This window comes from Nomascus leucogenys, chromosome 13 (assembly GCF_006542625.1).
Source record: "Nomascus leucogenys isolate Asia chromosome 13, Asia_NLE_v1, whole genome shotgun sequence".
NCBI lineage: Eukaryota > Metazoa > Chordata > Mammalia > Primates > Hylobatidae > Nomascus > Nomascus leucogenys.
Genome location: NC_044393.1, coordinates 82041973 through 83025553, shown reverse-complemented (window position 1 = coordinate 83025553; position 983581 = coordinate 82041973). Strand labels below are relative to the sequence as shown.

At 39.0% G+C, this 983581-nt stretch overlaps 1 protein-coding gene, 1 long non-coding RNA gene and 1 pseudogene across 3 annotated transcripts; 2 read left to right on the top strand and 1 right to left on the bottom strand.

Moving 5' to 3' along the window:
• Positions 1-9797: 9797 nt before the first annotated feature.
• EXOC4 (exocyst complex component 4) lies at positions 9798-830922 on the bottom strand. 2 transcript variants are annotated; one of them, XM_003261356.1, is made up of 18 exons: positions 830786-830922; positions 808178-808367; positions 794639-794833; positions 777658-777842; positions 766079-766185; positions 727002-727245; positions 708572-708746; positions 610471-610616; positions 605824-605912; positions 454520-454616; positions 252065-252284; positions 180009-180145; positions 157761-157916; positions 137838-138016; positions 77339-77480; positions 69532-69710; positions 66782-66941; positions 9798-11268 (listed from the first exon to the last, which is right to left on the bottom strand). In XM_003261356.1, the coding sequence occupies exons 1-18, from the start codon at positions 830869-830871 to the stop codon at positions 11031-11033; spliced, it is 2925 nt and encodes a 974-aa protein (XP_003261404.1). In that variant the 5' UTR covers positions 830872-830922; the 3' UTR covers positions 9798-11030. The 2 variants fall into 2 exon arrangements, with proteins under 2 accessions (XP_003261404.1, XP_030681551.1); XM_030825691.1 differs by lacking the exon at positions 794639-794833 and having other exon boundaries at positions 9809-11268; positions 830786-830894.
• A 72246-nt stretch (positions 830923-903168) lies between these two features.
• On the top strand, positions 903169-904267 carry LOC100583360 (annotated as a pseudogene).
• Positions 904268-965979: 61712 nt separating this feature from the next.
• LOC115837945 lies at positions 965980-975432 on the top strand. Its single transcript, XR_004032969.1, has 3 exons — positions 965980-966037; positions 971972-972061; positions 975130-975432. It is a non-coding gene; the product is annotated as an uncharacterized LOC115837945 (long non-coding RNA).
• The last annotated feature ends 8149 nt before the right edge of the window (positions 975433-983581 follow it).

The window sequence follows — 983581 nt, the reverse complement described above, 5'->3', positions numbered from 1 at the left end:
CTCCTGAGTAGCTGGGACTACAGGTGCCTGCCACCACGCCTGGCTAATTTTTTTGTATTTGTAGTAGAGACGGGGTTTCACAGTGTTCACCAGGATGGTCTTGATCTCCTGACCTCGTGATCCGCCCGCCTCAGCCTCCCAAAGTGTTGGGATTACAGGCGTGAGGCACCGCACCCAGCCTTGTTGCTTCTGTCTTTAGGACAGACATGTACTGACTGAGGACTTGTTGGGAAAGCACTATCTTTTCTCCTCCTTCAGCCTCTAAATTTGGCTCTTATTCTCAATCCTCCACTCAACCAGTTCTCTTTAAAGTCAAAATTTCATCCCTCATTAAAATTCCCTTGCTCTTTCTGCTCTCCTCACCAGGATCAGCCTCTTTGTTGTGTGTATCAGTCAGGATAGGGAGGGTTATGCTGCAGTAACAAACAATCTCAAAATGTCAACGGCTTTAAACAACAAAGATGTATTTCTTACTTACCTCATGTGTCCACTGCAGGTCAGCTGGGGCTCTGCTCTGCATCTTCCTCCCTCTGGAACCCTAGCTGAGTGAGTGGTCACTATCTGGAACATTGCTGGCCATTGTGTCAGAGGGGGCACGGAGCTCTGGAGGGTTTCACACAGGTAATTAGATGGCTTTGGTTGGGAAGTGACACCCTTCTACTTATAACTTATTGACCACCTAATCACATGGTACCACCCAAACACAGAAGGGCCCTGATATGGTTTGGCTGTGTCCCCACCCAAATCTCATCTTGAGTTGTAGCCCCCATAATTCCCACGTGTGGTGGGAGGGACCCAGTAGGATATGAATCATGGGGGCAGTTTCCCCCATAATGTTCTGTGGTAGTGTGTAAGTCTCATGAGATCTGATGGTTTTATAAGGGGTTTCCCCTTTCACTTGGCTCTCATTCTGTCTTCCTGCTGCCATCTAAGACATGCCTTTTGCCTTCCACCATGATTGTGAGGCCTCCCCAGCCACGTGGAACTGTGAGTCCATTAAACCTCTTTTTCTCTGTAAACTACTCAGTCTTGGGTATGTCTTTATCAGCTGTGTGAAAACGGACTATTACAGGCTCAGAAATGCAATCCTACTATATTCCTGGAAGAGGGAGAGCAAGACATACTGAGAACCTAATGAAAACCTCAGACCTGATTTCATATAATGCACTTATACATCATCACCCCAAATCACCCATGCTGTATGCATGCTAATTCTAGAGCGTTCAAAGATCCCATGTATCTGCTGACTACCAGCAAGGTAAGAAAAAAGAAGTCAAGAACATCCAAAATATGCCAGGCCTCCTGCTAGGCTGGTTTGCCTTTGCTGGTTTTCATGACTGCACTGTGCTGATCCTCCTCATACTCCTGAGTTTTCTTTTGCTTCACTTTCTTTGCTTATTTTTTTTTTTATACTGTGGAGGTTAACAAAATGCACACCTTTATCTCAGCCCTCACATTGATTCTCTAGCTCCACTTGTTTTTCAAGACCATGGTCCAGTTCCACTTTCCCAGTTAAGTTGTATTTGACTAACAATCATCTACAATCATTATTCGTTTTTCTGAGTTCCTCAGAAACTGCTCAGTGAGCTTTCATTGGTACACTGGCTTCTGATACTCCATAGTGGATTCATGTGTGTTGCCCTGTTCTTTCCATGTGACAGTCATGTCTTTGAAGGCAGGACCTTGCCTTCTATCCCTCCACTTGGCAGTCTAACAGCATGATTTGCCTGGGGGCTCCCAAATGCAGGACCCTGGGAGTGGCAGTCGAGACCTGGATGCTGGTCCTGGCTCAGACATGAACTAGGCATACCCACTCTCCTCTTGGGCCTCCTCCCTTTGCTCCTCTGGTTCCTTTAAAAAATGAGATGGTTGGGACGGAAGCTCTCTTAAGTTCTATCCAGTTCTATGAATCCACAACAGGGTGAGTTATTGAGAAAGTAATTGATGCCAACTCCTCACCCCAAATTAGGATAAAAGATTCCCACTGCCACCCTATAGGGTTACCTGGGGATTTCTCTTGAGCCCAGGCTCTCTTTATCCTCAGAAGTCTGGTTAACAAACTTCTTGTTTCAGGGCATAAGAAAAAAAAGAGGAGAAGGGAGGGGAGGGGAGAGAGAAAACTTACCTTCACTCAGATACTCCATCCAGCAGCCTATTGTTTGAAAGGTCTAGGCCCAGGGAAAGAGGCTTTGCTCTCCCAGTGGCAGAAAGGAAAAGAGACTTTGGCGTTGGGAGGAAAGAGGAGAGAACTGCCCAACCTGCTGTAGTGTGCATGGTAGCTCCACGGCGTCTAGCTCACAGTGCCCATAGCGGGCAGGACCTCTTGGGCAACTGTCAGGGATGCCTGTGGTGGATGGACACTGAGGCCTGGAGGTCCCTGGAACAAAGCCTGGGCACACTGGAAAGGACTCTGCATGTGGAGGGCAGGGCCTGAGGACAGCACCAGACAGTGTTTAGAGCCTTCGCTGTGTTGCAGAAGGAGCATGGGGACAGAGTGATCAGGATGCCCTGATGATGTAGTGCTCACCCCGCTCTCCTGACCTGCTTCAGCAGCAGGGTGTTGGTGCAACCTGAAGGAAGGGAAGCCTCTCCCCAAAACCCCCATCCCCTGCCCATGATGAAATCACAATGACTGGAGTTGGACTTCTGCTGAGAATGGTAAGTGGGGGCTCTAAGCCAGATTTGATTTTTAAAAATTAAAAAAAAAAGAATGTGACATTTTTCTCACCTCAATTTCATAGAGCAATTTGTGAACTTATCAGAACTCCATGGGCTGACATTCCTCAGCAGAGGTAGAAAGAGTAACAGCAAACTCAAACCCCAGGCAGAAGGCCATTATGTCTGTGAAGCTCTGGTCCCTAAAGGGTACTAGAGCCTTCAGAGTTAATGAGATGCACATAATATGCTGGTAGGCAATGAGATGCAAAACCCTCGCTAATAGCTAAAATGGAAGCAGGCTTAAGGAACCAGACACTGAGGGTAGTCTGCCTGTGTGGGGAGGGCGCTGAAACAATCGTGTAAGATCAGAACATCCGGTTCCTATGATGAGGACGTCCGGTTCTGGGGGCCTTCAGGTGTCCACATACAGCAAGTAACAGTCTTGGGTCTACCCTGCCATAGCCTGGGCCTTTGTTTTTTTTTTTTTTTTTTGAGACGATGTCTCGCCCTGTCGCACAGGCTGGAGTGCAATGGCACAATCTTGGCTCACTGCAACCTCTGTCTACCAGGTTCAAGCGATTCTCCCGTCTCAGCCTCCTGAGTAGCTGGGATTACAGGCACCCGCCACTATGCCCAGCTAACTTTTTGTATTTTTAGTAGAGACGGAGTTTCACCATGTTGGCCAGGCTGGTCTCGAACTCCTGACCTCAAGTGATCCACCCACCTCGGCCTCCCAAAGTGCTGGGATTACAGGCGTGAGCCACCACGCCTGGCCTAGCCTGGGTCTTTCTAACCAAGAAGCATGGTAAGTGGGGCTGCACTCTTACTACACTTCAACACAGCGGGCTTTCTTGATAGTGTGTCTGAAACTCCTCAGAGAAACAGACAAGATAATATTATTTGTTATGTATATATAATATTTATGACATGCCAGGCATTGAACACCTCTGTTGGACAGGAGCTATTAGTATCACTGTTATCCCATTTCAAACATGAGGCAACTGAGGGCATTTTTAAGCACTTGTAACCACATCAAATCACCTGCAAAAGTTGATGGGGTTCAGGACACGCTACTCTCAAATCTGGCACCTTAGCATAGCAAACAGTTTAAGCAGAAGGAATCTGAGAAACAGCATGTTCAGGAAGGTTTCTCTGACCTCCCCCCGCCATCCCACTTCTTTCCCCTCTGTAGCAGGTTATAAAACCTAGGAAGACTTTTGTGACCTTCACCTGAAGCAGGCCTAAGACCCTCCTGTGAGAGACCAGGCTGGGCGATACAGCGAGACCCTGTCTCTAAAACACCACCACCACCACAAACAACGACAAAACCCCACCCAGGTTTAATTACTTCTTCAGGTCTTCATTTTTTTCATGTATAACTTATATTAAATAAATTAGTATGCTTTCTTCTTCTTAATCTGTCTTTTGTTACAGGGGTTCCAGACAATGAACCTAAGATAGATAGAAGGAAAAGATAAGTTGCCTCTCCTACAAAGGCTAAGGCCACATGTTTAGCCAAGATACACCAGATTCTAGAACCTGAGCATTTAGCTTCAGCCTCTTGGGGGTTATCCTCAGCCTCCAACTGGCTGGGGTCAGCCCCTGAACCAAAGGTTTGTGTTTCTAAGATTTCTGTCAATGTACTGGCCGCAGGGATGGGCTCAGGCAGCTGGGGGTGGAGGAGAAGCAGAGAGGAGAGTGGGCAGTGGTGGCCCCAAATGTGGTCCAGAAATGGTTCCTGCTGGAGGTTTCAGGAGAGGACAGGGTGAATGGATGAGTCAGACTACCAGTAACACTTGGGGCTCAAATATAGCATGTGAGAGTCCCTGCCTTTGCCACACTAGACAAGGGGGTTTGGCTCAAAATAGAGCAGAGGGGGGTTCTGTAGCAGTGAGAGAAATCTAGCATAGTTGACTCCATCTTGCTTCTAATCCCCAAGCAAACTGCCTTTGCTCATTCCTGCATGTAGGCCCAGCTAACTATGGGAGCAATTTAGTGTATAGCGTAACTTTAAAGCAAGGATGATAATAGGGCCTTCCCCAAACTAACCCCTGAGGAGATAAGGAGGGCATACACCCAAGTAACAGTGTTATGCTAAAGACTTGTAGGAGTGCTGTGACCTGAACAAAGATAAAGAAGTTATGAAACTCCCTTAGACTCCTGCTGACACCCAGATGTCTGTGGTCACCTGTCATCTCCTGACCTTAACCGCCTCCTTGTTCCCTTTACCCAATATAAAAAGAAGCTTGAGATTCATACCTTTGAAGATGGTTCTTTAGGACACCAGTCTGCCATCTTCTCAGTTTGCTGGCTTCCTGAAATAAAGTCACTTTCCTTTATTTGGAAAAAATAGTTGAGTATGTCTTGTCTTATTGGCTGTTGTGAGACGAGCGGTATGGGCTTTGGATTTGGCTACGGTTCCAAGCATGAACTCTGGGGTTGGGCGGAGCTGGCTCACTTACCAGATCTGGTGCAAAGCCCTTAATCTGAGCCTTAGTTTCCTCTGTAAAGTGGGGATGACAATAATATACATCTTGTAGGATTATTGTGAGGATTAAATGAAATAATGTGGTAAAGCATTTAGCACAGCACCTGATACACATGAAGTGTTCCATAAATGGTGTCTAGAATAACATAGTAGCAATCATAAAATAAAAATAACCACAAAAACCAGCTACTAATGGTTTCCTGATCTCTCTCACACAGTAAATAAATCCTTGTGTGAAAGAAAACTTGAGCTGGTGATAATTAAATCAGTTTGGGATGAGGAGATTGCTGGGTTTTCTGTTTGGAATCAGGTTCTTGATAGAGTATCTATTGCAAAGTCAGCAGGAATCTGAGGTCACCTTTCTAAATGGGATCAAGGAAAATGGGAACTGCACTCACCCAAAAACACCTAACCTCCTTATTTTTTTCTCCAGTTATTTGTACACACATAAGCGGTCACATACATCTTAATAGTATGCATGTGGTTTTTACAAGTCATTGCGTTCTTAGGTTCCCAGGGACTCTTGCTCCAGGTGTGTGAATGTCCTGGCAATATTTTTAATTACAGACGCGTCTTTGGCCCAGACATGGTAAAGCAGCCCCTCCTCACATAGTGTACGTTTCATCACGCTCACACCTACCTCCATTAGCAGAAATTCTTTCCTGGTGTTTGCGTCTTAGTTCACTTCCAAAGAAATTTCCAGCTCAGTTCCAATGGCTTTTGCATCTCATCACACTCTTGATAATTAGCTCTATCTCATTACACCCCAGCCCAGTTGGAATAGGATTAGTTGTTTTCAGGTGTAAACCTGTGGTGTGCATCTTACTACACCTCTTCAAAATTCCAGGCAGGCCTTCCGCCTCCGCCAAATTAGGACAACTACTTCCAGCTGCGCACAGTTCATTACTGCCTCCATTTCAGGAAAAACCTCTGCTGTATTTCACATCTGGTCACATGCTTATTAATTATGTACTTCTTATAACAACTGTGCCTAATTAGAACAGGGTTGACACCTTGCCGAGCCTAGCGATTCTTTATGTTTTCTTGTTCTTGGTACCTCATTACCCTCCCTCCAAATTATGTCCAGTTTGTTTTACATTCCTGCCACATTAAGACAATCGCTCTCAGGTGTATGTATTTCAGCATCCACTTTGCTTTCCAAGCAAAATTGTGTTGACCAGGACTCTCCTTGTTTTCACATCCTGCTAGAGGGACAGCCCCTTGGCTGGTCTTCTGATCACATCTGCCCTGAATGAAATGACTCTGGCTTGGCGCTGGCCTCTGGTCTCTTTCATTGGTTACTGTGAAATTTCTGTGCCCTGGTCCTAGGGAGGCAGCCACAGCTATGCACCAAAGCAAGAAACCTGAATTCAATGGCCTCAGTCCATTCATAAAGGCTGAGGGTGGGAATCTATTAGTTCCATCAAGAAATGGTAAAGGGGCCAGGTGTGGTGGCTCACGCCTGTAGTCCCAGCGCTTTGGGAGGTTGAGCCCCAGGGGTTTGAGACCAGCCTGGCCAACACGGTGAAACCCCATCTGTACTAAAAATACAAAAATTATCTGGGCATGGTCTGTAGTTCCAGCTACTCGAGAGGCTGAGGTGTGAGAATCACTTGAACCCAGGAGGCAGAGGTTACAGTGAGCTGAAATGGTGCCAATGCATTCCAGCCAGGGCGACAGAGTGAGACCTTGTCTCGAAGAAGAAGAAAGAAGAAAGAAGAAAGGAGAAGAAGGAGGAGGAGAAGAGGAGGGAGGAGGAAGGAGAAGGAGAAGGAGGAGGAGAAGGAGGGGCAGAAGGAGGGAGAGAAGGATGAGGAGAAGAGGAGGGAGGAGGAAGGAGAAGGAGGGGGAGAAGGAGGGGGAGAAGAGGGGGAGAAGAAGGAGAAGGTGAGGGAGGAGGAAGGAGAAGGAGGGGGAGAAGGAGGAGAAGGAGGAGGAGAATGAGGGGGAGAAGGAGGAGGAGAAGAGGAGGGAGGAGGAAGGAGAAGGAGAAGGAGAATAAGGAGAAGAAGAAGGAGGAGAAGGAGAAGAAGAAGGAGAAGAAGGAGGAGAAGAAGGAGAAGAAGAAATGGTAAAGGGTGAACTGCTAGGTGAACAGCACTGGAAAAACTCACCCCCATGATTCAGTAACCTTCTACCAGGTCCCTCCCCTTACACGCGGGATTATGGGAGCTACGATTCAAGATGAGATTTGGGTGGGGACACAGCCAAACTGTATCAGCTCCTTTCCTCAAGTAGGTCAGAAACAAGGAGGAAAGGTCATGAAGAGCAGAGGCTTTTCACAAGATTTCCAGTGTGGTGTCAAGAGTTTCAAGAGTATGGGTTTCAAGAGTATGGGCTGTGGCAGCTCAGGCCTGGTCTTACCACTAAACTTGAGCTGATCTGGACATACTAAAAAATAACCTTGTCTTTCAGAGCCTGGAAGCAGGACTTGTCCTTAACCAGCAAGGGCAACCTGAGGAACCAATCCTTGTCTAATCATTGGGATGAAATCAGTGTGGAGGGGGAAAATGTTCTAGTTGGGCAGTAAGATTTCAAAGCCCTACTGTGAGGTAGGAATAAAAACACTGCCTAGGATGAGAGACCCTGAAAGAAACTGTATTAATAGAGCAGGTAGAAAGAAGTGCCTTTGGGGTAAAGGGCACAATATCACCCAAAGAGTAGTTTCATTTATAAATTGGAAGGTATACTGACAGGCAACAATATGATAGCTAAAAGTAACCACAAAATGTAGAAGAAACCACTACCAGCACTTCCAAGAACACAATTTGCCTGTGTGTATATATATATAAAAGAGTTGGGTCCTAGCTGATGAACTACCTCTTTTTCAAGGAATTTACTCCAAGGAAGGGTAACTTGGAAGAGATTCTTTCAGTAGTCTCTGGGCCCTTGGGTATGGAAGAGAGGAAAGTAATATTTATGATAAGGGTTGCCGTGAGGACAAAATGGGAACACATGCTAAGTACCAGAGAGTAGATAACAGTGTTAGAACGAAGTGCTCTCTGGGAGCTGCTGTTCTGACAACCAAGTTGGATGACATCACTCCAAAGCCTTCCTTCTTCATGGTCATGTTGATTTCCCATCTCAGGACCCCTCCTACTGCCGTGGGCCTACTCCATGGCATGGTGACTAGTGATGCGGGCAGCAGTCCACATGTCCCTCCCATTTGTACCTCTGTATAAGAATGAGAAAATGGTTTGCTTTGTTTCCAGCACCCCTTCTGGTAAGGCCTATTTCGTTGGCCTTTTTTTTTTTTTTTTTTTGAGACAGAGTCTTGCTCTGTTGCCTAGGCTGGAGTGCAATGGCGTGATCTTGGCTCACTGCAACTTCCACCTCCCAGGTTCAAGCGATTCTCCAGCCTCAGCCTCCTGAGTAGCTGGGATTACAGGCGTGCACCACAACACCAGCTAATTTTTGTATTTTTAGTAGAGATGGGGTTTCACTATGTTGGCCAGGCTGGTCTTGAACTCCTAACCTCCTGATCTGCCCGCCTAAGCCTCCCAAAGTGCTGGGATTACAGGTGTGAGCCACCATGCCTGACCTTTGTTGGCCTTCTTATCTGCAATAGCACACTTAGGAAGAGGTCTTCACGCAAGAACATTACGTAACTGTGTATGTGTTTGGTGGGCCCTGTCCTTGGCAGACCGCGGCTCTCTCTAGCACCTTCTGGTTGGTCAAGGCTGTAAACAGCACAACAGTCTCACAAAATACTCCTAAGTAGGACCAAAATGTGGAAATCTTCACTGTGTCCCAAATGCATATAGGTTGTGAGGTAGCCACTGACCATCCACTGAGTGTGTCACTGGCTGTTCTTTACCTGTAGAAGAATAAAGACTAATGTGCCAACCTTCAAAGAAACTTCAATGTCCTAAATGTCTTGGAAGAGTCCCAGAGTCCCTTTCCTGTGCAGAATTGCCATTTTCAGTCCCATCATTGTAAGCAAAGCAGAGATTTCACTTTCCTAAATGTTGCCCCTGAAACAGCTTATCTGCCATTTTTTGGTTGGTTCTCAGGGCTCTTGACATTCTGCTCAATCCAAACCCACGTCTCTTTTTTAGTGGAACTTTCCACTACTTCCAAGAAAACTAGTCTGAGCACTCTCAGTCTCACCCTGGCTCTGCTGCCATCACTGTCACCACTCCGGTTTCTCCGCCTGGAGTGGACAGGAAGAAAAAGGAAAGGTACAGAATCAATGCTGGGGGTCATGGCCATGAAGAAGCAGCTTAGGCAACCCTAATCTCCTCTTATCCCCTCTTCTTCCACTCCTGCTTCTAGGGTAGACTATTTCTCATGATCTTGTTTAGGGCAGTATGTTTTTCCACAGTTGTCTCCTACAGAGATTCAACTTCTTCCCAGTCAGTCCCTTGGAGCCAGACAGATTGACTACATTCCTTCCCACCAGAATCCCCTGGAACCTCCAGCTGCCCACTGAATCCCCTTCCCAGCAGCCCCACTGCCTGACCTGATTCTGACCCAGCCCTGAGTTTGAGCTGTTGGGATTTTTGGCTCCAGTCCAGTTCACACACTGTTAGATAATAAGGGTGTCCTCTTCATCTATCCATTTGCCCTTCTGTGTGGCAGCATGGAGCACATATTAGGCTTCTGGGGAATATTTGCTGAATAAAGAACACAAGAAAAATAACATGAAACATTTAAGCTTCTCAAAACACTTTTTAATTTTCCATTTTTCCCATCAAGACCAAAGTTGTACAAACAGGTACAAAATCCCCCACCTTCAGGGTGTGAGGCATCACTGTGTGTGGTCAAAGTCCCATCTCCTCCCCTTTCCCTTTCCACGAGTTTTCAAGATGTGGCCCAGTCAGTGCATTGCTGCCTTCTGTTACCTATGAACCACGGGCAGCAAGAGGACTGGGGACCGGGGGACATGGTGAGGTCCAGTGTGCCAGGAACATGGTAAGTGCCCACATTGCGGGGGAGGGAACAATTCAGAGACAGGCTCAGCTGGAGGCCGCACAGAGGAGAAATGTCACTCTGTCCCATCTTCCCTGCATTCAGCTGAGCTCAGACCAAGTGAGCACCTAAGAATCATTTACCCCCAAAGGATGTTTCAAGTGAGATGCAATGTTCTCTAACCATTATTCTCTCAGAAACTGGGGGGGTGGGGCGGAAATCAAGCAGATGTTTGAATTGCCTTTCATTCCTCCATATTTATCTAATTGTCTGGCTCTTGGTTTTTATATAGCAGAAATAAAAAAACATGGCAATAAACCAACCTGCAACCTGTGTACAAGATACAGCATACAAAACTGTCCCAGGGACTGGGATCAAAAGACTTCTATTCCTGGCCCTAAATTAGAGGTTCTGTTTTGGTTAGGGAAGTTTGTTGTAAACAGCAACTGAGAAGCCATTTGTTTGATTTTGGCAATAGAGACAGACAGCAATGCACATACACTTATTTCACTGAACTGTAAACGGATAAGGTCAGGAGAGGAAAAACCCTACTGTTTATGTAATAGAACCTTACTAAATGGTTTTTGGAAGGGACTAAAACTTAGGTAGCAGCCTACTTTCCTACTTTCCAAGGCTGGAATTATATATATATTGAGTAATAAACCAAATATTAGTAATCCATCCACTTGTTTTTCAGAGTCCAACAATTTGATACCACCTTCCTACCTATCCCACCCTAGTCCCATTAGATTTGACTACATTAAAGTAGTTGTTCAACCAAAACACTCTGTGCTGTCGCCTTCCTTTAGCATTTATATGAAAAGCCAAAACTGGAGAGAAACAATCCTTACACCTCCTCTCCACTAAAGTATCACTGTAGAGAAAACTAAGCTCAGAATATACTCAATAACATACCAAGGAAAAAAGTGAGTGTGACTGAGGGGACCCCCGTCACCAACCGCAGTACGCCCTGCTAAACGGTAGTTATCTTCTTGTCCTTGGTGGCTTGCTTGATGGCAGCCTGCTCGCAGATGATCTCTTTGAGCCGCTGCAGCCTCATGTTCTGGGTGGTCAGTTCCCCCACCCCGGTCTGGCTGCGGTGCAGCAGGGTCAGGGCATGGATGTACTCCAGCTCCGTGTACTTCACACCCTGGTCCACCACCAGGTTCAGGAGCTCGTCAGCTGTGTTGTAAAGCATCTCGTAGTACTGCCTGAGAAAGCAAGAGAGAACACTGCTCACTGGCTCCACCACTGGTAACATCCATCTCGAGGGGACAAATACGCTGTCTATACATTGATTCCTCTACTTACTTCAAAACAATTGATCAGCAGGCAGTGTTCTAGGCCCCACCAACAGAATAAAGAACAGGACAACCACAAGCTCTGTCCTTTGGAGCTCATGGGAGCTCTCTTCAGGAGAAGTCTAAGTGAGGACCCAGGGAGGCCGCATACCTTTCAGTGGCTCAGCTCATTCTACATTTTTTGCTAATTTTGCATTTACCTTGGGAGAAAGGAAAGAAAAGTAGGGGTGTAGCCTGAAGGAGAGAAGACATTGTTAACAGGTTTTGTCTCATTCAATCCCTCATTCATTCATTATTCATTGGAGGTTTTGTGAAATACTGTACATGGTTTTCTGCTCCATAAAGTGGGTTAATAATAGTACCTACCTCTTGGGGTTATTGAAATAGTTGAATGAATTAATACATATAAAGCACTCAGAATGGTGGTGCTTCATAAAGATTATTATTATTAGAACTATAATGATGCTAATGTGTGATAGTAATGTAATACAATTAATAGTAGTATATAAGAATGGGCAAGACACAGCCCCTTTCCTCAAGTAGCTCAGAGACAAAGAGGAAAGGTCCTGAAAAGCAGAGACATAAGGATTCCAGTGCTGTTGACCAAGTTCATTCCCGAGCACTGTGCCACTTACCCTTCACACCACCCAGGGGCTACACCTCCCTTTTCCCAGATACAAAGACCAAACCACGGAGAAGTTAGAGGGCTTTCCCATGTCACAAAGACAGGGACTGACTATGCCAGGATCTGACCCCAGGTTTCTGACTCTAAGTTCAAGACTGTCTTTTCATGGACACTTGACAACTCACAAGAATATTCTATGCGCCATAAGTGAGGTCCTAGTACCGTGAATTAATAGCAGAAGAGGAGAAATCGCACCATGCTGAGGGGATGGTGTGGGACTGAGGAAGACTTCCTATGGGGTAAGATTCTGTCAGGCAGGGCTTCCAGGAAGGTAATTCTAGTTGGAGGGAAGAGCATGAGCAAAGGCATGGAAGAGTAATCTGGTTAGACTAGGGAGTGCAGAGCAATAGCAGAGAGTCCTGGGATGAGGCAGTTGAAGCCACAAGGTAGAGCCTCTGAACATCAGGCTATGATTTTAGACCTAGTTAAGCCAATAAGGGACTTCCTTCTTCCAGAGAGCAGAGGTGCCATTCAAAATTGTGCTTCTGGAAGATTAACGTGACAATCGAATGCAGAATGGTCTGGCAGGGCGTTGGTTACAATTCTAGCAGAAAGAGGAGACTTGAGAGCCACTTAACGGCAAGGCCATTGGCCTGGCTCTGTCCTTTGGTGGAGAAAGACTTGTGCCTGTAATAGAAATATGCATTAGAGGGATTCTTCAATGCAGCAAGAAGATGAAGGTGGGAGTCAGGAAGGGGAGAAGACGACCACTCACCATTCTTTAAACCAATACTGTGCCACTGCTATCTTTCAGTCTACTGGACTCTGAAGCTGTGACTTGCATGGCCACTCCAAATTACCCAGGAGGTCAAGTTCAACAGACTCTGAGCCAGCAAGGCTTATCACAGCTTGTCAGTGAAAGGAAGAGTGTTATTCACTTCTCTCTGATGTGAAAGGTAACTGTGCCAAGATCGAGGGGACAGAACCAGGCAGTGCGCTCCAAGGCAACTCTTGGGGGCGAAGGAATCTTCCAGACCTAGCAGGATCAGTGGCTCAGAAATCCTGTATTATTAGACTCAGGGCCGTGAATTTGTTTCTTTCTGATCAGGAAAATTTTGAAAAAAAGAACCTCCTATGGGGAAATGAAGCTATCTTTGTGGTAAGAAATACATTCTAGGAGCTCCATAATTTCAGGCCTGTTTTATTGAATTGCTGGTACAAGGAGAATGTGGTCAGGAAGAGCTGTGGTGTCTTTTCACACGGCTTCTTTTCCTCCTGCTAAGCCTCCTTTTCTAACTAACACACTCTTTTAAAAAATAGGGGAGAGAATAATCTTTTGTGAATAGTCCCTAAATAGTGGCAGAAATGGAAAGTGCTCTTCGTAGATTGGCAAGCTAATGAGGCTCTCCTGCGAGCAAATCGGTCAGCATCCTTGTGTACAGGGGGCTAATTTTCTATAGTGGTTTCAAACGAGTGTGCATTTTGGCATCACAGAACCAGATACATAGCAATCACTGGTCCAGGGTGACCCTGAATATAGACAGAAATACTTGGTAGAAGGGGATATAAAACTCCACTTCCAGGGGTGTGAGACCCCAGTGCCAGATCAGTAAATCTTTTGAAGTTTCATGTTTAGCATAAAACTCTTGTGAACTTTGCATTCTACTCCTTAATGTATCTGCTGTAATTTAAACACACTGTTTCTAAGAAAAACTTGATGCTGCAGGAAGAAGCATCATATTAATATTTATCCTACAGCTTTGCATGTCCCCTGGCTCTCCCTGATATTGGCCCCTATTTTGAGAAATGATGCCTTATGTCATCTAATTCTGTTTCCCGTAGATACACAGGTGATGGAGAGAGTTGTCTATTAACGGAGCTTCCTAAGAATACACATTTTTAAAATTGCCCAAGAACAGCTCATGCATGCATTGAGATTTACCAAATGAAATGAGAGCAAATCTGGGGCTCAGGATTCTTTCAAAGCTAGAAGGAACTTGAAAGCTGCGGTTTCTAGACTCGCAGTTCTTGAACTTTATGGTACCTAAGAATTACCCTGGGGCGCCTATGAAAAGTGCAGATTCCTGAGGCCCCATCCCCAGATATGTGCTTCTTAAAGGTTCTGAACCAGCCACGACTCAGTCAGAGTCTGTTTGGTAGACCAACAGTTACAGAACCACTGTCTCCTCCAGCCAAGGACCTAAACGCATCAGGGAAGGCTACAGAAGCAATAAAAGGTTTGTGATCCTTTTCACTGAGATTAAACCAAAAGAACTGGATTTCTTTGTATCATGATGTTGATATTTTTATCATTTATCTTAAGAAGCAACACTGAGCCCATTATGCCAGATGAAATTAGATTTCTTTTGAAAAATCTGATGAATTGTTTCCAGGGATACTGGCTGGTTTTCTACAGAGGCCGTTGTTCCACGCTGGGAGCAAACAACAAAACAAAGATGCTTGCATTTCTACTCTTGGATCTTCCAGTGTGATGAGTGATAAAGGGCATGCCACTTAAGTCCTTAATGTTTCAATATCCTCTGTGCAATGAAGACCTTTATAAATCCCAGAATGACAGTCTGAAGTGGACTGAGAGACTAAAAGAGTCCACGAGAGCTTCGTATGAACAGTGCCCCTGAATTGCAAAGCTGAGTTATTCAACAAAATTGACAGGTAACTGATGGTGTATTTTCTATAGTTAGGGAGAAAAAATTCCTCCATAACCATGATGATATATTAGATCATAAAGAATCATAAATATTTAAAGACAGAATGAAATTCATTTATCTTTCAGAATGGTACCCAGGAGCAAAGATGACTACACTGACACAGCAACAGTTTCACCTGGAGGTGGGGAAAGGGTGCTACCAGGTGTCCTAAAGAGAAAATAGAAAAATGCCCCAAACTATACCATTAGAATGAGCTTCCATGATAAACACTGACAGACTGAAATGAAATCATGTCACCCAATAGGGATAAATAATTCATCAGGACTTATTGAGGCCCCAGGAAATTGAAAGCTTGGTCTTCATCATCGAGCATTAAAATAGCAGCCATGGCTTCCAGGGCAACACGTTTTCCATTTGATGACACTTTGCTGGGGCTGCCTGGATGGGATCAGTGAATGCACATTTGATTGAGACATTTTCTGGCTCATGGTTTGTAGCCCTTCACAGACTCTTCATAGCCTACAATATTCAGCAGCCAATTGCTAGATGTACACCAAGTATCTTATTCTGGAGACCAAAGAGTTTCATGTCACCCTGGTGGATGGAACATTCTGGAAGGAGATGTGTACCTTGCTGTGGTTTCTCCTACCCTTTGCTGTGTGCCTTTTTGCAGCAGTTCTCAAAGTATTATAAGCAGAGAGGTGAGGGAGTAGAGTGACAGAGAAGTGGAGGTGTGACTTCACAGACTGGTCTCATGTGCAGAGTCTAGAACATGACAATGTTTATGCTTTGTTCTGGTACAAACAGATCATTTTCCCTTATCTTCCTCATGTTTGCTTTATCAACAGACTGTTCTCTGTGGCTTTTTCTTTTGTGCTTTATTTTAATGGTATTGCACTGCGACTCTTTCTCCCCCATACATTCTGTCTGAAAACATTTCTACCAGGAAGGAAATACAGGGTATTTTGGAAAGGTGGGCAAATCTTTTTAAAGTTTTAAAATAAAATTTTATCTTCCTCTGATTGGAAAGTTAATACATGTGCCATATAGAATATATGGGCCATAGAGAAAGATTTCTCATAATTTCATCATAAAGATAAACCACAGTTTGGCATATTTTCTTGTAGTTCGCCCCCACCACATGTAGTGTTCTAGCCAATTTCATTCTTGTAGTTGAAATATTTAGGTTGAAACACAATTGGATACTTCAATTGTTTCCAATTATAAAGACTTACTTTCTCATGGATAGATTTCTAAAAACAGAATTAGTTAAAAGATAAGTATATTATTTAGGACACTTGACAATGCTGCCAAGTTACTTTCTAAAAAAGCTCTATCAATTTATCCTCCTATCAACAACATATGGGCAGCATCTAACTCACATTCTTTTGATTTGCATGAAGGTGAACAATTTTTCATCTACTTGTTTTTAATGTATGTAGGTATGCGTGTATGTATAAATGAATTGTTGATATCTTTTTATCTTTGAGTATTAGTGCTTTTCTGACTTCTCTTTAAGAGCTTTTCATAAATTTTCATAGACAAGAGGCCAGGGAGTTTTCTCATCCTTGGTTCTACCTCCCACGTTGGCATGCTCAGTGCAAAAATTAGTACTGCATCTCTGAAAGTGATTAGAAACAGTTTCAGTTCCCTTCTTTGCAAATTGAGGGAAGAAATACTCACTAACATGAACTATTCCCACCCATGGCAACTCTTGTTCCTGTACTTGTAGGCGTTCCATAAACTTTGCCTGTAGGGGTGACAGCAAGGCCCTGACTGGGGAACTGTCCACGGTCTCAGAGGAAAGCTTTGCCTTTTGCCTTCCTTTACTTGGTAGAATTCAGAGTCCTAGATCCCGGAATGGAAACTGTGTTTTAAAATATACAGCTACATCTCATGCTGGGTTTTGGAATCTGTCTTGATTGTAGAATATTAATAATAATGTCTAGCTTTTAGGTGCATTTCAATCCTTTTAAATAGGTACTACAATTATCTACGTTATACATATGAGAAAACTGAGCTCTACAGAGTATGAGTGATTTGTCTAAGGCCTCAAAATGAAAGACTTCGAGCCCTGTATTTACTCCAAAACCACCTTAATACAAAAATATTTGAAACTATAAAAAGCAAAAGAACTGAAAAGAGTATTTTTATCGCTGACTCATTTGAGTCTTGAGTACATAAATATGAATTAAATAAAATTCCCATACTCAGCTCTGTCTTTCATTGTAATGCAATGAGCCAGTATTGTGGCAATTCAAATTCGTTTGTACAAACTTTGCAAACACTGGATTTGATCTGGGAATTCAGTGCTCTAAACCAAGTAATGCAGTAATGTTGTAAATTTAACACTTAATTTGGGAGTTTACAAGAAAGAGTTTTTGGCTTTTTCATTTTGTCACCTCTTTTTATTTCTTCCTTTTTGCCCCTTCAAGCTGGTAATGGATGAAGTAACCTTTCTTTCCAAAAGTTGACTGTCCCTCTGATTCAGTACTTTTTTGGGGAAGGGAGATAATTATTTTCATTGTAAAGACTTTCTCTTGTAGTCCTTCCCAAGATAAAGCTCTAGCATTAATGTCAACAAATGAATTATGTGCTGAATCTGACTTCTGAAACACAAATTTGAGAGGGAGAAAAATTGAGCTGAATAAAAGTTAGTATTGACTGTAGCTCCCAACATTATTTTTAGCCAATATCTACAGCATTTTGAGCACTTTAATAAAAACCCAATGGTAGATGGGTCACTAAGTTGTCAAGTGAAGCAGTGAACTCCTGTTTTCTCCACCCACTCAATAGTACCTATGATAATAACAGGGAAATGACAAGAGAAAAAAGAATAATCCATAAACCAGATAATCATCCATAAATAATTGAGAGGTCATGGTTATAGCAGAACAACTTAGTGAGGTAAATATTTAAGAGATCAACTAAACTCAGAATCTGGTTAAGTCTTTCATTCTTTGCTACTAACTAGCCATGTGACCTTGGCCAAATACCACCAGCTCTCTGGATCATTTCTCATGTCCGAAAGAGAAAGGTTACAGCAGATGCTATATAAAAGCACTGGAATTTTTGGATTTTAAACCTTTACAGCATCCCCTGCTTGGTCCTTTAAAATCATGGGGCTTCCATCAGAATTAGCTGATGCTGTTTTTCTTCAAGCAATGGTAGACAAAACGCAGTAGCAATTGACTTGAAAACACTCTGAACAAGTGTAATCTCAGCTCAAATGGACTTTCCAGACCAATAATAAAATGGATGGTAATCCTGTGTGTCAGAAGAATAAATTAGTTTATTAAAAAGTGTAGATCTAATTGCTCTTATTTGTATTCCCCTTTGAAGAGCCTAGAGTTTATTACAAACATGATTGAAAATTCTAATTTAAAATGAGCTGAAGTTATTTCCATTTTAGGAATGAGAAAACTAAGATGGAGAAAAGCTAAATAATTTTCAGACAGTTAGTGGCACAATTAGGTGTATATTCTATATCAGGATAGTTTTTTGTTTTTTTTTTTTACACTTCTCACAACGGATTGTACAGGTTTTTGTTCTGATCAGGACATGCTGGAAGTAAAGAATGGTCTTTAGAAAACATATTGCTTATATTTCCTCAGCTGGTGGCAGCAGAAAATCATTCAAGAGGTAAAGATAGCCTGGGAGTCTGTTGCTTTAAGGCTTGCTCGGGCTTCTTTGATCGGTCATCTACCTACCTGTTTTTTATATATAGTGACACATGCACGCACCTGCCCTTTGTCAATGGCGCTATCCTTAAATGGCAGTTACCAGTTACCTCTTGGCCTTGTCCTGATAACCATCACATCTCAGCAGTACTGCGGGGGTGGGGGGCTCTCCTGGGGAGACGCTGAAAGTTAAAATCAGCTGTTTCACTCCTCTCAGGAACATATCCTGACATTTGTGATAGACAGCAGCAGCCAGAGCCTTGCTTTATTTCTCTTCAGATAATAAAACCACTTGAAACAAAGAAACTCCTCCAGGACATTCCCATCACCGTTGAGATGATGACACACTCCTAGGCTCAGTTACAGTCATTGAAATGGGGAGAAAATTTCCTTTTGTTCCCTTAGCTAGCGACTTTCCTCCCCACCTTTGGAACACGTTCTAAATTTATAAATATCTATGGTTGAAATGTCCTCTTCAACAACTTAAGGATTCATATGTCACTCTCTGCTACATCAGATAATTTTTTAAATTAAGTTTTCTACAACAGGGCTAGAGGAAGATCTGCATTTTAAATTCAGTACAATTAAAACTGTGTCTCTTTGGTCTGGCACTGCCTTTGGTCAAACCCCATTTGTATGAATAATTATTCAGTCCATTAAGAAGTCTGCTCAACTCCTTCTCCCATTTTGAAGGTTTTAATAAATATTGATCAGGCACATTTCTGTTTGCACTTGCCAAGGCAATTCTGATGGATTCATCTTCTGATGTTATCAAATAATGAAATATGAAAGAGTGAATAGAATTACCCTCTTGTTCTGTAATTTTTTATTTAGGGCCTTCATTTTACTTTCATAATTGTGTTTGTCTCATACTTCTGTAAATGTTCTTTCGATTATCAAAAGGTGAGTCCAGGTTAAGGAGTGCTATTCTGAGCTGAATATCACTTTAGAGTCTTTTCAATTTAAGAAAATAGTTCATCAAATATCACTTTAGAGAGTCTTTCTGATTTTTAAAGACAATTTATCTAATATCATAGGTTGATAAAAAGGACATTGTATGATATATTTTAGTGACCACAAAGCTACGTATCATTTAACCCAATTAGCACAAGACTCTTGTAGTGTATATTATCTACGTTTTTCAGATTAGCAATCTGGTAAACAATTGCTGAGAGGCCCTATGGCCTTTTCAATTTTTAGTAATAAAATCACATTATTAATTTTTCAATAAATAATGCAAAGGATTTCTTCAAAGCAAAACCTAATGTTATTACTAATGCTTAGGAAACTCCAATAACATTTTAAATGTTAATATGATATAGAAAGGCATAGTCCTTGGCTTCAAGAAGCCTTATTTATTTGTTTATTTTTAAAATCTAACCCAGGCTCAGACCAAAAATACCCAAGGCATGAAGCAAATGTTTTAATTTAAAGTAAAGCAAAACTAGGGCTTGGCAGTCTGCCTGCCTGCCCTCAACTCCTGGTACATAAGAAAGGCACAAAGAGTTGGAGTGCCCTAGACAAGGGATAAAAACAACGCTTCTGCTCCAAATGACGACCAGGGTTGGAAATGAGATGGTGAAGTGAGTGGGTAATGGACTTTCTGTATTTATAATACTGGATCTTGCCCTACCTGTGGGTGTGTGAGGAGAACAGTCAGTGGGAACAGGCATGGACTGCATGGCTTTGCTGGGAACATATGCTCCCATTAACAAGAGCATGATGAGCATGATGCCAATGAGGCCAAGGTAATGGCTGATTCTGGCAGGTGCCAATTTGTTCTATTTTTTGGCCATTGATTCTGCCCCTAGCCAGCTACCTCACAATGATGTTAAGACAGGGCTGAGGGAGGCTGAATGGAGAGTTCACTGCAACCCACCACAGCTTCTGGGAGTCTTAAGACACAAGGACCGCTATTCAGCCACCACTTGGTTGAGTCACTCAAACCCTGATTCCTGACCTTCTGGTCCTGGTTAGTGACTCTAGTACAGTTCTTGAAATTGTAAGAGATCTCTCTGCCTTGCTGAGACACAAGACCACTTCTTACAGGACTGAAGGGCCACAAAGGAAAATGATTTCATAGAAGAACCAAAAAACTCTGGATTATTTGAGATGTGTAAACATATGTAAATCAGCAGGTCCCAGTGGCAAACACTTGAGGGTGTATTAACTAAATCCTTAGGCAATTTATGAAAGAGAGAAAACCTAAATAAACCAAAGCTACAAAATGGGCCATCTGAAATTCAAGGACATGTGACTCAGAACAGATGTCAATTAGAAAAATAATAGACTAACTAGAAAGGAGGTAATGGAAATATAAACAATATCCAGCAGGTTTAAAGACCCAAATACTCTGACAAACGTGATGGATAGCTTTGGATAACAATGTGAATTTGGTGGATGAAAAGACTACTGTGGCTGATATGTATTTGAATGTCAGTGAACCATTTGATGCAGTGCCTCTAGAAAAATATAACTAGCAAAATGAATTTATTCTGAATGGCTACCCTCGATAGGACACAGGCTGAAAAACAAACAGAGGGTAATGATAACGGCAAGTCAACAAATGCAGAAGAGAAGCATCTAGTGAATGCTAAGGATGCTGGCTTTAGAATTGATCTCACTTAATACCTTCATTAATGCACAGGAAGATACAGAGTGGTGAAAGGGGCCAATGTTAGTGAACGGGGAAGGGCTGTGAACGGCAACAAGAAAGGAAAAATCACATCAAGGACTCCAGGGAATCTGGAATTATGGGAAGCAAGTAATGAAAGGGGAGTCATCTTAGAAAAACCCAAGTGAATTTGTCTGGGAGAAATTTTAATCTCCTATATTCATTCAATAGTTGGGAGAAACCTTAGAACAGGTGGGTGAATGGTCACTGGGTGGGGAGGAGGAGGTGGGTGTGTTGGGGTGGGTGGTAAGGGCCTTGGAACCAGAGCATTTCTTAGTTCCTATTTTAAAAGTACCAGTTCTGTAATCCCAGCACTTTGGGAGGCCAAGGCAGGAGGATCACCTGAGGTCAGGAGTTCAAGGCCAGCCTGGCCAACATGACAAAACTCTGTCTTTACCAAAAATACAAAAAATTAGCTGGGCATGGTAGCGCGCACCTGTGGTCTCAGCTACTTGGGAGGCAGAGGCAGGAGAATCGCTTGAACCTGGGAGGTGGAGGTTGCAGTGAGCCAAGATCATGCCATTGCACTACAGCCTGGGTGACAGGGAGAGACTCTATCTTAGAAAAAATAATTAAAAAATAAAATAAAGTAAAATAAAAAGTACCAGCTATAGAGCAAGGAAGTGACAATAATTTGTCTTTGTTGTATTTCATAGTTCTTCTTTTGCTTTATACTGTAAGCCAATTGAAAGAAAATCAGAAAAGAGGATCAGATGGGATTAAAGGGACAGGAGGTTGGAGGAAAATAGAAGATTAAAAGAGATTCAGGTCAATTTTTGCTCAAATGTCTGCTTATCAATAAGTGAGGTTTTCCCTGACCACCTTATTTTAAATGATACTTGCTCCATCGTCATCAAGCTTTGTCCTTAGAATGAGCTTTAATTTTCTTTTTAGCATTCATCTCCAACTAAAAAATATATTTCCAAAATATATTTAAAATTATATATTTAAATATATGTATATATAAAATCAGAGATACTTTGATCAGCATATACAATGGTTAAGATCATGGACTCGGGAGCCAGTTGCCTGGGATTTAAACCCAATTCTGCCTCTTCTTATTTGTATGACTTTGGTCAAGTTATTAATCTCTCTGTGCCTTATTCTCTTCATCTGAGAAAAGGAAATAGTAACATAGGGTTGTTCCAAGGCTTAAATGATTAAGAACAGTTGCTAGACAGAGTAAGAATGTAGAAGCATTTAGTACATAAACAAGTACCTGCTTCCCCCTCCTCCTCCAATGCAGGTTCTATTAGAGCAGGGCTGAATTCTTCTTCTTTATTTTTTTTTGAGACAGAGTTTCGCTCTGTCGCCCAGGCTGGAGTGCAGTGGCACAATCTCTGCTCACTGCAAGCTCCACCTCCTGGGTTCACGCCATTCTCTAGAGCAGGGCTGAATTCTATATTCAACTTGCTCTTACCCCTTGGCCTAAGAAGACGGTAACTTGTGAGTGCTGAGTGAATGAAAAAGAATGAATGAATGAGACAGCTGATAGTCTATACATGTCATTGAGTATGGCATACAATCTAAAAAGCAGTCTATGATTCTCTGACACTGGGAAGAGAGGAACTATGAATGAAATAATTGATCTGTATAAAACACAAAGGGTTATTCTGATGTAACTCCGGGGGGGAGATGGTCAGGATAATGGTCGCTAATGGAAAAGGGGGAGACAACAGAGATCCATGTTTTCACTAGTGATCTGTAATCCTTCTCAGCTTTTCGTTCTCTGGCAGATTTAGACATGAATCCCACATCTTTTACCTAAGATGCATGACTGGAAACTTCTGAACCAGTCTCAACTTCAGTTTTTTCATTTAGGCATGGGATAAATAAGATTACATCACGTTAGGTTTGAAGATTAATCAAATGATATGACAGAACACCTGCTATGTGATATAATACAAATGATAAAAATAATTGCTAACTTTGGTTGCATACTCCTCTGTAGTCTGTATTGGCCATTGTTCATGTATATATTATCTCTATGGGTCTCACAATTGTATGAGGTATCACATCCTCCATAATGAAATACATTAAAAAAAATCAATCCTTCCCTCTTGACTCAGAAGAAGAGGAGTTTCTTTTCTTTTTTTCTTTTTGTAAGATTAGCCCTATGCCTTTGATCCTCACCCCTCCCAATGGTTTCAAGACTCTGCTGGGTTTTTGTTTTGTTTTTAACTCTTGTATCCAATATCTTCCCTTTTCACTGGTTCTTTCATGTCTGCTTCAAACATCCTTCTGCTTCTCACATTTTGGAAAAACAAATCAAGAAACAAACCCCAAACCCTTTATGTGATCCTGTGCCCACTGCATCTCTCCCCTTGTGTCTTTTCTCCCTTTCATTGTTGAATTTCTTGGACAAATCATTTGTATTCACTGCCTGTCCTTTCTATGCCTCCAATGTGTCTATGAAAAGGGTCATCAATGACGTCCTCATGGACACGCACAGTGGCTTTTCCTAAGTTCTCTTTCCCTTGACAGTTTTCCATCCTAAACCCAACTGTCATGGAGCCACATTTTTTTTTTCTTTCTTTTTTTTTGAGATGGGAGTCTCACTCTACTGCCCAGGCTGGAGTGCAGTGGTGCGATCTCGGCTCACTGCAAGCTCTGCCTCCTGGGTTCATGCCATTCTCCTACCTCAGCCTCCCGAGTAGCTGGGACTACAGGCGCCCACCACCACGCCTGGCTAATTTTTTTGTATTTTTAGTAGAGACGGGGTTTCACCGTGTTAGCCAGGATGCTCTCGATCTCCTGACCTCGTGATCTGGCTGCCTTGGCCTTCCAAAGTGCTGGGATTACAGGTGTGAGCCTCTGTGCCGGCCCATGGAACCACATATTTTTTTTTTTTGTTTGTTTGTTTGTTTTGAGACGGAGTCTTGCTCTGTCTCCCAGGCTGGAGTGCAGTGGCACGATCTCGGCTCACTGCAACCTCTGACCCTCCAGGTTTAAGCAATTCTCTGCCTCATCCTCCGGAGTAGCTGGGATTACAGGCACGTGCCACCACACCCGGCTAATTTTTTGTATTTTTAGTAGATATGGGGTTTCACCATCTTGGCCAGGCTGGTCTTGAACTCCTGACCTCATGATCCACCTGCCTTGGCCTCCCAAAGTGCTAGGCATGAGCCACAGCGCCCAGCCCCATGGTGTCACATTTTTAAGGCACTTCTCCCAGCTCCCTCTAAGTTTCTTCTCTGATTCTGCTATTGGCTCTGTGTCTGCCTGCTGCAGGTGTTCCTGCCAGTCAGGTGGGGGCCCTCCATTCTCCTCCCTCTGCTTCTGAAAGTCTTATCTGTGCATGTAATGCTCAGATGTCTCTCTCAAGATCTGGTTTCTCAATAGATCAAAGCTTCATTTTCACTTGTCTGCAGACATTTCTATCAGCTGCCCTTGTCAGGCGGCCTCCCTAGCCTCTGAATTTCGCTTAAAGGAACTAGCTTGCAAAACCTCAAAATCTCAGTGTCACCTGGAATCTTCGCTCTCCTTCATTTCTTTTGTCCAGTTGTTACCAGGTCTATCAATACAACATCTTTCATGTTCATTTCTTCTTTCCGATCTCACTATCACAGATCCTACACTCTTCTAATTGGACTGTTACAGTTGCCTCTTAACTGGCCACCTGACTCACTCACTCCTCTTAGACTAACCCCCAGTTCTTAGTTGGATCATATCGCTATTCTGTGTTTAATAATAATAAAAAAAGTGTGGATGTACCATTATACATATTTATTAACCTCACCTAGACTGTAGATTCCTTGATGTCAAAGGCTGTGTCTTGTGACTCTTTGTATCATCCTCACTGCGTCTACAGTGCCTTTCAAAGTCCTTTGTTTACTTGCTCAACAAATACTTCAGCATTAATGACACACCAGGTAGTATACAGTAGATACTGTGGATGCAGAGGTAAGTAAAACATAGTCCTTGTTCTCTGGCAATGCAGTCTGGTGTGAAAGCAGCCAAGCACTGTATGTGCTTACAGCAATGTGACAGTGGCCATAATAAAGGTATGGAGGAGATTCTCTAAGATCACAGGAAGGAAGGGTTGTAGGCTTCTGAGAGCAGCCCGGGAAGGCTTAATAGAGAAGGAGAAGTTGTCAACAATGAGACAAATATGAAGGAAAGAAAGTCCTCTACAAGCAAAGGAAACAGAATGTGTGAACTGGGTGGGAGAGTAGGAAGAATACAGTATTTGGGGAAAAAGACAAGTGGTTTATTCCTCACTGGAGTGAGTGCATAGGGTGTGGGGAAGGGCAAGGAAGGGGAAAGGTGGGCAAGGCAAGATGGGCCTGGAGCCTAACAGACCTGTGGGCCATGCTAAGACTTTGGACTTTCATGGGTGAGTGGAAGGATGAAGGTGAATGAACCTTTATTTTGCCTAGATTATTCAAACAAAACAATTACCATTTATTATTACCAAGATTTGATAAAAGAAGGTATTTTAACACTCTTTAAGTGGAAAGAGAATAATCTCAGAACAAAAAGGTTAAATGTTTTATTGTGTGGGAAACTCAGAAACTTTTAGTCATTATTTATGAGAAACTCACAAAGTACAGTCATTATTTTTCTAATTTTCCTATGCATGAGGACAATCAGCTTCAGTTTACATACACCCTGGCATTTGGAACAAATGACAGGGAGGAATCCGGAAACAGATGATTTTAGAAAGAAGTCACACATGATGACAACTGTGTTTTAGAAAGACCTTTCCAGCTGCAGCATGGAGGATGGACCTGAGGGTAAGAAAGCCTTCAGACTGTTGGGCAACTTGGCTATTTTTTTTTTTCTAGTATCAGACCATGCCAATCTTCTAGAAGGTTTCCTCACAACTCCACATCCCCAAGCTTGTAGCTAAACAAAATCAACCTCAAAGAGAGAAGGGTGCCAGCACCTCGGTAAAGAACAACACATCAGGCTCTCACCTCTAGTATGTCTCCTTCAAGTCAACTGTGACTGGGGCCATTAAAATACACACAGCTGTACTGAGATGAGGCCGGCAGCTGACAGGAAAGAGAAGGCTGGCAGTGAGAACATAAGAAATAAGAGGACACCTTTTACTCAAAGTTTCCTCCTAACCTACTCCTCAACTGGTCTGGTTGAAATGTGAGGGAGGGGTACTGAAACTGCCTTTGCAAAAATTGTAACTGAGAAAGGTATTACAGTGAAAGAGACCCTGACCTAACAGACTCCATCTTGCCTCTAACCTCCAAGCTGTCCTTGCTCATTCCTGGGTATATGCTGAACCAACTTTGAGAGAAACTTAGCTTATAGTTAAACTTTGATGACAACAGCACTTTCTCAAAACAAACCCCTTCCTGCCTGGGGACTAGACTGTCTTTGAAGGACTAAAAAATTACTTACAAGATTCACAATTATGGCTTAGGAGTCATGCAGCTGGAGGCTGCAAAATTCTGAACCTCCCCAAATTGCTCCCGGGGATAACATCACTATTGTTAAACTTAAGATAAGTGCTTAAGATATTTTGCAGACCCTGCACTCAGTGGATCTGCTGGCACCACCCAAATTAATAAACTGGCTCATCTGGTCTTGTGGCCCCCACCTGGGAAATGACTCAGTACAAGAGAACAGCTTCAACTCCCTATGATTTCACCTCTGACCCAACCAATCAGCACTCCCCACTTTCTGATCCCTTGCCCACCAAATTATCCTTAAAAACTCTGATCCCTGAATTTCTGGGGAGATTGATTTGTGTAACAACTCCATCTACTGTATGGCATGGCCAGCCTCGCATCAATTAAACTCTTTCTTTACTGCAAGGCCATGGTCTTTATTTGTGCAGCAGGCAGGAGAAACCTGTCTGGTTAGGTTACAGGACCTAAGAGCACAGAGTATAAATTAGGAGTACAAATATGATCTCATTTAAACTCTTGACAAACATACAAGAAAGGCTTGATAACCTTAATTTGGCAGATAAATAAAGGGTCAGAGAAGAAGGTCACAAAACCTCCTTGTGATGAACACGACTCAAACTCTAGTTCATCCAATTCAAAAGCTCAAGCTTTGATTCTACTAAAGTTATGGGGATTTGCTGGGGACACTGGGAACTCCTAGAGTCACTGTTACATAGCAGGAGTTTACATTAGATTCTTAGTTGTAGAATCGGGATTTGTGCCTTTGGGGGGTGTCTGGAGTGGAATGACATAATAGGATAAAATTAACCATAGGAAAATACATCCTGAGAGTCAGCAGAGAAAATCAGGCATTGTAGGAGAGAATAGCAATTTTTTTTATGTGGCCCTTTCCATACAAAAAGACTAATACTGAGGCTGCTCCACAATGTGGCTCTCCTAAGTCTATATATAAAGAAAAAAGGCCTTTGATGGGAAAAATATAGAGGGCATTTGCATTCATTTTTTAGGACGAAAAAGTATCTGATTTGAAAAAACCTCTCAGAAAGGGCAACATTACGAGAGGAAGGTCTTCAGGCAAGTTTAATGCCTCTATTTAAATGCTAATGCTAACCTATAGCCCTGGACCACACAAAAACTAAAGTTTTTCAAAGACCATAAAGTGAATTTAAAATGAAACCTTAATTTCTTTAAGAAAAGATATTTTATTTCTGAAGAGCCAGCTAACACACATAATTTCATAAGAGCGGTACTGATTTGATCGCACCAGTGAGGAGGTAGGCGAGTTAATGGCAGAGGCTGGCCGGCATCCGGTGTGCAGGGGCTGCCTTTGTCACAATTAGGAGTCCTCAAAACATCTGCCTTTGGAGCGCAACATTTGCCCCCAATTGTCCCTGATGGGGGTTAATGCTCTCCCTACAGCCCGCCCCATGCCCCTGAACTGTTTTTTGTAATGATCTGTGCTGAGAGCTCGCTGGTGTTTAGAAGGAAAGCTGGGGACAAAAGCGAGGAGAAAATGCAAAGGCATGGGAGTCCCTGGGTTCAGAAGAAGAGGCCATGGGTCCTGAGTGCTTGGTGCTGCTTTGTTTTCCCTGGGAACCAACATTAATGAACGCAGGTAACTGAGGCCTGGAGTACTGGGGAAAGGTCTCCCGGGCTCAGGGGACCACATACTTACTACCTGTATTAATAGATATACAGGGAAACAAACTCAGAAAAAAAAAACAAAAACAAACAAAATTAGGAAATGCCTGTGGTGAGGGCAATGACTTAGGAGGGGACAATCTGAGCCGTTTTTTTTTTTTTTTTTAAGACACAGTCTTACTCTGTCGCCCAGGCTAGAACGCAGTGGTGCGATCTTGGCTCACTGCAACCTCTGCCTCCCAGGTTCAGGCGATTCTCCTGCCTCAGCCTCCCAGGTAGCTGGGACTACCCACACCTGGCTAATTTTTGTATTTTTATTAGAGATGGGGTTTCACCATGTTGGTCAGGCTGGTCTCGAACTCCTGGCCTCAAGCAATCCGCCTGCCTCAGCCTCCCAACGTGCTGGGATTATAGGCATGAGCCATTGTGCCGGCCCTGAGGTGGTTATAACGTTCTGTATTTTTATAAGAGTGATGGTTATAAGGGTGTATTCTCTTTGTCAAGAGGAATCAAGCTGTGTACTTAAGATCTGTGCAGTTTACTGTGTGTATGCCATACTTCGATATAAACACCTTAGCTTCCTTCTCCCCACCCCTACAGAAAAAGGAAACGAAAAAGAGAGCAGGCTGTAGGCCAGGTGTTGGGATGCGTACCTGAGTATATTTTTAACTGTCTCATACCCTGTTATTAAGACAAGTGCTAATTTTATAAATCTTGAAAATATGCTAATTGAAACAAGCTAGCCACAAAAGACTAAATATTATGTAATTTCACTTCTATGATCTATCCAGAAGAGGCAAACCCACAGAGACAGAAAGTAAATGTATAGTTGCCAGGGGAAGCATTTGGGGGAAATGAGGAGTGACTGCTAATGGATATGGGGTTTCTTTTGGGGGTGATGAAAATGTTCTAAAACTAGCTGGTAATGATGGCTGTACAACTCTGTGACTATACTAAAAACCAATGAATTGCATACATTAAAAGGCTTAATGTTTATGGTACGTAAATTATATCTTGATAAAGCTGTTATAAAAATGCAAATCCTATAAACTAGAACCCTGACTTCTTAACTATACAGAAGACATCTGTCCACAGCCAATACTGTTGTGAGGATTGATCCATTGAGATGTTTGCTGCAGTTCCATGTTCTCCTGTGATAATTGCAGAGAAGACTCTGTAAGCTGACGGATATGGCAACATCTTCACCAGCTCACATTTTCACTAAGTGCCCCAGAAATGTATTAAAGTCATGTCTCAGGGCTCTACACTTTTGTAAGTTAACTGACCCCCAGCATCTTTGTGCTAAATGCCTTTGAACTTTCTCCATCCCTACATACTATTCTCAAGAAACATTGATAACAACTAGTAATGAGTAACCCTTACGAGAAATATAGGTTAGAATTGGGAACAACTCTGTATGATAGACATATAATTCAACCTAAGATTCACTAATGATTCTATTAATGTTTATTATTAAGAAGGACCATAACTATATGGAACAACTAGCATTTAACACTTACTATATACCAGGTCCTTTCACATACAGCTGGTTTAGTTCTCACAACCTGAGGCTCCAAAGGCAAAACACCTGCCTACAGTCAGCTGGCTAGTTAACAACGGCACTAGAATTGAATTCTTTTATTCTTTCAGGGTTAAAGTTTGACTACATAGCAATACACTATCATACCTTACCTCCCACACATCATTCCAGGAAAACTGCTGAGTTAGGCTGTGAGAAAACAGTTCAAATCAGAAAATGCTCGGGGAGACAAAAATGTTGACTCATCAAGAGACCCACTGAAATTATATTTGTGAAAGCCCTATGTTGATTGTAAAGTGCTATGTGAATATAAGTATCTGGCAAGAAAACATTAACAGCACTGGATGGGGGGAGCTGGAAACTGAGATGCAGATGACTGCTCCAAGTGTGCACGTTGTGCTAACTTGTACTACATTAAATTGAAGGAGGAGATGCCTTGCAATTGTTTGCTCTTTCACAGAGTGGACCTTCAGATCTTTATTCATGGTAATGGATGACTGTTCAGTTGAGTTGAGGCTGTTCTAGACAGCAAGGTGGTGACCAGGATGGCCTGTGATCTCAGCAGATACAGACGTCAAAGAAAATACATGCTGATCCCTAGTAGAAAAAGTAGACACTGTTCAAATGGCAGCAAAAGTAGCCTGGAAACCTGAACCTAGTTTTTTACAAATCCTGCAGAAGATGGTGGTAGGCAGGACGCAGCAGAGGTTCCATTTCCCTCACACTTGCTACCTTCAGAATCAGTCTCGTAATTTCCAGTGCTTTCAAAAATCTCATGACCTTCCACAGGTGCTTCACCTGCTTCAGTGGGGATGTCAGTGAGTGGGATGTGGCCTTATTGATTACTTCCCTGTGGCTCAGAGGAAGGGCTGCTCTCATGACCTGGATATTGGCGGAGAAAACAAAATGGGAGGAAGGTGGTGACAAGGACTCCCTTGAGCAAACTCCGCACAGGCTCCTTTCAGCTCTTCTCCACTAGGCTTCACCCAGTGGCAAGGTGGATTAGTTGAGATTATCCATGAGTCAGAAATAGAATTAGGATCCAACCCACTCTGCCTGGACTCCAAACTGCTGATTCAGTTCTTAAACCATGCTCCATCACTGATCAAGCAAGGGCTACAAACCAAGGTTATTTTAAAGGCCCCACTTCCAATTAGCACAACTGTGTTGGAGCTGCAGAGGCTGTGCTGGGGAGTGAGGGAAAAGATGAGGAAGAATCAAGTAAGCCTCAGCTTGTCCTTCTCTACAGGCAGACTGCCCTGGCCAATCTCCTGCCTCCTCTCTTTACACTTCCTTCTCAACAACTACCCTACATTCACAGCTGCATGAGAGAACTCACTTGCCACCTCCAAACCTCCCCCGAAACCATTGCACTCCTCAACGTGCCCCTAATAGTTTACACCCAAGAAATGCCAGAGTCTACGGTGATGCTGGGAGGTGTCACACATTCCTAGGGGCCAGGAAGAAACTGCTATCCCTGGAGGACCCTGAATGCCCCAAACCAGGTGGCTGTGGGTGTCCCTCCCTTTCCAGATTTATACTTCTGTTGAGAATCTGTTTTACTGACAAACATTTCTAATGTTTTCAAAGAGAAATATTTCAAATGTGGTGGTGAAGCAAACATTGGTTTGTGACCCAAATGTTTCTGCAAATGTTTTCTCAGGCTGGGGGGTGTAAATGTTTACAAACTATTTGAGCAGGAAAACAGCAGTGATGTGTTTCAGTAATAGTTGCTTGGGGGAAAAAATCCCACCCCTACCAAATGCAGCCAGGGTGTCATTAAGAAAATAATTATCTGCTCCTTTATGTGCTGTGTGACAGCACAGACATGACATGACATCTGTGAGGCATCTCTTCCAGTCCTTGCCCCAGCACTAGCTAACTAGTGATCACGATCATGCCACGCAATCCCACTGTACCTCAGTTTCCATATCTGGAAAAAAAATGAAGTAGACTAGAATATATGACATCTAAAAACCATCTGAACCCATGAGGGAGACTGCAGTGGGGGAAGAGGCAGCATTATATTGATTGATTGACTGAGATGGAGTCTTGATCTGTCACCCAGGCTGAAGTGCAGTGGCGCAATCTCGGCTAACTGCAACCTCTGCCTCCCGGGCTCAAGCAATTCTCCTGCCTCAGCCCCCAGCACCAGTAGCTGAGATTACAGGCATGCGCCACCATGGCCAGCTAATTTTTGTATGTTTACTACACACGAGGTTTTGCCATGTTGGCCAGGCTGGTCTTGAACTCCTGACCTCAGGTGATCCACCACCTCAGCCTCCCAAAGTGCTGGGATTATAGGTGTGAGCTACCGTGCCTGGCCAGGGCAGCATTATTAATATTATTTCCATTTCCAGGAAACAAGATTTAGGTGTGGAAAGATGAGGTCCAGGTCACACAGCTGATCAGCAGCAGGGCTCTGACTTAAATCTGCATCTCCAGAGCCCAAAGCCTGTAACCTTTCTATTACACCACACAGGCTCTTGACAATTTCTCCGGTTCCCTGGCTTCCTCGGGCCTCTGTCGTAATCGACAGTGCACCCAGTCGTAGATGGCCCACATTTGTCATGTGTCCTTTCACTTTCCTTTTTTTTTTTTTTCCTAGCATGCATTGTGTCACTCAATCTGCAATGAAGAAAAAGTGCTTTTGACAAGAGCATTGAGCACACTGGCAAATGTGGTTGATGCAGCTTTACTTCCAGGCATATTCAATTGAAAGTAATAGATGTTTTATTGTATTAAAAAGCTTTATTGTGCTTTGTAATGAAGACACAAAGCACTTAGTTGAAATAATACTCTTTTAAACTAATATGCTTTATACTCTATAACAGAGATGCAGATACAAGGGAATTCAAAAGTGATTTCTGCAAAATGATTACTCAAAGTCGCTGTATCTTTTGAGTGGAAGCCTCAGTTTTTCCCAGGTATCCTCCTGGGCTAGGGTTTCTTTCTTTTCTCTTTTTCTAAGACATTTGTGGCAGGCGCTCGCTGAGCTTTCTCAACGTTTCTTCTGCTTGGGAGGACTAGATAGACTTCCCCACAAATGCTGCTACATATCACATGATCGCAATCAGGGTACACAAACCCTGTACTGCCTACCTGCACATATGCCCAGCAGAATGTAACACAGTTGGCTCAGTGGGAGAAGAGGGAAATGAGGATTTTAAAGCCTTTAAATAAAGACTGTAACTGTTGTTGGACTGCACAAAGACATAGAGTAATTAAAAAGCTCTTCAAAGAATGGAATAAGCCCATTAAATCCAGTTAAATAATTTTTCAGAAACACTGCAAGAAATATTCTTGCTGTTTCCTTCTCTCTCTCACAATGGACTGAAGGAAGAATATCTCATTTTCCAAATGGAACTTTATGGAGTTTTCAATAAGCCCCCTCAGCACTTATCTAAATCTTTAATTAGTTCTATAATATACTGATGATATCAAGCCTAATTAAATTTATATAGATAAGGTGCAATGAAATTCTAACCAAGTGATCTGGAAAGCATATATTAAATAGTAAATTTAATGGTTCAAGCTGATAACCACAATTTTGTATAAAAAATTAAATTCAATTTACATGTTGTATTCAAATTGATTTTGAGTGTGCAAATTATTGGAAAAATCTCTTAAATATATCAGTAAAATTGCTAATCTGGCCTGTTTAAATAACAGTTATTAATGTCTACATTTGCAAATAAGCCACACAAATTTGCATTTTTACTGCATATAGTAAAAAAATTATCTAAACCTTATGCCATTTTTATTAAGAATATGAAGTAATTTTTCTTTGGCTTCATGCATAAATTAAGGAGGTAAAGAAATGACTACTGGGTCTAAAGAAGAAAGAGCCAGCAATTCAATATCTACCAAGGCAAAGATGATATATATATTTTGCTGATTAAAGCAGTTATGTTACCCTTTGGGAACAGCAGTTACAATGGTAAAAGTCTCCCTTATTTAGGATCAACTCAAACAGAACCATCTATAAACATCTGATGCCATAATCAATCATGGGGAGAGGAGGCTATATGCAAATTTGGTGGGTTTTACCATCAGTTTAGGGAGAGGAAGGAAAATGCATGGTTCGGCTTTATTAGAGGGTAGAGGTACACACCAGCTGATCACGTGTCACGGTTCAGCCAAGGATTAGGCTTGGGAAGCTATATTAAATATTCGTCTGATTAATTAAAGAGAAGGCCTGACCACCTATACCGCATATGTTGACCAATACTAGTACCACTGATGATAGTACCACAGGTGATTGACTATCCTTTAGAAGTATCATCCTGATTTGCTTACATATTTTTCTTTGCTGACATGCAATATTACAAATATTGTTAATTGAGCTTTAGTTACCTCAGAATTAGCTACATATTGCTAAAAATTTGTGCACTGATTGCTTTGCCATTATCACTACCTGCTTTCCCCAAGACATGCCTTTATTGCTCTTCAATTCCATTGGTTGGAAAACTATCTTTGAAATGATCAAATATTTATTAAATATCTGTTTTATGCCATGTGCTTCATTATGGAGGTTTCAAGTAACATGGCAATGACTTCAGAAAACTGAAAAATGAGGGTCAACTGGAGCAGTCAATTATTCCAGAGGAGGGGTGGGAGTGCGATGTGTTTTGAAGGCTGGGAGTTGAAGAATGAATCAGAACAGCCAGAATAAAGGTACGGAGGTTGGACCGTGAGTCACATGTAAAGAAGACTGTCAAATCAGTGGGAACATAAGGTTAAATAATGAGAGAAGATGCTGGCCAATTAAGAAAGAACAGTAATCAGGCAAGTTTTTCTTTAACGCTGACAAATTTGGGCCAAATAGTGTATTTATAAAAAAAGTCACTCTATGGATTGGGCAAAAAATTAAGAGAAGCAATATCTTGGGATGATTAGTCTATCTACATCACAAAGGATGGCTGAAGGGAAGAGACCAAGAGACATGAACATCAGCTGTGGGACTGTCGCTTTATTCCAGATTTGGAGGAAGAAAGAGTCAACAAGTCTATGTGTTTAACAGGATATAAAGGGCTGACAGGACAGATGGGTGAGCCATAGAGAGGTGTTGGCAATTTGTGTAATGTGAAATCTAAGGTTAAGGGATGGAATATGGAACTAAGATTCAGATTTGGCAGATCTTGAGGCTACTTTCACAGAGAACCAAAATCCAAGTTAATGAAGCTGTTAGTCTGTTACTAATATCTGAAAACTTGGAAGTAGAGTTGCTAGGACCAGATACAGATGATGAAAAAGAATCAGGAGTGAACAACCATCCAAGACTTCCCTCCTGAATGAGAATGCTATCAAAGTTAGAAACGGGGACCTGCTGTATGAGAGAAGATGATGAGCTTTGCATGTAAACTCTTCAGTACAGTGAAAACCTGGGTATCCTGAGACTGTATTCCTATGGTTGCTCATTGTACTGGGGCAGCAAGGAAAAGCAATATGACCAGCTGGGAGCAGAGGTCAGTTCTGAATGGAGGACTATGATGGAGGGCAGTGGTGAAGGAGACAACACTAGCAGGCCTGGAAATATGATTTTATTTCAGCATTAGTATGATTGCCTGTTCTGATCCCTAATGTTTTGTTCAGAATTCTAAGATCAAGAAAGTAAATACAGCCAGCCAAAGAGAATGGATTTAGACTCTCACAGCACCTTTTGAAAATTTGGTAAAATCATGAACTATCTTGCCAGAAAAAATTCACATCTATATAAACATAGATTTTGCATATAATTTTGGGGGTTTATGGACTCCCTGAAGCTTTATCATGCACTCCAAGATTTATCATGCACTCCCTGAAGCTTTATCATGCACTCTAAGTTAGGAGTACATGGTTTATACTCCTATACTCATTATGTAGGTATATACCATACCTACGTGAGTACATATACATTTATCTATTATCTGTATCTATTGATCATTATGGCCTCATGTAGCAATCTTTCACCCATTTCTATTTCTGCTTAAGCAAGATTCTATTCAGACCATACACAGAAGCAGGAGAGGGGAACAAAGTAAAGGTGGGTGGACCTTTCCATGTTCCTCCAAGGAAAATGAAGGCAGAAACCTCAGTATCTCCAGAAGTGGGAACACAGGTTATGGGATTTACCATGTAGACACACATGGGTATCTCTTTACACATGCATTTGGAGTGCTTTGAGGCTGCTAGGTAAGCAAATGTCCATTCATCTTGATTCTCAGCATCCTGACTAGACCTAGTCAAGACCTAGGAAGATCTTGTTTCCAACTGATAGCTCAGGGATGCGCCAAGACCCCCTAGTTACTGCCAATGGTAAGTGACACAGACTGGGAGCAGCCTGTGGCGTGGCTGCTCTGCTTGGTCTAGGCCTCCAGCACTCTCTGGGAAGATGAGGGCATGGGGCTGTGGAGGATAGCGAGGGAACATAAGGTAATAAACAGGAGAAGTAAAATAAAAATGAGAATGAGTTAGAGGGTGGAGACTGGGAAAGAGATGAGGAATCAGAAGGAAGCAACAGAGAATAAAATTAGTGGGTTACAAGTGATTCCTCAAAAAAGACTAATTGACCCACATAATGAAGCTCAGCAGTCTAAGGCAATTAAAGGATATATAAAACAAATGAGAGTCCAACAATCCCTGGATATCTGACTACATGGAGTGGTTCCCGAAGAACATAAATGTAAGTATAGGTGCCTAGAGTATCAATACAGCACTTGGGAAAATATTTTTATTTTGTAATGCCTAACATATCCAGGAATTCATAAAGACTGAAATCTTTTTATGTGTTCACTGGATCTCCAGGGGAGAAGTCGGGCTGCATGTTAAAATCCTCAATTTGCTTTGTGAAAGTTCAGCAATGCCAAACCGCCTGATGCAGATGCCTCTCAGTTGAATGAGTTCAGACAGTTCCCATCTGCCAGATATGCTAATCCTTATACAATCGATACTGCGACTCCTTAGCCCATGCTTCTCAGACTGGCCTTAGGAAATGTGATGTCTGTTCTACTGAGTGGTCCACAGTAGGTATAGGGGGCCTAGATTGCACGGAGTCTTGACCTTTTAAAGGTAAACAGTGGAAGATAAGTTATCTATGTTAGCACCTTGTTATTCATAGTTCTAGGCATTTTGAAAAGAACTCCCCGGGATCAGAATCAGAGAACACCTGAGCTGGTGAGTAGCAAGATGCTGAGGATCGCTATCTTATAATTGGAATACTAGAAAGAAAAAACGTCTTTTTTATCAAGAACTCCTGGGACATCACTGGGAAATAAGAACTTGCAAAAACTCATAGGAAGTCTTCAGTTTTATTGTGGCATTCTGTTTCATGAACTGTTTCAACCTAGAGCAATTGCTCGAAGGGGATTCAGAAGAAACTGGAAAGATGACGCTTCTACTCAAGGACTCTCCCTGAGGAGGGATGAGGATAATCCACTTTTAAATTGTGCCTAAAATGTTCATGTTCATGTTTATAAAGCCACGGGTACCAAAGCTACAGGAACATTGCTCTGGTCTCATGGCCTGGGTAGGGTGTGAAGAATGGAAAGCCTAACACAGGGCCCCTCTCCACCGATGTATGCCGAAATGAATTCAGATAATACATCTGAACTTCTTTGAGCCTCCCACAAGGGAAAAATGCTAGAGAAATTCAACTGTTATTGAATTATAATCATATAACATATTTCACCCATCATCTCATGCTTTTTGATCATCTGATTTCTTTTTATAATCAAAGTGTTTCGGTGAAGAAGTAAAGTCACCCTGGTCTCCTTCTGTGAGGAAACCATTCCACTGAAATCCCCTTCAATGGAGCTCTGTAGGATCCGGATCTGGGCAACGTGGGAGCAGCTTGCAGTCTTTGATTGAGAAAACTTCGTCAAAACCACTGATACCTTGTCCCTTCGGTCTTTATCCTTGCTGCCTTTCATCTCTCCTCTTGTTACTATATTCCTGTTTAAAATGAGAATTAAATTCCTCTGCCTTGCCCCCTAATTTGACTCACTTTTCAATAACATCAAGCTACTATCAAAAATATAAAAACTGGGAAACCAAGTGCTAGAATCCTCTTACACATTACAATAGGAAGAATAAGCATGAATAATTACTAATCTCCCCCTTCTATTTGTACTAGGTATTTTACTTGCAGTTTCATTTAATCTACAACCACTCTAAAGTGTAAAGATATCATCTCCATTTTATAGATAAGGTAACCAAAGTATTAAAAGGTTAAAAACTACTGGGGGCTAAGCAGCTACTAGTAAAAGGTGGGATTCAAGCTCTAGCTTGCATTTTGTTTCCACCTCACCAAGCAAGACAAGGAAACTTTGAGAAGTGACACAGAAACCTTCTGTCTCTATAGAATATCTACATATATAAATGTAAAATCTATAGATTTACAGAGATGAAGAAACTTCTAGAATCCATGAATTACATAAAGCTATTTAATCCAAGAAAAAATTCATTCAGCAGTTCTGAGGATTCTCTCTCTTTTTTGCTTTTGAGATAGCGTCCTGCTCTCTCTCCCAGGCTAGAGTTCAGTGGCATGAACACAGCTCACTGCAGCCTTAACCTCCTAGGCTCAAGGGATCCTCCCACCTCAGCCTCCTGAGTAGCTGGGACAACAGGCATGCACCACCACACCCAGATAATTTTTGTATTTTTGATAGAGACGGGGTTTCCTCATGTTTGCTGGGCTGGTCTTGAACTCCTGAGCTCAAATGATCCACCCATCTTGGCCTCCCAAAGTGCTAGTATTACAGGCTTGAGTCATCGTGCCCGGGCAGCTCTGAGGATTTTGGTATGATGCATAAGCCGGAGAGAAGGATGCTCTCTTTCTGCATCTCAAGGGAAAATTACTGATCAAGAAAACTAGAAAGTCACCATGGCCTTTTTTTTCTGAATTACGTTTGTCATTAAACTCATACAGGGGCAGCACAGACAACTTGTCTGTAATAGGGCTACTGGTATGAACACATCAATTAAGGGAAAGGTGAGATTAACAGTTGTCATGCTTAAGTCAGGTTCATGCTGAGATACAAATTGCTATTTCCAGGGACTTCCACCAAATCAAATCTGCTGAAGAGTGGCCGTAAGAAAGCAGTTCTCCATTTCCGTTGCCAGTTACTAGTTTAGGGAGAATGTGTGATCAAGTTCTGGCCAACAGGACATGGGCGGAAGTCAGCTGAGGGACTGCTAGGAAATGTTTCCCTGCTGATGAAAATAAAGCCCAGAAGGAAACACTCTTTTTCCAATGTGTCTCTGTGGTGTTTGGAAACTCAGCAGGCAACCCTGTGCCACAGGAGCAGCTTCAGAGGATGAAGCCAACACACTTTAAGAGCAGAGAGATGGCAAGAACATGGGTTCTTCATGACATCAATGGGCTACTGAATTAGCCCACCCACAAGCCACCCTACCTTGGGACTTCACATTAGATGAGAGAAAACTTAAAAAAAAAAGTTTAAAGTCACTTAAGTCAGTGTTTTCTGTTACATGCAGTTAAAAGTATCCTAAAAGATAAATCTCCTGACGTGGAAGACAAAGATATGGCTCATCTGTAATACTGCTCTCCTTCTTCTAGTATTTTATGGTTATATTTTATCATTTTTGTGTGAAAATGCTGTTCTTTGTAATTTAAATTAACTACCTAAACCACTATTTTACTTCAACAAATCTCCTGCCTGCTCCCACTTTTACGATGACACTATTAATGACCCTTTTAAAAAACCTTTTTGGCCAGGCACAGTGGCTCACGCCTGTAATCCCAGCACTTTGGGAGGCTGAGGCAGGTGGATCACCTGAGATCGGGAGTTCCAGACCAGCTTGACCAACAGGGAGAAACCCTGTCTCTACTAAAAATACAAAATTAGCTGGGCATGGTGGCGTATGCCTGTAATCCCAGCTACTCCAGAAGCTGAGGCAGGAGAATGGCTTGAACCCGGGAGGTGGAGGTTGCAGTGAGCCCAGATCATGCCACCGCACTCCAGCCTGGCCGACAGAGTGAGACTCTGTCTCAAAAAAAAAAAAAAAAAAAAGTAGAGAAAAGAAAAAAGAAAAAAAACCTTTTTTTTTTTCCCCCCAAACCATATTTCTGTCTCTCACCTTCTATTTTCTCTCAGCTACATTCTTACTTTTGCTGGGTGAAGATAAACATTTACATACTATCCTGCAAACACAATGGAGTCTTTCATGCTTTGTTTGCATGATGATTCATGAAAAACAATAAAAAGCATTTATGCCATCGCATATACACAGATAGTGCTTGGCCAGTGATGCTAAGGATTATATTCCTTTTCTATCTGTCACTTACAACCTGTATTAGTCTGTTTTCATACTGCTATAAGGAATTGTCCAAGGCTGAATAATTTATAAAGGAAACAGGTTTCACTGACTCACAGTTCAACATGTCTGGGGAGGCCTCAGGAAACTTACAATCATGGCAGAAGGTGAAGGGTAACCAAGGCACCCTATTCACAAAGCTGCAGGAAAGAGAAGTGCTGAGTGAAGGGGGAAGAGCTCCTTATAAAACCATCAGATTTCATGAGAACTCGCTATCACGAGAACAACATGGGGGAAACTGTCCCCATGATTCAGTTACCTCCACCTGGTCTCTCCCTTGACACGTGGGGATTATGGGGATTGCAATTCAAGATGAGATTTGGGTGGGGACACAAAGCCTAACTATATCACAGCCCTGAGGCCTCTCAAAGAGGGTGCTTCTAGAAGTTCACTTTGTATGTAGGCCACACATTTCCTGTATAGTTGCTTTTTTTTCCTAAAAATTTCCAATTGCCTTTCCTTTTTCTTGTACTACTTGAGTTTTTCACATCTTAGGTTCTTTTTCAACCTCTCAATCATACTACCTATTTTCTTGAGTCTTTTCCCACTCAGAGACCATTCCTCAGAACAGCTGTATCTCATTATCCCAATTTGGATTGGTTCCTCTCTAAGCCTGCTTCATGGTTACGTTTTCACTGTTCTGAGCTGGATCAAGTGTTTTTTAGACACGACGTTTTCTGATTTTTGTGGTTAATTTACTTGCTTTGCTTAAATGCATTCTCAAAAAGTTCCCTAGAAAGAAGAGCATGAAAAGTCAACTTTCCAAGTCTTCGTAAATCTGAAGAAGCCCTTATTGCACCCTCAAAATTGGCTGATACACTGTTTGGATGTCTAATTCTAGGTTGAAATCATTCTCCCTTGGAGCTGAGAAAGAACTGCTTCATTATTTCTTAGCACTTAGTGCTATTATCACAAGTTTGATACCAGCTGACATTTTTTTATGCCCCTCTCTCTGGAGCTTTTATAAGTTTACTTTTGGCATTCCGAAAATTCAGGAGGCTGTGTTTTAGGTGAGGCTATTTCTTCATTCACTGCACTGGGCACCCAACAGGCTCTTAATATGAAGTCTTGGGCCCTTCCTGAGTTCTAGAAAAGCATTTTTACTAGTTCTTCATTAATTTCCCCTCCCCTTCATTTTCTGTTCTCTTTTCTTCGGACTCCAATTGGATCCTGGGCCTCTAAGTATAGGCAAGCTCATGTTTCTAAAAAGGTTCTTAGAGGGAGGGAGTTCCTGGGAGTGTTATGTGGGGTGGTGCAGAAGGTGCTAACAGGTGGGTTTCTCTTTAGGATGAGCAGGTGGGATGCCAACTGTTAGGCTGGGGACCTCTCCCTCCAATGCTAGAATGAAGAAGGTTTTATTCTGGTTCTCCAACATCCACACCAGAAGTCTTGACTTTCCCTAAATATTTCCTAGGATGGCTCTTTCAAGAACAACTTCTGGATACCAACATTTTGGAGGGGTGAAGAAAATAGTGCTGTAGGATATATATTTTATGTCTAGAAAATTTTCATTAGTCTCTATTTTCGGTTTCTCTTTGCACTCCTACATTTTTTTTTTTTTTTGAACTGCTGATTATGAGCCTGGAACTTCTCTGAGGTCCTCACTGCACATTCCAGACTGAGGGTTTCCTTTTCCCCCACTACTTTATCCATTAACAATGTTCCATCTTCTTCCTATCATCCAGAAAGTTGCTGTCATCATTTATTTACTGGTAAATCCTCCTATTCTTTCTCAGTTGTGGATTTAGTCCTTTTTGTTTCTCTGTGAAAGTACAGTAATGAAGTCTGCCATCTTATACCCTACACATTACCTAAACCTTACAAGCTCTGTTAAAAATATTAGAGCTAATGGAGGACATTTAAAAATGACTTTCAATGCATGGCATTCATCTTTGCCCAGTGGTCAGGGAGGGACAGAATATTGCTTATTTCTGTTACCTATGCAGGCACGTGGTGAGGAGGAAGCTGTTGGTGCTGTCCACTCTCCTAAACAGAATAATTTTCTAATTGCTTTCATCTCCAGTAACTAGTACAGAAGAGATATGCTGGGGCTCTAATGTGCTGACCACTAAAAGTATAGAATTCTTTGAGTCCCCGGGTCCAGTCTCACTGAGAGGCCCAGCTGCTTCTACAGGCAGAAAGGTGGCCACCACACTTCCTTCACCAGTGAGGCCCCCCAGCTCAGGACTGGGCTAGTTCCTGTTGGCTTCACTGCTGTGAAGGTGATAATGAATGGTGGCAGTAAGAGGTGTCAGATGGCTCTCAGCCTGGCAGGGGAAATAGCTCCTGCACCTTGATGTGGTGTGGAGAGGTGCCAATCAGTCCCATTAGCAGCAGGAAGATGGTGTCAGGGGCAACAGCTTGTGTGTGATGGTGATGACAGCAGCAACAGTGAGAACAGGCTGGCAGCTGTTCAGACACCAGAGGAGCAGCCACTGGACAGTGACAGCAGCAACAACTGCAGGAGAAACTGTTGACGGACTTAGGGCAATACACACCGAATGCTTTAGTGTAATATATGGAAAATCACTTTCAATATGGAGGATGTTGCTTTCTAGGTAATGTAGTTGTAAGAAAAAACTTCAGTATGCGTTACGATGCCTATGACAAGAGGCCTCTTTCTCATATCAAGGTCAAGGACCTTATAAAAAGCCTTTGTCACCATCTCTGAATCACTGATTGCTAATTTCAGCTTTCAAGAAATTAATTTGTTTCTAAAAAGGCTAGTATTTCCAGAAGGGCTGTACTCTTTGTTGTCATCAGGTGGCAACAAAGAGTCATAATTTACAGTCTCAGATGCTTGGGGTTAATAGGGAGATCAGACATTTAGTATTTTAAATCAGGATTTTACAAACTCACTGCTTATTAAAATAACCACAACTGAGAGAGATTCAGCAACAAATGAAAACTTACAAAAAAAATCTTTGTTGCATGTATAGAACAAAATAATTCTGTATGCTTCTTTAGCTCTTGTTAACTTCATGGGTGTATAATGGAGTCTTAGATTCACTTGCATAGAAGTTTCTCTTCTTTGGATACATCCATTCTAACTTTGGAATTGCTATTTCTTCAGTAGCTTATGGCAGCATAGTTCATTTTCTAGCATAAGCAAGTCTTCTTCCAGCTGGATGGAGGTGTCAGATTCTGAACTAGTAATACCTGTCTCTACCCCCCAAGTATAATCTACTCCTTCTCTACCTGGAAGCTCCTTAGTCCTACTTAGCTCCACAATCAACTCTTAATAACAACAGTGATGACAGTAATGATACTAAAATCACAAAGACTGCTAAAACCATTTCCTTACTTCCAGGCAGGGTTATAAACCTTGTGTCTGTCTTTCCATAACCCACAAAAATGTTTTCCCTTTTAGCGAAAGAGAACAAAAACAAAACAAAAAACTCTCTGCTATTCCCTACCACTGCTCTCAGTTTTTGCTCTTGCTTTTTTCTTCAAAAAACAGCTTTATTGAGATATAATTCACATACCATACAAATCACCAATTTAAAGTGTACAATTCAATGGCTTTTAACCTATTTACCAATATGTGCAACCAAGACCATAATGAATTTCAGAACATTTCTTCACCTCAAAAAGAAACCCTGTATCCTTTAGCTCTCATCCCCTTCCCCGCTATTCTCCATCCAGCCCTAAAGTGAACACTAATCTACTTCTGTCTCTATAGATTTCCCTATTCTGGACCTTCATATGAATGAAATTATAAAGTGCGTGGTTTCTTTTGACTGGCTTCTTTCATTTAGCACAATGTTTTTGAGGTTTACCCATGTTGTATGTTGTAGGAGATCAGTCAGGGTGGTGGCAAAAGTTATAAAAGTTATAGAGAAAGATGCAAAACTTCTTGGAACTCCTGCAGTGAGGAGGACGCATAATGTAAACAGACAACGGAGACATTAGAATGTTTTGGATACTGAGGGTACGTCATCCCTCTGCATAAGAAAGATAACCCTTACTGGGTGAACATCTTGGCCTCCACAAGATCACCTTCCTTTATCACACTAAGAGAAAACCACCTGGGTGGGTGTCCTATGGTCACAACGGCTGGTTCCCTCTGGTCCCTCCTAACTCCTCAGAAAGACTCCTAAAGGGGCCACCTGAGGATCCTTTCACATCTCTTTGCTAGATATGCCAGTATAGCTGAGAATGCTCTTTCAAGGCAGCCAGTAGATGTCTAGATCAGACCACATTCCTCTCAGCGAAAAAGTGAGAAAAAGAAGATTACGTGTAAGTGGCCCCAACACTAAATCTCTGCTCTCCTCCAAATTGGTCAGAGGTATAGAGATTCTCTCTTATCACTCCACACTTTAAGGGCACATGATGACCCTAAACTCCTGAGGCTCAGGAGAAGAACCTGTGCACCCTAAGGAGAAATCTTCATTGGAGGCAGAAGACTAGTTGGCACTTAACAAGTTAGGTGAAGACACTCATCTTCCAAGCATGGGCAGTGGCACCATGCCCATTGCTAGTGACAGAGGAGTCCAGCCACCCTCCACACTGTGGCTACCTAGTGACTCCATGCCTTCTTCCAAAGACTTCACTTTCTGCATCTCAGCAGCAGGAACAGTCTCTCACATGTTATTCTCACATAATCGTGGTTCTTATATTTTGTTTCGACTTGCAGTTTAGTAGAATTTTGATAGTAATTGTGTTATAATTTCTACTTTAATTTCCTTATGAAAAAATAACCAAGTTGATGTGGGCAGAGCAGGTCTTCATAGCTAAGAGAGAACATGAGAATTTCAATATCAAAGGCTGATAAAACTAATAATCTTTCTGCATTTACTTAGTAACAAGGACTTGAGTATGTGAACAGAAGTCATAATTATCATCACATAGTAATTTTTGTTTGTAAAGATGTGGCCATAGGAATGTTACTCTAGTATTAGAGAAGGTGGATATTATGCTTAATGGGGTTAATATGATACTCTTAGGATTGTATCAGAAACACATCACAAGATGACCCTCCTCCTCTAGAGGATTCTAGTAATCATTTTCCTGGGTTGCCTGTCGCTGCCCTAGGGCATCACTCTTCCTGGGGAGAATGTGAATAAGGCTGAGAGCTCCTGACATGAGTCTGTAGAGGGTGTTGAGAGCTCCAGGAGGAAGCCCAGAACAAGGTGTTCAGCCCTATCTGGATCATTTGTGGCCAGTTACTCCATCTCTCAGAGCAAGTCTCCAGCCTGATAAACGAAGGGGCTAGAAGACACCATCTCTAAGGTCCTACTCAATTAAGACTTTCTGGGTATTTTATTCTCTTTGAAGCAATTGTGAATGGGAGTTCACTCATGATTTGGCTCTCTGTTTGTCTGTTATTGGTGTACAAGAATGCTTGTGATTTTTGTACATTAATTTTGTATCCTGAGACTTCGCTGAAGTTGCTAATCAGCTTAAGGAGATTTTGGGCTGAGACAATGGGGTTTTCTAGATATACAATCATGTCATCTGCAAACAGGGACAATTTGACTTCCTCTTTTCCTAATTGAAAGCTGCAACTGGATCCCTTCCTTACACCTTATACAAAAATTAATTCAAGATGGATTAAAGACTTATATGTTAGACCTAAAACCATTAAAATCCTACAAGAAAACCTAGGCAATACCATTCAGGACATAGGCGTGGGCAAGGACTTCATGTCTAAAACACCAAAAGCAATGGCAACAAAAGCCAAAATCGACAAATGGGATCTAATTAAACTAAAGAGCTTCTGCACAGCAAAAGAAACTATCATCAGAATGAACAGACAACCTACAGAATGGGAGAAAATTTTTGCAACCTACTCATCTGACAAAGGGCTAATATCCAGAATCTACAATGAACTCAAACAAATTTACAAGAAAAAAACAAACAACCCCATCAAAAAGTGGGCAGAGGACATGAACAGACACTTCTCAAAAGAAGACATTTATGCAGCCAGAAAACACATGAAGAAATGCTCATCATTACTGGCCATCAGAGAAATGCAAATCAAAACCACAGTGAGATACCATCTCACACCAGTTAGAATGGCCATCATTAAAAAATCAGGAAACAACAGGTGCTGGAGAGGATGTGGAGAAATAGGAACACTTTTACACTGTTGGTGGGACTGTAAACTAGTTCAACCATTGTGGAAGTCAGTGTGGCGATTCCTCAGGGATCTCGAACTAGAAATACCATTTGACCCAGCCATCCCATTACTGGGTATATACCCAAAGGACTATAAATCATGCTGCTATAAAGACACATGCACACGTATGTTTATTGCTGCACTATTCACAATAGCAAAGAGTTGGAACCAACCCAAATGTCCAACAACGATAGACTGGATTAAGAAAATGTGGCACATATACACCATGGAATACTATGCAGCCATAAAAAATGATGAGTTCGTGTCCTTTGTAGGGACATGGATGAAACTGGAAAACATCATTCTCAGTAAACTATCGCAAGGACAAAAAACCAAACACCGCATGTTCTCTCTCATAGGTGGGAATTGAACAATGAGAACTCATGGACACAGGAAGGGGAACATCACACTCCGGGGACTGTTGTGGGGTGGGGGGAGGGGGGAGGGACAGCATTAGGAGATACACCTAATGCTAAATGACGAGTTAATGGGTACAGGAAATCAACATGGCACATGGATACATATGTAACAAACCTGCACATTGTGCACATGTACCCTAAAACCCTAAAGTATAATAAAAAATAAAAATAAAAAAAAATAAATAAAACATGCAGCTATAAAGAAAAAAAAAAAAGAAAATGAATTCATCTTTGTAAATGTCTAGCCTCAGAATCACCCACTGAAACTTGAGCTTGTTGGCTGGCCCTCATGAGAAAATAAAGACTGTTTTATTCTGTATAAAAAAAAAAAAAAAAAAAAAGACTTTCTGAGTTTCTGACAGTACGATCTAGTGATATGAGCCAACCAGGACTCTCTTCTTACCAAATTCAAATCCTGTCTCTGCTCTCTGCTTCTTTCTCCTTCACTAACCCCATGAGAACTATAAAGTCAGCTCAGTCAATTCATTTTTCTTTTTTTTTTTTTTTTTTTGAGGTGGAGTCTCTCTCTTGTCGCCAGGCTGGAGTGCAGTGGCGTGATCTCGGCTCACTACAATCTCCACCTCCCAGGTTCAAGTGATTCTCGTGCCTCAGCCTCCCGAGTAGCTGGGATTCCAGGCATGCGCCACCACACCCAGCTAATTTTTGTATTTTCAGTAGAGACAGGGTTTCACCATGTTGGCTAGGATGGTCTTGATCTCCTGACCTTGCGATCTGCCCACCTTGGCCTCCCAAAGTGCTGGGGTTACAGGCATGAGCCATGGTGCCTGGCCAGCCAGTTCAGTTTTTGCTGCTTTTTTCCTCACATTCTCAGTCCTTCTTTCACTGCCTTTCTGAGACAGAAGTGCGGGTGGGGTAGTTGGGAATATTTCGCTTCTGTTTCCTCCTGAGTTCATGAGAGTGGAACCAAATTAATTTACATTTATGGAAACCTTCAGATTCACAGGAGGACTATAAATACAGATTACTGTTATTTCTGGTAATTTCAGCATCTATTGTTAAAGTGACAAAGGACAACAAAAATGAATATACTATATATTTTTAAAGGAGTTTTCTTTTCCTTGATAGCAATCAACTTGATAGTTTTATTTTTGTGTGAGCCCCCCACCCCCCCTAAATCACTAAAACACTGATTTGTCATATATAGGTTAAAAAAATCTTTTTGGAACCAACTAAATCTGTAACTATATAGTTCAACATACTATAATAACCAAACTCTTGATTTTCTTACATGCATAGTTTCAGACGATCAGAAACATCCTAAAATTATACTCTGTAACCTTCTCTTTTATTAACAGCATTTGTTTTTTAAGAAAGCAACATTTGCTCTGCCTATAAAATCCTCCTTCCTTCTAAATCTTACCTTTTTCAAAGTACAGCTCAAAAACTGCTTCTACAACATTTTCTCTAATGATTTCAACCCACTTTGAATAATGTTCCAGCAGCACTTCTACCTCTTTCCATAAAAATGTCTTTCCATAACAGCATTGTTTTAAAATGTCTATCTTCTCTGACACCTAATAAACTCAGTACGGTAGTGTCTGCACCACTCATTTATAAGCTACATTTTATTCATTCAGCAAACTGCTATTGGGCTTAGGGATTATCTCGTTTTTGTTTATCTAGTATCTATCCCTCTTCTTTTGGTAACCAAACCTTCCTTTTCTCTAGAAAATGTTCTTCTAGGTCCAGATTAGACTGAGCAACTTTTCACCACAGGTGCAGGTGGGTGATTTGAAATTGTCCAGTCAGAATGCTGCATTCCTCTTGGCCACAGGAATTGGCTCAGAAACGGACAGAGCCCATCAAAAGTCCTTCCATGGATTCTGGAAGAGAGATTTCCCTTTCCCTAAGATTTCCAGCTATGAGTATAAGTCTGGGCTACTACCTTGCCATTGTGGGGAGACAGGCTATGTAGTTATAAAGAGAAGCAGATGCAAATAGAAGCAGGAGTTGGAGGAAGAAAAGAAGCGATCCTGCTGATATGGTCTGAATCCTTGGATAAAGCAAGCCTAAAGCCAACCAGCCCCTGAAAGTCTTAGTTTCATGATTCAAAACATTTCCTTTATTGGCTTAAATCATTTGAATTAAGTTTCTGCTCCTTGCGCTGAAAGCATTCTGACAAATAGATGGAATGTCTACTGTATGAGGCACTGCGTTGGGTGCACATAACTGGAGGCTGAAGTTTAAGTATAGTGGTGACTAAATTCCAAAGATAACTCCTAATGAAACATGCCTCCCCTTATTCATGCCTCTATTTTGTCCTCTCCTACATTAAATCTGGGCTAGCCCTGTGACTTGCTTTAAGAAAGTGACAGAAGTGATACTATGCTCATCCTGGGTCTAGGCCTTAAAAAGGCTTGATAGCTTCTACTTTCATGCTTTTGGGAGCCCCAAGTAACCATGTAAGAAGTATGCCTACCCTGATGAAGAAATCACATGGAAAATCTACATGGAGAGGGGGAATCTCTGAGACTACACAGAAACAGAGAGAGGAACTGAGCCATGCCTGTCTCCCAGCTGAGTCCAGGCTTCCAGTTGTCCCCACCAAATCACCAGACAGATGAGGCAAGCCATTCTGGATGCTCCAGCCCTAGCTGCCATCCCACTGCAGCCACAGGAGAGAACCCAAGGCAGTCCAGAGAAGAACCTTACAGCTGGGCCCCAGTCAATCTGCTCAACTAAGAGAACTTATATAATGGTTGTTGTTTTAGGTACTGCGCTTTGGATGATTTATTGGAAACAAATGTGTAGATCTAATAACTAACTTTTCCCAGATCTGGGTAGCCTTGCTTCAGGGCATGCAATCCAGTCAATTATGCTTTTTCTTTAAAAAATAAAAATTCTTGATAGACAGTTAAGTTTGTTATATAATTGACCAAGATAGGTGATACAATGTGGGTTGAAACTTCAATAGTAATAATAATCACGTAAGACTCCAAACGTCACTGTGGACTGCCAGAATTAAAAGCTAAGATTAACACTTATTACTAGATTTTACTACAAATATATGTATGTAACAATCAGGGTTCAAAATTGCAGAGAAGGAATTATTGAAAGGGTACTGGGCAACTCCAAGATGAGCCAGGAAGGCTGGAGAATGAGACTTGGAAAGGGAGCAGGAATAAACAAAGCTAGACAGCAGCTGGGATTGTGGCCAAAATCTCTCCAGAATCACTCTTCAAAGATAGTTTTGTGAAGATACCACCACAGCTGCTGCTAAACACAGAACACCAGGTCTTGCTCTGCTGCCAGCAGAAGTGGATGTTGGCCATACCACTGCCACTACTACTGCCTCCACCTTAGGTAACCAGAAATTACCACTGCTGCTGAGAGAGCCTTCCGTGGTGCTCTGTCACCCTTGTGCTTGGAGTCCTTAGCTCCCCGATCAGAGTTCAGAGTGCACGCAACTGATTGGTGCAGCTGAGGTTGTCCCCCACATAGTAAGCAAGCTAGGGTTTTTGTGTGTTTATAATGGAAGATGCACTTTGTTTCACTCCAAGACCAGGTTGTGGGTAATTCCTTAAACACAGATTTTAGAGGAGGGGTAGCCAAAAATGGACAAGTGTCAATAATATATCACTAGTTTTTCTTTTAAAATGACTGGATTTTCTATTGAAATAACAAAAGACAGAGCTTCTTGATTTCTCCTCCTTTGTGAATATTTTAAAGTACTTAAAAACATACTAACTTTTTTTTTTTTTTTTTTTTTGAGACGGAGTCTCACTCTGTCACCCAGGCTAGAGTGCAGTGGCGCAATCTCCGCTCATTGGAAGCTCCACCTCCCGGGTTCACACCATTCTTCTGCCACAGCCTCCTGAGTAGCTGAGACTACAGGCACCTGCCACCACACCCAGCTAATTTTTTGTATTTTTTAGTAGAGACGGGGTTTCACCATGTTAGCCAGGATGGTCTCGATCTCCTGAACTCGTGATCCGCCTGCCTTGGCCTCCCAAAGAGCTGGGATTACAGGCATGAGCCACTGCATCCAGCCACCAACTTCTTAAGAGCTATTTTAAGATACTTTCATCAGTCACTGTGGTACCACCCTAGGTAGGAGCTCTACTGATACTGTGGGAATTGAGGTTTGTCCTTGGTGGACTCATTCTCCCTGTAAGGTGTGGTCCAGCCTTCCTCCTGGATTTGGGCACCCCTAACACTGCTGCCATGCCAGGTCTCTCTGAGGTCTTACACCCCTTCATGCCTGTGTTGGGCCCATCAGTGACTGTGGTCATTCCTAGACAGGCCTTAGGGACTGTGCTAAAATCCTCCCTCATCATCTTCTTGGGTCTTCTTTTGTTTTTCCCTGAGGGTCTGCTACACAACATCTCCTTTCAGTTCCTCTCTGGGAAGATAAAACACTGCCATCTCTCCTTTAAGTTCTTTCGACTAGCAGTACTGTGCAATACAGTCAATAAGAACATTGAGGCTGGGGTACATTTTCTTGAAATGCTAATGTATTACATTGTCATAAGCTGTATAGCGCAATGGCTAAACTGCAGATAGACCTGACTTTGAATTATGGTCTTGTCATTTACTACAGTGTAGAACCCGGCTTACTTAATCCTTCAGAGATTGTGTTTTCTCATTTGCAAAATGAAAAAGTTAATTTGTAAGCATACTAGGTTAGCATAAGGATTAAATAATATAATGTGTGTAAATCAACATAAGTTATACAAAGTAAGTACTCAATTCATAGTAGTTATTAATATTAAAAATAAAGCAATATAAAATTATTTTAAGCAGTTTGTCATTACTACCTAGTCTTATGGAAGAAATGAAATGCTGTGTCAATTATAGAGATATAAATACTCTATGATGCAGTATGAAAAGAAAATGAGGGGCTATTTTTAATCAGATATTCTTGCTTATTCTCAGATGTATCATATTGAGTCACCGATTTTTCAAAGACAGAATACAGCAAAATATATATAATGCTAACTATACTAAATTGTAGTAGTATTCCTCTTTGGTAATGGATGGGATATTCTAGCCTCAGGCAAACATCATGAATCCCAATTGTCATTGCAATGTAAAAGCACAGAGTCCTAGTTTAGCACAATTTTCCATACAGAAGAATTACTGATAACCAGTTCTTACTGTTCTTATATTTGGTTCTAAACATAAATAATAGTTCAAAGAAAGAGGTTAACATCGAATGGGGAAAACATTGTTTTAAGAGGGGCAGCTTGGTATGGGAAATTAAGCAAACCTTTGAAATGCAGACTTAGGAGACTTCACTTATCAGGAATGAACAAGAGAGATTAGACAGAATAGAGAAGCAAGATTAACATGAATTATTTGAGTTGAAAATACATGTGAACAATTCCTATTTCGAGGAGTGAGCTAGCCTTAGTGTAGACAGAAGGAAATTGATGTGTGATAATATGCCATGCTGGCCAGTATACAGGCCTCACTATTCTGTCTGGGCAAGGCTCCCTGTTAAAAAAGCTGCCAAAAGGAAATTTCTCTCTCTTTGTCCAGGTGAGTCAACATAGAGGTTGGTATTATCCAAGCAGATCTTTACAGATCTTACTGGAAGGCAAGAACCCCAGGCAAGGAGCTGCAGCTTTTATTAGAAAATAACAGATTTTTTTTTTTTTAAATTTGAAAAAGGGGAAAGAGCTATTACAGACTCTTTGGCTTGAGGGCCTATAATGTAAACATGTGCTATTGGTGGAAGGAGCCTTAAAATGCCTGAAAGCCAATTCTTCGCCTCTGTACAACAGACAGTAAATATTTAAGACCCATTAGAGAACTGGCAAATAGCTGATGGCCAATACTACGAAACTTAACTAAAGCAATCAGCTTCCTCACACACATATGCTTCCCTTGTTCAAATGCTGGTTATGTGTCATTATCATTTCAATACCTATATCCCTGGAGAACTATGCATCATGAAATGAAAAAAGCAAAATTTCTGAAAACTGAAAAATAAAAATTCTCATATGTTGTATAACTAAAGTTAACAAAAGAAAAAGACAGACTGCCACACACATAGAACAGAGAAAAGCTGAAGCTTCAAATGACTGATTTACCACAGCAAGTAATTACTTTATGTTTTTCACAAACATCTGAAACCTATTATTACTTTCACAGTGGCACACATCAACAGAAGACTGTCACCTAAGGGAGAAATGGGGAACTGGGCTGTAATTAATTTCTGGTCAAATATATAATGAAGCCTTTAATGTTGTCAATAAAAGGTTCTAGCCACTAAAAATACCCAACCTCTCCCTCCCTCCCTCTGTCCCCAGTACCCCAAAATGTTTAATCAGTGTCTCTGTGAAACAGATTGCCTGAAGGAGAATGAGATGCAGTGTTAATGCCTGCTGAAAAGTTGAGGCCATTGATCCGTTCCTTCCCCTGACCGTGTGTGTCGAGAGAGAAGTCAATCAAGAGCTGGCCTCTCCTACACCATTTTTTTTTTTTTCTGGTTTGACTCCATCTGCAACTGAGAAAAACAGAAGATGCACAATTCTTTGGAAGAATTTAAACATGTAGATTCCAGGCAATGGAAATCATTACATGGCAACCAAAGTCTATATCGTTAAAGGTTAGAACACGGAGATTAAGAATGCCTCCAGGAAAAAGAGAAATGGCTGATCTGAATAAAACCTTTCCATCAATTGGAAAACTACAGCACAGCAATGGAGATGAAGAGCTAAAGCAGATGTGACATTTATGTTTTTGAGTACCTACACGTTTATGTTTTGAATTACTGTCCAGAGCCTTACAAGACCTTTATAGGTCATGCAAAAGCAGTAGCCAGCATCTATCTCTGTTTTACTCTCCTGTACATGTGGTGAGCAAACGGTATAAGCACGATCTTGACTATGAAAAGAAACAGGCCTACAGTACTTCCTTCCTCATTAATTCATCCATACACACACGCATTAGTTTGTCCAGTCAACAAATATTAAAATGCCTGTTATATACTGCATATCTCAGAAATGTTTACAGTATCTTTATGGAATTGGATGGGAGCTAATTTCCTTCCTCTTAGATAGCTTTCCTGTGATAGTCTCTTTTGAGAGCTAGGAGTTGAGGCAGGGCTCTAGATCTCTCAAACCCCTCTCTGGCTTTATGTCATGGAACTCTAAGCAAGTCCAATCTGCAAGAGACCCTATAGTTGATCTTCTAATCAAACCCTTAATTTTTTTTTTTTTTTTTTTTGAGACAGTCTTGCTCTGTCGCCCAGGCTGGAGTGCAGTGGTGCAATCTCGGCTCACTGCAAGCTCTGCCTCCTGGGTTCACGCCATTCTCCTGCTTCAGCCTCCCAAGTAGCTGGGACTACAGGCACCTGCCACCATGCCTGGCTAATTTTTGTAGTTTTAGAAGAGATGGGGTTTCACCATGTTGGCCAGGCTAGTCTCCGACTCCTGACCTCAAGTGATCCACCTGCCTCAGCCTCCCCAAGTGCTGGCATTTCAGGCACAAACCCTTTATTTTATAGATGAGGAAACTTCAGCCAAGAAAGCTGAAGTAACTTACTCAAATTCATGCAACAATTAAAGGTTGATTTATTAGCCAACTACTAGGTGAATGAAATGCTATCTAGTTTACTCCCAAATTTCCAAGAATACAACCCGACTCTGCCTCAATGTCTACACATGTTAACTGAGAGTAATAATGGTGACCACTTTGTGTGTCATTTTAATAATTTAAAATAATCTAGAAAAGTGCTTTCAAGTTATTTTTACTTTCACTGCCTGCAGTAGGAGATAAGAGTAAGGGGGACTAAAGGAGAAACATGAGGTTGAAAGACGATGGCCTGGATATTGCATGAATCTCAAAGAAAACGAGGTCAGGCCAGTATTTCTGCATGATAATCTCCTGAGCACTTGTTAAGTTGCAGATGCCCAAGCCCTACCCTCAGCCTTCTAAATCAGAACTTTTAGGGATGGAGTCAAAGAGTTTCCACTTAAAACAATTTCCCTGCAAGAGACCCTGTAGCTGATCAGGAAATTCTTATACCTTCTGCTAGTCTTTGGAAAGCACTTGGTTTAGCTGCTTATTGTCTTAAAAGTACAGGTGTATGCATTTGGATTAATGATAGGGCTGCTCAGTGCTGTGGACGATGTGCTAATTTGTGGTGAGGTTCTGAGAGAGTGCAGTCCTGGGTCTAAGTGTTGCTCCCCAAGGACAGTTGTTTGGAAGGCCAGCAGAAGACCCACAAGCAGCACGAACACCTGACAGCTGAGCAAAACTAACCCCATAACACCTACCAAGGTAAGAAGAGTCTGCAGACCCCTCTGCCGTCAAACTGCCCATTAAAGCTGATTAAAACAGTTAGCAATCAGAGCTCAGTGGAAATCAAGGGGGAAAGACACCCAACCAGAGAAAATAAAGGAAAAAAGAAATGTTTGACAGCTAAGAAACTAACTGAAAAATAAAATCATATTTTAATACAAGCAAAAGAGAGACCCAACATTGGCCAAAATGGTAGCCATACTTCACGTACTTAAGAGCATACATAGACTTTGGGGTTGGATTGACCTAAGTTTGAATCTTGCCTCTCTTCTTACGTAAACTAGGAATTTACTTCCTTAAGCTTTAGTTTTCTCATCTATTTGCAGCAATAGCTAAATATAGAGTTTCAGGGACATTCAGTGAACCAATGTAGGTAAAGCATTGACTAAAGTTCATGTCATGTGCTGAGATCATTATGTAACAGTAATTATAATTACTCATATTATAATAGGAGTATGTCATCATCATCATCACCATCATCACTGAGAGAAAGTCACCAATACAGGCCTCTAGGATGGTTTGTAAAAAAATCACATGTCTTGCAGGAGCTTTCCTTGTTTTAGAGAAAGTAGTTTAAAGTTAAAGGTCTGTAAAGCTAGGTACAAAAACTATTTCTTGGTAACCTGTTTGTATTTAGCTACGGATGCTCTCTAAAACATACATCGTGGCTGGGCGCCGTGCCTCATGCCTGTAATACCAGCACTTTGGGAGGCTGAGGCGGGCGGATCACTTGAGGTCAGGAGTTTGTGACCAGTCTCGCTAACATGGTGAAACCCCGTTTCTACTAAAAATACAAAAATTAGCCGGGTGTGGTGGCATGTGCCTTTAATCCCAGCTACTCGGGAGGCTGAGGCAGGAGAATCGCTTGAACCTGGGAGGCAGAGGTTGCATGAGGCGAGATGAGGCCACTGCACTCCAGCCTGGGTGACAGAGCAAGAGTCAGTCTCAAAAAAACAAACAAACAAAAACCAAAAACAAACATACATAGAAAGTAATACATATCAAACATATTTTAAAACCCAAATTATTTTCATAAGTACTTTAGATTGCTGACAGGTAGTCTATTACAGAGAAGTAAAAGGGGGAAAACCACCCAGAAACCAAACAAACAAAATACAATCATGGTAACTAGTCACAAGAACTTTATAATTCAGTAGAGAGAGAGAGAGAGAGAGAGAGAACATGCTAATAAAAATTAGAGGAATAAAATATTAAAAGATGGGGACAAATGAAGAACAATATAGCACATAATGAGGTATTAATTTTAGAGTACAGAAAATTTAAAAAAAAAGGATTATTAAAAGAGCAACTGATATGGGCCAGGCACATTGTAGAAGGTTTCTGAGAACAATAGGTCCTTAAGCTGAGTGCTGGCCACAGAATTCGCTGTGGCCATGTGACCTTCCTTCAGTACTCTGATCTTTTTCTCTTTGGATCAGCAAAGGGTGTTCAGTAAAACAGGAGGGCGAATGAAGAGAAGGGCTTTCTTCCTGTATACGATAAAGCAGGTAAAGGGAGGGGCAGGATGGAAAGTCTGGTATGATGCAGTTTGCAGGGGCTGTAGCTCTGCTTTTACAACAGTGATTGTGCCAGTTTCCTACTTTTAAGCATCAAAATTTAAACACTACATCTTTATTTAGAAAACAAGAAAGGTCAGCTTCCAGCCTCAAATTTTTCAGTGAGAATTCTAATAGAGTCGGTAAATGATCATTCTTGGGCTTTAGTCACAGAACAAGCTTAATATCTTTTCAATACAATGCAACTCTTCCCTGGCAGAAAAATAGCCTCCCTGGGTGGGTTAATTTACTAACTATGATGAATACAAAGGTACCACAGGATATATAAATAGCAGGATTCGATGAGAGATTCTGGACAGGTCACTTCTTATTTCTGTTCCTTGGGATCTTCATTGGATAATAATAACACTCGCTATCTATGCTAATCTCTGAATCATTCCAATTCCAGCACATGTGCTACAAAGGGAAGACTGTCACTGTCTGCCAGTAATCTTGAGGAACCCTAAATTATACATTGACAATATATATATACAAAATATGTTGACACTAATTGAGCATAATCAAAAGAAATCTTACTTAATCAAAGCCTCACACATGAGATATGTTTATAGGGAATCAAACGTCAGTTACTGAGAGATTTTTTTGAGAGGCTTAGAAGTATTTACTGCTCTGAAGTGCTCTATGAAGGATATGCAGACCAGTAAGTCATGCTCACCTGAATTCAAGGAGTCCTAATTAAACGATTAATTAGAGATCAATTAATTGTTACAATGCACGGGACCTAATGTAAATGTAAAAAAAGGGAGATCAGAAAAAAGCGGCATGGTCAGAAACGGGACAGCAAGGTCAAATGAAGGTTCAGTTGGGGAGATGTAATATTATTTAAACCTATTTATATAAAGATCTTTAAAAAAGTCCAACAGATCAGGCCATACAAGATTTTGTTTTATTACTGTATTTTATCAACTGGTATATTTCTTTCTATCGGGCAGTGGAAACCATGTAAACCATAGCATTTCCCAATTTACTCTGGCCCCTAGGAAAATCAGGACTAGCTTTTTATCACTATTAAATTTAAGAGATTTAACAGCATTTTAAGGGGCATCATCATTAAGAGAAGAATTTTTTTGGCAGCAGACTAGTCTCTTCTACAAAATTAATCCCAAATCTACATGGCTAATAATCTTGAGTCAAAAATCTGGAGTATTAAAGGTAAATCTTGGGAAAAGGATAGGTGCCCCTAGAATTGGGAAGGCAAACAAGACCAATGGCAGAATAAAGCTGGGAAATGCAAACAGAGAAAAGGATGTGACAAATATTGTGCTTCTTTCTCAGAAACAAAATTGTTCTTCTAGCAAAGCAGTCAGATAAATTTTTATTTGATAGGTGGGGCATTTCATATTTTCAAGCCAAGTCACCTTTGAAGTCTGCTTCAGGGCAATACCCACTCTTGATTCAGAAGAGTGAGGGGAGATTTAGGAGACCACATACATTCTCAGTCTGGCTGTCTGTGGGCAGCTCCAGTAGGTGGCAGCATGTCATCGCTAATCCCCTTCTATCAAACTACACTTTGGTCATTCCAAATAGGAAAACTCATAACATTTCCTGCAGAAAACAAAAGTAATGTTCCTGGTGCAATAGGTTTGTAGGAAATAAATTTATGTAAACAGCTCCTCTGGGAGGAATCAACATTCTCAGCTATGCCAGAGATCATTCCTGGCCTTAGTGAAGGTACAAGGTCAAGGATAAAGCAGGGGTCTGAATCCGTACATTTAGTTGCTAGGCTGGCTTTGTCACTCTGTCACTTGAGGAAAGTATCTGGACAGTTTAATTAAAAGAGTTGGAGAAGTTAACATGAGAAAAGGCTTCCATTTACTGGGAAGGATGCTCTATCAACTTATGGGGAAAGTAGCATTTCTGTGCAGGCAGCTATGTGATCATGCACTGTCTTTGGTCTTCATGAGCTGTGTTCTGCCCTTGTTCTATGAAACCATTCCTTTCCTATCTTCTTCAGGGGCTCCTCTTCCTTCTCATGCCCTTTGGGGTCTTCCCCAGGGGATTGCTCTCCATCTACCTACAGCCTTGATCTCCGTTAATGGTTTTAAACAGCTCCATGCTGATGATCCCCCGTATCTGTCTGTTCACTCCCAGCCTCTCCCTCAAGCTTCCAGTTTACATATCCAGTTGCATGTTAGATGTCTCCACTTGGAAGTCCCACATCCATTTTATACTCACCACAGCCACTGATGATCTTCCCTCCATCAAACCTACTCCTCTCTCCTCCTGTATCCTTATCTTACTTGATTGTGGTGTGATCTGGCTAGACACTCATGTTAGAAATTGGAGAGTCATCCTTGACTCCTTCCCTTTACCCTCACTATTCAATCACTCTCCAAGACCTGCCAATTTTAGCTCCTTCACACTTCTCAAATATGTCTCCTCCATGCCCCCTCCCCCCACCACCAAGCACTGATACATTGTTGAAGCCCTACACATCACTTGTTTTTTTTTTTTTTTTTTGAGACGGAGTCTTGCTCTGTCGCTAGGCTGGAGTGCAGTGGCGCGATCTCAGCTCACTCCAACCTCCTCCTCCCAGGTTCAAGTGATTCCCCTGCCTCAGCCTCCCAAGTAGCTGGGATTACAGGCATGTGCCACCACGCCTGGCTAATTTTTTGTATTTTAGTAGAGACAGGGTTTCACCATGTTGGCCAAGATGGTCTCGATCTCCTGACCTCGTGATCCACCTGCCTCAGCCTCCCAAAGTGCTGGGATTACAGGCATAAGCCACCATGCCCAGCCCCTACACATTACTTTCTTAGCAATCACCTTCCAGTTGATTGGCAAGGCCTCCAGTTTTATCTTCCTCAAATCCAAGTCCTATACTGCTGCTGAAATGATGTACTTAGAATATAAATCTGACCATCTCACTCCTCTGCTTAAAATCTTTCCGTTACTTACAGGATAAAGTCCAAATAACTTTAACACCCCACAAGTATTTACTGAATGTCTACTACATGCCAGGTACTGGTTTAGGTCCTGGGGCTACAGCAGTGAACAAAAAAGGGTCCCTGCTCATGGAGCTTACATTCTATTCAGGGTAGACAGGTGAGGAACAAATAAGTAAATATGAAATATGTCAGATATATGCTTTTTAAAATCATGCTAAGGAGAATAGGGAGTGCTGGTGGGGGAGGAAGGCATGTTTTGAAAGTGCAGAGAAGGCCTTAATAAGGTGGCATTTGTGGCTTGCCCTAAGCCAGCCCTGACTTCAGGCCTGATGATGACTCAGGTCTATTCTTTCACCACCTCCTTCCTTGAACGTCTTCTCCAGTCCCCGGAACTACCCTTTCTCTTCCAAATGACTTTCTCCCTATTCTGGACAATTCCTATCAAGACTAATATGAAGCATCACCTCCTTCTCCAAAAATTCTTCCTTTATCTTCTACCTCTCGGGATGGATTAGGGAAACTAGAAAATGAGCCAAATATTTCCTTTTAAAAGTTTCCCCACTAAGGAGAGGAGGAAACTTGGGCTCCTCATTTCCTATGACAAATCATTTAATTTTTCAAGTCTTAAAGCTCCACCTCTTTTTTTTTTTTAAACGGCTTCATCGAGATATAATTCACATACCACGTAATTTTCAGACTTACGGGATACAACTCAAGGACTTTTAGAATAGTCACAGGGCTGTACAACCATCAGCACAATCTAGTTTAGCACATTTCCATCACCCCCAAAGACTCCTCTATCTATTTCCCCATTTCCTTTCAACCTCTACTAATCTATCTCTGTAAATTTGCCTATTTTGGACATTTCATTTGAATAGTGTAATAAAAAATGGCTTTTTGTTACTAGCTTCTTAAATTTAACATAATGTTTCAAGATTCAGCACATCATGTCTTTCTGTGGCCAAATAAACTCCATTGTATGAATGTACTATGTTCTATTCATCCATACGTTGATGGATACCTGGTTTGTACTTTTTTTTTTTTTGAGATGGAGTCTCGCTCTTTCGCCCAGGCTGGAGTGCAGTGGTGCGATCTTGGCTCACTGCAAGCTCCGCCTCCCAGGTTCAAGCATTCTCCTGCCTCAGCCTCCCGAGTAGCTGGGACTACAGGCGTCTGCCACCATGCCCATTTTTTTGTATTTTTAGTAGAGATGGGGTTTTACCATGTTAGCCAGGATGGTCTCGATCTCCTGACCTCATGATCTGCCCACCTCGGCCCCCCAAAGTGCTGGGATTACAGGAGTGAGCCACCGCACCCATTCTGTTTATACTTTTTGGCTATTATAGATAATGCTTGCTATGAACATTTGTGTATGTATTTTTGTACACATGTATGTTTTCATTTATCTGTGTATATACCTAGGAGTGAAATTCCTAGGTCATACCATAACTCTATGTTTAACGTTTTGAGGAACTGATGCAGCTGTGCCATTTTACATTTCTACCAGCGGCAAATGAGGGTTCTAGTTTCTCCATAACCTTGCCAACATTTTCATTGTCTTTTTTTCTTTTTTTTTATTGTTATAGCAATCCTGGTGGGCACAGAGTGGTGTCTCATTGTGGTTTTAATTTGCATTTCCCTAATAACAAATGAATTTGAGCATCTTTTCATGCTTAATATGAATTAGCCACCTGTATATTTTCATTGGATAAATGTTCTCTGAAACACTTTGCCTAATATTTTTATTAACAGACTTTATTTTTAGAAGTTTTGGATTCACAGAAAAATTGAGAAGACAGTACAGAGTTCACATATAAATTGTACCCAGTTTCCCTATTATTAACATCTTACATTAGTATGATATATTTGTTACAATGAATGAACCAACATTAACACTTATTTTAACTAAAATCTATAGTTCATTCAGGGCCTCTTAGTTTTTACCTAATGAATGTTGTTTTTGTTCCAGGGCCCCATCCAGGAGGTCAAAGTACATTTTAGTCATCATGTCTCCTAGGCTCCTGTTGGCTGTGATAGTTTTTCAGACTTTCCTTGTTTTGATGGCTTTGACAGTTTGGATGAGTACTGATGAGGTATTTCATAGAATGTATCTCTATTGGAATCTTTCTGATGTCTTTCTCATGATTAGATTGAGGTAATACGTTTTGGTAAAGTGCCATTTTCATCACATCATGTCAAGGGCACACAGACATACTGTCAACATGATTTATGCATGTTGATATTGACCTCGAGAAAAGAGAGGCTGCCAATTTGGTCTTTTATATATCACACTAAAAATAATTGCATTTTTGTTTTGTCCTGATCACATCAAACCCTACCGTAGACTTGAGGAGTGAGGAACTTATTCCCAAATATATACATTTGAAGTGTATTCCTACTTTAGGTAAGTTGTGTATGAAAGATAAAGGAATGCAAACCAAAGCATTTCAGGCCTCTTGTCAAGCCCACCAGTAGCCAGTTCTCTGTCTTGAGCTAATTTAACCTATCAACAGCATTTGACACAGATGAAGACACACTCCTCTTAAAACACTTCCCTTGACTTCTGGGACAACACCCTTTCTTAGTTACCTTCCTATTCTATTGGCTGCCTCCTCAACTTCCTCTGCTGGTTCTTATCCGGCACTCCAGCATCTCAACAGCGGGGTACCCAAAGTCTTCTTTGTACAGCTTCTCTTTTTCATCTACTTGTGCTCCCATTGAGATCTCACCTCTCAGCCTTTCTCATGACTTTAAATCCCACCTATATGCTGATGACTCCAAAACTCCCATCTCCTCACCTCCAGGTTGTATAGCCAGCTCCCTTTTTATGTCTATTCTGGTGCCTAACAGGCATCTCAAACTAACATTTCTTGTTATCCCCTCTCTAGCTGAACCCCCACTCTGCCCTCCACACACTTCAATAGCCTCTCCTATGGTCTGGTTCACTTCCATTACAGTAAATAAAAACTTCATGCTTTGAATTGTTCAGATCAAAAACTTTGGAGTCTTTGGTTCACTTCTGATTCCTCAGCAAATCCTTTAGCTCAACTTTTAAAATACATCCTCATCTGACCATATCTCATCCTCTCCAGTGCTACCATCTTGCTTTGAATCACCACTACCTTTCACCTAGAAGATTATTGCCACAGTTTTCTAACAGAGCCTCCTGCTTCTGCCTTTGCCTACAACCTCCCCTCCCCAACTAACAACTGTGATGTTAGTTTCAACATCGTGGCCAGAGTGATTCACATTATGTAGCACTCTTCTGCTCCAAACCTTCTAATAGCTTCCTACCTCATGCAAAGTAAAACTCAGTGTCATTACAATGACTTGCCAGATCTCAGCTCCTTGTATCAAACTTCAGACTTCATCTCTTACTCTTCCCCTGCTCACTCACTTCAACCATGCTGGCCTTTCTGCTCTGTTCTTCAGATGTTAAGTGCACGCCTCCCTCTGGCTCTTCACCCTTAGATGCTCTTTCCTGGTATGCTCTTTCCCTGGATAGCTGCATGCCTTGCTCCTACTCTTCCTTTAGGTTTTTCCTCAAATGTTACCATCTCATTAAGGACTTCCACGAACACTCTAAAATTTCGGATTACCTCCATTATACTCTGGCACCCTCTGGTCCCCTCCTCATGCCTACTCTTTTTTTTTTTTTTTTAAACTACAGCATATATTATCATCTGAAATACTTTATATATATTTTACTTATTTATTACTTTGCATCTTGCCCCACAGTAATGCAAGTTTCATGAGGCCAGGACCTACAGAGAACATACACTGAATAAATATTTGATGAAGGAATGAAGAAATGAAGGAATAACAGGGCGAGGAATCTGTCTTGGGTGTTACAATTTTTCGCCCTACCACTTCCTGAACCGTAGCTTTTGTTTCCTTATCTTGTGCAGGTTTAAGAATGAAAGATACCAGTCCAAAAAAAAACCAAAATCAGGGAAAAATTGAGGAGCAATGAAACCTTGAAGGAGAAGAGCAGGAAGTAGAGCTATTGGAGAAATAAAAGAGAAAAAAGAGACAGCTGAAGAGGCAGAGAAAGAGACAAAATGGGGTAAAGAGGGGATAACTCGGAAGAAAACCCTGGGATATTCCTTTTAAACAATGGCATCACTCAAGCTAGAAAGGTTGTCAGATACACCTTGGGGACTCCAATCACCGTTTGTTCGGACCTCTCTTGTTATACTGCCACCATCTGGACTCCTAGGTGGCTTCTGTGACTCACATGTGGAAAGGCACGTGACAGCTCAAGTTAAGATGATCTGTGATGAAAGGAACTAAAAAAGCACACTCATAAAGCCCTTCCACCTTCTAACTCATCTGCACTGATTTTCCTGGATAAAGTATCTTTTTGACTCTGAAAATTAACAGGGGGGTCAAAACCGTAAGAGCGCTTAAATGATCATTACCATAGAGGACAGAGGCTCTCTGTACTTCTGGTAATGTTACAGGTTTTCTGGTTCCTTTGCTCAGCCAAGATCTACCCTCCTATTAGAGATCAGTTAGAGGAAAGGTGTGTATGAAAAGAGAGAGACAAGATAACAATACTGTGAGTAGAAGAATCAACATCAATGGAATTGTTCCAGATCCCTCATTTCTTTATTACAGAAAGGTGTTACATTTTCCACTGGCCAGGAAGGCTGAGAAGGTAAGAAAACTACAAGCACTTTGCAACTTCTTGTTAAATAAGTTTTCTGGCACATGGCAACTAGTGATTAATTACTGTGTTTGAAGATAACATTCCTATAGAGATTTGCTGGAAATACAGATGCTGTCCATGCTTGATTAGACATTGCTTAAGGAATGCTGAGGTACACTGCTGAAGTCTATTATTTCTGGCCATTTTGGTATTGCAGTTTTATGTATTTTATATAGCTTCAAATATGGTAGAATTGATGGAGCCCCTTTCACAAAACCTGTCCCTACCAAAAACAAGAAGGGGGGAAGAATAAGGCTATAAAGTGTGTCTGTATGAAAGCAAGAAAAAATGAGAGGGAAAGAGACTATGAATAGTAGGGCTACATTATTTCTTTTTGTAATGGTTTCTGTTTTACAAAGAACGAACTGCAAGGAAGATACGCTTTTTCTTTCAAGCTTATAAGAAAACTGACCCATGCTGGCTAGTTGAAACCTTCAGGGAAATAAACATAAACTGACCTGTCAATATCCAAGGCCTTCATCCACACCAAAATTAGCCTTGATTTGGTATCTTTTCATTCATTCAGTACATACAATTAACACTTACTTTGGTACAGGCACTGAGAAAAGAGTCTCGGCCTCTTGGAGCTTATAGTCTTAGTAAGGAGATGTCTTCTGAAGCAGAGTCAGAAGAACAGATCCATCCAGTGCTGTATGTTTATGCTAGCCTATTTCCTGTCAAAAATCCGTGTCAGAATAAAGAATAATAGTAGCAGTACATCTCCCAAGTGGTCACATGCCACTTGTACCTACTTCCTGGGACACAATTCACCAATCCAACTGTGAAAGGCACGGCATGGTTGGGACTCAGTTCCTGAAGAAATGCTTCATTGGCACATGACCTGCTGATGCCAACTTCAATCCTGCCCAGTCAGCATTGCATTATTCAGATGCCAGGTTTTTCAGGCCCCATACTGTCTGCCAAAAACTGTGTTAATTTACTTATTTCAGCTAAATAAAAAAAATCATTTAAAATAGGATGATTGAATTTAGGAATTGTATTCCTTAGAGCATTAGTAATGGGTTTCTGTATCCCTCAGGCCTCTATGTTCTTAACTTCCCCTTGTCAATGTTATTATGACTAGACTAATTCAATAATGAGATCATTCCCCATAAGAGCGACCAAATAAATGCAGCATTCAGTCACACCTGGTTTCCCTAATCTGAGCAAGGAAGGCTTTCCACCAAATTTAGCCTAAAACAGGGAATTTAATGAAAACACACACACTCACTCACTTTCTCTCTCTCTCACTTTCCCACAAATAGAAAGAAAAAGACAGGGAAGGAGAAGGACAGAAAAGCAGAGGAACAGGGTAGCAATGGAACAAACGGAGTAAAAGATTGAGGAAGAAAGGTTAAAAATGAACATATATGGTTCATACCCAAAACAAAGATCACAGCATATTTGTCTTTATAATTGTTAAAGTAATATAATATTTCATCATCTCTGTAAATGCCTCAAGAATTGTTTCAAATTTTCCTGCTCTTCTCAAGGAATCAAAAAAATCAAGTGAAAAGACACAGAAATACTAAATCTCAGGCAGAAACATTGGGGATTATTAAAAACAAATGACTTCCTAGCCATAAAGGCTTTTAGAAAATAAGGGAGTTTACAGAATAATCCACTCAGGTATAAACGGCAATAGAGCATGAAGATAACATATTTATTATCTATCATCTTCAAATTGCTTAGGCTTTTATTAAAGCACCAAAGGTTTGATATTCTAATTAAGGTTTAGATGGGGTTAAGACAAATGAAGAGGGAAAAAAATTAACTCTCAAATTTTGAAAAAGTGTATTACACAAAAACATTACAAATTGAGATCAAGGCCGGGTGCAGTGACTTATGCCTATAATTCCAGTGCTTTGGGAGGCTGGGGAAGGAGGATTGCTTGAGGCCAGGAGTTCAAGACCAGCCTAGGCAACATAGTGAGACCCTGTCTCTATAAAAAAATAAAAATTAGCCAGGTGTGGTGGTATGTGCCTTTAGTCCCAGCTCCTTGGAGGATCCCTTGAGCTTAGGAATTTAAGGCTACAGTGAGCCATGTTCACACCACTGCATTCCAGCCAAGGTAACAGAGCAATACCCTGTCACTTAAAAAAAAAAATTAAGATCAGAAAACTTAGAGAAGAGAAAGGATAGTGATGAGTTCTCACTTTCCTCCCAGTGAGAACAAGAAGGGATGGATTTCAATTGGAACAAGATGGAAGAAATGAGAAGTAGGTTCCTGTAAAAATGCAGTAGATACATGTTATTTACAATGAGAGAAAAAAAGGGAAAAACTCAAATGTTCAAAAATTTGCAAGTGATCAAAAAATAAATATGGCTCATTTATACCATGAAATATTTGTTGAGGCATCGTTAAAAGTAATGTTTTCAAGGAGTATTAACAAATGTGGAAAAATTATGTTTTCAAACAATGTTATTGATATGGGAAAACAAAATTAAATTAATATAAAATTGCATTGACATAGTTCCGGTTTTGAAAAAAGGGAAATCACATGCTTGAGTGTGTGTGAAAAGTCACATCAACAACACAGCACATGCACAAAAGCCAGGAGAAAATACACCAAATATCTTAGCCTCTAGATCAAAGGTTTGTATTCTTCCTTGAATTTTATCTTACAGATTGTATGCAATGAGCATGTATACTTTTACACGCAGAAAAACAAAAGTTATTCAAGTACTGTAGTAAGAACTTGGGTTAGACATCAGGAAAAACTACCTGCCAAACTAACAAAATTCAATAGAGTTCTGTGGAATTATTTTCTCTATAGGACCTAAAAACATCTATCTGTGCTTCTTTCTTTCTTTTTTTAAACGAAGCTTTTTCTGCACCAAGAGTCTATTTTAAAAAATGACTTCACAGGCAATGAGGTCTTAGCTTTGGCACAAGAAACTAAACCCAGTTTTCCTCCTACCTGGCAAAGTCCAGGTCTGCCTCCCGCGACATGGTGATGTTGGTCAAATTCTGCTGAAGAACAAAAATGTTCCTACACATTTTCTTGATGCCAGACTCACTGATGCGCCTGAAGTACTGGGCACCATTAATGAGGATGCAGGAGATCAGGTGGCCCAGGCCTGAGGGGTCAGCACAGTGCGGGGCGAAGAAAACAGAAGACAGATTAGAGGCATTCCTGCAGAAACCTGCACACAGAATTGCTGTCTTCTAATCCTCTATACATTTAAATGACCAAAGAAAATCTACCTCTGATGGTTGCATCTGCTGATCTGACAATAATTTTTGGGTATTTCTACATTGTCCTAGTAGTTACAAATGAGTGGACTTCATGTTGGTGGCAAAGCCTGGTAATAGCCACATCTCCAGCATTGCCATGTACACCTACTGCCACCATGCCAAGGCCTTAGAGAAGAGGCCAGGTTATTATAAACTGTTGAAGTACACAGGAAATCCTGCTTTTCTTTATAGACAATTGGGAAGCGGAGAAGAACACAGGCATATACAACGACCCTTTTGCTTCTCCTTCCTCCTACAAAGTAGAGAAGGACACTTTGGGCTCAAAAGTTGATTGGGAAGCTACATAAATAAAATCAATATGACACTGAGCATTGGCAATAATGTTAATATATTTCGACATTGCCAAGTAAAAAATTAATCAATAAGAAATTGGGTTATTGGCAATAATACCTTAACAATGGCAATGGGTGTATAAAATGTAATTAGAAAAAAGGGTGAAGGAAAAGCAGATCATACATTAACTGTTGGCTTCCCGTGAGACATCTGTGGACATTTTGGGGCCCCCTAAGTGGTTTGTTCTTAGGTCTGGAGGGTTGTCTTATTGTCTGCGAAATTTAGCAAAGGGCAGCTCAGGACATCAGCAAACTAACAAGTCCTCCTCAGGATATCCCATGTAATTAAGTTGAGAAACACTGGTTCAGAACAACGTGAGGCACATATGGATTACTATTTTTAAAAGCTGGGTTTTAATTCTAAATGGAATTCAGTAAATGTTTCTTCCTTCTTTCTTATTCTTGGATGCTAGCAGGACATTTTCCTTGGAACTGTAAAGCTGGTCTGACTAGTCGCAAGCCATTTGCTATTGGTTGCTTTCACGTTCTGAAGTCTAGTCCCTTCTCCGAGACTCTGAGGTTTAGATCAGACTGCAGGGCTTATCTTTAGGTCCATGGCTCCCCATGTCTTCAAAATGAGTTTTCCCTTGATTAAGGTGAAAGTAGAAATGAGGGAGGAGATGCATTCAGGTCTTGCTTCAGCTATACTCACACAACATTGCTTCAAGACCACAAACTTGTATGTGCTACTATTTAAATGTGAAGAAAAGTTTTTATTCAAAGTAAAGCACAACCGCAGATTCTGCATTTAAAGCTAGACAACTTATACATATATAAAATGAAAAATCTCTGTGGCCAAGTTTTGGTGTCATTCTCTCAAGTCCGTAACTTTACGTACAGTTTTTTTTTGTTTGTTTTTTGTTTTTTGTTTTTTTTTTGCTGCCACAATATAACGTGGTCTGCAAGTCTGGGCAAAGAAGGGGTAGGCTGTTTGTAGAGAATAAGAAATAATAATATATTATAATAAATACATTAAATGCATTTTGTAATAGGAATAAAACAAATGTTGATATGCAGGGGCTGGGAAGAGCCACAGTCAAGAGCAAAGAGGAAACTCTGTGTAATAACAGAAAAGTGAATTCTCAGGTAGGCACTGCAGCTTAAAGCTGCAGAAAATTACAGGTGCCACCAAACTCATAGTGCCATGGGGTTAACTGACAGCTAACTCTTTAATCACTTACACTTTTTGGCTAAAGTCTTTGAGAGATATACCTCAACAGAACACATCTCTATAACTCCATATACATTTAAGGATTGGATTTTGGGGGGTCCAAATTTGCTGGAATATAACTTTCATAAAGCAAACTTTGGCCATGTATTGTCAGTTTGCCACAATCCTTTGGACATTGTACCTTCTTAGTTGTTTTAAATAATACTAGTTTAATTCTGTGAGAGAACACAGATACAAGTTTTCATACAAACAAACCAAAACATGGACAAAGGGAACATAATGTGAAGTCGTAACAGGGGTCCTCTGGGTGAAATTCACCATGAAAAAATTATGTGGGTGCCATCACATTTTTTCAAAATTGTGAAGGGTAATGTCTTTAGATGGCACTTCCTGTCTCTCACACCCTTCCTTGCCTGCCCCTTGGAGGCATTTATGGACACATCCTTCCTAAAAATTGCTGCTAATCAGAGGCTTCTGTTCTTTCCAGATGATTATAACATTCTGTGAGAAAACTTCCCGTTCCAGTGATAATTTTAGCCAATGAGTGATCTTTCAGGATTCTCTCCTCATTGTGTATGTGTGTTTTCTTTCTTTTATAAGCTCCTCTTGAGTTAATTTGTGGCCCAGTCTGCACATTCTCTCAAATCTCATGAGTGGCATGTCAGGGAGGCAGCCATCTGCCTTATCTTGGATTAAATCTCCTTATCAACCAGGAGCAGATGGCGGCCATATTGTTGTCTACCTAAGTCATACACAAAGAGGCTAGGTATTGCAGATTTAGTTCAAACAAGCAAGCAAGCAAACAAACAACTCTTTTCTACAAGTCTTGAACTTCAGTAATACAGAAAATCAGGAAAACCTTCATCCTTTCTTCCTCCCAAACTCCCAGAGACAGAAGCAGGGTCTGACCTTCGAAGATATACTGGAACTTGTGCTGCTGAAGGCTGGCACTCATGGCCTCTTCAATGGCGCTGATATCTTTGTTGAGCTTGACCACCAGGGGGTCATAATCCATACTTTCCACATTAGCCACAATGGCATAGTTCCCCTCCTTTGCAAGAGGGATGAGATAGTGGAAACAGTGAACCCTGAAAAAGAGAGAGATGGGGAGAGCAGTTAATAATAAATCTTTCCAGGGAGGGCAATAATCTTGGGACAGAACATCAAAATAACTAATAAATTATCATTAATAAATGTAAGACTAGCGATGATAGCCAACACTTACTGCGTACCCTATTTGTGCCAGACACTACGCTCTACACTTAATATGAAGCAGCCGTGGCCTTGTATGTTTTAATGTAAACACCCTCCCCTCTTTTAACCAGAAAGCCATCTTAGTTATTCTATAGAACAACTGAGTGATCTGGGGCAAGCTGGCTGCTATGATCATTGCTTGTTTAATCTATACAGTGTTGGTAAGGAGTTCTAAAATTCTCTTCAATGCCAGGGTTGTAGGCATAGTGTGAAAAGCATTGTAATTTTCAACAGATATTGTTGCAATGAAGATGAGGGGTAGAGTTTACAGATCTTAAAAGTGTAAGGAGCCTACTTTGGCTTCAATCACCAGCTGTATGACTTTAGGCAAGTTACTTTATCTCTCTATCCCTTGGTTTCCTTATCCATGAAATGGGGGTGAAAACAACACCTGTCTCATAGGGTGCTGTGAGTAACTACTACATATAAAGTGTTAAGTATAGCAGTATCTGGCACAAATGGCATGCACAGTTAAGTACTGGCTGTCATCACTAGTCTTATATTTATTAACAATAATTTATTAGTTAACTAAATCACATACGGAAACTCTATGAATTCGTAAGAAATTGTGCTAGGCCCTGGAAATATAAGACAGTTTGTATCCCTAAAGACCCATAACCTAGTGGTGCAGATTAAGAAAAAAATCACTAAAAGAGAACAGCATCTCACTCCAAGCACATCCATCCATGTGCCATGGAAATGTGCCACGGGGTGTCAGGAAAGGGTCCCGACAGAAGGTGATGCTTGAGTCTCACAGAACATATCTGACAGCTTGAGGAAGGAGGGCATTTCTGTGTGAAAATGGCCTGTGTCAGTCTGGTCACACACAATTCTCAGGTTCTTTTTGGCAGATATTAGTTGCTGCTGAAGAAGTCTGAGGTGGGTATGGATTGGCTGCACTGCCACAGCCTTTTAAAGTTGTAATCAAAGTGCTTCAGTCCAAATTCTGCCCTACGTGCAGGTATTTTGAATCCCCCACCCTAGCAGAAAAAAAAAAAAAATCCCAAACCAACAGCATCCCTTGGCAGGCAGAGTTCAAACAGGCTGTTCTGTAAGCCCAGTCTAGTCCTAACTCTGTCGTTTTAGGTGCTGTGACCTTGCATGGAAGTTTCATTGGAGGTAAGACATGATGACATAATTCAGGGTCCATGCGCTGTTACCTTTACAGTTGGCATCAAGTAATAAGAAATATTCCTAAATGAATGGCTGCAAAAGCCTTGGGCATTATTATCTCTAATGATGCGACCACGCTTTGCCTGTCATCTTTCTTTACTTATAGTCAGGTTTATTGACAAATAATTTACAAACAGTAAAACTCTCCCCTTTTAGTGTACAGTTCTATTAGTTTTAACAGACATGTACAATTGTATAACCACCACCAGAACCAAATTATAGAACACAAACATCTCCTCCAAAATTCCCTGTGTCCCTTTGCAGTCAACCCCTACTCGACTCCCAAACCTTTGGCAACCACTGATCTATTTTTCTGCCCCTACAGTTGTCTTTTCCAGGATGCCATATAAATGGAATCATACAGTATGTAGCCTTTTGAGTTTGGCTTTTTCACTTAGCACAAAGCATTTGAGATTCATCTATGTTGTTCATTACTTTTTATTGCTGGGTAGCCTTCCACTGAATTGGATGCCCCACAGATTATCTATTCACCCATTGATATTTAGATTCTTTCCAGGTTTAGGTGGTTGTGGACAAAGCTACTTCATGTACACATTTTGGTGTGCATATAACTTTGCATTTATTTCTCTTGAATAAATACCTAGAAGTGAGATTGCTGGATCATATGGTAAGTGTATGTTTACTTTTGTAAGAAATTACCACATTGCTTTCCAAAGGAGCTGTGCCATTTTGCTTACTGGCAGTATACAAAAGTTCCAGTTGTTCCACGTCCTCATCAGTACTTGGTGTTGTCAGTTTTAAATAAAAATTTTTGGTCATCCTAATAGATGTGAGCAGTATCTCACTGTGGTTTTAATTTGCATTTTCCTAATGACTAATGATATTGAGCATATTCTCATGTGCTTATTTTCTGCACGTATATCTTTGATGAAATATCTGTTCAAATCATTTGCCCAGTTCTAAAAATTGGGCTTTTGTTTTCTTATTATTAAGTTTAGAGAGTTCATTATATATTCTGGATACAAGTCCTTTAGCAGGTACGCATTTTGCAAATATTTTCTCCTGGTCTTTGGCTTGTATTTTAATTTTAACAAGGTCTATCAAAAAATGGTTTTAATTTTGATGAAGTTCAATATATAACTTTTTTATTTTTGGATGGTACTTTTAGTGTCATATTTCAGAAGTTTTCACCTAAAAAATTTTTAAAATTTTTTTAAAAATTAAAAAAAAATTTTTTCCTATGTTTTCTTCTAGAAGTTGTAGAGTTTTAGATTTTACATTTAGTTGAATGATCCATTTTAAGCTAAGTTTTATATAGGATGTGTTATATTCTTATAAGCAGTTCATCCAAGAGAATCCAAATATCTTGACTACTGCTCATTTTTACTGACAGATGCTCATCCTAACAGTTGCTAATTAACTAATGACTAATTTCACCAATAAAAACTCATTCTGATATTCACGTACTAATTGGCACAAAATTATAATTTTGATAAGAATACCAGTAATGGCACTGGTTGCAGCCTCCTCTGGAATGTGATCTTTCTGACAGAATGAAAGTTGACCAGCTCTGGAATGGGATTCATGACTAGGGCACTGATTGCTACTGTGGTTGAAATTTAAATGAAGTAGCACTTTGTTGAAAGTAAAATTAAAGCATCTATGCTAAAGTATTTTTAAAATAAATGACAGACATTATGACTCCAGACAATGAGAAGACCACATAAAATAGCATGAGACTATAAATGCAGGATGATCAGAGAGGACTGGTAAGCACTTCTTTTCTGCTGCACACAGATCCCACATTATAGGCACGCCACGAGCTTGGGGAGATGGGCACAGGCCAGGTCAGCACAGGCTCTGAAGGCCATGTAGGGAATCAAGCCTTTATCCTAGAAGCCACAGGGATCCTTAGGGGGATTTTAAGAGGTGAATAATATAATCAGACCTGAGCTTTGGCAAGATCACTCTGGCACAGTATACAAGTGGATTAATAGCAGAGAATGGAAGCAACTGGAAGTAGAGTGACTAGTTAGGAAACTCTTATGAACTGGAGGTGAGAGCTTATGAGATCTTGAAGCTATTGGGAGAGAAAACATATAACCTTTCTTTAAGGTATTATCTTCTTCCCAACTGATCAGAGATTTAAAAAAAAAGAAATTAAAATAGTCATCAGTGAATGCCAAATTCAAATAAAGCATTTTTTTTTTAATTTAAATTCTGGCCTGTTGTTGCTGACCTTAGTATGACTTTGACATTAATGTATTCTGCAAACACTGCTGATTACACAGTGGGGTGGATGATTTTCAGAGAGTGCACACTTAGGATCCCAACAGTGATAGGCAGTTGCTGTTGAACCTACTTAGAGCCCTCCTGATGGTGAGAAAAATCAGCTGATAAAGGTGACATTCTTGGCATCATGGACTCAAATGGCAACTTAATTTTCTTCTTCTAAAGTTCAAATAGAAAAAACAAACCTCAATAGTTTTTAATGGGCTCACCACGTCTTTCATCTCTTGGGGGTATCATTTGCTTTATGCTTCAAACTGTGGAAAGGGGCTGCTTGGTGGTTAAAATGTGACCTCCAATGACACAGGTAAAATGTCAAACACTCCTTAGATGGATCCTTCAACACAGACTGCACTGGATTTGAAAACAGTTTTTGGGTTGAATTTTAACAATGTCAAAGAAAAATATGGGCTATGGATATAAAGATATTTTGGGGAACAAGACCAATTTTTGGCATCTGAAGTTGTTCTGGACTTTTTGCTAGCATATCCCATTACTTTTTTCCATGAATCTTTTTCTTCTATCCGTACTATTACAGTGGTTTCTTGGCTAAAAGTGCCAGCGACAGGAGCTAACCAGCCACTTTTTCACCACACCATCTCCTGGACAACCGGGCCTACGTTCTAATTCTTCTTTTACAGCAGGATGGGAACAAAACAAACATTAGCTGATGAGAATGATGTTGGCCACACAGCCTCTGTACCTCTTAAGATAATGCAGTGGACTTACAAGTGGACTACTGTGTAAAAACAGAAACTGCAAACCAATTCATTTAATTTAAAGACAACAGGTTTTGTTTGGTAAAGTAGCACTTACTTTATCTGGGCTTGGTTTCAAACCAACTAATTCTTAATCACATTTTTACTGAGCACCTTATATACAGCAGGATATTAGGGTTCAGGGCCAGCCATCACAATGAACAAGCCACACCCGGAAGAGCTGTTTGATGGTCTCTTCCACAGTCACGCCCCCAGGGCACTTAGTAGTCACCTCTATTCTAGCATTATTATACTAGAGTGGCATGAAATCTGTCTTATTCATTTTGTATCGTTACTGTGCAAACCGAAAAAAAATTGTTAACATGACCAGGATAGAGTAAGTGTGTCTACATTCACTGTCCGAGCCTTATGTGGTGTCTTCTGCTAGTTGTATGTACCTTACTTTAAAAGGAACAAAGACGAACTGGAGCATACTCATAAGAAAGCAACCTGAGTGTTGGAACCATGTTATATGAGGAAGTGAGGAAATTTAATTTAAAAAAATCCCACGTTTCATGTTCTGCGTTAAACTCAAGGAAAGATAATTCTACATCCAGGGCTCTAAAATTCAGTCTTTTTTGATATTCATTCTTAAAAATGACATTTTTCTGTTTTTAGACTAATGTTGAAGAAGATACAGCAACCGGTGTTATAGCACTGTATAGTTTCTTGTAAATTAATGACTAAACCATGTTCAGTATTAAGAAGAGTATTGCCAAGATGTATCAAAAGGGCAGAATAGGGGTTAAGGATTTAAAAGATCTTATTCAAATGTGTTGCAAATATCCCACTCGGAATTAACTACACATAAGTGGACAATTCTGAATGTAGAATATGTATAAGCACACAATCAATAGTATAAATTCCAGGAGTTGTGATAGTAACTAATTTGGTATTCCCTTGTTTTCCTTTGTAACTCAGGTAACAGTGGCATTAGAATATTACTTGGTGTTGGCCGGGCGCGGTGGCTCAAGCCTGTAATCCCAGCACTTTGGGAAGCCGAGGTGGGCGGATCACGAGATCAGGAGATAGAGACCATCCTGGCTAACACGGTGAAACCCCATCTCTACTAAAAAAAAATACAAAAAATTAGCCGGGCGTGTTGGCGGGCGCCTGTAGTCCCAGCTACTCGGGAGGCTGAGGCAGGAGAATGGCGTGAACCCGGGAGGCGGAGCTTGCAGTGAGCTGAGATCGCGCCACTGCACTCCAGCCTGGGGGACAGAACAAGACTCCGTCTCAAAAAAAAAAAAAAAAAAAGAATATTACTTGGTGTTTTTCATTTCCTTCCATCTATTGTAAATATTTATTCATAGAAAACACCTGATTTATTTCTCTGTCCACTTGTAAATAAAGAGATATCAAATATGAAAATTATTGTCAGACAAATCAGAAAATATACAGAAAGAGCTTTATTTCTGGACAGCTTAATGTGAGAAATAACACCAGGAATAATGCCACGTAACGGATTCTAAATCTGCAATGTTACTTCTCTTGTTCCACTCACAAGGCTCTCACGAGCAATAAGGAAGTAACTCACTGGGCAATGGTAATGAAGGATAAAAAGCAAGTAGCACACACAAGGAGTCACCCTGGAAAGAAATCCAAGTTCTAACTGGAGTCCAAACATATTCCCAAGGATCACCTATCAAACAAAGTCCTGTTTACATTTTTAAAACCTAAATCTAGTAAAGACTTCAAATGAAAAGAAAAATATTCTATCAATGTTAATCATGTTCTAAAGCAATACAGAACAGAATGTATTACCACACCATGCACTTTCTGATCCTGATGTTTTGACATTGCTACCTAGTTGTTTAATAAGCATCTCAAACTGAACATCTCTAAATGGCATACTTGATTTCCACCCTTCTCAACCTTTCTCCTCCCTCAGTGTTTCTCCCCTCAGTTAATGGCACACAGTTGCTCTGGCCCCAAACTAGTGGTTTTCCTTGAGTCTTTCCTCTCATTGCACCAGCCCCTGTGTCCAATACAATCTATCAACAAACTTCATTAGCTCTACCTTCAGCATATGTCCCAAATCCTACGCTTCTCATACCTCCATCTCTGTCACCTGGAAGCTCAGAGTTGTTTTCAACTGGTCACCCTGCTTCCATTCATATTTTTCCCTGCAATCCCTTTTCCATACAACAGCCAGAGTGACCTTTAAAAAGTGTTAATTAATTGATATCTCTCCCTTTCTTAAAATCCTTCCATGGCTTCTATGACATCTGAATGATTCACTTGGTCTGTAAGACCCTGTAATGCATTAGGCTTCATGACTCCACAGGATCGGGCTCCAGCCTGTCTCCTGCGCCTTATTCTTGCAGTCATCCCCACCCAGCTTGTTCATCAGCCTACAAGCACTTCAGCCTCCTCTCTGCTCTTAAAACCGCCAAGCCTGATTTTGTCTCAGGACCTTTGTGAGTGTGCCTCTCTCTGTCTGAAACTCTTCCTCCAGGTCTTTGTACAGACCGATCATTCTTGTTATTTTGTCAAATTTCTTCTGACCATTTTATCTTAAAGCAAAAAATCCCATTCCTAGTCAGCCCCAGCCACTCTTGGCAACTGCCCAGTATGCTAGTACTGGGCACATGTAGCTACCAAGCACTTAAAATGTGGCCAGTCCAAATTGTGATGTGCTGTAAGTATAAAATGTGCAGATTTCAAAAGCTTAGTGCAAAAGAAAATGCTGAATACCTCAATCACTTCCGTTGATTGCCTATTGAAATGCTGTTTTGGATATACTGGGTTAACCAAAATATATTAGTGTAATTCTTTTGCCTGTTTCCCTCTACTTTTTCAAATGTGACTCCCTTCTTGACTAGCAGAGCACTTTAGTAAGAATATCAATCACGATAAAGTCACTACAATAGCAAAGCTACCATATTTTGAGCACTTACTTTGTGGCTGACATTGTGCTAATTATTATTTCATTTATAAAATCTCTGTAAGTTAGAAACTACCATTTCCATTTTTAAAATAAGAAAACTGTGGTTTGTAAAGTTAATTAACTGACCTAAGATTACCTAGCCAGTTGATAGTGACATTCCAATCTAGGTGACCTGATTTCATAGATCACGCCAGCTCTGAATCACCACACTCACAATACACTGTGTGCTCAAATAATCACTGAATACGGCTAAAAATCACTTTCAGTGTAAAAAGGGATAACATCAATAATATGAGCCAGAAATTACGGTGATACTCCCTGGAAATAAGCAAGTGATTTATGAACTGCAGTGCATTCAAATTGCAAGGTCCTGGGCTTGGCTGTATCATACCTCACTTCCAGATGTAAGACCAGCAAGCAGCGGTCAGCCATATCCTGGAACGATTTGGCAAGTTCACTGAGAGTCTGCATGATCTGCTCTGACACTGGGGGGAGATCCGTGTTCGTGTGGCTGTCTTGAGCCGGAGAAAGCACTGAAAGGTAAGGATAAAACACCAATCATTTCATTAGATGCCTACAAATTTTTCTGAAATGACGTATTATTTTGCTGTTCATCTTGTTGTTTTTACTAGTTTGGTTAACACTAGTGTTGGCAGCATTAGAAGTCCAAGACATGATAGACTATTTCTATATTTGATTACACATAGAAGTGCAGTGGCTTATCTTGAATCAATTCATATAATAATATTTAGGTTGGTGCAAAAGTATTACTTTCAATGGCAAAAACCATAATTACTTTTGCACCAACCTACAGAAACAGAACCTCAGAGTTGGAAGAGGCCTTCACTGTCATGTGGCCCAACCATCTGGTCTGTGCCTCCATCTTCTGTGCACCTTCAAGTGGCTTTCCACATTCTGGCTGCACACTTACACAAATGCTGGTGAAAGGAAACTCAATACCTTTCAAGGCAGCCTGTTCCATCTCCGAAAGATTTGACCATCTTACATCAAGCCAATATCTGCCTTCATTAACTTCTAATCATTGGCTCTAATTTTACCTAACTTTGTAATCCTTCACACATGAGTCAGTACTACAAGTATTGAAGATACCTCTTTTGGCTTCCTTGAAGTCTTCCCTTTTCTAGGCGGAATGTCCACAGTTCTTCACCCATTCTTCTAATGATTGAATTAAATTATTTTATAATTCTCAAAATTTACCTACCAAAACATTCCAATTTTTCTCTATTTCCCTTGAAATGTAGAACTCAGGGCAAAACAGAATAAATACTACAGAAGGGGTTGACCAGTCTAGAGAGAATGATCAATTCCCTTTTTCTAGATGTCATGATGCTTTACACCTCCTTAAATTCTGGGAGGTGGAAGTGGTAGTGTGCTGTATTCCACTTCAACTCATATATAGGTTATGGCCAACTAAAAGCCCTAGGAAGGTCTTTATGGAAAATTTGATAAAGCTACCTTCATTTCCAAAACAATTTACTAAAATATTTAGCACCACTTAGAAATTTTCTTCAAAAAAATGCTGAACAAAAATAAAAAACTACATTTGTTTATCTCTAAACTTCTATTGTATCCCCATTTCCTCACAATTTCTCGAAGATTACCAACCAACAATAATTTGGTAATCTCATTCAAAAGTTTTCTTAGCTCTCTAGAGCCTCAAAGTTTGGCTTTAAGTCCCGGCTCCAACATTTACTGTATGTGACCAAGAGCTAATTATTTAAATTTTCTTTGCCTTATTATTTTATATTGTAAAGTGAGGGTAATAGTATCTATATCATGGGGCTAAATGAATTAATGTAGGCAAAACACTTAGAATAACAACATATAAAACTTAATATAAGCAAGAAACATAAGCAATTATTATTATTCTTTAGCAAGTGATTTGTCCAGGTTAGGTCTTAAGCTTAATTACAGCAATAACATACTTACAAAATAATTCCATCCATCATTATTCAATTTCTGATATGTTTTGCTTTTCTGTATGAACATCCTTCTCTTTTTCAAAGAGTCCTTTGGAAGAAAGTGGCTCTCTGGACTTAGGGAACATGGGAATTGGTGAGGCATCACTAAATCAGAAGGTCATTCACCTTATAGGGTAGAGAGCCAACGTCTTGCTGTAGTGTGTAGTGTCTACACTTACGACCTTTCAGCACTGTATCCATTCTTAAACTTTGCTAAGTCCAGAAAAGGGCTTGGATAGACAATCCAGGCTTCTAACATGTAAGGCTAAGTTCTCCTCTGTGGAACCAGACTCTAACAAATTAAAATAACATGGCAAACATAAAAAAAAAGAATGTTGTTCAAGGGAACTGATGGGTGAGGAGGAAGGGAATGTAGCAATGTAGATTTTAAATTATTGCCAGCCTTGGTATCATCCTAGATGTTTACTAACTTGATCTGCTGGAGCCTAGATGTATGACATTGCATCTCCTCTCTAACGTTTAGCATTAATCATGTTGTTTGATCGCCAAGACAAGATCACTGCTTTTGTAATATTTTCATGGAACAAGCTAGAGGAAAGCAACTATACAACTATAATATTTCAAAATATTTTAGGGCTTTTCAGCCCTTCAATTCCTCTATTGGGTGATAGTGACTGTAGCATGGAGAATTATCTATGTATCAATGAGAAGAGGCAGAAATTGGACTTTGAAGTCTCACTCCTAGTCTGAGGTCCAAAGCTATACTAATAGACCAAATTCCATCAAAGGCATTCTGGACAAATCCCGCCAAGAAACTTAAAAAATTCCCATTTCCTATTTTATAAATACATTATTTTATCATGTGGTAATTGACCACTGTCAAATTACAAATTAAAAAAAAATCTAAGTTGAGTAAGTCTATGGCAAGATTAGCTGCTGAGGTAAAACTTAGAATGAGTGAGGTAAAAAGTATTTTCAGGTAACAGAACACTGCACATTTCACTTGACCATAATCTATGGCAAAAAGATAACATTTTATTAAAGCAACATGAAAAATTATGCCCAGAGCTCTACTAGAAAGTTGGCTTGTGAACTCCTCAGGGCTTACTGAAACTTACAAAGTTTTCTTAACAAGAAAGAATATACTGAGCAAAGAAATACTAAGCATGGCAATCTAAGACACCACAAAAGCAATTAACTAGCTCTCCAATATCAAATGAAAATCTATAAAAAAGCAATGCTAACACAATATGCTTGGGAGGTTACAGTTAAGGTATGAGATTACTAGAAACACACACACACACACACAGAACCTTGTACATATCCTTTTAAAGGCTACATTGTTGTATATTTACCTATAGTATTACCCTTCATATCAGCAGAGCCCACGTGTATTGGGCTTTAAATACGTAAGTGCTTGATCGCTTTATGAAGACATGCACTTTGAGCTGTTTTTCTAATACTAGGGATGGATGACATCAGATCATTCTTAGTATCTCTGTTCCTCCTGTGACCACTGCTTAAAGCATGCCATCTTTTATTTTTATTTTAGCTTACTTTAAGTTCTGGGATACATGTGCTGAATGTGCAGGTTTGTTTCATAGTTATTCATGTGCCATTGTGGTTTGCTGCACCTATCAGCCCATCATCTAGATTTTAAGCCTCGCACGCATTAGGTACTTGTCTTAATGCTCTCCCTCCCCTTGCCCTCCTCCCCCCGACAGGCATGGTGCATATACGCCACGGAATAATATGCAGCCATAAAAAAGAATGAGTTCATGTCCTTTGCAGGGACATCGATGAAGCTGGAAACCATCATCCTCAGCAAACTAACACAGCAACATAAAACCAAACACCACATGTTATCACTCATAAGTGGGAGTTGAACAATGAGAACACATGGACACAGGGAGGGGAACATCATAAAGCATGCATCTCTAAGTCACCTAGTTAGCTGTTTGTGGCAGGATGATTATGGCTTTCTGTACTACATAAACACTGTTCGATGAAAAGAAGCTGAACATTGGTCTTTGGAGCAGACACTGCCTTTTCGGCGAACCAACAGTTACTTCCAGTTCCATTCTCTCCCTTGCTCACTCCACTACAGACTCTGGAAGGCTAAATATTTGTATTCTCAGCCCTATTTGTTGCTAGAGGTGGCCGTGTATCACAGTCTGTCCACCGACCCCCTAAGTAGAATCTTTTGTGGCTTTTGGGAAGTCTTTTGTTTTTCCTGATAAAAGGAGAATTGAGGCTGGGGCCACCACTTGCTCCCACTTTCCCCCCCTTTTCTGATTTGATTGAGGTATCTGAAGTTGCATCATCTTGCTATTAAGAGAAAAAGACCAAGAATCAGAGAGGTGCTGGACTAAGTATTGTTGGACCATTGGCCAAAAGAAGCAACTGCTTGACTTCAGACTTTTTGCTATATTAGAAAAACAAACACCTCTTTAAATCACTGCAAATTAAAAATATATATTAATAACTTGCTGCCAAGTTAAATCCTGTTTTCAGCCTCTGAAATTTTAAATTCTAATATCATATTCTCAGATCAAAAACTTTTCTTCTTTCAACTCTCTCCCACCCTCATTTCCATTATAACTTTAATGCTGTAATCCCCTCATTTTCTCTTGGTAGAAAAAGTCCCTCTTAGGACCCTCAGCATGGATTGCATGGTTGATTCCCCGAGCTACTCTTTGACCATAAACCTCAACTCCCTTGAATACTTTTCTTTCACTATAATTGTCCTAAAACTCATGTAACATTGAGTCAATTCTACAACTCATCATTTGACAGGAAAACAAAAGAACATATTGTTCGCTGATACCAAAACTAGACAAAGTGAAACAATAAAAAAGAAAACTACAGACCGATATCCCTGATGAATATAAATGCAAAAATCCTCAACAAAGTGCTAGCAAATAGAATTTGACAACACATTAAAAATACCATTCACTGTGATCAAGTGGGATTCATCCCAGGGATGAAAGGATGGTTCAACATATGCAAATCAATAAATGTGATACATCACATCAACAGAATAAAGGACAAAAATCATATGATCATTTCAATAGATGCCAGAAAAAGTTCTTGATAAAATTCAACATCCCTTCATGATCAAAACTCTCAAGAAACTGGGTATAGAAGGAACATAACTCGACATGATAAAGGCCATCTATGACAGGCCCATAGCTAATATACTGAATGGGGAAAAATGGAAAGCCTTACACTAAGTTCTGGAATAAGACAAGGATGCCCACTTTCACCACTTTTATTCAACTTAGTACTGGAATCCTAGCCTGAGCAATTAAGTAAGATAAAGAAAGAAATGGCATCCAAGCTAGAAAGGAAGAAATAAAATTATCCTTGTTTGCAGATGACATGATCTTATATTTAGAAAATCCTAAAGACTCCACCCCAAAACTCTTAGGACTGGTAAATGAAGTTAGTACAGTTGCAGGATACAAAATCCACATACAAAAATCAGGCCAGGCGTGGCGGCCCATGCCTGTAATCCCAGCACTTTGGGAGCGTGAGGCGGGCAGATCACTTGAGACCAGGCGTTAGAGACCAACCTGGCCAACATAGTGAAACCCTGTCTTTACTAAAAATACAAAAATTATCCAGGCGTGGTGGCAGGTGCCTGTAATCTCAGCTACTCAGGAGGCTGTGGTGGGAGGATCACTTCAGCCTGGGAGGCAGAGGTTGCAGTGAGCCGAGATTGCATCACTGCATTCCAGCCTAGGCAACAGCACTAGACCCTGTATCAAAAAAAACAAAACAAAACAAAACAAAAATCCAGTAACATTTCTAGATGCTAACAGCAATCAATCCACCAAAGAAATCAAGAAAAAAAATCCAATTTACAATAAGAAAAACCTAGGAATAAATTTAATCAAAGTAAAAGACATCTACAAGGAAAATTATAAAACACTGATGAAAGAAATTGAAGACACACACACAAAATGGAAAGACATCCACACTCCTGGATTGAAATAATAATTAATATTATTGAAATGTCTATAGTACCAAAAGCAACCTACAGATTCAATGCAATCCCTATCAAAATACCAATGACATTCTTCACGGAAATAGAAAAAAGAATCCTAAAATTCAAATGGAACCACAAACGACTCAGAATAGTTAAAGCAATCCTGAGTAAAAACAAGAAAGCTGAAGGCACCACACTACTTTGATTTCAAATTGTACTACAAAGCTATGGTAACCCAAACAGCATGGTATTGGCATAAAAAACAGACACATGGACCAATGCAACAGAATAGAGAACCCAGAAATAAACTCACACACTTAACAGCCAATTCATTTTGACAAAGGCACCAAGAACACACATTGGGGAAAGGATAGTTTCTTTAACAAATGGCATTGGGAAAACTGGCTATCTGTATGCCGAAGAATGAAACTAGATGCTCATTTTTTAATTTATTAAAAAAATCAACTGAAAATGGATTACAGATTTAAATGTAAGACCTAAAAACTATGAAACTACTAGAAAAAAGCATTGGGGAAATGCTACAGCACATTGATATGGGCAAAGATTTTTGGGTAAGACCTCAAAAGCACAGGCAACAAAAGCAAAAATAAACAAATGGGATTACGCCAAGCCAAAAAGCTTCTATAAAGCAAAGGAAACAATCAACAAAGTGAAGAGACAACGTATATAATGAAACAAATTATTTTCAAACTATATACCTGGCAAGGGATTAATAACCAGAATATATAAGGGACTCAAACAACTCAATAGCAAAAACAAAAAACAAAAACAAAAAAACAATAAATAATCTGATTATAAAAATGGGCAAAAGACCTGAATAGACATTTCTCAAAAGAAGACATACAAATGGCCAACAGGTATATGAAAAAAATGCTTAACATCACTAATCATTAGGGAACTGCAAATAAAAACCACAATGGGGCATCATCTCACACCAGTGAGAATGACTATTATAAAAAAGACAAAACAAATGCTGGTGAGGATGTGGAGAAGGAAGAATGCTCATACATTGTTGGTGGGAATGTAAATTAGTACAACCATTATGGAAAACAGCATGCAGTTTCCTCAAAAACTAAAAATAGTACTACTATATGAGCCAGCAATCTCACTGCTGGGTATATCCAAGATAGAGGAAATCAGTATATCAAGGAGATATCTGCACTCCCATATTTGTTGCAGCACTATTCACCATAGCCAAAATAGGGAACCAGCCTAAATATGCACCAATTAATGAATAGAGGAATAAAATGTGGTAGATATACACAATGGAATATTATTCACCCATAAAAAGAATAAAATCCTGGTGAGGCATGGTGGCTCATGCCTGTAATCCCAGAGCTTCAGGAGACCAAGGCGGGTGGATCACGAGGTCAAGACCAGCCTGGTCAACATGGTGAAACTCTGTCTCTACTACAAATACAAAAATTAGCTGGGCATGGTGGCACGTGCCTGTAATCCTAGCTACTTGGGAGGCTAAGGCAGGAGAATTGCTTGAACCGGGACCTGGGAGGCAGAGGTTGCAGTGAGCCGAGATTGCGCCACTGCACTCCAGCCTGGGCTACAGAGTGAGACTCCATCTCAAAAACAAACAAACAAAAAGAATAAAATCCTGTCATTTGAGCAACATGGATGGAACTGAAGGTCATCATGTTAAGTGAAATAAGCTAGCACAGAAAGACAAATATCACACATTCTCACTCAAATGTGGGACCTGAACAGGAAATTTCATGCAGGCTGAATGGTGATTACCACAGGCTGAGAAATAAAAGGGGGTGGGAGGGAGGGGAAAGTTAGTTAATGGGCACAAAAATACACTTAGAGGAAATACGTTCTAGTATTTGATAGTACCATAGGGTAATTATACTTAACAATAATTTCTTGTATACTTCATCATAGATGGAAGAGAATTGTAATGTTCTCAACATAAAGAAAAGATAAATGTTTGAGGTGACGGATATCCCAGTTACCCTCATTTGATCATCACACATTGTATACATTTATCAAAATATCACATGTACCCCCCGAATATGTACAGCTATAATATATTAATTTAAAAAGACAAAAATGTATAGATTGTTGCCACTAAAATGTTCTGGATTTTAATTTCAAAAAAAGCTTTCAGTACCACTTGTCAATCCTTTCCCTGGTGCTTGGCTAGCTCCTTCCCTTTCTCAGCAACTTTTCCAAATTCACGCTGTTCTCCTCAGGCCCTTTGTCCTACCTGTTCCCTATTAGTCCTCAACAAAGACTTCAAAAGAATCTCAACACTGACTTTCTTCAGTCCCACCTCCTATTAACTCTTCAGGGTGCCACAATCTGACTCTGCCCTCACCTTTTTATTCAAAACTTTTCTGGTAATAGCCATCGATGAGACTATAATTGCCAAATCTACTGGCTGTTCTTCAGTCCTCATCTCATGCAGACTCTCTGCTATCTCTGAATTCACTGGCCCTTTACTTCTTGAAATCATCTTCTTTTGGCTTATATGGCAAACTCTTCTGGGTATTGTTTTCTTTCTCTGGCATTTCTTCCATAGTTTCTTTCACTGAATCCCCTTCCTTTAGTCCATCCATAATGCCGGTGTTTCTGGGGACTTTTTCCTCTAGTGGTCTTCCTTACTTGCCAATATGTTCTGAGTGAGCTCATCCCTTTTCATTGTTTACGCTACTATCCGTGAAATGATGACTCCTAAACCTTATCTGATTAATGATTTGTAAGATATTGCTACCTGTATATCCCATAGGCATCTCAAATGCAATGTGTTTAAAACTAAACTCATTATCTTTCTTTGGCATCTGTTCTCTATCCTGAATTCTCTTTTTATAGGTGATACATCAATCTGGGAATCCAAGTTGCAAACATGAGTGTAATTTTTGACTCTCTCTAGCAAAGAGTAATTTGTACCAATTTTATTTACAAATATTTTCTTAATATTTATTTTTTCTTTTCTATATCTACTGCCACTTTCTTGGTTTGGACCACATCTCTTCCATGGACTACTGCAATAGTTTCCCGAATGGTGTCTCTGCTTCTTATCCGGCCCCCTTTTATCTAATTAAATATGAGTTAGATAAGTTATTTACCCAAAACACAAATTTGACTATGTTAATTTCTTGTATAAATAACATCGGTGTTTCCCATGGCTTGTATAATCAAGTCTAAGCTCCTCAGCAAGGCTTTCCAAGATTTTTTATTTCTGTCCAGCCCTCCAGCTTTTCTCCATCTCTTTCTACTTTCTTTTTTCTCTTCAGTGTACCCCCTCTCCAACTCTGGGCCCTTTGATTTACCACCATTTTAAAGCGAATTTCTTAAACATATCATGCTGTCTCATGATTCTACACCTTTGATGGCTCTTACTCCTCTTTCAAAACTATTCATGCCTTCTCTGGCTCAGAAAGTCTTTTCTGATTCCCCAGGAAGGGTCAGTGGCTCTTCTGGATGTTCCCCCACCCCTCTCAATTCTAGAATAGAAGTTATATTCCATTAACTATGTCTCCCTTCCGGATCATTAATTCCTTCAGTGAAAGAATTATGTATTATATATATTTTCCCCCGTTCAAGGCCAGCAGAATAACTGGAGGCATTACAGAAGCTCAATCAATGCCTTTTTAATTAAACTGACCAATGCAATATGACAAAGAACACAATAACAGATTGTTAAAGAAAGATCAGAAAAAAGAAGAAGCAACTTGCCATTTACAACTCTAACTTTCTCCTTAGTTTTCTGAGTATAATCTAGAGAGACAGTAGGGATGGGGAAGTAGTTCACTGTAGCTGGTTTCTGGGGATTCAGGAATCTAACAGAAATATAGTTTAAAGCAATTCTGGTGAATCCCTATACCCCAAGTTCTTTCCCTATAAATCATGCTGCTGTTAGAAGCCACTTTAATTTCATGAGTTGTCAGTGCACTTTGCTGCAGCCACGACTTGGGGTCTCTCTTTACAATTGACATAAAAATGCCTGGCATTAAGTACCCAGCATCTCTCAAGGAAAGCCAACATACAAACTGTCATGGAGAAGTAATCAGACTAGGACATTAGGATGTCTCAAGTGGTTCCACATCCTAATATTAACCAGACTGAAATCTGTTTAGGTCTTAAAATTAGTTAAAATTGGACTCATTCAGACCCAGAAGAGCATCTGCTTTCAAGGATGCAGCTGCCACACTTTCAATGGCAACTTACTGTGACTTCTTTAATTGATTCATATGAGGATGTCCTTGTGCATCTGCAATATTATCTAAATTTGTTACAATATTAGCTTAGACTGGTATCAGCTGTCAGGAAAGTGAGAAATTGAAAAGGGAAAGATGGTTATCTCGGCAGGAAAGGAAAGGTTAACACTGTGAATTCAAACTTTCTAGAAGACAGAAAAAGACAGTGAAGAATGATCCTATGAGATTTTCTCATTGAAAACATTTTAGAACATCAAATTTTGGTATAATAATGATTTCCGAATCCTCTTCCTATTTGTAAGGAGGTGAAAGACACCACACAGTTTTCTACTCTAACTTGTGATAAAATAAGTGCTTTCCTTTCTTCTTCCTTCCTCTCTCCCTCCCCATTTCCCTCCTTTCTTTCTCTCCTTCCTTCATTCCTTCCCTCCTTCCATCTCTTTTCTCCCTTCCTCCCTTCCTTTTCTTTCTCTCTTTCTTTCTTTCTAAGACAGCAATCCTCCCACCTCATCTCCCAAATAGCTAGGATTACAGGTGAGCACCACCATGCCTGGCTAATTTTTTAATTCTTTTGTACAGAAAGGGTCTCGCTATGTTGCCTAGGCTGGTCTCAAACTCTTGGGCTCAAATGATTTTCTCACCTCAGCTTCCCAAAGTGCTGGGATTACAGGCGTGAGGAACCTTGCCCAGCCCCAAAATATTTAATTTTTAATCTTCACTTTACCTATTTAGAAAACTATTAATAGTACCTTTCTAACTCCTATAGCAATATGTTACTAGGTCTTAAGACAACTCTGAAATCCTTTGATATTGTTGCCTGGACAAAACTAAATACTTAAACAAAAATAAAAATAGGAATGCTCATTAGGTCTGTGATATTAAGAATTCACGAGGCCTACAAAGTCAATGGGGACAGTGACAGGAGCCCCTTCATCTAACTTCTTTCCTCTCCTTAAATGCCTAAGGGATATGCTGCTATCAAGCCTAACACTGGGGTCACATTTGAGTGTCAGACACCATAATACTCCAGTTCCAAGCTGGAGCTTTAATGCTAGCTAATTCTACCCCTATTCTTCATAATTTCTCTGTACTACTGTCCCTACATTTTATTTATTGCCTTGAATTATTTGCAAACCTATACAAACTAATCTTTCCTTACCCCAGTGCTTTGTACACTGTAGGCACTAAATACGTGTTTAAGAAATAAATTATTTATTTATGAAGCCTACTGGTTTTTGGAACAGAGGGTGATCTTCACATGCTAAGGTAACTACCATCTTATTAACATTTGATTTGAACTTTCTTGGAATAGAGATGTCCTTTCTTCTTGAACTAAGTCATTATGCCAAACTAAAATTTCATGGTAACTATTTTTGATCACTCTTTTCCTGAGTCCCATTTTCCAAAGCTACTACTCTTTTCCCAACAGTACTTGGCTTCTGCCACTATTAGCAATTCATGTATTTACTTGTTCTTTCCCAACTTCCAAACCATCTATATTCTAGTTTTAAGTTCTTTTGCTATGTTTCTACATAAAGATGGGCCTTATCTAAGAAACACGTTTGGAAAGCTCTCTTCATTTTGCTTCTTATTTCAGAAGCAATAGTTCTTCTGCCTCCAAGTAGTAACTACTTCTTTTCACGGACCCCAGAAATTTTAGGTTTGAACTATTAATAGCACAATTGATTGATGTTGAAAACCACCATGCTCACTGATATTGTTCCTTCTGATTGCAAAGGATGGGGACATAATGCACATTAGTCAGATTAGGTCCTATGCATGCATACACATATGTATAGCCAGCTGTGGAAATAAAGCCTATGCTCTGAGGCACAACATCCAACCAACGAATCCTTTTACATCTCAATAATGGAGCAATCATTCCCTGCCTTTTCACTGCTCTCTCTCTTTTGCCTACCTTCACAGAAGAAGAGGAGCAGATAAAAGGGATTTATTAAGAACTGGGTTGGAGAGAAGTGGAAGAAATTATCAGGAAGGAAAAAAGGGATAAAAATGAGGGAACTGGAAGATCGGGGGAAGGTGTCTTAATTATATGTGCTGTTCTATGGTCTAGTCACATAATTGGTAATATATTTATATTTAAAAAATGCTTCCTGAATATGGAGGTGTTGAAGTGAGACAAAAATATAGAGATGAATGTCTAAATTTAAAATATTTTATTTGGAAAGTAAGAATTGCAATTTGGGGCATACACAGAGAATGGGTGGTTTGTGACATGTCCAAAGAACAAAGAGAAGGTTAGGAGTCTTATGAGAAAGACAAACACTACATATTGTTTTAAAAGAAAGCGCATTGGACCTAGAGGAGCTTCTGGTAGCTGTCAAGCTCTGACTGGGAGTGATGGTGGTAGATAAAAGCAATCTTAGAGTCACAGCAGGTCGTTTCAGCAGCTACTAGGTAAAACTGGTCTTGGAGTTACAACAGGCCATTTCAGCAGCTGGGCTTGTGGAAAATTTAATTCTTGGAGCAGGTGTAATGTACACAGAGTGATTTTACCTCTGGCCTCTTGAGTTTGATTTAGTTGGGGATGACAAGAATGACCCAACTTGTATAATGAACTTTCACAGAGGGGACGTTTTATATTTGGGTATAGGAGGCAGAGACCTACTTTCTTTTATGTGGTACCATTTGTTATTTAAATGATCATGTGTTACACCTTCCCCCAACCACTGGTCATAAGACTATGGACAATATAACTTCTTAGTGTTTCTTAGAATGCTTCTTCCGAAATATCTTATATTACCCTAACTACAAACAGTAACTCTTTGGGGAAGAAAAGATATACCTGTTCCATTCACTGCCCAGCTTAATGTCTTAGATGTCTCAACATTCGTTTGAGAATATATTATGAGCCTCCCAAAAAAGAGTAAAAACCAAACTCTGCTGCTTAAGAGACGTTTTCATCTCTATGAAACCATACTTTTTCCTGCTGCTTCCCAGAGGAATATAATTTATTCTTCCACTTTTTATTACCTCTAGAACAAATTTCTTAACAACTCTAAGTCTCGTTTTCCTCAAATACACAACTTAGGGAGTTGTCGCGAGGACCAAATGGGAGATGTGGCAACTTGCACTGTGCCTGCAACAAAGCTAAGGGCCATCCTTCGAGCCCTGGTAACACTCTGCCTCTCTCCTACGGACTTAGCACATTTCATCTTGCACTGTATTTGCCCACAGCATTCCTAGTAGATTGAGATCTGTGATAACAAAAACAATAACTACTTCTTCCTGGTATCTCTCAGTGTATAGCTCTTCTTTACTCCCAGTAGACTGCTGATAATGTTTGTTGAATTTTATCTTCAAGTTAAGGACAAATCAAAGAGTTTTATAACCATTTTTTTTATTATATTTTCACAATGCCTTTAACTTAATGTCTTCCAAATAGTTCATTCACCTGGAACATTATTCTGTTTCAGGGTAAGAAACTAAAGCTCCAGGAAGGATGTGAGCATCTGAAATGGAAGAATTATTCCAAATATCAAACTATATACAAAGAACAAAGGAGATTCATGGAAGGCCCATTCTGATGAGCAAAACAAAAATAAGAGCCAAAGTAGAAATGGATAGTCATTCCCTTAGGCTACCACAGGATAAGAGGCCAGTTCTGAGCCAAGCGAACACACTACACACTGCACAGCTCTGCAGAGAGAAAATTGCATCTGGTTACTCAGGAAACAGTGCTTGATGGTAACAAGTCTGAGCAAGCCGTAGGTCCCCCAGGACGTTTAGCTTTGGGGTCCTATCTGCATACACTGCAAACCAGCATAGACACATGATTTTTATACCTTGTGATTGATAGTACAGACCTCAGTGTCTTTCAGTCCTGGGGAGTAACACTAAGATTGATTTTTCCTTTATTCCAAATAATCCTCCCTAAGGCTTGGTAAAAAACTCATCATTTGCTAAAAAGGCGTATAGTGTGGCCAATTCAGCTCCTGCCGGATATGAAAGAGAAACAGGGTGGGTAGGGGAGTGGAGGCTAATCAACAGCTCCTGTTCTTCTGTTGAAAAGCAGTATTGTGGTGCTGTATTAGATTTCCATGGACTTTGTAAGCCTTTTGTATTTCTGTAAAACCCTGCATCAAAGAGCATCTAAAAGTGTTAACCAATACTTAACCAGGTATTTTGGATGAATAAGGGACACAGATTTAAGCTTTGCAGAATTTTAGAGGCAAAAATATTACATGGCAGAGAGGTAACATTTGTCTATGTGTTCAAATAGGATCCTTCTAGCTTAAGTATATGTAAATCTTCCAAAGAGCCTTAGGGAATGGCTTATTCACTGGGTAAACTGGAAACATTAGGACCATTTACAAATGGTGAAACTGAACCAAACAGAAATAAAGCACACTTCCCAATATGACACAGCAAGTAAGCAGAACTAGAACTAAAGAAGTTGAATTGGAAGTCCCATATGGAGTTCCTCTTCAACTTAACTTTTTCTAGTTGCTTTATTTCATGGGTTTCTTTCTGAGGCAGCTGCATCACTCATCAATTTGGATCTAAGTTGAAATACTCATTATCTTCTTGATCTAGTTTGGATATGTGTCCTCTCTAAACCTCATGTTGAAATGTAATTCCCAATGTTGGAGGTGGGGCCTAGTGGGAGGTGTTTGGGTCATGGGGGAGGATCCCTTAGGGCTTGGTGCCATCCTCACAATAGTGAATGAGTTCTCGCAAGATCTGGTTGTTCAAAGCGTGTGAATCTCCCGCCTCTTGCTCCCGCCATGTGAGACACCTGCTCCCCTTTTCCTTCTGCCATGACTGGAAGCTTCCTGAGGCCTCCCCAGAAGCAGAGGCTGGCACTGTCCTTTCTGTATAGCCTGCAGGAACATAAGCCAATTAAATCTGTTTTCTTACAAATTACTCAGTCTCAGGTATTTCTTTACAGTAGTGCAAGAACAGACTACCATACCTCTTAAACAATAGCAGGTACAACCTCACTTTTATCTTTGTATCCCTAACACATAATGTGTTTTCTGAAACCAGCAGGTAAGTACCAAGTATAGTGAACAGGAAGGTGGTCCCTTGGAGGTGGACTGACCTGAGTTCATATTTCTGACTTTCTCATATATTATACTATTTGGAAGAAGTTCTCTATAACAGATTTGCCACCTGTGAAAGGAGGATCATCCTACCTGACCCACAGGATTCTGATGATTAAATGAGAAACTATATAAAGGCTTAGAACAGTGTTTGACACACAATTGCTAATACATAGCAATTCCTCCTTCTTCTCAATAAAGGTGTTGAATAAGTAACAAAAACCCAGTATCTTTTTTTTTTTTTTTTTTCTTTTTTTTTGAGACAGATGGCTCTGTCACCCAAGCTGGAGTGCAGTGGCGTGATCTTGGCTCACTGCAAGCTCCGCCTCCCGGGTTCACGCCATTCTCCTGCCTCAGCCTCCTGAGTAGCCGGGACTATAGGCACCTGCCACTATGCCCGGCTAATTTTTTGTATTTTTAGTAGAGACAGGGTTTCACTATGTTAGCCAGGATGGTCTCGATCTCCTGACCTTGTGATCCGCCCGCCTTGGCCTCCCAAAGTGCTGGGATTACAGGCATGAGCCACCGCGCCTGGCCCGTATCTTTTTAATTTAAACCTTTATTTTAGGCTGAGGGGTACATGTGCAAGTTTGTTATATAGGTAAATTTGCATCATGGGGGTTTGTTGTACAGATTATTTTGTCACCCAGGCATAGGCCTAATACCCAATAGTTATTTTCTCTGATCCTCTCCCTCCTCTCACCCTCAAATAGGGCCCAGAGTCTGTTGTTCCCTTCTGTGCCCATGAGGTCTCATCATTTAGCTACCACTCATAACTAAGAACGTGTGGTATTTGGTTTTCTGTTCCTGCATTACTTTGCTAAAGATAATGGCCTCCAGATCCATCCATGTTCCCGCAAAAGACATGATCTTGTTCTTCTTTATGGCTGCATGGTCTACCATGGTATATATGTACCACAGTTTCTTTATCCAATCTGCCATTGATGGGCATTTAGGTTGATTCCACGTCTTTGCTATTGTGAACAGTGCTGCAGTCAACATTTGCATGCATATGTATGTCTTTATAGTAGAACTATTTATATTCCTTTGGGCATATACCCAGCAATGGTATATGGTATAATGGTATAATGGTAGAACGGTAGTTCTATTTTTAGCCCTTTGAGGAATCGCCACCCTGCTTTCCACAATGGCTGAACTAATTTACACTCCCACCAAGAGTATGTAAGTGTTCTCTTTTTTCCACAACCTTGCCAGCATTTGTTATTTTTTTGACTTTTTAATAATAGCTATTCTGACTGGTGTGAGATGGTATCTCATTGTGGTTTTCATTTGCATTTCTCCAAAGATCAGTGATATTTAGCTTTTTTTCTTGTTGCCTGCATGTATGTCTTCTTTCAAAAAATATCTGTTCATGTCCTTTGCCCACTTTTTTATGGGGTTGCTTTTTCTTGTAAATTAAAAACCCAGTATTTTTCACTCCATCTACAGTTTTATGTGGGCACTGGAACAATGACACTAGCTTTATATATTTGATCGCAAAATCTGAGAGCCATGGAGACTGCAGAGGAAAATAGGCAGAATCTTAGAAGCCATGGTCACTCTGACTGCCATGTGGATAACATCTGGACAACTGATTTACCTGGAAGAAGAAGCTGACCCTGCCACCAAGTACATAGATCATCACCGTGACTAGCTGCGTAATTGGTGGGGGCTCCTCTGAAGCATGTTAGAAGTAAAAAACAGAGAATTAACTAATTGACACATGGTACAAACTTTGCAGGTGTAAATCTTGCTAAGACAATTTCTACTCAGTGAGGACAAGTGTGGCCACTTCTCAGCATGTGGTGAAGATAATAGTTAAGTACCTCCCCTTTAATCTCTCTGGTGTCAGACATTCCCTGTGCAGGCTGATTGATGAGGTCGTGGGATACACATATTGACTAATGCTTTGTGAAGGTTAATAATATATGACTATATTTCTGTCTTTATACATTAGTAACACATGAATACTATTCACACATCCATTTCAGTTTTGCCATATAATCCCTAGAATAATTAACAGTTCATATAGATGCTTCCAGAATCAATTTTTAAAAAAGTAAAAGATTAATAATCAATCTGTGTTTATGCCAGTTGAGAGTAAGCTACATGGAGAAGCAATCATCTCTCTATCAGTTGACTATACAATTTCAGGATATTACCTCAAAATCTAAATATCTTTCGCTAAGTAAAAGGATATGAGTATTCTATTAACTAAGAACCAAATTCCTACGTACAACATTTCTTTTGGATTGACAACCATTTCTTTTTGATTGGCCCAGAAAGTAGTAGTTACATTATGATTCAGCCACTTACTAACTGGATAACCTTGGGGAAATCGTTAAACCTGTTTATTGAAGTAACTACATTTTCAGCCTCAAAGGGTCATCGTAATGATTCAATGATATAAAACACATAAAACATTTGGGACAATAATCGGCACATAGTAAGTGCTCAGCAAATTGAAGTGATCATTACTGAACCCCTGGTGAGGATCCTGGAAGAATGAGATTCCTAGATTCATCCTCTTACTCCTCGAAAAACCTTGCAAGAAATCTGACAGCTGTGGGCCTAGTTGTTTATGGGGCTAATGGCCAGAAAGAAAATGATACATTAATCCATTAAACATATACAGTGGGTAAGATCACGACACTTTGAACTTAAAATAAGGAATCATAGAAGTATGAGAACAGCACAGGATTCTGGCAATGTTTAAATCAGTGAAAACATGCAGGAGAGAAAAGGGATTAAGGCAGAGGGCAGGTTCAAATTTTATCTTTTCATACATAAAAAGGGGAGCATGCCTTTCTCCAGTTGCCAGTTCAGTAGTAGAGATGGCCTTGAGGCATGAGGTAGGTGGTAGATTGGTAGGAAAGCCAGGAATGATGTTGAGGAGCAGCGTGGGAGGAGATAAAGCAGGGTTTTTAACATTATTTTGAAGAATGACAGAGATCTCCGTTTCCAAGGAAAGGATGTCTGCCAAGCTAGGTTCTTTAACGAAGGCAACTTAGGGTTTTTCTTTTTTACTTTTTTTGAGACGGAGTCTCATTCTGTCGCCCAGGCTGGAGTGCAGTGGTGTGATCTCGGCTCACTGCAAGCTCCACCTACCAGGTTCAGGCTGCGGCAGCCTCCCGAGTAGCTGGGACCACAGGCGCCTGCCACCACGCCGGCTAATTTTTTTGTATTTTTAGTAGAGACAGGGTTTCGCCATGTTAGCCAGGATGATCTCGATCTCCTGACCTCGTGATCCACCTGCCTGGGCCTCCCAAAGTGCTGGGATTACAGGCGTGAGCCACTGCACCCAGCCGCAACTTAGGGGTTATTTTAGGAATTCAAAGAATATTCACTAAAGCCTTGAAATTGTTCATGTGATTGAGAGATCATGTCTGCCTTACTCAAACAGGGCCTGGAATCAGCATTTATTTCCTGACCACCGTTTATTTCCTTTCTGCCAAAGAGGCACTATGAGAAGGGAAGAAGATTACTTGAGTGTGATTCCTGGTGGTAAAGGTAAGACAGTAATGATTCTGAATCTAAACAGCCATTATGATACCTATGAAGTTTTGACCTGAAATGACAGAAATTGTGTTATATTCACCTGAAGAGACAGAAATTGGATTATAAATTATTTTAATATGTACATAAAAACACTGACAAATCAGGTTTTCCACTAAGGCTTAAACAGCTGAATCAGGATTATTTTGGAAAGATGCTTTTCATATTTACTACCACAGGAGACTTGTTATTTTATCTGCTTTCCTGGAAATATGTTCACCTTCCTATTACTCTAGACTAAATTTACTGTACGGAGTGAAATGGGAAAATACCCTTGTGCTTTGTCTGTCAACTCAGTGTCACCTCTAGCCGCTTTCCTGGAAGCATAGGAACATTTACAACTTCTTGCCAGTAGAGATTTTGGGTTTGGATTCTGCCACTGGGATGTACTCCCAAAAGCTGTGTAAGGCAAAAAGAAAGGGAAGGCAGGATTATCTTCTTATAGTGGCAGAAAGATGCTTAGGCAGCTGGCAAATCAGAAGCTTGCAGCAGCTTCCAGAAGAGCTCCTGCAGACAGCTGCTTCCTCACAGCAGGAAGGTGAAATCCCCAGCTGCATTTTCTGATTATCCTGAAAGGCAACAGCTAGACTCCTTGCTTTTTGTATCCTTCCAATGGCTGTCTAAGCCCTTTCAGCAATTTCTAAAACATCTTATTCCTTATATTAAATTCCTTCTTGCTTGAAATACCTAAAATGGTTTCTGTTTTCCCAACTGAGCCTTGATGAATGAATGTAACCTTCTACGCCTGAGATATTTTTGAACTGTGGCACTTCAAATCTCAGAGAAGACCGGAGCAGGAAGGAGTGAGATGAAGGTCACCAAGGATCTCTGGGCTACCTTTAATGCAATGCTGCAACCTCTAAGGCAAGGATTTTTGGAAAGTGCCCTGCAGAGCTCCTAACCTCTGTTAAAAGACCAAATTACAACAAATGTAGATCTTAACTGGCTTTTATTTGTGATTCTAGAATAGTGAAGCAGCCCAGACCAAAATGGTTCAGAATGCTCTACTCTACCACATGTGTAGATTATATTTATAGCCAGAGAAAAGGAAGTGACATGTAACGGAAGGGATGTACAAAGGATGCATACTTGGTTAAAGCTCAGTATTTGCCTCATTTGGACCTGGGTTGAAGAGTTGGCTGCCTATCACTGACTGAAGCTTGGCTGCTGTGACTGGCTGAGACTCAGCTACCTGTTACAAGAGTAGGTTCTAGTCTGTTTACACATCAAGTTAGGTTACAGTTCACTATGTACAAAGAAACCTTTCGGTTAAACTTAAAACATGTACAGAGGCAGCTTTGGGCCAAACTTAATTCAATTTAACATTTTTCAATCTCCATTCTCTTCATCTTGCCTTCCCTGCTTCCTTAGGCAGAGAGGCTCCACTTTGATTTGTTACCCAATTCAGATTTTACAGTAAAATTCTGCTGGAAGAAAGGGTTTTGCTGCTAAAACAAACAAACACACACACACACACACACACACACACACAAAACAACAACAAAACCAACCCAAAGCAAACAAAAAACCACACACATACAAACAAACAAACAACAACAACAAAAAAACCAAACAAACCCAAAGCAAACAAAAAACCAGCTGCTCACAAACCACTATCTTTGAAAAGGAAAGATTTGGTCACAGCAAACAAGTTCCTACTGCACTCCACTCTAGTTGCGAGCCAAGGCAGGGATAAGTCAAACATTTAAATTATGGCACTGTTCCTATAGGCTGAGGATGACCGGGAGGAAAATCTATACAAATAATATTTATTTGGAAGCAAGTGATTTACTTTCTCCTTTCTCTTCATTAGTTTTGCTATATAAACTCTAGTATCTTTTTTTTGGATTTAGTGAATACTGAACACATTATGAATTGCTCTTATTCTCAATAACACACACAACATTCCCTTGCTAAGTAGATTCAGCCTTCCCTTCAGAAAATGTTTCACGGGACTATTTTTCTTTCTAACTTTTTAGAAAAGTATGCCATGGGTTTCTCTACGATTTTCTAGAATCCCAGGTTAAAGATGTAGACCCCATCAAAACAGACTTCTTAGCAAGGTCACTCAATCTGGTGCTGCTTTCAATTGTTCTGTAAAAGCTTCAGCTTAAGACTGAATGTATCTTCCAAACAAAGTCCATGCCCATGAGCACACTCAGTGTGTTACAACTTCTAGGCTCCACAGGTTAGACCACCAAGCCTCAAGCAAGCCTTTGGCAATTAGGTTAAAGGTATGAAATTGAGAAGGAACCACCTATCAAGGCAGAAAAGCTTAGCTCTCTTTGTTCTAAGGCTCATTTATCAGAACATTCACTTTTAAAAAGTGAAACTTAGAGTTTGCATGTTCCCTTGCTGGATTAAGTCAAATTTGATTTCCAGAGAAACAGTGGGCTGGTACCGGTAAACCTTGATTTGTTAGGACATAAGAACTAAGTTAAATATATATATATATTCATACCGATTTGTAAACCAAACAAAGGTATTTGAGACTGTGGCAAGACTTGGTCTCTGACTGGTAACTACGAGGACATATGCATAGTGCCCCTGTTCCTTCCATGGTAAGGCCTGTCCATTTTCTTTCAGTAGTCCTTGGGCACCTATGATACTTTTTCTCCCTCTTGTGAACCATGTTGGCTCCTGGCACTCATCATATTCTTTTCCATGTGCTAACTATCATATTGGATCATTGTCTAATATTAATCTGTAGTTTCTAGAATTTCTTCTTTACTCTATTTCAAGAATAGGAATATCTGCTGTAATCTGGGTATTCTGTCACCTTTTACATGCTCTATAATTTCTCAAATTCAGCAAATTTCCTTAACACCGTTGGATTTGATCTATTTAAGTTCTACTCTAAAGAAGCCAGATGCCATCTGACACTTTCCTCACCGCTGTTTCTTATCACAACTTGTCTTATCCTTACATTTGAAGAGCAGGCCCCTTTCCAAATAAGACAGAAACAAAAGAGAGGTTAGAGTGGTTCTGCTTTTTCTTAACATTACATTGACTACTTCATCTATCTGTGGACCTATCTGTTTCATGTTCTCTTTGTGCCTAAACATAGCCACACACTGCATTTTGTAGTCCTTAGCATTTCTGATGACCATTAAGTCATTCTAGGCTTTAGCGTACCCAACACTGTACCTGCAGGCCCCCCGGACATTTTGTGTCCTTGCTATACGCACTCATCTATGATTGACTGCAGGGCTTTTCTTTCATTTTTAAAATACATCTTCTTCTATGTGACCTCATCAGAGAGTTCTCTGAATGCTACAAAATAGTGTGGTGGTTAAAAGCACAGGCTGTGAAGGCATACTAAATAGGTTCAAATTTTGGCTTCACCATTTAATAGCTGTATGTCCTTGTTTGAGTTATTTTACTCTATCTGTGACTCAGTTTCCCAATTTGTAAAAATGAAGATTTTGATATCTACTTCTTGGGTCATTGTGAAAGTGAATAGTGTGTGTGTGTGCGCGCGCGCACGCGCACATTTTAGAATATACCTTGTCATTGAATGTTTGCTATTATTTTTTGTTAAAATTACTCAGCATTTTATAGTTCAAATGCTATATTGTATAATCTCCCACCCCTCATCATAAGTTACATTCCCTTTGATAGGTTTCTATTCATGAGATCATACCTGTATTTTCTCCAAATGTCTAAAAATTTAACTTTCTGAAAACTAAACATCTAGCTATGCCTAGTGTTTACTTTCTTTGCTGCATAAATTCCAATATGATATGATAACATTTTCTAAAGATTATTGATTTTTACTTTCCCGTGCATTCTTCCTTTTGGTCAGAATTATGCACAAAATGTTGGGTCTCCACGTGTTTCTCTCTTGAGAAGAAAAATCACCCAAAAGATGAGTCAAGAATTTATCTAGCATTCTAGTTTGGCTGAATTTGACTTCTGGAAATGTCAAGCTAATTGAAACCATCCCTACTATCCCCTTATCAGTGTCATCATTTATGTCAAGAAAGCGTGATCCAGACCCTATAGCTCACTGAGTGAATAGTATACTTTTATGAAAATACCACTTGCTTTTTCCTTCTTCATTTATTTTAATCTTCATTTGAATATTTTTTCTAACTTCTCAGAGAGGTGAATTTCCACAAAATATTTCCCACACTGTACTTACAAACAAGGATGGTGGATAAATATCTGTGCTTTCCTCCATATGAGATACAGAACTCAAAAAAAAAAAAAAAAAGGTACAGGAATTTATACAGGGCTTGAATTTACCTGGTTGCTGCAAATGGTCCATCTGGTACTTCACCATAATTTGGGGTGAAAGCATTATACACAGAGCAAAGATGTTGATAATTACTTGCAAAATCAATAGATTCAATTCTCAGTGAAACCTACACAGAATTCCATAATTTTATTTTAGTTAGTACCATCAACTTTTACTTTCATTAAACCATTCACAAGGACTACTAACGAGCTGAGTTACTTTATGGACATTCAAAAGCTTATTGCTCAGGGTGAGAATTACCTTCTTTGCCTTTGTGTTTTGAACTCTTTTAGGTTGTTTAGCTGCTTATAATTCTGCCTGTTAACCCCAAAACAGAACTCTTGTTTCACTCTATCTCCCAAATGGGACAAATACAAGGCACGAACAAAATGCCATTCAAGTGAGTCCATGTTGCTGCTTCTAGTAGGTGTGTCTGGAGAATAGTATCTAAGATTAGATTTGTGCATTACAGATCAAATAATATTACTACAAATATCTTTATACTGGAAGAGATTTCTCTGAATCAACAGTATATCCTAAGGAAAACTTCATAAAGTTCTATCTAGTTCAACTAAATAATTTGGATAGTTTTCTTTAGTTGTTTGTATTTAGAATTAAGCTGTAATACACATCTGTGATGTACAGGTCAAGTTTCATTTTAATAAATGTCATTTTAACATATGGTTCTATTTGGCATAGATGATTCTGCATTCTAGCACACTGCTTAATGTAGCCACAGTGTGACTAGTTGTACAGACAAAGAACTTGGAAACACTTTTTTTTTTTTTTTTTTTTTGAGACGGAGTCTCGTTCTGTCACCCAGGCTGGAGTGCAGTGGCGCGATCTCGGCTCACTGCAAGCTCCGCCTCCCGGGTTCACGCCATTCTCCTGCCTCAGCCTCTCCGAGTAGCTGGGACTACGGGTGCCCGCCACCACGCCCGGCTAATTTTTTTGTATTTTTAGTAGAGACGAGGTTTCACCGTGGTCTCGATCTCCTGATCTTGTGATCCGCCCGCCTCGGCCTCCCAAAGTGCTGGGATTACAAGCGTGAGCCACCGCGCCCGGCCTTGGAAACACTTTTGATGCCCCTGTTTCCTGTATTCCCTATATCATTCTTTCTTAATATCTCTTGAATCCAACCCCACTATCTCTGCCTTGGTACAGTCTGCTATGGTTTAAATGTGTCCCTCAAAAAGCACGGGCTGAAAACTTAATCCCCAATGCAACAATGTTAAGAGGTGGGACCTTAAAGAGGTGACTAGGCCTGAGGGTTCCGCCCTCATGAATGGATTAAGACCGTCATAGCAGGAGTGGGTTAGTTATGAAAAGGCTGAGTTTGTGGCCCCGCCCCTTTCTCTCTTGCCTTTTCATCTTCTGCCTTCCACCTTCCACCACGGGATGATGCAACAGGAAGGCACTTGCCAGATGCAGGCCCCTCAATTTGGGACTTCTCATCCTCCAGAACTACAAGAAATAAATCTACGTTCTTTATAAACTAGCCAGCCTCAGGTATTATGTTATAGCAGCACAAAACAGACTAAGACAAATCCTTTGCCATCTATCATCCATGTTAACGCATCAGGTTTCTAAATAATCTCTTGCCTCAAGAATTCTTTTCCAGTTCATTCCCCTGTATTCTTACCGGAGAAATAATTCCAAAACACCATCTGATCATGTCTCTTTTACGTCTAAAATCTTTCAATAGCTTGACATTGTCCTTGACGTAAAATCTCAACTGACCTTGCCTACATCTATCTCTAGCTTCGTTACTTCTTGCTGCTCCCCTATAGTGAGCCCTGCAATGTAGCCCCACTGAATAGGTGAATTACTCTGAACTCACCATATTTTCTTCCACTTCATTACCTTTTCTTTCCTTTCACTTAGTTTACCCTCCATAATATGACTTCTATAATGTAATAACAATATAACATAATAAATAACTCCTCTTTGTCTGGCTAATTACTATTTATCCTTCAAGACACAGATCAGGTGCCATCTTCTCCAGAAAGCCTTCCTTGATACTTACATCCCCCTTAACATGTATACATCATCTATTCCAATTATATGTTGTGCTTTTTCCATAGTCGCCAAATCACATTATGGGGTGATTACTTTCATGCCTATATTTTCCATGACTTTTAAACTCCCTGTAGGCAGAGGCTGGGTCTTGTTTATCCATGTCCCTGTAGCCTAGGGACATAGCTGGTACTGTGTTATTTGTTAAACTGAACTGATCCACAAATACTTACTGAATAAATGAATATCTTCTCTAATGTCCCCATAAGGTAGTGCACCACTGATTTAATTTCTGTTGGAAAAATTCCCCAGAACACATGATGTATGAATCCCTGTCTATGTGTGTAACAGTCGTGGCTACCCAGCTGATTGACTGTGTATCTGTCTGTTCCCTCAGCAGGGGATGCCTACTGGGGAAGATGGAAAGTGACACAGGGGACAGACCCAGGGAATATAATATGGAAGTCAGAGATCAAAGGCAAAAACAGGGAAGCCAAATTTCCTTTTCCAAGTGAGACCACTTTCAGCACTTCCTCATGCTCTATAACTCAAAAAACCCACAACACACAAAATTACCAAAAAATTCTCTAATGTAGACAGTAAAAATTCCTAGGTTTTTGCATTTGCAATATTTATCTAAGCATTGCTTTATTTCAATATAAAGACATGTAAATGATCCTCTCTTTGCATATTCCTACCACACTATATTCTCAAATTTACTTTGAACTTAATAAAGCAATTCTGGTATTTCAAGTTTGTTAAAATGTCATTATACCTATTTTTATTAGTTAAGAAGACAACTTAAATGATAAGGAAGTAAAGAACTTTCTAATCCAGAAAGTTAAAGTATGTCCAAGAATCACTGAAACAGATTTTCAGAAGAAAAGACACCTTTACTTTCTACTTCAGATGACGGATCGGTAAAAATTTTTCTGTCACATGAGAAAGTAGAAATCATAAATATAGTGGACAGACTAATCATTTACATGAGGAGTACTGAAAAAATGGAAAATAATGAATGTACACAGGAGAAAAAGAAGCAGGGTAAAATTTCTTGTTAGTTTAAAAGTAATGTAGCTCTCTTGTTAGCTAAAAGTAATGTAGCTCTCAGGTCAATATCCCAGCTCTCTCACTGTCTAAAGGGAGTTCACACCTTTTATACTTCAGTTTTTACATCTGTAAAATGGGAGTAAAGATGTCAGTTTTCTAATTAGCTCAGAAAGTGGCTGTGGGATGACTAAAGTGTAAGGTACAAATGTACAGGGCTAGAGAGTTTTTGCTTGGGACGTATCAGAAAGTCAAAGAGAATGGGAAGAAAATTTAAAAATGGACACAATAACTTCACAGCTTCCTTGAGACTCCTGGATTCCTCATTTCAAAGAAGCGAGGAGGGATGCCCAATGAAGCTCTGAAAGTGATGTAAAGTCATCTAAGATAAACTGTGATAAGCAGGCCTGACTGCAGTCTCCATCAGCTCAGTAAACACTAATGATGGAGAGACAGTGCAGACTGCCACTGGTGATAAAGAGTCAGCTAAACACTCTATTAGTTTTTCATTTTGTGAATTAATGTCCTTCATGGTGTGTGTACACTAACCAGTAATGAATTGTCTCCTTTGAACTGCCTGGGGTACTCCTCACTGCCTCTGCAAGAAGGCATAAATTTCACATGGAAATTAGCACTTTTAAGGAGGCAATTACTCCTTTAAAAAAGGTTTGTTTTCCATTAGTTTCTGCAAACATCCTGCCTTAAGAAAATTCGCCTTTTGATAGGAAAATCTATCTATTTAGTAAAAAATAAGAGGCAAGACAATCTTCTATAAGAAAAAATATATTTATGTATATATATGTGTATATATATTCACATATTCTTATAAGAATACACAATACATATTCTTACATAGAATATATATTCTGATTTTTTAAATATATATATATTTTTTCCCCACATTTCTTATTAGAGCCAAGGTTCAAGGAGCTGGGAATATTTTTTAAAAAAACCAACAACTCTGAAGCCCTACTGGTCTTCGTAACAAAGAGAAATCAATCTTTTACTCATCAAGTCCTGCACATTAACCCTGATGATTAGGTTTTTCTCCACTTGCCAAGGTTCTCTAAACCTTCTGTACCCCTGCAGAATCAGAAAGTCAAGCCCGGGCCTCTGATGCACATAATGGTATTTCATTTCTCTGGAGTTTATAACCTCTATATCTCACGAAGGCACTACAGTTAGGGCTGAGGTCCTTTCTTCAGTCTTTAACCAGCTTCTCTGGGAGTTTTTAACTGAGAAGACATTTCTCAAAGACTTAGAAGCAATTTGGGAATCATTTTTCAGGGCTGAGAAGTCAGTAGATGAAGAAAAGGAAGGCAGGTCGGGGGAAGGCCATTTGGAACCTGCAGTTTCCTGGTGGCTCTATAGCTCACCATCTTGAAGCAGTGAAGTTTAAAAACCCAAGAGAAGGGTGGCTGGCAAGATGGCTGAATAGGAAGAGCTCGGGTCTGTAGCTCCCAGCGAGATCAATGCAGAAGGTGGGTATTTCTGCATTTCCAACTGAGGTAACCAGCTCCTCTCATTGGGACTGGTTAGACAGTGGATGCAGCCCATGGAGGGTAAGCAGAAGCAGGGTGGGGCATCGCCTCACCCAGGAAGCGCAAGGGGTTGGGGAACTCCCTCCCCTCATCACAGTGAGGGACTGTGCTGTGAGGTACGGTGAATTCCAGCCCAGATACTATGCTTTTTCCATAGTCTTTGCAACCTGCAGACCAGGAGATTCCCTCTGGTGCCTACACCACCAGGGCCCTTGGTTTCAAGCACAAAACTGGGCAGCCATTTGGGCAGATGCCAAGCTAGCTACAGGAGTTTTTTCTTCATACCCCAGTGGCGCCTGGAACGGCAGCGGGACAGAACAATTCACCCCCTGGAAAGGGGGCTGAAGCCGGGGAGCCAAGTGTTCTAGCTCAGCAGATCCCACCCCCATGGAGCCCAGCAAGCTAAGATCCACTAGCTTGAAATTCTCGCTGCCAGCACAGCAGTCTGAAGTTGACCTGGGACACTTGAGCTTGGTGGGGGGAGGGGCGTCTGCCATTTCTGAGGCTTGAGTAGGTGGTTTCCCCCTCACAGTGTAAACAAAGCCACTGGGAAGTTTGATCTGGGTAGAGCCCACCGCAGCGCCCCAAAGCCTCTGTAGCTAGACTGCCTCTCTAGATTCCCCCCCCGGGCAGGGCATCTCTAAAAGAAAGGCAGCAGCCCCAGTCAGGGGCTTATGGATAAAACTCCCATCTCCCTGGGACAGGGCACCTGGGGGAAGGGGCAGCTGTGGGAAAATTGTAAGTTCAGCAGACTTAAATGTTCCTGCCTGCCAGCTCTGAAGAGAGCAACAGATCTCCCAGCACAGCACTCAAGCTCTGCTAAGGATCAGACTACCTCCTCAAGTGGGTCCCTGACCCCCATGTCTCCTGACTGGGAGACACCTCCCAGCAGGGGTCGACAGACACCTCATACAGGAGAGCTCCAGCTGGCATCTGGCGGGTGCCCCTCTGGGACAAAACTTCCAGAAGAAGGAACAGGCAGCAATCTTTGCTGTTCTGCAGCCTCCACTGGTGATACCCAGGGAAAAAGGGTCTGGAGTGGACTTCCAGCAAACTCCAGCAGACCTACAGCAGCGGGGCCTGTTAGAAGGAAAACTAACAAACAGAAAAGAATAGCATCAACATCAACAAAAAGGACATCCACACAGAAACCCCACCAGAAGGTCACCAACATCAAAGACCAAAGGTAGATAAATCCATGAAGATGAGGAAAAACCAGCATAAAAAGGCTGAAAATTCCAAAAACAAGAACACCTCTTCTCCTCCAAAGGATCACAACTTGTCACCAGCAAGGGAACAAAACTGGATGGAGAATAAGTTTGACGAAATGACAGAAGTAGGCTTCAGAAGGTGGGTAATAACAAACTCCTCCATGGTAAAGGGGCATGTTCTAACCCAACGCAAGGAAGCTAAGAACCTTGAAAAAAGGTTAGAGGAATTGCTAACTAGAATAACCAGTTTAGAGAAGAACAGAAATGACCTGATGGAGCTGAAAAACACAGCATGAGAACTTCGTGAAGAATACACAAATATCAATAGCCGAATCAATCAAGTGGAAGAAAGGGTATCAGAGACTGAAGATCAACTTAATGAAATAAAGTATGAAGCCAAGATTAGAGAAAAAAAAATGAAAAGGAATGATCAAAGCCTCCAAGAAATATGGGACTATGTGAAAACTCCTAAGCTACATTTGATTGGTGTACCTGAAAGTGACAGGGAGAATGGAACCAAGCTGGAAAACACTCTTCAGGATATTATCCAGGAGAACTTCCCCAGCCTAACAAGAGAGGCCAACATTCAAATTCAGGAAATACAGAGAACACCACAAAGACACTCCTCGAGAAGAGCAACCCCAAGACACATAATCGTCGGATTCACCAAGGTTGAAATGAAGGAAAAAATGTTAAGCGTAGCCAGAAAGAAAGGTCGGGTTCCCACAAAGGGAAGCCCATCAGATCAACAGCAGATCTCTCTGCAGAAACCCTACAAGCCAGAAGAGAGTGGGGGCCAATATTCAACATTCCTAAAGAAAAAAAATTTCAACCCAGAATTTCATATCCAGCCAAACTAAGCTTCATAACTGAAGGAGAAATAAAATCCTTTACAGACAAGCAAATGTTGAGAGATTTTGTCACCACCAGGCCTGCCTTACAAGAGCTCCTGAAGGAAGTAATAAATATGGAAAAGAAAAGCTGGTACCAGCCACTGCAAAAACATACCAAATTGTAAAGACCATTGACACTATGAAGAAACTGCATCAACTAATAGGCAAAATAACCAGCTAGCATCATAACAGGATCAAATTCACACATAACAATGTTAACCTTAAAGGGAACTGGGCTAAATGCCCCAATTAAAAGACACAGACTGGCAAACTGGATAGAGTCAAAGACCCATTGGTGTGCTGTATTCAGGAGACTCATCTCACATGCAAAGACACAAATAGGCTCAAAATAGAGGGATGGAGGAATATTTACCAAGCAAATGGAAAGCAAAAAAAGAGAAAAAAAGCAGGGGTTGCAATTATAGTCTCAGATAAAACAGACTTTAGACCAACAGAAATCAAGAAAGACAAAGAAGGACATTACATAATGGTTAAAGGGATCAATGCAACAAGAAGAGCTAACTATCCTAAATATATATGCACCCAATACAGGAGCACCCAGATTTCATAAAGCAAGTTCTTAGAGACCTACAAAGGGACTTAGACTCCCACACAATAATAGTGGGAGACTTTAACACCCCACTATCAATATCAGTATCACTGAGACAGAAAATTAACAAGGATATCCAGGACTTGAACTCAGCTCTGGACCAAGTGGACCTAATAGACATCTACAGAACTCTCCATCCCAAGTCAACAGAATATACATTATTCTCAGCACCACATTACACTTATTCTAAAAGCTGACCACATAATTGGAAGTAAAACATGCCTCAGCAAATGCAAAAGAACAGAAATCATAACAAACTGTCTCTGAGACCCCAGTGCAATCAAATTAGAACTCGGGATTAAGAAACACACTCAAAACCGCACAACTTCATGGAAACTAAACAACCTGCTCCTGAATGACTACTGGGTAAATAACAAAATGAAGGCAGAAGTAAATACGTTCTTTGAAACCAATGAGAACAAAGACAAAACATACCAGAATCTCTCAGACACAGCTAAAGCAGTGTTTAGAGGGAAATTTGTAGCACTAAATGTCCACAGGAGAAAGAGGGAAAGATCTAAAATTGAGACCCTAACATCCCAATTAAAAGAACTAGAGAAGCAAGGGCAAACAAATTCAAAAGCTAGCAGAAGGCAAGAAATAACTAAGATCAGAGCAGAGCAGAACTGAAAGAGACAGAGACACGAAAAACACTTAAAAAAAAAATCAGTGAATCCAGGAGCTGGTTTTTTAAGAAGATTAACAAAACAGATAGACCGCTAGCCAGACTAATAAAGAAGAAAAGAGAGAAGAATCAAATAGATGCAATAAAAAATGACAAAGGGGAGATCACCACTGATCCCACAGAAATACAAATTACCATCAGAGAATACTATAAACACCTCTATGCAAATAAACTAGAAAATCTAGAAAAAAATGAATAAATTCCTGGACACATACACCCTCCCAAGACTAAATCAGGAAGAAGTCGAATCCCTGAATAGACCTATAACAAGTTCTGAAATTGAAGCAGTAATTAATAGCCTACCGACCAAAAAAAGCAAGGACCAGACGAATTCACAGCCAAATTCTACCAGAGGTACAAAAAAGAGCTGGTGCCATTCCTTATGAAACTATTCCAAACAATAGGAAAAGAGGGACTCCTCCTTAACTCATTTTATGAGGCCAGCATCATCCTGATACACAAACCTGACAGAGACACAACAACAACAACAAAATTTCAGGGCAATATCCCTGATGAACACTGATGTGAAAATCCTCAATAAAATACTGGCAAACTGAATCCAGCAGCACATCAAAAGGCTTATCCACCATGATCAAGTTGGCTTCATCCCCGGGATGCAAGGCTGGTTCAACATATGCAAATCAATAAAAGCAATCCATCACATAAACAGAACCAATGACCAAAACCACATGATTATCTCAACAGATGCAGGAAAGCCTTCGATAAAATTCAACACCTCTTCATGCTAAAAACTCTCAATAAACTAGGTATTGATGGAATGTACCTCAAAATAATAAGAGCTATTTGTGATAAACTCACAGCCAGTATCATATTGAATAGGCAAAAGCTGGAAGCATTCCCTCTGAAAACGGCACAAGACAAGGATGCCCTCTCTTACCACTCCTATTCAACATAGTATTGGAAGTTCTGGCCAGGGCAATCAGGCAAAAGAAAGAAATAAAGCATATTCAAATAGGAAGAGAGGAAGTTAAATTATCTCTGTTTGCAGATGACATGATTGCATATTTAGAAAACCCCATCATCTCAAGCCCAGAATTTCCTTAAGCTGATAAGCAACTTCAGCAAAGTCTCAATGTATACAAAAATCAATGTGCAAAAATCACAAGCATTCCTATACACCATTAATGACAAACAGAGAGCCAAATCATGAGTGAACTTCTATTCACAACTGCTACAAAGAGAATAAAATACCTAGGAATCAAACTTACAAGGGATGTGAAGGACCTCTTCAAGGAGAACTACAAACCACTGCTCAAGGAAATAAGAGAGGACACAAACAAATGGAAAAACATTCCATGCTTATAGATAGGAAGAATCAATACTGTGAAAATGGCCATACTGCCCAAAGTAATTCATAGATTCAATGCTATCCTCATCAAACTACCATTGGCTTTCTTCATGGAATTAGAAAAAACTACTTTAAATTTCATATGGAACCAAAAAAGAGCCCGTATAGCCAAGACAATCCTAAGCAAAAAGAACAAAGCTGGAGGCATCATGCTACCTGACTTCAAACTATACTACAAGCCTACAGTAACCAAAACAGCATGGTACCGATACCAAAACAGGGATATAGACCAATGGAACAGAGCAGAGGACTCAGAAATAACACCACACATCTACAACCATCTGATCTTTGACCAACCTGACAAAAACAAGCAATGGGGAAAGGATTTCCTATTTAATAAATGGTGTTGGGAAAACTGGCAGCCATATACAGAAAACTGAAACTGGACCTCTTCCTTACACCTTATACAAAAATTAAGTCAAGATGGATTAAAGACTTAAACGTAAGACCTAAAAGCATGAAAACCCTAGAAGAAAACCTAGGCAATACCATTCAGGACATAGGCATTGGCAAAGACTTCACGACTAAAACACCAAAAGTAATGGCAACAAAAGCCACAATTGACAAATGGGATCTAATTAAACTAAAGAGCTTCTGCACAGCAAAAGAAACTATCATCAGACTGAACAGGCAACCTACAGAATGGGAGAAAATTTTTGCAATCTATCCATCTGACAAAGGGCTAATATCCAGAATCTACAAAGAACTTAAATTTACAAGAAAAAAAGAAACAATCCCAACAAAATGTGGGCGAAGGATATGAATAGACACTTCTCAAAAGAAGACATCCACGCGGCCAACAAACAGATGAAAAAAAGCTCATCATCACTGGTCATTAGAGAAATGCAAATCAAAACCACAATGAGATACCATCTCATGCCAGTTAGAATGGCAATCATTAAAAAGTCAGGAAACAACAGATGCTGGAAGGGATGTAGAGAAATAGGAACGCTTTTACACTGTTGGTGGGAGTGTAAATTAGTTCAACCATTGTGGAAGACAGTATGGCAATTCCTCACGGATCTAGAACCAGAAATACCATTTGACCCAGCAATCCCATTACTGGGTAGAGATCCAAAGGATTATAACTCATTCCACTATAAAGACACATGCACATGTATGTTTATGACAGCATTGTTCACAATAGCAAAGGCTTGGAACCAACCCAAATGCCCATCAATGACAGACTAGATAAAGAAAAATGTGGCACATATACACCATGGAATACTATGCAGACATAAAAAAGGATGAGTTCATGTCCTTTGCAGGGACATGGATGAAGCTGGAATCCATCACTCTCAGCAAACACACACAGGAACAGAAAACCAAACACCGCATGTTCTCACTCATAAGCGGGAGCTGAACAATGAGAACACATGGACACAGGGAGGGGATCATCACACACTGGGGTCTGTCGGGAGGTGGGGGGCTAGGGGAGGGAGAGCAGTAGGAGAAATGCCTAACATAGATGACGGGTTGATGGGTGCAGCAAAGCACCATGGCATGTGTATACCTATGTAACAAACCTGCACATTCTGCACATGTATCCCAGAACTTAAAGTATATAGAAAGAAGAAAAAAAAAACTGAGAGAAAAATATGGTTGGTTCTTCAACTTAGCTGGCTTTGTTTTGTAATATAAAAAATTGTGACTCTGACATAACGAACTGGACAAGGAGCCAGGAGGTCTGAGTTCTATGACTGGTTCTTTTGCTGATTTTTCTAAGGAGGTTTGGGGTTTACTTTCTTCCCCAAAGACTTATATACTGCCTATTTTTCTAAGAACTTGAAGTTCTTTCTCATATATTACCTCACATTAGCTTTGCAGATTTTAATTAAAAAGATTTCACAGGGGCATACATACATAATAAAAACATTCTCATAAAATATATAAGACAAGTCCCTATTTCCATACTTAACATTCTTAACAGTCATCCTTTCAAGACGAACTACTACTTTCTTCTTTTCTCCATAATTGTCTGTATTTCCTAGGTAACCACGTTAAAAATAAAACAGAAGCCTCTGCGTTAATTTAACTCATGTCTTATGTAGATAATGGCCCCGTTAGGTTGTAATCCTCAAAGTGACACCATATCTAATGGTCACCGCTGAATGCCCCATGCCTAACACAGTCCTGGGCACAGAGCAGGCTTGAAGGATTGAAGTAACAGAATGAATGAAAATATACTTTCTTGCTCAGTGCCAATTTCACGTTCGGCTCTGCTTTCATGGGAATTCTCAATTCTTTCCTTTTTGACACTTTAATATCATGGATTACTCTCTAATAATTTAAGCATAAAACCAGTCTTTCCCCCAAATCCTTCACACTGCAGTTATTTCATGGGGTTCTGAGGCCCACAACATCTATTTGTCACTTTCCTTTCACTCCTTGCCTTGTCAGAATCACCCCCGAGTGCTGGCATTTCTTTTGCCTCCGGGCTGCTTTTAGTCTATAGAGAAATTCCTGAGGGTTCAAAATGTTTGTGTTGCACTGTGGAATAGATTTTCTAGTGTATTACATTACAACAGTACTTACGCGAGGCTGATGTGTACCCTAAACCCTTAATGTATACCCTAAAATGTACTCTACAACTAAAAAGCATTCAGAGTTTTTAATTTATGAGCATTTTTACAGTTCTGAGTACTATAGATGCCTCCCCTCTACCCCACCAAAACAAAAATGGAAGCACCCCAACAACCTTTCTGTGATATCTAATCTAGGGGAGTGGGACGAGGCACAACTGCGGTGAGTGATTAGCAAGGGCTACCTGGTGAAGTGCGGGGACAGGGAAGGCAGCCACAGGCTGCGGTACTCCCTTCCCTGGTTTGGGATCAACTCCTGCTTTTATCATGCTGCCACCCTGTATCTCAAAGCCCTTCCTACATGTGCAGCATGTGAAAACATATTGAAATCCTCTTTGGATCACAATACATCTGTTCTAAGAGGCTGAATGAGAGATGCCAGGGGAACATTAACTCTGAATTTCCTAACTTGAGTGCAATTAAAATCTCAGCCACAGTGTGGAATTAACGTAGCCCTTTGCATTTTAAATACATATTTTAATTAAATGACACCCATCTGTAGAATATGAGACTGCATTTTTATTGAGGATTTCAAATGATATAATCTGTTCCTATGAAGCGTAAATGGCTTGGTTCATGTTTCCAAAAACCTCAAAAGAATTATACAGATCTGGCGTAAGCACATGTGGTGACACTCAATTTTGCTTAAATTTAAATCTGTTTAACTTGCATGCTAAATGTTGTTTGTGTGGTAAGATTTAGATAGTATATGAAGAGTGACAGAAAATAAGAGCACAGCCTTTTAAATGTCTTGGGGTACATCTCCACAGAGGCTGTCGAAGGGAAACAGAGGGTCAAAGGTGGCACATCTCTGCCCGGGCTGAAGCTATGTAGCCACAATGATCATCTTTTAATTAATTTAACCTAATGAGAGTGTCATCTAAGGTAAAGGGTATGTTAATAAGCCCAACTAACAAACATAGGCAGGGCAACTACTTGGGAGTTGCACAATTAGCTCTGACAGACAAGATTTGGGGTATGTGTAAAGCTTCTCAGGAAATTAAACTACACTAACAAGAAGGAGACAGCAAATACACCATTGTCTATTTAGAGCTGTTATTTGGTATCTCTGTTCGATGCGGAATTTTCACCTGTATTTCCACAGTAAGTATGTTCTTCAAGAAGACAAGGCCCTAGATGAGACAGGAGTTAACCTGGGTTCTAGACCTGGCTGTGGCAGCACCTTGATGTGTGACCTCGGGAGAGAGTCAGACATCTTGGCTCAGTTTTCTCATTCATAAACTGCTAGGAGATAGCAAAGAGGTGTTGATATTAAGTGTGTGGGCACTGGAGTCTGACTGTACAGCTTTAAATCCTGTTTCCACCAAGCTTGGCCTCAATTTCCTCTCTGAGAAATGAGGGCAGCCACCACCTTCCCCCATAGGCTGCTGTAAGGACTAGATGAGGTACCACATTAGAGTGTATAGACCAGAGCCTGCGTCCTACCTGGCTGGTGTTCTATAAATGCCAACTATTACTGCTGTTGAAAGAGTCTGGTCTGAGAGTTACACTGGCCTAGGTTCCAGTCCTGGCTGTCAGTTACTTAGTCATGGTTTTTGTAAAGTTACTCAATCTTTGAAACTTAGTTATGTCATCAGAAAAATGGAGGCATTAATACCTACTGTGTTAGCTTCCCAGTGCTGCTATGACATTACCATGTACCTTATGGCTTAAAACAACATCCATTTATTATCTTACAATTCTGAAGATTAAAAGTTGGATATGAGGCTGGGCACGGTGGCTCATGCCTGTAATCCCAGCACTTTGGGAGGCCAAGGTGGGCAGCGGATCACCTGAGGTCAGGAGTTCAAGACCAGCCTGGCCAACATGGCAAAACCCAGTCTCTACTAAAAATACAAAAATTAGCTGGGTGCAGTGGCGTGCGCCTGTAGTCCCAGCTACTCAGGAGGCTGAGGCATGAGAATTGCTTGAACCTGGGAGGCAGAGGTTGCAGTGAGCTGAAATCATGCCACTGCACTCCAGCCTGGGCAACAGAGCAACACTTCATCTCAAAAAAAAAAAAAAAAAAAGTTTGACATGAGTCTCATTGGTTTAAATAAGTGTCAGAGGCTCTAGGGGTGAATCCATTTACTTGCCTTTTCCAGCTTTGGGAGGCTGCCTGGCTCCTTCCTCATCTTCAAAGCCAGCAATGAGGGTTGAGTCTTTCTCACACTGCATTACTGTAATCTACTCTTTTGTCTCCCTATTCCACTTTTAAGAGCCCTTAAATTACACTGGGCTCACCTGCATAACCCAAGATAATCTCCCTATTTTCAGGTGAGCCGAGAACCTTAATTGTCATTTGTCTCACATTTTTGTAGGTTCTGGGGATTAGGATGTGGACATCTTTGGGGAGCCATTTATTCTGCTTACGAAACTTACTCACACAGGGTTGTGAAGATTAGAGATGATATCCTAAAATCTGCAGTATAGCATCTTGTGTATCATAAATTCTCAATAAATGGCAGTGCTTGTCATTGCAGCTGACTACTGGCTGAGGTTCTGTTAAACTTGCAAGTTCTGTGATCTTATAATCAATCATACAGCAATATCCCTGATGAACATAGATGCTAAAATACTTAAGAAAATACTAGCTAACCGAATCCAATAACATATCAACCCGCCATGATCAAGTGGGTTTCATACCAGGGATGCATAAAGCGATGCTGGATTTTGTCAAATGCTTTTTCTGTATTTATTGAGACGATCATGTGATTTTGGTTTTTAATTCTGTTTATGTGGTGTATCACATTTATTGACTTGTGTATGTTAAATAACAAGCAGTGAGATTGAAATGGTAATTTAAAAATTACCAACAAAAAAAAAAGTCCAGGACCAGATGGATTCACAGAATTCTGCCAGACATTCAAAGAATTGGTACTAATCCTATTGACACTATTCCACAAGATAGAGAAAGAGGGAGCCCTCCCTAAATCATTCTATGAAGCCAGTACCTATCACCCTAATACCAAAACCAGAAAAGGACATAACCAAAAAAGAAAACTACAGACCAATATCCTTGATGAACATAGACGCTAAATTCCTTATAACAGTTTTATTCATTGTTTAAAGTACTCAACTCCAAACTCTCTTATGATGGACAAATTTTTTTCTTTTTTCAATAAATCCTAACACATTAGGTATTCTAATCAACATCCTCCTCCTCCACAAAGCTCTCCTGAGAGATTAGCTATTCCTCTCTGGGCTAGCTACTTCCTAGGCCTGTGGCAGAGCTGTTATCTTAGCATATCCGGTCATGATCACTCTGGAGATCTTTCTCTTTCTGTAACTACTCTAGAATCCCCATTTCTTGTAGCTCATGTTTTCCTATTTTTATGTAAACTCCTTCAGTTTGGTAGATTCTATGGAAGACTGCATGGAAGATAAGTTTTCTGAGAACTTGTATGTCTGAAAATGTCCGTATTCTTCCCTTACATGGAACTGGTAGTGTGGTTAGATACACAATTCTAGGTTGAAAATCAATTTTCTTAGAATCTTATAGTTTCTTTCTTTTTGTCATCTATCTTCCTCTGCCACTTTTGACAAATCATTGCTTTTCTGCTTCTTTTCTAGATGTACTTTCTAGAAAAACTTATTATTTTTTTTTCTTCTGACAGTTGTAGGGTTTTCTTTTTAACTTGAGGGTTCTGCAATTTTGTGATGACTGCCTTAGTGAGGATGTAGGTCTGTTTTCATCCACTGGGTTCTTTCGTTTTGAGAATTCCTGTTTTCCATTTTGGGAAGTTTTCTTAATTTTTTTTTACGGCCCTCTCTAATTTCTCTCCTTTTTTTCTCTGTAGACCTATAATTCAGTTATGGAATGTCCTGCTGTTTCATAGGGTCCTTTTTCTTTTTTGTCTTTTTCTTCCACCTTCATGGATATTTCTTCAATTCTATCTTCTGAGATTTTTATTTCACTTTATTTTTTATTTCTAAGAGTTCTTTTTTTCTGAAAGTTCCTTTCATATAGTATACTATTCTTGTTTCATGAATACAATATCTTCTCTTATTTCTTCGAGGGATATTAACTTTCATATTTTAAGTTTTTCTTAATTTCTGGATAATCCCTGTTTCCTCTAAGTTGCTTTTCCTGTTTGTTTTGGTCTCTGTTTCCTATTATAAGGTTTCCTCAAACATTACTCTTCTTGGCTGTCTGCTTATATTTAAGTGGGGCTGACTGCAGTTTTGTGTCTGGAGGTAAGGCTGATGCATTGTAGTCATCTTTGTAGGTGATCTGGCTGGTCTCTTTTATTGGAGAACCACTGATGTTAGTGTCTATCTCCTGCCTCCACCTGCCCCATCCTGGTGCTTATCAGATTTTTCAGAAAAGACTTTCTAGTCTTTTGTCTGAAGTTATATTGCTGGATGCCAGCCAATAGGAAAAAGAACTTAAGTGTCAGCAGTCATTAATGTAAACTTTGCCTGATTTCAGAATAACAGCCCTCACACTCAGCTATGACTTATGTCCCTCAGTCCAAGGAATCTCTATTTTACCATTTTCAGAAACTAAACCTCCAGTGCTCAGCTGCAATTCTGATAGAAGCAGTGGCACAGGTATATGGAGTAAGAGATAAAAATCTGAGGGTAAATATCTCCTAAACAGACTTTTAACAAGTCCTCCTGTTTTTAGCCTTATCTTCATTTCCTCTTTCAAAGTCAGTAGCTATGCCAATTCTCTACCTTTTGGGTTAAAAAGGACTTCTGGAATATAACACATATATTATTCAGTGAGTGATATTTGTGTCAGAGTAGGTACCATAGTAAAGATTGTTTAAGAAAAAGAAAGAGAAGTCAAAGTAGAAGGTCAGAGAGAACAGTTTCTGTAAATAAAATCCACATTTAGCAAGGCATAAAATAGGCATATAATTAAATATATTGCTTCAAATATGTAAATTAATGACCAAAATACTGTGGAAATATGTGGAAATTGTAATCGTACTATTTAATCCTAAGAGAAATTCTTAACAGAGATAAATGGATGACTAGAGATGAACGTCCCAGTGCTATAAGACATTAATAATTGTTACTATCAGTTTTTGAAATGTGAGGGAGAAAAAAAAGGAAAAGAAATGATAGTACTTGCAAAAATAAGAAAAATGGTTGATTCATTTGATTAAGTAGCCAGTTTGGCAAATAAAAGCAGGGTAGAAGATTTCATGCCCTCACTGGAAGCTTTTTGTTAATTTAATTCAATTTGATAAAACATTTACTAAGTGCCTGCTATGTTCAAGGAGTTATGCTCTGAACTAATTTCATTACTGATACTGGCCCTGTCAACATCTAAATTAACAGGAAGTATCACGAGGCCCCACGCAGCACACTCAGATTGGCTGTGATTTCTACCTGGTGCTCTGGTTTACGATCTAAGTCACAATATGAAGCATTGCTGAGGAAAAGGAATTGTAGTGCTAACTGATCTGGCAATGGTGGCTGGGTTAAGTAATACACATGACTAATTCAGTGTGGAAAGTAGAAAATTAAGTGGACTGCAATATGACTAATTAACCTCTAATGAATTTGAGCTAATAGCTATTTTCACTATTCTTGTTTCCTAGGCCTTCTGAGTATATTACTGGGATGCATTTCTCAACTGTTTAGATGTTTCAGATGGTTCTGCTGAAGTGAATAGAAGCTCCTGATAATGAAGCCTTTTGTTGTTTCATGATGTATGTGAAACCTTAAGAAATAATCCTTATAAAGGGTGGGTATACAAAAGAAATGATGGAGTAATCCATTATCCAAATAGTGAACACAGGAAATGCCACATTAACACTTAAGAATCTTGACTTTCCAAAGACCAGAGTGGCTTGAACTCCTTAGACTCTATAAGGAAAATCCTAATTTAGACTAAGTTGTACTTTACATCAGGATTTTACTGAAGACTAAAGACTATAGTTATTCAAAAGTAAGCGCTTGAAAGTTATGGTAGATATTTTAATTAATGTATATTTACTCTAAAATTTCCAGCATATATGGCATTAAGGAAGTATCAGTATTCTGTACACCTTCCTAGAACTATTCAGGGTCACTCAGATATTTAACAGTCTATAATTATTCTGCCTTTCTAAAATAAAACTATTTCTAAGAGGTCTAACTGAAAAAAAATCACTGTGAACAATCCATTCAATGAGACATGCTACAAATTAATCTCTAATGAAGAAAGGAAGAAAAGCTTTGACTTTAGGGAACACTTGCATTGAAAACTTAATTTAGTTAATTTTAAGCCATGAATATAAATATCATTTTGAGTACGCTATTGAGGAACACTGAAAAGATGCATCATTTCAATTGCACATTTTAGCCTCTCTATACAGTCCTCACATTGACAAAAAAAAAATCAACGGTATTATCACTTGGAAAATACACTTTTTATAAGGAAATGCATAGAAAACATGCTCTCTGTACAGGCCAAAGTGATTAATTTTAAATATCTTTTTTGGTATTGTTTCTTCCTAATTTACCAGTATGGTGGAATAAGTATGATCACAATTCTTTGCAGCTTTTCCCATTAAGAAGTAGAGTCTTTTCTTCACCTCTTAAATCTTGATTGGCTTTATAGCTTACACCGACTGATAGGATATGGCTGAAGTTCTGTTATGTGAGTTTCAGAATCTGGGCCTTAGCTATTCCAGCTTCAGTCTTTGCCTTCTTGGAGCTGCCCTGAGACCTGTGTGCATTGAAGCAGCCCAGATGAAAGGACCACAAGGAGAGAGGCCTCCAGTTCTCCCACATGATGCAGCCCCCACTGAGCTGCCAGCTGAGCACAGCTACTTGAGGAGCTCTGGCTAGAAAAGCTGCTCAGTCAACTCACTGAATTGCGAGATGTATCTGGGCTGGTTTGTTCTAAGTACCAGATACAGATAACTGAAAGGCCAAGTTTCTGTACACTCCAGCATTGGCCATGATACGCTTCACTTTGCAATGATTAAAACAGACAAAAGAGCTTCCATGGAGGAAGAACTGTTGTTAGTCCGCCTGTCTGTCAGAAAATCCCATCCTATTTGAGCCACCTCTATCTTTTACCACTTACTTTAAGTTATATGGAAAGAATCTGGAGACTGCTAAAGTCCTAATTATGTCATATTATCAGCTACAATTCACAGTGTTCCTCTAAAAGCAAAACAAAGAAAAAAAAAGAACACAAAAAGCAATGGTACTACTGTCGCTGTGGTCCCATAACAACTTCATTTGGAGACAACAGTGTCTAAAGCAATTGATGGTCCCCAGCCGCAGCTGCGGACCCAGGCCTCTCTGTGCTCTTGGGGGCCAGAAGCAGGCAGAAGTCCTGCCCTCCCAGGTGCAGCTGCTGCTACCCAAACTGGAGCTGTGGACCTGGGCATCTCTGGACTCTCAGGGGCCTGGGTAGCCCCCCAACTGCCCCTGAAGGCTCACAAGTGCCTACTCTCACTGCCTGGCTTCTCCCTGCTCCCAGTGCCCACTCTTATCTCGGAGCAAAGTTGAGGGTAAGCCTGGGCACTGTTGCAACGTGGTCACATATGCACGCACTCAGGGCAGTGCTGACACGCCAGCCCCTTCTGGCCTTTGGGTGCTGGCTTGTCAGGAGGGAGGCAGATGGGGTGCTGATGGCAGCATGGTGCAGGCCTGTAGGCACCCCTTGACACAAACAGCCTGGGCACCATGAACAGCAGCAGGAGGCAGACAGGCTCCAGGGCAGACAGGGGCAGGTCCCTGGTGAAGCCCCACCTTTAAGTAAGGAAAGGTCTGAAGCCTGGGGGCCAGGCTGCCAGTCCCACGGACCAGAGTGGGAACTTATGTTGCTTTTTCCAGGCTCACGCATGGACCAATCAGCACACACTTCCTCCCCTCTGAAGCCCAAAAAAGCCCCAGACTCAGCCAGACTTAAGCACTCGACAGGATGACCTGCCTGCAGAGAGGAGCTACCCACTCCAGGATCTCCTCTTTGCTGAGAGCTGAACACTTGACAGGAAAACCAGCTGCAGAGAGGAGCTACCCACCACAGGGTCTCCTCTATGCTGAGAGCTGAACACCCATTGGGATGCCTTTGCTACAGAAAGGAGTTACCCACTGCAGGTCTCCACTGAGCTGTTTTGTTGCTCAATAAAGCTCCTCTTCACTCTGCTCACCCAACACTTGAACATGTAACTCATTCTTCCTGGATGCAGGACAAGAAATCAGGACCTGCCGAATGGCAGGGCTAAAAGAGGTATAACATAAACAGGGCTGAGACACTCCCCTTGCTCACCAAGTTGCAAGCAACAAGAAGGACAGAAGAGAGGAGAGAAGAGCTGCAGCCCCTTGGGAAGCCCAGATGTAGGAGCTCCCCGAGCCAGGGCTGTGACATCCTCTTTGGGGCTCTGCAGTTCCTGGCATCTCCAAGCTTCCGTGTGCCACTGTGTTCCCCAGTGCCAGCTGTGGAAGCTGCTTGTGGTATGCCTGGTTTAGCTGCAGCCTCGCAGGCAGCCGGTGCCCATGCTGGCGCCTGGAGTTGTCCATCTCACTACAGCCAGTGTATCTGGCTATGAGCAGTGGCTGGAGCCCGTGCTCACTTGCTCACACCCCCCTTGCTGCTCCACTTGCCCTTGGCAGGCATGGGATCCAGGCCGGTAGCACAAGCCTGCCAGGTCAAGTGAGCCTCGTGGTCCTGAGTAAAACTCGGGCAAAGGCACCAGTGGCCACAGAGGCTTCCTGCTGGTGAAGGGATACCCCAAGGATCCTGTAACACAACAATCTCCAAACCTCTTTGATTATATATTCCAACAGTGAAAAATATTTGTGTCCAGATTAATAGTAAATGTACATTTAGTTATTTATATATACTGGTACTAATACATTATATAACTTTAAAAATATAACTAGAAATCAATAAAAAGTAAGCTAAAGATGAAACAAGTGATATTCTTAAACGTCTTCCTAATGATTACAGCTTCAACATATATTAGCTAATATTTCAAGGCACACATACACTTAGAGCAAGGTTCATGTTAATAATTGTAGATGTAAATGCGTATTCCAAATAATATCCTTGACAAGTTCTTTTGCCAGTTTCCAGTCATCTGATTAGATTATTACTGCTTAGATAATTATAATGTGACTGATGAAGATCCCCACCAGGAACAATGACAATGCCAGCTCTGCCATTTTCTCATCATTCATTTTTACTTATAGTGTCAATCCACAGTCCCTTTTAAGTCACTTATCCATTTGGGGAAGGTAAGTTTAGTAAAAACTAGAAAATGGAATCCATAAATCTACTTCACCTGGAACATATTACAAAATGTTGAAAATTTTAAAAAATGGCAGAAGATTGAGCCTCTCTCTGCTGAGGAATCCTTGGGGTGCCTGCAGGATTCCTCCCATATAGTACTTCACATACGGCTCAAATGAGGGCTATCATGTCATCTCTTATGTTAAATATTAGTAAAACTTGCAATGTTTCTGATTGTTTTAAAAAGTATACATAAATGGTCTCATGTTTCCTTCCCATGCTTCAATGTATTGTTTTACATAATTATTGGGGGGCATATAGCCAACATTGTAAACAGCTGATCTAGAGAACAAGATAGTAAGCTTAAATTTCCATTGTAAATTTTGAATTCTCTAGGAGTGAAAGGAGGGTACTCTCTAGGGTTTTTACATTTTTTTCTTTTCTTTTCCTTTTTGAGACAGGGTCTTTCTCTGTTGCCGGGCTGTAGTGCAATGGTGCAATCAAACCTCACCGCAGCCTTGACATCCCAGGCTCAAGCAATCCTCCCACCTTAGCCTCCCTAGTAGCTGGGACCACATGGGTACATGACCATGCCCAGCTAATTAAAACAAATTTGTTTTGTAGAAATGGGGCCATACCTGGCTAATTTTTTTTTTTTTTTGTAGAGATGAGGTCTCCCTATGTTGCCCAGTCTGGTCTCAAACTCCTGGGCTCAAGAGATCTTCCCACCTCAGCCTCCCAAAGTGCTGAGATTACAGGCATGAGCCACTGTGCCTGGCCACCGCCTGGCCAAATTTTTTATTTTCTATTTCAAGAGGTGGTAAGAAGTAATGATTGATTTGAAGGCAGCAAACGCTTGACCTCAAGTGATCCGCCCACCTTGGCTTCCCAAACTGCTGGGATTACAGGCATGAGCCACCGTGCCTGGCCAAGATCTTAGCATATATTATTATCACATCTGAGAAAAATGCTGACCTTTCCTTCAGAAGACGTCACTTATACAAGCAATCAGACAGTTGAGAAGAAGTAGAAAGACATGTGAAGTACATCTAATCTCAAATGACTAATTTCCACAATTTCACTTCTGGGTATATACCCAAATGATCTGAAAACCAGGACTCAGACATTTGTCCACCCATGTTACAGCAGCATTACTCACAATAGGCAAAAGGTGGAAGCACCCTAAGCATCCATTGATGGATGAATGGAGAAATAAAGTGTTGGTACAGCCATTCAATAGAATATCATGCAGCTTTCAAAAAAGAAGGGAATGCTAACACATGCTTCAACACGGATGGACCTTGAAGACATCATGCTAAACAAAACAAGTCAGTCACAAAACGACAAATACTACATGATTCCACTTATATGGGCCACCTAGGGTAGTCAAATTCATAGAGATAGGAAGTAGAATGGAGGCTGCCAAGGGCTGGAGGGAAGGAGAAATGAGGGATTATTGTTTAAGGAATATGGAGTTTTAGTTTGGGAAGATGAAAAAAGTTCTGCAGATGGATGATGGTGATGGCTACTCAATAATGTGAATGTCCTGAATGCCACCAAACTGGACATTTAAAAATGGCTGAAATGATAATAAAAAAGAACACAAATTTCCATTCCTGTAACACTCCTAAGATCCTACCAGAACTGAGACTCCCAGAATTCCCGTGTGTTATTAGGCAGCAGAGAAGGGGTAAGCAGCTAACCAGATCATTGTCACCCCTGTGGAGGATGCCCAGCTGAAGCTTGGGTAGATCTTAACCAAAGCTATTCCAAAGCCCACTTCAATACCGACAGAATCATTCCCTTGATGTTAAAAGGCCTGAGTCCCAGAGCTACCATGGGTTCTGAAATTAGCTGGTCTGTCATTTTTGTTATAGTTTTTACTGAAGCCACAATTCAGCCGCTTCTTTTTTTTCTGAGACAGAGTCTCACTGTTGTCGGCTCGGGCTGGAGTGCAATGGCACAATCTTGTCTCACTGCAACCTCCACCTCCTGGGTTCCAGCAATTCTCCTGCCTCAGCCTCCTGAGTAGTTGAGATTACAGGTGCCTGCCACCACGCTTGGCTAATTTTTGTATTTTTAATAGAGATGGGGTTTCACCATGTTGGCCAGGCTAGTAACTCCTCACCTCAGGTGATCCACCTGCCTCAGCCTCCCAAAGTGGTAGGATTCAGGCGTGAGCCACGGCACCCGGCCAATTCAGCAGCTTCTTCATTGCCATATTTCTCAATATGCTGACATAACAAGTTCACAGAGGAAGTCATTTAATGAGAGCTGGAGGTTTAACCTTAAGTTTCACTCATTGTGGCCCTGAATAAATACGACCTTACCCTATGCCTATGTTCCCAAGCCACGTAGATTTTGAAAGGCTGTTAAACTTAAGAGCTCAAAATCTAATTTCGAATGCAATACAGCAAAGATCTTTTGAGATGAAGTTAAACTATCAGGCAGAATGGGCAGAATGACCCAGCTATCAACAGGAAGGACAGGAACAGGGGGAAATAAACAGAGGGCAGATCTGGGCATTTCACGCTGAGTACCACTATGGGCAAATATTGGTAGCTAAATGAGAAAGTGAGAAATAAAATATTCTCAGGAAGGCTAAGAATGAGGAAAAGAGCTTAAAAAAGAAAGAGCAGAAGAAACTACTATTTATCGCGTGATCACTGTTTGGAGGCATTGTACCAGGTGTTGTGTATACATTAGTTGACCTGAGCTTCCAAACAACCTATGAGGGATTTATAATACAGACGACATCATCAGCAATGTCAAGTACCTTGTCCAAGGACAAGCCCATACTCCTCTATTGAGTTATGCTGGTGCTGAGGAATAGAATTAAGGCAGGAATGTAACAGGTGTTGAGGTTGCCTCAGTATTCCATGGGTAGGGCTGGGCCAAGGGAGAGAAAGTCCAGGCACAGCATTCAAGAAAAGCACCCCTTCCCATTTGTTTTGTGGGAATGGGAGCTTGTGGGAGTTTCCAGCCCCTGGTAGCGCTTGTGGCAGCCATCTGTCTGTCAGTGACCCATGCTCTGCTTCCTGGAGAGAGGCAGATACAGTAGCATATGCAAAACTCTTTTGTGGGGGTGTTTCTCTAGCACACTTCCAAGATTTCTGTGAAAAGCTAAAAGGCTGTTGGCTTGAACAAATGCGTTAATTGGACTTGTGGTACCATTAAACAAGTAATAAGATGGTGGATTTTTAGTCACACTCCTTCTTTTAGAAGCAGACGTGACAGGCATCTCCTGTCTCTGGGTAAAGTTTGAGCAAATATTTTTCTTCGTAAAGCCAATCCTAAAGGGCAGCCCTTATTATTAATGTATGAAGACAGGCTACAATGCTATTTCTGTTTGATGCTTACAAAAATAATCCATAAATCTTTAAATGAATATTTTGGTGAGATTTTCTAACACAATATTTTTCAGCATTCTGATATCACTACTGAAAGACTGTACCCATAAAAGGTCAAAATCTTATCATCAAACTTCTTGAATGAAGTTCTATACTTCCCTGAAAATTGGGAGAGACTCTCTTGGACAGAGGAGCAGGACCTGAGGCCTAAGGACAGAGTTCTCAATGACAGAAGATGTGTGGCTGTCTTATTGTGGTCCAAAGCTTGGGTAAAGTATACAGATCTTTCAAAATCCTTTCAGAACCACAGCTAGTAGAATTTTTTCAGGCTTAAAATAGTTAAAAATTTCAATAATGAGCTATAGATAGAAAGAGATGTTGTTAGAAGTGGCATGTATCCCTCGGGTGTCAGGATAATGACTTTATCATTTTCCTTTCAGGAAGTTTCTCATATAAAGACAGTCTATATTTACTGATCTACTTATACCATTTGTCACCACCTTTTGGAGGTTCTATAATATAATAATTCTGATAATACTCTCCTCACCTTATCTTTTAACTACATCAGGCTTCATAATACCTCATCTTTGCCATACACTGTGTGTTTTAGCAGAATGGGGGGTCCCAAAGAGATAGAGAATACACATGTATTGGAAAAGAAAAACAATAAAAAAGAAGAAGGGAAGACCGCAGTCGCAATTAAAATGCAGTAGGCCTTACTGCACATCCCAATGCTAGTTAATACAGACATTTCCAATAACTTTAATCTTTTAAGTGGTGATTGTTAAAAAATAAAAAAAGAAAAGAAATCAAGTTTCCGTTTCTTAAAAGACAAGAGAGAAGGAAATGACTTGTCATATCTGGCTGGTTTGGAAATATAAAATCCAATTCTGAAGAAGCAGAGATAAGAAAAGTGTGGTGAAGTGCCATCAGCTTAGCAAACACTAAATAATGAACAATGCAGAGACTGTCCGGCATGATAAAATACTCTATTAGAGGGACTGTTTTTAAATTAGTGATAATTGTGGCACATCCACAGTGAAAGGTTATTGAATTTTTATCTGTAGCAAGAAGCTTTTGACAGGCTTGCTGAAAAGTCACCTACAAATAGTACCTTCTTTAGATGAATTTGACCAAAAGGGTTTTCCAGCATGTAACATCTTTCTGACATTTACAGGATTTTTGCTTCCTTGAAGAATCTGATCAGATATTCTTGGCTTCTATAAAGACACTTAGGTTTTTCATCAGTCTTACAGAAAAGTCCTCATTACTCTTCCTTTCATAAAAATTGGATTAAGATGTTGGTTAAGAACTCTAGTTAAATCCACCTAGGATTCAACGACCAGAGCTCAAAGATGTTAGTACACAGAATTAACTGCTATTAATAAGGAACACTGTGCCTTAGAGACCTATACCTGATCTATCTCTGTACCCATATGAAGAAGGAAATCTTTTATTGTATAATTTACAATATTTAATATAAATCACAGTATTGAATTTAAGATAATAAGAGAACCTCTCCCTGAATGCATGACTACCAAATTTGGTTCTAAAAAAGGTCCTTTGGGGGCAAGAGGTGCAGCTTTTACATCTCAGCTTCTGAAACAGAGTAAAATAATGTTAAGCTCACTTTTTCCCACTCCTCCTTTTAAAGTGTATTATTCAATACCATTTATACTAGGCACACAGCATTGCATTCGCCTTGCTGCTGTAGCTTTGGGAGATGGCTGAACAACAGCATTGCCTCCGTGGGGAAACAAAGGCACGCTGGTTTGATGTGCTTGTAACTCTGTCACTAGTAATTCGTAATAGGTGATTATGTTGTTTTTCCAGACACTCTGGTCTGCACTCTGAGAACAGACAGATGTGGTCTAGATTTTTGTCATTGACTGATTTTGACCTTGGGCAACTGCCAAACTTCTGCATTTCATGATCATGCCTTGTAAAACTGAGAATATAAAGGCTGATCTGTCAACTACAGCTTGAGGCAGGGATAAGAGATTAAGAATGAGTGGTTATAAAGGTTCTTGAAAGTCTGAAGTGTAATCTGAATGTTGGGTCCATTATCATTACCATAGTATCCTTTGGGGCTGTTACACACATATGATTCGCACATCTCGCCTCTTTGCTACATTTTCCTGGCTGTCTGGAAAATGTCTTTAAGTACTATTCATTAATAAGGAAGCTTTTGAAAAAAAGCACATCCAGTTTACATTTAGAACATTTTTCTAAAATCAATCCCACCAAGTAATGAAGAGTTCTTCCATGTCACTTCGGCCAGCCCTCCATCTTCTTTCGGATTTCCCTGTCAGGATTTGTCTCCCTCACCCACTGCATTTTGTAGATCTAAACTTAGTTTCAAGGGTGAAGAATGGAAAGACACATTCTTTCTCTGGTGAGGAGTTCATTAAGTCATGATTTCACACTGGTTCCTGGGCTTATCTCAGGTTTTAAAGCACCCAAGTGTCTAAGGGTTTTTCTAGATAAGAGGCCAGATTGAATAGCACAATCAACGCCTTCAGGTACAATCTTCCACTGCTCCTCATTGGAACGCGTGGTTCTGCGTGGCAACCAAATTAGTTCACTCAGATGTCTTGTTCAAGTCACTCTGCTACAGCAGCTGCTCCTCCTCTCTGCTGTGCTGGGTGTCGGCTCAGGCTCCGGTGATTCTGCATTTCCACCATCTTCTCTGTCTGGCTTTGCAATTTAAGTATGCCATTTTAGAGCCTTCTCTTGCTTTCTAACTCCTTCTGTCTCTCCTCTTTCCCAGAGACTTTTTCATTTATGTTTCTTCTTGTTGTTTCCATTTTATAGTTTTGCTTGAAGATACAATCATTCAGCTGGCAGCTCCCAGCCACCACACTTAAGCATCCATGATATTATCATATTTTAATAAAATATTTCCCTTATGGATACAAATGTTGGCATTTCCAAAGAAACAGCCACATAATTTTTTATGGGCAAGTACTTAGAACTCCATAATTACATTGAAATGCCCACAGCACTAGCCTCCTGTGGCTCCACTGTTGATAATCACCTCCTTATGGAGGGAGGTGGGGTAATGCTTTCTAATCAGCACAGGACAATGAACTCTACTAACGACCAGCTGATTGACAGAGGGAATTGTGGTTGGATTTGGCATGTTTTTCAATAATAGCTGAGCCTTGTTTTCATAGTTTTGAAGAACAAAACATGCCTGTTTCAAATTCAACCCTGGCTTCTCAGATGAGCACCTGTAGGCCCTCAGATGCAGGCCCATTCTCAGACACACTTCCATGACCTCGAAACATTTTGGGAGCTCTGGTGAGTGACAGCCATGATTTACTGGAAATGATTTAGGAGCACACATATTAACAGTTTTGAAAGCAACCACACAACTTGAGATAAAAGAAAAGCCTGAAGGGGCAGGAGGAAGGGGAAGATCCAGTACAATGAATGAGAGCTCCAGGGATAAGATTCACGGTAGGAAGTCCAGAAACCCCATAGTGAGCCCCACTGTGTATCACACACTGCTAAGAACTTCAAGTTCATCAGATCATTTAATAGTTAGAGCAACCCAATGAGTATGTATCATTATTTCTATTTAACAGGTGAGAAGACCTATTTAGCTCGGACACGCCAAATAGTTTCCCCCTGGTTATACACTAGCTTGCCTGATTTGTCCTTAAGTTCATCAGACTTCAAAGTCAAATGTGTGCTATATGTCTCCTAGACTAAGGGAGAAGAATGACAAAGATTCTATGAATTAATACGAAAACAAGGCTATGTGAGGAGAGTCAAAAGTAACGACGATTGGGGAGCCAAGGGAGGACACTCGATGACAGGAAAGGGAAAACAAGAGAGTAGATATGTTTTAAAAAGGGGGTAACTCTTGTGTATCAGCAATTTAAAATGTGCTTAAAGCCAAGGAACATGGGGAACCCCACTGGGGTCAGTCTGAAGCTTGCATGATAAACAGAAGGAGACAGAGAGGTCTAGATAGTATTCCTTAGAAAATAAAAGAATAAGCAGCATCTCCATTCCTAGTAACAACGTGGGTTTCAGAAGAGGGCAAAAAATAATCAGGTGAACACGCTAAGCACAGGGGCTTTCCACACAATTCTTTCTTCATTATGATAAATTTCAATGAGTTTGTAAATATAAGCAGAGTACAATTAAGACTGAAAATGAACAAAACTGGATCATCATACAATTATCAGTTGGTGCTTTTGTTCCTACAAAACATTAGTTGAGACATTGAGCACAACATGGAAATATATTTGGACATGATTTTTAAAAGAGAGAAAGGCGCAACAGAAGTACAAGTAATGTTAATTAGATAAGGCCAAAATATATTTAGAGTCAGGCAGGGGGTGGGAAGCTCATGAACAAAATACAATACCAATGGTAAATTAATTTTCTTAGTCAATAGCATGATCATGAAATCAACCAATGGCAATGAATTTGGAAGGTATCATCAATAAAAGAAGAACGACAGAAATGAAGCCACAATATGAGAGTCAGCTTAGGAAAATGACAACTACTAAGACTGAAAAACGATGAAGGGCATGGAAAGTCTAACCACAGAAAGGTAATTAGAGAAACTAAACATGTTAGGTAGGCTGAGGAGGAGCTGTCTGATAACAGTCAACAAATATTTGAAACTTGTAAATACTGAAGCGGGAGAGGAATTACCACGCATAGAGTTCTAATTAAAAAGAATCAGATGAAATTATGACAAGGGAAACTCCGGCTTAATGGTCTGACAAAAGCAAACCTGAAACATGACAGATTCCCATGAGATCTTGGGTAGGGAAATTTTTATTCTCATTTGTGCCAAGGCAGAAAAACAAACAGCTGGGGGATTTACATTTTATTTTTCATTTACTATTAAGGCACAAAGAGTCCACGATAGTGAACTCTAGCATGAGAATATTCACATTCTATCTCATAGAAAATATTGAGTCACCATAGGGAATGCATAAAAAACATGCTGGAATATTGCACAACTGTGCACTTGGGGGATGGGGGTGGACTGACACCTAGCTTTTTCCATTTATTTTCAATGATATAATTTCAATGACATATCTGCATTCATTCCATTGGTTCGGCAATTGCAGCCTTTTGTGCTGAGAGACACAGATTCCTTGTGCCCTTCTCATTTAGCTGGCTTGAAAAGTATAAGAGGAACATTTTTGTTTTTAATCAGATTTGGGTGACAGTTTAGCTAACAACTGCTAAGCAAGGCTGTGGTTCCGACTCTGGCATGGACACAAAGTACTGTATCTCCATGCCTACTGTTCTTGTCTGTAAAATGGGAAATCACATTAATCTCAAGCTCCAGAGGATAGAAGAACTGGCAAAATAATTACAAAGCATTTCCCAAATATAGAGAGTGACAGAAATTGAAGAAGAAATTTTTAGGGGCTCTCAATCAGTGGTTCTCAACCTTGGCTGTTTGTTAAAATTGCCTGGGGATATGTTAAAAAGCACAGGTATTTCCAATGCGATGAGACTGAAAACCGCTCCTTTACAACACAGGTTCTCTGCCTCTGATTTGATTGGTCTGGGGTGTAGCCTGTTGCCCATGTCATACCTAGGAACAATTACATCAAAATCTCTGCATCAGTATTTTTACAGCTCTCTAACTGATTATAACTGATGTGCAGCTCGGTATGGGGTATCCTATTCTAAAAGGACTTATCTCAGGAAGTGAGTTCCACTTGTGAATGGGTTTTGAGTCAACATTGCACGTTACAGTTTAATTAAAATGGGTTAAAATAAGACTTTATTTTTAGTGAAGAAATTTAAACTCTTTTAATGTCAGCATGGTTTTGTTTGAAATTAATATGGTTGTATACATTTACTAAGGGATGTTTAGCACATGTAGTAACCAAAAAGTAGCTATAGGCCTTAGTCAAGCGGCTCAGGGTATTAAAAAACAGCTCCTCCCACAGAGTCTTTCGGACCCACAAGATTATAATTCATTTATCAACTGCATAATTGTTTAAGGTAGACAACCATTTTTCTTAGCAAGTATTCAACTCATCCAAACATTGGGCTTATAATAAGATGCTTCTATCATGTTAAAAAAATAGCCACTAGAAAGATAAGCAATTTGTAGTTGGAAAGTGGAGAGTCAATCCAAAATTTGGAAGGAACTGCCTAGAGAGGACTACACAAATTGGAGGCACAAAATCAATCCCAGACATCATCAGTAATAAGTTACATTGATGATATCCACCCTTGATGTGATTTCATGAGAATGGTACCTCGCTGCTGTAGTTTTCCTTTTGAAAACCCGCAAGCCCAGTCTAATCAGGAAAAGACACCAGATATACCCAGATTGAAGAAGATTCTACAAATACCCAACCAGAATTCCTATAAACTCTCGAGGTCATAAAAAACAAGGAAAGTCTAGGAAACTGTCACAGTCTAAATGAGCCTAAGGAGACATCACTATGTGATAACTGTGATACGGGAAAACTGCGGTATAAATGTGATATATCCTGGATGAGATCCTAGAACAGAAAAAGAAGATCAGGGAAAAACTAAGAAAATCCGAACTAAGTATAGACTTTCATTAATAATAATGTATCAATATTGATTCATTACTTGTAACATATGTATCATACTAATATATTAACAATAGGGGAAACTGGATGAGAGAGATAAGGAGATTATCTGTAATATCTTTGCAACTTTACACTAAATCTAAAAATATTATACAACAAAACTTTTCTCATAAATCAATCCCAGGAGCCCCACCATGGATATATTGACATTATTCCATGAATTGGGGTGTGTTATAAAATTGAAGCTAGAATCTTTGAGAACTGTGAGAAAGGCACAATGACTGGAAAGGGGTCAGTATAGCAGCAGCCAAGCCCGAAACAGGCAGAAAGGGAAACCATGCTTATTTTATATTGGTTGACTTAAACATTTCTAAAAATCACTAAATGAATCAAATAATCAAATAACCAAATTGCAAAATAAGTCATCTGATGGTATGCAAATTTGCCAATAATATGAAATTAAGTTCCCGCAATAGTGGAATATCTGCCCTGAGCCTGATGGTGCTGGGAGAAATAAAGTATTCTAAACAAATTACAGAAATATAGCATCGGGCAGTGTCGCCCAGAAGTTGTTTCATGGACAAAAAGCCCTGTGAGATACGCTGGGACAACAGAATTTCACTGAAAAGTAAGTTTAAGAAACATTACACTGCTGTAATTATCTGTTTAATATAGTAAAGGTTTTAGAGGTTTTCTGGTATTGAATTATATTTAATGTACTTTAATATTTTCCAAGTCTATTTGATCACAAAACCTTTTCCCTTTAGCGTTAGTTAACATCAATAGGAGAAATTTTGATAATGCGGAGCCAAAAACATCAACCTTCATCAGGAGGGTACATGTGATCTGAGGCTGGACAATTAAAGTAGTTCACCATGTTTTGATAGAACTAGGTAGGCATTTCAAGTATCTTTCAAAGGCTAAGTATATGGACTGGCATTATTTTTAACCTTTATCAGTGACCTCAGTGATGATCTACAGCACTGGCCAACAGAACTTTCTGTGATGATGAAAATGTTCTATACCTATACTGTCCAATATAACAGCCACTGAGCATTTGAGACATGGCTAGTATGACAGAGGAGCTACAATTTTAACTTTAATTAATTTAAATTTAAATAGCCACACAAGGCTAGTGGCTAATGTATAGGGCGATGCAATATCTAGAATATATTACGTGGCATGATAACAAGACAGATGGAGTTTCTAACTTAGAAAATACTTGCAAAGCAAAAATAGAGAGTGGCAAATTACAGAAATGTTTTATTGCAACTAAGATGAAATTCAAGAGGGGTTTGTACAATAATTCCATATATTTAGGTGTAGAAATTCTGTTTAGGCACAAGAAAATGATCAGAAATGATCACAACTTGCTTGTAAGCATTAAAGTGCTTCCATTAAAATAAAATATGCCCACTCTGCTGGAATGGTTTAATAGGAATATGGCATGAACGGTCCAATTAGTGGCTCTGACATAGTAGAAAGAAAATTAAACTGGGAATCTGAAGACCTGCTCCATCTCAGTTTGGCACAGACAGGTGATATAGCCACCCTGAGACCTTAATTTCCTCATATGCAAAATGACTGAGTTAGGCCAGATGATTTCTAAGATGCCTAACAATAATTTACCTGTAAGAAGTAAGTATATAAATAATTGTATAACCAATACTTCAATTTACAAACCAATTCTGGCAACCAAAATTATGAGATTTATTTGCCCAAAAAATTAGAAGAATGTTTAACTCTGTGGTTGCTCAGACTGAAAAAGACTAGGGTGTGGTTTTTCTTACTCTTATTATTCATGTATGTGGACTTAGCAAGAACTTCAGCAATGGGGACTCAGAGAGCTGGAGTGGGTAAGCCTGGTGTCAAAGATCCTACCCTAAGCCCCACATTCACAAAAGCCAACAGCCAAATCATCGTCCAAGAGAGTGAACTTGTGCCTGATTGGGGCTCCTAATCCTACTAGGTTTGCGTGTCCTTGACTCACAGACTGTAATTGTCACAGGCCCAAAAATCTTTAAAATCCAGAGATAGGGAAGTACAAGGCCACGGAAATATTTTTGGATGCATTACAATATTTTATAGAGAAAACATTCATTAACAGTAATTATTTAATTTCTGAAGAGAGTACAAAAGAAGAATGAGGCACAGGGGCTTCACTTAAAAAAAAAATGACTTCCTGGATGGTAAGGAGTAGAATATATAATCAAGGAGGTTGTAGAATCTCTAATCCCAGAGATTTTTACAGAATCCAAGATAGAGAGAAAGGCCTCCCTAAGGAAGCCATGGAGACAAAATAAGCCCTTGAGCCTCCTTCAAATTCTGTGTAGTCTATTTTTAAAAACAATCCATCTTTAAAACAAAAGGATAAGATGAAAAAGAAAATCACTAATGTTAAACTGAAAAATAGTCTAACAATTTTTGTGTAGGTCATATTTTTGTTCTGAGAATTTTCTTAATGATAACAATTTTGGAGTCTTTATTTAGGGATCTTACAAACAGCAGGCATTACAAAGAGCCAGCATTATTTGTGCCTTTATTATAAGGTTGAAATTGTGATTAATGCAGGAAAACATGTAGAAACTTAGATCCTGAATGCCCAAGGCTAAATATGCTCCTGCTCACCTTCCTTGCACTGAAAGCACATCTGTTAAAGCAGGTCCTGAATGTAAGGGTCTTCTAGGGGTAGGGATGGGAGGCGAGACGGGGGTGGGGTGTGGGGGAAAGAGAGAGAGAGAGAGCAGGTGTGTAAGCATGCCTGGGATCTGACGATATTTTGGGAACCTCTGGATCCAGCCACTCTTGAAGTCCTTTGATTTATCAGTTGTATGAGTCAATGCATTCTTTTTCCTTCAGTTAAGTCTGTGACTTTCAACTGAAAGAATCTTAAGTAGAAACTGTGTTGGAAAGACTGAGGGGAGAATACCAGGGTAGACGGAAGAGGGAAGTGTAGACTGTGTGGTACTGCAAATGCAAGAGTGGTACCTTTGGTGTGGTCAGGAGCTAGATACAACCAGGAGACACTTTTATGTCTAAAGGAGATAGAGAAACATTTAGGCAAATACTAAAAGAGATGAACAAATTACCCTAGGAAAAAAAAAAATCAGTTTTAACCTCCTGAACAATGTATAGCCAGCCATGCTCTGCCACTAAAATGTAGAACTTTTTTCTCTACTTTCTTCTAAATGTAATACCTGACATGAAATGTTCAGGTGGATGAGAATCCTACTGTCCTATCTGAAGAGATATTCTACTACGAAAATAATTTTCGGCTGGGCGTGGTGGCTCATGCCTGTAATCTCAGCACTTTGGGAGGCTGAGGCGGGTGGATCACGAGATCAGGAGTTTGAGACCAGCCTGGCCAATGTGGTGAAACCCCGCCTCTACTAAAAATACAAAAAATTAGCCGGCTGTGGTGGTGGGCGCCTGTAATCCTAGCTACTTGGGAGGCTGAGGCAGGAGAATCGCTTGAACCCGGGAGGCAGAGGTTGCAGTGAGCTGAGATTGTGCCACTGCATGAATCCATCTCAAAAAAAAAAAAAAAAGAGAAAAAGAAAGAAAATAATTTTCTGCAAACTTTTCCCACCCTATCACAGTAACAGCTTCTTAAGCTTAATAAAACATGGCCTTTACCGTACCAAATAGTTAACAGAATGTGGAACAAGAAATAAACTGAAGATCTTCTTATCTTGATTTCTTCCCATCCTGCTGAGCATTTTCCTCATGTTCTGTAGTCTCCAGACTTGGAAACACTTTTGTTGCAGTAATCATTTGGTTCACTTTTCAAAAAAATTAATAAAAAGCTGTCCCCTTGTTCCCTTTCTAGAGTCACACTGACATAGGGCAATCAAAGTAAGCCATTATCAAAGAATCCCCTGCTTTGTTCAAATTATAAACATCAATGGGCATCTCTCCTGGGAATTCAAAGAGCACATAAGTGGGGGTGAGCTGGGCTTGCTGTTAGTAGGATAAACCAGGCTTGCTTGATGCTTTGTTTTAGCAAAGACACCATAAGTAGTGATTACAGTTCACTTGGGTTTTGCACTGATCCTCAAAATGCTGACAGTTACTTAAATCACTCAATGGGTGGAATAATCACCCTGCAAGGAACTGAGAGGGTACGACTTATATTATAAAATGGAACTGAGCACATGAGGCAAAGGATTAACAGGCATGGTAGATGAGATCTTTGTCAGAATAACAGAGATGATTATAGGCATGAATTAGACATCAACTTTACTGGGTACTTTCAGTGACATGAACACAACAGCTAAATTGTGCAATTACAAAGTTTAGCATAACTCAGAATGCATCTTTCTCCTTTTGAAAACAGTTGATGCCAGGTTAGCCTGTGTGAATCACTCAGTGGCTTGCTACAGAGGTTATGTACTATCTTGCTTTGTGAAGCACTTTTAGAATGGGCAGAATAGAAATCTAGAATGCTATGTCATTAGAAATAAGAGATTGTAGCATTAAATATTAGATGCTAATGACATGCTAAATGAGAGCACCCCTTTCAAACATTACTAAATAAACTACCTAAGCAGCTCTGCATTTGCAAGTCAAAGAAAACTAGGAAAAGAGGCAAGTGGCCCCTTTTTTAGAGCTGCTCATTTTGTAATTAGCAAAGAAAAAATTAGTTCTTTCTGACTTTTTCTAGAGGGGAGAAGGGAGCAGAGTGGGTTTGGGAGATAAAATGGATAATTTAAACTGCTGCTTGTAATAGAACTGCCTGATATTATGGGATTATAAAGTTAAAGGGGCCTTTATGGATACCTCCTTATGTAGAATCTCCTCAAAAGTAATACTGTGCCCAAACTATCCTTAACTGGTAGACACATTTTCTATTCTTATAGATTTCTGAGAATAAACTTGTATAATTTTATCATCAGATAAAAAGCAGTCTTTTAGAGTTGGGCATGGTGGTGCATGCTTGTAGTCCCAGCTACTTGGGAGGCTGAAATGGGAGGACCACCTAAAGCCAGAAGTTCAAGACTAGCCTGGGTTATACAGCAAGACTGTCTCAAAAATAAGTAGTATTTTCAATAAAAGACATAAGAATAAAGGTATAAATATACAGTAATATTTTAAGGAGATTTCTGGTGCAGATTCTATGATCTCCCTCTGAAGACCACTGCTTCAGTCCCTTCTTCCCACCTGGCATTGGCCCTTGGGATAGGCAGAGAATCAGCATGAGGCCATACAAATAGAGAGCATTCAAGGGGCTCCTTAGACTCTTAGAGGATAAGGGAATAATTTACTCTGTGAATTTAATCCACACCTTTCCATCTCTAGGCTGGAAACGTGGTTAATCAAGTAATAATACCGTCTCAAATGACAGTGATTAAAAAATCTCACTCTGACGTGCACAGTCCAAATAATGTGTTTTCTTTCTAATAACTGTCTAATAGCCCTAATATTACATTCAGAGGTGATTTTGCTTCCTTCTCCTTCCTGCTGTTTTTTTTTTTTTTTTTTTTTTTTTTTTTTTTTTTGCTTTTTCCTATCATGTTTCTACCTCTCCATTCATACCTCTACATCTGTCTTTTGGGCTGGACGTGGTTGCTCATGCCTGTAATCCCAGCATTTTGGGAGGCCGAGGCAGGTGGATTGCTTGAGCCCAGGAGTTTGAGACCAGGTGTGGTGGTGCACACTTGTAATCCCAGCTACTCAGGAGGCTGAAGCTTGAGAATCACTTGAACCCAGGAGGCAGAGGTTGCTGTGAGCTGAGATTGTGCCACTGCACTCCAGCCTGGGCAACAAAGTGAGACTGTCTCAACAAATAAATAATAAATCTGCCTTTTCCTTTATGCCTTCTTCATATCATATTTTCTTTGTCTCTGTTTTAACTGTGTCATACGTACTCCTCAAATAATGCTTTAAATATAATTTTATAGTTATTAAAGTTTACGTGCCCTAAAGTTTTCAAATTATTTTTCTCTAAGTCATTGGTCCTTCATAGGAAAAGAGGTTCCCCTTAATTTCATGTTCTGTTCCTTAATTTCCTTGAAATCTGTAATTGCTATCTCTTAGCCATCTTTTTTCCAGAATAATTGTCTTCATTGACTCTATTTTTTAGCACCTTAATCACTTCTATGACTGTAATAAAAAGATTAGCTTTATGGCCGGGCGTGGTGGCTCACGCCTGTAATCCCAGCACTTTGGGAGGCAGAGGCGGGTGGATCATGAGGTCAGGAGATTGAGACCATCCTGGCTAACACAGTGAAACCCCATCTCTACTAAAAATACCAAAAATTAGCCGGGCGTGGTGGCGGGCGCCTGTAGTCCCAGCTACTCAGAAGGCTGAGGCAGGAGAATGGCGTGAACCCGGGAGGCGGAGCTTGCAGTGAGCGGAGACTGCGCCACTGCACTCCAGCCTGGGCGACACAGAGAGACTCCGTCTCAAAAAAAAAAAAAAAAAAAAAAAAAAAAAAAGATTAGCTTTGTCAGGTAAAATGAGAATGTCAGCCGTGCATACAGCCCTGAGCTCTGAGACAGTTTTTGGCCTTGAGAAGTTGTTGTAAGGAGGAAAAAAGGTATTGCTTTCTGCTCTTGAGACATAGTGGCTCAATCCTAGATGAATTTATGTTTCTAAGGCTATGCTAATATCAAGCTACGTTAACATGGGCCTTTCCTGGCTTCCCACATTCCACACAGGGAAACCAAGATTAGTCCCTTTCCCAGAATCACAAAGTACGAGAGGTGGAACACAAGCAGAATTCTAACCAGGATCTTCTAACAACTTGGGACACACCCCCATATGGTGACCAGTGTACACTCCCATCTTTCAATGAACACATTCAGTCTAGTTCCTCAACTGTCCCCACAACAGCTTCCTACCAGATACTTACTCTGGGATGTCGAAAGATTGGAGAAAGCTGACTTTGTTCGACTTGCCAACCATTCCAGGCTTTCATGCATGTTGGCCAAGGCTTTGAGATCACTGACGTCACGAAGGATGTCTTGTGGAGGGATTAATTTATCACCCAGGTTCCCAATAAGAACTTCAGACTCCTTGCCAAAAGCTGCCCTGAAAAGCAAATCGGAAACACACTTCATATATACAGCATGGAAAAGGAAGGACCGGGCAACACTGTTTTAGGCACACCTAGCACAAGGACTGACATGACCACTATTTTACAGCGTGCTCTTTTTCCTAGGTTTAACTTTGTGAGACAACTATCACATGCCGGCTTAACATGATTCTGGTAGGGGAAAAAGTTCTTGGAAGAAGAAATAAATGACTCCAATGATTGTGCCTTCAACAGGGACCAGTATGGGCCTGATCTGTACAGTGATGGTTCCTGGGGATGGCGTCTATACTGCTCTCCCGTAGGTGTTTTCCTTGCCTCTTCTCATGCTATAGAAGTTGATAAACAGCTTAGGGTGTTAAATATGTACATGGCTTAAAGTTTATTGTAGTGAAAATAAAATAACCAAGTTAATCTGGCACCTAGAAAATATTGAATAATGTTCAAAAGCAAAGAAGACCCAGCCTCTTTAAAAGAGGAGGCTACAACTGAGATGGATGACAGGCTTCATTTATTCATTTACTTAGTTGTTCTAAAAAGGATCCAACACCCATAAAGTATAAGTATTAAGGCATTTAGCATTTGGAAAAAGAAACCAATTAAAAACATCAATGCTGGGATCCTTTTAGTGACTGGAAAAATATAATCTAGTGGGTTTCACGCAGAGCCCAATATCTTCAAAATGTTTTGCAGGGGGCAGGGCGGGGTTGAAAAATCAAGTTACAGGGGGTTACAAAGGATGAAGCTGGAAGGGACCTGAGATCATATAGCTCAGCCACTGTGGAGATGAAGAACTGGAGGCTCCAACAGTTAACTGTTCTGCCTACATGACACATGAGTGGCAAAGCTAGGACTCAGGCTTCCTAATTTCCACAGCTCTCTTTCCTTTTAAAAAGGAAGAGGGCTAAAATTAAAAAAGATGACTGAGGGCCGGGCGCGGTGGCTCAAGCCTGTAATCTTAGCACTTTGGGAGGCTGAGGCGGGCAGATTGCCTGAGCTCAGGAGTTCGAGACCAGCCTGGGCAACAACAGTGAAACCCCGTCTCTACTAAAATACAAAAAATTAGCTGGGCATGCCGGCGTGCACCTGTAGTCCCAGGCTGAGGCAGAATCACTTGAACCCGGGAGGCAGAGGTTGCAATGAGCCGAGATCGTGCCACTGCACTCCAGCCTGGGCAACAGAGCATGAGACTCTGTCTCCAAAAAAAAAAAAAAAAAAAAAAAAAGATGACTGAGAATGTTAGGGAAAAAAAAAATCAAGAAAGTTACACACAGGTGGGTAAGCAGAGCTGATGCTGGAGGAGGTTGAAATAGGCACCTGGAGAGTTTTCTGTAAGACCTGAGGCTTTTAAAATCTAACACACCTTAAGTGAGAAGAAGCAAGGGCTTAATTTAACTAGAACAAGCCAAATTAAGTTTCGAGCATGCAGTGATTAATAAAAATTGTTGACACACAGTCAGAAAGATGCTTAATTGACACATAGGCGTTTAGTGCCCAGCACCATAGCAGATGCCCAATGTTGAAAGAAACAACTGCTGTGAATCAAATCGTTATCTAAAATGTTTATGCTACCAAGTAGTGAGTCACGACTAGCCTCCTTATTTTAGCCAAGGGTTATCTTTTTTAAAGGAAACGTCACAGTTGATGTTGAGGCAATGAAGAGCAGTGAACCAAGCACATGGAATGTGGGTGTGCACTAATCTGATCTAAGGGGCTTGGAAAAGGTCTTGGGGTGGGGCCCTGAATTCTGCATTTCTAACTGATTTCCAGGTGATGCCCAGGCTGCTTGTCTAAAAAGTGTTTTCCCTGAGTGGCAAGGGTGGGACACAGACTTCAAAGTAAGATAAACCCAGGTTTGAATACTGAATCTGCCACTTGCTTGTTGTGTGACACTGCTTAACTCCAAGCATTATTATCTAGAGGTAAAAGAACTGACCTGATATGAAGTAATGTAAGGATTAAATGTGATTTTTAAAGCTTTTCATTGGGAAAATTTCAATAATTATGAAAGTAGAAAGAAGAGTATAACAACCCCCCATGTAACTGTCTTCCAGCTTCAACTATTAGCAACTCAGGGAAGTTTTATTCCATTTATCCTTATTTACACCTCCCCATCACCACTTTAGAATATTTTAAAGCAAATCATTCAGGGGATGCTTTTAAGTGCATAACACAGTGCAAACAGTTTTTACTTGGTAAAAACTATTGTTGTTATTATTATTCTTAGATCTGTTGAGATGGCCAGTTTATTTAGTGAGATGATGAATGAATTTAAGTAGATAAGAGTGAGCAGGAGGAAATATGTTACATATCAAGGGCTAGTTTTACAAATACCAACCACAGCGTCTTACAGCCCAGACTTTCATCAGAATTTTCAAGATGTTAATTATTGTGACAGAAACCATTAGCTGCCTATCCAGTATCCATTATCCCATGCGTTCTTGGTAAAAGTACCCTGATGTTGTTGGGGTCAGCAATGTGCCCAACTTAAGATGAAACAAAACAAAAAACCCCACTAAATTTTCCTGCCCTTCTTGCAGATGTGGTGGCCAGTGAGATGTAAACTGAAATCAGTAGATCGGCTTCAAGGAAGCTCTCTTAAGCAATCTTAGTTGGCAGACACCTCTTTTGCCTTCTCTCTTAATGGAATGAAGCCACGGCAACTGGGCTGCAGTAGCTCTTCTCAAACATCAGGTGACCTTGAGTATGCAAGCCAGTGCTGAGCATAATGGTTAGCCCAAAGATGGTGGGGCAATGGTGCACTGATGCCATCATGGAGCAACAGTGCAGTCATAGACAATAAAAATGCTTTTGAGCTTCATGTCATAGCAGAGAAAAATGAAACCCTACTTAAGCCACTGCTATTTCAAGTTTCTGTTAGTAGCTGCTAAATGCAATTTCTAGCTGACTCATCTAATTAGCATATGAGATGTCATCCCAAGAAAACTTTCTCTGAATTTGGATAGCTCTAAAATCCACTTACTAGGAAAAGCAAAAACAATGTCTCCTCTGTGATTTGAGCCCAGAAGACATTTATAGTATTTCCCTTGGCTGTCACTCAGTCAGGTTGTAAATATTTAGTTTTCTTAATCTGCCCTTATATATCAACTCTTCGAGCCCCTTAATCATCTGTGATAGATAGAACACAGAAAATGCCTCTGAGCTGGGTGGTGAAAAAGCAACAGCGGGGGGCAAATGGCTTTGAAAACCAGGCTTGGAGCCATTTTTATGCATATTAGGTGTAGCCCCAGGTGGAATGTGACAATTAAGACAAATGTATTTATGTAAGAAGTCTAATCTGCTTGAGTGGGGATCTTGGGCCCTGGGCATGTCTGCCGTGTGCTGCCAGCGCTTGATGCCTATCCCATTTCCCTCTGGCTCACTGAGATTTGCTTAACCTCCTCAGACAGGAGAGCAATAGACTGAGAAAAATACAAACTGCCTCTTGTTGAATACATAGCAGACATCTCATTTGACAGGAATCCATAATCACCCCCTAACAACCTGAAAAGAGCACAGAAACCATGACACAGAGAATAAGTGATTGACAGCTATAACCATTTCACACAAAAAATCATTCCTTCGAGGATTTGTGTGTGTCAAAGAGATTGGTGGAAGGTTTTTATGTGTTAGAATAACCTTAAAGGGATGGTTTTAGCTGTTTGATTACAGATTTTTTTCCAAACCCTCTGATTGAATTATGATCTATCTATACTATGGAAAACCATGAAGTCATTAGGAATTATGTATATAAAAAACTTGGTAACATAGAAAAATATTTGGTATAGCTTATTTTTCATTATGATATGCAATTGTGTAAAATAAACTTATACAACTATAGGTACTGTATGATATTAAGAAAATAAATAAATATATGAGCCGAAAAAAGGTTGGATATCTATATGCCAAAATGTCAACTGCAGAAATGTATCATGCTTTGTGCTTTTCTATACTGTCCATATGTTCTCCAAAAAACAACTTCACGTTTTAGTGAAGAGAAAAACGGAACATCTCACCACATATGAGAGAACTTTCAAATGGGCATGCCAGGAATCCCAGCACATAAAACTGGAGGACATGGGTATTAGTTACTTGTGCCAAGGTGGGAAGCAATGGGCACACTGGCCTGAAGCTGGTCTGGACTGGTGGCTCCAGGCTTGCAGAAGACACAGTCACTTGTCCCCTGCAGAAGACCTCACAGCCAGAATGGCTGCTGCCTGGCAACTGGACAGTATTATTTCCGCTTTCTAGGACTGAATTTTTACGTACCCTTCATCTTCTGCTTATTATGGTAACACATTATTTAATGAAGACACTATGTATTTTTGAGTGAAACAGGCAGCAAATTAATATTGTCTTCAGAAGGTGAAGTAACAGAAACTCAGAGGTAACAGGCACTCAGCAATTGCTCAAAGATGATCTGACACAGCCAGGAGCAGAAATCAGAACTCAAAACTTGAGTGTTTTGGGTACTGGATCCCATCTGGGGACTTGCCTTCCAAATCAGTTGGCCAACAGGCTCACATAGAAGCCTATGAAACTAAAGAAGAATGTTAAACCTGTTAAGCTTAATTTTTACCACACAATTATTTATAATCTTTAAAGAGCTCTGACAAGAATTCATTTAAGATAATTTTGCCAGGAGTGTTAAACCTATTTAACTTAACTTTACCACACAATTACAATCTTTAAAAAGGTCTACCTGACAAGAATTCATTTAAGGAAATTTTGCCAAAGATGCTCAAAATTGTCTCCATTTAGTCTTTAAAGAATTCTGTTATCTACTGAAAGGAAAGCAAAAAAGAAAAAAAAAATCTGCGTTTTCAACAGACCTGATGCAATTATGAATGAAACATCACAAATGGTTTCAGGGATTGGTCTGCAGACCTGTGCTGTATCTGATCACATTTTATTTATTCTCTCTCTCTCTCTCTCCTGGCCCTGTTCCCCAAATCTTTCATCACCACTTCCTATTGCTGAGCCCAGACCTGAGATAACTGCCCTAAGAGCCTAGGAAATGCTGCCTGCAAAGTCAGTTCCCCTGTGATAAAGAACAGAGCAGGTGAAAAGCCAGGACAGACTCAAATGACCATGCCTATTGACAACAGTGGTAATTGGTTACAAGGCCGCAACATAAAACTAATACATATGGTAATGATATGGGTACATAAGAGAATGTCTTCCTTCTTAGGAAATGCATGCTAAAGAGTTTAAGAATAAAGGCCATTATGTCTGTGGCCTACTTTTGAATGGTTTGGCAAGGAAGTGTGTGTATATATTTGGAGAGAGCATAGAGTGAGTATAGCAAGATGTCAGTGGTCAGGAAATCTCAGTCAGTATATGGTACATATGCATTCACTGCACTGTTAACTTTTCTGTGGGTGTACTATTTTTCAAATTTCTAAAATAACAAGAAAGAGTTAAGCTCAGGGAACAAATAAGAAGTGAGAAAAAGAATTTTTTGTTGGGCTTTTCAAAATCAATATCTCTCCTACTCCTGTCCAAAATAGTTTCTAAGATGGTGAACTCCTGGGAATCACTTCCTACACAGATCCCTTGACAGTGCTCTTTAAGTTTCTTCCCAGCGTGCCGTTTCTGGAAATGAAGGTTTTATACAAAATATAACATGTACGATGAGAAGTTAATGCACCAATTACAAACTTAAGCAATATTACGAAAGCAATCAGAATCCCTGCAAACTGTCTCTGCCATTTTAATTTCAGATCTGGAGAGAGAAAATTTAGAATGACAGTTACATTTTGACATGTTCAATCCAGGAACGCATAAATGCATAGTTTCTTCTGTCAGTCTATCTTTCTGTCCTTGTGTAAGTATTTTGGAGTGGTTTATGTGTTGTGTTCTTAAGGCTGAGCACAGAAAAACTATTATGCATAATTTAGCCTCTTCTAGAAGAAGCAAGGTTAGAGTTACCAAGGCTATGGCAGAGGCAAAAGTCTAGAGAGTAAATTGCAGACACCATTCTGCTAAGGCAGCTTTGCCACCATGCAGACTCCCAGTCTAAAAGAAAGACATAAACACACCATTCTTATGGAGGCTGGGTTGGTAGCAAAACACCAGGATTAGAACAGCTTCTCCAATTAGAGGCCAAGATCTTAATCACAGGTCAAGGTATGTGATAAGTTCAAATGCATTAGTATTAGAGATTTATTATGTTTTGAAAACACCTGTTCCTATTTGACTCAGCTCTATATAATGTGTATGAGAAGAAATTCTTTAAAATTTCTCTATAATTATACTTTTAGTTTAAGTTACAGTTTTTCTTTCCTAGCAGCATAAATTTTGTTCTTTTGCCTATATTATTAACAATATATTCTATATATTAAATAGTTAACTTTTTTATTTCTGAGTAATTTTCAATTGCCAATATAAAACTGCAGCTCAGAATTTGGGCAAACAATTAAGTCTTTGTACTTCATATTCCGAGATTCCTCCTACACTATCCTTTCTCTTATTTGAATCCATTACTTATATATCAAGTAGCACATGAATACAGACATACATTCATTCAACAAGTATTTATTGAGCCACTATTGGGTGACTCATTTGATGCCTGTCATTAAACACTTAAATTCTAGAACAATAAAACTGGCTAGGCACTCTGGTCATTAACTTTATGCCTTTGATATCAGTGTTGAATCCTGAGTTTATCTAAGAACTTGAACCTTTCAAAAGCAATTACAGGCAGCTTTTGGTTGTATGACAATGTTTTTCTGGAAACCTCACTGGAAAATAGTAATTATCAAATAATTGACCAAATTTTCTTTTAAAACAGCTTTACAATTGAAGGTTGTGTTTCTGAGACATCAAATAAATGACGAATGTTTGAAAAAAAAATGCCATGAATGTAAACTAGAACCTGAAGTAGTAACTAAAAATAGTACAATTATATTCAAAGTTCCACAAAATGGGTAGAAATATACTAGGTGATTACACAAGGGGTTCCAACCTACTCTGAAGCATAAATATCTGGCTTAAAAACATAGCTTTACTGGATGTTAAATAAGACCTAATAAGCTAGTTAAAACAAATAAATATACATAAACACATACATACACACACAAACATCACTTAAGAAAAATATAGCCAATAAGTTGGAGACTCACAGGTTGTCGTTTACAGAGGAAGAGCTGGAGGTGCAGAGGAGGAGGGGATACACGGGGAGTTAGTGGCACAGGGGGCAGGAACCCAAGGCTCAGTCTCAGGGTTTCTCCACGTTTTGTATCCCCGTTTTTGGTACCAAGCAGAAGAGTACACTGATATATCAGTGGGTAAAGACAATGAAAAAATTCCATGAAAATTGATACTAGAAACTAAACAAAAAGCTAACTGCAAAGCAGCATGTTACTTTGATGCTGACAGCACCAGCTCAGAGTTATGATATGTAGACTTGGAACACAATTGCATGGAAATGCTCTATGAGTTTGGAAAAAGAATGCATCTTTCTTTAGCTAAGACACTCAAATAAGCTTGGCCACTAACTTTGCTTCATAGATATTGTCAAGCAACACTAGGTATAAACAATTAGGTTCATGTTTTTTCTTTAGGTGCTAGGACTTCTGTAGGTATGCAGTTTTTCTGCCAGGAGTCACTATATAATATGCATGATACAGTGCATAATTATAACAATAACTTTCCATAAAGAATTCCTGAACTTCAAAATAGATTACCAGATGATAGGAGTAAAATAACCAATAATCACTTATAAGTTGAACACATTATAACTCTGGTTTTTCCACTACTGAGAATGAGTATAGGTTTAAAAGCCATACTTTACATAGCACTGAACTCCTTCCCCTGAGTATACCAGCTTATTGATTATCCTAGTTATATCTCAAATTGCCATATGATTTCCACTTGAAGAATCAAAATCTTTTCAGAGCAGAGACATTAAACAATTGACCTCAGGCAAAAGCAATGAGGTATCAGGTAAGGTTTCTCTTCTCTTGGAACAGAGAAGAGAAGGGATGAGGAATGAGCAGGGGAGGGGGTTTTAGGAGGAAGGAAGAGAGAGATGTGAACCTTGGCAGGGGCAAAATGAGATACACACTGACACAAAGAAGGGAGCAGTAGACACGGGACTACTTGAGGGTGAAGGGTAGGAGGAGGGTTAGAATCAAAACACTACCCATCAGGTACTATGTTTCTTAACTGGGTGACAAAATATTCTGTATGCTAAATCCCCATGACACACAATTTACCCATGTAACAAACCTGCATACATGCCCCTGAATCTAAAATAAAAGTTGGAAAGTAAAAAAAAAAAGAGATACTATAAAGAAGAGTAAATGCTTTGTGTAAAATTGGCAAAAAAGTGAAAATGGCTTAAGATGATCCATTTTTTTTTCTGGGATAGAAGTGTTAGAACGACAGTGTATTTGGGAGCGGCAGGTAACTATCAGAGCAGTCACACGGTTTGAGGATGTGTGGAGAGTTGTTTTTAAAGCAAATAACAATTCTAAACCAAAGGAATAATTACCCATGGTTAAATAACCTACACTAATCAGTAGTGACCCTACTGTCCTACCACTCCCCAGTCTGTCTTGTGCCCCAGAAACAACCACATATAACTGTCTAAAAAGGTACTACTGTAACCGGGCATGGTGGCTCATGCCCATAATCCCAGCACGTTGGGAGGCCAAGGCAGATGGATCACGAGGTCAGGAGTTCAAGACCAGCCTGGCCAATATGGTGAAACCCCATCTCTACTAAAAATACAAAAATTAGCCGGGCGTGGTGGTGCGTGCCTATACTCCCAGCTACTTGGGAGACTGAGGCAGAAGAATCGCTTGAACCCGGGAGGCAGAGGTTGCAGTGAGCTGAGATCGTGCCACTGCACTCCAGCCTGGGTGACAGATGGAGACTCCGTCTCAAAAAAAAAAAAAAAAAAAAGGTACTACTGTTTCTAAATTCTTCCAGTGATTTTTCACCATCTCTCTAAAGAATCTGTTGAAATGGCTACTTGTTGATGTTAATTTCAGACATTGTCTTCTGACCTCTTGCTTGATGGATGGGTGAGGACCCCCTCCCCTGAGCTCCAATTCCATCCCCTTCCTCTTTCTAATGCTTTTTAGTTCTTTGGCCTCTTCTGTGTAGGTTTATCCATATTTTTCCCGCCAGCAGTAGCACTCACCACACTATTAAGGGTCTGCTTACTGGTTTGACTCACCCGCAGACTGTGAGTGAGGGGAGCAGGGTGGAGCGTGGAGTGGGAGGAGGGTTTCTGGGAGGAGATGCTGGAGGAGTTGATACCTAAGCTGAATCTTGATGGCAAAGGTGAGTATGAAAGAGGATGGTGAACTAGGAAGCGGAAACAATTCAACAGGGAGAGAAAGACAGATGTGAGGAGGCAAATGGTCCTTCATCCCCTGGCAGGGAATTTCAGCTTGCAGCAGAGAACAGGCATCAGCACAGACAGAGTGGGGCCAAGCTTACAGAAGGCACAGGCTTTCGGCAGTGCTACTAGAGCGTCTCACCGCTTGCCCTTGTCTTGGGAACACTTCTGCCTGCAACCTACCCAGGCTTGATCACAGGCATCCTGCCCACCACCACAATGGCACAGGTGACCACTGCCAGCCTGACTTTCTCAAGGGCTAAGTGGGACTACCTTGGAAGAATTGCATTTTTTTTCTTTTATTAGGCCTCAAATGAAAGAGGAATGGTATTAAATGTCCATCTTAATGGAAAAAAATTAAATAATTACATCTAAAATTAAATAAAAAATGAAATTTAGAAAACAAATTAGTGACACTTTAATGATACTAAGAGATAATTATAATTCTCAAATAATTGTCCAAATACACTAGCATTAATGTGACGTATAGAGGAGATTTTAAATTTTGTTTTTTTCCATTTACTGCCACTCTTATGCTAACAAGAATAGTATCATTTTCATATAATAACAAAATGCCTAATTCAATCATCTTGAACTTTAATTGATATGTTTGCAGCTGAGTCTCCAGTTAATGACCTGTCTTTTTTGTTTAGTTTTGAGATTTAAGTCAGCTTCTCATCCAGACTTGCCTGGTAGCATCCTATATCCATCTATGACCTTCATCTCATTTAACTACAGCAAAGAAAATATTTTAGTAAAGCATTTTTTACTCTTGCACTTATTTAATATATTCATGTTTTCTAATTTATCTTTCCTTTTATAATTATATTTTAAAAGTTATATTAAGCATCCAGAGATAATGAAATAAATGTCTCCAATTTATGAACATAAATATGAACACTTTGTTCAAGATAGCTAAAGTCTTTTTTTCCTGCTTCGCCCCTTTCATTTACTCCTTCAAACTTATCTGAAGATTCTTCAATAGCTATAGTTAGCTGGAACCTTTTAACAGCTGTTGCTTATATTACGTTGAGAACCTTTCAAATTTCCAACAGGAACTTTTCTGAAAATCATTTATGCTCTGCTTTGTTCATATAATTTCCACATCTAAACACATTCCTAGCCCTGCTAGATTTCTGCTTCTCTTGGAATTGTTTAATCTGAATTGGATGAAAAAATTGAAGAGTATAAAGACCTACTAAGGACAAAAACAAAACAAACTAGTTAATGATGGTGCTGAGGACCAGAATGTAGGCCAGTGGCTTTCCAAAGGGAATTTCTTACTATGCGTGTAACTTTTCGAGAGTTCACTGAAGGCTGAGGCCTCCTCATTTTTTTTTTTTTTTTTTTTTTACATTTTATTCCTTTCATTTGAGGAGTGGCTGATCCTTCTCATTCATTCAACATTTACTGAGGACCTACGGTATGAGGACCTATGCTAAGAGGACTCCACAGAAGAAAAGTAAAAGTGCAAACCTGCTTTCTGCTTTTATTCCTTTTTCACTGAACATTTAATATATGACTCGTGCCAAATAATAACTTAAGATCAACCGTTTTGCTTGCTGGAAATGAATATTTTGCTATTAATCATGTTGACTTCCTAATTTCATAAAACCACAAAAGGTAGTCATAATAAACATACCACTCATTTGATTCTCCAGATAAAATAAAAAAGTTATTTTCTAAATAACTCAATAACTAAAAATAGCTACAAAATGTCCTTTAGTCTCTCTTCCGTATTCAGGACTGCACCACCCTCTACCCAAAATCTATGTAATTTATTTTATATCATTTTTATATTTCATTCCATCTTCTTGTCAACAACCATTATTATTTTTTCTTTGCATTGATTAGTCAAACATATAAATCAGAGGAAAATAAGACAAGCAGTTTTAAAGCACCTATATTCAATAGATTATTTTTCCTCCAACTATAGCTGGATATTCTGTTTAACAACCTGTTATTGGAAGGGAGAGAACCTATAACAATATAATACATTAGGTATAATATAATGAATACCAATGATAAAATCTAGAGTCAAAATGCTTGTATGATAAATGTCTGTGACATTAGCATAAAATTACTCAAATATCAATCAAGATTATGATGATCAATGAAAACGAAGGAATAATTCAAATGTCAAAATCCACAAATTCCTGATCCATTTTTAGGCTGGTCAGTCATAGTGTGGTGGCTCTGGAAGTCAGATTACCTAGAGTCAAATTCTAGCCCTGTCACTTAGTGGCTGTATGAACTTGGGGAAGTCATTTACTTCCTCTGCACCTCAGTTTCCTCATATGTTGAGTAGGAATAATAATTCCTGTAAATTCGTACTGCTGCTGTACCGTGCCAGGCACTGACAACTCTTATTGCTGTGACTGCTGGAATAAACTGAACGATCTTAGTTCTTTTTTTTTTTTTGAGACGGAGTCTTGCTCTGTCACCTAAGCTGGAGTGCAGTGGCACAATCTCGGCTCACTGCAACTTCTGCCTCCCGGGTTCAAGCAATTCTCCTGCCTCAGCCTCCAGAGTAGCTGGGATTACAGGCACGCATCACCATGCCCGGCTAATTTTTTTTTCTATTTTAGTAGAGACGGGGTTTCACCATGTTGGTCAGGCTGGTCTCAAACTCCTGACCTCGTGATCCACTCGCCTCAGCTTCCCAAAGTGCTGGGATTACAGGCACAATCTTAATTCTTTATTGTGCATCTTTCAAGACTAATCTGTAGGTTTTATATATTGCTTGACCTTTATCACCTGAAAATTCTGCTCCAGGTCCTACCAATTACACCTATCCACTTAAGAATTTTCAAACCCGGCTCTAGAGAACTGATTCTTCTTCTTTCATTCAGGGTATGAATGAAATGGGGGTAACCATTTGGGGTGGGGGCTGTTTTTCTAATACACAAGGCCTCCCTAGCTCCTTCCCTGTCCCCTTTGCTTCCCCAACACCTTATCCCTTCTGTTAATTACATCTCCAGAAAGCAGGAATGCCTTTTATCAGCAGATAATCATTGATCTCAAAAGGATAAATATATACATATATATGGCAGGTGCAAAGACAATGGGCTAGAAAGCCTGCTTTCAGCTTCTTTGGGAATAAAAGGATATTTGCTATTTTTCTTTTTTCTATGAAAGCCCTTGCTTGACATATTTTTCCTCTCTCCATTCAAAGTTAAGGCTGGAAATAATATTTTATTTTTTAGTTAAAAAACAAGAATAGAAAAGAGCCTCATTTAGTAATGAAGGGAACATAACCTTTATTCAATGCAAAGGGCAATGGATTCTATATTCATCTATGTGCCAAGCAGTCCTCTGAGCTTTAAAAACTAATTATAGGGGGAGATTGTGACTTTTCAGTCTTTTTGGCTCATGCCATATTCTATGGTACTCTAAAGTGCTAAATCAAGGCACTCTGTCAAGTCTACCACATTGGAATATCAATGAAGAGTGTCCTCTTCTACTTAACTTCGCTTTCAACTTCTAATTGGGATAGAGAATGTGACAAGTTAAAAGGAAAGAGTCAATCATATACCAAATAGACCTAAAAGTTACTTTTCTTTTGTTAAGGCAAATATAGTTTGTTTTTCAAGCCATGTCTGCGTGCAAAAACATGGATAAATCCTTTAGGCATAATGTTGAACAAAATAAATTGGATGCTATGATTAAATTTATATAAAATTCAAAGACAAGTAAATCTAAACTACGGGATGAAAGTCAGAATAGTTGTTACTTTGAGAGCAGGACTTTTCGGGATACTAGAAAAATTGTATATTTTGATCTGGGATGGTATATAATGAGATATAACGTTACATTTAGTTATACACTTAAGGTTACACTTTTCTTCATGTATTAAGAAATATACATTTAATTTGTCTTGCCTTCAAATTTAAGATAGAAAGTGATACAACTCAGTGAGCAAAACAAGAATAAAGAAAGCCAGGACCTTGATTCTAGCTTTTCTAAATCAGATGCATGAAGGGTAAAAATTCATTTCTTTGGATCAGTGTTCTCTTTTCTGGAATGAGGCTAGAAAGCATTCCCTTCAATTCAAGCTATTGAAGATACCTAATAAGACTGATGGAAAATCTCATTGCCAAGCATAAAATACAATTAAGGAGTTACACAAAAATAAGCTGAGGAACAAGAAGAAAAAGATATTTAGTCATTTAAAATAATCTGTAAAGTTGGGAAAAAATAATTTTTCTTCCAGAAACTGCTTGTAGCGCAACTATTAAGGTTGACAGCTGTAGTTAGATGAGTATGCTTACAGAGAAAGAGTGGGCACATGTTCACCCAGGCATCTTCAAAATCTGGCAGTGGGAAAATATTATGGTAATACTGTGAAAGAGTGGAGCCTTGTGGCCTGACCTTTGTCCTAAGGTCAGTTTAATTATTTCTACTCAGGGCTCTAACCAATCGATCTCTCAATCATTCTTTACCTGTCTTGATAGAAAAAAAAACCCTCGAGTTACTCTGTACACTATAGTCATGACAACATGATGCAAATGAAGGGAAGAGAACAGGTAGAGGAAATAAAAATGTAAAAGCTTATTTATATCAGATGCAGGGGGAAAATATATTCAGCACAATAAAGGTTTTAGAAGAAAACATCTCTGTGACTTTGGTAAATCATAGATCTCTTAAATAGGATTCAAAATGTCTTGTCCATAAATAATAACAAATTAAATTTATTAAAACTTTAAAAAGTCTGTTTAGTAAAAGACACCATTAAGACAGTAAAAAAGGTAGCCTGTACAGTGGGAGAAGATCTGTTGGTCTATCTATCTCAAAGATGTTACATCCAGATATGCAAAGAACTCTTAAAAATCACTAAAGACAGACAAGCTAATTAAAATGGGCAATAGATTTGAACAAATATGTTACAAAAGAGGATATTCAAATGGCCAATAAATACGTTAAGTGTGCATAAAAAAGTGTTCAAGTTCATTGTTCAAGAGATAAATGCATATTAAACGACAAAGAGATACCCTTACAAACCTACTGGGCTGGATAAAATAAAAAAATAACTGCTGGTGAGATATGGGGCAACTAGAACTCTCACACAACACTATAAGGGAGGCCGAGGTGGGCGGATCACAAGGTTCGAGACAAGCCTGGCCAATATGGTGAAATCCTGTCTCTACTAAAAATACCAAAATCAGCCGGGCATTGTGGTGGGTGCCTGTAATTCCAGCTACTTGGGAGGCTGAGGCAGCAGAATCTCTTGAAACCAGAAGACAGCAGTTGCAGTGGGCTGAGATCACACCACTGCACTATAGCCTGGGCGAAGGGTGAAACTCTGTCTCAAAAAAAAAAAAAAAAAAAAGTGTAAACTCTTACCACCACTTTGGAAAATTATTTGGCAGTGTATACTAAAACTCAACATATGCATACTCTATTACCCAGAAATTCTACTCCTAGGATATACCCAACCAAAATGCACATGTATGGTTATCAAAAAAAACCCCAGGATATTCACAATAGCACTATTTGAAATAGTTCCAGGTGCCCATCAGAATGAGGAATGTATGAATACATAATTACATGTACATACATACATACACACACACACACATAGAAACACACATGTATAAATTTTTTAAAAACCTTGTAGTAACATAATAAAATACAATATAGATTACAGAGTAGTGAGAACCTATATACAACAATATGGATGAATCTTGCTCACATAATGTGGAACATAAGAAGCCAGTCACAAAAATAAAAATATATATAACTGCATGATTCCATTTATATAAGGCCCAAAAATAGATTAAACTAGTCTAGTAGTTACAAGTCAGCTAGGGTAACTTTTGAAGAGGCAGGCAGTAACTAGAAAGGAGGAGAATAAGAAGGCCCTTTGTTGCTATGTTCTATTCCTTATTGCTAATATTCTGTTTCGTGATCTGAGTATTGGTTACAAAAGTGAAAAGTGTAAAAATTGGCACAGTTGTGACTTTGCTATGTGTACATTCTCTTATATTTATTATGCTTCATTAAAAGTATGTATATATAATAAATAGATATCCAATAAAAAGCAAACTACAGGTAATGTAAGAAGAGATGAAAACTCTAAGAAAGAATCAAGAGGAAATGTTAGAAATAAAAAACACTGTAACAAAAATGAAGAATGCCTCCGATGGGCTCAGCAATAGACCGGATATGGCCAAGGAAAGAACTGGAGACACTGAAGAAATGTCAATAGAAACTTTCAAAACTGAACCAGAAAGAGAAAAGAAGAATAAAACAACAGAATATCTAAGAACTCTGAGACAGTTAAAAAACATATAATCCAAGAACTGTAAGACAGTTTAAAAAGGTATAACATATGCATAATGGGAATATCAGAAGGAGAAGAAAGAGAAAAAGCAACAGAAGAAATATTTGAAACAATAGTAACTGAAAATTACCCCAAATCAATTAGAGATACCAAACTACAGATCTGGGAGGCTCAGAAAACACCAAGCAGGATACACACCATAAATTCTACACCTAGGCATATCATATTCAAAGTATACAAAATCAAAGACAAAAAAAATCTTTAAAGAAACCAGAGGGAAAAAAATCCTATAGAAGAACAAGGATAAGGATTATGTCATATTTCTCTTCAGAAATCATGCAGGCAAGAAAAGAGTGGAGCGAAATATTTAATTGTTAAAAGAAAAAAAAAAAACAACCCTCAATTGTGATGTTTAATTTTATATGACAGCTTGACTGGGCTAAGAGATGCTCAGATAACTGGTATAACATTTCTGGTGTGTCTGTGAGGGTGTTTCCAGAAGAGAGTAGCATTTTAATGAGTAGACTTAGTAAAGAAGATCCTCCCTCACCAACATGGATGGGTATCATCCAATCCATTGAGGGCCTGAATAGAACAGAAAAGTGGAGATGGGTGAATTCATTCTCTGTATGCTAGAGCAGGACATCCATTTTCTCTTGTCCTCAGACACTGAAGCTCCTCATTCTCAGACCTTCAGACTCCATGACTTCCACTAGCCCCACCCTCTACCCCTGTTCTTAGGTCTTTGGACTTGGAATAAATTACACCACTGACTTTCCTTGTTCTCCAGCTTGCAAATGGTGGATGGTGAAAGTTCTTGGCCTCATAATTTAATGAGCCAATTCCTATAATCAGTCAATCAATCTTATCTGTCTATCCCTCCCTCCATCCTATTAGATCTGTTTCTCTGCAAAACCTTGACTAATACATCAGTCTAGATTTCTGTACCCAGTGAAATTATCCTTTAAGTGAAGAAAAAATAAACACTTTCTCAGGCAAATAAGAACTGAAAGAATTTGCTGCCAGTAGATCTGTCTTGCAAGAAATGTCAAAAGAAGTTCTTCAGAGAGAAGAAAAATGATACAGATCAGAAACGTGGATCTACACTGAGAAAGGAAGAGCATTAGGGAAGGAATAAACAAAGGTAAAAATAAACCTTTTCTAATTCTTACTTGATCCAACAGTTTGTTCAAAATAATAACAATAACATTGTAGTCAATGATTCTAGCTTATGGATAAATGAAATCAATGACAGCAATGCTACAAAGGATAGGAAGGAGGAATTGGGAATACTGTTACAAGGTACTTACACTGCCTGTGTAGTGGTATAGTGTTATTGAAAGCAGACTTGGATTAGTTATAAATGTATACTACGAATTCAAGGAGTAAAAAAAGAAGTATAACTAATATGGTAAAAGACAAGAAAAAATGGAATCATACAAAATAATTAAAACAAGAGAAGACAGAAAAGCACAATCCATAAAAAAATATGTTGGACTTAATTAAAACTTCTCTGCAAAAGACATCGTGAAGAGAATGAAAAGGCAGACCACTGGCTGGGAGAAAATCTTTGCAAAATACTTATCAGATAAAGGACTGCTACCCAAAATACACAAATAACTCTTAAAACTGAACAAGAACACCCATAACCCAATTAAAAAGTAGGCAAAAGATTTGGATAATCACTTCACCAAAGATATAGAGACAGCAAATAGCATACGAAAAGATGTTCAACATCACACGTCATTAGGAAATTGCAAATTAATACAATGAGATATCACTACACATTCATAAGAATGGCTAAAATCCAAAACACTGACAGCATCAAATGTTGGCAAGGATGTGGAGAAACAGGAGCTCTTGTTCCTTGCTGGTAGAAATGTGAAATGATACAACCACTTTGGAATACATTTTGGCAGTTTCTTATACAACAAAACATATTTTACCCTTATGATCCAGCAATCACATTCTTTGATATTTACTCAAATGAGTTAAAAACTTGCATCCACATAAAAACCAGCACACAAATTATTTACAACACCTTTGTTCATAATTGCCAAAACTTGAAAGCAACTAAGATATCCTTTAATAGATGCGTGAATAAAGTGGTACACCTATGAAATGGAACATAATTCAGAGATAAAAAGAAATGCGCAATAATACCACAAAAAAACCATCAAGGAAACTTAAATGCACATTGCTAAGCAAAATAAGTCATTCTCAAGAGGAAACATATTGTATGATTTCAACTACATAACATTTTGCAAAAGATGAAACTATGGAGACAGTAAAAAGATCAGTGGTTGCCAGGGGTTCAGGGTGTTGAGGGAGGGAGGGATGAATAGGAGGAACACAGGAAGTTTTTAGGGCAGCAAAATTATTATTTTGCATAATACTGTAATGGTGGATATATTCCTTATACATGTGTCAAAACCCATATATTTAGAATATGAAGAGTAATCCTTAATGTAAACTACAGACTTTAGTCATTAATATTGTATCAGTATTAGCTCATCAATTATAACAATATATCACATGAATGCAAGATGTTAAAAGCAGAGGAAATGGTTGGGGGAGGTGTAAGGGGATCTATGGCAACTCTGTACTTTTTGTTCAAGTTTTTCTGTAAACCTAAAATTGCTCCTTCAAAAAATAAAGGTGGGGAGAGAGACGGTTTTCTCATATAATTAACTAGCCAACAAATTTCTTTCAGATACTGTGAATAATAAGGAAGAAAAACATAAACAGGAAGAATTTAGGTTAAATTACACATGCACTTTCAAGTATCATGGTTTTGAGAAAATTTAACATGACGCTATAGAAAATTTTCAAACTAAAAAGTTCATAAAAATATGGCATTGTAGTATATGATTATAGGTTAACTTTGTGAGCAGTAAAGATTTGTCTACAGTTGCACAATTCGAGAGTGATAAGAACACAGTTCTGTGATGAATCAAAACATGGGCCATTACTCCTTCTATTCCTCTTCTAGTCTTTGTTTCTTTAAAATGCTTTTATTTTATTTTTACCACTTACTCATTCACTTAGGCAAAAGAAAATAATATTAAACCTAACTTTGATGTGACAAAGTATTACGACCATTGTTTTTCTACTTTACACAGCTCTAAAGTGACACAGGTGAAAATGTTTCACTGTGGCAAGCCAGCCATATGGAAATGAGTAGCTTCATCAAATTAGGCCACATTTTCATGGCTAAGTAAATAATTTAAATTGAACAAAGGCAAATGTTGAGTGATAAAGTTAAAAGAAAGACTCTACTTTTGTTAAAACATAGAAAACAATCACGGATAATACAATGTATGAGAACACACACACAGGAAGCACATTTGTATTTTCCAGAAAGTCCAACTAACAGTTCTATGGACTGGAGAACATGGTAAGAACAATCATAACATATTCTGTATGGACAGAAACTTATCTTACTGTCATGTTTGAAAGGGTATGGCCCATATGGGGGCTATAAACAGCTTTGCTGAATGAATGAATGAATGAATTCTATTTTTCCTCCAAGAGGAAAGAAGAACCTATAAATTAAAAGATATTTTAGGCCGGGCGTGGTGGCTCACGCCTGTAATCCCAGCACTTTGGGAGGCCGAGGCAGGTGGATCATGAGGTCAGGAGATAGAGACCATCCTGGCTAACACGGTGAAACCCCATCTCTACTAAAAATACAAAAAATTAGCCGGGCATGGTGGTGGGCACCTGTAGTCCCAGCTACTTGGGAGGCTGAGGCAGGAGAATGGCGTGAACCCGGAAGACGGAGTTTGCAGTGAGCCGAGATCGCGCCACTGTACTCCAGCCTGGGAAACAGAGTAAGACTCCGTCTCAAAAAAAAAGAAAATATATTTTAACTCAATTTAGCAATGTTCCAAATTTGACTCACATTAATTTTCTTCCTTCTAAAATTTTGAGCTCAAGGCACACTTGCATGGGAAATGAGGTGAGGCAGGAGGAAAACAGATTTTACTAAGTTCAAGTAATTGCTGCTTGATTTTTAGAATTGGCCTAAATTTCATGTAAGAAAATATTAGCTAAACAGATGTGCTTCCTCCCTATGTTTAGGACAACTTAGAAATGGACCTTTTACCTTACGAAATCTTCTTCCTCCTCTCTTTTTGGCCTCAGCTGTTTGGGTTGAGCCATATTCATCCAGTTTGGTAGAGATTTCAAGAGTCTGCTGATATCATCATCTTTTGCCCAGGATGCACTGATGACAAGTTTTTCTTCTGACTGGACAATACCCCTAAACACAGCCAATAGAAAAGAGACACTGTAGTATGATGCCTGGTATTCAGTTAGTATTTTTGTCTACCTTTGCTGCAGGAAAAAAGAAATCACACTCATCTCTCTTTTGAACATAATCCATTATCTAAGTTGGAGTCCGTGATACCCATTAATAGGTCACATTACTGGGAAACAACATTTCTAGATTTCATTCTTAGTTTCTTAGTTGTTGAGTAATCGTGACAGTTGAAAAAACTAATTAGCTCCTCTTACCGTATTTGATCCCTTAGGATAAATAAAAGCGTATGGTATGTTTTGGGGGGGACCTTTTAACAAAATGTTGAATAAAAAGTGGGATAACCATGTAAAAGAATGCTATTAAGTGACAACATAACTAGTACCTGAAAGGTGACAGAAGTGTTACAAAAGGTTGTACTCTGACTTCTTGGTTTAAACTATCAATTAGTTCTAGTTGAGGGTATTGCTTGAATTATGGACACCCCTCTCTTCACAGCCAATCTACCATCATTAAGAAACCCTCAGCCCCCGTTGTCAGGCAGAAAAAGCCTTTGATTAGTGCCATCTCCAGTGGGCTCTGACTAGTGACCTAGAGCTGACAGGCTTCAAGTCTTTTAATAGGGCCCATGGGTTAGCTATTAACACTGCTCTTACCAGAATGTTACCTGTAAATTCATCTTAAATGTTCAATTTCGACTTAATTAAAAAGCTTTTATTTCGGTTCAACATGTGTCACTATAACTAATTTCAACGATCTAAATATCCTCGTCAGCAATACTAGGTGACAGAAATGACATTTATTTATGAAAGGAGTGCCAATTAGCTGGCTTCTCCTCTGGGGCTGACCAAGACTCCAGGAGATTGCCCCCATCATAGGCAGGAATCTCTTTTGGTACAGGGGTCACTCTGGGGGGCATTATGCACTTCCAAATAAACAATATATATGGCATGTATGTATGATACCTCCTTGACCCAACAGACAATTAATGTTTGTAGACAAAAGAAGGTGGAGCCTAGGCCAGATGCAGTGGTTCACATCTATGACTGCAGCACTTTGCAGGCTGAGGCAGGAGGATTGCTTGAGGCCAGGAGTTCAAGACTGGCCTGGGCAACACAGATTGACCCTCTCTACAAAACAAAAACAAAAACAAAAAGTTGAAGCCTACAAACCTTGATTCATGACAGACTGACTTAAGGTAACATAGTTTCATGTTGTAGGGCAAGGGGGGCAGGGGTCCCCAACCCCTGGGCCACGGACTGGTCCTGGTCCATGGCCTGTTAGGAACTGGGCGGCACAGCAGGAGGTGAGCAGTGGGCCAGTGAGCGTTACTACCCGAGCTCCACCCCTGCCAGATCAGCGGTGGCATTAGAGTCTCATAGAAGTGCAAATTCCATTGTGAACCACACATGCGAGGGATCTAGATCACATGCTCCTTACGAGAAACTAATGTCTTATGATCTGAGGTGGAACAGTTACATCCCGAAAGCATCCTATCGCCTTTTTCTCACCCCAGACATCACCCCAGTCCCTGGTGCCAAAAAGGTTGCAGACTGCTGTTGTAGGGAGCAATATTACCCTGGTTCTTTTAAACTAAACTAGAATAAATAAGAGAGCTACTTATTTGCTCTTATTCTTCTAAAGTTTTGAGCTCAAGGCACACTTGCATGGGAAATGAGGTGAGGCAGGAGGAAAACAGATTCTAGAATTCTTCTAATTCACTATAAGCAAATGTTTTCTCATAGTAACCATGGTCAGTGACACAAAAATTGGATTACAGAAACTTCTTCCCTCCAATCTCTCATATTACTTTCTTACTGCTATTTTCTATTCCCTCTTTTGTTATTTCCTTGCATCTTTTCTGCAATATTTATGGACTAATCCAACAATCTAACTTTTACAATCTTATACTTGCATTGCTAGGTGCAATCTTATAGCATGGTACCACCTCAGATAAGAGATTCTGTTGCAGGTGTACCCGTCAATGTTCTCTGACATTCTTTGTACCTGTCTCTGATCAGGCTTATCTCCCCATTTATCTTAGTAGCTATTTCTTTAAAAAACATTTGCCCTTTCTGTATCTCCTCATTGCTTATCCCCCATATCCTTCTTATCTGACAGAGAAGGAAGGGATCTAATTACATACTTTCAAATATTTGACCTCCTACCCCCAACAGAAATGTGTTCAAATCTGTTTCATCCTCATTCATTTCCAGTAATTCCTCTAGTTAGGCTCTTGGGGATCTTTTCTCCCTGACCTATCTCCCTTTTTTCCTGTATTTTTACTCTTTCCACTATATATTCCCTAATCCTCTGTTATTTTAAAAATGAATGAATGAATCTCTTCCCTGCATTCCTCTCTAACAAAGCTGCTCCCTCTCCTTCAAAGGCAATCATCAAAGGAGCAGCCTGCACTAATTGACTTCACTGTCTCACCTCTCATTCACGAAATCTCTCTCCAAGGTCTACTTTATGATTTAACCCATCTACTGCTTTTTGAAAAATTTTCAGTTACTATATTTTTCATTTCTAGATTTTCTATTTGCCTCTTTTACAGATCTACTGGCTTTTCCCTCCCAAACTGTCCTGCTCTTGTATCATGGAATCTGTTCTTTTCTTTATCTCCTTGAATGTTTTAGAAATCAACAATTTTTAAGTTCCTTTTACGAAGTGGCTTTATATTCTTTGGTAGTTCTTGTAGATGTCAAGTGTCCTGTTTGTTGCATTTGCCTTCTTTTCTCATGATGGTGCATTTCCTCATGTGGTCTGCTACTTTGTTCTGGAAGCTCTACTTCAATGGGACTTATCCTCTGTAGGAATCTTGCATTTGCCTAGAATTTTCAAGACATCACTGTTACGTAGTCTGTATTTGCCTCTTCTGGGTTCTATGAGTTTCACTGGTTCCAAATAGGTTTTTATTTTTTTTTTCCTTTTTTTTATTTTTGATTTTTGGCTTAAGGCTTTTTCTCCCTATGCAGGTAGTACGAACTGAGGTTCTTACTTGCACGTATCACATGAGGTGTGGGATTCTGATTTCTTTTAGGGGCTACTTTTCTACTCCAGGTTGGGTAGCTCCTTCTTAAGTCTCAAGTTTTCTTGGTTCCATTCATGAATGAACTAAGAAATATGAATGAAACAGTTCTTTGCATAACTTCTGCACAGATAAAGCTCCCTCCCTGCCTGGAAGATGTCAAGATGCTAGCCTCTATTTGACCTCTACATGTGGTCCTGAAACCTCTGTAGCCCACTCATCTTCCATATTTGTCTGTTTCTGGCTTTTAATTCCTCTTTCATTCATGGCATCTGGAGAATTCTCTTCATCCTTTTGAGTTTGGTTACATTATTTAAAATACTTTTAAAGTTATAATTTTTTTATCCAGAATTTCTACAAGTTAGAAACAAGAAAAGGGCTTTTTAAATCTATTCACACCAAACTTTTGACAGGAAATCAAAATCCAGTCTTAAATCAACTGCAATCAGGGTTCTAGAACCATTACTCCACTGAAATTGCTCCACCAACCCAAGAGCACTTTTTATTTTATTTCTTCGCACTCTTTGACTATTCTAAAGCATCCAACACTTTTGATTACTCTCTTCTTGAAATACTACTCTTTTGCTTTCCACATCACGTTCTTTACCTACCATCCTAACCTTTCTTAGCCAAACTGATGGCTCTTTTTCTCCATCTGTACTTTAAATGCTGTGTTCCACAGAATTCTGCATCGCTGACTTGGGCAGTCTCTTTTTTTTTTTTTTTTTTGAGACGGAGTCTCGCTGTCGCCCAGGCTGGAGTGCAGTGGCGCGATCTTGGCTCACTGCAGGCTCCGCCCCACGGGGGTTCACGCCATTCTCCTGTCTCAGCCTCCCGCATAGCTGGGACTACAGGCACCCACCACCTCGCCCAGCCAATTTTTTGTATTTTTAGTAGAGACGGTGTTTACCGTGTTAGCCAGGATGGTCTCGATCTCCTGACCTTGTGATCCGCCCACCTCGGCCTCCCAAAGTGCTGGGATTACAGGCGTGAGCCACCGCACCTGGCCGGACAGTCTCACCTTCTTGCCCAACTTGAACCACCTATATTCTGATGACTCTGAAATTATTATCTCTAGGGCAGCCCTCTCTTCTAAGTTTCCAGTCTGCATATCCAAATGCTTACTGTAGAACTCTACTTGAAAGTTCCATCTGCATTTCAAGTTAAAATGAGTCAAGAGGAACTCAATTTACTAACTACTTCTCCCTCTCTCCCTCTCTACCACTGAGCATCTAATGTTCCCTCTTCAAGCCATCTTGTTATTCAAGTCAGGAATGCAGAGTCATCCTAATTACCCAGTCACCACATCCTGCCAATTCCACCTCCTTAATATCTTAATAAATCTGTCATTTCCTGTCCAGGTTCACTGCTATTAACCTATATTTAAACCCTCATCTTTTTTCACCTGGACTTGGCAATAACCTTGTAACTGGGCTTCTCGCCTGCAGCTACAAGACCATCAGTTCAACTCACCACATCAGTCAGAAGAGTCATTTTTCTAAACTACAAATCCAATCATGTTATAACCCTTCCTACAAGTCTTCAGTGACTTCTAATTCCAGGTAAGACCAAGGCTAGACTTAGCAAGGCATGAACATCTATCTTTTCAGCTTCAACTCCTGCTATTCCTTTTCTCCTTTGTGTCTGTTCACTATTCCTAGCCAATCCCTTGCCCATGCTGGTTGAACACACTACCCATAATGAGTATTCCAAAGTTTTCCAAATGGGATCTATTATTTCCTGCTTCTGTGTGTCATCTCGGCCTAGAAAGCCTTTTTCTCATCCTCCTTGTTTGCCTCTACTTGTCAGCACTGCCCCAGCTCCTCCCTTGGTACATTTGAGTTCTCTTTTTTTGTGCCTCATCACCCCTATACCAGAAGTTTTCAACCTTGACTAAACATTAGAATCACTTGGGGAAGCTATTTTAAAAATCAGATGCCCAAGCCATACCCAAGACCAAGTAAATCACAATCTCTGGGATGTGGGAACCAAGCAACAGAAATTTTTGGAGTTTCCCATGTGATTTAAATGTGCACTCAAGGGCCACAACCTCTGCGTTTGCCAACCTCTATTTAAAGTGGTCCTACTACACTTTTTTGCAAGCTGGAATCCCATACTGGATGATGAGTTCTGTGAGGGCAGAGTTGATTTCTTCTTAGTTTTTGTGTCCCTAGTGCCTAGCACAATACCTGGTATTTGGAAGGCATTTAAGAACTGAAGTAGAGATAAAAAGAAGCCCTCTTCAATTTCAAAAGTTGAGATAACCTATTACACTAAAAGTATCCTAATGGTTTCCGTTTTCTTCTCTGCTCTAAACAACTTCAATGAGCTGTCATGTCATTTGGTATTTAACCAAATCAAAGATCACTCTGTGCCATGCCCTTCACCATGCCTCTCTGGATTCAATACAAATCAGGATAATGAATACAGGTGTGTCCCTCTTTGAAAAACCCCAACATAAAATAGTCCTGACTCATAAAACAGATGAACCAAAGACAGATTATTGACAAGCCTTTCCCTTCTACGCTACTTATTCCTAGGTGGCCTATTATTGGAAAGTCTCCTCAAAAACTCACTTTCTCTGTGAAGAATTTGTTGACTATGTCAGCCTACAATGATCTCTCCCTCTGGAAACAAAACAAACAAAACTCCTCCTTTTACACTTATCCATAACTTCCCAATTAGCACTCTGTCTGATGCAATGGGGTGGGCAAACCATGACCTGTGGGCCAAACCTACCCATCAGTTGTCTTTGTATGTCCTGTAAGCTAACAATGGTGTTGACATTTTAAAATGGTTTTTAAAAAACTAAAAGAACAATATTTTGTGACGTGGAAATTATATAAAATTTCAATTTCACCATTCATATCTAGAAAGAATCTTGGCTGTGTGGCTCAATTCCTCTTAGACCCACACTATAGGTCAAATTCTGTTCCTCAGAGTGAGAAGCCCAAGCCCAACTCATTTTGTCAGCATCTACGTCTTTGAGCCCATCCATGCTAGCCCATATCTGCCCTCAGGTTCAGGAAATAGTTGGATCTGTAGGTGTGAGATGGTATATCGTACATTTGGAAGGGCTAGAATTTTCCATTTTAGCATTAACTGAAATAAAAAAATTAGGTTAGGTTGGATGACATTAAAGGTACCCACATTATTTACTTACATATTTTTAAAGGACTGGATTAATTCAGTTATTCAAGATTATATTATCTCTAATATGCATCGATCCCATTTTATTAAAAAACAGTCATCCAAATGAATGAAAATGCTACTAACATACTGCCCTCAACAATAAATATGTTAGTACATATTGGAATGAACATCAATCCCAAAAGTAATCCCAAATATTCTAATTTGAAATACTGGCATTGATCAGCAATAAACAATTACCCTAAAGAAAATTTTTTACTCAAGTGGCAAGTCCACCCTGACTAATTGCATTTATTTGTTTTTGATTTTCTGATAAACCAGATCATGTGGGTTACAGAATTCCAGGACATATCCAAATAGCCTCAAAAAAGGAGAGCTACATCTCCAACAATTATTCCATAGGAGAAGCAAGGTTAATCACCCCTACCAGAACCATAATGTACTCATTAATTCACAGCTCAATGGGCCACAGACACAGCCATCTGTGTAAGTATTTGTATCTGTTCCCAAGAGGAAGAGGAAAATAGGTGTACCTTTTGGTACAGGTGATGAGGCTGCCAAGAGAAAGGTCCACCCTCGAGATATGACTGAGTGAATTTCATTCAGAAAACATCTGCTGGTGTCGCCTGGCTCTGATGTGTACCGCTTCCTCTCTGGAACAGTTGGGAAGTGCGAGTGTGCATGGTCCCTGGACACAGCTGGGGTGCTGAGTCTTCCATTAAGTAAACAACCAGGGGCAGGTGGGGCTAATTGGATTCAACTGTTTGGTGACAGCCAGGGCATGATGTTTACTTTCCCAGACTGAATCTTTCAAGATACTTCAAAAACTAGGAGCCAAGCTCAACAAATGAACCTTGGACAAGGCTGGTCCAAATTAAAGTGCTGTCGTCCAATTTAGACTGTGAATGACTGGACCTGCAGCAGACGAAACCGCAGTGAAATGTCCAGCAACGCAAGTGATAACGACAATTAGGGATGCAAAGATAATAGTATTATGCTGCCAAATAAAACAAAACAAACACAAAACCAAAACCAAAAAGTCAGTTAAGATGGAGCAAGATACATAGGAAAAGAGGAAAGAAACATCAGAACATCTTTGACACCATACTTAATGCTGGTCAGAGAGCTTTATGATAGTGTATATGTCTACCTGAGAATGACAACTTCTCATAACTCTGGAGAAGGCCCATGGAAAACAGAAACCATCCAAGAGGACCAAGGGAAAAAGGCTTTGGAATGACAGTTTACAGAAGGTAACTCTTGGGGATAATTTACTAACAACCTTTAAATAGACGAGTTCTCATATGAAGGATCATAACTGTTTGATACTTAAAAGATCAAGAAGAAAAAAATTATACTGTAACACAGGTAGTGGACAAAGAATTCATATAAAATCTGTCTCAGCTGGGTGCAGTGGTTCACGCCTGTAATTGCAGCACTTTGGGAGGCCGAGATGGGTGGATCACCTGAGGTCAGGAGTTTGAGACCAGCCTGGCCAACGTGGTGAAACCTTGTCTCTACTAAAAATACAAAATCAGCTGAGTGTGGTGGCACATGCCTGTGATCCCAGTTACTTGGGAGGCTGAGGCAGCAGAATTGCTTGAATCTGGGAGGCAGAGTTGCAGAGAGCCAAGGTCACACTATTGCATTCCAGCCTGGGCAACAAGAGCAAAACTCCTCAAAAAAAAAAAAAAAAAAAATCTGTCTCAACTGTCAATGTTCAGATTTTTCTTATAATAAAGCAAATTTAAATATAGTCTATGTTTGAATATAATTAAGATCTTTATAAGCAGATCTCAGATCAGATGATTCCCTATTTAAACCTTGCATGTCTTTCCATTGAACTGAGAATAAAATTCAAATTCTCTAGCCTCAAGATCCTTTATCAGTGGTTCTCAATCCTGACTGCACATGAAAACACCTGGGAAGCATTTTAAAAATACATCAATGTCACAGTCTGAAGTGGGGCTCAGTCTGGATATGTTTTAAGCTCCCATGTGATTCCCATGTGCAGCCAGAAATGACCCAAATGATCCGACCCCTCTACCTGTCTAATGTCACTCAGTATTCATTCTCTTTGCTCACTAATAACCCGAATTCAAGCTAGTTCCCATCTTCGGACTTGCTCTTTTCTCCACCTGGAGTGCTCTTTCCCACATTTCCACGTGGCTCCTTCTCATCCTTCAGAACTGAGCTCAAACACCACATCCTCTGCGATATCTTCCCTGAACCTACTCTCCTCACTTGAACCTGTTCTTTTTCAATCACATCATCCTTATTAATGAGAAATTTATTATTTATTTCCACTTGACTATTATCTAGCTACCTCCATTAAGGTGTAACATCCATGAAAGCAAGGACTTTACCTAGTCAATTCACTTCTTCACCTTTAGCCCTAGAGTAACACTGGCTCCTAGAAGTGCTTAATACATGATTTTCGAATGAGTAACAGATTGAAGGAATGAATGATATAACTGAAGCACAAAACACCAGGAAAATAACAAACGACATAAAAATATCTTTCTGAACCACACACCGCATGTTCTCACTCATAAGTGGGAGTTGAACAATGAGAACACATGGACACATGGAGGGGAACATCACACACCGCGGCCTGTCGGGGGCTGGGGGGCTAGGGGAGGGATAGCATTAGGAGAAATACCTAATGTAGATGACAGGATGATGGGTGCAGCAAACCACCACGGCACGTGTATACCGATGTAACAAACTTGCATGCTCTGAACATGTAGCCCAGAACTTAAAGTATGATAATAAAAAAATTTAAAAAACTTTCTTGTACTGTCTTATTATTGAATATCAATAATATCGTCAATGAATTAATTTAAAAGTCAATAATACAAAACACCAATTGCCGCAACAATAAATAATTGTATTGGCTGACAATTTAGCCTTTTCCATGAGCTATGCATTCTTCTGAGCATTTGGCATATATTAACTTTTAATCCTCACAACCACCCTGTGTGGTAGGTACTATTATTACTTCCATTTGATAGGTGAAATACAGAGGCACAGAAGGCTGGGAACTTGATGGTGGTCAGCCAACTAGCAAGGTAGAACCTGAAATGAACCCAGACCCGCTGTTCTGCAGTCTATTTTCCTAGTTATTACACTGTCTCTCTAAAGCATGTGAAGCATTTTTCAGGTTTATTTCCTGTTTAATTCCATTGCCTCTCCTTTGGGCTGAAGACTGAGATAGAGCTAGTGCTTTTCACACGTGCACTACCACTTTATGCTCTGTGGCCTTTGCCACGTTATTAACTTTTCTGAACCTCTGTTTGCTCATCTGAAAGGCAGAGAGAATCTAATTTAACAGAATTGTTGTGACTGACTAGATGAGCTATGACTATAAAGTCCCTTGCACAGAGACTATGTATTAATACTTTACTGAGTATTTATTTTCTTTCCAGTCTAGGTCCTTGTTACTTTGTGTCAAGGTAACTTGTAAGTCACTGCAACAGACTCCTATCTGATTATGGTAGAGTGAGCTGGGTCAGAGAAATGAGGACTGGCTGCTTGCTACAGAATTTGTAGGACAACTGGTTAGGTGGGCAGCATCTGTATTTGGCCAGAAGGGCAACTGATATGCACTGGAAAGGATGAGTGAAGGGATTCACTTGATCAAAAAATAAGAGTGCAAGGCCTATACAGAGACACCACGCAAGACACTGCAGACAGGTGTGTGGAAAATGACATCATAACTTCTGGAAGCTAAGAGTTCAGAGTAGTGATTTCTCCCTCCCTCCCTCCCTCCTTCCCTTCCTTCTTTCTCTCTCCTTCTCCTCCTCCTCCTCTTCCTCCTCCTCCTTCTTCTCTCTCTCTCTTTCTTTCCAGACTGAGTCCTCCCTGCAACCTCTGCCTCCCAGGTTCAAGCGATTCTCCTGCCTCAGCCTCCTGACTAGATGGGATTATAGGCACCTGCCACCATGCCCAGCTAATTTTTGTATATTTAGTAGAGACGGGGTTTTACCACGTTGGCCAGGCTGGTCTTGAACTCCTGACCTCAGGTGATCCACCCACCTCGGCCACCCAAAGTGCTGAGATTACAGGTGTGAGCCACCGTGCCTGGCCAGACCAGTGATTTCTAACCAGTAACACATGAGAATCACTTTGAGGATATTTTTAAACTAAACTTGCCCAGGCCCAACTCTCAGTGGATCTAGTATGGAAAACCCAGGATGTGTGTTTTGAAGTTTCCCCAAATAACCTTGATGTGAAGCTACAATTGAAAAACAATTTTTTTTTTTAAAGAAAGACAGCTAAACCAATAACTAATGAAATAATATATTTTCAAAGTCTAAATTACAATACAATAGAATAAATACCAGCACAAAGTTATGCATAATAAATTATAGGAGCACACAATAAAAGCTCACTTGCTGAATGCCCTCTATGAAACAGATATTGTGTATATTTTATAATGTTTTTTGTACTTATTTATTTATTTATTTATTTTGGAGACGGAGTCTTGCTCTGTCGCCCAGGCTGGAGTGCAGTGGCGCAATCTCGGCTCACTGCAAGCTCCGCCTCCCGGGTTCACGCCATTCTCCTGCCTCAGCCTCTCCGAGTAGCTGGGACTACAGGCGCCCGCCACCACGCCCGGCTAATTTTTTTGTATTTTTAGTAGAGACGGGGTTTCACCGTGGTCTCGATCTCCTGAACTCGTGATCCACCCGCCTCGGCCTCCCAAAGTGCTGGGATTACAAGCCTGAGCCACCACGCCCGGCCCTTATTTAATGTTTAATAGAAATGAATATATATCAGTGTTAGGAGACAACATAGTTTCAAGAGACAGATCACAAGCTGGAGCTTGCAGAGAGTTTCCCTGGTATGCGCCCTTGGCTGTTCTTATTACCAGGGGGTCCTTGCTCCCAGAGCTCCCAAGATGGTGGCTGGCCGCTTCCAAGGTGGTGGCAAGCCTCGTGTTCTCTGACCTGGGGTTCTTGGCCTCACAGATTCCAAGGAATAGAATCTTGGGCCGTGCGGTGAGTGTTATAGTTGTGTTATAGCTCTATTAGAAGTCGTGGGTCACAGAAGAGAACCGTGGAACCCAGTGACTAGTATTCAGCTCGATTAGGACGAACCCGGACACTTAGCCGTGCAGGAACAATGGCAAGCCTTTAGCCCCATCGGGGGCGGCAATGGGCGCCTTGGTGGATCAGGAGCACAGCAGACACCCTGCCGGATCCAGAGGGGTGGAAGTCAGCGGCGGGTCTGCAATGGTGGCAAACAGCAGCAGTGGACGGCAAGCGAAAGCTCAGTTCCAGCCGTAACAAACACAGAGCAGAAGAGTGCAGTTCCAAGATTTAATAGAGTGAAAACAGAGCTCCCATACAAAGGGAGGGGACCCAAAGAGGGTAGCCGCTGCCGGCTCGAATGCCTGGGTTTATATCCTGATCATTGTCCCTCCTGCTGTGCTCTCAGGCGATAGATGATTGGCTATTTCTTTACCTCCTGTTTTTGCCTAATTAGCATTTTAGTGTGCTCTCTTTACTACCTGATTGGTCGGATGTGAGCTAAGATGCAAGCCCCGTGTTTAAAGGTGGATGCGGTCACCTTCCCAGCAAGGCTTAGGGATTCTTAGTCGGACAAGAAATCCAGCTAGTCCTGTCTCTCACTCTGAGGTTCAAAGTTAAGTTAGGTTGGCAAAAGCTCCAAGGCCAGCTCAAGGAGTCTCATTCCTATAGGACCCTGGCCTCTGGCCACACAGGAAACCTGAAGGGCTTCAGAAGCCACCAGAGCCCCTAGTGTCTAGTCTCTGCTATTTAGCACAGTGGAGTCAGTGAGATCATAAAACACCACTTTGATCATGTCCTCCTTCTTACCAAGACCTATGATAGCACTCTTTTACCTAATACAGGAAATTTCCCCTTTCCTTCCCATTTCTACCCAACTACACTGTCCACTCTAATCACTGTGATTTCTCAACCTTTCTCCCATGCACCATGGTCATCCATGCTGCTCCACTGCTTGCTCGTCCTGTTCAGTCTGGCAGAAATTTCCTCAATGAGCAAACCAAGGGTCAACAAGCTGCCTAGCCCAGTGCCAGCTCTGATGTCTGCCTCCGCGAGTGCAGGCTTCTCCTCCTCTCACTCTTTCTTCATGTCCAACATGAGTTCTAGCTCCTCTCTGAAGTTGTGAAAGGGGTGTGCTAAAAGTAACATGCTTGTGTCTTAAATCAACTCAAACCAACTGAGCCTCTAACACTAGGGAAGAGGTTTTATTTGTATTCTCTGCCAGGCCCAACACAAGGCAGAGAGCCCCCTTATCCCCCACCTCCAAGGAAAAAAATTGATTAATGAACTGATGCTAAATTGGAACAGAGAGAAACTTCCAAAAACTGTGATTTCCAATCTTTAAATTATTATTTTGGGACACATGAGCTGCTGGTTGGATCTCAGGACAGAGGACAGGCAAGGGGAGGGAAGCACTCTGCTTGGAAGTCGGCGACTCATGGGTCAAGTGCCTGATTCCTAATGTGGAGCAGTGCAGAATTCACAGCTGAGTTTCCCTTTAAGCCCCAAGGGGTGTGGATAATTAGGGAAAAGACTTCTAGCCCTCATTTCCCTTTTTAGGAAACTCCTCTTTATCCAAAGCATGTAACCTGACATTACCTAAGGCACAGTCTGTCTCTAGAGTGAGGTACTCATGGAAAGGTGATCTGTTTTTCACCTTTCCTCAGATCTCTAAGCTCCCAGGAGCTGCCCGGGTTTTCATGGGAAGCTTGGAAAACAAGCCAACCCTCAGCAGAGGGCATTGTGAGCTTCTAGATTTGATGATTTCTCTGAAGGAGATCTGCTGAGGATCACATGGGAGAAAATCAGATTGCAATGTCTTCCTGCTCCCTTCCTCCTTCCCCAGTGTTATACCATTTTGGATCATTTGAATTGTATATGGATTTCTATTTAAGTCAGTCATTTGCTGGCAGCAAAACTAGAACATTTCCTGTTTTTCCCCTCACTGTAATCAGGATTTGGCCGTCCAAATTAGGACTGCCCTAATTACTCCTCAGCAGGTGCCAATCTGGGGGAGGGCAATAAATGGGAAGAGAGGAAGTAAGGACACTTTGCATCTTCAGAGTCATACAATAAGAAAACACTTTCTCTAGAAATCTCAATACGCTGATTAACCAGCAGCAACAGCACCGTGGGGGCATGTGTTGTGCCTTTGAGTGTGCATTGTTGTATAACAACCAGAAAGATGATTTTCTATTTATTCCCTTTCAAAGCCTCACAGAATACTTTTCCCAATCCTGAGAAAAATTTAACCTAGGTCCATCATTCAGCAACTATGGTAGATCCCTCCCAGATAATCCCCTGAGATGTGACAGTGGGCACCAACAGGTGGACACCATTTCAGAGACTGTGGCTAGGAGAGGTGCCACAGCAGTAGAGTTTCTTACGGGAAGGAATCAAAATGCTCCTGATGACCAGAATATGTCAAAAACCAGCGCAATGGCCATGTTCCAGAAGTAGTAGTCCAAGGGAGATAGAGTTTTGCTGTTTGGATAAAGCAGTAAAATATGAATGACAGAGAAACAACACAATTCCTATAGAATGGACAGACAGCGCGGGCAAAACTATCCATGTTCCTGCCTAAACCAATCACTCCAGTTGTGCACCCCTCCTCCACCGCTACTTCCCTGGCCAAAAACATAATTTCAGGGATTTTCCCCTTTCTCTCTTACATCACCAAATTTCCCTTCTTCCCAAGTCCTTTTCTTCAAATACAAATATGTACTTATTTCTTCTATTTAAGAAACACATAAAACAAAAAAACCTTCCTGTGACCTCATTTCTCCAGCCACTATGCCATTTCTCTGTTCGCCTTTGCCGCAAAACTCAGTGTAAAAGTTTTGCCTCTATTTACCCTTCCTCTACTCCCAGTCTCTTTTTTAAGGCCATGCCAGTCCAGTTTTCATCCCTACTACTCCACAAAAACATTTACATTTATCACTCAGTCCGTGCTGAGTTCTAATGCTGGCAACACTACAACACTACATTTTCTAGATTTTCCTCCTCCTTCACTGGCTGCTGCTTGTCAATGTCCTTTGATGGTTTCTCGTCATCTTGCAAACTTCATCAAGTCCACGGTCCTCTTCTTTGCCATGAGTATACTCCCTCCTGTGAAGATTTCATCTAGTCCCATAATTTTAAATTCTATTTAGCTATACTATTTATATGTTGACGGCTGCCAAATATCTATCTCCAGGCCAGACCTCTCTTGTTTTGATGCGTGTGTCCAACTCCCTCCCCCACATGGCTAAGAGACACTCCAAATTTAAGCCCTGATCTGCTTGCCTAGACCTGCAGCATCCTCCGTCACAATAGCTGGCAACTCCATCCATCTTTTCACTGCTCAAATATAAAATCCCGAGAGTTATTTTTGACACCTTTCTTTCTCTCACACCCTACCTTCAATCTGGCAGGGAATTCAGCTGGCTGGTCCTTCAAATACATTCAGAGTTCACCCAGTTCCCTCCATCTCTGCTGCTACCAACAGTGCGAAGAGTCTTCATTTCTCACCTGGGTTACCACTCTGGCCTTTAGGTGGTCTCACTGCTTCCATCCTTTTCTCCCTAAAGCCTATTGTCAATACTTAAAATTTAAAATATATGTAAGATCATGCTGCTTCTACGCACAATCCTTGTAATGGCTTCCCATTTTACTCAGAGTAGTACTCAGCACCCCTAGAGTGGCCTGCTAGGACCTCTATTCCCTCTTGGTGATCCTTCAATACCCTTCCTCCTCTCGCTCACTTTACTCCAACCATGCTGGCCTCCGTGCTGTTCCTTAAAAGTGTCCCGAAGAGTCCTGCCTCCTGGCCTTTGCCCTACGCCAGCACACTCTTCCCAGGTGGCTGGTCAAACTCTTTCAACTCCCTGGAGCCTTTCCTCTAAGCTCAACTCAACAGAGCCTCCCTGCGGCATCCTATTTAAAACTACAACTGCTCCTCTCACACTCCTGAGTCTATCTACTTTACTCCATTTCTTTTCTCCACAGTACTTACTATCTTCGAAAATTCTTTTTTTGTTTTGTTTTGTTTTTTGAGACACAGTCTCATTCTGTCGCCAGGCTGGAGTGCAGTGACGCAATCTTGGCTCACTGCAACCTCTGCCTCCCGCGTTCAAGCGATTCTCCTGCCTCAGCCTCCTGAGTAGTTGGAACTACAGGCACCCGCCACTACACCCGGCTAATTTTTTTGCATTTTTAGTAGAGACGGGGTTTCACCATGTTGGCCAGGATGGTCTCAATTTCTTGGCCTCATGATCCGCCCGCCTCGGCCTCCAAAAGTGCTGGAATTACAGGTGTGAGCCACTGCGCCCGGCCCTAAAATTCTTTATGTTTATGTATTACATTCATTTATTGTCTATCTCCCCTCTCCCATCCACAACAGAACATAAACCCCATGAAAGCAGATATTTAATCTGTTTAGTTCACTGCTGTATCTACAAACTCTTGTACAAGCAGTCAATAAACATTTGTTGAATAAATGGAATTCTAGAAACCAAGTGAATGAATTGTTTTAAAGATGCAGTGATCCACTGTGTTTGTTAATGGTTATTGAGATCAAAAAATTCCTGAAAGGTTTAACAAATTTAGGGAAGGATCTTGTGATGCCGAAATAATTCAAAGCATGGAATCACAGAACCACTGCTGATCATTTTGAAGGTATCCTGACACATAGGAAAAAATGCCTGGGAGCAAATCCCTGATGTTCATAAAAGAAAAGCAATGTAAATTACAGAAATGGGGTGAATTTGGAATTGTAGGCAAAATTCTGAACAGACAATTAAAACATAGTTCATGAATAATTAGAAAGTGGTACTCACTAGAGGCTAGGAGGATCTCACAAAGAATAGGTCACATGATCCTTTCCTAACTGACTGGGGGTGGTGGTAAATTTGGCTCTTGGTTATCTTGATCTTATTTCCAAAGGTAATTTCAAAGCTGCCCAAGAAGAGTTCTTAAGGAATGATTCAGTTGGGAGAAGTGGGTCCTAACAGTAAAGGGATGGGAGGATTCTTGAACAAATATCTAGTATTGTCCATAACAGGCCTGCATGCCCATCTTGGGTGGACATGAAGAAGGGTTGGCTGTATTAAAAGAATCAGGCTGGGAAGACACCAGCAAGAAATCTGATCAATCTTTTATAGGGCAGATTATGAAATATGTGGAATACTGTCATGGGAACTGGTAAAGGCAATCACTGTCATTACCATTATTATCATTATCAAAATAGCAGCAAATCATTTTGGGGGAAGCATATCACTTTGCTAAAACCAGTTATAAAAAATGGACATTTTTTGAGATAACCCTTTGAGGAAAGGACTATTATTACCTTTTTGCAGATGAGGAAATCAAGGCAGAGAGGCTGAGGAGCTTTTCAGGGTCATATAAGTGGTAGGTAGAAAAGCTGGCATTTAAACTTAAGCTGTAGGGCCTGCTCTTGAGCTAAAGCCCAGGTTCCTAGTTAGAAAAACATACAAACTCCTGAGGCACTAAGTAATATACAGATGTCAACATACAAGGAAGTGTCAGGAGGTATAGCTCCCAAATTCTCAACTTAATCCTATGCTGTTGGACATTTTTTCAATGACATGCATAAAAAAAAGATTGCTTATGTAATCAAGGAAGACAAGGAACTTACAGGAATAGCTAAGATTTTTTGATGACAGAATGAAGATTCAAAAATATCTCAATAGGCTGAAATGGTGACTCAAAAATAACATTAAATTTGGCCAGGCATGGTGGCTCATGCCTGTAATCCCAGGACTTTGGGAAGCCGAGGTGGGTGGATCACCTGAGGTCAGGAGTTTGAGACCAGCCTGGCCAACATGGTGAAACCCCGTCTCTATTAAAACTGCAAAAATTAGCCGGGTGTGTTGGTGGGCACCTGTAATCCCAGCTATTCAGGAGGCTGAGGCAGGAGAATCATGTGAATCTGGGAGGCAGAGGCTGCAGTGAGCTGAGATAGTGCCACTGCACTCCAGCCTGGGCGACAGAGTGAGAATCTCTCTAAATAAATAAATAACATTAAATTTAATGGGTAAATGTGAGATCCTGAATTTGTGTTTTACAAAAATCACCACAAATATAGCATAGAAAAGATAATACTAATTTCAATCAGTATTTCTTCTTCTATAGCCAATCAGTGGCCAAGTCTTATCAAGTTTACCTCTTTACCATCTCTTAATCTGTTCCTTCCTCTCTATTTTCCTTCCCTGTTCCCTAATTCAGGCACTTAATGTATCTCTCCCCTCTATCTCTATACTCTTGCTTTTCAAATCCATCTTACACAAAACTCAGAAAAATTTCCCTAAAGCACAGGTATCCATGTGGCACTCCATGCTTAACACCCATTCAGTGGCTCCTCACTACCTAATTTAAAAAGGCAAAGTTCCTTGAGTCTGACATTCGCGATCCTCCAGTCTGACCCAAGCCTTCCTTTCCACATCCCAGACATTTATCACTTGTTTGTGCTCTTCTTCAAGCCTCTGTCTAATTCCTCTACATTCTTCACAAAGCCTAGTTCATATCCTTCACTAAGCCTTCCCTGTCCTCCTTTGTAATTTCTTCCTCCCACAGCAAGGCATTTTTACCTATCTTGCCATATTTTCTGTCATGAATTAATGCTGTGGATATACACTTTCTATTTCTTTGTCCCATATTTTCCTTTCTATTCTTCACCAAGAATATGAGCACATGAAAGGCAGAATCTTGACTGATTAATTTCTTTATCCCCACACACCCACACAGCATCTTGGTAACCGCTCAGTAAATACCTGACAAATGCAAGGATAGGACACACAAAGAAGCATTGTGTCCAGCACTGGGTCCTGAACAAGGAAAGTGATGGTGCTGCTCAACACCCAGAGTGCATCTGGACACTTGGTGAGGCCGAGGCAGTGGGAGAATCGCTTGAGGCCAGGAATTCGATCGAGACCAGCCTGGCCAACATGGTGAAACTCCATCTCTACTAAATAAATAAATAGAGAGTTGGGCATGGTGGCTTGTGCCTGTAGTCCCAGCTACTCAGGAGGCTAAGGCAAGAGAATCACTTGAACCCGGGAGGCAGAGGCTGCAGTGAGCCAAGATTGCGCCACTGCACTCCAGCTCGGGCAACAGACTCCGTCTCAAAAAAAAAAAAAAAAAAAAAAAAAAAGAGTACATCTGGAACACTGGGTATACTCTGGGGCACTCCTTTTTAAGATGGACACTGTCAAGCTAATGGGTAATGGAGAAAGATGACTGGGATAGTTCATAGATCAGGGCATACCAGAAACTGGGAATGTTCAGTTTAAGGAGGGAAAACAAGACTAAATGGACTATGATAGCTATCTTCATATATTGGAAGGGCGTTCATAAAAGGATTAAACTGATTTGTTACCAGAGAAAAGAACTATGTCCAATGGACAGGAGAGTATCACTTCAAACTAAGAGAAAACTTCCAGATGAAAACTATTCAACAGCGATCAGTCTGCTTTGCAGATGCAGTGGCTTTCAGCCACTTGACAGCTTGAGAGGCAGGAACATAAATGATTGGGAAAAAAAATCACTCATGATGAATATGGTGCCAAGCTACAAGAACTTAAAACATGTCTTTCAAGACAACAACATCAATAGTACAATATAAATGGCCATCAGTGGGATTTACATTCTAGAGACAACTTGACCTTATTGTGGTCAGGTTATGCAACATCTCCACTGTAATTACTATTTATCAACATTATTATTTGTGAGAAAGTTATTGGGTACCCATAATCAGATAACTTACTAGAAAAAGAGGGCATGCCCTACTTAAAAAAAAAGCTTTAAATTTAATGGAGGTTAAACATAAATTTAAAATGTAATATTATTAAAATGTAATTATTTAAAAAATTTTGAACTTTTTAATATTTAAGTTTTATTTTTATTTCTTATTTTTTGAGACAGAGTCTCACTCTGTCATCCAGTCTAGAGTGCAGGGGTGCGATCTCGACTCACTGCAACCTCCACCTCCCAGGTTCAAGCAATTCTCCTGCCTCAGCCTCCCAAATAGCTGGGATTATAGGTGTGCACCACCACACCTGGCTAATTTTTGTACTTTTGGTAGAGATGGGCTTTTGCCATGCTGGCCAGGCTGGTCTCAAACTCTTGACCTCAGGTGATCTGCCCGCCTCGGCCTCCCAAAGTGCTGGGATTACAGGCGTGAGCCACTGTACCAGGCCTAAGTTTTAATAGTTAAAATATTTTATTCCATTCTCTTTTGGTAGATGAGACGTTGGTACTACCACTTTGGAGTCTGGTTTTGTAAAACTGAAAATCCAAGACTCCATGGCCCAGAAATTCCAATCTCAGGCAATTAACCTAGAATACTGGCTTTTACAATTGTTATTGGTGTATCCCTTAAAATAATTTTGAAAAACTATATTCTCCTTCCCTTTTTAAGTTGACATTTAATTTTTTTTAGCATGCAAAAGATATAAATTTTGGCATATCCTAAAGATTGACACTGTTAAAAATCACTATTTTAAATGTATCCAATGGCCAGGCACAGAAAGACAAATACTGCATGATTTCACTTATATGGGGACTCTAAAAAAGTTGAACTTATAGAAGTAGAGGGTAGAACAGCGGTTGCCAGAGGCTGGGGGCTGGGGGATTGGGGTGGGTGTGGGGTGAGGTGGGGTGATGCTGCTCAAACCACACAAAGTTTCAGTTAGAAGGAATGCCATTTTGAGACTGACTGAACATCATGGTGACTATAATTAATAATAATGTAATATATATTTCAAAATGCCGAGAGTAGATTTTAAATGTTTGCAGCACAAAGACAAGTATGAGAGGTAATGGATATGTGAATCAGATTGAATGTAATCATTTCATAATGTATTCATATATCAGAACATCCAATTGTGCTCATTATATAATTATTATTTGTCAATTAAAGATTTTAAAAAAGTATCCAATGGAATCTCAATGCCATAGGGATTTGATACCCTCCATTATACATTTAAAAGACATATGAACAAGCTCTTCTTTAACAGCTGGATATTTTTTGCTTTTCCTTTTTCTCTTTGAATTATTATTTCTATTTCATTTCCTCACTGGAATTTATCCTAATGAAATATATTTTTATGCTTGAAATTATTTTATTATTCCATTGTAGCTTTTTACAAAAGACTATCTGTATAAATTAAAATCCAAAAACTTTAAATTTTCTGTTACCGCAAGACTAAATTTTAATTTTCTTTTGTTTGAATTGCCATTATATTATTTAGTACACAACCAATTGACATAATTGTTAATTATATGTATGATTTTAACCTAAATACAAGTTTTGATAAATAATTATTGAACATAAAAGGTTACTGGGACTGCATCTCAATGAGATGGTTGTTGTTTAATTTGTCCATGTAACTGTGGATAATTCTTGTTGCTGGAATGAGGAAGGTTAAGCATTAATCTATGTTGTATTCCTCTGCCAAATTAATCTTCCGTAAACACTGCTTCCTTGCTCACTTATAATGATTCCCTATCTGCTATCCAACATCTATATTTTCAGAATCTTATTTTTTTATGACCCCTTTTTAGTTGGTCTTAATCTTCCTATTCAACATTATCTCCTACTAGATTCTCCTAGGAACTCTGTTCCAGTCAAACTACCTCCTCATTGTCCCCTTTAAATAGTGGGCAACTGGGCCGGGTGTGGTGGCTCACACCTGTAATCCCAGCACTTTGGGAGGCCGAGGTGGGCGGATCATGAGGTTAGGAATTCGAGACCAGCCTGGCCAACATGGTGAAACCCCATCTCTACTAAAAATACAAAAATAGCCAGACAAGGTGGCGTGCACCTGTAGTTCCAGCTACTCAGGGAGATGAGGCAGGAGAATCGCTTGAACCCGGGAGGCAGAGGTTGCAGTGAGCTGAGATTGCACCACTGCATTCCAGCCTGGCAACAGAGCGAGACTCCTTCTCAAAAAATAAATGAATAAATAAATAAATAAAATAAAATAGGGGGCAACTGTCTTATTGCTTCCTCCATCCCTGCCTTTATGTATTCTCTCCACCTCCGTAAATTTCATCAGTCTAGCACATACCTCACCTGCAAAACCATTCCCGACTACAACCCTTTCTCTTTCTTGTGTTTTGTTCCTTCTGCCCTCACAGTCTATACTGTACAAGTAGCACCTGATTATGTACTGCACTTTAGCTATCTATCCTTCATTATATATCACATATAATTTAGTATTTTTTATACATTCTTTTCTTCCCTAATTGTTTCATGTCTTGTGAACCAGACCATAATTTGTTTCCATTATTAGCTTTCTTAGAGAATTGCTATGATCTTTTCCACAAGCCCAGAGAGATTTTTTTGAACCTAGGGAAGGAAATCGAGGGATAACTGATGGTTTTCAAGTTCATAACAATGGTTTTTCATTGCTACTGATGCTGAAAACAGGGGTAACTGTTCTTTTTTGACAGTAGGAACGCTACAAATTAAATATCAGGAAGAATATATTTTTAATTAAAAAGAAACGCTATTAAAGATTATTGAGAGTTTCAAATTGCTCTATTTTAAGGATCTTTTTAACCGCAAGATAGACTAACCAAGATCTGGAATTTCCTTGAGGAACATGGTCTTATCATTCTAGGTTTTCATGAACATCAAGGCTGACACAATCTGAGCCACTCATTGGCAATCCTGGTGGCTGTGTCCCTTCATCACTTTCATTCTCTCTGTTGGTCTGACTATACAAAGGTCTAGGAGACTATTTCCATGATGCATGTTCTCATCTCTTGACAAACTCAGAGATGATCCTTTTGGAAATTAGGCTATTGAGGCAATTTCACCAATCAGAACCACCATCAGGCTCAAACATTACTTTGCTTAGCCCCTAACAGAAGCTCTACCTGTAAGCTGCAGTGCAGGTGTCCTTGTACTCCTGGAGCTTCACGCACACCATGTTGAGGAATTGATCTGAATATGCACTCAGGTCATGCATCAGGTTCAGGAGGTCTTGCACTGTCTTCTCCACAATGATTGTGCTCTGGAAATGAACAACAAAGAGAGGATATGAGATTTCTGCAGTCAAGTAACGTGTAGGACAAGGAAGGACAACTCCAAGTATGTCATAATTTACGGTACCTGAGCTTTCCTGAAAGAATGTGACATTTTGAAATATGAACTTAAAACAACAACCAAATAAGTATCTTACACAGCGCTGGTCTTCCCAAGACCTGAGCAAGTGTTTTCTCTGGAAGGACACAGAATAGGGATTTTCAAGTTGATATCATGGAATTCTTGACACTCACAAGATAATTCTGGCTTTTAAGACAGAAAATGCATATTCAGTTGGAGCCTGATTTATCACTCCAAGGCTTTTTGAGATTAGGGACCTATGACAGGCAGCACAAAGAAAAAACCTTCCATGATTTATTTTAAAAGTTTCAAAACCATCAATCTATTCAGAATAACAACTAACATTTGTATTGTGTTTTACAGCTTGTAGAACGTTTTCACAAACACAGCATATGTTATCTCACTTGAGACTCACATAATAATCATGATAATCATGAACATTTATAGGGTTCTTACAAGTGCAAAGTACAATGATGAGCACTTTGTATATTTTATTTCGTTTAATCCTCTCAACACCCCTATCAGGTGTATCCTATAATCATCCCCAGTTTAAAGATGAGGAAACAAGCTTAGAAAGATGAAATAAACAAAGAAGGAGCTCCAGGCTTTGCTCTTCTAACTATACCATTCTGCCTCAGAGCCAGACCAGAGTTCTGCTGCCCACAGTGCATTTTCTCACGAGATTACAGTGTTTCATATTGCTGTCACCACTGTAGGCGTAGGGTCCAAACACACGCAGACATATTTTAAAACTGAATTAAAAAAACCATCCGAAGGGAAAAATAAGCCCATCTTAAAGCTAGATGCCGAAAGCATTGTGCAGCAAATCAGTGTTATATCTGAAAAAGACGCATAGTCAACAAATTCTAAATCTTTGATTAAGAAAAGACTGAGTTGTTTAAACCATTAGTTCATGCCTCTTTCAAAAGAAGCAGAATTACACTGGGGTAAATATTAATCACAGGCTGAGCAGCTTGGAATTCTTCGGTCAATAACTGGTTTGTTGATTTTGTATTTATATAAAATTACATAGGCTATGGCACGCTTAGCCATAAAAGTATGCTTAAAAAAATACTTTTCCAGTCTTGACAGTGAACTATGAAGAAATCAAAGGCATTTTTATTATGCTTAAATACAGATTATGGGGTATAGGGTTTTGGCTAATTATTTTCTAAAAGAATAAACAAAGGTGTATAGCTCTTCTCAACGCAATGGGGGATTAGCTTGAATTATGAGTTACACTTGCATGCTTATTCAAGAAGATTTGGTGGTAGAAGTTTCTTGTCATCTTTCCCCTTCCCCTCATTTTTCCCACCCCAGTAAAATAATCAGAAGGTGAAAAGGAAGGAGCAGCTATATTCTATAAGGCAAACCTGATAGGAAGCCAAATTACAGTCTCTATAGAATCCCCACAAGTTCAACTTCCTTTTCTGTATTGATTTTAAGATTAAAGCACTGCAGCTTCACCCTGATCCATAATCCCATTCCTCTGTATTTGTGTGTGAGTGACAGGAATTGATTCTGCCTGGCTACACGTCCCTATCCTAAGAAGAATTTAAAATCCTCATCCTGATTCAGAACACAAGATAGCCTACAACATGTGGGCAGCAATTAATAAAGGAGACTGGAGTTCAGCCATCCTAACAAAGCCTGTTTAAAATCTAAAACATTGCAGGGAAGATGAGCATGAGGAGATTCCTCTGATTATTGGGAGAAAGGGCCTGGTTCTATTCCCAAGTATGCCATTGATAACCATCTCTGGGGTAGGTTTGGGTAGCCCCTTCCTTTCTTATGACTCAATTTAGTTCTTTAATAACCAAGGATAATTGGATTGCTCCTTTACTCTGTTGGCCCCCATGACTCATGCATTCAATTTGTGTACTGGGACTTTCACACTGGGCAAATACTGTGTAACTGCTCTCAAGTCATCTCAGGTGTATTCTGTCTTTCTGAATAGATTATCAGCCTCTCAAGAAGGATCAGCATTCGTCTTTTCTTTTTGTCCATCTCCCATCCTTCCCTTCCCTCAGTTGTTGATAATCTCTCAGGATTTCCAGGACAATACTATTAATAAAAGAAACTAGATTAATAATGTTAATATACAGAATAAATCTCCGAATGTCATATATATGAGGCATGTTAGACACAGACACCTTGCATTTTGAAATCTCCTTGGGTGGTTTGGGTTTGGTTTATATTTATTGCAGAGCTTTCAGCTGATGAGAATTGTGCTGATAGCATTTGGAGGGGAAGGGATGACTGCGAACACCTCTGCATATCCACTGGAGGTCAAGGTTTTGGGGATGAACAGGAAGTACCAGCAGGGAATGATTAGAATGCCACGGTTTAATTCTAATGGTTGTGCTCAACACAGAGCCTCTGTGATGCTATATGATTACATACAATTTTCCAGCTATTTGGTTGGTTTACCTTGTCATGGTAGCACTCTGGATAATCAATCACTACATTCTCTTCAAGAAAAATGACACTGTAGTTTGCCAAATGATGGGTATTTTTACAGGGAAAAAAGTTTCCATTTTTCAAGAATTTATAACAATTTCCAAATCAGTGGCTCTGACAGATAAATGTTGAAAATACCAAATTTTTAACAAGGTCAATCCTGTTTTTATTTATTTGATCTCTTTAGCAATGCAAATGATTTACTGACACATTATTAATTTTGAGATTTGCTAATGTTGACTATAATAACTTCATAAGCAAAACCCTGATTTTCTTCATTATAATTTCTATTAAACAAATCATAAATGATTGATATTTGCTTAGAAACAACTCAATTCACATTTCTTGCAACTTATTACTAGGTAATAAAGTCTGTGCATGACATGAAAAATGAGAAAAGAAAAAATAAATCCCAGGACAGTTGATGTAATAAAAAAAATATTGCGGTGGAAAATAAACACCTAAAGTTTATTACAGGGATACGCTGGTAATCTAGTGAACCAGTTGTTTGGTTCTGCACTTAAACAAATTTCATCAGTGAATAAATAAAGATGATTGTACCTTTGAGAACTAGTCCACTGTTTGCCAGAATAGGGCTCTGTCTCATGGTACTAATATTCTGTTACAGAAAATCGGCTCCCAGTCCACATAATTTGGAAAATACTGAATTAAAGAAAACTGAAGTGGTGTTTTTACTGGAGGACTTCAGAAACCTTTAATATGCTAGAGTCATGATGAGTCTTAAAGAGGCCAATGCAGTATTCAGTCTTCCCTTAACTATCAAAGTAATGAAACCATTGTTCATAGCCCATCTTTTCACATCTACTGGAACAGTGTTTCATGGTTTGGGAACTTTCCCTAGTTCTCTGGTTATACTAATGAGGCCCAATGACATGCTTAAGGACACATGAGGAGTACCACTGTGAACAGGGTGAGCTTAATCAGGCCTCTTACTTCTCGATCCTTCCTTCTTAGCCCTTTCCTGAACACCAAGCCTCTTCAGTTCTGCCTCCTGCCTACCCCTCTAGGCTTCTGTCTCTCTTTTTAAAAGTTTTTTTCTCTGTTAAAATTATTATTATTATTTTCCTCTATGCTTCCTCTCTAGTTCCTCTGAACATGCCCATCTCTTGCTCCAACCACACTAAATTGCTAGTGACTCCTTGCCTGCACTAGGTTAATTTCTGCCTCTGTGCCTTTGTGCCTCGTCTTAGTGTCTGGAATACTATTCCCAGCTCATGACTCCCTGCTCTGATTTAAATGCCCTTCTGTGCCACCAGAGGACCCTGGCATTTTGGCCCACGCTCTAACTGGAGTGTGGTAATCACTAGTTCAATTAGCTATCTCTTCCACTAGGCTGCTAATTCCTGTTGATCAGTGACTGTACCTTCATATCTCTAACACCTTGCAAGGTATCTAGCATATTGCAGGTGCTCAATAAATATTTATTAATTTAATGCACATGCACAGCACTTTCAGAATAGGGTGAAAAGAGAGAGAGTGTAGTTGTAGTAGTGGATAAGAGCCTGATTTGGTAGGCGAAATCAGACTACTGCCTCCTTATTACTACACTGTATCTTCTTTTTTTTTTGAGACCGAGTCTCAGTCTGTTGCCAGGCTAGAGTGCAGTAGAGTGATCTTGGCTCACTGCAACCTCCGCCTCCCGGGTTCAAGTGATTCTCCTGCCTCAGCCTCCCAAGTAGCTGGGACTACAGGTGCATGCCACCACATCTGGCTAATTTTTGTATTTTTAGTAGAGACAGGGTTTCACCGTGTTAGTCAGGCTGGTCTCAATCTCCTGACCTCATGATCCACCTGCCTCGGCCTCCTAAAGTGCTGGGATTATAGGCGTGAGCCACTGCACCCAGCCACCACGCTGTATCTTAATTCCCATGGTTCTAAGGACTGAACATTTATTGTGGCTGAAAGTCTTGGGTATTTCTACAACAGCACTCTTAACTTCACCTGATTGTATTATTTTCCATAATGGCAATTCATTATGTATGTATATATAACTGAATGTGCTCATTTTAACGTTTTAAGACATAACTTCCCAATTCAAAATGTGCTGATTTTAAAGTTTTAAGACATAAATAAATTCACAATTCAGAAACAAAACCAAAACCAAAACAACTTTAGTTTGGCGAATGGAGTCTCTGTATCTGTACTGCTTTAGCTCCTGAGAGGATAGTTCAGAGATGCTGCTAAGAATCTAAGGTTCTATATTGGTCAGAGAAATATGTCTATCACTTCAGACACACATCTCCAGCACCAGCGCGAGCGCGCGCACACACACACACACACACACACACACACACACACACACACAGAGTGTAGGGCAAGCACACCTGAGAGCAATAATTTAAACATCTCCTTAGAATGATCTTGTGTGCCTGATGCACCTGAATGTGTGTTCTGAGCTAGGTAATTTGGGAGTGGCTAACCTGGAGATTCCTTCCTTATCTAGGATAAACATCTGAGGCCCTGGCTGATTTCATGGAACACCAGCCATACGGGGACTGAGGCCCCGAGTTTTGGGTTACATTAAGGTTGTCAGGTGGAGGTCATTGGTGGGAGGGTGGTAAGTGGAAATGCTCTATAAATTGCATGATGTTTGTAGGTGGTTGCGGTTTTCCTGCCCAGCCCGCCCCCACTGGACTCTCTCTCCTGTATGTAAGCCCATAATAAAACCCCATGTCTCCTCTGCTGGCTCTGGGTCTCTTCTTCGACCTCTTGAAAACTTGGTACCTTTCCTATTGAGGTTAACAAGGGTTTGGCACAACAAGAAGCAATCGTGAAAATGGGGCTTCACAAATGTTTCAGTAAAACTTGTCATATCATATTGTCTTTCCAGTTACTATCAGCTCGAAGCTGCAGCTGGCTGTAAACAATGATAATAACTATGAAAACGACAGTAATGATAGAAGCCAAAAGGAAATATGCTTTCCATTTTTTAATCCACACTTTGATTTGTATGATGTTTAAACTGTTCTGAATGTGTCCTCTCTTTACTAAGATGACTTGCAAAAGGCTATACATCCAAGAGCTGGTGCCTGAGGAACTGCCACCTCTGCTCTCTTCCAAATCAGCCTCCACCCTGAACGCAGAGTAATCTTCGAAAATTCTACCTCCCACAGAAATGAGTGTTCATGTCAATCAAAAGACATGAACACAAATCTTCACAACAGTTTTATTTATTGCAGTTCTAGCTTAATTTTTTTTTTTTTCTTGGGATGGGGTCAGACTGGAGTGCAGCAGTGTGATCATAGCTCACTGCAATCTCGAACTCCTGGGCTCAAGCGATCCTCCTACCTCAGACTCTCCAGTAGCTGGGACTACAGGCAGAGGCCACCATACCAGGATAATTTTTTTTTTTTGGTAGAGATGGAGTCTTGCTATGTTGCCCAGCCTGGTCTTAAACTCCTGGCCTCAAATGATCCTCCCACCACAGCCTCCCAAAATGCTGGTATTACAGACATGAGCCACTGTGCCTGGCCTAATCATTTTATTTATAACAGCCAAAAAAAAAAAAAAAGTAATTCTCATGTCAATCAATAAAGTGGGCAAAGTGGGCAAAGAAATTGTGGTATACTCATAAAATGGAAGACTGCAGAGTAATAAAAAAGACAAGCTACTGCTACATGCAACACGTGGATGAACTGTGCAGATCTTAGGCTGAGTCAAAGTAGTCTGACCCAAAGGTGCACAACTGGATAATTTTGTTATTATTATAGTTCAAAATCAGGGAAAAGTAACCTCTGCTGATAGAAGTCAGAATAGTGGCTACCCTTAGAGAGGGTCCTGACTGGAAAGGAGAGGACGCTCTAGGTGCTGGAATTATACTGATGGAATAGCTGTTGTGTTAGTAAAAATGTATGTAAAAATTCTTTGTGCTTAAGATTTGTGCACTTCAGAATTTGTAAGGTTAACCTCAAAAGAAAAAAATTTAAAGTTATGTCTGTTCGTGGGATTAAAACTCTTTAATGGATGAGGACTCACGTTGCTCAGATAACTCATAAGGACCTTCATGACATGGCTTCTGTCTACCCTTCCAGCCCCATCTCCTACCATTTTCTACTTCCCTCTCTATGATTCAGCTACATGGGGCTTCTTTCAATCTTCATTACCATTTCAGGACCTTGTACCTTCCTGCAATGCTGTTCCTTGTCTTCCTTCCCGACAGCACTTTTGTTTCTCTTTTGGGTCTTAGCTAGCATATCCTTTCTGTGGGAAGATTCTCCCTAATCCTTGTACCAGATTAGGTCTTCCTGTTATAAACACCTATCTTTTATTTCTTTGTTACAACATTTAGCATACTTATAATTGCTTGTTTAGGGTCTGTCTTCCTCAGTTGACTGAGATTCCAGAAGGGAGGGACAATTATTCAGGACCTGGAACATAACAGGTACTCAATAAATATTTGTTAACTGAATGAGTAAAGTTAAGTACATCCTATATTAAGATCAATTCATCACCTATTAGAAGGCAGAGAAAGGAAAAAAAGCAGGTCTAATGCTATGCTCTGTAGTTTGGTTCTCAAACAAAACTTTATGTTCAAGGCCAAGTCTAGAAATAACCCACATGTCCATCAGTAGTAGAGTAGATAAATAAAACTGTGACATATTCATACAATGAGATACTACAGAGCAATGAAAAAGAGCAAACTAGTAGTTAACACAAGAGTTCACACGGAAAAATATCACAGACATAATGCCGAATGAAAGTAGCCAGTCACAAAAAGATATATACTGTTTGATCTCACTTATGTGAAGGTCAAGATCAGGCACAGCTAATACATGGTGAGACAAATCAGAAGAGTGTTTTTTTTTTTTTTAGAGAAGTGTGGGGAGGATATTGACTGGGAAAGGCATCTGGTTGGTGGTTACATGAATGCATGTTAAGCCTCAATTTTAAACAATTTATTTCCAACCATTGTTACAAACAGGCACCTCTTTGAAAACCTTTAAGAATACATTTAGGTATATTGATATTCTAATACAATGGTTTTTACTTGTGATATGTTTTTAAAATGTGAAGACATAGCAGTATTGTTGGCAATACTGCTACTGACTACCAGACGAAAACTGTTCTGGAGAGGATAGGAAGTTGGGGAAACAGCAGGGAACTTAGCTAATTGATTAAATAGATAAATAAGTAAGTACCTTCTCTATGCCAAACACTAGCCTAACTGTAGGAGATACAAAGCCAGATAAGATTCTTGCCCTCCAACAATCTTAGATACTAGCAGGATAAGAAAATAAGTTCACGAATAGGGACAATAAAATGTCCTAGGTGCCATGATGGGCATCTGTCTATTGTACAGTAGAGGAAGAAAGAGTTAATTGGACTGGAGTGAAAGGCAGAGAGACAGAGGTGAGAAGGAAGAATGTACAACTGAATTGAGTCCTGCAAGATAAATAACTGCAATTTGTAGAAAGAACAAAGATGGAAAAAGAGCACTTCAAGTAGATGGAGCAGTATGAACATGAAACAGCATGGGATTCAGGGAACTGCGAGTGGTTGTTCATGGCTGGGGTGAAGGGGGTGTGTAAGGGAGTGGGGATTGGGGGTGTATGTATGCGTGATCAGGTGGGAGGGCTCAGTGAGACAGTCAGAAGCCAAGTCATGAATGTCCTTTAATGACATATATACATACATACACACACACAGTACCTGAACATTTGGAATATCACTCATTTCCAGCAAGAAAATATAAATAATTTATTCAATCTGATGTCACTAATCACTAGATGATCCACTTCAAGTATAGAAGACAATTTCAAAAAGTTTCACTGTTCAGAAAAGATGAATATACTTATATAACAAACAAACTCTGAAACTCTGTCAGGCTAAAGAGTTACACAGAATTTACAAATAGGCTTAAACAAAAAATATGAGGCCAAATTTTAGACAATCAAAAAAACTATATGCCTTTAGAATTCACATAAGTTACTGTTAAATTTATTTGCCAATAAAAACATGGAAAATGCATATGATGTAAATTATCAATAACACATATTTTTAACATTTTGAGTAGAAATAATTTACGGTTGAATAAAATCTGTGACGAACATAATCTTATAAGCACAGCTGTCTTTTTGTGAGGCTTATTTGGGGGTTTGTGATTTCATATTCACAACACAACACAACAAAACATAACAGCAGGAAAGGGAGGAAAAAGTCTACAACAGTTGTGCTTAATTAGACCGTATGATCCCAGGGGCCATCTTTCTTTCCCTAGCTAATATTACATAATAAGGCAGTAATTGTTAACTTATGTATTTTGAATCAATTGCAACTCTATGGCTAAGTTGTCAATACCTCTTGATATGTAATGGAACCCATTACATACGGGTAGAAATAGATCAATGAATAGGAAAGTATTAGCATTTATAAGAAATATCCCCAACACCCTCCTTTCCCAACACACACACATACACACACACACACCCATGCACACTTCAAAAGCACCTTAAGGCTGTTATTCAGCTAAATAGAAGGTGCTACATGTTAGAAAAGATATAGAAATATAACAATGACATTAGCAGATACTGTACTTCTATTGAGCCTAGCAATGTTCTTGGTAAAAAGCATGGGCTTTTCTTTTCAGGGGTGATGGTAATCTACTTGGGAAAAAATCAATTAGAACAGGAAATGGTGATATTCCAAGAGAAGAGGGAAATGAGTATAAAAGACCAGGTAAGGGAACAGGAATAAAAAGGTGGGAGAGCCTGAACTGGGATCTGGAGGACGGGGAGGTTTGGATACTTAGAGAGGCAGAGGCAAGGTATTCAGGCAAGGGAAAAGGTGTATGTGAAGGCTGGGGATGAAGGATGAGCTGGTCATGAGTAGCAGTTAGGAGACAAGTGTGGTTGGAGGAGGGAATTTCTGTCAAGGAATCTGGAGAAACGGTTGAATGGATGGGGGAGCCAGCTTGTGGAAGGCCTGAAAGACAGACAGGCTGAGGGTTTTCTGCAGCTGGACAGAAGCAGGGCAGTGTATTTGGTAGCAGAGCTCAGGATCCTAATTCTAGAGCTGAAAGCTAACCTTGTTATCTAGTCTAATTCTCTGGCTTAAAAAAGAACCATAACAAATATTAAAGGGCTTGTCAAAGATATTAAATATGTAGATAGTCTATGATACTTCAAAATCTAGAATCCAGCTCTGTGAGTCCCTCTGGCCAAAGCTGATGATAGCGCACCAGAAAAAATAAATGATTACAGGTAATTACACGTACTGAAAAATATGAAAAATCAACGAAAAGAGAAAGTCAGACAAAACTCATTTGTCACCATTTAAGATGGCTATTAAAACAAAATTGTCTTTGAAATTTGGCAAATAAAAAATTATACATTTGTGCTATCTTTCCAGTAGGAACTATATTTCAGCATTACCAAATTCAAAAAGTCCTATTTTAAGGAAGAATACCAGCTAATAAACGTAGAAAAAATAATATAATTACAAAATAAGGCAGGATGTGGTGGCTCACACCCGTAATCCCAGCACTTAGGGAGGCTGACACGGGAGAGCTGCTTGAGCCCAGGAGTTTGAGACCAGCCTAGACAACATGGCAAGACCCTGTCTCTACAAAAAACAGAAAAATTAGCTGGGTGTGGTGGGTGGTGTGTACCTGTAGCCCCTGCTACTCTGGAGGCTGATGTGGGAGAATCTCTTGAGTCCAGGTGTTCCAGGTAAGCTATGATTGCACCACTACTCAAGCCTGGCGACAGAGTGACACTCCGTCTCAAAAAAAAACAAAAAAAAACAAAAAAAAACATTTTGTGTGGCCCCTAATAAAACAACTGATTCAGGTAAAGGTTATCCATTGGTACTAAGATAAAATGAAAGTTGAGGCCAGGCACAGTGGCTCACCCCTGTAATCCCAGCACTTTGGGAGGCCAAGGCAGGTGGATGACCTGAGGTCAGGAGTTTGAGACCAGCCTGGCCAACATGATGAAACCCCATCTCTACTAAAAATACAAAAATTAGCCAGGCATGGTGGAGCACACCAGTAGTCCTGGCTACTCAGGAGGCTAAGACAGGAGAATCACTTGAACCTGGGAGGCGGAGGTGGCAGTAAGCCAAGATCACGCCACTGCACTCCAGATTGGGCGACACAGCGAGACTCCATCTCAAAAACCAACAAACAAACACAAAAAAACAAAATGAAAGTTGACCAGGAAATTGCAGAAATGAACATCCACAAAGGATCAACATTATAGAACATCAACTACTTCCCCACAACAAAAATCAAACTATACAATGGAGGGATTAGAAGGTCACAAGCCTCATCCAGGGGTCGAGCTTGGCCTAATTAATGTAAGGAAGCCAGCTCTTACAGGTCTATGGATGAGATAGAATATGAATATAACATCATCTATGATATATTCTCACTAAAAACATTTAACTTCAATCTAATCAAGCTTTCAGACCTAACTTCTAGTAACAGGAAATAGAGGAAGCAATCAGACAAATACAGAAGATGGAACATGCCACAGCATGGCTGGCTGGTTCCGCTCACTGTATCAGTGTCATGAAAAATGTGACTGTTAGGGATTAAAGAGACTTAAGTCACATAACAATTATGGTCCTAGATGGAATCCTAGTTTGAACAAACCAGCTGAAAAGGGCATTTCTGGGACAATGCATCTGGGAAAATGCAAAATTGACTACATATTAGAAATATGGAGATATTAGAAACTTATTCTAATTGTGATAGTGATAATGCTATCTTGATAATGCATTAATGATAATGAAGAAAATGCTCTTGCTCTGCAGGGAAGTAAAATTAAAGTATTTCAGTATAAAATAGCTTGAAATCATGCTTTAGGCAATTAGAAAACCAGACAAAATATGGGAAACAATAGTTTCAGACACCAGAGATGAAAAACAAATGACGTAAGCCCTCTGAGTGCCCCGGCTGAAGAGTTTCTGGGCCATAATGCAGGAAGAAGGGACCTGGACAGAGCTTGGCAGTCTTGTTAGGTTGAGGAGACAATATTTGGAGTTTTGGAAGACCAAGGCAGCTACGGTTTACTGTGGCAAAATACTGAAGAGTGGAGAGCTTCACAAAGAGAGAGGAGGGTGGGGAGATAAAGAGTGCACATGTGTGCAAAAGGGAGCATGTGTGAGCATAAGATCTGTGTAGATCTTCTGTGTAGAACCTTGGGTAAGTACTGGTCTGTGTAAAGGACACTACTGAGGCCAGACAGGACTACCTCAATGGAGCAGGCAGAATAATCCCAGAGTTCACACAGGGCAATGAATGGTCCATGTTCCCACTAGCTAGAGTGGAAGAACCTCCTGATAGATAGGGTGTCAGGTAGTCTTGAAAACAATATTGCCTCAGTAGCGGGGGCCAAATTAGCCTTAGAGTAAAAGCTACCCTGGACCTGTCTGATAAAGCCTAGAAGCAAGGTTGACATGATGAAAATAATTCTAAATAACTTAAATGTGTTCCCAAAGTTCAACAATCTTTAAAGAACTATAACAAAATCCAGTACTTAACAATGTAAAAAAACCTCACATGTCTAGCATCCAATAAAAAAATTACCAGGCATATGGAAATAAGTTGGAAAATATATGAGGAGAAGAAAAATCAGTTAAGAGAAACAGACCCAGGGATGACACAGATAATAGACAAGGAGGTTAAAACAGCTATTAGGAATAGGGTCCTATGTCTAAAAACAGAATGGAAAATATAAACACGGCAGAAACAGAAATGGAAGACACAGCAATAGAAACTATCCAAAATAAAACACAGAGAGAAAAAAGGATTAAAAAAAATAGGACAGAGAGTCCGTGAACTGCAAAACAATGTCAGGCAGCTTAATATACACACAACTGGGGGTGGGGGGTGCAGAGAAAATATAAAAAGATATAGTGGCTGGAAATTTTCCAAATTTGATGGAAAGTATAAGCCCACAGATTCAAGCAGCTCAATAAATCTCAAATGGAAGATAACAAAAACTATAGAAAGTCACAAATAATCGAATTGCTGAAAATCAGAGATAAGTAGAAAAATCTTAAAAACAGCCAGAAAAACAAAACAAAAATAAAGAAAGAAATGAGATTTGAAAGGAAAAAGAAGAATCCAGGCCTTTTTAGTCCCAATTTGATTTTCTCTTTACCACCCTATACTGTGCCCCCTCCCTGGGAAAATGGTATGCGATAAAGACTTGGCAGACACACTGGGGTGGCCTGGAGAAGTGAGAGTTCACAGTAAGGCATCTGACTAAAGCCCTGGCAGTAGTCTAAGGTGGCTTGCACTGTGGTACCATGAGAAAAAAGAAGATCCAACAGAGAAAAAAAGAAGTAGAACATAGATCAAAAAAAGAAAGAAGAAGGAAGAAGAAGAAGACGATGACTAAGTGTGATAAAAGCTAAGCTAAGAAAAATAAGAGTTCCTTGGATCATGTATGGACATTTGACCTTTAAGAAACAAACCACCTACTCACATCCTCCAATGAAGAAAGAACAACCTGGGAAGACTCGCTTGAGGTACTGATGTCCCCTGAAGTCTTATTTCCCAGTTGTATATTTCCAAATATTATTTTCCTGCTCAAAGGGCCCAATACGATTCCCTGCTCTACAGTCTACACACACACACACACACACACACCCCTTCATTCTGTTCTTTAACCTAAGCAATATGAGTTATTTTTTTAAAATGTAACTTACTAAAGGGAAAATATTAATAGCAAGAAGCCATATGAAAGTTAAAAGACACGAAAAGCCACAAATATAGATGAGCTTATAGCAAACAGATATATATTCAAAGATAACCAATTCTAGCCCCTACAAGGTAAAATACCCAAGTACTCTTGTTTCCTTTCTCTTATTTTGGGTATATCTGTAGATAATTATATCAACAGCATTTATATTATAATATAAATGTGAATGTTAGGATAAGCCTACCTACCTATCTGTGAATCCATCCAATATTTATTGATCACCTACTATGTGCCAGGCACTGCTACTATGCTATGCTCTCGAATACAACAGCGAAACAGTTTATACTGTTATGACTGAAACCCAGGCAGTCTGAATCCAGAGCCCATATCTTAACCACTATTTTTTGTTGCTTCCAGTAAAAACAAAAAGCAGTAAGTTCAATCTTTTCAGGTAGTCCATGATGCCAGGTGTAGCATGGTAAAGATGAATGAAGACTGCTTGTGGAAGAAGGTTATTGTGACCTTCCTCAGATGACAGTTCCAATGGTGGGATTGGTGAGGCCAAAACTAGGTTTACAGGAAGCTGTGAAGGCAGTGTGTGGTGCGGGAAGAGAGACTGTCAATGGAGACATTCATCAGTGGAAAAAAAAGGTGTAAGTAACTCAGCAAGTGGATAGGATGGCGTCAGGACAGGAAATGAAGACTGGACCCTCCTGATCATCAGTAGACCATTGTATGTGACCAGCCTCGGGAAGCACAGGCCACTCCAATGCCAACAGCCAAGGGACAATTCGTGGGCAGTTTTAGGCCAATGAGATCTCTTCTCTCTTCCCACATTCCTCAAACCCTGACCTCTAAATTCACTCAGAACTGATACCTAAGACAAAAGGATAGACCAGAAGGACATACGATTGTCATACAGGTACAGGCCAATAATCCAATCTGTCTTCAAACTTATCTTTCTGAAATTATTTTAGCATAGGTTTCCATGCCCTGCTAAAAACATCACCGTAGCATTTCCTAACACCCTTCCTCCTCAGAACTCAGAGTACTTGCAAATATCTCAATCAATATCCAAACAGACTGTGAGAAAGTAGAGCAGTCATTATCATCCCTATTTTATCACAAGTCTAACACTTAAAGCCATTTCAAGGAACAAGCATAACACTAGAAAAACGTTTTCAAAGAACTCCAGAATATCAAGCTGCCACCAGAGGTGGTCTGAAATGCTTTCATTTCTTCACGTATCTCAGATTTGCATTCCACACCAACTAGTTTGTCATGTCGCAAAGCATCTACAGTTACAGAAGCCCCTCTTGATGTAGCAATGCTATTTAGACATTTTATGTGATTATTTTGTCCTTTTAAAGATTACATGTCCTCAGCCACTCCTTTAGAGCCAATAAACCCCCAAAATTCACAGGGAAGAACCTTTATTATTCCTTTTGCTAGCAAAGGTAAGGTCTATTCAGCAGGAGGCTCCAATGACCCACAACGGGGCATGATTCATTAGGGAAGAGCTACAAACGTATCAATCAACATGTCAAAGGAGGAAGTCTGGTTAGATGCAGTGGGAGATGCATACTACATATACATTTGTTCCACTATGTGCAGGCTCACCTGTCTTTAGTGGTTCACACCATATAATAATCAATTTTGCTGACAAGTTTCCCTACAAATTGTTGCAGCCTCAGTTACGCGTGCACCTCAGAGGTGAGATCTGGAGCCCTCTAAGGAGGAGGATGAGCAGGGAGCTTGGCTTCCAGTAAAAGAGAACATATGGAATTGTTTGAGGGAGAGAGTGTGCAAGCAGGCATGCCAGTGTACACACACAAGGGAAAATTTGTTCAGGAGTGGAGATTCAACTTGGATATGCCTCCTACTGGGAGGGACAATAACACTTGAGAAGAACTAATGAATTTTCAAAGCAGTTCTTGTTTTTAAGAAAACTGGTTGTTGCGAACCCAGCATTCTAGCTCATTCCAAAAATAAATTTAACTGCTTTATATGACTTTTCCACGCCGAGCAAAACAAAATGCACCACTGGGCAAAAATCAAATAGCTAGCCAACAGGAGACCCGGGCTCCAAACATAATTTTAACATTGGCTGACTTTTGAGATATTGAACAAGTTGCTCTCCTTTTCTTCATTTGCAAGGATTATGATATTCTTTAGGAACCATGGTGATAATCTCCAGCCTTCCCACCATAAAGTAACCTTAGGCTTTAACTTAACTGTCTCCCTGAGTTTAGGAGATGAGTCATTCTATTTCCTAGATTTTATTTATCAAAGCACATAATTTGTCAAGAGATAGGCCAATGATATTGGAAATCACTAGAATGCATTCTGATTAACTAAACTCAGTGGCATCCTGCCCAAGTTTATATGAAAGGAACAGTAATGGTACCACCCACGTATTGCCCAGGGAAGCAGCTTTTCTCCCAAGTCCAAGAACAGTTAGTGGTTAAAAGTCAGAATATCAAAGCTTTGCTAAGTTTCCCTCTGAGACAATCTCTTCACACAGGAAACACCTACACCCTGGGAAGGAGACAGCCAACACTTAGAATGTAGGATAGTTTTCAAACTTTCAGATTTCACCAACCAGGAAAAAAATATGGACGAATATAGCTCCAATTTTTCATTTTATCAAGTTAGAATGTTTAAAACAAAACAAAACAAAGGGAGATTATCTATATTACCACTGTTTTCATAAAATAATGGCAATGTTTTAACACCAAAAATAGGAGGAAAATAACATCAGAAAAAAGGACAGCCTCTTCTAAGAAAATAAACGTAACATCTTCACACTTACCCCGCCTCGCACACATCCACACTACCCACTACTGTGACCTTACTTTCCCCATTTTCTGTGGATCACATGCTGGACTGGCTGCCCCAGGTTAGTGAACAGGCTTTTGTGAACCATCCTCTAGGAGGGAGTTGTGAGGTAGCATTAACAGAGTACACATTTCACAGATGACTATGCCTGATGAGACATGCCGAAAAACAACGTTTGACCGTTGTGATCGCTTTCAACTTCGGGTGAGGCAGAGGAACTTTTGCTTTTATTTTTATTTATTTACTTTTAGAGACAGGATCTGGCTCTGCCGCCTAGGCTGGAGTGTAGTAGTACAATCAGGTGCACACCACCACAACTGGCTAAATTTTTTGTAGAGATGGGGTCTCACTATGTTGCCCAGGCTGATCTTGAACTCCTGCCTCAAATAATCCTCATACCCGGGCCCTCCAAAATGTTGGGATCATAGGCGTGAGCCACTGTGCCCAACTGAGATTTTGCTTTTAACTGAGAAGTCATTCTACCAAACCAGGCTTTGTATTTTCTCAAGTCTGCCACTAGACTGTGGAGGAGAACAGAGATAGGGTCATATGTTTTAAAAAGCAGAGGAAAGAAAACATACAAGGACTCGGTTATCATGATTTTATCTTTTGGCTATCAAGTATGCATTTTTTAAAATATAAAATTAATATGAAATTCAAAAGTGTTAAATGAAATTGTTCAACAGCCTCTTACTGTGGGTTACTTAGGAGGGATTTTAAGAACATGCAGTTATAATTTGGAAAAACATTCTAATGATTCATAAAATTACCACAGTTCCCATGTAACTGAAAACAATAGAGCTCACCGCAAAATATAGACAGAGCATTCAAATCATTTTAATGGTTTCTCATTTTTTTTCTTTTAAACTCTCTGCTCCTTTTATCACTAAGATTTTTTTTTTAAATGAAAAGTAAAATGTCCCTGCTGCCCATTTTCTTCTTTTATTGTTTCCCTTTTGTTCTAGCAATGAGGGTAAAATTAAGTGCCTAGACCACTAGAGATTTCCAGATGGTCAGACAGATGAGTACTTCAGCTCCCGGCTTGCGTTTTTGATAGATATGGACACACATCTCTCACTCTGTCCCCATGGCTCTTGTTCAATACACAGTTGATTTAGCCTAAGTACCTTAAATATGTGGCTACCACATTTCTGCCTTGGATGAAGACCAAAACTGAATTAACTGCTAACATCAAAATGGGAACTTTCTATGCATTTATAAAAAATATCCCTTTATTTTCCTGGGGTTTATATTTGAAATAAAATACTAAAAGCTAATATTATATATATTTTAATCTTTGCAGATTATTTTGAAATGTAATTTTTTTCTTATTTGTCTCCCTTCCTGATTCCCACCTTTCCTCCAGTTCCTTTCATTGACTCTTTTCCTAGTTCCCTAGAACTGTCACACCATTGCTGTGATACAACCCCAGGCCATTTTGCCTCTTCTTTTATTCTCATGTGTTCTGTTGCTGTTCTCCTTCTGGCCTTGAACATTAGCACATAAGGAAGGGCTGGATGACAAATGCAAGTGTTTATTTTATTAAGTAAATATGCACATATTGCTTACTATAAGCCACCCATTATTCTAGGTGCTTTTAAAATTATTAACTCATTTGGTCCTCATAATAACTATGCTAGGTGGATACTGTTATTATCTCCACTTTACAGATGATAAAACTGAGGCACAAAAAGTTCAGTAACAACCCCAAGGTAACATAACCAGTAGATCATGAAGCCCAGATTCAAAGCCCGTCAGTCTGTTTCCAGAGCCCTTGCTCTTAAACACTGGTAGAGGAGGAATGTGAAGAAGGAGGAAGAAGAGGATGGGAAGTGGAAACAGAGGGAGAAAGAGAGAAATTAATGACTGAGTCATTGGGGATGAGAAAGATGGAGGGAGAGGCAGCCTAAGAGTAACCATGGATCCAGAGTAAAAATCTGGGCTGGGTGTTCATAAGGCTGTGGGGGAAAAATGTGTAAGGCTGGTGTAACCACCTTGGAGGAAGAGTTTTGCCATCTTTAAGATGAATGGTAATTGGTGTGGCTCACAATCACTCATGACTGGCAGGAACAGAAGAGCATGACTAGCGGTGTGCTGGTAAATGTTTTGACAAGCAGCTCTCCAGGGAAATGGAGGGGTCCTGGTTTGTGGTGTTTGGTGGTTTTTGTGGTGTAAATAGTCCCACCATGGCTGGTTTCAAGCTACCACCGAGATGTCACTGAACTTAAAAATGTTGCTGAACTCAGAGTTGGGAAGAGATGAAAAGCAACACAAACAGTAGTAAGGTATAATAACTCTGCTATCAGCAACAATAGATGCATGCAGATACCCTGAAGAACATAGATAATCCTGAAATGTTAAAAATTAATTAAGAAGTGATGAGTCTTGGTATTTATCACCTTTCTCATATTATAGAATTTGCTTTTTAATAATGGCTGTATTTAACAACCAGCTCACAAAATTTCAGAAAATTTGACAACTAGCTCCCTGGAGCACAGGGAACGTGAGTATGACTACCCGAGTACCTCTATTCTCAAGTAAGTGGATGGAGAGTGAACTGAGACTTGATCTTCACAACATCCTAAATTTACCATAGCTAGGAAATAAATGCAGAAAGAGGGAAAATAAAAATGACAGAGCTTATGAAAAACAGAATACCCACTCTAACTTGAAGAATGGAGAAAGAGGTCAAGTGTGAAAGAGTTTGAGAAGGCAAGTCTAGAGAAGGGCTGAGTCTGTGTTCTCTACCAGGCTATAGGCCATGAGTGGTAAACGAAACCACCTTGCCACCTACCCTTAACTCCCTAAGCGAGGTCTTGTGTCTTCTTTCTCTGTTCTACTGAGATTTGTACTCACAGGAAACAGAGGTCAAGAAGGAGTAGAGACATTTCATCAAACGACCCTCTTTAGATGAGCCACAATAATCAACTGTGTGAAAAGAAAATACAACTCAAGAGTTTAATGAAAACTAGTTACACAAAAAGCTGGATGTAGCACTGAGAAAAATTTGCACAGACAGCTCTGGTAGAGAAGAAAAAGTCAAATATCAAAGGCAACTAGAAATCCTTGGAGGGCAACAATCTGTCTCACTCAAGTTTTCCCCAGAAACAAGCAGAGTCTAGTACAATCATACTCAGGAAGAATTTTCCACTAAATGGATTTCCATGATATCTGTTCCATGAGGCAACTATTTTAAAAATTTTTGTCACTTGAGTACAAATGAAGGTAGAGAGATGTGTGTGAGAAAAAAATGTTTTTAATGGAAAACCCACTGCCTTTTTCTTTATTGCTTAAGATATTTGAAAATTCATGAGCTCATAAAGGGATGCACACTTAACAATCTTTTACCTCCAGCTCTTCCTGCAACCTTCACTAGATATAGCACGGTATAGAATTTTACTTATAAAGTACTTATCAAACACTTGCTGAATTGAAAGATTAGCGCAAGATCCATCTCATTACTCCAAACTGCCAAATAATAGGCTGTTCTGCTAATTGACATTTGAACATATAATTACAACTGGCAACCCTACCTAGCAGAGCACCTTGGGTCAAAAAATCAGCTAGCTTCCAGATCCCAAGTGGCAAGCTGTGGATTGAACTGGAAGTTAGCTAACACAGTTCTCACTTATAATTGGAAAGAGGAGGCACAGCTGAAAGCCTCAGGTTGGCTTTGATGAAGCCAACACTGAGACTGAGGCCCTTTCAGTTTTATTGAACACTGTGTTTCTGTTCCCTTGTGCCCCTTAAGTGATAAGAACTTCCTGCCACATGATTCTAGTTTAGAGAAGGGATTCTACTTTCCTGCCATATTTGATGTGGTACAGCTGGATACAAATAGAGTAACTATGTCTAATGAAGAACTTCTACCAAATTCTTTTCCCAGGACAATCATTTAGTGAATATTTCTTGAGCACCTACTACAAGGAATGCACTATGCTATGGAGATGTGTGGATAGAAAGGGCAGGAGACTAATTTTTATCAAATACCTCCTCCATGCCAGGGATTATGCTAAGCAGGGACAAGACTTCATCTCATTTAGTCCTCACATGCCTCATTTTACAGAGGAAGACAGGGAGCTACAGAAAGGTTAAGTTCTTTGCCCAAGAGAACATAGCTAATAAGTGGTGGAGCCCAGAGCTGCCCCCAGGCTGGTCCTACCCCAAGGCCTGCTCTTTCTATTATACCACACTGCAACTTCTTTCAAGAATTATCAGGCAAGGCGTTGGCATGAGAGCAAATGCAATCTAGTTGATCTAGTTTCAGTCTTCTTGAAGAAGATAGAAAAGATGCATACACAGCTGCCCACAGGAGGTATATATGAGTGCCATCCATCATGACCCTGAGTGCTCTAGAATGGCTTTCTAGACAAGTTAGAATCTCAGTTGGGCCTTCAGGGAGAGTAACTAGAAAGGCTGGACGTGCAATGCATGCATATGAAGAAAAGAAGGGGGGCGGGTGTTCCATATTCCCCCAGGTGCCTGCTGGGAGAGGCAGGGCAGGGTCTTCTAAGTAAGGGCACAGGGAGCAGGAAAGAGAGATGTTATCGAGGGGAGAATTTACTTCTAGGTAAAGAAAGCAGATTCAAAATACACATTTCTTCTCCCTCCCTCTTGAAACCCCATTGAAATGATGATAAAGAGATTATTTTTTCCCAAGACATCAACCTACAAGGGTAAGGAGAACAGGAGGGAGAAAACAAAAGCAACGTCATTTTGGAAGCTGGAAGTCAGATTAGAGAGGTCAGTTCCTCTAACAGACTCAAGAAAATGGAATCCTCTGTGAATAGGAGGGAAGGCTGAGAAACAACCTAATCTCTATTTTGAATTCCCAACAGCCACAGGTACATCTAGAAGTGGGGGCAAAATGGAGGGAGTGGTTCATAAAAGAATTACTTGAAAGCCTATTGAAGAAGTAGTCAGATCCCTAGATCCCTCAGGCCCTCACTGGGCAACTGTCTCTTCACCCTAGCAAAAACCTGAAGGTTTATTTTCTGGAAGGAATAAAATAGAGGGTCTCTGGACTGGCAGACTGCACGAACGACTAAGGTGGAAGAAAACACAAATATTAAGTGAATTCACATATACTGGATGCCAAAAATTCCCACCTCTCTTCTACCCTCTTCCCATTTGGTTTCCCGCATACTGGCAGCCAGGCCTTCAATCTCCAGAAAGCAGATTAGAGAATCATTCTCTGTGGAGTCTGGTCTAAGACAAGAGACCTAAACATACTGACATTGGAGGTTTTGCAAATAAATGGCCTAGACAAATCTTCATGGTTCTATGACCCTAGCTCAAGCCAAGAGGTAAGATGAGAAGAATAAATAAAAGCTAAAGAACTCCTTTCCTTAATATTTGAAAAATAAAAAGGATCTCTTTGAACCAAACTCCATATAAAACTAAGAAACAGTTTAAAGTATTTTAATTTATTTACAGAAGAAAATGCTTTTTACCTTCTGTGTTCTTGGCAATTATTTGCTTACCACATTAATGAAATAACCTCAGATTCATGCTGGTTTAAAAGAGAAGGTCATTAGCACATAGGCTTTAAAGATCCCTTAAACCATACAGTAAGATAACACACAGTGCAGTGCACAAGTCATAATCTTCCTTTAATTAAGTTAATCAATACACATTTGCTCAGGGTTCTACAGAAAAGACCTGGTCTCTTTTAATATGCACACCCACCTCTGAGACTTCGAAAAATTGGTCTGTGGCAGGTTTAAGTAACTGATTAGGGTTTTCTACTGTTATCCTACAGGTCATACTATGCATCACATTTAAGTGAATGTGGCAGGATAATCTTCTGAGAGCCTAATCTCTGTTCTAACTGCTGCAGGAAACTGGACGGGGTGGGGGGTGGGGGGAGAAACACCCCAAAGGTATTTTTCTCCTTCTCTGCCCTCACTTGAAAAGAATGGTTCCCCAGGAAAGGATTAACAGCTTCCTTTGCTCCAAGAAATGTCCCACTAAAAATCCACCAGCCAGGTGTTTGAGAGAGGAAGCTGAGACTGCCCTCAATGGGAAGGGGTAAGAGGTTTTATATACTTCGTAAGGATTGATGCCATAATGGTAATGAGAACAAACTTGAACATTTACTGAGTACTGACTGACTACTGTGTTTGAAAGTGTTCATAGTAATATGCAAGTTAGAAATTTACATACCAATTTATTTAATCCTTGCAACAATCCTGTGAAGAAGGTACTATTACTGCCATTTTGCAAAAGAGAAAACTGAGGCACAGGGAAGATAAATAATGTGCCTAATGCCATACAGCTAGTGAATGGGAGGGCCAGGGCTTGAACCCTGGCAGTCTGGCTGCAGAGCCCATTGGCTCATTTACCCATAGTAGATCCTTGGCCTGGGAATGCCTGGACTGAGGAGCTCTAGTTTCCATACAGGCTCCAGTGGTTGAGTTTGACTGGCATGAGTGGAGAGATCACAGGGCACAGCAGAGCCAAAAGTTTTCAAATCTCCTGAAGGGACTTGCAAGTGATCCTCTCAGCAAAGACAACGATGGACAGAATCCATTTCAGGAGAGAGGGCACGCACATTTCTCTCTTCAGGAGAGAAAGCTGCACAACTCTTATAAAGCTCTCCAAATAAGGTTTTAAATGGAAAGTGCTAGTTAGCCTGATTGTCAGCATCACTTCACAATGGATGCATAGATCAAGTCGGCACATTGTACACTTTATATATAAGTAATTTTTATTTTTATTATCTCAGTAAAGCTGGCACTTTTTTTTTTTAAAACTGAAAGCTTTAGAGCACATAGGCTCTCGGATCCAGCGATGAATCAAAATGAGTTTTACTTTGGAAGAAGGAAAGTAGATAAATAAATTAAAAGGTGCTTCTTAGAGCTGAGATTTAGTGGAAGAAGAAAGTGGCGATGCCTCAAATTAACCAATCCCATTGCCCAGCCTACATGACTAGCTACCCCTTACCCAAAACAGGACAGCAGTCTCACCAGTAGAGCCTCTCTAGCTACATTATCTCTTGCTACCTCCCCCATGTTCCACAGCTTTAGTGAGGAGCACACCTGTGCCCCTATTCCTTAGTTCCCTGCCCCTAAACATCTCATACCAAGTAGGCCTTGAGACACACAAGGCCAGGTGCCTCCTGAGCATCTAGTCAATGTCTGGTACCCAGTAAGCCAAGTACCTGAGCCACGCAGTGTGTAGTAGGGACAGAAGAGCTGGGATGCACCTCCACCTCTGTCAGTGACTCACTCTGTGACTTGAGAAGTTGCTCGATTTCTCATATTTAAAGTATTTGTAGTATAGTATTGTTGCAAAGATTAAATGAGATTATATATATATGAAAAGCATGTTACTCAATAGTAATGTGCCTACTATTAGTAATTGTTAGTTATTAATAGTTTCCCACCACAAATGTTAGCTGTCAGTCCCAGAGTTATTATATGTCCCCCTTCATAAATATTAGTTGAAAGAAGGTAATTTCTCTGGGAAAATATTGATAAATGACTATAATCTTTATTAAGAAAATATGCATAGCAAAATAGATGTCTCCAAGTTCACAATGATTGGTGATATGATTTGGCTCTGTGTCCCTACTCAAATTTCATGTTGAATTATGATCTTCAGTGCTGGAAGAGGGGCTTGGTGAGAGGTGACTGGATCATGGAGTTGGATTTCCCCCTTGATGTTCTCATGATAGTTAGTGAGTTCTCACAAGATCTGGTTGTTTAAAAGTGGTAGCACTTCCCCCTTTGCTCTCTCTCTCCTGCTCCGCAACGGTAAGATATGCCTGCTTCCCCTTCACCTTCTGTCATGGTTGTAAGTTTCCTGAGGCCTCCCAGCCATGCTTCCCGTACAGCCTATGGAACTGTGAGTCAATTAAACCTCATTTCTTCACAAATTATCTAGTCTTAGGTAGTCCTTTATAGCAGTGTGAGAACAGACTAACACAATTGATCATTAGTAGAGATATCTATTAATGATATCTTAGTTGCTTAAAAGAGCAACTAAGATACAAGTGTTTCTACAGAGGAATAAATAAAAATAAACACGAAAATGCTAGAGATGGGAAAATAACGTAGTACAATTGTATGTTCAGAATATTACCATGATTTAAAAGAACTGTTGGCATTTGCTGAATTTATATGTCATTTCTAGGTAAAATACATGAGAGGACCCTGGAGGTTTTCATTATAAACAAACTATACTTATGTATTCATCTGTTTGTTTCAATGCACTGCCAATGAATTTCTTATTCTTCATTTCTACTGATATACAGTGGTTTTTTAAAAGGAAATGAAAACCAGTAAAATAAAAATCTTAGAATCCACCTTAAATCTGATAAAATTAGGGAAAGATAACATCCCTGTTCCATGAAATTTATTTAAGAAAAAGAAAAAAGTAATATAAAACAGTAAATATCTTTTAAATTACATGTATAATAATCCTTCACTACTCACTTTCATTTTTCAGACAAGGATTTCCTAAATAATTCCTAACAGGTAGTTTAGTAAGTAAGAAAATCAGTAAAACTAAAAATCTTAGAAACCACCTTAAATCTGATTGGGCAAATAAAATTAGTTAAGATAACATCCCTATCCCATGAAACTTATCAAGTGTTATCAGGGCTCATGGGGACAAAGATGTCCATGCCTGGAGTTTCTGCCCTGAGACTCCTGCTCTGAGGAATCTGATATCTGGCGTCACTCCTGCGTTTTTTCACTTCTTACCATTAAAGACTGCTAAATCCAGATGAACCACACATGACAATGCTTGTTTCCCTTTCTGACACATATACTCACAAAATCCAAAGTTTTAGTGACAGAAGATCTAACTCTTGTTCCATAATCATCTATACTCACCAAATCCCCCTGCTTTTCCTAATTTGAATGTAAACGTCATAAAACTCAGAAGGAAAGGATTTGGCAATTTACTGCTTACCAATATGCCATGGAATGATAATTTGTAAGTTATTAAATACTAACAGATATAGGAAAAGTTTGAGGGCTAGTTAAAGCATCTCATAATTTTTACCAGCTTTTTGTAAATTAATGAGACTCCCTTAAAGCCTTCCTGATCCAAAAGAGGAGGTGTAGTAGAGTGAGAAGAACACAAAATCAGAGTTAAAAGATCTGGATATTAGATCCTGGGCTACCACTTGCTAGCTGTGCTGTATTAACTAAGTCATATAGTTTCCCTCTCTACCAAATAGAAGAAATAACCTATCTCACAGAGTTGTTGTACACATGATACACACAAAGGCATTAAGTAAAATGTTATCCAGACATTCATTAATATCAATTTCCACATATAAACGAGTGGGCCTAGTCAAATCAAGTTTCAGAACCTGTAAACAAAAACTACAGTGGACACACAAAGCTCTGTACTATTTTATTTTAGCACAGTTATTTATGCAAATTAGCCATCAGAGATTACAGCAGAGACATGGTCAGCAATCAACAAAAGAAGAACTGATGATGATGATGAGAGTAAGTCAACAAATAACAAAGTCCAGAATCAACATCAGAAGATACACTTATTACTGCTGCTAATACCACCCTAAGCAGATACAAGCAGAAAACAAACAACTCAATGGCCACCCACTGCCTTTTGTGAAATCTGTTTGCTCAAAGCTCTGTTTGGTCAGTAGATTGTAACAGAACTGCTGAATGTCACAACCGTCAGTCACTAGCAGGAAGTTTTTCTAAGCACGAAAGCCATTCCAAACTAGATAGCATCCTCTAATACAGCCTTGATTTTCTTGGCAATATGTTTAAGTGAAAGAAACTACATAAACAGAAAAGTGCAAAGTACATAAATTGTAAGTATAGAGCACAATAAACTTTTACAGAGTGAAATCACCACCTAAATCAAGATAGAGAACACTGCCAGCACTCCAGAAGCCTTTCTCGCTGGACTCTGCCAGTCACTATCCCTGCCCAAAGGTAATCCCTGCTCTGACTTCTATCCCTGTGATTCCTTTGACCTGTTTTTGAACTTTATATAATGAAATGCCACAGTATATGGTTAGTGTGTCTAGGTTTTTTTTGGTTTATTATTATGTCTATGAGATTTTTCCACATTGTGGCATTTAGTCAGAGTATATTATTTTTCATTGTTATAATATTCCATTGTATCTTTGCCTAATTGCAAGTCAAAAATATATTCTCCTATTTTATCTTTCCGAATTTTTAAAATTCATTTGGATATCTAGGTGATCCAGCACCAGTATGGAAGGACTACCTTTCCCCCATAGCCCTGCAATGGCAGTGTTCATAGCCAGAGGTTGGTCTGGTTTTGATTTACTATTATGCTCCACCGATTTCTTTTTAACGAAAAAAATTGTGCGGATCTCCCCATGATGGCATCTGTATGTTCAGTATTCATTGATAAAGAATATATTTAATTACCCAAAGATATTATAACTTCAGCAATGTTTACTATTATTTTCTAGTTATCATTATAGCTTTTACCCATGTTAACAAATAGTACACTTACATACGAACCCTAATAATTCTGATTAATGGATCTGTGTGATAACTCAGAGATTCTCACACTGATAACTATGCTTTAGATGTTAATTTTCAAATAGTTTTACTCACATATATTTGCTCTGGTATAATTTCTCACTGTTAACATAAATCTGTCACATTGCCAAACGTAAACATAACAAAAAAATTTTATAAAAATGTTTTCCCTACATAATAACTACCTCAGTTTTAAAAAGAAATATGTATGTATGCATGTATATGTATGTAGTATGTATGTATCTATAGCTTAAAGAGCAAATTTGACTTCTTGTAGACATCCTAAAAATCTTAGCAACAGCCATCAGTTTCACAGCTGGAAAGCAATGATTTTGTTTAACTAAAGGCTGTCCTTTCTGTTGTAACTAGTACTTTAGTCAGTCAGTCAATCAATCAAATCCAAAAATAAAATGCCTTAATTAATGAAGCCTCTGGGAATGAGGCTCTTTTTTTTTTCCCCACCCCGAGATGGAGTCTTGCTCTGTCGCCAAGGCTGGAGTGCAACGGCATGATCTCAGCTCACTGCAATCTCTGCCTCCTGGGTTCAAGTGATTCTCCTGCCTCAGCCTCCTGAGTAGCTGGGATTACAGGTGTGCACCACCACTTTGGCTAATTTTTTTTGTATTTTTAGTAGAGATGGGGTTTCACCATGTTGGCCAGGCTAGTCTCGAACTCCTGGTGTGATCCACCTGCCTCAGCCTCCCAAAGTGCTAGGATTACAGGTGTGAACCACCACGCCCGACCTAGAATAAAGCTCTTTTTAATGAAGCACATAAAATTAAAAAAGAAAGAAAGAAAGAGAAAGAAAAAGAAAGAAAGAAAGAAAAAGAAAGAAAGAAAGAGAAAGAAAGAAAAAACTGAAGACATGAACCGTATGAGCCAGTGCTGATATAAATCTTACGGCTTTATGGGAATGCTTCTAAAGCTATGTACACAACAACTGCTGACCAAGTACCTTGTCTCATGACTTTTATGTGTAATCATCAGAGAAAAATGGGCTTGATCTCACATGAAACTGTGAAAGCATCCCTTTGACATTCCCAACTTTACATCTGTATCATGCCTTACCTTGATATGAAAGGTACCTGTCCTCTAAACCAGTGTTTCTCAAAGCAGGTCCAGGAAACACCTTGAACAGAATCACCCTCGGTGCTTGTTAAAATTGGGGATTCCTGGCCAGACAAGGTGGCTCACGCCTATAATCCCAGCACTCTGGGAGGCCCAGACAGGTCAATCACTTGAGTTCAGGAATTCGAGACCAGCCTGGCCAGCAAGGTGAAACCCCATCTCTACTAAAAATACAAAAACTAGCCAGGCATGGTGGTGGGCTCCTGTAATCCCAGCTACTCAGGAGGCTGAGGCAGGAGAATCAGTTGAACCCAGCAGGCAGAGGTTGCAGTGAGCAGAGATCATACCACCGCACTCCAGCCTAGATGAAAGAGGGAGACTCTGTCGCAAAAAAAAAAAAAAAAAAAAAAAAAAAAAAGAAAAGTGGATTCCTGATCCTCTCTCCAGATGTAGAGAATCAGAATCTGTGGAGTGGTGCCCAGGAGTTTCCGTTTTTGTTTTTTTTTTAAAATTGTATTTATTTCTTAAACGTTTATTCTAGGTTCAGGGGCACATGTGCAGGTTTGTCATGTAGGTAAACTGCATGTCACAGGGGTTTGATGTACAGATTATTTTGCCACCCAGGTAATTAGCATAGTACCTAATAGGTAGTTTTTCCATTTTTAAACAAAGTCCTCAGGTAATTCTCATGCACCCAAATTTAAGAACCGCTGTTTCTGGCCCTATTGTAGCTTCTCCTCATTTCCTGAAAACCCTTCGGGTTCTCTTCTCTGACTTAGTGCTGACTGTTAAAGCACAGGTCAGCGTTGAAGGAATCTTCTCTTCACATGCCTCTCTTCCCTTTTTGACTTGAGGACAGTTTAGTTACTTTCAGTTGATGAGATTGTTTAGTTACTTTCAGCTGATGAGGTGGCAGCTGAGTCAGTAATATTTGGCTATCTCTGGATGGGTGCAAGGGCATTCTCAATAGAGAAAAGTGAAGGGGTAAGAATGTAAAAGCAAGAACTCTCTCAGAATGTGAGGGGAAAGGGAGCAGCTGGGCTTGGCTTAAGTGCTTGGATTATTTCTAGTCATATATAGAGAAACAAACACACACATGTTGAGATCATACGCATTAATGGATTTAGGTAGATTATGACATCATGCATGTATGTGGAAGTGCCTTTAAAGTTTTAGAGGGCTTTGCAAAGGGTATTATTATTATTATTATTATTTCATGGGTTTAAATTAAAGCATTTAAATCCCATGTTTGAAAACAAAGTAAAGAGGAAAAAGAAGTAACATCTATTAAGCACTTATGTGTGTGCTGGCTCTATATGGGATATTTAGCTATTTGATTCTCTTCAATTCAACAACATTTCTCTAAAATAAATCAAAACTAGTAGATATGAAAATATTTGCCCAAAGTCACACAGCAGCTGTAAGGAGGGAAAGATTTCTTTTTCTTTTCCGTAGTCCTTTCTTGCCTTTCACACACTGCCATCTCTGGAGTCACCAGTAGTAAAGTTTCTCATTGTCAGTGGCACTTTTTAGGCATGAGGAATTGCTTGCACTTGTACTTTCTTGCTCGGAACTTTTAGTTTGATGTTCTCTCATGCTCTGTTAGCTTGACAGTGTAATATGTAGAAATGCTGTGGAAAACGAGGCAGAGAAAGGGAAAGCGAGCTGTCCGACATTAGCCAGTCTGTGTGACCAGATGTTCTCCTAGCATAGCAATTCTGAGGCACATTTCAGATTCACACAGTTAACAGCTTAGAATTGGGCTCCTCTCAAGGACAAACAGGCATTGGCCTATAGGCTTTGGATTTTTTTTCAGAGGCAGGAAACATACCTATGGTGCTCTCTTGGCCTTCAGAATTCTATCTAAAAACAAAACTGCATAGGTTGAATAGTAGGAAATTGCCAACATTTGACCTTGTTTGACCTACAAAAATGGCAATTTCATAATGAATAGAAATAAACATTCCAGATGTTCTACGTGTTGGAGTTTTCTAGTCTGCAGCTGGCTCTGCTTTATAGAAGACAGCACAAATCTCTGTAACAAAATTTCCTGCACTTTAAAGAGCTTCAGCATACCAAACAATAGCAACATTGACTATTACACTTAAAAGTGCTCAGAGCAATTTTCAACCAGCATCTTATTTTATCTTCACCATTCTGTACATTGAAGACATTAAAAAAATACTGTTTTTTTTCTAACTCTTAAAAGTCAGAAATAAACCTTTTATGTTAGGCCTTTTGTTCTATCTCTAGAAGGAGTTTGTGAATTTGCTCTCTCAAAAAGCCAAAACCAATCAACCAACCAACCAAACTGTCCTAAGTGTTCAAGGATGGCATGAAAACAGCTCTCTAGTCCTTGTCTTCAATATGATTTCCTCCCAGTGCTAATGACTGTAAGCCACTATTCCGTGAATAAACCCATTTAGGTCTCCTAACACCAGCTGCAAGTAGGAAATTAAAGCAAATGGAAAGCCAGGCGCTGCAGCAGTTCCAGTGTGGGTACCAGGATCCAAGAGACACTCATCCATTAATAAACAGCAGTACTTTCAAGCCCAGCGGGAACCAGTGGCTCCCTGCTGAGAAACAGAAATTAACTTTGCAAGGAGATAATTCATCTTTAGATGGTTGTCATATTCAGAAAAGCTCTCTGGGTGAGGTAGTGGGAAGAGAGGGCGTGAAGCTCCTGACAACATAGCCACACATGAAACAAAAGCTTATCAGGGAGCCAGGTGGCACTGAAGATTGATGTTCTGTCTTGCCACCTCTGGGACATAAGCTTGAAATGTAGCAGGAGCTGTGGTGCCATTTGCCTCTAATGGCTGCTTGGAAAAACGAAGAACCACAAGCAGTGGTTGTAGATTTAACTCAGCCGAAAAGAGAAACAATGAGACAAGTAGAATAAGGTTTTTGAAAAACAAATTGGTGCCACTGGGTGGGGTTCTGCAAAGTTTTGAGGCAGGGGAGAAGAGTCAAATACCTAGAGGATGCTAAAAAAGATGGCAACAAAGAGACCTGCCAGGGTGGAAGGCTGTCACAGAACAGGTGCCTGGAATTTGAAATGCATCTTGGGATTGGATAGCAAGCTGCAACAAGATTCCACTTGCTGTTCAGAACAGATGAAGCATACAGATACCTAAGACTGTAACACTGATTTGACTAATTTGAAAATAATTTAATTCTATAGGGTTTGGATGAACTGCCCTGGGGTAAAAGTACAGGAAGACTCTGATGTTTGTGAACTGAACAGAACACCATTCCATTTCCGAATCAACATTTGATGAGCACCTGCGCATACCAGGTCTCTATCCTCAAGAAGTTTCCAATAAAATTATGTCTGTATTGTCACAGGTTATTAATGATAGCAGCAGGAGGCAAATTCCTAGGCAAGAAGAGGCAGGTCCCTGGTGATACCTGACCTTCAAGCCAAATACAGCAGGAAGCCTGAAAACCAGGCTGCCAGTCTCCGGGAGAATCCACTACCCACAGTGAGAACTTCCTTAATGCCTTTGGGTCAATCAAACGGTGCTTTTTCCAGGTCTACCCATGGACCAATCAGCACACACTTCCTCCCAACCATGAACCAATCAACACACACTTCCTCCATTTTGAGTCCATAAAAACCCCCGGACTCAACCACATGTTAGGACTGCCTGCCTGCAGGGTAGCAGCTACCCACTTTGGGTCTCCTCTGCTGAGACCTGTTCTGTGGCTCAATAAAACTCTTCCCTGCCTTGCTTACCCTCCAGTTGTTTGTGGAAACTCATTCTTCCTGGATGCTGGACAAGAATTCAGAACACACATAATGGTGGGCACGAGAAGGGCTGTAACACTTTCCTGGCCAGCTCACTGGGTGAAGGACAATGACATGTTCCTGTTCATCAGACGGTGGCAGTGAATACTGGCGACTCTTCTGTGGGCCCAGACCTCAGGATTCCCCAAGCCAGAGCTGTAGCACTATAGCCCTCCTGCCCTCCGCTGGTGTTGGGCGGCTACCCCATGTGACGGGAAGCAGCAGTGGGGTCAGGGCAGCCTGGGAGCTGTAGGCCAGAGTGAGGCGGTGGGACTGAATGAGGCAAAAACACGCCCCCCCTCAACCCCCGATCCGTCGAGCTGTGGGTGGTGGAAACGAGAGAGCTGCAGAGTGTCCCCACACCCACCCCTTGGGGCTCTGTGGTTGCTGGCATCTCCGAGTTTTCACATTCCCCTCATCCAGATGCTGGCACCCACAAGAGAAGCTGCTTGTGGTATGCCTAGTCCAGCTGTAGGCTTGCACAGAGCCTGGAGCTGCCTGCCCTGCTGCAGCAGCTGGGGTGTCTGGCTGTGCGCACTGGCTGGACCCCATGCTTAGTCGCGCACACACCCCTCGCTGCTCCATGCCTGGCTTGCCCTCAGCGGGCATGGGTCTGGATCTGTAGCATGAGCCGAGCACAGCCTGTCAGCCCAAGGGGACAGAACAAGCCCGACGGGCATGAGTGAAACTCAAGCAGAGGCGCCGCGGGCCACAGAGGGTTCCGGCTGGTGAAGTGACACCCGAAGGATCCTGTGACACTAAGACAATCATCCAGGGAGGTTAAGTAGAGGTAATACATACATACATACATATATATATATATAGAGAGAGAGAGAGATGGAGTCTCTCTCTATTGCCCAGGCTGGAGTGCAGTGGCGCGATCTCTGCTCACTGCAACTTCTGCCTCCCGGGTTCAAGTGATTCTCCTGCCTCAGCCTCCCAAGTAGCTGGGACTACAGGCATGTGCCACTAGGCCTGGCTAATTTTTTCTATTTTTAGTAGAGACGGGGTTTTCACCGTGTTAGCCAGGATGGTCTGGATCTCCTGACCTCATGATTCACCCGTCTCGGCCTGCCAAAGTGCTGAGCTACCACGCCCGGACTTCAGTGGAGGTAATATTTTTTAAAATGTTCTGTTTCTCTATTGCATTGATGGCTTTAGATAAGAACCTATCAAGCAGGGCCCAAGAGGGATCAAGAAGCCTAGAGATGCAGACTGAAGCATCTGGATCTCCTATGAGCTACATTAATTGGCCACTGCCCTACCAATTCCAATTCATAGTTATTTTTATAAATGTAAATGATATCTAACAGGTACCATAGTATAAAAGGTATGGAAGATGATAAAAATCACACGTTTATTCATTTAACACACTTTCTCTACTACATGTTGGATACTCCACTAGGAGCTGCACACACAGTGAGAAGGCAATCTCTCTATACTCAAGGAATCCAGACTTGTGAGTGAGAGAAGTAAACAAGCAATTACAAAAAATGTGACACCACAATGTTAGTAAATGGCAGTGTCAGGGATCAGGCCCAGGCAGTGTGCTCCAGGTGCTTAGCCATTTGGATGCTCTCTCACAACTCACTGAAGCATCACACATATTATTTTCCCACTTACAATGGCACCAAATAACCTAAATCTATGTAGGACTGACCTTCTTTTAAACACATTACTGATTGAATCCCCATATTGGTGCTGTAAATTGGTATTACTTCCGTTTTATAGCTAAGGCTCGAGGATGGTAGGCTTCCTGTGAAAGGCCACATAGCTAGTGAGAAGCAGGTCTGGAATCTGATCCCACATCTCATTCCAAAGCCCATGCTCTTTTAATGACACAGGGCAGTTTCTTAAAATTAATAAGCATGTAGGGTTTGACAAAGTGCTTTTACGTGTTCCAGATCTTTTAACCTTCCTGGCAGTTCCTGTGAGGTAACTATCTCAGATGACAGGTAAGAAAATCAAGGCTCAGGATGGTGAGGGATAGGACCTATATATATAGGTGACAACCTATGTACATGGTTGATAAAGCCAAAGGCTTAAAACTAGGTGCCAAACCAGGCTTAAAATCAGCACCTTCTCTGTAGACAGATGCAGTCTACATCTGTAGATATAACACTTACAGATAATTATTGCAGCCATGTAATAACTGCTCACTTTCTTGAGTGGGAAGGGGTATATAAGATTAACTGCTTTGACTGGCAGATGGATCGTGGGGAGCTGGCTAAGGCTTACTTTCTTGTCAGTAGTTGCTTTTACCCTCCTCCCAAAGAGAAAGGTATACACTATGTTTTTCAAAATCATTGATCATTCTATGATGATATTAACAGTGCTATTACATCACTACATAGGCACTTAGGGTGGAGAAAATGAATCTGGAGATTTGAAGGTTATAGGCTAAAATATGAATCCTAGGGTCCTAGAATAAAAGCCACATATCTCCAAATGTGCTGATATCTTTAGAATTGAGATAATCAATCCTGCCTGCCTGATAAATGGAAGACATACAGACATGGGCGTTTGTACATCTTTTCATTTCTTGATGGACGAAATCTGACAGGGTACCTGCTGTAATGTAGAGGTACAGTTGAAATTGGCTCTGGAACTAAGTTGGTTTTCTGGTTTAGATTATTAGATTATTCCAGGAAGGTTGGTTCAGGAGGACTGAGAGAGTATAAAGCAGCAGAGGTGCTCTACTGATTATCTGGGGTAAGCCGTACATGAAAAACAACTGTCCACTTCTCTTTGCTGACTAAAAAAAAAAAAAATATATATATATATATATATATGGCCTTAGGAATAGAGAAGCCATTATAATCCAATAATCAGTTAGAGGGCAGCACTGTGTCATCTACTTGCTGCAAATGAGAAAGACATTAAGACAATACAAGAATCATAAAAAGTAGGGATAATATACTGCACAAGTCTCTAGCTGATGATCTAGATCATAAGGTGTCTTTCCTTTTTTAATTAACGCCAACAGGCAAGTTCTTTTTTTTTTTTTATTGGTTTCTTGGGAATAAGGAAAAGGGATGGTGAGGAGGATACACTCAAGCAGATGAAATAGCTAAGAGGGACTATTTGAAGGTAGGGCTGGAGTGGGAGTTAGGAGGGCTCAAAAGTTTAAAGTGCCTTGGGGTCCCACACAGCCTCTCAATTTTGCTGATGGCTGTGCTTGTGTTTTAAAAATAAAATATCTGCTGAGTGGATTAAAGGAGTGAATTGAATTCCCGAGGCTCCGATTACTTTTCCCTTTGCCAGTTTTTATCAGCAACGATCAGTAAGACTGTCAGATCTGATGTAAGCTGCTTTCCTCTTGCACTCTTCTTTAGCTTCACAGCATGTGAAGCACAGGATTAAAGACTGTGTGTGTGTGTGTGTGGGTGTGTGTGTGTGTGTGTGTGCTCTTTCAACAGCTGAGCCCAGTTGAGAAGAATGCTAAAGAAAATTCCCTAGGAATCGGAGGACCAATAAGAAGTGGCAAGCACGTGCAAGGGAACACCGTCCTCGGTCTCGAAGGTATGGCCCTCCATCAGTCCCCGGAGTCCGTCATTCCCAGCTCTACCCCAGCCTCACCCTGCGGAACAGGGAGCTGGACAGCTGGTGTCTGCAGAGGCACGTGTAAAGCGATACTACTGATGTGTTATTATGAGGCCTCTCCCCACAGCCAAATGGGCTGGACCTTTTGACACACTCCCTCTCTCTCCGTGCACACTGATGCCCTGATGAGGCAGGTGCCTGCCAGCTCCTGGTTGAGGTTGTTTCCTCTGGGCACCACATCCACTTGGAGGTTAAACACTGCCTCCAGAAGGCAAATGGAAACAGAGTCAATGTTTTTGACTCACCCCACACCCTAGGGACTGTAAACTGCTGAAACCTTGTTTGTGAATACTCTGTGCCCACAAATACGCCAGCCAAAGAATGCACCTAGAATGAGTGCACAGCACAAACAGGCTGCTCAGCTCACAGGAACCAGCAAGTTCTTCTTGGGTTTAATCTGTCCAGAAGAGGGGGGAAATGCCTCTAGAATAGGATCACTATAGAGACATCCCCCAGAGATGAATACAAACATAAGCATGGGCAAGGGCTCAATAAACACTGGCTAACTGTATCACACTGAAGCAGGATGTCTCCCCACTGGCAATGGTTGGGAATGGTTTCCCAGTTCTCAGGTGTGCCTAAGCTACTTAGATATTGGGGCAAAGAAAGATTTTCTTTCCCTATAAAATAGATAGAGGTGGCAATGGTCAAAAACAGATGAGATATTGACAATACGAATATTGAAACCAGGTGCAGTGGTGCATGCCTGCAGTCTCAGCTACTCAAAAGGTTGAGGTGGGAGGATTGCTTGAGCCTACAAGTTCAAGACCAGCCTGGGCAACATAATGAGACCCTCTCTCCATGGCTCTAAAAAGTGTGTGTGTGTGTGTGTGTGAGAGAGAGAGAGAGAGAGGGACAGACAGAAAGAAACAAAGAAAGAAACAGATGGTAACAGAGCCCAGCCAGCTACATGAAGCAGGTGTTCCATCTAGTGAATAAGCACATAGTTACCCTCCATGTCATGCTAAAGAATGGCATTGTTCCAAAGAAGCTGGAGACGACCTCGATTGCTTAAACCACACTCAAAATGCACTTAACTGGTACTTCTCTACCTTAGGCTACAGCCATTTACTGGATTCTGAACATTAGGAGCAAAAAGACAGGTAATTGACTAAATCCAGCTTCCAGTAACTTAATCCATGTCAGATTCTGCCAGGCCTTCAAGGAATACTTGAGAGCAGAGATGCCCGATTGTGTATTTATTTATTGTTTTGTTTTTTATTACTCTTTGGTACCTAGATCATTGTGAAAGTACTCAATAAATGTGCTTTGTGTGATTTTAAGGATGGATTTTAAGTGGCAGCAAATGTTGCTGTTCCTTTCCCTTAGAAAAAAATGTTTTTTTATCAACCAAGACTCTATAAGCTTTTACTTGTTCCCCAATCTCCATCCCAAAGACAGGAGTCAGGAAAATGCTATGCTTATTTTTTTCAAAGTGGGGGAAAGGATTTTAGAAACTATTGATTAAACTTCAATCATCCCTTGGGTTATGAATATTTAGACAAAGAAATGTTAACTAAGAGCCATTATACATTCACCTAGATATTATGTTAATTTTCTTTTCTTTTCCTATAGGATTAGCAGACTAAGAGATCTATATGTGTTGAATTATCTCATGGGCTATCCTTGCAGTAAAAATATGAGGAAATGAAAATTCATGTAGTCAAATATTAGCAGGTGGTTGAAAAGCTATCCTGAGAAAAGGTTGCTTAATGGATTCTTTGAACTAAAGGGATACTTGTAACAGACTATAGTCCTTAGAAATGACCTATATATGTAATCCCAGCTACTCGGGAGGCTGAGGCAGGAGAATGGCTTGAACCTAGGAGGCAGAGGTTGCAGTTAGCAGAGATCGCACCACTGCATTCCAGCCTGGGTGACAGAGCAAGACTCCATCTCAAAAAAAAAAAAAAAAAAAAAAAAATGCTGTATACAATGACTTTATTGCCAACTTTGAATAAAAAATTTATTTATTAAACTTAAAACCCAAAAGCTGAGAATGCTCTAGTATTACTAATGACAAAGTCAGGATTCAACATTATTCTAATAAGGCATGAGAACAAAATTATAAAATTTAAGAGCGACAAATGTTTTTCACTGAGATTCCAAATTACTGGTTTTGTCAAGATTATAAGAAAATTTTAAAAGATCTGGGTATTTTAATTTGCCAAAAATAAATTTGTATGAGAAGTTTGACTAGGCTCTTAGAAAAACAATGGCGACAACCAAAGATCCTGGGCTGGACTAACAGCAGTATAATGTAGTATGATGACTCGTGGGAAGATCAAATCAACTGGAATGAACTGTTGAAGTTTGTGACACTCTCCTGCTTAAAATCTTCCAATGGCCACCTACTATGTTTACAAACTATACTTACCTGAGCCACGGTAACACAGCTTTGATGCCTTAAATACGCTGGCTGCTGCCTTCCTCTCTGATGTTGCTGAAGTGACTCTCCTCTTCTCTTGCTATACTTTCCACATGACCTCTCTTTCTTTTGACAAGACTCATGTTCACCACAGAGCCTGCCATGTACCACTCCCTCTGGCTGGAATGCGCTGCCCCCAGATCATCATTCGCTCCCTGGCTCCTCTGTATTATTCAGGAACAGCTCAAATGGCACCTTCTGAGATGCTTTCCCCATCACTGATCAAAACATGCCACCCTGGCCGGGCCAGTGGCTCACACCTGTAGTCCCAGCACTTTGGGAGGCCAAGACAGGAAGATGGGTTGAGCTCAGGAGTTCGAGACCAGCTGGGGTAACATAGCAAGGCCCTGTCTCTATTTATAAACAAAATAAAAAACATACCACCTCTCTGCAAATATTTTCTATCATATTATCTGATCTTATTTTCTTTGTAACATTTTTGACTACTAGAGACCATCTTGCTTATTTCTGTGTTTCCTGGTTTACCTGATTTTTCCACTACAAGACTAGAAGCTCCATGAAATATCCCACCTTGCCTGTCTTCTTGTCTGCTGTATCCCCAGCCTCCAGAATAGTGCCCAAAGGAGAACAGTGGCTCCAGAAGTATTTGTTGAATAAAAAGTTAAACATGTGTGCTTGACAGATCACAGCCAACTGTGTTTAATTCTAGCTATCTTATTTTGAGAAGGACACTGGACGTTTTCCAGGGGAAAGTAATCAGGATGTTGAGAATTCTAGAAACTTCCTCATATGAGGAAGAGTTGAATAAGCTAGGAATAGTCAATCTAAAGAAGAGAAGGTGAACAGGAAATATGATGGTCATCTTGCAGAAAAGAAAGCAAACTTGTTTTGCCAATATTCCAGATGGCAAAACTAGAAGGAACGAGTAAGTTACAGGGAGACAGATTTTTGGTTCAATTATAAGGAAAATCTTTGTTAAAAAAGGAAAGGAGGCCAGTCATGGAGTAGAATGACTTTTGGAATGGGAAGTTTCCTGCTAAGGTCTGTATTCAGCAGAGGCTGGATGACCATCTGTCGGAGTGATATAAAATGGATTTTGACATGGGTGTGTTGGGGGGGTAACCTAGATAACCTTTAAGCCCTCTCATGTCTGAACGTATGATTCTATAAGACGGTTCATATATAAATACAGCATTTCCCAAAGAGAAACAGAATATTAGGTCCCTGTGACATTCTTGTGGAAAAAAAAATCATTTGGGAAATATTATATACTATATCCTGTTTGGTGATGTACTACCATTAAAAAAAAAGAAAAAACAAAAAACAAACTTAATACTGAACCAATTTTTTCCAAACCTATTTGGAAATGAATCAGTTTTCATACAGTACCTATTAACATCCCACAGAGCTGGATCCTAAGGAATATATTTTGGGAAATGGTAGCCTATACTAGAGGGAGAGAATTCTTTTCTCCTTAGAATGCCCTAAAATGCAAAAATACTAGAATTCTTATTTCTACATTCTTGTCAGTGCCAAAGCTCTAGGCTAAAAATGTGGAAAAGATACAGTACCCAGAGAAAATTTTTCAATTTCCTGCAATTTTATAAAGACAAATAATCTACATATCACAGGAATTGGCAGTGTTTTGTTGGTTTAGAAGAACACATGCAGCTTAAAGAAAGTGACATTCTACTGAAAAATAATTCCTGAACATATTTACATTGAGAGTTGTTTCTGTGAACATTATGGCCATGAAGAACTCAGATACACTTACTTGGATGATATTGAAAACATTAATATTTCATATGCTTAAGTGCTTAGTGATGAATGTTTATAGCATATTGTTAAAGCTGACCAAAAGAAAGAAAATGAAATGTGATTTTTAGACAAGAAACCTTTTTCCTTTGTTTCAAGTTGTATTAATTTGGTAAGAATGCAAAAGATTGGATTGATTCATTCAGTCAGCTAATACTTGAGCACCTACTACGTGTTAAGCATTCGAGATTCAATGGTGAGCAAACAGACATTATCGCTGCTTTCAGGAAGTTCATTATTTAGGGAAAGAGAGAAAATGAAATCAGCCACTATAATAAATTGTGATAAGAATAGTGATGTGCTGGAGCTGGCTCTTTTGGCTCATAAGCGTGGACTTAAATTTTTAGGACTTTCACGAGTCAGTTATTAAACAAAGCCATCATTAAAAACTATATTAAGTGTACAATTAAATAAGATTTATTAAAAACAATGGTAATACTCAAAATATTTCACTTCCCACTTATCTTATTATATATTTTACTACTCCTTAAGCTCTTTTTTTATTTTTTAAGAGACAGGATCTTGATCTATCACCAGGCTGGAGCACAATGGCACAATCATAGCTCACTAATCTCAAACTCCTGGGCTTAAACGATCCTCCCACCTCAACCTCCCAAGTAGCTCAGACTATAGGCATGTGCCACCATGCCTGCTAATTTATTTTCTTTGTAGAGATGGAGGTCTTGCTATGCTGCCCAAGCTGGTCTCAAACTCCTGCCCTCAAGCAAACCTACCACCTCCCATAGCACTGGGATTACAGGGGTGACTCAGCACACCTGGTCTCTATGCTCTTGGGGTTATTTGCATCTGTTATATCCGTATGATGAAAATTCTGTATAATGGTGTGCTCCTGTACATTTCTTCCAGAGGCTCAAGGCTTCAGGTTAAAACAGATGAGGCAAAAGCTATCAAACAAGATTTTTGTATTCTGGTATTTTTGATTAAGAAGGGCTCTCCTATAACAAAACTGTATTTACTTTTGCTTAAACATATTTTTACTCAATAAATATGTACTGAACAACCTACCACATGCGAGGTTCTGAGAGAGATGCAGAACTGAACTAAAAATGTCCTGATGTTCCCAAATTTCTAATCTCATTAAGAAGATGTGAAAAGATAATAATAAAATGAGTAAACTATAACTTTTACATGATGGTCCAGACAAGCTGATATTAAAATTTAGAAAATGAGAACATTTTAGATCCCAGAGAAGGGATGAGGTGTATTTATGGATAAGATCTGACAGCTGAAGGAAAGTATGAAAGATATTTCAGGTAGAGGGGGAGAGTTGTGAAACAGTAAGAGGTCAAGAAAATGCCACGTATGCATTCAGGGACAATAACTAGACCAATGAGAAGGTCTGTGTTATATAGAATACACCATTCTATCTAAGATACAATTCCCTTCCACAGTTGTCCTTACAGACAAGTTTGCCTGCTAGCTTCATTAATGTTAAAGATTCAGAGGCTGGGAAAGTCATAATATGATGTCCCTTGAGTGTATCAAATCTTGGCAAGTTGAACATTTTCACATGGGAACACTTAGATGGGAGGGAAACCAGCTATAATACCTATAATACCTATCACCTCATTGACTGCCAGAGTTGATATAAAAATATCACAGACCCTGGGGGCATCCTCCTCTTCTCCTCTGCATTCCTCCTGAAGCTGTACACGCAGGCAAAAAGGCTCCCTTCACATTTGTTCCCTTTGCTAGGTGATCTGTTGCTGGGGTTCCAGATTAGAATCACATTCACACGCACATTTCCAGGTGCAGTGTACTGCCCAGTGTGGGGCTCTCATAGGGCTTGTTGTGGTTCTGTCACTAAATCCTGTGTTCAAAGATATTCTGGGATAGCTGTGGGGAATTAGAAGTGATTCCTGGGCCAGGCACGGTGGCTCACACCTGTAATCCCAGCACTTTGAGAGGCCGAGGCGGGTAGATCACCTGAGGTCAGGAGTTTGAGACCAGCCTGGCCAACATGGTGAAACTGTGTCTCTACTAAAAATACAAAAAAAAAATAAAATAAAATAAATTAGCCGGGCGTGGTGGTGGGTGCCTGTAATCCCAGCTACTCAGGAGGCTGAGGCAGGAGAATTGCTTGAACCTGGGAGGAGAAGGTTGCAGTGAACCGAGATCATGCCATTGCACTTTAGCCTGGGCGACAAGAGTGAAACTCTGTCCCCCACTCTCTTGCCACCACAAAAAAAGAATCCTAACCAGGCCGGGCACAGTGACTCACACCTATAATCCCAACACTTTGGGAGCCCGAAGTGGGCTGATAACCTGAGGTCAGGAGTTCAAGACCAGCCTAGCTAACATGGTGAAACTGCATCTTTACTAAAAATACACACACACACACAAATTAGCTGGTGTAGTGGCACAGGCCTGTAGTCTCAGCTACTTGAGAGGCAGGACAATCGCTTGAACCCAGGAGGTGGAAGTTGCAGTGAGCAGAGACCACGCCACTGCACTCCAGTTTGGGGGCAGAGCGAGACTCAGTCTCAAAAAAAAAAAAAAAAAGAAAATTAAAAAAATAAAAGAAGTGAATCCTAATCCTCTCCCCCTCTAGAAAAATTGCCCTTGCTGCTGCTAATAATACTTATTAGGGAAAAAGGCTATGTTTACACAGTATATCATAGTGAACACATCTTATTTATCTAAATTATGCTCTTTATTCTATTGCACAGTAGGGTGACTATGGTTAACAGTAAGGTATTATATATGGCAAAATAGCCAGAAGAGAAGCTTTTGAATATTCTCACCACAGAGAAGTGATAAATACGTGAAGTGATGGATATGCTAACTACCTTAATCATTATGTAGCATACACATGTAGCTAAGTATCAAATTGCACTCCATCAATATGTATAATGTGTGAAATAAAAAATTTTTTAAGTCTATAGAATGTTAACAAAAATTAAAAATTAAATTATCCCATGTAACTTTCTAAGGAAGGCATGGCAAGTGCTATTACCATGAACTTTACAAATACATACAAAAGTATGAGACCCATTTGAGACCATTCTGTGATTATATGGGTCTCAAGCCCCATGTGAAACCTCAGCTCAAAACCCAGCAATCTTGTCCATATACCAGGAGTCAGCAAAGTATGGCCTGAGGGCCAAATGTGGCCTGCCACCCACTTTTGTAAATACAGTTTACTGGAACACAGCCACATACATTCACTTATATATATGTTGTCTATGGCTACTTCCCCACCACAAAAGCAGAGCCACGTAGCTGCAACACAGACTGCATAGCCCAAAAAGAAAGATTGTTGGTCCCTGCATTACACCGTATTATCTTAGTTGAATGGTCCTAAATTCCTAGAAACAAAAGTATGGAATCTTTCAGCCCAGCATATAAAGAACAATCTATATCTGATTGGGTACTGGAAAGGGACTCCCTAAACCCGTAGGAACACTACAGGATGACCACCACCCACATAGCATGCAAGGACTCTCTAAGCCCAGAGTACCAACCGTGGGATGCATGCCACCTACACACAGCTCAGTTAAGGGTGGTAAAAGGCTGTGGTTACAAGGTACTGGATTAACTTCAGGTTGGCCTGTGATTTCTATTGTTAGCATTTTTGAAGGTTACAAGGAACTGAAGAAAAATAACTGAGTAGAAAGATTGAACTAAAGACTTAAAAGATTGTATGAAAGTCTAAGGTAATGAGGCAGGCAACTGACAGGGCTAGAAATGGATTTTATGAAATTCTAGTCTCAGCTTGCTTCTTGCAGGGTCTTTTCTCAAATTTCCTTTCACTTTATCCCCTATTTTTTTGCTTGATTGAAGACCAACTTCAGAGATATAAAATAAAATAAGCGTGACGTTTAACTTTTTTTTTTGGTATAAAGTTCTCGTGTGTGTGTGGGGGGGGGGTAGTGAGGAGTAAAAGGCAGTTACTACAGAATTCATTGCAAAGTCTATTGTTTTATTATAGTAAGCAAATGCCTGCCTTTAATGTTCTTTCAAATCCTATAAGACTGAAGAGTTTATCCAGTCAACCAAACACACAACATTCTCCCTGAAAAAGGAGAGTGTGCTATCAGTGCTCTAATGCCACTGCAGCAAAAAGTCAGATTACTCTGACTTGTGTTCATGGCATGATTATAAAATAAACCTGTAATTTGTGAAAGTAAGCAAAGCTTCCTTTAGCTCACTGCATGCAACATGAAGTATATAGAGTTTTGTTTATACCAAGTTCTGAGCAGCTATCAAGATAGACTGCACTAGCTGAGAGGGAGATGCCCATGGCTGAGATATATGGCAGGAATGACATGCTAGAGAGTAGGCATATGTGAAATGCTTCTGTCAGGGAGAAAGCCCACCAAGTTATGTGAAAAGCTTTTGGCCTTTCTAAGAGAAGCAAGTACTGGTCAGTTCGGGATGAATCTAACTCACAAATATCTTCAGTTAGTATAATGGGCAAACGTTATATTTCTTTTATATATATCTATCTAGTATATACAAGAATATATATAAAATATAGTATATGTATATTATATATAATATTGTTTTTTACACACACACACACACACACACACACACACACTCCTAACCTGCCTATCATGCTAATTAGCCCATGCTGGGTGCTCAGTACATCTTAACTGAAGGGAATATTCCCAGTGGGCCATTTGTAGTAAAACAAAACAGGCAATAGGATGTGCATGGACCATGCAACTGCAGCTCTTGCACTAGAAAAGCAACATAAAGCACATGTCTACCTAGTCAGAGTAGGCCTCCATATCATCTTTCTAAATAGGCAATAGTTTATTCACTCTATCTCATACAAAGAGAAAACACATAAGCAATACAACAATACAACCCAAAGTTCCCAGGATATAAAGTCTACTTATACATACAAATTTCAATGTTAAGATATAACTTTGGATTTTCAGGCTTGAGTTAATCAAAGGCCCTTTCAAATAAAATTCATATTTGATACAATGAAATTTGCTACAAAGTAGAAAATCTAGTGTGGTTTTAATGTGGACATGGGTGTTTTCAGGTCATGTTTCAGAGAGTGCCTGAAATGACCTCCTTTTTAGTCAGAAATGGGCTAGTGAAGGGGATTCTAAGCTTGGTTACAAACACCTGACTTGAGTTTGAGGCATATGATACTTGGATGCTGTTCTACCTATAGAAGCATGGTAGGGAGGTATGGCCAATGAGAAGAACAATGAGCAGTAGGTACTCCATTTGCCAAGCTGGTAAGAATAGAACGTGTGGCCTGTAATCCCAGCACTTTGGGAGGCTGAGGCAGGCAGATCACAAGATCAAAAAATTGAGACCATCCTAGCCAACATGGTGAAACCACGTCTCTACTAAACATACAAAAATTCGCTAGGTGTGGTGGTGCGCGCCTGTAGTCCCAGCTACTTGGGAGGCTGAGGCAGGAGAAACCCTTGAACCTGGGAGGCAGAGGTTGCTGTGAGCCAAGATCACGCCACTGCACTCCAGTCTGGCAACAGAGCAAGACTCTGTCTCAAAAAAAAAAAAAAAAAAAAAAAAAAAAGGAATGTGTGGAAATCCAAGAAATTAAATTGGTTGGGTAAAAATGTAAAAGAGATTAGAAATAGTTTGAGGCAGTCATTGGATTTCAAGACAGGCAATTGACAGAAATTGACAGAGCTGAATTCTACGAGAGGTATAAAGAAGAGCTGGTACCATTCTATTCCAAAAAATTGAGAAGGAGGGACTCCTCCCTAACTCATTCTGTGAGGCCAGAATCATTCTGATATGAAAACCTGGCAATATTAAGGCCAATATCCTTAATAAAATATAGATGCCAAGGTCCTCAACAAAATACTAGCAAACTGAATCCAGCAGCACATAAAAAAGCTACTCCACCATGATCAAGCAGGCTTTATCCCTGGGCTGCAAGATTGGTTCAACATACACAAATAAATAAACGTGACCTCATCACATAAACAGAACTAAAAACGAAAACCACATGATTAGCTCAATGGATGCAGAAAAGGCTGACAATAAAATTCAACATCTCTTCAGGTTAAAAACCCTCAAGAAAGTAGGCACTGAAGGAACATAACTCAAAATAATATGAACCATCTATGACAAACCCACAGCCAACATGATACTGAATGAGCAAAGCTGGAAGCCTTCCCCTTGAAAACTGGAGCAAGAAAAGAATGCCTTCTCTCACCACTCCAATTCAACATATTACTGGAAGTCCTGGACAGAGCAATCAGACAAAAAAAAAAAAAAAAAAAAAAAAAAAGGCATTCAAATAGGAAGAGAGGAAGTAAAACTATTCCTGTTTTCAGATGCTATGATTCTATTCCTAGAAAATTCCAGTCTCTACCCAAAAGCTCCTTGATCTGATAAGCAACTTTGGCAAAGTTTCAGGATACAAAATCAATGTGCAAAAATCAGTAGTATTCCTATACACCAACAACATCCAAGGTGAGGGCCAAATCAAGAATGCAATTCCATTCACAATAGCCACAAAAAGAATACAATACCTAGGAATACAGCTAACTAGGGAGGTAAAGGATCTCTACGATGAAAGTCACAAAACACTGCACAAAGAAATCAGAGATGACATAAACAAACAGAAAAACATTCCATGCTCATGGATAGGAAGAATCAGTATTGTTGAAATGGCCATACTGCCCAAAGCAATTTACAGATTCAGTGCTATTCCTATCAAACTACCAATGACATTTTCCACAGAATTAGAAAAAAAAAACTATTTAAAAATTCATATGAAACCAAAAAAGAGCCCAAATAGTCAAGGCAATCCTAAGCAAAAAGAAAGAAGCTGGAGGCATCACATTACCCAACTTCAAACTATACTACAAGACTACGGTAACCAAAACAGCATGGCACTGGTACCAAAACAGACACACAGATCAATGGAACAGAATAGAGAGCCCTATTAGAGAGCAGAAATAATGCTGCACATCTATAACCATCTGATTGGCAAAATCCACAAAAATGAGCAATGAAGAAATTTGCTCATTTATTGAATGGACTCCCTATTCAATAAATGGTGCTGGAATAACTGGCTAGCCATGTGCATTAGATTGAAACTGGACCCCCTCCTTACTTATACCATACACAAAAATCAACTCAAGATGGATTAAAGACTTAAATATAAAACCTAAAAATAAAAACTCTGGAAAATAACCTAGGAAATACCATTCTGGACATAGGACCTGGAAAAGATTTCATAACGAAGCAATTGTGATGAAAAGAAAAATCAATAAATGGAACCTAATTAAACTAAAGAGCTTCTGCATAGCAAAAGAAACTATCGACAGAGTAAACAGACAACCTACATTATGGGGAAAAATATTTGCAAACTATGCATTCAACAAAGGTCTAATATCTAGCATCTATTAGGCACTGAAACAAATTTACAAGCAAAAATCAACCCCATTAAGAAGTGGGCAAAGGACATGAACAGATACTTTTTGAAAGAATGCATACATGTGGCCAAGAAGCATATGAAAAAATGCCAAGCACGACTGATCATTAAAGAAAAGCAAATCAAAATCACAACGAGATACTATTTCACACCAGTCAGAATGGCTACTACTAAAAAGTCAAAAAGTAACAGATGCTGGTGAGGTTGTGGAGAAAAGGGAAAACTTACACACTGCTGATGAAAATGTAAAATAGTTCTTCCATTATGGAAAACAGTTTGAGGATTTCTCAAAGAACTTAAAACAGAATTACCATTTGACCCAGCAGTCCCATTATTAAGTATATACCCAAAGAAATATAAATCATTCTACCATAAAGACACATGCAAACATATGTTCATTGCAGCACTGTTCACAATAGCAAAGACATGGAATCAACCTAAATGCCCATCACTGGTAAACTGGATAAAGAAAATGTGGTACATATACACCATAGAATACTAAAAAAGAATGAACTAATGTTCTCTGCAGCAACATGGATGGAGCCAGAGGCCATCATCCTAAGCAACCTCATGCAGAAACAGATAATCAAAACTGCATGTTCTCACTTAAAAGTGGGAGCTAAACATGGAGCACATATGAACACAAAGAAGGGAACAACAGACACTGGGACCTACTTGAGGGTGGTGGGTAGGAAGAGGGTGAGGACTGAGAAACTACCTATTGGGTACTATGCTTATTATATGGATGATGAAATAATTGGTATCCCAAACCCCTGCAACATGCAATTTACCTATATAACAAACCTGCACATGTACCCCGAACCTAAAATAAGAGTTTAAAAAGAACTTTCTGGAAATAAATACATAAAGATGGGGAATTGAGTAGTTATTTTGGCAGGACTGCGGCAGAAATGGTACTGATTTATACCTATCTGAAGAAGTAGGCAGGAAAAACAACCTTTTTGTAGAATAAGAATGGACCTAAAAGGAAAAAAAAGCTGCAGCAGAAAAAGCCTTGCCCATTGTGGATACTATATTCCCCATCTCAGTACATGCCATCTTCCTAGTCAACAAATGAAAAAACCTGGGAACCATGGTAGACCCTGGCTTCCCATCTCCTGTCACTGGCCAGGTGATTCTAATGCTTAACACTCTTCACATCTTCAGTGTACTGAATGTTTAAGGAACCACTTCCCAAATTCATATGTTGAAATCCTAACCCCCAAGGTGACAGTATGAGGACGTGGGGACTTTGGGAGGTGATTAGGTTATAAAAGCAGAGCCCTTGTAAATGAGATTAGTGCCCTTATGAAATGGGATTAGTCCCCTCAGAGAGATCCCTCATCCCTTCCACCCTGTGAGGTTCCAGGGAAAAGGCAGCCAACTATGAATGAGAATACAGGCCCTCACCAGACACCAAATCTGCCAGCACTTTGATCTTGGACTTCCCCACCTCCAGAAGGGTGAGAATTAAGTTTCTGTTGTTTATGAGCTACCCATTTTGTGGTATTTTGTTATGGCAGCCCAAATGGCCTATGACAATACCCATTCTTCCATTTCCTACTGCCTTATTCAGGCCCTCATTGTCTTTTAAAAAATCTCTTTTATTGTGAAATGCAACATAACATATTTAAGACAAAGTTTATAATAAGAATGCACATCTCAATGATCATAAAGGTAACACACAATGGAATCACAAACTTGATAAAGAAACGAAAGTTTCCGGCCAGGCGTAGTAGTGGCTCACGCCTGTAATCCCAGCACTTTGGGAGGCTGAGGAGGGTAGATCATGAGGCCAGGAGATGGAGACCATCCTGTCCAACATGGTGAAACTCTGTCTCTACTAAAATACAAAAAATAGCCAGGTGTGGTGGAGCGTGCCTGTAGTCCCAGCTACTCAAGAGGCTGAGGCAGGGGAATCGTGCAGTGAGCTGAGATTGCGCCACTGTGCTCCAGCCTGGGGGACAGAGTGAGACGCCGTCTCAAAATAAATAAATAAATAAATAAATAATAAAAAATAATAAATAAAACTTTCCATTATCCCAAGTGCTCTCCTGCCCAATCAAAATCTTCTCCCCTTCCTATCTGAGGTAACCTTTGTAACAGATTTTTGTTGTTGTTGCTATCCTTTATGATTTTACCACTTAGATATGCATCCCTACACTATATACCTTAATTTTGCCTGTTACAAATAGAATCAAATTTTACATATTCTTTTGTGTCTTGCTTCTTTCAACACTGTTAGATTCATGCAGGCTATGTATAACATGCAGTACATCCATTCACTCTCACTGCTGTATCGGATTCGATTATAGGTATATATGACAATGTATCTATTCCCCTCAATGAGGTATGCCACTATATCTTTGTTAATACTTTTTCCTTTATTTGGAATGTATCTACCTTTCTAGATTCAGCTTAAGCATCATCTTCTTTATGGAATCTTTTTAAAATGACCTTCAAGGTAGAATTGACCACTGTCTCCTGAACTCCCAATGTGTCATATACATGTGTAGGTCATGGCAGATATAACATTGATTTTTAATATATCTGCCCTTCTCTAATAAACTTGAGAGCAGGACTCAGGTCTCCTTCACCTCTGTTGCTCCAGTGTCTGAGACTGTGCTATGGATTGAATATATACACATGATACATGTTGGCTAAATAAGTGCATGGACTGTTAGAAACTTTCAAGTGTAATACTTAGAACTTCAAGGAAAGGAAATACATGTGATCACCAGTAATGAACAAATTAAAAAGATGAATCTAATATAGTGGCCTGAGGTTCTGGATTTTAATATTCCTATAAAGCACCTGTCACTATAGGATTCGGGTCTTGGTACAACTCCTCCATGGCTGATATCTTAAAGCTCAATAGAATTCTTACTTGAGTATCAACTTTGGTCTTCATTCTTTATTGACTACCAACTCCTATGACCATTTCCCTATTACTGGTAGGCAAATAGGCAAATGCTAAACAATCTTGTTGAGGAAAATACAGTGAAAATGAATTTATTAACAGCATACATTTTTTACCAGAGCACAATCTTCAAAGCAATATGCTACACTGTCATTATCTCATTACAGTAATTTCAAGACTTGCTCCTGTTAACTTATTAAAAAACATTTAAAATCATTTTCTTCATTGCAGGCACAACAAACTATCTCATTATCCAAATAGGATCAGAGCCAAATGATATGGCAAGAGATGGGATAAAAGAAATGCACATACGCAGGAAAAAGTCAGAGTTCGGAGAAAGGCAGGCACACAGCAATATACAAGTATAAATGACTGTTTGCCAAAGAAGTGATTTTTCAAAATGCTGGCACTATTATGCCACAATAGAGCTAAGCCATTATGCCTCTCACCTTATTTTAAGTTCTCTAGAGGAAAAAATGTATCTTGTTAATTGACTTAAAATTGTTCTTGCATAATACCTAGGTATACCATGAATGAACCTCTACTCATTGTATGTATGCCTAACATCATTATAAAAGAATCCCATGTAGACATATGGATGACAATCTTTACATTAAAAATAACAACAAATCACTTCAAATACATTGCCTAAGCAGGAGTTGGCAAACTACAGCCTGCAAGCCAAATCCAGCTGCCACATTGTTTTGTAAGTAAAATTGTACTGAAATGCAGCCATGCTCATTCATTTACAGATTATCTGTGATTGCTCTTATACTATGATGGCACAGTCAGAGATGATATAAACCACAAGGCTGAAAATATTAACTTTCTGGCTCTATTCAGAAAAACTTTGCTGACCCCTGGTCTACAGCCTTGCTACTGTAAAGTAGCACCATGGACTTGCAGCGTAGGCATTACCTGAGTGCTTGTTCAAAATGCAAAACATGAGGCTGCAACCAGACTGACTGGATCAGAATGTGCATTTTAAGATGTGCCTGGTGATGAAAGTGAATATTAAAAGTTTAGAAGCACTGGTATAAAGAGAAATAAACTCACCAGAAAGGGAGTGGGATTATTACTAGACTCATAATATTTTATTATTAGACAGCAGAGAAGAGGGCTGCTTGCAAAGATTTTTATAAAGATGAGAGAAAAGGAGGTGGATTGCAAATTAGGGAACACATTAATATTGCAGATGAAGGGGAGAGATTTCTATTAAACAGCATCAATTTATACCCTTAGAGACTACGGGACATGTGAAAACTATTTTAACTCAGATGGCTAGGTATTTTGTTTTCTTTCTTTCATAAAAGAACCATTACTGCTGAGAGATGGTCTGGGCCCCATATCATTCTCTCTAGTACAAAAACAACGAGTAAATAAGAAACAAATTTGCTGATTTCAATCAAGTCCATTTGGTTGTCATATTCATTTCCTTTTTAAATACTCCATTCTCCCTGTGTAACAGGAAAATTGTTTTTCCAATAAGGCAAATGGGTTATGATTTGCTCCCTGAAAATAAACATGTTATAAAATCCACTCTAAATCTCTATTTTATCATGTGTTATTTGTGTTCCATTTGTAACAGGCTATATGCTGTCATTTGGGGTTTACTTTATCCAGCGCTGTAAGGGTCTGACAGAGATGAACAGCATTTCCTCTTAAAGTTGTAAAGCCTGCTCTATTGTATTTACATTCAAGATCCTTAAGTTTTCTAAGTTTTCGAGTTAGGAAGTTTTACCTTATCCAACTTAGACACCTCCAAAGAGAAAAGCATAACATATAAAGAAGCACAAAACCCATTTTGTGACTTTCTCTTCTAACCAATAAACAGTGAAGCTTAGGCTTGTGAAAACCACGTTAGAATTAGAATCCTCACTGGAAAAACAGCTTCATGAGCTAAGAAGATGTCAGGCAATAATTTGAAAGAGAATGTTATTGCTGCTTTGTTAACTTTCAGTTACTTGGAGATTGTTACCTTCTGCCTCCAAAGACACCCTGTTTTGGGCATGCAGGACTTAGCAGGAAGAAAATGCATTCAAGATAAAGGAATCGTTTGTCCAAGAGCTGAAATCAGAGATGACAAAATGACTTCTGCCACAGAAAATTTAAACCTTTTACCACTCCCTATTCTTCCAATTAAATCTGACAAAGCAACATGGCTGCTATTTTATGGTCTTTTTTTGGAGCACTGCCAAATGTTACAGCTAGGAGAAAATTCAGAAGAGGTCCAATACCCTCCGTTTCGAGATGAGAAAATTGAGGCTCAGACAGATTAAGTGTACTGTGCAAAGACATGTCACAACTTAGTAGGAGATCACCAGAAGGAACACTCCTAGAGGACAGTCCTTTTCTTTATTTTAAATTTTTGCACTTCCTAATTTTTAGTACTGTCTCTGGCACATAGTAGGCATTCAAAAATTGTTAGTTCAACTGAATTCCAGGCCAAAGTTTCTTCCATTGTACCATGCTTATTCATGTTTAACAATGGATTAATCTTTTTTATCTTCCAAAAGAATAAGTCAGATTTCAAATTATGCTTTTACACAGGTATAATTAAATCTTTAAAAGGTGGGATGGCAAAAAAATTAGAGGCTAGAGTGTAACAGACATTTTACAACCTGCAGATGCCAGCAGCAGGCAGCTCCCAGCCTACTTCACTCCCACATCCCCCACAGTATAACGGCAATTATATTCCAGGGTGAATAATATAATTATCTAAATGAAACCAGGAAGGGAAAAATAAAGCATCCAACATAAAAGGATTAGCTGCTCAAGGACTTGCGGTTGAGGGAGGCAGGAGGATGGATCCAGGCTGACAATTTCATAAAGTAGCCATCAATTATTTAAATCATTGTGACTTTTCAGACAGCATTCTGGACAGCAAGGGGAAAAAAAACACTCTGAAAATTTGAAAACCATAAATTAGGAAAGAGATGTGTGTTATTTGGTTTTGGAGTGAAACGTGTTCTGCCTTTAGAGAGAGGAGCAAAAGGAAAGGCAAAGTCACCCTAAGTAGGAGGTGGTTTAAGATGCTACTTTTCTGGAACTTCAGCAGAACAAAGTATTTCTTTTACAGTACAAGTGTTGGTGCTGTTAAAATCCAATATAAATAAACCATCCAGCACATGAAAGGTTAACAGGTAGAAGAGAAATAGAATTGGCCAGAAGGAGAAGGGCCTGGATTCTACTATTGGATCTACTATTTACCAGATATGTCATCTTAGACAAAGCACTTAATGTGTTGAACTTGACTCCAGCGAAGAAATTAATTTCTAAGGTATACCTTCCAGCCTTAACATTCTATTGAAGTCTAGCCTTTATATGATAGAGAATACCAATGCTAGCTGGGGAAAATTAATAATGTAGGCTAACTATACACAATCAGGCTTTTATTAAAAAGATTTATGACTTAGAATAATTATCCTATGTACATGAGTTTGGTTAAAACATTGCCTGTCTGCTACATTTCCATCATGTAAGTAAACTAGCCTGTGCCTGTATGTGCAGAACCTGAAAGAAATAAGGAAACAGAATTGAAATAAGCATAGAATTTTTGCTATTACTTGAAGTATTTGCATTTGCTAAGCTAGCACTAAGGCAATTAATTATTTCTACCCAGGCACAAGGTCTATAACTGGGTTAGTAATCATGAAGTTAATCTGGTCAATAGTTTCATGAGCCAGTTAGCTTGGTTTTCCCTAGATAAAGCTGGTTGAGAAAGAGTAAAGATAGCTTCCATTCCATTCATTTATGATGATTTCTATAAAACTACTCCATAAAAAGCTGACATTATAAATATAAAATCACATAAATATTTAACTAATGCATTTTAGACAAATATATGAACTATAGCATGATTTTTAAAAATATACCTACCCAGGGACTGATTAAAAACATTCACCAACTAAACTATGTGAAAGGAAAATAAATCTTGGGACCCCCAATTCACTAAGCTAAAGGGAGAAAGTGAAGCTGGAAACTGCTTAGGGCAAACCTGCCTCCCATTCTATTCAAAGTCATCCCTCTGCTCACTGAGATAGATGCATATCTGATTGCTTCCTTTGGAAAGGCTAATCAGAAACTCAAAAGAATGCAACCCTTTGTCTCTTACCTACCTACGAACACGAAGCCCCGTGCCCGCTTCAAATTGTCCCACCTTTCTGGACCAAACCAATGTACATCTTACATGTGTTGATGTTGCATGTGTCCTTAATGTGTAAAACAAGGCTGCGCCCCGACCACCTTGGGCACATGTTGTCAGAACCTCCTGAGGCTGCGTCATGGGCATGCGTCCTTAATTTTGGCAAAATAAACTTCCTAGATTTACTGAGACCTGTTTCAGATATTTGGGCTTCACAACTATAACATAAATTATAAATTATCTCTGACTTTTTTGTTTTTCACTGTATCAGTTCATTTTCACATATGCTGATAAAGGCATACTGAAGACTGGGAAATTTATACAGGAAAGAGGTTTAATGGATTTACAGTTCCACATGGCTGGGGAGGCCTCACAATCATGGCAGATGGCAAGAAGGAGCAAGTCACGTCTTACATGGATGGCAGCAGGCAAAAAAAGAGAGCTTGCACAGGGAAATTCCCATCTTTAAAACCAGCAGATCTCATGAGATTCATTCACTATCATGAGAACAGTGCTGGAAAGACCCCCTCCTGCCCCCTGTCATAATTCAATCACCTCCCACTGGGTTCCTCCCACGACACATGGGAATTGTGGGAGTTACAGTTCAAGATGAGATTTGGGTGATGACACAGCCAAACTATATCATTCACTTAAAGAGAAATCTTAAATTTTCTATTATTTATGCTCTATGTATCAAAACGCTTCTGATCACTTGCTGTTTAAAAATTTCTTGTCATGCTGGCTGTTAGAGAAAGTTCTTTCTGCACTTATACTTTGGCTCCTTTGCTCATACTCCTTCCACCTTATTAATTCTTGTTAGGAATAATACTCAAAATCCTAAGGAAATTGAACACTGGAACAAAGGATTCTTAGAAAAACAATTTTACTTCTGCACAGAGGGGTGCCTCCTTGGCCAGTTGCCATGAGAGCACACCTGAACAAAGGGGCATGAGAGCCTTTATTCCTGACGCAAGTCCTGCCCCGTACCCTTTCCTCATTGGCCAGGGTTGGATCGTACAATCTAAACTAATCCTGGTTGGCTAAACATTTGATTTTTTTAAGATAAGGTGGGCACTTAAAAGAAAGTGGAGAGGAAGGGGAATGGGTGTCTGTAATGAGCTAGAAAGTTAGTCCTCTTTCCAAATAAGGAAAGGAATGTGAGCTGGTACTGATAATGCCTGGTACTGTGGTGTGCCTGGGCATCTAACAAAGGCAAAAAGGAAAAAAAGGAGAAAAAGGGAAAAGGGCGGTGGGGGGTTACTATGAACTAAAGAATAAAAGAAGAGAAACCTTATCATATTCCACAATTCTGCTTCAAATGAGGAGAGCTTTTTAATCTAATCAAGCCTCTGAGATTATATCTTACTAATATGCAGGGGTCACTGTGCATTCAAGGGGGGTGTGCTTGGTACTCCTTTCTGTGTGTTCCATCTGCTAGGCAGTAAACTTACTTTTCTTTCTCTATTTTACCTTCTTCACCAATAACTGGTATATAAGTGAGGTTCTAACTGGCCCAGCTGAATCAGCCACCTAGTATTGAAAGCTGTGCAAGGGCCAAGTACGGTGACTTGCACCTATAAATCCAGCACGTTGGGAGGCCGAGGCAAGCTGATCACTTGAGCCCAGGAGTTTGAGACCAGCATGGCCAACATGGCAAAACCCCATCTCTATAAAAAATACAAAAAAATTAGGTGGGTGTGGTGGCACAAGCCTGTGGTCCCAGCTACCTGGGAGGCTGAGTTGGGAGGATCACCTGAGTCCAGGAGATCAAGGCTGCAGTGAGCCATGACTGTACTACTGCTCTCCAGCCTGGGTGACAGAGTGAGATCCTGTTTCAAAAACCAACCAACCAACCAAACGAAGGTATGCAAGCTGGAAGCAAGAGGCCTCTGAAAGGCCTCCTGGTCAAAGCCATCTCTTCCCAGAAGCTTAACAAAAACAACTCCTAGTTAGCTCTTGACAAAGGAAGATTTCATTTACCATTTGGTGCACTCCTTCAGGTTTAGCTGCCTCTACAAGAAATATCTGGGAGGAACCCCAAATACCAGAAAAAATGACTTGTTGTTATCTCTAAATGACTTGGTAAAATAACTATATTTATTTGGTAAACTATATTTATTTACCAAATATATGGTAAAATAACTATATTTGTTCTTTTTTCTTATTAATGAATTCCAGGTTTCCAGATACCTAAACACCCCTAGGCCTTTTTTTTTTTTTCCTTCTCAGGGGAAATTTCACCTTTACGTGAAATTTCTCTCCTATTATTTGAGTTGGAAGAAGAAAAATCATTGTGTTAAGTTTTGCAAGAGTCTACCACCTGCCTTGTGGTCTTTGCTAGAGCTCTAACAGTGTGTCTTCAGCAACGTAGGTTGGTTTGGGGTGTTTATGTGCGTGTGCGTGTGTGTGCATATGTGTGTGTTAAGGGAGTGTTTTTCCTGGAAATAACTGATAAATATTAACTTTTCTATAGGAAAGCCTAAGAATGATTTAAGTATTTTTACTTTTGCCTTTTTCTTAGTGTAGATTCAACAGTTTACATGTTATATTTATAGTTTTATGAAAGCACTTACCACTGTGATATACTTGTTTACTTGTAAATCTGCCCCTACCACCACAAGCCCACTGACCCCTACAATTTCAATACATAAAAAAAACCAACTGATTTGAAAGTTTATATCCTCACAAAACCTAAACATAAGTGTTTATAACAGCTTTATTTATAATAACTCTAAATGGAAGCAACCAAGATGTCTTTCAATAGGTGAACATATTTTAGAAACTAGTTTATCAATACAATGGAATATTATCCAATGATAAGAAGAAATGAGTTATCAAGTCGTCGTGAAAAGCCACGAATGAATCTTAAGCATATTGCTGAGTGTAAGAAGCCAGTCTGAAAAAGCTACTTCTTGCATGATTCCAGTGATACAAATTCTGGAAAAGGCAAAACTATAGAGACAGTTAAAAAATCAGTGACTGCCAAAGTCTTAAGGAGAAGGGATAAATGTTGAACAAGTGAAGCATGGGAATTTTTTAGGGTAGTAAAAACCATTCTGTATCATGACATTTTGCATTGTCAAAACTCATAGAACTGTAAAGCACAAAGAATATTAATATATGCAAATTAAAAACATCATTTGGGATATCATGGAATCCTAGGATTTAGTGCAGAATGTGACAAAACCATCTATTACAAATGTGTTAAACAATGTCTTTGAAGGGGGTGGGGAGAAAAGGTACTGACCCAAGTAACACCAGAAATGAGTATAGTCTATAAGACTAAAGGCAAAATAAACTATAAAAGCACTGTACACTAGCTGATAAAGTTGTTTCCCACAAGGGTATGGGTTAACGATTCTGACACTGCTATATGTATATACTGGAATTGAATGACTGTGTTATTGCTACACATGTATACAAGACTCCATGTATACAGTTAAGTAAATTAATGGGAGATGGTGGGAGCCAGGTTTCTCACTGAGGAAGAGGTAGGTCACCCCTAACTGAGAGGAGGCTAGAATGCTCCATGTAGTAATGGATTAGTGTTGGAGACATCAGTATGAACTCATTTTTAGCTTAATACAGATGTAAATGGTTACATATAGAAATATATACAGATATGAATATATTCAAGTGTTAGTATACACACACATATATTTCCTTTCAATGTCAGCTGACTGGGCCTAGAAATAATGATACTCAAGTTACAAGAACATTCTAAAACTCCAGATCTTGTTTTCTAATACTAGTCTCTAATAAAAGGAACTAGGATTCCTAGAAAAATGGCTGATTCTAGGCCTGGGGCAGGCAATATAAAAGATGAGCCAGGAACACCTTGTAGTGCCAGAAAGTAAGGAGATGCTTAAAAAAAAAAAAATCACAACGATGGGGACTTAGGAAATAACAGAAGCCAGTCGAAGAAGTTCCTGATGTCCAAAGCTAGAATGATTTCAGCAGCAAAATAAAGTGGATTATAACTCCAAGTATAAAATACAAATCTATAAGTCTATACTGACAAATAAATAACCAAATAATTACAAAAACGAAGGAGAACAGCTAGCTCGCTCATATAGAAGCATTCTAAATCATTTATACTGATACTCCATCGTCAAGGGTGGAGCATAACTCCCTGCACTTTCAGTGTGTGGGCTGGGCAAAGTGGCTTCCTTCCAAAGAATACACTGTGGAAAGGGGGTAAAAGTAACTCTGTAGTGAAAAAACCTGACAAGCATTGCCTCAGGCAAGTAATCAAGGTTAACATCAACAGTGCTAAGTCATATTGATAGTGTATACGCTGATATGATGTGATGAAAATGGTACTTTACGCCTGTGGTCTTTCTCCCAGAAACACGTAATCCCAGTGAAATCATGAGAAAAATAGCAGATAGACACATTATTGCAGGACATTCTACTAAATACCTAACCAGCACTCCTCAAAACTGTCAAGGTCGGCCGGGCATGGTGGCTCACACCTGTAATCCCAGCACTTTGGGAGGCCAAGGCAAGTGGATCACAAGGTCAGGGGTTCGAGACCAGCCTGACCAACAAGGTGAAACCCCCATCTCTACTAAAAATACAAAAATTAGCTGGGCGTGGTGGTGGGCGCCTGTAATCCCAGCTACTCAGGAGGCTGAGGCAGGAGAATTGCTTGAACCCAGGAGGCGGAGGTTGCAGTGAGCCGAGTTCGTGCCACTGCACTCCAGAATGGGCGACAGAGCGAGACTCCATCTCAAAAACAACAACAACAACAACAACAAAACTGTCAAGGTCATCAGAAGAAAGGAAAGTGAGAAAACTGTCACATTTAAGAGAGCCTAAGAAGCCATAACAACTAAATATATTGTGGTATCCCGAACAGCAAGACGGCATTAAGTTTAAAAAATACACACACATATACACAAAACAAGGCAGTATGAATAAGGTATAGGCTTTAGTTAATAATAATGTGTCAATATTGCTCATTAATTGTAACAAATGCACCATAGTAATACAGGTGTAAGATATTAATATAATAGGGAAAGCGGGGGTATATGGGAACTCTTTGTACTGTCTTTGCAACTTTGATAAGCCTATAACTTTTCTGAAATAAACAGTTTATTTTTTAAAAACACAAATATTTGATACTCCTTTCCTTGGCAAACAACAGAGGTTTGCTTTTACATACCCTACCCCTAACCACGTAAGCCAGAGGCCACACTTTAACATAGCTGTTGGCGATTTTCATTTATTCATTTAGCAAATAAGTGCCTACTACGTGTTAAAGATTTCTTTTGGCTCTGAAGCAACATTTTGAAAGGTTGGAAGAAAAGTGTACTCCTCCTGTTCAAGAGGCAAGAAATTAACTGGCAGGCCAGCCTTCTCTCTGCTCGGGCAGGCTGCTCACTCTGGTAAAGCCTCAGAAGCCATGGGCAAACACAGCAAGCAAGGTCACCGGAGCACTTCTGCAAGTGCCTGATAGGCAGCCTTGACCTTGAAATGACCAAGGGGACAACAAATTCTGAAATGCTTTGTGGAATAAAAAGGAAGAAGCAATTAAGCTCCTGTGGTTGAAATGGGGCAAAGAGAAGTAGTATGTGTGCAGTGAGGAGAGGTAGAGAATAGCTCTCATTTAAGTGTAGTTATCTGTATTTGACTTTGTAGCTATTTGCAAGTGAATACTCAGGGTATTCTGGACTCCACAGATATGACCATCCATCAGGGGAATAGCTGTAACTATAAAAGGGAAAAAAGGAGATAAAAATGAAGAAGAAAAAGAAAGGGAAACTAGAAGCCTAGATGACTTTTTTTTTTCCTCCTCAAAAGACTGTATTTCCAATATGCACAATCTAAAAAGGATATAATGACATAGATAACCTGTTAATGAACTGGCTGCATGCTGCCTTTTCCCCAAAGCAGGACTTTAACTGACAGAGCTCCTGTGTCTGTTACTAAAAAAGTAACGAATGAGAAATGTACAGTTTAATCTTTAAACAAATTTGAGTGTGCTAAAGCCAAGATGGCTGCTCCTGTGGACACAGAGGTGAGGATGAATCCCATTTGGTCATGCCTTTGACGGCTCAGCAGGGAACACCCTCATGGAGATTCATGAGTGCAATATTTACCCCAGAAAGTCAGACTGTTGAGGTGGTGTCGTCAACTAGGACAATAATTCAGAAGACTGATGACAAATGCTAAGCTCAGCACAACATTGTGGCTCACTGAATCTCAGGCAGCCACGACGTCATCACCCAAAACTTTGGTCTGGAGAGAAACACATAAAACTTTCCGTCTCCCCTTTAGAGCGGAACTAGTGGATCCCTGCCTTAGCTGCCTCTGGGACCCCAGGCTCTCTGCCTCCTAATCCTGTTTGAACTGCCAAGGCCCACTGTTCCTTAAAAGAGCATCCATTTGAACACGTACCTTCTCTAAAAACTTTCACCATTCTGTATCATTTCCACTTCAAAAGTAAACTGGTGTGTTTAGTTTGAGACCTCCCTGGTAGAGTTCTGTGCCCCCGTTAACCTTATTTCTCATTCTCCTTTCATTCCTTCACTCATTTAGACTCTCACTGTCTCATGAACACGCGATGGTCAGTTTTACCTTTTGTGTCTTTGCTTACATTGTGACCACCGTTTAGGTCACTTTTCTCCTCTGCCTTGTTTCTACACATCCTACAATGACCCAGGGCCCACTTCTTGCCTAAGGTCTCTCTTGAATCCTCCAGCCTTCTGTGTCTCTCTCCTCAGCTCTTACAGTGAAAATCTTCTAAACCATCACATTCAGTACTAAATTATAAAGTGTCCTTTACTGTTCTTGGATTTGTAGGTGTGAGGAATTCTGGTTTCCTAATTAATGGATCCCTACTAAATTCCTGAGAAGAAAGAGTCTTGCTTTAAGTTTATTCTGTATCCCCACGTTACCTTGTCTAGTAATAGCACAAAGCAGGTGTCAAGTAAATATTAATCATTTCATTTTATTAAAATTTCAATGGTGGAAATTCTTTCACTGTGTCATGCCACTCGTTATAAGAGATGTATCAGGTTTCACCAGCCCATCTGAGATTGTCTATTCTACGATTAAGTACCCACAAGTTTTTGAGCAGGGCAGGATCCTTGAAAAGCATGAAGAAAAGCAGCTGCTTTACTTGAACTATTAATCTTAAAGGGCCATTAAACTTTGAAGCTGAGATAGTCTTGTTTCTCTCTCTTCATTTTCTCACTAGAACATCTCTAAGCCAGAGCTGCAACATCCACACAAGGCGAAAACTGCTTAGGATAAGAACCTCAAAAATTTCCTAAGTACAGCAGTTCTCTGTCTACACTCATCTGGCTCCTACTAGTAATCTCACATGATCAGCAATTCTGCTGCTCCCAAGAATGATAACTATCATTTGCTGGGCTGTCGAGCCAGGCTTTTCTCTTCCCAGTATCGTTCAATGGGATGCTCCTCCTCTTCTCTAACATTTAAGGAAAAGAAATAAATCTGAAGATGCCTTTGTTAGCAAGTAAAGTCAAATATATTTCAGGCAAAGGCAGCCGTCTAAAGATCTGAGTGACAGAGTGTTAATGTATTTCAGTTTCTGTCAGCAGATCTGTCATAAGTCATTACCTTCTCTCCTGCTTATCCACCAAGGATTGGGCTGAGGCAAGATCAAAATGGACAGCAGCCAATCAAAACCTCAAAATGCTTACCCCAAATAAGCCCTGTTTCATAGAACAGTCTAGGTGACAACTAAGACGACCATCAGTGGGGCTCCTTTACTCATGATAGAAAGTAATCTCAGAGCCCTCCTTTAAAACCCAGGGGTTATCCCTATATTGATGTCATACTGAAACAGCCTCGTGCTCACACAAGTTTCTTGGCACCAAGCAAAACTGGTAAACAAGTGTCACTGACTATAATTACTTTCTCATTCAGTAGTCCCTCATGACTCCTCTACCCAAGGAGATAAAGTCCTCCAGTTTATTCTTTTTAAACTGACCTCATAACCCAGATGTAGTAGATGAATTCTTTAAAAGTTGCATCTAAACTAAAATCTGTTCCAAATACATTATGAGAGATGATAGATTGTTGAAGAAAACATTCAGAATAATGGTTGACCTCAAAAATAAAAAATGCTGAGATCATTAAGGATCCTTATAAAATGTGTAAGGTTGGTGGCAGATGATTTTCTGAAGACAAAAGAAAATAATGTTTATCTCTAGTCCCTCTGTTATTATTCCAAAACCCTAGCTGGCTATATTATATAGAAGCTAGTTTAAATATAGTTAAATAATTTTTTTTCTGTCATTGCTTTGTAGAAAGTTACTTACAGAAGTCTAGTTAACTAGGAGCTTCTCTAAGAAAACCAGCCAGTCAGATGAGATCCTGTTTCTTTTTCATTCAAAGGTAAGACAGTAAGTTAATGATATTTATGGAAATTCAATTTGATCATATAATGGGCCTGTTCTGCCTGTATATTAAAAAATCATCTCTCAGTGGCTCAACTCACAGCCTTCTTCACCAACAGTTATGAGGACAAGTTCCTTTGTAATATTACATCAATAAAGGCACTACTTATAGATTAATCATAAGAATGAGCTGGTCAATTTCCTATTCCATGACACTATGTGAAGGAAATGTTTAGATGAGTACTTTTAGAAAATAAATACTCTTTTGAAGCAACTACTTTCTTAATGTATCTCTTTGTATGTTCAGATTTTCTAAGATTAAAATACTGGGAACAGCACCATGGTAAGGTACTCAGGGAATGATGGGGAATTCATTTCTGTGAAGGCTGAAGAGGAATCAAAATGACCAGGTTTGGTTATGCTATAAAACAAATATAGAAGAATGTTAATGGTAGAATCTGGGTGGTGAGTATGTGGGTGTTCACTGGACATTTTTTTCTTGATTTTTTGTATATTTAAAACATCTTTTTGATAAACCAGGGAAAAAATATTGCCAGGTTCTTATACTGGTTGTCTAATCATGTATGAAACAAACCGGTAAATATTAGTGAAGCTTTCTACTTAGTAGAAAATATTTTTATTCATGTAGGTATTTTCTTAGCACCACTCTCTTTAATGCTAGTGGATTTTTTTTCTGAATGGAGCAATCATGTGGGTATGTGGACCACTAATAATAATTATGAAACAGATCAATAGGTAGAAGACTTCATAAAGCCCTGCTGAATCCATGATCCCACAGTACTTCTCACCCTAGTCTTTGGAGGTAGTCTGGGCAAGTGTCATTCTCATTTTATACATGAGAGAGGGGAAGCTCAGAGAAGGCAAGTAGCTTGGACTTGTCTAAGGTCATCGAGGTGATGATTATGGAGACCAAATCTATGTTTTATATGCATTTCCCATCTCACCATGATGAAACGGAGTAAGCACTTTCAAAGATGGCTACGAAGAATCACAACAAAACTACAAAATTAAAATGTACTAAATCAGTAATAGAATTAACAATATGTAAGTAACACAACTTGATAAAAATGATCTGAAAACATGGATGAATGTTATCAGATCCCAAAAGTCTCTATTAGTAATAAAAAATTTAATTTGCTCTGGTATCTTGGAAGTGAATAGGTGAGTGTTGGACAATCTAAACAAAGACAAGAACAAAGGCATCTTCCACTCCATCTTCCTCAATAAAGTCTTAGGTAGCCACAAGTCGTTATTTCTTGACATGAAGAGGCAAAATAATACTGTTAGTGAATAAATAAAATAACAAGAGTAAAATGTAAAGAAAATCAAAACTCTGAGTGGTAAGTTAGTGTTTCTTTAGGTATCAATAAACACTGAAGAATCAGATTAGACCCCAAGGCATCTTGGTTCTAAGACTTGTTTTAGCACAGTGAGACCATTAGCACCATCTCTCAGAGCTTACAGGAGGAAAAAAAATCAATTGATCAGTTCTCTTTTTAACCTAATGATTTTCATAATGACTTCCAGCAGAACTTAAATGGGACTAATCTATTTACACTAATAAAAGCTGAATCTATTCTGTACCAGAGAGTGGAAGGGCAACAACTGGCTGTGATGCAAACGCCACTCAAATGCAACATTCTTCATACGAACATAATGTGATATGATGAAAACAATATGCTACTGCCTTTGGCCACACTTCCTAGGGAAACCAGAAGAAGTTACTGGCAGTGCCTTAGCTTGGCTGGGGAGATAATAGGTTTCAGCAGCAGTATAATTATCTCTAGCAAATTATTACACTGTAAGCAGCTGTGTCCACCAACTTTCAGTAAGAGCTCCAGCAATCACTCAGCCTACCAAAAACTTTCACTTTGAACCTTGGTGACATCTAGAATTTAGACCACCCTGGGCCTACTGCCTTAACAGAATACTTATTTATTTATTTATTTTTAGAGACAGAGTCTCACTCTGTCATTCAGGCTGGAGTGCAGTGGCATGATCATTGCTCACTGCAACCTGAAACTCTGAGCTTAAGTGATCCAACCCTCCTGCCTCAGCCTCCCGAGTAGCTGGGACTATAGGCATACATCATGAAACCTGGCTAATTTTCTTTTTCTTTTCTTTCTTTCTTTCTTTCTTTCTTTTTTTTTTTTTTAGAGACACTTGCTTGCTATGTTGCCTAGGCTGTTCTCGAATTCCTGGCCTCAAGCAATACTCCCACCTTGGCCTCTCAACGTATTGAGATTACAGGTGTTTACCACCCAGACTGGCCAACGACAATGCTTCCACACTGCTTCCTGCCAGAGAGTCTTCAAGGAAAACATAGCAAATTGAATCGATTGCATTCTAGTTATGAGCTGTAGTGGACTGAATAGTGTCTCCCTCCAAACTTCTACATGGAACTTCAGAATGTGACTTAACTTGGAAATTTTTTTAGATGTAATTAAGGTAAGGATTGAGACGAGATCGTCCTGGATTAAGACAAACCCTAAATCCAAAGAAAGTATCCTACAAGAGCCAGAAAAGAAAACATGGAGACACAGGGGAGAAGGCCACGTTATGATAGAGACAGAGATTGCAGTTATGCTGCCAGAACCAACAATCAACGGGAGCCACCAGAAGCTGAAAGAGGCAAGGAAAGACCGTCCTCCAGAGCTTTGGAGGGAATGTGGCTCCTGGCCTCCAGAACTGCACAGGAATACATTTCTGTTGTTTTAAGGCACTAAGTTTATGGTAATTTGTCATGGCAGCCCTAGGAAACTAATCCCCTAGCTTTAATGGACAAAATTACTGCACGCTGCTTCCACTGCTAATAAATGGCCAGCTGACAAACTCCAGGAAAAGGAGAAAGCAGATGAAACAATATCATCTCTTGCTGTCACACCAAGGTAGTAGAAAGCAGGAAAGAGAAGTTACCAGCTAGGTGCTAGAGTAGAAAGAACAGAAGGTGGGTAAATAGCAAGCTGGTGATGAGAAGAAGATGCAGGTTGAAAATCTGGGCAGAAAGGGCAGGGGTTGGGGAGCAGTCAGTAGAGTTCAGGAAGGAAGGCAGGCGTTAAGGGGCAGGCACGTAACACATCAGAGCAGTCAACGCAGAGACCTGCTCACAGGTGACCCGGCGTAGGAAGGAGAGGGCATGTTTTACACTCATTACTCCATTTAACCACTAGAGTGTTGCTGTGACACAGATTTTATGATTCCTATTTTATAGGGGAAGAAATAGGTACAGAGAAATTAAGCAATTTGGTGACAGCCACAAAGCTATCAAATGAAACGGCTGAGATTTATCCATTTGTGTCTGATTCCAAGGCTTATGTACAAGGCTTGGTTCAAAGTATATAACACATCAGTCTTTTATAAACCTGGCTGCATTAAATAAAGCCTCAACTATATATATAATATATATATAATTAATTTATTTATATATTTTATAGATATATAATACATACATACATACATATATATATATATATATATATATATATATATATGTATGTATTTTTGAGACAGAGTCTTGCTTTACTGCCCAGGCTAGAGTGCAGTGGCGCTATCTTGGTTCACTACAACCTCCACCTCCCGGGTTCAAGCGATTCTCCTGCCTCAGTCTCTCAAGTAGCTGGGACTACACGTACGTGCCACCACACCCGGCTAATTTTTGTATTTTTAGTATAGACAGGGTTTCGCCATGTTGGCCAGGCTGGTCTCGAACTGCTGACCTCAAGTGATCCACCTGCCTCGGCCTCCCAAAGTGCTGGGATTACAGGTGTGAGCCACCACGCCCGGCCTTCAACAATAATTTTTGATGTACTCTCTCTGCCAGCAATAACTGATACAATGGAGTAGAAAGATCAAGGCCAGAGGTACAAATTCTGGCTGCATGTTGGGATCAACTGGGCATCATACCAAACACTGATGCCCAAGCACGCCCCACCCCTGACCAACTAATGGGACCTGGGAAGTGGTATTTTTAGGAAGTTCTGGGTGATTCTAATGGGTAGCATTCGTGAATCACTGCTCTAAGCCTGCAGATATAAGTGGAAAGTGCAGCTGGCAGAGGAAGAGATGACAGTGTGGTGTTTGCAGGCGGATTCTAGCCATTTCACTTCTCAAAAGTTACTCTGACAAATACTGGGGCAGAGAGGAAAATGAAAATATGCTCTAAACATTTCAAGATTGCCCAGGATTTGTACTTGCACAGCTTATGTTTGTTCCTCCAATGATGTGGGAGTTTAAGCCTGAGCATTAGAAAAGCTGCCTCTGTCTCACATTGCCCTGCATGAGCCAGAAAATGTAGGCTCATCCTGTACTTGGAAACAACTTTGCAAAATCAATGTGCTAGACTAGGAAGCAGCTTCTGCTGCTGCAGCAAATATTGTTTTTACAATTCCTGGGCCTGCATGAAACAAAGCTGAATACTTTTTAAAAAATGACTACTGTTGTTCACCACAAAGCTAAAACCCCACAACATTAGATCCCATTTCCTAACTTTACGCTGGGTATCATGACGACCTTATGTTAAGAGTATGCTTCTTAAACTTTAGCGAGTACCAAAATCACCTGGAGGGCTGGTTTGAACAGAGACTTCCAGAGTGGAGTGAGGTTCAGGAATCTGCATTTCTCATAAGCTCCCAGGTCACACTGATGCTCTCTGTCCATGGGCCACACTTGCTCTTGCACTGGTATAAGGCAATGCTGCTCAAACTCTAATGTACATACAAATCATCTGGAGATTCTATACAAATGCAGACTCATCAGAGGTTGATGCTCTTGGCCACAGAACACTCTCTAAGTAGCAAGGGTATGACATATTCCGTTGGGGATAGAGGAAGAAAGTTTGCTTGTACCATTTGTTCACATAGATAGTTGCCCATTCAGCAATTTGATAGGTAAGGGGTTAAAAACCTTAAGCATTAGTCCCCTCACTCTTTTTTTCAGATGGAGACACCAAAGAAATAAATTAAATGGCATCTCCAAATCAATGGTAAACCAGGGAAATGAAGTGAATCAGTTCAGTCTGTCCCTCATGTTTAAGGAATGAATAATTTGGGAGATATATAAAGCATGAGATGGTATCCACTTCAATGGACTGTTTCCAGAACTCCATGTTCAGAATCTGACTCAGGAGAAATGAATAATTTCTCTTAAGATATTTCCTTAGTTTGAATCAACATGCCTTCCTTGCAACAGGTGGAGGCCATTCTGCAGAAAAAGTGATGGCAACAGAGGGATCTCAACTGGTAAGACCATGAGATGTATCCAATCCTGCCCTCATCCTGGGAGCATTAGAGGCATAAGAACTGTGACATTTTAATTTTAGCACCATTAACTACCTTAAACCCAAGATCATGAGTTTTATACCATGAGCAGAAAACACAGCCATGTCCTGGTACTAAGGAAGTCATCATTCATTCATTCATTTTCATTCACTCATTCATTCATCCATTTATTAAATATTGAGTGTTTCCTCTACGGCAGACACTATTCTAGGAGCTGGGGATTTAGGAGAGACCCAACTGCAACACATATCAGTGCTTTTCTATCTATCTATTGAAAAATGCTTTAGGCACTGGGTAAAAGTGATGGTTCTGTGCTTTACCTCTCTATGAGGCAGTACTGAAGAGTAAGGGATTTAGACAGTTCTTCTCTAACTATGGAGAGCCCAGTTTTTGTCCCCAATCAGTTGCACATTGATACTTTTATAAAACGTAAAAATGAATTGCTAGAAAAAAGAAATTTTAAAACCCACAAAGATATACAAAACACGAGGCCCAATTTTTTATTACTAGATTCAACAGACAATGTCAAAATGCTAAAAAAAAATTAAGTGTCTAAATGCTCACTCCTAAATTCTCTATGTCTCATAGCAGACTGGTGACAAACAGCTTGCAGACAAGCATAATCCTCAGAATCCACTTTGGGTAGAACTGGCTGGGAGCACAGACTCCAGGGTTACATTGCCTGGGTTTGCATTACAGTTCCACTACTTGGCAGCTATGTGACTGTGGGCAAGTTATTTAATTTCATTGTTTCTCAGTTTCCTCCCCATAAAAAGAATACCACTCAGAGTTGCCATACATTTTAAACACTTGCAATCAATACAGACAAAGCACCCAGAATAGTGTCTGACTCATAGTAAATGCTACTAAAGTGTTAGCTGCTATCATTACTACTATCTACTATTATAACTGCTATCATTACTGTTTTTACTTCTTCTATTATTACCACTAGTGTTACTCTGCTGGATCAGCTTGGGCCAACACTTGCACAGTTGTTTTATGTATAAAATGCTGCTTGTCATCTCTTCCTTCCTACTGACTTTCTTCCTTCCCTCCTATGGAACCTGTGACTAGAAAGTGAAATCACTGAGAACATGTTGGCACCCATGGAAATGCCTCTAATAATCCAAGTGTCTGTACTGCCCACATGCCACTTCACAGGGACAAGGACAAAGTATCCTGGGGTTCTCTTCACAGGGCTCCTAGGCACCGTGTCTGTCCGTTATCAAACAACTGGAAGCATCACTGAGACAGCTGTCCTCCCACCCTCCCTGGAGAATCTGGCTGGGCTGATGCTGTGTGACACTGGGTGTTGCCTCAGGGAAAGGCACGTCCTCTCTTCTACTCTGTGACCAAACAACAGTTTAGCAAAGGGAAGAGTTTTAAATGATATTTTTATGCTTCTTGTAATTGAATACTTAACCCACATGCATCTTTCACACATACACATATTTCTCCAAGCTCCTTCTTAGCATTTGTTTTGGATTCTCAGCTAAAATTTTTGAGAATTATTTCTTACTCTTTTTTCAGATTAGCCACCTACAATTAGCTGGGAATAAAATATTAAGGAAACATAGAAACACATTCAAGAATAAAATTCACCTTGTGCATGTAGAGGAAGACAAAAAAAGAATGAAGCTTGAGTATGGGGAATTATTAGAAAATAATTTGCAATCACTATAAGGCAGGAAAATACCAAAGATAGGAAAAAAAAAAAACCATCTCCTTGTTCACTTTTTAAACTGCATAACTCTCTCTGAGAATATTAAACAAACTAATTGATATGGTTTAAATAATTTGCATTTTCATAAAATAATTTTTTTAATGAAAAAAAGGAGAGCAACATAATCACCAAAAAAAAAAAAAAAAAAAAAAGAAGCAGGTGTGTTAACTCTAGAAAAAAAAATTTGCAGGTTAATAGCTTGAATGGTCTTAGCCTCATGACTTATTCACTTATATATAATTATATCTTGACAAGGTCAAAGAGAGAACAGGTAAAGCTGGAGTTCTTACTTAGCCTCACAGTGACTTAAAGGACAAGAGGCACAGTAACATGTACAAAATGGCTGGTGATGAGGTTGGGAGTGATCTGACAGGCAATGGACAGACTGCCCAGATATGTCATTTTGCTGGTAGCATATGGCCTTGACATGGCCTAGATTGTAGTCAACGAGTTATGAGTTTTAATGCATCTTTGCTACTGAAACTGCAAATTATCACATTTAATAAGCCAGTATTATTGGTTCACAGACTCACTCTGTAGTGTACTGCTGTCTTTTTTTTTTCCTTTTAAATTCAGTACACTAAACATGTTCAAGTTGCTCTGTATGGCATATAGCGTGATACTTCAGAGAAATAAATACTGAAAGGTTTTCTGATGGAAATGAGGCTAATGATATGGTCAGACAACACATAAAAGTAAACATATTTTTGTCACTCTCTATTTCTCATCTCCTCATTCTGACTCTGCGGGTACTTACGACTCTCAAAACTTACTCACTGTATCCATCCATCCATCCTTCCATCCATCCTTCCATCCATCCTTCCATCCATCCATCCATCCATCCATCCATCCATCCATCCATCCATCCATCCAACATGCATTCATTCAGTAAGTTATTCACTGAGCACCTTCCTGCTGTCTGGCATTATAATACGTGTTTGGAACTTACCTTCTAGTGGGAAAAGACAGAAAATATACAAGTTAGCAAAATTAATTAATAATTAGAGTTGTGATAAGTGTTAGGAAGAAAAAACCAAAGTGTTAAAATCCTGATTAACTGGGGAGATCTATCTGGGATCTTCACACAAAAAAAAGTATTCCATTCAGATGATTCAAATAAAGAAACATGAATGAAGAAATAACTTACAGAGGTATGGGCAGGGTTGAAAGCAGCCAACAAGGGATACTGAGGCATCCAGAGGCTTGTAACAGCAGAAAGCTGAAATCAAGAGGCAAGGAGAAGAAATGACATTGCCAGAGTCCAGTGAGAGCTGGAGCTATGGAGGATGTGTCACCTGGCAGGATCTCCTGTTATGGAGGGAGCCACCCACAGCCAGGGCCATGATCCAAAGTGAAGAGGAAGGGGAGAAGAAATCACCCACCCTCTTTCTCCTCCCACTTTCCAGTCTTCCACTTGTGCTGCCTATTGGCAGAACCTGATCAGAAGCTACCTGGCAAGGGGGCCTCCATGACACAGTCCACAGACACAGTCCATAGGGTTTGGCCTCAGTATTGATAATGGATGGGGGTGGTGGTAAGGAAAAATGGGAGAATGGAGAATAACCAGGAAAGGGGACCTAATTAGGCAGGACAGTCAGGAAAAGCCTTCCAGTGGATGTGACATTTGAAGTGACACCCAGAGAGGAGAAGACCCCAGCCATGCAAAGAGCTGGAAGAGATATCCAGCAGAAGGAAAAGCAAGCAGGTTCCTCTGGCATTCCCCCTTCTCTGCACCCAACACTCAGTACAGATACCTCACCAGGCGCATGGCTAACAGAGACCCAGACCATCCAAATGAACACCTTCCTATTCTATTTTATCAATACCATAAAAGAGCTTGCTCATAAAAAAGAATGCTCATAACTAGGACACTTCTCTAAGAAAGGTCCAGCACTTCTGTAAATTCTAACATACAAAGAAAAATCAAGGGAAACATATGTAAAGGCAGGTAAGGGCAGGCAACTAGAACAAGTATAACTCCCTTCCATATCTACAACTTCTCTTTGAAAAGCTCAAGCCTTCCACACATTGAATAGTCTCATATTGTACAATTGAGGTAAAAGTGTGAGACTGTGCCCATCCTACTCTTAAATGAAGAAACACAATAAGGATTCAATTCCAACGTAATAATAGTTAATGTATGCCTATAATTTAAACTCCCACTAATTTTCTTTTAGTTTTATATTTACCTCCAAGTTACCAGCTAAAATGTATATAAAATATATGCCTCAAGCCTATTAATCAAAAATATCTACTGACAGACTATTTTATTTTTTTCTGATGCTAAGAAACCTTTTTTTTATATAAAGTAAAATTTTCAGTACTAACAAGATCATCATGTGAATTCAGTGATTTGACTTTTAAAGGCCAGTTTACTGGTTCAAATTCCCTGTGAGGTAGCCAAGTCATTGAAAGGTAAGTCTGCCCCCAAAAGGTATAGAGGGTTTCCTGCTGGTAATTGAAGTTGGGCATCATAACTTCCTTCCTGTTAATCCTTCATACTCAGGGATGCATTCACCAACGGAAAAATAGTTCCTTTCAAGGACAAATTCTAGGCATAATAATGAGGAACTGCCTGCACATTAATGAGATCCACCACCTCTCATATCCAAAGCTAACCATTTTTTTTTTTAATTTTTCTTAAAGATCTTAAGGAACTTCCACTATCCAACTACATTAAATCTAAATTTCCCTAGTGCCTATTTATTTTCTTTTGTTTTGTCCCTGATGAATATGGAAACAGATGGTAATTCTTCTTTTTTAAATTTATGACGCTTGCCAAGTCAATGAAAATTGCTGATAAAAATAATAAGTTCAAAGTGTATTATTACCTGCAGGAGAGGCCGCTGCACTCCCAGCACCTTCATGGTGTCTGCGTTGGCCAGAATCTTCAAAGGGTCAGATGTTTTAGTGACTCCTTCAATCTCCTTGTTGATCTCAGCCAAGACTTGATTGAGAAAGATGTTTTTGATGTACACGGTGAGAAACTCTCGAAGAGGACATTGTTTGGCTGGGCCAAGACCCAGGGCATGCTCAATCTCCTGAATAAATCTGGAAGACAAACAGTAAGAAGGTTATTAAATTTATGAGGAAAATGTTATATAAATATGACATGAGGACATGAGTATATCTAGTGTTGGCTATTTCCGTGAAGAGGGCAGGTCATCAATAATACTCATCTCTATATAATTTTTAATCTTTTAAAAATATAAATTATTCCACTAATTGAATAGAAATAGGATGAAACAGAAAACATGACTTCTAAAAATGGGGGGGAAACGAGAAGACAAAAACTATTTTTAATTCCAGAAGGAGATAAGACTACAAGAAACAATGGGAAAACGTGAAAAACAAAAAACACAAATTATTGTGCAAATTAAAAAGCACATCCCCGAAGAGTACATATTTCCCACTGAAACCTTTACATCAGAGTTTGTACCCATATAGTATGGATACAAACTCTGATGTAAAGGTTTCAGTGGGAAATACATGACCCGTACCGGGCCATGAACCAGTACGGGTCTGTGGCCTGTTAGAAACCACACCGCAGAGCAGGTGGTGAGCGGCCAGCTGGGCGAGCATTACCACCTGAGCTCCGCCTCCTGTCAGATCAGCAATCACATTAGATTGTCATAGAAGCATGAGCCCTACCGTGAGCTGTGCATGTCAGGGATCTAGGTTGCATGTTCCTTATGAGAGTCTAATGTCTGACCTGTGGTGGAACAGTTGCATTCCGAAACCATCTTTCCCCCAACCCTTGTTGGTGGAAACATTGTCTTCCACGAAGCCAGTGCTTGTGCCAAAAAAGGTTGGGGACTACTGCTTTACATGTATAGATATAAATGTCAAAAAGAGAGAAACAGAGAGAGAATGAAGGATACTCTAAAATTCATGATGATATGTGAGTTCAGAGGTTAAGAAAGGGAATGGGATGGGAGTTGGAGGACAAAGGAGAACTTCAACCTTACTTGTAATGATCTATTTCCTTTATTAAAAACCCTTAAAGAATACATAACAGAATGTTAATGATTGTCAAGTCTCAGAGATGAGTATATAGATATTTATCAAAATTCTTATTTTAATAACAAAATAAATTTGTCATTAAAATTCTTTTTAATTTTCTATACAGGCAGCCCTGCTTTGTGTGGTTTAATATGAACAAATTGAAGTTACTACTGTTTTTTAGTTAAATAACATTAGTCCATCAATTACATAGTTTAAATACCTCAATACCACAGTATAGTCACCACAGTACATTAAATTTAAGTAACTAAAGTATAAACTTTGTTGTTAGCTCCTCTGAAATCCCTGTGTAAATAACTGATGGGTGTTCATCATGATTAGTGACCAATCACATCCCTTCTTCCAATGTCTATTAGCAACTAGTCACTGTGCATTTGTTATTCACTTCATGTACAGGCAGCAAAGCATGCAGCTGTGGTACCTCCCCGTCCCCCACTGATAAATCCATGTGGCATTTTATAAAAATGGATAATTGAAAGAGGGAATTGGCCAACAAAGATAAAAGTATGGCAAAGTGATAACACTGGAAGTGAAATTTGAATTGAATGTAAACGGAGTTACAGGAGAAAGAGCTGACCCTGGGAATGTTGACACTGCTGCCATTGGAGAGGCATAGCCAGACTGAAGGCCAGCACCAATGAGGAAGGTGGTTGTGACCAAAGGGATGCAGAGGATGAAGAGAGATGAGATGCCAGAGGAAGTGATGTTGGCAACAAATTTCACACTTAAAAAAACTCTTGGAGATATTTCACGAAACAGAAAAAATAAAGGATAAAATGCTGGCAACCAAGCCAAACTCAGAAGTATGATAGTTCACTGAGGCCCAGAAAAGATGCTTGCTGTATATTGCAAAGCATACAAGACAGCGGCAAGCACTGCTATACTACTCTTGATAAGATTTTAACAAAAAATAAAACATTTTAATTGTCAATGTTTCTAATGTTACAGTGTACTAAATACATATCAGTTTTCTTATTTTTCATTTTTGTATATATTTATAAATGCCAGGAATAGGGTTTTTTTTTTTTTTTTTTTTGAAGCAGAGTCTTATTCTGTCACCCAGGATGGAGTACAGTGGTACGATCTCGGCTCACCTCCATCTCCTGGGTTCAAGCGATTCTCCTGCCTCAGCCTCCCTAGTATCTGGGATTACAGGTATGCACCACCACACCCAGCCAATTTTTTTCTATTTTTAGTAGAGATGGAGTTTCGCCATGTTGGCCAGGCTGGTCTTGAACTGCTAGCCTCATATGATCTGCCCGCTTCGGCCTCCCAAAAGTTTTTAATGTTTTGACAAAAAATTTTAAAGTCATGAAACAATTGTGACTATCCTCATTGATTAAGATTGCTTTGCATGGTTTCAGCTTGCATGGTCATTTTTACAGTTCCACAATGCTATGGAAAGCAAGAGCTGTATTGTACTTCAATTTCTTCTCAAAAAAGGGGAGAAGAAAATAAATGAAAACATAAAATGAATAACCAACTGGGAAGATATATTTGCAATTTATATCACAGATGATGGCCAGAACTCAACAAGAAAAAACAAATAACTAAGTAAAAAAAATGATCAAAACACATGAAAAGACTATTTACAGTCAATACAATGACCATTAAACATTAGAATAAATTATTCATTCATAAGAAAAATGCAAAATAAACTATACTGAGATACCAATTTTTACAACAATGCAATTGGCCAAGTTCCAAAAGTTTGAAAACACACTCTGTTGCTATAAGTGTGAAGAAACAGGGGTTCTCATATATTATTGATATGAGTGAAAAATGGCACAACCCTTATGGAAGGCAGGTTGGCACTATTATTCAAAAATCCAGATGCATTTCTTTATGGCCCAGAAATCTGACTCCTGGGAAATTCTTCTGAGAGCTATATCTAAATATGGATGTGATGATCTACATACAGAGTATATAGATTATTACAACATTGTTTTTAGGCAAAAGACTGGGAACCACCTAAAAGTTCATCAATTAGGGAATAATTAAATAAACTGTGGGGTATTTACATTTTGGAATACTGTACAGCTCTCTCTACCCCCAAATGTGGAAACTTTTGATGTACTAATATGAAAAGACCTCCAGGACATATTGTTACAAAGAAAAAAAGCAAGCTCAGATCAATCTACGGTTAGCAGTATTTACTACACTAACCTCTATATAACAATTATATATCCATTTGTTTATTTTAGCATAAAGACATCCTGGGAAGTCTCAAAAAAACGACTAAGTACCCATAGAAGGCAGGGGTGGGGGTCAGGTCTGGGAGAGGAGTAGAAATTAGACTTTTGAATTATAACTTTTAATAATCATTTGATTGTTAAAAACTGTTAATGTATTAGCTACTCAAATAACATTAAATTAGAAAATTTAAAAATTGCCTACACATATCAAAGACTATATTTAATAAACTGCTGTCTAATTAGGACACATTTAAAGTGTGATGTATAAATAGTTCCTTAAGTTTAGCTGTTTAACCTAATAAAGAGTTTTCTTTACTTACTAAATCAATACACTGCAGTTAATCTTACATACTACCAGTTAAATGCTCTATTAACCCCTGGGGTGTATGTGTGGTGGGAAGATGAAGATGGTGTATATATAGGATTATCACATTGAAAAAAGTAGCTTTCCTTCAAAGAAAGATGAAATTGAGAAGGCACAAGAAAGAGCATCGAGGCTTCTAAACTGATGTTATCAATGTGAAAGAAAAATAAAATAAGACCAAAACCAAAATATAATGGATCTTTAAAGAGAGGGTGAGTGAAAGAAGGCAGGGAAAGATGAAGAAATAAAAGTAGATGGTTAAGCATGGCCACAATTTGAAGATCTCCAAATACTACATCCTGCTGCGATGACCCCTTCTGTTCTCATCTAACCCTCAAAAAGATGCTCTACCCAGGTGCATCCTAGTCTGCTTGGTTGCCTTCCAAAAGAAAACCACTGTTATTAATTTGCTAATGAGTAAATACACCAAAACTCTTTTTATTGTTTTTTAATATTATGAGAATTAATCACCAGAATCTCTACTTTCTTCAAAGGGACTTTGGAAAAGAGTTTTCTGAGTATAATTCCGACATTTTCAAAGTATTTAACATTTATTAGAACAAAACTTTTACTAGTCAATCTGCTCCTAAACAGATGGGCAGAAGACTCTAAATTAGCCTCATTTTCTTTCTTTCTAGTCCCATATTTGCCTTTCATGTCCCTAAAATATGAATTGTGCTGAGCAGCACAGATAGAGGGGCCCCTATCACTTTTGGCTGAGTGATTTCTTTCAAATTCAAATCATTTTTTCCCTAAAGCATACACATCCATCTCACATGACACATACAGGTTGATGTTGTCAGCCATAACTGGAGGGGACTCATTCAACATGTTTCCAAATCTGCTTTCAGAGCTGCAAGAGACCTCCCTGTACAGAAGCACAAAACATGTGGGTGAGAATGAAAGAAAAATTAAGGCTGTTTCGCCAGTCCTTTCTTTACCTTAGTGAAAAATGGGTAGAATGGGGTCTAAGGGATGGGGGAGGGGAGGAGATGTTGGTCAAAGGATACAAAATTTCCAGGAGGGGTAAATTCAAGAGATCAAGAGATCTAATACACAACATGGTGACTATAGTTAGTAACAATGTGTGACTACTAGAAATCACTAAGAGAGCAGAGTTTATGTGTTCTCATCACAAAAAATAAATATGTGAAGTAATACATGTTACTTAGCTCAATGTAGCCATCCCACAACGTATATATATTTCAAAACATGTATATCATAAATGCATATAATTTCTCTTTTTCAATTAAAAATAAATAGAAATGAAAAATGAAAAAAAGTAGTGACATTAAATGGGCAACCTACCCTTCATGGGCAGGAAGGACACAGAAAATGAGCCTTCCTAGCCATCAGGAGATGAACCTCACTCACTGTCACTCTGCAGAGGGGAGTGACTTAGAGAAGGAGAGTGGTTAAGAGAGGAACACTTACAGTAGGGCTTCCAGAGATTGGACCTGGAATGCGCAGTCTTGAGCAGGTTACTTAGCCTCTCTTAGCTTTACTTGTGTCTTCTGTAAACTGGCTACAATAACACTATCTACCTCACAAGATTGTTTGATGGTTTAATGAGGAAATAAAAATTAAGCACTCAAAACAGAGACTGGCACACAGTAACTGCTTAGTAAATGCTGCTGCTGTGGTTTTTAGAATTACTATCTCACATAAACCCTGATGAGGCTGGAGATTAGAGGAAAGTGTGAAATATTGTATGATTTTTTTTTTCACTTTGCTCCCTTATTTTCATATCTAATCATCCCTAGTTGACAATTCAGACCATTAGGTTAATACTTGGAATATTTCACTAATAAATGGATGTAGGAATGAGCAAAAAACCCCACGAGGCCAGGCGCAAAGTGTAAATTGCTAACTGCTGAATCCTTCGTGCCTAGTAGTGCTACTCTATGGCTGGCACACAGAAGACTTGTAGGAAATGTTTATTGGATAAAATATTGGATAAAATAATTAAGAGGTCCTTTGATCATAACCCATAGTTCCCGAAACTAGGACATAATCTATCTGGCATGTAATGCCCTTCTCCTAAGAGTTTGGACTACAGATTTCAATACAAAATTTTTAAAAAATCATCCCATACCTCCACCATTAGAATGTAAACCAGTAATTCTTATTGACAGAGGATTCTCTCATTCTTTTATTTTATTTTATTTTATTTTTTATTTTTTTATTATACTTTAAGTTTTAGGGTACATGTGCACAATGTGCAGGTTTGTTACATATGTATCCATGTGCCATGTTGTTTTGCTGCACCCATTAACTCCTCATTTAGCATTAGGTATATCTCCTAATGCTGTCCCTCTCCCCTCCCCCCACCCCACAACAGTCCCTGGAGTGTGATGTTCCCCTTCCTGTGTCCATGAGTTCTCATTGTTCATTTCTCACCTATGAGTGAGAACATGCGGTGTTTGGTTTTTTGTCCTTGTGATAGTTTACTGAGAATGATGGTTTCCAGCTTCATCCATGTCCCTACAAAGGACATGAACTCATCATTTTTTATGGCTGCATAGTATTCCATGGTGTATATGTGCCACATTTTCTTAATCCAGTCTATCGTTGTTGGACATTTGGGTTGGTTCCAACTCTTTGCTATTGTGAATAGTGCCGCAATAAACATACGTGTGCATGTGTCTTTATAGCAGCATGATTTATAGTCCTTTGGGTATATACCCAGTAATGGGATGGCTGGGTCAAATGGTATTTCTAGTTCTAGATCCCTGAGGAATCGCCACACTGACTTCCACAATGGTTGAACTAGTTTACAGTCCCACCAACAGTGTAAAAGTGTTCCTATTTCTCCACATCCTCTCCAGCACCTGTTGTTTCCTGACTTTTTAATGATGGCCATTCTAACTGGTGTGAGATGGTATCTCACTGTGGTTTTGATTTGCATTTCTCTGATGGCCAGTGATGATGAGCATTTTTTCATATGTTTTTTGACTGCATAAATGTCTTCTTTTGAGAAGTGTCTGTTCATTTCCTTTGCCCACTTTTTGATGGGGTTGTTTGTTTTTTTCTTGTAAATTTGTTTGAGTTCATTGTAGATTTTGGATATCAGCCCTTTGTCAGATGAGTAGATTGCAAAAATTTTCTCCCATTCTGTAGGTTGTCTGTTCACTCTGATGGTAGTTTCTTTTGCTGTGCAGAAGCTCTTTAGTTTAATTGGATCCCATTTGTCAATTGTGGCTTTTGTTGCCATTGCTTTTGGTGTTTTAGACACGAAGTCCTTGCCCATGCCTATGTCCTAAATGGTATTGCCTAGGTTTTCTTGTAGGATTTTAATGGTTTTAGGTCTAACATTTAAGTCTTTAATCCATCTTGAATTAATTTTTGTATAAGGTGTAAGGAAGGGATCCAGTTTCAGCTTTCTACATATGGCTAGCCAGTTTTCCCAGCACCATTTATTAAATAGGGAATCCTTTCCCCATTTCTTGTTTTTGTCAGGTTTGTCAAAGATCAGATAGTTGTAGATACGTGGCATTATTTCTGAGGGCTCTGCTCTGTTCCATTGATCTATGTCTCTGTTGTGGTACCAGTACCATGCTGATTTGGTTACTGTAGCCTTGTAGTATAGTTTGAAGTCAGGTAGCGTGATGCCTCCAGCTTTGTTCTTTTGGCTTAGGATTGACTTGGTGAGGCGGGCTCTTTTTTGGTTCCATATGAACTTTAAAGCAGTTTTTTCCAATTCTGTGAAGAAAGTCATTGGTAGCTTGATGGGGATGGCATTGAATCTATAAATTACCTTGGGCGGTATGGCCATTTTCACGATATTGATTCTTCCAACCCATGAACATGGAATGTTCTTCCATTTGTTTGTATCCTCTTTTATTTCATTGAGCAGTGGTTTGTAGTTCTCCTTGAAGAGGTCTTTCACATCCCTTGTAAGTTGGATTCCTAGGTATTTTATTCTCTTTGTAGCAATTGTGAATGGGAGTTCACTCATGACTTGGCTCTCTGTTTGTCTGTGATTGGTGTACAAGAATGCTTGTGATTTTTGTACATTGATTTTGTATCCTGAGACTTTGCTGAAGTTGCTAATCAGCTTAAGGAGATTTTGGGCTGAGACAATGGGGTTTTCTAGATATACAATCATGTCACCTGCAAACAGGGACAATTTGACTTCCTCTTTTCCTAATTGAATACCCTTTATTTCCTTCTCCTGCCTGATTGCCCTGGCCAGAACTTCCAGCACTATGTTGAATAGGAGTGGTGAGAGAGGGCATCCCTGTCTTGTGCCAGTTTTCAAAGGGAATGCTTCCAGTTTTTGCCCATTCAGTATGATATTGGCTGTGGGATTGTCATAGATAGCTCTTATTATTTTCAGATACATCCCATCAATATCTAATTTATTGAGAGTTTTTAGCATGAAGGGTTGTTGAATTTTGTCAAAGGCCTTTTTTGCATCTATTGAGATAATCATGTGGTTTTTGTCTTTGGTTCTGTTTATATGCTGGATTACATTTATTGATTTGCGTATGTTGAACCAGCCTTGCATCCCAGGGAGGAAGCCCACTTGATCATGGTGGATAAGCTTTTTGATGTGCTGCTGGATTCAGTTTGCCAGTATTTTATTGAGGATTTTTGCATCAATGTTCATCAAGGATATTGGTCTGAAATTCTCTTTTTTGGTTATGTCTCTAGCAGGCTTTGGTATCAGACGATGCTGGCATCATAAAATGTGTTAGGGAGGATTCCCTCTTTTTCTATTGATTGGAATAGTTTCAGAAGGAATGGAACCAGTTCCTCCTTGTACCTCTGGTAGAATTCGGCTGTGAATCCATCAGGTCCTGGACTCTTTTTGGTTGGTAAGCTATTGATTATTGCCACAATTTCAGAGCCTGTTATTGGTCTATTCAGAGATTCAACTTCTTCCTGGTTTAGTCTTGGGAGGGTGTATTTGTCGAGGAATTTATCCATTTCTTCTAGATTTTCTAGTTTATTTGCGTAGAGGTGTTTGTAGTATTCTCTGATGGTAGATTGTATTTCTGTGGGATCGGTGGTGATGTCCCCTTTTTCATTTTTTATTGCATCTATTTGATTCTTCTCTCTTTTCTTCTTTATTAGTCTTGCTAGCGGTCTATCAATTTTGTTGATCTTTTCAAAAAACCAGCTCCTGGATTCATTAATTTTTTGAAGGGTTTTTTGTGTCTCTATTTCCTTCAGTTCTGCTCTGATTTTGGTTATTTCTTACCTGCTGCTAACTTTTGAATGTGTTTGCTCTTGCTTTTCTAGTTCTTTTAATTGTGATGTTAGGGTGTCAATTTTGGATCTTTCCTGCTTTCTCTTGTGGGCATTTAGTGCTATAAATTTCCCTCCACACACTGCTTTGAATGTGTCCCAGAGATTCTGGTATGTTGTGTCTTTGTTCTCGTTGGTTTCAAAGAACATCTTTATTTCTGCCTTCATTTCATTATGTACCCAATAGTCATTCAGGAGCAGGTTGTTCAGTTTCCATGTAGTTGAGCGGTTTTGAGTGAGTTTCTTAATCCTGAGTTCTAGTTTGATTGCACTGTGGTCTGAGAGACAGTTTGTTATACTTTCTGTTCTTTTACATTTGCTGAGGAGAGCTTTACTGCCAACTATGTGGTCAATTTTGGAATAGGTGTGGTGTGGTGCTGAAAAAAATGTATATTCTGTTGATTTGGGGTGGAGAGTTCTGTAGATGTCTATTACATCCGCTTGGTGCCGAGCTGAGTTCAATTCCTGGATATCCTTGTTAACTTTCTGTCTCATTGATCTGTCTAATGTTGACAGTGGGGTGTTAAAATCTCCCACTATTATTGTGTGGGATTTTAAGTCCCTTTGTAGGTCACTCAGGACTTGCTTTATGAATCTGGGTGCTCCTGTATTGGGTGCATATATATTTAGGATAGTTAGCTCTTCTTGTTGAATTGATCCCTTTACCATTATGTAATGGCCTTCTTTGTCTCTTTTGATCTTTGTTGGTTTAAAGTCTACTACATCAGAGACTAGGATTGCAACCCCTGTCTTTTTTTGTTTTCCATTTGCTTGATAGATCTTCCTCCATCCCTTTATTTTGAGTCTATGTGTGTCTCTGCACGTGAGATGGGTTTCCTGAATACAGCACACTGATGGGTCTTGACTCCTTATCCAATTTGCCAGTCTGTGTCTTTTAATTGGAGCATTTAGCCCATTTACATTTAAAGTTAATATTGTTATGTGTGCATTTGATCCTGTCATTATGACGTTAGCTGGTTATTTTGCTCATTAGTTGATGCAGTTTCTTCCTAGCCTCAAAGGTCTTTACAATTTGGCATGTTTTTGCAGGGGCTGGTACCGGTTGTTCCTTTCCATGTTTAGTGCTTCCTTCAGGAGCTCTTTTAGGGCAGGCCTGGTGGTGACAAAATCACTCAGTGTTTGCTTGTCTGTAAAGTATTTTATTTCTCCTTCACTTATGAAGCTTAGTTTGGCTGGATATGAAATTCTGGGTTGAAAATTCTTTTCTTTAAGAATGTTGAATATTGGCCCCCACTCTCTTCTGGCTTGTAGAGTTTCTGCTGAGGGATCAGCTGTTAGTCTGATGGGCTTCCCTTTGTGGGTAACCGGACCTTTCTCTCTGGCTGCTCTTAACATTTTTTCCTTTATTTCAACTTTGGTGAATCTGACAATTATGTGTGTTGGAGTTGCTCTTCTCGAGGAGTATCTTTGTGGCGTTCTCTGTATTTCCTGAATCTGAATGTTGGCCTGTCTTGCTAGATTGGGGAAGTTCTCCTGGATAATATCTTGCAGAGTGTTTTCCAGCTTGGTTCCATTCTCCCAGTCATTTTCAGGTACACCAATCAGACGTAGCTTTGGTCTTTTCACATAGTCCCAAATTTCTTGGAGGCTTTGTTCATTCCTTTTTATTCTTTTTTCTCTAAACTTCCCTTCTTGCTTCATTTCATTCATTTCATCTTCCGTCGCTGATACCCTTTCTTCCAGTTGATCACATCAGCTACCGAGGCTTCTGCAATCTTCGCATAGTTCTTGATACTTGGCTTTCAGCTCCATCAGCTCCTTTAAGCCCTTCTCTCCATTGGTTATTCTAGTTATCTATTCATCTAATTTTTTTTCAAAGTTTTTAACTTCTTTGCTATTGTTTTGAATTTCCTCCCATACCTTGGGGTAGTTTGATCATTTGAAGCCTTCTTCTCTCTACTCGTCAAAGTCTTTCTCTGTCCAGCTTTGTTCCGTTGCTGGTGAGGAACTGTGTTCCTTTGGAGGAGGAGAGGTGCTCTGCTTTTTAGAGTTTCCAGTTTTTCTGCTCTGTTTTTTCCCCATCTTTGTGGCTTTATCTACTTTTGGTCTTTGATGATGGTGATGTACAGATGGGTTTTTGGTGTGGATGTCCTTTCTGTTTGTTAGTTTTCCTTCTACCAGACAGGACCCTCAGCTGCAGGTCTGTTGGAGTTTGCTAGAGGTCCACTCCAGACCCTGTTTGGCTGGGTGTCAGCAGCGGTGGCTGCAGGACAGCGGATTTTCGTGAGACCACAAATTCAGCTGTCTGATAGTTCCTCTGGAAGTTTTGTCTCAGAGGAGTACCTGGCCGAGTGAGGTGTCAGTCTGTCCCTACTGGGGGGTGCCTCCCAGTTAGGCTGCTCAGGGTTCAGGGACCCACTTTAGGAGGCAGTCTGTCCGTTCTCAGATCTCCAGCTGCGTGCTGGGAGAACCACTACTCTCTTCAAAGCTGTCAGTCAGACAGGGACATTTAAGTCTGCAGAGGTTCCTGCTGAATTTTGTTTGTCTGTGCCCTGCCCCCAGAGGTGGAGCCTACAGAGGCAGGCAGGCCTCCCTGAGCTATGGTGGGCTCCACCCAGTTGGAGCTTCCTGACTGCTTTGTTTACCTAAGCAAGCCTGGGCAATGGCGGGCACCCCTCCCCCAGCCTCGCTGTGGCCTTGCAGTTTGATCTCAGACTGCTGTGCTAGCAATCAGTGAGACTCTGTGGGCATAGGACCCTCTGAGCCAGGTGCGGGACACAATCTCCTGGTGTGCCGTTTTCCAGGCCCATTGGAAAAGCGCAGTATTAGGGTGGGACTGACCCCATTTTCCAGGTGCCGTCTGTTACCCCTTTCTTTGACTAGGAAAGGGAACTCCCTTACCCCTTGCACTTCCCGAGTGAGGCAATGCCTCGCCCTGCTTCGGCTCGTGTAGGGTGCACTGCATCGGCTGTCCTGCACCCACTGTTTGGCACTCCCTAGTGAGATGAACCCGGTACCTTAAACGGAGATGCAGAAATCACCCGTCTTCTGTGTTGCTCAGGCTGGGAGCTGTAGACCGAAGCTGTTCCTATTCGGCCATCTTCGGATTCTCTCATTCTTATCCACATCCCACACTGTTTTATATTTTGTGCAATATGGCTGTTCACACTACTTTGTATTCTGTTCTTTCACAGAGTATTACAGACTCATTCTATCAAGCTAATGAACACAGTTTTATTAACCAAACAGCTACTAGGGAACATCTTCATTTTGCTTCTGTTGAATTGTTTCCACAAATTAAAATATTGCAAGCAGCTCTTCAACATTTTTGGTGAGTCTTTATTCTATTTTCCCGAATTTACCACAGTGTACTGGATGGATCCTTTCACCTAGTAAGTGTTTAAAAATGATCTGTTGAATGGGAGACAGGAGTGAGAGTCAAGGGTATAGAAGAGAATAATCAAAAAGCCCAATTTTCCCAACAATGCTCCTCATTAGCTCTATGGAAGTATGAAAACATTGAATTTTTAACAGTGAAAAGAATCTCATTAGAAAAGAAAATACTTCACTTCAAAGTTAAGTTAGAACACAGATGGAGCCCTGTCAAAAGAGTATTATTTAATCTCGTGAAGTACTTTTACACCAGGGGTTTCCTATCCCCTGCAAATGATGAGCAGGCAAACACAACATACAGGTATATCTGTGTATATGGAAAAAGAGACTATGAGAGTAAAGAAAAGGGTATACATAATGCTGTATGGGGAGCATCTCATCACAGGATTTTGAGGACCCTTATTCAGATCAGCCTCCTAAACTTAAGGTTGTAAAGTAGGAGAAACAAAAAAACAAATAATGCGAGTATGCAACTGACTCTCATTGCTTTCAAATGTTTAAAGCATGGATCTGGCCAGGCACGGTGGCTCACACCTGTAATCCCAGCACTTTGGGAGGCCAAGGCGGGCAGATCACGAGGTCAGGAGATCGAGACCATCCTGGCTAACATAGTGAAATCTCGTCTCCACTAAAAACACAAAAAATTAGCTGCAGGGCATGGTGGCAGGTGCCTATAGTCCCAGCTACTCAGGAAACAAGCAGGAGAATTGCTTGAACCTGGGAGGCAGAGGTTGCAGTGAGCCAAGATCGTGCCACTGCACTCCAGCCTGGGCGACACAGCAAGACTCCATCTAAAAAATAATAAAATAAAATAAAATAAAATAAAATAAATAAAATAAAATAAATAAGTATGGTTCTTGTCGTCTAAATTCTAATATTTATAAATATTTAATTGAAGCTTTCCTTTTCAGATTCTCAACTAAAGGCCCTCTAAATGCATGTACATATGCAATACCTGTGTTGTTGAATTTACGTTCTTGCAGCAAGTTATGTGTCCTTTGGAATGCACACATGAGCACACACTACGAACATTTCACCCAATATTTTCAAGATTTTAATCTTGATTTGATTGCTATCGAGGGAAATTATAAACTAATTAAAATTTCACTCAAGCATCCCTCACTTAGCCCAGCCTTATCACAAATTCTGTTTCACTGTAGAGCTCCATTTCTTCCATTTCATCTCAGCCAAGAATTGTGGCTGCTACCAGCTGGAAATATCCTTTAACAGAGAGGTCCTATATCGTATTGTAGAAGCTGCAATGACAGCAGCGATGTTTTATTTATTTGAATAAAAATAATTGCTTATTAAATAAGTTTTCCTTACATTCATATCCTAAAAAGCTTTTAAAATTCGACGGCCAACATCACTAATAATGGGACAAAATGGACATCATGTGCCTTCTGATATGATATAAAGAAGAACACAGTATTGTTTTCTGTTAGTCTTGCTAAAAATGCACAACTTGAGTCTAATCATGAGAGCACATCATTTTTCATGAAACCAAAATACAAAATCAAAGGTACAAATTTCAGAATATTCAAATTCAGGATTCTGGTTTTAGAGCACAAGTAATTCATGCATGACTCTGTCACAAACACTGAATCACTGCTTATTGCTAATTATGTTTTTTAATGTATACATTTATATATACTCTGTATCATATACAACATAAACTTTTCACTTTGCTATTTCCTGACTTTGCTATATATCATTACATATAATTTGGTAGTTTAGGATGAATAACGTACACATTAATATAGATATTTGGGAGGTCTGGGAATTTTTCTGCTGATTCCATGTATCACAACCAATAGAAACGTGTGATTTATCCTTTACGACTTCTGCATTTTCCAGGATCTCTCAACATATCATTTCCTCTTACATGTTTTCTAATCTAGTCTTGACTCTGCAGAGATGTACCATCCTTACTAAGAAGCTCTGAATCTGTCCTACTAATAATTTTGAAGACTAAAAAAATGAATCTGAATTCTTTTATCTCCATTTTAGTCCAAGATTTCCATGTGAAAAGTTGCATGACATTTACAAGTCTGCGGAAGCTTTGCAGGATCAAAAATAAGTCCACACGGTCCCATCCTCATTGTGCCAATCCTCTACTGTCACATTTAATATTGTTATATGACAGATTGTGTATAAAAGCATACATTAAAATTTTAATTAGCAATAAATGGTGACATACTGTTTGTGACACCATCATGAATGAATTACGTGTGCTACAAAAGCCACAGTTCTGCATCAGAATTCTGTACCTTTGATTTTGAGTTTTGGTTTTATGTAAAGAATGCAAACAACAGTAATAACAAGCCTGTAGCATGAATGATACACGAGTTACAAAGAGAAAATAAAATGCACATTTCCCCCTAAATCCAGCAAACTGAAATAATCTTTGGACCCAGAATGAGAATGAAACACCCTAAATCCAGCAAACTGAAATAATCTTTGGACCCAGAATGAGAATGAAACACCAACTGTCAAATGCAGAACTTTTCAGGAGAGATATGGGCCCATGTACAAAGATGGCAAACAGCACTAATAACAGAGTCCTGCATTCTGATGACACTTTCTGCACACCACTCTAAGGGAAATCATGGACTATTTATGAGAACACAGTATATTCAAAATCCCTACCATGGTAGATTTATATGTAAAAAAAAAAATCAACCTACAACTCAAAATAATAAATCCACTCCCAGGCATGGGCCCATCCTTGTACAAAGAACTGTGACCAGTTAGCTATACTCAGATGATAAATGGGCTTTGGGAATCAAACCCAAGTGAGGCCATGCAAAAGGCTGGTAACGACTCAGTCTGCAGAAAGGAGGCGCCCCCAGCAAACAGGGCTCCTTTAAGATATATTTCTTACTTTCTCAACTGCTCTCAGGTATGACTTTTAAGACACAGAGCAAACTGGAAAACAACTTAGGCAAAGAAGGAAAGAAGCCTCAGAGGAATTGATTTGAAATATATTCAACTCACTAGTATTATCTGAGTCGAAAAAGATCATTTAGAAATGATTTACAAGGGACTCATTCAGAAACAGCAGCAACAGGCATATTTAAGACCATAAATCAGTGGAACATGAAAACCGAAGAAAAATCCATAAAGGTTAATGCACTTTGGAGCACATTTGCCTCTTAATTCATGGGAGTAAGCCACTGGCACATCAGGAAGAGGCTCTCCCCCAACAAGCTGTAATTGTTCATGCTGAGTGTAACTACTATCTGTGCCCTTTGTATATAAAGATTTTCTGTGTAAAAGTGCAAAATAAGCTCATCACTGCAGAGCCCAATCATGCCCTCAGCCCATACCTGTAGGAGACAATTTGCTGAACTAATCAAATAAAAAGGGATTTGGGTGCTCTTATTTGTAATGTGTGAAATTCATGTCTGGGAGTAGAGGAGAAAAGGGGTAAAAATCGTTAAATAAAGGGAGAAAGAACATTATCTACAAACTTTGGACTCTGCAGGCTTATAAACAAATTTAACTTAAAAAAATCTTACCATGAGTATATTGCAAGTGATTTGTGACTACAGTTAAGTGTTCCCTCTAGACTGAAAAGCACTTTAGGTAAAATGAAGTAAGCCTCTCTAAAAATGACAGCTGTTAAATTTTTTAAGCATATAATTTGGAAATTGAAGTGACTTAAACTCAAACCCTTAATATCAAACAATCTTTTTAAACCAAAGATTGCATAAATAAATAAGGGATGCTGACATAAAACTCAGAGAACAAAATAATAATCCTGCTTTTCCAAGAGGTCTGGAATTTTGGTTTTTTCCTTTCAATTTATCTTATGGTAAAATACCCTCTTCTTTATGTTTTTTTTTTTTTTCCAGAAGATAAAGCTGTCAGAAAAAATTTCCAAGAAAAACTGCAATTTATTACAAAATGTCTATCATACACCTGGAAACTTATGTGTCACGTATTAAATATACTGTTTTAGGTGCCCCATATCAGTTTGGCCGTAAGAGACTCTAATGCAAGACACAGGAGAATCTGGCAAAGCTTCTACCTGTTGCTATGCCAGTAGGAGCTGTATTAATAATTGCTTACACCCATGGAGCGCTTACCATGTCCTGAGCAAAGAGCTTTATATGGATTCTTTTTTATGTGGCTTTCACAGACACTCTATGAGGACTGTGCTTTTACTATCTCCATTTTACATGTGATAAAACTGAGCAGCTGAAAAAATGGCAGTAACATTAACAGCTGACATTATTATTCTTATTATTATATTCCTATAATAAGAACAATGACATTATTGTTCTTATTATAGTCATCTTTCAGTATCTGTGGGGGACTGGTTCCAAGACCATCTGGGTCTGTGCACACTCCAGTCCGGCAGTCGGCCCTGCAGAATCTGCGTATATGAAGTCGGCCCTCTGTATCTTCCAATTTCACATGCTGTGAATGCTGTATTTTCGATCTGCATTTGGTTGTGCATGCAGAGCCCTGCGATATGAGGGCCGACTGTATTTATTTAAGAAAATCAGCATAGAAGTGGACCTGCACAGTTCAAACCAGTGTTGTCTGAGGGCCAACTGTATAGGCCAGCATTGTTTTAAGTAATCACCATGCTTTGCTTTACATATTCCTTACAACACTATGAAGTTAGGTACTTTTATAATTGCCATTTGGAAGCAGACATGAAGGCACAGAAAGGCAAAGTTAGTTTCCCAAGGTCATACAGCTAGCAAGGGATGGGGTCAAAATTTGATCTTGGACAGTTTGTCTCCAGAGACCACGCCAGACTTCATCACTCTATCCAACATACTTTAATATCACTGCCTCTCAAAGGTTCACCCGTAAGGTTAGAACTCCAGAGGTGGGCAGGTAAGGGGATGACAATCAATAGACTTAAGTCCATGCTGAAAACCCTAAAGTGTGTGCTGAGGTACTGGGACCTTGTGTGCATGGAGAGGACCATAATATTACTAAATATAAGCATTTGAATATATCAAAGACCGAAATATTTCTCTTAAAATACAACAAATATTATCTACAGCCCTGACTTCTTGCTCCTGACTTGCATTTCCAATCACTTGATAGATACTTTCAAGTGATGTCCTCCTGATAACTCAAACTATGTCCAACATGGAGCTCTTCGCTGCTGCACTCCCATTATCATTTCAATTCTCATCTCCTATGTTCTCTATTTTTGTGTCATCATCATTCCAGTTACCTAAGCTCAAGCTTAAAAATCATCTTTCACTTTTTCTTCAGCCTTGCTACTCATGCAAGAAGCTTCTAGATGTATAGACATTCTCTTTACATTAAATCTTAAGTTCATACATTTATCTACTTGTTTACCCCTTCACTTATTTATTACTCTTTATGCTGAAAGGTAGGCACTATGTTAGTGTTCTAGGTCTACGGCACGCCCAGTGAAAGAATTATGCCCCAGGAGCTATCACCCACTTAGCACATGATATGAAGAGTGTTCAAGTAGTTTAATGCTTGAACTCAGACAGACATTCCTGTGCCTCCATTTGTAACACTCACATACTAATTCAGGTTTTTACAAAATGAGATGACGCAGGTGAATAGACAGAATTAAAATAGGGCAAAACTTTTTCCCAGGCCTCCCTAAAATAATCTCCTAACTGGTTTTTCCTTCTTCCATCCCTTCTTCCTTTAACTTATGTAATATATGACTATTTGGTTAATCTCATTAAAGCAAAGAATCTAGAACTCCTTGCAGTTTCATAAAACATGCCTTGCTCTCTCTTGCCTCCAGCACGGTCTCTGTACAAGCTGGTTCGTTTATTTAGAACACTGTCCCCATATCTCCTTCCTGACTGTCACTTGTCCTGTGGCCACTAGCTTAGATGTCACTTCCTCCAGAGGCTCTTAAGTGTATGTTGAATGCCCTTTTACTATGTCACCACACTACCCTAAGTCCACAGAATTCTGCTATGGAGGTATCTGTCTTCCCTACTAGTTTTTAAACATCTTGAAAAGAGGGAACATGTCTTTTTCATTGTAGACAATGTTTGGTATCCAGTAGGTACTCAAGAAACTCAAGAAATAAGTCTAACATTATTTCTACTTCTACTCATTAGCAAACTTCGAGTTCCATGTACTCTCTGTATTTTTTTAAGTTCATGCCTTTTCTTATAATGATCATGTGGTCTACTTCTAGTGTTCCCTTGCATTTTCTAAATTGTGGAAAATCAGCTAAAGAGGAGTTTTGAAAATTTATCATTTTCACAATAGCCTTTCTTCAAGGACCACTTCAAAACTAAGTCACTCACAAAGTTTTCCCTGATGCCTTTAAAACTGCTTTATGTATTTGAACTATTTTACTTCATAGCATTAGTCTTTTTTTCTACCTGTTTTTCTCTTTTAGAATTAAGTTCCTTCTGAGCAGCAACTGTGTTTTGTACATCTTTGATTTATACCTGAAACACCTAACACTACATCAAGTACAGTGGACACAGTTAATAAATGTTTTAATAAATAATATTAAGTTATTTTTACAGCTTGTTTAGCCTGGTCTTTAAAGGCTAGTTCTTCTTAAAGGGGATACAATATACAGATTATTTTAAGGCTATGTTTTAGGAAAGAAATATGGCTGGCTAAGCAAGATAAGGAATAGAGATAGTGAAAGAAAAAAAGAAAGTTGTGAAGTTAAATGATGCATGTACTATGTTAAACATATCAATATGAGGCATTTTTAAGGCAAACTATCAGCAAATCAAAACCTAGTCCTTTTCTCAAACAAGAAATTTCATAAAGCTGGTCTAAGCTGAACATTACTCAGGTATCAATAACAGAAGTCAAAGACTGGAAGTATTTCATATGTTGAAAATGTGACTGGCTTGTGTACCTGCTGGGATAAAATTATAGTATATATTGTCTGGAAGAAACAAACTGGCTCCATGGTTATTCCACTCTTTTTCAACAGGATGGATTTCATTACATTTAATAAATGAATGCTTCGGAAAATTCAGTTTGAATGATCTCTAATGGGCCTATCTGGCAACCACCCTTATTGCTAAACTTAGTTTATGATTATTTCTTATCGCACTCTTATGTTTACTATCACTTGATTAACTGGCAAAGTGTTCTGAATGCGCAGTGCCCTAAGAAAAAAGTAGTTACTAATGATATGAGTCACAGACAGGCAAAAACAGTTATGATATTAGTCTTGTCCCTTATACTTTTCTATTTTTGTTTTCCTGTATTCATACACTTGATCATTAATTCAGGTAAGCCAGGATAATCTCATATCACTGTTGGTTTCTTTCTCTGTTCCCACATCTACACTTTGACTGAATAGTATCTACAATTATCTTGCAACGGTATTCACAAAGTTATTTTTCTATGGTGGTTCAAAGTTCTCAAAGTTACCTCCTCCAGAGCCCTTTCCTACTTGGAAGAGAGTATTGCCTTTTAGAGTCTCACTTTGGGTCATCTATTGATATATCACACTATCAGGATTTCAACATAACAAAATGGGTTGGAGTAACATCAAATTCACATCAAAAGTGAACTAATAGTAAACCAAGCTAAATATTTTAAGCCATCTCAGCTAGCATCCCATTCTTACAGTTCTTTGTTCCTTCAAGAGGTATCTGTGTTAAATTCTTCTTTATAGTTAATTTCATAAATAGGTCCACTTATTACATAGGAATTAAAGACTTTAGTATTTCCACCTTTCTATTTTATTTGTTTTCATATCCCCCATAAGGATAAATCAGAGTTAAAAATTCTGCTCACAAATCTGAGATATAGAAAAGTATAGATTATTACATTTGTATACAGGATAATAAAGAAAAGGTGTCTTCCTGTCTAACTGATTACTTGCAAATGAATATCTATCATTGTATAGGCATTAAAATGATAGAATACTCACCATTTTCTAAGAAAAACTAGACTCTGTAGAAGAATTTCAATTACAATATTATCAGTTCCTGCAGAACTGATATTCTTTTGGATTATGTTGATGACAAATTCCTAAAACCCACAGAAGATAAAACAGCTGTCCAAGCAAGAGTCAATGTCTGCAATCAGGTGACTCTGCCCAGTATGTTATACTCAGCTGAATATGCAAGAGATAGAAAAAGCCTGTAGAAATAGTTTGTACATTTAAAAAAATAAAACAGCAACAAAACTCCAGTATAAGCCCTGGTTTCATCTGAGAAATGTTTCCTGTTTTCAAAGTAATGGAAAAATTCAAGAAATATATGCTTTATCATAACACAAATACAAACTACATCTTAATGGAAAAAATTATTTCAGAAAACTACTTTGGCTCAGATAAAACTTGTGAAAAAATTTCCAGCCATCATATTGGCAGCCAGTTCTAACACAGTTATTTTAAATATGATAGTATTCATAAAATTGTTCATTGTCATAAGGCTGACAATAAAAAATTATGGCAACAGGCATGATAGCCACAAGCACAAAAGTTAGCTTTGCATTTACCATTTATGTATTCAGTTCATTACTTCAATGCATTCACACTTATTAATGTCTTTAGAAGTGTTTTTTTTTTTTTTGTCATTTCCCACATGCATATCTTGTTTTGGAAGCAATATAATAAGCCCTTCTTGGACAGGAGGTATTCACTGTATTTTCTCCCTCTCTCTTATTTATTTATTTTTTTTTTTTTTTGTGGAGATGGAGTTTCGCTCTTGTTGCCCAGGCTGGAGTGCAGTGGCATGATCTCGGCTCACTGCAACCTCTGCCTCCTGGGTCCAAGCAATACTCCTGCCTCAGCCTCCCAAGTAGCTGGGATTACAGGTGCCTGCCACCACATCTGGCTAATTTTTTGTATTTTTAGTAGAGATGGGGTTTTGCCATGTTGGGCAGGCTGCTCTCGAACTCCTGACCTCGGGTGATCCGCCTGCCTCAGCCTCCCAAAGCGCTGAAATTACAGGTGTGAGCCACCGTGCCCAGCCTATTTCCTCTTTTTAAAAAATATGGAGCAGCATCCATTTTACTGTTTGGTTTTGACAAATTCTCAGCAACAGTTATTCATGTAAGATCCCAGCAACAAACTGAAACATGACAGTAAGCCTACCAAATATCTAATTAATTAATTAATTAAACTAACATTTACTGACCATATGTAAGCTGTGCCCTAGAAGCTAGGAATGCCAAGTCATGTAAGTCAAGTGGATGCATGATTATTGCTCATATCTATAGTGCATGTTAGCATTTACAAAAGACTTTCACATACTTGAACTTCATTCTGCTTTGGGGGCTGTTTTGACAGTGATAATTATTTCCATTTTACATATGAGGAAATTACAGTTCAGACAAGGTAAGTAATTTGCTGAAGGTCACACTGCTATCAAGCTTTCAGACTGTATCTTGAAGCCAGATCTGGTTCCTAATTAGTCCACCATGCTTTCTTCTATACCACATCCTAAAAATGGCAAAACCCACAATACCTGTAAATCCAGAAGAATGTAAATTACATGGTCCACAGGTTCAAAGATTCTAGAAAATTTCCCAAGGAGCAGAAATATGGAAAGGCTTATTTTTCATAACTAAGTTTTATATATTTTGGTAGTTTTAGAACTTTCTGATGCACTACTATATCCTGAACAGTTTTAAAACACTAGCAAAGTCTGATGTGTATAACCTTGTTGGAAAAGTGGGTGGGCAAAATGCGTATATAAAAAGGAGCAACATGACAGGAGCGTGTATTATTGGTGTGTTAATTTGTACAGGAAAGGATCCCAGAATGGGTAGGACATGATCAATGCCATACACAGGTTCTGGCAACTGTGAAAGATCTGAGATTTTTCTAAGACTTAACCACAATAGTAGACTGAGCATCTTTTGCCTGAGTTCTCCAATGACAGAAGTCAAAGAATAATTTGACTATGTGGGTTTCTCTGTAACCTGGTTGGCCATTTCCCCTAACAGCACAATTACCCTGCTAATGAGATTAAATTTGGTTTAACTAGAGGATTATTTCACTGCAGAGCCCCCCCACCGCCGACTCAGGTTCCCACAGGATCCATCCTTGTGTTGATGCACCTATCTAACATTCATTTGCATTAATGAAGGCCAGACACGAGAATTAGGCCTGCACAGTAGCGAAAAACACAAGGGCTTTTGTTTGTATTGAAGAAGAATCTCATTTAGTCAATCTGAATCTTCCTAATATCCAGTGAAATATTTATTAATGAGTATCAGCACAGCAAGCCAGAAAGTCTTATTTGCATTCATTTAAACCATAAATAATTGAAGGTAGATTTCATTCCTTCTGTCATGGTTTCAGCAAAATTCTCAATAGCATGCTGAATATAAAGAGACCATTAGTGAGAGAAAATGAATTAAAAGTTAATGGTGGTAGATGTTTTGCCTATCCTTAGACTACATGGCTCGTTTCCCGATAATATATAATTCATTATCCTGTTACAGGCATCTCAGTGGAGGTGACAGAATGAGATACTAACAATTTTTTTCTTATTTCTTTAGGTCAGGACTATGAGGACATATCTGTGCTATTCATAAGGTCGGACCAAAGATGGTTCTGAGCAGACATGGGTATCCCTTTATTCACTTACTCATCAAAAGAAGGGCTTGATCAACTTCGACCACAAGCTTGAGCCACTGTATTCCCTAAGATAATTTATGTAAGTTAAAACATTGGAATGGAACAAAAGCATGAGATTATCTTAAAAATTTTGTATCTCATGCTCAGATTTGAGAATTTATGTATGCTTGACACTTTGTAGTATCATTATTAGAGAACAGAAGATGCCTGCCTACCCACACTGAAGTTATGACTAGACGTCAACACTGTCTGTTACTTGGGTCATCTAAACTTTGAAAGCAATGACCAGGGGATCTTTGTGAAATGTTTCCCTAAATGAATTCTTTTTGGCTATTGTTCCTAAGATTGCTTCAACTTTTGAAACACAAGAAAGAAAATCCTATCATCAGAGGACTGAAAATTCAGTGCAGAAATATTACTTAATAACATGACTATTACTTAATACTGCTTTATGAGGACAAAAAAAAGGAATGTTATTAAAACAAAACTGGAAAACTTTTATACCTAAAGTTGTGAATTTTTCATTCAAAGCATCATAAAGGAACCAAAGTGATTATTTCAGGTCTTAAGAAATACAACGACTCCCTTTATTTTTGGTCAACTAATTCTCTAGAAGAAGATGATATCATAAAAACACAGAAGGAATCAGAATAGTTAAAAACTATTCAGATGATTGAAGGATATATTTATTTTCAAAAGTACAAGTAATATATAAATCTACCTACTTTAAATGTGACTTTAAGAGAATCCAAAAGAATGACAACTGGATAATAACATTTCAAATTTGTTTTCAGAATTTTTTAGTCACTTTCACATTCATTACCTAATTTAATGCCACCAGCATTTTAGAGTGCTAAGCTGACTCTCTCATCTGGGGAAGTGATATGTTTGACTGTAAGTATAAATGTAGAGAGGGAGGAAAGAAAATATGATAGGTGGATGGATGGATGGATGGATGGATGGATGGATGGATGGATGGATGGATGAAAAAGTGCCTTCTAAAAAGCTACAGCTACCTGACTCACTAACTTCTTGGTATTTAACCTGCTTCTTCGAGTGTGCATTATTTCCTTTAAATCACATTAATGAGATTAAGTAAGGTGAAAAGTAGTCTCCAAACAAGTACCATCTCTAGAAATGATCTAACTCTAGTCGATACCTTCTTCTAGATTATAACTGTCTCTGGTCTGGTCTTTTCCATTCCTACTTCACTACCCACCCTACATTTCACCACTAGACTAATCTGCATCAAGCTTTCACAGTATATTTCATTTCTCAAAAACTTTCAATGGCTTTTACTTCCATCTCATGGATCTCTAATTTTCTCTCTGGTTTTCATGGTCCTCTTAGGATCAGGCTGCGTTACTTTCCCATATCTCTGCATAATGGCCATTTGATGATTTCATGAGAATCCAAAATTACTTCTGCCCCAGTCCTTCCGCTTACGTTTTTCTACTTATTTAGAACATACTCCACTTCAGTGAGGTTTTAGAATACCCATATTTAATATACATGAAATCAGTGGTGTATGGGCTGAGAGGGACGGGGCAATGCAAATACAACAAGGTATTTGGCCTGCCATTCCACTTGATGAGAATGTGTCCCACAGTACGCAGGACAGGGAGGCACCAATCCAGGTCCCTCAATCAGACTCAGCTCCTGGATGTCTTTCATGGTGTCAGACTCCAGTCACTCTGAGTGTGACTGTGTGATCTAGTACTTAAAATGTCTATTTTTTATGTGACATAATTATTCACAGGGGGAATACTTCTTTTGGAGTTTAACCAAAGGGGTATAAAATTGGAGGAAAATGTAGCTGGGTTATATTTATCATGTTGAGAGACAGTAGTTCATCTCTAACTTGCTAAGCAATTTTCATAGGTAATCATGATGATATCTGATTTTCACCCTAGGTAGAGGAGTAGATTCTAACATCCATATATGATTGGAACTTTATGACAGAGATCACCTGAATTGTACCTGCTCTCAAAATTGCAGCTTCAGGCTTATTGTCTGTAGTCTACATTAATCTCTCTCTGTTCCCTAGCTTTCATAGTCCAAGGAACGCAATGATGTGTTTATACCTCATCTATCACTGTCCTCTGTTATTTCTCATAAAGTTATCTCTCCCTGACTGTATTTTCATGTCTCTGAGTACAGGGATTGTGCTTTTATTTTTATTTTTTTGTCTTTCTCATGGTTCCTAACACAGTGTGCCACTCATATTAAGAACTCAATGGTATGATCTTTTGAGCAACATAATATACAGGTGAGGCCACAGGGTTTGAGGTCAGACAGGCCTGGGTTGGAATTTCAGCTCTCCCAGATATTTAACTGTGGCACTTTTCTGACCACTCAGGCTCCTAATCTGTAAAATGAGGAAATAATATCTGTCTTGCAGGGTTATTATAAGGTTGGCAGTGATGTATGTATTGCAGTAGTATCTAAATTCACCACGTGTCTATAAACAGTGTCTGAAATATGGTAGCACTCATTGTATGGCAGGTAATATTACTAACAAGTAATTCCTTTATTTCTTTGTAAATATGCCAAGAAAATTACTGCTGAAGGTTTGTGTGATAAAAGTGATATCACCACAGAGTTGGTCTCTTTAAGTGGGAATTCCCTCAAAGCTTTTAAATGACTCAGATTATAATGATGGAGATCCCTAAAGCTTATTTGGAGCTTACTAACAATATCCTATGTTTATGTATTATTTATAGATTACAGTACCTTTGCATGCATATTTTCAGTATTCCCTAACTTACAAATAAGAAATGTTGAGGACTAACTCTAATATTATCAGGCAAAGGAATCTGGAAGCAGCTGGTTTCTTGGTGGTAGGACTGGCAAAAATACTCATAATTTGCTTGGGCCTCTGAAAGTCCTGGTCCCTCTGCCTGGGCTGCTCTTCCTCCAGACAGTTACACAACTCACTTGCTGACTTCCGTAGGGTGCCAGCACATACATCACCTTCTTAAGATCATTCTCCATCTCCCTTCACTGCCTCTTTTTTTCTTTACAGCACTTATAATCTGATACCACAGGCATTGACTTTGTTTACTTTTCATTTGCCTCACTGGAAAGCAGGCCCCATGAGGGCAGGGTCTTAGACGGCTTCATAGCTGTCTACCTAGAACCTAGGAAAGTGCCTAGCACACTGCAAGTGCTATTTAGATACTTGCTGAATAAATGTAAGCTTGTGGAACTGTCTAGCTCTTTGCATAAACTCCAAGGACTAGAGACTTCAGGAATCCTATGCAGCAGGGCTGTGACTCTCACTGAATCAATAGTGAATGAATAGAGATGATGTCTTTACTACTTCTTCCCCACCAGATACATGCAGCCACGGTTTTTCAAAGGAGAATAAAGCTCATAACCCAGTTCTGCTTCCAAACCCTTATATTTAGCCCATGCACTGTGTTCCCTGACCTCTAGCGGTCCCAGGAAGTAAAACTAGAATCTGTGAATTTAAAAAAGTAGTTACATAGCACTGCTCTAGACCTTGTCACCTGTCCTTAATGCCTCATTAAGATTGATCTTTGATAATCACACCTGAAAAGGGAAGAGTACCAGTCTAATGATATTACTTGGGCAGAATAGCTTTAATTTTTTTTTGAATTATCACCAGTAGCACATTCTTCCATGTTCAAATCCTGCAGCTCTCAATCTGGCCCCCTGTAAAAAGTAACATATGCTCACAATAAATCTTTAAAATGGCTCTATTAATAGAGTGGCTGTGGTGACAGTTTTATAAATGGGCCCCATCTTTATGCAAACTGTGTTTTATTCGATTGTATTATAATGATTTGTAATAAGAATACAGAGATGAATTCTGAGAAGGAACTCTAAACGTTCCTAAGCCGGTCAGGGGTTTCAAAGCCCATGCATCCTGTGTGGTGATTTCTGCATTCCCAGAACAACAGACATCATCAGATTAGTTTTTGCTATAGTTGAATGATTCTCTGGCTGCTTTTTTCCAATCAGATAATAACAGTCTAATAACTGGCTTTGTGTCTGTCAATCCAATTACTTCCTATTTGGGATATGCTGACACTCCATTAAGTCGGCAGACAGATGGCAGGGTCTTTCATTACCCTCCGACTGAATGATTAGTTTCCCAGACACGTAACTGGGGAAGGAGCCTTCGACGAAGTCAGGTGTCTTCTAAATAAACCCAAATACATAGATTACTACGAATAACCTTTTTTATTTTGAAATGGAGTCTTGCTCTGTCACTAGGCTGGAATGTAGCGGCGTGATCTCGGCTCACTGCAACCTCCGCCTCTCAGGTTCAAGCGATTCTCCTGCCTCAGCCTCCAGAGTATCTGGGACTACAGGTGCGTGCCACCACGCCCAGCTAATTTTTATATTTTTTGTAGAGACGGGGTTTCACCATGTTGGCCAGGATGGTCTCGATCTCTTGACCTTGTGATCTGCCCACCTCGGCCTCCCAAAGTGCTGGGATTACAGGGGTGACCCACCACCACGCCCGGCCAAAATAATATTGTTAACTCAATATTACATCAATGCCATGCCTGTAATAGGCAAAGCTATCCAGTTCATCCTTCTGAACTGAGGAAACTTTCTGGGCAGCCTTGATCAGGAGGAGTGGTTCTCTGGCCCTATTTCCACCAGAGCCTTTCCCCCACAACCCGTACATCTGATTGGTATTCACTCAAGGAAAAAGGCAACCTCAGTCTGGGATCCAAATGATGTCACCTTGGGAAAGAAGAACAGTTCTTTCATCTGATCTGAACTTATTAAGAATTTAAAGAAGTACCACACAGACTAAAAGAAGTTGCCTACGGAGAAAGTTATGTAGAATTTAACTGAAAACTTTTATGTCTTGAATGTCTATAGTAAATTAAGACCCAATCATAAGAATTTTAATGAAATTACCTTGACTTCATAAGATGTTTATAATACAATTAGGAAAAAAGAAGTAAAAGGAAGCATCATCATACATCTTCCTTATTCTCAACTGTATCTACCATAGTGATTAATTTTTATTGTTCTAAGAAGGGTAAATATGATTTAACAGGTGTTTCATAGACTCTCTGAATAAGCTTAAGGATGTTTTTAAAACGTGAATAATAATGGTAATTTTTAAAAAGAAAAATGTGATATAGTTGGTGAAATTAATACCCCCAAATATAACTAGAGTTTACCTCTAAGAAACTACACGGTTGATAGAGATGCTTTTCTACTCCTCTGCCCTCCCTGAATAACTTTGTCACATAAGTTCCACCATCATGGTCAAATTCTAATTTTAGATATTTGGTGTTTTATCTTTTTCATGGGTTAGAACCTCAGGAATGGAAAAGGCAAATTCATATGGAGATAATATGATGTCACAGAAAGAATCTGGACTGCGAGTTGAAAGACCTGGATTCTGGCCTGGCTGTGCTATTCATAACTGGGTAGCCCTAGGCTTCAGTTTCCTCACCAGGTCCTTTGCATACAGCCCCGTGTTCCATGATTCAATACGGGATGCTGGCATGATTTGCCTTTTTCTCAGTTTTCCTACTTGCTGAGAGTAATTCTCTTGGGGCCTTAAAAAGGATCTGAAACATCACTGCTATCTGACTATGAATATTCATTCCCAAAGGCCACAAAGACTAATAAACTCCCAGCTGCAGGGAACAGGGGGTCACCATACTAAAACAGCACTAAAAGCAAGGAGACATTAGTGTGCTGAACCGTGAAAGCAGACAACTTTATAGCCCTTTAATGAGGATTATATTTTCATGGTTGTGGTTAAGAGGGAAAAGCAGACCCATTAACTATTGTTCTCTCTTTTCTAAGTGTCATTATTTCTTATTTATTGAGGGTAATAGTTCTATTCAACAATGGTTATATATGAGCTGGCTTGTGTAATACTTGATTTTTTTAAAAAAGTTTTTTGAATAGTCTCTTCAACGTACCATTTAAGAAAACATGCATAATGGGTAGTTGCTTGGAAAACTATCCATTGTGTGGACACAGGAAGGGGAACATCACACACCAGGGCCTGTTGTGGGGTTGGGGGAAGGGGGAGGGATAGCATTAGGAGATATACCTAACGTTAAATGAAGAGTTAATGGATGCAGCACACCGATATGGCACATGTATACATATGTCACAAACCTGCATGTTGTGCACATGTACCCTAAAACTTAAAGTATAATTAAAAAAAAGAAAACTATCCATTGTGATTTGATTGGGAGATGCTCACTCAATAGGAAAAGAGTTCTGCTACTGAAGGGAAAGTGGTAAGTGCCAGTGGGTTGTGACACACTCAAGCTATTATCAGCAGCCTGGATAGCTTCCAAGGGAACTAATATAATGATAGAAGGAACATCTGGGCTGAAGAAATTGAAACTTGAATAAATTGAACTGAGGGTAGTGCCTCTTAGGTGCTAAGAGAAGAGATGAAATAGCCTAGTAACTAAAGTTCAAAATCAGGAAAACAGGTAACTTAATTTTGAGATTTCACAAATGCTGAAAATAAAGTACGAACTCCAAATAGAAGAATAAGGTTCTTCTCCTGGGCTCACTAAGGAGGCCAGGTAGCTTCCATGTTACTAGGACAGTCGCCAAGGGGCTAGTCAGCCAGTGGCTTTCTGAAGGAATTCACCACTTAAACCAGGAGAGAGACACTTACTCTATGACTCATCTAGACTGTAAAGATGAAAATATCACCCAATTTACTGATGTCTCCTGAATGTACATGAAAAAGTATCTTCAAAGAGTTATTTTTCCAACTAGGGATAAAGAACACGAGAAGCATCACAGAGGATTCAAAGCTGATTACAGTAATTGGAAAGTGTACCAAAAAAGCCCAAACCACTTAGTAGCAAAAATATGAACTAGATATATGAGGAGAAGCTCAAGGTCCTTGAACCTACCTCTTCAATCAGTTCTCACTGTATCAGGACTGCATATGGAGGGAAAGACCTACCAAATGTAAGGGGGACATTTTTATTGTTCTTAGAAGGGTAACGTAAGGCCGAAAGTCCTCTTGGAGTTGCATATTTGAGACTCACAGTTCAAAAGTTATGTAAGGTACCTGATAAATACAGTCAAGATTAACTTTATCCAGCTGTTTTAGGGCATTTTATTTATTTATTTATTTATTTATTTTGTGACAGAGTCTCCCTCTGTCCCCAGGTTGGAGTGCAGAGGCGCGATCTCGGCTCACTGCAGCCTCCGCTTCCTGGTACCAGAGATGCTCCTGAATTAGCCTCCTGGGTAGCTGGGATTACAGGCGTGTGCCACCACACCTCGCTAATTTTTGTATTTTTAGTAGAGACGGGTTTCACCATGTTGGCCAGGCTGGTCTAGAATTCCTGACCTCAGGTGATCCGTCTGCCTTGGCCTCCCAAAGTGTTAGGGTTACAGGTGCGAGCCACCGCACCTGGCCTTGTTTTACGGCATTTAAAATGATGAAACAGTGTGAGCTGTTTAATCTGAGTTGAAACAAATGTGAAAGCTCATCAAGTCTGAAAGGAACATACAAACCAAAAGAGCCAAACAGAATGGTGGCAGATCCCCCAAATCAGGATCCTCACCATGGGGTCTGTGAACTGCCCGACGCCATGAGTAAACTGCCTGGGTCTGGGCATGCAAGTGTTAGTCCACAGTCCACAGCTGTCATCAGATTCTCACACGTAGCTGCAGCCTCCCAAACTTCCCTGATCTCGTATTAATATAGTCAAGATTAACAGAGTACTATTGCCTCTATTAATATCTCTTCAAATCACCAGAATTAAAAGTATTGATGAAGATAAAAGGAGTTGAAAGTGCTCCCTGTCTGCCCTTTCAAGATTCTGAGGCTTCATTTTTACTAAATGTCTTCATTTGCTAATTGGATACATTGAGCTTGCTTTTCTAGTAATTGGCTTATTTTCACAGGTAACGAAAATGGGTGGGGTTACGAGGAGAATGGCAAAAAAAAGCAAAGGCGATTGTCCACGTGCATCTTCCTTTCCTCACTAGGGTCTTGCTGATGTTCTGAAGGTAAGGAGAGCAGCCTGGGAGGATGACTCACCATTTGGTTCTCTCTATACTAATGAGCCTCCAAATCCACCTAGAATAGACAACCTACCATTGACTATTCTATTATTTGGTACCTTTTCTTGAAGAACTATAAATGTGTGCTATTTTTATACACTTTTTCAGAACATTAAAATTGTCTCCATTTTTACAGTGCCATTTCCATTTTGGGATAAAAATGCATATTTCACAATAGCTCCACTTAAGGCTTCAACATAGCATAGTGATTTAGATTTTTGTTCATTGTGAACAATTTTCTTCTCTAACAGGTTTTTTTATATTCCATATTTTTCAAAAATGAAAATGCCTTAGTTGTAATCACCTTCTATGGACAATGTAAAAAGTACGTTTTAGGGTTTTTTTTGGAGACAGGGTCTCACTCTGTTACCCAGGCTGGAGTGCAGTGGTGTGATCTCAGCTCATTGCAGCCTCAACCTTCCGGGCTCAAGCAATCCTCCCACTTCAGCCTTCTGAGTAGCTGGGTCTACAGGTGCATGCCACACCGCTCGACTAATTTTTCAATTTTTGGTAGAGACGAGGTCTTGCTACATTGCTCAGCCTGGTCTCGAACTCCTGGGCTCAAGCAATCCTCTCACCTTGGCCTCCTGAAGTGCTGAGATTACAGGTGTGAGCCATCACATCTGGCCATTTTAAGGCATTTTAAATGATGAAACAATGTGAACTGTTTAATCAGAGTAGAAGCAAATGTGAAAGCTCATCAATTCTGAAAGGAACATACAAACCAAAAGAGGGCCAAACAGAATGGTGGCAGAGCCCCCAAATCAGGATCCTCACTGTGGGGTCTGTGAACTGCCTGATGCCACGAGTAAAACTGCCTGGGTCTGCGCATACACGTGTTTGTCCATGGTCAACAGCTGTCATCAGATTCTCAAAGGTACCTGTAACCCCCTAAACTTCCCTAAACCACAAAACTCCCTTCAACAGAGTCTCATCTGCATGTGAAAAACAATGTTCAATGATGTTTCCACACCCTTTAGACTTAAAAGTGAGAACTGTAGAGGTTAGAGCTACAAATGTTTGATTTCCAAATCTTAGGCAGCATTTTCATTTATAAAGGTTAAACATCTAAAGGAACCTGATCTGTTTTCAATAACATAGTTTGTGGTGGGAAGACCATGGGTCAATAGCTCTGGATTTTAATCCTGGTTTTGCCATCACCCCCCTGCTCAACGTGGAGCAAGACACGTAAGTTTTTGGTGCCCTAGTTTACAACTGTGCAAAGTTGTTTTCACACCAAGAATTTATATTACTAATTTGCTCTCATGGAGATTTTGTTTTGAAATATTTTTACTAACCAAACTGTGCTTATTAAACGGTAATTGATTTCTTCTTTAAGAAAATTAATCCAAGTTTCTATAACTGCCAAAAGAACTTCTGATTAGTTCTTCTTCCACTCATTTGTTCAACCACCCAACCAACAAATATTAAAGTTCCTACCATGTGTGAAGTCCTATTCATGAGAGCTATGGACACAGAACTAAATTAGGCGGACCCAGCCCCCATTTCTATGGAGCATACAATACATGCTACACTTTGAGTTGATACAACTCCAACCCAAATATAAATAAATTGATTCATAGTTTTGTGGCCATATCATGCATGCATTCATATTCATAAATAACACTAAAAATAACTTGTAAACCCTATCACCAATTTCTCAGACTTCTAGGGGTTGGGTAGCCTGAACAGGCAGCTGCTGAATGAGATCAGTTGCCAGCTTCCTCTTAGTTCTAAAATGTGAAGATTCCACCATTCTCAGTGGAAGAGTGGATCCATTGTTCAATATCAGTCCCTAATATCCAGCTGTAATAAAAATGGCATTCCAGTGATTAAGACCTTCCACATCCCCCCAATCTACATAAATGTCTTCTTTCACTAAAACCTAATTACATCTACAACTAAAGTAAATATTTGTAATGACAATTCAATCGATGTAATGTACATCTCCTTCCATGCTTCAGAGAGTTGAGTTTAAATGCCTTTTTTTGATTACTAGTTATTTTCTAAGTGAGTTTAATGCTTGTGAAAGCATTTGGGACCACATGCCTGAGAATGAATGTTCTCTGTTTATTTGACAAGCAGGTTCCAGGGAGCCCCCAGCTGCATGCAGCGTGAAACTCTACCTGCAAATCTCAATCTGGAAAGGTTTCATGGAACTGAAGAATATTTCAGTCACATGTTGCCTTCAGGTACTGGCTAGTTGTAAATCTTAAATAGAAGGACAACCTAGCTCTAGTAACAGGAGGTGAATTATATGAAGAATTTGCCTAATTATTTCAAATGAAATGCATGTGGTCACCCACAAAATACAAATTGGGTGAAATAATGTTAACATGTGAACTTGTGATAGCAGCAAATTACTTCCACATATTTCCAGCCAGTTGTCTAAGTTCTATCACTTTGATGCAACTCGAGGTGTTATGGTCATCACCCCCACAGCTCCAGGAAATGGAAGCATGATTTTCCATGATTTGTTTCAGCCTACTCAGTGCTTAGCAACATGTAAGTGCCCCCAGTGGGTTGGACAGAGACTCATTAGCAGCTTAAAGCTTCAGGACTATTAAGCAATCTCAGGTGAAGAATCTCTGAGACTTTTCCAGTGAAAATCAATTCATCAGATTCCTTTCCCATCTACATCTTATTGCATGCTCTATTGCTCCTAAAAATCCTTGTTTCTCCTCCAGCTGGGGGAAGCACAGTTCACTCAGCAACCACTGATTCATTGACCATATTGCATACTGTGAAGTAGGCTGACTTATTTCTGCTGGGAAGATCAGGTTCTGCTAGTTATGTGCTCATTATTTACGAGGCTGGAAGCAGCTTCTGACTCCCTTAGGAGCTGCCTAACACTACTGGCGTCAGGTTTGTTACATGAGAATATATATTTCATCTAATTATGTGGTCAACAGGTTGAAGATCTCCCTATCCAGAAAGAGGGGCAAGTCCTTGGATACTTTAAAACATATGATCAATATGTTGACTACATATTGGAGAGTTAGAAAGTCAGTATAATATGGCTGTGATGGTTAAAATACACACCTTGTATATAAAGTTTATCACTACTTTTAACAACAGTGTATTCTTAGAAACAAAATTGAACAGAGAAAGTCCTTCCCCATCATACCCTGCAGGTGACACCAAAATAACAATTTCCCTTTGAAATAGATAGACAGGTTGATTAGTAAACCTGCAATTATTATAACAGTAACACAACCTTATAACCAAATGCAGTCACTGAGGTAGATATACAGTCATCGAAGTAGACAAAAAATATACCTAAGATCAGCAATGGGCCTAGAATCCACAGCTTTCAAATCCTCACCCAGTCTTCTTTCCAATACATCATACTGCTTTTATTCTACCATCAAATGGTAATCCTATATCACTAGTGTGAAACTATAGTCAGGAGCTTGCTGGAAATCAGCAACTGCACAAGTCATCGAAACCAAAATATATGCCCTTTGGTCCTGGGGGAGGAGAGGGAGTAATGGCATAGAACTCAAGAAACATCAGCAAAATGCAAAGTCGCACTAAATGGAGAGCTTCTGTGTGGCTGTAATCTTTTCCTCAAGTATTTTCTGGAGACTTGTGTTCTAGAACTTTTTAGATAAAGAATAAACTAAGGCTTTCATCACATTTCTGGAATAGATGCTGGTCCAGAAAATGCTCTGGCCCCTAGTTTTCCTTTCATCCTTCCTTTCTTGCTTTATAGGGCATGGTGAAGAATTGGAACTTTACCCTGACGAAGTGCCATAATCTACCCTGTGTTTTAACAGGATCACTCTGGCTGCCATGTGAAAACCAGACTATATGGCAAGAAAAGTAGTAAAAAGTGTCTGATAGGAGACATTGCAAAATAATGGAGATGAGACATTGTGGTGGCCTGATTCAGAGGGGCAGCAGTAGAGACATTGTAGGGTATCAAGTTTGTTTTATGAAAATACATATATTTCATGTGTTATATGGTGAAAGACCTGAAGATCTTGCTATCTAGAAAAAGTCAGATTCTCCATACAGCCTGAAGGTAGGGCACACAAGGTTTGTTGAGGGCCTATTGCATGTGGGGTATAAAAGAAAGAGAAGTGTTTCCCGGTGTGGTGGCTCACGCGCGTAATCCCAGCACTTTGGGAGGCCGAGGCAGGTGGATCACCTGAGGTCAGGAGTTCGAGACTAGCCTAGCCAACTTGGTGAAACCCCGTCTCTACTAAAAACATAAAAATTGGCTGGGCATGGTGGCGGGCACCTGTAATCCCAGCTACGCGGGAGGCTGAGGCAGGAGAATTGCTTGAACCTGGGAGGTGGAGGTTGCAATGAGCCAAGATCACACTACTGTACTCTCCAGCCTGGGTGACAGACCGAGACTCTGTCTCAAAAAAAAAAAAAAAAAAAGAGAAGTGTTGAGCATGACATAAAGAGCTTTTGTCTGAGCAAATAGGAGGGTGAGGCATTTACTGAGATGACGAAGACAATAGGAGTAGTAGTTTGGGGAAAAAAAATTTGATGAGTTTTGTTTTGGACAAGTGGAGTTTAAGATGCTGATTAGACATCTAAGTGGAGACATGAAGTGGGCAGTGGATATATGAACTGAGAGTTGAGAGGAGAGATTGGCACTGCAATAAAAGTTTAGATGCTATTCTTGTATAGCTGTTATTTAAAGCTGTAAGACTAGGGAGTGGACCTGATGGAATAGAGGAGTGGAGAGGTCTAAAACTCAGCCCTGAGATACTCCAAAAAAGAGGTAGAGAAGATGAGTAGGGGCCAGCAAAGGAAAAGCAACAGCATGTAAAGCAGAAGAACCAACCAAGAACCCAGCAAGTGCAGTGTTTAGAAGCTTATGAACCTTATTCAAGCTCCCTTTCCTCTAGAAAATTTCCTACATATACACAAGCACAGGGAAGAAGTATCTAGGTTGCTACCTGTGTGACCTTGAATAAGTTATTTAACCTCTACTAGTGCTATGGATTGAACCGGGTCTCCCCATCCTCACAAATTCATATGTTGAAACTCAAACCCCCAATGTGAGAGTATACGGAGGTGGGGTATCTGGGAGTTAATTAGGTTTACGTAAGATCATGAGGATGGAGCCCTCATAACAGGATGAGTGCCCTTATGAGAAGAAACAGCAGGGAGCTTGCTCTTGCTCTCTCCCTGCACCCTATGTGAAGACACAGCAAGGAGGAGGCCGTCTGTAAGCCAGCAAGAGCCTCTGCCAGAACTCGACCACACTGACATCCTGATCTTGGACTTCCAGCCTCCAGAACTGTCTGTTGTTTAAGTCACCCAGTCTACAGTATTTTATTATAGCAGGTCAAAGTGACTAGGACAGTAAGCCTGTCTCTTTAACTACAAAGCACTACCACCTATATGTTGAGGGATTAAATGATTTAACCCATAAAAAGTGCTTTGTATAAGTACTTGACACAGCCTGGGCAATATAGGGAGACCTCACCACACACACACACACACACACACACACACACACACACACACACACACACAAAATTAGCCTATTGTGGTGGTGCATGCTTCTGGTGCCAGCTACTTGGGAGGCTGAGGTGGGAGGATCACTTCAGCCCAGGAGTTGGAGGCTGCAGTGAGCTATGATCCTGCCACTGCACTCCATCTTTGGCAACAGGGCGAGACACTGACTCAAAAAAAAAAAAAAAAAAAAAAAGGACCTTACAGAAAATGCTCAACAAATATTGCTTATCATATTGTTGTTATTCATGAATCTTTTATGCCTAAAGCACTTTGCATCTACAGACTGATCATTTGGAATTTACTTAAAACCTTGAAGAATAGATGTAACTACTTCTCTGTTTATATCTTATATTGATAACTAAAGTATAAGTGATTTGAATTCAGAAACTGGTTCAACTTCCTTATGTTTTCCACAATTCTAGCACAATACTCTGAGCATAGCAGATGCTGAACATACAATAGTGGACTAATACATTCTGATTTCTCTGTTTGCCTGGATGATTAGGAGGAAACATTTAATATGAGATACTTAAACCATAAGTCTTCTAATAGCCAGGATGGTGAAATCATCACTGTTGGATCTTACATGGCCTTTTGTTAGATGGAGGAGAAGGGGCAAACAATTGAATAAAGGTCAGTAAAATGTAAAGTGACACAAAGTGCAGACCTTCTATGTGGCCTTAAGCCTGAGGAAAAATGCTTCTCTTGATCTGGAGTTCCAAACTTCTCAGGTACTGAATATGCTTTGAGAGCCTTCCTCACATTTCTGGAACAGATGCTGGTCTGGAAAACTCTTTGACACCTGTTTTGTGAGATTGTAAATTATGTTCTGGGCCCTGCCTTAACCCTGGATCCACCAACATGCATAGTTTTTGGGTGGCATATCCAGTCTCCTTTCTCAGAGAAGGATCCACAGCATCCAGAAGGGTGGACTCTGAAACCATGTTTTCTGTCTCATGGCCTTGCCTTTGCTCTAGGTGATGTGCACAGTATCAGCAGACCCCTGGCCAAAGTGGGAGACCTGGGGCTTGGGAGTTAGTGATAAATGGGTCTTCTAATGACTGGGTCTACATAATGACCCAGAGAGAAGATTCGCAGATGACTCCTGCTGAGGCCCCCAGTGCTGCCCTGGTTTTTGTCCTTCCACAGGGTTAGATTCTGAGACATTCTAGTGTCCTCCAAAATGTACCTCTTTTGCTTAAAAGTTCTGCTTTTTTTGTATTGGTTTATTTTATTTACCAAATAGAACCCTTTACTGATATATTTGGTATGTTGCAAAGAAGTTGAAGTATGAAGTAAGAATATTTTTTAAAGTTTCTAAAGTAAAACCAAGAAAATAAAACGTGCCCATTTCTGGCCAGGCACGGTGGCTCACGCCTGTAATCCCAGCACTTCGGGAGGCCAAGGCGGGCGGATCATGAGGTCAGGACATCAAGACCATCCTGGCCACGGTGAAACCCCATCTCTACTGAAAATACAAAAAATTAGCCAGGCGTGGTGGCAGGCACCTGTAGTCCCAGCTACTCGGGAGGCTGAGGCAGAAGAATGGCATGAACCCAGAAGGCGGAGCTTGCAGTGAGCTGAGATCGCGCCACTGCACTCCAGCCTGGGCAACAGAACGAGACTCCGTCTCAAAAAACAAAAAACAAAACAAAAAAAAACAACAACAAAAAAACATGTGCCCATTTCTGTCTTCCATCTCTTCCTCTGGCCTCAATTTGGTGACTGGAAATAATGGCATTCTTGGGGGCTGATGATGAAAGAAGCCAGGCAATTTAGAGAAAGTTAAGTATATGCTTAGTGAAAAAGGAGGGAATATGTGGTAGTTTTTGTCCAAGTCACCTCACTTCCTCCTTGTCTTTTCACTCTATCCCTATATTACACAGTCATCAAAAGATAAAACTCTTAAGTTATGATACAGTATAGTAAATCAGACACACATGGGAAAAACAAAAAATCAATTAAAAAATTTCTCAATTCTATGGAAGTGTCAAAGAAAATGAGTATTGAAAATACTCAGATTTGATCAAATGCCTATTTTTTTATATTTAAAAGGGGACATCACAACTGGCAACTGAAAAATTAATAGTGCTTTAATTCTAGATATTACCCATGTAGGCAAATAGACCCAAAGAACATAATTTTCAGGTATTATTCCAATGGCAGGGGCACTTGGGCTGAAAAATAGAAGTTCCTTTTTCCAGACACCTTTTGCTATGAGGCAGTAATCTGGAAGACGGGTAAGTAAAGCTGGGGATATATTAACTGGTGATTTAACTTGGTGAAGTTAGCCCTATGGAAACTAAACTCATGGCCTTGGTCTCATGCAAACCATGCTCTAATTAACTACAATACACTATTCTGTGGTCATGTAGCTGCAGAGATCTTCTGGAGGGCCTGAAACAGCACAGCTGTTAGGAATAAAAACCAGCAGCCAAGCAGTTAATTGCATTTGGGAAAGCAAAATAAATTTTTTAATGGCTTCTTTTTTTAAACTTTAGCCTGAGTGCAGCTGTGATTCTTGAACAGCTTGTTCTGAACCACATGGCCTTCCAGCCTCCCAATCTTCCCACTATGTTCCATGCTCAACTGGCTTTCAACAGCCTTCCCGAAGCAACTCCTCAGCATACTAAACTTGGGATTCTGTAACACCAAGTAACACTTTTCTCTCTTTAATGGGATAATTTAGCCTTCTGACTTTCACAGCAGATGCATTTAAGACTCAGTGATGTCATTTAATTACAGACTCTGAAGAAATCTGAAAGCATCATTATGACTAGCCTGGACTGTCAGCTCCCTGATGGAGCTCACCAGCAATGCCACACACAAGAAGAACAGACCCCAGAGAGGAAGAAAGGCCTGTGCTCCATCCCCTGAATACTGATGTCCAGGGTGCTCCATATATCACCTAGTTAAATGGAGATAAACTTAGAAGGGCCAAGACCAAGGATCCAAATTAGAAGGCAAATGAATGATCAGGTCAATAGACCTACTGAATAATTATTAAGGTGTATTTTCTCAATTAGAGTGATCAGATTAAGATATCAAAGATGCATTTTTCTGTCCTCTTAATGAACTCTTGAAGTCTTAACTACAAGAGTTCAATAACTGCTATGCACTATTACAAGCATTTCTACTTGGCCTTTGCCTAGTAAGAGATGATGATAAAGAAAAAAAACATGAGCAAAGAGAAGCCTATACGTTAATCAAATGATAAAGCACTTTTAAAAATTAAGTGGCATTTTTTATTGATTAGAATTAACATAATTAGTAATATTATCATTGAAAATGGAAAAATAGTTAAAACAGATGTTTTTAAACTAATTATTCCTATTCTTTAAGAACAGAAGGATGGGGGTATGAGGAATATCACATATTACATGCATAAGTTGTCCCAAGAAAGCAAACCAAACCACATCAAAAATAAACATGCATTTCATCTACTGTATAAAACTTTCTCTTCATGCCATCAACTAAGGGCCTGTGCAATTAAATTGTATGAAAGAGTCTGGCAAAGTTTGAAAGCATCACAGCCCCAAATCTGTACTACCTCCTGTTACTGAGAACATGTATCTCTGGTATATTGTACATAAAGTAAGAAAGAACTGATCTATCTTTGTGAGTCTGTCAAAGTCTAAACCTTCTTCCTTTCCAAATCATCTACAGTTTTTAAAACTACCAACAAGCAATGATCCCACACAGTAACTCTCCACACAGCTCACTGAATACACACTTTCTTACACTACCTAAATGTAACAGAGTTCAAGAGAATATAGATGGATGAGTAATTCTGCATGGCAAGGGATATGAACATTCTGGCCCTCTGCCACTAGGAATCATATTAAATTCATTGTTCATAAAAGCAGTTATGTCCTAAGGGAACCACAAATAGGATGATAGCTAGGCCATGACTTGATATCATGATGTCACACACAGCAGTGCTTCATATGTAAGCATCAAAATCCATATGGGTATGAGATTATGATCTACTCTTTCAACAACCAACCCCTGATCCCAGGACATGTCCAACTAGAGCTTGCCTTGGCAACACGGGCAACAATGAAACTTAAGGATGCTATGAAGACATCTTCATATACTTAGGTCCCCTGTGACAGAGAAGGGACTAAAAAAGTAAAGTTTTCAAGGGATGCAAAGTAAAGTTTTCAAGGGATACTGTGAACTTATATTCACAGTAGCGGATATAAGTTATAAAAGGTTCCTTAAAAAATAATGTATTAATGCTACCATTTATCAGGCATTATATGAATTGCTATATACATTTTATTACCAATCTTCAAAATACTCTCATTTTCCCCATTTTAAAGATGAGGCACAGTGATGTTAAGTAACTTGTGCAAAGTCACTAGGCAAATAAATGGCATAGCTGAGATTCAGACCCCAGTCTGTCTTGACATTTGGGTCTTCCCACTCTGACACCCTGCTTTCCAACGGCCTGGGCAAGTGACCATACAGAATCCACCAGTGGGTGGTCTTGAAGCCAGAGGGAAGGTCTATGGAGACTTTCTATACACGCCTCACAATACCATTCGCCTTTGCTATTGTGCCCCTCTCTCCACATGCATAGCATAATTGTAGTTATGTACCCAGGTCCGAGGAACATTTAATCTAAGGTGACAGTCATTCCTGGCATTCATTTAACCAGATTTTTATCTACAAAAGGATGTGTTTCAGGGGACCTATTAGAGTGTGATTTGCTCCAGGCTCCACTCCTACTATGAATGAAGGCTCCCATGTCAGGTTCATTTTTTGCCCTTATTTGAAACTTATTCTTTGACAGCTTTCAGCCTGCCTGATCTGAGTTTCATCTGTTCAAGCAGATTATTGCAAAAGAGACTCCTTGCCTAGTAAAATCAACATGCAGGGAGCATCAGATAATTTCTAATTGAATTTTGCCTCACTTTGATTAATGTTAATGCCCTCAAGGCCCCAAGGATGGGTACATTTGTGTGATTTGAAATAATCCAAGAACTTTATAAAACCAAGGAGGAATACTTGCTTATTTGTAAGCCTAGAGCCCCAAGTATCTAGCTAGTCTGGATCCCTGAATGACTGCATGCCCTCAGAGGTTACATTTATTTTAGTAAACCTATGGATATGGATAAATATAACATTTCCTAATGTAGCACTTTGATAAATAACTACCAATGTCTGGATTTTTTACTTTCTCTGAGCTAAGGAAGCCAATATGGTCTTAACAAAAGCTTCAAAGATACTAGTCGCAGACAATACTGCAACCCAAGTAGCATTGACACTTGACAGCCTTTTGACACTGACCCCACTTGGTTGTATTCATCTCACAAAACGATTCATATAGGCTAGGATTACAAAGAAATGATTATTAAAATTAGAAGCCACAAAGTAATAATTAAAATTAGAAGAGATTGGTTCTGACATAATAAAAGCTTTTTTTGTGTTATCACTGATTATGCGGCAGGTCTGGAAGTACACATTATTTGTGTTTTGCAGCTGGTGAAACTAAAGATAAGTTAGACAACTTGGCCAAAGGCATTAAGAGTTGTAAGTCCAGAACACAATTGGGAGTTGAGGCTCTGAGCCCCCTACCACTCCAGTGATCATGACTACTCACTGCTGAGCCTCTCATGGGAGACTCACAGAGGTAAAGAAGGCCCAGTGCAAGGCAGACTCTCTGGAGACATATCAATCTCTCCCATGAGCTTTAAGTATGTGGGCAGCTGGGCTTTGAGGACTGCAATCATCTAGAATTACTTAGCCCTGACACTGACAGAATTATTAAGTTTTAGGATTGTACAGGGCCTCTGCATTCACTGCCATTCCAATTCTTGCACTCTGCAAACAAAGAAACAAACCCAGAGACTAACTGATTATTTTCAAGGAAACACAACTAGTAAGTGGTGGAGCCAGATTCCAAACTCAGGTCTACAAAATCCAGGCCCACTGTTCTTTTAATGGCACCTCAGTGTGGACAAACCATCTTTAGATTTTATAGCCTACAGAAAGCCAGTTTATTTTTTATGGTGACTCCAGGAACCCCAAGAGATCTGGTCTGATCTTGAGTTTCATGGCCACCCCAGGGTGTGAAGAAATGGACGAGAAAACCCAGAATGGCCTTCAAAAGTTTTCTACTTCCAAAAGCCTTCTTCACAAATGGTTTTGAATTCAACACTTAGAAGGGAATTTTGTTTCTTGATACTTTTTATTTCCATTATATAGAAAGACATAATATCCAAGAGTCAGCATTTTCTTTCAGAACCAAAGTTGTTGGCAGGAACACAGACAGCATATTCTACTCCTGTTGGGGTTGCTGACTCACTGGCCAGTGCCTCGTGCTTCCAAAGGCTAATAAAAGGTTATCTACCCAGTTTTGTGATGTCATAGTGGAGTCACCACGAAGCGCAACATATCACAAAAGGGATCTTTAGAGAGTCAAATACTCACTTAGCATTTCAAGAGATAAAAACTCACAATCCTTCATTTGAAAAATACCAACATGCTAACAGGGGTGTGGCAGCCATGGAGGTGCCCCCTTTAGATCTCCCTCCAAGAGAATCCGCTTTGGGGAGCAGAGCTGTTGGTTGGTCTACAGGCACCACCTGTTTGGAACCTCATGGAGTTCCTGCCCTTCCCCCAGGTTGCTCCTAGCCAGTGACTAAGCATGACAGGCCAACCTGAACTGGGCCATTCCTGCCCAATGTGGGATTCTTTATGACACTGTAACGCTCTAGAATGAAAAAAACACATCTCTCCCAGGAATCATTTGTACAAACAATAATTCCTGTAGACTCCTAGTGAATTTGGGAAAGTTATTAAGTCCAAGCAAGATCCCGTCTCTATCAATATAAAAAGGCAGTTAAAAAAAATAGTGCAAGAATCAGGCTGTTGAATGACAAGCTCTTAACACAGTTTTTGAGCTCCCAAATCTAACACATCTCTGAAGCTGCTAATATCATTAATTTTCTGGATTTACAAAAACAAAACAAAAAGCCTCATATTAACTTGGTAATACTTTCAAAAAACGCTAAAAGTATGGCTTTTTTTTTTTTTAGATTCTTCAAAAGCAATTACAGGAAGAAAATTATTTCAAATACAAAGATAATGAACGGCTTTTTTGGAAAGTATATTAATTATGCTTACTAAAGCATTTAGGGCACTGCTTCATGACTAGAAATGAAAACATAGTTAGTTGTAAAAAACTATTAGTGACCAATGGCTTGTCAAGCAAAATCCCTCCAGCGTCTATCCCCTGCTCTTCCAACTCCTCAGAACAGGCTGCTTTGATCTCCAGCACACCGTCAAGATGTGTCCAGAGCTTGTTCCTTCCGGTGGGTACGCAGTCTCCCTGACTTCAAGAATGGAGCCGCCAACCTTCGCGGTGACTGTTACACCTCTTACAGATGGCAGGGACCCAAAGAGCCACCTGCAGCATTGCCTCTTCACAATAAATCTTGCTGCTGCTGGCTGTAGTGGCCAGCTTTTATTCCGTTATTTGTCCCCGCCCATGTTCTGCTGATTGGTCCATTTTACAGAGAGCTGATTGGTCCATTTTACAGTGTGCTGATTGGTCCATTTTCCAGGCTGCTGATTGGTCCATTTAACAAACCTCTAGCTAGCTACACAGCGCCGATTGGTGCATTTTTACAGAGCACTGATTGGTGCGTTTTACAAACCCCTAGATAGCCACAGAGTGCTGATTGGTGCGTTTTTACAGAGCACTGATTGGTGCATTTTATAAACCTCTAGCTAGCTACAGAAAATTTCTCCAAGTCAGTGAGCTGACTCAGCAAGTCCCACCTCTCAAGGATAAGTCCTCTGACCTAAATATCAAGAACTCAATAATTGAAATTTCCAAAATGATCCAAAGGCCTAGTTGAAGTAAGAAAAGTTTCAAGGAACAGAGCTTCTGTGATATTTGAAGTGTTCCTTCTTTCCACCTTATTCTTTGTGTTTCATAGTATCATAAATCCATACTTCTCAACACTGCGGCAAAAATAAGAGTTACTAGTATTGAGAAAGCCATTAAAAAAACCCTCATTTTTATAGACAGGGGCATTAAATACATAGCATTTAAACCTCTCTCACTTATACAACGAAGATGGCAAGTAGATATAAATTTTACAGTATCAGAAAGCAAAACCCTGTGGCCTACCAAAACAAAATTACCTTTCCAATATAACTTTGCAATGACATTTAAACTCCAAAGGTAATTTTGCATCCAAGGTACTCACTGATGTATAAATGATACTCACCAAGGTGAATCAATAGATTTTGTTTGATTGCTTCATCATCCCTCCATTATCTCAAATCTTCTAAGGCCGCAGGAGAGATGATAAGGATGTTTGAGGACTGCTTATTTGAAGATACAGAGAAGGCCAAATCATATCATATCTATTAAAGGAATGGAGCCTGACCATGAAATCCTAATTAACACTGTAACAATTTACTTAAAAGTCTCTGATGCAGCCCATGTGAGGCTAAATCAGAAGGGAAACAGTGTTAGCATTTTAGTAGAATTGAATTAAAAGAAAAATGACATAACAGAGACCACATTATAGATGAATAAGGGATTAGATAAAACAATTATTGCTTGAGTATTGTTTCTTCTGTGTGATAGAATGAAGAGGACGCAGCTCTGCAACTTTGGTTAGATGATGCTAACTTTCTGAATGAGTAATGGTGGGACACAGTCAGTGGTCACAACCTTCTGACCTATCTGCATCTTAGAATAGTAGAGAAGTCTTTGTTTTTTGAGACAGAGTCTCACTCTCTTGCCCAGGCTGGAGTGCAGTGGTGTGATCACAGCTCACTGCAACCTCCACCTCCTGGGCCCAAGCCATCCTCCCGCCTCAACCTTCCCAGTAGCTGGGACTGAAGGCACACGCCAAGCCTGGCTAATTTTTTATTATTTGTAGAAGACAGTCTCCTTATGTTGTGTAGGCTGGTCTCAAACTCCTGGACTCAAGTGATCCTCCTGCCTCTCTCCTTGTCTTGGATTATAGGTGTGACCCACCATGCCCAACCCGAGAAGTCTTAAATGAGATAATATCTCAGACTGAGTCCTGTTCAAAGTTAATAACAGATTCATGAGGAACTTGGTTTACATTTTTCTTTTCTCACTAATTACCCCCTAAGATAAGCATCAAGAGATGGAGTAGGATGGATGGCAACTTGGGTCCAAACTCTTAATATTTTGGACCTTTCCTTTGTCTTAATCATGGCACAGTCCTGGTTAAAATGTAAATATTCTTGGGAGAATGCCTGTAATTCTCAATCAAGTATATTTTTATAAACCTTTCAGAGACATTTTTTTAAAAAATGGAAGATAGAGAATGAATGTTACTAGATATCTAGGCTTCAGTTAGCACAGAGATGCAGAGATGTTGTAATCCCAGAAAGCACAGACTATTACCTGGGTAAAGTATGCACCAAGACAAACTTCATAACAACTCATTATAATAATCATTCATATATACTAGCTATATGCCAGACACTTTTCTAATAACTTTACATGTATTAACAAGCTTAATCCTTACAACAACCTTATAAAAGGTGGTACTGATTATTATCATCCCCATATATCACATGAGGAAACCAAAGTACAGAGAGGTTTAGCGACTTGCTCAAGGTCACAAAGCTAATTAGTGACTGGGTCAGAATTTGAACCCAGACAGTCTGCATTCCCAACTATGTGCTGCCATCTCGCATCTATATTACTCATCCACTTTCTACTACAATTCCAAATCAGTGCATCCTCATTCCACCCATAATCGTAACACTGTCCTGTTCCTTAGAATAAATGCACTAAGAATGTGAAAGCCCTTTTCAGCTCTAGAGTAGCAACTTCTCCATAACCCTCTGCAGGAAATATTTTTCTATACATTGTGGTCTAAGAGGTGTTCCTCAGATTGTCTGAATCAGACCTGGATATAGAATTCAGTAATAACGTTTCCTGATAATTTCTTCTGAAAATGTCTAATACAATCACATTTAATTGATATATACATATTCTCTCTCTCTCTCTCTCACACTAAGTACAGGCCTAGAAGAAAGTATACACGATCTTTACTCTCAGGAGAAGTTCTGATAAATACTATGCTCAAAGAATTCTGCTTGACAGGCAACAAGAATCATTAAAGTTCCTGGTAAAACTCACCATTTTAAATCTATAATCTTAGCAGACTAAATATAAAAAATCAACAACAAAATATATTTATAAAATAATGTTTAAAAATATAAATTAATTCTCTTGGCCCTCAAATGGTCCTGTATTTAGAACAAATTTAAAGTTCCTGCTCCTTTTTGTTTTCATTTTTGTTACTTTTCAGAAGGCTAAATGAACCTTCTTGTTACAGGACAGCTTTGTTTAGTATTTTTAATATGGCAGTGAATTACAGATAAGTATTCTTAGATACCATGCAATTAGGAGGACATCAGTAAAGCAGGGAACAAATTCATGGCCCATAACATGCAATAAAGAAACAGAATCATACTTTGTTAAGATCATCCATTTGAAGACCCAAAGCAATAGGTTTCTGTACTTCATCCAAATTATTTGGCATATGAATAGGCTTACTCTAAGCCAAATGTTAGCTCTTGAACACTTGATAACTCTTAAAAAATAATATGTTGATGATTTAAGAGGGTACAAATCAAACATGAATTGAATTTTTCATAAATTACCCATGATCTAAAAAATTAGACAGAAGAGTAAATGACTCATGTCCACACTGACAATGGATCCCAATCCATCATTCACATTCTAGAGTCCTTCATTCACAAGAAGGTAAATTAGCCTTCTTTGGCAGTCCCTTTTTCCACATAAAGGAATTGGGCTTGGGGCAACACGTGCCAAATGTCTGGAACAAGAGACAAGATGTTCAATTAACTCCTGAAAGATGACTGAATAAATTAATATAGAACCAAAACTAACATACAAACCATGTCATTTCAGTTGGCAGGATCAGAAAAGGAGAGAGTAGCCTTTAAGGAGGATGCTGCATTGTTGCTTTATTTTGCAACAACATAAAGACCATACCATTTGTATTCATAGAACCGATGGGTGGAATTAGAAAATAGACTCGTGACAATTAATAAAGAGATAGTGGAAAAAGAAACTGAAAAACTCAGTATCTTTAAGTTGCTAACCTATTCTTTAAAATCATGCTTCCAACTTGAAGTCCCCACTTGCTTTAGCTTTCTCGCCCAGCTAGAAATAGATATCCACCTTATTTTGCTTTAAGAGTGCTTTTTATCTACAGAATGCCCAATAATGTCCAATAAACCCTAAGTCTATTAAGACTATAAGTAAAAAGAAGATAGATGCAATTCCTTTTAGATAACTGATGATGTGGTTTTCTTCTAGCACCAAGCCTAATCTTATATCTCCTAGAAATCCTTTCCTGAAGTGAAGAAAAGTAGAGAACATCAAAGTTCAATTCTTCTAATGTAGACAGAAGAACATCCCACATGGTCTACAAGCCATGACTTTCTTCACTGAAAGTGCGAAATCAGTCCTACTGTCTCTTAGGATGCACAATAGAAAAGTGAATGAAGGCTTAGGGATACCCCACAGGAGACATGGATAGGGAAAAAATCTTGTATATTTTCTTAGACATTTTGATGCTTTAACTGTGCCACAGTTCTCCCTATGTACTTAATACAGAGAAAAACTATAGGGAGAATATCTCCCAGATAGCCTTAGTGTAGTTATAGACATGCCTGCTGAGGCACCTGTTACACATTTGGCAGATAAAACTAATTTATCCTCTTGCCTAACTTTAATAAAGACAATAAACTAAAAGACAAGAATATATAAACAGAGCTACATTGTGTATCCAGATTAAGAAGGTGATGTGTTTGCAGATCACCCTCTGAGACTGTCAAACTGACTGCTTAAAAGAATGGCCTCACAGGCGGCTTGACGTCATTTCTCCATGCTACAAGCTGCAGATGATCCATGTACACTCTTCTAACTGAGACAAAGCCTAACACATGAAGGCTGTGCATTTCATGCATGCTGATTTCTACTCCTTTTCCCCCAAAGATTAGGCATACTACAGATTAAAGACATTAAGAAATCCTGGCACGTGGCACAACCTAGCAAAGAGTTTAGGAGGGAAATGCAATTCCTCACTTCTGACAAGAGAAACTAAGAAAAAAAAAATCATGTAAAGTGCTGTCTACCTTTTTGAAAAACTGCCATAATTATAGCTCCATAGCGTTAACTCTTTTTAAAATCCACAGACCTGGAGTCCCAGGGGTAAAGACAGTGCTCTATTCCACTGCCCTATATCTGGGCCACTGCTAGAGAGAACAGACTTCTGTCAGGTTAGCCATGTTTTAATCCTTATTTATTCAACTAATAAAGTGGTGGGGGAGGGGCAGGGGAGCAAGCTGGGTGGAGGATTAAGAGTCTTTAGGGAAAAATAATCATAAACTTTGAATTGACAATGTGAATTATCCATAAGTCTCAGTGATTCTTGAAATTATTCCAGAGATGAGCTTCATACAGCCCATTTAGTTCACCTAAAAACATCCAGTGCACTAAACCCAATGGAAATATGAATTCAGAACTAATGTCCATAAGTTAAGGACCATATACTATAATATGCACAAATAGGGTAAGAAGTTAGGCTTGAACAAAGTAGATTGTTTAAACTGCTGTTTTCTAGAAAATCAAGTTAAATGTCTTGAACTTTCTATGCTTCACATCCATAGTCAATATGCCACTGATTATCAGTAATAAGTTGAGTTAAACGACGATGGCACAAGAATAATAGTAATAACCTCAACTGGAGTTAACATTTATTGAAAGCTTATTATGTGCTGGGCTCTGGCTAAACTAACTTTAATATATATTATCTCATCATCTTTGGTTGCGTTCTTTTTTTCGACATATTTATTCAATGTCATTCTACTTCCTACTGAGGCATCTTTAAACCTTTACAAACATTAAGAGTCCACAGCTGGTAAGGAGGCTGCATTCATTTAGAAAGCAAGTGAACCATTATAGTAACATATGGAACTGGCTATTGCATACACTCTCTGCTCATGCCTGAGAATAATTCAAGAGATCAGCCTGGCTCTTTGGGGATGTTAATGGCCTACAATCCTGTAGCCTTCCCAACTCTGCCCTGGCTGGTTAGCTCATTGGGTAGAGAATCATACAAGGTCAGGCCTTGTTTTATGGCTTAATATGCTTTCTGATCCCAGTTTATTTTGCACAGAGAATAACCAATACCACACACCATATCCTTAATCCCAGCTACGTGTTTTGAAAATCTGTATTTTTGATTATGAAGAAACCAGATGTAAGAAAGAACAGCCTAATACAAAACCAGCCATATTATTCGGATGGTGGGTATGAGGGGATTAAAACCACTACCACCATAAAATAAAACAAAACAAATCTCAAACATGTTTTCTACTGGTAGCAGACAGCAGGCTTATCTTCACAGACAATAGCAGCTATCTACTATATAATCCATTTAGACTGGAAGGGTTGTAGACCAAGCAGTGATAGTGGGTGCTGGGTAGCTTTGTGCACGAATGAGTACATAAGCGCAAGGAAAGAAATGCCAGTGCGTCCAAAAATTTATATTATCAGTTCACTGCTGATATTTCTTCTTCTTTTTTTTTTTTTTTTTTTTTTGAGATGGAGTCTCGCTCTGTCGCCCAGGTTGGAGTGCAGTGGCGCGATCTCGACTCACTGCAAGCTCCGCCTCCCGGGTTCACGCCATTCTCCTGCCTCAGCCTCTCCGAGTAGCTGGGACTACAGGCGCCCGCCACCACGCCTGGCTAATTTTTTGTATTTTTAGTAGAGACGGGGTTTCACTGTGGTCTCGATCTCCTGACCTCGTGATCCGCCCGCCTCGGCCTCCCAAAGTGCTGGGATTACAAGCGTGAGCCACCGCGCCCAGCCCACTGCTGATATTTCAACCCCCAACATGTGAAAGTTAATTAGAACCCACAAAAAGTACCCAGATATTTTAGCAGCTGTTGAAGCTAGTATATTTTGGGTATGGTATGATCTGCTCTGATAGAGCCAGGCACTCTAAAACCTGGCTGTTCTTCACAATTGTCCAGGGAGCTCAAAAAGAAAAATAATAATAATAATAATAAAACAAAACCTAGCAAATACATAGATTAACAGACTCTTTTCCACACTTCCTGCACTAAAGGTTTTCTTTCAAGGGGAATTGACAGAAGGGCATTAAGTGGGTCAGGGAATGAGAATCTGTACTTTTAAAACATTCTCCAGGTAATTCTTCCTTTGGCATGTTTGGGAAGCACTGTCCTAGAGACACCAGTTATGATAACTTGGGTTGAAAAAGCTTGAATTTCAGCACATGGCTTGAGTGGGCATGTCTCTAAAATAAGAAACAAATGTACTGGGTGGCCCATAAAAGCGTATGGTTTTCAATCACAAAGGCACTGAGAGCCTTCTTATGCCCCTTAGGAGGCACTTAAAAGCTCCAGGCATGCTCTGGGATGAAAGCAATGACCTAGGAACACCTAAGGATAAAAGCAATCAGAAGGCAACATAAGGTTGCTTGGAGTCTTACTGAAGGCTTTGGAGTGGCTTCCCCACTGACGCTCACTGTAATTCTATGAGGTACGTATTATTCCTATGTCCATTTTACAGACTAGGACTCTCAAGCTCAGAAACATCCAGGGCTTAGCCCAAAGTCACTCAGGTAATGTCACTAGGTAGTGCTCTTAAGGGGAAAGAGTAACAGCCTAGAACTCAGGAGAACGGAATTCCAAGTCAGGCTTGCCCAGAAACTGCACAATCTTGGCAAATTACTTTAGCATTCTGAGACTCAAATGTCCTTGTTTGCAGAGCAAAACGATTGGACTAGAGAATTTCCGAGAATGCTTAAATTGTTAACATCTATGATTTCAACATGGTTTCTACCTCATGGCTTAGTTTTTAAGAAATATTATACTTTATGGTCATGTTATAATGATGTTCGGTAAAAGGGAGCATGAAAAATTTAGGTTAAGTACTACTGTAGGAATTATTCAAATTTAAGGTTTTTACACATGTGAGAATAGATGACTTTAATTAATGCACTGCAAGTTCTGTTTTAGAAAAGAGGGAAGCCTGGTAGTTTGAATTTAATGATGTGAAAGATTCTTTGTGTTCTAATGCATAAGTTGCAATGACAAGTGGCATCTTCCACTTCAGACCAGGTGTTAGACTGCTGTGTGAGATATTCCTAAATATTACCAGGGCTGCAGTAACATCTCTGTCTGCAAAATGCATGCCCAGCCCAGCCTGGAATGCAGAGTACATACTAAGTAGGAAACATAAATGTGCAGAATGGCTGTATAATTGTTGAACTCGTGCCTCATATATTCACAGTTAATTTTGGCAACCGATTTCAGTTACGGGAAGGGGGAATATGAGGAGGGGGTGACTTCTCCTGTCCTTCAACTTCCCAGAAATGTATTAGAAATGACAGCCTATGATTGCTGCAGACAGTATCTAATTAACTGTCATTATAAAACACATGTCAGAGCCTGGGGCCTATGAGGGATCTGATGTCTAATTTCTTTCCAGAATAATAAGAGTCTCCTTTGAAACAAGCTGGTGAATGAATTTTGTTGTCTTATTAATCAACTGATTTCAATCTGACCCCGTTTCCCTCCCATACCTCATTCTTTCCTGCTGCATATCCTCCCCTAACTACTTTGGAACTCATATTTTAGACAAGTGATGGATTTAAATCAACTTCTTGTCATCTTCTGCTGAGGCAATCTCAATAAAGAGCGACTGTAGCAATATGATATGGAAATGGAAGCTGTTTGTAAAAACTATTAACTCAATAATGAAACAATTATTCCTAAACAACCATGAAAATTACTTACAAGCCTTATTTTCTCTCATTTTGCCACACCACGGATTGCAATTCTATTTTCATTCCTATTAATTAGAACAAAGAATTTAATCCTTTTCTCCTTCTATTATGCAAAAACAAGCATGGTTATTAGGAAGCTATCTAGTTTCCAATTAATTTTATTTAGGAATGAGTTGCAGAGACTGAATCATTACTGATGTCCTCTAACTAGGGGGTTAAGATGAAATGAGGCCTGAATCAACATAGAAAGTAAGCAATTTCCTTCAATTCATTTTTTCATTCACAAGATGACTCATCAGCTTCTCCAAATGGATCCATGACACACTGCAACAAAGCAAGGTACATCGGCAAATGAAGCTGAAGGAAATCAGAAAAAAGCCTGTCAGTTGATAGAAAAAGAATGCATTCTCCTGTGACATGGGAGGCCTTCCATAATCTGGTGCCAACTTGCCTTTCTAGTCCTGTCTCCCATGTATACCCTCCCCAGATTCTCTATAAGTCTATGTCTTTGGCTGTGACTTCAGTTCTGCCTAGGTTACCAAAACAACTTAGGTAAATTCCAGTTTCACTGCCTGCAGTCTCTTCTGTGAATCTTTAACTCAATCATGGGAAGTAAATCATTCCTTTTGCTGGGCTACAACATGTCCATTCATGTATGGCCACAATCCCTTCTGCTAAACTCTTAGGACCAGATATATTTCAGAATTCAAAAAGTTCAGATTTTAGAAAGGTTTTCAGGGCATTTACTATGTATTATGCAACAATACCAGGAGAGCTTAGGGTAGCACCTCATAATCAAACACATGTATGAAAAATTATATTAAGAGGTACAAACAAAGGCTATATATAATGTGGCCTCATATGAATTCAGGCATTAGTGCTAAATGAGTCTACACATTTTAAAAATTTCATTTCTTAGAGCATTTTGGAATTTAGAATTGTGGATAATGGATTACATACACTTAGTAAGTTTCCCCAGCTAGATATGACCTCCTCAAGGTCGGGACATATACATATGTATATGTATGTTTACCCTGATGCCTGATACAATGTGTGGCTTACTATTAGCAAAAGCACACTTGCTAAATACAAATCTTATTAAGTCTGCATTGGCTAAAGCTTGCTTTCAATGTTTACAAACAAAACTACCAATAAGCTAGTAAGTGCTGTCATAAGACATCAAATTATGGTTTACAGCAACAACTGTCATGTCTTTTTTAAAGATCAAAGAAGGATTAACAGGATGAGGTATAGCCTAGCATTTAAGAGCATGGGCTCTGGAATCATATGGGCCTGGGTATCAATCCAGTACTGTTAGCTGTAGGATAATGTGCAAGTTGCTTAATTTCTTGTGCCTTAGCTTCCTCACAATAAACTGGATAGCACTCTAGCATCTACCTGAGAGAACTATTGTACAGGTAAAGTGGGTAATACAAGCTAAATGCTTAGCACGGGTTAAGTGATAAAATGTAATAGTTAACTAATATTATGATTATAAAATGATTATGAGAACATTTATGACATTACTGAAATAGCTATGGGGGATCAAAGTGACATTCCACATGTATAGATGGCTACACATGTTGATTTTGGCAAATTTATTGAAGCAATAATCTACTCTTTCCTAACACATAATTTGATTACTTTCATGATGTTTCAGCTTGGCAGAGGTGGACATTTAAAAACAGCAGATGAGGCTAGCAAAACCGAGGCACTTGCTATAACTACACAGAAAACGATTCCGATTCAGGAAAAAGGATGGGAAATAGAATTGGAGTGTGAGGCTCCCTGTAGTGATTGCTAATAGTCTCCAAACCTGGAAGCTAATTCTCAACAAAAATTGGCTCCTTCGGATATTAAACATTCATGATAAAGGGAATAAGGAAAAAAGTTCAAAACTGTTTTAGATTTGCTTTGTTATCTAGGAAACAAGATTGACATACTGCATTTAGAGCTTTTCTTCCCTCACTAGAAATAACCAAAAGTTTCTCTCAAGTCAGTCTTTTTTTTTTTTCTTAAATAAATGTTAACTATTCCCTTCAGTTGTTAATAAAAAGAATAATGAGAAGAAATCATTTGTCCTTCTGTGTGCTACATGGCTCAAGGCACAGCGTGTTCAGACAGACCTTAGAATTGGAATAAAAACCAAACACAACCCCAGGACAGAAAGATTTGATGGATCAAAAACACGTCTGTTCAAAGTCTCGGAGAAAAATGGTGCATTAATTGGGAATGAAACTTTCCATTTTAGTAGCCTAACCACTGGGTAGGTGGTTGGCAAATTCAGCTGCTATGAAACACCAACATTTGCCTTCTTTGGCAATGAACGCCCAGCTTTCCACACTTAAAAAGAAACTGATCTATTTATTTTTATTTTTTATTTTACTTTAAGTTCCGGATACAAGTACGGAATGTGTGGGTTTGTTACACAGGCATACGTGTGCCACGGTGGAAACCAACTTATTTTTAAATGACTATGCACCAGGCTTGAGTAGCCTCTTTATCTGCTTCACAAGTGCAATTCTCACAATGTTTTGTGGTAAACACTAAATGAAGATGTGGAAAGTCATGTTCAGAGAGGTTAAATAACTGGCCCAAGTATCGGACATCCAAGTGTATGTGATTTGCACTTTAACAGAAAGCACATAGGATGTCCTTCCCTGTGTCTTCATCTGCCTAATTTCTCATTCATTCTGAAAGACTCAGTTTAAGTGTTGTGGCCTCTGATATGACATCCTCTTTTCTATAACCTGTTCTTTAGATTTCTTCCATAGCACTTACCACAATATTTCATAATTATCTACTTACTCATCTGACTCCTTCACTAGACCATGGGCTGTCTGAGAAGAAGGGCCATGCCTTTTTACTCTTGCACTTAATACAGTGCCTGATACGTGATAGTCAATCTCAGAGAGTGTTGAATTGAACTGAACATCTCTCCTAAATTCAGCAACAAATTTTAGGGAATTCATTAAAGTGTGGCTAATAAATAACACTTTACTATGAACCAGATACAAATTTCTTATGATAACTGAAAATCCTTCTCAAAAAATAACGCAGCATTTTCATTTTGCCAATTAAGGTTCGTTAACTAACCTTGGTGACAGTTTGAACCTGAAAAAAAGTTTTGACTATTTTTAGGTTCCTAGAGAACCAGTTGCTGTTGTAGACACAGTAGATTTATCTGCAGTATTTTACATACCCTAGGGCCTCTCTCTCCTAGATGGCAGCCTGATTGCCCATTCACAGTTGACACTGGGGAAGAGTTGTGGGGGAGACAATAAAGACTTCAAGATGGACAATAACATTCTTTCTGAATTGCACTTTTTCTTAATTAAAAAAATCTATATTCCTCATAATAAAAAATGCTTATTTCAAATCATCAAACAACTGGTCCCTTCTCTTTCCTTCTACCTCATTTCCAGCTTCTTAGTTCGGTCTTTCCCATTTCAGAGGATAAATGTGATAAGCAATATGTTTGTTGTTTCCTACCGGGGTTTCTTAGTCTTCTGTCTTAGTCCTTGATAGTCTTGCAGAGGTTTTTGTTTACACGAGGATTCATTTCCGCTCCTGGCAATCAAGGCTCAAACTGTTCAAATCATCACCAAAGAAAGCCTTCTCAGATGAGTTCATGGATAAACACAACTTTCTATCCCCTAGGTACTTACATATTCCATTTATGTCATGCATATTGCCTTAAAACTACTTTAACTGAATCTGGAATTGCTGAATCTAAGAGTTCAAAGAGGTTGTCTACCAGACTATGAACTCCTTCACGGGAAAGACTATGCCTTAATTTGTCTTTGTGTCCAGTCCTAGCACAGTGCCTACCATGTAGTGGGCACTCATTAATGTGAGTGAATTCAAAATAATGGTTCAGTAGCTTTTAAATTATATACCTCAGAACTATCTGATTTTGCAGGGTCTGACTTAGAACACAAAAGGACCTTGTATTTAATGGACAGCAGTTACCCCTTTCTCTGTTTCACATAAGTTTCATATGGCTTCATGTAAGAGTGCAGTTGAAAAGACTTTTCACTGCTAAGAAAGCTTGAAAAGCACTTTTAGTAGCTTCTGTCTCATTTGTTGGTATATTTTGTCTCTTGAAATAGAGTGTGAGAATATGACAAAAGGAACTCAGTGGTGTGTACATGGTACATATAAAACATCACATATATACGGGGTGTGTGTGTGTGTGTGTGTGTGTATAAAAGGCCACTGTTTAATTGGAGCCTACCATGAATTAGATGCTTTACATATGTTACATCATTTCACCTTCTCTCTAGCCCTAGATGGCTGTCATCATTGAGCACCCCATTTTATAAATAAGGACTCTGAGGCTCAGAAAATTAGCAACTTACCTGAAGAGGCATGTTTTAAACTCATTTCTGTCTGGAGCCAAAGATCAAGCTCTTGTGATAGAAAAGAAAGTTTTTGATGTAAATTAGAGAGAGTGACTAGGTAGAAGAAATTGCAAATTTTTTTAGATTGGCATTTCAGAGAGAGGAAGTAGTTTTAAATTGAAGGAAAAAAACCAGATAAGAGTCAAACTCTCTGAAAAGATGCAAGTATGCATGCAAAAAGAGAGACCAGCTATGGAAATCAGAGTTCCCTGCTTATCACTAGGATAAGTAGGGGAAATTTAAAAAAAATATCTAGTGTCTGACAAAGGGTGAGAGGAAGAAGGTATCTGTAGAGGTAGAAGAATTTTGAAACAGAGAGGATGAAGTGAATGAAATGGGAAAGACTCAACTCCACTGGGAATTCAATTTTAACTTGAATAGATTTGCAACCCTGAAAAAGCTTACACATATACTAAGTATCTGGGTGAGTGATCATAACCAAGTGACCTGGGCAATTTGACTTTAAACAAATGCTTCAGAGAATATATTAGACCCACTTCTAATTAGGTCTTTGAGAATCATTGTCAAGTATAATTCCCTCCCTCTCTCTTCTACAGCAGGTGATCAGGAAGTCTGGAAGGGCAGGCAAGGTTTTCCTTAAAGGATGAAAATGTTTCCTTCAGTAGATGAACCATGTGCAGCATCAGCTGGTGGTTTGGCCATGTTAACCATTTTACTCTAAAACTTGAAGATCGCTAATTACAATCTCATATTAAAACAACTCTGTTAAATTTTAGCCAGTCTAAATTCCACTGAGGTAGATAAAGAGTTTTCAACTACCATTCTAATGAAATGTCACTACTATTATTTTAGGAAGCACATTAAATTGAAGTTTAATTTAAATAGAAAGCGAGTTGCTTTCCTTTAAAGAATTACACTGTTACCAGTGTTAGGCAAATAATAATTAACACAAGTACATACAGTTATAATTAGCAGGGAATTTAATTAAACAAATATGCCAGCATAACCAGATGCATGACAAAGTAATTGTAATATGTCTTGCCAATGTATTCTTTCCCACTTCATAGTTCTTACATAGTAATTATACAGCTATCTCTTTTCTCATAAGCACAGAAACTCTAAATACAAGCCTCCTAAAACCCATATTCAAGTAAAAGAAAACAAATAACAGAAATCTTATTGAAGGAGGGGCGTTGGAGAATGCAATCAATTACTTCACTAAGGACTCCTGGTAAAAGTTCAGTTGATTTTGATTCTTTAGCTCCAACTGAACTTTACCAGATATCATCCTCACTTTCGTGTTATGGAGCTGTATCTCTAAGCTAGGAGAGACAAAGTCATATTTTTAAAAGACTGATTTTACATGATCTCCTAGTAGTAAGTAATCTGTCCTTCGAAAGGAAAGCAAGCCATCTAGAAGTCATATACTACTTTGAGTACCAAAAGAAAGAGTAGGGAAATAAATTACCAAAGAGAGAGGAATATGATTCACAGGTAAAGTTTAAAATACGTATTCTTATTTAACACTGAGGAAAGAAAAATGATGGGTCAGTCTGCTAGCTTCCTTATAGGAAAGATTATAATACAAAGGAAGGTGATTAATGCAGAAAAAAGGAAGACTTAATTAGGTCATTTCTAAAATGAGCCCAAGTATAAACTTGAACATCACAATGCTATGCTACACAAAGATCTTAAAATATCATGCTCCCTTTTTATTTTTATCCTAAACATACAAAAACTATGATGCTTTTAGTGATTGAGAAATAAATGATTTGTCCATGTTAACAGGGCACCATCTGGAGACACACATAGAGCCTTCAATTCCCAAGCCTACCATCCTTATAGGTATTCTATTCGCCTTGGGTTTTTTAAATGAGAACAAGCCATTTGAAAATATGATCTACTCTGCATTCAAAAAGAATCAGCTATTCAGCTTTTTAAATTTTGTGTCATACATGTTATTCTAAACCAGTGACAAATTTAATCCAAAGGCAGGCAGGGATCACTTTCATTTAAATGTTAAATCCTGAAATCAAGGAGAAAAAAACAGCAATCCTCATTAGATGCAATATCCAGTTCAATGAAAGTGTAAACCCTCTCTAAGGAATAAAGGTATGCTTACTTTATAGAAAAGAAAACTTATTTTCATAAACAGTATAACATAAAGATAGCAGAAACAGCCTACCTCTGTAGAGGACTAGAGGTCCCATCTACCTCTATGTAGGACTTCATTGGTTGTAGAAATTTTCTCACATTTTAACTTAGCTGATGGGCACAACTGTAGTTACCTAGTGATTCATATCTGTATTTAATGATGTGGTAATTGAAATTGCAGAGGTTAAGTATCTTGTTTGGGATCACCTAACTAATAAGTGGCACAACTGGGGCTCAAAACCAGTCTTTGTATTTTGAATTTGCTCTTTCCCACCACCTTCCAGATGTCAAAGAGAACACAGATCTGTACCTATGTATAATAGACATCATCATTCTCCAGATGAGCAAATGCTTGATCAATATTAAGCACCTCCCGGCTGGGTTAGCTGATGGCAAAACAACTTATCTAGAAATGTTACCCAATATACTTAAAACTACAAACTTTCTCAGTATTTCAAATATTACCTAAAAAGAAAATTAAATGGCAACTGTGCATATATGAGATATAAAGTTTGTTTCCTAATCCTCACAGGAAATTAATTCACTCTCCCGGGATTAGAAAGTTTTTGAACTGAACGCCTCAAACCAAACAATTTCCAGTGTCACCTTTGCCTCAGTAAAACACCACACTCCTGGGCTAAGTCCTGGCAGCCCACAGCATGCTGGAGCTCTCCTAGGAGGGGGAATGGATTCATCCCTAAATAGAGACGCCATCATAAAATATTCATGAAGCCTTCTCATCCTAGAAGAGAAAGGAGGACTTCATATTTTGACGATTTGGATTAACTCTTAGAGCATAGGTTTTTTTAATGGTGGGAGTATCAGAAAAATTATTAGACTGTGAACTTTTACGGCAGTTCTTGAAAAAGTTTGCCAATCCTAGTGACAACACAATCTTCACTTCTGTACATTTGAAAATGATGGGAATGTGGGCTGCAGGATGAGCAGAAGGCAAAGTGGGGAGAAAAAATAAAATGAATTAACATTGAAACTGAATCAGCTGTGTGCCTGGCACCTTGCTACTTCCTCACCTCATCTTTGCAACTAACCTATAAGGGAGTGAGTATTGTCACTATTCACAAAGAGAAAGGGCAAAATCACAAGGTTAAAGAATTCTACTGAGGCCAAAGAGAAAACTTTCATGCTTCTTTGTGGTTTATTTTTTATGGCTACAAAAATCTAAACAAGACTAAGACACTTTCATATGCTTTTGATAGGTCTCCTAGTTGGTAAATCCTGGGACTGTTAGAGCCAGTAAAAGCAGAAATGTCCAGTAAAACCTGCCATATTACTTTCAGAGAATTCTATTTTCTCTATAGTCCTTTCCCCAAGTTTCCCTAGTAAATTAAAAAAACAAACAAACAAACAAACAAACTATAATTTCCCCCTCTTGAAAGTGTTTGCTGTTGCAATCTTTTTTTTTTGGGGGGGGGCTAGGTATTCAAATAACTCTTCTTTTTTGAAAAAGATTAAAAATGCAAGCAATCCTATATGACAGTAACAACAGTTGCTAACATTTACTAAGTGCTATTCAAAAACTTGTGTATTAACTCATTTACTTCTCCCAACAACCTCATGAAGTTATTTTACAGATCAGCAAACTAGGGGAGCAAGAGGTTACATAATCTGGCCAACATCACATCAGGGTAAGTTTACGGAGCCAAGATTCCAATTCATTTTTTATGATTTCAAAACTGTACTCTTTACCACTTAATTCATTCCATAAACCAACCAACACAACTGAACATTTTTTCCTAAGTCATGGACTGTGCTAGGTGAAGGGGATACAGACAGGAATTTTAATTTGTTACAGCCTGGTGACTTCGAGACAGCATTTATACTTGGTACTCAGCCCTGTTTTAACGAAATCCAACGACCATTGGTAAGAGTTTCTGACCCCTGGAAGCAGAGGCTGAGGCAGGGGGAGTAGCAGTGGATACATGCTGACACCAGGAACTTGTTTTCTCACTGGGATACATATCCCCATATGGTGATTCTCTACATTAGTAATTCTCAAAGTGTGGTCCCCAGACTTATAGCATCAACACTATTTGGGAACTTGTTAGAAATGCATTATGTGCATGTTTTCATATGAACATGCTAACCTTTGGCCAGGGAGCATATTGACTTTATAAATTGGTATACAACACTTGTCAGTATGTAATTATTAATATATAAATGATATAAAAATAGATGTTAATTGCATAACAAAATTAAAACAGCAAAGAAAAAATATTTCTTTCTCAAAAGTCAAAACATTATCAATGTCTTGGTGTATTGTTCTTTTCTATGTTTACAGCTTTTTACACAATTATCATATTGTACATACTATTCTGAAGTTATTCACTTCTTATATTCTACATGTTTTCGTGTCATTAAAAACACTTGGTAAATATCATTTTAATTACAAATTATGTAATTTTAATTACATAACACTACATAATATGGATACAGCATGATTAACTTACCTTCCCTATTGCTAGATATTTAGTTTGTTTTCCATTTTCTGCTGTTATAAACAAATTGTGATGAACATATTTGTGCAAAAATATTTATATGCATATCAATCTAGCACCTTGATATAAATATCTATCAGTGAAAAACACTGAGTTTAAATATTTGCATACTTACTGGTTGTATTAATCAATGTTCAAACCAGGAAGGTATAAGACTAATTGTTGGTTTACTATCTGATGAAGTAAAAAAAAAGGTTTCTTATTTTAATTTTCAATTCTTGGCTCTTAGTAATGTTGAACTTCTTATATATTCACCAGCCATTTATGACATTTTTGCACATAACTAATGTCATTTGATTTTTACTTTTTAGGTTAAGCCATATGAACTTGCCCTTTTGTAGATATAATATAGTTGAAAACCAGCAATTTCATATTGTTCAAACCTAATAGCTTAGCCTTCAGGATTCTGAAGCTGTATCACTCACAGTGATAGAATTCTCAATTGGGAATATAAGACATACATACATGAAAAGAAAAAAATCCATATCTCTAGTCTCAGGACCATCATGGATTCCACTCAGAGCTCTGCCTTCTCCTATAACCAAGTACCCAATGACATTTAAACATTTAAACATTTATATTAAAGGACACAGACAGAACAGATCAAGCATGAGAGAGCTGAGCTTGAGGCAGAGAAGAGCATCCGCATGATTCTCCACGTGCCATCTTCTCATTTCTTCTTGGCAAGTCACTTCAGTGAAGTCTCATGTCAGGAGGGAGAAGCACCATTTCACTGGCATAAGCCAGCCTAAACTGTTCACTTGGTCAGTGCAGGTAAAAATCATTGGGCCCAGGTGAAAGTATTTGCTTACGATTAGTATTGTTCATAAACTGCACAGGGACATGGTTAGAAATGAACACAATCATAAAGATAATTCACTTATAAGTTATTAGCTCAATCAACAACTTGACCGCACACTGAAAGGCTGATCAAACACTAGCCAGGCAATATGGTGGGATGGGAAGAGCAGTAAATGCTTCTTTATCTTTCAGGCAACATGGAGTCTAGCCCTAGGTCTGTTGCCAAAGCCAGCTGTGGGACCTTCACTGAGTCAACAGCCCACGCATCAGTTCACCGTTTTGTAAAAAGAGTCAGATAAGAAGAGTTCTAAAGTCTCTTTCCAGTTCTAAATTCCATGATGACACTGACAATTGGAGAATACTATAGATTGACTCTTTTCCATATAATCCGGCAATAATTTTTACCGAGAGACTCAGCAAACCTTTCAAAGCAGGCTCTTAAGCACCCTTAAACTCTCACATATGCTAGAAAATACAAGGCTTTTTATGAGTTTCATGAGTCTGTTTCAGATACTTTAGAAGAAATAGTGTTATCCAAGCTAATTAAATCATCTCATCTGTGTGGCTCTATGCACTTGTTGGGATTTTTCCAAAAATGCTCCTTAGGGTATCTTCTGCTTACAATGCTTTGTTCAAAATTTCAAAGGTAAACATCAACAGAGAATGCTTATCTCCCTCTAAGACTTAATTAGGGAAGGCTGAAGCCCCAGTAGATTTACTGTTAATACTAAATTCTTAATTTATCGGTTTGTTTGCCCTCTCACTTATCATCAATAGGCTGAACACAAGATAATTTTGCTGCAGGGTTGTGAATTTGTCATCTTGCTTTTTGCCATCAAGCTGTAAAACTGGGTGTTATGGGCCAAATAATGATAAACGGAAATACAAAAGGTGATATGTATCTGCTTATTTGCTTAGAATGTTGTTGTATCATATATTGCTTGAAATAAAAGCATTTCCTAGGCCTTGGAAATACTTTTGTTACACAGAACTTTCTGTTGTCCAAATAAAAGGCCCCTTTTAAATCAACCTGATAGGACATTAAGCATGCTAGGCTACATTTAAGCTTTTTTTTTTTTTTAAGTAAAGAAGGTTTTATAATATAGTGAAAACAATAGGGAGATGAAAACCAGGAGACCTTGGTCCTGCCTTTGTTACAAATGCCTTTCCTAAAAGCTCCAGAATGGTGCGAGGTCAAAACAGATGGGCAGAAAGGAAGTGGTCATCAGAGCAAGAGAAAGTGCAGGTGCCAGGCACTCACATGTGCGGTCATGTCAGGTAGAGATGACGAGTAGAGATCAGCCCTAGAAGACACTGAATTCTGAGATTCAAAGGGGAAAAGTTGATTTTATAGCCAGTGATTTTATAGCCCACTTTCCCTGCCCCACCCCTACTCTAAGAATTGACATTCTATTAGGGGAAAATATTAAGACGGTGTCTATACTTCCATATCACATCCTATGAACCAAGACAATATTTTGGAAAAGTATCTGGGTTTATTGAAAGCATTACACATTATATTCCAATATAGTCACTATACATAAACACTACACTCAAAACGTTACTTTCTTCATTAAAAGAACAAAAAATGGACAGGATCTTCTGAATGGCTCTGTTATACAAATTGGCTTTGACTCTATACAACTTGCTATATCCCTATCAGGAAGGCAGTGTTTACAATGGCTGTCCCAAGAGAGTAGCCTGATTACACGGAACTGAGCAGCACAACAGCATCCCTAAAAACAGAATTTACTTTCTGGTGATTTTGCCAGTAAGGGATTTTCACTCGTTACGCCATTTCATCATTGGCCAAACTCGTGCTGACGTGGAGAGTCAAAACTGAACTCTCGCCTGCACACTGTTCCTTCTCAGTTCTTTTCTGTAGCCCTTTCATGTTCTTTTCTCACACCTGAGACTGCTTCTAGCCCAAATTGGAAAGCAGGCGAGTCGGCCAATGCCCTCCCATCTTACTTTTCCTCTACTGTACTCCTTCCTAAACTCTGACCACCCCCACACCCCCAACATCCAAGAACTGATAACCTTTCTCCTTCTTCCTTTCCCTCAACCTCCATCAGAATTCCAACTAAGCAGGGACCTTCTCTCAGTTTGCTGTCATAGAGGATACAGGAAAGGAATCAATACATGATTCCAGGTGGCAAGTATCTAACGACAACTTTACATGCAGTGGGGGTAAGAGTCATACTATCAGGGTTTGAATCCTGGCTCTGCCATTTACTACTCATGTAACCATGAACAACTTATGTAAATCTATTAAGCCAAAATCTCTTCATCTGCAAAATGAGGACATTCATAGGACAGTTGTATTTAAGTGAGATAATACTTGTACATGGAAAGCCACTGTAGATCTGTGCCTGAGACACAGTGCAGCTATGTACTATTTTAAAACATCATAATGTTACCATCATCATCTCATCATCATTTAGTAGCCTCTCCCAGATCCACCTGAGTTTTAAAAGATGACTGCTCAGAGAAATAATATCTTAGTTTAATACTCCATGAGAAAAAGTATTCTGGACAGGTGTAGGGGCTCATCCCTGTAATCCCAAAACTTTGGGAGATAAAGGCAGGAGGACTGCTTGAAGCCAGTAGTTCAAGACCAGTCTGGGCAACAAAGTGAGATACCATCTCTAACAAAAAAAAAAATCCTTTTGTTCGTTTGTTTGTTTTAAATTAGCTGGGCTAGGAGGTGTGCCCGTAGGGGTTTTTTGCCATGGGGAGCAATCCCTAAATCCAAAAAAATTCATCATGTTTAAAACCGTCTACTCTGTCTGCATGATAGTGGCCCCTCTCCTTATTCTTCCTTACCCTCTAGAGACGCCTCAAAATTTCAGTATTTTTTTCCTTAAGGACTTGAAACTGCCAAAGCACTTGAATTCTTGATTTCCCCTTATGAATAACACGATCTTTGTCCTCTGTAGTCTACAGACTAAAAAGGCATGTTGTATCTCTGGGGGGCAGGGGGAAGAGCTATATCTTAGTAAGGTTATTAAACTTCAAAGATTAATAAAGAATCATCTGGTTGTCTGGCAAGAAAATTAATGAAACTATGATGTACACATACACACTTTCAGTGTATAACTATATAGCATGTGTCTATTTTACTTATCAAAAATATATATGCATTCTCAAAATACGAGTGAAACAAAGAACACGTGTTCATCCCCAGTGCCCTCATGGCATCCGTATATGTGACTCTGTGTACCTGTTGATTTGTATATCTGCTTCTCCCAGACAGAGAGCTCTTCAGGGATTGAAACCTAGCCTTTAATCATCTTTCTGTCCCTAGGGCCTGGGATATCATAAGCATTTAATAAGTAACCATTCAATTCAAGGAATAAACTATGGGCCAGGCACGGTGGCTCATGCCTGTAATCCCAGCACTTTGGGAAGCAGAGGCCGGAGAATCACTTGCGGTCAGGAATTCGATACCACTCTGGCCAACACAGTGAAACCCCGTCTCTATTAAAAATACAAAAATTAGCCAGGCATGGTGGCACGTGCCTCTAATCCTAGCTACTCGGGAAGCTGAGGCAGGAGAATCGCTTGAACCCGGGAGGCAGATGTTGCAGTGACCCGGGACACGCCACTGCACTCCAGCCTGGGCAACAGAGCGAGACTACATCTCAAAAACAAAAATAAAAATAAATAAACTATGCATTGATTTCATTATTTCATATTAGCTTCATGACTTTCTGCCTGGATCACAGTTACTAATAATCCCATTAAAGATGTTTCCTAAATAGTCTAGCAATTCAAAATTCCCCCAACTGAACAAAAAATAAAAGCAACCATTAATGTGATCCTTCTTCAACCCCTCTGGATAAGAAAGCAGGTTCTGCAGCTTGACATCCTGAGTTCAAAGCTCCGTTTTCCCATTTACTTGTGTCAACTTAAGCAAACTGTGTAAAAATTTTAAGATAGTCTCCTTATCTGTTTAAAAACGAGGGATAATAATAGTACAGGTAACTACCTCATAGGGGTTTTAAAGGGATTAAATGAGTTTATAAACACAGAAGCACCCACACAGTACTTGTCATATGACTAGCACTCAGGACTGAGGAGGAGCCAACGGGGTCACTGAACAAACACATATTTAGTTGAATCCAGATATAGGAATACCTTGTCTTTATCCAGCTCTGCAGTATTCCAAGAATGTTAATACAAAATGGTTTTGCACGGACAATGGAAGATATCCCACTGTGGGATTATTGTCCTTTTTTCACCATAATTTAATCCAACTTGGGATTCCATGGCATAGGCCTCTCTCAGAAGAATCCACCAAGTAGTTTTGACTTCAAAATCCCTCAGGAAAAGGGCTGTCTAACATTCTTCTCTCTCATCTCAACCTGGACACTTCCAAAGCTGAAGCATACTCATGACACTCCTTTAAACATCAAAATCACAAAGCAAACACAATCCGCATTTTTTAAAAAATAAGATGCTTCATATTTTTTTCTTAAAACTACTTCCTCCCACCTCCCTTAACTCAGCAGAACAATCCTGAGCCATTTAACTATAGCCATAAAATGCAATTTGTGTTCAATGGCTCACATTCAACATTATACCATTTCCCCACTATAATCGCCTTTTAAAGTAGGATCCACTATCTTGCCATGTAAGGAAGAGGGCCCTGGAAAAAAGTGTGGCATCTTCGGTATTAAGACAGCATGTAAGTATCTGAACAGCCACTTAACACACAGAAAACGAAATCTTGAACAATCAATTTCATAGATAGATTTTCTAATAATATACAGTGAAGCTAGGAAACATATTCAATCCCTTAATACATATTTTTAAAAAGCAGCTAGACCATCGTGACCTTGCCCATTTTCCCCTTCTCATTCTAGAAGCCTGAGTTTAGCATTTCCAGAGTCACCATCTTTGACAACAGCGATTCTCCTAAACTAAATAATCAGATCAGATCCAGATATATTGAATTCATTTTAGTCACTATTTTATGTAACCTTGCAATGTGTTTTATACATGCTTTTCAGAATATCTTCCAATTTTCTACTTTCTTGGTTGTATAATATTAGAGTAAAATAAGCCACATAATTTCTCCCACCTCTTAGGTGGGGAATACTTTCTGAATTCTATGTCATTTCCATAATTTTTTCTTTCCTGTGCTTAAGGCAAAAGATTCTTGATCCCCAGATGGTATTGCATGAAACATTACATATGTTTGCGCAGAGTGGCAATTTTAAATGGAGGAGGATTCAAAACTTTCACCGCATTCTCAGTGGGGTATATGACAAAAAAAAAAGGTGAAGAATTATCAACATTATAGAGGATTATAACATTCAGAGTATCATAGAGTCACAGACTAGTTACAGCTTAACAGGACTTTTGAGATAATCTTACAGATGATCAAGCTCAACACTCTTCTACAGGTGAGATAATGAAAGATCAGAGAGGGTAAGTGAATCTGAAAGAACTCTTGTGAAAAAGTAACATTATCAAAATTAAAAGTGACAGTCTAGGCTTCCTCAGCTAAACACCCCCACCCTTTACCTTAAATTGTAACAGGAGTACTTAGGGGAAAAAAGCAGTTAAGTGTCATCAAGATAGTAATTATGGTTGATTTATTTTCTGTAATGGGTTAACATTGTTTTTATGATGAAAATGAGAATTATGAAAATTATATAGAAATATGAAAAAAATGCTGTGTAAGAGAAAAGCAGAATACAAAACAGTACAAGTGGTTTTATAAGAATACACATGCATGAGGAAAAGAGCTGGAGGGTATGGAACTAAAAGAAGTTATGTTGGGATAGAACATGATGTTTTTTCTTCATTCAAATAGTCATTAGTATCGGACTATTTTCCCAATGATCTTATTGAGAATACAGCCACCATGCAGACTGGTAATATAAACTAAGTCATGGAGGATGAAGAGGTAACAGAGAGAAGGAAAAGCAAGCTATTTAGGTCAAAGATTACACCTTGACACTAGACACGAAGAAATTAAAAACAGGAATATCTTGGAAGCAGTTTAAGAAGCTCAGGGTGGTTGAGCACATAGGTCTGTGGATGAGAGGAGACATGTATTATACCTATGCGCACAGAGCCTAGTGTGCTAGGCATTCAGCAAACGGAATTAGGTGTTACTGTTATTATTCTACAGACCCTTTAAAAATTATAAATGAGGCCGGGCGCGGTGGCTCACGCCTGTAATCCCAGCACTTTGGGATGCTGAGGTGGGCGGATCATGAGGTCAGGATATCGAGAACATCCTGGCCAACATGGTGAAACCTCGTCTGTACTAAAAATACAAAAATTAACTGGGTGTGCTGGCGTGCACCTGTAGTCCCAGCTACTTGAGAGGCTGAGGCAGGAGAAATGCTGGAACCCAGGAGGCGGAGGCTGCAGTGGGCTGAAATGGCGCCACTGCACTCCAGCCTGGTGAGAGGGTGAGACTCTGTCCTCCCCCGCCACAAAAAAAAAATATGTATATATAAACGAATGGTTTACTAACTGTTTCATAGTGTGAAGAATTTATATAGCTTCAAGTAAGTCTTGCGGAAATAAAACCGGTAAATGAAGGATTTGTTAGCACTTATTTTCTGTTGGTCTTTAGCCTGTTTCTCATTTAGCCTGTTTTTCACTATATTTTACATAGACTAAGTTGATAGAGAAAGGCATGTTGGAAAAAATGTAGTGTCAACGTTTCTGGCAAGATTTTTGTTTTAAGTAGGGAAAAGAACATCATCAATATGCATTCACTGACCAGCAACTATAAAACTGTGTTTACAGATCTGTGGGAAAATGCAAACAATCCCTCCTCGTAAAGAGCAAGGGCAAATATGTACAGAAAAAGAAAGCATCAATTTAGTCCCTTTGAAGAGCTTTAGACCACATCTTAGAAATAATACTTCTTAGCCCTTCTAAATTCTAAGACAGAAAGAAAATTATTATTAACTCAATATGTGATGTTTGTCCTATTTGTTAGCATCAAACTTAAAGTCAAATTAAGTTGGACTTTAAAATAGTACACATGCATAGCTCATAGTACATCAGAGCATCTCATATAATCAATCAATACTGTACATTTATGATGGCTAATGATTTTATCACAGTAAAAATGTTAACAGTATATAGTAGCAGAATCTTCCCTCTAGTCCCCATCCTCTGACCATTCCTTAAATGGTTATGTTCCCTAAGGTGTCACCCAGTTCTCTTCTTATTTAACAACCTCCATAGTTCAACTACTGACATGGTTCCAGCTAGCACCCAAGTACCAACAACTCGCTTCCATAAACCTTTTACTGATAGCCCTTTGAGCTCTTGAGAGGCATTCCTAACTAATGAATGTATTCCTTCTCAGTATTTGTTTGGGACCTCAAATGCCACAAATTCGAACGCAAACTTAACATCTTTCTCCAGAAAGCTGCTTCTGCTCTTAGTCTCTAGCTCAGAGAAAGGCACTGCCATCGCCAGCTGCCCAGGGCAGAATTGGGGGTCACCATGGCCTTATCCCTCCCCTTTACCTCCAACAGGCTAAGACCTGTCAATTCTTTTTTTTTTCCATTATTATTTTTTATTATTATTATACTTTTTTAGGGTACATGTGCACAATGTGCAGGTTTGTTACATAACTATCCATGTGCCATGTTGTTTTGCTGCACCCATTAACTCCTCATTTAGCATTAGGTATATCTCCTAATGCTGTCCCTCCCCCCTCCCCCCACCCCACAACCATCCCCGGAGTGTGATGTTACCCTTCCTGTGTCCATGTGTTCTCATTGTTCAATTCCCACCTATGAGTGAGAACATGTGGTGTTTGGTTTTTTGTCCTTGTGATAGTTTACTGAGAATGATGGTTTCCAGTTTCATCCATGTCCCTACAAAGGACATGAGCTCATCATTTTTTATGGCTGCATAGTATTCCATGGTGTATATGTGCCACATTTTCTTAATCCAGTCTATCATTGTTGGACATTTGGGTTGGTTCCAAGTCTTTGCTATTGTGAATAGTGCCGCAATAAACATACGTGTGCATGTGTCTTTATAGCAGCATGATTTATAGTCCTTTGGGTATATACCCAGTAATGGGATGGCTGGGTCAAATGGTATTTCTAGTTCTAGATCCCTGAGGAATCACCACACTGACTTCTACAATGGTTGAACTAGTTTACAGTCCCACCAACAGTGTAAAAGTGTTCCTATTTCTCCACATCCTCTCCAGCACCTGTTGTTTCCTGACTTTTTAATGATGGCCATTCTAACTGGTGTGAGATGGTATCTCATTGAGGTTTTGATTTACATTTCTCTGATGGCCAGTGATGATGAGCATTTTTTCATGTGTTTTTTGGCTGCATAAATGTCTTCTTTTAAGAAGTGTCTGTTCATGTCCTTTGCCCACTTTTTGATGGGGTTGTTTTTTTCTTGTAAATTTGTTTGAGTTCATTGTAGATTTTGGATATGAGCCCTTTGTCAGATGAGTAGGTTGTGAAAATTTTCTCCCATTTTGTAGGTTGTCTGTTCACTCTGATGGTAGTTTCCTTTGCTGTGCAGAAGCTCTTTAGTTTAATTAGATCCCATTTGTCAATTGTGGCTTTTGTTGCCATTGCTTTTGGTGTTTTAGACATGAAGTCCTTGCCCATGCCTATGTCCTGAATGGTATTGCCTAGGTTTTCTTCCAGGGTTTTTATGGTTTTAGGTCTAACATGTAAGTCTTTAATCCATCTTGAATTAATTTTTGTATAAGGTGTAAGGAAGGGATCCAGTTTCAGCTTTCTACATACGGCTAGCCAGTTTTCCCAGCACCATTTATTAAATAGGGAATCCTTTCCCCACTGCCTGTTTTTGTCAGGTTTGTCAAAGATCAGATAGTTGTAGATATGCGGCATTATTTCTGAAGGCTCTGGTCTGATCCATTGATCTATGTCTCTGTTGTGGTACCAGTACCATGCTGATTTGGTTACTGTAGCCTTGTAGTATAGTTTGAAGTCAGGTAGCATGATGCCTCTAGCTTTGTTCTTTTGGCTTAGGATTCACTTGGCGATGCAGGCTCTTTTTTGGTTCCATATGAACTTTAAAGTAGTTTTTTCCAATTCTGTGAAGAAAGTCATTGGTAGCTTGATGGGGATGGCATTGAATCTATAAATTACCTTGGGCAGTATGGCCATTTTCACGATATTGATTCTTCCAATCCATGAGCATGGAATGTTCTTCCATTTGTTTGTATCCTCTTTTATTTCATTGAGCAGTGTTTTGTAGTTCTCCTTGAAGAGGTCCTTAACATCCCTTGTAAGTTGGATTCCTAGGTATTTTATTCTCTTTGAAGCAATTGTGAATGGGAGTTCACTCATGATTTGGCTCTCTGTTTGTCTATTATTGGTGTACAAGAATGCTTGTGATTTTTGTACATGGATTTTGTATCCTGAGACTTTGCTGAAGTTGCTTATCAGCTTGAGGAGATTTTGGGCTGAGACAATGGGGTTTCTAGGTATACAATCATGTCATCTGCAAACAGGGACAATTTGACTTCCTCTTTTCCTAATTGAATACCCTTTATTTCCTTCTCCTGCCTGATTGCTCTGGCCAGAACTTCCAACACTATGTTGAATAGGAGCAGTGAGAGAGGGCATCCCTGTCTTGTGCCAGTTTTCAGAGGGAATGCTTCCAGTTTTTGCCCACTCAGTATGATATTGGCTGTGGGTTTGTCATAGATAGCTCTTATTATTTTGAGATATGTCCCATCAATATCTAATTTATTGAGATTTTTTAGCATGAAGGGTTGTTGAATTTTGTCAAAGGCCTTTTCTGCATCTATTGAGATAATCATGTAGCTTTTGTCTTTGGTTCTGTTTATATGCTGGATTACATTTATTGATTTGCGTATGTTGACCCAGCCTTGCATCCCAGGGATGAAGCCCACTTGATCATGGTGGATAAGCTTTTTGATGTGCTGCTGGATTCGGCTTGCCAGTATTTTCTGGAGGATTTTTGCATCAATGTTCATCAAGGATATTGGTCTGAAAATCTCTTTTTTGGTTATGTCTCCACCAGGCTTTGGTATTAGGATGATGCTGGCCTCATAAAATGTGATAGGGAGGATTCCCTCTTTTTCTATCGATTGGAATAGTTTCAGAAGGAATGGTACCAGTTCCTCCTTTTACCTCTGGTAGAATTCAGCTGTGAATCCATCAGGTCCTGGACTCTTTGTTTGGTAAACTATGGATTATTGCCACAATTTCAGAGCCTGTTATTGGTCTATTCAGAGATTCAACTTCTTCCTGGTTTAGTCTTGGGTGGGTGTATTTGTCAAGAAATTTTTCCATTTCTTCTAGATTTTCTAGTTTATTTGCGTAGAGGTGTTTGTAGTATTCTCTGATGGTAGATTGTATTTCTGTGGGATCGGTGGTGATATCCCCTTTTTCATTTTTTATTGCATCTATTTGATTCTTCTCTCTTTTCTTCTTTATTAGTCTTGCTAGCGGTCTATCAATTTTGTTGATCTTTTCAAAAAACCAGCTCCTGGATTCATTAATTTTTTGAAGGGTTTTTTGTGTCTCTATTTCCTTCAGTTCTGCTCTGATTTTAGTTATTTCTTGCCTTCTGCTAGCTTTTGAGTGTGTTTGCTCTTGCTTCTCTAGTTCTTTTAATTGTGATGTTAGGGTGTCAATTTTGGATCTTTCCTGCTTTCTCTTGTGGGCATTTAGTGCTATAAATTTCCCTCTACACACTGCTTTGAATGTGTCCCAGAGATTCTGGTATGTTGTGTCTTTGTTCTCGTTGGTTTCAAAGAACATCTTTATTTCTGCCTTTATTTCGTTATGTACCCAGTAGTCATTCAGGAGCAGGTTGTTCAGTTTCCATGTAGGTGAGCGGTTTTGAGTGAGTTTCTTAATCCTGAGTTCTAGTTTGATTGCACTGTGGTCTGAGAGACAGCTTGTTATAATTTCTGTTCTTTTACATTTGCTAAGGAGAGCTTTACTTCCAACTATGTGGTCGATTTTGGAATAGGTGTGGTGTGGTGCTGAAAAAAATGTATATGCTGTTGATTTGGGGTGGAGAGTTCTGTAGATGTCTATTACGTCCGCTTGGTGCAGAGCTGAGTTCAATTCCTGGGTATCCTTGTTAACTTTCTGTCTCATTGATCTGTCTAATGTTGACAGTGAGGTGTTAAAATCTCCCAGTATTATTGTGTGGAAGTCTAAGTCTCTTTGTAGGTCACTCAGGACTTGCTTTATGAATCTGGGTGCTCCTGTATTGGGTGCATATATATTTAGGATAGTTAGCTCTTCTTGTTGAATTGATCCCTTTACCATTATGTAATGGCCTTCTTTGTCTCTTTTGATCTTTGTTGGTTTAAAGTCTATCTTATCAGAGACTAGGATTGCAACCCCTGTTTTTTTTGTTTTCCATTTGCTTGGTAGATCTTCCTCCCTTTATTTTGAGTCTATGTGTGTCTCTGCACGTGAGATGGGTTTCCTGAATACAGCACACTGATGGGTCTTGACTCCTTATCCAGTTTGCCAGTCTGTGTCTTTTAATTGGAGCATTTGGCCCATTTACATTTAAAGTTAATATTGTTATGTGTGAATTTGATCCTGTCATTATGATGTTAGCTGGTTATTTTGCTTGTTAGTTGATGCAGTTTCTTCCTAGCCTCGATGGTCTTTACAATTTGGCATGTTTTTGCAGTGGCTGGTACCAGTTGTTCCTTTCCATGTTTAGTGCTTCCTTCAGGAGCTCTTGTAAGGCAGGCCTGGTGGTGACAAAACTTTTCAGCATTTGCTTGTCTGTAAAGTATCTTATTTCTCCTTCACTTGTGCAGCTTAGTTTGGCTGGATATGAAATTCTGGGTTGAAAATTCTTTTCTTTAAGAATGTTGAATATTGGCCCCCACTGTCTTCTGGCTTGTAGAGTTTCTGCCAAGAGATCCGCTGTTAGTCTGATGGGCTTCCCTTTGTGGGTAACCCGAACTTTCTCTCTGGCCGCCCTTAACATTTTTTCCTTCATTTCAACTTTAGTGAATCTGACAATTATGTGTCTTGGGGTTCCTCTTCTCGAGGAGTATCTTTGTGGCATTCTCTGTATTTCCTGAATCTGAATGTTGGCCTGCCTTGCTAGATTGGGGAAGTTCTCCTGGATAATCTCTTGCAGAGTGTTTTCCAACTTGGTTCCATTCTCCCCGTCACTTTCAGATACACCAATCAGACGTAGGTTTGGTCTTTTCACATAGTCCCATATTTCTTGGAGGCTTTGTTCATTTGTTTTTATTCTTTTTTCTCTAAACTTCCCTTCTCGCTTCATTTCATTCATTTCATCTTCCATCACTGATACCCTTTCTTCCAGTTGATCACATCGGCTACTGAGGCTTCTGTATTCTTTACATAGTTCTCGAAACTTGGCTTTCAGCTCCATCAGCTCCTTTAAGCACTTCTCTGCATTGGTCATTTTAGTTACACATTCGTCTAATTTTTTTTCAAAGTTTTTAACTTCTTTGCCATTGGTTTGAATTTCCTCCTGTAGCTCGGAGTAGTTTGATCGTCTGAAGCCTTCCTCTCTCAACTTGTCAAAGTCATTCTCCGTCCAGCTTTGTTCTGTTGCTGGTGAGGAACTGCATTCCTTTGGAGGAGGAGAGGCGCTCTGGTTTTTAGAGTTTCCAGTTTTTCTGCTCTGTTTTTTCCCCATCTTTGTAGTTTTTTCTACTTTTGGTCTTTGATGATGGTGACGTACAGATGGGTTTTTGGTGTGGGTGTCCTTTCTGTTTGTTAGTTTTCCTTCTAACAGACAGGACCCTCAGCTGCAGGTCTGTTGGAGTTTGCTAGAGGTCTGCTCCAGACCCCTGTTTGCTTGGGTCTCAGCAGCGGTGGCTGCAGAACAGCGGATTTTTGTGAAACACAAATTCAGCTGTCTGATTTTTCCTCTGGAAGTTTTGTCTCAGAGTAGTACCCAGCCAAGTGAGGTGTCAGTCTGTCCCTACTGGGGGGGTGCCTCCCAGTTAGGCTGCTCGGGGGTCAGGGACCCACTTTCGGAGGCAGTCTGTCCGTTCTCAGATCTCCAGCTGTGTGCTGGGAGAACCACTGCTCTCTTCAAAGCTGTCCCACGGGGACATTTAAGTCTGCAGAGGTTTCTGCTGACTTTTTGTTTGTCTGTGCCCTGCCCCCAGAGGTGGAGCCTACAGAGGCGGGCAGGCCTCCTTGAGCTGTGGTGGGCTCTACCCAGTTGGAGCTTCCTGGCTGCTTTGTTTACCTAAGCAAGCCTGGGCAATGGCGGGCACCCCTCCCCCAGCCTTGCTGCCGCCTTGCAGTTTGATCTTCGACTGCTGTGCTAGCAATCAGGGAGACTCTGTGGGCATAGAACCCTCCCAGCCAGGTGCGGGACACAATCTCCTGGTGTGCCATTTTCCAAGCCTGCTGGAAAAGTGCAGTATTAGGGTGGGAGTGACCCGATTTTCCAGGTGCTGTCTGTCACCCCTTTCTTTCACTAGGAAAGGGAACTCCCTGACCCCTTGCGCTTCCCGGGTGAGGCAATGCCTCGCCCTGCTTAGGCTTGGCTCGCGCACGGTGTGCTAAACTGACTGTCCTGCACCCACTGTTTGGCACTCCCTAGTGAGATGAACCCGGTACCTCAGATGGAAATGCAGAAATCATCCATCTTCTGCGTAGCTCACGCTGGGAGCTGTAGACCGGAGCTGTTCCTATTCGGCCATCTCAGCCTTACTGAAACAATCTGATTTCAAGGACCCATCATTTCTCAACCAGGGTATTATAATAAACTACTTTCATTGCCTTTGGTTTTGCCCCCATTCAAAACATCCTCTACATGACTGACATTATTGTAGGCATCAAAGATGTGAAGATTAAATGGGTTAGTATATATAAAGAATGTGAATTTTTGTCTGGCACATCAGAAGAATTATAATCACCTTCTCTTCCCTTTTTTCCACCTTCTTCAAGTTCAAATCTGATCAAATAATTTTGACTTACACCCCTTCAACATTCCGCAACCCATAAAGTCTAAAATTCTGAGTCCTCTATAAAACAGGCCGTTAGGCTCCAGCTTTGCCCCACCCTTCCAGCCTCAAGTTCACGCCACTAAATACACTCAGTATGCTAGACACAGTGAGAAACTTGTAGCTGTGCAAAAATGTGAGATTCTTTCCAATTCTATGCTTTCTGCAGGTTGACTCACAGGCAGGAATGTGCTTCCTTCCTTGTTCACCTGGAGAAATTCTTGTCATCCTTTAACATAAATAGTATAACATTCATCGAGCTCTTCTGTACCTCCCCTGGTAGGGTGATTTAATGTCTTCAGTATATCTCTGTAGTAGCAATTATATCTTGCAGTACCTATTAGATATTTACATAGCTGATTTCTAGAGTTTTAGGTTGTTGTTTATATATAATCTAAGCTCAACCTTAAATGTTTGTTAATATATTCCTTTACTTAGATAACATTTTATCAAGTGTCTATCATTCTTGGGTGTCAATGCTAGTAATACAAAGGTGAATAAATTCTCATCCTGCCTTGCTGAGACCACAATAAGGTTGCAGATTCAGAAAATAAACAGTTACAGTGAGGACTACAAAGTTGGTCTTTGGAAAGAACAGTTACCTCAGCTTCTTCCCATTCCTATTCCTAATGGATCAAGTTTTCTATATTTATACATTTAAGCTGAAAAGGCACAGAACATAATTTATACATAAAGCACATTTTTAAAAGATTGAGTTCTTTGATCTTCAAAAGAGTTGGTCAATATGATGAAGAAAAATATCAAGAATATTCCTCAGGATAAGGATGAAAAGAATGGTGTTGCAGAAGTGGAAGTGATCAAATAACAGAGAAAGGAAGACAAATGAACCAGCTTCGCCTAAGCAGGATGGCATTAGCAAAACATGGCATCGGAGGTGGGCATCTGTGTGGGATGATGTCTGACAGAGCCAGTGGAGTGGTCAAAGGTTGAGAAGAACTGGGAAACTGAGACTGGTGAAACACCTGCAAGATTTGCTAAGGGCAGCAAAACAAGGCCTATTGGCCAGGCGCAGTGGTTCACGCTTGTAATCCCAGCACTTTGGGAGGCCGAGGCGGGCGGATCACGAGGTCAGGAGATCGAGACCACGGTGAAACCCTGTCTCTACTAAAAATATAAAAAATTAGCCGGGCGTGGTGGCGGGCGCCTGTAGTCCCAGCTACTCGGAGAGGCTGAGGCAGGAGAATGGCGTGAACCCAGGAGGCGGAGCTAGCAGTGAGCTGAGATCGTGCCACTGCACCCCAGCCTGGGTGACAGAGCGAGACCCCATCTCAAGAAACAAACAAACAAACAAAAAAAACAAAAACAAGGCCTATTTTTCCTCATCCTTGATAAAGACATTCATTAAGTTAACATTTACATGCTGAGTAAAGTTACTTGTGCCTTCTCTCCATACCCCACCAAAAAAGAAAGACTGATGGTTTCCACTTGCTTCTTCTGTTTAATGCTCCCAAGGCATCCTGTACTCACTCTTTTTTGTTGTTTTGTTTTTAAACAGTGATCACACTTATAACCACTTTTTTAATGTTCATTTTCCCTAACAGATGGTAGGTTTTATGAGAGCATAGACTATGTCCTTCCTGACATTCTGGTGTTGGCACAGGGCTTCACAAAGGGTAAATGCTCAATACATATCCTGAATGAATGAAGGAACAAATGAGCAAACGAGAAAACATCATCCCAGAAAGGTGGGTACCATTAGTCTCATTCTACAATGAGAATATTGTGGACTGGGAAATTAACTGATCTGACCAAATTCACAGAGACAGAAAACAGCAAAGGCAGTTGCGAGTCCAAAAACTTTAGGACTCTGCCACCCATGCTTTTTTCGCTTTTTCCTCTTCATCACAGAGCTTCCCTTTTAAAGCAAGTAAAATTAAATTCTTAAGTACTGAGGAAACATAAATGAGTCCTCCAGAAAAGGAAGACTTACCAGAGGAAGAAATGTTAGATAATGTTTTGTTTGTTTGTTTGTTTGTTTAAGAGAAAGGGTCTCACTCTGTTGCCCAGGCTGGAGGGCAGTGGCACGATCATAGCTCACTGTACCTGCAAACTGCTGGGCTCCTGAGATCCTCCTGCCTTTTTCTCCCAAGTAGCTAGGACTATAGGCATACCACGATGCCCAGATAATTTATTTATTTAGTTTTTTGGTAGAGATATGGTCTCACTATGTTGCGCAGGCTGGTCTCAAACTCTTGGCCTCTAGCGATTCTCCCACCTTGGCCTCCCAAAGTTCTGAAATTATAAGTATGGGCCACAGCACCTGGCTAATGCTGGTCTTGAAGAAAATAAATTAGAAAATTCAGAGAATATAATAGAGTAGCCGTTCCAACTGAAAAAAAATTAGTATGTAAAAGGATAGTTTCAAGGGCTCTTGAATCAAGTTAAAAAGGAAAAGTAGATGTAACTGTTTCACAGTTTTAAGACAATGTAAAAACTCATGTGACAAAAAGAGCTATATATGAAGCTGTGGTTTTGACAGAAATAAAAGAACAACAAAGAACAAACACCCAAATCAAGATGCTGCTATAGATGGAGATTTGCTCACTTACATCATCTACCTAACTTCTGCCTTCCTGCTTCAATTCAGTCCATGAAAACCAATTAAACTTGAATGAAAAGAAAACCAAGCAGTTTCTGAGAAGATGTAACACCCCCTTACATGCTGACAAATCAATTTTGGGTGGAGGCAAAGCAGCAAGGAAATTTCAAACTATTTTGGGCTATGTGTTTTCTCAGGTCTTTCCCTGGCTAACCCTTCCCAGCCCCCAAATTTTACTAATTGGATCTCTAGATTTCAAGCAGAAATCTTGAGCTGTAATTTGGTACATCTGCTTAGAAATGTGACTAGACTCTCAAATGATTTAATTGTAACATTTGGGAATGGTGAACACTAGTGCAATTACAAATAACTACCAGAGAACTGCTAATAAATGTCACTTTGTTGGAAAAGGAGAAAGACAAGCTCCAACTTTATGCAAGCAATTAAAGCTGCCTTTGTGACCATGAAATAAGCTGGCCTTCCAAATATTTTGATGGTCTTCCATAAAACATGAAACTCAAAAGGATTCAGGAAACCAGTTCAGGGGAAAAAGTACTTTCTTCCAAAATGGTCCTTCTCCACACTAACACACTTGTGTGGGCGTGAAATACAAACAACGTCTGTCCAAGTGGTGTGATTCTTGTATTTCAGGAAACTTTATGCTCTCTAAAAATGGGTCTTTGTAAGTTTTCCCATCAAAAAAGTTCAGGGCTGGGCACAGTGGCTCATACCTGTAGGCCCAACACTTTGGGAGGCAGAGGTAGGAAGACAGCTTGAGCCCAAGAGTTTGAGACCAGCTTGGGCAACATAGGGAGATCCCCTATCTACAGAAAATAAACTATATTATTTGGGCATGGTGGTGTGAGCCTGTGGTCCCAGCTACTTGGGAGGCTGAGGTGGGAGGGTCACTGGAACCAGGAGATTTGGGCTGCAGTGAGCCATGATTGTGCCACTGTACTCCAGCCTGGGAGACAGAATGAGACCCTCTTTCAAAAAAAAAGAAAAAAAAGGTGAAAAACAAGTCCATAATCCCCTCACACAACAGTTCCTCATGTTCTCTAGCAGCACACTACCTTGACCATAGTTTTAAAGCTGGATTCCTCACAGCATGAAGCACCACATATATATGCTTTACATATATATTCATTACAGAAGAAAGTGAGCTACCAATGGTGCTCTGAATCTCCAATTAGGGAACACCATATAAAACCAAAAGAGTGTAAGACCTATTAAGGAAATAGAGTTCAATGGATACCCTGAAAAGTGTTTCAGGTCAATGGTCCTTAAACACATCGAGATCTAAATATGCTTGAAATACCAAGCACATTTGCATCCATGATCATGACAATGGCTCACTGTTAAGGACACATAGAATCCAGAGTCTTGGGGGAAAGGAGACAATGGGAAGCGGATGTAGTGGAGAAACAGAAGCCCATGTAATCTGAGTCCTCAGATAATTCTAATATACAACCTCCCTTCTCTGCTTATGACCCAACAAAAACACATTAGGCCTTGTACCATTCCTTCACTTCTGCTAAATTTCCAGCAATCCCAATTTGGTCTCAGTGGCTTATCTGCTTAGAGTTCATGGCACCAAAATCCACTGGTTAAAAAAAAAAAAAAAAAAAATACTGCCAACCATCTTTAGGAAGCCCAATAAGGGAGAGCAGAATATCTTGAACAAGTGTTAGGGTTTGTCTTCTACTGAACCTCAAGGTACTGTAAAAGGAGAAGCAATTTAGCTTAGAAAAATAATTGAACATTGGTTTGATGTTAAGATACTAGTTCATATCATGCTCAGTGCTTGAATTGAAATTTTAGACACAATATTATCCCTTTGAAGTTTAACAAGATTAGGTTTACTTATGACATAGATTGAACAAGCTCAAAACAGGCCAGGCCTGGTGGCTCATGCCCGTAATCCCAGTACTTTAGGAGGCCAAGGTGGGTGGATCACCTGAGGTCAGGAGTTGAAGACCAGCCTGGCCAGCATGGCGAAACCCCATCTCTATTAAAAATACAAAAAATTATCTGAGTGTGGTGGGGTGCCCCTGTAGTCCCAGCTACTCAGGAGGCTGAGGTATGAGAATCACTTGAACCTGGGAGGTAGAGGTTGCAGTGAGCCGAGATCATGCCTCCGCACTCCAGACTGGGAGACAGAGTGAGACTCTGGCTCAAAAAAAAAAGACTCAAAACAATTAAGTCACATTTTTAGAGTTCTTCATTCTGATTATGCGGAAAGCTTTTAAATATGGACCACCATCCATCAGGACCCAGAGACATGGATAAAATTGTAAAGTAGGCCATCTGGGGGAATATCTCTCCTTTCCATCACCCCTTCAGGCTCCAGTGAAAAGCCTATCACAGAGGGCAGTGATTCTCAAACAAAAGAGCAGGGCACCAGAATCTCCTGAATTTAATTTCCAAGTAATGAAGTTCCCTTAGATTACTAATAGTGAGTTATATGTACGAATGCAAGCATAAAAGTATTTATCTCTCATGTATGAAAACAGGCAGCAACTGTCCAGGCTCCTGAGCCTATTTTTACATGTTGCCTATCCACTAAAATCATTGAAGCCAAGTACTTATCTTTGTGCAGTCTGAGGCTGCTATCTTAAGAATGGCCTGTTTGCAAGGTTGGCCTTGGAGTAGCATTTGGGAACTAGGGTTTTGGAAGTAAGCTTACCTTTCCCTGACTGATAAGGGTAGTTTCCTGTGCTAGACTGTGTAAATAACATGGTTTATGCCAAATACCTGATTTCCTTCTGGAAGTCTGAAACTTTGGTTTATGCTAGTGAGAGAGTTGCCGACGTGACCAGGTGACAAGTCCCTCATCTTAGGCACTGAATCTCTCACAAATGCTGCATTTTTGTCTCTTGGGGAAGAGTGTGCTCTATATGACCCTCTCATGGAAGGGAGAGAGCATAGGAAGCCTGTACATGGATTCCTCTAGACCTCAACACCTGTGCTTTTTCCCCTTATTATCCAGTTGAGTAAACTTACTACCTCACTGTAATAAATCATAGCCATAAATACAATTACATGGTAAGGTTCCATAAGTCCTTCTAGTGAATCTCCAAACCTGGGAGTAATTTTGGGGACCCCAGTGCAACTCTGGAATGCCTAGCCAATCTGGGCCTTCATGTAGTTCCTCTCATCCCTGGGACTCATTGATTGATAGGCTTCACTTTCCCCCTGTTGAAACCTGCCTAGCTCATACTCTCCTAGATTACTGATAAAGTGTGTTAGTGAAGAAGGGTCACTGTAGAGTTCTAAGATCTAAGGTCTTTCTTCAAAACTGTATCATTCTTGAAAAAAATTCCTCAGGTTCATTTTCTAAGCCAAAGTATTAACTAGGATGGTAGAAATCTAAGGCCAGGTAGAAAGATGATAGGTCAATAATTGATCAGTGAAAACAAAAATCTGGGGGCAGTACAGGCTTTGCAGTGTCTCTGGTCATAATACACCAGCAGCTCTTAGATCTGCAAATAGGGCTGGTCTAGCACAATGATTTAGGTATATGCCCATAGGAAGAGAAAATCTACTGGTCTGCTAGTTTTTGTGACTGTTTAGATTCTCCTTTTTCAGTATGAGACAGGGAGCAAAAAGCTAATGAGACATTCCGAATCTCAAAGACCAAATCTTCGTTCAGGATGTAGATGTTGCAATTATGTGATGGTGACTGATAGGCAAGAAAATAATTAATATTCTCCCTGACTGTTGTGTTTTTCTTGCTGAATAATACAGATTTAAAACACTGTCTCAGCACAGGAGCAGTTATGTTGGCATGGGGATGGAGGAGCGGGGAGCAACAGAGAGGCTAGGAAGTCAGGTTATATGCTCAGTTGGATCCTCTGAGGGGCAAAACAGCTCAAATTACCTTTATTTTTTGACAAGGGTAAATGAATACACCAAGGTCAGAAAGGTATATCACCATCATCATCTTACCAACATACACTTCAATGTACATGCATTTCAAAATCAATTCACACATGATTTCATTTGATACAGTATATCAATTTCTATGACTATTTCTAGTGTGATTTTAAATAAATGTTACTATAGTACTATAATATTAGTCTTCTTGGAGTTCTAACCACAAGTTAAACATGCCAAGTTTATTCCCTGTAAGAAAAGTAAAATAACAGTGATAGTGACCACCACCCCCAACAGTACTACCACTGCCATAAGAAAAATTCAACATGTACCATTTATTCCTTCTACTCAGCGTACAGTTGTCTTTATTCTGGACTACATTACTTTCAATAGTAATTACTTTTAGGTGTGTTCACTGCAATACTTTCCAATATTATATTAAACAACAGATCTTAATATAGAGCAATAATAGTATCATATTTCAGAAAACTGAATATACCACCAACTTGGAGTTAAGGGCTCAGACAAGTCTCAGATCTTCAGAGTAACAAAATGCTACTGGAAGATTCATTATGCACATCTAATTACGTAACTTCAACCAAAGATTCAGAGAAGTGGATGCTTTTCTAAGTGCTGCTTCAAACAACATACCTTTTGTCTGGACCTAATTCCTAACATACCCCAGGTGTAGTTGTACTACTAGTATTACCCAGTCAATAAATACCAGTCTGAACCTCTGACTTTCTCTCCTCAAGTTATTTCCTTCTCTCTTTCTCTCATCTCCTGTTTTTGCTTTCTCTAAAGTCCTTCAGTGAGACCCTCTTTAGAAAAGAGAAAACTCTGCCCTGACTCATAAGGACCATGGTAGAATTTCCTGCTGTCAATCTGGCAGTTGAATGAGGAATCACGAGAAAGATGGGCTGCATCTCTGGCTTTGAAATTTTTTAGTAACAGATGAGAAGGTTTCTGCATTCTGTTTGAATTCTCTCTGTATGAACCTGTGTGTATCGTTACAATCCTATTTCACTGAAGTTTCGTCTTTAAAAATGAGCACTGAATTACAGAGCTACCAGAAAACCTTATGAACCTCAATAAAAAATGCCAAGGCCAAGTTTTACTGGAAAGTAAAGTCTCTGGTAAAGAATCATGTATTCCTTTCACTGGCATATCTGCAGGTAACTTACATGTAACCCAGCCTTAGGCAGAAATGCACCGTGGCCCAGTGAGTCAAAGCATACTAGGTGGAAACTCTGGCACTGGGAAAATTAATACCGAGTAAACCACTAAAGGAATCTGTGAGTTCATTACCCATGCTACAATTTTTGGAATTAAAAACAGGGATATTTCCTCACCTACAATAAGGCTTTAAGGTAACATTTAACTAGCAAAGTAATGAAAGTTCTTTATGTCACTTGGAACTAACTATCCTAATCAAAAAAGAAGAGCTTTAGTTTGTGTAAAACAGAATAGGGGAAAATTAAATATACCTAGGATTTTCTCAGACTGATTAAAAGCTAATAACAAAAACATCAAAAAGTTAAAATAAATAAAGGCTGTGAGTTGGAATGGCCCCTTCTACAAACAAAACAAACAAGTGAAAATGTAATATGAGAAATTTTTTCTTCTTCTTTGATACTTTACCATGAACTATAGGGTAATACTTTTAAGTGTTACCTATTTTAAGCCTTTAAGAAAGCTGAGCTAATGTTTTAAAAATAGTCTTTTTTTTAAATGTTAAACAGTTAGGGATTTTCTGTTAATATGACTGAAAAACATAGAAAAGTGAGAAGTAAACATATTCACTCAACACATGCTTATTGAAGAGAAGTCCTGTGCCAGACACTTGGCATTAGACACAATATATAATGGTAGAAAAAGATTGAGTCCTTTCTCATTTAAAACATACATGCTAGAAGGAGAGACAATCAAAACCAACTAAATAGACCAATACAATAACTGTGGATTGTGATAAGTAACCCAAACAGGAAAAAAAAAAAAAAAGAGTAACAGGAGGCAATAGTTCTAAAATAAACCGTAATTAATATTTTGCTCTATTTTATTCCAGTCTTTTCAAAAATGTTTAAATGCTTGTTTTAATAGCTGTGATGATGTCACTTTATATCCTGTTTCTTAAAGTTCTCTCATGAAAATTTTCTGTATCATTACACATACCTTTCAAACATAATTTAATAAGTTTTTGTTATTAAACATTTATTTATAGAACACTGTGTATAAAATACTTCCTATATGTTAGTCATTTAATATTGGTAACAATGCTAGAAGATACTTCTATACTTCTCATTTTATAGATGATAAAATTAGACAGTAAGTTTAAAGAACTTACTAAAGATTATATAATTAATTAAAAAAACAGTTGAGATTCTAACCAGGCAGTTGTACTCCAGTGTAAGCTCTTATTACATAACTACACTCTACTGCCTTAGTGCTTGCATAATATTCCATCATTCTTATTTGGTATTTGGCACACAAACTTTCTATAGGGTGAAAATCAAAACAGTAAAGACAAAAAATATAGAGTGACAATGGAAGCAATAAATATAAAAGAAAAAAGGCAGAGGAGTAGAAAGAACCTTTCCTGGGAATGATTAAATAAAAAGGATCAAGAAAGGGGAGAAAAAGTGAACTTTCAAAAATTATCTCCTTGGCAAATTTCTAGACATTGCTGATCCAGAAGTGATTATGCATTTGGAATAACTTTTTTTTTTTTAAGTAAAAAAACAAATGCTTATTATGTACTAGTTTCACCATGAAATCATCAGCTAGAACCTTCTATATGCTTGGGATCATGAGCAAAAAGCAGCAAAAAGCAGCAAAAATGTAGCCATCAGCTTTGTCCAGGTTTGGCTGCATGTGCAATTCATTGGCCTTAGCTAAAGGGTGTATAGAATCAAGCATTTTCTTTGTAGGGACATGGATGAAACTGGAAACCATCATTCTCAGTAAACTATCGCAAGGACAAAAAACCAAACACCGCATGTTCTCACTCATAGGTGGGAATTGAACAATGAGAACTCATGGACACAGGAAGGGGAACATCACACTCTGGGGACTGTTGTGGGGTGGGGGGAGGGGGGAGGGACAGCATTAGGAGATATACCTAATGCTAAATGACAAGTTAATGGGTGCAGCAAAACAACATGGCACATGGATACACATGTAACAAACCTGCACATTGTGCACATGTACCCTAAAACCTAAATAACAAAAAAAAAGAAAAAAAAAATCAAGCATTTTCTTCAAGCCTCGGTACAGTCTTATAAAAATGACAGAGCCAAGTCACCAATCAGCAAAGGTTTTACTTGCTGGAGGTTTTACAGACAGCAGGGATTCACACATGCAAGCTTAACCAGTGGTGGAATAACATAAAGCCATTTGTAGCATTAAAAATAATTAACAATAGTTCTCATCAAAGCTCTAGTACTATCTGTGCCTCCTCATCTTAACTTTTCAATGCCTTTGGGCATGTACATTTAATTCAATATTCTTCTATCTCACTCTCCCAAACCAATATCTCTATCATCAGTTAGATTTTGGGTTCACTGAGTTAATACCAGCTTCATAGATTTCTTCTTCCCCTAGAGAGGCTTTCTTTTAAACATCAAGTAAAAATTGTAATGAAAGGTTTGTGCTTTTAAATCAGACTCTCCTGGATTCAAATCCTGGCTCCATCACTCACTTTTGATTAACAAACTTGGAAGGAGGGGAGGTTCAAGGGGGCAGCGGTGGTGTGGGGCAGAGTTAAGAGTTTGCTATATTTCCTGTACCTAAGATGTCTTCTATAATGCCTTGTACATAGGTGCTCAATAAATATCTTCATATAATTTGCCCCATATCTACATTTTCTCTGTACATTTAACAAGATCTAATTCTCTTCCACATTTTTATTTTTTATTTTTTTGCCTCCAGGAAATGTGTACCTGGCAGATGTTTAACAGCTATATATCAGCAATGAATGAAATGATGTTGGTACATAATTTGGTTGTAAAGTTTATAAAGTGCTTTGAGCTGACAGAAATAGCACAAATGAAGACTGTAAATGAACATAAAAAATGAAATATCTCTCTCAGTAGCCTATGCTTCCTCCTCAGAGCTCTCTCTCCAAAACTAGGAATTCCTGTGGTTTTCTCCTTCCCCTAGGAGGCAGACACACCAACCTAGTAAGCAGCAGTGAGAAGGAGGGTGTCTCTGATTTACTTAGAAGACTTCACAGCATCAGGGCACGAAAACACCCAAGTAGCTCAAAATCAAAGATTGGACTCTTTCGCATAATGTGTATGGCCTGTTGATTAAGCCTCACTAAATGGACAGTGATCTCTAGCAATTATGTCCATAAAGAACAATGGCCCAAGTATGGCCCACAATGGCAACCATGGGGAGTTTTGACTTATTTCATGGTTTCGTAAAGGATGGCATCTAGTTTCCAAACATATCCTGATGTTTTGGGGAGAAATCCATCCACTATCTTCCTCTGGAGCTATAATACATGACATGCCATAGAGTGCTTTTGAGTGGGCTACTGCCAGTAGTACAGAAACTGATGACATGAAACAGGTACCAACAATGGCACAGCTGCTAAGGGGTACATTTAAATCAACATCTATTCTTCCCATGCCATCATGCAAAGCCCCTTTTACTGCTCTAAAACAAATACAGCTTAATTTTATTTCCTGCTTGGCTTTGTATAATTTTGACATGTCCTCAGTCAAACACGACCCAGGCCCTTCAATCAGGGCCTTCAATCAGGCCCTATTTTTCTGAAGATGGGAAAACAAGAGGAAGCTAAAGTAATTATTGAAAACTCATAAGCAGCAGCTTTAGCCTAATTACCTTGACTTTTCTTTTTAATTTTTCTATCGATTGTCTCTTGTTAATATACAAGTATTGACTGAGTTAGTAGAGCCTGGTGCTACTATGATAAGAACAGATGCCGCTGGGAAGTAAAATGTAATTACGAGACCCAATATTCTGTTCTTCTTTTTCAGAAGCACACATGTACAGTACAGACTTTGGTTTAAGAGCCTTGTAAGAACCACCAGCAGCACCTACACAGCAAGAATCTTTGTTAAACGTCTTTGCTGTCTGTTGTGCCTTTGCCACCAGAGGGCAGTTGGGAAAAGCAAAAACAATCCCTTCTTTGTTCCTCTTTTGATGTTAAAATAATATGTTTCCCGTATTTTTAACACATATTCTATTAGAACTTCCAGGTCAACAACTCCAGGGGGATGCACAACCCAGGAATGAAGGTGACATCGTTTCGAGCTACATGTGTTCCCTTTTAAATGCTGTTGTATTTAAAGTCTCAACTTGGGGGGAAAAAAACAAAAACTAAGCAATATTGCATGAGCTGTCGTGAATATTAATGTATCACTGACAAATGCTTTTAACAGATTCTGATTCCTTTGTCAGAGAGAAATGTATGGTTTTCTTGCTGCAGGATATGAAACTAACTTTAAAAATACTTCTAAAATACTTTAAACTTTTTGGTTTCTCATAAATCCAAGTTTTATGGAATATTAATAACATCTTATATGTTGAGAATCTTAAATTGCTATCAAGGTGTAGCTCACTTTAATCAAACATAATTCAGTAAAGTTGTCGCAAATCCTTTTTCTAGGAGCCAAGAAGACCTTGGTAAACCAGGGTATCATGTTGCATTCTCTTTTACTGTATCTTTTAAAGCAAAACTCTATGAAATAAATGAAGCAGGAGCAGTTCTCAATGCTAAAGGTAACCAGAAATCTCTAAAAGGGGGACTTTCTCAAGGGCTAGCTAGCAACAGCCCTAAAAATGGTGTTAGTGTTGTCTAATCCAAGAAGCATGGGGAAAGTGACAGGAGAAGGAATCCAATGAATTCAAAGGAAAAATGAATTAAAAAAATCATTAGATTGAAAAAGAGGGCTAATGCCTGGTATTCAACACAGACGGTGCGATGAGCAGTAGAAGCAGCCGCAGAAGTAGTTTAGTACCTACAAAGTGTATTATAGTAACAACAACAGCACATTCACTACGTGACAATTCTATAGACTTTGGGGGCATTCATTTCATGAAAGGGCAAATGGATTTCTGTTAAAATAACTTCATCAGTCCCTGAGGGCACTGTAATCAGCTAGTCTCTGCAATAACTATATCACAAATCCAGATCAGCAAATGGCAAACAAATCACTGGAAGGTACTGAGAAACAAAGTCATACTACAATCTATATAACAGTATAAAAAGCATCAGACAAAGTCATAGATACTCATCCATAATACAGGTTTCAAACATGCCTTAGTGAAATGTTAGTTTAGGTACCTTAAATTTAAGGTTCAGAAATGAAAGCTGAAAAATATCTTTAGGATTTTGAATTACCTAATTCTGAAAAGTAATACCGTACTGTGCACATAGTTCAATTAGAGCACTCAATGTTTCAGAAGTTCAGGAAACATTTTCTGAGTGCCAACTATGTCCCAGATGGTAGAATACAGGGCCAGCTATGACCTAGGCTTTCTCTCTAGAAAGGTCTTTGCCTAGTGGAGAGAAACACTCAAATAATTATGATACAATGTGATAGGAATGATAATTACGACAGGAGCAAGGTGTTATGTTAACTAAAGAAAGAAAATGGGAGGTTTCATATTTTTTAGGTTACATTTAAGCTATATCTTGAAACATAATTGAAATGATCAGCAGGAGAGCAGCAGGGCTGGAACAGTGGGTAGAAAGAGGCCCTGGTATGCTCAGGTCAGCTCAGGCCTGGTGGGGAGAGACAAGCCAGTATGCATAAGAACAGACCTGTGTTTAGAGGCAAGAATGGGAAGAGAGATGAAGATACCTGCTGGGGAGCTACTTTAGGAGACAAAGTGAAGAGTAAAGAAAGATGAAATACAAAAGTAGACAGTCATCTTCCAGAAATCGAACTCCAGTTCTTACCAACTTTCTACGCATGCGATAATTGAAAGAGCATTGAATTTATTGTTAGATGGGCTGGATTTAAGTTCTAGCTCCAGTATTTATCCTGTATGTGACCGTTTCCACCAGTGTTAACTGAGCTGCAAGTAACAGGAAACTGACTAAAAGTGGCAAATAGGGTTTCACTGTAACAGACAGAAACCACTCTAGTTATTGTACCTCCAACTCTCAGTGTCTTCCTTTCCTGAATTCTAACGTGAGGATGTTAATATCTGCCTACTCATCGAACAGGGTCATCATTCCCATGAGAACCTATGCCTACTACCTAATGGGGCCATCATTCCTAGAGGATCACATTAAATGACATATGTAAACTCTCTGTATACAAGTAGATGCAATTATTATTATAAGGGGGAGTGAGAAAGGGGACTTTGTTTCTCAGAAAATATCTCTGAATAGTGTTAATTAGAAGGACAAATAATTGTCATGAGGAAAAGCAATTTGCTGAGATGTGTGTTTCTGAAGCATTTTATATTGTCATTATGGGAAAGAAGGTTAGACTATATCTAATGAAAGACAACTAGCAAACCATGAAACTGCCCAACAGTGTTGGAGTGTTTCCAGATAATTTTTTTTAACAGAGACTCTCCTGAGCAGTGTCACTATGTAAATGAAGGTGGACTACATTTATGAAGCAATTCCACCATCCCAGCAGGTAATAATAGAACAAGAACCTGAATTTTAAGGGACAGGTCTTAGTATTAATGTACATGCTAATATTCATGCAGACTCTTATATATAAAATGTGTGAAAAATTGGAAATTTTATGGTCCTACAGTTTTCAAAGGGTCATATGCCTACTTGTTGCTTCCAGTGCACAAGCTAATGCATATCAAGTCTTCCTGTCAAGTCCTAACATTATTTTTTTACACTCAGTAGAATTTTATTTCATATAGTTCTATGAGGGTAGCAAGTATTACTATTATCACGCTTGTAGTATCTTTCTGCTTGCTAAAGTTAACTCATCGAATCAAACTACATTATAATACGAAATATTACAAAACTGGATGCCATAAATTGATGAAATTTTCAAAGAAATTTCCTCTAATATCTTCATTTCTTTACTCTTAATTTTGCTACTTAGAATCCTTTACCCTTAAATACAATGAGCCATGCTATAGGACTCTTAGCCCCACAGTAACAATAATGATGCAAGGAAATACACTGGTTATGCCTCAAATTTCATCATCCAGATATTACGAGAAGGTTGGAAAAAGCCCTGGTTGCAGAATACTACCCTTTTGAAATATTAGAGAAGTTATGCAGAAGGCTTATTTGTTATGGTGGCTTTCTAATGTGCAACTTGGCCAGGCTGAACTGCATTTCCCAGAATTCTCTTCCCTGTGTGTTTAGGGCTAGGGTGGGCTAAAAGAGACATTTTTGCTTGAGCAGTGAAGGGTGGAAGTAAAGCAGTAGCCAGTCTGTTTTAGACACTCAGCAGCTGCAGCGTTAATGTTGCTGCTTAGCAACTTTTCATGAGGCAGCTGCTCCAACTTTCCTGGATCCCCCTTCTGCTTCATCAATGTGTAAGCCAAGTGTTTCTCTAGCTCCATGATGTGTCTCCTACAGGACATCCACATCATTAGGACTGGAGACAGGGAGAACTGACATGAATTCCAGCCCATTCTAGCAGTTCCAGCTTGTCATTGCTCTCCCTGACTTTATGATCTCTCTCTGTCTTCTGATGGCCTGCCCTGTGAACTTCAAGCTCCAGCATGAGTTGAGAAGACAAAAATCTTACAGAGACTGTTTAGCCAGATCCCACAATTAAATGAGGTCAAGTTCCTGAAACAAATCTCTTTTTATATACACAAACACACACACACACACACACACACAAACTCCTCTACATGTGCTTCTGTAAGGTAGGTAGATGTCACGATAAAGTTCAATGCCATCCTTTCATAAAATGTCTTTTGTTGTTCTATTAGAAAAAGTATAGTCCTATACCATGGTGGGTATTCATAAAAGGCACCAGAAGTAAGAGTATTAGGTCTTGAACCACAACAAATAATTTACATTTATATTACATTTTATAGCTAAGAGTACACTTTTGGGTCTCAAGTTATGTTTCAGTCTCCATTGCACAGGTTGGTTTCACTCTCTTCCACAGCTACAAACTGTTAAAATAATCCATCTATTTTATAAGTGTATTCTATATATAAAAAGGAAGACTAATCTAGAGCATTCATTTCAGGTGCTGAAAACAATTTGAACAGAATGGAAGTACCAACACAACTTGGAGTTGATAGGAAACTTACAGGCATGCTGGCTCACATGGTACCCAAGCTCCTTTTTGTAGTATCCTTGGAGATGTAACATTATCTTCAAATTAGAAGAAGCTAATAGTTTAGATAATTTCTAATAATTACTACTTTAAAAATATTTTAAATCATATTCCCTGAAAATGATGTTTTCAAAACTCCGAAAATACATGTCAAAATTATCTATGAAAAACAGGTCACAATGACTGGAACAACTGAGCTTCTTCATACATGCAGAGTCTGATAGTTAATCCCAAAGAATGTCTCGTAGAATGCAGCTCAAAGAGTAAGAAGTTATCATTTTGTTATTCCATTATCCACATTCTCAACTACAAAGCTCTTCTCCAAAGGAATTCTTCTTGTCTTTTAAAATGTTGCACTAAGTAAGCACCATGCTATTTCCAAGCAATGCTAACCACAAAGGTAATGAGGCTACACATTTAATTTTTCTAGCCTTCATGTGACTGTTGACATTATAAATGAGTCATTAATGGTCTCAAATAGATTGACATTGTTTGCTACTACTGAGAAATTTCATTTCTTTCAAGATAGCAGGAGGACAATTTGGATTTAATAATCAAGCAGGGCTGGGCACTGGTGGCTCACACCTGTAATCCCAGCACTTTGGGAGGCCGAAGCAGGAGGATCACGTGAGGTCCGGGGTCCGAGACCAGTCTGGCCCACATGGTGAAACCCTGTCTCTACTAAAAATACAAAAACTAGCCTGGCATGATAGCGTGCACCTATAATCCCAGCTACTCAGGAGGCTTTAGAATTGCTTGAACCCAGGAGGCAGAGGCTGCAGTGAAATGAGATTGCACCACTGGACTCCAACTAAGCAACAGAGCAAGACCCCGTCTCAAAAAAAAAAAAAAAAAAAAAAAGAAAAAGAAAAATCAAGAGGCATAAAAAAGTGGGCAAAGTTAAAAGAATCTAAAAGTATATGAATCCAACTTTCTAGGGTATATATTTTGTCATTTAACTCAAAGTCTGAATGGCATATTCCATAAATCACGGAGGCTGTAAAGATAGCCTCTGGCCTACAAAAACATGGTAATGAAAAAACAAAACAAACCTGAAAAACCTCTTCTTTGTCATGTATAGTTTGAAGGAAAAAACAATCTGCTACACAAAGGTCCCAGGATGTCACATACATCACAATCAGCCACAAGCCATCTTCTAATGTACAAACACATCCTAGTTAAATGAGATCCAAACAACTAGAAACGGTAAGCTACTAGTTCTATACTGAATTTGGAAGTCTAATAACATGAGGTAGATCTATATAGCCTAGAACAATGCAAAAATTTTCCTGCCTAAGGGAATCAGAAAAAAAATTAATAAGCGTCATAAGAAAAAAGAATATTTATACTAGAAAAGAAATGTCAAAAAAAAAAAAAGTTTAAAGGCTAGGGAACAGCAAGCAGCCCAGTTTAGCTGCAGCATAGAGTCTCTGCAGAAGAGTGAAGGAGATGGATCAAAAATGCTGGCAGAAAACTATTACCAAGTGCCTAGAATTTCATCCTAATTGTTTGGATTCAATTATAGTCAATAAGGAGCCATAGAACATATTAAAAGACAGTGAAAAGATTGGGGCTGTGCCTGAAAATATGACAGCAGTGTGTGGTACATAGTAAAGACCAGCTACTAGGTTATTATAATTGTACATGTGCAGCCAGAATATGATTAATGACTACAGGAATACTAAAAGAATAGCAAATTAAGAAGCAGCATATAGGATGGAATCTATAGGTTTTAGATAATAACTGTTAGTGACAAAAAGAAAGATAAAATTTAAATATGATGTTTATGGCATAGGTGGCTGAAAAAACAGGAGCTAGAAAGAAAAAAAAAACAATTCCAGCAAGACAATAAGCTCTTCTTTGGACAAGAATGCCAATGATATACGTAAAAAGGTGTCCAGAAGGCAGTTTGTTTTGAGGATTCTGGGTTTGGGGAAAGAGTAGGGTGATATTACACAAACATAATGGAAAAGCAAGGAAATAAGATCATTACTCTAGACTATATAGATTAGAACAACTACCCAGGTTAATAATTGGGGCAGAAGCAGTATTTTTGGAACAGGAAAGGGGAAGACCAGTCAAAAGAGGACAAAGACAATGAGCAGTCAGAAAGCGGGGAGGATAAATATGGTGCACTATTTCAACTGTGAATATTTATGGGCATAGGGAATGTTTTCTCCTACTTTGAAAGAATAAACCTAGAAGGGTAAATATTGGGAAGGAAATCTGTTGATTTAACCTTTAGGAGGTATTATACTGATCAGTTAAAGCAACGGTCCTCAACCCAAAGCATATTAGAGTCTTCTGGGGAAATTTTTAAAGTTATCAGTGGGAAGACTTATCACTGACCAATTAAATCAGAATTTTTCAGGATGGAACCAAAGGATTAGAAGTTTCTAAAAGCAACCCAGATGATTATATTACAACCAGGACTGAAAACACTGTTCTACACAGAATGATGAGGCAAAAAATATTCAAAAGAGAAAGATTAGAGTCAGTGGGTCGTTAAAGTAGAGAAAAGGAACACAGCCTACTCTTTGGATAAACTTGGGGTAGAAGAGTATCTTGAGAGGATCTCAGGTAAGGGGAAGGTTTCTTTAGGATAAGGAGAGAATGAGCATACTTGTAAGTAGAAAGAAAGAAATCAGTGGACATAGAGAAAATAAATATCTTTTTTTTTTTTTTTTTGAGACAGGGTTTCCCTCTGTCACCCAGGCTGGAGTACAGTGGTACGATATAGGCTCACTGAAACCTCTGCCTCCCAGGCTCCAGCAATCCTCCACCTCAGCCTCTCAAGTAGCTGAGACTATAGGCATGCACCACCACACCAGGCTAATTTTTATATTAGTATTATTTGTAGAGATGGAATTTCGCCCTGTTGCCCAGGCTGGTTTCGAACTGCTAACCTCAAGTGATCCGCCTGCCTCGGCCTCCCAAGGTGCTGAGATTACTGGGCTAATCCACCATGCCTGGGCAGAAAATAAGTATCCCATGGTAATAGAGGGCTGGATTGGGTTAGGTGGGGGATGATGGAGCAAGATTCTAGAAAGTTTGGAGAATTTATAATAAAAAACACAAATGGGGAGCTTCGCTTGATATAGCAGAAGACAACTCGGTCCTCAGAAAAAGCGAAAAAAAGAAGAGAAGAGAAAGATAAAAAGAGATTTTTGAGTAGAACAGGGTCATGCTAGAAGAAGACTCTTCAGAGGGTCTCAAATGGCAAAAATTGGAGAACTATAATATCTCCAAAAATAAAGAATCTAAGATCCCATTTAACTGAGGCAGGTACATAACCTTCTAATGCAACTAATCAGATTTCCTTATAGGAAAAGATCAGGAAGATGAGTGGTGTGCCTGGAGATGACTCAGATAAACTTGTAAGTCATCTAGTAGAGGTTTATAAACAACATGCTAAGATTAAAAGTCAGATCCCAACTGCTTTATAAAAAAGAAAAAGTGCTGCTTAAACTGATGTTTCAACATGTACATTAAGTCTAAAGAAAGACAAACACCAAACTGAACTTTAACTTTTTTTTTTTTTTTTTTTGAGACAGAGTCTTGCTCTGTCGCCCAGGCTGGTGTGCAGTGGCTTGGCTCACTGCAAACTCCACCTCCAAGGTTCAAGCAATTCTCCTGCCTCAGCCTCCCGAGTAGCTGGGACTACAGGCACACACCTTCATGCCCAGCTAATTTTTGTATTTTTTTTTTTTTTTTTTTTTTAGCAGAGACGGGGTTTCACCATGTTGGACAGGCTGGTCTCAAACTCCTGACCTTGTGATCCACCCGCCTCAGCCTCCCAAAGTGCTGGGATTACAGGTGTGAGCCACCGCGCCTGGCCTTTAACATTTACGTTATACAGACAATGAAGTGAGTCATGACTTGTTAAATCTCTAATATTTCAAAAAGCTGCATGAAACTGATACAGGTTGAGTATCTCTTATCCAAAATGCTTGGGCCCAGAAGTGTTTTGGATTTTGGATTTTTTCAGGTTTTAAAATATTTGCATCACATATTCTTACCAGTTCAGCATATCTAATCCAGAAATCCAAGATCCAAAATACTCCAAATGAGCATTTCCTTTGAATGCCATGTCGGTGCTCAAAAAAGTGTCAAACTTGGAGCATTTCTGTTTTTGAATTTTCTAATTCAAAATCAGGGAGATTCAACCTGTACAGGAAAACTAGAATGTCAAGAAGTCCCTGGGTTTCTGGAAGGCATACAGAAACTGGAGGAAAAATCCTCAAAATATAATTTTTCCAATAAATGGAATCTAACAGAAACAATTAGAGATCTAAAGTTTCAACCTCATAACCATCTCGAAAAAAAAAAAGTGAAGAATTATCATGAGATAAGTGAACTTCAAAGATTCCATTTACATTCTGCCAGGTCTTGTTTAAGTAAAATGGAAAACCAATTTATGACCCATCACCATCTCCCTGCTTAATGTGATAATGACTGCACAGGCTTAAAAGGTTTAATTTTAAATTCTTCCTAGTACTTGGGATGTTCTCATCAATAATTTGAGCTTCTGAGTGTCACCAACTCTCACTCTGGGCTGCTAACGGAAGCTGTCCCAAGGATACAATGAAGCTCTCCTGTGGATAACAAACAACTTACCTGTACAAATTTGATCTGCCAGAGGCGCTATTGTCTAGTGGTTGGTAAATGGTTTGTATAAAAATCCATATATTGAGTTGAGCAGGAATGAAATAAAGCCTGAGCAGTGACAGAATGTCAATTACGGAGTTGGTAAAATAGCCCTTTTAAAAAGTTGTTAACTTAGGCACTTTTTTGATTCTAAGGATTTTATTTAAATATCATATTTCTCTGCCACAAGCCACCTTTTTGTCACTTGCATAGTATCATGAGGAATTAGAAATGAAGGGTGAAGAATCTCAATAGATCACCCTAAGGTTTCTATAGAAATGTGGTAGGTTATAAACACTGAAGAGAAAGTTACCATAGACTTGTAAAAATTAAAGTTCAGGGAGAATGAAAATTAAAGAGTGACACCTAGATGTGTCAAGTGTAATGACAAAACTAGTAGTTAAGAATTGGCAAGGAAAGGCAATAAGAGGAAAACATTTATGCCATATATCTGTATATGCCAAATGCCATATACATTAACATCTGAGGCACTTTCTGTCCTTTTGTTTCTCCCAGTAGCAGCATGGCAGTTGCCAAAAACAAGTGCCTTATAAAAAGTGGCGAAAAGGAAGCCAAGAAAGTGGTTGATCCATTTTCCTTTTATTTTTATTTTTTTCTTTTTTTGAGACATAGTCTCTCTCTGTCGCCCAGGCTGGAGTACAGTAGCATGATCCTGGCTCACTGCAGCCTCTGCCTCCTGGGTTCAAGCGATTCTCCTGCCTCAGCCTCCTGAGTAGCTGGGATTACAGGCATGCGCCACCATGCCCGGCTAATTTTGTATTTTTAGTAGAGATGGGGTTTCACCATGTTGGCCAGGATGGTCTTGATCTCCTGACCTCGTGATCTGCCTGCCTCGGCTTCCCAAAGTGTTGGGATTACAGACAAAAGCCACCGTGCCCAGCTGGTGGATCCATTTTCTAAGACTGACTAGTGTGATGTGAAAGCATCTATGTTCAAAATAAGAAGTATTGGAAAGACTAGTACTAGTCACCAGGACTCAAGGAACCAAAATTGCATCAGATGGCCTCAAGGGTTTGTGTGTTTAAAGTGAGCCTTGCTGATCTGCAGTCAAGTTGCACTTAGAAAATTCAAGCTGATTACTGAAGACGAACAAGGTAAAAACTGCCTAACTTTCATGGCATGGATCCTACCAGTGACAAAATATGTTCCATGGTCAAAAAATGGCAGACCATTACTGAAATTCATGTTGATGTCAAGACTACTTACTGATGGTTATTTGCTTCATCTGTTCTGTGTTGGTTTTACTAAAAAATACAACAATCAGATACGAAAGACTTCTTATGCTCAGCACCAACAGGTCTGCCAAATCCACCAGGAGATGATGATAAAAACCATGACCCAAAAACTGCAAGACAAATGACTCGAAAGAAGTGGCCAGTAAATTGACTTCAGACAGCATTGCAAAATATATTAAAACAGTTTGCCAATCTATTTGTCCTTTCCATGATGTCTTGGTTAGAAAAGTAAAAATGCTAAGCCCAAGTTTGAATTGGGAAAGAGCATGGAGCTTCATGGTGAAGGTAGTGGTTTTGGAAAAGCTACGAGAGACAAGATGGTTGCTGAAGTTGAACGAGCTGATGGGTGTAAACCACTAGTTCAGTAATCTGTTTAAAATTCAGCCTTTTTTTTTTTTTTTTTTGCTGTTTAAAGTTCTAGGATTCATGTGGAGGATGTGCAGGTTCGTTACATAGGTAAATGTGTGCCATGGTGGTTTGCTGCACCTATCAACCCATCAGTTTGCTGCACCTATACACCCATCGCCTAGGTATTAAGCCCCGCATGCTTAGCTATTTATCCTGATGCTCTCCCTCCCTCCATACCCCTGACAGGGCCCAGTGTGTGTTGTTCCTTTCTCTGGGTCCATGTGTTCTCATTGTTTAACCCCCACTTGTAAGTGAAAACGTGGTGTTTGGTTTTCTGTTCCTGTGTTAGTTTGCTGAGGATAATGGTTTCCAGCTCCATCCATGTCCCTGCAAAGGACAGGATCTTGTTCCTTTTTATGACTGCACAGTATTCCATGGTGTATATGTACCACATGGTCTTTGTCCAGTCTATCATTGATGGGCATTAGGGTTGATTCCACGTCTTTGCTATTGTGAATAGTGCTTCAAAGAACATACGTGTGCATGCATCTTTATAACAGAATGATTTACATTCCTTTGGGTATATACCTCATAATGGAATTGCTGGGTCAAATGGTATTTCTGGTTCTAGGTCTTTGAGGAGTCGTCATCCTGTCTTCCATAATGGTTGAACTAATTTACATTCCCATAGTCTGATTTGTTTAAATTTTTTTTTGAAATGTGAGTTCTAATTTTCAGAATACTTTGATATAATTAAATTTTTGGTTCCTCACAACATCCATGTGAGGCTGAAAAAGCAAGCTTTTATTATACCCATTCTACAGCTGAGGCAACTAAGAGAGGTTAGCAACTTGCCTAGAAGCAACCATTTAAGCTAAATGGTAGAGTCAGGATTCAAACTGAGGTCTCATGCCAAATTCCATGCTACTCCACTGTATTAGTGAGTATTTTATTTGGCTGGACATGTTACTATTTTATTTATCTCTTTATTTTTTTTCTCTGCTGTTTTGCAAGATCATAGAAGTAGTTCTAGAAGTCTAGTAGTTCTACAAGTTACTATTTTTTTTAATATCCCAGTAACAAATGGAGAGTCTTCAGTTAGTACCTATTGCTTAAAAAAAAAAAAAAAGCCAAACATATGGGATATTCGTTTATGCATGTCTCACATAAAAGAAAGCAAGCAATAAAAGGGAAATAAGTTATTGGTTAATGAGTAGCATTTCAGTTTGGGGAGATGAAGGGCTCCTAGAGATAGATGGTGTTCATGGTTGTTTAACAATGTGAATGTATTTAATGTCACTGAATCATACACTTAAATGGTTAAAACAGTAAATCTGATGTTATGTTTTATTATTTTATTGCAATGATCAAAAGGAATAAAACATCAAAAACCACATCAAATTTTCATTGAAATATTGTGCAAAACATAAATTAGGGTGAAATCTAATATTTTTGAAAATCTCTGTTAAATATGCTTTTTTATTTAAATGTAATCTATATTTTTAAGTAAAATCTAAAGTAAAAAATACCTAAATCCTATCTTCCATTTGAAGAACTGGATTCACTTTGTAACTATTATCAAGTGAATCTTGTGAAGTCAAATGAGCTCTAATAGTGGAAAGTAGAATATTTAACCTTACTAAAGGCCTGTCTTCCACAGCATTCACCAAAAAATTACCAAAGCGCACCATACTTGTATTTATCTGTTATTGTGAGATAATCCACACAAAATTGAAAAATGAAACCACTAAAGCACATAATTTCAAATAGTTTGATATTCAATGTTGGTATTTTTGAACTCTTCTTTCAATATGCTTTGAATTGTAAGCTCCATGAGGACAGAGATTCCTCTTACACTTTGCTGTATGTACAGAATTCAGCAAGTAATAGAGGAAGGAAGGCAGGAAGAGAGGAGACACAGAAGACTAATGACTTTATAAACATATCCAAACACATATCCCAAAGCGAATGTGAAATCTGCCAAATCTAAAACAGCTGGTAGCTCACCAAGTTGACTTTTGTTACATCAGAAAGCTGTTTTTTTTTTTTTTTTTTTTAAGAACTGTGCTCAGCAGATAGGGCAGGACCATTAATACCATCTTACTAATCTATAATCTGTTAGAAAGAAATAATGAAAATTTAGAACATTTCAGTAAAGTGCCATCATAAACAATTAATCCTAACGCTCCATACATAAGGATCCTGTTACCTCTAAGATCTCCCCTCTAAGGTCCCTGTCCAGGTAGATAATGTAATTTTAAGCCCATTTAACAAGATTGTCATATTGTCGCAATCAATTATTATCCTGTTTCCAGTCATCTCATTTGTACAATGGAGGTCAGAAAGAAGGTCACTAAGAAGCTGTTTTAGCTGCCTTTGGGATCTAGTGTGTGGTTTTGTTTGTCATCCTTGATTTGTGGTTATTAGAAAGAGTAGCAATGCTGGAATAACAGGAAATTAAAGCCATGCTCTAATTTGGCCAAAAGCCCACATCTTTTATTTCCTTCACCTAAATCCAAGAAAAGTAATAACAATAGCCAATGATTATTTATCCGAACGCTGTAACATTTAATTTCTAAAGGTCGATTACTTTATCTTCCTCTAAGAGGTTTCCAGATAAAGATTTAATGTATCATATACCTTTGACCAAGAGACTGGACTATCGTAGACCTAGAAAACGAAGTTTTCTTAGCCTTCTGTAGTGAAGAGAGAATCTATCTTTTGAATTCATGGAAGCATTTAGAAAAGGAGAAATATAAAAGCTAATTATGACTATTTCAATACTTTTTAAAAAGTTACCATTAAAATAATGAAGTTTGAAAAATACTCTAAAAGAAAAATCTATAACTAAAAGTAAAATAACAAGAAAGCTTGAGAAGTCTTACCATCTTTGAAAAGACCAAAGAAGTTATTCTGTAAGTAAGCACTCCCTTCCAGTCATGCCAGATAATATCATTTCAATCATAGGAGGCACAATGAGGCCTTTTCATTGCTCCCTAATATGCAGTGAACTGAGCTGACAGTGCTGACTCTTTCTGGTTAAATATATATTTACCTGGCAGTATCTTTTATGTATTTCTCCCTTCCCCAGTGCCCTCAAAGAGCAGTTTGCAAGATTTGTATATTAGGTCAATGTGAGTCCAAACCCATTGATTAAAGACAAATAAGCAAATAGCATTGCTTTAACAATTATACAATAGACTAGTGCAATTACTGTCTTCTCAAAAAAATAACATTTTTAAAAAAAGGCATAATTATATATTTACTCAATAGAAGGTAACCAAACCAGCTGTCAATCATTCCCACATTTCTTCTCACAACTTGCCTCAAGTTTTTAGTTTGCAACTAAGTTTTTGTATTTGTTCTTTTTAGCTCTTCTTGAAACTAATTCTAAGGAAATATAAAGGAAGAAAATTCATCAATAACCAACATTATCTGAGAACGAAGACAGTCTACAGAATAGAACTATGGATCTGTCATTTAAATATTTGAAGAACTGTTTGGTGGAAGAGAGATTAGACTATTTCCATAGAAACCCAAAGGCTAGAAGTGCAATGGAAATTTCCCCAGTATATACTGTCACAGAAATAATCCTTTCAAGGACAGGTGAGGCTGGGAGGAGACTGTTTTCCATTAAAGGAAGGCTTTCTAATAGGTAATTTCATTGAGAGATGGAATGGTTTTCCTCAAAAGGTGTTCTATATTACTAACAGTCTAACTGTTAGGGTGGACAAAATTCAAGATGAAGGGATACTAGAGAAAAGATCATGTGTTGGAGAGTGGCTGGGCTAGAAAACCTTCAAGGTCTCAGTATAATGACTTGTACATAGAAGTCCTTCTTGTTAATGCTACTGGCCATCTAATAATGAAATGGGGTAAGAGCCCAAAAGAAGTTTATAGAATAGATGAATTTTACAACATGTTACAGTGGCACATACTGTAAATTACAAATAGCTAGATGGCAATGAAGTAAGGGAAGTTTGCACTAAATATCAAGACAAATTACCAGCAAATACAACCATTTTCCAAGGGAAGGACAGAAAATCCAACTTAAATCTAACAAGGAAAGACACTCTTTCATTCATTCGATATGGTCAGAAAAGCTTGAGACAGTCTATAACTCTCAATGTTATCTACAGTTCTGAAATAAAAAGCTGTCTACAGTAAACATTATGTGACAACATCAATAGAAAGTCTCAATAAAAATTTCCCCAGTACATAGTGTCACAGAAATAATCCTTTCAAGACGGCTTCCTAGCAAATAGTTACTTTCATGAAACAGCAACTATGTTTCTTACTAGCCAAGTTTCACAAAGCCATCAAGCAGAGGTTTAGCTTCCCATGGAACTTTCTCCACCTGATGCACTACCATAAATTTTTAACATAAGATTTTAAGGTCTAAAGATAAAGTTATATATAAATACTGACTTCGGCTGTTGCTCATTTTCACTCAGTGATGCTGTTGATCAACAAGAAAAGTGGCAATTTGGGGTAAAGGAAGAATCAGATACTCATTTGCTGTTATCAAAGCAATAAACTGCCAAGTCGGCAATGATTTAAAAGAATTTTAACAAGGAGTGTAAAATGAAAAATAAAAAAGAAAGAAATTCAACTGTAATTAACTTTAAACATAAAAGTTAATGCTTAATCCTTTCAATGTAAATAATTTAAGAATAAGCATGTGTTCACAAGGGAAAGTGGTAAACACTATAAAAATATAAAAACGAATAAAAATGGGAGTAATCTTGTTATAACTTTTCCTTGCACACACTTGTTTATTATTTACCCGGAGGTGCTGCTGCTTGTTGTGGGTGTGATGGCTTTGGGGTTACTTTCCGGAGCTGCAGCATTGACTGTGCAGGCCAGCAGTCCCAATGAGGCGACCGCAGTGCACTCCATGGCATCTGGAGGTGGTTGGTGCTCCTAGTGATGGTGAGCAGGTGACTGGGTTGGAGAGGGAGGTCATGATGACTGCACTGAAGGGACTGGACCCTACAATATACTGACCCCAAAGGCAGCCTCAGGAACCATGGAGGAGTCTAATTTAGTCCTGTCCATCACCAACAAGCAAATAGGGGGCTGTGTCTGTGAAGAGGACAACAGCGTCATCATCTGGTTTTGGCTGCGCAAAGGCAAGACCCAGCAATGCCTTAATTGTAGAACCCATTACAAGGTGGTGTCCCAGCAGGTGGCCCACTGAGCCCATGCACTAAGTTACTCAAAATGTGCTGTAAAGTTTCTTCTTTCTGATAAAGATTAGCTATTGCATTGGCACCTTCTCTTGTAAGTGGCTGGTCTTATTTCTTTCCAATATTTTTGGGTAGGCATGGAATATTCTTATGCTGGGAATAGCTATCTGTTAACACTAGCTTGCCATCCACTTACTTAAAGTATATAATCAGTGTACAGTGCTTAGATCAATAACAAAAATAGACTGACAATCTATTAAAAATAAATTATTTAAATTGAAAAAATTTAGCTTGAATCTAACATGCAATAAGTGCAGTATTTGAATAAACTTAATGTAACTATCTCAACTAATTCCATGACACCTTATTTGTGTTCATTTACAAGTGAAGAAATGGAGCCTTCAGGAGTTCAGGTTACTTAGGAAAGTCACAGGCTCGTAAATGAAAAAACTAGTATTTGAAAACAAGTCTGTTTATACCATTCTCCATGTTCATAATCATTCCACTATGGTGTCATGCACCTGCTCACAGGGATCCTAAAATATCATGTGCAAAACAAAATGAACAACTGGAACCAAATGGAAAGTGGGATGCATGTCAGTAGAGCCATGACAAGGGTTTAAGGACAGGTTAGAAGAGAAGTGGAGGGAAGGGGAAGTACTCATTTAGGAGAGGGGATTTGAAAGGGCCCCTAGTAGAGGGATAAGATTTCAACAGATAAAGAAGGACAGAATGGCATTTCACACATGAAGGAATTTGCATAGAATGAGTAAATAAAGAAATGCAAAATTGCAGAACCTATTGGAGGCCTATGAAGAGGTGTTGCAGTTCAACTCAGTCATATATTAAAATACAAATTCCTGGTAAAGGAGTTGGCAATGGGGAGCCATTAAAGGCCTCTGAATGGGGTAAGGGGGTGTTGTACATTAGAACTCAACAGAAGTCAGTATAGAATAGTGCATGCCCAGTCATTCATTGACTCAGCACACATACGTGTGCCTATTATGTACCAGGCAGCATTTGATAAGTACTGATGAAGTCTTCCTTGACACACTTGCAGTTGGCTGCTAAAACATCACTTTCTGGTTTCTTTCACCCTTCTGCAGTCTTCTTTTCTCAGTTTTCCTTATGTGTTTTACCACATACTGAAGTATGCCAAGGATTAGTCCTCAGACCTTTTTATCTTCTTTGTCAAATTCTCTCTCTAGGAGATCTTATTCCTACCCATGGTTTTAATACCATTTTTTTATAACGTATCAAGTGTATATAGCTGCAGTCCAGATCTCAGCCCTCACCTCCAAACTCCCCTTGGATAACAGACAGACATCTTAAACTTCAAGCCAAATTTAAGAGTTTCTCCCACATCTGCTTCTATCCAAGTCTTTCCCATCACAGTAAATAGCAACTCCATTTTGTCAAATGTGGAGGCCAAACACCTTTAACTTATTTGTTTGAATTTCCTCTGTCTTTTACACCACACATGCAATCCACCAATTAATCCTGTCAACTCTACCTTTGAAATAAGCCTGGTCATCGCCACCTCTCATTCACACCAGGAGTTGGTAAATAACAACCTATGGGCCAAATCTGACCAGTGAATGAATAAACTTTCACTGAAACACAACCATGCTAGTTCATTTACATATTGTCAATAGCATACTTCAGTAGTTGTCATAGAGTCCATATGAAATGTCAATCCTGGCCAGACAAGGCGGTTCACGCCTATAATCCCAGCACTTTGGATGGCTGAGGTGGGTGGATAGCCTGATGTCTGGAGTTTGATACCAGTCTGGCCAACATGATGAAACTCTGTCTCTACTAAAAATACAAAAATTAGCTGGATGTGATGGCAGGTGCTTATAGTTCCAGCTATTCGGGAGGCTGAGGCAGGAGAATCACTTGAACCCAGGAGGTGGAGGTTGCAGTGAGCTGAGATCGCACCATTGCACTCCAGCCTGGGTGATAAGAGCAAAAGTCCATCTCAAAACAAACAAACAAACAAACAAACAAACAAACAAACAAAAAAGGAAATGTAAACCCTAATATAGTTACTAGCTAGCCCTTTATTAAAAAAAAAAAAAAATCTGCTAAGCCTTGATCTGCATTCCTAAGGCTTATCCCTGCTTTTGCCTCTTTGCTTCCACATACTATTCTCCATAAAGCAACCTGTGAAAATGTATAAAATTTTTCTGACCAATATGCTAGCCATATGTTACTGCTTAAATTAAAATTCTACTAAATTTAAAAATTCAGTTCCTCAGGTGCATTGGCAACACTTCAAGTGTTCAATAACCACAAAGGGTTAGAGGGCACTGCAGATTTTAGACTACTTCCATCATCACAGAAAGTGCTATTGTTCAGAACCGCTTTAAAACCAAAGTCACATAATTTTCCTCTACTTCTCTAAACCTTCCAATAGCTTTTTAATTCAATGTAAACATCTTTGCTTTGGCCTATGATGTGATCACCCTTCATCCCCAGTTCCACACCACTTTTCTGATCTCATCTCCCCTCACTCCTCACTCATTGTGTTCTAATCCTACCAGTCCCCTCACAGTTCCTCAAAATGCCAAGCACATGCTTCTTTCAGGTGCTTTGTACTTGCTGTTCCCTCTTGCTAGAACATCTGTCTCCAAATACCTGCATGAACCATTCCCACACTTCTTTTGGCCTCTGCTCAAATATCACCTTCAGAGATCCCTTTCTTACTTAGCCCTTCAGTCCACTTTATCTTCATGGTGCTTGTCACCAAATGATCTATTATCTGCATCTTATGATTCATTAATAAAATAATAGATATGATGTTATTAATATCTGTATTTCTCTATAAGTTCCAAAAGAACAGAATTTTTTTCTGTTTTGTCACTAATATAACTCCGGAGCCTAGAATAATATCATATACACAGTAGATGCTCAAAAATATTTGTTGAAAAAAATAAAAAATATTTGTAGAATGAGTGCTGTGTAAATGAACTTATGAATGAAAACACCCAGCAAACGAGTTTCCGGAAGAATTAAGGTGTATGAGGTAATGCTTTAGAATGTGCCTTTGCTGCACTTACCTTGCTTCCAGATATGGTTTAAATTTTATCTTGACCTCCATCAAACTTTGGTCTGACTGAGGTCTCCTGTGGAGTAACTGGAAAAGTGAAGGATTCTCAACAAAAGAAGACTGTAAGACTTTTGAAATATCAGCCTGGGAAAACCAAATCTGACCTAGCAACTCAAGGCCTCAGACTAAACTTACCATTGATTAGTCTGACAGCCTAGGTTTAATTATAATCAATAATCTATCATCATTAAACTGTTAATAATTATGTAAGATTTTTGGCTCTCACATAAGTTAAACTGGCCTGACTAGCAAATGCATGTAAGTGATATATATATATATATATATATATATATATAAAACTCAGGGCTTCACTTTTAATTTTAAATAAGTCATTATGGAAATAAAATATATTTATTTAGTAGATCAAGATAATATTCTCAGTTGGGCATGGTGGCACATCTATAATCTCAACTACGCAGGGGGCAGGCGGGAGGACTGTTGGAGCCCAGGAGTTCAAGACCAGACTAGGCAACATAGTGAGGCCCTGTCTCATTAAAAAGAAAAAAATAAACAAGTTGTGCATGGTGACTCACACCTATAGGCCCAGCACTTTGGGAAGCCGAGGCATGTACCTTACCTGAGGCCAGGAGTCTAAGTACAGCCCGACCAACATAGTGAAACCCCGTTTCTACTAAAAATACAAAAAATTAGCTGAGCATGATGACACATGCCTGTAATCCCAGCTACTTGGAAGGCTGAGGCACAAGAATCACTGAACCCAGAAGGCAGAGGTTGCAGTAAGCCAAGATCACGCCATTGCACTCCAGCCTGGGCAACAGAGTGAGACTCTGTTCCAAACAAACAAACAGAAAAGAAAAAGAAAACAAACAAACAAACAAAAGATGCTCTCCCATCAAGTACAAGAGGTAATGTCTTACCTGTGTTCTCTGCCAGAGGGGGATATACCATTTCTCGTTTTAAATAGTGTTCTATTTCTCCTCTCTAACCAATTCCATCTAAGATTGAATGAATGAAACAACACGGGAGGTGGAAGAGTGAAAGCAATTGCTCAAGGTTTAGCAGAAACTGCCCAAAGGCGCCAGCTAGTGCCAGCTGCAGCACAGCAGACTTTGTTATAAACTGCCTGACCTCTTCTCCCCTCTTTTCTGCCCCTTATAACACTTTCTATTTTTGCTGTGAATCCCAAACCAGCTACTTTACTGAGCAACAGACAAGTAGCACAAATATATTCACTCATCTGGCAGCTTTCATCTGGCAAATTTGTAACATATGAATTCCAAAGCAGGTAAATAATTTAAGATTACTAATGAAAATGGATAAGTAACACTTAACTCATAAATAATACTCATAGAGGAATTTTTCTTCTCTAAGGCATATAAAAGCAAATCTGTATGATGATCACTGACCTAAGAAAAGGTTAAGAGTAGTTTAATAAATGCACAAGTAGAATTCAGACTGACGCAAATTTATTTTTCCTGCTACTACATCCACATGGCAATAATCCAATCTGTGAAGCTGAATTTATGAGGTAAGGGCATAACTCAAAACCTGCTTGTTTAAAAATGCAACAATCTAGGACAGTTTGGAGTAGTGATATTATACACCACTTTGCATTTTGAATGGCAGTGAAATTTTACATTGATTTTCACAGCAGAAGACACTTACATGAACACTCGAGTAAAAATTAATGGATTATTTTCCCTTCCCCAATGACCTTTAAAATGCCTAAAATTCAAGGTGAAGTACCTAACAGTTATCACCTCTGCTTACTACACCAGTTGTATTACACCAAAGACAGGGTTTCAATATTTCCAAATTGGCTACTGATAGAGACATGCAATTGCCAAAGGCAGGGTTTAACAATGGCAGGGTTTAACAATAGCTGGTTTCCCTTTCCCTGTGAAAAAAAAATATTGCTTCCTTAGCATTCCTCATTCTGTAGAATCTTGATTTCTAAAGGAGAAAGACATTAACTCTTTTTTCTGTTTAAAGAGACTGTACTCTAGATAAATGCAAAGGTAACAAGAATGTAATGAACTCAGGTAAAGTAGCTGAATATGTGTGGCCAGAGATACCAGTTTTCTCTGGTTTTATGTCTTAACACTCTCAAAATCAAAGTGCATTATCAATAGATTTCCAACATTTCATTGCAATGAAAGAATAGTTTTCAGGCATCCAAGTCCCAAATGGGATACGGGGCAAAGCCTATTTAGCAAGAAATCATAAAGCCACATTTTTACGTCTTTAGTTTTGACCTCCTGTTTGCATGCCAGAATTTATATGCAGCTGCGAATTGCATCAGATATAGAACTTCATCTCTGTCCCTTACTTTAAATTCAGTATGTTCAAACTCAATTCTGCCCGAAACTGTGAAGAATCTCAGGTTTTACCCTACTTGCAAGCTAACAAGTTAGCCTGCCATCATTTCACAGATGCTGGTAGAAGTTAAAAACAAACAAACAAAAACTCCTGGGTCAGGGACAAGGATATTTTATTACTCCCCTTAAAAATAGTAGCCAGACTATCATCATTTAGTGGGAGGTGCTATCTCTTTCTTCCAAGGCTGTTCACTAACCAACCATCCTTCAGTTCACAACCAAAAGGGTGTCACTGTGCCTCTGTTCATGACACATGGACACAAGCGATCCATGGAGCATTGTCTCTCAACAAATTCCTTCTTATCATGTAAACCTGACCCATGACTACATGAAAAGAGACACCTGATTTATTAGGAAGTCATGAAAAAGAACTGGTGGTTTTGGTTGACCACAAAGATTCAAAAACTTACTGCGTCATACACCAAGCATCATATTTTATCTGGATTTTTCTTTTTCAAATCTTAAACTGGCCTATGTCTAATGTGATAAAATCTGGCCTCTGACAACATTAGGAATAGGAATGAGACTCCTTAACTTCCAAACATATCATTTTTCTGACACGCCACCCTGGCTTCAAATTATGAGAGTCTCTATCTTATTAATGGTTCCAATTACCAGTTTTGATTCGTAGCTCTTTCCCTAAGGATACTATATGAACCTCAAACAGGTAACACTCAAAAGGTACGTCTGATAATGTTTTGAGGTATTTTTCTTTATAATAAGTTCCTATGAGTATGGGAAATAGTAAATTGCAAGGTAATGCCGTTGCTGATAAACGTGCAAAATACAGATTTTTTCATAATCTTAATGAAAAAAATGAAAATTGAGCTCCATATTTTCTCATCTTCACCCAAAACCAAGGCCAGTCCATTAATTTAGTGATGGTAAGAATGAGTTCTCTGAATTTCAAGTTCTCTATTTTCCCTTAATTGGATACAGGTAGTAAATTCAAGAGCAAGTCTACCAGAAGCAAAAGGAATAGAGCAAAATTACCATTTCAACATCAAATACCACTAAGCTACACATTTACTGTAGGAAAATTGAAGGCTCCTATATTATAATCTAGCTCAAAAGATTTTGTTCTCAAAATTATCAAATAAATTTAAGTCCTAAATAACTATTAGCTGTTTTTGTGGTGGCATGCTTAGGATAGCAGTCAGGTCAGTTTGAAGTTACCTATCCTCTTGCTGGAATATTCATTTTCTACATCTCCAAATAGTCTATGTTCTGCTTATCTACCATGGAAATATTATTGTTTGCTAAATACAATCGCAGGTTGCCATTAAGATCATCAACAAGTTAAGCAAGATAGTGTCCTGACTCTCTTGAAATTTATCTTTCTTTGGTATTTTAACAGAAAACAACTGAGGCAGGCATGCAAAATCCACCAAACTATCAGAAATTTCTAGTTGTATAACTTGATATATTCCAAAAGGGACTATTTTATTTTCTTTAACATGAATAGAAAATAAAATACCCCCAAAATAAGATCCTATGGTTGACTGTTTTGTGCATTACGGTTTCCTTGGGTAAAGAGGTTATTTCCTTACTGGTGGTTATGCTTTGCAACCTCATAATTATGAAGGTTTATGCGCAACACTCATTAAATAAGTCTCTTGATTATTTGTACATATAGCAGATTTAATTACTACTCTAAGGTATTATTATATTTTAACCTATCATGTATTGGCAAAATAGGTACTATACACATTTTTTCAGATAAGGAAACCAAGGCTCAGAGATCTTAAGTGAGTGGCTTAAGGCCCAAGGCCAGAACATAATCCTTTATTGGTGATATATCTCCCAGAACCCCACACTTAGCATTATTTCGGGGGTAGATTCACTTACTCACTTAATGAAAGACTATTCTAGTTAACGAGATAGGAACTGGTAATACAGTGAGAAAAACAGACACAGACCTTGCCCCAAGAGGTCCACAGCCAAATGTGGCGATGGTGAGGACATATTAGACAATCGTATACAATCAGTCACAATCAGTGGGATAAGGTCCAATGAATCTGAACTCCTTTGCATACCTTCAGTTCATCCATCCATCCATCCATCCATCCATCCATCCATCCTTTCCTGAGAAGTTAGTTTCTTACAAGCATTATGCTAGACGGGGTTACAAAACAGAATGTTGAACAAGACACTGCAATCTTTTATAGAACTCTGGGTCGCTACATTAAAAACAATTACTATTTCTTGAAATGAGAAAGTATTGTTTCTGAGTTTCTGCCAATTCAATTTAGTGAGAAATCACCAAAACTCACTTCAGAGAAATGCCATTTATGTTGTTTTTGTCACTATGCCTTATTAAAAATAATTTTGATTACTTCTCAACTCTTTTTTGCAATGCTAAGCCTCAAGCCATGCACACAATGAAGAAGAGCAGCAGACAAAGGTGTGAGGCACACTGCAACTAAGGGCTTAATGAAAGGAATGAAGGCTGATGGCAGACTAGATGGAAGTCGAAGTTCAAAAAACTCAAATCCACGGCTTCCTGGAAAATAAATTACTTCTAGCCTAAAAGGTCTTCCTGCTTTTAATTTGTTTACTTCTTAATCTATGTGGAATGCCTACCACCACATTACTTTTCCTAAAAATTCTTCTATGTGTCATAGTATATTAGTTTGTTTACATGCAGCTAATAAAGACATAACCAAGACTGGGCAATTTACAAAAGAGGCTTAACGGACTTACGGTTTCACATGGCTGGGGAGGTCTCACAATCATGGTGGAAGGCAAGGAGGAGCAAGTCACATGTTACATGGATGGCGGAAGGCAAAGAGAGAGTTTGTGCAGGGAAAAACCATCAGATCTTGTGACACTTATTCACTATTGAGAGAACAGCACGAGAAAGACCTGCCCCCATGATTCAATTACCTCCTACTAGGTCCCTCCCACAAAACATAGGAATTGTGGGAGTTACAATTCAAGATGAGATTTGGGTGGGGACACAGCCAAACCATCTTGCATGGTTCGACATGAAAATCATGAATGGCTCCAAATGGACTGGAAGATGACTCTTTGGTCTTACATTAAGGGCCCGCCACAAATCCAGTCTATTCCCCCTAGAATGAGCCCTTTCCCTAACACCGGGAAAGTGGGTCCACCCACTATCCCTGAGCATGCCTATGCCCATAAAAATGTTCTCACCACTTGCTTTCTCAGAGGATCCTTCCTTTTCAGCTAATGTTTACTAAACATTCACCATATGTTACATGGCTATTTTATTTAATCCTCACTACAATCCTAGGAAAAATGAACTATTATTATCCCAACTTCATATTTTACAATACTGAGGCCTAGAGACATTAAGGGCCTCAGGTTACATAGCCAGTGAGTGGGGAAGCAGGGATTTGAATTGAAGTCTTTACTTCTAGGGTACAACTACTTAACCACGGTAGTGCAAGAAGCAGGATTATCTGACAGCGACCCCAGAGCTGACCCAGTGTTGCCTGGACAATGGGCTGGCTTGGGTAGGTGAACACCTTCCTCCCAAATCAGTTCTCCTCAGCACTGGCGGCTTCCCTAAACAGAGAAAACTGCCAATTCACATCGGTCTAAAGGCATCTAAGTACTAGGAAAGCAGCTGACATTCTCAGACAACTTCTCTAGGCAGCTGGGGCCCTAAATTGAACTGCTTGGTCCTAAGTAGCCTCTGTATTCCCCACCAATAAGAATGCTTCCTCATTCTTGCCCTGTGGTAAGGCGGAATACCAGGGGAACTCAAACCCACAGAGTAGGTTCAGCAGAATCCAAACCTAGTATACCTAGTACACCCTCTTTTCTCTTGCTGACTTAGTCTTGTAAGTTTTCCCTTTCACCAGTAAAATCTATTCCTTAACCCACACTGGGTGAGGTGGGCAATCAGTGTTGAACTCTGGTGCACGATGAATGGAGACTTAGATGGAATCTAGTGAATGAAACCACCATCACCACCTATACGACAGTGCCTTTTGGCATGTGTCTCACTCACTCTTTTAAGGCTGAGCTAAAGTCCCATTCCCTCTGTGAAGAAGTCCCTGATTCTCCTTATTAAAGGGAGTTCTTAAAGCAAGGCTTTGAGATATATACCATCTTTAGTTAAGGCAACTTTTTCACAAATGTTAATTTTGGTTCCAATGAAACTGTAAGCTCCCCAAGGGTAAGACAAGAGCCTTATATTTAGTAACTTCAACAGGCCCAGATATAAACATGTAAAAAATAGGCATTTAATGTATATTTGCCTGTTGTGTGTGTATGTATGTAAGTATATTCTATCCTTCACATGACCACACTTCATCTACTCATTATTTACATATGCACATCTAATACACCAAGTACTGTGTTGGGTACCGGGTTCACAAAGATACTGTCTTGGCACAAGAAGCTCCCAATCTAGCAGTAAGATGAATATATAAACAATATATTCAAAAAATTTATGCAGAACCATGAGGTAGTGTGGAGAGCACATCATGGAGGACCTCACGGGTTGGGGTGGCAAGCATGTGCACAGCCAGAACAGTTACATTCTAGTAGTGCTCTAATGGATCAGATTAAAAGGGAGAAAACATTTACAACTGAATGAGAAATACACCAACTCTTTAGCTATTAATTGAATCATACTAACGTAATATTGTTCCTATCATTGATAAAATTATAAAGCTCACTTAATGATCAAAAGTTCTCCCACAAATTATTAACCTTGAATTACACACAAAAGGCAGTTTCACTGATTTCATTCTTTGGCAGTAGCCACCTTAAAGGATAAGAAAAATAGTGAACCTTTCAGAAGTTTTTATAGTTCATCTTTGGAATTTTTTTTATTGGAATCTATTCAGGGTACCAATTTTTTTAAAAAACGTAACTATGAAAGAAAAACTAAATTTCTTGCTTCTTAATTTATAGTTGAGCTCAAGGAACATAGAACTGGTATGAATTATGGCCAATTGAAGAAATGTACTTTTAAATAATATTTTCTTTATTTTTTTTCTTTTTGTTGAGATGGAGTCTTGCTCTGTAGCCAGGCTGGAGTGCAGGGGCATGATCTCGGCTCACCACAATCTCGGCTCACTGCAATCTCTGCCTCCCAGGTTCAAGTGATTTCCCTGCCTCAGACTCCCAAATAGCTTGGAATACAGGTGCGCACCACCACGCCTGGCTAATTTTTGTATTTTAGTAAAGACGGGGTTTCACCATATTGGCCAGGATGGTCTCAATCTCCTGACCTTGTGATCTGCCTGCCTTGTCCTCCCAAAGTGCTGGGATTACAGGCATGAGCCACAGCACCCGGCCAAAGAATATTTTCTAAGTAGTGTAAAACAAATAAATCCTATAATTACAAAAATATTCTAGAAGTAAGTTCCTCTTTTTTGGGCATTTTCATTTCTATATGTCATGACAGGAGACCATAATCTATATTAAAAACGATTTTATTTTCTCCCATTCTGTAGGTTGCCTGTTCATTCTGATGATAGTTTCTTTTGCTGTGCAGAAGCTCTTTAGTTTAATGAGATCCCATTTGTCGATTCTGGCTTTTGTTGCCATTGCTTTTGGTGTTTTAGACATGAGAAAATTTTTGCAACCTACTCATCTGACAAAGGGCTAATATCCAGAAAATACAATGAACTCAAACAAATTTACAAGAAAAAAACAAACAACCCCATCAAAAAGTGGGCAGAGGACATGAACAGACACTTCTCAAAAGAAGACATTTATGCAGCCAGAAAACACATGAAGAAATGCTCATCATCACTGGCCATCAGAGAAATGCAAATCAAAACCACAGTGAGATACCATCTCACACCAGTTAGAATGGCCATCATTAAAAAATCGGGAAACAACAGGTGCTGGAGAGGATGTGGAGAAATAGGAACACTTTTACACTGTTGGTGGGACTGTAAACTAGTTCAACCATTGTGGAAGTCAGTGTGGCGATTCCTCAGGGATCTCGAACTAGAAATACCATTTGACCCAGCCATCCCATTACTGGGTATATACCCAAAGGACTATAAATCATGCTGCTATAAAGACACATGCACACGTATGTTTATTGCGGCACTATTCACAATAGCAAAGAGTTGGAACCAACCCAAATGTCCAACAACGATAGACTGGATTAAGAAAATGTGGCATATATACACCATGGAATACTATGCAGCCATAAAAAATGATGAGTTTGTGTCCTTTGTAGGGACATGGATGAAACTGGAGAACATCATTCTCAGTAAACTATCGCAAGGACAAAAAACCAAACACCGCATGTTCTCTCTCATAGGTGGGAATTGAACAATGAGAACTCATGGATACAGGAAGCGGAACATCACAATCCGGGGACTGTTGTGGGGTGGGGGGAGGGGGGAGGGACAGCATTGGGAGATACACCTATTGCTAAATGACGAGTTAATGGGTGCAGGAAATCAACATGGCACATGGATACATATGTAACAAACCTGCACATTGTGCACATGTACCCTAAAACCCTAAAGTATAATAATAAAAAAAAATAAAAAATAAAAAATTAAAAAAAAAAAAAAACGATTTTATGTTTTCAAGTCTATGAGGCAAGATTAGATGTAGAAAGTATACACTATTCTGTGAATAGGTAGAATGTCTCTTATAGATCCTTTTAAAGTAGTATTTTTGCTCTTACATTTTTCTAAATCCTTATCTGTATACATAGGTTGCATTCACCCAAGACTCGCTCCGATATACAAGTATTTCAGCTCTATAACAAGCCCTTATATTTTTCAATTTGTTTTCTCCAACAAAGTGAAAGCCACTTAAAGACAGAGTCCCATGTCAACTTTTCATTGCTACATGCCCAGCACTCTGTAGTGCCCTGCACATTGTAAGTATTCAATAAACATTTGCTGAACGGATGCCTAAATGAATGAAATGCATCTAGAAAAAGAATACTTAAGTATCATGCTAGAATAAACCTTTTTGAATGTATTGTTGTAGCATATAGTCTTTAAGTATTTGACTTTAATAATGTAAAGAAGCAGGAAAAGAATTTCTCGATTGAGATACCATGTGCCTTCTACATTCTCCGGCAGAGTTAACTGCTTTAATGATTCTGCATCACCTATAAATGGTTCTCCTCATTTGAACAGGAATAATATAGCAATTTGACAGTAACATTCCAATGAAAAAAATATGCTTTCTAGACTAGAGTTAACATGGGAAGTAAACTGCTCAGCCTCATGGGTCTATAGTACAGACTCATGAGAATTTAAGGGTGAAAGGGCACTGGTACCCTAGCATCCTCCCTTCTCTTCCCTTCCTTCCTCTCTCTGAAAGCCTCTAACAGTGAAAAGAAAACAACAATGTCTGCTGAAACAACACACAAAATGCAGAAGAGGTAGAAAGTGGTCAGCTTTGAATTCAGCAGACAAGAGCAAAGATAAGGCCCTCAAAAAAAAAAAAAAAAGAAAATTTCCTATACTCACACAAAATATAAGGGTTTTTATACTGTATGACTGAATTACTATAACTTTTTATATTACTATAACTTGCATCTCTCCCATTGGTTGCATTCCCAATTTCTCCCCCTTCCAAAAAAAAAAAAATCATTAGAAAATGTGAAAGATTTAATGGCTACTTTGAGGGTGGCAGAGAAAGGAGCTAAGAGACCAAATCCGTTTTTGTAGTCTGCAGTCAGGTTACACCTTTTTTAGCTAAAGTGTTCAGTGGCAGCCAGAAGAAATGAAAGGATAATGAGAACACTGAAGTCTTGAAAATAACTGATTTGGGCACAACTGTAGTCCCAGCTACTCAGGAGGCTAAAGCAGGGGAACTACTTTAGCCCAGGAATTTGAGGCCAGCCTGGGCAACACAGCAAGACCCTGTCTCTAAAACAAATTTTTTAAAAACGTATACTAGTTTGGAATTAGAGATACTGGAATACTCAGTACAAGGTTGCCCACAGTTGCCATTCTCTGCTGTCTAGCCTCCTTTATTTATACAACCCAGGAAAAAAACTGCTGCTCTTTTGTAATGATCATGATGATTTTGAGGAGTAAAGAAAAAACAGAAGAAGAAATATTAATGGAATCAGGTATTAGAACCATAAGAAAAGCTGGAGATCAACGGATATAACCTACCCCATCATACCACAGAGAAAAACGAAGCCCAGAGATGTGATGTCTTTCTCAAGGTCACACAGTAGCAGAGTAGAGGCTAAAGTCCAAATCTGTTTGCTCTTTTGTAGTCTAGTGCAGTCATTCCTGGTATCTGTACGGGGACTGGTTCCAGGACCAACCCAGCCCACTGTCCATGGATGCTCAAGTACCTGATATAAAATGATGTAGTATTGACATGTGACCTATGCACATCATCCCACATACTTTAAATCATCGCTAGGTTACTTATAATACCTAATACAATGTAAATACTATGTAAACAGTTGTGCAAATAAAGTCTGTACATGCTCAATACAGATGCAATGATCTTTTGATTTACACTCAATTGAACTGGATGCAGAACCCAGGAATATGGGGGGCCAATTGTTTTACTTTTATTATATTAAGACAATGATTATAATATGAATGGAAAAGACAGCTAGATTTGAGTTCTAAAGATCAGGACTTGAATCCTGGCTGAGTCTTAGGCAAGTCACTACACCACTAGAGGCTTTGTTCTCATTCTGGTAAAATGGGGATGACTTGCTAATACAATTGGTTCCTAAAATTCCTGAACATACAATACAGACTACGGAAGAAACATCCAAGGTGACCTCTCCGTCAGTACGCTTTCAGCAGCAAGATGATGCAACAGTTAGTCAGAAGGTGGGGAGGGTTCCAGGACGGTGAACTGTGGCTCCAGCTGTCTGTCACTCCCTTGGCTCTTGCCTAGTCCATGGTCAGCCTGTCCTCAGGTTATCTTCCCTTTAAACTGCAAAAGAGATTTTTGCAGAAAAAACTCTCTCCCAACTCTAGAAAGCTTCTACCTAGTACTGATGCTGGTGTGAGGGTGGGCCTGACAGTGGTTGTGCCCACATCCAAGGCTCTGTGTATCCTATCAAACAGTATAGACCAAATCCCCCGCCATATTTCTATGTCTCAGCTTCCTATTGGTGTCCATTATAGCTCTTATGTTCTATGATACTGTATTAGTCCATTTTCATACTGCTATAAAGAACTGCCTGAAATTGGGTAATTTATAAAGGAAAGAGGTTTAATTGACTCACAGTTCAGCATGTTTGGGGCTGGGGAGGCTCAGAAAACTTACAGTCACGGCAGAAGGTGAAGGGGAAGCAAGGCACCTTCTTCACAAGGAGGCAAGAAGGAGAAGTGTCAAGTGATGGGGAAAGAGCCCCTTATACAACCATCAGATCTCGTGAGAACTCATTCACTATCACGAGAAGAGCATAGGGAAACCATCCCCATGATTCAATTACCTCCACCTGGTATCTCCCTTGACACATGGTGATTATGAGGACTACAATTCAAGAGGAGATGTGGGTAGGGACACAAAGCCTAACCATATCAAATACCTTTCTTGTGTTGGTTTACTTATTTTTTTGGTCTTTCTACTCAAACAGAACCTTAATTCTAGATGATATCTATCTTACTCACATTTATATCCCCAAGACTAACATAATGCCTATAGCACAGCAAGCTCTTATGAATATTTCAGAATGATGAAATTAATGACTGTTATGTAACTTTGTGAAAAAAAATAATTGGTAAGTCAAAGAATCATCCCCATTCTGAGGGAGTTCACAATCTAGTTGGTAGGAATGAACATGGTCCATATTCCTTCCACTATAAATTATGTTTTCTTACTTAGGCAACTCTGTAGAAGAAGAGATGAGTTGGTTCTTCTTATAAAACCTACTGCATATGAGGACTTGTCTTTATTAACCCTTTACTTTCTCTTCCCAGATAAGAATTCTTAGCTATTTTTTTTTCCTCACAATAACTTATTAAGGTGAATTTCATATAACACAAAATTAGCCATATTAAAATGAACAGTTCAGGGGCACCTAGTACAATAAATATTTTGCTATCACCACCTCTCTCTATTTCCAAAACATTTCCATCACTCCAAAGTAAGAGCCCTTACCCAGTAAGCACTTCCTCCCAATTGTCCCCTTTCCCTAGCCCCTGGCAACCATCAATCTGCATTCTGTTTCTATAAAATTATCTATTCTGGATATTCATATAGATTGAACCATATAATATATGGCCTTTGGGGCCTGGCCTCTTTCACTTGGTATAATGTTTTGGAGGTGTATCCATGTTGTAGCATGTATTGGTAGTTCATTCCTTTTTATCACTGAATAATACTCCACTGTATGGATATACCATCAATTTGTTTATCCATATATTTGCTGATGGCTATTTGGGCTATTTCTATCTTTCAGCTATTGTGAATAGAGCTTTATTAATGTGTGTGTATATGTACTTGTTTGAGTCCCCTTTTTAAATTTTTTTTTTTTTGGTATATAAGAGTGAATAGTGAAATTATATGCTAATTCTATGTTTAATTTTTTGAGGCACGGCCAAACCTGCCATCATGGTGGAACCCTTTTGTATTCCTACCAGCAGTGTAGGAAGGCTCCATTTTTTGTTTTGTTTTGAGACAGTTTCATTCTTGTTGCCCAGGCTGGAGTGCAATGGCGCAATCTTGGCTCACCGCAACCTCTGCCTCCCAGGTTCAAGCGATTCTCCTACCTCAGCCTCCCGAGTAGCTGGGATTACAGGCATGCACCACCATGCCCAGCTAATTTTGTATTTTTAGTAGAGACGGAGTTTCTCCATGTTGGTCAAGCTGCTCTTGAACTCACAACATCAGGTGATTCACCCACCTCGGCCTCCCAAAGTGCTGGGATTACAGGCGTGAGCCACTGTGTCCGGCCAGAGGGCTCCAATTTTTTAATGTCCTGGCAAGACTTGTTATTTTGCATTCTTATGTTACAGCCATCCTAGTGGGTGTGAAGTAACACCTTACGGTGGTACTTCAGTCTTTTTTAAGGCTCTCATTCTTAATACTTGCATTTTCTATCAAATACTTCTGAATGTTCTTGATGTTTGTCAAATCCACTTTATTTCATGGAGCTCAAATTTAGGCAAGGTGGGGAAACTTTTAGAGCATCTTGATAGTCAAAGAGAAAAATAAATCCAAAATGGGCATAAACAAACAAATAAAAAGGAAGGCATGGTAAGATAGTGAGTACTACAGTCAGTCAAGAACTATGGGCAAGAGTCAGGAAATGACAATAATAAGAGGCACCCATAGGAAATGAACCCTCTCTCCCAACCAGGAAATCTCCTAAATGATTCCTGCTAGGAAAAGACTAAATGCTAGGGTTGGCCAGAAAATAATTTGGACTTTATCCTGTTCTTTGCTAGCTCAGCTCTCTTAAGTGCACCTAAACAAGTACGGCTTTACAAATACTGTATTCAAGGGCTATGATAATGGCACTGACTATACACAACTACACCCCTGATTGACAGAGTCTGAGTTCCCCTAAGTGTTGGGGGTCTTATCAGTCTCCATCTCACTGAGTCTATTTTCCCTAAAAACATCCATGAATTGCTTAATACCATGTACTTTTATGAGACACTCAAAAGTGATCGTGTGTATTTTTATCAGTGGGTTTCAGTTTGTGCATCCTTCCACAAAAATCCATGAAACTCTATTTTGAGTTTCACTAAATCCATTTCTTTCTCATTTCAGTCTGAGCATTGCAATCCAGCTCTACAGGTAGCAAATTGAAATGTTTAGTGGCCCATTGCAGACAGATTGAATCTGAAAAGAATACAGCAATAAGAAAGAAGCCAGGCATCAATATCATACAGTAAAACTCTCACCAATGACAGCGATGATGCAGGGTGAATAATTGAGCATTTGTTAAACTTCTACCATTGTGAAAGTAACCTATTATTTTCCTGGTTGTGCACTGAAATGCCTCAATCACCAACAGAACAAGTCAGTAAAAAATGATATAGTTTATTTTGTATTGCTGTTTTTCCGTGGGGACACTGTGGTGTATCACATCTCTCACCCCTTGAACTCTACATTACCAATACTGTGCTCAAAATCTCTTCCTTCATTCATTTTGTAAAATGTTTTATATCTTGGTGGCGATTTTTTTTTTTGGCTGTTAAAATTAAGCCTGATACCATGACATGGTTTTCTGATTTAGGATTACTCTATAGAAAAGAACAGTATCTGGCAAAAAGTATCATGTCAAAACAAAACAAAACAAAACAAAAAAAAGAAATTAGTAGCAGCTGCCCTGAAATACATTTCTGTCTCTCTGACTGCATACTAAAAATTGTTGAGGCTACTGGACAGATCTCATGCAGTAGCATTTTGTATCTGCAACTACCAATTTTTATCACAACTAGTTTCTGCATCCAAATCATCTCACCACTGAGTGAAATCCCCATACAAACTGAGCCATTAAAGATGCACTGACCCAGGCCTTTGAGCAAGAGGGAAGACTCCAGATGGCACTTGAAAGATCAAGTACAGAGGAAACAGCATATCTCCAAGGTCTGTCCCACCCTGTGATGGAAGCCCAGACTATCACCAGTGCTGTTTCTGCTGCACTTCCTCCCAAGTATTCTGCTCTAAATGCCTGGCTACTATGGCATACGATATTTCATTAAACTCATAAGTTATTTTATGGCTGATAAAAATTTGATAACACTCATAGGCAAAGTGCCAGGAATCTAAAAGTAAATGCTCTTGTTCATCTGCCATTTGATGCTAAGAGGATAATGGCGACCAATTTAAGTATGGTGTAATAACACATGTGTAATAATAATTACAGCAATAATAACAATCACAATAATAGCAGCCTAGCTAATGCCTACAGCATTTACCATGTGCCAAGCACTCTTCGAAGTGCTTTACTCACAAAAATGCTATCAAGTAGGTTCTATTGCTATCCCCATTTTAGAGAGGAGGAAACTGAGACAAGAGATTAAGTCATTTATCCAAGGTTTCACAAGTAGTAAGAGATTGGCATTAAGGTGATTTGGCTAAAAAGCCACAGAGTCTTCACCATGACACTGAAACCGCACACCACTTTGAAAAAAAAAAAAGAAAAGAGATTATGATAGTGATAAGTCTATCAGAGGATGTTTTAAAACAATGCTAAACTCACTTAGGCAATGAATAGACATAATCTTTCAGCTATGTAGTCTGAGGTCTGGCCAAACCCACATTAAATATGATTATGCCTCATTCTCTTGGATCAGATGTAATCAAAACCTTAATCTAATAACAAACAAGGTGTCTAAACAAATTGGCAGGTAGCAACTCTCACCTGCTGGGGCAGAGCCTGGTGACAGCCACTGCTGATAATCAGTTTGCCAGTTTGCAGGACGCTTCACTGTAGCTGACTGGTCTGTGCGTGGAACTGTCTTGCTTCCTTTTTATCTTTTCTTCCTCCTTGATGTCATCTCCTACGTCCTATTCCTCCACAAAATCTATATGTTTCTACAGCACCTCCATCAATGTCCACCTTGGCAGACACTGCCTAGTGATAACTTGTTGTCCTTTGCAATTACACAGACTACACTAATACAGAGGAAGCTGCTTATCAGAACCTTTCTGAACACAGTGCCCATTACGAATCTTCCTGCTATTACTGACGAGAAGTAGTCATTTGTGCAACCAGATCAGAACAGCCACATCAGATGTCATGTCTTTGAAGACATAACCAAGCCTAATACTCCAAAATAACTGCTCTGAAAAAATGCAACTGAATGATGAGCAAACTCACATGTTCTAAAATTACTAAATGTGGACATTTGGTAAGGGATTCTTATAAAGAGTGTGACCATGGAAGGAGACAGTATGGTAGTGGAGCTATGGATCCATGGGGTCAGACCAACTGAGATTTTTGTTTTTTGAAACCACTATATTAGGATATGACTGACAGACAGACAAACAAGACACTGTACATATTTAATGCATGCAACTTGATGAATCTGTAAATAAGTATACACCAATTACCTTTCCAGTTACTTACAAGCTGTGTAATCTTGAGCAACTTACTGAGACTCAGTCTGTTCATCTTTAAATGGGAAATAATAATGCCATAAGTTGCTGCAGGACTTAAATGAGAGAATGAACAGGAAGAACCCAGCACAGCGCATATAACAAAATGGAAACTTCTCTCTCATCAGAATTTAACCTCTACAACGGCAGGGAATCTTGTCTGTTCTGCAGCATGTAATAAATGTCCAATAAATATTTATTGAATAAATAAATGAATAAATGTGTTGATTGTCTTCTTCCAATCCATTCAATGTCAATTAATGTTGATCTCTCTTTTTCCATGCTGTGAATGGAATTCTTTTATTAGGACTAGGTAACTTACTGAATTCTTTCGTATCAGTATTCCCCATCTAGCCAACTAAAATGTTTGTTCTTTCCCAAACTCAGTATCACAAACTCAACAAGAGATTATGATAATAAATGCCTCAAATTCTTCATTTATTTTAGTTTATCAAGTCACGTATGAAGAATTCCTATTTTTCTGTACTGACCACATATTCTTCCTTTTTGTGTCTTTTTCTCCTTGTAACAAGGAGTCATATACTTCTGCTTCACCTTATACTAAGAAGTCAGTACTCCTACTTCCAACTTCTGAGTCTGAAAGTTTGTATTAGATTCTATCTTAAAGATTTCAAAAAAGCACATTATAAATAATATGAACCACAGAGCACCTTAAAAATCTGTGGTATTTTTATCATTCCATTATCTAAGTAATTGTTCACTGTCACTCATGATAACCAGAATTTCAGAATTTCAAAATCCAGGAATTCTATTCCATCAAAAACGAGGCCAGGCACAGTGACTCATGCCCGTAATTCCAGCATTTTGGGAGGTCAAGGCGGGTGGATCGGTTGAGGTCAGGAGTTCAAGACCAGCCTGCCCAACATGGCAAAACCCCATCTCTACTAAAAATACAAAAATTAGCCAGGCATGGTGGTGTGCACCTGTAGTCCCAGCTACTCAGGAGGCTGAGGCAAGAGAATCGTTTGAACCCAGGAGGTGGAGGTTGCAGTGAGCTGAGATTGTGTCACTGCACTTCAACCTGGGCAATGGAGTGAGGCTCCATCTCAAAAAAAAAAAAAAAAAAAACAAAAAAGGCAAATATTGTTCAGAAATAAGCACCTGGGAGGTGAGCAAAAATTGGGCAGATTCCTAAAATCTACCCTAAAATAGAAAACTTCATTAATTGGTACTTCATTTTCAACTTTTTCTTTGTTTCTCTTTAACAATGACTTTTTTTGAGTTGACTCTTGTGGAGGAAAAAAAAAAACCAACAATGGCTTTTCTGTCATCTTTTATTTTCTTTTGATATGTCAATACAGAGCCTCGCTCTGTCACCCAGGCTGGAGTGCAGTGGCATGATCTCGGCTCACTGCAACCTCCACATCCTGGGTTCCAGTGATCTTGTGCCTCAGCCTCCAGAGTAGCTGGGATTATAGACATGCACCACCACATTTTCTGTCATTTTCTTGGCTAATCATGGATCTATGTTAAATTCTATACTTTTCCCAGTAAATGCTTCAATACAGATCCTTCAAGGCACCTCAACAATTATGTCCTAAATTAGTCTCTTAGCTTCAATTTTATATTGGTTTTCTTAAAGAAGAACAGGCAAAAAAAAAAAAGGGGGGCACTTAATGTGTACACACGCATGTCTTACAAGAGCTCTGGTTTACTGGGATAGAGACAGTGAAAGCTTGAGGTTATAAATGCTATGGTCTGAATGTCTGTGTTTCCCCAAATTCACAGTCTGAAGCCCTAATCCCCAGTGTGACAGTATTAGGAGGTGGGGCCTTTGGGAGGTGCTTAGATTCAGATGGGGACATAAAGGTGGGGCCTCATGATGGGATTAGTGCCCTTATGCAAAGAAGGAGACAGGTGTTCTTCCCTCCTCACCTTTTCCTCTTGCTCCACTCATAAGCCATGCAGGGATATTAAGCACTTCAAATGTGGCTAGTCCAAATGGAGATGTGCTCTAAGTGTAAAACACACACTGGGTTTCTAAGACCTAATATGAAAAAAAGAATGTAAAATATCTCCTTAAAGATGTTTACATTGATTACAGACTGAAGAGATATTTTGGATGTACTGGGTGCAATAAAATGTATTATTAAAATGTATTTCATCTATTTCTTTATACTTTTTAAATGTGGCTCATATTATTTCTATTGGAAATAAAATTACATTTGTGGCTTGCATTATATTTCTTCTATCAGAGAGGGCTCTTAGTCAACCAAAAGCCATGTCTAATGATGACGTGGGTTTCCATGTATGTGTATATAAATGTAAATATAAGTAAATACTAATATGTTTGTGCACATCTCCTTTGCTGTATCCTTTTGTAATTGATAAGTCTATTTTGTAAATTCTTATAAAGTAAAATCATAGTAGTATGCTGGAAATTACTTATCTGGATTTTTTATTACAATAATTTAATTATATTGAGGCTAATGGAACTAATAAAAAGATTCATACACAATTTTTCACACACACAGATACAGAATTGCACATACACATACACATGGTGGTCATCAAAGTGACATTAATTCAAACTCATTGGGAGGGAAGTTTATACACAACCTGGCAGAAAAGTCAGGTGGATACTATACTTTTTTTTTTAATTAAGAGAGATTATTTCTAAAGTTATAACTGCACTGGAACTGCTAGTTAAATGCTGTCTGCTTCTAGTAGAAACTAAGTTTAATAAACAAATTAAAATACAGTAATTCCTCCTTATCTACAGTTTTGCTTTCTGTGGCTTCGGTTATCTGCAGTCAATTGTGTTCCAAAAATATAAAATGAAAAATTTCAGAAATAAACAACTCATGCGTTTTAAATTGCACACCATTCTGAGTAGTGTGATGATATCTCATGCTGTCCCACTCTGTCTCATCCAGGATATGAATCATTCCTTTGTCTAGTGTATCCATGCGTTTTATGCTACCTGTCCGTTAGTCACTTCGTAGCCATCTCGATTATGAAGTCAACTCTCAAACAGGTATTGCAGTGCTTCTGTTCAAGTAACCCTTATTTTACTTAATAATGGCCCCAGAGTCCAAAAGTAGTGATGCTGGCAATTTGGATATACCAAAAATAAGCCAAAAATGCTTTCTTAATATTTAATGTTTTTGGACCACAATTGACTATGGGTAACTGAAGCCACAGATAGCAAAATTGTGGATAAGGAGGAACTACTATATTTTTATTTGTTTAGTAACTATTGTTTCTACTAGAAGCAGACAGAATTTAACTAGCAGTTCCAGTACATTTATAATTTTAGAAATAATCTCTCTTAATTATTATTATTATTCTTTTTTGAGATGGAGTCTTCCTCTGACACTGAGGCTGGAGTGCAGTGGCATAATCTCAGCTCACTGCAACCTCTGTCTCCCAGGTTCAAATGATTCTCCTGCCTTAGACTCCTGAATTGCTGGGATTACGGGCACACACCACCACACCTCGCTAATTTTTGTATTTTTAGTAAGAGATGGAGTTTCACCATGTTGGCCAGGGTGGTCTTGAGAACTCCTGACCTCAAGTGATCCACTGGCCTCAGCCTCCCAAAGTGCTTGGACTACAGGCATGAGCCCCTATGCCTGCCTCTCTCTTAATTTTTAAAAAGTATAGTATCTACCTGGCTTTTCTGCTAAGTGAAAAGGTAAAAGTTCTTAACTTACGGAAAGAAAATAAAATCATATGCTGAGGTTACTAAGATCTAAGGTAAGAACAAATTTTCTATCTGTGAAATTACGAACAGCATATTGTTATAATTGTTCAACATGTTGAGCAACCCTAATCCAAAAGTCTGAAATCTGAAATGCTCCAAAATCTGAAACATTCTGAGCATCACATTATGCCACAAGTGGAAAATTCCACGTGACCTCACGTGACAAGTCACAGTTCAACTGCAGGTGCACAACACAGTTTATTTAGCACTCCCAAGGATCAAATTATCCTCCCAGGACAGATTTTTTTCTTCCCTTCAGCTGCAATGTATCTTTTCCACACACACCGGGATTCCCCCCATAAATGCATGCTCACAAAGTGTAATACAATGCCACATGTACAGGCCAGATGCAGCAAGGACAGGTTCCCCAGGATAGGGCTAAGACCTACGTGCATTACTCACTGTGTTTTTGTGCTTATTCTCTGCTCTGTGGTGAAAGATATTGTTGAAAATGTCAAGAAGGCTACGAATAACAGTGATAGGAAAAAGGGAAAGCATTTATGTTTCTCTATAGCACTGAAAGTCAGGCTGTTGGAGAAACTGAATAGCAGTGTAACCATGGAACACGTCACAGAAGACTATGGTGTTACAATGACCACCATATATGACCTGAAGAAACAAGGATAAACTGTTGAAGCTCCATGCTGAAAGTGATAAACAAAGTTAATGAAAAATACAAAAACACTGCATAAAGCTAAAAATAAAGATCTTAGGGATGGCCATGGCGGCTCACACCTGTAATCCCAGCACTTTGGGAGGTCAAGACGGGAGGATCACCTAACTGCAGGAGATCAAGACCAGCCTGGGCAACATGGCGAGTCCTCATCGCTATTTAAAAATTAATTTATTAATTTTAAAATCTTAGGTGTTGAAAGAGTGGATTGATCAGTGTCACAGTGAACACATGCCACTTAATGGTATTGCTGATGATGAAACAAGCAAAGCTCTATCAAGATGAACTGAAAATTGAAGGGAACTGTAAATATTCAACAGGCTACTTATAGAAACTTAAAACATGGAATTCAATTTGTTTTAAAGATTTATACAGTGAGAAAGCATCTGCTGACCATGAAGGAGGAGAGCAATTCACTGATGAATTTGCCAAGGTCATCGCTGATGGAAATCTGATGCCAGAACAAGTCTATAATGCTGTTAAAACATCACTGTTTTGGTGTATGGTCCCAGAACGACACTGGCTACAGCTGATGAGACAGCTCCTACAGGAATTAAGGATGCCAATGACAGAATAGCTGTGCTGGGATGTTCTAATGCAGTAGGCATGCATAAGTGTAAATTTGTTATGATAGGCAAAGGCTATGATCTCACTGTTTTCAAGGAATGAATTTCTTACTAGTCTATTATTATATGAACAAAAAGGCATTTATCACCAGGGACATCTCTTCTGATTGGTTTCACAAACATTTTGTACCAGTGACTTGTGCTCACTGAAAGGAAGCTGGCTGGGATGACAAATGCACGACTTTATTATTCCTTGACCACTGTTCTGCTCATCCTCCAGCAGAAATTCTCATCAAAAATCATGTTCATGCCACATATACTCCCCCTAAATGTGAATTTATTAATTCATCCATGTGACGAAGGTATCCTTACATCAATGTAGAGTGAATATAAAAATGTATTCTTGAACAACATGCTAGCAGCAATGTAGCAATGAACATTGGTGTGGTTGTGGAAGATATTCAAAAGGAGTTTAGCATAAATAATGCTATATATGCTGTTGCCAACACCTAGAACACTGTGACTAAAGACACAGTGGTGCGTGCCTGGCACAGCTTCTAACCTGTGACTATGTTCAGTGATAATGATGAACAAAACGCTGACTTTGAAGGATTTCACATGTCAAGTGAGAAAAAAAAGTCTGATCTCCTTACATATGCAAAAGATGTATCTTCAGAATCCATCAGTATGCTGGAAGAAGTGGATGTTAAAGAAATTTAACATTGATAATGAGGCTTCAGTTATTTCATTCATTGACTGATGGCAAAATAACCAAAATGGTTCTGAATCAAGGTGATTGTGATAATAGTGATGATAAAGATGGCATTGTTAACACTGCAAAATTACTATCTACAGACAACATGGTGCAAATATGTGATGAGCTTATTGAAGGACTAGAGCAGTGCACATTCATAACAGAACATGGCAGTTTATAAAATTAAAGAAAGAATTCTAAGACAAAAATCATTATGGAGCCGCGGATGACTCTGCTGGAAGCATTTTTAAAAGCCACCCAGCAGAATGCTTCCTCATCCCTAGGGGATCCACTTCCTGGTCCCTCAACTGCTTCTGATATTTCTTCTCACCTAAATAAATAAAATATAGGCTGGGTGCAGTGGCTCACATCTGTAATCCCAGCGAGTTGGGAGGCCAAGGCAGGAGGATCACTTGAACCCAGGAGTTTGAGACTGGCCTCGGCAACATAGCAATTTTTTAAAAAAAAATTGACTGGAAGTCATGATGCCCACTTGCAATCCAGGCTTCTCAAGAGGCTGAGGTAAGAGAATTGCTTGAGCCCATGATTTCAAGGTTGTAGTGAGATGTGATCACATCACTGCACTGCAGCTTGGGCAACAGCGTGAGACCTCGTCAAGACAGAAAGAGGAGAGGAAGGGAGGGGAGGGGAGGGGAGGGGAGGAGGGGAGAGGAAAGGAGAAGGAGGAGAGGAGAGGAGGAGGAGGACAGGAGAGGAGGAGGAGGAGGAGGAGGACAGGAGAGGGGAGGAGAGGGGAGGAGAGGGGAGGGGAGGGGAGAGGGGAGGGGAGGACATGAGAGGGGAGGGGAGGACAGGAGAGGGGAGGGGAGGACAGGAGAGGGGAGGGGAGGGAAGAGGAGGACAGGGGAGAGGAGAGGAGAGGAGAGGGGGGAGGGGAGAGGAGAGGGGGGAGGGGAGAGGAGGGGGGAGGGGAGAGGAGAGGGGGAGGGGAGAGGAGAGGGGGGAGGGGAGAGGAGGGGAGAGGAGGGGAGGGGAGGGGAGGGGAGGGGAAGGGAGGGGAGGGGAGGGGAGAGGAGAGAAATGAACGAACCGGCATCGTTGGTGGTGACAAAGCCGGCTGTGGTTCAGCAGCTGATGCGGGTGTTCTGGTGATGCTGCTGTGCTGCTTAGATACCCTGAACACATTATTTTTTCACTATTTTAATAGTATGTTACATATTTTGCTATTAAGTATTTATGTGTGAATAAGCGTAAGAAAATGATTGCTTATCAGTAGCTTATATATTCAGAGTCAGAAATGATGATCGCTTGAGCCTGGGAGGTCACGGCTGCAGTGAGCCAAGATCACCGCACTGTACTCCAGCCTGGGCGACACAGGGAGATACTGTCTCGAAAAAAAGAAAAAAAACAAAGAAAGAAAAGAAAAGGAAAAAGAAAAAGAAAAATGACAGTGATTCCAAACAACCACAGATTGTCCCCATGGGTGGCTGAGATAGTGACACCTTTGTTTTCTGATGCTTTAATGTACACAAACTTTGTTACATGCACAAAATTATCACAAATATTATACAAAGTTACCTTCAGGATATGTGTATAAGGTGTATATGAAAATAAATGAATTTTGTATTTAGACTTGGGTCCCAATCTTAAGATATCTCATTTTATATGTATGCAAATATTCCAAAATCTGAAAAAAATCAGAAATGCAAAACATTTCTGGTCCCAAGCATTTCAGATAAGGGATATTCAACCTGCATTTTATTATTAGTTATTGTTGTTAATCTCTGACTGTGCCTAATTTATAAATTAAATCTTATCACAGGTATGTACATATAGGAAAAAAAACAGTGTATATAGGGCTTGGCACTATCTATGGATTCAGGTACCCATTGGAGGTCCTGGAATGTCTTCCCCATGGATAATGGGGGAATCACTCTAACCAACAACCAGCATAACGAGGCCTCAGTGTATGCAAAATCCTTAACAGTGTCTAAAACACTATTGATTAAACAGGCAAATGTTTCCATTTTGAGCTTGTTGATCTTGTTTAATCAGGTTAATATTCTCCTTAATTAAAATATTTAAGGTAATACTTCAACTTCAACTCAGTTCCAATTCAGATTAATGCTGAATTATGAAGTCTCTTGCACTCTGTGGAGATCTTTCTGGGGCATGTAAGAGCTATTTGGATAATAAAAAATTTCTCAAGTCTAGGACATTTTACTTTTAATTATCTATGGAGAAATTCAACTTGGAAAAGTAAGACTTCACAGGTGTTTTTAACTCTGGTGGAATATCACTTGCAAGTTCAAAGTAATGTTTATTTTCATTAACATATGTATATGTATTTTTATTCTCATACTGCTTACCTGGTCTTTTCTATTTATTACACCAGGTAAGAATACATTATATTTTTTTTTTTTTGGTAGGGACAGGGTCTTGCTATGTTACTCTGGCTGATCTTGAAATCCTGAGCTCATACTAAGCCTAATATTTGAATTTGATCAAGTTAAATTATCTTACAACAGACACTACTAAACTAAGTTAATACTGACTATCAGAGAAGGCCTCTTTTTTCCCTTTACTAACTAAAAATAATGGCCACAGAGAGGGGTCCCTGTAATGTTCCTTAGACTATACTTGATATTTAAGTCTCCATATAAAAAAAAAATTACCAAGCCAACCTCCTTCAGCTAACAAAAACATAAATCCAGTAAAGTAAATGAATGTGAATTTATTATTTGTTATAGTATGATCTGACATATATATCTTAACTAAGACCTATTAGCAAAACAATGACTACAAGCTGAATTCACAAATCCAAAAGCTGAGTATTTGACCATGTGTCTCCTCAGATAGCCCCCTTGCTAATGAATAAATGGAAACAATTTCCTGCAATTTTGGAATTTGTCAGAACTCATAGAGCATATCAGAGTTGAATATAGGAAAAGAGCCCACAACCAATATATTTTCAATTTCTTTTGTTAATATACAAAGTTGAGATGACTTTGATATAAAGAACTTGAATCAACATCTTACAGAATAGATTAGTGTAGCTCCTCTAAATTACATCCTTAAAAAAAAAATAGTCCCTCAAGAGAAAATAAGTAATTTTGAAGAGGGATTCTATTAACACATAATTGTAAAATATTGCGTGTTATATCAATCTCTTTGGCACTATGCACTTTAGCACATTATAGTTGAGAAAAGTCCCGGAGTCAAAAGTAAAAAATACTATTAACTTTTACTTAAGAGTTTTTTCCAAAATCCATCTTCCCCTCTACTGGCCATGATTCCAGTTACATTTCTTGGAAGCAACAGTGTCATGTGGATTGTAGCTGGGCAAATGCTACTTTTTTTGAAAAGCATATAGGATTGAATAACAAATGAACATAACGTCAGACTAAATCTAAGGGACAATCTGTATGACTTCAACAAACTATTTAGCTACCTCAGACCTCGGTTTTTCTAAAAATAAGAATCATAGCATATGTCACAATTATATAATGTGAAATTAGTTGTTCTGTTACATTTTCTATTGCAAACAATAAACTTTATTCATGAAATCAAAATCAAACATTTAGTGAATGTTCAATGTTCCAGACTCTATGGGAGCTCCCAGAGATGGTCCTTACATGAAGGAACTCACATGTACTTGCGAAGACTGTGAAAGCTGTCCATGTCAAAAGAGAGTCACTTATTCAAACCGCAACAAAATGGAGCCAGGATGCGATGAAAGACAGGCCCTCATGCATGTTTGCTTGACAACAGGAATTATCATAAGAGACTGCCAAAACCACAATGTTACATAAAGGCCACTGCAACCCTACATACAGATTAGTTCTACGAGGAGACCTGCCCAGCAACTGCCTGTTCCACTAATGAACTGATGCCAAACAACTACTGTAACTTCCCTCATTTTGTCTTTACAGACTCTTACTTTCCCTTGCCTCTCTGGAAGCGCCTATGATCCATCATAGCAGGCATATTCTGGATTGCTCCCCTGCTATTCCTGAGTAAACTCTTTGGAGAGTTGGTCTTTCTGTTGCTTATTTTAGGTTGATAAGACATACACTTAAAAAAATCATTGCAGGTACAGACTGGGGGAGAAAACACTGACTCAGTCTAGAAAAGTGTCAGGCGGAGAAGGCTCTTTTGAGGGATGGACCTGAGGGGCTGCATACCAATTTGCTCCAGGAGCAAAAAAGGGAAAGAGAATTCCAAACAGACAGAAGAGTGTAAGAACATGCATTTTAAACACTCTAAATTAAATATATCCCTCTCTTAAGATTTCATACTATCCTCTTTACTATTTTAATTTCACCTGTGCAAATATTTATATCATATATATCAATGTGATTCTAAAAAAAGTGAATGCTGATACTAAACAATAACATTACTTCTAGAAAGCAACCTCAAGTTAGTGCACAGTTTTACAAGAAATACAATATAATGCTACAGAACTTGCAAAGTACATGCCTATTTTATTGCCTGTTTTTTCATTTTCATAATTTATTGTTACAGTCAGCTTTTAATTTCCATATTGCAAACACACATCACACACAAATAAATTAACCATCAACTACTAAACCTTAACATTCTATGCAAAATCACAGTACATGGCCTCAAAGCCACCAAGACAGAAAAACAATAGCCAACATACTTGCCATAAGAAAAAAACAAGGCACAGAGTGTGTTAAAGTAATGTGCACACTGAATACAGGTTGCTGTTTTTGTAAGTTTAAGAAATCGTTATATAGTCTGTAGTGTGAAAAAATAGTTGTATATCTGTATGTATCTCATCTTCTTTTTTTTTTTTTTTTTTTTTTTTGACACCACTCTGTTGCCTGTGCTGGAGTGCAGTGGCGTGATTTTGGCTCACTGAAACCTCAACCTCGTACACACAGGTGAATCTCCCACCTCAGCCTCCCAAGTAGCTGGAACTAAAGGTGGGTGACACCACACCCGGCTAATTTTTCTGTCTTTTGTAGAGACACAGGCTGGTCTCCAACTCCTGGGCTCAAGCAATCATCCTGCCTCAGCCTCCCAAAGTGCTGGGATTATAGGCATGAGTCACCACAACTGGCCTGCATGTTCTTTAAGAATAACAGTCTCAACACAGAAGTGAAGGCACTACTTAAACTATGCACAATGTTTTTTAAAAAAACAATAGCCTAGGATTCCCCCACCCCCTGCGGAAAGGCACTGATACAGAAAGCAGGGGTAAACAAAACACAACACAACCAAGGTCACACACACAAATCAACATGATTTTTTTCATAAATTATTTAAATTTTTTAATGAAATAACTCATTCATTTTCTTCTGTTTTTAAAACAGAACACATATGCAGTCAGTACAACACATTTATAAAACAGCTAACTTTGGTTTTACAGTAGAGCTGGTGACAGACTCTTCATTGACCAAAACTTGAGTCAGCCTCCTCTGAGTCCTTTCTGAGTAAGTAGACACTGGATTTCCCTCTCTGCTCTTGTAGAATCCAGTTAGAGCAAGAATCCTAAGTCAGTTTAGGGAAAATCACACACCTTGGTATCTGACCACCGTGGATAACTTATCATCTCGCCTGCCTTCAACAATGGTCCTATGAAGTCGGGTTAGAGAGAAACCCCCTGCAGCTGATGCTTCCACTTAGGGACTTTCCACCCAATCCTGCACCATGCTCTTTGGTTATAAATCCCCACTTGTCCTTGTTGGAGTCAGGGTAGAGCCCAATCTCTCTCCCCCACTGCGAGGCCCCATCGCACTGGTCCCCCTACCTATGGCCACGGCCCCTTGAATAAATCCTCCCTCACCATCTTTAACAACTGCCAAGAATAATTTTTTTCTTTAACACTGCTTTTATTAAGGGAAAAGAATATGAGCTCTGGAGTTACACACCTCTAGATTCCAAGCCATATTCTAACATTAACTAGTTTCGTGGCTTTCTGTAAGTTTTAAAAACCTTCAATGCTCAACGAAAAAAAGGGAAATAATAACATTTACTTTACAAAATTATTCTGAGTGAAATAAGATAATCTATATTGAAGTCCTTCCCCTTCCTTAAACTTGAAAATAAGCTACTCAGTCTCCCAATTTCTATTTTTTCCTGTGCATAGAAATAAAAATTAAAAAAAAACCAGAGACAAAGATATTAAGGAAGAAGATGATATATCCAGTCTAGTGAAAGGACAATCTCTTTTTCTTGAAGCATGACAGAACACTAGTATTACTATGAGAGCTTTAAAAAAAAAAAAAAAAAAAAAAAAAAAAAAAAAAAAAAAAAAAAAACAACAAACTTCCCAGGTCCCAAACCTTACCCTATAGTATGAGAATCACCAGGGATGGAGTGTAGGAGTAAAGAACCTCTTTCAAAGTTCTCAAGTAACATGATGCAGCCAGGACTTAAAACAAATTTCCTACAACAGGTAACAGTCCTAACACAAAGTCTGTGCTCAAAAAATGTTTATTAAATGAATTATTGCACAATTGACTAACTGAGCCACTTGTAAAATCATTAGAAAGAAAAACTACAATAATGTTCCCAGGGACAAGAGATATAGTGACAAATAAGACATTTTGCCCTCACGACTTAGTAAGGGAGAGGCTGATGTGTAAACAAAGAAATTAAATAAAATTGTGGTAAATGCAACAACAGAAACATGGTAAAGTGGGATTAATGCACTGCTCTAAAGCAGCTATAAGAAATCAGTAATTATGTTATTCTGTTGTCAATATCAACAACAACAACAACAAAGATTATACAGAAAAAGAGACCAGAATTTGAGTGGAAACATTCATTTGTTTTGCATTTAAAATATTGTTAACATAAGACCGTGACGCACATGGGGAGAAAAAAGAGGAGCTATATTTTCTATAAGCAATATGCAGATTGGGCACCAGAAGCCCACAGTGCAAACTGAAAATGTGCTGGCTCTGAGGATGGGTTGGAGAGTCAGAGATTATGAAGGCAAAAACTGCAGGACAGAGGAGGGGAGTCAGGGGAGTGAGGAATAGTATTGATTGGATGACCTTTAAGCGCTAAATCACCAGTCTCTCTTAATTGGCTGGTTCAGTGGTCAGTTGGTTGGTGTTAGGTGGTCTGTTGGTGGTCAGCTGAGGGATTTCCAGCTACAGCCCATCTCTGCATTGACAACAGAAACTGGTTTGGCATGATCGTAGAAAGGGAGGTCCTGTGACACTTTAACAGCATCTCTGCAAAACACAGAGTACATGACTGCTCCCTCACCCAGCCATGGCCACCTGATCTGTTTAACGAGCACCTCAGTTAGCCACAGGAAGTCCACTTTGCCAGCCAGGGGCATATTTTAACAATGTCATGCTTTAAATGCCCCTTGATCAGTAAAATGTTTTATTTTTTAATGACCTAAGAAGCAGTACAAATAACCTCTAAAACATGAAAAATGTTTGAACCATATTTATATGTTAATCTTCATATAATAAAACATTATTTCAAGCAATCCCTACAAATAGTTGTGTTTCAGTACAACAAATGAATTTGGATGGTCCCTTGGCTTTTATTGTAATACGATTTGATTCATACAACCTAATTGTTAGGATAAGCATAATTCAGATGCCTCTGGAATTCCATTTCAAATCTGTAAAATGCTGAGACAACTCAATGAACACCGATGATAATGGACTAGAAAAGGCGCTATCTCTATATCACTGCAACAATTATCAGTACAGACTTATTTAAGCTGATGGTGATTTGGTTTTACCCCAATATTTAGATAATAAGTCATTAGTTAATTATAACATTATTAAATAATATGATGTCTCTTAAGAGTAAAAGGCTAGTTGGGAAGGGATTCAACTATTGAGAAAGAGGTGAAAAGTGAAGGTGAAATGTGGAAACCTGTTATCCACAAAGTCTACTTTCTTATTAAAAAAATGCTAGACATATAATCCAAAAAAAGAAATCAATATATCAAAGATACCTATATGTTCATATTTATCGCAACACTATTCATAATAACCACGATATGGAATCAACCTAAGAGTCTGTCAACAGATAAATGGATAAAGAAACTACAATACACACACACACTGGAATATTATTCAGCCATTAAAAAGAATGGGAAGCTGTCATTTGCAACAACATAGATAGAACTGCAAGTCCTTATGTTAAATGAAAAAACCCGCCAGGTGCGGTGGCTCACGCTTGTAATCCCAGCACTTTGGGAGACTGAGGCGGGCGGATCACGAGGTCAGGAGATTGAGACCACGGTGAAAACCCGTCTCTACTAAAAATACAAAAAAAATTAGCCGGCCGTGGTGGCGGGCGCCTGTAGTCCCAGCTACTCGGAGAGGCTGAGGCAGGAGAATGGTGTGAACCCTGGGAGGCGGAGCTTGCAGTGAGCCGAGATTGCGCCACTGCACTCCAGCCTGGGCGACAGAGCGAGACTCCGTCCCAAAAAAAAAAAAAAAACCCAGGCACAGAAAGACAAATGTTGCATGTTCTCACACATATGTGGTAAGGTAAAAAAAATGAATCTCATGGAGATAGGGAGTAGATTGTTGATTACCATAGTTAGAAAGGGTAGTGGGGGCCAGGCGCAGTGGCTCACACCTGTAACTACAGCACTTTGGGAGGCCGAGGTGGGCAGATTACCTGAGGTCAGGAGTTCAAGACCAGCCTGACCAACATGGAGAAACCCCATCTCTACTAAAAATACAAAATTTGCCAGGCATGGTGGTGCATGCCTGTAATCCCAGCTACTCAGGAGGCTGAGGCAGGAGAATCACTTGAACCCAGGAGGCAGAAGTTGCGGTGAGCTGAGATTGCACCATTGCACAAAGAAAAGGTAGTGGGAAGGGAAGATGATGAAAGGTTGATTAATAGGTACAAAAATGCAGTTAAAAGGAATAAGATCTAGAGTATGATAGTACAATAGGGTGACTAGAGTTAATAATTTACTGCATATTTCAAAATAGCTAGAATTTGAATGTTCCCAACATAAAGAAAAATGTTTACAGTGACAGATATCCCGATTACCTTGACTTGATCATTACACATTGTAAGCACATATCAAAATTTCAGAAGAACCCCCAAACTATTATGTAACAATTTAAAAAATAAAAATAAATTAAATGAGAATATATCTTCAATTGCTTTTCTTTACACATACTGTTAGACCAAAGGTAAACAATTTCGGTATGATAAACAACTCTGTTTCTTTTAGGTTGCAAGGGAGAGGAATGGAAATAATATTGTAATTCTTGAAATAAGTCACGTTCTCTCATCTTCTGAGCATTTATAGCGGTTCTCATGTTTGAGCATACCTAAGGATGACCTGTAAAGGCTTTAAAAATGCAGATTTCAGCCGGGAGCGGTGGCTCACGCCTGTAATCCCAGCACTTCGGGAGGCCAAGGTGGGCGGATCACGAGGTCAGGAGATCGAGACCACCGTGAAACCCCGTCTCTACTAAAAATACAAAAAATTAGCCGGGCGTAGTGGCGGGCGCCTGTAGTATCAGCTACTTGGGAGGCTGAGGCAGGAGAATGGTGTGAACCCAGGAGGTGGAGCTTGCAGTGAGCCGAGATTGCACCACTGCGCTCCAGCCTGGACGACAGAGGGAGACTCCGTTTCAAAAAAAAAAAAAAAAATGCAGATTTCAGGGCCCAACATTCAGTGTTTCTGCTTCCATAAGTCTGCGACTTAGCATTTCTAACAATTTTTTTTTTTTTTTTTTGAGAAGGAATCTCACTCTGTTGCCAGGCTGGAGTACATCAGCATGATCTCGGCTCACTGCAATCTCTGCCTCCCGGGTTCAAGCGATTCTCCTGCCTCAGCCTCTCAAGTAGCTGGGAGTATTGGCACGCACAACGCCCAGCTAATTTTTGTATTTTTAGTAGAGACGGGGTTTCACCATGTTGGCCAGGATGGTCTCAATCTCTTGACCTCGTGATCCGCCCACCTTGGCCTCCCAAAGTGCTGGGATTACAGGCGTGAGCCACCACACCCAGCCAGCATTTCTAACAATCTTAAGAGATGTTCGTCCAGGGGTTACCCTGTGAGACTCCCTGGTAAGCATTATCTCTTCAGCCTTGAACACCCCTACACAACCTGGCCATACCCACTGAAGCTTAGGTCATAAATAATCTCTTTTCTGAAGCCTCATCTGAGACCTTAGTGGTGTCTTCCTACCCTGCTTCCCCTTCCTCTTATAGAAAAGACACTTTCCTTACAGCCCTTCTCTGCCAGGGACTACTGAGGCTAGGTTTATCTACATGGCTATTTTTCTATCACGCATGCCTAGAATACAGACAGCATTTTATATTTTTTTTTACTGATTTAAATCCATGTGATTATCAAGAGAGTAGGCCCTGGAATCAGATTGCTTGGGTTTGAATCGTGGCTACATGACTTTCTAACTGTGTAATTAGGAGTGTGATGGGTTAATACTGGGTGTCAACTGGATTGGATTGAAGGATGCAAAGTATTGTTCCTGGGTGTGTCTGTGAAGGTGCTGCCAAAGGAGATTAATATTTGAGTCAGTGAACTGGGAGAGGCAGACCCACCCTCAAGCTGAGTGGGCACCATCTAATCAGCTGCCAGCAGGGCTAGAATAAAGCAGGCAGGGGAAGGTGGAAGAATTTTGACTTGCTGAGTCTTCCGGCCTACATCCCTCTCCCATGCTGGATGCTTCCTGCCCTCTAACATCAGATTCCAAGTTCTTCAGCTTTTGGACTCTTGGACTCACACCAGTGGTTTGCCAGGGACTATCGGACCTTCGGCCACAGACTGAAGGGTGCACTGTTGGCTTCCCTACTTCTGAGTTTTTGGGAGTCGGACTGGCTTCCTTGCTCCTCAGCTTGCAGACAGCTTATTGTGGGACTTCACTTTATGATCGTGTGACTCAGTAATCCTTACTAAACTCCCCTTCATATATACATCTATCCTATCAGTTCTGTCCCTCTAGAGAGCCCTAATACAAGGAGCATGGTACTTAAATTCTCTGGACCTCAGTTTCCCTATCCAAAACAAGGAGGAGGATATCAACAGGACACACTTCATAGGACCAAGGTACAAATGGAATAAAATAACATGTGAAGTGCTTAGCACAGTACCAAACATGTGGCAAATAATTAATCTCTATTTCATTGATATTATTAAGAAATACTAATTCTAAGGAAGAGGATGAAAGGTTAAGGTGCTGTTGGAAAACTCTTGAATAAAAAGGTACATTAACATACACTGATTTTTACACATAGACTGATAGGTATTGCTACTGGACACAGACTGAGTACTAAGTTTAAAAAGGACTAAGAACTCTGTTGACTTTTAAAATATTTTCTTTTCCAGTTTCTCACAACTGGCAATCCAGAGGGATTCTGATTCATTGGAAGGGGAGATTATGGAAGTGGAATCACTCAAATATGGATAAGATGGAAGTGTTTAACAAGTATCTGGGATTTGTTCCATCTTCCCATTCACACAACAATAATTTCCTGAGATTTCCCATAAAAGGTCCAAAGACCCTGTGGGTGTCCCAGGGCAGGAGGTAAGTGTTAAGAGTTGTACACCACTGATCTGAGCTCAGTTAGGGGAGACACAAATAATAAAGCCTGTGATGCTGTAAAAAGAAAAGCACACAGTGAGCAATTCCTAGATTGGTAGAGAAAAGACTTTAGTAAAAACTATTTTTTTTTTTTACAACTAATAATGTGTATATTTTGCAATCACATTTGGAGAGTATGCCAGGAAATTCTACTGCTCATAGATGGACTCTAGAAATACTCTCTTGAGGATTACTTTTGGCTTGATTGTTTTTTCTACTTAGGTTTACTGGCGCTAAGGTAGTTTTTTTGTTACTACTGCTTCATAAATTTTTCAGGTTAAAACTACCACAGACATACTCCGTAGCCTCATTATTTATGCATAGGTGAGAAGTGAATGTCTTCCAAAGACACTCTTGACCCAGCCTTATCATTATTTCCTCTGTATTATTTTTCCTCCCATCAGAGATGAGGTGGTCTCTCCAACAGCAGATTGAAACATCAGCCATGAGATTATGACACACACAGTGGAGATGGTCAAAGGGTAGCATCTTTTCCATGTGAAGGCTTCCTGTGATTTTAAGCATAGCCTTATTCTAAGCACACTGGCTGCTTTTCAATTTCTCAAATGTGCTAAGCTCTTCCTCACCTCAGAACCTTTCATTCTCAACTTGAATACATCTCTCCAGGAGGCAACTTTGGCTGAACCTTCTCAAAGTGGCCACCCAATTTTATTCTTTATTGTATTACTCCCTGGTGATTTCCTACCCGCCACTTATCGGATTTCGTAATTATCTGATATTTTTGCTTGCTTACTTCTTGTTTATTATCTGTCTCTCCCTGTTATATTTATAAGCTCCTTGAAGACACAGGTCATGTCTGTCTGGTTCACTATTACATATCCAACATACCTAATGTGTTTCTGGCATACAGAATAAACTCAGTAAATATATGTTATTAATATTTTATTTACTCTGTTGTACTGCATTTACTTCACTGTTAAAAATATATGCATTACATTACAAAGTATTATCTTCAAGAGAATCTCTAGAAGCTATCCCATTTTCAGGAACAGATAATTCTTCTGAGCAAATGGTTTATTTTATATGATAGACCCAAGGAATCAAATGAGATATATCTATGTGCATCTCTGTGCTGACTGCTGGAAAGCTCAAGACATATTCACAGTCCATCTCCAACCACTAACATCAATGGCTGCTTCTGACTTTTTGAGCCATCATTTCCTTAGTTTCATATTTCTCATATATCATTAAGCTTAGCTTACTTAATTGCATCTGTAAAAGCCACCTTAAATCTTTTGTGGATGAAGGAGATGTGTATATTTTGCAATCACATTTGGAGAGTATGCCAGGAAATTCTACTGCTCATAGATGGACTCTAGAAATACTCTCTTGAGGATTACTTTTGGCTTGATTGTTTTTTCTACTTAGGTTTACTGGCGCTAAGGTAGTTTTTTTGTTACTACTGCTTCATAAATTTTTCAGGTTAAAACTACCACAGACATACTCCGTAGCCTCATTATTTATGCATAGGTGAGAAGTGAATGTATACCCTAAAATATGCTGCTCAAACACAAGGATTATTTTGAGCTGAAGGCAAGTGAGAATGAACAGATGCAGAAGAGTTCTCTGCCCTCTCTTAATCTGCTTAAAAGCAGGGCAGAAATTTCCCTTGTGAGGGTGCTCCCTACTTCTGGACCAGAGAAAGAAGAGCAACTCTTATCACAAGTTATCACAAGATGAGGAGTTGGCACCGAGATGAGACTGAATTAGCAACCCTTACTAAAATAATCCTATCTTCCATTAGTTTCCTCCATATTCCTAGTCACTTCCCCACAATGTATGACCCCCTGAAGCCCAATCCGCCCTGTCCTGTGTTTGAATGATAAAAGGCCATGAGACTAACTACTTTTTTGATTTTCTCTTCTGTGAACTCCCATGTATGTAAATATTAATAAAAACTGTGTAACTTTTATCCTGTTAATCGGTCTTTTGTTATTCTAATTCAGCAGTCCCCAAGCATTGAATTAAAGAATGTAGTGAAAAAGTTTTTCCTCCCACCACATGGAAAAGGGGCGAATATAAACAAATCTGTTTGTTGTGATGAAGCATTTGATTCGCCAGAATCCCAGGAGAGCTGCCCCTCTCAGGAAAAAGCCTAGAGCAGGAATGATCCTGTATCCAAGGAGGCATTGCTGCATCAGCAGGAAGGAGAGAAAGAAGAAGGTAATGGTAACAGGGAGATGGCATGGTGGCATGCGGCCTGTGGGCACATTTTCAGCTGCTCCCATGACTGCAAACTTTGGGCTGCGGAGGAGGTATCTGAAGAGGGCTTTTACAAAGTTTTGCTGTGAGGTGAATCTTAAAAAGTGACTTTCTCCTCTTCAAGAAAATTAAGAGTAAATATCTTCATTCTGACAAAGACTCTGTTAAATAAAATTTACAGGAGGCTATTGGTTTAGACCGAGCTCCCGCACTACGCCCAAGAGACCAAACCAAAATGGAGTAACTCATGCTGAAGTACCAAGCCGCCAAGCTGAAAGCAAGTTATTTATCTGACCTTCTGGGAAACCAGGAGAGAAATGATAGCCAAATCTCCAAACAGGCCAGTTTTAGCTGGCATGATAAAGAAGTTCCCTGTGCTTTAACTTTCATTAAAAAAAGAGCTTTGAAATGACCAATCCAATTTTTGCAGTCTGTTTTTGTTTTCCACAGTAACTTTTAGTCTATAAAGCCAACCTCATCTGCTCAGCTCATCAAAACACTCATTCTATTTTATAGAATGAGGCATTGCTTGATTCTAAAATTGCAAATAAAGGTCAATTAAGATCTTTAAGCTAAATTTGTTATAATTTTGCCTTTTGACAATTCTTTCCCCTGACCAAACCTGAGTCTGGCTCCTCTGAGCCCTCTTTCTGACAAGGTCCCTGACCTTGGGTTCTGTCCTTGGCTCCTTCAGTCCAGTTTTAGCTACAATGCTACTGGGTTAGTTGAGGAAAAGTCCCTCACCCTGAACATCTGATCAAATTCCTCCTCCCTACCCTTGATATCTAACTACCTTTGACATCTAGTCAAATTCTTTATCCCCTGCCTTCCATGTTTTACCACCTTGGCCTACCTTCAGCAATAATCCTATCAAGTTGGTTTAGCCAGAACTCTGTTACCCTGATGTTTCTTCTTAGTAATTTTCCATACAGTGAGCCACATCCATATCCTTGGCTATAAATCTCTACTTCACCTTGATATATTCGCAGGTGAAACTGATCTTTCTACCCCACTACAAAACCCCATTGTAGTAGCCCCCCTTAAATAAATTCTATCTTTAACATGTATCATGAATTAATTGATTTTTTTTCTTTAACAATTACTTCATAGCCCTCACTGTTGGATTGGTTTGTTCAATTAGGCCATGAGACTGCTCAGCTTTCTGTATTTTATATGTGTTAGAGTAAACAGATGTAAGAAGAACTATGAAAACACTAAAGGAGGAAGCTTAAACTGGTCAGGGAAAGTATTTCATCATGATCGTGAATAATCACCTCTACTATGACAGCCAGTCACTGAGAAATTGCTGGATGTGTTGGTTATTCTACTTAAGAGACCAAAACATAGTTTCCAGATTGTGTTTCTTTTCCAAACTATTCGACATAAAGCAACACATCTGGGGAAGGAGGGTGGCTACAAGGGAATGAAGACTGGGCCATATATGAAAGAAACTATATAAATAGTCACATTCACAAAATAAATCTATGGAAAGAAGCCATTAGCACAAATTCAGCATGTGCACACAATGTTGTGAATGCCTGACTAGTAGATGAGATACCATTGGTTAACTCCAAAAGAACTGGAATCCTCTGGTTTCTTAAGTATTCAGAGTGTAATATAAATGTCAACACTTTCACACAGGAACCAATGAAGCATCTCTCAACAACAACAAAAAAAAAAATGGGCCTAGACCACAGGGCTATGCCTTCTGAATTGTTTAAAATGACAGACAAGCTAAATTATGTATGAACGTTTTATTTTTCTAAGGCAGACAAACTACATTTTTTGCCAATACTGAAAGATAATTTACTTGTTTAAAAATATATTCAGGCCACGTTCTTCTAGCTCCACAAGCTTCCCATACTACTTATAACAAAGAATACTAATGACTAATATAATTGGGCACCATTTCTTTTCTTATCAGTCCCAAAAGAACAATAATCATCACTATACTGGCATTTCTAAAGTAAAGTAAAATCACTAATCCATTGGGACTCAAAGTAAAAAGCTGCAAGATACTGCTTTACCGCTGTTACTTTTTTCAATACGTATTTTCACTTTTGTAGATTTTCATTCTGTTTAATCAAACATATACATTGATCAAAGGAAAAATACAGGTAGATATGAACATAATGAAATAACTATTCCATGTACTGTGTGCCTACACAGAAAGCAATATTTCAACCCACTTCACATAAAGGCCATCTATCACACTATAAAACTTACTGCCTTCTTCCTTGCTTTGGTGAAGACCCCTATAAAATTACACAATGACCTCAGGACATTTCTATTTACATTATAGGTATCTCAATCATGATTTTAACTCTGAGTTCAATGGCATGGAAAGTGATGCTAAATGGTTCTCTAAACTAACTATTTTAAGGGAGCCTTCAAATATAGATGTTCTCTAATCCCCAAAAAAGTAAATTTCACACATGCCTGTATACATACAGTTTGTTAGATTTATACACTAGTATTTTAAGATGCAATGAAAATATTTATGTTAAATAAATATCTTTATCTGATGGGTTTTTTTTTCAAGTCACATTTCATGGCAACTGATTTAAAAGCTAGTTAAGCTAAAATAATGACCAATTGTTTGAATTATTTTTTAAGGACAGATTGAAGAATATAACTAGTTAGGAGAAAAATTAGCACTTGTATTAATGTTACAGAAACACCAGAAGTTCAGTCTAGGTCCTGCTGCTCACTGTGCAGAAAGCCAGATGGTGATTACTGCAAAGGAAGAAGGCTTCAGCCAGGTGCTGCAGCCAAGGAGGCAGGAACTCAGTCTCAAGTCAATCTCCTGACTGACCAAAACTAAGGCTTTATATAGCAGAGGAGAAATGAAACAATCTGAAAGAAAACGGGAACTAGGGATGGGCAAGGAAGCAATTATGGTGAATGAGGGGTCCAGCATCTTATTGTCTGGATTTAGTGATCTGGTGAGTTTTCCGTTTTTTTTTCTTTAATTTTAAATATAATATTTTGTTATTTCCAGAGGTTTTTGGGGAACAGGTGGTATTTGGTTATGTGAGTAAGTTCTTTGATGGTGATTTGGGAGATTTTGGTGCACCCATCACCTGAGTACTATATACTAAACCCAACTTGTAGTCTTGTATCCCTCACTCGCCTCCCACCCTTTCCCGAGCACCTAAAGTCCACTGTATCATTCTTATGCCTCTGCACCCTCATAGCTTAGCTCCCATTTTTGAGTAAGATTCACACAATGTTTGGTTTTCCATTCCTGAGTTACTTCACTTACAATAATAGTCTCAAGTTTGATGAAGGTTGCTGCAAATGCCATTAATTCGTTCCTTTTTATGGCTGAGTAGTATTCCATCACACACACACACACACACACACACACACACACACACACACACACACCACAATTCTTTATCCCCTCATTGATTGATGGGCATTTGGGCTGGTTCTGTATTTTTGCAATTGCGAATTGTGCTGCTACGAACATGCATGTGCAAGTATCTTTTTCGTATAATGACTTTTTTTCCTCTGGGCAGATACCCAGTAGTGGGATTGCTGGATCAAAAGGTACTTCTACTTTTAGTTCTTTAAGGAATCTCCACACTGTTTTCCACGGTGGTTGTACTAGTTTACATTCCCACCAGCAGTGTAAAAGGTCCCTTTCCACCACATCCACACTCACATCTATTATTTTTCTATTATGGCCATTCTTGCAGGTGTAGGGTGGTATTGCATTGTGGTTTTGATTTGCATTTCCCTGATCATTAGTGATGTTGAGCATTTTTTCATATGTTTATTGTCCATTTGTATATATTCTTTTGAGAACTGTTCATGTCCTTAGCCTACTTTTTGATTCTTAGATACTTTCTTGGGAGGCCTGAAAGCCCATTCCTGAGGAAGGAAGTCAGACAAAACAAATGTTAAGTTTCAAACTTTAGGGCCAGAAGCGTCAATTGCTGTGTTTATCCAAAAACAACTGTCTATAGGACTATTGGGTTTTCATTAACAGTAGAGTCCTATGGTACGGGAAAAAAATGCTAAGCGGCAAAGAGAGGAAGGAAATGCCAATACAGAAATTCTGAACTCAAAATATGTTTTGATCCATTTTCTGTTGCTTATAATACCTAAAACTGGGTAATTTACAAAGAAAAGAAATTTATTCTTACAGTTATGAAGGCTGGAAAGTCCAAGGTCAAGGGGCTACATCTGCAGAGGACTTTCTGCAGAGTCACGAGGTGGTGCTGAGCATCACATGGGCAGGGGGCTGACTGTACTAGCTCAGGTCTCTCTTCCTCTGCTTACACAGCCACCAGTCCCACTCTCATGATAACCCATTAATCCACGAAAAAGAATAAAATCATGTCTATTGCAGCAACATAGATAGAATTAGAGGCGGTTATCTTAAATGAAACAAGAAAGCCAGATACTCATGTTTTCACTTATAAGTGGAAGCTAAATAGTGTGTACACATGGACATGGAGTGAGCAATAATAGAAACTGGAGACTTGGAAAGGTGAGAAGCAGGTGAGGGATGAGAAATTAATAGGTACGATGTACATTATTCGGGTGATCACTATACTAAAAGACCAGACTGCACCACTACGCAATATGTCTATGTAACAAAAATGCACGTGTACACCTTAAATTTATAGAAATTTTTAAATATTTAACATTTTCATTTTTAGAGGTATACTTGTTCTTTCTCAAGTCAGCCTAGTCTTCTCTGGAAGCATCTTAATCTTTTACTACTTTTACTATGTTTTTATTCAATTTCTATTTCTCAAATGTTTAAAACATTGACATTTGATATTCTGTAATCAGAAATCTCATTTCTAAAGTTATTGGGAACTAACTGAACTGCTGTATTAGTCCATTTTCATACTACTATAAAAAACTGCCCAAGATTGGGTAATTTATAAAGGAAAGAGGTTTAATTGACTTACAGTTCACCATGGCTAGGGAGGTCTCAGGAAACTTACAACCATGGCAGAAGGTGACGGGGAAGCAAGGCACCTTCTTCACAAGGCATCAGGAAGGATAAGTGGCGAGCAAAGGGGGAAGAGCCCTTTAGAAAACCATCAGATCTCATGAGAACTCACTACCACAAGAACAGCATGGAGGAAACCACCCCATGATTAAATGACCTCCACCTGGTCTCTCCCTTAACACGTGGGGGTTATCAAGATTACAATTCAAAATGAGATTTGGGTGGGGACGCAAAGCCTGACCATACCAACTGCTTATTGTTTCTGCTGACTCCAGCTTACGGTTACGTATTCCTTGTATATTTCTATGATTGGGGGTTGTGAACTCATGTTTTAGAAGACTTCATCCATGGGAAGAACAAAGGCCTAAATTGAAGGCAAATTCCTCAAGAGAAGAACTGCTTGCTTTTGCCAAGACAAATTTCCTTGCTATCTCCCTTTGCTGATTGGATTTTTTTCTATTCTACCCTTTAATTGATGAGGTAACCCTTCAAAAATTACGTGCTTTATAAAAAGGAGGTTTCAATTCTCCATCCCCTCTTGTATAGGACCAAGGCCCTGTCCTTCAGTAGTGATTCAGCTGTTAAAACTTGGACCTCTAGGTTCCTGAGGCTGACAAATGCCCCAAGGCAGCTGCAGTGTCCATTTACTGCTCTGGTTTTTAGTTTTCTCTTTATTTGCATCCCCAGGAGACCTCTTACTCTCTAAACAAGGTCAACAATACTTTTTTAAAAAGAAGTTTATTGCATTTTACCCAACATTCCTAACTCCTTTGTACTGGGAAATTTACCAGATATTTTAGCACTCAACCTTGCCAGGAATCAAAGAAAGTCCTTTCATTTTCTTTTTATGGGGTCCTTTCTAATATATTTTCTTCACCATTTTTTTTTCTTGCATTTTCTTAGACATAAAACCCACAAATCTATCAGATACCATGGAAAAGCCTTCTACCTTATCAAACCAAATTATTAAAAGTCAAAGTAATTTAGTATTTTTCAAATTACCAATCCAAAATATGGTAATTTGTACTATAATTGTCTTTAGAAGCATATCGTTTACACATAATATTTAAACCATCAATTTTGAATCTTTTACAAAGTTATGAGTGTATTACACAACTCAAAGAATAAAGTATTCTGATATTTTAAATAACCTTTTTATCATGAAGGATGAACGCTTTGATTTGTAAAGCAAGAATGATATGACATCCTGAGACATCTTTTCTGAGCAATATGACCAGTTCTCACTCAAGTTCCTTATATCTATGCTAAGTAGGATCTATGAGTTATAGTTTGTTAAAGTAGAGGTGTCTAATGTGGATAAACAGTGTATGCTATAGCAGAACAATAAATATTTAAAAGAGCAAATGTGACCACATAGCTTTCTAAATCATATAGGACAGATTGCTAAACATGTATAAACTAACTTGGATGTACATTGTGATCATTTGCTCAATATGCTATGTTTAATTTTGAAAAAAGAAAAAATTATATTTTCTAGGTCTTTTATTTTGCAGCCTTATATTTTGTGCATTTAGAGCTATAGTAAATATATTTACCAGCTTGTTATATTTTGATGTTAATAAATATTATCTTGCTTTTCCCCATATGTTAAAAGTGGCAATTTTAACAGAGTTGGTAAAGTTGCTTCTTGGTTGAAGAATGCCTACAATCTCATATGAGTGCCCCAAAATTGGAAAAAAGAGACAATGTGCTATGTGGGGTAGGAATTTTTTCTTTTTCCTTGCTTTTCTTGTTTTATTTTTAGGGGTAGGGCTTTTAAACAGGGGCTTTACTAAAAATTATTTTCATAATTCTAACCTTAAAACAACAATTAACATTCGGTGAAAGAATAATTATCACAGTATATTTTCATTTGATTCAAAAGACACAGATATTAGTTAAAATGGCTCAGATGATCAAATTATAAAGCATTCATTCTCCTACTGCCAGCGTCTTGACAGTTTAATATATATGTTAGATACTGAGCCCCAAGATATGAACCAACACTGCATATAAAATCAGTATACCGTGAGTTAAATTAACAAGTCAGACGTAGAATAAACTGCAAACTTGATACTGCTCAATTATGCCCCAAGCAGAGCAAGCAAGGAGTGCTATCTTTGAAAGTAAGCCTGTTGACCTGGAAGAATGAGAAATAACACTCTCAGTGACTTTACTCCTTCTAATCTCTCTGATAACACTAACAAAATGTGTCAGCTAGAATGAGCTATGCAATATAAACACAAGGGGAAGGAGAAGTCAGGTCCCACAAAGAAAGACCGGGGTAAAAGACGAGTAGGAGATACAACATTCAAAAGAGTCATAGTGCTCAGAAAATCAAGGTGAGAAGGGTGGACTTTTAAATGAGCCTTCACAGTTTTCCCCCTTTCACAGAATGACAACATCTCTGTAAGATCAGAAAACCAACTTGTTTAAAGAAAAGCATTTCATGGTGTTCAGCACAAGAGGGTAAATCCATACATCCCTTTGCCATGTCTGCACCACCTCCTTTCCTTCAAAAGCATGTATCGGTACTTGAGAAAATAACAATGTGCTCTGGGGACCCAGCAGGTGCGGCATTTGAGTCATTTTGACTGAGAGGCTCAAACTGTATGTGGTGGTAAAAGTGTCTGATCTTTACCACTACTTTACATGTGGTAGATGACTAGCAGGCAGTGGAATTATAATCGGTGCATGAGAAAGGTGGCTTAGGAAAGTGCTCAGGGCTTGCCCTTCCTCCACAATGCCATACACGGTTATCTGAGTGTTACTCCAACAAACTTAATGGTATAAACCTGGTATAAGAATTCCAGATATGGGGTGTATTAGTTTGTTTTGATGCTGCTGATAAAGACATACCCAAAACTGGGAACAAAAAGAGGTTTAACTGGACTTGCAGTTCCACATGGCTGGGGAGGCCTCAGAATCATGGTGGGAGGTGATAATGGTGGCAGCAAGATAAAAGGGAGAAAGAAGCAAGAGCAGAAACCCCTGATAAACCCATCAGATCTCGTGAGACTTACTATCAGGAGAATAGCACATAACATATACTTTTCAAATTACTACGGGTGAAGAATTTTATACCAAAATGGTTGAGAATGGAAACTTTTTAAAAATACAAAAATTTACAACTTTGGTAAATGATAATATAAAAGTCAGAAAATCAAGTAAATCTATTTAGGTAATAAAGATAATAGCTGCCTGGGCATGGTGGATTACTCCTGTAATCCCAGCACTTTGGGAGGACAAGGCGCCAGGATCAGCTGAGTCCAAGAGTTTGAGACGAGCCTGGGCAACAGGGCAAGATCCCATCTCTTAAAAAAGAAAAAATAGCTGGGCATGGTTATACGTGCCTGTGGTCCCAGCTCGGGAGGCTAAGGCCGGAGGATTGATGGAACCTGGGAGTTTGAGGCTGCAGTGAACTATGATCATGCCACTGCACTCCATCCTGGGCTACAGAGTGTGATACTGTCTCTAATAATAATAATAATAATAATAGCTAGCAATTATGGAATATTATAAATCTAGTGCTGTTTTAAGCATTTCACATGCATTAATTTATTTAATCCTTACAACTAAAATGTACAACCGATGAAGGAGGCACTTCCTTATCTCATAGTGAGATAACTGAAACACCAAGAAGTAAAGGCCAAATTCATATAATATGCAAGCTAATCATTTTGCTCCATGATATGGTTTGGCTGTGTGCCCACCCAAATCTGAACTTGAATTGTATCTCCCAGAATTCCCACATGTTGTAGGGGGAACTCAGGGGGAAGTAATTGAATCATGGTGTTATAAAGTCCTTCAAAAAGTTTTCTCTAACTATGGTAGGAAGACTGAAGTCCACATACTAACAACATTGAATGTAAGCTGGGCCCAGTGACTAAGGAATTTGCTTTGCTTCGCTACTTATTTGAATTATTATGCAAATAAGTAGAAGGTGTCGTATTTTGTCACAACTACAGACCTTTCTCACTATAGATACAGAGAGAACATTTATTTTTAAATAAAAAAAAATTTGCCCTTGAAGCTAGTTTTCATCATTCAAAAAGATATCTGGTGCTAAAATGCCCTTTACTTTGCTTTATTTACATGAGAAACACGACAGAAAGAGACTTTATGCTCTCTACTACCTAATTTCTCTAAGTTATAGCCATTGATTCTTTGTAAGTTTATTTATTCAAAACAACAGCACAAACAATTCTTTTTTTCTTGGGTCAGCAGCTTACTGAATTAACATCAATCATCAAAGGAGACGGGGCTGAAAGGAAGATGGAAGCCCATTTTCTCAGAGATTGATTTTTTTAAGCCAAAACACACAGGCATAAGCAGGAGGCTATTTACCATCAAAAAGGTTCAACTTGAAAGTCACAGCCAAAAACTGAGCCCTCACAGTACTGACCAGGTTCCCTGAAATCTTAAACAAGGAAAATGGTTTTCGTAAAAATCATTTAAATTTATTTTATAACGGCCTGTGAGAGTTTGATTACTTTGCTATATAAAGCCCAACTAAAAGGCTTAAAAACAAGGAAAGGGGAGGTTCCAAAGGACAGGGAAGAAGTAGATCAATGTTGGTATTTATTATAATGATTTTCTAATGGCTTTCTCTACTCTCTTTGCTTCGTTTGATGTATTTAAAGTGGGAAAAGTTCATCAAAAGACTTCTGTGATTAGGGGCTTAAATATATTCAAATAACTACCTTTGGCATGTTTGAAAGGTGATTTGCTCCATAGGTCCTAGCGAAATTATTTTTTGAAAATCCTGATTCACTTCTTGCTAGAAATTCAGCTCAATTATTTTTCCTTACAAGATGGGGGTGGAGAGTTCTTGCTTGAAAATGAAGTCAGAAGGGTCAGTATTCCTGAGACTCTGGGAACTGCAAAAAGTAATTGGTTTATATCCATTTTACATCCTGTCGTGTCAGGGGAATGTGTTTCCTTCCTATAGCTTTTCTGGAGATTTATGTAAGGTGAGGAATGTATTAGACCAAACATGTATACACAACTGCTGGCTGCCTATTTCAGTAGAATGTGCTATATCTTTATTTTAGGTATTTTTAAATGTTAACTATATTGTTAAATCAACTTTAGAAGAAAATGTGAGATTTTTCAATTTAGAATTGTAGTGAATGAAAAAAGATCAAAAAAATAAAAGGCCCATATGCCTGAGTTGGTTGGCAGAAAGGACCTGTATTATCACTATTTTCTCTCAAATTGAGACAAAATTTATTTCATTTCAGAATCTGATATCAAAGCTATCAATCACTTGCTTGTCTGAGAATGAGGCAGGAACATCCATTTGTTCTCCAGATGTAAAACAAAGATTTTTAGCCTCTAATTCACAGGGATTATGATGAAGATACAATTTACTCCTTGGAAGGGAGAAAACATATAAATTACTTAAATAAGAAAAAATTAAAAGCATGAAGGACTTTCACCCAATTTATAAAAACAACAGCAAAGCCCCCACTATTTAATATTGAGACAGTATCATTTGTTAGCCGGTCTAAATTTTCTTTTCCACTTACTCTCATAATTAAATCATAAACAAATGAGCAAATTAATGTACTGCATGTTATCACATATGGCCTTTTATGAGAAATCTTTTAGCTTTAACATTCTACAGTGTTTTGCAGTGAGAAAATGCAAATTCTAGAAGAACAAATGCCTGCCTCAAATAATGACTGGCAATGTCAACTGATTATAATAGTGTTATAGTTAATATGATGTCCATACCGCTCTATGAGGAAAAGGTGGAATTCAAGTGTAGCTAAAACCACTCCCCAGGGCCAGCTCTGAGGCATGATAGAGCAGCAATCATTCATGGATGGATGGATGGATGGATGGATGGATGGATGGATGGATGGATGGATGGATGGATGGATGGATGGGGCAGTAGTAGGAGCTCCTGGAACATCAGGCTAAAGGCTCTGCTCTCAGCAGCTCTGTAGTGGACTTCCACCATGAGGAGAACTCTCAGAGGCCTCCAGAGCATTAACATCATGGAGGGAGGAGATAATTTATCACAATGAGTTATAAGAGAGAGAACTGAAAAGTATTATTAATAGAAATGCTTTGGGAGAAAGATTGTTGCAAAAGCATGATTTGGAACAAAGGTAGTGAAAGGGAAAAAAAGGCCTTATAAAATTCTGAAAATATAATTTGCTAAGATTTTCAAAATGGCACATTCACTTTCAGCAAGATGCTTAATTCCCAAAACAACAACTTCTGGGAAAGAAGCAGGAGACTTAGATGAACAGCAACTGCAAACCTGTCCTGCTTTTCTATAGTTGGGAGCACGGAGGAAAACACACCAGGGCAAGGACCTAAATTATAAATATGTGATGGGCCTTAAAGATTTTCACAAAACAGAAGCTATGACATCGGTTTGAATGCATAAAGAATAAACACAAAAATAAAAAATAAAATAAAGTATTTAACTGAAAGAAGTATGAGATTAACCAGGCAGGACGAGGAGTCATAAAGACAGTGGAAGCTGGCCAGGTGTGGTGGCTCATGCCTGTAATACCAGCACTTTGCGAGGTCAAGGCGGGGAGACTGCTTGAGCCCAAGAGTTTGAGACCAGCCTAGGCAACATGGCAAGACCTCAGCTCTACAAAAAGAAACAAAACAAAAAACATTACCCAGGTGTGGGGGCATGTGCCTGTGGTCCCAGCTACCTGGGAGGCTGAGGCAGGAGGATCACTTGAGCCCAGGAGGTTGAGGATGCAGTGAGCTGTGTTCATACCACTGTACTCCAGCCTGGGCAACACAGCGAGAGCCTGTCTCAACAGAGAAGAAAAAAAAAAAAAAGAGGGTGGGAGCAATCAAGAGCTTGCTTGGTGACACAGTGTGGAAATTTCAAAGGGGAAAACAAAAGGAGAATGAAACCAACCAGTGTGTGACTAAATTTATGACCTCCAAGAAAATAATTTCAAAATAAACATAACCTTGAGAAATTCATTACTTTAAGAAAGGGGTCAGTATGAGGGAAACAGTTGGAAGTAAATTGCTTTAAATTATTTCTCTGTGAGTGAACACATAGTGCAATAAGCTGTGAAGAGGGTAATTCCATACTTACACTGTGTTTTGCAAACAAAGTGGGAAATTGAGAATTATTGAACCATGCTCAAGTTCTTATCCAAATGAGTGTTTCAATTAGTTAACTAAGATTTCCTCATGTTTTAGAACTGTAGTATGTGGAATAAAGCAGTCAATCTATGGTGCTGCAAAATGGCCCAGCAAATTTGTTACATGTGGGATTAAATCTAACAAGAGAAGGCTATTTGTGTTTTAACATCCAACAATATAATTTAGATACTTTAGGTTATTCTTTTTTATATAGCAGCTTTACTGAGATATAATTTACATATCATAAAGTTCATACTTTTTAAAAGGTTATTATTGATTTCAACAAATACAGGAGGCAATGAAGACATTAAAAATTACAAGTTTTAGAGTACAATTATAATGATGCTTTTTAACAACAGTACACTGTTGAACACATTATAGGACATTCAATAAACATCCTAGTTCACTATGTGATGTAAGGTCTCTCACATATATCTACCAATAATAACCACTTAAAATATTTAAAAAATCCTTCAGTTACAACTAATACAAAAAAAAAGCCCTCAAAGTGATGCCTTCTAATGATATTTAGCAGAAAGAGAAGGATTTAAGATTGATTAGCAGGTTTGGGTGGCCTTGGGGTAGGAGAAAGTAGAGATGAGCTTTTACTTATCTTTGTAGCTATTAACGTGCTTAAAACAATTCTTTGCACATAGCCAACATTTAAGAAATATTTGCGAAATTAAACTAGAGAAAGAAGGAAGCTGAAATGTATAAAGAAAGAAAAAGCCAAATTAAAAATCAGAGCAAAACAAACTTTAAGACACAAGCTTGTAATTGCAAACTGAAGCTACGGAATTTTATTTTTATGATTGATAACTTAGATGACAACCTTTTTTTTTTAAGTGTACACAATATATTTGACATTTGAGAAATTCTAGTATACATTCCCTGTGGTGAGATTAGCATGGCCTTGACAAAGATGGAAGTGTCTAAAGATGAAATCATGGAACAAATCAAGCACAGTAAATCACCTGCATACGGCACTTTGACCCATGGATTTGGTAGAAGGCTTATGGAATGACAAAGACATGGGATTTGTCATTTGTTCCTAGAAACAACAATACATCTTAACGGTAACAAAGACGTTAACAAGAATCTTCTGTGCTTTTTTTCTAAAACTCAAAAACTGAGAGACAAGGGAGACACTAAGAATTACTAAACCACTAAGTTTTTTCTCATGTATATGAAACAGGGAGCTCAAATAAAACAGAATAATATCTTATAAGGATAAGACAGATGTTATCAGCATAATAAGAATGTCAGAATAAAGAAGGCAAGAACTCTGAAGCCTTGGTGATTCATCACTTTGTTCTCAACACACACACACACACACACACACACACACACAGAGTTTACTACATACCCCCAATAATTTATTTTTTGAACAAATGAATATAACTTTTTGAATAGCTTTCTATAATATACATAAGAACCTCCTACTATAAATAAGAGATCTTAAGAACAGACTTTTAACTAATGAAAATGACCAGAAGAATAGGAAAATAAATAGCTCAAGGGTATATACACAGTTACATACCACATAGATATCCTATTAATTAATTTATTTACTTAATTAAAGAGAGAAAAGAATGCCTTGGGGAAAAAAGAATAGGGTGGTAGCTAATAAAACATCTTATGGGAAATTAAAAAATCACAGAAATATAACACCCTCCCTTCTACTTTGTATATGCTAGATCCTCTCACAATTACTGTCTTCAGTCCTGGTTCCTACATACGAAAAGAGGCAAGAGTCAACCAGAAAAGACTCACAGAAGGGCAGCCAAACTATTTAGAAGAAGAACTGGTGCTATTCAGTCTAGACTTGAGGCTAATGTGATTGAAATATTTAACGGGTGTCATAAAGTGATTAGAACTACTGTATGTTGCTCTTCAAAATAGGCATACTCGGTCCCATTACAGCAGTTGCAGCTAAAACAAAATAGGCATACTTGGTATTCTGTTTATTTAAAATAAAATTTTGAGCCCATTCTAAATGTAATGTACTTTATTGGGTTAAGTAGAGGATAAAAGGTGATCAGACAAGAACCCTGTTCTCATAGAGTATATGGTCTAGAAATAAAAGGAAGATACAGAGCATGAGTACCATCTAGTATCTAGAACAGTGCCTGGTACATAACCGGCACTCAATAAATATTTTTTGAATGAATGAATGAATGACTACAACTCTCACGCCACTAATTTTGCGAGCACCTGCTTGACTGAGTTCCATGAACAGATCTGACTGTCTCATGTTCCTCTTCAAAACTGTCAGCTCATGAAGCAGACGACATTGCCACATACAGAAGAGACATCCTTTATTCATGGTACAAGCATAAATAATACACAAGGCAGAAACTAACAATTGCCTGAGAAGAGAACCAAATGGTGCACTGGGAATTTTGAGGTTGAATAAATTAGTATTAAAAATTATAAGCAGGCATATTTCATCTCAATTTAATAATTAAAGCTGTCTAACAAAGGAACAACTCCCAACTACCCAAATCAAGATTGTGCTTTTTGAAGCCTCTCTTTAGAGGGATACGGTATACAGTTCCTCACTCCTACGCCATTATCTGGAGATGTAGTGAGGGTCTAATTCATCTTGGCAGAGCTATCAGGAATGCAGTCTGCTCTAAATCAAATAATCTACAAACTGGAATGATTTGTCCACATAGAAGTAGACAACTAGTAAATCAGACCTCAAAATCTTCCAGAATAAAGTCAACTCTTCCCTGACACAGAACTATGGCCTATACTGTTTCTATAATACACTGCCTGGTTTTAAATTTTAGGCATTCAAATTTGTGACCATTTATTTAAAGGAACAAATATCTAGAAAAGCAAATCATATCAAATAAAAACAAAGATAATACAAAAATAACCCAAATAATCTTAGAATATAATCAGGCATACATTCATCTAGAAAGAGTTTTGAACACTCATATATTGACTCTTTCTGGACTTCAACCATAAAACAGAATGGCCCTACTGACCAAACGCCACGCAGATATTCTGGCTTGTAGATATTGCATTTATGGATAGCTGACAGCTGGGGTCGCCTTGAAAACTCCAAATGGAATTGATAGAGAAGAGATTTTGAAGCAATCCCCTGTCCCCTCCCATCCCCCACCAAAAACACAACCCTCCAAAACTAAGGGTTTTCCATGGGTGAAGAAAATGGAAAACACTAACTTACTGTGTATTTAGCATAAGAAATTAAGCATTATATGCTTTTAAAGAACACTTTCTTATTTGAATTGCCAATTTAGACTTTGTATCACCTTCTAGGATGTTGCTAATGTGACTGCGTCTTTTCCCTCCATGAGTCTCACTGAATTCAGATGCTAGTAGTGAGCACAATGTTAAGCACTGTAATTCTGTCTTTATTAGATTCAGGTATATAAATGACATCCCAGTGAGCATGGTGAATTTTGATCATTACTTCTCTACTCAAGTTGTGTTCATCTTCCTGCTGAGAGGATGATCAGTGAGTTTTACCATAGGCCCAAGGGACCTATTATTTATTATAGTACATTTTATGGTGTGGAGTAAATAAATAGCATTAAAGTGCTAAATTCATTCACAAGAGATGAACTGTATTCATAAACTGGAGAAGTTCTTTAAATCAAGCCTATGCTGCTAATAGGCTCTTCATAAATATGCAGAAAACATTCATTGTAATATCGCAGCAATAAAGGGAGGCAGCTGGAGTAACACAGAAACATTAGAAAGCAAACATTCTAGGCAAGGCACATTGTTGGCATATAAGTGAATCATGAGGTTAAACACACCAAACTCAGTAATCTATCATTTTTGTATACCTGAATTGCAAAAATTCAAACCTTAAAATAATGTAATTATCCTGATAGAATTTAAAATAAATTAAGTGTATGAAGGTATAAAAAAATCCAGCAACCCTGACCCCACCTGAGATGTTCCTAATTATTGTGCATTTTGTCTTAATTGGCTTGTTTTATAGTAAAGCCCATTGGGTGGGGAATGTGTGTGTATTTGTCTTTTGTATTATATATAATCCACTCTCATTTCCATTTGTGGTTTCTAGGGTTTTGGGCAATTGGTTTTGGTATAGCTTTTGACTATAAAATACTTTCTGGCCATCGATCCTTTGGGATTTTCTTCCCCCATTCCTCATGTGACTTTTAATCATTCAAGGCAAGCTCCAACTCTGCATTTCTTCCTTGGCAGGTTTAAAATCTGGAGAGTTTGAGAGTGACGCAAATTCCTTGCCTTTCTTGAACTCCACTATAGAAAGTCACAGTAGGTCTTAAGAATAGGGCGCCATACAACCCTAGCATCTGCTCTTCCTCATACAGTGCTGCACCAACACTTCCTACAGGACTGTGAGTGGCTTTAACAATAGGAATGAGGATGCATGTCTGTGTCAATTACAGCATTTGTTTAGTATTATGAGCTGGTACAACACAGATATAAGGAACAAGAAAAATGAGTAGTAACAGAATGCCATAGTAATTATTGAAAAACATACTTAACAGAATTCCCACAAGACCTATAATCAACATGTTAAAAATGGCAAGGAAAAAAAGCATGTGTGTTGTCTTGTTTTTCAGATTTATCTCCATGCTAACATAATAGCTCAGAGAGCACAGGAAACAGTGTATCAAATACAGAATGGAAGGTAAGGCAGAGCCAGGTGCACAGAATACAACCAGAGGTTGGGACACGCAGGAGAAATTCCAAATGCAGGCATGTTAGAGTACTTCAGGACAAAGCAAGTATGTGTGTGGTGAGACCAAGAAAGACTCTGAATCAGGGCATACACAGGAACAATGAACGGAACTTCATTCAAGGGGAAAAGAGAAAGACAGGAGATGCAAGGTTAACTCTCAACACTTGAAGTCCAGAAGAAGAATTAAAAGAGAAGATGAGAAAAATAATGGAAAAATAATCAGATCTAGCTATCAGAGATTTGGGGTAAAATCTACTTTTTAACCTCACACAATAACTTCCTACCAGTTGCCACAGTCCAAGTGTACATAGAGATGCTAGCTTCCCCTTCTAGAAACTAACTCCCTTTAAGTACTCCTTTAAGGAACCACAGAAGAGCAAAGTAAGGGAGAAAGGGAAAGTCCAGGGCTAGGCAGATGTTTGGCTCTTTAACCTCAACTGCTGAAATAAGAAATACTGAGGCTATCTCCAATCCAGCTCCTCTAAAATAAGCCCTGAAAGAACTGGGGAGGGGTGATGGTGGGTGGCTGATGAGTAAGAGGTCAGTCATGAACAGAATCTGGGATTTCCAACAGGTAGCAGCTATAAGATGGCAGTGCTTGGACCTCAAAGAAGAGAGCATATTTCCTGAAAAAAAGTTTTAAAGGCTAATCGAGTAACCCATTAATTTGTTCAGCACTGTTCATTTTAAAAGTGATTATAAAGCAATAACTATTTGCTAGGGCCTGGGATAAGAATGGGTTTCAAAGAGATAAATCCTTACGTGACTTGCTCTATAATGAAGGTGATGAACAGATCAACAGCATTTATACATTTGATCATTCTCATTAAAACACTTTCTTCACTTGGCTTCCTGGAAACTGATTTCTTTTGGTCTTCCCCTTCCTCACCATCTGTTGCTTTTTGAATACCCTTTGCTGGTAGCTTTGCATTTTCCTAACCTCTACACTGGAGGTCTCAGTCCTCAGATGTCTTTTCTTCATTACCTATGCTTCCCCCAGGTGGACTTATCCAGTCTCACGACCTTACAAACACTGGAATGTTGATGGCTTTCAAGTTTATATCCATAGTCTTCAATGCCAAGCAATAAGTAACCACTACACCCACATGACTATTTAAACGTTAAGATTAAATAAGATATACAATCGATTTCTCAGTTGTTCTAGGTACTTTTTTTTTTTTTTAATACAGAGTCTCACTCTGTCGCCCAGGCTGGAGTGCAGTGGTGCGATCTCGGCTCACTGCAAGCTTCGCCTCCCGGGTTCACACCATTCTCCTGCCTCAGCCTCCCGAGTAGCTGGGACTACAGGCACCCGCCACCACGCCTGGCTAATTTTTTGTATTTTTAGTAGAGACGGGGTTTCACCATGTTAGCCAGGATGGTCTCGATCTCCTGACCTCGTGATCCACCCGCCTTGGTCTCCCAATGTGCTGGGATTACAGGCGTGAGCCACCACGCCCAGCCTGTACTAGGTACATTTTAAGTGCTTAATATCCACACATGACTAGTGGCTATGATATTGAACAGTGAAGATATAAAACATTTCTATCATGGTAGAAAGTTCTTTTGGACAGTGCTAGTCTAGTTCTCATTTACAAACTTTAGTGTCATGTATTTCAAGTAGCTACTCAACATATACACTTGACTATCTAATAGATATGTCAAATTTAGCATGTCCCAAACCAAACTCACGATCTTACTCTCCAGCTAGCTTCTTCCTATGGTCTTCTGAAATTACATTTCCATTGTGCTGTTACTTAAGTGAAAAACCTTTGTGATATGCTTGACTCCTCTTTTTCTTATATGCACATTAAACCAACTGGCAAATCTTCACACTTCATCCAGAATGTGACCACTTCTCCCCTCCACTGTTACCATCTCTTACCATTAATTATTACAATGGCTTTCTGCTCTCTGCTACTACTATTATTCCCCTACAGCACATTCTTCATATGGCAGCCAAATCCATCCTATTTATTTATTTAAGGTGGAGTCTTGCTCTATCGCCCAGGCTGGAGTGCAGTGGCGTGAACTTGGCTCACTGCAACCTCTGACTCCCCCGTTCAAGTGATTCTCCTGCCTCAGTCTCCCAAGTAACTGGGATTACAGGCACCTGCCAACACACACCCAGCTAATTTTTGTATTTTTTAGTATAGATGGGGTTTCGCCATGTTGGCCAGGCTGGTCTTGAACTCCTGACCTCAAGTGATCCACCTGCCTTGGCCTCTCAAAGTGCTGTGATTACAGACATAAGCCACCATGCCTGGCCCAAATCTGTCCTTTAAAAAGGTGAAAGCAGATTATGACAGCCCTCTAGTCAAAACTCTCCATTAGCTCCCCATCTCACTCTGGATAAAATTCAAAGTCCTTATTACCATCTAAATGACCTTTCATAATCTTGCCCTGGCATCTCTCTGATGTCATCTTTGACACACTCCCTTCCTTGCTCACTTGTCTTTAGGTATATGGGTCTCAGGGCTGTTGTCCTCTACCAGGAGTGCGTCTCTCCCAGGTATCTCATGGTTTGTTCCCTGAATTCATTCAAGTCTTTGCTTGACCACGCACCCTGAGCACCCTATGGCAAGCAGCATCCTATCTGACTCCTCCTTAGTCTGCTTTATTTTTCTTCACAGTACTTAACACACCTGAGGCATTTGACATTTGCTTATTGTCTGCCTCTCCCATTAGAATGTCCACTCCATGAAAGCAGGTTTTTTTCGTTACTTGATACATAACAGGAACTAAATAAATATTGTTAAATACAAACACTTATTACATCATGGTGGTAAATGCTTGAACAGCATGTTGTAAGAATGTTCTCCAAATCTGTCACCTCAGCCCTCCAGTTGGGATTACTTCAGTCAGGCAAATACTGTCACAGAAAATATATAGAGAGAGACACAAACAAACATTCAGGAGAGATTCCCAGTATAACATGTTACACAGTGAGGAAGAAGAAACACAATTAGGGCATCTAGGAAAGAGTTTCTGGAGGCTCATGCCCCTGACAAAGAGGCAAAGTAGTCTTCTAGACTACCCTTCAGTGTTTGGAGGCTCAACAGACGCCCTCCAGCCAGACTACTGCTGCTCTCTGTCTGCTCGTTAGCAATAGGCCAGGAGCATGCAGTCACACATGGAATCAAACTGAAACAAACCATACACTGGCTGGGCGGCTAGGAAATGCCAGAATCTTTCACATAATATCATTTGAGTTGACACTTGAACAACATGGTGAGCTAGGTAGTATTTGCTCCATTGTACAGGTGAGGAAAGAAGTTCAAATGATTAAAGAACTTGCCCTAAGTCACAAAGCTGCATGGCTAGAATTTTAACCCAAGCACAACCCCGAAGACTCTGCAACCTGAGATAAGTTAATATAGCTACTGAGGGTGGTATGCACCTTAGCAATGTAGGCACCAATCTTTAAATGAGACACTTCAAATTCACAAAGAAACACCCTCGTCACAGCAGTTATTTGCTGTGTTCACCATTAAAACTAATCATGACTTTGTAATACCAAAAGTTGAAAGGACTAACCTTCAGGAAATCTACCAAAAGTTCATGAAAAACTTCAATTTTAAAAAGAAAATGAACTTCCTAACACCCCATCCCCTTCCAAATCACAGCTACAATGCCAGATTAGGTAAAGAAAATAACTGTGGAAATAAAATGTTTTGATATGAAAATATAATAAGGGAAACAACATTCCTTAGAGTCCTCGTAAGTGTTCCTCAGAAACGGGAATGTTGTCTCCTGACGCCCCTCAAGGAGCTTTACGTGAGTGGAAGGGACTCTGAAGGAATTTATTTCATGTTTCAGCCCATCTAGCTTCCCTCTCTTTCCAAACACCACCTCTTACCCCAAATATATGCAAATGCATTTTACTGTAAATTTCTATCTTTTAAAACTGTACATATTTAGATGATTCAGGGTCAAGGGACATATCCTCTCACATGTTAAACACAGGCATTTAGCGAACATAGTTCTTTATTCACTGCTGTGTTTGAATATTATTTAATTGGTTTCTAAAATTAAAAACTTTCCATTCTAAACTTTCCATGATTTGTCACTAAATCAGAAATTCTGGTTCCAAAGAAAAGCACTGAGCACTCTTCAACCATCCTCCCCACACCCACACAGGTGCCCTGACCTGGCCACAAAGCTAGCATTGTTTACCCTCCCCACCTCAGCAATGGCTTCCCCCACCGTGTGATGTGTGGATCTCATCCTGCATTGAGGCAGCCTCATCCGCTGCACAGGCCAGCCAGGCCATAGGAGCTCCTTTTCCTTACAACTGACAGAAACATCCCGTTGCTCCTCCTCTCACCACTGCAGACGCTGCATCCACCAGAGACAGCTCCATTTAGCTTCTTACCCCTCCCTCCAGTCATGGCCTCCCTGAGTGAGGGAGAAAATCTGTATTGGTGTGCTGGTAGTGGCAATGGGGAAGAGAAAGGTAAATAAATGACTTTTTGCCAAAAAAGGGGAGTTCACCCAACATGCCTTACTAACTAGGAAGGGAAGTAAATAGAATAGAGTATTAAGTGACAGGCAAAAAAAAAAAAAAAAAAATTGGGAGAACAATTCTGTTGTGCATAACAAAAGGGACCCACATACTCACTCTTATCCTTAGATCCCCATCACCTCCTCCCCTTCCCATGCCTCACCCCAAAGCTGTCATCTGACCCGGGCCACATCCTGCCTCTTATACCAGTGACCCCTGGAGGCTGCCCCTCACCACCTGACTCTCTCCAGAAAGGCACCTCTGGCCCAGGCCCTTGGAACCATAACTCGGGAATGTTGGAGGTGATGTTCTCATTCTCAAAACAAAGGAAGGTGGACTAAATAAGCTTTAACGTCCCCTCTGTTGACCATGTCCTAACATTGCATGAGCTTCTGATCCCACGCACAGCATTCAGTAGGAAGAAATGTGCTCCTAGAATCTCAAGTCAAACTCTAAATCCATTCCCAGGACACATGCTTAACAGTTCAGTTAAATTTCAGAAAGCCACAGTAAGATACTAGAAATACATTATGGATAAATCTGTGTTGCAGAGGGTTGCACCAATCAAGATAATATAAGATTATGTCTATGAGAAAATGCATTCTGAATTCCAAACAATTGACTTACAAGTGAATCAGATGTATGAACTATAATCTATTTACAAGTAAAAAACTATATTGTTACGATTATAATGGGGTGCCCTGCTTATAGAAAAGCTTCAGAAAACAGGCGATTAGGCAAATGACTGTGAACATGACCGAAAGATGACCACTGAATATTCTATATGTATACATTTTTATTGGACTTACATTTCTGGAACACATTTATGAGAAAAATAAGACCTTCTATAAAATTATTTTCCATTCATACATTTAATGGCTTTACTTCCTTGCCTATATTCATTGCACTTCCTTTGACATAAAAAACCATTCCAAATATAAACCATACAGTGCTTCTGTAGTTTATCAGATTTTAACACTGAGTCACTTTATATTTGTCTGGAGAGCATGAAGGAGAGAGGCCCACTAGGGCCTAAAACATGATATGGTTATTAAGGTAAAAACATCCTAAATCTTAGGATAGGCAGCAGATGAGAAAATTACAAAGAAAAATCTCAAGTCAAACAAATTCAGATAATTTTGTGGGAAAATGGCAAAAAGGTTTTGGTTGTACAGTCTATTTTTTATCTATTTGATTGTAAAGGCTATTTATGTAAGAGTTCTTACCAAATGCACTAGTTGTTGCAGTTGCAACAACTGAATGACTGTTGGAACAATTTAAAGTTCCAAAACTGAGTGAGTGAGCCTGGAAATACAGTGAAAATTCCTGTAATTAAGTCTTGCATGGCAAAGATAAAAAACAAAATGTTTGAAGAAAATGCAAATGTAATTGTGAAATGTGCAACAACAAAACAATAACCTTCTATGAAGACAAAAGAGTAAATTCAAACCAAGAAGATCCATGGAATACTTCCCTCAAGTACAAGGTGGAAAACTAGAAACAAAATACACTGCACAGGGCTTAGGAAAGTATTACACTCCACACGGGCTCAATAAACATTCGCTAATGCTTCCCAGCAGTGTCCATAACTTATTTATCTATCCACTTATGTTCTCAATGCCTCAATTTCCCTGTCTAGAAAATAAACAAATACTTACTATAAAATAAAACAGCCATCTATACTCACTGAGGGGTTGGGAGGCTTCATTTCAGTTTCAGAAGCATGTGGAAGAAGGCAAATGATGGATGTGAGTGTCAGTCATCATCACTGCTCACAACTGCTCTGGCAGCAAGCAGGTTAGACCGCCAGCATGCCAACTCTCCTGGCTCCTGTGTTTTCTGTCACGGGAGAGGTGTCCTTTTTCTAAAGCCACACTCTCCTCAATTACTTAGGGTATGGAGGAAAGATGAGAATTGCTAAGGCAATAAAACTGGATACAGCTAAGTTCCAATGCTTTACATCAATAAAGATTTCCCTTAATGTATGACAAGTATTTGTGCCTACAAAATATATATATAAATTATTTCCTGGGAAGTGCTAAGAGAGAATGGAAGAAAAGGAAAGATAAACAGGGAAAGGAGGGAAAAAGAAGACACCAATCTGGAAAGTCCAGACTTCACCACTATGCAATATATACATGTAAGAATCTGTACTCGCACCCCCTAAATAAACAAAAATTTTAAAAAAGACAGAGAGAGATGATACTTATCTGGGCTTTGAACAGAGTTGAAGAAGGAAAAAAATCTTTGATTAGGATCTTGATTGTATACTACTGGGTCCTAATCCATCAGTCTATAAATTACTTGGAAGCAGGTATTGCGGCAATCACTCTTACATGCCTAGTGACTGGCATAGTGTCTGGAATACATTAAGCACTGAGCAAAGGTTGAGTGAATAAATGGATGAATATCTATGTCTCAATGTTTTATCAAGCAATAGTCAAAGCCAACCAGCTACCAAAAAGCTGACAGTAATGGTTCTAGTTGCCTATAAACTACGTTAAAGTAAGATTTTGAATGTTTCCATCTCCATTAGCATAACCCTTAAAGGCAGGAGAGAAGAGGGAGGGGAAAAAAAGACAGCAACTCTATACTCTACAAAATGTCCACCACCTTAATATATGACATGGCTATCAATCTGTACACCAGTCACCCCAATCCATTCTGGAGAAAAATCACTGCTTCCAACATAATACACTAAAACAAATTTATAAATGTTAATAAAATTTTTAAAAGGTCAGGTCACTACTTCCTATAACATATGTCAGGGGAACCTAATATATCTCAGTATCAGGTCATTGGCAGGACAGCTATGACATTAAAGGATGGAGAAAATGGAATTTTTTCGCTTTTAAAATTAGTTAACCAGCACATCCGTCTATTTCCCTCTTGGATGCCTGGTATGGAGCAAGAACTGTAACAGGGGAAATTTATTGAAACATACCATTAAATCAATATGGCAGAGCACTCTACTTTATGCCATGCTATAAAAGTCATGCATGTGGGAAAGCTGAAGGAAACAAATTGGTACTGAAAATAAGAACAGAAATGTTTTAAAAAGTAAATGGATTCCTAGAATGTATAAATTTAGTAGATGAGGTAGCAAAACCAGGGTCTTGAAATAGGCCTTGAAACTCTTTTGCTCTTAAGCTAAAATTGTAGTAAGTTCTGTTACTTCAGAATCTAGCTTGAAAATGACAAAACAAAAATGAAGGTTCTGGCTGGATTAACAGAAATTACTTTGGAAGAAGGCAATAAAACTGGATTTATAGAAGAGAGTCATACCAGGGCTTTATGTTGTCACAAATGGAGATGCTATATTTTTGTAGATCATCCAGGCAGATTCAGAGGGCAGGAAGGAAATGTGTTGTCAAATAATTCTGCTGTAGGGTAAAAAGTGTTCTGAATATCTGAGAAGCAAATACTGAAAATATAGTATGTGTGTCATAGTGACATTCTGAATAGATTATAAAAAAATCCTAGGCCACTTCAGATCATTCAATAGTTCATGGTCAACTTGTAGAAACCCCAAATTTTATGTATGTATGTGTATATATCCCAATTACCTTAATTTATAGAATTTGCCAGAAGGATTACTTTCAGAAGTCTTAGAATGATTCAAGTCTACAAATCAACTGGTCTAATATCCACATAAGCATCATTAACTTAAATGTTTACAGCAATTTATGAAGCATATTTGTACACATTTGATCCCCACAACAATCATGCACAATAGGAAAAGTTAACTGATCAACTTGAGACCACCAGTTAACCATGTAAAAGTCAAATGGGAAGGGGAATGACACACATGCTTCTCACTTAAATTAATAATGGAAACAAATGCATGGAAAGTGAAAGAAATCAGTATAGATTCCTGTGATCATGGTGTAAGTGCCTACAAGTAAAAATAACAAGGAATTAAAAAATTCAACATAACAATTTGCAAGACATGTGAACACCACAGGAAAAGGAATGAATGAACTATACCAGGTTGGAAATAAAGAGCATTGCATTTTTGTTTAATACTGTAGAGATTCCCCCACCACTGTAAAATGGTGCCTGTATCTTTTTCAGCCAAGATGCATGTACTTACAAAACAAAGAAAGGAAAAACAAAAAGATACCATGAAAATCACCTGGGCCAGCAGATTGTTTCTTTGCATCTTTGGATGAGATTTTTTTTTTTTTTTCATTACCTTACCAAAAACAGGTAAAAGTCCCCACCTTGCATGGTTGCTCAGCCTACAGAGACCCATTTTGTCAGAGGCCATTAGTGTTCATCATTACAGAGCTTAATGTAGTTGTCTGTTCCCTTTAGTGAATTCTGCATAGATTTATCTTCAGCTAATGCGGCAGAGGCTAAGGGAAACTACAAAGGTCTCTGGATTTGTTTGCCTTTATGGGTAGCATTTTGAAGTCATTCTGGGCCAAAAGGACTCTAAAGAATTGGAGATGATAATATGTGTTTCTCTTGTTTGGCTCTAATAGGCAGTGCTTGCTCACAGACATAAAGATCTGGGTATTCAGAGGCACCTCTGTTCAGAGGTGGAAAACTGTTGTCTTGAGACTATAGTTTGGAGATCAGTAGAAAAATCGTACTCGTAGACCAACATACACTGACATACCCTGACTCAACCACTCTATTTTAGGCTCTGAAACTTCATTCATTCATTCAACAAACATTAATTGAGGGCCTACTGTGTGTCAGGAACCATTCTAAGTGGTACGAAAACTACAGTGAACAAAACAGACAAAAATCCTTGCCCATTTGGAATTTATATTCTAGTTCCAGATAACAGATAAAATATGTACATGGTAATAAGGGCAACAGAAAAAAATTAAAAAGTAGGGCATGCTGGAAGAAGATATCACAGTTTTCAACAGGATGGCCTAGGTAGGCTTCACTAGGAAGGTAACGTTTGAGAAAAGCCGTAAAGGTATTAAGGGAGCAAGTTTCTTGGACGTTTGGTGGAAGAAAAGTAGTGCAAATGTTTAAGGTTCAAGGAATAGCTGAGAGGCCAGTGTGGCTGGAGGGGTGTGATCCACAGAGAAGATTGTAGAAAATGCATTCAGCATCAACCAGTAGGGGCAGATTATTTAGGGCCCTGTAAAACACTGAAAATAATTCTGGCTTTTACTCTGCATGAATTGCTGTTAAAAAGTTCTGTACCAAAATGTTCTTGTAATGTGACTTACATTTTAGTAGCATCATTATGGTTAAAAGGGAAAGGAGCAAGAGATAAAGTTTAAGACCATTCAGGAGCCTAATCCAGGCAAGAGATGTTGATAGCTTAGACCAGGGTAGTAGTTATGAAGGTGGTGAGCAATGGTTAGATTCTGGGTATTTTTTGAAAAGCCAACAGGACATGCTGATGGGTTGCTTCTAAAGTGTGTGAGAAAAGGGATACTCCTGGGATTCTGGTCTGGGCAACTGGAAGGATGGCATCCCACTCATTGAAATGCAAAGACTAAGGGAAAGAAGGTGTTGAACATAGAGTGTGGAATACTGGAATCTCAGTTTTGGATATTTTCAATTTGAGGTTCCAATATAACAAGGAAGTGGACATGTTAAGTAAGCCAAAAGGCATTTAAGGCTGGGGTTCAGTGAAGTGGTCCAGGCTGGAGATATAAATTTGGAAGTGATCAGCTTCAGATGGTATTAAAAGCCTTAGGATTGGATCAGATTACCAGGGAAGTGAGTGTACATGAAAGAAGGAAAGGTGGCCAACGACTAACCCCTGGGTACTACAGGCTAATAAGAGGTCAGGGAGATGCAGGGGACAGAGTTGGGAGGAGACAACGAGGCAGGAGAAAAATTAGAAGAGCGCGCATCCTGGGAGCTAAGTGAAGGGAGTCTTTCGAGGAGGATATACCAGTGAGCCACATAAAATACTATAGATGGATTTAGCAACAAGTCAGAATAGTTGGTCACAATGGTGGTGACACTTTGTTCTGATCAGCAGGAAAAATGCAGACTAGGAGACACTGCACAGAAAAGGAAAACTGGGGGTTGCATTTGTCCCACACCATTCCTTTCTGTTTCAATTTCTCCACTGCAAAAGGGAAAACAAAGAAAATTAACAGCTATACCCTTTGCACAATATATATTTATAAAAATGAAGCAAGTCTATGAGATGTTTTGAGTACCTTAGTAAAAGGTATAGGAAATCCCACTTTCAATAGAGTCCACTAACACATTTACCCTATTACCTACTGCCATCTTCTATGTACTTCTTCTTGGCAAAATACTTCCTAGGCAAAATAGAGAAAAATAGCTAATCTGCTGTTCTCAGTAAAGCAGATACTATCCCACACTTTTTTTTCTTGTTTTATACACATATTTATTTATTTTAGAAAAGAGGAGGAATGGGATGAAGAAGTAAAGGAAGTGTCACATGCTCTATTTTGTTGTTGTTGTTGTTGTTAAAAAAACATTCAGAACTGTTACCCTAGATTAAATAATGCTCTTAAACTAGCCATTCGTGACAGGTGAGGATAATCATGGAATAAATTAATCCAACGCTTCAAAATGAATGGCATATTGAGATATGACTAAATGCTCTACTCAAAACTGTTCTTGTCAAAGTCCCTAAAGACACATAATCTCCATATCTGATAATTTCCCTCCCATTCTCCTTGAGTTCTTTGTAGTTTTTAATAACTCTCTTCTTCTCTAAATACTCTTGCGTGGTTTCCTGAAACTGGCTTGCTTTCTGTGTCCTTCGCTATCTCATCACGTGCTATCTCAACACTTCTTTCACCCTTAATACGGGTACGTTCTAAGATTAAACGGAGCCCTGCTTTCAACTACATTTAAGGTTCCAAAATCACCTCTATGCAGACTACCACAGGGATGAAGAGTTCAGATTTAAACATTACAAAGGTTTGCCTTTGAATCTCACCCTAATGACTGCAGTTGTGTGACCCAAGAAAAATTACAAAAACCTTTTCTGTGCCAGGATCCTCATCTGTAAAATGTGCATTTTAATACTACCTTCGTGGAGTTTTTGTGAAGATTTAATGAGCTCATCCACATAAAAGGCTCAACACAGAGATTGGCACATATTAAGCATATTAAAAATGTTGGCTACTATTATGGCTCCCAAATACAAATTCCTAGCTCCAGCCTTTCTTAATTTCACGTTTAATTTCTTACTACTCTCTAAGTACTAAGGAGTTTGATGTGACACCATCGTTTATAGGACTATATATGCTTTATATGACTACCAATATAGTCCTATAAAGCATGGTGTCATATCAAACTCCTGCTGGACACCCAGCTCACTAGTTATAATGTATTTTAAAATATAGAGCCTGACTGTGATCAAAATTCTTTTTTTTTTTTTTTTTTTTTTTTTTTTTAGTCTTAAGGAGTGGAGAATTTAACAGGCCAAGAAGAAGGCAGAAGGACAAAGCTCCCACACACAGAGACAAAAGGAGGGGGGCTCCAAAGCTGAGAAGGGGAACCCCCAAAATTCTTTTATTTTACAAATATACAGCCCCTAATGATAAGCAGTCAATATGATATATCCATAGAGCCAGCTAAATGTATATTTTAGCATTTCTTTCTGAGTTTTCTGTATTCTTCGTAGCGGCAAACTTTTCACTTTTGCCCAGAGGAAGGGGGCAGAATACAACTATACCTCAGGTTTTGAAGACAGTTGCTAAAATGTATAAAATCCCTCCTGTATTGCTCAATGACCTCGCACAGTAAGATGTGTATATAGTTAATTGTGATCTTGTGTTCTTCTCCCTCCAGAAGGCAGCTCTTTAAGCAGTTAATTCCCAGAGCTTCGGCAAATATACAGTGGCTCTGCCAGCATGCAGCAAGAGACTGCCGAGCAGCGGGCATGGAAGGTAGGTTCCCATCCTTTACCCCTCTCAGGCATGATGCTACCCTGTCATTTCAGGTATCTCAAGTGCATCATGAAAATGCCCTGCCTGGCATTTTCATGGGGTACCCTGGCATGCAAATGAAACTTAAAATCAGACAAACATGAATTAAAATCTGAAATACAACACATGGTAGTAGGTTCTATAACCTTGAGCAAACCGCTTTATCTCTTTCTCAGATTTCTGGGGTTTTTTAAACTATCAAATGACTGTTATGAGAATTAAGATAAGACATGAAAAGTAGTTGGTACACAGCAAGTGCTTAATCAATGAATAAACAGCAGTTCTCTAGCTCCAGGCAGTGTGTGGACTTCTGAAGGTGGCAGTACATCCCACACATCCACATTTTTCATCCAATTTTGTACTCAACTTTAATGAAGTATTTACTATGTATCCCCAAGGAATAAAACTACCATTGGATCTCCCTAACAAGTAATCAGAGGCAAAAAAGTGAAGAATAATTTTTTTAAAAAGATAAGGAAAGCCGTAAATTTCACTCAAAGGTTTAATATTCTTCTGACTGGATGCTTTTAAACTTTGCAGAGTTCCACTAAGACCATTTGGTAGGGAATAAATTCTTTTCCATGGCTTACAGAGATCAGCCCAAAACAAAAACAAGACACGTTGTGCTATACTCCTGTTATCAAGAAGTCTTCCACACAATGTGGCTGAAGTAATACCTTAGAGGGTAGGCACCTTCACCACCATTCTTTTTTCCTGCTTATTCTATTTAAAAACTCCTGAAGCAAACACAGGCAGACAGCTATTTATGCCTCAACAATTCCCCTTACTCTAGCTCACGGTTTCCTAACTCACCTTTGCTTGGAAAATACTCAGTAAAGAAATGAGTGGAAACAAATTAATCATTCTGCAGTCTATTGATCAAGCCACACTAAATCAAGAGTCTCAGTAGGTATGCTTGGGGAAAGGGAAGCAATCAATTCAAGGCTGCAAAAAAAAAAAAAAAAATTAATGAAAACACACAGACGTTCTAGTCCGTTTTTAGCTTGTTATTAATATTCAGGTTGTGAATCCTAAATGTACTGCTCCAGGGCAATAACAAACCCCAGGATGGGGAAAGGGAAAGGGTATTGGTAACTCCATGACACTGCAGGTTGGTGGCTGATGGTGTCAGCCTCTGCTTCTGGTTTCAGAGAAATGGATGCTAGTAAGACAAGACTTAACTAAGAAAGGAAGTGAGTTCAGTCATATCTTACTGATCTCTGGGAATTATCCATGTAAATGAAGCCTGCTTAAGAAGCAAATTGCTCAGTTTCTCCACCCAAAGTAAAGCAAAGAGGGTTTGTCAGGATTCGCAGTTGTAGAAAATCTGAATATGTAATAGAAAGAAGAAGAAAGTGACTGTTAGCCTTTCCTTAGTGTAGCACCAAATGGGAAATCAGGGAGACACGGTGACCCTAACAGGTTGTAAACTTCAATATGTATAGAAATCACCTAAGAGCCTGTTCAAAATGCTGATTCTCCATGCCCTGCCCAGAGTTCTGATTCAGTAGGTCCCATGTAAGGACCAGGATTCCACACTTCCAATAAGAACCCCTGCTGATTTTGATGCAGGCAGTTTTTAGAACACACTCTGACAAACACTGCAAAAGTAATAAATGAAACCAAAATAAGCAAACATTTGCTTTTGCCAAAAACAGGGAAGAAATGCAAATAACAATATAAAACCAGTAATTTTTCCCCAGAACCCAGGCATGGGACAAGGCCCTTAGAGCATCCTTAGTATATATTTGCTTAGTGAATCAACGAGTGAGGGAATGAATACGTTCATCATTAGCAAACACAGGCAGACAACTGTCACCATAGTTACCACTTATCAGATACTTACATAATCTTCAGCAACTCTATGAAATAGCTGTTGGTGGTGCTGCCACTACTACTATCTACATTAGAAAGATGAAGATAGATTAAACAACCGACCGAATATCACACAGCCAAGAAATCATGGAACTAAACTGCCCTCACATCACAGTCTATGTCTCTATGCCCTATGGATGGTCAGTGACTAATGCTTTGAGGGCATCTTACCTGAGAGGGGATACCACAGCTACTTCTATCTTGGAGAAACCAGCCCTAAAACCAGCCCCTTATCCCATTTATATGAACCACAAAAAAACAAACAAACAAACAAAAAACACTTCTCTGAAGTCTTCACCAAATCAATGATTGGCTAAGGTTACTTCTTTTGTTTTTGTTTTACCTGAAACTAAACCAAAAGATCATTTCTTTCCTATGCAATATCATTTGCAACAATATCAACATGCAGCCACTGTTCCAGGTACACCAGTCTCTCCATAAACTATGCATTGAGATTAAACGGGATTATTAAACACCACGTCTTTAATCCTTATTGCAACAGTATTCTTTTCTGTTACCTTTACTCAAGATCTCATTTGATTCCTACCTTCCTAGGAAACCTCTCCAGTTGATCATACATCCACCCCACATATCCTTTCCTGTCAGGATTTTCCGTTGTGCTTACAACTTACTTCACTATCATAATAAATCTGTAGAAGAGGTGACTGTAAACTGCAGTTAGCCCAAAGACGTAGTCAATCTCATGATTTCAGTTAGCACAGGCTGTGAACAGATAGCAGCCCCCAGGCTAGGGGAAACCATGTACTTTCGGGACGTGGGCAACATGAGCCCCATAGCAGCCTGGCCATACAGAGGATATTTGGCAGGGGCAGACACACTAACAGGAGATGTGGACCTCCTTATTTGGGCACAGGGCAGACGTAAGTAGATAAGTAGATTTTAACCTGTTGGGATCCTTAAAGGCCCTAAAACATACTGGCAGAAGGGTCATGTGGCCTACAATCACCTGACTGCATTTTCAAACCATAGGCAAGAAAGTGAAGAGCTAATGGACAAACAAGTCCATATTGGCATAATCTGGTAGATCTTACACTCAAACAGTCCTCACAGATGTACTGGGATCTCTCTCGCTCTCTCTCTTTTCTTACCACCTTAGCACATGCTGTACTTTCTGACAGAAAAGGTCTTCTCCATATCCCTAACTAAATATTAGTCATCCTCTAGGGTCTCAATTTAGACATCTCCTATTTTAGGATTTCCCTGCCCCTCAAAGGTAGAGTTAGATTACTCTACTATACTCTCCCATCCTTTTGGTACCTAACTGCTTTCTCTAAGATTGCCTATATCCCCCACTAACCTGTGAGCACCACGAGGGTTGGAATGACTCATGTCTATTTTATTTCTATTGGCTAGTACAGAGCCAACCACAAATTGGGTGTTCAGTAAATGATTGCTGAATGAATCAATGAATAAACCAACGAATAAGCAAGCAAACTAAGCCTTGACAAAGTTCAAGGACCCACAGTAGGTTCATGGCAGAGCCAATTCTATAAGATTTATTTCAAGTGTTGGGTTCCTTGCAGCAGTATAGTGTGAAAGAGCAAAAACCATGCGTACCATTACAAGATGCACAGAGAACCTGTAGCTCCCAGTTCCAAGGTGCTCCACACAGCCTTTGTAACCAACTCAATTATCTCCCAATGCTGAGCCCACACTCAACCAAGGCAGGATCCACACTGATTTCTAACATAACAGTGCAACTCTGGTTAGATGTGAAGAAACTCAAAAAGCATGCACACCACTTAGAAAATGCTGTCCTTGGGAAACTGAAGATCATTTCTGCTTAGAATTACAGTTTATACTAAAAGTATAATGACCCTCTTTAGTAAAATACCAACATCAGTAAAATTTAATTGTATCTATCCAGGGAGTTGGGATAGAATACAGAACTGTTGATGGTGTTTAACATCCATGCTTAAAAAAAAATGCTTGGAAGTAAAATTTTGATATTTAAAATTTTATTTCTCTATGCTCAGTAACAAAACTCTAAAGCTTTCTTAATAGTAGCTGTGAATGATCACCCCTTCTTGGGTTGAATATTAACTAGAAATGGAAAGAAACTAATGTCCATGCTTCTCATTTGCTGAACTTCATTCATATCATTAATTTAATATGAAACCCGAAGGGACCAGCAACTGTCACCATGCATTTAGCAAAACTTGTTTTTCTTAGTCATGCCTCAATTCCTAGAGGAAATGCCATTTTACCTTTCCAGACTAAGAACAAAAAGACAAGAGATAATATCTGCCACTTCTGATATTCTCCTTGGCTGTCTCCACATCTTCATAGCATATGTTAAATTAGATAAATGAGCTTTTGTTCCCTTAAGTGCCATTTGTTATTTGAAATGCTCTTATGAATTATTCTCATTTCAAGTCCCAAAATCGTAACTTAATTCCTAAACCATCAAAAGTAAAATTCAGACAAGTATACACAACTTCACACAAATCACTACAAAGCTATACTATATCATTTCACAATATTCAAATTTATGTTAGTGTACTGGCACAAATCATATGTAGTAAGTCAGACCTGATTCATTTAGTACAAATAACTGCAACTCTACTATTTCTGGAAATATTTTCTGCTTAAGATGGAAACAATTTAAAATAGGTAGGCACTTGTGTTTTTGTTCTGTAAGGATTCACTAAAGTCCTCACAATTAATTTGACACATATGTGTCTGTGATGGGTCATTTCATCAGTAGTTGGCTGTCATCTCATTTGCACTATTACCTTAATAGGATCACTCACCATTTTACTAGCGCTTTTTCTGTATTTGAGGGGGTTATTACCTTCTTAATATTTTCAGAATTCAAAAATAGTGGTTCTCACTGTTCCAGTTATATATATATATATATATATATGAACACACATATATATATACACACACACACATATATATATACACACATATATATATACATATATATATATATATATATATATATATATATATACACACACACACATACACTCTGGATGCTTTACAAAATCAAATTCATTTTCTATTTCTTCCAATATTCGAACTCGTTAATTTATTTTCACAGCCTGAAAAGAAGGTAGAATATTCTATGTGTTTTATGAATTCCCCCTTGCCAACTGATATCTTTGCCACTACAGGTTCAAATTTAAATCTTAATAATTTAGGTGTAAGTGATCTTTCTCCAAGTCCTTCTATACTACAAATACTGTGGTGAGGCAATATATCCTACTACAGTCATGCACCACACGATGACGTTTCGGTCAAGGATGGACTGCTTATATATACCATGGTGGTCAGATAAGATTCCAATGGAACTGAGAAGCTCCTATCTCCTAGTGATGTCATAGCCATGCTAAGGTCACAGCACAATGCATTACTCATGTATTGTGCTGATGCTGGTGTAAACAAACCTACTGTACTGCCAGTCTTACAGAAGTACAGCATATACAATTATGTAAAGTTCATAATACCAGATAAGAATAACAAACGACGATGTCACTGGCTTACGTATTTACTACACTCGGCTTTTCTCATTATTTGAGAGTGTATTCCTCCTTATTAAAATAAACAAACAAAAAAGTTAACAGTAAAGCGCCTCAGGCAGGTCCTTCAACAGGTATTCCAGAAGAAAGTATTGTTATCCTAGGAGATGGCAGCTCCATGTGTGTTATTGCTCCTGAAGACCTTCCAGTGGGACAAGATGTGGAGGTGGAAGACAGTGATACTGATGATGCTGACCCTGTGTAGGCCTATGCTAATGTGTGGGTTTGTATCTTAGTTTTTAACACAAATTTTAAAAAGTAAAAAAATAAAAAATTTCCAAAACAGAAAAACATCTATAAGGATATAAAAAGAAAATATTTTTGTACCACTGTACAATGTGTTTGTGTTTTAAGCTAAATGTTATTATGAAAGAATAAAAAAGTTAAGAGGAATACATTCAGGTGTTCTATTATATAGCAGGGTGACTATAGCTAATAACAATGTATTGTATATTTCAATATAGCTTAGAAAAGACAACAGTAACCACCACATAGAAATGACAAAGGTTTGGGGTGATGGATATGCTAACTACCCTAATTTAATCATTATAAAATACATACATGTATTGAAACATCACACTGTACCCCAATGTGTACAATATGTCAACTATAAACAAATTTTTAAGATAAAGTTTATTTATTTTAAATAAAGTTGAAAAAATTACAGTAAGCTAAGGTTAATGTACTATTGAAGAAAGAAAAATATTTTTAAATAAATTTAGTGTAACTCAAGTCTACAGTGTTTATAAAGTTACAATACTGTTCAGTAATATCCTAGACCTTCACATTCACGTACCACTCACTGACTCACCCAGGGCAACTTTAGTCCTGCAAGCAACATTCATAGGGTAAAGGACCTATACAGCTGCATTATTTTTTATCTTTTATATGGTATTTTTGCTCTGCCTTTTCTATATTTAGATGTTTAAACACATAAGTACTTACCACTGTGTTGCAACTGCCTATAATGTTCAGAACGGTAACCTGCTGTTCAGGTTTGTAGCCTAGGAGCAATGAGGCTATACCATATAGCCTAGGTGTGTAGTAGGTTATAACATCTAGTGTTCGCATAATGATGAAATCACCTAATGGCGCATTTCTCAGGACACATCCCCATGGTTAAGTGATGTGTGACTATATTTTAATATGAATGATGCCTGAGCAATAGGGAAAAGAAAGAAAGAGAACTGCTACGCCCAGTACTGAGATAAGAGGGAAGGAAGTACACCCATACCCCTGGTATGGGTGAAGGGTATGGGTGTTTGGTTATGGATAGAGCAAACACCCATACCCTTCAGTTTGCTCTATCCATAACCAACACTCCCAAATGCTTAGGCCCCTCAGATCCTCTAAAAATGTTAATCCATTTAACAATCCATTTTCAGTTTCTACAACAACCACCTGTACAAATATCATTTAACAAGACTTGTGTTTCAAGTACAATTCTAATTAATTTAGGTATAACGGCTCATCTTCTCCTAATAATCCCGTAAAACTTAATAATATTATTCCCATTTTACAGATGAAGGAACTGAGGCTTAGGGAAGTTCAGTGACTAAAACAAGAATGGAACTTAGATTAGTTTGACTCTAAAACCTGAACCTCAACTGTATTGCTGCTTTCAGGGCTAAACAGTTTCACTCACAGCTCTCAGAATACTAATGAATTTAAGGTCCTCCTTTAAATTCCTACTAAAGTATATTCTTTCATGCAGGATTGATTTGGATAAGCCCTTATTCACACATGCATAGAACCGGTGCTGTAATGACAGAGACCGCCCAGTGCACTACTCGATTTCTTATTAAGGCAAAACTCCACCTATTAGAAACCCTATTTTATGAGTCCCAAAGGGGGAAAAATTTCTAGAGGAAACTCACTTACTTCTTCCATGACTATCCCTACCTTTGCCGACTAGGTTTCTTAATTGTAATTAGACTCTCTTGTGTCCTATTCACTTCGGCCAACAGAAATGGAATTTCTCTAGCCCTGAATTCTCTGCTGCCCTGGGCACTCTCTTGCCCTTTTCCTGTTCTCGTACTCATAAAAGGTAGCTATGGACAGAGAGTACACCATTCTCAATATCTCTAATTTGCTCACTTCAAATTCTGCTGGGCAGTCCGGGAACAGGATTGTTTAGAGAGTGACAACTCAGAAAAAGGTTCATAAAGTCAGGCTTACCTTTTCTTATCTGTCAAAGGGGAGGAAAATGGAGCTACACAGGAAAGAATATTCAGCTATATAGGAAAAGGTATTTGCTGAGCTTTGGACAGTTTACAAGGAATGAGGGGATATTTGCAGAGCTGAAGACCCAGAGCAAAAAAGATTAGAGAGGGTACTTACCCTATCAACTTGCCAGAGAGAATTGAAATTTCTGAAAGATAAATGTACTGCTGTATTTGTGTGCAAACACAAAATAGTGCAAAAATAGTACAGAGAGGTCCTGTACACTTTAACAAATTACTCTTGATACACAGTTTTACAAATAAAGGGGCATCTTAGTACAGTGAGTATTCTCAACAGTTATAGGTAGATATGTTGAGAGCACTTTATCATGGCAGTTGGTCATTAGGGCGAAAAAGCTATTGAAAGCTAAGTTATGGTTTTGGATTCCAAACCAATTCAAAGTTAATAGAGAATCTGAAAATATAGTATCTACTTACTAATATAACATATTAATATTAATAATGATCTTCTCCCTCTCTGAAGTTTCATTAAAAGACACCCCCAGGCCCACCATGTAGTATGTAGAAAAACATTACATACAACTGTTCTATCACAGATGCAAACATATAACCTCAGGTTTCAAAATTCTTCAAGACCCCAATCTCAGTTATTTATCAATGTTGCTCTCTGCCTAGGAGTTAACCTAATTTAAAAAATCGTAAGCATTGCCAAAATAGGTCACTGATAGTTTTAAATTCCTACAATTCCTATGTCCTAAAGATTTTTACCCTTTCAAACAAGAAAAAGCAGGCTGATATTTTAAGTCCAAAAGGGGTCTACTTTAATATACCACATGGTCTGTAAGCTTTTAGGATATTGCCACAAAAGCATTAAAGCTATTTTCATTTTTCTATCTGTAAGTAAAACTGATGATGATGATGAGAGTTTGGAATGTAGAAACAGTTGAAATTCATTAAAACAGCAAAAACAGCTGCTTGCTCGGAAGCAGAAAGGCCAAGGGGGCCACCTAAGGCCTTTGACCTGTGGCTGCTTCTCTCTTCTCAGCCACCCTGCAATCTCCATTTCTCTCTAAGTCTCCTTCTTGAACCAGGACTCCCTCTTGCCCCTTCCCCACCACTCCTCTTTGGATCCTGGTCTGTCTTTGTCTTTCTTCTTTCTATGGCTTCCCTTTGCCAATGGGCAAGAGGGAAACTCCACTCTTCACTCCTTCCCTCTGCTAAGTGGCTTTTATGGAACTGAGGTTTGGTGTGTTTAGTAAATAAAGCACTATAATCTCTGCTAAAGAAAATTAAATAGCTTATATTTCTTTAAGAACAATAACAACAACAAACTGTATTTTACCAGTATTTCACTTTCAAATTAAAATCTCTCCTCCAAATCCCACTTACATTCATTCAAAGATACCATCTGTCTAGGCTGCATGTGAAAGTAATAACAATTCATATTTTTTCACATGTAAATCTTTTTAAATGTGCATCCTTCTATTGCAAGTATTAATACTTATACTGGTAGCTTTTCATCTACATGGAAAATATTTACTGTCAGTGTCACAGGGAGAAAGGCCGTTATAAACCATCAACATCACAGCCGAATTACTTGGAAAAGAAAATCAACCAGGTTTCCCATTTATTTCTAAGCCAATAATGAGAATCAATCTACCAAGTCGCACCTGCCTTCTAGAGTTTGCGTTATGGCAGGGCACGGTGGCCATGCCTGTAATCCCAGCACTTTGGGAGGCTGAGGCAGGCAGATCACCTGAGGTCAGCAAGACCAGCCTGGCCAACATGGTAAAACCACATCTCTACTAAAAATACAAAAATTAGCCAGGTGTGGTGGTGCACACCTGTAATCCCAGTTATTTGGGAGGCTGAGGCACAAGAATCCCTTGAACCTGGGAGGCAGAGGTTGCAGTGAGTCGAGATCATGCCACTGCACTCTAGCCTGGGCAACAGAGCAAGACTCCGTCTCAAAAAATATATATAAAAAAATACAGTTTGAGTTACAAAGTGTAGTCCTTCTGGGCAACTCTAATATCAAAGTCCTCAAAGAAATTTTTTAAATCTTTCTATGCAATAAACAAGCAATCTGTATCTTGGAATCCTGGTTTAATGCTATGAGACTAAGCACTTATTTGTATCATAAGTGTTCCAAAGCCTGTTTCCATTATAGTCAACAATTCCTTTCTTATGATAATGTGATAATTTTTCAGACTAATGAATCATGATGTTTTTCTGAAAATGTTCAATTCAAAACAAATACAGAATCTGTAGTGCTAAGGATACTATAGGTGTTGATTTTTTTTTCTCATTTTGTTTTGGTTTTTAATTTTTTGAAGATATAACATCCTTTTCCTTTAGATTTATTCAAGTTTGAATGAAAAGTTCATGCTTCAGTTCTGAGTTTTTATTTTCTTAGCTATGATGTCTTCCTTGACCTAGACCCTAATGAATAGAAGGTGCTACACATTCTGTCAATCATTTACATCAAATGCTGGGAGTGAGTAGAAACGGACTTTTTATTACAGAACACTGAGGTCTTATTTCGACAGAAACTGGGGAATATGTGGTGTATGACTTTTCTTCCTCTCATATGGGGAGTACTTTGAACATATTCAAAGAAATTTGCACAATCATAATAATTAAATCACTAAGGAAACTCCCTCCTGCTTTCTTTGAGGACACACAATAAATGCCCATTCAAAAAAAAAAAAAAAAGCTGACCAATCTCAGTATATACTAAGAAAGCTTTATTAATAATCCTAAATGAACAGCTTCTCTCTATTATGGGATAAATAACCTAGAAAATAGGAATACGTCTCCTGGCTTTGCTTCTGCTTTGTATTTCTTCCACTGCAGTTATTGTACAGTTAGTATTCAAACAGTGAATATCCAGCAGGGTAGGTTGCTGATTATATCTTATGATGAACCACTCCTCCAGATTTGGGCTTCAATACGAAGTCGGCCAGGATTATTAGTGTAAAGTCTTAATATAAGATTCACTACCTCATTCCAAGGAATAACTACTATAGTTAGGGACCTTGAAACAGCTACTCCATTAGTTTGAAGTGGCATGAATTAGGGCTTATAATTTAGATCCTTTGTATAATAATATACAGACATAAACACACACCATGTAAACTTCTGGCTTTTTTATTTAAAAAAAAAACACCAATTTGAAGATTAAAAATTGACTAAGTATTCTTAAAAGGGCATAATTTTCATTCTAGAAAAGAAATGCACAATCTCAAGTTGCTACCAGTGGGAGGAACAATTGAGCCTAGAGCTCCATTTCACAATTTACATTCTGACTGCATTTTATCATCAAGCCTTTTTTCTTTTCCTTCTCGGTGCCAGATATACATTCCAGAGCCAATGTTCTCAAATGAAAACATACAGTATTTAGACTAGCTGTAATTCACTAGTAATGTTGCCACATAATCATTTCACACACAATTGCTAATCATGCCATGTGAGAGAACTCCCTGGACTAGGGAACATACATATGACTTTAAAATTAAATTACCAAACTGAAAAATAAAGTAAAAATGATCAAATAAAAGAGTGTATTCCAAGCTGGTTCAGAGTATTAACCAAGTCTGTTTTGAATAGTTTTGTATATTTATAAAGGGATAAAAACCTAGAAAATAACTAAATTTTAGGAATATAAACTTTCTCTTACTCCTGAAATACTTAGCTAAAATTATTTTTCCCCAAAGTAGTGATATAATATTAAATAGGTTCTTATTCAGTCATTTATCATAACTTCTAAGAACTATGCTCTTAAAATCATTTACTGAAGTTCATTCCAATAACAGCATCAACAAAAATACTGAATGAAGTACATTCCTACCAAGCCACCCTCTCCCTCTAAATAACCACTTGAAGCCACTATCAGGCAGCCGTAGAAATAAGGTGTTGGAACTACACCAGCGCTTCTGAGAGCACTCTCTTGTGAAAAGCAAAGCATGGCCTTGAACCCAACTCCACTTCTTCTGCGTTTGCTCAAAAGGAACGACATAGAAGGTGGTGACTGAAAGTATTAATGAGGTTTACATAGACGAAAGCCAAGAGAAACACTCTGATGGGGTACACCATTCCCTCCCTGCTTCAGGAACACAAATGAGCATGAAAGAAATCAAAGTTATAAATAATCTTTACTGGTAAAAAAAAAAAAAAAAAAAGTAGTAATGCTTCACACATGGTAGGGTCTGGCAGAATATGTTACAGAGCCAGCCTGTGAAATGCTTAGCTATCAAATTCATTCCAGTTGGCTGGGCTATGAACCCTATCATGTGTATTGAAAACTAGATGAAACATAACTAAATGCAATGATAAAGAGCAAAGAAAGTGGTGCTGGAAAAGTAATCATGAAGCTTCAGGCATGTTTAATGATTCTGTCAATATCTGGAGAAGAGGAATTCCACAGAACCATAAGTATCCTCAGGGGGATTTTGCAAACATTAGGAAGAAACTATAAAAAAGGGTTTGCAATACCAGTAATTTTTAAAAGAGGAGGGGGCACTATTATTTTAAAATAATAAGCTCAAGAAAATGCCCAACTAAATTTAAAAGCCAAGGTGACTTTTCCCTGTATGAGTGGTATACTGAGACTTGTAAAACTACCAAAAAAAGTCTACTCAAGGTTCAGTGCAATCCACCATCGACAAAATTCATCCCTTTCATCTCTCTTTGTGATATTAAAGGCACTAAATGGTAAAGCACAGGTATTTCAAGAGAAATGGGTAAGAAAAATTAAATATGTCCAATACCTTCCTTTCATAAATTGCTGCTGACATTGTTTTTCCACAACTTCTGCTTTTAACTGCCTCCCAAATGAAATATTCAGGCAACTGTTTCACAGTCTTTTCAGAAAAGGATAAGCAAGTAAATAAATTTTAAAAATTAATGACGTTTCTGAATCAAATTGCAAATCCTTTATTCAACCTTTTCCAAATAAATATATAAATGTATCTACTCCTTCTCATGTACGACTAAGGTTCAAAGGCGGTACTAACAAACAGTCTGTTTAAGTCAGAATTGTCTTCCTCCCCTTTTATGGCACCCACTATATCATCCTACTATAAAATAAGGACTAAGGAATATATCATACATTGGAGGATATATGTGTTTAAAGCCAATTCACAATAGTGTCATGAAGACTAAAATATTTGAGAACAATATTATATTGCACATACCTCATGGAAAAAAGATGATGATTCTACAAAGGCAGAAGTCATTTGAGAAATAATGTAATGCCACAAAATGTAGGGAAGTGTATCCTCTCCAGAAGACAGTGCCAACAGAGAATGTTTATAAAGGAGACAGTCCTGTAGGCAGCATGTGAGGTTGCTAAAAGTTTTCTTTTCACTTCAGACCAAGACCTAAGCTAACAGGGGAATCACAGTGTTCACTTCTAAAAATATTTAAGTGCTCCTCTTCAGCTATAGAGACATCCCTAATCTGTGCAGATCAATTTTCTTTTAAATAAATTAAATTATATTTTAAATGGGCTTGAAAATTTACCTTGGGTAAATGTATTTAATAAAAGTCCTTAAGTTATGCAAATAATTAGACCTATATTAGCCCATTAAATACATAATGTTTTCTTCTAAATTGGCCCAACTATTTCTAGATTCTTATCTTTTAGAAGCAAAACTAATAGAAGGGCATAGTGACTGGGCTGGACCAACATAACAAAGTGTTCTCAGGAGCTCATCTTGACCTGGCCTGGGAAGTATCTGGAATGCAGGGCTGATCATATTTTATCTCTTCATCTTAGTTTTTTTTTTTTTTTTTAACAGAAAAGTCACGTATTTTAACCTAACAGGAGAACTGTTTATGAACCAGACATCTTCCATGATGGCTGTAATTAGGCTGTTTGATAATCCAGAGTCAAACTGGATTATCTGTTTGACTGTGGATTATCAGAGTGGATTATCTACTCTCTGCTTGACTGTGGATAAACTGTTTGACTGGATTATCAGAGTCAAACAGCCTAATGAGAGCCACTGTGGAAGAGTCCTCGAGCCTTTGAGCCTCCTCTGATAAGGGTTTTAAATGGAGGCACACACCTGAGGCATAGAGTAGGCGGTAAGAGCTGGGGCTCTAGGGTCCTTCTGTCTAGGTTTGATCCTAGCCCCCCATTTACAATAGCCTGATCTTTGTCAAGCTACTTCATCTCTCCATGCCTCAGGTTCCTTAGCTATAAAATGGGGGTGATACTATTTCCTACCGCATAGAGTTGCTAGGAATACTAAATTAGATAATACATGCAAAGTGTTTATAACATAGCTGAGCTCATCACTAGGGCTCAATCATTTTAGCTCTTATTATTATTTATTTGAGTTGATTGTGACCTTTGCAATACATATGCAAATTTCAAATGACCCAGAATGTACCCTCAATTAGTTCCATGTCATATTATCCTAACATGCCCAGACTTCAGAATATTTGAAAACTTTTACTTTCTTGTATATAATCCAAAATAAAAGGATTCTAGATGTATGCTCATTACTATTTCTAGGGACAAGTAGGAAACGACATTAATGTTTGCGAAATTCAGTGTTTGCATGCCGTCAAACATTTAGTGGCAAACTGGATGTGAGCAATGCAAGCAAAATCATTAGGATTGCGTTGGTAATTTGACTCCTTATGGCTTCAGTGATGGCTTTCCTGGAGTTGGCCGTGAAAATGCATATTGATAATGCTGATCCATTAAGGGCCATGTGTGCTGTTTCATTGTGTTCCAAGTAATTTCTTCATGCTTGTCTGGGTAAGTCTTCGAGCTGCCTTAGGAACATTCAAATACCTGGGTTTCTTAGAATATGCTAATATATTTAAATTATAGAGGGGTTTCCTGATTGCATTAGAAATGCATCCATCTTCCCCTTCTCTTCTTTGCAGAGGGCATACTACTAGCTTTGTCACAACTAAATGTAAACTTCTCCAGGGCTGGTGTTGCTAATTATATTTTGAAGAGCAACTGGTTTCTCTCTTAGTAGTTATTCAACATCCATCAAATAAAATAATACCAGAAATATGCATACCACACATGCATATATGTCATCCAACTCCCAAGTAAGTACACATGTGGATAATTCCCAGAAATGGCTTTGGTGGAAAGCATCTAGAAGACTGAGAAGAAACTAAAAGGAAAAATAAACAGAAATTTTAGAAATATCAAGGCCATTTGAAAAAGCTTACACTTTCATTTTCAGAGAAAGCAAGAAAAAAAAAAGAAAGTGAGATATAAGTAGTATTTAGAAGAAAAAATATCTAGCCTCTTGTAGGGTAGTAAAGTTCACACAAAATACTGGAAAGAGTGCAAATGTGTCAGCAGAGGCCTCCTTCCTCTTTTCCAAACTATGAAAAATACTTCCTGCAGAAGCTCCAAAGCGTATGACAAAATTTCTCTAATATTTACATCTGTAATGGTTTTTCTTCTGGAGAGAAGAAAAAATATAAGGACATGAAATTTTTGACAGCCTTTGTGATGTTCAGTAAGGTGGAAGTATGTTTGCAAACTCCAAACCTGACTGACTTGTTGTAGCACCTTTTCTGACAGGCAACGTTAAACAAATGTCTCACATAGGAGGCTCCTCTAATATGTGTGCTTGGGTTTGGGGAGGGGAGGAGAGGAGAAGCTTCATGTGCTGTCATGGGAAATTAATGGTCTAACTTAAGGAGTTTACAGACTATCATTTTTAATCAAATACAGGCAACCTGCTAGCTAACATAAAGCAATAAAGATTGCAAAACAAAAGACCTTCCTGATCTGCTTCATCCTCATCTTTACGATGACCTAAATAAAAACTAGTCCTCTTTACATAACTTTACCACAAAGTACATTTGGAAGTGCATATTTGTAATTTGTCTATTTGGATATCAAAAGAAACTCCAAGAAGAAACACTGGATGCAAATCTATTTTAGGGGGCAATGGTCCAAAGGTACACAGGAGCACAAAACCTGAACCATGAACTGTGTGTGAATTCCTAACAACCCTGTTCTTCATTTTATTTCCTTTTTCCTTCATGATGTGACATAAGATTTATTGACTTCATATCAGCATGTAAGTATTGTTAACTTTATGTAACAGCATTTGGGCTGAGGATTGGTATGTTTCCGGTTGTACAAAGGATAGTTGTATTATGTTAGGTGTAATTATGACCTCATTATTGTCTTCATTTTAAGATTATGTATGATCTCAGGAGATGTGTATGGGTTCAAATTGACAAGGGGTGGGCTTGGGATGGTTAATACTGAGGGTCAACTTGATTGGATTGAAACAGACAAAGTACTGATTCTGCGTGTGTCTGTGAGGGTGTTACCAAAGATTAACATTTGAGTCAGTGGGCTGGGAAAGGCAGACCCACCCTTAATTTGGGTGGGCACATTGTAATCAGTTGCCAGTGAGGCTAGAATAAAGCAGGCAGAAAAATGTGAAAAGAGAGACTGACCTAGCCTTCCAGCCTAAATCTTCTCCCATGCTAGATACTTCCTGCCCTCAAACATTGGACTCTAAGCTCATCAGTTTTGGAACTTGGACTGGCTCTTCTTGCTCCTCAGCCTGCAGATGGCCTATTGTGGGACCTTGTGATCATGTGAGGTTCTAGAGAACCCTGACTAATAGACCAAATAACACCTGTGTTCTATCTTGAGTCATCTCCAGACAATGTGCCAGGTGCTATAATAAAAATACGGCAATATCACAATAATTTTTTAAAAGCAGACAGTGATCCACTTACATTATGTAAAGGTGAGTAAGAGTAGACACAGGAAAAAGTTGGAAGAAAAGGGGATACATGAGCTGATTCTTGAAGGATAAAATGTCTTTCAGATAGTGAAGGAGGTCAAAGGTCAGTGTCGGTAGATGCATTTTTGGTAGAAAGAAAAAAATTTTGAAAATAGCATGACAGACCTGGAGAAATAAAGGATCCGTGGCTTTGAAGTATACAAGGGGGCCTGAGAGCAGTGTGCATGAAGTCAGAAAGTCAGGCCTTCTATTCTACAACAAGGAATTCCACTTCAAGGGCTGAGGATAAGAAATCACAAAGAAGGAGGGGAGTGACATGATCACTCTGGAAGAAGTGCAGAAGATGGATTAAAGAAGTTTAGGTTTGGAGTAGCAGAAACCAATTAGGAAACTGAGCGACTAAAGCAATGGCAACAAGTATCAAAAGCGGGGAAAGGATAAATTTGAGACATATTTATAAAGTGAGACTGGTAGAAATTAGCAACACTAGATGAGGGACAAGGGTCTTCTAAGTAGGACTTCAAGATTTTTTGGTCTGGATCCCAAAGGGGATGGAGGGAAGTGGGATGAAGACCAGAGGTGAAACTGCCTGTGAAAAAGAAATGGCATGAAAAGAGCTGTGCCTCTATAACAGATAATCTTCTAATTGTAAAAAAGGGAACTGGAAGAAATTTAGCACTAGTGGAATGATAGGCTCCTTTATCATAGATTTTCTGTTATTCTCAAATTACCACAATACCCTCATTAGGAACATAGCCTCCACAAAGCTAAGGACAGTGTCTGTCACACAGTAAGCACTCAGCAAGTATTTGCTGGAAAAAAAAGAATGAATTAAAAATAACAGAAAAATATGACTATATTGAAGAATTTTGCCCCAAAATTCAGTTTAAATACTGTCAACTCCCACTGAATGTTGAAGTTGCATTTTTAAAATCAACATGTCAATCAAAAACATGTAAAAAAGAAAATGTAATGAGTTGAGGCTTATAAAGCAGACAGACCTCCAACGTTCAGACAAGGATGTTGGTTTCTTTTTAATCTTCAGTGAAATCCTCATATCAATTTTCTTAAAAGCTTCAAAGTAAGAAAGAACTGTAGATTCACTTAGATGCATTTCTGAGCATTGATGCACCTCTATCAAACCTGTTCAGCATTTCTAATTTCATGCTAAAGAATGAATTTAGTGGCCATTTTTGTACAATTTTCTTTACCATTCTTATTTCCACTGTTACATTGAGAAGATATTCTACTATTTTTCACAGATGCAAAATGCAAAACTAAATAGAATATGCAAAAAAGATATTGATGGATGCCAGCACCTTCAGCACACTGGATGGAGTAAGAGAGCTTCAGGTGGTTGGCAAAGCATTGCAGGTGACAGTGATACTAGCGGCTACTAGGAGAGGCTGCAGATGTACTAAAACTTCAAAAACAAAGTGGCTGGAACAAATGTGACTGTACAGAATATATTCTAATAATCAACTAGCTAAAGTGAAGGCAATGAGTGTGTGTGTTTGTATGTATGTATATGTATGTGTGTGTATGTGTGTGTGTGTCTATATATATATATATATATATATATATGCGCTCAGGACAGTATAAAGAGATTTAAAAAGTATCTTTTAATATTCAAGAATTACAATGAAAGGTACTGTAGACATACTGAAAGAATATTCAATATCTACCCAGTTTGCCTTATACATTTAAAACTGCCCCCACCACTTTTACCTTCAATTCATTTGCTCATTTACTCAAAACATTTTTAGTGACTGCCTGTTAGGGACCAGAATCATGAGATTTACAATCAATAAAAGTAAATTCCCAACTCACTACAACTACCTTAGGGTCTCTCAGTTGGGTCCATACCTGCTCTTGGCGTCCTGTGATAATTCTGCATCTGGTTCTTGGCTAATCCCTCATGTCAAGCTTCTCTCCTCCCTCTTTGAATTTATTGTCTCCAAAAACTAGCCTACATATTAATGTTGGCTTAAGAACACTGACTTAAGCCAGGTATGGAGGCTAAGGTGGGAGGATCGCTTGAGCCCAGGCATTCTACAGTGTGCTATTATTGCACCTCTGAACAGCCTCTGCACTCCAGCCTGGGCAACACAGCAAGATCCTATCTCTTAAGAAAAAAAAAGAGAGAATGTCGATTTTAAGTTGCCAATTATCTTTCCTTAAAAAGGATGGATCTTAATTCTAAGAAAAATCCCTTTCTTTAATAAAAGTAGCAACTCATGCTAATTGCCAATTATCTTTTCACTGACTGATCCAAAAACCCAAAGTCTAGGAAACATGTCAACTAATTTTTGCTTCCCTAGCTTTTACTACCAAAGCTGTAGGAAACAGTCTACATCCATCATGGAGAGAATGTGGCTTCCAGCTATGCTGGCTCACTGCCCTGCTGGACACTGCCCCACCACAAGATCTCTTACTGCCGTGAGAACCTCCTTGGCCCCACAAGATAGGAAATAAAAGGATTTCTTGGAAAGCTGTTTGGAAGAAGTTTAAATTGTGAACAGTTTTTAGGACCACAGGATTCTAAAAGTTCTTTTATTCCAAATTAATGATTGAATATTGTATTTTATAATTGCTCATTTCAGTAGTATACTGACACAATGATTAACATAAAGAAATCAATGTTAGTCTATGGATGACCAACACAGACATCATGTCACACAAAAGTCAGGCACCAAAGAGGACATACTATATGATTCCATTTATATGAAGTTAAACCATAGGCAAAACCAATCTATCTGTAGGGACAGAATTCACAATAATGGTTATCTCTCAGGGAAAGGGATTGACTGTCAATATAAGTAAGTCTTCTAGGGTACTGAAAATGATCTATGTCAATGTCTTATATCTTGATTTGGGTCATGGTTACACTTATGTATACATATGTAAAAATTCATACAAATATACAAATATTTAAAAATATGTGTACAGATTTATACATTTTAATGTATGTATGTATATCTCAATCAAAATTTTAAAAGATTTTTTAAAATTTAGAGATTCTGAATTTACAGAGTTCAATTAAGTAACATACTTCCACATTCTTTCACTAAAGAGTGATATCCTAGAAACTTGTTAGTGTTGGTTTTCTTTTCTTCTTGACATTATCAAACACTTTCTCACCTATTTACAATGTGGTATTTTACAGAAACGGGCTCTGAAGAATCCTCACTGAGTTTAAAAATAGTAATTGTCAAAATTACTATTCTTTCACAACTAATAAAAACAACGTAAAAACATCAAACATTCCAGCAATTATTTCAAGTGCAACAAGAAAGTCAGACCCAGCACTTCCCAGGTTCATAACCACTACTCTTACCAAAAAATGAAATTAAGGTAATTAAAAACTACAACTTCCTTTATGATGCTTCCACCTTCTTGTCCTTTCTAGCTGGCTATTCTCACTTATCTTCCTGAATCAAAGGAGTTTCCTTTCTCAGTTATTAAACAATAAAGTCCTGAGAAAATATCATTCCTTATTTTGGGGCCTATTTTTGTTTAACTACAAAAGGAAAATAAAAAAGATTTTATGACCATGAAATGAAAAATACTTCACAGGCAGTATGACACATTTTTTAAAAACACAGTAGGCAATATTAATGATCAAATGTTCAAATGACAATTATGACCAAAGAAGAGTCTTTGGTATTATATAGCAGACCCAGTAACAAAGAATTCAAAACAGAAACAGAACAAATAGGAAAGAGGGGTGTGTGTGTGTCTGTTTTCTGAGGAGCAAGGGGAATGATAAAATAATTTTCCAAATCGTACAAGGAAACAATGCATAGCCAACACTCAAAGGAATATACGTTATTAAAGGGAGAGACTGCATTTACCCCTAGGTATGCTATGTTATTTTTAACACCAAATTACATTATCAATTCAGATTTCAAAATCAGATGTAAATGGCCCTGTGGCTGGACATAAACATATTTCATCGAATGCTGAATAAGCATATTTTGGGTATTGCAGTCCAAAAGATGAATACATGTTCAGAATATATAAAAAGCAGCATATAAATTATGCAAGCATTTTGTTCTGAATAGTCTTTTCTACTGTCTATTATATATAAGCTGCTAATAAGGTTAATTAATAACAAAATATAATTGATAAAGAGACGAAAACCTGCATCTAAAATATCAGCTTAAATCTAGGTCAAAATCACAGCAGCAAAGTCATGCTGATTTTAGGTTTATTTGGAAATACAGCGTTGGTTCCACATTAGCTTTTACAACAGAAGAAAGCTAGTTTTCTTTTTCCTTTAACAGTCACTGGAAGAGTTAAGTTATACTTGTATGTACCAGTTACTGGACAAGAAAAGGAAAGAGAAAAATACAAAAATAAAAGCAGAGAAGAAAAAAAGAAAGAGGACAGAAGGAACTATATGGTAGGAGGGGTGGCATTCGTCTAACAACCCCTCCATGAGTCTCCTTGTGTTCGAAAGAAGAAAGTCAATGCTGAAGCGACACAGAAGTCAACTATACTCCTTGACCCTGCCAATGATAATCATCAGCATTAAGCTGAAGTATGAAAAAAGTAACTGAAATGAGCAAGACTGGAAGAAACATATCTACCCAGAGCTCTGAAATTGCACAGTATATTAGAAAGCCTTACAATCAGAGATTTAAAGAATGTAGACCTGGAAATTCAACAGCCAGTTAACTGCATCATAAATTCAGCTTCTGGTTAACCATCTCCATGAAAAATATTATCTCCCAAGAAAAGCGTTCCTATTTCTGCTGCCTTATTCATCTGAAAATTCTCATTGTGTAGAGTAGAATCTCTCTAAACATACAACCAACTAGTTATAATCCATACTTATGAAGCAACAAATAACAAAATAACTATCTCTTTAAGTGATTTCAATATAAAGTGATCTCTTTATATAAGTAAATAGATAAAAAATCTTCTGTTTCTCCTCTGTTTTTCACTAACATTTCCCGTTTTTCCTTCTGTTTCTCATGAGAAACAGCCTATTCTTTTGTGCTAACTAGATTGAGATGCCTCACCTCTTTAGAAATTGCTGAAATGTGCATAGATACATGGGTTGAAACCTCGACTGGCTATCCATTTTACTCAGCAGTACAAAACTGCCCAGTTAGTTGCAATCGGTGTTTAGCCATATGTCATACACTTTGAAAATATAAAAGGAAAAAAAGTTTAGAATGAAATTCTTTAATCTCCAAAAGTTAGGTGGTTTGAAGGTTTATAGCATTTAACATTTATAATATTAATTCAAAAGAAGTTACTCAAATACAGTGTTTGAAATCTATGTATACGAACCACTCAGCACTTCACAGGCCTTACAGGTCAGGCAGTCGAAAAACTAGCAGTATTTTTTCATAATTCTGAACACAGGGGGAAAAATGGCTGTGTTTCATAAAAATGCAACAAGGTGTCTACATTTCCTCCCATGCATGAATAATATATGATCTACAACATTATTTGCTAGGCTGTCTAATCACTAACATCTTTCAAAATGTCTACATAAGCTTTAGTTCATTAAGAACAAACATACATCTGTATAAAAATATCACATACCTGTGAACACTGAGAATAATATTCTGCTAAATAAGTATCAATGTACACATCAAATTGACATGGGTAGAACAATGTCAATGCATTTTTCAAAGATAAAAATATTGGGGGGAGCCAAGATGGCCGAATAGGAACAGCTCTGGTCTACAGCTCCCAGCGTGAGCTATGCAGAAGATGGGTGATTTCTGCACTTCTGCCTGAGGTACCGGTTTCATCTCACTAGGGAGTGCCAAACAGTGGGTGCAGGACAGTCGGTGCAGCGCACCATGCGCGAGCCGAAGCAGGGCGAGGCATTGCCTCACTCAGGAAGTGCAAGGAGTCAGGGAGTTCCCTTTCCTAGTCATAGAAAGGGGTGACAGATGGCACCTGGAAAATCGGGTCACTCCCACCCTAATACTGCGCTTTTCCAACGGGCTTGGAAAACGGCACACCAGGAGATTGTGTCCCGCACCTGGCTCAGAGGATCCTACGCCCACAGAGTCTCGCTGATTGCTAGCACAGCAGTCTGAGATCAAACTGCAAGGCCGCAGCGAGGCTGGGGGAGGGGTGCCCGCCATTGCCCAGGCTTGCTTCCGTAAACAAAGCAGCCAGGAAGCTCGAACTGGGTGGAGCCCACCACAGCTCAAGGAGGCCTGCCTGCCTCTGTAGGCTCCACCTCTGGGGGCAGGGCACAGACAAACAAAAAGTCAGCAGTAACCTCTGCAGACTTAAATGTCCCTGTCTGACAGCTTTGAAGAGAGCAGTGGTTCTCCCAGCACGCATGCTGGTATAAAGACACATGCACACATATGTTTATTGCGGCACTATTCACAATAGCAAAGACTTGGAACCAACCCAAATGTCCAACAACGATAGACTGGATTAAGAAAATGTGGCACATATACACCATGGAATACTATGCAGCCATAAAAAATGATGAGTTCATGTCCTTTGTAGGGATATGGATGAAACTGGAAACCATCATTCTCAGTAAACTATCGCAAGGACAAAAAAACCAAACCCCGTATGTTCTCACTCATAGGTGGGAATTGAACAATGAGAACACGTGGACACAGGAAGGGGAACATCACACTCCTGGGACTGTTGTGGGGTGGGGGGAGAGGGGAGGGACAGCATTAGGAGATATACCTAATGCTAAGTGACGAGTTAATGGGTGCAGCACACCAATATGGCAGATGGATAGTTATGTAACAAACCTGCACATTGTGCACATGTACCCTAAAACTTAGAGTATAATAATAATAATAATAAACTTAAAAATATATATATATATATTAGGGAAAATGTGCTTACTTATAACAGTAAATTACATATGCCTTTGATCTGGAAATATTGGCAATATGTGATATTATAAGTACCATAATTATTAAAACAAAAAGTATAAAATAAAAATGTTAATCACAATTGTCTTTTACTTTGAAATGTCATTTTTGGAAACAGAAATTACTGGTTCATAGCATAATCACCTTTGGAGACTTTCACTGCTCCAGGTTTGGATATAGTTACTTCCTGTCCTCCTAACTTTAAGCATCTCTTAATCATAGGCATTTCAAAGCTATTTCACAAACAGGCCATGAAACAGTACCCTGTACTGCTGCAATATGGCGATTACGACATGTAACATATACATCTAAGAGTAATTTTTAGAAATTATTCTTTATACGTTAGATGATATGACTACAACTACTTGTTCTGACTGTTATTAGTCTTAAGAATGGAACACAGCCAACCATACTCTCTGTCACCAAAAGCCCAAATTGCCAAGAGAGGTTCATCTTCTTAACTGACCTAGATGCCAGGACTTTCCTCACTGACCAATAAATATTTCACTTTTCGCTCTACCTAGAAAGACATTAATTGATGTCTGATCTTAATGAGGTATGAATGATAATTACTAGTGAAAAATGCTCATAGCCCAGATATTCAATATTCCAGCAGTGTTCAACAGAACCAGAATCAGTAATACTTTGCAACTTGAATGGCATCATCATCCCCATGTCCCCAGCCTCCTGCCTCTGCCATGTTACTACAAGACTGCAAACAACTGTTCTTCAGTTCTCCCATAAGAAACATATTACTTCATGCATGCCAAGTTTTCATTACCCTAAAGAGCCAAATGCCTTTTAAAAACCAGTTGAAGCAAATAAGCAACAATTCTCCAACACACTATAAAACTCACTTTTTGCATAAACTTTTAAATTTCAAAATGCCAGGCCTTCGGACTCCCTAAATATTATAAAAGCACTGCCCAGTCACAGAATCACAAAACTTAACAGGTAGAAAGCGACATCCAAACCAACCAACTTGTTTAGTTAATGCTTTTCCTTGCTGTTTTCTCTTTCTGGTTAAGCATTGTCTCTTAAAGAAAGAGTAAATTTCTGGAAAGAAATGAGGTATAGTATTATCTTGCTTGCTTTACTCTTTACCTACCAAGATACTGTCTGTCATCAAACACTTAATGAATGTTTTTCCTTCCTTTACAGATAAGGAAAACAAAGGCTCACAGTGATTTGGCAGACATCAAAACTTAGAATGTGTTCATTTCTACCCAGCCCCAACACTTCACTTTTAGTGGTCTATTCTCTCTCTCTCTCTCTCTCTCTCTCTCATGCAATGTACAAAACTCCTTTCCAGTTGAAATAGGGCTCCAATGCTAAAAGGACAATTAAATACCACTTTCATTAATAGTCTGTTCTGACAGTGAATTTTAATATATATTCTCTGAAGGAAGTAATTAAGGTCAAATGAGGTCACAATGGCAGGGCCCTGATCCCATAGAGCTGATATTCTTGTAAGAGGAAGGGACACTAGGGAGCTCTGTCCCAGTGCACAGGGAAGAGGCCATGTGAGGACTCAGAAGGTTTCCTTGGGCCAGTGTGTACTTGTTCCTGAGTCGTGTCCCAGCTAAACCCTGTTTCCAAAGCAGTGATGGGCTGCATTAAATGCTGCCATCCTTCTTTGACAATTCCACCTGTTTAGCTGGGACTTTGTGGTTATGAGGTGCTAAGTGCACCTGTCAAAGGCATGACTTTGTTTTGATTTAGCAACGCTTCCACCAATATGCCTTATTGGTCCAGGAAGAAAAAAAGGCATTAGAGTATTTTCTGAATGATACTTCTAGTTAGGTGCAAGCACTTAGATTTTCTAAGAAATAACTTGTGTTCTCACCTGTGTTTGCTACATGAAAGAAATGTACTAACAAATCTAAGGCACGATAAACTATCTGTTTTTAGACTTGGAGAGAATAAAGAATAAGAAATGAATGAAAAAACAAACAGACAAATAAATTCTCACTACTTCTCCCCACAAATCCCACAAATAACAGCTACAAAGTACTTTAAAATTTCCTGAAAAGACTACATTATATATTAATTGTAACAAAAAGTGTCACTCTGATTTAAATTGTGGTTGATACTGCAATAAAATGTACTTCATTGCCAAAGGTTTCTTTATATGCAGATCACGGTTAATAATTACCATGATGTAATTATTCAAAAATAATTATTTTTGGAAAGAAACCTAAATGCACGTCAGAACTACACAAAAGAAGAGAAATAATGTCACTCAAATTCCAACATTAACATATCTTCCTTCTGTTCCCCAAAATCAAGGCCTATAACATAAATTCCATTTATAAGAATGAATTCATTCATTTGTCTTAAAGCCTTCTAGAGAGAGCTGAAAGACAGGAAACATGTCAATGGAAGAAAAAAAGACATTAGTTATATCATTTTCTTTTTTTTTTTTTTTTTTTTACTTATTTACTTATTTAATTAATTTATGTTTTTTGAGACAGAGTTTTGCTCTTGTCACCCATGCTGGACTGCAATGGTGTGGTCTCGGCTCACTGCAACCTCTGCCTCCTGATTTCTTTTTTTTGTTTGTTTTTTTTGTTTGTTTGTTTGTTTTTTTTTGTTTTTTGTTTTATTATACTTCAGGGTTTTAGGGTACATGTGCACAATGTGCAGGTTTGTTACATATGTATCCATGTGCCATGTTGATTTCCTGCACCCATTAACTCGTCATTTAGCATTAGGTGTATCTCCTAATGCTGTCCCTCCCCCCTCCCCCCACCCCACAACAGTCCCCGGAGTGTGATGTTCCCCTTCCTGTGTCCATGAGTTCTCATTGTTCAATTCCCACCTATGAGTGAGAACATGCGGTGTTTGGTTTTTTGTCCTTGCGATAGTTTACTGAGAATGATGTTTTCCAGTTTCATCCATGTCGCTACAAAGGACACGAACTCATCATTTTTTATGGCTGCATAGTATTCCATGGTGCATATGTGCCACATTTTCTTAATCCAGTCTATCGTTGTTGGACATTTGGGTTGGTTCCAACTCTTTGCAGTTATATCATTTTCAGAGCCTGTATTTTAGGGAAAGTATTTCAGAATCTATCCGGGTATGGCTAGAAACCTTTGTTTTAATATGGTTTTGTTCATTTAGACCCACAGGCAGAAACACTGATTAGATGACCCATTATTGGCTGGGCATAGTGGCTCACACCTATAATCTCAGCACTTTGGGAGGCCAAGGCTGGCGGATCACCTGTTAGGAGTTCAAGACTAGCCTGGCCAACATGGCGAATCCCCGTCTCTACTAAAACATATTAGCCGGGCATGGTGGCGCATGCCTGTAATCCCAGCTATTTGGGAGGCTGAGGCACGAGAATTGCTTAAACCCAGGAGGCAGAGTTTGCAGTCAGTCGAGATCACACCATTGCACTCCAGCCTGGGCGACAGAGTGAGACTCCATCTATTTAAAAAACAAAAAACAAAAAACAAACAAAAAAAAACTATCATTAAAAACATTCATTAAAGGTTTAATTACAGACAATGTCTTGGTAGGCTAAGAGTAAAGCCAGGAAGATACTACTGTAGCCCATTTCTTTCTAGACATTTACTCTCTAAGAGACATAGTTGACTGTAAAAAAACAATAAGGAAAGCATTAAATAAACAAGTAAAGGGATAAGCAGAGTTAATGGGAAGTGAACAAATTAGAAGTCAGTATATTTGACTCTAACATCCTGTGAGATTTCCTAGTGATGGAACTGCAATAGCTATGAGAACAGTATAAAAATAAGTTAGCCAGATTACCAGAACTGAGGACCCAGTATAATAATTTTATGAAAGGAGAGTAAAAATGACTGCTGAGAATATACAAACCAGCATAACGGGAAACTGCTCTGTGGTATTCTTAGAAGGGTGGCTGGAGTTGTCAATATAGAAACCCTCTAGGCTGCAGAGAACGCACTGCTAGCTGAATGAAAATTATGAAATGAATGATTTTAATAAATGAAGTGTATAGAATAGTCATATGCAAAGTTTCAGGAAGACAGAGTACCAGTGACACCAGACATAGGGAAAAAGTAGCAAAGGAAAGTGAAGGACCTACGCACTTGAAAGGGATTCTCCCTCCATTGAAAACAAATCTGAGTTTGCCAAGAGACCATGTAAGAAAAAGAAATGATATAATGTTTAAATAGGTCCTGACTTTTGATAAAAGTCAACTTGTGATAAGTTCCTCTAAAACTTACTTTATTTTTGAGATGGAGTTTCGCTCTTGTTGCCCAGGCTTGAGTGCAGTGGTGCGATCTCAGCTCACTGCAACCTCCGCCTCCTGGGTTCAAGTAATTCTCCTGCCTCAGCCTCCCAAGTAGCTGGGATTACAGGAACATGCCACCACGCCTGGCTAATTTTTGTATTTTTAGTAGACACAGGGTTTCACTTCTTGGCCACGCTGGTCTCAAACTCCTGACCTCAGGTGATCCACCCACCTCGGCCTCCCAAGGTGCTGGGATTACAGGTGTGAGCCACCGTGCCCAGCCAAACTTATTTTTTAATATGAGCTAAGTTATAAAGATAGAATAATTATTGTAGTCACTTAGAAAAAGAGTTTGGCAGATTGGGATGGAAAAATAATATGAGTCAGTTGATAACAAGTAGAAACACATTCAAGAGCATTGGAGAGGGAACTGCTGAGTAACAGGAAATGTGATTTCTCAATCATGTCAAACCAGTTTTGAGAGAGGCTGAGCCAATTTATATCCTCCCACAAGGTATAAGACATCCCACTGATCCATGTCCTCGCCAATATGTGGTGTTTTCAGGCTTCTTCATTTTTGCAACCCATGCAGCTACCAAGAGAGGAGCTTGCAGGTAAGGATATGATCTTATTTTTTTCTTTCCCCAGGACGTGGCATAATCAGAGTCTAGTAACAAGCAGTGAGTAAAACACTGAAGTGAAGGAGCCTAGTCCTGAAACAAGATCACTTGTCATGTTTTTCATTTGAAATTTGCAATGCTGTACATTTTTTCCACCTTTCATTCTTCTACACTGCCTCTCCCATTAGGCTACATTATCTTTCAAATAACAGAATGCTAACTCATACTCACTTAAACTAGCATAGAACAAAAGCAATGACCATTTTAAAGGATAGAAAACATATCTACACAATTTTATTTACATAGTCTCATAAAAATAAGAGTAACTACATCTGAACAAGAGACCACATCTAACTTGGAGATAGGAAAATATGCATCATAAGTATTCAATAAATATTTGTTGAATATAAAAGAAAAATTTTAAATTATAATAGTACTAATAAAATACACAAGTATGATAATGCACACTGGTTCGTTTAATTACAAAAACTAAACTTCTGAACTTTAGAAGAAATAATAAATCCAACACTCAGGAAATGCTGAAGTGTAAAAACTCAAATAAAAAAAGTAAAAAACCACTAAAAGATCTTAGTCATTTCAAGTTCCACAAGCCAATCAGGAGTTTTTGACAAGGTTGCAACTTGGGCCAAGGGCTAATTTAAACTCTATCATAGTCATCTGTTTATCAAAGAATGAACTTACCTTTCAGACCACACAATATTTTGGGGATTTCCATTAAGAGATACATAGAGAAAGAATGAATGATAAACTATATCAGGCAACAAACTTTTTCCAGTTTTAATCAATAATAAGTTAAAATTCTGAATGAAAGTAGAAACCAAGTAAGTGAGTAAAACCACTGGGAGTATTACCAAGCCTTGAAACAACTATCTAGCAAAGCAGCATTTATAAAGACTTAACAAGTAGCTGTCAAGAACTGTAATACATTAAGTTCCACCAGAGTCTTCTACAAAAAAATGCATTTTATTAAGTGTAAAATAAGTGCTAACATATATATTTACATATATGTGTGTGTATATATATTTCATTCTTCTAACTTTACATTTAAAAAGAAAAAAACAGAGGAAAAAATCTCTTGAAAAGTGGTTACTGACAACACAGTTAATAGCTTTTAAAGGGTTTCTTTTCTACTTGGGAATAAATGTAAGCACAAGAGTTTCAACTTAGCAGTAAATTATGGCACTAAACCTAGGTTAGAAGATGCCTATCATGATTAAGGTATTTTCCAATTCCTAACAATTAGTAACATTAACTAAGTAGAAATCAATTGTAATTGAAGAAGACAGTGAAAACTAAACTAATTACCAAAGTCAAATAAAAATAATCAATGTTATTTAATCTATAACTTCTGTAAGTTATAATTCACTTATTATATACATATAGTACTTGTCAACTAAACCTACAGAGAAATAGTTTTAATTCTCTTAACCTCTTAATAGTCTTAATTTTCTTCATCCCATGGTTCTTAAATGAATTTACTTGCTACAAATCTCTGCTAAAACGGACTTCTTAAAGGCAATAAAATTTCTTTAAAAACTTTTTATTGTGTGAAAGTCAAGTTTTTGTTATTTAATTTACATATTTATGTTTTTGTATTTAAAATCAATCGAGGAAACTAATCCAGTACAATTTAGAACACTGGTTACCTATATAAGAGATTAGAATGTAATTAGTTCTAATGGTATCAATTTAGTAAGTCTCGGTTAATAAGAAGGTAGGACAATTGTAGTAATAAACTGTTTATGCTTGGAGAAAATATACATAATATTATCTCCAGCCAATTCAACAGCATTTGTTTAACTGTTATTCTAAATGCCTCAAATATTATAGAAGTGATCTGAGAAAGGTAAGGTGATATTCTGAAGTACCTAACATTTAGTAAATCCAGGAGTTTCTGGTCTATTATGTGAAAATGCCACAAATATATACTCTGGTTCTTTACAGGGAAAACATACAATTGATATTATATATCTGGATCCCAAAAGGTGCATTTTAAAAATTGTGGTAAAAAAATACATAACATTAAATTTACCATTAACCTTTTTTAAATGTACTGTACAGTAGTAGTGTTATATGCGCACATGGTTATGTAACAGATCTCTAGAACTTTTTTATCACAAACGGAAACGTTTTATCTACTCAACAACTGCCCCTTTTTTCCACTCTCATAAAGTACCTGTTTAAAAGTATTTAGGGTTTATATTTTTTTCTTTAATGGAGGCACCGTGGATTCTTACTTTCCTATAATCATGTTATCACAATGAACTGAGCATTAGAATAGATTTCACTCTAGTCATATCACGTTATCATTCAATATATAAAAACATACACTTGATGTATATGTCTTTTGTTTTTTATAAATCATATTTCAGAGACCTGCCAATTCTCAAAGGATATCTCAGACATTGGTGTAAATGAGAGGGACAGATTATGGGTTGGCAATTTTTTCCTGTAAAGGGCCAGAAAATAATTTCAGGCTTTGTGGGCCATATGAGTCCTGTTGCAATTAAAAGTCTGCACTTGTAGCACAAAAGCAGCTATGGGCAATACATAAACAAATGAGCATGTCTGCGTGTCAATAAAAATGTATTTACAAATATGTGTGCAGAGTAGATTTCTCCAGTAAGCATAGTTTCCAACTCCTGAGATAGATAAAAAAGAGAGAGGGAGGGAGGGAAGGGAAGAGGGCAGGAGAGGGACAGAGGTAGGGAGTGTGAAAAAAAGAAAATCAAAGTATTTACTCCTGAAAATAAGTAGCTACTCAGTGGGATTGAGATTATCTGTTAAACTGACTAACTTTAATAGTGAGGCCCTAAAAATGGAATAAATTTATTTTATGACTTGTTTCAGTGCTGACTCAACAACTGGCATTCAGTAGAGCAGCATAAATAATGAAAACATTGATTTTCAGTAAGTACATCATAGCACTTGACTTACCTTAGTAATGGGTGGAATATGACGGTAATGTTTCTGGCTCCGGGTTTGCAGACAAATTTTGTTCCTCCACCTTCAATTAAGTTGTCATCAGGACCCCCTTTCAGAAGAAAGAAAAAAAAGAGACTTAGCTCATTGAAGCTTTTATAAATAAACCAACCAAGCATATCTAGATGAGTCCTATACTGTCATAATTACGACCATCTTTGCAAACAGTAACCTTTGGTATGTGCAAAATTATTTTGAATGACTTCATCCGGTCTTCCTCACTTGAATAAACAATAGATTAGAATTTTCACTCTGGCCGGGCACGGTGGCTCACAGCTGTGGTCCCACCACTCTGGGAGGCTGAGGAGGGTGGATCACTTGAGGCCAGGAGTTCGAGACCAGCCTGGTCAATATGGTGAAACCCTTGTCTCTACTAAAAAAAAAAAAAAAATTAGCCGAGCGTGGTCACATGTGCCTGTAGTCCCAGCTACTTGGGAGGTTGGGGCAGGAGAACTGCTTGAACCTGGGGGGTGGAGGCTGCAGTGAACCAAGATTGCGCCACTGCACTAAAGCCTGGGCGACACAGCCAGACTCCGTCTCAAAACAAACAAACAAACAAAACAAAACAAAAAACAGCATTTTTACTCTGAGTAAGAATTTTTATTCTGAGTAAGAATTCTTACTGACTCACAGTAAGAATAAATGCTACATTTAAAGGAAAGTGCAAGGCTACAATTCAGTTAAGGTGAAAATTTTGATCTCTAATGACCAGTGTCCACCTTGGACAGTATGGCACATAAAGCTTTCAGAGAAAGGATGAAGTGCCTGCCATTCAAAGTTGCTGCATGTTGTAAAGATTGGAGCAGATATTCATATAAGCCCAACTGACCACATTTTATCAAATCTAAGACCCCAACGATTATAAGACACACTATTATTTTACGTATCACTAAGATAAAAAAAAGTCCTGCTATTTAGACTATATAATGCTTTCTTGGAATGTTTCCTTTTCCTTATTGAATAGCTCCTTTGGCTTTTTACATAAACAAATGGTTACCATAAACCTCTCAGGCACATTCAATAAGGAAATATAAGAAAAATAAGTTTCTTAAGGTATTCTTAACAATATATTTGAAGTCTAGCTCTTCCGAATCACTCTGACTCAAGAGTTTTCAATGTCCTTGTTTTCTAAACATTGTCATCCAGTGTCACCAATAGTGTGTGTTTCATAAAGGAGTGCTCCATGCTGCATCCTATATTTTATTCCATGCTGCTGATATCCATCCTGCAAAGTTTAAAGTTGATGCTTTCTTGATGCTATCAGAAGGTTTAAACAGAAGGCTTTCCTATCCCGACCAGGACTCATACTCTTTCCTCAAATGGTCCTTAATTGCTGCATTAATGGAAACAATGAAGGGTCATGGTGCAAGGAGTAACCCAAGCTCACACACACTGCATGGGTGACAATTCACCATGACTGGTTTCCGGTAGGCAGCCATTAAGATGCCACTGATTTCAGATACATCCTAATTTCAGAGACTTTGGAATGTGAAAAGATGTATCACTTTGGATGTTGGGAAAAACACTCTACCCCCACTTATGTTTCTTGCCACTATAGTGAAGTTCAACTAATATAATCTCTGACCTCTCTCCATCTTTTACCCACTCCAGGGGAAGTGATATAATGCCTCTGACTGATAAAAATTGAAAAGAAAAGGCTGGGCATGCATGGCTTAGCAACTCCCATATTCCACCTTAGAAACTAGAATGCCTGAAGATAGTTAAGTGGTGTCTGGTGTAAGTTTAGCTATAAAGGCCCTGCTTTGTCTGAGAAGGCCTGAAGTGGGCCAACATCTTTTCTAAATGGGTGAGTAAATCTGTTTAATTGTGATGTTCAGTTAGCAAGCTTTGTTTGATTCTCAAACTGGGTTATATCCTTCAATCTGGCATAAATCAATATAAAAGTGACATTTCACTTACTATCTACCTTACTTATTTGTCAATAGTTTCAAAACCCCAGCAGGAAAGATGGCTACTATTTAGTGGGCTTCCTCAAAACCCTAGCAATCTACACTTAGAACATTTGGTTTCCTTCTTCTAAGTTAAACATTTTCTTTCTGACTATAGTTCTTTGCATGTTACCAAACACAGCTAAATCTCCCTTGATTTATTATCTATCTTAACGGTCTCTAGGCATCTTGGAAATCGACTGATAAAAACATGTGAAGCTTCAGAAATCCATACCCCTGATCATCAGAACTTCCCAGAGGCATCAGAGTCTAGACATTTGGATCAGTTGTTTCTACCAACTAATCAGGGCATACTTTTTCTTAAGAATAACAAAAAATACAAAGGCATACTCAACCCTTAATTAAAAATCATGGACTGTTTTTTCTCATTTAAAAAAAAATCCATCTTGTACAATATTTGCATCAGAGATATGAACGTGCTGCTAAGTTTTGCTGAGTTAAGGAAAGCATGAAGACTGACATAAACACTACACCTTTAATAAAATCCTCCTTGAAAGGTCACATGGTACAGTTACAAAAATGATAAATAAATATAACTTCTTTAACAACATATTTCCTTTTAAGATTATAAAATCTAGTCAGAATTGATTCACGAAGGAGATGTGTACAGAAGAAACCAGGATATATTCTACACTTCAGGAACAGATAAATAAGTCTACATAAAATTAATGTAATCGACTCAATATGAACATGTCTTTTGATAACCTTTATGAGATAGACTAGATGATTTCCAATGGTTTACATTTATTAGGCTTTCTAAATATTCTGAAGTGCTATGATATTAGGTACTCAATAATTAAATTCAGACCTGACCAACCTTGCTCCAGTCAAATGAAAACCTTCATGTATAGTAAATGTGCCACATGCATGCGCACCTCTATGCCTTCGCCACACTGCGCTACCATCTGGAGGTCCCTCTCCCCTTGTACCACTTCTTTAGGTCCCACATCTATCCCCAAACTGTCAAATGCCCCTCTCTCAAAGTCCACAATTCCATTAACAGTGACTATGTATAAAATAACCCATATGAACCTTAACACAAGTCACTTCTGTTACTATGCGTTTTCTTCCTTATGTCACTTTTTCCCACCTGGAATGTAACTTCCTGGAAAGTGATTATACAAGAATACATTTGCTGAATGAAAGGAAAAAAGACCTAACTTGCCAAAATGTTATAGCAATTAGATGAGACAGTATGTGTGAAAGCCTAATAAATGTAAACTGTCAAAACCCGAATCAATGTAAGCAACTGTCAAAAACTAATACAGGTAAGCAAATCTCCCTGTATCGTCAAAGCTGTACAGGGATTAGGTGTGCTTAATAAACATTGGTTGATGACCATATTACAGAGAACGAAGATAACAAAAGATAAGCTACAATACCAAAAATAAAGCATCAGAGTCACTAGAAACGTCAGTGAGAGGAACATTTGGCTGTGAAAATATAGGCACAATGACAGGGTATGAGATTAGAAACTAAATAGTAGTTTCATTCGTTCTAAACCCCTGCTGGCGACAGAAGGATGATTACTGATTTCACATAGTGCAGTTAAGCTAAATAAAAAGTAAAGTTCGGACAGAAACATGAAAAAACAGAGACTCTCCTCCCTACCCCAACCCCTAACCAGAATTCCACCTACAGGAACCTCATATACTCTTCTAGTTTCATTACCAAGTGCCATCTACACTGAATTTGTCACGATTTCCTCTTGAAGATGAGAAGTCAAATGTTTCTTACTACATTACCAATAAACAGAGCCAACCCAGTGAAAATATTCTTGAAAATAAAGCTGTCAGAAACAAAAGTAAAGGTCATGGCCAAAAATCTGACCCCCTGAAATCTACTTCAGCATTTCAGTATTCTGGGTGAGAAACAAAACTCACTTTTCCTCACGTGCCTTCTCATGATCAAATAACCTGGGACCTACTGTCAGGAACTTTTTTTTTTTTGGAGATGGAGTCTCACTCTGTTCCCCAGGCTGGTGTACACTGGTGAGATCTCAGTTCACTGCAACCTCTGCCTCCCAGGTTCAAGAGATTCTCCTGCCTCAGCCTCCTGAGTAGCTGGGATTACAGGCACGCACCAACATGCCTGGCTAATTTTTGTATTTTTAGTAGAGAGAGGGTTTCACCATGTTGGCCAGGCTAGTCTCAAACTCCTGACCTCAAGTGATCCACCTGCCTCAGCCTCCCAAAGTGCTGGGATTACAGGTGTGAGCCACCGTGCCGGGCCAGGTGCCTTCGTAAGGAATATGTTGTTCAATCCTGGTTAGAGCACTGGACAGGTCAGAGTACTCCCCTCCCTTCAGTATATTTACAGTCTAATTGCAGCTGTGAGAGGCCAGGTGATAGGCACCAGAGAAAATGTCAAATGATGATGGATGGCTGGAATGCAAGGGAAACTGACAATAGTATTATAAGTAGAATATACTATGCAAAAGGAGAAGAAAGGCCCCAGATATTTCCTATTTTTAACAATGAGGACGATGATTTGACACACTGTCCCAGACAGCTGGCAACAGGCACCAAGGCCACCTGATAACTGCCGGAATGACAACATCTTAGTGTTCACAGGCTGGTCCCTTCTTTTAGAATTCATTTACTTTTAAGTAATAAGATTCCACATTTATTTATTCCTTGATTCTACCCAACTAGAGTTTAATGTGGTTTATAATACATATTGTCATATTAATAAAACACAAACAGAAACCAAAGCCTCAGAAAGAAATGGAAACAGGATTCTCACTGAAATGACTATGGAACAGAAGGAAGAATCAAAATGATCTTGTGTCCAACATCAGACCACTATTCATTATTAGCATAAGTGTGATAAAATTATTTAAATTCTCTGAGCCTCAGCCTTCCCATTTATAAAATAAGGATTGCAATAAACTCTTTCAAAGACGTGTGGTGATGTTTAAGGGAAGTAACGTAAATAAGGGCATTCAGTACAGTGTTCTGTGCCTAGTATGCTCTTCTCCTTTTCCATTAGAATTGCCAAACACAGAAGGATCTAACTGATTTCACAAACTAGGGAGAAAGAAAGTCCAAATTAAAAAAATGTTGTTCTTGTTACTTTAGGCAACACAATACTAGTCAATATCATTAATGAGACCAACTTTACAACAAATGTGTAAAACATGCTTGCCTTATTTTTGTGGAAATATTACTGTAGTGAAAGATTTAGAAATTTGCTGGGAACACTTAGCAGGACAGAAAGAAAAAAGGCTTTCTCTAGTCTTAATTTTTACTTTTTTTTAATTTATAAAAACATCAGATAGTGTTAGCCGTCATTCCCCCAGTCTTTTTTTTTTTTTTTTTTTTTTTTTAAGAGATGAGGTAAGGCTGGGCGCGGTGGCTCACACCTGTAATCCCAGCACTTTGGGAGGTGGAGGCGGGCAGATTACCTGAGGTCAGGAGTTCAAGACCAGCCTGGCCAACATGGTTAAACCCCGTCAGTACTAAAAATACAAAAATTAGCCAGGCATGGTGGTACATGCCTGTAATCCCAGCTACTCAAGAGGCTGAGGCAGGAGAATTGCTTGAGCCCGGGAGGCAGAGGTTGCAGTGAGCCGAGATCATGCCACTGCACTCCAGCCTGGCCGACAGAGTGAGACTCTGTCTCAAAAAAAAAGAAAAAAAAAAAAGAGAGAGAGAAATGCATTCTCGCTCTGTTGCCCAGGCTGGAGTGCAGTGGTGTGATCACAGCTCACTGCAGCCTCAACCTTCTAGGCTCAAAGTATCCTCCCACCTCAAGCTCCTGAGTAGCTGAGACTACAGGTGCACATCACCATACCTGGTTCATCTTTTATTTTTTGTAGAAACAGGGTCTCACTATGTTGCCCAGGATGGTCCTGAACTCCTAAACTTGGCCTCCCAAAGTAGTAGGGAGTGCCCAGCCCTACTCTTTATTTTTCAATTAAAAATAATCAATATTAAATGTATAGATGTTGAAATTATAACCATCTTGTACCAAGTGTTCAAATGAAAATAGCATAAAATTCATCATGACTTTTTGAGCCACAGGAAGCTGCATGCCCCATCTGACATTTTTAATGTGTCCTGATTTTTAAATTGGCCTTTCCACATAGAAAAGAACCACAGTGAAGGTGAATTCTTCTATAGCAAATATTTTGCTTCATAACTACTTTCTAAGGATTATGAAATAGTATACAGTATAATAAATATGGAATTCCTGACTGTATCAATAAATGGGGTCTTTAATTGGCTCTAAGAGCCAGCTGAATGGTTCAAGAATTCCCTGAATTCACAGCTGTCACCCTGCCAGAGGGGTTCTTTGAGATTACATTCCTTAGCAAGTGCTTATTCTTAAAGCACCCGTGATCATTATAGCTTAATGCTGTTGCTGCTCCTACCAGCACCACTAAACTTGTCACAAAGGTAACCTTGTTATAAGTATGTGACCTTGGGGTTTGTTGCTATATCAAGAAGAAACAAAGGTAAAATACTTATCCTTACCCTCAAATGATTTACTATCACAGCAAAGTCAAGTAAATCAGAATTCGTGATGGTACTGTATTACCCAAGGGTGAGCTGCTGCTGGACACAGGAAGAAAATCCAGGCAACAAGCCCCTTCACGGAAAGAATTATCTTTTGCACTCAACTCTTAGGTAGTGTGTCATTATTATTAATAACAACAATACTATTTTGTTCATAATTGTATTGTGCCTAAGATAGTTTCTACCATGGAATAAGCACACAGTACATATTTGTTGAATGAACATATGCACAAACAAAAAACGAGAAAGAATGTATTTTTTAGACCAAGTGAATTCTACCTACAAACCAACTAGGAGCAAATAGTAATTATGTTTTTACATAAAGTTTGCTCAGTGAGAAATCCATGTTTCAAGAAAGGGCTGAAAAAGTATATTGATTACAGTATTAATTATAAAAGATAATCTCCCAAATAGAAATAAATTCATTATTCTCATCATAAGACAAGTAAACGTCTTGCCAATATTGTGCTCAATTATATTTTATTCTTGTGTAGCGCTTGTATTGTACTTTAGGTTAAGACAGATGCCAAGTATTATCCTGGATATGCAGAAAAAGGTAAAAGAAGGGAAAGGGGCTGATTCTGATTTACTAAACATCTACTAAGAAACTGGCACTGTGCTAAATCCTTTACATAAAAATACTCACTTCATCCTAATAATATTCCTGTCATATTATTATCTACCATAGAGATGAAAAAATGGAGGCTCATGGCAGGGGATTAAGGGACATGAAGTGTCTTGCTCAAGGTCACATATAGAGTAGGTTCGTTATTCAAACTTCCGTCTGTTTCTCCAAGAACAGTTTTTTCAACTATATATCCTACAATGTGCTTAATATCATTTTATGTTTCCAAGGAATTCGCAGGTTGAATAAAAGGATCCAGATGACAGTAGTGTGGGAAAAGTCTAAAACAGGGAGTACTGAACCCTGATATTGTGATGGAGTTTGACACACAAAAGTTTTCCATGGAATTAACACTAAATAAAGCAGCTGGTTATTCAACCCAAAAACACAAAAAGCCTCATTATAAATGTAGGTGAAGCTTAAGAGAAACAATATATAGGTTATGTCCTATATATATAAATATAATGATCATGTATGCAATGTTTGGGGGGAAAACACATTTAGTGGTCCAACTGAAGCTAGAAATACTCTCCTCTTTATTACAGTCCCAGCAGCAAGAACTAGAGCTCTACGTTTTCCTGTCTCTCCTGACTAGTAGCAGCTATGATGATACTATCCCATCCTCACCTTCAAGCTGCTGGTGAGAGCTCCCTGGATGTCAAAAACATGAAGGGAAGAACAAAAAAAAAAGGTTTGCAACCTTCAAGAAAAGAACTGTGGAGAGTTTGCCTGTCATCCCAGAAACACTGACAGAAATCCATCTATTCTGTTTCTCCTTCAAAAGGAGAAAAAAAATCAGCCAGATGTGATGGCTCATGCCCTTAATTCCACTGCTATGGGAGGCCGAGATGGGAGGATCACTTGAGGCCAGGAGTTAGAGACCAGCCTGGGCAATGTAACAAGACCCTATCTCTACACAGAATTAAAAAATTAGCCCAGCATGGTGAGGTGCGACTGTAGTTCCAGGTACTTGGGAAGCTGAGGCAGGAAGATAGCTTGAGTCCAGGAGTGCAAGGTTGCAGTGAACCATGATTGTGCCACTGCCCCCCAGGCTGGGCAACAGAGTGAGACCCTATCTTTATTGGATGGACGGATAGACAGACAGACAGACAAAAGAAAAATAGTCAACAGAGCTTTCTAGCTTCTGTTACTGTTACCACAGATCATTTCCACATTTCTAATCATCCGAGACCCAAACAATGTCTTGCAGTATCCTCACGACACAGATAAAAGCTATGGTTTGAATGTCCCCTTCAAAACTCACATTGAAATTTAATTTGCCATGCAACAGTATTAAGAGGTAGGGTCTTAAAAAGGTGGCCATAAGGCTCCAGAGAAATGAAGGAAATAAGGGAAATTCCAAGGATCTCAACCCCGAGGAGAAAGGAAGGATCCTTTTGGTCCTCCCTAGAGTCATTCACAGGTATAGGCATAATGTCAAGAAAGAGAATCTAAATTTAGGACTACCTAATGATGGATTATTGTGAGAAGGACATCTCTCATATGTTTTGAAGTAAAAAGAACAGCATGTCATGTGTATGTGCAGTATCTTATGTGTGTTGGAAATGTCCATGTCAGTAGACTGCTGGAATGGAAATAACTAATCGGAGTTTTGCTTCAAGTAAGACTCTCTCCTAGATTTTTGGCTAATGACCACAAAATGATTCTCATAAAGAAATAAAAATCATATTTTTTGTAGTTCAAAAACTGAGTACATTCTAGCTCCTAAATAACAATGAATTCTACAATAATCTACTATTTGTCTTGAGGTAGTCTCTTGGTTTAGAAAGCAAAACAAGAGAAAAAAAGTAGTTTTCTCAATTATCTCCTTACAATAAATTCAAAGAGGAGTGGAAGGACAAGATAACAAGGGAAGAAACAAAAATGAAGCAACAAATTTGAAGGTTAATAATAGCTCATCCTGAGCCATCAGTAAAATGTATTCACCTGGAGCTCTTCCACGAGCATAAGTCAAAGGAGGATCCATTAGCAGCAGTGCCCAATGTTTCTATAATAGAGTCTGAAAATGGCATGTTCTAGGAAGAGCAAAATGTAAGATGTGAGCCAATTACCAAAGGATCCATAGTGACTCCATGCGTATTTTTAAATGGTTGATCAACGAGGCACAACAGAGTTTTAATTGACAACCACTGAGGAGCATTCCTATCTTCGTGACATTATCCTACAACTCATTTTATTTTAAGGTTACTTTGGAAGATTGCAGTAATTCTTCTCTTTGAGTTATGCTCTTTAACTGATTGTCCAGATTTAACTCTTTAACTGATTGTCCAGATTTAATTATCTTGAATCTATTAAATATGTTTTAGTGGCTATTTGAGTATATCTAGCTCAGAGATTCTCATGTGTGTGAGCTGGGGAACCCTGCTTCTAATCACATTTCATTTTTTTTTTTTCACTAAGCATAATGTTTTCAAGGTTCATCTGTGGTGTAGCAGGAATCAGTACTTCATTTCCTTTTATGGAAGAATAATATTCCAATGCATGTATATAACATATTTAATTTATCCATTTATCAGCAGATGAACATTTGGGCATCTCTACTGTTTGGATTTAATAATGCTGCTAGAAACATCCAGGTACAAATTTTGTGTGGATGGATGTTTCAATTCTCCTCAGTATATACTATATCTAGAACTGAAATTGCTAAGTCATATGGTAACTCTGTGTTAAACATCTTCAGAAACTGCCAGATTGCTTTTCAAAGAGGCTGGACCCTAATGCTAGGTTTTTTGTTTTTAAGTAACTAGTTGGTTAACAGAAAATGGCTGGGCCAGGTGGCTCATGCCTGTAATTCCAGCACTTTGGGAGGCTGAGGTGGGTGGATCACTTGAGGCCAGGAGTTCGAAACCAGCCTGGCTAAGATGGTGAAACTTGGTCTCTATTAAAAATACAAAAAAATTAGCCAGCTGTGGTGATGCATGCTTGTGGTCCCAGCTACGTGGGAGGCTGAGGCACGAGAATTGCTTGAACTTGGGAGGTGGAAGTTGCAGTGGGCCAAGATTGGGCCACTGCACTCCAGCCTGGGTAACAGAGGGAGACTCTGTCTCAAAACAAACAACAACAAAAAAACAAAATAACACACACACAGAAAATGGGCAGACAGAGAAGGTAGGCAGCACCAGAGAAAGAAAGTATTAATATTTTCTTCTCTAGGCTCTCTCATCTGGCTCTTGTAGGTGTGGTCTTGTGTATGTCAAAGAATCATTGAGAAGGCATTACCAGACATAACAGATGATGGCTAGAGCAGAAGCACTGGGGAACTGGGCCAACTAGGAAAGTATCTGTGCTATCTGCATTCTTTGAACTAAGTATCTATTCTGTTTTATCCCTCACAATTAAAACAGACAATAAGGTTTCTCTTCTCACTCAAGTTTCAGATTGTGGAAGACTTTACAGTTTGCTCTGTAATTCCTGTACAGCAAGAGTGACATGAAGGACAACAGAATGCCATGAAGTTCTCTAATCAGGTGAGCCCATCTCACTGCAGACCTAAAGCGTATGGTTGGCTAGCTGAGAATCCTCTGATGACGGCTTGCCAGTTGCGCAGTAGATTTATGATGTGAATAAACCTCAAACTGAAAACATGTTGAGCCTATCAATCTTATTTTGTCTGTGAAAGGGTCCACAAAAGAGCTTAGGCCACTGGAAATGATTAGTACTAGTTCATATAGAAGAAATAGTGTTGCTTAAATGCTGTCATTGTCTTCACGCACAGAGGTGTGCTTAAATCTAAGTACTCCCAAATTTGGAAAGAAATTATTTTGAAGGGATTGGCATAACAAGCATAACTTAAGAGAAGTTGGAGAGATAGAGTGCTCTGTAAATACCAAATCAGAGTCAAAATACAGGTTGCAAAACATGGTGCCATTTAGCTTACGGATAAAGATAATCAGAGCTGGCATCTAAACAGAAACAGCATTATTTCATGGCTCATTAGAAGCATCTGGATTACCGAGGCACGGGTGGTTTTAAATAACTTTACCAGCAAACCTATAGTTGCTGTTTAGGCTTAACTGGCAACAGTCAACTTTCCAGACACTTTAGGAAGCAATTTTTGTAATATTCTAACAAAATCAAAATCAGTCTTCCAAGCCAGCGAAATATGAGTCATGACAAGATCAATACTCAAAATTACAATAGCTAGAGGCATTTTTCCTGTTTTCACATAGAGAATGTTACATATTATGATACATAATATTACTTGTTGTACATTTACTATGTTCAACAAATAATTGACAAAAATAATCATCATTTTATAGTCTATCCAGACTCAGACTATTTCCCAGATCTCCAAGGTAGAATACCCTTTAAATTTTTGCTCTGATGGAGCCCCATATTGATAACAAAAGGAAATACAGCACTCCTACATATCTACAATCAAAATAATGACACCAACCAATAGAAAAAAGGTAAGTGTTCTATGTTTGAAGTGCTGACCTCTGTCCTTCACTGAATTCAGTAAATTCAATGTCGACCATCCACCAAAGCAAAAAGTAGTGAATTTTTCCAATCTTATTTGCTCCACATTTGTCTAGCACACTTACACGTAAACCCAAAATTTTTATTTTCCATTTGATTGGTCTTGATTGTTATAAAGCACATGCACAAAGTGTTAACATTTTGAATACTATTTGATCTCAAAATTCCAGTTCTAGGAATTTACTCCCAACCTCAATAAAAAATGATAGCATGGGTGAAATTAAGATTTGGCAACAAAGATGTTCCTCACAGAATGGTATATTGAACTTTAAAAAAACAAAACTCTCAAAATGCAAAACAGGAACTAGATTAAATAAACATAAATATAGATACATACACACACACATATATATACATAACTAGAATATTATGCAGCCATTAAAAATAAACACTGCAATAAAGCAAGAAAAAGATATAAAAGGCAGGAGTCACTAAGGTGAAAGGTTATTAATTAAAATCATATCACAAAATAAGCCTGTATCATGTGTCTGATGATTACAATATTGGAAGTCTTTGCTGATCTGGTTCTTCTCCTTTCACCTCTACTGAATCCTGATTAACTTTTTCCTGTGTATCATGTGCGTGTATGTTTGGATGTTTTATACTCTCATCTTCCTTAGATCTTTATCTACAGCAATTCTTTAAGGCCCGGTTTGAAAGTAGGTCCTATCCCAAACATTAGCAACAGTTCTGCTAGTCCACTTAAGGGCACTACCAACCTGGAACCCATTTTGAACTCAATTCTCACTTTAAACTTTCCTCACGCTACCCAGAGGATGTATATTTTAACAAGACATCTAGTTAAGAATTCTTGAGGGATTTTTTTTCTCCCCTCAGCCTGTGTCAAGGTGACCAACTTTCTTTTAGTCTCTTATAGGAGGTGGGGTACTATGGGAAACAGATGATATATTTAGATGCTCCATATGCTGTATGTAGAAGATGGGGATGCTGCCGTCAGACTCCCCAGGTTGCACAGGTCCTGGGCTTTGTTCTGTTTCTCCTGTGCCATGCCAGTTCACTTGGGTTTGGTAATACCCTTAGGGTGAAAACTGGCTTTAGCAGTACTTTGTCTAATATCTCTCTGCAGTTCGTTTGTGTTATTTTGCTTATGCGAATCCTATCTTTCTTGCAAGTTCATCGCAGCAATTTAACACATTTTTGAATGTTTTATCTGGCATTTTTAGTTTTTTCATGAAATGATCAATGAAGGTACTAGTTGTGCTGGAAAGAGAAGTCTTCACGCAACCCTCTCTTTATGGAACAGTCTACCAATAACTTCACCTCACCATTCAGTTTTTCCAGTGCAAGTGTCTTTGGATTCTACTCAGATATACCGTTTTTATGGTTTTAGTCCACTTTCTTGTAATCCTAAGGCAATCACTACAAATAATCCAGAAATAATTAATATAGAGCAGGATACAGCTTTTGCCTTAAATGTTATCAGTTAACTTGATATAGTGAAATATAATGATACATAATACAATGCAATTTATAAATAACAAAATCAGATATTAGGAAAACAAAGTTCTCTGTCTAACTTTAACATAAAGTATATGGTGTTAAGTAAGCTACTTAACCTATCTGGGACTTCTATTTCTTGCCAATAAAATAAGGCAACCAGATGTGCTCATGAGAAATCTCTAATCTGTGAATTTTGATTTCTTAGATTATAAAATTTCCTTTACAATATATTCTGTCCATTGGTTTTATTTACATTTTTCTGATACTGCATAAAATGGCATAGTAGCACCTTTTTCAAGTAGATAGTCCAATTATAATCGTTGATATAGATGATAATTCTAGTAGATTCTAAATGAGAATGAACTATATGTTTTGCTTTGGGATATTAGTAAAGCTTTAGAAATAACTGGTATCATTTGCAGCTGACAGTTTTACATGATCTAGTTATGATTATTTGATACTCTTTCTTTTCTAAGAAGCATCTTAGATCCTGCCATGATTGTCACAAAAATTCTCCAATGCAAAGGAAAAAAATGGGCAAAATTCATGACAGGTCTGTGCAATTTTAGTCTAAAACTTTTCTCAATTATTTACCTCAAAACAAGTATCTGAACTTTAAGCAAATCACTATAATCAATGGTTTTCAAAAGTATATTTCCTTCAGAATTGCTTTAATAGGGAAACACAATTATTTCATTTCATTCAATAACTCATACTTAGTAATCTATAACCAGCATCTTTGTGACTAGGAGTGGGTTCATGGTGAAATAAACATAAGCAATAGCCATAATCCATGACCTCATGAAGTTCACATCATGATGTATAAAAAGGGTATAAAAAAGAGCACACACAAAATTACAAGCAAAGCTATTACAAGATAAACCAAAGGAATAAAAAAGCTTTCCAACAAGACAAAACTATTGCTCTTGAGTTTGGAAACCAACTTATATATGCATAATAAAATCCAGGGAGAAACATAAGTTACCATTGTTTGGTAGAGAAAACAGGACACTGTTCCTCTATAAAATAGGCCAATATTAATAATATAGGTAAACAGACTGGCAATGGTAACACATAATACAGAACTCCTAATACTGGTATTCAATACACACTACATTTGACTGATCAAAAACAGTGACTCAATCACAGAACAAAGAAATTACTTATCAACAGTTTCTAAACACATCACATAAAATTACTGCTACAAACTCTTCCTGGAAAAACACTTTTTCTTTGTATTTCTTTAAAGATTGGTGATTCTGCTTTTTAAATGTTGTTTTTCAAAAGTCTGAAATACAGATAAAGCTTTTATTAAAATGTACTTGTCGATTTAGCTGAGGAGAGAACAGAGACAGGTAGAGGTTACCAACAAAAAGGCTCTGATAATACTAGACAAAGCAACTTAAGCCTAAAAACTAATGGTCCATGGAACACAGCTTCAGTGTAAACACTTTTTATCTCAATCACCAAGCACCACTCCACCAATAGAGAACACAGAAATTAAAACAAAAAGACTGGGGGCAGATTAAATTCAAATATAGCTAATCCTTGAACAAAGCAGGAGATAGGGTTGCTTCTCCCATTCCAGTCAAAAATCTCTATATAACTTTTGACTTCCTAAAAACTTAACTGTTAATAGCCTACTGCTGACCAGCAGCCTTACTGATAACATAAATAGAAAAGTAAACACATATTTTGTATATGTGTTATACTGTATTGTTATAATAAAGCTAGAGATAAGGAAACCATAAGGAAGAGAAAATTTTACTATTCACTAAAAATCAATCGTTATAAAAATAGATCACCCTCGTTTTCTTCATTTTGAGTAGATGAGGGGGGAGGAGGAGGAGGGAGAAGAGGAGGGGTTGGTCTTGCTGTCTCAGGAGTGGAAGAGACAGAAGAGGTGGAGAAGGTGGAAAAGGTAGAAGGGGAGGCAGGAGAGTCAGGCATACTGAGTGCAACTTTACGATGCTTTTTCATTTCTCTAACAATGTTTCTACATGGTACCAACCCTTTTACAACTGTTTGCTTTAGTTTCAGTGACTATATCATAGAAGGGTCCATGTCATAAAAGAAGTCAAATGCAGTCTTGGATAATCTGAACCCTTCTGCCAGATTATCTAATGTCAATTTGTTTTCTGGCAGTGCTTCTTCTAGATCTTCTTCCTCATCATCTGGCACTGTTTTGAAAGGACTCAACACCATCAAGTTGTCTTTTGTTAATTCCTCTGGTATGTTGTCTGCTAGCCCTTGAATTTCTCCAAGATCTGTTTCTTGAAACCCTTCACAACCACCATCTTTTTTTTTTTTTTTTTTTTTTTGCCATATGCACAATTCTTTCATGACTTGTTTGATCGGCTCTCTTGTAAATCCTCGAAAGTCATACACAATATCTGAACACAGTTTTCTCCAACAAGAATTCACTTTGGGTTTGGTGGTTTTCATGGCATTTTCTATAAAAATACATCTTCAATGGTGTAATCCTTTCAGACTTTCATGATGTTCTCCCTGTCAGGATTCTCTTACATAATGCTGATGATCCTTTTCATAGAGTATCATGTGCAACAAGCCTTAAAGGTCTTTATGATTCCCTGATTAGAGACATTCTGTTTGGAGGCAAGTAGACTATTTCTCTTTCAGTGTTGAACTTACAGAGTTCTGGGTGGCCAGGAGTATTGCACAATTAAAAGGCAGTCCCTTACTGATTCCTGACTTCAGGGACAATGCATCAATGGAACCACTCCAGAAAAAGGTTCTTGTTATTCAAGACTTTTTACTGTACAAACAAAAGACTGGCAACTGCTGTTCATCTTTTGCCTTCCAGACTTGGTGGTTACAGATAAGGGCAGTCCCAATCATAAATCTGACTGCATTTGCCCAAAAGAGTAGAGTTAGCCTATCTCTTCCTGCCTTAAATCCTGGTATTTGCTTCTCCTCCTAATAAATATCCTTTGTGGCATTTTTTCCCCCAGTGTAGGGCACTTTCATCTGCATTAAAAACCTGTTCAGGCTGACATCCTTTTTCCTCAATGGGTTTCTTAATGATGTTTGGGAACTCATCTGCTGTCTCTTGGTTGGCAGAAGCTGCTTCTCCTATTAACTTGACATTTTTTAGGCCAAACTTCTTTCTAAAATTATCAAACCATCCTTTGCATCCTTTCAATTTGCATTAAATTCTCCAGCTTTACATCCTTCACCTTCCTTTTGCCTTAAGTTACCATATAATGACTTCCCTATATCTGGAATCATATTAGAGTCTATAGGTATGCCTTTCTTATAGCAGTCCTATGCCCACATAAAAGCTGCATTTTCAACACCAGATAAAAAGGTATTTCGTGAAAAGAACAAGGTTTTCATGCCTACTGATGCAGCTTCAGTGACAGCTCCACAAATTTCCTTTTCTTTTACAATAGCCCTTACACTGAATTCATTTATCTTGATATGGCAAGAAACCACAGCTGCAGACCTCAATCTATAGTACATATCAGGCAATTCAACATTTTTTTTTTTTTTTTTTTTGTAATGTCATGACTTTCTCCTGCTTCTTGGGAGTACTTCTAGTGTGACTAATGGTGCTTTGTATGGGTTCCATGGAGTTATTCAAGGCTTACAGTATTGCACTAAACACAATGGAAAATACGTGAGAACTGCCAAAGATCACTTCTCACTGCCATATGAAATTTACTGGGGAGATGGACTGCTCACAGGGAGATGATTAGTATCACACAGCAGTTTAAGCAAATACTCGCAACGCTTGAGCTCACGTTATCAGCGACAAGAGGTGACTATGAAATTACTGCAATAGTAGTACAGTATGCACGATAGTTAATTTTATGCAGTTATGATTTAACACTGAATCTTCATGTTTCTTTACATTTCTTTCTACTGTGAATGGCACCATGTATGGTCTGCATTTGTGTAAAAGTTCTGATATATTTTAAATTTTATAAGTCATATATTTTCTAATAAATGATAAAAATAGACTAATATCAACATATAGTTTGTGCATTCATGACATATCTTTTTCTTACTTTTTCTGATCTTTCTAGACTACATACTTTGTCTCGAGTTTTTTCAAACTATAGGTAATCTCCAAACATTTGTTCAATATATTTATTTTTTAAAATCCACACATAAATGGACCTACACAGTTCAAACCCATGTTGTTCTGGGCCAACTGTACATCCAAAAAGTATTTATGAAGGACCAGCCTGTACTGTACAGGTACAGTACAAGGTCCTGGTGATGGTAAGAACAACCACCTTTAGTTGTTCATGTCTAAAACTTTGGAGTCATCTTCACTCTTGTATTTTGTCTACCTCTCATCCAATCCATCAGTAAATCCTTTCCATTTTGTCATCAAAACATAAAGAATCCCAGTACCTCTCACCACCCTCACTGCTACTACTTCCAAGCCACCACCATCTGTCTCCTGGATTACTGGCCTCCTAATTGGTCTGTCTTCATCCATTCTTGTCCCCTGTAGGTGGATTGTCATACATGCCAGAGTGATACTGTTAAAATACATGCCTAATCCAGTTACTCTTCTCTCCAGAATGCTCCAAAGGCTTCACATCTCATTTGAAGTAAAAGCCAAACTCCTTAAAATGACCTGTAAGACCTGTGTTCATCTTGTTCCCTCTGCTGTCGACACTCTTTCCCCAGAACTGCAGACCTCACTCCCTTACCTTCTCAGGTCTTTATGCAACTACCTCCTTCTCAGTAAGCCCTTTCTTGGCATATAAAGTAAGAGTAAAATCCAATATAAATAAGATCATTTAAATATTAAATCTAGTCAGCAGAAAATGTATACTTCTATATACCAGCAAGTAAGAGTAAGTTCCAGAAATCTGCCCATGAAGATATAATTGTGACAGAGATGACTAGGGAATGCCCACTAAATGCCCACTGAAAGAAAACATTTGTGCAAGCTCACAACTCACATAAAAATTGAAACCATATATATATAAATGTCTGAGTCAGCTTTTTCCTCCTAATAATCTATCCTAGGTGTTTTCCCATGTCATTAAATATTCTTAAGAACACGAATACTAAAGATTACAAACACTGTAGGGAAGCACCAAACATTCACCCTTCAATAGTTGTTATTAAATAGCTTGCTGCATACCAGGCACTATGGTAGATGCGACACCCTATTGATTATTTTCATGTAGTAAATGATATTCAGCAATAGTGCAAATAAATATGTAATTACAAATTGTCTTCTGTGTTATGAAAGATTAGAAGAGAATGGCAGGAGAGACCCTAACATCTCTATATATTTAACAATAATCTCTATAATATCTATTAGGGGCTAATTTACATCAAGGCCAGGGAAACCCCTTTCAGGCTTCGTTTCATGGAAATGACACACAGAGACCTGAAGAATGTGTAGGAGTTAGTCTGTAAAGAATAGAGGAAGGTGTGTTCTGGGCAGAGGAAGAGCAAGTGTGAAGGCCCTGGGCACATTCAAGGCATTGAAAAAAGTTGAGTGTAGAAGGCTACGGATGAAGGAGAATGAAGAAGAAGGGAGGTAGACAGACCAGATCAACAGTGTGGTAGGCCCTATGAAGGAAAATACATTTTTTATCCTAAGCACAATGAAAAGCTATTAAAGATTTAGAGCAGGCGAGTGATACAATGAAAATGTCAGAAGATCATGTCTTTAAAAACTCAGAGTAACCTCTGACATTATCTTTACCTTAATTTTTATCCGGATATAAAGTCTAGCTTCAAAATGCTTTTCCTATCTGCTCCAAAGCAAAGTTATCTGAAATGTCTCCTATTCTTCCTGCCGAGCAGCACACAAGGTCTGTACCTTCTGAGACCATCATCAACCACACTCAAGTGACAAAACCTCTGGCCACTACACCAAAGCCCATCACACCTCTCATTCCTATTTCACTGGCTTATTTTCTTGGGGAGTAACAATCTAACCATTACCACTCTACAATCTCTCTCACAATTCTCTCATTAAATGAACAAATAAAGGCCAGGCGTGATGGCTAATGCCTGTAATCCCAGCCTTTGGGAGGCTGAGGCAGGCAGATCATTTGAGCCCAGGAGTTCAAGACTAGCCTGGGAAACATGGTGAAACTCCATCTCTAAAAAAAAAAAAAATAGAGAAAACAGCCAGGAATAGTGATGCACGCCTGTGATCCCAGCTCCTTGGGAGGCTGAGGTGGGAGGATTGCTTGAGCCCAGGAGGTCACAGCTGCAGTGAGCCATAATCGCGTCACTGCACGGCAACCTGGGTGACAGAGTGAGATCCTGTCTAAAAAAAAAAAAAAAAAAGAAAGAAAGAAAAGAAAAAAAGAGCAAATATATTTGTGTTAAATTCTTTGTAAAATTTTTATACAGGACATTATAAATGCTAGTTACTGTAACATGGAAACACTTGTGTGTTTTGCTAATCCCTGCTGTGAGGCAATAACAAGAGTTGACTCCTCAGAGGAAAGCAGGTTTAAGATTTAAAGCTGTATTCAAGAATATAAAAAAAAGTGGAAGAAATGGGGAATGTTTAGGTGAGAGAAATGGAGGTGTGAGAAGGAATATGATTAGTGTCTTGTGACATGTGAAAAGCTACATGATGAAAAAGGAGTTAAAATTATATTCCATGGTCCTAGAAGACAGTATTAAAATAAACAGGTTGGAACTTTCAAAAAGGCAGATCTGACTTTTAAAAGCAAAAACTTACTAAGAAGGGCATGAAAAAGTAATGACTTTCTTACGAGACATTTCTTCCTTGCAACTTCAGTCTTTTGTTTGTTTTTCCTAAGAGAAGCTGAAAGTCCACTTGTTGTGGTCTCATAAAGGAGATTTAAAGCATTGATTAGAATGTTAAGAATCAATTCCAACAGTGAGATTCTGGGAATTCATCAAAATACCCTGGGATTACATCCATAAATATTAAGTCAGGAACCATTACCAAGGCTTCTGCAGCAGGTGTCAACTTCCCTAAAGAATTCAGTGTTATTTTCTGTCACAGTCATGGAGGATCATGGAAAGGAAGTTAAATTTATAACAAGTTTAATTACATCTAGTTATGTCTATCAAGAACAAAAAGGAATATTGCACACATCAAGGAACAGGTGATTATGAAACAATGAGAATAGTGTTTAAGAAGACTAAGATTACAGAACAATAAAGCAGCATTCAAGCCTCTCATCTTATGGGTAAAAAGTTGTTCGTGGACTATAATTACTGATGTCTTGGTCAATGTTTAATAATCAGCTCTGTGAGAGAGGCTAGAGTCCTGTTGTAGCATTTGCTGATTTCTGTTGTGTAACTACACCCATCGTGGCCAATTCTAAGCTACCAACATGATGTCACTGAAAGCAGAATGTTCAGTGGGAAGAGATGTGCACCACTGGCTCCGGTGAGTCAGCTCGACCCCACCTGGCCCACTGAGTCTATCACTATTCTCATGATTCTTATAATTTTATCACTCCCCCATCCCCAGGATAAAACCACATGTAAGGCAATGATGTTTAAATATAGATTTTTCCCAGTTTAGTTATAACTATGCTTTACACATATAAATTTTTACTTTGTATCAATATGAGAGTTGCAGTTGATGGGAAATACTCCTCCTTTAATGTTTCTTCTCAGCTGACTTCTACGTACTCCCTGTGCTTATCACACAATCGAGAGAAGATGGCAATTGCTATACAGCTATTATGAATTAGCAATATCAGAAAATTATTATTTTCCAAATCACTGCAGGCACAATATACATGTAATTGGAATATGCTATATTCACAATAGCCAAAAAATCACTTGGCATAAACATCTGAATCAAGACCTGGAACAGCTACAAGTTCAATTTCAGTATGGAAATAGTCCACACATAAAATAATAGGAAGAAGTTCTGTTCTGTCATACTGGATTCCATATAAAAAAATTATTCCTTTTTTATTACCTCCTTTTAATCAGTAAACCCTACATGGAGGCAAAAGGTATAATTACAGTTCCCCACGCTTAGATATCCCAGTTGATGGATTTGTGGATATCTAAGAAGGTGCTCTTAGGTTTTAAAGATGTGAATTCAGGCAAGCAGGGGTAAAATGACATAATGTCTGGAAGTTGCTTTAAAATACTTCCAAAAAGAAAAAAAATAAAATAAAATAGATGCACCCAATATGGTAAAATCTTGATAACAATATGACACTTAAATGTGAGAAATGAACATATAAGTTATATTTATACTGTTTTCCCAAATTTTGTGTTTATTTGAAATTCTTCCAAAATAATTAAATAAAACTACCAGAAATACAGCGGTTAAGGTTGGGGGCGGTGGCTCATGCCTGTAATCCCAGCACTTTGAGAGGCTGAGGCAGGCAGATCACGAGGTCAAGAGAGAGAGACCATCCTGGCCAACATGGTGAAACCCTGTCTCTACTAAAAATAGAAAAATTAGCTGGGCGTGGCGGCACGTGCCTGTAATCCCAGCTACTCAGGAGCTGGGGCAGGAGAATCCCTTGAACCAGGGAGTTAGAGGCTGCAGTAAGCCAAGATTGCCACTGCACTCTTGCCTGGCAACAGAGCAAGATTCCATCTCCCAAAGAAAAAAAAAGAAAAAGAAATACAGCATATTTACTACAGATAACAACCATTTATTAATTTTCCCCACATCCACTAGGGTCTTTAGTACAATGTACTCCTAAACACTGTTGCAGCAAGTTTGAATACTACATTCTTTTTTTAATCCTATTTCAGTATAATGCCTAACTTTCTAACAGTGTTCAGTAGTTGATGATCATAACAAATATAGATCTATTCTGAGAAAGCAGAAAGAAATTACCACAAACTCAAATGGGGTAATCAAACAAACTGTTAACCTAGATAACTTAAAGGAATATAAGAGAAAATATTCACTAGACTCCTCATCCTGTTTTTTCAAGGGAAAATGTATTTCCATTGCTGTTTTCGATTTACCTAACAAAAAATAAGTCCCAAACTCACATTAAAGTGTTCTATATTAAACCAATATCCCAGAATCTAGCTTAAGAATAAGCCCCCAGGAAAATTCTATTATGAAATTCTGAACATCTTTGAGTTGAAGCATATTCTACTAACAAATGCCGGATTTCAAAACAAAATTTCAAAAGAAAATTTTCCAACTCTATTTACAACTGAAAAAGTCAATAAAGGATGACTTAAAAATGACTTACTGATAGCAATTTTGGCTTGCTACCCCCACTACCCCTTCACTTGGTGAAGATGAAATTCAAATTTCAGAGCCGTGCTTGTTTGCTTTTCTGAAATCTGTTTTTATACTTAAGGGGTATGTAGTTTTATGCAATGGTCCATTTTATATCACATAGCATATAGCAGGCACTAATGCAAATTTCTCCATTATAATAACCTGCACTTCTACTTTTAGTATTTCTTATGAGAAGTCTATAAATCGATTTACAGTCTTCTGATCTTCTTAAAGCACAAGAGACATGGAGAAATTAGAATGATCACAGAATGCTTATGATAGTGCCATTTCACTCTGATCTCTTTTATGTACAACTCTGTGGAGACCTTGAAGGCTCTTTTTTGTTGCCCTATAATTATTTATTTACTACATATCGGAGCTTGATGCTGTGAAATGCATTTAAATATTGTTATGCAGATAATACTTAGGTACAATGTCCTTTTGATGCTGCCGAATCTATTTTTATTTCCAATACTATCTTGCCTGAGATCCAACACCATATGCATTGAAATAAGTTGTTCTTCAGTGTTTCAAAACCTGATTTATTAGTTGTTCACATTCCATCTGCCTCGGAAAACTGCAATGTGCCTTTACTTTCACTGGCTGCCCAAAAGGTTGAGGCTCAATTTTCCTTCACTTCATCATTTGATCAGCTTGTCAGACACATGTGTTAAGTTCTCCTTTCAACTATACAAACCATTTAAAATTCATGCATTTTTTAAAAATCAGGGCCGTATGGCAGGAGCCTGATTAATGCATTTGTCATCTTCCATATTTACTAGTGTCTCAGAAAAACTGCTCTAGAAATGTATCGTCACTATTGTAAACCACATAGAAGCCAGGCTGTAACAATGATGCTTGTCAAAACTCAGAAAATAAATTACTATTAGCAAATACACATTGTAGGATCTACAGCTAGAAAAAGGTGGAACAATCCCAGGGTCTATAAATGAGTACAAGAAATAATAACAGAGGAATAATCCAAAAGTATGGGAATTTTTAGGGAGAAGAGAAAGAAAACAATCTGGAAGAGACAAGGAAGACACCTATCACACCAGTGTGCTGGAGACGAGCCACCATTTAAAAGTAGCAAAGGGCCAGGCACGGTGGCTCACACCTGTAATCCCAGCACTTTCGGAGGCTAAGGTGGGTAGATCACCTGAGGTCGGGAGTTCGAGACCAGCCTGGCCAACATGGTGAAACCCAGCCCCTACTAAAAATACAAAACTTTAGCCAGGCGTAGTGGCGCACACCTATAATCCTAGCTACTCAGGAGGCTGAGGAAGGAGAATTGCTTGAACCTGGGAGGTGAAGATTTCAGTGAGCCGAGAATGCACCACTGCACTCTGGCCTGGGCAAGAGAGTGAGACTCTGCCTCAAAAAAAAAAAAAAAAAAAAAAAATAATAATAATAATAATAATAATAATAATAAACAGTAGCAAAGGAAGCAGTTTCTCAAGAGGGAGATTCTGTTTAATTCTAACTGCTATAGGAAGTAGGTTAAAGGAGTATTCAGTGAAGATATTCAGGACATAAGGGATTTGCAATGATGAAACAGGGAAGTTCAAGTAATGCACACTGGAAGGAAATAGAGATGTATAGAGCAATATTGGGGATAAGGGGCCTGAAAATGGCAGATAACTAGTGAACCCTGGACTCTCTGTGGTAGCTGACAGGAATGAGGTAAAGGGCATGATGAGATGGAACAGACTGTAAAGGTGAGGCCAGAAGACTTGTAGGAGCATGGGAATGGTCAGGAATATGCACAGCTCTCAGGCCCTCGCCTTCCCTCTTGCCAATGCTAGTGTGGAAGCGACCTTCTTAAAATGGTCTTAGTCAATGAACAATTCCCTGTCCTTATCTTTCCTATTTTCTTATTGGATCTAGCAGCATCACTTGACACAATTAACCATTCCTTTCTAGAAATACCTTCTCACTTAGCTTCTAGGACCCTATACTGTCTTGATTCTCCTCTTGACACACTAGCTAGTCCTCCTGGGGTTTCCTGGCTAATTCCACCTCATTTTTCTGACCTTTTAGCATTTGAGTGCCCCGGGGCTCAACTCCCGAACCTTTCTCTGCTCTACCTGTACTACCTAGCAGATTTCATTTAACCTGGTGGCTTTAAGTACCATCTATATGCTAATGACTCCTCAACTCATTTCTCCAGCCCAGACCTCTCTACTGAACTCCAGACTTCTGTTTTCAACTAACTTCTCAACATCTTCACTAGAATTTCATTAAGCATGACTCTAATTTAATATGTCCAAAAACAAACTCTGACCCACCTGCAATCCCCAGCTTGCTCCTTCAATAGTCATCCTTACTTCAGGAAAAACAAAGTACTGACTCATGCTATACCATGGATGAGCCTTAAAAACATTATGCTAAGTGGCAGAAACCAGACATAAAGGCCACACATTGTATGGTTCCATTATACTCAGTGTTCAAAACAGGCAAATGCATAGAGACAGAAAATAGATTAGTGGTTGCCAGCGGCTGGGGGAAAGAGGGATGCAGAGTGACTATTAATGAATAGCGGCTTCCTATAGGGGTGATAAAATGATAGAATTAGATAGTAGTGATAACTGTACAATTCTATAAAATATTATATAAATTTTATCTCAATAAAATATTCAAAAAAATTAAAAGACTGCAGGAACTTTGTTTTGTTTGCTCTTGTATCTCAAGCACCTAAAGCAGTCTGACAATAGCATGTGCTAAGAAAACATTTGCTGAATAATTGATGAATTAGTCTCTAATGTTCACACATAGACACATCTACTATTTCGCTGCTCTCTTTCATTCCTACATGAATACCTTACAACCTATGAAAGACGAGAAGAGGTTAAGCCAGAAGTCCATTGTTTCATCTTGAAATCACAGCTAGAGGCTGGGTGCCGTGGCTCACGCCTGTAATCCCAGCACTTTGGGAGGCCGAGGTGGGTGGATCACCTGAGGTCAGGAGTTCGAGACCAGCCTGGACAGCATGGTGAAATCCCATCTCTGCTAAAAATAAAAAATATTAGCTGGGTGTGGTAGTGCATGCCTGTAATCCCAGCTACTCAGGAGGCTGAGGCAGGAGAATCACTTAAACCCAGGAGGTGGGGGTTGCAGTGAGCCAAGATTGCACCACTGCACTCCAGCCTGGGCAACAGAGAGAGACTCTGTCTCAAAAAAAAAAAAAAAAAAAAAAAGAGAGAAAAGAAAAAAAAGAAAGAAAGAAAAGAAAAAGAAATTAGCGCTATAAGTTAAAGCAAAGATGAAACCAGAGCTGAAGGAGCAGTACCAAGTGTGTCAAGTTCAGAACTCACTGAAAGAAAAGATCATTTTAATTACAGTCATGTGCCATACATACAGTGATGTTTCAGACAATGATGGACAGCATATACCATGATGGTCCTGTAACACATTCTAATGGAGCAGAAAAATTCCTGTCACCTAGTGATGGCGGAGCTGTTCTAACATCTCACAATGCAATGCAATACTTACATATTGTAGTGAGGCTGGTATAAACGAACCTACTGAACCACCAGTCATATAAAAGTATAGCACATACAATTACGAACATTATACATTACTTACTAATGATAACAAATGACTATGATATGGTTTATGTATTTACTATACTACACTTTTATCATTATTTTGGAGTGTACTCCTTTCACTTACAAAAAAAGATAACTGTAATGCAGCCTCAGGCAGGTCCTTTAGGAGGTATTCCAGAAGAAGGCACTGTTATCTTAAGAGCTGACAGCTCCATGCATGATATTGTCCCTGAAGACCTTCCAGCGGGACAAGATGTGGAGGTGGAAGGCAGTGATACTGATGATCCTGACCCTGTGTAGGCCTGGGCTCACGTGTGTGTTTATATCCTAGTTTTTAACAAAAAAGTTTAAAAAGTAAAAAATTAAATAAATAAACAATTCTAAAATTAGAAAAAAGCTTACAGAATAAGGATATAATGAAAATATTTTTGTACAGCTGTACATTGTGTTTGTGTTTTAAGCTGTGTTATTACAAGAGTAAAAAAGTTGAAAAATAAAAAATAAAGGAAAAAGTTACAGTAAGCTAAGTTTATTAATAAATTAAAATATTTTCTATAAATTAAGTGTAGCCTAAGTGCACAATATTCATAACATCTACAGTAGAATACAGTAATGCCCTAGGCCTTCACATTCACTCATCACTCACTCACTCAAGAACTTCCAGTCTTGCCAGCTCTATTCATAGGGTAAAGGCCCCATACAGACGGACTATTTTTACCTTTAAGCTGTATTTTGACTGTATCTTTTCTATGTTTACATATGTTTAGATACACAAATACCCCTTTTGTTACAATTGCCTACATGTTGTACATGTAGTACAGTAACACGCTGTACAGGTTTATAAAGCAACAGGCATATCATAAACTATACCAGGAGCGACAGGCTATACCATATAACTAGGTGTATGGTAGGCTATACCATCCATGTTTGTGGAAGTACACTCTATGATGTGCACAAAATGATGAAATCACCCAATGATGCATTTCTCAAAAGATACTCCCATCATTGAGTAAGAAATGACTGTATTTAGGTATCTGCATGAAGATGCATTTGAGTTTAAAAATTATTTTTTGTAGAGCACAAAGAGGAAGCTCTAAATCAATCCAGACAGGCATTACAAAACTATTTTGTGTTTGGCACCTAGAGAGAAAACAAAGAGTCTAAAACACAGTGTTCTACCTCAAGCACTTCATAACCTACAGAGGCAGAGAATCAACACCTAAGTTCCAGAATTTCCAAGGTAAAAGATCAGCAGATGAAAGAGTAAAATTATGTCAAATTTAAATTTGGTAGCAACTGAAAAAAAAAAAACACCTAATATATTCTTGATTTCTAAAATCCTGCATATTTTTTCAATGTGGAAAAGAGCATATCATTAACTGGGGTAGTAGTAGATGTTAAATAATTGTTTTCAGACAACCATAATTCCACAATACATCTTAAAACCTAGGGAGCCACGCCTGCCACCCAACACACACAACACTTATTTTTTCCTATATATTACATAAGAATGGAGCCCATTTTCCATTTCCCATTGGCAGGCAAAGAGATCATTCCTAACAACATGGGCTTTCCCAAGTGAGCTGCTGCCTGAGCTGCTCATGCCAAGGCACAGAACACACCTGTCAAGAAGAAAGGCCCAGCTGAAGCTGAAATATATGATTGTCTAGACCGCCCTGCCATATCATGTTCCTCAATCTGTTCATCCATAATTTCTTTTAGAAGGGTTTCTCTACCTTCTCATCATGGCAGCTTTGTTTAGTCTGAAATTCAATCACAGATGAATTAGGCTTTAGGAAACATTCCCATTCTAGTTTTGTAGTCACATTAGAAACCCTAGACCCCGTGTTAATTTTGTTACAGCTTTTAGTTCTCGCATTTCAATGTGAAATCACTTCCCCCTGGAGAATGCTACTGATGTTGGCAAGAAAGCACAAGGGGCTGCCACACAACTCAATCGCCAATGACAACCTGGGAAATTCAACCCTCAGCAGACATTCGTAATCATGGGAAAACAGCCAGAACTTTAACCACAATTCTTTCAAAAACAGCCAGGGATTTGGAAATGCTGTTATTCTAGGATATGACCCTACTACACTGCTTAATCAAAGCCATTGCCAGTACAAGAACAACCTGCAGACTTTAATAAAAACCAATTTCATAAAAGCCAGTGTGTCAGTATCATGCTGGACTCAATTTAGCAAAATTCCAAAACGCTTACATATATGCACCTTCTGTAGATGCAAATTTGTTTATGATATCACATACAACCTATTTGGAGTTGTATATTTTTACAAACATACACACACATACACTGCCATTTAGGCATGCAGTCACCCATTTGAGGTTATATAGTTAACAAAAGTACTGAAAAATACGAACACGTAAAATTGGTGACCAGCTGGGTGGGCAGGTGCAGGATCTGGATTGGATTGCCTCCATGCCCCAGAGATATTCTGGAGGCTTTCTTCATGACAGAAATTTGGGACACAGCATTTCCAGTGCCAAGCTGGCAATAGACACACATCCCCAATGTTCAGGAAGCTATGTGGCTTGACTTCACCAGTAGCTCTATTTTTAGGCAACATCCTGGTGAAATGGCAAAGGCCACAATCACACCTTAAGATACAGCAGCTGCCACCACTGCAACTATGGCTGGTGAGAGCACAGGGGAGCTGTTCTCTGTCATGATGGAGGAAAGAGAAGGAAGGCAGAAACTGCTAGCCCATCCTGTCTGCTCCACTCCCACTTCTAGGGGATTTCTGTTTTTCCAACTCTGAGAGAAGTAGGGAAAGTAGCAGTGGGAAAGGAACACGAAGATAGGGAGGGAGAGGCTGGATTGAAATGTTTTATTCATTTATAAAGATGATGTCCACCAGGAAATGTGAATATAATGGTGGGATAGATATATGCAACAATTCAGAGTGATTTATGGCCTATTAGAATTGAAGGGAATGAACTAATCCTTAATTTTTGAAAAATATGTATCCCCCTCCAAAAATATATATATAAATATATACACATACATGTACACACACATACATACATACATACATACATACAGGCCTCCAAAGATTTTCACTATATCTTTCCACTAATAAACAGAAAGATATTTCTCCAAATAAAAATAACAGGACTATCAATAAGTATGCCAAGCCAAAGGACACCAATAAAACAACAAAATCCAGCATTTCAATGAATTAAAAAAGCAATCAGATTTTTACCCCTGGAAAAAAACCCGATCACAAAGAATATGCCAAACAACCTATTCCTCAATTTTTTAAAAAGCAGCATATAAACAAAGGGGAGGCTGGGCAACACAGTGTACATCTGTTGCATTTCTAAGTACTCTTACAGGACAATCCAGGATTATTCCCTGGATAGGTGATTCACTGCAAACTTGCTTTCAAATGTACATTGACAGTATTTAATTACATACTTTCTTAGCATAATCTATACATAGTTGATACTGCTACAGAAGCTGAGAAAACAAGATGCTTCACACAAGTCAGTTCCTGTCTGACTAAAGGTGTGAAATGTTAAAAAATAAAAATAAAAATAAGCCAACAATGCTGTAAGCTAGAACTCTGCACTGGTTAGAGACATAGATATGTATCTGTCCCACAAAAGGCTGCTGGGAATAAAGGGCAAAGATGGCAAGTTGTAAAGCTTACTTTCTTCTGAGTCAGACTTATTTATTTATTTAGTTATTTTGCTTTTGTTTTCTGAATTATGAATTCTTGGAACACAAGAGACACCCATATGTAAATGTAAATGCTGAATTATTTTCTGAATGATTTTCTAATTATATGGCTTTTTGGAAAATTTGCAACATCGATTCTCTCCGTTAGTGCAAATAATAGAGGGTACACTGCACCTAGGTGATTGGGAAAGTGGAAAACTACACCACTCTCATTTCACTGAAGAAGAAAATAGGTCTATGTAAATAATAGCTTATAATAACGTAGCTACTAAGTGTCCAAATTGCCTTTGCAATCATATTCTCCTCTAAGTCTCAAAGTATTATGAGGTAAAGCAAATATTACTGAAGCAACCAATGAGAAAACCAAGATACCAAAAGGTGAAGCATCTTGCCCAAGATCCTCACAGATGGTTGGTGGTTGAAAATAAATAAAAATGCTAGGCAATGCAAGCAACATTCAAAGACCTCAAAAGTCAGGGGAGAGTGATTTATGCCTGTAATCCAGCACTTTGGGAGGCCAAGGCCAACAGATTGCTTCAGCCCAGGAGTTTGAGAATCTCCTGGGCAACATGGTGAAACCCCATCTCTACTAAAAATACAAAAAATTACACAGGCACAGTAGCACCCACCTGTAGTCCCAGCTACCTGGGAGGCTGAGGTGGGAGGATTACCTGAACCAAGGAGGTTTAGGGTGCAGTGAGCCATGACCGTACCACTGCACTCCAGCCTGGGTGACAGGAGTGAGACCCTGTCTCAAAAAAAAAAAAAAAAAAATTCAGAGATTTGTTCAATTTCTAATACTTGCTCTATAGTCAACATGTAGTGTGATATTTTGGGGTAATAATGTCAAGGTGGACATGAGTTTGTACTATATAGAATAAGAATCACACCACTTTACCCACCAGAGATACCAAAAGAAATGAAATAGTAAATAAAAGGTATGCTCTGGACACAATATACTCCACACAATTTCAAAAAATAAAAGGTTTGGTCTCTGCTCATTTATCATCTCAGAAATGATGAATGTCCAGAAAAGGTCCATCTAGCTATGGAAATTATTGTCTGAAAGGCTAATTTGGTAACTGTCATCAAAGAGGCAATGATACATCATATTCGCCAAAGTATGTCACATGAAGATTACACAGTATGGTCATCTTCTGTTAAACAGCCATTAGAGAAGTCCTATTTCTGGCAGAGGCAGGGTTAAGGGGAAGGCTGAGAAAAGGATCACGATAAAGTGAAAGAAGTAGAGAAATACAGGAATATAAAGAAAGAAGAAGACAGTAGCATTAAGCAAGGACATTATGACAAAAAGATAAGGCCCAGCTGTATTCATCCTGGAAATTTGTTTCTTCTGAAATCAGAAGATATTAAGAAGCCTCTTCATTTGTACACACAGTCATGTCCTCTATTAAGAGATGAGGCTTTACAACAGTGCCAACCAATGGAACTATAACGTGGGTCACATATGTAATTCTTTATTTTCCAGTAGCCACATTGAAAAGGTAAAATTAAACAAGTGAAATTAGTTGCATTAATATTTTCATTTAACCTAATATACCCAAAATATCATGCAAACAGGTAGTCACATTTTAAAATTGAGATATTTTATTCATACTAAAGTCTTTGAAATCCAGTTTGCATTTTATTTTTATTTATTTATTTATTTATTGGAGATGGAGTCTCGCTCTGTCGCCCTGGCTGGAATGCAGTGGCACGATCTTGGCTCACTGCAACCTGTGCCTAGCAGGTTCAAGTAATTAACCTGCCTCAGCCTCCAGGGTAGCTGGGACTACAGGCGCCTGCCACCACGCCCAGCTAATTTTTTGTATTTTTTAGTAGAGACAAGGTTTCACCATGTTGGCCAGGCTGGTCACAAATTCCTGACCCCAGGTAATCCATCTGCTTCGGCCTCCCAGAGTGCTGGGATTACAGGTATGACCCACCACACCCGGCCCAGTTTGCATTTTATACTTAGAGTACAACTCAATTCAGATGTTAAATGTTCATCAGAAATACCTGATCTATATTTAGATTTTATAAAATGTACAGTTGCAAAAGTAGACTCACATACCCTAGTTGTTCCAGACAAAAGTTTCCAAAAATTGAATCAAGTATCAGTTTTTAATTTAAATTAAATTTAAAATTTGGTTCCTCAGTTGCATTAGCCACATTTTAAGAACTCAATAGCTTCACTTGACTTGTGGCTGCTATCCCAGACAGGACAGCCACACACAGTAAGTTCTGCAGTCTCTAGAACACCAGACATCATTCTGCTGATATTGGCACAGCTTTCAAAAGGACAAATGGAGATAAACAAAGTCCAAATACTAAGTAATTGATCATCTGTTCACTACATAATTAACTCAGGTGATTAGACGAGACTGCAGAATAAACTGTTGGCTGTGGTCAATAATTATTCTCCCCTGATTTTTTCTTAGAATTGAGACTACACTTTTGGTCCTCCCTTGTAGTTAGTTAAGGCTTTTGTCCTGTGAGACATAAGCAGAAGTGTTACGTGGTAGCTTCTTAGAATATTCCTGAAATGATAGCTGGTATAAGCCTTTTGTCTCTATTAGGTTGGTGCAAAAAGTAATTGAGGTTCACTTTTTTTTTTTTTTTTTTTTTTTTTTGAGACAGAGTTTTGCTCTTATTGCCCAGGCTGAAGTGTAATGGCACCATCTCGGATCACTGCAGCTTCCACCTCCCGGGTTCAAGCAATTCTCCTGCCTCAGCCTCCAGAGTAGCTGGGATTGATTACAGGTGCCCGCCACCAACATGACTGGCCAATTTTTTGTATTTTTAGTAGAGATGGGGTTTTGTCATGTTGGCCAGGCTGATCTTGAACTCCTGGCCTCAGATGATCTGCCCCCATCAGCCTCCCAAAGTGCTGGGATTACAGGCATGATGACATCACTTTTAATGGCAAAAATTGCAATTACTTTTGCACTAATCTAAATACTCTGTTCTTTTCTCCATTCAGTAGCTGCAATGGCCACCATTTTGGACCACTGTTTAGCCAAAGAATGAGTTGGAAGAAGCCTAACTTTCCAAGGATTCTTTTTTTTTTTTTTTTGAGACAGAGTTTCACTCTTGTTGCCCAGGCTGGAGTGCAATGGCGTGATCTCGGCTCACCGCAATCTCTGCCTCCTGGGTTCAAGTGATTCTCCTGCCTCAGCCTGCCAAGAAGCTGGGATTAAAGGCATGTGCCATCACACCTGGCTTATTTTGTATTTTTAGTAGAGATGGGGTTTCTCCATGTTGGTTCAGACTGGTCTCGAACTCCCAGTCTCAGGTGATTCGCCCACCTCGGCCTCCAAAGTGCTGGGATTACAGGCGTGAGACACCGCGCCCAGCCTCCAAGGATTCTATGGAACAAGGCTGTCGTATCAGCCCCGAACTACACCTGACTTGTAAGTAATAAGGGGAAATGTCCATCTTGTAGAGGCCATTGTTTAGGTCTTTGCTACTTGCAGCAGAATGTAATCCACACCAATAAAGGTGAGGAGGGGGGCTGCTCCAGTGACATGAATTATCTCTGCGCTACTCACCAAACTTGATCTGGACAATCTGGCTGGCTGAGGGGATATTCCACATATGCTGAAGAAGACGAACTAAAAATTTGGCTGTCAACCTAAATTCATATCCTCCCTGATTGCTTCCTCTAAAAAGAACCCTGATTCTGTTCTTCTGGACAGCTGGATGCTTCATGGGAGGCTGACCCAAAGTCCTTGGCCATAAATAGATATAGGCAAGGTCTACAATTCAGGATAATGAGATGTAGGGTCTTCCGGTAAAGTTCCACTTGCTTTATAAAGGAGAGTCAGAAAGAGATGAGCCTTTGTTGGCTCTGAAGGTCTTGAGTGGATTTTACAGCTATGAGAGCCAAGATGCTGGGCACACTAGTGCCCATCTTGGAACCAAGTTGAAGATGAAGTTTGTACTTGGAAAAGGGAAAAACCATGATACTGGCAGGGAAATGAAGCTGGAACCCAACCCCTGTAATGTAACTAAAGTTCACCCTATTTGAGAGACATCTTGTTGCACTTATGGGGGAGCCACATTATTGGGGGGAAGAGTGAATTTCTCTACAAAATCATTTCATTCTTTTACCAGGCTCCAAACACAACAAACAAATGATTATAAACAAACAAACAAAAATATATAGCTGAGTTATGGAAACAGAGGATAAAGAACAGGAGTTTAAAGCAGGAAAATCTAATTTTAAGTAGTTCTATTAATTCATTTTGCAAATATGAACAATTCTATGCACATTTTCCCTAGTTTTAAAACGAAGTTAGCCTATTTTTGTCTTTTCTCCAAAATGAGGCAGCACATTATGAAATATAAAAAAAAAAAAAACAGCCAGAAATCACAGAAATTCTCAAAAATCCATGGAACATTTTCCTTTCCAATGTGAAATAAAATAACCAAATAGAGTTTTCACTAAATAGCAAGAAAGAAATCTAGATTAGGTCAAGGACTGAGACACCAAAGAAATGCACCATTTAGGCTGTGAGATGAGAGAAAGAAATTACACAGATGAAAGGCATATGAAGACAAGAGCAGAGGCGGAAGACATGTGAATAACATCATACAAAGAGAGCATTTTGGAGCAAAGCAAATGGGAGTGTGCGGAAAAGGTGGGGCTGGTTGGGAGCCACACTTAGCCAGGACAAAGACAGGCAGACAGGGGTGCCAGAATCTGGGCGTCAGCTCTGCAGGAGAATCCAAAGAAGACAGAGGCACAGTGGGTAGGCACAGGGGGAGATACTAGAATCTGAGCCTTTCCATCAGCTTCTTAGAAAACCTCTAAGAGTAGACATATTTGGTGAGAAGACAGTGCGAGGTATAGGAAGGAACTTCTTGTTGCTAGGAGTGAAAATTTTAGAATGAGAAAGAATGAAGTTTAAAAAAATAATTCTGCCACTGATTAATTATGTGACCTTGCACTGATTTCTAAACCTCTCTGATCACTAGTTTCCATATCAGTAAAATGGGGATAAGGGGAGCTATAGCTCATAAGGCTATAACAAGGATTAAATGAGATCACGCACATAAAGTGCTCAGTACAATGCCTGACATATAGAAAGAACTAAAAAATGTTTCTCTGACATACAAACACACAGAACAAAATAAGCACATCAGAAATAATTCATCCCATAAAAGTAGATGCTAATCTAATGAGGTATGCAAAATAGACATTTGTGGGAAAAGTCTTAAGAAAAGCATATGCAATAAAAGCAAACTATTTATAGAAACTAAAGACCTCATAGCAAGGGACAAAGGACAAGGGAAAGGTAGAGACAGACTTTCTAGGTTGTAGGACCAAGAACTTTGTTCACCACTTCTAGGAGTATCAGCAGCATTTGACACATACTATTGATCACCTCCCTTCTTCTCTTGGCCTCCAGGATACCACTTGCTCTGATTCTCTTGCATGTTCCTGCACAGTCTTCTGGGTTCCATCCTCCTTCTCTTCCTTTCCTCCATGGGGAAAAAAGTCCTCTCTGATCTCATCCACCTACTCTCCCCATTACCTACACTCCTTCATCCACAATGGATTCCTCGCTAGTCCTCAACAACTTCCTCCACCCCTGCCTCTACATCTGCATGGTTCTTTGACTTCCTTCAGTTCCTGCTCCAACCTCATCAGGAAGCATTCCCTGACCATTGGATCTGAAATAACAACTGACACCTACTCCCATCATTACTCTATCCCCTCAACTGCTTCATTTTTCTCATTGTACTTCCCATAATCAGATCTGCTTATTAATTTATTTTTTATTTTTTTATTCCGGCAGGCTCTTGAGCCAGAGTAGACTTAAAAAGACTCAAGCTTGGCGGGGCGCACTGGTACACGCCTGTAATCCCAGCACTTTGGGAGGCCGAGGCAGGTGGATCATGAGGTCAAGAGATTGAGACCATCCTTGCCAACATGGTGAAACTCCATCTCTACTAAAAATACAAAAATTAGCTGGGCATGGTGGCATGCACCTGTAGTCCCAGCTACTCGGGAGGCTGAGGCAGGAGACTCACTTGAACCAGGAGGCAGAGGTTGCAGTGCGCCAAGATCACACCATCGCACTCCAGCCTGGTGAAAGAGCGAGACTCCGTCTCAAAAAAAAAAAAAAAAAAAGACTCAAGCTTATTTATTTCTTGTCTCATCGACTCTCCATAACAAATGTAACATCCATGACAGCAGAGACCTTGTGTGTTTTATTCAGGGCCTATACCCCTTGCCCAAAACACTGTCTAGCACATGGTAGGATCTCAATAATATTTGCCAAAGGAAAAGAAGAGAGAAAGGTCTTCAAATGAAAATATTATTCATTCTTTTTTTTACTCTATCTCTCACTATCTGATTTTATTTTCTTCCAGTTACTTTTTAGCCACTGTCTCTCTAATATACAAAGACTCACACATCAACTCTCTTTTTGGTTAATGGGAAGCAACAGATACTCTGCATCAAAGTGGTTCACATTTAAGGGTTCTGACAATTCTAAAATTCTAAGATTACTGTCTCAGTTCATCTTAACACAGTTTTGCCTCAATAACACTCACAATGGTCAATATGACTATCTCAGTTTGAAGATAGTCTCTTTAATTGCTTCAATTCTACTTGTTAGAACAACATTACTTTAATCTACAGTTAGGCACAGGCATTTTTTTGATAAATTCATTCTTTAAAAATAATTAAACTTTCTACATTGTCACATAAATGTAGAATGTACATAAAATGTGTGTTCATTGTACATAAAATGTGTGAACACATTTTTATACATAATGTGTGAACACATTTTTGTATATAATGAACACTACATTGTACATAAAATGTGTGGTCCAATACAAAATTCTTGTTTTAATATTTAATCAGAATAAAACACAAAACTGGTCTACTTCTGTTTGCTTAATAATTTTGCATATTATTCTTAATAATGTTATCTATTTTACTATATTTGCTCAAAATAGGCTTGCTCATCTATTATAGAAACACTCTTCCAAAAATTTAGAAAAGCGAGGTGCTGGAGTTGTGACAAGTGGAGGAAAGGATTATCTTTGAAAGCCTTTTGATGTGTGGGAAACGGAACTGAAAAGGAATCTAGAATCAGGAGAGATTTCTATAATTCAAGAGCTTTCATCCATAAACATCCCCTATGATAATTCACCATATAGATCTGACAACTGAACTTCATCAGTTATTCTTCTCAATCCAGACTCCCCAAAACACATTGACTGCCATTTTAAATCACACACATTATAATCACACATTAGTGATTCAGGAAGCAAGATGGCCTGTGGCTTAAAGATTTCTAGCTGGATTCTGCTTGACTCTGAAGGTTATGCCTGCTGGGTAAGGATTACCGGAGTTAATTTCAGATAGTGAACAAGAGATACCAAGAACTAATGAAGAAACATCAGACTCCACAACCAAAATAAGGAAGCAGCATCTCCAATCTTGCCTTAACAAATCTCTTCTTGCTGATACGTGATTCATTCTCCTGTTTCATTTGTAAAAACAAAATGAAATAGCATCACAGTGCTTACTACGGTACGGAATTGACAACTGTTCATACCACTTTTGCTCTCCAATCTTTCACAAAAAAATCAAGAATGACAAGAAATACTGACACCAAAACAAAAGACTTGCCTAATTTTGAAAGCATAAGCTTTAATAACTACCAATTTAGGCCAGGCACGGTGGCTTATGCCTGTAATCCCAGGATGTTGGGAGGCCAAGGTGGGCAGATAACTTGAGGTCAGGAGTTTGAGATCAGCCTGGCCAACATGGTGAAACCCAGTCTCTACCAAAAATAAAAAAAAATAGCCGGGCATGGGCCAAGCGCAGTGGCTCACGCCTGTAATCCCAGCATTTTGGGAGGCCAAAGTGGGTGGATCATGAAGTCAGGACATCGAGACCATCCTGGCTAACATGGTGAAACCCCGTCTCTAATAAAAATACAAAAATTAGCTAGGCATGGTGGTGTGTACCTGTAATCCCAGCTACTCGGGAGGCTAAGGCAGGAGAATCACTTGAACCCAGGAGTCGGAGGTTGCACTGAGCTGAGATTGTGCCACTACACTCCAGCCTAGCAACAGTGTGAGACTCCATGTCAAAAAAAAAAAAAAAAAAAAAAAAAAGCAGGGTATGGTGGCACACACCTGTAATTCCTGCTACTCAAGAGGCTGAGGCACTTGAATCACTTGAACCCAGGAGGCAGAGGTGGCAGTGAGCCGAGATGGCACCACTGTGGTCCAGCCTGGATGACGGAGTGAAATTTGTCTCAAAAATAAAATTTAAAAAAATTAATAACTACCAATTTAGTTGCTGGGTAGATCTTTCTAGGACTCTCCAGATATTCCCAGGTATAAACATTCCTATATGCACTAAAGTAGCCAAATGGAAATGTTTTCCATATTGTGGGAGGCCAAGGTAGGAGGATTGCTTGAGCCCAGAAATTCAAGACCAGCCTAGGCAACATGGCAAGACCCCATCTATACAGACATTTTTCAAAACAATTCACTGGATTTGGTGGCACACACCTGTAGTCCCAATTTCCCATGGGGCTGAAGCAGGAAGATCACTTGAGCACAGGAGTTTGAAGCTACAGTAAGCTCTGATCATGTCACTGCACTCCAGTCTGGGCAAGAGAGCAAAGACTCTGTCTCAAAAAAACAAGAAAAAAGAAAAGAAAGAAGTGCCTGCAAAGAACTCAAGTCCAGATTTTGCCATACATTGGCATACTTTTCTTTAGCCAAAGAATAATCCCAGGAGGTGAATTTTAGAGTACTGAGTGGAAAAAAATTCAAAAACTGTTTTGCTCAGCAGATTCAAAGGGCACTCTCAGGATCACAACACACATCACTGCTCCATGTGTGTCTACCTGTATCCACCTTGTTGCCACAGCACGGAGAAAATGAAAGTGTTTTTAATTGATTCCCCAACCTACATGCATTCATTCCACAAACCCAAGTGTTACCTTTTACGGAGTGGTCCATTCTGACCAGCAGTGCACAGACCTGAGGCAACTCACTTCTGCAGAAAAACTGTTAGTCTCAACAAATTCATATCGGCCACTTAGATCCAAAGATGTATTTTTTACAAAAATATACAGAGCGCAAAATGAAAGAAAAGAGACAGTGTTGCTAGAAAATACACATATACACACACACACACACACACACACACACACACACACACCAGGTCTTTAAAAAGTTCACAGAAAATGCATATGAAAAAACTATGCATGGGTTTCATTTTTTGTATCAAAATAAGCTTCCTATAGCATGCCTGAACAGGATCTAGTTTGAGGCACTAAAAAGGATAAACCATCAGTTTGAAAAGAGCCTCTAACAGGGCAACATGAATTCTGTTAAAATTGAGGCAGGAACGAACATCAAAATTATGGTGAAGGCTGGGGTGCCAAGGCTCACCCTGTAATCAGCAGCACTTTGGGAAGCTTAAGTGGGAAGACAGTTTGAGGCCAGGAGTTTCAGGCCAGCATGGGGAACATAGTGAGATTCCATGTCCACAAAAAAAATTTTAGAAATTAGCCAGGTGTGATGGTACATGCCTATACTCTCAGCAACTCGGGAGATGCTGCAATTGAAATGGGATAGTTCCCTTGGCCCTTTTGTGGGACTCCCGAAGAGGGTGCCTTCTTTACTTGGCCCACAGCCCTCAGCCCCTCACAGGAAGGGAAGCACAGAAGTCAGCAGGAGCAGGGGCCGGGGCAAGTGCCTTTGGGCACCAGCAGGGCTGAGCCCTGTATCAGCCATGTAACAGTGTCTAGGGAGGTGCCCTGCCCATGATCCATGATGCCCCAGAGGGAATGTTATACTGTGCTCTCTTAGCTTTGCTGTCCATCGATGGCTAAGTGTTTAACAGCTCAGTGTGACAGCCCTCTGTATACCAAGCTCTCGTTCGGCATCCAGAAAGAATCAAGTCACAGGAATGAAGTGAAGATGGGAGATGCAAGGGATTTTATTACTGACAAAAGTGGCTCTCAGAGGGATGGAGAGCTGGAAAGGGGATGCAGTAGCAAGGTGGTCTTCCCCAGAGGTTCAGCCATCCCCAGCCAAACTCTTCCCCAAAGTCCCGCCATCAAGCCGTCCCTCTGAAGTCAAGCTGCTTCTCCCCGACATATGGTTGCTTCTCTTCTCTCCTTCTCTGCCACTCTGCCCCGCTCCTCTGCCAGTGGAGCCTGGGGTTTTTATGGGTAGAGGATGGGGCAGAGGCGGCTAGGGTGATTTTAGAAAGGGCAGCATTTGGGTGAGAAAACAGGAATGTATGTTCTCACTTTGGGCTGCAGGTTCAGGCTTGAGGGTGGAGCCCTCTCCAGGGACCCTGCCCTTTTCTACCCAGTATTTCCCTGCCTCCTGTCCATATCAAAAGGAGCTATGATTGTTACACTGCACTCCATCCTAGGTGTCTGGGTGAGACCCTATCTCTAAAATAAAAATAAGAATTAATTTAAAAATAGAAAAAAAAATATAGTGAAGCTTGGGTGGAAGAATGGTGAAATTGATAGATACAGGAGGCAGAGAAAGGAACCTGCACAAGGTCTTGCCTGAGCATGCCCACAACGGGCCAGGGGCCTGCATGTGCACTGGGAAAATGGAGTGGAGACATCAGAAATTCAAGCCTTAGACAAGGAAAGGAGCCAGGGGTCTTCAGCTTGTGTGTGGTGGCCTGGTATTCAATCTGTGAGGTGGGAGCCTATTAGCAGGACCCCCCTCTTTTCTGCTGACAGATTTCTTTTAATAAATTCCGCTCTCCTCACCTTTAAATGTGTTCGCATGCCTAATTTTTTCTGGTCGTGAGACAATAACTTGGATTTTAGCTGAACTAAGGAATAAAGAATCCTGCATCAAAATTATTGATTCTTTATGTAAAGATGATGGAGATAACATCCCAAAGAAACCAGCAGTTTATAAATAGATGACTTGTTTTCAGAAGGGACAAAACAGTCTTGAGCATGATGCCTATAGCAGCAGACCATCCACATCAATTTGTGAGGAAAAACTCAATCTTGTTCATGCCCTAATTAAAGAGGGCTGACAATGAACAGCACAAACAATAGCCAACATCGTAGACATCCCATCTGGTTCAGCTTACCTACACTCCTGACTGAACAATTAAAGTTGAGCACTTTCCACTCTGCGTGGCAAAACTGTTATGCTCAGATCTGCTGCAGACAAGAGCAAAGCTTTCAATGGAAATTTTAAACAAGAATGATCACGATCCTGAAGCACTTCTCTGAAGAACTGTAACAGGAGACAGAACATGGCTTTACCAGTGTGATCCTGAAGACAAAGCACAAAGCAATGCCTCCCAAGAGGTGGAAGGGGTCCAGTCAAAGCGAAAATGGACAGGTGAAGAGCAAAGGTCATGGCAACAGTTTTTTGAGATGCTCAGGGCATTCTCCTTATCAGCTTTCTAGAGGGCCAAAGAATGATACCATCTGCTTATTATGACAGTTTTGAGAAAGTTAGCCAAACTTCTGGCAGAAAAATGTCCAGGCCACCCATTTTTCTTCAGTTAGTAATGTAAAAAAGATGGCACTGACATGGTTAGGTTCCCAGTACCCTCAGTTCTTTAGGGAAGGACTAAATGGCTGATATCACCACTTATAAAAGTGTCCTGACCTTGATGGAGCTTATGTTGAGAAATAAAGTTTACATTTTTATTTTGTATCTTTTAATTCCTTTTATCCATGACCTTTTGAAGTTCCTCTTGTGTGTGTATACACACACACACACACACATACACACACACACACACACATTTTTTTGAGACTGAGTTTCCCTCTTGTCGCCCAGTCTGGCATGCAATGGTGCGATCTTGGCTCACTACAACCTCCAGCTCCTGGGTTCAAGCGATTCTCGTGCCTCAGCCTCCTGAGTAGGAGTCACCATGCCCAGCTAATTTTTGTATTTTTAGTAGAGACAGGGTTTCACCATGTTGGCCAGGCTAGTCTTGAACTCCTGACCTCGGGTAATCTGCCCGCCACCGCCTTCCAAAGTGCTGCGATTACAGGTATGAGCCACCGCACCCGGCCATATATTTAATTATTAGTTAAAACAGAATTACACCCAAAAAGCTGAAAAGAAGGCCAAAAAGTGGTAAGTCTTCATTTCCCTTTTATTTGGACATAGCATTTTTATAGAGCAAATAGAGAATAGTGGCAAAAAAAAAATCTGCTAATATTTTTCTTTATGGTAAGTAAATTATTAACCACTAAACAGAAAACCACAAATAAGCAAACCATAAATACTGAAACAAAAAGCATTTGGTTTGTATTTAGGATATCACTTAATATTTTTAAAGGGTGAAATGGGAAACCCTGGGGAGAAAGAAGGGAGGAAAGAAAATCATTCATTTTGTGTCCACAGTATTTAATTTCTTTTTTGGAATGAACTGAGAATCTGGGTCTCATGAATCTAAATGCTGCCACATGGCCCAGTTCCTAATGATTGGTCTATTACACTATAGTTGAATTTATTTGAACAATTAAATGGCTTGTCCAAAACAGAAGGCATTCCTGCCTTCCAGTAGATAAAATACACAATTTCCCTTAGGGGATGAATATAGGGCAAGAATACAAAGAAGTATGTCTAACAATAGTAAAAATGTCAGGAAACAGAAAATGTCAAATCCTCAAGGGAAAAACAAACTCAAACTTTGCTTAGAGCTCAGGCACCATGTTTTTTGTGATGAAATTACAGTCTACAGTCTCCCCTAAGGGGAAAAAAAAACCTACTAGAAGTAATCAAAGTGCAGTGTTTGGTGGATTTTTTTTTTTTGCAAAGTTCAAAACAAAAGCAATAGCAACAACATAGCTTTCATGTTATCATTGGCAGGAAATTTAACTCTTCTCTGGATAACTTCTTTGGAAAAAAACTGAACTAGAAATGAGAGTTTCACATCCTGAGTTCTTCTTTCTAATTCCAATTTCCTGCCTGGTATGCTAGAAGCTAAAAAAAATCTGGAGGACAAATTTAACTGTTAATTACATATTCAAGCCATCTGATTTTGTTGATAGGTTCAAACAATGATGTTAAAACTTGGGCATTTTCCTTGATTTTTGCTCAATCTGACATGCAAACACCTTTTATAAAAGACAAATGATGTGAATAAAATTGGCTGCTAACTCCCCACCTGTCCAAAGCCCGTCTAGTTTAGTTTGACTCTGAGCACTGGAGCTTCAGTTAGTTCTGAGATCAAGCAATTTCTCCCCATAGTTCCAGTTTTCATTATGAAACTCAAAGACACTAACATCCTCATTCAAAATCTCCAAAGGGCAATTAATAATGCCTGGTAGAGGCAGGTAGTCTTTATTCTTCTCGTTTTCATTTTGCAAGTGTCTGGACTAATAAAAATTAGACAAAACAAGTATTAAATATTTAACTTTCATAGAATTCCACCAGTCTCTTCCTAGATGTGAAGGTCTTGCCTCTTCCATTATTTCCTGTTCTATTTTGATACCATACTAATTCCTTGTCACTACACTTCTACTGCAATAAAAATGGGATCAGGGCCAGGCATGGTGGCCCACTGCTGTAATCTCAGCACTTTTGGAGGCCGAGGCAGGTGGACCACTCAAGGTCAGGAGTTTGAGACCAGCCTGGCCAATATGATGAAATCCTGTCTCTACTAAAAATACAAAAAAAAATTAGCCAGGCATGGTGGTGTGCACTTGTAATCCCAGCTATTCAGCAGGCTGAGGCAGGAGAATCACTTGAACCCAGGAGGCAGAGGTTGCAGTGAGCCGAGATCGCACCATTACACTCCAGCCTGGGTGACGGAGTGAGACTCTGCCTCAAAAAACAAACAAAAAAAATGGCATGAGGAATACAAAGAGCCCATAACAGAGGTGAGGGCACAGCTGACAGAATGAGTATATTTAGATAAACAACAGCATGTCAAAGACTGTGTAGGTCATGTGTTTCCCAATTTCTGAAGAGAAAACTTCTGAGAGGCCTTTCCCATTCAATCTGTCTATTCAACCCAGCAATCCCATTATTGAGTATATACCCAAAAGAATATAAATCATTCCACCATAAAGATACATGCACATGTGTGTTCATCACAGCACTATTCACAATAGAAAGACGTTCCTGGAATCAACCTAAATGTCCATCAATGGTAGACTGGATAAAGAAAATGTGGTACATATACACGACCATGGAATACTATGCAGCCATTAAAAATTAAAAAAAGTAAGATCACATCCTTTGTAGCAACATGGATGGAGGTGGAGGTCATTATCCTAATAATGGAGGACATTATCCTAAGTAAACTAACAGAGGAACAGAAAACTGAATACTGCATGATCTCACTTGTAAATGGGAGCTAAACATTAAGTACACATGGACACAAGGAAAGGAACAACAGACACCAGGGCCTACTTGAGGGTGGAGGAAAGAAGGAAGGTGAAGATCACAAAACTACCTACCAGGTACTATATTTATTACCTAGGTGGAGAAATAATCTGTACATGAAACACCCATGACACATAATTTACCTATCTAACAAACCTGTATATGTACCCCCGAATCTAAAATTTTAAAAAATAAAATTTCTACCATCCCTCTTGATACTTCATGTCTACCTTTTCTCCTTAGCACTTACCATTATTAAAACTGTATATATTTCTAGACCAGCTGTGGTGGTTCACACCTGTAATCCCAGCACCCTGGGAGGCCAAGGCAGGCAGATCACTTGAGGTCAGGAGTTCGAGACCAGCCTGGCCAACATGGTGAAACACTGTCTCTACTAAAAATACAAAAAATTAGCTGGGTGTGGTGGTACATGCCTGTAGTCCCAGCTAAAAGGGAGGCAGAGGCAGAATAATCACTTGAACCTAGGAGGCAGAGGTTGCAGTGAGCTGAGATCACACCACTGTACTCCAGCCTGGGTGACAAAACAAAAATCTGTCTCAAAAAAAAAAAAAAAAAAAAGGATGTATTTCTTATCATTTATCTCCTCTTCTAGAACATAAGCTCCATACTGACAGCTACTTTTTTTTTTTTTTTTTTTTTAAAGACAGGGTATCACTCTGTCACCTAGGCTTGCGTACAGTGCTGTGGTCACAGGTCACTGCAGTGTCAACCTTCCAGGCTCAAGTGATCCTTCCACCCAGCCTTCCGAGTAACTGGGACCACAGGTGTGCGCCACCACCCGTGGCCAATGACAGTGATTCTTGTTCATTTTGTTCACCGCTGTATCACCACTGCCCAGAGTAATGCCAAAGTAAATACTTCTTAAATGAATAAATAAATGAATGAGAGCGCACAAAAGGGACCGAGACCAGAAAACGTAACCATGCGCTATACGCTTTACTTTATTAATTTAAGCTACACATGGTCTAGTTTACACATAAGAAACCTAAAGTTTAGGAAAGTCAGTCATTTGAAGTTACACAGATAATACAATGATTTGCACGAGGCTTTATAAAATACCACACTGCTTCCTCTTTGAAGAGGAAATGAGATTTGAATTATTGAATTTGACCTTTGCATGTGTGAGGAGTAAAGAAAGTAATGGAAACAGCATTTTAAAAGGCAGACATAAAAATTCAGGAACATTGAATATCACAGAATGACAGAAGCCTAAGATTTATGCTGAGATTTACATTCGAAAAAATAAATTAGATAGGGAGAGACTCCAAAGAGCCTTGAATGCCAGGATCTGTATTTTTATAACGAATACTTTCAAACTTTTTTTTCACAGTAGAACTCTTCTTTGTCAGTGGAAATCTTACATGGAACTCTGATATATTACAGAGATAAAAGTCTGGACCAGGCACAGTGGCTCATGCCTGTAATCCCAGCATGGGAGGCCAAGACAGGCAGATCGCCTGAGGTCAGGAGTTCGAGACCAGCCTGGCCAACATGGCAAAACCCCATCTCTACTAGAAATACAAAAATTAGCCGGGTGTGGTAGAGCACATCTGTAATCCCAGCTACTCTGGAGGCTGAGGCAGGAGAGTCACTTGAACCCGGGAGGCAGAGGTTTCGGTAAGCCAATATCACACCACTGCACTCCAGCCTGGGCAACAGAGAGAGACTCTGTCTCAAAAACAAACAAACAAACAAACAAAAAAAACTGAAATAGGTAAAAAACAAAGGCCTGAAAAATAGTGATACAAGTGGGAAAAAGTAAGAAGGGCAGATCTAAAAGGTACTGCACAGGAAAAAAGCAAAATAATTTGATGAGAGATGATACAAAGTTAATTGTCAGAGAAGACTCCCAACCCTGGCTTCCAACTACATTGAGAATGATGCAATCTTGAGTTAACAAGACAATTTAGTAAGAAAAGGGTTTTGAGCAGATAATGATGACTATCTCCTCCACCTTCAAAATCCCTCACCTGCAGAGGTCCCCAAGATTCTGTTCTCAAATCTTTGCTATTCTTACTGCATCTCGGATCAAATACACAATCATGATATCAACTCAATGAGAACCTGAATGCTAATGATACTCAAAGCCATGTGTGACCCAGACCTCTCTCCCAAACTCCAGATTTCACCTAAATGGCCCATACATCCCAAATTCAAGTTCAAATCCAAATCTGAGCTCTTGTTCCCTACATCCTGCCCTTCTTCCACCAAAGTTAAACCCTCCAGCACGCAATTTTCTGAGCCAGTCATCTCGCCCTCCTCCTTGTCCTTTATAACCCTTCTTCTTCTCCGACCCACACAGTCACTATCCTCCAGACACAGTCACAGTTCATTATCTCTAACTAAAGCAACCACAATCACCTCATAGACACCCTGTCTCCTTGCCTTGGCTTACCAAATTTACCTTCAGACCTCCTAACATCTCATCATACCAATCCTCTGCTTAAAATCCATCATCAGCTTTATCATTTCTTCCTCCACTTAAAATCTTTCAAACGCTATCTCTGCCTTCAAGATAATGGTGATATTCCTTAGTATGGCATTCAAGGCCTTTCAAAAATCAGGCCTTTCCCCGTCTCTCCCTTCAGCTGTACCTCTCACTTTTTCTCTCCTAGACATGCCACTGAATGAACTGGTTGCTTTCCTCTAAATACAATTGGTTCTTTCAAATCTTAGAAGCTTCATATATGATAATCCATTTGCTTGGCATTCTCTATCTAGCACATCTGGCTCTCACCCACTCTTTGAAATTCAGCTCAAGAGTTCTTTCTCCTGCAAAATCTTGCCTGCGCCTCTCAAGTGCCCTTCTATGTTCCTGGAGCATCCTGAACAGCATTTCAGTCCCTGGAGTGCCACCATTACTTGTTTACATAACTGTCCTCCCAGCTAGACCAACATTCTTCAGTGCCCAGCACACAACAGGCTCTCAATAAATGCTGAATGAATGCATAAAATAGCAGGCTGCATAAGAGATTATCGGAGTAATATTAAGGAAGTGAGAAGAACAAGCTAGAGTGTAGGACTAGTGTTTAAAATCCAAGTTAACAGTTGAAGCAGCCAAAACAAGTAGGCAAGATCTCAAAGAAATAAAATGTAAATAAAGAAGAACAGAGGCTGTTGGTGAGAATATGAAGAAACAAGCAAAAAAAAAAAAAAAACCACACTCTAAAAGAAAAATACTGTAAAATTAGAACAGAGCAATGGCTGTACAACTCAGTGAATATACTAAAACCACTAAATAGTATTCTTTAAAGTGAAGCTTACATGGCATGTGAATTATTTCTCAAAAAGCTGTTAAACAACACTAAAGAATACATAATACTGATGTTTCTTAACTTCTACATATACTGTTATTTCCCAAAGGATGCAATTCATCTGCAAAGAATGAAACTTTTCAAAACCCCCATGAACTCTTGTATTTCTTTAGACTCTGTTTCTTTTTTCTTTTAACATGTTAATTATTGTTTGGAAAATTTTCTGATTGCTTGAGAAACAGAGTAATCCTGGTCCTTGTGATTTGTTTCTGTTGCCATTTAAAATGCCTTTTTCTTAATTTTTTTTATTTTTAATCATTAGCCCCATGATCATTATTCATATTTATACTAAAATGGCGAGGTATCTAATCATTTTGCACATGTAAACAACATTAGGAAAATCTTTCATTTACACTTCTTATTTAAAATAAAAAAAAAATTGAGCAATTGTGACCCATAAGGACTACTGAAATATCATTAGGTAAATTTTATTTGATTAATTATGTTTGAAAAACCTGATTTTAACAACCCTGCAAAGCAGTCTCTTTTATCTTGGATACGGAGGCTTCAGTAACATCTATAAGGACACTTTAACAATTAGGCTTTGAAAAATAAAGATCATGTTTAAAAGTGCTGTTCTTCAGTAGACTGGATAAAGAAAATGTGGTCATATCCACCATTGAATACTACACAGCCATAAGAAAGAACAAAATCATGTCCTCTGCAGCAACATGGATAGAACTGGAGGCCATCCTAAGTGGAACTAACATAGGAACAGAAAACCAAATACCACATTATGTTCTTGCTTATCAGTGGGAGCTAAACACTGAGTACATATGGACAAAAAGAAAGGCACAAGAGACACTGGGGCCTACTAGAGGGTAGAGGGAGGGAGGAAGGTAATATGGTTTGACTCTGTGTCCCCACACAAATCTCATCTCAAACTGCAATCCCCACAGGTCAGGGGAGGGGCCTCGTGGGGGGTGATTAAATCATGGGGGCAGATTTCTCCATGCTGTTCTCATGATAGTGAGGGAGTTCTCACGAGACCTGATGGTTTGTTTAAAAGTGGCAGTTTCCCCTGCTCTCCTTCTCTCCTGCTGCCATGAAAAGACATGCCTTCTTCACCCTTCACCTTCTGCCATGATTATAAGTTTCCTGAGGCCTCTCCAGCCATGCAGAACTCTGAGTCAATTAAACCTTTTTCCTTTATAAATTACCCAGTCTCAGGTCATTCTTTGTAGCACTGTGAAAACAAACTAATACAGAGGATGAGGATCAAAAAGTACCTGTGGGTACTATGCTTATCATCTGAGTGATGAAATAATCTGTACACCTGTGGTAGGCAATTTACGTATCTAGCAAACTTGCACATGTACCCCCAACCTAAAATAAAGGTTTAAAACAAGTGCTGTTCCTAACAACAGTAGAAGTCTTTGACTATGTCAGTCTCTTCAGCTATCAAATAAGGTTCACACTGAATCATCTCATAGCTTCCAGCCAACTTCAAACTTCCATAATTCTGAGCCAGTGTTAATAAATCAGAGAATAGTTGGTGGGTCCAAACATTTTCTGATCCTGTATCAAAAGCAGCAGCAAACATAGGCCCAGTCTTCATAGGCCCGGTGTGTGCCTTAAAGCAATATATTATAAAACACAGAAAATGCACGTTCAAAGCAACACCAGCATGAGACTGCTTATACAGCACTGAGAAGGAAAGAGGCCTATGTTAGTTACTTCCTGAAAAGTTCCTCCCAGACTGGACATGTGTATTCATGTATCATATCTATTTTGAACACCTGTGACTTGCCAGGCACAATGACTTAGGTACTGCTGGTGCTATAAAGTTGAAAAACATATGGATAGTACAGTGTCTGACACAAATCCACATTCAGTAGCATTCACTAAATGGAAGTCACTACACTAAGATGCAGTGTCTTAAAAGACAAGTTCAAAAGAAAGGACGATTATCTACACATATGTGCGGGAGGTGTTAAAAAGCTTTCCTGGGAAGATTTTTAGAGGAATTTGAAAACTCATCTTGGATCTGATTCAATCAGTGTTAATCAATGTTTTAAGAGTCAAAGGGAAAATAAAGAAGGATTTTCAAGTTTACACCTCTCTGAATCATTTGAATCTCTACAATATGCAACTTCTATAACTAAAAAATCAGTATATTAAACAGAAATCTAGGAGTGTTGGCGAGGTTGTAGAGAAATTGGAACCTATGGGCACTACTGTGGAAAAGTCAAATGCTGTAGTCGTATGGAAAGCAGTAGGGAGATCCCTCAAAAAAATAAAAATAAAAATTACCATATGATCCAACAATTCCACTTCTGAGTAGATATCCGAAAGAATTAAAAACAGGGTCTCAAAAAAATATTTGTATACCCATGTTCATGGAGCAGCATTATTCACAAAAGCCAAAAGCTGAAAGCAACCCAAATAATGTACATGCCATGTAAGTAACACATTTAAAGTATCTGTCCATCAATAGAAGAATGAATAAACAAAATGTGATGTATACACACTTTGGAATATTATGCAGCCTTAAAAAGTAAGGGAATTCTGACACATACTGCCACATGGATAAACTTTGAGAACATTATGCTAAGTGAAATAAGCCAGTCACAAAAAGGCAAACACTGTATTATTTCACTTACATGAATCAATGGAGTCCAGTTCATAGAAAGTAAAATTGTGGGCTGGGCGCAGTGGCTCATGCCTGTAATCTCAGCACTTTGGGAGGCCAAGGCAGGCAGATCACAAGGTCAAGAGATCAAGACCATCCTGGCCAACATGGTGAAACCCAGTCTCAACTAAAAATACAAAAAATTAGCTGGTCGTGGTGGCATGTGCCTGTAGTCCCAGCTACTCAGGAGGCTGAGGCAGAAGGATCACTTGAACTCGGGAGGCGGAGGTTGCAGAGATCTGAAATCATGCCACTGTATTCCAGCCTGGAGACAGAGTGAGACTCCATCTCAAAAAAAAAAAAAAAAAAAAAAAAAGGTAAAATTGTGATTATTAGGGTATTAGGGACTTGAGGAAGGGGAGAATGGGGAATTATTGTTTAATGGATATGGCTTCAGTTTTGTAAGATGAAAAAGAGTTCTGGAGACGGATGGTGGTGATGGTTGAACAACAATATGGATGGAGTTAGTAACACTGTACTGTATACTTTACACTTAAAAATTTCTTTAAGTCTAAAAGTCAATTGAAGCAACTAAATGAAGCTCTAAATGCATAATAAAGATAAATACTAGTGCTTAAAAACATCAGAGTACTTCAACACCAAAAGATATACATACTGTGTCCCTGTTTTAGTCTGTACAAGAAGAGAAAATTTTCTTATCAAAAGAAATGATGAACTATAAGAGTAAGCAAATTATTTACTCATGTCAGGTACTACATTTTCATTTCAGAGACAAAATGCCAATATATTATACACTATGCTAAAGTATCCCTTCACTGTTAGTCAAGTTTAAATGAAACTCTTTATGGATGGCTAGAGACCTAAAACTAAAGTATCATTATACCATTAATATTTTAATTCACCGTGAATATTCATAGTCATTTATTGCTTTAAAGAACAAGATAGGATAACTAAATTATTCTACTATGCAAATTTCAGTTCTGACAGGACATCTTACCTTCATCTACATTACAAAACCAATGCATTTTGCATCCATTCATTATTTATGTAATGCTAGAGTTTTCCAGGTTAACAAGAGCTACTGAGCACAAGAAGCATTTTCTCAGATAGGGGCAGAGTAGTCGTGGCACTGCAAAGTCATTTTGCCCTAGCTACCTCAAAGAGTTGTATTTTATTTTTTCATGATTCCAAACTAATTTCAACACCACCTCAACCCTGTTCTTCAATACAAGCCCAAGAGAACAACCAGAATGCAACACTATTAAAGATTTGTTTCTTTGCTTTTTCTTTCAATGCCCTGGGAAATTCTAGCTCTAACACTGCAAAGAACATTAAGAACTTTGACAGCTATGCCAACTGTTTTATAAAACTAATAGTGCATTACTTTAACTCTCAAGCATAAATACATTTATGCAAATTAATTGATAATCCTCTGAAGTGAGGCAAGTCTTTTTGATACAGCTGTACAAATAACCTGCTAATACAAGGAGCTTTCAAAAGTACATCACCATGTCGGGGTTATATATATTTTAAAATCATGCTATTATATTCAAGTTAGCCATAGTGATAAGAAATATAATGGCTGGAAATTCTACAATCACTCATATGAGATATAAAAATATATCTTAAAATCCAAAAATCACGTATGTGACTGGAGAACAAGAAGCTAGATTTTTAGTCACCAAATAAATAATTAGCCATCTGGGAACTACACTCAAAATTCTGTAGCATTAAGTAAAGTGAAAAGAGTCTTCTTTTTATGTACTAAGGGTAGTCAGGTACATTCATAAAAATCCCAATAAGTCTAAGATAAGAGGTGAAACTGATTTAAAAGGGACAAATAGGACCAAAAGGGGATACAAAATCATAACTCTCCTCTTCCTGAAAAGCAATGTAGCAATCATATTACAAAAATACTACAATTTCAACAAATTAAGACAATAATGTGGGTAATAATTCAAAGGTATGTTCAATTGGAAAACTATTTGCATCTATTTATTGGGGGGTTATTAGAAGAATCCCTATGCTATCTGAAAATCTATCATCTTTACCATGCTGATTTGTCTGTGATAATGAACACTGACTTACATAATGTGACTGTGTTGGTATTTCATTACGCAATAATGTCCTTCCAAATAAGTCAGATGGATCCATTTTGGTTTCTTTTCTGATTTTAACTTTTTTTTTGAAAGTCAGAAAAAGTGCATATGTAAAACAAAACTACCAGTTTCATTCACTCAGTTAATAAATATGTACTGAGCATTTTTTACATATATGACCTATGGAAAACAAATTTTAACTGTATAATTCTATTATTAAAACATGGATGACAACATTGATCATAATTGCTAAATTGGACTGCAAACAGCATACCCTTGATATTTTACAGCTAACTCATCCAGACTGAGAATGTGATAGGAGGCAACATTACAGCCAAAAGGACTGAACAAGGATGAGAGGATCTAGGTTCCTCTCCATACTCTGACTTAACTTGTGTAATCTTAAACATCTAACTTAACTTTTGAGGACCTTAGTTATCTCTGCTGTAAATCACATTAGATGTTATTTAAGAGATCTTCTAATTTTATAGTAATCATTGGGATAATCTGTAAAACTAGTTTTCTTAGAAATAGTTATTAGAAGAGAATGAAAATTGAGAGAGAGGTGATACAGGACATTGGCACACAGTGGTATTTTAGACTTTAAAAGTTTTTCATAAAGGAAAATATTCCTAAATATTACTTACAAAGAAAATACAAATTTGTAACTTCAGAATATACTTGCAAGCTTCCTGAGGTCTGATGAATACATTAAATAGAGTGAATGTTTAAAGATAAGTAGAGGTAACACATTTTACTTTTCTAATCTACAATACTACCCAAAATTTAATAAAAGTCTGTTCCGGCTCTATCCCTTTTATAATTTACTCTTAGATTACGTCTATCATAACTCACACTGTGAAAGACTGCTATGTTGAAGCTTCTGTACCTACAAGTATGTGAGCATTTTCTTCTACTTAATAATAAATGAAAATAGATATCCATCCCCAGGAATATTATCTTTCTCACTCTCACTCACATAGCCATATACACGCATGCAGTGAATAAGAGATCTGGAAAGCAAGAACAAACAAGTTAATTTAATCTTAAAACAGATTACCCGATGAATTCATGTTAAAACAGATGAATTAATTGGCCCTAAATCTCGAGGAGTTCAGTAAAGATTTGCCATGCACAGAAGGACTGTCTGGGTGTAAAAGCCTCACAGTTACCTCTCCAATAGTACCCTGTAGACCAATATCCTCTATCTCCATGTTGGCAACAAGTCTTCTTTGAGTTGGTTTCACGGCTCCCATTGCTCACTTCTGATTGTTTCTTTTTCAACTGAGTGAGATCACAGTTAGCAATAGCTAGGTGGTTATCTCTACCCCCTTGAGAAATCCGCTTTATAGATCTGGGATTATTGGGATCCTCTCCTTTGCTCATTTTGGTTTTGCTTGCTGTTACTAAATTGGCCATGTAAGAAAATGTTTTAAATAATTCAAATGCAACTGACAGATGCCCTCTATAAATGGGTTAAATAATTTTTTAAGTGTAGTAATATACTACATAATGCTAATTTGACTGTGACGGAGACAACAGATTAAAATGAAAGAAACAAGCCAACCAATCACTTTTCTTAAGGTGTGATCTGCCAATTATCTCAACCAACACAGATCCTAATATTATCATTCTAGGCCATATGTGTAATTCTCAGGCAAAAAATAAATCTTTTAACAAGTCTGTAAGAACTATTGGCACCCATTCATGCCAGCCTGCACTAACATCTTGAGAATTTTCTCTATTCCAAAAAATACATAACGGGGGTTGGGGGTAGAAGAGGTGGGAAAGAACCTAGCCATACATGTGATTTAGTTATAGGTCCAAAAAGATGTAAAGATCCAAGCAATTCTTTTTAAATTTGCTAATAGATAATAAGAAAAATGCTGGCAGTGCTCACCACTCATGAGCTGAAGGAGTAAGCGGAGGTCCAGAACACTTTCAATATTCACTGTGCCCATCTGTCAGCAACACAGTCACTGAAGAGAACGAGCAATTACCAAAGCCCTTTTCAGATATAATCTGTCAACCACATGTAGTCCTCCTGCCAAAAGAAATCAGAACTGAGGAATGCAAAAACAGACTGGCCTTATGGGACCAAGGAGAGGTTCATTTAAGATGAACCTGGAGATGAAGAAAAGAAAGGGGAAAATCAGAGAAATGTTATAACCACTCATCAGATATTTTTGAATTGTATACCACTGGGCATCAGGGAAGCCAGGGAGGAAAGAGGCACCACTATGATTTAAACTCTCTTTGCTTCGCTGTGCTTATTACAATGTTAATTTCAAGAAATGCTCTACTCATTACCAGAACTGGTTCTCTTTGGACAATGAACATGCCACATACTGGATTTGCTCCTCTCTAGAATCGTCCCATTACCCTATCCTACCATCATAGCAGAATTTTTAAATCAACAAACTATTTCAATTCAGTAAATATATTAAATGTTTTCACCATCTAAAGCGGTATTGTATATGTTATAGGTCCACAATTATTTTTTAATTGGGTGGGGGGCTATTTTAAAGTTAGTGCTCTAAAAATTACAAACCAATACCTCTCTTGTGCACTTATTGATGGATTACGCCTTCTAAACTAAAATTTTATCACCACTATCACCACCATGGTAAATAAATGTGCGCTGAAGTATACAGTATATAGAATGAACCAGAAACAGGAGAGACAAGCATTAAGTGTACAGTAACTCAGGTTTGAGGTGATGAAGACTTGGACAATGTGGTAGCAATGAAATTAGGAAGCCACAAGGAGTAACTCTAAGCTAAGAAGGAAATGATGAGAAAAAATGAATACATTCTGACTTCTTTTGGGGAAAAAAAAATCAATTTAAAACTTCCATAGCTGTGAATTGAATGCATCTCTTTTCAACACGTGTGTATAATCATAATTATCTCATCCTGTGGAGCACATCACCAATATAGATAATATAAACGCATATGAAACAATCAGGTCATCTGTTTCACAAACAGTTTCATTTGTATTATAATATCCCATCCAAAAATTTGTTTCTAACAGGTTTGTCATCAATGCGGAAATGCGGAAAATAAAGGACATTCTTAACTCATAAGAGGTTTCAAATCTTCACCAAATAGCATCTCTGCAGGGGACAACTTTTCGGATGTATCTGGGTGCGACGGACAGAGACAAAGTTATAATGAGAAAAAAAAAATGAAGAGGAGAGTAGCTAGCATGAGGTGTAAGTACAATATTCACAAGAGTAAGAAAATTTACATTTCTGAGAAGTAATGGTCATGCTGGCCACGAGCTTCATTCTTCATTAGTGTAAAGAGCAGATACTTCAGGGTCAAGGCAGCTATCAGTGGTTGCAGCTCAGCAATCCTCTAGACAAAGTGACTGGCTTATACACACACACAAAGTACTCTGACCTTAATTATCCTTTAGAGAAACATAACAATTTACCCAGTCCCAAAATCAGGGCGAACAAGAGAAAATGTCTACCCTCAAGAAGCAAACCCCTTAGTGAAGAAGCTTCTAATGTAGATTCAATCTAATTCATTCCCTGAATATCTAAGAAAGCAAGTAAGTGTGTGCATTTTGGTGTATGTGTAAACATATATGTATATAGAGTTCATATTTGTATAAATCATATATAATTATACACGACTATATGATTATGCATGTATACATATACACGCATGTACACACATACATGTGCACAAGCATACACACACACTCTCTTTTCAAGAGCCAGAGCTACTTCTTATATGTATTACACACTTTCTATTTACATCAGATATCAGTTATAAATAATTTATAATTACAAACTATTAATAAGCACAGCAACTTATTAGCAGTCTTACTTAATAACTCATGATACTAAGAAGCATTGTGAGAATACAAAATGTTTTAGATATACTAAATAATAACTGGAAAAAATAACATGTAACCAAAGGTATTTTAAGATTTCACAAAGCTGAAGAATCTTTCTACACAGTAGAAATATATGAAGTCCCCAACATTGTTAATTTGTACTTAACACAGGAACCTACAATGCTGACAGCAATGAATCAAACCGTAGCCTGGCAGTTAAAGACCTGGCTTGGCAAAGTACAATGGCTCATGCCTCTAATCCCAGCACTTTGTGAGGTCAAGGTGGGAGGATCGCTTGAAGTCGGGGGTGGAAGGCTGTAGTGAGCTATGACCATGCCACTGCACAACAGAGCCTGGACAACAGAGAGAAACCTTGTCTCAAAAGAAGAAAAGAGGGGAGGGGAGAGGAGGGAAGCAGAGAGAGAGGAAGGAAGGAAAGGAGGAAAGAAGACGTGACTGTAAGTGCACCAAGTTCTGCAGGACTGTATAATTTGGGGTGTATTATCCCAGCTTTCCAGGTAGCTGACTCCCCCTTACAGAAGCTGCCTCTGGTGATACCTCAACTAGGTGGGCCTAAGTAGAGGACCAGAGATGATGACTTACCAGAGAGGGCAATGAGGTGAGTGAAGGGCTATCCTAAGTATACTATCTGGCGCCGAAACTGGTTCTTCCTCTATTCTTCTAAGTAGCATCATGTTTTATCTACACTGGTGTCCAAAATATCTGGTGCCTATTTATCTCTGTCAATAACTAGTCAATTCACCTCTCTAGAACTAAGTTTTGTCATTCTGTAAAAATGGGGTTCCTTCCATCTCTAACAATATACATAAAGTGGTAAGTATCCTATATATCAGATTAGTATTTTTTTGTTTTTATTAATCGGATAACTCCACAGAAACATATTAACTATACACAAGATCTAACTATTCACGTATTACCACTGCTATATGTGACCGCATCCTTTTATTGTTTGCTTTAGAACTGGTATAGTTTCAAATTACCTATATATAGTAAGTGCTTTGCCATATGGTCATATCCTGAAATACTATCTTAGAATCTGGATAGTGCTTTCTGGTGAATGGAAGACATCTAACTCAAAAATTCAAAAATGATAGACTCTTTCCTCCAAGCAATCCTCATTTTCATAGTGGGAAACTGAGATCATTAAATTGAAAACTGTCTAGAAGTTTCAAAGGAGAAGCTGGTCATAAGCCTTTTTAAATCACTATAGACCATATTCAGATATCACCATTCTTGGACTATTAATCAGCAATCACAATCATGCTGTTTCAGTGGAATGACATTTAAGGACCCCAAAAGCTTCCCTGGAATGCCAACAGCTCTTCAATTCAATAATATATCTACACTAAAGTTTATCATTTCACTAAAGCGATTTTTGTTATGCTGGAAGCAATTCTTTTTATGTATTTTTTTGCTTGTACTTCCTTTATTCTGCTGTAACCTTTCAAATGCTAGAAATCTTTCCTGTACCCACAGGAAGACTATCAATTTTTTTAAAAAAAATTATATTGTTCAAAGTAAAACGATTATAGAAGCAACTTGGATATTTATTATTCTTGATTTATTCTTTTTTTATATTGAATAAACTTTTACAAGTTTTTTCCCTAAGCTTATTGATTTTTCAGTTCCAGTCATCTTTTCCAGTTCATGTTTTAGCCTGTTCAATTATTCACTGCTATGATTCAGATTTACTGTTTGCCTTGGTGCAAATTTGGAGGAATTTAGAAAGCATTTCAGACAAGAATCTGAGTTATTCAAATAAGCTGTAACAACATAGAAACAAAAGAAAACAGACTGGGGTGGTGTAGTAAAGAACCTCTAAGCACAAGTATGACCATCCAAATAACTGCCTCCTTTCTTTGATACCTATTGACACTTAAATTCTTTATTCACAAACACTATCACCCTTTCATTACAGTCACTGTATATTTTGTATACATCATTGTATATTTTCACCCAGTAACTCACTAACAAAGAAAATCCCTGTGCCTACCTTCCCAGCAAGTACTAATTTTTCATTAACCTTCTGCTATGGTTTCAAAGTATCCCTTTTAAAATTCCGGTGTTTCCAATGTGATGATATTAAGACCTGGTGTCTTTCAGAGGTGATTAGGCCATGAGGGTCCTCCCTTATGAATGAGATTATGTTACTTAGAAAAACAGAATTCTTGCAGCTTTCAGCTCTCTTACTCTTCTGCCTTTCACCATGTCAGGACCCCTGAGTGTCCTCCTCACTGGAGGATGCAGCTCTTACCAGACAGCCAAACAGCCAAACTTGCCAGCACCTTGGTCGCAGACTTTCCAGCCTCTGGAACTGTGAGAAAATTAATTTTTTTTCTTTTTTTGCTTTGAGGCAAAGTCTCACCCTGTCATCCAGGCTGGCATGCAGTGGTGCAATCTTGGCTCACTGCAACCACTGACTCCTGGGTTCAAGTGATTCTCATGCCTGGCCTCAGCCTCCCAAGTACCTAGGACTACAGGCGCATGACACCACGCCTGGCTAAGTTTCTGTATATTTAGTAGAGATTCACCATGTTGGCCAGGATGGTCTCAAACTCCTGACCTCAGGTGATCCACCTGCCTCAGCCTCTCAAAATGCTGGGATTACAGGCATGAGCCACTGGGCCTGGCCTAAATTTCTTTTTTATAAATTACTCAATCTGTGGTATTTTGCTAAATTGGCACAAAAAGGCAAAGACACGTTTCTTCATTTTTATTAGTAATTTCCACACTCACTGGCTCCTTTCTGTCTGATGACATTTGATCACACAAGGGCTCCCTTTCAGGTTAAGCCCCATCAAAGGGGCTTATCGCAACACAGTTCTGAAACTTGTCTCTCCTCCTCTAAACCATTACATGATCTAGTGCTACGCAAGTGATCATTTAATAATCACTTTAAAAAAATCGTTCTTTAAATCTGTTTATAAGTTGTATCTTCTAGAAGATTCTAAGTTACTTAAAGGCAGAGTTTGAAATAATTGTAAATTCCACTGTCATGGAATTTACATGATAAGGCCACCCAGGTTGCTCACCAGGAGTAAAGATGGGATACCAATACTTAAATTACCACTGATAATCAGTTCTAAATTAAATCAATTTTCAAACATTAGGTAGCACAGTCTTACTTCTTTAAAATGCCTAATTAAAGCTGGCTCATGCTGGGCAATTTTACTTCTTATTAGTAAGCATACATCACCCTAAGAACTGGCATCATGTTGATTTTAGATGCTTCTTAAATCTTGTTCCAAATCTCTAGGTAGAGTGAGTCACTTCAATTTCTAGAATGTGAAAAACCATACATCAAAGAAAACAATTGAGGAGTGGATAGGAGTCCTGGTTTCCCCATTTCCTACATGTGTGACCTTGGATATTTAACTTCTATGTATTTCAGTTTCACGCATGACATGGTCTAGCCTTCTCAAAGTGTGCCTGCCACAAAAGCCATCTGCATCTGAGATTCCTGGGCCCATATCCCAGACCAGCTAAATCAAAATCTCTGAGATTGGAGATCAGGTATCTGCACTTTTCCCAAGAATCACACGTAGTACACTGAGAGCTGAAAACCACGATGGTGAAAGAGCACAACATGTGCTGACAGAAAAGCAATCAAACAAGACAGAAAACCTGCCTGTTAATCTCTGCCACCAAATTTGCTTTGTACACACAGAAAAATTACTTCTTTAGGTTTCACTCTCCTACTATAAAATAATGTGACTAAACTGGATGATCACTAACTGGTGAGACTGTAAGACCTCCAATTCCCAATCTTCACTCTAAAAAGCCCTGGCAGCCCTTTTTCCCGACAATATTAAAAGTGTACAGAGGCACCAAATGCATGAGGTCATCAACATGCACAGTTCCAACTATTATACATTATATATTGACACTGCTAACTTCTGTATACCAAATTTGAACTGTCAAATATTTCCTGTTAATCCACAGCAGCCTCTCCTGCCAGCTCACAATTCAATTTCAGCAGCACTGACATCTTGGTATAGAAGCGGCTAGGCAACTACGTGATATTTTATTGCGTTCCGCCATTATCTTATAAAAATTAGTGGTGAACAGAAAGACAAGCATGTACACTGGTGATAAGCCCAGATCTCATAAACATATTCCAACGGTGACAGAGATGTAAAATATAGAATCTGTAAAATACAGAATCTCTAGCAGAAGCCACACATTCACTGGAAGCAGCCTGCAAACCTGGGCATTTGATTATGAAGGAGAAGAATAATATTCATCTTCATGAATGAAAGGCAAAAGACTGTATCAAAATTTGAAGGATAGTTAAATATTTTATACTTCTTTTCGCTCTCTGGAAACAAAACCCAACACTCCACCATTATGTGTGTGTGTTATACACACATGCGTACGTATACACATTTGAAATATAATCCACACATCTTTCCTCAATATTATCTTCCTAATTCTTTACTCTCTTAATAACACTGAGTTAATGCATGTTTAATAATAAAGTTGCATGTCTATACTTGGTTTTTAAAAGACTTTCATATCTTTCTAGTTGAAAATAACTGCCTGCTTGTACCTAACATGGGAACTGTATTCACTTTCCTGAAGATTATGTCAACTTATACATTTTATCTTACTTTCAAAACTGAAGCTCTTCTCTTATTAGTCATGTCCTTTGGGAATATCTAACGTATTTGTTGTCCCTTGCATTAAAGTCCTCTATAGGACTGAAAATTCTTACTTGCTTTTATTGGCTGTACAAAGTATTATACATTTCTGTACATGATTAAATTTTTTTATTGTTATCACCTCGCAATTTATTCTCTCACCTTTCAAGTTATCTGAGGCTTTTGTTGTTTATTATTAATCTGGCCTTTAAAAAAAATCTTTATTAATTATTCTTTTTTTTCTCAAAGGGAGTTCCAAAATCATAGTTGGGAAGTTAGTGTTCTTATACTACTACCCTCTCCAACATCTTCAAAACTGACTCTCAAATTAGTTTTCTTAGTTCTATTTATTTGCTTACTTATTTTTACTTTGCTAAAAAATATCAGTAGAAAGCTGCCAGTCTTAAAAACGTGAATCATATCAGTTGATCTATTCACACTGTACATCAACATTCTTATAATTCACACTGTATCTGTTCTTCTAAATATATCCTTCAGTTTCATAAAACTAAACTGTTTTAAGATATTTCTGACTTCAAAAATGAGTATGGTATAAATATTTCCTTATTCTGAGTCCTGTTCTTTCCTATACAAAGAATGAATGAATCACTCCTGTCTATGCATTCCCAAACATCTCTACCATAACACTTCTTATGCTTTTTCATTCATTATTTGTTTTGGAAATCCTAGTCATCCAACTAAGTTTTAATATGCTCTATGAGGGACACCCACCAAATTTCCTGGTACGTAAATGATACTCAATGAAAACTGGTTGAAATAGTGAAGTCATAAATAAAACAAACTCAAGGCAGAAGTCGAGTGATTTCCTCATAACCTATACCTAGATAATTTCCAAACAAATTGAAAATTTAAATGTAAAACAAACTATAAAAGTTATTTTAAAATTATGATGAAATTCCTTATTTATAACCTCAGCTGGTGGAAGTCTTTTATAACTGTGTCACAAATGTAGAATCCATCGAACAAAAGTTTGTTATATTAAATAAAATAAAGATTAAATATTTCCGCATGGCAAAAATTATACTAAGGAAAGCCAAAGTATAAATGGGAAAAAAAATTGGAAGCTCATATCTCAAATTGCTGTATTCCCAGATTTAAAAAAAAATCCTACAAATCAGTAAAGGGGGAAAAAAGAGGCAACTGAAAATTATTCAAAATAATATGAGGAGACAGGTCACAGAAAAGGAAATATAAAAAGTTCCTCAATATATGAAAACGTGCAATCTCACAAGAGAAATATAAATTCAAACTAAAACATTTTCACATATCAGAATGAGAATGAGTCAAGAGTTTGTTAACACAATGTATTGATAAGAATGTAAAGAATGAAGAACATTACTTGGTAAAAGTGTAAAATGGTACAACCACTATGGTGGGCAGTATGGCAATGCTACAGCTTGAACATCTGCACCATAACTCATGTTGAAATTTAATTTTCATTGTAAGAGGGTTGACAGGTAGAACCTTGAAGAGGCAGAGTCCTCATGAATGAACTAGTATTCTTATCATGGGAATGAATTAGTTATCGCAGGAGTGAGCTCAGAATAAAAGAATAAATTCAGGCCCATATTTCTGTCTCCTGTGTTCATTTCTGCCTTTTGCCCTTCTGCTATGGAATGACCCTCACCAGATGCCAGTGCCATGCCCTGGGACTTTCCAGTCTCTAGAAGCATGAGTCAAATATACTTTTGTTCTTTATAAATTATCCAGTCTATGATATTCTGTTATAGCAGCAAAAAACGAACTAAGACAGGCAGTATCCATCAAAACTACAAATGCACAAACCTTGGAATATAAGGGTTTGACCCGCAAATGCCACTTCCAGGAATTTATCTTACAGACACATTAGCACATGCATGCAAGGATGGTTATACTGTGGCATTGCTTGTGATTGCAAAGGACTAGAAACAACATGAATGCATATTAACACAGGACTGGTTATATAAATTATGGTGTAACAATACAACGTAATACTCTTGCAATAACAAAGAATGAAGAAATAAAACTCCATGATATACAAAATGAAAAAAATTGATATTCAGAACAGTGTTCATAATGTTACCATCTGTGTAAAACAGGAAAAAAAAGTATATATATATATATATATATATATATATTTGCTTATATATGACAAAAAATTTCTAGAATGATATATAAGAAACTAATGATATAACATAACCTGTGAGAAAGATAACAGGGTATCTATTGGACAGGAGTTTTAAGGAGATGTTTAACATATATACTTTTATGTTTTTAAATTCTGAAGCATGGGAATGTATTGCCTATTTAAATTTACTTTTAAGAATAATAAAGCTGTTTTTCTTAAGCCAATGTAGTATATTAAAAGGTTAAAAAAGGAGAAGAAAAACCAAGTGACTGTTCTTACATCAGACATTTAAAACATTTCCATTTTTCTTGACATTCTGTATGATTCTGTTTATGTGTCCAGGTTCACTGTTTGAGATATGCTGAACCTTTAGTCTATTGTTATATCCATGGGAACATAATCTTCTGATACAACAACTCTGTCTACACATAACCATAAAATCATCTAAAAACAGTTTATCGAAAGCATCTACCAGTGGTAGTCACTTTTCGTTTTTTCCACAAATATTTATTGAGTATCTATTCTATGAAAGGTACTGTTTTAGACATTAAGGATAAAACAAACAACAAAGCAAGAATAGTCTCTGCTATTGTGGAGCTAACACTGTAGTGTATAGTAGACCAAGTAACCAAGTTCTAATATGTATGTTCCAGTCTACCATAAATCAGTGATGTTTCTTAGTCACAAAAACAAAACAAAACAAACAAACACAAACTTGACTCAGAGGATTTGTTAACAATGTCTTAAAAACTTACCTACTAAATTGAGGATTTGAGTTTTATTAATCCTAATCCCATTTTAGTCTGCACTTAAGTGCTCACTGTATGCTAAACCATGTTTTATGTGTACTCTTGCACATCATGCTCACAACAATTCTATGAGATACCTACCATTATTATTTTCACTACACAAATGAGAAATAACTCTAAAGCCCATGAAATAATCACTCTCTACACTGCCTCCTGTATGACTCTAATTACTGGCTTCTGACTTAAAAGGATTATAGTATAGATAAAGCACAGATGAGTTTAAGGTTTCACCCTGGGCTCTCTCATTCCCAACCCCAAAAATAATTCCTGGCATTAAAAAGCTATAAATTTGAAATTCATGAAGGTGTAGCTCAATTAAAATCATGACAAAAAGATGGAATCTATATTTTCATTTAGGCCAATGCACTTAGTTACATACCTTTATAAATGATCTCAAACTCACGTTCCTTATTTTAAAGACTTAACCACAAACACATAATAACCTCCACTAAAGTGCAACTATTTAGACACTAACATTGTTGCCTTGTACCTTGGGTATATTTTGAACTCCCAGGGAATGTGACACCTTCTGCTACAGTTATTTGTAAATGATTGTCAACACACTCCTCAGATCCATCCAGCTGCAGGTATCGAGAGGTTCTCAAAGTGTTGTCCTGAACCACCAGTAGGATCACCTGGGAAGGAACACATTTGACAGGCCAATTCAAACTGTCCCACCCTAGACTCAGTTTTCCAGATTTAGTCAAAATAAAAACAAAAACAAAAACCCAGAAGATTCGAATTTCAGATAAACAATGAATTTAGCACAGTTAAATTAAAATTTCAGATAAACAGTGAATTATTTTAGTATAAGTATGTTCCAAATATTGCATGGGACATATTTAAAAGATTGGTTACTGTATATCTGAAATTCAAACTTAATTGGGCATCTTGTATTTTATCTGGCAACTCTACCCTAGGGCTACTGAATCAAGAAAACTCTGAAGGTCATTTCCAGCAATCTGTGTTTTAATGAGTCCTCAAGGTGATCTCTAAACAACTCTGGGGCCTAAGGTAAAAACCCATTCCTTTGAGTAGGTAGTATCTGTAATTGCCAACATATTTACTGAACACTCACTATGTCAATGCAGTATTTTACATGTTACTTATGGATTTTCTTTTTAATGATCATAAACAACCCCATGAGGTGACTACAATTATTGACTACTGTCATTTCACAGATGAGAAAACTAAGAGTGGAGGAGGTTAAGCTCAGGATTCAGCATGCTTCGGAGAGCAAACTAAGCCTATGGTCTTCCCTATCAAGCCCACCAGGCATGTCCAATCCTTGGGAATTAGCTCCTCCCTTGGCTCCTAATTAGGTTACAGTTCCCCTGAACCTCAATCCATTTTGCCATGGTTCTGAAAATGGGAGAAGTATTTACCAAGGCCACTAATTGGGATTCTAATTCTAACTAAAACTCGACATCCCAACACCACTATTCACCAAATTCGATTTCTATCGCAATTCCACTCTCACATGTTAGACCCCGAGGTTGTCTGTACTTGGCTGGGTTAGATTTGAGTTCCTGGAACCCCTGGAACACTGTGATTCAGACTACTGACCCTGGTCTTAGCAACCTTTGCTCACAGGCCTCAGGGTTCAGTTCCAGGACAATTTGCAGTAACTCTCAGGTTAGAAAATATTTCCACTCATTAAGAGTAGAATTAAGATGTCTCCTTTTTGTCTCTCACATTACATATCAAAAGCTTCATACATTATAAATCTTAAAAAATATTAAGGGACAGTGAAAAATCTTAGTCTGCCTCCTACTGGTCATCAAAATTCAGCATTTGACTGGGCCTTATCTTCAAAATTGATCACTAAAAGAGGTTTACTTAGGTTTAAGGTACAGTGTAGTTGGTTTGGTAAAAGTGTTTCATAAAGACTAAAACATCTTATATTCTATCTTTTAATTTCCAATTTGAAATAAGTGGAGAAGGAGAACAAAAAAAAAAAATAGGAGCTTGAATTTGACCTATGATATGGTTTGGATCTGTGTCCCCGTCCAAATCTCATGTAGAAAAATTTTACTCCCCAATATTGGAGGTAGAGGCTGGTAGGAGGTGACTGGATCATAGGGGTGGATTTCTCCTGTGGTGCTGTTCTCATGATAGTGAGTGAGTTCTCATGAGATTCGATTGTTTGAAAGTGTGTGGCACCTTCCCCTTCTCTCTCTTGCTCCTACCCCGGCCATGTAAGATAGGCCTGCTTTCCTTTCGCCTTCTGCCATGATTGCAGGTTTCCTGAGGCCTTCCCAGAAGCAGAAGCTGCTATGCTTCCCATACAGCCTGCAGAACCGTGAGCTAATTAAATCTCCTTTTCTTTATAAATCACACAGTCTCAGGTATTACTTTACAACAATGCGAGAACGTACTAATACAACCTGCTACTGAGTAGGTAAAATAAGAAAATTTCTATGAAGTGAGTGATCTTTCCATAAAACTCAATTTGAATCACACTCATATGTCAACAAGAATAAAACATCCTCAGCACCTTCCTTTATCTTTAAAGACTTCCGTTCTGCAGAATTATGCCCAAAAGAGTAACTCAGCAGGAAAATTCAAATGGACAAAGCGGCCAGTGTCAAAAGTCAGTGGTCTCAATGTGTAATATAATTCCTGGCAGTTCTGTAGAAACAAATTTCTATCTTTACCCAATTTGTAATTCACGTAAAAGTATAAGCACGTATATTTGAATTGTTATGTTTTAAAGCCCTATTTTGAAAGGTCTTCATCTAATCTAAGATATATCTAAATTTTCCCCACTAACTTATGCCACCTAGTTTTAGCAATCCATTTCAATGAAAACAGAGAAGACAATGTATCAGACACCTCCTACTCGAGCTACACATAACTAGGCTACAGCTGGTATAGATTAAATTCAACTCTTAACAGGTGCTTGGAGGAAAAGGCTTTAACAGATAAGCATCCTTGTCTTTGGGATCTTAAAAATAACTAAATCATCTTACTTTTTCGACACAAGCAAATGCATGTGACCCAGGCAACAGTAGGAAAGAGGAAATAAAGTGACATGTAAGATGGAGGAGAAACGAGTAAAACTAGAAACCTCATAGCCAACGGCAGCTGCAGGGCAATTAAACTCAATGCTTTACAGATGTTCATGAGCAGAAGCTCATTTGCCCAATTTTGATTGACTTTTTTAACACATACATTTCTTGAGACATTCTTTAAAATTCCATTTTTATTTGGGATACTTTAATAATTAAAAAAAACCTAACTTTCCTTCTTTCCAACACTTCAGTCTCTTTCAATTTCATATGCTGTTAGAAATGGCCATTAAAAAAATGACCACTAATGCCAGAGTATGACAACCCACTATAACAAATCAAACAAATGAAATCTAACAGTTTAAAATATAACACTCAGCCTCCCAAATGCTGACCACAAATAGTGCTCCTTGGCCTGAAATATCCATTTTAAATAAAAAATGTCACTGAAATGCCCAAAATGATTTCATCCTCCTTTCGTGACTTCATGCGTCACCACAGTCATCCCAGCAGACCAGTGCATTCCTAATGAGTCTTTCTATTATTAAAATTAATTAGGAAAGTGTTCAGTTTGGCCACAGGAGGGCTAGCAATACCAAAATGTGATGACTCAGGGACTAAAAATTAAAAGCTCTTATTAAGAGGCATGAGGATTACTAAAGACACATTAAGATCCTTTTATTTTAGATGTTGTAAGTAACAAGGTCCCAGTATGATACACGAACCCAATAATGTATTCGTTGTATCCTTAGGAACTACAATGACTCAATGCCCTCAATCTTTCTTTCAATTTGTTGCCTTAGTACAAAACAAGAATATTTCAGCTGTGCTTATGTGAAACTAATTGCAATTTTCCAGCTCTTCACACACTTGTGAAAACAGCTCTAGTTAAAAGAAAGCTAATATTTTTCCTAGGTAAGAAAGAACTCTATTTGTCAGGAGAATGGCATAACTGCTGAAGCAATGAGACCTAATAAAAATGACAAGTCTGGAAGTATCCGATGAATGGGATTGAGAGAACCACATTAACCAGAAGCACAAGGCGGCAAGGTCAGGCAAGCCAGGGAAACTAGCATTGCAGAAACCAGGAACCAGAGCAACACCATGAGAACCTAATCCAGAGGTCAGGCTAGGGCCCTGTGAGAATTCTCATACTGCCTTCATATCATAGGAGCAGAAACCAAACCCTGGGCTTGGACAGCCTAGAGCAGCACACAGTGGACTAAAAGCAAATGCACCCTTCACAGACGTTCAGCTATTTCTTCACAGTAAAAGCAAATAAATAAGCAGAAATGCAACAAGTTCTTCACTTAACGTCCTCTATAGGTTCTTAGAAACTTCAACTTTAAGCCAAATGATCTACCACAAAACCAGTTTCTCCATTGGCTAACTGACATAAACAAGAGTTGAGTTGTTATGGCATATTTCTGGTTGCAAAAACATCACCAAACCTCTAAATGAAGACAAAAACACTAATATTAAATACTGCAATAAATGTGGGCTATGCATACATTTGAGATAAATAATAACAAGTAACATATTTACCCGCTTAATCCAGTTCAGGGTGGCGGGTGGCAGGAGCCTATCTCGGCAGTTCAGGGCGCAAAGCGGGCACTAGCCCTGAACAGGACACCATTCCATCTCGGGGCACGTGCACGCACCCACACTCACTCAGACTGGGATAATTTAGACATGACAATTCAAAGAACATGCACAGCTTTGGGATGTGGGAGGAAACTGGAGTATCTGGAGAAAATTCACAGACATGGGGAGAATGTGCTAACTTCACACAGACAGTGGGGCCTTCCAGGAATCAATTTCTTTTTCTCATCTACGTTATAGCAAAGCGATGTTATTCAAAAACCTGCTGTAGAATCAGCATTCCAGCTCAGTGAGGAATGCCCAAGGCAATTCAGTCTTAGACAATCAAGAAATAGCATTTAAAAATGAAGGAAAACACACTATAAATGATTTTTCGGGTTTTCAGGACCTTTTCTGCACTGTATAAGTGCCAGGCAAATAGGGGTAATGGTTTCCAGAAATCCCTGAGGGAAAGAAATGAATAAATTAAGGGGCTTAGAGAAACACTGGTTTGAGAATACGTGGAAGAACTTATCCACTGTCTAAAAACTTGGCTTGTGGCCGGGCACGGTGGCTCACGCTTGTAATCCCAGCACTTTGGGAGGCCGAGGCGGGCGAATCACGAGGTCAGGAGATCGAGACCACGGTGAAACCCCGTCTCTACTAAAAATATAAAAAATTAGCCGGGCGCGGTGGCGGGCGCCTGTAGTCCCAGCTACTCGGAGAGGCTGAGGCAGGAGAATGGCGTGAACCCGGGAGGCGGAGCTTGCAGTGAGCCGAGATTGCGCCACTGCACTCCAGCCTGGGCGACAGAGCGAGACTCTGTCTCCAAAAAAAAAACAAAAAACTTGGCTTGTACAATTTAAGATCAAGAGTAATTCTGGCCTTATTTGCAAAGGCAGATGGTGTTGACTGGCTACCTAAAGGCCATTCCAATCCCACTTCCCACAACAGAGATTAAAAAGCCATGTGCTTGCTTGTCAACCTTACCTGCATGGAGAAGAGTTCATGTGACCAGGCAGAAACAGAGGTATCCTAAGACAGCTTTTGTTTTACTGACAACGAGGGAACAAACTGACATCAAACATTCTGTCACCTTCTTGCCTCAACCAGGTACATAATGACTGTCCTAGTAGCAGTCATCTTGTGACTACCAGAGCAAGGCCAAAAGAACTGTACAGAATCATCTTTGACTTTACTGAGTCACTGATCTAGTACCTTTAAACCTCTTTGATTATGAATAATAAAATCATACTCTTAGCAGGTTTCTTTTTACTTAAATGGGAATGCATTCCCGATACAAATGCCAATTTATTGTATCCTAAACATTTAACCTCTGTGGAAGATATAGCACCATGATATGCCTAAATGTATATACAGTTATCCTTAAATGACAAGATTATAAGAAAACTTCTTCTTCTTTTACTCATCTTTGCTTTCTAAATTATTATTATTCAATGAAGCTTTACTTGATTAAGCAGAGATTAGTAATGGGAATTCATTTGACAGAAATATAGCCACACCAGCCCACTTTACCATAAAAGAAAGATTTTTTTTAATGAAAAGGCATACCATGATTCCGGAAAAAAAATCCTGGCCCAGCACAGTGGCTCACCCCTATAATCCCATCACTTAGGGAGGCCACAGGGGGAGAATCTCTTGAAGCCATGAATTCCAACCAGCCTAGCCAACACGATGAAACCCCATCTCTACTAAAAATATAAAAATTAGCTGGGCATGATGGCACACACCTGTAATCCCAGCTACTCAAGTGGCTGAAGCATGAGAATCACTTGAACCCAGGAGGTGGAGGTTGCAGTGAGCCGAGGTTGTGCCACTGCACTCCAGCCTGGGCCACAGACAGAGACTCTGTCTAAAAAAATAAATAAAATAAAATCTCAAAATAAGAAGGCAAATTTCCACTTAGAAAGCTATAAATTCAATATATTCCCATCAAAAAACATGGGATGTGTACTGGAACTTGGCATGCTGATTCTACATTTCATTGTGAAGAACAAATACCAGCCAGTAATATTTTGAAAGTTAAAAAAAATGAGAAAATACTTGTCCTACAGTTTTCTAAGTCAAACATAAAACTACAGTAATTGACGTAATTGACACAGCACTGAACTGAAATAGGCATGGATAAACAGATATAACTTCTAAAGAGTCCAGAATGAGACCTATGCACCTAAGCTATCTAATTTTTCTAAAGAAGAATTAGTCTTTCATCCACATGGTTATGGTCAGGGCTGGCTATGTTTTTAATGACTTAATTTCCAGAACACAGTGAAGGTCAGCTGACACAAATCTGAGATTTTTCAACTGGTAACCAAAAAAGTGATTTCTGAGTAAATGAAACACTCAGGAACCACTCAGGAAAAGTGTACAGTAAGAAAGAAGAATGAAGCCAATAAATGAAAAAGAAACGAGAAATGAAGACAAAGGAAAAAAGAAAGAGAATGAAACCTGATGGTATTTGAGTTCCTGTAAATAGTTGTTCCCAAGGCACAGCCACCTGCTCTGTGGTCCTGAGGAAAAGCCTATTCTCCTTAAAAATTACCCAACTTTGTTGATGCTCATTAAGCTGAGTCCTTTACACCTGAAATCAAGAAATTATAATTACGCATTTGGAATTGGGAAACAGAGTGCATTTCAAATCACTGGGAATGGACAGAACTGACCAACAAAAGATGCTGAGACCCTTTTTTACATCAGGAAAAATTAAATCAATATCTTACAAAGAAATAAATTCTATATGGATTAAAGGCCTAGATGTAATACAGAAAAATTAAACAATGAAGTCTAGAAAAAAATGTGTGTTTTCAATATTAGTGTAGAGAAAGCTTATCCAAAGAAAATTTAAAAACCAAGAATCTATAAAGAAAAAAGAATTCATGACGCAAACATTATACATTTGCATAATAATAGATACTATAAAAGTTTAAAATATAAGCAACAAACTGGGAGAAAATAATCTGTCACACTTGGAAAACGATCCCATAATATATACAAATATATACAAATCAATAAGAAGTATGGAAATATGGTAAAGGGATAAGAACAGGTAATTTGGAAAGACAGAAATAAACACCAAATGCACACCAAAGTGGAAGTTCAAAGTTTAGAGTATTTGGTTTAACTGCTTAAAATCATAAACCTGAGAAGCATTTTACATAGCCCCCATATATTATCAAGAATTTCTCCTCCTATGCCTTTTAGTCTTAAAAGTAAGGAAGGCTAATATGGTTGGTCATATGATTACCCTGGAGGATAGGTGGGCACAGGGTTTCCTCCTTCTGCCCCTTAGGCTTCTCTTGAAGGCAGTCATCAGTAGCATTTCTCTTCTGAGCAAGTGAAAGTGTATTAAACAATTTGAAGTGTTAACTCTGATATCGTAAGATGATCGGGATTCCATGGAACACAGTTTATATCTATCTCATATCCTTTCAGTGAGCATAGTCACAGCCCATGGAAAAAAACTAACAAAAGAAAAATAAAATCTATATCCTTAAAAGTAAAATAAATAAAAAGACATTTAAAGAATACGTACATTTGTTTGTAATTACCAAAATTATTGTTCTACATTAAAGGAGGCAGTAGATTAAACACGTTTTTCATTAAATTAGTCAATGTTTAACACACCCCTCTCCCCGGTGCCTCAGGTACTTCATGAACTTAAACTATTATTTGTGCATTTAATTAAAGAAATCGATTATAGTGGTGTTATACATACAGAATGAATATAAAGCAACATATGTAACTCTTTAAATTCCAAGTTATAGCTGAATTCCAAGAAGCCATAATTCTGATACTTTATTAGATTTCCTTCTTACATATCTCACAGGATTTACATTTATAACAGATTACAGGGCAAAAAGTGCTTTTATTTAAAAAAAAAAGAAGAAGAAAAGAAAAGGAAAAGGAAATGAAAAGGAAAAGGAAAAGAAAGGAAATGAACCAAAATGCCAGCTAGCATTTCCTTTCAGGAAGTATTTCACCGTGGGTGTTTTAATAGGCATGTTTCTTTGATCAAGGAATAAAAAAGCAGATGAATTAACAAACATATGACACAGGTCAGAAACAATGCATGAGGGGAAAACAATTACCATAGTAATATCCCATATTTGTGCTGTTTTTTTGTTTTTGTTTTTGAGAAGGAGTCTTGCTCTGTCACCCAGGCTGGAGTGCAGTGGCGATCTTTGCTCACTGCAACCTCCACCTCCCGGGTTCAAATGATTCTCCTGCCTCAGCCTCTTGAGAAGTTGCGATTACAGGCGCCCGCCATCATGCCTGGCCATTTTTTGTATTTTTAGTAGAGATGGGGTTTCGCCATGTTGGTTAGGCTGGTCTCGAACTCCTGACCTCAAGTGATCTGTCTGTCTAGGTCTCCCAAAGTGCTGGGATTACAGACATGAGCCACTGCACCCAGACATTTGTGCTGCTTTAAGTACAACAGAGAATAAAATGTTGGATTTGTGCATTTAGGATCAGAAAGACTTTTACTATTCAGAATGCCATAAAAATCACGTATGTTTTATTCACTACACATCTGTGATTCCAGCATCCTGACAAGCCCTAACATTACGAATCTATTGACTCTATTTATTCAAAATAAAATAATTTGAAGTTCATGAGAAATTGAACGTTTCAATTTCAAAATCAAAGCACTAACCTTGGGCCCATGAAATCCCTATGGCATTAACAGAATGCATATGGCATATACCATTTAACTGGCAGAGAATCAATACGCAACTTAACAATTACTATGTGTCAATTATATGTCAATTAAATGCAAAATAAAACTGAAATATAGAGTATAGTGAATGAAAAAATATGTAACCTAAGACTTTTGTGTTTGGTTTATTTGAAGGGAAAGGTAGGAAGGGAGGGACTGTGGGGAAGGGAGGAGAAACCAGGTGGTATTTAAGAGTTTAATGACTACAACATTCTGAAAAAGTCAGATGGAACAAAAGCTCTAATAGTTAAAGAAAAGGGTACCTGTCTCCTTGGTCCAACATTCCAGTTAAGTACTTTAGGTTAGCTGCTGTTTTCTGAAGAGCTCAGTGACCACAATGACGCTGAGGTGAGAGGCACTTAGAATTTCTAAAGGAGGTCCATCCTCTGTCTGTCTAATAACATCTTCTTTCTCTGACTTACCCTTTCATATCCACTCACTCACTCACTCACTCACTGAAACAGAGGGACGCAGAAAGGATTCAAGAAGGCCCCAGGCACAGACCCGTCCTTGGGTATCAGGAAGGTCTCCTTGCTAGCTGGACTCCAGCTCTTTTCACACCTACATCAAAGTACAGATTCCCTGAAGATCAAGCCCTTAGTCCTCTGATATTGAACCCTCCTACTCCTTCAGCAAGTCATCCATCATTTTCAACAACATCCACAGAAAAATATTCCATTAGTGCCTTATCTCCCTCATGTCCAGCCCCATTAATTCTTCCCAAAGTGGTTAATTCCTATCATAACACTCCCTGTGTAGGTCTCCAGCAACTAAGCAGAAATGCTTATCATACACACTGAAACTAGATCGCATCCTTACCGTGGTACCCCATTTTTGTTTCTTCCAAAATCTGACATGGTATATTTTATTAAAGTTAGTGCTTTACTATTTCTTTTTGGACAGTGTGGGAGTTATGAATTTGGCAGGGATGTAGGATTTGAAGATGGATAAGAAACAATAAGGAACTGAACACTAAAATAAGCTAATCTTAATAAAATGAGATGAAAAAAGGTAGGGCAAAAAATCTCCTTTCAAAAGAAGAAGAATTAACTCTAGATATGTATGGAAATTCCATTTAGGATAAGAATCAGCGACAGGAAACAGCCAGAAGGGACTATTTGTACTGAAATACAAGCCATTAACTTGAGCCAAGCTAACAGCAAATGACTGCAGTGGCAACTGCTGGCTACAGATAATTAGTTTAGAACCTATTTGGACATGAATATTTTATCATGCAGCACAAAACTCGTTATGGAGAAGAATTAGAGAGCTAGGACGTCTGAAGGCTCTGGAGAGGTGATCTGTCAGGTCCCAATAAAGAGCCGTCTAGGAGAGAACAGGTTTAGTGATTCAGCAAGACTAGACTTCATTAAAGTTACAACAATCCATGAAGAACACAGCTGGTGACAAGTTAAAGGGTGTAGGTACCAAGCTGCACTGCAACAACTTAACTACAGGCAACAACTAACAGGTAAAATGAAGTTTATGAAAAATCACATCAAGTGGTTATAATTTTCTAAGTGATGCAGCACACATCCTATTTCTATCAGAAACAACCTAATGTATCTGGCCAATCTTCTCACAAAAGCAGAACTACCTTACATATACAAGGTACAAAAATTCAAAATTTTGAAAATTCAAAATTGCATTTGGCATGCTATGTAGGAGTATGCCAAACTGGAAGTTTTATTTTAAAAATACTTGTCTATCGAGCATATGTTATAATAGCTAACAACCTTATGGGCATTATCTCATTTAACCCTCAGAATTACCCCAGAATGAGGTGAGTACCACTACTGCCATTATTTTGTAGATGCCAAAATAGCAAAAAGATGCTAAAGTAAATATTTCTAAAATCATATAGCTGGAGTAGCAAAGCCAAAATTTAAACCCATGCAATTTGATTATAAAGTCTGTGCTCTTTCTGTCTGTGTGTCTTTCAAATAGTCCCTAGGGCTTCTGAATATAAACCTAGGTTCTTAGAGGAATAACTTAAATGACTTTCAATTTTATTAAAGAAATAAAAACAGGAACATATACATATTACTCAAAAATATTATAAAGAAAAATATAGCTAACAAGAATAAAGTTATAGGTAATCGTTGAAGTTGAAACATAAAATGTCTTACCTGTGAAAATAGTTAACACAACACTAACATATTACCATCTTCTTAACCATTACATGCTCAGTGAGCAGCCAAGAAAAAAAGGTACTTTAATATTACTAGTTTTTCCATCTATTTAGATGTCTTGGTCTATACAAAGAATAGTCAAGTCTAGCACAGTCCCTTAGGCTGAGGGGGAATCAGTATTTGTTCACTATTGTTTAGATAAATAACTTGCCCAGGCCATTCTCTGTTACAGGAATTAATCCACACCTCAGGAGGAATTACAGGCTAGATTCAATTTTTCCAATCATTTCTAATTCACTACTTTCCCCAATATTTTCTATCCATAGAAATCATGACATGCTGCTATACCTAAGGGAAACTACAAGATGAGGTATCTTACAATCGTTAATCCATCTTTTAATTCCACAAACATTTACTACATGTAATGTGCAAGGCATAGGATTAAAGAAAATTAATAAATCATAATCCCTTGCCCATAAGGATCTCACAGTCTAGTTGGAGAGGTAAATGTATAAATGCAAAATTATAATACAATGTGCCGATTGTTACATATAAGGAACTACTGGGATAGGAAAGGTCAAGTGGGGCTCCATGGATGAAAAGTGACGTGCAGAAGGCTACTAGATGCCTGAAGCAGCAGGCCTAGGAAAGGGCAGGTTTCAAATAATGAGGAGGAAATGACAATGGCCACAAAACCTAAAACTCAAGGGGGCCCTGTGATTGGCATTCTGATTCATGGTGATTTTGTCAAAGAAAAGGCATAAATTTAGTAGCATTTTGAAACACAGATCAGGCAGATAGGTATGGATACTGCCCCAGCACTAGATGAAGGTTGTCGAGCAGAGCAATAAACAACTCTTTCAGACCTCAATTTATTTTTAAATTGAGAAAATGTATAGCAACAATTCTATTTTTAGTGTAGAGAGCTTAGGAACTTGGAATTTAAACATACATGGCTGTTCTGTTGACATTTACAAGATTTTTGATACTCAAATAATATTAAGAATGATTTCTAGAGAATAGTATTAAATTACTGAGAGATAAAATAAAACATTCATCAATCTATAGTGGTACAGTCTACGAAGATTTTAATAGTCTCAGGAATAGGCCTAGGCTGTAAAGTTACTATTTTCCTAAAGATCCACCTGAGATAAAGCACGACTTAAGAAAAGCTAATATAAAGGAGTCTACATAACAGATAAACTGTGAGGTTTTTCAATGTAAAAACTGGTTCTTTGCTTTCTAGATAGCTCACCTCTTCATTCCCCAAAACAGCTATTTCCTATGGAATTTACATTATATGATGTATTAAAAATTTATTATCTATATTACATAAAATAAGAATGCTTATAGATCTACATAAAATCCCCTTATCAGTAAAGCACAAATGTAAGCACCAAAGAATAGACATGGGTGGAGGTGGGAGAAACTGGTGACATGCTACATGAGCGATAAAAACCTACCACAATTTTAAATTCTCCAACAGCAAAATAAAGCCGAGCATCACCTCTCACTTTGTTGGGAAAAACAGAAAATCAAATTCAGTAATACTTTCTCTCCCCTCGCTGCCATCCCCATTCCTACCATTATCTATTCCATTTCTATAAAAGAAACATTGGGCCTGGCAAAGGAGGAAAAAAATTAAGGGACAAAGTCATATCTGAGATGAGTCTTGAGAGACAAATCAGATTTTGTTGAGTAGAAACATTATGAGGTTAGAAAGGAGCAAGGATTTTAGGTAGAAATAATAGCACATGCACAGGCATGTAGGTGGCAAGTATAAAGAGCTTGGGAATAGCAAGGGGTTCAGGGGATGAAATGGGAGGAAGGAGTATAAAGAGAAGGTAAAGGCTAGAAGAGTAGACAGGTGGTACAGCAAAAAGCCTTGAAAAGGAAAGTAACATATTTAGAACATTATTTCAGGACTACTCAATACATCCTATAAAAGCAAGAGACAGGGAATTGATTTAGCAGAAGATAGGCACAATCCAAGTGTGAGATAGCAAAAGGCCTGAATTAGTTGGGGCAGTCAGAATAAAACAAGATGTAAATTACAGACACACTGTGATTAGTAATACCCTTTATATGTATATCACAGTTTATAAAACACTTCATATCCATTATCTTATTTGATTCTCATAATCATCCTATAAAGTGGGATATATACTACTACCCCTACCTTATCAATAAAGAATCAATCAGTGCCTGAGATATTGTAAGTTGCCCAGTGTCACACACCCACTAGTAAATGGCAAGGATAGTACTGGAGCTCAGTGCATGTTAACCCAGTCAATGATCCTTCAATTATACCAAAAGCAAATGGATCAGACCTTACAAAGGTAAGTTCTCCTCCTTCCTTTATTAATTCACCAAACTCATTTTATTCAAATATTTAATAAAAATTTAAGAGGAGGCCAAAAACAACAGTAAATATACACAGTGGGTAAAATACACCTTAATGACAAATATTTAAGTGTGAAAAAATATGATTTGTTATTATCAGGAAAATACAGTGTTTTGTACTTTGCACCAGATACTGTGCCAGATGCTACGAATACAGTGGCAGATACTTCCATGTAGCTGGACTGTGCTGATCATACATGCATGATCATTCCTATCACTAGTTAAGGAAACTATCCCTCCTCATTACTCCCATTCTATGTCACCACTGAGTTTCAGCAAACAGAGTCTGCAGAAACAGTCCAATTTGCCATCTCTCCCTAGAGGTGGCTATGGTTGAAAGGAGGTCATGCCTAATATAGATGGCTTTTGAAGTAATTTCAAATATCAATAATTATGGCTCAATTTATCTCACATGTTGGATATTAATAAAACACCTGCAGTTAAAAATCTCAAATGTCTGCTAGACTGTAGACAAGCAGCACCTTTTTGTTTTTGCATGACAGCAGTAACACAAAGACATCTTCAATGATTTCTGCCCTGTCTATTAAAACAGCTGCTTTGAAGAGAGCCTAAAATATTTAAGATGCAATGTAAAACAATGCTAGCTGACACATAAACCAATAACTCTGCCTCAAGCTTAGAGAAGCATTTTTATGAGGTCTGAATACCATGGTTCAATTGAGCCATGTTTTTTTTTTCTGTTTCTGAAATCAAAGGTTCTTAATGATATAAAACAACTGCAATATCATGTAATCAGAATGCAACCAGTTTTATTACTTTTTATATTCAATCAAAATGCCAAGTGCCATTCATAATATCATTATTCCTAAACCATGAAAACATATTTATATTCATTACTATTACTTTTTAAAATGTCCAAAATGATCTAACTCCATCTTCTCACGAAGATTCAATAAAATAAAAAAATTAATTTCCCTCTCCACGAGTCAGAAATGGATACTGTTCCCTGCTGTTAATGAGGTGATAGAAACACTACTGCTATATTACTAATGCACTCCTTTAATGATTTTTTTTCTTGGTAATCACTGTAATAACAGTAACTCATCCCAAACTTCGGCATTTTAACACAGGCATATTATTTTCATTTCCTTATTTAGTTTGCTTACCTCTTGGACAAATTTAAATGAATGAAAATCAGCTAGATTACAGGTGGTATAAACCCCAAAAGCAGCACCATATGGAGATCCATATGCTTTGGCACTATATCAGCATGTGACAGAATCCTGGAATTTAACTTCAGAGCAACTGACATCCCCCTTTGTATCAACTCTCTGTACTCGTGCTCTAGAATATTCACATTTTAATCTTCGAGCTAACATGTTATACATTTAACTACTGACTATAGTAAAATGCACGGCAGTTACGTTTCTCCTTCCAAAAAAGAGAGCAATTTTGAAACATCTAAAATTATCAAAATATTATTTCTCTGTACTCTAGACCAGAAAAATAACATGATGAATCTATCCTTAGAAAGAAAAACCTAGAAATTTAAAAAAAAAAATCAAATGACAAAATCAGCAAGTATACAATAGTATGGTTTGTGGCAGCTGTGCAACTGAAAAATATGTTTGGTCCAAGAATTTAGCATGCAACAAGGGTCTTCTTTGATATGTTGCATAGGAATAGGATGATTAACTAGGAATCATGCTTAGCATCACACTATTTCTTATAAAATTATCAGGAGCCATCATTCTGATTGAGTAATATATCAGTCAGGGTTCAACTAGAGGAGGAGAACCAATGGACATATACATTAAGAAATACACGGCAGGGTATTGGCTTAGAACAGTGTGGGAGCTATCTAGGCAAGTACGAAATCATTAGGACAGGCTGTCAGGAAGGCGGGGCCTAAGTCTCAGAAATCAGCTGAAGATGCTGTCCACAAATGAAATTTCTTTTTCAGGGAAAGCCATAACTCTTCGTGTAAGAACTTTTTGCTGACTGAATTGGGCCCACCTAGAGTATCTAGTATAATCTCCGATACATGAAGTCAAATGATTATGGACTTTAATCATATCTACAAAATACCTTTGCAGCAGCACTTAAATTAGTGTTTTGCTGAATAACTGGGGGTGGTAGTCCAGCAATGTTAACATATCAAAAAGGCCATTACAGGTTCTAATGTGGAAGCTAGGAACATGCCCTCATTTGTCAAGTTAGGGAACTCTGGACAGTATTCTTGCAACTGCATCTTGGTTAAGGTTGGTGCTTACGCTTATCTTTTATTTTCTGAAATTAATAAAAATGAGTGATAAAGGAAACTATAAAAAGCCTTATACTTGTAATACTGTTGGTGGTAATAAAACACAGTAAGGCCATTACTTTTGAGCAAAAGCTAGATGTCATTAAATGCTAGATTTGCTCTGAGATATAGATTTTATAGTCTCAAACTTAGAGTTACATTTTTCAAGAAAATCTTTATTATTTAAATTCCTGCAGGAAGAATAACTCTGTTATTGTGAGTAATAGCCACAAATGTATAATAAAACAAGTCTAAACAGGGCCTGATATTTAATACAACAGAATACAGTACATTCAGCTATGAAAGAGGTTTAGGCTAGAGTTAGAGATTCTGATTTTAGGGTACCTACTATGTACTTGGCATTGTGCTTGATTCTGGGGTCACATTAGTACACAAAGGAGACATGGTGCCTGCCCTCAGAGTGCTCATTTAGTAAATATAAATGATTTACTACATAACGCCTCTCCCTGCCAGTGTAGGGCTGTTTAATACCTAATGAAGGCAACAAGGGCTTTGTAACAAAAAGCACAGCTTCAATTCAAATATAAACATATACTTTACAGAAGATTTCATTCATAAGAAATAGTCAACTGAGAAACAAAATCCACTGATTTTATACAACTTATGGTTATGGAAAGTATCAGGCACATAAATTTCAAACTTAAAAATGTGAAAGAACAAAAATGACAAAGAAAAATGTGAATTTCAATAAACAGTGTACCAGATGATACTTTCAAAGTCACATTAGTAGGCAGAAAAGGTTACTAGACTTTTATGTAATGGAAATCTAGGCTTAAAGTCATGCTCCAGATTTCAACATGACATCTGCCAAGATTTCTTGTGCTGTCCTTGGTTAAAATACATGTACCAGCACATGTTTTTTGAAGTATGCTTTGCTTTATTGCATTTTTTACAAATTGAAGGTGTGTGGCAACCCTGTACCCAGAACATTTATAGGTGCCATTTTTCCAACAGCCTGTGTTCACTTTGTGTCTCTGTGTCACATTTTGATAATTCTTGCAACATTTCAAACTTTTTCATTATTATTATATCTATCCTGGTGATCTTTGATGTTACTATTGTAATGGTTTGGGGCACCACGAACCACACTCATACAAGACTGCAAACCTAATCAATGCATGTGTGCGTTCTGACTGCCCCACTCATTGGCCATCATTCCCTCATCTCTCTCTCACTCCTCCAGCTTCCCAATTCACAGAGACATAACAATTTTGAAAATATACCAATTAATAACCCTACAATGGCCTCTCAGTGTTCAAGTGAAAGGAAAAGTCACACGTCTCTCACTGTAAAAGCTAGAGGACGGGAGTGGTTGCTCATGCCTGTAATCCCAGCACTTTGGGAGGCCAAGGCGGGAAGATCACCTGAGGGTAGGAGTTCGAGACCAGCCTAACAACACAGTGAAACCCGTCTCTACTAAAAAAACAAAAATGGTGACACATGCCTGTAATCCCAGCTACTCAGGAGGCTGAGGCACGAGAATCAATTGAACCTTCGAGGTGGAGGTTACAGTGAGCCAAGATCGTGCCACTGTACTCTGGCCTGGGTGACAAAGCGAGACTCTGTCTCAAGAAAATATATTAATTAATTAACTAATTAAAAGCTAGAAATAATTAAGCTTAGTGAGGAAGGCATGTAGAAAGCCAAGACAGGCTTCTTGCACCAAACAGCCACATTGCGAATGCAAAGAAAACTTCTTGAAGGAAATTACAAGTGCTACTCTAGTGAACCAAGAAAAAAGGATAAGAAAGTGAAACAGCCTCGTTTCTTACACAGCGAAAGTTTCAGTGGTCTGGATAGAAGATCAAACCAACCAAAACATTCTCTTAAGCAAACCCCTAATCCAGAACAAGGCTCTACTCTCTTCAGTTCTATGAAGGCTGAGAGAGGTGAGAAAGCTGCAGAAGAAAAGCTTGAAGCTAACAGAGGCTTGTTCATTAGGTTTAAGGAAAGAAGCCACCTATGTAACATAAAAGGGCAAGGTGAAGCAGCAAGTGCCAATGTAGAAGCTACAGCAAGTTATTCAGAAGATCTAGCCAAGACCACTGATGGTGGCTACACTACACAACAGATTTTCAGTGTAGATGAAACAGCCTTCTATTGGAAGAAGATGCCCATTTAGAACTTTTCAGAGCTAGAGAGGAAAAAGTCAATGGCTGGCTTCAAAGCTTCAAAGGACAGGCTGATTCTCTTGTTAGAGGCTAATGCAGCTGGTGACTTAAAGTTGAAGCTAATGCTCATTTACCATTCTAAAAATCCTAGGGCCCCCAAGAATTATGCTAAATCTACTCTGCTTGTTCTCTATAAATAGAAGTGGAGCCGAAAGCTGGACTAAATTGCTGCAATCTCATGATAAAATTTTAACGGACAAAGAGTCCTTATAGTCGAGCAAAGAAAGTGGTTTCTTGAGATGGAATCTACTCTGGTGAAGATGCTGTAAACAATAGTGAAATGTCAACACTGTTGACATAAAAACAAGGAGATTGTTTTCATGTCTGCTAATACAGCATCTGTTCTGCAGCCCGTGCATCAAGGAGTCATTTGGATTCTTAAGTCCTATTATTTAAAAAAACACATTTCATAAGACTATAGCTGCTATAAATAGTGATTCTTCGGAAGAATCCAGGCAAAGTAAATTGAAAACCTTTTGGAAAGGGTTCACCATGCTAGATGCCATTACAAACATTTCTGGTTTATGGGAAGAGGTCAAAATATCAACATTAACAGGAGTTTGGAAGTTGATTCCAAACCTCGTCGATGATTCGGAGGGATTCAAGACTCCAGTGGAGGAAGTAATTGCAAATATGGTAGAAACAGCAAGCGAATTAGAAGTGGAGCCTAAAGATGAAATTGCTACAATCTCATGATAAAACTTGAACAAACAAGGAGTTCTTATAGTCAAGCAAAGACAGTGATTTCTTCAGATGTAATCTTCTCTTGAAGATGCTGTGGACACTGTTGAAATGACAACAAAGGATTTAGAATTATATAAACTTAATTGATAAAGCAGTGACAGCGTTTGAGGGGATTGACTCCAATGTTGAAAGACGTTCTACTGGGAGTAAAACGCTATCAAAAAGCATTGCATGCTACAGAGAAATTTTTCATAAGAGGAAGAGTCAATCCATAGGGCAAGCTTCATTGTTACCTTATTTCCAGAAACTGGCACAGTTACCCCAACATTCAACAACCACCATCCCGATCAGTTAGCAGCCACCAACATCAAGGCAAGACCCGCCACCACCAAAAAGATGACAATTTGCTGAAGGCTCAGATGATCATCAGTATTTTTTATCCATAAAGCTTATCAATAAATTAAGATATATATTTTGTTTTTCAGACATAATGCTATCACACACTTTACAAACTACACTATAGTGTAAACATAACTTTTATATGCACTGAGAAACTAAAAAATTCATGTGACTTGCTATATAGTGATTTTCATTTTATTCTGGTGGTCTGTTACTGAACCTGGAATACCTCCAACATATGCCTATGTAAGTATGAATTGAACAATAATAAAGTTTAGTGGATTAAAGCACAATATCAAAAGAGAATGATTAATGAATAAATGTCACCTTTGATAACGCTGTCTAGTGTCAAATAAGGAATTTTTGTGGGTTTTTCCCCCTTGGCTCTTATCTTTGGTTGGCCTTTTATCCCCAATAACATGGAGGATCAGCTAAAATGCATATCAAATTTATGCATGTTATGAGATAGGGAAGAAAATAAAAACAGAATTGGGATTAAAAATATCATGACAGTCTAGAGCTATGTATCCAAACTAAGATGTAGAATTTTTAAATAAATAAAGTTTTATACCAGAGCAGAGAAGCCAACCATATAAGAATAGAATGGTATCTACAAAATACAAAATTATATGGACAGGAATCAGGTTGCCAGAGGCTGGGGGTGGGGAAATGGACCGGCTGCAAAGAGATACTAGGGAACTTTTGAAAAGGAAGGAAACAATTTATATCTCAATTGTGGTGATAGTTATATGGCTGTATACATTTGTCAAAACTCTTCAAGTTTTCCAGCTAAGGCCGGGTAAAGTGGCTCACTCCTACAATCCCAGCACACTGGGAGGCTGAGGCAGGCAGATCGCTTGAGGTGAGAAGTTTGAGACCAGCCTGGCCAACATGGTAAACCTCATCTCAAACAAAAAATACAAAAATTAGCTGGGTATGGTGGCATATGCCTGTAATCCCAGCTACTCAGGGGGCTGAGGCAGGAGAATCACTTGAACCCAGGAGGCAGAGGCTGCAGTGACCAAGATCGTGCCACTGCACTCCAGCCTGGGTGACAGAGCAAGACTCCATCTCAAAAAAAAAAAAAAAAAAAATTTTCCAGCTATTATAAAAAAGGTGAAATTTTGCTGTATGTAGACTATATCTCAATAAATCTGATCTTAAAAAAATAAAATATAGTTTAAAAACAGTACCCATAAGAAAGAATTCTTAAAAGTTACTATGAATCAACAGAGTGACTGGCTATAAAACATTACCTAGAGTGATTATCAGGCTACATTAACAGAAGTATCTAGAAGAGAAGTAATCATCTCACTCTCCTCTGGATTGGTTAAATCATATCTAGACTAGAATCCATTCCAATCCAAGAGCAAGTTAAACCAACTGAAGCAGCAGGAAATAGCAACCCGAATGTCAAGGCACTGGAAACCCCAAAATATAAATTGGTAATCAGGGATTTTCATTTGGAAAAAGGGAGGCTCTGTGAGAACATGCCAACCATCCTCATGTATTGGAAGGGTGCCACATGAGACTGAGATCTGACATTCTTGTGGTTATACAGGGTCAAACTAGAACCAGCACATTTAAGCAACAGATATAGACTGCAAAGTAACTTGAAGAAAGGATGCAGACAGAATTCAACTATTGGGACAGTAGTCAAACTAGATTGCTTTTAAGACTCTTTAATATTGAAAATGGTTCAAGTGAATGATAAAGAGAATGTGAACTGGAGAATCTGTAATAAATACAGAAAGGAAAATTTTTTAAAATTTGAATGTAAAATCTAAATGATTTTATGACTATGAGTGTATGAAGAAATAAGAAAAAGATAATTTAAATCAAGATATGGCATTTAATGGGAAAAGGGGAAGAACCTAGTATTTATTTATCGGCTATAAGTTATCCAGTTTTCTTGATATCTCAAAAATACTAAGTTTTTTGCAGTTCTAGGCATTTTACACTTATTTAATCCCCCGAACAAATCATTAAAATAGGTATTACATGTCCATCTTTAGAAAAGAAGAAATGGAGGTTCAGTGAAATTTATAACTTGTTCAACATCTAAAAATGGAGGAGCTAGTATGATTCCCAGAGGTAGGATTTAGTTATCTGGAAAATTAACTTTTGAGAGACACTTCATTTCTTAATGATACTAACAAATGAGGCATTACTATACGTTTTTCTTCTATAATGCAAGAGTGGGGGAGGAAAAGAATAACTCATTTATAAGTATTTGGCAGAGAAATAGCGACCACATAGACAAGGGAATTGTTGAAGTAACCTTTTCATCCCTCACAAATTTCCAAATACTAAACACATAAATACATACACACATACATACGTACACACACATATGCTTTTAAAGGCCGAAAGTGAAATGAAATTTAAAAACAAAATAATCAAGACAAAAAGTGAAGAGTTATCCTCCCATTCATTCAAACCTTCTTTTCATATTATTTCATGTGCAAGATACAAAGAGCCCTGAAAAACACTGACCAGGAGAAAAAAAAAAGGGAAGAAAACCTACAAGTGGAAGACAACAAGGTTTTTCAAAAAATCAACCCCGCACAGCAATGTCCTCTTGCTTTAGAAACAGAACATAAAAAGGTTATTGCTTTAATTCCCTCGATTTGGTTAAAAATCACATTTGACAAAGTATCTAACAAACTTACTAACATGGTCCTAGAGATTAAGAATAGAGGAAAGAAAAAAAATGACAGTATTGGAGTTCTAAAATGTCAGTTAAAATGCAGAAGAAAAAGGCATTCGACACTGTTAGGTGACCTAATTTAGTTTCTTATAGGAGTTGATACAAATGAGTTCTGAAGTCCTAGATCCTGAGTGACAAAGAAAAGACAATTTCAGAATAAAGATACCAGAAACACACGTAGAAGTAAGGTAAACCAGTTTCCTACAGAGAAAACAAATAAATGGTGGAAGTTACTATAAAAGTCACTTTACCAGCAGGAATTATATTAGATTTCAATTTAATTTGATCTTTAAATGATTAGGCAACTAAAAGGAAGACAGATAAAACAATGAAGACATTAGTCCTAAACGTGCTGTGATTATCAAGATTTGGAACTTTATTTTAGATCTGAAAAAAAAAAAATTCAAAGAACAAATATTCAGTAAAATTTACTTTGAGCATATATTTCTCAGGCTGCAAATATAGATGGTGAGGAATCTTTGTTCTGTTTAGAAAATATATGCTGATTTCTTAATAGTTGAATTTTCCTAATGCACCACTATTTGCTGATAAAAGGCAAAAAGTATATGTATGTAATAATAATCGAAATTTAGCCCCCAGCCTTGGCCATTTCACTTTGTTCAGAAAGAAATAATTCAAAATTTTCTAAGTAATGCTATTTCTGGGAGAAATAAGATAAACCTAATTTCATTTACAGGCAAACTAAAGACTGAGGGTCCATTTATCATTTTTAAAATGCTAGCCAGCAGATAAGATTAGTTTCTGTCACTCACAGCACTGTCAAGATGACTCAATATGATTGCAAAGTCGATTTTTATGGCCATATTTGAACAAATAATAAATGTTCCCATGGATGCTTCAGTCTGAGGATCTCAAAGAATTTGACGGCTATAGAGGAGAAGTGACAAGCACACTTCTAGCAGTAGGTTCGTTTTATAATCTCATACTACTCTTTTCTAAAGAAGATCTAGAAGAAGCCGCTAAAATATTAAAGGCTAGATAAAAGCAGGATAAAAATAAAGCTTAAAGGAACTGGGATTATTGTGGCTGAAGAAATGACAGCATAAGGATAACCTAATAATAGTTATTAAATATATGAAAGCTTGTTGTACGAAGGATGGATGAGGCTGTTCAAGGGGGCAGCAACTCAAGAGAAATGGAATTAAGAGACCAGGTAAAATGAGGGGAAAAAATGCCCACAGTATAACCACAGAGATGAAAATATAAAAATACTCCTCTGAGACTCAACACTAGGGAATATCAACTGAAAAGAGCTTGGGTGGAATAAACAGAATTAATTAAATTATATCGTCGATGCTTGAATTAGCTCAAATAAATATTGAACAGACACCTAAAAATTTGCCTTAGGGGAAAATCTTAGGCTATTGAGATTATGACAGGATACTCAATTTATACACAAAGTATATTTTGTGAGGATTATATTAAAAAAATTCTCATTACCTTTTAAAATCAATACCAAAGGGTATTAAATCCTTTACCACATCATCCAGAAAACAAATTGCAAAGCCAATCAAGAGTTCAAGGACAAATCTAAAAAGCTCAGGTTTCTCAATATATTCAAGCTGTTATGTTTGTGGGATAACTGAAAATAAGCAAAACATTCTTTTGATAGCTGTGGTCATCTTAGGGCACTCAATTAGCATATTTCTAGTCTAAACACATTTAAAATTATTAATATTTATAACCTCTAAGTTTTTATTCTGAATCCAACAATTCTAAAAAAAATTAAAATTTTTCTGAATACACAAAACTAAAAGGGTACTGACAATCAAACATAGAATTAAATGCCATTCATTAGATCAGTTTCAAACCATTTCAAATCATTTTCTGAACACCTTTAAGTGGGCCCTCTCCAAGTGACATATATTGGGGCTCAGAAGACAATACCCCCAAAATGAAGGGTTGAGAAGTGGCCTCAGAAGCTGGTTTTTCTCTGATCTTCTCCCCTCCTCAGTCCTATTCTCCCCTAAGGCTACCCACAGAAACTAGAATCCCTCTTGCCCAAGGTTGGTCACAGAAGCCAGAACCTTTACCCCAAGGCCAGCCATAAAACCTAAAAACATTACCCTAACTTTCTCTCCACATTTCTGTGTATTAGGATCATAATTCTACACGATTGTCTATACTTTGTTGAACCTAAACATAAAAATGGACAATTTCCTCCATTTCTTTGGGTCTTCATTCTGAAGGCACACACACACACACACACACACACACACACACACACACACACACACACACGATAAAATTTGTCTGCCTTTTCTCCAATGAATTTGCCTTTTGCCAGTTGAATTTTCAGTGGATCTTCAGAAGGCCAAGGGTCTTGGCCTGTACACACATTGCTTCAAAATAATTTTTAAAATAAGTTCTTAAAATGCACTTATATTGTGTCCTAAAAAAAGATTCCTAACAAGAGCCCTGGAACCTTGAATCTACCAGAAAGCAAAACTGCATGACCACCACAAATGGGACTTCAGCCTCTGCTGGAATTCCTCACTGGACACCCACCCCTCTCTCATGACACAGGATACAGTGCCTGGGGAAAACTTCTTTCCCAAAAAATTAGTCCCAATATTACCCAGAATTTTTTAATCTATTCTTCTGCTTATTCATTCACCAAATAGAGGCCAACATCCACTAAGAATTTTTCTTTAATATGCAAATATACTTGAGGCCAGGAGTTCAAGACCAGTCTAGGCAACATAATAAGACCCCCATGTCTACAAAAAAAAATACAAAAAATTAGCCATGCATGGTGGTGCCCGCCTGTAGTCTCAGCTACTTGTGAGGCTGAGATGGGAGGATCATTTGTGCCCAGGAGGTTGAGGCTGCAGTAGGCCATGATCACACCACTGTACTCCAGCCTGGGCAACAAAGTGAGATGCTCTCTCAAAAAATAAAAAACATAACGTAACATAACATAACATAAAAACAAATATACCTTGGTGGATTCATTCCTGAAAGTAGTTATTTATGAGGCAACTATTTAATGAGAAATCATGCATCATTATTCCCAAGTGTTTACAGCCAACAGCTTCTAAAGCTATCCGGGAGATTCTAATCACAGTGCCCCAGAATGGGTAGGTAACAGTGACCAATATTCAAACATGAAAAATTAAGCTGAAGGCCATTTGGGCATAGGTTCTCAGAGACGACAACTGATACTTCCTAACTATACTTCTAACTGATACTTCTTGCATAGTGCACAATTTCTCAAATTCTTTGAAAAAATATGGAGAACCATTTTCAATATGAAAAAGGTAAATAATGACTATAATTAGCTTAATTAAACCTAAGGACACTATATTACAAATAACTCAAAAACATATTGTCTCAAAAATTATTTCATGTAGACATAAATATTCAGATGTGCCACGGTTTTCCTTATTATTGCATATCGTAATGTAAAATCTTTTCTTTTCCTAGAATTAAAAAAACAAAATTGTTAATAATGTCAAAAAAGGGGAAATAGCAAGAAGTGCTTTGATTCATTGTGTAAAAATATTCCAAACATCAAGATTCCAAATTTCAAAACAAAATTTTTTTTAGTTTTCTGATGAGCAGTAAATAGAGAATTAATAATTGTGTCTATGTAACAAAGCCTTTCTCTACTATATAATGGGAAACTATTGGCTTTGCAAGTAAAACTGGCAAAGTCTATCAGGTCAATACATCGTTCCATAACATGCAAATTGATAACTGCTGGCAGGAATTTTTCAGAATAAGAGACCCAAAGCTATTGAATAAGGAAGGCATGACAATTTACCAGGAAACACACACATACATATATATATGCAAAGAGCTTTGCATTAGTAAATGAAAGCACAGACTTGGAAATTGTTTGTAAATTTGAAAGTGAATAAAAAGGCAACTTAGCAATTTAGCAATTGGTTATAAAAATGAAGCCATGCATGGAAAACTTATTAATGTTCTTTTAATAGTTTTCTGAAGTAATAAGAACTATGATGGGGTAATCAGTTGGAGTTACACTAGCTTTTAATATATTTTCTTTTCCTAGGCATCTAGTATGGTATGTTCCTAAGAAATTTCTATTAGTGGTTCATTGACAAATAGGACAGCAACAGTATTCCAGGGCTGGAGTTTGAAGAAAAAAGAAATCCAGTGGCAACATTTAGATGGTATGTGGTTTACCACAGATTACATAATGACAAAAAGTAGCCATCAGGAGTAAAATTGCAGCTCCTGTAAGCAATTGCATTAGTGAAGCAGGTGCTACATAAATGATAACAAGTAATGGCAATAGTAATAACGAAAAATGCCTTATGTTTATCTAGTGCCTTCCTTCCAAAGTCCTCAAAACTACTACCAGGAAATAGCGAACTGCTCCTCCCAGGTTTTAGAGGTCGCTGGTGGTGATTTTTTTTTATACCTGCATTATAGAATTATCAAAAAATCATCAAGCAAGAAGGGATTGTGAGATTACCTCCAGCGAACTCATTACCTCTACAGCAGATGTGCCCCTAGGGCATGCCTCCTTAGAGTCTTCTGGGAGAGCATCTAGACATTTCCTTAGTAACATAATGTTAGAAATTCTCAGGTCTAGGGATTCATAAACTTCACAGAGCAATCATCTCCTTCGCAAAGACCAACTAAAAAATTCAGGCCCCATCAATGATGGGATCTTCAAACAGGTTTCATTTTTATAAAACCATATTATAATTTCCTTTCCTATACTTAAAAACTGCTAAGTCACATAAAAAAAGGAAAAAAACCTCCAAGTTATTAAATCATCCAAGCTACTACACTGATTTTATAGTTAGCTTTTAGAGAGAATATATATACCCCCCCACCCCACAGCCTTTCCTATTCTTGATCAACAGGTACTAAGGCAGCCTGTCTTTACTTAAATCAACATGGAAGAGAATGCAACTGAGATCTAGAACTCTGTTAAATCAGTCTTGCCAAAGGAAGTTCATTTCAGAGTTCATAATTTGAGTTGAATTTAAGGTTCAGACACTGCAGTTATGCAATAGGAAAAAAATACAACCCAGCAGAAAAGGTTAAGGGTAAAAAGAGATACAGGAGAGATGGCTATTTTTGTCAGACAATAAAATAATAAAACAATAAAAAGAAGACAATACAAGAAAAAAAAAAGTCTCATACCAAATCGAAGCATCACATTGCTTAAGTAGGACAGAAAGAATGCTGCTCTGTCCATTCCCAGGGAGGGCAGGACACTCTGTCACTGCCATCTGTGTCACTCTCTGTAATATAAGACATGTATGTGTGTGACTAGGTATAAAATTGTTCTTTCTAGAAGTAATGAGGTAGAGCAGAGGCTTAAGCATACCACAGGTACAAGATACCTGGGTAAAAGATAAAGACAGACAATGAAGTGAACATTTCCAGAATAGAGAATGACAGATCGGCAGCAGTTTATATTAAAAATGTACCAATAAAGAAGACTAAGAAAAAATAAACAGCAATTTCACAGAGACAAGTGTCTCCCTTCCCTTCCCCTCCCCTCCCCTCCCCTCCCCTCCCTTCCCTTTCCTTCCTTCTCTTTCAGCTTTTAAGACACAGGGTCTTGCTCTGTAGCCCAAGCTGCAGTGCAGTGGCAGGATCATAGCTCACTGCAGCCTCTAACTCCTGGGGTCAAATGATTCTCCTCCCTCAGCCTCCCAGGTATCTAGGGGTACAGACACATGCTACCTCACCTGGCTAAGTTTTTTATTTTTTTATTTTTATTTTTTGTAGAAACAAAGGTCTCACTTTGTTGCCCAGGCTGGTCTCAAATTCCCAGCCTCAACTGATCCGCCAGCCTCAGCCTCCCATAGTACTGAGATTACAGGCATGAGCTGCCACTCCTTTCCTACCAATCCTTTTTCATACATGTATTATGTGTCCCTGAAGAGATTTAAAGTTCCTTGAGAGCATATATACAACTGTTAAAAAAAAATTATGCATTCAATCAGAGAAGAAAGGGGAAAAGGTCTAAGAGTAAAAGATTTTAAGAACCAGAAAGGAAATGTTTGTCAAGCTATGGATGGAAAGGAAACCATTTAACAGCAAATAAAGGGAAACAATTCTATCCCAGCTGAATCATACTGTATAGAGATGAGGGTTCTCCCACGAAGGATGGCCCATCCATTCTGAAAGAAAAGCAATAAAGAATTTCGAGAATTCAGTCTATAATATGCAAAAGAATGCTCTTATTTTCCAATTCTTGTACCATAGTGAAAAAGGAAGTGAATTTGAATTCAAACGGCCTGGGTTTGATTCTGGGATCTGCTGCTTGCCTGTTATAGGGCCTTGGACAAGTTATCCAACCTCTGAACTCAATTGCCTCATCTTTAAAATAAAAATACTCTTATGGCCTCAGATACCTGTCAGTCACAAGAAAGTATATGAAAAAAAAAAAAAAACAAACAAAAAACAGGGAAAGCTCTTGTAGTTGTTCCTACTAAAGAAAGGAAACATTTATTTATAAAACAAAATGAACCAAAAATATGTGTTATTGTGATCAACATGTAAAACTTTTTACAACCCCATCTTCAATACAGTTTGGTTAGATGTTCTTTCATGATGACACTTGAACACCGATACATTTGAAAAATGGAATATATTTCCACAGACACCTTAAGAAAGTGTCTGTGGAAATAGACAAAATAAATGAAAGAGTGTTATACTACCATTATTTTGGTTTAAAACAACAGTAAAATCCATGTTGGACTACTTTCAGAGGAATGTGGGGGAAAAAATCCAATATGGCATTCTGCTAGATTTGCCTGCAGTCTTAAGACTACAGTCATTGACCATGGTGGGTAGTTCAGGAGAAAACAAAGAATCTGACTAGAAGAAACACTTTTCTCTTGGCAAGAAAATGAACAAAATAGAGTACAAGTGGTATTCTATTTCCATAGATAGTGTGGACTTAGAAAGACAAAGTATGGGACAACAATAGGTAACTATATAGTATGAAATTAGGCCGGGCACAGTGGCTCACACCTGTAATCCCAGCAATTTGGGAGGCCGAGGCAAGCAGATGACTTGAGGTCAGGAGTTCAAGACCAGGTTGGCCAATATGGTGAAACCCCATGTCTACTAAAAATACAAAAAAAATTAGTCAGGTGTGGTGGGGGGGTGCCTGTAATCCCAACTACCCCAGAGGCTGAGGCACAAGAATCACTTGAACCTGGGAGGCGGAGGTTGCAGTGAGTCGAGATCACGCCACTGAACTCCAGCTTGGGCGACAGAGTGAGACTCCAACTCAAAGAAAAAAAAAATCAAGATATATAAATAGCGTGAAATTAAAGGATTTGGTTTCCTGAAACCTTGGCTAAGGATATAGCACATCTCACACATACCAACAAGGCAGACAATGCCAGTTGTCCTCAAATATCCATTCTCTCCCTTTAGGCATATAGATAATTGAAACAGGATACATTTCTGAGTCTTCACTGTATCTAGACATAGTCATGTAATACAGTTCTGGCGAATCAAATCTAAGAGTTAGTCAGTGTGGGCAACCTCCAAAGAGAAGCATATGTCTTACTTTTGCCCCGTCTACTTCCTGCTGCCTGCTCCATCTACTTTCTGCTGCCTAATATGTAAATACAATAGTAAGAGTTCAAGTACCCACCTTGGACCAGGAGGGGACCTTAGGAATGCAGCACACATGTGACGAAGCATTAAGACAGATCAAAGTCCCCACACCAGCACTTGACTCCCACACTTCTATGTGAGAAATAAAATTCTGTCTTGTTACATCACTATTATGCTGAGTCTCTGTTATTCACAGCCAAACCTACTCCTATAGCCAGGATAAAGGAAGCCTGTCAACTAGATAAGGAGGGCTTTAAAATGGACTGACAAGAAAGAAGGAAACAAGAACAGATAAAATAGATAACGGGGTAGACAATGGGTATGACCGGAAAAAGTAGTGTGATAAAAATTGCTACCAGCAACATTTTGAAGAAGGCTGGCTGGAAACATATTATTTGTATGATCAGAGCATGGTCACAGTAAACTTCAAAGTGGATGTGCGTGATCTCATAAGAATTACTAGGACTTCAGGGCTGTAAACAGAGAGAGAAGGAGAAAAAGAGGAGGAGGGAGGGGCAAACAGAGGGAGTACAATATCTAATTAAAAAGCATGAGAAACAGTACTGCAAATAAAGGAGAATTGTAATTTGTTGAATATTTATTCTGAGTAAGGGACCACGGCAGGCATTTCTCTTAGGTTGCCCTATCAAATCCTCACAATAGCACAACTAACCCCTATTTTACGAACAGGACAGTGTGACTGGGAGTATTTGAGTAACTCAGTAAAACTGGTAAGTGGAGCAGGAAGAATCCAAATTCAGGTCTTTGTCTCAAAAGCCTACACTCTTTTCCATTACCTGATGCTGCTGCCTCAAAGATCCATTTCTGAACAAAAACTACTAAACTCAGAATAGAAGCAAAGTTTTAAAACTCAGACTGTCATAAAAGACAAAAGAAACAAATGTGTTAGCACTGCCTGCATTAATGTGAGCCATCAGAAAAGAAAGAGATGATGTGATAGTGACAGAAATCTTGGAAGAAAATGACGATGCTTATTCAGAGTTTATAACAGCAACAAAATGTATGCTGGAAATATTTAAATGTGTACCACTAGCCTTGAGAGGAAGAAAATAACACGTGTGGAGGACAGATATGTATGATTCCAGGGCTGAAATCTATAAAAGAAAATTAAAACATATATAAGATAGAAACCATTTTTAATCATATAAAAGAGTTGCTATTGCTTTAAAAATATGCATTAAATTGCTTTCCATAAAACAGTACCAGAGTGCTGATTACCCAGGCTTCCCTTGGTCTGCATGCAAATCCTCTAATCCTCCCACAGAATGCTGGCAGACACTTCGATGCCATCCTTGCTTTCTACAATGTTTCCAGTATTACTGCTTATCTTGACTGAAGTTAGGATTCACACGGCTGAGGTCATTCATATATGACTGTAAACTTCCAGGTATGAGGAATTCTTTTAAATGAAATTCTTCTCATAATTATCTAGCATCATGTTAGCCACATAAACAAGGCAGCTGTTGCATGGCTGAAGACAAAATTACTGTAGCTGGAGTCAGAAGGCCTGCATTCAAGGTCTGGCTTTTACTTACCAGGAGGGTAAATTTGGACAAGTCACTTACCTGCTCAGAACTTCATGAGTAAAATCAGGATAATGACACTTAACCTCCCACAATGAGGCATTACAAAAACATCATCTCAAATGTCAAGTACCACAAAGACATTCAGTTTTACAGTAGGCTCTCAACAGATAAGCATTTGACACTCAAAAAGATTGTTTTCAAAAAATAAAATATGGTTGTTCCACATGCTCACACAGAGATATTGTGAGCACAAATGAGGGCCCATCTCATCTCCAAGTAATGACTCTCATGCCCTTTTAAGTATTCTGCCCCATAGGCACAAAACATCAAATTTGTTGATACATCTATACAAGTACCACTGAGAAAATAAGCAACAGATACCACATGGGATAATAACAGCTCCAAACATAAAATTCACCCCGCTTACCCCACACTTTTTCAGTCCACGTCACCAAAGACAGTATATTATTAATCAAGCAGTTCTTCAGCTGGATATGAGGAAATCAATGAGACCAAAGGAAAATGTGCTGTTTATGTTTGCTGACTAAAATCACAAGAAAAGTCATCTTCAAGATCTATTTCCTTCTTTTGTTTGATTTGGCCTGATTGACTTTGAACATTGATGTAACACTACTGTGTATGCGACTATATATACATGTTAATGTAATTCAATACTACTAGGTTAAACTGCAGAGAAAACATTTCCTAGCCCTTGATTAAGGCCTGCATTAAACCATCAGGCTCCATCACAAGCTTTGCTGATGAGTAGCTATTTGGACACACACAGAGCTGTGATTTCCATCCACTTTACTAATCAGCAAGTTCAGATTTGCTGCTAATGTGACATTGATGAACAGGAATGAAGTTAATGTGACAGTGATGAACAGGAATGACAGCTCAGGGCTGATGGAAATTAGCTAAGGTTCTTCAACCTAGGACAAAATGGAAACAACTACAACCAAACAGGCATCTTGGAAACAGAACAAAAACATATGTTTACTGATTATACATAAATTTGCACAAATGTACATTTCAATGTGACATTGTTTAAAATATATGCAGTCATTAATCAAATCCTACACTAAATCAAAAACGGCAACAAAAACATGAATACACAGAACCAAACTGCTGACCAAAACGAAACATCAAAAGGCAGAGGCTACGGTTTCATTATGAAAATACAGGGAACACTAGAAACAAATCAAGTTCTTATGTGAGCTGAAATAAAATTCTCTGACCTAAACTGAGTTATTTAAAAGAGGTATTCTCAAATGCCATGTGGACTTCTTTCATTTTGTCATTTGCAAAGACTTGAAGTTAGATCCTTTATCCAAGGACAATTCAGGACAATTATTTCATCTTCCTTCCCTTCCCTTTTTCTCACCAGCTACTGCCATACCATCAAGGCCAAATCATTAGATTAACACATCAGGGAAACAGAAGAGTCAAACTGTACTCCCGTCAAGCAGGTAAGACATTTCTCTTTTCCAACATACTGTACTTAATCCAGACACCAATGTTTCTGACATCATACTATAGTTTCTATAAAACAAAATTATAAAACAAATAAACGGAAAATCCATACAGAGATGGCAGTCAGCCGTGGCACCACCATAGCTTTTTAAAGGTAACACAGAAGACCTGTGGCAAGGAGTGGACCATAAATAATCCATACCGTACATGCTACCCCTAGAACTAGGTATAGAATAGTGTATAATACCAATGTCCCTTTTTAAAAAAAACTAAAGTCCTTAACGTATTCTGCCTCTGTTAAGCTCTACATAAACTGGCCAGATTCTAATTGTTGACAGTACTGAATTTAATTCCTAAAGATTTACTCAAAATATTAACCTGTACCAATGAGTCACTTGAAAAGAGTAGGCATCCACAAGCTATGATGTCCTGGCATAGGCCGTCATTCCATCACTTAAGACCAAAAAGCATTTCAACACAAACATTTATAGAGATGAGGTTCTACAAAGAATAAATTAGAAAAGTATATTATATACCAGACACAACAGTCTCAGAATCCTAGTACATTTTAATTCAGGTTTTCTTTGTTACTATTCATATTGATTGAACTGGTAAATACTAAACAGAAATGGTTAAGTGGCCTTCTAAGAATCCAAAAATCTATGGATAAACCAGACACATTTTACAAGCATTTCTGAAAGGAGGCAACAAAGGAGATAAAAGATGAAGATACATTGCTCAGAGCTTCTGTAATCAGATACTGAAAGTCAATCAACACAGGCAAATCTTCAATTACTGTATTCCCAGTGGCAATCAATGGCAGGGCTGTTTCTGGGTCATGCTCCAGCCATGCAATTTTCACCCTGAAATCTCAAAGAAAAAACTACATTCAAAGCAAATCTCTAGTTTTAAACTCTAACCACCTATAGTAACCCTATTTCCTGTTCAGTAAATAGTTATTTCTCATGCATGTTTAAATTATCCTTTATTAGAATTCCTCCTCAAAAGTAAATTTTCTAAAATTATCTGAATTGCTTTATTGCTGCTAAATAAGTCAATTACTGACACCTCCAAACATCTTTATATTGGAATAAATAATTTATTTATTTTTCTTGGGCTAAGATTCAAAATCAAACATGGCTTCCAAGCTTAAAACCTGATGTGGCCAACTTTTAAACTGCCCACACCAAAGTCCTATTCACTTCTAGAAGAAACAGGTATTAAAAGCAAGTTTTCTCCTAGAACTACGTTTTCTTTTAGCATTATGCTTCATTTTTTGCCATTAAGTTATGACCATAGCTACATATATAAAAAGCACTTGGCACCCAGGAAAATAAATTACCTATAAAACTAAGCACCAACTCTTGATCAGTGTGGTTATTCTGCTCCTGTTTACAGTGGGAGAGTGCAACTAATACTCATTTCCTAAGAGGAGTTTCACTGAAGAAATTTATCATAAATCTTGTCTTTTTGAGCCCATCCCTCCTTTTATGTTTCTAAAATATTACTAAATGATGGGTCATATATTGATGAATGACAATAAAAGAGTTAAGTTCAAGCCAATGAAGAAAGAAAAAGTTTAGAATATTTTTGGAATTACTGGCTTCTCCAACATTAGAAACAGTAAGTATTGGGTACAGGTTGAGCATTCCTTATCTAAAAATTCAAAATCTAAAGTGCTCCAAAATCCAAAACTTTTTGAGCATCGTTACAACACCACAAGTAGAGAATTCTACACAAGTACTTAACACAAACCTCATTTAATGTATAAAATTATTTAAAACATTGTATAAAAATTTCTTCAGGCTATGTATATAAAAAACAAATGAATTTCGTGTTTTGACTTGGGTTCCACTCCCAAGATACCTCATTATGTATATGCAAATATTCCAGAATCTGAAAAAGTCCAAAATCCCAAATGCTTCTGGTCCAAAGCATTTTGGATATGGGATATTCAATCTGTGCTTGTAGGTCTACCAGGCCTCTAGTCCTCAAAACTAATTTCTAAAAATAATTCAAAAGGAAGATTTTTTGAAAATGAAAAAGCTATCACATTATTAAAAGTAAGGTTTACTGCAAAGAAGCAGTACAACTGAATTCTCAATCACAAATCCAAGGAGGATTTATGTACCTAAGGACTACTATACTTTTCACATAAGAAGAACTTTTCTCATGTCTTTTTTCTTCCTAACTTTGGACCCTGACTTTGGTAAATCTGCTTGCAAGTCTTGCCTGGGTCTCAGATAAGTGGTAGTGCCACAGTCCATGACTAAAGACAAGTCTTTCTTGGTTTTACTAAAATGTTCCTTTGTCGTTCCTCCAGTTTTCACCTACTTGTCAAAATTTTAAAATTGGATATAAATTCAGTCAATGATCTGTAGTTAGAAGCCAACTAGACCATATTATAAATCTAAAATGCTAAACATGAAATGGTTTATTACATCAGAACTAATTAAAGCAGCACAGATACTCTCCAACATGGATGGTTGGGTTCTGTACAATACCATTGTTAGAATCTGTGTTTCAAGAGTTAACTTAGGAAAGATTTCACTAGTACATTTATAGTCAATAAAATAAAGACACCATGTCTTATAAAGATAATATCATCTATATTTTAAAGGAAATGAATACTAATGGGTACCATATTATTATTTCCATTAAAATATATTCCTTACTAAAAATTTTATTTTATCCTTTTCCTACAGCTTGGATTCCTTACAGAAAATATGTATCTGAAGAAGTATTTGTATGTATATGTATACTAATGATTTTAGCCTCCGTTAAGTCCTGCCTCTATGAGTCTGGCCACGATGTCAGAAAGGCCAACCTTAGAGACACTTTAACTAGAAAAAAAGAGTAGGATAAGCCCCTTGACTACATTCAAGGTTATGCAGTTAATTTGCCAAAGCATATGACATCACTCTCTCCATCATCACAGATGCCTTGGCATGAAAAGTGAACTGCAATCCTTCACATTCCCTTTGACAAAGCTGAATATGTGCCAAACCCATTTAGCCTTTCTCTGCCACTGCTTTAACTTTCCTTTTTTACTCTCAAAACCCCTAGGTTCCACTTGTACCGAATAAGAGTGATTCAGAAATCATATAACTAACTTTCTTGGGTTAATAAAAAGTTACCAAGTAACTCTACATGTGCTTTCATTTCTCTTCAGGAGATTAGCATATGAGGATGGATAAATGTATATTTGTGTGCGGCATAACAACATTTCCATCAACATCACACTATATATAAAGTAATGGTTCCATGGGATTATACTGTGGTATTTTTACTATGCCTTTTCTATGTTTATATACACAAATACCACTATGTTACAAATACCCTATTCAGTACACTAACATGCTGTACAGGTGTGTACTCTAGGAGCAAAAGGCCAAACCATGTAGCCTAGGTGTGTAGTAGGCTATGCCATCTGGGTTTGTGTAAGTGCACTCTATGATGTTTGCACAACTATGAAATCGACTAGCAACACACTTCTGGGAGCGTGTCTCCATCATTAAGTGATGCATGATTGTATATCCATTACCTCAATATTTCTTCCTGGTTGATGGAAAAAGAAAATGTCCAGGTGTTCAAATAACTTACCTCTCTTTTTCTAGGTTACTATGTCACACCACTTCCACCTCTTAAACTGCCATTTCTTGGCAGTGTAGCGTAGTGATTGAGAGCCTGAGCTCTGGAATCAGATGGCAGCTCTAGCCCCAGCTGTACACTTACAACTATGTGACCTTGGGCATACTATTTAAAAGCATTGGGCCTCATTTTCCACATCTACTCTCACACCACCTAGAGGATTAAATAAAATAACTCATGTATGTGGCTGGCACATAGTAAACTCCCAATATACATTAGTGGAGAGGTTGGTATTTTCTTCTCTCCAGTTACAAAGAAAGCACCTGGTTGCTATTCCTGAACATCCCTGCCTATTTCATTTGCAAAGCCTGAATAACTCTCCAAATAGAAAAATGATGACCTAGATATAAATCTGAATCTCCTGACAAAAGTGGTATTTTTAACATGGTTCCTCTTATCTTTCTTTTTGTCCTAAATAATCATGCCACATAAGCAAACAATGATGCCACACAAAAAAAACGAATACAGACATCTAAATTTATATATAACTCAGCAACAGGCTGCATAAATAGTACAGAGAGATGACGGAGCCAGAAAGACAAAGATATGAATCCCTGCTTCACAATTTACTAATTGGGTTTTAGATCTTTCTGATGCTTAGGGCCCCATCTACAAAATGAGATAATAATTCTTATATCTTTATGTCTCATAGGTGTATTGCTAGAATCAAATGGAGTAATAGGACTAAGCACCTGATATAAAATAAAAACTCAAATATAAGTTCCCTCGCCTGATAAGTATGAGAAACTTAAACTTGCAACCCTCTCTCCAACAAAGTTGCTTTTTATACCAAAGGGAGCAGGGATGTCTGAATGATAGGGGTTTATTGTGAAAATCTGTCCTTAATATTCTTCTAGTTACATAAACAAGTGATATGTACTAATTACACTAGGGTTTTATTTTTTAAATACGAGGCACAGCACACACCATAAACATAATAAAAAGGCAAAGAAGAAGGAGAAAGGATTAAGAAAAGGAACAGCTGGCATAAACTGTGCATATCATTCAAAGAGGCAATGGGGCCAATAGAGGTTTTCAATACAAGGAAGAGAACACTAGGTGGTAACGAAATGGATACTTTAGATCTCAGGAAGCAAAACATATTCACTACTCTTCAGGATACCGGGGGAGGCTTGGATAACATCTCCTGTCTTAATGAGCTATATTCCATTCCCAGCTGTTCAGAACAATGACAGAGTTCACTGCAGCAGAGTATCCATATACAAAACTCCATGGTCCCTAGAGCCAGAGGTGCAGGGCAAATGCTAAATCATACATCTGTTGATGTTGAGATGTATAAATGAACAGAGATTTAAGAAGAAGAAAAAAAAACCCTTGCACATTCAGGATCTTTCTTCTCCAAACTTACATACACTTTCTCACCTCTTCTTTTGTTCAGACAAATGTGTTGGCTCTGAGTACTTTTTAATTAATTGACTTTAAATTTTAGAGCAGTTTTAGGTTTATAGAAAATTAAGCAGGTGATACAGGGAGTACTCATATACTCTCTCACCCTGAGCACTTTCACATGTCCTGGTTGACTTAAAATATTATATGGTCACTCGGTATTTGAATGAATCAACATATAAAAGGCCATAGAAGATAATTTGAAAGACTCTTCCCGAAAACCAACTGACAGTGACAACAATCTGAAGAGAATACAATGATCAGCCACCAGAAAAAATATATATAGCTGTAGATCTCTATAGCTCCCATCAAGGAATCACTAATGCCAAATTCAAAAATCACAATCACTGATGTCGCACTTAAGTTTATTTGTAAAATCAGAACTCTCACAATTAAAAATATTAACATCTCATTGACCCCCATATTTCCTAAGACTATAAGGAAATTTCTCTCCAATCTAAAGGACTTTGAATGTTCCTGAGATCAAGGCTCAGAGCTCCATTTAGGTTTATCATACAGCTTCTTTCAACTGTGAAACTGCTCCCTCTTGTTTTTAATACAATGAGGTGTTCTATCATGTCACATAGATACCATCTGTCATTAAGCCAAAGATCATCAGGTGAGTCTTCACTACTGCTAGGAAAAATTAAATGGACAATATAGTGGTTATCAAAGTGTGGTAATTAGAAATGCAATTTACTGGGTCCCACTCTTGACCTAATGAGTCAGAAATCTGGGGATGGTACCCAACAGCCTGTGTTTTAACAAGCCCTCCAGGTGATTCTGATGCAAATAAAGTTCGAGAATGACTGACACATTCAAAGATGTCTGATCAAGTACAAAAAAGAAGTAAGCATGAGCAGTAAATATCTCCCCACTATATCACACTCTCACACACAAACTGTTTTGGCTAAAAACAAGAATGATTCTTGATTATCAATGTTGTATTTTATTTGAGAATACTGATGACTGTTTTGTAGGGCTTCATATAGTGGCATACTGAACAGAACTCTTTCAACTACAGCCATTTTTTGAATGTAATTCACATTTTCTATGCATCACAAAATGAACTGAAACCTACTGTTATAACTAAACACAATTTTTCTCTTCTACACAACTTGAAATTTATTCTAACTAGTTTTTAACCAAAAATTTTAAATTATTATTCCTTTACCTATTGCTCAGAGTGTGGTAACAGCAGACTTACCATAGGAAGATCCCATGTTTGGATAAATCAGATAAAAGTTTCTAACTGTATGCTCTAGTCTTTAGTTAACCAACATAGAAGGCCCATCAACTGGATGACTGAAATACATATTTTTATTTATTTTATTTTATTTTTTTGGAGATGGAATTTCGTTCCTGTAGCCCAGGCTGGAGTGCAGGGGCGCAATCTCAGCTCACTGCAACCTCCGCCTCCCGGGTTCATGCTATTCTCCTGCCTCAGCCTCCCAACTAGCTGGGATTATAGGCACCCACCGTCATGCTCAGCTAATTTTTGTATTTTTAGTAGAGACGGTTTCACCACGTTGGCCAGGCTGGTCTCGAACCCCTGACCTCAGGTGATCCACCCACCTCAGCCTCCCAAAGTGCTGGGATTACAGGCGTGAACCACTGGGCCCAGCTAAATACATATTATTTTAAAACAACTACAGTTTGATGTAAGAAAAATCCAGTTAACAGGGGTGGTGTTATGGTTATTGTCCCTTTGTAACTATGCCCCCTTTTCTATTATCATCTATATCTACTTTTTGTTTTTGTTTTTGTTTTCGTTTTTGTTTTGAGACGGGGTCTCGCTCTGTCACCAGGCTGGAGTGCAGTAGCGCAATCTTGGCTCACTGCAACCTCCGCCTCCTGGGTTCAAGTGATTCTCCTGCCTCAGCCTCCCAAGTAGCTGGGACTACAGGCACATGCCACCACGCCCAGCTAATTTTTTTGTATTTTTAGTGGGGGCGAGGTTTCACCATGTTGGCCAGGATGGCCTTGATCTCGACCTCATGATCCGCCTGTCTCGGCCTCCCAAAGTGCTGAGACTACAGGCGCAAGCCACTATGCCCGGCTATATCTACTTTTGATTACGTTTCTACAGTAAAATTAAAGTAATTGTATTCTTACTGCTCATTCTCTCTACTGGGCCCAGGGATGTGAAATGCCTTTGCGAATCTATGTGCTAAACCAGGTAGTCATGATAAATTCACTGGCTTCAGAAAGTTATATCCTGGTAAGCTTCTCTCTTGAGCAACAGAATGTAGGATCAATGGATAAAATTTTATAAAATCTTTGTTTGTTATTGTTTTGTTGTTGTTTTTAAAGAACTCTGCAAGCCAATTTGATCTTTCTTCTTAGCCCAGTGAATAACTGGTGTATTTTAAATTAGCAATCCCATATCGCAAATTCCTAACCTGATATCAACTTGGATAAAGAAAGAGTCATAAAGATTTATAAATAAGATTAACATTTGAGCATATTAGAAAGAAAAAGACTAGGGATTTCTGAAAAACTGATTTATCCTTTGGTTTATAGCATTCCAAAGAAATAAGAATTTCTCAATAGCCTGGTAACAATATTGTATTGGTCTCTCAAAAAAGAAAGAGCCAATTATCTGGGGAAAAGAAAATAATGTACCAAGCATGTGTCTCTCCTGGCAGAATAAGTGAAAGATCCTGGAGCCTCAGCAGCACTATAGGCCTTGTCACTAATGTTTGGGGAACTCAGCCCTTTAGGAAAGAAAGGCAAATCACAGTCTCTGTCACTCTGGAATATTGGCTCAGGAGAAATAGTAATCAGATAAGCAGGAACCCCTTTAGAAAAATACTTCTTAATCTGGAATCCATGGATAGAATTCAAAAAGGGCATGACCTTAGAGGGGGAAAACACGTATCTTTTATTTCACTAACCTCTACTGAAATTTAGCATTTCCTTCAAGTATGATTACAGACAACTATAACAGTATTAACATACCTGCAATTCTGTCACCAACAGAAATAACAAATACTTTCATACTATATTACAGGCGCTGCAGGTATCTCAAAATTACACCTATATTCATAACTACTTTGAAATTATAGTATTATTAGACTTGACACTAGATCTTCTTATTTATTGTACCTGTATTTCAATATAGTGGGTTTCCTTTTGTACTCTTTGCATTCATTAACACAGTATACAGCATTATTCTGACAGGTCAAAAGGGGTCCATGACTTAAAAAATATTAAAAACTCTATTTCAGAAAGGCATAAGATGGGGAAGAGGAAATGCTCTGAAGCAGTCTCACCAACTCCAGCATAAACCCCGTCATGAAAAAGAATCTGCCAAGAAACATACGCAATTGTTCTGTTCTGAAATACACACACAGAAAAGTTAGGAAGCAACACTAGCTTATTATTCTCACTCGAAAATTACAATAAAACCTAAGTAAAGGTTGAAATGGCCTGGCTGATCTCAATAGGAATAATTTCTAGCAATCAGTTTGGCATTAGAAATATTAGCCTACCAGCAGTGGCTATTCTAAGAAAAAGGCAGCTCAGTGATATTAATAATTCAGCAAACACAGTATCAGGAGTCACATTTTCCTCCATCCAAAATCCTGCATCCTCCATCCTAACATACCCCAGAAGGGACACTACGAAGCACTCCAAGAACCATAACTCTTACAGCATGGTAGACGATTCAAGAAAGCTACATGTTACACTTACAAGATGTCACAGACTCTTTGTAAAGAAAGGATTTCAAATGCACTGACAATAGAGTAACTTTGTGAAAGACAAACTGGATATTAAAATAATCACAACCTAGTGTCTTTATAATAATCAGGTATGCTTGGATCTCTATATAAGAGATATTCTTGAAATAGTAGTTTATAAGCCAGATACACTCAAAGTACTAAGGAAGAGCTCACTGTTGAAAGATATAGTAAGAGCTGAAAGGTATATATACTCTTAATTTTCAGATTAGATCATCCATATTCCAAACACCTGTGACATACTTTGGAAAAACATGGCAGTAAATTATGACTTCAATGTTACATGGACCTCCCCAAACTAATTTATAGGAAACCAGTAACCATTAACATACTTAAATCCTTACTGAATTGATATAGAGTCTGCTTTAACAGAACTAGCTGGTTATCTTCCATTTATTCTATGAGATCCTGAGCTTTAAACTTTTCTTTCTGGTCTGATCTTTTATTCTAAAATATCCTAGAAGTGGGTAGTCTCAAGCAATATGAAGCTGTGGGCACATCAGACCCATCAGCTAGATTTTTAACTGAGGGCAAATAGTGGTTATCATTATATTATAGCTTTTGATGTATTTCTTACTGGCATCAGGCAACAGCAAATACAAGGTGGTGAGTTAAATGCCAGCGTCAACTTGACTTGGTTCAGAAATGAAGTACTGCCCATGCCCTTCAAATGGGCTCGTATATGGTAAGAGTGAAAAACAAACCAGTTGGTCATGGTTTTTACATGGTCATATCAGAGATTCTTGGGAATGTAGGCTCCCATTTCATTCTAGTCACCCACAGAATGAAAGCATTTTTAAATCTTGTGTATGCAAAGATCTTTCAAAGGGATATTTCTGAGACAGATTTTGTGCATTTAAAATGCTCTTCAACTGGAGGGAAAAAAAACCCTCTCTTCGAACAAAGAATTTTCTGTTTTCCGTACTACTCTGTGCCGTATGCCATCCTGGTTTTTTCAAAATCTGCACACACAATTATGATTCAGTTGAAAACAAAGATAGTACCACTATAATTGTGCCCAATGAGCCCAAAATATTAAACTTTTATTTTCAAGTTTGGCTTTCATCACACCCTCCCCCAATGTGCTATATATGATAATATATTATTTGTTATTCAGAAGAGGAAGAGTTCCATACAAAATGAATGACTTCAATTGCCTTATAAATAAAACATGGATAAATGTCTTGGTAAATAAATTAAAGGAGCATTTGTATTTGATCACTCCATCATATTACTGTCTTTATCTACAAGCGGAAGAAGCTGTTGTTGTGTATTTCCTGAAATTCATTATGTGCAAAGTCTACAATGGAGAAAAATCACTACTAAGTTATGGCTGAAACTCAAACAAATAACACGTATTATGCAACTCAGAGAGACTCAAACACATTAAAGGAACAACACTCAGAAAAGATAATGAAGGTCCACACCTGTAGTTTAGGGGTTTGTTCGTATGTTTGTTTTGGAAGAGGTTTTACTAGCTTTACGACTGGTATTCAACTCCACTTTAACTTCCTAAAGTTTACTAAAATGTTTGAAACGGACAAATACTGATGAAATACTTTTGCTGATTTTGATTTAATAAACAGGAGTCATACAATAAACTACTCAAATCCAGTTTAAAAAAAAAAAAAACTGAATCCACACCATTATTATCATACTGCTAAAGTTACAAACACATATATAAAACAGAACTGAAATGGGGCCGGGCGTGGTGGCTCACACCTGTAATCCCAGCACTTTGGGAGACCGAGGCAGGAGGATCACGAGGTCAGCAGATCGAGACCATCCTGGGTAACATGGTGAAACCACGTCTCTACTAAAAATACCAAAAATTAGCTGGGCATGGTGGCATGTGCCTGTAGTCCCCAGCTATTCGGGAGGCTGAGGCAGGAGAATTGGGAGGCAGAGGTTGCAGTGAGCCAAGATTGCGCCACTGCACTCCAGCCTGCTGACAGAGTGAGACCCCGTCTCAAAAAACAAACAAACAAAAAAACACAGAACTGAAATGAATCACAAATAATAAATACAGTATATTTTGCTCTGGGAATGTAATTCTAGGTTATCCTTCATTTCTCCCATTTTGCTAAAATACATTGGGGGAGAATACAAATTTCAAAGACTACAGAAATAAATAAGTGTTAACAAATAAATACTTTCTGATTTTATAAAGTTACAGCCTTAGATAGAGCCACTTTTATTGTTTAAAAGAAGGTATTTTTAAGTAGATAAGACTAATTATTCTCAATGAGAAAATCATGGAAGAAAAATCTGTTTTTTTTCTCCTGTGCTTTGGGAGAGTGACTTACAAACATAAAATTATAATTACGACTAATACAAAAGATAACATAAAATAAAAATCATCTAATGTCTAGGGTTTTCAATTTCCAACTAGTATTTCCCACAGCATAAAGCAGCTCTAGAAAAATATTAAAATATAGTAAATGTATTCAATACAATAAAAGCTAAAGCCTGACAGATACAAATGTCATTTTGAAAATTTATAAACACTGTCATTTCCAGTAGCTAATATTAAACTCACTCAGTTTACCATCCAGACCACGTAATGTGCACTTACAAGCCCTGAAGGGTCAACATTCCACATAACATCCTTCCCTTTATTTTATACATCATCACCAACAGTAATCATCCTGCAATGAAAGCTTATTTCCCTCATCATACTGGTGCTATCTGAAAGCATCCTTGGTTGATTTTTATGGCAAAACAGGGGAAGGCATAAATGAAACTCAAAAACTTCACTCTTTTACTGAGCTGTTGTGGGGAAGACAATAGAGAAAGGAAAAGAAAGGAAAGGAGAATAGAAAAAAAAAGAGGTAAAGAGAAGGGGGTGGGAAAATTAAGACAAGAGGAATGAAGGTAGGGCTTCAGCAACTGGAAGGAGGAAAAATTAAAAATGGCACCAGAAAGATCTCCCTGTAATTGATTCATATAAACTAACAGGGTGTGGTAGCTGCATTTTGTAATGTGACTTCAATAGCCACCAAATATTTTATTGGAATATATATTTCATCTTTTAAAATATTTTGCACCAAGAAAGTTAATGTATGCTGCATTTGCACAGTAACTTAACTGAACATTTTTCTACCCCCTTCTCAAATCTGCTTCATCGATTGACAAATACATTTGTCAGCATTTCAGACCTCAGTAAAATAATAGACCCAGAATCCAATTCGTTCATACTCAGACATTTACAAAATGCCTTCTGGACTAGACTTTGTGTTTGCCCCTGAAAATACCAAGATGTAAAAGGTACACACACACATATCCCACCCCAAGTGAGACTGATACAAAAACGGTAATTATAAAATAATGTGGCAAGAACAGGAATAAGATACATGCTCAGGTTTTGACCCAAAAGAGGATTTTATCTGGTAAGAACTTTAGCCTTTCTGTCATATTTGTGGCAACATTATTCAATTAAATTTTTTGGCTTTTAATTTTATATGTTTGGATTAGAAAAAGTTTTACATTTTTATGTGGCAATATTAAGTTATCATTTCCTCTTAGAGTTCTTTCATTATTACTATGCAAGAAGTATTTGTATATCCAAACATTTAATAAATATTTACTTTTACTTTCTAATTTTTTGCTTCATTTGTTATATTTTACTACTTAGCTATCTGTAATTAATTTTGTCAGATAATGTGAGGTGAATTAAACCACACATTATCTATGATATTTTTCCAAATTTCTGTAGCACCATTTACTGACTATATCCTTTCCAGTAGTTTCTGTAAGAACAGTAGGTTCTTATAGAAACTGAGATGTGTATTCATTTCCATTGATCTGGCGGTCTGCTTTACACTGGGAACTTCATCTGAAAACTTCCTAACGGTACTGGCTGGACAACTTGACTTCCGACAAATACTCAACTTTTCTAAACTATTTTGAATTCTCATTTGGAGGCTGATTAGGTTGTAGTCAACTTCTATCATATTTTTGTTTTCTATTAAAAAGGCTATGGACTGATTCCTCTTTGGTTTTTTTCCTCCTATTTTTAAGTAACTGTTTCTCATAGTTTGAAAGGCAGTACATACCTGTTTTTACGCATTTTATTTACATGTTTGAGGTTGTAGAGTTTAAATTTATGCCTTGATTTTATTTATGATATATTTTCTCTTATTAAATAGTCTTCACAAACATTTAAATCAGTAACTAATACTTCCTTTTTTTTAAGATACGGTCTCACTCTGTTGCCCGGGCTGGAGTGCACTGGCATAATCTCAGCTTACTGCAGCCTCGACCTCCTGGGCTCAAGTGATTGTCCCACCTCAGCCACCTGAGTAGCTCCTGAGTAGGAACTTCAGGTGTGTGCCACCATTACCAGCTAATTTTTGTATTTTTTATAGAGACAAGGGTTTGCTATGTTGCCTAGGCTGGTCTTAAACTCCTGGAATCAAGCAATCGACCCACCTCAGCCTCCCAAATTGCTGGGATTACAAGCATGAGCCGCCACACCCAACCTAAATTAATAACCAATACTTTCTAAAACTTAAATATTTACTTAGCTACCATTTCTCTCTTGTTAGACATTTAGAAGTTGCCAATTTTTCACTGTTGCAGTGAATATACTTTTTTAATTGAGGAAAAATAAACATAACATAAAAATTACCATTTTTACTATTTTTAAGTATACAGTTCAGTAGTATTAAGTACATTCATGGTGTTGTGCAATCATCACCATCATCCATTTCCGGAACTTTTTTCATCTTCCCAAGCTGAAACTGTACCCATTAAATAACTCTCCATTCCCTTCTTCCCCTCCCCACCACCCCTTACAACCATCATTCTTTCTGTTTCTATGAATGTGACTACTTTAGATACCATCTATAAGTGGAGTCACACAATATTTGTCCTTTTGTGACTATATTATTGTAATGTCTCCAAGGTTCTTCCATGTTGTAGCATGTGTCAGAATGTCCACCCTTTTAAAGGCTGAGTAACATTCTATGCTATGTATATACCACATTTTATTTTTCCATTTATCCACTGATGGATATTTGGGTTGCTTCTGTCTTTTAACTAATGTGAATGATGCTGCTATGAACATGGGTATAAAATATCTGTTTGAGTCCCTGTTTTCAATTCTTTCATTTCTTGTATATCTCGTACAATTTCCTTAGGAAAGAAACCTAAAGCTACCTTAGGAGAATGAAAAAAAAAAAATACGAGAGGGCATGAATGAATAATTTCAACCTAAAACTACCTTAGGAGAATGAAAAAAATAATAGGAGAGGGCATGAATGAATAATCTTAATTCTTTAGACAGTATAGAAGACTATAATGAAAAAAAACGGGGGTGGAGGGCAAAATTTCTTACCATCTCTGTGTGCACACCACTTTTGCACTTTGACTTTGCAGGACCTCCCATCAAAAAATACAGTCCATTTCTCCACCCATCAAATCTGGGTTAAACTACAGGATACTAGCAAATATGATGCAAGCCCAAACTTGAAGACTGCTTGAGCACAGCAGGCTTGCTCCCATGTGAATAAGCCCCAGCTGACCTCTTCAAGGATGAAAACCAACGCAGAGAAGACGACCTCAGCCCCTAAGCATCCCATCTGGCACCATCCTAGATCATCCAACCCTAATCGAGCCAGTCCAAATCATAAGAACTGCATAGTCGAGTTCCAGACCAATAAACAATAAAAATGTTTGATGTTTTAATCCACTAAGTTTGGGGTGATTCATCACGTAGTAAAAGCTAACTGATATATGCATATGCCCAATGAAAGACTAATTTCTAATTTTCGTCCAAAATAAGTTAGACACAAGATTCAAAACTCTTACATGGTGATATGGTTTGGCTGTGTCACCATCCAAATCTCGCCTTGACTTGTAGCTCCCACAATTACATGGTTTGGCTGTGTCACCATCCAAACCTCACCTTGACTTGCAGCTCCCACAATTACCACATGTTGTGGGAGGAATCCAGTGGGAGGTAACTGAATCATGGAGGCGGGTCCTCCCCATGCTATTCTTATGATAGTGAATAAGTCTCACAAGATCTGATGGTTTTATAAAGGGTAGTTTCCCTGCACAAGCTCTCTTCTCTCATCTGTGGCCATGTGAGATGTGCCTTTCACCTTCGGCCATGACTGTGAGGCCTCCCCAGCCATGTGGAACTATGAGTCCATTAAACCTCTTTGTTTTGTAAATTGCCCAGTCTCAGTTATGTCTTTATCAGTAGCATGAAAATGAGCTAATACACATGGAGCCGGAGAAGGAACTCAAGAGAACGAAAATTATATATTATCTTTGTTAGTATCTTCAAATGATTAATAGATTTGTAGGTTTCATTTTCCCATCTCAACAGGCAATTGATAGTAGCAGGTACTACCTTTTCCTTGATTTTTCTGTTATTCCCTGCACTGCCTTTATTAAACCCTCTCTCCAGACTCATTGTGGAACTGCCATAACTAATCCTCCGTCCCAACCCTACACTTTCTATTAATCACATTCCCTCCCATGCAGTTTCAAACATGTCTTCCAGCTATCTTGATATTATTTTTACAAATCAAATATTTGTCTTTTAAATAAATGTATAGAATTCCTTTTGCTCTGTGAAGGACTCACTTACTCTCATTGTCCAAATTAGTATCAATCTCATTATGGTTATGGCATACTTATGTCCCTTGTACTTATCTTGTCCCTTGTCCCTTATCTATTTAAGGGTACTTAATAGATATATGCATTTTAGAAAGAATAGATTTAGGTGGATGTGTATAAATGGTATATTTACATTTACTATTTGCGATGTGATGACTAATCTACATCACAAATGGACAAGTTTACACATCAAAGAGGGAAGAATAAACAACTCACCTTGAAGATGAGGGCCTAAAGCAAAAATATCTTAATTAAATGTTTTCTACTGTAAATAAGTGGTTTAAATTCTGTAAAAACAGAACAGCTAGTTTGGCAGTTTCCCAAAAGAATAAACCCCGAATGACCATATGATCCAGACTTTCCACTTCTAGGTGTTTACCCAAGCAGAATGAAAACACGTGCATATAAAATCCTGCACATGAATGTTATTCATCGTACCCAAAAATTGGAAAAAACACAGACGCCCATCATCAGTTCATGAAGAGATATATAAAATGTCCATACAACAGAATATTATTCAGCAGTGAAATAGAGACCAATGCTACAACATGCATGAACTTGAAAACCTAAGTGAAAGAAGCCAGTCATGAAAGACCACATCTTGTAGGATTCCATTATATGAAATGTCCAGAAAAGACCATTTTTTAGAGACAGAATAATTTTTGTCTGCCTAAGTTTAGAGGAGAAAAGAAAGAAGAGGGAGTGACTGTTGACGGGTACAGAAATTCTCTTGAGGATGACGAAAATGTCCTTAAATTGACTGTGGTGTGGTTATAAACTTTGTGAACACCCTAAAAACCACTAAATTATACATATGAAATGGGTGAATAGTATGGTATGTGAATCGTATTTCCACACAGTTGCTTTTTACAACGTAAAAGCTGAGGAGAGCTTTACTTCCAACTATGTGGTCAATTTTGGAATAGGTGTGGTGTGGTGCTGAAAAAAATGTATATTCTGTTGATTTGGGGTGGAGAGTTCTGTAGATGTCTATTAGGTCTGCTTGGTGCAGACCTGAGTTCAATTCCTGGGTATCCTCGTTAACTTTCTGTCTCGTTGATCTGTCTAATGTTGACAGTGGGGTGTTAAAATCTCCCATTATTATTGTGTGGGAGTCTAAGCAAAATAACAAAACAAGAAGTCCCCAAAACCTTGTAGTGGTGATATAGTTGCTAGGACTGTCATATTATCCACCTTAGAGACTGTAATTTCAATAGTGATGCATCGATAGTCTTCCAGTATTTTAAAACACTGCCACTGAGCAATGGTTCAATTCGCAGATACATAGATAATAAGTCAATTAACACTGAAGAGCAACTAGGTGACAAATTTTCTATTCAGATTGATGAAACCACAATTACAATACAGCTCTTCAATACATTTGTATACAATTTTGCTAATGACTATAAATTGTAAGAAGAGATGTTGTTGGTGAATTCTTTAGAAATTGGCTATAGTGAAGCATCTGTTTTTACTTCTGTAAAAACTTTATTTGATTAAAAAAATAAGTGCCAGTCAGGAACTCTGGCTCACCCCTGGAATCCCGGCACTTTGGGAGGCCAAGGCAGGAGAATTGCTTGAGGCCAGGAGTTTGAGACCAGCCTGGGCAATGTAGCAAGACCTTGTCACTACAAAAAATTTGAAAATTTGCCAGACATCTTGGCTCCTGCCTATAGATCCAGCTAATGGGGAGGCTGAGGTGGGAGGATCACTTGAGCCAGGAGTTCCACCCTGCAGTAAGCTATGACCTTGTCACTGTAATCCAGCCTGGGCAACAGAATGAAACAGTCTCTCTCTCTCTCATTCTCTCTCTCTCTCTCTCTCTATATATATATATACACATATATATGTATATGTATGTAAAATACACATGTATAAATGTGTGTGCATATGTATGTGTGTGTATATATGTATATACATGCATATATTTATATATAATTACAAATATACATATACGTGTGTGTGTGTATGCACACTTGGGCTACTGATTGGAGTAACCTCCATTGTTGGAAGATATACAGGTTTTACAAACCCACCTAAAAAAAGTACGTCCTGAAATTCTTGCAATATACTGTACTGTGCATCAGCATTAACTAATTGCACAAACAATGTTGGTCCAGTTCTTTATCCCTCTCTCCGTATAATAATCTAAAACAATCAAGTAAATACATATTCCACATATAAAAAAGCTGAGCAGCTAGTAAACAAAATAATCTATCTTGTAGAGATGTATACAAAAAAGTGCTCTAAAAAATTGTTATTTTGACATTAATATATTAAGAATAATAGTTTAATATTACTTTATCAATCTGAGCTTCTCACTAATGATAAAGACTGAAGTGGTGGTAGCAACAAAAAAGTTCAGACTATCCTTAGTCTAACGCATCAGATTAAAATGCCCTTATATGAAGTGATATCATCTATCATAGTACAATGGGCATAAAGTACTGGATCAAAAATAATTCATATTCTCCTGCAAGGCCCAGATTTTTCTCATTACAGTGCCTAGTTCCTAGCACTCCTAAGTATAAAACCTCAGGTTTTCCTTGCTATGTAATCAACTCAAAAAATGTTAACCTATTCTTCTGTACAAATGTTTATATTTTCATTAGTCTCCTTTTAAGAACTCTGGTATGTCTTGCTGCCAGTATGGAAAGTCTCTAAATCTAGATTAAGGAGTCTCTCATCAATCATTTAGATACTGAAGGGATTATCTAATGCCGCTCAAAAGCACCTCTTTGTCAAATTTTCTAAAACATTCATTCCAGGAGTGGATTTCTCAGAAATTACACGGAGAAAAAGAAAGTTACTTGTTTTAAGTCTAAAGATGTTTCAGGCCGTGCATAGTGGCTCACGCCTGTAATCCCAGCACTTTGGAAGGCCGAGAAAGGCGGATCATGAGGTCAGGAGATTGAGACAATGCTGGCTAACACGGTGAAACTCCATCTCTACTAAAAATATAAAATTAGCTGGGCGCGCATGCGCCTGTAGTCCCAGCTACTCAGGAGGCTAAGGGAGGAGAATCGCTTGAACTGGGGAGGTGGAGGTTGCAGTGAGCCGAGATTGCGCCACTGCACTCCAGCCTGGGAGACAGAGAGAGACTCCTGTCTCAAAAGAAAAAAAAAAAAAAGATGTTCCAATAAGATGGATATTAGAACTCAATTAATCAAATTGATTACACAACAGAAACAAAATATTATCAATACCATTAATACAAGTAAAGTACCTAGAACAATGTCTGGGTATAACAAACAATAAATGTTAAGTATCACACTACATACATAAATTAATAAGCATGATATAGCGCCCTGAGCCAGCCAGCCACAATGTGCTAGGAAAACACTACCCAATGGAACAACCAATTTTCTCCTCTGTCCAATTACTGTCCAGCAAATTGGAGAGCAGATACAGCTCACATATCCAGCAATTTCATGAATCTTTATAATAACCAAGAACTGAAAGTAAACAAAAATGGCCTCTCAAGGGACAAGACAGATGTTAAAATTTCACAAGCCTTATTACTTACCTCAGGTCTATTTACTTTAACTTTATACAGAGCAACACATTCTTATATCCAATTTCTAACTCCAAAAGAAAGAAGGAAACAAAGACTACTAGAAGACAGTAAGCTATGAGCAGGAAGAAAATGCCTGACAATGAGGAAACAAACAAATAACAAATTAAATACAAATCAGACCCAAGAACACAAAAAGACAGGACGCTGGATCATTTAAATCAAGGACAATCAGACCTAAACTTTAGTATAGTATGCTGTTTGAAGCTGATAATGACAACTTGAAGTTATCAATAAAGGTATATCATGTTTAAAATATTATGTTCAAAAAGACAGAAAAATATGTAAAATATCTTAGAATGATTTTCCTAGAAAACAGGTAAAACTTTTAATGATAAAAATAATATCAAGCCAGGTGTGCTGGCTTGTGCCTGTAATCCCAGCACTTTGGGAGGCCAAGATGATGGATCGCTTGAGCTCAGGAGTTTGAGACCAGCCTGGGCAACGTGGTGAAACCCTGTTTCTACCAAAAATACAAAAATTAGTCAGTCTCATAACCCAGTTAAGTCTCAAAAATAAGTAAATAAATAAAAATTTAAAAATAAAATTTTTAAAAAACACCGGACATACAGTTAAAAGTTTCATATACTTTATTTATTTATATATTTTTTGAGATGAAGTCTTGCTCTGTCGCCCAAGCTGGAGTGCAGTGGCGCGATCTTGGCTCACCGCAGCCTCCATCCCCCAGGTTCAAGTGATTCTCCTGCCTCAGTCTCCCAAGTAGCTGAAACTACAGGCGTGTGCCACCAGGCCCGGCTAGTTTTTGTATTTTAGTAGAGACGGGGTTCTGCCACATTGGCCAGACTGGTCTCGAACTTCTGGCCTCATGTGATCCGCCCACCTCGGCCTCCCAAGGTGCTGGGATTACAGGCGTGAGCCACTGCACCTGGCCAGTTTTGTATAATTTATTTTCCATTTTAACTGCCTCCCTGAAGATGAGAATGATCAACCTTAATGTAACAGACTGAGGCGTAGAAGGAGTAACTTGCCAAAAATCAGATGACTAACACCACGCTTAACCACAGCGCAGCATGACCTAAGCTCAGTTAACTCTACAGTTTTTGTTTTGTTTTGTTTTGAGCTAAGCTCTCCCTCACTACACTACCTTCTTTGAAATTCTTGTGCACATTGATCCTCTTCCTCACTGGGAGCCTTCACAACTATCTTCCCTATGTTTGGCATGCCCTTTCTTGCCTCTGCTCCATCTCCCTGATGCTAGGATCCTTCAGAGATCTTCCCCAGAGAAGATTTCTGACTCTATAGACTAGGCTAGATCCTGTACTATGCATTTTCTTTCTTTTTTTTTTTTTTTTAAGATGGAGTCTCGCTCTATCGCCCAGGCTGGAGTGCAGCGGCGCAATCTCGGCTCACTGCAACCTCCACCTCCTGAGTTCTAGTGATTCTACAGCCTCAGTTCCCGAGTAGCTGGGATTATAGGCACGCACCACCACACCTGGCTAATTTTTGTATTTTTTGTAGAGACGGGGTTTCCCCATGTTGGCCAGGCGTGTCTCAAACTCCTGCCCTCAGGTGATCCACCTGTCACAGCCTCCCAAAGTACTGGGATTACAGGCGTGAGCCACCTCACCAGCGCGTTTTCAAAGCACTCTATACCTTCTTTTCACAGCAGTTATCACAATTTAACAACTATTTGTTTGATATTTGCTTAATATACATTTCCCCTGCTAGACTGTAATCTCCAGGAGAGGAGGATCCATTTTGTCTCACTGACATCTGAATTCTCCAAGCTGAGCAGGAGGAGAAATGTAAGAATGCTGTGCTGTGGCTAAGCGGTGAAGTGGTGGGAAGGAATGAGAAAGGCGGAGAGGGGAGCATTTCGCACAGGACTAACATTCACTAAATATTTACATCACACGTACTGTGCCTGCATTTGCTCTACAATGATTATACTTAAGGGAACCAGAATATGTCACCCCAAAAAGTAAGAATGCTGCACTGTGGTTAAGCGTGAAGTGGTGGGAAGGAATGGGAAGGGAGGGGAGGGAGGATTTCACACAGGACTAAATTCATTCACTAAATATTTACATTACAGGTACTGTGTCTGTATTTGTTCTACAATGATTATACTTAAGGGAACCAGAATATGTCACCCCAAAGTATGCCACATTGGAATAAGGATGACTTTGAGCTGAAGGCAACTGAGAAAAAGCAGAAACAGGAATAGCTCTCTGCCCTCTCCCATCTGCCTAAAAGCGGGCATTAATTCTCTCTTGTAAAGGCCCGCTCCTACCCCCGTGCCAGGAAATGAAGAACAATCCTTATCACCAGAGACAGAGAGAGCACTGAAATGAGTTTGCATAATCAACCTTTAAGAAATAACCCTTACCTATCATTAGTTTCCCCCATATATGTAATCTTCCCACAATATTTTTTTGCCTCTAGAAACCCAAACCCTCTGTCTAGTCAATTCTCAACAATTTAGTACCCTTTGTCAAAACTGTATATAAGCCCCCCAATCTAACTACTTCTTTGAGATTTCACTTCCTGATCCCACACATGTAAAATTTAAAATAAAACTGGTGTGCTTCTTCTTTTTTAATCTTGTTAATTTGTCTTTTTTATTGTTTAATTCACAGACCTCAGGCACACACCTAAGAGGGTATAATAGAAAATTATGTAGCCAGGACACCTGGAGGCTAAATGTTCTGGATTAATAATATGTCCAAACTTTAGGTATTTTACCTACCAGTAAAGAAAAGGGAAAAAAAAATGATGCAGATCTTGTAAATATACTCTTTCGGCTTTTCCTTCTTTTATAAATAAGTTATAAGAGCATATTAAGATTATGTACCGGCACACTACAATTCTGAACTTTAAGATGGTTCTTACTTGCCAAACCATATGCGCAATGAAAAAGTCACAACTTGTGCAATACCAGGACTATCACAATACAGTCACTACAGCTTCTGGTGTGATATGTACCACTCTGTCCTTAATGAATGAATAAACTATCAAGACAATACTAAGCAGTTATTTGAGGCCCTGTGGGTCCCACTATCACCACCCACAGTGCATTACTGAAAATCACTATAACAGTGAGGGTTGTTTTAATACATGCTTTTGAGACAATTCTATTGCTCCTATGCTTCCAGTGTTTAGATTGCTAAACAAAGGATCTCGTAAGGTATTTCATTTAATCCTCACAACAACTCCATCAGGAAGTCTGTATTATCACCTTTTAGAGATAAGAAAATCACAGGTTTTAGAGACCAGTAGTTAGGCAATTTGCCAAAGGTCACCAGCCTATTGAGCAGAGCTAAGATTCAAAGCCAGGTGTGTTAAGGACTTGAAGAGCAATGTTCACAGCAGCATATTCACAATAGCTGAAAAGTGGATGCAACCCAATGTCCATTAACTGATAAATGGATAAACAAAATACAGTATACTCATTCAATAAAATACTATTCAATAATAAAAAGGAATGAACTATGGATATTTGCTAAATTACAAATAAACCTCAAAACATTATGCTCACTAAAACAAGGTCATACAAAAGACCACATCACGATTCTAATTATATGAAATGTCCCAAAAGGTAAATATATAGAGACAGAAATTAGATTGGTGATCTTCTGAGGCTGAGGTGGGGATTTACAGTAAACAGGCACAAGGGATAACATAAATGGGTTGACATGTTCTAAAACTGAATTGTGGTAATGTTTGTAAACCAGTAAATTCACTAAAAATTACTGAATTGTACATTTAAAAGGAGTAAATTTTATGTTCTGTAATTATGCCTCAATAAACTTGTTAAAAATAAAACAGGTGTATCTGACTCCAAAAGACACACTATTTCACTAGGTGAAAAGAAGAAGAAAAGATGTAAGATGACGGGGATCCAGTGATACATGTGGAATAATTTACAATGAACTTAAAAAGTCATCTGTGAAAACACCTCGTAGGTTTTAAAGAGACACCCTTCATTAACAAAGACAGACAATGCCATCTTCAACATAAATAGCAAGGCTTGCTTACAAATAACAGAAAATCCAAATAAACTGGTTGAACAAGAGAGACATTTATTTCTCTCTCCAATTTGACAGTACATAGTCCAGGGCTGGAAATGTTGGTCTGTGGTCATTTGGCATCAAAGCTCCTTCCTGCTCTACTAGTGCTTGGCTTCCGATTTCAAAGTGGCCTTAGAGTCCGAGATGGCCACTAAAACATCCAAATGCCAGGGAGAAAGGAAGAGGAAGGGTTATAAAAGAGCACCTTCCAGCTGAGCCTTCTTTAAGGAATTTTCTCAGAAGCCCTATCCAACTACCTCTGCTTATATTTCCTTTTATTTTATTTTATATATTTTTTTGAGACAGAGTCTTGCTCTGTTGCCCAGGCTGGAGTGCAGTGTGATCTCGGCTCACTGCAAGCTCCACCTCCTGGGTTCACACCATTCTCCTGCCTCAGCCTCCTGAGTAGCTGGGACTACAGGCGCCCGCCACCACGCCTGGCTAATTTTTTGTATTTTTAGTAGAGATGGGGTTTCACCATGTTAGCCAGGATGGTCTCGATCTCTGACCTCGTGATCCACCCGCCTCGGCCTCCCAAAGTGCTGGGATTACAGGTGTGAGCCACCGCGCCCGGCCCCTCTGCTTATATTTCAATGGTTGCATCCAACTGCAAAAAACACTGAGAAATGTATCACTGGGAACACTGCCACCTTAAATACAATCAGACGGGGTAAAAAAGGAGAAAAGAGTGGGTAATTGGATACTAAGCAACCAGCAGTTTCTACTATGTGCCTTTTAAAATTGCTCAGGGCCAAAAATAATCAAAAAAAAGTCTGGAATAAAAACTCAACAGTAACGTACAACAAAACATGTAGCACAATGATACTATCTCTCTATAGCATTTTACTATTTTTCAGTAGTGTGGTATGCCTTATAAGCATCTAAACTGACTAATCATTTTCAATTCAAAATTAGTATGAAATTTCTATTGGAATAACAGTTTGGAAGCTACTCCTTCATCCTCTTCCTACTTTCCCATCTCCAGTTTTATAATTCATGCATAAAACCCAAATGGAGGAGACAGGTACAAACACCCTGATAATTGTTAATTTGTGACTGTAGCTACAGGTTTTATGTCGTTTGATGGAAATGTCTCTTTTCAAATTGCTCTAGGCCCAAGGGAAAAGGTGTAAGGTTGATGATCTCTTACAGCGAATGCATAATTCTATTAGGTTTGATCTTCTCCAGGGGAAATAAGATAATTCCTAAGTGCTACAATGTTAAAGAGGAAACAAAAGTAGTTGGTCACAGGCAACAAGGCTATCCTGATTAGCATCACCTTTCATCATTTTTATTACAAGGATTAGAGTAGTGGTTCTCAAAGTGTGTTCCCTCCATCAGCATCATAAAAGGACTTGTTAGAAATGCAAATTTTCAGACCCCATCTCACACCTACTGAGTCAGAAATTCAAGTAATGGGGTCCTGCAAGCTGTGTTCACAAGACCTCCAGGTATTTGATGCACCCCAAAGTTAGAGAATACTGTCTCAGGAAATACTTCATATTTCATTTCTTTCATTGAAAAGACTTAAGTTCTCAAGGACAATGATATAAGAAATATCATGATGTATTATTCAGTTAGGTACCTTTGCAGTCATGGATAAAAAAAAAAAAAATCTGTGTATTTGTTAGTGATTTTTCTTTTCTTTTCTGTTTTTTTGAGACAGAGTTTTGCTCTTGTTGCCCAGGCTGAGAGTGCAATGGCGCGATCTTGGTTCACTGCAACCTCTGCCTCCCAGGTTCAAGTGATTCTCCTGCCTCGGCCTCCTGAGTAGCTGGGATTACAGGCATGCACCACCATGCCCAGTTAATTTTGTATTTTTAGTAGAGACAGGGTTTCACCATGCTGGCACAGCTGGTTTTGAACTCCTGACCTCAGGTGATCCACCTGCCTTGGCCTCCCAAAGTACTGGGATTACAGTACTGATTTTTCATTTTACCAGAAGAGGAATTATAACACTGCAGTTTATAACTTAACACTTTACACTTCAGAACTAGCCAGTGGTGATAGGAAAAAAAGTCAACTGGTCATGCTAAAATTCTTCCAGTCATGTTCAGCTATGGTCATCAACATAGGAGTGATTCTCATGCCTTCTACAGGAAATATATGTTGGGCCACATACTGGGCCAACCATTGCTAGACAAGAAAGCTATGCCCTATTTGCATGGCACATGTATTTTATCTTGAGAGCACATCTCAACAGACTGAGATTCTAATTTCTGATTCTGCAACGGCACAACCTTGAGTAAATTATTAAATATCTATTCTTCCCTTCTGAAAAGTACAGATACTGCCCACTCACAATTTATCCAGAAGGATACTATGATGCTGACAGTTTATAAAACAGAATAATTTTAAGAAGAAAAGCAGTCATGTTGCTACTTAGTAACAAAAGATTTGAGATTTAAAAACTTAATGAAATCTTGAAACTTCATGTTAATAGGAAATTTTTTTAGACTACTAAATAAGCTAGATAGGTATATCGACTAATGTAGGATGTTAATTAACACATTTATATTTTTTTGAGTTGAGAAAGTTAATAAGGACTGTGAGACACTAGAACAGATTACCCAAGGAAAACTGTAATATCTACCTACTTTATGGTCTTTTAAAAACATCTATCTGAAAGAAATCATAGTATCAAAAAATACTACTCTAATAGCTTTGAAATTATTTTTAGAAAAATCATCTTTGTCCCCAAATTAAATCTTATCTAAATGTCTGACTAGGAGGAAAAGTATTTATAACACATTTGTATCTAGAATATATAGAGTATCTAAAAATCAGTAATAAAAAAAAGTCCAATAAAAATAGGAAAGAGGTGTTAGGGATTATTTTTAGACTCGATAATAATTCAGTGAAAAACTACAAATGTCAAATAAATGCAAAAAATATGACTAGTAAACCTGGCTAGTAATCAGGTACACACTCTAAACAAGTTGGTAAAATTTCAAATTTTTAAGATCTAAAATTTAAATTTAAAAAATTGGTAATATTAAATGATGCCAAGGATGAAAGGAAATGATGTTTCCATAGATTTTGAAAGAAGTGTAAACTAGGAAACACTGTTCGGAAAGTAATTTGGTAGTCTAACAAATTTCAGATAAGACTATCTTTTTACCCAATGATTCATCTTCTACATTAAAGGAGTATCACAAATGTTCATAAAAGTCTGTACTGCAACATTTTTTGAAATAGCAAAATTTAGAAAACATGTCTGTGTGAAATCCCAACACACAAAACCAAAAAAATTAAGCATCCCTGGATGAAGCTTTCAAGAGGAAACTGAGAATTCTGATCACCCAATTTCTTATACCTTTCCAGACCTCTAACTGTTCTAGGGAACATACACAGTTTTAAAACTGCTAGAGTAGATTAACTCAGAAGATGCTTCCTAGCCCCAGGGAAGAATGTAATTTTTTGAGGGGTTTAATATCACTAATGATTATCCAAACTTTAATTACATACATGAGTACACTTAGATTACTAAAACATTACCATGAGTGCCATCTACAACTTAAAACAATCATAGTAAAGAAATATATCCTCCCTAATTTATTTAGGTATTCTAAAACATATCCTGTCATCCAATTGCCAAATATAATACAACTAACAAATAAGCCAACCACTATAGAATATGAACATTTTTCAAAGTATTTTTCCAGCATATCTCTCATTTGTAAAAAACTCTAGTTGAAGAAGGCCTTTTGAAAGTATTTACGTATTCCATTGAACATAAAAAAAAGGAATTGTTCATTCATCCTGTACTAAATGCTGCTGATGGACACTGCCTGCACAGTGAGTAAGGAGGAGACTTAAGCAGTAGCTAATGGCAATTAAGCTGAACACAACCACAAAATCATAGCAACTGAAACTCCCAGAGAGAAATGTAAAAAGTCATCCAAGCCACTAATCATTTATAACTTTTTTTTACATTATTTAAAAGAATCTAACTACAGAATATCAAGCTTTTGTTATTACACTATTAAGTTTGTGTTACATTACCAGGCAATTACAGAAAAATCTGAAAACCTTAATGTGATCTAAAATAGTACTAAATTCTTAGAAGAGTCAGAATGGGCATGAGATATCTAACTTAGGAGGTCTTGCAATTAGCTGGACCTCACAGAAGGTTCATATAACATACAAAGAGAAGTTCTTGATGTTACATTAGAAAAATTGTCATGGCTATGGTTTCATGTCACTAAAACAAAATATTTCCATTAAATACAGGATGTCATAGTTAACCAAAAATTCTTTTTCACCGACCATTTTCATAGGGGCTGCAAAAATCATACATTCAAACTCTGGAAATTGCAGACAAGAGCAGACTATTAAACAATTAAAATGAACCCATAATTTTGAAAAAAATTGGGCTCAGAGATAAAGGTACAGTTATCAAAACTGACAGAAGGGCACAGGAAACAAAAGCCAAAATCGGACTGTGGTTCCTGGGAATCATTAAGAACTAATTTAAATGTGTTTTTCAAAAAGCAGATAGAAGATATTCACACTATAAACCTTAAGTGTCCCTTTGCCTGCCCTTCCCCTAGCTTATTCAAGACACTCGTCGAGTCTCACAAGCTAAGCTACTCTTCTTCAATAAACTAGCAGCCTTTTCCTTATGCAGGGTCTAGAGTTTTTCTTTCCATCTATTACTGTTTTAAAAGCTTAACAACTCCAGTGTTTCCATCTATCTCATAGATGACTCATAACATTTCAATCTCTCACCTGACTCTCAACCCATTGCTTTGAACCCTGAGGTTTCCCTATTTCATTTCACTGGGCTACACTCTACTTTCATGTTCACAAAAATCTAATTTCAAAGATCGACCACTATCCTAAGAAAACGGGGTTCTTTGTACCTACACTACTTCTGCTAGAGTAGGATATTCTTATTAAAGCAATTATTTAGATAGGAAGTGGAAAAGAGTCCCAGAGACTCAATAATAACACAGTTATCCCAGCAGAAATATCAATAATATATATTTAATATCTATTCAGATATCATCATATAAACACACATTAGTCGATCACTATTAAAGATTAATTATACTAAAAACTAAAGGCATTCTTTTCCACCCATCACCAGCAATGATTTTTAAATAGCCTTCTTCCACATCCGTCACCCACCACAATATAAACTGAGCATACAGCAAAACAAGCAAAGCAAAAATGCGCCAGTAGAACAGCTGACACCCTCACCTCACCACTGGGAATTCAACATAATAATATGATTATTATCAATTGAGAGCCTCTTAAAGCAAATCAAGTTCCTTAATTAAATGATCAATCGAGCTATATCAAACTGTACTTTTAAAAAACTTCACATTAAAGGAGAAAAAACAAACCAACCTAGAATAGCTTTGCTTTTCTGCTTTTCTACTCCATTAAATAATCCTTGCTTTCTTTAAAGTGGTTCACACTTAATTACTATGCATCTCTTGATTAATTTTCTCAATTTTTATAAATTCAATTTCTCTACCTACCTGTGATGTTAATATAATTAAAATTAAATGTTACTAAGCATTTAAATATAGGTTAGATGTATTTCATTCACATTTACTACAAAAGGATATCATTACATATGGTTTTACTAAAGTTGTTAACATTGTTTTCTTCTGTTGATAATAAGACTCTCCAAGTTGGGAACTGTATTTATATATGTATTGGTGAGTGTGTGTGTATGTGTGTATACGTGTGTGTGTGTATATATATATATACATACGTGTGTATATGTATACACACATACACGTAACAATAGCTTTTTTTTATTATTATACTTTAAGTTTTAGGGTACATGTGCACAACGTGCAGGTTTCTTACATATGTATCCATGTGCCATGTTGGTGTGCTGCACCTATTAACTCATCATTTAGCATTAGGTATATCTCCTAGTGCCATCCCTCCCCCCTCCCCCCACCCCACAACAGGCCCCAGTGTGTGATGTTCCCCTTCCTGTGTCCATGTGTTCTCATTGTTCAATTCCCACCTATGAGTGAGAACATGCGGTGTTTGGTTTTTTGTCCTTGTGATAGTTTGCTGAGAATGATGGTTTCCAGCTTCATCCATGTCCCTACAAAGGACATGAACTCATCATTTTTTATGGCTGCATAGTATTCCATGGTGTATATGTGCCACATTTTCTTAATCCAGTCTATCATTGTTGGACATTTGGGTTGGTTCCAAGTCTTTGCTACTGTGAATAGTGCCGCATAAACATACGTGTGCATGTGTCTTTATAGCAGCATGATTTATAATCCTTTGGGTATATACCCAGTAATGGGATGGCTGGGTCAAATGCTATTTCTAGTTCTAGATCCCTGAGGAATCGCCACACTGACTTCCACATTGGTTGAACTAGTTTACAGTCCCACCAACAGTGTAAAAGTGTTCCTATTTCTCCACATCCTCTCCAGCACCTGTTGTTTCCTCACTTTTTAATGATTGCCATTCTACCTGGTGTGAGATGGTATCTCATTGTGGTTTTGATTTGCATTTCCCTGATGGCCAGTGATGATGAGCATTTTTTCATGTGTTTTTTGGCTGCATAAATGTCTTCTTTTGAGGCATGGGCAAGGACTTCATGTCTAAAACACCAAAAGCAACGGCAACAAAAGCCAAAATTGACAAATGGGATCTAATTAAACTAAACAGATTCTGCACGGCAAAAGAAACCACCATCAGAGTGAACAGGCAACCTACAGAATGTGAGAAAATTTTTGCAACCTAGTTATCTGACAAAGGGCTAATATCCAGAATCTACAATGAACTCAAACAAATTTACAAGAAAAAAACAAACAACCCCATCAAAAAGTGGGTGAAGGATATGAACAATAGCATTTTGTAAACCTAATGAAAACTTGGTAACTTCTTCCTGCTCCCTACCCCTCTAATCTGAAGACACTGCTGGGTGTCACAGATTCCCTGAAGGTTACCCATGTACCCTCCCCCAAACCACCCAACACATAACACACATAGGTTAAGAATCCCTGATTCATATGCTTAGGCTCCCTTTGTTATGGATGTGGAAATGCAGGAACACTTCCCAACAAAGGAAATATACATAATATTACTATACATTATTTCCACAAATGTTTATTGGATGCCGAAAAGCATGTAATCATCAACATCTAAAAACATGAAGATCAGCATTGATAACTGATGACGACAAATCTGACAAGATCAACTCTTCAGCCTCTGACTGGCAGTTTTCTTCCTTTTTCCCCAAGATTAAACTGCAGCCAATTTTTATCCAGCCAGTGACAGATACTCTTCATCAACAAAGGAAGGAGGATTAAGCAAGACTGACAAATAAAGCTGAGAATCCATAGTAGGATTGCAGGAATGATAGGCTAGATCAATGGATCATGTTCCTAAACCAGAGGGGCTTTAGAGAGAAAAATGCAATAGCAAAAATCTCTGATTATATAAATGACATATGGTCTCTTCCATTCATTTCTGGTGTAGTCTGGAATCTGCTTATGAAGATGTTTTTTAAAATAACTCCCCAGATTGTAACGAAAAGTCCCACCCCTTATTTACACACAGAAACCAACACTAGGAGAATATGAGAGAAACCAGATTCACACAAGACTATCAACCAATTCTCAGTCCCTCTCCCACCCTGGGCCAAAGACACATTGATCACTTGTGTTTCCTCTTAGAACTGGATACCAACAATTTCCCTAAGACCAATAGGCAAGCAATCTATAAATAGTACATATTACTATTTTAATATTTAGATTGTACTATTCTTACACTACTTATAGATAGGCAATTCATCATACATGCAAATATGAAAAACAGGGCAATAAAGAGAGGGTTGGATGATTCAAAAATACTGACAAGGTCTCTTAAAAATCTTAGAATCTACTGAATAAAGAAGAGATGCATATGAGTTTTAACTTGGCAGAATGAATTAAAAGATTTGCTGCTCCTCTATTTCTCCATGAAAATTAGATGTCCAAATTAAGAGGAGACAAGATGAAAAATATTTTCCAGAACAAATGAATTTTCATTATGTTGCATTCCTTGGAGAGCACCAATTACACTGATGACAGAATACACTTTGTTTTACAGCAAACCTGCAGTTGCCTTACTTCTTACCTCAGGCACCTAAGCTTGACAAGGCCACTTATCAATAAGTGGTCATCTATGGCTTGACATAACTCACTACCTAAACTGTGTCTTGAGTGACTTAAAAAAACTAAAAACACCAGTGAAAAGAAACAGACTCCCCCCACACACAAAAAAGCAAATTAGCATTTAGAAAAGAAGCTCCCTTTTCTAACAAGAGAAATTTTGGCCTCTCTCCAACATATATAAACATTTTAAATATTTCTTCAGCCACTGAATATCCAAGAGAAATTTATGAGAGAAAAACTGAATAATAAGTAACAATGAAGGAACAAAACAATATTGCTGTGCTTCTAAAACATACTTGCAGCAAACATTTACAACAGATATTTTGCATAGCAAATAGGCCACTAAAGAATCAGTCCTTTCAGGTTCTTCCATTTCAGATTTTTTGTTCTTTCCCTCCTCTGAATTTCCCATTGCCTGAATAGCAATCTCAGAATCAAAATCAAAAGACTTTTTTTTTTTTTTTTTTACATATAATTTTCACACTCCCCCACTCCTGCTTTGCTGTCAAGTGTCTGACCCTGGTTTGATAATCTCATTTCCTGAGAATCAAAAAGCTGGAAATTTAAGCTTCCTCGAGTGTTAATTGCGGCCCTGCTCCATTGCTAATCAAAAAATTGGATGTTTTGCATGAAAATGCTTCTCTAATTAATTCTCAGTCATAAATCGCCCTGGTTTTAATAATCCCTCCTTGATTGGATAGCCTTTGAAGAGATAGTGCAGCTAATCCGCTAAACCAGAAAAAACACACGCAGAGGAAATAATAAGTGGGCTTACAAGGTATGAACTAGATGATTGCATTAATACTGTCAAACCAAAAAAGTGAGTTTCCTTTCCAGGTCTTCCAGGCTTCACCCTGTACCCCAATAAGATAAACCAGGAAACTAGGAATCATGAACAAAGGCAACTGTCAAAGAGGTCAATGCATCGAAGTCAAATCTTTTCACCCTGCTTCCATAAAACAGCCATTCCCATCATTTTTTTAAAGAGGTTTCCCTTGACATTTTTTCCCCTAGAAACCAGATTCAGCAATGTCCACTTGTCACAATGTCTATTTTAATAAGACAAGGTTTGTGCTTCTCCCCTTCTCTCTGTTTCTGACTGACATATATTATCACACATATCTCTAAGAGGTGCTGAACTGAATTTCATTATCCAAAATGTCAAGATTCGTTTTTGTCATCAGAGAACACAGCTGGTCTACACCAGCAGCCCTTTGATTAATTCAAATGGAACAAGTCACCTATACATAACTTCATTTTCCCTAGACTAGCCCTTACATTCTGAAAGTTTTAATTTACAGCTTGTCAGTTTAAGATACCATTTGCTGCCATGGTGGCACTCAAAGAAATACATAAAGTCTTAATTATCAGAGCTTTGCATTAGCCCTGTGATTCCTAATAAAGCAACAATTGAGAATTTTTAGCTTCAAAGCAGGATTTATTCAGAACTTACTCACAAACTTTCAGAAGATATATACAATAATGAGTATGAACAGTTTTAGTAAGCATTATTTTTAATGTGTAAGTACATATATATACATATATGCCATACAAACACAAACATATACATACATGTATGGCTTTCCAGTTGACTTGTAAAATAGTTACATGTATTTTCTCCATATTTAAAAACTTCATGGAGGTAGACACAAGTTATTCTAGAAGACATGACATATAATAAGAGGTCTAGATGAATTCTCACAAGAGAAAAAGGATTTGAGGTTGATTCTAACTTCCAAGGCCTGAATCCACATTTGTGTGGCCTCCTACATCAATAAGATGTTATATTAAATATAAACCACCAGAATGAGATACCACTACACACCCAGCATAATGTCTAAAATTAAAAGAACTGACAATACCAAGTGCTGACATACATTGTTGCTGGGAATATAAAATAATACATTTATTTTACAAAACTGGGAATTTCTTTAAAAGTTAAACACATACTAACCATATGACCTAAGAATCCCACTCTTATGTGTTCCTCAGGGAATACTGTCCCACACAGAGACCTGCACACAAATGTTCACAGCAGCATTATTCACAATAACTAAAAACTGGAAACAACCCAAATGTACATCAACAACTGCAGGGATAAGCAATAAGCGGTATCTCCATACAACAGAGTCCTACTCAGCAGTGAAAGGAACAACTACTGAAGAATGTGACACTGAGGATGAATGTCAACATCATTATGTGGAGTGAAAGCTGATCACAAAATTGTCTATTGTATGATTCCAGTTATATCAAATTCTAGAAGTTGTAAGCTCATCTATTATGACATAAAGCATTTTACCAGTGATGAAGGGCTTGAAGTTGAGGGAGAAACAGACTGAAAAGGACACAAAGAAACTTCTAGGTAATGAAAATGTTCTCTATCTTAATAGTGACATTATTTTCACAGGTGTATATATCCACCAAAACTCATCAAACTGTTCATTTTAAATAAATGTGGATTATATAGAAATTATCTCAATAAAGTGGAAAATACACAAGCCATTTCAAATACAAGTTATTTTGCAAACCCTATATGATAAAACTAATACATAGCAACTTTGTCCTTTATTGGTTTTGTGACTATGGTCAAGTTACTTAACCTCCATGAGCCATGTTTTTTTTTTCCTTAGCTATAATAGAAATGAAATAATAAGGCATATTAGTCCGTTCTCACTGCTATAAAGAAATACCTGAGACTGGGTAATTTACAAAGAAAAGAGATTAAACTGGCTCACAGTTCTGGAGGCTGTACAGGAAGCATAGTGGCTTCTGCTTCTGGCGAGGCCTCAGGAAATGTATAATTATGGCAGAGGGTAAAGAGGAGGCAGGTGCTTCTTATATGGCATGAGCAAGAGAAAAATCTCAGGAGAACCGTATCACAAGAGCAGCACGGAGGGGATGGTGCTAAACCTTACACGAGAACTCCGCCCCGTGATCCAATCACCCCCATCAGGCCCCACGTCCCACACTGGAGATGACAATTTGACATGAGATTTGGGCAGGGACACACATCTAAACCATATCATAAGGCCTACTTGACAAAATGATTATGAAAACAAAATAATTATGTATACACCCTAAATAATTCCATCTCAGTCACTTCATCCTCTTCTCTCAAGTAACATTAGTTTCTCTTAGCTTCCTTCTTAATATAATTTAATCTATGATACATTCCTATATATCCCCAAGTATTATCCACTTATGGAAAAAAGCTCTAAACTTGAAGGGAAAACACCTAAGCTACTGCCTAAATCAAGCATTTGTTCAATAATATTGAACTTCTTTTACTTTTAATAAGCATGATTATTTATTAGGTGCTTACTACACTAGTGATTGGTATATACTGACTTGGTCCCTGACTGCAAGGAACTTAAAATGAATGATAAATACACATTTTAAACAACAGCAAATAATTAAATTACTAAGTATGCCAATTGAATAATTGTAAGTATGCCATGTGCTACAAAGAAGGAAGCTGACCTGGTCTGGGGTAATTTTTTTTTTTTTTTTTTTCAAAAAGCTTCCCCAAGGAAATAATGGTTAAGAGAATAAAAGAAGAAGATATACTACCGGTAAAATGTTTTAGAATACTGATTGACACATGGTAAGTACTTAATAAGCATGATATAAAATTCTAATTATACAGAGAGCATTATCTTAAAGATGGCATTAATTATCAAGAATATGGAAAGAAGCCAATTCCATGTATAGACAGCAGCATGCAAGGAGCCTCCAAGGCCTGAACAAGCACAGCATGTTCAGAGAAGTCTGCAAGGTTATGATTTTCAAAAGAGGCCAAGAAGCTGCTGCATGTAGTGGTGGCTAAATCATGCAGAACTTTATTAGGCATATTGAGGACATCGGGTTTAGTACTAAGTACATAAGAAATTATTAAATACTTTTTCTGTGTGTGTTTTTTTTTTTTTTTTGAGATGGAGTCTTGCTCTGTCGCCCAGACTAGAGTGCAGTGGCGCGATCACGGCTCACTGCAAGCTCCGCCTCCCAGGTTCATGCCATTCTCCTGCCTCAGCCTCCCGAGTAGCTGGGACTACAGGCGCCCGCAACCACGCCCGGCTAATTTTTTGTATTTTTAGCAGAGACGGGGTTTCACCGTGTTAGCCAGGATGGTCTTGATCTCCTGACCTTGTGATCCGCCCGCCTCGGCCTCCCAAAGTGCTGGGATTACAGGCTTGAGCCACCGCACCTAGCCTTACTAAATACCTTTAACTCACTCTAGCTCTGGTATAAAGAATGGTTTGGAGGGATTAGAGATAGAAGCAGGAACAACCAAGACATGATGGCAGTTAGAACCTGGGTAGAAGCAAGGGACATTTTATTTTATTTTATTTTTAATTTTATTATTATTATACTTTAAGTTTTAGGGTACATGTGCACAATGTGCAGGTTTGTTACATATGTATACATGTGCCATGTTGGTGTGCTGCACCCATTAACTCGTCATTTACATTAGGTATATCTCCTAATGCTGTCCCTCCCCCCTCCCCCCACCCCACAACAGTCCCTGGAATGTGATGTTCCCCTTCCTGTGTCCATGTGTTCTCATTGTTCAATGCCCACCTATGAGTGAGAACATACGGTGTTTGGTTTTTTGTCCTTGCGATAGTTTACTGAGAATGATGATTTCCAGTTTCATCCACGTCCCTACAAAAGGCATGAACTCATCATTTTTTATGGCTGCATAGTATTCCATGGTGTATATGTGCCACATTTTCTTAATCCAGTCTATCGTTGTTGGACATTTGGGTTGGTTCCAACTCTTTGCTATTGAATAGTGCCGCAATAAACATACGTGTGCATGTGTCTTTAGGTATATACCCAGTAATGGGATGGCTGGGTCAAATGGTATTTCTAGTTCTAGATCCCTGAGGAATCGCCACACTGACTTCCACAATGGATGAACTAGTTTACAGTCCCACCAACAGTGTAAAAGTGTTCCTATTTCTCCACATCCTCTCCAGCACCTGTTGTTTCCTGACTTTTTAATGATGGCCATTCTAACTGGTGTGAGATGGTGTCTCATTGTGGTTTTGATTTGCATTTCTCTGATGGCCAGTGATGATGAGCATTTCTTCATGTGTTTTTTGGCTGCATAAATGTCTTCTTTTGAGAAGTGTCTGTTCATGTCCTTCACCCACTTGTTGATGGGGTTGTTTGTCTTTTCCTTGTAAATTTGTTTGAGTTCATTGTAGATTCTGGATATTAGCCCTTTGTCAGATGAGTAGGTTGCGAAAATTTTCTCCCATTTTGTAGGTTGCCTGTTCACTCTGATGGTAGTTTCTCTTGCTGTGCAGAAGCTCTTTAGTTTAATTAGATCCCATTTGTCAATTTTGGCTTTTGTTGCCATTGCTTTTGGTGTTTTAGACATGAAGTCCTTGCCCATGCCTAAGGGGACATTTTATTTTTGTTTGTTTGTTTTTGAGATGGAGTCTCACTCTGTCGCCTAGGCTGGAGTGCAGTGGCATGATCTCAGCTCACTGCAAGCTCCACCTCCCAGATTTACGCCATTCTCCTGCCTCAGCCTCCCGAGTAGCTGGGACTACAGGCGCCTGCCACCACACCCGGCTAATTTTTTGTATTTTTAGTAGAGACGGGGTTTCACCATGTTAGCCAGGATGGTCTCGATCTCCTCACCTCATGACCCACCCATCTCAGCCTCCCAAAGTGCTGGGATTACAGGCATGAGCCACCGTGCCTGGCCGCAAGGGACATTTTAGATAGAAACAGTAAGTGGGTTTGTAAGGCACTTAGGAGGCAGCATCAGTAGGATGTGGTGACAGATTAACTGTCTATGGCAAAGAAGGAGGAGTCAAGGATGCCTTTCAGGTTTATCAACAGTGCCATTTAACAAAATCAGGTGCATGAAAGAAGAGCGGGCTTGGGAGTGGTAGAGAGAAGGAGGAATCATGAGTTTGATTTGGGCATGTTCAGTGCCGGGTGCTCATGAGACAGCCCAGAAAGTTAACATGATAATCTGTGCTGCTTTCCTCAGGGGGCTATCATCACAATGATGTCTTTACTATACCTATAACTACAAACATTTTCAAAATGGGTATCTCATACTATAAAGCCCACAGTAACACAGAAAACCTATCCTTTCCCAAAGCCCCTTTTGGCTTCCAAATTAAATAAAAGCCACAGAGAACTGGAGGGGCAAGGAGATATTTTAAGACTGACAGACATGTCTTCCTCATTAGTATAGTGGTATCCCTGCCTGTCACCTGGGAGAAAGGGGTTCGATTCCCCAACAGGGAGGCAAAGTGTTACTTTGGCCAGGGCGTGGTGGCTCACCCCTGTAATCCCAACACTTTGGGAGGCTGAGGCAGGCAGATCACAAGGTCAGGGGTTTGAGACCAGCCTGGCCAGCATGGTGAAACGCTGTCTCTACTAAAAATACAAAAGTTAGCTGGGCTTGTTGGCAGGCGCCTGTAGTCCCAGCTACTCAGGAGACTAAGGCAGAAGAATTGCTTGAACCTGGGAGGCGGAGGTTGCAGTGAGTGAGCCGCAATCGTGCCACTGCACTCCAGCCTGGGCGACAGAGCGAGACTCCGTCTCAAAAAAAAAAAAACACTGACAGAGAGTTGGAGTAAATTTAAGGTAGGGAAAAGAGTTGTTTGCCTTTCTTACAAGAGAGCTAGCCTAACAACTTCCATCCATCAGTCTTAGGAACTACATGGGAGTCTCAGAGGGACAATTTCACAAATTTAACAGCTTAGAAAAACAAAAATTGATGATCTCACAATTTCTGTGGGTCAGAGGTCCAGACACGGGTTAGCTGAGTCCTGAGTTTAGGGTTTTACTACGCTGAAATCAAGGTGTCAGGCAAGGTCACAATCTTATCTAAGGCTTAGGGCCCTCCTCCTAGCTCATTCTGATTGTTGGGAGAATTCTGTTCCTTTTGGTTGTAGGATGGAGGCCCTATTTTTCTGTTGGCTGTTAGACAGAGATGACCCCAGGTCCTTACAACATGGCCTAATCTATTGACAAGAATTACTACTTTGAGGCTAACAGAAGAGCACCTTCTGCTGCTTTTTGTCTCTTTTAAGGGTTCAAATGATCATGTGAGGCCCAACCAGGGTAATCTCCCTTTTGATTGACTCAAATTTAAATTATTAGGGATTTTAATCACACTTGCAAAATCCATTCAGTGTTGTCATATAAAAAGCTAACCCTGACAGTGACAGTCTATCAGAATCATGGATACCACCCAAAGGGGAAAAATTATAAATACACGGGCATGGGTCTGGTCACTGGGGTCATTCTAGAATTCTGCCTCCTACCAGTGGGAATATCAGTAAGAAACATGCAATAAAAAGATCTTTCAAAATAGAAAACCATTGACCAAAAAATTACAAAAAATTGAAAAAGAGGCGATATCTTTATCTTCCACCTTGAAGGTGCTAAGAAATATGGTAGGTGATTTCTAGTAAGAAAAGCCGCTAAAGAATTCTGGGTAGAAACTGTATGAACATGATCAGGACTTCTTCTAGAAAGAATAGAAGATCACTGAACTATGAAAAACTATATTGGCTGGGTGCAGTGGCTCAAGCCTGTAACCCCAGTGCTTTGGGAAGCTGAGGCAGGAGGACTATTTGAGGCCATGAGCTTGAGACCAGCCTCAGCAAAAAAGTGAGACCTTGTCTCAACAAAAAAGTTAAAAAATTGGCCAGGTGTGATGGTGCATGTGGTGGTGCACACCTGTGGTCCTAGCTACTTGGGAGGCTAAGGCAGGAGGATCACCTGATGTCCAGGAGTTCAAGGCTGCAGTGAGCTATGATCACACCGGTGCCCTGCACTCCAGCCTGGGGGACAGAGCAAGACCACGTCTCAAAAAAAACCAACAACAACAATAAAAATGCTGTACTGTAAATCAGTAAATTGGCAGATAGTCTGTATAGCAAATAATCATATCCAGAAATTCCTGCCAGTATGGGGGCAGTGGAAGAGTAGCAGAAGTAAGGAAAGCTTAAACTCTTTTTCTTTTTCTTTAAAAAAAAAAAAAGAAGAAGGTATACTACACACTCAAGAGAATGGTAAAAATGTGAGCCCATAAAAATACATTAGTGAGAATGTAGAGGAACTGATATTGTCATACAATTTCTTATCAATTTCTATAATGGTAAAAATCCTTGTATCTCCTAAAGCCAAACACATGCCTATGTTATGAACCAACGATTCCATTCCTAGGTATATTCCCATGAGAAATTAGTGCATTTGTAATACAACTGTTGATAGGAGAATTATCTATAGTAGCCCCAAAGTGGAAACGATGAAAGTCCATTAAAAGGTGAATGAATGAATTGTCCTATAGTCATAGAATACTATGCAATAATAAAAACTGATATGGAAATCCACAAGAATGAATGTGCCAGACATTTTGTTGAGTTACAGAAGCCAGACACACAAAACACAGTATGATTCTATTTATTTAGAGTTAAAGAACAGGCAAAACTAAGAGATGGAGTTAGAAATCAGAATAGTGTTGACCCTCAGGGAGTATTAAGAAGCATGGGAAATCTTCTGGGTGGTAGTTATATGGGAATATATATGTGCAAGAATTTAGCTGTACATTTAAGATGAGTGCACATTATACAATTCACTGCAGGTACATTCCCCTCAATAATAAGTGAAATCTAATCAAAGTGTAATAATAATATTAATAAATAAACTAAGGTTTAAAACAAGGGAGAAAGAACAGAAAAGATTCAGTGTACAGGTATATAAAACTCCAGTGTTAGATACAATTTTTTTTTTTTTTATTGGAGACAGAGTTTTGCTCTTGTCACCCAGGCTGGAGTGCAATGGCATGATCTCAGCTCACTGCAATCTCCGTTTCCCAGCCTCAAGCAATTCTCCTGCCTCAGCCTCCCTAGTAGCTGGGATTACAGGTATGTGCCACTATACTCAGCTAATTTTATATTCACCATGTTGGCCAGGTTGGTCTCGAACTCCTGATCTCAGGTGATCTGCCCACCTCGGCCTCCCAATGTGCTGGGATTACAGGCGTGAGCCACCATGTCATGCCCAATTTTTTTAATATAATGTATATTATTATTACTTCTAAAAGTATTTATAGGAACTACAAATTTCAAAGTGTAAAATGTAACAAATATGGCTAATAACTAAACAGAAACCATCTAAAATAGATAAAAAAGTAGAAGTTACTTAAAAAGAGCTAATTATTCCTCTTGGGCATTATACTTGCCTAAAAAATGTCCTGGAAGTGATAGTAAAAAGAAGATCATACTGATTATAATTTGGGGATGACAAAGGATTTCAATTGGTTAGAATAAGTTAGACAAAATTCTGTATCTATTTTAAGGCAACTACATCTATTGTGTTAGGGTAAATACCATAATTTAGAAATGATAGTCAACCACTCAATTTACATGTTAAAGAACTGTTATGGAAAAAGTTCTTGTCTTGAGAAATTTTAAAAAATGATTCATGACATATTTAAGTGGATATGGAGTTAATGGTCCTCAATAACAGTCCTATAATCTAGAAATGGTAGATAATCATAAATGAGTGAATGATTCATCCCATCAATAGCCTTGCTTTTATCAGTCCTCTTTCAGCAGACATGCTGTGGGGAATGATATCCATAAACAATTCATTGCTTGCTTTCCAAGCCAAGTCAAAAATTTCCCTTTCAGATCAGCTGTAAACTTTTTTTTCAAACTTTGTTTCTGTGATGGTTACCTTTATATGTCAACTTGACTGTGCTAAGGGACGCCCACAGAGCTACTAAAGCATTATTTCTGAGTGTGTCTATAAGGGTACTTCTGAAGAGGTCAGCTTTCCAATCTGTAGACTTAAAGAAAGAAGCTCTCCCTCACCAATGTATTACCCAGTCCGTTAAAGGATTACAACTGCATTTTTATTTTTGTTTTCACAAGCAGCAAGAAAGTGATGTCAAACTGGAGGCAAGAGGAAGGCAAAACAATAATGTACATAAAACAACGCCAAATTTTCAGCTGCCATTAATTCATAAATAGAAGGGCTGTCCTTTCCATTTTAACCTCTTTACTAGCCATATTCCAACCGTCCTAAATTATTTGTGTAGTAAAATTTAGAGTTCGTGCCACTGCAGATCAAATGGTTTTGAAGAAAAATGGCCACGTTCATCATGGCCATTAATATTTATCTCTGGGGTGGATATAGGCCAGAAAGACGAATTCACTAAAGGTCACCAAGTGTGGTTCTCTTAGTTAGAGGTATATGTGAATCACACCTACATTCTCAAAATGGATGTCACTTAATATTACAAGATTGGGACAATCTCTGAGGTAAACACATTTTCTCAACAGTCTAGAAAGACTTCTGTCAGAGAAGAAAACAGGAAAAATGGGGGTGGGGGAGGAGTTTCTAGGGACCATTTTAAGAGATACTACTAGAACTCACTTGTCCATTAACAGGCTTATTGGTTCATTAATTTAAAAAAACATTTACTGAGTGCCTCCTATGTGTGAAGAATGATGCCAGGTGCTACAGGTTATGGGTAAAATAATAGTTAACATTTATCAGTACTTAACATGTGCCAGGCACAGTTTTTTGTTTTGTTTTGCTTTGAGACAGAGTCTCGCTTTGTTGCCCAGGCTGGAGTGCAGTGGTGCAATCTTGGCTCACTGCAACCTCTGCCTCCTGGGTTCATGTAATTCTCCTGCCTCAGCCTCCTGAGTAGCTGGGACTAGAGGCGTGTGCCACCATGTCCAGCTAATTTTTGTATTTTTAGTAGAGACAGGACTTCACCATGTTGGCCAGGTTGGTCTCAAACTGCTGCCCTCAGGTGTGATCCACCCACCTCAGCCTCCCAAAGTGCTGGGATTACAGGCATGAGTCGCCGTGCCAGGCCCAAGGCACAGTTTTAAACATTTTACATGTGTTAACTCATTTCATCATCACTATGGCCCTATGAGGTTAGGTATATTATATTCACAATTTAAGAAAGTGAAAGTGACACATAGAAGGAGTTAATGTGCCCAAAGTCACCTAGGTAGTAAGCCAAATTCCAGAGACCACACTCTGAACCTCTAACTAGTCCCCAGACTCTGCTCTGAGGAACAGATAGTGGGCAAGTGACTGAGAATCCAAGAACCTAAAGCTTTGGAGATGAATGACATTCGAAAAAAAAAAAATCATTTACCTTCTTCCCTTTACAACTAAGAAAACTGGTTAAGTGACTTGCACAAAGTCAGAGCAAGTTATCAAGAGACATCGCTAGTAGTTTGATTTTAATAATAAAAATATAGGGTACATCAAGGAATAAAAATTAAAGAATTCATATTCTTAAGAGACTAAAGTGGGCACTAAAACTAATACATCAATGAAAGCCTAGAAAAAAAAGAAAGTAGTATTTGCAATTAAAAAATAAAAAGAGGAAAAGGGATGGAAGAAAATCTAACTCCATTACTCTGAACTTGAGAAGAGGAATGGTTATGAGTAATCACGAACTGCTGAAAGCCTTACACTTGAGGGAAAGATAAAAGATTAGACTATGTAGTAAAATTATATTGGGCTAGATTAGATTAGGCAGATCTAAAAACAACTAAAAGAGAACCACCATTAAAGCATACATAATGAAACGCTATCTTTACCCCTATCTCATTCTCCATAAAAACTACTCCTCTTTTTATATTTCCTATCTTAACAAATAACATCATTACCTACCCAAGACAGCAAAATGCATCTCTTCTTGCTGAAACACCACACAGAATGAGTCACCATGTCCAACTGATTCTACCTCCAAAACAGGTTCTGGGTCACTTCCCACCTCACCTAAGAATTCTATGAGCTCTCACCTGAAATAACAACACAACCTGCCTCTTTGTCTGTACTCTCATTCCACTCAATTCATTCTCCACACAGTCATCAGAAAACATTTTCTAAAATGCACGTTTCATTATGGAACTCTCCTACTTTAAACCCTTGGAGGACTCTTTATCACCCACAAGACAAAAACCGAACCTTCTTGCTATGGCATACCAGGTCTTTTGAGATCTGCCTACCAGTCTTCCGTGTCTATGTTCAATCTTCCCCATACACTTTATGCTTAACCACAACAAAATATTTCCAGTTCCATGAGATTCTCAAACGTCTGTGTGTTCATTCGCATCTTCTCCCTACCTGCAGCGAGTTCCCTTCCCTTGTTCAGTGTGGTCAACTCATCTTACCAGTTTGGTGTAAGGATTCCACCTTTGTAATACCTCCTATGACTTCCCTTGAAAATGTTAAGTGTTTTCTCTTCTGTACTCCCCAAAGTACTTCCAATATTCACTGAAACTGTGACTGTTTGCATGTCTTATCTTCTACAGCATCTAGAACTTCTCTGTATGCAGAAAATTTTCCAGGAACAGGCCCCAGAATATAGTTGGCCTAGAAATGTGGACTGTACACCATAACCTCCAATGTGTCAACTGATATGACAGCCCTAAGAACTAACCAGCATTAACTTCATTACACCGATAAATAACCTAGAGCTCAGAAAAGTAAAGTGCCTTGCCTAGAAAAGCTAGGATGAGTAACAGGTGATCCTTCTACTAAACTGTAACACTCCCCAAGCTACTCAAAGCCCAAACAGAGCCGCACCAATATTCCACATATGAACATCACTAACCAACTGAACAGGGATATGTAAATGAGTTAGCTGGTGCTGAAATCAGACATTAATGTGCAAACAAACAAGGACTTATTTGAGCTAAATGGGCATGAATATGCAAATTACTGGCTGCAATTCAGTAGATGTCATCACAATTCTAGGAATGAACATCCTATATTATGACTATTACAATATTCATGTCGCATTCATACATACTATCATATATTACTGTAATACGGGCTTTTCCAGTTTAAAATTGTGGGGAAGCCAAAAGTAACTTAATGCATATTTTCATCCACACCAAAATTACAAGCTGGAAATCAGATGTGAGCACATAGAGCTCTGCAATCTCCATATAGAACCAGGCTGCCATCATGATCACTTGCAGTTCAAGCTGAACATTCTATTTTTAACACAAGGTACTTTAGAAATAGGTTGTGCTGTGGGCCCTACCAATATTTCCAGCCTCAACTACCATGCACAGTCTAATATAATATGCTATAATAAGTGCATTTAAAACAAAGTTATTTTTCCTATAGAATTTTTAATAATAAAGCTGCATAACTGTAACACTTGAACAACACTCAGAAAATCCTGTATGTGATTACATTTATTCTTTGCTCAGGTATAATAATGACCTTTATTTTCCCATATCACCAGTACACATTGGTTCTTATCAATTCTTGATCTCTTATTAGGATGAACAATGGCCAAAGCCGTTCACAACAGCTTTGATGTACTTTCATCTGACTCCTGAAAGTAACAAATTATAATCAGTAAAAATCTGTATATATAAACTGAGTTCCTTAATTAGTAGAAAAATATCCGATTCATGTTGTGAAACTCTGATGAGAGAAGAGCCTATACTCTCATACTTTCATACATTTACCCATACTGTGGCTGGTGCCTGAAATGCTTGCCTCAATTTCTTTACCTGGAAAACTTCACTTCATCTGTTATAACTGAGTTTAAGCTTCAAATACTTATAGATGCCTCCCTGCCTTTCCCAGAACTTGTATATGCATCCCAGTTGTTTATATATATACACACAACTCTGGTGATAGTGTGTATCACAGAGCTGTGATCACTTGTGTTCCTGCTGAATTAACTGGGATATAAGTAGGGCTGCATGTAACATGAATCAAAACACTAGTGAATTAACAAGTCAGAGTTTACTCACCTCTCATGCAGAAGTCTGGGATGATGTGGTGACTCTGTCCCAGGAAGTTACTGAGGTATGGCACTGCACAGTATCAGAAACCCAGGCCCCCTCTGTCTTGTTGCTGTAGCTTTCCTTCAGTGCTGCCTCACCTGCATGGTCTAGGAGGACTTACCACATTCCATTCATATCCACACCTTCACACAAAGGCTGGGCTGGGAGAGAAAGACAGCCCCTTTCTTCCCATTAAGAGCATGACCCAAAGTTGCACACATTACTTTCAATCACATCCTATTAGCCAGAATTAAATTACATGTCCATGTCGGCTGCAAGACAAGTTAGAAATGTTCCTATTTTGGGTGGCCCTGTGACTAGCGAAATATCAGGGACTCTATGAATTTGGAGGAAAGGGAGAACAAATGCTGGGAGGCAGGTGACCATCCAAGTGACACATTTATGGTCCCTTTCTTTCCTTTGGCCTTCAAAAGCAGTCCTGTTCATTATTTTATCCTGAGGGCCTAGTGAAGTATCCAGCGCAAGTAAAAATACAATAAATCTATACAGGATTAATAAATAAACAGAAAGTCCTTTAACACAGGAAACAAAAGTATAATCGCTGCTGACTCCAATTAATGTTAGGTGTCTGACATCCCAGATGGAGGATGATGGAGGGAGCAGGTAAGTTGGGAGGAAACTCTTCTAACCACAAAGATGCCTTCTCATGAACAACTTAAGGTACAGTACTAGTTCAGGGGTAGTTTACAGCTTTGGCACGTACCAGGAGTTGCAACAAAAGTGCTGCTGTCCAGAAAACTCCACATTTGGTCTCGATTTCTAAATGGGAACATTAAACTACATACATGGTTTTGTCTCTAAAGGTTTAAGAGGCTTCTTAAAAATTTGTTTATATCTGTACATTTTATGAAATGTATGAGTGCATATGACATTTGTACAGTTTTTAAAAGAATAAGACAACAGTATTTCTATAACAGCTTAAGAAACAGAACATTACTAGTATCTTTGAATCCCCACAAGCTCCTCTCTTTGGTTACATCCCTCCTCCATCCTCTCCAGAGGTGATCTCTTCCTTGAGTTTTATATTTATGCCCTTACCTTCTTCACTTTTTTATCACACAGGATATATTCCTATGAAATAGGCTATTCAGTTCTGCCTGCTTCTGACCTTCACAAAAATGACATTAGATTTTATAATATTAAATACATTAGATATTATATATTAGATTCACATATATTACATATTAAGTTTACATGTGTAAGATATTAGATTTATATATATTAGACTTGAGATTTTGTATATATTACATTATAAATGTTTACATATTTCTATATATAAAATCTAATTTCTAATATATTATCTAATATTTTCTTGTATGACTACTTTTGAGATTCAACCAACTCAATGTATAGCATAGTTCATTGGTTTTCTTTGCTACATAGTATTCTACTTTGTGACTCTACAACAACTTACATATCCATCCTTCTTTCTATGGGTATTTGAGCTGTTTCTCGGTTTTTGCTACTAAAACAATGTTGCTATGAACATTCTGAATAGGTTTGCCTTTCACATTTGAGTTATCAACCTGTTGGAAATTTATTTCCCTAAATGATATGAGGTACAAATCCAATTTCTTTTTTTTTTTTCCTATATGCATGATCAATTGTCTCACCATTCTTTATTGACTGGTCTGTCCTCTTCCTAAACTTTGTAACGTCATTTCTCCCTCATGTAATATTTCCATATGTCTGCCTCTGAGTCTTTAGTGTTCTAAATAGTACCCTGGGTGCCCACACAGAGGAAGGAAAAAGAAAAAGATGAAGTGGGGGCCTAGGCTTCGAATCCTCAACCCCACTTTGTTAAACCATCTCCACTTTTACCTGTTGTCTACCTTGAACTGTGAAATAAGATTAAACAGAAGAAGAGTTCTATAACTAAAAATGAATTTAAAAAGCACAGACTATGAGTTCTAAAGCACTTTCTAACACTAAAATCTATTGTTTTATTTTCCAGATATCACATTACCTGCATGTTTACATAAATTTCTTCTGAATTTTGTTAATTAATAGCTCCCTTCAGAAAGGAAAATTTCTATGAATACTATTAGTATTCCTAAAAGGATCCAAACTTCATTTTCAAATATAAAATTATCTTATGAACTGTGTTTGTTGGGACAATAATAAATTCATTATTTAGTATTTTCATCCATTTCTAATAATTACTTTCTTTACTATATGACATAAATGTTTGTGGTCTTCTCTATACTTTAACAAGGCTTAACTCATAATGAGTGGTATTATACAAACTATTAGAATAGCCAAAAATATACTTTCTTGTGGGCCTAAAAAATGTCTAATAAGATGGGCAAAGCTGTTATTTTTACCTTATTAAAAAACGAATGTGAACCAAATAATTAAAAATATGAGATATAAGTTAACTTTTAAATTTCCCTGTTGCATCATTTCAGAAGTTTTTGTTCTGAAAACAAAACCTTTTTACACAAATTTAGTTGGGTTTTTTTTGTTTGTTTTTTGAGATGGAGTCTCACTCTGTCGCCCAGGCTGGAGCACAGTGGCACGATCTTAACTCACTGCAACCTCCACCTCCTGGGTTCAAGCAATTCTCCTGTCTCTGCCTCCCGACTAGCTAGGACTACAGGTACATACCACCATGCCCAGTTAATTTTTGTATTTTTAGTAGAGACAGAGTTTCACCATATTGGTCAGGCTGGTCACGAACTACTGACCTCAGGTGATCCACCCACCTTGGCCTCCCAAAGAGATGGGATTACAGGAGTGAGCCAATACGCTCAGCCATAAATTTGGCTTTTTTAAAAAACCGTATAATATAAATATAGAGAAATGCATTTGTTCAACTTTTAAAACTCAAATACATTATGTTTCATTTACCAGCATTCCTTCTTTTCTCATATCTGTATGAATGAATAGAATATTTTTACAAATAAGGTTAGATGTCATCAACTGGTTCTGTGTGATGACCAAGTATCATACCTCAAGAGTGAGGTTCTTAGGCTTTACTAAGTAATGGGCTTTGTGATGGTTATTTTGCACTCTCAAGATCCATTTTATCATAAATTTCAGGCTCTTCCATATGGTTCAGCTACACATGGTTTGTCTACTGGCTAGACAAAATATTGCATGGATTAGATTTATTCAGAAAACAAATCCAACTTAAGTAAATCCATAACTAAAGAATATTTTTAAATAAATTTCTACATCAATTAAGGCTAAAAAAGTAGTACACTTGATAACAATCTTGGCATAAGAATATTTTTATTTCCTAAATGATTTGAAATAATGCAATCCGTTCATGATTTGAGGAAAGTATATTTATTAGTTACAACGTCTTAGGGATAGACAAAGAAATGAGCATTTGTAAAAATTCTATTATAACTTTATTATAAGACAAATCTTACCTATAAGGTCATTCTTCTAAAAAAGCAAGAATATAAATCTATGAAGAAAAGGGGAATCAATTTTTAAACACTATTTTAGAGGCTAAAACAGAAAAGATAACTATGAAAGATTAAAAGTTATTTTGAAATAATTATATGCAATTTTCAGAAGAAAAAATGTACTTTTTTTCATGTTCCCTGCATATTGTTGCATAGTTATTAATGAAGTCATTAAGCAAATTCTAGAAGGCAACAAAGAATTTTTTAATCAAACTTCAGGGTATAAAGTTTTGAAAGTGCTTCTTATATTTAAGGCTGCAGAACAAATATATGTCATGAGCATAATATTGCTATACAAAATAATGCACCTCACTTCAATCAAAGTGACCCTGAAAATGTGTGCAAAAGTGAAATATTGCCTTAAATGCTCCATTATAGAACAGCTTGCTATATAAGAGACTCCTATTATAAATCCTTTTAGTAAAAATGGATAATCAACTCAAAGTGAATCTATCTCAAATATTGTCTTTTCTTAAGGCAAGACACCCCCGAACAGATTAACTACATACAAGTATTCACAATCCCAGTCACCGACAACCCATTACAGAGAGAAAGTCAGAAAATTCAGGTTAGGCCAGTATAAGAGCTCAGTTTTTACCTATGCCAGTATGTCCATTATTTACTATGTAATGCAAATCATCTTAAAGAAGTGAGGTCTCGAGTGGTTGGAGATTTACAGAACATTTTAATGTCAGGGCTATAGAAAGGCCACTCATTAACCTAATGGATATAAAAATGGCACTCTAAAGGTAGTATCATTGAATAAAAACAAAAGTATTAAGTAGCCCCGAGATAGAAATGAAAACATAATGGAAATTGAGTATATATTTCTATTTGAATCGATGGCAATTAATATACTCTTACTCATTCATGAGTTTTATTATCCTTAAAAATGAGAAAAGACAAATCACAGGACTCCCAGTCTGTTTATTTAAACAACCACTAGGGTTTCTCAAGTAAGTAGGCTTGTACCTACAAATAAGGAGATATTAATGATAGAATCATACGTGTTCATTATATATGTCTTTAAGCGCCTAATTTAAGCCAAGCATTATCCTAGGTACTGAAATGTACCTGTGAGTAAGGCTTGCATTCTGGGTCAAGGGAAGTGAAGGAAGTTAACAAATTAATAAGACATGTACATATTAAGAAAAGTATAATGAGAAAATTTTTTAAAATATTGTGATAAATAATTATAATGTAGGGAGACGGGATGCTAGAAAAGGTGAGAAAACAATGAGAAAAGGGCAGGAGACATAGACATGGAGGTCAGCTGTGCTCGGGCACTGAGTGAAGCTTGGTCTTGGCTGAGATCATCTGGGGACAGTCTACAAAGTGAGCACAGAAGAAATCCCAGGACCAAATCATGAGATACTCCAACAGGCTTTTGACAAGACTCAGAAAGAACATGAGGATAAGAAAAGAAAAACAGCAGAAAGATCAAGTGAAATGAATGTCAGAAAAAGCTAATACTAAGTCTGCCAAGCAGAGGTCACTGGTGACTTGGAGGAGAGCTAACTCAGTGGACTGGAGTTGAAGAGAAAATGGGAAGTAAAGAAGTAGATGCAGCACTCTTAACTTCATGATGATACTTTTTTTATTTTTATTTATTTATTTACTGACTTACTTATTTATTTAATTACTTATTTTGAGATGGAGTCTCACTCTCACCCAGGCTGGAGTGCAGTGGTGCAATCTCGGCTCACTGCAACCTCCACCTTTCAGGTTCAAGCGATTCTCCTGCCTCAGCCTCCCAAGTAGCTGGGATTACAGGTGTCCGCCACCATGCCAGGCTAATTTTTGTATTTTTAGTAGAGACGGGGTTTCACCATGTTGGCCAGGCTGGTCTCAAACTCCTGACCTCAAGTGAGCTGCCCACCTCAGGCCTCCCAAAGTGCTGGGATTACAGGCATAAGCCACTGTGTCTGGCCCAAGATGATTTTTTTAAAACACTACTTTATCATTTAAATCAACATTGCTAATCTAAAGTTTCTAATTTAGAAATGTCAATATTAATAATTTAATATTTAAGTTAATAGTCACAACATTCCCCTAAAGTATTCAGGACTGATAACAGTTCTAATTTTTTCCTATGAGAAATCTGAGGCAGAATGTCATTGATAAACCTGTGAGCTTATCCCATCCAAATGAGCGACATCCAAATGAGCGACATCCAAATGAGCGACACCTAAATTTAACTTGGAAAGTTCAGGAGGGCTTAGCCATATAAAGATGACAGAAAGGACAAAGAGAATGTGTGTGAAAACTCTGAAGTCACACCACAGTACTAGAAATAGAGGAGAAGAGGTAGTCTTTAGATTGTTTTTTGTTTTTGTTTTTTTTAACCCTCACCAGATAATGTGTTCATCAATTATCTATTCCCCTGAAGAATTATACATTAAACCTGAGAAGCTATATTCAAATTAAATGTTCATTAAAACTTGTATCTTTCTTTACTCCCAACACTGCTGTCTAAGTACAATGAAGTGGCAGAGGCTAAAACCACAGGAAGCCTATGATTAACATTGACACATCCACAAGTTAGATTTCCACCTGGTCTCTCGCACATTTTGAAGCAGCACGCATCTCCGCAGCCCAACTGCCAACAGCAAACTATATAATGAACCATCTGTACCATAACAGTTAGAGTCTATTGAGATGGGTTGATAACACCAAAGAAATCTCATTTTTTTAATCCTTTTATCCCCTTGGGTGTTGTTAGACTGAGTAACATTTCTAATTGTATGATAAATTGAAAATGTTGGCAGGAACTTAACTTTTGTAAAATTTGAGCTTTTTAATGTTACTTTGATTGTCTTTCTGGTGGATTTCTTCGCCGCTACCCTGCAACGGAAGGAAAAGTTGACCTATGAACCAAAATTACTGGGAAGCAAAGCCTGCCGCTATATGGTGTTAACAGAAGAAACAAAAATCTTCCCTTAGTCTCTTCTGGTTTGACTGAACTATTCAATTATGCCTTTTCAGGGACAAGCTGAAATGCAGATCTCATTGTGGTCCTTGGACCAGTCATTAATGGAATAACTGAAAAAGGACAGCCGTTTTTAATGGAAGACAGGTATGATTTTCTTCTCTTTTTTCCTGTTGAAAGTTAAAAGCATTCATCAGAGAAACTTTTCCTCCTGAATGAAACACCACCAGACTTTTACAAAAACTAGCCCACTGATTTATTCTCTCACCAAGTGTGTAATATGTCAGCTCACCTAAAGTATTTTTAATGATTATTAGGAACATAATATACCTGCTAACTATTACGTTTCTTCTGTTGTAACCAGAAATATTCCTTGCTGAAAACTGGTAAGTTCAATCGACTTGTGCTAGAAAGCCCATATTTCAATTAACTTTTTGAAGGATGGGAAAATTCCTAGTTAGATTATAGTGATTTCTCCATTAACCATCCTCACAGAGTAAAATTCCTCTGTCACTTAGATTTTAAAATGTTTTTCCATTACATACAGTAGTTTTGTCCTGGGCCAGAGAGCTCAAGGGCAATATTTCTGCTTAATAAGGCTTATAACTGCAGAGGACAAAACCATATATGTATACCCTCTACTTTGCCTTCAACTTAAAGACTAATGGAAAGCTATAAAGCTGAAAGTGGCTCCTTTCAGGCCCTTCCCGCCTCTCCATGGTGCTCTCTATCCTATTTTAGATCCTAACTGTCCTCATTCATTCTGTCACTAAGTCAACCAGTATTTATCAAACATTTCTTGTACCAGGTGCTGTGAGAAGCACAGGAAATAAAATAGTATTTTGCTCTTGGAGCTTATAGTTTTGTGGCAAACTCAAACAAGAGAGCATTGTTCCACAATGCAGTATGGAAAGTACTCAGAAGAACATCATTAAAGATGTGGCAGTAACACACAGCAGGGGCCACAACCCCAGAATGTGTGTGTATTTGTGACAGGCTGAGAGAGGAGGGACCAACAGGGAAGCCCATCCAAATGAGCGACACCTAAATTTAACTTGGAAAGTTCAGGAGGGCTTAGCCATATAAAGATGACAGAAAGGACAAAGAGAATGTGTGTGAAAACTCTGAAGTCACACCACAGTACTAGAAATAGAGGAGAAGAGAAACACTTCCTAGCTTAACTAATTTTCATGACCACCTCATGGAGTAGGGAGTGTTACTTTTATTCCCATTTAGAGAAAAGGAAAAAGAGGCACAGAGACCATGGAACTTGCCAGAGGTTACAAAGCGAGTGCTGGGGAGCTAGGTATCTAAATGGAGGCGACCTGGGCCCAGAGCCACCTACTCTGCACTGCCACCCTATACTGTCTCTCAAGAAAGCATGGACCACTGGGGTGGGACTGAAAAGCCTTCCCATGGCTGCCGCAGAGTGCTCTCCATTCTCACTCATACAAGCATAAAGAATCTGCCACTAGTCCTGTGCCCTTGTTGACTAATTATGCTTGAGTGTGAGTGAGCGATGAGAGGTCCTCGGTCCCTATGTAACCATAGGGACATGCTCTGCCTGTTCACTGGAAGGGTCAAACGGAAGGCTGCACTGTGCTGCCGGATGTGGACACTGGAGGAAGGTGGGCATGTGTGGGGACAAGGGCACACAGGAACTCTGTTCTTTCCACTCAATTTAGCTGGGACCTTATAACTGCTCTAACAGATAATGTTTATTAATTTTTAAGAAAGAAAATAATTAGGACTCAACCTAAAAAAGAAGAAAGGAGATGCTCTGTCACCATTAAATAAATTTATGTGTATTAGAAGACAGGTGTAGAGAAAATATGGAGGCAAATTTAAACTATTCCTTAAGGCAACTCTGAAGAGAAATTAAAATTAGGATACTGTGAGTGTGGAAGATACACTAGCCTTAGATAGCCTGCTAAGGGCAGTTCAAGCACAATCATACCTCCTGCAATAATGTATGTTCTGTTATCATCATTTCCTTCTACTCTTGGCAGCCTAGCCTCTTCTCCTGGGAGGGAGAGAAAGCCTGCTAGAGCATGGGTCACCCTCCTCCTTCACTCCTTTCTGTCCTTTCACTTGTTCCAGGTCTAATGACTGTCTGTACTCCTCTACATCAAGACTCTCGACATGCACACTGCATGTCTTCCAGAATGCATGACAACCCTCTCATATTAAATAAAATGTTGGTAGGCTAATCTCCTCTTCCTAATACCCTAAACATACTTCTAGGCTTTTACTTCTGGTGACCACATATATGGGCTGTAGAACTATTACTGTGATATAAATATGACAGAGTTCAGCAGCATCTTTGGAAAAACTTAGAGGTTATTCTATTAATAACAAAGGTGAAGTTAGGAATGACAAGGCAATAGTCTTTAAATCAAGAAAGGTTGAGTGGTTACTTCATAGTGTTTTGGTACAGAATTATGAGTCTTAAAGACTAAATATTTAATTACACAGGCCAGTTACTGCAAAATGCTAAGTGATCCCAATGCATCAAAGACAGTAAAAGTATTCATTCCCATCCCTCATGGAGAAAAGCCCAGAGTTCTAAAACAATTTATGTAATCACTCCTTTCTTGTAATTTCTCTAGCAATGTATCCACACCACCCACTCAGTTGTTAGTATTTATTTCCTGATATTGTTACTGACGTGTGTGTGTGTATATATCTGTGTGTGTATGTATATATGCACACACACATATGTATACTTTACTTTCATAACTAGATCTTTAGGCTTTATATTTCTTTGTTCTCAACTTCCATTACTTCCAACACCTAAGATGTCTTACACTTAGCAGGCCCTCACCAATGTGGTTTTGTTGTTTGTTTTTTTTTTCTTTTTTTGAGACATGGTCTCACTTTGTCACCCAGGCTGAAGTGCAGCAGCATGATCTCAGCTCACTGCAACCTCTGCCTCTCAGGCTCAGGCAATCTCACCTCAGCCTCTTGAGTAGTTGGGAACACGCACGTGCCACCATGCCCAACTAATTTTTGTATTTTTTTATAGAGACAGGGCTTCGCCATGTCACCCAGGCTGGTCTTGAACTCCTGGACTCAAGTGATCTGCCTGCCTCAGTCTCCCAAAGTGCTGGGATTACAGATGTTAGTCACCACACCTGACCTCCAAATCTTTCTTAACTCATTACATTTACTATGATCAGCATCTTTTTGTCACAGAAGGAAATGTTATCAGTCTAATATATTTATTTATATTTAATTTATTTTCTAAATATTTTATTCTTCAGCTTACAACTCTTTGGTAACCATACATGGGTATCAAATAGCCTGTGTATCACAGTTATGTTGATTATAACATACTATTTAGAGGCATCTTTTCCCTTTAAATAATGACAGTGGTTGCATTTTCCCTTTCCCAAATCTCAGGTACTCCTGTCATATTCTAGAAGATGTCAAAAACAACAATTAGAAGTAACAGTGGCAGTCGCAGAAGACCAACATTCTCCTAGATTGTGAATGGACTCAGGTCTTCTGTTTAAGCACGACAAGCCTGGCCTCATCTCTTTTTGCTTTGAATTCCCATCTGAACAGTAGCAAGTCTATAAGTCCTATGGCCACAGTAATAGTTTTACCTGCTTGGCAGCAGATGCTGGGAAATTACAGAAGAAACAAATTATTAAGTCACTAAGTGTTTGTTATCTTGAAAGGATCCTGTGAATGCAGGACACAAACTCACGTGTAATAAAGGAAATATTCCTCCAGAAAATTAATTTTTCCAGAGAAGCTCAATCACCCACCTTGCAGTTCTCCACTCCGACTATAGAGCTCCCTTCTCTGTTCTCGCAGGTAGGCGCTCATACTGATGGCATGGGAGGACGATTCGAACCTGCAGAGAAACACAGGGGAAACAGACAAGCAAGTGTAAATCAATTAAGTGCTGACCACCTCTGTATTCCACACTATTCTACTCTGGTCTGTGTGGTTCTCCCCGATGTTCCGTGATGAAGACACTTTGGCTATACCATGACAGGGTCAGGGTCAGCTGCCACAGACCTTGATTTATGAGCGATATTCCTGGCTAAGGCTCCTTTACAACCGTATTTGGATCTTTTGCTTATTCTCCATTTCAACTGGTACAGCTCTGATCTGCCCCAACTTCCTTTTGCTTTCAGACCCCCATCAGCCTTTGCCAGGATCCTTATACATGCAGCAATGAGAGCATCCTATGAAGTCATTCTAATTACGTTACCATCCAGCTCAAAAGTCACCAGTGACTGCCAGCTACCAACACAGACACACTGGCTCCTCAGAGCAGAACTCATGCCTAACTCCCATAGGTAGAGGACTAGACAAAGGACATACTAGAAATGTGGCTGAATTATGGCACCAGAAAAGCAAGGCAGCTGTAATCTCTCCCTAAATCGCCTAAAAAAGTTTCTTTTCTAAATGGCTGCTGGTTTTTTGACCTGCTGCCTACCATATAAAATACTCTCAAAAAATACCAAGCTACGCAATATTTGTTCACACCTACCCAGGAACTATTTCAGAGGTTAGAAACACTGGTGAAGGAGGGAGAACGAGAGACTCATGATAAAGAACAGGTTTCTAAAACCTAAAATAATAACTATAAAAAGAAATAACAAAAACAAATCAGTCTTAAGAGAAACATGCAAGTAAGAAAAAAACAGATAAAATTATGACATATCAAACAGTAAAGCCTTTGATGTGCTAAGAGATCCCATTTCAAACTGAGATTTCAAAGGCAGGATAACAACCTGCCAGACGGAGGAATCCTTCTAAGAATGACTGCCACTAAGGGGTAAAAGCAGCAACATAGTACGAGCAACTGTGCTAATGGGATAGGTTTCTGGCAACAAGGCAGGCACACCATCATTTTCTTAATTATGCCTTCTTTATCCTTTCCTTGACAAGGAAGATGAATACTGAGATGAATGTCAGTCTGTGAGGGAAACACTTGGGTTACTTGATCTCCTCTCTGCACCCTGCCAAGAACTAAGAGGGTACTAACAGCCGGAAAGAAGGCAAAGTGTGCAGTACTTCAAACATGCCACCCGCCAGTCAAGTGCAGAAAAGAAGCCACTGACCTCCAAAAAGCATGCTGACAGCTATTGATCAGATATGGCAAAGAAAAAAAAAATAAACTCTTAAGCAAAGAATAAAGAGGCACACATAGCACAATAAGGCAGGACTTAAACACACTTGATTAACCTTAGCTAAGGGCAATTAAAGAGGGTAATAAAGTCCTTCACAGATGTGATAAAAACAGTCAAAGTCTTAATCCTTTATGACTTGATGTATTTTTGCTACTCAGGAATTCTTTTTAGGTCTGCAACAAGTCACAGATTGATATAATTTTGCAGTAAAAGAGGCACTAGAGATTGAGTCTCACCTCCTTTGTTTATATCCAGAGACACTGAGACCTGCTCAGACACACATGGGCTCAATGATAGAACCAAGACTGGAAACAGACAAATCTGTAATAACGGCCTAATTCGTGTCTGTGATAAGTTTCATTACTGCCCAATAATAATAAATGTGTAATAATTATTTAAGCCAATTTGTTCATTTCCAACAATTTTTTTTTCCAATACCACAACTTCAGAAGCACTGCCTAAATGTTTGAAAATGTGTATGTGGTCTGACTGAGGTTGAAAGTCAGCGGTGATGGTTGAGAGCATGAACTTCAAACCCTAAAGCCTGCTTTCTGCAATGATTCCATATTTAGAAGGTTAAATTGAGCTAGAAATAGAGAAAAGAAAAAAAAAAAAAGAAAAGAAAAGGGCCTGGTTAGGCGCATCTGAGACAGTGTCAGTTGCCTCTACCAACTACCTTTTCCTTCTACTATCTTTGTGCTTGCTGGCATAGCCCTGATTCCATCTGGGCATTCTGCTTCCTTGCTCTTTACTCAGCCATGTGCTCAGAAAAAGTGGCTTCCTCTCCAGCTGGAAACCTAGCACCAGAGAGGAACCTGCCTAGTTTAAGACAACCAGTGAGATCTGCTTTCCCTTGCCAGTGACTAGTTTAGGAATGGGCTTACGACCCAATCCTAGAGCTTAATAGGAACTTGCTGAGGAGTTTTGTCATTAGCAGAAACGATTAATAAATTGATAATTAGTAAGTACTAATTTAAAAAGATTTAAAATGGTACAGCCACTTTAGAAGACAGTTTGACAGTGTCTTACGAAGCTAAACACAGTATCACCAAATGATCCAGTAATGTTGCTCCCAGGTATTTACAAAAATGAGTTGAAAGTTTATGTCCACACCAAAACCTGCACATGAGTGTTTAGAGCAGCTTTATTCGTGATTGCCAGAAGTTGGAAGCAAGCAAGAGGTCCTTCACTAGGTAAATAAGCAAGCTATGGAATATCCACACAAAGGAATGTTACTCACAATACAAAGAGACATCTATCAAGCCACAGAAAGATGTGGAAGAAAGTTAAATGCATATTGCTAAGTGAAAGAAGCCATTCTGAAAAGGCTACACACTGATTCTGACTATACAACATTCTGGAAAAGGCAAAACTTATGGAGATGGTCAAAAGATCAGAGGTTGCCAGGGGTTAGGGAGGGTGAAGGGATGAATACGTGGTGAATGGAAGATGTTTAGAGCAGTGAAACTGTTCTGTATGACACTGTAATGGTGGATACATGAACTTATGCCTTTGTCAAAACCCATTAGAACTGTACAACATGAAGAGTGAACGCTAATGTAAACTATGGAATTTAGTTAATAATGACATCTCAATACTTGTTCATCAATTCTAACAAACAGACGCTAATACAGATGCTAAATAGGGTAAAATGGGGAGAAGGGGGGATATAAAGGAACTCTCTGTACTTCCTGCTCTACTTTTCTATAAACCTGAAACTGTTCTAAAAAATAAAGTCTATGTGTTTTTTCAAAGAGAGAGATTCACAGGGAGAATCACAAGCAATTTTCTTGCCCATACTGTCTTTACTGGACTGGAACTGATGGATACACCTCGTGATCGCAATAGAAAACATTACTAATGTGTTGAGGATGGCAATGCAGAGAGATGGAAAGGGCTGAGTCCTTTATGATATCATACAGTTGAATTAAGGAAACCTCCACATTCATCCTTGTTATGTGAAATAGTAACTTTCCTATAGTTCAATCTATTGTATTTAAGGTTTTATGTTACTTGCAGCCTAAAGCATTGTAACTGATATTGCATCTACTCTCTGAATAAAACTGTTTAAAAAGGAATGCATTCAATAAACAGAATAGATTTCATTTCTGGCAGGGACATACTAAATAAATCTCCTCTCTGCTAGATCACAAAATAAATAAACTGTTGAACTTTAATTATTAAAAACACTAAAAATCCAAGATAAAAACAAGCCTCAAATGTGAATCAATAGAAGGTATTAGAGCTCCAACTGCTGAAAAAGAATAAATTCAATATACTGGGATACTTCTGTGGTGGTCACTTTACATGCTTATATTTACAGACACAACTTCTTAAGTATCTACTAAATCCTCAAAAGAAAACAGATCTAAAGTAAGACTGCCAGGATTTAAATCCTCCTTCTACCACGTGCTAGCTATGCAACCTTATATAAATTAACCTTTCATGTCTCCATGGTTTTATATGTACGAAAGTATTAAAAATACAACCCTTGCCTATAGGTTGTTGTAATTAGTAAATAATTTATGAGAATAATTTAATGCCTTGATTAGCACTTAGTAAGAACTCAATAAACGTTAGCTACTACTGCTGCTGCTGCTGAAATTTAGTATACTCCAATTTAAAGTATGTTTAACTGAGATTATTTTGGGAAACTTGCCCAGTACAGTGCCTGATACCTAGGAAACAATCAGTGGTAGCTGTTGTTATTATTGAAGTTATTATCAATATTACTAACTATTAGCTGATGCCAAGAGAGATACACTTTAGGCACATGGCTTCGTGGAGTTAACTAAGGTAATAATTAGAAAAAAAAAAAAAAAAAAACCCAGATTGTTCTTCTATTAAACAAGTAACCACATAAGGCTCAATACTGCTTAGCTGGAAATATTTGCATAACTTTATTAACAAAGATTGTTTCTTGGCTCTTGGGGCCTTTTCAAGGCTAACATATTTCATTTCCTTTCATTTCACATAAAATTCCCCAGAAACAATTGGGGAGTTCCATTTCTCTTAATTTTAAATAAAACTCCCCTGAAACAAGTTCCAGAAATTTTTATTAGGAGTTCCAGGTAGTCCAGCAACTGTACCCAAAACAGCCACTTCACCTGACAGAAAACAAAAATAAATAAAACTCAACATATATTCACTTCCTCTAAATTACTTCAATCAACTTAAGCTAGAGAAAGTTATGGCTATTAATAAAGTAAGAAGTCATCTTACTTCAGTCTAACAATTCTTAAAATCTATTAACAGCAGAATAATACTTACTTGAAAAGAGAATTTTTTGGCCTTTGAGGTTTCTTCTTGGCAAAAAAGGCTGCAAACTCTCGTCCAGTGCTGGCATAGCTTAGTTGAGCTGATGGTTCAGAGGCCGTACGAGTATTTTTCATATCCAAGTACTCAGTTAACAGCATCTGTACAACCAGATAAACCAGTTAATGTTAATATACACATTTTTAATGTGCTATTAAGAAAAACTATTTTAAAACCATGCAAATCTAATTCTAAAACCAACATTCAGGAGTATATTAACCTGGTCATTCATTTTCCTAGCTGGGGATCTAAGAAAAGATTCATTATATCTAGTAAGTCATCTACTTGTTCCTATTCATGGGGAAGAGGTGTGGTGGGCATTTGAACATGGGAGTAAAAGGAACGTTTTTATTGAATATCTACTATGTGCTAGATATTGTGCTGAGTGAGTTAATCAACATTCCTCTTTAATCACAATTTAATCCTCATTATTCTGAACTACAGCAGCATTAGCAGCAATGCCATAACATTTGCTGAGGGCTTACTATGATGCAGGCAACATGCTAATCCATGTAAAATGTATTATCTCTTTTAAAGCACAAAATTTTATCAGATAAATTCACAGATTATAGATAAAGAAATGGGGCTTACAGAGGTTCAAGACCTGTAAAGTGATCCCTAGTGAACTAGGGAGTGCATGCGCTTACCACTCACTATTACACATAGTGGATAAATACTACAACAAACCTGCCAATAAGAGATATAGAAAGGCCACAGGAAGCTAAGAAGTCCTGACCTGCAAAGAATTTCCATAGCCACTACTCATATTGAGAGCTTCAACACAAGAAAAGCAACTGCTTTTTAAAAAATCAGCTACTAGCTAGGCACAGTGGCTCATGCCTGTAATCCCAGCACTTTGGGAGGCTGAGGTAGGAGGATCACTTGAGGCCAGAAGTTCGAGACCAGCCTGACCAACATAGTGAAACCTCATCTCTACTTTAAAAAAAAAAAAAATTGGCTGGGCATGATGGTGCACACCTGTAGTCCCAGCTACTTGAGAGGCTGAGGCACAAGAATCACTTGAACCAGAGGTTGCTGTGAGCCGAGACCATGCCACTGCCCTCCAGCCTGGGCGACACAGTGAGACTCCATCTCAAAAAAATTAAAAAAATTAAAAAAAAATCCACTACTGCCAACAGGTTCTACTTATAAAATCAATCCAATTTAAAATCTAAGAATTATCACAAAGCAAAAACCCATAACAGATACACTAAAAACAAAAGGCAGCAAATCAAAACATGCTACCAGAGAGATCATGTAACCACAAAGAAGGATAATAAGAAGGAAGAGTTACAAAACAACTAGAAAACAAGTAACAAAATGCCAGCAGTAAGTCCTTACCTATCAATAATAACACAATGTAAATGAACTAAATTCCCTGATTAAACACACAGAAGCTGAATGAATTAAAAAACAAGACCCAAGCCGGGCACAGTGGCTCACACCTGTAATCCCAGCACTTTGGGACTTTAGGAGGCCGAGGCGGGCAGATCACAAGGTCAGGAGATTGAGAGCCTCCTGGCTAACACAGTGAAACCCGTCTCTGCTAAAAATACAAAAAATTAGCTGGGCATGGTAGTGGGTGCCTGTAGTCCCAGCTACTCAGGAGGCTGAGGCAGGGGGATGGCGTGAACCCAGGAGGTGGAGCTTGCAGTGAGCCAAGATCGCGCCACTGCACTCCAGCCTGGGCAACAAAGCAAGACTCTGTCTTTAAAAAAAAAAAAAAAGACCCAGTAATATGGTGCATTCAAGAAACTCACTTCGCCTATGAAGACACACTGAATAAAAGTAAAGACATGGAAAAAGATATTCCATACAAATGGAACACATAACAGAGTAGGATTTGCTATACCGATACCAGACGAAATAGACTTTAAGTCAAAAACTGTACAAAAAAACAAAATAAAAGGGTCAATTCTGCAAGAGAATACAGCAATAGTAAATATATATGCACCCAACACCAGAGCACCCAAATAAGCACAGGTCTACGGGTGGCAGTAAATGTACTTTATTTCATTTTCTGTCCAATAAGGATTGCACTTGGAAAGTACAAAACATGTCAATAGACTGGTAAATATTTTTTATTTATTTATGAAGCCACTAGAGTATTATTCAGTATGTGGATGAAATAATACAATGATAAATACTATCTCTGTTAATACAGCACCCAAACTACCCAATGGTCAGGGAGAATATTGAGTTGGGTCTTCAGTAACAACTCAACTCAGGGACTAAATTATACTGTATATTTGGCACTGCTGCCAAAAAGATTTTCAGCAATTTGTGATCAAAAAAAGAACGATAAACCAGAAAAGAATTTCAAATTAATATAACACAGAAAGACGTATATAAATGCATTGTTTCACTCATATTTCAGATGGTTAACATCAACATGACAGAGTGATGTTTCTACCAAAGCATGAAAATACACTAATCCAAGTAACTCTTTTGAGGTACTTGCTGTCCTAGAATCCAATGACTGAGGCCTTGTATAATAAAATAGTGACCTCAAAAGACAGGTATTTTAAGATCATTTTTCTTTTTCTCACCATCAGTAAAGTCTCCTTAATTGTTACCTCTCAGCATTGTTAGTCTATTCCTATACACCCACTTATCCTTTCAATCTGCAAACACACACTTTTCCTACTTTCTCAACAAAAATCTTGCATTGGTCCTTACATTCTATCTATAATCTTATTTTCCTTTTGTCTTTGAGTCCTAAACTTTAAAAAGCAGCCTTTACATCTACTGTTCCCTTTATCACAATGTGATTTATTCCTCATTTCTCTGAGCTCCAGTCCCACATCTGTGACTGCATGCTTGATATATATTCACATATTTCACTAAGAAAACCAACTCCTCTGAAACCTAAGTCATCTTCCCATAAAAACATTAATTCCTTCTGTCTCCTTTTTGTTCGTTGGTAGTTTCTTATTTGCACTACTTTCCAGGTTTAAAACTTCAGAACTATCTTTTGATACATTCCCACATCCTTTGTGCCCATAAAGGAATTAGTCTTCAAGATCATTAATGACTGTTCCTCAAGTATTAGTTTGCCCATTCCTGTCCATTTTGACAGCCACCAACTTAGTTCAATTCATGTAGTTTTCATTTAATTTTCTGCCTCTCATCTGTTACCCTTCCAGTCCTTCTCACGTAATATCAACAGACAGTCCTAAAATACTGCTGCTATCATCAGAAGGCTACTCCTTTCATCATCCACAACATTCTGACTTCAGTACATACTTCCAACCGTATCTTATTCTCTCAAACGTAAACCCAACACTGCAATCAAAATTATTTAACTCTTCCCTGAATATATGTGGGCATTCTCATTTCTAGAAGGCCTAATCTAGATTACCTTCTCTCCTAAATAAATACCAACAAATACTTCCAAGAATAATTGCAGTGTTTTTTCTTCAAGGAGCCCTTCCCAGGCCACTCTAGTTGGCTATACCCTTTCCTGAACTCCTAAAACACCCATTTTCTACATCATTCAATAAGTATTTATCAAAAACTGCCTGATATTATTAGTCCTTATTTAATAAAAAAGATACCCCCAATTTATATGCTCCTTAAAGCATTAAATTTCTTTACTTCCACCATAGGGCCATGCAACAGACCGGCAAATCAAAAAAATACAACAAATTGCTGAACTTTTTAAAAAAAGTATAAAGAAGCTTTAATGAATATGTTGTTATATGCAAATTAAAAGTCTTCAAAGTAGAGTGAACACTGTAAATTAATCCTCAGTACAAAAATCTATAAAACAAATAAAATTTAAAAGAAAAGGGATGGGTGTAATTTTTAACCACAGGCTAAATGTTTGCAATTTGTGTTTGTCTGCTTCATTGTTTGCCTTTCTTGTCTAATACCATTCATCACCAGCTGGAAAATACTATTTTAAATTTAGGTAAAGTTTTATTTTGATATTCAAATTAGTAAAGAGATTTTTTTTTTTTTTTGAGATGAAGTCTCGCTCTTGTACCCCAGGCTGGAGTGCAATGGCGCAATCAAGGCTCACTGCAACCTCCACCTCCCAGGTTCAAGCGATTCTCCTGCCTCAGCCTCCTGAGTAGCAGGGATTACAGGCACCTGCCACCACACCCAGCTAATTTTTGTATTTTTAGTAGAGACTGGGTTTCACCATGTTGGCCAGCCTGGTCTTGAACTCCTGATCTCAGGTTATCTGCCTGCCTCAGCCTCCCAATGTGCTAGGATTACAGGCGTGAGCCAGCATGCCCGGCCAGAATTTTTTAGTATCTCAAAGAACAAAAAAGCCCTCGTTTCTAGGATACCTGAAATTTATTTGAATTGGGCTAAATCTTCTACTACACAGTCTTGACACAAACATCAGATGCCTAGTATTAAAATATAACTATATAATTTATTGATGATTCCACATCATGGTGGATAATGTACTGCACCTTCCAAATTGTATACATTCTAAGCACACACCTATGGGTTCAAATTTTAATTTTCTTAAAAGTAAACAAGCTATTCAGAATAAAATTTGCCTGAAGAAAATCACCCAAGATTGAAATTCTGGAACAAAGAGCATTACTTACAATACCAAATACATTCTGTCTACAGAAAATGTGCAGAAAATAATCCCACATTCTTGTTGGCTCTCAATTCCTTCATATCTCAGATACTAATTTCTTTCCTATTTTTAAGTACCATGAATTTCTATTTCTTGTTGATCAAGAGCCCCCAAAATAAAAGTCAAAATTGATGGGTGTGTCAACTTAAAAGCCATGATCTGTAAAAACTGAAGGCAAGAAACAACAACAACAACAACAACAAAACAGGTGGAAAGCACTTGAAAGTCTACATATTCCAGTGATATCATGATTCACTGTTTTTTTCTGAGAACCTATTATGTTGAATGGCTCTGTGGTCAAAACAAAGATACAGAGTGCTTTAAAGAACATATAAACTATGTTGGTTAGGCATGTCTTCTGCTATATTTGATTGGCAGTTCCTAAAATGTTACTTAGCAATTTCATGATATTAAAGCAGGACCAAAATTTTGAGATTTATAACTTGCTAACATTGGTAACATCATTCTGAATTAATTCCTCATTTACCATTTAATCTCCTTTAACGTATTGCCTATAACTGTTTGTGGTTAGACATACAGAGGTTTTTTTAAAGAAATATGAGATTCACAGGCTTAGAATTAACACATCTTCTGTCTTTAGCTTCTCCATTTATCCCAGCTACTCATTTAAACACTCAGATTCTCTGAGGTATTTGATGTCATAGATCCCTTTCAGGTAACTTTTCAGCTTACAAAACCCTCTCCTCATCTAAGAACTATTCCCCAACCACATAGTGGACTCTGGTAGCCATGCTTATAACCTGTGATTCCACCCTCTCAGCACAGCCAAAATGTCCACCAGGGAGACAACCAACCCCTAATTAGCCAATTAAATTATCTTTCTCAGGAATATGTTGGGGAATACATTCTCTACTGGCCATGTAAAGGAGGAGATGTAAATTCTTTGGGGCAACCACCTTTTACAGATAGAAAAATCAAAGAAGTCAATCTGCAGAGGGAGAATAAAGAATGAACTAACTGGCCAGAGAGAGAAATAGGAAACCCAGAGGAGACAGACTTGCACATTCCAACCTTTAAATGTTTTCCATAGCGTTATAGGTCTCACATCCAGTTGCTGATAAGGTCAAAGATTTTCTACCCTATGAGTTTGCAATATGCCTTTATAGCATCTAACATATCTTCCTTATAATAGCTTAAATATTTCTTCCTTCACTAAGATACCTATGGATTGATGCGTATATACTAATATGAATCTATTGACATTTATACCAAAATTACTGTCTTTGCAGAATACTGGTGTCTCATAAAAACAGGAGTAGTGGTTTGCACAAATTTCAATCTGTACAACTATGAACCCAATTTTCCTTTCTTTTCTTTCTTTCATTTATTTATTTATTTTTAAGATGGAGTCTTACTCTGTCGTCCAGGCTGGAGTGCAGTGGCACGATCTCGGCCCACTGCATCCGCCGCCTCCCAGGTTCAAGGGATTCTCCTGCCTCACTCTCCCGAGTGGCAGGTATTACAGGTGTGTGCCACCACACCAGGCTAATTTTTGTATATTTGGTAGACATGGGGTTTCACCGTGTTAGCCAAGATGGTCTCGATCTCCTGACCTGGTGATCCACCCACCTCAGCCTCCCAAAGTGCTGGGATTACAGGTGTGAGCCACTGAGTCCTGCCCCAATTTTCTTGACTACTAACTTCACGTATTCAGTGATTTACACTAAGCCATGGTATATTGGTCCTCCTTGATGAGTCTGATAATAGACTGCTTCTCATGACATGAGAAATAGTAACATGAAAAAATCACCTCAAGCTCTCAACATGAACTAAGACTCAATTTCTCTTGGGCAATATTTTAAATGTGCCTATATTAAATACTGGAATTCTCAATAACTTGCTCTTTTAAAATGCAAGTGCCCAAGAGTTTGTATTCTGGGTACAGCAAATCAGTTCTCATTGAACTGGTCCTTATGCTGATAACTGTAAAAGCCAAAAAAACACTAAAAAATAAGAATTTGAAGACCCTGGAGGGGAATCAAATTCAGCAGAAACTAACAGCTATGATCCCTGGAAGAAACAACGGAGCACAGTAGGTGAATTCCTCTGGCTTTCTCCCAGAAGGCGCCTCCCGGTTTTCATGGAGCAAGGGAAGAGCCCAAGCAGAAAGTATAGTCTTACCCGATGGAGGATGTCTCAAAAGAATTTGAAAAGCGCAGGAGACAAAATCAGGGTAATGTACCCACCAAATTATGACCTTGATTCCTGAAAACATTACAGCCAAGAGACTGAAATAATATAATAATATTTTTAAATTAGAATGTCCATTTTAAATTACCAAAACTTATCAGGTTTTCCTCATAGAGCTACTATGAATAGAATGTTAATAACAGAAAAAGTTATTTTTTTCAATATAGCAGTCTAAGTTCCCCATTGTATAAAGTCTAAAATATTCTGCAGTAAGGAAAGCAAAGGAAAAATTCTTCATTTTGAAAATAAAGTGGATGGCTGCTCAATTATACTCACTGTCAATGGCAGTTGTACAATTAAAACCACTAATGCTATGGTCTTATGAATGGTTCATTAGTGTTCAGAATAAAACAAATCAAAAACTTCCAAGAGTACACATGTGTTTTTGGTCCTGTATCGAACATCTGATCGAACTACTCATGATTTGTTTTTTACTTTTTCTCAAGAGAATTGCTCTTGGCAAAGAAAGCCCAGTTTTAATAGCTTCCAAATGTTTTTATTCATTTTAAATTAAATATATATTTATTTAACAAAGAAAATATGCAAAGTATTGTGCTAGATATAAAACCAGGACTCAAAAATAAGTCCTTCCCTCAGTGTATTTATCTATTAATTGAGACACACATGAATGAGTAGAATACAAAGGAGAAGGGGTTAAAACATTAGGACAAAAATATGGCTAAGAGCATTTATAGGAGGACAAGATGGCTCTTAACTAGGGCAACAAAAAAAGCCTTCAAGATCATGGAACTATAGAAGGACATAAATTGAATCTTAGAATGTGTGAAAACAAGAAAAAAAAAATGAAGGCACAGAACAGAACAAGCAAATAAATAGTGATGGGAAAATTCAGGGCATCTTCAGTAAATAACGAATATTTCAGGTGACATTAAAATGACCAACGAGAGGTAAGCCTGGAAAGGGAGTACACTGACAAACTTCCAAGAATCTTAAAAAAAAAAAAAAAAAAAAAAAAAAAAAAAGAATCTGTAATGACAAATTACGAACTGAAGCCAAATACAAAATGAGGCAATGAAAAAAAGAGTTTTAAACAGGCAAATGAAATGGTGATAAATATGCTGTATGTAAATTGATCTGACAGTATACAAAATTATTGACTGGAAGGAAATGGGATTAGGGGCAAATATGAATGATCAGAAAAATCCTACAAAGGAAGGAGAGCAAGAAGAGACAACCTACCAAGACAGCTCAATTTAAAAAATTAAAAGGTTTTAAACTAAAGCAGTGGCAATAAGATTATACAATTAGGACAAATTTAAGAGTCAATGCAGAGAAAATAAAATGAACAAAATTTAATCAGTCATTCTGCAAACAAAAAAAAAAGGAGAAAGCAATGGCTAAAAGATTGCTTATTTGAGGGATTTTAAAAATTATGGTTCTATAAACAATAATTAAGAATGCATGAAAAATGGGTTTCACAGCACATGGCGACAATAAATTTTGTTTGGAATATACGCCCGTGAACTTGAAATACATAATGTGAATAGGTTAAGATTGATGGTATTTCCATGATCTATAAATTAATAAATTTGCATTAGGTCAAAAAGTTCCTTGATGATGCTAGTTGCAGGTTTTTCACAAGTGCCTTTTATTAGGTTGAGTATGTTTCCTTTTTTAATAAATAATCAATGGAGGTCAAGTGCTTTTCTATATCTATTGAGATGATTATGTGACTTTGGTTCTTTATTTTATGGTAATACATTGACTTTTAAAATAAATCCCAATGAATCATGGTATAATACAGTTTATATGTCGATACATTCAATTTGCTAATATTTTGTTCAACATTATTACACTTATGTTTGTAAGGCTGCTCTACAGTTTTCTATAATACTTTGGCTTTGTTATTAGGGTAATACTGGCCTAGTAGGATGCATTGGAAACTGTTTCTCTATTTTCCGAAAGAGTTTGCAAAGGATTGGTATTATTTCATCTTTAAATGTTTGACGGAATATTTGTGTGAATTATGTACATGCAGGAAAATTTTTAATTACTAATTTATTTGTTATAGGACAATTCAGATTTTCTATTTCTTCTTGAGTCAGTTTTGGTACTTTGTGTCTTTGTAGAAATTGGTCTGTTTCATCTACATCGTCTGACTGGCATATGATAGTAGTCTCAGAATCCTTTTAATTTCTGTAGAGTCTGTAGTTATATCTCCTCTTTCATTTCCTGATTTTGGTATTCTTTAGACTTCTCTCTTTTGGTATTCTTTAGACTTCTCTTTTTTAATTGGTTGGTCTACCTAAAGATATATCAATTTTTGATCTTTTCAAAAGACATCTATTTGGTTCCACTGTTTTTTCCTACAGTTATCCTGATTTTTATTTCATTGATTGTCACTTTACCTTTATTATTTCCTGACCTCTGCTTGCTTTGGCTTTGAGTTTTCTCCTTTTTTTTTTTTTAGACAGAGTTTCACTATTGTTGCCCAGGCTGGAGGGCAATGGCATGATCTCAGCTCACTGCAACCTCCACTTCCTGGGTTCAAGTAATTCTCCTGCCTCAACCTCCTGAGTAGTTGGGATTACAGACGCCCACCACCAAGCCCAGCTAATTTTTTGTATTTTTAGTAGGGACAGGGTTTCACCATGGTGGCCAGGCTGATCTTGAACTCCTGACCTCAGGTGATCCACCCACCTCAGCCTCCCAAAGTGCTGGGATTATAGGTGTGAGCCACTGCCCCCATCTGAGTTTTCTCCTTTTTCTAGCTCTTGGGATGAAAGCATATGATTATTGATTTTAGGTCTTTCTTCTTTTACCCATAGTATATTCAGAAGTTTGTTGTCTTATTTCCAAATATTTGGGGGCCTCCAAATTTCTTCCCTTTTTTTGTTTAATTCTGTTGTGGTCAGAGGATATACTTTGTGTGATTTCAATTATTTTAAATGTATTGAGACTTACTTGATGATCTAGCGTATAGACTCACATGGAGAATATTCTATATGACCTTGAGATCATCTGAATTCTGATGGTGTTGAGTGTACCATACACATCAGTTTAAATCAGGGTGGTTAATAGTGTTGCTCAAGTCTTCTCTGTATTTTCTCCTAGTTGTTCTATTAATTATCAAAAAAGAGTATTCATTATTTAAAAAATCACTAACCATAATTATTGAATTTTCCACTACTGCTTTCAGTCAATTTTTCCTCCATGTATTTTGGATCTCATGGTATTCTGATAGTTTGTTATTTCTACTTTCACTCTTTTGTTTGTTTGTTTGTTTTGTTTTTTTTGTTTTTTTTTGTTTTGGAGATGGAGTCTGGCTCTGTCGCCCAGGCTGGAGTGCAGTGGCTTGATGTCTGCTCACTGCAAGCTCCGCCTCCCGGGTTCACGCCATTCTCCTGCCTCAGCCTCCCGAATAGCTGGGACTACAGGTGCCCGCCACCGCGCCCAGCTAATTTTTTTGTATTTTTAGTAGAGACAGGGTTTCACTGTGTTAGCCAGGATGGTCTCGATCTCCTGACCTCGTGATCTGCCCGCCTTGGCCTTCCAAAGTGCTGGGATTACAGGCGTGAGCCACCGCGCCCAGCCTCTACTTTCACTCTTAAAAAACAAAGACAAATAAAAGAGACAATGCTAGGGGACAACACAAAACTGGTCTCAACATCCAAAGGCATATTCCTAACTATAGCTTCAATACATTCTCTGCCCATTTCATTTAAACATATTTTAAAGTTCATTCTACCTATTTACATTGCTTTCTCCCCTTTTCTCTTCAATTTTGACTACCAAATTCTAGAATTGTCTTACACCATTACAAAAACTTCAGGCTGGGTGCAGTGGCACATGCCTATAATCCTAACACTTTGGGAGGCCAAGGCAGGAGGATTGCTTGAGGCCAGGAATTCAAGACCAGCCTGGGTAACAGTAGTGAAGCCCTGTCTCTACCAAAAAAAAATTAAAAATTAGCCAAGCATGTATGTGCCTGTAGTCCCAGCCTCTTGGGAGGCTGACCTAGGAAGATCCCTTGAGCCCAGGAGTTCGAGACTACAGTGAGCTATGACTACACTACTGCACTCCAGTCTGGGTGACACAGTGAGACCCTAACTCCAAAAAAAAAAAAAAAAAAAAAAAAACCAACAAAAAAACCTTCAGATACTGGTTGTGTTAATTAATTCTGTAATTAATTAACTAATTAACACAATTTTACTGTTTTAAGACTAATATGTTTCATCATAATATACTGACTCCTTCTATCATCACAGAGTCCTTCTCAGTCTCCTTGATTCCGATAACCTCCACTCTACTATTCTTTAGGATTCTGTGTCCTTAGGAAATACTCCATTTATAAGGTCACCAACTCTTGAGTTCTCTCTGTCCACAATGTTTTATCTCCTCCAAAAAAATACAGACCTCTTCCTTCTCAGTTTGTGCTAAGATTCTGGGAAGATTGGTCTGCACATAGGAATCTCTTGGAGAACTTCTTTAAAATAGAAATTCATGTGCCTGCCTTAGAACTACAAAATGAGAGAGTCATATAAAAACGCAGAAAGTCTGTGCTTGAAATCAACTCTACTACTTATTAGTTATGTGACCTTGGTCAACTTAATCTTTCTAAGCTTCACTTCCCTCATCTGTGAAATAAAAATAATAATAAAAGATAATAATAGTACTTCATAGAAGCACACGTTTACCTATGTAATAAACCTGCACATCCTGCAAATGTACCCTTGAACTTAGAAGTTGGAAACAGAAAAACAACTACTTCATAGAATTAAATGAAAGTTTTTTTAATAATGCATATAAAATGCTTAGTACATAACAGACTATTATTATCTTTCAGGATAAGGCTCAGAAATCTGTTTCTTTTCTAATATATTCCAGTAACTATATATCTATGATATTACCTCTCTGTGCCTCAGAACCTCAGTTTCCTCATCTGTAAAACAGAAATAATATTATCTATTCCCTAGTACTATCATCAGGGTCAAATGAGTATTCCACTTAGAACACTGCCTGAAGCACAGCAATCACTTTATAAGTGTAAATGAGTGAATGAATGGGTAAATGAAATTATCCGTATATCTTCATCATCTCCTCAAAGTTATCATTCTTCTCCTTCTTTCTTCTTCCCCTTTGCTCTACAATAAAGATCTCAATCACTAAATCCCGGCTTCTGCTAATACTCATTCTCTAAACTTTTGGAATGTTTTCTTTCACTTCAATGAGTTTGATTACTGTATTTTACAACCTAACTACTTGAGTATTAGTAGTTAGGCTGTAAGAACTAATACTAATACTTAAGACTATTACTTGAGTATTAGTAGTTAGGCTGTAAAATGTAGCAGTCAAACCATGGAAGTAAAATATCCTAACCCTTGCTCCTGCTCTCTTCCATTTTTATTATATCTACATTTTCAATGATTCCCAATTATCCCTCTTACTTCATACTTCCTCTCAAGCTCCAAAGATACACTGCCATTGCTTGCAAGAATGTCTGGGTTCTCACATCCATATCACAGTAAGCAGGTCAAAATAATACAGCAGATGTTTAGGAAATGCTAAAACATGGGTCCAACAAACTCAGCCTGACCAGGTAAACTCTCTACTACCACCTCTCCTCGAAGGGAGGAAGGGCACCAAAGGCGGGGAGCTCCTTAATGTCATCATTCTTCTGATGACCTGGGATCAAAATGTGTAGTTGTGGCTCTTCTCAGTCTTGTTCTCCAAATCACCTGCCAATCCTATAGATTTAATACTACTCATTTCATGTCCAGTCCCTCTTCTAAATATTTTCATTCCCATACTCATCTTTCTAAATCAGGTCCTCATTATCTTTCATGCAGATTATTAAAACAGTCTCCCACTGGCCATATCCTGCCTTATGCATCTCATGACAGTCTATCCCACAACCTGCTACCAGATTAAACCCAATGTTTTCATTCCTCTGACAAGTCCTTTAATGGTTTCCTCCATGCCTTCAAAATAAATAAACCTCTATCTTCTCATTATTATTCAGCGCCTCTCACAACACAGCCCCAATCAGCCTCTATAGGATGAGTTCCTATTGGTTCTTTTTACATCGTTACCATCGCTACCAGTTGATTAAACTAAAGTTTTATTTCCTGTTTCTTAAATAACTCCCAAAGGCTTTCCATCATGTCTAAATTTATCTAATTTTTTTTCCCGCCATTAACTACTCTTCCGTTTATCGAGTACAGGGAATGTTAGCTATACATCAGGTACCAGGGAAAAATAAAAAAAATTTTTTTAAAGCTTGGGGTATGCGATCAAGAAAGTGAATCTAAGTAGAATTTAATGGATTTTAGCAAACTACTTTTCCTCCATTCAGATGTTACTAATCAGAGTTACATGCATGGAGATGAAGCCAACCCCAGGCATGAGGAAACACAAGGAGGGGCTTATAGCTTTGAAGTTCTATCTTCTCATGGAGGTGTTATCTCTACCTTCTTCTTCTGAAAGTTCTTTTTGCACTGGTCTTTTTATGTCACTTCCCCTTGGTCTATGATGACAACTATGTGCCTCTATCTTCCCATCAGATGTAAATCTGTAACATGCTGGTGGGTAGAATAAATCATTCTTATATTCTTTTCTAGCTAAAGGTCAATATCCCCCACCAGTAGGCTGACACTCAAGTTGAGGTTACAGGGAACCAGTGATTAGCGTATATCTCTAAAAGATGCTGTTTTTTTTTCTGGTTTTCACCTACATCCTGGTACCACAACAGAGACATAGATCAATGGAACAGAACAGAGCCCTCAGAGATGATGCCGCATATCTACAACTATCTGATCTTTGACAAACCTGACAAAAACAAGAAATGGGGAAAGGATTCCCTATTTAATAAATGGTGCTGGGAAACCTGGCTAGCCATATGTAGAAAGCTGAAACTGGATCCCTTCCTTACACCTTATACAAAAATTAATTCAAGATGGATTAAAGACTTAAATGTTAGGCCTAAAACCATTAAAATCCTACAAGAAAACCTAGGCAATACCATTCAGGACATAGGCGTGGGCAAGGACTTCATGTCTAAAACACCAAAAGCAATGGCAACAAAAGCCAAAATTGACAAATGGGATCTAATTAAACTAAAGAGCTTCTGCACAGCAAAAGAAACTACCATCAGAGTGAACAGGCAACCTACAGAATGGGAGAAAATTTTTGCAACCTACTCATCTGACAAAGGGCTGATATCCAGAATCTACAATGAACTCAAACAAATTTACAAGAAAAGAACAAACAACCCCATCAAAAAGTGGGCGAAGGACATGAACAGACACTTCTCAAAAGAAGACATTTATGCAGCCAAAAAACACATGAAGAAATGCTCATCATCACTGGCCATCAGAGAAATGCAAATCAAAACCACAGTGAGATACCATCTCACACCAGTTAGAATGGCCATCATTTAAAAATCAGGAAACAACAGGTTTTCACCTACTTACTATAGTCACTTTAGATCAATGCCAGACATTATTATTTCATATTCTCACAAGGAAAAAAAGCACACATATGAAAATTGTAAAATATGTTTATGATTTATTCAACTCATATTTACAAATATATTTGTTCATATTAATATTTATACATATACATGTCTATATACTGAGAATAAACATGAATGAGCATATTGTGTAAAAAAGCCATGATGCCTGTCTTCTGGGAGATTACCATCTATCCCGACTGTCAACTATGATATCTCACTCTAATTAAAACCCATACAGCAGTTTGTATCTCTCAAGGATTTCATCTTGCAGTTATTTGCCTTCTCGGCTGCCTGTCAGCCAGGTCTTTTCTTTGTATGTCTGTCAACATCTAGGCACAATGTCTTAAGTTACCTAAACTGAAAGCAAGATGCTCCAAACAGCAGCTACTTATTGCTGTTTCACATTCACAGATGAGCTCCTTGGAGTACAACACCCATGGTGAAACTTCAGGCTTTTTGAGGTACATTAATTTACTTACATTATAGGAATACTATTTATTACATTTCTGCTCCAATGAGATAAGTGGCACCCTAATGACCTGAAAGAGTTAATGCATCTTGGAAAAGACCCAAATTACTCTCTGGAGACAGTTTATTCAATTAAGTGGCTAAGACCCGGCATTTTCAATTAGCAGTTCAGTTACTAAAGATGCTTTTATATTGTTTATCTGTAATATGTAAATATTGACACACTTATAAAAAAATTTGCCTATAGTTCATTCAAAATAGAATTTTTAGAGATAACAATTGCAAATTCAGATTCAACCAGCATTTACTTTGTAATTACCAAGTGCCAGGAACTGTGTTAAGTACCTTCTCATTGGAATTTAAGGAGAACATTGTAAAGACCAGGAGATAAGGGGGTTTGGAAGCACTGAGAATACAAAGCACCAGAATGCAGAGACAAATAAAGTGGTTCTGTTCTTTAAGGAGTCCACAAAGAACATCTCAACCAAATTCATCGAAGCCTCCTCAGAATGTGGTTAAATTCAGTAAGGTGCTCACTGTTCTGAATATATGCATATTATCCCTATCTAAAATGATCTTTCCAAAATACCTAAATCCTAGCCTTCTTTCAAGGACCAGTTCAGCTTCTAACCCATGCGCAAAACCTTCTCTGACCAATCTATCTAAAGTTATCTTTTAAATTCCTAGAGGACCCACAGATGATTATTTGGACTTGGCAATTAATCATACACTGCTCGATATTTAACTTTTCCTGTATTTCTCTCTTCACCTCCCAACATGACTTGAGGAGAAGGCATTTTATCTAATACCAGCATGTATTAGACAAAATTCATGTCTAATGATATTTCCACTGAAGTATCTTATTAAAATGCTTTATGACTGAAAGAACAACTTAATATCACCAATTTCTTGACTTCGTCAACTCTTGCATCTACAAGAAAGATTCTGTCTATGAAATAAGCAAAATTCTTCTGTCTGAAGGTGATGGTGTGTGTGTAGGTGGGTGGGTGTGTCCCTTGAGCAAGCTATTAAACTAATGAAAAATACCTGTCGACAGCTTGGTTAAACAAAAACTAATACTATTTTATCAGTTTTGTTGCCAAAAAATAATTTCCACATCTACAATAGGTATTTGATTATTATATATTATTTATACTGAATGTTATGTGTTAATTCAAAACATGGAATTAAACTATTTTATTTATGCACTACACTTGAGGACAGACAAAAATTTAAAAGGTTAATCAAATGAACTGCACTGCTGGTTTAAGTAAGTTTACAGTAAATATGAAAACTCTAGCGCAAGGGTTCCCGTGCACTAGAGTTACTGGTCTATGGCCTGTTACCAGCACCAGCCCATGGCCTGTTAGGAACCAGGCCACACAGCAGAAGGTGAGCAGCAGGGGAGCAAGCATTATCACCTGAGCTCCACCTCCCGTCAGCAGCATTAGATTTTCATAGGAGTGTGAACCCTATTGTGAACTGCACACGTGAGGGATCTAGGTCGTGCGCTTCTTACGAGAATCTAACTAATATCTGATGATGTGAGGTGGAACAGTTTCATTCCAAAACCATCACCCGCCACCCTTCATACATGGAAAAACTCTCTTCCATGAAACCAGTCCCTGATGCCAAAAAAGGTTGGGGACCACTGCTCTAGTGTACAAAAATGGAGAACTATTTCACTGATATTCCTGGCATCCAATTTAATTCTTTTGCATTGGCTTTCCTATTTCTTTTTTCCCAAATAATTCTTTATTTTGATCTTTTATTTAAAAGCAATATACACTCATAAAAATTTCAAAAAGGACAGAAATACGTAGATTCAAGTATTCTTTAATAGCACAATCATATGCAATGTATTTAAATGATATGTCTTTGTTGATTTATCATTTCATTATTTTTCTCGTCATCCCTCAAATTCTAATAAGCACAGTGTCCTGCATACAAAAAGTACCTAAGAAATGCATTATATACATCCATCAAACAGCCCAATTCTATCAGTAAATGAAAAACACACTGTATGATTGGCAGCATATAATCCAATAAGATCCTGTCTTTCAACTATTTACTCCCCATTTTCCATTTATCACAGCATATCTCAGTTTGTAAATGATACTACGCATGTCTGCCCCAACAAACTTAACCCCCGCTTCTGCCCCCATGAGGCAAGGGCAATGGCTGAACAGCTCACATGCCTGATATTAGAAATTAGTTGTATACCTGGATCATTTCTCTCCAATAACTACATCTTTTAATTTTAACTCTCAAAAAGACAACCACAGCCAGGAGATGGATACAATAAATTCATCACAGTAGGATGATTAGCCTTGACTCCATATGACATGAGAGTGAGTGTTTGTAAACATAACTAGACAACATCCAATGGGATGAGGAACTGTGCCTAACTCTGGTACTTATGAAAACCACCACAGCTCTACCTAATTATTCTCAGCTCTACCCTACTATTCAGTAACAAGCTCATACCTACCTAATTATTCTCAGCTCTACCCTACCATTCAGTAACAAGCTCATACCATAAAGCAAGCCACAGAAAAGAAAAAAGACAGCATGCTATTTAAATACCAACCATGTTAACGCCGAAGCAATACCATACAATTCATGTACCTCATGTTCTCTGCTAATTGCTTAAGATATCCTGCTACAGAGAAGACAGCAACAGTAGCCAGGCCCTAGTCTTCTTTAAATGCCAGCTCTTAATAACAAACTCCAAAAAGGTCTTAATTGCATTTACCAGGCGCTCATGAACTTTAAAAGTTGTTAATCAGATTTCCATGTAAATGGAGTGACAATTAAAGGTTAAGTACAGGTTTCTGAAATTTCAGAAGTTGAGAATATATTGCCCTTCACAGGGCGGGGGTGCGGGGGTGGGGGGAGGGCTATCAGCTTTGACAGGAACTAAACATCTTAATTAAACATGCAGAAGTACCATGCTTATTTTTACGTGAAGTTCCATTTCCAAATGTCAAAGTTAATCATGCACTTGACTAAAAATGTGCAATATTCTCTCTGCCAGCAAAATGTCTTAGTATTCTTTTCTGAGAAGACACCATCAGGTCTTCAAAAATTTCTCTGGTGTCCCCTCAGCCCTGATCTCTGCCTATGCTACAAGAAAACCTGAGAAGCAGAGTGAAATGCCTTTACAGAGATCTTAATTGCTCTCCACCTGAGGAGTAATCTAAAACCACACGTTTTCAATCAATTCTGCTTCATATTTATGTGACTCAGGAGAAACATAAGGTGCTTCCTCCATAAATTTGCTGCACCTGTGTCCCTGGAGTGACATGTTGACAAATGAATATGACATCTCCTCAAACTCCAATAAGAATTTATGATTCTTTGAAAGAATATATTTGATCAATTATAGTGTCATCACAGTTGAAAGCAAAACCATGTCTTTGGAGTGCACTTCACAAAATTTGCGAGGGCTTGCATCCTGCAATAGGATAAATGACAATCCCAACCCCAAGAGTCAGGTCCTTATTCCAGCTCTAATACTTAATCTCAGATTCTCCAGCTTCAGAGGAGCTGGTAAAACAACCGATAAGTGCAAAATAATGAATGAGATGAATAGCTGTGTAGTGCTCTAGACAAAATAACTATAGAACTCAAAGTCAGAAAATATTTGTAGTGTGATATCTAGCCAGTAAAAATAATTATTCTTTAGGTATACATTTATTAAGAAAAACAACCCTTCTGTCAACCCCACTATTGGTCTCTGATTATACTTCTAATTCTTCCTTCTTTTATTTCTTCTAAAAGTCTGAGAAAAATTCGGTGTCTGCTAAATTCAAGTACCAACAGCACACTTTAGAAGAAAAGCATAGATTGTTAGCATTATTACTGAAGCTATACCTACTACTGTACTATTATGATTAAATTTGGCCACAGAACTAACCAAAATACCTGAGGTTTAAAGAAATCCATAAGTGAAAAAGTAATACAATATAATGGTTATTCAATTAAAGGTGAAAAAAGAAGAGGAAGCAGAGAATGAAGAATTTTTAAATCATTATTTTCAGAAAATGTCTCTGCCAGATTGTGAAGTCCTTCTGGCAGAGTCCCTGGTTGCCTCTCAAGGACAATGGGATACACGAACTCTAAGGAGAAAGGTTCCCTCTTCCTGAGAATAGCATTTCAGAGTTTTAAATTTGATTCAATCCAACAAGTATTAAATTTTGATACGCAACCTAATTGAGAAAATAACCGCACTCAATATGGCGAGCTACCTGAGGAAGACGGGTGTGCTGAGCTACATACTGCACTTGCTTCTTGCTGGTGCCCTTTCGAGACCAACAGCCTATAGTAAGGCTATTGATCAGGAGTTATGAGACTAGTCTGTGAGACAGAATTTCTCAGTAGAAAAATGTCTTATCCCTTTGTATTTCCCCAAAGAAGCTTGCACTGAGTCTTTTTGTGTGTGTTCAATCAATATCAACCTCTTATCAACCATTACCACCACAACATACACCATGGGCCTCTCATCAGACTGACCTCTCCTGTGTCTCAGAAAATTAAATAAGCTCATTCCAACATCTGTGCCTTTATTCATGGAGTCCTACTATTCTGAAATGCCATGTCATTTCCCTTCACTAAATCAAACTCAACCATCTTTCAAGGCCCAACACAAATATTAACGTTTCACTAAAGTTTCTGTTCATTCGACGAGCATTTATTGAATGCAGGGCACTATGTTAGGTATTGCCCATGAAAAGATGAATAAGACAGTTTATGCTCTGAAGGAACTCTCAGTGTTCTTCAGTGGTCTTGCATTCCATTGAACTACATTTAGTTTCTCTGCTGGCTTATACAAATAATCCTGCAAATAAAACTAACCTGAAGTGTTATCTGTGTTCTTCAAATTCTATGGCCTATTCCTGTAATTTCCCTTATTAGCTTAAACAGCATTTATGAGTGCTTTCTGTGTGCTACACACCACAAGTATCTTCGTCACCTAGGTGATGGGTGGAGTGACTCAATTCTCCAAACCACCTATCATGTCCTTCATCCTGGGCTCTGTGATACCTGATTCCATACTGGCAGGAGCTGCAGCCCAAAAGTGAGCTCAGACTGCCTTCAAGTTCAAGATGATTATCCACACCATTCAGGGGAGTTTGCAGAGTTCAATTCATGATGTTTCCTAAGTTTTCTCACATCAGACATTGATTAGATAGTACAGAATGTGGTTTAATGTTATTTACCAAACTACCAGGGGAGTTCCATCTCAAGTTTCTCTCCCTCCTAAGCCAATTCAATTATATGATCACATGAAAGTGAATTATGGTAGTGTGCTCCATAAAGGCAACAAAGTTTACAATTCCTGATACTGCGGCACTTTCACACAGTGGAGATATAATTATTGCCCATTTTGTTGACCTTGGTGCAGCCATTCTTTCCTCTGGGCACATAAAACTAAAACCCAAATATTTTCCAGCCACATGGTGACCTCTCTAGAATCTGGTGATCCCTATAAATACAGTGATTCTAGGATTCAGTTACAGTAACTTGCAAGAAGAAATTAGGATCATTAATGATAATGGCTGGAACAGAGGTGCTTTCGCCTCCTTTGCATTTACCGTCAACTGATAAAAATGTACTTATCTTTACATAATAGCCTCCATGAATAAAAGCAGAATACATGTATATTGATTACAGAATGAAGCATATCAACCAAAGACATTCTGGCTTATTCCAAGGTGGAAGGAGACAAACAGCTCACATAATTTATTCCTTATAATTTATTTTCTCAGAGGGTAAACCTATTGCAATAATTCTCAGTTAATAAATAATAAAGGTGTATGATTTGGGATACAATAGACATGGCAAGAGTTGCACTGCTTATGTTGAAAGAAGTTCTGTTACTTTTGATGTTTTAAACATCACTATCACTACAGATAGATCGTTCAATCTTTAAGTCAAAATAGCAGTAACTTAAAACCCATAAATCTATGGACTGCCAATTATGCATATTATATATGCAGTTTTAAAGCTCCAGTCAGCACTTATTCATTGGACAACCATTAGCTCAGCCTTATCCATGATATTGGTTCACATACTTAGCTACCACTTGAATTTTCAGATTTATCAACTCTATAGCAGCTTTCAAAGAAGCCTAGAACTCTCTATAATAAACAGATTCTACAAGTAACAAATTTAGAAAATAAACTTATTTTGTCTCATATATCAACCATGACATTTTAACTGAAAATCTACGATTAAAATCTAGATGGTGGTATTCCTAAACTTTGTCAGATAAAATTTGATAAGAAAATACTACTACTAAATAATATAGTAGTCCCATCCCCACCTCCCCTAACCCCTGGGCCCATGGTTTTGCTTTCCATGGTTTTAGTTACCCATAGTCAACCACAGTTCAAAAAAATTAAATGAAAAATTCCAGAAATAATAAGTTTTTAATTGCATGCTGCTCTGAGTAATGTGATGAAATCTTGTACTGGGCCAGTTCATCCCTTCCTCAAATATCTTAAGAAAGAGTATAACTCACATAACTTTTACAACAGTATACTGCTATCATTGTTCTATTATTAGTTATTGTTGTTAATTTCTCACTCTAATTTATAACTTAAACTTTTTATTTATTATATATATATTTTTTGGAGACAGGGTCTCACTCTGTTGCCCAGGCTGGAGTGCAATGGCGAAATCTTGACTCACTGCAGCCTCAACCTCCCCGGATCAAGCGATCCTCCCACCTCAGCCTCCCACGTAGCCGGGACCAACATGCATGGCTAATTTTTATATTTTTTTGTAGAGATGGGTTTTCACCACATTGCTCAGGCTTGTCTTGAACTCCAGAGCTCAAGTGATCCACCTGCTTCAGCATCCCAAAGTGCTGGGATTACAGACATGTGCCACTGTGCCTGGCCTATAACTTAAACTTTATCATAGTATACAGAGTGGTTCTGTACTATCTTCAGTTTTAGGCCTCCACTGGGGGTCCTGGCACATATCCCCCATGGATAAGGGAGGATTACTATAATCACATATTGCCATCTTAGAAATAAGTTCTATTATTATTATCAAGGAAGAAATTTTGTTTCATAAACTTTTGCCTAACAAGAAACAAAGCTACTCCTCAAAAGAAATGAAGGCAGTGGTCAGGCGTGGTGGCTCACGCCTATAATCCCCGCACTTTGGGAAGCCAAAGAGGGCAGATCACTTGAGGCCAGGAGTATGAGACCTACATGGACAACATGGCGAAACCCCATCTCTATTAAAAATACAAAAACCAGCCAGGCGTGGTGGCGCACAACTGTAATCCCAGCTACTTGGGAGGCTGAGGCACAAGAATCGCTTCACCAGGAGGCAATGGCTGCAGTGAGCCAAGATCACACCACTGCACCCCAACCTGGGCAACACAGTAAGACTTTGTCTCAATAAAATAAAATAAATAAAATAAATGAAAGCAGTGTTGGAGAAATTATTTAAAATATAATACAAAACAAAAGGTTCTTTCAGTATGAAAAAGATGTCCTTTCAGAAATGAATTAAGGAAAAGATTTCCTTATCTACTGGAAACTGAATATTTATAATGTTTTCAGTCTAGTTATGTGTGAGTAGGGGTGAAACTGTAATAGTAGCATGTCTTTAATTTTCTTTAAGATTGACATTTAAAAGCAATATGAATCACAGAATTTAAAACTTAATCATAAATTGTCTTGAAATGCCAGTGCTGTTAAAATTATATTAGTTTGATCTCAACTAGGAAGCAATCTAAGAACAACACTGTGTCTTACACTTCTTATCTCTTGTATTATGTATAGAGGTGACTTAATTCCAGTGACATGAATGAAGCATTTTTTATATACAAAGAAAATCATCTGGCTGTCACAATGAAGTTATGCACTTAACATATAACATATAATTCTTAACTGTGTAAGAGTTACATATTATAAAGAAAACTTTCTTCAGCAAACAATAATCTGTTTATTAAAACAGAAGTAATTAACCAAGAGACGATACCTTTAGTAAAAAGAATACTCTCTTTAATACATGCTTAAAAAGTATGCATAAGGTTATGTAAACTTATATAAACTTATATGTTTATGATTAATTTTCCCTAGAAAATATTGTTAAAGTAGATACAATAGGAAAAAAAACAATTAAGGAGAGTCTCTGGACGCTTTATAGAAAAGTAGTCTGCTTGGAACCAACCCAAATGTCCAACAACAATAGACTGGATTAAGAGAATGTGGCACATATACACCATGGAATACTATGCAGCCATAAAAAATGATGAGTTCATGTCCTTTGTAGGGACATGGATGAAACTGGAAAACATCATTCTCAGTAAACTATCGCAAGGACAAAAAAACAAACACCGCATGTTCTCACTCATAGGTGGGAATTGAACAATGAGAACTCATGGACACAGGAAGGGGAACATCACACACCGGGGACTGTTGTGGCGTGAGGGGAGGGGGGAGGGGGGAGGGGGGAGGGACAGCATTAGGAGATATACCTAATGCTAAATGACAAGTTAATGAGTGCAGCAAACCAACATGGCACATGGATACATATGTAACAAACCTGCACATTGTGCACATGTACCCTAAAACCTAAAGTATAATAATAATAAAAAAAAGTAGTCTGAAAGTTAATCACTAATTAAAGAGAAATGACAGTTTAAGTTAAAACAAAAGTTTAAATTTTTCAATACAGATTTTCATTTTTTAAATGATTATAAATCTGCATGCTATTATCCAAGAGCAAATATAGAGAGAAAATGTAAAGATTTCTTTTGTTACTTTGATAACAATATAAAGCAAATGCAATCTCCAACAGAAAGTATCACTGTTCCATGCTACCAATGATCTCCCAGAATTTTCACTATGGAACTTTCTACTATATTCCACGCCTATATTCCTACTATAGACGCTGGCCAAGCAATGATATTAAAATCACTGGGCCTTATTGTGAGAAGTAGAAATACATGTCTGCCTTTACATAAAATGATTTCTATAACCTTGCTGTATTGTCTATAATTCACAGCGATTTTTATATTCTCACAGTCTACAGATTTTTCTTAGTGATTTATGTTAAGCTCTTTTAATGCCTCGTTCATATTTATGGTTTACTCTCCTCCCAGAAAAGGTAACAATCCATTCCATGTATAAATGTCATGATAAACTTACAGACTGGCAGAGGGAGGACAAAAGCAGGCTTTACATAAGGGAAAGGAGATTAATGAACAACCGGTGATGCCATTATAAGGCCCTTCTCACATGGAAACAAATACAAAATGGACTATCGAATTCCACAACTAACCTCACATGACAGAATTTTGAACACACATATATTTCAAATGTCCATATGTTGTTCACTTGCCCAGAGTGAACACAAAGCTGAGTAGTTTACATATGTAACATTCTGTTGGCTATTCTGTCATCACTGCTAAGCACATGTTCCACAGGGTACATTTGTCAGGCTGTCAGCTGCTCTCAACAATCCATAATGGTAGAGAATCAAACAACTTAGTTAAAAATAACATTTATAGAAAAAATAAAACTGCTATCTAGAATGGATGAGCATTAGCTATTCCGGACATACGAGATGCACAGAGAGCTAAAGGTTGGGTGGAGCATGAGGATGGCAGAGGCTATTGGGGGTAGATGGCTTGTGACCCTTCTTGATGCCTGTGCTGTGGCACTGTTCTACTCTGGTCACCAACTTCCTCCTCAGACACAACATTGGCTGCTTCTCATCATCATGTGGGAGACTTCCTGGTATTTCTCAGATTCTAAGGTATACATTTGCTCACATTTTTTCACATATCCAAAAATCAACAGTTATCTTATGATAGATGTATACATTTAAGGTAGTTTTACATTTTTTTCCTAATCTTATACTTCTTAGGGTCTTGGAATCAAGGAAATGAGATATTTACTAATAATGCTGCTGTAGGGACCATTTCTAATCTAAGCTGTATTCCTCTTCCCTCCTCTCTGCTTTTAGTCTCTCATTTTGTCTTCGGTTCCTTCCATGAGAAAAGTTGGGCTGTTCAACAATTCACAGTGCATCAGGCTAATCATCAGAGCCTCAGCTCTTCTGAGTAGGACAAAAAGCTTTCAAAGGTAAAGGCAATAAAAGGTAACACTAACGTGAATATAGTTAACACTACTGAACTGTACAATTAAAAATGGTTAAGATGGTAAATTTTATGTTTTCTACTACAATTAAAATATTTTTTAAAAAAAGGTAATAGCAAGGCAACAGGTTTCTCTGTAATTATCCTGACATGCAGCTGTGTTTCCAACTCAAAATCACTGACCTCTTTCCATCATATCAATTAGCTATGGGCTGAGCAGGTCTGCCCTACCAACACACTTGAAACTAGCATCACGCTGGAGACCTTAGTGAAGAAACATCAGAATTGAGAATCCATTTCATCGTGTTCCTCGGAAGGCAGTTCAGCTGGGTGAACTATGGGTGGCTATCAGCTCAAATCCCCAAATAAGTCCTTGTAACTCTTTCTCTGACTCAAGGTTTTTAAATAAAATATGCCTGGGGATGAGAGAGGAAAATATACAAATAAAAGAGAAAGTAAAAAATTTTAAATACTGAGTCCATCAAACAAATGAAAGAAAAAAATTCATTCAGGAATACGAGAAATAATTTTCTCTTATATTAACAAATAAAATATTAGTAAATTACCTGAATTAATAAACATTTATGTTAATCTGCTAACCAAAGCACATTTAAGTTTGAAATCCCATTTAGAGCTAAAGAAAATAAGATCAAAAGAGGATATTGCCCTAAATTACAAGTCAATAGGAAACCTACAAGTAGAAATGAGGAACAAATGTCAGACTTTCAAATTAAAATGATATTTGGCTAGTAATACCCAACACGATCTCTCCCACATACCCATTCAAATATCTATGAATGCAAAAGATAAAAAAAAAAAAAGATTGACAATGCCAAAAAAAAATCTGGACCCACACACAATACAGCCAGTATCTTTAAACAATCTCCACTAAATACAAGGTCAACGGAAGAGAGTTAACGCGTACACTGAATGGTTTGTGTTGCATCAGTGGAAGGAAAGTAATCTGCTTACTTGGAAGTAGGTACAAAAAGCCTTTCCCACTCTTGCACTGTCTATACTCTCCAAACCAAAGTGAGCAACCGTTCACGACCGCATAGTTGCTGGCCTGAGAGGCAGCTAGCCCTCCCATTCACCATCCCACCTGAACACTTCTTGTCCTGCATCCATTATAAATAGAACTTAAAATTACACAATCTACTAAGAAGTGGAGAGGACTAATAATGGAGTTCTGACAAAGAGAATCATCTTTTGTAAAATACTGTAAATACAAAAATAATCATGGAAAACGATTTATGTTTACCTTAGTAATTCATTTATTATTTTCTGTGTTTCAGGAAGCCAGATAGTGATACAGGTTGAAGTTCCATCTCAGAAAAACAGATTTGCATTATATGGTAACAAGGCGTTGAGCTGCCACATGTGTACATGAAATTGATTACTAGCAGTAAAACTCAGAAAATGATTTCATTAGCACATGTGTTTAAATAATAAGCTAAAAGGCAGTCTTCATATTCCAACAGTCAGCAGACACAAGGTCTAGGTAGATTTCCACTCATTTGAGAATGAGTAAATAGGGAAAAGAAAAAGTGAGGAAAATATACATTTCAAGAAATTAGAGACGTGGCATGGTAGCTCATGCCTGTAATCCCAGTACTTTGGGAGGCCAAAACAGGAGGATCACTTGAGGACAGGAGTTCAAGATCAGCCTGGGCAAGAAAGCAAAACCCCATCTCTACAAAAAATGAAAATTAAATGGGTGTGGTGACACACCCCTGTAGTCCCAACTACTCAGGAGACTGAGGCAGGAGGATCGCTTGAGCCGAAGAGTTTGAGACTGCAGTGAGCTGCACTGTGCTCCAGCCTGGGCAACAGGGCAAGACTCTGTCTCAAAAAAAAAATGATAATAATAACCCAAAAACTAGAAACAAGAAATTTTCAGTAAATCCTGGCATGCTCAGTAGCATACAAGAACACATAGCCTCTTGCAACAGTAAAAGAAATCTTTAAAGAGAAAACAGGCTGGAAGGAAAAGACACCAGGATAAAACTTTTTTTAAAGAGGGGACAAGGGAAAGAAAAGAATTGTAAGGAAGGTTAAAATGCTATAACTTCAGAAGAGAAAGGAACTAGGATAATAACAATTGATATTCCATAAAATAAAATCAGAGATGCAGAAAACAAATTGAGAAATACTCCCAAATATAGATGGGAAAAACAGCAATAATAAAGATTGAAAAGGTTGAGGAGAGATGGTAGACATAAATTTTTCAGAACAGGGATTCAATCCAAGAATTACAGAAATAATGTTTGTAAAAAGAGATGTGTACACACACACACACACACACACACACACACACACAAATGTATTTTCTTGCTTTAGGGAAAAGAAACACTATGAGTAAGACAAAAGAGTTTACCGCATTTTGCAGGGAAAACAATGAAATAACACTTATCTGGATACAGATAGAATAAGGAACTTATAAAAAGAACAAAAATCACGATAGCTATATACTTCCTGTAACACTAAATGAGAGAAGACTAAGGAGCAATGTTGATAGATTTTTAAAGAAAAACCAGTGTATTAAAAGAAATTATCCTTGCATTTAAGAAAGCTCAAAAATAAAAACTTGAGAGAGTTCAGAACATAGGTGTTCTTGAGAGGTGTGTTAGTTTCCCAGGGCTACAGTAACAAATGACCACATACTGGGTGGCTTAAAACAACAGACATGTATTCTCTTGCAGTTCTAGAAGCTGCAGATCTTAAATCAAGGTGTTGGCAGGGTCATGCTCCCTCTGGGGTCTCTAGGGGAGGAGTCTTCCTTGCCTTTTCCTAGCTTCTGGTGGTAGCCAGCAATCCTTGGCGTTCTATGGCATGTACAAGTTTTACTCTAATCTCTGCCTCCATCATTACATGGCATTCATTGTGTGTCTTCTCTGTAACCAAATTCCCATATTCTTTTTATTTATTTATTTATTTATTTATTTTTTTTTTTTTGAGACAGAGTCTCACTGTCACCCAGGCTGGAGTGCAGTGGTGTGATCTCAGCTCACTGCAACCTCCACCTCCCAGATTCAAGCAATTCTCATGCCTCAGCCTCCTACTGAGTAGCTGGGATTACAGGCATGTGCTACCACACCCAGCTAATTTTTGTATTTTTAGTAGAGACAGGGTTTCACCATGTTGGCCAGGCTGGTCTTGAACTCTTGACCTCAAGGGATCCACCCACCTTGGCCTCCCAAAGAGCTGGGATTACAGGTGTGAGCCACCATGCCTGGCCTAAATTTCCATCTTCCTATAAGGTCACTAGTCATTAGATTGGGACCCAATTTAATTCAGTATGACCTCACCTTAACTTGACTGCATCTGCAAAGACCCTATCTCTAAATAAGGTCACATTCACATATACCAGACGTCAGGATTTGAACATATCTCTTGGGGTGATACAATTCTATCCACCATAAGCGGAGGAAAGAGGCTTAAGACCTGCTCTAGGTTGGGCATGGTGGTTCATGCCTATAACCCCAGCACTTTGGGATGGGTGAAGTGGCAAGATCACTTGACGCCCAGAGTTTGAGACCAGTCTGGGCAACATACTGAGACCCTGTCTCTACAAAAAAAAAAAAAAAATTAAAAATTAGACAGGCATGGTGGTGTGTGCCTGTGGTCCTAGCTGCTAAGGTAGCTGAGGTCAGAGGACTGCTTAAGCCCAGGAGGTCAAGGCTGCAGTAAGCCATGATTGCACCACTGTACTCCAGTCTGGGTGACAGAGCAAGACCATGTCTCAAAAAAAAAAAAAAAAAAAAAAGGACATATGAAGAATGAGTAAAATTAGGATTGAAAGCATAAGGAAGTCACAATACATAGGACTGGCGGGGTTTCCCAGCTCCAATATTAGTTATCTAACTAGACTGAGTGCAGTGGGGCACACTCCACAGCCCAAGGGCAAAAGGAGACCCAGAAATGCTTCACTGAACTGTGCTTTTTCCTGCTCTGTCCCTCACCTCTACTTTTTAACCCACAGTCACAATATTTTAGTTGAACACTTAAGACAACAGCAGTGTTGTTCTTTCTAGCATTTACTAATAGTGACTCGATTATTTTAAACACATTTGGGACAATATTCCATGACAACTACTAAATAAAAAGTACATCTTTCTCTCTAAAGGGAAGAATTACATATCACAACATAATAGACATTTTTTGCTTAGGAACTTCAGAAATAATTTTTCACATCTTTGAAACTCAAAACTGAATGACCTGAGTCATTAGTTTTTTCATTAACTCTTCTCTCATCCATAACCTGTGACAATGCCTGTATTAGGTACACTTAAAAATAATTATGATATGAATCCAATAAAAAAAGTAAGTAAATATAGTGAAGGTTAAAAATTATCCCTGGGATAAAGGTTTCTGGGTGATTTTTAAATCTTCTTTATAAGTTTTCTCTATTTTTTTCTTAACATTTTTATAATATACATATCTACATTTATTGATAAACAAAAAAATAGCTTATTTAAATAAGCACATAGAATGTTGTACTCCCAATATGTTGAAAATGTTATAATTTTTAATGAAGCAAAATTTGAAGAAGGAAATACATAAAAATGTGAACTCTCTAAGTAATAGGAATATAAAAAAGTTAACTCTCCTCTTCCACTTTTCTGTATTTTCCAAATTTTCTATAATAAGCATGCATTATTCTTACAGTAAGAATAATAATATACAAAAAGGGAGTGGAACACTTGCCTGGTAGACTCTACAGAAGACGAGAGAGTGAAGCAATGTTCATTTCTCATATGTAAGAAGATCTATATATCCTAGTTAGGAAAAAGCAAGCAGAAGTCTTTGATTGCCTAAAACAATGTGTAACAGAAAAGGATTAACACTGATGTTTTCATGCCTCAATGTACTTTAGAAAATGATGTACTTTACAGAACATACTAGTTTACAGCCAAAATACAAGTGACTACATAAAATGATGAACTGTGGAGTTGACTTGGTCAGAATCACTCAAAACTGAAAACAAAAGCTGCCAAAGCAAACTGAAATCTATCCCCTTTATTACTTCAGTTATGGTTAAAAACCAACCAAAATGTTCCTGAGTCTTCAAAGGGTTATAGAAACATCTGTAAATGTAAACTGCAGCCTAGAGAGGACAGGTGGCAAAGTATCAGAAGTAGGTTGAGAAATGCATATTGTAGATTAAAGCGAAGCTCTAGGCTAATGCCCAGTGCCAGAACTTGAAATTTACCACTTACGGTGTGTTACTCTACATCCTCAAAATAGTCGCAAATCAAGAATATTATTTCTACTCATGAAAAAAGCAGGGGTAGTTATTAGTCCTCTCAGTGACTACTGGATTCAGAGATCCAGTCCATGGCTTCTGAAATTATCTATGAGGATCATCAGTTTTTGATACTTTATAAAACATTAAAAGTATATTTTTTAAAAAGACAAAGATGAACAAAATCTAAAGTTATGTTTTCCAAATCACTAGGAGTTTCTAATGGCTTCATCTCGATTTCTGTACTTATTTCATCAAGGACGGGTAATAGTGAGCAGACAGGTCGCTGGACTGAGGACCGCGCCCTGAGTAGCTCGGAGTAATCTTGCCAAGTTATAAGCCAGCATGTTTTCACTAGCTAACAGTGAGCAAACTAGAGAAGAAGCTATCTTCATTTTACAGACAGCCCTGCATTACAAACTAGGGATAACCATTCAAAAACACGATCAAATCTCCAGAGATAATTTTACAGCACAGAGTAGGGCAAAAAATAAAAAGCATCTCTCTCAATCCAAAAAATGGAATAAAGTCTCCCTCGTAAATAAGAAAACAGTTTTACTGACGGGTTTTGGTTGTAATTAAATTAGGCTGTGGAAAGAAGGGGGTTAGTCCAGCTTCACTGGTCTCATGTACAAGCAGAGAGAATACTGATACCAGAGAAAGAATGTGTGATACCTGCAAACTCACAACCAGAAAGAGAAACAGTCACAAGAAAGAGGAAGGACTCTGCTTGAGACTTAAAGAAAGAAAAGAGGTCTTCCTTAACAAGGGCATTAGAAGTATCCTGGTTGGCTCAGTCATCTTTTTTTTTAAGACAGGGTTCCATTCTGTCACCCAGGCTGAAGTGCAGTAGTATAATCTCGGCTCACTACAATCTCAACCTCCTGGGCTCAGTTGATTCTCCCACCTCAGCCTTTTGAGTAGCTGGGACTGCAGGCATGCGCCACCATGCCTGGCCAATTTTTCTGTGTATTTTTTGTAGAGATGGGGTCTTGCTATGTTGCCCAGGCTGTTCTTAAACTCCTGGGCTCAAGCAATCCTCCCACCTCAGCCTCCCAAACTGCTGGGATTACAGGGTAACAACACACCAGATAACGCAGCTCCTGGTAAGACAATGTGGAACAGGGCAGAGACTCACAGCTACCACCGCACATTGGAATCACCAGGAGAGGTTGTTTGTTTGTTTGTTTGTTTGCCTGTAGTAACTGTCCAGGCCTCTGAGGTGGAGGAACAGTTGCTGGGCTTTTTGTTTTATTTTATTTTGTAACTTCCCAAGATGAATCTAACATGGGGCCAAGGCTGAGAACCACTGAAGTAGTGGAAAGACCCTGGCATATAAATTAAAGCCTTGGATTCTAAGATTGGTCCTAACAATTTTGAGTTGTGTTTTCCCATCAGAGTCACTTTATATTCCCAAGTCCTACCCTACACAACTGCAAAGGAAAGAGTACAACATCTTCCTACCTCACACAAGTTTTGGAACCTCAGATGTGTGTTAACTATAAAGCACTTGACACGCGTTCCAGCCATCTCTTTCAAACACAATATTTACTAAGAGAGATTTCAGGGACTCTTAATAAATCTGAAGATCAGAAACCTATGACTGCATATGCACACTTGAGTAGATTCTATAATGAGTTTAGAAAATTTTCAATTTGTCAGGATATAAGCTGAAAACTTTGAGAATTGCTGTCTTTTAGCCATCAAGTACATGACAGGAGGAACTTGTCAATCAGTACACATACGGTCCAGAAACATGAAAAAAACATACACACACAAAATGATATTCATGCCCCCAAAGTTCTGCCTCATTCAACAAAAAAATCTGTTCTATTTAAAATAAGAATCTTACGTGTTGTTAATCTCTAGGCAAATATACATGATTAAAAAGAGCTCCAAAAAAGTGTGAAAATGCCATCTCATCCAGTCCTGTGACTTTAAAATACAATCTATCTGGTAAGGCTCTGCAATCTGTCATCCCAGACCTCTGACCTGAACACCGATAAGCTGACACCACCGACCAACCTGCCCATGATCTCATGTCCCACAGGCACCCCAAATTTAACATAGCCAAAATACAAGACCCAATTTTCTTCTCCCTTCCCTCAATCTTAATATGCACTCTTCTCATCACTCAGGACTCAACCCAAATGCCATCTCTTCAAAGAAGGCTTGCTGACCACCCTAGCTTTAACACCTCCAGAACAAATCACACCCTACAGTGCTGTTTCTCTAATTGTATCTTTTTCATAGGAAGTCATCAGTAAGGAATTACCCTATGTGTGTAGGAGTTTACCGTCTCCAGCTGCCCACTAAGACATAAGCTCCGTGGGGCAGGAAGCAGGGGGTTGTAAGACTCTGTCTTGTTCTATCTTGTTCATTGCTGTGGCCCCAACACATAAAACATTATCTGGTACAAAGTCAATCCTTAATAAATGTTAGTCTCCACCTAGCTAAGTATGTGTCCAAATTGAAGCATATGGAAGGAGGGAGATTCAGGAAGAATAAAGAGCCTGGAGAAAACACCAAGCCCCACTTGCTACCCTCTGCTCCGATTCTTCATTTGCTGGTCTCCTTGGTCCATTCTGCTGGCTCTCATCCAGAATCTCTCTTGCCCCTTTGAACTGAAACTCCTTTGGTCAGCCAGCCTGACTTTATAATTTGGCTTCTCCTGAAGAAACACTCAGACTGAACCCATGGCTGTGCACAATCAGAAAGTGAGCTACACTCCACTCTTATGAGGACCTGGTTTTCGGCATACCTTTTGGGCCAGGATATCAGTACACCCAGGTCTCCTGATCAAAGAGAATAGGAAATGCTCATAATTCCCTGAACTACATAGTTCCTGGGGTCTGTCATTTGTCCCTGGTCCTGCCTGGCACAATGGCCAAAATAAAGGCCACACTCCAAGCTTTCCTTATCTGGGCATCATCTTCCAATACAGGTGCTTCTTATACAGTTTGAGCTTTTTGTGTATAGAAGACAACACTTAAGCACCACATGCCCCTTTGAGAGAGGGCCTTTTCCAAATGACCTTTCTGGGAATATAAAAGATGGAGCTCTGGGGTCCTCAGATACTGTAACTAGTTCTGACTCCTCATCACAGCCAGGAAAATGGGAGAACCTTTGCTAAAGGCCACTCACACCACCCACTGATGCCCCTAGCGAGGTCAAGACAACCTGCATAGAAGTGAATCTGTACAGCCGCAGAGACAAACACTCACCCAAAGCATCTGCTGGATTCTGCACCCCGGTGCTTGACCATGGGAAAAGTCAATGAGGAGTTTGTGGTATTTGAGTTTCTACCACCAGACTGAATTGACAATAGACTCAGGGACAACTATTAGGCATTTCACAGACCTATAGGCTGATTCCTTACTCCATCCAAGGCTATCCAGCTGCTCTCTGGTGGAGAAAGCAGAGATGGGCCCACATTCTGTACTGCGCAAAAGACTTTACCAAGAGGCAGGTGTGTCAGCTGTTCATCTTTCCCCTTGCCCTGGGCCTCTCCTGCTAGGGTCTTCTCGGAACCTAACCCCAGCCTTGAAAAGGACATTTCTGTGTCTAATAGTGCTTCTATTGCCCATGTGAGGCCCAGCCTCCACAACCATGCCTGTGCCTGAGATCCTGGACAAATGTGACTATGGAAGATGTGAAGACAAAGCAGCTGTAACAGCACCCCTACGGGGAAATAAACTGTTCTAAATCTCACTCCCTGGCTCCTGTCACAGAAACTGGGGCTTCTCACTCCACTACTTCACAAACACCCAAGTCCTGCATAGAGGCACTTTGTATTGTAGATTACATTGTCATTACACTCCTCTGTAGTCAATGGTGTTCACCCTCATCTTTCACAGGTCAACCTTATCAACCTTCAGTACAAGCCTCCTATTGGACTCCCATTATCTCAAACTCAAATGTATTTAAAAACAGATTCATCTTCTCTTTATTACAAATAGGACCACCATTCTTTCAGTCACACAAAACACACAAAACTGATTCCTCGGTCATCTTTGATTCATTCCTCTCTTCAGTATCCAGCAAATCTTCAATTCCTTCAAATCCCTTCTCTTTGTGGTCAAAATCCATCTACTCCCACCTCCTCCATAATTCACTTTATTAATCATCCTTTCTCTCTCCCAGATCATATGTAAATCTCTTTTTCTCTACTAGGTCCTTTCTTTTTGCTTATAAATAGGCTCAAATACCACCCCACAAGCTCTTCTCTAGTCCATTCCCCATCCCTAATAGCCTGAGGCATGACTTCCTGCCTCAAGGGCGCTTCAGCCTGTTTCATCCTTAAGCACAGCATACCATCACTACTTAACTTGTCAGACTGCCCGCTACTGGGGTTCTCTGAAGTGGAATCCAGCTTTTTCAGCTTTAAATCTCCACAGTGCAATAAATTTCAATAAATGTTTAATAAATGAATAAATTCTCCCTCTAATCATTCTCTAATTCATCCTTTCTACTGTCTAATAAACACCTCTTTCTATTCTCATTGTCCTTATTCTGTTCCCCTCATTTCACGCTAGACTTTCAAAAGGGTCTTTTTAATTTGACTTAAGTTTTTATCACCTCTAATTCATCAGCTATGTCCAGTATATCCTTTCTAAAACAATAACTTCAAACTATCAATTGCAGGTATTAAAAAAATACATGAAAACAAACATAATACACAAAAAAATAAGCTAACAAAAAAAAACCCTAATGGTTTGCCATTGCTTATGGCAAGCCTTGTAAGTGGGTCAATCATTAGTTATCGGTAGATCTGAATGACCAAGTGGTCAGAATTTCATTTCACAGTCTTCCAGGATTATTCACTGGAGAAGAACCCAGCCAGCAGCAAAGCACTGCCCCCCAATCTGCTCAAGGAATCCCATCTCAGGAATAAGCACCAGTAGGGATGTTGTATTTACATAGGTATGCGCACACGTGCGCGTGTACATACACACACACACACACACACACACACACACACACCCAGGCTTAACAGTGTGAGTCAAAATTAGCCCCACTGTATCATTTGCAAGCCATATCTCTTAGAAGATAACTGGAACCTTAGAGGAAGTGATAAATATATGCCTCTTCAAGATAACTAGAGGCTGGGCACAGCGGCACATGTTGGCTCATGCCTGTAATCCCAGCACTTTGGGAGGCCGAGGTGGGTGAATTGCTTGAGGCCGGGAGCTCAAGACCAGCCTGGCCACATGGTGAAACCACATCTCTACAAAAAAAAAAAAACACAAAAATTAGCCAGGCATGGTGGCACACATCTGTAATCCCAAGTACTCGGGAGGCTGAGGCATGAGAATCACTTGAATCTGGGAGTCGGAGACTGCAGTGAGCTGAGATTACACCACTGCTCTCCAGACTGGGTGACAGAGTGAGACTATGTCTCAAAAACAAGGCAAAAAGACAATTAGAAACCCTTGCTCCATAAAATATGCAACTGAAAATCTTCAGGTGGAATTTCCAGGCCGTCTATGAGCCAGTCCCAACCTACCTGAACAGGATTTTCTTTCACACGTCTTACATGCATACCTTCTGCTAGTCCCTTCATTATATTCCTTCCCTCCCCATATTCCATGTACTTTCCTAACTCTCTTTCTGGTACTGCTTCTCCAGATCTTACTTGCTGTAAATATCTCTCCCATCTTGAAGCATTTTCCAACAACTCAGTGATCTCTACTTTCCTGTAACTCCCCTGGTACTTACAGTCTGTATCATTTATTTAGCATTTGCCACTAGCTATTGATGTTACAACTTCTGAAACAGAAGACCTTAGCCAAAATCTCCCAATAGTACTAAAATATTTCTGTTACCAGATAGGGGTCCTGATCCAGACCCCAAGAGAGGGTTCTTGGATCTCACACAAGAAATAATTCAGGGTGAGTCCAGAGAGTAAAGTGAAAGCAAGTTTTATTAAGAAAGTAAAGGAATAAAAGAATGGCTACTCCACAGAGCAGCCCCAAAGGCTGATAGCTACCCACTTCCGTGGTTATTTCTTGATTGTATGCTAAATAAGGGGTAGATTATTCATCTCTCCCCCTTTTAGGGTAACTTCCACATAGGGTAACTTCCTCTATGGAAGTTACAATGCATTGCCACGGCATTTGTAAACTGTCACATTGCTGGTGGGAGTGTAGCAGTGAGTACCACCAGAGGTCACTCCCATTGCCATCTTGGTTTTAGTGGGTTTGCCCAGCTTCGTTACTGCAACCTATTTTATCAACAAGGTCTTTATGACCTGTATCTTGTGCTGACCTCCTATCACATCGTGTGACTTAAAGCCATCTGGAAATGCAGCCCAATAAGTCTGAGCTTTATTTTACCCAGCCCTTACCCAAGATGGAGTTGCTCTGGTTCAAGTGTCTCTGACATTTCCAGTCACATCATGAACACTGATGACCAACTGTAGCATGAGAAGTTAATTCTAAGGCTAAAAGTACTTGGAAGGAAGATAGAATTGAACAGGTAATGGGGGGTGGAGATAAAGGTGGGAAAAATAACAGAATGAGAGCTTTTACAAAAATGCAGAATTGATTCCAGTACCCTACTTTCCTTTGAAGCCCTGAATAAGTCACTGTCCCTCCCAGGAAGACTCAGATCCAGTGAGAACATGAAGAGAGAAATAAGAAAGCCATTGTAGTGTTCAAGAACTATGACAACTTCCTGAAGAGTGTAAACAGTAGTTAATGTTACATATGCAAGGCCTCGACTCAGAAATGGTTAAACTGTGTGTGCCTGTGGGGGTGGGAGAGGGTTGCCAGTAAGTGATTATTCAATTTAATCACTAAATTTATTTTTTTAATGCTTTTAAATGAATATATTGAATTAAAAAGTAAAAAATAAAGAAGCTATAACTCACAATAAGCAATGTGCTCATCTGAGTTTGGTTTCTTGGAGATGTCAGAGCTGAGTGATAGATGGAAGAGTTACCCAATGAGTTATACTCCCCCTGATGGCTTGGTTGTTAGGAATCTTTACACATTACACAATTCAACAGTGAGGCAGCTCCAGGGAAAACATGAGAAGGGTCATCTGGGCTGTGAGACTGATAATCTCCTCCTACATCTTTACTTCTTTTGTGTTACAGGCTTTATGTCTCTTAATAAATCCTGAGTCTTTCAGGAGTGTCAGACCAGTGATACAGCTTTTTTGGTCCCAAGTAACCATGTGTCAGTAGTCAGAAGGTAGCTTTGTGTGGTATCATTATCCTCACAAATACAAACACACTCACACACAAATACGTACACTATACTTCATGGATATATGATACATATTATTTCACATTTTAACATCTCTGAAGTTGGGAGGGGTCTGATAAGTGATGATACAATGGAACTGATGAAATATGGGCTGGGTGTGGTGGCTCACGCCTGTAATCCAAGCACTTTGGGAGGCCGAGGCAGACGGATCATGAAGTCAAGAGATCCAGACCATCCTGGCCAACATGATAAAACCCCGTCTCTACTAAAAATACAAAAATTAGCTGGGCGTGGTGGCGGGGGCCTGTAATCCCAGCTACTCGGGAGGCTGAGGCAAGAGAATTACTACTTGAACCCAGGAGGCGGAGGTTGCAGTGAGCCGAGATCATCCCACTGCACTCCAGCCTGGCAAGACAGCGAGACTCCATCTCAAAAAAAAAAAAAAAAAAAAAGAACTGATGAAATATGGTACATTTCCTTTAAACAACTGTAACATCTTGAAGATGGAAACCAAAACTGAGGTTCAAATACTGACTGAAAGGAACAGTGGTAATCCAACCCCATCTCCTTCATTTTACAAGTGAAACACACACATACATATACACACATAGGCAAACACACACGTGTACAGAGGCAGAAGTAAAACCAAACCTGTAAGTCAAATTTCCTGATTCCCAGTCATTGTTCTTATGTTCTATCAGCACCTCAGCAAAATACTAATGAACTGACCTACTGTCATCTGTAAGCAACAGGTAATCAAGTTTTTGCGATGAGGAAAACAATTCAACATACTATAAGCACTGCAAGATCAGGAACAATGTCCATTTTGCTCACTGCGATATTCTGAGTGCCCAACACAGTGCCTTACAGAGAGCAGGCATTTTATAAACGTTCTGAGATGAAAAATCTGGCTGCCGCGATTAAGGATGGCAGTTAGCACGTGGTAGCCGTAGTGGACTGCCTCAGTAGACCACCTCATTAAAACTTCTTGGGATGTTTGGCTCTTCATATCTAGGCTCTTCACAAACCAAATGAATTAGAATTTCTGGGGCTAAGACTCAGAAATCTGAACTTTTAACAAGCATTCCAGGTGATTTTCAGGCTATTAAAGCTTGAAAATCAGAGTATATTAGATAGTAACAACCCCCATTGGAGGCAACAGAAAGGAAGAAACTAATGTCATAATATTTAAATCGAAAGAACATAGGGCATTAGAGAAATAAGAGACAAAATTAAGATGGCAAGGAAAAACCAGGGGAAAGTTACTTAAAAACTAATATAAGAACTATTTAAATATAAATGTACAAACATTAAAGAATCAGGAACTCTGAGGAGACTTGGGATAAGGGATTAATTCCATCAGTGTGCAAGAGGCCAGGGGTACCATATGAGACATCATTAGGATAATTAAATAATTAACACACATAGGATTAAAATTCCTCTTGGGGAAAATGATAATGAACAAGAAACACCTAATGTAGTTTCACAAATGACTATTCAAATATCTACAGACAAAGACAGATCTGAACTAAATATGGAGAAAAGTGAAAAAGTATCTTGTTACAGTTAGCTAAAACTTATAGAAAAGAGTCAGAGGTAGCAAATTAATTCATTGTACTTAAATAAGTCAGACATGAGAAGAGGAGCTTTTAAAATTACCAAAAGCAGGACAAAGACTAGGAAAAGAAAAATGCTGCTAAAAATGGAGTGGGGTTTGGAATTAATGAAGACTAAACTAGCTAAGAAACTGAACTAATTCTTTTTAATTTGTCTTTGACAAGAAAAATGAAAAAGACATATTTGTATAATTACAGAGAATGAAGACTTTGCAAAAATAGCGACTGACAAAAAGCAGATGGGGAACACTTGACAATACTGAACTCATACCAATCAGCAGGCCTGGATGATGGGAAGCAGGGGAGCTTAAGGGAACTCATGCACACACTTGTGGAGTCATTTACAATCATTACGGAAACATCACAGAAAAACAGGGAAATAAAAGATGTAAAGTGGAAAAAAGATTAGATAATAAAATATCCTATCAATCTTAAAATGGTAACAAAGAAATATTATGGAAAAATTTAGTGGTGAAACCAGTAGCACTGTTTTCCCACCCAGATGTGAGCTCCATGAGGTCAGAGGCATTCTTCTTCATTGTCCAGCATCAGTCTGGAGTTTAGAGCAAATGGTAAGTGATCACCAGATCATCAAAAATGGGAAAAGACCGTGAGCTAGAAAATGAATGCCACCAAACTTTTCCATTTGAACTTCTGAACAGAAAATTGTACCACAAGGAGCTTACAGTCCATTTTTTTCTCTCATAAATAATAGCAAAAGGTAAAATACTTAAACATCTGGTGGATAATTAAATCATAAGCCATAATCAGAATAAAAATCTAAAAATTCTAGTAACACAAATATAGTAAATTTGAGAAACTATAAGAGAAAAAAAGTAGAACACGAATATTAATTTGGGCAAATATTTTCAGTACTTTCTTTCAAATGAAATCCTCTAACATGTTTGGATAACATGCAAAATTTAAAATGAAATCAAAAATAAAGAGAAATTTTTAAATGAGCCTTTACTATGACCATAATATATCTTAATGAATCACGGAAGTTTCTCACATCCTCACACACTCCCACACAAACCTATCCATAGTCACTCAGATGTATTTTTTTTTTATCAATTCATCCTCAATTTATAGACAGGGCAAACAGGCAAATTTACATAAAATGATATGCCTCGAGGAAATCGACACTAAGCTCATGAGAAAAGATCATAAGTTACTCTAAAGTAATTATCAACACAAGCAAAATAGAAGAAATGCATTTCCTACAAGCTAAAATAAAGGGGGAGGGTATGAAGATTTCATTTTTGGATTTTTTTTTTTTTTTTGCATAGAACACAGTGCATTCCATATAGTGCACATTAATAACCATATACTGATTAAATCAAATTGAAAGCCACTGGCTCATATACACAAAGGGTATATGATGATACTTAAAGAGGCTATTTCATAGGTCTGTCTTATTTCTTTGATCAGGTCCCCCAAACTGAAGTCTATGGTTCTAGGCTTTAGTAAAGAAGTATTATGCCAGTAGAATATCCCATAAGATATGAATAACATTAGGGTTTTTTTTTTAACACCACACTGCCTTCCCTCAGGAAAAGAGAGACAAAAAAGAGAAAAAGAGAAAGGTTCTAATTATTGGAAAGGAAGTTAGTTTCATCATTTATTAGTTTTGATGCCAAATGAAGACGAAAGGAGAAAGCTATCTCAAAAAGAATATCATTTATATGAGTAATGATAGCTCTGGCCTAAAGAGGACAGTCAAATTCTAGATCTTCTCAGTCAGAGGGCAGAGCTCAGGGCACATAGGAGGGCAAGTACAGACACAGCAGCTGAAGAAGTCAGAAGGCAATACAGGGAAGGCCCACGCCACTCTGGGTTTGATACAGTTCATATCGTTAGTTTGTATGGATGCCAAGAAAAACATCTTTCAAAAACAAGCCGGCTGACGCAAGATCACCAATTTCTTGAAATGAATAGCAAGAGCAAATTCTATCTCCTTTAAAAAAAAAACAAAAAAAACCACTGAGATAATTCAAATTCTTTCCCCCTGCCCTTCCTTATGTGGCTCTAAGGAATAAAGGACAAGTAAGAACAAATTAAGAGGAAAAAAAAAAAAAACTAACCAAATATTTAATCGCAAAAAAAAAAGAAAAAACCCACTTGCTTCAGTATCAAAAGAAACATATTTATTCATTCACTTATCCATTCAGCACAATCCAGGTGGCAAAATAAACAGCAAAAACTTTACCTTCAACCCAGATACTTCTAGAAATTAACAGATCACTAGATAACGGAGCAATTTTCCCAGAAATGGATCTTCATGGAATAGCTAAAACTTAAATAACACAAATACAGATGGATGGACTAGGATAGAGAATTCTACAATAAAGGTGTTTTAGGTATCATTTGACTGCCATTGTTAACAGAATAATATCTAATTTACCTGGCAGCCTGCACCACTAAGAATAGCAGAAACTAAGGAAGAGAAAATTAAGAAAAAAGGGACATTTCCAGGGGCAAAATGTCCTCATGTTATACAATCCATAGCTGAGAATTCATGTGCATGATGCCACAGAGTGCTCTCTGGTCACTTATTCTACACACAATTCTAATCACCTTGGTTCTCTGCCTTTGCAGCGTATACCACAATAGTTGAGCAACTCAGCAAGAGGAGCTTGTCTGAAACAGACATGATCAATAACTAGACATGATAACCTACCCCCAAAAAGCAAGGGAAAAAAAGACAGAGGGCATGAAGAGTGAACAAGTATGATTTTTTTTTTTAATGGAAGTCTGGGACTGGTTCAGCACAATGGAATGTTGTCCGTGCCTTCACATGTGACAAGATGACCTCTGACATATCACAACACATTCAATAAAGGGTAGGGCGCAAAAGTGCAACCAAAGCATCGATTAACCAGGTTCAAAATGACAGCCCTTCAGTCACCAGAAAAAGTCTGAATGTGCTCAGTATATTGTGACAAAAGGACCAAATCTGAGAAATGTATTTTATAAAACTTCCATTAAAGATGTTAAAATACAATCTTTAATGCTTAAAGGGGAGAGACTTTATTTTCTGGAAAATTAAGCCACACTGAAAATCAGATTCCTAGATGGTGCTAAATAAATTGGGCATCACCAGTCTTCTTTTTAAAGAGAATATCACACAATAGTTAGGAGTTTACTTACAATAAAGCAATCGGTCTCTATCAGAACAAAGATAGCCACTGAAGACAAAAAAAAAAAAAGAGGAAGGATAGAGCTTTAATTACAAAAACAAAGAGACATATGGATTTATCTATTATGACAGCACAATCCTGAGGTCTGTGTAAAAGGCACCTCATTTCAGTCCTGGCACACAAGCTTTAAAAAAATGGTTAAACAAGCTCAAAGTATCTTTGAAGCAATATCAATGGTGTATGGTACTTGGTTTCCAATTTTTTCTGCGCCAAATTAAAAGTTAATAAATGTTGCCAACAGTTCCTCTACATTTCTCAATCCACCCCCACCACAAACTCTGGGAAATAAAAGCAGCCCCCACCATTACTTTACAGTCTGGAGGGTTTGCAAAACGACTTGGAGGGGAGCTTTGAAGTTTGTAGTAACAGAAAGAGAAATATACCATGAATGCCAGAGGGGGGAGCTCAGAGCAAAGGGAAAGATCATGTTTATAATGGGCAAAAAAGGGAAATTCTGAAAACCTTCTGAGCTTTTACACAATATCTTTTTTCTCTTTTTCAGTATTGTCTTTTGAAGAATGGGTTCTAATACCCTTTGAAATAAACAACCTTCTTTGTTCCCCCCATGTAGAGAGAAAATAAATAATAGTAGTGCTGAGGGTAACCAGTTTAAACAATGTGCAGGTTTCTGAAACCTCTGCTTTAGGGAGGTCTCATGCACACAGCCTCCAGTCTCTAATCAGTTTTGTTTGCAAATGAACCTACACAGTAGGATTGGCATCTGATGATGCTGAAGGCACAGTAAAGGAATTAACCCAAGACAATCATTATTTTAAAGAGGCGTTTGGCCTCCTCCAGATTCCTTTACATGTTTACTTCTTAAGATAAAATGGAATTTTAATTGGCTCCTTCCATAATTAAAGATATTATCTTTGTGTATTCACTGCCCTTTGTACCACTAAGGACATACAACTAGCTGATCCAACAACAAAAAAAAGAGCCACTGGCCATTATATTTTCCTAGAAACAACTTCCAAGTACAGACAGGTTTGTGGAGATAGCCAGGGTCAACCAGCACTCTTCTTCCCATCTGAATTGTAAGCATTTCTTTAAACTGAGCTTTCAATCCTGAAAAGTTTTGCCAGTAACCAGAGACAAAACTGGCATTAAAATAGGTGCCATTGAACAATAAAGTTCTTGATGCTACATGGAAAGCTACAGCTTCCAAAACAGTGCCTTAAGGTCTTTAAAAGAAATGAGTATCCTTTTGTATTTGTTGGCTACCGCTACAATACTGAGTAACAAACCACCTCAAAATTCAGCAGCATACAACAAGTATATCTTCCTTGCTCACATATATGCTCATTATCTGGGACTTGGCTGTAGGCTGGACTACACTGGGCTTGGTACCAAGCTGCAGATCAGGTCCAGAGCCAGTGCTTTTCATCCTTCTTGAATTAGCAGCTACTAGAAGCATGTTCTTCTCACGGCAAACAATAGAAGTGCAAAGACCAACTCCAACTGCACAAGCGTATTTCAAGCCTTTGCTAGTGGCATATTTGCTAACATTCCATTGGTTATAGCAAGTCACATGACCAAGTCCAATAGCAATTGGATGAGGAAACAGACTGCTCTCATTGGTTGGGTGGGGGACTGTTGGAAGTGGGGTGGATTAGGGAATGAATATTTGCTGAACAATAATCCAACCTACCACATCCTTCCATTCAGGCTGCTAGAGGTTATTTGTTTACCACATCTGGTATCCTGCTGCTTATGGAATAACAAGATCTCATCATCTAAGTCAGTCAGTCCTAGTTTTACAGAACTCTGTCATTTATACTACCATTAGAAAATAAGAATGAGAATTAAGCAGAAAAAAACTGTAAAATTGGTATTATATTGTATAAACGGACATGATTAGGAGTTTCATTGATGTCTCAGAAATCTGTTGACAAAGGGTAATACATTACAGCTACAGAGTGCTGCTTAGCATACTCTGGTGTTTCAAGTCCATGTACTTGCTAAGCTGTCTACCTTACATCGGCATCGACGATATTTTATGCAGTATTAGTTTTGCATAGAAATAGCCTGCTAGACAGCAGAATTACAAAGAAAAGAGAAAGCAGGAAAGATCATACCAAGGTTTCCAACTTGGATAATGTAGTAAGCAATAGTAGTGGCATTAGCAGAAGCTGGAAGAGAGTGGAAACCACTTGACAGATTTAGAGCAGCTATTAACGAAGCTTTACAGTGAACATTTTAAGGTAACTTTAAAAGGCTCTGGCTATTACATACATTTAAAAGTTAACTTGTCAATCACATACCAGTTAAATCCTACTGGAAACAAGACATGGGATGCAGATATAAAGGGGGGCGAGGAATACATATATTACATAAATATGATACTTATATTTATATATCTATTTACCAAAGTTTTCTTAAGAAGGTCCAATGAACCCCAGGTTCAGATTTCACTAACAGCTATTAAATGCCTACTATGTGTCCCATACATTAGCTCAGCAAATACAAAGCTATGCTGTAAGGTAGGAATTATTATTATTATCCACATTTTACAAATGAGTAAAGTGAGCCTTGGTAAAGTTAATAAAGTCATATAACTAATTAGATGTAGAGCCAGAATTTGAACACAAATCTTCTAAATAAAAGCCTGTTTTTTTTTTCCTGACTATCCCATGCTAACTCTCTAAAAATGCCTTTTTCACCTGAACCAAAAGAATTCTTTTATATTCTCCCATTCTCAACTCCCAACACTAAAAGGATAGACTAGACCAGAAACACAATTATGATCATAGTAGACTTATGATCCTCCCCAGGGTATCTCTCATAGATACAACAAAATTCAGGAATCTTTTAAACGTGTTATTTTAAATACCAGGTATCAATCAGTTGATCAAAAGTACAAAAAGGGGGAAATCTCAGTACTTTCAAGTAGTATTTTAATAGTCTGCTTCCTGGAATGAGTTTTTTTTGTTGTTGTTGTTGGTTTTTTTTTTGTTTTTTTTTTTTTTTTTACTGAGGTAATTGAACACACTGTTTCCCAGAAAGCCTTATAAAATAAAGTCTTTGTCAAAAGGAAGTGAAATATATGCTCTCTGCATTTAAAGGCTCTTGATGTCTACCTGTAGTCTACAGCTTTTGCACAATGATTCTCAACTTCATTACGGGTCCGGTCTATAAACCTATCCCTCATGGCACACAACTCTACTTAACATGCAAATGTGGCTCTAAGAACAATGCCTCAGATACAGGGTAATCTATGCTTACTTAAGCTATGCTACATTTAATTTACACATATATTACTCTGGAAGAGCAGAATAAGGAGGAAAGGCTGATAAAATGGATTCCTCCATCTGCAAGAGTGATTAGGAAAGAATACTAGTAGATAGCAAACCTGTACTAACCTGTCTCACTTTCAGATAATTAGGTGTGAATTTTTTAAGGCAAGTGACTCACAAGGGAGGGTACAAATTTATTGCCTTCCACAATCTAATAATCTTGGCAGCAATTACAGTTATCTATTTATTGATAGGCAACTGTAATTTATCTTCCCTGGGTAAAATGCAGTTATTTAAATGTTTTTTTCTTGTTATGAATGCTAGCCTCAGCAGTAAACATGTAAATGACTTCACAAGAACAAAAACACTCATTAAATGTCAATAAACCCCCAAAGCGCAGCTATAAAACTGTCAGAAAATTCTGTATCAGGTCAGCAATGGACCATGAAGTTCAGGAAGACCAGTGAATTCAAGATGACTATGATGGCAAGAATTTGGCAAGGAAATCAGGACCAGAATTCTAATCCTTATTCTATCATTAAATCCCTTAGTGACCTTTAGAAAGTTACCTGACATCTCTGGGCATCATTTTTCTCATTATGAAACAGAGGGGTTTGATTAGATTCATTATTCAGTAACATTTGCTAAGCACCTAGTATTTACAGTGCTGACACAGGTGGAGTGGATACAGAAGTGAACAAAATGGACAAGGCGCCTAAACCTCAGGGATTTTCCATTCCAGTAGAAAGATGGATTCATTACAACCTCTCAAGCTCTACAATTTTATGGCCTTTCAAAGTATCAGACAATAACTCATTCCAGTATATATGATGTCCAAAAGGCAAGACAGAAAGGGTAAACCTATTTTTTCTTAGTATATCAGTTACATTTCAAATAATATGCCCAATATGTGTGGTGGAATATAAAATGGTATAGCTAATTTGGAAAAAAACAGTTTGGCAGTTCCTCAAAAAGTTAAACACAAAGTTACTATATGATCCAACAATTCCATTCCTAGGTATAGTAAAATTGTAAACAAATATTCACAGAAAGACTTGCATACAAATTTTTATAGCAGCATTATTAATAACCGCCAAAATGTGGAATCAACCCAGATGTCCACCAACTGATGAATGGATAAACAAAATGTCCATATAATAGAATATTATTGATATGGACCGGAGGCAGGGAAATATTAGAAGAGGGCAGTTTCCCAGCAAAGGCCCCACCCGCAAGCCTGGAAACCACGGCCCTAAATGAGAAGAGTTATCCCTGTTTTCCCACTCAAATGTTGCTTTTTCCAAAACCACCCTGGCCCGCCATGCCCCACATCCTGTACCCACAAAAACCCGAAACTCCATTGGCAGAGGAACAGAGCATTGCAGCAGAGAAGGAGAAAAGAGAAGCATCTGAATGTCGAAAGGAGTTCAGCTGGGGATGGTTGGAGATGAGGGAAGATCCTCTTCCCACTCCATCTCCTTTCCAGCTCCCCATCCCGCTGACAGCCACTTCCATCACTCAATAAAATCTCCACATCCTTCAAGTCCATGTGACCTGATTCTTCCTGGATGCTAGACAAGAACTCAGGTACCAAGAGGGCAGGGTGTAAGAGGCTGTCACCCTGACTCTCCACTGAGCTGGTTAACACTTAGCTGTCCACAGATGGCAACTGCTAAAAGAGCATTAATTTTAACACACCCCTAGATGCTGCCATGGGGCTGGAGCCCAAAAGCGTTTGTCCCAGCCCTGGCACCCGTTCGCCTGCATGTTCCCCATTCCACAAGAGGTGTGAGCTCGGCAGCAGCCCAGTAAGTGGGCCACACCCCCATCACAAGTCCCATGAGGGGTTCAAGGGACTTCTCCTGTCTCATGATTAAGCAATAAAAAGAAATTAGGTACTGCCATGCTATAACATGGATGAACCTTGAAAACATTATGCTGAATGAAAGCTAGTCAGAAAGGCCGCATACCGTATGATTCCATTTACATGAAATGTCCAGAATCGACAAATCTACAGAGACAGAAAGTAGACTGGTGACTGCCAAAGGCTGAAGAGAAGCGGGAATGGGAGTGACTGATAATGGTGAGTGATTGCTAATGGCCAGTTTTCTTTCTGGAGTGACAACCATGTTCTGGAATTAGACAGTGGTGATAGTTGCACAACCTTGTGAATATACTAAAACCTATTGAGTTATATTCTGTAAAATGATGACTTGTATGTGAATTACATCACAATGTTTTTAATTTTAAAAAATTAAAAATTATGGAAAAAATTTAGGTCCTAATATGTAACAGAATCATTTATCTTAGCAAAGTTAGAAAACAGCATAGTAAAACAGAAAGCAGATGATTTGCTAGTGAAATGTTTAAAATAATGTTCAGATTATGATTTCAAAGCAGTCTTATACTTGGTTCCTTATTTTAGATGCAAAATAAACATCATTAAGATTGATTCGAAAAAATATTAAAAGTCATGTTTCCATCAATTCTTTCTCTAATATTCTAAGACTTCATTCTTTCAGTGCCCTTTCACTTACTAAATCAATATCCTCGCTACTTCTCCTTCATCATTGTTCTTCCAACCCATGCTGTTAATCACCTCAATCCCTATTCTCAAACCATGCCTCTCTTGCTTAATACTTTCCCTGCAACTTCAGCCTTTCCAAGGCATCAATATTTCCACAATCCTCCTCTAGTCAACTTTTGACTCATTATAAGAATTTTCTAATCTACACATCTGTATAACATTCATAAGGTAACTTTTGATCAGAGAAAAAGGGAAAAAGAAAACACAAAAAAAATTTAAGAAAAATGATGATACTTACTACAGGCAATTTTACCAAAATTAACTTTAATAAGTCCTGGTATACCCTGGCTCAAAATTTAATATCAACAATAAGCACCAACAGATGTTTGTGGCATAAAAGAAAGCAAGTGGCATACCAGAAAACACACTGATGTAGAATATAACTGAAGGAACCCGAATATTATACTAAACAAGTCTTCAAGCCAATATTATACTAAACAAGTCTTGAATCCATTTCCTGATTTATAAATTCTACAACAGCAAATTTCTAAGCACTGAGTCTGTGCATAACTAGTCAAAGCTGGATATGCTCCAAGGATTACAATAAAATAAGAATAGAAGAGAGCAGAACAGAACAGAATAGAATATTAGCACAGAGTGATTACCATTTGTTCTGACATTGCTTCTTCCTGATCACTCTAAGGCATGTGCTCTACTTGATGGCAAATGCTTATGGCTACTGGAATAACAAATGGCATTTAGATGTCAATAGAGAACAAAGTCAAAGGTGAAATGTTAGCAATTCTCTGATTGAGAAGTCCAAGGGAGAAAGAACTCCTTAACGCTCAGTGTGGTTGGCCTTGACCAGAAATTTAACTGTAGCTGAGAAATTTACATTCGACTACACAAGACAACAGGAGGGATGGCTGCTCCTCACATCAGACCAAGTGAATAAAATTGAAAAATTTTAAATCAGGGCATTCTCTATGCTGAGGTTTAATAAGCCATAGACATACAAATCACTGTCAAGTGTGATCCAGCAATTCTGAGAGCTGCATTTTAAGCTTTCATTAGGCTGGAGCACTTTTACCATGATCCTATCAGTCATAAGTTGAGAAGTTAAATATCCTATTTCTCAAACTCTTGAAAGCATCACAGACTGAAGCAAATAATTTGCAAACACAAGGTAGTTATGTCTCTCATCTTTTTCTGTAATAAGGAAATTGATTCTCTCTTCAAAATCTACCAATTGATTTTTCTCCTTCTGTTAATCAGATTACCAAAACACAGTATAATTTTTCTACATGGGAACCTCAAACTGAAAGGAAGAACAATGGAATACCCAAGGTGTGTGTGGTACCACCCCCTTACCCACTGGAAATACAAGAAGAAAATGTTTGGCCACCAGCCTCATCTCTACCACGGCAATTAATGGAGAAAACCGGCAAAGAGAGTCCATGCAAAAGCAAGATGTTAATTTACAGAGTACATAGTTGGGTGGTTCAACCTTCCTGTGCCAACCCCACATCTCCCTGCACCCCAACGCACTTGTAGATGGCAAAAATGAGGTTGCAGAGTAGCTGATAAAAACTAATCCAAGATACAAACTGCTCTGTTTTCCTTTCTGACTGGAGGTTAAAATTCCTGCTGTACCAAAAATTAAAACAAAAATCCATTTCCATTCTACTTACTGTTTTATGAACAAGAGATCATGTGTCTGGCATTCCATAAGATAATAGTTTCAAGGTTGTCATGTCAAAACGTCAGAGTTGTTGATGAAAAAGTATAGAGGTGATGTCAATGCCTGAGCCTTAGCATATAGACAGCAAACAAATACAATAGTAACCTAGTAGAGCTGTGAACCACCCTACTGAGAAAGGCTGGGAGTGGAGAAGCACAGCCTATAAAGTTGGATACAAAAACAAATACTCCTCATTCCAACTAAAGGCTCATTCCCACATTCATCCCCTAGCTTATGAGGCACCTCACGTACAATCCAAGTTAATGAACTGCAAAAAAATGATTACCTTGAAAAAAATGAAACAACTCATCGAATCACCTTTGATATACCTCAAAAAAAAAAAAAAACACACATATGGGAGCATCAAGGGAGCCACAATGGATGCTAAGGTTCCTTTACAGTGTATGGAACACTAGGCAGAGTTTACAGCCGTCTTTTCAATGTGAATCCAATTACTCATTAATGAAAAAGACAGAGACCATGGATCACACTGTCAATATAAACTGCTCAATTCCCTGTTATACCTTAAGAGAGGAAATGTCTGAAGCTCAGCAAGAAGCTGACATCAAAAGATGTTCATGAAAAAGATCAACAGGAAGTCAACTGAATGATTATTGAATGTTAATATTCAAGAATAAGAACCTCTGTATTATTTAGTGATGTTGGTGATGACAACCATCTGTTTACAGCAGAAAGCACCTACATACATTAATAGTTCTTTCTTCACCATGTATTTACAAATACTGTCTTTAAAATTGCCCTTGGCAAAGCAAAGATAGCAAGACATGGTAACAGTTTTCATAATTTCAATGATGTGTTTCTAAAAGAAAGGCAAAAGGAACCAATATTTATTATTTTCCACAGGAAAATTAGCAGAAAATGAAGCCATGTAAATAAATTTGCCATAAACATCCAAACAGATACTATTATTATCCCACACTTCATGAGCAAGTTATTTGCATGTAATTAATTTGCTTATTTCTGGGGCCTCAGACAATATAACATGCTCATCAGCTTGGTTTCCAAACAATAAGTGTTTAACTCTTCCTTTTATATTTGTAAGAAAATATTTACTTGCTCTTTCCGTGACAGATTCAGAGCCAGCTGCAGGCATAACACACAGGACTGCTCCTGTGGCAATTACAGACACATAACCCCTAACTGGGGCATGATGTTACCAACCTTAAAATGAACATGGAATAGCCAAGGCTGAATTCCCTAACACCAAAAACATCATTACCAGAAACGGAAAACATCTACGGGAAAGGGGTGCTGATCATCTCCTTCCCGTAGACAAAAAGAGTCAAACTCTGTAAAATATTTGAAGAGATATATTCTGAGCCAAATATTAGTGACCATGGCCCATGGCACAACCCTCATGAGATCCTGAGAACATGTGCCCAGGATGGTCGAGGTGCAGTTTGGTTTTACACATTTCAGGGAGGCATCAGACGTCAAATACATTTAGGAAATATAACGGTTTGGTCCAGAAAGGTGGGACACCTCAAAGCAGGGTCTTCCAGATTACAGGCAGATTTTAAAATTTTTCTGGTTGACAATTGGTTGAGTTTATCTGAAGACCTGGGATCAACAGAAAGGAATGGCTGAGTTAGGAGAAAGAACTGTGGAGATCAAAGTTCTTATTTGCAGAGGAAACCTTCAGGTTATAGGCTTCAGAGAACGGGCTGTAAAATGTTTCTCCTCAGACTTAAAGTCTGTGTTGATGTTAATGCTGGAGAGGTATAATGGGGCATGTCCAACTCCCCATGTTCCCGTCATGACCTGAGCCAGTCTTTCAGATTAAATGTTAAGAGTGTCTTGAGCCAGACGTGGTGGCTCACGCCTGTAATCCCAGCACTTTGGGAGGCTGAGGTGGGTGGATTGCCTGAGCTTAGGAGCTCGAGACCAGCCTGGGCAACATGGTGATATCCCATCTCTTCTAAAACACAAAAAATTAGCCAGGCATGGCAGTATGCACTTGTAATCCCAGCTCCTCAGGAAACTGAGACAGGAGAATCGCTTGAACCGGTAGGCAGAAGTTGCAGTGAGCCAAGATTGCGCCACTGCACTCCAGCCTAGGTGACAGAGAGAGACTCCATCTCAAACAAACAAAAAAAGTGTCTCGGCTGAGGAGGAAGTCCATTCAAATTATTTGGGGGCCTTAGAATTTTACTTTTGGTTTACATTCCCCAGACTACCAACTTCTAAATTCTGTCCTCCCTTGAAAAAGCAACTCCCTACCAACACCTCCCTATTCCCTGAAGTTTCCATGGTTGCTCAGCTCACTGTCTTTGAAGTTCCTGTCCCTGCCCACTGTAACTGGAGTTCATGGAGTCGATGCCTTCCCCTATAGGGCACCATGGCAGTGTCTCCCCATCCTGAGCTCCGGCCCTAGGATAATACTGTTGTTTCCTCACTGAACTGGTTGCCATCACTAACTTAGTCTGAAGTTTTGGGAACTCCCCTAACATTTTCTGTGTGCTAGCCAACCTAGTTTATAGAGGCTTTGCCTCCAGAAAATTTTGGTAGTCATTTGCCAAGTCACAGGCTAAAGATTTTAAATGTCTCATCTATTGATCCCCCTCTCTCTTAAGTTTAGCTTCTCTCTGAGCGAATATAACAAACAAGAGTCAAGCTGATCACATTTTCATGGATTATGTACTGACTGTATTCATAGTGCTAAACCTCACATCCAATACACAATATTGAGACAATAAAAATGTTACCTCTAAATATTCCCAGCATATCTTTTCATGAGTAACGCTTGTAGGGTACAAGGTTATGAGAAATATTCATTTATTCATTCAGTAGTTACTAAACACCTATTGTGTCAGAATTGGTGGGTTCTTGGTCTCGCTGACTTCAAGAATGAAGCCACGGACCCTCACGGTGTTACAGTTCTTAAAGATGGTATGTCCGGAGTTTGTTGCTTCAGATGGTCAGATGTGTCCAGGGTTTCTTGGTGGGTTCGCGGTCTCGCTGGCCTCAGGAGTGAAGCTGCAGAACTTCACGGTGAGTGTTACAGCTTGTAAGTGTTACAGCTCATAAAGGCAGCAGGCACCCAAAGAGTGAGCAGCAGCAAGATTTATGCTAAGAGAAAGCTACCGCAGCGTGGAAGGTGACCCCAGCAGGTTGCGCTGTTGCCTCGGGCGGCCTGCTTTTATTCGCTTATCTGGCCCCACCCACATCCTACTGATTGGTCCATTCTACAGAGAGCTGATTGGTCCACTTTACAGAGAGCTGATTGGTCCATTTTGACAGAGTGCTGATTGGTGCATTTACAAACCTTTAGCTATACACAGAGTGCTGATTGGTGCATTTACAATCCTTTAGCTAGACAGAAAAGTTCTCCAAGTCCCCACCGGTCCCAGAAGCCCAGCCAGCTTCACCTCTCACTAGCACTCCCGGCAGGACTTTACGGGCACCTAGCCCGGGGCACTCTGGCAGCCCAGGGGGAGCTCCTCCCCGAATCAAGCCCAGCAGGCGCCAGCTCGCTGCGCTAAGTGCAGGCCCGCCGAGTCCGTGTCCATTCATATCCCGCTCGGTCCGCAAGCGCTGGGCAGCCTCGGCTCCCACCCGCGCCTCTCCCTCCACACCTCCCCGCAAGCAGAGGGAGCCGGCTCCGGCCTCCGCCAGCCCCAAAGAGGTGCCCAGAGCGGATGCTGAGGCCAAGGAGGCACGGAGAGCGACCGAGGGCTGCTAGCACGTTGTCACCTCTCACTATTATGTCCAAGAACAGCACTAGGTACAGGGTACATAATAATAATAAGCTAATCACATGGTTCTTACTTTCAATGAGCTTAAAATTTAGCAGGAAGGAAACTGACAAAAGGCTACACAGGTACACATACACCTACACAATCACCAAATGAGCAAAGTGATGTGAAGTTAAGATAGAGGGTGCTATGGCTTACATATTGCTTACCTAAAGTGAGGACAAAAGACAACATAGAATATCTAAGCAGCAATATTAGTTTTACCGTGTATTATGAAGTCTCTAGAAGAATTTTCACAAAGAAACTTATTTAGCTCATTTCGGATTGCTCCATTAATTCTATTACTTTACCTAATGACAATTTTCAACATGAGATTCTTTTCCTTTCTCCTTTTAAAAAGTAAGCATTTCCCACAATTTCTGTAGTAAGATAAAACCTTCACATACTTCTCTAAAATTCTAACTACAGATTTTTTTTCTATTATTAAAAAGAATGAGATTCCTAGGTTATTTTTAATTGCTCCATAAATCCCCAAGAGATTTTCCACCAATGCCCATTTCAATCAGCTCTAAGTTGAATGTCATTCTGAACTGGGTCATTTTGAAGAGCTCCATGAGCCAGTAAAACATGTAACCTACATAACCTCCATGTTAAGAAAATGTGGTTCTAAAATCAGCTTCTTGCAGTTTGACTAAAATTTCACTGGCTCCCATCTAATTTAAGCACTTATTATGTAATGCAAACTATAGGAAACACAGAACTCTTATGTTAGGCACCCTTTTTATTATGCAATGCAAGCAATATCAATACCCTCTTTATTGTACAATATAAGGTATATAAGTACCCTTTTTATACATGATGCAAGCTATAAGGAAGACAAAACCTCTAAAACCAACCTTAAACATGGAAATCACCCAGAGCTAAAGGATGACTTAATCAAAAAATCAAATAACTTCACTAAGTGAGTTTTTTAAAATCTCCGACTTGAACTTCTGTTTTGTTTTCAGTTTTGCCTACCTCATTGTATTGTCCTCTGCCTACTTAATGAAGAAAGGTATACGTGGCCAGACTGCCCAGCCTACTTGCAATGTTCGGAGACACAAGCAAAAATGATGGGCCCAAAAGCATGTCAGGACCTTATCATCAATCGGGGACAAAAGGGCTCAGTTCTTTGCAAAAAATGAAATTTTTAATCACCTTCAATCAGGTTACTGGGCATAACATAAAAATTACCTCAAATGAATTGCACATAGTTCTTATTTCTTTCTTCTGCCTAGTATTATAGGTAGTCATTTAAATGTCCATTTCTCTTAGTAAATTAAAAAATTGCTTCAGGGCAAGGATCATATTCTTCATTTTGGTATTTCTAAAGCATCCTGAAAAAATGCTCAATGACTATTCAATGAATGAAGAAATATAATTGGCCTTTAAAAACAAATTATGTAGGCATTGGGGGAAAAATGAATGAGTAGTTAGGAGATTTTTTAAAATTTTTAAGTGCACATTTATTGGCTCTCGTTTCAGCTCTCTGGTTGAAAGTAACAGAAAACAACTCAAAATAGCTTGAACAAAAGAGGGAAAATTATTACTAATATAAAGATTTAGAATTATGTGTTATACAACTTAAAGGCAAAAATGCTGCAAGGACCCAGAAAAGCAAGCAGGAAATCAAAAGCAGACAGGCCCCCAGCAGTGGGCCCTCTTTCTCCATAACTTTCCTTCTCTCTTCAGATCTGAGTTCCCTCTGTCCTCTGCAAGGAACATTCTCTGCTACTCGTACAGTAGAAGTCAGCTGTACCACAGCTTCCTTGGTTTCTAATCTCTTTATGTTAGATCACTTTGAAATTTTTTTTGTTTTGTTTTGTTTTGTTTTGTTTTGTTTTGTTTTGAGACAGAGTCTCGCTCTGTCGCCCAGGCTGGAGTGCAGTGGTGCAATCTCGGCTCACTGCAAGCTCTGCCTCTCGGGTTCACGCCATTCTCCTGCCTCAGCCTCTCCAAGCAGCTGGGACTACAGGCGCCCACCACCATGCCCGGCTAAATTTTTTTGTATTTTTAGTAGAGACGGGGTTTCACCGTGGTCTCGATCTCCTGACCTCGTGATCCGCCCGCCTCGGCCTCCCAAAGTGCTGGGATTACAAGCGTGAGCCACCGTGCCCGGCCCCACTTTGAAATTTCAAACTGTTCACACGGGTGATGGTCAAGTACTACACCAAATTTGATGCACAAGGCAAACTTCTTAGCTCCATCTTTCCTTTCAAGCCCTATTTCTCTCCGTCAATTCACTGACAACCTTTTTAATGTGTTTTACACCACAGTTTTTTTTTCTCATAGAGCATATATTGTATACTCCCTACAATTTGATTTTGAACCCTGCTCCTAAAATGAAAACTGCATCCTAGGAGGATATTAATAAGAATTGCCAAATATAAAGTTTTGTTGTTTTTTACTTAACTACATTTGCTCCCTCTCTGTATGATCTGACATTGTTGACAACCTTTCCTTAGTATCTGTACTAATAAATGATTCTCCAACTTAGACCTTTATGACCAAATTTTACTTCCTGTTTGTCAGATCTCAACAAAATGTAAGCATGCACCAAAGCATTTATGCAACTTGTATTATGTTTTAATTGTTCCTTGGCAAAATTTTCTACTCTCATTACAACAACTATTATTTTGAGGTTGTTGACTACAATTATACATATCTATATTTTAGAAAATAATATAACAGCTATATATCTAGCATCATAATTTTAACAAATGCTAATATTTTGCCTTATTTGCTTAATGCCCTTTGTTATTTAAGAAATAAAATGACACAAATATAGCTAAAGCTCCACTCACCATCTCTTCCCATTTTTTTATACTTTGATCATACATGTGTGTATAGAGAAACAATACATGCCAATGTTTTATATGCTTTACAAATCTATATAGTCAATATGCACATGAAAAAGATGATCAACATCATTAGCCATCAGAGAAATGCAAATCAAAACTACAATGAGATACTACCTCACACCCACTAAAATGTTTATAATCAAAGATGAACAGTAACAAGTATTAACAAGGATATGGAGAAACTGGAGCCCTCAGGTGCTGCTGGTGGGAATGTAAAAGCATGCAGCCACTTTAGAAAACAATTTGGCTATTCCAACACACAGTTACCAGGAATCCAATAATTCCACTCCTAGGTATATATCCAAGAGAAATGAAAACACATGTCTACACAAAAACTTAAACATAAATGCTCATAGCAACATTATTCATAATAGCTACAAAGTGAAAACAACCCAAATGGTCAACTAATGAATGGATACACAGAATGTGGTATATCTATACAATGAAATATTACCCAGCAATAAAAAAAATGAAGTACTGATACATGCTACAACACTGATGAACCTCAAAAACACTATCTAACTGAAAGAAGCCTGTCATTAAAGACCACATAGTATATGATTTCATTTATATGAAATGTCAATAGGCAAATATATAGAGACAGAAAGTAGACTTGTGGTTGCCTAGGGCTGGAGAATATGAGACGCTGGCAGGGGTTGGGGGTAGGGGGCTGATGGCTAAGAGAACGGAGTTTCTTTGTGGAGTAATGATAATTTTCTAAAATTGACTGCAGTGATAGATACACAACTCTGTGAACATGTTTAAAGCCAATGAATTGTATACTTTGAATTGGTAAACTGTATGGTATCAAAATTATATCTCAAAAAAGGTTTATCTATAATACAGAATATAGACAATCACTATATCACATATATAATAGTTATATTACATATATTATATACTCTTCTACAGCTTACATTACCCTTAGTATGTTTCTGAGATGTATCCATGTGGATACATGTACAACTAGTTTATTTTAACTGCTCTACTGTATGGAGGAAACATCACCCTACATTTATGCATTCCTCTGCTTTCTTTCTATTTGAAGTAGACAGTGCTACAACCAACATCCTTGTACATGTCTCTTTTTTTTCTATGTGTGACAATTTTCTAGGCTAACACATAAAGGCAGAATGGCTGAGTTGCAGAATATGGACATCTTCAACTTTACCAGATATTTCTAGATTGCTTGCTTGAAAGATTGTAGTAATTTATTCTCATCAGTAATATACAAGAGTTCCTGTTTCTTCTCATCCTTGCCAACATTTGGTGTTATCAAGCTTATTAGGTATTGTCAATCAATAGGTGTAAAATGGAATCTCACTAGGGTTTTACTTTTCATTTCCCTATTAGCGAAGTTAAGCATCTTTTATAATTGGTCATTCAAGCATTCACCTATGTGAATTGCCTAGTCATATTCTTTATCCATTTTCCATTGAGTTGTTTATCTTTTTCTTATTGAATTATATGACTTCTCTCAAATTCTGGATACTTCTATTTGACCAGTTAGAAGAGTTACAAATACATACTACCAGTCTATGGTCTATCATTTTGTTTTGTTTTAATGTCTTTTGTTATATTTAAGATTTTTAAGTTAATGTATTTTTTTAAGTCAGTCTTTTAGGGCTTGTGATTTTTATATCTGCTTCAAGTGCCTTCTCTATTACACTGCCATGAAAGTATGGCCCTTTAAAGTTATTCAGAGTCTGTCTGAGATGGCCTGGCCTTTATACCCCCTTCACTGATCAGTCACTATGGGCCAAACCAGGAAGGTATATGATCTTGGACAACACAGCTCTCAGCAGCTTTGGCAATCTCTAAATGAACTGACAGCTAAAGTTCTGGGTACCAAAATCTCTGGTTTGACCTATAGTGCAAATACGAATGGTCTCCTATTTAAAACCCTTCGAAGATTCTTCTGTGCTTCCAGCAAAATCCAAACTGATTAAACATGGCTATAAGTCCCCAAAAGGAATCTGGGGTTTATAAAAATTGAGTCACTTGCACTTCCATCACTTGAGCCATCCAAAGTAGCAAGACTGAAAGTCAAGCCTAAATCTGACACCAAAGTCACTGCAGTTCTATGACATCATCAATCAAATCTCAATGTGAGTCTATGAAAGGGGATTCAAGCTAGGGAAGACTAAAGAAAGACCATCTACAGCAACATTTTCTTAAGAGCAGTCTTACTATCTACATTGGTCCCAACAAAACCTGACTATTAAATACAGTTAATTAAGAATGCCCCCGGTAAGTCCTTTGGATTTAGGCACTAAGCAAAAGGACATGGAATTTGGTTTTGAAATGACCAAATTGCCAGTTTCATCATAACCTTCATTGGAGCTTATAAATCAGAAAAAAATTCAATGACCTGTGCAAATGGAAAATCACCGAACTCAACAGAAGAAATCATTCCAAAATAGGTCTTCAGTAGATGGAGCTCTCCACTTTGAATTGGTACTGAACCAGAACTGAGAAATCTGAACAGTTGGAAATACAGTCATTCGGACAAAGGTTCTGAACATTTCCACTGATTAAAATGCCAATCACCCTTCTCCTTAAAGCACCAGCATTAACCCTGGTATACTAGCCACACTTCAATCCAGAATAACATTATTATTAAACATGAACTGAGCACCAACAATGCCTCCAGCACCTCTAAGAAAGACAGAGTCCTTGCCGAGAGGTTTGCCATTAAACCACTATTTTGAGAAAGATAGCAGAGTAATTGTAAACATCTTCTGAATTTTATTTTCACGGGAAAAAAAGAAAACCTCAAGCTTCATTTCTCCCATTAAATTTTAATATGATTCAGAATTTATTTATGAAAAACTTCTCTATGATTAGTATTTTTTTCTGATGCTTGATGTTGTCATATGAATTAGGCTTATGACCGGTCCTGTTCTTTTGTTTTGCTCTGATTTTTTTAGAGATAGTCTCACTATGTTGCCCAGGCTGGACTCAAACTCCTAGACTCAAGCAATTCTCCTGCCTCAGTCTCCAGCATAATTGGGACCACAGCTAAAAAGGATATTTGATTTTTCATGGTGGTTTGGGATTGTGAGGTTGCAGAGCTGGGCTACCATTAGACAAATGCTGAAGAAAAACAAAACACTTTATACCTGAATGTGAAAAAAAAATAATTGGACATGATCCCAAATAAAGATGGAAATATTAAAATACCCAAATATATTCATATAAAAGTATGTCTAATCTCCCACAATGCCCCACCACAACATACCACTTTTATCAGCTAACTAATGCCCATCAACCAAATATTGGCAGAAAAAAAAAAAGCGGAATTCTGACAGTATTGACCAGATACAAATCAGAAATTCTGTACAATCTAGACACTTTTCAAGGCTTAAATTTAGATTGCCCAACACAGAGCAAGACTAACTTTGACCCAGCAGTCAGGTAATAGCCCATCAAAAGCAACACACCTTATAACAAGCTCACTGATAGACAAGTGATTATTATTTAGTGATCCAATTGAAGGTCTGACCTCTTCCTATCAAAGGCACACTTAGAAGTAAACTGCATTATTAGAGAGAATCAAAAACTTGCAATGCAAAATCAAAAAAAAATTGCTTTGTTATAATGATGTACTCCAAGACTTTTAAAAGGCAGAAGAAAAACAGCAGGTGAGCACATACATTCAAGTATTTCAGTACAAACAACACTGTGTGAGTACCAAATAAACAAGCACGTTCCACTTGACACCATGACACAGCTTTCCCAAAGGCCAGCATACTTTTGTGACCTTGAAGATAAATCTCCCATAATCTGATCATAATTTGCACCTGGAGATGCCTTCTTTGGAGTATTTGATGTTAGGATTTTTGTTCAAATGACTTTCTTGAGAATGTCAATACATGTCTAGATGGAATACAAAGACTAAAAAAACTGTCCTACTTTTGCGATGCTAAGTCCTGAAAAGATTAAATCTACAGATACATAATCTGTGATAACATCTAGTTAGAATTCTGCCAGTGTACAAATGTGCTAATGTACTGGCTGAGGTCAGGAAAAGCACAGGAAATGGAAATGTCTTTTCAACGCATAAATGACTAACAATATTTCTATTCTTATTAATAACATGTTTATTCTATAGTAATAAGAATTATTGAGTTTACTTCTAATGACATTACAAACTATTAAAGACTACACTACAGTAAAATGATTCAATGAGGATCTATGATCTACAGAATATACAAAGATACTTCAACTTCTTTATATTTGGCTAACACAAACTATTTAAGACTTTGTATCCAAAAATGAGTCTACAGATGTAAGACATCCAGTTTAACTATTTTTTACAAAAGTGAGAATGAGTTTGCACTAATCTACATACGTCTTTTTGTTAAATTCCTTTTGATACAAAAGATGGATACTTTTAAGATGGCTGGCCATAATTTGGGGTACAGTATACGGGTTAAAAAAACGGCCAAAGTTAACTAAAGATAGTTAGCCTCTGTAACTTTAGCCTCTTAAGAGACTCTTAAGATCACAGTCCCATCCAATGTAGTGCCTATCCTAAACTTTAATAAAATAAGATCAGAGAGGTTGACTTAGCACAATTTAAATGGTCTATATTTACTGATGCTAATGTAGATTACAAATAATACATTTGTAATAATATATTTCACTGTTATATTTTGGTGACCTTGGATGTATTATTCAAACAGAATATAAAATAAGGTGATACATCAATTATATCTTCAAATAATTTTAATGACTGGGAAATTATCAAGATGTGACATTATTTTTAAAGCTAGGATGCAGAACTGTATACGTGCATAATCTCAACTATATAAACATATATAGAAAAGAAACTCACAGCTAACAGTATTTCTGCATAGGAGAGTTATAGAGTAAATTTTATTTTCTCCATATTCTATAACTTTCTCAATGAACATTTATTAGAAGGAAAAATAAAAATCTTTCTTTCTCCCTCTGCCATCCCCAATATGCCCCACCCCAACACATAATCCTGAAGGGAAAAATCCAAGGTTTGAATCAAAATAGACCTAACATAGAAGCAGACAACATGCTGATAACAAAATAACCCCTCAGGTGAGTCAAATTAAATGATTGTGTTGTAAAAAATAAATACGTAAGATAAAATAAGGCAACAGATAGATGTCCATGCATGCACAATGTGAATGCATGTAGCGGAGCCACACGTGGAGAAAAAAAATCACACACATAGATATACATTCCTCAATATTAACGTTCATTTGATAACCCTGCACAAAACTCTAATTTCCCTAATGTAATGCTTTTTTCCCTAATATAATGCTTTATTCCCTCCCTCCTCTGATATCCTGTGAGATATGTCTTGATATGAAGGCTGAGCTATCTTGAAACACATGTCCAAGACATTATTATGATTCCTGCAGACTAACCATGTGGTGCTCATAGACATAAAACCATTTCAAAAGTACATTCACTGTGTATTGGCTCAGCAGGATGGGCTGTCTGGAAAAAGGGAAAAAATGAAAAGATGATAAGCAGGGAGGCCTGGGTAAAATATAACTTCATTTCTTAGCATGAAAAAGAGACTCCCAGCAAATCTGTATACTCAGTCTCTAATCTTTATTGGTAAAATCAAGCTAATAATCCTGAATATTCTCTTAAGAACATCATACAGATAGCCTAACTATTAAAAAACAAAAAAATGCAAAATTATTTTAAAATGTTAGCCAAAAAGAGGTTTCCCTTATAAGAAAGATCTAGTAATTTCTAGTTCTTTCATTCAACTCTCCTTCCTAGTCCTTTATAAGGCTAACTAACCCAGAGCTATGAAGAGGAAAGTATTTCCCAAACTTATCAAGCTGGCCAATAGTAACACTCTTCAGAATACCAGATCCCGAGGGCAATTAAATATATAGAAAAGAAAGAAGGAATTAATTGAATGACCATAGCCTGCCAAATGTCTGAATAAGGTCAATTGTTAATATTTTCCACAGTAAGAAAAGTTTAGGCAGGGGTCAGGATGATGACAGCAGAAAGTCATATGAACTGCTCTGAGTTAGTGATCTCTAAAGGTAACAGTGAAAATACTCATGGAAACAAAAGCAAATCAACTCCTCCGGCCATTTTTGGAAACACTTTAAAGATAAAGAATTTCAGCCTCCAGCATATTCTGTCTCTCATAGCTGGTGATACTTCACATGATTGCTTTGAGAAGATGGAGGGTGGAGGTGGGAATCACTGTGCTTATAGCATGTAGCACAGACATTTATACATGGATTTCTCCTGTCACTTGTGCTACAGAAACATTCCGTAATGGCAATGAATTAAGAGTAAACCTAATACAGCTAAAATTCTGGTATTTTTAGTAGACTATCAAATGGTAGCTTTCTAATGGAAAACAAAGCCTCAATAAAGTGGCAATAAAACTTGATTATTCTGTTATTGAATTTTAGCTAAACATTTACAAATTTGCTAGTTACTGTACAATCCCCTTATGAACAACACAGAGGTACAGGCTATAAGTAAGAACAATGGTGATTTATCTATTGATTAACCTACTGGGAGGTTTATCCGAATTTGATTATACTTCTTTTTTTCTGCAGTCACTCCAGATAGTTCCAGCAAGAGCAAATTGTTTATATAAGATGGTCCTAACACAGGCTACCTATGATAGTTCAGAAAGGTCTTTTGGTCTTATAAATAAAGTGGTGGATACTGAAATATGCAAAGGTAAGAGAATAGAATCATTGATAGCAGTTTGACCATCTTATACTAGTCCCACAGTACCAGAATACAGGTGTCATTATTCTGTGAAAATACATAGAATTCACATATGGTGGACCAGAAATAATGTGAGAAGCAACGTAACATTCCTGTGAAGTATGTGGACTTTGGTGTCAGACAAACTTAGGTTCAAATCCAAGCTATGCCACATGTAGGCATGTAGTAAATTATGGATGCAGAGGCGTAGGTGAAATTAGATCATCCCAGAGGTTAGGACAAAAGAAATCCTAAGTAAGTGGCAGCTGCCACCACCATAACACCATCACCTCCATCATTACCATCAACATCTTCACCATCACCGCCCCCTCCTCAACTCCATCATCACTACCAATTCCTCCATCATCCTTACCACCCTACTGTGACCTCCATCATCATCATCACCATCACCTCTACCATCACCAATCCCAGTCCACCATCACCAACTCCTCTCCACCTCCATCATCACTACCAATCCCTCCATCATCACCATCACCTCCACCATCACCATCACCTCCACCATCACCAGTCCCGCCCCACCATCGCCACCCCATCCCCAGCTCCATCATCCTCACCAATACCTCCATCATCATTACCACCCTACCACGACCCCCACCATCACCAGTCCCACCCCACCAACATCATTCCCTCTCCACCTCCATCATCACCACCAATACCTCCATCATCACCATCACCCTAACATGACCTCCATCATCACTACCACCTCCTCCACTACCAGCACCACCACCTCCATTATCACCACCACCATCTCTACCATGGCTACCGTCGCCACCACCATCATCATCTATTACACTATCAACACCTCCAACATCACCACTAACTTCCCCCCAGGTCCCCTTCTCCTTCATCATTACCACCACCATTATTTTACAGGTTTTGGATTCAGGTTTAAGTTCTAGTTGACTTCAAATAAATTATTTGACCATTTTTAGCAGTTTATCATCTAAAAGTGAAAAATAATTAATGATCCTGGCTTTGCATAATTATTGAGAGGACAAAAAAAAAGTGTCACCAGGTGTGCATCTAGAAATCTAGGAGCTCAAAAAGAACCCCATTCTTACCTAAATTCTTATTTTGCTTATTCCAGCTTGATTTTAAATGTTTTTGCATCCTCCTTCAAGGAGAAATGGTCCATAGGTTGGTAATATTGGTATTTATTATCAGCATTTTATTTAAATTAATCTTACTCCTAGAATTTATGGCCACCCTTTTCAGTTTGCTGGGGACTACATCTTACACACATCTTTCCTTACCCCAAGTTGCTATCTTTCATAGCTTATTTAAACATTACATATTTGAATATGGCTGATATCCCCTTCTTTTACCTTTAGGCCATAGAGACCTTAACCTCTATACCCAATCGTAGACTTGATTACTTGAATTGCTTTTGCTGCTGAGAATCTGTTAAAGAAAAGAAGTCACTCTCAAACATGTTAAAAATGGTAAGGAAGATTTTATTCAAGACCACAACAATGGAGATATTGCAATAGGGGCGAGAAGCTGGGCTCAACTTCATATTAAGCTAAGACATTTGGGATTTATAGCCAACAAGCAGAGTAAGAGGATGGTGGATGGAAAAGTACTAAGAGGAAACACATTAAGAGTAGGGGGATTCTTATTAAACTAACCTAACAGGATTGTTTCTAAAGGCAGGTCAAGGACTTACAGATCAAAGGTGGGGGATGTGGAACTTGATCAGATATCAAGGGTGATCAGGTATAAACGGGGGGTGAATTCTCATTAAACCGACACAGCAGGATTCTTGCTAAAGCTGGACTTAGCAAGGACAAACACAGAAACTCAAGGTTGACCCCAAGTTGAGAAGAGGACTCACAGGAACCTAACTGAAGTTTTGTCAAGGAAACAGTCTTTGTCAAATCCCAGAGTAAACAAGCCCTGGATGCAAGCCAGAGTAGCCTTCCTAATAAAGAGCATAAGGTTCATGGCACACACTTTAGGACATCAATACCAGTGGCAATGGACTGTCCCCTCTCAATCTCTGTCCAAGTGGAGGACTATAATAATACCACCTTACATTCATACATCACATTGCATTTAATAAACCAGTTACATTCATTTTTATCAACTGATACTGTCAATATAAATGACTGCTGCTTAAATGAAAACTTTCTGCGGAAGCAGATATAAAAAATAATTTAAACTGAGGTGAACTATGAGAACTGTATTTTATTTATGTGCTGTAATTCCAATAATATATTTCTTTCTCTAAAGTTCCTTCTAGCTATAAGAATTTCACCCTTTGTATTTTATCAAGATAGCAAGGAAATTGCAAAAGGCAGAGAGAAAGAATCTAAAGAAATTTCAAAAAATACATACCTTCCCTTTACCGCTAATTTAAAAAAATACAATTCCAGAAAACATTAAGGGTAAAACTAGGTTTTTAATGTTTTAAAGTGTCAGAGGCACAATAGTAATATAATGGATATAAGTTAGGTTGTGCTCATCCCCAACGCTCAACAATTATTAAGCATTTGTGTCATAAACACAAAAAAAGTGATTTTCAAACCATGTTCTTAAAAACTTGATATGACTCTGTAAGATATTCCACAATCGCCCATAGATGTAGTGCAGTATGGTGTAAGAAAATGGCATGGGATTTGGAATCGGAGCCTATCCTGGGTTCAAGTTTACTTTCTCTATCACATAGCAATGTCAGTTTCTACAAATGACTCTCAGTCTCTGTTTCCCTCATCTGTTATGTGGAATTAAAGGCAATAAGACGCACGAAAGAGCTCTATGAGCAGTAAATCACTATACACATATTCGTTATCTACAGACAGCAAAGAACACTCACATATAAGTTGTTTTTGCAAATAATGGACATAGTTTATCTTTCAGATCATGTATATCTTGCTTATAATCCCAGCACCTAACACAGTGTCTGGCTCACAGTAGGCACTCAAATATTTACTAAGTGAGATAAACAGATAGTCCCCCCTTATCTACAGTTTCAATTTCCATGTTTTCAGTTACCCACAGTATAGTACATACCTTCAATACAGTACAATAAGGTATTTTGAGAGAGAGCAAGAGAGTGTGTGCATGAAAGAGTTCACAAGCGCACATTCACATAACTTTTATTATAGCATACTACTATCATTGTTCTTTTTTATTATTGTTGTTAATCTCTTCTGTGCCTAATTTATAAGTTAAAGTTTATCATAGTTATGTATAGGAAAAAATGTGGTGTATATAAGGTTTGGTACAATCTGCAGTTTCTGGCATCCACTGAGGAGCCTGGAAATTATCCCCACAAATAAGGGAAGACTACTGTATATTTGGATGAAGGCAATTCCTTCCTGTTTACTAGCCCTAAATTATAATCCAAATACCACCTTAATATGGTACATTTGCTACCAAAGACAAATAAAAATCATATTCAGAAAATAAAAAATTATATCTTTTTTTGATAATACTTATATCCATTTACCATGATCTAAATAGAGAAACCACAAAAAGGGAAAAATTTAATGTTTTACAATTTCTACAACATCTCTATCTTTACTCAAATATTTATTATTGGTCTTACGATTATTATTCCAGATCTTTTCCCTCCTCGTCCATATTTAATATGAATCATTGCCTACATACTAATATAAAATTACAAATTTTGTTTTATTGATATTTGCTCTACATACATCATTAAAGCTTTATTACTAAATCAGTGTTGTATGATTTTAATATAAACTTTCCATAGCCTCAACATTTTAAATTCTACTTCAGACAAAATATAGAAACAGTACTTACCTAAGTTTTAATTTTCTTTTTATTTTTTAAATGTTTTTTAGAGACAGGGTCTTGCCCTATCACTCAAGCTGGAGTAGAGTAGCATGATCATAACTCATTGCAGCCTTGAACTCCTGAGCTCAAGGGATCCTCCCTCTTCAGCAACCCAAGCAGCTAGGACTACAGGTGTAGGTTATCACACCCAACTAATGTGTGTGTGTGTGTGTGTGTGTGTGTGTGTGTGTGTGTGTGTGTGTGTTGGGGGGGGTGCAGGGGGTAGAGGCACAGTCTCACTATGTTGCCCAGGCTGATTTTGAATTCCTGGCCTTCAAGCAATCCTCCCACCCCAGCCTCCCAAAGTGCTGGGATTACAGGCATGAGCCACTGCATGCAGCATTTTCTTTTCATTTCACCTCTTATTCAATAAATATTTCTAATGTGCCAGGCAGTAAGACAGCTGTGCAAAGGTCAGAGTCATGGCCCCAAGAAAGTTCCCAGTTGAGTCAAGAAAAGGCAATGACAACATAAGATGAAAACTGCGAGAAGGAAATGTGTACAGCACTTTAGGGAATTCTACAACAAAGGGTACAATATGTGCAAAAGATTGGAGGCAAGAAAGAAAAGGATCCCACCAAGAAACTAATGTGAGATGCACAGCTTCCAAGGCCAGACTCAAGGAAGGCCTTGTGTGCCATGTCAAGGAATTTGGACTTAACTTTCAGAGTTTAAATGTTAAGGGGCCGGGCGTGGTCGCTCACGCCTGTAATCCTAGCACTTTGGGAGGCCGAGGCGGGTGGATCATGAGGTCAGGAGATCAAGACCATCCTGGCTAACACAGTGAAACCCCGTCTCTACTAAAAATACAAAAAAAAATTAGCCAGGCATAGTGGCGAACGCCTGTAGTCCCAGCTACTCGGGAGGCTGAGGCAGAAGAATGGCGTGAACCCGGGAAGCGGAGTTTGCAGTGAGCCAAGATCGCGCCTCTGCACTCCAGCCTGAGCAACAGACCAAGACTCCGTCTCAAAAAAAAAAAAAAAAAAGTTAAGGAGGGATTTGCCATTTACAAAGCTGATCCCAGCTGTACTATGGAGAATATATCAGAATAGGGCCAGAAGATCAGTTAATAGAATGGCATAGTGAGCCAGGGAGAGAGACCAGTGCCCTGAACTAAAGCTGTGGTCTTAGATAGAGACTTAAGAAGATTTTAGAGACAGAAAGAGGTAGAACTGTTAGACTTTAGTGACTGATGTGGGACTTCTCTGATGGCAAACTCCTGGGCTCAAGCTACCTTCCTACCTCAGCCTCCCAAGTAGCAAGGACTACAGGTGTGTACCATCATACCTGGCTAATTTAAAAAAAATTTTTTAGAGATGGGATCTTGCTATATTGCCCAGACAGGTCTTGAACTCATAGGCTCAAGCAATCCTCCTGCCTTGGCCTCCCAAAGTGCTGGGATTACAGGTGTGAGCCACAAAACCCAGCCAATGTGGGGCTTTTTGATGCAGAGCACCTGAATGGTAATATTCAGAAGTTACAGGCCAGGCGCGGTGGCTCACGCTTATAATCCCAGCACTTTGGGAGGCCGAGGCAGGCAGATCACGAGGTCAGGAGATCGAGACCACGGTGAAACCCCGTCTCTACTAAAAATACAAAAAAATTAGCCAGGCGTGGTGGCGGGCACCTGTAGTCCCAGCTACTCGGAGAGGCTGAGGCAAGAGAATGGCGTGAACCCAGGAGGTGGAGCTTGCAGTGAGCCAAGATTGCGCCACTGCACTCCAGCCTGGGCGACAGAGCGAGACTCCGTCTCAAAAAAAAAAAAAAAAAAAAATTCAGAAGTTACTGAAATGGAGAACACAGCTGCCTTAGTACCCAAAACTGAGTTAAGCAAACAGATAGGATTTAACTGATAATGTTGGTACCATTCTAATTGCCAATCACTATAATGGGCTAAATTCATTCCTACTAACACTGACAATCAACAACGAAGTTCTGAACTTCGGCTCTGGGTCAAACATGATGTCCCGCCAGCAGTGTTTCCATAAATGCAGTAGGAGCACAGTAATAAGGGGAAAGGGATACTGGAAAGACAGGAGTCGTGACTACAGTCCCTTAAGGGTCTCAAACAGCTTCCATCATCTGAAAGATGACAAATGCTTATGGATAGCAGGCATGCTTGTGCATACGTGTGAACATGTGTGTATAGTTCCTGTGAGTAAAGGATTTCTCCCCTTCTAAGAAATATTAGGATCTTGCGCCAGGCGCGATGGCTCACGCCTGCAATCCCAGCACTTTGGGAGGCCGAGGCAGGTGGATCACGAGGTCAGGAGATCAAGACCATCCTAGCCAACATGATGAAACCCCGTCTCTAGCACAAATAAAAAAATTAGCTGGGCATGGTGGTGCGTGCCTGTAATCCCAGCTACTCGGAAGGCTGAGGCAGGATAATTGCTTGAACCAGGGAGTCAGAGGTTGCAGTGAGCCAAGATCGTTCCACTGCTCTCTAGCCTGGTGACAGAGCGAGACTCCGTCTCAAAAAAAAAAAAAAAAAAAAAAAAAAAGAAATATTAGGCTCTTGCTACTCAAAGTGTGGTCTATGCACCACTGGTATCATCTGATAGCTTTTTAGAAATCCAAATTCTCCACTGGGCACGGTGGCTCACGCCTGCAGTCCTAGCACTTTGGGAGGCCAAGGCAGGTGGATCGCTTGAGGTCAGGAGTTCAAGACCAGCCTGGCCAACAAGGTGAAACCCCATCTCTACTAAAAATACAAAAACAACATTAGCTGGGTGTGGTAGCGCATGCCTATACTCCCAGCTATTTGGGAGGCTAAGGCAGGAGAACTGCTTGAACCTGGAAGGCGGACGTTGCAGTGAGCCAAGATGGTGCCACTGCACTCCAGCCTGGGCAACAGAGCAAGACTCCGTCTCAAAAAATAAATAAATGAATGAATGAAATGCAAATTATCTAGTCCCACCCAAGAAATCCTGAGTTAAAGTCTACATTTTAAGAAGATTCCCCAGTGATTGTGATTCATATGCTTGTTAAAGCTTGAGAAGCACCGAATTAGGAGACTTGTGCACAACTTATTCCCTATAGATAAAATGAAAACATAAGCACTGCTGACTTCATACCTGTTTGAAACAGTTACTCAACAACATGTTGCCTTCAAATTTTACCACTTACAAAGCAGTATACGTGGGTACTTAATGGCAATTAGCCATCAAAAAGTATCTTCAGGATTTCCTATAGGCCAGAATACTTAGGCAAACTAATATAATTACACTTTGTCCTTGTTTTAAATACTTTCCACAGGAAAATTTTCATTTCCACCACACATTTATTTACTAGAGCACTAGAAAACTTATATACATTTAACTCATTCCCAGTCTTCCAGCTTCCCCAAGGGCTCTGCAAAGCCCTTAATTACTTAGTACTCCAGAACAACTATTTCATTAGCTAATTTTCTGCCCACCCCCTTTTGTCAGGTGCAAATGTGTTATCAAGGTTCTTAGTGAAGGCACAGTTAATGTGTTCTGGATAGTGATTTGCCTTAAAAGGGGTAATTAATATTCTAGTTCCAAAATATTAATAAATGGCACATCTATTAAAATAATGCATTCAGGAATAGATTAAAAGGTTGAAGAAGGTAAACTTATGTCAAGATTTAGACAAAAAAAAAAAAACAAGGAAAATCATGCAGAAATCACTGTATAGACTACTTAGCATCTTAGGCTATTTTAAAAAAAAATTCTCAGTGAAAAGATTCAGTGATGATTTATCTTTTTTTTTCTTTTTTTTTTGGACAGGGTCACCCAGGCTGGAGTGCAGTGGCAGCAACATAGCTCACTGCAGCCTTAACCTCCTATGCTCAGGCAATCCTTCCACTTTATACTCCCAAGTAGCTGGGACTACAGGCCCATGCAACCACACCCAGCTAATGTTTTTATTTTTTGTAGAGAAGGGGGTCTCACTATATTGGACAGGCTGGTCTTGAATTCCTGAGCTCATGATCCTCCTATCTCAAGCCTCCCAAAGTGCTGGGATTACAGGCATGAACCCAGTCATCCTCTAACTATTAAAGAACATAAAACAAACTGTCCTTGCTAAGAAAGACCAAATTTCAGGACTAAAATCACTGAGAGGTTAAATACTTGACTGAATAGGAAAGAGAAGAAAACAGGCACTGAAACTAAATTTGGATCAATATTAGCACAAAAACCACTACAAAGAGGCCTAATCTCTTCAGACTGCCAAGTTTAAAAAAAAAAAAAAAAAGTGGGCTCTGGAATTATTCTCAAGGAATAATATTGTATACAAATGGTAATGGTAACTAAGATTCTTAGGCACACCCCAGAGTGGAAATTAAAAATCCTGGCAACTCTTCTAGTTGGTTAAAAGAGAACTAGAAAGACATTTGATACTTCCTGTACAACTCAGAATTTAGGAACCTGAGTTCAACCAGAAACTTCTGGCTACAAACAGCTCCTCATGCCCCCACTCTGAGGTCTCATACCTTTTCATTTTCTCTGTCCTTCTGTTTTCAAATTCTGTCTCTCTTACACAATTCATTTTCCAAAATATCCACTAATCTACCAATCTATATGTTCCACCTATCTCTACATTCATCCCCTCATTACCTCGTTTATTAACCTACCATGTAACACAAAACAGGGCACAAGAGCCCCTCAAAGGGGTGATGGAAGGAAAGGAGGGCCCAAAACAAACCTTAGATAGTTGTTATGGACAAGTGCTAAAATTGGGAGAAAAAGTCAAAAGTACTTCTTCAAAGAGATGTGGCTTTTGTTTCTAAAATGATCGAATACAGAGAAACGAAAAACTATAAACTAGATTCAGTGATGCGACACAGTAGGCTGTTGTAAAAAAGAAAAGCAAAAAAATCCTAAGAAAAAAATAAAGGAGACAACACTGTAAAAACACAGTCTTTGGTCAATCAGGTGACTCCCAAATAATTGGTCACTATAGATACTAGGAAGTAGCTTATTACATGGTTGTCCCCCAAATTAACTAACATCAGGTGGGCAGAGGGACAGAGTGAGCAGCCCATCAAATCTAACAATGAGATGTATATAGAGAAAGTGACTGATAAATATCCGCCAACTAAATACTCATCATTGCAAGTTCTTATTGCATTAGACTATATGTAGAATAACCAAGAAAATATGAAGTTTCAGTCCTCTAGAACCAGGTCTTAAGTAGCTGAAATAATACATTTTAGGACCAACCGTAATCCGAGGTGTCATCGACCCTAATAGCCTTCTGTGATTTCTATCTCTGGTCTCTCCATTTTTACTCAGGCTGCTCATATATCTCAGTGCCACTAACTCCTGCCCCCACAGCCCCAAATGTCTTGAGCATAAATTCAAAATGCATATAAAAGTGCTGAGCATTGTGCCTAACACATAGATGGTATTCCGTAAGTGTTTAGTTCACTATGAGTCCTTAGCTAGCATTCAAAATCCTTAGAGATCTGACCTCTATTTAACTCTCAAATTTGAATGGTGACTAAACCCATACATGAACCCTTACTCCAAACAAACTGGAAATCTCCCTGCATCAAAACATGTCATATGCAAGACATAGCTATCTTCCCTGCTTGGGATACATGCCACCACTACTCCCTCTTTTTTGTTTCTCTTACCAAAGCCTACACTTATGTCTAAGCCCTCTATCCCTAGTGGGCAGTCCAGCTCTAATTTCACCTCCATGTGAAGCATTTCTAAAAAGATACTTTTTTAGAAGTACATCACTCCTGTGATGTCCAACAGTATATCTTGTCTACACCACTCATGAGGCACATCTTGCGTGCATCTCTTACTGCGACTACTCAGTGTTACTTTAATCCAGTAAGATAACACTTCTGGAACATACAGAAATTAGTTTTATAATGGAAGCAACGTCTGAGCATGAAAACTCACTGTGTCCACAATTCCAGCTATGCTGATGTTTAGACAGATTCAGTCTGTAAGACAGAATCGCGCACTCAAATCGAGATTCAATAAACGAGTCATGCTGGTAGTGTGTTGTTCCCTGACACAAATGTTGATTAAGTGGGAGGTTTAGTTGACGAAAATTTGTGAAAAATATACAATGTGTGCACATTCCATTATGAATAAAAAATACAAAGTAAACAGGAGAAGAAAATCAAAGATATATATATATAATCTGTACAAAAAAATAAATTCTCCAACATTGGCTTGGCAGCCATCTCAGCAGTTCCGGCATCTACTTAACTTCAAGGGTATTTAAGAATGTTTACCTTTAGTGGTTTTAAAGCTATTAATCACTTTCACCCTTTGAACAAGGTATAGTTGTCTGAAATAAAAATAATAACTATAAACTGAAAATGGCAACATTTCAGAGGATAATACTGACATAATTTATAGGAATGGCAGGGGGACGAACTAATTTACATGAACAAAGCACTTTGGAAATGTAAATGGTATACAAATTCTAAATGATGATAATAATAATGGTTGAGTTATCTATATTTTAACCTTTATAAATATAATTAAAAAATAATAAGCACTTAAACATCGCTTTACATTCTCTAATCAGTGTAGAGATACTAACTAAGCCAGAGGGCATCCTTTGAAATACATGTAAATATTTCCACTTAGAAAAATGGAAGTCAAGTCACTAAGTTAGAGTGGCACTGAAAGGAACTAAAAGTAATGGGGTTCTCTTTCGTCCCTAGAAATTCAGTTGAGAATGTGGAACTTATGAAAATAAAGCAGAACAATACAAACTCAAATGTCTTGTTCTGCTTTTAGCTCCCTCTCTAAACCTGGCTTAAAAAAAGAAAGGATTACTGAGAAGTGCCTGGAAAGGAAAGTTATTAAAATGAAGATCCAGCCCTACTGTGTGCTCTAATCCACATTAGAAATTCAATACACCTGAATAGAGCAAATGCAAAGAGGGAGCATGAAATAGGAAAAAGGTTTACATGCATAATACAAAATCACTAAGATCCTGGATTGAAAGGAATTGAAATACTGGAAGGAAGTAACTAAACTAGAAAAATGCTGCTACAGCCCTATTTCATAATAGGACTGTATGTGCATCCTTGTCTTTACCTTATACTGGTATTAGTATTTATTAAAAATGGCATTTAAGCTTAGTTATGAACATATATACTAACTGTCATTGCTGGAGTGAGGAGATAGCTTGATCCATGTGAAGTAAGTCTTAACCTGGGAGGCTGTAGCCCATCACAGCCCCATATGACATTCAGTTCCCTCTAGCAGAAAATCCTTATTCTAGGTGTAGGTGCCTGTCAGCCTAGAGGTCTCTGTATATTTTTTTTCCAGATTACAATAAACAGGTTAAGCCTAATACATGAATAAGATGTCATACTAAAGCAGAGCAGACAAAGCCATAAAGGTTTTTATGTCTTTTGAAAACAATGGAGGCAAAATACTATAATTAAAAGTTTAACTGGAATTAAGATACAGCTGAATTTGAATCTCAGTCTCACCACTTAACAGCCGGGGCAAGGCACTTAGCCTCTCCAAATTTCATTTTTGTCACCTACAAACTAAGAATAATAATGGCATTATAAATGTGGGGGTTAAATAAGATAATACATATAAAGTATTAAGCACAGTGGTATGCAGTAAATGCTTATCAAATGTTAGCTGTAATTTTTTAATTTTGTTATTAATGGAGAGAATAAATGGAGAGAGAAGAAAACAATGGTGTATCTGCAGTACAGGAATACCAAGTACAAATGCTCAGAGGGAACAGAGGAAAAAAATCACAAACAGAAAAGATAAATGGAATAATATACCAAAGATAGGCTGGAAAATAATAGGAAAGGACAATAAAATAAGGAAGAGGCAAAATATTAATTCTTTATGACATTATTGAGCATGTACTGTGAAAATGACACAGCAATAGTTTACAGACAAAAAGCAAAGAAGCTGTCCTTAATGCCTAAGAACTAATAATTCAGTTAAGGAGACTGCAACTTTAGGTGACAGCTAAGAAAACCAAATGAGCCAGGCGCAGTGGCTCACACCTGTAATCCCAGCACATTGGGAGGCCAACGCAGGTGGACCACCTGAGGTTGGGAGTTCAAGACCACCCTGACCAACATGGAGAAACCCCTCCTATACTAAAAATAAAAAAAATAAAAAAAATTGGCTGGGTGTGGTGGCCTGTAATCCAGCTGCTCGGGAGGCTGAGGCAGGAGAATCGCTTGAACCCAGGTGGTGGAGGTTGTGGTGAGCCGGAGATCGTGCCATTGCACTCCAGCCTGGGCAACAAGAGTGAAACTCCGTCTTAAAAAAAAAAAAAAAAAAAAAAAGAAAGAAAACCAAATGAAACAAAAATAAACAAGAGGATATCAACAGGCCTAGATATAATGACTAGATGGGCTTTGTCTGGACCAGATCCAGGCTGTTTCAAATCAAGGCTTGAGATGGAAGAATCATGATTATTGTTGTGACAAACAGCAAAGGTACAAGTCAATGAAATACTTCAGGTTTGCAAATGAGCTCCTAAATAAAATGCAGGTAAAAGCAAACTTCAGCATCTTGGTTGGTTTGTATTTCTTCTTCCATCACAACAGGATGGTACTGAATAGAAGCAAACTATAGCTCTCCCATTGAAAGGGGATAATGATCTTGAAAAAGTCACTCCACTATGCTTATTTTTTCCAGTTTGAAGTGGAAAGCCTCACTGTAAAATAGGCACACTTCACAGGAAAAGTACAGTCATCTAAGGAATCAAGTGTCCCAGGAGGAAGCCTGTTCAGAGGACATTAGGCCAACTAAATTAATGAGAGAGAGTAAAGGTAGAGTCAGGACTAGAACTGAGTTCTAGATTATACTCTGGTTTGCTCTTGGCACCCAACTTGCCACTCAACCCCTCAGGTACTTTCCTAATTGATGACATACTTAGTTGTAAAAAGTCACAAGAATAGCCACTTAAAAATCATTCCTTTTTAAATCTTCCTATTCTACAGCAGTTAAGAAAATAAATTTTGAAATCAGACCAAGATTCAAAGCCTGTTTCACTGCTTACCAATCAAATGAGCATGAACAGAGTGTCATCATCTGAACGGAAGAATAATGATGGCAGGCTCTCCGAAGTGTTATGAGGGTGGAAGGAAATAAGATATTTAAGGTTTGGTCCAGGTCATATTCATCAGCATAAGTGAGTCTGAGTGTTGAAGTTTCTTGAAATAACACTAGCATTTCATTATTACAGTCTGTGTCTAATTCCATGGTTCTCCTGCATATCAGAATAACCAGGAGGGCTTACTAAACACAGACTGCAGAGCTCCATCCTCCAAGTTTCTCAATCAGGAGATTTGGGATACAGCACTGGAATCTGCATTTCTAACTAGTTCCTAAGTGATGCTGATGCTGCTGGTCTGGGAACCACACTTTGAAAACCACTAGTCTATTAAAGATCATTCCTGATGCTACTGTCTATCCTGAGAAATTTTCATGCTAAGACAAAGGAATGAACCTCTCCTGTAGAATCAGAAAAGGCTAACATAAAAAAAAAAATTTAAAAAAAACATCAATCATCATATTGCCATATTCGTATGCTGTAAAGAAAAAAAAAAAAGCAGAGCTAAACAATCCCTAAAGAGAAAATTTTGGTTGTCCTCCCTACCCTTTTTCATAAAAATGTTAGCACAAGTTTATTCTGTACAAACCCCAAGTGATTCACTGTCAGATTAAATCCCCACAGAAATACAGACATAATGAACAGATGGTCTTTTTCTTTCTAAATACAGTGTGTGTGTGTGTGTGTGTGTATTTTATATATACAGTATATATATATAATTTTCTACTGAGCAGTAAAACTCACTTCCTCCAGAATCACATAGGGCCTAAATGTAATAATCTCAATACTTTCATAACAATCACATTCTGGGGTCCTATTCACTTGCTCCTTTGATATTGTGAACTTCTTGTGCCGTATTTGCATCCCAGCTGGCCACACATCAGGGAGATACAGTAGATATAAAATCAAGAGCATAATAGATATAAAATACAAGAATTTTCCCAAGCTCTTCTGGCTGCCTCCAGATTTTTAGTTTAAAGAAAAGGCATCATTCTTCACTGTATATACTTCCTCATCGCTTTAATCCTGTGATTAGTGATCCCAGAAGATGAACAACAGCTCTTCACACATATTGGAATGGTGTTTATATGTGGGTGGAGAAAAATTTTAAGACTACTTTATATTTAAAATGCAAACTTTCCTTAATGTGAGTGCTTTAAATGTCCCTACTTCACGTCAGGAAGTTGCATTTACCCTTTCATGAGTAAATGGATTTTTCATCATCTTCAATTGCGACCAAGTTAAAAAAAAAAAAAAGGCAAAAGTATTGCTGTTTGACCAGCAAAAATAATATAAAGATTTGGTGACTGCAGCAAAAGTATACTAATTACCATACACTAGCTGGTGATCTTCAAATTGAGGCTCTCAGAAGTAATTTACTACTATAAACTGACTCAAATACAGCAATTTTAATTTCATATTTTTATAGTTTATTTTTTCCCTTTTTTTTCTTTTTTACATTTTCCCCTTTTTAACATTGCTGATCTTTAAAAAGGACACTGTCAGGCACTTTTGGTAGTGTCTTTTTTATGCTAGGTTATTTGTAACATTCACTTGAAGCTTGAAATTAAAATTCTTTCTCCTATCAATTTAGTGCCTTCCCATTTGGCAAACATCTCTTTTGATTCTTGCATCTCTAATGAAGCTGAAAATTAATATCACTTTTATGTTTAATTCTTTGATTATGCAAAAGAATCATCAATGATGTTAGCATGGTTCTGTATAGTAGGTCAGGAGTTGTAATAAAAGCCTTACATTTCTATAGCACCTCAACTCCAAGAGGACCACAAAACACTTCATAACTGTTTCCGTTTCTCAGAGGAAACACTTTCACATCACTCACTGGAAGCTGCCCCTCCAGTGAAATGCATGCTCTGATTAACTAGGGTTTACTCCAAAGAATTACATAATAGAAGCTCTGATGATTCTAAGGACAGACTTAACAATTAAAGAAGGTAATTATAAACCAAAGCTATCACTGAAAGAAATGGATTTAATTTGCAGCAAGTACATTTCACTTATAGCAAGATATGAAGGAAAAATTTTTAAATACGAGTAAGAAAATTAAAATGAAAAATCAAAAATTTAAATCGTTTTCAAAGAATAAAGGACAAGTTTGTATAGTTTAATTTCACTTAACCTATTATCAAATTTTTCACCATTCTTCCAAATCTATTATTGTCATACCCATGATAGAAATGATACTATCTATGCATGAGCATTGGCTATATAATAGTAATACTATGACGGTCCCAATTATTAATGGTTTCTCTTGCCAACATTATTTCATGCCCATTATTTCATGACATCATTTCATATCTGGAAACCTGAGCTAACAATCTGCCTGGCCAACAGAAACTCTTCATATAGGGATGATTTAATTGCAGGCTGGTCTAGGAGAAAGCAGGAAGAACTGGTCTCCTGGGAATATAGCAAACCTTCGTAGTTTTATGAGTCTTCTGCTACATGATTTTTAAATCTACAAAGTTCATCACATTTACAAAGCATTTAAAATTCAGCCTTGTCTTAGTTCAAACCACTAAAGGTAGCTTATAAACAACAGAAATGTATTCCTCACATTTCCAGGGCTGGGAAGTCCAAGATAAAGGCATCAGCAAATTTAACGTCTGGTGAGGACCCCTGTCCTGTTTCACGGATGGCCATATTCTTGCTGTAACCCCATGTGGCAGAACTGTCGAGGGAGCTCTCTGGGGCCTCTTTTACAAGGGCACTAATTCCATCCATGAGGGCTCTGCTATCATGACTTAACCACTTCCCAAAGGCTCCATCTCCAAATACCATCATATTGGGGATTGGCTTTCAACATATGAATATGGGGGTGGGGGGGACATAAACATTCAGTCTATAGCAAATCTTAAATCAATCAATAGATATGTATAGAGTATCTACTACTCATTTGTTCAAGACATACTTATTGAGTGCATACTGCCAAACTCTGAGTTTAGGGGAAGAGACAGGCACCATAAATAAGTTCCTTCTCTCCAAAGGCTTAAAGACTAGTTGTGAGAAATTTAAAGACATGTAAGAAATGGTCCTCAAGAGAGCCTTTTTAATCTGATTAAAAAGGAAAGATGTGGATTCAGTAGAGGAAGAAAAATATAACTATTAGATATGTCAAATGAGTGGTAAAAACAAGAAATGCAATGAGTTCTTGAAGGGAAATGATCAATGGATGCTTCATAGATAAGACAGAGGACTGGAGCATATCAGAGAAGGTATTCAGCGATGAGGGCAAGGACATTAGGAAAGATGTATAGAATAAACAAAACTACTACCATAGGAAAGGACAGAGTCATATGTAGAGGACAGAAAGAAAGGCTGATTTAACTGGAATACAGCATTACTACAGAAAAGCATAAACTAAGCCTGGAAAAGCAGAGACTTTGTCCCAATTGTACAGGTATTTGAATGCCAAGCTAAGAAAACAATCTTATCCAATAGACTAAGATTGGATAACAATCTATCTAACAATCTTATCCAACAGACTAGTTTATAACAAGGAAATACAGACCATTTGTAATTAACCTGAAATTAAATTTGCATTTTCAGTTTACTTCTTTGATTATACAACGATACTGCTACAGGCAAAGACTGGCATACACAGCACTGTCACACCATAAGGAGTCAAGCTCTTCTCCAGTAGCCCTTTCCCATCCACGAACCTGAAATTTTTCACATTTCTACAGGACACAGTAAAAGTCTGTGGTCTCCTAGTCTGCTAAATATCCTTTTTCTTCAAAGTAAAGTCCTGGGGGAAGAGGGAAAAATAAAACCATCATTCACTCCCAAAGAGGCCAGCTTGCAGCCCTGTTGAGTTACTAGATATATCTGAAGAAGACACTGACCCCATACATATGGGCCCATTCTATATTACATGTATTCACCTTAGGTAAAGGACCCTAACACTGCCTCCCAAATAGAAAGGAAAAATTTCTATAACACCAGGAGGGATGGTGCCAGGTCAACCTCAGGGCAATGAAGCTCCACTTTTAGCCTATGTCAATCAGGAAAGCATCTAAAATGTGCCTGGGTGTAGAAAAACAGGAAATAAAATTTCTTCCTAATCACAGCAGGTGAAGAGATCATCAACAGGGCCCAGAATCAGAGAAGAGAGAAATGAAAAATGCCTACAGGGATATTCAGTCTATTTCCCTACTGATACACATTCAATTCTGTCAGGATCAAATGTCCAATGAAATTCAACCCAATTTTCCTAGGGGAATATCCTATGGTCCAATAGTTCTCACTGCAGAAATGTTCCCTGACATTCAGTTTATACTATGTATTTCTTAAATTATTTCTTTCTGTTGTGCTTGCCTATACTACTGTGGAAAGTAAGTAATTCCTTTATTTCTTACTTGAATTTCTAAAGATAACTATAAAGTCTCACCCCCATTGTTCCCAGGTTTAATATTTGCATTTGAATTTCCAATCAAAAGCGCCTGACTTATGTAATCTATTATTTTCTATTCCTTCTCACATTATAGCAAGCACTGCCAATGTTAATCTCTTGATTAAAACATAGTTGACCATAAATAAGTCCTTGCTTAATTTTGCTTTAGAGCCCCTTTTTGCTGATATGCTGTCTGTGAAAGTATTTGGGTAATTCCTCTAAAGTGCACTGTACTAAACTAATGCCAACTAATGAGGAGTCTATGATGTATTTCCTCAACATCATCCTATCTCTGAAAAGGTTAACATCTCTTTACTTCCATGCTCATTCCTAAACATGCCACTTCTAAAACTTGTCTCATCTAAAGTCCTTAGTCACGGCAGATGCTCTGCTTGGGACTCCTACCCATTTGTCTATCCTTCCAGTACACACGTGTCCTACACTCAAGACAGCATCCCAGATGCTGCCTCACAAGTACTGGGTAGAAAGGAATGATCAGCCCAGCTTGGTGATGAGATGCTGTTTTGTGCAGCACAGCCAAAAATAGTGTTGGCTTTTTTCATTGCCATATCACGTTGCTAACACATATTTAATGTGCTGTCGTTTATCACCCCAATGAGACTGGCTAATTCGTGCTGAGCTTTCGTCATTTGCTGTAGTTCAATTGGCGACAGCCGTCACCTTCCTGTGGAATCATATCCAAAGCAGTGGATTTTGTTGACAGTGGTGGTGTTCACTTTATATTTTACTTTAGATTTTCAAAAGCCTTCATAACTTTCAGGTGGCTAGTCAAAAAAGGTTTGTGCCACTCACTTATGTGACACAACTCTTTGGCAACACCAACAAAAATTTCTGGGAAGCCCAGAACTATTACAGAAAAATATAATCTGCACCTTTGAGAGCTATAAGATTTTCTATATAATCTTACTGAGGATAAAAAATTAAAATGATTTTGAACACAATTCCCCTGTGAAGAAGGGCACATCACCTGTGTTCAATGCTTCACTGAATTATAGGTATAGATTTGATGGCAAACATTTATTTTGCCATCCTTCTGCGACTAGGGAAAAGTATTCACAAAACACAGATGAGTAAATAAGATGCTGTTATACAGGTTAAGGGATATTTCTGAATAGCACATTTTCTTAAAATCCTTTCAGCTAGGGAGGACTTTTGAAATGATTACACATAAGTTTTGCAGTTTCCCATAAATCACATTCTCTGTAGTCTCTAGATATAAGAGAGAAACAGCAGGAGAGGACACAAGGGGACTCTTGGTGCCCCACCCTCACCAACCAGTTCTCTCACGATGTAGGTCAGGCTGGGCTTCTGAAGGAACTAAAAGACACTAAGGCAAGTCTATCAAATTCCTTCAACTCCAAGGTCTTTCCCTATAGCTGGCCCTGCACACTTTCTGTCCTGCTTGCTCTGCTTCTTCACTCCTTCCAGGCTCACTTACGGACTTGTCTTTTATTTCTTCCCAAGCTGTCTACATCCCCAGTGGAATCGCCAGCTTTGGAAAGCTAACACTCCTGACCTGAACAGCAGCTGGATCCTGCTCAAAAATCTGCTACCAAATCACCTATAAATGATGAAAAACCACAGAAGCAAAGAAAGGCAAAATGTGGCATCATCATGAGAAACTCCAGTCTTTAAAGACAGTGTAATATTTTGCTGTGACAACTATAGAAAGCTGATTAAGCTGATGAACTACTTAAGGAAAGTGCTCCTCAGTTCACTCACAAGTTTCTGAGCTGGTCCATTTGTACGGCTTCAGCTATTCCCAGGCAGACAGAGAATTCCTAAATTTCTATTTCCTGCCCTTACCTCTCCCCAGGTCCCCCATGATCAATCTAGCTGCCTGATATGGCTTGGCTGTGTCCCCACCCAGATCTCATCTTGAATTCCCACGTGTTGTGGGAAGGACCCAGTGGGAGGTGACTAAATCATAGGAGCGGGTCTTTCCTGTGCTGTTCTCGTGATAGTGATAAGTCTCATGAGATATGATGGTTTTAAAAATGGGAATTTCCCTGTACATGCTTTTTTTTTTTTGCCTGCTGCCATCCATGTAAGATGTGACTTACTCCTCTTTGCATTCCACCATGATTGTGAGGCTTCCCAGCCACATGGAACTGTGATTCCAATTAGACCTCTTTTCTTTGTAAATTGCCCAGTTTGGAGTATGTCTTTATCAGCAGTATGAAAACAGACTAATACACTTCCTGCAAGGATAGTCTACCAATACACAGGATAGTCTACCAACACACAGACCTTCAATTCAACATGCACAAAGCACCATCTTCCTGACCCTACTTCCCAGTCACTCAGGTTCACAACTTCAACGTGACTTAAGACTCTCCATTTTTTTTTTTTTTGGAGGAGTTTCACTCTTGTTGCCCAGACTGGAGTGCAATGGTGCAATCTCAGCTCACTGCAAGCTCCGTCTCCTGGGTTCAAGCAATTCTCCTGCGTCAGCCTCCCAAGTAGCTAGGATTACAGGCACCCGCCACCACACCTGGCTAGTTTTTTTGTATTTTTAGTAGAGACAGGGTTTCAGGGTTTCACCATGTTGGCCAGGCTGGTCTCAAACTCCTGACCTCAGGTGATCCACTGGCCTTGGCCTTCTAAAGTGCTGGGATTACAGGCATGAGCCACCACGCCTAGCTGACTCTCCATTTCTTATAGTTAAACCTAAAAGGTTTTGAAAATTCCTTCTTTCAAAATCTCTGTCATCTCTATTGCCTTTCTTTTCCCTGCACCTGCCTTACTGTAGCCTTTCCCTCTCACATTGATTGAACCTGCCTTCTAATTGGAAGCTCTCCATTTCTTCCTCTACCAATTCATTTTGCACACTACTGCCAGATAAACCATCCTAAAAACATTACTTTCAGTACTTTACTCCTCTATCCAAAAATGCATAATACCTATGAAGTAATCATGTCCCCAAAAATCAACTTTAATCTGATCAAGGCTCTAGATCCAAGATACAGGACAAAAATAAATAGCAAATGACGCTAGCAATCAGCCAAAGCCAGCCACACTGTGGAAAATTTTACAAACCAAATGATATAGTTTCTTCAATAAATAAATTTTAAGGGATAAAAATAAAATGACAGATGGAGCAGGAACTTATAGATTAAAAGAATCTTAAGAAATGTATCAATCAAATTGCAATATTTAAATCTTATTTGGATCCTGATTCAAACAAAATGTAAAAAAAAAATTATAATATTTGAGACAACTGGAAATGTGAACACTGACTGGATACTTGATGATAAAGAAATTATGTTTTTAGGTATTATTTTATGTTATTTTTGAGACAGAGTCTCACTCTGTCACCCATGCTAGAGTGCAGTGGCACAATCTCGGCTCACTGAAGCCTCCAGCTCCCTGGTTCAAGCAATTCTCCTGCCTCAGCCTCCCAAGTAGCTGAGACTACAGGCACAGGCCTACCATTCCTGGCTAATTTTTGTACTTTTAGTAGAAACAAGGTTTCACCACATTGGCCAGGATGGTCTCGAACTCCTGACCTCAAGTGATCTACCCACCCCAGCCTCCCAAAGCGCTGGGATTACAGACGTAAGCCACCATACCTGGCCAATGTTTAGGTATAATTTTAAAAAGAGAGTTCTTATTTTTTAGAGATACATATTAAAATATGGATAAAACAGTATAATTTCTAGGATTGTTTCAAAATAATAAAGGAGAGGGAAATACGGAGGGATAGAAAACAATATCAGTCATAGGTTGATAATGCTGAAACTGATCAAACTGGATAATGAATACATGGGGAACCATTCTACTGGTTCAATTTTCTGAACATATTTGAAATTTTCCATAGCAAAAACAAAATAAAAAATACAATCGCAGCCCATGGCTTAAAAGGCAAAGTCCAAGCCACCCAATCTCTTCTTCAAAGGTCTCCCTTATCATCCAAAAGTATTCAATCTTTTTTGTTTTTGTTTTTGGTAACATGTTCTAAGAAAACAAACAAACCCCCCAAAACCAATCTTCCCCAGTTCTTTATAGTGCTGTTCATATTATACATTTATACTTAACTGTGTGAAAACATGCCAAGTCCCCCTCTGTCCATGAACTCAACTACTTTAACCCATTCTGACCTCAGCCTTCCAAGGTCTTCTCTAGCACTTGTGTTCAGACTGAACATTTGTCCATGGGACCACAAACTGTTCTGCAGTGTTTTTGTTTTGTGTTTTGTCTTAGCTCCCAGCAAGATTAAAATAATTTCCTAAATTCCTTTTACATGAACATGTTAAAAAGGAAAAAATTTCTCCCCTCCATTACGTAAAAATCTCATCAATATAAGCCTTAAAAATTCATACAAGTAATAAATGGGGGGAAGCAACCTAGAAAACCCCCTTCTTAATAACAGACAATTAACATGATGATATAATTGTTTCCAGTCCAAGAAATTATTGGATGAAATAATGCATTTGTCAACATTCTCAACTGTTCAAGTCAGAAATAGGAATTATCTATGTTTGCCAACTTTGGGCTGCTACTCTAAATAAAACTGACCAAAATCTGTAAATGGAGATCAGTTAGAGCACAGATGTCTAGTTTTTCTTTTCCCTTTATAGTAATGTACATTAAAGCACTTCCCCATATTTATGAAGTTTCATAATTCTATCTTCATTTACTATACGTTGCAGAACACAAACATTCTCCTAAACGTGACATATCTTTCAAAATGAATCAAAATTTGCCTTCTGTAAACCTCTTCAACCCCTTAAGACTTTAAAGGATTTGATTTTAATATGACCAATCCTGTATCATTTACTAATCCTGCCTCTTAACCAGGAGTGTGCATTAGAATCAGTTAGAAACCTACTGAAGCATGCTCTAGAGATGAGGGGTCCACAGGCCATTCTAATTGTGCATCCCCACAGAGATTTGCTGCTTTAAGATAGTAAAGATAACAAAACTAAGACTGACCATGACTGGATAACAGAATCCAGAAGACTTCATCAACCAGATTATACATACATTTAAAATAGACCAAATAATGGGGTTCAATACATTATAGTGCACTGTCTGACTTCTGCATTGGTGTTTCTTGCCACCTCTTTACCAGAACAACTAAGTCTTGCCCAGTACAGCAAAGATTCACAAAAAAAAAAAAAAAAAAAAAAAAAAAAAAAAAACTCTTCTTTCATTAATGTCTTTCATTTGCAGAATTCCAACTAATGGAGATCTTACAAGCCACGATTAGAAGAAATGGTGCAATAACAGTTTCTACGTCACCTTTTACCACAGAAGGTTTAAAGTCAAGGGCATAAAATATTAATATCCTACAATTTCACTTCCACTCAGTTTATAAATTAAGCTTTGCATACACGTTATGGTACACGTATCAGTAATATCCCTCCATTCTATATTCCAGCCTTCAACCCTGAACAAGAGTATAAGCAGCACAAACTGAAGTGGCGAAAGGTTGCTCCCTTCACTACCAGAAAGCAGTCCTCACTGGAGTGACAAAGAGGCAAAAGAAGCATGCTCTTGAAGGAACAGCAACTGCCAGAGAGCCTCTTTGTGCTCCCTGCTGACAGCCACTTCATAAAAGCAAGATATACAAGAGAAAGCAACACCTTCTAAAAACACGGAGAGAGGAAGTCACAGCTATTGCAATTACCATTGGCTCTGGAGACGAATGGTGGGAGACCCAGTGACCACTGAAATAGCCATAACTAGCAAAATATTCAGAACATTCAGTTGATCTAATCTGAAGCCACTGCCAAAAACAAAAAAGACATAGCCTTACCTTTCTTGACTGTATAGGGTAATGGAAAGGCTTAAACAAATCTCAGTGCCTTTATCAAAATATTTGGTATTTTAAAACAGGAAAAGACAAATCTCTACGCAGAGATGGCTATTCTTTTAAACTTGAAATCCATACAGTAAATATGTACAATTATATCTGTCAATGTAAAAAAAAAAAAAAAACTTGAATCCTGAATATTCACAATTAGAAAACAATCACACATGAATACATGTATACATGTATAGTGGTAAACACACTTCTATATATACAAACAAATCCCTGGTTGGACATATTCCTCAACACAAAGCCTTGATTTTAAAAATATGTGAACTGAAATAATTTCAACTAAATGAATCAGTTGAAAGAGTTATCACAGATTCTCTTAAGTAAAATATTAAGATGCCAAAGTATAAGCCAAAGTAGGCTTTTAAATCAATGACTTAAAAATTGCAAAAGAAAGCTAAGGCAAGCTGACTTCCATATTTGACTCTTTGGTGCTAAAAAACATGATTTAAAACCCATCACAGTTTCTCCATCTCTAAAATGGGGCACAATATGACAAACTGTAACAACAGAAAGATCAAAGGGATTAATAACATATAAAAAATCATTTCAGTGCTTGAGTGTAAAGTGATAAAGTGTAACTACTATAAGAATTAACTCATTTGAACAAAGGAGTTCTCTAGTTAGAATGCTCTCTAGTTAAAGCTAGCAATCATGTATGAAGTCCAACTACACTGAGACAATGCTGCTGCAAGGTCATGTGGTGAAACAGAAGCCACGTGGAGAAGCGTGATGGTGCCAGATATATAATAAAGTCTTCTCGGACCTTCTAACCAGTCCATGCTGCAGATGCGCAGCCAAGTGAATGTTCTCAGCCAATGCCATGTCAAGTAGAAGCACTGTGCATTGGAGCCTTCATGAATTCCTGGCTCACAAAACTATGAGAAATAAAATGGTTGATGTCTTAAGCCACCAAGTTTCTGAAGAATTTGGTATACAGCAAAAAAAAAAAAAAATCAGAAGAACTATCGCTATACTCAAGGATTCAGACATACTCATTGCTTCCACAATCAGAATACGTTTTTTTTTTTTAAAATACGCTTTAAAAAAAAAAAAAAAGACCAATTCAGGAAAATGTAATTATCGTTGCTCTAAAACCTTCTCAAGTAGGCAAGAGCGATATGTCAGTGAAGGTCATGCCAGTAGCTTTAATTTCACTCAAATCACAGAATGATACTTTCTACATCACACTATTTCACTTCATGCTATTAATCACCACCACTTATTATGGCCTCTTGGTTCCTAGCAACAGTCTTGCCTTGGCCCAGGTGCACCAAATCTTGATGAGCACACTTAAAGGAGTGGTAGCAGCATAAGTCTGACAGACACTTGGCTTTTAACAGTTCACCCTCTGAAATATCAGACAAAACCAGACAGAGATAAGCTTTGGAGGCAGTGAGGGAGAAGGAAGACCTGCCATTTCTACACCTGTGTTCTCCAGACCAAGACGTAATGAGGCCCGAGCAGGCCCATCTCGGGTATGTGAAAATTTAAGAAGAACAGCCTTCCTACCAGATCAACCTATTCTGGGGTATCCCCTGCCAAGCTACTATTTTCTAAAGTTTGCCACAATGTATTAAGATGTCCACGACATTGACATCACACTTCACTATGCATTAGATACCCTAGCACTCTGATTTGGGCATTTGCTATGTCTGTACTAGAAGCCAGAGGAATCTCCCTGGCTGCTCATCAGTTCCTGCTTGAAGAATTAGTAGTGAACATAAAACAACACAGGGAGAGTCCTGGTGCTATAGAAACAAACTTGAATTTAGAAGATTTTTAATTTAACTTGTAAATGTTAATTATATTCTGTTCATTTGGCAGCATACTATCCATTGACAAGCCAGAAGAAACATTCTAGGAGCAAGCACTTTTGTGGAGATTCAGTGGCCTGGCCAACAACATGACTTCACGATGCCACGCAAAATAGAGGTTATCAAAAAGTTTTACAGGCTGAGAAATGACGAAAAACTATTTCTGCGAGAATACTCTCATACATTTTCTGGCCTGAAATACTAAAACAGGCTTGTTTTACTTTAAGGTATAGAATCCTCAGCTAACCAAAATATAAAAGTCGACAGAACCTAAGAATAACCTAGTTTCAGACCTGGATTCAAAATAGAAATTGCATCTGTCTCCTTGAAAATCTCCTCCAGGTCAAGGATCAGTACTAATAATTTTGTGGATTCTCTTACCTGACAGCAAACTTCAAGCTCTCTCTGCAAGAGGTTAATTTTATCACTAAACATTTATATGGCAGTTAACAAAACTAAAATGATTTTACATTCTGTCTCCGTTAATCTCCAGAAAAAAGAAATCAAGGCACTAAAAAAAGTAAAGTGACTTGTTCTAGGTGTCACTGCTAGTGGTAAACAGCATAATCAGAACCCACTGTCCCCATCTGTAGACGCTGCTTAGCATGCCAAGGAGTTACACATTTAAGTCAACAATGGTTAAATCGACAGTTGTGTTTTGAAATGAGATGTGAAAAAAATTTAGATTTTTTACAGAATCATAACATCTGGAGGATGGGTTTGTTCAAAGTGATCCTCTTCCTTTGCTATGCAGAATTCAACAAGATTGAATATTTTGTGTTTCTAGTGTACCTCAGTCTTTCATACACTTGAAAACACACAGCCAACAATATGACACACTTGTCACCAAGTAGGTGTCATTTTGGAAGGTACTGCTGCTGCTCAAAAGGGCAAAAGCATGTATTTCTATTATCACAGTTTCAAAGAGTGAAAACTGAAAAAGGAGTGCAATGGCGTGTGGTCACAGGGCTGACACCAGGGAAAAACTATGACACCCCGTTACTATGATAGCTATAGCCTTGTCTCCTCACTGTCTGTCTCCAGACAAAAACACGCTGAGACAAATGAGCCTTCCAACTAAAGGATGGGTTCTGGCTGCCAGGGAAAGCCCAAGTTGCAGTGGGGAAAAAAACTGCTGAAGTCATTAAAAGATCAAAAATTACTCTCTCTTCCAAGAATTAATTTACTATACAAAGAATTTAATATACAAGGAATATTTCAGCTTTTCAGCAGGAAACATTTTCCATTCAAAGAAATACAGAAATTTGAACTCTAAACACTTATAACTATTCATCATAATATCCCATCATCTTCATTCATGCTGTTACATACTTAACTAAAGGCTTCTAGTATTCTGTTCAATTATTTTGTTCTCCAGGAATGACTTCTAACCTAAAGAACATTCCTCCAACAAGTACATGAAAACTAAATTGGCCCCATTTGTAAAACTGTACATAGAAACTTAACCAAAAATCTTCGTCCTAAACCCTCCATATAAGTGAACATTAAATATTTCCCAGCCGGGGCTCTCCGGTGTTCATGTATTTTTTTCTATTCCCCAGTACTCAGCACATAGTTGGTCCCAGTAATTTAACACTAAACCATCATTAAAATATCTGTCATATTGGAAACTAGGCTGTAAAAGACTAGTTTCTAAAAGACTCTGAAAAGGTTTAGAAATCTTCTTCTCCCTTCTTTGTATTCCTTTAGCATACACCAAAGCCTGTCTTGTTTACTTCACTACTAAACAATACCTCAAGCAATATATGCATAGACTCTCCACTAGCCTACAAAATAGTTTGCCTGTCTTAGTCTCTACCCTCTCTACTCAGTCCTTTTCACTCAGTCCTTTTCATTGCTACCACATTAATCTTCCTTCATCTCATCACACTCCAATATAAATCTCCAAAGTTCCCATATTACCTAGAGCAAAGGTCCTCAAACTTCAGTGTGCGTAAGAATCACCTGAAGGTCCCGCCCCCAGAGTTCTTGTTTCAGTCAAAGGTGGGGATACAAATTTGCATTTTTTAATGTTCCCATATAATGCTGATGATGGTCCAAGAGGTATACATTGAGAACCACTTACCCAACACAAAGACTTCCAAATACAAGATCCTAAACAAATATATCAGAATCACCTTAGGAGCTAAAAAACAGAATGTAGTCCTTATCCACAGTGACTGTCATTCATAAGGTGTAGGATGGAGCTAAGAATCAATCCCTAGATAAGCCAAATGTGTAACCAGGTTCAGAAACTATTAGTCTAAAGATAAATCACAAACCACTTAGATAACCCTAACAGGTTTTCACAACCTGCACCCAAATCTACCTATCCAAGCTTATCATCAGATCCACAAAATAAACCTTCAGTTATGCTAAACTCTTCTTCTTACCTATCCCTGAATATCCTTGTCTATTCATTCCTTTTTTGCCACTTGCAAACATTATCTCATGAGCCTTTCCACCTACCTGGAGTGCCATTTCCCATCTCCTCTACCTCTACAAATCCTCCAAGGATCAACTCATCATCAATCTCCAAAACCTTTCTTGGGCCATTCAACATGTCTCAGAATAATAACATTACATATTACATCTACTACTCTTCTTACATTCAGCAACATTAGTCCATCTGTGTGTCTGTGCCATTAGCCATCTAGTTTATTGATGGGTATATAGTTTAATATTACTCAGTACTGTATAACCTGAAAGAATTCTGAGAGAACTAGAAAACATGGAAATCTGAAAATAATTTAAAAGTTATATAACAATTCTTATTGCATAGCAATTACAAATTAAAATATTTATATGAACCTCTTATTCAAAAATGCTCTATGCTCAAATTTATAGGACAATAATAAAGATGAGTAGAATAGATAGTTAAGAAACAATCAACAGATTAACTCAAGTCATGACTAAGGCCATTCTTCCAAAACACGCTTAAGAAAAAAGATAAGGGCAGAAAAGTACATAGTTAAGAGGTGAAGAAAAATGCGGAAAGAAAAAGTAAGCAAAAATGCAAAGAACACTGCCATATCTTGGCCTCAGAGCAATTAAACAAAATACATGAAATAAAATGTTATTTCTATGTCAGACCTCTCACCTTTCATTAGAACAGTTTCAGTTCTATGTTCTTTCTCTGTCAAATAGCTTATGCCATTGGTACATGTATGCATTAACATGGAATAGCAACAGCACTGCCAAGTGTATAATTAATTTGGAGACTACAAGTTTCTGACAGATATAACACATAATTGATACCTCTTTTAGTGTCTTAAATTCATCTTGTCTACTTTCTCTTAAACTATAAAATTTCCAAGGATCCATATTTTAGAAAAATAAAAAAATAAAGATCATGGATCCATGATAAAAATAAGTCATTTCCAAAAAGTAGATCAGTACCTAACAGGCTAGGCCTAGAGGTAAAGGGAGTGGGATATGAGGAGTGACTGCTAATAGATACAAGGTTTCTTTTGGCATAGATGAAAATGTTCTAAAATGATATGATTGTGATGGTCGTACAACTCCATAAACATAATTAAAAAACCACTGAAATCTACACTTTAAATAGGTAAACTTTATAGCATGTTAATTATATTTCAATAAAGCTGTTTAAACAACTCATTCCATAACTTAAAGACAGAATCCCCAAATCACTCATTTTATTTTATTTTATTTTATTTTTATTATACTTTAAGTTCTAGAGTACATGTGCACAACGTGCAGGTTTGTTACATACGTATAAATGTGCCATGTTGGTGTGCTGCACCCATTAACTCGTCATTTACATGAGGTATATCTCCTAATGCTATCGCTCCCCCCTCCCCCCACCCCACGACACGCTCCAGTGTGTGATGTTCCCCTTCCAGTGACCAAGTGTTCTCATTGTTCAATTCCCACCTATGAGTGAGAGCATGCGGCCAAAACACTCATTTTAAACTACATGTATGAAACGTATAACTCATTTAATAAGCCAGAAAAGCCTATTTTTAATCTGTAAATTTCACCTGTTAATATCTGATGGAATTTAAAGTTGCTTAGTTCATTACAATCATTTTTATTATGAAATAATGGGTTTCGTTTTCAGCTGTACAGGAATTATATACATCTGACAATTATAAAGTAAGCAGAGTTAGGGAAGACATGATATCTTTGTTTATTATCATAACTAATTCCTCATGGAAGTATTCTAACTAGGATCCTAACAGATTTAATAATTGTTTTCGGTTCAGAACATAAGTAAAAGCCAAAGATGGGGGGGTCGTAAAAACTTAGAAAGCATTTTATGACCTTGCATAAGTAAAATTACATAGTCCATAACATACTTTCTAGGCCTTGATGTATTCAAGTTCTAAATGTTATAAGTACTATAATACAAATAATTACATTTATATATTCTAAAAATGTCTGATGTATTTGTGTAATACTAGCTATTTTTATTAGTATTTCATGGTTATCTCTTTCCATTCTCATACGTTTAATCTTATGTTTAAAGCGTATCTTTTAAACCCAAAATGAGAAACTTGTATTAAAAGGGGAGAGATACATATTTTTCAAAAGTGCCACTATCAGAAAGGAGAAAAAAAAGACTATAAATGTTCAAGTTTAAAGACAACTAAATGAAATACCTGATTCTAAACTGGTTTCTCTACTGGAGGGGCAAAAATACTGCTATATAGAACATTACTGGGTCAGTTGACAAAACAAGAATATAGACAGCAGAGTAGATAACTTGCTGTCCATTTTTCAAAGAAAAATGCATGTGTGTGTCCATATATACACAGAGAAAACAGGAAAAAAGTGGTAAAACATTAAGAACAGCTGAATCCAAATAAAGGGGTATATGGCTCTTTGTACTATTCTTATTCTCACAACTTTTCTACAATTTTAAAATTATTTAAAAATTTTTTAAGTAATAAAATATCATAAAATGCATCTCTTCAAACAGCATGGTTGGGTCTTGGTTTTTTTTAAATCCAGTATGATCTCTGTCTTTCAACTGGAGTATCTTGTCGATTTATATCTAATGTAATTATTGATATGTTTGGTGCTAAGTCTATCATCTTGCTTTTGGGTTCTATTCATCCTATCTTTGTTTTTCATAGTTTATTTCTTCCTTGTTCTTTTTCCTCCTTTCCTTTCTTCTGAATTAATCAAATACTTATTCACTGTTCAATTCACAATTCACTGTTCAACCCTCAACTGGCTTCTTAGCTATGTATCTACCTTAGAATTTTAATGTTTGCCGTAGGGATTGAAATTCGCATCCTTAACTTATGATAGGCTACCCTAAACATTGTACCTCTTCATGAATTATGTAAGAAATTCACAACAGCATAGTATCATTTACTCTACTCCCATCTTTTGTGTAATTATTGTCATATATTGCCTTCCAAAATATATTATAAAACCCACATACACTATGATTGTTTTTGACCTAGAAATTTTAAAAATTCTTTACGTTAGACCTAAAACCATTAAAATCCTACAAGAAAACCTAGGCAATACCATTCAAGACATAGGCGTGGGCAAGGACTTCATGTCTAAAACACCAAAAGCAATGGCAACAAAAGCCAAAATTGACAAATGGGATCTAATTAAACTAAAGAGCTTCTGCACAGCAAAAGAAACTACCATCAGAGTGAACAGGCAACCTACAGAATGGGAGAAAATTTTTGCAACCTACTCATCTGACAAAGGGCTAATATCCAGAATCTACAATGAACTCAAACAAATTTACAAGAAAAAAACAAACAACCCCATCAAAAAGTGGGCAAAGGACATGAACAGACACTTCTCAAAAGAAGACATTTATGCAGCCAAAAAACACATGAAAAAATGCTCATCATCACTGGCCATCAGAGAAATGCAAATCAAAACCACAGTGAGATACCATCTCACGCCAGTTAGAATGGCCATCATTAAAAAGTCAGGAAACAACAGGTGCTGGAGAGGATGTGGAGAAATAGGAACACTTTTACACTGTTGGTGGGACTGTAAACTAGTTCAACCAATGTGGAAGTCAGTGTGGCGATTCCTCAGGGATCTAGAACTAGAAATAGCATTTGACCCAGCCATCCCATTACTGGGTATATACCCAAAGGATTATAAATCATGCTGCTATAAAGACACATGCACACGTATGTTTATGCGGCACTATTCACAGTAGCAAAGACTTGGAACCAACCCAAATGTCCAACAACGATAGAGTGGATTAAGAAAATGTGGCACATATACACCATGGAATACTATGCAGCCATAAAAAATGATGAGTTCATGTCCTTTGTAGGGACATGGATGAAACTGGAAAACATCATTCTCAGTAAACTATCGCAAGGACAAAAAACCAAACACCGCATGTTCTCACTCATAGGTGGGAATTGAACAGTGAGAACTCATGGACACAGGAAGGGGAACATCACACTCCGGGGACTGTTGTGGGGTGGGGGGAGGGGGGAGGGGGGAGGGACAGCATTAGGAAATATACCTAATGCTAAATGACGAGTTAATGGGTGCAGCAAAACAACATGGCACATGGATACATATGTAACAAACCTGCACATTGTGCACATGTACCCTAAAACCTAAAGTATAATAATAATTAAAAAAAAAAAAAAATCAAGAAATGCGGGGGGGAAGCATTTTTTTTTTTTTTTGGTCCACATATTCACCATTTCTGGCCCTGTTTACTTTTTTCTGTAGATCTAAGTTACCATCTGGTATTATTTTCCTTCAGCCTGAAAAACTTATTTTTTTTTTTGAGATGGGAGTCTCGCTCTGCTGCCCAGGCTGGAGTGCAGTGGCGCAATCGCAGCTCACTACAGTTTCCACCTCCCCAGTTCAAGCAATTCTCTGCCTCAGCTTCTGGAGGAGCTGGGATTACAGGCGCCAGATACCACACCCAGTTAATTTTTTTGTATTTTTAGTAGAGACAGGGTTTCACCATCTTGGCCAGGCTGGTCTTGAACTCCTGACCTTGTGATCCACCCGCCTAGGGTTCCCAAAGTGCTGGGATTACAGGCATGAGCCACCGCGCACGGCTGAAAAACTTCTTTAAGTGAAAGTCTAGTGGTGACAAATTCTTTAAGTTTTAGTTCATTTGAAAATGTCTCTATTTCAGCTTCATTTTAAAGAACATTTTCGGTAATACAAAATTCTAGATTGACAACTTCTGTTTCTTTTCAACACTCTTAGAATGACATACATTGATACATTGACTTCTGGATGCATTGTTTCTGATGAGATGTCACTGATAATTTTTATCATTGTTTGCTTGTAGGCAATGTGTCTTTCTTCCTCTGGCTATTTTTAAGAATTTTTTCTTTGGTTTTCATAATGTGCATATCTGTTGATTTTCTTTGTGTTTATCTTGGTTGGGATTTGTTACATTTCTTGCATCTGTGGGTTTATGTTTCTCGACAAATTTCAAACTTTTTGGTCACTATTTCTCCTGACATCTTTCTACCCCAATCTCTCTGTCCTCTCTCCTTCTGTACCTGTAAACCACATAATTGTTAAGCTGCATAATATCCTTGAAGATATTATAGCTTTGCTCATTTTCCTTTTGTCTATTTCTTCTCTGTGCTTTGATTTGGATGGTTTACATTGATCTGTCCTCAAATTCACTGATCCTTTCTTCTACAGTGTGTTACCTGCAGCTAAATCCATCTGGTGAATTTTTCATTTTATTATTTATTTATTTATTTATTTATTTGAGATTGAGTCTCACACTGTCACCCAGGCTGGAGTGCAGAGGCACAATCTCTGCTCACTGCAACCTCCACCTCCTGGGTTCAAGCAATTCTGCTGCCTCAGCTTCCTGAGTAGCTGGGATTACAGGCACCTGCCACCACGCCCGGCTAATTTTTTTGTATTTTTAGTAGAGACAGGGTTTCACCATGTTGGCCAGGCTGGTCTTGAACTCCTGACCTCAAATGATCCACCTACCTCGGCCTCCCAAAGTGCTGAGATTACAAGCGTGAGCCACTACTCCCTGGTGGATTTTTCATTTTAGATATTTATTTCTATCAACTTTTTCATTCTGGTTAAGAGTCACATTTTCCTGCTTTTTAACAAGCATAATAATTCTACGCTAGACATTGCAGGTGCTTTGTTACTGAGAAACTGAATTATGTTGTCTTACTTTAGAGAGAGTTTTGTTCTATCAGACAATGAATTTACAGGTGGATCAAGATGATAAAATAGAGGCTTGGTTTGGGGCTTTACTGTATGATATCTATAGTAGCCTGTCTTCTACTCCTAGAATAGCCCTACTCATAAGGTGTGACCTTTCTGAGGTCACAGCTGAAAGCACAGTATGTTCAGCAAACTTTCCCCACACTGGCTGGTCTGAGCTCCAACACTACTGAGAAGTTTCCAACTTCTGAAATCTTCATTCAGCTCACAGTCCCACAGTAGTTGTTTTCTGCCAAGCCTTGTGATGTACACACAGCTTCATATCTGACCAAAGGGCTAACAGTTTGGAAAGTATTCACGAGGAAGATGCAGGGATGAAGGTAGAGCTCACCTAGTATGTTCTTTTTTCTCAGTTGACTGTGCTGACTACCTAAGTTGCTTACAGCAAAAGGTAACTTCATCAAGACGAGAAACAGAAGTCCCTAATTCTAATTATTTTTTATCTAGCATTTTTTCATACTTAAACATGGATATGAAAGGCACACATTATTTACATAGGACGGATAAGCATATCAACATGCAAAATGTTAAATAACCAGCCTCCAACCCATAAAGATATTTTATTCAATAACAAATATTCACCAAGCACCTACTACAGGCATGGTAATTGACAAAGCAGTAAAAAGTTTCAACCAGTATTATTTCTACTGAACCACCATTATTTCTACTGAACCAGCAGTAAAACATATACACTGTACCAAAAGTTGTCTAATGAATGAAAAACCAGGAATCAATCATTCAATCCACCAAGAACATGTCTACATTCTAAAAAATGACTACATTCTAAAAATGACTATAATTTACATTCATGATCTACTTTTTTCTGCAAAGACTCCTATTTGCCATGCAAGTAATTTCATTCCTACACAGTTCCATTTTCCAATTCCCTACATATACTTAATTTTTTTCATATTAGCAGATACTATCTAACTAAGTTACTTCTATTTAGTTATGTCAAACTTGCTTCAGCTAACTCTTAATTATATTTCTAATTTCCATCTGGCCAAATCAAATATATTTTGCTCACATATGGAGAAAAAAATATAATACAATTTCTAAATATAATTTCAGCAGCATCATACCAAAGAATAATATTATTCCTCTAATCTTCAACAAATCAAGCAAAGTGATACATTTATATCTCACAGATCTATTCTCATCTCTCAAAATAAGCTCTCGTTCTGTCATGTAACCCAACATATGCGAAAGTTGACTGTAAGGAAATAGTCAACAAAATTAAGCTACGTACGTTTATAAAATAACGCTTAAGAACATTTTAATGTTTTTTACCTTAATATATGACTAATTCCAGTCAAGTAAAGTATACTACAACAGAAAGCCAGATACTACACATATTGAGAATATGCTTCTATTTTTAAAGTCTGCCAAAAAAAAAAAAAGAAGTCTGTTAAAAGGTTTTTTTTTTTTGTTTAGATGGAGTCTCACTCTGTTACCCAGGCTGGAGTGCAGTGGTACAATGAATGGCTCACTGCAAACTCTGCCTCCCGAGTTCAAGCAACTCTCCTGCCTCAGCCTCCCAAGTAACTGACATTACAGGCGCCTGCCACCATGCCCAGCTAATTTTTGTATTTTTAGTAGAGACAAGGTTTCACCATGTTGGCCAGACTGGTCTCAGACTCCTGACCTCAGGTGATCCATCCGCCTTGGCTTCCCAAAGTACTGGGATTACAGGAATGAGCCACTGCACACGGCCTGTTAAAAAGTTTTTTGAAGATGGCAGAAGTTAATGCCATCAGCAACATCACATTCAAATGCAAGCATTACTTTCTCACCCTGTTTATGACTCTTAAGATAATGTTTTAGGTGGCTTGTTGTTGCTGTTGTTGTTGTTATTCTAAACTGTCACTCTGAATCAAGATGACACCCTTTGTAAAAGGCTCTTACCTGTAGAACATCTTGGATCTTCACCCATACATCTGCCATATCATACAGTTTGATATCTTCCTGCTGAGTCAGTGGAGTCACTACAGCATCCTGCAGGTATCCCAGGACCACAGAGTGTGCAGTGGCTACAGCATTAAACTTGTCAAACAGTAACTCCAGCAGTTCTAGAAGCAACCTAGTGACGTAAACAAATAAATAACATTTACACATACATACATGCAGATAAATGGCTTACAGTGACCTGCAAGAAAAACATTAAACTAAAGTAGCATTCTATAATGCAAACAGCATTAACGTTAGATTTCAGCAGATGTGAATTCAAACAACTGTATTATCTAAGCAACTTTTAAAAACTTATCTAAGCCTCAGTTTCCTCTCCTATAAAATGGAAATGATGTAAGAATTTTAAAACCAATTGTAAAGCCCCTAAACCAGCGATAGCATCTCAATAAACATATACTGCCTTTTTAACATAGTTCACAGATTACAATACTACTACTATGTATTCACACAGACAGCTTCTCCAAGGAATTCATGTAATTTTTTCAGACAACAGCTCAGATGTTACACAGAATATGCTATTCCCTAGCAATAAATTAGACACTTTGATAAGGATATTAATCCATTTAGTCATGGATAGCTATGCTTACTACCATCCAAATGTATGGCGTGAGTTGCCTGAAAAAAAAATATACACCTGCCAAGCAATCTGACTTTCACCACAGGGAGAACCTCAGGCATCCACATTATCTCATTCATCATAGTGAGATATGCTGGACACATATTATTACATCAATTTTATATACTCAAGGACACAAAATAAGGTTGCAGTGCAGCTAAGCCTAGAACAAAAGTTGATTTCCATGTCAGTACATTTAGCCACCTACCTCTCACTACGGTTCTACAATGTAGATGTATCTTTAGAGATAGCTCAAAGATTTATGTCATAGATGCAAAGTAATTCCTCTACCACTGAGACTTATAGTTTCAATGATCACACAGGCCTGGAATCATCTTTTCTTCCTCTGAACTTGTATACTCTTTTGTCCTGCTTTTAAGGAACTTATCACATGAGCCTCACATATGTTGCTCAATAAATGTCAGTCATATTTCTTTATATATAGATACTTTACCTCACTTCTCCATTATTAATCTTTCAGAGTAGGCACTGCTTTATACATCTCTGAATACTTAAGAGCACTTGGAACAATAATTAGCAAATACTGCTGAATGAATTCAATGTCTATAGCATGAACAAGTACAGAACATCTTGCAATGTGAGCTTTATTGTATATTTTGTGGCTCTCAGCTTCTAATTCCTAAATAGACTGATAAACCAACTTGGAAAGTTGAAAAGGAAAGCAAAAGAGCTTGTCAGCAGTGCCAATTAACAAGGTTTTATTACCATAAATAAGGGGTTATAACTACAATCTCATCAAAACGTACAGCATTATTATCTATTCCTATGGCTTCTTTACTGCCCAATTACTGTAATTAATGTGCCAATGAGACAGCCCATAACTATCTTATGGTAAAACCCTAGTATCTATTTGACATTGTAATTCAGATGAGACAAAATCAATAGAATTTATATAGTACTCCCAGCCTAGACTATACATACATAATCCAGAAGTTACACATTGTATTTATAAATAGAAGCCGTTCTACCTTTTGATTGATGATTCTTTTTAATCCTTAAAGGTCAAATTCATATTTATACTCACGTATATCTAAAATAATTCTTCTTTCTCATCTGTGTTATTGAAGAACTACTCAAATATTAGCAGAAATACATACAAAATACAGAAACATGTGTCTAAACATACCAACTGAAACACTTAATGTGGTGCAGGGAAATAATCGGTATAAAACTGGTATCTGGCATCATACAGATCAGTAACTTAATCAGTAAATACCTGATTAAGTGAAGGTTCTACTTTTCCAACAAAGATTTATCCTAGGTATGTAAGACTGTGGTTCTCAAATATGAATCTATAGACTGTAATATGCTTTTGAGTGGTGGATAGCAAAGTAGGAATAATATATTGACTCTTCACAAAGGTAAATTTATTTAACATTACATCTTTTGTACTCTCTTGATAGGAAAATCTGAGTTATTTTCTGCCATGAATGGCAGTTACGTTGCCAAATGTCCTTACTGGAGAAAATTAAAACTTAATGTATGTTAAGGTAAATGTTGGGGTATTCAAAATATGGTTTGAAACCATATTGATCCATGACATTCAGATGCCTGAGGCACACTGGTGTCTAATGTCCCAATGGCATGAAGTTCTAGATACAGGATTGTGAACCAGCAGCAAAGTTTTAACGGAAAAGTGGCTCCTCTTGTTAGGGGTGCTGTTATCTGGTTATCTCCAGGGCCAATGAGTTCCACAACTGCATACCTTGCTGTCAGTCAAGGACAAGAGCTGCTCAGTAGCCAGGAACAGCGCTACATTTAGAAAAAAAAAAAAAAACCCAGTAGAGAATAGAGGTGTAAGATGAGATTCACAGTATCTATTAACATCTTGGAAATAGCAATCTCTTAATAAAATGCTGACAGAGTTCCAGCTTCTGCCACTCCTGGAGGCTCAAAGCCAAAACAGGCCTGTTCCTATAGTGTGGCCATCATAGTCACAGGACAGGCTACACAGGGAGGAAGGAAAGGAGGTGTAATAGTAGCCAGGAACTTGCAGCTCTACCTTTTTTGCGACCTCCAGCCATTTTAACAAGAGGAAAGCTCTCTTCCGCCTTACCGAAGCACAATGGTGGCATATTATTTAATAAAACCCACAGCTCTGACACCAAAATTTAAAATATTTGTGCTTCAAATGATACCATCAAGAAAGTAAAAAGGCAATACACGAAATGAGAGAAAATATTTGTAAATCATTAATCTGATAAAAGACAAATCTAAAATCTTACACTCATAATAAAAAGACAACTGAACTTAAAAATGGACAAAGGATTTAAATATCCATCGCTCCAAAGAAAATATATGAATGGCCAATAAGCAAACAAAAAGATGCTTAACATCATTAGCCATCAGAGATACGCAAATCAAAATCACAATGAGCTAGAATTTCAGTTCTCTAGGATGGTTATAATCAAAAAGAAAAGCAATAAAAAGTATCAGTAAGGATGCAGAGAAATTGGAACTCTCAAACAGTGCCAGTGGGAATGTAAAATGGTGCAGCCGCTTTGGAAAACAGTTTGGCAGTTCCTCAAGACATTAAACATAGTTACCATATGGAGCCAGTGATTCCATTCCTAGCTATATGCCCAAGAGAAATGAAAACATACGTGCACACAAAAACTTGTACACAGATGTCCTTAGCAGTGTTACGCGCAACAACCCAAAGGTGGAAACAATCCAAATATCCATCAACTGATAAATGGATAAAATGCAGTATATTCATACAATAGAATATTATTTGGCCATAAAAAGGAATGAAGTACTGATACATGGTACAATTGGAATTAACCTTGAAGTTACTATGGTAAGTGAAAAAAGGTCACAGAAGACCATATACGATTATAGTTATATAGAATATTCAGGATAGGCAAATTTATAGAGACACAAAATATATTAGTGGCTCCTTAGGCTGGGGGTGGGTGGGAACTGACAAAGTATACGGGATTTATTTTAGGGAGGACATAAACATGCTGGAACCAGATAGTGGTGATGGTTGCAAAACTCTGAATGTACTAAAAACCAATGAATTGTATACTTTCAATAGGTGAATTGTGCAGCAGTGAATTATACCTCAATATAGCTGTTAAAAGAACAGCAGCTATGGCTCTGAGTGGGGAGAGTGAAGAACCAACACCTCTCTAGCAGTGAAGAGGAAATACATAAAACAGTGAAAAATGAAACCTGGCGTCTCAAAAAGCGAGGTGTTGTGAAAGCTGATTCCTTTACGTTCTTACTACCAGGAGGACATCAACTTTTCTCTTTTAGTTCACTTGGTTTTTTATTTCTTTCTCCTTCTTAAGTAACATGTAAGAAACAACAGATTTCCATTCTTTCCCAGCACTGACACTTCCTACATCTTTCATTATAAAAAAAATTCTCCCAACTTCTCCAAGTGTCCCTGTCTGCAAAGCTAAAGTATTAATTAATAACTGTTCTAAGAGACTCACAACACTGCTGGAAAAATCGAATTAGAAAATGCACAGAACTAGCTGAGGTAATGGTACAATTCTAAAGACAGGGAAAGGTTCAGGTTTCCTTTGTCTGAATTTCTGGCTTGAGCAACACTGAGGAGAATGGTTACCTTTCCCGTGTGAAAGGAAAATAAATCTTGGGACCCCAAAATCACTAAGCCAAAGGGAAAAGTCAAGCTGGGAACTGCTTAGTGCAAACCTGCCTCCCGTTCTATTCCTTAAAAAAATAGCTACCAAGATTTTTTTAAAAAGCTACATAACTCCCTCACATTTTGTCCACACAGAAATTCCTCATGGACAAAGAACAGACAGAACTCAACGTCATCTCTCTGGTCACAGAGATTAATTCGTATCTGATTGCTTCCTTTGGAAGCTAATCAGAAACTCAAAAGAATGCAACCGTTTGTCTCTATCTATGACCCAGAGGCCCCTCCTCGCTTGACTTGCCCCACCTTTCCAGACGAAACCAATGTATATTTTACACATATTGGTTGATGTCTCATGCCTCCCTAAAATGTATAAAATAAAAATATAAAAACTAGCTGTGCCCTGACTACCTTGGGCACATTTCGTAAGGACCTGAGGCTATGTCATGGCTGCGTCCTTAACCTTGGCAAAATAAACTTCCTAAACTGATTGAGACCTGTCTCAGATACTCTTTGGTTTATGCTTTTGGGGCGGGAAGGTTGGGGGGGAGAGAGAATTAAAGTGAAATTAGAAATCTGGAAGGAGGCCGGGCACAGTGGCTCATGCCTGTAATCCCAGCACTTTGGGAGGCCGAGGTGGCAGATCACCTGAGGTCGGGAGCCTGACCAACATGGAGAAACCCCGTCTCTACTAAAAGTACAAAATTAGCTGGGCGTCGTGGCGCATGCCTGTAATCCCAGCTACTTGGGAGGCTGAGGCAGAAGAATTGCTTGAACCCGGGAGGCAAAGGTTGGGTGAGCCAAATTGCACCATTGCACTCCAGCCTGGGCAACAAGAGCGAAAATCCGTCTCAAAAAAAAAAAAAAAAAAAAAAAAAGAAATCTATAGAAGGAGAGATGCTGGGTTTTTATCTGGATATGTTAAGTTTAAGGTGTTATATCCTTAGGTAGTCAAATATGCAAGTCTGGAGCTCAGCAGAGAGAATGATACTGGAAATTTTAAAAGTGATAAATATTTGAGGAGATGAGATCACTCGGGGATAATATGCAGAATAAGAAAAGCAAGTGAGGTCCAGGACCAACACTCCAGGAAAGAGTATCATTAAAAAGATGGTTAGAAAGTAACTAGAGAGGAAGAAAGAAGCCAGGGAACATTGCAGAGGACCAAAGAGAAGAGAATACCAGCAGAGTCAAAGGCTATGGGAAGGCTAAGAGGGAGAAATGTACAACTTAAGGTCCCCAGTGACCTTGACAAGAAGGGTTTCAATGGATCGTTGAGTGGAACTCAGTAGTGGGATAAGCAGTGAATGACTAATAAGGAAAAAGAAACCAAAGTCAATCATACATTGTCCCTCACCAGCATGTACACTCCTTTAAAAAGAAAAGGAGAAAGGAAGACGACGCTCCTCTGATGCAGCAAAGAATAAAAGAGATTAGGAATCATTCACATAAACAGGATGTAAATCTGCACTAGCTTGTCCCAATTTAAAGCTACCAGAAATAAACTGAAATATGTTGTTAATATTTATATACACTCTCCGACTGCCCACAAGATTGAGAAAGAGTTGTTTGCCTTTAGCTGCAGACACACTAAGGATGAAAACACAATGCCCCATTGAAATCGTTCCCTGCCCCACTCCAACCACAAAATATTAAATAAAAAAAATAAAACATTATGTTGCAGCTAGCTCAGTTGCTTACATCCTGCTGGGATCAAGGTTTTCACCACTGATCTAAAAAAGACAAAAGAGCAGGCAAGATCATTAAAATACCTCATGATTCCTTAAGCTGAATTGAATTAGTAAAGCCCAAGAACTTTTGAGGTTTTAATTTCAATTAATTGCAATTTCTACCCTTCAGAAAAAAATAACACACATACCCCTCTCTCACAAGTTATTTCTAAAGCCACAGAACAGTATGTAGTAATACTCAATGCAGCATCACAGTTAGTGAAAGAAAATATTAATCCTGGATGGCAATGTGGTATAAATGCCAGTTAGAAACCTGGACTTGAATACCAGCTCTCTACTAAATAGACATGGGACTTTCAAGACATCATAGACTTCTCGAAATTTCAGGTTCCTCAGAAATTGACTGTAAGAGCTACATACAAAAATATATATGAATGTAACACTTAAAAAAAAGCAAATTAAAAGTAACAATGAATTAATTCCTGTATCTGTAACATTTACCATCTAGAGGGAAGGAAAGGAGATAAGAGATACTCTGGATGTTCCTAAGGCCCAGCTGCATCCCTCTCCTTCTCACAGCTTGATTAGTAAAGTCCTGCGTATATTGCATATGATAATTCTGTATCATTCTAATAAAAAGCCCCTCTTCGATTAAGTTAGGTGATTTCAATTCCTGGCACTTATAACCAAAAGAGGCCTAATCCACAGAGTAAGAACCAATTCTCTCTTTCCTCTGTGATTCTACGGTCCCTCCAAACAAAATATTACAATGAACTGAGAGAAGTGACAAAACAGGTATGCATGGCCTCCTGGGCCAGAAAGTGAAGGCAGAATCCCTATTTTATGGTTCTTTGTAAACACATCTCTCCTACAACACACACATGGACCAATGTCCAGAATGGAGAAAACAGTCAAATTTTGAGGGCAAATGAGTTCATGAGTAAAAGAATGAGCAATGCAGGATGGCAATACGAGCAGAAGTCTGGGATGAAAGATGATGATCTGGGGTCTTTCTTCTACAAGGGGCAGGTGGTTAGCTACCTGTCATAATGGAGGAGATCCCTAAGAAAGTAAGACTCAAATGAAGTATCAGTGACAATGACAATGAAATCCTGACAGCAACAAAAAGGAGAACTATGCTCATAACAGCCATTCTTTCCTAATTACTCACAACATGCTGAGCATTGTGTTAAGTACTTTACTTGGATTATATCTCATTTCATCCTTAGGACAGCCCTATAAGGAAGGTACTACCTTATCCCCATTTTATAGACAAGGAAACTGAAGTTCAGAGATAAGAGAACAGAGAACACAGTTTTGGAGACTGTCCCTTTTTAGGGGTGTTAGAAAACAGGGAAAGTGTTTTAGAAGAGAGGACAAAGTGATATTAGTACTCTATAATGCTAGGGAAGCCAAGGCTAGAAAGAGAGCCAACAGCACTGTCTGTACTGCCTCTTCCTTCTCACTGCAAACAGGTTTTCACCCCTGGGACTCTACTAAAACATCTGTTGCTAAAAGTCCCAAATAATTATTTTGCTCCATCCAAGAAACCCACTTTGGCCTTTAATCAAATAGCCACAGCACTTGTTTCTACTGCCCACTCGTGCCTTCTTGAAACGCTGTCATCCACTGGCTCCACAACCCTCCACTCTTCTGCTTTCCTGCCATGTCACCAGTTATTCCTTCTCAGGAACCTCATCCTCAGCCTGTTCCTTAAATGCAGTAAACTCTTCTCAACCCCCTCATACTCTCTCCAGCTGAGCTCATTTGCCCCTAATCTTCAATTATCTACCTGCTACCAACTCTCACACATATTGGCCAGATTACTCCCCTGAGCTGTAGACCTCTAACTTAATATGACTTAAATGGAACTCATCATATTCTTCCCCAAACCTACTTCTTCATGTTCTCTACATCAGTAAATGGTAATGCTTGCCCCAGTAAAAAATCCTTACCTCTCCTCCTCCCTCATACCCAAGCCATCACCAAGTCTCTTTACTGCTACCTCTTTCTCTCTCAAATGGGCCTCCTTCACTCCATTGCCACGGTTACCTTGCTCATGCAGACCATGTTGCCTTTTGCCGGGATTATTAAAACTGTCCTCAAACTAGTCTCTCCTTCCCTCCAGTCCTTTCCTCTTCCCCTCTACTGTAAGCTCACTGCAGGTATGAGTTTCTGATTTATCACTGTATTCCAGTATTTGGCATGACACCGATTGGCAAAATAGCATATGATAGGCAATAAATGAGTATTTGTTGATAAAGGAATGAAAAAGTGGGCTCCAGCAGAATGGGAGAGAGAGAGGCCTGATTACAGATAAGAGGTGGTAAGAAAGTAAGTGTTATAGATTATAACCTCCTGATTTTAGAAGCCCACAATAAAAAATATTTCACACAAAACCATGCTCTCAAAAAGGTAACCTTACCAAGCTAAACATGAGAACATGAAGTAGAGTTACGAGCTGAAAGATACACACTGTAAGAGCCAACTTTAATAATATGGCAATAAAATCTATTTTATATTTAAAAAACAGAAAAGTAACAGGATGAAGAAAGTGTTTATTCTTTAAACACACTTCCAATTACCCAGCAGGTTTTAAAACCAGACTTCCTAGAGAAGTAAAATGTTACTTATTCTCCCAGATCATCTACTAACTTCCAGCCCCAAGCGATCCCTAGGTATCTCATCTTCAAGTGCTACCATGAAAAAAGGCAGAAGGCTAAGAAGAGGCACATGTTAAGGAACAGTCACAGTTGCAGAAGGCAAGAAGCATCAACAGTATAAAGCTACATCATCAAGCTGTGAAAAATGTTCAATATTTAAGGTGAGATAAGACTATCTGAATCTAAATTTAACATCCAGGGAACCTTGAATTAGTCATTTGGCTGGAAAACTCATGTTTGCAGCCAAAAAGCTGCCTTACTTGGTCACGAAGCAAAGACACACACAAGGTAGAAGAATTAGTTCTGTTCTATTACTTATCTGCTGAGACTTTAATATCAGGGTTATGCTTTTCCCCACTGACAGACAAAGGCAATAACCACAGAATGTCTATTTCCCTACGATTATGCTCTAAAAGGTAAGAAAGTAGTGAACTCAGAGTGTAGATTTTATATAAAAACTTTATAATTTTATAAAAAGAAACATATAATCAATTAGATTAAAATGGTCTTTGTTTTACCTGCCCATATTTCTCATACGCACTTCCTTAATAAGCCTGGCTGAGCTACTATTTTTCATTTCAAATAGGACATGGAGCCCATTTAATCTTCAAGGTTATCTAATACCTACTTCTAAGGGATAGAAATACGTTTTACCACTTATTAATAAGTCTTCATGTAAAAAGGGGTTACTATTTAAAGAGTGCTGACTAATTCTCCATCTGCTCTATGAAAAGAGCAAGAAAAAATTAGTAGTAATATAGAATGAAACACAGTAAAAATAACAAGAATACTGAAGTGGGGCCTGGCGCTAGTCACTTCCTTCCTGTGTTACTCCCTCCTTGTCAAGTCAGGTTTCTGAGTTCTGGAGAGATGACCTCAAAAGTCTAATCCTGATGTATGCCAAATTAGTGGCTAAAATTAGAAAATAAACCCAGGCCCTCTTTCTTTGAATTAAAGTATCAGTATCATTCTTTTGAAATCCTTTCCCCCATTCCAAAAATAACATTTCATCATAGTGGAATATTAGAAAAATGATCGATAAATCCACTTCCCAGGGATAATAAAAGCTAAGATTTTAGGTGCATATTCTTAGTGCTTTGTTGTTCTTAGTACAAGTGCTTTGTTGTTCTTAGTACTATATTGTTCTTAGTACAAGAATGCCCCTAGAGGAATTGTTTAAACAATAAAATTTGATTCTCAAGTGACCTAATTAAAATCCAGGCACTCTGTGGCTGCTTTTCATGCTTCTCAACATGTCCAGCTATCTCTGAGGCCTGTCACTGACCACAATGTGAGGTATGGGCAGGAAAATGGATATTTAGTATAGATATCGTCCTTCTGAGGACAAACAAAATCAGGCCCATGACATCGGTTGGACACATCATCTTTACATAAGCCAGAAAGCAAACTTACATGGTGGAAAAAGACTACTTCTAATCTTAATTGCACCACGAACAAGCTTTGTGAACTGTCAAATTTTTTCAGCTTTCACATTTCTCTGGGTAAATCTGGGATTAATAATAATGCCCCTGCCTGTGAGGAGGCAAGTGGTGAGGCTCACTCAGGTGAGATACCAGATGGCAGATGGCTTTGCAAAGCGTGAATACTACAAAACTGCAAAATTCTATGATGTTTGTGATGTTATCTAAAGAGTGTTCTCAAACTTCAGTGTGCATAAGAATCAACTAAGGCAGAGTCCTGTGTGCCCTGCATCCAAACATTCCAATTTAATGACCACTGCTTCTTGGGGAAATTTGCATTTCCAACTCTCTAGTGACACTGGTGATGTGGGTCCATAGACCCACTGTGAGTAGTGCTAAAAATAATAACTTCCACTAAATGACCTTATTTGCATATTTTTCTTATTCATTCATTCATTAAAACTGGCCACGCATGGTGGCTTACACCTGTAATCCCAGTATTTTGGGAGGCTAAAGTGGAAAGACTCTTGAGAACAGGAGTTCAAGGCCAGCCTGGGCAATCACTGTGAGACACTATCTCTTATAAAAAAAAAAAAAAAAAAAAAAAAAAAAAAACAACTTTAAATAGCTAGGCATCATGTCATACACCTGTAGTCCCAACTACTCAGTAGGCTAAAGCAGGAGGATCTCTTGAGCCCAGGGCGGGTCAAGGCTACAATGAGCCATGATGATTGCCAGCCTCCGCGAAAGAGTGAGACCACATCTCCATAAAAATAAACTTGTAGGCATTTAGTATGTGCCCAGCCCTAAATCAGGCTGCAAACACAAAGTTCCCTCCCCTTATAAACTCACAGTCCAATCTGATTAGAGACTATAGCAAGAGGATGGGGCAGGATCTAGAAGACCCGGACAATTTGAAATACAGCCTGAGAGACACATGAAGGTGCTTTAATCATATACGACACCACCCCTACACATCATCAATGGAAGAATTTCTTTTGACATAGGTTTGTTAGTTCATTTTTGCAATGAAAAGATCCAGTATTATTTTGGGCTCGGAGTGCCTTCCCTATTATAACAATAGCAAGTGCACAAAAATGACAAAACCTAAGGCAGCTCCCACTCTAGCAAATAGAGAAGTGGCCTTGATACAGCATGATGGCTGACATCTAAATAAAGTTCTGACAGTCCATGAAACAGATTGTCTCTATTCCTTTGACTGGTCAGATCTTTAATTTGAACCTGCTATAATATCTAAAACAAGAGAAATCGAGAGTAGGTTGTTTTGTTTTTTTAACTTTGCCACATAAAACACAAAGGTTTAAGAAATGTAATATTGAGTAACATCTCTGGCCTATTCAGCCAAGAAGCCTTTTTCTAATGACTATAACCAAAGGACAATACACAACCAGAATGATAGCTGTCCAAACTCATTTTTACAAAAGAACTATGAACATTATCGACATTTCTCAGTCACTGTATATGTGATGGAGCTATTATCCATTAATTTATTTAAGTCTTATTAGAAAGTATATAGACTTGGGACCTTTCATGGTAATGAGTTATATATTTTAGTTAACAATTGGAGTAACAAGTCCCATATGTAAAAAAATTAATTCATTTGTTCTAAAAATATTTCAGTTAAGCTGCAGGGGACATATCCTAGTTGAAGAATAGTGGAATTTCTTCTATATGTCCCTGGTTCATCCTATTCATCCCCTTCAATATTTAATAGTTGAGTATATTTAAGGCATGTTCTCACGATATGTGTAATCAAAAGTAGAGATTTAATCAAATGGAATCATAATCACTGAAGTTAAATTTACTTGCTTCCCGCTTGCTTTGATTCGAATTAACTACTCATCTAAATTACACGGAGGCCCTTCCTGATTCCAAGCATGACCAGGTGCTACATGCAGTGCTTGGGAATGGCTATAAGAAGCCACAAGGACAAATGCCTGACCTTGCTTCAAAGCTGCTCTTAAATGACTTTTCTGTAAAATAAAATGACCAATTCCACCATGTCCTGCATTTCGGATACTTAGAAGAAGGGTAACTAATATAGAAAGAAGAGATAACACGAAATGCTATTTATGTGAAATAGAAACTCATGCCTGAATCTAGCCACAGCTCTAAAAAAAAGTCACAAGCAATATTTCATTTATTTCTCCTTCCATAAACATTGTATTCATACTATAAAACTATCCTTGAGGCCTAGGCCTTTAGCCTTCCTCACAGATAAAACCGTTTTATAAGAATGTTCTATTACATCAGTAGGCCCTCATTCTGAATTCTGGCCTCCAAATTATAACAAATATTTCAAAAGTACATTTTTCCAATTTTAGAGCAATAATTCAATGTATTTCTGAAAATCTATAGTCTACACAGACTGAAACCAGGAGGAAAAAAAGAGTTTTAGAAAATGAGGCAAATATCAACCTTGAGAAGAACCATCAGTATATTATAAACGATTCAGTGTTAGAATTATTCAGCAATTACGCAGCTAACATGGACAATCAATTACATGACAGATACATGGGTGACAGAAAAGGATGTACAATCCCTTACAATACAGTATAGTATGTGTCACGTGTGCTCAAAAGTCGTTTGGCCACTCCTTCAGATTCCAGATGTATCAAAGATACAAGTATTAAGAATGAGACTATATAAGTACTAGAAAAGTGTTGAAAATTTTATTTATAATCCAAGAGTAGGGAAGCTCTAAGTATGACACAAAACCCAGAAGCTATAAAACCTGATAAATATAGCCTCATAAAAAATTAAAACAAATGTCTACATGCCCAGAAACATCATGAAAGTCAAAAGAGAAAGAAACTGGCAGAAAATTACAAAATGAATCCCAAAGAACAAATTTCCTAGATATGTAAAGAGTTCCTACAAATCAGTAAGAGGCAAACATATTAGAAAAACAATTCATTGAAAAGGAAATCAACACTATTTAAATATTGTACTGTTGAAAATTTCAAACATTAAAAAAGTGAAGATAATAGGATAATGAACCACCTTGTACCTATCACCCTGCTTCAGTATTATTTCATGGCTTATTGTATCTATATCTTCACTCACTTACAACCCATTTTATTTTGAAGTAATACATCCATATATAACCCAGATATCATGACAAGTTACTTTTATACAAATGAAAAGAAGTGTAGCCTTACAATAAAAATGCAAATCCAAAAATACCATTTTTCACCTCTCAGATTGGCAAAGATAAAAGTATTTGATAATACAATCTGTTGGCAAGGGGATATAGGAACTCTCAAACATTATCCATGACATGAAAAATTGGTATCATCTCTAAGAAAAGCACACTTGGCAATAGTTAAAATTTAATCAACACTTGGGAGGCCGAGGCGGGCGGATCACGAGGTCAGGAGATGGAGACCATTCTGGCTAACACAGTGAAACCCCGTCTCTACAAAAAATACAAAAAATTAGCTGGGCGTGGTGGCAGGCGCCTGTAGTCCCAGCTACTCGGGAAGCTGAGGCAGGAAAATGGCGTGAACCCAGGAGGCGGAGCTTGCAGTGAGCCGAGATCACGCCACTGCACTCCAGCCTGGGCGACAGAGCAAGACTCCATCTCCAAAAAAAAAAAAGGAATCAACACAGAGGTAAGCAAAAACAGTGAAAACGGCATATCAAGAATCTGGCTGCTTTCATTCTCACGTCTTAGCGTTCTTTGAGTAATGCCTTCCTTCCCCCTTTAAACTCCATAAGGACAGAGACCACATATAATTTGTTGGGCATTTTAGCCCAATGTCTGGTCCGTGGCAGATATTTCATAAATGTGGAATGGAATTTATTCTTGCAATCAACAAATATTTATTATGGGTCAGGTGGGCACTGTGCTAGATTCTGGAGATACACCAGTGCTGAACAAGACAAACTAGTGCTCTCTTCTCTTCCATTGTAGAGGCAGCCAATAAATAACCAAATATATAAAGATACACATATATAATAAAATTAATGAACGATGTCAAGTTGGTTTAAAAACAGGTATTATATTTTTCAATATTAAAATTTAGTTTTATGAACATTCATACCCCCATAGGCATTTTAATTTCTAATAATTTATTGTGATTAAAATAACCTGAGTAATAATTTAATTTTTTGATAATGAATTACTTTCACTATAACTTGAGGTGCAAAATAGAGATGAAAAAGCAAAGACTACAACCCTACTAACCAAACACAACCACTTTTAGCATTAAAGTATATTTCTTTCCCATGTTTTCCATGAAGCTTTCTTCAATATCACAACAAGCCCAAAACCCACAAAGTTCTCTGCTTTTCACATCTGACATTTAATCTTTCTCTTCATAACAGAAGTCAATGAACCTTTTAAAATGGTTTCCTTCCATAAGAGAGAAAGGTCTCCCTTGAAGCAACGGCTCCAACTCACTCAACGCTTTCTGCACTCTCTAGGACCAACAGCTCTACCTAAGTGAAGCTGACCTCCACCATCCCTTCCTGCAATGAATTTTTGCCTTCCCATTTAAACAGGTCCATCTCCCTCACACATACCAACCATTCTCTTTTCCCACATTCTTTTCTTCCATATTCTTGACAAGATACCACATCTTTGAGAAGTTTTTCTTCCATCTCTTCCTTATGCTTTTCTTATTTGTTAAGTATAGAACTCCTCCAGCTTCTTTCAAATAAAAATAAAATAAAAATACTCATGAATTAGATTTTGGGAAAGAATCAACAATTAGGCAGCAGGAGTTGAAGAAATTGATTCTGAAATGCAGAGGCTTCAGGCCACAGTCACCATCTGAAGTTGAAGACGCTGCCTGTCTTTCTAGAGAAATAATGGGTAGCAGGTGGTTCTGGTAAATTAGCAAGGCACATGTTACTCTAATGTTTATCAAGTTGGCAATAATTGTGGTTGAATATTTTCCTTTAATAGTAAGTGGAGGCTTAAAGACACTGATAGATTATGAATGAACAGAAAAGACAAAATATTTCTCCTATAAATAGACAACAGATAGTTTGGGAGATCAAAAACAAAATAAAATAAAATAATAAGTAGGTCACCAAAGTGATTTTTTTAAAAACTGGCTGGGAAAGTATCCTGGCTCTGTAGGAATTAAAAGCAAGAAAGAATTCACTAGTTTGTTTCCTTCTACATTTCTAGCAAAATAGCACACAATATTAATTCTCTTTACATAAAGACAAATGAAAACAAGCCTCCAATGCATCACAACCAGAATATATTTAATAAGATGATGAAACTTTTGGGGAAAATTACAGTATGGGTATCTTGTCTCAGAATAGCTAATGTTTTGGAACAGGATATTTCACTGGAGGGTGGGGGAGAAAATATGCATGTTGGGAAACAGGATTCATGGATTTTTTGGTCTCTGTTCCAACTTTCCTTAAAAAAATAAATTCATATATCTTTAGCCATAAAATTCTTTGAATGGTAAACAATAATAAATAATGCCAAGTATTGTGATTTTACTTCTCTCTGAAATAAATGCTACTAATACCTTCCTAAGTAAAATTCAATGCACAAAAGCACCACAAGCTTCAAGTGATAATTTGACAATATTGCTTCTAAAATTCCAATCTTCTAGAAGCAACAATGCTGATCATTTTTGAATGACTGTGCTTAATTCAAGAGAATTAATTCCTGAAAAGTTTTAAAGCATTTGACAGCACACAACCACTAGAGACTAGCTCAAAATTATCAGTCCTTTGGAATCCCAGCCCCAAAATTTCATCTTTGATCTTCTAACAAAGTGGTTTACTCTAAATATTTGCTTTCTCTGTACTATTTTGTCTGATAATAAACAGTTTGGGTCCCAAATTTTGAATTTGTATGTTTTATAAAATGGGATTATGTTTACACATACAACCAAGGCAAACAGCTCATTCACTTGTTAGTGTCCAATATATCCTGCCTACAAAACCTTTCTAAAATTCTGACAAAAGACACTTAACAGGGAAAAAAATCCTGCTGCTGACTCATTCCTCATAGAGAAACATTTAGTATTTCCCAAGGAAGTGTACTGAATTTCTATTACACTTCTAGTGCTATAATTTCCACTCATGAATTCTGGAAGGGGTTTAGGCAAGGGGAAAAAAAAAGATGAAACTCCTATGAAAGACACAGTGCTTTTAAAGGTACTATAATGAGATCTGCAGAAAAGTTATTAATCCATGCCCTTTTATTTCCAATATATACTATAGTAATGTTATTTCCCTAGGAAAGTACACTGTATTCATCTAGGAACTTGCAGCAATGGGCAAAGAGCAAACCAGAATTTTAGAGTATTCATCAGTAAGGAGTCAAAAGGTCTTCGTGAGAATCCAGGTACCAGGCAAAGAAAGAAGAAAGGCAAAAGTTCAAAGAACCATTCTCCAGCTTCTCTGGATCATGATGTAAGTGATCATAGAACATGGAATTTAAGGAAGGCACTGATAATAAACATGTATTCATATACACATGCATTTTATACAAGTATGCATGCATGTTATAGTACTTACTGGTGCTATTCCACTAAGCACCACAACCATATAAGCTCAACTAAAGCAAGCAACTCTGTAAGACAGGTATTATTTTTTGCAAATCACAAAGTGGGGATACAAAGTCAGGTCTGTTCTCCAAAACCCATCAAATATTTACTTTTGGTGTTTTTGTTTGCTTGGTTTTGGTTTTTTGGGTTTTTTGTTTGTTTGTCTGAGATGAAGTTTCACTCTGTCAACCAGGCTGGGGTGCAGTAGTGTGCTCGGCTCACTGCAACCTTCACCTCCCCGGTTCAAGCAATTCTTGTGCCTCAGACTCCCAAGTAGCTGGGACTACAGGCATGCACCACCATGCCCAGCTAATTTTTGTATTTTTCGTAGAGTTGGCGTTTCACTGTGTTGGCCAGGCTGGTCTCAAACTCCTGACCTCAAGCAATCTGCCCACCTTAGCCTCCCAAAGTGCTGGGATTATAGTCATGAGCCACTGTGCCTGGCCAAATATTTACTTTGAAACATTCTGTGGCAGGAGAAGGATAAAGGGTAGTTCCATTCAGCAAACATAGTACTTTTCAATCAAGTTTACAAGGAAATTAATTTTTGAAATGTTAATGTATAATTGAAATCAATGTTATTTACATATGCAAAAGAACACAGAAATACAGTATTAATTTTTCCAAAAAATTTAAGTAAGTCTATAGAGAACTCTATACTAAATGAGTTATTTCTCCTTAATTTTATCTTCCTTTAAAAAAATTTGAGCCCTAGGTATAAACAGTAGATATTTCCTTAACAACATATCTACAAGATTATGATTTCTTCTTGTTTGTCACACATGATCTCTTAGTATATGATAGTCACAAAGTTAGAATCTGAATTCAATTTCAGTACTCTCCATAGGAAATAAGAACTATGAAATTCAAATCTTATTGTTTTAAAAATTCCTGAGACTGATTTGTCTATTGGAAAATATCATTACACATTAAAGAAGAAAGCATGAGATACAGGAAAGACCATGGATTTTAGAATCAAATGGACTAGTATTCAACACCAAGACAAGCCACCTTTTCTAAGAGCTTGCTAATTATTCAATCTCTGAGCTCCAGTTCTCCTAACTGCAATATGTGGATACCAATAACTAGCTCATACAGTTGTAGTGATAATTAAGTGAGATAATATACATAAATTGCCTTGAACATTGCTGAGTACTTAGTATGTGTACAATAGCTGCTACATTATTTGATTCAATTTATTTATTCTTTAAATATGTTTAAATATCAACAATCTTTGCTATAAATATGTCCATATTTTTCATTCAGTGACAATATGCTTTAAATTTTTCAACAACATTAAAAAACAGACAGCTGAATTATGCCTAGTCAAGCTGTTTTTACCAATCTAAGTTTGTATGGACTATAGTATCCTTTTTTTTTTTTTTTTTTTTAAGACAGAGTCTCGCTCTGTCACCTAGGCTGGACAGCAATGGTGCGATCTTGGCTCACTGCAACCTCCGCCTCCTGCGTTCAAGCAATTCTCCTGCCTCAGCCTCCAGAACAGCTGGGATTACAAGCATGCACTACCATGCCCAGCTAATCTCTGTATTTTTAGTAGAGACGGGGTTTCACTAGCAGTACAGGCTGGTCTCAAACTCCTGACCTCAAGTGATCTGCCTGCCTCAGCCTCCCAAAGTGCTGGGATAACAGGCGTGAGCCACTGCTCCTGGCCTGTATGGGCTATAGTATCTTAAGTTCAAGAAAACAACATCAACAGAAGGTAAGTTACTTACGCCCTGCCCTAGAAAATGTGCAATAAATAGAGTTGTCAAAAATACAAACTACACTCCCACCTACCTTGGTTGGTTCTCCACAGTAAGGTTCTCCCCCCGCTGATAGCCACTGTCTGCCACCTGGGTTGTAGACCTCTTCACAATTTGCTTCAGCTCCTGCTCCAAGCGCTCTATGATTGCCTTAACTGTCTCTGGGATCTTCTTCAGTTTGGCCAGGCCCTTAATGAGGATACCCATAAACAGGGTGCTGTTTTCCTCTGGATCCAATTCTAAATCTTCCTTGAGGTCCTGCAGATTTATCTCCCTCACTGAAAAATTAAATAATAACAATAATAGATACAGACTCCACTCAAAAACCCCAAAACAGAGCAGTCTAATAAATGAAATCACTGCCTTGATTACTCTCTTAAAGAATTAAAGAGGATTTTTCAATTAAATTATATTTGCACAGTAACCATCCAAGAGGCATAAAATAACATTTATATTCCTCAAATCATACCCATCAGTTAGTAATAAGAGGCAGATGCAATAAAAATTAGTAAACAAATCACCATGGGAAGTTTTCCACAGACCACTACTTCTGCCATGAGTCCGCTGGCTCATGACATTTATTAGGCACTCGCTGTTTATAAAATGCCATATGTGGTGCTGCAAGAGAATTCTGAAGAGCTGGATCCTAGCCTCAGGTTTGTATTTGTTAGTTAAAAGTGGTAAGTCGCTGGAGAAAAAGACATCATAAATACACATGGGGGAAGAGTGGTAAATAAATTAAAATTATAATAAATGTTTTAAAAAGATTAAGGGAAAACAATACATACAAGCGAGACAAGACTTTGAGGAAATAGAGTAATGAAGAGGTATTTCATAAATACAAAAGAACAACCTATTTTTCTTTAAACATATGTCTGCTACAACATCATTATCTATAGGAGACAGATCTTGCTAATAATCCATGAAAGGCTTCTGAGAAGTAATGTTATACATCAAAAGCCTCTGTAGATCTTTAGAATACAGCATTCATTCAAACAATTTGGCACTGAAATGGAAGAAATAACTAAAACTTTAGTTTTTAACCCCTGTGGCAAGTTGAGAGAGGAGAGAACTGCTGATAGACAATCTCTGTTATCTACTGAAAGCCATAGGCCTTGCTCTCCAAAGTATGAATATACATATGCAAAACTTCACATAGCAATTCCGGGTTTCGCAACTGCCAAAAAAAACAGGAGGTTACAAATCTCTGACTTAAAAGTAACTGCCTCATTTTAAAAATGGCTGGATTAAGACATACAAAAGCAAATGTGAGTACAGGGCTGAAGATGGAGCCTAATAGTCAAAAGTTTTCCCCATCCACCTCTGTCCTCCATCCTTCAAAACAAATGCAAGAGTTTACAAATCTGCAATATCCTGAAAGAATGAATACATTCTTCCGTAGTAGATTTAAACACAACTAGACTACAAGCCATTCTAAGTTATTCAGCACTACTGGAATGGTACTGAAATCTACTAGGGAAGAAAGAAAACATCCCAGTATATGGAATGAGTTCTTGTAACTGCTACATAAAGTCCCTAAAACCTCTACTTCAGATGATGGGAAATCCACCGTCGGGCATTCTCCTCAGTCCCTATTTTGGAGGTTTCCAACTTATAAAATGCTCTTAAGGAGGATTCTGGGAAGACTGCAGAGTAGGAAGCACCAGGAATCTCCTCACCTACGTGACTGTACTGGCAGAATCTGTCTGATGTAACTATTTTGTAACTCTGGAGTCTATGGAAGGCTTGCAACTTCCAAGGGAACGCTTGGATGGTAAATTGTGGTGGATTTCAATTACAGCTCTTACCACAGTAGCTACCCAACACTGTGGCAGACATCCCTGTACCTGTTCCTGGAGTACCTTGTACACACCTGGTGGGAAGACAGTGTGGGCAAAAAGAACCCTGCCTGCCAAGTATCAAGAATCTATGCTCTGATCGCTGATTGCTTCCTCTAATCACAGAGGTACAAAGAGGCGGGTGACCATTGTTGTTGCACCTCCTCCAATTTTTCAAGCCCCTCCTACTCTTGCTGAAGTCAATTCCAGGGAATTTAAACAGCCAGCAGCCTTCCCCCACCGCCTTTATTTTTCTCTTGGTCCCCTTTTTAAAGCCAAACATTAGGACTAGGACATTCAAAAACAAATGCATGTATTGAAAAAATTATAAAGTGACTGTGCATGCTCATGTAAAGGTGCAGGTTTAGAAAAGCTTAATTTGAGGAGATCTTAAATTAACACCCAGGCTGATCCTTAGGATAGACACTGGCTACAATAATTTATAAAACAAAACAATAACAACATCAAAACCCAGCAAACCCTGGAAAAGAGGGAGAATGTGATTTCTGGAGTCACCACATCATTAAACTCAAATGCCCAGTTTTCAACAACAACAAAAAATCACAAAGCATAGAAATAGAGAGGAAAATATGGCCCATTCAAAGGAAAAAAAATAAATCAACAGAAACTGTCCCTGAAAAAGACTTAATGGTAGATATATTAAGAAAAAAACTTTTTAAAAGTTTTTTTTTAAAGTTTTAACTGTTTTAAAGATGCTCAAATAAAAAATATAAGGTCAAGAAAATGATGTACAAACAAACTGGCAATATCAATAAAGAAATATAAAAACTAAAAAAAATAAAAAGAATAAGAAATTCTTGAGCTGAAAAGTATACTTGGAATGAAAAATTCACTAGAGGGATTCAAAGGCAGATGTGAGCAGGGAGAAGAAAAAAAAATCAGCAAACGTCAAGATAGGACAATGGAAATTATCACCTGAAGAACAGAATGAAAAAAGATTGAAGAGAAGTGAAGACAGCCCACAGGATACAATTTAGACATTGTGGGAGCTCTGAAAGGAGAAGAAAGAGAGAAAAGAGTAGAGAATATTTAAAGAAATAATAGCAGAAAGCATCTCAAATTTGATGAAATACATGAATATAAACATCCAGGAAGCTCAACATACTCCAGGTGAGAGGAACTCAAAGAGACCTACACCACAACACATTAGAATCAAACTTTCAAAATACAAAGAGAGAATCTTGAAAGTAGTGAGATAAGTTACTCATCACATACAGGATCCCCAATAAGATTATCCACAGATTTCTCATCAGAAACTTCTGAGGCCAGAAGGCAGTGGATTAATTCAAAGTGCGAAAACAAACAAACAAATAAAAAAAATGTCAACCAAGAATTCTGTATCTCACGAAACTGTCCTTCAAAAGTGATTGGGAAAAATTAAGACATTGCCAAGTAAACAAAAGCTACAGGATTTCAGTACCATCAGGACTGCCATGCAAGAAATGCTTTAGAAAGTCCTCCATGTTAAAATGAAAGGACATTAGACAGTAACTAGAAGGCATATGAAAAAATAAATATCTCAACAAAGATAAATGTCTAGGCAATTATAAAAATTAGTAGTGTTACAATTATTTCTAACTGTTTTCTACATAATTTAAAATATTAAAAGATTTTTAAAACACAATTATTAGTCTAAAAGCTAGTATTACTGTTTGGTTTGTAAATCCACATTTTGTTTTCTACATCATTTAAGAGGCTAATGCATTTAAAAGAATTATTAGTTTATGTTTTTGAGCACATAATGGATAAAGATATAATTCTGTGACATCAACAACCAAAAGTGGTAGGGACAGAGCCATTAAAGGGGTGGAGGTTTTGTATTTTATTGAAGTTAAACTGGTATAAATTCAAGTTAGAGAGTTATAACTTTATAATGTTAAATGTAATTCCTATGGTAAGCACAAAGAAAAATGCTACAGAATGTATACCATTGGGAAATGAGAAAGGAATTTAAACATTTCACTATAAAAAAGTCAACTAAACACAAAATAATACAGCAATGTAGAACATGAGGGGCAAAAAATAATGCATATAGAAAAAAATTGCAAAATGTCTGAAATAAGTCATTCCTTATCAGTAATTACTTTAAATGTAAATGGGTTAAACTGTCCAACCAAAAGACAGAGACTGGTAGAATGAATAAAAATTAATGATCCAATTATATGCTGTCTACAAAGGCACAAATCAATTCAAAGGCACAAATAGACTGAAAGTAAAAGGCTGGAAAAAGATTTTCCATGAAAACAGTAGCCAAAAAAAAGCAGAAAAAATAGACTTTAAATCAAAAAAAGATTACAAGAGACAAAGAAGGACATTATATATTAATAAAAGACAACACATTAAGAAGATATAACCATTATAAACATTTATATACCTAATGACAGACTATCAAAACATATGAGGCAAAAACTGACAGAATTGAAGGCAGAAATACGCAGTTCTACAACAGTTGAAGACTTCAATACCCTACTCTCAATAATTGATAGAACAACCAGACAGAAATAAGGAAATAGAAGACTTAACACAATCAACCAACTAGATCTAACAGACACATACAGAGCACTCTACCCCAAAACAGCAACACACACACTCTTCTCAAGTACACATGGGACATTTTCCAGGACAAACCATATATTAGGCTTCCAATTAAGTCTCAATAGATTTAAGTAGAAAGTATCACACGAAGTATCTTCTCTAACTAAATAGGGATAAAGTTAGAAACCAATAACAAAGTTAAAAAGGGAAAATTCACAAATTTATGTCAATTAACACACGCTTTAAAAACCAATGTATCAAAGAAGAAACCTCAAAGGAAATTAGAAAATTACTTAGAGATTAATGAAAATGAAAACACAACATATGAAATACAATTTACAGGATGCAGGAAAAACAGCAAAAAAGGAGAAATTTATAGTTATAAATGCTTACGGTAAAAAACAAAAAAGATCTCAAAACAGCAGCTTAATTTTACAGCTTAAGGAATTTGAAAACAAAGAACAAACTAAACCAAAGCTAGCAGAAAAAAGTAAATACAAAGATTAGAGCGGAGATAAAATAGAGAATAGAAAAACAATACCAAAAACTGATGAAATCAAACTTGGTTCTTTGTAAACATCATCAAAAATAACAAATCTTTAGCTAGGTGAACTAAGAAAAAAATAGAGAAGACTCAAATGACTAAATTCAGAAATGGAAGTTACATTACCATTGATTCTAGAGAAATAAATTAAACAGAGTACTGTAAATAATCATATAACCACGTTATATAGCATAGATGAAATGTACAATTTCCTGGAAACATAAAACCTATCAACACTAAATCACAAAGAAACAGAAAATCCAAATAGATCTATAACTAGTAAGGAGATTAAATAAATGGTCTAAAATCTTCCAACAAAGAAAAGCACTAGACCTGATGGCTTCACTGGTCAATTCTACCAAACATTTAAAGAAAACCAAACTTTTCCAAAAAATTGTAGCAGAAGGAAGACAACTTCCTAAGTTATTCTATGAGGCCAGCATTGCCCTGATACCAAAGCCAGATAAAAGCAGTATAAGAAAACTACAGACCAATATCCTTTATGAACACTGATGTAAAAATCCTCAACAAAACACTAACAAACTGAATTCAGCAGCATACTTACAGGACTATACACTATGATCAAGTCAGTTGCATTTCTATACACTAACAGTGAACAATCTCAAAAGGAAATTATAAAAATAATTCGGTTTACATTAAAAAGAATAATCAGGAATTAACGAAAAAGGTGAAAAACTTATATAATGAAAGCTTTATATAATGAAAGCTATAATGTATATATAAGCTATATAATGAAAGCTATAAAACATTGCTAAATTAAAAAATTATAATTAATGGAAACACGTAAATGAATGGAAACGCATCCCATGTGCATGGATTGGAAGACTGTTAAGATGTCATTACTATTATACCTAAAGCAATCTACAAAGTCAATGCAACTGCCCCATCAAAATCCCAACGACATTTTTTGCAGAGAGAGACCATCCTGAAATTCATACAGAATCTCAAGGGATCCAAAATAGCCAATACCATCTTGAAAAAGAAGAACAAATCTAGAAGACTCACACTTCCTAATTTCAAAACTTACTTCCTAATTTCAAACTTACTTAGAAGCTACAGTAATCAAAACACTGTGGTGCTGGCACAAAGACAAATATACAGACCAATGGAATAGAAAAGAGACCCTAGGGAAAAAAACCTCAGATACACAGTCAAATGATTTTTGGCGAGAATGCCAAGACCATTCAATGGGGAAAGGACGGCCTTTCAACAAATGCTGTACAGGGAAACAGTATCTACATACAAAACATGAAGTTGGATCCTTATCTAACACCATATACAAAAATTAACTCAAAATAGATCAAAGTCCTAAATATAAGTCCTAAAACAATAAAACTCTCAGAAGAAAACACAGGGCAAATGCTTTATAACATTGGATTTGGTAATGATTTCTTGGATATGATACCAAAAACACAAGCAATAAAAGAAAAAATAATCAAATTGGACTGCATGAAAATTTTAAAATTTTTGTGCACCAAAAGACACTAAGAACAAAGTAAAAAGGCAACCAACAAAATAAGACAAAAAATTCAAAATCACATATCGGATAAGGTATTAATATACAAAATACATAGAGAGCTCCTAAATTCAACAAAAAAGTCAACTTGAATATGTGCAGGGGACTTGAATAGACATTTTTCCAAAGAAGATATACAAATAGCCAATATGCACTTGAAATGATGCCTAACAGCACTAATCATTAGGAAAATGCAAATCAAAGCTAAAATGAGATGCCACCCTACACTCGCTGGGATGGCTACTATTAATATGACCCCCCCCAAAAAAAAAACAGGAAATAGCAAGAGTTGGCAAGGATGTGGAGAAATTGGAATGCTTGTGCACTGTTGTTGGGAATGTAAAATGGTACAGCCACTATGAAAACTCATATTGCGGTTCCTCAAAAAATTAAAAATGAAATTACTATATATCCAGCATTTCTAATTGAGTATATACTTAAAGAATTGCAAGCAGGGTCTTGAAGAGTACACTCATTTTCATAGCAGCATTATTCACAATCACTAAAATGTGGAAGCAACTCAAGTGTCCATCAACACATGAATGGATAAGCAAAATGTGATATATACATACAATGGAATATTATTCAGCTTTAAAAAGGAAGGAAATTCTGACACATGCTACGACATGGATGAACCTTGAGTACATTATGCTAAATGAAATAACTCAGTCAAAAAAAAAGATAAATACTGTATGATTCTACTTATATGCAGTACTTAGTAAAATTCATAGAAACAGAAAGTAGAATGGTGGTTGCCAAGAGCTGGGAGAAGAGGGGTATGGGGAATTGGTCTTTAATGAGTACAGAGTTTCAGTTTTACAAGAATGAAAAGAGTAATGGAAATAGATGGTGGTGACGGTTGCACAACACTATCAATGTATTTAATACGGCGGGACTGTACATTCCAAAATGGTTAAAATGGTAGGTTTTATGGTATGTGACTTTACCACAATAAAAAAAAAAGCATTTAAATCTGAATCAAAACCATTTTAATGACATGCATGATATCACTTACACAAGTTTTATTCTTATAAGAATAAGTCCTCTATTTATCCATGATGCAAATCTTACTAGACTCATTAGATCCCTGAAATCCATGAGGAGAAAGAGGTATAATGACCAGATTCATGTGGTTTTACTTGCAATGTGGAGTGCATTTGATGATATGGGATTTAACAAATAAACTTTTTGAATATTAGTAAAACTTGGAATAAAACCAGGAAGTCTTAAGCTTATAAAGATGACAACACAACTCTGAAGACAGATCAAAAAAAGTCATTGATATTTCCAAATTTGACATTTCAGTTACTGGTTTTGTTTTACACATGAAGAAGCTAGATACTTCAGGAAAGAGAAGTACTCCATCCAGCAAAACCAACCCCACAGCAAGGAGAGAAAAGTATTTAGCGGCCAACGAGCCAACTAAATTCAGCATATTTGGGGATTAGGGGTAGAAATACACAAAACTGTAAGCAGAGCTTCAGGTAGGACAAAAAAGTAATAGGAATTTAGGTGAGACAAAATGCTCTTCACAAAAGAGCACGTATGAGTCACAAACGTGACATATACAAAGTGCCCCCTGAACATTGCAGCTACCTGCCACAAGGGTGATTAGTGATGAGGTAAATGCAGTTTAAATCAATAAGGCCTGAGATTATGTCACATGTAGCTTCTTACATACACACTAATATGATAGATAGCCCATTAAAAAACAACAAATAAGCAAGGTATGAATAATAAAATAACATAGCCCCAAATGGCACTTGTTTAGAACCTTATCTTTCTGTTTGTCTCCTGAAATCTCCTAGAGCATAAACACTGAACAGATCCAATATTAATTAATTTATATTATCTATTTCACTTACATCAGCTGAAAATTAAAAGGCAATTTAAAAGGATAATATAATCAACCATGACTAGTCTAATATCACAAAACCCTGTGAGGTCAGGTAGAATTATTGGTGCTTTATGAAAAAAGCCCTGTACAAAAATAATTTAACAGGAAATCAGTAAAGTCTCACACCAGAATTATAACAAAATACATGTATTTCCAGACCACTGAACTCCAAATCATTCCCTAGTATCTATATTGCTACAATATGTACTCAACGTGTAGGTTCTAGAACACTTTAAAATTAGAAATACTTAACTTCCTTTCCCAGTTCTCTTATCCTTGATTTTTCTGCTCTGAGGGTCTTAACGAGTGAAGATTTCTCAAACCTAGTTTCGAAGACTTTCACAGACTGATAAGATAATGCTAAATATTACAAGATTTTAATTGCCCTTTAACCAATTATTTCTACTAAAATTCTATTGGCCCCAAGTGCTTGTGATCACAGCCCCCTATACACACACACATTATACGTATAGATATGGATATACTGGTATATATGTCTAAATGGCTATAAATCATCTCTGTGATTGAAGCTAAGAATGGAATCATGAAAGGAGGGCTTAGCTAAAATTCTCTGGAACTCATGAAAAGATTGACCAGATAATATCTATGGTCCTTTCATTCTCTACAATTCCATGATTCCACTAAGTATAGTTTACAGGCTAGGTGTGGTGGCTCACGCCTGTAATCCCAGCACTTTGGGAGGCTGAGGCAGGTGGATCACGAGGTCAAGAGATCAAGACCATCCTGGCCAACATGGTGAAACCCCGTCTCTACTAAAAATACAAAAATTAGCTGGGTGCGGTGGCACACGCCTGTAGTCCCAGATACTTGGGAGGCTGAGGCAGGAGAATTGCTCGAACCCAGGAGGCAGAGGTTGCAGTGAGCCGAGATCGCGCCACTGCACTCCAGCCTGGGCAAGAGAGCAAAACTCTGCCTCAAAAAAAAAAAAAAAGTGTAGTTTATGTCTGTATATCCTTGGTTACATAGCCTACAGCTACTTACATATAATACCTATATTATAGATGGCTCACTTAAAAAATAACATATAAAAAAGCTAAATAGAGTATACAGTTAAATATTTTATTTAAAAAATTACTTCATGTCCTAGTGAGTACAGGAAGCAATCTAGACCACCAGTACATCATGACTGCTTCCTATGCTCAGTATATTTGATGGGACAAGATCAGTAACATATGCCATACCATACATATACGTCACCAAACCCCAGGAGATAAGGGCCCTGGTGATATACTTCAACGTTTTACTTCATACTGCATTATTTCATTTATATTTGTACATGTTAACTAAGATATAGGGCAATAGTAATGTTTACTATAGAAACCCTTGGTAGATGTCATTCCTTATACTATGCATGATACACAAATTACATAAAAATCACGAAATGACTTCAATCTACATAACTTAAATCACATGTATTCAAGAATATTATCCCTCTATCACGTGAGAACTGTCACTATTGAATAGAATTAAATATAAAAAGCAATGTTCAAAAACATCACCCAGCCTAATTAAACCACTAGAATATCAAACAAGTTACTTATCTAGAAGCCCCACAGATGGGAACCTGGCCTCAGAATACTGACAACATTCTCAAGTAGAAAATAGTAAGAAAGTTACCATTTAAAAATAATGTGAGTGCTTCTGATCAAAATGGCACTATAAATGCACACTCTTAACATATCCAATATGCTCAAAATATAATTAAATGTAAAAATATAAATTAAGAAATTAAAAAGAAATCATCTGACTCAAGATTGAGAGTATCTCTGTGGACAAGAAATGCAAACATGGAGAGGAGCCGGAGTACAGTTCCAATGAGCGCTGGGTGGAGAAGCAGACAGAAGTAGGCTGGATTTGGCCCATGCAGGGTAATAGAGACTTAATGTGCTCCACAAGCCAGGTAAGCCAACCAAACCAAATCCTCCATCAAAAGCAGCAAGCACAGGACAAAATCAAGGGCCTACCTGGGTTGGAAGGCTGTTGCCCTTGCCAAATCTGTATCCTTAGCCTCCACTCATGTCTTATCTCTGTGTAGGAAACTGGCCAACTACATATTTTAAATAGCATTCCCTTCACCAGTGAAAAATTACTTCTTACATCTTTTATTCTAATTAATGCACCCACTGGTGCAGGTTGAGAGCAATATCTGAGGCACTGGTTGCCTCTGGAGTATAGAATTTTGATTAGGGTCTTTCAAATGTTAACTAACTACCCCTGGAGTGTAGATTCATGATTAAGGTACTTCAAAAATGTTAACTAAGCACCCCTAAGGTGCAGATTAAATTACTTTAAAGAAAACTAGACAATGTAACACCCACTCCAGAAAGGGGGCAGCCAAAAGCTGTTGCCAACTGCTACTTGGGGCTATCATTTCCATGAAGTGAGGAGTTTGCACAGGGAGGGCAGTGAGTTTTGAAAGCCAGGTGAGTGTGCACGGGTCCTCCCGTAAGTGAAAGTGGGTCAAGAGTGAAATGATGGTAGGTCTGCTTTAAGGGGAGATAGAGTAGAAACCTCTATGAGGAAAATAAATAAATAAACAAAATTGACATCTGTTGAATCATTTTTTTCAAGAGACAGCACATGATCTCTTAATGTACATGATCTCATTTACAGGAAAGAAAATGTACCTTAGAAGGTCAAGGAGTAGCAGCCAGTGGAGAAGAGGCTACTAAAAATATAACAGGACTACAAAATAACAGGAGGGACAAGGAACAGATGAATAAACTGACAGTTTATAATCACTAAAATGTTTTAGGTTGCAGTATTTCGTTAATGCATGGGCTAAGTTCAGTTACTCAGGGAGATGGCAAGATGTAGTGGAAAGAACAAGAGCTTGGCATCATACAATTTTAGAGTTGTTTAGAATCTCTATCAGTTTCTGGTTGTGTGATCTCCCTTGAGTCATTTAATCTTGCTGGACCTCGATTTCTTCATTCGTGAAATGGAGATAATATGTGTAGCTCAGAGGTGTGCAAATTTAATGAGATAATGTGACAAAATATAACATCAAAACTCAAAATGAAGAAAAATAGTTAAAAATGCACTTTTAAAACATTCAGCTTTGGAAACTCCCAGGCTGACAATGGTGGTTGCTTATGTCTCCATCTTTCAATATTCTTCAAAAGAAGCAGCAAAACTACACAAAAACCATGTCCTCGGGATCACTTGAAAACAGAACTGACCAAAATCCAAAACAACTGTAAATAAAAATAAGAAAAAAACACCTAATGCCAGCAAGTGATCTCTCATGCTCCTCCTCTGCCCCTGATCTGCCAGAAGGCTTTACTGCAAACAAACGTAGAACGTGAAAAACTATAACAAAGAGAGAAGGGAATTAGTGACGAACTTAAGGTTGATCTAAAACCATCAGAGGAAAGACAAAGTCAACCCTAAGTTTCAAAATACTAAAAAGGTATCCAGACAGATCAGAGAGCTGACTACAGGGATGGGATGTAAAAGCAGACACAATCTTAAGGACCAGTTTTTGAAACACGTAGCTTCTGGGAAATAAATAAGAAAAAAAAGTAGAGAGAAATGCCCTTTGGCTATTGGATGGCTAAAAGAGAAACAGGAAAAAAAGAAAAATTTGGAATCCTACCCGATGACAAGAGAGCTAAAATTCAGAGACCACAAAACCTTCCGATGCTACCAAAACAAAGATCTGGACTTTGCTATAGTGACAGAAGAGGGAGCCAATGAGCTAAAAATCCTATAAAACACCCCAATATCATAAAAATGAACAGAAAAAAATGATGAACAGACTCATACTGAAGTATCATTTTAAAAAGACAGAATATCCAACACACAGCAACAGAGGTAAATTCCCTTCAACAAAACCACCATGAAGCACAAGAAAACTAGAAGGCAACATTCCAGATGGAACCAATATACTCAAACAAGAATTTCGGACAGGAAAAGCTATCTTGAGCCAGAAATTCAAAAACTAAGAAAAGATATGGACAAAAAACAGGAAAGTGTGAAGAGAAAATGATGACCCTCAGAAAAGAAATGGAAGAAAATGACAAAATTAGGCCGGGTGCTCCAGCTCATGCCTGTAATCCCAGTATATTGGGAGGCCAAAATAGGAGAATTTCTTGAAGCCAGGAGTTTGAGACCATTCTGGGCAACATAGTGAGACCCCATCTCTACAAAAAAACAAAAATAAAAAAGTTGGCCAAATGTGGTTGCTCACATTTGTAGTGCTATTTGGGAGGCTGAGGCAGCAGGAACCCCTTGAGCCTAGGGTTCAAGGCTGCAGACAGGTATGATTGCACCACTGCTCTCCAGCCTTGGTAACCGAAAAAAAAAAAATCTCAAAGATAAATAATAAATTATTAAATGCCCAAGAGAGGGGCTCAAATGAATAGTTCATAGGAAGCACTGAGGAAATACAAGACACCAAAATAGAGAATAAAATACAGATAAAGAAATAGGCAGGATGAGGGATGTGAAAAGCCACCTTGAGCCAGAAATTCCAAAACTAAGAAAAGACATGGACAAAAAACATGAACAAGTGAGAAGAAAGTGATGAAACTCAGAAGAAAGAAAAAAAAATGGAAGGAAAAGACAAGATAAAGTCAAGTGTGTGGCTGATGTCTGTAATCCCATCACACTGGGAGGCCAAGACGGGAGGATCGCTTGAGCCCAGGAGGTCGAATTCAGCTTAGACAACATAGGGAGACCCCATTTCTACAAAAAATACAAAAATTAGCCAGGTGTGATGGTGGTAACTGGAGCAAGTGCTGGCTGAGAGACCAGCTGAGAGACCTAAAGACAAATCACATCACAGGACTCTGCAGACACCCCCAAGTACCAGCCCATAGCCTGGTGGCTCTGCTGGGTGGCTAGACCCAGAAGAGCAATAACAATCACAGCAGTCCAGCTCTCAGGAAGCCCCAACCATAGGTGAATGGGGAGAGCACCACATCAAGGGATCATGCTGTGGGACAAAAAAAATCTAAACAGCAGCCCTTGAGTCCCAGATCCTTTCTCTGACATAGTCTATCCAAATGAGAAGAAACCGGAAAAACAATTCTGGTAATATGACAAAACAAGGTTCTGTAACACCCCAAAAGATCACAGTAGCTCACTAGTGATGGATCCAAACCAAGCATAAATCATTGAATTGACAGAAAAAGAATTCAGGTCAATTATTAAGCTACTCAAGGAGGCACCAGCAAAAGGTGAAAAACAAATTAAAAAGTTAATACAAGCTATGGATGGAAAAATCTTGAGAGAAATAGATATCATAAATAAAAAGCAATCACAACCTCTGGAAATAAAAGACACACTCAGAGATATGCAAAATACACTGAAAAGTTTCAACAATAGAAATAAACAAGTAGAAGAAAGAACTTCAGAGATCAAAGACAAGGCTTTCAGATTAACCCAATCTGACAAAGACAAAGAATCAAAAAAAATGAACAAAGCTTCCAAGAAATTTGAAATTATGTTAAACAACCAAACCTAAAATTAATTGGTGCTCCTGAGGAAGAAGAGAAATCTAGAAGTCTGGAAAACTTACTTGAGGGAATAATCAAGGAAAACTTCCCTGGCCTTGCTAGAGATCTAGACATCCGAATATAAGAAGCTCAAAGAACATACAGTAAATTCATAGCAAAGAGATCACCACTTAGGCACACAGTCATTAGGTTATCTAAAGTCAAGACGAAGGAAAGAATCTTAATAGCTGTGAGGCAAAAGCATCAGGTAACCTATCAGATTAACAGGAGATTTCTCAGTAGAAACCTACAAGCTGGGAGGGATTGAGGTACTATATCTAGCCTCCTTAAACAAAACAATTATCAGCCAAGAATTTCATATCCAGCAAAACTAAGCTTCATAAATGAAGGAAAGATACAGTCTTTTTCAGACAAACAAATGCTAAGAGAATTCACCACTACTAAGCCACCACAAGAACTGCTAAAAGGAGCTCTAAATCTTGAAACAAATACTGAAAATACAACAAAACAAAACCTCCTTCAATCATAAATTTCACAGGGCCTATAAAACAATAACACAATGAAAAAAAAAACCAAAGTATTCAGGCAACAAATAGCATGATGAATAGAATAGTACCTCATATCTCAATAATAATGTTGAATGTAAATGGTCTAAATGCTCCATGTAAAAGATACAGAATGGCAGAATGGGTAAGAACTCATCAACCAAGTGTCTGCCATCTTCAAGAGACTCACCTGACACATAAGAACTCACATAAACCTAAGGTAAAGAGGTAGAAAAAAATATTCCATGTATATGGACAGGAAATGTGAGCAAGAATAGCTATTTTTATATCAGACAAAACAAACTTTAAAGCAACAGCAGCTAAAACAGACAAAGAGGGACATTAGATAATGATAAAAGGACTAATCCAACAGGAAAATACCACAATCCTAAATTATATGTACCTAACACTGGAGCTCCCAAATTTATAAAATATTTACTTCTAGACTTAAGAAATGAGATAGACAGCAACATGATAATAGTGGTGGACTTCAATACTCCACTGACAGCACTAGACAGGTCATCAAGACAGAAAGTCAGCAAAGAAACAATGGACTTAACCATACCATAGAACAAATGGACATAACAGATATTTATGTTCTCATTCTATCCAACAACTGCAGAATATACATTCTATTCACCAGTACATGGAAAATTCTCCAAGACAGACCTTATGATAGGCCACAAAACAAGTCTCAACAAGTTTAAGAAAATCGAAATTATATCAAGTACTCTCTCAGACCACAGTGGAATAAAATTGGAAATCAACTCCAAAAGGAACCCTCAAAACACTACAAATACATGGAAATTAAATAACCTGCTCCTGAACGGTCTTTGTGTCAACAAGGAAATCAAAATAGAAATCTGAAAATTCTTTGAACTGAACAGTAACAATGACACAACCTATCAAAACTTCTGGGATATAGCAAAAGTGGTGCTAAGAGCAACATTGATAGCATTGAACACCAACATCAAAAAGTCTGAAAGAGCGCAAATAGACAATCTGAGGTCACACCTTAAGGAATCAGTGAATCAAGAACAACCAAACCCAATCCCAGCCGCAGAAAAGAACGAAGATCAGCGCAGAACTAAACGAAACTGAAACAAACAACAACAACAAAAATAAATAAAATTAATAAAAAAACAAAAAGCTGGTTCTTTGAAAAGATAAATAAAATTGATAGAACATTAGCAAGATTAATCAAGAAAAGAAGAAGATCCAAATAAACTGAATTAGAAACGAAATGGGAGATAACAACCAATACCAAAGAAATACAAAAGATCATTCAAGGCTATGAACACCTTTATGAGCATTAACTAGAAAACCTACAGGAGATGGATAAGTTCCTGGAAATATACAACCCTCCTAGATTAAACCAGAAAGAAATGAAAACTCAAAACAAACCAATAACAAGTAGCGAGATGAAATGGTAATTAAAAAATTGCCAACAAAAAAAAGTCCAGGACTAGACAGATTCACAGCTGAATTCTATCAGACATTCAAAGAAGAATTGGTATTGACACTAGTCCATAAAATAGAAAAAGAGAGAATCCTCCCTAAATCATTCTATGAAGCCAGTATCACCCTATTACCAAAACCAGGAAAGGGCATAACAGAAAAAGAAAAGTACACACCAATATCCCCAATGAACATAGATACAAAAATCCTCAAAAAAAAAAAAAAAATACTAGCTAACTGAATTCCAACAGCATATCAAAAAGATAATCCACCGTGATCAAGTGGGCTTCACAGAAGGGATGCTGGGATAGTTTAACATCCAAAAGACAATAAATGTGATACACCACATGAACAGAATTAAAAACAAAAATCACAGGATCATCTCAACAGATGCAGAAAAAGCATTTGACAAAATCCAGCATCACTTTATGATTAAAACTCTCTGCAAAATCAGCATAGAAAGGAAATACCTTAACGTAATAAAAGCCATCTATGACAAACCCACAGCCAACATAATTCTGAATGGGAAAAAGTTGAAAGCATTCCCCCTGAGAACTGGAACAAGACAAGGATATCCAGTTTCACCTCTTCTGTTCAACATACTCCTGGAAGTCCTAGCCAGAGCAATTAGATAAGAAAAAGAAATAAAGGGCATCCAAATTAGTAAAGAGAAGTCAAACTGTCCCTGTTCACCGATGATATGATGACCACATACCTAGAAAACCCCAAAGATTCATCCAAAAAGCTCCTAGATCTGATAAATAAATTCAGTAAAGTTTCAGAGTACAAAATCAATGTACACAAATCAGTAGCACTGCTATATGCCAACAATGACCAAGCTGACAATCAAATCAAGAACTCAACCTCTTTTACAATAACTGCAAAAATAAAATAGAATGCTTAGAAATATACCTAACCAAGGAGGTGAAAGACCTCTACAAGGAAAACTACAAAACACTGCTGAAAGAAGTCATAGGCAACACAAACAAATGGAAACACATCCCACACTCATGGATAAGAAGAATCAATATTGTGAAAATGACCATATGTCAATAGTGATCTACAAATTCAGTGCAACTTCCATCAAAATACCACCATTGTTCTTCACAGAACTAGAAAAAACCATCTTAAAATTCATATGGCACCAAAAATAGAACCCACATAGCCAAAGCAATACTATGTGAAAAGAACAAATCTAGAGGCATCACATTACCTGATTTCAAACTATACTGTAAAGCCATAGTCACCTAAACAGCATGGCACTGATATAAAAACAGGCACATTGACCAATGGAACAGACTAGAGAACCCAGAAATAAACTCAAATACTTACAATCAACTGATCTTTGACGAAGCAAACAAAAACATAAAGCAGAGAAAGGACACCCTATTCAACAACAACAACAACAACAACAACACACACACACACACACACACACAACCATGGAATACTAATCAGCCATAAAAAGGAACAAAATAATGGCATTCACAGCAACCTGGATGGAGTTGGGAACCACTATTCTAAGTGAAGTAACTCAAGAATGGAAAACCAAACATCGTATGTTCTCACTTATAAGTGGGAGCTAAGCTATAAAGATGCAAAGGCATAAGAATGATATAACGGGCTGGGCACAGTGGCTCACACCTGTAATCCCAGCACTTTGGGAGGGCAAGGTGGGCAGATGACCTGAGGTCTGGAGTTCGAGACCAGCCTGACCAACATGGAGAACCCAGTCCCTACTAAAACTACAAAATTAGCCAGGCGTGGTGGTGCATGCCTGTAATCCCAAGTACTCAGGAGGCTGAGGCAGGAGAATCACTTGAACCGGGAAGAAGAGGTTGCAGTGAGCTGAGATGGCCCCATTGCACTTCAGCCTGGGCAACAAGAGCAAAACTCTGACTCAAAAAAAAAAAAAAAGACCACACCATTGGGTACAGTGTACACTGCTCCTGTGGGTGCACCAAAATCTCAGAAAACACCACTAAAAACTTTATACATGTAATCAAATACCACCTGATCCCCAAAAACTAATGAAATAAAAAATTTTAAAAAATAAAAAATAAAAATAAAATGATAATGAAAACTGCATATTAGTGTGTATGGGGTATATTCAAAGCAGTGATGAATGAAAACTTTGTATCATTAAACATTTTTATCAGTAAAATGAAAGAAGTAAATACATGATTTAAATATCTAGCTCGAAATTTTTTAAGAGTAACAAACCAAAAGAAAGCATAAAGACGGAAATAATAATAAAAGCAGAAAGTAATGAGATAGAGAACAGAAAACTAGTAGAACTAATCAATAAATCAAAATCCTGGTTATTTCTTTAAAAAAAGAAAAAGAAAGAAAACCTAACAAAATAGACAAACTGCTAGCTACTTTCACAAAGAGAGATAATACAAACATAGAAAATAAGAAATGGGCTCAGCATGGTGGCTCAATGCTGTAAACCCAGCACTTTGGGAAGCCAAGGCAGGTGGATTACTTGAATCCAGGAGTTTGAGACCAGCCTCCAAATATAAGGAGACCCTGTTTCTACAAAAAATGCAAAAATTAGACAAGCATGGTGGCACACACCTAGTCCCAGCTACTTGGGAGGCTGAGGTGGAAGGATCAACTAAGCCTGGAAGGTTGAGACTGCAGTGAGCCAAGATCGCGCCATTGCACTCCAGCCTGGGCGACAGAGCAAGACTCCAAAAAAGAAAAAAAAAAAAAAAGGACGGATGGACGGAAGGAAGGAAGAAAGGAAGGAAGATAAAATAAGAAATGACAAAAAGGAAATACAAGAAAAATTTTAAAGCCATAAGAAAATGCTTCGTAGATCTCTATATAAATAAAATTGAAAAATTAGATGAAATGAGTAATTTCCTAAGGAAATACAGATGTTAAATTACATCTCACTAGAGACAAAAATGCTTAAAAAGACCAATTTGTATAGGAAAAAAACACAGAAAAAATTATAAGAAAAAAAGTGAAAATGTTAAACAGTACCAAACACAAATGGTTTCACAGAAAAATTCCCAAACTCCAAATAGCCCCAATGCTCCATAAATTGTTCTAAGCCTTGAAGATGAAGGAAACTTTCTACTTCCTTTTATAAAGCAAATCATTACACTGAAACCAAAATGTGGTAAGGTTTACACTACACAATATCATTCATATAATATCACTTGTAAACATCAATGCAAAAATACTAAATAAAATATTAACAAACAGAATTCAACGCAACATTGACAAAACAATACACCACAGTCAAGAGAGATTTACTTCAAGAGTGAAAAATTGTCTCAATACTAGGAAATCTATTAATATAGCATATTGATACATTTAAAAATAAAACATGGCCGGCAGTGGTGGCTCACACCTATAATCCCAACACTTTGGGAGACTGAGGAGGGTGGATCATGAGGTCAGGAGATCGAGACAATCCTGGCCAACATAATGAAACCCCATCTCTACTAAAAAATACAAAAATTAGCTAGGCATGGTGACATGTGCCTGTAGTCCCAGCTACTCTGGATGCTGAGGCTGGAGAATCGCTTGAACCCGGGAGGCAGAGGTTGCAGTGAGCCAAGATAGTGCCACTGAACTATCTTGCCTGGCGACAGAGCAAGACTCCATCTCTAAATAAAAAAATAATAATAAAATAAAACAAAACAGAAATATTGAAAAAAACACAATTCACCAAAATATCTAAAAATAAACCTTAAACATACCAGAAATTGTTCAAATTTTATACATAATTATAGAAATGAAAATTTTAAACAACACTGTGATAATGTTTTTTACTTCTCAGATTGGCAAAAATTATCAAATGAAAACACATTCTGTTAGGAAGGCTGTGCGGAAACAGGCACTGTGATGTATGGTGGTGGGAATGCAGACTGGTACTACTTTCTCTTTGGGGGAGAATTTGGCAAGACGTAATAAAACTATATATGAGCATAGACCCTGACCTTATACCATATGCAAAAAAGTAACCCAAAGTGGATCAAAGACCTAAAAACTTTGAAAAAAAATTAGATGAATGGCTAACTAGAATAACCAATGTACAGAAGTCCTTAAATGACCTGATGGAGCTGAAAAACATGGCACGAGAACTACGTGACGAATGCACAAGCTTCAGTAGCCGATTTGATCAACTGGAAGAAGGGGTATCAGTGATTGAAGATCAAATGAATGAAATGAAGCGAGAAGAGAAGTTTAGAGAAAAAAGTGTAAAAAGAAACAGACAAAGCCTCCAAGAAATATGGGACTATGTGAAAAGACCAAATCTACGTCTGATTGGTGTACCTGAAAGTGACGGGGAGAATGGAACCAAGTTGGAAAACACTCTGCAGGATATTATACAGGAGAACTTCCCCAATCTAGCAAGGCAGGCCAACATTCAAATTCAGGAAATACAGAGAATGCCACAAAGATAATCCTCAAGAAGAGCAACTCCAAGGCACATAATTGTCAGATTCACCAAAGTTGAAAACTATAAAACTCTCAGAAGAAAACACAGGGGGTAGGCCTCATAACATCAGATTTGGCAAGGATTTCCAGGATACGACATAAAAAGCACAGACAACAAAAGTAAAACTAGACTACACCAAAATTTAAAACTTCTGTGCATCAATGCACATAGTCGACAGGGCGAAAAGGCAACCTATGAAATGGAAGAAAATATTTGAAAATCACACATCTGAAAATGTGTTAATATACATAATATATAAAAAGCATCTGCCACTCAACGGAAACAAAAACAAATAATCCAATTTTAAAATGGGCAAAGGAGTTGAGTAGGCATTTCCCCAAAGATGACCTAAAAATGAGCAACAAGCACATGAAAAGATGTCCAGCATCACTAATCATTAGAGAAATGCAAATCAAAACAATAATCAGATATATCCTCATACCCATTAGGATAGCTACTATCAAAAGAAAAAAAAATACAGAAAATGGCAAGTGTTGATGAGGATGTAAAGAAGTAGAACCCTTACACACTGTTGGTGAGAATATAAAATGGTATACCTGCTGTGAAAACAGCATGGCAGATCCCCAGAAAATTAAATATAGAATTACCATATGATCTAGCAATTTCAATTCTAGGTATATATTCAGAAGAATTGAAAGCAGGATCTCAAGGAAATATCAGCACACTCATGTTCACAGCACCACTATCACAATAGCCAAATGTCCATCGACATATGAATGGATAAACAAAATATAGTATATATACAATGGAGTATTATTCAGCCTTGAAAAGGAAGGAAATTCTGATATAGGGTACAACATGGACGAATGCTGAAAATATTTTGCTAAGTGAAATAACTAGTCACAAAAGACAAATATTATATGATTCCACTTATATGAGGTATCCAAAGTAGTCAAATTAATAGAAACAGAAAGCAGAATGGGGGCCGCCAGGGGTTGGTGGGGGTGGACAAAGAGGAGTTGTTTAATGGGCATACAGTTCCAGCTTTGCAAGATGAGATATTTCTGGAGATTGGCTGCACAACAATGTGAATATACTTAACACCACTGAACTGTCTACTTAGAAATGGTTGACACAGTAAATTTTATGAGTTTTTTTTAAAACATTAAAACAAATTTTTAAGCTATAAAAAAAAAAGGTCCCATACATATGGGCTTACCTTTTGATTGAGCTATCCCTCTTCTAGAAATTTAATGATACACCTCCAACAACATGAAAATGCACGTGCATGTTATTTATTCCACCACTGCTTGATGGCAAAATACTGAAAACAATCTAAATACTCATACAAAAGAGAGTGGTTACAATAACAAAGACATGAAATCAACCTAAATGCCCAACGATGACAGACTGGATAAAGAAAATGTAGTACATATACAACATGAATACTACATCACCGAAAAAGAACGAGATCATGTCCTCTTGCAGGGACATGGATGGAGCTGGAGGCCATTATCCATAGTAAACTAACGCAGGAACAGAAAACCAAGTAACACATGTTCTCACTCAATGAGTAGGAGCTAAATGATGAGAACACATGGACACACAGAGGGGAACAATGCACACTGGGGCCCATCAGAGGGTGGAGGGTGGAGAGTGGAGGATGAAGGGTGGGGGCAGGGAGAGAATCAGAAAAAATAACTAGTGGGTACTAGGCTCAATACCTGAGTGATGAAATAATCTATACAACAAACCCCCATGACACACATTTACCTGTGTAACAAATCTGCACATGTACCCTTGAACTTAAAGTATGAAAAACAACAACAACAGCGAGTGGTTGACCTATGATAAATCAACCCAACGGAGTACTATGCAGATATAAAAAGAACACTGAAGAATGAGCAGAATCTTTATGAACTAATACAGAATGATTTCCAGGATATATTGTAGAGTGAAACAGCAAAGAATAAAGGAGTATCTATAGTATCCTTACCCTTCATGGAAGAGAGAAAGGATTTAAGAAAAGATACATTTAACTCCTTGCTTTTGCAAAAAGAAATACAGGAAGGATAAAGCAGAAATGAATGTGATTGATGACCTATAGGGACAGATGGAAAAAATAGGAAGGAGACTGGGAATGAGACAAAAGATAGGGATGGAAAAGTGACATTGCCTGAGTGCTTTGTGTTATAGTTCAGATGCTTACAACATGATAATGCTTCCGATGTACCCTCACAATAAATAATTAAAATCAACTGAGATCTAGGGGAACCCAAATGAAATAAAAACAGTAACAAATGAACCTAAATGTATTGCAAATAAATAACATAACCATAAGTGAGTGGGTTAGGGTCGAAAAGAACTAACCTAAGTAACTGGATTTTGACTATTTTGACTAAATATTATAAGCCTTCTAATATGCAAATTGAACTGCACACAAACATTGTACTCAAGTATATAGATTTGTTTTTCACTGCCTTCAATTGTTTTTCATTGGTTAGCAATCGTAAAACGATTTCATGTGTATACTAGGATTACAAAAATGAGTTGCTTGTTACAAGAACCAGGTTTCTCACTATTGAAAAGGGCTAGAAATAAGGAAAGAAGGCTCAGTTGAACTGCAGTGGTTGACATGGAATTGGAATTGAACTCATGTTTTACTCATATATACACATGGTTAGAAATAAATAGATACAGAAATAAATAGATACAGATCTATGTAGAAATACATACAGAAATAGATACATACAGATGTATATGTTTCTGTCTATACATGTGTATGGTGTACACACATATACACATGTAATATACATAAGCATGCACATACATATCTCCTAGCTCTGTCAGCTAAGAACTACGGCAACATTACACCAGCAGCAATGTATTCAACTAGAATACAAATCTAGGTTTCAAAATATCACTCTCCAATAAAAAAAAACAGATCTCCTTAGAGAAATGGTTAATTCGAAGGCAAAGGGAGGGGAAGTACAAGATTAGTCTGAAATGTCTTGTGGTACCAGAATGTAAGGAAGTTTTCAAAAATGGATGGGGACATGTTGGAACAACTAGGAACCAACCTGAAGGAGCTACCAGTGGCCAAATTTGGGACAATTTGAGCAATAAGATAAACAATGATAGTACCTGATTATAAGTCATAGAACAAAGTAAATATCCATAAATTTTTACTGATTTAAACAATTAATGAATATAGAAATACATGAAGAAGACACAGCTCTTCATCACAGTAGAATTCTATTAGTAAATGAAAAAAGAATGACAGAAAAAGAAAATCATGATTTGGCCAACACCTGATAATTGCTATAAGCAAGAATAATAATCATACCTTGGAACGTGTACTGCACTTGAAATATTAAAGAAAAATAGACATTTGATAACTTTAAAATATCTCTGTAGCAAAGTAGGTGCTAAAAATTCAGATTAAAATCTAAAAGAACAAAAATATAATCTATAGCTTCCCATCCAGAAGGGTAAATAACCAGTCAAAAATGAAAAGGAAATATCATATTTGATGACATTTTAGAACCATTTCCATTAAGGACAAGACTCACACTATTGCCTCTACCATTCAAGTTATACGATAGGTTCCCAGCTATGCAAAAATTAAAAACAAATAAACAAAAAGAGGGCAAATAACTGCTGAATCTTTACGAAAAGGAGACAACACTGCCCTTAACTGCAGACACTGACTGTTTACATACAAAATCCAGGAAAATATACAAATATATTTTTTCAAATATTCTATTAGAATTTTGAAAATAATTCAACAAAATTGGTAGAAACAAGATCTCAGCTCACTGCAACCTCTGCCTCCCAGGTTCAAGAGATTCTCCTGCCTCAGCCTCCTGAGTAGCTGGGATTACAGGCACGCACCACCGCGCCCAGCTAATTTTTGTATTTTGGTCACCATGTTGGCCAGGATGGTCTCAATCTCCTGACCTCGTGATCTGCCCACCTCGGCCTCTCAAAGTGCTGGGATTACAGGCATGAGCCACTGCGCCCGGCCTCCAAATTCTTAAGATATATATAAAGTCTCAGAGCAAGACTTTATGGAATAAAATGCACATCAAGAAAATAGCAGCAAAAAAATAATTTAATTTGTGTTCTCTTTAGGTTTTTATTGCTTAACCTATGCTTGTACCCAAAAGAAAAGAACTAAGAAGTCCAGTTTCATTATAGTCATATTCACGAAATCCCAGCAGAAGCATGAGTAAAATGAATAAAGAGGCCACAAATGAAATGCCTGTGTTCCCTGGGAGTAACTACTCAGTCAAAATGTTCCAAAGGCAGTTTGCCAAATGAAAAGACATACTGGGAGTCCAAAAGCTTAAACCAACATTTTACTACAATTACTGGCTTTTCTCCACACTTCTCTCATCCTTCTACCTAAGTTATAGTTGAACTACTACATCTAAATTAGACATTAGTTTCTCTGTGCATTACAAAATACTGTGACTGAGGAGAATAAGAGAAAGGCTTGCAAAATACATGCCCTACATATTTAGACTGGGAACAGCATGAGGTCAGGCTCCAACAATTATCATCTTGGTTGAACCTGGACCAACCAATCGACCTTCCTGCATTCAGCTTCCATATCTGTGAAGTGATTGTAAAGATAACACCTGATTAACTAGAATATAAGTAGTTTTTCATATATTTATTAGCATTGGATTCCCCTTATGCAGACTGTTCATAATTTTGCCTATTACTCTATTAGCTTGTTTTATTGATTTATAGAGATTCTTTACATATTCTAGATACTTAATCTCCATCAGATAAATGCCAATTTTTCCATGGACAGGGACTCTTCTGTGAATTGCAAATTATTTGCTCAGTTCTTTATTATGTCAATTCTTTTCTTCACTAATATGTAGGAAAGCTAAGCGGATGCTAATCATTTTTCTTTAATGGGTTACTTGCTTTTGCCAACCTGTGCCTTGACTTTGCATTTTGTAAGTAAATGTTTTATATCTGATCACACACTTAAATTTAATGATCTAAATATAATAATTGTAATAGTAATCACATAGTACCTGCCCTAACTACGTCATAGGCCTGTTGCACCATTTAAATGATATATTTTGCAGACTATAACTTATAAACTATTATTAAAAAAAAAAAAAAACAACTCTCACAGAAAAGTCACCCACAGATTGCTGGCAAGATGGCCGAATAGGAAGAGCTCCGGTTTGCAGCTCCCAGTGAGATTGACGCAGAAGAAGGGGGATTTCTGCATTTCCAACTGAGGTACCTGGTTCATCTCACTGGGACTGGTTGGACAGTGGGTGTAGCCCACCAAGGGCAAGCCAAAGCAAGATGGGATGTCCCCTCACCCGGGAAGCACAAGGAATTCTCTCCCCCTACCCAAGAGAAGCTGTGAAGGACTGTGAGGGACTGTGCCATGCCATGAGGAACAGTGCACTCCAGACCAGATACTGAACTTCCCTCACAGTCTTTGCAACCCACAGACCAAGAGATTCCCTCCAGTGCCTACACTACCAGGGCCCTGGATTTCAAGCACAAAACTAGGCAACCATTTGGGCAGACACTGAGCTAGCTGCAGTTTTTTTTTCCCAAATGCCAGTGATGCTTGGAACACCAGCAAGATAGAACCATTCACTCCCCTGGAAAGGGGTGCTGAAGCCAGGGAGCCAAGTGGTCTGGCTCAGTGGGTGCCACCCCCACGGAGCATAGGAAACTTAAGATCTAGTGGTTTGAAATTCTCGGTGCCAGCACAGCAGCAGTCTGAGATTCACCTGGGACACTTGAGCTTGGTGGGGGGAGGGGCGTCCGCCATTGCTGACGCTTGAGTAGGAGGTTTTACCCTCACAGAGTAAACAAAGCCACTGCAAAGTTCCAACTGAGCGGAGCACACCGCAGCTCAGCAAGGCCACTGTGGCCAGATTCCCTCTCTAGATTCCTCCTCTCTGGGCAGAGCATCTCTGAAAAAAGGCAGCAGCCCCAGTCAGGGGCTTACAGATGAAACCCCCACCTCCCTGTAACAGAACACCTAGGGGAAGGGGCAGCTGTGGGCACAGCTTCAACAGACTTAAACGTCCCTGCCTGACAGCTCTGAAGAGAGCAGCGGATCTCCCAGCACAGCATTTGAGCTCTGCTAAGGGTCAGATTGCCTCCTCAAGTGGGTCCCTGACCCCCGTGCCTTCTGACTGGGAGACACCTCCCAGTAGGGGCCGTCAGACACCTCATACAGGACAGTCTGGCTGGCATCTGGCTGGTGCCCCTCTGAGATGAAGCTTCCAGAGGAAGGAACAGGCAGCAATCTTTGCTATTCTGTAGCCTCTGCTGGTGATACCCAGGCAAACAGGATCTGGAGTGGACCTCCAGCAAACTCCAGCAGACCTACAGCAGAGGGTCCTGACTGTTAGAAGGAAAACTAACACATAGAAAGAAATAGTATCAACATCAACAAAAAGCATGGCCACTCAGAGACCCTATCCAAAGGTCACCGACTTCAAAGACCAAAGGTAGATAAATCCACGAAGATGGGGAGAAACCAGTGCGAAACGGCTGAAAATTCCAAAAACTAGAATGCCTCTTCTCCTAAGGATCACAACTCCTCAGCAGCAAGGGAACAAAACTGGATGGAGAATGAGTTTGATGAATGAGTTGACGAAAGTAGGCTTCAGAAGGTCAGTAATAACAAACTTCTCCAAGTTAAAGGAACATGTTTTAACCCATCACAAGGAAGCTAAAAGCCTTGAAAAAGGGTTAGACGAATAGCTAACTAAAAGAACCAGTGTAGAGAAGAGCTTAAATGACCTGATGGAGCTGAAAACCACAGTACAAGAACTTCGTGAAGCATACACAAGCTTCAATAGCTGATTCGATCAAGTGGAAGAAAGGATATCAGTGATTGAAGATCAAATTAATGAAATAAAGCAAGAAGACAAGATTAGAGAAAAAAGAGTGAAAAGAAATGAACAAAGCCTCCAAGAAATATGCGACCATGTGAAAAGACCAAATCTACACGTGATTGGTGTACCTGAAAGTGACAGGGAGAATGGAACCAAGTTAGAAAACATTCTTCAGGATATTATACAGGAGAACTTCCCCAACCTAGCAAGACAGGCCAACATTCAAATTCAGGAAATACAGAGAACACCACAAAAATACTCCTCAAGAAGGGCAACCCCAAGACACATAATTGTCAGATTCACCAAGGCTGAACTTAAAGAAAAAATGTTACAGGCAGCCAAAGAGAAAGGCTGGGTTACCCACAAAGGGAAGCCCATCAGACTAACAGCAGATCTCTGCAAAACCCAGTAAGCCAGAAGACAGTGAGGGCCAATATTCAACATTCTTAAAGAAAAGAATTTTCAAACCAGGATTTCATATCCAGCCAAACTAAGTTTCATAAACGAAGGAGAAATAAAATCCTTTACAGACAAGCAAATGCTGAGAGATTCTGTCACCACCAGGCCTGCCTTACAAGAGTCCAGAGGAAGCACTAAAATGGAAAGGAATAACCAGTACCAACCACTGCAAAAACATATCAAACTGTAAAGACCATCGACACTATGAAGAAACTGCATCAACAGGCAAAATAACCAACTAGCATACTAATGACAGGATCAAATTCACACATAACAATATTAACCTTAAATTTAAACAGGCTAAATGCCCCAATTAAAAGGCACAAACTGGAAAATTGGATAAAAAGTCAAGACCCAGTGGTGTGCTGTATTCAGGAAACCCATCTCACGTGCAAAGACACACATAGACTCAAATAAAAGGATGCAGGAATATTTACCAAGCAAATAGAAAGCAAAAAAAAAGCAGGAGTTACAATCCTAGTCTCAGATAAAACAGACTTTAAACCAACAAAGATCAAAAGAGACAAGGCCATCACATAATGGTAAAGGGATCAATGCAACAAGAAGAGCTAACTATCCGAAATATATACAGACCCAATACAGAAGCACTCAGATTCATAAAGCAAGTTCTTATGAAGAGACTTAGACTCCCACACAGTAATAGTTGGGGACTTTAACACCCCACTGTAAATATTAGACAGATGAACGAGACAGAAAATTAATGAGGATATTCAGGACTTGAACTCAGCTCTGGAATAAGCAGACCTAATAGACCTCTACAGAACTCTCCACCACAAATCAACAGAATATACATTCTTCTCAGCACCTCATAGCACTTATTCTAAAATTGACCACACAATTGGAAATAAAACATTCCTCAGCAAATGCAAAAGAACAGAAATCATAACAAACAGTATCTCAGACCACAGTGCAATCAAATTAGAACTCAGGACTAAGAAACTCACTCAAAACCGCACAACTACGTGGAAACTGAACAACCTGCTCCTGAATAACTACCGGGTAAATAACAAAATGAAGGCAGAACTAAAGATGTTCCTTGAAACCAATGAGAACAAAGACACAATGCAACAGAATCTCTGGGACACATTTAAAGCAGTGTTTGGAGGGAAATTTATAGCACTAAATGCCCACAAGAGAAAGCAGGAAAGATCTAAAATTGACACTCTAACATCACAATTGAAAGAACAAGAGAAGCAAGAGCAAACAAATTCAAAAGCTAGCAGAAGACAAGAAATAACTAAGATCAGAGCAGAAATGAAGGAGATACAGGCACAAAAAACCCTTCAAAAAAATCAATTAATCCAGGAGCTGGTTTTTGGAAAAGTTTAACAAAATAGGGGTGGTTCCAGGATGGCCGAATAAGAACAGCTCCACTCTACAGCTCCCAGTGTGAGTGACACAGAAGACGGGTGATTTCTGCATTTCCAACTGAGGTACCGGGTTCATCTCACTGGGGCTTGTCGGACAGTGGGGGCAGGACAGTGGGTGCACAGCCCACTGAGCGTGAGCTGAAACAGGGTGAAGCATCGCCTCACTCGGGAAGCGCAAGGGGTCAGAGAATTCCCTTTCCTAGCCAAGGGAAGTGGTGATGGATGGCACCTGGAAAATCGGGTCACTCCCACCCTAACAGTGCGCTTTTCCAACAGTCTTAGCAAACGGCACACCGGGAGATTATATCCTGTGCCTGGCTTGGAGAGTCCCACACCCATGCAGCCTCACTCATTGCTAGCACAGCAGTCTGAGATTGACCTGCAAGGCGGCAGCGAGGCTGGGGAAGGGGCGCCTGTCATTGCTGAGGCTTGAGTAGGTAAACTGGGTGGAGCCCACCGCAGCTCAAGGAGGCCTGCCTGCCTCTGTAGACTCCATCTCTGGGGGCAGGGCATAGCCGAATAAAAGGCAGCAGAAACCTGTGCAGACTTAAATGTCCCTGTCTGACAGCTTTGAAGTTTGTAGTGGTTCTCCCAGCACAGAGTTTGAGATCTGAGAACAGACAGACTGCCCCCTCAAGTGGGTCCCTCACCCCCAAGTAGCCTAACTGGGAGGCACCATCCAGTAGGGGCAGACTGACACCTCACATGGCTGGCTATCCCTCTGAGACGAAGCTTCCAGAGGAACGATCAGGCAGCAACACTTGCTGTTCAGCAATATTCACTGTTCTGCAGCCAATGCTGCTGATACCCAGGCAAAGAGGGTCTGAAGTGGACCTCCAGCAAACTCCAACAGACCTGCAGCTGAGGGTCCTGACTCTTAGAAGGAAAACTAACAAACAGAAAGGACATCCACACCAAAACCCCATCATCAAAACCCTGTCACCATCATCAAAGACCAAAGGTAGATAAAACCACAAAGATGGGGAAAAAACAGAGCAGAAAAGCTGAAAATTCTAAAAATCAGAGCACCTCTCCCCCTCCAAAGGAACGTAGCTCCTCACCAGCAACAGAACAAAGCTGAATGGAGAATGACTTTGACGAGTTGAGAGAAGACTTCAGACGATCAAACTTCTCTGAGCTAAAGGGGGAAGTTCGGACCCATTGCAAAGAAGTTAAAAACCTTGAAAAATGATTAGACAAATGGCTAACTAGAATAACCAATGTACAGAAGCTCTTAAATGACCTGACGGAGCTGAAAAACATGGCACAAGAACTACGTGATGAATGCACAAGCTTCAGCAGCCGATTTCATCAACTGGAAGAAGGTATCAGTGATTGAAGATCAAATGAATGAAATGAAGTGAGAAGAGAAGTTTAGAGAAAAAAGAGTAAAAAGAAATGAACAAAGCCTCCAAGAAACATGGGACTATGTGAAAAGACCAAATCTACGTCTGATTGGTGTACCTGAAAGTGACGGGGAGAATGGAACCAAGTTGGAAAACACTCTGCAGGATATTACACAGGAGAACTTCCCTAACCTAGCAAGGCAGGCCAACATTCAAATTCAGGAAACACAGGGAATGCCACAAAGATAATCCTCAATAAGAGCAACTCCAAGACACATAATTGTCAGATTCACCAAAGTTGAAATGAAGGAAAAAATGTTAAGGGCAGCCAGAGAGAAAGGTCGGGTAACCCACAAAGGGAAGCCCATCAGACTAACAGCAGATCTCTCGGCAGAAACTCTACAAGCCAGAAGAGAGTGGGGGCCAATATACAACATTCTTAAAGAAAAGAATTTTCAACCCAGAATTTCATATCCAGCCAAACTAAGCTTCATAAGTGAAGGAGAAATAAAATCCTTTACAGACAAACAAATGCTGAGAGGTTTTGTCACCACCAGGCCTGCCTTGCAAGAGCTCCTAAAGGAAGCACTAAACATGGAAAGGAACAACCAGTACCAGCCACTGCAAAAACATGCCAAATTGTAAAGACCATCAATGCTAGGAAGCAACTGCATCAACTAACGTGCAAAATAACCAGCTAACATCATAATGACAGGATCAAATTCACACATAACAATATTACCCTTGAATGTAAATGGGCTAAAAGCTCCAATTAAAAGACACAGACTGGCAAACTGGATAAAGAGTCAAGACCCATCAGTGTGCTGTATTCAGGAAACCCATCTGATGTGCAGAGACACACATAGGCTCAAAATAAAGGGATGGAGGAAGATCTACCAAGCAAATGGAAAACAAAAAAAGGCAGGGGTTGCAATCCTAGCCTCTGATAAAACAGACTTTAAACCAACAAAGATCAAAAGAGACAAAGAAGGCCATTACATAATGGTAAAGGGATCAATTCAACAAGAAGAGCTAACAATACTAAACATATATGCACCCAATACAGGAGCACCCAGATTCATAAAGCAAATCCTTAGAGATCTACAAAGACACTTAGACTCCCACACGATAATAATGGGAGACTTTAACACCCCCCTGTCAACATTAAGCAGATCAACAAGACAGGAAGTTAACAAGGATATACAGGAATTGAACTCAGCTCTGCACCAAGCAGACCTAATAGACATCTACAGAACTCTCCACCACAAATCAACAGAATATACGTTCTTCTCAACACCACATCACACTTATTCCAAAATTGACCACATAGTTGGAAGTAAAGCACTCCTCAGCAATTGTAAAAGAACAGAAATCACAACAAACTGTCTCTCAGACAACAGTGCAATCAAATTAGAACTCAGGACTAAGAAACTCACTCAAAACTGCACAACTACATGGAAACTGAACAACCTGCCCCTGAATGACTACTGGGTACATAACAAAACGAAGGCAAAATTAAAGATGTTCTTTGAAACCAATGAGAAGAAAGACACAACATACCAGAATCTCTGGGACACATTTAAAGCAGTGTGTAGAGGGAAATTTATAGCACTAAATGCCCACAAGAGAAAGCAGGAAAGATCTAAAATTAACACCCTAACATCACAATTAAAAGAACTAGAGAAGCCAGAGCAAACACATTCAAAAGCTAGCAGAAGGCAAGAAATAACTAAGACCAGAGGAGAACTGAAGGAAATAGAGACACAAAAAACCCTTCAAAAAATCAGTGAATCCAGGAGCTGATTTTTTGAAAAGATCAACAAAATTGATAGACCGCTAGCAAGACTAATAAAGAAAAAAAGACAGAAGAATCAAATAGACGCAATAAAAAATGACAAAGGGGATATCACCACCGATCCCACAGAAATACAAACTACCATCAGAGAATACTATAAACACCTCTATGCAAATAAACTAGAAAATCTAGAAGAAATGGAAAAATTCCTTGACACATACACTCTCCCAAGACTAAACCAGGAAGAAGTTGAATCTCTGAATAGACCAATAACAGGCTCTGAAATTGAGGCAATAATAGCTTACCAACCATAAGAAGTCCAGGATCAGATGGATTCACAGCCAAATTCTACCAGAGGTACAAGGAGGAGCTGGTACCATTCCTTCTGAAACTATTCCAATCAATAGAAAAAGAGGGAATCCTCCCTAACTCATTTTATGAAGCCAGCATCATACTGATACCAAAGCCTGACAGAGGCACAACAAAAAAAAGAGAATTTTAGACCAATATCCTTGACGAACACTGATGCAAAAATCCTCAACAAAATATTGGCAAACCGAATCCAGCAGCACATCAAAAAGCTTATCCACCATGATCAAGTGGGCTTCATCCCTGGGATGCAAGGCTGGTTCAAGATATGCAAATCAATAAACATAATCCAGCATATAAACAGAACCAAAGACAAAAACCACATGATTATCTCAATAGATGCAGAAAGGCCTTTGACAAAATTCAACAGCCCTTTATGCTAAAAACTCTCAATAAACTAGGTATTGATGGAATATATCTCAAAATAATAAGAGCTATTTATGACAAACCCACAGCCAATATCATACTGAATGGGCAAAAACTGGAAGCATTCCCCTTGAAAACCAGCACAAGACAGGGATGCCCTCTCTCACCACTCCTATTCAACATAGTGTTGGAAGTTCTGGCCAGGGCAATCAGGCAAGAGAAAGAAATAAAGGGTATTCAGTTAGAAAAAGAGGAAGTCAAATTGTCTCTGCTTGCAGATGACATGATTGTATATTTAGAAAACCCCATCGTCTCAGCCCAAGATCTCCTTAAGCTGATAAGCAACTTCAGCAAAGTCTCAGGATACAAAATCGATGTGCAAAAATCACAAGCATTCCTATACAGCAATAACAGACAAACAGAGAGCCAAATCATGAGTGAACTCTCATTCACAATTGCTACAAAGAGAATAAAATACTTAGGGATACAACTTACAAAGGATGTGAAGGATCTCTTCAAGGAGAACTAGAAACCACCCCTCAAGGAAAGAAGAGAGGACACAAACAAATGGAAAAACATCCCATGCTCACTGATAGGAAGAATCAATATCGTGAAAATGGCCATATTGCCCACAGTAATTTACAAATTCAATGCTATCCCCATCAAGCTACCATTGACTTTCCTCATAGAATTGGAAAAAAACTACTTTAAATTTCATATGGAACCAAAAAAGAGCCTGCATAGCCAAAACAATCCTATGCAAAAAAGAACAAAGCTGGAGGCATCACACTACCTGACTTCAAACTATACTACAAGGCTACAGTAACCAAAACAGCATGGTGTTGGTAACAAAACAGATATATAGAAGAATGGAACAGAACAGAAGCCTCAGAAATAACACCATACATCTACAACCATCTGACCTTTCACAAATCTGACAAAAACAAGAAATGGAGAAAGGATTCCCTATTTAATAAATGGTGTTGGGAAAACTCGCTAGCCATATGCAGAAAACTGAAACTGGACCCCTTCCTTACACCTTATACAAAAATTAACTCAAGGTAGATTAAAGACTTAAACATAAGACCTAAAACCATAAAAACCCTACAAGAAAACCTGGGCAATACCATTCAGGACATAGGAATGGGCAAAGACTTTATGTCTAAAACACCAAAAGCAATGGCAACAAAAGCCAAAATTGACAAATGGGATCTAATTAAACTAAAGAGCTTCTGCACAGCAAAAGAAACTATCATCAGAGTGAACAGACAACCTACAGAATGGGAGAAAATTTTTGCAATATATCCATCTGACAAAGGGCTAATATCCAGAATCTACAAAGAACTTAAACAAATGTACAAGAAAAAAACAAACAACCCCATCAAAAAGTAGGTGAAGGATATGAGCAGACATTTCTCAAAAGAAGACATTTATGCAGCCAACATAATGAAAATGCTCATCATCACTGGTCATCAGAGAAATGCAAATCAAAACCACAATGAGATACCATCTCACACCAGTTAGAATGGTGATCATTAAAAAGTCAGGAAACAACAGATGCTGGAGAGGATGTGGAGAAACAGGAACGCTTTTACACTGTTGGTGGGAATGTAAATTAGTTCAACCATCGTGGAAGACAGTGTGGTAATTCCTCAAGGATCTGGAACCAAAAATACCATTTGACCCTGCAATCCCATTACTGGGTATATACCCAAAGATTATAAATCATTTTACTATAAAGCACATGCACATGTATGTTTATTGCGGCACTACTGACAATAGCAAAGACTTGGAACCAACCCAAATGTCCATCAATGATGGACTGGATAAAGAAAATGTAGCACATATACACCATGGAATACTATGCAGCCATAAAAAAGGATGAGTTCATGTCCTCTAACACAAGAACAGAAAACCAAACACCTCGGCCGGGCGCGGTGGCTCACGCTTGTAATCCCAGCACTTTGGGAGGCCGAGGCGGGCGGATCACGAGGTCAGGAGATCGAGACCACGGTGAAACCCCGTCTCTACTAAAAAATACAAAAAATTAGCTGGGCGTGGTGGCGGGCGCCTGTAGTCCCAGCTACTCGGAGAGGCTGAGGCAGGAGAATGGCGTGAACCCGGGAGGCGGAGCTTGCAGTGAGCTGAGATTGCACCACTGCACTCCAGCCTGGGCGACAGAGCGAGACTCCATCTCAAAAAAAAGAAAACCAAACACCTCATGTTCTCACTCATAAGTGGGAGCTGAACAATGAGAACATACGGACACAAGAGAGGAACATCACACACCGGGGCCTTTCAGTGGGGGTGGGGCTAGGAGAGGGATAGCATTAGGAGAAATACCTAACGTAGATGATGGGTTGATGGGTGCAGCAAACCACCACGGCACGTGTATACCTATGTAACAAAACTATACATTCTGCACATGTACCACAGAACTTAAAGTATAATAAAAAAAAAAAGTCACCCACAACTCTACCTCAAAATAGGACATGTGAAAAACAACTTGTTTAAAAGCAATCAAAATTCTTATTTAATTAATAATAACCTGAAAGTTCTCAGGAATCACCTCCAACCTTAATTTATGGTATCCCAATGGGAGAGCCATACTACCCAGGGATTCCCCACTGGAACTTCCTCTATAAAAGTGTCAATTCTAATGGATTACACCCTCAATCTTACTGTTTCACAAAATGAGAGAGGAGCTTTAAGAGCCTATGTTAAATTCCCTGCTGAAAATGGCTATTACTTTCAGGCTGACTTGCAGAGCACTTCACAAATAGACTCTCAGGACTTACATCTTCCTCATTTATACAATTCCCTTTAATAATGTGATCCAGATTAATAGAGTCCTAAAGACTAGACTGCAATGACTTAAAAAGATTTCGCTACATAATTTGAAGAAAGTCAAATTTTTTACACTTGCTCCTAATGATAACTTAAGTCACAAAATGGGCAGCGCAGAGTGTGGTAAGCAGAATTATGGTTGCCCAAAGAGATCCATGTCCTAATCCCTAGAACCTGTGATTAGTCACACGGCAAAGGAGACTGCGGATGTAATTAAGGTTACGGACCTTGAGATGGGAAGAGTAGCCAGAATTATCCAGGTGGAATCAATCTAATCACATGAGCCCTTAAAAAGAGGAAGGAAGCACATAAGAGTGGGTCAGAGAGAGGCAACGTAAGAAGAATGTGACCCACCATTGCTGGTTTTGAAGATGGAGGAAGGAAACCATGAATGAACCAAGGAATATGGTGGCCTCTGGGAGCCAGAAAGGCAAGAAAACAGATTTTCCCCTAGAGCCTCCAAAAAGGAACACAGCCCTGCCAACACCTTGATTTTACTGCAATCAGATTTATGTTAGACTTCTCACCTACAAAACCGTAAGATAATAAATTTATGTTGTTTAAGCCACTAAGTTTGTGTGAGTAGAAAATTAATACACAGAAGACACCTAGCTTGTTTTCAGCAAAACAAACTGGTTAGAAGAGCATAGTCGAACCTGGCTCTGAGCTAAAATCACAACTACTTGTCAACTGTGTAAACTTTTATCAATTATTAACCTCCCTGTGCCTCAGTTTTCTCATCTGTAAAATGGGACTGATAATAAATTGTTATAAAATTGTTGAAAGACTAAATGAGTTAATTCATGTAAAGCACTTAAGACATTGCTTCACCATATAGTAGGCACTAAACACATATTAACCTCTGCTATTATTGACTTTAATCAATAATATTTTTACCTTCTTTTTTGGTCATGCACCAAAAAAAAAAGCACATGATCAAGTCTTCAAAATAGTCAAGGAAATGAACCCATCTAAAAAGAAACGTCTGGCCGGGCACGGTGGCTCATGACTGTAATCCAAACACTTTGGGAGGCCACGGCAGGCAATTACCTGAGGTCAGGAGTTTGAGACCAGCCCGGCTGACATAGTGAAACCCTGTCTCTACAAAAATTAGCTGGGCGTGGTGGTGCATGCCTGTAATCCCAGCTACTTGGGAGGCTGAGGCAGGAGAACTGCATGAGCCCAGAAGGAGGAGGTTGCAGTGGGCCGAGATCACACCACTGCACTCCAGCTTGGGCCACAAGAGTGAAACACCGTCTCAAATAAATAAATAAATAAAAGGTTTATACATATCTCTACAAGCAGTCTCCATAATGCTCCTAGCCCCAGTCAACCACCAAGCAGTTCTTCAACAGTAATTCCTAATAATACCAAAGTCAGAGTGTCACCATGAACTCCACTAAGTGATGAATGCAAACTCCAGAAGCTGACAGATAAAGTGCCTATCAAAAAGGCCTATCATAGTAAGAATAATAGATGTAGCAAAATTAGCTTCTACTGAAATTTGCCATAATTGGCATATTTCAGCTTATTTTATATTTATACAACACTCATTTGCAAAGCCTGCCCTGTCATTTCTTCATAAATAATTAAATTTTTTATTTCACTTGGCCACTGACTTGGCAACATTTACATAAATTAATATAACCAGGCTAAGCAGTAATGATTCGCATTACAAAAAAGCAAAGATGTAACAACTGGTAATTTCCATGAAAGGCAGAGATAAAATACAAATCAAAGGTACAAATATATTTTGTTTCATAATTCCACAGTCTACAACCCCTCAGAGCAGTGTTCAAACTCAAAAGCAACATTACATCAGAAAGAGGGAGAAAACAAAACCTTTCTAGCTCCAAGAAGAGGCTGGAGTACAAACTATTGTAAAGTATCATAATAAAAATAAATGATTGCAATTTTTTAAAACTTGGCTACTAATTAAACGAAAATCTATTATCAAATTCTATACTTTCCTGTAGTTAAAGTAATAAACTTGAAGATTCCAAGCCTAAATAATCCTAAAATAATTTTAAGTGGCATTTTAAAGGTAACAAAATATGCCCCAACAATATATTAAGCTCTCAACAGAAACATTTCCAATTAGTTACACGAAATGTACTGATTGAATCCAAATTGTTTTTCTATTTTTTTCTACTTTTTCATTATTTCAAGCTCTACAGAACTAATAAGAACTATAAGAACTAATTTTTATCTGAAAAGACAATGATAATAAACATTACAATTTTGTTAAAAGGCAATGAAGATTTTGGCTGCCACAAGAAGGCACCTGTGAGGCATCCCACAAAAGACATCCAGTCTTCTCCCCCAACCCAAAGTTACATAGCAGAGAAACTCTCTGCAGAGGCCCAGAAGTTCTCCAAGCCCAGTTGAGCTGAACCCTCTGCAAAGGCAAGCCTAAGGCAATCCACAAGATTCCCCTAAATCTTTGCATTCAAAGTATACCCTCCTGCCCTCAACCTTAAACATAACCCCAAAATGGCTTTGTCTTGTTCAATCGGATATTGGATATCTCCAAAGAAAAAAAGATAAGTTTGTAGATATTTCCTCAAAGTGTGTTACAGGTATGACTATGAGTGCACACGTGGATGCATGCACATTTAGGAGTGGAGAGGGCATAGGACAGAGGTCACACACTCAAAAGCTCCCCGGGCCAGACATTGAATGTAATACATGAGATAAATGAGTAAAAGCTACTAGGAGTAATAAAGATTATAGCACAAAGGAAAGCATATGCTCTATCAAAAAGCATCCAAACTCAACTTTAGAAAAACAGTGCTAGTCGCCCAGGTGTGATGGCTCACGTCTGTAATGCCAGCACTTTGGGAGGCCAGGAGTTTGAGACCAGCCTGGCCAACATGGTGAAACCCTGTCTCTACTAAAAATACAAAAATTAGCTGGGCATGGTGGCAGGCACCTGTAATCCCAGCTTCTCTTGAGGCCGAGGCAGGAGAATCCCTTGAACCCGGGAGGCAGAGGTTGCAGAGAGCCAAAATTGTGCCACTACACTCCAGCCTGGACAACACAGCGAGACACCGTCTCAAAAAAAAAGAAAAAGAAAGAAAAACAGTGCTAGTCAAATAAAACACAGATGCAGCTGGATTCAGCAGGCAGGCCAGGTTCAGCTGCCACTTTTCAACCCTGATAATGCAACAGCCCAATAAATCACTGTACATCTTATTTGCTCTGAAGGTTGCAAAGGGCTCATCACAGGTTCCAACGCACTTACCTCAGGCCCATCCAGCCCAGCTCAACCTAGCTTAGCCCCCAAAAAGCTCCTCCAGGTCTCTACCTAGGAACTAAGGTACACTAAAAAGCTTAGTGGCTGAAGAATTAAAATACTTACCACTTGAGCTTCCAGCAGTAGAATAGTGAGAGGTATCAAGGAATTTTCGAGAAGTAGGGAGGTTTGTAACATCAATCAGAGGAACAGAAGCATCTTTCACAAGGGAGCTGAATGGGAAAAGAAGCACTAGTTACTACTTTCTCCAAAACCAACTAAAGTCCTCCCACTACATGCCCCACCCTTACCACTTTTGTTTTTGTCATGAGCCCTCTTTACACTAGAACTGGATCTCCCCAGTATATACTATACTGGATCTGCCCAGTATAGTTCCAATAAAGAGGTGACTGTCACAGACAGGGGTATAAAAATGTATTGTAAGGGTTCCAAGCACTTAAATTTTTATTTTGTCATTTCATTCAATGCTGTTTACAAAATTAGTGTAGTGTATTCTGGATCAACTGGATAACCACCTTGTAATAACACTATGCCAGGCAATTTCACTGTCCTCCTTTGTATCTGTATTAAATATTAATTTATCAACAAAGAAAGATCAAATGACAACATGCCATGATACTGAATAAAGGTTTAACTAGTGTTTACTTGTGTTTTTCAGGCTATAGTTTTTGACATATTCCGGAAGTTTACTAAAGAGACTCATAAATTTCGTGACGTGGACAATCACAACAATTAAAATAACTTAAGGATCTCAAACAGGTTAATTCAGTATTTACCCATTTCACCTTTCCTAAGAAGGCCAAGCCCCTCATCTTAATGATTAACTTTAAATAAACTAATAAATTTTAAATAAACTCATAAATCAACTTCCTTCAAAATAAACACATTTATTTTAAATCACGAAAACTATAAAAAACAAAATTTCAAAGTAATTCCCATCTCAAAGTACCTGTTAAGTGAAAGAATGCAGGCTATGCCAAGCCAACTAAATCCTACGCCCTGCTCTCAAGAAATGGAATCATCTCGCACACTATCTACAACAGAAGAGCCCCTCGAAGCCAAATCCAAGGGTAGGGAAGTCAAAGCTATAATTCTCACTTTTTAGTACTGAAATACATCATCAGTAGCAGTGGCTAGAGCAGGCAAAGGGGAGGCAGGGAAGAGACCACACCCATAGGAAAGATTTCTTCAAATGGAAGGAAGGAAGGATGTGTGCAATTGGGAACAACATCTGCCCCCACCACAGCAATATATCCCCATCTCCCTCACACACTCCTTTTGGAACAAATGTGCTAGGTATGTGTGTTTATAATCCAATAAAAAAGAAACATGTTTTTTCAGAGAACTTTGAAAAATAAAGTTTGTTAAGTGATAATTCGGGTTCAAGTGATAATTTCGCGCTGTGCCTCAGCCTCTCCGAGTAGCTGGGACTACAGGCGCCCGCCACCACGCCCAGCTAATTTTTTTTTTTTGTATTTTTAGTAGAGACGGGGTTTCACCGTGGTCTCGATCTCCTGACCTCATGATCCGCCCGCCTCGGCCTCCCAAAGTGCTGGGATTACAAGCGTGAGCCACCGCGCCCGGCAGTGAGCCGAGATTGCGCCACTGCACTCCAGCCTGGGTGATAGAGCGAGACTCCGTCTCAAAAAAAAAAAAAAAAAAAAGAGCAAAATTATCACTTAAGGTTTTATTCTTTTCGCTGAGTACAAATAATGTGGGAGCCACTGTCCTAGGCCTTGAGGATCGCTATGACAGTCATTAACTTCTCCCTTTTACTTGTTACAGGGAAACAGGGAATCATTACTCGAACGATTCTTCAGCATCCATTATGAGCTTGGCACTGTGCTCAGTGCTGAGAATGTGAGTATGACTAAGATATGAACTAAACCAAACAGCATATTTCCAATTATTAAAATCACTCACAGGCTAATGTGAAAAGTGGAATATAAGATATTAAAGTGACAGAAAGCATTTACCAGGAATTGAACTGGCATCCTCCCAACAACTCTTTTCCACCAATATAAACCTGTAAGTTCCTAGCCTAAACTATCTTAAGAAAATCCAACAGTCCTCAAATCCAATAACTTTTCATAATGGTTTATCTATTTATAAAATAAATTAGATAATAGATTTGTCCGTTCTTTCATGATTTATTACTTCTTTTGTCTTCTCATTTTTTTCCACTCAATGACGTCATCCTCTTTCACCTGCATTTTACTCACAATTAGAAAACACTTTACAGGTCCCCCTAGGCCCTGGATACAGATGCCCAAAGACACAGAGAGCTCTTTCCACCATCTTTCCGTGCCACCGTAATGGTGTGCATAAATGTCCTGTCTGCTGCTTTCAGGAGCATCGACAATGCCGAAAAGAGAGGGAAACACCTGGTTCTTATTAGACCTTGCTCCAAAGTCATTGTCTGGTGTCTTCATCAACTGTGATGACAAAGCATGGGCATATGGGCGAATTTGAAATCACTGATGATCATAGAGCTGGGAAAATTATTGTGAACCTCACAGTGTGAACAAGTTGTTGGGAGCAAGTGTGATCAGCCCCAGATTTGATGCCCAACTCAAAGATCTAGAAAAATCTAGAAAAATCACAGACTAATCTGCTCCCATCCCACCAGTTTGGTTTCATTGTACTGACTCAGCTCACATCATGGACCATGAAGAAGCAACCCAAAAACACACAGGAGAGAAAATCCTGGGGTTCTTCATCTATGGATGTAATACATATTTACAAATAAAATGCTTCAATGGACAAATGAATAAAGTAAAATAAAAATGTTTTAATTATAAAAAAAAGACAGATTTATGGTACTGCTACAAAGTAAAAAAACTTCAACTTTAAATGACAGGAAAAATATAATACATTGTCTAAATATTTAAATATTTCTAGAACAAAGTGGAGGAATTATTTTTAAAGCACAGATAAACAAAGATATCAATCAGCAGGAAAATTCAATTATATAGCTGGAATACTGCCTGCCACACCTAATGATGAAACAGTTGTTACTGTGTGTGTGCACACTGATATTTTTATATGTGTATTTATCATAGTACACACTTCTATGAACACAGATGTACATGCACATCACTTTAGATTAAATCCTACAATTATTTTCTCAGTTTCAACCTAAAAACATATTTCAGTTAAATTTAGGGTGATAAACGGCTTACCATTTCAACTCTGAAAAACATAACCTGCTGATTTTATTATCAGAGCCAGAAGGGCCCTCAAATTCCATCAATAAACTTTTAGAAAGTCAATTTACTGCAAAACTATTTTCATACACTCATCTCTCTCTCTAAAATTTTCCCTTAGGCTTCAATTTTCTCCTTTGTGAGCACTAACCCAAAGGCAAGTAACTCTGGAAATGACTTTAGTTTTTCTCCTGCTGTTTTATGAAAGGACTTAGTCTCAAAAGTTCCAGAGAAAGGGGGCACATCCACTCACTTTGTGACTACAGACATGAATGAAGCTCAGCATAAGGTAGGTGCTATTGTAGAATATCGCATTAAATAGTATGGACCTCAGTTTCTATTTCACAACAGAAAAAAAGACCTCTTCTCACCACAGCCAGAGATAAAGCTGAGAAGGGATTAATTAACACCTTCAACGGGTTTTTAATCTCACAGAGAAAGCATTTTTTGAAAACAAAAAATAAAATAAAAATTAGCATGTTCTTTTGGAAATATTGATACTTATTTTTCATTTTAAATACATGATTACAAATTTTTATTTTAAATCCATTCAGAATCATTCATAGCTGAGATCAAAAGACAACTGATGTACAGTAAATCCCTGCTAGTATAAAACGGTCCCCCCAAAATTACCAATTATATATTGTGACTGAGTGCATTTTGCCAATTAATAGCAACATGGTAGAGGACAGGAAAAGTATACAACAAATTAAACCAAAAACAAGCAACAACCACTGCCACTGTAACCTCAAGGACTTCCTGGCCATTAACCAACATCCAACTAGTAAAGCTCTGCTCCTAAATGTTAGATTTCAAAATTTCATGATACAAAAACAGTTTTTTAAGAGGGGTTAGAAGTGCTGACAGCTTATTAAACATCTACTTTTTAATTATAACATATTTCTGTTCCTTCACTTCACAATAAATGGGTTCAACTATGTCCAAAATTTACAACCGCAACTCATTTGGCTGATTTTGTGAAACTAAAAACTGACAGAGGTGAGTTGAACTTTAAGTTGTAAATCGAATAACTGATATATTCACTTACATAACCAGAACAGCTGGCACAGTACTTGTCAAAGAGCAAGTGCTCATAAAATTTTGTTAAATCAAACTGAGCTAAGAAATATCTGTCAAAGATAATGTGCCCTTAGTAAGAAGATTTAACTAAATAATGAAACAAGAATGGCTGGCATAGTAATTCTCGATAGTTCTAAGATATGGTGGAACACTCAGAATAAGAATGATTTAGAGGGTATAAAAGTAAAAAAGAGCCATCGTTTCAAATGACAGACCAAGGGTGAAGACATGGTAACAGAAAATAAACTGAAGCTAAAAATTTATAATCTAAGCAAAGAGGGAAAAAAAAAAAACAAGAACTGAAAGATAAAAAGAAAACCAACATATGTAAACAGAAAAAAAATCTTTAAAAGACAAAATAGTTAGGGAATGAATACAACGCAGTCAAGAACATTCTTTACATGCCCAGAGACAAATATGGACACCAAATTTTCTCTTCCATGAGCTAGACAGTGTCCCAGGATGGCTGAGGAAGCAAGGTTAAACCAAGTATTAATCCAGGATCACGCAATAAATAAAAGAATTATTTTTAAACAACTTTTTGTTAATTTTATCTGATTATAAAGGTGTAAATTCTTTCTTGAAAATATTTTTTAAAAAAATAATCCATTCACATCATTTTGGTATACCGCCTTCCAAAACATCTTACAGAAAGGAGCATCAAGGCCAAGCACAGTGGTATGCCAGTTACTTAGGAAGCTGAGGCACAAGGACTGCTTGAAAAAAAATTTAAAAATGAGTGTCTATCCATCCACCCCCCACATCACACACACCACAAAAATGGCACACATGCTCCTTTTTCAACATTCTTTGATCATCCTGCATAGTTCTGAATTCTAGTTTTTCCCTTCAAGGGTATAATCTAAACATTTTCCCATTTCATTTTTAAAAATCTTCAAAAGGATCATCAGTAATTGTATTACTATTATTTTTAAAAAACATGCTCATGATGTACACAGGAAATAAAAGAATTTCTACTTCCCTATTCCCCACCTCACATTTCCATTTCTCACAATTCCTTTTATCAGTGTTTTGACATTATCTGTCTGACATTTTCTATACACATACAAATATTTATACCAATATATAAAGTATACATGTTTAAGTTTCTATCCTTTCAGTCTTTCACAAATAGGTTCATACTATCTATGCTATTTTTCAATTTGCTTTTGGGACCCAAAATGCACCTTAGAAACCTTTCCATATCAGCACATAGAGATCATTATCATTCAAATTCTATAATTACATGGTATCAATATACCATACTCCTCTTGATGAACATTTAAGCTGCATATTTTTGCTCTTCTTACCAACAATGTCACAATGAATATCTTGTCACATATATTTTTATGAACTGGTACTGTTTTTGTAGGCTGTAGACCTAGAAACAAAATTCCCTGAACAAAGAATATGCAAATTTATTTTCCAAAAAGGTATATTGGTTATTCCACCATCAAGAGAAAGCTATGCATTTCAGCCATCTTTGCCATCGTAACATGCTATCAATGTCTTTGATTTTGATCATCTTATGAACAAAAAACTGCATTTAATTTTTCAAATGTGTATTTCTCTGACTACTCATGATATTGAACAATCTTATGTTTACTAGCCATTTGTATTTTTAATCTATGAACAGTCTATATCCCGCTTTACTAAGCTTACGAATATCTGCATGCTTTAGATATTAAAGCGCTATATGACATACATATATTTCCTCAGAGTATAGTTTATCCTTTGACTCCGTTTTACTGAAGATAAGTTTTGGGTTTTTTAATGGCTAAACCATTTAATGTATTTCTTTATGTCTTCTGTTATGCTTGGAAAAGGCTCCTCCACACATATCCTCCTACATGTTTTCCTAATGCTAATACAGTGTTGTGTGCTTTTCAAATCTGGCTGAATCATTTGTACATAAGAGGTAGGCATCTAAACTTATTTTCTTCAAATCAACAGTCAATTGTCTGAACACTATATATTAAATAGCCTTCATTACCCCCCAACTGAACTATTGTTCAAAAATACTAAAGTCTATAGATCCTGGGGTCTATTTCTCAACTCTATTTTGTCTCACCCATCTGATTTTCTACTTGCATGTCTGCACTGTTTTCTTTAAAAAATTTTATTTTTGCATGTCTGTACCGTTTTGACTAAAACAGCTTTACAATATGCTTTGATATCACATAAGAAATGCCCCCCTCATAACCTCCCTTCACAATTCTTTTAAACAATTCTTACGCATGTATTCATCCATGTGAACTTTAGATTTCATTTGGCAGTTTCAAAATTTTCAACTGGAATTTAACTGGAACCAACATCTTCATGAGCTAAGAACAAGGACAGTCTCATCATTTATTTGTTTCATTTCTTCCAAATAAAATTTTTATCATTTTTTGTATGTGAGCACGTACTTTTCTTTCATTTGTCAATTCTACTGCCTATTTTCTACTTCAAAAACATCTGGTCTTCTTTATACATAAGTGTGCCTTCATGTGATTTCCTTTGTTTTCTCTTGCAGTAGAAATTTGTTGGGTGTTTGTCTTGGGTACCAAACATCTGAACAGTCCATCCCCACTGACTGCATCAAAGCAAAAAGAAGGTCCCACTTCCCACTATGGAAGCTGAAGGAGTCCAGGCATTACCCAGGCTCAGCAAACTGGATGCCTGAATCCAGAAGTTTGAATCTTGAAGAGATAAAGATGCAGGGACATTTAGAGATCATTTACAGAGGAGTTTAAAATCCAGCTATCGTGGGCATGGTGCCAGCAAAAATAGCAACCCAAACAGACCCTTCCTGTGGCTTGTCTAAGACTGCGTGTGCTCTGCTGCTTAATCTCCGTTGGTTCCTACTGGGCTTTAGAGCCTGATTATACAGACTTCCCATAGATTCTGTGAACAATCTGATAACTTTCCAATAAATTCTTTTCCTGTTTTAGTTACCCAGACTGATTTCCTCTATTTGCAATCAAAAATCTTGGCATATAATGAAACGGTTTTTTTTTTCTCTCATCAACAGAGGAACTTGAGGGACACAATGTTATTCTAGGACCTTCTGTATGTCATTTCACTTAAAGTTACAGCTTCATTTCACTTAAAGTCACAGTTTCCAAGTACCTATTGAGGACATTAAGTGAGGATTTACTGTGCAGGTAGATTCAGGGTTCAACACTATCTGCAGTTTCAGGTACCTACTGTGGGTCTTGGAACATGTCCCCTGCTGACAAAGGAGGGCTGCAGTACAATATCCTTTGTAATAGAGAACATTTTTATTTGTCTTCTCTATTGATTTTTAAATATAAAAATCTTTAAATATACATATCTAGATTAGTAAAAAGAAAATTAAACATTTTCTCTATTAAAGTCCAAAACAAAACTTCACACTCATCTTAAGCAAGAATTCAGCATTCCTTTCAACTACCTATCCAAATTTCCTAGTCACTATTAACTGAGTAAAAAGGGATATGAATTCTGTTTACTATTAGAGAGCACTCCTTGACTACATAGACTTTTTTTGTTTGTTTGTTTTTTGAGATGGAGTCTTGTTCTGTCACCCAGGCTGGAATGCAGTGGTGTGATCTCAGTTCACTGCAACCTCCACTTACTGGGTTCAAGTGAGTCTCCTGCTGCAGCCTCCTGAGTAGCTGGGACTACAGGCACATACCACCATGCCTGGCTAACTTTTATACTTTTAGTAGAGATGGGGTTTTACCATGTTGACCAGGCTGGTCTCAAACTCCTGACCTCAAATGATCCTCCCGCCTCGGCCTCCCAAAGTGCTGGGATTGCAGGTGTGTGCCTCCACACCCGGCCGACCTTTTTTTCAACAATGGTTTTTAGCTGATATTCTCAATCTTGTAAAAATATATTTGTCAGTTACTTACATATATATACATGTACACATTTAATGGTATGTGGCCCTCAAAGTTGTTTCAAACTACCTACAACTTTATTGTTCTCTGGTTGTATGTCTTACAGTTTATCTCTGAGAATTTTGCTCAGAAAAAGAATACTAATTTTTTTATTATAAATTCATATCTGAGAATGTCTCTCAGGCACCTATGCATATCAATGTCCCCTTGGCTGGGTAGAGAAGTCTTTGGTCTCAACTGTTCTCCATTCAACTTTATACATTTTGTTTTATTGTCTTCTAGCATTTAGTATTCAGCAAATCCTGGTGAGCCTGATTTTTGCTCCTTACTGGTTTTAAGTGTTTAAAAAGAAGACCAAATAATAGTGGTCTGAGTAAAACAAAGACTTCCTCTCATATTAAAGAGGTACCCCATCCAGGGCTAGAAAAGAAGGTCAAGGTGATCGTGGAGTTTCAGATGTGGCTTCTATCCTCAAGGTCACCTTGTGTCTAGGATGGCTTGATGGCACCAATCTATGTCCCAGATAGAAAGTAAAGAAAGGCAAATGAAGGGTAAAAGAGTGAGCATACCAGTTTAATTGGTATCTTTGAAAAATTAACGACCTCCCCATTCAACAGCTTGCAAACTGAAGTCCCACTAATCACCCTCTAGCTATACAGGAGGATAGAAAATGTGGCCTTTTAGCCAGGCCTATAGCCACCAGGAACGAAATAAAGATTGTCATTAAAAATGAAGGGAAGAATGGATATTGGGTGGGCAAATAATTATCTCTATCACTTCAGATCACATAATATTTCTTCCTGGTGTTTATAAAATTTGTTTTTGAAAATCATAAAAATTTCCAGATTATATCTAACAGTAACTTTTTTTATTAATTTTACCTTAAATTCTTTCAACTTGCAGACCAAGGTCTTGTTTTCCTGTTTAAGTAGGTTTCTTTATTTATACTGTAATTATTGCTTCTGATCCCCTCTGTCTGAGTTCACTCCCACTGCCATAATAAAGTAACACAGACTGGATAGCTTAGACAACAGAAATTTACTTTCTCACAGTTCTGCAGGCTGGAAGTCTGTGATCAAGGTGTGGGCGTAGTTGGTTTCTTCTGAGGCCTCCCTCCTTCGCTTGTAGGTGACCATCTTCGACCCTGTGTCTTCACATGGTCTTCCCTCCAAGTGTGTCAAATTTCCATTTTATAAGGACATCAGTCCTACTGCATTAGAGCCCACACAAATGACCTCATTTCAACTTAGTTACTTTCTAAAAGACCCTATTTCCAAATACAGTCATATTCTGAGGTACTGGGGACTAGGATTTCAATATATGAATTTTAGGGGGAACATAATTCAGCCCCAAACACTATCATTTTAGTGTGATTCTCTGGAAACCCTAAAACCACTGGATTGACCACTGTTCATCTTTCATATTTATCATCTTCCTTTTGGCATCTTGTCTTTTTCCTCTTCATCACGAAAAGTTTTCCCTCCACATCAGTGATTCAGATCTTCTCTCTAAAGTTTTAAAGACTTAAATTTCCCTACTTCATTTTGGTTTCCTTACATTTTATTCATGTTTTAGTTAGCTCTGTTAGCATCTCTCCTCACTCTGTTCTTGTAGCTCTCAGTTACTGTTTTCATAGAAGCTATGCGCTTACTGCATACAACCACAAAATCTCAATAATGTTCAACAATAAGCATACATTTTGGTGGTTGGTTGATGCAGGCTAGGCAGGTCTGCTGATCTTCAGTCAGTTCCATGTGTCTCTCACCCTTCTCCTGGGACCGACAGCAAGGCAATGGCAGCGGCACGAATGGCCACACTCAACAGCATAAGCACGTTTGAAGCCCCTGCTTGTGTCATGTACCCTAATGAAGGCAAAAGCCAAGGCCCCAAAACCAAAGGGTAGGAAATACTCCTCTCCCACTAAAGTAGAGGAGAAAGGAGTGATTATTCTGAATAGTCTACTACATTGTGTTTCTTGTATTTTTTGAGACACCTTGAGCTTAAGTCTCTTAAATGTTTCTTGCTTGCTTTACATAAATTTTTAAATAAGTGTTCTTCCTCTGAGACCTCAAAGTAATGCTCATTTTCCCTTATAACATGGAATATTTTCACAGGACCATAGTGATTTTATTACTTAACCTTGTATGGGAAGAAATCTCTTCAGATCTGCTATTTACCACCGGGCATTGTCGAAAGAATTCCTTAGCACTTCCCCTATCCACCACTTCACTCTCTGCTGAGGTACTGACAGATACCCTATTCAGAGCTAGTCTTGAAGTTATGTCTCAGGTACATATCAAATCTGTGTGCCTCGCAGAAGTTTTTCTAGTGCCTATCTGCTGAAAAGAGGTAGAAACTTCTCTTTCTCTGTCAGGATCTCTGATCAAACTGAAGCATCACACGCAAATTTGGCATTTTTTGTTCAAACAGGATAAGACTTGAAAGACTTCATTCCCAGCGCGCACTGCTTCCAGTGCTCCTCTTGTCTATATCTGAATGAAAAAGCGTGAACATGTATATTTCAGTAGATAGTGCTAAAATGCCCTCTGAAAAGATCTGTCTATTCTAAAGGAATGTTGGAAGGACATGTACTATGCACAGCTATCTAACATATGTCAAAAATTCCAATGTTCTACCATCTTAAGATCTAGTCTTATTCCCTACCAGGCCTCTACTAACCTAATGAATTTCTTGAGACTACCCAGGCCATTAAATATAGGGCTATGCTACAACCAACCAAGGAATAAAAGTGTTCTCTCTGAACCTTTCCTAAACTATTCCAGAAAAAGGACAACCTAAAGCTGAACATAACCCTAAGTAACAAAGAACCTTATCATTCAGTCAATACATCTATATTTCTTTTTGCCTTTTTTTTTTTTTTTTTTTTAAGAGATCGGGTCTCCTCGCTGTTGCTCAGGCTAGAGCACAGAGGAGAAATCATAGCTCACTGCAGCTCAAACTCCTGGGCTCAAGCCATCCTCTCATCTCAGCCTCTGGAGTAGTTGGGATTACAGGTGCACACCACTATACCCAGCTAATTTTGGCCTTTTTTTTTTTTTGTAGAGACAGAGTCTTGCTCTGTTGTCCATGCTGGTCTTGAACTCTTGGGCTCAAGCAATCCTTCCACCTCGGCCTCTCATAGTGCTGGGATTACAAGCATAAGCCACTGCACCCAGCCAATATATCTACATTTCTTAATTAGGCTGACTTCACAGTCCAATTTAAGAATTTTTCTACTTCCTTCTGAGATGTACCAATGTCTCTGATCCAGAATATGAGACCCACAGTAAATGCTTCTTATATATCCTTACAGAAAAGGACCATAATAAACATAGAATGAATGAATAAACAAACTTCAAATGTCAGCCTCTCAGACCATGGAGTATTTGCTATTATAAAACCATCCTCAAGTTTCAGAGACAGTACATTAAAGGAAAAGTAAAACAAACTACAATGACATTCTGGGAAACAAAAAATATTCCTTCCAATCCTACACTGCCACAAGACACTTATAGCAAAGAGCCTCTTTAACCTGATTTTCCCTTTTTCCTTGTTACGCTGCACAACTCGGCTAGTCGATTTGATGTACAGGTGCCGGTGTAGTTCATCTATGAGAACCAAGTGGAGGTTCATCTTCTTGCTGTGAAGCTCTAGTCGAAGGTCACTCAGTCCTTCCACCTGGAGCAGGGGGCCCTCCAAAGACTCAACTGCTGACACCTGAAAAGAAAAAAAAAACGAAAGACAATTAAGCACAACTTAATAACCTGGCAATATTATAAATAAGAAAGACGTCTTAAAAAGATACTAACAAAAGGGAGCTTACAAGAACTTTATCAGCATATAAAAGACATTGTAGAGTATAATGTGGCCAGGGGAGAGTTTTTCTCACCTTAGATAATGATAAAATTATCTAGACAAAGATAAACATGAAAGCATACACAGCACCACAGCAAACTATTTATGCCCACACACACCTGTCAATGGACACATGTAAAAAGACCTCCCTATTTAAATGGTACTATCATTCACATTCTCACAAGAATCCCATGTACTAATGGTTTAATCAACTTTTACTCAAAGTTAGCTTTTTTAAACTAAGGCTTTAAAAAAAGCACACTATATAAATGTTTTAAAGAGAACTTGTTCTCACAGCAATCATGACTCTTTGTGCTTACCAAGAGTCGGGCTCTCTCTCACTTCTTTTCAAATACACATCACACAGAGGTAAATACATTTGTTTACATGAATGCTACAAGTGGACAATAGTTGTCATCACCTCCCCTTGTCCTGATTCAGTCTGATAGAAGAAATGGGATATGAATGGTGACTGGAAGACAAAACATGAAGAGGAAGATACTCCCGGTGCAAAGTGGTTTGGGAGATTTTCAAGACAAAAGGACTAGATAAATCAAACTGGTATAGGAATGCCTACAATAAATGGAGAACACAAAGGATTCAGGGAACCTGGAGCAACCAACTCACTTTGAAACTCAAAGTGACATCTGCAAAGGGAAAAGAAAAAGGGGGAATGATATGATCCCATTTATTCACGTACACAAAATTATGTTTGTTTTTATGTATAAAGATCTTGTATCTTTTCAAAGAAAGCTTAAAGAGCATACTCTAGGTGCTATTCTTTGAGAGAAAATAGAAATGACAGGATGAGCTTAGAGGGAAAGAACACAAGTAAGCTCCCTCAGGGATGAAATGCTATGCGTATTATTCCCTGCTTAGGTTATACTAAATATTCCTAATAAGTACAGATAAAGGAAATAACTAATAATACTTCAGGGTAAAACCCTTAAATGTAATTATGGATACAAACATGCTCCTAGAGAATGAACCATTTACACTAAAACAATAGGTAATTAAAGCCATGAAACACATTGGTGATCAAAAACGTTGATCACACATCTACAGCAGTCTAAGGAGTCATCTAGGAGTCTGTGGACAGTGAACAGGGAAACCTTTGTAGCTGCCAAATATAAATCAGCCTGAAATGGTAAAGAAAATGTGATGGCTTATCCACAACCACATCACTTGTTTTGTGATGTGCTATAATCAAATGTCAGTAGCAAATACGTTTCCTTAAGTTAACCAAGAAAGAATCAAGGAATGGAAGAGTGACAAGCCCTGGGCCAGCTCTGCCCTCTGAGGCCTACCAGTTCATTTTCACGCTGACTTGCAACTGCCCCTGCTATGAGAGCCCCTGGGCCCAGAGCAAGCTGCCAGCAATTCCAAATGGAAACGCAGCCTCACAAAATGACCAGTGTCCCCAAGGAGGGAAAAACAACAACAAATTCATTTACACTTATGCCCTAAAATGGATTTTAACTCGGGTCTCTAGCAGAGAAAAGAGGATGCATTAACTTTCAGTGACACTGAAATCCAGAAAATGAAAAATAATTTGGTAAACCACTGGCCCATCATGTAGCCTTATCCCTTAAGGTAATTAAATCCAGCTGAGATATTTAAGCTTAAAAACCACCCGCTGCACATCCACACTTGATTTGTTTGTAGGAATTTACATGAAGATTTTTAACCCAAACAGTACATGTTCCAAATGCAGAATTTTATGACAAGTGTCAACTTTCAAAGCCACCTAATTAAATTAAAGGTAAAAATTCAGGTAAAACACTTAGTGCAGTGCCTGGCACCTCCTGAGTGCTCACTGAAATTATTTTTAACAGTACCTATTTATTCCATGAATAAAGAAACCTCAAAGAGTATTCCCAACATGTTTTAGTGAAGCAATTTCAGTAAGTGTTCCTTCTTTCGTAAGTGTTCCTTCCTTCTTTGAGCCATTGTAACCGTTTAAATGACAAACTTTGAATATATTTCCTTGACCCAAAATACAAGATAACATAATAACATATATTATCAAAGGTAGTCTCAGAACTTCAAAAATTTGAAAACCTTACCACAAAAGAGAAAAGAGAATAGTCTCTTATTTCTATAAGAAAACACTGTGTTTTATTTCTGGCCTTCACTTATTAATAGTCTATTTATAAAGCTATAACTATGGAAGCTGGACAAGGCCACTGTCTTCCCTTACTCTAACCATACTAAGTGGTACTCAAACCAATTTAAAGAAAATAGTTGTCAATGCAACATTTGCTCTCTAGAATATATGTTTAGAAACCTAACATTTATCTTTTCTTTTTGTTTTTTTTGAGACGGAGTCTCGCCCTGTCACCCAGGCTGGAGTGCAATGACAAAATCTCGGCTCACTGCAACCTCCACCTCCTGAGTTCAAGCGATTCTCCTGCCTCAGCCTCCCGAGTAGCTGGGATTACAGGTGACTGCCACCATGCCCAGCTAATTTTTTGTATCTTTAGTAGAGACAGAGTTTCACCTTGTTGCCCAGGCTGGTCTCAAACTTCTGACCTTGTGATCCACCCACCTTGGCCTCTCAAAGTGCTGGGATTACAGGCGTGAGTCACTGCGCCCAGCCCTAACATTTATCTTATCTAGTTTTAAGGAGTTTGAAACATAAAGTTTACACACAAAGGAAAAGTTGGTGAGGCAGCAGTCAACCCAACAGACTACCACTGACAGAATTCTGTTGTACTGGGGAGGTGCAGTTTCCAGGTATTTACTAAGATTTGAGATTTACTAGAAATAATAAAATAATCATCTGTATTTAGGAATGTGCATAATTAATGATAAAAAGATTGTTTTAATGTATGGGAAGTGGTCATTGTATAAATTACTGCACTTTTCCAAACGTAATGACTACAGAGTACCTTTTAAATAGCACACTGATGAAAGATTAACAGAAATTAAAAAGACACAGTTGGATTAATGTAGACAGCAACAAGATAGTCTCACAGGGTAGCTGCTATAAGAAATTATTAAAAAAAACAGGTTCATAAGTGTGACACGCAACACTGAATAATGTCACAAATATATATTAAAATTACAGGATAAAACATAGCAGATGAACGACTAAACAGACAACATCCACGGTACAGTGAATTGGTAAATGCTGTCTATTCCTCTATTCACAAATCAAACACCATGCATTCATGAGCCAAATGATCTCTAATATGACCTCCTAGAATTATCAGGTATATCTCACAGTTTCTTTGAGTTAGATTACTATATAATAATGAGTCACCTAAATGTATTTAGAATTCTTCATATAGATAGATAGATATAAGTATTTTTAAATGCATTTTGGAGGAAAAAAGATACCATTACCAGTGAAATTTTTCACAGAACACCTATTACCATCTAATAGAATATTAATGTTCTAGTCAACACAGTTGGAAACTGTTCAGATAGACAATAGAAATCTGTTTTAGAATTGAAAATAAATATTTCCTTTAGGATTATGAAGATAAGCAAACATTTTCCAAATGTTTTATCACATGATATTGAACAGGAAAGCATGTTTTGCTATTAGAAACCTATCCATGTAAGAAAACAAAAATTCTAAAAAATGTTTCTATAACTAAAAGAATAGCTCAAACACACAGTTAAAATGTACATAATCAAGAATTCAAAAAAATTTGCCTGAATTGAGATATAAGTCTACAACAAAGGAAGATCTTTGCAATTAGGAACTATCATACCCTTGAATTTTCTTTCCCAGTGTCTATTTCTCAACTTCATTTTAGTGTAAAATACAGGAAATAATTATTTCCTGGTTAAATGCTTGTCTTTAGCCAATCTTAATCACGCTTATCAGGTAAAAGGATCTAGTTTTGTGTTCTGACATGAACCACTGTAAATATTTTGGAGGAACACTAAATTTGGCCATTGTCAGCAGCTGCTTTGTTGAAGAAATGTTGTAAAAGAAACTACTGATCTTTTTATTTTTCTAGTTGAGGTAAGTAAGACACACAAAGGTAAATGACATGAGTAACTGTTTCTGAAGAGAAATAAGGTTCAAGCCAAAAAAGGAAGAAAAACTGGTGTATAAACAAAAAACACAACTGATAACTAAACCATCCGGTAGCTAATGAAAATGCTTATTTTGGCAACACTGTTCCCTAAGGAAAGCAAATGTATTGCCACTGTTGAATCCAAAACAAATATTTCCTTGAGGACTCTGAAAATTATATGGTTCTAAAATGTTTTATCACTTTTCACTAGGTCAGTAAATCTCCCTAAAGGAAGCATTTTTCTAGCAAGACAACATAACCATTCTGAAAATGTTGCCATGCTCTACCTTGGAGTTGCAGTAAAAAGATATGAAATTAGGCTACTCCAGAGAATTTTGATACCTTCCCCCTTCCTACATATATATAAGACACAGTTAAACTTTTTGAGCAGTCTCAACTATTTAATAAATAAGAACATCACAAAATCTCTTTATGAACAAAAGAAACATGCCCTGAAGCCTAGATTTACTTAGTGCCCAGGTCACCCACCTGCCGCTGACTGCCCCTGCACTGCTGGAAGGCAACCTCCAGTGGTTTTAGGGCCTGCTCCCCTGGAGGGCCCTCCACCCCCAAGTGTCCACCTTCAGGATCAGGGAGTCCTGGGTGGGCACAAGAAGCCTCCAGGTCTCCCAGTGAATGTGGAATTATTCCAACTCACGTCTAAGCAAGCAGCGAAGATATTTATCACACAGGAGCCAAGAATCCCAGATCATTCACTCACCAACTATTTCTACTTTGCTACATCTTATTTTTCACAAGTTGGAAATTTTTATCATTTTTATCTTTATCAGACAGAAACTAGTAAAACAAACAATGAAACTTAGGAGAAAAAAAAAAAACATGGTATCTATCACATTATTAACTTGAACCATAAGAAAATACTGTTTTTACAAGTTAAAAATGATCAAATATTGGTTATTTCCTATGGTCCAACCTAACAGCTGTAGCAGCAAGTCTGAAAGCTTTGATACATCTGGGACATCACAGCACTCTTTGCAGTACATTGTAGCCTTTACAGAACTCTATGTATTTAACTGCATCAGATAAACTAGGAACAATTTTACTAGTACAATATACCACAATATATATGTATGTGACATAAATGTGCAAGCAAGTGAATCCAAAATTCCCAACTCTTAATACAAACCTAATAACAGCATCCACGTAACTTTTGTTTACAGCATGACACCAGTAGACTGGTCTTCATGTAAAAATGGTGGTCAGGGGGAATAAGAGTATGGGACATGAAAGGGAAAATAAAGGGGATTCATTCAAGGGTCAGGGCTATTGTGAAGGTTTCAGGGACTCTTGCAGGATCTATGGGAAAAACAACCTCTGATTTCAGTTTCACTGGAGAAGACTAAGATGATGTGTCTGGCTCCCTATGGCCAAGCTTTGCCACTGCCTGAAAGCCGCAGGGTTACTGACAGTCTGGTACTGAAGACAGAGTTCCAAAGATAGCTGCATCAGAAGCAAGGCCAAGTGCCTGGAGCAAGAATACTTTTTTCTCCTAACTCCTCAGCCTATATGCTAATCAACAGTGATCAAGTAAGACAATCAAAAATGCCCATTCTTAAATCAGCCTGATAAAATAATATCGATCAGACCCATTCAGGTGCCCTATCTCCCTTAGGAAACCCAATACCTATAAAGCAGACTTGGTGTCCTCTCACCATTAAAAAAAGGATGCTGTTTACCTCCCTTCTCCCTTCATTACTGCCAGGGTTACTGCATGTTTTTATTTAATAAACCTTCATCAGCTCAAATGAAGGGTTGTTATTAGTTGAGCTAACAGCAAATGATAATGCTCCAGAGATATCAGTGCTTGTTGGTGCATTAACAAAGAGAGGAGAAGGACTGAGGTCAAGCATATGTCAATGTAAATGAGGCGATATTAGGTACTAAGGGCTTAATGCAATAGACTGCCAGGGAGATAATGGAATTTACAGGATAAGGCAAATTAGATGAAGTTATTGATAAGTGAATGAAGGGAGGGGGGCCTGCAAGATAAAGTGCTGTCAAAGAAAAGGCCCTTTACTTGTGAATTTATTCTTTAAAGTATCTCCAGATCTATCTTAGAAAATAAAACTCGAAAACAGGATCAAATGTGACTTCTTCCTTCATGAAAGATCTCACCCTATTACTACCATGAAATGTGGACTTGTTCTAAAAGCATACCATTTTATTAAGCTATTCTTAAGCATTCTTCGGGGTTCCCTCTTTTGTTGTTGGTTTTTTGTTTTTCCCCCTTTAACATCAGGGCATTCTGCCACAAATAATTCCCATATTTTATTAAAGCGAAAGTAATCTTTTTTTTTTTCCCCTCCTAAAGTAGAGACAGCCAAGTCTTCCAAGATACCCTATCAGCCTGAGCCTCACAGAACGGCAGTATCTGAGAGATGAAAACTAAGAATTTTCTATTGAAAGAGACCTTTAAAGGTTGTCAAGACTGGGGTCCCACCCTAATTTCACAGACTAAAAAAAAGTCAGGCCTAGAATGGTATTTTTTCTTAAGCTTGGCATTTCTCCCAAATTACAAAAATAATACCTACTCAACCAAGAAAACTTGAAAAACACAGAAAATTACAAAAGAAAAAGATCATCATATTGTCACTCATCTGATGCAATAATATATAATATTTTAACCTAGTTTTTTCCAATCATTTTTCCATGCAAAGTGTTTGCAAAAATACTTGTTTTTAAACATGCTTTTTCCATTTGGCAATACACTGGGAGCATGTGCCTATCCCTAAACATTGTATTCAGTATTTTCATACTAGTCCATGAGTATGAATATACAATAACTTAAACCAATTCCCTATATTTAAGTCATTGCTAATCTTTTTACTTTCATAGATCTTACTGTGATAAGTATCCTTGTATACATATTTGTAACACAAAACAGTTATAATTCTTAATTCTTTCTTTAAAATAAAATTCTAGAAGTAGATCCCAAGTCCTAAGCTATGCATAGTTCTAGGGGTTCTGATGCATAATTCCACATTAAGAGCCTTATTTCTTCTGAAAGGCCTTGTAACAGATCTGTTCACAATTACCTTCCTGATGAAATTCAACTATACTTAACATGGTAAGAGAAAGATAATTGTAAACTGCTCATAGGAAAGCTTAGAAAAAAAACCTCTTTTGTTCCTTACCTCATGGTCCCTTCAATTCCCAGTTCCCATCAGCGCTCTGTAAGAGAGCATTAAAACCTAGGTTTCTACTACAAATCCAATAGAAGAGACCACTAGAAAAGCCATTCTCTTTTAACAAGCGTCCTAAAGTCACTCACCACATCATGTTATTTGTTACTCTGGGACAAGAAAAAGTTACAGAACAACTCTCTTTTTAAGAGTTGGCAAAGGAGGTCTCAGAATCACTTCAGGCTCGCACTTCAATCAAGACAATTTCGCCCACACTCTGCAAGAGCCCCAAATCCATTAGAAATGCTCAGCACTTACACAGCTCTTTACTAACATGAACTATTAAAATGCCACAAAGGAATGATAGAGGAATATGGCTTTTTTCATTTCAAGAGCTAAGCAACCACAAGTCATTAGTATTGGGATGAATCTCAGAGAAAATAGACTTCTTTAACAAGCTCCTCCTATCTTGTCAAGCCAAGCAAAAGCTACTGATTAGCATTCTCAGACCATCATCAAGTTGAGACTGAAGTCCCCCATCAACAACATGGGTTGTCATCAGCTGCAATTTACACAAATATCTAGTTCCCATCTGGCCACAGACTAACCAATCAAAAATCTGTTCAAGAAAGGTCATATGTGAGGATGAAACCAGAAATATGATGGAGGATGGCAGCAAACGACTTAGGTATTATTCTTGACTTAGAGCATTCTTCCTGTAGACTCAAGTGTGCAAACACAGTCACACTTGGTTTATCTGATTAAAACAGGTATGCATTAATGATGGTAGCACCAGAATAGAAATGCTGCTCAGTGTAAACACGCCCAGACTCCTGCATTTTCTTTTTACCCGGCACGGGGAAATGACGACGATGACACCTACACCATTTTTAATTTTTATACTGCTTTATATTCTACAAAGTACTTTTCCTGTACTATATTTCACTTTTATTCTCATAACCATTCTATAATGTAGACAGGTAAGTATCTGTTTATCGGTTCTACAGATAAGGATACTAAAACAGAGAGATAATGTAATTTATTTATCTAAGCTCAAGGAACTGGTAAGTTGTTGATTCAGGACTAGAATTAAGAACTTCTTGCTTTTAAATCCACTTTGTTTCCACTATGACACACTATACATAGTCACCACTTGTAAATTAATAAACATATTCTCTAATTTCAATCCACTAAATCCCTGCAATAGGTCATATCAGGACCCACAGCAAAGATGCACAAATCAGAGCATCAAAACGACAGTTCTGAAGAGTGTAAGTCAGTCCAAACATGGAGAATCATCTCATTTAAAAACTAAGTGAGTTAACTACTAAATCATCTCATTTAACTACTAAACCAATTTGACCAAATAATCAGACTATAAAATCAGAATAAAAGCCAAATACTCATTAGCTCTATCCCAAAACTACAATAAAGTATGGCAACGAAGCAACTTCAAACAATAAACTTCTACATAAATGTGAGTATCACCATGTGATGTGTGTCTTACATAAATACTTGGTTTCCAACTACTCAGCACTGTTGCTAAATGAAGACCAGGACAATAAGTTTTGCTGAACTCCACAGAACAAGCTATACCCTACACCAATAGTTCCAATTGTGTCTCATATTGGCACTACCTGGAGAATGTCAATAACTGAAGTCAGTGGCCCACCCCTAGAGATTTTTATTTAACCGGTCTGGGATGTGACCTGAGTTTAGAATTCTTGCAAGATCCCCTAATGTGCAGTGTGGGAATCATTGCCCCATAGCCAAGCAAGCCAAATGGAAATTGCTGAACCTCATAGGCTTTAGTGCAATAAAACAGAATTTCCATTGGCTTTAAAATAAAAGAGGCAAATGAATAGCAGATAAAAAAGCAAAATTAAAAAAAAAGGAAAACTAATACAATAACCAGGTGCCTATCAAACAATCTGGTTTCTAAAAACCCCAGCCTTCAAAAACAAATATAAATAAAAAGGGCCTTGAGCAGCATGAAAAACAGCTACCACAAAGCCCTGCACTTTTACTCTATAAGAGAAAAATAAAGCTGTCACAAACCTACTCACTTAATTATAGATATAAAAAAACAAAGTTACTCATTTTGTTTTCAGCTTTTCCTAAATCTTTTTGAAGGGAAGAGAAGAATGAAGAGGGGTCCCAAATGCGGCTAAAAGCAGCTACAGCTGACCACCCCTATTTAAATAGCAAATCACACTACCCCTACCCCAATCCTCAGTACTCCCAGTCTCCCTGTCTTATTGTAGTTTTCTCCACAGTACTTAACATGAGAGACACTATTTGTTCACCATCTGTCTCTTCCCACTAGCAAGTAATATCCTCCAAGGTTAAGGCCACCTTGACACATACACATACAAACAACAGAAGTTATCAACAATGGCATTATCACATGTTAAAGACCCAATCATTTGTCTCTTTATCAAAGTATGTGCCAGATTCTTTCCTGATAAATTATTAGCATAGAATATTGGCCTCAGTCTTTCAAGCTGCTCTTCTACACTAGGAACAGATGGGCTTTAGTAATGGCAATTTCATTATTGATCACTGATATATTTTTATCATGTTGTGGAAAATCCATACGGAATACTGGAACATTGTTTTACAGTCACTGAACCACTTTCAGGTTTAGTCCAATAAGCTCACTAGAATATTCCAGCTCCTGTTATCTACAGAGCTTTCACGTCGATACTTTTCCCCGAGTAATAAGAAAAAACAGTTCTGTGAGATCTCAGAAACTTTCAAGCCAGATAAAAGGGAAGTATGTATGTTTTGGCTCCCTTTTTTCTTGCTTGCACATTAATCATTTCGCAGTGGATGCATGATCACCCATTCCTTGCGCATAAAGAAGAGAAAATAAGATCAGTCTATTTGCTAATGACACAGTTTTATTGACACAAATAGAAGCAACCTCACTGGTCCACTGGTCCTGCTATCTAAGCACTCACAGAAACAACAGCTTAACACCAACTCTTCTAACACTAAAATGTGCTGATGACAAACACCTTCCAGTACTGACCTGGCTTTTATCTAGTGATGATACCTAGTGGATTAACATATTTATTTACCTAAAAGTAGATTTTACAAGCTCATCTTGGATACTTTACCAACAAATTACATTGCTCAGAATTATACAATCAATGCGTACCCTATGAACATATTTTTAATGTAAGCCGAGTAGGTAACTGATAACACAGAATCTGAAATTTGTCCATGCCAAATCCTAGAAATATAACACAGAATTGTTAGAGAAGACTAGAAGTGCTTTCTGAGAAAAACCCTATCCGCCCACAAGAGTTCCTTTAACTTTAAAAAAGGTGGGCTGGTCTTTCATTTAGGTACATCCATGTTAGGCCAAGAAAAAAAGGAATCAAAACTGCTTAATCCAACCCTACTTCAACTTTTACTAGCTCAAAAGAAGTCCACCTCCAAGGCAGTTTTTGAGATCATAACATGGAAGCAATCATCATATCATTTCCTACAATATCAGTAAAATTTATCGATTATAAATAACATTTCAAAAACTTTATACCGCATATACTTTATGTACACAGTTTAATATCTCACTTAATCCATTCAACAACCCTTGGAGATATATATTATTCTTAACTCCAGCTTTCAGCAAAGATAAATTACTAACCACAAGTCATCCAGCTACTAAGAGTCAAAGCTGGGATTCAAGCATCAGACGACCTAACCCAAATTAAGACCCATGCTGACATTCACAACCCACCATGTTATCCAATTCCAAAGGATCTTGTTAACTAAAAATACTACAAATATATTTATTTTATTACATAAGATCTTAGAAAACTATTCAATTAAATAGCTGCCCTAATCTCTTTATCCCAGATATGGCCACATTTACACGGTGTAAGTGAAATAATTCCATTATACCATTCTCTCAGCAAAGCACTCTGGGATCCTCTGGGAAGAAGGCAACTATATAAATATAAGTTGTTATTATAATTATCATAATAATCCTTATCTGACTATACAGCTATGGATTCTTTTTAAAAGGCATATAAATAAAGACAGACAAAATGATTAAGAGACATTCAAAATCTCTACAATCTCAGGAAGGCTTAGAAATGAAAAAATTATTTTAGTCACAAGCCTTGTGACTGTCAGCTAAAGTGCTTCAAAACTATTTGCACTGGCTTGGTTTCCACTGATTGAATGCAATTATGAATTGACTTCTATGGGATGATAAATCAGAACTTGTGTAAGTGGTTTTCAAAGCTCATCTGTGCAATTTTAGTTTGATGCAGACTTCTACACACATTTTCCCTTAAAAAAAGTTTATGAAAATATTAACTATCATGAAATACCTTCCTGGTTGGCTCATGCCACTGGGAAGAAGCTGCTATTCTTATATGAATAATTCTTCCCAGAATTAATCACTCTTTGTACATTAGAACCAGCAGCTGGAGTGTTTTGAGTGATAATGAAACCTGTAACAAGGCATCTTCAGCCGTCTTTTAAAGACAATAAGGGAATTAAAATTTCAATTTAAATGCAGAGGTTTGAAACACGCTTCACTGGCAAAATTACTTCAATTAATGTGAGTGGAATACAAAGGACAGACTGCAGAAATGTGATGCTGCAACCAGAAATTATGTCATTAATGTGCTTGCATCAACCCAGCACAATGACTGCAAAGGTCTAATTTAAACCGTACATATCACAAAGCTACAGGCTACAATATTAATCAAGTCTCTGATTTCAATGTGACGGATACAGGCTTCTTGTTGGATCATTTTTAGCTTTTCATAAGCCAACAGCAGCTGTTTACCTTGAAGAAAGAAACAAAAGGCCAGACCTATTTGCAGACATTCCCTGTCATGACAATTTAATTATTTTATGCAATACTCGGTTATCATATCAAAAGGAGAAACAAATATCTCACCTAAAAGCCAAGCCTATAGCTACCAGACCAGTCTGATGGTGCAGCAGGAATAGCAGGAGCTGCCAAGAGCAATGGGTCACCATAGAGTTATTTACTCTGGATTTATTAATCTATTCCGAGTAGGGATTAAATTACTAAGCATCTGCATCTGCCTTAAAATAGAAATGCAAAATCTTCTGACAAACAAATCCAAGGAAATCAGGGGGTTTTGAAAGACTAGATTGTTTTGTCTTCACTTTCCTCTGATGTCTTTTAGCAAAGATTTCGATTTGGACCCTTGAGATGCCTTAAGTAGATTTTACTTCTAACAGCACATAACCATGGAGAAAGAAAATGTGATTGTTTTTCATGTGAAGTCCAATGAAAGAGCAATTATAGAGCTTACTACTCAATCTTATATACAAAAGACCAAGTTGAAGATATCTCCAACCTTTTAAGTGCACTTTAAATCCTACCTCCACGAAATTTTTGCATATTGGGATATAAAAATCATTGTTTATTGGGATATGCCAACTCCTCAGAACATGCGAAGTTATAAAATGGTAATATCAGAAGTGAAGTTGTTGAAAGAAATAAGCTAACAAATGTAACATATTTCAAATAGTACCAGGACATAGTAAGTGCTCAATACATATTAGATATTGTTATCATTGTCATTCATTTAATTACTACAAAAAGGTAAGGTTAGACACTAGAGAACCTTGCCATTAAGAAATAAATAAACAAATAAATAACCAGAGAAGAAAAAACAGAACAAAGCTCCCACAAAAGAAATATCTTTTTCTCTCTGTAGTGGTATTACAGTCTTCCACATAGTCTCCCATTTAGCCAATGATTTGTGAACTCTGACTATATAAGCTACACTATGCTGGGAACAGGGCAGACAAAAATAGGTAAGACACAACCACTACCCTCAATGACCTACCACACAAACAAAAGGAATTATATTAAAGTGAAACATATGAGCTTATGGAAACATAAAGAAAAGCACCTAGCTATCTGAATATCTGAGACATTCAGAGAGTTGATGAAATTTGAGCCAGGTCTTAAAAAATAAGTCATCACTTTCCAGGCAGACAGTATTGGGAATTAGTTCAGGGAAATACAAGGTCAATTAAAAAAGAAAAATACATCACATCCTTACGCACCAGCAACCAGTAACTAGAAACCTTAATAAATAAATAGCTACTGTTTTAAAAGACAACAACAAAAAAATGAAATACCCAGAAATAAATCTAACAAAATACATGTGATACCTCTAAGGACTATATATATTGCTAAGCATTATTAAAGGACACAAATGAAGATTTTAATAAGTGAAAGGAATATTATGTTCACAGATAAGAAGACTTAACATTGCAAAGATAATTCTCCTAAATTCAATCATTAGCTATTGACGGTTCAAGTGATTCTCCAGCCTCAGCCTCCGAGCTAGCTGGGATTACAGGCATGCACCACCACACCCATCTAATTTTGTATTTTTAGTAGAGATGGAGTTTCACCATGTTGGCCAGGATGGTCTCAATCTCCTGACCTCACGTGATCTGCCCACCTCAGCCTCCCAAAATGCTGGGATTACAGGCGTGGGCCACCATGCCTGGCCACAAAGACAATTTTGAATAGCAAGATGAGAGAATCTCTTCACTTCCTATCAAGATATAAAGCTACAGGAGTTAAAACAGCATGGTTTGGGTGCAGGTACAAATAATACCATTAAACAAAATAAAGAGCTCAGAAACAGATCCACGCATATGTGAAAAGTTGCTGTGTGACCAAAATAGCATCATGAATCAGTAGAAAAAGGATTCAATAAACAGCCTGAGCCAACTGACTATATAGAAGAAAGATAAAATTAGATTCTCAGTTGATACCATATATAAAAATGGACTTTCAATGGGTTAAAGAAGAAAACATAGGAGATTCTCTTATGACACTGGGATGGAAAAAAATTTTCTTGCATCAAAAATCACATAACAGGCCGGGCACAGTGGCTCACGGCTGTAATCCTAGCATTTTGGGAGGCCAAGGCAGGCAGATCACTTGAGGTCAGGAATTCCAGACCAGCCTGACCCAACATGGTGAAAACCCATCTCTACTAAAAATACAAAAATTAGGCAGGTGTGGTGGCACACACCTGTGATCCCAGGTACTTGGGAGGCTGAGGCAGGAGACTCACTTGAACCTGAGAGGCAAAGGTTGTGGTGAGCTGAGATCACGCCACTGAACTCCAGCCTGGGCAACAGAGTGAGACTGTCTCAAAAAAAAAAAAAAAAAAAAAAAAAAAAAATCACATAGTAAAAAATACTGAGAAATTGAGAAATTGTTTTGCATTACAATTTTTAATTTCTTTATAACAAAGACACTATAAACAAAGGAAAAAGATAAATCACCAATTGGGAGAAGATATCTAACACACAAGAAGAGTTAATATCTAGAATATATAAACAACCAAACAGAAAATGAAACAAAACCTCCGGAAAATGTGTCTTACAAACTCACTCTTTTCTGGACATGACTGTTCTTCCTCCCTATTCCACGCCCCCTGCCCCAACCAGATAGTTTTATTGATCAACCTGGCTCAATCTAGCTCCTAACCCTAGATTTCCGAATTATGAAAAAAAAAAAAAAAAAAAAAAAGATTATTTTCTTCTGTAAAGGCGGAAAGATGTAGACATAGCCTATGCCCCGTTTTCCCTCAATACCCAACCTCCTCCCTCACACATGAAGAGACCAGTCTTCAGCAGAACAACGAAGAGGGCATGCAGAGAAAACACACAGGTGACATTCCACATACACGCCTATTCCTTTGGCAGACTGGTTACATGAGTCGAACAATTATTTTTACTTAAGCTAGCTAGAGTTGAATTTCTGTAACTTACAACCAAGAATTTAAAGAAGTTATTTAATGAGTCTTGAGGAAAATATGTCAGAAAAAAAGGGACAGTATTCATTATTGATTAGCCCTTAAGTAAATAAATTAGCCCTTAAATACGAAGATCATAACACAAAAATCTGAAATCCTAAAATGAACATAATTAACACAGAAATAAATTCTAACAACCTATTTTAATCTGTGGTACTTACTTAAAAGCAAGCCCACTCCAAAAAATCGTGATTCAAATAGATGTATATTTGCTACACAAATGTATACATGCTTATCTATTCTGATTGCTTAATCTTGATAATATAGGGCAAGTATGCATTCATAATGCATAAATCAACATTAAAGGTGAAAAGTAATTTTTTTCTATCAGACACCCTATAGTCATTATTATTAAAGAAGCTGCCACTTTGAATAAGATCCTGAAAATAACCAATTCTTTTGTCACTCCCAAGAGTCAATCTTTTTTTGTTGTTTATTGGGGTTCTTTTTGAGACAGAGTCTTGCTCTATCACCCAGGCTGGAGTACAGTGGCATGATCATGACTCACTGCAGCCTCAAACTCCCAGCCAAAGGCCAACCATTATTAATCTCCTTCCACTGTGGAAACTGACCATTCAGTCTTATCACATAACCAGGTTTTAATATCTGATAGAAGATCATGGCACTTCTCACTCCTTGGTTACCAAATTTCCTTAAAAAGCTTCTTATGAAGGACTTTTAGCAAAATTCTTCTTGGAAGTCTGAATGAATTAGAACCACTTAGAGCATTTAATCTGTGTCCCTACCAATTCCCCTCATTGTTTTTTCCAGTGTTAAAGCCAATCTAATTTGGTGAAACAAAGGTAAAGGACTTCCACCTACTGTGGGGAAGAAAAAAACAACAATTCAAATACAGCCCATCTGCTGCTGAGAGCTCCTATAGAGAACTTCCTTAACCAACTCTGAATGAGATGGAAGTGGGACTAGGTGGGTAGAAGGGAAGGGAGAAAGAGCAGCCCTCTCTAAGAGCCACAGGACTTGGGAAAGTTGGGATTATTAGGGAGCAAACTCTGTATTTCTATTTTTTATTCATCTTCTTGACGCTCAGCCACATGAACCACCAATTGCATCCTTCCGGGAACTTACAGCAATTCAAAAAGGAGCATACACAATGGACTAAGATAGAGGCTAAAGGCTAGATTGTGGAGTACTCTTGCTCAATAAAGTTGCTTCCAGTACTAGTCTCCCAAAATTTTATTTCTTATCAATTTCAAGGAAAAGAACAAAGCCCTAATGTAAAAAGTCCTTCAAAAAATGTGTGGAACACTAGTCTATAAATCTTCAGAAGTTCTGTCTCATGTAGATTTCATTCTTTAAAATTGGATTCATTAACTATCTTCCTCTGAAGCTAAAAAACACCTCTCATTACCATTCTAACCTGATTTAAGTACTGGTTTCTTACTATTATATTTCTTGCCATTGTTACAAAGACAGATAATACATAAATAATAATCACCTACCATTACAAACACTGGAATTAGAAAGAGAAATAGCCAGGCTTCACCTGCAAGGGCTCATGAATCCCAAGAGGGCAGTTTGTAATGTGCTATATGCATTACAGGATTCAGAGAGAACAAAAGAGAGTGCTTTTACATCTTAACAAAAATTACCCTTAGCACAGGCTGTTCTCTTACCAGCATGTCAGTGGCACTGAGATAGTGCTTGCTGGCCATGCACTGTTCCAGCTTTTGAGGCACTTGCTTGATATTCTCAATTTCATCCAGCAAGTTCAGGACATGCTTATGCTCAATTCCTTCAATCCATAGTTTCCGAAGCTCATCCCGTTTACAGTGCAGCAGCATCTTGCATGAAAGTAGGTTCTCTTTTACCTACGATAAAACAGATTCAGTCTTGGGTCAGTCCGGTCTTGCCAGTCTAAACCTATAATCTGGTTAGTAGTCTTCACTGGTACTACTGTATGCAGCAGTTCCTAATTCCCACTGCCACTTACTCTCCTTGGTCTGCCTCCAAAATTCTAATCCTGGTTCTGACATAGCCTCACTTGGGCACATCTCCACCTCTCTCTAATTTCTCTCCCATGAAATGAGAAAACTACTCCCAACCTACCTTTGAGTAAATCTAGAAAAAATTACTAAAGAGGAAGCACTCTGAAAATATGAAGTACCTCATAAATATTAATATATCTAAAAGGAGAATGATCAGTGTGAGAGTCCGTGCTATTATACCTTCCCCAATGCTTGCAAACTTCCTATCCAGCTGATAGGTCACTTGGTCCAAGCTTCTAGCTCTAGAACTCCAGCTAAAGTTTAAAACCAAGAAACTGGGTGCTCAACCTAACTAAAATAAAAGTAACCCAGCTTCCAAAAGAGAGTAGGCACATCCAGAGATAATCTGAAAATAAAAGGACATACCAAGGCTTTTTTGCCTTGCATTCTGAATATTAGATATTAAATAAGACAATCTCCACCACCTGTAGATCTGCACAGTATAGTGACTAGCATAGGCAAAACACGACAAAATAAAAGGGAGAGGAGAGGAATGGAGGAGGTACTTGTGATGCACGTGATAGGAATAGGTTTTTATTTGCTCCCCTAATTGAAAATTTTCCATTGTTTCAACATGGAAAAATTTTAAAAACCATGATCTTTCAAAATTCACAGAACTACTTTCATATATTTTTGATAGTCCTCACATGTATTTTTATTTAAATTTGAGTTTAATATTTCTTTACAGTTTTGTTTCTGGCTTTTGAGGTAAAATTCATCCATGAATGCATCTCAAGTGTACCCGTGGTAAGTTTTGGCAAATGCACCCACCTGTATAATCCAAACCTTCATCAATACATGGGACATGTCCATCAGCACAGAGTCTACCATATTTTTGATAACTGAAAATCTGTATTGTTCTTCTACAAGATTTGGTGTGGTGATGAAAATATTCACTGACACTATGCCTCGGGTGATTACAAAACTAAATTTAAACATTCATCCAACAAGTATGGAAAATATGAGGACAAAATGCTAAGATTAAAAGGTTTCTTGAGAAAGCACCTAATCCCTTCCTACAACTTCATGACAACACCTAAATCATGCTTCTATGAAACTCTCCCATGTTAAAAAAAAAAAAAAGTATGGAATAAGAACACCTTGTAACCTCTCTTAATAAGTATAATAGGCCGGGCGCAGTGGCTCACGCCTGTAATCCCAGCACTTTGGGAGGCCGAGGCGGGCAGATCATGAGGTCAGGAGATCGAGACCATCCTGGCTAACACAGTAAAATCCTGTCTCTACTAAACAAAATAAAGAAAATTAGCCAGATGTGGTGGCGGGCACCTGTAGTCCCAGCTACCTGGGAGGCTGAGGCAGAAGAATGGCGTGAACCCAGAAGGCGGAGCTTGCAGTGAGCCGAGATCGCGCCACTGCACTCCAGCCTGGGCAACAGAGCAAGACTCCGTCTCAAAAAAAAAAAAAAAAGTATAATAGACTGATTATGAATTTAGGGGGTCATAGACCTCTTTGTAAATCTGATGAAGATGATTCCAATTATTTCTACTCCCTTCTGCAATCCCACCAAGGTAATAGCAAAGAAATTTTTTTGAAGCATAAAAAGAGAGAACAGAAAGGAACAACAGCAAATAAGAGATGGTAACAAAACTGTGGAAGCTAGCAAGAAGATGGACAGTAGGCAACTAAATTAGCAGGCCGGAGAAATCTGAAAACCTTAGACTGGTGTAGCATTTGCTAACACCAAAAAGGAGGCACCAAGTATACTAATGGCAGGGGTACTGGGTTAAAAGTTTCTATAGGAGTATTTTGAGACCCAAATCCCCATAAAGCCACACACACGGGTAATTTCCTCCCCACAGCACTGGCCAAATTGGGAGCAACTGAATTGGACAGGATCTAGACAAGGAAATGCCAGGCATGGTTGAGGGGAAGGCATGAGACACTGCACAGAAAACAGGAAGATGACGTCAAAGTGGGACCTATTAAACAGTATGATCCTCAGCTCCCATGGACCCTCGGTCTCCGTCAATAGTTAGGCTCCAAAACACTGACAGCTTGACTTTTCACCCCAACACAGGAGACATATGGCTTCTCCCTTGGGAAAGTGAACTGGTCCAAGTGAGAAGACCTATACAGATGGTGACATTTGAGGTTTCACTGAAGAAACTGCTAAGTCCCTACCCAATCATTATGGACAAGCTCCATAACATGTTCTGAGCTTCCAATCAGGTTTGTAGTGCCTGCCTCTTACACACAAATGGTTAGCCAAGGATCACCAGACATTCACAGAAAGCCTGCAGAATGGAATGACAGGCATCAAAACAGAGAAAATTACCGAAGCAGGACATAAGGGAACAGAAACTATGCAGGAAACAGAATTTTGTTAAACTATAATTAACATCCTTAGGAAAAATAAAAGAAGCTATTACATCAATTAACCAAGGACAGGACGATATAAACATTTTCAAGAAATGAAAAACAACTCTTAGAAATTAAAATAGAAATTTTAAAACTCCAATAGAAAGGTTAGAAGGTATCCTTGAGGAAATCTCCAAACAGGAAAACACCAAAAAATGAGATAGGAGGTAAAACAAAACAAGGGGATTGATCCAAAAGGTCCAACACTTAGCAGATAGGAGTTCCAAGGAAGGAAAAGTGAAACAAATGGAGTAGAGAAAAATAGTTAAAAAATAATTAAGTAATTTTTTTTTTTTAAACTGCCTGCTCAGTGCAGTGTCTTACTATAATCCCAGTACTTTGGGAGGCCAAGGTGGAGGGCTGCTGGAGCTCAGGAGTTCAAGACCAACCTTGGCAACACAGGGAGACCCTGTCTCTACCAGAAATTAAAAAATCAGGCGGGTATGGTGGCACATGCCTATAGTCCCAGCTATTCAAGAGGCTGAGTCAGTAGGATCACTGGAGCCCAGGAGGTTGAGACTGCAGAGAGCCACTGCATCCAGCCTGGACAACAAAGCAAGACTCCAGCTCTCTTGAAAAAAAAAAAAAAAAAAAAAAATGCCAGAACATGCCAAAACATGAGTTTTCAGATTGAAAAGGCACACCAAGTGCTCAAGAAAATGGAACTCAAAAAGACCCAAGCCAAGACACATTACTCTGACATGTAAGAACACAAGGGATAAAGAGACAATCATAAAAGCTGTCAAAGAAAAAAAGGAAAAAACAGTACCTATACAAAGCTTGTGAGTCAGAATGACATCGGATTTCTCTCAGCAGCAACATTAAAAGCTACAAGACAAAGGAACGATATACCTTCAAAATTTTAAGAGAGAAGTATTTCCCAGAAGAACTATCAATCAAGTATGAGGAAAGAATAAAGACATTTTCAGGCTTGCAAGCTCTCAAAAACTCAATTTTATATGCACCATATCTCAGCAAACTACTGAAGAATGTGTTCCACCACTACAAGAGAAAACAAAAGAGAAGAAACAAGGGATCCAGGAAATACAATACAGAAGAAAGGCAACAGGACTATCCAATCAGTAACTCCAGGAAAACAACAACGCAATCGCACAAGAGAAAACATAATCACAGTATGCTGTATGGCTTAGATGTACATATTAGTGTAGTTATAAAAAGGTAAGCACTGATCATCTATTTAACCAAAACTAGAATACAACTATATAGAGAGGATGAAGGAAGAGGATGTAGTGGGATGGGGAGAGATTGGGAAGGGGGCTAAGTCCTCATCTTCCATAGTTGGAAGTTAATACATAACATTTAAAATAAAAAACACAGCACGAACATACTATTAGAAATAGAAATACCTAAAAAAGAAAAACTAAAAGAGTAAAAGTCAGCATCTCTGAGATGTTGGAACTGGGACTGGGGTAGGATGAGGTAGGAGAGTCCAGTCTTTTGTCATCATTTGTGGCTTTATTTGACTTTTAAACATATCTCTGAGGCTGGGCACGGTGGCTCACACCTGTAATCCCAGCACTTTGGGAGGCCGAGGCGGGCAGATCACGAGGTCAGGAGATCAAGACCATCCTGGCTAACACCGTGAAACCCAGTCTCTACTAAAAATACAAAAACAAAATTAGCCAGGCATGGTGGCAGGCACCTGTAGTCCCAGCTACTCGGGAGGCTGAGGCAGGAGAATGGCGTGAATCCAGGAGGTGGAGCTTGCAGTGAGCCGAGATCACACCACTGCACTCCAGCCTGAGCGACAGAGCGAGACTCCGTCTCAAAAAAAAAAAAAAAAACATTATCTCTCAAAGCCATTCCTAAATTCCACTGGAGTTCTTAGTCTCTGAGTTAAGGACTCCAGCTATTAAATCATTCCATTTTAAATCTTAGTTCAAATCTGTTAGAATCTGATTTCTGATATCCTACTCAAATCACCTTGCTACTATAGTTCTCAGCTTTTTCCTCTATGTGTAACAGTTACTATGGAAACAGTTAAAAATAAATCTTATGTTATACAACGCCCAACTAGGCTCCTCATCAAGAGTCAGGGACAAACTTACAGGGTGTCAGTAAAGCTTGGCAAACTCCTATCTGATTGGAAAAAGACAATTGTGTCACTTCACACTAGGATATGTACAATGTAATCAGCTCACTTCTCACTTTTGCTTACTACATGGAAGGAAAAATGAAATAGAATTTGTAGGGGGTAACAAATTAGCATCAGGCTGTGTAGAAAATGACCACACCAAAATTCTCTAAACCGAGGTAACAAAGCTACAGACCAAAGAAACTACAGGAACTTTTAATACTTAATTGCCCTGAGGCTTCTGCTTTATGATTAGAAAGTCACAGTCATGAAAAATGTTATTTGAAAACATGGGGGATAGGGTCGGTCAGCCACAAAAAGGAAGAAACAATGAAGAATCTCAAAAACATTATGCCAAGCAAAAGAAGCTAGACACAAAAGAGGGAATAATGTACGAAGTTCCGGAATAGGCAAAACTAATCGGTAGTGCCAGAATTCAAATCAGTAGTTGCTTGGAGCAGGATGTGAGAGAGAACTGACCGTAAAAAGGCAGGAGAGAACTCTGGGGTGATGGTAACACATTCAGTGATATATACCTTTTCCAAAACTCATTGCACTGCACTCTGAAAATATGGCATTTTACTGTACGTAAACTATACCTCAATGAAGATGGAAAATACAGCCACTGTGGAAAATAGTATGGAGTTTCCTCAAAAAATTAAAAAATAGAACTACCATATGATCCAACAATCTCACTACAGGGTCTATATCAAAAGGAATTGAAGTCAATATGTCAAAAAGATATCTGCACTCACATGATCACTGCAGCGTAAGTGTCCATCAACAGACGAATGGATAAAGAAAATATGGTATAAGCACAATGGAATACCATTCAGCATTTAAAAAGAAGGAAATCTGTTTGGGCATGGTGGCTTACACCTGTAATCCCACCACTTTGGGAGCCTGAGGTGGGTAGATCACTTGAGCCCAGGAGTTTGAAACCAGCCTGGGCAACCTGGTGAAAACCCATCTCCACAAAAAATTAGCTGGGCACAGTGGCATGCACCTGTGGTCCCACATAGCAGAGGGACTGAGGTGGGAGGATTGCCTGAGCTCAGTAAATCGAGGCTACAGTGAGCCGAGATCGCACCATTTACTCCAGCCTGGACAACAGCGTGCGACCCTGTCTCAAAAACAAAAGGAACTCTTGTCATTTGCAACAACACATATGAACCTGGAGGACATTATGTTAAGTGAAATCAGCCAGACACAGAAAGATGAATACAGCATCATCTTCCTTACATGTAGAATCTAAAAAAGTCAAACTCATAGAAGCAGAAAGTAGAGCAGTAATTACCAGGGGCTCAGGGTGAGAGGACGGGTTGAGAAGATGTTGGTCAAAGGATACAATACTTCAGTTAGACAAGAGAAGTAAGTTCAAGAAACCCATTGTACAACATGGTGACTACAGTTAATAACAATGTATTATATACCTGAAAATTGATGAAAAGGTAGATTCTAAGTATTCTCACCACAAATAACTGATAAGCATGTGAGGTGAAGTGTATGTTAATTAGCTTGGTTTAGCCATTCCACAGTGTATACGTATTTCAAAACATCATGCTGTCTACTACAAATATACATAATTTTTATTTGTCAATTTTTAAAAATTTAAAAAAAGGTTTTTTTTAATAGGAAGAAACAGGGCTATACCCATCAATGAATAACATTCAAATGTTAGAAAAGTACCAAATTACGCTGAAACATTTATTTCTCAAAACTCTGTTCTACTTTTATAAATGTGATGACAGTATTTTCATTTCATTCTATTTAATTTATAAGTATAATTAAGATTGAAAAATTATGTTACCGTTTCTTCCTGAAACAAATGCGTGAAATGTCAGGTTGTTGAAACCACGATATCAAGTCAGAGACAAATTTCCTTTGCTTTCTCAGAGTTTTAGTAACTTCACAGTTGCTCATAATCACCTGTTCAGCAATAGCTAGAATTTCACAAAATCTGCAAGTCACCCTAACTACAGACTATTAGAAAAAGAGAAAAGAAGGAAAACAGGGCCCAAGAGGCTATTGTGAATAGAAATGTGAGATGATACAGACAGCAGAGAAGTTGAGATTTTTGCAGCCCTCTCTTGGAAAAGATAAAGGGGTGAGAAAAGCTAAGTGGGGCTTTGAAAACTGCCTTAGCATTTGTGAGAGGAAGACCAGAGATATATCTAGTGAGAGGGGCTGATGGACACAGGCCTGGGGAAGACCATAACTTTTAAGTCATAAAATCAGAAAAGTACTGAATTTGTCCAGGCGTGATCGCTCTCGTCTGTAATCCCAGAACTTTGGGAGGCCAAGTCGGGCAGATTACCTGAAGTCAGGAGTTCAAGACTAGCCTGGCCAACATGGTGAAACCCCATCTCTACTACAAATATTAGCCAGGTGTGGTTGTGGGTGCCTATAATCCTAGCTACTTGGGAGGGTGAGGCAGGAGAATCACTTGAACCCGGGAGGCGGAGGTTGCAGTGAGCCGAGATCACATCATTGCCCTCCAGCTTGGGCGACAGAGCAAGACTCTTTCCAAAAAAAAAAAAGATAGAAAAGAAAAGTACTGAATTTGGATCAAGGAAAAGATAAGGAAGGGAGGGAATGCCTCTGAGAAAGCATATTATCTGTAATAAAATACAACAATGTGCAAACAACTCACAGACTAGAAATATCCTAAAAAGTTATCTATGAGGCAAGGATAGTAAATGAAAATTAATGTGTTGACATTATTCTTAATTTTAAAAGTATAAAATACTGAGATGTCTTCTTTGCTTTTGTTGAATTTTGTTAGCGAAAGTAAATCTACATATAAGCACTATCATAGGTTTTCTCCTGCCGTAAGAGACCAACCCAATTTTTTCCATGGAGTCTTATAGAAAGCACCTGGAAGGAACGAACCTCGGAAATACCATTCATTGTTCTGTTTAAAAGCCTTTTAGAACTACAGATCATTTTTAAATTATCTTCAAACTTGTACTGTCTGTGCTTTCTTTCCCCGAGTTTTTTCAGCTGCCACTCTAAGTTCTGAAATTCTGAGAGGCTCCCCTCAACGCTTTCCAATACCTTCCTTTGAGCTGCTGAGCGTGAATACAGTACACAAATACACACAAATCTGAACTTAATGGAAAGATCACCTCATGGTTCCAGCGACTGCATTAATGTGCTCTAGAGTGCTGCACACATTTAAACTTATATCTCATTATTACCCACTGTTCAGCATGTCCATTTCTATAAACCAAAGGCCTTCTTCCCTTTCTCATACAAGCAGCTAGAATTTTCCATCTTATATTTGGGCTGTAAATAACTTCCTATCAAACCACGTTGTTCTACTAGGACATTTTTTATATTAAGGCTATTCCTCGTTCTAATTCTACCTTTCAAGGTATAATCGCATTTAAAAGCAGAATTATTTTAAGTATCTATTAAATAATGAATGTTTCATTACTCAATGATTAAGCCCTAACAACTTCACTTGAATAATCATGTACAGTTATTTCTCATTATAGGCAAGAAAAATGAGATTCAGAGCTTGATCTAGCACCAATAGGGTGGTCAAAATTGGGATGAAATGTTAAGTGTTGGCCGGGCACGGTGGCTCACGCTTGTAATCCCAGCACTTTGGGAGGCCGAGGCGGGTGGATCACGAGGTCAGGAGATCAAGACCACGGTGAAACCCCGTCTCTACTAAAAATACAAAAAAAAAAAAATTAGCCAGGTGTGGTGGCAGGCGCCTGTAGTCCCAGCTACTCAGAGAGGCTGAGGCAGGAGAATGGTGTGAACCCGGGAGGCAGAGCTTGCAGTGAGCCGAGATTGCGCCACTGCACTCCAGCCTGGGCGACAGAGCAAGACTCCATCTCAAAAAAAAAAAAAAAAAAAAAAAAAAAAAGAAATGTTAAGTGTTTGTGTGCATATCACAACAAAGCCAAGTATCTCCCTTTAACCTACCCTGCTCCAGTGATAAGCATTAGACTACTTTGTAACTTTAAAGAAATCTGAGGTCATCTCATTCGCCTAGTACACCATAGAGAAACATACCAATTCATTTGGCCCAAGTCCCCAGTTTGTATCAACTCATATCCATCTATTTTGGTGCTGCTGCTATAATAAGCTGGTCGGTCATTATTATGAGAGAGACTGGCAGAACCTATGGAATTGGAGGTTTAACAATGCAATAACATCTCATTTTGAGCAATTTTACAATGCATTCAAAAGTAATAGAACTGCCCAGTTATTTTGCTTATTGTCCACATTACTTGACCTGATATTTGTACATGGTATCAAAGCTGAGCCTATGAGCCTTCTGTTGAGACCTCATCTCTACAAAAAAAAATTTTTTAATTAGCTAGGCATGGTGGCGAGCACCTGTAATCCCAGCTACTCAAGAGGCTGAGGCAGAAGAATCCCTTGAGCCCAGGAGTTTGAGGCTGCAGTAAGCTGACAGCACCACTGCACTCCAGCCTAGACAACACAGTGAGACCCTGTCTCTAAAATAAATCAATAATTAATTTTTTTAAAAAAAAGCTTGGACCATCAGGGAAGAAAATTAAATCCATCTGTCAGCTCACTTTTAGCCTCAAAAATATAGAATCTACCAATATAATATAAATCAATATATGAAAGTAATGTCAAAAAATGAGACGTGTAGGCCAGGCACAGTGGCTCACACCTGTAATCCCAGCACTTTAGGAGACCAAGGCAGAAGGATCACTTGAGGCCAGGAGTTTGAGACCATCCTGGGCAACACAGGGAGACCCAGTCTCTGCAAAAAAATCAAATATTAGCCAGGCATGGTGGAACGCACCTATGGTCCCAACTACTCAGGAGGCTGAGGCAAGAGGATCACCTGAATCTGGGAGGTCGAGGCTACGGTGATTCATGATGGTGCTACTGCACTCCAGCCCAGGTGATGGAGAGAGACCCTGTCTCAAATGGGAAGCATAAACAGTTCTGTGGTCTCAAGCTTTAAAAGGTGACAATGCACAAATATGAACATCTTCATCTGCCTTGGTCCCCAGTGAAATCTATTCCCAGCACAGCAGCTAGAGTGGGCCTTTTAAGATGTTAGCCCCACATCATGTTATTCCTGTGCTCAAAGCATTACAGTCATTTTTCCCATTATACTGATAGTTAAAATCAATGTCTTTCCAGTGACCTACAAGACCCTACGTGACTTCCATCCACCCACCCACCACACCACATGCCCTAGCTCTCTCATCTCTCTCCTGCCACTCTCCCCATGCCTCATTTTGCTTCAGCCTCACCAACCACCTTGTTGCTGCTCCAAACCTCCAATCATGCCCCTGACTGAGGATCTGGGCACCTGCTTCCTTTCTTCCTGGAATGCTCCTCCTGACACTCTCCCTAACCTCCTTCAGGTGTTGGCTCACATGGGCCCTCAGTGAAGCCCTTTCTGGCCAACCTAGCTAAAACAGCAACTCCCTAGTCTCCCCTCCTTGGTGAGTGGGTGGGGGTGTGTGTAGCACTTCTTACCATCTGCTATATCACACTTTACTTATATATTCACTTATAGTCTGCAGTCTGTCTCCCCTGATTAGAATGTAAACTCCACAAGGACAGAAATGTTTGTGTTTTCTTCACTTCTATACCTGAAAATCTAGAACAATCCTCAGCACAAAGCAGACACTCCATGCACAGAGACTACATAAATGTTGTTCAACATTATCTATTTGTTCATTTTCTATCCTCTCATTTGCACATAAGCTCCATGAGGACAGGAGCTGGTGTTTCCCATTTGTGCAGCCCTAGCACCTAAAACACAACGAGCAACACAGCGGGCACTCAACAGATATTTGCTGCATGAATCCTTATTCTTCTGGCAGAGAACAGAAAGAAAATTTCAACTCAGATCTACACATTCTCAACATCTCGCTTGGCTCTGAGATAACGTAGCCCAATTGTTACTGAATCATCCACGTTTTCACTTTAAAAAAATACATACCTATATTTCATATATAATCCAAAGTGCAATTAAAAGCCAAAAATGACAGGAAAAGATTAGTGAGAAAACATCAGTGTTTCCTTGGTGATAAGAAATGGACTGTCACGGTACAAAATTGTCAAAAACAAATTCATTTTCATTTTCCCCCAACACTTTTATTTTCCCATTAATCAATTATTAAAGGCTCTTTTGAAAAGAGCTTTGACCCTGTATTTCTCTACCCAATACTGAAGCTAATTCATAACCCAGAATAATATGACATTTACTTTTGTGACAACTATCAGATATAATAAAGTTTTCATTGTTATTTTCTTTTGCTCAAAACTCTGGCATACTGAAAATGAGGACGGTAAGAAATGTGGCTACTAAAACAAATGTGAAATGATCAAGACAAGGCTCTTTTTCAATATCAGGTGAACATTCTTTATTTGCAGCTAAGATGCTATCGACTCAGAATGATGGGAAGCAAAGCAGAAATCACTGCTGGTGCTTCCCATGAGATTAGGACAAAGTCTTTTCAGTCAACCAGACTAATCAGAAAACACAAATACCATGAGGTCCTTCACCTTTGCTGTGATTACCCGAGGCAAAGCCAGAAGGTCAGCAGCTCTATACATTCATTGACCCCTCTTGAGCTTAGTATATTGGGTCAAAATGGACTACAGTTTACTTTAAATCTAGAGCAAGTGATCTATAACTTTACCTAGTTTCACAGATAAATCCATAGGATGAACTCAGCACTTGTAAAGGCAAAGAATTATAGTATTCCTTTCAAAAATGCCCAGTTATAGCCAGGCATGGTGGCGCACGCCTGTAATCCCAGCTACTCGGGAGGCTGAGGCAGGAGAATCGCTTGAACCTGGGAAGCAGAGGCTGCGGTGAGCCGAGATCACGCCATTGCACTCCAGCCTGGGCAACAAGAATGAAACTCCGTCTCAAAAAAAAAAAAAAAAAAAATGCCCAGTTAATTTTAAAATGTAAAGAGGTCAACATATGGCTTCCAAAAAGGTTAAGAGCATACTGATTCTGGAACTAGACTCTTAGAAGCTGAAAGTCATATATCATCAGTATTTGTAGAAGCATAAATTATGTATCTGCTTACAAAATCATAATATAAGTCTAATGGACAGAAAACAAAACATGAAGATGCCATATGCACAGCTGTTACTGGGCAGATACAGGCCAGCCAGTCCCCTAACCAATCTCATAGCACAGGGCAGTGAATTTTAAACCACGGTCTATGCATCCCTCAGTCCCACAGTGGTGGGGGGAACCAAGTATGATGCTTTGGACCTCTCACCCCAAAACCAAAGAAGAGGAGAGCACTGCCTCTCTTAATGACTGACATGCTGTTATTCTGCAAAATATCACATTAAAAAAAAAAGTTTCTGCTGCTTTAAAAATGCCTGAAAATCAGCAACAAAGGCTTTAGAATCAGGGAGATTAGTGTTTAAATTCTAAATTCACTGAGATGATTGGACATAATCATCCCTTGCAAAGAATCAGTGTTCAATAAGTGGTGGCAATTATTATTTATCACAGAGTAGTACTAAATGGTATTAAAGGAGTGATCTCAAAAATACAGCTAAAAACCACATAACTATAATGTTATGCTACATAACCCTTATTTGATCAGTTCATCCTTTGGCCAATTATGAAAACACTCCTTACAAACCCATTTTATCCTTTAGGTACTAAATGCATAGTACCCAAGAACCAAGAGTTTTCTCAAGGACCTACAGCAAAAAGAAGAAAGTGGGGGAGCAAGGAGGGGCAGGAGAAGAGAGAGAGAGGGAGAAAGAACGTGGGGGAAGGAAGAAAGGAAGGAGGAGAAAAAGGGAGAAAAATAACAAATAAAAGAAAAACTGTTCCAAAACATGAAAACTACAAAATAAAAATTAATACACATTAGTCACAATCAAAGCATGATATTCAAGAATTTTGGTTTTTTGCCAGGCATGGTGGGTCACACCTATAATCCCAGCACTTTGGGAGACTCAGGCAGGAGGATTGCTTGAGCCCTGGAGTTCAAGGCTTCAGTGATGCACCACTGCATTCTAGCCTAGGCAACAGAGCAAGGCTCCAACTCAAAAAAAAAAAAATGTTTTCATGAACATTTCATTTTATGTTTAAATAATTTGTAGGTTAAATTTTCTTCACTTCACAAAAAATACCAAGAATGCACAGTAAATGCAGGCAAGTCATAACCAACTTCAATGTAGGAGACATTCTCTCTTCTGTGGTTTGGATTCCGATAAAAGGGTATTCAACTGGCTGCCCTCCAATTCATGTAAGTGTAAATAGGTCGGCCACTAAGATTCGGAATAGGCATTGACTCAACAGTCAGAATATTATGCTTTATTGTTTAGATGTGTGAAATACAGGAATAACTGCTAGAATGAGAATGGAGAATACAAGGGCCACTACGCCTTCCAGTTTGTTAGGGATGGATCGTAAGACACAAGCAAATGGAGGCCATCTTGCTTGTCTCATTCCACACTGCAGTGAAAAATAATGTCAGAACCAAGGATAAGACACAGTGTGGGGGAGAAATCAGCCGAGGATGCCTTCTGTGATCTTTCCCAGCCAGCCTTTCCAGACACCTACAGAACTCCTGAAAAGTGGCATTTTGAATCACTTGTTAAGGACCATTAGCCACTACCATGGCTCCTCTCCAAGCTGCAACACCTATACTGACGGGAAGTGCCGCCATCACCAGACAAGAAGAAGGGAGGAATACCTGCTTTATTTTATTTCGGGAGTTAGTGATGCGCTCTGTGATGCTCTGGTATGTGCGAATGGCTGTCGTCAATTCTGTGTAGTGCTGCACAATCAATTCATCCAGGTCACGGTCACATTTCTCGTAGGCTTCTTCAAGGCGACCCTTTTCATTTTCCCTGTCTTCGACATCGTCACTAGTAGACAGAGTCCTGGTGAAGGCAGAGAGTATATCAAGCTGAGTAAAACTTGAAAGTAAAATGCAAAAGAAAGGTGAAGCAGAAAGTAAAATGCAAAAGAAAGGTGAAGCACATTCATCTTATTAACTAGGAAATGAAATAAGTTACAAACAGAAAATACAAAACTTCCTTCACAGTAAATTTCAATAGCCCATCTAAGTGGATTTGTCGTTGCCTATCCAAAGGGCCCTTCTCTTCTGTCATTGGCATTAGAACTGATTTTAATCAGATAGCAGGCAGGCATGAACTGTTCAAGAAACTGGGTAACTCTTGATTTGAGTGAACTGTTCCATTCTCCTTATCAGTGACAAGTCTGATCAATGAGACAGACCAAAGGAAGTACTGGGAACAATTTTCTGCAAGAATAATAACAAGAAAATGTCCCTTTCCCAACCCTAGGTATCACTGTACAAAGATAAGATACTTAGACACTTCAGCCATGTTACAACCATGGAAGGAAAAACAAGGAGGAATGCCAAGCTACCACTATGTGCTTGGCCACCAAAGCAGCCAGCCCTGCAGCTGCCTTACCTCAGGACTTCTTGTTAGGGGAGACAATAAATATCCATTGTTTAAGTCACTTTCAGTTGGTCTTTTTCATACATAGCTGAAAGCACAGTAACTGATACAATTACTTATACACTGAGGAACCACCTTCCAAAAAGCTCATTTGAATGACCTGAATTTGGTATGGAGCCCCCAGCAGTCTGGAAATAAGGTCGTATTAATTCTAAAATCTCTTACAACAGCAGTCACCTAAGCTATCCTACAGGACGGTTCCTGCACTTACTAGTCTTCCAACAGCACTAACAAGATTGATATGAACAAGATTGATATGAATCAACAATAACCAGGGAATGAGATAGATATACTTATTAAAAATATTTCAATAATTTCGTTTGATACATGGACCACAGATCTTTGTTTCCTCTACTATCTTTCTCGAATAATTTTTTTAATTTAGTATTATAATCAGTAACAAAGGAACCTTTTCCTCTTATCTGTTGGCTGTGGTAATTTAGAGTTTCATTAAATTCCCTCAGATTTGTCAGCTTATACATTCAGCCTAGTTTATTTCATTTATCTTTTTTAATTTAGGGAGGGGGATATTTTAGGTTCTCAATGATGGATGCCATCAATTATAAGTCCATCATTAGAACTGCTTTCAGAGATGGTCTGTCAGCAAATTAATCACATACCCACTTCTAGATATTTGCAAGCAAAATACTGTACAATAGTCTGCTCTGAACTGTCATTTAGACCAAAGGATCTTAATTCATGAGCCACACAATATATAAAACTTCTTTTCCAATTTATAGGGAAATTCAGGCCAGTCTTTGACTTCAATCTAACCTCCAAAAAGAATTTTACAATTCTTTTTGTTAGGTGTTAGGAATGCCAAAAGATCAGCTATATCATGAATACGGGTAGCGGGATGGCAGGAACAAAGGCAATGAAGGGAAGGGCAAAAGCCACTCAGGACAGTGTGGGATGCTCAGGAAAGGAACACTACTGGGAACCACAAGAATTGATTTAAAGCCTTTACATGAGCGATCCTGTTTCCTCATCTGTAAACTGGTGACCCTAAACCAGACTACTTCCAAGGTTTCTTGCAGGTAGAGAATACCACCCAAGTGTTTGACTATTAAAGTAAATCAGAGTGGAGAATGTAAGCGAAACTGGGCTTCAAAGATAGAGCTACCAAGATTACTTGCAATATTTGGGTACAGAGCAGCTTAGCATGTATCATGCCTTCTTGTTGTTTTAATGATACACAACTTTGCTCTTTAAATCTGAAAACTTCCAGGCTGTTAATCTAAAGTAAAGCACAATCAGAAAATGCCTTCAATTTATCAACTGTCCCAAAGGTAAGGGTTCCTAGATGTTTAACTCTATTATTTCCCCTTGTAACAGCAGTCACAGAATTGTCAAAGCTATACTAGATTGGTTTGCCATCTTTACAAGGCTTTTCATGATTTCTGCTCCACTACTATTTGTGGAAAAAATATGCCAAACATTTCACATTGTTTACCTTAACTAGTTAGAATTACCATTAAGGAAAATGTCAGGCCCACAGAGGACACCTTCTCTGGCATCAGCTGTCACTGTTAACACATTACCGGATCATTAGGAGTTATTTAGGGAATAGAAAGGGTTACTAAAATGAAGATTAGAAGGCAAATTTGGTCTACCGGGGGTTCTGCCTCCTATTTTCCTTTTTCAAGAAAATATTTATGTAAGAAATACCCTGTGCCAGCTTTGCCCCATATTTAAAATGTATCCTCTTGATGTAAACTAGGATGAATATTTTGTCTTTAGAGAAAAATATTTACATTATAGAACTCAGAGTGCAAAACCATTAAAGCTTTTTTTTTTTAATTAGAGAAAAGGAAGGCAGCAAGGATAATAAAAGTAATAATAGCCTCTAATATTTAGAGAGGCTTACTAGCTGCCAGGAGCCAGCTGTGTTGCACATTTTATAAAATGTATGTTTAATCCTCATAACAGGCCTTTGGAGTAGGTCCTATTATTATTCCCTCCCCTCTTTTTACAGATAAAACAGCTGAGATTTAAAGAGGTTAAATTAATTTACACCACCTCACACAAAGAAGGTTAGGAATAGTAAGGGGATTTGAAACTCAGGTTGGTCTGCTTTCAGATGCACTCCTAACAGCTACAGAGTGGGGTCTCTTCAGGCAAAGTAAAGCTGCCTGGGTTAGAATTGTGGCTCCACCCTACTGGCTACTCATGACCTTAGTAATGGCATCTCATTTTGCTCATCTATAAAGTGAAAATACTAAGATACCTTCCACACAGGGTTGTTAGTGAGAATTAAATGAGATCAAACAAGGCCTGGTATGTCATTAGCACTCAACAAATGTTGGTTGTTGTCGTTAGCTATTATTGTTCTAGTAGTAACAGTAGTAATGGCAGCAGCAATGGCGGTAGCGTTTTTCCATAACATAATAAAAAGTACACCCTCTGAAGACAAAAGTTAAAATCCCACCACTCCCAAATACTAGATCACTTAACTCTGGGCATTAGGTTTAAACTCTCTGATTCTCATTTTATTCCTCCTTAATGTCAAGAATGGCGAAGGCTGAGATTTTATTCTACTCGCAAGCTAAGAGGTTAGCCACAGTTTCACAGGTGCTGGCAGAAGACACAAAACTCCTAGAGCTCCTCAAGTCCAAAAGACTTGATCACACTCATAGCACAGCAAGCGGCGTAAGTGCAGCATGTTCACATCAGTTCCCCTTGCCCCCAAGTCCCACAAGGGTTAGGCAGATGGGCCCAAAGAGAAGCCTGCCCACATAGGCAGCTCCTGGAAAAGAACTCCGAGCTCCAAAAACCAAATCTAAGCTCAGAGACTGGACTGGAAACACATCTGCCCCTTGCTCTGGAGTGAGAGACCATCTCTATCTTCCAACGCTGTTTCCTAAACAAACATCCTTGGCAAAATAACCTAAAACATAGGGCAATCAGTGCTTGGCTCACAAGAACTTCAGAAACACAACAGCCCAGAGGAGAATGGTCTCCCAATAACAATAAAATCTAAGTCATTGGGTTCCTTCAAGGATTGAATGCATGGTGCCAAGCAATAGTAGGCAGTGAATATTTATTTCCAAACTGTTTTCTTTTCTGCAATATGAGACCAGAAATACAATGTCACGGACAATAAATATTTGTCTGAGATAAATATTCAATAAAAATTAATAAATGATAAACCATAAAAGCATGAAAGAGGCCAGGCGTGGTGATTCATACCTGTAATCCCAGCATTTTGGGAGGCCAGGGCAGGCAGATCACAAGGTCAGGAGTTTGAGACCAGCCTGGCCAATATGGTGAAACCCTGTCTCTACTAAAAATATAAAAAATTAGCCAGGCGCAATGGCCCGTGCCTGTTGTCCCAGTTACTCGGGAGGCTGAGGCAGGAGAATCACTTGAACCCAGGAGGCAGAGGTTGCACTGAGCCGAGATCGTGCCACTGCACTTCAGCCTGGGAAACAGAGTGAGACTCCATCTCAAAAAAAAAAAAGCAAAGCATGAAAGAGCTGACTAATTCTAGGGAGAAAGTTCTCATGCACGCTAGCAAATCCCAGCAAATTTCCATGTGGGATTATCACTAGTCCCTTAACCTGAACAGACAGCAGTGCAGAAGAGAACACTTGTCATTGAGCTCACCCCACCAGCCAGGTCATGAACCTCTCTTCAGCCTTCTAAGCCTCTGTGCAATGCAGAGCTCTACCAGCTCACAAGGCAATTCACTGCAATTTTGAACAGCTTTACTTATTATAAAGCCTTCCATTAAAATAAAATAAAATCAGCCTCTTTAGAATTTCTACCCATTGATCCTAGTCTCATCTTTTTCTGTAACACAAAAAAATGTCTATTCCTTCTTCCATAAAATTTCCCTTTAAATGGTAAAGGCCTTTCAATAGTTCTTTCTTGGGTTAAACACCTCCAGTTTCTTCAACTGTTTCTTCTACACCATGACTTCCAGCAGCCCACCATCCTTTTTGCTTTCATCTGAAGTCCCCTCAAAAACAGGTAACACTCACATAGAACTTACTATGTGCCAGGCATTAATCTAAGTGGCTTACACATAATAATTAATTTATTGCAAAAACATCCTTATGAGGCAGGTACCTGTATTAATCCATTTTCATGCTGCCAATAAAAACATACCCAAGACTGGGCAATTTACAAAAGAAAGAGGTTTACTGGACTTACAATTCCACGTGGCTGGGGAGGCCTCATAATCATGGCAGAAGGTGAAAGGCACATCTCACGTGGCAGCAGACAAGAGAATAGAGCTTGTGCAGGGACTACCCTTTTTAAAACCATCAGATCTCGTGAAACTCATTCACTATCACAAGAACAGTGCATCGAAGGACAGACCCACCCCCACAATTCAATCACCTCCTACTGAGTTGCTCCCACGACACGTGGGAATTGTGGGAGTTAAAATTCAAGATGAGATGTGAATGGGGACACAGCCAAACCATATCAGTACCATACTTATCCCTCTTTGTAGAAATAAAGAGATGGAGTTTTTTATTCAAGGCACAGTCTTTAAGGAGCAGAGTCTGACCTCAAACCTGGGCCATATGGCTCTTAATGGCTTCATTAACCTGCCTCTCAGATGTGCTGAGAAGTGAACACAACATACTTCCAAACAGAAAGAGGTTTTATATCCCACAACATGAACACTATATTTCTAATAATATAGCCTAAAACTACATTCCATTTTTAAAAATATAGTCCAAAAATTATCCAAGATCCCTTTGACACTAAGTGCTGACAAGTCAACTCTCACTCATCCTCCACTTGTGAAATTTTAAAACTAAATGCAGAAATTTACATGCATCCCTGTGTTCTACATGTTTGGAAAGGAAGGTGAAGGTGAGGCACAGGATACAAACTACTGAGCATCTATAATACACCAGGCAATACAGTGGTTATTTTGCATACCTAATCTAAGACAATCCTCAAAGCAGTCTAGTATAATAAAATATTATCACCAGCCTTTTTACAGATAAGGAATCAGAGGCTTATCAGTAAAGTGTGTATCAGTAAAATACACACATGCACATAGTTAATATCAGAGTTGAAATTAAAGCTAAGTATATTTGACTCCAAAATCCATGCTCTTTCTACTATACATGTTACAAAATCCTATCTTTCCTGCCTTCAACTCCTGAGCTGCAGTACATGTCCTCTCATCAAGCCACGGTTCATATGTAAAGAGAACAGCAGACAGTTAGGGATGGAAAGAGAGCACCAAGCAGCTTTTCTAGTAATAACAGTCTTGAATCTGGGCAAGATTTAAAAGCATGAGCTAAATAAAAGACATGATCAAAGGACAAATGGTATAAAGTTCCCAACCCAAGATGTATTCAAGTTATTGAATCACTCTAAATTTTTTTTCCATTCCTATTCTCAAAATGATTATGACTTATAAACTATTGTCAAGTTCATGGACAAACATAAAACAATAAACTAGATTCCAGTTAAGCTGGACACAAAGACATTTCTGGATCATTAAGAATTTTTCACTAAGACAGCTCTGATATTTTGCATGATGAATTACATCTTAACCATGACTAATTAATCCCCAGGAAGGAATTTATTTACCTAAAGGGCTAAAAGGACCACGGTACACATGTAAAGCTACTGTTAACAACATCTAGTAGGAACAAACGTTATTAAGTTCTAGTGGATTCACAACCATGAGCTCCAAGTGAGTCCCATAAACAAGCATTAAAACCCAGGGTAAATAACTGGAGATCTAAAACTGAATTTGTCTGTTTCCCATTTTCATACTAGCCTCTGTATTTCAGTGTAGCCGATCAAATGTTTTGAAAGGAAAATAACCAGTCATCATAACTAGTTCCTTCTGTGGAGCAATTTTGCTTTCACTTTGGTCTTAACAGAGTAATGGAGTCCAGACAGGAGAAAATACATAAAAGTCAGTATTGTTCTTAAAGACAAAAGAAAGATCAAATAAAGGAAAAAGCACACCTGTGAAAATAAGGTCAGTCACCAAAACTGACTCATCACTCAAGTGGAATAAAAGGATACAAAAAGAAAAACCCAAATCTAGAATACACCATTAGGAATACACCAAGAAAGTCCCTTACTACCTCATCAAGTATATCAAACAAGAGCCATCCACATACACATTAAAGGAACATAGGTTCTGGAATTTTAAAACACCCAGATTCAAACGGAGCTCTACAACTTTCAAGTTGCTTGACCTTCAGTAAGTGACTTAAATTTCTGGGTCTGTTTTTTTCTTTGTAAAACAGGTAAGATAATAAGAATACCTGCCTCGCCAGGATATTGTTAGGACTGGAGAAACGTGTGAATGTGCTTTGAAAATATAAAGTGTGACAGAAGTGTTGGCTGATATATTATTGGGAACAAAATAAATAATCTATGAATCACAACATTGTTAGCCCAAACCCCCTAAAGCCTACCCCTTTCTAAAGTTTCTGAGGATATTTATTTCTGAACTGAGATCAGACCTTTTCTCTATATTCTTACAGTGCCTGGTACATTAAGTGCTTAGTAAAAGCTAAGTAATGAGCAGCAGTGCAATGCAGGATCTAGAGAGGTCATGGAGGACAGTTCCCAGCCTTAAGAAACAATTGCAACTAAATTGTCTCACATGAAATGCATGCTCAAAAATCTGTAGAAAAGAACAGATAGTTGCTCGTGACCCTATTTAATTCACTTATTCATTCAACAAATATTCACTAAGTATCTATTACTCACCAGGCACAGTTCTAAGGGCCTAGAGATACATACAGCAATGAACAAAATCAATCCCTCCCTCATAAAGCTTATGTTATAGTGAGGGGAGCTGGGAGGTAACAGCTACGCAAAAGCCAAGACAGGCAAGGAGGAAGGAGGCTACTTCATATAAGGAGGCCAGGGAGGGCCTCTCGGATAAAGATGGCATTTGAATACAGCTTACTAGAAAGTGAGAGAGAAAGGGCACTATCTGGGAAGCTGATTCCAGAGAGAACAGACCCTGAAACAGGGTGTGTTTAGCCTGCTCAAGGAACATGGAATGGCAAGGAGGTCAATGTGGCTTTAGAGACTTGAGGAAGAGTGACAGTGACAGGAAATGAATCAAGGAGAAAACTGGGAGCCAGACCAGGCCCAACTTTGTGAGCTTTTACTCTGAGTGTTCTATGAAGCTACTTGGGGGTGAGCACTCAGCCAAAGACTGATAACCTTTCAACCAGTATTTAATGGTGAAACTGAGTAACAATATCTACATTCAAGTTTCATTTTAATTATATCCCACCTCTTCCCAAAAAAAGATGTGAGATGGCTTGTGCAAGAATATAAACAATAAAAAGTAAAATACAAATGAGAAAGTGGGACTAAAGAGATGCAGAGCTAAACACCACCAAATAAATGTAAAAGACAATGAAGCAGATCATATGGGCAAGCAAAGTTAATAGGAAGTGAGCCCCCAAACCAAATCTGAGCTTCCTAGCAGCCCAGGCAAAAGGAGACACATCACATGATATAATTCTCATTCTCAAAATTATGGACTCCAGTTCCTCTAAGGAAGCAAATTTTGGACTAGTCCTAAATTCTAAAAGAAATCTTTCACTTAAAAAACACGGAAGACCTAATATAGTAAAAGATGTCCTCAACAATCTTCTGAAAACAAAGTCACAAATCTTACATGGCCATTTCTTATAAGTTCCTTCAAGAACATAACATTAAAACTCAATTCTGGCCTAGAGATTTTGAAAGATCTGAATATAGCCCAGGTACAAAGTTTTCCAACAATTCATTTTAATTTAAGGCTAGAATTTCAGGAACTTACAGGACTAAATAGATCAAATTATGTTTTATTAATTTTAATATAAGCCAGAAAAGCATGCAGTAAGATTGACAAACAATTGTGAAAAATTAACAGCTTAACCAGGGCTCTTGCCTGAGCCTCAAGACTACCTGTAGGTGATGAGAGATTGTCACTCTAGAAGCAGTTTAGGATATTTTTTCAAAATAATAAGAATGCCCAGGGTACCACCTGTTATGAACTGAACTGTGTCCCTCCCAAATTCAAATGTTGAATCTCTGACTCTCGATGTTATTGTATTTGGATACACAGCCTACAAAGAAGGTAATAAAGGTTAAGTGAGGTTATAAGGGTGGGCCTTAATCCAAAAGGACTGATGTCCTTAGAAGAAAGGAAAAGGAAGGAGAAGCCCTCTCCACACATTTACACAGCAAAGGCCATGTGACAGCAGAGCAAGGGAGCCATTTACAAGCAGAGTGACAGGCTTCTCTAGAAACTAGCCCTGGTGGGTTGATCTTGAACTTGTAGCCTCCAGAATGGTGAGAAAATACATTTCTATTGGTTTAGCCACCTAGTCTTTGGTGTTTTGTTATGGCAACCCAAGCAGACTAATACACCACACTTTAAAACACAGGCAGTGTTATTTTGGTTGGTTAATTTTTCAAGATAGATGTTATCAGTCACTCTCCTTAGTCAGAAGCAACACAGATTCTTGGCAAATCCCCAAGAATTAGCTGCCTAATACAGCCCCAGATAACTAAACTAATTAACCGGCTATATGAAATATTTAATGTAATACACCTGAATTTTGGCGACACCTGCAGAATAGTTAGCATTAAGTCATGCTTTCTGAAAACAGTTAATGGGCTTAATTGTCTACTAAAGACATTCCTTGTTGGCATCCAGTGACCTCTCCTCCAGGAATAATAAAGATTAACAAAACAATTAATGGAAATCCCTTCAAGCAACTCAGAAAAACTAATTACAAGTAGAGCTTCACATATCCTAAAATCACTTATCAGGAAGCAACAGCTCTACAGAGCACAATCTACAATAAGAATCAAATCTCAGTGACCCCTCTTAAAAGTACTCAAAATGGGCCTCTAAGTGGATAAACTATGTCACCGAATCCCTGCCTTTTCTACTCATCGAGCACCTGAACCACCCAATCAGTGCTACCTTCTCTCTTGTTGGGACAATTCCAATGAAATTTCTCTCTTTTTTTTTTAGACAGAGTCTAGCTCTGTCGCTCAGGCTGGAGTGCAGTGGCGCGACCTTGGCCCCACTGAAATTTCTTGAACTGCATAATGTAAAGAGTACTAGATAGAGAAGGAGTCATCCTGATTTAGTTACAAAATATTCTAACACATTATCATAAAGCAAAAACTAAGCATAAACTCTCAACAAATGCTGAAGAGTTCACTAGCTTCAGAACCTCACTCCAAGATGGAAAAAAAGGTAATTATTAGCTTACTGATCTTTACAGAACATAATATTCCTGTTGCTACTGATCCCAACGCAAGAAAAAGAGTCTAGAGCTGATGTGATTCTTTACAACACAAATCCTGTTTTCTTTCCCAAACTGCTTTTAACCAGAAGACATCAGGTTAAGTTATTATATCTATTCAGCCCTAATTTCACAGTGTGACAGTCAGGTTCTCTTTGCCTTTAAAATACTAAAGGGCCAATCTAAGAAATGGCTGACAGCACCATATACCTATTATGTCATCACAGAAACAAAAGCCTGTCCTAAGTATGAATAGAGTGAAAGTACAAACTGAAGAGGAAAAGAGATAGTTAAGAATATAAACACTAAAGAAACAAGTTAAGAAATAAGTCTTCCAAGCCTATTATTCTAAGCAGAACATTTTGTATATGACGAATAGTCTATAAATGCTCCCAGTGAATTGTAAAAATAAGAGACCCTCATCATAATTCTGAGTAACTCAGAATTATGAGTTTAATGTGTAAAAAATTACACATTAAAGAAATGTTCAAGATGTGTATCACTATATCATCACGTAAGATATGGCTTCACTCAAAGCATAACCAAATCTACATTACACTTTTAAATCGGATTTTATTATATTCAATTATACATCGTGATTGCTTATTTCTTAATTATGTCTTATTAGAGCACGCAAAATACAAGATAATCCCATCCCAACTGATAGCAATTCACAATGACAAGTCCCTCTGAAAAAGTTTTCTGATGCATAAAAACAACATCCCCTAACAGTACAAAGAGATGTATTTAATATCAAGTGACAGTAAACAATTTTTGATTTAAAGTCAATTGAAAATTCATTGGTGTCTTGCTTCAGACAGCACTTAGGGCCAATTACTACACCCAACACATACAGGTTTTCAATATTTCACTTAAGTCAGTTATAGAACACTTCTGGGGACCAAAAGCTATAAATCTCTTAGGCAACAAAGGTCATTATCTAATATTAAGTAAAATCACCCCACTAAGGCATAAAACTAAGCCCAAGGTTGACAAAGTCAACTTAAAATCTACCCCCTACTCTTACTTCACCAAACTCTACCTCTTTTTCTACTTCGATTGCAGCCCCACATCCTTCTTCAAGCATTGTCCACAGTGATCTTGTTTTCTGGTGAGTTCCTCAGAAACAATGTTTTACAAAAAATTAAGAGGTGTTATGTGGTCAAATTTCGGAAATTCTGGGTTACACAAATTGAAGCAGATTTCTTAAATGCAGAAATCAGGGACACTTTAATATGTTATTGTTAAAGTGTCTAGGGGAGAGGGAAGAGGACATAAATATATAGCACTTCTGTAATATACTAATCTATTAAAACATCAATCAATCAACCTTGTTTCCCACCATCTTCCCTCCCCCCAACATATACATATGTAAACACACACACACACATATAAATTTTTATGAAATTTTCAACCATGTACAAAAATTAAAAGATCTGTCAAATAGGCCAGGCATGGTGGCTCATGTAATCCCAGCACTTTGGGAGTCCGAAGCAGGCAGATCACTTGAGGACAGGAGTTCAAGACCAGCCTGGCCAATATAGTGAAACTCCATCTCTACTAAAAAAAAAAAAATTTTTTTAAAAAAAGATCTGTCAGATCAACCCAACTTCAACAATTATCAACACATTCCAGTCTTCTTCATGGACAACCCCAGTTACTCTAACCCTCCTCTCACTATTTTGAAGCAAATCCTGGACATGATATCATTTTTGTTGGTATATATTTCAGCATATACACTGCTTAAGAATAATGCTTTTGGCTGGGTGCCTTGGCTCACACTTGTAATCCTAGCACTTTTGGAGGCCAAGGCAGGCAGATTGCTTGAGGCCAGGAGTGTGAGACCAGCCTGGCCAACATAGTGAAACTCCCTCTCTACAAAAAATACTAAAACTAGCTGGGCATGGTAGCACACACCTGTAGTCCCAGCTACTCAGGAGGCTGAGGCACAAGAATTGCTTGAGCTTGGGAGGCAGAGGATGAAGTGAGCTGAGATCACACCACTGCACTCCAGTTTGGGTGACAGAGTGAGACCCTGTCTCAAAAAAAAAAAAAAAAAACAGAATGCTTTTTTAAAAAACATATCTATATGATGTTTATCTCAGAAAAAAAAAATTTAACAATTGCAATTGGCTTCTTGTATCTCTTTTAATTAATGCAAAATATTTGTACATATTTATGGCACACCTGTGATTTTGTAATATTCACAGACTATGTAATGATCAAATCAGGTGTATTAGTCTGTTCTCAAAATGCCAGTGAAGACATACCTGAGACTAGGTAATTTATAAAGGGAAGAGGTTTAACTGACTCACAGTTCAGCATGGCTGAGGAGGCCTCACAATCATGGCAGAAGGCGAATGAGGAGCAAAGTCACATCTTACATGGCAGCAGGCAAGAGAGAGCTTGCGCAGGGGAACTCTCATTTATAAAACCATCAGATCTCATCAGACTTATTCACTATCATGAGAACAGCACAGAAAAGACCCACCCCCATGATTGAATTATCTCCCACCAGGTCCCTCCCATGACACATGGGAATTAGGGGAGCTACAATTCAAGATGAGATTTGGGTGGGGACACAGCCAAACCATCAGGGTATTCAGGATATCCATCATCACTAGCATTTATCATTTCTATGTGTTGAGAACATTTCAAGCCTGGGGTTTCTTGTTCTAGAAGCTACCTAAACTTTATTGTGCTTTCAAATCACCTGGGAATCTTGTTTAAATGCAGATTCAGCTCAGGTAAGTCAGGTAGGACCTGAGATTCTGTATTTCTAACAAGCTCTCAAGTGATATTTTTAGTATAATTCTCCCATAATATTCAGCAAAATGAATAGGTTTTAAATGGAAAAACACTTTTTAATTACATTCTACTTTATTTTGACAAAGACTTTATACTTTTAAAAGAATAAACAAAAGTCAGAAAAGGGTCTCCTAAGAATCTTGAAATATTTTATTTTCTTACCAACAGCGTCAAACGTAATACAAGAATTTTCCCTTATTACTTCCTGTTAAACTGTACACACCTGTTTTTCAAAGCTAAACCCCTAGCACATAAAAAAAACTGGCCACTATAAAGACCAAGGTCATAATTTATATCATGGCTTACTATGCTGCCCCAACAGGACTCCTGAGCTCAAGCAATCCTCCCACTTCAGCCTCTAGAGTAGCTGGGACTACAGGCACATATCACTGCACCCAGCTGCCATCGCTTTAAACAGCATATTTGAATATCTTATTCTTCCTCTCTGAGAAGATACAATCCAAAATAGTACCTTTAGAGATATTTTTTTTAAATAGGAAGTACTGATGGACTTCTACTTCAGGCCCAGAAGAAATAATAGGGACTAACAAAGTAATGAACAAATAAACAAAACGGGTTTCAAAACACTGCATATTAAGGTGGTTAGAATCTACAGGGCAGTAATGGAGATGGGAAAGAGCTGCACAGGGAAGTCTGCAGCTCTGTAGACAGTCATCAGCTGGGTATTGATCAGCACACGTGTGACAGGTAACTACCCAAGGCCAGGAAAATAACAACCTGAAAGGATTAGAGGAAATAATGATCTGAACTCACACAGGGCTAGAAATAGTGCCCAGCCCACCAGGCCAGAGTGAAAAAATTTCATAATTCTTAGGGTACTGAGTGGAATAATCAAAAGAATTTTGTCACAGTAGTGAGACAAACTTAGCCCTAGACTAAATGTTGCTCTGCTCCTAACTAGCAAAACATAAAACAAGGCCTGAAAAGACCAAATTGTTTCCAAGTAACTTAACCACATCTCAGAACAAAGCTCAAGAATAGTGGAATACAAAAATATCAAAAACCAACAACCATCAAGATAAAACTGACAATGTCTAGCATCAGCTCAAAAACCACAAGGTGCCCAGGTGTGGTAGCTCACAGGCTGAGGCCTTTGGATTGCTTGAGGCCAGGAATTCAAGATCAGCCTGAGCAACATAGCAAAACCTAAAAAAAAAAATACAAAGATTAGCCAGGCACAGAGGCACACACCTACAGTCTCAGCTACTTGGGAGGCTGAGGTGGGAGGATCACTTGAGCTTGGGAAGCAGAGGTTGCAGTAAGCAGAGATCGCACTACTGCACTCCAACCTGGGCAAGAGCTAGACTCTGTCTCAAAAAGGAAAAAAAAAAAAACCACAAGGCAGGTAAAAGAAGAGGGAAAAACATTAATCAATGGAAACCCAGAAATGACACAGATGATAAAATTGGTAGGCAAGCACATTGAACTGTTATAATACCCATATTCCATTTGTTCACAAAGCTACAGGAAAAGTTAAACATGTAAGCATAGACATGAAAAAGACCCAAATCAAACTTCCAGATAAAGAAGATAAGCTTCTGTATCTTAGATTGAAAAGTATAATCTAAGCTAAAAATAATATTAGATGGGATTAACAAGAGATTAGGAATAGCAAAAAAGACCAGTGAACTAGCATAGCAATACAAACTATATAAAACAAAACACCAGGAGAAAAAAAAAGTGCATTTTTCAATGAACATTAACATTCCATGAACTGTAGCACAACTTGAAGTGGCCTAAAATAGAAATCTGACCAAAGACATATAAACCTAGACACTAAAATCTATACACACACACACAGTTGCTGAGATAAACTGAAGAAGAATTCAAAATGGAGATATATACCCCCCATCCATGGATCAGAAGACTCAATATTAAAATGTCAATTCCATATATTAATCCCTATCAAAATCCCAGCAGGTTTTATTGTAGAAACTGACTAGCTTATTCTAAAATTTGTAAGAAAATGCAAACAACCTAGAAGCCCCAAAACTACTTTGAAAAAGTAGAATAAAGTTAAAGGGGCCGGGCACCGTGCCTCACGCCTGTAATCCCTGCACTTTGGGAGGCCGAGGCAGGTGGCTCACTTGAGGTCAGGAGTTCAAGACCAGCCTGACGAACATTGCGAAACCCCGTCTCTACCAAAAATACAAAAATTAGCCGGGCGTGGTGGCGCATGCCTATAATCCCAGATACTCAGGAGGCTGAGGCAGGAGATTCATCTGAACCTGGGAGTCAGAGGTTGCAGTGAGCCGAGATCATGCCATTGCACTCCAGCCTGGGCAACAGAGCAAGACACTGTCTCAAAAAAAAAAAAAAAAAAAGTTAAAGGACTTACACTATGTCTTCAGAACTTAAAAAAGAAGTAATCAAGACAGTGCAGTATTGTTATCAATATAAACATGAATGGAACAGACTAGAAAGTCAAGAAATAAACCCACACATATAAAGTAAATTGGTTTTTGACAAAGTTGCAAAAGAAAGCAAATAAAGAAAGGATAGTCTTTCTAACAAGTGGTGTTGGAAATGGATATCCTTACACACACAAAAAAAAAAGTACTGGAAAAAAATGATAGAGAAGGATCATTCTAGGATGCTGGAAGTGTTCTGTATCTCTAGCTGGACAGTGGTTACAAAGGTAAAAAATTCATCAAGCCATATACAAGATTTGTGCACTCTAGCATATACATGTATACCTCAAAAAGGAGGACAAGCCGGGAGCAGTGGCTCACGCATGTAATCTCAGCACTTTGGGAGGCCGAGGTGGGTAGATCACGAGGTTAGGAGTTCAAGACCAGCCTGGCTAAGATGGGGAAACCCCGTCTCTACTAAAAATACAAAAAAATTAGCCAGGCGTGGTGGCACGCGTCTGTAATCCTAGGTACTCCAGAGACTGAGGCAGAGAATTGCTTAAACTTGGAGGGGCAGAGGTTGCAGTGAGCCGAGATCGCACCACTGCACTTCAGCCTGGGCGACAGAACTAGACTCCGTCCCCAAAAAAAATAAAAAATAAAAATAAATAAAGAAATTAAAAAAGAGAACAAATAAAATTAGTATATAGAGTAAGATCCCATATTTAATAAAAAATTATTTCTGGCCGTCAACATTTCATATACACACATTCATTCACACAGAAAAGGGAGGGGTCTGGAATTAGGTTCATCTAATATCAATGATAATAACTTATAGAGGATAAAATCTGAAATAATTTTTCTTACTTTCATCTTTCCGTTTTTCTGCATTTTCGTTGTTTGAATTATTTATCATGAGAGTACTATTTTTAAAACAATAGTGTGATTTTTTTTTCTTAAACTGGAAGCAAAAGTATTAACAGTGGATAATGCTGGTGAGGAAAATACAAGTGGGCCGGGCATGGTGGCTCACGCCTGTAATCCCAACACTTTGGGAGGCCGAGGCGGGCCAATCACCTGAGGTCAGGAGTTTGAGACCAGCCTGGCCAACATGGTGAAACCCTGACTCTACCAAAAATACAAAAATTAGCCAGGAGTGGTGGCACGTGCCTGTAATCCCAGCTACTCGGGAGGCTGAGGCAGGAGAATCGCTTGAACCCAGGAGGTGGAGGTTGCAGTGAGCTGAGATGGCGCCACTGCACTCCAGCCTGGGTGACAAAGCGAGACTCTGCCTCAAAAAAAAAAAAAAAAAAGAAAAGAAACTATGGGTGATTTTTTCTTCCCTATTGTTCTGTATATGTTTAATTCCTCCACTTAACAAACTTATGTAACTATGAAGACTGTATAGCAGTATTTTTAAAAATGTATATACACGGACAAGATCCATACGAAAACCTGAAAAACAGGTAATATTTTGGGAAATGAGATTGCTGGACAATGTTCCTATGACTCTAGTCTTTACAAATTTGTACAATATACAATATTGTTGTCCTGTTTATAAAGGACAACAAGGAAAAAGGACAACAAGGATTATCTCAACAGAGTATGGGCCCCTTGATTTGCTTGTTTGCAGTCTTTTCAGTCTTTTAATCTAATAAATGTTTTATACTTTATGTGTGTTTATATTTTACATGTTTTACATACACACATAACCATACATACATTTAAATCTAGCTTCTTTAGCTGACTCTCAAATTACCAAATAATTAATATCTTAATTCAGCTGTACAAGATATCCTGGTTACAAAAACAACATCCTGACAAATGGAATCACTCTAGTCAACACATCAAGGTTGTTTCAGGTGGAAAATTAACATTATAGCCTGGTTGCTAGCTGGCAAATGTATTAAAATCAAAAGAATCTTCTTAACAAAAGAGGATACAGATCCTAGAAAGGAGGAAATGAACGTCTGAGTGCCTACTGTGTGCCAAACTGTGCTAGGCACTTTTATATACTCTCATCTCATGTGATGTTCCAAAAAAACACAGATCGTATTAGCCCATTTTCCAAACGAGGAAACTAAGACACGGTGGTTTTAAGTAACTGGTCCAAGGTTACACAGGTAATACAGCAAGTTTCAACTACAACAAACCACCACAGAACTTCTCACCACAGGCTGTGACCACATCTATGTACAAGTAATGGCTTGAAAAAACCTGACCATATCACCCACCATTAATACTACAGGCCTCAAAGCCTTCAGGAAATCCCAGTGTCAACAATTACACAAGGTACACTAAGACATGGGTCCACGACACTAATTCTGAGCCAGAGTATGGGAATTGTGTTGCCCCTTACATTCATATATGCTGCCAGACATCCCAGGACCTCCTGAAAGCACTGTTTCTGCGTATTCTAGTAGTAATTTTCAAAGAACACAGCATCAGTAGGGCCAAGATGTCCCAGGGTACAAACAGAGCTAGAAACCAAAAAACCATTATGTGATGGGCTCAGATGAAGAGAAGAGATGGTGATGGAAAGAACATTAACACCTAACCCAACTTCCACGACTCGGCTCAGAACAGAGTGACTACTTTCCTTTCCTGCCACAAACTGTGTCACGAACCTCAAAGCTGTTTGTTCAAAGCCCTGGTCAAAGCCTGGACCCCTTCAACAAAGTTTACTTTGAATTAAACACAGCGCTGACCAAAACACTCTCCAAGGAGGAAGGGAATTTAACAGGTGTCTACAAAAAAGGATTTTCTAAGTTTTTGAAATTTCAACTTCTGTGAAGACATAAAAGTTGATGAAAACGTGAGCCTTCCACTGCCTTCAAACCTCCTTGACATCTGTAACCAGAGTGTGTCTTCAAAAGTCTGCTCCAAGGTTTCAATAAGGTCTCCTGAAGTCACAACCAAAGTTTGTCTTCCCAATTAAACTGGCTATTACAGGCCAAGTTTTAAAGACAGACAACATTTAATTGGAAAGCAAATCACCTAAGTGGCAGACACATTTCCCAATTAAAAATCTGACAAGAACTCACAGAAATAAAATATCTCCAAAATGCCATCTTTCTTATTTCCCATCTAGAGAGGCTGCCTCCTCTGACTTCCCACCAAACAAAAGGTTGGCAAGGGAAATCAACAGAAAAGTAGAAAAATTGTATGTGTGTATGCACGTGTGTGTGTGTGTGTGTGTGTGTGTATAAAACATCCAAATCTTACATCAGCAGGTCAACAGAAAAGTAGGTGTGTGTCTGTGTGTGTGTAAAACTGTCCACATCGTACACTACACATGAGCAGGTAATCAAGATTCTGTCCCCCCAATTAGTTCCATTTTTAAAGGGCCTGTGGCAAGACTTAAAACCAAAAGCTGCAGTTGGCTGTAGCCTCCGACAAACTGAATCCCAATCACTATATGTCCCCTCACCAAAGCCCCACCTCACAAGCCTGAAGGCCTCTTCTGTAAAGCCCTGGAAGTCCACCCTTTGAAACATCTGACTGCCCTGAAATATTTTTATTTGATAATTTTTTAATAATTAAGCATTTTTATTTGAGTCTCAAAACACTTAAAAATCATATAATACTTGCATTACAATTACACTATACTTCATCTTTATTTTTGGCTTTTAAATGCTTTAAAGTTAAATACTTTATACTAGCAAAACAGAGTCACTATTTAACTATTTAGTATAAGGGCTGGAAATAGCGATGAGATTTGGATATTCCCCATGTCTACACCTACTCTGTCCTTAAGTCAAACCCTTATCCACCTGTAGTTTTTTGAATACAATATTAAAAATTACTTTAACAATAAATGCTACCCCAACCATTAGGAAAAGCATTGAAAAAATACAAAATGTTATGATACATAATGTAGTACAGAAATGACATTTTTACACACGTGAGCAAGAGAATTAAAGGAGCATTTTTAACATTCAGTATTCAAAAAAGAATACTACTCAGTGATACAAAAAGATATTTTTAAAAAAGATATTTTTAAAAAACCTAAACTGATCAAACTTTTCAAAAGACAGTAGACTCTCTAACTGTTGGTAATTTATTTTGTGACAAAATAAGTCCATGGAAACATGAAAGGAGCTAGCAGGTACCCGGTACATGTTAGGAATGCTCAGACCTTATAAACACGAGCCTAACATGGGTTTTCCTCTTTGTGGCTTATTGCCAAAGCAACCAGGAAAGCTATAGTCTTTGGGAGAGAATTTGAAAAAAACGTTCAAGATAGGAGGAGATAATCAAAATTTTATATGAGGAATTAAGAATAATGAATGCAGGCCGGGTGCAGTGGCTCATGCCTGTAATCCCAGCACTTTGGGAGGCCGAGGCAGGCCAATCACCTGAGGTCTGGAGATAAAAACCATCCTGACCAACAAAGTGAAACCCTGTCTCTACTAAAAATACAAAACATTAGCCGGGTATGGCGGCGCATGCCTGTAGTCCCAGCTACTCAGGAGGCTGAGGCAGGAGAATGGCGTGAACCTGGGAGGCGGAGCTTGCAGTGAGCCGAGATTGTGCCACTGCATTCCAGCCTGGGCGACAGAGCGAGACTCCAAGACTACGTCTCAAAAAAAAAAAAAAAAAAAGGGAAAATGAATACAATGTTGCAAGAAGGGAAACACAAAGGACATAAATTGAACAGAAATACAAGAAGCAACTTCCAAGTGACAACACAATTTACTAACAAGAAATATACATTCCTGGTTCTCTTACCTGCAGGACTCTTCCCGCCATTCCCCATTCCAAACACCCTCTCATTCACTACCACTGTCTATAAAATTTAAACCACTGGGTATGTTCAAAAGCATATTAGGAAGGAAATAACAGGAAGTTATAGGTACCAACATCCTCCCTCCAACACCAAAATCTCCCTGTGACTCAAAGAAATGTTGAAATACAAACATCAACACCATTCGGTCTTAAGGTCATATATAACAGTGCATCCCAAGCCTTACTAAACTTGCCCAGGATACTAGGTCTAGACATTCCCTTACACCATGCTTGTAAAAAATATGTAACAAAAGTGCTATTCAGTGATCTGAGGTGGTCAAGGATAAAGTAGAAAAATGAGGGCTGGGCACGGTGGTTCATGCCTGTAATCCCAGCACTTTGGGAGGCCAAGGCAGGCGGATCACAAGGTCAAGAGATCAAGACCATCCCGGCCAATATGGTGAAACCCTGTATCTACCAAAAATACAAAAATTAGATGGGTGTGGTGGCGCGCGCCTATAATCCCAGCTATGCGGGAAGCTGAAGCAGAAGAATCGCTTGAACCCGGGAGGCGGAGGTTGCAGTGAGCTGAGATTGCGCCACTGCACTCCAGCCTGGGGACAGAGCAAGACTCTGTCTCAAAAAAAAAAAAGAAAGAAAGAAAAGAAAAGCAATATAATGCACAACAGAGATCAAAGTAAAAAATGCCTAGGTCTAAATCACAGTGATAAAGTGAAGGTCATATATTAATAAAGTGGCATAAGAGATGGATGGATAACCACAAACTCTTAGCCATCAAGCAGTAGGGGGTTCCTCCTGAAGAACATTAAGGAATGGTCAAGCAAAGGCAATGTATGTTCTGAATTAGCATTAGTAAAAAAAGCTTTAGGTTGGCTTTCATGCTGTTTTCAAAAATATGACATTTAGAGTAAATTCAACTGGCCCTGAAGAAAACACAAATAGCATAAAAGAAATGGGAACAGCCTGGAGAATCAAAAGTACACAGATGAGATGACGCATTTCACTTTCATTAGAAACAGCCACTCCTCCTGGATTTCCATAACATTTCATGTCTCTCTCGTAGTCTCATGTCATCATTTTTACTGACATGTTTTATCCCCCAGGTAAACTATACTCTCCTCAAGGGTAACACTGTGCCTGCTTCATCTTTGCAAAACTCAGGGCTTTTACTCATTCAGTCAACAAATATTATTAAACATGTAATATGTGCCAGACGCCATACTATCAACTGGCACTAAATACCTATTGTTTAAATAAATGTTGACTATAAGGTAGAAAAAAACAAACAAGTTCAAAAAAGGATCCAAATAATATCCTCGTATTCTAATTCCACAGCAAATTCATATGGGAAACAACAAACACTCTTACTGGAATTTTAGTATCATGAGATACATCTACACCACCTGCGTATTGTCACAGCGAGAATGTTGGCCTATAGATTCACAATAGGACAGCACTTCCTCTGTATGGCCTACCAAGTATATTAAGCATTTCCACACAGATATTTTTTTTTTCTTAAGCCCAAAGGAAAATTAATGATTTAATAGGCCATAATCTTAACGCCTCCTAAATAAGACCCATAAGATGTGTCTTTGTCAGTGAGTGGTAAGCTGTTCTAATGGTTGGATATATTCATTCATTGAAGTGCTTAGTACCTACCAGATAATGTTGGGCCCTGGGTTTTGAAAAGATGATCAACACATTCCAGGAGCCTTGCAAGAACTCAAACAAAAGTTTAGCATAGGTGGGGAAAAATAGAGTGTTTGTTTATGAAAAATAAATGAGTTGAAATTCAAATGCCAACAACGTAAAAAACGTGCCATAATAAATTTTATTTAGATTGGTTTTAGTCAGTTCCTGTATCATATCCAAGGTTCCTGAAAGGGTTCCCCCATCCTCAATATATTTCACTTTTTTTAAAAAAGCTCCTAAAAGATCCACCAATCCCACTCCACCCCTACCCTAATCTTCTGGGAGGTGCAGAGGGGCAGTGTATGGAGGTTAATTTCAAATTGGTTTGGTTCTGTTTTTTAAGGAATGGACCAGAATGGGGAGGCAGAGCAAAAAATTGAAAACCGATGTGTGCCTTCAAACCCAGTCCTCCTACCAGCTCACTGCAGATTCTTGTATTTGTGGCTGTGGCCACGCACAGGTGGTTGAAAGTATCCAGAGTGTGAAAACACAAATCTGCAACTCGTGACAGGAGTCTCCGGACTCCAAGGCCTTACACCCCAAAGTCCAGGAAACAAGACGCCTTTCTCAGTGAGTGCTGCTACAGGCAAACAATAAATAAGCATTTTAGGAATCAATAAACACACCTTTACACCTGGTTTTCTCTACCAAACCCAAATAGCGTGCTTTGGGGTCCCGGGACTGTAATAGAAGGTGCTGCCCCTAAAGAAAAGACTGAGGCGGGCTCCTCTCTCTATAGCTAACCACAGAAAAAAAAGGTGGGGGAGAATTGCTGGGGCCCTGGGGAGGGGTTAGAGCCCTGGGGAGGGGCTGCGGGAGGCAAGGAGGAAAGGGAAGGGAGAGCAGGGTGGGACCCAGCTAACCCTTCTCCCTTCCAAAGCGGAGGTCGAGCCGCTGCCCCCAGTCCCCAGACCCTGCCTCCTGCCTCCCTCACCTGATCACAGAGATGAGCAGCCCCGAGGGGTCTTTGCTTTTGCTGACTGTGCTTCTGTATTTCCCACCAGCTGCTTCTGCCGCCATCTTGGACGCGGGGAGAGCCGCTAGGCTCCAAGGAAGCCAAGGGTGCGTAAATTCTGTACTTGACCCCACTGGAGTCTCCACCAATGGGTGAAGAGAATTCCAGAGGCGCGGAAGTGGAAAATCCAATCACTGAAGTGAGGAGGCGGGACTAAGGGAGCAAGTTTTGAGGCCACGACGCGCGTGTTCGCTCTAAGCACTCTGGGAGTAGTAGTTTTCCTTCTCCGTCTCCTGGGCGCGCAGGAAAGCTAAACCAGCTGCAACTTCATAAGTCTTGTAATGAGTGTCTTCATTTATCTTTATTGTGACTTCGAGCTTTTTTCGGCTTCCTTGCTTTTAGAATTTTGTCAGGCTTTAAATCAAATTTATCTGATGTTGCCAAAATGTGTTAGGGTTTGTATTTAAATGAAAGAGGGGTTCTCTGCCGGATGTCTATGTGCTAAGTTTTTGCCTTAAGCGCAAGTGATTTTTTTAAAAATCCAATAAAATACGAAAATGAATATAAGCAGAAATGCTTTTCTTTAGTATTCTGTAAAACTAATGTTTCTACATTAGGTTTATGTGGAGTTCAATTTTTCCCAATGTTCCTATATTTCCAGATAGTCCTAAAACCACACACGCAGGAATAAACAAATGAGTATTGATGAAGAAAAGACAGTATAAGCGAAAAACAAACAGACCACACTGCAGGTTCCTTTTTTTTCAAGCTAAATGAAATACTTAGTAGTAATGCACATTTGTGTTAATACTTTTACCAGTAAGTTTTTAGTATTTCCTGCATTTGGTTCCATTGGTTTAGTCATTAATTCATAAAACCAAATGAACAAAACAAAACAAACGAGACCAGAGTGTGCATGGAAAGTGGTTAGACTGAGGAACAAGAATAATAATAATTCAAAACTAAGGAAGGAGGTGGCCTGCTCAGTAGCAATAACGATTGAAGAACTTAAAGGAATAGAAAGCAAACTAACTCAGAGGTCATGGAGTTGTGGAACAGCAAGCTCAGAACACATCGACTACTTTTATTAAATAGACATGGAGCTGGTAGAAGTTCACATTTTTAAAAATTAGTTGAAGATAACACACACACACACACACACACGAGATATGATATGATAACTTAAAAGTATTCACAACCTTTGGCCCAGTAATTCCAGTTCTAGGGACTTTGTTTCTAAAGAAATAGAGTATTGACATTTTTGAAATAACACAGAAGTATTAAATAAATTATGTAACATTCAAATGAGGAAATAACATATGTTTCTGGAAATCATAATTTTAATGGCTTTTAAAGAAAATAAGATTTTTGGGCCAAGTGCGATGGCTCACACCTGTAATCCCAACACTTTGAGAGGCGGAGCCGGGCAGACCACTTGAGGCCAGGAGTTTAAGACAAGCCCGGCCAACATGGTGAAACTCCATCTCTACTAAAAATGCAAAAGTTAGCCGGACCGTGGTGGTGCGTGCCTGTAATCCCAGCTGCTTGGGAGGCTGAGGCATGAGAATTGCTTGAACCTAGAAGGCGGAGGTTGCCGTGAGCCAAGATCGTTCCACTCCACACTGCACACCAGCCTGGGCAACAGAGGGAAACTCTGTTTCAAAAAAAAAAAAAAGATTTTTATGGTATAAGTACAAAAAGTGGGCTATAAAATTAAATAATTCATAGAGAAAGGGAGAGGCAGTTGGGCCTAGTGGTTAAGAATGCAGGACAGGCCGGGCACCGGGTGGCTCATGCTTGTAATCCCAGGACTTTGGGAGGCCGAGGCGGGCAGATCACGAGGTCAGGAGATCAAGACCATCCTGGCTAACACGGTGAAACCCCATATCTACTAAAAAAATACAAAAAATTAGCCGGGCGTGGTGGCGGGCGCCTATAGTCCCAGCTACTCGGGAGCCTGAGGCAGGAGAATGGCGTGAACCTGGGAGGCGGAGCTTGCAGTGAGCCGAGATGGCGCCACTGCACTCCAGTCTGGGCGACAGAGCAGAGCGAGACTCTGTCTCAAAAAAAAAAAAAAAAGAATGCAGGACATAGGATAAAAAGTGTGATCATCTCCACTGTTGCAGAAAAAAGCTTTGTCAAAATCCAAAACACTCTCACAATAAAAACACTCAGAAAACTAGGGATAAAAGGGAACTTCTTATAGGCTATAAAGGGTACTTATGAACAACCCACAGCAATCATCATAGTCGATGAAAAACTGAAACCCTTCCCACTAATATTAGACACAAAAAAAGGATAACCATTTTTTTGCCACTTCTATTCGACAAAGTACTGCAAGTTATAGCCAGAGCAATGAGGCAAGAACATGAATAAGTCATCCAGATTGGAAAGGAAGAAATAAGACAATATCTATTTTTGGATGATATGATCTTATATATAGAATATCCTAGAGAATACACACAAAAAACTATTAGAGCTAATAAAATATTCAGCAAAGTTGCAGAATGCAAAATCAATAGCAACAGAAAATCAGTGGTATTTCTGTAAACTGGCAATAAACTATCCAAAAAGGAAATTTACACAACAATTCCATTTCCAATAGCAGCAAAAAGAATAAAATGCCTACAAATAAACTTAGCCATGGAAGTGAAAGACTGCTACACTGAAAGCTACAAAACATTGCTGCAAGAAATAAAAGAAGACTCAAATAAATGGAAAGACATCTATGTTCATGGGTTGGAAAACTTAATATTGTTAAGATGGCCAAACTCCCCAAAGCTATCTACAAATTCAATGTAATTCCAATCAAAATTCACTAGGTTTTTATGCAGAAATAGAAAAACTGGTCCTGAAATTCATATGGAAGTTAAAAGAGCCCCAAATAGCCAAAGCAATCTTGGAAAAAAAAAAAAGAATCAATGTAGAGGTCTCACACTTCCTGATTTCAAAACTTACTAAAAATCCACAGTAATCAAAATAGCATGGTACTTGCATAAAAATAAACACATAGATAAATATAGTAGAATAAGCCGTGCAGAAATAAGCCTATTCATCTATGATCAATTGATTTTCTTTTTTTTTTTTTTTTTAGACGAAGTCTCTTTCTGTCACCCAGGCTGGAGTGCAGTGGCTCAATCTCAGCTTACTGTAACCTCTGCCTCCCAGGTTCAAGCAATTCTCATGCCTCAGCCATCCAAGTAGTAGACATGGGGTTTTGCCATGTTGGCCAGGCTGTTCTTGAACTCCTGACCTCAGGTGATCTGCCCACCTCGGCCTCCCAAAGTGCTGGGATTACAGGCGTGAGCCACTGCACCCGAACGGTCAATTGATTTTCAACAAGGGTGACAGTACCATTCAATAAGAAAAGAATAGTCTCCTCAATAGATGGTGTTGAAAACTGGATAAGCATAAGCAAAATGTGAAGATGGACCCTACCTCATACAACATGCAAAAATTAACTAAAAGTGGATCAAAGACCTAAATATAAGGGATAAAACTCTTAGAACAAAATATAAGGGTAAAGTTTCATGATTCTTAGCTATGACATCAAACGCATAAGCAACAAAAGAAAAAATAGATATGTTGGTCTTTATTAAAATTAAAAACTCTCATACATCAAAGTACACTTTTCAAGAAAGTGAAAAGACAGGCACAGGATGGGAGACAATAAAAGCAAATCACATACAGTATCTGATAAGAGTCTTGTATCTAGACTGTGTAAAGAACCCTTACAACTCAACACAAAAGGAAATAAAAATTAAAACCTAGGCAATGGATGTGAATAGACATTTCTCCAAAGAAGATACACAAATGGCCAAAAAGCACATAAAAAGATGCTCGACATCATTAATCATTATAGGAAAATGCAAAACCATAATGAGATACCACTTCACACCCACTAGGTTGGTTATAACTTTTTTAATGGAAAATAAATGTTGGCAAGTATGTGGAGAAACTGGAACCCTTGTACATTTCTTTTGGGAATGTGAAATGGTTCAGCCATTGCAGAAAACAATTTGGTGGTTCCTTAAAAAATTAAACATGAAGTTACCATATGACCCAGCAATTCCACTCATAGGTATATACACAAGAGAACTGAAAACAAGTGTTCGGAAAATAACTTGTACACAAACATTCATAAGAGCACCACTCAAAATAGCCTAAAGGTGGAAGCAATCCAAATGTTTAACAATCAATGAACTGCAACAATATGACTGTATCAGTGTGGTATAAACAAAATGTCCATACAATGTAATATTATTCACACATAAAAAGGAAAAAAGTACTGATATATGCTACAATATTGATAAATCTTGAAAACATGCTAACCAAAAAAAGCCAAACGCAAAAGGCCATATTGTGTATAACCCCATTTATCTGAAATATCCAGAATAGGCAAATTCATACAGACAGAAAGCAGATCAGTGGTTGCCAAGGGCTGCAGGGCAGGAAGAAATGAGGAATGACTGCTCATTGGATACAGAGTTTCATTTTGGAGTGATGAAATGTTCTGGAACTACAGTTAATGGTTACATAGCTTGTGAATGTATTAAAGGTCAGTGAATTATAAACTTTAAGGTAGTCAAAAATCATAAATTTTATGTTATGTGTTCTTCACCACACCTTAAAAAAAAATGCAGTTTGTATAGCAGGATGGCCTAGATTCAATCCCAGCTTTCCACTTTCTGGCTAGATTACCTAGGGCAAGTTACTTAACTTTACTCTGCCTCAGTTTCTTTATCTGTAAAGCAGGTGATCATTGTACTTCACGTAGAGAGTTATTGTAAGAATATGTGAGATATACATTATCGGCACTTGGTAAATATCAGCTATTATTACTAAAGTATGATACTAATTTTGTTGAAAATACATCTCTGGGGTTATTGCAAAGTTGTTTTGAGCATCAATAACATGGGTAATTTTTTTTTTACACTTTTCTGTGTTGTACAGAGTTTCCGGGATGGGCACAGTGGCTCATGCCTGTAATCCCAGCACTTTGGGAGGCCGATGCAGGTGGATCACCTGAGGTTAGTAGTTCAAGACCAGCCTGGCCAACATGGCAAAACCCTGTCTCTACTAAAAACATAAAAACTAGCCGGGTGTGTTGGCAAGCTCCTGTAATCCCAGCTGCTCTGGGGGCTGAGGCAAGAGAATTGCTTGAACCAGGGAGGTGGAGGTTGTCAGCCAAGATTGTGCCACTGCACTCCAGCCTGGGTGACAGAAGGAGATGCCGTCTAAAAAAAAAAAAAAAAAATTTCCAGGTGTTGCTTTTTATAAGCAGAAATACACAAAAGTACTTCCTTTAAAGGAGAATTGGATAAGTGTCAAAAACGATGGCCTACTTTCATCACAAAATGGAAATACAATTAAGTGATAAATAAATTAGCACACCCAAACTAATTAATTAATTTTATTTTATTTTTTTGAGATGGAATTTTGCTCTTGTTGCCCAGGCTGGAGTGACATGATCTCGACTCACTGCAACCTTCACCTCCCAAGTCCAAGTGATTCTCCTGCCTCAGCCTCCTGTGTAGCTGGGATTACAGGCACATGCCACTATGCCTGGCTAAAACGAGTATATATGCAGGTCTTGTTTTATGTTTTCTAAATCAGGGCAGACTGTTTCCTAATATTACATTTGTAAATATACCTAGGGGCTCTTAAAGCCACGGGAACATCCAATTAAATTAAAATGCTTTGACCTCTTTGGATGAATGGCTCTATATAAATCCAAGGTATTGATATTCTTATTATTGTGGATAAATGAAATGTGTGAATGAGGCTAGCTCAGCAGCAGAGTGGCTCCCTGAGATTCATAAAAAATTCCCAGGCTTGGGTGTCTATAGGACACCCAACACAAACATAGGAGATTTGAAAACAAACAAACAAAAAATATGAAGTGTCTCATAATATCAGCTATGCGGCCAGAACCCTGGAAAGGGGCTATTTCCCTGACCCCATCAATATTGCCTGCTTACAAGTCAGCTCAGCTAAGATATTAAAAATGTGCTTTAGCCAAGGCTGAGTAAATCAAGGTATAGGATACAGATTATAAACTGAAGGGAAAAGTCAATGACTCTGTCGTCACAGAAAAAGCAACTGTTTTATTTTATTCAGGAATTAAATTTTATGTTAGCTTTTTCAATTACATTGAATTAAATAAATATAAGCTTAAACATATACACATAGTATATTCTATTTGGAGGAAAATGTTATAAGTAGATTACAATAGGCTGTTAATTTTCTTGTCCATATTCCCAATACCTGGTTCAGCCTATGTTGTCTAAAGGGGGAACTGTGATTTAATCTTCATGTTGCTTTTGAGTTTCTGAGGGTTTTAGGAAGTTCGTCAAGGATATTATTTTCCATAATAAAGGATAGCTTCATTGAAAGGGGAATGGTTTTTATTTCTGTGGGAATCAAGCCTGATTGCTGTTGAGCTCAGGCTGCAACGGCCCCCCAGTTTCTCTCCCAAATTCCGTCATTCAGTAAACACTGAATGCATAGAGTGCACGAGATGAAAGTGTTCTGGAACTAACTAGAGTTGATGGTTGCATACCATTGTGAATGTATTAAATGTCACCAAATTGTATGCTTTCAAATGGTTTCTTTCACGTTATAAACTCTACCTAAAAAGAAAAATCTTTTGAGTCCCCAAGATAGAATGCATTAAGTCATCTTTCTTTTTTTTTTTTTTGAGACTGAGTCTCGCTCTGTCACCCAGGCTGGAGTGCAGTGGTGCGATCTTGGCTCACTGCAAGCTCCACCTCCCGGGTTCACGCCATTCTCCTGCCTCAGCCTCCCGAGTAGCTGGGATTACAGGCACCTGCCACCACGCCCGGCTAATTTTTTATATTTTTAGTAGAGATGGGGTTTCACCATGTTAGCCAGGACGGTCTCGATCTCCAGACCTCGTGATCTGCCCACCTCAGCCTCCCAAAGTGCTGGGATTACAGGCGTGAGCCGCCATGCCTGGCCATTAAGTCATCTTTCAATTGGTCCCCAAGTTCCATCAGTTTGACTTGCACAGTGTTTTTTTGTTTGTTTGTTTGTTTGTTTTTGAGACGGAGTTTTGCTCTTGTTGCCCAGGCTGGACTACAGTGGTGTGATCTCGGCTCACTGCAACCTCTGCCTCCTGGGTTCAAGCAATTCTCGGCTCACTGCAAACTCTGCCTCCTGGGTTCAAGCAATTCTCCTGCCCCAGCCTCCCAAGTAGCTGGGATTACAGGTGCTGGCCACCATGCCCGACCAATTTTGTATTTTTAGTACAGATGGGGTTTCACCATGTTGGCCAGGCTGGTCTCGAACTTCTGACATCAGGTGATCTACCCGCCTCAGCCTCCCAAAGTCCTGGGATTATAGGCGTGAGCCACCACACCTGGCCAGCGGTTCTTAAATTCATCTTCTTCTCCACATTCCCACTCCCATTGCCTTGACTAGGCTTCATCTTCTCTTCTATCAACCGTTTCAATGGTTTCTCAGTTGTTACCCCTTTTTCTTATATAAAAAAGAGATTGGTTCTCATTCCAATCTACCCACCACACTTTTTCCTGAATATAGTGAAGCATGAATCTGATCCTTCTAGCTCAGCTTTAAAAAATTCCAAAGACTCCACTTTCCGTATAATTGTTTTACAAACCGTTCACTAAAGAAACAAGTCCAAACTACCTTTTCAGCTTCTTTATTGATTACTCTGCCATTGTACCCCAGTCTCTAAACATGTGCCAAGTGGGCCAGGATTCTTATATTTCCCTTCTTCCTACATACTTTTGCTCAACCTAAAATGTCTCTGAGCCCCGGATTATACATCTGTTAAAATGTGGCTACCTATCTTCAGCGTTGTTGAGAGACTTGGAGAAAATAAGATACGTACATAGGATACTCAGCATTGGGTTCATTTTTAAGAAAAGTTTCTTTCAATTCATCCAGTTAAAATTTTGTTTATTCTTCAAGGCCAAAGTTCAGTAGCTCACCTAAGCACTCACACACATTTACACACCACAACTCTTTTAATTCTTGATTAGAACTGGTATGACAACATAGTATGACTGTTAGCTGGATGCAGTGGCTCACGCCTGTAATCCCAGCACTTTGGGAGGCCAGGGCGAGTGGATCATATGAGGTCAGGAGTTCGAGACCAGCCTGGTCAACATAGCAAAACCCAGGTGCTACTAAAAATACAAAAATTAGCCAGGGGTTGTGGCACACACCTGTAATCCCAGCTAATGGAGTGCCTGAGGCATGAGAATCGCTTAAACCCGGGAGGTGGAGGTTGCAGTGAGCAAGATAGTGCCACTGCACTCCAGCTTGTGCAACAGAGAGAGACTCAGTCTAAAAAAAAAACAAGATAATATGACTGTTATAGAGGATGTGTTTATTCCCTTTAGTCGAGTTCATTTGTAAACTTCAACACAAAATCATTGTTGTATTCATTTTCATACTCTCAATGCTTTCAATGCAGCAGGGCTCTCAGTGTTTGTCGAATTGTAACATCCTGTATCCTACTTTAATATCTAATGGGGCCAAGACTGAACCTTTCAAAAATACTCCATTTTAGGCCAGGCGCAGTGGCTCCTGCCTGTAATCTCAGCACTTGGGGGGCCGAGGCGGGCAGATTACAAGGTTAGGAGTTCAAGACCAGCCTGGCCAATAGGGTTAAACCCCATTTCCACTAAAAATACAAAAATTAGCCAGGTGCGGTGGTGGGTACCTGTGGTCCCAGCTACTCAGGAGGCTGAGGCAGGAGAATCACCTGAACTAGCGAGATGGAGGTTGCAGTGAGCCGGGACTGTGCCACTGCACTCTAGCCTGGGCGACAGAGTGAGACTCAGTCTCAAAAAAAACAAAAAACAAAAAGAAACATTTCATTTTAAGGAAAATTACACCGTAGAGGCTGGTAAAAGTCACCACAGTTGTCAAACTAATGGTAAGTGACTTAAACACAGTATTTCCTTTATACATTTTTAAAAACTTCACTGTTTAGATGAATGAATGCAAACTTAAGTTGTCTTTTGGGAGCAATAACAAAAATAGAAATTATTTTTGACTGATTTATAGATCATAAACTTATTTTAATACATAAAACTGGGAGGAATATTAAAAAAGAGTCAGCAACATAATTTCATATCCAAAATTTCTCATACTCTCTGGAGTAAAATCATCTGTTATGTTTACGTTTTTCCCATATATGAATAAAACTGAAGATGATACAAAAATCCATGTACTTATTCTGTAAAAATACTTATAGATACTTAGTGTGGAATGAAACACTATCCAAAATGCAAAAGCTTTTGAAATTTATTTATTTTTGTTTATTTATTTTTATTTTTGGAGATGGAGTCTTGCTCTGTCACTCAGGCTAGAAGGCAGGGGCATGATTTAGGCTCACTGCAACCTCCACTTCCCAGATTCAAGCAATTTTCCTGCTTCAGCCTCCTGAGTAACTGGGATTATAGGCACATGCCACCATGCCTGGTTAATTTTTATATTTTTAGTAGAGATGGGGGTTTCACCATGTTGGCCAAGCTGGTCTCAAACTCTTGACCTCATGATCTGCCTGCCTCTTAATAATTATTTGATGCCTATTTTCATCCTTAATTGACTCATCAGTGATACCAAAACAAAACAAAAAACCCAACAAGGTTGTACCAGACATCAAGAAGTTCAATTATGCTAAAATCACAGTTCACATTGCAACGGGTACTAGCTTCAACAGCATAACCACCATTTCTGTTTAACTCCTCTGAGAGGATTTTCAGCCATCCACAGAGATCATTTTATTTATTATAACAAATGTCCCATAGATATCCAGAGGTTAGGGAGGTATCACAGGGGAAATCCAGTTAGCAGATGATTTCAACTGCTCTGCATGGATTGGTGGATCAATTGGTGGACTCATGATATGCAGGATATCTCCTATAGCAATGGCTGCTCAGCAAAGTTGCCTAGCTCCCTTAGTACCCAGGACAGACAAGGAACAAAGGGGGGAGAGAGAGAGAGAGAGAGAACGAACATGAGAGGATAGTAAAGAAAAATCAAGTGAGATTCCAGAATGTCATTAGAGAGTCATACAGAGAGGGAAAATTAAAGATACTCACGGCAGCAAGAGGTATAGCACCACGAATTCCCCAGATGTTCATCACTGTCCAAGTCAACAAATCATTGAGCCTCTGCCTCCACTTTTCTGAGTAACTTTTAAAATAATGTGAAAGTAATGCTTATTATAGAAAAAATATAACATGGAGCAACAAAATCAATGAAATAATCCCATATAATTCTACTACCTGCTACTCAGACATAACCACTATTAACATTTTTTCGTATTCTAAGATTTCATTTATGTATATGCCAATACATATTATCTTGTTACTCGCTTTATTTTAAACAATAAACAGCTTTCTGTATCATTACATAATCTACTACTAATTGTGTTTTTTTAAATAGCTGAATAATATAGCTTTGAACAGGTATGTCATTATTTTACCAACCTCCTACTTTTGGACATTTGAGTATCTTGTGCTTTTTAAAAATCGTGTGAAGAGTACTAAAATGAACATCCATTGAACAGAGATTATCAAGGTGAGTTGGTTTAGCTTATAGTTGAAAAACAGCTATCCATATAGTTGAAAAACAGCCACCCCATAATTTAATGAGCTCCCCAAAACCAATTTGCCTCTATTAGTCCTTCACGAAATAAAAGCCCTTGTGAAGAAAAGCCATTGTGTGTGGAGGGAGTGATAACACATTAAAACTTGTTTACATTTTACACACATATGTATGTGTGTGTGTGTGCATGCTTCTTCTCCAGATATATGGGTACATGTACACAAAGGAACATAAAAAAGACATTTGTGGCAGGGCATCATGGTGCACACCTGTAATCCCAGGATTTTGGGAGGCTGAGGCAGGAAGATCACTTAAGGGCAGGAGTTCAAGACCAGCCTGGGTAACATGGCAAAAACCCGTCTCTACTAAAAATACAAACGTTAGCCAGGCATGGTGGCCCATCACTGTAATCCCAGCTACTCGGGAGGCTGAGGCACAAGAATTGCTTGAACCCAGGAGGTGGAGGCTGCAGTGAGCTGAGACAGTGCCACTGCACACCAGCCTGGGCAACAGAGTGAGATTCCATCTCAAAAAAAAAAAGAAAAAGATATTTGCAGTATTGCTGGGTATTGCAAGAGAAATGCCCCAAAACAGTAGAATGTATAAACAGTACCACAGTCATACAATAGAAAATACTAGAGCAATGAACAAGAAACCAGCTTTTGTTACAGTAAACAACATGAAAGAATCTCAAAAATATAAAATGAGGTTGGGCATGGTGGCTCACACTTATAATCCCAACACTTAGGGAGGTTGAGGCGGAAGGATTGCTTGAGCCCAGGAGTTTGAGACCAGCCTGGGCAACATGGCAAGCCCCTGTCTCTACAGAAACATTTTTTTAAAAATTAGCCAGGTGTGGTGGCATGTGCCTGTGGTCCCAGCTACTTGGGAGGCTGAGGTGCGAGGATAGCTTGAGCCCAGAAGGTTGAGGCTGCAGTGAGCTGTGTTTATACTACAGCACTCCAGCCTGGGTGACACAGCAAGTCAGTGTCTCAAAAATAGAATAAATAAAACAAAATAAAATAAAATGGAATGAACAAATACACAAAAGAATGTGTACTGTATAATTTCATCTATATAAAATTTAAAAAACAGGCAAAATACATTGTTATATATCAACATAATGGTTACCTTCCAGATAGGAGAGACAGGGTAAAAATTGGGGAGTGCTGGTAATGTCCTCTTTCTTGATTAGGTGCTGGTTACATAGATATTAACTTTGCTTTATTTATTTTTGTGTTTTATACTTTGTGCTCTGTGGGGGTCATGTTTTATTTTACTAACCTTTCTGTAGTTGACAACAATATATTGCCAAATATATTGTTCACTTTTCTGAATGTGAACATATACACCGAATATATATTCTAATTATATACATGTATATACATTATATGAATTATATATTCTTGTAAGAATATAAGAAATAGATAACGTGGTCATCTTTTTCGCCTCTTGGGAAAAAACACATGGCTGAGGGATAGGGGTGCCTTTTCTTTCTTTTTTTTTTTTTGAGACAGAGTTTCACTCTTGTTGCCCAGGCTGGAATGCAATGGTGCAATCTCGGCTCAATGCAAACTCCACCTCCAGGGCTCAAGCAATTCTCTTGCCTCAGCCTCCCAAGTAGCTGGGACTACAGGCATGTGCCACCACGCCCGGCTAATTTTGCATTTTTAGTAGAGACGGGGTTTCTCCCTGTTGGTCGGGCTGGTCTCGACCTCCCGACCTCAGGTGATCCGCCAGCCTCAGCCTCCCAAAGTGCTGGGATTACAGGCATGAGCCACCCCGCCCGGCCAGGGGTGCATTTTCTTATGTTTTGAAACATATAAATTAGCATCTGCTCAAAAAATAATAAATTATTACAGCAAGATTTATGTAGTATAACGTGCATTGTTCTGACAGAACCTAATAGTTTCAATATCCTTGCTTTTACTTAAGGTGTTTTCCTTTTGGCACTTAATATCCTGAATTGCATAGGGCACACATTTGTGTTCTAAGGTGATGACAGCTTGTTAACCTCTCTTTTCATTTCCAGTCATTCTCTTTCTTCAGCATTCTGTCTATGTCCCATGTCAGTTTCAAAAAAAAAAAAAAAAAAAAAAAAAACTCTTCCAGTGTTTCATTGGCATTTCTGATGCAGGTTCCCAGAATTCATACATAACCATTCAGTCACTTATATACATTCTAAAACTTTTTAAACTTTAATGAAATTATTGCTCAAAATCTCATCAAATTCTTTGATTATGTAAATAACTGCTCAGAAACACTTCTGTAAACACTTGTATGTACTGAGTAAATGCAAAATAGATGACATTTGTTTAGCTTTACAGGTTTCTGAAATTTTTACGCTTAATTTCAAAAATATTCAGTAAATAAATGCTCAGATATGCACACAATTCTTAAGAAACAGTCACTACCACCTGTTATCTGTTCAGTGCCAACATTTATAAAATAATAAATATGGTTTTTATTTGAACACTGAATGCTGGGTTCTTTGGCTGGAGTAAACATGTAGAAAATGTGCTCTGCCTTGGAGAAATATGATATTTATACATAGATATGTCTGAAATTTTTATATATGATAGATTCATATGAGTATAATGAAAAGGAAAATGCGGAAAATGCAGAAAATTATGAGTAACAGGAAGGCCTAACACCTTAAATAGTAAAAACTGTTTAATCCTAAATCTATGAGTGACTTGGTAAAATATAAATTCTAAAGCCATTTTTAAAAACCATAATCCCTGTTAATAGACAGGAGAACTGAAACAGGCAGAGTACTCTTGAATGTGTCTATTCAAGGTTTTCATTTTTTTTCATCCAGGAGGGACATTTTTAAAATTAAAAAATTAAGAATATGACACAGATACTGAACAATTAGAACAGACATCTCAGTCGTGGTCCTGGAGGTCATCTGGGGTGCCAGGAATTAAGGCTTTGATGCCATAGTGTGCCAACAGTAAATAGCATTTTGATATTAATGATCATGCAATTATATGAGTGCATATCACCAGAATGTCAGCCTTGTTCTAATCCTAGCTATTCCCAGTAACAAGTGCCTGATATGTTGACTATGTCCTGTTCTATATGTTCTATTCTTGTTATCTCTAGTCCCTCTCTCATCTTTATAGGTAGCAATAATCATTACAGATTCTACGAAGAAGAACTGTAGGACAGAAACAGTAAATGAATGACTCTTCCACATTTGTTACTTAATATGAAAAACTGCACTTCTAGCTTATCCTGAAATATTAGAAGATCTTACAAGATAGCACGCATTCCTGGATGAAAACAATTGTCTGAATTTAGAAATAATAATTGCCAGCATGCAATTCATGAGTATAAAGTCCTATATTTTTATAAAAGCAATAATAACAACAACTATTTCTTTAAAATGTTTGAGATGACTATGGAATTTATATTTATTTATTTATTTTGAGACAAGGTCTCACTACGTTGCCCAGGCTAGTCTCAAACTCCTGGCCTGAAGCAATCCTCTTTTTTTTTTGGGGGGACAGAGTCTTGCTCTGTCACCCAGGCTGGAGTGCAGTGGCATCATCTCGGCTCACTGCAAGCTCTGCCTCCTGGGTTCATGCCATGCTCCTGCCTCAGCCTCCCAAGTAGCTGGGACTACAGGTGTCTACCACCTTGCCCGGCTAATTTTTTGTATTTTTAGTGGAGATGGGGTTTCACCGTGTTAGCCAGGATGGTCTCGATCTCCTGACCTTGTGATCCGCCCGCCTCGACCTCCCAAAGTGCTGGGATTACAGGCGTGAGCCACCGCACCCGGCCCTGAAGCAATCCTCTTACCAGCCTCGTTAGTTATTATGGAATTTAAAATATGAACTGTATTTTTTTCTTAGGTGTCATTACAATATTGTGGTTATATATATTTTTTGTTTTTATCTTTAGGAAATGTGTGTTGAAATATTTACAAATGAAATGTCATGATTTCTGCAGCTTATTTTCAAATATTTTAGAAAAAAACTAAGGTATATATGAACAGACAAAGCAAATGTGGCCAAATATTAACAACTGCTATGTCTAGGTAAACATACACAAGTTTTCTCTGTTCTACTCTTCCAACTTTTCTGTAAGTAGCTTTGAGCATTTTCATGATAAGATGCTGATGGATTAACCTGCAGGACATTATGTTAAGTGAATGAAATAAGTCAGGCACAGAAAGATAAATACCCCATGTTCTCACTCATATGTGGAAGCTAAGAAAGTTGAGCTCATAGAAGCAGAGAGTAGAACTGTGGATACTACAGTCTGGGAAGGGGAGTCGGGAGAGGTGGATAGGGAAAGGTTGGTTAACAGATACATAATTAGAGCTAGATAGGACAAATGACTTACAGTGTCCTATAGCACTGCAGAGTGATTATAGTTATTAATTTATTGTTTAGTTTTTGTTAATTTTTTTAAGAGACAGAGTCTCACTCTGTTGTACAGGCTGGAGTGCAGTGATATGATCATAGTTCACTGAAGCTTAGAACTCCTGGGCTCAAGCAATCCTTCCACCTCAGCCTCCTGAGTAGCTGGGACTACAGGCATGTGCCACCATGCCTAGCTAATTTTTTTTTTTTTTTGAGACAGGGTCTTTCTCTGTCACCCAGCTGTCACCCAGGCTGGAGTACAGTGGCACAATCATGGCTCACTGCAGCCTCAACCTCCAGGGTTCAAGCAATCCTCCCACCTCAGCCTCCTGAGTAGTTGGGTCTACAGCCACATGCCACCACACCTGGCTAATGTTTTCTAATTTTTGTAGAGATGGGGTCTCGCTATGTTACCCAGGTTGGTCTTGAATTCCAGCTTCAAGTGATCCTCCCACCTCGACCTCCCAAAGTTCTGGGATTTCAAGTGTGAGCCACTGCACCTGGCCTACTGTATATTTTCAAATAGCTAAAGGAGAGAATTTTTAATGTTCCAAACACAAATAAATGATCACTGCTTGATGTGGTAGATATGCTATTTACCCTGATCTGATCATTACACATTGTATGCATGTATCAAAATAACACTCTGTATACTTGTATCGAAATAACATTACACATTGTATACAGGTAGTGAAATAACACTCTATAACCCCATAAAGATGTACAATTATGTCTCAAAACTTTCTGAAAACATGAGAAAATGAAAAAATATAAATGGTGTGTATATATATATAGAAAATGCCCAATAAATATTCTTTATATATATATTATTTATATAAGCTATTCAATAAATATACTTTTTTCTCCATGTCTGGCTCATTGCTCTCTCTCTCTCCCTCTCTTTCTCTCTCTCTCTATATATACATGTATATATACACACACATACATATATATGACAATATATATGTGGCTCATTGCTGTATATATATATATGGAGACATGGAGAAAAATTAAGAAAATGTGAAAGTAGTGTCCACCCTGTAGAAACACACCAGCAAGGTGGGAACAAATAACTGCATTGTACATGATTATAATCTGATGTTACTACGCAGTTTTAGAAATGAAGTGTTTAAACAATAACACGTAGAGTCACTGGCATAGAGGGGAAGAGAATACTTAATGCTGTTACCCAGAAATTGCAATGGTGTAGCACAACCTACAACCTTTTACTGTAGCTGCCAGGCAGGGAGCAATATTTCCCACTAAAGAGGATTAACCAGCCCAGGGATTGCACTAAACACGCATTGTGCTAAAGCAAGAACAGAGACTAAAGAGATCAAGGACGCAGTGTGCTCTGAGGACCCTGAGAGGGGAGCTTTCTTTCTCACCATGCACCCATTCATGTTAACAAGTAGAGCAGGCAACTAGCAACTAATTCTTAGAATCCATAGCACATAGGCAAATCTCCCACAGAAAATACATAATATGGCTGGGCGTGGTGTCTCACGCCTATAATCCCAGCACTTTGGGAAGCCAAGGCGGACAGATCACTTGAGGTCAGGAGTCCGAGACCAGCCTGGCCAACACGGTGAAACCCCACCTCTACTAAAAGTACAAAAGTTAGCCGGGCATGGTAGCATGCGCCTGTAGTCCCAGCTACTCGGGAGGCTGAGGTTCACTGCATTAACCTGGGAGGTGGAGGCTGTGAGGAGCTGAGATGGTGCCACTGCACTCCAGCCTGGGCAACAGAGCAAGACTCCGTCTCTAAAAATAAAAAGAAAAGGAAAGAAAAAGAAAATACATAATATTCAGTCCTTTGAACTGATGCTTTGACAGACAAATGCATCTACATTTGCAGCAAGAACAACATGGAACACATAAAGGAGGGCACAAGCTAGACCAGAACCATTCTCCTCAAAGCGTGCGTTAAGGGTTTTTGCCAGGGCATTAGAAGATATGCTTTAGGGTATGTTTAATGTAAGTGCATGGAGAAAAATAGACAGTACATGCAACCTTTCTCAGCAAATCTTTGCTGCCATTTTCATAGAATTCTGAGATAAATTTTGCTAAGTGTTATTACACTGAGATTTGACCCAGTGAAGCCCATATGACCGTTAAGTCTGCATTCTCCTCTCCTGGGCCTTATTTCTGTCTAGTATGCTGTGCTATATTAACATGAGGAATACCAGGAGTAATTGTTACAGGAGTCTGGAGGTTTTAAAAGATTGAAGGCTGAGCATGGGACTGGAAGAAACAAAAGAGAACATGAGTGGGAAACCCCACAAAATGATATGGGGTTATGGGGAAAGGATTTCCTGACTATAAGACTTATGAATCACACAGGAATGAGTGACTATGGAGAGTTAAACACACACACACACACACACGCACAGTTTTCACAAAAACCTTTAGGCCGTGAACATTCTATTCTCCTCCACAAAGTCGGAATTGTTCTTCCTGCAATAGGAAGTGCTCCCTGGCTGACCTCTCCTTCACAGTCATCAACCCTACCTTCTATATCCTCCCATATCACTAAACTAAGAAAACATAATCATCAGCCCACAGCAAATACTAAAAGGCCTTTGGCATATCACATTGGCTTTGCATCAAATTTATTGCTGAATTTCACTGGCTTCTCCCGATCTGCTTTATTGCTGATTTTAATCTTGTTTGTTTTAGGCTTCCAAGCCCCACTGCAAAATACCTAATACACTCTTTGTAGCTAGAGACTGTATAAATAAAATGTATCACATTCCCATTATAACAACACTATATCATCCACATTATGTAGCACCCATAGGTGGCCTACATTTTTAATTATTTCCCTCCCCCAAACTCTAAATTAATACAATGAATTTAGAAACCCCTCCACCTCTCATCAGAGCAAGTAATTGAATACTCCATTATGATAATAAACCATTTTTCGTTGTAAGTGCTTGTTCCCAGAGGGCTTTGCTCTGTGCAGTAAGTCTACAGGCAATAGTTTTGAAAGGGCAGTGTGTGCTGTGTACTCAGATAATAACACTTTGTTATTTTGCCTTAGATCTTAAACCACTTTCACGCTAACAAGCCATCACAAAAAAAAAAAATCAAGGAAGCTACATTTTTTAGGTAGAAAAGGAGATGCATGAAGGTAGTCACTTTCCATAGCACCCCAGTGATTCAGGGATAGAGTAAGAGAAAGGAAGCATGTAGCCAAACAGGGCTGGAGGTGAGTATTCCTGTTTTTGTTTTTGTTTTTGTTTTGTTGTTGTTGTTGTTTTGTTTTTGAGATGGAGTTTCGCTCTTGTTGCTCAGGCTGGAGTGCAATGGTGCGATCTCAGCTCAGCACAACCTCTGCCTCCCAGGTTCAAGCGATTCTCCTGCCTCAGCCTCCCAAGTAGCTGGGATTACAGGCATGCGCCACCACGCCTGGCTAATTTTTTGTATTATTAGTAGAGGTGGGGTTTCTTCATGTTTGTCAGGCTGGTCTCAAACTCCTGACCTCAGGTGATCTACTCACCTTGGCTTCCCAAAGTGCTGAGATTACAGACGTGAGCCACCATGCCTGGCCGAGTATTCCTGTTTTTAATGGTCTCCTGGCCTGTCCATCTTCTTCTCCTGTAAATGCCCCTGGATCCAGATGAGGTGTAAGAGCCTCCAGGCCAAGGATTATGTCATGTGTAGCTTCAATCCTTTCGTGCTTTGCCTGAGACGGGCAATCAATAAGTGTTGAATAACTGGGCAAGAAATGATGCAGGCTGCCCTATTTTTGTCCTCTGGAGCACAGGTGAGGAGCAGCAGAAGATAGCGCTACCAGCTCTACCTCTAAACAATTGCCCGGGGCCCAGATGAGAAGGGACAGAAAAAAAACAAAACCTCATCCCACATTTGCAATAGCAGCCTACAGATGTGCAAAAATGATTGAGCATTAAATGCAGCTTTGATGTAGATAAAATAGCTTAAGGTTGAGAATTAGTCTAGAGTAGATTAAGGTAAGAATATAGGCTCTAGAGTCAGGCCACTTAGCTGTGAGTCCTTTTTCTGCCACTTACTGGCTAGTAGTGACATTGGGGGAACTACTTGACCTCTCTGTGCTTCAGTTTCTTCATTTGTAAAATGGGGATAATGATAATACTGACTTTGAGGGTTGCTGTGAAAATAAAAAAGATTAAAAACTACTTAGAACAGTGACAGACACATTATAAATACTGTTACCTATTATTATGGTTGCTATGGATCACATGCCCATCATCACTCAAGAAGTACAAGGCCAGGTAGGTGGTCAACTCCATGGTGAGGACAAAGGCTGATAAAAGGTCTCTGTGAACAGATTCATCGCTCCCAAGAAGTCACAGGTGTGAAAACTCACTCATCAGTCCTACTCTTTATGTCAGAAGCCCCCTCTGAACATAAAAATGATATAGGAGAGGAGGGTGATTCGCCCCTGATGGGTTTCCCTTCACAAACGTCCAGTGATTCCTGATTGCCTCACAACACATTCCTGCCCTAGCTTTTGAAGCTCTGTACTGTATGGCCCCAGACTATTTTCCTCACCAGAACTCTTAACTACTTTCTGCATTTACCTTAGCTCTGGGCTTTCTGTTCATCTAGCTGATGCTATTAAATTCTGTTCAGGCTAGAAATAATTCTTCTCAAGGCATCTTTTCTAAGAGTGGGCTATTTACCTGGTCTGGCCACAGGAACCCTTGAGAGCATGTGCCATTAACGTCCATTGAGTTTCCCTGTCTACATCTGGAAATACCTAAAGGGTTTTCATAACAAAAGGATTAATTAGGCCGAGCGAGGTGTCTCACGCCTGTAACCCCAGCACTTTGGGAGATCAAGGAGGGTGGATCGTTTGAGGCCAGGAGTTCAAGAACAGGCTGGCCAACATGGCGAAACCCCGTCTCTACTAAAAATACAAAAAATTAGCCATGTGTAGTGGCAGGCGCCTGTAATTCCAGCTACTCAGCTAGCTGAGGCAGGAGAATCACTAGAACCTGGGAGGCGGAGGCTGCAGCGAGCCAAGATTGCACTATTGCACTCTAGCCTGGGCAACAAGGGCAAAACTCCATCTCAAAAAAAATTTTTTTAAAATAAAAATAAAAAAAGATTCTCTGGGAAGCCAAGGCAGGTGTATCACCTGAGGTTGGGAGTTTGAGACCAGCCTGATCAACATGGAGAAACCCCGTCTCTGCTAAAAATACAAAATTAGCCAGGCGTGGTGGCACATCCCTGTAATCCCAGCTACTCAGGAGGCTGAGGCAGGAGAATCGCTTGAACCCGGGGTGGCGGAGGTTGCGGTGAGATGAGATCACGCCATTGCACTCAAGCCTGGGCAACAAGAGCGAAACTCCATCTCCAAAAAAAAAAAAAAAAGAAATAATTGCCCATAAAACTGTAGGAAATGTATATACAGCAACTAGCAGTGGATCTTCAGCATAAACCCAGTTATAATTGAGATAGTGTCATTCTCTTCTATTTCCAATTCCTTCACCCTAAAGGGCAGTGTGTGCCACCTACTCAGCACAAAGGGATGGATCTGCAGGCAGAGGGTTCTGAGGGGGTGTTAGGGGATGCCAAAAGCCACAAGACCAACAGGGAGCTTCTTTCTGAATTGTGTCTTTGGCAGCCTGCAGCCATTTCTGTTAAGGTAGACAAGCGGCTAGCAAATAATTTGTTAAGTATTTCTTCCACAGAAAAGCATACAGATTCAGGACTTAAAGATGGTTCTTTCACAAGAAAATGCAAAGGGGCAGGGGGACTCTCTGCAATGCTGGTCATGTTCTTCTGCTTGGTCTGGTTGGTAGCTACACAGGCACGTTCATTTTGTGAAAATTCATGCAACTGCACACTGAGGAATTGTGTACTTTTCTATATGTCTGTTATACTTCAATTAAAAAGTCTATTAAAGAAAATTGAACATGTTAAATGTATATATACTATTTGAAATTTTAAAGGGTTTCAATTAACTATGTCAATGGACTAAATATTAATCAGCAGTTTAAAAGCTACCATTCAAAATTTGCTAATTCCATGAAATAGAATAATAAGCTTTGTAAGCTGAACTAAAAAACTTAAGGAAAATATCATTCAGCCATAAAAGAAATGAAGTACTGATACATGCTACAACGTAGATGAACCTCCAAAATATGCTATATGAAAGAAGCTGGCCACAAAAGGCCACATAGTATATAATTCAATTTATGTGAAATATCTGAATAGGCAAATTTATAAAGATAGCAAGAAGATTAGTGATTGCCAAGGTTGACGGGGAAGGTGGGAATGAGGAATGACTGTTTAACGTGAAGGGAGTTTTACTCTGGAGCAATGGAAATGTTTGGGACTAAATGCCACTACATTGTCCACTTTAAAATGCCTAATCTTAAGTGAATTTCACCTCAAGAAAAGACTTAAGATGAGATTTATATTTTCATAGTAAAGATTTAATACATTCAATAGGAATATTTAGACTGCTGAATGGTTTTTTTCTGTGCACCAAAACCACCTTAAGGGCACACAAAGCAATCTCACTTTATTTTGGCTTTTACTGTGGGGGCTATAAAAAGGGTCAGGTTCATGGTCAGATGCAGGGATGGGAGTATCACTCTACACTCTTTGGAAGAGATGGTTCACCATCTTTGCAAGTCCAATTTCATATGTACTCCCTGGCAAAGTAGAGAATGAGATATAACAAATAAAAATGTAACTGATGGAGTCTGAGGAGTCGTCTAGTTCTTCCTGCCATTTGATACACCCGAGTTTGATCCATTTGAGATGACCTCTCTCAAATTAACCAATCCCAGGAAGGGAGCTTCTACAAACTTTTTGTGATAGATCTCACACCCAATGAGTAGGATTTGTAGGGAAAATTATGACATTGATTATTACGTCTTCGTAATGTGTCCGTGGGAGGTCAACATTAAGTTCAATTTATCATTAACTGGACATGTTTGCTAGTTTGGAAAAGGAAGTCATGTCTTATATGTACACATTAATGGCATATGTAATGCGTAACGTGTAATGCGTCCATGCGAGGTTGACGTTAAGTTCAGTTTATGATTTAACTGGACATGTTTGCTAGTTTGGCAAAGGAAGTTATCGTGGTGATAGTGGAAGGGGTTGAGCATCTCTGGAATTTGGGGAAGGAGAGAACAAATTCCAAACCAGATCTACTTGAAAAACTTGTTTCAGCATCTACAGAGTGGAAACTGCACTTAAAGCACAAACTTTGAGTGACTACAGACAGAAACTAAGAGTTATTTGCAACTAATATGCACGTCTCAAAACAAGAAAATGACTGTTCCAACTGAGTCCAACAGGGGGCAGTAGTGATTTCCTCAGCTCCATAGGGTTATATTCAGTGGCAGCAAGTTGATCTCAAGTTTCATTAGGTTTTGGTTGCCAGATCTAGTAAATAAAAATACAGGGCACCAAATTAACTTGAATTTCAGATAAAGAAACCAATTTTTTAGTAGATTTCATATATTTCATATGAAACTGGGGCATACTTAGGCTAAAAAAGCATTTATCTTTTAGTATGATATCCATATTTAACTGGGTACCTGGTATTTTATTTGGCCATCCTAAATTTTGTGTGTGTGTGTGTGTGTGTGTGTGTGTGTGTGTGTGTGTGTGTGTGTGTGTGTTTAGGAGAGAGAGAAACAGGCCCAGAGAATACATGTGGCTTATCTAGTTTACACAGTCTAACATACTGAAACAGGGTTTCTGTTCATTTTATCCTAAGATGCTATGAAAAGCTGAAATCGTGGTCTGAAAATTTGGGAGTTTTCCTGATTCCTGTCTTTTTTCTGATCTTCCTATACTGGCTCTATCTTTCCTGCTTTATAGCCAAACAGATTTCTAGTTAACCTTGTCTGTCCCCATATTGGCAAACATCTTCATGGTTTATGTCTTCCAATGAACCTGTCTCCTTCTCCCAATTTTCTTATCCTGCCCCTGAGGTTTAATTTTGTTCAAGAGTCTTCTCAAAACAAGCAGAAAGTAAATGAAGACTGTCAGCTTACCTCAACCCGGACCAGATGGAGTTAGGGAGGTAGTGAAAATATGAAGTAAAAGGAAGGAAAAACATGTTTTATTTGTCTCTTTTTGTCGTATGTCACAGAACAGGAGACCTGCTATGTCTGTGATATTTACCTTAGAAACAAGGTTTGTGTAAATTGGGTAAGCCATATGACCACAGTTTTTTTCAATGGTAAATAAAAATAATCTCAACCTAGAACTGCAGGTAGGCTTCAATGAGAAAAGGATGTACAAGTACTTTGTAAGATGTTAAAAGCTATGGTTATAACAATTAATTTATTATGTGTCTTTTCCTTTTGGGATACTATAACTAATACAGGCTTTGATCTCTTGAAAAGAAACATTGTCAATATATATTCTTCGCCATCACCCTAACCCCAGCAACTAGTCAAAGGTGTTATAACAGTGATAACGCAGCTGAACTAAGGTAGGCTAAATAATCAGTACCTTCCAATTTCCTGGGGTTGAGCTCTCCCTTGGAGAGCAGGTGACAGTTGGGGACAGAGTGATCCTCTCTTTGTAAAGCCACATTAGGGTCTCCAAGAAATGACAATGTTTCAGATGCATAAAAGGAAACATTCTGAAGCTAAACACCAGGAAACATCTATCAAAACACAAAAGAAGTGAAAAATTACTTTATAATATGCAGAAAAGTATGCATATTATATGATCACCTTGAAAGAGTTTTGAGTGGGGGATAGAGGAATAACACATTTATAGATGTTATGCCAGAGGATGGGTGACTGCCATATTCTTCTATTAAATCTTCCCAGGAAAGGAAACTTTAGGGACTCAAAAGATGCCTGTGGTGAGCTTATCTTACTTGCTTTTCTAGACTTTTGCTTTCAGCAAAGCACCGTAGCTCTGACTGTTATATTCATCACCCATGTTAGGTGTCTGCTGCTATTTTTTGTTTGTTTTTTACGCATTCTTCTTGTGTTCTCGTCTTTCCAGCTCCAGAGATAGCTAAGCATTTCCAAACTTATATCCCTTGTGGACTTATATCCCCTGCATTCAATCCAGTTTTGTAAACCCAAGGTACAGTGATTCTCTACCACTTACCAAAGGGGATGTACCTTACAGGAGCCCTTGTGGGAGGTCCTATGTGGCCATTTAACACCATTTGTCAGCATTAGTTTCCAGCAAAGGATTAGACCACAGGTCTCTAAAGGGGGAGGTGGGGGTGAGATATTCCTCCTCATTCCTGAATGTGATGTTCCAGGGTTTGGGTAAAATGATCTATTGTTGTATGAGGAAAAAATAATAAAACATTTATCTCTTTCTATCAAAAGTGAAAGGAGTTCACCTTTACTATTTACTATATGGATACACAAAGACACCCTCACTGGTATGCCAAGTGTCCTAGGAAGAGTGAGAATTCCATAGTGAGTTGGGATTGACAATGACCCCTGCCATAATTTGGATGTTTGACTCCTCCAAATCTCATGTTGTGATTTGATCCTAATGTTGGAGTTGGGGCTTAATGGGAAGTGTTTGGGTCATGGGAGTGGATTCCTCATGAAGAGATTAATGCCCTCCCTGTAGGGTGAGTGGGTGCAGTAAGTGAGTTCTCACTTTTCGTTCCCAGGAGAACTAGTTATTTTATTTTTCATTTTATTTTTATGATTTTGAGATGGAGTTTTGCTCTGTCTCCAGGCCGGAGTGCAGTGGCACAATCTTGGCTCACGGCAACCTCCGCCTCCCGGGTTCAAGCGATTCTCCAGCCTCAGCCTCCTAAGTAGCTGGGACTACAGGCGTGCATCACCACACCCAGCTAATTTTTGTATTTTTAGTAGAGATGGGGTTTCACCATGTTGGCTAGGGTGGTCTCAATCTCTTGACCTCAGATTTGCCCACCTCAACCTCCCAAAGTACTGGGATTACAGGCGTGAGCCACCACGCCCAGGCGAGAACTGGTTATTAAAAAGAGCCTGGTACCTCCCCCATCTGGCTCTCTTGATTTGCTCTCACCGTCTGATCTCTGCACACACGGGTTCCCCTGGACTTTCCCTGTTTGTGGAAGCAGCATGAGGACCTCACCAGAAGCCAAGCAGATGCCGGGACTGTGTTTCTCCAGAAGGAGCACAGGACTTTAGCCCAGTAAGACCCACTTTGGACTTCCAAACTCCAGAACTGAAAGATAATAAATTGGTATTGTCTTAAGGCAAAAAAAAAGAAAGAAAGAAAGAAAAGAAAAATTATTGAAAAGGGTATTTTTAAAAAATTCAATTAAGCAGATTTTAAGAGGGGCTGTAATTATGCTAATTCTAATGAATGATACAGTATTTGCCACAGTTAATTAACCCCTGAAGTTTATATGAGATATAGCATTAATATTAGCTACTTTCTGTATTTGATCTAAAAGTAATCTAAGTGCAGCCATAAAAAAGAATAAAATTATGTAATTTGCAGCAACATGGCTGCAGCTGGAGGCCATTATCCTAAGCCAATTAATGTAGGAACAGAAAACCAAACACCGCATGTTCTCACTTATAAGTGAGAGCTAAACATTGGCTACTCAGAGATGTAAAGATGGGAACAATAGATGCTAGGAACTACTAGAGGGAGGAGGGAGGAAGTGGGACAAAGGTTGAAAAATCTAACTACTGGGTACTATGCTCACTACCTGGGTGATGGCATGAATCGTACCTCAAACCTCAGCATTATGCACTATTCCCATGTAACAAACCTGCTCATGTACCCCGAAATCTAAAATAAAAGTTGAAATTATCTTTTTAAAAAAGTAATCTAAACTTAGTGATATGTCTGGCATGGCATATAAGCCATAGGAAATTCTTTCTATAAGATACTCAAAGCTTCTTGTCCTCTTATCATCTTTGACACAACCTTAGTTCAGACAGCACCATCTAAGTTTTTCTTTCTTCTTTTCCTTTTTTTTTTTTTTTTGAGATGGAGTCTTGCCCTGTCACCAGGCTGGAGTGCAGTGGTGTGATCTTGGCTCACTGTAAACTTAGCCTCCCGGGTTCAAGCGATTCTCCTGCCTCAGCCTTCCGAGTAGCTGCGACTACAGGCATGCACCACCACGCTTGGCTAATTTTTTGTATTTGTAGTGGAGATGGGATTTCACCATGTTGGCCAGGATGGTCTCGATTTCTTGACCTTGTGATCCACCCACCTCGGCCTCCCAAAGTGCTGGGATTACAGGCGTGAGCCACGGTGCCCAGCCCTAAGTTTTTCGACGTGAAAGTAGAGGCAGAAGGAAGTTAAGCTCCTAGAACTTAGGATCAGTGATGGAGGATGATGCAGAACTTTTTAGATTAGGGCTATTTCAACCATCCTAACTAAGCTCCTTCCAGAATTCACATAGCCAGGATCAAAATACTGAGACCCTGTTACCCAGTACCAGTGAGGTCCACAGAGCCAGAGCTTGGGAAATATTAAACTGAAACACTATCAAAACTTTCATCTGCCAGTGTTTAGAATGGCAGTGAGAGAGAAGCCGGGCAGCGAGAGAGAAAGGCCACTGCTCATCAGGCTCTTTCCCTCTCAAGGCTTAAGGGAATTTCATTCCTGGAAATGTGTACAGAGCCCTTGCCACTGTGTCCCAGATGTGTTCTCCTTGCTTATCCTTTGAACTTTAGATTGCATTAGAAGAGCTAATATTTACTTATTTGGAAGGAGGCTGATACTCTTCTCGACCCTTCTCCCTGGCCATTTGAGAAAGGTCTGAGAGTGAGAACGATGCCTTTAATAAATGGAGACAGAGCCTCGTCTCGCCAACAATATTTTTATCAATCTTTCATTTTACTATTTTAAAAAACAGAATTCAAGGAGATGTTCAGATCTGGCATAATTTCTCTGATCTATGATTCTCTAAGTTCGTAGATTAGTGCAGGACATTTTGGCCCATAAAGTGGCAAAACTGAGGCAGGAAGTCGGGGAGTGATGGAGTCAAAGATATTCAAGACTGTAAGAAGAGCAATTTGAAAACCCATGATGGCATAATGAATTGATTAGAAACTCAGCCAGAGGCTTTCCAATTTTTTTCCCCTTCTTCCCCTCAGTGATTCTTCAGCATCTCAGAATAATTATCTCCTAGGTTTCACCTACAACTCTCTTTCCCCAATGCAGAAAATGGAGGTGAAGATGGACTCTGCATGTTTAAAGCTGAAGAAACACTTTCTCTCTCCTTCACCCCCACTTCCAATTACCCAAATAATTCATATAATTACTGCAGCCATTGAATCCTGGAAAACACTTAAAATCTCCTTTAAACAGGTTTGTTTTGGTGCTAAAATGCTATTCCAAATATGAATTCTGCAAGCAAAAACACAATTTGCTCATAATAATTTTTATTAGTACTCTTTTACAACTTATAATCTTTACAAACTATTTTCTTATGTAATCTTTCTCAGAAAGCAGTTTACTTAAGAAGGCAGTTTATAAAAGTTGTAAGTTGCTGAGAAGTTACTAAGGAAAATCATTTGTGTGCAAAATAAAATATTGATCAAATGGTTATAACTTGGAGTGAGCTCTCACATAAAAGAAAAATAAAACGCAAAGATGTAAAAGCACTCAAGTGAAGAGGGACCTAGAAACAGAATTAATTACCAAGAGGTTTCTGCTGAAGGGCTGAAATGCCTTACCTGGTCATAATCGCCTCCTTTCCTGCTGTGTGGCAAGAATCGATGATCAAACCTGAAACTTAAGAGAAACTACTTCAGCAGAAGCTGTGAAGAAAGGGAATCACTGAAACAATTCTCTAAGTTAAAGCAATAGCCAATAGTTGATGGAAGCTACGAAAACAATTTTTCACCCTAAGGCAGACTACAGAGCCCATCTGACATGTTATCTGACTTTAAAATAAGAATTAAAGAGAAATTACAGAGACATTTTCGAATCATGTCTTGGGAAGATATATCATGCTATGAATGATAATGTTCAGAATTTGTAAGAAGTGAACTGTGGTTTACCACATACCAGGGTGTTTTCCAACTATTGACAATGGATTAGTGCATCTGAAATAAAGGGCATAAGAGACATGGAATGCTAGTGCTCGCCAATGTCCAAGCCCTTTCTGTTCTACCTGAACATATCATGAGATTGTATTCCCCTTCCCAATTTATAGCTAGATGCGAACTCCTGCTTGAGTTCAGCTCTGGACATAATATGGCCACTACCATAATAGCCTATAAAACCTCTCGGTGAAACCCCGTCTCTACTAAAAATACAAAAAATTTGCTGGTTGTGGTGGCACGTGCCTGTAGTCCCAGCTACTCGGGAGACGGAGGCAGAAGAATTGCTTGAACCCGGGAGGTGGAGGTTGCAGTGAGCCGAGTTCACACCACTGCACTCCAGCCACATGGGTGACAGAGCGAGACTCCATCTCAAAAAAAAAAAAAAAAAACCTCTCAAACCTCTCACATAGTATATACATCATCACATTCTCAATCTTCCTTCATTTTTTGGTTGGAGACGGAGTTTTTCGATGCAGTACTTCAAGTCCCAAGAAAATGACATAACCTTAAAATGTAAGAAGCCTAGGTCCCCGAACTTCTGCATGGAAGGCTGCCAATCCATTTGGATTGGGATATAAGCAAGAAATGAACCTTTTATTGTGTTCACCATCTGAGGTTAGGGGGCAGGGTTGTTATGGCAACCAGGACACCTTGATTAATACAATGCTTATGAAAACTGTAGACTTCTTGCCCCATTCCCAGATATGCTGAAGCAGAAACTCCAGTAACAGCATCCAGGAATCTGGAATTCTCAGAAGTTCTCCATGTGATTCTGTGCACACCAAAATACAAGAAGTGCTGGCTTAGGTTTTGATTTCTTTAAAAGTACTTCATGTATATCAAAATTAAACATTTTCCCAGGTGTGGCGGCTCATTCCTGTAATCCCAGCACTTTAGAAGGCCGAGGTGGGTGGATTACCTGAGGTCGGGAGTTGGAGACCAGACTGGCCAAATGGTGAAACCCCATCTCTACTAAATAAAATACAAAAATTAGCCAGGTGTCATGGTGGGTACCTGTAATCCCTGCTACTTGGGAGGCTGAGGCAGGGGAATCGCTTGAACCCCGGAGGCAGAGGTTGCATTGAGCCGAGACCACGCCATTGCACTCCAGCCTGGGCAACAAGATCGAAACTCCGTCTCAAAAAAAAAACCCACAACAACAACAACAACAAAAACCATTTTCAAAAGTCTTAAGTTGGACAGTTCAAGAGTTATAAATCTGTTAATACAGAAAAATACATTTGAAATAATGTGAATCTTTCAAATATACACATAGTTAGAATCATGAGGGTCAGAGTATGCAACGTTTATTCAACAGATATTTGTTAAGCACCCACCCCACTAGGTGCCAGGAACTGCTGTAGATACAAGGATCAAGATAGTAGCATTCCCCGCTGCTATAGAGCCCTCTATGGATATGGATAACTATAATATGTTGTGATAGGTGGAAATACCTGGCGCTCTGAGCACAACTGTGAAAAACATTTAACCCAGGTGTGGTGAATTCAGAGAAGACATCTAGGCTGAAACATGAGGATAAGTAGGCATTAACTTGTTGGAAAGAAAGAGGAGATAGGTAGAGTAAAACATTGGTACAAGTAAGCAAACAGTATGATCGAAGATCAAAAGGTAAAAGAGGATATGGAACGTCAGGTTAAAGATGGATGTGATGAGAATTGGGGCTAAGGAACTAAGTATGGGCCAGGTCAAAGGAGTGGTGAAAATCAATCTAAGAAATTTGGATACTATCTTCAGGGTTATGAGGAGCCATTGAAGGGGTTTTATTTTATTTATTTTAAATTTTAAGGTCTTCTTTTTTTTTTTAATTATACTTTAAGCTCTGGGTTACACGTGCAGTATGTGCAGGTTTGCTACCTAGGTATACATGTGCCGTAGTGGTTTGCTGCATCCATCAACCCATCACCTACATCAGGTATTTCTCCTAATGTTATCCCCCCACGACCCCCCACAGGCCCTGGTGTGTGATGATCCCCTCCCTGTGTCCATGTGTTTTCATTGTTCAAATCCCACTTATGAGTGAGAACATGCAGTGTTTGGTTTTCTGATCTTGTGATAGTTTGCTGAGAATGATGGTTTCCAGCTTCATCCATGTCCCTGCAAAGGACATGAACTCATCCTTTTTTATGGCTGCATAGTGTTCCATGGTGTATATGTGCCACATTTTCTTAATCCAGTCTATCATTGATAGATATTTGGGTTGGTTCCAAGTCTTTGCTATTGTGAATAGTGCCACAATAAACATACATGTGCATGTGTCTTTATCATAGAATGATTTATAATCCTTTGGGCATATGCCCATTAATCAGATTGCTGGTCAAATGGTATTTCTAGTTCTAGATCCTTGAGGAATTGCCATACTGTATTCCACAATGGTTGGACTAATTTACACTCCTACCAACAGTGTAAAAGCATTCCTATTTTTCCACAACTTCTCCAGTATCTTTTTTTGCATGGCTTTTTAATGATTGCCATTCTAACTGGCATGAGATGGTATCTCATTATGGTTTTGATTTGAATTTCTCTAATGACCAGTGATGATGAGCATTTTTTCATATGTGTGTAGGCTGCATAAATGTCTTCTTTTGAGAAGTGTCTGCTCATGTCCTTTGCCCATTTTTTGATGGGGTTGTTTGCTTTTTTCTTGTAAATTTGTATAAGTTATTTGTAGTTTCTGGATATTAGCCCTTTGTCAGATGGATAGATTGCAAAAATTTTCTCCCATTCTGTAGGTTGCCTGTTCACTCTGCTGCTCATTTCTTTTGCTTTGCAGAAGCTCTTTAGTTTAATTAGATCCCATTTGTCAATTTTGGCTTTTGTTGCCATTGCTTTTGGGGTTTTAGACATGAAGTCTTTGCCCATGCCTATGTCTTGAATGGTATTGCCCAGGTTTTCTTTCAGGATTTTTATGGTCCTAGGTCTTACATTTAAGTCTTTGATCCATCTTGAGTTGATTTTTGTACAAGGTGTAAGGAAGGGGTTCAGTTTCAGTTTTCTGCATATTGTTAGCCAGTTTTCCCAATGCCATTTATTAAATAGGGAATACTTTCCTCATTTCTTGTTTTTGTCAGATTTGTGAAAGGTCAGATAGTTGTAGATATGCGGTGTTATTTCTGAGGCTTCTGTTCTGTTCCATTCTTCCATATATCTGTTTTGTTACCAGTATCATGCTGTTTTGGTTACTGTAGCCTTGTAGTATAGTTTGAAGTCAGATAGTGTGATACCCCCAGCTTTGTTCTTTTTTGCATATGATTGTCTTGGCTATGCAGGCTCTTTTTTGGTTCCATATGAAATTTAAAGTAGTTTTTTTCCAATTCTGTGAAGAAAGTCAATGGTAGCTTGATGGGGATAGCATTGAATTTGTAAATTACTTTGGGCAGTATGGCCATTTTCACGATATTGATTCTTTCTATCCGTGAGCATGGAATGTTTTTCCATTTGTTTGTGTCCTCTCTTATTTCCTTGAGCAGTGGTTTGTAGTTCTCCTTGAAGAGATCCTTCACATCCTTTGTAAATTGTATTCCTAAATATTTTATTCTCTTTGAAGCAATTGTGAATGGGAGTTCACTCATGATTTGGCTCTCTGTCTGTTATTGGTGTATAGGAATGCTTGTGATTTTTGCACATTGATTTTGTATCCTGAGACTTTGCTGAAGTTGCTTATCTGCTTAAGGGTGATTTGGAGCTGAGACAATGGGGTTTTCTAAATACACAATCATGTCATCTGCAAACAGAGACAATTTGACTTCCTCTCTTCCTATCTGAATACCCTTTATTGCTTTATCTTGCCTGATTGCCCTGGCCAGAACTTCCAATACTATGTTGAATAGGAGTGATGAGAGAGGACATTCTTGTCTTGTGCTGGTTTTCAAAGGGAATCCTTCCCGTTTTTGCCCATTCAGTATGATATTGGCTGTGGGTTTGTCATAAATAGCTCTTATTATGTTGAGATACGTCCCATTGATACCTAGCTTATTGAGAGTTTTCAGAATGAAGGGCTGTTGAATTTTGTTGATGGCCTTTTCTGCATCTGTTGAGATAATCATGTGGTTTTTGTCACTGGTTCTGTTTATGTGATGGATTACGTTTATTGATTTTCTTTTTTTTTTTTTTTTTTTTTTTTTTTTTGAGACGGAGTCTCGCTCTGTCGCCCAGGCTGGAGTGCAGTGGCGCGATCTCGGCTCACTGCAAGCTCTGCCTCCCGGGTTCACGCCATTCTCCTGCCTCAGCCTCTCCGAGTAGCTGGGACTACAGGCGCCCGCCACTACGCCCGGCTAATTTTTTGTATTTTTAGTAGAGACAGGGTTTCACCGTGGTCTCGATCTCCTGACCTCGTGATCCGCCCGCCTCGGCCTCCCAAAGTGCTGGGATTACAAGCGTGAGCCACCGCGCCCGGCCCGTTTATTGATTTTCATATGTTGAACCAGACTTGCATCCCAGGGATGAAGCCGACTTGATCGTGGTGGATAAACTTTTTGATGTCCTGCTGGATTTGGTTTGCCAGTATTTTATTGAGGATTTTTGCATCAATGTTCATCAGGGATATTGGCCTAAAATTCTCTTTTTTGTGTTGCGTCTCTGCCAGGCTTTGGTATCAGGATGATGCTGGCCTCATAAAATGAGTTAGGAAGGATTCTCTCTTTTTCTATCAATTGGAATAGTTTCAGAAGGAATGGTACCAGCTCCTCTTTGTACCTCTGGTAGAATTTGGCTATGAACCCGTCTGGTCCTGGACTTTTTTTGGTTGGTAAGCTATTAATTATTGCCTCAATTTCAGAACGTTATTGGTCTATTCAGAGATTCAACTTCTTCCTGGTTTAGTCTTGGGAGGGTGTATGCGTCCAGGAATTTGTCCATTTCTTCTAGATTTTCTAGTTTATTTGTGTAGAGGTGTTTATAGTATTCTCTGATGGTAGTTTGTATTTCCGTGGGATCGGTGGTGATATTTCCTTTATCATTTTTTATTGCATCTATTTGATTCTTCTCTTTTTCTTCTTTATTAGTCTGGCTAGTGGTCTATCGATTTTGTTGATCTTTTCTAGCTATTTCTTTTCTTCTGCTAGCTTTTGAATGTGTTTGCTCTTGCTTCTCTAGCTCTTTTAATTGTGATGTTAGGGTGTCAATTTTAGATCTCTCCTGCTTTCTCTTTTGGGCATTTACTGCTATAAATTTCCCTCTACACATTGCTTTAAATGTATCCCAGAGATTCTGGTGCATCGTATCTTTGTTCTCATTGGTTTCAAAGAACATCTTTGTTACTGCCTTCATTTCATTATTTACCCATTTGTCACTCAGGAGCCGGTTGTTCAGTTTCCATGTAGTTGTGCGGTTTTGACTGAGATTCTTAATCCTGAGTTCTAATTTGATTGCAGTGTGGTCTGAGAGACAGTTTGTTGTGATTTCTATTCTTTTACGTTTGCTGAGGAGTGTTTTACTTCCAATTATGTGGTCAATTTTAGAGTAAGTGCTATGTGGTGCTGAGAAGAATGTATATTCTGTTGATTTGTGGTGGAGAGTTCTGTACATGTCTATTAGGTCTGCTTGGTCCAGAGCTGAGTTCAAGTCCTGGATATCCTTATTAATTTTCTGTCTTGTTGATCTGTCTAATATTGACAGTGGGGTGTTAAAGTCTCCCATCATTATTGTGTGGGAGTCTAAGTCTCTTTGTAGGTCTCTAAGAACTTGCTTTATGAATCTGGGTGCTCCTGTATTGGGTGCATATATGTTTAGGATAGTTAGCTCTTCTTGTTGAATTGATCCCTTTACCATTATGTAATGACCTTCTTTGTCTCTTTGTTGGCTTAAAGTCTGTTTTATCAGAGACCAGGATTGCAATCCCATTGAAGGGGTTTTAAAAGGAAATGCATTTGGTCAGATTTGCTTAGAAAAATTATTCTAGCTGTATTGTGGAGAATGTATTGGATGATCCAAGACTGGAGAAAACCAGTTAAAAGACTTATTTGCATGTGGCAGAAATCCAGGTGTTAAGTTAACTAATTAACTAGTTCAGTCAACTGACATTTATTGAGCCCCATGAAAGCTTGGTGAGGGGGGGAGAGAGAGAGAGAGAGAGAGAGATTGAATGTGTAATAAAAAAGTAGCTCAGAATAGTCACAATAAGGGTGGAGAAAAGTAAAAGTACTGGTTATTGATGAAATATAGGAGGTGAAGAAGTCCAGGATGATGCTGGGCTTCTGGCATGCATGAATGGCACCACTGTTCATTGAGATAAAGACAGGAATAAGACTAAAAAGATAATATGTTCACTTTTGGACTTATACTACACCTAATTTCAAGACTTATTATAAAGATACAGTAATCAAGACAGTGTGATATTGGCAAAAAAGATAGAAAAATAGATCAATGAAACAGAGTAGACAGTCCAGGAATATATGCACACATATGTGGCCAATTGATTTTCCACCAAGGTAAAAAGCAATTCAATGGAATAGAGATAGTCTTTTCAACAAAATATTGGAACAATTGGACAACAATATGCAAAAAAAAAAACTTTGATCCGTACCTTATACTATATGAAAAACTAACTCAAAATGGATTTTAGGTCTAACTGTAAAACTTCTAGAAGTAAGAATAGAAGAAAACATCTGTGACTTTAGATAAAGATTTCTTATGAAAAATACCCAAAACACAGTGCAAAAATAGATAAAATTAATACATTGGATTTCATCAAAATTAAGAACTTAGAAAGACGTTGTTAAGAAAATTAAAAGACAAACCACAGACTGGGAAAAAATATTTTAAAATCACATATCTGGTAAAGAACTTAAATATACAGTATATGAAAGATTCTCAAAAGTCAATAAGAAAATTAACAATTGTATTTAAAAAATAGGAAAAAGAGATTTGAGAAGTCTCTTCACCAAAGGAGATATTTAGATGGCAAATAATCACATAAAAATGCTTGACATCAGTCATTAGGGAAATTCAAGTTAAAACAACAGTGAGATGCCACTGAACTCCTATTATAATGGCTAAAATTAAGAGACTAATCATACCACATGTTGGAGAGCGTGTGAAGTAACTGGCACTTTCATATATTACATACACTATTGGTGGGAATGTAAAATGGTACAACTCCCTTGGAAGACAGTTTGGCATCTTTTACAAAAGTTAAATTTATCTATCATATGACCCAGCCATTGGTCGCTAATTATTTATTTTTTAAAAATGAAAATGTATGTCTACCCAAATACTTGTAGATGCATGTAGATAGCAGACTTATTTGTCATAGTCCCAAGCTGGAAACAACCCTAATGTTCATCAACAGATAAGTGATTAAACACATCGTAGTTTATCTATACAATGGCACACTACTCAGCTATTAAAGGAGTTAACTATTGAGACATGCACCCGGCCTAGTATTTATTTCTTATCCAGAATCCAATGAAGATTCACACCTTGCATTTGGCTGTTATGTCTCTTTAGTTTCCACCAATGCTCCCCTCTATTTTTCATTTTATTTTTATTTTTCATTTATTTTTCATTTTATTGAATCCTTTGAAGAGTCTAGGCTAGTTGTTCAATGGAATATCCCACAATCTGGGTTTATCCGTTTCCTTGCCATAAATTTCGGGTCATGTATGTCTTGTAAGAACTCCACAAAAGTAAGCCTATGTTTCTCCAATTATATTACCTTAGGAGGCACATCATATCAGGCCATCCCACTTTGGGGGATGCCAAGCTTGACCACTTGGTTAAGATGATTATTGCCAAGTCTGAAGTAGAGAATTTTCTTAAAGATTAGAGAACTGTGTTAAGGAGTAAGTAGAGCAGGAGAGATTGACGCTGCTGGAAGAGAAAGAATAGTAATTGGAGAGAGGTTCCCCAAGGAGGCTGGAGGGAATGAGACCCAGAAGAAAGAAGGAGAAAGTAGCCTCGCACAAAGGAGAAGCCTCTCTTCAACTTGTCAGATCCAAGAGAAGATCCTCTTCAAAGGTTTAGTTTGTTTAGTTTCTTTGTTCTCTACTTTCTTTTTTTGAGACGGAGTCTCACTCTGTCTACTTTCAAGGTCCAACTTCCTTATCTTTTGTGCCTCCCTGCTCCTAGTTCCAGTAAACAACTCTCCCACTGTTCCTTATCTATAAAGCCCACATCTGCTACTCACTCTGTAATTTACCCCTCCCACTGTGACGGCTCTTCCCACCAAAACTGTCTTTCAAGTTAGCCAGTCGGGTTCAGTTTAGATTATGCAGTCCAACTCCAGCCAACAGAGACAGGACACAGTAGTAGGGACAAGCTGCGTTAGGAATAAAAAAAACCCTTTCCCTCTTTTGTTTGGCATGCTCTCATGGGAACCAATCCTGCGAGAAGCACCCTTCTGCAGAAGTAAATTTGCCTTGCTAAGAAATTTTTGTTTGAGTGCTCGTTTTCTTTGTGACTCCAAGCTTTACTTCCAACCAACCAAACCAGAATGGAAGGAGGAAAACAGAGTGCAGATGCAGGAAGTTGCTAAATGTTAAGTCTGATGACCTTTATTTTCTTTGCAGAGTAAGAGATAATGTCATTTGTTGAAATGTAAGGGGCAGTGGTGGAGTTGAAGAGTTGGAGACTTGAGGCCTTCTCTGTCCTTATACAATGCTTTTAGCCTTGCAAGCTACAGGACTTAAAAAAAAGAACTCATTAGAAAAGTTTCTTTCCTGCAATTGATCTTTCCTAATCCCTCACCTGGCAGCTCTGCTTGAGTTAGTTTTGATTGGATGGTCTCTAGGAAATTAGGGCATTGGATCGAATCATTGAGAGGTTCTGGACCGTTTTTCGATTGTTGACCTCTGGAAATGTGATGATGAAAATAGAACTCCTTTTTCCAGGAGGATGAACGTTTGCACATACCCATGCAATATTGCATTCAGTTTTTAAAAGTTTCATTACCTGTCACTTAATATAACCTGAATTTGATTACTGTGGGTATCTTTACAGTTATACGATATTATGATCACACTACAAAGTTGGTTTGTTAGCCAAAATTTTAAAAATTTTTGTTGTAATATTTTCCCTTAAACTTGTATGTGTGTGTTTTTTGTTTGTTTGTTTTTGTTTTGTTTTTGAGATGGAGTCTTGCTCTGTCGCCCAGGCTGGAGTGCAATGGCACGATCTTGGCTCACTGCAACCTCTGTCTCCTAGGTTCAACCAATTCTCATGCCTCAGCCTCTGGAGTAGCTGGAACTACAGGCGTGCACAACCATGCCTGGCTAATTTTTTGTACTTTTAGTAGAGACAGGGTTTCACCATATTGGCCAGGCTGATCTCGAACTCCTGACCTCAAGTATCTGCCCACCTTGGCCTCCCAAAGTGCTGGGATTATAGGTGTGAGCCACCGTGCCTGGCCCCTAAACTTGTGTTTGAGATCCCTTTCTGTAGTCAGTGAGGTCTAAAGCTGCCAGCATATACACTTCCCTTCTGAGTGTGATCTGATTTTTCTCTCCTGGTGTGACCCTTCCCTGTCAGAGCACCTGAAAGTCTTGTGCTAGTCACCCCATCAGATTTTCTTTAAACAGGATCAATCTCTTCAGCTTAAACGGCTGACCCTGACACCCTGTTGTTGACTGGCAAGAGCCCAGCCCTGCAGCTGAAGTTGTTGAAGGGACGTCAGAGACACTTGCCACCCAGCCAATTCACTCTGACCTGGAAATCATAAGACAGAGAGAGGAGTTTTGGCACAGAAGGCAGTGCAGGGGACTGATGGGCTGATGAGGGGGGTCTCTGCTGAACACATCTGAGCTCGTGATCTCTACAGTATTTGGTAAATGACAAGCCTAGGAACAAACCATGGAATGAAAGGAGGAAGGAGAAAAGAAAAACATTTCCCCCAAAGAAGCAGGCAAGCAACAAACATACACCATTAAAAGTTTCATGTACAGGCCGGGCATGGTGGCTCATGCCTGTAATCCCAGCAGTTTGGGAGGCTGAGGGAGATGAATCACTTGAGCCCAGGAGTTTGAGACCAGCCTGGGCAACTGGCAAAAGCCCATGTGTACAAAAATTAGCCGGGCATGGTGGTGCATTCCTGAAGTCCCAGCTACTTGGGAGGCTGAGGCGGGAGGATCACCTGAGCCCGGGGAGGTTGAGGCTGCAGTGAGCCATGATCGTGCCACTGCATTCCAGCTTGGGTGACAGAGTGAAACCCTGTCTCAAAAAAAAAAAAAAAAGTTTCATGTACAGAGGTAGCCTTAATTTTTTATTCTTCTTAAATTAAAATGAATCACGTCTTATCTCCCTCTCTTTCCGTTAAAAGGTTACTAACATTTTGTCCAAAGAGGCAGTAGATCTGCTCAGTATCCAGAGAGGGTACAAACCCTAATCCATTTCAGGAAATAAGTGGGCTGCATAGGTCAGATTATTTCTTCCCACTTTTCCTCTAAAACAGAAGTTTCCTTTACTTTCTATCTGTGCTTTCCCCTTTTCTGTGGCAATTCATTTTCTCACCACCACTAACTATACTCTACCAAATTCCTAGAATAATGGTATAAAAATTACATGTGATTTATTTCCTTTTTTTTTTTTTTTTTTGAGACCAAGTTTGACACTGTCACCCAGGCTAGGGTGCAGTGGCACGATCTCAGCTCACTGCAACCTCTACCTCCCAGGTTCAAGTGATTCTCCTGCCTCAGCCTCCCAAGTAGCTGGGATTGTAAGCACCTGCCACCACGCCCAGCTAATTTTTGTAATTTTAGTAGAGACGGGGTTTCACCATGTTGGTCAGCCTGGTCTCGAACTCCTGACCTCAGGTGATCCACCCACCTTGGCCTCCCAAAGTGCTGGGATTACAGGCATGAGCCACCGTGCCCAGCCTTATTTTGATTTTATCTACAGCTCAAGAGGATTTGAAATTACTTACAATAAAGACTAAAATGCTGGATAACCACTAAAAGATAGCGAAAGAATATGAGCCAACCAACAGGTGGATTATAGCTGTGTCATAAAAGTTAGGTTTGGCAAAACTACTGCAATTGATCCCAAAACATAGTTCTGAGTACCCTGGAAGCCAGGATAAAAAAGAGAAAATATAATAACTGAGCTAGGCTTTATTATCTGTGAAATTAAATATACCAACTTTAAAAATGCCTTTCCTATTATTAAATTCTAAACTGAATTTATCTGTCATAGAGATATTCAACTAATATGGTAGATTTATTATATATTTAATTTCGAGATATCAGAACACTTTTATATGAAAATTTCTCAAATATATCCTTGAAAAGTGCCAAAGGAAGACGGTTAAGCCATGATTTGTTAAGGTTTTCTCATAGGTAGCTTAAAGAAGTCTATCACAGGTGTGTTATTTGCTAGTTTTTTTGACTTGGCATGAGGATAGAACTTTGGCTAGAGGAGAATTTTGGCCATGCTTTTTTAAAAATTCTTCTCAATCAGTGGTCTCAGGTGAGTAATTAACAGACAATGAATAGTAGGTAATTTGAGACCTAGAGCATAGATCTTTCACATTGTTGACAGGAAATTCATGTGCTAGCCAGGTGCTGTCGCTCACACCTGTAATCCCAGCACTTTGGGAAGCCAAGACGGGCGGATGGCTTGAGCCCAGAAGTTTGATATCAGCCTGGGCAACATGGCGAAACCCCATCTCTACAAAAAATACAAAAGTTAGCTGGGTGTGGTGGCACAGGCCTGTAGTCCCAGCTACTCAGGAGCCTGAGGTGGGAGGATCTCTTGAGCCCTGGAGGTTTGGGAGGCGCCTCCCAAAGTGCTGAGATTATAGGCATGAGCGACCACGCCCAGCCACACTTTCCTTTTTGATGGGAGTTTGTCAGTCAGATTATTTGCTTTTTAGAATGATTGCTAATGAAAGTAAGACCATGGCCAGGCGCGGTGGCTCCCGCCTGTAGTCCTAGCACTTTGGGAGGCCGAGGCAGGTGGATCACTTGAGGTCAAGAATTCAAGACCAGCCTGGCCAACATGGTAAAACCCCATCTCTACTAAAAATACAAAAATTAGCTGGGCATGGTGGCATGCAACTGTAATTCCAGCTACTCAGGGGGCTGGGGCAGGAGAATCATTTGAACCTAGGAGGTGGAGGTTGCAGTGAGCCAAGATCGTGGGTTGCTGCACTCCAGCCTGGGCAACAGAGACTCTGTCTCAAAAAAAAACAAAACAAAACAAAAAAAAAAGGTAAGACTATGCCATCATTAAAGAAAAGAATGCTTATCTATTTGTTTGTCCTGGAAAGACAGAATGCATCCAGCTTATCTAAAAGTTGTACCAATATACTTGGTACGAGTCCCAGGAAATGGTGAGGAAGTTACAAAGTTGCTACAAAGAGCACACGGGATCTCTGATTTCTGCTCCTCAGGACTTTTCATTCAAGTGGGCTGATGAAGTTAGAGTAGGGTCAGATTTACATTATTCATTTCAGTAAGGACAAAAGGGGACATGGTACAAGCTACCAGAAGCAAAAGATTGATAATGTCAGCATGATTGTTAAAGCAAGAGGAAATTTGCATTACAGTTTTCCATATTATTAAAATAAAATGATTTCCTTTACATTCAAAGTCCACTCAAGTACCTTATCCTAAAGAGTCTTTAAAATAACTCCTTTGGAAGTTATTTCTCCTCTGGGAATTTGACTATCTTGTAAATCAATAAATAAAAGGATGTCCTAAGAAGAAAAAACTAATGAAAGCACTTTTTTGAGGTTTTTTTGTTTTTCTTTATAGAGAAAGAGTCTTGCTCTGTTGGCCAGGCTGTAGTGCAGTGGTGCAATCATAGCTCACTGAAGCCTCCAACTCCTGGGCTCAAATGATCCTCCCACCTCAGCCTCTCAAGTAGCTAAGACTAGAGCTACCTTCCCCAGCTAATTTAAAAAAAATTTTTTTTTTTTGTAGAGGTGAGATCTCACTATGTTTCACAGGCTGGTCTTAAACTCTTGGCCTCCCAAAGTGCTAGGATTACAGGTGTGAGCCACTGCACCCAGTCTTGAGTTTTAAGATTTGGAAAACAAATCTAACTGATGTTGACAGTGTGCCATGAACAGAGTAGTATGATAATAAAATTACTTGGACCTGAGGTTCAAATAAACAACAGCAACAACAACATGTCTAGGTCATAACTTGAGAACTGATTTTGAGACACACACACACACACACACACACACACACACACACACACACACACAGGGAGAGAGAGAGAGAGAGAGATACAGAGAAAACAAAAACTCCATTTAAATAGGTCAACATTCCCTGAATGATTTCCCCAGAATATGAACTCCATACTAGTTCCATAGCCGTTCCATATTTAGCCAAAAGAAAAAGGGGTTTCCTTAGTCAAATAAGTTTGGGAATCTACATACTGCCTCCTGATTCCTAATGAGTCACGATGTGCATTAGAATAGGCAGAACAGTATAGTTTGTTCAACCTAGTTTTCTGAACTTGTTTCACCAGGGTATTCTTTTCATGTGACATTTGTTAATTTCCTACTAAACACACTTTGCTAAACAGAGCCATAAATGAAATGCTGGCCATGTTTCTATGCAGAGTACTACGTGATAGCTTTCTGCTTATGTTACAAATGGAGAATCCACGGGGCAAAAACTTTATATTCATGAGTTTGCCATACTTCACTCAAGGCAAATTTCTGACAAATTAAGTGGCCACCAGTTAATTTTTTTTTCTTATTGGTACAGTTGATCCCAGAAGGGTCTGCCTTCTTTCTTGATGTCTACAGGTCCTGTTCCTTCTGCATCTATGGAAGAAACTACTCAGCTGGTGGAGATGCAGGCATTGTAGATAGCTACTATACAATAGGTACCTGGAGCCAAAATTATAAAAAATTTGTTATAAAAACTAGATTTCCCTGGTTTAATGTAGATGAGAAAAAGTTTTATATACATGTGACATTTTCCTGTAATTGATGACCTTTAAAATTATTATCTGTCTATTTGCATATGGTGGCTGTTTTATAGAGAAGAGACAGGATGGGGAGAGTAACTATAATTTCTCACCAATTCCAGTTTCTATGCTAGATCTTCTACATAGGTCATCCACTGAATATTTAAAACAATCCTATAATGTGGGTCTTATTAGTCTCTTTTTCAGATTTTAAAATTGAAGCTCAGAGATATTAATAAACATTTCTCATAAGTGAGAGAGTCAGAATTTGAATCCAGGTCTCTTAGAATCTAAAGCCCATTATTTTCCTACTACTCCGTGGGCTGTAGGACACAGGACACTAGGAGATGGGTTAGAAGACAGGCTGGCCATTACTAAATGTATGACCTTAGCTCAGCAAAGTTGTACCAATATATTTGATACAGATTTTTGTATTTTTTTTTTTTTTTGTATTTTTAGCAGTTCACTGCAACCTCCACCTCCTGGGTTCAAGCGATTCTATTCTATTCTAAAAATAGAATGCAGGCTGCATGTGTAATTTAAAATTTTCTAATAGTCACATTTTTTGAGAAACAGGTAAAATTAATTTATGCAAAATATTGTTTCAACATGTAATCTATATTTTAAAAATTAATGAGCTATTTTACATTCCTTTTGTAAGAAATCACCAAAAATCCATTGTGAATTTTGAACTTACTGCACATTAACCTGAACTAGCCACATTTCAAGTGATAAAAGCCATGTGTGGCTAGTGGCTACCATATTGGATGGCATAGCTTTAGCCTGTGTAATTTCCTATCTAGTAACATAGAAATTGCCATAACCTACCTCTCAAGGTTGTCTTAAATATTACATAGGATAATTTATCTAAAAACAGTGTTGAAAAGCATAATGGGTGAGGTAGGCCAAATAACAGATGACTCTCCCCACTCAGATGTCCGCATCCGAATTCTTGCGACCTGCAAATATGTTACCTTAAATGGTAAAGGGGCCTTTGAAGATGTGATGAAGTTCAGAATCTTGAGATAAGGAGATTATTTTGGATTATCTGAGTGGGCCTGATGTAATCACAAGTGTCTTTTTGTGTGTGTGTGAGATGGAATTTCGCACAGTCACCTGGGCTGGAGTGCAATAGTGTGATCTCGGCTCACTGCAACCTCCACCTCCCAGGTTCACACAATTCTCCTACCTCAGCCTCCCAGCCACTCAGCTGGGCTTACAGGTGCACACCATCACGCCAGGCTAATTTTTGTATTTTTAGTAGAGACTGGGTTTCACTATGTTGGCCAGACTGGTCTCGAACTCCTGACCTCATGATGCGCCTGCCTCGGCCTCCCAGAGTGCTGGGATTACAGGCATGAGCCACCGCGCCTGGCTACCAGTGTCTTTTTAAGAGCTCTGGAGGCATGAGATTGCAGTGATTAGTTGGAGATATGGTGACGGGGACAAGAGGTTAGAGTGATGTGAAGAGGACATCATGAGACAAAGGGTACAGGAAGCCTCTAGAAGCTGAAAAAGATAAGGAAACTTCACCCCTCACAGTCTCCAGAAGCAACCAGCTCTGTAGACACCTTGGCTTTAGCCCAGTGAGACTTTGGACTTCTGACCTACAGAACTATAAGATAATAAATCCTAAGTTCTTCTTCTAAGTTCTAAGTTCTTGGTGGTGGTAATTTATTACAATAGCAATGTGAAACTAATACAAAGGGCCATGGAAATGAGATCTATCACTGTCATCATATGTGGCTATAAAAGACCATTTTAGGGCTGGGAGCAGTGGCTCACACATGTAATCTGCGCCCTTGGGGAGGCCGAGGTGGGTGGGTCACCTGAGGTCAGGAGTTTGAGACCAGCCTGGCCAACGTGGTGAAGCCTGGTCTCTACTGAAGATACAAAAAATTAGCTTGGTGTGGTGGCACATGCCTGATATCCCAGCTACTCGGGAGGCTGAGGCAGGATAATTGCTTGAACCCGGGAGGCGGAGGTTGCAGTGAGCTGAGATCGCGCCATTGCGCTCCAGCCTGCGTGACAAGAGCGAAATTCTGTCTCAAAAAAATAAAAACAAAAATAAAAAAGACCATTTTAGGCTTGGCTTGGCAAGAATCAAGGCTGAGCTGTTGTGGGGGTGGGAGGATTAGGTGTGGGTCTTGGCTATTTCCAGGTAGAAAGGTAATTTCCCACTTCAGTCTTCATCAATTTGCACTCGGAAATAAGAGGCAGAAGAGCCACCTAGGGAACATATATTAGACCCTATCCCTTTTCCTCTGAGTATGAAAGACATACAAGTATTACGATAGACCGGTGCTTCAGCCTAAGACCAGATTGCAGAGCAGAACATACAGGTCCCGGAGAAGAGACCACCACAGAAGGGGACAAAATCTGGGCTAGTGGCCTGGACTTGGCCTGAGCAGCTTGGCTGTCAGAAAACAACTGCTGGTTTGGGACATAGCCCATGGATTAAAACTTCTCGCTCAGCCTTGCCAGCGCTATGAGACCTCCATGGTCAAAATGGCTGTCAACTCAAAGAGCTGTACCCCTCTGAGACCAGGCAGTTTTGTGGCTGGCTGCCACTGCCTGACATTCCATTTGGACTGATGGCAGAGGCTTGGGGTGGGGACTCCAGGCCAGCAGGAGGCCCAGCAGATCTCATTGCTGCAGGGTGACTGGCTGGCCTCAAGGACATCTGAGTTGTCTCTCTCCTGCTGTGGGCAGCTGGCAAGCAGTGAAGGGGACTCCCAGGAGGAACCGGGGGGAAATTGAGGAGGTCTGGCAAGTGGCGGTCAAGGGGATGGTGATCTGGGGTAATGTGAGCACCTTGGTTTTTGCCATAAGCTTGTGGGCTATGGATATCTAGGTTACTTTAGGGAGCTTTTCAGTCCTCTGTTTGCTTGAAGAACAAAGAAATGACCACGTGGCCAGGCGAGTTGGCTCATACCTATAATCTCAGTGCTTTAAGAGGCCAAGGCAGAAGGATCTCTTGAGGCCAGGAGTTTGAGACCAATCTGGGAAATACAGCAAGACCCCCATCTCCACACACACACAAATTAGCAGGGCATGGTGGTGTGCACCTGTAGCCCCAGCTACCCAGGAGGCCAAGGCAGGAAGATCACTTGAGCCCAGGAGGCTGAGGCTTCAGTGAGCCATGATGGTGCCACTGCACTCTAGCCTGGGTGACAGAGCAAGGCCCTGTCTCAAAAATATTAAAAAACAAAACAAAGATGGCCATGTGTAAGGGATGTTCTGGGAACAGTGTGCCTAGCAAGATAGAGATTAGAGAGTGTCCATTGACAGTGGGGCTTCAGATGACACCTTTCCTTGGGAGACTGTCCTTGTCTTACCAAGCAAGAGTCACTTGAGCTGACCACCTGCAAATGTAAGAGAGGGGCCACTTGTAGCTGTGAGGCAGTGTGGCAAGGCCACTCACAGTCAGTACATTTTAGTATAAATGCTGGTCTCAGCTGAGTGCAGTGGCTCACACCTGTAATCCCAACACATTGGGAGGCCCAAGCAGGCGGATCACCTGAGGTCAGGAGTTCAAGACCAGCCTGGCCAACATGGCAAAACCCTGTCTCTACTAAAAATACAAAAATTAGTTGGCCATAGTGGTGCATGCCTGTAATTCCAGCTACTCAGGAAGCTGTGGCAGGAGAATCACTTGAACCTGGGAGGTGGGGGTTGCAGTGAGCTGAGATCACACCACTGCACTGCAGCTTGGGTGACAGAGTGAGACTCTGTCTCATAAATAAATAAATAAATGCTGGTCTCTGAGGAAAGGGCGGACCAACTGACAGAGACACAAGACTGCCCTAAAAGGGAAAACACCTGGGGAAGGGTAGCGGAGGAACGAAAGGATTGTGGAAGAAGGACTGGCTCTAACACAATGAAAGACTGGAAACACCATCAGACCTCACTCCTGGGCAATGGCGGGCTGGTAAACTGGCTCTCTGGAAGAACCATCACCACCATCCCCAATACACCCTCCCTAGAAATTAAGCCTTTAGCATCTAGTAACAATTCAAGGTATTGGGGTGGACCTCAGCAGAGAAATCCTGGGCTTTCTGCCAATAGGTGTTTGGGAAAGTTTTGCAGTAGGGCAAACAATAATGAGAAAAGCAAAAGAACTGTGAACATATTTGCACTGTGAGTTTGTGGAATAAACAGTTTATACTATTGATATAAATCATGTTCTACTTCTGGAAGCATTCAGCACTCAATAAGACAGTCACTCTCACCATCTCATTCCTGATTAGACTTTGCGTGGCCTTGTCTAAAACCTCAAATGGGAGTAGTCTTAGGAGAAAAGGTTATGAAATACTCACATAACCCATTGGCTGCCATCCTTCGCAAACAGGACTCTAGACAAGCATCACTGGGTTTGTCTGACATTTGCCAAATTCCTACATAAATAACCATTACCTGAATCTCTAGCAGCTGGGAAATAAATAAGATTTAATAGGTTCAGACTGATAAGGTGGTCCAATCCAGCTGACTTTGCTTAGAAACGAGATTAGATGCCCATCTAGGAGCTGTGAGAGTTTAAATATGTGCTAAATGTGGCCCTGAAAGCCTGTTAGACACAGCTCTGGGCTTCACGGAGGTGTGAGGGAAAAGAAATTTCCTCAATGCACAACTGTAGAACATTTTAACACCCTCTGTCTTTGCGGATGAAATACTGTCATCCTGTGTGGTCTAAAGCCTCTCTCTGTGTTCTTCTTTAATATTCAGTTTCATCAGAGAAAATGATATATAGTAATTTTAAGAAAGAGCTATTGCTAGAAGAGGTCAGGCTGGAAAAATGAACTGCTCAAGGCTGCTGAAGTTCTTATTAAGGAGAAAAAGTGTATGCAGATGAAGACAGAGACGTGCTTCAAGATGGAGGGGAATGCTTAGAGCAGGTTGGTATAGAGACTCTAAAAACCTTTTCTGATTGGAAAATGACCATTATGAGGCTTCCATCGTGCTGACCTGCAGCAAATGTAAGAGAGGGGTTTATAATGATGGGGTTATCAATCTCTCTTCCCAGCAGCATTGAGTTTAGTCCAGGACTCCCCGTGCAATTAAGGAAGTTCCATACATACTCATTTGCATGAATCAAGGAGAAAGAAGTAACAGGAAAAAGAGGGGAGAAGAAGGGAACTGGTGATTGAGAAGGCCTGTAGGAGTGGGTTTTTCATCAGCTTCTAAAATGTCTTCCAACTGTTTGCTGATAGCCATGATTAACAATTCAAAGCAGCTCTGGATCTCAATTGTCAAGTTCTGCCCGGGTTCCCAGTTACCAGGCAAAGTGGGTGCTTTCTGCCCATAGGAGAGTGACGTGGCTCGCAGCAGGGACAGCAGGAGTCCCTACTCTTACATTTTCTGTTGTCTCAAGATTTATAATGGGTGGGTTCATCTTGCGGCTTGTGGGTGGAGGCAAAGACTGGAACACTGGCACATACCCAATCAGGACCACTCATAACTCGGGTGGCAAAGTCACAAGTTTCAGGGACAAAGCCAGAGGTGTCTCTTAACAAGAGAACAGTCAGAAAAGACAGAAGACACAAGAAAAGGCCATGTAGTGCAGGGGTCCCCAACCTGTTCGTGCTCTATAAGAAACGAGGCTGCACAGCAGGTGGTGTTTTTACAGCCGATCCCCATGGCTCATTACGGCCTGAGCTCTGCCCCCCTGTCAGATCAGCAGTGGCATTAGATTCTCATAGGAGTGTGAACCCTATTGTGGACTGCGCATGCGAGGATCTAGGTTGCACGCTTCTTATGAGAATGACCTGTCACTTGATGATGCTTGATGACCTGTCACTGTTTCCCATTACCCCAGATGGGGCTGTCTAGTTGCAGGAAAATAAGCTCAGGGTTCCCATTGATTCTACATTATGGTGAGTTGTATAATTATTTCATTATATATGACAATATAATAATAATAGAAATAAAGTGTGCAATAAATGTAATGTGCTTGAATCATCCTGAAACCATCCCCCCCAAGTCTGTGGAAAAGTTGTCTTCCACGAAACTGGTCCCTGGTGCCAAAAAGGTTGGGGGCCACTGGTGTAGTGAATATGGGGAAGTTTGTTCCATGACATGCGTGGGAGGTACAAGAGAGGGATATGGAAATAATTCTGTGTTCAAGTGTGACATGTGGCAACCAACCCCAGAGCCTATGGATTTTAACATGCCTAAAACTCCAGACCCTGTCCCTCAGTAAGAGCTGGGTTCTATATTTGGTTGGTTGATGGAGCCTGTGGATTTTAACACGCCTAAAACTCCAGACCCTGTCCCTCAATAAGAGCTGGGTTTTATATTTGGTTGGTTGATGGGCTGAGACCCATCAATTTCAATATCCCTAGATTATGGCAAAATCATTTAGAGGCTCCTCTGACTGATGGACTATTCTTTTTCTCTTCCATCATCACAGCATGTCGAGTATGTGCTTGCCATAATTAACTAACTTAATGTTAATAGCAAACTTCAATGATGTATATCAGCCCTCAAACTCACTAAGATGAAGGAAAAAAGAGTAATTTTTTTTTTCTTGCTTAACACACAATCCCCTGGGGAAATCAGAAGCTAAGGAAATTTCCAGCAATGAAATTAAAAACTATTCTCTCAGTGTATTAAATTAAATAATAGGAACAAGAGTGGCTGTAACTTAACTGTAAGGGACATTTTAATGTCATTTCAGAATTGACAATACTGACACACAATACACCTTCAATAAATGTTGAAAGAAAGAGAGAGGCTTAGAGAATGAGGGAGGGGGAGAGGGAGGGAGGAGGAAAAGAGACTGCAAAAGAAATAGCTGACTCAAGTTTAGCTATGATTTTTGAGGAAGCCAGTGAAAATGGAGAATAGATAATGTATATATGTTGGAAAGATCTTTTAATTGCTTCCAAACACTTTTGATGTGTCAATAGTTATACTGACATATAACTATCAAGAGGATCCTTAAATGTTTTACTAGAGTAGAAGGAGTCTCCTAATATTGCCTTCAGTTGTGATAATGAGCACCAATCGAAAATGGAATTAATATTTACCTGAGTCAGGTAAAGAAAAAGCATACAAGGAAAACTGTTCTGAAACTTTTGGATTAAAATGAGAAAAAAATGTTACCCCATATTCTCTACCTCTTTATATATGTATATGTGTATATATATGTGTGTGTGCGTGCATGTGCATGTGCCGGTGCATGTGTGTGTGTTACCATTTTCAATTAAAAGATTCAGTTGTGGGAAATCAGGATCTCAAAGAGATATTTGCACCTCCACGTCCATTGCAGCACTAATCACAACAGCTAGATGTCGAAACAACCTAAATGTCCATTGAAAGATGAACCGATAAAGAAAATGTGGTATATATAATGTATTAGTCAGGGTTCTCCAGAGGGATGGAACCAATAGGATATATGTGTATATGAAAGAGAGTTTGTTACGGAGAATTGGCTCACACAGATAGGCCATCTGCAAGCTGGAGAGAGAGAGAAGCCAGTAGTCCAAGTTCCAAAAGTTAAACCAGGGAAGTTACAATGCAGCAGACAAAAGCTACAATGTAGCTGTCAGTCTGCTGCTGAAGGTCTAAAAGCCCTTGAGAAGCTGCTGGTTTAAGTCCCAGAGTTCAAAGGCCAAAATACCTGGAGTCTGGTGTCCAAGGGCAGGAGAAGAAGCAAGCATCTGGCATGGGAAAAAAGAGAGAGCTAGAAGACTCAGTGACCAAGCCTATTCTCCTTTCCGTCACTGGCTTCGTTTCAGCTGCACTGGCAGCCAATTGGATGGTGCACACACATTGAGGGTGGGTCTTCCTCTTCCAGTTCACTGATTCAAATCTCAATCTCCTCTGGCAATACCCTCACGCCCAGAAACAATACTTTACCAGCCACCTAGGCATCCCTCAATCCAGTCAAGTTGACACTTAATATTAACTATCACATATACACAATGGAATATTATTCAGCCACAAAAAAGAAGAAAATCCTGCCATGTGCAACAAAATGTATAAACCTGAGGACGTTATGCTAAGTGAAATAAGCTGGTCACAGAAAGGTAATGACTATGTGATTCCACTTACATGACATTGATGGCAGCAGTGACCCATCTGGAGCAGCCACTGTGAAAATACTGGCTGCAGCAGGGGAGGCCCAGCCAGGGCTGTGGCTCCATGGAGCCTGCGGGAGCCAGGAACACGTGGGAGCCCTGCCCTCTTTTGAGTTGGCAGGGCTCCTGCGCCACCCTCCCAGGCGCAGCTGCAGCCACCCAGCTGTGGCTGTGGCACAGGCATTCCTGGGTTCTTGGGGACTTGGGAACTTCCTCTCCCCCACCAGGCTCAGAAGTGGCTGCTCCTACTGCCTGGCCTCTCCCCACTCCCAGCACCCACTCCAACTTTGGAGCAAAGTTGTGGCAGAGCCTGGGTGCTGTTGCAACCTGGCCGGGTGTGCACCCACTCAGGGTGGTGCTAACACCCCAGCTCCCTGCCACCTTGGCCCCCTCTGGACTTTGGGTGCTGACGAGCATGGGAGGGACCCCGAGGGAGTGCTGAGGGCAGGTTGGCGCAGGCCTGCAGGCATCCCTTGGCACAAACATCCTGGGTACTGTGGGCACCATGGATGGCAGGTTGATGGTGGCAGGAGGCAGACAGGCTCCTGGGTGGAAAGGGGTGGTCCCCAGTGAAGCTCCACCTTCAAGCCAGGATGGACTGAAGCATGGGGGCTGGGCTGCTAGTTCCACAGACTGGAGTGAGAACTTATGATGCTTTTTCTTGGCCCACCCTTGGCTGCCCACAGACCAATCAGCAGGCACTTCCTCCACTCAGAAACCCATAAAACCCCCAGACTCAGCCAGACTTCGGCAGACAATGGGACAACTTGCCTGCAGATAAGAGCTACCCACTCTGGGTCACCTCTCTCTTGAGGGCTGCAGATGATGGGACGACCTGCCTGTGGATAGAAGTTACCCATTCCTGGTCTTCTCTCCGCTGAGAGCTGCACTCACTGGGACAACCTGCCTGTGGAAAGGAGCTACCCACTTTGGGTCTCCTGAGAGCTGTACTGTCACTCAATAAAGCACCTCTTCACGTTGCTTACCCTGCAGTTGTCCAGGAAGACTCATTCATACTTCATTCTTCCTGGACACAGGACAAGAACTCGAGACCCACCAAATGGCAGGACTGAAAGGGCTGTAACATAAACATGGCTGAAACATGCCCCCTGACTCACCATGTTGTGGGTGATGAGAAAGAGAGAAGAGAGAAGATAAAAAGCAAGAAGAGCTGTGGCCCTTCAGGGAGTCCAAACATAGGAGCTCCATGAGCCAGGGCTGTGACACCCTCTTTGGGGCTCTGTAGTTCCTGGTGTCTCCAAGCTTCTGGGTGCCACCATGTTCCCCGATGCCCACAGTGGAAGCTGCTTGCAGTATACCTGGTCCAGCTGCAGCCTCGCAGGGAGCCATCATCCATGCTGGCACCTGGAGCTGTCCACCCTGTGGCAGCAGGTGTGCCTGGCTGTGCACAGTGGCTGGACCCTGTGCTTGCTTGCTCACACACTCCTCGCTGCTCTGCCACTGGCTCACCCTTGGCAGGTATGAGATCCAGGCTGGTAGTGCAAGCTGAGAGCTGCCCGCCAGGCCTAGTGGGCAGAACAAGCCCAGTGGGCCCAAGCAAAGCTTGGGCAAAGGTGCCACCAGCCACAGAGGTTTCCAGCTGGCCAAGTGATTCCCCAAGGATTCTGTGACAACATGTCCAAAATAATCAAACACATGGAAACAGTAGAATTGTGATTGCCAGATGCTGGGGCGATGGGAAGATGAGGAGTTGTTCAATGGGAATAAAGTTTCAGTTATGCAACTGATTAAGTTCTAAGAGATCTGCTGTGTAACATTGTGCCTATGGTTTAAAACCGGTGCTGTATTGTCTTAAAAATTTAAGATAGTAAATCTCATGTTTAATGCTTTTATCACAATTAAAAAAAATTATTCAGTCGTGGAAATCAGTGCCCACTTAAGGATAGCCCTGGTGATGAAATTAACACTATCTGTAACACCTGAGAAACTTATCTTATGATTTAGGAGCTGGACATTAACAAAATGTTGACAGGTAATCTGTCCTAGTCCACAGTATTTGAGTTTGGGGCTCAGGTTAGAATTGCCCAAGCAAAACTTGGGCAAAGGTGCCACCAGCCACAGAGGTTTCCAGCTGGCCAAGTGATTCCTCAAGGATCCTGTGACAACATGTCTAAAATAACCAAACACATGGAAACGGTAGAATTACATACACCTTCACTACTCTACCAGAAATTCCAAGAGAAGGATGTGGGCTTAATCCACAGATATTAGTGAAAACCCAATTAAATAACAAACGATTAATGACAATCTGAAGTTCTTTTGAACTCTCAAGGAAGAGAAGATTGAAAAAATGTAAAAAGAAAAATGGAGTAGAAAGAAATTCAGCTCAAAGGAAGGAGAAGGTGAGAAGATTAAAAATGATAGAAAAGTAAAAGAAATCCAAAGAAAAGTCATTGGCTAGACGGGCCTGAGCATAAAAAAGAAGGAAATCCTGCCACATGTGACAACATGGATACATCTGGAGGATGTTATACTAAGTGAAATAAGCCAGTCACAGAAGGGCATTTACCATGTGATTCCACTTACATAACATATCTAAAATAATCAAACACATGGAAACAGAGAGTAGAATTATGATTGCCAGGGGCTGGGGGAACGTGGAAATGGGGAGCTGTTCAATGGGAATAAAGTTTCTGTTATGCCAGCTAATTGATTGCATAACTGAGCCCCAGCCCCAGCATTCTCCCACGGACCGGACTTCTATAAGCAGCAACTGGTAAATCAGCTCAACTTGGAATCTACCTGTGACTTCTAGCAGCCATGGAAGGCCCAGCCCCCATCCGCCACCCTCCCCAAACCCGGAAGATTGCTGGCCTGAAACCAACAGAAATGTGTTCACCATCTTCCAGAGATGCAAAGCTCTTGTGTCTAAAACATGAGGTCTTACATCCAGAGCCATTTGCATTCACTCTCCCTGGTGCTCTTTCTCAGACACATTTTCCAAATCACACAGACTTGGCCCTCCAGTGTGTAGGGACATGAGCAGGGTGGAAACACCATGGCTCATCCAGCCCAACCTGCTTTCACATACCGACAAGGTATCAGCAGCCCTTCTAGTTTTCTTTCCCAATTCCACTTTTCTGTGGACAGTTCTGGGGTACACATACTTAGACATGCCCTCTCTCCTTTTTTTCTGTACTAGCTATGTCTCTCTCTTTTTCTTTCTCTCAATTTTTAAGAGTTTATATTTAATCATGGCTCAGCCTTACAGTTTTAGATTACAATCTAAGTATAAATGAACAAATAAAGATATTTTTTGTTGTTGCAAGCAACACAACTCTAACTCAAACTGAGTTTAGCACAAAAAGAAACCTATTGGTTCTCACGATGGAAAAGTCCAGAGTTTTGGGTATGGCTGGGTCCAGAGGCTTGAACCATGTCAAATCAATAGAATTTCATTTTCTCCTCTCTCATCTGTATTAGCATCATTTTCAAGTTGTTATCCTTATAGGAGCTCCCAGCAGCTTCAAGCATCTACCATTCTTTTATTAATAGCTAGAAATATCTGCAAGAGCTTACCTGTCCTAGTAATTCCAGTGCAAGTCACAGGATTGAATTATATCACCTGGCTTAGATTGCACTCCCATCATTGAACCAATCAGTGTAGCCAGCAGAATGGAATCTTCTGACTGCCCATGCTTGGGCCACATATCAATTTCTGGAGCCATGGGTGGGGTCAGTTCTCTCAGAATGACACTGACTGGGAGTAGTGTTATAACCAAGAAGGGGAAATAAGTCCTGGGTAAGCAAAAGCAATCAATGTCCACTACGTAGCCTTTCTCCCCCCCACTTTTTTTTTCTCTGCATCCCTAGAAATTTAAGTTCCTTTTCTCTGCTTTTCAGGAACAACTTCTCTTACCTACAGTTCCAATTGGAAAATGAGTTTCTCAGTTGCTTGTCAGTCTAAATGGTGTGCTCCTCATTCCCTGCCCTCCTTTCTCTGCTCAGAGCTTTTGACCTAAGTGAAAATATTCCCTTCAACATTGGTTTCCTGCTTTCAAGATGCTTCTGGGCTCTGCTCAGTCATTTTCTCAGATTCTGGTTACTTCTGCTTTCCTTCACTTACATCACAGCATTCTGCACCATTCTGCTGCCCATTCCTGTATATCTCTCTCACTGTCTTTCTTTATCTCTCTCTCTCTTTTTTTTTTTTTTTTTTTTTTGAGATAGAGTCTCACACTGTTGCCCAGGCTGAAGTGCAGTGGCATGAACATGGCTCACTGCAGCCTCGGACCTCCAGGGCTGAAGCAATCCTCGCACCTCAGTCTTCCTTCAAGTAGCTAGGACCACAAGTGTACATAACCACATCCAGCTAACTTTTAAATTTATTATTATGTGGAGACAGGGTCTCACTGTATTGCCCAGGCTAATCTCAAACTCCTGGGCTCAAGTGATCCTTCCACCTTGGCCTCCCAAAGTGCTGGGATTACAGGTGTGAGCAACCCCACCTGGCCTCCCATGTCTCTTAATGCTTCCCTTTGCACTATTCTACTAGCATCTTTGAGCTAACAGGCCTACAGGGCCTCTAACCTGCAAAACATTGCTGACTTCAACATATGAAAACACAAATTACTTGTGAAACTACTGCCGTCAAATACACAGTTTTTTAAAAAATCCACAGGAAGTTGGGAGTGGGAAATTTACTATGATGGGTGATAGTAAGAATTACAAAATTCTTACACATGGGTAAATGTATGGAATTTGCTTTGAGTTCCAGGGGTCAGCAATTTAGTGGTATGAAAAGTATCCTGGGAGGTTATGGCAAAAATCCTAAATTTATATGCTGGGCTTTCTTTCCCTCATTAAATATGTAATTCCGAGGTTGCAAATGTGGATGTCTACAGAAACCTAGCGAGTTGACATAAATGAGGACAGCACTAGGTGGCAGACAATGGAGATTGATGGAGACTGTGGTAAACTGGAGCATGCATGGCCCTGCTACTGGTGGTGTGCAGTGGCTAACAGCAGAGATCCTGGAACCAGACAGACGGAGTTCAAATCCTGCTTCTGCTATTTCTCACTGTGTGATCATGGTCTAAATATGTGATCTCTCTGCACCTCAGCCTCCCATCTGTAAAATGGGCTCATCACTAGCACCTGCCTTCTAAGGTTATTGTGAGTACTAAATGGGTCAATATATATAAAGCATCCGGAATGGTTTCTGGCACATAGTAGGAATGGTATAAATGCTGGCAATTATTATTTCTAAGTTCAGACAATTGTTTTCATCCAGGAATGTGTGCTATCTTGTAAGATCTTCTAATATTTCAGGATAAGCTAGAAATGCAGTTTTTCATGTTAAGTTCCCTGATTGTATGTGTTTGAGCTAATTGAAAAAAAAATTAAATCACCAAGAAGGGTATATTGGTTAGGAATCATTCAGCTTCAAGTTATTGAAAACCTACCTTACAGTGGCTTAAACAAATATATATTTTTATATTTTTTGCATAAAGAGATTTCTGACATAACCACTTTGGAAAACTGCTTGGCAGTGCATATCCTATGACCCAGTAATCCCACTCCTAGGTATATACCCAACAGAAAAGTGCACATGTGTTTATCATCAGACGGTTTAAGAATGTCTATTGGGCCGGGCGCAGTGGCTCACGCCTATAATACCAGCACTTTGGGAGGCCGAGGTGGGCGGATCACAAGGTCAGGAGATCAAGACCATCCTGGCTAACATGGTGAAACCCTGTCTCTTCTGAAAATCCAAAAATTAGCCGGGCATGGTGGTGGGCACCTGTAGTCCCAGCTACTCGGGAGGCTGAGGCAGGAGAACGGCATAAACCCGGGAGGTGGAGCTTGCAGCGAGCAGAGATCACGCCACTACACTCCAGCCTGGGTGACAGAGCAAGACTCCGTCTCAAAAAAATAAAAAAAAGGATGTCTACTGATAACCAAAAACTGGATAACACACAAATGCTCATCACAGGTAGAATGGATAAGCAAACTGTGATATATACACACATGAGTTACACATGGGAGAAAGTAAAGACGATGAATAAACCACAACTACCCACAACAGTGTGGAAGAATCTCACAAGCATAGTATTGAGCAAATAAAGCCAGACACACAAAAATACACACCCTACACTTCCACTTATATAAAGCACAAAAATCAGGCCAAACTCATCAATGATTTTAGAAGCAGGAAGGGGCTGTCTTTGTGGAGGTAAAGACTGCAAGAGACCACATTAGGGGGACCCTGGGGTGCTGGCCATATTCTCTTTCTTGATCTGAGTTCTGCTTACTTTGGTGTGTGCAGTTTGTGAGATTTCATTGAGCTGTGCATTTATGGTAGGCGTCTTTTCTGCATGCATATTATAGTTCAGTAAAAATATTTAAAAGGAAGAGGAAGAAGTCCAAAAGCAATGGATCTGGTATTGACTCATGGCCCAGCTCTTTAAATATCTGTGTTCAACAACCTTCGGTTATTGGCTTTCATCCTTAAGCCTTTCACTGCATGTGATGATGACCATACTCCCGGTCATGTTCACCTTCATGGCATGAAGAAGGGGCCCTCTCCCTTTTTATCAGGAAAGCAAACTCTTTTTTTAGAATTTCCCCTCACCCTAACCCAACAGTCTTTCACTTACATCTCAAAGACCCAAACTGGATCATGAGGCCCCTCTTAGTTGCAAGAGGGCCCTGTATAGTGGGAGGGGCCAAGGAAGAGATGTTCGAGAAAGGTGTCTGCATAATCTATCAATAGTGTCTGCCACACAGGCCAAAGGAGATACATTAGCAAGTCAGGTGTAATGGTTGTTACTTCTTCCTAGATCCATATACAAGGGTGTTTCCTTGTGTGTATTCATGGGTAGAACATATCAGATTAAATTTAAGACACACTTTTGTGATTAACATGGCTAATTGCTACACTGCCTCACCTGATAAATCAGGCTCAGCCAAAGTGTTAAGTCAGAGAGGAGACTGGGTTTGAAGGTGGTTCACAATGATAGGAACTTTGTGAGATTTTCCTTTGGTTAAATAAACAATGAAATACAGGACTACTTTTCTTAAAAACATCTGTGACTAGTCAGATTTCTGACTATAATAGAAGTTTGTGCCTAAGTAAAGGCAGGCCTATTCTTGATTTGAACACTGAACACTCCTCCCCCAAATCCTAACTGGGCCAAACATTTCACAATAAAATCTAGTGAACCAGCAACATGAGGAGCAACATCAAAAACGATGAAACAGAGGGTGGCTGGAGTGCAATGGCGTGATCCCAGCTCACTGCAACCTCCGCATCCTGGGTTCAAGAGATTCTCGTGTCTCAGCCTCCTGAGTAGCTGGGACTGCAGAGGTGCACCACCATGCCTGGCTAATTTTTGTATTTTTAAAGTAGAGACTGGGTTCCACCATGTTGGCCAGGGTGGTCTCAAACTCCTGGCCTTAAGTGATCTGCCCGCCTCGGCCTCCCAAAGTGCTGGGATTACAGTCGTGAGTCACTGTGCCCAGCCTAGGGGTTAAATCTTGGTAGTGGATTTGGGGACTGTAATTAAGGTTGTTGAGCTGCTAAACCAGTTGGAAATAATTATCTCCATCAGGCCTAGACTGTCCACCAGGAAGAACTTCTTTTATTGTTGAAGCCCATTCACAACATATGGATTTTTCTTTTCTTTTTGTTCAATCTCCTTGCCCTCAGAGGCTTTGATGTGCAAGGCTTGATCACATGGCCTAGTTGTTTAGGTATTTTATCCACGTGGCACTTGGCCCCCAAATGGATCACAAGGTTATAGAGTGTGGGGTTCCCTTTCTTTTCCTTCCTTCCTTTTTCCTCCTCCTCCTTCTTCTCCCTCTTCCTCTTCATCTTCCTCTCCTCCTCCTCCTCCTTCTCTCTCTCTCTTTGAATATTCTGTACAGTGTTATATACCCAACAGATACTTAGCCATTGACTGGTTGTCTGGGAAACTGGCTTGATGGATGAATGAATGAATTCATTTTTCATGCTCTTGGGATATTTGCGTTCTGGAAGATGAAGATGGCATGAGTGAATTCTTGCAGACCCTACACAGTCCAATGTCAGTTTTCTGACACTGTGCAGTGACACTGTGGTTAAAGTCATGGCTCTGAGATCTGTCTGAGGCCAGACATTTACGGGCTTGTGGGCTTATATCCCAGTTCTGATACTGTGAAGCTGTGAGACTTTAGGCAAGTTCCTTCTGAAACCTGAAACCTTCATATATGATTTCAGTTTAGTGGTCACCAGCAACATCACTGAGTCTGGCTAGTTAAATAACAGAAGGAAACTTATTCTCATAATACTGAGTCATTTCAATTAAACAGCTGAGTGAAGAGCCTAGGCAGGCAGGGCTACTGGGGAGCTAACAGTAGAATGCTTTGTCTTTGTTTACTTTTTTAATGGGATAAAAGATACATAACATAGAATGTTGCCAATGTAACCGCTTGTAATTGTACAATTCAGTGGCATGAATTACATTTAAAATGTTGTGTAACCATCACCACCATCTTTCCCTAAAACTTTAAAAATCATCCTAAACAGAAACTCTGCAACTGTTAAGCAATAATTTCCCATATTCCTTTTCTCCCAGTCCCTGGTAACGTCTAACCTACTTTCCGTCTCTATGAATTTGCCTATTCTAGATATTTCACATAAGTGGAATCATACATTACCTATCTTTTTGTGTCTAGCTGATTTCACTTAGTATAATGTTTTAAAGGTTCATCCATGTTGTAGCATGTATCAGAATTTCATTCCTTTTCATAGCCAAATAATATTCCATTGTCTAAATAGGCCACATTTATTCATGTATTCATCTGTTGGTGGATACTTGGCTTGTTTCCAGCTTTGGGCTATTGTAAATAATGCTGTCATGAACGTTAGTGTGTAAGTATCTAAGTCCTTCTTTTCAGTTATTTTGGGTGTGTACATAGTAGTGGAATGGCTGGGTCATGTGGTAGTTCTGTGTTTAGCTTTTTCAAAAACCAGCAAATTATTTGCCATGGTGGCTGCACCATCTCCCATTCCCACCATCAAGGTACGAGGGTTACAGTTTCTCCAGGGACATATTCTTCATCTGGATTTCTGCCATCAGTGGGCACAGCCCCACATCTGTGCACTCTCACTTCACATTTCTTGGAGACAGAATGTGACTGACTCACCTTGGGTTGGGTCAGGGGTTTGTCCATGTATCAGTTGGCAATACGGGGAGGAGAGCAGGATCACAAGATCCAGATGTGGTCGCATGGGGGAGAGACTGTGAGAGCTCAGCAGTCAACCCAGGAGCTTTGTGCAATACTCAGTTTCCTCTTTTCTGCAATGGGAACCATCACACCTGATACAGTGTACCTGTGAGGATTAAACAAGAGAATGCACGTACAGTCCCTTGCACTCAAAAAGCAGAGGGCAGTAGCAGCTGTGGTTCTGAGAGTGGCAAAAAGGACGATTTGTATCGAGCACACCTATTCTGTCAAGTGTCAAGTAGACCTAGCTTTCCTATTACAAAGGAAACCTCTGTTGTAGATTTATAGGTCTTGAATTTATCCAAAGCAATTTTTGAACCTATTTCTATTTTCAGCCCGTATTGCCTGCAGGGGCAACATATTTCATTTCTTTACTACCTGCTTTGTTGAGTAGTAATTTGTTGTATTTGTCCTAAAAGCACCCCTTTCAAGCCCCTAAGACAGCTTCTTGTGTCTACCTCTGTAGTCCCTGAGACCCTCACCACGAGAACCTGTTCACATTTCTGAATTCAAGTGAATGGGAGCATTTGTACAGAGTCCAAGCTTTCTTCAGAGTTGCATTCCAAATCACATATTTCCTTTGCATATCTTCACACAAGCTTATAGCCTTTTAAGCTTTATTAAAGTGTCCAAGTGAAACACTTCTTTACAGTGTTTGCATGTGTTGCTGCCTATGAGGACAAGGCTGAGTTGCTGCGTGGCTATCTTGAGACTGGGTTGGTGTGATCACCATCTGTAACTCTTTTTCTTGTCACCTGTCACCTGCCACAGGTGATTCAAGCTCATGCCTCAATAAAGTGACAAATTATGTTACCTGCCTTTGGAGTCACTTTGATCACAAACCAAAATTCATGGATGCAAGAGTCTACTGATTCAGAATTAGTTAACACATGCATTTTCTTACCCTCTTTATTCCTTTTATAATCAGGGGTATACTTATGGACATCTGAAAAGAGAATTTTCTGTATATAAAACTGCAGACATCTGACTCATGGTCTTCCTTGGACTCCACCAACTGCGTTAATCACATTAACCCCAACTCTGAGAAATGCTATTGTGATGTGACCCATATGGGACAACTGTATATCTGCCCCATATATAGCCACCTTCCAATTATCTGCACAAATGCAGGGGTGCAGTGGTGCAGATAATTCAAAACAGCACACGACTCAAATGCCATTTCTGCTTGGCTTGAGAATACATTATGCAAATTTGGGGCAGCAAATTTGCCTTCTTTATTACATTTTGCTTGTATTCATATTAAAAATTGTTTGCATTCTTTATGAGTGTGTATATATTTGGGGGAGGGGGTAGAAATGGCATCCCTGGAGTTCAAGGGAATCATAAAACCTTGGCACTCAAAGAAGTCTTAGAAATCTTAATGCAAATTCCTCCTTCATTTTTTTTTAGAGAAAGCAACCAAGATCTAGAGAGGTGATGTGACTTATGGGAGACCCCAGAGTAAACTGGTGGCAGAAGAAAGACCAGATGCAGCCCTCTGACTCCCTCATTCCAAGATAAGATCACACACTATCAATCAGAAGCTGACCGAGTGCCCTGGCATCATCAGTACAAACTTGTTAGTGCCTCTAAGGGTGAAGCCATATGCAGTCTAACTTTTGGAGGCACAGAACTTCCTAAGAAGGCTGGATCAGGAGCCTCCACCTCCCTGTGGACTAGACAACAGCTGTTTCCCCTAAGGCTACCTAACAGCCCTGGTGGGCTCTGAGCCTTCTTGCCATGTGTTGTTGGGATTTGAATTTCTTGGCACCAGCCCAGAGCTCTCATGGAGGTTCACCTGAGTTCTGAGTGAGCTGGGCCTAAGGAATTGCTGGGAGGCCACAAACACTGGAATTAGTAAATATGTCCCTCGGGGAGTGTGGCAAGGGAAAGCACTTATAGGCACCATGCTTCAAATCAGGACACCAGACGCATATGCCAGGCTGATGGGTAATCTGGGACCTGGCTGCCAGTGAGTTAAGATGACCTTGAAATAACAGCTAAAGAGCAAACATGAAGCAAATAGGCAGGCCTCCACCTCTGACTAACCTCCCTGAGAAGCACGGAGCTGAGGTTGCAGCAAAGACATTCAGGAGATCAGCCAGCCAGCAAACGTCAGCTCAGGCATGTCTGGGGAGCTGGGTGGCTAGCGGGGACGGTAATGCTGGGTTGCTACAATCTGCATCAACTTTCAATCCAGCCTGCGGCAGCCATGCCAGGGGTCATGAGCAGCTAATGACTTTTTGTAGCCCGGAGCCGGCTGGCAGGCATTTCATGAGCGTTCCTGTGTGGGCAGGTGTTGGTGCCTTGTGTCCTCCTGGGGCAATTCCGCAGAGGTTGCTGCAGCACCTGGAGGTGCTCAGAGGCTGACATGGCCTTGGAGGCTGAAAATGGAACCCAAAGATTGAGGAGATACTCTGGATGGGGATACAGGAAGGGTTTGCTTTGAGCTCCCAGGACTGACAACTCGGATCTATCAACACAACTCACATGTCCTGAACACTCTTCTCTTCTGCCAAGGATGAAGATAAATATTTACATTTGAATGCAGAATAACATCTGAAGCTACATAATGGGTGAAAGGCCTTCCTTTTAATCAGCGATGGATTTCATTAATGTTTATTCTTTCTGGGCAAAGCCTTTTTCTCTGCTGATAGCAACTTCCACTTGGAACTGCTGGGGTTACCAATAATAGCAATGTTACAACATTACAATAGACTACTATGATAATACATAATTTAACTTTATGAAATGTTAACACTGATGAAGTAGTTTGCATAAAATTTCCTATTTAATTCTCACAATAGCCATGGAAAGTAGGGAAGAGTTTTTTTTTTGTTTTTGAGACAGAGTTTCATTCTTGTTGCCCAGGCTGGAGTGCAGTGGTGCAATCTCAGCTCACCACAACCTCTGCCTCCCCGGTTCAAGTGGTTCTCCTGCCTCAGCCTCCTGAGTAGCTGGGATTACAGGCTTTTGCCACCACGCCTGGCTAATTTTTTATTTTTATTAGAGACGAGATTTCACCATGTTGGTCAGGCTGGTCTCGAACCCCTGACCTCAGGTGATCGGCCCGGCTCAGCCTCCCAAAGTGCTGGGATTACAGGCGTGAGCCACCGTGCCTGGCCTGGAAGAGTATTTTATTATCTCCGTAGTATCAGAGGTAAACTGACTTACACAAGCACACAGTGCAGCAGAAACTTGAATCCAGTTCTTAACATTCTTTTCCAGGTTCTGTGGCTCTCCCTCCAAATGCCTGGGAGGAAAGATGAAATGTCTCACTTAAAAGACAAAGCAGGAGCTGTGAGCTCAACCCTACAGCTCAGCAGAATGCTCAGTGCATGGAAGGCACAGCAATGCTGTTTTGAACTCTTCTCTAAATTGCACCTAGGTGTGGATTGAGGAGCCTGTGTAACCAGCTTACAGAGGTCATAGAACAGCAGTTGCCTCCACAGGGCAATTTGAGGGTCATGAGACCGAAGTAGAAAAGCAAAATTTTCAGCCCTATCCAGACCGACTGAATCAGAAGCCCTGAAGGTAGATGCAGCAATCTGTGTCTTAACAGGTCCTTCAAGTAGTTCTGATGCACGCTAAAGTTCCAGATCCACTGGCTTAGACCAGGCGCTCAGCAAACTTTTTCTGTAAAGGACGAGATAGTAACTATTTTAGGCGTTGTGTACCACACATCCTCTGTCAAGATTATTAAACTCTGCCATGGTAGTGTGAAAGCAGTTGTAGAGAATATGTACATGAATAGCTGAGGCTGTGTTCCAATAAAACTTTATTTAGGCAGATCAGGACTCAGTTAATAATACGCACACCAATGTGAGTATACCTACAGAGTAAATTCCTGCAAGCGAAATTGATTTTTTTTCATAGTGCAATATGCTATTTTATGCAACTTTAAGAAGTCATTTATTTTATGACTTATCCCTGGTCAAAAATATCTAGTAGTAGAAAGACACTTAGGTGAGCTGTTTCCTGCCCCTCCCTTTTATGTTTTTACATAAAGTGTGTTCTTTTTTATGTTGTATCACTTAGGTTCTGCTGCATGACAAAGTACTTCAAAGCTTAGTGACTTAAAACGACAACCATTTATTATTGTTTCTGTTTCTATGGATCAGCTGGATAACTCAGCTCATCTGGGCCAAGCTTGGCTGAACCTGACTGGATGCTAATGTGTGCGTGGTCAGCCAGTGGATTTGCTGGAGGTTCCTGGTGTAGGATGGCCTCACTCACATGTCTGGAAGTTGGCAAGCTATTAGCTGTGGTGACAAGGGTGACTGGGCCAGACTTGTCTCATAGAGACCAGCTTGGGATCTTTCACATGGTAGCTTGTCTGGGCTCTAAGCGAACTCATGAAAGCCCACAAGGTCTCTCGAGGCCTATGCTCAGAACTGGCACAAAGTTACCTCCACCATATTTGGTTGGTAATGCAATTCACAAAGTCAGCCCAGAGTCAAGGGGTGGAGAACTAGACTCTTCCTCTTGAGGGAAGGAGCTGCAAAAGCACATTGCAAAGTAATGTGGGTTCAAGGAGAGGAATAATTGCGGCTGTTTTCAAAATCTACCATAGAGATGTTTTTATTGTTTAATATTTGGCTTTTAGAAAATTCTGAGAAAAACTGTGTTGATCATGAAGCTAATATAGACTAGTGCACGACACTTTGGGGCTTCCTATCCCAACTGGTACATCTGGGAAAGAAGGTCTTATGGGGTCTTCATGATACACCCAGTACAGTGAGAAGAGGCTCAAGGAGATGGGATATTTTTTGGTTTCATTTGACAATCTGTAAAGCTAAAACTACTTTGGAAACCATATCCTTCCTTTCTCTCTCTCTCTGAGAGATAATGTACATAAAATAAAATTCATCCCTTTTAGCGTACAGTTCCATAAGTTGACAAATATATAGTTGCTCCACCCCCAGCACAACTGAGAAATAGACTTATTCCATCACCTCAAAAGATGTTTCCAGAGCCCCTTCAGAGTCAACCCCATACTCTACCTCCAGTTCCTGGCAACCACTGATCTGTTTCCTATCCCTATAGTTTGCCTTTTCTAGAATGTCATATAAATAGAATCACACATTATACAGTCTTATGGAGCTGGCTTCTTTCCCTTAGCTTAATTCATTGAAGATTCATCCATGTTGTGGCAGGTATCAGAAATGTGTTCCCTTTTATTGCCGAGTAGTTCTTCTGTTTGTGTTCTTTCAAATTACTCTTCAGGAAGTTAACCTAGGCCAAGTTCAGATGTAGGTTCTAATCACACAAACATTTTCTTTTCCAGTCTACAGCTACTGTACAAACATTTTCTTTTCTAGTCCAAAGCTTATGGAATTAGCATAAGAGCAGAAAAAAAGAAGCATATGCAGAAAAAAGCATTTATTTCTTTAACCTGTTAGTTACTTTTCATACTTTCCTATTTCAAGAGGTTTCTTTCCTTTGAAATTTTCAATAGTGCCCTTTTCTTTTAGAACAAAGTTTTTATTTTTTATAGGAGACAGGGTCTTGCTGTGTCTCAGGCTGGAGTGCAGTAGTGTGATCTTGGATCATGCAACCTCCACCTCCTGGGCTCAAGCAATCCTCCCACTTCAGCCTCCTGAGTAGCTGGGACCACAGGTGTGCATCACCACGTTCAGCTAATTTTTATTTGTATTTTTAGTAGAAATGGGGTCTCGCCGTGTTGCCCAGGTTGTTCTCAAGCTCCTGAACTCAAGTCATCCTCTTGCCTCAGCCTCCCAAAGTGCTAGGATTATAGGTGTGAGACACTGCACCCAGCCAATAGTGTCTTTTATAGCTAAGAAAAACATTTAAAGATCATATCATATAATCCTGTTATTATTTTTAAACAAGTGCTTTCATCAAATTATCACAGGTAGACAATTTTTAAAAATCAAACAGGGCTATAAACCTTATAACTAAAAACCACAGTCCCCTGTCCCACTATTCCTTGGTTTCCCACATGCCAGCTCCTTCACGTTCAACCCTTTTGTTTCTTCTGGTTTTCACCATATTTCTACATCATGTGCTCCTACCGTTAATGTTCAGTTTATCCATTCTGATATTTTCTATTGATTTCATATTATGTGAAAATATCTAGGTTTCTTACATACCCCTTCCCCCTCCCTCCAGACTCCCAGTGTGGTTGAACCACAGTTTAAGGTTATATGTACATTTGTATTTACATTACATTATTATGACTGTGCAAAGTTTGTTCATTCGTCTGCCAAGTAGTATACTATGGTTGTTTCCTTTCTTGAACATTTTATTCCCCTGGTGTTAATGATTGCCTTATATTTTTCATTTTCTGTTTTTACTTTCTTGGGTGGGGGGCACTAAATATCTAATATTTCTTCCAACAACCTTTCAATCCAGTTTTCTATGCTATTTTTCATGCCATAACACTCATCAGATAATCAATCAGTTTATTCTTTCCCCTCGAACCTCCCATTCTCTTGCTCCAACTTGACAGTTGCTCTCTGGACTTGCTGCTCTTCGGGCTACCTGGCCTTTACCATCATTCTAATAATTCTCTTTATCTCTCTCTCCCCTGTTTGACCCCCAATTTCCTGCTCCCTATCTTTTTTTTGTTCTTGTTTTAATCCTTTCTGTGGAGTATATTTTATAGTAGCTTCCTGAAAATGGTAATGAGGAGTAATATGTGTAGGTTCTTTTCTACAGGCAAATGTCTTTATTTTACTCTCATAGTTGGTAGTTTGGCTCAATATAGGTAGAGTATGGTTTTCCTTAGAATTGTAAAGACATTTTCCCATCTATCTTTTAATTTCCAGTAATGCTTTTAAGAAGTCCAGTTCCATTCTGACCACTGATGCCATTCTGATCTGCACAAGGTCTTTCTTTCTGATGTATTGAAATGTTACAATGATGTCCGTTGGTGGGGGTGCTTTTTATTCCTTGTACCAACATTTTAGGGCTCTTTTAATCTGGAGACTCATGTTCTATACTTTTCTTGAATTATTTCTTTGATAGCTTCCTCTCCATGACTTACTTTCCTTATTCTCTCTGGAATATTCATTAATCAGATGTTGAATCTCTTGGTTTGAACCTCTAAGTTTCTCCTAAGGTTTATCTCCTTGTTTCTTTGTTATACTCTGTGGGAGATTTCTTTTCTTTTCTTTCTTTCTTTTTTTTTTTTTTTTTTTTTTTTTGGAGACAGGGTCTCGCTCTGTCAGTCACCTAGGCTGGAGTGCAGTGGCGTGATCTCATCTCACTGCAACCTCTGCCTCCTGGGATCAAGTGATACTCCCATCTCAGCCTCCAGAGTAGCTGGGACCACAGGTGCACACCACCATGCCATGCTTTTTTTTTTTTTTTAAGTACAGATGGGGTCTCACCATGTTGCCCGGGCTAGTCTTGAACTCCTGAGCTCTACGGATCCCCCTGCCTTGGCCTCCTAAAGAGCTGGGATTATAGGCATGAGCCATGTATTACAGGATCTTGGACCCGGCCAGTGTGGGAGATTTCTTAAACTCTTTCTTCTACCCTTTTATTGAAAAAACATTTAAAAGTTTCTGTTTTAATATTTAAAAAATTTTTTTGAGGCAGGGTCTTGTTCTGCTGCCCAGGCTGGAGTGCAGTGGTACAATCACAGATCACTGCAGTCTTGACCTCCTGGGCTCAAGCAATCCTCCTGCCTCAGCCTCCCAAGAACCTGGAACCAGAGACATGCACCACTATATCCAGCTAACTTTTAAAAAATTTTTGTAGAGATAAGGTCTCCCTATGTTGCCCAGGCTGGTCTTGAACTCCTGGGCTCCAGCAATCCTCCTGCCTCAACCTCCCAAAGTGTTGGGATTACAGTTGTGAGCCACTGTGCCCATATCTATAATTTTTAAGAGCTCCATTTCTCTTATTATTCTTTATACAGTTCCTGATCTTTTCCTATTGAGCTAATATTTTCATTATTTCTAAGAATATCAATTAGATTTAATTTTTGAAAATATTTTTTTGCTACCTACCTTGTCTTTGTTTCTTCCTAGTTCCTTTTTTTCTGTGTGTGCATACGTATGCACAGATTTGTGTGTGTTTTAGAGTCTTTTATATTGGAAAATTTTTCTTAAATGTCAAGTGATCCCTGGTTTTCAGTTCATATTTAAAAAGGAGCCATCAAAGAGCTGATTGAAAATTCCATTTGTATGGTTTGAGCTTGTTGGTTTCATTGTAGATGAGTGGAGTAGCAGGCTGCTTGATTTTTATTGGTAGAGTTCACAGCTATCTGTATCTCTAGGTATTTCTCTTGGATATTCAGTTATTCTGGAGAAGAATTCTACAATTTGCTCTCTTTAGGTAGAGGGTGGTGGGAAAAGGAGGAGGCCATGGCGATAAGGCTGGTTCCCAGTGTTCTGGAAGCTGAGCATGCAGTGAGGGTCTCACTATTCACTTTACACTTGATCTTTTTTAGCCTTGTGCCTATTACCTGCCTTTCACTGGGCTGGGGTTCCTGAGTCTGGAGCTATGCTGGTTTAATCCTTCTTGGTATGGATTATGTGAGGGGTAGTCACCTGGCCGCTCAGGAGAGGGTGGGGTATTCTCTGCTCCTCATATAGACTTTTAATAAATCTCTCAACTTTTAGCCCTTTTCTTAACCCTCACTTTCTGTGGCATTTAGTATCTTAAAAATCCTGTCATTGGCCGGGCACAGTGGCTTACGCCTGTAATCCCAGCACTTTGGGAGGCTGAGCCAGGCAGATCACCTGAGGTCAGGAGTTCGAGACCAGCTTGGGCAACATGGTGAAACCTGTCTCTTCTAAAAATACAAAAATTAGCCGGGCATGGTGGCGTGCACCTGTAATCCCAGCTACTTGGGAGGCTGAGGTAGAAGAATTGCTTGAATCTGGGAGGTAGAGGTGGCAGTGAGCCGAAATTGTGCTACTGCACTCCAGCCTGGGGAAAAGAGCAAGATTCCATCTCAAAAAAAACCCCAAATCCTGTCATTGGTTGGATGCGGTAGCTCATGCTTATAATTCCAGTACTTTGGGAGGCCTATGCAAGTGGATCGCTTGAGCCCAGGAGTCTAAGACCAGCCCAGGCAACTCAGTGTAACCCTGTCTCTACAAAAAAATACAAAAATTAGCCAGGCACGGTGGCATGTGCCTGTAGTCCCAGCCTCCTGGGAGACAGAAGTGGGAGGCTCACCTGAGCCTGGGAGGTCAAGGCTGCAGTGAGCTGTGATTGTGCCACTGCAATCCAGCCTGGGTGACAGAATGAGACTCTGTCTCAAAAAAAAAGAAAAAGAAAAATCCTGTCACTAATTAACAATACAGGCTACCTCCACTCTGCTACATCATTTTTTAAACTCTTTCATTCATTTTCATATAAATATTTCCTAATTTCATGGATTATGAAATTTGCAGGTTTTTTCTCATCAACCTTATTGGTTTGGGGTAATTTCCTAAAAGGAGCAGGAGCAGAAAAAAATCTTTTCACTACTGTCTTAAAATGGAAAAATCTCCGATTGCACATTTTATTTTATTTTATTTTATTTTTTATTTTAGAGATGGAGTCTCACTCTGTCACCCAGGCTGGAGTGCAGCAGCACGATCTTCGCTTACTGCAACCTCTGCCTCTCGGATTCTAGCGATTATCCTACCTCAGCCTTCTAGGCAGCTAAGATTACAGGCACTCACCACAAAACCTGGCTGATTTTTATATTTTTAGTAGAGACAGGATTTCACTATGTTAGCCAGGCTGGTCTTGAATTCCTGACCTCAGGTGATCCACCCAGCTTGGCTTCACAAAGTGCTAGGATTACAGGCGTGAGCCACCGTGTCCAGCTTGCACATCTTAATTTTGACAAATGTTCTCATACTGCCCTCCATAGAGTTTGCACCAACTTATGTATAACAATGTAAAAAAGCATGCACTCCCCATGTCTTAACCATCTTAATTATTAGCTTTTAAATTTCATCGATCTTCGGGAAAAATGGGAGTAGCATAATTTTAAGTACAGCTTTTGTAAACGGTGCTAAGATCCCATTAATCCTAAATGTAGTCCTTCAGTAAATACACGTCTTTGCATACAAATGTTAGTAGATAAATTACTATAGATACCTCTTGGGAAATATCTCAAAGGGCTCACCTTTCTTACAGTGTCAGAAAAGTAGTATTTATATGTAAGAGATTGTCCATGAGTGGGCTTGTTCATATTCAATAAAAGGGTCCAGGGAAGTGAAATCTCAAGAACTCTGGATTCTGTGCCTTATTCTCTAGTTTACCCTCTTAGAGTTTTCACCCAGGGAGACAAGTAGAGGTGATGGGAAGGTATTGGGAGACTTATCCTGAATTATGCTTTCTTCTCAGGTTCCTGACTTCTTAGTGCTTAGATTTACACAGTATGTGTCCTCTAAGCTGTTCAAGGTGCTATATAATCTCTTTGACTGAACAGTTCATAAACATCACAACATCTCAGCTGTCAGATGCGACGCTAAAGGGAAAAATTAATCCAAATCTCTGGGCTACAGTCACAGAGGGCTGTGGAAGGAGATGTTCAGAAGGGAAGAACTGATTAGGAAGTTGTCTGTTCTCATGTTTGAGAAATGGGAGGCGATTGGACTTTCCACTGAATGACCAATTCTCCTCCATCCAGGGTCCTTGTCTAGCTAGGAAGATAAAGCACCAAAGAGAGCAGTGGAAGGTTTATAAGGGAGATCTGCTATATTTCAGCAAACTGAGAACACTAAATTGTGAAGATGTTTTGCTAATATGCGGGAGACCTGCTCCTGCTTCTTTCCCCTTTACTGACATTTTTGTGGCAGCTTTTCCACCTAATTCACATCTGTGGGTAGCTCAAGTCTATGATTGGGTTGAGGAAGCAATCTCAGTCCAGAAGACAGGTGAAGGGATTAGCTACACAAACAGCATGGCAACAGCTCTTGCTTTTACTTTATTTTATTTTATTATTATTATCTTAGAGATGAAGTCTCATTATGTTGCCCAGGTTGGTCCCGAACTCTTAGGCTCAAGAGATCCTCCCATCTCAGCCTCCTAAAGTGCTGGGATTGCAGGCATGAGCCATTGCTCACCATCATATTTTATTTTAGAGGCTTAACAACTCTATCTTGTATTCTAAGGGTTACTCTCCTCAAAGATTTAAATGGGTCTGAAAAATTATAAAAACAAACAAAAGATAAGGCTGTTCACATTTAAAGTTGATTTATCATTCTGAACCTACTTCAGTGCATTTCATCACCCTTATCAAAAGGCAAAATGAAAATACACCTCTTTCTTCCTTGACACCAAATTAGAAAACACAACTGTGGACTCTGCCAGACTTTTCCAGGTGGAGCATAGGTAGGGATATCTGCCTTGTATCTCAGTGAAGCTTCCAGGCATGATTTTTAGTTGCCCTAGTGAAAGTCTAACATTTGTGGGTCTCCAATGCCATACTGGGTTTCTACCTTATTTAGGAGACACCAGCAATTTCATTAATAAAGTTTTTTGTTGTCACTTGACAAAGGAACAATACACTGACAGACTAAGCCCATGATAGCTTCTATCAATCAAGCACTTAGGGAAATCAGAAATGACAATGAAACCCACTGCATTAAATAACCCATGGTGCTGGGAGTTAATCAGAAATCTGGTGTTGTCGAAAATAAATGAGTTTTTAATAAATTAGATTTGAGAAATACAAGTTGTAGATTAGGAGTCTGTGCGGAGGCAGCTTCTGATTCATTGGGAAATCCACAGGGGGCAACTGCTACTAAAGTTGACGGGAAAATATGCTTGTTCCTCAGGAGAGAAGAGAGAGAAGGTTGTTCAGCTATATACTTCTCTCTTGCCCATTCCTGCATTGGCAGGCCAGATCATTCCTTGAGGCCCTTTGATATTCAACGAAGAAAAATTTGTCTTATATAGGCTCTTACACTCTCCACCTGCTTTCCATCTTAGATTTAAATTGCCTGAAGTTTTAGAGTAAATTATTTAAAGTAGGATGGCACTCAATTTCATGATTAAATTAATCAATTTACTTTGTTTGGAGACATTCAATTAATAACCTACAATAGGCATTGTACCTATTCTACTCTACCTGGTCTGGTGTACCTGGCCCCTGGGACCCTAACAGTCAATTAGATTTAATTAAAGGTAACACACCGAGTGACTACTATGTGTGAGATATTATGCTGAGTATGGGGAATACAAAATTGTCAAAGCTCCCCCGGGATCTTAGAATCTTATAGGGGAAACTGGATTTGATTGCAAAACAAGGTGTTCTGAGTGCTCAGGTGAAGTTATAAATTGCTCTAGAAAAGCAGAGGAGGGCCAGAAAATTCTAGTTTAAGGGGTTTGGGAAGATTTTGCAAATAAAGTGGAATATAGTGTATGCTAGAGGACTACTAACTAAATCACAATTGCTGAGGGAAGGGTTAACAGCATTTTAAGCTGACGGAACAGTAGGGACAAACACTAAGAGGGAGTCTTGAAAGTAAAGGACATGTTTGAAAATTGCAATTCTTTCATTTATCCCACAAGCATTGAGCGCCTACTCTAATTCAGCAAGTGCATAATGTAGTTGCTGACCTGAAGTGCAACATCAAGGTGGGAATATCAGAGGGGGTGAGGCAAGGGAAAAGTGTAGGACTAGAGTCTGAAGGCCCATGTGTTCATAAGAGTTTATATAAAATGTATAGTTTTATTTTGTTTAATATTGTGTTCATAAATGGGGTTATACTGAGCCTATTCTTCTGTCATTTTTTTTCCACTTAATATGTCTTAAAGATATTTCTATGTCCATACCTGTAAGATTGTTTCTCTCTCTTTTTTTTTTTTTTTTTTTGAGATAGAGTTTAGCTCTTGTTGCCCAGGCTGGAGTGCAGTGGTGTGATCTCAGCTCACTGCAACCTCCACCTCCCGGGTTCAAGAGATTCTCCTGCCTCAGCCTCCTGAGTAGCTGAGATTACAGGGGCCTGCAACCACACCTGGCTACTTTTTCGTATTTTTAGTAGAGACGGGGTTTCACCATATTGGCCAGGCTGGTCTCGAACTCCTGACCTCAGGTGATCCACCCACCTCAGCCTCCCAAAGTGCTGGTATTACAGGCACGAGCCCGTGCCTGGCCAATTGTCTCATTTAAAAAAAAATTTCAGCCCCTTCTGCGCCGTCACGCCGAGCCAGTGCCTGGGCCTGGAACCGGGCCGCAGCACCCCAGCTTCGCCCACCACCTCCCTACCATGGACCCCCGCAAAGTGAACGAGCTTCGGGCCTTTGTGAAAATGTGTAAGCAGGATCTGAGCGTTCTGCACACCGAGGAAATGCGCTTCTGAGGCAGTGGGTGGAGAGCATGGGAGGTAAAGTACCACCTGCTACTCAGAAGAAAATACCAAGGAACAAAAATCTGATAGTAAGAAGGTGGAGGAAGACTTAAAGGCAGACAAACCATGAAGTGAGGAAAGTGATCTAGAAATTGATAAAGAAGGTGCGATTGAACCAGACACTGATGCTCCTCAAGAAATGGGGATGAAAATGCAGAGATAACGGAGGAGATGATGGATCAGGCAAATGATAAAAAAGTGGCTGCTATTGAAGTCCTAAATGATGGTGAACTCCAGAAAGCCATTGACTTATTCACAGATGCCATCAAGCTGAATCCTCGCTTGGCCATTTTGTATGCCAAGAGGGCCAGTGTCTTCGTCAAATTACAGAAGCCAAATGCTGCCGTCCAAGACTGTGACAGAGCCATTGAAATAAATCCTGATTCAGCTCAGCCTTACAAGTGGCGGGGGAAAGCACACAGACTTCTAGGCCACTGGGAAGAAGCAGCCCATGATCTTGCCCTTGCCTATAAATTGGATTATGATGAAGATGCTAGTGCAATGCTGAAAGAAGTTGAACCTAGGGCACAGAAAATTGCAGAACATGGGAGAAAGTATGAGCAAAAGAAAACGTGAAGAGCGAGAGATCAAAGAAAGAATAGAACGAGTTAAGAAGGCTCGAGAAGAGCATGAGAGAGCCCAGAGGGAGGAAGAAGCCAGATGACAGTCAGAGGCTCAGTATGGCTCTTTTCCAGGTGGCTTTCCTGGGGGAGTGCCTGGTAATTTTCTCAGAAGAATGTCTGGAATGGGAGGGGGCATGGCTGGAATGGCTGGAATCCCTGGACTCAATGAAATTCTTAGTGATCAAGAGGTTCTTGCAGCCATGCAGGATCCAGAAGCTATGGTGGCCTTCCAGGATGTGGCTCAGAATCCAGCAAATACATCAAAATACCAGAGCAACCCAAAGGTTATGAATCTCATCAGTAAATTGTCAGCCAAATTTGGAGGTCAAGCGTAATGCCCTTCTGATAAGTAAAGCCCTTGCTGAAGAAAAAGCAACTTAGATCACCTTATGGATGTCGCAATAATACAAACCAGTGTACCTCTGACCTTCTCATCAAGAGAGCTGGGGTGCTTTGAAGATAATCCCTACCCCTCTCCCCCAAATGCAGCTGAAGCATTTTACAGTGGTTTGCCATTAAGGTATTCATTCAGATAATGTTTTCCTACTAGAAATTACAAACTTTAAACACTTTTTAGATCTTCAAAATATTTAAAACAAATTTAAAGGGTCTGTTAATTCTTATATTTTTCTTTACTAATCATTTTGGATTTTTTCTTTGAATTATTGGGCAGGGAATATACTTATATATGGAAGATTACTGCTCTAATTTGAGTGAAATGAAAGTTATTAGTGCGAGGCAAACATAACTTATTTGAGGATAAAGTTTGTGTTGGATATGTGGTTCCTGATGCATTTTGACTTGTCTTTTTAAATGCTTTATCTTTTTCTTTAAAGATTTATTTCAATAAAACTAATTGGGACCACCTGTATTTCAGTAGGACCTGGGTAGGGACTGGAAGTACTTGGCAGGGCAGAAGCAGTCTTGCTGTGTTTGATATAACATGCATCCTTGGGCAGGTTGCCCTTAAATCTTACACTGTGGTGAAGGGATGATTTTTTTTGTAATGCTGCAGTAGAGTTGGAGTACTTAGTTCTCTTGTTGTCCAGTGTATCTAATAAGTGTTTCATATTATTTCCACGTAAGGGAAATAAGGGAGTACTTTTCTTTTTATATTTCTATGCTTAAAATTCTCTTTCTTAGTCAAAAATTGCCCAACTCTGTGTTTGCTTTCTGCTTGTTACATTTTTCTCCCTTACTTTTCTTGGGCTAAAGACAGGCTTTTTCCACCAGCATCATCACTGCTATCATCATTAACAGCATAATTATACAAGCATATTTAATGCTGAGTTTAATATGTAAAACATATGGTAATTGTAGGGTAATACCCACAACAACTGCAGTTTCTTACTTGGCCAAGAGAATGCTTATTTAAGTGTTAGACTTCCATTCTGGCAAAATCTTGCCATATCAGAAGACAGAAGACATTGGAAAGAGGGATTCCCTTTGGTGTTTGCTCTTCTACTTAGAAAATACCTATTGCAGTTAGTTTATCTTGTAGTATTCATTTTTGTATTCTAAAGATAAGGTTTGAATTAAATTGATATACACAGAGGGGAACCAATTTTTTTTATCCAATGTGAATTATAAATGAGATAATCCACAGTTATTCATTGTGGAGTTGTTGAGACTATGAAAGACTCATTGTCTTTGTATTCAGCTCTTAAATAGTGTAACCATATCCCCACCTCTGCTTGCTTTCTTTCTCTCCTCTCCAATGATAAAGAAAATGATAAATTTTCAAAAAAAAATTTCAGAATCATATAGAGAGGTGGATCATAATTTATTTAATCATTTTCCTATTAATATTTAAATTAGAGAAAACTATCTTAAGTACTTTCTTTCATGAAAACAGATCAGCCCAAGTGTGATTACTATGTTGTAGAACTTTTTAAAGGAAGATGTATTAGAACCAAGATCGGATAATATCGTCGATCAATCAATCAATATTTGCAGAAGACTCTTTCAGAGTCATGTCAGAAAAGACATAGTGGATTCAAACTAGGTAATTGAGAAGAGTTTCATTAAGTTAAGCTAATGAAGCTTACCAAAAGCACTGTTTAAAAAGAATAGGCAGCGTTCAGGGAAACTCACAAGGGATAGTGTCAGTTTCCACAGGCTAACAACAGCAGGAGCTGTCACTACCTCTAGGCCAGACTGGCAAGTAGAGAGAGTGTTGACTGCAACCTGAAGCAAGTGGCTGTACAGAGAAGCAGCCAATTCACCATGACCAGGCGAAGGGGGATTCACGATAAATGTGCACCTTGACCTCACTCTCCTCCGGGCTGTTGTCTCTCATTTGTGTCTCCCGTTGTCCAAACCATTTAGCAGCCAGTGGGCAAGGTGATGCCGTTCACAGAGCTCAGCCTCCCAGGGCAAAAGCAGGAAGGAGAAGAATGGAGAGAGGATCTGGAGGTGCAACCAGAAAATCTCTAGTACAAGGACCAATTAGGAGTTATCAAAATGTTTCTATCCAAACATTATACTGAAGGATGGGGAGTGTCCATTGAGAATTTCAGAATGAGTATCTATCAGGCAAGAAATTAACTATTTTTGAGAGTCAAAAATAGGACTTCTAGTGATAGATATCCCAATTTTCCTGCTATAATGTATACATTGTATACATGTACCAAGATAACACATGTACCCCATAAATATGTACAACTATTAAGCATCAATTAAAAAAACAAGATTCTTCTTCAACAGATCTGTTGTAGAGGAACTAAGTTTGGAACTGTTATATTGAAGATGGATTCCTGTTGTGCCAGGGCTCCCAAGTGGGAAAATTGCTTCCAGTTCAGCCAGCATTTAACTGCTTTTTCAGCTGACATGAATATGCAAAGGAAAAAAAAAAAGGCCACCGACAGATCCTGGCATGGCTTGGTGATTAGTCATTAATGGACAATCACAGTTTGGACAGACTGAATTTTCAAGTGCTCCAGGTATTAAAAAACAGGACATTCTACAACATATCTGACCAGTCCTCCAAAAAAAGCAGAACCTCTACATCTCTATCTTTTTTTTTTTTTGAGATGGAGTCTCGCTCTGTCACTCAGGCTGGAGTGCAGTGGGGCAATCTCGGCTCCCTGCAACCTCCGCCTCCTGGGTTCAAGCGATTCTCCTGCCTCAGCCTCCTGAGTAGCTGGGATTACAGGCGCACACCATCTTGCCCGGCTAATTTTTTGTATTTTCAGTAGAGACTGGGTTTCACCATACTGGCCAGGCTGGTCTCAAACTCCTGAACTCAGGTGATCCACCTACCTCAACCTCCCAAAGTGCTGGGATTACAGGCGTGAGCCACCACGCCCAGCCTATATCTTTATCTTTATTCTTGACTTTTCTCCTGAGTTCCAGACTCAGATTTTAATTGACTGTTGAGCACCATTTCTATGTTAAATTTAGTATGTCTCCACTCATGCCTCTCTAAACCTGTCCCTGACTCCAGCACCCCTCAAACTATGCTCTCCTTCCCCTGCCCCTAAATTTCTTTCTTTCTCTCACCTTATGCTATCAGCCATTATTTGAAATTTTTTCTTCAACCAGGTTGTTAGATCCTTCTATACCTTCCACAATGTCCTGTGCAGAGCCTGTCCACCTCTATCTAGCAGATCCATTCCTGAGACTGACCCTAATTTGTATCCACTTAGTTATTCTCAAACCATTCAAATTTTTAGCCACTTTCTTACTATATTGTAAGTTATTTGAGGGCAGGGACCATGTTTATTTGTCTTGATGTGTCTCCTGGTGTCTCATATTCCGAGGAAAGAACTTAATACCCAGTGGGAGTCCGGTGGCTACTGTTTGTGTTTTTGCTGTCATTGTTAATTGCGTCTGGTGAGTAAACCATGTCTCAGCTAGGGCACCATCGAAGCTTACTAGACAAAACCTCTGTGGAAGAACTAAGTTTGGAACTGTTATATTAAAGATGGATTCCTGTTGTGCCAGGGCTCCCAAGTGGGAAAATTGCTTTCAGTTCAGCCAGCATTTAACTGCTTTTTCAGCTGACATGAATATGCAAAGGAAAAAAAAAAAGGCCACCGACAGATCCTGGTGCAGCTTGGTGATTAGGCATTAACAGACAATCAAAGTTTGGACAGACTGAATTTTCAAATGCTGCAGGTATTAAGAAAAGGTACTAAATTGTTCTGATTTCATTGAAATGGCTGTTAGACAAGACTGAAAAATACATGATTCTAACTCTCCCTTGGTGGGTCTTTTCCACCTTCATTTGAAAGAAGTACGGCAGCTCATAAAGAACAGCAACTTCCTTGCAAGCCAGAGGGCTTAATGAAGAATTAAGTATATTGCAACCTTGTAGCTGAAATAATAGAAAGAAAATTGAATTATTTTTCCCATATTAAATGCATATATTCCTGCCAAAATGACTTTGCTAACCCATGGAGTGAAATACACTTTGTTTTCACATGAGTGCACTAAACAAAGCTGTGGGCTCTACTACAACTGCTTTGAAGGGAACGGAAAGTATCAGAATGAAAAAGCACTCTCGATATATGGTTATATCTGCCCTAAATTGTATCACAGCTGCTTCTGGCACCATTAGACAGAACTCTGGGTAATTTATAGAAGTCATTTTTAACAGTTTGATTGTTGGTCTATATCTGCTGAATTGATTGGTTGTGGAGACAGATCTTTATTTTTATAATGCAATAACATCCTTTGCAGATTACTGCTCAATTTATTTCTGATGCTAACATAACCAACTAGAATTTATCAATTTATATCAGAAAAATATGTTCTTATTTCTTAATTATCTGCTTAATTGTAGGGAAACTAGAGTCCTGTGATGCCCTGATTTGTCAACACTAGGGAGCCTGCCAGAGTCACTGGAAGTCTCGTGATTTGGTTTCTAGGCAACGTTTGTGATACTCACAACTTTTACTGGTGCATAAGAAGGCACTTGTGTCCTGATACACGGCCGGCAGCACCGCCTGCTCTTCTGCACCCCAGCTGAAGTCTCTGCAAGCCAGTAAGTGGCTTCTCCGCTGACCTACTTCCCTGCTGATCTAATCGCACCAGCTCCAGTCATCAAGAATCCTGGTGATGACCCTCCAGCAGGTGTCCCCTGGCCACCATGATCCCTTCTGGAGTCTGACTGGTGGGAAGGCAGGGCTGCCCACCAATTGACTTTTATGAGCACCATTTGCTCAACAGTCAATTAAAATAGCTCCGTCCGGAGTTATTTTGTGATAGTTCCCTGGAATAAATGATAGGTCCCATTTCTGACCAATGGGTTGGTTCAGTTGGCAAAAATAGAAATTCTATACATTTAGCCAGTTTCCTCTTCACCCCAGCCACCACTACTGAATATATAAACATAAATCTATGTAATAGATGTGCATTAAATGGTGACTGCTATAGTTAAGTCATGTCATTCATATTCACCCTTTTTTATTGTGAGATTTTCTTTATTATTTTTAATGTGTTAAAATATACATAGTATAAAATTTATCATTTTAACCATTTTTAAAAATATATAGTTTAGTGACATTAAGTACATTCACATTATTGGGCAACCATCACTTCCACTATCTGTGTCCAGGAGTTTTTCATCTTCACAAACTGAAACTCTGTACCCATTAAACAGGGGTCCCCAAACCCCAGGCCACAGACTGGTCCGTGGCCTGTTAGGAACTGGGCCAGTGAGCATGACCACCTGAGCTCCACCTCCTGTCAGATCAGCGGCAGCATCAGATTCTCATAGGAGCGTGAACCCTATTGTGAACTGCTCATGCAAGGGATCTAGGTTGTGAGCTCTTTATGAGACTCTAACTAATGCCTGATGATCTGAGGTGGAAGAGTTTCATCCCAAAGCCACTCCCCCAATCTCCTCACCCCTGCCGTCTTCTACGAAACCAATCCCCGGTGCCAGGAAGGTTGGGGACCATGACAGTAAACAGTAACTCCCCATATCCCCTTCTCCCAGCCCCCGGCAACCACCATCCTGCTTTCTGTCTCTGTGATTTTGACTACTCCGGATATCTCATATGAGTGGAATCATAGTATTTGCCCTTTTGTGTCTGGCTGGCTTCACTTAGCATAATGTCCTCAAGACTCATTCATTTTGTAGCGCGTGTCAGAATTTCCTCCTTTTTAAGGCTGGATAATATTCCATTATGTATCTACAACATCTTGTTGATCCACTCATCGGCTGATCCATTCATCTGCTGATGTGGCAATACTGCAGCCACATCAATCAACACCTTTCCTGGAGTCCAGTGTCTCGGGGAGTGAGAAAAGCATTGACCTCAATCTTTTGTGAATGGGCATTTGGGTTGTGTTCACCTCTTGTCTTTTGTGAGTAATCCTGCTGTGAACATGAGTGTACAAATATCTGTTCAAGTCCTGGTTTTCGATTCTTCTGGTCTTTTCCTACTCTTCAGAAGTAGGGCAATCTCCTTTGCTATGTGCCCTATCCCAACTTTCATCTCCTTTGACTCACAGTTCCTGCCAAAGCCTTTCTTTGTCACTGCCTGGATCTCATCTCTTCTCTTTACTGGCTCTCCCTGCCTCCCCCTCTTCAACTCACAGATTCTGGTTTCTTTCCCAGGGCTCTTTTTCACCATTTGCCTACTAGGGCCAAGACAGAAGTCCACCTGAATACATGAGAATCATCCCTGATCTTGAGATTGGCAAAAGACAAAGGCTGAACACAAGCCCAGTAGTCAAAGACCAAAAACCATAACTATGATGTGATGGTAGCCTCAGCTACTTTGAACTTCATCAACACTGTGGTATGAGCAGATACTCTTTGTCCCAAGTCAGATCTGTGCACAAATTAAGAAATCCCTCTCTCTAGTAGGAGAGTGGTTTGCTTGGGGCCAGAAGCCCTTTCAAGGATTATAATAATGTATTTTCTAAATCGCCCTTTTTTAAATTTTTAATTATATATATATATATATTTGAGACGGAGTCTTGCTTTGTCACTCAGGCAGGAGTGCAGTGGCGTGATCTCGGCTCAGTGCAACCTCTGCCTCCTGGATTCAAATGATTCTTGTGCCTCAGCCTCCCAAGTATCTGGGACTACAGGCACATGCCATCATGCCCTGCTAGTTTTTGTATTTTTAGTAGAGACAGGGTTTCGCCATGTTGGCCAGGCTGTTCTCGAACTCCTGTCTTCAAGTGACCCACCACCTCCGGCTCTCAAAGTGCTGGGATTACAGGCGTGAGGCACTGCACCTAGCATAGTTACCTTGTTTTTTTTTTATTCTTTTCATCACAGTCATCATCACTATCATATAGATTATTACCATTCATTGCATGCTTACTATATATAAAGAACATAATAAAAAATATATTCTTCAATTTTTCTTTTTATATTTTTAACAATCTTATTACTAGTAAGAGGCAGAACAAACTTTGGAGCCAGACTGCCAAGTTCAAATCTAGCTTTACCTCTTAAAATGGCTTGAACCACTTTATCCCTCAGTTTCCTCATGCAAGGGGGCATCATAATATAGTGTGGACCTGGCCAGGTGCAGTGGCTAATGCCTGTAATCCCAGCACTTTGGGAGGCTGAGGTGGGAAGATCACTTGAGGTCAGGAGTTTGAGACCATCCTGGCCAACATGGTGAAACCCCACCTCTACTAAAAATACAAAAATTAGCTGGGTGTGATGGTGGTTGCCTGTAATCCCAGCTACTCAGGAGGCTGAGGCAGAAGAATGGATTGAACTTGGGAGAAGGAGGTTGCAGTGAGCCAAGATTGTACCACTGCATTCCAGCCTGGGTGACAGAGCAAGACTCCATCTCAAAAAAAAAAAAAATATATATATATGTTATACATCTATATATAATACATATATATTATACATATATAATACATATATAATACATATATATTATACATATATAATACATATATATATTATACATATATATATAATACATATATATATAAAATATGGACCTTAAGCAGTTGTGGGAATTGAATGAGAAAATGCATGGAAAACATTTACAGCCATTTCTGGCACACAGTCAGTGCTTGACAAAGGTTAGCTCTTGTTAAAGATCAGAAAACTAGACAGAGCAGGTTAAGAAACTTGGCCAAGTTCACGTATTCTAGGTCTGCTGATTCTAAGGCGGTAATATTTCGCAGGAAGTTTATAAATGCTTACTCCATCTTTGGGCAAGGAAATAGAATGAGGTGTATTTCAGCCTTTTATGTAAATTACAAGTATGTACCCACCCCAAGATAATATTTTGCGTTAACTAACCTATGTCTACTTCAGGTTGCAAAGAGGAGATAACACAGAGTTAAATAAAATGTCTGCCTCTAATTTTTACTGACCTAAGGCAAGTGGCTATCTGAAAGCCTGATATATTGATAATATCTTCCATGTACACACACATAAAGTGTGGAGATTCCTTATCTCACCGTCTGCTAAATATCTATTCTCAACATTCCCAGTGACTAGAAAGCAGACTGTTAATCCTTTCTCCTATCTCACCACCCTCATCACTCTTCCCAAATTGGTACATGAGGGTTAGTGAATACAGAATGGCAATTCACAGAGCCAGAAATAATCTCTACAGGTATTCCTTATGTAGAAAGCTGCCCATTTCCCAAGAGGAAGGACCCGATGAGTCCAGTTCAAGGGCATTTCAAAGTCATTGCAGCAGCAGTGAAACTCTTAAAATATGGACCATTTCAAAATCACCTTTTATAGACTTATCATGGCATTTTCTTGGGTTTTACTAAAAAAAAAAATCACTTTTTTTTCCTTCTCTTCTCCCACTTTTGAAGCGCCACAACCATGTTGTTGATATTGATTGGTTATTTGCAACTGGGCATGGGCCATCTGACCATGTGGCGGTAACAGGGAAAGTTTCTGAATATAGCTTTAAATTAAAACATATTATGCCTCAATTATGCCTCAATTGTGGATGGGTCTCTGAACACAGATGTGGCCTTGTCTTCAAAAGATAATACCATATCATATGGACATCACATAATGCAGGTGAACTTCTCTTTGGAAGTGGTTAAGGTTGGTGGAGCACATATCTAGATTTTATGGAAACTGCTTTTGCAGAAAACAACATATTAGACTAGAAAGTGAAATGTAAAGTCACTTTCAATAGCCAGTTTTTCCTGATTCTATAGGATGGAGTGAGCATGTGTGTTGGGGAATAGGATTGATAAACACTTTCTGTAAAAGGACAGATAGTAAATATTTTAGGACTTGCAGACCATATGGGCTCTGTCACAGCTATTCAGCCCTGTCATTGAGGCAGGGAAGCAGCCACAGATAATACATAAACTAATATGTTTGTGTGCTAGCAAAACTTTATTTGTAGTCTGTGAGCTGGATTTGGCCTGTAGGCCATAATTTGTTGACCCCATACTGGGTTCTGTGCTGAGCATTTTATGAACATCAATTTTTTATATACATAATCTCAATCGCCCAGATCACTGAACATCAAGATACAGTCTAGCTAAACTAATCCAGTTATATGAACACAGATAAAGAGAGATTTTTTTCCCCCAGCATACAGTCAATAGCAGTAAATAAGGCTGCCCCAGACTTTTCCACAAGATCATTCAATGCCAGAAAAAGGCAAAGGGGGAACACCATCAAAGTTCTAAGGGAAAGTATGTGTGACCGTGAGCATGACATTCTCTAAGAAGCCTTCAAGCAAAAAGCTACAGACATGAAAATAACTCAAACACATGAAATGAATCAAAGAATACAGACACATAAGCACTTCTGAAAAAACTACTGATAACAAAATTCCACGTGGAGATAAATCAAAACAAAGAACTCTGAAACGGTTATTCCATGACAAAAAAAATCTCATATAAGCATAAAATACATTTGAATACAGAGCCAAAACCAGATTCCAGGCAAACATAGGAATTATGTGAACAGAAATTAAACTGAAGTGTTAAATATATAAAAACAGGCTGGGCGTGATGGCTCACACCAGTAATCCCAGCACCTTGGGAGGCCAAGGTGGGCAGATCATTTGAGGCCAGGAGTTCGAGACCAGCTTGGCCAACATGGTGAAACCCCGTGTCTACTAAATACACCAAAATTAACCTGGCATGGTGGTGGGTGCCTGTAATTTCAGCTACTTGGGAGGCTGAGACAGGAGAATCGCTTGAACCTGGTAGGCAGGGGTTGCAGTGAGCCCAGATCATGCCACGGCATTGCAGCCTAGATGACAGAGCGAGACTCCATCTCAAAACAAACAAACAAACAAAATACCAATAATGCAACATAAATCAAGAAGTGGGAGGAGGAAGATTGTAGAAATTGTAGGAGTGCCAATGTCTTCAATAGAAACATAGTAACTGTACCCTCCTTTTTTTTTACAGTTTCTTTTTTTTCTGTTATTGATATATAGTATTTTCCATATTTATGAGGGTACATATGAGTATTTTTTACATGCATAGAATGTGTAATGAGTGAGTCAGGGCATTAAGGGTAGCTATCACCATGAATACTTATCATTTGTATGTGTTGGTTACATTTCAAGTCCCCTCTTCTAGCTACTTTGAAACATACAATATATTGATGCTAACTATAGTTCCCCTAGCCTGCTATCCGGCATTAGAACTTATTTCTTCTGTTTCTTATCTAACTGTGAGTTTGTACTCATTCACCAACCTCTCTTCATCTTCTGCTTCTACCGTCACACACTTTGAGCCCTTTTTTTGTCTTTTTTTCTGAGACTCACTCTGTTGCCTAGGCTGGAGTGCAGTGGTGTGATCTCGGCTCACTTGGCAACCTCTGCCTCCTGGGTTCAAGCAATTCTCCTGCCTCAGCCTCCCGAGTAGCTGGGATTACAGGCGGCTGCCTCAATGCCTGGCTAATTTTTTTGTATTTTTAGTAGAGACAGGGTTTCACCTTGTTGGCCAGGCTGGTTTCAAACTCCTGACCTCAAGTGATCTGCCCAACTCGGCCTCCCAAAGTGTTAGGATTACAGGCGTGAACCACCATGCCCGGCCTGAACCCATTTAAAAAAAAAAAAAATGTTTCGGGCCAGGCGCGGTGGCTCACGCCTGTAATCCCAGCACTTTGGGAGGCCGAGGCAGGCGAATCAGGAGGTCAGGAGATCGAGGCCATCCTGGCTAACACAGTGAAACCCCGTCTCCATTAAAAATACAAAAAATTAGCCGGGCGTGGTGGTGGGCACCTGTAGTCCCAGCTACTCGGGAGGCTGAGGCAGGAGAATGGTGGGAACCCGAGAGGCAGAGCTTGTAGTGAGCCGAGATCGTGCCACCACACTCCAGCCTGGGTGACAGAGCAAGACTCCATGTCAAAATAAATAAATAAATTATATATAAGTATATACGTAAATAAATTATATATATATATATAAAATTTATTTCTAGTTCCACACTTGCATTTTAAAAAGATGCCTTGGATAACAAAGAGTTTTTACTGTGCTATCTTTAACAAAGAATAGAATTCCAGAATGGAGGGATTGGGGCTACTTTAAAATTTAAAACATTTTCTAAACTTTCCAAATTAATTGAATTTTTAAAAAGAAAAGAGTAAAAAAGAGAATCAAACATGTTAGTGGTAGTTAATTTTTGGCGATGATACAAATAATTGCTTATTTCTTTTTGCTTATTTATACATTAAAATAATTTTTTAAAATTTAGAAATGAGGTCTCACTAGGTTGCCCAGGCTGGAGTACAATGGTTCTTCACAGGCCCGATCGTGGTACTCTGTAGCCTCAAATTTTTGGCCTCAAGCAATCCTCCTGCCTCAGCCTCCTGTGTAGCTGGAACTACAGGTGTGTGCCACTGCACCCAGCACTCATTTATATATTAAAATAATTTTAAAGAAACCAACCTGGATTTGAAAAAACATGACATATATTGTTATAGAAGCCATAGAAAGAGCGTTTTCAAGAAGGAGAGAATGGTCAACAGTGACAATTCTAAAAAGAGAATGAATATGATTAGGACAGATGATAGCAACAGAAAAAGTCATAGCTGACCTTAATGAAAACAATTTCAAGGGACTGATAGAAGCAGAAGTCACAAATAAGTGAGTATAGAATAAATGAAAAGTGAAGAAATAGAAATTCTGTATTTAGATGATTCTTTCCAAAATGGGTCATTACCCTCAAAATCAGCTTCTGGGATAGATGCTATTTCCCTTATTCTTATGGAGAAATTGAGGTTTATGCTCCTTAATCAAGGCCATTAAACCTAGTATTTACAAAGTCAGTATTAGAAACCAAGTCTGTCTCCCAAGCCTATTCTCTTTCACTATTCCATGGTTTGTGTGACATCTAGGTTGGAAGAGAGGATGGCGGATGTGATTAGAGTGGAGGGAAAATAGACATGACCAGGACGCCTTGGAGGTGCATGTTGAGCCCACAGTCCCATTTCCACAGAACTTTCCACAGGGACAGGAGTGGATGAGGACAGCTGTGTGTACACGGCATGGCCATGCCATCCAGGCCAGACTGGGTGACTTCGGTGGACGATCAGAGGACAATACTGATTGCACTGAGGTAGACCCCACGTGAACCAAAGCTTCTGGGACTGTGTATTGGAACTATAGAATATGAGTACTTTTTTCAGCCAGTCATCTGAACTGAGAGAATTAAAATGGACTTAGGTAACCACATTTATTTATGTGCACAAGGAGAGGCAGAGAGAGCCGGTTAAGAGAGACGGACAGACTGAAAAAGGCAGAGGTGAAGAGAGAGGGACAGGGAGAGAAAGATATCACAGGGAAAGTAAAGGTGACAGGTCATGTGGCTGCAGAGAGAGAAAGAGACCAAGTGGAAGAGAAGCTGCTTTGACTCAATGGCTTGCCAGGTCTGGTAAGGTCTAGCTGCACTTTATCTTTTTTTTTTTTTTTTAAGAGACTAGGTCTCACTCTGTCACCCAGGATGGAGTGCAGTGTCATGATCCTAGCTCACGGCAGCCTCCAACTCCTGGGCTCAAGCAATCTTCCTGCCTCAGTCTCCCGAGTAGCTGGGACCAACCCCAAGTAATTTTTTTTTTTGGTAGAGACAGGGGTCTTGCTCTGTTGCCCAGGCTGGTCTCCAACTCCTGGCCTCCAGTAATCCTCCTGCCTCGGCCTCCCAAAGTGCTGGGATTACAGTCGTAGGCCACTGTGCCTGGCCTAGCTGCACTTTTTCGATTGAGCTAGGTTAAGTGGATTTCTGTTACTGCCAACCGAATAGTCTCAACTAAGGAGAAAGGTAAGAATTTAGTCACATCAGGAGAGGCTGGTGAGGGTTTGCGGGCTAAGAGGTTACCTGACATCAGCATGGCTCTGAGCCTCCTACTTACCCCCAGTCATTGGGCAGGCCTTTTGTCCATTGGAAGGTTGCAATTCTACTTTATAAAAACACTTTCCTGAGAAATAGAGCCTGACCCTCCTTCCTGATGCTTTCCTTGCTCTCTGACTGGGCCAAGAGTATCTCAGAACATGACATTTTCAAAAAGGATACAATAGAAAGCTCCTATTAATCCAAAGGGAGGCGATGAGCTCTTGAAGCCCTCTTGAAATTGCAGCAAATCCCTCTTTCATACGAGGAAACTGTGAGGATTCCCAGCCAGCTGAGAAACTAACGGCTTGAGCCATATGCCAATGCTTAGTCTTTGAGGGCTGGCTGCCCCATTATTGCTCCTTGAGTTGGGTTTGGAAAGCATGAGGCTTCCCTTGAGAATCAGAGCCCAGGCCTTCAAGGAGTGACTGGAGAAGAAGATTGTAGAATTCTGGTATCAAACCTTTATTTGTAGTGAAGGGTTGGCTTTCGAGCCTTAAGACATTCATTCATTCATCACTCATCACAGCTCTCTTGAAAAGTCCCATGTATATAAATCTCCTGGTTAGAAGAAGGATAATCAAAAGATCATAAGTATTTTTTTCCAGCTTTTATTTTAGGTTCAGTGGGTATATGTGCTGATTTGTTAGATGGGTAAATTGAGTGTTGCTGGGGTTTGGTGTACAAATGATTTCATCACCCAGGTAGTGAGTATAGTACTTGACAGGTAGTTTTTTGACCCTTACCCTCCTCCTACCCTCCACCTTCAAGTAGGTCCCAGTGTCTATTATTCCCCTCTTTGTGTCCATGTGTTCCCAGTGTTTAGCTCCCACTTGTGAGTGAGAACATGTGGTATATGGTTTTTGGTTCCTGCATTAATTCTCTTAGGATAATGGCCTCTAGCTACATCTATGTTGCTACAAAGGACATAATCTCAATCTTTTTGATGGCCGCATAGTATTCCAAAGATTCTAAGTTTAAACTCCAAGTAAGTCAGTTAGTATTAATCTGAGTGGAGGTGCCAGCTGTCATCCAGTCACATGCTTCAGAAACCGTCTTACTACTCATCAGCATCAATACTTGAAGGTCTCTGCACAGGGCATGATTCTTCCCACAGTGCACTGGAGGCATCGTCTTCTTTCTAAAAGTTTGGAACGTTTTGTTTATCAGATCCCCTCTCACAAGGACTTGGTGGTTGTGGAGTTTTCCAGTGGAGAAATGGGAATTCAATGTAGTGGATGAACTTTGGCTCTCAGATGGAGTGTGACATACATGCTCTCCCTTGGTGCATTTTATACCGTCAGCCAGCAGTCCCTGCACATTAGATCACATTCTCTGAATAATGAGCATCTTGTGTCCAAGCTGATGTGTGCAACTTGGCTGATGTAGATTTAAATGCTACGATGCATTACAAAGCACTACATGTCACCCCTGGTTGTGTTTGCCTCCATCATGGCTTAGGCTGATGGGATGCAACATAACAGGATATGGCAAGCTGGGAGATGTATAATGCAACGTTACGTGTCCTGCCTACAAAGCAGCACGTTCTCAGTAGGAGCAGCACATAACTACAGAAAGCCCAGCTCTCAACTGATCCTCCAACTGTCAGTGGTCTGGGAGGAACTGGCTCGCTTCTGCAATGAGCTCTCTCAACACCTTAGAGACCACTGCTTAGTTCTTAGCTGTGTTCTATCAGCAACTGCTTTCAAAAACCCCACATTCTATCAGCAAATGCTTTCAAAAGTGAAGCCCCTCAGTTTCAACCTATCACCACCTCAGGGAAGAGATGAGCCTGGAATTGCATGTGTGTGGTTAGAAATTAGGTGTGCTTGAGATATTGGCATTTGCCTCGAGTTTTGAAGGCTCTCGTGAGGGCAACTTCCCACGTAGCCCCTGAATGTTTTTGCCAGGTTTGCATTTCACTGTGAATATGATAAAGTTGCTGATACCAAAGAGCGTGCCCACACAGGGCTACTGTTAGCCTAGAAGTTGACTTTTTGTAAATTAAGGCACTGCTTTTCCTACCAGGGGCCTAGGAGGCTGCACATTTTGACCATAGGCCATCTGTTTCTTGCCCATGGGCACTGCCCCTCCTGAACATGCCTCCTCCACACAGGGCCCTCTGCAGAGAAAACTTACATGGGAAGTGAAGGGGATCTGGAAAATTCCATACTGACCTAGAACACCCACTCCCTGGAGGCAGGACCAAAGCACACTATGTGTATCCGCAACAGTGAAGATGATGTTACAGGCTTTTACTGAATACCACATACTGAATCACTATTAATAAATGGAGTGCCAGTGTTTATCAATAATTGGCCTTTCCGGGCCAGGTGTGGTGGCTCAGGCCTGTAATCCCAGCACTTTGGGAGGCGGAGGCGGGCAGATCACGAGGTCAGGAGATTGAGACCATCCTGGCTAACACGGTGAAACCCCGTCTCTACTAAAAATACAAAAAATTAGCTGGGCATGGTAGCAGGTGCCTGTAGTCCCAGCTCGGGAGGCTGAGGCAGGAGAATGGCGTGAACCTGGGAGGCAGAGCTTTCAGGGAGCTGAGATTGCACCACTGCACTCCAGCCTGGGCAACAGAGTAAGACTCTGTCTCAAAAAAAAAAATAAAATAAATAAAAAGTAAAAAATAATTGGCCTTTCCAATTATAGTACAGAAAGCACAAAGCAGAAAACTAAAATCACCTGTAACCTTACTACTTAGAGATAATCACTATATATTTTCTAATTTTTGTAATAAATGTACATATGCATTTAAAAACTCTTAAGAATAGGCCAGGCGTGGTGGCTCATGCCTGTCATCCCAGGACTTTGGGAGGCCAAGGTGGGTGGATCACTTGAGGTCAGTTGTTTGAGACCAGCCTGGCCAACATGGTGAAACCCTGTCTCTACTAAAAATACAAAAAATTAGCTGGGCATGGTGGCATGTGCCTGTAATCCCAGCTACTCAGGAGTGTGAGGCAGGAGAATCGCTTGAACCTGGAAGGTAGAAGTTGCAGTGAGCTGAGATCATGCCACTGCACTCCAGCCTGGGCGACAGGGCAAAATTATCTCAGACAAACAAACAAACAGACATCCAAAACAACCCACAAAATTATTGAGATTATATATGTGTTTAAATATGTGGTCAGGCATGGTGGCTGACGCCTGTAATCCCAACACTTTGGGAGGCTGGGCAGGCGGGTCACTTGAGTCCAGTTTGAGACCAGACTGGGCAACATGGTGAAACCCTGTCTTTACTAAAAATATGAAAACTAGTCAGGTGTAGTGGCGTATGTCTATTGTCCCAGCTACTCGGGAGGCTGAGGTGGGAGGATCACCTGAGCCTGGGATGTTGAGGCTGCAGTGAGCCATCATGGTGCCACTGCACTCCAACCTGGTTGATAAAGTGAGGCCCTATCTCAAAAAAAAAATATATATATATATATACACACACACACACACACAAAATTTTGTTATTTTTTTTCTACTTAATTTCCAACATTGTTCACATTTCTGCATGATTTACTTTGGATAAATTACTAGTACAAGAGTCACTAGGTCAGAGGGGCATTTGTAAATCATGGGATACATATGGTCAAATTACAAGGATATTGTCTTGTTTTGAAATTTTAGCAACCTCACAGGCCAGAGAAAAACAATCCATCATCTTCCCCTGAGAAGGACACAGGTGCAGTACAGGAAGGAGCTCACGGTGGCTGGGGGCTGAGAGTGCTAGCACCATTTCATTCACCAAGTCACTGGGACAATACATATTTCCACCCCAAGCCTCAGTTTCCACTCCCATAAGATGAAATTGAAGATGACTGCCTCCAGGATTCCTAAGATCTTGTTGAGGGGACAGAAGACATCCAGGATGGTGTTTTTTGTTTTTGTTTTTGTTTTTGTTTTAGACAGAGTCTCTGTCACCCAGGCTGGAGTGCAATGTTACAATCTCAGCTCACTGCAACCTCCGCCTCCTGGGTTCAAGCAAGTCTCATGCCTCAGCCTCCTGAGTGGCAGGGATTACAGGTGTGTGCCACCACACCCGGCTAATTTTTGTACGTTTAGTAGAGATGGGGTTTTGCCATGTTGGCCAGGCTGGTCTCGAACTCCTGACCTCAAGTAATCCACCGGGCTTGGCCTCCCAAAGTGCTGGGGTTACAGGCGTGAGCCACCATGCTCGGCCAAGGATGGGTTCTTTCTCACGCTCCCTCTTCCTGATTCTTGGCTTTCCAGAGAAGCAGGTCTTCCTTTCTACTGCGTGCTCGTTCTTTCTGTAGACTGGAAAAGGGGCTCTCGCGTGAGGAAAGGGTTGGGAACAGAAGTGAAGGATGACCGACAGAGGGAAAATGCTGCCGATGCCTCTTGCTTGGCTCCATTTCCTAAATTCTTCCTTAAATCCCAAAGACTGCTCAAGAGACATTGGGACTAAAAGGTAAACTTTTCCTTTAAACTTGCCCTATGCAGTAGCTGCTAGCTGCATGTGGCTATTTAAATTTAAATTAATTAAAATGGAATACAATTAAAAATTCAGTTCCTCAGTCTCACCAGCCACATTTCAAGGGCTCAGTAGCATATGTGTCTATCCAGAACATTTCTTTGGTCGAAGAAAGTTCTAGGAACAGTGCTGCTCTGAACAATCCTTAGAGGAGAGTAAGTGCATAGCCCTGGGGTTCGGGAGCCTCTAACAGAACGTTATTAGGGGAGAAATTTCTTTGAAGTATCTCTCTCTCTTTTTGTTTAAAGATGTGAATTTTTCTTTTCTTTTTCTTTCTTTTTTTTTTTTTTTGAGACGGAGTCTCGCTCTGTCGCCCAGGCTGGAGTGCAGTGGCACGATCTCGGCTCACTGCAAGCTCTGCCTCCCGAGTTCACGCCATTCTCCTGTCTCAGCCTCCCCAGTAGCTGGGACTACAGGCGCCCGCCACCATGCCTGGCTAATTTTTTTGTATTTTTTAATAGAGACGGGGTTTCACCACGTTAGCCAGGATGGTCTCGATCTCCTGACCTAGTGATCCGCCTGCCTCGGCCTCCCAGAGTGCTGGGATTACAGGTGTGAGCCACTGAGCCAGGCTGAAAAAAAAAAAAAAGATGTGAATTTTTCATTCTATAAGATAATATGTATACCTTGGGGTTTTTTTTATTTTTTATTTTTGAGACAGGGTCTCACTCTGTCACCCAGGCTGGAGTGCAGTGGTGTGATCTCAGCTCACTACAACCTCCACCTCCTGGGTTCAAGTGATTCTCCTGCCTCAGCCTCCTGAGTGGATGGGATTACAGGCGTGCGCCACCACACCGGGGTTAATTTTTGTATTTTTAGTAGAGATAGGGTTTCACCATGTTGGCCAGGCTGGACTCTTAACTTCTGATCTCAGGTGATCTGCCTGCTTTGGCCTCCCAAAGTGCTGGGATTATAGGTGTGAGCCACTGCACCTGGCCTACCATCTTGGTTGTAATGTAAAAAAAAATTTTTTTTAGTTACTGAACACTGAATAAAATTGACAAACTAGGAAGGTGCTAGATGTCTCTTGTGGTTTCTCACATCATGGCTGAAGGAACGTGGCTTTTGGAGCACTGAGGGTCTTGTGTGCCTCTGTCTGTTACCAGTGATGTGCCTTCCTGCATGGCCAAACCCCTGCAGAAGTGAAGGGGGCTGCTGGAACAAACTGATTCATAATTAGGCCCTGAGAGCAATGCATTTGTCAACTTCTCACAGAACCTCTGCACATGCCCAGTGAGGCGTTGTGCAGCACAGGACACATCTAGCGTCATTTCAGCAGGTCTTTCTGTTTTATACCTATGCATGACAACCTGGCTGGCTGAGTAGATACAGCTTGAATTTGTTAACCAGATAAGAGCTTCTCCCTCTGATCACTGAAATCCTAGCATTTTCTCCCAGGATGCTGTTCCCAGGAAGATTACTTTAAGCCCAGTGCTGAAGTTTGGGTGCCCTAGGCCAGGAGTTTTCAAAATCACTGGGAGACGTTATTTAAAATGTAAATTTCCTCAGATTCTGATTTCATCTGCATTTTAAACAAGAACACTGAGGATTTATATTGCATGTGATCTCTAGTAGCAATGTTTACTGAGCACCTACTATGGGTTGAGCACGGTAGCAGTCACTGGAGATAGAACGAAAGTGGTCATTTCTAGAATCCTTCTAGAATCCTAAGGTTGGAAGCCACCTCCAAGGAATATATAATCCATGCCTAAGCCTTAAGTGAATTCAATTATAAGCTACAAACTGACCCTACTTCTGATGCATGAGATCGGGTCCTTTGTTAATGATTTGGCCTATATTTTTTTTACCAAAGTACTTTCATTTAACAAAGGCGGTTTAATGATTTCCAACCAAGAAGATGTCTAGAATAATACGAAGCAAAATGAAAGTTTGTGCAGAACACAGAGGGACCTGTGTTGGGATTTATAGCCTCCCTGCAGTTCTAAAAAGTGTTCACGGGAATTAGATCAAATACCTGTGTAGTCTCTTATTTTAGAATCTAAAACATCAAAATTTTTGCTTAGTTCAAATTCCTCATTCTGCAGTTGATGTTTATGCCTTCTGTGTGCTCAGAGGAGATGGACATGGCTAATTTCTATTCTTGGAGAAGAAAACTTCTCATAATTTTGAAAGTCCTTATTAATGTGTTATGCAGACATAGTCCAGACTAAATTGTCTCTTTTTCCTCACCTTCCTCCTAGGTGCTGTTTTCCAACTCTTCCAACAAGATCTTCCAACAAGATCACTCTTGTTAGTTTCTGGAATTTCTCCAGTTTAGCCATGCCCATTCTACAGTGAATATGCTAGACAAAATAAGGTCCAAACCAGTGCTACAGAGTTGGATTCAACTAAAACTGCACCAAGGCCATCCAATTTCAACCAGCCCATTTGTTTTCTCTAACCTGGGGACTACCACCTGTTTTTTTATTATTTTCACCCCGATCAGACCTCTCTGTCAAGATTCTCTCAGCATTCAACTGTTGCAAACACATCATCTGTAGGAATTGTTATTGCAAATATTTGTTTCAATTAATTAGCAATGGCCCTATGATGAAGCCTGACTGCATTTTTCTGTTGTAACCATGTGGTAGCTCTAGCCCCAGGGTGATGCACAGCCCAGCAACATTCCTTAACGATCCTCTTAATTACACAGTTGGGGTAACCATTCTGTCTAAAAAATCTGCTTCGTAATTACAAAATCACCAGCCCAGCCAGCCGTGTTGACCCATCAATTGCTTGCAATCTACTGTGTCCTTAAAATGTGTGCTGTCTTCTCTCCAAATGAGAGGGAAGCTTTGGAAACTGGTGAGTGTGGGGTGCAGCTGCTCCTGGAATAAATGTCTCTGCTTCTCTCTGCCCAGGGCTGCTCCACCACTGGATTTCTCCCTTTGCCCCCTGCCACCCTTTCCTCCACAATAGCCTCAAAAACACGAGGGAATTCATCCCCTCCTTCAAATCCATCTACACAAATCTCATTGCAGTAATTTAGCATAAGCCTGAAAAAGTAATTATGGCCCCTCAGGTTGACTGGCCAGGTTCCTTGGATGCAAGGGCTGTTGTTGAAATGGCCGTGGAACTTGTTCTCTTTTCCTAACCAGATTTGTATCACCAGCTCCAAAGTCAATGTGTGTTTCTTTGATATTACATGTACCACATCGGATAGTGATGATCTGGGGACATGCTGGGCTCCTCCGTTGTACTTTGAGTTCCGGGATGCTAGCATCTTGCACGTGACTGGCACATAGCACAGGCTCAATGGATCTTTGAGGTTGAGCATCGGTGAATGAAAAAGCTAGCAAGTTCTTAATTGCTCTGCTATGTCACATTTTCAAACTTTAAAGGCTCCCACTGGTTAATTTGTCCTGACTATCACGTATGTGGGGAAATTTGGGACCTAGGTTACATATGTTCATCTTGAGTGTTGATTACTGAAGTTCCTTTCTGATATCACAAAACTACTGTCTGACTGTATAATGAGAAGTTCAACTATCTTGGGTATCCTCTACATCTTATTCTCCTATTTCATTCAGACAATCATCACTTCCCCTCATACTGCAAAAATATGGGAGTCCCAGGTATTTGCTATGAACTCATGACTCCTCGAGTTACGGACATGGTGGATCCTGAGGACTTGTGCCCCAGTCATTACCTCTTCTTATGGGGACTCTGCCTTCTGTGGCAAGGAGATTGGCTAGGAGCTTTTCTTCATGTTGTGAGATATATGATTTGAATGAAAAGGGAAGGCTCAGAGCAACAGGAGCCCTCATTCATTGCTGATGGGAATGCAAAATGGTACAGTCACTTTGGAAGACAATTTGGCAGTTTCTTGCAAAGCTAAACATAGTCTTTTAACATGATCTCAGAATCACACTCCTGGGTACTTACCCAATGGATATAAAAACTTATGTTCACACAGAAACCTGCACATCCATGTTTTTAGAACTTTATTCATAATTGTCAAAAACCGGAAGCAGCCAAGATGTCCTTCAATAGGTAAATGGATCAACAAACTATGCTAATTCATACTCTGGAATATTATTCAGTGATAAAAAGAAATGAGCTCTCTATCAAGTCACAAAAATACGTGATGGAAATAAAGTTCCTAAGAAAGTCTTAAAAACTTATATATTTTATGATTCCAGTGACATGACATTCTGGAAAAGGAAAATCTAAACAGCCAATAAAATGATCAGTGGTTTCCAGGTATCCAAAGGGATGAGGGGAGGAATGAATATGTGAAGTACAGAGGTGTTTAAGCAATAAAATTATCTGTATTATACTGTATAGGTGCATGACATTATGCATATATATTATTATCTATTTGTCAAAACCCATAGAACTTTTACAGCACAAAGAGTGAAGCTTAATGTATGTACATTTTAAAAAATCATTGAGGAAGTTGACAAGTCCCAGGAAGGAGTGCAGACTATGACAAGAGAATCTAACTGTGTTACAAATATATGAAACAACCTCACTGAAGGGGACAAGAAAAATGATGCTGACCCAAGTAACTGGTAATTAGTGAAATCTCTAAGACTGAAGACAAAAGAAACAGCACCTAAGCACTGTGCTCTAGATGATAAAGCACTGCGTTTTTTTTTTTTTTTTTTTTTTGAGACGGAGTCTGGCTCTGTCACCCAGGCTGGAGTGCAGTGGCGCAATCTCGGCTCACTGCAAGCTCCGCCTCCCAGGTTCACGCCATTCTCTTGCCTCAGCCTCTCCGAGTAGCTGGGACTACAGGCGCCCGCCACCACGCCCGGCTAATTTTTTGTATTTTTAGTAGAGACGGGGTTTCACGTGGTCTCGATCTACTGACCTCGTGATCCGCCCGCCTCGGCCTCCCAAAGTGCTGGGATTACAAGCGTGAGCCACCGTGCCCAGCCAAAGCACTGCGTTTATACAAGTTGGTAGGTTGTGAACCACAGGGGTATGGGTCAACAGTTCTGATACTGCTATACATGTATATTGGAAGTGAACAATTAAGTGAATGAATAGCAGATGTGGGAGCCGGGTTTATCACTATTGGAGTGGAAATCTACAGGTCAGCAAGGATCAGAACCTAGGTGGATTCATGTAGTAAAAGATTACAGTTGGACACATCCTATGAACTCATGTTTAGCTTAATATAGATATGCATGGTAACATATAGAAGTGGGTATAGATGGCCGGGTGCAGTGGCTCATGCCTGTAATCCCAGCACTTTGGGAGGCTGAGGCAGGCGGATCACCCCAGGTCAGGAGGTCGAGAGCAGCCTGGCCAATTGGTGAAACCCTATCTCTACTAAAAATACAAAAATTAGCTGGGCATTGTGGCGGGCACCTGTAGTCCCAGCTACTCGGGAGGCTAAGGCAGGAGAATCACTTAAACCTGAGAGGCAGAGGTTGCAGTGAGCCAAGATCGCACCATTGCACTCCAGCCTGGACGACAAGTGAGACTCCGTCTCAAAAAAAAAAAAAAAATAGAAGTGTGTATAGATATAGATATCAGTTAGCATACATAAGCAAATATTTTTTTGCTGTCAGCTCAGAGGGCTGACAAAAAAACAATACCTGATGGCAACAAGCATACCTAACAACCAGATCTTGGTTTCAAATATCATTTTCCAATAACAGGAACCAGGGATCCTTGGAGAAATGACAGATTCTAGTACTAGGGCAAGAAATATACAAGATAAGCTTGGAGCATTTTGTAGTGCCAGAAGATGAGAAACTGCGCATATGTACACACACACACACGCACGCACACACACACACGCACACACACACACAGACGCATTGATAGAGGTGTGTCAAGGGAACACAGGAGGCAAGTGAAGAAGCTCCCAGTGGTCAATCTGGAACAATTTGAGCAACATGATAAAGTAGTATTGGATTATAACCCAAAGTATAAAATATTTATGAGTCCACACTGATATAAATAAAGTATTGAATAAATCAATAAATAGGAAAAAGGAGAGAAATCTCCTGTGCGGAAGAATACCAAATAATGTATGTAGATTCCACCCTCCAGGAGGGGGACATAATTCCTTAGTCTCTAGGAATGGACCATGCATAGTGATTTCCTTCCAAAAAGTACAATACTGAGAAGAGGGAAAAAGAGTAACTTTACATACAGAAACCTGATGAACATTGCCCCAGCCAGGTGATCAAGATCAACATCAACAGTCAAAAATCAAGCTGATAGTGTGTATCCTTGATATGAAGTGATGTAATGACACTTTACCTCTGTGGCTTTCCTCCCAATATCCCAGCACCCCAGTATTGTCATGAGAAGAACATCAGACAAATTCCAATAGAGGGGGCATCCTATAAAATACCTGACTAGTACTGATCAAAACTGTCAAAGACCTCAAAAACAAGGAAAGTCTAAGAAACCAGCCCAGTTAAAATGAGCCCAAGGAGACATGACAGTAGAATATGATGTGGTATTCTGGAATAAAAAAAGAGTGTTGTAGAAAAAGTAAGGACACCTGAAAAAACAATGGACTCTAATTAATAGTCATACGTCAATCTTGGCTCATTGATTGTAGCAAATATTCAATACTGATATAAGATGTTAATAATAGAGGAAACTTGGTGAAGGGTATATGAGAAGTTTCTGCACTACCTTTAAACATTTTCTGTAACTCTAATACTGTTCTAAAAAATAGTCTATTTTAAAAAAGTGGAGCAGGCATGGCGGCTCATGCCTATAATCCCATCACTTTGGGAGACCGAGGCGGGAGGATCACTTGAGGTCAGGAGCTCGAGACCAGCCTAGCCAATGTGGTGAAACCTTGTCTTTACAAAAAATACAAAAATTAGCCAGGCATGGTGGCGCATGTCTTAATCCCAGCTACTCAGGAGGCTGAGGCAGGGGAATTGCTTGAACCTGGGAGGTGGAGGTTGCAGTGAGCTGAGATTGCACCATTGCACTCCAGCCTGGGCGACAGAGTGAAACTCCGTCAAAATAAAATAAAATAATAAAATGAAATAAAAAGAGGGGACAGGCTCTGGGGTCATTAGAGCTACCATCCTGGTCCGTTTCTCTCATGCCCCACTTCCTGGGAGGCTGACAGCTCTTCTTTTTGCCCTCTTTTCCCTTTGGCTAGGACTGCAGGGCGATACTGGCTATACTTGCATCGCCCTTCTCTGTGCCTGTAGAAGCTGACCACTGTGAATTGCACCAACGGGGCTCCCTTATCTCCCTTCCCTGACTTCTGGTTGGGTTCTGCAAATGGTAGGTACCAGCAGTAGATGACAGTGGAAGAGAGGTTGGGCTATCTATTCCCCTAACAGCCCTGCTGCTGAGCTGTGGACTTGCAATGATTATGTTGTATTATCTAAGGCCAGAGCTCTGGTTGGGGGTCCTTCTCTGGAACTGTCCCTCAAGGTTTCCCTAACTCCCCATTCCTCTTGCTCCTTCAGACCTAGGCTGGTAACTGTGGCCATTGCTCCTCTGGATATTTTACCATCACTTATTGGTTTCTTTTCTTTTCTTTTCTTTTCTTTTGAGACAGAGTTTCGCTCTTGTTGCCCAGGCTGGAGCGCAATGACACGATCTCAGCTCACTGCAACCTCTGCCTCCCATCCTCGAGCGATTCTCCTGCCTCAGCCTCCCAAGTAGCTGGGATTACAGATGCACACCACCATGCCTGGCTATTTTTTGTATTTTTTTAATAGAGATGGGGTTTCACCATGTTGACCTGGCTGGTCTCAAACTCCTGACCTCAGGTGATCCACCCGCCTCAGCCTCCCAAAGTGGTGAGATTACAGGCATGAGCCACTGAGCCTGGCCCACTTATTGGTTTCTTTTAGCCTTGCCCACACCCTTGTAAGTAGCTCTTTCATTAAACAAGTGCCAATTTCTCCTCTTGACTGGACCAGCTTTGTCCTGCTCTGATCCTAGTGATCCTCAGGGTTTCAAGATCTTCATCACCACCAGTACTTTCTTATGTGCTTGATCTATTCCCAACACCCTGCACGCCACCAGACTGTAACCCACACTGCCTCTCCAGGAGACACAAGAGAAGCTTGTCTCCCTTTGGCACCACTGAAGCCTACCCTGACTGCCCTAGTATTGGGAGACCAAGTAGAAGCAGGAGGATGAGAGATGTGCTGAATCTCTCAACATAAACCAATGGGGAAGAGCACTCTACTTGGGAGGCTGAGGCAGGAGAATCAGTTGAATCTAGGAGGCAGAGGTTGCAGTGAGCCGAGATTGCGCCACTGCACTCCATTTAAAAAAAAAAAAAAAGCACTCTCACTACTTACCAGGGCCTTTATTTGAAAAATGGGGGTACTGACCCATTTCTGTCTTTAAGAATTGCTAGTGATAACAAGAATGAAGTAATCAGTAAACCTAAACAAACATGCAATAATAGTTTTATAATCTCTTCTCCTCAGTGTAAAAGTAATACAACTTCTAAAGTGGTAAGTTTTTTTACAATAAGCATGCATTCATATATTACTTTCATAATAAAAAGACTATAAAAATGCAAATAAAAATTATATATGCTTATTATTGAAAATCTGAATTTTTTTTAATTTAAAGGAGACAATAATAATGACTGACAATTCTAGAACAACAAAACTGCATGTTAAAACACTTAAAAATTCTCAGTTCAGATACCAGCTCCGTCACTTTTCAGCTGTAACCTTGAACAAGTCACTAGCTCCTCTGAACCTCATTTGTCACAGCTATAAAAAAGGGCCACTAATACCTCCCTTGCAGTATTGTGGCAAGAATTAGAGATAATATAAGCATAGCCTTTAGCACAGTACATATGAATAATGACAGACCTGAGTCTGAATCTCTGCCTTGCTAGTTATAAGCGATTTGAATCCTGGGAAAGTTAGATAACCTCTGTAAGTCTGTAAAACAGGGAGATAAAAATGATAGCTATTTCTAGGATTATATAGGGTAATTAATTTTTAAAAAGAGCTTTTATTTATTTGTTATTGATTTACTCGTTTTTTTGAGAATGAGTCTCGTTTGGTCACCCAGGCTGGATCGTAGTGGCATGATCTTGGCTCACTGCAACCTCCGCCTCCCAGATTCAAGCAATTCTCCTGTCTCAGCCTCCTGAGTAACTGGGATTACAGGTGCCCACCACCATGCCCAGCTAATTTTTGTATTTTTAGTAGAGATGGGTTTCACCATGTTGGCCAGGTTGGTCTCAAACTCCTGACCTCAAGTGATCCGCCCGGCTTGGCCTCCCAAAGTTTTGGGATTACAGGCGTGAGCCACTGCTCCTGGCCAAAAAAGAGCTTCTTAGTATAGTGAATTAGAATGTGTCAAGCACACTGAATTGAAGCCATTGTCTTCATCTTCATCATCATCATATTCATATCTTCATTATCAAAAACAATCATGATCTCAAAGAAGGAAAGCAATGCTGAACTGACCCACCAGGTCTGATCTTACAAATGGGCTAGTTACATATTCAGTGAGACCTAAGGGGCCAAGTTGGACCCTTTCAGTATCCCCAAAGTTACATCTTCACAGAAGTATTTCTTGAGTTCCAGACTATTAAAATGCAGCTGGGGTATCACAGGAGCTTATTCATTGCTGGGCTTTTAGAAGGACTGCTCCCTCAGGGTATGGGGGCAGGGAGTCCTTCCCAACCTCTAACATTCCAGACCAAATACAAGCAGGTAAGAATAAACAGCAGCAATAGCCTTAAATTGGAAAAACACAAAGTGTAATTTGGTTGGATTAAGAGGGAAGGAGGAGAGAAATGGGGTTAGAATGTGAGACGAAGAGATCATGGAGGAGGGGTGTTAGAAGGGGCTGTCTTTTTATTTCTTTTATTTTTTGGGATGGAGTCTCACCATCACCCAGGCTGGAGTGCAGTCACGCGATCTTGGCTCACTGTGACCTCCACCTCCTGGGTTCAAGCGATTCTCCTGCCTCAGCCTTTCGTGTAGCTGGGATTACAGGTGTGTGCCACCATGCCTGGCTAATTTTTATTTTATTTTATTTTATTTTTTGTTTTTAGTAGAGACGAAGTTTCACCATGTTGGTCAGGCTAGTCTTGAACTCCTGACCTCAGGTGATCAGTCCACCTTGTCCTCCCAAGGTGCTGGGATTACAGGCGTGAGCCACTATGCCTGGGCGGGGCTGTCCTTTAAAATTTCTCTCAGCAATAGAAGGTTGACCAGGCTTTTATTTATTTTATTTATGTATGTTTGCTTGCTTGCTTAAGAAACTCATATATTGTTTTCTATGAGCTGGGCACTGTTCTAAGCACTTTACAAATATTAAATTTCTTCGAACCATACAAATTTACAAGTATAATCATTTGGGTATATTTAGGCCTAGGAGTCCCAGGCCTTTTTTTTATTTTATTTTATTTTTTTTAAGCAGTAGGCATATCTTTTCTTCTCTCTTTCTTACCCCTTTTCTTTTCTGGGGGTCAGTGAGACAGCATTTGCATGCCCAAGTATATGCCCTTTATTCATTAATTCTTTCAAAAAAGATGTATTGGGGCCTGGTGCGGTGGCTCACGCTTGTAATCACAGAACTTTGGGAGGCCGTGGCGGGTGGATCACTTGAGGTCAGGAGTTCGAGACCAGCCTGCCTGGCCAACATGGTGAAACCCTATCTCTACTAAAAATACAAAAGTTAGCCAGGTGTGGTAGCATGCGCCTGTAGTCCCACCTACTCAGGAGGCTGAGGTGGGAGAATCACCGGAACCCAGAAGGTGGAGGTTGCAGTGAGCTAAAATCACGCCACTGCACTCTAGCCTGGAGGACAGAGGGAGACTCCATCTCAAAATAAATAAATAAAAATAAAAATAAAACAAAAAAGATGTGTTGATAATCTGTTAAGTAAAGGCATAAGCAGGCACTAGCGTTCTGGAGCTTATATTCCAATGGAAAGAGATAGGCAATGAACAATTCGTTATAATTATTCCAGGGAAGTCAGCATTTCAGTATGAATAAGTTCATCAGATATTCTTTCTGAAAATAAGTTTTGATAGAGGAGAGGGCAGCAAAGACACAAGGTCTGGCTTCAGGGAATCGGGGTGTTTGGAGCACATCAATTATAGGGGGACTCAGATGAGGCTGTCAGAAGCCTGGATGGATGTGCCCAACCTACCTTTGCCTGGGGTCAGCTCAGGGTCCCTGCACCACACCACAGGAGCTTTGATGTCTCTGGGTCAGTCTTTTCCCAACCTCACTTATGTTTCTTTGGGAGCTCTTGGATGTGGCCTGTGCCCATACAGCCACAAAGCTGGATCCAAGAATCAGGGTAGGGCTAAGCCTAAAGGCCATGCTGTTTCAGAACTTCCTTATCTCTTTATCTCCTGTGGGGACCGTTTCAACAAGCCAGAGGGGAATTGGAGATGATAAATTTTCTTAGGAAAATCATATTAAAGTTCAATTTGTTAAATCAGCCTCCTGATCTTATCAACAGTGGGCACTTGTTCTAGCAGCAGAACCAGGAGGTGATAAATCCTTGAGGCTGAGTCTGCAGATGGTTATCCTAACGGTGCAGATGAAATCAATGGGGATGTCATCTAAGGGAATGTACTCGGGGCTTATATAATACCAGTCTGGTAATATTGCATGATCAGATTGTAATCATTATTTTCTCGTGGCGTGTGTGTGTCATTTCAATAACAAAGCTTTCAACATGGTTGAAATTTTCCTCTTTTCCTGGCCAGAGCAGCAGAAACACCTGTTACCTATGTTCCTGTTTTCAACACCCAAATTCAGATGATTTGGGTGTTAAACTGTTTCCTGGAAATTTTTGGAAACAAGACTCGGAAAGAGGTTTTATGCTGCTGGCAATGAACACAAATTCATATAATGTAAATGCTTTTCAGAGAGCCATTGGTGCTGAGGAAAACATCCCAGCTGACTGAGAAACATCAAGTTGGGGAAGCAGCTGCCTTCCTGAGCAGATGGAATATGAGGTTGAGCAGGTGAATGTTGTTTAGGAAGCAGTCTAGGTGCTGGCGTTTGCCCCATTAGTTTAGCCATCCAGTGAGTGTTGAGCACGTTCTGGGTCCCACGCTCTGTGCTAAACAGAGGAGAGGCTGCCTGAACAAGTCATTTCCTCTCTCAAGCAGCTCAAGACCAAGGGCAAGGGCAGGCAGAGATGGCCAGTCCTGCCATGGCATGTTTCTGTACAGCCCAAGAGCTAAGAAAGATCATTCCATTTTTTTTAATGGCTGAAAAAATAAAAGAATGTTTCATGATCTGAAAATTATACGAAACATAGATCAGTGTCTATAAGTAAAGTTCTATGCAGCCCTGTTTATGTGTTTATATATTGTCTATGATTGCTTTCTCACAGTAATAGCAGAGTTGAGTAGTTGCAACAGAGACTTAATGACCAGGAAAACCTAAAATATTTGCTATCTGGCCCCTTAAAGAAAAATTTTGCCAGCCATGGTCTTGGGGAAAGCACATGTAAGAGGAAGCTACCTCATAACATGATGCGTGCCAAGAGAGTGGTTAATACTGCCAGCTACTCCCTGCCCTCAAGACTCCAGGACAGCAAAGATGGTGAACCGGCCATTAGCAACTGCTAATGCTGTTACAAAGAAGACTGACTGAGCAATGAAGTGGGAGGGGAGGGTGGTTCAAAGAAAGAGAAGGTGGGGCTGGCTGGTCATGATTAATGTACAATGCACAAGAAGGCATCAAAACAGTGAGAGCTGCAGGGGAAGTGGATTAAGGAGGAGACTGACCTTGGTTTGGGTTTCTTTGAAGGCAAAGCCTGAGATAAGAGCTTGAGTGTAGGAAGGTTATTTGGGGAGTGAGCTCAGGAGCCAGGAGTGAGGAAGTAGAAAGAGTAAAACAGGAAGGGAGAAAAGCTAATAAAGGGTCTGTTAATGATTGGTTACTGCTTTGGGCAACTGGGGCTCCGTCCTGGGAACCCTCAGAGGAACAGCGCAGAACTAGGATAGGGGAGCTGGGGTGTTTGCCCACGGATCTTTTACCATTGATTAAGCCCTCATTACCTTTCCTGCACTTCCAGGTTGCACCTACAGGTGGCTGCCGAGTGTCTTTTGAACTTCAGAGGAAGGCTTGTGTGAGCAAGGCAGAGACCTTATGTTGGAGGTGGGATGCTGCAGAATGCATGGAACTGTCCACCACCGCTGTGCCGAAATCAAGTGGATCAAGGAGATGTGGCACATTGCATCATGACCATCTGCTGCAGAGATGTCCACGCAGCTGAGTAGGAGTAGGATTGAGCTTTGGACTCAGGCTGTGATGCATGCTGTTGGACTGATCCCTCCTGCTGCTGCTACTCAGATCCCCTGGCTGGTCTTGCAGCTTCTGGGGGAACACATGCCTCATGTGCTGGAAAGAACACAGTTCTGGAGTCAGAGGCCTTCATTTCATCTGGGCTAACTGTGTCTTGGTCCCTGACTAATATTGGTAAGCCATTTATCTTTTCCAACTAGAAAAGAACTGTCCTTCTTAACTCATACATTTGTGATGAGGATTAAACATGTTTCAAGCTTTATAAAAGAACAGAGTACCATATAAATACATTATTATTATCGTTGTTATTATTATTATTATTACTCTGTTCCCCAGGCTGGAGTGCAGTGGTGCAACCTCAGCTCACTACAACCTCCACCTCCCAGGTTCAAGTGATTCTCCTGACTCAGGCTTCCAAGTTGCTGGGATTCCAGGTGCGCACCACCACACCCAGCTAATTTTTTGTGTTTTTAGTAGAGACGGGGTTTCACCATGTTGTCCAGACTGGTCTCAAACTACTGGCCTCAGGTGATCCACCTGCCTTGGCTTCCCAAAGTTTTGAGATTACAGGCATGAGCCACGGTGCCTAGTCTATTATTATTTTTTTAATTTCTATCAGATGCCCCCTCACATTTCTTCTCTGTAATACAGAAGACTTTTCAGAGAATGTTAATCACCCATCAGCAACTTGTCTAGAGCACCGATCTGTGTACATTTAGTGCTTCACAGTAGTTGAAGTTTGCCTCTGTGGATTAGATGAGTTTGCTTGGCTTCTGGATGTGTCTGATGACCCACTGGATACATTAGCATTTCCCCACCTCTTTGTCAATCAGTTCAGCTTCCAGGCATCAAGGAACTGCAAGCATCACGAAAAACTGTAAGAAGGTTGCTGTCTTCAAGAAAAGCAGTTAAACCATTAGCTAGGATTTTTCCTTAAAATTAAAAAAAAACGAGGAAGGAATGGGACCTCCCTGAGCCCAGAAAACCTCATTGTTTTCTGAAAAAAAGAGTATGTTTGGGTGGCAGATGGTAAATCTCTTCACGTTACAGGCCTCTCACTTCCCTGGGACCATTGAAAAGACACCTTTCATATTTCCAAGCCATTGATTTTCGATTGTGTTTGCTACTTGTGCAATATCTGGGGAGAAAAGAATATTTTTTTCCTTTAAATGTATGCAAAGTTTTTTACTCTGATAGATGGCAGTGTTCATCAAAGGGAGAAATAAACAGGGAGAGGGGGAAGGGAAGGGAAGGAAGGGAGAGAGAGGAAGGGAGGGGAAACAGACAGAGAGAGCAGTGAGCCATCTCAGGATACCATCCATACCCTGGGCTGTCAAAAAAGAGTCAGGAGCAGAGAGAAATGATAGCAATAGAGGATCGTCAACATCTGGAATTCAACGCTCATCACTTCTTGGTTCAGTCTAGGTGAAAATGTTGTGGAAAGATCTATTTTTCTTAAATCTACTTTTACAACAGCTGAGAGGCACTATGTATAACCAATTCCATTTTAGAGATACGGGAAGTGAGTACCTAGTGTCCTATGACAGTGGTGCTGGAGCGAGAATTCCGGAATGTGTGCTCTCTGAGCCAACTGTGCCTTGAAACAGTTTGGTTTCCTGAAGTCCCTTTCTGCCCCTTCTTTGCCAGTTCATCCCTCCACTTCCAATAGCATTTTCTTCCTCAAGGAAATTATGAGCAGTAGTTCTCAGGTTTTGCCATTTAGAAAAAGAACTTTTATAAAAAAATTGAAGCCCTCACATTCTGGAGTTAATCCTCTAAGTTTCCCTCTTGTTTTAAACACTGATGGGCAGGGATATTCACTATTAAAGAAGAGCACAGATCAAAGGCAATAGTTAAACCCACAGTTGCAGATCTGCTGTTTGAAAGATTTTTCCCACCATTGCTGTATTTGGAATTTGCAGTAAGCAACATGTCTTATGTCAATTGCTTCATATTTCTTTCATGCTCCGTATTCGTGAGAATTTGACCATCTGACAGATATGTTTCTGCCCAATCACAGAAGTCAGTTTAATATCCTTATTTCTCCTTAATAAAGGCCCTAAAACAGAGAAAGGGCAAATGACTCTTCTTATTCTTTTATCAAAGTCATTATAAGAGTATTTGGAGATCCCTCTTCTATTCAGGCCTACTAACATACATAGTCTAGTCCAGGGTATACATGACTTAAAAATATATATATTTTAAATAGCCTCAATCCCACCTTTCAGAGGTACCCTTGCCTTTCCTCTCTCTAACTTGCACTACTTTTTTTTTCAGAGGCAATGAATGCAGAGTATAGCTCAGCCCCATCCTGGTTGAGAAATTTCAAACATACCAGGAAAATAAAAGATACGAGAGCCTTAAAATAAGGTTGTAAATATACACGAAGTCATCATCTGCCTTTCTTCTCTCCTTGAGGCTATGATCTTTGCTACATAGGCTACAATCTGAGTGTGGAGTGCTAATTGCCAAATTGACTTTACTGAGAAACAAAACAAAAGAAAATAGAACTTAATTTTCAAATGTCAGTTAAAAACCCATATTAAGTGCAAGCAATGTAAAAGACAAAGAAAACAAAAAGGGAACATTGAACCCCACTGAAACATACTTGGCAGGGAAAAGCTGCCTCAACTTTTCCCTGCTCAGATTTTCTGGCCTCTTCAAGAGGACTCTTGGATGACTCTGAAATTAAGGTAGAGACCAATTTAGCCAATTCAAGGAGAGCAGAGAATAAACAATTGAAGTGAGAAGGTCCCAAGATCCTAAATATGTCTGGCGGTCTCTTCTAGCACTCCTCGACTCTTTGGAGCACACCCTGACAGTGACTCATTTGCAACTGGCCCATGTAGGTAAGCCTTAACTTTTCTACCCTCCCATCCCACACCTGCAAGTTCAACTCCTGGAGTGTGAGAGTTGTCACAGGATGGGCACTTCAGGAATTACGGGATTTACTGGGAGGGCTCCGGGAATTGATACAAATGAAAAAGAAGAGACTTCCAGTAGCAAGATTGGGCCAAAGGAGAAGTAGAGCTATGAGGCAGGCTCAACTATGATTTTGGCCAACACTATGGGGAGCTTCAGAACTTCCCCTGTTGGTGCAAGAGAACTTGGCTTTTAAGCTCCCTGTGGATCAATCACTGGATGCTGACTGCTGTGGGAAGGAAGCATGACCTTGAGCAAGGTGGCTCTCCAGCAATTTATAAAAGGGGCTGACAGCTGCCTACAGCTCTTAGCAGCTGGGGCAACAATTCCTCCTTTCTTAAAGGAGGATCTAAGTGATACATCACAGCATCTGTCGCAAGGACACTAAGACAGACACTGATAATTCCAGCAAAAGAGTAGAAATCAGATGAGAAAGGGGAGCCCAGCAGACCCAGATTCCCTAGTGCCTCCAGCCCTTCCAGATGGTCCATTGGCAGGAAGCTTGCTATACAAATCCATCAGGCTCTGGAAGATGCAAGACAAAAGCTTAGAGGTAAGCTTAAATCTTCTTTTTGCTGGTGACTGCACGGCCCGACTCTGATACAAAGGGGATGTCCACTAGCAACAGGGAAGCCAGAAACAGCTTCAAAGATTGATTCTACAAAGGAAGGACGTGATTCAGAGTAAGCTGTTGTCTTCATTGTCTCTAAGGAACCTGTGCTTTCAGAGCTCAGATTGGTTTAACTCAACTACCTTGGAATGTGGTAAGCAGCAAAGGCAAGTTCACCAAGATTTCAGTCATGTTATAAGGGCTGAGCCATGCTGGGCATTGCTCTTCCAGTGACTCTTATCAAAATAAGGATGACTCAGATTCTTGAATTAGCTTCTCTGAAAGCCTTCTACTTGCAGCAACTGGAGCCTGGATTCCAGTATCAACAAGGCAATAGATGCTCATGAAATGGGACTAACCCTAGAATGAGAAACAGATCCACAGAGAGAAAGTCTGATGATTCCTAGGTTTGGCTATCCTTTTCCAGCTCTTCACTCCAGCATTTTAAGCTTGGCCTGCATAAGGAGACCTGGGGCCTGGAATGAAGCTCTGGTCTCAGGGAGCTCCAAGTGAGATGATCATGGTTGAAGAAGGTCCAAATGAAGTCAAGTGCGGAGGACTGACCTGCTATTTTCAGTGATGATCTTTTGAGTCATGAAAAACTAGGGAGTTATGAGCCAAATGACAGGCCTTATCTATTTGGATCATCTTGATTTTAGAAGGTAAGTTTCTATATCATATCTCTGTATAGAGTCTTCCCATTCATTTTTTCAACAGTCAACAGACATTTTTGTGGACCTCCTTGGAACTAGGCATTGCATTAGAAAGTGCAGTGTATGGAAGGTTAATGTATGGCTCTTTCCCTTGAGGAAATCACAGTGAGCTTTACAGTGGTATTTCCTGGAATCATTATGTCAACCACAGTGTGGGGTGGGGCAAGATTAGGTTAGAGTAAAAAGGATAATCAGGGACCAGTCTCAAGCCCAAACGACCTTGACTACTTGATATGAACTCCCAGAGTTTCTGCTGGGCCAAGAGGCTTGCCCTGAACCTCAGAATTTTTGACTGGGGTCTCATCCTATTTGGTACTTGTGAAATCCTCCTGCTGGCCCCACACAGTGGGGGATCCAAGCAATCTACCTGCCTTGGTCTCCCAAAGTGCTAGGATTACAGGCATGACCTGCTGTGCCTGGCTTATTTTTAACTGTGATGTTTTTATTATTTCTATGGCTTCTTCCAACTGAAATACTTTCTTGTTTTGTTTTGTTTTGTTTTTTTGAGACAGGATCTCCCTCTGATGCCCAAGCTGGATCAGAGTTCACTGCAACCTCTGCCTCCCAGGCTCAAGCAATTTTCCCACCTCAGCCTCCTGAGTAGCTGGGACTACAGGTATGGGCCACCACGCCCAGATAATTTTTTTTTTTTTTTTTAAGAGACGGGGTTTTGGCATTTTGCCCAGGCTGGTCTTGAACCCCTGGGCTCAAGCAGTCCTCCCTGCTCGGCCTCCCAAAGTGCTGGGATGACAGGTGTGAGCCACTGTGCCTGGCCCCAGCTGAAATCTTAAAAGGGACCCAATGCTATATTTGCAGTTATGGTTCTAAGCCATGACTTAGAAAGGCCTGGGGGAATGCCTGCAAGGGAAACCGTGCAGATGAAATGGGACAGCCACCCGGGCTCAGTCATATCTTGTCACGGGGTAAAATATGCTTTTCCTTTTAAGTATTCCTTTCTAGAGTCTCTCTCTCTCTTTCTCCTTTTTGCTATGGATACTTTCAAACGTACAAAAAAAATAAAAGAAAGAAAGAAAAAAGAAAACACGGAGGGGATGCTCTAATCAACCTCTTATGTACCCATTACACATAGCCAACAATTATCAATATTTTGCTAACCACGTGAAACTTGCTGTTGGTGCCTAATTTCTCTCACATGTAGAAATTAATCACCAACATCTATTCTTGCTAACAGTGGATTGTGATGCTAGTGAAGACCTTGCTCTTTACCCCCAAAAGCTCTCACCTTCCGTGAGAGCTTCGAAACACACCATTGCATCATTTTCAGTCCAAGAGATTAATCAAAACGTTGAAATTTTCCAATCTGGCATTCCCATCTCCAAGACTGCCCACAAATCCAAATGTGATAAGGCATAACCATATCGCACTTCTTTCTTTCCCCCCAAGTCCTGTCATATTATGCAGTATGAAACAATTTGAGATTAAAATGACAAATTAACTGTTAACTGCTAAATATTTAATGTCAAGAAAAAGCTGTTTAAAACCCATAAAAATTCAGGCAATAAATCTCAATAGGATCATGGAGAAACGTTATACTAACTTAGATTTTGCAGTATCTTAATATTGTCTTATATCAGGCATTTGCCAGTTGGAGAATGCACAGCGCGTTCACTGCATAAATTTATGAACACACTCAGTAACCCCATTCATTTTCTCTCTATTGTTTTCTCTTGGCATTTATAGCAACTTCAGTTTGTCACTGCGCAAGGATAAGTGACTTTTTAATTTTTTTCTTCCAGCTTCGGCCCTTGTTTAGTGGAGTGTATGTACTCATGGCCAGCTTGCTTTTCTCCCCATCAGCCTTAAAAAAGTTAGGTTGATTTTTAAACATGTAAGTGACAGAATTTGAGGCAGGACCAGAGAGGAGCTAGAGCCCAGGGGCGGGAAATTCTCACTCCCCAACTCTAGCCAATAATTCACTCTCAGAATCCAAGTGGCTACTTTTAATGTATTCGACTCGGGATGCTGTGAGGGTAATAATGCTTTTCACAAAGCAATTCTCGAGATATAGAGGGAGTTAATGAAGTAATAATGAGGTGAAAATGCCTGTGAGTTATAGAATGTTCCTCGGATTACAGTGGTAATAAATGAATGTGGACAAAATGAGAGCTTTTGGGCCTTTGCTCATGTTGTCTTCACTTCCTGGACTACTTAATCCCCTTCTTCTTTGCTTATTTATAGCGATGCCATGTATAGTTACATAGTTTGTGCACTGCACAGCTCCAGGACTGTATTTACACAGGCCGCAATGTGATCGGCTATCTAATCCCTCACATGCTACCTCTGGGAGGCCTTTTCTGATCCTCTCACAATCCGTGGGACTCTCCCTTCAGTGGACACTCAAAGATGCTACCAGACGTACCTCTGACCCCAGTCTCCAGAAAGGACCATGCCCTCCAGAAGAATTCTCACTGGTGAAATCTGAAGACGCTAGATGAGCTGCCAAGGGTGAGCCAAGAAGGGGGCTTTAACCCCTCAATAAAACCCAGTCCCCTCAGCGATGTTGAACTACCCATAGAAAAACCACATCGAGGCCGGTCGTGGTGACTCAAGACTGTAATCCCAGCACTTTGGGAGGCTGAGGTGGGTGGATCACTTGAGGTCGGGAGTTCGAGACCAGCCTGGCCAACATGGTGAAACCCTGTCTCTACTGAAAATACAGAAATTGGCCTGCCGTGGTGGCGTGTATCTGTAGTGCCAGCTACTTGGGAGGCTGAGGCAGGAGAATCACTTGAACCTGGGAGGCAGAGGTTGTAGTGAGCTGAGATTGCGCAACTGCACTCCAGCCTGGGCAACAGAGTGAGACTCTGTTTCCAAAAAAAAAAAAAAAAGAAAAGAAAAGAAATACCACATCGAGGTGGGCCAGGAAGGACCCAGCTATTGCCACAAGGGTGTTCAAATGCAACCTCACCTTGCATATGAAGGGAAATCAGCTGACAGTTTAGCTTGAAACTCTCAGGATACCAGAATTCCCTACTTAGGAGCTAGGGCCAGAGCCAGCCATGTGCATTTGTTCAGGCTTCAGACATCCTTCCTTAGGAGCCATCAGGAACTGGATTTAGTTGAGCTGCGACTAAATTTCATCTTGCTTCGAACAAGAGACTGCAACCTTCCCATTAATACCACTCAGGCCCGAGCCAGAATCCCCCTGTAGCTATGACCTGCTCACTTGATTACCCACTCAGCCTGGTTGGTACAACACCCCACCCCACCCCCATCACTGCTCCTGGCCCACCGTCTAGGACCATAGGTGGCCCAGGACAAAGCAGCTGTACTAATAGTATGAGACACCATATATGTCACCTGTGAAATCTAGTATATATCACACTCCACCACCTCAGTCTGGTGGACAGAGGCCAGCTTTCTTTGATCTTTCCATCCCCAGGGGCTAGTGCAGTGAGGAACACATAGTGGGAATTCAAAAAGCATTTGTTAATACTGCCATGCATATAAAACAAAGTTTAAAATTTCCTAAACTAATAAAAGGAGCATAGCTCTAGTATCATCTATTTTTTATTACGTTGTGTTTACACGCCTCTGGTTAGTAACCCAAACCTGTTTCCATGGTGAATGTGACAAGACTATGTAATTATAGGTCTGTAACTTTTTCTTTTTCTCTTTCTTTGGAAAAAGCTATGTGATCACAGGACTATAACTTTATCTTCCTTTGTAAACTATTCCTAAATGTTATCTTGTAGCTAACCTGTTACAGCCAAGGGCCTCCTAGAGTAGGCTTCTCCTGCCAGAAAGTTGGCTGTTTCATGCAAAGTTCTTATAAATGTTTAAGGAGAACTAGGCAGAAAAATTAAAGGCCAGAATGAGAAAAAGAGAAATAACATTTTTGTGGAGCTAACTTATGCCAGAATCTATATGGCCTCATTTAATCCTCATAACCCCTATTTTACAGATGAGAAAACTAAGGCTCAGAGAGGTTGCCTGAAGAGATGCCCCCATTGAATCCCCTGCGTTCCAGACACACTCCTCCCTACTTTATTTATTTATTTTGAGACGAAGTTTTGCTCTTGTTGCCCAGGCTGGAGTGCGATAGTGTGATCTCGGCTCACCACAACCTCCACCTCCCAGGTTCAAGCGATTCTCCTGCCTCAGCCCCCTGAGTAGCTGGGTTTCCAGGCATGTGCCATCACGCCCAGCTAATTTTGTATTTTTAGTAGAGATGGAGTTTCTCCATGTTGGTCAGGTTGGTCTTGAACTCCCGACCTGAGGTGATCCATCTGCCTCGGCCTCCCAAAGTGCTTTCATTACAGGTGTGAGCCACCACACCCGGCCTTTCCTCTCTACTTTAATCGTGTAGCAGTAGCTCCTTATGGCAATCAGGGTCCTTTACCCTTGCTAGTGTTATAATTCCTTTCTTAGTTACCTTGTCCTTCAGTATGAGGATCCCAGAGTGATCAGGTGGTAGTGGCCACTTCAAGTTCAACAAGTAAGTCCCATGGCATGCATTCATCCACCCCGCACTCCACCACGGATACTAGCTATGGGGAAATAGCACCACATGCCTTCTTTTGGCTCAGTGCATTTCTATATCCTAGTGCAAATCCAGCAAAGTGTTATCTCTGAAATGGAGCCTTACTGGGGATGACACTGTATTGGCCCGTTTTCACACTGCCATAAAGAATACTTTAGAAACAAAAGAGGTTTGACTTATAGTTCTGCATGGTTGGGGAAGCCTTAGGAAACTTACAATCATGGCAGAAGGTGAAGGGGAAGCAAGTCATGTCTTACACGGCAGCGAGACAGAGAGAGAGAGCGCACAGGGGAAACTGTAACTTTTAAACCATCAGATCTCGTGGGAACTCCCTCAGTATCATGAGAACAGCATGGCGGAAACTGCCCCCATGATTCAGTCTCCTCCCACCAGCTCCCTCCCTGAAATATGGGGATTACAATTCCAGATGAGATTTGGGTGGGGACACAGAGCCAAATCATATCAGACACTCCTTAATAAGGTGTTCTATTAAGGTGGTTGCTTCTGAATAATGGGGTACATTGTCAGACCAGAGGATTCTGGGTCATATGTCCATTGTTGCACTCTCCCTGCCCTTTATTTTATTTTATTGATTGATTTTTTTTTTAGAAAGAGCCTCACTCTGTTGCCCAGGCTGGAGTGCAGTGGCACAATCTTGGCTCATCGCAACCTCCACCTCCCAGGTTCAAGCACTTCTTGTGCATCACCCTCCCAAGTAGCTGGGATTACATGTGTGCACCACCACACCTGGCTAATTTTTGTATTTTTAGTAGAGATGGGGTTTTACCATGTTGGCCAGGCTGGTCTCAAACTCCTGGCCTCAAGTGATCTGCCCCTCTCGGACTCCCAAAGTGCTGGGATTACAGGCATGCACCACAATACCCAGCCTGTTGCACTCCTTTGTCATAAAAATGGGCCCTTTCTTCTGAGACAGTGTTGTGCTGTGTACCATGCTAAGAGGCCAGGCATCTTGTAGACCAATAATGGTAGCTCTTATGGAGGCATGGTGGGCTGGAAAAGAAAATATATCTGGAGTAAGTATCAATTTTGTTAAGGGACAATTTCTACTTCCTCTGGCATAAAAGAGTCTGAGATAATCAACCTGCCACAAATGTCCTTGATGAATGGTGTGATATCAACGTCTCAAGGTCAGTTCTTGCTGTGGGTTAACCTTGGTGAGAGGGAACTCATGTTGTTGGACCCATACATAGCTTCCATCCCTGCCACCACAGGCACTCTGTTTGTGTATTCATTATGCCACCACTGGAGTGGCTTAGGAGACAGGTTGGCTGACATCCATAGGATAAGTCATCCTGTCCATCCACCTGGCTGTTGAGAGCCTTCTCTGCAAGGGATGCTCTCTGTTGGGCATCAATGTGAGATACAAAGATCTAGATGCTTTTTACTTATTCCCAGAAGTCCATCCACATGCCCTTTCCCCAGACATCCTTATCCAATATCTTCCAGTCTTACTCCTTTCAAGTTCCTGGCCAACCAGCCAAAGCATTCATTGCTGCCCCCAGAATTCTTGTTAATCCACACCTTAGGCTAGTTTTCCTCCCATAACAAAATGAAACAATTAAATTTACTACTGTTCTCTGCTTTACCTACCAGGAAAATGTTCCTTTAACCACTGCACTTTATAAAATAAATGTTTGACCAACACCAATAATTAATGCCAACTCATCTACGAGAAAATTTTCTCTCCCCTTATTAGATATAGGATGAAAGGGACAAGGACCCCTCTCCCCCACCAATAAAGCCAGTGGTGTGAGTTGAGAGAGACATACTGTTGCAACAAGGGTACTGAGTTGGGGGCAGGGCCGAGTGATCACAGAATGGGCCTGTGAATTCTAGACCTGCTTTGCCATGATCCTCTTATTGTTTGGAATGCGTAGTGGAACACTGCTGGGCCCACCTGAATTTATGACTTGGTGGCTCTGGTAACAGCGAGCTCAGGATAGTCAGTTTGGGTCTCACCATCACTTTGTGTCCCAGGTGTTAGATCTCTATTAGGGCCAAGGAGCACACCGGGAACTGCTTCTCAAAAGGAGAGTAATTATCTGCTTGGAGGATATGATCCTGCTCTAGAAACCTGCCACAATCCTTATGTTGAGGCTTGCCAGAAACTTCACACAGCATTCTTTTTTTTTTTTTTTTTTTTCGAGATGGAGCCTCACCCTGTCACCCAGGCTGGAGTGCAGTGGCGCCGTCTCGGCTCGCCACAACCTTTGCCTCCAAGGTTCAGGCGATCCTCCTGCCTCAGCCTCCTGAGTAGCTGGGATTACAGATGCCTGTCACCATGCCTGGCTAATTTTTGTATTTTTAGTAGAGACAGGTTTCACCATGTTGGCCAGGCTGGTCTCAAACTCCTGACCTCAGGGGATCCACCCACCTCGGCCTCCCAAGGTGCCGGGATTACAGGTGTGAGCCGCTGCACCTGGCCACACACAGCATTCTTATCCACCAGGGATCTCCCTAGGACTATTGGATCTGCTGGATCATGAGGCCTAAGTGGCAGGGCAGTTAGCAACACAACTTGGATCTGTTGCTGAGTTTTTTTGTGTGTTCTGAATCCCACTTGAAAATGGAAGCCTTTCTGGTCACCTGATAAACTGGTTCAAGTACAGTGTACGCTGCTTCCAAAATTCAAGAAGATTAATCAAACATGTGCCTCCTTCTTAATCATACAAGATGCAAGGTAAAAAACTTGTTCTCTACCTTAAAGGTCTATATCCCAGGACATCCTAGACTCCAGGGGCCACTATCACCAACTACGTATTTACAAAAAACATAGAGGCATGTGTCAAAAGACACCATAGGGATGCAATTAGCAAAATCTACCCTGCAGGAAAAATGACCCAGTTTCTTTAACAAATAAATTGCAAAGAATAAAACCAAAGAGATGGAAGGACAACTAACAAACTAGAGGAGACTATTAAAGCATATCAACCAGTTGCAGTGTCAAGGTTTTATTTGTATATTTTTTCAAACAACAAACTTTTAAAAATTATGACATTTAGGAAACAATTGGAAATTTCAACGACTGAATATTTGATGGTATTAAAGAATTATTAAGTATCTTAGATGTGATAATGATATGATAGTTATGTTATAAAAGAAGTTTTATTTCTTGGGCCGGGTGCAGTGGTTCACACCTATAATCTCAGCACTTTGGGAGGTCGAGGTGGGAGGATCACTTGAGCCCAGGAGTTTGAGACCAGCCTGAGCAACATAGCGAGACCCTGTCTCTGCCAAAAAAAAAAAAAAATTGCCGAGCATGGTGGTTTCTGCCTATGGTCCCAACTACTTGGGAGGCTAAGGTGGGAGGATCACCTGACCCTGGAAGGTTGAGCCTGTGGTGAGCTGTGATGGCACCACTGCACTCTAGCCTGGGTAACAGAGCGAGACCCTGTCTCAAAAAAAAAAAAAAGTATCTTATCCTAGATGTGATAATGATATGACAGTTATGTTATAAAAAAAGTTTTATCTTTTAGAGATCCATATGGAATATTTACAAATGAAAAGATGTGGGATTTGTTTCAAGACAACCTGGGAGGAGGAAAGGAATGAAGTTATGGATGAAATGAAACTAGCTATAAATTGGTAATTACTGAAGCTGGTTATATATTACTTATAACAAATATATTATTTGTTTTGTTATTTTCCCTAATTTTTATATGTCTGATATTTTCTATAAGAAAAGTTTTTAAATGTTTTAATTCAAATAACTTTAAATTTTTAGTAAGTAAGTACATTAGGAGTGCTTGCCACTTGAGTCTTCATAGGATTTATCTTCACAAACTGGCTCAATTACAAGGCATCCAACATACCTGCCATCCGTTCTCACCAGAGCCCGTTAGTATGACGTCATTAAGTTCTGGTAGAACATTAAGGCAATCAAGTCCCTGCAGATTCTACTGGGGTAGGAAACAGGAACGTTAACATAGCCCTGGAGCAAGACAGTAAATAATGCACTTCTATCCCTCTCATGTTAAATCAAATGGATTCTGATTCTCCCTGTACTGATCTGGATGGGGAAGAAGGCATTTGCCAGATCAATAGCCACATACCAAGAGCTAGAGACTGCTGATCTGCCTTAGTAAAGATACAACAGCTGACATGGTAGTTGCTGTTGGGGTTACCATCTAATTAAATTTATGATTGTCATCTACCATGAGCTATATTGTTGTTATTGCTGTTTGCTGCATGCAGGCAGGTGCATTGAATGGAATAATTGTGGGGACTGCTACGTTTATATCTTTTAAACCTTTAATGGTAGAATTCATCTCTGTAATTCCTTCTGGGATGCATGATTGCTTTATTATCTCCAGTAAGGTGGAGTAGAAAGCTCTCTACAGGTCAGAGAAATAATGTGAAGATTCTTCCAGTTTCCAAGTACATCTATCCCAATGACATACTCTGGGATTTTCTCCTAGGATTCGAAGTTGTGGCATCAATAAAGAAGCTTCAGAGCAGGAAGTAAGAGGTGTGTGGCACAGGATTGGAAACAAGTGTCACCAGGTTGCATCTGCGTAGGACGGGTCACTGCAGCAGTGGTTAAATTAGCAGATAGACAATGCCGAGGGGATTTGAAGTGGTGTACAGATGGTGTCCTACATAGTATCTTTATCAAAGGATTGCTTGGAAGATTAAATGAGATTAAATGAGAAAACCATAAAAAACTGCATTGCACATTACATAATTAAGTACTCAAAAACCGTAAGCTACTCTGTCATTACTGTCATTGTTATTATTATTATTATTTCCCTAAGGTAAGACTTTTTATTTAGAGAAAGAGCAAGTGCAGAAAGCTTTTTTCTGAGACGAAGTCTCGCTCTGTCACCCAGGCTGGAGTGCAGTGGTGTGATCTTGGCTCACTGCAGCCTCCGCCTCCCAGGTTCAAGTGATTCTCCTGCCTCAGCCTCCTGAGTAGCTGGGATTACAGGCACCCGCCAGCATGCCTGGCTAATTTTTGTATTTTTAATAGAGAGGGGTTTCATTATGTTGACGATGCTGGTCTTGAACTCCTGACCTCAAGTGATCTGCCCTTTTTGGCCTCCCAAAGTGCTGGGATTACAGGCGTGAGCCACCATGCCCGGCCAGAAAGCTTAGATTATACCACCCACCTCCCACCATCTTTGAAATCTTCAGGAATTCACTTGCTCTCTTGGCCCCATTAGGCATGTAAGTATGATTAAAAGTACTGCAGCAATTGCCATTTTACCTCTGCCACCAGAATCTGTGCTGATAATAACAAGTTATTCTCTTTCAGCTATCTTCCCTTCCATTATTAATTAATTTTCTACTCAGTAGCCATGCTGGATACTTCACATTCCTTAAATTCTCTTTTCAGAGTCCTGTTGTGATTTCATTATAGCACCTGGATTCTGGTCTATTCCTGATTTTGAATCTTGTTGACTATATTATCAGGTTTACAAAACTTGCTTCTTTAAAGTATAATAGCCTAGTAACTTCCAAAGTAGTTCAGATGGAACATATGAAAAAACAAATAGTAATCAATTTAAAAGAAAGCCAAAAGGGAAATAAGAAGTAAACATTTTTAAAAGTTATGTATATATTTTAGAGACAGGGTCTCTGTGGCCCAGGCTGGAGTACAGGGGCATGATTATAGCTCCCTGCAGCCTCAATTTCCCTGTGCTCAAGTGATCCTCCGACTTCAGCCTGCTGAGTAGCTAAGACTACAGGCACGTACCATTGGATCTGGCTAATATTTTATTTTAGTTTTGTAGAGATGGGGTCTCGCCATGTTGCCCAGGCTTGTCTCAAGCTCCTGGCCTCAAGTAATCTTCCCACCTCAGCCTCCCAAAGCACTGGAATTAGAGAAACTCACCACTGCACTCAGCCTAGAAAAAATTTAGAAACATACAGCAGAGAGAAATAATATAAAGATGAAGTAGTAGATGTAAACCTAAACGTATCAGCAATTGCTTAATAAAAGTGGACTAATTGCTTCAGTTAAAACACAAAGACTTTGCAATTAGATTTAAAAGGTCCAAATATACATTATTTACAAAAACCACACATAAAACTTAAGTCAATAGAAAGATTAAAAGTAAAAGGATGCAGCCAGACATGGTGGCTCACGCCTGTAATCCCAGCACTTTGGGAGGCTGAGGCGGGTGGATCACGAAGTCATGAGTTCAAGACCAGCCTGGCCAAGATGGTGAAAGCCCATTTCTACTAAAAATATAAAAATTAGCCAGGCGTGGTGGTGGGCTCCTGTTATCCCAGCTACTCGGGAGGCTGAGGCAGATAATTGCTTGAACCTGGGAGGTGGAGGTTGCAGTGAGCCAAGATCGCATCACCACACTTTAGCCTGGGCGACAGAGTGAGACTCTGAAAAAAAAAAAAAAGTGGACTAATGCTTCATTTAAAACACAAAGACTTTGAGACTACATTTAAAAGGTCCAAATACACATTATTTATGAAAACCACATATAAAACCTGAGTCAATAGAAAGATTAAAAGTAAAAGGATGCAGCCAGGCACGGTGGCTCACATCTGTAATCCCAGCATTTTGGGAGGCCAAGGCAGGTGGATCACTTGAGGTCAGGAGTTTGAGACCAGCCTGGGCAACATGGTGAAACCTCATCTTCACTAAAAATACAAAAAGTAGCCGGGCGTGGTGGTACGCACCTGTAATCCCAGCTACTTGGGAGGCTGAGGCAGGGGAATCACTTGAACTCAAGAGGCAAAGGTTGCAGTGAGCCAAGATCTCTCCACTGCACTCCAGCCTGGGCAACAGAGTGAGACTCTGTCTCAAAAAAAAAAAAAAAGGAAAGAAAGAAAATAAAAGGAATGATCTATTGATACATATAACAAGGATACAGTTTAAAACAATTATACTGAATGACAGAGCTAGATTTTTTTTTTTAAGTACATCATGATGACTTCATTTATATGAGTTCTAGACAAAGCTAACTAACCTATAGTGATAGAAGAAAAGCTCAGTGGTTGCCTGGGAAGTGGTGGCAGAGGATGCAGGGAGAGTGGGGGAAAGAGAAGGGGGCAAGGAGACTTTCAGGGATGATGAACATGTCCATTGTTTTGATTGTGCTGATAATCTCGTGTGTGTTATGTTAATACTTATTCATCTGTACATTTTAATTCTGTATCTTTTATTATATGTTAGTTATATTTCAGTAAAGCTGGTTTTTTAAAAAAGTAAAAATATGCACAAAGTTATACTGGACGAATACTAGTGAAAAGCAAGCCAATTTAATTATACTGATATCTGGCAAAATAGACTTTTAGTTTAAAAAATTACTAGTGGTAGGCCGGGTGTGGTGGCTCACACCTGTAATCCCAGCACTTTGGGAGGCTGAGGTAGCTGGATAGCCTGAGCTCAGGAGTTCGAGATCCAGCCTGGGCAACATGGCGAAACTCTGTCTCTACCAAAAATACAAAAGAAAAAAAATTAGCCTGGCATAGTGGTGGGCTCTTGTGATCCCAGCTACTCTGGAGGCTGAGGTGAGAGGATCACTTGAGCGTGGGAAGTGGAGGTTGCAGTGAGTGGAGATCATGCCACTGCACTCTAACCTGGGCGACAGACGGAGACATCAACTCAAAAAAAAAAAAAAAAAAAACTACTAGTGGTAAAGATGATCACTTCTTAATGATAAAATTGCAATTGCCAAAAAAATAGTAAATTTAATATATATCTAATAACATCATCTCAAAGTATAGAAAGCAAAAATGGACATAACTAGAAAGAAAAATAGATCAATTCACAATCTTAGCATGAGATTTTATTTATTTATTTATTTATTTTTCTTGAGATGAGATCTGGCTCTGTTGCCCAGGCTGGAGTAAAGTGGTATCATCACAGCTCACCACATGCTCCACCTCCTAGGCTCAAGCAATCCTCCTGCCTCAGCCTCCTGAGTAGCTGGCACTATAGGCATGCACCACCACAACCTGGCTAATTAAAAAAAAAAAAATTTTAGTGGAGACAAGTTCTCACTATGTTTCCCAGGCTGGTCTAGAACTCCTGACCTCATGTGATCCTCCTGCCTTGGCCTCCCAAAGTGTTGGGTTTACAGGCATGAGCCACTGCACCTGGCTAGCAAGAAATTTTAACCACTTTTCTCAGAAATTCATAGAAAAGGCAGACAAAAATCAGTAAGAATATAGATGACTAGAACTAGCAACAATTTAATTAACCAACTTGGCCTAATGGCCAATAGCACAGCACCAGCATCTTTAGCATGATGGCGCTTTTCAAGTACTCATGGAAAATTTACAAAAACTGACCACATGATAGGACCAAAAAAGAAATCACACTTTTCAAGAGTATTGAAGTCATATAGCAATAGCATTAGCAACAGCATTACAAGTTGCGTTCTCCAGCAACATACTCTGAAATGGAATTTTAAGGTAATTTGGGCGAATCTCTATTCTTTGTAACTCAGATTCTAATTAAAATACATATATGTTGACAAATAGGGTGTCAATTACAGGAGTGAGAAGGGATAGTAGTTTAAATATCTTTGGAAAGTACCAAAGCATTAGTGATATTTGAGGCATATGGCACGAGTTCTTTTGTTATTTCTCAAAGTGTAGAATAAATTTTAGTAAGAAAGGAAATCTTCTAAATGCTGGAGTTGATTGTGATCTGTACCCTGTAACGTATCCATCTGTGCAACAGCTCTCTGCCCCCGGAAGCTCAAGTCCTATGCATGATCCTCCCACGTACCCAAGTAAATAGTTCAGATCAACTTTCCATCTTGAGTCCAAAACCAAAAAGTTGGAGAGATCATTTTCACAATCTGTTCAAGCATCAGCAGACCAGAGCAACTTAATCCCCAGAAATGTTGGGCAAAAACAATGCTGCCATCTCCCACTGAGAGCTTGCACAATTTCCATCCAAAAGTCCTGCCTCTTGGGGTTGAGCAGTTGATTCTTTCTTCGCAATGTCTCTCAGATACATCCCTCCATTCTCAATTCCTGCCTTCTTAGATAAGGATTCCATATGGCCAATATAAACTATAGTCTTCTGAAAGGCTTCCTTCCCCCCGGATATCTCCGCCGCTATATACTGTGTTTGCAGAGTAGGCCATTTAGACTGTCACATTCATCATTTCATTCTCTTGCTCAGTATCTAATCAGGCTCTAATTTTTTATCCAAGGCTCCATACTGGCTTTCAAAAGTCTGGTCCTTCCTTATCTGTCTGCAATCCTCTGTCCCTGATTCCCATCATGTAGCCTGCACCCTCCCTTAATCTGATTTGCTTTCTCACTGTTGTCCAAATGCATAATGTTTTTTCTTGCTCTCAAATAGAACATGATGGGCAAATCTCTATTTACCACCCACTCCTAACATATCCAAATATTACTAAATGAGATTATATGCATGGAAGAATGAGGTCCTCTGCCTGACAGTCAATTCTCACATACTGGTCCCATTCCCATAAACTTCACTGATTACAATTTGGGGTGCACCAGTCATGAGACCTTGATCTCCGTAGAATGAGGGAGGAGGGAAACTGATTTCAAACCTTAATCAGTGGAGTCTTTGAAACCAATCAACCTAAAAGCCCTCACTTCCACTACTGTTTCATTCTGTTTTAATTTCTTCCTAGTATTTATAATTTGAAATTGTCTTATTTATGTACTTTTTTTTTTTTTTTGAGACAGGGTCTTCACTCTGTTGCCTAGGCTGGAATGCAAAGGCACGATCTCGGCTCACTGCAACCTCTGCCTCCCGGGTTCAAGTGATTCTCATGCCTCAGCCTCTTGAGTAGCTGGGATTGTAGGCCCCTGCCACCACGCCCAGCTATTTTTTGAATTTTTAGTAGAGACGGGATTTCACGTTGTTGGCCAAACTGGTCTCGAACTCCTGGCCCCAAGTGATCTGCCTGCCTTGGCCTCCCAAAGTGCTGGGATTACAGGTGTGAGCCACCATGCCCAGCCTCATGTACTTTTTGATTGTCAATCCCTGCCCACTAGAATGTGAGTTCCACTGCAACAGTGCCGTCTTGTCTTATCTAACACATATATATATGAGATATATATATATATAACTCTTGTTGAGAGATATATATATATATAACCCTGTCTTGTCTTATCTAACACATATATGTATATGAGATATATATCTCTCTCTCTCATGTAGAAGCTTGCTGAAATTATTTGTCTGAACTTATTTCATACATGTATTTGTCATTTTCCCACCTAGATATACTTTTTGTCAGCAGGAATTAAAGGTTGGCAATGGAGATCACTGGTTTTGAAATAAGACAGAACTAGATTTTAATTTCATTTATTAGCTGGGTGACTTCGAATAAGTTACCCAATCTTTCTGAGCTACAGAGGAACAAGGAAAACACAGTACTTCCCTCAGAGGACTGGTGGGAAGATTTAATGAGATATTCATGCAAAGTGTTCATTAGAGTGCCTTAGAGTCATTATGCTAGATTCTTTTAATTTGAAAAAGATTACCTTTAGAAAATATAATGCATTTTTATGGCTGGGCACAGTGGCTCATGCCTGTAATCCCAGCACTTTGGGAGGCTGAGGCAGGCGGATTGCTTGAGGTCAGGAGTTCAACATCAGCCTGGCCACCATGGTGAAACCCCATCTCCACCAAAAAAAATTCAATAATTAGCCAGGCATGGCAGTGCATGCCTGTAGTCCCAGCTACTTGGGAGGCTGAGGTACAGGAATTGCTTGAACCCAGGAGGTGGAGGTTGCAGTAAGCTGAGATCGCACCATTGCACTCCAGCCTGGGTGACAGAGCAAGACTCTGTTTCAAAAAAAAAAGAAAATATAATGCATTTTTAATGTACATTATAATACATACTCTAAAAATATAATGTATGTTTTAATATAATTATAAAGTATATATTATTAAAATATAGTGTATATTTTTAAAAAGAAAATAATATAACAACCATGAGGTCACCATTCAGAATCAACAACTGCTAACATTTCATTCTTTTTCAGATCTTTTTAAATAAATAAAATATTATAGATAAACATAGATAAGTCCCTTTTGCTAAATGTTATTCTGATAATGATTATTATTTCCATCCAGAAATGTTCCTTGAGAATAATAATCATGTCATACTTTTTTTCCATTCCTGCCTTCTTCCATTCTAACCCTTCTAGAACAAATAATGGTATAGGTGCTTTAGGAATATTTGTTGAATTAAATTGAAATGATGGTTTATTTACACTGCAGAAATCTGATTTAAAGAGGATATGAGGCTTCCTGATTTTCAGAGCCAGAAATAAATCTGCAGTATTTCTAGATTATCATGTAGAAAAGATTTTATTAAGTTTATCAACCCTGTGACAAAGCTGGAGGTAAATTCTCTGCCTGCAAGATCTCAGAGAAACAATACAATTTTAAAAAGAAGCAAATAGGGGGATGGGACTTCCATTCCACCCCATCTAGAAAGCCTTTGAAAGCAGCATCCAGTGAGCTAATAGGAGTTAGAAAGGCTTCCAGCAGGGAAGAGATGATTAAGAAGAGCTGGTCTGTTCAAGGCAATCTACTTTTGTGAACCAAACTAGAGGTAGCAGGATTCTGACAACCAGGTACAGCCTGAAAATCTGGGTGCTGGGGTTACCAGTCTGGGCAGCAGCACTGAAGAGAACCAGCACCGAAGCAGGAGTCAGCAGGCCCAGGGCACAGTCTAGCGGTGGCTAACGACCTACAGAACAAGGTGCTTGGCCTCCCCTGGGCTCAGGCTCCTCACCTGTCAAATGAATGGAGTGGAACAGTTGATCTCTTGGGTTCCTGTTAACTGTAAAGTGCTATTCTCAGTCCAGTCTGTTTCAGAACTGAGTCTTGCTTCTTCACAGTTTAAAATTGTTTTGGGGCCGGGCGCGGTGGCTCACGCTTGTAATCCCGGCACTTTGGGAGGCCAAGGCGGGCGGATCACAAGGTCAGGAGATCGAGACCACGGTGAAACCCCGTCTCTACTAAAAATACAAAAAATCAGCCGGGCGTGGTGGCGGTTGCCTGTAGTCCCAGCTACTTGGAGAGGCTGAGGCAGGAGAATGGCGTAAACCTGGGAGGTGGAGCTTGCAGTGAGCTGAGATTGCGCCACTGCACTCCAGCCTGGGCGACAGAGCGAGACTCCGTCTCAAAAATAAAAACAAAAAACAAAAATTGTTTTGGTTATTTACTTTCATGTAGTTTAAAACAACACACATTGATCATCTTACAGCTTCTGTGTGTCAGGAATCCAGGCACGACTAGATGGGTGCCCTGACTCGGGGCCTTTCACAAGGTTGCAAACAAGGTGTCAGAAGGGGCTGCGGTCGTCTTGAGGCTGGAGAGAGGGAGGAGCTGCATCTAAGCTCACTCTGGGGGCTATTGGCAGGCCGCGGGTTGTTTCTGCATCCAAGCTCAATCAGGGGGCTATTGGCAGGTCTCCAGCTGTTGGCTGGAGACATCAGTTCCTTCCCACATGGGCTTCTCCATGTGGCTGTTTGCAACATGGTAGCTGGTTACCCTCAGAGGGAGAAGGAAAGAATGGTAGGGGCTTGAGTGTTGGTGAAGAGAAGACAAGAAAAAATTGAGTGCCCAAGATGGACACCATAGTCTTTTTTTCTAAGATAATCTCAGAAGTGACATCCCTTCACTGCTGCCCCTCTTAGAAGTAAGTGAATAAGTCCAGCCCACTCCCTAGTGGAAGGGAGTAGGCAAGGGTGTGAATGCCAAGAAGTGTGAATCCCTGAGGCCATTTCGGATCCTAACCATAAAAGTGGAAGTGAAACAAGGTTGGATGAAGACACAGGACAAGGAGGAATGTACCAGTGGGGACTGGGATGGGGATACAGGTAGGGTGGTCAACTCATTCTAGTTCTTTGACTTTCTTGTTTTTTAGCACTGAAAGTCCTATGTCCCAGAAAACTCCAAGATGGTTGGTCACCCTAGCGGGTGTTCTAACAATTGATAGTTCTCCTCTCCAGAGTGTGTTCTGTCAGTACCACAGAGTGGCTGCTGAAGACAGAATTGCTCTCTACCATCGTAGCTCCACATAGGCAGAGCTAATGTGACCCATGGGACAGGGTCTGTACTGGAATGGGCCATGCATGACTTGTCATAATGAGCAGCATGCCTCTCACTTGGCAGCTCATGGCTTCCCTGGGAAGACCTTCTTGCTGAATCGGTATACAGCTTATTGTGTCATGCAGGGCATTGTTGCTAATGCCACATTGGCTGGCACTGGGGCTGGTGGCTATTGGCGTGTCATCCTGCAGAAAGGGCACCATGCCATTGTGACAGATGGATTCGTGTGCTGGCATGTCGTGGAATCAACAGGTCCATTAAGTATGAAAGTGATAACCTGGGAAGGGATTTCAGAACTCATACCGAATCCTAGGACATTTAGCGGTATTGTTGAGGTAGTGCTAAGGGCTTCCAAGTTTTTGTTTGTTTTGGTTTTGGTTTTTTTTTTTGAGATGGAGTCTCGCTGTGTCGCCCAGCCTGGAGTGCAATGGCGTGATCTCTGCTCCTGCAGCCTCTGCCTCCTGGGTTCAAGCAATTCTCCTGCCACAGCCTCCTGAGTAGCTGGGATTACACGCACACACCACCACACCTGGCTAATTTTTGCATTTTTAATAGAGATGGGGTTTCGCCACATTGGCCAGGCTGGTCTTGAACTCCTGACCTCAGGTGATCCACCTACCTTGGCCTCCCGCAGTGCTGGAATTACAGGCAGTAGCTACCGCACCTGGCCCCAAGTTTTTTGAGATGAGTTTTTTGAAAATGAAATGAAGTATACCAATGTTTTTCTGAAAGGCTGTGCAATAGAATTTGGCACCAAAGAAAAATTCCACCCACCATTGGTGTTTTCTTCCTCTTAATGGCAACAAATGCCCAGACGGAAGATCATCTCCTTCTTGCCATCAGTACAGGGAATTATGGCAAAACTGAGAGGAAAAGAGAGGGGAAAAAAGATCTTCTTGATCTAATTTGAAATTTTAAATTTCTCCTCTGTTTTGCCTTTGTGTGTGTGTGTGTGTGTGTGTGTGTGTGTGTGTGTGGCTAAATTGGGTGTCAAGTTAATAGAAAAATCCTTGGGTGAAATCTCCTTTAAGAAATACTTTTGCTAAAAATAATAAAAGATATTTCATACATCATTACTTTTTTTTTTAACCTGAGAGTCCACCTTATCCCAGTACAATGTAATTCGATTTACTATTGTGACTATTATTCCCTGCACTTTCCCTAGAAACCTTGAGAAATAAACGTTCAGTGAAGAAAATGCATATCAGGAATAGAAAAGGGATAATTTTTAGTTTCAATGCAATGTTTTTCTTAGAAACAAGAAGGGTGTGGGGACAAGAGCTAGTAAGGCAAGCGTTGCACTAGACAGATGTGATGTGCTAACAGTTCGGGAGGCTCTAGAGGTTTTATCTGGCCTTCTTTAGCCCCTGTGGAGAAAGGAGACAGAAAGAATGATTACAGATAGAAACCACTAGAAGTTGTAAGCCTGGGAAGGTAATCACAGAATCTCTGGCCAGGGCAAAGCAATTTCACAGAATCTGTTAATTATTCTCTCCAGTGCTTTCTCATCTAGAATCCCACTTTGCAGAGGAAGTAGGGAAGGTATTATTAATCCCACTTTATGAGGAAACAAAGGGGTGAAGCACTGTATTAGTCTGTTCTTGCATTGCTATAAAGAACTACCTGAGATTGGGTAATTTGTAAAGAGAAGGGTTTAATTGGCTCACAGTTCCTCGGGCTGTATAGGAAGCATGGCTGGGGAGGCCTCAGGAAAAGTACAATCGTGGCAGAAAGTGAAGGGGAAGCAGGCCCCTCTTACATGGCAGGAGCAGGAGGAAGAGAGAACAAAGGGAGGTGATACACGCTTTTAAACAATCAGATCTCTTGAGAACTCACTCAGTATCATGAGAACTGCAAGGGGCAAATCTGACCCCATGATCCAATCACCTCCCACCAGGCCCCTCCTCCAACATTGGGGATCAAAATTTGACATGAGATTTGAGCAGGGACACAAATCCAAACCATATCAAACACTTTCTGCTGAACATCTCAACTCCCAGCCAGTGCCTGTGGCCGGCCCAGAGCCCTCACTGGAACACTGCCCTAACCAGAGCTGAGCCACATGTCATTCAGTGACCAAGTACCCCTTATCTCAGCACTTCATACCCACTTAACTCCCTTCACTTAATGTGACAAAGGAAAAAATATTTGTCATTTCCAAACCCTCTCTCCTCTAAGGATGATGAAGGAAGTTCTTTGTGAGGAAGCAAACCGAAGATGCTGAGAGAAGCTCTAAATGGCTTCACAGACAAAAAAGGGAGCTAGAGAGGGGGTGATGCTGAACTACCGGGAAGAGCCATTTCAGGTGCAAAAGGCCCTTGGATACTGTATCTCAGGAGCTGGAAGAAATAGAGCGGCATTTTGAAAGGCTGTCACTGGGGAGTCGACCCTGATTGACCTCAGACAGAAGAACAGGGCAGTGTTTCAAGACCCCTTTCAATCCGGAGCAGCCGGGTAAGCGTCCCCATGTGAGGAGCTAGATGACCTTGTGGCTAATTTTTCCTCCTTTCTCTATTCCTTTTCCTAATGAAATGCCAGTTGCATAAAGTGAAATGATAAAACCCTACCCCTACCCATGCAATGATTTGGTCACGTCTGGCCCCAGATTCTAGTGAACTAACACTTTCATCACCAAAGCTTAAAAACTCCAGCTAGCATTAACCTATACTTCCAAATCAAGCAAATCAAACCTATTAGCAACAGAAACTTGAAGTAAGAGTCTTCGCGCCAATCTCTGACTGCGAAAATAACCTGTTGTAGCTGCTGGCAATTAATCAATGTGTTATTTTGTGTGGGATGCAGGGGCTCTCGTGGTTTCCATAGGCTGGTAGCTATTATTCTGAATAGACAGTCAGTTCTCCATCTACCCTCTGCCACAGCTAAAGTAGATCTGAAGGGACGGTGCCCAGAAAAGAGGATGCGTGCTCAGTATTGTGGGGCCAGGGGGACTGCATGCTGCAACCCCTCCCCCATGGACTGGTGCTAGCTCTGAGTCCCAGAGAAAAATTGGGCTCCCAAATGCCAGTGAAGCATCTGTGCCCACTGCAGCAAAACCCTGTACTCCTTCCCTCTGCTTTTTGACTCATTGCAGGAATCTCATTATGAACTCATTTCATCTCTCCAGGGAGCAAGCTGATGGAAGACACTGTTCAAATTGTATTTCAGTGTCTTGAACCTATTTAAAGCAGACTGCTGGGAGGCTATTATCATTTCTGTCATTAAAAGTGGAAACAATGCTAACAATAATATTTTTATTGAGCACTCAAACCATGAATACTTACTGAATAAGAATAATGCCTACCTAGCACTGTATCAGGCACTATGGGAGCTTTTAAAGCAGCTTGGTGTTTTGCCCCCATCTCAAGAGATTTGCAAGATAATTGGAAGCCAAGATAGACTTTAAACTATTTTCAGTAGAGCTGGATGGGATAGTGGAGAGATATCAGCCCAGGGACACAGAAGGTCTGGCTTCTAGCTTTGACCTCACCATTTTCTCACTGTGTGGTATGGAGCAAGATCTGTGGCCTCTGTGTTCTTATTGGTAGAGTAATAGACTTGTCCTATTTTATTTATTCCACAAATATTGATTGAGCATGTATGTGTCAGGCATCAGACGGCAGTTATAGAGATAAAATAATCCACATTATAGCGTGAGCAACAGAAAAGTCAGTAGATAATTGACTGCTCTGTGCAAGGTAATAAAACAGAGATTCATTCATTCAATCTTTCATGCATTCACTAAGCACTCCTGTGTGCTATGCACCCAGGGTGTGCTTTAGGGATGCATCAGTGAACAAAATGGACAAAAGTTCCCTACCTTCACAGATCTTATATTCCTGTAGGAAGGAGACAGAAAGTAAATAATAAACAAAAATAAATAGACAAATTGTATAACATGTTAGAAGGTGATAAGTATGAGGAAAACAAGCTAAAAGCAAGGTAGATTGGTAAATGTGAGGATCAGGCGGGGTGAGTGATACGGTTTGGCTGTGTCCCCGCCCAAATCTCATCTTGAATGGTAGCTCCCATAATTCCCACGTGTTGTGGGAGGGACGAGTGGAAGGTAACTGAGTCATGGGGGCGGGTCTTTGCTGTGCTGTTCTTGTGATAGTGAATAAGTCTTATGAGATCTGATGGTTTTATAAAGGGAAGTTCCCCTGCACATGCCTTCTTCCCTGTCGCCATCCTTGTAAGGTGTGGCTTTAACCCTACTTGCCTTCCACCATAATTGTGAGGCCTCCTCAGTCATGTGGAACTGTGAGTCCATTAAACTTCTTTCCTTTATAAATTACCGAGTCTTAGGTGTGTCTTTATTAGTAGCATGAGAACAGACTAATACAGTGAGGAAAGCTAAAAAGGGGACCTTTGAGCAAAGGCTTGAAGAAAACAACAGTCAATCCTGCAAAGAGCTGGAGAAAGAAGATTCCAGGTAAAGGATTCAGCCAATACAAGTCCCTGTGATGGTGGGGACTGCAGTATTTGAAGGATGCCGATGGTGTGGTTGGAGCAAGATGAACAAGGAGCAGAGGAGTAGGTGAAGGGAGAGAAGTAATAGGAGGTGGGAGATTGAGTCGGATCCTGTGAGATGCTGGAAAAATACTGGCTTTTAACTCTGTGTGAAATGAGGAGCCATGGGAAGGTTCAGAGCAGAGGAGGACACATTCTGACTTATGGAGCATATAGCAGCATCACCTGACCCCACACCCCTAAGGAGCTCCGACTGTGGACTGAAGGCAGTGGAGTATTTTAGGCACTGGAGAGACATGAATGCAATTTGAATTTTAGGGGGTTACTTCTGCCAGCAGAGTAGATAGTGAATGGGAGCCAGAAGGCTGGAAGGATAAAGAGAGCCTCTTCTAATACCCCAGGAGAGAAGAAAGGTGGGCTGAAACTAAGACCATATTAGAGATGGAGTGGGAAGTCTAAACCAAAAACTGTAGGATAACAGGATTAAAAAGACTTTATGACCAATTGTATTTAGAGATAAAGGGAGAAGGTGGCCACCAGCTTTGGTCTTGGGCAACTGGATGGATGGTGTCAATCTCTAAACAAGCACAGCTCAGGCTTGGGGTAGGGTGGGGTAGCATGGAGTGGGGAAGATGACTTTTTCAGTCTGAGACTTGTTGAATGTGAGGTGCCTGTGGACCATTGTGACAGAGATGTTTGGTCAGTAGCTGTTGACAGGCATTGCTGGTGCTTGTCAATACCTGCTTTTCCTCTCCTTCCAGGTTCATGAAAGACTACACTTCACAGCCTCCTTGAAGATGAGCAGGGCCGTGTGATTCGTTCTGACCAATGGGCTGTACATGACAATGACATGTGCCATGTCTGGGCTGAAGTCCTAAATCTTTGGCAGACCCTGCAGTTCTCTCTTCCCTGGCCCACGCCCACTAAGAAAGGCTCCATGTTGCAGAGAGTGGCTTACCATACTGGATCCTCTGTCAACACAGGCGCCTGTTATGGACTGAAATGTGGCCTTCCAAATTCCTGTGTTGAAGTGACCTCAGCATGTGGCTGTATTTGGAATCAGGGTCTTTAAAGAAGTGATTAAGGTAAAACGAGTTCATATGGTGGACCCTAATCGAATATGACTGGTGTGCTCCTAAGAAGGGGAGGTTAGGACACAGACATGCAGAGGGAAGGCCATATGAAAACAGAGGGAGAAGATGACCATCTATAAGCCAAGGAGAGAGGCCTCAGAAGACACCAACCCCTGCCCATATCTTGAGCTCAGATTGCCAGCCTGCAGAGGTGTGAGAAAGTTAATTTCTGTTGTGTAAGCCACCCAGTCTGTGGAATTCTGTTATGGCAGCCCTTATTGACTAATACAGTCCCTGAGTAACAGGGTAAAGGAACACCCCTCCCTCCACCTCCCACTGCTGGCCCATATTGTACCATGTGGGGGCAAAAAACTTTGATTAGCAAAAAATGGGTCAAAGCACTGAATTTTGGGGCTTGTTTGTTATGCAGTATAAACTAGTTAATTGTTTAGTATGCAAGGCTGGAGTTCAAGAGGGAAAGTAGGGCTGGAGATAGAGCTTTGGGAATTATACACATATGGGTGATATTTGAAGATACAGATGAGAGATGGTTGCCATGGGACTGCAAGAAGGGTGGTGAGGTTGGAAAATCTGTGTGATGTCATTAGGGCTCCATTCTGAGCAATGGTTAAAACATACTGATACAAATAATTTCCCTGGAGTAGAGTAGATGAATCTTAATCTTTTTCAGTGTTTCTGGTGGACAATCTGGAAAAATTATCTAAATACTTTTAACTATATATCTTCATTGGCCAAGCAAGCCTACCTTTTGGGATTGTTTTTTCCTAAATGGAGATGGCTACAAATATTTAGCTGCTGGTGTGTTTGTACAGTTCTGCTTATACCAAGGAAAAACTAGAAGCAATCTCTGTGTCAAAAAAATGAAGGATTTTTTTTATGGTGTATCTGCCAAATATAACACTGTGGTCATTAAAAACAATGTTTAGGGGATTTTAAAAATTTGAAGTGAAGTTCACATGCCATAAAAATAACCATTTTAGGCTGGGTGCAGTGGCTCCCAGCACTTTGGGAGGCCAAGGCAGGCAGATCACAAAGTCAGGAGATCAAGACCATCCTGGCTAACACGGTGAAACTCCGTCTCTACTAAAAATACAAAAAAATTAACTGGGTGTGGTGGCGGTCACCTGTAGTCCCAGCTACTCAGGAGGCTGAGGCAGGAGAATGGCGTGAACCTGGGAGGCGGAGCTTGCAGTGAGCTGAGATCGCACCACTGTACTCCAGCCTGGGCAACAGAGCGAGACTCCGTCTCAAAAAAAAAAAAAAAAATTTAAAGTGAACAACCTAGTGGCAGTTAGCACATTTATACTTTGCACAAGTAATACATTAATCTAGTTTCAAAATGTTTTTATCATCCCAAAAGGAAACACACAAACATTAAGCCATTACTTCTCATTTCCCCATCCCTCCAGCACCTGACCCCACAGAAATCCTTATCTTGATTTCCGTCTCTACAGATTTGCTTATTCTGGATATGTCAAATCAATGGAACCATATGATATTTGAGCTTTTGTGCCTTGCTTCAGAGTGTTTTATAGGTTTATTCGTGTTGTAGAGCATGTATTAGTTTATCACTTCTTATTACAGCTAAATAATATTCCATTGTATGTATATACCACAATTCGTTTATCCATTCATCCATTGATGAACATGTGGGTTGTTTCCACCTTTTGGCTATTGTGAATAGTGCTGCAAACATGGATGTATGTATATTTGAGTATCTGTTTTTAATTCATGTGAGTGTATACATAGGAGCGGAATTGCTAGGTCATACATTAACTTTTTGAGGAACCAAAAAGAAACTGTTTTTTTGTAGCAGCTGAACCATTTTACATTCCCAACACCAGTGTATGAGGGCTCCAATCTCTCCACATCCTTGCCAACACTTATTTTCTGTGTTTAATTTAATTTTATTTTTGAGATAGGGTCTGGCTCTGTCACCCAGGCTGGAGTGCAGTGGTGTGATCATAGTTCATTGCAAACTCAAACTCCTGAGCTCAAGCAATCCTCCAGCCTCAGCCTCCCAAGTAGCAGGGACTACAGATGTGCACCACCACGCCTGGCTAATTTTTCAAATTTTTTGTAGAGACAGGGTCTTGTTATATTGCTCAGGCTGGTCTCAAACTTCTAGCCTCAAGTGATCCTCCCACCTTGGCTTCCCAAAATGTTGAGATTACAGGCATGAGTCATCATGTCCAGCCTATTTTCTGTCTTTTAAAAGAAAGATTATAGCCATTCTAGTAGGTGTGAAGTGGTATCATCTTGTGGTTTTGATTTGCATTTCCCCAATGACTAATGCTACTGAGCATCTTTTTATGTGCTTCTTGGCCATTTGTATATCTTCTTGTGAATCTGTCCTGTCTCCATTTTTTAGTTTGATTGTTTTACCTTTTGTTGTTGAGTTGTAGGAGTTCTTTACATATTCTGGATACTAGATATATGATTTGCAAATATTTTCTCCCATTTTTATATGCTGTCTTTTTACTTTCTTTTGCAGGTAGATAGCTATTCAGTTGTCTCAGTAGGGGAATTTTTAATAACGTGAAAGTCATTCACAATATATTTAGTGGAAAAAAACATGATGCATAAGAACCCAGTATAAAAATGGTCCCATTTTTCCTAAAATATACACATATGTTTATGTAAACTAAATATCACGTTTTTCCACATGTAGTACTTGTTCTCATGCTGAATTGTACAGATGACCAAGTAGCTCTTGAATTTTCTGAGAAAGAGCTTGCTAATTTAGGTATCATTGAACATTACAATAAAGTGAGTTTACACTTCACATCCTTAAGCAAGCACTGATCCATCAGTCAGGTCTGGTTTTGAAAATCCTTTTTTTTTTTCTACCTTGATGCCAATAGGATTTTTTTTGCCATTTGTCTTTAATACAATACTCAACATCCCTGGCCTCTGCACACTTTCTCCTGGCTTTCCCTCTAGCCCCAAATGCATTGGTATCCCCTTTAATTATGTAGAATAATCCTCTGTTTCAGCTTCTAGCTCCAAATTTGCATTACCCCTCCCACTATAGTGTTTCACAAAGGGATCTCCTGTTACCAGCATCCTTTCTCCCACCCCTTAATAGGGGTAGCAGTGGGTAACAATAGTAATGACAACTTTTTTTATGTGACATACAGTAAAAAGTGCTGGAAAAATCCATAGTCACAATTACTTTCTCTAGGCAGCAGGATCACAGGTGATATTAATTTTCCTTCTTTTGCTTATTTGTGTTTTATTCAATAAACATACATTAACTTTGAAATAAGGAAATGTTATTTAAAAACAAAGCCCCAATGGAAAAACAGTAACCAGAAGTAATGTCTTTTCTCTGTTTCTTAAAACTCTACTAAATAATAAAGAGTAAATAAATTTTTAAAAAAGGGATAAACTCACAAAGACAAAAAAATTGGAGATGAAGCAAGAATAAACAGATTTCAGGTTATTTTAGGGAAATGGCAGGAAGATGGAAAAGTAGCAGCTGATTAGCAAAGAAGGCCACACCACAGTGCCTGTGGGAGTAGGAGGGCTGATTCATTCCATGGAGCCTTCAAAGCTCTGAGTGAAAAACAATACTCATTCTAGAGTTCTCTACCTACCCCAAATTATCAATCAATAATGGGGTGGTATAATAAAGATCTTTTTAGACACACAACCACTCCCCAAAAAAAGACCTTTCCCAGGAAGATAATGAAGGATATGCTCCATAAGAACAAGGTGGTAATCCAAAAAAGGGGAAACATGGGATCAAGAAAAAAAGAACACAAGAGAGCAGTAAAGGGAATTCCCAGATGAGGTGAGGGAGGTAGAGATGGGAATAGAAGGACAGAGGGCTTCAGGAGGTCAATCCAGAGTCCTCCTAAATAGGAGAGAAGATGGGACTGACATGTTTGAGCACATGAGAATGGGATGAAAGCATATGTGACAGTAATGCTGGGACATTTGGGAATTACTAATGGGAGGTTCCTAGAAAACTAAGCAAATGGGTTACATAAGAATCAAACTGCATCATAGCAAACTGTGCAGCTCAAAAGGAATCAGAATTTGCATATTCATTCAACAGTTCTTCACTGAGCTCTGTGTGCTTTACCAAGCCTGCAGCAGTGAAGAAAACAAACCAAGTGCTTGCTTTTATGGATCTGATATTCTAGTGTGTAGGGAAGGGGGACTGACAAAACGTTTTTTTTTTACATGTTGCTATTTCTGAAACTGGAATGCAACATATAATTGATGGTATGTCGTGCTTAATTGGCAACATTTTGTCTTCTCAGTAGTATATAAAATAATAGTATAGGTTACCACAGGCTAGGAGAGGTAGTTGGCGGGCAGGGGGTGGTGGGGGGCTGGAAGGGGAGGTTTGTTAATGGGTACCAAAAACAACAGAAAGAATGAATAAGGTCTAGTATTTGATAGCACAAGAGGGTCATTATAGTCAGTAACAGTTTGATTGTACACTTAAACATAACTAAAAGAATGGCTGGGCACGGTGGCTCATGTCTGCAATCCCAGCACTTTGGGAGGTAGAGGCTGGTGGATCACCTGAGGTCGGGAGTTTGAGACCAGCCTGACCAACATGTAGAAACCCCATTTCTACTAAAAATACAAAATTAGCCAGGTGTGGTGGCACACGCCTGTAATCCCAGCTACTCGGGAGGCTGAGGCAGGAGAATTGCTTAAACCTGGGAGGCGGAGGTTGCTGTGAGCCAAGATCACGCCATTGCACTCTAGCATGGGCAACAAGAGCAAAACTCTGTCTCACCAAAAAAAAAAAAAATACAACAACAACAAAAAACTAAAAGAGCATAATTAGATTGTTTGTAATACAAAGAATAAATGCTTGAGGCGGGGGATGGATACCCCATTTCCCGTGATGTGCTTACTTCACATTGCATGCCTGAATCAAAACATCTCACGTACCCCATAAATGTAAACACCTATTACGTACCCACAAAAATTAAAAATAAAAAAAATTAACACAAAATAATATATCTTACAATTGATGACAATCTTAATTTTGATGAAATATGGTTATAGGTTATAACGTCACAATAATATAAAAAATAACTATTGGCTGGGCACAGTGGCTCATGCCTCCCAGCACTTTGAGAGGCCAAGGTGGGTGAATCGCTTCAGCTCAGGAGTTCAAGATCAGCCTGGGCAACATGGTGAAACCCCATCTCTACAAAAAAATACAAAAATTAGCCAGGTGTGGTGGCGTATGCCTATAGTGCCAGCTACTCAGGAGGCTGAGATGAGAAGATGGCTTCAGACTGGGGGGTTGAGACTGCAGTGAGCCGAAATCAAGCCACTACACTCCAGCCTGGGCAACAGAGCAAGACCCTGTCTCAAACAAACAAACAAGTATTGATTGAACCAAAAGTTCTGATACATGATGCTAGTGGGGGATGGGGAGAATGAGAGCAAAGGCAGTATAAATGAGCAAAGTTCTCCTCTGCCCTTGGGGGACGTCAGCAGATAATGCTTAAAACGGAAATAATGTATGCTTGCTATTGAAATCATTGACATAGGTAATAGGGAATTAGAAGAGTCGAGATTAATTGCCTCCCTGACTAGGGGTGGAGAAGGGTTGAGCAGGAGACTGCTGTTTACCAGCAAAAGCCTCTTCATACCTTTTTGCTTTTTAACCATGTAATCTATTTATTTGATTAAAATGAGAACTAATTTTAAAAAGACTATATGTCTTAGATTGTATTCCCTAAAAGCAGAGGCCAAGGCAGGAATTCAGGTGCATGAAATGTACCGAGGGTGCCGGGCACAGTGGCTCATGCCTGTAATCCCAGCACTTTGGGAGTCTGAGGCAGGTGGATCACTTGAGGTCAGGAGTTTGAGACCAGCCTGGCCAACATGGTGAAACCCCATCTCTACTAAAAATACAAAAATTAGCCTGGTGTGGTGGCATGCACATGTAATCCCAGCTACTGGGGAGGCTGAGACAGAAGAATCACTTGAACCCAGGAGGCGGAGGTTGCAGTGAGCCGAGATTGTGCCATTGCACACCAGCCTGGGTGACAGAGCGAGAGTCTGTTAAAAAAAAAAAAAAAAAAAAAAAAAAAAGGAATATACTGAGGGAAGGCTCCTCAGGAAAATTGTAAGGGGGCAAGAAAAGCAGATAAGGAAGGAGAAGAGCTAAGCACTGTGTGGCCTCAGGTAAACTCTAGCCTTGGCAGATCTCTGGGGAGCCTGGGCTCAGAAATTGCTCTGCAGAGCTGTCCCACCTTGCGGCAAAAGTGTGTCAGTTAGTGCATGCCTGACTCCTGGGTGGGATGTAATTTCCCATGCATTTCAGGGTGAGGGTGCTTTGTCATTCAAGGGCAATCCTCCAGGATGGTCACAGGTATAAGTCATTAGATACTACTCACAGCAGCTGGGAGATGAGGCCACTGGCTGCATCAGTAGCATCCACTCCACCATGCCATAAATCTCAAGGACAAATGTACAATCTATATTACTCAGGGTTCTTTTGGTTGCAAGTGACAGAAAGCCACCCTCAGCTAACCTAAAGGCAAACAGTCTATGGAGGGGTTTTATTTTATTTGAGACAGGGTCTCACTCTGTCACCCAGGCTGCAGTGCAGTGGTGCAATCATGGCTCACTGCAGCCTCATCCTCCAGGGCTCAAGCAATCCTCCCACCTTAGCCTCCCAAGTAACTGGAACCACAGGTGCATGCCACCATGCCCAGCTCATTTTAAATTTTGAATTGAAGAGGGAAGGATCTACTATATTGCCCAGGCTGATCTCAAACTCCTGGCCTCAAGTGATGGGAGAGTTTTTATGGACTCATGTAATTAAAAATCAGACTTGGCTGCATTCAGGCTCAAATAATGTCACCTGAGGTCCATCTGTCTTTTCCTAGCTCAGGTAGGCTCTTTCATCGTGATGACAATGATGACACCCCACAGCCCAAGATTACCCTCCTGCTGGTTTAGCAATCCCAGAGGAAAGAGAAGGTTTCTTGTACCTCTGGCAGAAAAGTACCAGGGAGGTTATCGACTGGCCCCTTTAAGGCATGTGCCTATATGCCTATCTAGTAGCCAACTACTCCAGGGCTGGGGATCGGGCTGGGGCAGGGGTGGGTGTAGGGGTGGTGTGGAGGGGTTAAGAAGAGGAACCCGAGTACTCTGATCGTGGTAATGGGCAGGGGCAACTCTATCCAAACCACACATAAAGAGTTTCCCATAAAAGAGGGATTTGATTACCGAAGGAGAAAGGGATGTTAAATGGACAAAACAAACAAACATACAAACAAAACAATAATCATCCAGTACTACTCATTTTTCTAATTCGTCTTATTCTCCTGTGGTCAGAACCTTAATTATCAGAGGAGAGGAGATTTCACAACTTTATTCACTCTATCCACGCAGCTCAGGAGTAATATCCACTCTCCTAACCTTGGCTACCATCTTTAAGAAGTCCAGGGAACTGATGGGAAGTAATATTTGTGACCCTGCTTAGTTGGTCTCAATTCTGTTTTATGCCGGGGAGCCCTAGGGAGAGAAGAGGGTTTACGGAAGTTCAAAACAGAAGTAACAATTTTTTTGACCCAATGATAAGACGATAAATTCTTTAGCTATGAGGTCTTGAATCAGGATGTGATGACCTTTTCAGTGTTCAAGTTGTGTGTCCTGCCAACCTGGCTATTAACACGAATTGAGGGAAGCCTGGGGGCTGGGAGAATGAAATGTCCTATCATGATACTTTCAGCAATTAAAGTTTAGCTAAACAGGACTCATGCCTTTTTTCTTTAGCATTAAAACTGTTTTAATGAAACAGAGGATTACATTTCTGAAAAGAACATGTAATTCACTTCTACAATAGAATTTTTTCTTATCCACATGAATATTTCTTAGCTCAGAATCCCTAAGCTGCTTTTAGTAAGTGAACATTATACCTTGCATCAAAATTAGATTCTGATTTAGACTTTAAACATCCACTTCCCTGTAATCTTGCTCCTCCGAACTTGTTTATTGTTATTATTTTGAGACAGAGTCTCACTCTGTGGCCCAGGCTGGAGTGCAGTGGTGCCATCTCAGCTCCCTCAATCTCTGCCTCCTGGGTTTGAGTGATTCTCCTGCCTCAGCTTCCCAAGTATCTGGGATTACATGTGTGCGCCACCACACCCAGCTAATTTTTTTGTATCTTTAGTAGAGATGAGGTTTCACCACGTTGGCCAGGCTGTTCTCAAACACCTGACCCCATGATCTGCCCACCTCAGCCTCCCAAAGTGTTGGGATTACAGGCAGCAGCCACGGCGCCTGGCCCCAAACTTATTTCTATCTCAAGTCTGGACCTTGCAGGACAAATAGGAAAAAGTAAAAATTGAGTTTTAATAAAGTCATTATATAAAAAGTCAATTCCGAAAAGTAAAATGACAGATAAGTGTCAAATGCTGCACAATGGCACTTTCTAGTGTAGGCAGACAGGAAGGCCACGAAGGAGATTTTCACCTCTGGAGGGGTGGTATAGGCTGCAGACTACTCTCAATGGAATCATCTGGGATGCTTGTTAAAAGGCAGATGCCAGAGGACACACCCCAGACCTAATGAAACACAGCCTCTGGGGATGGAGCCAGGTATTTACATGTTTAAAAAGTATCCCAGGCTGGGCACGGTGGCTTGTGCCTGTAATCCTAGCACTTTGGGAGGCTGAGGCAGGTGGATCATTTGAGGTCAAGAGCTTGAGACCAGCCTGGCCAATGTGATGAGAGTCCTGTCTCTACTGAAAATACAAAAATTAGCTGGGCATGGTGGCAGGCACCTGTAATCCCAGCTACTTGTTAGGCTGAGGCAGGAGAATCACTTGAACCCAGGAGGCGGAGGTTGCAGTAAGCCAAGATCAGGCCACTGCACTCCAGCTTGGGTGACAGAGCCAGACTCTGTCTCAAAAATAAATAAATAAATAAATAAATAAATAAATAAATAGTATCCTAGGCCAGGTGTGGTGGCTCATGCATATAATCTCAGCACTTTGGGAGGCCAAGGTGGGTAGATCACTTGAGCCCAGGAATTGGAGAGCAGCCTGGGCAACATGGCAAAACCCTGTCTCTCCAAAAAAAAAAAAAAAAGAAAAAAAATTAGCTAAGCATGGTGGTGCCTATCTGTAGTAGTAGGTACTCTGGAGGCTAAGGTGGGAGGATCACCTTAGCCTGAGCTTGGGGAAGTCAAGGTTACAGTGAGCTGAGATCGTACCACTGTACTCCAACCTGAGCAACAGAGTGAGACCTTGCCCCCCCGCCCCCCAAAAAAATGTATCTCAGGTGGTTCTGGTGCACATTAATACATTAATGCTTAGAACTGCCACCCAAAACAGAAAGCCATTGCAGGTAGAGCTGTATCTTTGGTACCTGACTGCACATGGCATCTCACAGGCACTTAAATTTTAAAGCTGCTTTGGAAAGCTAAACCTTTGTAAGGACAGATAAAGAAATTAGCAATACAGTTGCAATGTCATTCTTCCTAATCTGATCATTTTGTAAAAAGAGGGCAAGGAATGCTTAGCATGTGATTTAGTATATTTAAAGAGAATGTACTATTTGATGAGGAAACACTTACCCTGGGTTTCAAAGGATAAAAGAAATGAAAGAATTGAGGGGTACTTAAAAATGCGTTCCTTTGAAAAGTATATTTAAAGTATCACTTGAGTATTCAAACTTTCTGCTAGCCAGCATCACAAGATTGTGTATATAACCACCCTAAATCTATTATGGAACAGCTCCGTCTCAGAGCAGTGCCAAATCAAAGAAACATTCACAATCAAAATGCTACCTGCTCCCCAGTGCCACTCCACTGAATCCTTGCAGAGGTAAGCTCCCAGACGTCTCATCGGTGGGCAGTCGTCTCTTGTACTGCTGGCTGATCTATAGGGAAGTGTGTTTTATTTGTGTCTCATGAAGGTTTATAATTTCTAACCCAGCCTTAGTACCCTTTTGCAGTCTGGATTCACTTTCGGTAAATTCCAGCTAGCATGAAAAGAGAGCTTTTGGTCAGCTTTTTTATTTCTGATTCTGCCACTGCTGTTCCCTGGGGAACTTGATACAATGTCACTCTTGGTAGCCATGGCTTAAGTTACATATGGCCTGGCCGAGGCACATCCAAGGTAAAAGGCAACACTTTCATATTTACAAGCCACTCATATGCTGTCCACAGTTCATTTTACTAAGGATGGAATATTCTGATACAAGTGGGAGCTCAGTTGAGTGTTACGAGGATGAATAAAAGAGAAATCAAGCCATTTGCCTCTGTTTGCTTAGTAAATAAAGTATAAGAATGCATTGTATTCTGGTGCTATGTCCGTTCACAAGATTAGCTGTATCCACTTCAAAATGATCGACTTCTGTTGTTACTGGATCTGAACCATGAGTTCAGTCTCCATCTCTCCCAATGGCACCAGCTACTCATAACCAACATCTCCCAAAATTGAGCCAGTGGCTGTCAGAGAAACCTGGCAAGTGTTTGCCAGTAGTTCTTTGAGAAATTATCCCCATTTTTAGACAAACAACTCAAGGTGCTTTATCAACTGACGGTATGGCTTTAAAAGCTTTGTTCTAAAACAGAAAAGTAAAGAAACAGCTTCATCCTCACATTCAAACGAAAGAAACAGCATCTGGGTATCAGACTTTCTTAGAAGTCCCGGGAGGGAGACTGCTTGGTGCTGCTTAGATTTGATATTCGCTAGTCATCCCAGGACCTTATGGGCCACAGGTGTCCTATACTTGACCAGACCTGCCTTGCATGGGAAAGGGAAAGAAGTCTAAGGGGAGATTCCCCATCACCGTCTCTTTTGCCAACATCCAGAAAGGAACCAAGTGCTCCAGAAAGAGCCCAGGGATGGCAAGACATGTCCGTTCTATCTTTTTCAATTCTAAGTCAATCAACAAGCAAGACATTTACTTATTAATTGGTTAGTTGGTTGGTTTTAGAATTTTAGAAATTATAATACTTGTTTGTATTCTTTTCAAATAATACAGAGGTATATACAGCAAAAAACTAAAGTCCGCAATTTATCACCTCACATTCCATTCTCCTCCTCAAAAATGATCAATTTAATGTTTGTTGTTCTAGACCTTTTTCTTTACAGTAAAACTATCGAGCCTTTTATTTGTACTAGTGCTTTTGAAAAAATGATTTTATTTTATTTTTGAGACAGGGTCTCACTATGTTGCCCAGGCTGGTCTTGAACGCCTGGGGTCAAGCGATTCCTCCTGCCTCAAGCCTCCGATGTAGGACTACAGCTGCCCCCACTGCACCTGGCTTGTACCAGTGCTTTTTTACAAAGCTTGTTGACTTCAGCAAAACACCGGCATTTTCTTTTTTTTTTTAAGTTTTTAAAAATATATATCTTTTTTGAGACACAGTTTCACTCTGTCACCCAAGCTGGAGTGCAGTGGCGTGATCTTGGCTCACTGCAACCTTCGCCTCCCAGGTTCAAGCAATTACTGTGCCTCAGCCTCCCACGTAACTGTGACTACAGGTGCGTGCCACCATGCCCAGCTAATTTTTGTATTTTTAGTAAAGACGGGGTTTTGCCATGTTGGCCAGACTGGTCTCGAACTCCTGACCTCAAGTGATCCACCTGCCTCGGCCTCCCAAAAAAATACTGAATTATCAAATAAAGATAGACTATATTCAAGGTGTATAATGTGATGATTTGGCATATATATACATTGTGTAATTGTTACTACAGTCAAATTAATTAACACATCCATCACCACCCATGCTATTCATTAGATCCCAGAACGTGTTCATTTTATAACTGAAAATTTGTACCCTTTGGCCAACATCTCCCATTTTCCCCACTCCCCAACCCCTGGCAACTTCTGTTCAACTCTCTGCTTCTGTGAGTTCAACTTTTTTAGATTCCACTTGTAAATGAGATCATGCAGTGTTTGTCTTTCTGGGCCTGGCTTGAGACTGACCTGACTCAGTGAGTGAGGAGTGCAGTAGTCTTTTCAGGCTTCTAGATTCCAGATCTAGAAGAGTCATTATTCCAGTTGCTATGCCTGTTCCAACAAAATTACCCTATAACTTTATGGCTTGAAACAATAGGACATTAATTTTGCTCACAAATTGCTATTTGGGCAGGGCTCAGCAGGGATAGCTCATTTGTGCTCCACCCACACACGCTGGGGTGTGCCAAGGCTGGAATCATCTGAAGTCTCACTCACTCCCAGCTCTGGTAGGTGCTGCTAGCTGGCAGCTGTGACCTTAGCAAGGACTGTCAGCTGGAACAACCATACATGGCCTCTCTATGTGGACTGGGGTTCCCCACAGCATGGTGGCCGGGCTCCAAAGCTTGGCATCTTGAGAAAGAGGGAACCAGGCAGAAGCAATATTACTTTTTATAACCCAGCCTTGCAGAAGCCATACAGGATCTCATCTGCTGCACTCTATTCACTGAAGCTGTCAGAAAGCCCAACCAGGTTCGGAGGAAGGGAAAGCAGACTCCACTCCTTAATAGGGAGTGAAAAGTTCAGGAAAAGAACATGGGACCAGAAATATTAGAAACATGGCTCTGGCCATTTTTTGAAAATATGATTTACCATATTTGTGATATTAAATCAGGGCTATAATAGTGATGTACTTCCTCTCTGTCAAATGGGCTCTAGCACTCTGGAGTCTACTTAAACCTGGGAGGGGACTGTGACCAGGCTAAAAGGGTGAGGACTGAGTTTCATCACCATATCATATCCCTAAGAGGCTGGGGAAGGCAGGGCAGAAGAAATGAAGTAGGGTGAGGGGTGGAGGGAGCTGACAATAGCTTTTCCTTCTGCACTCACAGCTACACTGACCATTTAACATTCTAATAGGAGAAGCCTGGCATTTGTTGCAGGCATTTTGTTTGTAATTGAATCCCTCTGTCTGAACACACAGGCAGCACAGTCCCGAGTATGGTACCAATATCGAGATGGATAAGGCTCATCACAGCTCAAGATTAACTATAAATTCCTAATGTGTTCAGGTAAGATGCATCTCTGCCTCCCGGCAGACAAAGAGGCAAACACAATGATCCATGAAAGAAAGAAACAGAGATGCTGCCCAAGTGAAATGAGCCTTGATATGTCACCTTCCTCACCTTGTGTTTTTGTAGCCATACCTCCAGACTTCCAGATCTCTGCCTGAGGTTTACTGATGGCTTCTTTCAGGGATCATTAAAAGTGATTTGTGGGCTGGCAAGGCTTTTGTTTTCCATGCTAAGGATTCAGTTTATAGCACGCAGCCTGGGAAGGGGTGTCTGGAGGACGGCATCCCCATCCAGGAAATCTGTTCTGGAAAGGCCAAGAGGGCTTCAACAGTCCATGGGTGATTCGTGATGCTTGAGTGGAAGGAAGTGGTTCCATGGGGATGGGGTGAGGGTAGATGGGGGCCCAGGAAGTGGCTGTCTCTCTTGCCTCCTGTCAGGCTGCCCTCTCTATAGAAGAGGCCCTGGGGCCAGGTGTGGTGGCCCACGCCTGTAATCCCAGCACTTTGGGAGTCCGAGGCAGGCAGATCATGAAGTCAGGAGTTCAAGACCAGACTGGCCAACATAGTGAAACCCCACCTCTACTAAAAATACAGAAAACTAGCCAGGCGTGGTGGTGGGCACCTGTAATCCCAGCTACTCGGGAGGCTGAGGCAGGAGAATCACTTGAACCCTGGAGGTGGAGGTTGCAGTGAGCAGAGATCACGCCACTGCACTCCAGCCTGGGCGACAGTGCGACACTCTGTCTCAAAAAAAAAAAAAAAAAAAGAAAGAAAGAAAAAGAAAAGAGAAGAGGCCCTGAGACACAGGGCTTTGAGCAGCCTGCCTTCAGGACCCTAAAGAAGCCAATGCGCAGGAAGGAGAGCTCTTCCTCAGAGGACCAGGCTACGGGCTACCCGAGGAGCCTCTAGAGCATTTTCTTTCTTCCATTGCTGCAATCAGCTTGCTTCTCTGTGTCCCTCCTGGCCTCCTCTTTCCTCTTGGGAGGTATTTTTGTTTACAAATGAATAGATCACTTGGACTTTGCAGATGCTTGGACTAAGTTACTACACACACATCAAGCACCAAAGTGCCCTCTGAAGACACCAGTGCTCCCTTTGGGTCAGCTTTGCACGCTGGGATGTACACTTTTAGATTGCCCACCCTCAGAGAGAAGGCTCTCTCCCCAGAATCCTCTAAGGACACAGCCAGAATGCTCAGCTGCCCAATTACTTTCTCTTCCTCTTCTCACTCTATAATTTTAATCAGCAAAAATACTGAAGAAGAGTAATTGGGGTTGCAAATAATGGCAAACGCAGCAATTACTTTTGCACCAACCTAATACTTGCACAGCACCTCCTTAATCCATGGAGTGATGCTGGTCCTTGTATTTATCCATGGAGTGATGCTGGTCCTTGCATTCGTTTTTGTTTTATTTACTTTTGTTTATTTGTTTTTTGAGGCAGTCTCACTCTGTTGCCAAGGCTGGAGTGCAGTGGCGTGATCTTGGCTCACTGCAACCTCCACCCCTCAGGTTCAAGTAGTTCTCATGCCTCAGCCTCCTGAGTGGCTGGGACTACAGGCACACACCACCATGCCCAGCTAATTTTTGCAGTTTTTAGTAGAGATGGAGTTTCACCATGTTGGCCAGGCGGGTCTCGAACTCCTGACCTCAGGTGATTCGCCCGCCTCGGACCCCCAAAGTGCTGGGATTACAGGTGTGAGCCACCATGCCCAGCCAGTCCTTGTGTTTGTATGCAAGGGGCTTTACACTCATTATCAGAAATAAATCCCATTGCACTGTGTAGTTCAATCTCAGATCAGGGTCTCACTCAAAGAAACAGCCTAGCAGCAAAAATGTAAAGCAGATCCAATCTATACTGGTGTGATGGTCAGTTTTCTGTGCAACTTGGCTAGGCTGCAGTGCAGAGTTACTCAAGCACAAATCTAGGTGTTGCTGTGGTAGTATGTTGGAGATGTGGCTTTAAGTCAAGGAAATTATCCTTAATAATGTGGGTGGGCCTTATTAGTCAGTTAGAAGGCTTTAAGAATAAAACTGAGGTTTTCCTGAGAAGGCAGGAATTCTGCTTCAAGACTGCCACATCAGCTCCTGACCCAGAGGTTCCAGACTGCCAGCCTGCTAACCTGTCCTGCAGATTTCAGATTTGTCAGCCCCCAAAACTGCGTAAGCCAATTTCTTGGACTATACATATACCTCACACATACATACATGATAGATCTATATCCACATCTACTTTCTCTCTCTCTCTCTCTCTCTCTCTCTCTCTCTTTTTCTTGGAGACAGAGTCTCTGTTGCCCAGGCTGGTCTGCAATGGTGTGATCATGTCTCACTGCAGCCTTGACCTCCTGGGCTCAGGCGATCCTCTCACCTCAGCCTCTTGAGTAGGTGGAACCACAGGCACATGCCACAGCTCCAGGGTAATTTTTAAATTATTATTATCTGTAAAGGTGTGTGGGGGGGTCTCCCTATGTTGCCCAGGCTGGTCTTGAACTCCTGGACTCAAGGGATCTTCCCACCTTGGCCTCCCAAAGTGCTGGGATTACAGGCGTGAACCACCATGCCCGGCACACATCTACCTCTCTACCTCTATCTCTATCATCTATATCTCCCACAGGTTCAATTTCTCTGGAGAACCCTGACAGGTACAACTGGCATCTACCGAAAAAGAATAAAGTGGAGCCAGTTCATAGTCCACAGAAAGGTTGACTGAATTTGCCTATCTCTCTTGTCACTCTGTTCTCCAACCCCTGACCCCTGGGACCTTCTCTGCAGCCTTCCTCCATCACATCTTCCCTGCCCCTGAGGCCTCTCTTACCCTCTTCCCTCCTCCCCTCTGCTGGTCTCTCTTGGAGTCAACCCAGGCCTTTCCTACAGAGATTCACCCAGCCTGGTGCCTCTGCCTCCACTGAGTAGCTCCATCAAGGGTGGGATGGAGAAAAAGGACAGTGGGACTGAGACAACCAAGTAAAAAGGGCTCCCTGGAAAATTTCCAACCGGCCTGCACACTGGGAGGATGGGGTGGGGACTCAGGAAGTTTGTGCCATTTGCAGTGGGGAGGAGCCTGGCCTCTCCTGTTCCTGGGTGGTGACCTGAAATTCAATCTGTAAGATGGGGGCCTGTTAACAGGAACCCCTCTTGCTTTGCTGAGAGTCTTTTTCCTTTTCCCTCAATAAATTCTATCACCCCTCACCCTTCAAAGTGTCTGCGTGCCTAATCTTTCCTGGTCGTGTGAGAAGAACCTACAACAGGACCTGCTGAGTGGACCAGCCACACCTGAGTATCGGGCAAGAGTGAGGGAAAAGGGCACTCATATCTTAGTTATTTTGTATTCTAATTGACATTTCCCAAACAACTTTTACATTTAAATAACTTAAAAACTTCTCCTGAAATCTCCATAACAACCTATACGGTTTTCCTTATTTTACCCTTATAAAGTAGATTGGTTAGGTATTATTCTTTTTTTAGAGAGAAGAAAGCCAACAATTAGAGAAATTAAACATTATATCCGTGATCTCGCTATAGGTCTTACTTTACTAATTACAAAGCTGGAGTTACAACCTAAGATTTCTGACCCCACCACACGATGCTGGCTCTTTAGAAAAGAGAACATACTTGGTTCACATTAATTAATTCATTTAACAAACATGCATCAGAAGACTAGGGATCCAGTATGGACTGAATATAAAGTTGAAGAAGGCACAGTCCATGCCTTCCAGGAGCTCACAGTACAAGGAAGGAGAGTGGGAGCTGTTCTAGAGATGCGACACCCCTTGGTTTCTCTCCACAGTTACGAGAAAGGCAATTTGCAGAGCACCCTTCCCTAGATGTCTTCTTCTGCCCATCTTCCCCTCCTTTCTCCTGGGATATTGTTGGCACAGCTTGCCCCAAATCTAGTGGCTGTGTGTGTCAGGGACCCCGGTGATCATCTCATAGCTCTCTGTGAAAGGTGTGGAGGCAGAGGTCCAGAGACAATGGCAGTCCTACATACACATACACAGGCTGTGGTCAGGAGGATTGCTCTGTGGGTCCCTGAGGGCAGGGAAACCAGCCTTGGAAGGAAAGGAAGTCCAGTGGAAGAATAGCCTCAGGGCAGCTGGGGAAAGCAGGCTCCTAAACTCTCTAGAACATCATGGACTCTCCCCACACTTACTACTTCTCTTCCCACTTTTTCTCCTATTAGTTTAAAAGTCATTAAAAGAGATAATTAAAAACAGAGGGACGATTTTCAAGAGAAATAAGAAGGGGATAAAAAGAATGATATAAGGCAATAAAATGATTGAAAAAAGTATTTCAAAAGGCTCAAATTAGATAACAGCAATTATAAAAAATGAGAACAAATTTGAAAGATTAACAAAAATAGATATAAAATGGCTTAAAGTATAAAGTCATGATTAGTAGTATAAAACAAAATTGTAAGTAATTTATAAATTAAAATAATTAATTATACATTTTAAAGATGAATAATTAAAAAGTAAAGATAAATAGTATTAAGTTAAAAACCATAATTAATTAAAACAATATTTTAGAAAAGATGAGTATACCAATAGAGAAATGGACAAAGAACATGAATTGACATATGAAGAAATGCAAATAAAAATGTAAAAAATGTTCAACCTTGCTAATAATAAAATAAATGCATATTAAAACTTTGAGCTATTGATCTCTGCTTACCAAATTGGTAATGGTTTGAAAAACGATGTATTCAACGTCATTAGGGATACAGGAAACAACTATTGCATGTCCCTGAACCATAAATTGTTTCAGCATACAGATGCAAGACACATGAGAGAGCTGACACTGTACATACTCTTGTCCCCAGTAATTTCATTGCTAGGAAGTTATCCTAAGGGATAATCATAAATATGCACAGAGTTGCCTACAAGAATCTTCATCAACATAATTGTTAATAATGTTAATGTTTTAGGCCGGGAGCAGTGGCTCACACCTGTAATCCTAACACTTTGGGAGGCTGAGGTGGGCCGAACACTTGAGAAGAGGAGTTCAAGACCAGCCTGGCCAACATGGCGAACCCCATCTCTACTAAAAATACTAAAAATTATCCAGGCATGGTGGCACATGCCTGTAGTCCCAGCTACTCGGGAGGCTGAGGCGGGAGAATCACTTGAACCCAGGAGGTGGAGCTTGCGGTGAGCCGAGATCGCGTCACTGCACTCCAGCCTGGGTGACAGAGCAAGACCCTGTCTCAAAAAAAAGGGCTGGGTGTGGTGACTCACGCCTGTAATCCCAGCACTTTGGGAGGCTGAGGCGGGAGGATCACCAGGTCAGGAGTTCGAGACCAGCCTGGCCAATATGGTGAAACCCTGTCTCTACTGAAAATACAAAAATTAACCAGGCGTGGTGGCACTCACCTGTTGTCCCAGCTACTAAGGAGGCTGAGGCAGAAGAAATCGCTTGAACCCGGGAGGCAGAGGTTTTATTGCACCACTGCACTCTGGCCTGGGTGACAGAGTGAGACACTGTCTCAAAAAAAAAAAGAAAAAGTTAATGTTTTAAGACTTAGAGAAAAAAATTCCTAAATGCCCAATAGTAGGAAATTTGATAAATAAATAAGATTTTTTACACAAAGAAACACTATACAATAATTAAAAATACGACTGTAAAAGAACATTTAATAACATGGAAAAGAGAATCACAATGCATTAAGCAAAAAACCCAGCAGGTTAAGAACAGTATATACTATATGGTCCCATTTTTCTTGGAGAAAAAAAGGTTATGTGTGCATATTGTTAATATATTAGAAGTAGTTTTTTTATGGGTAGTTATTTATAGGTGATTTTTATTTTTATTTTTTGAGACAGGGTCTTTCTCTGTCACCCAGGCTGAAGTACAGTGGTGTGATCATGGCTCACTGTGGCCTTGAACTCCCAGACTCAAGTGATCCTCCCACCTCAGCCTCCCAAGTTGCTGGGATTATAGACGTGTGCCACCACACCCAGCTAATTTTTGTATTTTTAGTAGAGGTGGGGTTTCACCATGTTGGCTAGGCTGGTCTTGAACTCCTGACCTCAGGTGATCCACCCGCTTCAGCCTCCCAAAGTGCTGGGATTATAGCCATGAACCACCACACCCAGCCAAACAGCCAAGTCTTGGGAGTAAATGACTTTCCTTCTGCCATTCACCAGCCATCAATAACAGAGTCAAATAATTCCTCAGGCTCCAACCCATTCTCTATAGTTTTTGTCCCTGGTCAGTGCCCTAAGAGACCCCTGTAACCCCTGAGCCAGTCTCTACCTCCTACCCCAGAAACCAAAGGGACTAAGTATTCCTGGCCTTGTGCAATGACCACCCTATGCTACCCTAAAGACTGGGAAAATGTGGGTGACTTTGGTACACAGGTGAGGTGTACACAATTTATCAGTAAGTATGCTTTATGTGGCAACATGCAGAAAACAATGCGCAAAGGCAACCACTTCTCTGATATTTATCACCAAAGATTAATTTTGCCTGTTCCTTCCTCTTTAGTGTAGTGGTGAGTATAATAATAATAATAATTTTGCCTGTTCTTAAACACTATGTAAATGGCCTTATGCAGCCTGTATTCTTTTATGTTGGACTTCTTTTGTTCAACATTATGCCTATGATATTCCCCTATGTTGTTGAGTATAGTGATAGTTAATTGTTTTGTTTTGTTGTTGTCGTAGTATAGCATTCCATTCTGTGAATACACGATTTATTTATCTATTCTAAAGCTGATGACATTTGGGCTATTTTCTGCTTGGGGCTCTTGTGAATAAAGCTGTAATAAATATTCTTGCGTGTGTCTGTTGGTAGAAATAAACATTTATTTCTATTATGTGTACCCAGGAGTAGAATTGCTGGGTCATTAGCTAATGAATTGAATGAAGCTAGTACTCCTTCCCCAGTATTCCCATGGGGAAGGTGTATTGATTTATGCCAGGCCCAAGTCACCCCTGTACCAGAGGCCTGCATTACCACCTCACAACTGTGCACCATCCCTCCACTTAGCAATCAGGTTTGCCACAGCTCCAGTAGCTGCTGCAGTATCCTTTATCCAGCACCAAAGTCCTGCACATAGGGCTCATGAGGGCAGTTTCCCATGACAGAGAACATAGCTGGCGGCAGAGTACTGGATAGAATGCCTGGAGATATGGACTCTTGCCAGGCCCTGATGTAACCAGGCTGTGTGGCCTTGGGCAACTCACTCAGCCTCTCTGAGTCTTGGTTCTTTCATGTGTGACATAAAGAGGAAGGTTAGATGGTTGTTAAGGTTGCTTCCACTTGAAAGTCCTATGAGTTTTTGTTTTTGAGACAGGATCTCACTATGTTGCCCAGGCTGGAGTGCAGTGGTGCTCACTGCAGCCTCAACCTCCCAGGCTTAAGCGAGTATCCTGCCTCAACCTCCCAAGGCTGCACCACCATGTCCCTCCCAATTTTTTTTGTAGAAGAGGGCTCGTTTTGTTACTCAGGTTGTTCTCAAACTCCTGGGCTCCAGCAGTCCTCCCACTTCAGCCTTTCAAAGTGCTGGGATTACAGGCACGAGCCACTGTGCCCAGCTCCATCAGTTTTTTTTTTTTTTTTTTTTTTTTTTTTTTCCTGAGACGACAGAGTCTGGCTGTTGCCCAGGCTGGAGTGCAGTGGCACAGTCTTGGCTCACTACAACTTCCACCTCTCAGATTCAAGCAATTCTCCTGCCTCAGCCTCCTGAGTAGCTGGGATTACAGGTGTGTGCCACCACACCTGGCTAATTTTTTTTTTTTTGAGGTGGAGTCTCACTCTGTCGCCCAGGCTGGAGTGCAGTGGTGCGATCTCAGTGCAAGCTCAGTGCAAGCTCTGCCTCCCCGGTGTATGCCATTCTCCTGCCTCAGCCTTCCAAGTAGCTGAGACTACAGGCACCCGCCAACACACCCAGCTAATTTTTTTGTATTTTTAGTAGAGATGGGTTTTTACCATGTTAGCCAGGATGGTCTCGATCTCCTGACCTGGTGATCTGCCCGTCTCGGCCTCCCAAAGTGCTGGGATTACAGGCATGAGCCACTGTGCCCAGCTCACGCCTGACTAATTTTTGTATTTTCAGTAGAGACGGAGTTTCACCGTGTTGGCCAGGCTGTCTCAAACTCCCGACCTCAATTGATCTGTCTGCTTTGGCCTCCCGAAGTGCTGGGATTACAGGTGTGAGCCATCGAGCCCAGGCCCAGCTCCTTAAGTTCTAATAAAAGAATTGCATTGTACCAACTCTTGTTCCAGGCTGAAAGTTGGAATCCACTATGCTTTGGAACATGTGAGTAAACCAGAGTTTCACTGGAGTTGAGAGGCTTAGGATGTGCCCATCTTGGGTGCCTCCCTGAGCTGCTGCAAAAGTGGAACCAAACAAGGCAGCACAC

Coding starts and splice junctions, on each gene's coding strand:
- EXOC4 (XM_003261356.1), bottom strand. CDS start 830,871: ATGGCGGCAGAAGCAGCTGGTGGGAAATACAGAAGCACAGTCAGCAAA. Junction 708,747..727,001: donor ACTGTGGAGAACCAACCAAG/GTAGGTGGGAGT, acceptor TTACGTCACTAG/GTTGCTTCTAGAACTGCTGG. Junction 252,285..454,519: donor ATATTCCACCCATTACTAAG/GTAAGTCAAGTG, acceptor TTTGTCTTCCAG/ATTTATTCAGGAGATTGAGC.